The 1,127,618-nt window shown below is 44.3% G+C and overlaps 1 protein-coding gene and 1 long non-coding RNA gene across 9 annotated transcripts; one reads left to right on the top strand and one right to left on the bottom strand.

Moving 5' to 3' along the window:
* Positions 1–629,823: 629,823 nt before the first annotated feature.
* Positions 629,824–1,115,320, bottom strand: LOC140481361 (transcription factor COE3-like). 8 transcript variants are annotated; one of them, XM_072577432.1, is made up of 16 exons: positions 1,114,632–1,115,320; positions 1,113,206–1,113,362; positions 1,112,371–1,112,434; positions 1,110,361–1,110,416; positions 1,092,461–1,092,534; positions 1,058,582–1,058,650; positions 875,623–875,704; positions 776,782–776,899; positions 759,613–759,746; positions 757,525–757,651; positions 723,421–723,509; positions 677,300–677,365; positions 675,034–675,211; positions 662,050–662,229; positions 652,999–653,196; positions 629,824–643,819 (listed from the first exon to the last, which is right to left on the bottom strand). In XM_072577432.1, the coding sequence occupies exons 1-16, from the start codon at positions 1,114,763–1,114,765 to the stop codon at positions 643,788–643,790; spliced, it is 1,758 nt and encodes a 585-aa protein (XP_072433533.1). In that variant the 5' UTR covers positions 1,114,766–1,115,320; the 3' UTR covers positions 629,824–643,787. The 8 variants fall into 8 exon arrangements, with proteins under 8 accessions (XP_072433533.1, XP_072433543.1, XP_072433560.1 ...); XM_072577442.1 differs by having other exon boundaries at positions 629,824–631,738; XM_072577459.1 differs by having other exon boundaries at positions 652,999–653,088.
* LOC140482752 (uncharacterized) lies at positions 1,037,530–1,038,330 on the top strand. The gene is made up of 2 exons (XR_011961785.1): positions 1,037,530–1,037,717; positions 1,037,911–1,038,330. It is a non-coding gene; the product is annotated as an uncharacterized lncRNA (long non-coding RNA).
* Positions 1,115,321–1,127,618: the final 12,298 nt, after the last annotated feature.

Genomic DNA, 1,127,618 nt, shown 5'->3' with positions numbered 1-1,127,618 from the left:
CTGTTCAGGAGAGGGGGACTGTTGTCTAAAATGTTTTAAATTTATTCACGGGATGTGGGTGACTCTGGTTGGCTCGACATATATTGCCCATCGGGCAGTTAAGAATCAACTACATTCCTGTGGGTCTGGAGTCACGTGTAAGTCACACCAGATAAAGATGGCAACTTTCTTCTCTGAAGGATGTTAGTGACCCAGATGGCAGGATTTGGACCCCAATCCCCAGAACGTTTCATTGGTTCAGTGATAATACCATTAGGCTATTGCCTCCCCTTAAAGTGGAGAGGAATGAATGCGTGTTCAGGCCAGTGTCAGAAAATTGAATTGTCTAGCCATTGCAGTCTGACAAAAAGCAATGAGAACTCTATGAAAATTGCAACACTGAAACTCAGAAGTAGAGCACTGGGATACCAAACGCTGGGAGAGTCAGCCTCTGTATTTTTTGTGCCAGACTGTCCATTAACCTATTACCAGCATCAGCCAAATGGAGAACTGGCCATTATCACAAAGGAAGTTAGTTTCAATGAGACTAGAGATATGCAGGACATCAGAATCAGAGGAGTACAGATATCTCGGAGCGCTATGGGACAGGAGGTCATTGCTGAAATGGAGAATGAGCAGGACCGTGGAAGGGAATACACGGGGTTGGAGAATGTTAAAGTTTAAAAGAGGAGAAATTGGGACTGTTCGCCCTGGACAGAAGGCTGAGAGGCGATCTGATTAAAGTATTCAAAATCACAAGTGAGCTGGATGGGGTGAACTTTTTCTCACCCAAAAAAAGAAACAAGAAGAGCGGGCATGGCTTTAACATAATTTGCAAACAAAGTAAGGTATGGGTGTAGGTTTGCTCGCTGAGCTGGAAGGTTCATTTCCAGACGTTTTGTTACCCTACTAGATAACTTCTTCAGTGAGCCTCCAGGCAAAGCACTGCTGATGATAGCTGCTTTCTATTTATGTGTTTGGCTTTCTTTGGGTTGGTGATGCCATTTCCTGTACGATGTCATTTCCTGTTCCTTTTCTCAGGGGGTTGTAGATGGGTCTAACTCAATGTGTTTGTTGATAGAGTTCCGGTTAGAATACCTATATACATCTATACCGTATATTCAAAAAGAACGGATACCCAATGAACACAACCTCAACCTGAGCTACAAATCTTCTCAAAACTCACTAAAGTAAGGTGTTGTGAGACAAGAAAAACTTTTCGGTTAGTAAGTAGTTAGTGTACAGAATGCGCCATGCAGAAATGTAGAGAAGACAGGTTCAACTGAGGCATTCAAGAGGGGCACTGGATGATTATTTGGATAGTAATGATGTGTGGGTATGTAGAGGTTGGTACAGGATAATCGAGCCAGTGCAGGCATGATGCAGCCTCTTTCTGCACTGTAATAATTCTGAGATTCTGTGAAAGATTGCAGTGTTTCTTGACCAAGAATGGACTTAAGATCAATAAGGGAACCTATGACAATGACATCTGCCAAAGAATTGAAACTTGCTGCATGGTCGACTGGGGAAGAAAGTCACGGTCTGCAGTGGAAACCATGTACAGCAAACACCAGAAATGGCTCGACAAATATCACTCCCATTGATGACGGTTAAAAACCTGCAAAGGCACTGGCTTGAGAGATTGTCCAATGTCAGTGACCTCTCCCTGACCAATGTTCCTAAGGCACTTATTACAATCAGACAGCAGTGTTGGGTAGACATCGTTGACCATGTGCCTGACACAAGGCCCACACAACAAGCTGTCTACTCTGAGCTTTGTTATGACAAGCGGTTACCAAGAGGGCAGAGGAAGTGCCTCAAGGACATCCTTAAAATTTCCCTGAAAACCTGCAACATCCCCAGCAACTGGCGGGAATCACTGCTCAGACTGGAAGGGAGCGAACCACTTTGAGCGGCTCAGACAGCCTGGATGGAGGCCAAGTGCAAACAGCGGAAGGAGCATGTGATAGCCCTGGAATCCCACCCACCCACTTCAGCAAGCAGCCCTCCAATCGACCTGTAGCAGGGTTTGTGGGACTCGACACCTTTAGGATCCATAACTCCAGGGTGGGGGAAGGTTATCCTCAATCCTGGGGGTCTGCATGGGAAAATGATGACAACTTGGTGTGAGATTTGGATGGTTTTGAGTTGACAGAGGGTGGAAGATGGAAGTCCAGTCAAGAGTGTGTTGATCCTTGGATTATGGAGACTACCACAGGTTTAGAAAACTGTCAGTGACAGGCCTATTCAAAAGAGAGGGAGGCAAAGAATGGGTTGTTATAGGCTGATTGGCATCACATCTATTATTGAAAATATTTTGGAATCAATTATTAAGGAAGTAATAACAGCATTATCTAGCCAAAGAGTCAGCATAGCTTGATGAAAAGAAACTTGTATCTGACTAATTTATTAGCTTTTTTTCAAAGAAGTCTCGACCAGAGTGGATAGAGGGGAACCAGATATGTGTTAAACTTAGATTTCCAGACTGCGTTCAACAATGTACCTCACAAAAGATTAAGTCATAAGGTAAGAGCCCACCGTGTTGGGGGTGGGTTATTGGCATGGGTAGAGAATTGGTGCATGGACAAGATTCTGGGTAATCCAAGATGGAGGAAACGGGAACAATTTCTGGCTGTAAGAGCTGCTCCCTTTTTTTTGAGGTATTTTAGGTGCTGGAGGTGATTTCTCGTATTCCAGGAACAGCAATTACTGTTTTATATGTTGTTGCATTGTTTTGGAACTTTGGGAAAAAAAGTCAAAACAACAGCAGTTTTAAAAGGGAGAAGAGCAGACAAAGGAAGCACATGGTGAAGGACAGTGCAGGAGAGAGAGAGAGAGAGAAAGAGAGAGAGAGAGAGAGAACCTGCACAGTTACTGCCTTTGATGTTTGAATTCGTGTATCGCTGGACATTGTGCAGCTGGGAAAATGATCAAACAGTGAAATTCACAACTAATCTTGGAGGATGGAATGAGCTGCCAGAGGAAGTGGTGGAGGCTGGTACAATTGCAACATTTAAGAGGCATTTGGATGAATAGGAAGTGTTTGGGTGGGATATGGGCTGGGTGCTGGCAGGTGGGACTAGATTGGGTTGGGATATCTGGTCGGCATGGACGGGTTGGACCGAAGGGTCTGTACATCTCTATGACTCTATGAGCAACAGGGGTGATTTTCTTCAGGTTGCCATCCTGTGACCATTGGGCTTCTACAGGGATCAGCCCTTGGGCCACAACGGTTTACAATATATATTAATGTCTTGAAAGAAGGAAGTGAAAGCATTATAGCCAAATTTCCAAACAACACAAAATAAGTGGAAAGGCAAGTTGCAGATGGGATTAAAAACAGTTCATTGAGAGATATATTGATATGTTAAGTAAGTGTATAGGAACTGGGGGATCATGTTGTGGTTGTACAGACATTGGTTAGGCCATCGTTGGAATATTGCTTATAATTCTGGTCTCCCTGCTACAGGAAGTGTGGCCAGACGGGATGCTCAAAATGATACCTTACGGAAATGGGCAATAACAAGGATCGGTGCTGGGCCCTCTACTTTTTGTCACTTTTATATAAATGATTTGGATGTGAGCATAAGGTACAGTTGCAGATGACACCAAAATTGGAGATGTAGTGGGCAGCAAAGAAGGTTACCTCAGATTACAACGAGATCTTGACCAGATGGGCCAATGGGCTGAGAAGGGGCAGATGGAGTTTAATTTAGATAAATGCGAGGTGCTGCATTTTGGGAAAGCAAATCTTAGGACTTATACACTTAATGGTAAGGTCCTAGGGAGTGTTGCTGAACAAAGAGACCTTGGAGTGCAGGATCATAGCTCCTTGAAAGTGGAGTCGCAGGTAGATAGGATAGTGAAGAAGGTGTTTGGTATGCTTGCTTTATTGGTCAGAGTATTGAGTACAGGAGTTGGGAGGTCATGTTGCAGCTGTACGGGACATTGGTTAGGCCACTGTTGGAATATTGCGTGCAATTCTGGTCTTCCTATCAGAAAGATGTTGTGAAATTTGAAAGGGTTCAGAAAAGATTTCCAAGGATGTTGCCAGGGTTGGAGGATTTGAGCTATAGGGAGAGGCTGAACAGGCTGGGGCTGTTTTCCCTGGAGCGTCGGAGGCTGAGGGGTGACCTTATAGAGGTTTATAAAATCATGAGGGGCATGGATAGGATAAATAGACAAAGTCTTTTCCCTGGGGTTGGTGAGTCCAGAACTAGAGGGCATAGGTTTAGGATGAGAGGGGAAAGATATAAAAGATATCTAAGAGGCAACTTTTTCACACAGAGGGTGGTACATGTATGGAATGAGCTGCTAGAGGAAGTGGTGGAGGCTGGTACAATTGCAATATTTAAGAGGCATTTAGATGGGTATATGAATAGGAAGGGTTTGGAGGGATATGGGCTGGATGCTGGCAGGTGGGACTAGATTGGATTGGGATATCTGGTCGGCATGGATGGGTTGGACTGAAGAGTCTGTTTCCGTGCTGTATATCTCTGACTATGGCTCTATAACTGAGGCATGCTGAGAAATTGAGACAAGCCTTGACCAAAGTGACTGTGCTAATGAACGTGCTGCAGAATCCAGACAGGCTATAGCTACATATGGACAGTATGTAATTGACCCAGAAGCTGCAGACAGTACAATATGCAATCGAATTGGAATTGAATATAATCAGACTAAATGCGATCTCCAGGATAATCAACCTCTGGTTGTTTACCAGACCCGGCGAGGGGGATGGGCTCACACCCTTATTTGGAAAGGGCTACCTGACCTCCGTGCTCCCAACACCACCAGGAATGGATGCCCAAGGACCACATTGCCATCGAAACGTTCCACACCTGGTTGGGCATGTCAATCAGGGTAATCAATCCTGATCTATATATTGGAGGACATTAGAGATCCTCCTAAAAGAGCTGGAACAACTGCTAAGTATAAGAATCGTTGCAACACCATCCTCAGGAGCAGTACGTTGAGAGCAATCACTGCGTGAACAAGATAGCCCAGGACAACTGGAAGACAATGAGATGATCAAGTCCACAATGTAGTGTGGTGGGATATGCTCATCCGGACTTAAGTTAAAGCATGAGATAGTTGATTAGATTTATCGTGTAAATTATTGGTTTATTGTGTATATTGTTGTTATAGTATTAATTGTGTTGAATATTATTGTTTATTAAGAGTTGACTCAGTTTCTTTGCTCGATATGAGTTAAACACGTTGGTATGGTACTGTGCCACAGAGGTAGGATCTCATGGTCTTGATGTTGGAGAATGACTGACTAATGTAGGAATCTCAGCCCTAGTTTGAGTCATTGTCATTGAGTCGTAGAGTCCTACAGCACAGAGGCAGGCCTTTTGATCCTAACTGGTCCATAGCGACCAAAATGTCCATCAACGCTAACCTCAATTCTCTGCACTTGGCCCATATTTTTCTTCTCCACCCTGGAGGCTTCCTGCCTCTATTCCTGATGAAAGGCTTTTGCCCGAAACGTCAATTTTCCTGCTCCTCGGATGCTGCCTGACCTGCTGTGCTTTTTCAGCACCACTCTGATCTAAACTCATATTCTTCTCAACCTTTCTTCTCCGTTGTGTTGATGAATGATCTGTGACAATGATCAGGGAGGGCAAGTCTCCACATTCTTAAGTTCTACTGACTGACGGAGGCCTAGGAATATCCTGAGATTGAGGAAAGAGGGGAAGGTACATCAGCGGATGCTCACACTGCATGTCCCAGTCTAACAAAGGTTAATGGGTATTGTAATATATTGGAAGGAGCTTTGAGCTGAGAGATGATTGTTTGAAAGTCTCTACACTGTCCACTAGATGGAGCAGCTGAACCAGGATTTGGTTCTCCTTGGGCAGAGAGAGATAATAACCACAGAGTTAAACAGAATCTCTGCCACAAACACCCGTCCAGTTTAAATTCATAATCGCAAGCTGCGGTTTTGAGGAACTTGTGATGTTCTAATCAAACATACAAGCTGAATAATCTCCAACGTTTCTAAGGTTTTTTGGTGAGGTGTCAGCTCAAGATGTCCTCAGCTGAATGTGAATGATTTCAGGGCAAGTTTTGATGAAGAACTGTGAATGTTTGTATCAATGTTTATTGCCAACAAATGTGCCCTCCTCCTCCGGCATTACCGAAGCATTTCTGTACTGCCTCTGTGAAAACAATGTAGTCTTCCCATATCCGATGTGCTTTCTCAACCTTTCTAGCGGTTTTTCCCTCTCCTCCACCACCACTCAAACAGATGGAGCCGTCAATTATGGCTGGGGACTCTGTTCTCCAAAACCTCTACCCTCCCTTCCTTCCAAAAAGCAGGAATGAGTACTCCTTATCCTCACCCTTGGAATGCAGGTTCATAGTTTCTTGAAAGTGGACTTGCAGGTAGGTAGGATAGTGAAGAAGGCATTTGGTATGCTTTCCTTTATTGGTCAGAGTATTGACTATAGGAGTTGGGAAGCCATGTTGCTGTACAAGACCTTGGTTAGGCCACTTTAGAATACTGCATTCAATTCTGATCTCGCTGCTACAGGAAGGATGTTGTAAAGCTTTAAAGGGTTCAGAAAAGATTTTCAAGGATGTCATCAGGGTTGGAGAGTTTGAGTAGGCTGGGGCTATTCTCTCTGGAACGTCGGAGGCTGAGGGGTGACCTTATAGAGATTTTTAAAATCATGAGGGGCATGGATCGGATAAATAGACAAGTTCTTTTCCCCAGGATAAGGAAGTCCTAAACTTGAGGGCATAGTTTGAAGGCAAGAGGGGAAAGATTTAAAAAGGACATAAGGGGCAATTTTCTCATGCAGGAGGTGGTGCGTGTATGGAATGAGCTGATTGAGGGAGTGGTGGAGGCTGGTACAGTTACAACATTTAAAAGGCATCTGGATGGGTAGATGAATGTGAAAGGTTTAGAGGGGTATGGGTCAAGTGCTAGCAAATGGGACTAGATTAATTTAGGATATCTGATCAGCATGGACAAGTTAGACTGAAGGGTCTGTTTCTGTACTATACATCTCTGTGACTCTATGAGGCTGCCAGGCCTGCTGGCCTTCTCCGGCAAATTTCTGTTTTTGATTCTGATTTCCAGCATCTGCAGTTCTTTGTTTTGCTTTGGAGTGCTGTCAGATCAGCCACAATCCCATTAAATGGCAGAGTAGACTTGATGGGCTGAATGGCCTACTTCAGCTCCTATATCTTACAGGCATTGTGAGATGGCGGATGGACATGGGATGAATTTGCCAACCATACATTTCACCGTCTCTGGGTTTATCGTGCATTGCTCCCATTTGATTATACTATTGGTGGCTGTTTCATTAACATGTATACAGGCCCTTCCAATATTATTTTTCATTCATTGATGGGAGGCAGTCATTGCTGGTTCAGCCATCATTTATTGTCCGTCCCTAGTTGCCCCTTTTGAAGGTGGAGGTGAGCTGCCTTGAAGAACCGCTGTCGTCCAATTGCTGTAGATTGATCCACAATGCCCTGAGGGAGGAGTTCCAGGATTTTGACCCAATGACAGTGAAGGAACGGCGATATATTTCCAAGTCAGGATGTGAGTGGCTTGGAGGGGAACTTGGAGGTGGTGGTGTTCCTACAGAATTCCCTCCCTAAACAAACCCCTCCCCACCCCTCACACACTTCTTTTAGGCAGTCCCTAAAACCCCTTAAATCAAGAATTGGTAAACTCTGCAAACAACTCTGTCTTTGGCTCGTCTGACTCTGTAAAGTACCCCATGTTGGAAGTTGTTGTTCTTTCTGGTGTGTTTGAATCATAAAACCATAGAGCTGTACAGCACAGAAATAGAACCTTCAGTCAAATTTGCCAATGCCTTCCAGATATCCTAGTAACCTAGTCCCATTTGCCAGCACCTGGCCCATATCCCTCCGAACCCTTCCTATTCATATACCCATCCAGATGCCTTTTAAATGTTATAATTGTACCAGCCTCCACCACATCCTCTGGCAGCTCATTCCATACACGTACCACCCTCTGTGTGAAAAAGTTGCCCCTTAGGTCCCTTTTATATCTTTCTCCTCTCAATCTAAACCTATGCCCTTTAGTTCTGGACTCCCCGACCCCAGGGAAAAGACCTTGCCTATTTATCCTATCCATGCCCCTCACGATTTTATAAACCTCTATAAGGTCATTCCTCAGCCTCCAAAGCTGCAGGGAAAACAACCCCAGTCTCTTCAGTCTGTCCCTACAGCTCAAACCCTCCATCCCTGGCAACATTCTTGTAAATCTTTTCTGAACCCTTTCAAGTTTCGCAACATCTTTCCGATAGGAAGGAGACCAGAATTGGGTGGGGTCATGCCTTGACTCCCGTGTGAATCCCTCTCCTTCCTTCATGGTTCAGTCCACGTCCCAAATGGATGCCTAGAACTGGTACTTCCGTGCTTATGCCCAAAGGTGTTAGAAAGGCTGCTGTTCCTGGAAAAGCCACACAGTGTCACTGTTGAACTGCAAATGGCCTTTCTTGCCTCCCCCTCCCCGCACCCCCCGTCCCCCCGTCCCCCGTGCCCACCACTACAATTCTTCCATATACTCCACTTTAGAGTGTATTGTTAAAAAAAACTCCCCAGCAAGGTAAACTGCTCACTCAAGGTAAAAACACAAGGACTATTAATGAAAATATGTAACTGAAAAAGACCCATTCCATCAAATCTTTCATCAAAGATTTATTTGTTTGCACATTGGCATTTCTTGCATAGACCTCGATGGACACAAAATCGAGGTACAGTCATAGAGATAAAAGGCCTTGAACCCATCAAGTCTGTGCTGGTCAAAAGTGGCCAACTAATTACATTTTTTGGCATTTGACACAGCCTTGTATGCCTTGGCATCATAAGTGCACACTTAAATACTTAGAATCGTAGAATTGCTACAGTGTGGAAACAGGCCCTTCAAGTGACCTTCTGAAGAGTGACCCATCCAGACCCATTCTGTTACCCTATTATCCTATGTTTTCCCACTGACAAATGTGCCTAACCTACACATACCAGAGCCCTGTGGGCAATTTTAGCATGGCCCAAATCACCCTAACCTTCAGAGCTTCGGATCGTGGGAGGAAACTGGAGCACCCGGAGGAATCCCATGCAGATACAGGGAGAATGTGCAAATTCCACACCATGCCACCCCCTCCTTCAATGTTATGAGGGCTTCTGTCTCTCCCACCCTTAGGGGCAGTGAATTCCAGATTTCCACCATCCTCTGGGTGTGAAACTGTTTCTTACATTCCCTTTAAACCTCCTGCCTCTTTTTTTTCCCTCAGATGGTTTGGCAAAATGTGTCTTTTTCTGCGCAATGTTATTTATTAATGCCCTCCTTGTTCACTCGGTCTCTGGGTAAGTCAACGTTCCACTGTGAACCAGAATTCTGCCTGAGTTTGAGTTTTTCCGTACATCGTGTGAAGGCACGGCGTCAGCTCCACCAACTGCCTCCTGGGTGCCAGTGATGTGATCTTGGTTGGGTGTTTCATTCCTGGAAAGGGAAGCAAAAGACTCTGGAAATACTCCCAACGAGTTTGGAGGACTGAGGGAAAAGCAGACGTTTCAGATCGATGACCTTTCGTTAGACTTGGAAAACAGTGAAACAGCAACAGGCTGTGAGCAAGTACAGAGACTAGGAAAGAGGGCAGAGCATAGGGACACAAGAACGAGGAGCAGGAGTGGGCCATCTGGCCCCTCAAGCCTGCTCCACCATTCAATAAGGTCATGGCTGACCTTTTCATGCACTCAGCTCCACTTACCCGCCCGCTCACCATAACCCTTAATTGTGCTGCTCATCATGTGATCTCCTCTATGTTAGGGAAACAAAGTGTAAACTGCGTGACTGCTTCACAGAACATCTATGTTCTGCCCTCAAGGGAGACCCTGAGCTTCCAGTTGCCTGCCACTTTAACACACCACCCTATATTTTGGCCAACATCTGTGTCCCAGGCTTGCTGCAATGCTCCAGTGAAGTTCAGCACAAGCTGGTAGAACAGCACCCTATTTTCCACCTGGGGACTCTACAGCCCTCTAGACTCAATATTAAGTTTAACTTTCGGGCCTGAACTTCCCCCATGGCCTAGCCCCCTACCACACACTCCAGGCCTGGTTATCAGATACTCTGCTATTACACACCACCCATTGTTAGCCACTAACAGTCTCTATTAACAGCTATTCACCCTCGCCAGATTGTTATTGACTCCTCTGTTTGGTCCAACTTTTCTTCTCTCTCTTTGGGCTCTATTTCCACCTATCATTTGCTCCTTAAGCCCCCTCCCCACCCTATCTTCTGTATATAAATTGACATTTTCCTAGCTACATCAGTTCCGAGGGAGGATCACTGGACCTGAAGCGTTAACTCTGATTTCTCTTCACAGATGCTGTTCATCCTGCTGAGCTTTTCCAGCAACTTCGTTTGTCATTTATAACCCTTAGTTCCTTTACTGTTCAAAATTATACCTATCTTTCCCTTAAAAACATTCAACAAGGTAACCTCAACTGCTTCACTAGAGTCCCTGCAGTGTGGAAACAGGCCCTTTGGCCCAACAAGTCCACACCAAAGAGTAACCCAACCAGACCCATTCCCTGAACCTATTACTCTACATTTACCCCTAACTAATGCACCTAACCTGCATATCCCTGAACACTCTGGGCAATTTAACATGGCCAATTCACTTAACTTGCACATCTTTGAACTGTGGGAGGAAACCGCAGCACCCAGATGAAACCCACGCAGACACGGGGAGAATGTGCAAATTCTACACACACACTCGTCCAAGGTTAGAATATTTCCTGGTCCCTGTTGCTGTGAGCCACTGGGCAGGGATTTCCGCAGATTCACAACCCTTTGGGTGAAGCAGTTTAGATTAGATTAGATTAGATTCCCTACAGTGTGGAAACAGGCCCTTCGGCCCAACAAGTCCACACCGACCCGCCGAAGCGTAACCCACCCAGACCCATTCTCCTACATTTACCCCTTCACCTAACACTACGGGCAATTTAGTGTGGCCAATTCACCTGACCTGCACATTTTTGGATTCCTCCTCAACTCAGTCCTAAATCTGCTCCCCTTTAATTTGAGGCTATGCCCCCTTGTTCTAGTTTCACCCACCAGCAGAACAAAAGGGAAGGTCAGGGTGGAAGGCAGGGAGATCCCAGCTGTGTTTTTAGGTTGGTGTCTCTCAACTCCTCCCTCTGTCAGAGGAAATGGTCTCTCTTTGTTTCCATCTTAAGATAAACAAAGTCATTCACTTTGGGTTCCCTGCCTTTAGATAGTGTCGTATACAACCTTAGGATGTTCCAATATGCTTTACAGATGATGGAGAGGTTGTGGAGTGCAGCTACTGTTGTCATGTAGGGAGCTCAGCAAAGGCCCAGGATGTGAAGGTTTTCGGATAATCTACTTTCTGGTAAGGACAATGTGAAGGAAGGTGTCTGGTTGAGTGGTCGATCCTGCCCAGGATACCCAGGAGATCTCTCGCCTGCTCTTCTTCAAAAAAGACCAAGGGGTCTTTTTCGCCTGCCATGGTCAGCAAGGAAAAGGCTCTGTGTAAACAACGCACCCGAACAGTGCAGCACTCCCTCAAGGCAGCACTATTCTACATTTTGTGATACCCAGCATTATCTCCCTCAGCATTTAGCATGGTACCCACTGAGCCATAATCACCAGCTGATTCAGTTAAAATAAAAGCAATATGGAACAATGGAAGGTTCAGATACTGAGACTCAGGTCAAGAGTAAGAAGGAAGCATAAGTTCGGTGTAGACAACCAGAATAGAGTGAATCTCTTGAAGGGTATAAGGTGTTCATGGCATTCTTAAAAGGGACACCAGGAGGGTCAAAAGGGGATGAGATCGTCTTAACAGGTAAGGTTAAGGATAATCGAAAGAGATTCTGCAAGGACATTAGGAACAACTAGGCAGAGAATAGGGCCTCTTAAAGATCAACAAGATCATCTGTGCATTGAACCACAGGAGATGGGAGAAATACTTGACAAATATTTTGCTTTAGTGTTTACTGTGAAGAAAGAAATGGTGGCTAAAGAACTCTGGGAAATAAGTTTTGATGTCTCAAAATTATAGAAGAGCTGCAGGAGGTCTTAAAAAACATAAAGGCAGATAAGTCTCTGGGATCTGATCAAGTGTATCCCAGGACGTTGTGGGAAGCTAGGGAAGAAATTGCAGGACCCCTTGTAGAGATATTTGTATCATCTACAGCCATGGGTGAGGTCCTGGAGGACTGAAGGGGGCTAATGTGTGTTTATTTAAGAAAGGAAAAACCTGGAAACTATAAACCTGGGATCCTAAGCCTCTCATTAGTGGTGGATAAATTGTAGACAGGATTTACATGCATTTGGAGAAGTAAGGAATGATTAAGGATAGTCAGCATAGCTTTGTGCATGGGAAATTGTGGCCCACTGAAGACAAAGCAGATAGAAATAATTCAGTCTGGAGCTCAGTGCCCAGTGGTGTTCCACAGGGATTGATTCTGGGACCTCTGCTCTTTGTGATTTTTATAAATGACTTGGATCAGGAAGTGGAAGGGTGGGATGCTAAGTTTGCCAATGACATGAAGTTTGGTGGGGTGGTTGATAGTGTGAAGGGCTGTTGTAGGTTGCAACAGGACATTGACAGGATGCAGAGCTGGGCTGAGAAGGAGTTCAACCGAGAAAAGTGGGAAGAGGTTTATTTTGGAAGATTGAATTTGAATGCTGAATACAGGGTTAAAGACAGGATTATTGGTGGTGTGGAAGTACAGAGGGGTCTTAGGGTCCACGTCCATAGATCCCTCAAAGTTGCCACCCAAGTTGATAGGGTTGTTAAGAAGGCGTATGGTGTGTTGGCTTTCATTATCAGGGGGATTGAGTTTAAGAGCCCACGAGGTTATGCTGCAGCTCTATAAAGCCCTGGTTAAGCCACACTTGGAATATTGTGTTCAGTTCAGGTCGCCTCATTAAAGGAAAGATGCGGAAGCTTTAGAGAGGGTGCAGAGGAGATTTCCCAGAATGCTGCCTGGACTGGAGGGGCATGTCTTATGAAGAAAGGTTGGGGGAGCTAGGGCTTTTCTCATTGGAGCAAAGAAGGATGGGAAGTGACTTGCTAGATGTGTACAAGATGATGAGAGGCAGAGATAGAGAGGATAGTCAGAGAGTTTTTCCCAGGGTGGAAGTGGCTATCACGAGGGGACATAATTTTAAGGTGACTGGAGGAAGATTTATGGGACATGTCAGAGGTGGGTTCTTTCCACAGAGAGCGGTGGGTGTGTGGAATGCACTGCCACCAATGGTAGTAGAGTCAGAGACATTAGGGACATACAAGCGACTCTTAGATTGGCACATGGATGATAGTAAAATATAGGGTATGGGGTTAGTCTGATCTTAGAGTCGGATAAAAGGTTGACACAACATCAAGGGCCAAAGGACTTGTACTGTTCTATGTTCTATGATTATTTTCAGTTTTTTTTTGAGGATATAACCAAAAAGATTGATGAGGTCAGAGCAATAAACATTGTCTATATGGACTTTAGTAAAGCTTTTAACAAGGTTTCGCATGGTAGACTGGTTAGTAAAATTAGCTCACATGAGATTCACGGAGAGCTTGCCAATTGGATAGAAAATTGGCTTGACTGGAGGAGACAGAGGGTGGTGGTGGAGGGTTGTTTCTTGGACTGGAGTCTGTGACCAGGAGGTGTTCCACAGGGATTGGTGCTGAGTCCACTTTTGTTTTTCATTTAAACAAACAATCCTATACAATGATAAGACAGCAACGATGATCCCTGTGAGAAGCGAGAGTGATAGTACAGTTGTTGTGGGGTTCTTTAACTTTCCAAATATTGACTGGGACTACTATAGTTCAAGGACTTTAGGTGGGTCAGTTTTTGCCCAATATGTGCAGGAAGATTTCCTGATACAGTATGTAGACAGGCCAACAAGAGGCAAGGCTGCTTTAGATTTGGTACTAGGTAATAAACCCAGCCAGGTGTTAGATTTGGAGGTAGGTGAGTACTTTGGTGATAGTCACCACAATTCAGTTATATTTTCTTTAGTGATGGAAAGGGATAGGTACATACCGCAGGGCAAAAGCTATAGCTGAGGGAATGGCAATTACAATGTAATTAGGCAGGATTTAGGATGCATAGGATGGGGCAGAAAACTGCAGGGGATGGGCATAGTTGAAATGTGGAGCTTATTCAAGGAACAGCTACTGTGTGTCCTTGATAAGTATGTACCTGTCAGGCAGGGAGGAAGTTGTCGAGCGTGGGAGCCATGGTCTACTCAAGAAGTTGAATGTCTTGTCAAGAGGAAGAAGAAGGCTTATGTTAGGATGAGATGTGAAGGCTCAGTTAGGGTACTTGAGTTACAAGTTAGACAGGAAAGACCAAAAGAGAGAGCTAAGAGGAACCAGGAGGGACATGAGAAGTCATTGATAGATAGGATCAAGGAAAATCCTAAGGCTTTCTGTAGGTATATCAGGAATAAAAAGAATGACTAGAATAGGATTAGGGCCAATCAAGCATAGTATTGGGAGATTGTGCGTGGAGTCAGAGGAGATGCGGAAGTGCTAAATGAATATTTTTCATCAGGCTACTAGACTAGATGGGATTAAGGTGCATAAGGAGGAGGTATTAGCAATTCTGGAAAGTGTAAAAATAGGTAAGTCCCCTGAGTCGGATAGGATTTATCCTAGGATTCTCTGGGAGGCCAGGGAGGAGATTGTAGATCCTTTGGCTTTGATTTTTATGTTGTCATTGTCTACAGGAATAGTGCCAGAAGACTGGAGGATAGCAAATGTCCCCTTGTTCAAGAAGGGGAGTAGAGACAATCCTGATATTTATAGACCAGTGGGCCTTACTTCAGTTGTGGGTAAAGTGTTGGAAATTGTTATGAAAGGATTTATAATCATCTACAAAGGAATAAGTTGATTAGGGATAGTTTGTGAAGGGTAGGACGTGTCTCACAAACCTTATTGAGTTCTTTGAGAAGTTGACCAAACAGGTGGATGAGGATAAAGCAGTTGATGTGGTGTATATGGATTTCAGTAAGGCATTTGATAAGGTTCTAGGACCTGTGGACACAGCCTTAAAATTAGAGGGGGTCAATTCAGAACAGAAATGCGGAGAAATTTCTTCAGCCAGAGAGTGGTGGGCCTGTGGAATTCATTGCCGCAGAGTACAGTGGAGGCCGGGATGCTAAATATCTTCAAGGCAGAAATTGATAGATTCTTGTTGTCTCGAGGAATTAAGGGCTACAGGGAGAATGCGGGTAAGTGGAGTTGAAATGCCCATCAGCCATGATCGAATGGCGGAGTGGACTCGATGGGCTGAATGGCCTTACTTCCACTCCTATGTCTTATGGTCTTATGGTTCTCCATGGTAGGCCATTGCACAAAATACGGAGGCATGGGATTGAGGGTCATTTAGTGGTTTGGATCAGAAAGAAGACAGAGGGTGATGGTTGATGTGAAATATTCATCCTGGAGTTCAGTTACTAGTGGTGTACCACAAGGATCTGTTTTGGGTCCATTGTCTGAAAGGTAGAAGACAGAGGGTGGTGATGGAGGGTTGTTTTTTTCAGACTGGAGGCCTGTGACCAGTGGAGTGCCACAAGAATCGGTGCTGGGTCCTCTACTTTTTGTCATTTACATAAATGATTTGGATGTGAGCATAAGAGGTACAGTTAGTAAGTTTGCAGATGATGCCAAAATTGGAGGTGTAGTGGACAGTGAAGAAGGTTACCTCAGATTACAAAAGGATCTTGACCTGATGAGCCAATGCGCTGAGGAGTGGCAGATGGAGTGTAATTTAGATAAATGCAATGCATTTTGGGAAAGCTAATCTTAGCAGGATATACACAGTTAATGGAAGGGTCCTAGGGGAGTGTTGCTGAACAAAGAGACCTTGGAGTGCAGGTTCATAGCTCCTTGAAAGTGGAGTCACAGGTAGATAGGATAGTGAAGAAGGCGTTTGGTATGCTTTCCTTCATTGGTCAGAGTATTGAGTGCAGGCATTGGGAGTTATGTTGCGGCTGTACAGGACATTGGGTAGGCCACTTTTGGAATGTTGCACGCGATTTCGGTCTCCTTTCTATCGGAAGGGTGTTGTAAAACTTGAAAGAGTTCAGAAAAGATTTACAAAGATGTTGCCAAGGTTGGAGGATTTGAGCTATAGGGAGAGGTTGAATAGGCTAGGGCTGTTTTCCCTGGAGTGTCAGCGGCTGAGGGGTGACTTTATAGAGGTTTATAAAATTATGAGGGGCATGGATAGGGATAAATAGGCAAGCTCTTTTCTGTGAGGTGGGGGAGTCCAGAACTAGAGGGTGAAGGTTTAAGATCAGAGGGGAAAGATATAAAAGAGACCTAAGGGGCAACTTTTTCACACAGAGGGTGGTACGTGTATGGAATGAGCTGCCAGAGGAAGTGGTACAATTGCAACATTTAAAAGGCATCTGGATGGGTATATGAATAGGAAGGGTTTGGAGGGTTATGGCCAGGTCCTGGCAGGTGGGACTAGATTGGGTTGGGATATCTGGTCGGCATGGACGAGTTGGACCAAAGGGTTGGTTACTGTGCTGTACATCTCTATGACTCTATGACTCAATGTTGTTTTATAAATGACCTGGATGAGGGTATAGAAGGATGGATTAGTAAATTTGCGGATGACACTAAGGTCAGTAGAGTTATGGATAGCAACGAAGGATGTTGTAGGTTACAGAGGGATGTAGATAAGCTGCAGAGCTGGGCTGAGAGGTGGCAAATAGAGTTTAATGTGGAAAAGTGTGAGATGATTCACTTTGGAAGGAGTAACAGGAACGCAGAGTACTGGGCTAAATGGTAAGATTCTTGGCAGTGTAGATGAGCAGAGAGATCTCAATGTCCAGGTACACAGATCCTTGAAAGTTGCCACCCAGGTTGATAAGATTTTTAAGAAAGCATATGGTGTGTTCGCTTTTATTGGTAGAGAGATTGAGTGTCGGAATCAAGAGATCATGCTGCAGCTGTACAAAACTCTGCGGCCACATTTGGGGTATTGCGTACTGTTCTGGTCACCGCATTATAGGTCAGGGGCAAGGACACTACTACTGCACTACAAGAGACCTTGTGTTCTGCTTTAATTTTCTTTGCACCTGTGAGGCAGAAGGGCTATCACACAACTGAGCGACTTTACCACTATCAAAATCACCTTTCGAAACACTAACCACCACCAATAAAACCCACGTGTAGCCAATTAAATTTTAATATACAAAGTCCACCAAGGGCTGGGTCTGCTTTTTATTAAAGTCGCATTTTATCAGCATTTATGTTATGGTCTAAAAACAGTTTTCTAAATTATACAGTGTTTAAACATGGTTTGACTTGGCTTTAATTTTGATTGTCTTGATGTTGCTGATTATCAGCGCTTAGTTTTAAATTTAGAATTAGGTTTTATTGCTGTGCGTACTCAAGTACAGGAGTACAGTGAAAAGTGTATAATGTCATCACCCACGGCACCATCTTAGGTACAAAGGTCCTTCCGTACAAAAATCTCGGGTACAAAGTAGTAAAATAAATAAAGTCAAAAAAGAGGCATTATCTTCATAGATAGAAAAATAAGGAAATAATGTAATAATTTACATTAGGGTGAGGGTGAGGGACCTAAGGGACAATGTTTTCACACAGAGGGTGGTGCGTGTTTGGAATGAGCTGCCAGAGGAAGTGGTGGAGGCTGGTACAATTACAGCATTTAAAAGGCATTTGGATGGGTATGTGAATAGGAAGGTTTTAGAGGGATATGGGCCAAGTGCTGGCAAATGGGACGAGATTACGTAAGGATAGATGGTCACTATGGATGAGTTGATCTGAAGTGTCCATTTCCATGCAGTACATCTCTATGACTCTACAACTCTAAATCATTATTTTAACTAACTTGTTTTTGTGCTGTTGTCCTTCTGTCATTTTCCCCTCCTGCCAGCTTTTGCTTCTTCCCCTCTTCTTACATCCTCCTTAATGCCCTGCTTCCTCATTCCCCTCCATCTGGGCAGACTAGCCCCTTCTCACCTCCTTTCCTCACCTTCTCTCATTTGCCCCTCACCTCCACCTTTCTATGCTGTACACCTCTATGACTGCATTAAGGTCCTTCTTAATAAAAGAAGGAATCAAGCTAAAATGTTCAGCAGTCCTTGATGAATCCTCTGCTTAACTTGCTCCCTGGGAGACTTCAGCTGCCTGTGCTGGACACTGCCACCACAGATACAGGGAGACCTCCCTCACTGTTTGCTCTTTCAGCACTGGAGCGTGATGCTATCGCCATCGCTGAAACTCTGTATGTAACTTGACAAGACACTTTGGCATCCTCCAACGTGAGCTTGCTGCTTTCTTCACAAACGAGTCACTTGTCCTGGGTATAAAGGTGTTGCAAAACACAGATTGATCCTTTGAGCAAAGCCTTTGCTCTTTAATCTTCTATTGGATCCCTTTCAGCATCCATGAGGGCTTGTGAGAAGGACACAATGGTATTTATGGGTGATTTGAAAACGCACATTGACTGGATTAACCAACTTTGCCACGTCAGCCACAGAAAAAGACTCCTGGAGCGTATGAGGGATTATTTCTTAGAGCAACATGTCATGGAGCCGACCAAGCTACTTCAGATTCGATGTTACATAACAAGAAAAGATTGATAAATGGTTTTGTAGTTACGGATCCTCTTCGAAGGAGTGATCACAACATGCTAGAGTTTCAAATTCAGATCTAACGAGTGAACACAGAGTCACATACAAGAGTTTTAGTGTTAGGCAAAATTAATTATACAGGTGTTAGTTGGTCCAAGTGCACTGGGCTAGAATATTAAAGGGCAGGAGAGTTGAAGAACACTGGCAAATACTTAGGCAAATCTTTCAATTCGAGGATATTCTTGAGAGGAAGAGGAATTGTGAAAAGTCATCCACGGCTTAACAAGGAAGTTCAAGATAACATAAAGGCAAAAACTAGGGCTTGTCATACTGCATAGGTTAGCGGGACTCTGGGGGATTGGGAGATCTGTGCACATCAGCAAAGGGTTACTCAAAACCAAATCAAAAGAACTAAGATGAACTATGAAAGGAAACTAGCATAAAGCATAAGCATTGATCCCACAAGCCTCTACAAGTAAATAAAAAGGAAGAGAATAGCGAAAGTCAATGTTGGTCCTTTAGAGGTAATAATGAGAAACTTGGAAAGATAGAGACACTAAACCAGAAGTTTGTCTCTGCTTTCAGAGTGGAAGTTAGTAATTTCTTTCCAAAACCAGCAGTTACGACAGAAGAATTATAACGAAGGAGAAGGTATGAAGTAAACTGATGAGATTAAAGGCGGATAAGTCCCCAGAGCCTGCATCCTTGGGTTTGAAAGGAGTTGGCTGCAGAGATGGTCGATACAATAGTTATGGTTTTCCAAAATTCCCTGGATACTGGAAAGGTATCAGTGACATTCTTATTTAAAAAAAGAAAAAAGACCACACGTTGAAACTATAGAGCAGTTAGTTTGAAATCTGCAGGTGGGGAAGTTGCTGGAGTCAGTCAGAAAGGAAGGGTTAAGTAAAGACTCGGTGGGGTGGGGAAGTGGGGAAAAGGCAAAGCTGAGATCAGTATAGTTTCATGAAGGGCAAGTTGTGTTTGACAAACTTGCTGGAGTTCTTTGAGGATGTAACCAGCAAGGTGGATAATGGGGATCTGGAGAATATGGTATATCTGGACTTCCAGAAGGCATTTGACAAAGTCTCATATAAGAGACTAATGGAGAAAGGTAGATGGGGGTGGGGAAGGGGGGTGGGGGTGGTGTTAAGTATTGGCTGAGTGAATGATAACAGAGGGTTGGGATAAATAGGGACTAGTCTGGATGGCAAACTGTAACTAATGGTGCTGCAGGGTTCAGTTCTTGGACCTCAACTATTTGCATTCTATATAAATGATCTGCAAGCAGGGATAGAGTGTAGCATAGCCAAGTTTGTGGGTGATACTGAAATAGATGGGAAAGCAGGCAGTGATGACGAGATAGAGTTTACAGATGGATATTGATAAATTGGGAGATTGAGCCAGAATCTGGCAGATTGTGTTTAATGTGAATAAGTGCGAGGTTATCTACCTTGGCTGGAAAAATAAAAGGGCCAATTATTACTTAAATGGGAAACCGATCCAAAGTGAGTCAGTGCAGAGGGATCTGGGAGTCCTTGTGCATGAATCGCAGAAAGTGGGTATGTAGGTGCAGCATTGAATAAGAAAGGCAAATTAAATCCTAGCATTTATTGCAAAAGGACTAAATTGTAAAAGTAAAGAAGTGTTATTACAATTATATAAGGCGTTGGTGAGATCATACCTGGAATATTGTGTCCATTTCTGGTCTCCTTACCTGAGGGAGGATGTGGTGGCACTGGAGATAGTTCAGAGAAGATTCCCCAGGTTGAGTCCAGGGATGAAAGGGCTGGCATATCAGGAGCGGTTGAATAGCTGGGGCTTGTACTTACTGGAGTTCAGAAGAATGAAGTGGGGGGGGAGGGGTCTGACTGAGGGATATAAAATGCTAAAGGGGATTGATAAGGTAGATGCTGAACAGACGTTTCCCCTTGTGGGAGAGTCTCAAACAAGACGTCACAGATCTCGAGTGCGAGGAGGGAGGTTTGAAACTGAGATGGGGAGAAGCTAGTTCCCTGGGAGCGTTGTGACTCTGTGGGACTCACTGCCCCAGAGTGCAGTGGAGGCAGAATCAATCAACAGATTGAAGACAGAAATAGATATGAAAAGTAGGATAAAGGGCTACGGGGAGCAGGCAGGTAGGTGGAGTTGAGACCAGGGTAAGATCAGCCATGATCATGTTAAATGGCTGGATTGCCTACTCCTGCTCCTGATTCTTCTGTTATCCCTCTTTTGTTCTTTACTCATTGAAGCCTCTGCAAGCTGGCTCGGAAAATCAACCAGCAACAGGCCCTCACTCTCGCCCTTGGCGACAGACCCCAACCGACTCTCACCCGGGAATGTGCGGACATCCAACACCCTGGGGCCAGACCCTTGGTCTGCTTTAGAAAGGGCTCAGGTGATGAGTTCTTGCTTCATCGGCCATTACCAAGGGGAGCTCATCCTCAATGAGATCCACATGGAGATGAATTAGCAATTGCCTATGGGCCCTGCCAGGGCCGTCTGTTCTCACTCTTTCCCCAAAGTCACTCTCTTTGGAAAGGTGAAGAAGGTGAGGTGGGAGGTTCCAGAGCATTGAACTGAGCTGATTGAAGACACAGGTGCAATTGTGCACCACAAGAGGCCAGAGTTGGGGGACGCAGGGATCCCAGATTGGATTTCAGTCTTGGGTGGAGGTTGTCAGAGGTTAGGGGTGAGTGGGGGAGGAGGAGGAGGCAATGGCAGCATTTGAACATGAGGATACAAGCCCTCAACAAGTCTATTCCGTTGTCCAAATGAAATCTTCTGTCTGTGTTTACAAAGTGGCAAAGTACAAAAGACAGATGAAGCCAGTGATCCTCCTCCCTCCCTCCACTCCTGGGAAAAGTTAGAAGCCAAGCCTAGAGTCAGCAAGAATCTGAACCAGAATGGATCCACTCAGAATGCATCACTGCATTTGACCCTTTGTTTTGGTCCCAGTGCACATCCCTTCACGAAGAAAATAAAGAGAGTCTCCTTGCCGTGGGTGTGTTGCCTTGGCAGGCACCAGGAGCGAGTGCTTTGCTCGGTTTCCACATGTCTGATCTTTGAGGTGGTCCTCTGATTCCGGCCAACGTTGCTGCATCTGTCTCAGCGGTGGTCCAAGACCTGGTGAATGCAATCCATCTGCTGTTGGCTTCTAATCTCTGCCTCTGTGTGTTTTCCACCACATCGTAGCTGGAGTATTTATCCGCCTTGTCCAATCTCCACCGAGTCCTTCCTCAGGGACCTGTTCAACCCTTGGAGCCATGTTGCTCTTACTTTGAGCAGCCCAACTTCAAGTAAAATTTGTTTTTAGATGCTCCTTTCCTTTCCCCGAAAACCTTTTAGAAAATCACCGCTTTAGAAATCATTGTGTGTTGTCCCAAAGGGCAGAGCGGTCCAATGAGGTTAAGCTGTCAACTGTGGCTCAGTGTGGGAACACTCTGGCCTCTCAGTAAGTGGCTTTAGTTTCTAAGGCCTGACTATCTGACTAAGGCTGATGTTCCTTACGGCAGTACTGCGGGAGAGCTGCACTGTCGGAGAAACGTGCTTAGTCCCAAGGCTCTGTCTGTTCTTTCAGATTCGAATGTGAATTAGTGAATGGGATATATGCTCAGTGCACTACCCCAGCACTTACTTCTCAACTCCAAATCACTAAAGCAGATTACCCAATTAGAGAACAATTGTCCTCAGCTCTTTTGCTCACTTTATTGCCTGGGCATTTTCTCTTTGAATTACAGATTAGATTAGATTACAGTGTGGAAACAGGCCCTTTGGCCCAACAAGTCCACACTAACCCGCCGAAGTGCAAACCACTCATACCCCTACATTTACCCCTTCCCTAACAGTATGGACAATTTAGCATGGCCAATTCACCTGCACATCTTTGGACTGTGGGAGGAAACCGGAGCACCCGGAGGAAACCCACGCAGACACGGGGAGAATGTGCAAACTCCACACAGTCAGTCGCCTGAGGCGGGAATTGAACCCAGGTCTCTGGCGCTGTGAGGCAGCAGTGCTAACCACTGTGCCACCGTGCCGCCCATAATGGTCAGCGTTGCTGCCTCACAGTGCCAGGGATCCAGGTTCAAATCCAGCCTCAGGCATCTGTCTGTGTCAAGTTTGCATATTCTCCCCATGTCTGTATGGACTTCCTCTGGATGCTCTGGTTACCCCCCACAATCCAAAGATGTGCAGGTGAATTGGCCAATGCTAAATTCTCCCATAGTGTCCAGGGCTAGGTGGATTATCAATTGGGCTGGGGGTAGGGGGTGGGCGGGGGGGAAGGCGGGTCGTGAGTCTGGGTGGGATGTTCTTTGGAGAGCCAGTGAGGATTTGTTGAGCCAAATGGCCTCCTTTCACACTGTAGAGATTCTATGATCCATGATAATTTAAGGGAAGGGAAAGGCCTCATTGTATGATGGACAAATTGTTAATTCAAGTGACCCATGTAATAATCTGGGGACTCGGGTTCAAATCTTACCACAGCAGATGATGGAATTTGAATTCGGTAAAAGTCTGGAATTAAGAGTCTGATGGTAACGATAAATCCATTGCTGATTGTTGGAAAAATCTATTTGGTTCATTAATGTCCTTCAGGGAAGGAACCTGCCATCCTGACCTGATCTGGCCTACATGTGACTCCTGAACCATAGCAATGTGGTTGATGCTTAACTGCCCTCTGGGCAATTCGGGATGGGCAATAAATGCTGCCCTGCCAGTGACACCCTCATCTGTGATTGAAAAAAATTCCAAAAATGTGGGCAAGAGTAGTTTCCTGTTGCAGTTTTCATGGCAATGCTTTGGCCAATCAGAGATTACTTTCCAACTAATCAAAATCAAAGTTCTCAAGCAGTATAACTTGTTTTCCCTTAGAAATTTGGCATTCTTGCATCTGTCCTGACAAGTGCTGGAATGAACATTTTTCATTGAGACTCAATATTTATCTGGTTAGTCGTTTACGATTGTGTCCAAAACTTGTGTCAGGGCTTTTGAGAGTGTGCAGAAGAGATTAACTGGATTGGGTATGAGGGATGAGAGATTCCAGAAAAGTGGAGAGACTGCAGAAGGTGGGATTATTCTCCTTAATCACTGAAATCCCAATTATGCTTTCCATTAAAGGTCTTCCAGAAGAAAGAGAGCAGAATAGGAGCAAAAGCCGGTGAATGTATCAGTGCCAAACCTCTCAAAGGTGCTAAGTTTGAACCAAAACAAGACCTTCATAAATAAGAGTGGGAGAACAATAGGAAGTCTGGAACAAATTGTGAAAACAGACAACTTTTCCAGGGGGCGCTGATGAGTTCAGCAGGGAGCCAGGGAACTACTGTAAGGAATTTTGTAATCTGTGAGTCCAAACGTGCGGAATGAATAATTGCAGATCTGATTTCTTTATATCCTTTTCGTTCTGTTGACTTTTTGTAACCTTGCAAGAATCAAAATAGGTAGACCCTTCCTCTCCATCTGGTTTAAAGATAATTTTCATGCACCAATATCATGTATTTCAATGGTCACTGGGGGGACTTCCAGGCAGCATCAGTCATTTTGAGAGCAACAATATTACCATTGTCTGCCTTTCAGTGCAGTTCTGGTAGTGAGGAGTGTTATTGATGAGTGAATGGAGGAAGTGGGATGTTGACACGAACTGGCAGACGGTAGACTTTTCCAGATGTCTTTAGAACAAAGCCACACTTAAACCAGTGGGAGGGAGAGAGCATTTTTTTTATCCTTTCGTAATGAAGTGTTTTAAGCTCTCCATCAAAGCTCTTCCAAGACTCTGTGTGTGTGTGTGTGTGTGTGTGAGAGAGACAGAGAGAGGTCGGGGTCGGGTTGGAGGTGGGGGTGGGGGTGGGGGGGATGCTGGCAGTGGAAGGAAATGAAGCCTTGGGTATTGCAGTTTGGCCAAGGAATGTGACAATAGCTATTCAAGATAACTAAAGCCATAAGTTTAAACTGAAATCAGGGTTTAATAAATGCGAGTGTTGTTAATGAAATCGGGTGTGATCATGTGATCATAAAATGGTGTTGGCAGTGGGTTTAATTCACTCTTGGGATGTGGGCATTACTGAAAGGGCCAGCATTTATTGCCCATCCCTAACTACGTTTGAGAAGGTAGTGGTGAGATTCCTCCCTGAATCACTTCATGAAGTAGATCTACCCATTGTGTGGAACACAGAACGAGACTATTCAGCCTATTTATGCCTTCCCAGGCTTTAAAAAGGATTCCCTGTTCATTTCTATCACCCCTGCAATTTATTCCTATCGAAGGGTATACCAAGGCATGAATAAATAAGAGTGGAAATTCTGGAGCAACATTTGAAAACAACTAATTTTTTTTCAGAGGATACTGCTGAGTTACAACAGGAGAACTACCTTAAGAAACTTTGTAGTGCGTGAGTCTGAAAATGTAAAGTGAATAATTGAAGTCTGATTCTTCTGTGTACTGTCAGCTCTGTTGACCCGTTGTAACCTCATAAGAATCCAAACAGGTAGCAAGTTGCCATTGACACTGCGTCTACTTGCTTTTCTGACACTGCATTCCAGATTTGAACTGTGTAAAATATTTTCATCTCCACCCTTGTTCTTTGTCCAATTATCTCTGGTTACCAATTTTCCTGCCAATGAAAACAATTTTCCTTCTTTACTGCATCAAAACCCCACTTGAATTTGGATGCCTTTAACTTTCTCTGGTCTCAGGGCGACAAGTATGGCTTTTTTAGCTCTCCTCCACCCTATGCTGAAGACCCACCTTCGAGTCCTGCTACGATTCTACTCAATCTTCCTGTACTCCTCCTCCTCCTCCTTAAAGTGTCCAGAATTGGGTGGAATAATAGAGCTGAGATGCAAAGTCAGTGAGTTAAAAAGGCTTTTGTGTAACTTCCTGCTGCTGACCATCCTTATCCTTATAGCTATATAACATACCGTGTAGCCTATCTCAGATGGGTGGAAAGTAGAAAGTGAACCACAAAAAAGGATGAGAGAAGCAGGTGATGCCACTTAACTCAGTCTTCCGACACATTAGTGTAGTTCTGTCCATGCGTGGATTTCCCCAGGGTTGACACATCTTGCGTACATCTCTGACAATAGCTTCTCAGGCTTGTTGTTGCTGTTCCTCACCTGAAGTAGCAGCTGATTTCCTCCCAAACGGCACCTTCCACCCTCCAGAGAGACCAAACTTCCACCTTTTTTGATTGCAGTCAGTGGAAAAACAAAGCGGGTGTAATTGCATATATTTTCTAATCAACGTGCCTGGAGACATTAATATAAATCTCTGGAGCAGATAAGGTTTCGACTCTGTCAAGAGAGTGGTGCTGGATGAGCAGAGCAGGTCAGGGAGCATCCGAGGAGCAGGAGAATTGACGTTTCATGCTTACGCCCTTCATCAGGAATAAGGCTTGTGGGGCCGGGGGACTCAGAGATAAATGGGAGGGGGTGGGGTTGGGGGGAAGGTAACTGAGAAAGCATAGGTAGATGAAGGTGAGGGAGAAGGTGATAGGTCGGGGGTGGGGTGGGGGGGGGTGGAGCGGATGAATGAGAAAGGTGATGGACACCTCAGAAGGGGGTGTGCCGAGTTGTAGGCTTGGGACTGGCATAATGTGGGGTGGGGCGGGGGGGAAGAAATGAGGAAACTGTTAAAATCCACATGCATCCTCGTGGTTGCAGGGTCCCAAGGTGGAATATGAGGCGTTCTTCCTCCAGGCGTCGGGTGGTTAGGGTTTGGTGGTGGAGGAGGCCCAGGACCTGCATATCCTTGATGGAGTGGGAGGGGGAGTTGAAGTGTTCAGCCACAGAGTAGTGGGGTTTGTGGGTGCACTCCTGACTCCTGACCTGTCCATCCATCCGCTCCAACCTATCATTTTCTCCCTCACCTTGATCCATCTATCGTTTTCTCAGCTACCCCACCCCCCCTCCCATTTATTTCTCAGCCACCGGCCCACAAGCCTCATTCCTGATGAAGGGCTTTTGCCCAAAATGTTGATTCTCCTGCTCCTTGGATGCTGCCTGAACTGCTGTGCTTTTCCAGCACTACACTCTTGACTCTGGTCTCCAGTATCTGCAGTCCTCATGTTCTCTAAAGTATAGGCTGTGGTCTCCTGGGCCAGATGTAGAGACACTACTACTACACCAGAGAAGCCCCCAGATTAATCATGATGCCCATTTTCTAATCAGCCTGTTCAGTCTCTGAAACATGAACATAACACAGGAATGGGCCCTTCAGCCCAGGATGTTGAGGTGAACATGACGTCAAATCCCTCTGCCTACCCATGGTGCATTTCCCTCCATTTCTTGCATATCCATGTGCTTATCTAAAAGTCCATTTAATGCCCCTATTACATCTGCTTCCACTACCACCCCTGGCAGTGTGTTCTGAACCCCGACCACTCTCTGTGTAAGAAATTTGCCCCTCATATCTCCATCAGAGCTCTGACATAGAGTCATCTAGACTAGAAACGTTAGTGTGTTCTCTCTCCACGGACACTGCCTGACCCGCCGTGATTTCCAGTATCTTTTGTTTTCAGTGCAGGTTCCAGCATCTGCAGTATGTTCATATGCTCCTCCTACGTTTATAAGGGGTGACTGATGGGCTGATCAAAGCGTTGGGTTCTTCGGATCATCTTTGAGGAAGAGAGGGATGGTGGAAACGCAGTGAGTACTAGGGAGCTTCTGCCTTACAGCTGAAAGTGCTCCCATGGAGGGATATTAAAGTTTCTGCTGGTTTGGCGTACTACCGTATAAGGAGACTCTCAGCTACCCAATTCCCTCCGCTTAGCCTCTCCAAAGTGGTGATCTCTCCTTTAATTCACTGTGAAAAATCACATGGTAACAGCACATATGTTGCAACTTCACCCTATCTTCAGGTGTTACATGATCAGATCAGAACTTCTGTCAGTGTGCATCACCTGACAGAATGCAATAACAGTTAATGTGCTGCAGAGTAGTGTGGAAGCAGGCTGGGTCTGAAGTGTAGACAGCGGTTAATTCTAAATTCCACACTCCTGGCCTGTTTTGGGTTTGCTGGTCTCAGACTGATTGATTGCCGGGCTCAAAGCAAGTTTTAGCTGAGGGCGCTAACTAAAGGAGGACTTTAAATCCTTCACGACCTCCGAGATGTCCCAATGCCCCCTGTGACCAAGTTAATTGTGAGAACGAATGGAAGGTATGTAGAGAATATAAGAAATAGGAGCAGGATGAGGCCATCCAGTTCATTGCAACTGTTCTGCCATTCATTAGGATCATCACTGATAGAGCAGCATGGAAAAACAGGAACAGGAGTAGGCAATCCAGCCTCTTGAGCCTGCTCTACCATTCAATACAGGTAAACAGGAGGCTGGAGGAACACAGCAAGCCAGGCAGCATCAGGAGGTGGAGAAGTCAACATTTTGGGTATTAGCCGTTCCTTAGGATGCTGCCTGGCTTGCTGTGTTCTTCCAGCCTCCTGTTGGTCTACTTTGGATCCCAGCATCTGGAGTTTTTCTTTTGTCTCCCCCAATCTGATTATCGCCTTAACTCACTTAAATCTGATTGTAGAATTACTGAATCGTTACAGTGTAGAAAGGGCCATTTGGTCTTTGGAATCAACTCTGAGTAATGCTCCCCTTTCACCGAGGCAACAGATGTTGATATGGAAAAGGAAGAATCAGTTGAGACTCACCACTACTTAAACACTACTGTCCTGGCCTATACCTATCCCTCAATCAAAGTCACTGAAAGAGTTCATCTAGTCGGTGTCACATTGTTGTTTGTGGGAGCTTGCTGTGTGCTTCTGACAATGGCCTCATCTCAAAAGCAGCCAAAATGGAATAGAATAGAAGAGCTGTTATTATCCCATGCAGTGGAATGAGCACAGTCAGAAGTTTGTAATGTTGCCTCTTGGCACCTTCAGAGGTACAGGATTGTTGCAGCATTGAAATAGTTAAAGGAAAAGACTAGCGTGGGAATACAGAGTTTAAAAAACTCAGAATGAGAATAAAAAGTACATTCAAAGCACTCAAGTTATAGTCCTTTTCCACTGAGTCTGTACTCACCGGGCTTCAGAGCATGAGGCCTTGCTATCTCCACACTCAGGCCTCTGTCCAGAATTTGCCTCCAGGTCTCATCCCCCTGGTCAGCCTGGGCTGGCTCTGCTCCTGCTTTAGTTGCAGCTTATTTCCCGGATTTAGACTCACTTTGAGTTGCTCTCAGATCACATAAAGCTTTTTAGTAATGAAGATTCTTCCTCTTTTCAACCCAGGAATTTGAGTATGTGTGGAAAGCTGGTTGGGGGGACGGGGAGGGGGTGTTGGGGGTTGGGGGTTGGGTTGGGAATATGTGATTCCTGGGGAAAGCCATTGGTGTAGCTATAACATCACTGGAATTAGTATTCAAGAAATCCAGAGGCAATGTTCGGGGAACATGATTCATATCCCATCATAGCAGCTGGTGAAATTCAATTATCTGAGGAAAACAAAATGCACTGGAATTGAAAACTAATCTCAATAATGGTCACCGCAAAACGATAGCTGATTTTCAGAAACAGCTCTCTGCTTCACCAATGCCCTTTTAGGGAAGGAAGTCCCTTTCCTGGTCTGGCCCACATGTGATTTTAGACTCCATAGTGGTCTCTGTTGTGTTTGTCGCATTGTCAGTAAATTGCTAAAAGACATACTCAAGGCAACTCACTGCTTTGGATGGCACAGTGACTCAATGGTTTACACTGTTACTTCACAGTGCCAGGGACCCTGGTTCAATCCCGCTCTCAGGAAACTATCTGTGTGGAGTTTGCACGTTCTCCTCATGTCTGTGTGGGTTTCCTCTGGGTGCTCCGGTTTCCTCCCACTGTCCAAAGATGTGCAGGTTGGGTGGATTGGCCGTGCTAAGATTGCCTGTAGTGTCCAGGGCTGTGCAAGCTACATGGATCAGCCCTAGAAAATGCAGGGATTGGGTGGGATATTTTTTGAAGTGTTGGTGTGGACTCGATGGGCTGAATGGTCTGCTTCTGTATCGTAGGGATTCTGTGTATGATAGCATATGGAGCCAGACTCTTTGGTCCAACCAGTCTATTCCAAACACAATCCTAAACTAAACTAACCTGCAGCTGGCCCATATTCCTCCAAACCTTGATGTATTTCTCCAAATATCTTTTAAACATTGCAACTGTGCCCACATCTACCACTTTCTCAGGAAGTTCACTCAACACGCAAACTACCCCAAGTGTAAAACATTTGACCCCATGTCTTCACTCCTCTCACCTTAAGTAAGTGTTCCTTAGTCTCCATCTTAACTCAGGCCACTTGAAGCAGGACATGCTGATGGCCAGAGTGGAAAGAGGTCGAGAGTGAAATAGGGCTGTGCAGAATCGCAATCTGATCAAAATGCAAAGGGTGAGCTTCACTCCTCAATCAGAGGCAACGTTGGTGCCTTGGGCTTGTGTTCCTTTACTTTGATCCAGGGCTGAAACTTGGGATGCCAATTCAGGATGGAGCTTCTGCCAAAGCCCTACCATCCGGCCTGACATGTCTGCCCTCACAGTGCACTGCCTCCCAACACCTCATCACCCATTTGGCTGACTGAGGAACAATGGTTGATTGGATTTTCTTTGCCTGTGCCTGATAGTCTTATAACTGGCAAAGTGATTGAAACAAATTTAAAAATATATAATTTTCCTTCATTGCTATATTCTATTCACCTGGAGGTTTCTCGCGACAGAATCCGGGTAACTAACATTTCTGTCTCTGGTGACTCAAGGGCAAACCTGGAGGGTTGGCACCTCTCCCATTACCCCTATAGGGGGAGCAGTCTTTTGCATCTTCCAGTATTGGAGCCATTGTCCTCTATGCAACCACAGGGAACCCTTCTGTAAATGTCGCATATTGGTATATAAAAGTAGGGTAAGATTATTAAAGATGCCTTTAGAGACTCATTTAAACAGAGCCATGTAACCACAATGAATCCCAGGGTAGAAATATCTACAACTACTGCAGAGCCAAAGCAAAATGGCTGACAGCAAAGCAAAGGCTTCCCTTAGTTAATGTGTGCTGACTTAGCATCAAAACACAGGCAGGATCAAGCACTCACAGAGCAATCTGACAACAAATACACCGTGTCATATTTAAGAAGCTGTGCTTTTCTTTAAATTCCACTGCAGTCCCTTCTTCCCGAATAAAGAGGAAAACAAAGCACACGCACGCACACACACACACACACACACAAATTAGCTAATAGGGCAGGCAACTCACAACCCTAGGGAGAGGACGCAAGAGGAAGGAGAGAAACACAGCCTCCTTGCCTCCTGTGTGCCACAGCTGAAACAGAGGAACAGATGGGCCTGCCTTCGGGGAATATTTACCAATCGAGGCAGCAATCTTTAACACACAGTATCGGCTGGCTAAGTGTGTAAGGATCAGTGATTGTGCATTCTGTTTCAAAACTGCAGCTGTCTACTGGCTTAATGAAGGGAGGGTGAATTAAAAGAATCCTTCAGTTCATTCCTGTTCAACAAGTTCTCTCTTTCTGTTTCTCCCCGTCTATTTCTCTCTCTTTCTCTCTTTGCCTTTTTCACACATCTGTCGGCCTTTGGTTTCTTACTAGTGGGCAAATTATTCCAATGTATAGCTATCAATTTGAGCTTGCCTGGTTAGATTAGCATGTGTGAGTGATAATTTGTGGGTGTATTGTGTGTGGATGTGGCTCCATGTTTACTTTACATTTGTGCGTTAATATCAATGTACATTAATGGCCAGTGTGTGTGTGGTTATGTGTATATGTCTGTGTATTTAAATTTCTCAATAGAAGGCAGTGCTCCCATATTTGTTGGTACTCATCTTCTGGAGTAAGGTCCTGGTGTTCAGTTCTGGCCTCTCTGTTATAGGGAACTTATAATTAAGCTAGAGAGGGTTCAGAAGAGATTTACCAGGATGTTGCTGGGAATGGAAGGTTTGAGTTATAAAAAAAGACTAGATAAGCTGGGATTTTTTTCACTGGAGCTCAGGAGGTTGGGAGGTGATGTTGGAGAGGTTTATAAAATCATGAGCAGTATAGAAAGGGTTAATGGTAGGCATCTTTCCCAAAGGGATTTCAAGACGAGGGGGCACATATTTAAGGTGAGAGGGGAGAGATTTAAAAAAAAGATGTGAGGGGCAAATTTTTTACACAGAGAGTGGTTCACATGTGGAATGAACATCCTGAGGATGTGGTTGATGTGAGCACTGTTACAATGTTTAAAAGACACCTAGATAATACAGGAGATGAGGAAGGTACTAAATGAGTATTTTGTATCAGTATTTACCATGGAAAAGGACATGGAAGATATAGAATGTAAGGAAATAGATCGAGACAACTTGAAAAATGTCTATATTACAGAGGAGGAAGTGCTGGATGTAACGCATAAAAGTGGATAGATCCCCAGGACCTGATCAGGTGAGAATTAAGGGCTACGGGGAGAATGCGGGTAAGTGGAGTTGAAGTGCCCATCAGCCATGATTGAATGGCAGAGTGGACTCGATGGGCCGAATGGCCTTACTTCCACTCCTATGTCTTATGGTCTTATGGTCTTAAGGTGTACCCTAGAACTCTGTGAGAAGCTAGGGAAGTAATTGCTGGGCATCTTACTGAGATATTTGTATTGTTAGTAGTCACAGGTGAGGTGCCGGAAGACTGGAGGTTGGCAAACGTGGTGCCACTCTTTAAGAAGGGTAATAAGGACAGGCCAGGGAATGATAGACCAGTGAGCCTGACCTCAGTGGTGGGCAAATTGTTGGAGGGAATCCTGAGGGACAGGATGTATATGTATTTGGAAAGGCAAGGACTGATTAGGGATAGTCAACATGGCTTTGTGTGTGGGAAATCATGTCTCACAAACTTGATTGAGTTTTTTGAAGAAGTAACAAAGAGGATTGATGAGGGCAGAGTGGTAAATTAGATTACTTACAGTGTGGAAACAGGCCCTTCGGCCCAGCAAGTCCACACCGACCCGCAATCCGCCCAGACCCATTCCCCTACATTTACCCCTTCACCAAACACTAAGGGCAATTTAGCATGGCCAATTCACCGAACCTGCACATTTTTGGATTGTGGGAGGAAACCGGAGCAAACCCACGCAGACATGGGGAGAATGTGCAAACTCCACGCAGTTAGTTGCCTGAGGCGGGAATTGAACCCAGGTCTCTGACGCTGTGAGGCAACAATGCTAACCACTGTGCCACCCTGCCGCCCAGTAGATGTGATCTATATGGACTTCAGTAAGGCGTTTGACAAGGTTTCCCATGGGAGACTGATTAGCAAGGTTAGATCTCACAGAATACAGGGAGAACTAGCCATTTGGATACAGAACTGGCTCAAAGGTAGAAGACAGAGGGTGGTGGTGGATGGTTGTTTTTCAGACTGGAGGCCTGTGACCAATGGAGTGCCGCAAAGATTGGTGCTGGGTCCAATAACATTTCTTCATTTTACATAAATGATTTGGATGTGAGCATAAGACATATAGTTAATAAGTTTGCAGATGACACCAAATTTGCAGGTATGGTGGACAGCAAACAGTGTTACCTCAGATTACAACAGGATCTTGACCAGATGGACCAAGCTGAGGAGTGGCAGATGGAGTTTAATTCAGATAAATACGAGGTGCTGCATTTTGGGAAAGCAAATAGCAGCAGGGCTTATACACTTAATGGTAAGGTCCTAGGGAGTATTGCTGAACAAAGACACCTTGGAGTGCAGGTTCATAGCTCCTTGAAAGTGGAGTCACAGGTAGATAGATAGTGAAGAAGGCGTTTGGTATGCTTTCCTTTCTTGGTCAGAGTATTGAGTACAGGAGTTGGGAGGTCATGTTGCGGCTGTACAGGGCATTAGTTAGGCCACTGTTTGAATATTGCGCGCAATTTTAGTCTCCTTCCTATCGGAAAGATGTTGTGAAACTTGAAAGGGTTCAGGAAAGATTTACAAGGATGTTGCTAGGGTTGGAGGATTTGAGCTATAGGGAGAGTTGAATAGGCAAATGCTGTTTTCCCTGGAGCGTCAGAGGTTGAGGGGTGACATTATAGAGGTTTATAAAATTATTAGGGGCATGGATAGGATAAATCGACAAAGTCTTTTCCCTGGGGTGGGGTGTCCAGAACTAGAGGGGTTAGGTTTAGGGTGAGATGGGAAAGATATAAAAGAGACCTACGGGGCAACGTTTTCACATAGAGGGTGGTAGGTGATGAGCTGCCAGAGGAAGTGGTGGAGGCTGGTACAATTGCAACATTTAAAAGGCATTTGGATGGGTATATGAATAGGAAGGGTTTGGAGGGATATGGGCCGGGTGCTGGCAGGTGGGACTAGATTGGGTTGGGATATCTGGTCGGCATGGACAGGTTGGAGTGAAGGGTCTGTTTCCATGCTGTACATCTCTATGACTCTATGACCTGAATTTCATGGGTGAGGTGAGTGACTGTCAAGGTTGCATTTGACTGAGTGTGGCATTACAGAACCCTACAAAAACTGAAATCAATGAAAATCAGAGGAGAACCTTTCTAGTGTTTAAATTCATTTTTGGAAGGTGGTTATGATTGTTTGAGGTCAGTCATCTCCGCTGTAGGACATCCCTGCAGTATTTCCTCAGGCCCAAACCAGCTTCAGCTGCTTCATCAATGATCTTCCCTGTGTCATAAGGTCAGAAGTGGGGATGTTCGCTGATGATTGCACAATATGCAGCACCATTTCTGACTCCTCAGGTACTGAAGCAGTCCATGTTCAAATGCAGAATTGCCTGACAATATCCAGATTTGGGCTGACATGTGGGAAATGGCATTCATGCCACACAAATGCTAGGCAATGATAATCTCCATCAAGAGATAATCTAACCATAACTGGCATTCAATGGCATTAACATCACTGAATCCCCTAATATCAACATCCTCATGGTTATCATTGATCAGAAATTGAACTTGACAAGTCATGTTAAATACACTGGCCACAAGGCCAGGGGTTAGAAGCTTGAAACACTGCAGTGTGTAAATCACATCCTGACTTCCCAAAGCCTGTCCATCATCTGCAAGGCACAAGCCAGGAATGTGATGGAATGCTCCCCGCTTGCCTGGATGCATGCACTTCCAACAACACTCAAGAAGCTTGACATGATGTGACAAAGCAGCTGACTTGATTGGCACCACATCCACAAACATCCATTCACTCCGGCACTGACACTCAGTAACAGCAATATACCTGTCTACACGGTGCGCAGTAGAAATTCATCAAGGCTCTTTCGACTGACCCCTCCACTATAATTAAGTGGACAAGAGGAAGGTCTTTTTGAGTCAGATCCCAGTGAGTCTCCATTGTTCAGTGTGATGTAAGACATGCACTTGCTATATATTAGAATATTATTTATTTTGAGTTTGGGTTTTTGAATTTGACCTAATGGTATGTGGGGTTTTCTATGTGTCTGAAAGGATTTAATAATTAAATTGTTAGTATTTCTGTACCCCTGATGATTTTTTTTCTAAAAACACAATATGAAAGAGAGATTTCTTGTTGAGTAATAGATTTATTCAAGATGGCGGCAGCAGGGTAGGAAATGCTTGGGCTCCTGGCCTGTCTGTTTCTATCACCAGGCCTGCCGCATCCTTTTTTTAAAACATTTTTTGTAACATCATGTTCAACTGTGGATGTAGTAAGAACTTGGCATACTGCTGCATGATGGGATACTTGACCAAGGTAAAAGGCCTCTTGGCACTCAGCTTCTCACTTTAGAAGGAAAATACTACTGAAGATAAATACTGAGGTTGTGTAATTATGATTTGACCAAGCATAGGCATTATATCGAATGCTTGTAGTGGGGGTGCTTCTTGAGTTTATTAGCTTCTCTGTCCTTGAGCAACAAGGCGATAGCCGCACTGTGGCAAAAGTGAGGATTGCAGATGCTGGAAACAAGAGGTTAGATCAGAGTGGTGCTGGAAAAGCACAGCAGGTCAGGCAGCATCCGAGGAGCAGGAAAATCGACGTTTCAGGCAAAAGCCCTTCATCAGATATCCGCACTGTGCTTATCTTTATCTTGAATTATTGTAAAGTGCGGAATGTAATTAAAGTTGTTTGTGTCATTGTATAAGTATAGGCTAACCGTTCATCTCGGGAGAGTGCTGTGGGACAATGGAGACAGTGCGGCATCCTCTCTGTGAACTTATTAAAAATTAAAACTTCTTGAAATGACTCAAAGTCTCAGATTAAATAATTACCTTGACATTATCTTGGCTTTGTGTAAGGAAGGAGCTCCGAGAAGCAGCTGCAGTGGAGAATGCAGGGTGGATGAGGCTGTCCCTCCGAGCTGTGGCCTGGTGGGACCTTCGACTAGGCCGCTTTGGCGGTGGTGTTGAAAACTGGCCCAGACCCAGGATTCCTGGGACCGGTCTGGGACCCCATTCGGCAGATTTGGTGGTGGTTTTTGTTGGCATTGGTCTATGACACTATGTGGTGTTTTCTTCGCCATTGTGGAGCGCCAATCCACGATTCCAAAAGTGGGGGAAGGGATGGGAGGTTCCAGTCCCCCAGCCCAGAGACATGAAACGGACTAAGATGGACTTTGTCTTAAATTCTCTTTTTTAAAAAAATTTATTTTTTTCTAATATACTTTTTATCTCTTTATTTTTTCTAATTTATTACTTTGATTTTCTACTTTTGAAGATCTGTAATGCTGAACATTTTATTTCTTTACTTTTCTACTTTATTTCTTCCTAAGAATTTGTACTCAAGAATCTGAACCCAGGTACCTTAGTACTTAGGATGGTGACTTGTCAACTTTTCACTGTATTCACATGAGTACGTGTGACAATAAAGTGAATTCTAATTTTTTGTTTACATTGGGAGAGTTTATGAGTGAAGAAAGTAAGCCGTATATTGTGGGAGAATCGATGTTTTGGGCATAAGCCCTTCTTCAGGAATGAGGAAAGTGTGTCCAGCAGGCTAAGATAAAAAGTAGGGAGGAGGGACTTGAGGGAGGGGCGTTGGGAATGTGAGAGGTGGAAGGAGGTTAAGGTGAGGGTGATAGGCTGGAGTGGGGGTGGGGGCGGAGAGGTCAGGAAGAAGATTGCAGGTTAGGAAGGTGGTGCTAGTGCGAGGGTTGGGACTGAGACAAGGTGGGGGGAGGGGAAACTCCCCCTCCCACTCCACCAAGGACATGCAGGTCCTTGGACTCCTCCATTGCCAGACCATAGCAACACGACAGCTGGAGGAAGAGCGCCTCATCTTCCACCTAGGAACCCTCCAACCACAAGGGATGAACTCAGTTTCCCCTCCCTCCACCTTGTCTCAGTCCCAACCCTCGAACTCAGCATTACCTTCCTAACCTGCAATCTTCTTCCTGACCTCTCCGCCCCCACCCCACTCCGGCCTATCACCCTCACCTCAACCTCCTTCCACCTATCGCATTTCCAACACCCCTCCCCCAAGTCCCTCCTCCCTACCTTTTATCTTAGACTGCTTGGCACACTTTCCTCATTCCTGAAGAAGGGCTCATGCCCGAAACGCCAATTCTCCTGTTCCTTGGATGCTGCCTGACCTGCGCTTTTCCAGCAACACATTTTCAGCTCTGATCTCCAGCATTTGCAGTCCTCACTTTCTCCAAGCAATATATTGTGTACACTCTCAGATATAACTTACTGGAATTGCTTTTGGGTTTGGAGGAAACACAGAGGGCTTGGAAAACAGCGTTATAGTTTGAGATTGGGGCAGTTCAGCTGAAGCTAAAACAATTGCTCCCGAGAAAAGGAGAGGGCTGTTTACAATTAGAGTCATAGATGCACTGCAGAAATTAACCAAAGATCCTGAGACAGCAACTTCCAAACCCGCAACCACATCCATCTAGAAGGACAAACGCAACAGGTACATGAGAACACCACCACCTCCAAGCCACTCACCATCCTGCCTTGGATGTGTATCGCCGTTCCTTCACTGTCACTGGGTCAAAATCCTGGAATTCTCTCCCTAATGGCATTGTGGCTCAACCCACAGCAGGTGGACTGCAACAATTCAAGAAGGCAGCTCACCACCACCTTCTCAAGGGCATCTAGGGATGGGCAATAAAAATGCTGGCCCAGCCAGTGACCCTCCACATCCCACAAAAAAAAGAGAGCCGTACAGCACAGAAACAGACCCTTCGGTCCAACTTGTCCAGGCAACCAAATATCCTAAATTAATCCAGTCCCATTTACCCACATTGGGCTCATATCCCTCATAACATTTTTTATTCGTATAATCATCCAGATGTCTTTTAAATGTTGCAATTGTACCTGCCTGCACCACTTCCTCTGGCATTATTGTTTAAAAATTACCTTAGTAAGAACTTTAGTAACATTTCCAGTCCAGAAGCATTTGTTTGAAGTCCGAAAGAGGTTATTTGAAGCTTGGAAAGTTTAAGCTCAGATGTGTGATGAATCAAAGAAGGAGGGATCAGATTCTCACAACTGGGAATTGAAATCTGTGAAACAAGCTCTGTATGAGATAGAGAAGGGAATTCTCTCTGATGTTTGTGTACTCTAAAGGGATGCTGTTGTGAGTAATGGGATTGTCATATTATGAGGTACTTCAGAAACTTTAAATGTGTTATATGCTAATAGTTTGGTTCATTCTATTTCATCCTCAATTCCTTTACATAAAGATTAGATTCCCTACAGTGTGAAAACAGGCCCTTCAGCCCAACCAGTCCACACCGACCCTCCGAGGAGTAACCCACCCAGACCCATTTCCTTCTGACTAATGCACCTAGCACTATGGGCAATTTAGCATGGCCAATTCACCTGACCTGCACATCTTTGGACTGTAGGAGGAAACCAGAGCACCCAGAGGAAACCCACGCAGACAAGGGGAGAGTGTGCAAATTCTACACAGACAGTTGCCCAAGGCTGGAAACAAACCTGGGACTCCGGTGCTATGAGGCAGAGTGCTAAACACTGGGCCGCTGTGCCGCTGCTGTTTTATTGTTGAAACTGAATCAGCAAAATTGTATGCTTACTTTTCAGTGAGAGACCACCTTGTTAGAAAGAAATGAAGAAGCAAGACATGATCTGTGAAGCCAGACTTCAATCTGGGGTCTGCTTTGACCAGCAATGACATCAGCTGGAATCATAACACAGTGCAATTAGAGTTCAGATGGAAACCAGGTGGGGGGATGATACGTAGTGGAGAATCCAGGTTCCCAGATGTTCTTCCCTATGTTTTTTTCTCTCACTAGGATTCATATCGTCATTCTCTGAGATCAAGAGTCATCCCATGACCTCTCTGAGTGTCTTTCTAGGACTTCCCCCTCGGTGCTGTAATCAACCATCCCTCCTCAATCAATTGTATCAATACTGGTTATTCATTACAGTCTCGTGTACAGCACTCTGTCCGAACAGCTATTGTGTATTCCCTTAATAATTGCCGCACCCTACAATAATTTGTTGTGATGCGGAGATGCCGGTATTGGACTAGAGCGGGCAAAGTCACAAGTCACACACCATCACCTGACAAAGGAACCACACTCCGAAAGCTTGTGATTTCAAATAAACCTGTTGGACAATAATCTGGTGTTGTATGACTTCTAGTTTATTGTGTGTAGAGGGTTTTATAATGTTTCTGATGCATGTGTCAAATTGTGATGTTCTTTCAGAAAGGGAATGGGGGCAAAACAAATATTTTTCTTAACAATTTAAGGTTACAGTCCTTCCAAATAGAGGACACTTCGATTTTCTTTTGAAGCACTTTGTGTATAATAAATTCACACAGTATGTGCTGCATCGTCAGGAGAAAATCTTCAGATATTACAGTGTGTAGACACATGTACCATAGAGAAATGACTAAATATTAAAAAGACCAGAGCCTGTAAAAGCAATGGTGCCCCATGTAAGCCCTCAGAGGTTAGTCTTGTGAAGAGTTATTTTCCCGACTGTAGATTGGAGAGATGAATAAGTGAATATGGTGACTGAAAAATTCCATCAGTCCAACCTTAATTGCAAGTGAAAGCATATGCACTATTCTCAGCTAATTAACAGATTGTGTTGTTAAATGATTAAAAAGTCAGAGCTAATACAGGTATGTTTTTTTTTGTTCATCATTTATTTAAGGGAAGGCAGCACTTTGTACTACTCTGTGCCAGGAGTAAATTAATTTAAACCGATTAGCAAAAGCTGCCATCATGAATCATTGTCTGAATTAAGTGTCACATAATTGAGATTGTATGTTGGAATGTTTCCTTGAGTTAAATGCCCTTCCTTCTGTCTAACCATTCTTTTGTTGGATACAAATTTGGATCCATCCAATTGTGCTCCATTCTCAGAATATCTCACATTTGCCCAAGTCTGTTCATGATCCTGATTTCAAACTCATTCCACACCGTGAAGAGATGTTCAAAAAGATGAAAGAATTTGTGTTTATATAGACCCTTTCACATCCTCAGCAAATCCTAAGTGCATTCAATGAAGTACTTTTGAAGTGCAGTGTAGGAACCATCATAGAAACTCAGTGCATGGCGGGCTCCCATTAACAATGCCAGGTCATTTATAATTAGTGAGGCTGCTTGAGGGATAGCTATTGGCCAAGAACTTGGGGAAAACTCCCCCAGTTCTTAGAATTCTAGAATCAGAGCATCCCTATAGTGTGAAAGCAGGCCATTCAGCCTATCAAGCTGATACTGATACTCTGAAGAGCATCCCACCCTGACCCACCCCACTACCCAATGCCCATTTTGTTTCAGAGTCATTAGTCTCTTCAAAATGTTGGTATAGGGTCCACTTGTAAAGATCTTGGTTGAGTATTTTATTGGAACATCCTACTGGCTCTAGCAGTGTAGTGCTCCCAGATATTGTCCTAAAATATCAGATTTTTTTGTGCTTCAGTCCCCAGATTGGGAATTGAGAGTGAAGTGTTAATCTTCTGACTCATGGGCAAGACTTCTACTAATTGAGTCATTGGATCGAATGTCCCTTTTCCTTTGTGATTCCGTTCTAGCCCTGTCTGTTAGTTGTCCGTTTTCCATCATCCTCTTTTCTTCATCTTTCTCCTCTTTGGGTGGGGATTTCGGGGAGTTCTCTTTGTTGCATTATGGAATAGATTTCAGACAAATCAGACAATTACATTATGTTCCAGTATAAAGGTACCCAATTTGCCTTTAGTCATGTGCTGTCTGTGCAAAGCAGTCAGTGTAGTGTCTTCACTCATTTAGATTCATGTATGTAATGTGCAATAAAATCAGTAAGCACAGAACACAGATTATGTGTGTAAATCTGTGAAATTGCAGCAGCGGATATAGTTAGTGTCATAAATAAACTTCAAGACATCTGTCTCAAAAGAACCTGACTCTCTGCAGTATATGTTTTGCAGACTAAAATACTGAAACCCACAAAGCCCATTGTTCTTTATAGGTCTCAAGTGCATTCACAATCATAATTGATGGCTTTATTTTCACTTGTCTAGTCTCCAAGCTCTGGAATTCCTCCCTACATGCCTCCCTTTTGCTACCTCACTTTATTCCTTTCAGAAACCTATTAAAACTTACATCGTGGACTAACATTCTCATCATCTGACCTAATATCTCCTTCCGAGCAGGAAAATTGGTGTTTCGGGCAAAAGCCCTTCATCAGGAATGCTTTTGCCTGAAACGTTGATTTTCCTGCTCCTTGCGTGCTGCCTGATCTGCTGTGCTTTTCCAGCATCTGCAATACTCATTTTTCCCTAATATCTCCTTAAATAATTCAGTGTCATACTTTGTTTTATAATGTTCGGACATTTATAGAGTCATAGAGCTATATGGCACGGAAACAAACCCTTCGGCCCAACTTGTCCATGCCAATCAGATATCTTAAATTAATCTAGTCACATTTGCCAACATTTGGCTCATATACCTCTTTTCCCTTCCTATTCATTTCCCCATCCAGATGCCTTTTAAATGTTGTAATTGTACCAGCTTCCACCACTTCCTCTGGCAGCTCATTCCATGTACTACCCTTTTCCCTCTCACCTTAAACCTATGGCCTCTAGTTTTGGATTTCCTAACCCGAGGAAAAGACCTTGGCTATTCACCCTATCCACACCCTTCATGATTTTATAAATCCTGATAACGTTACCCCTCAGCCTCCGGCACTCCAGGGAAAACAGCGCCAGCCTATTTATTTTCAGCAGCGGTGGGTGGGGTGAGAACGAGCAGCTGAGTAGGAGCGGTTAAATTAACTCTGGGAAGGTGAGTGAACTGATATATTTGGGCAGTGGCTATATCTGTATGGTCTATATCTGGGACGGACTGGAACCAATGTCCTAGGGAGTGCTTTTGCTAACGCTGTTGGGAAGGGTTGAAACTAATGCGGCAGGGGGATGGGAACCAAATAATGAGGCCAGTGATCAGTAAGGAGGTAGTAATTAAAGCCTGTAAGGAACTAGATCATGACCTCAGCATGACTAAGGGGAAGAGTAGGCAGGGAGCAGATGATGAATGAAAGGGATTGGTGGCCTGAGGTGCATTTTTTTTAATGCAAGAAGCGTATTAGGAAAGGCCTTGGATTAGTTCCCAGGAGTATGATGTTATTGCTATTACTGAGACTTGGTTGAGGGAAAAACATGATTATCTCAAGAGGGTTGGAATATAAAAGCACCGTTGTGCTACTGAGACTTTATAAAGCTCTGGTTAGGCCCCATTTGGAGTACTGTGTCCAGTTTTGGTCCCCACACCTCAGGAAGGACATACTGGCACTGGAACGTGTCCAGCGGAGATTCACACAGATGATCCCTGGAATGGTTGGTCTAACATATGAGGAATGGCTGAGGATCCTGGGATTGTATTCATTGGAGTTTAGAAAATTAAGGGGAGACTTGATAGAGACGTACAAGATAATACATGGCTTGGAAAGGGTGGACGATAGGAAATTGTTTCCATTAGGTGAGGAGACTAGGACCCGTGGACACAGCCTTAAAATTAGAGGGGGTCAGTTCAGAACAGAAATGCAGAGACATTTCTTCAGCCAGAGAGTGGTGGGCCTGTGGAATTCATTGCCACAGAGTGCAGTGGAGGCCGGGATGCTAAGTGTCTTCAAGGCAGAGATTGATAGATTCTTGTTGTCTCGAGGAACTAAGGGCTACGGGGAGAATGCGGGTAAGTGGAGTTGAAATGCCCATCAGCCATGATTGAATGGCGGAGTGGACTCGATGGGCCGAATGGCCTTACTTCCACTCCTATGTCTTATGATCTTATGGTCTTATGGGAACTAAATATCCCAGTATATAGATGCTTCAGGCAGGAAAGAGAATGAGGTAAAAGGGGTGGAGGAGTTGCGTTACTGGTCAGAGAGGATGTCATAGCTGTGCTGAAGGATGGCACTATGGAAGACTCAAGCAGTATGGGCAGAGCTCAGAAATAGGAAGGGTGTGGTAACAATGTTGGCAACAGTGAACTTTAGATAGAGGTACAAACATGTAAACAGATCATGGAAAGATGAAGGAGCAACAGGGTGGTGGTAGTAGAAGATTTTAATTTTCCCAACATTGACTGACATTCACTTAGTGTTAGAGGTCTAGATGGAGCAGAATTTGTAAAGAGCTTCCAGGACGGTTTTCTAGAGCAGTATGTAAATAGTCCAACTCAGGAAAAGGCCATACTGGACCTGGTGTTGGGGAATGAGCCTGGCCAGGCAGTTGAAGTTTCAGTCGGGGATTAATTTGGGAATAGTGATCATAATTCTGTTCGTTTCAGAATACTCATGGACAAAGACGAGAGTTGTCCTAAAGGAAGAGGGCTAAACTGGGGGAAGGCTAACTCTAGCGAAATTCGGCAGGAGCTGAGGAATGTAGATTGGGAGCAGCTGTTTGAAGGTAAATCCACATTGGATATGTGGGAGGCTTTTAAAGAGAGGTTGATTAGAGTACAGAACAGACATGTTCCTTTGAAAATGAGGGGTAGAAATGGCAAGATTAGGGAAACATGGATGGCAAGTGAAATTGTGAGACTAGCTAAGAGGAAAAAGGATGAGTACATAAGGTCTAGGCGACTGAAGACAGACAAAGCTTTGGAAGAATATCGGGAATATAGGACCAATGTGAAATGAGGAATTAAGAGGGCTAAAAGGAGTCATGAAATATCTTTAGCAAATAGGGTAAAGGAAAATCCCGAAGCCTTTTATTCATATATAATAAGCAAGAGAGTAACTAGAGAAACAGTTGGCCCACTCAAGAATAAAGGGGAAAAGTTATCCGTGGAGTCAATGAGTGAGATTCTTAATGAGTATGTTGCATCAGTATTCACCGGGGAGAGGCACATGATGGACATTGTGGTTAGGGAGAGATATTTGATTACTCTAGGTCAAGTCAGCATAAGGAAGGAGGAAATGTTGTATATTCTGAAAGGCATTAAGGTGGACACATCCCCAAGTCCGGATAGGATCTATCCAGGTTACTAAGGGAAACAAGAGAGGAAATAGCTGGAGCATTAACAGATATAATTGCAGCATCCTTGAACACGGGTGAGGTCCCAGAAGACTGGAGAATTGCTCATGTTATCCCCTTGTTCATGAAGAATAGCAGAGATACTCCAGGTTATTATAGACTGGTGAGCCTGACATCAGTGGTAGGGATGCTGCTGGAGAAGATACTGAGGGATAGGATCTATTCCCATTTGGAAGAAAATGGGCTTATTAGTAATCATCAGCATAGTTTTGTGCGGGGAAGGTCATGTCTTACTAACTTAAGCAAGTTAATGACAAAGTTGATTGAGCAAGTGACAAAGTTGATTGATGAGGGAAGGGCTGTAGATGTCATATATATGGACTTCAGTAAGGAGTTTGATAAGGTTCCCCAAAGTAGGCTGATAGAGAATGTGAAGTTGCATAGGGTCCAGGGTGTACTAGCTAGATGGACAGAGAACTGGCTGGGCAACAGGAGACAGAGAGTAGTAGTGGAAGGGAGTTTCTCAAAATGGAGATCTGTGACCACTGGTATGCCAAGGGATCCATACTGGGACCACTGTTGTTTGTGATATTCTTAAATGATCTGGAGGAAGGTATAGATGGCCTGATTTGCAAGTTTGTTGTTGACACTAAGATTGGTGGAGTAGCAGATGGTGAAGGGGACTATCAGAGAATACAACAGAATATGGATAGATTGGAGAGTTGGGTAGAGAAATGGCAGATGGAGTTCAATCCGGGCAAATGTGAAGTAATGCATTTTGGAAGATCCAATTCAAGAGTGAATTACAATGGAACCTTGATTATCTAAATATTGATTATCCGAATATCGGATTATCTGAAAGAGATCTTGAGGTCCCGACAGAAACATTACATCAAAGACGTGTTTCCAACACTGATCGTGCCTTTTGTTTACTGTGATTAAAAGTGAATTCAATGCTGCCTAGAACAGTCCTGGATTGATGGGAGCACAGGTACTGTCTCTAAATGATTGACCTCCCACCCCCTTCTCTCTCTTCCCACACTTTCCCTGGAGTTCTATATAGGGGTTAACCCTAAACCCTCCTTCTCCAGATAATCTCTCCAACAGTGTCCAGTACAGGGCAAAGGTGGAACCTGTCAAAAAGTTGCTGTAAAAAGGTGTGTGTATGTGTGTGTATACACGCGTGTGTGCGCTATTTGTAGACTCACCCCCCAAAAGGCAGTAGCAGCAGCAGCAACCTTGTTGTTGGTGTCCAGTCTGGCTGCCCTGGAGTAGGATCAGAAACGGACGGGGGGGGCGCACAGTGGAGTGGGGGCAGACGGGGGAGGGGCAGTGTTGGACAAGATTGGGGATTGGGTGGGGGCCGTGTTATTGGGCGGGTGGGGGGTGGTGTTGGATGGACAGGGTTGGGAGGGGGCGGGACGGTAGAGGTGTTGGGAGCGGGTAGAGGGGTTGGTGTTGGATGGGGGCAGGGGAGAGGCGGGGGGATGGTGCTGGATGGGGTTTGGGGTGGGCAGGGGGCGGGGACTCCTGCATAGTGTGTTGCTACCTAGTCTGAACAAGGAGCAGACTTTACAGAAAATTCTGAGCCCCAGAGGAAAGGCATTGAATCGATGAACCGAATATCTGAACAAAATAGTGCCCGCCCATCTCATTCGGATAATTGAGGTTCCTCTGTATACAGTAAATGGAAAAGCCCTGGGGAAAATTGATATACAGAGAGACCTGGGTGTTCAGTCCATTGTACCCTGAAGGTGGCAATGCAGATCAATAGACTGGACAAGAAGGCATACAACATGTTTTCCTTCATCGGAAGGGGTATTGAGTACAAGAGTTGGCAGGTCATGTTACAGTTGTATAAGATCTTGGTTCAGACACATTTGGAATACTGCATACAGTTCTGGTCACCACATTACCAAAAGGATGTGGATGCTTTGGAAAGGGTGCAGAGGAGGTTCACCAGGATGTTGCCTGGTATGGAGGGTACTAGCTATGAAGAGACGTTGAATAGATTAGGATTATTTTCATTAGAAAGACGAAAGTTGAGGGGGAACTAATTGAGATCCATAAAATCATGAGAGGTATCAACCGGGTGGAATAGCAAGAAGCTTTTTCCCAGAGAGGGGGACTCAATTACAATGTAATTACTCAATTACATGAGTTCAAAGTGAGAGAGGAAAAGTTTAAGGGAGATATATGTAGAAAGTTCTTTACGTAGAGGGTGGTAGGTGTCTGGCACATGTTCCAGCGCAGTACAGGCCCTTCGTTCCTCAATGTTGCATCCATGTGTGAAACCAATCTGGAGCCCATCTAGCCTACACTATTCCACTTTCATGCATATATTTATTCACTGACCATTTAAATACCCTTAAAGTTGACGAATCTACTACTGTTGCAGGCAGTGTGTTCCACGTTGTTACTACTCTCTGAGTAAAGAAACTACCTCTGACATCTGTCTTATATCTATCACCTTTCAGCTTAAAGCTATGTCCCCTCATGCTAGCCATCACAATCCGAGGAAAAAGGCTCTCACTGTCCAAACTATCTAACCCTCTGATTATCTTTTCTGTCTCAATTAAGCCACCTTTGAACCTTCTTCTCTCTAATGAAAACAGCCTCAGTTCCCTCAGCCTTTCCTTGTAAGACCTTCCCTCCATAACAGGCAAAATCCTAGTAAATCTCCTCTGAACCCTTTCCAAAGCTTCCACATCCTTACTTTAGTGCGGTGACCAGAACCGTACGCAATGTTCCAAGTGTGGCTGCACCAGAGTTTTGTACAGCTGCAGCATGCCCTCATGGCTCTAAGACCTAATCCTTCCACTGATAAATTATATGCCCTATTAGGAGCCCTATCAACCTGGATGGCAATTTACAGGAATCTATGTACATGGACACTGCTCATCTACACTACCAAGAATCTTACCATTAGCCTAGTACTCTTTATTCCTGTTGCTCCTTCCAAAGTGAATCACCTCACATTTTTCCACATTAAACTCCATTTGCCACCTCTCAGCCCAGCCTTGCAGCTTATCTCTGTCCATCTGCAACCTGCAACATCCTTCAGCACTATCCACAACTCCACCGACCTTTGCGTCATCTGCAAATTTACTAACCCATCCTACTATGTCCTCATCTAGGTCATTTATAAGAATGACAAACAGCAGTGGCCCCAAAACAGATCCTTGCGGTACACTACTAGTAACTGAACTCCAGGATGAACATTTCCCATCAGCCACCACTCTCTGTCTTCTTTCTGATCCACACCGCTAAATCACCCTCAATCCCATGCCTCCATATTTTGTGCAATAGCCTATTGTGGGGAACTTTATCAAACACCTTACTGAAATCCGTGTGCACGACACTAACACTTACCTTCATCCATCTGCTTGGTCACCATCTCAAAGAACTTAATAAGGTTTGTGAGGTATGATCTATTCTTCTCAAAACTGTGTTGACTATCCCTAATCAACTTTTTTCTCTCTAGATGATTATAAATCCTATCTCTTATAATCTTTTCCAACACAACCGAAGTAAGGCTCGCTGGTCCCTAATTACCAGGATTGTCTCTACTCCTCTTCTTGAACCAGAAGACAGCATTTGCTATCTTCCAGTCTACTGGCACTTTTCCTGTAGACAATGACGACATAAAGATCAAATTCAAAGGCTCTGCAATCTCCTCTCTGGCTTCCCAGAGAATCCGACGATAAATCCCATTCAGAACATTATCTATTTTCACACTTTCCAGAATTGCTGACACTTCCTCCTTGTGAACCTCAATCCCATCTAGTCTAGTAGCCTTTATCGCAGTATTCTCCTCAACAACATTGCCTTTTTCCAGTGTGAATGCTGACAAAAAATATTCATTTAGCACTTCCCTTATTTCCTCGGACTCCACACACAACTTCCCATTACTATCCTTGGTTGGCCCTAATCTTTCTTTAGGTCATTCTTTTATTCCTGATATACCTAGAGCAGGCCTTAGGGTATTCTTTGATCCTATCTGCCAATGACTTCTCATGTCCCCTCCTGGCTCTTCTTAGCTCTTTCATTAGGTCTTTCCTGGCTAACTTGTAACTCTCAAGAGCCCTAACTGAGCCTTCATGTCTCATCCTAACAAAAGCCTTCTTCTTCCTCTTGACAAGAGCTTCAACTTCTTTTGTAAACCACAGCTCCCTCGCTTGACCATTCCCGCCTGTCAGGTACAAATATTCCTGCATGATGATTGTCATTATGGAAGAGACCCCAGCTCATTGTACATATATTGGTTCTTAGAAAGAGTTATCCAAATTAGGCCCACATACTTTCACTAAAAAACTGTTAATTTTTTTACTGCATCTAGAGTACAAACAATTCTCTTTTGAAAGTTACTTCCATCCATCACCTTAATAGGCATCACATTCCAGATCATGACGGATGCATTAATAAAAACTTCCACCCTCCCTCTCAAATTCATTTGCAATAGCCCGACATCATTTGCTCCATCTAGGTCAGACAATCTATGTCAAAATTTAAGAATGATTAAAGATTTAAAACAAAGCTGTTAAGTCCAACAAGCTAGTCCCTCATGTAGAGATCAGTTCCCTCTCTTTGTCATCACCATAATCCCTTAGCCCCTTCTCCAGCTCCAGAAATGCATCTAATTATCTCTTGATACATCAACACTGTGCATCCAGCTGTTTCTACATGTCGAGTGCTTTTTCTGTCTGTGTCTACTCTGGCTCAGATGGTGATGCCCTCAGCCAGAAGTTGTGTTTTCAAGCCTTTCCCTCTCTGTGAACTTGTACAAATAAACAAACAACAACGCTAGCACTCCAAGTGAATGCCTTATTTGAAGGTGCCATCTCCAAGGTGTGATGTGAGCCAAGGCCCTTTCACTGGTGGTCAGCAAACATGCCTATTTTGAAACAGAAGCAGAAATTGCCAGAGAAACTCAGCATCTGTGTGAAGAAAACAGAGTAAACGCTTTGAGTCCGGTACCTCTTCATCCCAATGGAGTTTTCTTCCCATGTCCTGGCCAAAGTTTACCTGTCAACCAACACCATTGAATAACAGAACACTTGGTCATTATCAAGCCCCAGTTTAAGGAAAAGTGCTGCATACAAGATTGGCTGCTGCATTTTCCTTCTTACAAAGTGAGCACTCTTCCAATGTGTTTGAATGTACTCTGGTGGTGAAAGGTACTTTGTAGATTCAAGCCTTTGTTTCAGTGAAATAATTTGATCTCCATCAAAAATGTTTTAAATTAACCCGTTCACACATGTTATCGTGCACATTTGGAGTAAATGGGACTGAAACCCACTTTATCTAGACCAGAGAGAGGAACACTGCCACTAGATATTTGAGCAGAGCATTGTATTTACAGTAAGTACCTAACATTTACCAGTCCTGGAAATGTTAATCTGTCTTGCTAGGTCAGCATTCATTACCCAACCCTAATTATGTTTGAGAAAGTGGTGGAGAACTGCCTTCTTCAACTGCTACAGTCCTTTAAACCCACAATGCTGTTTGGGAGGAAGGTCCAGGGTTTGACTCAGTGACACTGAAGGAACAACAATATATTTTCAGGTTTAAAGTCACAGACAGTCATGAAACCATACAGCAGAGAAACAGGCCATTCAGCCCACCATGTCTATGCTGACCAACAAACACCAAACTATTGGCTTTACGCAGGGGAGGTCTTGTCTCATAAACTTGATTGAGTTGAGAAAGAAAACGAAGATAAGTGGTGAGGGTGGGGCAGTGGATGTTGGCTACATGGACTTTACTAAAGCATTTGACAATGTCCCCCATGGTAGGCTGGTTCAGAAGATTAAGTCACATTGGATACATCGTGAGTTGGCAAGTTAGATACAAAATTGACTTGGTTATAGAAGATAGGGGATAGTTGTGAAGGGGTGTTTTACTGACTGGAGGTCTGCGACTAGTGGTGTTTGCAAAGATCAGTGTGGAGACTTCTGTTATTTGTAATATATGTAATATATGTATAAATGATTTGGATGGAAATGGTGGTGGTCTGATTAGTATGTTTGCAGACAACATGAAAATTGGTGGAGTTGTGGATAGTACAGAAGGTTATCAAAGAATACACCAGGATGTAGATCAGTTGGAAACTGGACAGAAAAATGGCAGATGGACTTTAATCTGGTCAAGTGTGAGATGATGCATTTTGGGAGGCGAAATCAAGAGGAAAGTATCCAGTAAATGGCAGGACTTTTAGGAGCATTGATATCCAGTGGGGCATAAGTCCATAGCTCTCTGAAAGTGGCAACACAGATGGAAAAGTTGATAAAGAAGGCATATGACATTCTTCCCTTCCTCAGTCAGGGCATTGAGTATAAAAGTTCACAAGTCATGTTGTAGCTGTATAAGACTTTGATCAGGCCACATTTGAAGTATTGTGTGTAGTTCTGGTCACCATATTTTAGGAAGGATATGGAAACTTTGAGAGGATGCAAAATAAGTTTATCATGATGTTGTCTAGACTGGAGAGTTTTAGCAAAAGGAAAACTTGGACAAACCTGTATTATTTTTGCTAGAACATCACAGGCTGAGGGATGATTTGATTTGATTTGATATATTGTCATGTGTGCCTAAGTACAGGTAAAAGCTTTGTTTGTGAACAGTACAGGCAGATCATAGTAAGCAAGGACATACAGGTCATAGGCCGAAGAAAAACACCTGGACAGAATAAGGCATACAGGTTACACCACATAAGACGTGCGCTAGGCAAGATTAGCATTAACAAGATCAGCATTAGTTCAAGTTAGAGAGTCCATTCATCAGTCTAATAAAGCTGGGGAGAAGCTGTTCTTGAACCTGTTTCTGTATCTTCTGCCTCACAAAGAGGTTTTAGGAGATCATTACTGGGATGTGATGGGTCTTTGATGATGTTGGCAGCCTTTCTGTGGTTGTGAACTATTTAAATGGAGTCCATGGATGGAAGGTTGGCTTCTGTGATGATCAGGGCCGTGCACATCACCTTCGATAGTTTCTTATGGTCCTGGGCAAAGCGGTTGTCATACAAGGCTATTATGAATCCAGACAATATGCTCTCAATGGTGCATCTTTCACACACACACACACACACACACATGTAGGATGATTTTGCATTTGCAGATTTGTACTTCCAGATACATTCAACTTTGTTCAATAAGCATACAATCTGTACGCAGTCAGTCCATGTGACTATTTATAAATTCCTACTTTGGAAATAGAATCAGTCTGACTCAAGGTTGGGATACAGCCAGACTCTAACCTCACATCTTTATTGGATGAGCTGAGATGTCACCTTTTTTTTATAAAACCTTAAGTTATCTCAGGAATGTGACTTGACAGAAGTTCTAGGATTTACATATTAATCAATCAAAACCTGCATCCCCATTTTAAGTGATAAAATACCTAACAGAAATTTAGGTTTGTTCAATACATCACATCAATTGTATGACACTTTGATCTTTTACTATAAATTCTGTGTCCTAAGATCCTGCCCCACTAGCTACCTGACAAAAGAGCAGCACTCTGAAAGCTTATACCTCCAATAAACCTGTTGATCTATAACCTGGCATTATGCAATTTTTAACTCTACCTTTATTAGACCTCCCAAATGCACCACATTGTACTTACCATGATTAAATTCCCTCTGCCATTATTCTGTCCAATTTCCCAGCTTATCAATATCAGACAGTAACCTGGGACCATCCTCCTCACTACCAACAATATCCCAATTGTTGTGTCTCTGCAAACTTATTAATTATATCGTCCACATCTGAGTTGTTAATGTACATAACAAACAGCAACGATCCCAGTTCCAATCCTTGTGATACATAGCTGGTCACAAGCTTCCAATCACAAAAATAATCAGAATTACCCTTTATCTCATATTTGCAAACCAATTTTGGATGCAGTTTGCCAATTTGCCTCAGATCCCATGGATTCATATGTTTTGGACCAGCCTTCTGTATGGGAAATTGTCAAAGGCATTGTTAAAGTAAACCGCATGAACTGCACTATCCTCATCAATATACGTACTTGCCTTTTCAATAGTTCAATTAACTTTGTCAGGCAGGATCTCTCTCTAACAAATCTGGGCTGACTATCCCTGATCAGCCCTTGCTTTTCCAAATATTGTTTAATCTTGTCGTTCAGAATTTCTTCCTACCTTTGCCATCAGTCCAACTGGTCTGTAATTAACTGTCCTATTCCTGTTACCCTTCTTGAACAAAGGAAACTACATTAAGTATCCTCCAATACCTGACACTTCATCTGTGGCCAGCTAAGCATTAACAATCTCTTGTTGTATGGTTAATCCAATTCAGTTTCTGGTCAATTGTAATTCCCAGGATGTTGATAGTGGGTGATTCAGTTCTGGTATTACCATTTGAATGTTAGATTCTCTCTTGTTGGAGATGGTCATTGCCTGGCAGTTGTATGGTGCAGATGGCATTTTTCAACATAAGCCAGGACTTTGCACAAAAATTGGTGCATTTTGGCATGGACTGCTTCAGCAGCTGAGGAGTCACAAATGGTGCTGAACATGGTACAATTATTGACAAACATCCCAAATTCTGGCCTTATAATGGAGGGAAAGTCATTGATGAAGCAGCTGAAGATGGTTGGGCTGAGGACACTATCCTGAAGAACTCTTGCAGATATGTCCTGGAGCTGAGATGACCAACCTTCAACAAACACAACCACCTTCCTATGTGCCAAGTATGACTCTAATCAGCAAGAGTTTTCCATCATTCCAGTTTTGCTTGATGCCACTCTCAGTCAAATGCATTCTTGATGTCAAGGACTGTCACTTTTACCTCACCTTCACCTCTGGAATTCAGCTCTTCTGTTTCTGTTTGGACCAAGGCTATCGTGAGGTCAGGAGCTGAGTGGCCCTGATGGAACACAAACCGAGCATCAGTGAGCAGGTTATTGCTGAGCAAGTGCTACTTGATAGCACTGTGAATGACATCTCCCATTAATTACATGGACAATTTTCCACATTGGTGGGTAGATGCCAGCTTTGCAACTGTACTGGAACACTAATTATCTAAACTGCATTTTTATAAACTCTTTCACTGTCCTTTGGTGTCCATGACATTAATTGAAACTCAGATGCAATGGCAGATCTACTGCAAGATAATAGCTCTCAGATGATAATCTTTCAAAAAGTCTAAAGTCATTTGGCTGGTTTTTCCCTTTGTTTTTATGAAATGAGAGAGCTCGGTATTTGTGAGCAGAGATTCTGATTCTGAGATCCTTCAGAGGTGTAAGAGGAATGGGGTTAGCACGGAGGCAGATTAAGTCAGGAGCAATGAATTTGAGGAAAAGGGAAGTGGGTCCAATGCAGGCATAGATGTTGTCCAGCATGGGCTGGCATTATTGAGTTTCAGGCAGAGAGAGGGAGGCTGGTTTCAGATCACGGGCTTTTTTCTTTGTTCTCTTGTGGGACGTGGTTGCCACTGGCTGGGCTGGCACTTATTGCTTATCCTTACTTGCCCTTAAGAAGCAGGTGGTGAGCTGCCTTCTTGAACTGCGGGAGTCCACCTTCTGTAGCTCGATCAACAATGCCACTAAGGAGAGGATTTCGGGATTTTCACTCAGCAACAGTGAAGGAAGGGAACAGTGAAGATTTCTGACGAACAGCTCCTGCCCAAAATGTCGATTTTCCTGCACCTTGGATGCTGCCTGACCTGCTGTGCTTTTCCAGCATCACTCTAATCTTGACAGTGAAGGAACGTTGATACATTTCCAAGTCATAGAATCATACAGCACAGAAACAGATCCTTCAGTCCAACTCATGCATGCTGACCAGGTTTCCCAAACTAAACTAGTCCCATTTTATTGCATTTGTCCTCTATCCCACTAAACGTTTCCTATTTATAGACCTGTCGAAATGTTTTTTAAATGTTGTAACTGTATCTGCATCTACCATCTCCTGTGGCAGCTCATTCCACATACACAATGCACTCTGTGTGAAAATGTTGCCCTTCAGGTCCCTTTCAAATATTTCCCCTCTCACCTTAAAATCTTAAGCTGGAACTACGTCTATCCCGGTATTTGGAAAGTATTCCTGACTTGACTATTGTTGATAGTGATCAGACATTGGGGTGACAAGAGATGAGTTAAACACCAGAGAATTCCTTGCCTCTTACCAGCTTGTGGAGCCACAGTATGGAGCATTTGTATGACTGGTCCAGTTGAGTTTCTGGCCAATGGTAACCCCAGGATGTTGATAGTGAGAAATTCAGCAACTGTATTACCTTTGAATGTTATGGGGCGCAGGCTAGATTCTCTCTTCTTGGAGACAGCAATTGCCTGGCACTTGTGTGGCACTAATGTCACTTTTCAGTTACCAACCCAAATCTGGATGTTGCTTGGATCATGCTGCTTATAGACGTAGGCCACTTCAGTATCTGAAGAATTACAAATGGTGCCGTACATTGTGCAATCAGCAGAGAACACCCCATTCTGCCCTTTTGATGTAGGGGAGATCGAAGCAGCTGAAGATGGTTGGGATTGGGATATTACTCTGAGGAACTACTGCAGTGATGTCTTGGGGTGTCCAACAGCCACAACCCATCTTTCTTTGTGCCATATATAACACAAATCAGTACCCCTTATTTTCCAGAGACTTCAGTTTTGTTTAGGCTACTGAATTCCAAACTTGATCAAAAGCAGATTTGATGTATAGGGCAGCCACTCTCACCTCCCCTCTAGGGTTCAACACTTTTGTCTCTGAGTGGACCAAGTCTCTAATGAGGAGATTACTACCCTTGCAGGAAATTAAACTGAACATTTTATACCTTTGCAATCGCTGTTTGATATTACTCCCATCACTTTACTGATGAACGAGATGGACCGGTAATTGACTGGGTTGGATTTGTGTTTTTTTTGTGCACAGGGACATTGTCAGGTGTACATCTTGGCTAGGAATATGACAAGTTCTGGAGCACATGTGTTCAGTACTAATGCCAAAATGCTTTTGACAACGTCCCACGTTTGAGACTGCTAAAGAAAGTAAAAGCACATGCGATCCAGGGCAACTTGGCAAGTTGAATCCAAAATTGGCTTTGTGGTAGGAGGTGGAAGGCTGTTGATGTGAACAGAGGCCATTGTCCAATGGTATTGTACAGAGATTAATGTTGGGTCCCTTATTGTCTGTGATGGACAAAAACAATGTAGATGAGAATGTGGGGAAGATAACTAAGTTTGTAGATGACTGAAAGATTGGCCAAATGGTTGATAGTGTGGAAGAAGGCCTTAGGTTACAGGAGGATATAAATGGATTGGTCAGATGGGTGTTAGTGATAGATCAGTGGCAGATGAAATTTAATCCTGAAAAGTGCGAGATGATGCATTTTGGCAGAGGGAATAAGACAAAGGAGTACTTAATGAATGGTAGGATATTAAGCAGCTCAGAGGATCAGAAGGATCTTGAGGTGTTTGTCCAAAAATCCCCAAATGTGGTAAGGCTAGATAATAGGGTAGTTAAGAAGGCAGATGGCCACTGGTGGAACAGATTGTAAGAGTAAGGAAGTTATATTGGAGTTGTATAGAAATTTGTTTAGGCCATAGTGGAGTACTGTGTGTTGCTCTGGTCTCCACACTACAGGAAGGATGTGATTGCACTGGGGGAGGCGCAGAGAAGATTCACCAGGACATTGCTTGGGATGGAGCAATTTAGCTATGAAGAGAGGTTGGATAAGCTTAGTTAGTTTTCTTTGGAGCAGGGAAGGCTGAGAGGGGATCTGAGGGGGAATCTGACTGAGGGCCACAGAAAGGACAAATAGACTGTGGCTGTTCTCCCTATTCAAAGGATCAATAATAAGGGGTCATCATTTTAAGGTGAAAGGCAGAAGGTTTAGAGGGGATTTGAGGAAAGCATTTTTCACCCAGAAAGTGATGGAGGTCTAAAATGCACTGTCTGGGTGGGTAGCTGGGGCAAATAACCTCACAGCTTTTAAAAAGTATTTGGATGAACTCTTGAAATGTCATAACATTTGTGGTTATGCTGGGCCATGGGGTTACTGTTACTAAATACAACTGTGCCTCAGATGGCTCACAGCTTCCCAAGATTGCCCAGGTTGGAGTTACCAAATCTGTTCGAACTTTGTCCCTTTTAGCACAGTGGTAGTACCGCACAACACAACGGAGGGTATTCTCAAAAAGGACTGTGTAATTAGATTACTTACAGTGTGGAAACAGGCCCTCCGGCCCAACAAGTCCACACCGCCCCGCCGAAGCGTAACCCACCCATACCCCTACATCTACATCTACATCTACCCCTTACCTAACACTACGGGCAATTTAGCATGGCCAATTCACCTGACCTGCACATCTTTGGACTGTGGGAGGAAACCGGAGCACCCGGAGGAAACCCACGCAGACACGGGGAGAACGTGCAAACTCCACACAGTCAGTCGCCTGAGGCGGGAATTGAACCCGGGTCTCCGGCGCTGCGAGGCAGCAGTGCTAACCACTGTGCCACCGTGCCGCCCACTGCACGGTGGTCACTGCAATCGATACTGTCATTGTCAGATGCATCGTCAGCAGGCAGATTGGTGAGGATGAAGTCAACTAGATTTTTCCCTCTTGTTGGTTCCCTCAACATCTGCCACAATCCCAGTCTAGCCGCAATGTCAACTAGCTCAATCAATAGAGGCACTGTCGGTGGTAGATTTTGAATGTCCCTATTTAGAGTACATTCAGTGCCTTTGTCACCTCAGTGCTTCCTCCAAATGCTGTTCAACATGGAGCACATGTAGTAACCAGCAGGAAGTTTCCTTGTCTATGTTTGTCCTGATGCCATGTGAATTCATGGTGCTCAGAGTCAATGTTGAGGGTTCCCAGTGCAATTTCTTCTGGTCTGAGTATTACTGCACTGTCAATCACCTGATGAAGGAGCATTGCTCCTTCCAATTAAACCTGTTGGACTATAACCTGATGTTGTGTGATTTTTAACTTTGCGCTGCCAACTTTAGACTACCTACAGTGTGTAAAGAGGCCCTTCAGCCCAACAAGTCCACACCAACCCTCCGAAGAGAAACCAACCCCCCTATATTTACCCCTGACTAATCCACCTAACACCATGGGCAATTTAGCTGCACATCTTTGGACTGTGGGAGGAAATCGTGCACCTGAAGGAAACCCACTCAGACACGGGGAGAACATGCAAACTCCACACAGACAGTTGCCTGAGGCGGGAATTGAACCCGGATCCCTGGCGCTGTGAGGCCGCAGTGCTAACCACTGTGCCACTGGTGGGACAAGACATATCCTAGCATGGTGATGGTGTGTTGTCTGAGACATTACCTGTAAGGTATGATCCCATGAGGATGGCTATATCAGGCTGTTGCTTGACTAGTCTGTAGGACAGCTCTCCCATTTTTGACACTAGTCCTCAGACATCAGTAAGGAAGTCTTTGCAGGGTTGATTGTGTCTGCTTGTACCATCACTGTTTCTGGTGCCTGTGTTGATGCTGAGTAGTTCATCTGGTTTCCCTCAATTTTTTTTTAGGCTTTGTAGTGTTTTGATACAACTTTGTGGCTTGCCAGACCATTTCAGAGAGCAGACCTTACTGTGGGTCTAGAGTCACATGTTAGCAAGATCAGGTGAACACAACAAATTTTTAGCCCAATAGACATTAATGAACCAGTTGGCTTTTTACAACAATGAACAAGTGCTTCATGGTTGAAATCAGGCTAGCTTTTAATTTCAGATTCTTACTGAATTCAAATTTTGCCATCAGGTGGGATTCTGGTAACCCCAGAATATTTCCTGAGAGTTCTGGTTTGCTCATTCAGTAACATTACCATTACACAATCACTTCCCCACTTGTGGTCAATGGTGTTGATAACAGGTGATTCATCAATGACAATGTCATTGTATGCCAATTGGCAATGGTTAGATTGTTTCTTGTTGGAGTTGGCCATTACCTGGAACTTGTGTAGCATGGCTTTTACTTGTCACTTGACAACCTAAACCTGGACATTGTCCAAGTCTTGTTGCATTTGAAATTGGACTGCTTCAGTATCTGATGAATTGAAAATGGTGCCAAACATTGTACAATCTTAAACAAACATCCCCACTTCTGACCTTAGGATGGAAGGAAGATGATTGATGAAGCCATTGAAGATAGTTGGGCCTAGCACACCTCTGACTTGAAGATATTTGATAACCCTGCCTCCACCCCCATCTGGGGAAGGGAACAAGTTTCTCCCTCTCACTCTGAATCAGTCAATGTTACATTGCAACCTTCTGTTCCCATCTCCATGATTGACTGTCTCACTTAATGTTACCAAGCTTGCTACCATTACTGCAATCTTGGCCCCATCATGAGTTAGCATCTTCACAAGCAAGGGGAGAAAGGGAAGAGAATGGGCCAAACTTAAAAACAAGAAGTTCTCTTTAAGAAAAGATAAAATAGCAAGCACAAACAGGGGAAATTATGCTTCCTTTATCTGGCAACTTTCTCTTTTGGTAGCGAGCTCAATACCCGGCTCACTTTTTGTCTTCTAACCGTGTCTAATGCGAGGTTATTTGGCTCGACTCTTTCATTTGCTTCGCCTCATCTCTAATAGACTGGTTAATGTTGCGAGGAAGTGCTTCTTTCCCCTTGATCGGTGGCACTTGTGAAGCAACATAAAAGACTTCACATGGGAGATATTAGTCAAAACAAAGTCTTGCTCCCGTTATCTGAAGAGGAAAAACATGTCCCAAGTATTTGGTGACTAAGGACTCAGGCTGATTGTCTCTGCACCTGGACTCTATTTCTTGGCACTTACGTGCATGGAGTGAGTGAGAGCACGAGATTAATTCCTCCCTGCATCATTAAGCACTGACAAAGCGAGGAATCAGAGCAACGAGCCAAATGAACTGGAATCAGTGATAGTTGAATAGCAAAGAGAGCGTAAAACACTAAAGAGTGTGGACAGAAAGCTAAAGCCATCAAACAAGATACAAAGTCATCCTGGTCATCAGCACAAATCAGTCGATGGTGCGCCCTTAATGCCTGCCTGGTTTTCTTTCCCAATATATAGAAAAGGTCGGTAGACGGCCTGACTGCTCTCTGTCTCAGCTTCGACCCTCATCATGCCTTCATCACCTCGATAGTGTAGGAGAGTAATTTATTCGATTAGATTCCCTACAGTGTGGAAACAGGCCCTTCGGCCCAACAAGTCCACACTGACCCTCTGAAGAGCAACCCACCCAGACCCATTCCCCTACATTCACCCCTGACCAATGCACCTAACACTATGGGTAATTTAGGACATAGAACATAGAACATTACAGCACAGTACAGGCCCTTCGGCCCACGATGTTGCACCGACCTGTCATAAAAATCTGAAGCCCATCTAACCGACACTATTCCATGTACGTCCATATGCTTGTCCAATGACGACTTAAATGTACTTAAAGTTGGCAAATCTACTACTATTGCAGACAAAGCATTCCATACCCTTACTACTCTCTGAGTAAAGAAACTACCTCTGACCTATATCTACCATCCCTCAATTTAAAGCTATGCCCCCTCGTGCTCACCGTCACCATACTTGGTAAAAGGCTCTCCCTGTCCATCCTATCTAACCCTCTGATTATCTTGCATATCTCTATTAAGTCACCTCTCAACCTTCTTCTCTCTAAGGAAACAGTCTCAAGTCCCTCAGCCTTTCCTCGTAAGACCTTCCCTCCATACCAGGCAACATCCTAGTAAACCTTCTCTGCACCCTTTCCAAAGCTTCCACATCCTTCTTATAATGCGGTGACCAGAACTTTACACAATATTCCAAGTGTGGCCCCACCAGTTTTGTACAGCTGCAGCATAACCTCATGGTTCAGGAACTCGATCCCTCTATTAATAAAAGCTAAAACACTACATGCCTTCTTAACGACCCTGTCAACATGTGTGGCAACTTTCAAGGATCTGTGTACATGGACACCAAGATCCCTCTGCTCTTCCACACTACCATGAATCTTACCATTAGCCCAATACTTTGCATTCCGGTTACTCTGACCAAAGTGAATCTCCTCACACTTGTCCGCATTAAACTCCATTTGCCACCTCTCAGCCCAGCTCTGCAGCTTATCTATGTCTCTCTGTAACCTACAACATCTTTCGTCACTATCCACAACTCCACCGACCTTAGTGTCATCTGCAAATTTACTGACCCACCTTCTATGCCCTCATCCAGGTCATTTATAGAAATGACGAACAGCAGTGGACCCAACACTGACCCTTGATGAACATTTCCCATCGACCACCTCTGTCTTCTTTCAGCAAGCCAATTACTGATCCAAACTGCTATATCTCCCTCATTAGCATGGCCAATTTACCTGATCTGCATATCTTTGGACTGTGGGAGGAAACCGGAGCACTCAGAGGAAACTCACGCAGACATGGGGAGAATGTGCAAATTCCACACAGACAGTTGTTTGAGGCTGGAATTGAACCTGGGTCCCTGGCGCTGTGAGGCAGCAGTGCTAACCACTGAGCCACCGTGCATTTCTGAAAACACTGTAAAGTGTGAATAAGTCACCATAATTAATCCAGTGCTCGGTTAATTACATAAATTATTTTTTTTTAAATGCAAAGTTAAGACAACTTTCACTTTTTGTTCCAATCACGGCTTCTTGATTTCACAAGTGGCTACAGGACACTCCTTACCTTCACAGCTGCCAAAGCTGTCCCTGAGGTCACAACAGCAAGAAGGAAGCAGGTTGAAGCAGCCCCCTGCACTGCTGACCAGACTCAGAATGTCACCTCTGCCAAAGCCACCTCATTACTGCTGACACTCCAGCCATCGCTATAGTCTAGACACTGTCCCAGCTCTCAAGGAGTGGGCCCATCTCAACTTCTGAGAATCACTTGACCTAACTCCCAACGATGGAGGGATTGTTCACTCCGCTGCTTTTGCAAATACCACCGAAACATCGAAGGAGAGGAATGGACCGTGATCCATTTACACTGGAACAGATGCTAATACATGGATTGCCATGGCCACGAGTTATAGACCACTGCCCAACAGCTCCGCACAAACTCTCTCCACCATCACAGGAAGAACAAAACATGAATGTTATTCAAAAGTTGAATAAAGAAAAATAAAACTTAAAAAAAGGGTGTAGAATGGTCATGCAAGAGGGAACGGATGAGCCAGGAGCCCGAACACCTCCTACTCTGCTGCCTCCGCCATCTTGAAATGAAAAAGACTTGACAATTCGAATGCTCTTCTGATTGGACTCCCTATCTCAATAAATGTGAGATCAACAAAAATCTCTATTGCCTATGACTTAATTTGCACCATCACCTGGTCATCTGTTGCCCGAGTGCTCGATGAACTACAATGCCTCTTCATCAGTCAACATCTTGATTTCATATCTTGCACCCTATTAGATCTCTTGTTGGCCTCACCCTTCACTATCTCCTCTCCTTTATACCCACAACTCTCTGAGATATTTGTGCTTCTCTAACTGGGGCCCATGGAATTTCCTGCAATGCATTCGCTCTAACAATAGTGTCCACACCTTCACTTGCCTTGGCCCCAAGCTCTGAGGTTTCTCTTCTAAACATCTACACCTCATTTTCCTCCTTTGAGACACTCTCAATATCTGACCTTATTGATCAGTTATCTGATCAAATAGTTGCTTACATTCCTCTAACACGTCTTGGAATGGTATGGTATATCACAGAATGGTATATCACATTCATTTTTAAAATTTACTCATTGGATGTGCTGATGGGGCCAATGGTTATTGCCCGTCTCTAGTCACACTAATAATTTGTTGTTGTTGTTGTTGTTGTTGATGTAGGGTTAAGTAGAAATAAAGTGTCAAACTGGTAAAGCTTGAAAACCGAACGGTGCCAAACGGTCTGAGTAGAAAGCGATTGATAACTAAGCAATTCCAAAACCAATGGACCAGACCTAAGATCTGCAGTCCTGCTACACCCAGTCATGAATGGTGGGAGAAAGCTAAATAACTGACTGGAGGAGGAGATTTCTCAAGCACCCCCATCCTCAAAAATGGGAGAGCCCAGAGCATCAATGAATAAGATATGGCTGAAGCAGTCACATCCAGAATTGTTGACTGGATGATCCATCTCAGCTTCCTCTGGAGGTCTCCAGCATCAGGGATGCCTGACTCCAACCAAGTAGTTTCAGTCCACATGATATAAAGAAATGGTTGAAGACAATGGGTATAGCAAGGGCAATGGACCCTGATAATATTCTGACAATAGTACTGACGAATTTTACTCTAGAGTTTGCTGCTGCCAGTACAGTTACAGCACTGGCATCTACCCAACTATGTTAAAAATTGACCATGCACTTCCTGTATGCAAAAAGCAGATCAAATCCAATCTGGCCAATTACCTCCCCAGCAATAACTTGCTCAGTGACACCCAATTTGGGTTTGACCAGGGCCCACTCAGCTCCTGAGCTCAGTACAACCTTGTTTGTGCAAAAGAACTGATTTACAGAGGTGAGGTGAGAGTGACTGCTCGAGGTATCAAGGTCACATTTGACTGTGTGTGGCATCAAGGAGCTCTCTAACAAAAGAAAAGTTGATGTGAATGAGGCAGAAAGACTCTCTGCCCAAGTTGGAATTGTACCTGGCACATTTGAAAGTGGTTGCTGGAGTCAGTCATCTTTGTTCCAGGCTGTCTCTGCAGGGATTCCTCAAAGTTGTGTCCTAGGCCAACCATCTTCAAGGTAAAAACAATGACTGCAGATGCTGGAAACCAGATTCTGGATTAGTGGTGCTGGAAGAGCACAGCAGTTCAGGCAGCATCCAAGTAGCTTCGAAATCGACGTTTGGAAGGGCTTTTGCCCGAAACGTCGATTTCAAAGCTACTTGGATGCTGCCTGAACTGCTGTGCTCTTCCAGCACCACTAATCCAACCATCTTCAGCTACTTCATCAATGATCATCTATCTATCACCAGGTCAGAAGTGCAGATGGTCGCTGATGATTGCACAGCAATTGTTCAACACCATTTGTGACTTAGATACTGAAGCAGGCCCTATACATGCAGCAAGATCTGGACAACATCCAGGCAGAGGTTCAAAGTGAGAATAGAAAAGGCAGTTAGGAGCAAGTCAGAGAATGAGATAACTCTGAAGAAATAAACTGCATTTATTTCAATGTAAGAGGTCTTATAAGTAAGGTTGATGCACTCCAGGCATGTATGGAAACATGTGACTGGAATGTCTCCAGAAATTTGGCTGAGGAAATGACAGGGTGGGTAGCTCAATGTTCTGGGTTCGATACTATAGGAAGGGTAGAAAGGGAGGAAAGAAGGGAAGGGAAGTGGTGTTTTTGAATTAAGGAAAACATTACTACTGTAATTAGAGAGGATGTTTCTGAGGAATAATCCAGTGAAACTCTACAGGTAGAAGTTAGAAGAAAGGGATGATCACCTCAAATGGCTTCTATTATAGGGCTCCCAATAGTCATAGAGTCAAAGAGATGTACAGCATGGAAACAGACCCTTCAGTCCAACCCGTCCATGCCGACCAGCCATCCCAACCCAATCTAATCTCACCTGCCAGTATCCGGCCCATATCCCTCCAAACCCTTCCTATTCATATACCCATCCAAATGCCTCTTAAAAGTTGCAATTGTACCAGCCTCCACCACTTCCTCTGGCAGCTCATTCCATACACGTACCACCCTCTGCATGGAAAAGTTGCCCCTTAGTTCTCTTTTATATCTCTCCTCTCTCACCCTAAACCTATGCCCTCTCGTTCTGGACTCCCCAACCCCAGGGAAAAGACTTTGCCTATTCATCCTATCCATGCCCCTCATAATTTTATAAACCTTTATAAGATCACCCCTCAGCCTCCGACACTCCAGGGAAAACAGCCCCAGCCTGTTCAGCCTCTCCCTGTAGCTCAAATCCTCCAACCCTGGTAACATCCTTATAAATCTTTTCTGAACCCTTTCAAGTTTCACAACATCTTTCAGTGGGATTTTAAGGAACAAGTATGAAGAGATATCTCAGATATATGTCAGAATAATAGAGTTGTATTAGTAGTGGATTTTAATTTATCAAACGATGTTTGGGATTGCCACAGTGTTAAAGGTTGTTGTGGTTCTGTTCGTCGAGCTGGGAATTTGTGTTGCAAACGTTTCTTCCCCTGTCTATGTGACATCCTCAGTGCTTGGGAGCCTCCTGTGAAGCGCTTCTGTGATCTTTCCTCCGGCATTTATAGTGGTTTGTCTCTGCCGCTTCCGGTTGTCAGTTCCAGCTGTTCATTGCAGTGGCCAGTATATTGGGTCCAGGTCGATGTGCTTATTGATTGAATCTGATTGAATACTGGCCGCTGCAATGAACAGCTGGAACTGACAACCGGATGCGGCAGATTCAAATCACTATAAATGTCGGAGGAAACATCACAGAAGCGCTTCACAGGAGGCTCCCAAGCACTGAGGATGGCACCTAGACAGGGGACGAAACATCTGCAACACAAATTCCCAGCTCGGCGAACAGAACCACAACAACGAGCACCCGAGCTACAAATCTTCTCCCAAACTCTGAACAGTGTTAAAGGCTTAGATGGTGGGGAGTTTTTAAAAATGTGTCCAACAAGATTTTCCTTATCAGTATGCAAACATGCCTACCAGAAAAAGAGCAAAACTTGACCTTCTTTTGGGAAATAGGGCAGGGTAAGTGACTGAAGTGTTAGCAGGGGAACACTTTGGGACTAGTGATCATAATTCTGTTAGTTTTAGCATAGTTACAGGAAAGGATAGGCCTTCCATAAAACTCAATGCCTTTAATTTGAGTAAGGCAAATTTTAATGGTATGAGACAAGATCTTTCAAAAGCTGATCGGAGAAGACTGTTCACAGGCAAGGGGACATCTGACAAGTGGGAGACCTTTCAAAAGTATGATTTGGAGATGCCAGTGTTGGACTGGGGTGGACAAAGTTAAAAATCACACAACACCTGGTTATAGTCCAACAGGTTTATTTGGAAGTACTAGCTTTTGGAGCGCTGCTTCTTCCTCAGGTAACTAGTGGGGCAGGATCATAAGACACAGAATTTATAGCAAAAGATCACAGTGTCATGCAATTAAAATGATATATTGAACAAACCTAGATTGCTGTGAAATCTTTCATCTTTTAGAATGGGTTGCAGGTTTCGGTTCATTAATATGTAAATCCCAGAACATTTTTTCAGTCACATTCTTGAGATAACTTAAGGTTTTATTAAAAAAGGTGACATCTCAGCTCAGACAATGCATTAAAGGTGTGAGGTTAGAGTCTGTCTGTATCCTAATTTTGAGTCAGACTGGTTCTATTTCCAAAGTAGAAATTTATAAAATGTTATATGGATTGACTACCTGCAGGTTGTGAGCAAAAATAGAATGTGTCTGCAAATACAATTCTGCAAATGCAAATTCACCCCATAGATGTGTGTGTGTGCATATATGAGGGAGAGAGAGAGAGAGAGACAGAGAGACAGAAAGAGTGCATGTGAGTATGTGCATGTGAGCGAGTGTGTGTCTCTGTGTGTGTGCATGCTTGACAGAATGTGTGCATGAGTGTGATGGAGTGTGGGTGTGAGTGTGGGTGTGAGTGTGGGGGTATATGTGTGTGTGTGTGTGTGTCTGAGAGAGAGTGTGTGTATGAGAGAGGGTCGGTGTGAGTGTGTGAGTATGTAAGAGTGTGTGTGTATGTGTGCTTGTGTGTGTTTGTGAGTGTGAGAGAGGTATAGTGCAGCAGGGTCACCTGTAGTGTGACATGAACCCAAGGTCCCGGTTGAGGCCATCCCCTTGGATACCGAACTTGACTATCAGCCTCTGCTCAGCCACTTTGCGTTGTTACATATCCTGAAGTCTGCCTTGTTTAAAGGTGAGAAGTGGAGGCGTAGGGAAGGTCTTGGCGAGGTACTCATCCTTATCGATTATGTGTTGCAGGCGGCGAAGAGCTTGGCGTAGTTTCTCTGCTCCCAGGAAATACTGGACAAACGAAGGGTGCCCTATCGGTCACATTATGTGTCTGTCTCCTGAGGAGGTCATTACGTTTCTCACTGTGGCACATCGGAATTTGTATCGTATCCTGTTCTAATGAGGTCAATAGTAGTCATGATTTGGAGATGCCGGTGTTGGACTGGGGTGTACAAAGTTAAAAATCACACAACACCAGGTTATAGTCCAACAGGTTTAATTGGAAGCACACTAGCTTTCGGAGCGACGCTCCTTCATCAGGTGATATTGGAGGACTTGGTCGTAACATCAGAATTTATAGCAAAAATCTACAGTGTGATGTAACTGAAATTATACATTGAAAAATTGATTGTCTGTTAAGCCTTTCATCTGTTAGAATACAGTGATAGTTTCACTTCTTTCATGTGTAAATCACAAAACCTTTTTTTTAAAGTTGCATTCTCGGGTTAGCTATTAACAATGGTGATAGCTAGACAATATGTTGAAAGTAAAAAGTGAGGACTGCAGATGCTGGAGATCAGAGCTGAAAATGTGTTGCTGGAAAAGCGCAGCAGGTCAGGCAGAATCCAAGGAGAAGGTGATTCCTGAAGAAGGGCTGATGCCCAAAACATCGATTCTCCTGTTCCTTGGATGCTGCCTGACCTGCTGCGCTTTTCCAGCAACACATTTTCAGCAATATGTTGAAGGTGTTAGCCCCCTGTGTTCTCTGTCTGTGACCTGATGTTTAGATTGATTCTAATCTAAAATGTGAGATAACAGAGTTTTACATAAATTCATGCAGTTTTTGATCTCAGAGTTCTACATGAATGTATGCAGTTTTTGAGCAAAATACAATGTAACTCTGCAAGTACAAATTCACCCCACAAAATATATGTGTGCATGTGGGTCTTTGTCTGTCTGTGTGTGTGTGTCTGTCTGTCTGGGGTGGGGGTTGTGAGTGTGGGAACGTGTGTGGGTTTGTTCCCACACTCACAACCCCCATCCCAGACAGACAGACAGACACAGACAGACAAAGACCCACATGCACACATATATTTTGTGGGGTGAATTTGTACTTGCAGAGTTACATTGTACTTTGCTCAAAAACTGCATACATTCATGTAGAACTCTAAACTCAAAAACTGCGTGAATTTATGTAAAACTCTGTTATCTCACTTTTTAGATTAGAATCAATCTAAACATCAGGTCATGGACAGAGAACTCAGGGGGCTTACACCTTCAACATATTGTCTAGCTATCACCATTGTTAACAGCTAACCCGAGAATGCAACTGGAGGTCCTGTGCAGCAAAGAGGTCTTGTTCAAACTTGAGCATGAAAATGTTGGCATATTGGGAGCAGATTTGGTCCCCATAGCTGTTCCATGTGACTGGATGAAGAACTGGTTGTCAAAGCTGAAAACGTGGTTGAGGATGAAGCAGATGAGTTGTAGGATGGTGCTTGGAGATTGGCAGTTGTTGATGTTGAGTACTGAGGCTGTTGCAGCGATGCCATCATCATGGGGGACGCTAGTGTAGAGTGCCGAAACGTCCATTGTGACAAGGAATGTTTCCAGTTTGACTAGTCTCGGGGTGCTGAGATTCTGTAAGAAATCTGCAGTGTCATGACAGAAGTTGGGGGTCGCTTGTACAATGGGTTTCAAGATGTCCTTGACATAACCATGGAGGTTCTCACACAGAGTCCCATTGCCTGACACAATGGGATGACCAGGGGTGTTGGCTTTATGTATCTTTGGAAGGCAGTAGAAGTCCCCTGTGTGAGAAGTACATGGGATGAGACTTCATAGAATACCCTGAAGGATTGGATCAAAAGTCTTGATCAATCTGTTCAGTTCACGGTGTGCCCTTTGGTTGTATCGGCTGGTAGTTGCCTATAGTGTTCCTGGTTGTTCAGTTGTTGTTAGATTTCCTTACAGTAGTCCATTCTATTCTAAATGACAATGACTCATCCTTTATCCTATATATCCTGTTGTTTCTACTGTGACTAGCTCATGGCACTGGTAGTAAGCCTGAGATAGCTACCTTTGAGGGCCTACATGACATCACCACAGGAAATGACATCACCAACCCAAAGAAACACATAAATAGAAAGCAGGAATTATCAGCAGTGCTTCGCCTGAGGCCATCTGAAGATGTTACCTAGTAGGGTAATGAAACATCTGGAAATGAACCTTCCAGCTCATCGAGCAAACCTACATCCAGGACCTACATTTCTACTTCCTTGCTAATTCTCTATATTCTGCTTTTAGGATCTCATCCCTTTTTTTCAACCAATGTTATTATACCAATGTGTGTCACGACCACTGGCTGTTCCCCCTCCCCCTCCAGAATGTCTACCAATGCATCCAGGACACTAGCACCAGAGAGGCAATTCACCATCCTGGGCTCTCACTAGTGGACACAGAAACACCTATCTATTCCCCTTATGATTGAACCCCCTATAACTATAGCATTTCAATGCCTACTTCTCCCTCCCTCTGCAGCAGACCCAACTGACAATGATTTTGTGCTCACTATTAGACACTTAATAGTAGATCTTTAAAAATTGAAATCAAATTCCAACATCTTCCTTGGCAAAGTTTGAACCTGGGTTCCTAGAATATTACCCATGCTTTGGATTAATAGTTCAGCAGTAATACTACTAAGCTACCACCTCTCATAGCAACAATGGGCAAGTGTTGACCATGCATCCTCTTGAACTATATTCATGGCTGATCTGTAATTCAACACGTCTGATCACCTTTGTTCTCTAAGTATTTATTTTCTTGCCAAATAAAAATTTATTAATCTTAATTTGCGACTTTGCAATTGCCATCCAGCCTGAACTGCTTTTTGGTGGATACTGTTCCAAATATCTGCTATCCTATATGTGAAGAAGTACTTCCTCACATCTATCCGAATAACCCAACCCTAAATTTCTCCCTCGTTCTCAGCTCCGTCAACTCCTTTAATCATCTTAAACTCAATTGGACTAATCATTTAAACACAAGAGGAAATCAGAGGTTGGGAATTTGCAACAACTCACCGAGGCTCCCTCCATACTCCGGTCCACTACCATACCAATCTCTCCCTCAATGTCAGCAGAATGAAGGAGCTGGGCATTGACTTCAGGAAGCAGAGTGGAGGACATGCCCCTGTCTGTATCAATGATTCTAAGGTGGAGGTGGTTGAGAGCTTCAAGTTCCTAGCAGTAAATATCATCAACGATTTATTCTGATCCATCCTGGGCAATGCTACAGTCAAGAAAGCACACCAATGTCTCTACTTCCTCAGAAAGTGAAGAAAATTTAGTGTGTCTATAATGACTTAATAATCTTTATATATGCACCATACAAAGCATCCTATCCAGACACATCTCAGCTTGGTACAGGAACTGCTCTGCCCAAGACCACATGAAATTACAGAGAGTTGTGAACACAGCCCAGTCCATCGCACAAAACAGCCTTCCATCCATTGGCTTCCTGCTGCCTCGGGAAAGCAGCCAACATTGTCAAAGACCCCTCCCACCCCATCTATGTTCTCTTCCACACTCTTCCATTGAACAGAAGATACAAAAGTTTAACAACATATATCAACAGATTCAAGAACAGCTTCTGCCCTGTTGTTAGCAGACTCATGAATAGAACTGGAATATATTAAAGTTAATCTTTCTCTGTACCTTCTCTGTGGCTATAACACTATATTCTGCATTCTGTTCTATTACCATTATGTACTTATGTAAGGTTATGATTTGTCTGGTTAGTATGCAAAACAATACTTGTAACTGTATCTTGGTGCATGTGACAATCATAAAATTTAATCAAATTAAACCTAGAATTTTATCATTCTATGGGAATATCACTGCCTGCATGTTCACTTCCAAGTGAAACATCAAACTGACTTGGAAATTTATTGTTATCCATTCACCACCCTCGGGTCAAAATTGCTGGTTCTACCTTCCAGACAAATGCAGCTATTCCTTCCTCACCCTGCCTGTTGACTGCAGGGAATCACAATAGCAGGTCTCTACCAGCTATTCTCTAATGCAATGATGCATTGACAACAAATGGCCCACATTGCTCACACACCATAAAGGAATTTAAGAAAAAACACCTCAATTAGGTTACTTCTTAAACTCTCATGCCCAAGGGAATACAAGGTCAGTGTATTCCACCTGCCTTCACGCTTTAATCCTACTGATCATTACTTAAGCAATCACTTTGCACATTTATCTGTTAATCACACTCAGGATAAAGGAAGTCGAGAGCACAGCAGGTCTGGCAGCATTCTCCTGCTCCTCGGATGCAGCAGGACATGCTATGCTTTTCCAGCACCACACTCACAACGCTGATCTCCAGCATCTGCAGTCCTCACTTTCACTCAATATAAAGGAACACTTCCTGACGCTTACCTTAGATTTTCCATTCATATTTTGACAGAGAATTCTTTTTCATCAGAATGACCCAGAAAATTGTGATAGTGTTGTTTGCAATGAGTAAAGGAACAGACAGTGTGCAATCAACTTCAACTGTCGGGAGGGTTTGAACAATACAAGATCAACAGTAAGAGGTTTAGAACCAAAAATAAGAAAAGCCTTTTCACACAGGGAATTGCGAGGCAAGGAAATTCAATTCCAGGGGTATTGTTTAATATAGAATCCGTATTGACATTAATGGCTACATTGAGGATTTGTAAAACAGAAACTGGAAAAGAATGGGGCGGATAAGTGTGACAAGGATTCAGATTTGAGGGAAAAAGCTGTCTATTTATTTTTCCTAAGCTACAAGGTATCGACTGTAGCAGACTATAAAACTGATCGGTTCCTCTTGTAGCTGTGCATTCTTCAATCTGGTTCGCAACGGGACCAGAAGTATCACAAAACTCAAATCTATTCACATCACTGCATAAAGCAGCCTTCCCCCTGAAGACTAGGATATCTAATGAATCTGTAATTTGAAGGCACTCATCATTATAAATTAATCCAGCAAAAAAAAAGCATCTTATTCCATAGGGTTCTGCAGGCATTATTATTGAACATTTTCTTAATTGACCGAACCCAGTTTGGAACATAACTTTCCTGACGATCAGACAAAGCTTTCAGCTGCTGTCAATTCTCGTGCATCGTAGCCAACTTGCAGTGCTTCACTGTCGTGTTTGGGACCCACGTTCTGAAACTCCCTATTAAACCTGAGCAAAGCAAGCTCTAAGGCACATTAAAAGGATCATTATAAAAGACAACCTCACAAAGAGAGCAACTAGAAGACATGACAAAATGCTTGATCAAAGGGATAATGTTTTATGACTGTTTTTAATGTAAGAGGAGAGACTAAATGGAGGAGAGAGAAAGGCAAAGAGGTGGAAAGGCTTAGAGGAGGATTTCAGAGTTTCAAGGCATGTTTGTCAATCCTGGTACATGGAAGAGGCTAGAACGGGAGGAACGCTGAGTTCACAGATTGTTTAGAGTTGAGAGTGTGGTGCTGGAAAAGCACAGCAGGTCCGGCAGCATCTGAGGAGCAGGAGAGTCGATGTTTCAGGCAAACACCCTTCAACACTGCACCCCCCCCCCAGGTCATCTCTTCTGCCTCCTTCCCTCTCAGATAGTTTCGTCTGGGGGAAGTTACAGAGCTAAAAAGAGATTGGGGGTTGGGGGGGTTGGGGGAGGGGGGGGAGGTGGTGGCAATGGCATTATCGCTGGACTGTTAGTTCAGAGACCCAGGCAATGTTCTGGAGAATTTCAATTCAATAAATATCTGAAATTAAGAGCTTAATCGTGACCATGAATTTGTTGTCGATTGTCAGGAAAATTCACAAATGGCCTTTAGTGGAAACTGCCATCCTTACCTGGTCTGGCCCACATGTGACTCCAGACCCTTGGCAATGTGGTTGGCTCTTAACTGCCCTCTGGGCAATTTGGGATGGGCAATAAATACTAGCCTTTGCCAACAACGCCCTCATCCTGTGAATGAATAAAAAAATTCACGGGAATTCACTAGGCCCAAGTGGGATTTGAATACAAGGGTGAGAATTTTAAGGCTGAGGCATTGCTGAATTAAGAGGCAATGTCACAGTGAGCACAGGGCTGAGGGTGAACTGGATGAGGTGAGAGTTAGGATAAAGGCAGCAAAGATTTAGATGAACTGTAGTTCATGAAGGCTGAAATTTGTGAAGGTGATCAAGAGAGCATCATCATCTCTGACTGGATGTAATCCTGACCTTTTCATCCTATAACTTCCTCACCAAATACTGCTCAACCTCCATGCTTCATCTTCAATTCCTAAACCTTCCAGTACAACCCTGGAAGGATTAAAAATCTGAATCGTAAAGTTGGTAAAAGATATGATGAACTGAATGGTAAGCGTTTTGGGATGTTTTACTGTAATGCTGATGCTGCACAAATGCAAGTCGTTGTTGTTAATGGTCTCATCCTGTACTGGTTGTGTTACCCACCAGGAAGCCTAGATGATACCTAGTAGAATTAACCTGTGACTATACTTGGACAATCAGGTGGAAGATATGGTTTTGCTATGATACTGCTATCTCACTCATAATCAGATGTTAGGCTCACACATTATGGGATCTCCACATGCAAAAGTGAATCCTTATGTATCTTCAGATTACCAAAGATGATATCTTCTTCAATAAACTAACTGGGTGGGAGGCACAATTATATATTTAGCAGTCAGGCACTTAAGTGGCACAAGGCTGAGAGAATTGTTGTGCACTTTGAAAGCATGTTGTTTATAATTGATAGTTAAATCCTTGGTGAGAGAGGCGGGGGAGGGGTGGGGGTGGTGGGGGGGAAAGCTGAGGGGTGGCTAGTGGGATAGAGTTGCCCAAGTAGGTGCAAACAATGCTCAGAGTGCTACTGTGTTTCAGAAAACTTAATTCAGACTTCAAAACCCTGCTTTTCATTTCACAAGTACCTAATGAGACAAACTTTCCTTTGAACCTCAATCTTGTCCCCACAAGAAATGTAATACATCCTACTGTTCCATTTGCTGGAAAAGGTATGCAGAGATTCCCTCGCCTTTTTGGATATTTAGCTGCACATTTTATATCTGTAACATGGATAAATGTGATCCATTGGCTAGGTTCAACAGTCTCTCTCCATCTCTCTTTGTCACTCTCCACTGTAATTTCTCTCTCTCTCTCTCTCTCACACTCACTCACTCTTGCAGCAGACAGGAGAAAGCAGTTCAAAAGGAAGTGGCATAACTTTATTTGGTTTGTGGAAAACTAAGTCCTCAAAATGAACCATATTAAACTTTTAACTGAGTAAAAGAAAATCCATCCGGTGTTCAGAAGAATGAGAAACCAATCTCAGAGGGGAGTTTGGACCAATGGTGCGCACAGAAACCGAACACTATACTCTCGAAGGAAACCCAGGCAGTGTGAAAGTGCCCAAACCACAGCACTAATAAACAACGAGGAAGCTTCGTTGCCTCCTGGAATCCTTGCAGTGGCTGGGATGCAACAATGGAATGAACTGCCGGGGAAGTGGTAGAGGCAGGTACAATGTTTAACATAGAAACATTGAAACATAGAAGACAGGAATAGGAAGGGGCTCTTCGGCCCTTCGAGCCAGCTCTGCCATTCATCACGATTATGGTTGACTGTCCAACTCAATAGCCTAATCCTGGTTTCTCCCCAAAACCTTTGATCCCATTCACCCCAAGTGCTATATCTAGCTGCCTCTTAAACACATTCAATGTTTTGGCATCAACTCCTTCCTGTGGTAATGAATCCCACAGGCTCACCTACTCTTTGGGTGAAGAACTGTCTCCTCATCTCCATCCTAAATGGTCCACCCCAAATCCTCAGAGTGTGACCCCTGGTTCTGGACACACCCACCATCAGGAACATCCTCCCTTCATCTACCCTGTCTAGTCCTGTTAGTCCTGTATAAAAGACATTTGCACAGATACATGAATAAGAAAGGTTTGGTGGAATATGGACCAAATCCAGGCAACTGGGACTATTTCAGTTTAGGATACCTGCTCAGCATGGATGAGTTGAACTGAAGGGTCTGTTTCCATGCTGTATGATTCTATTACTCTACAAGAAAATATCTATTCAACTATAAAACCGTTGCAGCTGCTGGGTCTGACATCAACTGTGTACTGGTAACCATCAGGAAGACCTTGTCCCTAATCAAGTTGTTTCAGTACAGCTACAACATTGGCATCTACCTGGCAATGTGAACAATTGCTCAGGTATGTCCTGTCTACAAAAAACAGGACAGAAGAACCTAACTAATTTCTACTCCATCAGTCGATTCTCGATCATCAGGAGAAAGTGAGGACTGCAGATGCTGAAGATCAGAGTCGAGAGTGCGGTGCTGGAAAAGCACAGCAGGTCAAGCTGTATCCTTAGGATTCGTGATGAAGGGCTTATTCTCCTGCTTCTTGGATGCTGCCTGACCTGCTGTGCTTTTCCAGCACCACACTCTCGACTACTCTCGATCATCAGTAAAGTGATGGAAGGTGTCATCAACAGTGCTATCAAGCAGCACCTGCTCAGCAATAACCTGCTCAGTGATGCTCAGTGTAGGTTCCATTAGGGTCACTCAGCTCCTGACCTCATTACAGCCTCGGTTCAAACATGGACAAAAGAGATGAATTCCAGAGGGGAGGCGAGAGTGACCGTCCTTACATCGAGGTCACTTTTGACAGAGTGCAACATTAAAATGCTCGAGCAAAACTGGATTCAATGGGAATCAGGGGAAAAAATCTCTACTGGCACAAAGAAAGATGGCTATGGTTGTTGGAAGTCAGTCATTCCAGTTCCTGAATAGGCCCACAGAAGTTTGTCAGGGCATGTCTTTTGTCCAGATTACTAACGAAATGGAATCAATTTAGGTAAAGGGGCAGTACAAAGAGATCTGGGTGTTCTTGTACACCAGTCAATGAAGGTAAGCATGTAGGTACAGCAGGTAGTGAAGAAGGCTAATAGCATGCTGGCCTTCATAACAAGAGGGATTGAGTATAGAAGCAAAGAGGTGCTTCTGCAGCTGTACAGGGCCCTGGTGAGACCACACCTGGAGTACTGTGTGCAGTTCTGGTCTCCAAATTTGAGGAAAGACATTCTGGCTATTGAGGGAGTGCAGCGTGGGTTCACGAGGTCAATTTCTGGAATGGCTGGACTATCTTATACTGAAAGACTGGAGTGACTGGGCTTGTATACCCTTGAGTTTGGAAGACTGAGAGGGGATCTGATTGAGACATATAAGATTATAAAAGGATTGGACACTCTGGAGGCAGGAAACATGTTTCTGCTGATGGGTGAGTGCCGAACCAGAGGACACATCTTAAAAATACGGGGTAGACCATTTAGGACAGAGATGAGGAGAAACTTCTTCACCCAGAGAGTGGTGGCTGTGTGGAATGCTCTGCCCCAGAGGGCAGTGGAGGCCCAGTCTCTGGATTCATTTAAGAACGAATTAGACAGAGCTCTCAAGGTTAGTGGAATCAAGGGTTATGGAGCTAAGGCAGGAACAGGATACTGATTAAGGATGATCAGCCATGATCATATTGAATGGTGGTGCAGGCTCGAAGGGCAGAATGGCCTACTCCTGCACCTATTGTTTATTGTCTATTGTCTAATGTCCAACCATCTTCATCTGTTTTTATCAATTACTTTAGCTCCATCATAAGGTCAGGAGGAGAGCACTTGTTGATGATTTCACAATGTTCAGTACCATTGGTGACATGTCAGATACTGAAGGTGTCCATGTCATGATGTAGCAACATCTAGGCTTGTGTCAGCAAGTGGCATGTAACATTCATATCACACAACTGCCAGGCAAAGTCCATCTCCAACAGGAGAGAAAAAGATACATCACAGAAATTCACAAAGGTTTCTTAGTCAGCTCTTCCCAAACCCATGACCTGCTACTATCTAGAAAGGTAAGGACAGCAGCTACATGGGAATACCGCAACCTGGAGGTTCCCCTCCAAGATTCTCATCATTGATTTGGAAATATACCACTGTTCCTTCAGTGGTGCTGGGTCAATGAGCTGTTTTCTTGAGCTGTAATCCATCTGCACATTGAATCACAATTCCCTTAGGGAGGGAAATCCAGGATTTTGACACAGTGTTAGCGAAGGAACAATGATTTATTTCCAAGTCAGGATGGTGAGTGGCTCAAAGGGGAACTTACTGGTGTTCCTATGTATCTGCTGCCCTTATCCTTCTAGATGGAAGTGGTTGTGGGTTTGGATGGTGCAGTCCAGGGAGACTTGGTGAATTCTGCAGTGCATCTTTTGAATAGTACACATTACTATTACTGGGCATTGATGGTGGAGGAAGTGCCTGTGGATGCGATTACAATCAAACAGACTGATTTATTCTGGGAGTACCAAGCTCTCTGAGTGCTGTTGGAGCTGTACCTATCCAGTCAATGAAGAGTATTCCAACACAGTCCTGACTTGTGCCTAATAGATGGTTGACAGAATTTGGGGAGTCAGGAGGTGAGTTACTTGCCGCAATATTCCTAACCTCTTCAGATAGTTGTCCTTTTATAGGTACTCCTTGAGTGTAATGTCAAAAGCTTCAGCAAAGTATGTCTTTTCTCAGCTGTGCTTGTACTCATTTTCGTATATTCACAGCCATTAGAAGCACCTTTTAAAATGTGCTTACACATTGTAAAATATTTACCCTCTAAAAATTCCAAATGAATGTAGACAAATGAACTAGTAGATGGAACAGTTATGAATTTATATCTAGGTCACTGTCAATGATTTAAAATTTGGTGGTGATATGCTTTTGAGATGTCAATTTTGAGCTGTGTTAAAACTTGCAACTCTTAAATAGATCAATGATAATTTTTCATAGAATTCCTATAGAATGGAAGCAGGCTATTCAGCCCATCAAGTCCACACTGACCATCCAATCAGCATCACCCCCTATCAATACATTTCCCACATCTACTCTACCTCACCTACACATCCCTAGGCAATTTAGCATGGCCAATCCACCTAACCAAACTGTGGGAGGAAACCTACCCAGACACAGGGCAGATGTGCCACCTCCACACAGACAGGTGCCCAAGGATGGAATTGAACCCAGGTCCCTAGCTTTGTGAGACGGCAGTGCTAACCACTGAGCCACAGTGCTACCCTGTCTCGCAACGTAAAGAGAGCACAATGAATAGTTCAATTCACTTATGCTGCCAGGTTTTAGATATGTAATGATGGAAGTGAGTTTGGGAGGAAACGTGGACAGTTACTTCACTTTCCTGATTGAGGGCAATTTCAAATGTTAGTGCATCCAGCCTGTTGATCACAAACAAAGTGGAAACTCTACCCCACAAAAGTTTAAACATCTGGATCTTCATCCGTCGGTCGTTTCTCTCTGAGAGAGTTTGCTTACCATGCCCGTTAGAAAATGCAAAAGAACAAAGAATTCTAAGTAAAATACTGGCATTCTGCAAGATGCATATAGGCTAATGTGAGATGAAAATCTCATTACAGGCACGGTGTCATATGTGGGATTGAGTGGTCGCTCAATATTAGATGATGCAGTTGGGGAGTGGGCAATGGTCTGGGGACTATCCAGAGTAATGGGCTGCCTTTGACAAGTAATTAGTTTCACTGAGGAGTACGACAATGTTACACAGTAATGCAGCAATGATTACTTTAAAATGTAGTCAAATAGTTATGACTCCCTCTTTAATAATTCATTAATAAAAAGAGTTTCTGCCAAAAGTTGTCTCTTGCTCCCACAGCTGCATGCAACTGCCTCAAGACCCTTACAGTCTAACTGTTCATTAGATTTATCAACTTTGAATTGGAAGTGTCAATTCCTGTTTTATTGTGACTATATTTTCACACTTTTTTAAATACAGCTTTAATGTTGAAAATGATGATGCTTTTAATTGTTCATTTTGGGATGGAATGTTAGCCCAGCTCCATCTGCCCTGTCCCAGTCACTATGTTGATGGAGACTGATATAGGTTTTTAGATTAGATTAGATTCCTTACAGTGTGGAAACAGGCCCTTCGGCCCAACAAGTCCACACTGCCCCGCCGAAGCGTAACCCACCCATACCCCTACATCTACCCCTTACCTAACACTACGGGCAATTTAGCGTGGCCAATTCACCTGACCTGCACATCTTTGGAGTGTGGGAGGAAACCGGAGCACACGGAGGAAACCCACGCAGACACGGGGAGAACGTGCAAACTCCACACAGTCAGTCGCCTGAGGCGGGAATTGAACCCGGGTCTCTGGCGCTGTGAGGCAGCAGTGCTAACCACTGTGCCACCGTGCCACCCATATTGGTCAGTACCCTGACCAATAATTATACATTAGCAATCATAACAGGAACAGATTGCACAGTCGAGACTGCACTTTCTTTTTCTGAGGGGCACTGCTGTGGAGAAATTGGTTGCTGCATTTTCTACCTCAGGCAGTTAGGCTATGAAATGCTTTGAGATGCTCTAAGGCTGAGAACGGCACTACATAAATGCAAGCATTCCTTTTGTCTTAATTTTCCTACATTTATCAATTGACATGGCTAAGAAATCACAAGCTAAGTGGGTCAGCTGTAAGCTCTGAAGTCCTGCTGCATCTAGTCATGAATTAAGCAACTCACTGGAGGACAAGGCTCCAACAATATCCCCATTCTTAATGTATAGGGAAGGGCAATAAGTGCAGACCTAGAAAGTGACCCCTTTGGATTTCTTAGTGAAATCTTATGGTTACAGATCCTAGTTTCTATATTTGTTCATTGGCTCGTGACTAATCAGTGACAACTAATGATAGGTTCATGGTCACTGTTACCTGATATGACCTTGGCTCTAGCATGGTATTTTATTTAATGTAGCATCGCTAATGTTATCTCTGATGATGTCAGAAACTAGGCACCAATATTGTGGCATTGAAGAGTCTCACAGACATTTATGATAACTAACTATCATTAAAAATATTACATTCCCAGGTGTATCATTCTCTGGACCAAAATTAAGTTTTGCAAGGCGGCTTGCACCTAGCAGTGTGTCATGCTTCAGTTGATCTTGAGGTAAGATGAAAGATGTGACATTTATTCCCTCAAGCCACAGAGAGTCATAGAGTCATAGAGATGTACAGCATGGAAACAGACCCTTCAGTCCAACCCATCCATGCTGACCAGATATCCCAACCCAATCTAGTCCCACCTGCCAGCACCCAGCCCATATCCCTCCAAACCCTTCCTATTCATATACCTATCCACATGCCTTTTAAATGTTGCAATTGTACCAGCCTCCACCACTTCCTCTGGCAGCTCATTCCATACATGTTCCACCCTCTGTGTGAAAAGGTTGCCCTGTAGGTCTCTTTTATATCTTTCCCCTCTCACCCTAAACACATGCCTTCTAGTTCTGGACTCCCCACCCCAGGGAAAAGAATTTGCCTATTTACCCTATCCATGCCCCTCATAATTTTGTAAACCTCTATAAGGTCATCCCTCAGCCTCCAACGCTCTAGGGAAAACAGCCCCAGCCTGTTCAGCCTCTCCCTATAGCTCAAATCCTCCAACCCTGGCAACATCCTTGTAAATCTTTTCTGAACCCTTTCAAATTTTACAACATCTTTCCAATAGGAAGAAGACCAAAACTGCATTCAATATTCCAACAGTGGCCTACCCAATGTCTTGTACAGCCGCAACATGATCTTCCAACTCCTGTACTCAATACTCTGACCAATAAAGGAAAGCATACCAAACGCCTTCTTCACTATCCTATCTACCTGCGACTCCACTTTCAAGGAGCTGTGAACCTGCACTCCAAGGTCTCCTTGTTCAGCAACACTCCCTTGGACCTTACCATTAAGTGCATAAGTCCTGCTAAGATTTGCTTTCCCAAAATGCAGCACCCTGCATTTATCTGAATTAAGCTCCATCTGTCACTTCTCAGCCCATTGACCCATCTGGTCAAGATCCTGTTGTAATCTGACGTAACCCTCTTTGCTGTCCACTACACCTTCAATTTTTATGTCATTTGCAAACTTACTAACTGTACCTCTTATGCTCGCATCCAAATCATTTATATAAATGACAAAAATTAGAGGAACCAGCACTAATCCTTGTGGCACTCCACTGGTCACAGGCCTCCAGTCCGAAAAACTACCCTCCACCACCATCTTCTACTTTTGAGCCAGTTCTATATCCAAATGGCTAGATCTCCTTGTATTCCATGAGATCTAACCTTGGTAACCAGTCTCCCATGGGGAACCTTGTCAAACGCCTTACTGAAGTCCACATAGATCACAACCACCGCTCTGCCCTCATCAATCCTCTTTGTTACTTCCTCAAAAAACTCAATCAAGTTTGTGAGGCATGACTTCCCACGCACAAATATATGTTGACTATCCCTAAACAGTCCTTGCCTTTCCAAATACATGTACATTCTGTCCCTCAGGATTCCCTTCAACAACTTGCCCACCACCGAGGTCAGGCTCACTGGTCTATTGTTCCCTGGCTTGTCCTTACCACCTTTCTTAAACAGTAGCACCACGTTTGCCAACCTCCAGTCTTCCAGTACCTCACCTGTGACTATCGATGATACAAGACTTCTCAACAAGAGGCCCAGTATTCACTTCTCTAGGTTCCCACAGAGTTCTAGGGTACACCTGATCAGGTCCTGGGGATTAATCCATCTTTACCCATTTCAAGACATCCAGCACTTCCTCCTCTATAATATGGACATTCTGCAAGATGTCACCATCTATTTCCCTACAGTCTATAGCTTCCATATCCTCTTCCACAGTAAATACTGATGCAAAATACTCATTTAGTGTCTCCCCCATTTTCTGCAGCTCCACACAAAGGCTGCCTTGCTGATCTTTGAGGGGCCCTATTCTCTCCCTAGTTACCCTTTTGTCCTTAATGTATTTGTAAAAACTCTTTGGATTCTCCTTAATTCTATTTGCCAAAGTGATCTCATGTCCCCTTTTTGCCTTCCTAACTTCCTTCTTAAGTATACTCCTACTTTCTTTATACTCTTCTAAGGATTCACTCAATCTATCCTGTCTATACCTTACAAATGCTTCCTTCTTTTACTTAACCAAACTCTCAATTTCTTTAGTCATCCAGCATTCCCTATACATTTAGAGGGATATGGGCCAGATGCTGGTGAATGGGAATAGGTCAGATTGGGATGCTTGGTCGCACGAATGTGTTGGATGAAAGAGTTTGTTTCTGGGTTGTATTAGTCTGGACTAAGCGCTGACTGTGAGTTACAATACAACACTCCCCACTTTCCAAAGACCAAATTTTCCCCCCCCAACACCTATGTATAGCTGTATATAGACTAATGCTGTAAATTCCATTATTATAAAAAAAAGTTTCCAAAATTAACATTCACTACCCTGATCAGTGTGTAGATTCATGCGCTATTGAACTGGGGATTCAATAACCATGGGAATCTTGTGTAACATAATATCTTGGTGCAGTCATGGAGTCTTGGAGTCATACAGCATGGAAAGAGACCCTTCAGTCCAACTGGTCTACACCGTCCATTTTCCCAAACTAAACTAGTCCAACTTGCATACATTCAGCCCATATCCCTCCAAACCTTTCCTGTTCATGTACTTATCCAAATGTCATTTAAATGCTGTAACTGTACCTGCATCAGCCAGGTGTACATTCCTCTGGCAGTTCATTCCACACATGAGCCACTCTCTGTGAAAAAAGTTGTCCCACGTGTCCTTTTTTAAATTTATCTCCTTTCACCTTAAAAATACGCTCCCTAGTTTTTTCTCGTGTCGATGTGGGTTTCCTCCAGGTGCTCCAGTTTACTCCAACAGTCCAAAGATGTGCATGTTGGGTGGATTGGCCCTCAGTATCCAGGGATGTGCAGGTTAGGTGGATTAGCCATGGCAAATGCAGGGTTACAGGCATAAGGTGTCGGGTTGTAGGTCTGGGTGGGAAGCTGTTCGGAGGGTCGGTGTGGACTTGATGGAACGAATGGCCTGGTTCCACACTGTAGGGATTCTATGATTCTAGGTGACTGTGCTGAATCATTGTATCTATACAGAGTACAATGATACAATAATCCATGCTGTTGCTCCAGGTGTACAAGGTTGGGTGGGTGAAAAATCGCTGGGTTGGGAACAATTTAAAAAGAAATCTCCTAACTCCTGAGGAATTGAGAAAAAACAGATTGGCACAGTAACTTGCAAAAGAAACTTTCTTCACAAATAGTTAGGATTTGGAGTACACTGATTTGCAGCTACCTGATGAAGGAGCAGTGCTCTGAAAGCTTGTACTTCCAAATAAATCTGTTGGACCATAACCTGGTGTTGTGTGATTTTTTACTTTGCCCACCCCAGAGCAACACCAGTACCTCCACAATAGTCTGAGGGAGAGCCATTACTTCATTGCCAGAACAGCTGTGACTATGGGAAATGACACAGACTTGTCAGTGCTTTTATAAAATTTATTCACGGGATGAGGATATTGTTGGTTAGGCCAACATTCATTTCCTGAGGCAGTTAAGAGTCAAACACATTGCTGTAGGTCTGGAGTCACATGTCGGCCAGACCAGGTAAGGATGGTTAAAAGCAAATTACTGCAGATGATGGAATCTGAAACCAAAAGAGAAAATGCTGGAAAGTCTCAGCAGGTCTGGCAGCATCTGTAAGGAGAGAAAAGAGCTGATGTTTCGAGTCTAACTGACCCTTTGTTGACAAAGGGTCAGTTAGACTCGAAATGTCAGCTCTTTTCTCCCCTTACAGATGCTGCCAGACCTGCTGAGATTTTCCAGCATTTTCTCTTTTGGTTTCAGGTAAGGATGGTAGTTTCCTTCCCTGAGGGACATTAGTGAACCAGATGGGCTTTCCCAACAATCAGCAATGGATTCATGGTCATCGTTAGACTCTTATTTCCAGATTTTCTTTTGTTGAATTCACATTCCACTATTTGGGGATTCAAACCTGGGTCCCCAGAACATTACCAGGGTCTCTGGATTAACAGTCCAGCGATAATACCACTAGGCCATCACTCCCCTTTGCTGACTGCATCATGTAGATCGTACAGGAGTCGGTGATGTTGATACTGACCTAGAAAGTACAGTAAGGTCGATCTGAAAATCACAGGAAAGGGTGAGGGTGTAAATGTTTGCTGGGCAAAACAGGAGAATGGGGTTCAACATCGGGACATATGAGCTGTACATTCTGTTTAAGACAATGTAGCCATTATATTACAAATCTGGTTGAATGGGCTGATGTGGGAGCAGATGAATTTGGCTTGTGAGATATTAAAACAGCAGATAACTAGAAAGAATGCTCATGATGATGATTTGTACAGGTGAAAAGGTCCAAAGAAACTTAGAACTTGTATTTCTTTCCCAACTTTTATGTTCCGAGGATGTCTTCAAAGTGATTTACAACCAATAAAAATGCTTTGTAAGTGTAGTCACATTTACCAAATAGGAAACGGGTGTGTTGATGATATCATGGCAATGTCCTTCAGTTAGTAATCCAGAGGTATACATCTCTCAGGGAACAGTCCCTCCACAATCATTAATGACATTTAAAATTTCATTCATCTAACAACGTGGAATATGTTGTGACTATTGTGATGATGCTGCTCCTTTAACAAGGTTATGTTGTGCTTGGCTTTCTTTTCAGAGTGGTGGTAAACGCAGAGGTTCCAGGGTATCTGGTTTGGATGTGTTTTAGGACTAATCTGATTATAGCTAACAGATACTGCCTCAGCTGAAAGGCTTTCAAGTTAAAAAGAAAATACTTGTACAGTGAAAGGAGAGTGGCCAGTTCTCCCAGCTCAGCTTTCTCTGGTTTGGTTTGGTTTGAGCAGTCTGGCTGTTTGGAGCTACTGGTCAGTTGTTAGCTGGGAATCCAAAATAAACAGCTACATGGAAGAATGTTGTGCATGTTGAATCGCTCTGCCATCTCTCTCTCTCTCCTGTAAGATTAGATTCGCTTACTTACAGTGTGGAAACAGGCCCTTCGGCCCAACAAGTCCACACCAACCCTTCGAAGATCAACCCACCCAGACCCATTCCCCTACATTCCCCCCTGTGTTTGATTTTACTTTTTGTGCCAAGGAGTGTTTATGGGGATTGTTGCAGGAATTTGGAACAGCATCATTAAGTTGGGATAATATGTTGGGTTTTCGGATAGGTTAAGTTATTCTGTATTCTGTTCTCTTTTGCTTGTGTTTCATTCTGTACTCTGTAAATAAATTCAGTTTTATTTAAAACCGAGAAATTTTGACTATCTGCAACACTCCTGGATTATTTGTGTTGCTACTGCTCAAAACGATTAGAAAAGTTAGGCCTGGGCTACCTCCTTGAAATCTTTCAAGGGGGTCTGGCCTGGCCCATGACACTATGACAATTGTTAGGTGTTGTTATAAAATAAAAGCATCTGTTTCATTCTAGGGAAGGAAATTCACCCCCACATGACTCCACACCCACAGCAATACAATGGAAGATTTAACTCTTCTGGCCTAGCAAGTCACTGCACGCAAATGGCAATTAAGGATGGGTAACTAATTGTGGCTTTTCCATTGGTGTCCACAACCCAAAAAAATATGAAGAGAATAAAAGACTGTGCACCACAAGATCCTAACAAGCAGCAATGACTGGCTAATCTGTTTTTCAAGTGCTGCTGGAGGGATAGATTTTAGTCAGGGAGGATCTGTCAAGATGGAACTGTGGATTCTCTTGTCTCACTTTGAGGATGGGAAAGGCCCTTGGGTTCAATATCTGATACAAAAGACAGCAGCTCAGTGCCGTAATGGAGCACCAGTTGGGATTAGTAGCTCCACACCCCAGTGCCACCGTTGTAAGTCGGATCTCAAACAACAACGAGGCAGAGTACAGGAAAAAGACTGAGTGCTCAGCGGCAGGGTGTAAAGACAACAATCTCTCCATCGACGTCAGCAAAACGAAGGAGCTGGTCATTGATTTCAGGAAGCAGAATGGACGGCATGCCCCTGTCTGCATCAATGGTGCTGAGGTGGAGATGGTCGAGAACAACAAGCTCCTGGGAATGATGATCACTGACAATCTGCCCTGGTCCACCCATGTTGGCACAACAATGCCTCTACTTTCTCGGGATGCTAAGGAAATTCAGCATGTCGGCAGTGATTCTTACTAATTTTCATAGCTGCACCATAGAAAGCATCCTATCCGGATGCATCACACCTTGGTACGGCAACTGCTCTGCCCAAGACCTCAAGAAACTACACAGAGTCATGAACACAGCTCAGTCCATCACTCAAATCAGCCTTCCATTCATTGACTCCATCTATACCTTTTGCTGCCTGGGGAAAGCAGCCAACATAATCAAAGACCCCTCCCATCCCATTTATACTTTCTTCCACCCTCTTCCATTGGGCAGAAGATACAAAAGTTTGAACACACGCACAATCAGTTTCAGACTTTTGAAGAGACCTCTCAAATGTTAATTCTGTTCTCTCTCCCTGCCCCTTCTTTGTGGCTGTAACACTGTATTCTGCACTCAGTTCTGCCACCCTGATGCACTTTGTATGGCACAACCTGCCTGTATAGCACATAAAACAACACTTTTCACTGTATCTTGGTATTTTTCACACAATCAATCAATCGATCCTGGATTGGTACATGAAATGTATGATTCTTATACTTCAAAAATATGAGTACTACAAATGAACCATGGGTTACGATGACAAGTCATTCCTTCCAGTGATTTGGAACATGCTCTTCCCTCGCTGAGTTCCTTTCCTCATGACGTTGCCATTTCCCAACTCAAGTAGAGAGTGTCTCAGGAGAAGACAATGCCACATTTAAGAATGACAGCACTGGCAATATTCACTAGAGTTGAGAAAAATGAGGGGCGATCTCATTGAAACCTGTAAAAGTTGAACAAGGATTAGACAGGGTAAACACAGGAAGGTTGTTCATGATAGCAGAGGCAGCCCAGAAACAGGGTCATAGTCCAAGGATATGGGGTTGGCCATTTCAGACAGGGATGAAGAGAAATCTTTTCACCCCGAGAATGGTGAGCCTGTGGAATATTCAGTCACTTAGAACCCACTGCCCCAAAGTAAAAGCAAGTCATCTTTGACATTGAGAAGGTAACAAAGAGATGGCGAGCCTAAGGAATTCTCCGCTACACAAAGTAGTTGAGACCAAAAAGGTTGCATGTATTCAAAAGTGAGATGTATATGGTTCTTAGGGTGAGAGGGATCAGAGGATGTGAGGTACTGAGTCAGACAATCAGCCACGGCCATACTGAATGGCGGAGCAGGCTCAAAAAGCTGAATGGCCTCCTCCTGCTTCTATTTCCTGTGGTTTCTGTCACATCAATGGCTGGGAGGAGCTCAGTGACAATTATTCAAAATGGCAACAACTGGTCCATGGGTAGGCATCACGTTGTGAGTCTAAAGGTCTGAACAATGAGGCAGAGAGATTGGCAGAGAGGGGACGAAAAGGAAGCAAGTCTGGGCCTCGCCATCCTGTCCTCTATTCCCCAAACTTCAACTGGTCAAGGATCAGCCTGAAGTCATGCAAAGAGCCAGGGCAGAGACCCATGATCCATATGAGACATCAGGCTCTACGTAAGGGTCAGTCCGTGACCCCATGACAGGATGTGAAAAGCAAAGTTTGGTGTGAAAGTTTTCTGTGTTGCCCCCTTTAGGGGCTTAGAAGTCCCGACAAAGATCCAGTGTGGAAATAGGCCCTTCAGCCCAACATGTCGGCAAAGAGTAATCCATTCCCCTACTGTTCAATATTTAACCCTGACTAATGCACCCGATAAAGGGCTTTTGCCCAAAATGTCGATTTTCCTGCTCCTCGGATGCTGCCTGACCTGCTGTGCTTTTCCAGCACCACTCTACTCCAGAATCTGCAGTCCTTGTTTTTACCTAGTTGAAAGCACCTAACCCACAACCCCAAACACAATGGAGCAATTTGGCATGGTCAATTCACCTTCACCTGCTTCATCTTTGGATTGTGGGAAGAAACCCGAGCACCCAGAGGAAACTCATGCAGACACAGGGAGACTATGCAAACCATAGTCGAGAATTGAACCCAGGTCCCTGGTGCTATGAGGCAGCAGTGCTAACCACTGAACCACCATGGCGCCCTAAAAAGGGTATTTAAATGTTTGAACAGAAATGTGGATAAGTTCTGTTTTCTCTGAAACTCTGTCTCTCTTTCTCTCTCTCTGGCAGAACTGCTCCAGCAAATGTCGCTTGAGTTTGCCTCGGCGTGAACAACGCCTTCAAAAGAGACAGCAGGGGCGAGTCGGGCCGAATGGCCTCCTGCTGCGCAGCAGCCCTCTGCAATTTGAGGACTCAATCTCGACATTAATGGGGAGAAAACTGAACCCGGGAAGAGAACATTCCTATCAATCTTCGGCTGAGAGAAGGCTGCCACTTTAAGAGAGAGAGAGACAGACAGCAAACCATGTTCCAAAGAGAGAGAAAATAAAGTTTCAAATAAAAGAAAATGAGTTAACAAAATCATTTAAGACGATCGTAACAAATGTTGATAAATGCGCTCCATATGTCACTAATAAAAAATGCAAAACGGCGTGTAGATCTAACATCGACTTAAGTCATAAACAAATAAATTAAAATGAGCATTGAGGAGTCTTGCAGCTCCCCTTTTAATGAGGAATAGATGGCGAGATAAAAAAAAGTTACAAGGCTCATTTGCTTAAAATGTCACTGTCTTTTACACAGTGTTTAAAAAGCGAGCAGATGTTGACATTGCATTGGGGTTTTTTTCTTTCTCTCTCGTCGCTCGGTCTCTCTCCTTGCTTTAACTGCGAAAAGGGGGGGGCAGAATCTTATCTCTTACTGCACAAGGGAGCCAGATGGAGAGTGGTTTTTTTTCTCTGCTCTCTCCGGGTTTTCAGAGTATTTGTCACATCTGTCAGGCCAGCTGTTTAATGAATATGGAAAGCAGGTAGTTCATTAATAAACTGGAGCAGACTTTAATTTTTTTTAAAAAGAGAGAGGGGGGGATGGGAGGAGGGGTTGCATGAAGGATCTTGCTTGTTGTCCATGAGTCGAGTGTTTAGCTCTCTTCTTTCAAGCTCCTCCGTTCCCCCCTCCCACCACCCTGGTAACATCTGGCCTATTAACGCGAATGAAACATGTCACTCTGTTGGTTTTCATTGACTTCTGTTGTCACTTCTGCAGCCCGTAATAGTATTAATTGACTGACAATGTAATGTTTGATGGGGCCTCTCTGTCTCTCTCTATATTTATATATATATATGTTTCAACTTGGAGCTTCTTAGAGATGGCACGTTTTCAGAACCACACAGGGGTGACATGGCCTGTTTCTCGGTTAAACTGTACCTTGCATCCGGCCTGGCAAGCCTTCTCTTTTTTTAGTCCTGTATCTGTCTCTCGCTTACCCTTCCTCACTTTACTCTCATGCTATCATATTCTTACGCATCTTGCTTTCTACCTCTTGTGATCTGTTTCTGCTCTTACGGAATTTAAAAGAATTATTCTTACATTTGTGTCCCACCAATTTTTATTTCTGATCTCCAGCCTCCACAATACTTTACTTTTAGTTCTTTTGACATCCTTTTCTCCCCCCTTTCATTTTCCTCTTCATTCTATCTCCTCATAATCATGCCACTTTTTAACTTCATTCTTACATCACCCCCTTCTTTCTCCCTTTTTTCCATTTTCCCCTTTATTCTTTATTTTCTTTATTTTATTCTTTTCTTTCCTTGCTTGGTCCTATCCTTTGCTTTCTTCCGCCTTCTCCTTCCCATTCACACTTTCCTCGCTTCACCTTTTCTTTCTCACAAAAGCTTTCTCACTTTGTTAATCCTTCATCTGTTTCTCTTTTCACTAACAAAAACAGAAACTGCTGGAGAAGCTCAGCAAGTCTGGCAGCATCTGTGGAGAGAAATCAGAGTTAACTATTCAGTTTGAGTGAGCCTTCTTCACCAGGTCCTACTTCTTAAACTAGTCACCTTTCGTTTTTCTGTCTTCATTGTTTTGCATAATATACAATCCGTTGTGTCTATTCCTAAAGAGTGATTTTACAATCCATAAGGGTGATCCCAGGATTCAGTGCTGGTCTGAGGTGGTCCAGCTGATTGCTTTATAGAGTCATAGAGACGTACAGTACGGAAACAGACCCTTCGGTCCAACCTGTCTATGCTGACCAGACATCCTAAATTAATCTAGTCCCATTTGCCAGCATTTGGCCCATATCCCTCTATTCATATATCCATCCAGATGCCTTTTAAATGTTGTAATTGTACCAGCCTGTACCACTTCCTCTGGCAGCTCAGTCCATACACGCACCTCAGATCCCTTTTAATTCTTTCCCCTCTCACCCTGAACCTATGCTTTCTAGTTTTGGACTCCATCACCCCAGGGAAAACACTTGGTCTATTTATCCTATCCATGCCCCTCATGATTTTATAAACCTCTATAAGGTCACCCTCAGCCTCCAATACTCAAGGGTAAACTCTATGACTCTCCATACTTTTCAATAAAGATGATTGTTATCCCCTGTCTCTTGTAGTGTGGGCTGGGACTCAGTCAGTAACATTGACGCCTTTCAGTCACAGGGCTCCAGGTATCAAGTTAAGTGAAAGAAAAATCCAGGCTGGCACTCCAGAACAGTGCCAGGGGAGTGCTACAGTGCCTCAGATGAGAAGCTACACTACAGTGCTGTCTGACTCTTTGGGTGGGTAGAAGAGATCCCACGGGCACCAATTTGAAGAGGGGCAGGGAGTTATTTCCAGTGTACTGTATTATACTTGCCTATTTATACTTGCAAAAACAGATTATCTGACAACTATTGCTCTGGTGTTTGCTGTGCACACATTGGCTGCTGTGTTTCCTACATCTCTGCTGTGGCTCCATTTCAACAGTACTGAAGTGCTTTGAGATGTCTAGTGGTCATGAAATGTACTATAAGTGTTTCTTTATCTTCCTTCTCTACACCATTTCCATGGTCACTGTACCACTTAAATCAAAAGCTCATGGAACGCAGCAAGGTTGCATTTGGCTGAGTAATGTGTCAAGCAGGAGGCTGGAGGAACCCAGCAAGCCAGGCAGCATCAGGAGGTGGAGAAGTTAGTGTTTTGGGTATTAACCTGTCTTCAGAACCCTCTTTGAGTCTCGCAGAAAGGTTAATACCCAAAACGTTGACTTCTTCACCTTCTGATGCTGCCTGGCTTGCTGTGGATCTTCCAGCCTCCTCCTGTCTATCTTGGAATCCAGCGTCTGCAGTTCTTTTGTCTCTACCTAAGTGAAATGAGATCCAATGGAAATCAGGGTTGAACTCTCGTCTGGTTGGAGTCACATCCAGGACAGAAGAAAGCAGTTGTGGTTATGGTTGTTGGAGGTCAGTCATTTCAGCTCCAGGACATCTCTGTGGGAGTTCCTCAGGCCAGGGTCTGAAGCCCAATCATCTTCAGCTGCTTCGTCAATGACCTTCCCTCCGTCATAAGGTGCGATGTGCTGATGATTGCGCAATCTTCAGAAAGTATTTGTGATCCCTCAGATACTGAAGCAGCCCATGTCCAAATGCAGCAGGTCCTGAACAATATCCAGGTTTGAGCTGAGAAGTGGAAACTAATCTTCCCACAATATAAGTGCCAGGCAATGGCCAGCACCGACAAGAGAGAATCTAACCATTGCCCTTTGACATTTAATGGTATTATTATCACTGAATCACCTGTATCAACTCCTGGAGACTGCAATTGACTGGAAACTGACGAGAGTGGTGCTGGGAAAGCACAGCAGGTCAGGCAGCATCCAAGGAGCAGGAAAATCGATGTTTCGGGCAAAGGTCTTCCTGCTCCTTGGATGCTGCCTGACCCGCTGTGCTTTTCCAGCACTACTCTAATCTTGACTCTGATCTCCAGCATCTGCAATACCCACTTCTGCCTGGAAACTGACTAGACAAGTCATATAAATAGTTTGGATATAAGAGCAGGTCAGAGGCTAGGAATTCTGCAGTGAATGACTCACCTTCTGTCTTCCCAAAGTCTATTCTACCATTTGCAAGGCTCAAATCCAGAATGTGTCAGAATGGTCTTCACTTGCCTAGGTGAGTGCAGCTCCAACAATAAGACAAAGTGGCCTATTTGATTGGCACCACATCCACATACATATATAGGGTCATAGAGTCATAGAGATGTACAGCATGGAAACAGACCCTTCGGACCAACCCATCCATGCCAACCAGATATCCCAACCCAATCTAGTCCCACCTGCCAGCACCCGGCCCATATCCCTCCAAACCCTTCCTATTTATATACACATCCAAATGCCTTTTACATGTTGCAATTGTACCAGCGTCCATCACTTCCTCTGGCAGCTCATTCCATACACGTACCACCCTCTGTGTGAAAAAGTTGCCTCGTAGGACTCTTTTATATCTTTCCCCTCTCGCTCTAAACATATGCCCTCTAGTTCTGGACTCCCTGACCCCTGGAAAAAGACTTTGCCTATTTACCCTATCCATGACCCTCATGATTTTGGAAACTTTTCGAAAATCAATGTTCTGTAGCAGCAGTGTACTATCTGCAATGATCCTCAGACAGCACTTTCAATACTCATGACCATTTCCATCTAGAAGAACAAGGGCAGCAGAACCACCTGCAACTCCCCTTCAAGCCACTCCCTGTCCTCACATAGAAATAAATCACTGTTCCTTCACCGTCACCGGGTCAAAATCCTGGCTCTCCCTCCTGAACAGCATTATGGGTGGTATCTACAGCATATCGACTGCACTGTTTCAAGAAGGCATTTGACCTCAACCTTTTCCAGGGCAATTAGGGATGGGCAATAATTGCTGGCTCATTAGCAATACACAAGTCCCATGAATTAATTTGTAAAAAACTCATTGCAACTCCCATCATCTGGTTCTTTTCCCAGTTAAAACCTATGCCCACTGGTTCCTGACCTTCCCACTGATGGCTAAGTGAAAGGAACTGTATGTTGTAACACAGATGCTCTTTAATGAGGGAACTGTGTTGCTTCAGTGTAGTTTAGGCTTTCCCTGTGGCAGGTTTAAAAGAAAACAAAACATGGAGCATTCTTCAAAATCTCAGGAAGCCTCAGAGAACTTAGGTAAAATGAAACGAAGAACTGCGAATGCTGGAGATGCGAAACGAACAAAACGATTCTGAAGAGGGGTCACTGGACTTGAAATGTTAACTCTGTTTCTCTCTCCATCGGTGCTGCCAGACCTGCTAAGTTTCTACGCCAATTCCTGTTTGAAAGTATCTAATTGAATGAAGTTGCTTTGAAATGCAGTCATTGTCAGAGGAACTGCGGCAGCCAATCTGTGCACAGTCTGCCCCCACAGACAGCAATGTAACAATAACTGGTTAATATGGTTTGTTGAATGTTGGTTGAACCATAAATATTGACCCAGGGGGTGTGAACACAGCACTATTCTTCTTCAATAAAGTGCTAGAAGAATCACTAAAGAACAATAAATTCATTGAGGGGAGAGATGGGACATCAGTTCAAGGCCTCATGTGTAATGGCCTATACTCAAAATGCATGGGATAATAGGTGGAATTACACACTAAAAGTGTCCTAATCCAATCAGAGAAAAGCTTCCCCCATAACTGGAGAAGCTTCTCAAACCACTATCAGTGAGATGGAGGTGGAGTAGGGTTCTGACTCCAGGGCCTGTCTCCTCCACCTGCTTTTCCAATTGTTTTTTTCTCTCTCTCATTTTCTTTTTCTCCATTCTTTTATTTACCCCTTGGTGAAGAACTCGGTCTCAGCGATGCCATCAGCGGTGACGAGTGGGTCCAGCAACACAGATTCGAGTAGGCCCAGTGGCACAGACTTGAGTAGGCTCGGCAGCATGGACTTGAGCAGGCCTAGCAGTATGTCCTCGAGTAGGGCCCACAGTGTGGATTCAACTACGCCCAGCAGCACGGACTTGAATAGGCCCAGCAGTGCGGATTTGAGTGAACACAACAGTGCAGACCCGAGTAGGCCCAGCAGCATGGATTCGAGTAGACCAACAGCGTGGATTCAAGTAGGCCCACAAGCATATATTTGAGTAGGCCAACAGCACAGATTTGAGTAGGGCCGGCAGTTTGGATTTGAGTAAGCCAACAGCACAAATTAGTGTAGGTCCAAAAGCATGAATTCGAGTAGACCCAGGAGCTTGGATTCATGTAGGCCCAACTACATGGATTCAAGTAGGCCCAATATCATGGATTCGAGTAGACCCAACAGTGCAGGCTTGAGTAGGCCCAACAGCATGGATTCAAGTAGGGCCAAAAGTGTGAATTTGAGCATGCTGAGTAGGGTGGACTCAAGTAGGTCCAACAGCACAGATTTGAGTAGGTCTAGCAGCGTGGATTTGAGTAGACTCAGCAGCGTGGATACAAGTAGGCTCAGCAGTGAGGTTTTGAGTAGGCGCAGCAGTGTGGATTCGAGTAGGCCAATGGTGTGGATTTGAGTAGGTCCAACAGCATGGATTCGAGTAGGCACAGCAGTGTGGATTCGAGTAGGCTCAGCATCACGGATACGAGCAGGCCCAGCAGTGAGGATAAGAGTAGGCCCATCAGTGAGGTTTCGAGTAGGCGCAGCAGTGTGGATTCGAGTAGGCCAACAGTGTGGATTTGAGTAGGCTCAGCAGCATGGATTTGAGTAGGCCCAACAGCGTGGATTCAAGAACGCTCAGCATTGCGGATACGAGTAGGCCCAGCAGTGAGGTTTCGAGTAGGCCGAGCAGTGTGGATTTGAGTAGGCCCAACAGAGTGGATTTGAGTAGGCTCAGCATTGCAGATACAAGCAGGCCCAGCAGTGTGGATCCAAGTAGGCTCAACATCATGGATATGAGCAGGCCCAGCAGAGTGGGCTCGAGTAGGCTCAACAGTGCAGATTTGAGTATGTCTAACAGTGCAGATCCATGGTGGTGCTCTTAGATGTGAATTTGTGTTCCAGGTGGCTTCTGCATCATTGAGGCAGTCATAGTGCTGACTAATGTCTGCTGTGGTGGAGACAGGGTTGTGTTCCCAGTGGTGTTAAGGTCTGGCGCCCAGGCAGCATCAGCAGTGGCTGCTTTACTCAGGTGGAGCCGAAGCGGACTCCTGGCGGTGGTGGAGTCCAGTTTGGGCCATTGCAGTCCCTGGCAGCATCAGTGGCATCTGCATTGGTGAGGTCCAGTGACGAGGGCATTGGTGGAGGCGAGAGGCCCTGAAGGTGTGGTGGCTTTCATTGCAGCTTTGGCAGTGGCATGGCAAAGGGGACTGATGCCTGCCAACAGGCTCGTGGCAGAGCACTTAACAAGAAGAACTGTAACCTTAGACACTTTCTTAATTTCTTTGTTTTTCTGCCTTTATATTCTATGGTTCGTTTATTTTAAGATGGCGTCAGAATGTGGCGCTATACAACAACTTCATTATGTTTTGTAAGACGTGACAATAAATAAATAAATAAATCAATAAGTCACTCACTGGTTCTCTGTCATGTCCAGTTGTCGAGAGGCTCATGGTGACCCAACCAACAGTAAACGGTGAAAGAGAAGCAGCCTGTGATTGGACTAACAGTGAGAGGGTGAGTGACAGCAATGAGCAAACGGACTCTGAGAGAGTGGCTGGGCCAAGCTTGAGCACCGAGGCTGGGAAGATTGACAGGAGCTGGCCTATGGGGAATGACAGTGGGAATAAAGTGAGCCTGCAAATGGGGGAATGATGGCGGAGAGGAGGACTGCGAAGTGAGGGGGAGAAGCTGAAAGGTAATGGGTGAGGTCGACTGCAAACAAAGGGGAAGGAGCAGACGGAGAGGTGATGAGTTGCAAAGATGAGACAGCTATGCAAAAAGGGGAAAGGGACTTGCAACGGGAAATGTTCAGTTTCCAACCTTTCCACAAAGAAATAGTGTATTGTATGAACAATACCACCGCAATGAACACACCGAGTTGGATAATTTAACAAAAAATAATTTTATATTATCAATATTTACTTCAAAAGAATGGATCAGGGTACTTTCCAGATGGTATGAAGTTAAATACATTGGAGGTTCAAAGAGACTTCAGGTGCATAGATCTTTAAAATATCATGAACAGATACGGAAAATCAGCAAGAAAGCTAATGGAATGCCAGCCTTTATTTCAAGAGGACTGGGGTACAAACATGTTGACATTATAAGTTAGCTCACTGAGCTGGAAGGTTTGTTTTCAGATGTTTTGTCACCATAGCAGATAACATCATCAGTGAGAGTCTCCAGTGAAGCGCTGATGACATGTCTCTTGGTTTCTTAAAGTGGGTGATGTCATTTCTGGTTCTTTTTTCCAAGGGAAGGTAGATAAGATCTAAGTCAATGTGTTTATTGATGGAGTTCTGGTTAGACTGCCATGCCTCTAAGAATTCTCGTGCGAGTTTTTGTTTCTCCTGTCCGAGGATGTGCGTGTTGTCCCAGTCAAAGTGGTTCTAGATTAGAGTGGTGCTGTAAAAGCACAGCAGTTCAGGCAGCATCCGAGGAGCAGGAAAATCGACTTTTCGGGCAAAAGCACTTCATCAGGAATAGAGGCAGAGTGCCTGCAGGGTGGAGAGATAAATGAGAGGAGGGTGGGGGTGGGGAGAAAGTAGCATAGAGTACAATAGGTGAATAGTGTGCAATAGGGGATGAGGGTGATAGGTCAGGGAGGAGGGTGGGGGAAGGTAGCAAAGAGTACAATGGGTGGATGGGGGTGGGGATGAAGGTGATAGGTTAGGGAGGAGGGTGGAGTGGATAGGTGAAATGAAGATAGGCAGACTGCTGTGCTTTTCCAGCACCACTCTAATCTAGAATCTGGTTTCCAGCGTCTACAGTCCTTGTTCTTACCCAGTCGAAGTGGTGTCCTTCTTTGTCTGTCTGTATAGAAACTAGTGATAGTGGTTAGTGGCCAGTTGATGTTCATGTATACTGGAGGACAATTTCCTGCTAGTTTGTCCAATGTGGTGTTTTTTACAGTTCTTGCATGGTATCTTGTACATGACATTAGATTTGCTGGTATTTAAGTGTGTTGGTCGATTTGTGGGCTACCATGATGCCAAGGGGGTCTGAGCAATCTGGAAGTCATTTCTGATATGTCTTTGATGTAAGGTCATGTGGCTATCGTTTTTAGTTGCGTTGTGTCTGTTTGTTTGAGTTTGTTTCTGAGGAATCGACATATTGTGTTTATTACCCATTTTTCTTGAAAATGTTGATTAGATATTCTTCTTCTATTTTTTGTAGTTCTTGGGTGCTGTAGTATGATGTAGCTCATTGAAATAATGTCTTAATGTAGCTCTGTCTGTTAGTGTTGGGTTGATTGCTTCTGCAGTTAAGTATTTGGTCTGTGTTCGTGTTGTTTTTCTGTAGATGCTGGTTTGAAGCTCTCCGTAAACTGGGCATTCAACTGCCACGTCTAGGAATGGGATGCTATTGTCATTCTCCTCCTCTTTTGCAAATTTTATGTCTGTCAGGATATTATTGATGGTGTTGTATGTTTCCTCTAATTTATTTTGTTTTGTGATGATAAAGGTGTCATCTACATAGTGGACCCAAAGTTTGGGTTGGATAGATGGGAGGGCAGCTTGTTCAAGTCTCTGCATTACTGCTTCCGCTATGAGCCCTGGTATTGGTGATCCCATGGGCGTTCCGTTGACTTGTTTGTAGGTTTTGTTATTGAATGTGAACTGGGTGGTGAGGCATAGGTCCACTAGCTTGAGGATGTTGTCTTTGCTGATAAAGGTGGTGCTGTCTGGTGTTTGTGGAAAACCAGGACCACAAATTGACTTAGATCCTATCTACCTTCCCTTGAAAAAAGAACCGGAAATGACATCACCCACCTTAAGGACCCAAGACCTATAAATAGAGAGGCGGGACATACCACCAGCGCTTCACCGGAGACTCTCACTGATGATGTTACCCAGTATGGTGACGAAACATCTGAAAACAAACCTTCCAGCTCAGTGAGCTAACTTACAGACTTATCATCAACCTGAGCTACAAAGCTTCTCAAAAATCGTTAATGTTGACATTATGCTGCAGTTATTCAAAACCCTGGTTAGCTCTCACTTGGAGTACTGTGAACAAGTCGAGGAACCACACGTTAGGAAGGACTCCTTGGAGGGAGTACAACACAGATTTCCAAGAATGATATCAGGACTTCAGGGATTAATTAGTGATGAACATTTATACAAATTAGGCCCGTTTTCTCTAGAAGTTAGAAGGTGAAAGGGTGATCTGATTCAAATCTTCAAGGTAGTAACAGGAAATAAATAGTGTAGTCAAACATGAACTGTTTTTACTAGTTGGGGATTCTAGAATTAGGGGGCATAGTCTGAGAATTAGGGCCAGACCGTTCAGGAGAGATGTCAGGAAGCACTTCTATGCGCAGAGTTATAGAGATGTATAGCATGGAAACAGACCCTTCGGTCCAACCTGTCCATGCTGACCAGATATCCCAACCCAATCTAGTCCCACCTGCCAGCACTCAGCCCATATCCCCCCAATCCCTTCCTATTCATATACCCATCCAAATGCCTTTTAAATGTTGCAATTGTACCAGCCTCCACTACTTCCTCTGGCAGCTCATAAAAAATACAACCAAGGCACCCGTGAGGCGCTGCGTGCCAGGCTCTCGAATTGATGGTAGATGTTTGGAAGTTACTTCCACAAATGGCAGTGGTTCATTTTAATTCTGAGGTAGATATATTTTTCATTAACGAAAGGTTTTAAGAGATATGGAACATAGGGCAGGTATATGGAGTTAGGCCATAGAACAGCCAATATCTCATTGAATGGTGGAATAGGCTCAAGGGGCTGAATGGCCTACTCCTGTTCCTATCTCCCTATTTATGTGCTACAGTATTTCTGAAACATATTGCATATCATAAATTATTTGAGTGCAGTGACTATAGTCGAGACAAACATAGATCCATTTCACTGTGAACACAAGTCAGTGGCCAGTGCGTTTATGGTGGTAGCTTTCTGCATAGGTGTGTGTTGATTACTTTTTAAAAAATAAGTCTTTGTTGCCAACTCATGCCTGTAATCTGAGACCAATTGAAATAGTGGGGTGTCTTGATTGTGGTTGAGCTGTGACTTAAGGTTAATGTAGTGGTGATGATTTTTAAGGAACTTGATGAATTCTTCCAATTCTGTTTCTGTGCAAATATGTCAACATAAATACAGAAGTTAATGTTAATACATGGCTGCATCACTGAATAAAGGAGTTGGTCATCCAGATCCAGCAGTGTGATTGACTCTGAACTGCTTCCTCAGATGGCCTAGGATGCCACTCAGTACAAGGGATAGGCAAGAAATGCCAGCCTTGAGTCAACAGAAAGGTGACACCTCAAACAGGCTGGAGAATGGGGTTGAGAAACATATCATTGAATGGCAGAGCAGACTCAGATGACCCAAATCTACTTCCATATCTTATGGTCCAACAATATAGTGCTCCCTGAAGACAGCACTGGGAACATCAACTTGGATTTTTCTACATGGCAATGGAACTTGCAACATTCTGTCTCAAAGATTGGAGGGTTGCAAATGTAGCCCCGCTATTTAAAGAGGAAGGAAAGGGAGAAAGCAAGATAATTATAGACCCATTAGCCTAACATCAGTAGTGGGGATAATGCTAAGAGTCTATTAAAAAAGATACTAAGAGAACATTTGAAACGTATTAACAGGAGTAGACGAAGCAAGGATGGGTTTATTAAAAGGAACATAGAACATAGAACAATACAACACAGAACAGGCCCTTTGGCCTTCGATGTTGCACCGACCTGTGAACTAATCTAAGCCCACCCTCCTCCACTATTCCATCATCGTCCATGTGCTTATCCAAGGATTATTTAAATCTTCCTAATGTGGATGAGTTAACTACATTAGCAGGCAGGGCATTCCATGCCCTTATCACTCTCTGAGTAAAGAACCTGCCTTTAACATCTGTCTTAAATCTATCACCCCTCAATATGTAGTTATGCCCCCTCTACAAGCTGACATCATCATCCTAGGAAAAAGACTCTCACTGCCTACCCGATTTAATCCTCTGATTATCTTGTATGTCTCCACCAAATCTATCAAAATATCTCTTAGCCTTCTTTCCAATGAGACCCAAGTCTTTCAGCCTTTCCTCTTAAGACCTTCCCTCCAGACCAGGCAACATCCTGCTAAACCTCCACATCCTTTCTGTAATGGGGCAACCAGAATTGTACACAATATTTCAAGTAAATCTTGTATATCGCCATCAAATCTATCAAAATATCTCTTAGCCTTTTTCTTTTCAATGAGAACAGACCCAAGTTTTTCAGCCTTTCCTCATAACCACCACAGAACACACCAGATGGCCTCCTTCTTTAGACACCGCAATTTCCCTTCCCACGTGGTTAAAGATGCCCTCCAATGCATCTCGTCCACATCCCGCACCTCCGCCCTCAGACCCCACTCCTCCAACTGTAACAAGGACAGACGACCCTGGTGCTCACCTTCCACCCTACCAACCTTCGCACAAACCAAATCATCCGCCGACATTTCCGCCACCTCCAAATGGACTCCACCACCAGGGATATATTTCCCTCCCCACCCCTTTCCGCTTTCCGCAAAGACCGTTCCCTCCGTGACTACCTGGTCAGGTCCATGCCCCCCAACAACCCACCCTCCCATCCTGGCACCCTCCCCTGCCACCGCAGGAATTGCAAAACCTGCGCCCACACCTCCTCCCTCACGTCCATCCAAGGCCCTAAAGGAGTCTTCCACATCCATCAAAGTTTCACCTGCACATCCACTAATATCATTTATTGTATCCGTTGCTCCCGATGCGGTCTCCTCTATATTGGGGAGACTGGACGCCTCCTAGCAGAGCGCTTTAGGGAACATCTCTGGGATGCATGCACCAATCAACCACACTGCCCTGTGACCCAACATTTCAACTCCCCCTCCTACTCTGCCGAGGACATGGAGGTCCTGGGCCTCCTTCACCGCCGCTCCCTCACCACCAGACGCCTGGAGGAAGAATGCCTCATCTTCCGCCTCGGAACACTTCAACCCCAGGGCATCAATGTGGACTTCAACAGTTTCCTCATTTCCCCTTCCTCCACCTCACCCCAGTTCCAAACTTCCAGCTCAGCACAGTATCCATGACTTGTTCTACCTGCCTATCTTCTTTTCGACCTATCTACTCCACCCTCCCCCCCCGACCTATCACCTTCACCCCACTCATGTATTGTATTCTATGCTACTTTCTCCCCACCCTCACCCTCCTCTCACTTATCTCTCCACCCTTCAGGCTCTCTGCCTGTATTCCTGATGAAGGGCTTTTGCCCAAAACGTCGATTTTACTGCTCCTCGGATGCCATCTAAACTGCTGTGCTCTTCCAGCACCACTCTAACCTAGAATCTGGTTTCCAGCATCTGCAGTAATTGTTTTTACCTCATAAGACCTTCCCTCCAGACCAGGCAATAGCCTGGTAAATCTCCCTTGCATCTTTTTCAGTGCTTCCACATCCTTCCTATAATGGGGTGACCAGAACTATATTCCAAGTAAATCATGCATAACTAACCAACTGAAGTTCTTTTGAGGATGTAATTGGCAGAGTAGATAAGGGAGAACTAGTAGATGCAGTGTATTTGATTTCAAGGTCCCACATAAGAGGCTAGTGGGCAAAATTACCATATATACTCGAGCAATAGTCGATCTCATGTAGAAGTCGGCCCCCTATCTTTGGCCAAAAAAATCAGGAATTTTCCACACGTCTTGTGTACAAGTCGATCCTAGTTCTTCACAGATAACAGATCAACATTTATGAGTCAGTGTACTGCCGTCCCACTCTACTCTGGATCTTCCAGTCTACCAGGGTCTGTTGCACTTCGTTCCAGGTTTTCAGAATTGCCATAATTCATTATTTTTTTTTCCCTTCTACATTTAGAGATCAATTCTGCTAAAGATATGGTATGAATTTTGACGGGCATGAGGTTTAGCTCCTCAAAAGTATAATAGTCGACCCCATAAATTTATGCCTAAAAATTAGTCAAACAAATTTGACTATTACTGAAGTATATATGGTATAGCACGTGGGCTTGGGGTTAATATATTGGCAAGGACTGAGAATTAGTTGACAGACTGGAAACAGAATGGGAATACATGAGTCTCTTTTCAAGTGGCAGGCAATAACTTGTGGTGTATCACAGTAATCTGTGGTTGGTCCCCAGACAGCCATAATGTATAGAAATGACTTGAATGATGAACCAACATTTCCAAGTTTGCTGATGACAGAAAGATGCCAGGAGGCTTCAAGTTGATTTAGATACGTTGAGTAAGGTGGGTTAAATGTGAAGGTATACACTTGGGTGTGAAAAACCGAATGGCAAAGTATTATATAAAGTCGAGAGTGTGGTGTTGGAAAAGCACAGCAGGTCAGGCAGCATCTGAGGATCAGGAGAATCACCATTTCGGGCATAAGCCCTTCATCAGGAAATGCCTGAAACATCAATTCTCCTGCTCCTCAGATGCTGCCCGACCTGCTGTGCTTTCCCAGTACCACATGCTTGACTCTAGTCTCCAGCATCTGCAGTACTTACTTTTGCTTGGATGGACTAGATGCAAGGAGGATGATTTCTCTGGTTGAGGAGTCTGGAACTAGGGGACACAAGACTCAGAATATGGGGTAGGCCATTTAGGACTGAGATGAGGAAACATTTCTTCATTCAGAGGGTGGCACCCCTGTAAAATTATCCACCACAGAAGGTTATGGAGGCCGGGTCACTGAGTATATTCAAGAAAGAGATGGATAGTTTTTTTTTTAAATGTTAAAGGAATCAAGGGGCATGGGATGAAAGTGAGAATTCAGTATTGCAATAAAGGATCAGCAGTGATCCTTTTGAATAGTGAAGCAGGTCATAGGGCTCAATGGCCTACTCCTAGTTTCTATATTTTATGTTTCTGTGTTTTTCAGAATCAGCAGAGGGGGAAACAGAGTGTATGGCATGAGCCTTCTTCAGAACCTTACCTGCTGTGTGAGGGATTCATTCCTCGCTTTTGCATTCTGTGTAAAGCTGAAATATACAATCCCTTGCTGAATGTACTAGTTATAGCCACAAGAGGGAGCTGAACTTTGCTTAAAAAGTTAGTGCAGGGTAAGCATCAGGAATTGTGAGTGAGCTCAGGGTTGTGGTGAATGGTTAAATACTCTGTTACCTTCTCTCTCCAGCCCTGTCTATAGCCTCTGTGTTTTCTCACTAGTCCTTTCATTCTGGCAGTGGCAGGGGGACTTCTGCCTGGACAGCAGACCAATGGCAGAGCACTCAACAAATGGACTGTAAATTTGAACAGTCTTTTTTTCATTTCTTCATTTTTATGCCTTTATATAACATGTTTTGGTTTTCTTTCCCTGTGTTTTAAGATGGCGCCAGAGAGTGGCAACAAAACTTTTCACTGTATTTTGTAACAAAGTACACATGGCAATAAATACATCAAATGAAATCATTTGTCAGATGTCTTTCATGTTTGTGAGGTGTTGGCACTTAATTTTGTTTCTGGAAAAGTGAATAAAGTGAACTAAAATCCCGTTAGATATATCCAAGTGTGACTGACTTAACCAGTTAAAACTCCACTTGTGGAAGAATTTAACACCGTAAATACTGTAACAAGTGTATTCATACCACAGGTAAATCTAATAAGGACCTTAGGAGTACTGTCCTTGTTTGGAGAGGATTAGAATGTGGAACATCCCACCACACAAATTGATTGGGACAAAATCTTAGATGTTTTCATGGCGGCACAGTGTCTCAGTGGTTAGCACTGATGCCTCACAGCGCCAGAGAGCCAGGTTCAATTCCAGCCTTGGGCAACTGTCTGTGTGGAGTTTGCACATTCTCCCGGTGTCTGCGTGGGTTTCCTCCGGGTGCTTTGGTTTCCTCCCACAGTCCAAAGATGTGTAGGTCAGGTGAATTGGCCATGCTAAATTGCCTGTAGTGTTAGGTGAAGGGGTAAATGTAGGGGAAGGGGTCTGGGGGGGGTTGCTCTTCGGAGGGTTGGTGTGGACTAGTTGGGCTGAAGGGGCCTGTTTCCACACTGTAAGTAATCTAATCAAGAAGACTTAGTGAAATATGGTGGGGAACAGAAAAATATGGTACCATATGCTGTACAAACACTAAAACAAACAAAATAAGAAGTTATGCCAAATGAACCTGCTTCTGTTTTGTATATTAATACAATTTTTGAATCAAGGGAAGTGTAATGCCCTGGAGGTTTTCTTGGGAAAAGGGGAGAGAACATTGCACATTAAAATTGGATGAGAACAGAAATCATAAAGATTTGAACCAGTTTAACAGCACAATGGCTGGAATCCCCTTTCATCTTCCCTCACTACTTTAAAATTCGGTCGGTTCTGCTACAACGTGTGTTACTTCAACACGAATTGACTTTAACACGATTGAGGAATTTAGAGTGTTATTTGTAGAATGCGAGCTTTCCTTACCTGTGTTGGCTATAACACGATTCTGGCCCCATTGGTTTAAATGGAGTGGCTACTGCATGATTTTCTTAGAACAGGAGATCGCACAGGAACGGAACTATCACAATATATCAGAACAGAATGTAAACTGTTTATTTGCTGACAAAGGACAAAATAAATTGTTTCATCAACATTTACAACTGCAATAGCAATCAGCTAAGGAGTTGCTTGGGTGTCAACACATGGTCTTCCTGAGCCAGAGGTGCACTGTACTATGGGTTTAAGCCTCAATGTACTTGGTTCCCAGGCCCACAGAGTGGAAGGTTTTAACATGTAAAAGGTGCTATGTAAATGAAAGTTGTTATTGAGGTGAATGAAAATCCCAGTGGAGTTGACAAGACTGTGGAAATCTCAGTGTCAGGTTATTGCTATCTGACTGTAATCAAACAGGTCATAGAATTAGAGTCACAGAGTCATACTGTACAGAAACAGACCTCTCGGTCCAACCAATCCATGCCAACCATAATCCCAAACTAATCTCACCTGCCTGCACTTGGTCTATCTCTCTCCAAACATTTCTTATTCATGAAATATCCAAATGTCTTTTAAATGTTGTAATTGTATCTGCTTCCATCACTTCCTCTGGAACTTCATTCCATACACAAACCACTCTCTGTGTAAAAATATTGCCCCTCATGTCTTTTTTAAATCTTTCAACTCTCACCCAAACATTTGCCCCCTTGTCTTGAAATTCCCTCACTTTAGGGAAAAGACACCTCCCATTCAGCTTATCGATACCCCTCATGATTTTATAAACTTCTGTAAGGTCACCGCTCAGCCTTCTATGACCTAGTGAAAAAAGCTCCAGTCTATTCAGCCTCTTCCCAGCAACATCCTGGTAAACCTCTTCTGAACCTTCTCCAGCTTAATAATACCCTTCCTATAACAGGGCGACCAGAACTGGACATAGTAGTGGCCTCACCAACAGCATCCTCTCATTTATTCTATTTTTCTCAAAAAGCACATGATCTGCAGGCAGTCAATTCATGTGTTCTTCATTCTGATTGGTCACAGGCCAGGAGCAGCCATCATTTGGCAAGGACATTTGACCATTTCAGGAGTTGCTTTGAGAACCTCCCTGAATTCTGCTTTAGGAAGGATATTATTAAACTGAAGAGAGTTCAGAAAAGGTTTTCAAGGATGTTACCAAGACTTGAGGGGTTGAGTTATATGGAGAGGCTTGATAGGCTGGGAATGTTTTTCCCTAGGACAGAGGAGGCTGAGGGGTGACTTTAAAGAACTTTATAAAATCATGAAGATCAGAGGTAAGGTCTTTTTTTTCCCCAGGATAGGGGAGTCCAAACCTAGGGGGCATATGTTTAAGGTGAGAGGGAAAAGATTTAAAGGGGACCCAAGGGGCAATTTTGTCACGCAGAGGGTGGCACGTATAAAAGAATAATTGCCGGAGGAGGTGATTGATGCAGGTACAGTTTCAATATTTGGGCAGGTACATGAGTGGGAAAGGTTTAGACGGATATTGGCTAAATGCAGGAAAATCGGTTTAGCTTAGGAAAGCCAGTCGGCATGGACGAGTTGGGCTGAAGGGTCTGTTTCCATTTGGTATAACTCTATGATTCTAAACATTTTGGTTGTCCACCTGGAAACCTCCTGCCACAACTGAAGTCCAAGAAGAACAGGAACGTCAGGAGTCTGGCATCAGGCATTGGACAACGGTGTCGAGAGTGTGGTGCTGGAAAAGCACCATGTCAAGCGTTTATTCCAACTCACTCCACGGATGCAGCCTGGTCTCCTGACCATTTTTAGCATTTTCCTTTTTAATTTCAGATTTCCAGTATCTGCACTATCCCACTAGGTACGCTCGGTTGTAACGGGACAGATTGCTTACTTTGAAGTGACTGCAACAAAGCAAATCTCACTTGTTTAGGCATGTTCTTGAGTGGTCCATGATTCAAATTAAACTCGCAAACATTGTTTTTGGTATTTCCTGAGGATGATAATGAGATAAATGTAACATTAGAAGACAAGATTCAAAAGAATATAAAAATATTTCAGCAAGATTTACGTCAGTCTATCATTGGTGACCTTTTTTGCCTTGACATTTAGAATGCCTTCCCGAACTTAATCGGCCCAGATTTTGATATTCTGCCCTACTATGAGCTTTATTGTGTCAACAATCCCTTCTTTGCAGAGGTTGACAATATTACAATTAGAATTAGAATTAGGTTTATTGTCACGTGTACTCAAGTACATAGATACAGTGAAAACTTTGCAATGTCACCACTCAACGGCGCCATTTTAGGTACGAGGTACACAGGTACAAAATCTTAGGTAAAGAGTCGAAAAATAAAGTAACAAGTTAAAAGTTCAACATTAAAGTTCTTGTCAGTATAAAGTGGGAAATTAGAAATAAAGTTGAAAGTTCCAAATCACAGTCCGTCTTTCGCCATAGGACGGCACAGTGTCTCAGTGGTTAGCACTGCTGCCTCACAGCACCAGGGTCCCAGGTTTGATTCCAGCCTCGGGCATCTGTCTACGTGGAGTTTGCACATTCGCCCCGTGTCTGCGTGGGTTTCCTCCGGGCGCTCCGGTTTCCTCCCACAGTCCAAAGATGTGCACGTCAGGTGAACTGGCTATCCTAAATAGCCCATAATGTTAGGTGCATTAGTCAGAGGGAAATGGATCGAGGTGGGTTACTCTTCGGAGGGATGGTTGGGCCAAAGGGCCTGTTTCTGCACTGTATATAGGTAAGTAATCTATAGGCATGCAATCATTCCACTTTGGGCTTTCTCAGTGAGGGCTCGATCTCCCAGTCCCTGCGCCTCCACCCTGCTGACCACCAGGCTGTCAGAATTCTGCTCTGGTGCCACCTTGTGCCACCAGCTTCTTCCACAATGTTGCCAACCACCAGGATTCTGCCCGGGCAGAGTTCAACACGAATCGTGAAATTTTGTGTTTTCTAAAATGCAACAATGGCCACACTGCAAATGTATTTCATGGGCCATAAAGCACTTGAGGCATCCTGCAGTCATAAAAGGTGCTATAGAAAATAAAAATATACTTCTGTTTCTCTTTTCCCATCGCAGGGCGGCTAGGTGTCCACTGAGATGCCCCAACAGTGTGGATCCCTGCATTGTCTCTGCCATCAGCTTCAGTTTTGACTTCTGTGTTTTGGACTTGTGTGTGTTTTTCTTTCCGAACTGTAATCTGTTACTACTTTAAGAGTTTAATTAGAATTTACAAACGCCTCACACGACATGTTAGGTTTGAAGCTGTAACTGTTACTGGTGAGACTGCGTGTTTGATCATCTGAGCTTGGCTCGGCAGGCAATCAGATGCTCCATTTAGAGTCGAGAAAATGGAAGTGTGTTACCTCGTTAGCAGCTCCGACCAGCTGCTGAATTACATTAGCACTTGGTGATTGATTAGAAAGGGAGAAGGAGAAAGAGTGAAGTGGCAAAGATCAGGATACTGCTGGTAGAGGGATGGGAAAGTGGGGTCGGGGGGCAGGGAAGGATGAATGGAAAAAGAGTCATGACCACAGGAGAGCAAGCTAACACCTAGGGATGACGCGGTAGCTCAGTGGTTGTCTGGATTTAATTCCACCCTCAGGTGACAGTCTGTGTGGAGTTTGCACATTCTCCCCGTGTCTGCGTGGGTTTCCTCCAGGTGCTCCGGTTTCCTCCCACAGTGCAATGATGTGCAGGTTAGGGTGGGTTAGCCATAGTAATGCAGGGTTACAGGGATAGGGTAGGGGGATGCGCCTGGGTGGGATGCCCTTCGGAGGGTCAGTGTGGACTCAATGAGCCGAACGGCCTATTTCCACTCTGTTGGCATTCTATGTACAGACGTTGCACTACCCTCAGTTTTCACTGGCTTTGTGTTTCCACTTGATTACCTCTCCATCTACACAGGTAAGCACCCTCTCCCCATCGTCATCGCACAGTGGTAGCCAATGCATACTATCAACAAGATCCACTGCAGTAACACAAATTTTGCTTGTTTCTCTGGAATTTAAAAGGTTAAGGGGTGATCTGATTGACGTCTTTGAGATATTAACAGGAAAAGACAGAACTGATGAATTACATGCACTGCTTGGGGATTCTAGGACTATGGGGCATCATCTGAGAATTAGGGTCAGATTATTCAGGCGAGATTAGATTAGATTTCTTACAGTGTGGAAACAGGCCCTTCGGCCCAACAAGCCCACACCGACCCTCCAAAGAGCAACCCCCCCAGACCCATTCCCCTACATTTACCCCATTCACCTAACAATATGGGCAATTTAGCATGGCCAATTTACCTAACCTGCACATCTTTGGACTGTGGGAGGAAACTGGAGCAAACCCATGCAGACATGGGGAGAAGGTGCAAACTCCACACAGACAGTCGCCCGAGGCGGGAATTGAACCTTGGTTTCTGGCGCTGTGAGGCAGCTGTGCTAACCGTGTTCAGAAGTAGTTCTACATACAAAGTGTGGTAAATGTTTGGAACTTCCAAATAGCAGTAGATTCTGACTCAGTTATTAATTTTAAACCTCAGATTTATTTTTTGTAAGGAAAGGTATTGAGGGATATGGGTCAGAGGCAGGTATGGGGTTTACCACAGGTCAACCATGTTTTCAATCAAAGGTGGAACTGGCTCGAGGGACTGAATGGCCTAGTTGTGTTCATATGTAATTCAGCAAGGCTTGTCCGACAGCGTCTTCCAAACATGTGACCTCTATCATCTAGAAGGACAAAGTCAGAGGATATATGAGGACACAGCCTTCCATGTGTTCCCTTCCAAAACTCTAACCATCCTGACTTGAAAATATGTTGCTGATTCTTCCCTTTTGCTGGGTCAAAATCCTGGAATTCCTTCCCTAACAACACTTTGGGAGGGTCTGCACCCTAAGGATTGCAGAAGTTCAAAGCAAAGGCCCTCTAATTTTCTCAAGGGACGAACGATATATATCAGGTTTACCCACCACCCTCAGAATGAACTTAAAAAGAAAAACTCTTCCATTTTGGAAAAGGCAAAAGGAATTTGTGCCCAGCTAGATGGAAGTTCAAATATATCATTCATGGAATTGCATGAACACCCAGCAGTTAATGAGAAAAGGTAGGCAGTTATATTTTGTAACTTGGAGAGAGTGGGGATTAAAGATAAGTATCAGCCTTGGCCTAGCATTTAGCCAAAAGGTCTGAGTAAGAAATTAGCACATTTGTTTACCTCTGAGAGCTGCACTGTTAAAGTGCTATCTTTCTAATGAGGCAATAAGCAGAGAATACATTAACCTCCTGGGTGGATATGGTGGCTCCGTGGTTAGCATTGCTGCCTCACAGCACCAGGTACCTCAGTTTAGATTCCAGTCTCAGGGGACTGTGTAGAGTTTGCACATTCGCCCCATGTATATGTGGGTTTTCTCCTGGTGCTCTGGTTTCCTTCCACAATCCAAAGGTGTGCAGGTTAGCTGGATTGACCATGCTAAATTGCCCAGAGTGTTCAGGGATGTGTAGGTTGGGTGGATTAGCTGGGGGTGTGTGTCTGAATGGCATGCTATCTGGAGGGTTGGTGTGGACTCGATGGGGAGTTCTGCATTGTGGGGATTCAATGATTCCTCAGCTTCCGGTAATTGTTTATGTATACTCTGAAGAAAGGTCATTGATTTGATTTCTTGTCACATGTACCTAAGTACAGTGAAAAGATTTGATTGCGAGCAGCGCAGGCAGATCTTAGTAGGCAAGGAGATGCAGATCATAGGGTGAAAGAAAACTTGGATGGAGTAAGGCATACAGGTTACATTGCACAGGACATGCATGAGGCAAGATCAACATTATTTGAAGTTAGAGAGTCCATTTATCAGTCTAATAACAGCCAGGGAAGAAGCTGTTCCTGAACCTGCTGGTGTGCGTGTGTTCAAGCTTCTGTATCTTCTCCCTGACGGAATCTCACTGGACCTGAAACATTAGCTCTGGTTTCTCTCCACAGAGAGTGGCATGGTGGCTCAGTGATTAGCACTGCTGCCTCACAGCAATAGGGTCCCAGGTTTGATTCCAGCCTTGGGCTACTGTCTGTGTGGAGTTTGCACACTCCCCCCGTGTCTGCATGGATTTGCTCCGGTTTCGTCCCACAGTCCAAAGATGTGCAGGTTAGGTGAATGGGCCATGCTAAATATACTAACATAGTATTAGGTGCATTAGTCAAGAGGGAAATCGGTCTGTGTGGGTTACTCTTGGAGGGTTGGTGTGGGCTGAAGGGTCTGTTTCCGCACTGTAGGGAATCTAATCTAATCCTGCTGTGTTTTTCCAGCAATTTCTGTTTCTGCTTGAGCTTTCTCCTGCATTATTTCAAAGCAGCACAGGGGATTGTCTTAACCGACAAATATCCCCAAACCAGCTTCATGAAAGAAGGTTATATCCAGCTATTACTTCATGGCAGCTTATGGGAGCTTACTGAGCACAAATTGCTTAGTGCCCCTAAAGTACATATTGGCTGTTAAGCATGGTGGAAAGTGCTGAGGATGTGAAAGCTGCTGTGCAAATGCAAGTACTTTCTTCCCGGTCCTTTCCATGCTTTGTTTCTGATGCTTAGTCACTGAAGCTACATACTTTAATGAAATGAGGCCTTCTAAATAGTGCATGAAGGTGTTAGATTGAAGTTATATTGAGTTGGCAGCGGCAACATTCTGAAAACCCTCTTCTGGTGCAAAGCTTCACCATTGGGAATGCATATTAGGAAATTGCAGGTCCCTGTGCTGGAAGGCCAATTCGGAGAGTTGACCCCAATAGTACACTATGCTATTTACTTTAATAATTGCTTCGTGGTGAATGGGCTTGGGCAATATTGAGTTTACTGATTCTCTGCATGCCTTCAATTTTGCTTTATAGTAATAAATTACAACAAATCTTTGAAAAATTACTTTGCCAGATGTTGTGTGAATAGCAGTCTTGAAAGTGGAAACAATCTTCCAGTACTGGTGTTAACCCTTTCATTGACACACACTCGAGAGGGAGTCAATGTCAGGACTTGCATGAAGATCTTGTGGCTAATATTTTTCTGTCACCAAAGTGGCGACTCTACAAATATATACTTTATTGGATGGAAAATAAATGGGCCATCCCTAGATCCTGAATATATCTGCTTTCTTCATTTTAGCTCTGGGGATCTGCAAGTGCCAAATTGTTTGGCCCATATTGGCACCTAGGTAATGTTCATAATAACAAACACATTTCTGTCCCTGTGTTCATGCAACATTTGACCCTTCAGAACATGCATACTTCCCAGAAAACAAAATTATAAGGGGTCAGTTGGCACAGAGGATGTCCAAATTTCTCAAGTTACATCAGAAAGTCAAATGGTCCTTCTCTTAAATACTTGCTTTTGGTATGAGAGCATCTGAGGCACAGCCAGCGTTTATAGTCACTCCCTAACTGCCTTACAACTGGGAGTCACACATATGGTCATAACAATAAACATGCTCCCGTAATACTGCATCCTGGTATATCTGGTTTTGACTATACCTTATCTTCAATCAAAAGTTGTTCACTAACTGGATCAGCATTTATTGACCGTTCCTAGTTGCCTTTAAGAAGCTGCCTTCTGAAATGGCAGGAGTCCATGTTGGTAGAACCACAATGGGAGGATGTTTTATAGTTTCATAGCAATGGAAGCAGGAGTAGGCCATTTGACCCTTGATCAATGGCTGATCTAACCATCGTCTCAGCTCCTGCTACCTGCATTATCCCCATAACCCTTGATTCCCCTACCATGCAAAACCCATCCAACTCTGTCTTGAATATATTTAATTACACTGCCTCTACTGCTTCCTTGGGCAGAGAATTCCATAGATTCATCACTCTCTGGGACAAGCAGTTCCTCCTCATGTTTGTCCTAAATCCACTTCCCCTAATCTTGAGGACATGTCCTCTCATCCTAGTTTCACTCAATAGAAGAAGCAACTTGTCTGCCTCTACCTATCTAATCCTTTCATAGTTTTATATGTTTCTGTAAGATCCCCTCTCATTCTTCTAAATACCAGTGAGTACAATCCCAGACAGCTCAACCTCTCCTCATAGGGCAACCCTGTCATCTCTGGAATCAAACTGGTGAACCTCCTCTGCACCACCTCCAAAGCCAGTATATCCTTCCTCAAGTAAGGAGACCAGAACTGTGCACAGTACTCAAGGTGCGGCCTCACCAACATCTTGTACAATTGCAGCAGAACGTCCCTGTTTTCAAATTCAATCCCTCTGGCAATGAAAACCAATATTCTGTTTGCCTTCCTGATTACCTGTTGCACCTCCAAATCAACTCTTAGCCATCCATGTACAAGCACTCCTAAGTCCCTCTACACAACAGCATGCTGCAATCTTTCATCATTTAAATAATACTCTGACCTACTATTTTTACTTTCGAAGTGGATAACCTTACATTTGCCAACAGTGTACTCCATCTGCCAGACCCTTGCCCATTCATTTAACCCTTATCTAAATCTCTCTGCAGACCCTCCACATCATCTGCACAGTTTGCCTTTCCACTCAATTTAGTGTCATCAGTAAACTTGGATACGTTACACTCAGTCTCCTCTTCCAAATCATTTATATGTATCATGTACAGGCCCAACACTGAACCCTGCAGCACCCCACTCACCCCTGATGTCCAACCAGAGAAACTTCCATTTATCTCAGCTCTCTACTTTCTGTTGGTTAACTGTCCTCTATCTATGCTAGTACATTCCCCATAACTCCATGCATTCTTCACTTATGGATGAGTCTGTTATGCGGCACCTTATCTAACACCTTCTGTAAATCCAAGCGTACGACAGCAATTTGAACCAGTGACACTGAGGGAATGCCAATGTCTGTCAGACTCCTATTTATTGACCTTAGCTCTGCCTTCGACACCATAATTCCAACTAAACCCATCTCCAAATTCTGAGACGTAGGACTCTGTAGCCACTCGTCCCCGCCACCCCCACCCCTGCAACTGAATCCTCGACTTCCTAGCATGCAGTCAGTAAGAATAGGCAACACCTCCTTCACAATATTCCTCAACATCAGCGCCCTGCAAGGCTGTGTACTCAGCCCCTTATACTGTCCTCTTTATGCACTCATAACTGTGTGGCTAAATTCAGCTCTAACTCCATTTATAAATTTGCTGATGATGCCATCATAGTGGATCTGATCTCAAACAACGAGACAGAGTACAGGAAGGGGATAGACAGTTTAGAGGCATGGTGTAAAGACAGTAATCTCTCCCTCAATGTCAGCAAAATGAAGGAACTGGTCAGCGACTTCAGGAAGTGGACAAATTTCCCATCTATATCAGTGTTCCTGAAGTTAGAAATCACACAACACCAAGTTATAGTCCAACTGGTTTACTGATGAAGGACCAGCACTCCGAAAGCTAGTGCTTCCAAATAAACCTGTTGGACTATAACCTGGTGTTGTGTGACTTTTAACTTTGTCCACCCCAGTCTAACACCAGCACCTCCACATCAGTGTGGAGGTGGTCAAGAGCTTCATGTGCTGAGGATTAACGGTGGCATGGTGGCACAGTGCTTAGCACTGCTGCCTCACATCGCCAGAGACCTGGGTTCAATTCCTGCCTCAGGCAATTGTCTGTGTGGAGTTTGCACATTCGCTCCATGTTGGTGTGGGTCTGCTCCGGTTTCCCCCCACAGTCCAAAGATGTGCAGGTCAAGTGAATTAGCTACGTTAAATTGTCTGTAGTGTTAGGTGAAGGGGTAAATTTAGGGGAATGGGTTTGGGTGGGTTGCTTTTTGGAGGGGCGATGTGGACTTGTTGGGCCGAAGGGCCTGTTTCCACACTGTAAGTAATCTAATCTAAATATCACCAACATTGCAGAAGGCTAAGGAAATTCAGCCTGTCCACAATGACTGGTACCAAGTTTTAAAGATGCACCTATCCGAATACATCACAGTTTGGTATGGCAATTACTCTTCCTAAGACTGCAAGAAACTACAGACAGTTGTGAACACAGCCCAGTCCATCATGAAAGTTAGGCTTCCTTCCATTGATTCCATCTATACTTGCTGCTGCCTCAGGAAAGCAGTCAATATAATCAAAGATCCCTCCCATCCCAGTTATACTCTCTTCCACCCTCTTCCATTGGGCAAAAGGTACACATGTTTGAAAACACATACCAACAGATTCAAGAACAGCTTCTTCCCTGCTGTTATCAGACTTAAGAACAGCCCTCTCATACATTAGAGTTGATCTTTCTCTGCAACTTCTCTGTAGCTGTAACACTACATTCTGCATTCTGTTCTATTACCCTGACATACTTATGTAAGGTATGTTTTGAATGGTTAGCAAGTAACACAATACTTTTTGCTGTATCTCTGTATATGTAACAATAATAAACCAAATCAAATCCAATCGAATATATTTTTGAGATGGTGACCAACCAGGTAGATGAGGGTAAAGTGGTTGATTGGGTGCATATGGATTTCAGTAAAGTGTTTGATAAGGTTCCCCATGATAGGCTGTTAATACACAGCAGAGGCATGGGATTGAGGGTGATTTAAAGGTTTGGATCAGAAATTGGCTAGCTGAAAAACGACATTGGTTAATGGGAAATGTTCATCCTGGAGTTCAGTTACTAGTGGTGTACCGCAAGGATCTGTTTTGGGGCCACTGCTGTTTGTTATTTTTATAAATGACCTGGATGAGGGTGTAGAAGGATGGGTTGGTAAATTTGCGGATAATACTAAGGTCGGTGGAGTTGTGAATAGTGCTGAAGGATATCGCAGGTTACAAAGGGGCATAGGTAATCTGCAGAGCTTGGCTGAGAGGTGGCAAATGGAGTCTATTGCAGAAAAGTGAGAAGTGATTCACTTTGGAAGGAGCAACAGGAATAAAGAGTACTGGGCTAATGGTAAGATTCTTGGTAGTGTAGATGAGCAGAAAGATCTCGGTGTCCATGTGCATAGATCCCTGAAAGTTACCACCCAGGTTGATAGGGTTGTTAAGAAATCACACAGTGTGTTAGCTTTTATTGGTAGAGGATTAAGTTTCGGAAGCATAGGTCATGGTGTAGTTGTACAAAACTTTGGTGTGGCTGCACTTGGAGTATTGTGTACAGTTCTGATCACTGCATTATAGGAAGGATGTGGAAGTTTTGGAAAGGGTGCAGAGGAGATTTACTAGGATGTTGCCTGGTATGGAGGGAAGGTCTTATGAGGAAAGGCTGAGGGATTTGAGCTGTTTTCATCAGAGAGATTGAGAGGTGACTTATTTGAGACATATAAGATATTCATAGGGTTAGATCAGGTGGACAGTGAGAGCCTTTTTCCTCGGATGGTGATGGCTAGCAAGAGGGGACATAGCTTTAAATTGAGGGGTGATAGAGAAAGGACTGATGTCAGAGGTAGTTTCTTTACTCAGGGAGTGGTAAGGGAGTGGCACGCACTGCCTGTAACAGTAGAAGGCTTGCCAACTTTAAGAGCATTTAAATGGTGATTGGATAGGCACATGGGTGAAAATTGAATAGTGTAGGATAGATAGGCTTCAGATTAGTTCCACAGGTTGGTGCCACATCAAGGGCCGAAGGACCTGCACTGTGCTGTAATGTTCTATGTTCTATACTTCCCAGTCAGAATGGTGAGTAGCTTGGAGTGGAACTTGCAAGTTCTGATGAAACTGCTGCCCTTGTCCTTTGTGATGGAAGCAGTTTTGGGTTTGGAAGGTGCTTTCTAAGAAGCTTTGGCGAATTTCTGCATCACATCTTGTAGATGGTACGAGTGACTCACTGTTGGAGGGAGTGGATGCTTGTGGATGTAATGTCAAACAACTGGGCTGCTTTGTCCTGGATGGTGTCAAGCTTTATGATTGTTGTTGGGACTGCGCCCATCCAGGCAAGTGGGGAATATTCCATCCTGACTTGTATCTTGCAAATGGTGGGCAGACTTTGGTGAGTCAGGAGGTGAGTTAATCACTGTAAGATTCCTAGTCTCTGACGTGCTCCTACAGCCACAGTATGACTAGACCAGTTTAGTTTCTGGTTAATGGCGATGCTAAGGATATTGATAGGGGTGGTTCAGTGATGATTATGTCATTGAAAGTCAAGGGGCTGTAATCCTCGTAACTACGAAAGCACACTCAATGTGCATTAATGACTACTACCCAGTGGCTCTGACCTCCATAATCATGAAATGCTTCAAGAGACTGGTCAAGGCCCACATCATCTCCAGTCTCCCAGCTACCTTGATCCCCTCCAATTTGCCTCCCGATGTAACAGGTCCACAGCCGATATCATATCCCTTGCCTTGCATTCATTCTTGGAACATCTGGACAAGGACACCTGTATCAGACTCCTGCTCATTGACTAGTGGTGCTGGAAGAGCACAGCAGTTCAGGCAGCATCCAAGGAGCTTCGAAATCGACGTTCCGGGCAAAAGCCCTTCATCAGGAATAAAGGCAGTGAGCCTGAAGCGTGGAGAGATAAGCTAGAGGAGGGTGGGGGTGGGGAGAAAGTAGCATAGAGTACAATGGGTGAGTGGGGAGGGGATGAAGGTGATAGGTCAGGGAGGAGAGGGTGGAGTGGATAGGTGGAAAAGGAGATAGGTATGTGCCCAACCCCACCCTCCTCTAGCTTATCTCTCCACACTTCAGGCTCACTGCCTTTATTCCTGATGAAGGGATTTTGCCCGAAACATCGATTTCGAAGCTCCTTGGATGCTGCCTGAACTGCTGTGCTCTTCCAGCACCACTAATCCAGAATCTGCAGTCATTGTTTTTACCTCCTGCTCATTGACGACAGCTCTGTCTTCAACACCATTATCCCCTCCAGATTGATCTCAAATCCCCTTGACCTTGGTCTCAGTTCCGCCCTCCACACAGGATCCTTAGCTTCCTGACCCACAGATGGGTCAGGAAGGATAGGTAACTGCACCTCCTCCACAATAACACTCAACATTGGAGCCTCCCAAGGATGTGTCCTCAACCCCCTACTGTACTCCCTGAACACCCACGCTGTGTAACCAAATTCCAAATGAAGGCCATTTACAAGTTTGTTGATATCACCACCGTGACAGGTCGATTGTTTAACAACGATGAATCAGAATACAGAAAGGAGATAGAGGGCTTGGTGATGTGGTACAGTGAGAACAAACTCTCTCTCAATGTCGGCAAAACTAAAGAATTGAGCATTGACTTCAGAAAGAAAGGAGGAGAACACTACATCAACAGAGCTGAGGGTGAGAGAGTGGAGAACATCAGTTCCTCAGAGTGTTGATAACTAACAATCTGTCCTGGACTTCCCATGTAGATGTGACAGTCAAGAAGGTACAACAATGCCCCTTCTTCCTCAGGTGGAAATTCAGCATATCCATAAGGCCCCTCACCAACGTTTATTGATGCACCATCGAAACCATTCTATGCACTATCTGAGTGCATAATCGCCTGGTAGGGCAACTGCTCTGCTCAGGACCAAGAAACTACAGAAGGTTGTGTGTAAAACATAGATCATCATGGAAGCCAACCTCACAGCCTTGCACAACATGTACCCTAATCGTTCGTGTAGAAATACTGCCAACATCATGAAAAACCCCTCTGACCCTGACAATGCTCTCCTACAACCTCTTCCGTCAGGCAGAAGATACAGAAACCTGAACACAAGCACCAGCAGGTTCAGAAACTGCTTCTTCCTGGCTGTTATCAGACTGATCTCTCTTAGAGCTCTCTAACTTAACGTTGATCTTGATTCACGCACATCCTGTGAGGTGTAACCCGTATGCCTCATTCGGTCTAAGCACCCTATGATCCTTGCTTGCTATGATCAGCCTGCACTGCTTGTAAAGCAAAGCTTTTCACTGTACGTAGACACATGTGACGACAATAAATCAAAATCATATCTTATTGGTGAAGGCCATTGCCTGACATTTTTTGTGGCAGAACTGATATTTGCCATTCCTGTAATTTAACCTATGTTGTGCAATGCTTGGATGAGATGTGGGCTCAGTGATTAGCACTGCTGCCTCACAGCGCCAGGGACCCAGGTTTGATTCCAGTCTCAGGCGACTGTCTGTGTGAAGTTTGCACATTCTCCCTGTGTCTGCGTGGGATTCCTCTGGGTGCTCCAGTTTCCTCCCACAGTCCAAAGATGTGCAGGTTAGGTGAATTGGTCATGCTAAATTGCCCATAGAATTAGGTGCATTGTTCAGGGGGAATGGGTCTGGGTGGGTTACTCTTTGGAGGGTCAGTGTGGACGAGTTGGGCTGAAGGGCCTGTTTCCACACTGTAGGGGATCTAATCCAATCTAATCTAACAAGTGGCTTCAGTACATCACAGCACAATGCCACAGTTCCATTGCTGACTATTCAGTGACTCTCCTCCAAGAAGACATAGATTGAGACTGCAAGTGAGGAGAATTCTGCATTGGATAATCCCTTCTCCCTGTCTGGTCAGACCTGAAAAATAGCCACCATTTTTTTGTACTCATTCATTGGACTTGGGTGCCATTAGCTAGACTAGCATTTATTGCACAGTGTAAGAGTCAACCATGATGCTGTGGACCTGGAGTCACATGCAGGCCAAATCAGATGAGGATGGCAGATTTCCTTTCCAAAAGGACATTAGTGAACCAGGCGATTTCTTTACAATTGTCCATAGTTACCTGTTGTTAGACCAGCTTTTTGCTCGTACTTTTTACTGAATTCAAACTATTTTAGGATTGTGACCCATGTCCCACAGACCATTAGCCTAATGCTCTGGATTACCAGTCCCGGCACAAATACACTATGCAACTACCTTTTTCTATATTCCAATGCTGTACTCATTGGAATTCCTACAGCATTCCTTGATGTCGAAAACAATATGATCTTATGGTAACCTACTCAACTTCTCCTTCCAAGATGATCTTTCTATATCTAGGATCAACCTAAGGAGCCTTCTCTGGACTGCATCCAACATTGGCGCATTTTTCCTTTAAAAAAAGGACCAAAATTGTCCACCATATTGTATTTGTAATGCGACTAGTTTTTTTATATTATTTAAGTGACACCTACTTTCTTTTGTTTTCTATTCCCTTTGAAATAAAGACCAACATTCAATTTGCTTTCACTATTTCTGACTGAACTTAGATGCTAGCTTTTTATGTTTGACGGACAGGAACTCCCAAATCTCTCTGTGCTGCATCTTTCTGGAGTCTGTCTCCATTTAAGTCAGATTCAGCTCCTCTTTTCTCCACGCCAAAGTTAATAATCCTACATTTTCTCTATTACATTCCCTCTGACAAGTTTTGCCCACTCGCTTAACCTATCTATATCCCTCTACACAGTCTTTGTGTCATCCTCACAATTTGTCTTCCCTGTTATTTTTGTGTCATCTGCTAACTTGGTTACAGGACATTTACTTTCCTTATCTAAGTCATTTATATGTATTGTAAATATCTGTGGCCCCAGCACTAGTTACAAGTTGCCATCCTGAAGATGCTTCCCTGTCCCAACTCAGTCAACTTTAAAAATCACACAACACCAGGTTATAGTCCAACAGGTTTAATTGGAAGCACACTAGCTTTCGGTGCGACGCTCCTTCATCAGGTGATTGTGGAGGGCTCCATCGTAACACAGAATTGACAGCAAAAATTTGCAGTGTGATGTAACTGAAATTATACATTGAACAATTGATTGTCTGTTAAGCCTTTCATCTGTTAGAATACAGTGATAGTTTCACTTCTTTCATGTGTAAATCACAAAACCCTTTTTTTAAAAGTTGCATTCTTGGGTTAGCTGTTAACAATGGTGATAGGTAGACAATATGTTGAAAGTGTTAGCCCCCTGTGTTCTCTGTCTATGACCTGATGTTTAGATTGATTCCAATCTAAAAAGCGAGATAACAGAGGCATCTCCGAATCAGTCAACTTTAGTTAATGCAAATACACTGCTCCCAACACCAGGGGCTTTTATCTCATAGAGTGGTAGAGTACATAACATAGAAACAGGCCCTTCACCCCACCAATAAACACTAATCTATACAAACTCATTTACCTGCACTTGTTTCATAGCCCAATATTTTAATTTCTCATCCAGATGTTTCTTAAATGTTATGAGTGAAAAACTTTTTTTCTCAGAGTAGTTTGGAAGTTTTCCAATCATCTGAGACGGTTATAGAATCCTAAAGAATATTACAATAGTGTTCATTATCCCTTTATCTGCTTTCTAGAAAAGCTGACTTAAGGTATGTTGGAGTATTTTTCAAATATTATGAAACTAAAGATTGGGGTGGATCAAAAGCATATGGAACTTGACCCATGCACAAAGCATTTAAGTTAAAAAGGCTAATCGTATTGGCACTGTATCCATCCAGGTCTGAGGAAGGGTCATTGGACCTGAAACATTAACTCTGATTTCTCTCCCAAGATGCTGCCAGACCTGCTGAGCTTTTCCAGCAATTTCTGTTTTTGCTTCTGATTTACAGCATCTACAATTCTTTTGGTTTTAATCCATTCAGCACCTATTCTTGCCCTTTGGTCAGAATAAATTTAATAGTGCTGGAGCCGTGCGAAATTAGTAGAACGTGGTTCAATTGCTCAGAATCCCAACTGCAAAGGAACAAGAAAATAGAGCCACTATTCACTAGCCTTTGTACATCCCTGGGTCTATGTTACCTTTTCTTACCACCTTATACCTGAAAGTGTTAACACACAATCAAACGACTTTCCCACCACCAAATCACTGTGACTATTTTTTTACTAACGATTAACCACCACTTTCCTTATCTAAGTCATTTATATGTATTCCAACAGAAATAATCATTACAGCGGGTTAACTAGGTCTGCTTTATTTTGTTTTAAACTATTGACTGCCACCAGCCGGGTATGCTTTTTATTCTCTGATTAAGCTGTTTAGGGATGTTCTGCTATATCTCTAATGCAGGTGGGTCTTGAACCTAGGTCTCCAGTCTCAGATACAATGCCACTGCAACACAAGAGTCCTTTAGATCTAAAGTATATATATTTTTTATTTAGCTCTGGCTTTATATTGACTTTTGGTTATTTTCTAATCAACCCCGTTCAGAAATGCTATGACAGGTGGAACTTGAACATAAGTCTCCTGCCTCAGAGGGAGGGACACTATCACTGTGCCAGAAGAACCTTTTAGCTGTGACTTTGGTTTTGCTTAGATCTGCGTTTTGCAATGTTATTTTTATGCCCAGAAGTGCTATCACACACAACTGAGCGACTTTCCCACCACTGAAATCACAGTGACTCCTTTTTTTAAACTACAAACCACCACCAGTAATCACCTATTAAATGTTTACAACCAAAATCCATTACAGGCTATGTGAACCATCAAAGGTGAAATGGGGTGGGTGGCGGTTAGGGGGCTGGTGGGGTGGGGGAGTAGGTAAGGAGTGGGGGAAGGGTAGGTCTGCTTTACAAAGGGCTCAGGTGATGAGTTCTAGCTGGGCTTGTTATCAAAGGAAGCTGAAAAATGTATTGCTGGAAAAGCGCAGCAGGTCAGACAGCATCAAAGGAGCAGGAGAATCGATGTTTTGGGCATAAGCCCTTCTTCAGGAATGAGGATGGTGTGCCAAGCAGGCTAAGATAAAAGGTAGGGAGGAGGGACTTGGGGGAGGGGCGTTGGGAATGCGATAGGTGGAAGGAGGTTAAGGTGAGGGTGATAGGCCGGAGAGGGGGTGCGGGCGGAGAGGTCGGGAAGAAGATTGCAGGTCAAGAAGGCGGTGCTGAATCCAAGGGTTGGGACTGAGATAAGGTGGGGGGAGGGGAAATGAAGAAGTTGGAGAAATCTGCATTCATCCCTTGTGGTTGGAGGGTTCCTAGGTGGAAGATGAGGCGCTCTTCCTCCAGGCGTCGTGTTGCCATGGTCTGGCGATGGAGAAAGCCAAGGACCTGCATGTCCTTGGCAGAGTGGGAGGGGGAGTTAAAGTGTTCAGCCACGGGGCGGTTGGGTTGGTTGGTGCGGGTGTCCCAGAGGTGTTCTCTGAAACGTTCTGCAAGTAGGCGACCTGTCTCCCCAATATAGAGGAGGCCACATTGGGTGCAGTGGATGCAGTAAATGACACCTGGAGGAAGAGTGCCTTATCTTCCACTTAGGAACCCTCCAACCACATGGGATGAATGCAGATTTCTCCACCTTCCTCATTTCCCCTCCCCCCACCTTTTCTCAGTCCCAACCCTCGGATTCAGCTCCGCCTTCTTGGCCTGTAATCTTCTTCCTGACCTCTCCGCCCCCACCCCCTCTCCGCACCCAATTCCTCTCCAGCCTATCACCCTCACCTTAAGCTCCTTCCACCTATCACATTCCCAATGCCCCTCCTCCCTACCTTTTATCTTAGCCTGCTTGGCACACCCTCCTCATTCCTGAAGAAGGGCTTATGCCCGAAACGTCGATTCTCCTGCTCCTTGGATGCTGCCTGACCTGCTGCGCTTTTCCAGCAACACATTTTTCAGCTCTGATCTCCAGCATCTGCAGTCCTCACTTTCTCCTTGTTACCAAAGGAACCCATACTCAATGAACTCCATCAGGAGATTAATTCATGATTCCTTAAGGGCCTCGTAGGGGTGATTACACATGCTATTGCACAGAAATGTGGAAGTCTATCTGCTATAATGTTGTGGGCAGTGGGGCCAATTGGAATTTTAAGAGTGAGCTTGATAGATTCTGACGAAGGGTCACATCTGAAACGTCGACGTCTCCACCTCCTGATGCTGCCTGGCCTGTTGTGTCCTTCCAGCTTCCTGCCTGTCTATTTTGGATCCCAGCATCTGCAGTCTTTGTGTCTCTTGACAGACCTTTGACAGACAATTCAATAACAATGCCCCATTCTTATGACTACTGCTTCTATGTTCCCATGACAGTCAGCCATCATGGCTAAGTAAGCTGGTGCGTCAGAGAGAACTTTACAATGCAGGCAAGACAATTAAAAACAGGCAGGATGTTCAAGCAGAAAAAAGAGCAACCTGACCTGTAGCCACAGGGCTGAAGGAAGAGGCAACACAATTTGCTTGGAAATATAAACAGACTCTGGCAAAGGAAAGGTTCCTTTAACAGGGGCAGAAAGCAGCCAACACAACAAAATTCCTTATGTCTTTGTTTTTTTTTTCTCCCCCCCCCACCCCCCCCACCCCCCGCCTGATCACAGGTGGCTGGCTCATGTTCAAAAACGCATTAACCCTGACAGAAATTGTCTTTGTTCAAAGATCGAGGGCCTCTCTGTCTCCGCAGCAGGTGGGGGACTCTCAATCCTCACAGCCCCCACAAGAATACTCCGAGGACTCCCTGGCACAGTTCCTTGATAATTTGTTCAATTATTTCCTGACACCAGCCCACTAATTAACATCTGAAGCTTCTGATGGCCCTCTGTAGGGAGCAGCACGTTCTCTTTGTTTGCAGGCAGCCCAGGTAGCCCCTGAGGAGGAGCAGGGGGCTTGACAAGTACAAAGAACGGCAGGTGCACACGCCACTCCCACAGGCCTCATCTGTAAGGCCTGTAATCAGTTACCAAGCCTGCTTACTAAATAAGGGCGTGTTGTTTGCCCTTGCATTTATTCCCATCTCCACCCTCAATATTTCACACCACAGAATTCGAAGCAGGTTGCAAAAAAAAAGTACCTTTTTATTTTGTAATGAAAGTAGTGGCAAGACTTTAAGTTTTGAACATTAGGGTCATAGAAATGAACAACATGGAAACAGACCCTATTGCCCAACTCATCCAGGCCAACCAGATACCATAAATAAATCTAGTCCCATTTGCCAGCTCTTGGCCCATATCCCTCTAAGTCTTTCTTATTCATATACCCATCCAGATGCCTTTTAAATACTGCAATTGTACCAGCCTCCACCACGTCCTCTGGCAGCTCATTCCATACGCACACCACCCTCTGTGTGAAAACGTTATCTTTTAGGTCCCTTTTAAATTGAGTCCAATCTAAATAGATTAGGTGACTGAGGTCAAAAAGAAATGAAAGGGGTGGCACTGCTGCCTCACAGCACTAGGGACCCAGGTTTGATTCCAGCCTTGGGTGACTGTCTGTGTGGAGTTTGCACATTCTCCCTGTGACTGTGTGGGTTTCCTCCGGGCGCTCTGGTTTCCTCCCACAGTCCAACGATGTGCAGGTCAGGTGAATTGCCCATAGTGTTCGGTGCATTAGTCAGGGATAAATACAGGGTCGGGGAATGGGTCTGGGTGGGTTATTCTTCAGAGGTTCGGTGTGGACTTGTTGGGCTGAAGGGCCTGTTTCCATATTGTAGGGAATCGAATCTAATCTAAATCTTTCCCCTCTCAGCATAAATTTGTGCCCTCTAGTTTTGTACTCCCCTAACCTAGGGAGAAGACCTTGGTTACTCAATTTATGCTTGTCCCTCATGATTTTATAAACTTCTGTAAGATCACCCCTCAGCCTCTGATGCTCCTGGGAAAATAGCCCCAGCCTACTCAGCTCAAACCCTCCAACTCTGGAAACATCCCTGTAAGCCTTTTAAGATAATTATTGTGGAAAATAATGCATTTTTTCTCATCTGCGCAATATTTTCTGTTCTGATTGTGTTGATTAATGCTTTTTCACAAATGCTGAAAGGGTAACAGTGATCCTTAGAGTCAAGATTAGAGTGGTGCTGGAAAAACACAGCAGGTCAGGCAGCATCCGAGGAGCAGGAGAATCAACGTTTCGGGGAAAAGCCCTTTTCTAACACGGCTCCAATCTTGACTCTAATCTCTCGCATCTTCAGTACCCACTTCTGGCAACAGTGATTCTTATGTGACTGTCAGGCTCAGAGACATGGACAACCTAAAGCAGGCCTTAAAGCACTGCAGATACTGCACCAGTGATGGCTTTGCAAGATCCTGTAAGGCACAAAAGGTAGTCCAATAGCAGCGTGCTCTCCTGGGCCAACATGATCAGCACTGAGGGACGGACAGCTCAAAACCAGGTCAGCTAGGGAGGTAGTGTTGTTCTGCCCTCTTGAACTATCCTACCATCTTCCTTCCCACCTATCTGCTCTGCCCTCTGCTCCGACCTATCACCATCACCCCGCAACTGCATCCACCTATTGCGTTCCCAGCTACCTCTCCCCCAGCTCACCATGCCCCCCCCCCCCCCCATTTATCTCTCAGCAACCCCCCACCCACATTCCTGATGAAGGGCTTATGCTCAAAGTGTTGACTCTCCTGCTCCTCGGATGCTGCCTGACCTGCTGTGCTTTTCCAGCGCCACACTTTTCAACTCTGATCTCCAGCATTTGCAGCCCTCATTTTCTCCTAGGAATGTTGTTTGTGCACCTGACTTTGGATACCCATAGCAAATACTCTACCCAGAGCCCAGATGGGACGAGAGATTCCCAGGCGATTAGAAATATGATGACATTGTCCTCATGGAGAGATTGAACATTCTTGCTGACTCACAAAAGACTCCACCTTGTGAAGGAACCAACATTCATTTGGGAAGACCCTGAACGATGCACAGAGAGATGTCCATGGGAAACATGAAGGTGAAGCTGAGGCATCAGGAAGAGCGCATTGAGCACCAGCCTCTCCTCTCAGCACTGCCTGGTCTGTGCGTGTGGCCATGTCAGCAGATCACACACATACTACGCATGTCTATAAAGACTCTGGCATGCCTGTAAAAACTCTTACCAATTTTTATAGATGCACCATAGAAAGCAGTCTGTCTGGATGCAAGGCAGCTTGGTACGGCCACTGCTCTGCCCAGGACCATAAGAAACTACAGAGAGTTGTGAACACAGTCCAATCCATCACACAGACCAACCTTCCATCCATTGACTCCATCTACACTTTTCACTGCCTTGGGAAGGCAACCAACATCATCAAAGACCCCTCCCACCCCGGTTATAATCTCTTCCAACTTCTTCCAACAGGTAGAAGATACAAACACACAGATTCTTGAACCGCTTCTTCTCCACTGTTATCAGATTTCTGAATGGACTCCTCAAATTTTAAACCACAATGTTGATCTCATTGTGCACCTTCCCTGCAGCCGTAACGCTGTATTCCTCGCCCTGTTCTATTACCCGAATGCACTTTGTATGGTATTATCCACCCGTCCTGCACGCAAAACAAAACTTTTCACTGCACCCAGGTACATGTGACAATAATAAATCAAATCAAGTCACTGGACAGATAAGAGCCAATCAAACTGGAGTGGATGTTAACCATTCTTGAGTGACCATCTCAGAAGAAGAAAGAGTCAGCATAACAGTGTCTCTGCCGATCTGCATTCGCTCAAAATATGCCATGTTGGTTCCTGATAGCTGCATGATGGGCTACTTCAGAGGGCATCGCATGGAATCACGCAGTCATTTGGAGGCCATTCAGCCCATTGCATCTGTGCAACCCAGCAACTATGGTCCACCTCATTAACATAGATAAAATGAAGCATGTAGATCTGTTGTCAGAATTTGGGGAAGTAGCAGGAAATAAGCATAGAACATAGAACATAGAACATAGAAGAATACAGCGCAGTACAGGCCCTTCGGCCCTCGATGTTGCGCCGATCAAAGCCCACCTAACCTACACTAACCCACTATCCTCCATATACCTATCCAATGCCCGCTTAAATACCCATAAAGAGGGAGAGTCCACCACTGCTACTGGCAGGGCATTCCATGAACTTATGACTCGCTGAGTGAAGAACCTACCCCTAACATCAGTCCTATATCTACCCCCCCTTAATTTAAAGCTATGCCCCCTTGTAATAGCTGACTCCATACGTGGTAAAAGGTTCTCACTGTCAACCCTATCTAACCCCCTAATCATCTTGTACACCTCTGTCAAGTCACCCCTAAACCTTCTTTTCTCCAATGAAAACAACCCCAAGTGCCTCAGCCTTTCCTCATAGGATCTTCCTACCATACCAGGCAACATCCTGGTAAACTTCCTCTGCACCCGTTCCAGTGCCTCCACATCCTTCCTATAGTATGGCGACCAAAACTGCACACAATATTCCAGATGCGGCCGCACCAGAGTCTTATACAACTGCAGCATGACCTCAGGACTCCGGAACTCAATTCCTCTACCAATAAAAGCCAGTACGCCATATGCCTTCTTCACTGCACTATTTACCTGGGTGGCAACTTTCAGAGATCTGTGTACATGGACACCAAGATCCCTCTGCTCTTCCACACTACCAAGTATCCGACCATTAGCCCAGTACCCCATCTTTTTATTACTCTTACCAAAGTGAATCACCCCACACTTCGCTACATTGAACTCCAAGTGTGACCTTCAGATTTCACTCCATAAAAGCTTGTAAGTAAGTCCTGAAATAGAAGGATAAGGCTGACAAATACATGTCTGGAGGCATAGCACAGGAGAGAGGACTGTAGATTCTTTGGAGGTTGGGATCATTTCTGGAATGAATGGGAATTGTAAAAGTCATGTGGGTTGAACCTAAACAGAGTTGGAACTAAGTTCCTTGTGAGATGGTTTGTGAGAGTCTTTGTGGAACAGCTTAGATGAACTGAGCAGGAATGTGGGGTGCAAGTGTTAATGCTAGAGGGAGATACCACAGTGCAAAAAGCTTTGGGAGACAGATAGCGCTATGGAAGGATATAGTAAAGGAGGTGGTGGTTTGGCAATAAGAAGGAAGTAATGAGTTATAAATTAAAGTTACAAAGCATTGTATATGAATGCACTGTGTATGGTAAATAAGATCAGTGACTGGCAGATGCAGCTAACCATGTGGAAATATGATGCTAATGAGAATAAAGACAGAAGAAATCTGTTGCTGAGTAGTAGGTGTTCCAGGAAGCAAGATATACTATGTAGGTCACCAGCTTGTGGGTAAGAGGCAAAGAGAGAATATGAGAAGACATTTGCAAGAAAATGACAAAGAAGTACAAAAATTAGGGTATGCTTTCATAATATTTCTAGATACCAGCATGTGGTATTCTCTGGTTACAAACTATTGATCACTTTGGCTAGAGTAGTTTATGGTCATAAATCCTCTTTTCTATGTTTGAGGATCCATTTAATGATGAGGACAGACCACTATAGAATATTGTCTCCATAAAACTTGCAAGTAAGTCCTGGAATAGGAGGATAAAGCTAACATGGCTGGAGATATAGGATAAGAAGAGGAATTTGTTTTATAGGACGAGGTGCATTTTATTGCTGGATAACAATACCAGCTCACAAGGCATAATTGCAAGTATGAGGAGCCAGGAATATCCTGTTTGATTCCATCAAGATCTCATGCATGACTAACTGTTTCACCACCCAAGGGCGGTGTGATATCACCACATTAAGTAGATTTAATGCAAATAGAAAAAGGAGCAGGAGTAGACCATTAGGCCCCTTTAATATGATCATGGCTGAACATCCAACTCAGTCCACTGCTCCCACTTTCTCCCTCTGCCCTTTGATCCCTATGATCCTAAGAACTATCTCTAACTCCTTCTTGAAACCATTCAATACTTTGGCCTCAACTACTTTCTGTCTCAGAGAATTCCATATCCTCTGGGTGATGGCATTTCTCATCTCAGTCCTAAATAGTCTACCCATGTTGTTAAACTGTAACTTCTGGTCCTGGAGTTGGTAGTCTTCAGGAGAATAACTTCCTGCATTTCCCTGTGCTGTCCAGTTAGAAGTTTGTCAGTTTCTAAGTGGTCCTCCCCTAATGCTTCTAGACCCAGTGAATATTATCTTAAACTAAGATGAACTCTTTCAGACCCATTACTTCAAAAATCGTTATAACGGAGATTTTAATTATTCCAATTTAGATCAGGGAAGTCAGAGCTTGTCAGACAAACAGGAGAAGTGTTTTCAGATTGTGTCCAGGACTCTTTTCTACAGCTATATATCTCCAGCCAATGAGAATGGATCCACTACCAATTCTGATTCTTGGGAATGAGGTGTTGAGCCAATTGGATCAACTCTTAGTCGGGGAATATGAAGCGACAGTGATCTTTGTATCATAAGGTTTACGTTGGCTATGGAAGAGGCAAGGAACAATTCATACTAAGAATAATAAACTATGGGAAAGCCAACTTCAATACAGTAAGAATGAGTGTGACCCAGTTAAATTGGAAACAAAGATTGGATTGCAAAACTGTAGCTGAAGAATTGGTTGCCTTGAAAGAAGAGAGTACTTGGACACGGTTAAAACACATTCCTGCAAGAAGTAAAATTGAACAAACAAATCCACAACAGTGACATAAGATAAGATGAATCTGAAAAATTGTGCTTCTGACCAATGTCTGGTGAATAATAAAATTAAGAAGCAGGGTAAATATGGAAGGTTCAGAAAGGAATTTAAAAAGCAAGTAGAAGAAGCAAAGAGAGAATATGAGAAGACATTGATATCTACCATAAGAAAAGGTGTTCTAGGAAAAGGCAGGAAAAAGGGAACTTGGGCTGATTACAAATTGAAAAGCAAGTGGAGTCAGAAGGCATTGCTGAGGTTCCAAGTGAGTACGTTGCATCTGTCTTGTTAGAAGAACAATATGTTGCCCAGGTCATGGTGGAAGGGAAGGTAGTTCACACACTAGATGTGTTTAAAATTGATATGGATGAGGTATCAGAATGGCTGACTGCCCATAAAGTTGACAAGGCAATGAGAACACATTTGATTGGATTTATTATTGTCATGTGTATCAAGATTAAGTAAAATGTGTAGTTTTGTGTGCTAACCAGACTATACCTTACATAAGGAGGAGAAAGTGAGGACTGCAGATGCTGGAGATCAGAGCTGAAAATGTGTTGCTGGAAAAGCGCAGCAGGTCAGGCAGCATCCAAGGAGCAGGAGAATTGACGTTTCGGGCATAAGCCTGAAGAAGGGCTCGTTGCTCGTTGGATGCTGCTTGAACTGCTGTGCTCTTCCAGCACCACTAATCCAGTATTTGCTTTCCAGCATCTGCAGTCATTGTTTTTACCTTATGCCCGAAACATCGATTCTCCTGTTCCTTGGATGCTGCCTGACCTGCTGCGCTTTTCCAGCAACACATTTTCAGCTCATACCTTACATAAGTACATCAGAGTAATAGAATAGCACACAGGATACAGTGTTATGAAATGTTTCCAAAGATACTGAGGGAGTGAGGGTGAAAGCAATAGAGGCACTGGCCACAATCTTTTAATCGTTAGTTTCAAGGATGGTGTCAGAGGACTGGAGAATTGCAAATGTTACACCTTCTTCAAAAAGCGTGTATAGCTAAATCCAGCAACCACAAACTAGTCTGTTTAACCTCAGTAGGAGAAAGTGAGGACTGCAGATGCTAGAGGTCAGAGTTGAGGGTGTGTTGCTGGGAAAGCACAGCAGGTCAGGCAGCATCTGAGGAGCAGGAGAATCGACATTTCAGGCATAAATCCTTCATTAGGAATGAGGCTTGTGGGCTGGGGGCTGAGATATAAATGGGAGGGGGGTGGGGTTGGGGGTCAGTAGCTGAGAAAGCGATAGGTGGATGTAGGTGAAGGAGAAGGTGATAGGTGAGAGGGTGGATTGATGGACAGGTCAGGACGGTGGCGCCGAGTTGAAAGCTTGGGACTGGAATAGTGTGGGGGAAGGGGAAATGTGGAAACTGTTGAAGTTCACATTGATCCCTTGTGGTTGCAAGGTCCCAAGGAGGAAGATGAGGCATTCTTCCTCCGGTGTTGGGTAGTAACAGTTTGGTGGTGGACGAGGCCCAGGACCTTGACGGAGTGGGAGGGGGAGTTGAAGTGTTCAGCCACGCGGCAGTGAGATGCTTTTAGAAGCGATAATTCACAGCAGGGTTAATTTAGCAAGTGAGAGTTAATTAAGGAAAGCCAGCATGAATTTGTTCAGGGCTGATGAGGGTAAACAAGGACAATGTTGTTGGGTGCATATGGACTTTAAAAAAGTCATTTGACAAAGTGCCATGCAATCAGTTTGTGGAACAAAAAGAGACAATTGCAACATGCAAATCTGGCTGAGTGAGAGAAATCCAAAAGTTATAGTGGACAGCTTGTTTGTTTTGGGCATAAGGACGATTTAGAGTGGCATTGCTCTGGGACTGATCTTTGGAATCTAACTCTTCCTGTTATATATCAATGGACTAGCTGTGGATGTGCAGAGCACAATTTCAGAATTGCATTTGAAACGAAATTTGGAAATATTGTGAACTGTGTGGAGGGCAGTGTTGAATTTCAAAAGGTCATTGACAGGTTGGTGGAAATATTTTATTTTTAATCATCATTCATGGGATGTGGGCACCACAGGACAGTCCAGCATTTAGTGCTCATCCCCACTTGGCCACAAGGCAGTTAAGGGTCAACCATGTTGCTATGGGTATGGAGTCACATGTCGGCCAGATTGCATAAGGATAACCGATTTCTTTCCCTGAAGTGATTAGTGACTCAAATAGGTTTCTGAAATAATTGGCAGTGGTACATGTTTACTATTAGGTTACTTATATTTTTATTCCAGCTTTTTATTATTCATATTTCACTACATGTCATGATAAGTTTTCAACCCAGAGTATCTAGCCTGGATTTCTGGTTCACCGATGTTATCACCACATCACTACCTCACCAACACTATGTATAATGTGCAGGGTTACAGAGAAACGACAAAAGGTTGGTACTAAGGTAAACATTCACAGAGCCAGTGCAGACACAAAAATAAATTAACGGGCGGCACGGAGGCACTGCTTCCTCACAACGCCAGAGACCTGGGTTCAATTCCTGCCTCAGGCGACTCTCTGGAGTTTGCACATTCTCCCCGTGTCTGCGTGGGTTTCCTCCCACAGTCCAAAAATGTGCAGGTTAAGTGAAATGGCCATGCTAAATTACTCGTAGTGTTAGGTGAAGGGGTACATGTAGGGGAATGGGTCTGGGTGGGTTACGCTTCGGTGGGTCGGTGTGGACTTGTTGGGCCGAAGAGCCTGTTTCCACAGTTAGTAATCTAATCTAAAAAAAACAACTGTCCGCCTTCCGCACTGGAACAATTCTGTATTTCATGAATGGACAGACAAGCAGCAGATAAAATTTAAGAAAAAGAAGCATGAAGTAATTTACTTCAGTCAGAAGAATGCAGAGAGGCAAAATGAAGTAAAGGGTCCAATTCTAAAAAGTGTGAAGGAACAGGGGGAACTTGGTAAATATCTGTAATAAATCGTTGGAAGAATATGTGGAGGAGTGGCATTTGGTGAATTGTATTTTCAGAGAACAACTACAGATATAGGAGTAAAGAGGTTGGGATGTCTTATTGTAGCTGTACAAAACATTGGAGTACTGTGTGCAGTGCTGGTCACCTTACAGTAGGGAAGATACTATTAAATTAAAAAGACTGCAGAAAAGATTTATTGGGATCCTACCTGGACTAGAATGTTTGAATTATAAGGAGAGGTTGGATAGGTTGGGATGTTGTTTTGCCAAGAGTGTGGTGCTGGAAAAGCACAGCCAGTCAGGCAAAATCCGAGCAGCAGGAGAATCGACATTTTGAGCATAAGTTATCCACCGAGAATGGTTTTGTCCCTGGAGTGTAGAAGACTGAGGGGGTGTCCGTATAGAGGTCTATAAAATCACAATTTGGAGAAGTTGTGTTGGACGGGGCGAACAAAGTTAAAAATCACACAACACCAGGTTATAGTTCAACAAGTTTATCTGAAAGCCAGTGCGTCCAAATAAACCTGTTGGACTATAACCTGGTGTTGTGTGATTTTTAACTTTATAAAATCAGGAGAGATACAGATAACGTAGCTAGCCAACAGTCTTTCTCATGGTAGGTGAATCTAAAACTAGAGGGCATCGGTTTAAGGTGAGAGGGGAGAGATTTAGAAAGGACCTGAGGGGTAATTTTTTCGTACAGATATACGGAAAGAGCTGTCAGAGGAGGTGGTGGAGGCAGGAAGAGTTGCAATATTTAAAAGCAATACAGAAGAGTCTGGCCGGACAATTGTTTCGCATAGAGAGTGGTGAGAGTTGGAAACAGGCTGCCAGAGGAAGTGGTAGAACTTCGTCAATTAAGAAACGTTTAGGCAGGTACATGGATGGGATATGTGTGGAGGGATAGCCAAGTGGGACTAGATTAACTGTGAAAACCTGAAGGGCCTGTTTCCATGCTGTAGACCTCTATGACTCTATGAGTGATGGAGTGAATGGCCTCCTTCTGTGCTCGAGCCATTCTATGATTTACAGAACACAAACAGGACAGGAACCTCAAAAGAATCATGCTGATGTTTTATCTTCCATCCTCTAGTGGCAGCATGATCGAACTCAGTAAAGACACTGGGTTCAAACAAGCACCGAAGGATCTGTATAGTGATGTGTTTGATACATACATATTGTCAACACAATACTAGACCCTGGTGGACAGGAGCACACTATAGCAATTACACTCCAGGGTAACTCATTGGTTGTATTACTTATTCTTTTGTGGGAGTGTGGGATATGGTGGATTAATGTTACTTCTGCAATTATGCAATTCCATTTTACAAAGGAGGTGAACTCACACCAGTGGGTAATTGTTTTAGCCAAGTGCTGAGTCAACAAGAATGGAAACAATGTGGAGGAAATATATAATTGTTTTTGTATTAGCTAAAACTCTATGTCAGAAGGTAGACATTATGGGCAAGTAGATAAGATGTTGTGAGGGGATGAAGTTAAGCTAGATACGCCTGTACAAACAGTAGATATAAACATGTGCTTCCCACTTTTACAAAAACACAGGAACAAACCCCAATTAAAAGGGTCATAGGGATCAGAACGGCCTCGGGAAAGACACAGATGAAGGGGGTAGATAATGATGAAGAAGGGATATGCCTAACAATGACCTATAACAGGGTAAGGTCAAACAGCCTTGTGAGATCAGAAATAAGCATTTTATCACAGACAAGGCCGGATAAGGCAAGAGGCAAACAGGGGTAATGGGGGCCGGTCTTAGGGAAGTGGACGATGTAAGCAGGGGAGGGAGCAGTGTAAAACAATAGACATCAAATCATGTAAATGTTATGTATGAATTGAATTTAGTGTGTGTATGTCCCTTGCCTTGAGAAAGGGACATCACACCCACTTGCAAGTGTAAAATAAATGGCACTACTGATTCAGATCTTGTCTCGGACTGAAATTATTGAAGTGAGTGGGCTTTGTTTCTCACAATTGGGGGCTCGTCCGGGATTTTCTTCCATCACCGGGGGGAGTGGCTGGCCTTGGACACTGGGAAGACGCGTCCCGTTCCCCATTGAGGAGCGGTCTCGTGTCCTGGTTTGGTCTGCTCCCTTGGGTGACTGTACGAATCCCACAAGAGAGACATCTGAATCAGACAGTGATAGGAGCTTGATAGACAATACGGCACAAAGGGGCCAGGCAACTCTGTGCACAGACCAAGGTAAGAAACCTGACTTTTAAGTATTGCCTTGGTGGCCGGGATTGAGTTTTAGTAGTTAATAAGGGACTAACGAAGGAACTCAATATGGGTTGTGCCGTGGGTAAGGAAAAAGCCTCCGGGAAAAACAAAAGAAGGAAAAAGCAATGGAATTGGAGGCGGGGTCCCTTACAACATACCTCCAGAAAGTTCTTTGGGGAGGATGTTGTGGAATTGGCAAAATAATACTTGTACAGGGGAAAAAGATGATTAAATATTGTTGCTTCGTATGGACTAAGGAATCCATTCTTTGTCCCGCCTCTTTTGGCCAAAATTCAGGTCGGACAAAGACTGGGTTTGTAAATATCTGAATTTATTTGTCAATGAGTGAGAGAGAGAGAGAGAGAGAGAGAGAGAGAGAGAGAGAGAATGAAGAGAGCTGTACAGCTGGTAGAAAGTTTAACCCTTTGTGATTTGGTTTGAATGCACATTTGTTTGTTGGTGATTGAATGTTTGCGTTTTATTCCCTGGAGCTTGAGTTCCGGGACTGTTTTGAATCTGATTTTTATTATGGAAACTTAACATGATTTCTTTAAAGGTTAAGGATTCTATAGAGATTATGAAAAAAAAAGAATGATAACTCCTGTTCTTCTTACAGGTCATGACTGCCTTACTATCAGTTTCTAACTAATCTCTTTTATCTTTACATGAAAGCGATTTATGGAGGACAGTTGAAGTTTCAGTTCAACATTAGATTGTAGTAAAAACAAGATCCTATGGTTAATATCTGTGACCTTGGATTCGGCCATTGTTCATGCATTAGAAGTTTTTTTCTTTAAACTTGAATAGACAAATTCTTTTAAGGCAGCTCTGATTATTTCAAGACCTATAGTATTGTAATTGAGCAATGATTGGTCAGGACTACTTAAGAAAACTAATTTTGGATTTAAATTAAGGGACTAAAACTGGGTGATTACAGTGGATTTCAAAATTGAGAACTGTATGCATTTTACATTTTGAATATTAAATACTGAATAAATGAACGTAAATATATAAATATATTTACAAATTTGGAACAGGCTTTAAAGTTAGTCAAGCATGAATTGATGAATTGGTGTTTGAAGTTATGGGGAGCTAGAAATATTGCAATATTTCTTTAAAAAAAAAAGAAAAAGGGGAAGAACGTAATGACTTATCCCCTTCGGGAGGTACCAATAGGGGACAAAGATTGGGTTTGTAAGTGTCCCCCTCAGCAGTGGGGAGGTCAGAATATTTAAAAAAGAAATGAAGGTCCTGGTTGAGGATCTGGTAGGGTTGTCTGAACAAACTGATCAATTTTTGGGGCGCAGTCTGTATACCTGGGCTGAGTTAATGTCTATTTTGAATATACTATTTACTGGGGAAGAAAGGGGACTTATATGGGGAGCAGCCATTAAAATATGGGACAGGGAACATCCGATTGGAGATGGGGATGCTGGACAGGGAGAGGTGAAGTTTCCCCTCAGAGACCCCCAGTGGGAAAATCAAAATCCGGAGCATAGAGAAGAAATGAGGGAATTGAAAGACCTGATTCTAAAAGGAATAAAAGAGGCAGTTCCGAAGTCACAGAATTTGACTAAAGCCTTTGAAGTTAGACAGGAGAAAGATGAGACTCCCTCAGCTTTCTTGCAAAGATTAAGAGACTCAATGCAGAAATATTCTGGAATGAACCCTGATGACCCAGTGGCACAGGGTCTTTTGAAAGTACATTTTTGTGACAAAGGAATGGCCAGACATACAGAGAAAGATACAGAAGATAGAAGGGTGGAGTGAAAAGCCATTAGATGAATTGTTAAGAGAGGCACAGAAAGTGTTTGTAAAGAGAGAGGATGAGAGACAGAAACAGAAGGTGAAAATGATGGCAGCTACGGTTGATGAGGTAGTTAAAGAAAAGAATGGAACCAATATTGAGCAACTGGAGCGGTGGGTGGCAGCATGTAGGACAGAGAGGACAAGGGGGAAAGGGAGAGAGAGAGGGAGAGGACAAGGGGGAGTATTTGATAGAGGGTTCGAGCGACAGGGGCAGAGCTGGAGGTCTCCACAGGCGGGATGCTATTATTGCGGAAAGATAGGGCATTTTAAGCAGGAATGTCCGGCTCTGAAAAGGGAAGAGAGGGCAATTCCGCTTATGAATTTTGATGAAGAATAGGGGTGTCAGGGGTTCCTGCCCTCGGGGGCCCACCAGGATCCCTTGATAAACCTGAAGGTGGGACCCTATAAGGAAGAGGTAGTCTTCCTCGTAGATACGGGGGCAGCACGGTCATCGCTGAATTTTAAACCAAAGAAAGTAGAAATGTCGACACGGTCAATTACTGTTTCAGGGGTTAAAGGGGAGGGATTTACTGTTCCAGTATTTGAACCTATGATGATAGAAGGTCCTAAGGATAGGGTCAAAGGGGAATTGTTGTATATCCCTGATATAGGAAGTAACTTACTAGGGAGAGATTTAATTATCCTCTTAGGACTGGAGATTGGAATTCAGGAAAAAGAATTAGTTGTCCAAATGGCAATGTTGACAGAGGATATGGAGAGAGAGATAGACCCTATTGTATGGGCTAGAGAAGGGAATCGTGGAAAATTACAGATCCCCCCCTTGAAATAAATTTAAAAAGGAAAGGGGACATTGTCTGTGAGCGACAATATCCCATTTCCATAGAAGGTAAACGAGGACTGCAGCCAGTAATTGAAGGATTGATAAGAGATGGATTGTTGGAGCCATGTATGTCTCCTTATAATACCCCAATTCTACCAGTGCGGAAATCCGATGGAAATTATCGATTGGTGCAGGATTTGAGAACATTAAATCGAATAGTACTGATCAGGCACCCAGTGGTGCCAAACCTCTATACCTTATTAAGTGAGATCCCTCATGACCACAAATGGTTTAGTGTGATAGATTTAAAGGATGCCTTTTGGGCTTGTCCCTTGGCAGAGGAAGGTAGGAATTTGTTTGCCTTTGAGTGGGAAGACCCTAAGACAGGACAGCAACAGCAATACCAGTGTACTGTGCTTCCCCAGGGGTTTACGGAATCCCCGAATTTATTTGGACAGATGTTAGAACAAGTATCGGAGAAATTTAGCAGCCCCAAGGGGACTACCCTGTTGCAGTATGTAGACGACCTCTTAGTAACAGGAAAAAGAAGAGAAAGAGTAGTAGAAGCCACTAACAAATTATTGAATTTCCTGGGCCAGCAGGGACTGCGGGTATCTAAAAACCAACTACAATATGTGGAGCAAGAAGTGAAATACTTGGGACATTTAGTTAGTGAGGGAAAGCGAAAGATAAGCCCGGAACGGATAGAGGGAATAGTGGGAATGCCACTGCCCAGCACTAAAAGGGAGTTACGCAAATTTTTAGGTCTAACGGGTTATTGCAGATTGTGGATTGATTCCTATGCACTGGAGACTAAGAAATTATATCTCAAACTATTAGAGGGGGGAACCCAAATGTCTAAGTTGGGATGAGGAGGAAAAAGAACTAGTTGAGAAACTCAAAAGAGATTTGATCCATGCCCCTGTGTTAGCCCTACCTTCCCTAGATAAACCTTTCCACCTCTTTGCTACCGTGGATAAGGGAGTGGTTTTGGGAGTATTAACCCAGAGGTGGGGGAAGGGATTAGTACATGAAGAATTGATTAAACGAGTCTTGGAGTCCCTATTACTCCCCCGAGAAATAGCAGTAGTGCATGTAAATGGTCATCAGAAAGGAAATGAACTAGAAGTTAGGGGAAATAGATTAGCCGATGAGGTGGCTAAGGAAGCAGCCCTGAATCCACAAGAAGTGGCGATTCATTCCCTAATACCTACTGTCCCAGGTCCTCGGGAAGCTCCTATATTTACTGAAAGTGGAGAAAAAGAATTGAGAGATTTAGGGGCTGTAAAAACAGCAGACGGGCCTTGGAGGTTACCTGATGGAAGGGAAATGTTAAACAAAATGATGATGCAAGAGATTATGGCTGTCCTACACCAAGCCATTGGGGAGTACAAGCAATGTGTGATTTAGTTCTTAGGGAATATGGATGTAAAGGAATATATACAATTGCTAAACAAATATGTGAGGGATGTATCATATGCAAAAAGGTAAATAAGAAAGTCTTGAGAAAACAGACCCCGGGAGGAAGAGACCCAGGACTGAGACCTTTCCAGAGTATACAAGTAGATTATACTGAACTCCCCAGGGTAGGCAGACTAAAATATATGTTGGTCATAGTAGATCATTTATCTGGTTGGGTTGAGGCATACCCCCTAGCTACCGCCACTGCAAGTGGAGTGTCTAAAACAATATTGGAGCACATAATTCCCCGATATGGGCTCGTGAACCATATTGATTCCGATCAAGGAACACACTTTACTTCTAAAGTGTTACAGGGGGTAATGAAAGGGTTGGGAATTTCCTGGGAGTTCCATACTCCATGGCACCCACCATCATCGGGAAGGGTTGAGAGAATGAACCAAACACTCAAACGACAGCTCTCTAAATTGATAATAGGAACCAGACTCCCTTGGACCAAATGTTTACCTATAGCTCTCTTGCGAGTACGAACAGCCCCAAGGAAAGATTTGGGACTATCCCCCTATGAAATCTTATTTGGATTACCTTACTTGGGAACGAATGGAGAATTGCCAATTCCCGAAACTAAAGATTTGTTTTTAAAGAAGTATATACTGGGTTTGTCCTCCTCTTTGTCTTTCCTAAGGAAACAGGGTTTATTGGCACAGACTCCAGCCCTTGAATTCACCGTTCATTCCATCCGGCCGGGAGATTGAATCTTAGTAAAATCATGGACAGAGACTAAATTACAGCCGGACTGGGAAGGGCCGTACCAGGCTCTTTTGACTACCGAAACAGCGATAAGGACAGCAGAGAAAGGCTGGACTCACTACACTCGGATCAAAGGGCCAGTGGACCCTCCCGTGGAGAAAGAAGTCTGGACAGCCGAATCAACGCAAGATCCGCTGAAACTCAGACTAAAGAGACTTTGAGTAACTAATTATACAGTGGCGACGCGAGCGCGGGATTATTTCTGTAAGATTGTATATTAAGTCTTTTTGTGCTTCAGCATGATGTTTAGAATACTGGGAATGCTTAGAGTTATGATGCTAGCTCTCTTAGTATTGGCATTTCATCAAATATCATTTTCATATGTATTATTAACGGTTCCTGAATCTGATAATCCACAAGTAATAGACGCTGATGTATGCAGCTTAGTAAATTGTGGGGATGTAGATAATCAGAGACAGTACCGCAGCTCTGAGATACATCTTAAGTCCTATGGGGATGGCCTTGGGGATGGTACTTAGTATAATGGTCTCGTCACAGTACACCAGACCCCCTTCCGACCAGCTCGTGATTGTCCTGATAAAAAGTGTAACCCAATATACCTAATGATAAGGAAAACCACATGGCACGAAACAATCCTGGGTGGGGCCACCTATGAGATACAATTAAATGAAACATTTGGGATAGAAATGAAAGCAAATGGGAAGGATTTCTTGGGCTGTTGTTTCCGAATTAGTGTAGGACAGGGAAAACGGGTAGAACTACTGGGTAATAAGATACAATCTTTCACCCCTCCCGATGATCCTAAAGTAGTAAAATTTATAGAGGTAAAGGACTTGAAACAGACCATTGAAATAGAAACTGGGTACGGGGATGCAAATGCCTGGGTTGAATGGGTAAAGTATACTGTAAAAAGTCTGAACAAAAGCAATTGCTATGCATGTGCCTCCGGTCGACCAGTGGCCCAGGTGGTTCCCTTTCCGCTCGGGTAGAAGCGAGACAGGAAGGGCATGAAATGTATGATAGCCCTGTATCAGGATGAGAATGCGTGGAATGATAGGAATTGTACCTCCCTATCACTGATGTTCCCTCCCTTGGAGAAGAAAGATGCAAAAGCTCCCCCCCTGTTTTCTGCAGCAGTTGGAAATCACACCTTGTGTGTGCGTAGACGAGGTACAAGTCGGTCGAAAGATTTGGGGGAGCTGAAACTATGTACAGAGATTAAGAATGTCACCGAAACGGAGAAGGGAGGGCACTACTCAGCATTAAAGGTTCCCCGAGCGGATCTGTGGTGGGACTGTGGAGGCAAAATATTGAGACCCACGCTATCTCCGGATTGGAGAGGGATATGTGCAATTGTACAATCGGCAATTCCATTTACCCTGGCATTTGAGAAGGAAAACAAAGGAGGGAAAAAGGGAAGGGGTAAGAGATTACTGTTAGACACTTCTTTCGATGACAGGATTTATCTTGATTCGGTAGGAGTCCCTAGGGGAGTACCGGATGAATTTAAGGCTCGTAACCAGATTGCAGCAGGCTTTGTGCCAGCTCTCTTTTGGTGGGTAACAATTAATAAAAATGATCATACCCTGTATACGAGGGCTCACCCAAAGGTTGATTGAAACAGCCTTAATGAAACAGATGCCCCTAAAAGGGAATCAGGCTGAAGGACTTTATCGACTAAATAATGAGGAGATGAGTGAGACCAAGATGGATGAAATCTCTGGGATGATGCTTGCGAATTTCGGGAGCGATGCTTAAAAATAAAATATTTGCAGAAGATAACAAATGGTAATTAAAAGAAAGAGGGGGAATTGTGGGATATGGTGGATTAATGTTACTTCTGCAATTATGCAATTCCATTTTACAAAGGAGGTGAACTCACACCAGTGGGTAATTGTTTTAGCCAAGTGCTGAGTCAACAAGAATGGAAACAATGTGGAGGAAATATATAATTGTTTTTGTATTAGCTAAAACTCTATGTCAGAAGGTAGACATTATGGGCAAGTAGATAAGATGTTGTGAGGGGATGAAGTTAAGCTAGATACGCCTGTACAAACAGTAGATATAAACATGTGCTTCCCACTTTTACAAAAACACAGGAACAAACCCCAATTAAAAGGGTCATAGGGATCAGAACGGCCTCGGGAAAGACACAGATGAAGGGGGTAGATAATGATGAAGAAGGGATATGCCTAACAATGACCTATAACAGGGTAAGGTCAAACAGCCTTGTGAGATCAGAAATAAGCATTTTATCACAGACAAGGCCGGATAAGGCAAGAGGCAAACAGGGGTAATGGGGGCCGGTCTTAGGGAAGTGGACGATGTAAGCAGGGGAGGGAGCAGTGTAAAACAATAGACATCAAATCATATAAATGTTATGTATGAATTGAATTTAGTGTGTGTATGTCCCTTGCCTTGAGAAAGGGACATCACACCCACTTGCAAGTGTAAAATAAATGGCACTACTGATTCAGATCTTGTCTCGGACTGAAATTATTGAAGTGAGTGGGCTTTGTTTCTCACAGGAGTCTGTTAGAGTAAGGAAATAAATTAACAAATTATTATAACACAGAGTTGTGTTTACTCAGACAGCTCAGTGACATACAGGTCAGTGATTTAATCCCGCAAACTGTAAAGTAATATGTTTAGTTTCTGTCTTTAAAACATTGACCTGAAACTGAACTGGATTAGTGGTGCTGGAAGAGCACAGCAGTTCAGGCAGCATCTAAGTAGCTTCGAAATCGACATTTCGGGCAAAAGCCCTTCATCAGGAATAAAGGCATTGAGCCTGAAGCGTGGAGAGATAAGCTGGAGGAGGGTGGGGGTGGGGAGAGAGTAGCATGGAGTACAATGGGTGAATGGGGGAGGGGATGAAGGTGATAGGTCAAGGAGGAGAGGGTGGAGTGGATAGGTGGAAAAGAAGATAGGCAGGTAGGACAAGTCCGGACAAGTCAAGGAGACAGTGCTGAGCTGGAAGTTTGAAACTAGGATGAGGTGGGGGAAGGGGAAATGAGGAAGCTGTTGACGTCCACATTGATGCCCTGGAGTTGAAGTGTTCCGAGGCGGAAGATGAGGCGTTCTTCCTCCAGGCGTCTGGTGGTGAGGGAGCGGCGGTGAAGGAGGCCCAGGACCTCCATGTCCTCGGCAGAGTGGGAGGGGGAGTTGAAATGTTGGGCCACGGGGCGGTTTGGTTGATTGGTGCGGGTGTCTCGGAGATGTTCCCTAAAGCGCTCTGCTAGGAGGCGCCCAGTCTCCCCAATGTAGAGGAGACCACATCGGGAGCAACGGATACAATAAATGATATTAGTGGATGTGCAGGTGCTTCCGTTGTATCCGTTGCTCCCGATGTGGTCTCCTCTACATTAGGGAGACTGGGTGCCTCCTAGCAGAGCGCTTTAGGGAACATCTCCGAGACACCCTCACTAATCAACCACACCGTCCCGTGGCCCAACATTTCAACTCCCCCTCCCACTCTGCCGAGGACATGGAGGTCCTGGGCCTCCTTCACCGCCGCTCCCTCACCACCAGACGCCTGGAGGAAGAACGCCTCATCTTCCGCCTCGGAACACTTCAACTCCAGGGCATCAATGTAAACTTCAACAGTTTCCTCATTTCCCCTTCCCCCACCTCACCCTAGTTCCAAACTTCCAGCTCAGCACTGTCCCCATTTACCTTTCCGGACTTGTCCTAACTGCCTATCTCCTTTTCCACCCATCCACTCCACCCTCTCCTCCCTGACCTATCACCTTCATCCCCTCCCCCACTCACCCATTATACTCTATACTACTTTCTCCCCACCCCCACCCTCCTCTAGCTTATCTCTCCACGCTTCAGGCTCACTGCCTTTATTCCTGATGAAGGGCTTTTGCCCGAAACGTCGATTTCGCTGCTCGTTGGATGCTGCCTGAACTGCTGTGCTCTTCCAGCACCACTAATCCAGATAGGACATGTCCAGACAAGTCATGGGGACAGTGCTGAGCTGGAAGTTGAGAACTAGGGTGAGGTGGGGGAAGGGGAAATGAGGAAACTGTTGAAGTCCACATTGATGCCCTGGGGTTGAAGTGTTCCGAGGCGGAAGATGAGGCGTTCTTCCTCCAGGCGTCTGGTGGTGAGGGAGTGGCGCTGAAGGAGGCCCAGGACCTCCATGTCCTCGGCAGAGTGGGAGGGGGAGTTGAAATGTTGGGACACAGGGTGGTGTGGTTGATTGGTGCGGGTGTCCCGGAGATGTTCCCTAAAGCGCTCTGCTAGGAGGCGCCCAGTTTCCCAAATGTAGAGGAGACCGCATCGGGACCAATGGATACAAGAAATTATATTAGTAGATGTGCAAGTCAAACTTTGATGGATGTGGAAGGCTCCTTTAGGGCCTTGGATAGAGGTGAGGGAGGAGGTGTGGGCACAGGTTTCACAGTTCCTGCGGTGGCGGGGGAAAGTGCCAGGATGGGAGGGTGGGTTGTAGGGGGGCATGGACCTGGGAGCAGATCCGGCAGAGGCGGAGGAATTGGGAATACGGGATGGCATTTTTGCAAGAGGTAGGGTGGGAAGAGGTGTAATCCAGGTAGCTGTTGGAGCTAATCCAGAATCTGGTTTCCAGCATCTGCAGTCATTGTTTTTACTCCTCTGAAACTGAACTGGACCAGCCACTGGTTAGGAAGTTAGGAATCCTGCAGACAGTAATTCACCTCCTGACTCACCATCTTCAAGGCACAAGTCAGGAGTATGATGGAATAATTTCTGCTTGCCTGGATGGGTGCAGCTTTTAAAAGACTCAAGAAGCTTGACACCATCCAGGACAATGCAGCCCACTCGGGTGGCACCTTATTCATTCCCTCCACCAATGGTGGCTATGTGTACCATCTATAAGATGCACTGCAGCAACAATGTACCAAGGATCTTTGAACAGCATGGTCCAAACACATGATCTTTACCACCTCGAACAACAAGGGCAGCAGAAACCCAGGAGTACCAAATGATTTACGTTTTCCTCCAAAGGAATTGAGTTCTGGAGCCACAATATCATGCTGTAACAATACAAAACTTTGGTGCGGCCACACTTGGAATATTGTGTACAGTTCTGGTCCTCATATTTCAGGAAGGATGTGGAAGCATTGGAAAGGGTGCAGAGGAGATTTACCAGGATGCTGCCTGGTCTGGAGGGAAGGTCTTATGAAGAAAGGCTGAGAGACTTTCTCATTGGCAAGAAGAAGGCAAAGAGGGGATTTGATAGAGACATACAAGATGATCAGAGGATAAGATAGGGTAGACAGTGAAAGTCTTTTTCCTAGGATAATGATGTCAGCTTGTATGAGGGGGCATAACTACAAATTGAGGGGTGATAGATTTAAGACAGATGTCAGAGGTATGTTCTTTATGCAGAGTGGTAAGGGCGTGGAATGCCCTACCTGCTAATGTGGTCAACTCAGCCACATTAGGGAGATTTAAACAATCCTTAGATAAACACATGGATGATTTTGGGATAGTATAGGGGGATGAGTTGAGAATAGCTCACAGGTCGGCGCAACATTGAGGGCTGAAGGGCCTGTTCTGTGCTGTATTGTTCTGTGTTCTATGTTCTAAACCACAGAAAATCCTGACGATTTTTATCCATTCATGTGGTGTAGGCATTGTTGGTCAGGCCAACACTTATCACCAACCATTCGTTGCCATTGAGGAGGTGGTAGTGAGGTAATTAGGTACAGTGCAGATAGATGAGATATTTCAGGATTGTGAGCCAGAGATTCTGAATAATTGGTGACATCATAACATTCAAGGTCAAGTGCAGGAAATTGGGATTAGTGCACCTTTAGTGGTACATATGTCTTTAATGGGCCAAAGGCTTTTTTCTGTCCTGTTAGAAACAATGAATCTATACAGTAATCATGACTGATTTGCAACCTAACTCCACATTGCATAACTCTCATAGAATTGCAAAAAAGTTACGAGATGTGTTTTTATGAATGCTTTTCTGAGATGTGAGGCCAGCACCCAATACCTTTCCCTCAGCACACAGCTGGTGATTATGTCGCATGCACAAAACAAAAGATGACAAGCATTTAAAATGGGATTTGCAACTCTAAAATACAGCTCGAGATCCATGATCGCCATTACTGCCCTCATGGTTCAAGACCCTAAAATCTCACACTATGACCCTTTGGGGTGGGTGGGGGAGAGGGGGCACACTGGGCTTAAAGAGCACATTGCTTAGATCACAGTCTGTTTGAGCTTGACCCCATAACCTTGACCCCATAATTCCTGAAGAAAGGCTCATGCCCGAATCGTCGATTCTCCTGCTCCTTGGATGCTGTCTGACCTGCTGCACTTTTCCAGCAACACATTTTCAGCTCTGATCTCCAGCATCTGCAGTCCTCACTTTCTCCCATAACCCTTCCCAGTCAAAGCAATCAACCTCACATTGGCGGCTATTTGCATTTTCTAGAACTTCCAGATTTTCTGTTTCCAGTTTTAATGATGTTTGTTTTCTTGGAAAATTTGCCCATATGAGGTTTTAATCCCATCTCCCAATTGGTTAATAAACATGGCGAATAGTTGACTTTTTTCATTGCTAATAAAAGAGGTTGTGTGATTTGGGAATAGGGATGTGTGCAAGGCGAGAACTCCTCCAGATTGGAGGAGGCTTTCAGAACCATAAATGCTACCTGCCACAGTTCAGACTGTGACCCTATACCTTACAGCGTCATAGCACGATTACAGCAAGGAAGGAGGCTCTTCAGCCCATCGTATCTGTGCCAGTCATTGAAGATCCATCTATTCTAATCCCATGGAGGGGACTCTTTATTGATGAGGCAATGGATTTGGAGACTCCTGGTCATTGATGGGTCAGTGGAGTTGGGTAAAAGCAATGACTACAGATGCTGGGTCAGTGGATACAGTGGTGTTGGGGTCTCCTGGTTATTGATGGGTCAGTGGTGACAGTGGAGTTGGGGAATACTGGTTATTGACAGGTCAGTGCTGACAGTGGAATTGGGGTCTCGTGGTTATTGATGGGTCAGTGGTAACAGTGGAGTTGGAGACTTCTGGTTATTGATGGGTCAATGGTGACAGTGGTGTTGGGTTCTCCTGTTATTGCTAGGTCTATGCTGACAGTGGATTTGGAGACTCGTAGTTATTGTTGGGTCAGTGGTGACAATAGCTTTGGAGACTCCTGGTTATTAATGGGTTAGTGGTGACAGTGGTGTTGAGGTCTCCAGGTTGTTGATGGGTCAGTGGTTACAGTGGTGTTGGGGTCTCCAGGTTGTTGACGGGTCAGTGGTGACAGTGGCGTTGGGGACTGCTGGTTATTGATGTGTCAGTGGTGACAGTGGAGATGGGTCTCCTGGTCATTGACGGGTCAGAGGGAACAGTGGACTTGAGGACTGCTGGTTATTGATGGGTCAATGGTGACAGTGGAGTTGGGGTCTCCTGGTTATTGACGGGTCAGTGTTGACAGTGGAGATGGGGTCTCCTGGTTATTGACAGGTCAGTGGTGACAGTGGAGTTGGGATCTCCTGGTTATTGACAGGTCAGTGGTGACAGTGGAGTTGGGATCTCCTGGTTATTGATGGGTCAGTGGTGACAGTGGAGTTGGGGTCTCCTGGTTATGGACAGGTCAGTGGTGACAGTGGAGTTGGAGTCTCCTGGTTATTGACGGGTTAGTGGTGACAGTGGAAATGGGGTCTCCTGGTTATGGACAGGTCAGTGGTGACAGTGGAGTTGGAGTCTCCTGGTTATTGACGGGTTAGTGGTGACAGTGGAAATGGGGTCTCCTGGTTATGGACAGGTCAGTGGTGACAGTGGAGTTGGGGTCTCCTGGTTATTGGTGGGTCAGTGGGGTCAGTGGCGTTGGGGACACCTGGCTATTGACTGGTCAGTGGTGACAGTGGAGTTGCTGTCTCCTAGTTATTGATGGGTCAGTGGTGACAGTGGAGATAGGTTCTCCTGGTTATTGACTGGTCAGTGGTGACAGTGCAGTTGGGGTCTCCTGTTTATTGATAGGTCAGGGGTGACAGTCGTGTTGGGTTCTCTTGGTTATTTATGGGTCAGTGGTGAGGGTGGAGTTGGAGACTCCTGGTTATTGACGGGTCAGTAGTCACAGTGTAGTTGGGGACACCTGATTATTGGTGGCTCACTGGTGACAGTGGAGATGAGGACTGCTGGTTATTGATGCATCAGTGGTTACCGTGGAGTTGGGGGACTCCTTGCTATTGACTAGTCAGTGGTGACAGTGGAGCTGGGGTCTCCTGATTATTGGTAGGTCAGTGGTGACAGTGGAGTTGTGGACTGCTGCTTATTGACAGCTCAGCGGTGACAGAGGATTTGGGGTCTCCTGATTATTGATAGGTCGGTGGTGACAGTGGAGTTAGAGACTGCTGGTTCTGGATGGGTCAGTGGTGACAGTGGAGTTGGGGTCTCCTGTTTATTGATGGGTCGGTGGTGACAATGGAGTTGTAGACTGGTGGCTATTGATGGGTCAGTGGTGATACTGGAGATGTGGTCTGCTGGTTATTGATGCGTCAGTAGTGACAGTGGAGCTGGAGTCTCCTGGTCATTGATGGGTCAGTGGGAACAGTGGACTTGAGGACAGTGGTGACAGTGGAGAAAGGGTCTCCTGGTTATTGATGGGTCAGTGGTGACAGTGGAGATGGGCTCTCCTGGTTATTGATGTGTCAGTGGTGACAGTGGGGTTTGGTTAATGCTGGTTATTGACTGGTCAGTGGTGACAGTGGAGTTGGAGACTGCTGGTTCTAGATGGGTCAGTGGTGACATTGGAGCTGGGAACTGCTGGTTATTCATGGGTCAGTGGTGACAGTGGAGATGAGGTCTCCTGTTCATAGACGGTTCAGAGGGAACAGTGGACTTGAGGACTGCTGGTTATTGATGGGACAATGGTGACAGTGGAGTTGGGGACTCCTAGTTATTGACGATCAGTGGTGACAGTGGAAATAGGGTCTCCTGGTTATGGACAGGTCAGTGGTGACAGTGGAGTTGGGTTCTCCTGGTTATTGGCGGGTTGGTGGCGTCAGTGGCGTTGGGGACAGATGGCTATTGACTGGTCAGTGGTGACAGTGGAGTTGGTGTCTTCTGGTTATTGATGGGTCAGTGGTGTCAGTGTAGTTAGGGTCTTCTGTTTATTGATAGGTCAGTGGTGACGTGGCGTTGGGTTCTCTTGGTTATTTATGGGTCAGTGGTGACAGTGGAGGTGGAGACTGCTGGTTATTAATGGGTCAGTGGTAATAGTAGAGTCGGAGTCTCATGGTAATTGACGAGTTCGTGGTGAGAGTGGAGTTGGAGACTTTTGGTTATTGATGGGTCAGTGGTGACAGTGCAGTTGGGGTCTCCTGGTTGTTGACGGGTCAGTGGTGACAGTGGAGATGAGGACTGCTGGTTATTGATGCGTCAGTGGTTACAGTGGAGTTGGGGTCTCCTTGTTGTTGGTAGGTCAGTGGTGACAGTGGAGTTGGAGTCTCCTGATTATTGGATTAGTGGCGCTGGAAGAGCACAACAGTTCAGGCAGCATTCAAGTAGCTTCGAAATCGACATTTCGGGCAAAGGTCCTTCATCAGGAATAAAGGCAGTGAGCCTGAAGCGTGGAGAGATAAGCTAGAGGAGCGTGGGGGTGGGGAGAGAGTAACATAGAGTACAATGGATGAGTGGGGGAGGGGATGAAGGTGATAGGTCAGGGAGGAGAGGGTGGAGTGGATAGGTGGAAAAGAAGATAGGCAGGTAGGACAAGTCCGGACAAGTCATGGGGACAGTTATTGAGCTAGAAGTTTAGAACTATGGTGAGGTGGGGGAAAGGGAAATGAGGAAACTGTTGAAGTCCACATTGATGCCCTGGGGTTGAAGTGTTCCGAGGCGGAAGATGAGGCGTTCTTCCTCCAGGCGTCTGGTGTTGAGGGAGCGGCGGTGAAGGAGGCCCAGGATCTCCATGTCCTCGGCAGAGTGGGAGGGGGAGTTGAAATGTTGGGCCACAGGGCGGTATGGTTGATTGGTGCGGGTGTCCCGGAGATGTTCCTTAAAGCGCTCTGCTAGGAGGCGCCAAGTCTCCCTAATGTAGAGGAGACCGCATCGGGAGCAACAGATACAATAAATGATATTGGTGGATGTGCAGGTGAAACTTTGATGGATGTGGAAGGCTCCTTTTGGGCGTTGGATAGAGGTGAGGGAGGAGGTGTGGGCACAGGTTTTACAGTTTCTGCGGTGGCAGGGTAAAGTGCCAGGATTGGAAGGTGAATTGTTTGGGGGCGTGGACCTGACCAGGTAGTCGCGGAGGGAACGGTCTTTGCGGAAGGCGGAAAGGGGTGGGGAGGGAAATATATCCCTGGTAGTGGGGTCTGTTTGGAGGTGGCGGAAATGTCGGCGGATGATTTGGTTTATGCGAAGGTTGGTAGGGTGGAAGGTGAGCACCAGGGGCGTTCTGTCCTTGTTACGATTGGAGGGGTGTGGTCTTAGGGCGGAGGTGCGGGATGTAGACGAGATGCGTTGGAGGGCATCTTTAACCACGTGGGAAGGGAAATTGCTATTTCTAAAGAAGGAGGCCATATGGTGTGTTCTGTGGTGGAACTGGTCCTCCTGGGAGCAGATACGGCGGAGGCGGAGGAATTGGGAATACGGGATGGCATTTTTGCAAGAGGTAGGGTGGGAAGAGGTGTAATCCAGGTAGCTGTGGGAATCGGTAGGTATGTAAAAAATGTCAGTGTCAAGTCGGTCGTCATTAAAGGAGATGAAGAGGTCCAGGAAGCAGAGGGAGGTGTCAGAGATGGTCCAGGTAAATTTAAGGTCAGGGTGGAATGTGTTGGTGAAGTTGATGAATTGCTCAACCTCCTCGCAGGAGCACAAGGTGGCACCAATACAGTCATCATTGTAGCGGAGGAAGAGGTGGGGAGTGGTGCCGGTGTAATTACGGAAGATCGACTGTTCTACGTAGTCAACAAAGAGACAGGCATAGCTGGGGCCCATACGTGTGCCCATGGCTACCCCTTTGGTCTGGAGGAAGTGGGAGGATTCAAAGGAGAAATTGTTAAGGGTGAGGACCAGTTCGGCCAAACGAATGAGAGTGTCGGTGGAAGGGTATTGTTGGGGACATCTGGAGAGGAAAAAACGGAGTGCTTGGAGGCCCTGGTCATGGCGGATGGAGGTGTAGAGGGATTGGATATCCATGGTGAAGATGAGGTGTTGGGTGCCAGGGAAACGGAAGCATGGTGACCACTAATCCAGAATCTGGTTTCCAGCATCTGCAGTCATTGTTTTTACCTCGTCTCCTGATTATTGATAGGTCAGTGGTGACAGTGGAGCTGGGGTCTGCTGTTTTTGGATGGGTCAGTGGTGACAGTAGAGATGGGGTCGCCTGGTTATTGATGGGTCAGTGATGTCAGTGGTGATGGGATCTCCTGGTTATTGAAGTGTCAGTGGTGCCATGGGAACTGGGATCTCCTGGTCATTGATGGGTCAGTGGGACAGTAGATTTGAGGACAGCTAGTTATTGATGGGTCAGTGGTGACTGTGGAGATGGGGACTGCTGGCTATTTACAGGTCAGTGGTGACAGTGGAGTTGGGGACTGCTGCTGGTTATTGATGGGTCAGTGGTGACAGTGGAGATGGATCTCCTGGTTTTTGATGGGTCAATGGTGACAGTGAAGTTGTAGACTGGTGGTTATTGATGGGTCAGTGGTAACAGTGGAGTTGGACACTGCTGGTTATCGATGCGTCAGTGGTGACAGGGGAGTTGGATGCTGCTGGTTATTGATGCGTCAGTGGTGACAGTGGTTTTGGGGACTCCCGGTTATTGATGGATCAGTGGTGACTGTGGAGATGGGGTCTCCTGTTTATTGATGGATCAGTGGTGACAGTGGAGTTGAGGACTGCTGGTTATTGATGGGTCAGTGGTGAGAGTGGAGTTGGGGACTCCTGGTTATTGGCAGGTCAGTGGTGACGGAGGAGTTGGAGACTTCTGGTTATTGACGGCTCAGTGGTGACAGTGGAGTTGGAGACTCCTGGTTATTGACAGATCAGTGGTGACAGTGGAGTAGGGGACTGCTGCTGGTTATTGATAGGTCAGTGGTGACAGTGGAGTTGTAGACTGTTTTTTATTGATGGGTCAGTGGTGACAGGAGATTTTGACACTGCTGGTTATTGATGCGTCAGTGGTGACAGTGGAGTTGGGGACTCCTAGTTATTGACGGGTCAGTGGTGACAGTGGAGTTGTAGGCTGGTGGTTATTGATGGATCAGCGGTGACAGTGGAGTTGAGGATTGCTGGTTATTGATGGGTCAGTGGTGACAGTGGAGTTGGAGACTGCTGGTTATTCATGGGTCAGTGGTGACAGTGCAAATAGGTTCTCCTGGTTATTGCCTGGTCAGTGGTGACAGTCGTGTTGGGTTCTCCTGGTTATTGATGGGTCAGTGGTGACAGTGGAGTTGTAGACTGGTGGTTATTGATGGGTCAGTGGTGACAGTGGAGTTGGGGACTGCTGCTGGTTATTGATGGGTCAGTGTTGACAGTGGAGATGGTTTCTCCTGGTTATTGATGGGCCAGTGGTGACAGTGGAGTTGTAGACTGGTGGTTATTGATGGGTCAGTGGTGACAGTGGAGTTGGGGACTGCTGTTTATTGACGGGTCAGTGGTGACAGTGGAGATAGGGTCTCCTGGTTATTGATGGGTAAGTGGTGACAGTGGAGTTGGACACTGCTGGTTATCGATGGGTCAGTGGTAACAGTGGAGATAGGTTCTCCTGGTTATTGACTGGTCAGTGGTGACAGTTGTGTTTGGTTCTCCTGATTATTTATGGGTCAGTGGTGACAGTGGAGTTGGAGACTGCTGGTTCTAGATGGGTCAGTGGTGACAGTGGAGTTGGGGAGTGCTGCTGGTTATTGATAGGTCAGTGGTGACAGTGGAGTTGTAGACTGTTTTTTATTGATGGGTCAGTGGTGACAGGAGATTTTGACACTGCTGGTTATTGATGCGTCAGTGGTGACAGTGGAGTTGGGGATTCCTGGTTATTGACGGGTCAGTGGTGACAGCGGAGTTGGGGTCTCCTGGTTATTGATGGATCAGTGGTGACAGTGGAGTTGAGGATTGCTGGTTATTGATGGGTCAGTGGTGACAGTGGAGTTGGGGACTCCTGGTTATTGCCTGGTCAGTGGTGACAGTCGTGTTGGGTTCTCCTGGTTATTGATGGGTCAGTGGTGACAGTGGAGTTGGAGACTGCTGGTTATTCATGGGTCAGTGGTGACAGTGGAAATAGGTTCTCCTGGTTATTGATGGGCCAGTGGTGACAGTGGAGTTGTAGACTGGTGGTTATTGATGGGTCAGTGGTGACAATGGAGTTGGGGACTGCTGCTGGTTATTGATGGGTCAGTGTTGACAGTGGAGTTATAGACTGGTGGTTATTGATGGGTCAGTGGTGACAGTGGAGTTGGGGACTGCTGCTGGTTATTGATGGGTCAGTGTTGACAGTGGAGGTGGTTTCTCCTGGTTATTGATGGGCCAGTGGTGACAGTGGAGTTGTAGACTGGTGGTTATTGATGGGTCAGTGGTGACAATGGAGTTGGGGACTGCTGCTGGTTATTGATGGGTCAGTGTTGACAGTGGAGTTATAGACTGGTGGTTATTGATGGGTCAGTGGTGACAGTGGAGTTGGGGACTGCTGCTGGTTATTGATGGGTCAGTGTTGACAGTGGAGGTGGTTTCTCCTGGTTATTGATGGGCCAGTGGTGACAGTGGAGTTGTAGACTGGTGGTTATTGATGGGTCAGTGGTGACAGTGGAGTTGGGGACTGCTGCTGGTTATTGATGGGTCAGTGTTGACAGTGGAGATGGTTTCTCCTGGTTATTGATGGGCCAGTGGTGACAGTGGAGTTGTAGACTGGTGATTATTGATGGGTCAGTGGTGACAGTGGAGTTGGGGACTGCTGTTTATTGACGGGTCAGTGGTGACAGTGGAGATAGGGTCTCCTGGTTATTGATGGGTCAGTGGTGACAGTAGAGATGGGTTCTCCTGGCTATTTACGGGTCAGTGGTGACAGTGGAGATGGGGTCTCCTGGTTATTGATGGGTCAGTGGTGACAGTAGAGTTGGGGTCTCCTGATTATTGACAGGTCTGTGGTGACAGTGGAGTTGGGGTCTGCTGGTTATTGACGGGTCAGTGGTGACAGTAGATTTGGAGACTGCTGGTTCTAGATGGGTCAGTGGCGACAGTGGAGTTGGAGACTGCTGGTTATTGATGTGTCAATGGTGACAGAGGAAATGGCGTCTCCTGGTTATTGATGGGTCAGTGGTGACAGTGGATCTGTGGACTACTGTTTATCAACGGTTCAGTGGTGACAGTGGAGGTGGGGTTTCCTGGTCATTGATGGGTCAGTGGGAACACTGGACTTGAGGACTGCTGATTATTGATGGGTCAGTGGTGACAGTGGATCTGCGGATTGCTGTTTATTGACGGTTCAGTAGTGACAGTGGAGGTGGGGTTTCCTGGTCATTGATGGGTCAGTGGGAACACTGGACTTGAGGACTGCTGGTTATTGATGGGTCAGTGGTGACAGTGGAGTTTGGGACTCCTTGTTATTGACGGGTCAGTGGTGACTGTGGAGATAGGGTCTCCTGGTTATTGACAGGACACTGGTGACAGTGGAGTTGGTGTCTCCTGATTATTTATGTGTCAGTGGTGACAGTGGATTTAGTGTCTCCTGATTATTTATGTGTCAGTGGTGACAGTGGATTTGGTGTCTCCTGATTATTTATGTGTCAGTGGTGACAGTGGAGATGGGGTCTCCTGATTATTGATGGGTCAGTATTGACAGTGGAGTTGGGGTCTCCTTGTTATTGATGGGCCAGGGATAACAGTGGTGATGGGGTCTCCTGGTTATTGATGGGTCAGTGGTGACAGTGGAGTTGGGGTCTCCTTGTTATTGATGGGTCAGTGGTGTCAGTGGAGTTGGAGAGTCCTGGTTATTAATTGGTCAGTGGTAACAGTGGAGTCGGGGTCACCTGGTAATTGACCAGGCAGTGGTGAGAGTGGAGTTGGAGACTCTTGGTTATTGACGGGTCAGTGGTGACAGTGGAGTTGGGATCTCCTGGTTATGGATGGAGCAGTGGCGTCAATGGAGTTGAGGCCTGCTGGTTATTGATGGGTCAGTGGTGACAGTGGTTTTTGGGACTCCCGGTTATTGATGGGTCAGTGGTGACAGTGGAGTCGGGGACTGCTGGTTATTGACAGCTCAGTGGTGACAGTGGAGTTGGAGACACCTGGTTATTGACAGATCAGTGGTGACAGTGGAGTTGGTGAGTCCTGGTTATTAATGGGTCAGTGTTAACAGTGGAGTCGGGACTCCTGGTAATTGACGAGGAAGTGGTAAGAGTGGAGTTGGAGACTCCTGGTTATTGACAGGTCAGTGGTGACAGTGGAGTCGGGGACTGCTGGTTATTGACGGCTCAGTGGTGACAGTGGAGTTGGAGACTCCTGGTTATTGACAGATCAGTGGCGACAGTGGAGTTGGGGACTGCTGCTGGTTATTGATGGGTCAGTGGTGACAGTGGAGATAGATTCTCCTGGTTATTGACTGGTCAGTGGTGACAGTCGTGTTGGGTTCTCCTGATTATTTATGGGTCAGTGGTGACAGTGGAGTTGGAGACTCCTGGTTATTGACAGATCAGTGGTGACAGTGGAGTTGGTGAGTCCTGGTTATTAATGGGTCAGTGTTAACAGTGGAGTCGGGACTCCTGTTAATTGACGAGGAAGTGGTAAGAGTGGAGTTCGAGACTCCTGGTTATTGACAGGTCAGTGGTGACAGTGGAGTTGGGATTTCCTGGTTATTGATGGATCAGTGGTGACAGTGGAGTTGAGGTCTGCTGGTTATTGACGGGTCAGTGGTGACAGTAGATTTGGAGACTACTGGTTCTAGATGGGTCAGTGGTGACAGTGGAGTTGGGGACTGCTGCTGCTTATTGATGGGTCAGTGGTGACAGTGGATCTGGGGACTGCTGGTTATTGACGAGTCAGTGGTGACAGTTGAGCTGGGGTTTCCTTGTCATTGCCAGGTCAGTGGGAACAGTGGACTTCAGGACTGCTGGTTATCAATGGGTCAGTGGTGACAGTGGAGTTGGTACCACCTGGTTATTTGCAGGTCAGTGGTGACAGTGGAGTTGGAGACTGCTGCTGGTTGTTGATGTGTCAATGGTGACAGTGGAGTTGGGGTCTCCTGTTTATTGATGTGTCAGTGGTGACAGTGGAGTTGTAGACTGGTGATTATTGATGGGTCAGTGGTGATAGTGGAGTTGGGGACTCCTGGTTATTGACGGGTCAGTGGTGACAGTGGAGTTAGGGACTGCTGCTGCTTATTGATGGGTCAGTGGTGACTGTGGATCTGGGGACTGCTGGTTATTGACGAGTCAGTGGTGACAGTTGAGCTGGGGTTTCCTTGTCATTGCCAGGTCAGTGGGAACAGTGGACTTCAGGACTGCTGGTTATCAATGGGTCAGTGGTGACAGTGGAGTTGGTACGACCTGGTTATTTACAGGTCAGTGTGACAGTGGAGTTGGAGACTGCTGCTGGTTATTGATGTGTCAATGGTGACAGTGGAGTTGGGGTCTCCTGGTTATTGATGTGTCAGTGGTGACAGTGGAGTTGGTGTCTCCTGATTATTATGTGTCAGTGGTGACAGTGGAGATGGGGTCTCCTGATTATTGATGGGTCAGTGGTGACAGTGGAGATGGGGTCTCCTGGTTATTGATGGGTCAGTGGTGACAGTGGAGATGGGGACTCCAGATTATCAACGGGCCAGTGGTGACATTGGAGTTGGGGTCTCCTGGCTATTGATGGGTCAGTATTGACAGTGGAGTTGGGGTCTCCTTGTTATTGATGGGCCAGGGATAACAGTGGAGATTGGGTCTCCTGATTATTGATGGGTCAGTGGTGACAGTGGAGTTGGGGTCTCCTTGTTATTGATGGGTCAGTGGTGACAGTGGAGTTGGAGAGTCTTGGTTATTAATTGGTCAGTGGTAACAGTGGAGTCGGGGTCTCCTGGTAATTGACGATGCAGTGGTGAGAGTGGAGTTGGAGACTCTTGGTTATTGACGGGTCAGTGGTGACAGTGGAGTTGGGGTCTCCTGGTTATGGATGGATCAGTGGCGTCAGTGGAGTTGAGGCCTGCTGGTTATTGATGGGTCAGTGGTGACAGTGGTTTTTGGGACTCCCGGTTATTGACGGGTCAGTGGTGACAGTGGAGTTGGGGTCTCCTGGTTATTGATGGGTCAGTGGTGACAGTGGAGTCGGGGACTGCTGGTTATTGACGGCTCAGTGGTGACAGTGGAGTTGGAGACTCCTGGTTATTGACAGATCAGTGGTGACAGTGGAGTTGGTGAGTCCTGGTTATTAATGGGTCAGTGTTAACAGTGGAGTCGGGACTCCTGGTAATTGACGAGGAAGTGATAAGAGTGGAGTTGGAGACTCCTGGTTATTGACAGGTCAGTGGTGACAGTGGAGTTGGGATTTCCTGGTAATTGATGGATCAGTGGTGACAGTGGATTTGAGGTCTGCTGGTTATTGACGGGTCAGTGGTGACAGTAGATTTGGAGACTGCTGGTTCTAGATGGGTCAGTGGTGACAGTGGAGTTGGGGACTGCTGCTGCTTATTGACGGGTCAGTGGTGACAGTGGATCTGGGGACTGCTGGTTATTGACGAGTCAGTGGTGACAGTGGAGTTGGGGTCTCCTGGTTATTGACGGGTCAGTGGTGACAGTGGAGTTGGGGACTGCTGCTGCTTATTGATGGGTCAGTGGTGACTGTGGATCTGGGGACTGCTGGTTATTGACGAGTCAGTGGTGACAGTTGAGCTGGGGTTTCCTTGTCATTGCCAGGTCAGTGGGAACAGTGGACTTCAGGACTGCTGGTTATCAATGGGTCAGTGGTGACAGTGGAGTTGGGATCCCTGGTTATTTATGGGTCAGTGGTGACAGTGGAGTTGGAGACTGCTGCTGGTTATTGATGTGTCAATGGTGACAGTGGAGTTGGGGTCTCCTGGTTATTGATGTGTCAGTGGTGACAGTGGAGTCGTAGACTGGTGATTATTGATGGGTCAGTGGTGATAGTGGAGTTGGGGATTCCTGGTTGTTGACGGGTCGGTCGTGACAGTGGAGTTGGGGACTGCTGGTTCTAGATGGGTCAGTGGTGACAGTGGAGTTGGGGTCTCCTGGTTATTGACTGGTCAGTGGTGACAGTGGAGTTGGGGACTCCTGGTTATTGACGGGTCAGTGGTGACAGTGGAGATGGGGTCGCCTGGTTATTAAGTGGTCAGTGGTGACAGTGGAGATGGGGTCTCCTGGTTATTGACGGGTCAGTGGTGACAGTGGAGATGGGGTCTCCTGGTTATTGAGTGGTCAGTGGTAATAATGGAGCTGGGGACTGCTGGTTGCTGGGCGAATATGGATTCAGCACGGTACTTGGTGACAGTGAAGTGGCCCCAGCGACAAAAAGATGTTGCCCAAATGTGGCGACTTCTACAATGGTGGGTCTAGAGGAGATGGCAGCAAGTTGGTGAAGCCAGGATGGCAATGGTTTGGTGAGCTGACTCAGGACCCAAGGCTGAGGTGGGGCAGAATGAACTTAGATTTTCTTTCAATTACCTCTTTTTATCCTTAAAGTATTGAAAATGCCATCGGACTGGGAAGACTGTTGAAACTTTCTGCTGTATTTTACTGTACTATTCACTGTCAAATGTAAATGAAAATACATTATTCAAATCCAAATTTTTCAGCACTTTGTGGGGCGGCATGGTGGCTCAGTGGTTAGCACTGCTGCCTGACAGTACCAGGGACTGAGTTTGATTCCAACCTCGGGTGGTTGTCTGTGTAGAGTTTGCACATTCTCCCCGTGTCTCCATGGATTGTTTTCTGGGTGCTCCTGTTGACTCCTGTTGTCCAAAGATGTGAGGTAGGTGAATTGGCCAAGCTAAATAGCCCATAGTGTTCAGGGATGTGTAGGTAAATTAGTCAGGTGTAAATATAGGGTAGGGGAATTCGTCTGGGTGGGTTACTCTTTGGGGAGTCAGTGTGGACTTGTTGGGCTGAAGGGCCTGTTACCTCACTCTAGGGATTCTAAATTCTAAGCACACAAGCAGTGAAACTGAAACTGGTCCACAGTTTTGTATGGTAGCCTTTCAAGTGTTCGTCCAAATACTTCTGAACTGATTCCGGGGTTTCTGATTCTACCATTCTCTTCAGCAGGGATTTCCCGATATCCAGGATCCACTGGGTATATTTCTTTTCCCAATTCCCCTCTAAATCCTTTGCTCCTTACCTGAAAATTATGCCTCCTGTTTATTGACTGCTCTACTAAGTAGGAAGGTTTCTCCCCAGCTACCCTGTCTCTACCCCTCAGATACACTCCAATCAGATCCCCCTCCAACATATAACCTCCACCTACACTTCCAACTGCCTTAGGAAAGCAACCAACACAATCAAAGACCCCGTCCACCTCTTCTATCGGGCAGAAGATACAAAAGTTTCAAAACAAGTACCAACAGATTTAAGAACAGCTTCTTCCTGCTGGTAGCAGACTTGTGAATGGACCTCTCATACATTAGAATTGATCTTTCTCTGCACCTTCTCTGAACACTATAGCTGTAACACTATATCCTGCGTTCTGTTCTGTTACCCTGACGTACGTATGTAAGCTATGACTTGTCTTGTTAGGTTGGAAAACAAATCAAAACAAACCCTCAGCCTCAAAGAAGAATATATTTGCCTTAGTGGTAGGGAAATGAAGACCCACTATATTGATCTCTGGGATGTGTGGGGTGTCAGAGTTGAGAGTGCGTTGCTGGAAAAGCACAGCAGATCAGGCAGCATCCGAGGAGCAGGAAAATCAACATTTCGGACATAAGCCCTTCATCAGAAATGAAGCCCATTTTACAGTCAAATACAATGAAACACTTAAACTATCAAAATGTTACCAGATTACAGTGATAAATGAAAGTTTTTCACTGTGTTTCATCGTATTTGACTGTAAAGTGGGCTTCATTCCTGATGAAGGGCTTATGCCCGAAATGTTGATTCTCCTGCTCCTCGGATGCTGCCTGACCTGCTGTGCTTTTCCAGCGCCGCACTCTCAACTCTGATCTCCAGCATCTGCCGACCTCACTGTCTCCCTGTATGGAGATTGAGGACAATACGCCCTGGAGTTGAGAAGAATGGAAGGTAATCTCATCGAAACACTTTCCGAAGGAGCTTGACAGTGTGGTCACTGAGAGGTCGATTCCACGAGACAGGGAGTGTAGAACACAATGGGGTTTTTGGGGGGGGCCGTAAAGGGTTGACCAGTTAATACTGAGATGAGGAGAAATGTCTTCACTCAGAGGCTGTTGGACCTTTGCCCTGGAGAGTTTTGCTCAGTTAATGATGGTATTCAAGGGTGACGTGAGAGAAAAAGCCCTTACTCAGCGAATAGTTAGCGTCTGGAAGGCTCCTCCCTGGAAATGAACTGGAGGCAGGTTCAGTTGAGGCATTCAAGAGGGGCACTGGATAGAAATTCTGTGCAAGGATATGGAAAGTGGACAAGAGATTGGCACTAGGCGACAGGGGTGTTGCAGTCACAATGGACTGAATGGCCTCCCTCTGTGCTGCAACAATTCTGTGATTTGAAAGTAGTGGCCAGCAGTGTTCTGCCAACAGCTTGCGGAGAGATACTGCTTTGTTCTGAACCTCCCTAATCAATTCTCCACCTCCCCCAACAACGAGTGGTCCCTGCGATCTCAGGACGTCTTTTAAATTAATTCTAGAATGTTTCGCGCTCGACTGCTAAGTGATAATTTGCACATGCCTTGTGTTGTTTGTGGTTTTTTTTGTCGTTTGTCGCTCTCACTTTCTCCGTATGAATTATCGCTTCAGCTGATGCTCAGCTTGTGGAGAGTGAGCAGTCATTAACCCGTTCACTATGCCTCACAATAAGACTGCACTTGGTCACAGTGGCAGCTGGAGATGAAAGAAAATAGGAACCTGCATTTCTTTAGCGCCATTCACAAGCCTCGAGCATCCCAAAGGGCCTTGGACGCATTGAAGTCCTGTGCAGAGTCATGGAGTCAACAGAGCCTGAGACCCAGTTTGTCCATGCTGATCAGGTTTCCTAAACTAAATTACTCCCATTTTCCTGTGTTTGGCCCACTTCCCTCTGAACTGTTCTTATTCATGTTGCTTTCCATATACCTTTTAAATATTGAAACTGTACCGCCATCTATTACTTCCTCTAGCAGTTCATTCCCTACACGCATCACCCTCTGTGTGAAAATACTGGTTCCCAGGTCTCTTTTAAATCTCTTTAAACCTATGCCCTCTAGTTTTGGACTCCCCTAGGGAAAAGACCATGACTGGTCATCTTATCTATGCCCCTCATGATTTTATTAACCTCTTTAAGGTAACCCCCTCAGCCTCCTACATGCTCAAGGAGAAAAAGTCCCAGCCCATCCAGCCTCTCCTTATAAATCAAACCCTCCAGTCCCAGTAAATTCCTTGTAAATCTTTTCTGCACCCTCTCCGATTTAATAATATCCTTCCAATAGTATGGTGATCAGAACTGTATGCAGTACTCCAAAAGTGGCCTCACCATTGTCCTGTACAGCCATAACATGATGTACAAACTCTGAGATTCAATGATCTGACCAATAAAGGCAAGCATGCTAAATATCTTCTTAACCACCCTGTCCATCTGTGACTCCACTTTCAAGGAACTGTTATACCTGAATCCCAAGTCCTTCAGTTCTACAACGCAGGGCCCTACCATTAAATGTGTTAATCCTGCCCTGTTTTGTGTTATCAAAATGCAACATCCCTTTGCACTTATCAAACTCAAATTCCATCTGCCACTTGTCAGCATGTCGGCCCAGCTGGCCAAGATCCTGTTGTACTCTGACATAATCTTCTTTAATGTTCACTACTTACTAACCATGCTCCCTGTATTCTCACCCAAATTGGTTATGTAAGTGGCAAACAAGAGTGGACCCAACACCGATCCCTGTGGAACACTGCTGGTCATAGGCCTCCAGTCTGAAAAGGTACCCTTTCCCTTGTTGGAAGTGTTTTGTGATGTGAGAAATATGGAAGCCAATTTGAGTACAGAAAGATTCCTTAGACACAAAACCGTGATGGTGACCAAATGGTCTGTTTTCAGTAATATTAGGTGAGTGATAAAATACTGGGAAACTTTTCCAAACCATGGAAGTAATTTCTTTACGTCATCCTTGTGAGAGGAGGATGGATCGTTTTAATCTTCTTGAACACTTAGCTTATTAGGTACACTACAGAAATTACATTTGCATAGTGCCTTTTCTGTCATCGTGACGTCCCAAATCACTCCACTGTCAAGGAAGTATTTTTGTAGTCTGCTTTCTGAAAGTAATCTCACAAGCCACTCTGCTCTTTCTCAAGAGCAATTAGGAATGGAAAATAAATGTAGGCCTTGGCACTGATGCCCAGTTTCCATGATTGAACTTTTAACTGTTATAACAAAGAAAATATAGAAGGGTGAGCCTGAATATGCTGGGGTTACTTTGAGCATTGCAAGCTGAGGGGCGACCTTATAGAAAGTTATAAAGTCATGAAGGGCATAGATAGGGTGAGTAGCCAAGGTCTTTTTCCCGAGGTAGGGGAATCCAAGATTAGAGGGCATAGGTTTAAGGTGAGGGGGAAAGACTTAAAAGGGATCTAAGAGATAACATTTTCACACAGAGGGTGGCACATGCATGGAGCGAGCTTCCAGGGAAAGTGGTGAGGCTGGCACAATCACAACATCTAAAAGTAGTCATGATATAGAGGTGCTGGTGTTGGATTGGGGTGGACAAAGTCAGAAGTTACACAACACTAGGTTATAGTCCACTGCACTATACACTCTCACACTCACTCTCACACAAGCACACATGGGGCGGCACAGTAGCTCAGTGATTAGCACTGCTGCCTCACAGCACCAGGGACCCAGGTTCAATTCCAGCCTCGGGCGACTGTCTGTGTAGAATTTGCACATTCGCCCCGTGTCTGTGTGGGTTTCCTCCAGCTGCTCCGGTTTCCTCTCACAGTCCAAAGATGTGCGAGCCAGGTGAATTGGCATTCTAAATTGCTGATCGTGACAGGTGCATTAGTAGGGCGTAGGTGAATGGTCTGGGTGGGTTACTCTTCAGAGGGTCGGTGTGGACTTGTTGGGCTGAAGGGCCTGTTTCCGCACTGTAGGGAATCTAATCTAATACATACACACTCACAGAGACTGTCTCCCACACATCCCCCTCCCATGCTCAAACTCACAGGCATAAACTCTGCCACACACTCTCTCCTTTTCTCCCGCACGCACACACACGCACACACTCTCTCTCTCTCCCTCACGCACAAAGACACATACATAAGTCTATGGGGTGAGTTTGCAGTTGCAGATTTGTATGTGCAGATACATCCTATTTGTTCTAAAAGCACACAAACTTTAGGCAGTCAGTCTATGTAGCATTTTATCAATCCCTACTTTGGAAAGAGAACCAGTCTGACTTAAGGTTGCTATACAGACAGACTCTAACCTCACATCTTTAATGCATTGTCTGAGCATTTTTTTAAATAAAACCTTAAGTTATCTTGGGAATGTGACTTGAAAGAAGTTCTGGGATTTGCATATTAATGAATAGAAACCTGCATTCCCATTCGAAGTGATTAAAGACTTAACAACAATCTAGATTTGTTCAATACTTTGCATGAGTTGCATGACACTTTGACCCCAGTCCAACACCAGCACCTCCACATCTTGCACTTACATTTGTGTGTGTGACTTGACACCTCAACTTCTTGACTCTGAATTCAGTGTGACTGAGCCAGGGCCTACATGTTTAACCTGACAACACTGGGTCTCCCTGTGTGAAAACACAAGTAATTATTTATATAAAACAAAGCATGCTGGAGATCTGAAACACACAAAAATAGAAATTACTGGAGAAACTCAGCAGGTCTGACAGCACCTATGGTGAGAAAACAGAGTTGTTGTTTTGAGTCTAGTGGCGCTTCTTCAGATTTGAAACATTGACGTCCTGTTTTCTTTCCATCAAAGCTGCCCAGTAATAACTTGGCTTCTACAGCAGATGGTGCCCTCACAGAGTCTCTGCTTCCTGTTGACGATAACCATTGAGAGACTGGGCCACAGAGGATGGCCAATAAATAATGGCATAGACAGCAAAGTCCACATCCCGCGAATGAATATGCAAAAGTGGCTTTGCTGACAAAAATACGTCCCCTCCCCCCCACACTCCCCTCATCCTTCCTCTTTTCCAAGGAAGCAAATGGTCAGTTTTCATTGTTACCGAAGTCCTGGGTCCTGGTTCTAACAGGAATGCCTCAATTTTTTGTTAAGCAGAGGTATTAAGGGATATGGGCTAAAGTCAGGTATATAGAGTTAGGCCATTGTGCAGCCCTATACTAAAGACATCAAAGGGTACGGAGAGAAGGCAGAAATATGGAATTGAGACAGATAATCAGTCATGATCTGATTGAATGGTGGAACAGGCTTGAGGGGTTGAATGGCCTACTCCTGTTCCTACATTCCCAGATGAGAGCCAGGTTGGGTTGGATGGAAGGATCCACCGTGGCGACACTGTCAGACATGATCAGTACTGTTTCATCTTCCAGGTCTTCTTGCAGTGGGAGTGACAAGGAAACCAAGCCGTCAGGAATGATGAATGGATATGGACTTCCACACTGTGGGGTCTGGCTGCAGGAGGACCTTGAATGAAGGATTTCTGGGGCACATGAAGCGAGAATAGAGCTTGGGGGAAGGGTGGTGGGGAGACGGAGTTGATGAGTGTGTGGGACCAGAGCTGATTGTTTTAGTGTGATGCATGTTATATAAGGGTTGGAAAGGGAAGGTGTTTGAGCCTCCCACCTGTCAGGTTAGTTAAAATAATGACAAGCGAGAATATGGGAAGAGCCCAACAGCCATTTTTACCATTCCCCATGTTATGGTAAATTTGGTAGTAGCATAGAAACCTAGAAACTGGGAGCAGGAGTAGGCCATTCAGCCCCTCAAGCCTGTTCCACCATTCAATCAAATTGTGACTGATTGTCTCAATTTCTGCTTTCTCTCCATACCCCTTGATGTCTTTAATATAGGGTAGCACAATGGCTCAGTGGTTAACACTGCTGCCTCACAGCATCAGAGACCCGGGTTCATTTTCATCCTCCGTAGACTGTCTGTGAGGAGTCTGCAAATTCCTCCGGGTGCTCCAGTTTCCTTCCACAGTCCAAAGCTGTGCAGGTTAGGTAGATTGGCCATTGGAAATGTGGGGTTGTAGGGATGTGGCGGGTCTGGGTGGAATGCAGTTTCGAGGGTCGGTGTGGACTTGATTGGCCAAATGGTCTGCTTTCAGACTGTAGGGATTCAATCATCTCTTTCTTGAGTACACTCAGTGACTCGGCCTCCACAGCCTTTTATGTTAGAGAATCCACAGGGTAACCACCTTCTGAGTGAAGAACTATTTCCTCATCTCAGTGAGGCCTACCCTGTTTCCTGAGACTGTGTCTCCTAATTCTGGACTCCCCACCCAGAGGAAACATCCTCCCTGCATTCTTGTCGATCAGCCCTGTTAGAAGTTGATACCTTATAATTTTGTCCCCTCTTATCCTTCGAAACCCTTGTGAATGTAGGCCCCATTGGAGCAATGTCTCCCAATGGGACAGTCCTGCCATCCCCAGTATCTGTCTCGTATATATTCACTGTATCCCTCTATGGCAAGTGTATCCTTTCTTAGATGGAGAGACCACAACTGCACATGAAACTCCAGGAGCAGTCTCACCAAGGCCCTGTATAGCTGCAGTAATGCCTACTTCTGAACTCACGTTCTCCTGCATGATTTTATTTGGATGGAGCAAGGGAATAAGAGGGGATTTGTGCGTCACTCAAGCAATATCTTGACTGCACAGTGAAAGGGTTAAGCTCCCAGTGGTGAGGTGCTGAACTCTTGTGTTGCTATTAACACCGTGACAGTTTTGCAGGCAGAGGGAGTAATTAACCTTTCTTGATTAAAGCAATTATTTCTAGCATATTATTCGTCGATCTAAACAACACAGAGTGAGAGAGAGAGAGAGAGAGAAAAGAGAGAGGGAGAGACAGCCCGAATGGTGGTGATTGAGTTGGCAGAGCGATGAGATTGTATAGTCAGCTTCTGACACCAATAACCCCATTAGTGGTTTTCACAGTTTCAGAGTTTTGCTGACATAACAATCCCACAATTCTCTGGGTGCCTGAGGAGGCCAAATCTCGGCAGATCTTCAGTCTACCTCAGAAAGGCTGTCTTTTCTCTCCACGCCTTGTGAATTAAGGGGAACTGCGATCAAGCTTTCTCTTAGTTACGCAACAAGGATTATTTTTAGACCTTTATTTGGGAGCTGGTATGATCGTAGCTTTCAAGTTTTGAATTGTGTAGCTTTTCCTGGCAGGGAAGCAGCCCAAATACATTGATGTGCCTCCTCCCACTCTGTGGTTATGGCTGTTGATCGGAGCTTGTTGTGTGTCACATTTCCTACGTATCGCAGTGACGACATTTCAATAGCCATTGGGGTGTCAGTGTTGTAAGGAGACGTTCAATTTGTCCTGTGCAGCTCTCGCTCCATCACTATAGCCGTGCAAATGTCTCCATAGAACATAGAACAGGCCCTTCAGCCCTCGATGTTGCACTCACCTGTAGAACCAATCCAAAGCTTATCTAACCTACATTATTCCATTTTCCTCCATATGCCTATCCAGTGACCATTTAAATGCCCTTAAAGTTGGTGAGTCTGCTACTGTTGCAAGCAGTGCATTCCACATCCGTACAACTCTCTGAGTAAAGAAACTACCTCTGACATCTGTCCTATATCTATCTCCCCTCAGTTTAAAGCTATGCTCCCTTGTGCTAGCCATCACCATCCGAGGAAAAAGGCTCTCACTGTCCACCCTATCTAACCCACTAATTATCTTATAGGTCTCAATTAAGTCACCTCTCAACTTCCTTCTAATGAGAACAGCCTCAAGTCTTTCAACCTTTCCTCCTTAGACCTTCCCTCCATAACAGGCAACAATCTAGTTAATCTTCTACATCCTTCCTACAACGCGGTGACCAGACATGTACACAAATGTGGCCGCACCAGAGTTTTGTACAGCTGCAGCATGATCTCATGGCTCCGAAACTCAATCCCTCCACCAATAAAAGCCAACACACCGTTTGCCTTCTTAACAACACTATCAACCTGGGTGGCAACTTTCAAGATCTATGTACCTGTACACCACAATCTCTCTGCTCATCTACAATGCCAAGAATCTTACCATTAGACCAGTACTCTGCATTCCTGTTGCTCCTTCCAAAGTGAATTAACTCACTCTTCTGCATTAAACTCCATTTGCCACCTCTCAGCCCATGTCTGCAGCTTATCTATATCCATCTGTAACCTATAACATCCTTCATCATTATCCACAACTCTACTGACCTTAGCGTCATCTGCAAATTTAATAATAGGATAGTATCTATGCCCTCTGCCAGGTCATTTATAAAAATGACAAACAACAATGAACTCAAAGCAGATCCTTGCAGTATACTACTGGTAACTGAACTCCAGGATGAATATTTCCCATCAGTCACCATCTTTTGACTTCTTTTAGCTAGTCAATTTCTGATCCAAACCACTAAATCACCCTCAATCTCACGCCTCCATAATTTTTGCAATAGCCTACCATGGGGAACCTTATCAAATACCTTACTGAAATCCATAAACACCACATCAACGACTTTACCCTCATCCACCTGTTTGGTCACCTTCTCAAAGAACTCAATAAGGTTTCTGAGTCATGACCTACTCTTCACAAAACCATGTTGACTATCCCTAATCAACTTATTCTTCTCTAGATGATTATAATCCTATCCCTTACAACCCTTTCCAACACTTTACCCACAACCGAAGTAAGGCTCACAGGTCTATAATTTCCAGGATTGTCTCTACTCCCTTTCTTGAACAAAGAACACTTTGTTCACATCCAATTTGAATGCTTATTGAACTCCCTCTTGGATTTTCTTCCACTGGCTCAGATGGTGGCCACGCGGCCCAGTATGACTGCGTCAGCTCTTAGGAAAAGACATTCAGTCCGTCCTACTCACCTCTTCTTTCCTAGATCAATTTGTGCATCTTTTCAGTTTCTGTGTGAAAGTTAGATTGGCTTCCATCTCCCATTTTCAGAGGAAGTATCCATTCTTCATTTAGCTTGCTGCCATTAAACCATATAAAATGCCGGAAGAAGAGCCATCGGACTTGAAACATTAACTCTGTTTCTCTCCCTATACATGCACAAACCCATTTGACATTTAAGAAGCATTTAGATGTGTACTTGTGCCTGCATACTAACACTTTGCAATGCATCATATGGGTAGCATGGTGGCTCAGTGGTCCCCCAGTCCTGCCTCAGAGCATAAGAGACCTAATGACTGTGTGGACTTTGTATGTTCTCTTGCTGTCTCTGTAGGTTTCTTCCCATTGTCCAAAGAGGTGCAGCTTAAGTGGACTGGCCATGCTAAGTTGCCTCATAGTGTTCAGGGATGTCAGATGAGGTGGTTTAGCCATGAGTAGTGCAGGATTATCGGGACAAGGGTGTCTGGGTAAGACGCCTTTCAGAGGGTTGGCACGGATTCAATGGGCCAAATGGCCTTCTTCCAAACTGTAGGGATTCTATGACAGCCAGATCCCTCTAGCATCTCAGAACTGAATATGCTCCTACCATTTAATTATCAAATCAACGTGTTCCCACAAATGGGAATGAAATAAACAGCTTCATCTGTTGTGAAAATGACTGATGGATACAGCATGGACAGGACATCTGAGTGAGCTACCTTGCTCTTTTTTAACAATGACCACTGGATCCTTTATGGTTACCTTGGAGGCAAGACAGGAACTTTGGTTCAATTTGTTTTTGGGATGTGGCTCCCAATCACCCAGAAATATAGATGCTGCTAGGTTTGATGGCAATTGTCACTTTGACGATGTTGGGTTTGCCTTTGATCTCATGGAAGCCAAGGGGATGGAGGTCCCCAGGAGTAGATGCTGTACCAGAGTCATATTCAAAGGAACACCCACTTAAGTGGGTGTTCAAAACCCACTTCAAGGAGCCTAACCCAGGAGCCCTATAAAAGGCCCTGATACACCAATATCGATTGATCATTGAAATGGACCAGCCATATAAAGACAGTTATAATGCAACACACCAAGGTTCCTTCAACAGCATCTTCCTGAGAAGGAGAGGTCAACAAATGCTTGGGAGCATCATCATGTACAGTTTCCCCTCCAAACTGTACACCATCCTGACTTGGAAATACATCATTGATGTTGGGTCAAACTCACTCCCTCAGCACTATGGGTGTCCCTCCCCCACATGGACTGCTTTTTCTCAGCCAATACAGAAATACAATGGGTTGAGTGACTCCTTCTACTTTTAATCATCTTACGTTTCTATAATTTACTCACATCTTTGTTTATCCCACAGTTCCCTAACTCAGTAGAAGGGAAAATTGAAAATTCTATTCAACTCATTCTGATAAAGTGTCACTGGACTCGAAACATAAATTCTGTTTTGTCTCCTTCGATGCTACCAGACCTGCTGAGTTTCTCCAGCGATTTCTGTTCTTGGGTGGTTCCGATTTCCAGCATCTGGTGTTCTTTATGTTATGATGTCTTAAAGTATAAGACCAGGGAGTACCTCTGGTTGTCAATAAAATCCGAAGATGGTTGTTCAGTTTGTCACTGGATTAAAACACTGGAGCTCCCTCCTTAACATCATTGCGAATATACACAGTTCTTCCATTTTTCATTGAAGGATTAACCTCCTCCCTCCACCTTCTATTAGCTAGTGAGCATTAGCATTCAGGTCAGGAACTAGATTCAATCAATTCTAGTGTTAACTGGACAGTGGGAGCAATTGATGCAAATAGCTATATTTAAAGCCCCCTCCTTTCTAACATTAAATCTGCAAGGTTGGAATCTTGTTCTACATCCTTTCCACCAGCTCTAAGTTATTATTTAACGTGCAGCACTCATGGTGTGACATTTGAAATATTTATTTCTCAGCTGGCTCTTGTTGAGTAAACAATCAGTGGGCATAGAGTCCTCAAACTTGGCAAGAGTCTTTGCACACCAGGTTTGCCAGCAGGGGTGCTGTAATTCAATCAGGACTCGGCAAATAACTGGAAGCTGATTAATTGCAAGAAACACTCAGTCTTCCCGTTCCCCCCACATTCCCCCACCCGCCATCAGCCTCCCATACCACCCCTCCGAAGGCAGTGAAATTGACAACGTCTCTGACAAAGAATCCGAGCACTCACCAGATTGACACTGGGGCCTAAAGGATTAAATTGTGAGGGCATTTCATTGATCAGACTCTTTAGTGTAGGTTCAAAGTGGATCTCACTGAGGTATTTTGCAGGATCCTCACAGTGTGGAAGGAGGCCATTCAGCCCATTGACTCCACAGTGACCCTCCAAAGAGCATTCCACCCAGACACAATCCCCTACTCTATAACCATGAATTTCCCATAGCTAATCCAACTAACCGGCACATCTTTGGACTGTGGGAGGAAACCAGCAGAAACCCATGCAGACGCGGGGAGAATGGAAGAATCCACACGGACAGTCGCCTGAGGCTGAAAACAAAATCAGGTCCCTGGCACAGTGAGGCAGCAGTGCTAGCCATTGAGCCACCGTGCCGCCAATCAGAGATTAGGTAACAAATGTTACTGATGCCCACACTATGCAATAATGAAATAAAACAACTAAAAGTGGAACAACAAGAAGCTATTTCACTTTTTCTTCCTGACCCTCTGTGTGTTTTCTGACATCTGTTCTTAAAACCAACTCTGAGTCCAAACACTTTACCTTGTTTAGGCTATTCAGCCTCAGGATATTTCACAGAATCTCAGAATTATCATGATGTGGAAGGAAGCCATTCAAACCATCGTGGCTGCACTAGTTCTATCCCCTAGTGGTAACCTCCAGCCTTTTCCCCATATCCCTGCATACTATCCAAATAACCATCTCACGTTCTTTTGAATGCCTCCATTGAACCCACCTCTACCACAGTCTCTGGATTCATTTAAGAAAGAATTGGATAGAGCTCTTAAAGATAGTGGAGTCAAGGGTTATGGAGATAAGGCTGGAACAGGATACTGATTGGGAATGATCAGCCATGATCATATTGAATGGCGGTGCAGGCTCAAAGGGCTGAATGGCCTACTCCTGCATCTATTGTCTATTGTCTGTTGTCTATTTCCAAGCAGCGCATTCCAGATGCCAAATTCTCGCTAAGTGAAAAAAGGTTATTATTCGTTCACTTGAAATTTGTGCCCTGTCATCCTTGTCCTCTTTACAGATGGTAATAAGTTTTCCCTGTCTACTATACCTAGCCCGCTCATGATTTTGAAAACCTCAATCAAATTTCCTCTCAGCCAACTTGTCTCAAAAGAGATAATGCCATCTCCTTCAATCTATCCTTCTAACTGAAGGTTCTCATTCTCAAAACTGTACTTGTAAATTGCTTCTGCACTCTCTCCAATGCATTCTCATCTTTCCTATAATCTGGCGCCCAGAACTGCAGTCATGTACCAGTTGAATTGTGTTGTTGGGAAGGCAGCAGTGATTATCTGCTCACCCCTAGCTGTGTGAAGAGTTTGGTGATGTGTCTTTGAGCATTGCTATAGTCACTCAATACAACTGAGTGCCCTGTTTGCTGAATTTATTTGGCAGGGATGAGTCAGATACGCAGCCATAGACTGGGAACAGAAAAAGCCTGGAAACGATCAGGAGATGAGGCAGCATTGGAAAGAGACAAATAGTTTTAATGACTCAGCTCAATAAATTTCTAACTAGATAAATTTTGATATGGAAAGGATTCTAAGCAAATAGACACTTAGGGGAGTAGAGGACGAAACTCAGCAACAAGTAGAGTGAAGGCAGGAGGGATTTAACTGCATTAGAATTAGAATTGGAGTTAATTTTATTGTCACATAGTACACAGAACAGTACAGCACAGGAACAGGCCCTTAGGCCCACAGTACAGTGCTGAACACGACGCCAAATTAAACTAGCCCCTTCTGCCTGCCCTTGGTCCATATCCCTCCATTTCTAACATATTCATGTGTCTATTTAAAAGTCCCTTAAGTGCTCTTACTGCCACCACCAGCACTCCAGCAGTAAGTTCCAGACCCCTATCTCTCTCTGTGTAAAAACTTGACCCTCACATCTCCTTTGAACTTTCCCCCTCTCACCTTCCCCCTAGTTTTAGATATTTCAACTCTGGGAAAAAGATTCTGACTCTCAATCAATCTATGCATCGCGTAATTTTGGAGACTTTTATCAAGTCTCCCCTCAGACTCCGCCGCTGCAGAGAAAACAAGCTGAGATTTTCTAGCCTCTTCTTATAGTCCATACACTCTCATCAAGGCAGCAGCGTGTTAAGCCTCTTCTGCACCCTCTACAAAGACTCTATATCATTGCTATAAGTACTCTAAGTACAGCCTAACCAAAGCCTTGTAAAGCTGAAACATAACATCCTGACTCAATTCCCCTAACAATAAAGTAAAGCATGCCTCATGGCATCTCTACCACCTTATCTACCTGCGAGGCCACTTTCAGGGCGCTATGACCTTGAACCCTGACATCCCATTGGGAGTCTGTACTGAGGCTGGGAGTCTGTACTGAGGCTGGGAGTTCACCCTGATGCTGGGAGACTGCACTGAGGCTGGGAGTCTGCACTGAGGGTGGGAGTCTGTACTGAGGCTGGGAGTTCACCCCGATGCTGGGAGACTGCACTGAGGGTGGGAGCCTGTACTGTGGTTGGGAGCCTGTACTGAAGCTGGGAGTCTGTATTGAGGCTGGGAGTCTGTGCTGAGGCTAGGAATCTGTACTGAGGCTGGGAGTTGGCAATGAGGCTGGCAGTTCATCCAGAGACCGGGAATCTGTACTGAGGCTGGGAGATTGTACTGAGGCCTGGAGTCTGCACTGAGGCTGGGAATCTTTACTGAGGATGGGAGACTGTACTGAGGCTGGAAGTCTGTACTGAAGATGGGAATCTGTGCTGACGCTGGGACTCTATATTGAGGATGCACGACTGTCCTGAGGCTGGGTGTCCGCGCTGAGACTGGGAGACTGTACTGTGTCCGGGAGTCTGTATTGAGGCTGGGAGTCTGTGCTGAGGCTGGAATCTGAACTGAGGCTGGGAATCTGTACTGAGGCTGTGAGTCTGGACTGAGGCTGGGAGATTGAACTGAGGCTGGGAGACTGCACTGAGGCTGGGAGACTGTGCTGAGGCTAGAAGTCTGTACTGATGTGGGGAGGCTGTACTGAGGCGGGGAGTCTGTACTGAGGCTGGGAGACTGCACAGAGGCTGGGAGTCTGCACTGAGGCTGGGACTCTGTGCTGAGGCTGGGAGACTGGACTGAGACTGGGAGACGATGCTGAGGCTGGGAGACTGTGCTGATGCTGAGAGAATGTACAGAGGCTGGGAGTCTACACTGTGGCTGGAAGCCTGTACTGAAGCTGGGAGACTGTGCTGAGGCTGGGAGTCAATACTGAGGCTGGGAGACTGTAAATAGACAGGGAGTCTGTACTGAGGCTGCGAGACTGTGCGGAGGCTGGGAGACTATACAGAGGCTGGGAGTCTGCGCTGAGGCTGGGAGTCTGTACTGAGGCAGGGACTCTGTACTGAGGCTGGGAGACAGCACTGAGGCTGGGAGACTGCACTGAGGCTGGGAGTCTGTGCTGAGGCTGGGAGACTGCACTGTGGCTGGGAGCCTGTACTGAGGCTGGGAGTCTGTGCTGAGGCTGGGAGTCTGTGCTGAGGCTGTGAGTCTGTATTGAGGCTGGGAGACTGAACTGAGGCTGGGAGACTGTACTGAGGCTGGGAGACAGCACTGAGGCTGGGAGTCTGTACTGAGGCGGGCAGTCTGTACTGAGGCGGGCAGTCTGTACTGAGGCTGGGAGACTGCACTGAGGCTGGGAGTCTGTGCTGAGGCTGGGAGTTTGTACTGAGGCTGGGAGACTGTACTGAGGCTGGGAGACTGTACTGAGGCTGGGAGACTGTACTGAGGCTGGGAGTCTGTGCTGAGGCTGGGAGTCTGTACTGAGACTGGGAGACTAGGCTGAGGCTGGGAGCATGTGCTGAGGTGGGGAGTCTGTACTGAGGCTGGGAGTTGGCAATGAGGCTGGCAGTTCATCCTGAGACCATAATCTTTAAAGAGGCTGGGAGACTGTGCAGAGGCTGGGAGACTGTACTGAGGCTGGGAGACTGTACTGAGGCTGGGAGCATGTCCTGAGGCTGGAAGTCTGTGCTGAGGTGGGGAGACTATGCTGAGGCTGGGAGTCTGAACTGAGGTTGGAAGTCTGTACTGAGGCTGAGAGTGTATACTGAGGCTGGATGACTGTACTGAGGCTGAGGGTCTGTGCTGAGGCTGGGAGTCTGTACTGAGGCTGGGAGTCTGTGCTGAGGCTGTGAGTCGGTACTGAGGTTGGGAGACTGAACTGAGGCTGGGAGACTGTACTGAGGCTGGGAGTCTGTACTGAAGCTGGTAGTCTGTACTGAGGCTGGGAGACTGAACTGAGGCTAGGAGACTGTACTGAGGCTGGGAGTCTGTACTGAGGCGGGGCGTGTGTACTGAGACGTGGAGACTATGATAAGGCTGGGAGTCTGCACTGAGGCTGGGAGTCTGTGCTGCGACTGGGAGACTGTGCTGCGGCTGGAAGACTGTGCTGAGGCTGGAAGACTGTGCTGAGGCTGGAAGACTGTGCTGAGGCTGTGAGACTGTACTGAGGCTGGGAGTCTGTGCTGAGGCTGGGAGACTGTATTGAGGCTGGGAGTCTGAATTGAGGCTGGAAGTCCGTACTGAGGCTGGGAGACTGTATTGAGGCTGGGAGTCTGAATTGAGGCAGGAAGTCCGTACTGAGGCTGGGAGTTGGCAATGAGGCTGGCAGTTCATCCTGTGACCGTAATCTTTAAATGGTTGGGAGACTGTTCTGAGGCTGGGAGACTGTGCTGAGGCTGGGAGACTGTTCTGAGGCTGGGAGACTGTACTGAGGTTGGGCGACTGTGCTGAGGCTGGGAGACTGTACTGAGGCTGGGAGACTGTACTGAGGCTGGGAGACTGTGCTGAGGCTGGAATCTGAACTGAGGCTGGGAATCTGTACTGAGGCTGTGAGTCTGGACTGAGGCTGGGAGATTGAACTGAGGCTGGGAGACTGCACTGAGGCTGGGAGACTGTGCTGAGGCTAGAAGTCTGTACTGATGTGGGGAGGCTGTACTGAGGCGGGGAGTCTGTACTGAGGCTGGGAGACTGCACAGAGGCTGGGAGTCTGCACTGAGGCTGGGACTCTGTGCTGAGGCTGGGAGACTGGACTGAGACTGGGAGACGATGCTGAGGCTGGGAGACTGTGCTGATGCTGAGAGAATGTACAGAGGCTGGGAGTCTACACTGTGGCTGGAAGCCTGTGCTGAAGCTGGGAGACTGTGCTGAGGCTGGGAGTCAATACTGAGGCTGGGAGACTGTAAATAGACAGGGAGTCTGTACTGAGGCTGCGAGACTGTGCGGAGGCTGGGAGACTATACAGAGGCTGGGAGTCTGCGCTGAGGCTGGGAGTCTGTACTGAGGCAGGGACTCTGTACTGAGGCTGGGAGACAGCACTGAGGCTGGGAGACTGCACTGAGGCTGGGAGTCTGTGCTGAGGCTGGGAGACTGCACTGTGGCTGGGAGCCTGTACTGAGGCTGGGAGTCTGTGCTGAGGCTGGGAGTCTGTGCTGAGGCTGTGAGTCTGTATTGAGGCTGGGAGACTGAACTGAGGCTGGGAGACTGTACTGAGGCTGGGAGACAGCACTGAGGCTGGGAGTCTGTACTGAGGCGGGCAGTCTGTACTGAGGCGGGCAGTCTGTACTGAGGCTGGGAGACTGCACTGAGGCTGGGAGTCTGTGCTGAGGCTGGGAGTTTGTACTGAGGCTGGGAGACTGTACTGAGGCTGGGAGACTGTACTGAGGCTGGGAGACTGTACTGAGGCTGGGAGTCTGTGCTGAGGCTGGGAGTCTGTACTGAGACTGGGAGACTAGGCTGAGGCTGGGAGCATGTGCTGAGGTGGGGAGTCTGTACTGAGGCTGGGAGTTGGCAATGAGGCTGGCAGTTCATCCTGAGACCATAATCTTTAAAGAGGCTGGGAGACTGTGCAGAGGCTGGGAGACTGTACTGAGGCTGGGAGACTGTACTGAGGCTGGGAGTCTGTGCTGAGGCTGGGAGTCTGTGCTGAGGTGGGGAGACTATGCTGAGGCTGGGAGTCTGAACTGAGGTTGGAAGTCTGTACTGAGGCTGAGAGTGTATACTGAGGCTGGATGACTGTACTGAGGCTGAGGGTCTGTGCTGAGGCTGGGAGTCTGTACTGAGGCTGGGAGTCTGTGCTGAGGCTGTGAGTCGGTACTGAGGTTGGGAGACTGAACTGAGGCTGGGAGACTGAACTGAAGGTGGGAGCATGTGCTGAGGCTGGGAATCTGTACTGAGGCGGAGAGTCTGTACTGAGACTTGGAGACTATGCTAAGGCTGGGAGACGGCACTGAGGCTACGAGTCTGTACTGCGACTGTGAGACTGTACTGAGGCTTGGAGTCTGTGGTGAGGCTGTGAGTCGGTACTGAGGTTGGGAGACTGAACTGAGGCTGGGAGACTGTACTGAGGCTGGGAGTCTGTACTGAAGCTGGTAGTCTGTACTGAGGCTGGGAGACTGAACTGAGGCTAGGAGACTGTACTGAGGCTGGGAGTCTGTACTGAGGCGGGGCGTGTGTACTGAGACGTGGAGACTATGATAAGGCTGGGAGTCTGCACTGAGGCTGGGAGTCTGTGCTGCGACTGGGAGACTGTGCTGCGGCTGGAAGACTGTGCTGAGGCTGGGAGACTGTATTGAGGCTGGGAGTCTGAATTGAGGCTGGAAGGCCGTACTGAGGCTGGGAGACTGTATTGAGGCTGGGAGTCTGAATTGAGGCAGGAAGTCCGTACTGAGGCTGGGAGTTGGCAATGAGGCTGGCAGTTCATCCTGTGACCGTAATCTTTAAATGGTTGGGAGACTGTTCTGAGGCTGGGAGACTGTGCTGAGGCTGGGAGACTGTTCTGAGGCTGGGAGACTGTACTGAGGTTGGGCGACTGTGCTGAGGCTGGGAGACTGTACTGAGGCTGGGAGACTGTACTGAGGCTGGGAGACTGTGCTGAGGCGGGGAGTGTACACTGAGTCTGGACAACTGTACTGAGGCTGGGAGTCTGCACTGAGGCTGGGAGACTGTACGGAGGCTGGGAGTCTGAACTGAGGCTGGAAGTCTGTACTGAGGCTGGGAGTGTATACTGAGGCTGGACAACTGTACTGAGGCTGGGAGTCTGCGCTGTGGCTGGGAGACTGTACTGAGGCTGGGAGTCTGAACTGAGGCTGGGAGTTCATCCTGAGACCGTAATCTTTAAATAGGCTTGGAGACTGTGCTGAGGCTGGGAGATTGTGCTGAGGGTGGGAGACTGTACTGAGGCTGGGAGTCTGTACTGAGGCGGGGAGTCTGTACTGCGACTGGGAGACTATGCTGAGGCTGTGAACATGTGCTGAGGGTGGGAGTCTGTACTGAGGCGGGGAGTCTGTACTGCGACTGGGAGACTATGCTGAGGCTGTGAACATGTGCTGAAGGTGGGAGTCTGTTCTGAGGCGGGGAGTCTGTACTGAGGCTGGGAGACTGTACTGAGACTGAGAGACAGTACTGAGGCTGGGAATCTATGCTGAGGGTGGGAAACTGAACGGAGGCTGGAAGACTGCACTGTGGCTGGGAGCATGTACTGAGGCTGGAAGTCTGTGCTGACGCTGAGAGACTGTACAGAGGCTGGGAGTCTACACTGTGGCTGGGAGTCTGTGCTGAGGTTACGAGTCTGTGCTGAGGCTGGGAGTCTGTACTGCGACTGGGAGACTGTGCTGAGGCTGGGAGTCTGAACTGAGGTTGGAAGTCTGTACTGAGGCTGAGAGTGTATATTGAGGCTGGATGACAGTACTGAGGCTAGGGGTCTGCGCTGAGGCTGGGAGTCTGTACTGAGGCTGGGAGTCTGTGGTGAGGCTGTGAGTCGGTACTGAGATTGGGAGACTGAACTGAGGCTGGGAGACTGTACTGAGGCTGGGAGTCTGCGCTGAGGCTGGGAGTCTGTACTGAGTCTGGGAGTCTGTGCTGAGGCTGTGAGTCAGTACTGAGGTTGGGAGACTGAACTGAGGCTGGGAGACTGTACTGAATGTGGGAGCATGTGCTGAGGCTGGGAATCTGTACTGAGGCAGAGAGTCTGTACTGAGACTTGGAGACTATGCTAATGCTGGGAGACGGCACTGAGGCTGCGAGTCTGTGCTGAGGCTGGGAGTCTGTACTGCGACTGGGAGACTATGCTGAGGCTGTGAACATGTGCTGAAGGTGGGAGTCTGTTCTGAGGCGGGGAGTCTGTACTGAGGCTGGGAGACTGTACTGAGACTGAGAGACAGTACTGAGGCTGGGAATCTATGCTGAGTGTGGGAAACTGAACGGAGGCTGGAAGACTGCACTGTGGCTGGGAGCATGTCCTGAGGCTGGAAGTCTGTGCTGACGCTGAGAGACTGTACAGAGGTTGGGAGTCTATACTGTGGCTGGGAGTCTGTGCTGGGCTAGGAGACTATGCTGAGGCTGGGAGTCTGAACTGAGGTTGGAAGTCTGTACTGAGGCTGAGAGTGTATACTGAGGCTGGATGACTGTACTGAGGCTGAGGGTCTGCGCTGAGGCTGGGAGTCTGTACTGAGGCTGGGAGTCTGTGCTGAGGCTGTGAGTCGGTACTGAGGTTGGGAGACTGAACTGAGGCTGGGAGACACTACTGAGGCTGGGAGTCTGCGCTGATGCTGTGAGTCTGTACTGAGGCTGGGAGTCTGTGCTGAGGCTGTGAGTCAGTATTGAGATTGGGAGACTGAACTGAGGCTGGGAGACTGTACTGAAGGTGGGAGCATGTGCTGAGGCTGGGAATCTGTACTGAGGCGGAGAGTCTGTACTGAGACTTGGAGACTATGCTAAGGCTGGGAGACGGCACTGAGGCTACGAGTCTGTACTGCGACTGGGAGACTGTACTGAGGCTTGGAGTCTGTGGTGAGGCTGTGAGTCGGTACTGAGGTTGGGAGACTGAACTGAGGCTGGGAGACTGTACTGAGGCTGGGAGTCTGTACTGAAGCTGGTAGTCTGTACTGAGGCTGGGAGACTGAACTTAGGCTAGGAGACTGTACTGAGGCTGGGAGTCTGTACTGAGGCGGGGCGTGTGTACTGAGACGTGGAGACTATGATAAGGCTGGGAGTCTGCACTGAGGCTGGGAGTCTGTGCTGCGACTGGGAGACTGTGCTGAGGCTGGAAGACTGTGCTGAGGCTGGAAGACTGTGCTGAGGCTGGAAGACTGTGCTGAGGCTGTGAGACTGTACTGAGGCTGGGAGTCTGTGCTGAGGCTGGGAGACTGTATTGAGGCTGGGAGTCTGAATTGAGGCTGGAAGGCCGTACTGAGGCTGGGAGACTGTATTGAGGCTGGGAGTCTGAATTGAGGCAGGAAGTCCGTACTGAGGCTGGGAGTTGGCAATGAGGCTGGCAGTTCATCCTGTGACCGTAATCTTTAAATGGTTGGGAGACTGTTCTGAGGCTGGGAGACTGTGCTGAGGCTGGGAGACTGTTCTGAGGCTGGGAGACTGTACTGAGGTTGGGCGACTGTGCTGAGGCTGGGAGACTGTGCTGAGGCTGGGAGACTGTTCTGAGGCTGGGAGACTGTACTGAGGTTGGGCGACTGTGCTGAGGCTGGGAGACTGTACTGAGGCTGGGAGACTGTACTGAGGCTGGGAGACTGTGCTGAGGCGGGGAGTGTACACTGAGTCTGGACAACTGTACTGAGGCTGGGAGTCTGCACTGAGGCTGGGAGACTGTACGGAGGCTGGGAGTCTGAACTGAGGCTGGAAGTCTGTACTGAGGCTGGGAGTGTATACTGAGGCTGGACAACTGTACTGAGGCTGGGAGTCTGCGCTGTGGCTGGGAGACTGTACTGAGGCTGGGAGTCTGAACTGAGGCTGGGAGTTCATCCTGAGACCGTAATCTTTAAATAGGCTTGGAGACTGTGCTGAGGCTGGGAGATTGTGCTGAGGGTGGGAGACTGTACTGAGGCTGGGAGTCTGTACTGAGGCGGGGAGTCTGTACTGCGACTGGGAGACTATGCTGAGGCTGTGAACATGTGCTGAGGGTGGGAGTCTGTACTGAGGCGGGGAGTCTGTACTGCGACTGGGAGACTATGCTGAGGCTGTGAACATGTGCTGAAGGTGGGAGTCTGTTCTGAGGCGGGGAGTCTGTACTGAGGCTGGGAGACTGTACTGAGACTGAGAGACAGTACTGAGGCTGGGAATCTATGCTGAGGGTGGGAAACTGAACGGAGGCTGGAAGACTGCACTGTGGCTGGGAGCATGTACTGAGGCTGGAAGTCTGTGCTGACGCTGAGAGACTGTACAGAGGCTGGGAGTCTACACTGTGGCTGGGAGTCTGTGCTGAGGTTACGAGTCTGTGCTGAGGCTGGGAGTCTGTACTGCGACTGGGAGACTGTGCTGAGGCTGGGAGTCTGAACTGAGGTTGGAAGTCTGTACTGAGGCTGAGAGTGTATATTGAGGCTGGATGACAGTACTGAGGCTGGGGGTCTGCGCTGAGGCTGGGAGTCTGTACTGAGGCTGGGAGTCTGTGGTGAGGCTGTGAGTCGGTACTGAGATTGGGAGACTGAACTGAGGCTGGGAGACTGTACTGAGGCTGGGAGTCTGCGCTGAGGCTGGGAGTCTGTACTGAGTCTGGGAGTCTGTGCTGAGGCTGTGAGTCAGTACTGAGATTGGGAGACTGAACTGAGGCTGGGAGACTGTACTGAATGTGGGAGCATGTGCTGAGGCTGGGAATCTGTACTGAGGCAGAGAGTCTGTACTGAGACTTGGAGACTATGCTAATGCTGGGAGACGGCACTGAGGCTGCGAGTCTGTGCTGAGGCTGGGAGTCTGTACTGCGACTGGGAGACTATGCTGAGGCTGTGAACATGTGCTGAAGGTGGGAGTCTGTTCTGAGGCGGGGAGTCTGTACTGAGGCTGGGAGACTGTACTGAGACTGAGAGACAGTACTGAGGCTGGGAATCTATGCTGAGTGTGGGAAACTGAACGGAGGCTGGAAGACTGCACTGTGGCTGGGAGCATGTCCTGAGGCTGGAAGTCTGTGCTGACGCTGAGAGACTGTACAGAGGCTGGGAGTCTATACTGTGGCTGGGAGTCTGTGCTGAGGCTAGGAGACTATGCTGAGGCTGGGAGTCTGAACTGAGGTTGGACGTCTGTACTGAGGCTGAGAGTGTATACTGAGGCTGGATGACTGTACTGAGGCTGAGGGTCTGCGCTGAGGCTGGGAGTCTGTACTGAGGCTGGGAGTCTGTGCTGAGGCTGTGAGTCGGTACTGAGGTTGGGAGACTGAACTGAGGCTGGGAGACTGTACTGAGGCTGGGAGTCTGTGCTGAGGCTGTGAGTCAGTATTGAGATTGGGAGACTGAACTGAGGCTGGGAGACTGTACTGAAGGTGGGAGCATGTGCTGAGGCTGGGAATCTGTACTGAGGCGGAGAGTCTGTACTGAGACTTGGAGACTATGCTAAGGCTGGGAGACGGCACTGAGGCTACGAGTCTGTACTGCGACTGGGAGACTGTACTGAGGCTGGGAGTCTGTACTGAGGCTTGGAGGCTGTGGTGAGGCTGTGAGTCGGTACTGAGGATGGGAGACTGAACTGAGGCTGGGAGACTGTACTGAGGCTGGGAGTCTGCGCTGAGGCTGGGAGTCTGTACTGAGTCTGGGAGTCTGTGCTGAGGCTGTGAGTCAGTACTGAGATTGGGAGACTGAACTGAGGCTGGGAGACTGTACTGAGGCGGCGAGTCTGTACTGAGACTGGGAGACTATGCTGAGGCTGGGAGCATGTGCTGAGGCGGGGAGTCTGTACTGAGGCTGGGAGACAGCACTGAGGCTGGGAGACAGCACTGAGCCTGGGAGACTGCACTGAGCCTGGGAGCCTGTGCTGAGGCTGGGAGACTGCACTGAGGCTGGGAGAATATGCTGAGGCTGGATGCATGTGCTGAGGCTGGGAGTCTGTACTGAGGCTGGGAGACAGCACTGAGGCTGGGAGTCTGTACTGAGGCGGGGAGACAGCACTGAGGCTGGGAGTCTGTACTGAGGCTGGGAGACAGCACTGAGGCTGGGAGTCTGTACTGAGGCGGGGAGTCTGTACTGAGGCTGGGAGACAGCACTGAGGCTGGTAGTCTGCACTGACGTTGGGAGTGTGTACTGAGGCGGGGAGTCTGTACTGAGACTGGGAGAGTATGCTCAGGCTGGGAGCATGTGCTGAGGCTGGGATTCTGTACTGATGCAGAGAGTCTGTACTGAGGCTGGGAGACCGCACTGAGGCTGGGAGTCTGTGCTGAGGCTGGGAGACTGCACTGAGGCTGGAAGATTGTGCTGAGGCTGGAAGACTATACTGTGGCTGGGAGACTGTACTGAGGCTGGGAGTCTGTGCTGAGGCTGGGAGACTGCACTGAGGCTGGAAGATTGTGCTGAGGCTGGAAGACTATACTGTGGCTGGGAGACTGTACTGAGGCTGGGAGCATGTGCTGAGGCTGGGCGTCTGTACTGAGGCGGGGAGTCTGCGCTGAGGCTTGGAGACTGCACTGAGGCTGGAAGACTGTACTGAGGCTGGAAGTATGTACTCACGATGGGATTTGGCAATGAGGCTGGCGGTTCATCCTGAGACCGTAATCTTTAAAGAGGCTGGGAGACTGTGCCGAGGCTGGGAGTGTATACTGAGGCTGGACAACTGTACTGAGGCTGGGAGTCTGGACTGAGGCTGGAAGTCTGTACTGAGGCTGGGAGACTGTGCTGAGGCTGAGAGACTGTACTGAGGCTGGGAGACTGTGCTGAGGCTGAGAGACTGTACTGAGGCTGGGAGACTGTGCTGAGGCTGTGAACATGTGCTGAGGCTGGGAGTCTGTACTGAGGCTGGAAGACTGCACTGAGGCTGGGAGACTGCTGAGGCTGGATGACTGTGCTGAGGCTGAGAGACTGTACTGAGGTTGGGAGACTGTACTGAGGCTGTGAACATGTGCTGAGGCTGGGAGTCTGTACTGAGGCTGGGAGTCTGTGCTGAGGCTGGGAGACTGTACTGAGGCTGGGAGTCTGGACTGAGGCTGGAAGTCTGTGCTGAGGCTGGGAGTTGGCAATGAGGCTGGCAGTTCATCCTGAGACCGCAATCTTTAAAGAGGCTGGGAGACTGTGCAGAGGCTGGGAGTCTGTACTGAGGCAGGGAGACTATTCTGAGGCTGGGAGCATGTGCTGAGGCTGGGAGTCTGTACTGAAGCTGGTAGTCTGTACTGAGGGTGGGAGACTGAACTGAGGCTGGGAGACTGTACTGAGGCTGGGAGACTGTGCTGAGGCTGGGAGTCTGTACTGAGGGTGGGAGACTGAACTGAGGCTGGAAGACAGTACTGAGGCTGGGAGACTGTGCTGAGGCTGGGAGACAGCACTGAGGCTGGGAGTCTGTACTGAGGCGGGGAGTCTGTACTGAGAGTGGAAGACTATGCTGAGGCTGGAAGCATGTGCTGAGGCTGGGAGTCTGTACTGAGGCTGGGAGTCTGTGCTGAGGCTGGGAGTCTGTGCTGAGGCTGGGAGTCTGTGCTGTGGCCGGGAATCTATACTGAGGCTGGGAGTCTGTACTGAGGCTGTGAGACAGCACTGAATCTGGGAGGCTGTACTGAGACTGGGAGTCTGTGCTGAGGCTGGCAGTCTGTACTGAGGCGGGGAGTCTGTACTGAGGCTAGGAGTCTGTGCTGAGGCTGGAAGACTGTACAGTAGCTGGGAGCCTGTACTGAGGCTGGAAGACTGTGCTGAGGCTGAGAGACTGTACTGATGCTGGGAGACTGTGCTGAGGCTGGGGGTCTGTACTGAGACCTGGAGACTATGCTAAGGCTGGGAGACTGTACTGAGGCTGGGAGTCTGTACTGAGGCTGAGAGACTGCACTCAGGCTGGGAGACTGTGCTCAGGCTGGAAGACTGTGCTGAGGCTGAGAGACTGTACTGAGGCTGGGAGACTGTGCTGAGGCTGGGAGTCTGTACTGAGGCTAGGAGTCTGTGCTGAGGCTGGAACCCTGTACTGAGGCTGGGAGTGTACACTGAGGCTGGACAACTCTACTGAGGCAGGGAGTCTGCGCTGAGGCTGGGAGTCTGCACTGAAGCTGGAAGATTGTGCTGAGGCTGGAAGATTGTACTGTTGCTGGGAGCCTGTACTGAGGCTGGGAGTCTATGCTGAGGCTGTGAGTTGGTACTGAGGCTGGGAGACTGAACTGAGGCTGGGAGACAGGACTGAGGCTGGGAGTTTGTACTTAGGCTGGACAACTGTACTGAGGCTGGGAGTCTGCACTGAAGCTGGAAGATTGTGCTGAGGCTGGAAGATTGTACTGTTGCTGGGAGCCTGTACTGAGGCTGGGAGTCTATGCTGAGGCTGTGAGTTGGTACTGAGGCTGGGAGACTGAACTGAGGCTGGGAGACAGGACTGAGGCTGGGAGTTTGTACTTAGGCTGGACAACTGTACTGAGGTTGGGAGTCTGCGCTGAAGCTGGGAGTCTGTACTGAGGCTGGGAGTTGGCAATGAGGCTGGCAGTTCATCCTGAGACCATAATCTTTAAAGAGGTTGGGAGACTGTGCTGATGCTGGGAGACTGTTCTGAGGCTTGGAGACTGTACTGAGGCTGGGAGTCTGTACTGAGGCGGGTAGTCTGTACTGAGACTGGGAGACTACGCTAAGGCTGGGAGACTGCACTGAGGCTGGGAGACTGTGCTGAGGCTGGCAGTCTGTACTGAGGCGGGGAGTCTGTACTGAGGCTGGGAGTCTCTGCTGAGACTGGGAGACTGCACTGAGGCTGGAAGATTGTGCTGAGGCTGGAAGACTGTACTGTGGCGGGGAGTCTGTACTGAGGCTGGGAGACAGCACTGAGGCTGGGAGACGATGCTGAGGCTGGGAGACTGCACTGAGGCTGGGGGTTTGTGCTGAGGGAGGGAGACTGCACTGAGGCTGGAAGACCACTGTGGCTGGGAGCCTGTACTGAGGCTAGAAGACTGTGCTGAGGCTGAGAGACTGTGCTGAGGCTGGGAGGATGTGCTGAGGCTGTGAGTCGGTACTGAGGCTGGGAGACTGAACTGAGCCTGGGAGTCTGTGCTGAAGCTGGGAGACTGCCCTGAGGCTGGAAGACTGTAAATAGACAGGGAGACTGTACTGAGGCCAGGAGTCTGTACTGAGGCCGGGAGTCTGTACTGAGGCTGGGAGTTCTGTGCTGAGGGTGGGAATCTATACTGAGGCTGGTAGTCTGTACTGAGGCTGTGTGTCTGTGCTGAGGCTGGGAGACTGCACTGAGGCTGGAAGATTGTGCTCAGGTTAGAAGACTGTACTGTGGCTGGGAGCCTGTACTGAGACTGGAAGACTGTGCTGAGGCTGGGAGTCTGTACTGCGGCTCGGAATTGGCAATGAGGCTGGCAGTTCATCCTGAGATCGGGAATCTTTAAAGAGGCTGGGAGACTGTGCTGAGGCTGGAAGACTCTACTGAGGCTGGGAGTCTGTGCTGAGGCTGGGATTCTATACTGAGGCTGGGAGTCTGTACTGAGTCTGTGAGTCTGTACTGAGGCTGGGAGACTGCACTCAGGCTGGGAGGCTGTACTGAGGCTGTGAGTCTGTACTGTGGCCTGGTGACTCAACTGAGGCTGGGAGACTGTACTGAGGCCGGGAGACTGTGCTGAGGCTGGGAGCATGTGCTGAGGCTGGGAGTCTGTACTGAGGCGGGGAGTCTGTACTGAGACTGGGAGGCTATGCTGAGGCTGGGATTCTATACTGAGGCTGGAAGACTGTGCTGAGGCTGGGAGACTGTACTGAGGCTGGGAGACTGTAAATAGACAGGGAGACTGTACTGAGGCCAGGAGTCTGTACTGAGGCCGGGAGTCTGTACTGAGGCTGGGAGTTCTGTGCTGAGGGTGGGAATCTATACTGAGGCTGGTAGTCTGTACTGAGGCTGTGTGTCTGTGCTAAGGCTGGGAGACTGCACTGAGGCTGGGAGACTGTGCTGAGGCTGGGAGGCTGTACTGTGGCTGGAAGCATGTACTGAGGCTGGGAGACTGTGCTGAGGCTGGGAGTCTATACTGAGGGTGGACAACTGTGCTGAGGCTGGAAGTCTGCACTGAGGCTGAGAGTCTGCGCTGAGGCTGGGAGACTGTAAATAGACAGGGAGACTGTACTGAGGCTGTGAGTCTGTGCTGAGGGTGTGAATCTATACTGAGGCTGGTAGTCTGTGCTGAGGCTGGGAGACTGAACTGAGGCTGGGAGTCTGTACTGAGGCGGGTAGTCTGTACTGAGACTGGGAGACTACGCTAAGGCTGGGAGACTGCACTGAGGCTGGGAGACTGTGCTGAGGCTGGCAGTCTGTACTGAGGCGGGGAGTCTGTACTGAGGCTGGGAGTCTCTGCTGAGACTGGGAGACTGCACTGAGGCTGGAAGATTGTGCTGAGGCTGGAAGACTGTACTGTGGCGGGGAGTCTGTACTGAGGCTGGGAGACAGCACTGAGGCTGGGAGACGATGCTGAGGCTGGGAGACTGCACTGAGGCTGGGGGTTTGTGCTGAGGGAGGGAGACTGCACTGAGGCTGGAAGACCACTGTGGCTGGGAGCCTGTACTGAGGCTAGAAGACTGTGCTGAGGCTGAGAGACTGTGCTGAGGCTGGGAGGATGTGCTGAGGCTGTGAGTCGGTACTGAGGCTGGGAGACTGAACTGAGCCTGGGAGTCTGTGCTGAAGCTGGGAGACTGCCCTGAGGCTGGAAGACTGTAAATAGACAGGGAGACTGTACTGAGGCCAGGAGTCTGTACTGAGGCCGGGAGTCTGTACTGAGGCTGGGAGTTCTGTGCTGAGGGTGGGAATCTATACTGAGGCTGGTAGTCTGTACTGAGGCTGTGTGTCTGTGCTGAGGCTGGGAGACTGCACTGAGGCTGGGAGACTGTGCTGAGGCTGGGAGGCTGTACTGTGGCTGGAAGCATGTACTGAGGCTGGGAGACTGTGCTGAGGCTGGGAGTCTATACTGAGGGTGGACAACTGTGCTGAGGCTGGAAGTCTGCACTGAGGCTGAGAGTCTGCGCTGAGGCTGGGAGACTGTAAATAGACAGGGAGACTGTACTGAGGCTGTGAGTCTGTGCTGAGGGTGTGAATCTATACTGAGGCTGGTAGTCTGTGCTGAGGCTGGGAGACTGAACTGAGGCTGGGGGGCTGTACTGAGGCTGGGGGGCTGTACTGAGGCTGGGAGACTGTGCTGAGGCTGGGAGTCTGTACTGAGGCTGGAAGTTGGCAATGAGGCTGGCAGTTCATCTTTAAAGAGTCTGAGAGACTGCACTGAGGTTGGGAGGCTGTACTGAGACTGGGAGTCCGTGCTGAGGCTGTGAGTCTGTACTTAGGCTGGAAGTCTGTACTGAGCTGGGAGTCTGTGCTGTGGCTGGGACACTGTGTTGAGGCTGGGAGTCCGTACTGAGGCTGGGAGATTGTACTGCGGCTGGGTGTCTGTCCTGAGGCTGGGAGTCTGTAATTAGGCTGGGAGTCTGTGCTGAGGCTGGGAGTCTGTACTGAGGCTGGGCGTCTTTACTGAGGCTGGGAGTCTATGCTGAGGCTGGGAGACTATACTGATGCTGGGAGACTGTGCTGAGGCTTGGAGACTGTACTGAGCTGGAAGACTGTGCTGAGGCTGTGAGTCTCTGCTGAGGCTGGGAGACTCTACTGAGGCTGGGAGACTGTACTGAGGCTGGGAGACTGTACTGAGCTGGAAGACTGTGCTGAGGCTGGGTGTCTGTATTGAGGCTGGGAGACTGTACTGAGGCTGGAGACTGTACTGATGCTGGGAGGCTGTGCTGAGGCTGGGTGTCTGTATTGAGGCTGGGAGACTGTACTGAGGCTGGATACTGTACTGAGGCTGGGAGACTGTACTGAGGCTGGAGACTGTACTGATGCTGGGAGGCTGTGCTGAGGCTGGGAGGCTGTGCTGTGGTTGGGAGACTGTTCTGGGGCTGGGAAACTCTCCTGAGGCTGGGAGACTGTACTGACTTCACTTTGGAAACAAGGACGGGAGAAAGAAGAAAAGATCAAAAAACAAGAAAAGAGAAAAAGAAGGTAAAGAAACAGACGGTGTCACTCAGCTCCAACAAAGGAGTCCTATACTACTGCCATCTTGGACACGAGGTCAGAGATGAGTTTGCAAGCTAGCCTGTGTACATCAAACATAAAAGAACAAAAGCAGTGTAGTATGATTTTGAAGAAGATGATTTGGAAACAAATTCCAATACTCACTGTTCAACTGGAAGAATTACACCACAAGGTTTCATGTTTTAAACAAAGGTGTTTGCTGTATAAGAATGAAACAAGTCTGACTTAGTAATGTTATATTTCACAAGCGCTTATGTTTTAAGAACATCCCAATGGGTCATTCCCTACTCTATTACATTTATATTTAAGAATTCATTCCAGGATCTTGAGGGCTCCTTCACATGAGCCAAGGTGTGCCACAGCACTTAGGAATTCACTACATTCTCCAAAGTCTAAGATTAATTGGGGGCCTTCTACTCGCATCCGGGTGAATATCCCCTTCAACACCTGACAATCTGGGCATCACTGTCTCCTTGCTTAGTGATCCATCGCTCTTGGCAGCTGTCTATTTCTGTTCTAGCTGAGCCAGCTCCAGCATTAGAAACTGCCTGAACTGCTGTGCTCTTCCAGCACCACTAATCCAGAATTGTGGCCTTCATCAGTCAGGACATTGAGCATTGAAGTTTGGAAGTTATGTTGCAGTTGATGAGTCTGCACTTGGTGTATTATGCTCGGCTTTGGTTACCTTGCTACAAGAAGGATGTTATTAAAGAGTGCAGAAGACATTCACAAGGATGTTGACAGGACAGCATGGCTTTGTGCATGGGAAATCATGTCTCACAAACTTGATTGAGTTTTTTGAAGAAGAGCAAAGAGGATTGATGTGGGTAGAACAGTGGACGTGATCTAAACGGACTTCAGTAAGGTGTTCGACAAGGTTCCCCATGGGAGACTGATTAGCAAGGTTAGATCTCATGGAATACAGGGAGAACTAGCCATTTGAATACAGAACTGGCTCAAAGGTAGAAGACAGAGGGTGGTGGTGGAGGGTTGTTTTTCAGACTGGAGGCCTGTGACCAGTGGAGTGCCACAAGGATTGGTGCTGGGTCCACTACTTTTCATCATTTATACAAATGATTTGGGTGTTAGGAGGTATAGTTAGTAAGTTTGGAGATGGCATTAAAATTGGAGGTGTAGTAGACAGTGAAGAGGGTTACCTCAGCTTACAACAGGATCTTGATCAGATGAGCCAATGAGCTGATGGGGGCCAGATGGAGTTCAATTGAGATAAATGTAAGATGCTGCATTTTGGAAAAGCAAATCAGAGTAGACTTACACACTTAACGGTAAGGGCCTGGGGAGTCTTACTGAACAAAGAGACTTTGGAGTGCAGGTTCATAGTTCCTTGAAAGTGGAGTTGCGGGTAGACAGGATAGTGAAAAAGGTGTTTGGTATGCTTTCCTTTATTGGTCAGCATATTGAGTACAGGAGTTGGGAGGTCATGTTGCGGCTGTACAGGTCATTGGTTAGGCCACTTTTGCAGTATTGTGTCCTATTCTGGTCTCCTTCCAATTGGAAGAATGTTATGAAACTTGGAAGGGTTCAGAAAAGATTTACAAGGATGTTGCCAGGGTTGGAGGATCTGAGCTATAGCGAGAGGCTGAATAGGCTGGGGCTGTTTTCCCTGGAGCATTGGAGGCTGATGAATGACAGTATAGAGGTTTATAAAATCGTGAGGGGTATGGATTCAGTAAATAGACAAGGTATTTTCCCAGGAGTGGGAGAGTCCAGAACTAGAGGGCAGAGTTTGAGGGTGAGAGCGGAAAAATTTAAAAGAGACCTAAGGGCAGCTTTCTCAAACAGACGGTGGTGTGGGTATGGAATGTGCTGCCAGTGGAAGTGGTGGAGGCTGGTACAATTACAGCATTTAAAAGGCATCTGGATGGGTATATGAATAGGAAGTGTTTAGAGAGATATGGGTAAAGTGCTGGCAAATGGGACTAGATTAGGTTTGGATATCTGGTCGACATGGACAAGTTGGACCGAAGGGTCTGTTTCCATGCTGTATATCTCCATGACTCCATGACTAAATAGTCTGGGTTATAGGGAGAGGTTGGACAAGCTAGGACATTTTATTTTAGAGTGTAGGAGACTCAGGGAGGATCTTATAGAAGTGTATAAGATCATGAGAGGCATGGATATGGTGAATGAACTCAGTCTTTTTCCCATGGTTGGGGAATCTAGAACTGGAGGGCATCAGTTTAAAGTTAGAAGGGAAAGAAAAAAAGGGAACCTGAGGGGCAACGTTTTTACACAGAGGATGGTACATACATGGAATGAGATGCCAGCGGAAGTGGTTGAAGCGGGTATATTAACAACATTTAATAGGCATTTGGACAAATACATGGTTAGGAAAGGTTTAGAAGGGTTTGGGCCAAGTGCAGGGAAATGGGATTAACGTGGATGGACATTTTGGTCGGCATGGGGTGAAGGGCTTGTCTCCGTGCTGTAGGACTCTATGACTCTCTGACTGTAAGGTGACAATGGCAATAGCTGGGCAATTGCTGTCCAAAAGAATGAAGCAGAGGTTTTGATTTTAAGTTATTGAAATTAAGTAGGTGAGTTGGCTCTTGTGGTGGTTTCCCTCCCTCTGTTTCTGCGTGTCATCTCAGATCAGAAATGCTTCCAGTGTCATTCTCTGTTGAGTGTTGTCATGAGGTTTGTAAGCTCATTGTTAACAATCAGCAGAATTTGTTTCACTTGAAGTTTTTTGGGTTGCCAGAATGTTTTTATGTCTTGCTTTATCTCGAAGTCATGACATCCTAACTTCTCACAATTGGCACCATTTCAAAATAATGTCGCTAACCACTGCTCAGTAAGTTATCACAGGGACTCACCAATTTCACCACACTCCTCCCCTTACTGTGACAAGGTTCGCCCCTTTTTATTTGTCATGAGATGTTGACCTCAGTATCTAGTGACTGGCCTTCCTTAATTGTCCAGCAAACAGGTTAAGAATCAACCACGTTGCTGTAGGTCCGGAATCACATGTAGGCCAGACCAGGATCAGGATGATAGCTTCCTTCCCCCCAGACCTACAATTCTATGGATCTGGAGTCATGTCCCTTTCCCCATAGGACATTTGTGAGCAAGGTGAGTTTTTATGACAATCAACAATCGTTAAATTTATTGTATCTTCTCCAGTAATAGTTGATTTCATGTAAAAGTGGGCCCCCTTATTTTAGGCCAAACAATGTGGAATTTTCCGTATATCTCATGTAAAACTCAGTGCTAGTTCCTCACAGTTAGCAGATCAACATTTATGAGTCACTCTGCTGGTCATCATGTCCCGCTCCAGTATTCCAGTCCGCTGGCTGTTGTGCTCCACTCTAGGTTTTCAGAATTACCGTAATTCTTCTTTTTCTCTTTACTCATTTAGAGATCAGTTGGGCTTCTGCTAATGACATGCCATGAATTTTGATGGGCATGAATTTAAGCCCCCTCAAAAGCGATATCCATCAAATAGTCGACCCCATAAATTTAACCTTAAAAAGTAGTGAAAAAAATTGACTATTACTTCAGTATATACGGTAGATTGAATTGTCATGTGTACTCAAGTACAGAAATCCAGGTGTACCGTGAAAAGTGTACAGTGTTGCCACACAATGCACCATCTCAGGTACAAAGATATCTAGATGTAAAAACTTAGGTACACCGGAGGGTCAGTGTGGACGTGTTGGGATGAATGGCCTGTTTCCACACTGTAGGGATTCTATGATGATTCAAGTCTCACCCACCAACAGAAACAACTTGCCTGCCTCGATCTTAACCATCCTTTTCATAATATTATATGTTTTTCTAAGATCCCCTCTCATTCTTCTAAATTCTAGTGAGTACAGTCCCAGGCGACTCAACCTCTCCTCATTGGGTTACCCTCCCATCTCTGAAATCAACCTGGTGAACCTCCTCTGTACCACCTCCAAAGCCACTATGTCCTTCCTCAAGTAAGGAGACCAGAATTGCACACAATACTCCAGGTATGGCCTCACCAATGTACTCTCCTGATATGTACGGGTCATTCTGTTATGAAGCACATTTCGTTAACACGAATTCGCCATAATGTGATTGACGAATTGGGGGCATTGTTTCTAAAGCGTACACTTTTAAAATGTGTGTTGGCTGTAATGCAATTACATCACCAATACTTTAAGCGCTGTTTCTAAAGCGTGATTTTTCTATCATGCAGGGTTGTGCAAGAACACAACCATCATGTTATCGAAGAATTACCTGTATCTCAAAGACGGTGGGCAGGCATTGGAAAATCAGGGAATAATCCATAGGGCACAGAATTCCCAATTGCTAACCTACTACCTCACAGTTCCAGTTCCATCCTCAGCTGACTGTCTGTGTGGAGTTTGCACATCTTCCCTGTGTCTGCGTGGGTTTGCTCCGGGTGCTCTGGTTTCCTTCCAGAGTCCAAAGGTGTGCAGGTTAGGTGGATTGGCCATGTGGAATTGGCCACACTGTCCAGGGGTGTGTAGATTAGGTGGGTTACCCAAATTTCTCTATTTAGAAATGCAGGGGATCAGGGATTGGACAGGATGCCCTTTGGAAGGGTGGTGTGAGATCGATGGGTCAAATGTCCTGCTTCCACACTGTAGGGCTTCTATTCTATGAGCTACTGAGGTGGCCAATCCAGCTGATTTTCTGCTCATTGACCACCATACCCAGGGTGTTGATATAAATCAGTGACAAAAATAGGAATTGCTGGAAAAGCTCAGCAGATCTGGCAGCATCTATGGAGAGAAATCAGAGTTAACATTTCGTGGTTGAGGGATCCTTCCTCAGAACTGGGTGTTCCCAGTTACTACCACATGGGAAGGACGCGCTTTGAGCAGAGTCCTTGGAGTAAAGCATGGGATATTTCCTTGGACACTTTTAGATGGAGTTTGGTCCATGGAAACAAAGCCAACGATTGATGTGGCCACAGGCTTAAGAAAGAATGCTGGCAAATGGATATTTTTTTCCCTATCTCATTGTGTAGCAAGTGAGAGGACGAGTTCAGCTCAACACCTCGGGCAGAAAAATATTTTCAAACAATTGGTGTACTCATTTCCCTTCGAAAGAAATCCAATTAAGCCTGCCTTCGTGTCCCGCTTCCCCAGACAGAAGCCGAGTAAATAATCAAAGGGGGAGGGGGTCGATTAAAGAGTAAAACTTTTTTTTTATTAGACTCTTCTGCTTAGAAAATTAGATCCATTTAGAGCAAAAATAATGTGATGGAAACATCTTGGGACTTTAGATTCTTGCTTCCTTCTCACAGCTGTCAATTGTCTCAGAAACAAAGCTCCATGGAAATAATTTACATCTAATCTGAGAGACTCATTAAAAGCAGAATATAATGTTAAGTTTGATTTAAGTTTGACTGTCATACATTGCTTGGAAGCTGGAACAGGCACCATATGTCCAAATATGGAATCTCAGGGATTCAAGGCAAAGGAAGCCATTTGACCCTTAGAGTCTGTCCTAGCTTCGAACTCACCATTTCACCTCACTCCCTGCCCTTTCCTCACAGGCCTGTAAAATTTGCTTCTTTTCCATCATTTAATCATTCATGTTTGAAAATCTCCACATGGCTAAAGACCCACCCCCCACCCCCCCCCACCCCCATCCCCCCACCCCATCAGCATTAGCAAGAGGCAATGGTCTCATGGGATTACAGCTAGACTGCGAATCTGGGGATCAAGATAATTTTTTGGGGATTCAGGTTCAAATCCTGCCATACCAGATGGTGAAATTTGAATTCAATAAAGAAAAAGTCTGGAATTAAGAGTCTAATAGAGAGTCTGTTGTCAATTGTTGGGAAAAAAAAACATCAAATTCATTGATATCCTTTGTGGAATGAAACTGCCATCTTTACCTGGTCTGGCCTACATGTGACTCCAGACCTGCAGCAATGTGGTTGACTTTTAATTGCCCTCTGGACAATTAGGGATGAGTAATAAATGCTAGCTTAGCTAGCGACACCCTCATCCCGTGAATGTATAAAGAGAAATCCTAGCAAAAGTGGAAGAACAATGCTGCAGAGGCTCGAAGTCTGGAACAAAGTCATCAACCTGAAATGTTAATTCAGTTTCTCTCTCCACAAGTATGACATGACTGCTGTGCATTCCTTGTATATTTTTTGTTTACATTTCGATGGTCTTGGTATCTTTCCTGAAATATGGTATTGAGAACTCATCACAATACTCCTGCTGAGTCTTAATCAGTTGTTTCAATAATTCCTAATCTGTAGTAATTTGTTTTGGTTTCCTGATTGCAGCAAAACATCCCAGGCCCTGTTGGTCTGAATGATGTAGGAGTGATTTCACGGTTTATTAATCCAGTACAGGCAAATGCTCTGGGAGCATAGGTTCAAATGTCACTGTGGTAGCTGGTGAAATGTGAAATTTGATAAACTCTGAATTTAGACCAGAAGTCTGCTCTACCATTCAGTGAGACCATGGCTGATCTGACAAAACTCAACTCCCCTTTCTTGTCTTTTCCCCATATTCCTTAATTCCCGATTGATTAGAAAGTTTACTGTGACTTGAAAGCTAGCCCTAAAGATGACTATGTAACCATTGACATAAAAACCCTTTTGCTTCACTTATGTCTCAGCAAAAAACAATCTAACTTTGTGCAAAAACAATCTAATTATTGAAACAACTGATTAAGACTCAGCAGGAGTATTGTGATGAGTTCTCAATACCATATTTTAGGAAAGACGTCAAGACCATGGAGAGATTTATACCGAAAAATGAAACAAAAAATATACAAGATATGCGCAGCAGGTCATGTCGTACCTGTGGAGAGAGAAACTGAGTTAATGTTCAAGACTTCCAGAATCAGCAGCATTTTTCTTTATACAAGAAACTATTGCTTCAAGCTAAAGACATTTGGAGTGGGGAAGAGGCGTTGTATTAAAGACTTATACATTCATGGTTAAATATGAACCGTTAAAGGGCATAAAGGGAGTGGACAGAAATGTAGAGTAACTTACGGGCAGTGAGTTCGATTCCCACCACCATCTAGATGATCCTTTTTCCCTCATATCCCTTTTCCTGCCCCTTATTTTGAATACATTCCCCTTGGTCGTTGATACCTTCAGCAAGGGGAAATTTACTTTTTGTCTACTGTAGCTATTCTCTTCATAATTTCATGCATCTCAATCATGTCCCCCCTCAATCTTATGAAATCAACCCTGTCTGTCCAATCTTTCTTCATAACTAAAACTCTCCAGCCCAGACAACGTTGTGGTAAATCTCCTCTGTACCCCCTCCAGTGCCAGAGGTCACTCAACACGAGATTACAATTCAACATGTTTATTTGAAATCACAAGCTTTCAGGTGAAGTCTTAATGAAGGAGCAGAGCTCCAAAAGCTTGTGATTTCAAATAAACCTGTTGGACTATAAGCTGGTGTCATGTGACCTCTGACTTTGTCCACCCCAGTCCAATACTGGCACCTCCAGGTCATGGCCACACTCTTCAGTGTATTCGCATCCCTCCTATAATATGGATATCAGAATTGCAAACACAACAATGATGTTTAATAAAACGCACTATCAAGTGGGTAACTCACATTATGACAGGGTTCTCAGTTTGTACCTATTCTTATGCCCTGGAAGGATTGTGAAATGATTGCATCATTGATTCCGAGAGAGTATCCCATTAGTGTTATTATAATACTCTCCTATACATCTTCAAAGTAGGATGTTTAGATTAGATTACTTACAGTGTGGAAACAGGCCCTTCGGCCCAACAAGTCCACACCGACCCGCCTAAGCGCAACCCACCCAGACCCATTCCCCTCCACCTACACTACGGGCAATTTAACTTGGCCAATTCACCTAACCTGCACATTTTTGGACTGTGGGAGGAAACCCACGCAGACACGGGGAGAACGTGCAAACTCTACACAGAGAGTCGCCTGAGGTGGGAATTGAACCCGGGTCTCTGGCGCTGTGAGGCAGCAGTGCTAACCACTGTGCCACTGTGCCGCATGATGTGTATTCATATATAAATCTTTGGTCATCTTCCAGACTTGTTTTCAATTGTTTCTCCCCTTGTGATTTCCTCCAGGCACTGGGCCCCACAGAAAATGACCGACAGCTTTCAGAAGAGAGCCAGACAGCCCTCTGTTAAGTAAGGGGCCACATACTTGTTAATATAGATGTGAGGAGTTGAACTGAAGAGGTTTATTTTCAGTGGATCCACCATCAACCCACTTTGGAAGCTTGGAAACAAATTTCCTGTAAGAATTTAGAGTCTCATCAAGCCATTCATTTCTGGGAGGGGTTTATGTAGAAGTTCTGCTTAATTGGCATTCTGCACCTTCCTGCTTACTCAGCCCTTGTGCTGGAAATTGAGGGATAGTAGGTAAGTGAGAATCATAAGAACCACAAAATATAGGAACACAATTAGGCCATTCAGCCCACTGAGTCTGCCCTGCATTCGATCATGGCTGATATATTTCTCAAACTCATTCTCCCTCCTTCTCCCTGTAACCCTTGGCGATCACTGAATGGGATTACGACTGGACTGTGAATCTAGAGATCCAGCTAATGTTCTGGGGATCCATGCTCCAAATCCTGCCACGGTAGATGGTGGAATTTAAATTTCATCTTTAAAAACTCTGGAATTAAGAGTCTGATGGAGAGTCCATTGTCAACGGAAAAACCCATCTTGTTCACTAATGTCCTTTAGGGAAGGAAACTGCCATCCTTACCCAGTCTGGCCTACATGTGACTTCAGACCCACTATAATATGATTGACTCTTAATTGCCCTCTGGGCAATTAGGGATGGGTAATGAATGCTAGCTTAGCTTATGCCCTCATCCCCTGAATGCATTAAAACAAAGTGAAAGGAAAATGCTGCAGATGTTGACAGTCTGGAACAAAGTCATCGACCTGAAAAGCTAACTCCACAGATACAACATGACCTGTTGTGCATTTCCTGTTTTGCTTTTGTTTTTTTTTAGGTGTAAATCTCTCGACAGTCTTGACATCTTTTCTAAAACATGGTACTGAGAATTCATCACAATACTCCTGCTGAGTCCTAATCAGTTGTTTCAATTATTTTTAATTTTGTAGTAACTCCTTACAAATCAAGAGGCTACCTATCTCTATCTGACTGAAGAGATTCCTCCTCACCTCAGTTCTAAAGGGTCATCTCTTCACTCCATCCATGCCTTCCCAAATTCTGTAAATTTCAAGAAGGAAGGGTCACTGGACTTGAAGCGTTAACTCTGCTTTCTCTCTCCACAAATGCTGCCAGACCTGCTGGGTTTCTCCAGCTTCTTGCTTCTGTGTTCCTATGTATTGTTCCTTTTACTCACAGCCTCTTAGTGCAAGGCCTTGTGGCATTGTCAAGAATGAAGCCTAGACACAAGAGAAACTCTCTACTTGGTGTAGCAACTTTAAGCAACAAAAACGTTTTAGTTTCTTCCGAGTTGAATGCAGCTGATTCCTTCACACCCCATATGGACCATTGATGCAACGTAAGCTGTTAAAATGTTATTTACCAGATGTTTCACACCACTTAGATTAAGGATGCAAATGCAGTTCATATGGCGTCACTCTGCAGTTGAGGGACAGGGTTGTAATGCCTACTAACGGGAGAGTTGGAGGAGGGAAAACGAGAAGGACTAGTAGAGAAAAGGGAATGCTGGCTGTCAGCTTAAGGGAGATTCACTGATGATTGGTCAAGGAATGGGAAAACGTGAGACAGAAAGAAAGGACACTATACAAGGGAGAGAAAGGGGGAAAGACAGAAGAAGAAGAAAGGAACAAAATTAAGGAGAAAGAAAGAAGCATATTAGATTGTAGTACTGTAGGAGATGGCTCAGTGACAGTGTGCATAGTACATTCCAAAAAGATGGAGTGATAATAACCAGGTACAGGTCGTTTGGCTATAACACGATAGTTGTGTTCCTCTGCATCCTGGCGCTGTAGAAAATCACTCTGTAAAAGATGGCTAATAGAAAATGACCATACCTCTTCAGTAGAAAGTTTGCAGTATTCAGTGTCCACAATTCATCAATTGCCAATAGTTATAGCCAATAGCTGATGAAATGCGCATTAAAGCAGAAAGACTTGTAACCTGTTTTACTGAGTTATAAATATTGGCCAGGATACCAGGACAGATTGCTTATCTTCAAACTAGTACTATCAGATTAATGAAGTTCATCTAAGTGGACAGACAGGGCTTCATTTTAATATGACACCCAGATAGCTCTGGGTCCAACAGTGCAGCATTCCCTCACCATCAGGAGGACCCTGGAATGCATGAGACTCTGAAAGGTTGTTCTTGGGGTTGGAAGGTCTTGTCAATAGTCTTTGACCTCCTGGAGTTGAGGGTGGAGCTCAATCAGGATTATCCTCTCCTCTCTCCACTAAAGGTGGATTAGGATTAGTCATAATCCAGTTTTGTGCAGCTATCCCTTATTGAGGCACTAACTGAGAACAATCCCATGTATAGCACAGATCATTATCCTGACTCATATGTGCCCTTCATCCAAAAGCACTGAAACACTAAGGTCCCACAGTTAGGGGCAATTAGGGATGGGCAATAAATGTGGCCCTACCAGTGATGCCCTTGTTCTGTGAATGAATAAAGAAAGAAATATTACTTGGTTTAATCACTTTGAGGGTTTGCTGTCCATAAATTTGGCTATATTTTTGTATTTCCTACATTACAACAATGACTAAACTTCAAGAGTGGTGTGGAGAATTTTGAAGTTTCCAGTGGATGCAAAAGGCAAGACATCAAGGCCCATTTGTTCTTGTTATTGTAAGGTAAATGTGTGTCAGAGGTACAGAAATTAGACCTGCAGCAGACAGAGACACAGCAGGAATTGTAATCTACACATGAGTTAGCAGACAGATAGACTCAGCAGATATATGGGAATGCTCCCCTCCTAGCCACATACCATCCTGGCTTGGAAATATATGGTGTCGTGGGTCAAAATCCTGGAGCAGCAGCGGTTCAAGAAGGCAGCTCACTACCACCTTCTCAAGGGTAACTAGTGATGGGCAATAAATGGTGACCTAGCCAGCGATGCCCACATCCCATGAGTGAATTTTTAAAAATCAAGAGAAAGCCACGTTTAACCTCATCACTTAGAGCTCTGAAACAGGAAGAGGTTTTGTTCTCTAATATCCTTCTATTTGGCTCAAAACGATAAAAAATTACCTCTCACAAAGCTTCGAGCGATGAAGCCTCTTTATATGATACATAATTTACAATGGCAGAATATAAGACGGTGCAATCTGACAAGCATGTTTCCCATTAGTATCAGACTGATAGACTTTTATAATGGCATTTCCTTGTCAGAATGAATAAAGAACACTTTGAAACACTCAAGCAGTGCCCTCTCAGATTAAGCTAAAAGTGTTTAACACTTGCATGACTGATGTAAGAGATCAGTAGAAAGAAAAGGTCCTTCAGACAACGGAATACTAATCTATTCACACTTTATATGGCATCTAACCCCCACCCCCACCCCCCGATCCCCACATTCATTTGTTTGACAGACAATCATTAACCTCCCTGACCTCACTTTACACCTAAACTAAAAATAATCAGTGCTGATCAGAAACCTAGAACCCAAAATCTCATTCTGGCTGATTTCTTACATTGTTGCTGTCGTCAGAGGATTGGCGGTTCCCATCCTAAGGGTTAGATCAGAGTGGTGCTGGAAAAGCACTGCAGGTCAGGCAGCATCCGAGGAGCAGGAAAATCAACGTTTTAGGCAAAAGCTCTTCATCAGGTTCAAACCTTCATCAGAGGTTTGAACATAAAGCTTGCACTAATACTCTCATTGCAGTATTGAGAGAGCGCTGTCCTGAAGGCAGTACAGCCTTTCAGATACACTGGATCCAATCTCCATTCTCAGACAGATGTATGTTATTACTAAGCACATTTTTAAATAAAAAATGTTTATTTATCCCTCAGCCAACATCACTTATTGACAACAAAAAAAAACAAAGAGCTGTGATGCTGGAGATCTGAAATAAAACCAGAAATTGCTGGTGGGACTCATTGGGTCTGGCAGCAACTATGGAAAGAAAGCAGAATTAATGTTTTGAGTCCAATGACCCTTCCTCAGAACAGTTCTGCAGAAGGGTTGTTGAACTTAAAACGTTAACTGGGCTTTCTCATCACAGATGCCTCCAGACTTGTCAAGTTTCTCCAGCAATTTCTGACTTTGTTTCATCACTTCGAGACAAATTATGTGCCATTATTAAATTGCTGCTCGGAGGAACCTATTGTGAACGGCATTTCTTAGAGCCATAGTGTCATGCAGCATGGACACAGACCCTTTGGCCCAATGGGTCCACTCCGACCATGTTCCCAAAGTAAATTAGTCCCGCCTGCCTGCGCCTGACCCATATCTCTCCAAAGATTTGCTATTTATGTACTTATCTAAATGTCTTTTAAACATTGTAACGATACCTGTATTCACTTTCTCAGGAAGCTAATTCCACATGTGAATTAGCTTCCTGAGAAGCTATTACACTCTCTGCTTTTTTAAAATCTTTCCCCTCTCACCTTAAAAGTAAGTCCCCTTCATTAGATCCCCTACAGTATGGAAGCAGGCTATTTGGTGCAACAAGTCCACACCAACCCTCCAAAGAGTAACCCACCCAGACCTATCCCCTACCCTATGCACAATTTAGATTAGATTACTTACAGTGTGGAAACAGGCCCTTCGGCCTAACAAGTCCACACCGACCCTCCAAAGAGCAACGCACCCAGACCCATTCCCCTACATTTATCCCTTCACCAAATACTATGGGCAATTTAGCATGACCAATTCACCTAGCCTGCACATCTTTGGACTGAGCACCTGGAGGAAACCCACGCAGACACGGGGAGAATGTGCAAACTCCACACCGGCAGTTGCCGGAGGCGGGAATTGAATCCGGGTCTTTGGCACTGTGAGGCAGCAGTGCTAACTACTGTGCCACTATGCCGCCCTTTTAGCATGGCCAATTAACCTAAAATGCACATCTTTGGATTGTGGGAGGAAACCAGAGCACCCGGAGGAAACCCACGCAGACACGGGGAGATTGTGCAAATTCCAGAGAGCTGCCTGAGGCTGGTATCAAACCCATGCCCCTGTGAGGCAGCAGTGCTAACCACTGACATCTCTTATTTTGAGCTCACCCACTGTAGAGAAAAGACCTTTGGCATTCACCTTATCTATAGCCCTCATGAGTTAATAAACGTCTCTAAGGTCACCAATCAACATCTTTTTCCAATGAGAAAACTCCCAGCCTTTTCAGCTGCTCTTTATATCTCAAATGCTCCATTTCTGGCTAAATCTTGGTAAATCTTTTTCTGAACCCTCTCCAGTTTAATAATATCCTTCCGATGTTCCAACATTTCAAAGGTTTGAAGAGAAGGGCTTTGGGTTAACCTGAGGCTGGTAGAGAGACTATACAAGGTCAGAACCTTTATTTTATGTCCTGTAATTTGTTCTGGATTGCTACGTTACCTGGAAAAAAAGTTGCTTGATTTGGTATTGAAGTGTGCATTGTAACTGCTGTAGCTTAGATTTTACTTATATTCAGTCCATTTATCAGAATTAGGCATGCAGCTATTGGCCCTAAGATACCTGGGTTACAACAAAGAAAGTCATCTGAAGATGTTACAGAGGAATAATCAAAGAAAATGGACATCAGATCAAAGATAAAAACACTGGGAATAATAAAAAGATTCTGCTCTATATCTTTATTCCTTCCTGGGGAATGCTGGTTAACCTAGCAGATATTGTCTATCCCTATGTGTCCTTCAAAAGGTTACTTTCTTGATTTACTTCGGTCTTTATGGTATCATTACAGCCATAGTGCTGTCAGGGAGGGAATCCCAGGATTTTGATGCAGTAACAGTGAAGGGAGAATGATATATTTCCAGGTCAGGGTTTACAGGGGTTGGTGTTCCTGGCATCTGCTGCCTTTTTACATTGAGGAAATAGACGTCATGGACTTGGAAGGTTCTGCTTGAAGGGGTTTTGGTGAGTTCACTCACTTTTGCTATTGAGTAGGCAATGGAGGGAGTGAATAGAATCTCTACAGTGCAGAAAGAGGCCTTTCAGCTCGTCAGGTCTGCACCAACCCTCCAAAGAGCATTCTACCCAAACCCATTCCCTCACCTATCCCAGCAACCCTGCAAATGCCAAGGTCAATCCACTTCGCCTACATATCCCTGGACACTATAGGCAATTTAGCCATGGCCAATCCACCTGACCTGCATTTCTTTGCACTGTGGGAGGAAATCCATGCAGACATGGGGAGAATGTACAAACTCCATACAATCACCTGAGACTGGAATTGAACCAAAGTTCCTGTTACTTTGAGGCAGCAGTGCTAACCATTGAACCACCATGTCACCCTTAAGAACATTAAGTGATGGACGGTGTGCCAATTAAGTGGCTACTTGAGTGTCATTGTAGATGCACCTATCCAGGCAAGTGGAAATAATGCGTCACATTCCTGACTTGTAGATAGTGAACACACACTGGGGAGTCAGAAATCAGAACACTTTGCTTCTGATTGGATGTAGCACCTTTTAGATGTCATAAAACATTTTAACATAGTGCTTTCAAACTGTAGTCACCGTTGTTACTGTAACAAACATGGCAGCCAATTTGGACTGCCCAAAGAACAACCTGACAATGGCCAGATAATCCATTTTAGCGGTGTTGATTAAGGCAAAAGTATGATCCAGAACATGATGGATAATTCAACTGCACCTCAAAATGGTCATTGAGATCATGTACTGTCAATTTGAGAGAGTGGATGGAACCTTAGTATAAAAATTTGGCATGACAGTGAATACCTTTGCCAATTTTCATAGGTGCGCCATCGAGAGCCTGTCTGGATGTATCACTGGAGCAGGAGAATTGACGTTTCGGGCATGAGCCCTTCTTCGGCCTCATGCCCGAAACGTCGATTGTCCTGCTCCTTGGTTGCTGCCTGACCTGCTGCGCTTTTCCAGCAACACATTTTCAGCTCTGATCTCCAGCATCTGCAGTCTTCACTTTCTCCAGCATGTATCAGTACCTGGTATGGCAACTATACCATTCAAGATCGGAGATGGTTACAGAGAGTCGTGAAGTCGGCCCGGCCAATCACAAAGGCCAACTCCCATCTATAGAATCCACCTACCAGGCCCACTGTCAAGGAAAGGCCGCCAACATTCTCAAAGATCCATCCCACCCTGGCAATGTTTTTCTACAACCTCAATCATCGAGGAGAAGGTACAGAAGCCTGAACACATGAACCAACCGGTTTTGTAACATTTTCTACCCTACTGTTGTTAGAATACTGAATGGACTCACAAACTCTTAACATTTGCATGTACCTGTGTTTTTGTTTATGCCGTTGTTTATCTATTACTTACTATCTATGCCAGTTAACTATGTGATCTGCCTGTATTGGGGGAGATCTGCCATCAGGGAGATTTAAACAACCTGGATGATTTTGGGATAGTGTAAGGGGATGAGCTGAGAATAGTTCACAGGTCAGTGCAATATCAAGGGCTGAAGGGCCTGTTCTGCGCTGTATTGTTCTATGTTCTATGTTCTATTGCTCGCAAGACAAAGCTTTTCACTGTGCCTCGGTACATGTGACAATAAATTCAATTCAAAACTCATCCAAAAGTCAGCACCAGCTGCAGGGTAGCTTTGTGTCATGGTGTATGAGGAAGTCAGCTTGGATTTGACCTTGGTTTGGAAGGAAACTTGAACCTACGAACCAAAAGGCAAATACACTACTAACAGAAACATAGCTGACTCTTGTATGCCACACAGGCTGGAACCTTTTCGACAAATGAGTATTAACAGGTCAAGCAGGGCCTGGGTTGTAGTTGCCAATTGTCTGGCCTTTTTCTGTGGCTATGTTTGTGAGAGGGAGCGTGCAGTGTCCACCAACATCCTTGATGCTTTTAAGAGAAAAGCGAGCATCACAGGGGCTGGAGTGCCTTATCTCCCTTTTCGGCTCCAAAACTAGAGGGCATGGATTTAAGATGAGAGCGGAAAGATTTAAAAGAGACCTGGGAGGCAACCTTTTCACACAGAGGGTGGTGCATGTATGGAACGAGCTGCCAGAGGAAGTGGTAGAAGCGAGTACAATAAAAGAGAGGTAGGATAGGGGAGATTTAGAGGGATATGAACTGTGGGAAGCTAGGGAAGTGATTGCTGGGCCACTTGCTGAGATATTTGTATCATTGATAGTCACAGGTGAGGTGCCAAAGGACTGGAGGTTGGCAAACGTGGTGCCACACTTTAAGAAGGGTAGTAAGGACAAGCCTGGGAACTATAGACCAGTGAGCCTGACGTCGGTGGTGGGCAAGTTGTTGGAAGGAATCAAGAGGGACAGGTTGTACATGTATTTGGAAAGGCAAGGACTGATTCAGGATAGTCAACATGGCTTTGTGCATGGGAAATCATGTCTCACAAACTTGATTGAGTTGTTGAAGAAGTAACAAAGAGGATTGATGAGGGCAGAGTGGTAGGTGTGATCTATATGGACTTCAGTAAGGCGTTGGACAAGGTTCCCCATTGGAGAATGGTTAGCAAGGTTATATCTCACGGAATACAGGGAGAACTAACCATTTGGATACAGAACTGGCTCAAAGGTAGAAGACAGAGGGTGGTGGTGGAGGGTAGTTTTTCAGACTGGAGGCCTGTGACCAGTGGAGTGCCACAAGGATCGGTGGTGGGTCGTCTACTTTTTGTCATTTACATAAACGATTTGGATGCGAGCATAAGAGGTACAGTTAGTAAGTTTGCAGGTGACACCAAAATTGGAGGTAAAGTGGACAGTGAAGAAGGTTACCTCAGATTACAACAGGATCTGGACCAGATGGGCCAATGGGCTGAGAAGTGGCAGATGGAGTTTAATTTAGATAAATGAGAGGTGCTGCATTTTGGGAAAGCAAATCTTAGCAGGACTTATACATTTAATGGTAAGGTCCTAGAGAGTGTTGCTGAACAAAGAGACCTTGGAGTGCAGGTTCATAGCTCCTTGAAAGTGGAGTCGCAGGTCGATAGGGTAGTGAAGAAGGCATTTGGTATGCTTTCTTTTATTGGTCAGAGCATTGAGTATATGAGTTGGGAGGTCATGTTGCGGCTGTACAGGACATTGGTTATGCCACTGTTGGAATATTGTGTGCAATTCTCGTCTCCTTCCTATCGGAAAAATGTTGTGAAACATGAAAGGGTTCAGAAAAGATTTATAAGGATGTTGCCAGGTTTGGAGGATTTGTGCTACAGGGAGAGGCTGAACAGGCTGGGGCTGTTTTCCCTGGAGTGTCAGAGGCTGAGGTGTGACCTTATAGAGGTTTACAAAATTATGAGGGGTATGGATAGGATAAATAGACAAAGTCTTTTCCCTGGGGTCGGGGAGTCCAGAACTAGAGGGCATAGGTTTCGGGTGAGAGGGGAAAGATATAAAAGAGACTAAGGGGCAATGTTTTCATACAGAGTGGTACGTGTATGGAATGAGCTGCCAGAGGAAGTGGTGGAGGCTGGTACGAATGCAACATTTAAAAGGCATTTGGATGGGTATATCAATAGGAAGGGTTTGGATCTGGGATATGGGATGGGTGCTGGCAGGTGGGACTACATTGGGTTGGGATATCTGGTCAGCATGGACGGGTTGGACCAAAGGGTCTGTTTCCATGTTGTACATCTCTATGACTCTAAATACAGTTTAGTTTAGGAAACCTTGTCAGCATGGCTGAGTTGGGCCGAAGGGCCAGGTTCCATGCTTTGTGACTCTATAGTGCTGATGGGATCTGCTTTGATTAGATTTCCTACAGTGTGGAAGCAGGCCCTTCGGCCCAACAAGTCCACACTGACCCTCCAAAGAACAACCCACCCAGACCCATTTCCCTCTGACTAATGCACCTAACACTATGGGCAATTTAGCATGGCCAGTTCACCTGACCTGCACATCTTTGGACTGTGGGAGGAAACCAAAGCACCAAGAGGAAACCCACGCAGACACAGGAAGAATGTGCAAACTCCACACAGACTGTTGCCCAAGGCTGGAATTGAACCTTGGACCCTGGTGCTGTGAGGCAGCAGTGATAACCACTGAACCGCTGTGCCACCCCTTCCCTCAGTCTTCGAAACATCAGCAAATAAGGGCACATTCTGCTCACTGCTATATGTCTTTTCCTACTTTGGAAATAGAACCAGCTTGGATACAAACTCTAACCTCACACCTTTAATGTATTGTCTGAATTGAGATGTCACTTTTTTTTATATAAAACCTTAAGTTATCTCGAGAATGTAACTTAGGAGAAGTTCTGGGATTTATGTAATAATGAACCGAAACCTGCAACTCATTCTAAAAGATGAAAGAAGTAACAGCAATCTAGGTTTGTTCAATATATCATTTCAGTTGCATGTCACTGTGATCTTTTGCTATAAATTCTGTGTCTTATGTTCCTGCTACCTGATGAAGGAGCAGAGCTCCAAAAGCTAGTACTTTCAAATAAACCTATTGACTATAACCTGGTGTTATGTGATTTTTAATTTTGTCTACCCCAGTCCAACACTGGCATCTTCTCATCATATATTTGGGGGAAGCACTCAATAGATATATCAGTAAAGTGAATGTTCATCTGATTAAAGGAACAAAATCATCTTGAGCACAGAGAGGCTAAGGGACAGAAAGCAGAGAGCGGTGACAAGTGATTTTCAGACTAGTTGGAAGTTTACAATGGTCTCACTGAAGATCAGTAATAAGTCCACTTCTCTTTTGCTTGGGCACATAGGCAGCGGTTACAAAATTTGCAGATGAAGTGGCACTCAACAACAGAGTAAATAATGTGGAAGGTCAGGCAGCATACGAGGAGCAGGAAAATCAATGTTTCGGGCAAAAGTCCTTCATCAGGAGGGATTCCTGATGAAGGGCTTTTGCCCGAAACATTGGTTTTCCTGCTCCTTGGATGCTGCCTGACCTGCTGTGCTTTTCCAGCACCACTCTAATCTAGACTCTGGTTTCCAGCATCTGCAGTCCTCGTTTTTACCGAAATAATGTGGAAGGTAAGTGACAGGCTTGAAGAGGTTACAATTGGGAAAGATGACAGGAAAATTCAATGAAGAGAAATGAAATGAGGTTCATTTTAGTAGGAAGAATGAGGAAAGGTAACATGAACTGAACGGTACAATTTCAAAGGATATGGAGGAATGGAGAGATTTGGAAGTACATGCACCACAAATCATTGAAGATGGTAGGACGAATTGAGCAGGCTGTTAAAAAGCATATGAATGGGTTATAAATAACAACGCAGAGTACAGAAGTGAGGACATAAGGTTAACCTTTATAAAACACGATAACAATCTCAGCTGGAGTGTTTTGCAAAATTCTGAGGGCACCATGCTTTGGAAGTGATGTCAAGGGCTTGCAAAAGAGGTCAGGGCAAACTTGCTGGAATAGTAGCAGTGACGATGGACCTCAGCTATTTCGAGAAACTGGGAAAACAAAACTGGTGATGTAAAAGTCAGAGAGGTTTGAGAGACAATTTCACAGAATTTATAAAGGATTTTAACACTGTTAGTGGGAAACTATTTAGACCGACAGAGAACCAGAGGGTGCAAATTTAAGATGAGATGAACATGTTTTTTTTCTATGGAATAAGCCCAACTAATCCAAGTTTGCAAAATGTATTCAAAATCGCAATGGATCCAAACAGGGAAAATTATGATCCTATTGTTGCGAAGACACAGATTTAAAATTACTAGCAAAAGAAGTATTGATGAAGTGAAGAGAAAGTTTTATTTACAATGAGTAGTTGGGAGGTGACATGTACTGCCTAGGAGTGTGGAGGAGGCAGGTTCAATCAAGTTATTCAAGAGGGAATTGGATTATTATCCAAAGGAAGTGTGGAGTTTAGGGAGAAAAGGCTGAGGAATGGCAGTAAGTTATTTCTTTGGAGAGTCAGTGTAAGCCAAGTGGCTGCCTTCTGTGATGTGAAATGTTTACAATTCTATGAGTAATTCAATGGAGGTTAAATCTCCAAAGCCTCCTGCTTCATTAGAAGGAAGAGGAAAGGAAGGGGTTAATTCGCTCCTTAGACTCTTGCGTGGGTCAGGCTACCCACTGAACAATGGCTGCCAGGTCACACATATGCAAGAAGACTAAGCCCCTAAGGAGAAGCCATTAGGCTTGAGATTTGGGTAGTCTCTCAAGAATAATTTGTCAATTGTTGGCAGAGGGAAACTACAGAGAAAAACAATACCATATGTTGGTGATTAGCTGAAGAAGGACTCGTGAGTGGGCTTTTATTACTGCAAAATATTTAAAATGTTAGCCATAACCCTCAAATAAATGCCTACAAGTCAACTGTTATGGCCTTGTTTGCCCTCCTTCAAATTCCCATGTACTTCAGTCCATCTGGCAGGCTGAGGGAGATGGAACTTCAAGTGGCCATAAGGGGAGGTGTGTGATGGAGGGGAAGGGGAGGGGCCCCATGTTGGAAATCTGGATTGAATTTTGACTTTTTTTCCCTATTAAATGAAAAGTATTGCAAATATGATAAAAACCGGGAAAAGAAACCCTACAGAAAGGAATTCAAAATTATGACACTTATGAGAAAAGAAAAGCAAAATGGTCATCAAGAAATGTTTCACCAGTGCTGATGATGCTAGTCTCACCACTTTAAGGCCAGATCTCTCTAAGTTCTTAACTACCAAGTGACAGGTTGAATAAGGCAGGAGACATGCCGAACTTTACATATGATGCTGAACACAATTTTAAGTCAAGTTATTTCGCAGGACTGGACCCTCGTGTGCTACTTAAATATGATTTAATCAAAATCAAAAATACAGCAAATTCTGCTTTAACCTTATGAAGCTGTACTCTCAATAAACCACCAAAATTATATACCTCAAATACTCTGTCCAATTATTATAACTTAAATTTATTTACCTCCATGTAACTATACTTGTTTTTCAATCAATGAAAGTAGATTCAATTTCAAGTCAATTTCTCCTCAAATACTGTGATGTCCGTGTAATCAGCTGAGGGTGCAAGTGGAAGGCTCTCCACCAGTCAGTTTTATCCAAGGCAAAGTTGCATTATTATTTAATTGATTTATGCAGTGAATAAAGTATAACAGAAGTGTGTATAGGATAGAACAGAATATCAGGGGACTGGAGAGTAGCGAATGTTGTGCCCCTGTTCAAAAAAGGGAATAGGGATAACCCCGGGAATTACAGGCCAGTTAGTCTTACTTCTGTGGTAGGCAAAGTAATGGAAAGGGTACTGAGGGATAGGATTTACGAGTATCTGGAAAGACACTGCTTGATTAGGGACAGCCAGCACGGATTTGTGAAGGGTAGGTCTTGCCTTACAAGTCTTATTGAATTCTTCGAGGAGGTGACCAAGCATGTGGATGAGGGTAGAGCAGTGGATGTAGTGTACATGGATTTTAGTAAGGCATTTGATAAGGTTCCCCATGGTAGGCTTATGCGGAAAGTCAGGAGGCATGGGATAGAGGGAAATTTGGCCAATTGGATAGAAAACTGGCTAACCGGTCGAAGTCAGAGAGTGGTGGTAGATGGTAAATATTCAGCATGGAGTCCAGTTACAAGTGGAGTTCCGCAGGGATCAGTTCTGGGTCCTCTGCTGTTTGTAATTTTTATTAATGACTTAGATGAGGGAGTCGAAGGGTGGGTCAGTAAATTTGCAGATGATACAAAGATAGGTGGAGTTGTGGACAGTGAGGAGGGCTGTTGTCGGCTGCAGAGGGACTTAGATATGATGCAGAGCTGGGCTGAGGAGTGGCAGATGGAGTTCAACCCTGCCAAGTGTGAGGTTGTCCATTTTGGAAGAACAAATAAGAATGCGGAATACAGGGTTAATGGTAGGATTCTTGGTCAGGTGGAGGAACAGAGGGATCTTGGGGTCTATGTACATAGATCTTTGAAGGTTGCCACTCAGGTGGATAGAGTTTGTAAGAAGGCCTATGGAGTATTATCGTTCATTAGCAGAGGGATTGAATTCAAGAGTCGTGAAGTGATGTTGCAGCTGTACAGGACTTTGGTTAGGCCACAGTTGGAGTACTGTGTGCAGTTCTGGTCGCCTCACTTTAGGAAAGATGTGGAAGCTTTGGAGAGGGTGGAGAGAAGATTTACCAGGTTGTTGCCTGGAATGGAGAGTAGGTCGTACGAGGATAGGTTGAGAGTTCTCGGCCTTTTCTCGTTGGAACGGCGAAGGATGAGGGGTGACTTGATAGAGGTTTATAAGATGATCAGAGGAATAGATAGAGTAGACAGTCAGAAACTTTTTCCCCGGGTACAACAGAGTGTTACAAGGGGACATAAATTTAAGGTGAAGGGTGGAAGGTATAGGGGAGATGTCAGGGGTGGGTTCTTTACCCAGAGAGTGGTGGGGGCATGGAATGAGCTGCCCGTGGGAGTGGTAGAGTCAGAATCATTGGCGACCTTTAAGCGGCATTTGGATAGGTACATGGATGGGTGCTTAATCCAGGGTAGAAGTTCGGCACAACATCGTGGGCCGAAGGGCCTGTTCTGTGCTGTATTGTTCTATGTTCTATGTTCTATAGAATATTTGTTATTGTCACAGAAGTACAGGAGTACAGTGAAATGCTAACTGACACAGTAGTGAATCTGCACAGTTACTGCCTTTGCTGTTTGAGTTCATATATCTCTGAACTTCAGAGTGCATTTAGGAAAAATTAACAAACAGTGAAAATCACAGCTGACCTTGGAGGAACCTGTGTAGGAGAGCTCACAGCACAGGAACAGATAAGTGCATAGTTTTTATGTGTAAGATTGCTGTAAGTCTACAGTCGTGAGTAGAGTGGGTGCTTTCTTGATTATATGTTTTATTGAGATCTGAATCTTGATTAAATTTTAAAAATATAAACCACAAGTGCTAAGTTAGCCTGGAGCACTGTTTTTTAGAGCAAAAGGATGGTGCTATTATCTGGGTCTGCAGATTGTGAGGGAGCAAAGATGGCCTTTAGTAGAGTGATATGCTCTTCCTGTCAGATGTGGGAGTTTAGGGAAAGATTCTATGTTTCTGATTATTATATATATAGAGGTGTCTTTTGGTTGCGAATCCTATCAGATTGTGTGAATCAGTTGGAGAAGCAGTTAGATGCAATCAAGAATTTACAAGATAAAAACGGTAAAAACAATGACTGCAGATGCTGAAAATCAAATACTGGACTCGTGGTGCTGGAAGAGCACAGCAGTTCAGGCAGCATCCAACGAGCAGCGAAATCAACGTTTCGGGCTTTTGCCCGAAACGTTGATTTCGCTGCTCGTTGGATGCTGCCTGAACTGCTGTGCTCTTCCAGCACCACTAATCCAGTATAAGAATTTACAAGAGCCAGGGGTGTGATGGATGGCAGTTATAGGAAGGGGGAAAAGCCACAGATACAATCAGGTATATGGTTTAACTCCAGGAAAGGTAGGAGAAGTAGGCAGGTAGTGCAGGAGTCTCCTGTGGCTATCTTCATTTGAAACAAGTATGCTGTTTTGGAAAATGTAGGAGGTGATGGACTCTCAGGGGAATGTAGCACGAATGGTCAAGTTTCTGGTATTGAGACTGGCTCAAGTGTAATGAGTGGAACGTGGGGTTCCAAGCAATTGACTGTGATAGGGGACTCTCTAGTCAGAGGCAGAGACAGCAGTGAAAAATCAGAATGGTGTGTTGCCTCCCTGGCGCCAGGATCAAGGATGTCTTAGAGAGGGTGCAGAATGTTCTCAAATGGGAGAGGGACCAGCAGGAGGTCATTGTATACATTGGAACTAACAATATAGGAAGGGAAAAGAATGAGATTCTGAAGGGATATTATAGAAAGTTAGACAGGAATTTAAAAAGGAGGCCCTCACGGGTAGTAATATCTGGATTACTCCCGGTGCTCTGAGCTAGTGAGGGCAGGAATGGGAGGACAGAATGCATGGTTGCGGAACTGGTGTACGGGAGAAGAGTTCACATTTTTAGATCATTGGAATCTCTTCTGGGGCAGAACTGACCTGTACAAGAGAAACGGATTGCACCTGAATTAGAAGGAGACTAATAAACCGGAAAGAAGATTTGCTAGAGCTGCTCAGGTGGATTAGTAAGGTTGGGGGTGGGGGGGGGTTGGGGAAGGGGTGGGGTGATGGTGGTGGGACTCAGGGAGATACTGAGGAAAGAGATCAATCTGAGACTGATTTGGAAATGCCGGTGTTGGACTGAGGTGTACAAAGTTAAAAATCACACAACACCAGGTTATAGTCCAACAGGTTTAATTGGAAGCACACTAGTTTTTGGAGCTTCGCTCCTTCATTAGGTAGTTGTGGTCCATTTTTAAATCTGAGACTGGTACAGTTGGGAAAAGGAGCGAGTCAAACTGTCAGGGCAGGCAGGAACAAAGCAGAGAATGAGGTATGACTGATAAATTAACTTTACTTCAATGCAAGAGGCCTAACAAGGAAGGCAGATGAATTCAGGACATGGTTAGGAACATGGGACTGGGACATCATAAAATTACAGAGATGTGACTCAGGTGGGAACAGGGCTGTGAACTTAATGTTCCAGGATACAAATGTTACAGGAAGGTCAGAAAGGGAGGCAAGAGAGAAGGGGTACTGGCATTTTTGATAAGGGAGACCATTACTTCTGTACTTAGAGAGGATATTCCTGGGAATACATCCAGGAAAGTTATTTGGGTGGAACTGAGAAACAAGAAAGTGATGATCACCTTATTGGGGTTGTGTTCTAGACTCCCCAATAGTCAGCGGGAAACTGAGAAACAAATTTTTAAGGACATTTCAGTTATCCGTAAGAATATTAGGGTGGTTACAGAAGGGGATTTTAACTTTCCAAACATAGACTGGGACTGCCATAGTGTTAAGGGTTTAGATGGAGAGGAATTTGTTAAGTGTGCACAAGAAAATTTTCTGATTCGGTATGTGGCTGCACTATGAGAGAAGGTGCAAAACTTGAATTCCCGCCTCAGGCGACTGACTGTGTGGAGTTTGCACATTCTCAAAGGTAGAAGACAGAGGGTGGTGGTGGAGTGTTGTTTTTCAGACTGGAGGCATGTGACCAGTGGTATGCCACAAGGATTGGTGCTGGATCCACTGCTTTTCATCATTTATATAAATGATTTGGATGTGAACATAGGAGGTATAGTTAGTAAGTTTGGAAATGACACCAAAATTGGAGGTGTAGTGGATGGCGAAGAAGGTTACCTCAGAGTACAATGGGGTCTTGATCAGATGGGTCAATGGGCTGAGAAGTGACAGATGGAGCTTAATTTAGATAAATGTGAGGTGCTGCAGCTTGGGAAAGCAAATAAGAACAGGACTTATACACTTAATGGTAAGGTCCTAGGGAGTGTTGCTGAACAAAGACACTTTGGAGTGTAGGTTCATAGCTCCTTGAAAGTGGAGTCGCAGTTAGACAGGATAGTGAAGAAGGCATTTGGTATGCTTTCCTTTACTGGTCAGAGCATTGAGTTTTGGTGTTGGGAGGTCATGTTGAGGCTGTACAGGACATTGGTTAGGCCATTTTCTGAATATTGCGTGCAATTCTGGTCTCCTTCCTGTGGGAAGGATGTTGTGAAACTTGAACGGGTTCAGTAACGATTTACAAGGATTTGCCAGGGTTGAAAGATTTGAGCTACAGAGAGAGGTTGAATTGGCTGGGGCTGTTTTCCCTAGAGCATCGAACGTTGAGGGGTGACCTTATATAGGTTTAAGAAATCATTAAGGTCTTGGATAAGATAAATAGACAAGGACTTTTCCCTGGCGTGGGGGAGTCCAGAACTAGAGAGTATAGGTTTAAAGTGAGAGTGGAAAGATATAAAGGGGACCTAAGGGGCAACTTTTTCACACATAGGGTGGTACGTGTATGGAGTGTGCTGCCAGAGGAAGTGGTGGAGGCTGGTACAATTACAGCATTTTAATGGCATCTGGATGGGTATATGAATAGGAAGTGTTTGAAGGAAATTGGGCCAAGTGCTGGCAAATGGGAACTAGATTAGGTTAGGATATCTGGTCGGCCTGGATGAGTTGGACCGAAGGGTCTGTTTTCATTCTGTACAGCTCTATGACTCTATGACTATGACTCTTAAGTGCCCTCTGAGCAAATTTGGAATGAGTAATAAATGCTGGCCCAGCAGGACACACCCTGTGAATGAGTATAACAACAAATTAGTAGTTATCCTCAGTTTTTCAGAAGCATGTCTTACTTATGTACCAAACAAATTTTTGTTGTAATTCATTCCCCGGATGCACTAGCTTCTAGCTATGCTCGCATTTATTGCCCATCCCTAATTGAAAGTGAAGATTCAACCACATCACTGTGGGTCCAGACTATTCCTTCCTTTAATGGACATTAAAATCAGACAATGCTTACACTGTAGAAAGAAGCCATTTGGCCCACCATGTCAGTGCTGACCCTCTGAAGGGCATCCCACCCAATGCCCAAAACCTTATTTTTACCATGGCCAATCTACCTAACCTGTACACTGTGGGATAAAGCCAGAGCACCTGGAGGAAACCCACACGGACACAGGGAGAATGTGCAAACTCCACAAAGATAGCTGCCTTAGGCTGGAATTGAACCCAGGTCCCTGGTGCTGTGAGGAAGTCATGCTAACCACTGAGCCATCATGAGAGGACCAGTTGGGCTTTTCCCTGACAATTGACAATAGATTTATGTCATTATTTGACTCCAGATTTTTAAATTAAATTCAAATCTCAAGTTGTCAGGATTCGAACCCAGGCTCATTGACCATCACCTTGGTCACTGGGTGAACAGAATAGCAAAAACATCACTAGGTCACCACTTCCCATTGAATACAAGGATCAAGGAGGAAAATAAGTTATTGCAAAGGTGAGCAGGAATTTAAGACAAACCCATAAAAGGCACATCCTATATAGCAAGCAGCACACTGGGTGTTCACTTTTATAATTGGTAAAACAACGCTTTTCACTGTACTTAGATGTACTTACAATACATCAAATCAAATCAAATTGGTCAGCCGAAAAGTTGACTTTGATCTATACAGGGGTTTTCTGGTATTTTAAAGATAGACTTACAGCTAGCATGGAATGTTTCGCGTTGCTATTCTCATGTGAACTTCCTGGGCAGTTTATTATTTATTTAAACTCTTCATTAGTACTTCATTGGCTTGAAGGCACTTTTGGGACATTTTAAGTTTGTGATAGATGACATTATAAATACAAATCTTTCTCCCTTTACTTAAAAGAGATTTAAGTGAAAGAAATTTACTTAAATTTAAAGAAATTAATAATAAAGACTAATAATTGAAATTGCCAGAAATATTCAGCAGATCAGTTAGCAACTGTCGTGAGATTTGATGACTGAATGTTAATTGACTTTTTTGGATATGACTTTATACAAATTCTGGTAAGCGAGGAAATCTCTGGAATCCTGAAGACTTGGATCCCATTCCATGTGGTTTGACATCACTGAGGCTTACTTCCTCATATGTGTACATTGTGACTGTGCTTCGAGAATAGCTGTAGCAGACATTTTTTTTCCACTTTCTCTGTGAAGAGTGACTGAACGTTTCAGGTCTGTGACAATTTCGTTCTCTGTGCCATAAATCCTAACCCTATGATTTCCAGTGTTCACAATTTCTTTTCCTCGCTTTTAAGTTAGGTATAAAAAGCTGAAAAAAATCAACGGGCAGGAGAGACCTGAGGGGCTGAGTGGTCTCTTGTTCCTGTGAGAATGCTTGATACCATCAAAGCTGTGAAGCTTAGGTGGATTGGCCATATTAAATTGCCCATAATGTCCAAGGATGTGCAAGCTAGGCGGGTTAGCCATCAAAAATGTAGGGTTAGAGGGATAGGTTGGGGAGGTGGGTCTGGGTGGGATGCTCTTTGGAGGGTTGATAAGGATCTGATGGACTGAATGGCCTGCTTCCCGACTGTCAGGATTCTAAGATTCTATGATCAAGGGAATTTGCTTCATAGAAAAAATGAGATTTACATAAGCATTGAAGAGTTTATTTATTCTCCTTTCCTTGGGTGGCACTTATACAGGATTAGAGTCATGCTGGAAAAGCACAGCAGTTCAGGCAGCATCCGAGGAGCAGAAAAATCGATGTTTCGGGCAAAAGCCTTTATTCCTGATGAAGGGCTTTTGCCCGAAACGTCGATTTTCCTGCTCCTCGGATGCTGCCTGAACTGCTGTGCTTTTCCAGCACCACTCTAATCTAGAATCTGGTTTCCAGCATCTGCAGTCCTTGTTTTTAACCTGGCACTTGTACTGGGCAATTATGGAAAATAAACCTCTCTTTGGCTTGGTCGAAGTGACTTTTTGTTATCTGAATTCATTGCTTCCTTTGTTCTTTCTCAGTTTTTCAAAATTAGGTTGAATGCAGAAAATCCTACTCAAGTGCAGAACCACTGAAGTGTCCCACCTGAAATGGTAACTGATTTCTCTCTTCAGGACACTGATTAGCCTATTCATGGGAGGTAACTGAACCGTAATGTATTGCCCATCCATAACTGCCCTGGTGAGAGTAGTCATTGAGGTATAGGGACACCCACAATGCCATAAACAAGTGAGTTCCAGACTTTTGACCCAATGAAAGAACGGTGGTATAGAACATAGAACATAGAACATAGAACATTACAGCGCAGTACAGGCCCTTCGGCCTTCGGCCCTCGATGTTGTGCCACCCTGTCATACTAATCTGAAGCCTAATCTGAAGCCCATCCCACCTATTCCATGTATGTCCATATGCCTGTCCAATGACGACTTAAATGCACTTAAACTTGGCGAATCCACTACCATTGCAGGCAAAGCATTCCATACCCTTACTACTCTCTGAGTAAAGAAACTACCTCTGACATCTGTCTTATACCTATCTCCCCTCACTTTAAAGTTGTGTCCGCTCGTGTTTGCTGTCCCCATACTTGGAAAAAGGCTCTCCCTGTCCACCCTATCTAACCCCCTGATTATCTTGTATGTCTCTATTAAGTCACCTCTCAACCTTCTTCTCTCTAACGAGAACAGCCTCAAGACCCTCAGCCTTTCCTCGTAAGATATTCTTTCCATACCAGGCAACATCCTACTAAATCTCCTCTGCACCCTTTCCAAAGCTTCCACATCCTTCTTATAATGCGGTGACCAGAACTGTACACAATACTCCAAGTGTGGCCGTACCAGAGCTTTGTACAGCTGCAGCATAACCTCCTGGTTCCGGAACTCAATCCCTCTATTAATAAAAGCACTGTGTGCCTTCTTAACAACCCTGTCAATCTGGGTGGCAACTTTCAAGGATCTGTGTACATGGACACCAAGATCTCTCTGCTCATCTGCACTCCCAAGAATCTTACCATTAGCCTAGTACTTTGCATTCTTATTACTCCGTCCAAAGTGTGTCACCTCACACTTGTCCACATTAAACTCCATTTGCCACCTCTCAGCCCAGCTCGGCATCTATGCAGAGAGATCTATGTCTCTCTGCAACCTACTACATCCTTCATCACTATCCACAACTCCACTGACCTTAGTGTCATCTGTAAATTTACTAACCCACCCTTCTAAGCCCTCATCCAGGTCATTTATAAAAATGATGAACAGCAGTGGACCCAACATCGACCCTTGCGGTACGCCGCTAGTAACTGGACACCAAGATGAACATGTTCTATCAACTACAACCCTCTGTTTTCTTGCAGAAAGCCAATTACTGATCCAAACTGCTATGTCTCCCACAATCCCATTCCTCCGCATTTTATATGATAACCTACTGTGGGGAACCTTATCGAATGCCTTTCTGAAATCCATATACACCACATCAACCGGTTTACTCTCATCTACCTTTTTGGTCACTTTGTCAAAAAACTCAATGAGATTCGTTAGGCACGACCTACCCTTCACAAAACCGTGCTGACTGTCCCTGATCAGATTATTCTTTTCTGGATGGTTATAAATCCTATCTCTTATAACCTTTTCCAACACTTTACCAACAACTGAAGTGAGACTCACTGGTCAGTAATTACCAGGGTTGTCTCTACTACCCTTTTTGAACAAAGGAACCACATTTGCTATCCTCCAGTCCTCAGGCACTATTCCTGTAGACAATGATGATTTGAAGATCAATGCCAAAGGCTCGACAATCTCTTCCCTTGCTTCCCAGAGGATCCTAGGATAGATCCCATATGGCCCAGGGGACTTGTCTATTTTCACACTCTGCAGTATTTCTAATACCTCTTCCTTGTGAACCTCAATCTCTTCTAGTCTAGATGCAAGTATCTCTGTATCTTCCTCGCCAACTTTTTCATTTTCTATAGTGAACACTGTCGAAAAATATTTATTTAGTGCTTCCCCTATCTCCCCTGACTCCATACACAACTTCCCACTATTATCCTTGATTGTCCCTAATTTAACTCTCGTCATTCTTTTATTCCTGACATACCTATGGAAAGCCTTAGGGTTAACCCTGATCCTATCCGCCAACAACTTCTCATGTCTCCTCCTGGCTCTTCTGAGCTCTCTTTTTAGGTCTTTCCTGACTACCTTGTAACCCTCAAGTGCCCTAACTGAGTTTTCACATTTTGTCCTAACATAAGCTGCCTTCTTCTTCTTGACCAGGGATTCCACTTCCTTAGTAAACCACGGCTCACGCGTTCTATATCTTCCTCCCTGCCTGACAGGTACAGACTTATCTAGGACACACAGGAGCTTTTCCTTGAATAAACTCCACATTTTTAATGTGCTCATCCCCTGCAGTTTCCTTCCCCATTCTATGCTTCCTAAATCTTTCCTAATTGCATCGTAATTTCCCTTCCCCCCGCTGTAACTCTTGCTCGGTGGAGTACACCTATCCCTTTCCATCACTAAAGTAAACCTGACAGAATTGTGATCGCTGTCTCCAAAGTGCTCACCTGCTTCCAAATCTAACTCCTGGCCAGGCTCATTACCCAGTACTAAATCTAAAGTGGCTTCGCCCCTTGTAGGCCTGTCTACATGGATTTCCAAATCAGGATGATGTGTGACTTGGTGAGCAGATGTCAGGTGGTTGCATTCCTGAACATTTGCTGCTCTTGTCTGCCAGAAAGTAGAGGGTTTGGAAGGTCCTGTCATAGTATGTTATGTGAGTTACAGCAGAGCACCTTGGTGTCAGTAATGAATGCAGTGAAATTTTAAGTGGATAGGGTGCAATTCAAATAGGATGCTTTGCTCTTAATGATGTCAAGTGTTTTGGAGATGCACTCCCCCAGAAAAATGGAGAGTTTTCCATCACACTCTTCACTTATGCCTTACATATGGTTGACAAGAACTGCAGAGGCAAGAAGTGAATTACTCACCATTGATTTCCTGGTCTCTAACCTGTTCTATTCATCACCTCATTAGTCTAGTTTAGTTTCTGGTCAATGGTAACTCCCAGGATGTTGATGGTGAGGGATTTGACAATTGCAATTCCATTGAAGGTCATGGGATGCTTACATTCCCTTGCAAAGGCCTTTAACCCTGCTTGATGATCCAATAAGCTCATGATTATCTGTCTGTCCTTTGACTTCTACATTCTCATTTACCCTAATAACCTTTGACTCCTCGCCTAACAAGAATTTATTTACTTTAACCTTAAAGTTACTCAATCACCCCATCTCCACTGCTCTTTCTGAGGTAGAGTTTCCAAGTAACACAAACTTCTGAGAGAAAACATCTCTCCTCATCTCTTTCTTAAAAGAGTGATGGCTATTTTAAAAACAGTTCCCACTAGTTCCGATCTCATGTTATCTTCCGAACAAAACCCATTCCAAGGTTCTTGCACACCTGGAGAAGATGGGCTCTGAACCCATGTCTGAGTTCTAAGCCCAGTACTGAATTCTAAAGAAGGATGCTAGACTTGAAACTGTACTTTTTCTCCACAGATGCTGCCAGATCTGCAGATGTTCTCCAGCAATTTCTATTTTTTTTTTCAGATTTCCGGCATCTGGAGTTATTTTTTTTCCAGTGTTTAACATACCATGACAGCTCTTCTAGGTTTTACCTTCTGAACTGAACTCTGGGCACTTCTGAATGACAACATCAAAACTAATCTAATAGTGTTAATGAGTTCACTGTCTTAAACTCAGCAGTCCAGACATTTCATCCATTAACACTATGCTGTTGGTTAAAGTGATATGCCTTCTTAGAAATTTTGTACTTAGGTCAATGTCAAATAAATTTGAGAAAATTTAAAAAAAAAACAATTCTAGGACTAACCAAACATCATCTGTTTCTATTTCATTCCTATGTCTGAAACTGAAACAATATATTGTACATACTTGTCACACAGTTAAGAGATTTCCCCCAAAGTCCATTGACTCCAGCTTTGCTTCAGCTCCATGTTGCCACATTGGATCCAATGTTACCTTGATGTCAAGGCATGATGGCTCAGTGGTTAGCACTGCTGCCTCACAGAGGCAGGGGACCCGGGTTTGATTCTAGTCTTGGGTGACTGTGTGGAGTTTGCACATTCTCCCTGTGTCTGTGTGGGTTTCCTCTGGGTGCTCTGATTTCCTCTCACAGTCCAAAAATGTGCAGGTTAGGTGAATTGGCCATGCTAAATTGCCCATAGTGTTCCAGGATGTGTATGCTAGATACATCTGTGTATGAGGAATGAGGCTTGGGGAGTTGCTCTTTGGAGGGTTGGTGTCGACTTGTTGGGCTGAGTGGCCTGTTCCCACACTATAGGGATTTTAGGACTTATTTTCATCTCACTTCTAGGGTTCAGAACTTTTATCTATGTTTGGGCCGCAGCTGAAATAAGGTCAGGAGCCAAATGGCCTGGGCAGAATCTAAACATAACATCAGTGAGCAAGTTACTTTTACACGTATTGCTCAAAAGCACTTTCAAAGACATCCCTTCTATCACATTACTGATGATTGACATTAGACGGCTTGAGTTGTAATTGGCTGAGTGGATTTGTTCTACATTGTTTCTGTAGGACATACCTGGGAGAAAGCGAGGACTGCAGGTGCTGGAGATCGGAGCCAAAAAGTGTGGCACTGGGACAGCAGAGGAGTTCAGGCATAAGCTCTTCATCACTCTATTAACTTCATATGGATGAGTGTGAGTTTATCCATTTTGGTCAGAGGTTTAGAAAGGCAACTTAATAAATATCAAAATGGACAGAAACTTCAAAATGCAGAGGAAGTTTGGGTGTTTTTGTGCATGAATCACAGAAATCAAGTATGCAGGCACAGCAAGTAACAAGGAAGGAAAATGAAATTTTGGCATTGATTGCGAAAGAAATAGAATATAAAAGTAGGGAAGTGTTGCTGTGACTGTACAAGGTATAAATGAGACCACACCTGGAGTACTGAATCCAATTTTGGACTTCTTACTTAACAAGGGATGTAGATGAATTGGAAACAGTTCAGAGGAGGTTCACACAACTGATTTCAGAGATGAAAAGAGGTTGAGCAGTTTAGGCTTATACTGTCTGGAGTTTAAAAGAATGAAAGGAGATCTAATTGAGGCATAGAAGATGCTAAAGTAGATGCCGAAGTGATCTTTCCTCATGTGAGACAATCTAGAACAAGAGGTCATTGGTTTAGAATAACAGGTGACAGATTTAAACAGAGATGAGGAGAAATTATTTCTCACAAATCTGTGGAATTCACCACCCCAGTGTGCTATGGATGCTAGCACATTGGAGGAGATAGACAGATTTTTAATTAGTATTGGGCTGATGGGCAGGGGAGTTGGCTTGAGGCCAAGATGGCTGAGCAGACCACAGGGGCTGAATGGCCTCCTCTTGCTCCTAGCTCTTCTCTTCTTGTGTCGTGAGAACTAGATTGGGGCTCCATGTTAAAACCCAGTGCACTATCGTGCTCAACCACAGTGCAAGTTCCAAGTTTTGGTTTCAATTGTTCATTCTCTCCAATGAACAAGGCCACAGTGTGCATTTATGCAGTGTCTTTTGAGTCCTCAAGATTTTTCAGGCAATTTTGTGAAGTCACCGTTATTTTTTTTCTCATCTAATGAGAAGTCTGTGTGAGGGGTGACTTTATAGAGATTTATAAAATCATGAGGAGCATAGATAAAGTGAATAGCCAATTTTCCTGAGGGCGGAGGAGTTCAAACCTAGAGGACATATTTTTATTGTGAGACGAGAAAGGTTTAAAAGAGACCTGAGGGGGATCTTTTTCACATTTCACGTTCAAATGTGGAATGAACTGCAGTTACAATATTTGAAAAGACATTTGGACCGGTACATGAATAGGAAAGGTGTAGAGGGAAATGGACCAAATGCAGACAAATGGGACTAGTTTAGTTCCTGGTGAAGGACTTAAGTCCGAAACATCAACTTTCCTGCTCCTCAGATGTTGCCTGGCCTGCTGTGCTTTTCCAGCACCGCATTTTCTGACAATTTGGAAAGCTCAGTTAGCATGGATAAATTGGACCGAAGGGTCTGTTTCAGTGCTGCGTGACCCTGTGAAACAATTACTGGGAAAGAAAGAAACTTAAAGTCAGGATGCCTACAGGGAACAAACATCAGTTTCTAAGAGTTATTTGGCAAGCCATTTGGATATAATCAATGCCATACATGCAGGGCTCTGTAAAGTACATTTGACACTTTCTGCTCGTAGGTTAGATATTGGTGGATATCCCTGCAGACCACACTGTGTTGCGCTCATTGCTCAGTTCAGCTTATGTTGGCATGTATTGCCTGGTTCCCTTCTCTCCAAGCACATTTTTCATAGGTAATAGGAATGAGGAAATTAACTGGTTTCCTCTTGGCTGGTTTCTCCGTTTCTGTTTCTCATTGCAATTGCATCCAAGGCAGTCGCTCATTTCTTCGTAGGACTATGGAAGCTTGCTTCACACAACAAGGCAATTCAATCCCTTATACCTCTGCCAGCTCTTTGCTGCAGTAAATCGAATATTAATCCCAGCGCCCACACTCACTTTCCCTCGTCTTGTGTTAACCCCTGCAAGGAGGAACTGACTAATCATTGGTTCAGGATGGAATTGGATGTTAGACTTGACAAATCAATGAAGGAAAACTAACTAGTGTTGGGTGCATTAGTCAGAGGGAAATGGGTCTGGGTGGGTTACTGTTTGGAGGGTCGGTGTGGACTGGTTGGGCTGAAGGGCCTGTTTCCACACTGTAGGGAATCTAATCTAATCTAATCCTGTGCTAATAGGAGGATGTAAGACATAGGATCAGAGATAGATCATATGACCTTTGAGTCTGTTCCGTCAGTCAATATAAGCATTTGATAAGATCATGGGGGCACAGTATCAGAGTGAAGGGACAGTCCTTTTAGAACTGAGATGAGGAGGAATTTCTTCAGCCAGAGGGTGGGGAATCAGTGGAATGTATTGCCACAGACAGCTGTGGAGGCCACGTTGCTGAGTATGTTTAAGACAGAGATACTTGTGTTCCTGATAAATAAGGATTCCCAGCACACGAGAAGCTTGACGCCATCGAGGGCTAAGCAGCCACTTGACTGGCACCACATCCAGAGCCTTGAACATTTGATCTTCCCACCACTGATGCACAGTGGTGTACTGTCTGCAAGATACATTACAGCTACAGAATAAGGCTCCATTAATAGCATCTTCCAAACTCACAATCTCGATCAACTAGAAAGACAAGGGCAGCAGTTACATCGCAACACTGTAAGTTCCCCTCCAAGCCGCTCACCACCCTGACTTGGAACCATATTACTGCATTGCTTCGGTCGCTGGGTCAAAATCCTGTTCTGAGGAAGGGTCACCAGATCCAAAATATTAACTCTGATTTGTCTTCACAGATGCTGCCAGACCTGCTGCATTTTTCCAGCAACTTCTGTGTTTGTTCCTAATTTATAACATCTGCAGTACTTTCGGTTTTTATCGAGAAAATATAGATGTGGTCTCACCACAGGCTTTCACATTTGTAGTAAGATTCCCTTTCCCTTGTAGTTTGATCTCCTTGCAACTTAAGCCCATGTTCCATTTGACCTGCAAATGAGATTTTGGCAGTCAGCTGTAGCTCAGTTGATAGTACTCTTGTTCTAGAATCACAAAAGGTGCAAGTCACACTCAATGGTTCGAGTGCAGGTTTGTCACTTCAGTACAGCTGTGCTGCTGAAGGTACATTCCTGTGGATGAAGTGCTTGTGTGGATGTGCAGGATTATACCAGCGGAATCTTACAGGAGTTGAAGCAACGTGGGCTATCGTGACAGGACTGGGCAAGAACTCCAGCAAGACCATTCCCAACATTTCGGAGAAGATTTGTAGCTCGGGTGCTCGTTGTTGTGGTTCTGTTCGCCGAGCTGGGAATTTGTGTTGCAAATGTTTCATCCCCTGTCTAGGTGACATCCTCAGTGCTTGGGAGCCTCCTGTGAAGCGCTTCTGTGCTGTTTCCTCCAGCATTTATAGTGGTTTGTCTCTGCCGCTTCCGGTCAGTTCCAGCTCTGTCAGTTCCAGCTGTCCGCTGTAGTGGCCGGTATATTGGGTCCAGGTCGATGTGTTTGTTGATAGAATCTGTGGATGAGTGCCATGCCTCTAGGAATTCCCTGGCTGTTCTCTGTTTGGCTTGTCCTATAATAGTAGCGTTGTCCCAGTCGAATTCATGTTGCTTGTCATCTGCGTGTGTGGCTACTAAGGATAGGCTGGTCGTGTCGTTTCATGGCTAGTTGGTGTTCAAGAATGCGGATCGTTAGCTGTCTTCCTGTTTGTCCTATGTAGTGTTTTGTGCAGTCCTTGCATGGGATTTTGTACACTACATTGGTTTTGCTCATGCTGGGTATCGGGTCCTTTGTTCTGGTGAGTTGTTGTCTGAGAGTGGCTGTTGGTTTGTGTGCTGTCATGAGTCCTAGTGGTCGCAGTAGTCTGGCTCTCCATTCGGAAATGCTCCTGATGTATGGTAGTGTGGCTAGTCCTTTGGGTTGCGGCATGTCCTCGTTCCGTTGTCTTTCCCTTAGGCATCTGTTGATGAAATTGCGCGGGTATCCGTTTGGCATCAAGACACTATTCAAAAGGGCCACAACACACTGCAGCACACCAGAACTGCAAAAAGAGGAAGAGGAACACCTATACAAGGTATTTGCCAAAAACGGATACCCGCACAATTTCATCAACAGATGCCTAAGGGAAAGACAACGGAATGAGGACATGCCGCAACCCAAAGCACTAGCCACACTACCATACATCAGGAGCATTTCTGAACTGACAGCCAGACTACTGCGACCACTAGGACTCATAACAGCACACAAACCAACAGCCACTCTCACAGGAGGCTCCCAAGCACTGAGGATGTCACCTAGACAGGGGACGAAACATTTGCAACACAAACTCCCAGCTCGACGAACAGAACCACAACAAGACCATTCCCAATTTGTTCTTGATTAATCGTTTCTGCTTTCTCTGAGCAGCCTGGTGTTTTTGCTGTGAGTTGCCACTGAAGGGGGATTATTGTTTGTCAAATGCCTGTTCATGCCACAACTTGCCTCACCGATATTCACTCTGCCCCTGGGAAAGATACAAATCGAAATCAGAACAGGCACCTGGAAGGTTCAACTTGTTGGAGTGACCTCCACATTCACTCTAACCAAACCACAGCCCAGGGCACAATGCATGGGCACCAGCTGCACACGCCCATCCTCCACAGACATTGGCATGTAACCCCTTACAACCATTCTGGCACCTGTCTGAGGCACTGAGAATACATTGTGCAAGCATAGCCTTGCTTTGGTAAACACAGAAACATTGAAGATAGGAACAACAGTAGGCCATTCATCCCCTTGAGCCTGCTCTAATGTCCAATATGAGCTCATCCCGAATCCCACCATCCCCTGATATCCATTAATCCCTTTTGACATAAGAGTTATATCTACCTCCTTCTTAAAAACCATAATGCTTTGACCTCAACCAATGTCTATGGGAATGAATTCCATTAGCTCATCGCTCTCTGTGTGAAGACATTTCTCTTCACCTCAGTCCTGAAAGGTTTGCCCCTTACCCTTAAAGTATGATCCCTGGATCTTGACTCCTCCACCATCGGGACCATTTTTCCTGTGTCTAACCCCTGTTGTCCTGTTCGAATTTTACAGGTTTCCACGAGATTCCCCAAAGCATACAATCCTAACCGACTCATATTTTAACTTTTCTCATACATCAGTCCTGCCATCCCAAGCATCAATTTGGTTGATTCACTGCACTCTCTCTATAACAAGAACATCCTGTCCTAGACAAGGAGACCAAAACTGCACACAATACTCCAGATGTGGCCTCACCAAAGCCCTATATAAATGCAGCAAGGTTAAAAAATCACACAACACTAGGTTATAGTCCAACAAGTTTATTTAGAAGCACTAGCTTTCAGACCGCTGCTCCTTCATCAGGTGGTTGCGAAGGAGCAGTGCTCCCCTGTGTTGTGTGATTTTTAACTTTGTCCACCCCAGTCCCTCCACATCATAAATGCAGCAAGTAATCCTTGTTCCTATACTTGAATCCTCTCGCTATGAAGATCAACATGATTCAATTCCCTATAGTGTGGAAACAGGCCCTTCGGCCCAATAAGTCCATACTGGCCCTCCGAAGAGTAACCCACCCAGTTCCATTTCCTTCTGACTAATTGACCTAACACTATGGGGCAGTTTAGCATGGCCAATTCACCTGACCTGCTCATCTTTGGGCTGTAGGAGGAGACCGGAGCACCCGGAAGAAACCGACGCAGACACAGGGAGAATGCAAACTCCACACAGACAGTCACCCGAGGCTGGATTTGAACCTGAGGCCCTGTTGCTGTGAGGCAGCAGTGCTAACCACTGAGCCACTGTAGTTACCTTCCTTACTGCCTGCTGTACCTGCATGCTTGCATTCAGTGACAGGTATAACTGGCATTGAAAGGTTGTAGAGGTGACATTTTCATCTGATCAGAAGGCTTTTGAAGAGAAAGAACACAGGTCACACACCTGTACAGCACACAGGCTGCCTACTCCCTTGCCACCCTACAGCACTGACCCCCTCTGTATGTCACACCTCCGTGGCACAGCCACTGCTTGGCAACTCATTGATAGCTAAACCTTCGTGCACAGAAATACTTGAACAGAGGGGATATTGAACGAGAATTGACAAAGGATGATCCAACCATGTGTGCATGCGCTATAGCTTCCTCACTCCCAGATGCTGCAGTAGGATCTTAGCACAGACTCAAGATTAGAGTGGTGCTGGAAAAGCACAGCACGTCAGGCAACATTCGAGGAGCAGGGAAAATCAACATTTTGGGCAAAAGCTGGGAGCCTCGGGGGGTGGAGAGATAACACAGACTTCCACTTGTCCGTGTAGAGATGCCAGAGGGTGTGACAATTGGGCCTGCACAGAAAGACTGACATGTTAGAGGACAAATATTTACCCATGAGCCGAGAGTCACACGCCAGTGGTTGTCACCTGTACCATCGGAGTGTCCTCAATGTGTTTTTGCCATCTTCTGCCTCCCACTGCACTTCCGTGTGCTCCCTTATTCTGCAGCTGGGATGGAGGGAACCTGCTTGCTGGTGGGGGCAGTTGGCCCTAGAGGTTTGGTGGGGCCGCCCCAGAGCTGCTGCATCTGGCCAAGATTTTGGGGTTGAGTTGGATAGATCTTTAAAATCTGAAAAATGTGTTGCTGGAAAAGGAATCCTGAAGAAGGGCTTATGCCCGAAACGTTGATTCTCCTGCTCCTTGGATGCCGCCTGACCTGCTGCGCTTTTCCAGCAACACATTTTTAAGCTCTGATCTCCAGCATCTGCAGTCCTCACTTTCTCCTAGATTTTTAAAATGTCATGAACAGGTACAGAAAAGAAAGCTAATGGAATTCTGGCCTATACTTCAAGAGGAATGGAAGACAAGGATGCAGCAGTGATGCTGCAGTTATAGAAAACCCTAGTTAGCCCACACTTGGAATACAGTGAGCAGATCTGGGCACTACACCTCAGGAAGGATATATTGGCTTTGGAGAGAGTACAATGTCAGTTTACAAGAAAGATACATGGCAAGCCAAACAGAGAACAGCCAGGGAATTCCTAGAGGCATGGCACTCATCCACAGACTCTATCAACAAACACATTGACCTGGACCCAATATACCGGCCACTATAGCGGACAGCTCGAACTGACAACCGGAAGCGGCAGAGACAGGCCACTATAAATGCCGGAGGAAACAGCACAGAAGCGCTTCACAGGAGGCTCCCAAGCGCTGAGGATGTCCCCTAGACAGGGGACGAAACGTTTGCAAGACAAATTCCCAGCTCGGCAAGCAGAACCACAACAAAGATACATGGACTTCAGGTATTATGTCGTGAGGATAGATCATACAAATTAGGCCTGTTTTCTCTAGAATGTAGGAATTTAAGGGGAAATCTGATCAAAATCTTCAAAATATTAACAGAAAAATTGCTGCCTCACAGTGCCTGAGACCTGGGTTCAATTCCCACCTCAGGCGACTAACTGTGTGGAGTTTGCACATTCTCCCCGTGTCTGCGTGGGTTTCCTCCGGGTGCTCCGGTTTCCTCCCACAATCCAAAGATGTGCAGGTCAGGTGAATTGGGCATGCTAAATTGCCCGTAGTGTTAGGTAAGGGGTAAATGTAGGCGCATGGGTGGGTTACGCTTCGGCGGCTCGGTGTGGACTTGTTGGGCCAAAGGGCCTGTTTCCACATTGTAATGTAATCAGCAAAAAAAAAAGACAGTGTAGCTAAACTGTTTCCACTGGTTGGGCATTCTATAACTAGGGAGCATATTAAGGCCAGATCATTCAGGAAAGATGTTAGACTAGATTCCCTACAGTGTGGAAACAGGCCCTTCATCCCAACAAGTCCACACTGACCCTCTGGAGAGTAACCCACCCAGACCCATTCCCCTCTGACTAATGCACCTAACACTATGGGCAATTTCGCATGGTCAATTCACCCGATCTGCACATCTTTGGATTGTGGGAGGAAACCAGAGCACCCGGAGGAAACCCACACAGACACAGGGAGATTGTAGGTAAAAACAAGGACTGCAGATGCTGGAAACCAGATTCTAGATTAGAGTGGTACTGGAAAAGCACAGCAGTTTAGGCAGCATCCGAGGAGCAGGAAAATCGACGTTATACAGGGAGAATGTGCAAACTCCACACAGACGGTCATCCAAGGCTGGAATCAAACCCAGGTCCCTGGTGCTGTGAGGCAGCAGTGCTAACCACTGAGCCATATGCTGCCCTAAGGAAGCGCTTTTGCACACAAAGTGTGGTAGGGGTTTGGAAAGTCCTTCCACAAACAGGAGTGGATGCAAGATCAGTCATTAATTTTAAACCTGTGACAGACAACTTTTTTGTTAAACAAAGTATTATGGGAAATGGGCTAAAGACATGTATCTGGAGTTAGATTCTGGTTTAGTCATGAGCCCATTGAACAGGCTCAAGGAGCTGAATAGCCTACATCTCTATGTTCTGATGAGGATGTGGTCACCTCTGCCAGCATTGCAGGGAGAAGACTCCTCTCCTTTGGATCACCCTGCCTTTCAGGACCTTTAAGTCCCTCTCAGAGAACGGGGATGCCACCTTTTCCTTCCAAGTCATATTCTGACTCTGTCCTTCAACGAGCAGGACAGCTTTGGAATGCCAATGCTCGCTCAGGTGCACACGCTGCCACATTCATTGCGTCACCACAGTTCACATCAACGGGGTGTATCTGGCATCGGTACATCCTGCTTTTGTCACAGGTGCTACCCACAGCGATCCAGCAGAGATCATTGTTCATCATCGAGCAGGTACGTGTCAAGGTTTAGCAGCTCCTCTGTCAGTCGACACTCCCTCAGTGCCAGGCTAGATCGCCTGCTCAGCTGCAGGAGTGCACTTTGAAGCCACAACCTTCTGACCCGGAGATGAACAGAGTGGCCGACCAAGCCCATCTGACAGGTCTGAGTGATGTACGGCATTGCTCAGTGTTCCCTTCAGTAATAGTCAGAGCAGATGTCAGGCTGCAGCTTGGCCAAAATCCCAGGCATTAAAGAAAAAAAACGTTCATTATTCATGGAACATTTATGGACCAGTGCTTTGTGTGCAATGGTTTGTTTAGCTCACTCTGTTCCAAAAGAGCTAACTTGGTTTAAAGGTGTAATCCTTTTTTACCCCGACACGACCATTGCTGTTTCCAAAACAAGAACCCACTGTCTGCAAAATTATTTATTTTGCTGCTTTAATATTCCCATTTTCTAAACCATCATCAGTATTTTACAAAATCATCAACACCTCCACACTCCCATTCCTTTCCAGACTCCCTCCCAAGCCAGGTCAGGGTTACAGAGATCTGAGCACTCGCTGTTCACTACTGAGGGAATGGTACGTTGCTGAAGGTGTCCTCTCTCAGAGAGGCATTTTCTGAGCAATTATACATTTCCCATACTCAGGACAGTATTGTTAGCAGGTCATCAACTTGGGGGAGTAGTTCAATTCCTTTGTGTTCATTGTTGCAAGAACATTGTCCCTTTGACACTCAGGAACTTACCTCCATTAAAACTTCCACATTTATCAATGACAGAATATTCCTCAGGTAGACAAGTAGGAGGCTGGAAGAACACAACAAGCGAGGCAGCATCAGGAGCTGGAGAGTCAACGTTTTGGGTGTAAATGAAACATTGACATCTCCATTACTCGATGCTGCCTGGCTTGTTGTGTTCTTCCAGCCTCCAGCTTGTCTACCTTGGATTCCAACATCTGCAGTTTTGTTTTGTCTCTAACCAAGACTGTTTCTCAAGGTTCCTTCTTCCTCCTCACTATCCCCCTGACATCTCTCCTCATCCCATTCCTCCGAGGTATTGTAGGGTGTGATTGGGACTCTACTTAGGCAACTGAGCAGGAATAATGTTCCCTCACTTTGTCATTTTCCACTGATCTCTTCTGAACTTTTACATTTTGAGTTTTTGTTTGTTCATTTATAGGATGAGAGCATCGCTGGCTAGACCAGCAATAATTGCCTAGAGGGCAGTTAAGAGTCAACCCCATTGCTGTGGGTCTGGAGTCACATGTAGGCCAGACCAGGTAAGGATGGCAGTTTTCTTCCTGAAAGGGCATTAGTGAACCAGACAGGTTTTTCAGACAATCAGCATTCGATTCATGATCATCATTAGACTCTTAATTCCTAATTTTCATTGAATTCAAATTAACCATCTGCCATGGCAGGATTCAAACCCAGGTCCCCAGAATATTATCTGGGTCTCTGGGTTAACAGTTCAGTGGTAATACCACATTGCCTTCCCAAAAGAGCAGTTCACTTAAACCTCTTAGATATAGACATAGAATCCCTACAGCGTGGTAACAGGCCCTTCTGCCCCAGAGTAACCCACCCAGACCCATTCCCTACATTTACCCCTGACGAATGCACCTAACCTACACATCCCCTGAACACTATGGGCAATTTAGCATGGCTAATTCACCTAACCTGCACATCTTTGGACTGTGGGAGGAAACTGGAGCAACCGGAGGAAACCCACGCAGACACGGGGAGGATGTGCAAACTCCACACAGACAGTCACCTGAAGCTGGAATCGAACACAGGTCCCTGGCGCTGTGAGGCTCCAGTGCTAACTACTGAGCCACCGTACCGCCCCTGTTTATGGGCATTGATGTCACTTATTGCTCATTGGTCCTGAGGTAGATTTTCTTTCTCAATGCGACTTTATTGAAGCTGCCCCGTTCTAACGAGGGAAGCTCCACAGACCAGCTCAGAACCAGTGAACAGTGACTGGAGTCACATACCTGGCTAAGAACATCAGGTATCCATCCACTGAAGTGAAAACGTTGATTTCTCTTCAAAGTGTACATTCAAACAACTCATGCTGTCTGAATTAATTCGACTGGCACTATATTTCCCGAAGTTGAGAAGAAAGAGGGGTGATCTAATTAAAACACTGAGGACTTCTTATGGGATTTGCCAGGAAAGAAGTTGAGGAAATCACGGAATTGTTATGGCGTAGAAAGAGGTCGTTGTGGTTCTACCACATAATGCCAACCTCCTGACTTATCCCCTTTTTTCCAACAACCCATTCAGTCCCTCTTGAGTGCCTCAATGCTTCCTTGATTGGATAATTTTCAACAAAATGCCACCATCTCAGCTAAGGACTTTAGGACTAAGATGACTCAACAGGCTGTGAATTTTTGACATTCTCTAGCCTGGACAATGGTGCAAACCCATGAGCTGAGCATCTGCAGGTCAATCGATTTCTATTAGGAAGGATGACCTAGTGGTAAAGTCACTGAGCTAGGGACTCAGGTTCTGGGGACAAGGGTTCAAATCCCACCATCTGTCTAGATTTGGGTGGTGCTGGAAAAGCACAGCAGGTCAGGCAGCATCCGAGGAGCAGGAAAATCGACATTTCGGGCAAAAGCCCTTCATCAGGAATAGAGCCAGAGGGCCTGCAGAGTGGAGAGATAAATGAGAGGAAGGTGGGGGTGGGGAGAAAGTAGCATTGAGTACAATAGGTGAGTGGGGGATGGGATGGAGGTGATAGGCCAGAGAGGATGGTGAGGGAAGGTAGCAAAGAGATGCCTGCCTTGAAGAAGTTTTCCTCCTCTCTCTACAAGCTCTTTGCTACCTTCCCCCACCCTCCTCTCTGACCTATCTTATCTATTTCTTATAAAATTATGAAAGAAATAGATAAGATTTCGACTAGCAGGTGAAACTAGAACGAAGGGGCATAGCCTCATAATAAGGGGGAGCACATTGAGGCCTGAGTTGAGGAGGAACTTCTTCACCCAGTGTGTTGTGAATCGGTGGAATTCCCTGCCCAGTGAAGTGGCTGAGGCTTCCTCATTAAATGTTTTTAAGGGAAAGATAGATTTTTGAACAGTAAAGGAATTAAGAATTATGGTGAGCAAGCGGGTGAAAGAACAAAGAAAATTTACAGCCCAGGAACAAGCCCTCCCACCCTCCAAACCCGAGCCAATCCAAATCCGTAGTCTAAACCTGTCACCCAATTCCTAAGCATCTGTATCCCTCTGCTCCCCACCTACTCAAGCATTTGTCCAGATGCATCTTAAATGAATCTACCGCGCCTGCCTCTACCACCTCTGCTGGCAATGTGTTCCAGACTCTCCGTGTAAGATACTTGCCGTGTGTATCCCCCTTAAACTTTTCACCTCTCACCTCTCGTTATTGAATCTTTCACTTTGGGAAAAAGCTTATTTCTAACCACTCTGTCGATACCCTTCATGATTTTGTAAACCTCAATCAAGTCCCCCCCAATCTCCTTTTTTCTAATGAAAACAAACCTAACCTACTCAACCGCTCTTCATAGCTGGCACCTTCCATACCAGGCAACATCCTCGTAAACCTTCTCTGCACCCTCTCCAAAGCATCCACATCCTTTTGGTAATGTGGCGACTAGAACTGTACACAGTATACTAAATGCAGCCGATCCAATGTCTTATACAATTTTAACATGATTTGTCAGCTCTTATATCCTGTCCAATGAAGGCAAGCATACTATATGCCTTCTTGATCACTCTATTCACCCATGCAGCAACCTTCAGGGTACAATGGACCTGCACTCCCAGATCTCTCTGCCCATCAGCTTTTCCCAAGGCTCTTCCATCCACTGTATAATTCGCTCTTGAATTAGACTTCCTAAATGCATCACCTCACATTTGTCTAGATTGAACTCCACCTGCCCCTTTTCTGCCCAACTTTCCAGTCTATCTTTATCATCCTGTATTCTTTGACAGTCCCCTATGCTTTCTGTTATTCCACCAATCTTTGTGTCATCTGCAAACTTGCCAACAGTGTCCTCTTCCAGATCATTTATGTGTATCACAAACAACAGTGGCCCCAACACTGACCCCTGTGGAACACCACTGGTCACCTTTCTCCATTTTGAGAAACTCCCTTCAATAACTAATCTCTGTCTCCTGTTGCTCAACTAGTTCTTTATCCACCTAGCTAGAACACCCAGCACACCATGTGACTTCACTTTCTCCATTAGTCTACCATGGGGAACCTTATCAAACTGCTTACTAAAGTCCATGTATATGACATCAACAGCCCTTCCTTCATCTATCAACTTGGTCACTTCCTCAAAGAACTCTATTGAGTTGGTAAAGCATGATCTCCCCCGCACAAAATCATGTTGCCTATCACTGATCAGCTCATTCTTTTCTAAATATAAATAGATCTTATCCCTCAGTACCTTCTCCAGCAACTTTCCCACCACTGACATCAGGCTCACTTGTCTGTAGTTACCCGGAATATCCCTACTACCCTTCTTGTACAGGGGGACAACATGAGCAACCCTCCAGTCCTCCAGCACCTCACCTGTATTTAAGGATGCCACAAAGATATCTGTCAGGGCCCCGGCTATTTCCTCTTACCTCCCTCAGCAACCTGGGATAAATCCCATCTGATCCTGGGGATTTGTCTACCTTAATAACCTCTAGCCTACCCAACACATCTTCCCTACTTATGTCAACGTGATCCAGAGTAAACAAACGTCTATCTCTAACCTCAACATTCCTCATGTTCCTCTCCTTAGTGAACACTGATGCAAGATAATCATTCAGAATCTCGCCTATTCTCTGTTTTGGCACACAGCCTTCCTTCATTATCTTTTAGTGGACCAATCCTTTCTCTAGTTACCCACTTGCTTCTTATATAAGAATAAAATGCTTTGGAATTCTCCTTCATACTATTCACTAAAACTATTTAATGACCCCTTTTAGCCCGCTTGATTCCTTGTTTAAGACTGGTCCTACTCTTCTGATATTCCTCCAGGGCCCGTTCTGTTCTTAGTTGCCTGGACCTTATGTGCGCTTCCCTTTTCCTCTTGGCTAGTCGTACAATTTCTCCTGTCATCCACGGTTCACGAATCTTGCCCTTCCTATCCTTTGCCTTCAACGGGACATGCCTATCCTGCACTATCTTTAACCTATCTTTGAAAGCCTCCCACATATCAAATGTGGACTTCCCTTCAATCCACATTTCCCAACTCCTGCCTAATTTTGATAAAATTGGCCTTGGCCCAGTTTAGTACTCTTCCCTTAGGACCACTCTCATCGTGGTCTACGATTATTCTAAAACTTACAGAATTGTGGTCACTGTTACCAAAGATATCCCCCACTGCAACTTCTACCACCTGGCCTGGCTCATTCCCCAATACCAGGTCCAATATGGCCCCTTTCTTCATTGGGTGAGCACTGCTAAGTCCAAGAAAAGGTCAGCCATGATCTAACTGAATGGCGGAGCAGGCTCAACGGGTCAGATGGCCTACTCCTGCTGTTATTTTTTTATATTCTTATTAACTCTTCACTGAAATGGCCAAGCATGCCGCTAAGTTCAAGGGCATCTGGGGATAATCACAAATGTTAGCCCTGCCAGGGATTAGATCAGAGTGGTGCTGGAAAAGCACAGCAGGTCATGCAGCATCCGAGGAGCAGGAAAATCAACATTTCGGGTAAAGGCCTTTCATCAGGAATAGAGGCAGGAAGCCTCCAGAGTGGAGGGATAAAATCCAGCACCACTCTGAGCTAAACTCTGGTTTCCAGCAGATGCAGTCCTCACTCCTGACAGGGATGTCCACATTCCGTGTAAAAAATGAAGTAAATAAAAGACAGTTATAGCGCAGGTTGGTGGAAAAGAGATAGAAGTTGGAAGCCAAGCAACATCAGGTTATAAGCTTCCAGAGCTTTTCAGAGCCTTTGACTCCACCTGACGAAGGGGCAGCGCTTCAAAAGCTTGTGATTTCAGCTAAACCTATTGGACTATCACCTGGTGGCGCGTGATTTCTGAATTTGTCCACTCTGGTTCAACACCAGCACCTCCACATCGAGGAGATAGAAGATCAGCTATGACCTTAATTCACTCAGAATGTATACAGAACCACATCTGTTGAATGGCATTCTCCTTCCTCTTATCAAAAGAGAAGTTCTTGGATTTTAACTCTATTTTCAAATATATCTATTGGTTTACTGTTGGTGTCAATTGGTGGATAGAGCATCTTCAAACTAACTGAAGGCATCAATTAATATGTTTTGTATACTTGCCAATTCTGCTACATGGTGGCTTTATTATAAAATGTCACCAACAGACTGCGTAATGCGTAATGTAGCTGAATCAGAAAATATACTACGCATGCTTGAAATTAATCTTTCTATCTGTTTCTTATTATAATTTTAATTGCTCAATGTGTGGTAGAAACAGAAGGTATGATGAAGACTCGTGGGATATAATTGATATTCTGATTGTGGCAGAGTCTATGACTCATGCAAAACTTAGTCACTTCTGAGTTATCATGTCAGCCCACTGGTGGGATGTAATTTGTATCCCATTATAAGCTGTGGTAGTGCAATGCTTTTGTTACTGGGTTTGTAATCCAGAGGCCTAAACTAATGATTCAGGATAAATGCACGTTCAAATCCAAACATAGCCATTTTGTGAATTTTATTTCAGATTTACAAACCTGCAAATCAAAGCTTTTAGCAGTGCAAGTTGTCATGCTCTGTTGGATTGTCATTAGAAAACAGCACCAAATTGCATTTGTATAACGCCTTGAATGTAGTAAAACAGCCCCAAGTCCAGGAGCATAATCAGATAAAGTACAAGTCATATAAGACGATTTCAGGGCAGATAACAAAAACTTGAATAAACAGTCAGTGCATTAAGTATAGGAGTTGGAAGGTCATGTTGTGACTGCACAGGACATTGGTTAGGCCACTTGTGGAATACTGCATTCAACTCTGGTCTCCCTGCTTTGGGAAAGATGTTGTGAAACTTGAAAGGGTTCAGAAAAGATTTACGAAGATGTTGTCAGGCTTGGAGTGTTTGAGTCATAGGGAGAGGCTGAGTAGGCTGGGGTTATTTTCCCTGGGGCATCAGAGGATGAGAGGTGACTTTACAGAAGTTTATAAAATCATGAGGGGCATGAATAAGGTGAATAGTCAAGCTCTTTTGTCCAGGGTAGGGGAGTCCAAAACTAGAGGACATAGGTTTAAAGATGAGAGGGGAATGATTTCAAATGAACCCAAGGGGCAAAGTTTTGACATAGAGGGTGGTGTGTGTATGGAATGAGCTTCCAGAGGGAGTGGTAGAGGCTGGTACAATTACAACATTTAAAAGGCATCTGGGTGGAAAGGGTTTAGAGGGATATGAGCCAATTGCTGGCAAATAGGGATTATATTAATTTATGATACCTGGTCAGGATGGACGAGTTGGACTTATGGATCTGTTTCCCTGCTGTCCATCTCTATTACTGTAGGTAGCTTTGAAAGAGTATCTTAAGGGAATAAAGGTAGGGAGTCCAAGCAGTGTAGGAGGTGATCCTTGAGTTTGGGCCTAGGCATCAGAAGGCAGAAGGGTTCTGGATTAGTGGTGCCGGAAGAGCACAGCAGTTCAAGCAGCATCCAAGTAGCTTCGAAATCGACGTTTCGGGCAAAAGCCCTTCATCAGGAATAAAAAGCTTTACGACATGGTTGAAGAGCTTCAGGGCAGAGGAAATGACCTGGGAGTTGCAGTAGGAGAGGGACTCCCTGAGATTCTTGTAGAGAGAGGAGGAAAACTTCTTCAAGGCAGGCATCCTTGCAGAACCTCATGCAAGGGGTGGATTCTAGTCAGGTTTGACGTGGTGGGTGTCAGATGCAGATGAGATGAGGCACACTTAAAGATCGGCAGTGATTGAAATTTGTAGCCATGATGATGGTGCAATAGGCACAGTTGGATCTAACCTCAGGCCATGATTGCGAAGAGGCATGTGTACCCTCAGATGGTTGACAGGGAGAGGGATAGAGTCAATGGCTAGAGGGAAGAGTGTTTGGTGAGGAGGGGATTGAAGGCCTCAGTCTTTGCGATATTTAACTAGATGATATATCTTTTTCATCTGGGACTGGATGTTGGGCAGACTGACAACTTCGAGGCAGCGGTGGGATCAAAAAAGGATGCTACTGAAGTAGGGCTGGGAGATGGTGCTGTAAATATAGAACTTGACAAGTTTTCAATTGTCTCTAAGGACAACACTTCGAAAGTACTCAGATGAATGCAAAGTGCTTTGAACATGAAAACCTTGGAATAGGAGCTGGAGAAGGGAAGCTTACCCCTTGAGCAAGCTCACCATTCAGCACAATCACGACCGCTCTTCGCTAAGCTCTGCACCATTGCAATATCACCTTAATCGTCAAAGGATGGTATACCAATGCAGGTCTTTCTTCATTCATTTAATCTCTGCAATATGTTAAATATTGCTGCCAGTTTGTCCCTTCATTGCATTGCAATGAGTACATCGAGTATTTACCCACAAGGGCAGTGCTTGCTACTCCTGCACTAGAGTTAGGATGAGGGCCTCACTGTGTCAAGTCATTTGCATTTTGAAAGGCATCCTGGTAAATCATTCAGGACGAAAGCTGCCCGAGGCAGGAGAAGGGAAAAACATTTCTCAAATTCTGTAGTTGAACCAGGTGGGATTACATTACTTTGTGCCTTCTGATTTGAATAAAAATGACACTGCGGGAGGTGCAACTGAAGAGCAGTGAGTTTAAGCCCCTAATAATCAATTCAGTTTGCACACTGGGCAGCTCATAATGAGGATCAATGGAGGGAGTGAGGAGACATGATATACAGGGGCAATCATTGTGTTGTAGTCCACATCTCTGCACTGTGCAGAGTAGGGAGAAACTATTTCTCCAGTGGGAGGAAGCTCATTAACCAGAGGGCACACTTTTAATATAATTGGCAGAAGACCAGAGGAGTGATGAGATCATCAATCTCAGTGCATGCCTAAAAGAAAATTCTGTTCATTTTATTTCCTAATTTTGAACACCTTTATTAAAAATTCCCCTTAGCCTTTTCTGTCCCTGGGAAACCTGATTGACGATGTGAACTGCCAAAGGAGCTTCATCACCTTCTGAAACATCTCTCTTGGTTGAGTCAGGAGGGTCTTTATTTGTAGAAAATAACTTTGGTAGCTACTGTCCGAGAGGTGTACTTGAAAGTGCAAGTATTGGTCACCCAGACACAGCATTGTCCATGATATATGGGCATGGATGTGCAGCATGGATGGTTGGGGAGAGGCAGTGGGTTATTTGTAATGTCATTGAATGAGTCTTCCAGAACATCAGGCTTATGTTCATCATGGTTCATCATGGGAGGTGGTGAAATGTGAATCCGAATTGAGTTAAAGGAGTTAAAAATTGGAGTTACCGTGTAACCGCTATTGTCAAAACTAGTAAGGTTCACTATCCATTTAGAGGAAGGAAACCTGCCATATTATTTGGCCTGATCTTGATGTATTTCCAGACTCCCAGCTAAGTCGCTCCGAATTATCCTCTGAGATGGCCTGGGGAGACAGTCAATTCTGGACACAAGTACTGGCCTTGTCAGTGAAGCACACATACCACACACATTATGGATAGACTATTTGGTGTGACCAGTTCATGCTGGTACTTATTCACTGGGGAGTGAATCATAACCCTCACCTCATCTAAGTCTATTCAGAGTAACCCTCTACTCCATTCTTCCTCAGATGTCATTCTCGACTCCTGCCAAGTGCATTGATGTTAAAAATAAATATTGGCCAGGACACGTGTGGGTGGAGGGGGTGAAGAGTAACTTGACTGTGCTTATTCAAACGTACCCTTCCACATCCTTCTGACATCCGGCTGGGGGAGTGGCTCCTCTGACAGGGCAGCACCCTCCTCAGCGGTGCATTAAGGCTGGGACGTGGATGAGGTGTTGAGGGCTTTCTCGGGTGGGATTTGAATATTCCCAGGCTGAATTTTCACATTGGGACCAAGAAACAGAGGTTTGGATGCTTTCTGTGTCCCGAGGAGGGAAACGGTCATACAGCAAGCCTTTGGGACTTTGACCATGGGACCCTTTAATTCGTACTGATCCTTGTCCATATCAGGATGACAAGTTTGGGCAGCATGGTAGCTCAGTGGTTAGCAGTGCTGCCTCATAGCGTCAGGGACCCTGGTTCGGTTCCAGCCTTGCATATTCTCACCGTGTCTGCGTGCGTTCCCTCTGGGTGCTCCGGTGTCCTTCCACAGTCCAAAGATGTGCAGGTCAGGTGAATTGGCCATGCTAAATTTCCTGTCGTATTCAGGGATGTGTGGGTTAGGTGCATTAGTCAGGGGTAAATGTAAAATAATAGGGTAGGGGCATGGGTCTGGGTAGGTTACTCTTTGGAGGGTCAGTGTGATCTTGTTGGGCCAAAATGCCTGTTTCCACACTGTAGGGATTCTGTGAGAGAAAAACGAGCTCTTGAATTGAAGCTGTTCAATAGGAGCAGCTAGCTACAGGAAAAGGCTAGTATCCAGGAAGACCTTTCTACAGTAAGGTGCCCTTCCATCACCTTGTCTGGAAAGAGTAATTAACAATGTCTACCAAAGGCACAATGCCCACCATGGTGACAAGCAGACTGGGTGGATTATCTACAGTAAGTCCTTTGGCTGAAACCCCCATTCAGGTATTCAAGGAAGGTCAGGACCACTAGGCCACTGTCCTCTTCCTTTACCTACTGTGAAATAACTGCACAGAGACTGGTATCGCATCTCCAAGTCGCTCTTTATTGACATGTCCATGCTACATGGGCTTTGATCAGTCAGCTCAAAGCTAGTCCTCAGACTGAGGAGACCTTCTGAATCTCCTGTGTATATCTGTCAGCCAGGGCTCCCTGATTGGCCCTAGGTTAACAGCTAAGAGAAAGTGAGGGCTGCAGATGCTGGAGAGTCAGAGTCAAAAAGTGTGGTGCTGGAAAAGCACAACAGGTCAGGCAGCACCTGAGGAGCAGGGGGATCGACCTTCATCAGAAATGTGTGAAGGGTTTATGCCTGAAACATCGACTCACCTGCTCTTCAGATGCTGCCTGACCTGCTGTGCTTTTCTAGCACCACATTTATTAACCCAAATTAACAATCAAGGATCTCATAGTCTATGAGCTCCTCTTGGCCGTGGTTCCAATCACTGCAACCTATTAACAAGGCTGTTTGTGAAGATAACATTGAGAACTGCTCATCTCTTGCAGGCTGGTAGCCTATCTGGGCTCCAAATCTACCTCCCTCAAAACTGGGCAGATGCCAATGGCAAACTAGCCCGTGATATGGTTCAGTACTGCCCGAAACAATTCCCAACCTTAACTCTGCCTCAAAATCCTGCCCTCGGGCACAAAGACTATACTTACTGAACTAGGTCTGACATTTATGTAACCTAAATCTTCTGTAACCTAAAAACATTTAAAAACCTAAGCCCTTAATTGTCATTTTGGAGTTAATCTCATCTCCTACATTGTTACCTTGATGATGAGCGTCAATATTAATTTTGGCCCACACTCAATGATGTAGGAAATAAAAGAAAGGAAGAGGGCACATAGAATCAGTTGGAGTCTGGTGATAGAATTGCAAAAACCTAGGTGAGATCTCTATTAATTTACAGAACAGATGTGCAGTCTGATTTTTCTGCAGAACGATTAACAAAAACCTGAGGGATTTCCAAACGACGAGAGATTTTGTTCCCGTTGTTAGAGAGTAACGTTTCCCTCTGGCGGCTGGGTAACTAACCAAAGGTCACAACTACCTGCATTGTTATAGCACTTTTCAGGTGGTGAGAGTAACGTTGTCAGAGAGTAACGATTCCCGCTGGCGGCTGAGTAAATAATTGAAGGTCACAACTACTTGCATTATTATAGCGCCTTTCAGGTGGTAAAAACATTCTGAGGCGTTTCACAGGAGCCTTATCAGAACAAAGAAAGATGTGTGAGATGTAAGCGCAGGTAACCAAAAGCTTGGTTGAAGAAATAGCCAGAAAGAAGGACGCTAAAGGAAGATGAAAGATTTAGGAAAGCAATTCCTGAAGCTAGGGTAGGCAGCTGAAAGCATGGCCAACAACAGTAAAACATAGCATGCTCAGAAAACCCAAAATTGGAGGTATCTGACAGAGTTGTGAGGTTGGAAGAGATTACAGAGGTAGACAAGAGCAAGACCCTGGGGAGATTTGAAAAGTAGGATACAAATTTTCAAATGTAGATATGACAGACAAGGAAGAAAAGTCGGTCGGTGAGGACAAGGACCAGTGAATGGGATCACTTCAGGTTCACAAAGGATAGAATGTGTGAGGCCAGTTTTGGAATGGTCGATCTGGGGGTAACAAAGGCATTTCCTGAGAGTTTCTGGAGCAAATGAACTGGGGCAGGACGGGATTGGACTTACACAGGATCAGGCATAGGCCATTCAGCCCCTTGAGCAAAAGTGAGGACTCCAGATGCTGGAAACCAGAGTTTAGATCAGAGTGGTGCTGGAAAATCACAGCAGATCAGGCAGCATCCGAGGAGCAGGAAAATCGATGTTTCAGGCAAAAGCCTTCATCAGGAATAGAGGCAGGAAGCCTCTCTCCACCCTGGAGGCTTCCAGCCTCTATTCCTGGTGAAGGGCTTTTGCTCGAAATGTCGATTTTCCTGCTCCTCTGATGCTGCCTGACCTGCTGTGCTTTTCCAGCACCACTCTGATCTAAACATTCAGCCCCTTGAGCCACTTAATGAGATTGTGGCTGATCTGTAGCCTAACTCCATACACCTGACTTTAGTTTATATCTCTTTTTTGCTTAAAAATGTTTTAATCTATTGCATATTTAAAATTAACGACTGATTCAGCACCCACCATTGTTTGTGGAAGAGAGTTCCAAACTCTAACACCCTTTCTGTTTAGGAATGCTTCCTGACATCTCTCCTGAACGGTTTGGCACTAATTCTCAGACAATGCCCTCTAGTTCTAGAATCCCCAACCAGTGGAAATAGTTTATCTACCCTGTCTTTCCCATTAGTATCTTGAAGACTTTGATCAGATCACTTCTTAACTTTTTAAATTCCAGAGAAAACAGACGAAATTTGTGCAGTCTCTCCTCACCCTTCTTGTGAACTTACCTTGTAGTCCCTCCAAGGCCAACATATCCTTTCTAAAGTGTATATTCCAAATCTGCTCACAGTACTCCAAGTGGGATCTAACCAGTTCAGATTAGATTAGATTACTTACAGTGTGGAAACAGGCCCTTTGGCCCAACAAGTCCACACCGACCCGCCGAAGCACAACCCACCCATACCCCTACACCTAACACTATGGGTAATTTAACATGGCCAATTCACCTAACCTGCACATTTTTGGACTGTTGGAGGAAACCAGAGCACCCGGAGGAAACCCACGCAGACACGGGGAGAATGTGCAAACTCCACACAGTCAGTTGCCTGAGGCGGGAATTAAACCCGGGTCTCACTGCTGTGAGGCAACAGTGCTAACCACTGTGCCACTGTGCCGCCCACTGTTCAATGTTATTTTGGGGTGCAGAAAGCCAGTTTAAATGTTAACAAAGATACGAGGTGGGAAGGTGGGTCAAATATGACTGCAAGGTTATGTATATTCTGGTTTAGCCCAAAATAGTCCAGAATAGTTGGAGCTGATCACCAGGGAATAAGCATTATCATATTGTGAGATAGTAAAAGGGTTGAGTGAGATGGTGGTAAGATAAAAGTTACTGAGAGAATCATGTTGATAAGAAATAGAGGGGGGTTAAGCATCGATCCTTGGAGGATCCAATACTTATGTTGTCTTTGGGTGGAGTAGGGTCCATGGTCACAGTTGTCTAATGCAGGCAGTCAACAGTTTTCTGACAGCTTATTGAGTTTGTTAAGAAGCAGCAGATTAAGTATGATATGTTGTTTAACTGGACAAAGCAAGTGTACGGCTGTGACAACTGCGGAGGGTTCACTGATTCCGGGGGTCACACAGGGTGTCGGCATGGTGCTGGTCTCATTAAACTGCCAGAGATAGCACCAGCCGAGGAACCCTTCGTTGGGGTCTTCCTCCTCTTCTGCTGGCCGGTGTCTTCAGACTGAGAAAACAGATCTCTGAGAACGGCTGATGGGAACTACTGATGAGAAGTCCTCAGTGAGAACTCCCCCAAATTAACAACTTATTGTTATGTCATATATCGAGGGGTAGGTAGCTTACACTTGTCAATCAACCGTCTGAACTCTTTTGGCTAATAGCCATGTGACTGCTACTCATGACATTGAATGACCATTGGCCTCTTGCCCACCTGCATTCAAAAGTTAATTTTCATTCTTTCTGAGAGCTGAACCTTCATATTATTCGATGCAACACACTGACAATAGGGCACATTTAGCAATAGATAAATTATTGATGCTTCAATACGCACCATGATCGCAATGTTTCTTGTATTGCTTTACCATGCTGGAAAGTTAATTCCTGTTGTAACAGCAATTTAATGAAATCTCAATGAAATATAGGATATAATTCATCTGGATAGCATGCAAAACAATACCTTTCACTGTATCTTGGTACATGTGACAATAATAAATCAAATCATGCTACACAGTAAATTCAAGGAAAATTCAGCTCCAGAACTTCAATTTTTAACACGCTGAGTTTCACAGAGGTGTACAGCTCAGAAACAGGTTCAATTCATCCATGCTGACCAAATGTCCTAGATTAATCTAGTCCCATTTGTCAGCAATTGCCCCATATTCCTCTAAACCCTTCCTATTCATTTACTCATCCAGATGCCTTTTAAATTTTGCAATTGTACCAGTCTCCACCACTTCCACTGGCAGCTCATTCCATGAACACACCACCCTCTGTGTGAAAAATTTGCTCCTGTCGGTGCCTTTTAAATCTTCCCCATCTCACCTTAAAACAATGGCCTCTAGTTCTGGGCTCTCCCACACCAAGGAAAAGACCTTGTCTATTTACCCTATCCACACCCCTCATGATTTTATAAACCTCTATAAGGTCACCCCTCAGCCTCCGACGCTCCAGGGAAATCAACCCCAGCCTATTCAGCCTCTCCATATAGCTCAAACTCTCCAACCCTGGCAACGTCCTTGCAAATCTTTTCTGAATCCTTTCAAGTTTGACAACATCTTTCCTATAGCAGGGAGACAAGATTGAATGCAATATTCCAATTATTTGACTTAGCTTAGGGAAATGCAGATATAACATTAGCCATATGACTACAACTGTATAAATACAGGATTTGTTTTTACCTTGTATAAATACAGTGCATCCCTAGTAGGATTTACACAGATAGATTCAGCTCTGCTCTCTGTGAAAGTTCATGCTTACCTTTGCTCTACAAAACGGGGTGGCATTGTGACTCAGTGGTTAGCACTGCTACCTCACAGCACCATGGACCTGGGTTTGATTCCAGCCTCGGGGGAGGAGTTTGTACATGTGTGTGGAGTTTGTACATTCTCCCTGTGTCAGCATGGGTTTCCTCTGGGTGCTCTGGTTTCCTCTCACAGTCCAAAAGAAAAATGTGCAGGCTAGGTGAATTGGCCATGCTAAATTGCCCATTGTTTTCAGGGATGTCTAGATTATGGGCATTTGTCAGGGGAAATGTAGAGTAGTGGGGGGGAATGGATCTGGGTGGGTTTCTCTGTGGAGGATTGGTGTGGACTTGTTGGGCCAAATGGCCTGTTTCCACATTGTAAGGATTTTTTTTAACTCCTGTTTTTATATTTTTTTCTTGTTTTGATTAGTAGGATACTGCAGGAATTATATGGTAAAACTCTAGATGACTTAATCAATTAAGCACAGTGAACAGAGATCAGTCATTAGGCTGATTATCAAACACAGATCAATTAAACCGATAGAACACAACAAACACTAGAGGTAACAGCTTCAGGAGCAGGAAGGCATTGCAAGTGATTCCCTCATTGTGACTGACTAGACAAGTATATGTATGGGGCACAGACTCACTCCGATGGATGACAGTGGCTTTTTTGATGCAGTGGTAGTGTCCCTATCTCTGAGCCATGAGAGCTAGGTTCAAGCCAAACCTACTCTAGAGGTATGTGGTAGCATCTTCGAACAGGTTGATCAAAAAATATGTGATAGTGCAGAATGCTAGTCAAGGATGGTGTAGTCAATATTATTAAAAGCTGTAGACAGGATGAGAATAGATAGATTTCCATAGCCAAAAAGGATGGCACTTCTGACTTTGATGAGACCTGTTTTGATGCTGTGAACCTGTGGCAATTCTTGCTGGAGGAATGAGGGGGGAAATGAGGTGATATTCAGCCCTGAGCTCAACTCCATTGCACGACTGGAATCTGAGCTGATCAGAGCAAGTACTGTTTCCACCAGATCACACAAAGAGAGAGGCAAAGCCAATTAAAATGCTGGAGAAACTGCCAGTGTCTTTGATGCCAGAAGAAAGCTCCAGTGTGGGTACACACGAGGTTTATCAGCATATTATTCAGAATGGGGAATTTGAAATCGGAGAAGAGGTCAGAAGAGGTAGGTATGTTTCCTTCAAGTTGAAAATGATTAGAGGTTACCCAGTAGAGTTCTCAGAAGGTTTTTCAAGAGGAGATAAGGAAAGCCCATCCAAGTAGCTACTGTTTTAATATCAATAGAAAAATATTTATGAGGTAGACAAGGAGAAACTTAATCAATCAAAGTTTCTTGTAATAGGTTCTATCAGTAGGATTTGGGCATCACTGAAAAATTCAGAATTTGTTGCTCATCCCTAACTGCCCTTAAACTCAATGGCTCATTAGGGAAATTTCAGGGGAGAACAGTTAAGAATCAACCATGTTGCTGTGGGTCTGGAGTCACATGGAATTCCTACAGTGTAGAGGCAGGCCATTCAGCCCCATGAGTCCACAGCGGCCCTCTGAAGACCATCACACCAGGCCCTCCCTATCACTGTAACCCTGCATTTCCCATGGTTAATCCACCCAGCTTGCACATCCTTGGTCACTATGGGCAATTTGGCATGGCCAATCCACCTAACCAGCACATCTTTCATCCGTGGGAGGAAACAGACATAGACATGGGGAGAATATGCAAACTCCACACAGATAGTTGCCCAAGGGTGGAATTGAACCTAGGTCTCTGGTGCTGTGAGGCAGCATTGCTAACCACTGAGCCACTGGCCACTTTAAGTAGATGAAACCAGGCAAGGGAAACAAATAATCTTCCCTGAAGGATATCAGCAAACTAGATAAGATTTAAGAACATTGTGGTCTCCATTACTGAGACAATGTTTACCTTATATTTTATGAATTGAATTGAACTTCCACCAGCTGTTGTGATGGCATTTGCACTCATGTGCCCCTAGAGCAAAAGCCTAGATCTCTGGATTACTAGCTCAATGACATGACCATTACATCACCATCTCTCCACAACAGTCAGGAGCTGGAAAGCTGTTCCTAAAAATAAGACAGAAGCTGAACTTAGAGATTTCTGGACAAAAGTACTGAACTAAGAGTCTCTTTAAAAGTATGAGCACATGCACAATGGACTGAAAAGCCTCTGTGTTTGCTTTAAGCTTCTATAATTCTATGAATGAAGGTGCAGTTCTTGCCTGAAAATGTTACACGTATTTGATGGAAGTGGCTGCATTTTAGTGTTGATAGGCTGAGAATATTATGGACAATCACACCGCAACTGGAGTATGTTTGGCCCTTCATGACTCTGCCAATATGTTGAAAAAGCTGCACCGTAAGTTATCCCTCAACCTTGCTACATAGCTCCGCATTTCTCATCTTTTGTACGTCTCCAATCAAAATGGGGATTTGGAGGTGCAATGACTCCAGTCCCACAACAATAGAGTTGATATTTAACTGCTCTCTGAACTGGCCAAGCAAAACATTCAATTCAATTAGGGATGGGCAACAAATTCTGGCCTGAAAGCCTACATTCCATGAGCGGAGAAGTGTCTTTTGAAAGTTTTCATTTAATCTGTCTGCACCACCTTTTCAGAATTTGACTCCTTTACAACTCACTGTGTAAAGCCAAGCAAGGCTTTCTCACCTTCCCATTCATTCCTTTGTGCATGATCTTTAATCTGTACCTCCTGCTGGTAGAAACAATATTTATCATGCAGTAAGTTTGTCCATGGTAGGCCTCCCCTTAACTTCAAAGTTACTATGACACCCACTTGCCAAAATGAGTCTGCCCCTAATGACACGTCCCCTGTCCTGGAGTGGACACAAGTCTCTAATGTTTCACATCGGTGCCTCATCAAAGGGATTGGGTCCTTGCGGAGGTGATGGCCGAGCGGTATTATTGCTGGACTGTTAATCCAGAGCTGAAAAGTGTGTTGCTGGAAAAGCGCAGCAGGTCAGGCAGCATCCAAGGAGCAGGAGAATCGACGTTTCGGGCATAAGCCCTTAATCCAGAGACCCAACTAATGTTCTGGGGACCCAGATTCTAATCCTGTCATGGCAGATTGTGGAAATTGATTTTAATAACAAATCTGGAATTAAAGAATCGAATGATGACCATAAATCCATTGTTCGATTGTAGGAAAAGCCCATAAGAACAAAGAACAAACGTGACTACAGCACAGAAACAGGCCCTTCGGCCCCTCCAAGCCTGTGCCGATCATCATGCACTAACTAAACTGAAAATCAAACCTCCTGCCCTTATTCAGTCTGCATCCCTCGATTCCCTCCATATTCATGTAACCATCCAGATGCCTCTTAAATATCACCAATGTGCCCACTTCCACTACCTCTTCTGGCAGTGCGTTCCAGGGTCCGACCACTCTCTGCATGAAAAACCTACCTCGCGCATCTCCCTTAAACCTTCCCCCTCTTATCTTGAACCTGTTTCCCTGAGTAATTGAAATTTCAACCCTGGGAATAGGCCTTTAACTATCCACCCTATCTATGCCTCTCATAATTGTGTAGATCACTATCAGGTCTCCTCTCAGTTGCTGTCTTTCCAGTGAAAACAATCCTAGTGTTTTTAACCTTTCTTCATTGCCAATGCCCTTCAGACCAGGTAAACATCCTGGTGAACCTTCTCTGTACTCTCCACGAAGCTTCCACATCCTTCTGGTAGTGGGTTGACCAAAACTGCACATAGGTTCAGTGAAGTCCTTCAGGGAAGGAAACTGCCATCCTTACCTGGCCTGGCCTACATGTGACTCCAGACCCAGAGCAATGTGTTTGACTCTTAACTGCTCACTAGGCAATTAAGGATGGGCAATAAATGCTGGCCTAGTCAGCGATGTACTCATCCTGGGAATGAATAATAAAACGTCATTCGGTGCACACGCCTCACTATCACTGCATTGAGTGCTAGTCTTAGTGAGTGAGATTACAACTCCCCAACCTCCCCTCATCGCCCCGCCCTGCCCTCCGGAGAACTGGAGCCCACAGTGTTGTTGATTGAACATTAGTTGCTGAGCACGGTTGTTAAGGAACCCTCAAAGGGTTAAGAGCAAACCAAAGACCTTTAAGAGGAAACTGAATCTGTTGATATTTCCCTGTATAATGTCACTAGTGCTTAGTATCCATGCAATTATACCATAAACTGGCTCACTAGGGGATTTATTTATGTTGGCAATATAATTGCTCTAATAAACTCCATATCCTGCTCAGATTCAGTGGCATATTTATGATGCATTGTGTGGTTTGTTCGCTCCAAAGTCAGGCTCCTGGTACAGGTGGCCATCTCCTCAAAGACCTAGAATAAACAGCATTTGATTGCTTGAGTTTTGCCCTCCACCCCACCTTCAACTAAATTTGCATTTATTCCTTTCTTTTATTTTTAGGCAGTCCCGCCACCTCTTTCCCCGCCGCCATCTTGAAAGTCTGGGCCAGTTCTTCCAAAGCTGTCCCGTCACATCCCTGTGACCCAAAGAGCCTCCAGTTCCCACTTCCTAAGATTCCCAAACCCTCCAGGATTGGCCTGGAGTGTCCCAGAAGGACAGGAGGAATGGCAGGAATTTAAAAAAAAGTATGCATGTTATTTTCACTTTCTGTCAGCCTGTCTATTCAATGACTTGGAAGGTATTAGGGATATACAGGGGGGATAGAAAACTGTCTGCTTGGATCAAATAAACAAGAACAATTAGGAAAACAATAAATGTCAGGTGGACCCAAATCATGTAAATGAATAATAAAATTAATAAATGACAAGCCAGTGGGCAACAATTGCAGGAGTATTACAGGGGAGAAAGAATGGAAGCAGAGGATTACTACAGGCAGCATGTCATTAAACTGCAAAGGGTGCAGAAAAGATTTATAAGGATGTTACGGAGATTAGAGGGTTTGAGTTATAAGGACCTTTTTCACTGGAGCACAGGAGGGTGATGGGTGATAAATCATGAAGGACATTGTTAAAATGAATAGCCTGGGTGCGGGAGTCCAAAACTAGAGGGCATAGATTTAAGGTGAGAGGGAAAAGATTGAGGAAACCTGGTTGGCGTGGACCAAAGGGTCTGTTTCCATGCTGTATGACTCTATGGATCTGAGATCTGCATTGCTATAGCACCTCTTAGTATGCCCCAAAGTGCTTTACTTCATAACTTTACAAACTAGCGACGCACTTCTGAAATGCAGTCATGGTTAGAGTTTTCACAATAAGCATTCATGGGTTTTGGGTACCACAGACTATACCCTCCATCCCTAGTTACCCTCGAGAAGGCAGTGGTGAGCTACCTTTTTGCACCACTGTAGACCATTAAATGTAAGTAGACCCACAATGCCCTTAGGGAAGGAGTTCCAGGACTTTGACCCAATGACACTGAAGGAGTGCCAATATTTTTCTGACTTAGGATGGTGACTAGAATGGAAGAGAGCCTTTTATTCTGAGGCAGTGTCTCCTGTGATGTGCCCTCACTGCAGAGGAAACATCTTTTCTGCATCTGCATGGTTTATCCCTTCCAAACGTTTGTAAGTTCCAAAGAGATTACTTCTGACAGTGACTCAGTGGTTAGCACTGCTGCCTCACAGCATCTGGGACAGGGTTTGATTCTACCCTCGGTTGACTGTCTGTGTTGAGTTTGCATGTTCTGCATATGTTAGTGTGGGTTTCCTTTGGGTGCTCCAGTTCCCTCCCACAGTCCAAAGACGCACAGGTTAGGTGGATTGGCCATGCCAAGTTATCCATAGCATTCAGGGATGTGTAGGTTGGGGTTGGGGGGGTGGGGTTAGCCATAGGAAATGCAGAGTAACAAGGATAGTGTGGGTCGGAGGGTTGGTATGAAGCTGATGAGCTGAATGGCCTGCTTTCACACTGTAGAATTATATGATTCTCATTCACCTGAGAGTTCAGACTCTGCTCCCTCACAAGACAGTCCCACCACTCCAAGAGCCAGAAGCTGAAACCCCACTGATCTTTCTCCACAGTATGTACATTATGCCTGGACGTGGCCAGAACTGCGTGGGAAATGTTAGAGGCAGATAACCTTTTAGCCTTGAAAAAGTACTTGGGTGAGCACTTGAAATGTCATAACCTTTAAGGCTATGGGCCTAATGTGGGAAAGGGGGAACAAGTGCAGGTTTAGTGTGACTTTAACAGTACATGCATAAGCCAAAGGGCCTCTTCTGCACTGAATGATTCTATCTGCATGAAATTCTCCAGGTGCTGTATGATCAGTTTTCTGTTCAGCTGAAGCAAGGCTTGTGTATTCCTGTCAAATGCCCTTGTGATAAAATCTAATACATTCTGGAAAAAATCCCACAAGCAAAAATGATCACACGGTCTGATTAATGATTTTGGTTGCGAAGTAAACATTGGACAGGATGTGGGGGAGAATTCCCCTTCTCTCCAATATGGAGCATTGGGGGCTGTTTCACGTCCACCTGAAGAGGACCATTAAAACATTGTTCATAAGGCATTGCTACTTTGTAAATTGATGACACTTCATTGGCGATAGTGCATCTTTGGACAGCCTGAAACCATAAAAAGGTACTAAGGAAGGGCTTTTGCCCGAAACGTCGATTTCGCTGCTCGTTGGATGCTGCCTGAACTGCTGTGCTCTTCCAGCACCACTAATCCAGTATTTGGTTTTCAGCATCTGCAGTCATTGTTTTTACTATGTAAATGCAGTTTTTGTTTCTGCCTAACCCAAAAGTACAAAAGGAGTGGTCCAGCACTAAATACTGGATATTCTCTCTAGCTCTGCCATGTGAAATGAATCAGCTGGGCAGAACAGAATGAAGGAGAATATATAAAATATATATTTTCTGATGGTGGGGTAACACTGCAAGGTGCAAGTATTGCGTATATTCTGGCACTGGCAACAGCAGCTCTCATGGAGAAATGGCTTGTTCACGAAACAAAAGGATGAATTGTTGTGAAGTATTTCCTTAAAATAATAACTTGAGTTATTAACGACAGGATGGTCATCAATTAATCAGCTGTTGAACTCTGTTACAAGGTTTTTATAGAGTTATAGAAACTGAAGTCAATAGTTAAATTCGATGCTGGTCCCAAGTCAGATGGTCAGAGAAGTATGTCCACTTGCAATGTAGCATTCTCACCACCAGGTGGTATCTTAGCAACATGATTGGAGCAAGTAAATAAGTCAGAATTAAATTATAAAAAAAGAAAAAAAAACAGAGCAGAGACCTACTTTTTCAAAGTAACTTCTCACAGCATTTGTCAGAGTTGTCGGTTAAGTAAGATGTTCAGTTCTGCTTTTCGTTAGACTAATCCCGAGTCTCTCAGTGGATCCTGTAACATGAGCTTTTGACTCCTAACAAAATCGAGTTTATTCATTAATTTCTAAAGAACAGGGGCACTGGGAGGAATAATAATGTACATGTAGAAACATCTGCATGCATAAATGCACGCTCACAGATGGAAGGGAGACATACTAACATCTACACACACAAACGCACACTTCTGCAGACACATACGCACACACATAATAGCAGTCATGCATGCACAAATACAGACATACACTTTTTCCAAGACAAGCCCAACAGACCTGCAAACACTTCAACATGCATACAAGCACACAGCAATCATACATAAACTTAAATTACAAGGTTGAAGGTACAAGGAGCCATTACACAAACTACGGTTGCATTCTCTGGATTTAGAAATTTCGAGGGGGATTTGATTTAAAGTTAAGGTAACTGATAGGGTAGATGCAAATATAAGATTTATTTGATTACAGAATTCAAGGGCTGGATTTTCATTTTTAAGGTGTGTAGCTTCAATCAGAAAATATCCCAATTTGGTGAACCTCCTTCATAATATATCACAATAGACCCTACTTTTGCTCTGCAATGGAAGGTGTAGGATTGAGTCATGCCTCAAAATGATTACTCATGAGACTCGGTCTGAGTCGTCCCCAGCTTTCCCTTGAGAAGGCAAGGGGGAGCTCCTTTCTTAAACTGCTGCAGTCAAAAAGTGTGGTGCTGGAAAAGCACAGCCGGTCAGGCAGCATCTGAGGAGCAGGGGAATCAACTTTTCAAGCATAAGCTCTTCATCAAGAATGTGTTGCCCGTTTCTGAAGAAGGGCTTATGCTCAAAACATCAACTCTCCTGCTCCTCGGATGCTGTCTGTGCTTTTCCAGCACCACACTTTTTGACTCTGACCTCCAGCATCTGCAGTCCTCATTTTCTCCCAGTTAAACTGCTGCAGTTCAAGTGTTGGAAGTAGTCCCACAGTGCTGGTCGAGAGAGAGCTAGGGATGTTTGGCTGAGAACCCAGACCTATGAAGTGATTCCCGAAGAAGGGCTGATGCCCGAAACGTCGATTCTCCTGTTCCTTGGATGCTGCCTGACCTGCTGCGTTTTTCCAGCAACACATTTTCAGCTATGAAACGATTATGTCGGGAGGATGATGTTGGTACAGCCATTGACTTTGCTTGAATGACATTTTTATATGGTTTTCATAAGTTGCTCTTTCTGTGATCTCTTTTCTCAATGTCTCAATGTTTATTTGCACAAGATTAAATGACATGAAGTGTTACAGCTACTGTTATTGATAGTTAAGTGGTTTCTTCAATTAAAAATTGTGTAGGATTGTAGCCACTTTTTTTTACATAAATGCCATTGTTAGATAGAGTTGTTTTTTCATGTAGAGTGTATAGGTGGGAGGCATCAATTGGCATCAGATTCACATAGAATGTATAAGGAGGAATTAAGTTAAAATAATGCAGTCATGGGAGCATCTGTGAGACAATTTGGCCTCACCGTTCAAAAGATTCCATGAGAATCTCCCGAGACGTTTCAGAAATTGGGAAACACTTCCACACACAAATGATGGTAGAGTACACGCAAATGGTACTTATATTAGATCAATTGTTAACTTTGACAGATTATGAATGAATAAATGAATGAATGAATAACTGATTCCTCCATCCACCTATCGCACTCACAGCTACCTTCCCCCAGCCCAAACCCCTCCCATTTATCTCTCCACCCCCCCTGATGCTCCCAGCCCCATTCCTGATGAAGGGCTTTTGCCTGAAATGTCGATTTTCCTGCTCCTCGGCTGCTGCCTGACCTGCTGTGCTTTTCCAGCACCACATTACCGACTCTAATCTCCAGCATCTGCAGTCCTCACTTTCGCCTGCCTGATTCATTGTCGTATCTATCTCGGGAGATACAGTGAAAAGTCTTCTGTTGCCACAAACGGGCACCATTTTAAGGTGCAAAAGATTAAAATGAAACATAGAATCATAGAAGATAGGAGCAGGAGGAGGCCATTCAGCCCTTCGAGCCTGGTCCGCCATTCATCATGATCATGGCTGATGGTCCAACTCAATAGCCTAATCCTGCTTTCTCCCCATAACCTTTGATCCCATTCTCCCCAAGTGCTATGTCTAGCCACCTCTTGAGTACATTCAATGTCTTGGCATCAACTATTTCCTGTGGTAATGAATCCCACAGGCTCACCCACTCTTTGGGTGAAGAAATGTCTCCTCATTTCCATCTTAAATGGTCCACCCTGAACCCTCAGTGTGTGACCCCCTGGTTCTGGACACACCCACAATCAGGAACATCCTCCCTGCATCTACTCTGTCTATCCCGGTTAGAATTTTATAAGTCTTTATGACAACCCCTTCCCTCATCTGAATCCCAGCAAAAGCAATCCTAACCTAGTCAAGCTCTCCTCATATGTCAGTCCCGCCATCCCCAGAACCAGCCTGGTAAACCTTCGCTGCGCTCCCTCAAGAGTAAGAGCATCCTTCCTCAGAAAAGGAGACCAAAACTGCCCACAATATTCTCGGTGTGGCCTCACTGAGGCCCTGGATAACTGCAACGACACATCCCCCTGCTCCTGGACTTAAAACATCTACTTAAGCTAGGTCTCTGAAAGGTGTCTGTGCTCTGGGCCTTACGGCAGCCAGGAGTCCCCACTCTGCTATCACTGCAGCTGACACCTCACCACCCGTTCCAGCAGTCCATGCAACTGGCTCACAAGACCAGGAAACCCCGTCTCCAGTCACTGCTGACACTGTTCTGACCTCCCTGTGACATCAGAAAGATGAAGAAAAGAATTAGAAAAAGAGGAAATGTGAAAAGGAGAGAGAGAAGAAAAGAATATAGCTGGCCTGGAGCAGATGGGCCTAATGTGCTGGTGCAGCCAACTTGGAGAGTTTCATGGAAAACTTAGGAATATTGAGGAATGTGGGACAAAGGCATGTGGGATTAGTTCACAGGTCAGCTATGACCTATTGTGTTTTCATATTCATACATATCCACAGATCAAAAACTCAGAATACAACTCATTGTGTTCTGAAGCAGTGGCATGGTGGCTCAGTGGTTAACACTGCTGCCTCACAGCACCAGGGACCTGGGTTCAATTATAGTCTTAGGTGACTGTCTGTGTGGAGTTAGACATTCTCCCTGTGTCTGCGCGGGTTTCCTCCCACGATCCAAAGATGTGCAGGTTCGGTGAATTGGCCATGCTAAATTGCCCATTGTGTTCAGGGATGTGTAGGTGAGGTGCATTAGTCAGAGGTAAATGTAGAATGATAGGGTAGAGAAAGGGGTTTGGGTGGTATAGTTTTTGGAGGGTCGGTGTGGACTTGTTGGGCTGAAGGGCCTGTTTCCACACTGTAGGGATTCTATGTCTATGCCTTCTTAGTTCAAGTAGTGCATCATGTCATACTTATGGTTTAACAGACTGGCCTCAGTAAAGTAGCACTCACAGCTCTAAGATTGTGAGCTCTCGATGACATAGGCTCCGTTGTTTACTCCAACAGATAATCGAGGCCAATACCAGAATGCAGTCCTGATGGAGGGTTGCACTGTCAGACGTGCTGCCTTTCAGATGAGATGGGAAGCCAAGGCAATGCTTACCTCTTGGGTTAATGTATAAGCTCCCACTGGTGCATTCAAAGATGACCCATGAACTTCTCTTGATCAACACACGGCCCAGAGTCAAGCTCATGAAAATAGACTTGCCTCATTTGCTGTCTGTCGTTACTACAACAGTGACTGTACTTCAGCTGTAACTTCAGATTTGAGCAGTTCAGAAAACATCTTCATGGCCTCTCACCTCCTTATCTCTGGATTTTCCTCCAGCCCTACAGCTTCTAAGATCGCAGTATATTTTCTATTCTGATCTCTTGTTGAACCATGATTTCCAATGGCACCAGGTTGCACTCCCTCCACATATCGTTCCCTCCCCATCTCTGCATTTAAGATGCTGCTTAAAGCCTGTTAAACCTTTAGTCACCTGTCCAAATATCCCATTATGAGACTTTATGCTGAGGATTATTCGATAACATTCCTATGAGGCACCTTATGATGTTGTGCTGCCTTGAAGGTGCTTTATAAAAGCTATCGATTGTCATTAGGCATAGAGTCCTACAGCACAGAAACAGATTCTTTGGTCCATGCTAACTATAGTCCCAAACTAAACTAGTCCCACCTGCCTGCATTTAGACCATATCCCTCTCACACGTCCAATTCATCATAGAATCCCTACAGTGTGGAAACAGGCCATTTGGCCCAACAAGTCCACACCGACCCTCCAAACAGTAACTCACCCAGACCCATTCCCCCACCCTATATTTACCCTTGACTAACACACACATCCCTGAACACTATGGGGCAATTTCCCATGGCCAATCCACCTGACCCGCACATCTTTGGACTGTGGGAGGAAACCCACACAGACACAGGGAGAATGTGCAAACTCCACACAGATAGTCACCCAAGGCTGGAATCAAACCTGGGTCCCTGGCACTGTGACGCCCAGGTGGTGCCTATTCATGTCCTTATCCAAATGTCTTTTAAATGTTGTAGCTGTACCTGCGCCCACCAATTCCTCTGGAAGTTTATTCCATCCGTGCTCGGTGTAAAAATGTTGTTCCCACCACCCCCCCCACCTCTCCACAGGTACCATGATGGCATGAGCAGCTATGGGCTTCAAGTGCATTAGGCCAATTTTGGTAAGTTAGAGACATGTTATGCCAGTGCCTTTTGAAGAATAGCAGACCAGGGATCTCTCCTGTTCCCATTGCCTGCCGTCAGGCATTTTAGCCCAGCTTTTGAGATTAACAAGGCTTGAGTTGGGACTTGAACCCAGATCTTCCACCGTCGAGACAAAAATACCTCCACTCCAGTACAAAACCCATACTATGTGTTATGAATTTTAAAAAAAAACCTTGGAATGTCCCATAGACATGAAGCAGATTGTAAACAGCGCTCTTATTACGATCCGTCCCTAGATGAGATTTCCCAATATATTTTAATTTCTGATGGGATACCCGAAAAACTCGGGTGAGGAGAAATGTGCAGGCTCCCCTTCTTTTTCACCCACTGCTTGGTTGCTCAGAATAAGGTTAATTCCAAAAGGATCCCTTTCCTTGTAGTCATGTTTGTCCCAGACCAAATGAAGCTGTGATTTAAAAGAAATAAGTAGGCCTCTTTGAGTTAATAGGGACAACTCGGGATGGTCAATAAATGCTGGCCAGCCAGCAATACCCATGTCCAACTCATGAATATTAAAAAAAAGAGTGAGTCTCTTAGTTACAACACATGAAAAGATGTAATAAATCATCACACATACACAAATATTAGGAATAAGAAATGAATCCAAAAGAAAAAGACAGATGTTAGAAAGAATATACCGATCAGCCTCTGAGTCATTCCACTGAATAGAATTTCTACAGTGTGGAATCAGGCCATTTGGCTAATCAAGTCCACACTGAACCCTGAAGGTCATTCCACCCAGACCCACCCCATCACCCTGCATTTCCCATGGCTAACATACCTAGCCTGCACATCCCTGAACACAATGGGCAATTTACCACAGTTAATCCACCCAACCTTCACATCTTGAGACCGTGGGAGGAAACCGGAGTACCCAGAGGAAACCCATGCAGACATAGGCTTAATGTGCAAGGCAGCAGGTCTAACCATTGAGCCACTGTGCCATTCATGAAGAGGAGATAATAGAACTCCATGGCTATTACATTAGGATGAACCAGCAATGTTGATATTGGTGGCTGAACAGTCATTATCAAAATATCAAAGGGATAGCATGGTAGCTCAATGGTTAACACTGCTGCCTCACAACGCCAAGGACCTGGATTTGATTCCACCCTCAGCTCTGTGTGGGTTTCCTCCAGGTGTTCTGGTTTCTTCCCACAGTCCAATGATGTGCAGATTACATGGACTGGCCATGCTAAATTGTGTATAGCATCCAGGAATGTGCAGGTTAGGTGGGTTAGCCACGGGAAATGCAGGGTGATGGGTGGGTCTGGGTGGGATGCTCTTCGGAGAGTCAGTGAAGACTCGATGGGCCAAATGGCCTGCTTCCACACTGCTGGGTTCTATGATTTTTTGGTTTTGTGTGAAATTGTTTTGTTGTGGTTCCCTTTGATGGTGATTGGCTGGAAACTGTGTAAAAAAGAGTTTTTTTTCCCTTTCTGTACTTGTAGCGCAGGGGTGCTTAGTAGCTGTTACTACAGCAGTGATGCTATGGAACATTAGCCTGTACATTAACCGACCGATGGTAGCATCAATTTTTAGCCCCTTTAATGCATATCTCCATAAGGATAAAACACAAACATGATAACTTGCTGCTGAGAGAACAGTGGATAGTCAACGTATTGTTAACTCTTCCTTTTTGCTTCTTCTGCTGGTCCCCTTACTTCATCCTGGAGTGACCATTCAGGAGTCAACACAGACCTCTGCCAGACAATCACTGACTTTGCCTTCATCTTGTGGGTGTGCTGATGCCCTTTGCTAAAGAATCGTTGGAATTAAAAGTTAAATCTACTGTCATGATATTTCTAAGTTCTTTCCTTTTCCAGGCTTCTGAACACTGTTAGGGATATTGCAATTCTCCTGGGTGCCCAGTGCTGGGTTGGGAAACTAACATGAGCCGTGATTTTGAAATGAAAATGTCGGAATTAAGCTCACGCTAACCCCCAGCACAGGTGGGTAGCTCGATGAGACGCAGGGTTTACGGCATATCAATGTTCCAGGCTCTTTAACAGTAGTTTATAAACATCAAGTTAGAAACTAGCCCCCAGTGCCCTCCACACCACCAGGGTAAATGGGTATTTTGTGAAAAGATTCCAAAATTTAAACTGGATCTTTATTAGGGAGTAAGGATTTCACTGAGAAGATTTTCAAAGGATTTCTTCCAGTTTGGTTTTACTAAGAATCTGATTCTTTTAACTTATATCTTGTACTTTGTAAAAAAAGGTAATTTTCAGCCATTTAAAATCAGTTTAATCCCAGTATAAAAAACAATTGAAATACTAATGTGATAAACTCACGTTTGGATGGGGCTTTTATATTCATTGACAGCATGTGGGTGTTTAGCAAAAACTAGCCCCTCAGACTCTCAAATTGATTTCAGAGGGCATTTAAAAGTCAAACCCATAGCTGTGGGTCTGAGGTTGCATGTAGGCCAGATTGGGTAAGGACAGCAGAATTTAGACTAAGGCAGTTGTGAAATCTCATGCGTGCGTCAATGGTGACTCTGTCATATCTCATTCCTTAAAAGTTAATTCAAGGTGGGCAAGGCCAGCAATTGTCACCCAACCCTTATTGTCATAAAGTCATAGAGTCATAGAGATGCACAGCACGGAAACAGACCCTTCGGTCCAACTCGTCTATGCTGACCAGATATCCCAACCCAATCTATTCCCATCTGCCAGCACCCGGCCCATATCCCTCCAAACCCTTCCTAATCATATACCCATCCAAATGCCTTTTAAATGTTTCATTTGTACCAGCCTCCACCACTTCCTCTGGCAGCTCATTCCATACACGTACCACCCTCTGTGTGAAAAAGTTGCCCCTTAGGTCTCTTTTATATCTTTCCCCTCTCACCCTAAACCTATCCCCTTTAGTTCTGGACTCTCCTACCCCAGGTAAAAGACTTTATCTATTTATCCTATCCATGCCTCTCATAATGTTGTAAACCTCTATAAGGTCACCCCTCAGTCCCTGAACTGAATTTCTAGGTCACTCCAAAGAGTGGTCACGAACCAACCTCACCATATCTCCAGCCCCTGAGCTAGCTAGCTGTTGCTCTAAGGCATACTTTCTTGCACTCTTTTCCATGCAAACCTTAACATAGCCCAGTTTTTAGTGATTGATGAGTTTAATCACTGGCAAAAGTCACAATTGCGTCGTGTCTTCCACTGTCAGTGAACCTTATGCCCACCAAGCCAACTGCTTTTCTTTCCTTGTGAGGAGGCTTATCTCAGGGTTTTAATAAACTTCGACCTCAGGCCAGGCTGCTCATAAAACCTCTTCTCTTCCTGCTTTTGTGTCGTCCGATCAACTGTACAATATTTACACAGCATAACCATAGTTTGTTTTGCTGACAAATGGTATGTTGTATGTCAAGTGCACTGCATCTGTTTTAAATCCGGACTTCACCCAGACCGACAGCATCATCCTTCTGAGTTGCAACGTTTAACTTAAGCACACATATAAACAACAGGAAACAGTTAGGACATCATCCAGCCAACTAACCTTTCAATAACTGTAAGCTCCACGTGTTTTTCCTCATTTTGGGTAATGCAGCAAATTTAGAATGACTACCCACATTGGGTGTTTTTATACCATCCACTCTGTTACAGGATTCTGATATTGGGCTACACTCTATCAAATGGAGCCGCCAAATAATTGTAAAATAAATGCAGAATAGTTTATCAATATCTACACCCTATTAAGTTAAAAAGCACACAACACCCGGTTGCAGTCCAACAGGTTTATTTGGGAGCATTTGCTTTCGGAGCGCTGCTCCTTCATCAGATGGTTGTGGAGTATAAGATCATATGACACAGAATTTATAGCAAAAGTTTAGAGTGTGATGCAACTGATATTATATATTGAAGAAAACCTGGATTGTTTGTGAAGTCTCTCATCTTTTCGAATGGCCATTTTGGTTTCAGTTCTTTCCTATGTAAATCCCAGACCTTTTTAATAATTCTAACTTCTGCTTCAAACAACTGAGATTAATTTTAGGGTGTTGTCCTTTATCCATGAACTTCTCTGCTTTAAGTTTTCAGCGATTAATAGACCCACTGATCAGATTGTGCATTTCACGATCTAAATGTTGTTTCCGTTAGTAGAAATAATTTGTATATTCAGGACACATATTTGCAGAAACGTTCATCTGAATACTTCTCAAAAGATAGCGTCATTCTCCAGATGAGGATACATTGGAAAGAAATGGTAATTGATATGAAAGTGGCATTTGGGAATTCTACTCTAAAATTCCTGTCTGCATTAGTAACCCGTGAAACTGGAATCCTCCCATTCCGAATCTCTTCCCACTGTCAGTCAGCTCATTAGCTATGCATCTACTGAGAGGGGAGTGAGGGATTCACAGAGAGAGAAAAAAAAGAGCATGTCATGAATATTTACATCGAGGTGGTATAATGATGTCGAGATACATAACAGACAAGGCCTACCTGCAGAGTATTTCAAATCAATTATCGCTGATCCCTTACATTTTAGTATGTCACTTCCTGTCAGTCAACCTGCGATTACAGTGAAGATATTTGAAAGTAGGCCTTGCAGCCTACTGGGATTAGTACGTTCCTTTCATGTCTCACAGAGTTCAGTGCTATCTCTTTACGGAGGGTTGAAACGGCACTGCTTGAGACTGTCCACTCTGATTTTAGTGATCGAGCCTGTGACATCTGTATATGAGAAAGAAGTGCTTGCATTTATATAGAGCCTTGCACGAAGTCTGGGGATCTAAAGCACTCAGAAGAAAATGAGGTACTTCTGATGTTCTTAATGCAGTGAAGGTGGCAGGCAATTTGTGTAGAGCAAGCTCCTGCAAACAACAATGAACAGGCCATTGGTTCTGCAACAGCCGAGGAGCAGGAGAATCGATGTTTCAGGCCTTCAGCAGGAAGCAGGTTTCAAATGCCTTGATATTGAAACGCTTATCCTTGATTTCAAATCTCTCCATGGCCTCACCCCCCAATCTCTGTAATCTCCTTGAGCCGCACAACCTTTCATAATATCCATGCTCCAATAATTCTAGCCTCTTGAACATTTCCAATTGGAGTCACCCAAATGTTGATGTCCATGCCCTCAGCTGGTTTTAAACGCGGAAATCCTCTCCTTAATTGTCTCCTCCTTTTCCATCTCTCTTTCCTCCCTATATATATTCTCAAATATATAACTCTTTGATCATGCCTTGGCCATCTGCGCCATAAGAAACACAGATTCCATATTTTTTCGATCATTCCTGATGAAGGCCCGAGACGTGGATTGTCCTGCTCCTCAGATGCTGCCTGACCTGCTGTGCTTTTCCAGCACCACACTCTCGACTTTGATCTCCAGCATCTACAGACATCACTGTCTCCTCAGCCATTGGTTTTGACAAGGCTGGTTATTGTTCTCTAATTAGTGATGCAAGATTGTTTACAACCCCCGAGAGATGAGACAGACTATTGAGTTTAACATCGCGCTAGAAAGGCAAGAACTCTGACGGTTCAACACTCCCCCAGTATTCTCTGAGGGTCAATTTTGATTTATGTGATCAACTTCTGGAGTGGGAGTTGAACTGAAAATCTTGTAATTTGGAGATGATAGTGCTACTGCCGGAATTCATGATTTAAAATCTTAATTTTTTTTCGTCTTATTTGAGTTTTGTATTCCTTAGAGTCATAGAGTCATGGAGATGTACAGCACGGAAACAGACCGTTTGGTCCAACCTGTCCATGCCAACCAGATATCCCAACCCCATGTAGTCCCACCTGCCAGTGCCTGGCCCATATCCCTCCAAACCCTTCCTATTCATATACCCATCCAGAAGCCTTTTAAATGTTGCAATTGTACCAGCCTCCACCACTTCCTCTGGCAACTCATTCCATACACGTACCACCCTCTGCGTGAAAAAGTTGCCCTGTAGGTCCCTTTTATATCTTTCCCCTCTCACTCTAGACCTATGCGCTCTAGTTCTGGACTCCCCCATCTCAGGTAAAAGACTTTATTTATTTTTCCTTACTATGCCCCTCATGACTTTATAAACCTCTATAAGATCACTCCTCAATCTCCAATGTCCCAGGGAAAACAGCCCCAGCCTATTCAACCTCTCTCTATAGTTCAAATCCTCCAACCCTGGCTGCATCATTATAAATATTTTCTGAATCCTTTCAGGTTTCACATCTTTCAGATAGGAAGGAGAGCAGAATTGCATGAATATTCCAACAGTGGCCCAACCAATGTTCTGTACAGCCACAACATGACCTCCCAACTCCTGTACTCAATACTCTGACCAATAAAGGAAAGCATAACAAATGTCTTCTTCACGATCCTATTTACCTGCGACTCTACTTTCAAGGAGCTATGAACCTGCACTCTAAGGTCTCTTTGTTCAGCAACACTCCCCAGGACCTTACCATTAAGTGTATAAGTCTTGCTCTGATTTGCCTTTCCAAAATACAGCACCTCACATTTATCTAAATTGAACTCCAGCTGCCACTCTTCAGCCTATTGGCCCATCTGATTAAGATCCTGTTATAATCCAAGGTAACCTTCTTCGCTGTCCACTACATATTCTTATGTCTTTTCCTTCAAGTCGTATCTCCCCTGGTGTATGATTTTCACTAGGACCTATCTCATTTCTACCTCATTTAAGAAGTCATTTGTCGGTAACAAAATCAATAGAAGGGGCTCAGTGGTTAGCACTGCTGCCTCACAGCACCAGGGATCCAGGTTTGATTCCAGTCTTGGGCGACTGTCTGTGTGGAGTTTGCACATTCTGCCTGTGTCTGCATGGGTTTCCTCTGGGTGCTGTGGTTTCCTCCTACAGTCCAAAAGATCTGCAGGTCAGGTGAATTGGCCGTGCTAAATTGCCCATAGTGTTAGGTGCATTAGTCAGAGGGAAATAGGTCTGGGTAGGATCGGTGTGGACAGGTTGGACTGATTGGTCAGTTTCCACACTGTAGGGAATCTAATCTCATCATGTGGAGCTGGAAGAGAACAGCAGGTCAGACAGCATCTGAAGAACAGGAAAGTCAACATTTCAGGTCGAAACCCAAAATGTTGGGTTTCACAAGTACACTGACAATGCTGAGTTCTATCTCATCACTCCGTCTCTCCATCTGTTCCTGACTGGTCACATTGGTTGGTTGATATCCTGTACAGGATGAACAGAAATTTGCTCAAACTCAATGTTGGGTAGAGCAATCAACTCCTAGTTCCCATCACCAAATTTATCCCTCTCTCTGATCACTGCCTGGGCCAGAACTAGACTGTTTGCAACATTGGTGTCCTGTTTGATCCTGAGATAAGCTTCTGACCACCCATTTACAAAGAACATTTATTTCTTTCTCTGTGATAGAGCCAGACGCTGCTCATGCCCCAGTTCATCTGCTGAAGCCTTCATTCGTGCTGTTTTTGTTCACCCTCCAGACATGTTTGTTTCAATGCAATCCTGTCCCTTTCTCAACTCCCATCCATGAAAATTTGGGGCAATCCAGGACATTGGTGCCCACATCTGAACTTGTAGCCAATCACCCATTACCCTTGTTCTTGCTGACATGCATGCGCTCTTGGTTGCTAATGCCTTGATATTGAAACGCTTACCCTTGATTTCAAATCTCTCCATGGCCTCACTCCCTGATCTCTGTAATCTCCTCCAGCCCCACAACTCTCCATAATATCCACGCTCCAATAATTCTAGTCTCTTGAACATCTAAAATTGGAGTCACCCAAATGTTGATGTCCACGCCCTCAGCTGGTTTTAAACTCAGAAATCCTCCTTTTCCACCTCTCTTTCCTCCCTTTAATATTCTCAAAAACATAACTCTTTGATCAAGCCTTGGCCATCTGCACCATAGGCAACAAAGATTCCATACTTTTTCAATAATCTTCTTGTGAAGCCTCTTAGGATGTTATTCTCTGCTGAAGATTCTATATGAACGCATATTGTCTTTGCTGTGGTTGAGACTATTGCAAGGGAGAACCAGAGAGAATGACAGAAAGAGAGACAGTGCTATAGAACATGACTATGCAGATGGCAGGAAACAAATGAGCTCGCAAGAGGCCTGACCTCATGCTGTTCTGCCCACTTAAAAAGACCCCAACAATTCCTGAGCTGATAATGAGAGCTTTCTGTGAGTGAATTGGCTGTTAACATTTCCAGATTACAAAGCAACTCCACTTGCATTAGCACTTTGTTGGCTCTGAGGTTCTTTTGGGATGAATTGAGGTCACGAAACGCTGTACAAAAAGACAAGTTCTCTATTCTTTCAACTGCCGAGACACTCATCGATGTTATTTGAAATCAAAAGTCAAATTGAAACACTCACCCGATTAAGTTCTCAACAGAGGTTTGATAGGTGCTGCTGAGTAGCTAAGCTTTGCAAGGGCACACTCAACCCAGTATTGTCACACAAATAGTCATCAAGTCATAGTTATAGAGTCATAGAGCATGAAACCTTCAGTCCAACCAGTCCATGCTGAACATAATCCCAAACTAAACTAATCCCACTTGCCTCTCCTGGCCCACATCCTTCCAAACCTTTCCTATTCATGTACTTATCCAAATGGCTTTCAACTGTTGTAATGGTATCCAAATCCACCATTTCCTCAGGGAGTTCATTCCACACATGAACCACCCTCCTTGTAAAAAACTTGCCCACATGTCTTTTTTAAAACTGTCTCCTCCCATCTTAAAAATGCACCCCTGAACCCCCACCCCCGACCGCCATCCTAGGGCAAAGACAACTACCATTAACTTTATCTATACCCCTGATTATTTTATAAACTTCCATAAGGTCGTCTCTCAACCTCCTATGCTCCAGTGATAAAAGTCCCAGCCTAACCCAGCCTTTCTTCATAACTCAAACCTTCCACATCTGGCAACATCCCGGTAAATCTTGTCTGAACCCTCTCCAGCTTACTAATATCCTTCCTATAACTGGGTGACCAGAACTGGACACAGTATTCCAGAAGAGGTCTCAGTCCTGTACAATCTCGACATGACTTCCCAACTTCTATACTCAAAGGACTAAGCAATGAAGTGCTGACTGCCTATATGTGACACAAACTTCAAATAATTTGCACCTGAACCCTTAGGCCGCTCTGTTCTACAACACAATAAAGGTTATTTGTCTTCAAGCATTATAAATAATGCAGGCATGGGTTGAATATATCACCATTCCATATCTCAAAACTTCCAGTTACCTATTGGGTCCAAAGAAAGGGATAATCCTCACTTTCAAAGTATTTTAATAGGCTCATAAATAGCAGGTTTTATGGCCAAGATTCTTTAATTCCACTATTCAGATAATTAGTATCATCTGTTTTCAGTTGGAAGCCATAGTTGAGATACATGCCCCAACACCCTCAGGTTACCTAATGCTCCACCAATTGGGCTCTGTCCCATCTCTGAGCTGGAAGACTGACTTTGAGTTCCAGAGATTTGAAAGCAAAAAGACCAGCTATGAGGGCAGTGCTGAGGGAATGCTACATTGCCCCAGGTGCTGACTTTCTGCTGAAACACTGGACACTGCTGCATCGACTTCACTCAGGGAAAACTAAAAGAACATATGGCACAATGCAAAGATCTGTAGGAGACCTCTCCTTGATGTCCTTCCCAATATTTATCCCTTAACCAACACATCAAACAACTTATTTAGCTCTTACTACATTGCGACATGTATGGAACTTTGACATGCACAAATTGCTTGCCTTATTTTCGACATTACAACAGAAGCTGTGGTGAATAACTTTGGAACATCTTGTGGTAGTGAAAGGTGTTAGCCCTTAATTTCTATGCAATTCAAAAATCTATCTATCCTTGCCTTAAACAAAGTAGCCTCAACTGCTTCACAAGGCAGGGATTTCCACAGATTTGCCTAAGGGTAGATCCTGTCCTTATAGTGCCACACTTTTTAGCCTCACACTTCCTCATTTTTATTCATTCGTTCCCAGTGTGAGTGTCAACATTTATTGCCCATCCCTAATTGCCCTTGTGAAAGTATTGGTGAGCTACTTTCTTCACTTGCTGCAGTCCATCTGGTTCAATTTTTCTGTAGTAGTTTGGTAGAACTGAATGAATTGTTCGTCCGTACCAAAGGGCAGGTAAGAGTCAACAGCACAGCAGTGGGGTCACATATAAGCCAGAGCCAAGAAGTTGGTTAGCTCAGTTGGCTGGATGGCAGGTTTGCGGTGCAGAGCGAAGCCAACATGTTTCTGTGTTGAAAAGTGTGGTGCTGGAAAAACGCAGCAGGTCAGTCAGCATCCGAGGAGCAGGAAAATCGAGGTTTTGGGCATAAGCCCTTCTTCAGGTACATGTTTCTGTACCAACCAAGTTTACCATGAACAATTCACCTTCTCAACCTTAGCTTGGTGCTCCATTAGATTACTTACAGTGTGGAAACAGGCCCTTCGGCCCAACAAGTCCACACCGCACCCGCCGAAGCGCAACCCACCCATACACCTACCCCTACATCACCCCTTACCTAACACTACGGGCAATTTAACATGGCCAATTCACCTGACCTGCACATCTTCGGAGTGTGGGAGGAAACCAGAGCACCCGGAGGAAACCCACGCAGACACGGGGAGAACGTGCAAACTCCACACAGAGAGTCGCCTGAGGTGGGAATTGAACCAGGGTCTCTGGCGCTGTGAGGCAGCAGTGCTAACCACTGTGCCACCGTGCCGCCCATGTTACTAGCCCAGTGAAATTACCACCATGTCATACCTGTTTCTTATCAATCACTCATAGAAGGTTTCCATATGTAATTTTAAGTTGTCATCTACTTGCTTTTCTCTCTCTCTCTCTCTCTCTCTCTCTCTCAGTCCATATCAATCTTACCTCCTTTGGTCGTCTCTGTCAGTGACTGCTTGTGCCTAAGGCTAATCCAAACCTATTGCCTTTTCCTGATGTTATTCATGAATGAGCTTTCATCTTGAGGGCTTTCTCGTTCTTGTTGTGTTCTCACCAACTGGTCACTCCATAGTTTCACAGAATTTCAATTCACTACTTTATTTGTCTTTGACTGTCCACTTTTCTCAAGGTCCACAGTTCAGCTCCATGCAACTTAAGATTCCAAATCACAGTCCTGGTCATTTTGTCTTCTTAATAAATTCTACTGATTATAACACAGAGCAATTCATTATGTTTGGGGAATGCAATAAGGTATCTATTGACCAAGTAGAGTTGACAGACAAGTAGTGAATGGAATTTAACACAGAAACATATAAGCTGGTGCATAATGGCAGGAAGAATAGGGAGAGGCAATTCAGCTGAACAACAAAATTGTAAAGAAGGTCAGAAGAACCACAGGTTAATGTGTGTTGTCCTGTGATGGCGATAATATATTGAGAGTATAGTTAGCACAGTATTTGGAAACGCCGGCATTGTAAATAGAGGGGTTGATTACAGAAGCAGTGAATTTGAGTCTTTACAGTGTTTCAGTGAGGCCAGGACAAGTACATTGCATCCAATAGTAATCATAAATCTCTGATTTCATATTGTCTGTCCATGTTCTTCCAAACAAAATGTATTATTTCGATTTTCTATGCGTGGAACTTCACCTTCCATCTGCTGACCCACTCCTAAAACCTATCTGTGTCCTTTTGGAATTCTCCACTGTCCTCACAATTTACAATGTGTTGGAAGCTTCCAGTTGTCTGAACCTGGCTCCAGCACATCAAGATCTAGATCATTATTATAAATCAGAAAAAAAAAACAGGTCTCAATACTGACCCCTGGGGAATAGCACTGCAAACATCTACCTGTTCCTAACCACTCTGCCAATTTTATATCCATGTTACTACTTTAATTTCATGACCGATAGCTTGTCTCGTAAGTGTGCTGCATGGCAAAGTATCAAATGCCTTTTGAAGTCCATGTATGCACCATGTCAATGGCATTACCCTCATCAAGGATCTCTGCTCCTTCTTCAATCAACTCCAGCAAGTTGATCAAACATGATTTCCCCTTTAGAATGACTTTGGGGTGTCACAGTGGCTCAGTGGCTAGCACTGTTGCCTGACAGCGCCAGGGATCCCACTTTGATTCCAGTCTTGGGTGACTGTCTGTATGGAGTTTGCTTGTTCTCCTTGTATCTGTGTGGATTTCTCCAGAGTGCTCCGGTTTCCTCCCACAAACTGAAGATGAGCAAGTTAGGTGGATTGGCCATGCTAAGGTGTCCGGAGTGTGCAGGGTAGGTGGATTAGCCATAGGGAAATGTGGGATTACAGAGTCTCGGTGGGGTGCTCTTCAGATGGTCAGTGCAGACATCTGATGGGATGAATGGCCTCTTCCTGCACTGCAGGGACATTATGAAATATGTTTTGGGCCTTTATAATTAATTCCTTGTTTCCCACGTGAGCACTACTCTGCCCTGAATAAGTGCTTCTAGAAGCCTCCTCACCACTGAAGGTATTCCTGATGAAGGGCTTTTGCCCGAAACGTCGTTTTCACTGCTCGTTGGATGCTGCCTGAACTGCTGTGCTCTTCCAGCACCACTAATCCAGTACTGAAGGTAAACTGTCTAGTCTGTAATTGCTGGGCTTATTCTTACAACCATTTTTGGAACAAAGTTTAGCTACAAGGAGGGATTGAACAAACTTGGTTTGTTTTCACTTGAATGTCAGAGGCTGAGGGGTGACCTGACAGAAGTTTACAAAATTATGACAGGCATGGATAGGAAGGATAGTTGGAGTCTCTTTCCTGGGGCAGAAATGTCAGTTAGTAGGGGACTTAGGTTTAAAGTTGTTTTATGCAGAGAGTGGTAAGTGCTTCAAATGCATTGCCAGAAGAGGTAGTAGAAGCAGGTATAATAGCAATATTTAAGAGGCATCTGAACTGAAATATGAATGAGGAGGGAATAGAGGGATATGTGTGGAGACAAAAGGTGTCATGTGCTTGGTGGGCCGAAGGAGTTGTTCCTGTGCTGTTCCTTGTTCTTTGTTATAAAGTTCTCATGTAACACATCAACCACACTCCTTGTCTCCAGGTATCTATTCCTTTGTGCTCCCTCTCTTGTTGGGCTGGACTCACACTGCTGTAGAAACTATTTACCCCTCTCTGTCAGTCACTGACTGCCACTGGACCAGTCTATATTTGCGTATTTGAAGTCCTCCATTGTTACTACTCAATAATGTTGGTATCTGTCTGTAATTTCCCTGAAGTCTTATTCCTGAACATACTTCTGACCAGTTGGTGGTCTATAGGATGCATTGAGCAATGTAATTTACTGCATAATTTTTACTGCATTCGCATATATACATAGTTATCCTGAATTAAACTTCATGACTTTCCCCCTTACTCCGAATTCACCTGTTGTCTTCCTATTCTCTTCATTAAAGTATTCTGTTCATTCCTCCTGGCATAACTCTCATTTCTCTTTTGGTTTCTACATGCCTTCTGAGTTAGTTTGATGTCCTCCCATTTAGACAATTAGTCACAAAGAACTCAGTTCTAGCTCTGTGCGGGTGTAGACTGTCCAGTTTGTATCATAGAACCAGAGAACCACATAGTGTTACGGTGCACAAGGAGGCCATTCAGCCCATCATGGCTGCATCAATTCTTCAGCTGAACAACATTATTTGAGTGCCAATCTGCTCTTTCCCTATATCCTTGCACTTTATTCCTACACAGGTTGATCGATGCATACTACAAACTACATTTGGTTCTCATACATTCTCAAGACCCTGTATGAGCTTCTGCTCCTTTTCAGTTTAATGTCATTATGTCCTTATACATTATGCTGTTGTTAATGCTATCATTCTACAGTCAGCTGCCATCTCCTCTCCCTTGGATTGCCAAGCCAGCACCTTCGTTCACAGCCACAGCTGGAGCTCATTGCAACACCTCAAGCTTCTCTCCCCTCATATATATATGTACAATACACACGCAATGAGGAAGAAGTGGAAGTTTTCACATGATGGTTATTACACTAGTGAATCCTCCTTCCATTGCCAACAGGACCTGTTGAACTCAAACCTGGACCTTCAGACCCAGAAATAGACTGCATCACAAGACCTCCGAGTACTGTCAGAAAAAAAAGTGTTCTCATATTATCACAGTTAAAAAAAAATTGTCAGCTCACCAACGTCAACATGTCAGAGTCGAGGTTGATGAGAAGGATGAGAGCTGAAAGGTCACTCACTGCAATCATAAATATCTGGTCACATCCACTTGATTAATGTTATGTGGACCTGAAACTTGACTCAAGCTCTTTAACTGCTTCCTTCATTCTATCAGGTCACTGCTATATCTCCTCCACTGGGGACAGAAATTGGCTAAATGACAACTTTAGCCGAGGTTTATGAACAGTTTTTCACCACAAGGTCCAAGTGAGATGTCTGATGCTATTTTCAGAAACTGTCCTTATCACCTATACACTACATCTCTTCATGTCCTAGCTTCCCTCTCGCTACATGAGGAGGTACTTGTCACTGGTGGGATCTCCCAGGATTCCCAGTTCCCGAATTATATTTAACACCCGGAGTTAGACCAGCTCAAGAATTGTCAGAATCCAGCTGCCCCGTGCGTTCTTTCATCTCAAGGATTGCCGCAGACATGATGGTCAGAGGGAAATTAGCAACTGGAGGGAGTGCAGAGGAGGTTCAGGAGGTTCATTCCAGAGTTGAAAGGGTTGGCTTATGAGGAGAGATTGCACATACTCAATTTATTAGAATGAGGGGGTAATCTTACAGAAGCACATAAAATTCTGAAGGGAATAGATAAAATAGAAGCTGGGAGGTTGCTTCCACTGGCAGGTAAAACTAAAATGAGAGGGCATAGTCTCAAACTAAGGGAGAGCAGATTCAGGACTGAGTTGAGGAGGAACTTCTTCACCCAAAGGGTTGTGAATCTGTGGAATTCCCTGCCCAGTGAAGCAGTTGAGGCTACCTCGTTGAATGTTTTTAAGGCAAAGATACTGGAATTAAGGGTTAAACTGAGCAGACAGGTAAGTGGAGGTAAAAACAATGACTGCAGATGCTGAAAACCAAATACTGGATTAGTGGTGCTGGAAGAGCACAGCATTTAAGGCAGCATCCAACGAGCAGCGAAATCGACGTTTCGGGCAAAAGCCCTTCATCAGGAATAATTCCTGATGAAGGGCTTTTGCCCGAAACGTCGATTTCGCTGCTCGTTGGATGCTGCCTGAACTGCTGTGCTCTTCCAGCACCACTAATCCAGGCAGGTAAGTGGAGCTGAGTCCACGAAAAGATCAGCCATGATGTTATTGAATGGTGGAGCAGGCTCGGTGGGCCAGATGGCCTACTCCCGCTCCTAGTTCTTATGTTCTTATGTAATGTGGTTTGCCAACAGTGAGGCAGCTGATGTGGTGAATGGGGTAGTGCTGTTTCCAGCAGAGGAGACCAGCAGAATAAATGTTCCCTCTAAGCTGTGTGACTGTAGAACCTCAGAGGTTCCCCGTGTGTTGATCAGCACTCTGTGCACTGCCCTCTGATCCTGGAAGCTGTTACTGCACCCCCACCTTAGAAGCCCGTGCAATGGAAATGTAGCACCCAACCTCTTCCAGCCTCATCCGAGGTTGCCACTGGAGTCTGTACTGTTACTATGGTCTGGAAGAATGCACAGTAATGCCACAAGAAGATCAGTGACCTTCTCTGTTCCATAGAAATATCTTCTCTCTGCAACCAAACTCTCTACCTCCACTATTGCACCCACCAGCAGAAAGAACAAACAGCAAAGAACAATGTAGCACAAGATCAGGCCCTACGACCCTCCAAGCCTGCGCTGACACATTTTGCCCTTCCATATCAAAACTGTCTTCACTTACAAGATCCACATCCCTCTATTCCCTTCCTGTTCATGTATTTATCCAGTTGCTTCTTGAGTGCTCCTATTGTGTCTCCTTCCACCAACTTTTCTGGCAATGTGTTCCAGACACACATTATTTGTACTTATCCATTGATACTCTGAATTATCTGGCATTATCTTGCTATTATCTCTCGGCCCATATATTCTGTGCCTGTGTCGTTCCCTCCACTTCATCTGATGAAGGAAGCCCGCTGCAAAAGCTTGTGATTTCAAATAAACTTGTTGGACTATAACCTGGTTTCATGTGACTTCGGTCTTTGCCCACCCCAGTCCAGCACCGGCATCTCCACAAATGAGTAACATGGTACATGAATTTCAGTGCTGGTGTGATGCCAGGTATGTAGGCTTTACAGCTGAAAATGTGTTGCTAGAAAAGCGCAGCAGGTCAGGCAGCATCCAAGGAGCAGGAGAATCGATGTTTCGGGCATGAGCCCTTCTTTAGGAAGGAAGGCTCATGCCCGAAACATCGATTCTCCTGCTCCTTGGATGCTGCCTGACCTGATGCCCTTTTCCAGCAACACATTTTCAGCTCTGATCTCCAGCGTCTGCAGTCCTCACTTTCTCCATGTCGGCTTTACACTCTAACAACTGGCCTATCAAATAGTATATCTCTTCAGCTGTTTGCTACGAACAACAGTGTATCCATCCAACCCATGCATGCAAAACTCACAGTGCAGTGTTTCACAATAGCTGGGATTTGGCAATCGGTCAACGTTTGCTGGATAGTCCTGAATGTGGAAATAACTGCATTGAAGTCCAATTTCCGATTAACGTTCTGGCTCCCAGAGTGCACAAACACACACTTGTTGGAATTACAGACGTCTAAATACCGATTCCAGTTATTTGCAGGTAAAGAGAATATGTACATGCACTGTGCGGGTTTCAAATCCTGGAATCACTGCAGTGTGAAACAGGCCTTTCGGCCCAACAAGTCCACATGAACCACCTGAAGAGTAACCCACCCAGACCCCTTCCCCTAACTAATACGTCCCTGAACACTATGGGCAATTTAGCATGGTCAATTTACCTAACCTGCACAGCATTGGGTTGTGGTAGGACACCCACACAGACACAGGGAGAATGTGCAAATTCCACAAAGGCAGTCACCCAAGACTGGAATTGAACCCAGGTCCGTGGCACTGCGAGCCTCTTTGCTGTCCTTAGGTGATAGGTGATAGCCACTCACTGGTTCATATCACAGGGCAAAACCAGAACGGACCAGAGTCAACCTGCCTGCGTTAAATTTAAACATAGCTTGACAATTAAAATGTCTGCTCTCTCATGCTTACAGCAGTTTGCCTCAGATGAAACTATTTCTTTTGCTAAGAGGCTCACCTCCAGGCTTGACTAATCACACACAATGATCAGTCAACAGACAATTGAGCATTGAACAATGGAACATTACATGGGGACGCTCTTGAGGTATTGTGCTAGTGTCACTAACTCTGAGCTGGGAGGCCCAGTCGAACCTGCTCCAGAGGTATGCAGCAGCATTTCTGAACAGCTTGATTAGGAGACTATCTGGAGCACTACCCACTGGTCCTTCAAAGAGTGACTTGCTACTCATTACTCCCAACAATACTATGCATAGATGCATCTGCAACAAGTAGATTTGAGTAAATTAGTTAATTATTCCCCGCTTGTAGGCTTCCTCACTATCTTTCACAGGGCTGGTCCAATGGATATGTCCTTGATAACTTGACAATTGGGGTATTATTAAGGCAGTTTTGGTGATGGACATTGAAGACTCCACCCAAAGTACTTTCGATGCTCTTTTTATCCTAAGTTTTTCCTCCAAATGATATTCAAGATGGCGGAATACTGAGTCATTAGTTGATGGAGAGCAGTTGATAACAATCAGTGAGAGTTTTGTCTGCTCATGTTTGAGTAATGCCGTGAAACTTGACGGTTCTGGAGTCAATGTTGAGGACTTCCCTCCTAACTCTTCTACCATCTCTGATCGGTCTGTACTGCCCGTGACAGAAGATGACCAGCTCAGTGAGTATGACGAAGTCAGAGTGTTTCTTCACTTGCTTGTGGGACAGCACTCACAACTTTGGTGCAATCCCTACACGTTACTGAGGGAGGCTTTTCAAGATCCACTGAAAGTGTGCCTTTACTTTGTCTGAACCTGTGACCATACCAATGAAGTGTTCGGATTTCCCTGAATTATTTTATTGCGAAGCGGCTTTTGATGCATCCTAATACTGGCCACATCAGGGGACGCCTAAGGGCCTGCTGCTGTGGATCTGAAGTCATGCATGGGCCTGAAGGGCATTACCGAGCCCAGTGCAGTGATTACACTGAGGTCAGCCAGCTGGACCACATAGCATATGAGTTCCCTGACTGGGGCTGTTAACCTGGTCCAATCAGGGAGCCCTGGCTGACAAGTAATAAAGGGTGAGTGTCAGAGATACTGGCACTCTGGTACCTGAACCTGAAGGTGGCGGTACTATAGTCAAGGACTGTCTACGTGTAAATAAAGCGTGACTTGGTGATAGGATACCGGCTTCTGTGGAGTTATTTCACTCAGCAAGTTTTCACAACATTCAATGGTGCTTTTACGGAGGTTAGCTTTCAACTCTAGATTTTTATTCACTGAATTTAAACTCCACCAGCTGTCATGTTGGGATTTGAACCTCTGTCCCCATAGTATTAGCCTGGACTTTTAGATTACGAGTCCTGTGATGTTACTGAAACACCACTACCTCGCCCCATTACTGATGCAAGCTTTCTGCTTCACATTTATTTAAACCCTTCCCTGAATTTAAATTTGCCATTTGAGATTTGAACTCTTAATCAGGTCTGTGGCTTAGTTATCCACTAACATAACCATTACATTATCACACACACCTACCTGCAGAACAGCAGTCGGCAATTAATCTTGTGAAGTACTTTGAGCCAATTACCTGCAACATATAATCATAGCACGACAATATCTGTCAAACTGAATGAGTGCACCCCTCAAAAAATCCACCTTCTTTCACTATAAACGGACAGACAAGCCTCTCAACTAGAGATGCAAAGGTTCCTCATAGAGAAGCTGTTTTATTGAAAGTGTTCGCACCTTCACACACAAAATAAATTAACATAACGCCGAGAATCTGGTCTCCATTTTCAAACTAATTACCTCATATCCCATCTTTGCAGCCACTCTGAGGGGAGCAATATGACTGTCACGCTGATGTTATTTGGAAAAGAAAAATCTAAACAATCATTATATGTGCGCGCTGTTGAAATCCTGCCCTTTTCTGAATCTCCGACCTTCAGTAATTGATACTCTGGGGCCCGTTATTGGCAAAAGGTTATCCTTTGGGTTGAAACATAACTTGCCCAGTAATTACGCTGGAGAATTAATCTACCGGGCCTAGTGATTGACAACACAGCCTGCGCCTCCACTAATTGCCCATTGCAGGCGGCACCTGGTTGAAGAACTATCTGGGGATCTCGGGGAAAGTATCCTGATGTTGCCACTCCCATTGCCAACTCACTGCCTCCATGCACATCTCCATCCCCACACACCTCCCTCCCCCCCCACCCCCACAACACTACCACCACAACAACGAGTATCCTTAAATTAAACACCACAGGAACGGGCTGAGGATTTTTCCTTATCATACAGAGAGATTTACTGCGCAGTGCCTTTTGAATTCCGAGGGTGGCCATGATGGAGAAAACGGCGATAGTTGCGAGACGATCCAAAACTCTGGATTGTGAAGAGGAGACAAAAGTGAATAAATTGAGCTGGGTCGAACCTTTTTACCCAAACATTGGTGAGAATGTGGTGTTCGCTGTCACAGGGACAGACTGTGGTGAATAACACTGAAGCATTCATTGATCTGTATATAATCATAGCACGACAATATCTGTCAAACTGAATGAGTGCACTCCTCAAAAAATCCACCTTCTTTCACTTTGAACGGGCAGACAAGCCTCTCATGTATTAGTGATACAAAGGTCCCTCATAGAGAAGCTGTTTATTGAAAGTGTTCGCACCTTCACACACAAAATAAACAAACATATCTGTGAGATAAAAATAAACTTTTGATCAGGTGAGATGAAGTAGGGTATAGAATCCTTACAGCGTGGGAGCAGGCCATTTAGCCCACTGGGTCCAAAGAGCATCTCACCCAGACCCATCCCCTACCCTGTAACTCTATATTTCCCATGGCTAGCACACCAAGCCTGCACATCCCCGGATGGTATAATAAGACCATAAGATACAGGATTAGAAATTCAGCCATTCAGCCCATCGAGTCTGCTCTGCCATTCAATCATGGTTGATATGTTTCTCAACCTCATTCTCTCACTTTTTCCCCCGTAACCCTTGATCCCCTTGACAACCAAAAACCTATTTATCTCTGCCTTAAATATAGTTAATGACCTGGTCTCCACAGTCTTCTGTGGCAGTGAATTCTATAGATTCACCACTCTCTGGCTGAAGATGTTTCTCCTCATGCCCATTCCAAATGGTCTTCTCTTTACTCTAAGGTTGTGCCCTCAGGTCCTAGTCTCATGCCAATGGAAACATCTTCCCAATCTGTCCAGGCCAGTCAGTATTCTATAAGTTTCAATTAGATCGCCCCTCATCCTTCTCAAATTTGCCTATAGATCCAGAGTCCTCAAACCTTCCTTATATATTAAGCTTTTCATTTTTGGGACTACTCTTGTGAACTTCCTCCGAACCTGCTCCAGGGCCAGTACATCCTTCCCTGTGATATGGGGCCCAAAACTGCACACAATTTTCCAAATGTGGTTTGACCAGAGCTTTTATATTCAAGTCCTCTCAAAATGAATGCCATCATTGCATTTGCTTTCCAAAGTACAGACACAACCTGCAACTTTATCTTGAGAGAATCCTGGACTAGAACTCCCGCACTTCAGATTTCTGAATTTTCTCCCCATTGAGAAAATAGTCTACGCCTCTATTCTTCCTACCAAAGTACATGACCTCACGTGTTGTACTCCATCTGCCATTTCTTTGCCCATTCTCCTAACCTAGGTAAAAACAATGACTGCAGATGCTGGAAACCAGATTCTGGATTAGTGGTGCTGGAAGAGCACAGCAGTTCAGGCTGCATCCACTCTCCTAACCTCTCCAAATCCTTCTGCAGCCTCCCAATCTCCTCAACACTACATGTCCCTCTACCTATCTCTCTACCTATCTGTGTATTGTTTGCAAATTTAACCAGAGTACCCTCAGTTCCTTCATCTAGATCGTTAATGTATGAGGTGAAGAGTTGTGACTCTTGCAGAGCACCAGTTATCACCTGCTACCATCTTGAGAAAGACCCTTTTACTCCCACTGTCTGCCAGATAGCAAATCTTTTATCCATGCTAGCACGTTGCCGCAAACACCACAGGCCCTTATTGTACTGTCACTTCAGCATGGCCAATCCACCTAACTGCACAACCTTGGACTGTGGGAGGCAACCAGAGCAAACCCATACAGACACAGAGTGAACATGCAAACTCCACACAGGTAAAAACAATGACTGCAGATGCTGGAAACCAGATTCTGGATTAGTGGTGCTGGAGAAGCAGTAAAATCGACATTTCGGGCAAAAGCCCTTCATCAGGAATACAGGCAGAGTGCCTGAAGGGTGGAGAGATAAATGAGAGGAGGGTGGGGGTGGGGAGAAAGTAGCATAGAATACAATAGGTGAGTGGGGGAGGGGATGAAGGTGATAGGTCAGGGAGGAGGGTGGGGGAAGGTAGCAAAGAGTACAATGGGTGGATGGAGGTGGGATGAAGGTGATAGGTCAGAGAGGAGGGTGGAGTGGATAGGTGGAAAGGAAGATAGGCAGGTAGGACAAGTCATGGGGACAGTGCTGAGCTGGAAGGTTGGAACTGGGGTGAGGTGGGGGAAGGGGAAATGAGAAAACTGTTCAATTTCACATCTTCTGCCTCAGAACACTTCAACTCCAGGGCATCAATGTGGACTTCAACAGTTTCCTCATTTCCCCTTCCCCCACCTCACCCTAGTTCCAACCTTCCAGCTCAGCACTGTCCCCATGACCTGTCCTACCTGCCTATCTTCCTTTCCACCTATCCACTCCACCCTCCTCTCTGACCTATCACCTTCATCCCCTCCCCCACTCACCTATTGTACTCTATGCTACTTTCTCCCCACCCCCACCCTCCTCTCATTTATCTCTCCACCCTGCAGGCACTCTGCCTTCATTCCTGATGAAGGGCTTTTGCCCAAAACGTCGATTTTCTTGCTCCTCGGATGCTGCCTGACCTGCTGTGCTTTTCCAGCACCACTCTGATCTAGACTCGGAACCATCATGCCACCCAAGTGTAGGAAGACAAAAGAAACACCAACATAGTACGCTGGGCTGGACAGTCTGTTTCTGTGCTTTTTATTCTCGAAATTGTCTGCTGACTCAGTCATCTGATGATAAATTCTGTCTGATTGCTCGTGTTTTAAAAAGGGTGTGGACACAATATAAAGCCAATTTTAAATTTTATTTTTGAAAATCCACTTTATTCAAGTGTTTATTAACCACCAATATTTCTTTTTATTTTTCAGGCTTTGTTTCTTTTTTTTTAATCATTCCTTATTTCAATTTATTCAGAGATTTCACAGATACACCTGGGTGTCAGCAAACAGAGCCTTAATTGTATGTGGAAACAAAAGGGATGTGCTGTGCATTGTCACTGCATTCAGTGAGTCAACCTTGGGTGTAACCCTGTTCTTTCTCATGTGCTTTCTTTTCCCTCATATTGATTTAACCCTGGGCATAACGGTCAGGTCAGAATGGTGTGTGATTTGCAGGGAACTTGCAGGAGATGGTGTTCCCATACACCTGCTGTCCTTGCCCCTCTGGAGGGTAGAGGTTGTTAGTTTGGAAAGTGGCGTCCTTACTGAGTTTCTTCAGTGCATCTTGTAGGGCTCTTTCCAGCGCCACAGCTGCCAGTATTCAACCAACTCGATTCGTCCCATGTGATATGAGGATATGGCTGAAATTGCTGACCACGACCTTCTCCGAGTAATTATAGATGGGCAATCTTTGCCAGGTCCATCCAGAGGCATCCACCTTCAATGAATGAGAAATAAACCTCTCCCTCGGAATCATACTGTTGTTCCAACCCTGTCACTGGGTCAAAATCTCTGAATTCCCTTCTCAACAGCATTGTGAGTGTTGCTACATCTTAAGGAATGCAGCAATTCCAGATAACTGCTCAACCCCACCTTCCCCAGAGCCATCAGATGTTTCCATGAAGAGTCACTGGATTCAAGACGTCAACTCTGTTTCTCTCCCTCCATTGCCAGACCTGCTGAGCTTCTCTGGAGCTTTACGTTTTCGTTAAAGACGAATTCTGTCCGACCAATTTGATTTGTGATAACGCAGAATGTTAATTGGGTAGTCGAGTAGTTGTTGTATATGTGAGGTAAGGCTCACACAGGGGGACTTTTAAGAAAATGCAAGGTGTAGAACTGAAGGAGAACATGGCACTAAGTACGGTGGTGTGGGGACACAAAACACTGGGCGGTGGTGAACATGTGCACTTCATTCTCGGAATCATTTGCAGCGGTAATGGCCAAGGCTCAGTTTCAAACCCATTGCTCTTTTCACTCTTTGTAAATGACCTCGATTAAACTGTGAACATTTCAGACAATAGAAAACTTGGCAAAGCAGCAGGTCACAATAAGGCAGGTTTATAAGCTTCAGAATGGCAGACAGTATGTATTAGCAGAAGTATGATAGACTGAGTTCAAATGGGCAAGTGCAAAGTGATGCTCTTGTTGGATGAATAAGGGAAGACGGTATATTGTAAATGGCACCATTATAAAACATCTGCATGAGCAGAGTAGACTTGCTGTTAGGATACACAAAGCCATAAATGTGGCAGAACAGGAATTGATTTTGTTAAAGGCAAATCCTGTCTGACTAACTTGATTTGATTGTTTGATTACACTAAAGTTTAGTTAGGGTAGTTCACGAGTTACAGGTGGACACTCAAACTAAGTCTCACACATGGAAATACACATTGTGGAGCTCACAGATGACAGTGTAGAACTCCAAGATGACATTGCCAAGTTGATGGAACAGGCATATTTATGGCAAATGAGGTTCAATGCAGAACAGTTCGAGGTGATTCATTTTGGCCAAAAGAACCCTGAAAGACAACATAAAATGGGGGGTGTAATACTGAAGCTGACGGAGGAGCTGGCTGCATATGTGCCCAGATCACTTAAGATTGAATGTCAGGTGGAGAGAGCAGTAAATAAAGCACACAGTGTTCTCGGCTTTTTAAATAGATTACACAAGATAACGCATGGCTTAGAAAGGGTGGATGCTGCGGAGTTGTTTCCATTAGGCGAGGAGACTAGGACCCGTGGGAACAGACTTTAAATTAGAGGGGGGTCAATTTAGAACGGAAATGAGGAGACATTTCTTCAGCCAGAGAGTGGTGGGCCTGTGGAATTCATTACCACAGAGGGCAGTGGAGGCCAGGATGTTGGATGTCTTCAAGGCAGAGACTGATAAATTCTTGATCTCGAAAGAAATTAAGGGCTACAGGGAGAGTGCGGGTAAGTGGAATTGAAACACCCATCAGCCATGATTAAATGGTGGAGTGGACTCGCTGGGCCGAATGGCCTTACTTCCACTCCTATGTCTTATGGTCTAAACAAGGAAATGATGCTGAACTTATATAAGACATGTGAAAGAGCTCAGCTGGTGTACTATGTACAGTTGTGGGCATCATATCATTGGAAAGAAATGAATGCGTGGGTTGTGTAGTGGTTAACGCTGCTGTCTCACAGCACCAGCAACCTGCATTCGATTCCAGTTTGAATGACTGCCTGTGTGTTTGTGTATTCTCCCTGGGTCTGTGTGTGTATACATGTAAGTATGGTTCTAGCAATGAGAAACTTCAGTAAGATTGACATGGGGGCTATTCTCTGTGGCAAGAAGAAGGCTAAGAAGAGATTTGATAGAGGTTTTCATAATCAAGGGCTGGGAAAGGGAGAGGGGAGATGGCGTACCTACTTGTAAAAGAGAAAAGAATGAGAAGGCTTAGATTTAAAGTGTAAAAGAAGCAGAAGTGATGTAAATAAACACCTTTATCACTCAGTGAGTAGTTAGGATATGGAATACACTGTCTGGAAATGTGGTGGTGGCAAATTCAATGGAGGGCAATCAAGAGGGGCATTGGATGGTTACTTGGATTATAATTATGTGCATGGATATGGGAAAATGCTTGAGATTGGCCCCAGCAACGGAGCTGGTGCAGTCCTTGAGCAAGATTAATGTGGCGCTGGAAAATCACAGCAGGTCAGGCAGCATCCGGGGAGCAGGAAAATCGACATTTCGGGCCCGAAGCGTCGATTTTCCTGCTCCTCGGATGCTGCCTGACTTGTTGTGATTTTCCAGCACCACACTAATCTTGATTCTGATCTCCAGCATCTGCAGTCCTCACTTTTTTATGATCTGAAAGCACTGAATGGCCTCTGACTGCACCATAACACTTCTGTGATTTGTGAAGTTGATGAGATGATTAAAAATTGTATCAGGATTGCTTAGGTGATTAAGTGGAGGACCAGAATATAAAAACAGAGTAATGATAACAGTACTTTACGGGTTAGATCTCAGCTACTGCGCCAGACTTCAGGAACGGTGTAAAGATGTTAGAAAAGACAACAGGAGTTTTATCAGGAGTGAACATAGAACATAGAACATTACAGCGCAGTACAGGCCCTTCAGCCCTCGATGTTGCGCCACCCTATCATACTAATCTGAAGCCCATCCCACCTACACTATTCCATGTATGTCCATATGCCTGTCCAATGACAACTTAAATGCACTTAAACTTGGCAAATCTACTACCGTTGCAGGCAAAGCATTCCATACCTTTACTACTCTCTGAGTAAATAAACTACCTCTGACATCTGTCTTATACCTATCTCCCCTCACTTTAAAGTTGTGTTCCCTTGTGTTTGCCGTCCCCAGACTTGGAAAAAGGCTCTCCCTGTCCACCCTATCTAACCCACTGATTATCTTGTGTGTCTCTATTAAGTCACCTCTCAACCTTCTCTCTAACGAGAACAGCCTCAAGGCCCTCAGCCTTTCCTCGTAAGACATTCCTTCCATAGCAGGCAACATCCTAGTAAATCTCCTCTGCACCCTTTCCAAAGCTTCCACATCCTTCTTATAATGCGGTGACCAAAACTGTACACAATACTCCAAGTGTGGCCGTACCGGAGCTTTGTATAGCTGCAGCATAACCTCCTGGTTCCGGAACTCAATCCCTCTATTAATAAAGGCCAAAACACTGCATGCCTTCTTAACAACCCTGTCAGTCTGGGTGGCAACTTTCAGGGATCTGTGTACATGGACACCGGGATCTCTCTGCTCATCTGCACTCCCAAGAATATCTCTTCAATTGCAGGAAGACCTTTTTGAACAGGCCATGTCTTTTGTCACTTGTCCTAATAGATGTGTCTAAGTGTAAAGTTTTGTCTAGTGAGGTTCCTCTGAAGAATCTTGCACCATTTCACAACGTTGGATACACGTACAAAAACTGAAATTGCTGGAAAATCTCTGCAGGTTTGGCAGCATCTGTGGAGAGAAATCAGAGTTAATGTTTCAGATCGAGTGACCCTTCCGCAGAACCTGTTGAGGAACTTTGATCAATTCTGAGGGAGGATGACTCAACCCAAAACATAAATTCTGATTTCTTTCCACAGCTGTTGCCAGACATGCTGAGCTTTTCCAGCAATTTCTGTTCTTGTTTCTGATTTACAGCATTCACAGTTCTTTCAGTTTCAATACATGAACGTTGTTATAGTTAAGCAGGTTATTCAGCATAATCTTGGATTATAGTGGAGGTGAAAGAGGCAGTAGGAGGATTAAATGGCGAAAGGCCACTTCCGGAGCTTACTCTACTCTTGCCTCTGACTCAGCTGCTCCTCAATAGGAGCTAGTTCGATACCACCCATGTTCGCTGATCTAGGAGTAATCCCAGATGAGGTGTCTGGAACAGTACTGGCAGTTGGTACCATTACAGATGCCTCTGCCAGTGTTGGGGAACTGCAAGCACTGACAGCTCTCACCAGGAGTGATGTTCACTCTGACAGGCCTAAGTCCCCGGGAATGCCGAGCTTGATGCCTGAGGAACACTTAACTTGGTCAGCTTCCAGCTGCTTGTGGTTGCAGGTTTCCCAACAGTTCTCCAAATGATGAGGGAGATCCACATCAAGAACATTACCTTTCACAGATCACAGAATTCTTACAGCATAGAAGAAGGCCATTGCACCCAGCCTGTCTGCACCGACTCGCCAAATGAGAGGCTATTCTATTGACTTCCTCATGGAACACTCTTCCTTTTCAGAGATCCTTGTTTCAATCAGAATTCCCCTTCATCCTTCTAAACTCTGTTTATGCCTCAATAAAATCCACTCTGTCAGGAACAACGTTCCAGACCTTAACCTCTCACTATAGCCACACATTTTTCCTTACGTCACTTTGCTTTTATTTTCTGGTCACTTTAAATCTGTAACCTTTTTGTTTTTCACCAGGAGTTTCAGCATTTCTGCAAAATGGCAGGAATTGTTTGGGACAGCCACAATTAAAATGGATGGAATTGTAGCATGAATGTATTGAATGGATGCTAAAAGATAGAGTAAAACGAGGAACACTCAAAATATTCCATAGGGCAGGCAGCACCATAGAGTCATACAGCACGGAAACAGATTCTTTGGTCCAACCCACCCATACTGACCAGATATCCTAAGTTAATCTAGTCCTATTTGCCAGCATTTGGCCAATTTCCCTCTAAACTCTTGCTATTCATATACTCATCAAGATATCTTTTAAGTGTTGTAATAAACAGAGAAAGTGAAAGGAAACTTTGAGGCCAAATTTGTGAGGTTAGTGGACCTGACGTCAGGACTAGCCTTCCTCTTGCAGACAAAAGACTAACTCGATGATTTTACCTGGACTGACCTCCATCCTAGCACGATGGTGGCAAGCATTATTTCACAATTTTATTTTTCCATGTCGCTATTGGTAAACTCAAGACTGTTCAGTAAGCGCGAACCAATCATGGAATTACATCTAACCGGAGAAATTCTATGTGGGGCTTTCCAAGAAGGGACTGGTTGATTGCAATCTGTACTCAGTCTACTGTGAACAATAAAAGAAATGTTTGATTCCATCCCAATCACTGGGATGTTTGGTTCACATCTCAGAACGAAATCCACACGTAATTTTGTGAAAGCCTCCCCCTAAAAAAAAATTATTTTTTGATATCATTTTGTGATTGGATAGCACTTGCTGACCAATCCCAAGAGTGCTAATAGTTACACTAACAATCAGTTCAAGACCACGCATGATCTTGTAAAGCGACTCAATGATACTTCCTAGAAATCACACTCAGGGACCTACTCTCTCTGTAAAAAAAAGGAATATATTCATAGAATCATAGACATGTAAAGCTCCTGAAGAAGGCCATTTAGCCCATCATGCCTCCTTGTATGTTCAAGCCGAGCTGATTTCGTTTGAATTATTGGGGAGGTTAGCAGCTTATTGTCCCCTATTCTGTTCTGGATTGCAACCCTTGAGCAATAAAGAGTTGTCTTGCCAATCCATCTACATCCTTTTGGTCTTATTGTATAAAATGTTGCAATTGTTAGTAGTTTGGCATTTTACACTTGTACTGATGATTCAAGATGGAAAACATTGGCAACACATCTCTCTTTTCAGTAACATTTAAGCTCTGTACTTGTTCTGCTGGAATAGAATTTATACATTCTGAATTCATTTCACTCTGCAGGATCCTGCAGAACGCCGTCAAGGAGATCAGAGCATTTTTCTATTGCCTGGGCTGAGTACCAAGATAGATCTCATCATAAATGAGAAGACAGCAATATAAAAGACCTCAGGAGAGAACAAAGCCAATGTTTTCATCTGTCAATCTCTTTTTTTTTTAAAGCTTTAGTTAAGAAGTATTCTTCACACCAATCTTTTAGACTGACAGTGCTACTGGAGTTGAACATTGACTGGGGATGTGTAAAATAATAGCTGTCTTGATCTTCTTAGTTCTTAACTGTAGATATTCTGGCAAGGACTGGATGCAGAGGGACACTGAAATTCAAAACTAGCAAGAGGTTTGCATGGGTAAATAATGAAAGACTGAACATGGTTTATCACAACCTAATCTGAGGGAAAGCAGGCAAGGTGGGGTGAAGGGAGCATTTAAAACTGAATGAGGATTATCCCCTTCTTTCCCAAATGAAGGTGGATTAAGCTCCGCTATAGCAATATTCTTTTTCAAACATCAATAGAGCAGCAGTGTTCCTCTGGTCACCATAAGAAAATATTGCCTCACCATTCTACTCTTCCCAACAAGCTCTGAGCTTCCAATACCACTCAGTATAGAGATATCATTTCACTGTCTCCCCATCCATGGCTTACTGCCACTTGAGTTCTCCTTCATACCCAACTATTGGACACCTTGTCAGCTCTTGTTGCCAGTGGTCATGCCCAGGTTCAGGCCAAGGCCTTAAGACTGTAATATACAGGAGCACAAAATTAGGCCATTCAGCCCATCGAGTCTTTTCCACCATTTGTTCATGGCTGGCATGTTTCTCAACCCCATTCTCCTGCCTTCTCCCCATTACCCTTGATCCCCTTACTCATCAAGAACTTATTTCTCTCTGTTGTAAATGCACTAAATGATTTCACCTCCACAGTAGTGTGCAGCGATAAGTTCCACAGATTCCCCATCCTCAGGCTGAAAAAAAATCTTCCTCATCTCAGTTCTAGAAGGCTGTGCCCTCGGGTCTTAGTCTCTCCTACTAATGGAAACACCTTCTCCATGTCCACTCTATCCAGGAGCCTCTCAGTGTCCTGTGAGTTTCAATCAGATACTCCCTTCATCCTTCTAAACTCCACTGAGAGCAGACCCAAAGTCCTCAACTACTCCTCATATGACAAGCCCTTTATCCCTGCGATTATTCTTGCGAACCACCTCTGGATTCCCTCTAACACCAATGTATTCTTCCTGAGATACAGGGTCCAAAACTGCTCACAATATTCCAAATGCAGTCTGGCCAGAGCCTCCTACAGTTTTAGAATCTCTGCTCTTGTATTCTAGCCCTTTTGAAATGAATGCTGACATTGCATTTGCCTTCCTAACTACCAACTGCACCCGCATGCTAATGCGAAGAGAATCCTGAACTCGGACCCTCAGGTCCTTTTATGCTTCAGATTTCCAAAGCCTTTCCCCATTTAGAAAATAATCTACACTTCTTTTTATTTCTGCTCCTGTATATTTGCATAACGCAACATTTCCCATGTTATATTCCATCTGCCCACTCCATTGTCCACTCTCCAAGCTAGTCCGAGCTTCCTCTGCAGTCTCCCTGCATCCTGAACAGTACCTGTCCCTCCACCAATTGTTGTGTCATCTGCAGTTAAGTACTTACTTAGTCCTTGGGCTTTCAAAGAATTTTCAGCTTGTTCTTCACAGAATCTAAGAGTCAAAGAGATGTACAGCATGGAAACAAATCCTTTGGTCCAACTCATCCATGCTGACCAGATATCCCAGCCTAATCTAGTCCCATTTGCCAGCACTTGGCCCATATCCCTCCAAACCCTTCCTATTCATAGACCCATCCAGATGCCTTTTAAATATCATAATTGTACCAGCCTCCATCAATTTTTCTGGCAGCTCTTTCCATGCACACACCACCTTCTGTGTGAATTTTCTTTCTCTTCAGGTCCCTTTTAAATTTTTCCCCTCTCACTCTGAACCTATGCCCTCTAGTTCTGGGCTCCCCCACTCTAGGGAAAAGACTTTGTCTATTTACCCTATCCATGCCCCTCATGATTTTATAAACCTCTATTGGGTCATCCCTCAGCCTCCAATGCTCCAGGGAAAACAGCCCTAACCTACTTAACCTCTCCCTGTAGCTCAAATCCCTGCACCCGGACAATGTCCTTGTAAATCTTTTCTGAACCCTCTCAAGTTTCACAACATTGTTCTGATAGGACGGAGACCAGAGTTGCACACAATATTCTAAAGTGGCCTAACCAATGTCCTGTACAGTCGCAACATGACCTCCCAACTCCTACACACAGTGCTCTGACCAATAAAAGAAAACATACCAAACTCCGTCTTCACTATCCTATCCACCCACGGCTCCACTTCCAAGGAGCTATGAATCTGCACTCTAAGGTCTCTTTGTTTAGCAACACAACACTCCCTCGGACCTTACCATTAAGTGTATAAGTCCTGCTCTGATTTGCCTTTCCAAAATGCAGCACCTTGCATTTATCTGAATTCAACTCCATCTGCCACTTCTCAGCCCTTTGGCCCATCTGAGCAAAATTCTGTTGTATTCTGAGGTAACCTTCCTCACTGTCCACTACACATCCAGTTTTGGTGTCATCTGCAAACTCACTAACTATATCTCCTACATTCACATCCAAATCATTTTTATAAATGATGAAAAGCAGTGAACCCAGCACCGATTCTTGTGGCACTCCACTGCTCACAGGCCTCCAGTCTGAAAGGCAACCCTCCATCACCACCCTCTGTCTTCTACCTTTGAGCCAGTTCTGTATCCAAATGGCTAGTTCTCCCTGTATTCCATGAGATCTAACCTTGCTAATCAGTCTCCCATGGGGAACCTTGTCAAACGCCTTAGTGAAGTCCATATAGATCACATCTACCACTCTGCCCTCATCAATCCTCTTTGTCACTTCCTCAAAAAACTCAATCAAGTTTGTGAGACATGATTTCCCACGCACAAAGCCATGTTGACTATCCCTAATCAATCCTTGCCTTTCCAAATACATGTACATCCTGTTCCCCAGGATTCCCTCCAACAACTTGCGTCAAGCTCACCGGTCTATAGTTCCCTGGCTTGTCCTTACCACCCTTCTTAAACAGTGGCACACGTTTGCCAACCTCGAGTCTTCCAGCACCTCACCTGTGACTATCGATGATACAAATATCTCCATAAGAGGCCCAGCAATCACTTCCCTCGCTTCCCACAGAGTTCTCGGGTATACCTGATCAGGTCCTGGGGATTTATCCACCTTTCCCCGTTTCAAGACATCTAGCACTTCCTCCTCTGTAATCTGGACATTTTGCAAGATGTCACCATCTATTTCCCTACAGTCTATATCTTCCATATCCTTTTCCACAGTAAATACTGATGCAAAACACTCATTTAGTATCTCCCCCATCTCCTGGGGCTCGACATATAGGCTGCCTTGTTGATCTTTGAGGGACCCGATTCTCTCCCCACTTCCCCTTTTGTCCTAAGTGTGTTTATAAAATCCCTTTGATTCTCCTTAACCCAATTTTTAAAATCTATCTCATGTCCTCTTTTTGCCCTCCTGATCTCCCTCTTAAGTATATTCCTACTGCCTTTCTACTCTTTTAAGGATCCACTCGATCTCTGCTATCTGCACCTGACATCTGCTTCCTTCTTTTTCTTAATCGACAGTGGACTCCTTAGTCTCTTTTTTGGTTGCACAAACCTATATCAATGTAAAAGACCACAAGCCAGGAAATAATTTAGAGAGCTTGCTCTAGCTCTTCCCAATTTTTTTGTTTATGTTGCCAAAAATAAAGCCACAAACATTTCACAACTCACTGGATTATCCAATATTCCCACGCTATTTTTTACAAATGTAAAACACTGCCTGAACTCCTGCAATGGGTCAATGTGTTACCCAATCCAGAACTGAGTGACACACATTAGATTAGCTATAGGTTAACTGCCACTTCGTTGAATGTGATTAAGTTAAGACGTTACAATAGGAATTTTTGATTTAGAGACTTTCCCATGTCTCAGGACATAAAACAATGTACTTAGGTCAACTTCCATAGCTGGGATTTTCCAGATCACTAATCCATCAACAGACAATTTTTCTGCCTTTATATTCTATGTTTTGTTTTTTTCCCGCTGCGTGAAAAATGACGTTGGAAAGTGGTGACACTCTACAATGCTTTTCACTGTATTTCGTAACAGGATACGCGTGACAATAAATAATTCAAACAAATAGATCCACTTTAAATGTCTGTACCAACAAGTTCAAGAACAGCTTCTTCCCTGCTGTTATTAGACAACTGAATGGACCTCTCAAAGTTCAAAATTAATGTCGAACTTGCCTTTTGTGTACCTTCTCTGCAGCCGTTACATTGTATTCCTCATTCTGTTCAATCACCCTATAATCTTTGTATGGGATGATCTGCCCATACTGCATGCAAAACAACACTTTTCACTGTGCTTCGGTACATGTGATGATAATAGATCAAATCAAATCAAAGCTTCAAGCATGGCTGATGAAGATCACTCCCATTTTTACTGTTTTCATTTGGCACATTGGAACAATTGACAGTTATGAATGTATTGGGGATACATCTTGTTTTGGAGTCTTGGAGTGGGGGTCCAGTCCACAGCAACAAAACAAGGACATTACCACCACACCACAAGACCTCCACAGGATTGTCAGGCGTGGAAGTTAAACAAAATCACATTGTTTGCCATATTCTGCATTACGAGATTGTCAAAGAAATAAAGCTGGAAGCTACAGACAGCTGAAGTATAGTAGAGAACAGTAGCTTTTTATTTGTCATTTCTACCATATACAACTGATACAGTAAAAATGATACAGCGTTCCTCCAGGACCAAGGTGCTACATGGACAGCGCAAACCACACTCAAGCAAGCTAGAAAGAAGGGATTAATGTTTATCTGATATTCAGGATGTCCCGGAGCACTCTGCACCCAACAAAGCACCTTATGAAGCAGAGCTGCCGTGTTAAAGTGGGAAAACCTGTCGCCAATCTGTGCACAGTAAGCTCCAACAAACAGCAACCTGGTTAGAACCAAATCATGTTAATTGAGAATAAGGATTAGTTGGGCCACGAACAATAGATGTCTTGCTAATTTCAAATAATTCCAAAGGATTTTTTTGCATCCATTTGGAAGGGATGATGTGTCTTTAGTTTAACACCTCAGACAAAATTTGACAGCATTGAGTATCATTTTGGAAGGTCAGCTTCGATCTTTGTGTTTTTCTTTCTCGAGCAGGAGTTGAACCTACAACAGTCTGACTTCGTGTTGTTGTCACCCACTACATGGGTTGAACTAAGTTGATCACAAATTGAATTATATCTCTGACTGTCAAGAAAAATAGGAAGCGAGGTAAAGGTGAAGGTGTGGCCCTGCTGGTCAAACACAGAATTGGTAGAAGAGTTGGAGATGACATTGATTCATTAGAACAGGATGCACAATCAGTTTGGAATGAAACGAGGACTAGTAGTGACTGCATGTCCTCTAACAAATGTAAGACAAAGTATATAAGAAGAAATACTGTACTAGGTCCTTGTGATAAACAGATTATCATGGGTGATTTGAATCTACATACAAACTGCACAAACTTCATTGACAGTAATAGCTTGGACAAAGAGTACATAAAATGCATTTCAGATAGATTTTTTTAAAGAGCTTGATAGGTGTTATTGAAGGATCCTTGTGAACTTCAACAGTACATTTTGTAGATGGTGCATACTATTACTAATGTATATCAGTGGAGACAATTAATTTGAAGGTGGTAGATGGCGTCAATCATGTGGGATGCTTTGACCTGCATGGTGTCAAGCCTCTTGTGTGTTTTTGGAGCTGCACTCATCCAGGCAAGTGGGGAAGATTCCATCCCATCCCTAACTAGGACCTTGTAGGGGGTGGACAGTCTTTGCAGAGACTGAAAGTGAGTTACTTGCCACAGGATTCCCACCTTCAGACCAGTTCTTGCAGCCACTGTTTTTATTTGGTTAGTATGATTCAATTTCTGGTCAATGCTAATCCCTAGACTGTTGATCATGCAGAATTCAGCAATGCTAATACCATTGAATATCCAACGATGATGGTTACATATTAAACAAGAAAAAGCACAAAGAACTCTGGATGTTGGAAATCAGAAACAAAAACAGAAACTGCTGGAAAAGTTTATAGAACATAGAACATAGAACATAGAAGAATACAGCACAGTACAGGCCCTTCGGCCCTCGATGTTGCGCCGATCAAAGCCCACCTAACCTACACTAACCCACTATCCTCCATATACCTATCCAATGCCCGCTTAAATACCCATAAAGAGGGAGAGTCCACTACTGCTACTGGCAGGGCATTCCATGAACTTACGACTCGCTGAGTGAAGAACCTACCCCTAACATCAGTCCTATATCTACCCCCCCTTAATTTAAAGCTATGCCCCCTTGTAATAGCTGACTCCATACGTGGAATAAGGTTCTCACTGTCAACCCTATCTAACCCCCTAATCATCTTGTACACCTCTATCAAATCACCCCTAAACCTTCTTTTCTCCAATGAAAACAACCCCAAGTGCCTCAGCCTTTCCTCATAGGATCTTCCTACCATACCAGGCAACATCCTGGTAAACTTCCTCTGCACCCGTTCCAGTGCCTCCACATCCTTCCTATAGTATGGCGACCAAAACTGCACACAATATTCCAGATGCGGCCGCACCAGAGTCTTATACAACTGCAGCATGACCTCAGGACTCCGGAACTCAATTCCTCTACCAATAAAAGCCAGTACGCCATATGCCTTCTTCACTGCACTATTTACCTGGGTGGCAACTTTCAGAGATCTGTGTACATGGACACCAAGATCCCTCTGCTCTTTCACACTACCAAGTAGTCTACCATTAGCCCAGTAATCCATCTTTTTATTACTCTTACCAAAGTGAATCACTTCACACTTAGCTACATTGAACTCCATTTGCCACCTTTCTGCCCAGCTCTGCAGCTTCTCTATATCCCGCTGTAACCTGCCATATCCTTCCTCACTGTCTACAACTCCTCCGACTTTCGTATCATCCGCAAACTTGCTCACCCAACCTTCTAACCCTTCCTCCAGGTCATTTAGTAGTTATGGCAACATCTGTGCAGAGAATGCATAATTAATGTTTCAGGTCCAGTTACCCTTCTTCTGAACAGCACATTGCGAGCTCCTCATGGTCCCCATTAACAACTATTCATTCTCCCAGGTCCCAGGTTGATCTCATCGATTCCTGTTCTGAGAAAGAGTCACTTGACCGGAAAGTTGTTGGAGGGAATCCTGAGGGACAGGATGTACATGTAGTTGGAAAGGCAAGGACTGCTTAGGGATAGTCAACATGGCTTTGTGCGTGGGAAATCATGTCTCACAAACTTGATTGAGTTTTTTGAGGAAGTGACAAAGAGGATTGATGAGGGCAGAGCGGTAGATGTCATCTATATGGACTTCAGTAAGGCGTTCAACAAGGTTCCTCATGGGAGACTGATTAACAAGGTTAGATCTCATGGAATACAGGGAGAACGGGCCATTTGGATACAGAACTGGCTCAAAGGTAGAAGACAGAGGGTGATGGTGGAGGGTTGGTTTTCAGACTGGAGGCCTGTGACCAGTGGAGTGCCACAAGGATCGGTGCTGGGTCCTCTACATTTTTTCATTTGCATAAATGATTTGGATGCGAGCATAAGAAGTACTGTTCGTAAGTTTGCAGATGACACCAAAATTGGAGGTGTAGTGGACAGCGAAGAGGGTTACCTCAGATTGCAACAGGATGTGGACCAGATGGTAAAAACAATGACTGCAGATGCTGGAAATCAGATTCTGGATTAGTGGTGCTGGAAGAGCACAGCAGTTCAGGCAGCATCCAAGTAGCTTCGAAATCGATGTTTCGGGCAAAAGCCCTTCATCAGGAATAAAGGCATTGAGCCTGAAGCGTGGAGAGCTAAGCTAGAGGAGGGTGGGGGTGGGGAGAAAGTAGCATAGAGTACAATGGGTGAGTGGGGGAGGGGATGAGGGTGATAGGTCAAGGAGGAGAGGGTGGAGTGGATAGGTGGAATAGAAGATAGGCAGGAAGGACAAGTACGGACAAGTTATGGGGACAGTTACTGAGCTGGAAGTTTGGAACTAGGGTGAGGTGGGGGAAGGGGAAATGAAGAAACTGTTGAAGTCCACATTGATGCCCTGGGGTTGAAGTGTTCCAAGGCGGAAGATGAGGCGTTCTTCCTCCAGGCGTCTGGTGGTAAGGGAGCGGCGGTGAAGGAGGCCCAGGACCTCCATGTTTTCGGCAGAATGGGAGGGGGAGTTGAAATGTTGGGCCATGGGATGGTGTGGTTGATTGGTGCGGGTGACCCGGAGATGTTCCCTTTAGCGCTCTGCTAGGAGGCGCCCAGTCTCCCCAATGTAGAGGAGACTGCATCAGGAGCAACGGATACAATAAATGATATTAGTAGATGTGCAAGTAAAACTTTGATGGATATGGAAGGCTCCTTTCGGGCCTTGTATAGAGGTGAGGGAGGAGGTGTGGGCACAGATTTTACAGGAGAAAGTGCCAGGATTGGAGGGTGGGTTGTTTGGGGGGCGTGGACCTGGCCAGGTAGTCACGGAGAGAACGGTCTTTGCGGAAGGCTGAAAGAGATGGGGAGGGAAATATATCCCTGGTAGTGGGGTCTGTTTGGAGGTGGCGGAAATGTCGCCAGACATCCCCAACAGTACCCTTCCACTGACACTCTCATTCGTTTGGCCGAACTGGTCCTCACCCTTAACAATTCCTCCTTTGAATCCTCCCACTTCCCCCAGACCAAAATGGTACCCATGGGCACACGTATGGGCCCCAGCTATGCCTGTCTCTTTGTTGGCTGTGTAGAGCAGTTGATCTTCCGTAATTACACCGGCACCACTCCCCACCTCTTCCTCTGCTACATTGATGACTGCATTGGCGCCACCTCGTGCTCCTGCGAGGAGGTTGAGCAATTCATCAACTTCACCAACACATTCCACCGTGACCTTAAATTTACCTGGACTATCTCTGACACCTCCGTCCCCTTCCTGGACCTCTCCATCTCCATTAATGATGACCGACTTGACACTGACATTTTTTACAAACCCACCGACTCCCACAGCTACCTGGATTACACCTCTTCCCACCCTACCTCTTGCAAAAATGCCATCTCGTATTCCCAATTCCTTCGCCTCCGCTGTATCTGCTCCCAGGAGGACCAGTTCCACCACAAAACACACCAGATAGCCTCCTTCTTTAGAGACCACAATTTCCCTTCCCACGTGGTTAAAGATGCCCTCCAACGCATCTCGTCTACATCCCGCACCTCCGCCCTCATACCCCACCCCTCCAACCGTAACAAGGACAGAACGCCCCTGGTGCTCACCTTCCACCCTACCAACCTTCGCATAAACCAAATCATCTGCCAACATTTCCAACACCTCCAAACAGACCCCACTACCAGGGATATATTTCCCTCCCCATCCCTTTCCGCCTTCTGCAAAGACCGTTCCCTCCGCGACTACCTGGTCAGTTAGCCCCCAAACAACCCACCCTCCAATCCTGGCACTTTCCCCTGTAAAACCTGTGCCCACACCTCCTCCCTCACCTCTATCCAACGCCCTAAAGGAGCCTTCCACATCCATCAAAGTTTTACTTGCACATCCACTAATATCATTTATTGTATCTGTTGCTCCCGATGCAGTCTCCTCTACATTGGGGAGACTGGGCACCTCCTAGCAGAGCGCTTTAGGGAACATCTCCGGGTCACCCGCACCAATCAACCACACCACCCCATGGCCCAACATTTCAACTCCCCCTCCCACTCTGCCGAGGACATGGAGGTCCTGGGCCTCCTTCACCGCCGCTCCCTCACCACCAGATGCCTAGAGGAAGAACCCTTCATCTCCCGCCTCGGAACACTTCAACCCAAGGCATCAATGTGGACTTCAACAGTTTCCTCATTTCCCCTTCCCTCACCTCACCCTAATTCTAAACTTCCAGCTCAGTAACTGTCCCCATAACTTGTCCGGACTTGTCCTACCTGCCTATCTTCTTTTCCACCTATCCACTCCACCCTCTCCTCCTTGACCTATCACCTTCATCCCCTCCCCCACTCACCCATTGTACTCTATGCTACTTTCTCCCCACCCCCACCCTCCTCTAGCTTATCTCTCCATGCTTCAGGCTCACTGCCTTTATTCCTGATGAAGGGCTTTTGCCCGAAACGTCAATTTCGAAGCTACTTGGATGCTGCCTGAACTGCTGTGCTCTTCCAGCACCACTAATCCAGAATCTGGACCAGATGGGCCAATGGGCTGAGAAGTGGCAGATGGAGTTTAATTCAGATAAATGCGAGGTGCTGCATTTTGGGAAAGCAAATCTTAGCAGGACTTAAACACTTAATGGTACGGTCCTAGGGAGTGTTGCTGAACAAAGAGACCTTGGAGTGCAGGTTCATAGCTCCTTGAAAGTGGAGTCGCAGGTAGATAGGATAGTGAAGAAGGCGTTTGGTATGCTTTCCTTTATTGGTCAAAGCATTGAGTACAGGAGTTGTGAGGTCATGTTGCGGCTGTACAGGAAATTGGTTAGGCCACTGTTGGACATTGCATGCAATTCTGGTCTCCTTCCTATTGGAAAGGTGTTGTAAAACTTGAAAGGGTTCAGAAAAGATTTACAAGTATGTTGCCAGGGTTGGAGGACTTGATGTATATGGAGAGGCTTAACAGGCTGGGGCTGTTTTCCCTGGAGCATTGGAGGCTGAGGGGTGACCTTGTAGATGTTTACAAAATTATGAGGGGCATGGATAGGGTAAACAGGCAAAGTCTTTTCCCTGGGGTGGGGGAATACAGAACTAGAGGGCATAGGTTTAGGGTGAGAGGGGATAGATATAAAAGAGACCTAGGGGGCAACGTTTTCACGCAGAGGGTGGTATGTGTATGGAATGAGCTGCCAGAGGAAGTGGTGGAGGCCGGTACAATTGCAACATTTAAGAGGCATTTGGATGGGTATATGAATATGAAGGGTTTGGAGGGATATGGGCCAGGTGCTGGCAGATGGGACTAGACTGGGTTGGGATATCTGGTCGGCATGGACAGGTTGGATTGAAGGGTCTGTTTCCATGCTGTACGTCTCTATGAGTCTATGACTCTATAGATCTAAGTGCCTCATCTGGACGGACACTTCTTTTCAGTACAGAGGGAGTGCTGCATTATCAGAGACACTGTTATTCAGCTCAGCAGTCAAATACATACCGTTTCTGCCTAGTCTCGTGTGGACACAACAGACCCCCCCATAGCTGTGTTCAGAGCTGTATCCTGATCAATATTTATCCCTAAACAAATTTCATTTTTAACAAGGTGATCTTGGCATTGTTACATTGCTGTTTGTGGAAACTTGCTGTGTACAAATTATCTCCTGAACATCTTAAATTATAATGATCACTTTATGAAAAAGGTGACACTTCATTGGCTGTGAAAAGTTTATTGAAGTTTGTTTGAGTTATGGAAGGAACTATATAAACTTCACTTCCCATTCACATTTCAAAGCAATTAAACCCCCTACAGTTTCTTCTTTCACATTCCATCCTCTTCCTCTGTCCTCCCATTGAAGGTCAGCAATATCTCAGTGGAGAAGTCTCTTGCCTTTGTCAGAAAAGTTTTCATGAGCATGGTCCCAGGAATGAAAAGTTTCATGTATAACGAACATTTGAGGACTCTGAGTTTATACTTGATGGAATTTACAAGGATGAAGGGAAATCTAATTGAAACCTACAGAATATTGAATGGCCTGGACAGAGTAGATGATGGTTCCATTGGTAGGAGAGATTAGGACCCGAGGGCACACCCTTAAAGTAAAGGGAAAACCTCTTAGAACAGAGACAAGGAGAAACTTTTTCAGCCAGAGAGTGGCAGGTCTATGGAATTCATATTGCCACAGAAGGCTGTAGATGCCAAGCACTTGAGTATGTTTAAGACTGAGATGGATAGGTTCTTGAGTATCAAGGGGATCAAGGGTTATGGGGAGAAATCAAGACAATAGGGTTGAGAAACTTATCAGCCATGATTCAATGGTGAAGCAGACTCGACGGGCTGAATGGCCTAATTTCTGCTCCTATCTCTTATGGTCTTCTGGTCTAAGGCTGTGGGTTTATCACAATCCAGAGTTTTAAGTGCCAAATCAAAGATTGTTCGCTGAGTGAAGCACTTTAAGTGTTAGATGGATATTCTTCTATTATCAGATTTATGAACGGACCTCTCACATGTTAGAGTTGATCTTTCTCTGCAGCTTTAACACCAGATTCTGCATTTTGTTCTCTAACAGTGATGTATTTATTTAAATACAATTTGTCTGGATACCATGCAAACAATACTCTTCGTTGTATCTAATACACGTGACAATGATAAATCAAATCAAATATGATTGAGGATGTAAAGGCATTATTTTTATGTTAAAAATCACACAACATCAAGTTACACTCCAGGAGGGCTATAGCATGATTAGATTCGCTACAGAGTGGAAACAGGCCCTTCAGCCCAACAAGTCCATCTTTTGACTGTGGGAGGAAATTGGAGCAGCCAGAGGAAACCCACGCAGAAACGGGGAGAATGTGCAAACTCCACACAGACTGTCGCCTGAGGCTGGAATTAAACCTGGGACCCTGGTGCTGTGAAGCAGCAGTGCTAACCACTGAGCCATCATGCCACCCATTTTTTTACAACATGGTGTGTGTGATTTTTAACTTTGTCCACCCCAGATCAACATTGGCTCCATATTATTTTTATGAACAGCAGAGTTCTGTCCATTGTCCCGATCATGCATATTTGTCAATCAAAACTGCTGAAACCATTCATTTCCTCATTACCACATTGAAGGGGTTGGACCTTGCTGAGTACAAACTAGGTCCCCCACTTCTAACATTATCACCCCTCTTGTTGAAAAACACCTTTCTTTAATATCTTGAGGCTGTGAACTATGAGAATGTAACCTAAAAGGAGTTCTCGATATTAAAGAGCCTAACCAGCATATCCCATCCTAAAAGATGCAAGACTTAATCTAAGTTTGTTTAATATATCATTCTAGCTCTGTGACACTGTAACCCTTTTGCTATAAATTCTGAGTCTTCTGGTCCTGCTCCACGACCACCACCAGAGGCAGTGTCTTGAAAGCTAGTGCTTCAAAATAAACCTGTTGGACTATAACCTGGTGCTGTGTGATTTTTAACTATATCAAAGTGAGACTACAGAGATACAGTTCCTTACTAATTTAATCACTACACCACATTGCCATGTGACTGAAAAAAAAACACTTTTCCTCTTGCGCTCATCAGAAAAAAATATTTGGAAGGGAAAACAATTTATACGACAAAGGAAGAAGGAAGTTGCTAATTGGGTGATGTATGCTAAAGTGAATGCATAAGGGAAGAGTTAACCAAGCTTTAAATTCAAAAATTGTCATCATCTCTGATTGGCCAAGTTTTTGCAATGGGAAAAGCACCCAGGAACATTATCCTTCAAACTTGTGTTTAGTTGAAAACCTGTTAAGCTTGGACATGGCCTTTTAGTTTGCAGAGGACAGGACTCTGCATATGAATGTAAACAGATTCCATCAAGGATATGTGAGCCTCAATGGGAACCCAACCAATAATCATTGTTCGTTGAATTTATTCGTAGAACCATCGACAAGGCACAAGCCAGGAGTGTGTTGGAATACTCCCCACTTGCCGGGATGGGTAAAGCTCCAAAAACACTTAAGAAACTTGACACCAACCAGGACAAAGCAACCCGATTGATTAGCACCACATCCACAAGCATCCACTCACTCCACTGTTGATACTCAGTAACAGCATTGTACACTATCGACAAAATGTACCACAGAAATTCACCAAAATTTCTTGTACAGATACTTCCAAACTCACAACCATTGCCTTCAAGGACATAGGCAGCAGATACATGGAAACATCATCACCAGCAGCTTCCTGCTAAGGCAGTCACCATCCTGACTTGAAAATATATTCTTGTTCCTTCACTGTCTCTGGATCAAAACCCTGGAATGGTCTGCGTAAGGGCACTGTGGGTCTACCCATGGCACATGGACTACAGCAGTTCAAGAAGGCATATCACCACCACCTTCTCAAGGGCAACTAGGGACAGGCAATAAAGGCTGGTTCAGCCAGAGACACCCATATCCCATGAGTGAATAAAGAAAAAGCACACTTGGGTTTGTTCAAAAGGTGATATTAATTCACAAATGTCTTGGAGGTGCCAGTGTTGGACTGGGGTGGATAAAGTTAAAATTCGCACAACACCAGGTTATAGTCCAACAGGGTTGGAAGTGCTAGCTTTCGGAGCACTGCTCCTTCATCAGGTGGTTGTGGAGAATAAGAGCATGCTCACTGAATTTGTAGCCAAAAGAATTCCACTGTCACGGAGATGTGGTACATTAAACAATTTTAGATTAAATCTTACATCTTTTAACATTGGATCCGTTGGTTTCTGTTCTTAGATATGTAAATCCTAAAAATTCTTTTAAATTATATCCTTCAGATAGTTCAGCATTTCTAACAATAGGTGTGAAATCTGTCTGTGTCCCAATGTTGAGTCAGACTGACAAACCCTCTGGATAGTTTTATAGAATTTTCCATGGAGTCATACAGTTTTTGAGTAAAATAAAATGCAATTCTGCAAAAACCAATTCAACCCATAAACTTATATGTGTGCACGTGTAGGAGCGACAGAGTGTGCATGTGAGTCTGTGCATGTGGGTGCGAGTGCACGTGATAGAGTGTGTGTGTATATGTGTGTATGTAAGCTTTGTTAAGTGTGCATATGAGTGTGATGGACTAAGTGTCTGTGAGAGTCTGAGTGTGTGGATGTGTCTGTGTGTGCATATGAGAGAGAGAGCTTATGCGTGTGAGAGTGTCTTGCATGAGTGTGTGAGTATGTAGGAGTGTGTGTGTGTGTGTGTGTGTGTGTGTGCGTGCGGTGAGGTCACCTGTAGTGTGACATGAACCCAGGGTCCTGGTTGAGGTCGTTCCCATGGGTACCGAACTTGGCTAACAGCTTCTGCTCAGCCACTCTGCTTTGTTGCTTGTCTTGAAGTCTGCCTTGGAAGATGGTCACCTGAAGGTCTGAGGCCAAATGTCCTGGACTGCTGAAGTGTTCCCCAACTGGGAGGGAACAGTCCTGCCTGGTGACTGTTGCTCATCATTCACAAAGTTATGTCTATGTTTGGACGTAATGTTCTAATTTTTGCAAGCGCTGCTCGTTGAGTACAGCTGAAGGAACATTCTGTTTGATAACCTACATTACGCCTGAGAAATAAAGAATGGATGGCTGAAATAGAAATGCAAGCGTTGGCAGTTGAAGGAAGTTTTGCTCAGCAGCAGCAGTGTCACTTTTATCATTATTTGTTGATGGGAGTTTGGGCATTTCTGGCTAGACTATTTATTAACCAGGGGACAATTAAGAGTTAACCACATTGCTGTGGATCTGGAGTCATGTGTCAGCCAGACCAGCTAAGGATGGCAGATTTCCTTCAAACAAAGGCATTTGTGAACCAAATGGGTTTTAAAAATAATTGACTGGGGTAACATGGCTATCTCTTATTTCCAGATTTTGATCTCATCTTCCATGGTGGGACACAAATTCATATCACCAGAACATTAGCCCTGGTTTCAGGATTAAAGCCTTTTCGAAGTTACAAATATCTTTGAAAGGGTTGGCACAGGCTTGCAGCGTGAAGTGACATTTTTCCCTGGAGTGTATCATTCAAGGAGTTTAAGTGGATCTTGGTCATAGGGGTATACAACACAGAAACAGACCCTTCAGCCCAACTCATCTATGCCAACCTAAGTTTCCTAATTAGAACTGGTCACACTTGCTTGCCTTTGGCCCATATCCCTCTTAACGTTCATTATCCCCGTACCTGCCTAGATGTCTTTTAAACGTTATAATTGTATCCACCTCCACCACTCATCTGGCAGCTTATTCCAAACACGCTGTGTGAAATCATTGCCCTACAGTCCCTTTTAAATCATTGCCTTCTCATCTTAAATCTATGTCTTCAAGTTTTGGACTCCCCTACTCTAGGGTTAAGACCTTGGCTATTCACCTATCCATATCCCTCATGATTTTATAAACATCTATAAAGTCACCTCTCAGTCTCCTATGCTCCAGGGAAAATAGTCCCAGGCTACACAATCTTCCCTTGTAACTCAAGCCTTCCAGTCTAGGTAACATCCTTGTAAATCTTTTTTGCATCCTCTCCAGTTTAGTAAAACCCTTCCTCTGTAGCAGGGCAACCAGAATTGTATGCAGTACCTCAAATATGAGGTTCAGTTGCAGAAGCTTGGATAGAATCATTGACTGAACTCAATGGCATATGTGGTACTCTATACGTCCATGGATACCGGTGACAACTCACCAAGGATATCTGTATTAACAGAGCTCACAGGTGACAGTGCGACAATAATAAAAACTGTACACTAAAACCAGACAGCGTTGGCAATAAGGCGTTTGAATATTTACAGCTGTTGAGTATAAAACCACCAAATGTGTGCCAGGAAACTGTTCCAAATGGAATACAGCCTCAGTGTAATGATCCGTGTAGCTTAACTGAAATTCAAAACCAAGTAGATGACACAATGTTGGGTTTTTTTTCAGTTTGGGTTTTGTTAAGTGTTAAACCAGGAACATGGATTGAAGCTACTTTGAAATTCTGATTTCAAAATTGGAGGAATCAAGGAAAACTGCAACCAAAGTACCTCTATAACTGAGTCATTAATGGACGTGAATTATACTGATTCAGTTTCGGCTATGAGCACAATTAGACCTTCCTGACATGTTTGCAGTCAATAATATCTCTGGGCTGCACTTACTGTTGTCACGTGGAAACCCTATTTACACATAGCAAGAGCTCCCAAATTGAAAAATGATGGGAAGAGGCTTGTATGTTCCACTGATCAGGACAAATGCAAGAATGTCAAATTTTACACCTCAGGAGAGTGAATAAGACAAAAGAAGGGGGTGGTGATTTGTTGGCAACACAATTCTGATTGACCAAGGGGTTGCCATGGAGAAATGTAAAGGGAACTATAGGCTCCCCAAGCTCAGAGGGCAACTTCTAATTTCAACAAAGGCAGAAGACATGAATATATTCCTGTTGGTTCTGGTTGGAGCAGCACGGTGGCTCAGTGGTTAGCACTGCTGCCTCACAGCACCATCGTCCCAGCCTCAGGCAACTGTATGTGTGGAGTTTGCACATTCTCCCTGCATCTGCGTGGGTTTGCTCCAGTTTCCTTCCACAGACCAAGGATGTGCAGGTCAGGTGGATTGGCCGTGCTAAATTGCCCATAGTGTTAGGTACATTAGTCAGGGGGAAATGGGTCTTGGTGGGTTACTCGTCGGAGGGTCAGTGTGGACTGGTTGGGCCGAAGGGCTTGTTTCCACACTGTATGGAATTTAATCCATTTAATTTAAAAAACGGTCCCTGCAAATGAATGTATTTCGCATCTAGCAAGTGGGAATGAGCCACATTACAAGGTGGACTAATTATCTTCAATTATTTGTAAAACAGATGACAGTAGTCAAAGATTCACAGCATACATTAGGCAGGAGTTTTCTTACAAATAATGGACCGATTACTCACTGTAGAGTAACCAAGCCTCTGACCCACTCTTGTAGCTGCACCATTTACATGGTTAATCCCATTCAATATGGCGTCTGTGCCCTCAGCCAATTGAATCTTAAATTGTAGAGTTGTCAACCTAAACATCCAAGCATTCCTATCTGTCTGCAATTAAGATGCTTCTTAAAACATTAAAACTTTGCTCAATCCCCCTTCAGGTGGCTGAGTGTGAAAAGTTTTGTAACGCTCCTGTGAAATGCCTTGTGATTCTTTACTGTGTTATTGATGTGACCTCAATGCCAGTTGCAAATATTAATGTTGTTGGGTGGAGTCTCAAGGGGCTGTGGACATATTGGAACATGCTTTTCTCATTCTGCATGTTCCCATGATCTTATCCAAATGTCTCTGTAACACTCTTTGTTTTATTCCTGGCTATGTTCCTCCACTTCATCTTCCAGCTCGGAAAACAGGTCAGTAAAAATTGGAGAAGCAAAGAGAACCATGAAACAATCTTTCCATTTGGAAGCCAGCTAATGGGAACACCCATCGGTGAGTAAATCATTTCCTTAATGAATATTTCCTGACAACACAAACCCCATTAAAAACATGTATATGCTAACACCACTTGGCAGTGTGGTATCTTTACGTTGCCCCATATCTTGAGCTATTAATTTATCTGGAACAGCAGTTTTTCATTTGAAGATAAAGTGGATGTAAAACATGCACATTGAGCTCTTTAGGCTTAAAGAACTCACAGAATCTCAAATAAACACATCAGCGAGGATGACAGCCTTTAGGCTTTTCAGTATCCTACTAAGTAGCCTCTGGAAAGAATGATAGGATTACATCTTTTTCACAGTCTACAGTGGATTGGTCAGTTAGGCTACTGTAGATCACAGTAGATTATTGAATCTCTGCAGCGTGAAAAGAGGCTATTCAGCCCATAGTGTCTGCACTGTCCCTTGAAAGAATATCCAACCCAAACTCAGTCACCCACCCTCTCCCCATAATCCTGCATTTCCCCATGGCCACTCCACCTAAGCTGCACACCTTTGAGCTATGGCAGGAGATTGGAGCACCTGGAGGAAACCCATGCAATCTCGGGGGAGAACATGCAAACTCCACACAAGTAGATTGGATGGTAGACAAGGCACATGGCATGCTTGCCTTTATTGTTCGGGGAATTGAGTACAAGAGTCAGGGTGTCATGTTTCAGCTTTATAAGACTTTGGTTAGACCACTCTTAGTTCTCTGTGTTCGATTCTGGTCACCACATAACAGGAAGGATGTGGAGCCTTTGGAGAAGATGCAGAAGAAGTTCACTGGCATGCTGCCTGGATTAGAGGGTATAAATTATAAGGAGGGCTAGAAAAAGTCAGATTGTCTTCTCTGGAGCAGCTTGACAGAAGTCTATAAAATCATGAGAGGTATAGATAGGGTTGAGGGTTAGAATCCTTTTCCCAGAGTTGAAATGTCTGATTCTGGGTAGTGTATGTATTAATGTGAGAGGGGGAAAGTTGAAAGAAGATGTGAGGGGCAAGTTTTTTTTACACAGAGTGTGGAACACGCTGCCAAGGATAGTGGCAGAGGCAGCTACTTAGGGGCATTTAAGAGACGTTTAGGTAAGCGCATAAATATGCAAAGAATGGAGGGATATGGACCATGGGTAGGTTAACCTGGTGTCATGTTCGATACAACATTGTCAGCTGAAGGGCCTGCTCCTGTGCCGTGCTGTTCTATGCTTAGTGAAGGTTGGAATCAAACCCAGGTCCCCCGAGCTGTGAGGCAGTAGTGCTAATCACTGCAACAGACTCACCACATGCGGTTGTCATAATATTTCACACAAAATATGGATATTTTACCTACTGATGGTGTAAGGGATAAAGCCGGACATTTGGGCAATGTTGCAAAGATGAGTGGGGGTTTACATCCTGTGCTTACAGGCCAGAGCCTGTGTGACTCCAGACAGAGATTGTGACTACTCCTGGTGCTCAACCCCAAATGTTGGAGGGGTTTTCAGCAGCCTCAATTTTTATGCTGATAACGCACGATATTTGGGTTTAATTGGTGAATAAAAACTGAGATGTACTCGCGCTTTCAATAAAATATGTCATTGACTTAGACCTTTACTTTCAAAACTTGCAGGTGGCACCAAACTTGGAAATATTGTGAACGATAGTGAGGATCATGGTAGAATTCAAGAGAATGTAGAAGGGCTTGTGGAATTGGCAAATGCCATTGAATGTAGAGGAATGTGAAGTGATATATTTTGATAAGATTTAGGAAAGGCAATAGAAACAAAAAGCACAACTGTAACGGGTGCAGGAGCAGAGATGTCTGGTGGTCTATGGTACAAGTTATTGAAGGTGACAGAACAGATTGTGCAAGTGCTTAATAAGACACGTGAGATGCTGGACTTTATTAATTAAGGCATAAAATATAAAAGGAAGTAAATTATGATGAAGTTATGCTAAAAACAACTGATTCAGCCTCAAGAAGAAAAGTAGTTCAGGTTAAGTGGTGACATTACCAGCTCTGTCACTGACTCCCCTTTACAGACAAGGTTTGAGAGGTCAAACTGTTTCCCCACTCAGATAAATGCAAAAAAGTCACAGAGGACTTATTGAAGAAGGGCAGATGAGCTGTCCGCGGTGCTATGACCAGCGTGTGAAGTCACCATAGTCCTGGAGAGGAATAAGGCTGTGTTCACATTCAAGTGAGATAACTGGCAGTGAGTTTAACCTGAAGGGTTACCTCAGGGGGAAGGAGCAAAGTTGAGAAGGCAAAATCTTCAGGGTGACCTCAGCCAGTGGGGAACTTGAACTCTTGCTGTTAGTATCTCTCTACATTTAGCCAACTGAGCTTACTGATGCCAATCCAAATCACTAAAAACAGACCTGCTGGTTACATTGCTTATTTTTTTATTTATCCACAGGATGTGGGCATCTCTGGCTAAGCCAACATTTATTGCCTACAGTCAGTTTGGCTATAACATGTGTTTCTTCATCATAAATTGGCTTTAATGCAATTGAAGAATTTAGTCTTTGCCTAGTGTTTGTAGAATGTGAACTTTCCTTACCTGTGCTGGCTATAAGATGATTCCAATTCTACATGTTTTAAATGGTGTGGCTGTTGCATGATTTTCTGATAATGTGAGATTGCACAAGAACAGAAATATCACATTGTATCAGAGCTGATTGTATCCCTAATTGTCCAGAGGGCAGTGAAGAGTCAACTACATTGCTGTGGGTCTGGAGTCACATGTAGGTCAGACCAGGTAAGAATGGCAGTTTCCTTCCTTGAAGGCTATTAGTGAACCAGATGGGTTTTTCTCCTGACAATGGTTTCACAGTTATCATTAGACACGTATTTCCAGATTATTATAGAATTCAAATTTCATCATCTGTCATGGCAGGATTTGAACCCAGGTCCCCAGAACTTTATTTGAGTTGCTGGATTAATAGTCTAGCGATAGCACCACTAAGTCATTGCTTATTCTATACAAAGTGTAACAGCAGTCTAGGTTTGTGCAATGTATCATTTTAATTACATGACACTGTGATGGTTCTGTGTCCTACGATCATGCCCCACTAGTGACCCAATGAAGGAACAGTGCTCTGAAAGCTCGTACTCCCAAATAAACCTGTTGGATGATAATATGGTGTTGAGTAATTTTTAATTGATAGTTATGCCTTCCCATTGTAACCACTCCTGAACTGTATTTCCTTGACTGTAAGACATTTCGAGACATCCTGACATAGTGAATGCCTTGCTCCCCATTCCACCCACACCTTATTCTTTACAACACCACCTTTACCAGTCCCCTTCAGTTCCAACTGAGTATTACATTTGAAACATTACACTTACACTAACCATATTGCACTTGAAATGTTAACTCCATTTCTCTTTCCTGATATTTACCCCACAGATGGCAAACGGGATGGGGGTGGGGGGAGCGGATATCGTGGCCTCACTTCTCGCGTTGATGAGATTGGGAATTCACCCTCTGCCCAGGGCGAGCAGTGGAGGCTACGAGACCTGACCATGTCAACCTGTTCCAATGTTGCCATCCGGGTTAAAACACTGGAGGAAAAAGATTGATGTCTTCAACATAGAACATAGAACGTTACAGCGCAGTACAGGCCCTTCAGCCCTTGACGTTGCGCCGACCTGTGAAAATAATCTGATGCCCATCTAACCTACACCGTTCCATTATTATCCATATGTATGTCCAAAGCCCATTTAAAGGCATTTAATGTCGGCAAGTCTACTACTGTTGCAGGCAGGCCGTTCCATGCCTCTACTACTCTCCGAGCGAAGAAACTACCCTTGATATCTGTCCTAAATCTATCAACCCTCAATTTAAAGCTATGTCCCCTTGTGTTAGTCTTCTCCACCCAAGGAAAAAGGCCCTCACTGTCCACCCGATCTAACCCTTTGATTATCTTATATGTCTCGATTAAGTCACCTCTCAACCTTCTTCTCTCCAACCAAAACATCCTCAGTTCCCTCAGCCTTTCCTCATAACACCTTCTCCCATACCAGGTAGCATCCTAGTAAATCTCCTCTGAACTCTTTCCAAAGGTTCCACATTCTTCTTATAATGCGGTGACCAGTACTGCACACAATACTCCAGGGGCGGCCTGACCAGTGTCTTGTACAGCTGAAGCATGACCTCACGGTTCCGAAACTCAATCCCCCTACTAATAAACACCAACACACCATATGTCTTCTTAACAACCCAATCAACCTGGGTGGCAACTTTCAAGGATTTATACACCAGGACACCGAGATCTCTCTGTTCATCTACACTGCCAAGAATTTACCATTAGCCCAGTACTCTGCATTCTTGAACTACCTCACACTTTTCTGCATTAAACACCATTTGCTACTTCTCTGCCCAGCTCTGCATCTTATCTATGTCCCTCTGTAACCCACAACATCCTTCAGCACTATCCACAACTCTGCCTACCTTAGAGTCATCTGCAAATTTACTAACCTATCCTTCTACATCCACCTCCAGATCTTTTTAAAAATGACAAGCAGCAGTGGCCCCAAACCAGATCCTTGTGGCACACCATTGGTACCTGAGCTCCAGGATGAACATTTCCCATCAACCATCCTCTGTCTTCTTTCAGCTAGCCAATTTCTGATCCAAACCGCGAAATCACCTTCAATCCCAGAGATCCGTATTTTGTGCAATAGCCAACCATGTGGAACCTTATCAAATGCCTTACTAAAGTCTATATACACCACATCAACCACTTCACCTTCATCCACCTGTTTTATCACCTTCTCAAAGAACTCAATAATGTTAGTGAGACCCGACCTACCTTTCACAAAACCATGTTGACTATCCCTAATCAAATTATTCCTTTGCAGATAATTATAAATCCTATCTCTTATAACCTTTTTCAACACCTTACCCACAACCGAAGTAAGGATCACTGGCCTATAATTACCAGGGTTGTCCCGACTCCCCTTCTTAACATTTGCTATCCTCCAGTCTTCTGGCACTACTCCTGTCAACACTGATGACACAAAGATCAAAGCCAAAGGCTCTGCAATCTCCTCCCTGGCTTCCCAGAGAATCTGACCCAGGGGTATTATCTATTTTCAGATCTTTCAAGATTGCTAGAACCACCTCTTTGTCAACCTCAATCCCATCGAATCTTATAGCCTGTATCTCCATGTTCTCACCAACATTGTCCATTTCCAATTTGAATAATGATGAAAAGTATTCATTAAGCGCTTCCCTTATGCCCTCAGATTCCACACACAACTTTCCACAACTATCTTTGATTGGCCCTAATCCTCCTTCACACAAGTGACATCATCTTCTCTCTGATGTCCCACGCTCACTCCATCTCTGCTACTGTGTCCACCTCCTACCCAGGCTCATACCCTACCCTCTCACTATTCCCTCACACACACTGATCCACTCTAACATCACGCACCCCGCGCCCCCCCCCAAAAAGCACTAATCCTACATGCCCCTAACACTGCCTAATCAGGACACCTACCCATTTGTAACAATAGTCACAGTTGTGTCACCTACTGCTGCCTTCTATAATACCTGCATTGCTCATTCTTGAGGAGTACAGCCCACAGGAAAACAGAAAGAGTCAGAGTGGAAGGAGTGACTGAACTTTGTCTACCTACCCCCTATGTGGAGAGAATCCTGACTCTCCTGACTTACTGCACTGGGTAGCCCTGAGCAAAGGCTAACTCCGTTTAGGTAAAAACAAGGACTACAGATGCTGGAAACCAGAGTCTAGATTAGAGTGGTGCTGGCCTCCTGGCTTTGTGACCTGCCAAATGGCAGGGTGAGCCATGTATTTGAGGTTAAGGGGATAATGCATGAGAAGGTCAGGTAATAGGGGTGGCATGGTAGCATAATGAGCTAGCATTGCTGCCTCACAGTACCAAGGATCCAGGTTCAAAACCAGCCTTGGAACACTGTCTGCATGCAGCTTGCATGTTCTCCCTGGTCTGTATGGGTTTCCTCCCATGGTGCAAGGTTGTGCTGGTTAGGTGGATTAGCCAAGGGAAATGTAGGGTTTATGGGGTGGGGAGTGGGATGCTCTACAGAGGGCTGGTGTGGACTTGATGGGCCGAATGGCAAGTAGAGATTCTATGCTTTCAAAGTAGAATGATGTGATCATCCAGCTAGGGTCAGAATGAAGTGAGCGAAGAGCGAAGAGCCTGGAGATATAGAATGGTCCAGTCCATTTGCTGGGGCGTTCCTGAGCACACAGTGTCCTCACTGCTGTATTACAAAGAGCATAGCACCCAGTGCAGCATTGTAGGGCAGCAGTGCCCTGTCAGTGAACTGGTGATGTCCCATGAGTGTTCTTAGAGGCTGGCACATGTCAGATGCCTAATGGTCCTGGACATGGTTGGTGCCCATAGAGCCTGGCCTCGGATGTTAGTGAGGTAAAAACAACGACTGCAGATGCTGGAAACCAAATACTGGATTAGTGGTGCTGGAAGAGCACAGCAGTTCAGGCAGCATCCAATGAGCAGCGAAATCGACGTTTCAGGCAAAAGCCCATCATCAGGAATAAAGGCAGTGAGCCTGAAGCGTGGAGAGATAAGTTAGAGGAGGGTGGGGGTGGGGAGAGAGTAGCATAGAGTACAATGGGTGAGTGGGGGAGGAGATGAAGGTGATAGGTCAAGGAGGAGAGGGTGGAGTGGATAGGTGGAAAAGGAGATAGGCAGGTCGGACAAGTCCGGACAAGTCAAGGAGACAGTGCTGAGCTGGAAGTTTGAAACTAGGATGAGGTGGGGAAGGGGAAATGAGGAAGCTGTTGAAGTCCACATTGATGCCCTGGGGTTGAAGTGTTCCGAGGCAGAAGATGAGGCATTCTTTCTCCAGGTGTCTGGTGGTGAGGGAGCGGCGGTGAAGGAGGCCCAGGACCTCCATGTCCTCGGCAGAGTGGGAGGGGGGAGTTGAAATGTTGGGCCACGGGGCGGTTTGGTTGATTGGTGCGGGTGTCTCGGAGATGTTCCCTAAAGCGTTCTGCTAGGAGGCGCCCAGTCTCCCCAATGTAGAGGAGACCACATCGGGAGCAACGGATACAATAAATGATATTAGTGGATGTACAGGTAAAACTTTGATGGATGTGGAAGGCTCCTTTAGGGCCTTGGATAGTGGTGAGGGAGGAGGTGTGGGCACAGGTTTTACAGTTCCTGCGGTGGCAGGGGAAAGTGCCAGAATGGGAGGGTGGGTGGTAGGGGGGTTTGGACGTGACCAGGTAGTCGTGGAGGGAACGGTCTTTGCGGAAGGCGGAAAGGGGTGGGGAGGGAAATATATCCCTGGTAGTGGGGTCTTTTTGGAGGTGGCGGAAATGTCGGCGGATGATTTGGTTTATGCGAAGGTTTGTAGGGTGGAAGGTGAGCACCAGGGGCGTTCTGTCCTTGTTACGGTTGGAGGGGTGGGGTTTGAGGGCAGAGGTGCGGGATGTGGACGAGATGCGTTGGAGGGCATCTTTAACCATGTGGGAAGAGAAATTGCGGTCTCTAAAGAAGGAGGCCATCTGGTGTGTTCTATGGTGGAACCGGTCCTCCTGGGAGCAGATACGGCGGAGGCGGAGAAATTGGGAATATGAAAGTCTTTCAGAAGAAGTGGTCAGATGGGTCATAGAGTCATAGAGATCTACAGCACAGAAACAGACCAGTCAGTCCAATTCGTCCATGCTGACCAGATATCCCAACCTAATCTAGTCCCATTTGCCAGCACTTGGCCTATATCCCTCCAAACCCTTCCTATTCATATACCCATCCAGATGCCTTTTAAATGTTGTAATTGTACCAGCCTCCACCACTTCCTCTGGCAGCTCATTCCATACATGTACCACCCTCTGCATGAAAAGGTTGCCCCTTAGTTCCTTTTATATCTTTCCCCTTCCATCCTGTTATGAAGATGTGGGGGAACTATACCTTTTAAGAGAGTTAAAAGCTAGCAGTTACAGCGACAAGTGTCCTCAATAAAACATAATGTCATATGTGCTCCAGCTACTGGGGTAGCTGGTTGCCTGGAAATGACAAAAACCAGATTTGATTTAGGCCAGTCAGTTTAAATTATACCCCGAAAAATAAACAAATTCCAATCAAGTTTGAATTGAGTATATTGACAATCTTAAAAGGCAATGATGCCCTGGGGTATAAGACTGGGGAAAATTAAACAGTTAGGAGGAGAACTGCCAAGCCCCAGCAGATAAAAGACTGCCTGAAAAATAACTCTCTTAAAAGTACCTTTATTGATCAGTAACCTCTGAAGCAGAATCCCTAAGAAGAAGAAAAGAAGACACAGATGGATCCAAATGGAAGAACTGAAAGCTGCCTAGTTTTGAGATAAGAAGTCTTGCTTTGTAAATCTTAATTGGGAGTTTTATTGACTAGTATCATAGAAGGGAAGGTAACAGATAGGTTAGAGTAAGGAATTGTAGATAGTTATTAGTTAATTATATTCCATTATTCTTTAAGAAATAAAGTTGTTCATTTTTACTTTAAATAGTGTTTGGTTCCACGAATTTTTACAGATTACTGCACAGGATAAATCTTTGCTGTGTTGCTGTTTTTATGTTAAGCAGGAGGGTTTACCCCATGTTGTAACAATCCTAAACATGTGCCCTCTAGTCCTGGACTCCCCCACCTCAGAGAAAAGACCTTGTCTAAATACACTATCCATGCCCCTCATGATTTTATAAACCTCGATAATGTCACCCATAGTTCATCGGAGTTTGTTCTGATTCCCACGTCGAGGTTTCCCGATGTTAAGGTTGTTTTGTAAGGTGGGACGCCGAACATTAATGAGGTGAGTCGGGCTATTTACAAGGGATTTCACAAACAAGTCGTCAAGTTGCTCCTGACAGCAGGATGGGCATTGCCACACTTGCTGCCCAATTCTGCCACACATCTCGCCACTGCCCACATTGCTCAGATCCCAGTAGGGTTCTGTCCAGTGCATCCATGCCACCTCTTTGATAGGGACTTCTCATGGCTCCATTGCAACAGCAGTAATGCATTTTTAACAGAGTAAAGCACACAAGGGAAGCAACATCAAACAGAAATCAATACCAAGGCACAAAAAGAAGACAAATGCTGGAGAAACTCAGCAGGCCTGCCAGCCTCTGTGAAGAGAGAAGCAAAGTTAACTTTTTGAGTCAGATGACTTCTTCAGAACTTCAGAGTCAAACGTTAATTCTCCTCCTCTCTGCACAGATGCTGTCAGACCCACTGAACTTCTCCAGCATTTGGCATTTTTTTATTTCAGATTTCCAGCATCTGCAGCACTTTACTGTTATTTGAATGTTTTTACAATAAAGAGGAAGACAGGACAGTGAAGAAGGCATTTGGTTTGCTCACCTTTATTGGTTAGTGCACTGAGTATAGGAGTTGGGAGGTCATGCTGTGGCTATACAGGACATAGGTTCGGCCACTTTTGGAATAGTATGTTCAATTCTGGTCTCCCCGGTATAGGTGAGATGTTGTTAAACTTGAAAGGGTTCAGAAAATATTTACAGGGATGTTGCTAGGATTGGAGGGTTTGAGCTATAGGGAGGGGTTGAGTAGGCTGGGACTGTATTCCCTGGAGCATTGGAGGCTGAGGGGTGACCTGATGGAGATTTATAAATTTACGAGGGGTATAGATTGGATGAATGGACAAGGTCTTTTCCCCGGGTTAGAGGAATCTAAAGCTGGAAGGCGGAGATTTAAGCTGAGAGGGGAACGATTTCAAATGGGCAACGTTTTCACACAGAGTGTGGAGCGTGTATGGAATGAGCTGCCAGAGGAAGTGGTAGAGGCTGGTATAATTACAACATTTAAAAGGCATCTGGATGAATGGGAAGGGTTTAGAGGGATATGGGCCAAGTGCTGGTGAATGGGACGAGATTAGGTTGAGGGATGACTGGTCGGCATGGACGAGTTGAACCAAAGGGTCTGTTTTTGTGCTGTGTATCTCTATGACTCTATGTCAGGGGTAAAGACCAAAAGCTTTGATGCAGTAGATTTCAAGGAATGCCTCAAAGGGGGAAAGTGAGGTGGAGAGAAATCTTTCGGGATGATATTCCAGAGCGGCAGCTGATAGCATGGTCACTGATGGTGGAGAATCAAACCTAATCAGAACCTACCAAACTTATGACCTCTTCTGCCTTGAAGGAGTAGGAGCAGCAAAAGATACAATGGACCAGTACCAACAGCAAGTTCCCTCCACTCACTATCCTGACCTGCAATCATAGCCCTGTTCTTTCCCGTTTCTCAATCAGAATGCTGGAAGTCGCTCCTAACAGCACAGTGGGTGTCCCTATATCCCTACAGCAGTTCAAGAAGGTGGTTCACACCAAAATGAGAAAAACCTGGAGCAGCACAAATGTCTTCGAGGGTCACAGGTCTGGAAACAGCCACAGAGTTTGGGAGGGGCAGAGCCTTGGGAGGATTTGAAAACAAGAATGAGGAGCTTCAAATCTTTACTGAGAGTCATCACAGAGCTCCTCCAGTACACACATGCACACACACGCACACACATCACGCACACACGCACACACGCAATAGAGACAGACACACACAGCACAAAGACACACACATCCACAGATACACACATAGACACACACACACCAACACATTCAACAGACACACACAATCACACCCACGCAGAGACACACGCACACAAACACACATGCACAGACACATACACAGACATGAAGATGCAAACACACAGACATACGCACACACCAACACACACATAAACACACCTGGTTACACAGAAATAGACACAAAAATACACTCACACACAGACACACGCACAGACTGACACAGACATGCATACATACACATACGCAAACACACACACCAACAGAAGTACACACATATACATGGACAAAAATGCATACACACACACACACACAAACAGAGACAGACACACACAAACATATATACTTAACGCACACAGACATACACACACAAACACACATAAAAATTGACAGACTCAAAGAGATCCCTCAAATCTTTTTCAATACCACAGTTCACCCCAAATTCAATTAAACAACTGTTTAAAATATCCTTTTCAATTTGGCAGTGCTTTTCAGAAGACAGCCTAGTTTGTTTTGTTTGCTCTGGTTGGGGGTGACACCTTTCCTAACTCTTTTAACATATTGCTGTTTCCCACTGACTTTTACAGGGAACAGGGAGTCATTCTGAAAGAAATTCCCCCCGCTGAGCTGAAGCAAACTATGTATTTTTTCTCCTGTGAGTTTTGATTTATTGCTATTAATTGCAGAGTTTTTACCCTGCTGAATTGGCGCGGCCAGCGAAGGCTAGTTACACCACATCTGCAATTGTTAGCAAAAGGGAAGATCTCATCCTGAGAGAGAGACGGGAAAGTCAAGCAGGATTTGAACCAACAGCTTCTTATTGATCGTGACTTAGGGTCCCTTGAGCTACACACCAGATTCCCAGCCTTCCCACCCCATGCGTCCCTACCACTACCCCACCACCACTTTCCCTCCACACACACATACACACACAAACACAAACCGCTGCTGACCCCATCTAGAAACGCTGGCCCCGATTCTCGAATAACTTATAGCCTTAGTCACGCTGTGGTGAAACAAAAATATTTGGTCAATTTTAAATTAGCATCAGAAATGCCATAAATCATCAGCAGTTTTTTTTAGGCTCTGAGTGAAATAACCCAGAGTTTTTGCAATATTTTCCACGTTTTTTTTCAATAAAAAAAAGCTTTGATGGGAAAATAATATGGCTTTGTTTGCCGTGGACACTTGGCAACAGCCTCAACTTAGGACACCTGCAGGCTTCTAGATGGTGGAAGCCAAGGCCTCACATAAGGCTTCACTTTAAGATTGGGTGCATGTCAAGTAATTCAGAACTCTCCGAATGCAGACATGTCTGTCAGTGAACCGTACTAATACCTTAAACTGCAAGACTGAGATTAATAGGGTTTGTGTAATGAGATATTACTTCAAAGTGCGCGGGGGAAAAAATGTCAAACAACGTCCACCAAACAAAGGAACGTATTGTGAAGACGGTCAAATTTTTAAGAGCATTTCATGCGGTGAACCCTAACTCCCAAAGCCCAGAGGCTGGCATTCAGGTACAATGTCAGAAGTTCAGGCACATAAATGTTTTAATTAGTGCATAGTGTTTAAACAGGGAATTCTTCAGCATCATCTGGCTGTGTGAAGTGAAATATTTATTCAGTGTTTCTCAATTCACTGCATCTTGCATAATTGTATAATTTGGGTCATGTGTAAAACTCATGAAAGCAAAGAGGCTTAACCTCCCCATTCACATTTTTTCTCTGCATTTTAATTTGTGGCCAACTTGTCTCTCAACTGGGAAGCAGCAAGCTTCCAACCCAACCAAAGGCAAGAGTTGTACCAACTAACAGTGAGCTTGCCCTGAAAAGGGCAAAGTAAACATGTATGACCTAACCCTCTAACAGCTCAAGTTTCATTGCTAACCTAAGTGCGGTCCAATGTCAAAAGCTGACGAGGAACCTTTAGCAGCCAGGTTCCTGTTGATGCTATCAACACTGTCTGCTGAAATCCAATGTTGGATGAGTGAAAACTTCCTCCTAAATTAAGTAGTTGGTCCTTGGAATTTGGAGAAGGCCTTGATCCTCAGCAGTTGTGACAATGTACTCATCCCCCACCGATTGCCCCCGGTCCTCAGCAGTTGGCCCAGACTCAGTCTTTAGCAATGTCTAATTTAGTTCAGTGCTGGAAAATCCTGATTCCTGATGAAGGGCTTTTGCCCGAGGCGTCGATTTTCCTGCTCCTTGGATGCTGCCTGACCTGCTGTGCTTTTCCAGCACCACTCTAATCTAGACTCTGGGTTCCAGCATCTGCAGTCCTCACTTTTGCCCAGTCTTTAGCAATGGCTGGATTATGGAACTAAGAGGCCATGGAGTGAACAGAAAATGATTTTTATCTTAACTTTCTCTCTTTTTTTAATATACATAATTTAAGTAATTTCTTGGCAATCTATTAATGGCAACTTATACACATTTTACTAAATTTTCACAAATGCAATTAATAATAGATTTCTTTCTACTGTGAAGACCAAACCTTTTTGTTCTCATTATTCTTTATGGGATTAGGGTGTTGCTGACTGGGCAGGTTTTATTGCCCATCCCTAATTGCCCAGAGGACAGTGAAGAGTAGGCCTGACCAGTTAAGGATCAAGATTAGAGTGGTGCTGGAAAAGCACAGCAAGTCAGGCAGCATCCGAGGAGCAGGTAAATTGATGTTTCAGGTAAAAGCCCTTCATGGACTTTTGCCCGAAACGTCAATGTTCCAGCACCACTCTAATCTCCAGCATCTGCAGTACCCAGTTCTGACCAGTTAAGGATTGTTTCCCAAAAGGGCATTAGTGAAGCAGATGGATTTTTCCTGACAACTGATTCACGATCATCATTAGACTCCTAATTTCAGGCTTTCTCTTTTTAATTGAATTCAATTTCCACCATCTGCCATAACAGGATTCAAACCTGGGTCCCCAGAGTATTCCATGGGTGCCTGGGTTGACAGACCCATGACAATACCACTCAGCTATCGTCTCCCCATTGATTTTACATGCGTTCCTAACTCCACTTCCCACCCAGCCACTCTATCCCTCACCCCGGTAACCTGTCTATTGACTACCTCGGAGTCTTTTTGGCACTAAGTGAGCTCGATCATGGTCTATCTAAACCTTTGTAACATTGTTTGACTCTGGCCTTGTGTCTCAGCTTATCTGCTGCTGAAACTCTCAGCCACGTCATTGAGTATTTTTATACGGCCACATGAACAACAGCAGACCATTCAGCCCTTTGAGCTTGCTTCGCCATTCAGTAAGGTCATGTCTAATCTGATTTTAACCTCAACCATACATTCCTGCATATCCCGATAACCTTTGACCTCCTTCATAATCAAGAATCTATCTGTCTCTGCCTTAAAATTATTGGAAGGATCTGCAACCCTCAGGACAGGGAATTCCAAAGACTCACAATCCTCTGAGACAACACAAGAGCTAAGAGTCAGAGTAGACTCAAACCTGCTCCATCATTTCATACAATCAAGACTTACCTCATCTTGGCCTCAACTCCACTCTTCTGCCCTCTCTCCACAGCCCTTCAACCTGTTACTAATTAAAACTCTGTCCATCTCGTCCTCAATGTCCCAGTATCCACCATACTCTGGGGCCATTAACTCCCCAAAGGGTTGTCACCCTTTGAGGGAAGTAATTCCTCCTCATCTCTGTTTTAAATCTGCTGGTCCTTACCCTGACACTATGGCCTCTCATATGGCTCACATGAGGCAATATCCCCTCTACATCTAGTTAGCAAATTAGCATCTTATGTACCTTAATTATACCTCCTCATTCATTTAAACTCTGGAGAGAAATGGCCTAAATTGCTCAAACAAATTTCTCATCTCTGTCTTCAATGGGAAACCCGTTATTTTTAAACCATGACCCTTTGTTCTGGGTTCTCCCACAAGGGATATCCTTTCCACATCCACCCAGTCAATTTCCCTCAGGAATGTATATGTTTCAATTTAGTTGCCTCTGACTCTTACTTAACTCCAGAGGATACAGTTCTGAAGATGGGTCACTGGACCTGAAACATTAACTCTGATTTCTCTTTGCACAGACTGCGTACAGCTGTAATGTAAATTTATTTTTCTATATTTCTCTATTCTGTAACTAAAGATTGTGCCTGGGTACCGTTATACCTAAGTTGGAAACTGAAAAACTTTTCACTGTAGCCATTTCAGCACATGTGACAAAAAAGCCAATTCAATTCAATTCAGATGCTGCCAGACTTGCTGTGACTTTCCTGCAATTTCTGATTTAGTTCCAGAGGATATAAATCTAGTCTGTTTAACCATTCCTTTTTAAGGCAGAATAAGATATATTCTGATTCAGCAAGGTGGTAGAAAGTCATCAGTGGCAATGAATTTGAGTTTACAATCTGATGAAGGGTCTCTGATTTTGCTCAGGACTTGAAGATAGGTGGGACTGTAAGTTGCGAAGATGACATAAGGAATTTACAAAGAGATAAAGATAGTGAAAGTGAGTGGGCCCAAAGAAAAATGAGACAAGGGGTACAATACAAGACAACGCGAGCTTGTACAGGTCAGCAGGCAGAATAAAATATCAACAAATTATGAAAATGTAGGGACACTGGTACATGAATCACAAAAATGTTTGCATGTCGGTAGAGAACTGGCATAGGAATATTGAGCAGAATGTTCTCCTCTTGTGCCAGAATAACTCCATGACTTGACCACAAACGAGTGGCAAGGTAAATGAAATGTTGCCATTTATTGCAGGGTGTAGATCACAAAGGTATCGCTACAACTGTACACTGGAATTGGTGAGACCCCATTTGGAAAATTGTGAGCTGTTTTGGTCTCCTCATTTAAGAAAGGATATAATTGTGTTTGAAGCAGTTGAGAGAAGATGCATTCATTTGATTCCTGGGATGAAGGGCTTGTCTTAGGATGAAAGTTAGGACAGGTTGGGCCTATATTCATTGGGCTTTAGAGGCCTCATATTAAAATCTATAAGATGAATCTAATGAGGATCTAAGTGAGAAGGTATTGCAGCACTGTGGAGCTATTCTTCCACATCCTGCACAAGGCACCTGTATTTTTCTTTATTGATTCACTGGACCAGGACATTGCTGGCTAGACCAGCACTTATTGCCCATCACTAATTGCTCAGAAGGCAGTTAAGAGTAAACCACATTACTGTGGGTCTGGATTCATATGGAAGTCAGACCAGGTAAAGATGCCCGTTTGCTTCCTTAAACGACATTAGTGAACCAGATGCTTTCTTCTGACAATCGGTAATGGATTTTTGGTCACCATTAGACTCTTGATTCCAGATTTATTTTTGATTGAATTCAAATTCCGCCATCTGCCAAGGCAAAATTCGAACCTGGGTCCCCAGAACACTTGTGGAAGTTTCATGGAACATCTCTGGGAGACACATATCAAACTCATGGAAGGTTTCATGGGACATCTCTGGGATACCTCCATCAAAACTCATGGAATGTTTCCGGGATATACGCATCCAACAACCTCATCACCCAGTGGCCGACAACTTTAACTCCCCTTCCCATACTGCCAGGACATGCAAGTCCTGGGCCTCCTCCACCACCAAATTCTTGCCACCTAATAATTGGAGGAAGAACGCCTCATCTTCTGACTTGGGACATTGCAACCACATTGATTTCACCAGTTTCCTCATTTCCCCTCCCCTCACCTCATCCCAGATCCAACCCTCCAACTTGGCAGTGCCCTCTTGACCTGTCCCACCTGTCCACTTCCTTAGACAATAGACAATAGACAATAGATGCAGGAGTAGGCCATTCTGCCCTTCAAGCCTGCACCGCCATTCAATATGATCATGGCTGATCATTCCTAATCAGTATCCTGTTCCAGCCTTATCTCCATACCCCTTGACTCCACTATCTTTAAGAGCACTATCTGCTCCACTTTCCCCCGAGCTATCACCGTTACCCCCCACCTGCATTCACATATTGCCTTTCCCATAGCCCCACCCTGACCCCTCTATTTATCTCTCAGCCCCGTTGCATAACCACCCATCCCGCTGTTCCCACATTCCTATTGAAGGGCTTATGCCTTAAATGTCAATTCTCCTAGACTTCCGATGTTACTTGACCTGCTGTGCTACTCCAGCATCACACTGTTCGACTCTGATTCTCCAGCATCTGCAGTCCTCACTTTCCCCAGAAGATTCCCTGGATCTCCAGATTAACAGTCCAGAGATAATATCACTTGGCCACCACCTCCCCTACCAACCTGAGTAGTGATCTTAGATCAGGCTGGCATGGTCTGGTGGCACGGTCTCCACTGCTGGTCTTTCAGGAAGAGGATTCTTCTTCCTTGGACCACCATGTCCACTCAGGACAGAGAATCATGGAGCCATCTTCCCATTCTCTGCCAAGTTCTGACTCTGTCCTTCGATGAGCTTGACAATTCAGAATGCCAGTTCTTGCCCTGGTAAAGCGACCTATTAAAGATGGTGCTGGGGCAAGGGGCAGCCATTTTTGGGTGGATATCCACTGAGTGGCAAGATGTTTTGGAATCGTCACATGGTAAGATGAGCTGCAATGGCATGGGAGAGATGTCATAGGCTGGGGAAAAGTAGGAATGAGACAGAGTTGGTAAGATAGAGCAAGAAAACTCACTAGGCTCCTGTCAACAAAACCCTTCAAATAGCTCAACACAACTCTGACTGAGCCAAATTGCTCCACTCTCCTTTCCAACCTATCACCTTCACCCCCACCTTCACCAATCTATCGCATTCCCAGCTGCCTTTCCCCAGTTCCACCACTCTCCCGCTCAGCGGCCCCCGGCCCACAAGTCTCATTCCTGATGAAGGGCTTTTGCCCAAAACATTGATTCTTCTGCTCCTCGGATGTTGCCTGACCGTCTGTACTTTTCCAGCACCACAGTTTTTGACTCTGACCTGCAGCATCTGCAGTCGTTTCTTTCTCCTGAGCCAAACCAATGTCAGGTGCAGTCCACAAGATCCTGAAGGGAATGCTGAAAGGATATTGTGGGGAAAATGGGTGGGTGCAGGAATGTGGAAGTTAGGTGGGTTAGCCACGGTAAATGCAGGGTTACAGGGAAAGGATAAGGGGGGAGGTCTGGGCGGGATGCTCTTTGGAGGGCTGGCGTGGATTTGATGGGCCGAATGGCCCCTTTCTGCTCTGCGGGGATTCTATGATTCAAAGGCAGAGCTTAAGAATTCAGACTGAGAAGAATTATTTTCTCTTATTAGTCTGTGGAATTCTCTTCCCCAGAGAGTACAGCAGGCAGGCTCCTTGTACATACTCACGCTTAGTTAGACAGATTTTTGATCAACGAAGAGGTCAAAGGTTATGGGAGACAGGGACAGTTCACTCAGCCATGACCTTCTCATTAATGGGAGAAGACTGGAGAGGCTGAATGACCTCCATAACCCATGTTATCTGGTAATTGCCAGAGCCCCATTTGAAAGACACATCCTGCACATCCTGCATTACGTGTTCAGGTTTCTGGGGTGGATCCCGAACTCTTTATGTTTGGCTCAGAGCTGAACGTGGCCCGGTACTTTTCTGCAGCTCACAATCTCTCACGCCGACGGCGGTCACACAATTGGGAGGCTACCAAAGGTTCTGCATAGTGTTCCCCTGGAAGGAGGGTTTCACATCAAACTCTCACCCCCCGCCCTCAAAGAGTTAATGCAGCAGGCCCAGGTGAAACAAATTACTCACGCAGGAAATGTGAAATAATTCTCTCCCTTGCAGTGTCCCAGCCCAACTTAAACACCTGACAGTGCTGGAACAGGCCCAAGAAAACTTCATGTGCAATGCAGAAAAGGTTTGTCAGCCAAATAGACCTTGGTGTAACTTATGACATGGTTAATTCAGCTCGGAAATTAACCCTGTCTCAGCCCCCACTGTGGGCAGTGTTAAACATTCTGTACAGTAGCCTGGTAGTGTTAGCACCTCCAAGGCTGACTTTTCCAATCAGTCACTCAAAGAGATGAGGATTCCTTTGCCATGGTCTAATCCGTCTATCAGGAGCATTGTGGGAATGCTCTGATTGGTAGGATTTAGTGAGAAGCGTTTGATATGAATTGAGATTGCAATGCTACTGTTAAAGGACTGCTTGAAATATTTCTGGAGCCATTAACAATGTGAGATTTTTCTCCGTAGCCATAGTAGGACATCATAAGGCTGAGGAAGAGGCTTCCCATAAATGCAGGACTTTCTCTCTCAAAGGAAAGTTAAAAAAATCTTCCCCATGTGATTGCGCTGCTGTTGAGAGTTCAAGGAAGAACCCATTCCCTCAGATGATGTGATACAGAGTCCAGCACAAAAGGTATGGCTATGCAGATGGAATCCCTGCAGTGGAGAAAGAGGCCATTCAGCCCATCGAGTCTGCACTGATCCTCTGAAGAGCATCCCACCCAGACCAAGTGCCATCTCCCAAGCCCACATTTAACCCAATAACCTTGGACACTAGATAGCAATTTAGCATGTCCAATCCACCTAACATGTACATCTTTGGACTGTGGGAAGAAACCCACACAGACATTGGGCAAACATGCAAACTCCATACAGACCTGAGGCTGGAATCGAACCTGGGTCCCTCATTCTGTGAGGCAGCAGTGTTAACCACTGGACCAACATGCTATCTTAAGTGGACCAGACCTGAGGCTTTGAAATCTATCTCCCATTCTGTTTTTTTACATGCTTAAGGCCATGGATTCAATTGTCTGTTCCAAATGTTTCCCATAGATGCATTCACTTTGGCCAGAAAACATCATTCAGTGGGAGCAGTGGAACCCCAACATCACAAAACAAAGAACTGCTGAAGCTGAAAATCTGAAACTAAAACAGAAATTGCTGGAGAAAGTCAGCAGGTGGAGAGAGAGCAGGGTTAAAGTTTTATGTCAAGTGACCCTCTTCAGAATATTATGACCCCAATATCCAACTTTACAACACCCCCAAAGCTATCTCCTGAAATCCTGGGGATCCTCATGTTACCATCAATTTTCATCTGGGACTAAAAGGGTTAAATAAGAAGGGGGTGGAGGAAAGACTCATAGACCTGATTTTGTGATCTCTTGAGTGTAGAAAATTAAGTGGTGATGTAACTGTTGTATATTAGGTGATTAAAGAAGTTTGTAAGTTTTACAGAGACAGAGAGAGAGAGACTTTCTTCTCTGGGGTGGGGGGATTCCAGAACTAGAAGGCATAACTTTTGAAATTAGAAAACCCATCTGTTCAGAGTGAAGTGAGGAAATACTGATTACAGAAATATAAGTGGAATATAACTCTCTCCCAAAAAGCTTATGAATGTAACAGATAAAATGAAAATTGAAAGCAAAACGTAGGTTTGGGGTAGATTATCTTGGGGGCCTGAATCTTCGCAAAAACAGGGTGCGTGGATTTAACTTGGAAGTTAGGGTGTTCTGCTGAGGAAGGGATACATTGTTGCGTTAATCGCTGTTGAATGGGGGGGAATCTAATTTGGAATCTGAAAATATTCGCAGTTGTGTTCTTCCCTACGAGGGGACGGAGGATGATGAATTTCCAATAGGCGTGATTTTCTTGGATGGATGTAGTTATGATATAAGGAGCAAGGGGGTAACTAGGGAAAGGGTTGGCCCATTCAAAGACAAAGAAGGAAAGATTTGCGTGGAGTCAGAGAAAATGGGTGACATTCGTAATGAGTACTTTACATCGGTGTTCACCGAGGAGAGGGGCATGATGGATGTTGAGGTTAGGGATAGACCTTTAGTTACTCTAGGTCAAGTCAGCATAAGCAGGGAGGAAGTGTTGTGTATTCTAAAAGGCACTAAGGTGGACAAGTCTCAAGGATCGGATGAGATCTACCCCAGGTTACTGAGGGAAGCGAGAGAGGCTTTAACAGATATCTTTGCAGCATCCATGAAAACAGGTGACGTCCCAGAGGACTGGAGAATTGCTAATGTTGTCCCTTTGTTTAAGAAGGGTAGCAGGGATACTCCAGGTAATTATAGACCGGTGAGCCTGACATAAGTGGTAGAGAACCTATTGGAGAAGATAGTAAGGGATAGAATATATACCCATTTGGAAGAAAATGAGCTTATCAATGATAGGCAGCATGGTTTTGTGCAGGGAAGGTCATGTCTTCCATACTTAATAGAATTGTTTGAAAAGATGACAAAGCTGATTGATGAGGGAAGAGATGTAGATGTCATATACATGGATGTTAATAAGGCATTTGATAAGGTTCCACATGGTAGGCTGATGAAGAAGGTAAAGTCGCATGGGGTCCAGGGTGTTCTAGCTAGATGGATTGACAACTGGTTGGGCAACAGGAGACAGAAAGTAGTAGTGGAAGGGAGCTTCTCAAAATGGAAACCTGTGACTAGTGGTGTACCACAGGGATCCATGCTGGGAACACTGTTGTTTATGATATGCATAAAGGATTTGAAGGAAGGTGTAGGTTACCTCATTAGCAAGTTTGCAGATGACACTAAGATGGTGGAGTAGCAGATAGTGAAGGGGACTGTCGGAGAATACAGCAGAATATAGATAGGTTGGAGAGTTGGGCAGAGAAATGGCAGGTGGAATTCAATCTGGACAAATGTGAGGTGATGTGTTTTGGAAGATGCAAAGTGAACTATACAGTAAATGGAAAAGTGCTGGGAGAGGTGGATGTACAAAGAGATCTGGGTGTTCAGGTTCATTGTTCCCTGAAGGTGGCAACAAAGATCAGAAGAGTGTCAAGAAGGCATAGGGACATGTTTTCCTTCATTGGGCGGGGTATTGAGTACAAGAGTTGGCAGGTCATGTCATAAGACTTTGGTTTGGCCTCATTTGGAATACTGTGTAGAGTTCAGGTTGCCACATTACCAAAAAGATGTGGATGCTTTGGAGAGGGTGCAGAGGAGGGTGCAGGATATTGCCTGGTATGGAGGGCACTAGCTATGAAGAAAGGTTGAACAGATTAGGATTATTTTCATTAGAAAGGAGGAGGTAGAGGGGGGATCCTGATTAAGGCCCACTAAATCATGAGTAGTGTCAACAGGTTGAATAGCAAGAAGCTTTTTCCCAGAATGGAGGACTCAATTACTCGGGGTCAACTCAATTACACAAGTTCAAAGTGAGAAAGAAAAAGTTTAGGTGGCAATATATGTGGAAAGTTCTTCATGTACAGGGTGGTGGGTGCCTGGAATGTGTTGCCAGAAGAGGTGGAAGGGACAGGAATGATATCATCATTTAAGATGTATCTAGACAGATACATGAATGGGCAGGGCACAAAGGGATACAGATCATTAGAAAATAGGCGACAGGTTTAGATAGAGGAGGGCCAAAGGTTCCTATTCCTGTGCTGTAATGGTCTTTGTTTTTTGTTTGTTCTTTGTTCTATGTTCCCAACTGATATTACTACTAGACAGATCAGATTTCAGTTGATAGATCATTTTGTTTTGTTATTAAAGGGTGGTCTTTCACTGAGGACAAACACGCAATGTTACAGTTTGAGGTTTAATAATGCAATAGAAGTTTATTATGCAAAAATAAAATAACGCAAACTATTTACATGTAACACAAATGTAAAGATTTCAAAACATATAAGAATAGAGTCCCATTATTCCCAAAAACATTTTTTTATAAGAGCAATATGTAACACATTTTCCTCCCATTTCACATTGATGGAGCCAAATTTAGCTTTGGATTCAATTCTGTGTTTTGAGAATCAGACTCTCTTCCTGGAGTTTTCATACATTTGGGCTTAGACTTTCTCAGCTTCCTATGTCTCGTTCAGGATGTTAATCAAATACTTCTGGGCTGGAACTTTTAAGCTAAACATCTTTTTTAAGGTATGCTTAATGATCCTAAAATTTCTACCCCACCTTTCTCAGGTCCAAGTGTTTAACACAGTTCGGATTCTGACAAAACTGAAATTAAAATGTTTTAATTTCTAGACTATCAGTGTATCATCTAAGCTCCCTCTCAAAAAAATTCCAGACTCTTCCATCTGCATGGCTGATTACTTAGATGGCTCATACATTCTCCTGAGAAAAGCAAAACTCCTTTATATACCAGAAGCTACAGAAATACATACAAGTTAGTCATTAAACTCCTCCAGACACACAGAAAAACAATATGCCACTAGTTCGGAATCCAACAATACAAATATAGATGAGATGCATATATAAATCATACAATTTACATTACAGTATGACTTTTCACAGTGATGGTTGTGGTCGTGAGTGAGGGTCATTACCACAGAGTTGGGGGAGGGGTTGTTTTCCTGGGAGGAATGGTGAAGAGTGCCATTACTTCAGCAGCAAAAATGTAGAAGTGAGCTGTGTCTGAGCTATTGAAGTCAGCCAGACCCCGATAACAAGAAATAAGGGGTGCCTTTCCCATTATTTTTCAATTAAATATACAGCGGAACAGGAGGAGTCAATTCAGTTCATTTTAGTCAGCTCCGTTACTTAATTGGAAACAAAAACAGAAATTACTGGAAAAGCTCAGCAGGTCTGGCAGCATCTGTGCAGAAAAATCAGAGTTAACATTTCGAGTTGAGTGATCCTTCCTCAGAAGTGATGGTTGCTAGGAAAATGTCGGCTTATATGCAGAAGGTAGGGAGGGAAGGGAGCGAAGGAGGTAAGGTGGAGATAGAGCCCAAAGAGAGAGAGAGAGAAACAGTTGGACAGAGAAAGGAGTGAATAATGATCTGGATAGAAGGGTGAATAGCTATTAATGGGGACTGTTAGTGGCTAACAATAAGTATAATAGTCGACTATGTGTTAACAAGGCCTGGTGTGTGGGGATTGGGATAAGGATGTGGAAGAGCTCAAGCCCCAAAGCTATCGAACTCGATATTGAGTCCAGAGGGTTGCTGGGTCCCCAAGTGGCAAATGAGGTCACTGTTCTTCCAGCTGGTGTGGAGCTTTGCTGGAGCACGACAACAAGCCTGAGACAGAGATGTTGGCCAGGGAACAGAGTGGTGCATTAAAGTGGCAGGCAACTCGAGCTTGGAAGAGGGTAGATGAGAGTATAACTGGTGTGGAAGGGATCCTCGATTAATAAGCTGACTTGAACATGCCCTCCTATTTTGGTTCAATAATACTCATAACCTTTCTGAAGCAAATTTATTTACCTTAGTTTCAACAGGGGGAGAGAGAGTTTCAGATTTCCATTTGAATCCTTGTGTGAGTGGGCGATTCCACCATCACTGATGACCTGCCATATTCTAAATGCACGGATATGGCCATTTGCATGGGTTCCTCACCAGAGAAAGTAATTTCTCTCTGTCAATCTTACCAACCCTGCATAATTTTCCATTCATTTCCTCCATTGGTTTTCCTTATTCAACTCCTTGGTCTTTCCACTGGGAACCTCAGGTAGTTTGTCCTTATGTGAAAGACCCAACAATGATGGTTGTTGGTCCTCTGCACTCTCACAAAAGAACCCCATCTCTCCTCACCGTACTGTCCTCAACTGTGTATGTACCACTGAAGGAAGCAACCTGGCTAGTAGAGAGTTATAGCCACACAATTACACAGCATGGAAACAGACCCTTCAGTCCAACTTGTTCATGCCGACCATGTTTCCCAACTAAACTAGGGCCACCAACCTGCGTTTGACACCTATATTCCGTCAAACCTCTCCTATTCATGTTCTTATCCAAATGTCTTTTCAATGTGGTAAGCACCATCATTCTGGAGCTGGGCTCTTCGTAATATCTCCATGTGAATATCAGAAGAGAAACACAGAGGGGGCAACAGAGAAGATAGAAAAGACAAACTAATGTGTCCCCCATCCCACCTCTGTAAAAATTAACAACAGTTAGTGTTGCTTCTGCTCAGTTACTCACAAAGTGTCCATTCCCAAAGCTCCCTGAATATTAAGTCTTCCTTGTGGGGTAGAATTCCTCGATTATCATGGTTTTCAGTGATGAATCTTGGATTCACTTTTGCTGAGCAGAAGGGAGGTGAGAGACCAACTGTTTTCACCAGACTCGGATGGGTACAATTTGGACTCATATTGAAGAAAGTGCTGTTATAATGCTGAGTATGTGCAGCAAATTCCCTTTCTACAAATCCTATGTTGGTTTAAGATCATAAGATCATAGGAAATAGGAGCAGGATGAAACCATTCACCCCCTCCAGCCTACTCTGCCATTCAACAACATCATGGCTAATCGGATTCTGGCCTTCGCTCCTGCCTGTTTTCCATAACCCTTGACTCCCTTATCAATCAAAAATATGCTTAACTTAGCCTTGAATAGATTCAATAAATCAGCCCTCTCCTGCTTTCTGGGGAAGAGAATTCCAAGCACTAATGGCCCTCTGAGCGATGAAATTCCGCCTCAAAACCATCAACCATGAATAATGTAAATTCCACGCATGATTAAATAACACATGAAGCTGGCCTGGATTCCCCAGCTTTGTGAAATATTCATCGGAATGCCTTGTTGAAGTGACCATCCCAGAGTAGAATTGAAGTGAAGAAAATCTTTCAATGCTGCACCGTCCTCCTTATCATTAACTAAGATAGGAAATGCTAGAAAAAACTCAGCAGGTCTGGCATCAACCATGGAGAGAAAGCAGGTTTTGGATCCAGCGATTCTTCTTCAGAACACTTGAGCAGGGGAGAGCTGTCACAAAGACATCCTTACAGAATGATACTCAAAGAATTGTACTTTATAGACAATGTCACAGAAAATATCATCATTCCTGTTGCACTGACAGAACAAAATCACCAGAGTTGGTGGTGGCACAGTAGTGTACAGTCATGTGGAAATTTCTCTGGAAGTCCTCCACGTTTACTCCAGATCTCTTGAAGTCTCATAGGCAAGACAAAACTCCTACTCAATGCCACCTCCTGCTTCCCAACCCCTCCCGCACTTTGACTGGTGGATCAGTGCTCCTTCTTGTTGAACGACACTTGCAGGAAGCACTCTGGGCGGCAAGGGCACCAAATGTACTCTGGGTGGGGGACTTCAATGTCCACCACTAAGAGCAGCAGTGTCGCACCATTGGTCATGCCCGAAAGGGATGGAGAGTATCAGGACTTCATCTCCATGTTGACTGCGAGGTAGTTGCTTCTACTGAGTGGAAGTGGGTACTGCAGAGATGCTGGAGATTAGTATGGTGCTGGAAAAGCACAGCAGGTCAAGCAGCATCCGAGAAGTGGGAAAGTTGATGTTTTGGGCAAAGCTCCTTGCTCCTACTGATGCTATCATGGACAGATGCACCTGCAACAGGTCGATTGGTGAGACTATGAAGTAAGGCTATCCTTCTTACTGGTTTTCTCACCATCTCTGCACTCCTATCATAGACTAGAAACTGAACTGAGACCAAATAAGTACTTTGGATATAAGAGAAGGTCAGAGACTGGGCGTTCTGAGAGGACTAAGTCATATCTTGTTTTTGTAATGCATCTGCCATCTACAAGTTACAGTCAAGATGGATTAAGCTTCACTTGCCTGAATGAGTGCAGCTCTAACAGCACACAAGAAACGTTTTGCCATCCAGGACAAAGCAGCCTGTTTAATTAGCACTAAATTCACAGCCAATACGCAGTGGCAGCGATATGTACCACCTTTAAGGTGTACTGCAGGAATTTACAGAGCCCCTTTGACAGCTTAAATGAAGACCCCTTATTTTTAAACCATGCCCCTTAGTTTTAGTCTTTTCCACAGGGGAAATATCCTCTTAGCATCCACCATATCCCAGGATCAGAGATGTTTCAATAAGCTCACCTCTAATTCCTCTGAACTCCACTGAATTCTGGCCTAACCTGCCCAGCTATTCTACGACATCTCTGTATTGCATCTCATGCCATTTATTGAATTCATAGGAGTCAGACATCAATAGTTGTTCCAGCACATAAGTAGTTAAGAACTAGCCACATTGCTGTGGGCCTGGAGTCACATGTAGGCCAGATAAGGACAGCAGATTGTCTTCCCTGAAGGACATTAGTGAACCAGCTGGATTTTTATGGAAATCACCAGTGTCTGCATTTCTTATTCATTGAATTCAAATTTCTCCATCTGTCATGGAGCAATCTAAACCCACGTCCTTGGAACATTAGCCTGGGGTTCTGGATAACTAGCCCAGTGACTTGACCATGAGATCATTGTCCAGTAAGGAAACCACAACTGTACACAATATTTATGTGGTCTTGCCAACACCTTGCCCAATTGTTATGATATAATGACGTTCATGTGATGATGTAACAGAGGACATAACTCTGATATCCATCAGGGCTATTGTGGAACAGCGGTAATGTCCCTACCTCTGAGACAAGATGCACAGGTTGAAGTCCCACCTGCTCCAGACTCGATATAACAACATCCAAACAGGTCTTAGGTTCTACTATAAAGAGTTGCATTTGCTAACCTCCAAAGTACAATTGAGAACATAAGGGGATGACAAGCTTATTTAGTGATAATGAGCAATTAGTCTCAGAAACAGTGTAGACGCTAATTCTCCAAGATTGGTATTTCAATGGATTTTTCTCGGCCTTGGCTAAAAGCAAAGGTAAACCAACCATAATCTGCAGACATTACGTTTTATAAATTCACTTTGAGACATGGGCATCTCTGGCTGGGTCAGCATTTATTGCCCATCCCTAGTTGCCCTTCAGAAGGTGGTGGTGAGCTGCCTTCTTGAACCACTGCCATCCATGAAATATTGTTGATGAATTGGTTCTTGACGTTGTTATGGACCAGGCCAGACACCTTCAAACATTTCAAGAAAGTAGCCCAGACCCTAATTTTGCGAGTTGTTTTAAGCAGGTGTAGTGGATATTCCAGGAGAGATGCAGCTGCTCAAAAGACTTCATTTTAAACAAAACAGAATTTATTTACAAGATTACCGAATGAAACACAAACAAAAGAGAACAGTCTACTGAATAACTTAACCTATCCAAAAACCCAACATATTATCCCAACTTAATGATGCTGTTCCCAATATTTGCAACAATTGCTATAAACATCCCTTGGCACAAAAGGAAAAATCAAACACAGGGTCTTACAAGAGAGAAGTCAGAGAGAGAGTACTAGCCTGGACATGTATCTTTGAGTCTGGCAGCTTCAGAACACTACTGTTAAAACCCAAACCAAACCAAACCAGAGTTAAGTAGGGCTGGGGGAACTGGCCACTCCCCTTATATTGTACAAATGCTTTTTTAAAACTTAAAAGCCTTTTTCCTGAGGCAGTATCTGTTTTCTGTTATCAAATTGGCCCTAAAATCCATCCAAACCCAGACTTTTCGGAGTCTACATCTTTTATGAGCTTCCTGAAAGAAAAGCCAAGGACACCATAAGCTTGTTAAAGGAGCAGCATCGTGGCAATGTCAAATTGATCAATAACTATTTGTGCTGTGTTGAAAATGGATATGTGTGTCATTAACATGCAATCTTTAACCATGATATAACCCAGTTCAATTAGCTTGTGACAAGGATATACTTGACAGGGCAAATAACCTCTTACTGGTCCCTAAATACAATGCCTGCAAATCATGAGTCTGGGTATTGAAGGTTAGCAGGTCAGTGATATTACTATCATGGCCTTACCTCCCAAAACAAGTCTTCATTAGAGGATCTGGGCAACAGAGTTTTGGATGAACTCAACATCATGCAGGGTAGAAGGTAGGATTAAGTTAGCAGGAGCTATTTATTCATTCACAGGATCAGTAGCTAGACCAGCAGTTATTACCCATCCTAATTGCCCAGTGGGCAGTTAAGAGTTAACCACATTGCTGTGGGTCTGGAGTTACATGTAGGCCAGACCAGGTAGGGATGGCAGTTTCCTTCGCTAATGCTCATTGGTGAACCAGATGGGTTTCCATAACAATTGGCATCATTAGACTATTAATACCAGATTTTTTTTCTTCCCATGTATTGAATTTAAATTTCACCATCTACCGTGGTAGAATTCAAACTCAGCTCCCCAGTGCATCATCTGGCTCTCTGGATTAACGGTCCAGGGAATAATACCACTCGGCCATTGCCTCCCCATTGCCTGTGGAAATGAGGAGTGGGCCGCACTACGGATGAGGGTTTTGTTAAGAGGTAGGCCGTGATAATCTGTGTTGGCGAAGATGTTTCTCACTCCAGAAAAATACACTGTGAACTGGGTGAGATGGGAGCACCAAGTTATAGAGCTTGTTCTTCCATTGTTTGTCAGGGAAAGCTCATAAAAGGACACAGGAGGATATTAGAGGCTGTCAGCTTGATTTCATCGGCAAATGATTTTCTGTCCGCACAGCGTCAAATTAACAGCCTTTGACAGCTGAAACCTCTTGCTGGGGTCAAATTGTAAACTTCAGGTCACCTGAAATCCAATACTTGTCCCATCACTCAAAAAAAACTGATTGAATCTATTTTTTTTGAGAGAGAGGAAGGAAAACTTTGCCAATTGTTGTTGGAAATAAGACATAACCGGAAAGCGAATGAGAGAGAGAGAAAGAAAGAAAAATAAATGAGGGCATTCAAGCTGTTTATCGAAAGTCGAGCGAATTACAATCATACACTCGCACAAAAATAAAGGGAAACGTTTCCAGGAACCCTGACCGTGTCAGCTTTTTTGACCGAACAACAACAACTTGAATTTCTAAAGTGCCTTTAACACAACAAAATCTTGCCCCCATCCCTCCCCATTGAGGGGCTTCCCATTAAACAACATATTAGCACAGGACGCTATATCTGAGAAGTGGGTTTCAAGGAGTGTCTTAAGTCTCTTCAGTAAAAAGAAGAGAGAGAGGTGGAGATGTTTAGAGAGGGAATTCTCCAGAGCTTAAGGCAGCTGCAGGTATGGCTGTCAACACTACAGCGTAGAAAATCAGGGCTATACGAGGGGCCGGAGTTGAGGAGGACAGGTTTCTTGCAGAGTTACAGGGCTGTAGGAGATTACAGGGACTGAAAGAGGCGAAGGGAGAGAGTGTAAGGGAGAATGGGGCAGCATGGTGGCTCAGTAGTTAGCACTGCTGCCTCACAGCACCAGGCACCTGGATTCTAATTCCATCCTCAGGCAACTGTCTGTGTGGAGTTCGCGCATTCCCCCCATGTCCATGTGGATTATTTTTCAGGGTGCTTCGGTTTCCTCCCAGAGTCACAAAGATGTGCAGGTTAGGGTGGATTGGCCATGCTAAGTTTCCCATCATGTCCAGGACTGTCCAGGTGGGTTAGCCATGGGAAATGCAGGATTACAGGGATAGGGTGTGGGTCTGGGTGGGACGCTGTTTGGAGGATCAATGTGGACTCGATGGGTCAAATGACCTGTTTCTGCACTGAAGGTTTTCTATGTAAATGGATGTGAGAATATTAAACTCCTAGTGGTCTGGGCATGGAAACCGATATCCAATGGGAAGCCCAAAGATGTTGCATGAAGTGAGCCTTGGTGACAGTTAGGATTGAGAGAGCAAAGACTAAAATAGGCTCAAGCTTCTAAAAGATAGTGCACTGAGGGGAAAGTGTTAGAACACTTGAAACAATAGGCAAGGATAGTTGTGGACAATGTTACAGAGGCAAACAGAGGTGATTTCAGCAAGTCTTTCCCCATAGCTCTGCAAATACTCCTTTCTCAAAGTTTTATTCAAATTGAATGTTGCTATTCAATCTGCTAATGTGGGCTTGGTTGGGGTTTGAGCATTCCCTACACTGATTCATAAGGTCTGTTTCAATCCGATTATAGGGACTTGAGTAGATAGACTCATCTGTTACCCTAGAGCAGTACTGAAGGAGTTGTTTGTTATGTTGCCATAGTCTTACCAGACCATAAGGGCTGCTCTCTTATTGGAAAGAAGCAACTAGTGGTGGTTTCACCAGAGGGCTACCAGCCCTCAGGTGTGGGAAGAGGTTGAGAAGACGAGCCCTTCATGGTTACCTCAAACTAGTGATAGGAATTGAACCCACGCTGTTGGTATCACACTGCTCTGCAAACCAACGAACCAGCCCAACTGAGCTAAACCAATTGCCACTGAGGGGGTGCTGCCCTGTCAGCAGTATTGACATTCTTACAAGGCATTAAACCACCTGTCTTCTTGGGTGGATATAAAAGATCCCTCAGCACAGTTCTGAAAAACAGCAGGGGCTGAAATAAGTAGAAATTTCTTCAACCAGAAAGAGGCGAGCCTGTGGAATTCTTTGCCACAGGGAGCAGATCAGGCCAAAACATTGAATGTTTTCAAAAAGGAGTTCGATCTAGTTCCTCAGGAAAAAGGAATCACAAGGTGTAATTAAGTTAAATGATGAGCTATCATCCTGAATGTGGAACGGGGCCGAATGGCCTATTCCTGCTCCTATTTGCTATGTTTTGATTTGTTCTCTTTGGTGTCCTAAACAGTGGTTATTTATTACTAAACATTGCAAATCCAAATCTCTAATCAATTATCATGGCAATTTACTCGACCTAACAGTGATAAAGCTTCAAAATTACATAACTATTGGAACCTCATGAGGCTGTGGACAATGCTATGTAATTGCCAAAAACACTCTCATCTTCCTTTGACACAGGAGCACGACCTCAGAAAAAAAGACTTAAGCGACAATTAATATAAGTTCATGAGGGATCATACCATGAAGACACTGGAGAGGTTGTGGTGATATCGTGGTAATGTCACTGGTGTCCCTAAAACTGGAGCCTCTGGTTAATGTTCAGACACTGCAGGTAGAGTCAAAAAGTGTGGTGCTGGTAAAGCACAGCCAGTCAGGCAGGATCTGAGATGGCCTGGGGGAGTGCAGTGACAGAGAGATTCACTGAGATCCTTGTAGAGGGAGGAGGACAACTTCTTCCAGGAAGGGCTTTTGCCCGAAATGTCGATTTTACTGCTCCTTGGATGCTGCCTGAACTGCTGTGCTCTTCCAGCACCACTAATCCAGAGTCTGGTTTCCAGCATCTGCAGTCATTGTTTTTAGCCATCCTTGGAAGAGGCTACACAGTAAGGTTATAATCAACTATGAGAAAGTGAGGACTGCAGATGCTCTGATCTCCAGTATCTGCAGTCCTTACTTTCTCCAATACACTGTAGATAGGAAGGTTTGAATTCAGTGACTGCACTCCAATACTGAAATCAGTTGGAGGAAACCTCACTTACAGCAGGCAAAGCAACATGCTCTAATACTTTCAGTGTATCTTCATTGCTCACAATAATCACAGTGCTACAGCTGACCCAGTAAGGAAGATGAACATTTGCTCCAGGTCATTGGTCATAAATAAGTGGCTAAGGGAGTTTAAGGAATTCAAATTTGGTGCATCTATGAGAAACGTATGATCCGTAAGACCATAGACACACTTTGATCAGAGTTGCTGTGTGAGACAGAACATTCACAAGGGTATCATTTTTCATGTTTAGTTATGAAGGAGCGCGTGGTGATTGTTCTGAGATTTACCAGAATTGTGCCAATGTGACAAACTTAAACTAAGGGAAGGACCTGGAGAAGCTGGGATTGTTATCTTCGGAACAGCACAGGTTAAGAGGAGATGTGATAGAGGTCATTAAATTCATGATTGGCTTTGATAGTGTAGAGCAAAGGGTCAGTAATAAAAGGGACACAGGTTTAACACCCAGCAGAGGGAGTGTGAATTGAGACTGATTTTTGCAAAGTGACTTGTTATGATCTGGAATGTGCTGGCTGAAAGGGAATAGATTCTATCATCAATTTCAAAGGAAATAAGATTTTCTTTTATTCTTCATGGACATCACTGGAAATGCCATATTTATATTCCATCCCTGGGTAGGGAAGTTGGAGATAGACAGTAGTAGTGGAAGGGAGTTTCTCAAAACATAGAACATAGAACAATATAGCACAGAACAGGCCCTTCGGCCCACAATGTTGTGCCAAACATTTGGCCTTGCTTAAGCATCTATCCATGTATCTATCCAATTGCCGCTTAAAGGTCACCAATGATTCTGACAAATGGAGAACTGTGACCAGTGGTGTTCCACAGGAATCCATGCTGGGACCACTGTCATTTGAGATTCACATAAATTATCTGGAGTAAAGTATAGGTGGTCTGATTAGCAAGTTTGCAGATGACACTAAGATTGGTGGAGTAGCAGCTAGTGAAGGGGACTGTCAGAGAATGCAACAGAATATAGATAGATTGGAGAGTTGGGTGGAGAAATAGCAGATGGAGTTCAATCTGGGCAAATGTGAGGTGATGCGTTTTGGAAGATCCAATTTAAGAACAAACTATATGGTACATAGGGAAAATTGATGTACAGAGAGATCTGGGTGCTCAGGTCCATTGTATCCTGAAGGTGGCAAAACAAGTTGATAGAGAGGTCAAGAAGACATACAGCATGCTTTCCTTCGTCAGAAGGGGTATTAAGTACAAGAGTTGGCCAATCATGTTACAGTTGTATAAAACTTTGGTTCAGCCACATTTAGAGTACTATGTAAAGTTCTGGTCACCACATTACCAAAAAGATGTAGATGTTTTAGAAAGGGTGCAGAGAAGGTTCACCAGGATGTTGCCTGATATGGAGGGGGGTTAGCTATGAAAAGGGGTTGAGTAGATTAGGATTATTTACATTAGAAGGTGGAGGTTGAGGGGGGACCTGATTGAGGTTTACAAAATCAAGAGAGGTATAGACGGGGTGAATAGCTTTTTCCCAGAGTGGGGGACTCAATTACCAGGGGTCATGAGTTCAAAGTGAGAGGGGATAAGTTTAAGGGAGATATGCTTGGAAAGTTCTTTATGCAGAAGATTATGGATGCCTGGAACGTGTTGCCAGTGGAAGTGGTAGAGGCAGGCATGATAGCATAATTTAAGATGTATCTAGACAGATACATGACTGGGCAGGGAGCAGAGGGATACAGATCCTTAGAAAATAGACGACAGGTTTAGATAGAGGATCTGGATCGGTGCAGGCTTGAAGGGCCGAACAGCCTGTTCCTGTGCTGTAAGTTTCTTAGTTCTTTGTTAATTGCCCCCGAGAAAGTTGTGCTGAGCCTCAGTTTTGAACTTGTGTAGGTCATGAAGTGCAGGTACACCCACAGTGCTGTTAGAGAGAGATATTCAAGATCTTAACCTAACAATACTGAAGGAGTGGTGATACAGTTCAAAGTCAGATTGTGATGTAGCTTGGGGGTGGGGGGGGGGCGTGCATGTTGTGGTATTGCCACGCATCTGCAGCCCCTGTACTTCTACAGGGGTAGAGGTAGAGATTGCTGGTTTGGAAGATGCTATTGAAGGCCCCTTGGTGAGTTACTCCTGTGCATGTTGTCAAAGATACACACTGCTACTACTGTGCGTCAGTGGCCAAATGAATGATGGTTAAAGTAGTGGATAAGGTACTAATCAAATAGGCCGCTTTGTTCTGGATAGTGTTAAGATTCTTGAGTGTGTTGAAGTTGCACTTTCCCAGGCAACTGGAAGGTCTTCTATTATGTTCCTGTCATGTGCCTTGTGGACAGGGACAGGTCTTAGCAAGTCAAGTGGTCAGTTACTTGACTCAGTATCCCTCATCTCTGAGCTGCTCTTGTAGCCACTTTTGTCACATGAATAATACTTTCTACTTATCACCTCAATGCTGAATGTTGTCAAGGATGAAACGTTATGTGACCATCAGTGAACTTCTCCATTTTACTGACCAACTCTCGGAGTTAAGATCATTGATGAAGCAGGTAAAAACAATGACTGCAGATGCTGGAAACCAGATTCTGGATTAGTGGTGCTGGAAGAGCACAGCAGTTCTGGCAGCATCCAAGTAGCTTCGAAATCGACGTTTCGGGCAAAAGCCGATGCTGCCTGAACTGCTGTGCTCTTCCAGCACCACTAATCCAGAATCATTGATGAAGCAGCTGAAGATGGTTGTGCTCAGAACTGATACCCTGAGCAATGACTGAAGGGTTACTTTAAACTGAAATGACTGGTCTCCAGTTGTCACTATCTTCCTTTATTCTCAGCATGATTGCAACTAATGGAGAGATTTCTCTGATTCTCATTGACTCCTATAAAGGCAGCACAATGCAAATAGTGACAGAAAGTCGTAGAGATGTACAGCATGGAGACAGACCCTTCGGTCCAACTCGTCCATGTTGACCAGTTATCCTAAATTAATCTATTCCCATTTGCCAGCAATTGGCTCATATCCCTCTAAACCCTTCCCATCCAGATGCCTTTTAAATGTTCTAATCGCACCAACCTCCACCACGTCCTCTGGCAGCTCATTCTATATACGCACCACCCTCGATGTGAAAAGGTTGCCTCTTAGATCCCTTTTAAATCTTTCCCCTCTCACCTTAAACCAATGCCCTCTAGTTTTGGATTCCCCCAACCCAGGGAAAAGACCTTGCCTATTTACTGTATCCATGCCCATCATGACATTCTAAAACGTCATCCCTCAGCCTCTAATGCTCCAGGGAAAACAGCTCGAGTCTATTCAGCCTCTCCTTATAGCTCAAATCTTCCAACTCTGTCAACATCTTTGTAAATCTTTCCTGAGTGCTTTCAAGTTTCACAACATCCTTCCTATAGCAGATAGACCAGAATTGAACACAGTCGTGGAGTTCCTACATCATAGAATCCCTACAGTGTTCCAAAGTGGCTTAACCAATTTGTACAGCCCAAGATGACCTCCCAACTCCTATCCAGAATGCACTGACCAATAAAATTTCATTCATTCATGGGATATGGGCATTGCTGTCTGGACCGGCATCAATTGCCCAGCCTGAATTGTCCTGGAGAAGGTGGGGATGAGCTCCTGAACCTCAGCAAACCCAGTGAGAGAGCTGGGCATTGCTGAGACAGATTGTCATCACAAGGGCACGTTGTCATGAGGTCACTGTTGGAGCTACGTACTAAATATTGAAAATGCTGAGGACTGAATCGATTAGAGTCCCTAATAGCAAAGAGAAAGCCCTCCAGCTGCATCGCTTAGACTGTGCCCGCATTCCTTCCTCCACAATCACAGAATTATTATTGCTCAGAATGGGGCCATTCAGCCCATACTGCCTGCACTGGCTCTTCAAAGGGTTGGGAATGTTGAAGAACTGAGGGACAAAGGGGTTCAAGTAAATAATTATTCAAAGTTATCATCAGTGAACTTCTCCGTTTTACTGACCAACTCTCAGAGTTAAGATTATTGATGTAGCAGCTGAAGATAGTTGTGTTCAGAACTGCACCCTGACAGACATGATGGCTAAAAGGATGCTTAGCACATTTGCCTTAATTGCTCAGGCCTTTGATGGGATGTCGTTCTGAGGTTGTACTGGATGTTGGTGAAATCTCTTCTGGAACCAGTTGTACGAAGGATACTATTAAGCTGGAAAGGGTTTAGAAGAGATTTACCAGGAAGTTGCCGGGAAGGGAAAGCTTGAGTTATAAACAAATACTGGATAGGCTGAGACCGTTTACACTGGAATATAGGAGGTTTACAAAATCATGACAGACATAGATAAGATGAATAGTGGGTGTCTTTTCCCTAGGATGGGATATTTCAATTCTAGCGGGCGGGTTGTTCAGAAGAGGGGAGAGAGAATTAAAAAAATCATTGGGACATTTCTTTTACACAGTGAGTGGTTCGCGAGTGAAATGAACTTCCGAAGGAAAGAGTGGATGTGACACTACAGTTACAATGTTTAAAAGGCTCTTAGATAAATAAATAATTAGGAACATTTTGGAGGGATATGGGCCAGGAGCAGACAAATGGGTATAGTTTAGTTTGGGATTATGTTCAGCATTGACTGGTTGGACCGAAGGGTTTGCTTCCCCACTGTATGACTCTATGAGTGTCATTACGTTATGCCAGTCTTTTTCTTTTGCCCATCCCTGCACATTATTTCTCCCCAAATAGTCACCAAATGCCAGCACATTTTCAGCCAGTGCACAGCATACACTAACTACTCGATGAGTGGAAAGACTTTTTCTCCCCTCATCTTTGCTTTGCTTGCACGTCTTTTTAGACTACTGCCCTCTTGTTCCTGTTCCTTTGTGAGCAAGAACAGCTTCTCCCTGGTCTACTCTATCCAGCCCGCTCATTTTGAAAACCTCTCTCAAATATCCTTTCAGCCTTCTTCTCGCCAAGGAGAACAATCCCAACACATCCCAGCAGCCACATTCCTGCCGCATGGAGTCTCTGGCATCTTGGTGTGTGGCAGAGTCCATTGAGATGGTCGCCTCTGTAAGTGGTTGACAGCCTCTCTTGCCAGTGACCCCTCTATCGCGCCCCTAAATGACCTCTCAACATTGAGAGGCACGGGTGGCCCAGTGGTTAGCGCTGCTGTCTCACAGCACCAGCGATCTGGGTTCAATTCTAGTCTTGAGTGGCTATCTGTGTGGAGTTTGCATGTTCTCCCTGTGGCTGTGTGCGCTCTGGTTTCCTCTCACAGTCCAAAGATATGCAGGTTAAGTGGATTGGCCATGTGAAATTGCCCCATAGTGTGCAGGTTAGGTGCATTTGTTAGGAGCAAATATAGAGTAGTCGGGGAATGGGTCTGGGTGGGTTGCTGTTTGGAGGTAAAAACAAGGACTGCAGATGCTGGAAGCCAGATTCTGGATTAGAGTGGTGTTGGAAAGCACAGCAGTTCAGGCAGCATCCGAGGAGCAGGGCAAGAGCTCTTTCCTGATGAAGGGTTTTAGCCCGAAATGTCAATTTTCCTGTTCCTCGGATGAACTGCTGTGCTTTCCCAGCACCACTCTGATCCAGATACTGTTTGGAGGGTTGATGTGGTCTTGTTGGGCCAAAGGGCCTGTTTCCACACTGTAGGGGTTCTATCTCCAATAACTAAGCCCTACCTGCCTTGAAGAAAACTCTCTGCAGTGCTGATGCTTTAATGATACTTCTGTCCTCGATTCTCCTGGCTCTCACTTAAATATAAAAGGGCAACTCAGTGATTAGTACTGTTGCCTCACAGCGCCAGGGACCTGTGTTCGATCCCAGCCTTGGGCGACTGCCTGTGTGGAGTTTGCATGTTCTACCTGCATCTGTGTTGGCTTGCTCTGGTTTCCGCCCACAGTGAAAAGATGTGTGTGTAAAGTGGATTGTCTAAGTGCTCAAGGGTGTGTAAGCCAGGTAGAATAGCAGTGGGAAATGCAGGGTTACAGGGATAGGGTGGTGTTATGTTTGGAGGGTCAGTGTGAACGCGACGGGCTGATTAGCCTGCTTCCTCCACCTTGCGGGGATTCTCTGATTCTAAACCCAATGTTCAATTGAGACATTCAAGAGAGCATTGAATGACTACTCAAACAGCAATAGGATGCAGGGGGCATGGGGAATGATGCTTCTCTGAACAGGATTAGCCAAGTGGCCTCTTTGATTCTGTGACCCCCGTCGTCAAGCCTGGGAGAAAAGCTTTTAAATCAGTCTGTTCAGATATGTAATGACACACTTCTGGAGCAGGTATGATTTGAACTCTGTATACTGGGCCAGAGGTAGGCACGCTGCCACTGCACTACAACAATTCTATGGAACTGGGAAAATTAAGTCTCTTAATCTATAGCACAAAGTCCCAATTAAGGTATTAATTATAAAGGAGATTTGAGTAAAATCCGGCAAGTTGTCACCTATTTCTTCATATGATGAACATGTGTATTGCAAAGGTACAGACTGTAATCACTTGAGTACATACTTCCCACACTGTTGAAATAATGACTGGTCATAAATCTGTCAGATCTATTTTGCTGTGTCTGAGCTGCTGTGATTTAAGTAACTTTGGGGATTCATTAGCAGTGCCTGTGATGCAATCAGTGTGAAATTGCAGAGCCTGAATGCAATGTTTAAAGTTCACATTTATGGAAGGAATCGGATTAAAGAGACAGCACCCAACACAAATAGAAATGATCCTCTATCCAACTGAATAATGAGGCAAAACATCTTCTCATCCAGGAAATTATGGACGTGAGGATAGAGAAGTTTAAGAGACATGTCTGCTCACTTACCTTATTGCAATTTGGCCCATCGAGTCCACCTTACCCCTCTTGATTAGCATCGCACCCCAGATCCACTGCCTCCATACTCAATCCCTGTAGCTCTGCGTCTCCCATGGCTAACCCACCTAGCCTTGATGCTATGGGGCAGTTTAGCACAACCAATCCACATCTCCTGCACATCTTTGGATTGTGGGAGGAAACCAGAGCACCCAGAGGAAACCCACACAGACACGGGGAGAATGTACAAACCCCACACAGACAGTCACCCGAGGCTGGAATCAAACCCAGGTCCCGTGAAACGGCAGCACTAACCACTGAGCCACCAGGCTTCTCTTTGGAAAGTTAAAATCTGAACTTGTCTTAAGCATTGTCCAAGGGCAATTTTTCTTTTTTAGTTTATAATCATTTAGAACCAAAGATCAGATGCAGTATTTTAATCCAGGATATCTTTTAGCCTCGTCCAATGCTGTCCATGACTACAGTGTATAAACAAACACAGGGTCATTCCAAAGAGATGTTTGAATAAGCCAGTTTCCTGGCTGTTCAGGAAGAGCTAAAAGATCCCACCCCACTGCTTGAAGAGCTCAGCTCATTGAGGGGTGATGTGCACTAATAGAAATTCTGCTACTTAGTAATCCAGGGGCTCCTGATTAATTATCTGGCTATAGGGGTTCAAATCCCACCGTGACCAATTGTGAAGTTTAATTCAATCAATCAATTTAGAGGATACAATCTGTGGAGTTGATGGTGTTGTCACTCGATTATTATTCCACAGACCCAGTTAATGCTCTGGGGATCTGAGTTCCAAACTAAACATGCAGGTGGTGCAATTTGAAGTCAATTTTAAAAGAAGATCTGAAATTAAGGTAATGACCACAATGGAAAGCCGATGAGACTCACAAATGTTCTTTATGGAACAGAAGAAAGAATCTGGAGTTGAAAGGTAGTTAAATCTCCAAACTGTCCCCTCCCACAATGCTCCCATGACCCACCTCGCATCTCTCTCAGCCCATAATAGTGACCATGAAACTATCATTAACTGGCATATGAGAGACAACGGGTCCACGAGTGGCCATCATTGGGTTCAGAGCAATATGATTTACAACAGCTGCCTTCACAGACCAATTGGAGTTGGGTAACAAATGTTGGCCACATCCCATAAGAAAGTGTTGACCCTCTGTTGACCTGCAGAGGGTTTCTCCATTTTAACACTAACATCTCCCGAATCAGATATTTACAGCATACAAGAAGGCCATTCTGCCCATTGAGTTTGATTTGATTATTAAAGAACCATTCAGCTCCAGCCCACTTTGAGGTTGGCCTGATAGCTCAGTAGTTAGCACTGCTGTGCCACAGACCCAGGGACCCTGGTTTAATTCCAGCCTTATGTGACTGTCTGTGTGGAGTTTGCTCATTCTCCCTGTGTCTGTGTTGGCTGGTTCAGGATTTATCCAATGATGTGCTGGTTAAGTAAATTGGCCATGCTAAATGTTTCATAGTGTGCAGGCTTGAGAGTTAGCCATGGGAAATGCAGGGTTACTGGGAATGGGTCTGGGTGGCTTGTTTCTGCACCGTAGAGATTCTGAGGTTTTTGAAAATGGCATTGAAGTTTATGAATGCATATGCTTCCATCTCCCATTTAGACAGTGTAACCAGAGCAGAACAATTCACGTGCAATACAATTTTTATCTACCCTCTCATTCTTTTGCAATTCTTTCAAACCTATACTGACCTCCTGCTTATGGAAACAGTGCTGCTTATTTCTCAATCAAAACTGCTCAGAATCATGAACACCTTTATTAAATCGGCTCTATGTCTCTACTTACCATGCCAAGGATCCCACAAGATTTTTAGATGGTCATCTCAAATTACCCTGTCACCTTATGTATTTGAAACCCCATTGTTCCTGCAGATAATTTTAAAAGTTATCTTTAATTTCTCTGATTTTTCCTCATTTTTTTACATCAAATTGCAATCCTCTGCATTTAACATCATCTGCTATATGTCTTCATCCATCAATGAGCCTATTGGTGGAACATTTTCACGCAGAGAGTGGTGCGTGTAGAGAATGAGCTGTCAGAGGAAGTGGTGAAGGCTGGTACAATTACAACATATGAAATGCATCTGGATGGGTATATGAATAGGAAGGGTTTAGAGGAAAATGGGCTAAGTGCTGGCAAATGGGACTGGATTAATTTGGGACTGAATTGATTTAGGATATTTGGTTGCCATTGGTGAATTGGACTGAAGGGTCTGTTTCCGTGCTGTTCAGCTCTCTGACTCTATATCTTGTACAGAGGTATATGGAATATCAGGGAGACTATTGATCCCAACCAATGACTGCTGCTGAAGTGCATTCACTCAGATCTTTGGGTAAAAATCAGCATCAAACTCAGCTGGAGCAATGTGCCCACTGGCCTGTCTCTGTAGCTCTCTAATGTCATCACATACAAATATATATCCAGCTCTTGCTTAGGTCATGTTTTAATTTTAATTTTTGCTTCATTTCCATCTCCCTCCATGGCCTTGTCCCTCCCTATCTCTGCCAATACCTGAGAAGTCTGGGTTCTGGTCTCTTAAGCAATCCCCAATTTGGATGGTCATGACTGCATCTTCCTCGGCCATAAGCTCTAGACAGCCCTCCCGAAACCTTTGCTTCTTTAAAGCTCTCTTTCCTCTTTGGGTCATTTTTTAAAGAATCATAATCATAATTTTTTACAGTGAGAAAGAGGCCATTCAACCCATCGTGTCTGTACTGTCTCCTGAAAGAGCTGCCCAGTTAGTCCGACTCTCCAGCCCTATCTCTGCAGTCCTCTAACTTTCAGACATAAATCCAGCTCTTTTTTCAAACCTCCCATGGAATCCATCTTCATTACTCTTCAGGTAGTGCGTTTCAAATCCGAACAACTCTGTGAGTAAGGAAGTTTCTCCTCATCTTACTCTTCGCTCTCTTGCTGACAATCTTGAAATCGTGACACCTAGTTACTGACAGACCAAGTATCCTGACAGTGTAAAAGCATGTCATTTGGCACAAGTCCATACCAACTCTCTACCCAGACTCACCCCCCCCTACCCTATCCTTGTTAAACCCCACCCCCCCCACCTCCCCAGCTAATCTGGACATCCCAATAAGGCCAATGCATCTAACCTTCACATCTGTGGACTATGGGAGGAACCCACGCAGACAATGTGCAAACTTCACACAGACAGTCACCCAAGGCTGGAATTGAACTTTGGTTCCTGGCATTGTGAGCCATCAGTGCTAACCACTGAGCCACCATACTGCCCCCTAACTAGTGGGAAAAGAATACCCTTTTTGACCCTGTCAAATTTGTTCTTAATTTTGAACACTTCCTAATCTTCTCTGCTGCAAGGGGAATTTCTCTAATCTTTCCTTGCATCTAAAATCCTTCATTCCTGATATAATTCTAGTAAATCTCCTTTGAAGTCTCTCCAAGGTTTTATTATCCTTCCTTAAATAAATGCCCAGGAATGAACATAGTGGTCTGACTAATGTAGTGGGTAAGCTTTCATACCCTATGCTTCGATTAATAAACCCAAGGATCCTATAAACTTCTTAACAACTATTCTGACTTACCTGGCCACACCTTCAAAGACTCTTTTTGAACTAAACAAATAATCAAACTGGTATTAGACAAGCTGTACTTAAACACATTAAATCACCAGGACCAGATGAGATGCATTCAAGAATGCTAAGACAAGTAAAGGTGGAAATTGTGAAGTTAGTGAGGGGCTTATGGTGTGGAGGTTAAATCTGTGAAAAAAATACTAAGTAAATCATGAATTGGGTTGACTTAGTAAGCTCTGATAATTTTATTTCAGGTTCAAACATAGATTCAGAGTTAGGCTCTGATGTAGAACTAACAAACTTCAAATGAATTAGGTCCGATTGCCAAATAGGAAAATGCCTGATAGTAAGGGTTGTCTGTCATTCTGCTGAAATCAGTTGGTTCATTTGATCTTAATTACTGTGGAAGATAGCTGAATAGTTAATGATTCACTAATGGCTTTATCTAAGAGACAGTCCTTTCACATTGCACTGTCAGTAAGGGGTGTATGGTTAGGAGACCAAGTGAGGGTAAATTGTGGACCACAGTGAGTAGTGGGCTAGATTTACGTAGGAATAAGGCGGAGAGTTGGGATAAAAGGTTCTTTTTTGGAATGGCAGCTGGTGACAAGTGGGGACCCCAGGGTTCAGTGTTGGGCCACAGCTGTTCACTTTATATAGTAATGATCTGGATGAAGGGACTGGGGGCATTCTGGTGAAGTTCGCTGATGATACAAAGTTAGACGGACAGGCAGGTAGTGCTGAGGAAGTGGGGAGGCTGCAGAAAGATCTAGACAGTTTAGGAGAGTGGTTCAGGAAATGGCTAATGAAATTCAACGTGAGCAAGTACGAGGTCTTGCACTTTGTAAAAAAGAATACAGGTGTGGACTATTTTTTAAACAGTGAGAAAATTCATAAAACCAAAGTACAAAGGGATCTGGGAGAGCTAGTCCAGGATTCTCTAAAGGTTGATTCATAGGTTGAGTCTGTGATTAAGAAAGCAAATTTAATGTTGTCATTTACCTCAAGAGGGTTGGAATATAAAAGCAGCGACTTGCTTCTGAGATTTTATAAAACTCTAGTTAGGCCCTATTTAGAATACTGTGTGCAATTTCAGGCCCCACACCTCAGGAAGGACATACTGGCACTGGAGCTTGTACAGCAGAGATTCACACGGATTCAGGCTGATCCCTGGAATGGTAGGCCTAACATACGATGAATGGCTGAGGATCCTTCATTAGAGTTCAGAAAGTTGAGGGGAGATCTAATAGAAGCTTACAAGATAATGCATGGCTTAGAAAGAGTGGACGCTGGGAAGTTGTTTCCGTTAGGCGGGGAGACTAAGACCCATGGGCACTGCCTTAGAATTAGAGGGGGTCAATTTAGAATGGAAATGAGGAGACATTTCTTCAGCCAGACAGCGGTGGGATTATGGAATTCATTGCCATGGGGCCCATGGATGCTGGGATGTTGGGTGTTTCAAGGCAAAGATTCTTGATCTCACAAGGAATTAAGGGCTACGGGGAAAGTGCGGGTAAGTGGAGTTGAAACACCCATCAGCCATGATTAAATGGTGGAGTGGACTCAATAGGCCGAATGGCCTTACTTCCACACTTATGTGTTATGGTCTTATGGTTCTATAGAATTCACTGCATGGGGAGACCAGTTGTAGGTAAGGTTTATTTCAACTATCAAGTGTGTTGCAGTGTGGGATGGATTGTTACTAGTAAAGATTGTTATGTTAAAGTCAAGCAAAGTAATGTTAATAAAAGTAAACCAATGTAATGTAAACATCAATTGTAATATTTCTTATCTTACAAATAGCTCCAAACTGGGTGGGAATGTACTTATGAGCAGTTTTCAACAGGTTAAGAGGACTCACAGATGGAACAGAATGTGATTAAACTCAGTGTAATTCAGTTTGGAACAAAAATCTGACAGATAGACTATTTAGTTAATGATAAAAGATTGAGAGCTTTGGCTGTCTAAAGTGAGCTGGGTGTCCTTGATGATGAGGAAGCAACTGGGAAGGCAAATGGTGTCTTGGCCTCCAATGCAAAGTGTATTTAAGCAGAGGAATAAAGATGTCTTGCTGCCGTTAACTAAAGCCTCTGGTGAGATCTTATCTGAGTATTGTGTTCAGTCTTGATTCACTCAATCATTGCGCAGATTCCCAACAGACCTTGGGAGACATCAGGTGACTAATCAAGAGGATTTGGAGGTATGGCAGGAAAATTACTTTGAGGGAGATGAGATTACCTACAGTGTGGAAACAGGCCCTTCAGCCCAACCAGTCCACACCGACCATCTGAAGAATAACCCATCCAGACCCATTTCTCTCTGATTAATGCACCTAACATTATGGGCAATTTAGCATGGCCAATTCACCTGACCTGCACATCTTTGGACTGTGGGAGGAAACCGGAGCAAACCCATGCAAACATGAGGAGAATGTGCAAACTCCACACAGACAGTCACCCAAGGCTAGGATCGAACCTGGGACCCTGGTGCTGTGAGGCAGCTGTGCCAAACACTGAGCCACCGTGCCGCCCCAATGGCTTGATAGCCTGAATAGCGTGCTCTTCTCCCTATGACGCTGGTCATAATTATCCAGCCCTCCTTAAATACACGATTGGTGCCAGGAGAATTGTAAATGTTACACCTTCAGTAAAGCAGAGGCAGAAGGATAATAACAAGTGGGCGGCACAGTGGTTAGCACTGCTGCCTCACAGCGTCAGAGACCCGGGTTCAATTCCCGCCTCAGGTGACTCTGTGGAGTTTGCACGTTCACCCCGTGTCTGTGTGGGTTTCCTCCGGGTGCTCCGGTTTCCTCCCACAATCCAAAAATGTGCAGGTTAGGTGAAATGGCCAGGCTAAATTACCCGTAGTGTTAGGTGAAGGGGTAAATGTAGGGGAATGGGTCTGGGTGGGTTGCGCTGCGGCGGGTCGGTGTAGACTTGTTGGGCCGAAGGGCCTGTTTCCACACTGTAAGTAATCTAATCTAAAAACAACTATCGACCAGTAGGTTTAGCATATCTGATAGGTAAACTAGCAATGCTCACTTGGTCAAATAAAGACTAATTAAGGAATGCCACACACTATGTTAAACTAGAGTAAAACACAACTATTTTGTAAATTTGTATTGGAATATGGTTTACAACTATAACATTTGATGATGAAATAACAGCGAGTTTATGTGGGCAATGCTGTTGTTCTTGTATACATGGATATGCCACACAACATGGCCAACACAAGTAATGTTACAGCTCAAGGAATGAAAGAGACATTAGCTACATAGATGTGAAAACTGGCTGAGTGACAGAATGGTGCAAAACTTGGAAATGTTGTGAACTGTGTGAAAGATATTGTTAATCTACAAAAGGACCACAGGCAAGGTGATATAATTGGCAAGCAAGTGGAAGCGAAATTTAATGCTGAGCACACACCGAGGTAATATAAAATAAAAAGTACAATTCTAACAGGAGTGTAGGAGCAAAGAGTGTTGAAGATGGCAGGGTAGGTTGAGACAGCAGTTAAATGGTACATGTGGGATTCTGAGCTTTACACATAGTGGCATAAACTACAAAATTAAGGGTGACATGGTGGCTCACAACCTCAGGGACCTGAGTTCAATTTCAGCCTCGGACAACTTTCTGTGTGGAATTTGCACATTGCCCCTGTGTCTACGTGGGTTTCTTCCAGGTGCTCCGGTTTCCTCTCACAATCCAAAGGTGTGCAGGTCAGATGAATTGGCCATGCTAAATTTACCATCGTGTTCATAGATGTGTAGGTTAGTTGCATTGGTCAGGGATAAATATAGGATCATGGGATAGGGGAATGGGTCTGGATGGGTTGCTCTTTGGAGGGTCGGTGTGGTCTTTTTGGGCCAAAGGGCCTGTTTCCATATTGCAGGGATTCTATGAAGGAGATTATGTTAAACTAGAGTAAAACACAACTATTTTGTAAATTTGTAGATGCTGCTTTTGAGGAAGATCATGAAGCATTGGAGAGCAGGTGCAGAAAGATTTATGAGAATGGTCCCAGACATGAGAGACTTCAATTATGCCAATAGATGAGAGAGGTTGAAACTGTTCTCCTTAGTGAAACTTAAGAGGAGATCTGACAGAGATTTCTAATGGAGAGATCAGAACAGAGTAGACAGGGAGAAGCTGTTCCCATTATAGGAATGATTGCAATGCTGAGGACTCCAAATAAAGTACTTGACAAAAGAATCAGGCATGACATGAGGAAAATCTTTTTTTAATTTGGCTGGTGGTTAGGAACTGGAATGCACTGCCTGGGAGTAAGGTGGATGTAAGTTTAATTCTAGTTTTCAGAAGGGAATTGGATCACTATCCAATGGGTGGCATGGTGGCTCAGTGGTTAGCACTGCTGCCTCATAGCGCCAGAGACTCGCGTTCAATTTCTGCCTCAGGCAACTGTCTGTGTGGAGTTTGCACATTCACCCCGTGTCTGCGTGGGTTTCCTCTGGGTGCTCCAGTTTCCTCTCACAGTTCCAAAATGTGCAGGTTAGGTGAATTGGCCATGCTAAATTGCCCGTAGTGTTCGGTGAAAGGGTAAATGTAGAGGAATGGGTCTGGGTGGGTTGCTCGTCAGAGGGTCGGTGTGGACTTGGTGGGCCGAAGGGCCTGTTTCCACACTGTAAGTAATCTACAGGAAGAGGGCTCTGGGGGAAAGGCAAGGGAGTGGCACTAGATACATTATTCTTTCAATGCCTACACAATGGGATGAATGGCCTTCTTTTCTGATCTGTGAGTAATCTATAATTGTCTGTAAACTGACATTCTTGTCCAATGTTCTGGCAATCTGCCCCAACATCATCTTAGGTTGCTGGCCGTTAACTTCTGCTTTATACTGCTCCTGTGAAGCACGTTTGATCATTTTACAGCATTGTAGCTGCAACATAAACACAGTTTGTTGTCATCGCTGCTCCTGTGTTACCGACAGCTACGGTCAAAGTTGGCAAATGTTGAGAGTCTCTTTCAGGGCGGGAGAGCAGGGGAGAGAGTCTGTGGGTTACTACACTGACGAGAAGTCAATTTCTTTGAGTGGCTGAAGGCTGCAGTGTGCTACTGACCGGTTCACCACTGCAACATCAAAACAACAAACAGGCATTTCTTCTCCATCTCTCACCAGTTTTGCATGGAAACTTGGCTGACCTTCTGTCACTCTGAGATCACACTTTGCTCCCCAGTCTTTATTTAGCATACGGTCTTGTGTCATCAAGGAGAGAAAAGATTGCATTTATTAACAGGAAGCAACAGGGAAGATAAAGATAAACTATTTCCATTGAGATTCTCGTACTATGGGCCAGAGTCTGATAATTTACTTTATTCACCCATGGGATGTGGGTGTCACTGGCTGAGCCAGCATTTGTTGTCTGTCCTTAGCCCTCCTTGATAGAGTGGTTGTGAGCTGCCTTCTTGAATTGCTGCAGACCCATAAGCTGTGGGTTGATCCACAGCGCTTTTTGGGAGAGAATTCCAGGGTTTTGACATGAACAACATTGAAGGAACAATGACATATTTCCAAGTCAGGACGGTGAGTGGCTCAGAATGCAACGTTTCGGTGGTGGTGTTCCCATGTAGCTGCTGCCCTTGCCTGTCTAGATGGAAGTGATTGTGGGTTTGGAAGACCTGTCTAATGATCTTTGGTGAATTTCTGCAGTGCAACTTTTAGATGGTACAGACTGCTACTCTGTGTAGGTCATGGAGGGAATGGATGTGGGCTGCTTTGTCTTTGATGGTATCAATCTTCTTGAGTGTTACTGGAGCTGCATCCATTCCAACAAATGGGGAGTATTCTATCACACTCCTCACTTGTGCCTTGTACGTGGTGGACAGGCTTTGGGGAGTCAACATTCTTAGCCTCTGGACTAGTGGTGCTGGAAGAGCACAGCAGTTCAGGCAGCATCTAACGAGCAGCGAAATCGACGTTTCGGGCAAAAGCCCTTCATCAGGAAGGGCTTTTGCCCGAAACGTCGATTTCACTGCTCGTTGGATGCTGCCTGAACTGCTGTGCTCTTCCAGCACCACTAATCCAGTATTTGGTTTTCAGCATCTGCAGTCATTGTTTTTACATTCTTAGCCTCTGACCTGCTCTTGTCACCAATATATTTATGTGGTGATTCCAGATGATTTTCTAGTCAATGATAACCCCAAAGATGTTGATAGTGGGCAATTCAGTGATGGTAACATCATTGAATATCAATGGGTGGTGGTTAGATTATCTCTTAGTTGTGTGGTATGAATGTAACTTGCCATTTCTCAGCCCAAGCCTGGATAATGTCCAGATCTTGTTACATTTGAACATGGAATTCTTTGGTGTCTGAGGAGTTGCAAATGTTGCAGAACATTGTGCAATCATTGGCAAACGTACCCACTTTTGAACTTATGATGAAAGGAAGTGATGGTTGGATCTCAGACACTATCCTAAGGAACTCCTTCAGAGATGTCTGACCTCAAACAATGACAACCATCTTCCTCTGGACCAGAAATGACTCCAACCAGCAGACGGTTTGATCCTGATTTCCAATTTTCTAGGGCTTCTTGATGTCACACTCGGCTGAATGCAATCTTGAAGTCAAGGGCTCAGACCTCACCTCTGGAATTCAGCTCTTTAGTCCATGTTTGAATCAAATAAGGTCAGGAGCTGAGTGACCACAGCAGAACCCAAACTGGGTGTTCGCGAGTAACACCCAAAACACTGAGAATTATCGCTGGACCATTTAGGAGAGATGTTAAAACACATTTCCACATGCAAAGGGTGGTGCGGGTTAGGAATTCTCTTGAATCAATTGTTAATTTTAAATCTGAAAGGGGTAAATCTTTGTTAAGCAAACATATTATGGGATATGGGCCAAAGATTACCTGCCATTGCATTGAATGGTGTAATAGGCATATGGAGCATTGTTGTGTCTCCATAGTCTTAGGAGGCAGTGAGGACTGCAGATGCTGGAGATCAGAATTCAGAGTGTGTTGCTGGAAAAGCACAGCAGGTCGGGCAGCATCTGAGGAACAGAAGAATTGACGTTTCGGGCCAGAGGCCTTCATCAGGAATCATTCCTGATAAAGGGCTCCGGCCCGAAACGTCGATTTTCCTGCTCCTCAGATGCTGCCTGACCTGCTGTGCTTTTCCAACAACACACTCTCCGTCGTCTTAGCAGTCCATAGGGGCTGCTCTCTTATTAGAGAAAAGCAACTGACGGTGATTTAACCTGAGGGCCACCAGACCTATGGTGAGGCAAGAGGTTGAGGAGGCGAGTCCTTCCTGGTGATGGGAATTGAACCCATACTGTTGGCATCATACTGCTCTGTAAACCAATGATGCAGCATTCCTGTTCTAATATAGCACTTCTCCAACAACTGCAGAGCACCTCAAAGCTGTTTACACCCAAGGAAGTTCTTTGGACATAAAAGTATTGTCATGCTGTAAGAAGCAAAGCAACCAAGACTCTGGCATGAGATTTGAATCCACAACCTTCTGGATCAGAGGCAGAGTGCTATCTATTGACCCACAGCTAAAACGTCAGCAAACTGCAGCTACTCTGGTTCCAAGTTCTGAGTTCCTTCCAACTGTGAGAATATCTTGCTTCCATTCAACTGTGCTGTATTGCTTAGCTCCCTCTCATATCTTTACATCCCCTGCGCGCTATTAATGGTCTTCAGTGAGTCAAATTTGGCACAATTGTAAAGCTGCTTAGCAAAGGCACTAGTAGACCGTGTGAGAAATGGAACTGCCACAAAGATCTAGTCTGTATTACAGTCGAGTCTCTTTTGCTTTTGCACAGAGTCATAAAAGTGTTTAGAGACAAGGTTTCGATATGTCTGTTTTTTTTCTGCTCTTTTCCCTTTGAGAATTGATAATTGTTGAGAAAATTAAATCCCAACATCACTCCAAGAACAGTGAAAATGTATAAGAAGCCAAAAATGTAGAAGTGCAGTGAGAGGACCATAGAATGCCAATTGAATACATGGAGGGCCATTCAGCCTGATATTTATGCTGGCTCTCTCTGTAAGTTCTGCTTAGCTGGATCTGTGCCTTTGGCTTTCCCTTTAGCCTTACTTTTTTTTTCTCTGTTCCGATAGTGAGCTCCTTCCCTTTAGAAAAGCACGGTTGAATCTGCATCCACGGCAGTGTCAGGATACACCTCTCAAATCTGAACCGTTCACTGTATAAAAACACTTTTCCTTGTGTAACCTGTTTGACTCTTCTACCAATCACCTTAAATCTCTGCCTTTTGGTTCTCAACATTTCCAAAAATGGAGAAAACTTCTCTCTTAAAAATTCCTTAAGAACCTCAAATGTTTCAATTCGAGCATTTTGAATTCCAGTGACTACATCCCAACCTGATTAGCTTTTACTCATAAGGTAATCCCTCCATACCCTGGTACGGAACCTTACTTGATATTGCCTGTATATTCTCTGTAAACAGAAAAGTCCCAATGTTGCCAGTTTATCTTTGTACCTGATGTTCATCGTCACTGGAACCATTCTTGTCAATTGTTTTCCTTCTCAAGTGTGGTTATCCATGCCAGCTCTTCAAAACTTGAGACCCTAAGACATAGGAGCAGCAATTAGGCCATTCAGCCCATCGAGTCTGCTCCGCCATTCAATTACAATTGATACGTCTCTCAAGGAGACAATGAGGTCTGCACATGCTGGAGATAAGAGTTGAGAGTGTGTTGCTGAAAAAGCACAGCAGGTCAGGCAGCATCCGAGGAGCAGGAAAATTGACATTTCGGGCTGGAGCCTCAACGCCATTCTCCTGCTTTCTCCCTTGATCCCCTTGACAATCAAGAACCTATCTATCTCTATCTATCTATATGCTAATTGACCTGGCCTCCACAGCCTTCTGTGGCAGTGAATTCCATAGATTCACCACTCTCTGGCTGAAGAAGTTTCTCCTTATCTCTTTACCTCTGTTCTAAACAGTCTTCCCTTTACCTAAGGCATCATGCTAGTTGGTGTTATTTTGCTGGTCTTGCCCCATAGCCATGTCAATGTTTTTCCTTTGTTTAGAAATGAGTAAATTTTCTTCTGAAAGATTCTTTTGAATGCTTTTACACCACGCTTTCAGATAGTGCATCCTAGGTCACATTTATCTGCTGTTCAAAAGAAATTTGCCTTGTCTCCTTCATGGCTGTCATTGACTATATGAATATTTTCCATCTGGTTAGATATGAACATATGAAACAGGAGCAGAAGGAGACCATTCGGCCCCTCAAACCTGCTCCACTATTCAACAAGATCATGACTGATCTAGTTATAATGGCAGACATCACAGAAACAGGACCTTCGGCCCATCGTGTCTATGCTAACCAACAAACACTAAATGACACTAACCCAGTTACTCACACTTAGTCTGTAGCCTACTATGACCTGGCCTTTTAAGGGCTAATCTAAATACTTCTTAAAAGTTGCATCAGTGACCTCAAAGACCCTCTCAGGCAAAGTATTGTATACTTCCACCAGTCTCTGCATGAAAAAAATGTCAGGATGCCTCAATGTGTGTTGTGTGGATGTTGTGCTACAAAACATATATAAAGTAATCAACAGAAATTGCTGGAAAGCTCAGCGGGTCTGGCAGCATCTGTAGAGAGAAATTAGAGTTAGCATTTAGGGTTGAGTGACTGGGTCATCGGAGCCGAAACGTTAATTCTGATTTCTCTCCACAGATGCTGCCAGACCTGCTGAACCTTCCCAACAATTTCTGTTTTCGTTTCAGATTTACAGTATCTGCAGTTCTTTCGGTTTTTACGAAGCAATCATTTTCTGTACAGTTGATTGTTTCCCGATGATCTCTGCTTTTTGTCAGTTCCATTTAGGTGTTGCCAGATCACCAGGCAAACCTTTTGTTGCTTTTCCTCAAATAGCAGTCATGAGATCTTTTACAGCCACTTGAGAGTTCAGTCAGAGCCTCAGTTTACCATTGTGTACCCAACCTCTAACAATACAGCACTCGCTAAGTGATACAGTGGGCAGTCAGCCTGGATTTTGCTCCTCAGTCTTTCGGCTAGATTCACACTCACCACCATCTGACTTCTAGGAGAAAGTGAGGGCTGCAGATGCTGGAGATCAGAGCTGAAAAATGTGTTGCTGGAAAAGCGCAGCAGATCAGGCAGCATCCAAGGAACAGGAGAATCAACGTTTAGGCTTATGCCCGAAACGTCGATTCTCCTGCTCCTTGGATGCTGCCTTACCTGCTGCGCTTTTCCAGCAACACGTTTTTCACCATCTGACTTCAAGACCAGAATATTACCAACAAATACACCGCTGTCCCCTTGCTGAGATTGAGAGTTAAATCCTGCTGAAGCAATGAGATGTTTTTCAGTAACTTCCTCTGGAACATGAACACATCGAGGAGGGCACAATCATGATGTGTATTGCAGGCAAATAACAATGTAACCTTGAAGTCCAATGTGAAAAATACGGAGGTGAGGTTGGATAGGCACCTGACTTGTTGTAATAGGTCATCACTTTCAGAAGAGGAGGTGGCTGTAAACAAAAACTGGAATGAGAAAAATATATTTTTAAAAGAAGATAACTAAGAAACACCCCCACACTCATTCTCATACTTACGCTCACTTACACGCAACTCATGAAGATGTAAGTGTTGATACGTGCATTCACTCACACACACAAGCACATGCACACATGTCAAGTCATTCACAAACACACAGTCACACATGCTGACAATCAAACTCTTGGGAGTCACAGAGATGTACTGCATGGAAACAGACCCTTCAACCAACTTGTCCATGCTAACCAGCTGTTCTAAATTAATTTAGTCCCATTTGCCAGCACTTGGCCCATATCCCTCTAAATTCTTCCCATTCATCTACCCATCCAGATGCCTTTTAAATGTTGTAATTGTACCAGCCTCCACCACCTCCTCTGGTAGCTAATTCCATACACGCACCACCCTCTGTGTGAAAAAATTGCCCCTTAAGTCTTTTCCCTCTCACTTTAAACCTATGCTTCTAGTTTTGGATTCCTTCACCCTGGGGGAAAATACCTTGTCTATTTATCCTATTCCATGCTCTCATTATTTTATAAACTTGTATAAGTTGACCCCTCAGTCTCCGATGCTCCAGGGAAAACAGCCCTAGCCTATTCAGCCTCTCCTTATAGCTCCAAGCCTGGCAACATCCTTGGAAATCTTTTCTGAACCCTTTCAAGTTTCACAACATCCTTCTGTTAGGAAGGAGACCAGAATTGCACACAATATTCCAAAAATGGCCTAATCAACATCCTGTACAGCCACAACATGACCTCCCATCTCCCATACTCAATGCACTGATACCCCTTTAACACCCACATACTCAAACACACTGACATACACTGCCATACACTCTTACACTCATACCTACAGACATTGTCTCATACTGCCTTCACACACACACACACATATTCCCACACAAGCTCTCACATGTGCACAAACACACATACATACACAAACCTGTGTCTGCACTCTTCCACACGTGCTATCTTGCATACTGGTACATAAACATAATTTCATACAAAAGCACATAAACATTCTAATAAAACTGCACTTGTTCACACACTTGCACATTAACAGATGCACACACACGATCACAGAAATACTATAATGCACGAAAATATGTGAAAGTAATTAATTTAGAGGGCTACAGAGATAACTAGAGAGTGGAACTAGCTGAGTAACTCTTTCAGGAGCTCGTACAGACGCGATGGGTCGAATGGCTTCTGTACTGTTAAATTCAATGATTCTGCATGTGTACACATAGACACGATGTACTTATAAGGTTATACATATGCATAGACTTGGAAACTGAAACAAACTTACATACATGCACTCACATACAGACACATACACCCAAACCGACAAATGCATATACAAAGACACAGGCACATAGTAACAATGCCATAGCCAATCACAATCACAGACAGGCACACACACGAACACATATATACTGACTCACAAACTGACACACAGATGAACACACACACTCTCATACACAAACACTCCACATACACTCTCATACACGCACCCACACTTTCTCTCACACTCTCTCTCTAGACACATTTTCTTTCACACACACACTCTCTTACACATACACACACTCTCTCATGCATACATGTACTCACACACACATTATCGCACATACACACACAATCTCTCACACGCAGTCTCTCTCTCTCTCTCTCTCACACACACACACACTCTCACACACACACACATAATCTCTCTCACACACACACTCTCATGCGCGCACACACACATACACATACATACACACACAGTCTCATGCATATGCAGACTTTCACGCACACACTCATGCACATTCACAAACCTGTGCACATACTCTGACTCACACAAATTCACAGTGGCACATCCCCATGTGCTCTGGCACAGAGATACCCACACAGACATACATACACTCTGCACACATAAAATCTTGAAACCACCTTTAACTGAAACAAAATAAAATACAATAGTAGTTTGACAGAGAAATATCCCAGATGCATGGGCCTCAGCTCGCTTTAATATTTCATTACTGGCCGAGTAAGGAATGAGTTCCAGATGTTTTAGTGCTTTACCTTCCTGTTTCCTCTCTCATTTCCCACAGCGCCATGGAATGTGACATTTTTTGGGGGGGTGTGAATTAATCTCTTCCAAGAAGCAAAGGGAAGAGAAATATGTAAAGACGTTTCCGTTCATACATTCTCACAAAGCTTTGAACTCAATAAGCAGGCAAAATCTCAGCTTTCACATTCATCTCCACGTTTCAATCAGGGGTTGAGGGGCAGAAATGTAGGGGCAAAGAATTAAATATAAGATGCTGGATAAAATGGCTCACTATGAAAAGAGCATCATTCCAATCAATGATATTTTTAATAGTGTACTTTCTAGAATCATCAAGTCCCGAAGGTGTGGAAACAGGCCATTTGACCCATTGAGTCCACACTAAGCCTCTGAAGGGCATTCCACCCAGACCAACGTGTACCTGCATTTCCCATGCTCATCCACCAATTTGATTTGATTATAGCTAACAGAGCAAAGGATCCCAATATAGACATTGCCTAAGGATGGAATCGAACCCAGTCCCTGGCGCTGTGAGGCAGCAGTGCTAACCACTGAGCCACCATGCCACCCTAGTGCACTGGTACACTACCAGTGATAAAGAGAAGGATGTTAATTGTTACACAGTTCTACAGTACAGAAAAGCGCTCTTCGATCCATCAAGTCTGTGCCAGACGAAGGCTTAAATGCTTTGCAGAACATGTGGGTTATTTTAGCCTGGATGGTGTTTAAACTGTTTTGCGTTGTTTGAAGTGCGGAGAACATTCGCTAGGTTAATCCTGACTATTGTGATGATGCTGCTCCCTTAACAAGGCTATGCTGCCCTTGGTTTTTTTTTCAGAGTGGTCATAAAAGCAGTGATTTCAAAAAGTCTGGCTTGGAAGGGTTTTAGGGCCAATTTGATTATCGCTAACAGGTACTGTCTCAGGAAAAAGGCTTTCAAGCTTCAAAGAAAAACACTTGTACAATGAAAGGGGGGTGGCCAGCTCTCCCAGCTCAGCTTTTCTCTGGTTTGGTTTGATTTTAGCAGTCTGGCTGTTCACTAAAAACAATCGAGAGTGTAGTGCTGGAAAAGCACAGCTGGTCAGGCAGCATCCGAGGAGCAGGAAAATCGACGTTTCGGGCAAAAGCCTTTCATCAGGGATGAGGCTTGGAGCCTCAGGGTGGAGAGATAAATGGGAGGGGGAGAGTGGATGGAGCTGGGTACAAGGTAGCTGAGAGTGCAATAGGTGGATGGAGTTGGGGTAATGGTGATAGGTTGGAAGCGAGGGTGGAGTGGGAAGGGGGGATGGAAGATGGACAGGTAAGATAGGTCATGAGGGTGGTGCTCAGCTGCAAGTCTGGAACTAGGATAAGGTGGGGGGAAGGGAAATGAGGAAACTGGTGAAAACCACATTGATGCCGAGGGGTTCGAGGGTCTCAATGTGGAAGATGAGGCATTCATCCTCCAGGTATCGGGTGGCAAGAACAGCTCAGCACTGTCCTCATGACCTATCCCACCTGTCCATCTTCCTTCCTACCTATCCGCTCCACCCTCCCCTCCGACCTATCACCTTTAACCCCACCTCCATCCACCTATTGCACTCTCAGCTACCTTCCCCCAGCCCCACCCCACCCCTCCCATTTATCTCTCCATGCTCGAGGATCCAAGCCTCATTCCTGATGAAGGGCTTTTGCCCAAAACATCGATTTTCCTGCTCTTTGGCTGCTGCCTGACCTGCTGTTCTTTTCCAGTAGCACAATCTCAACTCGAATCTCCAGCATCGGCAGTACTCACTTTCCCCTTGTTCACTGAAAGCAGTCAGTTCAGTTTGAGGCTGCTGGTCCAGGAAACAGCTACATGGAAGAAGGTGTTCCATGCTGAATCTCTCTGTCTCTCTCCTGTAAGACCCTGTGTTTGATTTTACCTTTTTTTGCAAAAAGGTGGTTATGGGTATTGTCGCAGGTATTTGGAACAGCATCATTAAGTTGGGATAATCTGTTGAGTCTTTGGATTGGTTAAGTTATTCAGTATTCTGTTCTTTTTTGTTTGTGTTTCATTCAGTAATCTTGGAAGTAAACTCTGTTTTGTTTAAGACTAAGTGCTTTGCTCCAACCTACATGTGACTCCAGACTCAAAGCAATGTGGTTGACCCTCAAATGCCTAATGGGTATTTGGGGATGGGCAATAAATGCTGACTTTGAATGAATAAAAAAAGTTCTCTGATCCACTGTGTGCTTTCCAGCATTTTCTATTTTGTCTCCACTTTCCAGCAGTCACTGCATGCTGCTTTGCACTAAGTCATTTTTTAAAATTAGAGTTATAGAGTCATAGAAATATACAGAGAAACAGACCCTTCGGTCCAACTTGTCCATGCTGACCAGATATCCTAAATTAATCTAGACCCATTTGCCAGCATTTGGCCCATATCCCTCTAAACCCTTCCTATTCATATACCCGGCCAGATTCCTGTCAAATGTTGTAATTGTACCAGCCTCCACCACTTTCTCGGGCAGCTCATTCCATACATGGACCACCGTGAAAAAGTTGCTCCTTTGGTCCTTTTTAAATCTTTCCCCTCTCACCTTAAACCTCTGCCCCTTGGTTTTTGGACCTTACCTTGTGGAAAAGACCTTGACTATTCACCATATCCATTTTCACCTGTCTTGCAGATTTCTGATTCCCTCAGATTCAGTATCTCACTAGATCTTTTAATCTTTGGAACCTGAAAGGAAAAAGAATGAATTTTTAATCTTTAAACCCTCCAATTGAGAGTTGTTAGTTGGGGAATTATGCCTGAGGGTGTGGCTGGAGTGCTGGGATAGGGGAGAGTGTGAGTAAGTTGCTCAATGTTATTGTTCGTCCATCAAATAGAACATAGAACATAGAAAAATACAGCGCAGTACAGGCCCTTTGGCCCTCGATGTTGCACCGATCCAAGCCCACCTAACCTACACTAGCCCACTATTCTCCATATGCCTATCCAATGCCCGTTTAAATGCCCATAAAGAGGAAGAGTCCACCACTGCTACTGGCAGGGCATTCCATGAACTCATGACTTGCTGAGTAAAGAATCTACCCCTAACATCTATCCTATACCTATCACCCCTTAATTTAAAGCTATGCCCCCTCGTAATAGCTGACTCCATACGTGGAAAAAGGTTCTCATGGTCAACCCTATCTAAACCCCTAATCATCTTGTAAACCTCTATCAAGTCACCCCTAAACCTTCTTTTCTCCAATGAAAACAGCCCCAAGTGCTTCAGCCTTTCCTCATACGATCTTCCTACCATACCAGGCAACATCCTGGTAAACTTCCTCTGCACCCGTTCCAGTGCCTCCACATCCTTCCTATAGTATGGCGACCAAAACTGCACACAATACTCCAGATGGTCAATTTACAAAGATGCAAATTAAAACCAGGACTCTCAGCCTCTTGAGCCTGCTTCTCTATTCATAGAATAGTGATAGAACTTTTACAACAGGGAAAGAGGCCCTTCAGCCCATCATGTCTATGCTAGTCATCAAATTTCCATTTGTTCTAATCCCATTTGCAGCACTTGAGGTACTGCAGCCTGTGTGCCCATAGCCTTGTATGCTACAATGCTTCAAATGTTATAGAGTCGTACAGATGTACTCCATGGAAACAGACCCTTCGGTCCAACTTGTCCATGCCGACCAGCTATCCCAACCTAATCTAGTTCCACCTATATACGAGGACCTGAGGGTCCCCACCTCAACCACCACCCTTTCAGGCAGTCAGTTCCAGATACTGCTACCCTCTGGGTGAAAACACTTTTCCACAAATTTGCCCTCAACCCCCTGCTCCTTATCTTAAAGCTGTGCCCTGCTCCCCACTCCTCACTCCATTATTGAGCTTTTTGCTAAGAGAACCTCTCCACCCTGTCTGTGCACCCTCGAACTTTGCACATGGAAAACAACTTCAGCCTCTCTTCACTGCTGAATCTCTCCAGCCCGGGCAACATCCTGGTGAATCTCCTCTGCATCTCCTCCTGTGCAATCCTGTCCTTCCTATAAATGTTGTGATCAGAGCTGCACACAGTACTTCAGCTGTGACCGAACTAACATTAGACACACCTCCATCATAACCTCTTGTGCTTATATTCAGTGCCTTGACTAATAAAGGCAAGTATCCCAAATGCCATCCAAACCATCTTATCTCTTTATTTCTGTCTTGAAGCAGGTGGACCCTTAGTTTGAGGTAGTGATCCCACATGAGGAGGGAGATTATGAAATTTGAACGGGTTCAGAAAAGATTTACAAGGATGTTGCCAGGGTTGGAGGGTCTGAGCTACAGAGAGAGGCTGATAGGCTGGGTCCATTTTCCCTGGAGCATTGGAGGCTGAGGGGTGACCTTATCGAGATTTATAAAATCATGAGGGGCATGGATAGGAGAAATAAACAAGGTCTATTTTTTTCAGTGGCAGTTGAAGTGGGAGGAGCAACAGCGAGGCCCAGAGGCCTGATGGGAAGGTAATTTTAAAGTGTATAAACTTACCTCATGTGTAGACAGAGCGCATGCTGAGCAGGAGTGGACATGGGACTGCTGGGTAAGTGAGGCTTGATATTTGGACAGTTGCTTTACCCAAAACACTTAAGCGGGTAGTGTCTCCCACCCGTCCTCCTCCTCGAACCAAAAGAAAGGTTCTGTGCACCGGATTGGTAAGTGGACTAGTTTTTATTTTATTTTTTAGTTTCTCAGTAGCTTCATTGGGAATTTAGAATAGTGGGAATGGAGGTTAGGGCAGCTGAATGTTCCTCCTGCAGAATGTGGGAGGTCAGGGTCACCTCTAGTGTCCCTGCTGACTGTGTCTGCGAGAAGTGCACCCAACTCCAGCTCCTCGAAAACCGCGTTAGGGAACTGGAGCTGGATCGTTCGGGAGGTGGATGGGGTTATTGAGAGAGAGTTACAGGGAGATAGTCACACCTCAGGTAAAAGGAGAAGGTCGATGGGCTACCGTCAGGGACGGAAAGGGAACCAGCAGGCAGTACAGGGATCCCCTGTGGCCGTTCCCCTCAACACTGACTGTGTGGAGTTTGCACGTTCTCCCCGTGTCTGCGTGGGTTTCCTCCAGGTGCTCCGGTTTCCTCCCACAGTCCAAAAGATGTGCAGGTCAGGTGAATTGGCCATGCTAAATTGCCCGTAGTGTTAGGTAAGGGGTCGATGTAGATGTAGATGTAGGGGTATGGGTGGGTACGCTTCGGCGGGGCGGTGTGGACTTGTTGGGCCGAAGGGCCTGTTTCCACACTGTAAGTAATCTAATCTAATCTAATCTAATCTAAACAAGTATACCATTCTGGATACTGTTGGGGAGGGACCACTTACCAGGAGTAAGCAATGGGGCACAGCTCTCTGGCATAGAGCCTGCTCCTGTTGCTCAGAAGGGAAGGGGGAAGTGCAATCGAGCTTTAGTCATTGGGGACTCCATAGTTAGGGGGACGGATAGGACCTTCTGTGGGAATGAGAGAGAATCACCGTTGGTGTGTTGGCTCCCAGGTGCCAAGGTTCGTGATGTCTCTGAGCATGTTTTCGGGATCCTTGAGACAGCAGGGGAGCAGCCCCAAGTCGTAGTCCACTTCGGCATCAACGACATAGTTAGGAAAAGAGATGCAAATTTAAGGCAGAAATTCAGGGAGCTCGGGTGGAAGCTTAGAGCTAGGACAAACAGAGTTGTTATTTTTGGTTTGTTGCCCGTGCCACGTGCTAGCAAGGCAGGAATAGGGATTGTGACAGGACGGAGGATTTTGGATTCTTGGATAATTGGGGCTCTTTCTGCAGTCATTGGGACCTCTATAAACAGGATGGTTTTCACCTGAACCAGAGGTGTACCAATATCCCAGGGAGGAGATTTGCCAATGTTATTCGGGAGGGTTTAAGCTAATTCAACAGTGGGGCTGGGAACTCAAATTGTAGTTCAAGAATACTGGAGGTTGAGAGCAGTGAGGTCAGAAAGAAGGTCTCAAGGTCGCGAGAGGGCACTGGCAAGCAAGAAGTTGGTTTGAAGTTTGTCGACTTCAATGCCAGGAGCACCCAGAATAAGGTAGGTGAACTGGCAGCATGGGTTGGTACCTGGGATTTCGATGCTGTGGCCATTTCAGAGATATGGGTAGAGCAGGGACAGGAATGGTTATTGCAGGTTATGGAATTTAGATGTTTCAGTAAGATCAGGGAAAATGATAAAAAGGAGGTTTGGGTGGGTGGCATTGTTAGTGCAGGACAGTATTATGGTTGCAGACAGGACTTTTTCAGTATTGTCTACTCAGGTAGTATGGGCTGAGGTTAAAAACAGGAAAGGAGAGGTTACCCTGTTGGGAGTTTTCAGTAGGCATCCAAATAGTTCCAGAGATGTAGAGGAAAGGATCGCAAAGATGATTTTTGATAGGAGCGAGAGTGACAGGTTAGGTGTTATGGGGTTCTTTGTATTGACTGGGAATACTATAGTTCAAGTACTTTAGATGGGTCAGTTTTTGTCCAATGTGTGCAGGACGATCTCCTGATATAGTATGTAGATAGGCCAACAAGAGGCAAGGTCACATTGGATTTGGTACTGGGTAATGAACCCGGCCAGGTATTAGATTTGGAGGTAGGTGAGCACTTTGCTGATACTGACCACAATTTGGTGATGAAAAGGGATAGGTATATACCGCAGGGCAAGAGTTACTGCTGGGGGAAAGGCTGATGTGATTAGGCAAGATGTAGGATACAAAGGATGGGGAAGGAAACTGCAGGGGATGGGCACAGTTGTAATGTGGAGCTTATTCAAGGAACAACTACTGCTTGTCCTTAATAAGTATGCACCAATCAGGCAGGGAATAAGTTGTTGAGCGTGGGAACCTTTGTTTATTAAGGAAGTTGATTCACTTGTTAAGAGGAAGAAGATGGCTTATGTTAGGATGAGATGCGAAGACTCAGTTCGGGCACTTGAGAGTTACAAGCTAGCCAGGAAAGACCTAAAGAGACAGCTAAGATGAGCCAGGAGAGGTCGTGAGAAGTTGTTGGCGGATAGGATCAAGGAAAACCCTAAGGCTTTCCATAGGTATGTCAGGAACAAAAGAATGACTGGACTAAGATTAGGGCCAATCAAGGATAGTAGTGGGAAGTTGTGCGTGGTGTCAGAGGAGATGGGAAAGCACTAAATAATTATTTTTCATCAGTATTCACACTGTCAAAAGACAATGTTGTTGAGGACAAGACTGAGATACAGGCTACTAGACGAGATGGGACTGAAGTTCTCAAGGAGGAGGTGTCAGCAATACTGGAAAGTTTAAAAATTCATAAGAAGGTGACCAAACAGGTGGATGTGGGTAAAGCAGTTGATGTGGTGTATATGGATTTCAGTAAGGTGTTTGATAAGGTTCCCCACGGTAGGCTATTGCACAAATTATGGAGGCATGGGATTGAGGGTGATTTAGCAATTTGGATCAGAAATTGGTTAGCTGAAAGAAGACAGAGGGTGGTCATCCTGGAATTCAGTTACTAGTGGTGAACTACAAGGATCTGTTTTGGGTCCACTGCTGTTTGTCATTTTATAAATGACCTGGATAAGGGCATGGATGAATGGATGAGTAAATGTGTGGATGACACTAAGGTCAGTAGAGTTGTGGATATTGACAAAGGATGTTGTGGGTTATAGAGGGATATGGGTAAGCTGTAGAGCTGGACTGACAGGTGGCGGAAAAGTCTGAGGTGATTCACTTTGGAAGGAGCAACAGGAATGCAGAGTACTGGGCTAATAGTAAGATTCTTGGTAGTGTAGATGAGCAGAGAGATCTCGGTGTCCAGGTACGTAGATCCCTGAAAGTTTCCACTCGGGTTGATAGGTTGTTAAGAAAGCATATGACGTGTTCACTTCTATTAAGTTAAAAATCACACAACACCAGGTTATAGTCCAACAGGTTTAATTGGAAGCACTAGCTTTCGGAGCAACACTCAGCAGTTGTCCGAAAACCAGCGTACTTCCAATTAAACCTGTTGGACTATAACCTGGTGTTGTGTTATTTTTAAACTTAGTACACCCCAGACCAACACCGGCATCTCCAAATCTTCGCTTCTATTAGAAGAGGGATCGAATTTCAGAAACAATAAGGTTATGCTACAGCTGTACAAAACACTGGTACGGCCACATTTGGGGTATTGCGTACAGTTCTAGTCACTGCATTATAGGAAGGATGTGGAAGCTTTGGAAAGAGTTCAGAGGAGATTCACTGGGTTACTGCCTGGTATGGAGGGAAGGTCTTATGAGGAAGGATTTGAGGCTATTTTTGTTACAGAGAAGAAGGTTGAGAGGTGACTGAATTGAGACATATACGATAATCAGAGGGTTAGATAGGATGGACAGTGAGAGTCTTTTTCCTCGGATGGTGATGGCTAACATGAGGGGACATCGCTTTAAATTGATGGCTGCTCAGATATAGGACAGATGTCAGTGGCAGTTTCTTAACTCAGAGAGTAGTAGGGATGTGGAACGTACTGCCTGCAATGATAGCAGACTCGCCAACTTTAAGGGCATTTAAATGGCCATTGGATAGATGTATGGATGAAAATGGAATAGTGTAGGATAGATGGGCTTCAGATTGGTTTACGTCAGAGTGGTGCTGGAAAAGCCCAGCAGGTCAGGCAGCATCCCCATCTGCAGTCCTCACTTTTGCCTTTCAGATTGGTTTCACAAGTCAGCGCAACATCGAGAGTCGAATGGCCTGTACTGCACTGTAATGTTCTGTGTTCTGTGTTCGATGTCTTTTCCCTGGGGTGGGGGAGTCCAGAACTAGAGGACATAGGTTGAAGGTGAGAGGAGAAAGATTTAAAAGGAGCCTAACGGGTAACTTTTTCACACAGAGGGTGATGTGTGTATGGAATGAGCTGCCAGAGGAAATGGTGGAGGCTGGTACAATTACAACATTTAAAAGGCATCTGGATGGGTATATGAATAGGAAGGGTTTAGAGGCATATAGGCCAAGTGCTGGCAAATGGAACTAGATTAGGTTAAGTTATCTGATCAGCATGGACAAGTTGGATTGAAGGGTCTGTGTCTGTGCTGTAAATCTCTATGACTCTATTACTCTCTAAATGATAGAAGTTTCCCCTGATTCCATAACATTAGATAGATGATCTCTTTCACTACTTTTCCAGCTTGAGTTGGACAAAATACAGCTATAATTTATAAGCTGCTATTAACATAGAATAAAGTTTAAACTCACTTGGCAAGAGGTTTAATCTCTTTTCAATGGAGCCATGTGGTATTTGACAGGGCAGTCGGGGCTAAAGACAGAAAATTCTAGAATTACTCAGCCAGTCAGGCAACAGATGTGGAGGGAGAAACAATAGACGATAAGCACTGAAAAGCAAGAAGACAGAAAAGGGTGGAAATTTAATCTATTTGGACTCAGGCAGCTGTAGGGATAGGTCAAAATATTGGAAAATAGATGGACGCCCATTACAATTATTTAACCAACATCTCTATGCTGAGGTAAAATTATCTGCCACGTGAAATCCTTTGTGGTATAACATGATTACAATTACTTTCCCTTACATTTGTGGAAATATTTGACAGATTGAGCTTTTTAATTACCAAAAAAAAGGAATAAATCACTGTCTGCGTCATGTGGTACATAAACCGACACAGTTCTCAAAGGCACCAAATCCACTGAAGACAAGAGCAGTGACACTAAAATTATCCTGATTCACTTGTGTTCAGGAGAATGATTCTGACCCAGATTTTACCACAAAAAATCATCTTAATGTTCTACATTACTGAGATATAGGTCATTTCATGACTAACACATTTTCTCTTCAGTTTTATTGGTGACCTACATCAGAAGCCTTGACCTTTCTATCTTGGCTTCCTCATGTGTAATGGTCGTCAAACCTCATCTCTCAAATATAAGTGAAAACGTGGAATTCCTCTATCCTTTGTACACTTTTGTATTCTTTTATTTTTGTTTCTCAATTTATTGCAATCCTTCTTTAACCTGGCCTCTCACACATGATTGTAATCTCTTCAACATTGATGGCCAAGGAGGTGACAGCAGGGTGGTGTTAAACAGAGAACAGTACAGCTACAAGAACAGGCCCTTTGGCCCAGCTTGTCTGCACTGATCTTTGTCCCATTCTAAACCAATCTCATGTGCCCTGCCCATGGTCCTTATCCCTCCCTGCATGTTCATGTATTTCTCTAAATACCACGGAAACACAGCTAATATATCTGCTTCTACCACCTCCTCTGGCAGAGTGTTCCAGGCACCTACTATCCTCTGTGTAAAACACTTGCCTCACACATCTCCTTTAAGCTTTTGCACTCTCACTTAACTCTATGCCGCCTGGTATTTGACATTTCCAATCTGGGAAAAAGACTCTGACTATCCAGGCAAAAGTGGGTACTGCAGATGCTGGAGATGAGAGTCAAGATTAGAGTGGTGCTGGAAAAGCACAGCAAGCCAGGCATTATCTGAGCAGCAGGAACATTGTCATGCTCCCCGGGTGCCGCCTGACCTGCTGTGCTTTTCCAGCACCACTCTAATCTTAACTTTGACTATCCACGCCTCTCATGATTTTCGATACTCCTATCAGGTCACTCTTCAGCCACTGATGCTTGAGCGAAAACAACCCAAGTTTATCCAACCTCTCTTTATAGCCAACACACTCCAAATCCAGGCAACATCTTGGTAAACCTCTTTTGCACCCCCTCCAGGGCCTGCAGTGACCAGAACGGCACATAATACTGTAAATGTGGCCAAGCTAAAATTTCATACAACTGCAACATTCCTCATCAACTTTTATACTCAATACCCCAACAATGAAGGCAAGCATATGTACACCTTTTCTTTAACCATCTAAAACACTTGTGTTGCCACTTTCAGGGAGCTATGGACCTGTCCCTCAAGATCCCTCTGTATGTCAATGTTCCTCAGGGTCTGGCTATTTACTGTGTACTTTCGTCTTCCACTTGACTTCCCAAAGTTCATCACCTCACACTTGTCCAGATTAAACGCCATTTGCCATTTTCCGCTTTACTTTCCAACTTATCTATATCCTGCTTTGTCCTTTAGTATCTTTACTCACTATCCACAACTCCACCAATTTCATATTGCCTGCAAACTTACAAATTGACCATCTCCATTTTCATCCAAATCACTTACACAAATTAAAACCAACAAAGGTCCCAGCATTAACCTTTATGGAACATCATGGGCCTCCAATAACAAAAATACTCTTCCACAAATACTCTCTGTCTTCTGTGACCAAGTCAATTTTGTATCCAATTTAAGGTTGGTTCCCATGTGATTTAGCCTTCTGTACCCAGTCCATCTTTGTCACTTCTGCAAAAAACTCAATCAAATCTGCAGGACATAAATACTCCTGCCCAAAGCCACGGTGTCTTTTGTTTATAAGTCCCTACTACTGATATAAAGCTCACCAGCTTGTGATTTCCCAGACTATCCTTCTTAATCAAAGGAACAACATTGGTTTTTCTCCAGTCCACGGGGATCTCGCTTGTGACTGATTTTGTACAAGGCTTCAGCAATTTCTTCCCTTGCTTCTCTCAGCATTCTGGGATAGATCTCATTAGGTCCTGGGAACCTGTTCACCATAATGCCTTTCCCAACACCCAATACCTCCTCCTTCTTCTTATTGACAGGGCCTAGAAAATCAGGTGATGATTCCCCACAGCAGATTCGCCGCTGATGATTAGCCATTGCCGGTTCGCCACCAGCGTTTCTCCACTGGGGTCGTTTGACCTCTGGAGACTATTCACCACCGGAAATATATATATGTAGTGATTATTTTCCGTCTCGCCTGTTCCTTCATACTTCTCAGTCCCCTTTATTTATACAACTACATCCTACATATTGATAAAAAAAGAGGTAAAATAAATATCATTTTATAGGTTAATTCTAACTTCAGGAAAACATTCTCTCACAGCACTGATAGCTGCCTGCTCAAAGTCACAGTGGCTATACTGTGGTCTGGGATTAGGTACCAAGGACTTCACCATTTCAAACATGCATACATACGTTGACACTGCTTATTTGGTCGAAGTTTATACAATATTGGATGAACCCCATCAAGTGCTTTTTGCTAAAATACAATATACAATATGTGGATCCATCTATTACATCGGCCCCTTTGTTCACATTGCCAAAACTTAATACTTGAATCACTCTTGGATAGTTTATCAAAAATATATACAAAACCATCGTGGTAAAACTTCTTATTTTCACGTTTACTAATAATTTCTGTTTCCATGCTAACACTTCCTGTTCCAAAAATACAAACTTAAATAAAACTCTCCAGTAATGAAAATAAGTTGTTACTGAAACAACGCAAACACTACCTTAAGCAATATAATGACAATTTTGTATACCACCAATATTCAAAATATATGACTTACTTGCGGTGGCGAAGCCTCTTCAGTGGCCAAAGGGCAGTGGTCAATCGTCTTCAGTGGCCAATGGGCAGTGGTGAATCATCTTCAGTGGCCAATGGGCTGTAGCGAAGCCTCTTCAGTGGTCAATGGGCAGTGGCGAATTGGCAGCGGCGAATCTGCTGTGGCGAATGGTCCCATCATGATCAGGATGCCCTTCAGATAATGCATGGACCAGTTGGCAGGAGTACTTGGAAACATCTTTAACTTCTCCTTTCTACGATGAAAGCTTCCCACCTCCTTCAAGAAGACCATTATCATCCTGCTGTCAAAACAACTCAGGCAATGTGCCATAATGAATACCACCAATGGCTCTAACATCTAGTATTACAAAGTGCTTCAAAAGGTTAGTAATGCCACACATCAACTCCAGCCTCCCAGATTGCCTTGATCCACAACAATTCATCCACCATTGCAACAGATCCATAGCAGGTGCCATCTCCCTGGCCTTACATTCATCCCTGGAACATCTGGATTATAGAGGCACCCAAGGTGACTCCTATTTATTGACATTAGCTCTGTCTTTAGCACCTTAATTCCAACTAAACCCACCTCCAAACTCCAAGAGCTAGGACTCTGCACTTCACTCCGCAACTGGATCCTTGACTTTCTGAATTGTAGGCTGCAGTCAGTAAGAATATGTGACAATACCTCCTCCATGATAATCCTCAACACTGGCTGTGTACTCAGCCCCCTACAGTACTCCTTCCTACACTCAACAACTGTGTGGCCAAAGTCTGCTCCAACTCCATTTACAAATTTGCTGATGACACAACTTCAAACGACGCTGAGACAGAATACAGGGAGGAGAGAGATAGCCTAATAGCATGGTGTAAAGACAACAATCTCTCCCTCAATGTCAGCAAGATGAAGGAGCTGGTTATTGACTTCAGGAAGCAGAACGTTGGACATGCCCCTGTCTGTATCAATGGTTCTGAGGTGGAGATGGTCAACAGCATCAAGCTCCAAGGAATAAATATCACCAACAATCTGTCCTGGTCTATCCACCTCGATGCTACAGTCGAGAAAGCACACCAAGCCCCTACTTCCTCAGAAGGCTAAGGAAATTCGACATGTCCACAATGCTCCTACCAATTTTTATAAGTGCATCATAGAAAGCATCCTATCTGGAATCATCACAGCTTAGTTTGGCAACTGCCCTGCCCAAGACTGCAAGAAATTACAGAGAGTTGCCTCAGTCCATCATGAAAACCATCCTTCCATCCATTAACTCTGCCTACACTTCCCACTGTCTTGGGAAAGCAGCCAACATCATTAAAGACCCCTCCTGCCTTGTTTATACTTTCTTCCACCCTCTTCCATTGGGAGACGATATAAAAGTTTGATACCTACAGATTCAAGAACAGCTTCTTTCCCACTGTTATCAGACTTGTGAATGGACCACTCATACATTAGAGTTGATCTTTCCCTGCACCTTCTCTGTAGCTGTAACACTATATTCTGCATTCTGTTCTATTACCCTGATGACCTTATGTAAGGTATGATTTGTCTGGATAGCACACAGTACAATACATTCCACCGTATCTCAGTACATGTGACAGTAATAAACTAAATCAAATCAAATCAAATATTACCATTCTCTGTGTCTTTCTACTTGGTGAGTACCTCTACAAAATACTCATTCAGGACCTCACCCACCTCCTCTGGTTCTACTCCCTCCTTTGTGCATGAGTGGACCTACCCTTTCTCAGGTTACACACTTACTCGGAAGGTTTGTATAAAATGCCATTGGACTCTCATTAATCTGAGATACCAATGAAATGTCATGGCCCCTTTTAGCCCTCGGAATTCCTTTCCTGCTTCCTTTGTATTCCTCAAGAGTCTTTTCTGATTTCCGTTTCCGAAATGTTATAGAATCATAGGGATGAACAGCATGGAAACAGACCCCTCGGTCCAACCTGTCCACGCCGACCAGATATCCCAACCCAATCTAGTCCCACCTGCCAACACCCAGCCCATATCCCTCCAAACACTTCCTATTAGTATAGCCATCCAAATGACTCATAACAAAGCCGATGAACTAATGGCACAGATAATAGTGAATGATTATGATGTAGTAGGCATCACAGAGACTTGGTTACAGGGGGGTCAGGACTGGCAGTTAAACCTCCATGGTTTTTCAACTTATCGAAAAGACAGAGAGGTGGGCAGAGGGGGTGGGGTTGCCTTGTTAGTTAAGAACAAAATTAAATCTATGGTATTGAATGACATAGCGTCGGATGATGTGGAGTCTGTGTGGGTGGAATTGAGGAACCACAAAGGCAAAAAAACCATAATTGGAGTTGTGTACAGACCTCCTAATAGTGGTCAGGACCAGGGACGCAACATGTACTGGGAAATAGAGAAGGCATGTCAGAAAGGCAAGGTTACATTGATCATGGGAGACTTCAATATGCAGGTGGACTGGGTAAATAATGTTGCTAGTGGATCTAAAGAAAGGTAATTCATGGAATGCTTACAGGACGGCTTTTTGGAACAGCTAGTCATGGAGCCCACAAGGGAGCAGGCTATTCTGGACCTAGTGCTTTGCAATGAACCAGACTCTATAAAAGATCTTAAAGTAAGGAAACCCTTAGGAAGTAGTGACCATAATATGGTAGAGTTCAGTCTGGAGTTTGAAAGGGAGAAGGCAAAATCTGATGTAATGGTGTTACAGTTGAATAAAGGTAATTATGAAGGCATGAGAGAGGAACTGACTAAAATAGACTGGAAGCAGAGGCTAACCGGGAAGACAGTAGAGCAAAAATGGCAGGAGTTTGTAGGTATAATTGAGGACACTGTACAGAGGTTCATTCCCAAGAAAAGAAAGATTAACCGGGGAGGGATTAGACAACCTTGGCTGACAAAGGAAGTCAGGAAATGTATTAAAGAAAAAGAGAGATCCTATAAAGTGGCTAAGAATAGTGGGAAATCAGAAGATTGGGAAGGATACAAAAGCAAACAGAGGATAACAAAGAGTGTAATAAGAAATGAGAGGATCAAATATGAAGGTAGGCTAGCCAGTAGTATTAGAAATAATAGTAAAAGTTTCTTTCAGTACATAAGAAACAAACAACAGGCAAAAGTAGACATTGGGCCACTTCAAACTGATGCAGGAAGCCTAGTGATGGGAGATAAGGAAATAGCAGGAGAACTTAATAAGTACTTTGCGTCAGTTTTCACAGTGGAAGACATGAGTAATATCCCAAAAATTGAAGGGTGTCACGGGGCTGAGTTGAGTATGGTTGCCATTACGAAAGAGATAGTGCTAGAAAAGTTAAAAAGTCTTAAAATTGATAAATCTCCTGGTCCCGATGGGATACACCCTAGAGTTCTGAGAGAGGTGGCTGAGGAAATAGCAGAGGCATTGGTTAAGATCTTTCAAGAGTCACTGGAGTCAGGAAAGGTCCCGGATGATTGGAAGATGGCTGTAGTAACCCCCTTGTTCAAGAAAGGATCAAGGCAAAAGATGAAAAATTATAGGCCAATCAGCTTAACCTCGGTTGTTGGTAAAATTCTAGAATCCATCATTAAGGATGAGGTTTCTAAATTCTTGGAAGAGCAGAATCTGATTAGAACAAGTCAACATGGATTTAGTAAAGGGAGGTCATGCCTGACAAACCTGTTGGAATTTTTTGAAGAGGTAACAAGTAGGTTAGACCAGGGAAACCTAGTGGATGTGGTCTATCGAGACTTTCAAAAGGCCTTTGATAAGGTGCCACACGGGAGGCTGCTGAGCAAGGTGAGGGCCCATGGTGTTCGAGGTGAGCTGCTGGGATGGATTGAGGATTGGCTGTCTGACAGAAGGCAGAGAGTTGGGATAAAAGGTTCTTTTTCAGAATGGCAGCCGGCGACGAGCGGTGTCCCGCAGGGTTCGGTGCTGGGGCCACAGCTGTTCGCATTATATATTAATGATTTGGATGAGGGAACCGGGGGCATTCTAGCGAAGTTTGCCGATGATATGAAGTTAGGTGGACAGGCAGGTAGTACTGAGGAAGTGGGGAGGCTACAGAAGGATCTAGACAGGTTGGGAGAGTGGTCCAGGAAATGGCTGATGGAATTCAACGTGAGCAAGTGCGAGGTCTTGCACTTTGGCAAAAAGAATAAAAGCATGGACTACTTTCTAAATGGTGAGAAAATTAATAAAGCCAAAGCACAAAGGGATCTGGGAGTGCTAGTTGAGGATTTGTGGGCGGCACGGTGGCACAGTGGTTAGCACTGCTGCCTCACAGCGCCAGAGACCCGGGTTCAATTCCCGCCTCAGGCGACTGACTGTGTGGAGTTTGCACGTTCTCCCCGTGTCTGCGTGGGTTTCCTCCGGGTGCTCCGGTTTCCTCCCACACTCCAAAGATGTGCAGGTCAGGTGAATTGGCCATGCTAAATTGCCCGTAGTGTTAGGTAAGGGGTAGATGTAGATGTAGGGGTATGGGTGGGTTATGCTTCGGCGTGGCGGTGTGGACTTGTTGGGCCGAAGGGCCTGTTTCCACACTGTAAGTAATCTAAGTAATCTAAATCTAATCTAAGTAAAGGTAAACATGCAGGTTGAGTCTGTGATTAAGAAAGCGAATGCAATGTTGTCTTTTATCTCAAGAGGGTTGGAATATAAAAGCACTGTTGTGCTACTAAGACTTTATAAAGCTCTGGTTAGGCCCCATTTGGAGTACTGTGTCCAGTTTTGGTCCCCACACCTCAGGAAGGACATACTGGCACTAGAACGTGTCCAGCGGAGATTCACACGGATGATCCCTGGAATGACAGGTCTAGCATATGAGGAACGGCTGAGGATACTGGGATTGTATTCGTTGGAGTTTAGAAGATTAAGGGGAGATCTAATAGAGACGTACAAAATAATACATGGCTTGGAAAAGGTGGACGCTAGGAAATTGTTTCTGTTAGGCGAGGAGACTAGGACCCGTGGACACAGCCTTAGAATTAGAGGGGGTAAATTCAGAACAGAAATGCGGAGACATTTCTTCAGCCAGAGAGTGGTGGGCCTGTGGAATTCATTGCCACGGAGTGCAGTGGAAGCCGGGACGCTAAATGTCTTCAAGGCCGAGATTGATAGATTCTTGTTGTCTAGAGGAATTAAGGGCCACGGGGAGAACGCTGGCAAGTGGAGCTGAAATGCGCATCAGCCATGATTGAATGGCGGAGTGGACTCGATGGGCCGAATGGCCTTACTTCCACTCCTATGTCTTATGGTCTTATGGTCTAAATGTTGTAATTGTACCAGCCTCCAACACTTCCTCTGGTAGCTCATTCCATACATGTACCACCCTCTGTGTGAAAAAGTTTCCCCTGAGGTCTCTTCTATATCTTTCCCCTCTCACCCTAAACCTATACCCTCTAGTTCTGGACTCCCTGACCCCAGGGAAAAGACTTTGTCTATTTATCCTATCCATGCCCCTCATAATTTTGTAAACCTCTATAACGTCACCCCTCAGCCTCCGAAGCTCCAGGGAAAACAGCCCCAGCCTGTTCAGCCTCTCCCTATAGCTCAAATCCTCCAACCCTTGCAACATCCTTGTAAATCTTTTCTGAACCCTTTCAAATTTCACAACATCCTTCCAACAGGAAGGAGACCAGAATTGCATGCAATATTCCAACAGTGGCCTAACCAACGTCCAGTACAGCCTCAACATGACCTCCAAAATCCTGTACTCAATACTCTGACCAATAAAGGAAAGCATACCAAATGCCTTCTTCACTATCCTATCTACCTGAGACTCCATGTTCAAGGAGCTATGAACCTGCACTCCAAGGTCTCTTTGTTCAGCAATACTTCCTAGGACCTTACCATTAAGTGTATAAGTCCGCTAAGATTTGCTTTCCCAAAATGCAGCACCTCACATTTATCTGAATTAAACTCTATCTGCCACTTCTCAGCCCATTGGCCCATCTGATCAAGAGCCTGTTGTAATCTGAGGTAACCCTCTTCACTGTCCACTACACCTCCAATTTTGGTGTCATCTGCAAACTTACGAACTGTACCTCTTATGTTCACATCCAAATCATTTATATAAATGATGAAAAGTAGAGGACCCAGCACTGATCCTTGTGGCACTCCACTGGTCACAGGCCTCCAGTCTGAAAAACAACCCTCCACCACCACCCTCTGTCTTCTACTTTCAAGCCATTCCATATCCAAATTATAGTTGCCCCTCTACTCCCTGTGATCTGCTTCCTTGTACTTTTCAATTAAAATTTCAATAACTCTTGTCATCCAGATGCACAGAGATGGACAGTAAATGCTTGCCCAGCCAGTGATGCCCTCATCCTGTGAATGAATAAAAAATAAAATTGTAGTCCCACGTTCTAATCTAGACTCTCAGCTCATCTGTTATACTCCTTACATTAAAATAAATACACTTCAGCCCTCCAGTCCGGCTGTACTCATTAACCTGGCCCTGTCTGTTTGTCCTACTAGACTTACTTGACTTAACATTGACCTTGTCCTCAGTCACTCCACATACTGACCTACTGCTATGGTTCCCATCCCTTGCTGCACAAGTTTAAACCTTCCTGAGGGGCACTAACAATCCTCCCTGCCAGAATATTAATGCCCCTTCAGTTTAGGTGCAACCTGTCCTTCTTGCACAGATCCCACCTGACCCAGAAGAGATCCCAATGATCCACACAGGTGAAGTCCTCTCTCCTACACCAGCTCTTTAGCTATGCGTGGTTAGTATTATCTTCCTATTTCTGGCTTCAATTGCAAGTGGCACAGGGAGTAATCCCAAAGTTACAACCGTCAAGGTCCTGCTTTTCAACTTTCTACCCAACTCACTAACTTCAATGTGCAGGACCTCATTGCCCCTCTTGCTGATGTGGTTATTACCAAGATGGACCATGACCTCTTGCTGTTCACCCTCCCCATTCAGAATATCCTGTGCCCACTCAGAGACATTCTTGACAATGGCGCCAGGGAGGCAATATGCCATCCTGGAGTTTCACTCACTCCCATAAAAAAACCCTATCTGTGCCCCTGACTATAGTGTGCCCTACTACTTTGACACCAGACTCTCCACAGTTCCATTCACAGTCATGGTGAATAAACCAACTTCTCCCAGAATCCTGCTCAGTCACTTTTCATTGCTGCCCTCTGTTGGTGTCGTTCAGTTCTGCAGGGATGTAAGTAAAGTTCTGGGTACCGGTTCGAATCCCATCACAGCAGATGATGAAATTTGGGTACAACTACACAGATCGAAATATTGTTAAAAAAATATATCTGTTTCACCTTTAAGGAAATAAATTGTCTGTTTGCACCTGGTCTGGCCTATGTCAATGTGAGTGAGTCTCACCCTCTCTTTAAAATAGCTAAGCAAGCTACTCGGTTGTATCAATTACTAGCAAGTCTCAAGAAAGGGACATAATGAGACAAACCGCCTGAACTGCAGTGACTCAAGATGAAAGTTTACCATCATCTTCTTGAGGGTAGCTAGGTACGGGTCACGCATGCTGGCCGAACTGTTGATGCACACTCCCCATGAGTAAATAAAAGTCTGCTGACTTGCCGTAAGTTCTGAAGTCCTCTCTCTCTCTCTCTCTCTCTCTCTGTCTCTCTCCCTCCCTCTCTGTCTCTGTCTCTCTCACTCTCTGTCTCTCTCGCTCTCTCTGTCTCTCTCTCTCTCTGTCTCTCTGTCTGTCTCACTCGCTCTCTCTGTCTCTGTCTCTCTCACTCTCTCTTTCTCTCTCTCTCTCACATGTGAGCATTACTGGCTAGATCAGCATTTATTGCTCACCCCTCGTAGCCCTTGGGAATGTGGCGGTGAGCTGGCTTCTTAAAGTACTGTAGGTATAGAGGAAGTTGCAGGGTTTTGACACAGCAACAGTGAAGTAATAGTGATATATTTCCAAGTCAGGATGGTCGGCGTCTTGGAGGGGAACTTGCGGGTGTTCCCATGGATCTGCTGTCCTTGTCCTTCTCAGTGGCAATAATTATGGATTTATTAGGTGGTGTCTGAGGGTCTTTGGTGAATTTCTGCAGTACATCTTGTAGATATATGCACTGCTGCTACTGAGCATCAGTGGTGAGGGAATGGCTGCTTGTGGATGTGATGCCAATCAAGCCGGCTGGGTTGCTGAATGGTGTCAAGCTTGTCCTTGGAAATGGCGAGTGGGGAGTATGCCATCACATCACGGACTTGTGCCTTGTGGATGGTGGAGAGGCCTTTAGAGTCAGGAGATGAGTTACTCTCTGTAATATTCCCAGCCTCTGACTTGTTCTTGCAGTCATTGCATTTATATGGCAAATAGAGTTGAATTTGTGGTCAATGGTAGATGCCAAAGTATTGATAGTGGGATAACTCAATGATGGTAATGCTATCGAATACATTAAGTTGCTGGTTAGATTATTGGAGACGGCCATTACCTGGCAGTATGTGGTGCAAATGTTACTTGTCATGTGCCAGCCAAGCTTGGATATTGTCCAGATCTTGTTGCATTTGAACACGGACTGCTTCAGTATTTGAGGAGTTGCAAATGTTGCTGAACATTGTGCTGGCATTAGCGCACACCCCTGCTTCTGACCCTCTGATGGAGGGAAGAGAGTTCATGCAGCAGCTAATAAGGATAGTTGTGCCAAGAACACTTCTCTGCGAAATCCCTGCAGAGATGTTGTGGAGCTGACCTCCACCAACCACAACCAGCAATCCATGTGCCAGCCGTGACTCTAATAATTGGAGGCTTGTCCCTGATGCTTATTGATTCCAGTTATACGAGAGATCCTCGATGCCACATTCCAGTCGAGATATCAACAACTGTCACTCTCATGTCCCCTCTGCAATTTAGTCTATGTTTGTACCAAGCCTGGAATGAGGTCAGGAGCTGAGTGGGTCTGGCTGAACCCAAACGAATCAGTAACAAAAACAGAAATTGTCACGGAAACTCAGCAGGTCAGGCAGCAACAGAATTTACCTTTGAAAGTGTTCAGAAGGGGAGACAGCGGTAGTGAGCTGGAGTGACAACAGTAGTGAGCTGCAGAGACAGAGATAGTGATCAGGAGAGACAGTGGTTGTGAGATGGAGAGACAATGGTAGTGAGCTGCAGAGATAGCGGTAGTGAGCTGCAGAGACAGTCGTAGTGATCAGGAGGGACAGCGTTAGTGATCAGGAGAGACAGTGGTAGTGAGATGGAGAGACAACGGTAGTGAGCTGGAGAGATAGCAGTAGTGATCGGCAGAGATAGCGGTAGTGAGCTGCAGAGACAGTGGTAGTGAGCTGGTAAGACAGCGGTAGTGAGCTGGGGAGACAGCGGTAGTGAGCTGGGGAGACTGTGCTACTGAACTGCAGATAATGTGGTAGTGAACTGCAGAGACAGCTATAGTGAGATGGAGAGACAGCGGTAGTGAGCTGGTGAGCCAGAGGTAGTGAGCTGGAGAAACAGAGGTAGTGAGCAACAGAGACAGCAGTATTGAGCTGGGGAGAGAGATGTAGTGAGCTGCTGAAACAGTGGTAGTCAGCTGCAGAGATAGTGGTAGTGAGCTGCAGAGACAAGAGTAGTGAGCTGGAAAGACAGCTGTAATGAGCTGGAGAGACAGCGATAGTGTGCAGCAGAGACAGCGATTGTGAGATGCAGAGGAAGCAGTAGTGAACTTGAGAGATAGTGTTAGTGAGCGGTAGTGAGCTGGGGAGACACAGGTAGTGAGCTGGAGCGACAGAGGTAGTGAGCTGGGGAGACAGTGGTAGTGAGCTGGAGAGACAGAGGTAGTGAGCTGGGGAGACAGTGGTAGTGAGCTGGAGAGACAGAGGTAGTGAGCTGGAGAGACAGTGGTAGTGAGCTGGTGAGACAGAGATAGTGAGCTGGTGAGACAGAGATAGTGAGCTGCAGTGATAGTGGTCGTGAGCTGCAGAGACAGTGGTAGTGAGCTGGAGAGACAGTGGTAGTGAGCTGGTGAGACAGAGATAGTGAGCTGCAGTGACAGCGGTAGTGAGCTACAGAGACAGTGGTAGTGAGCTGGTGGGAAAGCAATAGTGAGCTACAGCAACAGCGGTAGTGAGCTACAGAGACAACAGTTGTGAGCTGGATAGACAGCAGTTGTGAGCTTCAGAGACAGGAGTAGTGAGTTGGAGTGACAATGGTAGTGAGCTGGAGAAACAGCGGTAGTGAGATGGAGAGACAGCGGTAGTGAGCTGCAGAGACAGAAGTAGTGAGCAGCAGAGAAAGTGGTTCTGAGCTGCAGAGGTAGCATTAGTGAGCTTGAGAGAAAGTGGTAGTGAGCTGCAGAGACAGTGATAGTGAGTTGGAGAGACAGCGATAGTGAGCTGGAGAGACAGCGGTAGTGAGCTGGAGAGACAGTAGTAGTGAGCTGTAGCGATAGCGGTAGTGAGCTGGAGAGACAATGGCAGTGAGTTGCAGAGACAGCAGTAGTGAGCTTCAGAGACAGAGGTCGTGAGCTGGAGACACAGTAGTAGTGAGCTGGAGAGATATGGAGGTGAGCTGGTGGGACAGCGGTAGTGAGCTGCAGCGATAGAGGGAGTGAGCTGCAGAGACAGCGGTAGTGAGCTTCAGAGACAGAGGTAGTAAGCTGGAGAGACAGTGGTGTTGAACTGGTGAGACAGCGATAGTGAGCTGCAGAGACAATGGTAGTGAACTGGAGAGACAGCAGTAGTGAGCTGATAGACAGCGGTAGTGAGCTGGAGTGACAGACGAAATGAGCTGGAGAGACAGTGGTCGTGGTCTGGAGTGACAGTGATAGTGAGCTACAGGTACAGCAGTAGTGAGCTGGAGAGACAATGGTAGTGAGTTGGAGCAACAGCAGTAGTGAGCTGCAGAGATATCAGTAGTGAGCTGCAGAGACAGTGATAGTGAGCTGCAGAGACAGCAGTAGTGAGCTGGAGAGACAGCTGTAGTGAGCAGCGGAGAAAGCGGTTGTGAGCTGCTGAGGTAGCATTAGTGAGCTTGAGAGACAGTGGGAGTGGGCTGGAAAAACAGCAGTCGAGAGCTGGAGAGACAGCTGTAGTGAGCTGCAGTAAGAGACAATGATAGTGAGCTGGAGCGAGAGAGGTAGGGAGCTGGAGAGACAGTGGTAGTGGTCTGGAGTGACAGCGATATTGAACTACAGAGACAGCGGTAGTGAGCCGGAGAGACAACAGTTGTGAGTTCGATAGACAGCGGTAGTGAGCTGGAGAGACAGTGGTAGTGAGCACCAGAGACAGAGGTAGTGACCTGGAGAGGCACAGGTATGGAGCTGGAGAGACAGTGGGAGTGAGCTGGATAGACAGCAATAGTGAGCTGGATAGACAGCGTTAGTGAGCTGGAGAGATAGCGGTTGTGAGCTGGATAGAAAGCGTTAGTGAGCTGGACAGACAGCGGTAGTGGTCTGGAGTGACAGCAGTAGTGAGCCGAAGAGTTAACGGTTGTGAGCTGGATAGACAGCGGTAGTGAGCTGGAGAGGCAGCAGTAGTGAGAGGGAGAGACGGGGTAGTGAGCAGCAGAGACAGTGGTAGTGAGCTGGAGGGACAACGGTTGTGAGCTGGATAGACAGCAGTTGTGAGCTTTAGAGACAGCAGTAGTGAGCTGTAGAGGCAGTGGTAGTGAGCTGGAGAGATAGCGGTAGTGAGCTGCAGAGACAGCGGTAGTGAGAGGGAGAGACAGAGGTAGTGAGCAGCAGGGACAGCAGTAGTGAGCTGGAGAGACACAGGTAGTGAGCTGGAGAGACAGCGGTAGTGAACCGGAGAGACAACGGTTGTGAGCTGGATAGACAGCGGTAGTGAGCTGGACAGACAATGGTAGTGAGTTGGATAGACAGTGGCAGTGAGCTGCAGAGATAGTAGTAGTGAGCTGGAGAGACAGCGATAGTGAGCTGCAGAAACAGCAGTTGTGAGCTGGAGAGACAGCGGTAGTGAGCTGGAGAGACAGAAGTAGTGAGCTGGAGAGACAGGAGTAGTGAGCTGGAGCGAGAGAGGTAGTGAGCAGCAGAGACAGTGGTTGTGAGCTGGATAGACATCGGTAGTGAGCTGGAGAGGCAGCGATAGTGAGCTGGAGAGAGAGCATTAGTGAGTTGCAGAGACAGAGATAGTGAGCAGCCGAGACAGCGGTCGTTTGCTGGAGAGACAATGGTAGTGAGCTGGAGAGGAAGCAGTAGTGAACTTGAGAGATTGCGGTAGTGAGCGGCAGAGACAGCGGTAGTGAGCTGGACAGACAGCAATAGTGAGCTGGAGTGACAGACGAAAGGAGCTGCAGAGACAGCAGTAGTGAGCTGTAGAGACTGCAGTTGTGAGCTGGAGAGACACCATTAGTGAGCTGGAAATACAGCAGTAGTGAGCTGGTCAAACAGTGGTAGTGAGTTGGAGTGACAGCAGTAGTGTGCAGCAGAGACAGCATTAGTGAGCTGCAGAGGAGGTAGTAGTGAACTTGAGAGATTGCAGTAGTGAGCTGCAGAGACAGTGGTAGTGAGCTGTAGAGACAGCAGTTGTGAGCTGGAGAGACAGCATTAGTGAGCTGGAGAGACAGCGGTAGGGAGCTGGAGAGACAGTGGTAGTGAGCTGGAGAGATTGCGGTAGTGAGCGGCAGAGACAGCAGTAGTGAGCTGGAAAGACAACATTAGTGAGCTGGAGAGACACAGGTAGGGAGCTGGAGAGACAGTGGTAGTGAGCTGGAGAGACAGCAGTAGTGAGCTGGAGTGACAGTGGTAGTGAGCTGGAGAGACAGCAGTAGTGAGCTGGAGTGACAGTGGTAGTGAGCTGGAGAGACAGCAGTAGTGAGCTGGAGAGACAGCAGTAGTGAGCTGGAGAGACAGTGGTAGTGAGCTGGAGTGACAGACGAAAGGTGTTGGAGAGACATTGGTAGTGAACTGCAGGGACAGTGGTAGTGAGCTGGAGAGACAGAGGTAGGGAGCGGGAGAGACACTGGTAGTGAGCTGGAGTGACAGCGATAGTGAGCTACAGAGACACGGTAGTGAGCTGAGCTGGAGATACAGCAATAGTGAGCTACAGAGACAGCGATAATGAGCCGGAGAGACAATGGTTGTGAGCTGGAGAGACAGCGGTAGTGAGCTGGAGAGGCACCGGTAAGCAGCTAGAGAGACAGCGGTAGTGAGTTGGAGTGACAGCCGTAATGAGCTGGAGAGACAGCGGTAGTGAGCTGGAGAGACAGCGGTTGTGAGCTGGATAGACAAATCTAGTGAGCAGCAGAGACAGAGGTAGTGAGCTGCAGAGAGAGCAGGAGTGAGCTGGATAGACAGCGGTAGTGAGCTGTAGAGGCAGCGGTAGTGAGCTGGAGAGAGAACAGTAGTGAACTACAGAGACAACGGTAGTGAGAGGGAGAGACAGAAGTAGTGAGCAGCAGAGACAGCGGTAGTGAGCCGGAGGAACAAAGATTGTGCGTTGGATAGACAGTGGTTGTGAGCTTTAGAGACAATGGTAGTGATCTGGAGAGACAGCGGTAGTGAGAGGGAGAGACAGAGGTCGTGATTGGGAGTGACAGCCATTGTGAGCTGGAGAGACAACGGTTGTGAGCTAGATAGACAGTGGTAGTGTGCTGTAGAGGCAGCGGTAGTGAGCTGGAGAGACAGCGATAGTGAGCTACAGAGACAACGGTAGTGAGCCGGAGGGACAACAATTGTGAGCTGGATAGACAGCGGTAGTGAGCATTAGACACAGCGGGTGTGAGCTGGAGAGACAGTGGTTGTGAACTGCAGAGACAGCCGTAGTGAGCTGGAGAGACAGCCGTAGTGAGCTGGAGAGACAACGGTTGTGAGCTGTATAGACAGCGGTAGTGAGCTCTAGAGGCAGCGGTAGTGAGCTGGTGAGAGAGCGGTAGTGAGCTGCAGAGACAGTGGTAGTGAGCTGTAGAGGCAGCGGTAGTGAGCTGGTGAGAGAGCGGTAGTGAGCTGCAGAGACAGTGGTAGTGAGCTGTAGAGGCAGCGGTAGTGAGCTGGGGAGACAGTGGTAGTGAGCTGTAGAGACAATGGTAGTGAGCTGCAGAGACAGTGGTAGTGAGCTGCAGAGACAGTGGTAGTGAGCTGCAGAGACAGCTCTAGTGAGCTGGAGAGACAGCGGTACTGAGCTGCAGAGACACCAGGACTGAGTGCAGAGACACCGGTAGTGAGCCGGAGTGACAGAGGTAGTGAGCTGGAGAGACACTGGTATTGTGCAGCAAAGACAGCGTTTGTGAGCTGCAGAGGAAGCAGTAGTGAACTTGAGAGATAGCGTTAGTGAGCGGCAGATACAGCAGTAGTGAGCTGGAAAGTCAGCGGTAGTGAGCTGGAGAGACAGCGGTAGTGAGCTGGAGAAACAGAGTTAGTGAGCTGCAGAGACAGAAGTAGTGAGCTAGAGAGACACAGGTAGTGAGCTGGAGAGACACAGGTAGGGAGCTGGAGAGACAGTGGTAGTGAGCTGGAGTGACTGATGTAGTGAGCTGGTTAGAGAGCAGTAGTGAGCTGCAGAGACAGAGGTGGTGAGCAGGAGAGACACAGGTAGGGAGCTGGAGAGACAGTGGAAGTGAGCTGGAGAGACTGCAGTAGTGAGAGGGAGAGACAGAGGTAGTGGTCTGGAGTGACAGCTGTAGTGAGCCGGAGAGACAATGGTTATGAGCTGGAGAGACAGCGATAGTGAGAGGGAGAGACAGCGGTAGTGAGAGGGAGAGACAGCGATAGTGAGAGGGAGAGACAGCGGTAGTGAGAGGGAGAGACAGCGATAGTGAGAGGGAGAGACAGCGGTAGTGAGAGGGAGAGACAGCGGTAGTGAGAGGGAGAGACAGCGATAGTGAGAGGGAGAGACAGTGATAGTGAGAGGGAGAGACAGCGATAGTGAGCTGGAGAGACAGCGGTAGGGAGCCGGAGGGACAATGATTGTGAGCTGGATAGACAGTGGTAGTGAGCTTTAGAGATAGCAGTTGTGAGCTGGAGAGGCAGCGGTAGTGAGCTGGAGAGGCAGTGGTAGTGAGCTGGAGAGATAGCGGTAGTGAGCTGGAGAGACAACGGTAGTGAGCTGGAGAGACAGCGGTAGTGAGCTGCAGAGACAGCGGTAGTGAGCCAGAGAGACAACGGTTGTGAGCTAGACAGTGGTAGTGAGCTGTAGAGGCAGCGGTTGTGAGCTGGAGTGACACAGGTAGGAAGGTGGAGAGACAGTGGTAGTGAGCTGGAGCGACTGATGTAGTGAGCTGGAGGGACAGCAGTGATAGTGATCATGAGCTGCAGAGATAGCGGTCGTGAGCTACAGAGACAGTGGTAGTGAGCAGCGATGAAAGTGGTTGTGAGCTGCAGAGGTAGCATTAGTGAGCTTGAGAGACAGTGGCAGTGAGCTGGAGAGACAGCAGTAGTGAGCTGGAGGGACAGCGGTTGTGAGCTGGAGAGACAACGCTAGTGAGCTGGAGAGACAACGCTAGTGAGCTGGAGAGATAGATCTAGTGAGCAGCAGAGACAGAGGTAGTGAGCTGCAGAGAGAGCAGTAGTGAGCTGGATAGACAGCGGTAGTGGTCTGGAGTGACAGCCGTAGTGAGCCGGAGAGACAACCATAGTGAGCTGGAGAGACAGTGATAGTGAGCTCCAGAGACCGCGGTAGTGAGCCAGAGGGACAACGGTTGTGAGCTGGATAGACAGCAGTAGTGAGCTTTAGAGACAGTGGTCCTGAGTTGGAGAGACAGCGGTAGTGAGCTGCAGAGATAGTGGTCGAGAGCTGAAGTGACAGCGGTAGTGAGCTGCAAAGGTAGCTGTAGTGTGCTGCAGAGATAGCAGTAGTGAGCTGGAGAGACAGCGGTAGTGAGCTGGAGAGACAGCGGTAGTGAGCTGGTGAGGCAGAGGTGGTGAGCAGCAGATATAGCGGTAGTGAGCTGGAGAGATAGTGGTGCTGAGCTGCAGAGAGATCGGTAGTGAGCTGGAGAGGTAACGGTCCTGAGCTGGTGGGATTCAGGAGAGAGTTTAAGACCAAGCAACCGAAGTCAAAGCCATTGAGAAAATGTTTGAATTGTGTGGGACCCCAAATCAAAGGAGCATCAGTGTAATGTCGTAAGTGAGGAAAATCTGTTGTTTTAATTTGTGGCTTGCTTCCGAAAGCGAGTAGTGGAATCAAACAGCTTTAAGATAATTACGGATGAAGCCGTGGAAGAATGTGAGAAAGGGTTTGTCAGCATGGTTCAAAGGATAAGGACCTGCTGTTTTGAAAATATGTTGTAGAAATGTTCCTTGGAAAATGGAGTTCCAAATCACAAAGTGTCGGGACAGAGGAGATAGAGGGAAACTGTTCCCACTCATTCAGGGAACGAGAACAAGGCGGCACAGATTTAAAGCCATTGGTAAAAGATCCCAAAGCAATATGAGGTAAAGCTTCTCCCCGTACGGAGGTGGTTGAGGTCTGGAATGCACTGCTTTAGTGTGTGATGGAGGCACGTTCAAATAAAGCATCCAAAGCAGGACTTCTTTGTATTTATTCACAAGACAGAGGGTGTCACTGGCTGTGCTACATTTATGGCCTATGCCTAATTGCCCAGAGGGCAGTTAAGAGTCCAACACATTGCTATGGAGTCTGGTGTCACATGTGGTCCAGACTAGTTAAGCATGGCAGTTTCCTTCTCTAAAGGGCATGAGGGAACCAGATGGGTTTTTCCAAAAATCCACAATGGATTCACAGTCATCATTCGACTCTAACTTCCAGATTTTACTGAGTTCAAACTACACCAGTTGCCAGGTGGGATTCTAACCCAGTTCCCAGAGCATTGACAGTCCAGTGATAATGCCACTATGCCATTGCCTTCGCATTATGCTGGTTGCACTGGTCCCTGAAAAGGAAGAAAGCTTGATAAATGGCACTAAGGGAATTGTTCATCCAGAGAGCTGGCACAGACATGCTGTGCTGAATGGTCTCCATCAGAGCTGTAACAATTTCTGTGGTGAGAAATAGAAGGCTAAGCATACAGGCTTGGAGGAGATGGGTTGCGAGTGTAGTGCTGGAAAAGCACAGCAGGTCAGGCAGCATCTGAGGAGCAGGAAAATCCACATTTCAGGCATAAGCCCTTCATCATGGTTGGCATGGTGGCTCAGTGGTTAGCACTGCTGCCTCACAGCACCAGTGTCCCAGGTTCGATTCCAGCCTTGGGCGACTGTCTGTGTGGAGTTTGCACATTCTCCCAGTGTCTGCGTAGATTTCCTCCAGGTGCTCCGGTTTCCTCCCACAGTCCAAAGATGTGCAGGTCAGGTGAATCGGCCATGTTATGTTGCCCACAGTGTTAGGTGCATCAGTTAGAAGGAAATGGATCTGAGTGGGCTACTCTTTGAAGGGTTGGTGTGGACTGGTTGGGCTGAAGGGCCTGTTTCAGCACTGTAGGGAATCCAATCATCAGCCCTTACTGCATTATGCCCGAAACGTTGATTCTCCTGCTCCTCAGATGCTGCCTCACCTGCTGTGCTTTTCCAGCACCACACTCTCAACTCTGACCTCCACATCTGCAGTCCCTCACTTTCTTTAGAGGAGATGGGGTAGGAGGAGGCTTACATAGAGCATAAGTGGATTGAGTGGGTTGCCTATGAAGCTGCGCTCTGCAAGTATAGCTGCCAAGGTCTCTGATTACCAGTGGAACCGTATCAATGTGATGGTCAGAATGTGACTACTCAGTGTCAGTGTAGTTAGCAGGCAAGCTTGAGGAAGGTGAACAAGGGTGGAAACATGCCGATATCTCGCATAAACCAACTGGCCTTTATCTGTGCTGTAGGTCCTTTGTAATTCCTGTAATGAATCACTACGTTTATTGCTCCAGCAACATTTTGTTTTTCAATTTTAATTTTGGTGGTAGCCTCAGAAAGGCGCTGTCACAGCCTCCCGCCCACTCTCAGCGGGCACATGATCAGAAACGAGTTTTTAAGCCTCAAAATTAAAATAAAATCAATAAAACTTTAATCCCAGCAAACTCCTGGCAGTCGTGCAGTTCAGGGTCTCACAAAACATCTGGCCAAACCAGCCCGTTGTGCTTTTTCTCTTTCCAACAGCAAAAAGTTACAAAGTCATTAACTTTGCATGAAAATGCATGAGTTGAGCATCTCATCCTTAATACCTTTGTGACCAGTGCTGCATAATTCAGGCTGGCGTGTCTGCCAAGAAAGTGTCCTCGTGTCTTATAATGAACTGTGGTTAATTAGAGTTGGATATTTTGGGAGCAGTTGGCATCACATTAACACTCTTTTTTTTACTGCACGTGTGGATCGAGGGGGGCAGCTTATACACACTCGCTGTTTTATGCCAAAGATACTGTTTTCTTATTTGCAAGGCCCAGCTGAAGGCCTCAGGCATGAAATTAGATTTTTGTTGCGCTTTTTTCTCCCTCTTCTTCTCTGCTGCCACTTCTCCTGTCTCTTGTCCTTCCCCTTCTCCCCCTTCTCACTCTCCTACAGATTCACAAGGACATTAGAACCTGAGCAGGGGTAGGCCATCTGGCCCCTCGAGCCTGGGAGAGTCATGGTCAAGAGAAGAAGGTGGTTTGACTGATTTTCAGACTGTATTTTCTTCAAGATAAAAACACTATGTCGTCTTGTTTAAATTCTTTACTTAAAATTCTTTATTTCATGGCTGATCGCTTCATGGCCTCAGCTCCACTTACCCGCCCGCTCATCATAACTCTTAATTCTTTTACTGTTCAAAAATCTGTGGGCGGCACGGTGGCGCAGTGGTTAGCACTGCTGCCTCACAGCGCCAGAGACCCGGGTTCAATTCCCGCCTCAGGCGACTGACTGTGTGGAGTTTGCACATTCTCCCTGTGTCTGCGTGGGTTTCCTCTGGGTGCTCCAGTTTCCTCCCACAGTCCAAAGATGTGCAGATCAGGTGGATTGGCCATGGTAAATTGCCTGTAGTGTTAGGTAAGGGGTAGATGTAGGGGTATGGGTGGGTTGCACTTCGGCGGGGCGATGTGGACTTGTTGGGCCGAAGGGCCTGTTTCCACACTGTAAGTAATCTAATCTAATCTATCCAATTTTGCCTTAAAAAACATTCAATGGGATAGCTTCAACTACTTTATGAGGTCAGGGAACTCCACAGATTCACAACCCCTTGGGTCACTCATAAAGCAATCGGCTACATTCCTAGGAACATAGCAACATGAGAAGATAATTCCACCTGTCTTCTGCCAATCATTCACATTATAGCTGATTTGCCTCTTAGATCCAGCAACTTATCTTCATCCTATAACCATTAACACCCAAAAGTCTATTTGCCCCAGGCTTTTATTCCTGATGAAGGGCTTTTGCCTGAAACATCGATTTTCCTGCTCCTTGGATTCTGCCTGACCTGCTGTGCTTTTCCAGCACCATTCTGATCTAAATTATACAAAGGAATAGTCAAGACGATGCTCATGACAGTCAGAACTGAGCAAAGCGGGCACCAATAAACCCATTATTGTTTAATTCAGTGCCTACGCGTTTACATTTATCTTCCATAAAGCAATACAGAGGAACCTCGATTATCCGTACATCAATTATCCAAATTTCGGATTATCTGGAGAAGATCTCAAGGTCCTGCAGAAATATTACATCAAAGAGGCAAGTGTATTCGGATAACCTGTACTGAGGAACTTGTGAAAACACTGGCAAAAACAAAGAAACACAAGCAGCTCAAGCATCAGCAACTGGATATTTTTTCGATAAGGGTTAGTTCCCCAGCCCTTTACAAAAGTTATTGTTTTACAAGGTACTGTATTCCTGTCCCTTTAATGGGCTGTTCATGAAAAAAAAAGGCCGAGAAACTAAACGCATGGACGAGGCGTTGCTTCTGTCTTTCTATTGAGAGACTGAGTTCACAGAAACTGATAACTGCTCTTGTGATCGTAGAAGCAGTTCGGGACCTTGGTTCATGCTGAGATTTGATATACAGTATTTATGTGATGGTAAGGGTTTGGAACTTCTCAGTTTAATCTGAAATTTGCAGAATGCAAAGATTAGTTTGTTTAAATAGCAGACTCAATAAAATTATGGATGGAAACAAATTATCTGGTAGAACACAGCATTAGATCAGTATGGCTTCCCTCGTTTAAGGTAAAATCGATTATCCAAATAATCAATTATCCGAATGAAATAGTGCCCACCCATCTCGTTTGGATAATCAAAGTTCCTCTGCATAGGCTTGGCCAGGACTTCAAAACCTGCCTTATTAGCTGATGACTCAGCTCGAAAGTTAGTTATATGGCAAAACTCCTGGTTTGTTTGAATCAACTTTTAATTATAACAGTTTTTAACTCCTTTCGTGTAAGCAGCTTCACGCTCAACCAACACCTGTTTCTGAGCTCGATTCGTCCGCAAAAGAATGAGGAATTCTGGAAATAATGCTCCATCCCCCCCCTGCAAGGTGAAGCGAATCCTGGATTACAACTGCTGCAACTAGAGTTACGATTTGACTGTATTGCAGCTGCTACATAAAAGGAGTCTAGAACATAGAAGAATACAGCGCCGTACAGGCCCTTCGGCCCTCGATGTTACGCCGATCCAAGCCCACCTAACCTACACTAACCCACTATCCTCCATATACCTATCCAATGCCCGCTTAAATACCCATAAAGAGGGAGAGTCCACCACTGCTACTGGCAGGGCATTCCATGAACTTACGACTCGCTGAGTGAAGAACCTACCCCTAACATCAGTCCTATATCTACCCCCCCTTAATTTAAAGCTATGCCCCCTTGTAATAGCTGACTCCATACGTGGAAAAAGGTTCTCACTGTCAACCCTATCTAACCCCCTAATCATCTTGTACACCTCTATCAAGTCACCCCTAAACCTTCTTTTCTCCAATGAAAACAACCCCAAGTGCCTCAGCCTTTCCTCATAGGATCTTCCTACCATACCAGGCAACATCCTGGTAAACTTCCTCTGCACCCGTTCCAGTGCCTCCACATCCTTCCTATAGTATGGCGACCAAAACTGCACACAATATTCCAGATGCGGCCGCACCAGAGTCTTATACAACTGCAGCATGACCTCAGGACTCCGGAACTCAATTCCTCTACCAATAAAAGCCAGTACGCCATATGCCTTCTTCACTGCACTATTTACCTGGGTGGCAACTTTCAGAGATCTGTGTACATGGACACCAAGATCCCTCTGCTCTTTCACACTACCAAGTATCCGACCATTAGCCCAGTACCCCATCTTTTTGTTACTCTTACCAAAGTGAATCACCTCACACTTAGCTACATTGAACTCCATTTGCCACCTTTCTGCCCAGCTCTGCAGCTTCTCTATATCCCGCTGTAACCTGCCACATCCTTCCTCACTGTCTACAACTCCTCCGACTTTCGTATCATCCGCAAACTTGCTCACCCAAACTTCTAACCCTTCCTCCAGGTCATTTATAAAAATGACAAACAGCAATGGTCCCAAAACAGATCCTTGCGGAACACCGCTAGTGACGGCACTCCAAGATGAACCTTTGCCATCAACTACTACCCTCTGTCTTCTTCCAGCCAGCCAATTCCTAATCCAAACCTCCAACTCACCCTCAATGCCATATCTCTGTATTTTCTGCAGTAGCCTGTACACAGTCTGTACACAGTCAACTGAATTGAATTGAATTGAATTGAATTTATTGTCATGTGTACCGAGGCACAGTGAAAAGCTTTGTCTTGTGAGCAATACAGGCAGATCATGAAGTTAAGTAGCATAGATAAGTAAATAATAGGTAACAGCAGCAAAAACAAAAACACAGGTACAGTACCAAGAAACCTCCAATGGACATACAAATGCTAGACTCTCTGATTCAGGTGAACTGATTCTAATATTTTGATTTTAAGTAATTTGCAATTTGAAACTTCTCTCCTTTCCCATCTCGTATCTTTCGCGTGTGTGTGTGTGTGTGTGTGTGTGTGTGTGTGTGTGTGTGTGTGTGTGTGTGTGTGTGTATCATTTTATACTGGACTTCAGAAACAGGGTTTGGAGAAACGCACCGCTGCCTCGTTTTAAAATTGAAAAGTAAATGAAGTCAATAAAATTGAAAGACGAAGCACTGTAATGGGTCGTGCAGAAGCATAGAATCCCTACAGTGTGGAAGCAGGCCATTCAGCTCATTGAGTCCACATCAACCCTCCAAAGAGCATCCCACCCAGACCCACTACACCCCCGTAACCATGTATTTCCCGTGACCTATTCATCGAAATGTGGTGGCATTTGGAGGCAAATTTTTCATCACCTCATCACCACTGGGAAGCTATGCATAGGCAGGAGGAAATGACCAAATGTATTATCGCTAGACTATTCATCCCAAAACTCACCTGATGTTCTGTGGACCTGGGTCCGAATCCCTCCACAGCAGATGGTAGACCTTGAATTCAATGAAGAATTTGGAATTAAGCGTCCAATGATGACCATGAAATGATTGTCAGGAAAAACCCATCTGGTTCACTAATGTCCTTTAGGGAGGGAAACTGCCATCCTTACCTGATCTGGCCTACATGTGACTACAGACACATAGCAACATGGTTGATTCTTGAATGCCCTCTGGATGCACAGTAAATGCTCGCCTAGCCAGTGATGCCTACATCCTTGTAAGTGAATGCAAGAAACCATAGAGACATGAAATTGCAAACAAGTCAACTCCAATGCACCTTGAGGAAATAAATATTTTACCTTCAAATCTACAGCTGAAAAGCTTTGGGACTTAATGGATTGCAACAACAATTTAGACAGAATGCCTGCCTTTATTTTCTATTAGTTAATTTAAAATTGTGCGCACAAATCCATCATCTACACGGCTGATAGAAAATTTCACTCAAAGCTGGGATCTGAGATTAACCAGACTGAGACATGGGACAGGAGGTTGGATTATGGCCGAGCTTATGAAGAGTTTTGAAAATGAGGGCAACTATATAAAATGAAGTGCTTTGGAATATGCAAAGACAAGAGGAGGTGGCAGGAGAGAGAGTGTGCATGAGGGAGGGCTTGGACTGGAGCAGAAGGTGGCCAGAAGCTTTCAGACACAGGAATGTAATGGTTATGTCATACTGCAAGGTCTGGGCTATTAATTCAGACATCCCTCAGTGGCAGTTTCACAATTATATTCAGTTACAACATCAGGCCAGAAGCTTGGAAAGGTTGCAGCGAGTAATTCATAGAGTCATAGAGATGTACAGCATGGAAACAGACCCTTCGGTCCAACCTCCCCAAAGCCTGACCATTATCTATGTGATATGGAGGAGCTGGTGTTGGACTGGGGTGGACAAGGTCAGAAGTCACATGACTCCAGATTAAAATCCAACAGTTTTATTTGAAAGCACAAGTTTTCAGAGCAGTACTCCTTTGTGAGCTGAACACTTTACTAGATGACGGAGCTGCACTCAGAAAGCTTGTGATTTCAAATAAACCTGGTCCATAAACTGGTATCAAGACACATGTCATGATTGTGTTGGAATAGTTTCCACTTGCCTGGATGGTTGCAGCTCCAATAACTTCCAAGAAGCCTGACTCTATCCAGGAATAATCACCTAGCTTGGTTGGCACCCCATTCTACACACAGTCATAGAATCATAGAGATGCACAGCATGGAAACAGACCCTTCAGTCCAACCCGTCCATGCTGACCAGATATCCCAACCCAATCTAGTCCCACCTGCCAGCACCCAGCCCATATCCCTCCAAACCCTTCCTATTCATATACCCATCCAAATGCCTTTTAAATGTTGCAATTGTACCAGCCTCCACCACTTCCTCTGGCAGCTCATTCCATACATGTACCACCCTCTGCATGAAAATGCTGTCCCTTAGATCTCTTTTATATTCTTCCCCTCTCACCCTAAACCTATGTGCTCTAGTTCTGGACTCCCCCACCCCTGGGAAATGACCCTATCTATTTATCCTATCCATGACCCTCATAATTTTGTAAACCTCTATAAGGTCACCCCTCAGCCTCCGGTGCTCCAGGGAAAACAGCCCCAGCTTGTTCAGCCTCTCCCTGTAGCTCAAATCCTCCAACCCTGGCAACATCTTTGTAAATCTTTCCTGAACCCTTTCAAGTTTCACAACATCTTTCTGATAGGAAGGAGTCCAGAATTGCATGCAATATTCCAACAGTGGCCTAACCAATGTCCTGTACAGCCGCAACATGACCTCCCAACTCCTGTACTCAATACTCTGACCAATAAAGGAAAGCATACCAAATGCCTTCTTCACAATCCTATCTACCTGTGAGTCTACTTTTGACATGATCTGCCACCAATGCAATGTGTACCATACACTGATGTTAGTCACCAAGATTCCCGAGACAGCACCTTCCAAAACCACAGCCATTTTAATCTAGAAGGGCAACGGAAGCAGATACACTGATTTGATTTAATTTATTATTGCCACATGTATCTAAGTACAGTGAAAAGTTTTGTTTTGCATGCAGTGCAGGCAGATCATACCATGCAAAGCGATGAATACAATGTTATGGCTGCAGAGAAGGTGCATAAAAAGCAAGATCAACATTAGATTTTAAATTTGAGAGATCCATTCCAAAGTTTAATAACAGTGTTGAAGAAGTTGCTCTTGAACCTGTTGGTATGGTGTTGAAGCTTCTGCCTGACAGAAGATGTTGGAAGAGATTATAACGGAGGTGGAAGAGCTCTTTGGCAACGTTGGCTGCATTTCCGAGGCAGTGAGAAATGTCGGTGGAGTCAAGGAATGGAAGGTTTGCTTGTGTGATGGACTGGGCTGTATTCATGACTTTTTATGGTGTGCTTTCTATGGTGTAAAAGTGACTGACGACATGCCCAAATTCCGTAACCACTCGAGGAAGAAGAGGCGTTGTTGTGCCTTCTTAACCATCGCATTAATGTGGGTGGTCCAGGATGATTATTGGTGATAGGAACACTACCAACTATGAGTTCTCCTCCAAGCTACTCTCCTGATTTGGAAATATATCGACATTCCTACTGGGTTAAAACCCCGGAATACCCTCCCTGACAGCACTGTGGACATATCTACTCCACTTGATCCTCAGTGCTTCAAAGGTCAGGTCTCTACCACCTTCTAAAGAACAAAGAGGGATAAGCACCAAATGTTGGCCCAGCCAGAAATGCCCATATCCCATGAAAGAACTGTATGTCACATTAGAGTGTTTCATAAGCAAGACATTCTTTTGCATCAAATCGTGACAAAGAATTTCAAAGATACAAGAGGGAATTCCAACACCTACCTTCTCAAAGAAACCACGGGTAGATGATAAATGCTAGACTTGGAAGTCATGTCCACAATCTGAGGATGCATTTAAGCAAAAGAAATGAGATTTACACTTGGAAGGAAAGCTCAGGGAGCCAACAGAAACCAGACCAAAAGTGAGTCAAGGTTACAATGGCAATATGGACACTGGTGTGGAATTAGTCATCAAAGCCCTTTGTTGCTGGAATATATAGAGTTTAAAGAGGAACACTCTGTCAAACAGGATGTCAAAGTTCAAAGTTACATACCATCTGTTCCAGCTTAAGTCAGCAGCTCTCAAGAGATTTGTAGAATAACAGAAAGTGCACTTTAGCAAGTAACTAATTTGATGAAGAATTTGGGATTAGGAGTGAGGGGTGTGGGGGGGGGGGGCAGTGAGGGAGAGGTGGGGGTGGTGAATGTTGGTAGGGGTGGTTAGTGCTGATGGGGAAGCGTATTGTGGTTTACTATAAACACAAAAGAAGAATATTGATTTATTTTCTCCTTGCTCTTTGATGGCCAACAAAGGGCCACTTCGGATTGCACTTCGGAGTCATTCATTGAGGGAGGAATTGTAAAATGGTTTGTTAGTGATAATTCCCAACACAGAAGGAGTTGATAATTTTTGCACCTCTCCACTAAATAGCCCAGAGGTCGGGACCTGAGAAGGTTTGCCCACTTGTCCAACTTTTATTTGAGATTTATTCAAACGTTGTGACTCGCCTCAATCACTATTGCCCAGTCGCTCTGACCTCCATGAAGTGCTTCAAGAGGTTAGTCATGGCTCATGATGAAGGGCTTTTGCCCGAAACATCGATTTTCCTGCTCCTCAGATGATGCCTGACCTGTTGTGCTTTTCCAGCACCACTCTACTCTAGACACTGATCTCCAGCATCTGCAGTCCTCACTTTCGTCTGTGCCTTATATCAACTCCAGCCTCCCAGATTGCCTTGATTCTTTGTCATTTGCCTATCGGCACATCAGGTCTTCTGCATACGCCATCTTCCTAGCCCTACACCCATCCCTGGAACATCTGGATAACAAGGATACCTATGTCAGGCTCCTTCTTATTAACCACAGCTCCGTCCTCAACACCATAATTCTAATCAAATTCATCTCTAAATTCGAAGACCTATGGTCTCAATCTTTTGTAACTGCATCCATGATTTCCGGAACCACAGACAGGAAGAATAGGCAACAGCACCTTCTCCAGCCAAATCCTCACCACTGATGCCCCGAGAGTCTGTGTACTCAGTCCCTTACTACACTCCTTACACAGTCAAAACTGTGTGGCTAAGTTCTGCCCCCAACTCCATTAACAAGTTTGCTGATCTCAAACAACAATGAGTCAGAATGCAGGAAAGAGATTGAGTGCTTCAAGGCATGGTGTAACAATAACAATCTCTCTATCAACATCAGCAAAACAAGGGAGCTGGTCATTGATTTCAGGACGGCACGCCCCTGTCTGTATCAATGGTACTGAGGTGGAGAAGTTCGAAAGTATCAGGTTCCTGCAAGTGATGATCACTACCAATCTGTCCTGGTCCACCCACTACCACCCAATGCTTAAAAAGCACAACAACTCTACTCCTTCAGGAAGCTAAGGAAATTTAGCATATCCCCAAGGAGTCTTGCCAATTTTTATAGTTGCACCATAGAAAGCATCCTATCCAGATGTACCACGGCATCATATAGTGACCTCTCTTTCTAAGACTGTAAGAAATTACAGAGAGTTGTGAATGCAGCCCAGCCCATCTCGCAAACCAGCCTTCCATCCATTGCCTCGGGAAAGTAACCAACATAGTCAAAGACCCTTTCCATCGCTCATACTCTCTTCTATCCTTTTCTATTGGGCAAAAGATATAAAAGCTTGAATACATGTACAACTGGATTCAAAAACAGTTTCTTCCCCGCTATTATCAGGCTATCGAACGGACCTCTCAAATGTTAATTCTGATCTCTCTCTCTGCACCTCCTCTGTCATAGAGTCATAGAGTCATAGAGATGTACAGCATGGAAACAGACCCTTTGGTCCAACCCGTCCATGCCGACCAGATATCCCAACCCAATCTAGTCCCACCTGCCAGCACCCAGCCCATATGCCTCCAAACCCTTCCTATTCATATACCCATCCAAATGCCTCTTAAATGTTGCAATTGTACCATCCTCTGGCAGCTCATTCCATGCACGTACCACCCTCTGCATGAAAAGGTTGCCCCTTAGGTCTCTTTTATATCTTTCCTCTCACTGTATGCTACACTCTGTTTTGCTACCCTGATGTACTATGTATGGTACAATCTGCCTGTACAGCACACGAAACAACATTTTCACTGTATCTCGGTACATGTGACAACAATAAATCAAACTCAAGTCACAGAACCTGGGATAAATTACACCAAGCAAACAGGAGAAAACAATAATCTATGTGATTTCATTGTAGATACACTGCATTGAATTTCAACATTGCAGAAGCTCCTATTAGGTATTGTTAGCAATAGTTTCATTAATAATACTCCGGCCATAATACCGTACTCCATCTGAACAAAGAATTCAATTTGAGAATCACCACACCACAAGCATGGGGGGGCGGGGATGGTTGAGAAGGCAGGAACTCCAACCTATTCTCAGCCAGTATGGGACTTATGTGTCAGTATTACCTACATCACAAACTAGCTATCCAGCCAACTGAGTTATGTCCCGGTTAATAGGTCACTGACTCCCGTTCTGCTCCAGAGAACTAAGTACATAATGGGTGGCATGGTGGCTCAGTGGTTAGCACTGTTGCCTGTAGGGATTCTGTAGGGCACATAATAGGGATCCTATAGGCAGCACAGTGGCTCAGTGGTTAGCACTGAGCCACTGTTAGGGGAATGGGTTTAGGAGGATTACTCTTTGGAGGGTTGGTGTGAAATTGTTGGGCCAAATGGCCTGTTTCCATATGTGGGGATGCTATGGGTGCACAGTGGCTCAGTGGTTAGCACTGCTACCTCACTGCACCAGGGATCTGAGTTCGATCCTAGCCTCAGGTGACTGTAAGTGTGGAGTTTGCACAATCTCCCTGTGTCTGTGTGAGTTTCCTCCGGGTGCTCCAGTTTCCTCCTTCCATCCAAAGATGTGCAGGTTAGGTTGTGAATTAGCCGTGCTAAATTGCCCATAGTGTTCAGGGATGTATGGGTTAGGTGCATTAGTCAGGGGTAAATGTCGGTTAGGGGAACGGGACTGGGAAATGTTTCCGTACTGTAGGGATTCTATGATAATCTGTAGGTTAATATTTTCGAACATTGGCAGATTTCTATACAACCTAAGGCACCACCTTTCAGTGTTTATCAGAAAGATCAGGAGAATTTGTGCAGGCTTTCTAGCCAATACTTATCCCTCAGTGTAAACTACGCTGGCAGACATACAGAATGCTTCCGGCCAGAACATGGTAGTGCCAAGATTATGTTGATGGAATTGTAATCCCAGGAATCTGAGTTCAAATTTTACCTCAACAATTTGCAACTATTAGTGAAATTACAGAAGCAGTCTCGGCAAAAGTAGCCATGAGGCTGTTGGGCATCACTCTGGTTCAGGACTGATCTTCAGGAAAAGATCCTAATCCAGTCTGCACCTATATGTAACAATGGTCTCACACTGATGTCACTGATTCTTAATGGCCTACTCCTGTTGCGACGTAAGCAGAAAATACTCAGGTGTGTGTTATAGCAGGGGGTGACTGCTGCTGCAGATTCACCAGACAGTCTGTCCACCATTCAGGCACAGCCATCGCTCACAGTAGATAGAACAAAAAACATAGAACATAGAACAATACAGCGCAGAACAGGCCCTTCGGCCCTCGATGTTGCGCCGACCTGTGAGCTATTCTCAGCTCATGCCCCTACACTATCCCATCATCATCCATGTGCTTATCTAAGGATTGTTTAAATGTCTGCTACAGATCTTTGTAAGGGCCAGGAACAGGACTGCTAACACCTTTAAGCTTCAATTCCCTGCCTTAGGATGGAATTTAAAGGGGAAGGTGGAATCAAAGCTGTAGTGTATGAGGAAATAGGGTAAGAGGCATTGGACCTCAGAGAGAAAATTAATTATCTGTCCATTTTATTTAGACTGTAGGTTTTGCCTCCTTTTTTAAGCAATGGTGAGGATGCTTTGGAGTTGATGTGTACTAGATCTGTAACATGGTATGAGCAAGTTCATGTGTGGAATGAACTTCCTGAGGGAGTGGTGGATATGGCACTGTTACAGTGTTTAAAAGATACTTAGATATGAATAGGAAAAGTTTGGAGAGATATGGGCCAGGACCAGGCAGGTGGGACTAGTTTAGTTTGGGATTATGTTCAGTATGGATTGGTTGGACTGAATGATTAGATTAGATTAGATTACTTACAGTGTGGAAACAGGCCCTTCGGCCCAACAAGTCCACACCGCCCCGCCGAAGCGCAACCCACCCATACCCCTACATCTACCCCTTACCTAACACTACGGGCAATTTAGCATGGCCAATTCACCTGACCTGCACATCTTTGGAGTGTGGGAGGAAACCGGAGCACCCGGAGGAAACCCACGCAGACACGGGGAGAATGTGCAAACTCCACACAGTCAGTCGCCTGAGGCAGGAATTGAACCCAGGTCTCTGGCGCTATGAGGCAGCAGTGCTAACCACTGTGCCACCGTGCCGCCCAATGGCCTGGTTCCGTGCTGTCTGATCTTATGACAAACTAGGCTTGTTTCTGCTGGAGCGCAGAGCTGACTGGATTGAGGTGTATAAGTTTCTGGACAGTATTGATGAGATGAACATAGAAAGGATGTTTCCTCATGTAGGTGAGTTCAGAACTGGGAAGAACAATTTTAAAATAAGGGGTTGCCCTTATAGAATAGTGTTGAGAAAAAGAGAAGTCTCTCTTTATGATTTTTAAAAATTAATTAATTGTTGGGATATTGGGGTGTCACTGGCTCGGCCAGCATTTATTGTCCATTTCTTATTGGCCAGAGGGCACTTAGGAGTCAACCACTTTGCTGTGGGTCAGGAGTCACATGTAGGCCAGACCAGGTAAGGATGACAGATTTCCTTCCCTAAAGAACATTAGTGAACCAGACAGCTTTTTCTTGACAATAATAAGTTTGCGGGAGACACAAAATTTGTTTGTAACATGAACAGTGAAGAATGTTATCTGAGATTACAAAGAGATCTTGATCAATTGGGTCAATGGGCTGAGGGGTGGGAGATGGAGTTTAATTTGGATAAGTATTGCATTTTGGTGAAACAGCAAGAGCAGGACTTGTCAAATTAAAAGTAGGTCTTTGGGTAGTGATGTAGAACAGAGAGACCTCAAGCTCAGGTACATAATTCTTAGAAATTTGTGTCACATATAGACAGGGTAGTTAAGAAGGCATTTAGCATGTTTACCTTCATTGCTCAATCCTTTGAGTACAGGAGTTGGGACATCATATTGAGGTTGTACAGGATCTTGGTAAGGCCTCTTCTGGAGTACAGTGTCCAGTTCTGGTTGCCCTGTCACAGGAGAGATATTATTAAGCTGGACAGGGCTCAGAAGAGATTTACCAGGATGTTGCCGGGAACGGAGGGTTTGAGTTTAAGAAGCTAGGACTTTTTTTTCACTGGCGTGTAGGAGGTTGAGAGGTGATCGTATACAGTTTATAAAGTCATGAGGGGTACAGATAAGTGAATGGCAGGTGTCTTTTTCCTAGGGTGGGGAATTTCAAGGGGCATATTTTAAAGGTGAAAGGAGAAAGATTAAAAAAAATGTGGGGTTTATTTTTACACAGAGAGTGGTTCATGTATGAAATGAATTTCCAGAGGAAGTGGTAGATGCAGTTACTGTTACAATTTTTAATAGACATTTGGATAAGTACATGAATAAGAATTTTTTGGAGGGATATGGACTAAAGTTGGATTTGTTTTTCTTGGGATTATGGTCAGCATGGAATGGCTGGACCAAAAGGTCTGTTTCTGTGCTGTATGACTCTCTGCCTCTATTAACTCCAAATTCCAGATATTTGATTGAACTCAGATTTTACCACCTACCATGGTAGGATTGAAATCCAGGTCTCCTGAACATTACCAGGGGCTCTGGATTAATAGGCTAGTGATAATACCACTGGGCTAATACTTCATTTGGAGCTCCCTGTCTCAGCCCGTGGTCGAGGCAGGGTCATTTAATCATTTTAAGACAGAGGGGATAAGTTTGGGTAGGGAATCTGATTACAACGAGTAGACGGCATTGTGGAATTTGAAACACAAACACCTCAGCTGCATCTTACTGAGTTGCAGATCAGGCGCAAGGAGATGAATCATCTCGTTCTGCTCCTATGCTGTATATTAATATAAAGTCTCAAGGTAGGTCACTAGCATCATTCGCTGGAGGAATAGTTGTGAGTGCCTGCAGCACAGTTCAGAAACTGAATACCGTCCACACACAAAGAATAATAATAGTACAGGTTTTAATTGCTCACTGAACACTTTATCAAAGCAGACAATTGACAAATGACCCCTCCACCTCTTGGCTGAACAGCTCTTGGTCCTGCTCTGACATCAATCCCCCTCCCCCAACCGCCCCCCCCCCCCCCTCCCCCCACTCCCTCAGACCTGAAACCTGAGGTGTTTAGTGAATAGATCCCATGAGCTGCCAAGCATGATCTTACTCGCTAGCTTCAATCTTCCACCAGTTGGAGTTTTACTGCAAGGCTGGGAATTTTCAGCACAGCTGTGAAAACATTCCTTTCGAGACATTTGAGGGCTGATTTCGAGCTCGGGATCCAAGCGCCATTCATGAAAGGAAACATTGTTCTTTTTTTTAAAAATATTGTACCTCTCCAAAGGAAAAGGCGAATAAAAGACCTGCACATTGCCCAGAAATTATATCACCTACATTTTGCAGCTGAAGATTGGCAGTACATCAAGATGGGCATCTTGCAGATTGAAATATTAGACTCCAGGCTGTGTCTGATTTTCATTTCACTCTTAATTGGAAGTGAGTCGTATTGGTGTCTGGTACTAACACTTAAGACACACTTAATCGCACACTTACATTCGGAAACATTCGTCAGTTGTCACTGCAGCTAATCAGTATCAGATTTTAGTTTTGAAAGTGCCCTGTAAAAGTGTATGGAGCAGTTTTATACAAAGAGGCCCTGAGCACTTTCATGATTATAAAGAATAATTACCCACACTGTAAACTCCAGCAAGATGGATGGGTCGTAATCCCTGCCTGTCTCCTCTCTTCTCTGCTCCTGGGGTCTTGGGATATTTTCCAGGCTGACCCACTTTGTGTGCAGTATTGAAGGAGTGCAGCACTGTCAGATTTTGTTTTGATAGAATCCGTAGAATCCCTACAGTGCAGAAACAGGGCATTCAGCTCAACAAATCTACACTGTCTCTCTGAAGAGCATCCCACCCAGACTCACCCCCTTACCCTATCCCTGTAACCCTGCATTTCCCATGGCTCATCTACCTAACCTACACGTTTCTGAACACTATGGGCAATTTAGCATGACCAATCCTTCTAATCCACACAGGTTTGGATTGTGGGTGAAAACCAGAGCACCTGGAGAAAACCCATGTAGACACGGGGAGAATGTGCAAACTCCACAAGGGCTATTGCCTGAGGCTGGAATTGAACCCGGGTGCCTGGTACTGCATGGTGTCAAGCTTCTTGAGTGTTGTTGGAGCTGCACCCATCCAGGCAAGTGGGGAGTATCCTACCACACTCCTGACTTGTGCCTTGTTGTTAGTAGACAGACTTTGGGGAGTCAGGGGGTGAGTTACTTGTCACAGTATTCTTAGCTTCTGAACTACTGCTATAGCCACTGTGTTTACGAAGTGAATCCAGTTGAGTTTCTGGTCAATGATAACTCCCAGACTATTGATAGTGAGGGATTCAGTGATGGTAACACTGCTGAATATCAAGGGGCACTAGTTAGATTGTCTCTTATTGGTGATGGTGAGATCCTGGCATTTGTGTGTTGCAAATGTTACTTGCCACTTGTCAGCCCAAGACTGGATATTGTCCAGATCTTGCTGCATTTGAACATGGACTGCTTCAGTGTCTGAGGAGTCACGAATGGTGGTAAGCATTGTGCAATCATCTTCAGACCTTATGAAGGAGGGAAGGCCATTGATGAAGCTACTGAAGATGGTTGGGCCTGGAACAGTACCATGAGGAATTCCTGCAGAGATATCCTGGAGCTGGGATGACTGGATCCAACAACCACCACCATCTTCCTTTGTGTCAGGTATGACTCTAATCACTGGAGAGCTTTCTCCCGCTACTGATTGATTCTAGTTTTGCGAGGGCTCTGTGATCCCACACTTGAATATGAAAGGCTAAGAGGAAACATAATATAACAGGCTGCACTAAACAAATGGAACAAATGTTCTTCAAACATATTAATGGTAAATGTTAGTGAAGGACAGAGTAGGGGTCTTATGGAACAAACAAGGTAGATGGCTCACAAAGCAAAGGGTATGTTCTGTCTTTAGTAAGTCAGTAGGTGGCAACAATAGTTCGGTTAAAAATATGGGTTTTGAGCAATTGAGCAGTATAGGTGATAGGTAAAGAAGAGGTGCTAAAAAGGCAGGCAGCATTCCAGGCAGGGAAGTTATCAGCCTCAAAGGGGATGCATCCCAAATTGCCAAGAGATGTAAGGGAACAAATCATGGAGCTGTTTGACTGAAATTTTCTAGGTCTCTCTGAACATTGGATTAGTTCTGGTGGCCTGGAGGATTGCAAATGTGACACTGCTGTTTAAGAAAGGGACAAAGGATAACCCAGGAAACTACAGCTTGACATCAATAGTGGCAAAACGGATGGAGGACAAAATACAGGATAAGGTGTAAAGTCTACACTTAGAGAAAAGTACAAGATAGTAAACAGAGCTTTGTTAAGGGCAGTTCATAGCTGATAAATTTAAGTGAATTCTTTGATGAGGTGACATGAACAGCGAATGAGGGTAGTGCTGTGGATGTTATATATTTGGACTTTCAGAAAGCATTCAATACAGTGCCACATGGCAGGTTGATGAGCAAATTAGAAATGTTTGGGATTGGTGCGCCCTTGGCAGCATGGATTAGAAGTTGGCTAAAAGACAGGAAACAGAGGATGAGTGTAGATGGGTATTTCTTAGATTGAACATGTGTTGAATGTAGTGTCCACGAGAGATCGATGTTGGAACCCTTGCTTTTTCTGATTTATATAAATGATGGGTCTTGAGGGCACCATCTGCTAAATTGCAGAGGATACCAAGCTCGGGAGATTAGTGAACTGTGAGGATGATGCTGAGCAACTCAGAGGGACAGGTTGGCTAAATGGGCAGATATCTGGCAGATGAATCCCAATGCAGAGAAATGTGAGGTAATGCATTTTGCTTGAAGAAACATGGAGAGACAATACAGGCCTCAATAGGACGACTCTGAGAGGAGAACAGGAGCAGAGGGACCTAAGGGTTCACGTGCATGGTTCTCTGAAGGTGGCCAGGCAAGTTAAGACACTTATTAAGAAGACTTATAGGATTCTTGTGTTTATAAAAAGAGGCATAAAGTATCAAAGCAAGGAAGTGATTGTACACCTCTACAAATCATCGATCAGACCACATTTGGAGTATTGTGTTCAGTCCTGGGCACCTTATTTCAAGAAGGATGTCAGAGCCCTGGAGAGAATTCAAAGGAGAAATACTAGAATGATATGAGTAATGAGGGATTTTAGATACAAGGAAGGATTAGAGAGATTGGGCTTATTCTCCTTGGAGCAGAGAAGATTAAGCGGTGACCTTATTGAAGTGTTCAAAGTTATCAACAATTTGGAGAGGTTAAAGAAGAATATTCTGTTTCTATTAGTTGGCATGTTAGTAACTAAGAGTCACAACTTCAGCAAGAGAGCTAGAAGTGAGATGAGGACAAACTTCTTTAGTCAGAGATTTGTTAGGATTTGGAATGTGCTGCATGGGAGAGTGGTGAAGGTGGATTCTATAGGAGGTTTCAAAAGAGAGCTGGATATATATTTGATGGTGATGAATTTAGAGGGCGACAGAGATAGGCTACAGAATAGGATTGTGGATTAGTGGGGCTGGGAGAGCACAGCAGTTCAGGCAGCATCCAAGTAGCTTCGAAATCAACGTTTCGGGCAAAAGCCCTTCATCAGGAATAAAGGGAGTGAGCCTGAAGCGTGGAGAGATAAGCTAGAGGAAGGTGGGGGTGGGGAGAAAGTAGCATAGAGTACAGTGGGTGAGTGGGGGAGGAGATGAAGATCAAGGAGGAGAGGGTGGAGTGGATAGGTGGAAAAGAAGATAGGCAGGTAGGACAAGTCCGGACAAGTTATGGGGACAGTTACTGAGCTGGAAGTTTAGAACTAGGGTGAGGAGGGGGAAGGGGAAATGAGGAAACTGTTGAAGTCTACATTGATGCCCTGGGGTTGAAGTGTTCCGAGGCGGAAGATGAGGCGTTCTTCCTCCAGGCGTCTGGTGGTGAGGGAGCGGCGGTGAAGGAGGCCCAGGACCTCCATGTCCTTGGCAGAGTGGGAGGGGGAAGTTGAAATGTTGGGCCACGGGGCGGTTTGGTTGATTGGTGCGGGTGTCCCAGAGATGTTCCCTAAAGCGCTCTGCGAGGAGGCGCCCAGTCTCCCCAATGTAGAAGAGACCGCATCGGGAGCAACGGATACAATAAATGATATTAGTGGATGGGCAAGTAAAACTTTGATGGATGTGGAAGGCTCCTTTAGGGCCTTGGATAGAGGTGAGGGAGGAGGTGTGGGCACAGGTTTTACAGTTCCTGCGGTGGCAGGGGAAAGTGCCAGGATTGGAGGGTAGATTGTTTGGGGGCGTGGACCTCGCCAGGTATTCGCAGAGGGAACGGTCTTTGCGGAAGGCGGAAAGGGGTGGGGAGGGAAATATATCCCTGGTAGTGGGGTCTGTTTGGAGGTGGCAGAAATGTCAGTGGATGATTTGATTTATGCGAAGGTTGGTAGGGTGGAAGGTGAGCTCCAGGGGCGTTCTGAACTTGTAACGGTTGGAGGGGTGGGGTCTGAGGGCGGAGGTGCGGGATGTAGACGAGATGTATTGGAGGGCATCTTTAACCATGTGGGAAGGGAAATTGCGGTCTCTAAAGAAGGAGGCCATCTGGTGTGTTCTGTGGTGGAACTGGTCCTCCTGGGAGCAGATCCAGCGGAGGTGGAGGAATTGGGAAGACGGGATGGCATTTTTGCAAGAGGTGGGGTGGGAAGAGGTGTAATCCAGGTAGCTGTGGGAGTCGGTGGGTTTGTAAAAAATGTCAGTGTCAAGTCGGTTGTCACTAATGGAGATGGAGAGGTCCAGGAAGGGGAGGGAGGTGTCATAGATGGTCCAGGTACATTTAAGATCAGGGTGGAATGTGTTGGTGAAGTTGATGAATTGCTCAACCTCCTCGCGGGAGCACGAGGTGGCGCCAATGCTGTCATCAATGTAGCGGAGGAAGAGGTGGGGAGTGGTGCCGGTGTAATTACGGAAGATCAACTGCTCTACATAGCCAACAAAGAGACAGGCATAGCTGGGGCCCATATGTGTGCCCATGGCTACCCCTTTGGTCTGGAGGAAGTGGGAGGATTCAAAGGAGAAATTGTTAAGGGTGAGGACCAGTTCGGCCAAACGAATGAGAGTGTCGGTGGAAGGGTATTTTTGGGGACGTCTAGAGAGGAAAAAACGGAAGGCTTGGAGGCCCTGGTCATGGCGGATGAAGATGTAGAGGGATTGGATATCCATGGTGAAGATGAGGTGTTGGGGGCCAGGGAAACGGAAGTATTGGAGGAGATTGAGGGTGTGAGTGGTGTCTCAAACGTATGTGGGGAGTTCCTGGACTAGTTGGGATAGGACAGTGTCGAGGTAGGTAGAGATGAGTTCAGTGGGGCAGGAGCACGCTGAGACAATGGGTTGGCCAGGGTGGTCAGGCTTGTGGATCTTGGGAAGGAGGTAGAACCGGGCAGTACGGGGTTCCCAGACTATGAGGTTGGAAGCTGTGGGTGGGAGATCTCCTGATGTGATGAGGTTCTGTATGGTCTGGGAGATGATGGTTTGGTGATGGGGGGTGGGGTCATGGTCGAGTGGGCAGTAGGAAGAGGTGTCCTCGAGTTGATGTTTGACTTCAGCGGTGTAGAGGTCAGTGCGCCAGACTACCACTGCGCCCCCTTTATCCGCTGGCTTGATGGTGAGGTTGGGATTGGAGCAGAGGGATTGGAGGGCTGTGCATTGTGAGGGTGAGACGTTGGAGTGGGGGAGGGAGGTAGACGGGTTGAGGCGGTTAAAGTCCCGGCGGCAGTTGGAAATGAAGAGGTCGAGGGCAGGTAATAGGCCAGTGCAGGGTGTCCAGGTGGATGCAGTGTGTTGGAGGTGGGCGAAGGTGTCCTCGGAAGGTGGGCGGGAGTCCTGATTGTGAAAGTAAGCTCGGAGGCGGAGGCGATGGAAGAATTGTTCGACATTACGGCGTGTATTAAATTAATTGATGCGTGGACGGAGGGGGATGAAGGTGAGTCCTTTGCTGAGGACTGATCATTCGTCCTCAGTGAGGGGGAGGTCTGGGGGGATGGTGAAAACTCGGCAGGTCTGGGAGCTGGGATCTGGTGTGGGTATAGAGCTGGGAGTGGGGGCGGAACCTGTAATTGGAGTGGATGTGATGGTGGGGGGAATGGGGGTGGAGTCATGAGCAGGGACAGTGTTCCCCTCGGGGTTCTGGGGGGTGGGGATAGTGACAGTGGGGTCTGTGGGGGCATGTCAGCAGAATGCAGGTGAATGGCGCTGGTGGGGGCGGAAGTGGTGGTGAACACGGCAGTAGGGGTGGCGGAAGTCACTGAGCATGTGGCATCAGCGATGATGTGTAGGGCAGAAGTGATGTCAGGTGTGATGCATGAGGTAATGTGAGGGGTCGAAGTGGTTGTGGGAGTGGCCATGATGGGGGCGGAAGTGACATCATCAATCAGCGTGGGGGTGGCAGCTGCATCAGCCGCATGGCTAATGGTGGAATAGGTTCCGAGGCTAGGGGAATCTTCTGGAATGTTTGAGGAGCGCTGGTTATGGAGGTGGGTGGATAAAAGTTTGTTGTACTTACAGTTTTTGATGTTTGAGATGGAATTGAATTACTGTTTGTTGAGAATATGAATTATCCTGAGGATGTAGTACAGAGTGGGTCCTTTGCAATTCTGAGAGAGTGTGGCCCTCAGCTGAGGCAGGGATGACTGGAGAGAGGTTAGGTACCGGCGCATTGCTGCAAGCGTGGAGCGAAGGATCTTGAGGGTGAACTGTTGCTGGTGTTTTTGAATCTGTAGTCTGTACTGTTTGTCCTGTTCGGGTCCGAACTCTGCTGGTTTAAAGGTGGTCCGGAGTCCATGTGGGATGAGTTGGTTATGGAGGCAGGCACTGAGGAAGTGAATGTGGCTGTGGTAGCGAGGTTGTTTCAGGACATGGTTGAAGAGCTTCAGGGCAGAGGAAATGACCTGGGAGTTGCAGTGGGAGAGGGACTCCCTGAGATTCTTGTAGAGAGAGGAGGAAAACTTCTTCAAGTTCCACGCCACCAAATAACCCACCCTCCAATCCTGGCACATTCCCCTGCCATCGCAGAAAATATAAAACCTGCGCCCACACCTCCTCCCTCACCTCTATCCAAGGCCCTAAAGGAGCCTCCCACATCCATCAAAGTTTTACTTGCCCATCCACTAATATCATTTATTGTATCCGTTGCTCCCGATGCGGTCTCTTCTACATTGGGGAGACTGGGCGCCTCCTAGCAGAGCGCTTTAGGGAACATCTCCGGGACACCCGCACCAATCAACCACACCGCCCCGTGGCCCAATATTTCAACTCCCCCTCCCATTCTGCTGAGGACATGGAGGTCCTGGGCCTCCTTCACCGCCGCTCCCTCACCACCAGACGCCTGGAGGAAGAACGCCTCATCTTCCGCCTCGGAACACTTCAACCCCAGGGCATCAATGTGGATTTCAACAGCTTCCTCATTTCCCCTTCCCCCACCTCATCCTAGTTTCAAACTTCCAGCTCAGTTACTGTCTCCTTGACTTGTCCGACCTGCCTATCTTCTTTTCCACCTATCCACTCCACCCTCTCCTCCTTGACCTATCACCTTCATCCCCTCCCCCACTCACCCAGTGTACTCTATGCTACTCTCTCCCCACCCCCACCCTCCACTAGTTTATCTCTCCACGCTTCAGGCTCACTGCCTTCATTCCTGATGAAGGGCTTTTGCCCGAAAGGTCGATTTCGAAGCTACTTGGATGCTGCATGAACTGCTGTGCTAATCCAGAATCTGGTTTCCAGCATCTGTAGTCATTCTTTTTACCCTACAGAATAGGATTGGTTGGGTCGCTGTTTCAGGAGCTGGTACAGGCACAATGGGTCTTTCTGTACTGTAAAATTCTATGACCCTATGATTCTAGTGAGCTTGTGAGCAGAACAGATTGAAACGGAAAGGAATAAGACTGAAGATCTTACTCACATTCTCTGCAATAATACTCAATGCATCAAAATGACTAGTAACTAGTTGCTAACAGGCAACAAAATCCTATTTCTCTAATACATAAGCATCTTCTCATTAGACCAGTAATGACAAGCAGGTCCTGTAGATCCCTAGCTGAAAATGTGTTGCTGGAAAAGCGCAGCAGGTCAGGCAGCATCCAAGGAGCAGGAGAATCGACGTTTCAGGCATGAGCCCTTCTTCAGGAATGAGGAAAGTGTGTCCAGCAGGCTAAGATAAAAGGTAGGGAGGAGGGACTTGGGGGAGGGGTGTTGGAAATGCGATAGGTGGAAGGAGGTCAAGGTGAGGGTGACAGGCCAGAGTGGGGGTGGGGGCGGAGGCAGAGAGGTCAGGAAGAAGATTGCAGGTTAGGAAGGTGGTGCTGAGTTCGAGGGATTTGACTGAGACAAAGTGGGGGGGGAGTGGAAATGAGGAAACTGGAGAAACCTGAGTTCATCACCAAGGGATCACTCAGATTTATCTTAGCCTGCTGGACACACCTTCAGGAATGAGGAAAAAGGCCTCGTGCCCGAAACGTGGATTCTCCTGCTCCTTGGATGCTGCCTGACCTGCTGCGCTTTTCCAGCAACACATTTTCAGCTCTGATCTCCAGCATCTGCAGTCCTCACTTTCTCCTGTAGATCCCTATCCACGAAGATAATATTCACAGCAAACAGACCGCAGTTTGTGGTACAGACTTGGTTTAGTTACACATACAACATGATAAGCAGTGGTATAGATTTCAATTTGCTATTTCATATCACAGCCTACTCTAGAGTACTGCATGCAATTCTGGTTGCCCTGCTCTTGGAAGGATATTATTAAGCTCTGGAGGATTCAGAAGAGACTTACCAGGATGCTGCTGGGAATGGGAGGTTTGAGTTATAAAGAATGGCTGGGTAGACTGGGACTTTTTTCACTGGAGCATAGGAGTTTGAGAGGTGATCCTATCGAGGTTTTTCAAATCACGAGGGGTATAAATAAGCTGAATGCGAGGGTTGGGAATTTCAAGAATACGGGGGACATTTTGAAGGTGAGAGGAGAGAGATTTTAAAAAGATATGAGGGGAAAATCTTCTACACAGAGGGTGGTTCACATGTGGAATGAACTTCCTGAGAAGTGGTGGATGTGGGCGCAGTTACAAGGTTTAAAACACACTTAAATAATACATGAATAGGAAAGGTTTGGAGGGTCCTGACACACACACTAAACAGTCCCACTCTCCTGTGGGCAAACACTTTAATTCCCCCTCCCACTCTGCCAAGGACATGCAAGTCCTGGGCCTTCTCCACGACCAAAAACTTGCCACCCGACGCTTGGAGGAAAAACGCCTCAGAGTCATAGAGAAATACAGCACGGAAACAGACCCTTCGGTCCAACCTGTCCATGCCGACCAGATATCCCAAAACAAACTAGTCCCACCTGCTGGCACCTGGCCCATATCCCTCTAAACCCTTCCTACTCATATACCCATCCAAATGCCTCTTAAATGTTGCAATTGTGCCAGCCTCCACCACATCCTCTGGCATCTCATTCCATATTCGTACTACCCTCTGCGTGAAAAGGTTGCCCCTTAGGTCTCTTTTATATCTTTCCCCTCTCACCCTTAACCTATGCCCTCTAGTTTTGGACTCCCCGATTCCAGGGAAAATACTTTGTCTATTTATCCTATCCATACCCCTCATAATTTTGTAAATCTCTATTAGGTCACCCCTCAGCCTCCAATGCTCCAGGGAAAACAGCCTCATCTTCTGCTTTGGGACCCTACGACTACACAAAATCAATGCTGATTTCACCAGTTCCCTCATCTCCCCTCCCCTACCACCTTATCCAAGATTCAACTCTTCAACTCGGCACCACTCTCTTGAACTGTCCTACCTGTCCATCTTCTTTCCCACCTATCCACTCCACTCTCTGTTCCAACCTATCACCATCACCCCCATCTTCATTTACCTATCACATTCCCAGCTACCTTCCCCAAGCCCAACCTCCCCTCCCATTTATCTCTCTGCCCCCTTGGGCCCCCCCCACATTCCTGATGAAGACCTTATGCTTTGAAACGTCAATTCTCCTGCTCCTCAGATGCTGCCTGACCTGCTGTGTTTTTCCAGCATCACATGTTTTGACTCTGATCTCCAGCATCTGCTGTCCTCACTTGCTCCTAGTGGGGTCACCTGGTGACATCAATCCAAGATTCTGGTTAAGGCCAACCCCATGAATACCAAACTTGGCTATCAGCCTCTGCTCGGTTGTTGCATATCCCGAAGTCCGCCTTGGAGGACGGCCACCCGAAGTTCTGAGGCCGAATGTCCCTGATCGCTGAAGTGTTCCCCAACTGGGAGGGAATATCCCTGTCTGGCAATTGTTGGGTGTCATCCACTTCTTACACATAGATACAAAAACACAGACACAGATGTACACACACATAAACATACGCATAGACACACATGCACATATATACACACGCATGTACACATGCGCAAACATGCACACACATTTATATACACATATAGATGTACACACACACACCACATTCATGGGCCATGTCATTTGACATGTATTATCCATTAAGAATGCTCATGGCACATCTCCAACTCATTTACAGTATGTTTCTGTACTTTACTGCTGCACCTTGTGATGCAACACCAACTATCATTGCAATGCTGCAGCAAAGACATTGTGTACTCAGGGACATCCAACCAACTCATGGACTGTAAACTAAATCTAAAATAAACAAAAAGCTAATCTCACTGGCATGGACTGTGAAACTGTAGGATTGACATAAAAACCCATCTGGTTCACTCCTGTCCTTCAGGGAAGGACATCTGCCATCCCTACCTGGTTTGGCCTACATGCAACTCCAGAGCCACAGCTGTGTTGTTGACTCACAACTGTCCTCTGGGCAAGCAGAACCTCGTCGATGGCCTTGTTAAAGCCCATGCAGACAGTGCCTACTGCTCTACTTTCACCTATAATCTTGGCCACCTCTTCAAAAAACTCAGTCAAGTTTGTGAGTCATGATTTCCCAGGCACAAAGCCACGCTGATTATCTCTACTCAGTATTTGCCTTTCCAAACACATGTAAATGCAGTCTCTCAGAATCTCCCAGGAACTTACCCACCACTCACATCAGGCTCACCGGCCTACTTCCCTGGCCTTTCCTTGCAGCCCTTCTTAAATAGTGGCACAAACTTCCAGTCTTCTGGCCCCTGACCTGTGGCTGTCGATGATACAATGTCTCTGCTAGGGGGCCTTGCAATTTCTCCCATAGCTTCCCACAATGTGCTGGATACATTTGATCAGGTCCCAGGGATTTATCTACCTTCATAGGTTTTATCCCTTTATGCCTCATCCCTCCCAATCTCTGTTAACCTCCTCCAGCCCTCGTAAGCCTCTCAGATATCTGCACTGCTCCAATTCTGACCTCTTGTTTCAGCTGCAAGGCCCTAAGCTCTGGAAATCCCTCTGTAAACCTTGCTGTCTCTCTTTCCTCTTTAAAAACCCTCCTTAAAAGCTAACTTTCCTGGCCATCTTGTTACTACAATATCTCAGTGTAGACCGGTGTGAAAATTTGGCTGGTAATTTTCTAGAGAAACATATTAAGACGTGTTAAAACTTAAAAGATGCTTGATAAATGTATATTGTTGGAGGGGTTTCAAGCTAGCAGTAGGAGCTGTTGAGAGAGGAAATACTTTCCAAAGGGTTATCAGTATTTGCAGTATAGAATCAGAAAGGAGAAGACCACTCAGCCAAATGATTTAGGGCTAGTCCTTTCAAAGAATTTGCCAAGTAATCCCACTCATGGAATCATAGAATCCCAATAGTGTGGAAGCAGGCCATTCAGCCCATCAGGTCCACACCAATCAAATAGCATCTTACCCGTTCCCACACCCTTACCCTATCCTGAAACCTTGCATTTCCCACGGCTAATCCATCAAGTCGACAGATCTTTGGACACTGTGGGCAGTTTAGCATGGCCAATCCACCTAAACAGCATGGTGGCACAGTGGTTAGCACTGCTACCTCACAGCACCAGAGACCCAGGTTCAATTCCCGCTTCAGGCATCTGTCTGTGTGGAGTTTGCACATTCGCCCCATGTCTGTGTAGGATTCCTCCGGGTGCTCCGATTTCCTCCCACAGTCCAAAGATGTGCAGGTCAGGTGAATTGGCCATGCTAAATTGCCTGTAATATTAGGTGTAGGGGAATGGGTTTGGGTGAGTTGCTCTTCGGAGGGTCGGGGTGGACTTGCTGGGCCAAAGGACCTGTTTCCACACTGTAAGTAATCTAATCTTTGGACTGTGGGAGAAAACCTATGCAGACATGGGGTGAATCATGCAAACTGCATATAGATGGTCACCTGAAGGCAGAATCAAACCTCCCTGGTGCTGTGAGGCAATAATGCCAACACTGAGCGACCATGCCACCCCACCTCTTTGCTTTATCACCAAAACATTTAAAATTTTATTTTGGATGCTTTGAAAGAAGCTGCTGATTTTGGTGGTTTGTGATCACAGTGACCTAATAATAGGCAGTTGATGTTTTATAGTAATTTTCCGATAGTTCACTGAGGTTGTTAAAAAGCAGCAGCCTACATATGATGCAATAGTCAATTAGATAAATAACTTATGCAACTGTGACAACTGCAGATGGTTCACTGGTTCACAAGAGGACAAAGAGACAGCTGGCATGGAATGTTTCAGTCTTGCTGAAGTGGTGGGGCCAGCATCCTGTCCTCTAGGCAAGGTGTCAGGGAACTCTTCCCTGGGTCTTCCTCCTCTTCTTCTCGTCTGTCTTCAACCTGCCTGGCAAAGACAGTTTGATGAACACTACTCTCTGGAGACCGCTCAATGAGAACTGCTTTTTTAGGAACTTCCCCGAGCACTTATTGTGACATCATATTTTCAGGGGCAGGCTGGAAATGTTGTGTTGTGTCAATCAGTTTGTGATGATACTATGGCATTAAGGGGTGTATTTTGTCCTTTTTCTTTGTGAAGGTAGGCTGAGACAGAGGTAGTGAGTAGTCTGTTCCCAGCCAATAAAATAGACAGATTGTGAGGCCTGCGGGGTGTTTTTTTTCCCCCCCGAGTTGGAACAATAGAAGCAGCCTGAATGGGTGGGGTCAAGCTCCCACAGAACCAGGATTTTAGTTTCACTTTCAGTAGTGGTTAGGTTTGGAAGCTGCTTTGCATCTCTCTCTAAATCAGCACAATGCTTGAGTTCTCTCTCTAACTCCCTCTCTCTCTCTCATTTTGATTTTTCTCTTAATGCCCTTTCCCCCCGGACTGGAGAATGATGTGAGACAATCTATTTTACTGAATTTGCCTTTGGGATGTTACTGTATTGGATTGGTTCCCGTTTGTAGTTAAATAATCTATTATTCTATTAAGATTTTCAACGGAGCTAAGTTATTTCAATTCTTCTTTATTTTGTTTGTATTTTAATGAAAATATAAGAATAAAGTGTGCTTGCCTTAAACTTGGTAGTTTCACCAATCAAATTGCATCCATAATACCTTAGATTGCCGGACAAAGAGTCCTTGGAGTGCAGGTTCATAGCTCCTTGAAAGTGGAGTCACAGGTAGATAGGATAGTGAAGAAGGTGTTTGGTATGCTTTCCTTTATTGGTCAGAGTATTGAGTACAGGAGTTGGGAGGTCATGTTGTGGCTATACAGGACATTGGTTAAGCGACTTTTGGAATACTGCATTTAATTCTGGTATGCCTGCTATAGGAAAGATGTTGTTAAATTTGAAAAGGTGCAGAAAAGATTTACAAGAATGTTGCCAGGGTTGGAGATTTTGAGATATCGGGGCAGACTGAAGAGGCTGAGGTTATTTTCCCCGGAATGTCAGAGGCTAAGCGGTGACTTTATAGAGGTTTATAAAATGAACATGGTCATGAATAGGATAAATAGTCAAGGTCTTTTCCCTGGGCTAGAGAAGTCCAAAACTAGAGGGAAAGATTTAAAAAAGAACCTAAGGGGCAACTTTTTCACGCAGAGGGTGGTACGTGGATGGAATGAGCTGCTGGAGGAAGTGGTGGAGGCTGACACAGTTCTAACATTTAAAAGGCATTTGTATGGGTACATGAATAGGAAGGGTTTAGCGGGATATAGGCCAAATGCTGGCAGATGGGACTGGATTAATGTATGTTATATGGTTGGCATGGACAAGTTAGACCATAGGGTCTGTTTCCGTACGGTGCCTTTTTATTACTCTATGATTTGCCTTGGAAAATAAGAAATAGCCTTCTTAATATATTTTGAGGGGCTTTGGTCTAGTCCACAACAAATTGTCTGAAACCTTTTGGCTAATGGGCATTCATTATTATTGTCACCTTGCTAGCATTCATTTTCGGGGTCAGTTTACTGATCTTTCTCAGAACAAACGCTTCTTGTTTTCAAAAACAAGGGCGTCGTAATAAGGTGTGTTAAGCACCGGGCAAATTGTTGACTCTGGTTCAATGGGCACCATGACCTCTATGTTTTTCATCGTCCTTCTTTTTGTGTTCATATGATCGAGTTTTGGAAAGTCAAATAGGGCTGTAACAGCTGTTTAAATGAAATCTCGTACTGCCCAGTAAAGTCTAGGAAAATTCAATTTTTCAGGGACATCAGCATTCAACAGTACCATTAAATCCGTTTCAATCAACCTTTCAGCTAATGAATTGCAGATCATAACTCTTTGGTTTGAAAAAATCTCATCATGTCCCTTTTCTTTTGCCAATTAGCTTAAATCTATGTCCCCGATCCTCCTGCCATTGGAAACAGTTCCTTTTGATCTACATAATAAAAAGTCATTTGAAAAGGCAGCTAATAAAATCCCATTACACCTTCCCCTGCTTCAGGCAATGCAATTGAAAACTGATAAACTTGCAGACAACTTGTCAGTCTCTACCAGCAGTCAGTTGTGTCGCCTGAATCAGTGGGACCATATTTCATTTGCGATCAACTTGGGCATAAATCAGTCTGGCTAGAGTAAGCTTACAGTGCCCTGGCACTAGTCAGTAAGTTCGTCAAAGAGCTCCTCTACTATAGACAATGGGAAAGCAGTCACAAATAAATGAGGAGAAAATATTCACACTTACAGGATGGAAACAATGGCCCATCAAAGCAAAAGCTCCTTAGCTGACAAAAAATGATACAGAGAAAGATGGAGCAGAATAAAATCTAAATATGACAACAATGCCTGCTCAGAAACTCTGGGCTGATTGGCCTCCTACTGTATGATACTATACTCCAAATACTGATGAATATTTCGGAAAATATTTTCTCTTCATGCTTATCTATCCTCATCACTGAGAAGGAGACAGGTCTTCAGATAAGACCTGATGATATAGGAGCAGAATTAGGCTTTTCAACCCAGAGACTCAGTTCCTCTATTCAATCATGGCTGATACTACACAGGAAGGAGGATTATGTCATTGGAGAGGGGACATTTGACTGTTAACTGTCCTCTGGTCAACTAGGGATAGGCCTAATAGGCAGGATGGTGGTGGAGTGGTTAACACTGTTGTCCCACAGTGCCAGGGACCCAGGTTTGATTCCAGCCTTGGGTGATTGCCTGTGTGGAGCTTACGTATTCTCCCTGTGTCTGCGTGGGTTTCCTCTGCGTGCTCCAGTTTCCTCCCACAGTCCAAAGATGTGCAGGTCAGGTGAATTGGCTGCGCTAAATTGCCCGTAGTGTTCAGAGATGTGTAGGTGAGGAGCATTAGTCAGGGGGAATGGGTCTGGGTGGGTTACGCTTCAGAGGCTCAGTGTGGATTTGTTGGGCTGAAGGGCCACACTGTAGGGATTCTAGGACATAAATGCTGGCTCAGCCAGTAACATTGAATGAATGAAAAATAAATTTTGAATCCCTCTCAATCTGTGTAACCTGAGCCTCTCAGATATCTGCACTTCTCCAATGCCAGGCTCTTGATCATTCCTGACTTTAACTGCTCTACCATTGATGATGGTCCTTTCAAAAACCAAGGCCTTAACTCTGGAATTCCCTCCCTAACACTCTCTGCCTTTCTTTCCTCTTTTAAAACCCCCTTCCAAAACTAACTCTTTACCTGTGCCCCCTGGGCATTAGTGATTGGTTGGTACCATTGCACAGAGCTGCTCGTTGGATGCTGCCTGAACTGCTGTGCTCTTCCAGCACCACTAATCCACCATTGCACAGAGGCCAATCCACAACTCGATCACAACTTGTTCTGTTTTCTTTCTGATTTGAGCTCTGCCAGCAGTGACTCCTTATGAGCTGTCTGTGCTAAACTTGTTTGTATTGCAAACCGGATTATTGGAAGCCAGTAGAAAGGAGTACTGGGGGAGGTATCTGTTGACAGGCTTCAGGTTTTTGACATACAAAGGTGAGGGTGCATCATCACCTTCCAACTCACCTTCTTGCACCCCACACCCCCACCTACTACAACAACCAGAACTCGCACTTTGAAATTATGTAGCAGTATCCTCTCTGGGCTGCCAATCCTAATTCCTATTTAACTCACTTAGAATCACAGAGTCATTGAGTTGTACAGCACAGAAACAGACACTTCAGTCCAAGTCATTCATGCCGACCAGATAATCTAAATTAATTTAGTTCCATTTGCCAGCACTTGGCACTTATCCCTCTAAACCCTTCCTATTCGTTTACCCATCCAGGTGCCTTTTACATGTTGTAATTCTACCAGCTTCCACCACTTCCTCTGGCAGCTCATTACATACAAACACGCACCACCCTCGGCAACAGAGTTGTCCCTTAGGTCCCTTTTATATCTTTTCCCTCTCACTCTAACCCTTTCCTTTCTACTTCTGGACTCCCCCACCCAGGGAAAAGACCTTGTCTATTTATCCTATCCATGCCCCCCCCATGATTTTATAAACCTCTATAAGGTCACCCCTCAGCCTCCGATGCTCCAGGGAAAACAGCCCCAGCCAATTCAGCCTAGCAGGATGTAGAATGTAGTGCCTGATGTTGTGATGAAGTAACATTCAATCATAGCTTTCTGAAGAGATTTGGATCATTATCTGAGGTGGAAGTGTTGTGGGTCTACGGCAATAAGTGGAGGATGGACACAACCTGCATTGCTCTTGCAAAGATCTAGCAAAGCCAACTGAGGGGCTAAATGGCCTCTTTCTGCGTTGTAACCATTCTATGACTCTATAGATTTTGTGATTTGGAAGGAGATTCAATAGTAACTTTCAAAAGGTAATTCAAGCAAAATGAGATGGGAATGATTTACAGAGCTAAGGAGAAAGTGAATTGGGACCAGTGTGTTGCTGAGTTAGCTCCACAGTTGGTACTAATAGCATGAGTCAAATTCTTGCAACAGCTGAGGTTACCACAACCCTCTCCCCGCACCTAAGAGATAGTGACCCTCGGGTTAAAAGACCTGTGGTCTGACATGATTTTACCTTCAGCTCTTACAAAGTGCTAATACGCACAGATAAAGAGCTGAGTAACATCCAACAGTCCCTCTTTCTACAGATTTGTTATTTTCTGTGAGGTACAAGGCAGGCAAATACAAATATTGGCAACAAGAAGACGTGCGTGGGAAAAATTGTTTCTTCCTGAAGCTGTATTTTACAGACAGCAATTTATGAGGGGGAGTGAACATAATGGACGTTGCTCTCCTCTCTGTTCTGCTGCAAGAAAGTTAATTGGATCCTGAATGGAACACTTACTGGGTGTCTGAAAGTTTCCAAGTCAGAAACAATGCCAACACTGGAAAAGCAGTGATACAAACTGATTCAGTTTAACGTTTTACAGATGTTTGTTAACACTTTCATCTTTCTCCTGGGACAGGGAGTTTTTCTGGTCTTTGACTATCAGTTGATTAGAAGGGTGAGAATACCGCATTCTCTTCTGTATCTTCAAGGCTCTTACCTTCCTCAGTACTCTGTGCCAGAAAAATCATACACACATACACCGAAAACAACTCTGGTCATTATCACATTGCCTCCTCTGTCTGGCATCTGACTGTTGGCTTTTCTACATTGCAATCATGATCAGCCTTGACCTTGCCATTCAGGAATGAATCTGGAAGTAAATTATTGTCACAAAAGACAGTAAAATCTGAAATTTCCTCAGCTCTGATCTGCTGAGGACTTCCAGCGGTTTCCATGTTCCTGTTGCACGTCCATTATGCCTTTAAGGTGGTAAAATTTCTTGAAATGTTCCATCGAGCAGCATTCGACAAAAACTGATGCCAAACCACAAGGAGGTGTCAGGGCAGGTGATAAAAGGATGATCAAAGAGGTAGGTCTCTGAAAGAAGGAAAGGAGATAGTGAGGTCGAGGGGTTTCATGAGGGAATGTCACAGGTTAAGGCCATAAGCAGGTGATGACACAATCTTGAATTGAGCAAAACTGAGGATGTGTATTGCAGAGTATGGTACAGTGCATAACCAGGCTATTCAACCTAGAGAACCAGCACCGGTTCCATTACACAGGACCAATCTCCTGTATACTAAGAAGTCAATCCAAGGGTTCCCCAACAGTCAACCCTGGATGAATCAGGACGTACAGAACCTGCTAAAAACCAGGCGCGAGGCCTTCAGATCAGGAGACCCACTCAAATATAAGGAATCCAAATATGACCTTCGCAGAGCCATTAAGACAGCCAAGGACCAATACCGATCCAAACAAGAGACCCAAACAGATACCCGGCGACTATGACACAGACTGAATGACGTCACAGGTTCTAAAAAGAGACAGTGCAAGATAGCAGTCAATGACACATCCCTCCCAGATCGTCTCAACGCTTTCTATACTCGCTTTGAGCAGAATTCCTGCAGAGAGGTAACACCTATTCTGACAAACCCTGACAAACCTATCCCAACAGTCACTGCATCAGAGGTCAGATCAGTTTTCCTTCGTGTGAATCCAAGGAAAGCGATGGGACCAGATGGAGTACCAGGCCGTGCACTCAAAACAAGCGCAGATCAACTGGCAGAGGTCTTTGCGGACATCTTCAACCTCCCCCTGCAGCAGGTCACTGTTCCTGCCTGTTTCAAGATGGCCAACATCATCCCTGTGCTCAAGGCGGCTCATGCCGCATGTCTCAATGACTACCACCCAGTGGCCCTTACTTCGGTGTCATAAAGTGCTTTGAAAGGCTGGTCATGGCATTAGTTAACTCCAGCCTCCCCACTACTTTTGACGCATTCCAAAATATCCATGTCAGATGCCATATCACTTGCCCTTCACTCATCCCTAGAACATCTTGACACCAAGAACAGCTATGTAAGAATCCTACTTATTGACTAAAGTTCAGCTTTTAACACTATTATCCCCTCAAGACTAATTACTAAACTTAGTGATCTCGGACCAAGCCCCACTCTCTGCAACTGGATCCTCAGTTTCCTGACCCACAGGCCACAATCAGTGAAGATTGGGGACAATATTTCATCCTTACTAACACTCAACACTGGAGCCCCCCCAGGGATGCACACTCAGCCCCCTACTGTACTCACTGTAAACCCATGACTGAGTCACCAAATACCAGACTAATGCCATTTATAGGTTCACTGATGACACCACCATAGTCGGTCGAATCTCAGATGGCGATGAAACAGACAACAGACGGGAGGTGGAAGACTTGGAAAAATGATGCACTAAGAACAATGTAGCTCTCAATGCCGGCAAAGCCAAGGAACTCACTATTGACTATCGGCAGGATGTTACTCATGCCCCACTGCACATTAACAGCACAGAGGTGGAACAAGTGGAGAGTGTCCATCTCCTAGGAGTGGTCATCCACAACAAGCTTTCTTGGACTCTTCGTGTGGACGCACTGGTTACAAAAGCCCAACAACGTCTCTTTTTCCTCAGGCAACTGAGGAAATTTGGCATGACGGTAAATACCCTTGCCAACTTTTATAGGTGCACCATCGAGAGCATTCTGTCTGGATGTATCACTACCTGGTATGGCAACTGTACCATTCAAGATCGGAGACGGTTACAGAGAGGGGTGAACTCAGCCCAGACAATCACAAAGGCCAACCTCCTATCTATAGAATCCACCTACCATGCCCACTGTCAAGGAAAGGCTGCCAACATTCTTAAAGATCCATCCCACCCTGGCAATGTTTTTCTACAACCTCTACCATCGGGGAGAAGGTACAGAAGCCTGAACACACACACCAGCCGGTTTCGAAACAGTTCTACCCTACTGTTGTAGAATACTGAATGGACTCACAAACTCTTAACATTCGCCTGTACCTGTGTTTTTGTTTTTGCTGCTGTTTGCCTATTATTTACTTATCTATGCTACTTAACTCTGTGATCTGCCTGTATTTCTCATAAGACAAAGCTTTTCACTGTGCCTCGGTACACGTGTCAAAAAATTCAATTCAATTCAATTTTCCCCATATCCCTGTATACCTTATCTATTCAAATACCCACCCAATACCCTCTTGAGTGCCTCACTTGAATCTGCCTCCTTTCCAGATAGTATAGTCCATATCTTAACTACCTGCTGTGTGAGGGAGATTTTCACTCAAATGTATTGAGTTTAGGAGGTCATGTTGCGGCTATACAGGACATTGGTTTAGCCACTTTTAGAATACTAAGTGTATTTCTCATTTCCCTCCTATAGGAAGGATGTTGTGAAACTTGAAAGGGTTCAGAAAAGATTTACAAAGATGTTGCCAGGGTTGGAAGTTTTGAGCTATAGGGAGAGGCTGAACAGGCTGGGGCTGTTTTCCCTGGAGCGTCGGAGGTTTAAGGGTGACCTTATAGAGGTTTATAAAAACAAGAGGGACATGGAGAGGATGAAAAGCTGAGATCTTTTACCTAAGTTAGGAGATTCCAAAACTAAAAGGCATATGTTTAAGGTGAGAGGGGAAATATTTAAAAGGGACTTAAGGGGCAACATTTTCACAGAGAAGGTGGTGTGTGTATGGAATGAGCTGCCAGACAAAGTGATGGAGGGTGGTACAATTACAACATTTAAAAGGCATCTGGATGTGTATATGAATAGGAAGTATTTAGAGGGATATGGGCCATATGCTGGCAAATGGGACTAGATTAATTTAGGATATCTGGTCAGCATGGACGAGTTAGACTGAAGGGTCTGTTTCCGTGCTGGACATGTCTTTGCCTCTATGACTGTATGATTCTATCTCATTCTTGCTTCCTTTGCACATTGTTTGAAATCTCTGCCTTCCACTTCTTTTATGAACAGGAACAGCTTCTTCCTCTCCACTCTAGCCAGCCCACTCATGATTTTGAAAGCCTCAATGAGATCTCCTCTCAGCCTTCTTCCCTCTGAGCAGAACAATCCCAATATCTTCATTCTATCCAATTTGAGGAATAAAGGACCAGTTGACAGCAAAAGGTTATTTAGCATGAATCAATGCTGGCATAAGTTAAAAGATATCTCCAGCCAATGTCATAAGAGACAGACATGCCATTGCAAGTTTACATTCTTGTTTCACAAGTCGCAGTCCTAATCCAACATGAGGATGGGAAAATATTGTGGTAGTAAGAGCTGTTCCTTTTTTGGGGTATTTTCAGTGTTGGAGCTGATTTCCTAGAATTCCTGGAACAGTAATTGCTGTTTTATAAGCTGTTGGATTGTTTTGGAACTCTGGGGGAAAAAAAATCAAACAATAAACACTTTAAAAAGGAGGAAGAGAGACAAAGGCACCCACATAGGAAGTGAATCAAATGGAGAAATGAACCTGCACTGCTGTCTGACCCAGCAGTGAATCTGCACAGATTACTGTCTTTGCTGTTTGATTTCAACTACATCCGGACATCACAGTTTGTCTCAGAAAAAACACGATCTGCTCTTATAAAGAGATAAAGGTGGCACGGTGGCACAGTGGTTAGCACTACTGCCTCACAGTGCCAGAGACCTGGGTTCAATTCCCGCCTCAGGCAACTGTCTGTGTGGAGTTTGCACATTCTCCCTGTGTCTGCGTGGGTTTCCTCCGGGTGCTCCGGTTTCCTCCAACAGTCCAAAGATGTGCAGGTCAGGTGAATTGGACATGCTAAGTTACCCATAGTGTTAGGTGTAGGGGAATAGGTCTGGGTGGGTTGCGCTTCGGCGGGGCGGTGTGGACTTGTTGGGTCGAAGGGCCTGTTTCCACACTGTGAGTAATCTAATCTAATAAACCACCTTACATGACATCCCATTTCCTTCTCTGGCAATTGTTCATGTTTGGAATCCAGCAATTTTCTGAGATCTCGGCAATCCTTAAATTCTGTCATTAAATTCTTAAATTATTTTGTGAATCTGCCATTAATCCCCTTCCTAACCCATTCCATCCCTGCTTCTTGCCCCCCTTTCAAAATAAACTTAGATGAACAAATTCCCAAGCAGATCTTCTATGAGGAGTCTCAGGGGAAACAAGATCAAGGTGGTGAGCATAACAGATTCAACTAAAACCTTTTCATAATGAGCTTAACAATGGTCAGCATGACAGCCTATCTCTCTTCGGAAAACACTGCAGCTGTAAGGGAAAGGAGTGGTATTATGTCTAGATCACTAATCCAGAAATCCAGCAAATGTTCTGGAGATCTGGGTTCAAATCCTGTCATGGCAGATGGTGGAATTTACATTCAATCAAAAATATCTGGAATTAAGCATTTAATGATGACCATGAAACCATGTCACTTGTCAGAAACCCCATCTGGATCACCAATGTCCTTTTGGGAAGGAAATCTGGTATCTGTTCCTGGTCTGGCCCACATGTGACTCTAGACCAATAGCAATGTGGTTTGACTCTTAGCTGCTCTCTGAAAGGGCCTGGCAAGCCATTTCTTTGCTACAAAGTCTCAACAAAGAAAAGAAACCAGAAGGACCACCTGGCATCGACCCAGGTACCAGAAAAAACGCCAGCAGAAACAGCAGTGTTGACCCTGCAAAGTCCTACTTGTTAACATCTGGGAGATCTGTCTCACAGAGTAGACAAGTAGACATAATCAGACTCACGGAATCATACCTTACAGACAGTGCCCCAGGCAACACTCTCACCATCCCTGGATATGGCCTGTCCCACTGGCAGGACAGACCCAGCAGAAGTGGTGCCATTGTGGTACACAGGTGAAAGGGGTTTGCCCTGGGAGTCCTCAACATTGACTCCATTCTGCTTGAAGTCCCTGTTTTCTGGTTAAACATGGTCAAGGAAACTTCCTGCTAATTACCACGTACAGTCCTCCCTCATCTAATGAATCAATACCTCCCCATGTTAAACAACACTTGGAGGAAGCACTGAAGGTGCAAAATGTACTGTAGGTGGGAGCTTTCAATGTCCACCAGCCAAAGTGGCTCGGCAGCAGCATTACTGATTGGGTTGGTTCAGGTCCAAGGACAAAGCAGCCCTCTTGATTGACACCACATCCACAAGTATCCATTCCCTCCATCACCAATGCTCAGTATCAGCTGTGTATTATCTACAAAATGCACTGCAGAAATTCACCAATGATCCTCAGACAGTGCCTTCCAAACCCATGACCACTTCCAACTAGGAGGACAAGGGCAGCAGATACAGATCAGAAATTTCAGTTTGCAAAGTTGTCAGAATTCTCAGCTGAAGTTGCATGTGTCAAATGGTTGCACCTGACAAAGGGATGTTGTTCAGGACTGTTAAGAGAAAACTTAACACTGTGTAGGGACTTTAGTTTAAAACTGCCAGATAAGAAGTGTTTGATTAAAACCCTAAAAGGTTTACGTTAAGCTGAGGAGGTCTAGGCTCAGACTTGAGAGTGTGCTGCTGGAAAAGCACAGCAGGTCAGGCAGCATCCGAGGAGCAGGGGAATCGACGTTTCGGGCTTATGCTTGAAATGTGAATTCTCCTGCTCCTCGGATGCTGCCTGACTTGTGCTTTTCCAGCATCATACCCTTGACGCTGATCTCCAGCATCGGCAGTCCTCACTTTCTTCAAGCCTAAGCTCAGTGTTCTGGTGAATCAAGGAAGAGGCGATCAGATTCTTACTGTCAGGAATTGAAACGACAGTTAGGTCGAACCCTATGTGGGACAGAGAAAGGAATTCTTTCTGGTGTTTGAGTACTGTTCTGGGAAGTCATTTGGATTGATGGGATCGTGTTGTTACCATGTAATTTGAAACCTTTAAATATGTGTTAGAGACCATTCGGTCCCTCTAGTGACCCTTCCTCCGAACAGATGTTCTGCAACTGAATGGATACACAGAAGAATGGCTGATTGGAACATTATACAGGATAAGGAATGGTTTGACTAGAAAGTAAGGACAGATTAGAGTATGAGTAAAGGCTAGCTGAAAACATAAAACAGGAACCATTTATATCAATATTTAAAACAGAGTGTGTGGAATAGAAAGTAAGGAAATTAAAAGTGAAATGAGCAGCCATTTTGCATCAGTCTTCACTTTAAAAGATCAAAGTAGCAATAAGAATTAGAATTTGCACGTGAATAAAAGGCTGGAGAGATGGGTGAAGGAAAAAGGTGAAAGATTCCTGTGACAATGGGACCAGTTCTGGGGGAGACACAGTCGGTACAAACTGGATGGGTTACACCAGGGCAGGACCAGGGATTAATGTCCTTGGGGGGAATATTTATTCGTGTAATCGGGGAGCATTTAAACCCAAATGTTAGGGGATGGTAATGTATGCAGAAAGACAGAGGAGAGGGAAACAAGGGCAAAAACAAAAGACAGAATGGGAAATAAGAAAAACGTTAGGTAGAGAATTTAAGAAGAAAAATCAAACAGGGCCACAGCATAAAACAATATGAATGGGACGAAGAATTTTAAAAGGTCTTGTGTCTTAATGCTTAGATGAATAAAGTGGACAAATTAGATGCATATATTGATGGAAATGTGTATGATATAGTTGGGATTACAGAGACATGGTTGCAGGATGACCAAGGAGCAGAATATCTAGGGTATTCTGTTTTTTTAGGAAGAACAGACAAAGAGAAAAAAATAGCTGGAGTAGTATTGTTGGTTATGGAGTATTAGCTCTGGTGACATGGAAGCTGTGTGGCTACAGAGATTAGAACGACCACAGAGACGTACTATACTGTCCTATACTGTTGTGGTAACATTGGGGAAACAGGAAATTCGAGACACAAGCAATAAAGGCACAACTGTAATTATGGGTTACTTAATCTGTATGCAGATTGAACAAATCAAACCAGTAACAGTCCACTTCTTGGAGTGTGTGTGAGACCATTTTCTGAATCACTGCATTGAGAAATCAACGAGAGAATAACCCATTCTAGACTGAGTACTGTAATCAGAAAGTAGCAATCTAACTATGTGAGACTCTATAGGGAAGAGTGACCATAGTATGATTTAAAAAAAGAACAAAGAATCTTATAGCACAGGAACAGCCCTTCGGACCTCCAAGCCTGCGCTGATCCAGATCCTCAAACTAAACCTGCTGCCTGTTTTCTAAGAATCTGTCTCCCTTTGCTCCCCGCCCATTCATGTATCTGTCTGGATACATCTTAAAGGATGCTATTGTTCCTGCCCCTACCACCTCCACTGGCAATGCATTCCAGGTACCCACCACCCTCTGCATGAAGAACTTTCCATGTACATCTCCCCTAAACTTTTCCCTTTCACTTTGAACTCGGGACCCCTCGTAATTGAGCCCCCCACTCTGGGAAAAAGCTTCTTGCTATCCATCCTGTCTATATCCCTCATGGTTTTGTAGGCCTCAATCAGGTCACCCCTCAACCTCCTTCTTTCCAATGAAAATAATCCTAATCTACTCAATCTCTCCTCATAGCAGGCACCCTCCATACCAGGCAACATCTTGGTGAATCTCCTCTGCACCCTCTCCAAAGCATCCACATCCTTTTGTAATGTGGCGACCAGAACTGTACGCAGTATTCTAAATGTGGTGAAATCAAAGTCTTATACAACAGTAACATGATTGCTAACTCTTGTACTCAATACCCCGTCCAATGAAGGAAAGCAAGCCATATGCCTTCTTGACCACTCTACTAACCTGCATTGCCACCTTCAGGAAACAATGGACCTAAACACACAGATCTCTCTGTACATCAGTTTTCCCCAGGACTTTTCCACTTACTGTATAGTTTGCTCTTGTACTGGATCTTCCAAAATGCATCACCTCACATTTGCCTGGATTGAACTCCATCTGCCATTTCTCTGCCCAACTCTCCAATCTATCTATATTGTGGTGTATTCTCTGACAGTGGCCTTCACTATCTGCTACTCTGCCATTCTTAGTGTCATCTGCAAACTTGATAATCAGGCAACCTACACCTTCCACAAAATCCTTTATGCATATCACAAACAACAGTGGACCCAGCACAGATCCCTGTGGAACACCATTGGTCACAGGTCTGCATTTTGAGAAACTCCTTTCCAGTACTACTCTCTGTCTGCTGTTGCCCAACCAGTTCTCTATCCATCTAGTTAGAACACCCTGGACCCCATGCAACTTCACTTTCTTCATCAGCCCACCATGGGGAACCTTATTAAATGCCTTATTAAAGTCCAGTTATATGACATCTACGTCCCTTCCCCATTCAACCAATGTTGTCACCTCTTCAAAGAATTCTATTAGGTCTGTAATACATGCGTTCCTGCCCAAAACCATGTTGCCTATCACTGATAAGTCCATTTTCTTCCAAATGGGTATATATATCCTATCCCTCAGTATTTTCTCCAGTAACTTCCCTACCACTGACATCAGGCTCACAGGTCTATAATTACCTGGATTATCCCTGCTACCCTTCTTAAACAAGGGGACAACATTAGTAATTCTCCAGACCTCTGGGACCTCCCTCATGCTCAAGGATGCTGCAAAGATATCTGATAAAACCCCAGTTATTTCCTCTCTCGTTTCCCTCAGTAACCTGCGATAAATCCCATCTGGACCTGGGGACTTGTCCATCTTAATGCCTTTCAGAATACGCACTTCCTCCCTCCTTATGCCAACTTGACTGATAGAGTTCTCCATGAAATTGGAGGGTAAAAGTTTGGATTCTGAATATAAATAAGGGAAACTATGATGGTCTGAGACAGAAACTGATAAGGGTGGGAATGTTACCTGAAAGGACACTGGTAGGTAGACAATGGGAAATATTTAACCAGCAAAGGGAGGAGCTGCTGCAATTGTTCATTTCTATATATAATAAAACAAAGAACTGCAGATGTTGGAAACCTGAAATCATAATAGAAGTTGCTGGCGAAATTCAGCAAGTCTAGCAGTAACTGCAGAAAGAAAGCAGAGTTAGCATGTTAAATCTATTGAACCTTCATCAGAAGGGTGATGACCTGAAATGGTAACTCTGCTTTCTCTCCCTTCATGCTACGTTTCTCTGAAAATTTCTGCAATCATTCATTCCTGCCTGGCAGAAGACTAAACCAGGAAAGGTGGGTCGACCAAGGATTAGATTAGATTACTTACAGTGTGGAAACAGGCCCTTCTACCCAACAAGTCCACACAGACCTGCCGAAGCGTAACGGACCCAGACCCATTCTCCTACATTTACCCCTTCACCTAACACTACGGGCAATTTAGCACGGCCAATTCACCTAACCTGCACATTTTTGGATTGTGGGAGGAAACTGGAGCACCCGGAGGAAACCCACGCAGAGAATGTGCAAACTCCACACAGAGAGTCGCCTGTGGCGGGAATTGAACCCGGGTCTCTGGCGCTGTGAGGCAGCAGTGCTAACCACTGTGCCACCGTGCTGCCCACTAATAAGTTAAATTCAGGTTCGTATAAAATCCAAGGAATAGGAATACAACTTGGCCAAAAAAGCAACAAACCTGTTCTTCTCTATCTTTGGGCTCTATCACCACCTATCATTTACTCCTTATCCCCTCCTCCAACCCAATCTTTTGCACATAAGCCAACAATTTCCTAGATAACATCAGTTCTGAGGAAGGGTCACCGGACCTGAAACGTAAAGTCTGATTTCTCTTCACAGATGCTGCCAGACCTGCTGAGCTTATCCAGCAACTTCTGTTTTTGAGGGTGTGCAAACCTGAGCATTGGGAACTGTTCAGATTTCAAAGAAACAAGGGCAAAGGGATGGAGTAAGGGGGAGTAGAGTAAGCTTGTGGGGAATATACCATCTGGGGGACCTAAAATCAGGGGATGTAGAGTCAGTGTGGATAGAGCTGAGAAATTCTAAGGGTAAAAAGACCCTCTTGGGAGTTATCTACAGGCCCCCAAACTGTAGTCTGGATGTCGGATGTAAGTTGAATCAGGAGCTGAAATTGGCCTGTCGCAAAGATGTTACTACAGTTGTTATGGGGGATTTCAACATGCAGGTAGACTAGGAGAATCAGGATGGTATTGGACCTCAAGAAAGAGACTTTGTGGAGTGCCTCCGAGATGGATTCTTAGAACAGCTGGTGTTGGCCTACCAGGGAGAAGGCAATTCTGGATCTGGTATTATGCAATGAACCAGAATTGGTCAGGGACCTCGAAGTGAAGGAGCCATTGGGAAGTAGTGACCATAATACAATAAGCTTCAATCTGCAATTTGAGAGGGAGAGGGTACAATCGGAAGTTACAATATTTCTGTTGAATAAAGGGAACTATGGAGCTATGAGGGAGGAGCTGGCCAAAGTTCAATGGTGCAATACCTTAGCAGGGATGACAGTGGAGGAACAATGGCAGATATTTCTGGGTATAATGCAGAAGATACAGGATCAGTTCATACAAAAAGGAAGAAAGATCCTAGGAGGAGGCATGGGTGGCTGTGGCTGTCGAGGGAAGTTAAGAAAAATATAAAGTTAAAAGAGAAATAGTATAACATAGCAAAGATAAGTGGGAAATTGGAGGACTGGGAAGCTTTTAAAGAACAACAGAGGATTACTAAGAAGGAAATATGCAGAGAAAAAAATGAGATACAAAGGTAAACTGGCCAAAAACATAAAGGAGGATAGTAAAAGCTTTTTTATGTATGTGAAAGGCAAAAAAAATGATTAAAACTAAAATTGGGCCCTTGAAGACAGAAACAGGGGAATATATTATGGGGAACAAAGAAATGGCAGAAGAATTGAATTGTTACTTCAGATCTGTGTTCACTGGGGAAGACACAAGCAATCTCCCTGAGGTAACAGTGGTTGAAGGACCTGAACTTACGGGAATTTATATTTGCCAGGAATTGGTGTTGGAGAGACTGTTAGATCTGAAGGGTGATAAGTCCCCGGGGCCTGATGGTCTACATCCCAGGGTACTGAAGGAGGTGGCTCGAGAAATCGTGGATGTGTTAGTGATTATTTTCCAGAGTTTGATAGATTCAGCATCAGTTCCTGCGGATTGGTGGGTGGCTAATGTTGTACCACTTTTTAAGAAAGGTGGGAGAGAGAAAGCAGGAAATTATAGACCAGTTAGTCTGACCTCAGTGGTGGGAAAGATGCTAGTGTCTATTCTAAAGGATGAAATTACGACACATCTGGATAGTAGTAACAGGATAGGTCAGAGTCTGCATGGATGTATGAAGGGGAAATCATGCTTGACTAATCTTCTGGAATCTTTTGAGGACGTAACCCTGAAGATGGATGACGGAGATCCAGTAGATGTAGTGTACCTGGACTTTCAGAAAGCTTTTGATAAAGTCCCACATAGGAGGTTAGTGAGCAAAATTAGGGCGCATGGTATTGGGGGCAAAGTACTAACTTGGATTGAAAGTTGGTTGGCTGACAGGAAACAAAGAGTAGTGATAAACGGCTCCATTTCGGAATGGCAGGCAGTGACCAGTGGAGTACCGCAGGGATCAGTACTGGGACCACAGCTTTTTACAATATATGTTAATGATATAGAAGATGGTATGAGTAATAACATTAGCAAATTTGCTGATGACACTAAGCTGGGTGGCAGGGTGAAATGTGAGGAGGATGTTAGGAGATTACAGGGTGACCTGGACAGGTGAGGTGAGTGGTCAGATGCAGTTTAATATGGATAAATGTCTGGTTATCCACTTTGGTGGCAAGAACAGGAAGGCAGATTACTACCTAAATGGAATCAATTTACGTAAAGGGGCAGTACAAAGAGATCTGGGTGTTCTTGTATACCAGTCAATGAAGGTCAGCATGCAGGTACAGCAGGTAATGAAGAAGGCTAATAGCATGCTGGCCTTCATAACAAGAGGGATTGAGTATAGAAGCGAAGAGGTTCTTCTGCAGCTGTACAGGGCCCTGGTGAGACCACACCTCGAGTACTGTGTGCTGTTCTGGTCTCCAAATTTGAGGAAAGACATTCTGGCTATTGAGGGAGTGCAGCGTAGGTTCACAAGGTCAATTCCTGGAATAACGGGACTACCTTACACAGAGAGACTGGAGCGACTGGGCTTGTATACCCTTGAGTTTAGAAGACTGAGAGGGGATCTGGTTGAGACATATAAGATTATTAAAGGATTGGACACTCTGGAGGCAGGAAACATGTTTCCACTGATGGGTGAGTGCTGAACCAGAGGACACAGCTTAAAAATATGGGGTAGACCATTTAGGACAGAGATGAGGAGAAACTTGTTCACCCAGAGAGTGGTGGCTGTGTGGAATGCTCTGCCCCAGAGGGCAGTGGAGGCCCAGTCTCTGGATTCATTTAAGAAAGAGTTGGATAGAGCTCTCAAGGATAGTGGAATCAACGGTTATGGAGATAAGGCAGGAACAGGATACTGATTAAGGATGATCAGCCATGATCATATTGAATGGTGGTGCAGGCTCGAAGGGCAGAACGGCCTACTCCAGCATCTATTGTCTATTGTCTATTGTCTATTGTGGAGATATGTGAAAAGAAAAAGACTGATGAAGGCAAATGTACATCGCTTACAATCAGAAACAGGGGAAGCTACACTGGGGAGCAAAGAAATGGCAGACCAAATAAGTATATATTTGGTAATGTTTTCACAGAGAAGGACATAGTAATGTCCCAAAAATGTTGGGGAATGTCAGTTTTAGTGAGAAGGAAGAACTGAGGAAACCAGTATTAGGAGGGAAATGGTATTGGGACATTGATGGAAATAAAAACTGATAAATCATTAACGCTCATTATCTACACCCTTGACTACTTTAGGAAGTTGCCCTGGAAACAATGGAAACATTGCTGCTCCTCTTCAAGTTTCTCGAGACTCTAGACTCTGGAACAGCTCCTATGGGTTAGAGGGTAAATAATGTAACCACACAATTTTTAAATAGAATGGAAAGAGAAAATTATAGACCGGTTAAGCTGACATCAGTAGTAGGAAAAATGTTACAGTTCATTATAAAAACTTCAGTAGCAGAATACTTGAAACAGTTATAGAATTGGACAGTCAGCATCACATTTGACAAATCTACTAGAACTTTTCAAAGATATAGCTAGCAGAGCTTTCGATTAGGTTTTTGATAAAGTCCCACGGATGAAACTAGCATGCAAGATTATCCGCATGGAATTGACACTCTCTCGAGTTGGCAGACAAGAAATAAAGAGCAAGAGTGAACAGGTTATTTTCTGAGTGGCAGCCAGTGACTAGTGGGTTAGTGCAGGGATGAGTGCATTGAGCCCAGTTATTCATCATATACATTAATGATTTAGTTGAGGAAACTAAATGTGACATCTCCTAGTTTGCAGGCAACACAGAGCTGGGTGGGAGGGTGAACTGTGAGAAAGATGCAGAGATGCTTCAACGTGATTTGGACAAGTTGAGTGAGAGGGCAGATAAATAGCTAACACATGGAAAAATATGACGTTATCCACTTTGGTAAGAAAAATAGGAAGGCAAATTATCATTTGAAGGGTGATAGATTAGGAAAGGGGAGGTAAAATGAGACCTCTGTATTCTTGCACACTAATTACTGAAGTTAAGCATGCAGGTGCAACAGGCATGAAGAAAGCAGAATGTATGTTGGCCTTTGTAATGAGAGGATTCAAATACAGGAGCAAACACACAAGTCTTATTGAAAATGTACAAGGCTTTTGTGAAACCACACCAAGTATTTTGTGCAATTTTCTTCTTATCTTGAAGAAGGATGTTCTGGCTATGCAGGGAGAGCAACAACGGTTCACCAAACTGATTCCTGGGATGGCAGGACTTAAGTATGAAGGGAGACTGGATCGGATAGGACTGTATTCACTGGAGTTTCAAGTACATGGGGGCACCTCATAGAACTTGAAAGATTCTTCACAGGGCTAGGCAGGATAAATGCAGGAAGGATGTTCCTGCTGACCAAGTTAGAATAGGTTACAGTTGTAAGACTGAGATGGGAGGAAATTTCTTCACCCAGAGTGTGTTACTATGGGAACAGAGACATAGAAGATAGAGGGGGCCATGTAACCCTTCAAACCTGCTCCACCATTCATAATGATCATGGCTGATGGTCCAACTCAATAGCCTAATCCTGCTTTCTCCCCATAACCTTTGTGATCCCATTCACTCCAAATGCTATACCTCTTGAATACATTTCAATGTTATGGCACCAATGACTTCTTGTGATAATGAATTCCACAGGCTCACTACTCTTTGGGTGAAGAAATGTCTCGTCATCTTTATCCTAAATTGTCCACCCCGAATCCTCAGACTGTGACCCCCTGGTTCTGGACACACCCACCATCCAGAACATCCTCCCTGCATCTACCCTGTCTCGACCTGTTAGAATTTTATATGTTTCAATGAGATCCCCCTCACTCACCTGATCTCAAGCGAAAACATTCCTCACCTCGTCAATCTCTCCTGTGGATTCTCTGTCGCAAAAGCAGTTGAGGCCAAACAGTGAATACTTTTAAGAAGAAGTGAGAGGCACTTCTTAGGGCTGAAGAGATCAAAGGGAACGTTGCAGCAGGTTTGAAGGGCTGAATGGCCTACTCCTGCTACTATTTTACATGTTTCTGTTTTTTCACTATCCCAAAAATTTGCTGTAAATGAGGAAATCGAAGGGATTGAGAAACCTAAGAAAATGATCATAATAATGGAAGTGGTACTGAGTAAATCATTGGACCTTGAAGTGATGATTCCCTGGTCCTGACAGATTTCACTCTCGGGTCTTAAATGAAGTGGCTAGTGAGCTACTGATGCAATGGTTTTAATTTTCCAAAAGTCCCAAGATTCAGGAAAGATTGGAAGTAACAAATGTTTATTCAAACAGTGAGATACAGAAAGCAGGAAACTACAGGCCAGTTAACTTAACATCTATCATAAGGCGATATTCAAAGTGATTATTGAAGACAATATTGCAGGGCGCTTAGCAAAGTTCAAAGTAATCAGGCATAGTCAACATAGTTTTGTGAAAGAAAAATCAGGTCTAACCAATTTATTGGTGTTCTTTCAAGGGCCACCTTGCACTGTAGACAAAGGACAATTTATGAATGTATTGTACTTAGATTTTCAGACAGCATTTGCAAAGCTATCAAGTCTGGTGTTTCAGGAAGTGAAGGTTCATGGTGTTGGGAGTGGTACACTGGCACAGAGAAAAAAGATGTCTGGCTAACAGGAAGCAGAGAATAGCAAAAGTAGGTTATTTTCAGGTCAGTAATGTGTGGTATACCACAGGGATTACAGGGATCCAATCCCGACAGCGCAGAAAGAGACCATTCATCCCATGAAGACTGCACTGACCCTCTGAAGATCAAACCACCCATAATCCGCACAGAGGTTTTGCCAAAGCTAGCCCACACATTCCTGGTCATTATGGAGCAATTTTAGCATGACTAATCCACCTAACCCATACAGCTTTGTGGGATGAAACCAGAGCACTCAATGGAAACCCACACAGAGACGGGGAGAACATGCAAACTCCATACAGGCTGAACTGCTGTGCTCTTCCAGCACCACTAATCCAGTATTTGGTTTTCAGCATCTGCAGTCATTGTTTTTACCTAGGCTGGAATCAAACCCTGGTCCCTAGAACTGCGAGCAGCAGTGCTAACCATTGAGCCACTGTGCCATCCCAAGATAATACTGGCATCTACTGAAGTTCAGAATTAGATTTAGAATTGGCCTTTATTGTCATGCATGCTCAATGAGTAAAGGGAAAAGTTTACACATCTCTATTTACCAGGCCGACTTAGGTACAAAGGTTCCTAAGTACAGCTTCCTTAGTTACAGGATCTTAGATAGTAGAGAAATAATAGATTAGAACAACAGACTGGCATCTAGCCTCCAGTCCACACCAGATCCTGGCTCCAGACAGCACCAGGCTTCACCTTGAGGACCACGAGGGTGGGAGATCATTTCAGACCACCACGTTAGGCTGAGGAAGTCACACCAGGTGGTTACAGTGCCATGTCAGGAGTTCACCACCATGCTAGGATGCCATTATAGGAGCAGGCTGCTGCACCAGTCCAGAAGGTCAACACTCCACTGCAGGAGACCATTGCGGAGGCCGCTGCATCATACCAGGAGATATCACCAGAGGCCGGGAATAGAACTTAGAACAGAACAGCAAAGGAACAGGATCTTCGAACCACAATGTTGTGCTGAACATTACACCAAATTATCTGTGCAGATTATTTGGATTGGTCATGCTAAAAATTGCTCCATATTGACCAGGGATGTTTGGGTTAGTCATGGTAAAGACTCCACGTGGGATTATGAGACTGGGATGGGATAATTCAGGGTGGGATGCTCTACAGAGGGCCAGTGTAGTCTTGTTGGGCTGAATGGCTTCTTTCTGCACTCAATGATTCTAATCCTTACATTCAGCTTCTGCCTGCCAATGGTCATATCTCTCCTTGCATACTCATGTGCTTGTATAAAAGATCCTGTAATTCTCCCTGCTGGAGAACTTACAAAGTAACATTTGATTCAGAACAAACAGCACTCGCTGAGTTGCTATGAGATACAAACACAAATGTGAATTTGGCTAATCAGTTTAAATTATACACTGAAAAATATCAAACTCCAATCCAGTTTTAGTTGAGTATATTGACAATCTTAAAAGCCAATGACACAATCTGACGCTTTGGGGGTATAAGACCAGGAAAAAATTAACAATTAGGGGGAGAACTGCCAAGCCCAGCATGTAAACAGACTGCATGAAAAATGGCTCTCTTAAAGGTACCTTTTCAATCAGTAACTTGTGATGCAGAAAGAAGAAAAGAAGACACAGGAAGATCCAAATAGAAGCACGAAAGCTGCTTGGTTTTGAGATAAGAAGTGTGGTTTTGTAAATCTTAATTGGGAGCTTTATCTGACTAGTATTATAAAAGTGAAGGTAACAGATAGGTTAGTATAAGGAATGGTAAATAGTTGTTAGTTAATTATTCTCTGTTATACTTTAAGAAATAAAGCTGTTAATTTTTACCTTAAATAGTTATTGGCCACTCGAATATTTGCAGGTTACTGCAATGGGATAAATCTTTGCTGTGTTGCTGGTTTTAAAATTTAGCAGGAGGGTTTACCCTGTGTCATAACAGTTTGTGGGATCATCCAGGATTTGAACTGGTTTAGACAGATTTGAATAGATTTGGAGGTATGAAAAATTCCAGCAGATTGAAACATTTTCAGGTTAGTGTCCTAGATCTTTAAATAAAATGAGGTGAGGCAATTAGTTTAATTTCAGTGACTTGTGGTTGATTAAATTAAAAGTGAGAGAAATGGCTCTTAAAATTGCTAAAGTGGCTCTGGGATTTGAAGCTGATTTTCAGATTTGCCAAGAAAGTTTGTAAGGAAAGAAAAAGGACCATACTTTCAGAATTAGCAAATAAGTTAGATTAACCAACGACAAAAGTAAAGTTGAAATTGTAAGGGAATGACTCAAACACATAGGTATGTCAGAGAAACAGACAGGAGCAGTATAGGTAGAAAAACTTAAATTACAACTGAGGAAAATGCAGTTAGAAGATAGTCAAAGAGAGAGGGAGAGAAAAAGAGAAAGAGAGAGAAGAAAGAGAAAGAGAGGAAAAAGAGAGAGAGAGAGAGAGAGAGAGAAGGTTCCTGGCTGAGCAAAAAGAGAGAAAGACAGAGAGAGAATTTGAACTTGAGAAGTTGCAACTTAGTCAGCAAAGTCGAGTTAACAGGATGGAGATTCAAAGTGAAGGTAGTGATATATATAAATGTGTCAAAACTCTGCTACATTTTATGAGAAAGACATTGAAGCCTTCTTTATTTTATTTCAAAAAATTGGCTAGGCAGATGGAGCGGCCCAAGGATTTATGGGTAATGCTAGTTCAGACTAAACGGGTAGGCAGAGCTAGTGAGGTATTAGCTGCGCTGTCAGATGAGGGGTCAAGAGATTATAAAGAGGTTAAACAGGCTTTTTAAGTGCTTATGAATTGGTACCAGAAGCCTATAGACAGTGGTTCAGAAACACAAAGAAGAAAACAGTCCAGACTTAAGTTGAGTTCGAAAAAATTAAACATAGTCATTTGATCAATGGGTGCGGGCTTTGAAAATAGATAGGACATTTGAAGCTGTAAGAGAGATTATTCTGCTGGAGGAATTTAAAGACTCACTTCCAGAGGTGGTAAGAATTCACGCGGAGGAACAGACAGTTCAGGAAGTGAGAAGGACAGCAGAATTAGCAGATGATACATATTGGTGCATAAGACAAGCTTCTGGCCAGAATGTCGGCCTGTGAGGGATGGAAATTGGGAGAAAGGGAGATCCTATACTACTAAACCAAAAGTAGAGAGCACTGATAAGAATTTAACACAGGATAAAAAAGAAGCACAAGAGGGTGGAAAGGAGGTGAAAGGCCTCAGATGATTTCACTGTGGCAAAGTGGGACATGTATAGACACAGTGCTGGTCGTTAAAGAAAGGCGCTGTGGGAAAAGATGTGGTTAAAAAAAGCTAAGACAGTGGCATTAGTGAAGGTAGTAAAGGAGACCACAAGAAGAGCCGAGGAGCTACAGGAGAGTGCACAGCATAGGTAAGGGCTGGGTATGGAATTAGTACCTGATCTCTACAAAGAATTCACCAGTGTGGGTAACATTTACTTAGAAAGAACGGGGGAGAAGAGCAAGAAGTTATAATTTTGAGAGATACAGGATCTAATCAGTCGCTGACAGTAAGGGATGAGCGAATATGCACTCTTTCTGATCTGTTACCCGAGAGTATGATAATTTGTGGGATAGATGGACAGAAATGTAATGTTCCCCTATGTAAGATCAAGTTAGAGTGCCAACTCAAGACTGGGGAAATAACATTGGGACTGATTGACTGAGAGTCAGTTCCAGGAATTCAGTTTGTTTTTGGGAATGATTTGGCAGGATCCAAGGTGGAAGTGACACCCTTTGTTGTGTGGAGAAGCCCAAGGAAAACCAAGAAATTGAGGGGGTAAAACAGAAATATCCTGGTATTTTCCCAGACTGTGTAGTAATTGGATCCCACCATCATAAGTCACAGCACGAAGTGAAAAGTAAAGAGAAAGATGAAGGAGTTGAGGTTCGGTTAGCGTATATTCTATTTGATGCGATGGTGCAGGAAAAGCCTGAACTGGCAGAGGGTCAGACAGACATGTTTAGTTCTGAAAGACTAAGAGACTTGCAACAGCAAGACCAAGGTGATAAAAGATATATATGTGGATGCTTACTCTGAAAAGGAGGCAGAGAATGTTCTGGAAGGTTTTTTAGATTAGATTAGATTACTTACAGTGTGGAAACAGGCCCTTCGGCCCAACAAGTCCACACCGCCCCACCGAAGCGTAACCCACCCATACCCCTACATCTACCCCTTACCTAACACTATGGGCAATTTAGAATGGCTAATTCACCTGGCCTGCACATCTTTGGACTGTGGGAGGAAACCGGAGCACCCGGAGGAAACCCACGCAGACACGGGAGAACGTGCAAACTCCACACAGTCAGTCGCCTGAGGCGGGAATTGAACCCGGGTCTCAGGCGCTGTGAGGCAGCAGTGCTAACCACTGTGCCACCGTGCCACCCAGGTTATTATCTGAAATTATCTCAGATGGAAATGGAGACACTGGCAGGTTAGTGCAGAGGAAAAATGGGTCAAAGTGAACCAGAATGTGTTGTCGGTAGCACATGAACTACCTGTAGGAGTTCACCAAGGGTATGAAAGACTCAGGCTAAAGTACAAAAACATTTGTATTGGCCTGAAATACACAAGAGTATGGCTAACATTTGCTGAACGTGTCATACATGCCAAATGGTAGGCAAGCCACAGGCGGTAATAAAGCCAGCATCTTTGTTGCCAATTTGTTGCATTTGAAGAACCATTCACACGGGTTATAATTGATTCCGAGAACTAAAGGTGGGAACCAGCACTTATTAACCATAATGGATATGTCCACCAGATTTCCAGTGACAATTCCATTATGGAGTATCAAGGCAGAAAATGTGGTCGAGGAGTTAGTAGCTTTCTTCACATGGTATGGGCTACCTAGAGAGATTCAGTTTGGACTAAGGGTCAGATTTTACTGCTAGGCTGTTTAAGGAGGTTATGGATAGCTTAGGTATACAGCACCTTAAATCCAGTGCATATCGTCCTGAATCCTAGGGAACTTTAGAAAGTTGGCATCAGACCTTAAAGACCATGTTGAGAGCATACTGTCAGGATTACCTGAATGTTTAGGATAAAGGTATCCCATTTGTATTGTTTGCCTTTACAGATGCCCCAAACGAATCTACTCAGTTTACTCCCTTTGAATTAATATTTGGTCATGAAGTTAGAGGCCCTTTGAAATAAATTAAAGAAAAATTGACAGGACCAAAGTCAGAGATCTCACACCGAGATTATGTATCGGAGGTCAGGGAGAAACTAAAAAATGGAAGAGGTGATTTAGATAAAAAAGCACCTAAAGAGGGCACGGTATAGAATGAAGCAGGTAGTAGATAAAACCTCTGAGACGCGGATATTTTCCTGAGGGGATAACGTGTGAGTACTGTTACCAGTGATAGGAGGTCCCTTCAAAGCCAGGTTTAGTGGTCCCTATCAAATTGAGAAAAAATTGAGTAAGGTGAACAATTTAGTAAAAATGCCAGATAGGAAAAAAACATCTCGGGTATGTCATGTGAACATGTTGAAACTGTATTACACTAGAGAGAAAGAATTGGAGAAACAGGTGTTAGTTAGTGCCCCACAGAGTGAGGAATCAAATCCAGATGATATGGATTTTGATGTTCCTCAAACTTGATTAAAAATGGAGAAGCCCTTGAGGAGTGGGATAAATTAGTAAGCGATCTGTCTCAGGAGCACAGAACAGAGTTGAAAGATTAGTTACTACAGTACAAGGACAGATGTATGAATCAGATGGGGAGGACAAATGCTATTGTACACGAAGTAGATGTAGGGAATACTGCTCTGATAAAACAATACCCCTATCGGCTTAATCCTTTCAAAGCCAGACAGGTCCAGATGGAAGTGGAGGCCATGCTCAATGAGAACATCAATGAACCAAGTCAGAGCAAGTACAGTTCGCTGATCATCTTAGTTCCCATACCGGACGGGACTTAACGATTCTGTGTGGATTATCGGAAGGCCAATGCTGTTACAAAATTGGACTCGTATCCAATTCCTAGATTGGAGGACTGTATCTAGAATGTCACACAAGCCAGTTACATCACCAAGGTGGGCTTAATGCGTGATTACTGGCAGGTACCTTTATCAGAGATGACAAAAGAAATGTCTGCAGTTGTCACCCCAAATGGGCGATATCAGTTTAAAATGATGCCCTTTGGAATGAAGAACACACCCACCACATTCCAAAGACTCATGAACAGAGTTGTGATCGGCTTAACAAACTGTGCGGTCTACTTGGATGATGCAGTGATCTTTTGTAAGGCCTGGAAAGATGACATGGTACAATTGGCAGAGCTCATTGAATGACTATGAGAAGCAAAACTGGTGATAAATTAAAATAAAACGGAATTGGCGAAAGCAGAGGTGACATTCTTGGGACATAACATCGCTCATGGAAGGTTGACCCCATGGAACACAAAGATGAAGTCCATCAAGGAATTTCCATGACCAACCTCGAAGAAAGAGGTGCTTCGATTCTTAGGACTCATTGGATTCTATTGGCTATTTGTTCCAAACTTCAGCAGTATAGTGGCACTGTTAACTGATTTGCTGAAGAAGAACACAAACTTTCGGTGGACAGAACAATGCCATGAGGCATTCGACCATTTGAAATCAATATTAACCACCAAACCAGATTTAGCTGCACCAAACTTTTCGAAACCTTTTAAAGTCGCCATCGATGCTAGTGACATAGGAATTGGAGCTGTACTGCTACAGGAAGATGAGGATGGGATTGAACTGTCAATTGGTTACTTTTCAAAGAAGATCAACATCCATATATATGTATATATACACACATGCACATACACAATAATATATATACAGTTATATGGGAAGAAGTTAAGGTGAACTTATATTAAAGTTATCTGTATTTTAGGGTATTATGTTTTAAAAGTTGAAACAAAAGTCATCTTTTAATTATGATGGTTCATATTTTCTTAAGTGGGGAGGAGTTATGAAGATGTGGATGAACCTTTACGAGAGTGATGGACTTGGCAAGTACACTGAGTGCTGGAGAATTTACAAAGTAACATTTGATTCAGAACAAACAGCGCTCTCTGAGTTGCTATGAGACAAAAACACAAATTTGAATTCGGCCAATCAGTTTAAATTATACACACAAAAAAAAATCAAACTCCAATCCAATTTGAATTGAGTATATTGATGATATTAAAAGCTAATGACACAATTTGATGCTGACGGTCCAGGAAAAACATCCCCAGCCTGTGGGCGGCACGATGGCACAGTGGTTAGCACTGCTGCCTCACAGCGCCAGAGATCCGGGTTCAATTCCCGCCTCAGGCGACTAACTGTGTGGAGTTTGCACATTCTCCCCGTGCCTGTGTGGGTTTCCTCCGGGTGCTCCGGTTTCCTCCCACACTCCAAAGATGTGCAGGTCAGGTGAATTGGCCATGCTAAATTGCCCGTAGTGTTAGGTTAGGGGTATGGGTGGGTTGTGCTTCGGCGGGGCGGTGTGGACTTGTTGGGCCGAAGGGCCTGTTTCCACACTGTAAGTAATCTAATCTATTCAGCCTCTATCCTGTAGCTCATACTCTCCAACCCTGGAAACATCCTTCTAATTTTTTTCTGAATCCTTTCAAGTTTCACAACATCCTTCTGATAGAATTGCACACAATATTCCAAAAGTGGCTTAACCAATGCCCTGTACGACCACAACATGACCTCCCAATGCCTATACTCAATACTCTGACCAATAAAGGAAAGCATACCAAATGTCTTCTTCACGGTCCTATCTACCTGTGACTCTACTTTCAGGGAACTATGAACCTGCACATTTGTGTTTTGTGTTTTTCTAACTCTCTCCCGTACAATTGATAATGAACCTGGATCAATTCAAACCATCAAGTGGTTTTAACGTCTTCTGTTGAGATGTGGGAAGGCTTCAAAGTAAGGGTCCTGATCATTCATTTGGGGAACTTGCCATTGGCTGTTAGCTGTGACTCAGTGGGCTGTGAATTATGGATTCAAATCCCATTCCAGAAATGCATACGATAGGAGCATGCCACTAGAGCCCACCCTGTCATTCAATAAGAACATCGTCGATCTGACTGATTCACATTCCTACCTCCCCTCATAACGTTTCACCCTCCTTAAGCATTCAGCCATCTAGTGACCTCTGTCTTCAAAATACTCAACAAATTTGCTTCAACTGACCTTTGAGCAACAATGTTCCAAAAACTCATGATGTCCATAATAAAAAAAATAACTCCTCACCTCTGTCTCGAATGGGCAACACCATAGTTTCAAATAAGCCCCTTGATTCTCTTGGAAGACAAGACATTTTTCTATGTGTTCCCCTGCTGAGTCACCTCAAGATGATATTTGTTGAATCAACTTACCTCTCATCAGGGAGAGTGTGTATTGAATAGCAAAAGAAAATTGGGGATTAAGAGTCTAATGGTGACCATGAAACCATTGCCATTGCTTATGGGTCTTTCTGGAAAGAAATCTGCCATCTTTACTTGGTCTGGCCTGTATATGACTCCAGACCCACAGCAAGTGTGGTTGACTCTTCACTATAACCTGGGCAATTAGGGATTGGAAATAAATGTTGGCCCAGTCAACGATGCCCACACCATGTGAATGAGCAAAATTAAAGCTCTGAGGTTTTAAATCACGCAGTGAGTAACTCACCTCCTGACTCCCCAAAATCCTTTGGGCAATTAGAGATGGGCAATAATATTGGCTTGGCCAGTACTACCCACATCCTGTGAATGAATTATACAAAAACACAGACTGACAGTAAAAACAGGTCAGAGATTTGCTGTTTAACTTAAATCAGGTAAACAAATACGAAACCTACAGAGCCATCGGTTCAAAAACAGGGTGGCTGTCAATGGAAAGTGATTATTTTGTATGACCCTTTATTCCTTCAGGGGGAGATCACATCCTTTGTCTTCATGCGGAGGAGAAATGGGATGTGACTCCACACAAGCTTAACAGCAACAGGAAAATGCAGACCCAGTGTGAGCCTTCACTGATCATGTAAGTGGAAAGAGTGAAACATGCTTTCATTCTTGGCTCTCCTCTAACTGAGTGAAGATTTTGGTTTTATCATTATCTTCAGCTTATCTTCAACACCACTGCGTCTCTAAGCACTGACCTCATTTCCCGTCTGCCCATGACTTTAACTTTTTCAGGAAGAGGTTTGTTTGTGATATCACCAGCTGGCAGAGAAATCAAAGGCACGGGTATTTGTGGCTGAACTCTGGACAGAATCTCGGAAGTTTGTCTATCACTGTGTTGATTGTGGTTCGGTGTGTCACACTTTTAACAGAAGGCTCTGGCTACATTTCTTTGTTCCTTCATGGGCTATAATCCAGTTATTTCTCATCTCCGGGTTACTTTACAAATTTTGTCGAGTCTTACCTTATTTTTTTTATATATCAACATCACAGAACAATTATTAATTCTTACCAACTGGCTTATTGACCTTCGCATCAGTCTTCAGAATCGAAGACACCAGCAGCATACCAGAACTTCGACTGAGTCAGGGGTCAAAGTTGAGTATCATGACCTTCACAAAAAATAAGCTGCCAGGGAAGCTGAAAGGTCTGAAGTTGGATAAATCACCTTCTGAAGATGATATCTGAGGAGACTATGGAGGCAATGATGGTGATCTTTCAGGAGCCGCTGGAGACAGAGTCCCAGAGAACTGGAAAATGGCTAATGTAACATCCCGGTTTAAAAAAGGGAGGAAGCCAGAAGACAGAAAATTATAGACAGTTAGCCGATCTTGGTTATTGGTAAGATTCTCAAGTCCATTAAGGATGAGATTGCGGAGAGTTGGAAGTGTATGGTGAAATAGGGCTGCATCAACACATCTTCATCAAATCTGTTGGAATTCTTTGAGGAACTGACAAGCAAGTTCATCAAAAGAGAAACAATAACGGACATAATCTATTTGGATTTCCAGAAGGACTTTGATAGGATGATGCAAAGGAGGCTGTTAAATTAGATAAGGTTCCGTGGTGTTAAGGGCAAGATACAGGCATAGATAGAGGATTGGCTGACTGGCAAAAGGTAGAAAGAAGAGATAAAAGGGGTCCCAGATATCACAGTAGAGCGAACACTCAATGGAGAACTTCAAACGTGGGTCTACGGGAAAACAACACACATGGACCAAATGCTTACCTATGGAAGTAATCATCCCAACACCCACAAACAAAGCTGCAGGAGGACATTATTTCAATGAGCCAACACACACTGCAGCACCGAGGAACTACAAAGAGCACAAGAGAAATATCTATACTGCGTATTCAAGAAGAATGGCTATCCAATAAACACAAGGAGGAAGTGAGGACTGCAGATGTTGGAGATCAGAGTCGAAAGCGTGGTGCTGGAAAAGCACAACAGGTCAGGCAGCATCAAGGAGCAGGAGAATTGATATTTCAGGCATAAGCCCTGATGAGGGGCTTACGCTCAAAATGTCAATTCTCCTGGTCCTTGGATGCTGTATGTCCTGCTGTGCTTTTCCAGCACCACACTCTCGACCCAATAAACACACCCAAACAAGCAGACATAATGCGCCCAGAATCCCTAGTCACTTGCCTCAACATCAAAGACATCTCTGAAATGACATTCAGACTACTCAGGCCTCTTGGCATCATGGTAGCCCACAAACCCACCAACACAATTAAACAGCGGCTAATGAATTTAAAAGACCCTATGTAAACAACAAGCAAAACAAACATCATTTACAAAATACCATGCAAAGACAGTAACAAACACCACATTGGACAAACAGGCAGAAAGCTAGCCACCCAGATACATGAACATCAACTAGCCACTACAGTCAGCCCTGCCTCAGCTGAGGGCCACACTCTCTCAGAATTGCAAAGGACCCACTCTGAACTACATCCTCAGGAGAATTCATACTCTCAACAAACAGTATTTCAATTCCATCTCAAACATCAAAAACTGTAAGTACAACAAACTTTTATCTACCCACCTCCATAACCAGCGCTCCTCAAACATTCCAGAAGATTCCTCTGGCCTCGGAATCTATTCCGCCATTAGCCATGCGGCTGATGCAGCCATGCTCTGATTGATGATGTCACTTCCGTCCCCATCATGGCCACTCCCACAACCACTTGCACCCCTCACAATTCCTCATGCATCACACGTGACATCACATCCGCCCCTCACATCATCGCTGGTGCCACATGCTCAGTGACTCCCACTACCCCAACTGCTGTTGTCACCACCACTTCTGCCCCCACCAGCGCCACTCACCTGCATTCTGCTGACATACCCCCCACAGACCCCACTGTCACTATCCCCACCCCCCAGAACCCCGAGGGGAACACGACCCCTGCTCATGACTCCACCCCCATTCCCCCCACCATCACACCCACTCCAGTTACAGATTCCGCCCCCTCTCCCAGCTCTACACCCACACCAGATCCCAGCTCCCAGCCCTGCTGAGTTTTCACCATCCCCCTAGACCTCCCCCTCACTGAGGACGAACGATCAAGACTCACTTTCATCCCCCTCCGTCCACACATCAATGAATTTAATACAGGCCGTGATATCGAACAATTCTTCCGTCACCTCCGCCTCCGAGCTTATTTTCACAATCAGGACTCCCGCCCACCTTCCGAGGACCCCTTCGCCCACCTCCAACACACTGCATCCACCTGCACACCCCGCGCTGGCCTATTGCTTGCCCTCGACCTCTTCATTTCCAACTGCTGCCGGGACATTAACCGCATCAACCTGTCTACCTCCCTCCCCCACTCCAACATCTCACCCTCACAACGCGCAGCCCTCCAATCCCTCTGCTCCAATCCCAACCTCACCATCAAGCCAGCGGATAAAGGGGGTGCAGTGGTAGTCTGGCGCACTGACCTCTACACCGCTGAAGCCAAACGCCAACTCGAGGACACCTCTTCCTACTGCCCCCTCGACCATGACCCCACCTCCTATCACCAAACCATTATCTCCCAGACCATACAGAACCTCATCACCTCAGGAGATCTCCCACCCACAGCTTCCAACCTCATAGTCCAGGAACCCCGCACTGCCCGGTTCTACCTCCTTCCCAAGATCCACAAGCCTGACCACCCTGGCCGACCCATTGTCTCAGCATGCTCCTGCCCCACTGAACTCATCTCTACCTACCTCGACACTGTCCTATCCTCCCTAGTCCAGAACCTCCCCACATATATTCGAGACAGCACACATGCCCTCCACCTCCTCCAAGACTTCCGTTTCCCCAGCCCCCAACACCTCATCTTCACCATGGATATCCAATCCCTCTACACCTCCATTCACCATGACCAGGGCCTCCAAGCCCATCATTTTTTCCTCTCCAGACGTCCCCAACAATACCCTTCCACCGACACTCTCATTCGTTTGGCCGAACTGGTCCTCACCCTTAACAATTTCTCCTTTGAATCCTCCCACTTCCTCCAGACCAAAGGTGTAGCCATGGGCACACGTATGAGCCCCAGCTATGCCTGTCTCTTTGTTGGCTACATAGACCAATTGATCTTCCGTAATTACACTGGCACCACTCCCCACCTCTTCCTCCGCTACATTGATGACTGCATTGGCGCCACCTCGTGCTCCCGCGAGGAGGTTGAGTAATTCATCAACTTCACCAACACATTCCACCCTGACCTTAAATTTACCTGGACCATCTCTGACACCTCCCTCCCCTTCCTGGACCTCTCCATCTCCATTAGTGATGACCGACTTGACACTGACATTTTTTTACAAACCCACAGCCTCCCACAGCTACCTGGATTACACCTCTTCCCACCCTATCTCTTGCAAAAATGCCATCCTGTATTCCCAATTTCTCCGCCTCCGCCGTATCTGCTCCCAGGAGGACCAGTTCCACCACAGAACACACCAGATGGCCTCCTTCTTTAGAGACCGCAATTTCCCTTCCAACGTGGTTAAAGATGCCCTCCAACGCATCTCGTCCACATCCCGCACCTCCGCCCTCAGACCCCATCCCTCCAACAGTAACAAGGACAGAACGCCCCTGGTGCTCACCTTCCACCTTACAAACCTTCGCATAAACCAAATCATCTGCCGACATTTCCGCCACCTCCAAAAAGACCCCACCACCAGGGATATATTTCCCTCCCCACCCCTTTCCGCCTTCCGCAAAGACCGTTCCCTCCGTGACTACCTGGTCGGTCCACACCCCCCTACGACCCACCCTCCCATCCTGGCACTTTCCCCTGCCACCGCAGGAACTGTAAAACCTGTGCCCACACCTCCTCCCTCACCTCTATCCAAGGCCCTATAGGAGCCTTCCACATCCATCAAAGTTTTACTTGCACATCCACTAATATCATTTATTGTATCCGTTGCTCCCGATGTGATCTCCTCTCCATTGGGGAGACTGAGTGCCTCCTAGCAGACAGCTTTAGGGAACATCTCCGGGACACCCACACCAATCAACCAAACCGCCCCGTGGCCCAACATTTCAACTCCCTCCCACTCTGCTGAGGACATGGAGGTCCTGGGCCTCCTTCACCGCCGCTCCCTCACCACCAGACACCTGGAGGAAGAACGCCTCATCTTCTGCCTCGGAACACTTCAACCCCAGGGCATCAATGTGGACTTCATCAGTTTCCTCATTTCCCCTTCCCCCACCTCACCCTAGTTCTAAACTTCCAGCTCAGCCCTGTCCCCATGACTTGTCTGGTCTTGTCCTACCTGCCTAGCTCCTTTTCCACCTATCCACTCCACCCTCTCCTCCTTGACCTATCACCTTCATCCCCTCCCCCACTCACCCATTGTACTCTATGCTACTTTCTCCCTACCCCCACCCTCCTCTAGCTTATCTCTCCACGCTTCAGGCTCACTGCCTTTATTCCTGATGAAGGGCTTTTGGCCGAAACGTCGATTTCGCTGCTCGTTGGATGCTGCCTGAACTGCTGTGCTCTTTCAACACCACTAATCCGGAACCTACTAGTTGGTCTCTATCCACTCTGGTTGAAACATAGAATCATAGAATCATAGAGACGTACAGCATGGAAACAGACCTTCAGTCCAACCTGTCCATGCTGACCAGATATCCCAACCCAATCTAGTCCCACCTGCCAGCACCCAGCCCATATCCCTCCAAACCCTTCCAATTCATATACCCATCCAAATGCCTTTTAAATGTTGCAGTTGTACCAGCCTCCACCACTTCCTCTGACAGCTCATTCCATACACATGAACATCCTCAAAATACTCTCCGAAATGGGTTAAGTACTATGTTTCTTTCATGGAACCATGCTGACTCTGCTTGATTAGATTATAGTTATCCAAATGTTCTGCTCTTACTTCCTTAATAATTCATTCCAATACTTTTCCAACAATATATATTAGGCTAATCAGCCTGTAGTTATCCACTTTTGCCTCCTTCCCTTTCTGATTAGGAGTGTCCAATAGGTGAGTTTTCCAATCCTGTGGCAATTCGCCAGAAACCAAGGATTTTTGGCAAATTACAATGAATGTATCCGCTTTCTCTGCAGCTCCCTCTTTTAGGATTCTAGGATGCAATCCATCAGAGTCAGGGGACTCATCTTTAACCCTGTTAGTTTGTCTAATACCACTTCTCCAGTGATGGTGATGCTGTTTAATTCTTTCCCCAGGTTCTTCAGTATTATTGGATGGTTGTAGTAAAGGCTGATGTAAAGCATTTGTTGAACTCCTCTGCTGTTTTCTTGTTCTTCATAACTACCTCCTCAGATAGGGGCAGAACTTACTGAGATCTCATTATAGTGTCTGAAATAATTCTGCCTGTCAACATTGTGGATAGCACTGTCTCACATCTCACAACCTAATTCATCAACTAACTACCTAAATAATGTAACATCACATCTTCACTCTAGAAGGGTTCCAAAGAAGAAGTATAAAACCCCTACAGTGTAGAAACAGGCCATTTGGCCCAACACTGACCCTCTGAAGGGCATCCCTCCCATTGCATTCCCCTACTATTGCATTTCCCATGGCTAACCCACCTAGTCTGCACATCTCTGAACACTATGGCAATTTAATATGGCTAACCCACTCAGCCTGCACATTTCTGAATACTATGTGCAATTTAACATGGCCCAGCCACCTAGTCTGCAGATCTTTGGACTGTGAGAGGAAATCATAGCACCCAGAGGAAATCCACACAGACACGGGGAGAACATGCAAACTCCACATATGCCCAAAGCTGGAATCAAATCCAGGTCCCTGGTGCTGTGAGGCAGCAGCTGAGCCACCATGCTGCCCTTGAATTATATTGGATTCAAAACATTAATTCTATTTTGCTCTCTTCACAGACAGTGCCAGACCTCCTGCAACCATTTTTCTTTTGGATTCCCAACTTTTGCAGAATTTGGTGTGGATGGGAAAGCAATAGATGGACATATTGGGGATGGGAAAAAAATGGAGGAGGACTAGGTTTAAAAAGAAACCAAATATTAGCATTGACCATTTGGACAATATAGATGATTTCTATGCTGCAGACTCTGCGTAATCCCATGTAAGAACAAGCTATCTCATGTTGCCTGTTCGATACATTGGTTGCAATGGTGAAATGAGCTTGGGAATTGGTTAGGTCAGTTGTTAGAGATTTTGTTTATGATGTAGAGTGATGCCAACAGTGTGGGGTTAATTCCTGCACCAGCTGAGGTTATTACAAAGGCTTCACTTTCTCCACCTCTCCCCTCACCTGAGGTGTGGTGACTCTCAGGTGAAACCACCAACACTTGCCATGGTCCAGGAGGACGATACTGACTTCACAATTTGCTAACCACACGCTCCCCTCTACCTGCCATTACTTCACCATTGACACCAAGTATTAATGTTAAAAGCTAGTTCTTTTACTTTCAACACCCCCATGACATATCCCATGTCTCACAGCCTCATTTAATAGGCAAAGCCTTTTTGGAAGAGGATGATGCAAATGAACTGTCCAACCTATTACTGATCTTTCATTTCCATATACTCATGTGAAAAAAATGAAGCCAGCAAAAATCAATAAAGATGGTTAATAATATATGGTGCATGGGAATAATTAAATTTCCCAAAGTGATTAAACACAATGTTCAATCAGGCACAGTAATCCTGGAGCTCGCCTTTACAACATTTCATTGCGGCTGCACACTTATATTACAATTTTAATAATAGAGTTATACATGGCGAGAAGCACAAATTACAGTTTTTCTCTGTTTCCCCTTCCCTAATTGAATTTGCTAATTTTCATGTAATACAGTTACATATGTCATTACTGCAAATTTACACATGCATTATCTTAAGCTAATATTACTTTTCTTTCAGAGGAAGTGGGGGAGAATGAATTAACATTCTGGAGGGAGTGTTCGAGTCTCTTCTCACGTTTGCTGCTGACCATCCTCCACCCACACCCCCAATAACAAGGCTTAATTTATTTCACCTATTCCAGAGGAGTAACATCTCAGAACAGGTTGGTGAGAAAATACCAATGCTTTAGGTCTCTCTGCTCCTGAACACTCTTTAGAATATTATGACAGTCACAAAAGACTTATAAACTTTCACAGCAAGGCTTAACTTATTTCACCCTCACTCTTTTTGGTTAGTTTCACTGACTGTCATAGAATAGAATGCCTACCGTGTGAAAACAAGCTCAACTATCCACACCAATCCTCCAAAGAGCAAACTACCCAGGCCCATTCCCCTAAACTATTACTCTATATTTACCCCTGACTAATGCACCAAACCTACACATCCTGAACACTCTAGGCAATTTAACATGGCCAATTCGCCTAACCTGCAAACCTTGGGATTGCAGGAGGAAACTGGAGCACTCAGAGGGAACTCAGGCAGTCACAGGGAGAACGTGTAAGCTCAACACAGTCGCCTGAGGCTAGAATCAAACCCAGGTTTTGAAAGCAGTAATGCTAACCCCTGTGCCACCCCTAAACATGGGCTCCACCAGGGCCACTCAGTTCCAAACATTATGGTAGACTTGTTTTGATCATGGATAAAAGAGCTGAACTCCAGAGGTGACGTGAAGATTAATGTACATGACATCACCAAACAATAGAAAATGTGCAAAAGTATCTATGTAGCACATCATGTTTTCATTTATTCATTCACGAGTTGAGGGCATCACTGGCAAGGCCCGCATTTATTGCCCATCCCTAATTGCCCAGAGTGCAGTTAAGAGTCAAACACATGGCTGTGGGTCTGGAGTCACATGTAGGCCAGACCAGGTAAGGATGACAGTTTCCTTCCTTAAAGGACATTAGTGAACCAGATGGATTTTTTCTTACAATTGGCAATGGATTTATAACTTTCATAAGATTCTTAATTCCAGATATTTATTGAGTTCATATTCTACCATCTGTCATGGCGGGATTCGAACCTGGGTCCCCAGAATGTTATCTGGGTCTCTGGATTAAAAGTTTCACAATAATAGCACTAGCCTATCAACTCCCCTCCCAGTCTATGCCAGCTAAAGAAAACTGGCTACCAATTCTAGTCCCAAGTTTCAGTACCAAGTCCATAGTCTTGAAGGTTACAGTCTTCAGGAGAAGATCCCCATTGCCTCCATCACCAAACTAGAGCGAACTACAGACACCCACCATCTTCTGCACTGACACACTTTTCATCATATCACTTCTAGAGCCATAGAGTCCTACAGCATGGAGACAGGCTCTTTGGCCCAAACTGGTCCATGCCAAACAAAATGTCCATCAGCACTAACCTCATTTCCCTGCACTTGGCCCATATCTTTCTAAACCCTTCCTAGTCTTAAACCATAGATCTGTGACTCCTAATAATTGACCTCGTCACTTGGGATAATGGGTCTTTTCTGCCTTCTCTACCTAGGCCCCACATAATTTTGTACACCTCAATTCCCCTCAGCCTCCTCTAAGGAAAACAATCTATCAGACATAGTCACACAAGTAGGTCATTCAGCCCATCGCATCTGCACTGCCCTTCAATTAGGTCATGATTCATCTGATATTTGATTTGATTTGATTTAATATTGTCACATGTACCTAGGTACAGTGAAAAGTTTTGTTTTGAGCGCAATACAGGCAGATCATGTGCGTATTCAGTTAATTGAATGGAGCAAGGAAAACAATATTATGGCTGCAGAGAAGGGCATAAAGAGTGAGTTCGACATTAAATTTGAAATTTGAGAGGTCCATTCAGAAGTCTGATAACCTTGGGAAAGAAGCTGTTCCTGAATCTGTCAGTACGGGTGTTTAAGCTTCTGTTCTGAACAAGTGTCAATGTATCAGAGGGATGTATTTTTATCTGCTATTCTGTTCTGTTTTGCTTTGTAGCCCGTTATGTTGTGTAGGCCTTGTTACAAGTGGTGGGTGTCCTTGTGGTGTGACTGTATATGTGGTAATCCTCAACTCTTTCCTACCTTTTCCCCATCACCCTGGTTTCCCATACTGATTAAATATCTGTTTATCTCTGCCTTTCAATCCAGTCTCTACATCCCTCTGCTGTAAAGACTTGCACAGATAAGGGTGATGACTGTCTAGTGGTATTATGGCTGGACTGTGAATCCAGAGAATCCCTTTTTTGGCAAAAGCAAAAGCGAAGGCCTTATTAAGAGTTAGCATAACTTAACTTGAGTATTCCTGATTCTATTTCCTTGGTTGTCCTTTTTGCTCATAATGCACTGACAGAGTTTTTTTTTGTTTTCCTTGTCTCTGTTTTTGCTTTCCTGATTTCCTCTTTTGCTTCACGTCTGTTCCTCCAGCTTTCCTGCATTAAACAAAAATAACAAACAGCTGCTGATGCTGGAAATCAGAAATTGCTGGAAAAGCTGAAAGGCTGTTCTGATGAAGTGTTGCTGAACTCAACACGTTAACTTTGCTTTCTCTCCACAGATGTTACCAGACCTGCTCAGTTTTTCCAGTGATGTCTGATGTCGTTCCAAAATTAATAAGTTTTGCTTGCGACTGTCATATTATTCTTAAGGGTGTTAAGGAACAGACAGACCTGTCATTTTCTAAGCATCCTGTTCTGAGATGTTACTCCTCTGGAATAGGTGAGACCTGAACGTGGGCCTCGTAGTCTGAAGGTAGGGATATTAGAACTACAAGAAGCCTGTATGTACATGTTCATAAGTCCTTAAAGGTGGCAGGTTAGGTAGAGAGAGAGTATTTAATAAGGATTTTAGGATTCTAGGTTTTATTGAAAAAGACATGGAGTACAAGAGCTGGGAGGAAGTGCCAAATGTATATATGACACATTAGACCTCAGCTGGATTATTGTATGCAGCTTCAGATGTAGAACTTTAGGAAGGATGGGAACACATTGTAGAGAGTCCAGAAGAGGTTTATAAGAAAGGTTCTGGGTACGCAAATATTGAGTGATGATTGACTGGAGATTGGTACAGTTTTCCTTGGGGAAGAGAGAGCTGGATAGCAGTTTGGACGGAACAGAATAACTTTCACACAAATTTGTAAGAGAAAGTGTATTGCAAGAGAAGTAAAAATGAAATGCGAAAACACTCTTTCATGCAATGAGTAGAAGGGTGCACTGCCTGGAAGTGGAGTGGAGGCAGATTCAGTTGAGGCATTCAAGAAAACATTGTTTCTGTTTTAGAAACCATCCAATGTGCAGAGTTACAGAACAAAGGCAGGAAATTGGAACAAAGACAAGATGCTCAGAGAGCTGGTGCAGTAGTTGAAGGAGACAACTTACCAACACCTTCTCAAGGGCAACAAGGAATGGGCAATAAATGCTGGCCACATCCTGTGAATGAATAAAATTAACAGTAGGCCAAATGGCCTCCTTCTACACCGTAACCTCTCAATTATTCAATGAACCTTTCCTTTCCTGCCATATGCTTCTGGCAAACCAGGGAGACTCTAGCTTTGACAATGCCAGCCTTTATTTTGTGGGGACATGTCGATGGTGTACCTGCTTTTAAATGCCCCCCACTGATTTTCCTTCCAGTTGTATCCAGTCCATCTTCATCACATCAACTCTCAGTTTTGCAGAATTTGTTTTCCCTCAGTTTGGAACTTTTACACCTCTTTTATCTTTGTCCCTTTCCATATTGATGCAAAACCTGACATTCACTGTTCCCAAAGTGGTCAGCCATTGCTATGTCAGCCACTTGCCCCAGCTCCATTTGCAAACACTGAATTTGGAAGTGTGCCTCCTCTCACTTTGGATTGTTATGTGCTCTCTAAAAGCTTCTCTTGTGTGCAATCCAAACTTTTGTGCTTGCTATGCCGTTTAGTTTGCATCCAAGTGGATTTTAGCATAGTTGAAGTTCCCAACTATATTGTCGCATAGCTTTTGCACTCAGATATTTGTATAGATATTTTCTGTCAAAGCTCCCACCCACTATTCAGGATCTGTAGCAGAGTGGCTCTCTTTTATTTTGTTTCTGAGCCCACCACATCTGGCCTTATTTGATGACTCATTTAGTATATCGCCCCTCCTCACAGCTGTAATCGATTTCTGAAACACTATGGCTACACTCCCACCTTATTTTATCCCTGCTCAATCCTGCCCAAGAACTCCATAACCAGGAATTCCTCTCCAAAGCCAAGTATCTATCAGAGCAATGATATCATGCTGCATTTGTCTATCTGTACCCCAAGTCATTGTCTTTATTCATTTTTACTTCTTGCAATTACATATAATCCTTTTTACCACTGCCAAATTCCTGCTCTGGACACTCAATAACCTTTGGCTCTTCTGTCTTTAAGAGTCACTCACTATATTTTTGCCTTCTGTCTCCTGCTCTGAGCTTGTCCTATCTGAATCTGCCGTCAGATTCCTATACCTAACAATTTAATTTAAAATCTTCCCCATCAAAACCAGGAAGTCTTGCCGTGAGAGTACTTATCCCAGTGTTAAAAGTGTAGATCGTTTGCTTCATACATGTCTCACCTTTCCCAGAATGCCTCAGGAATCTCATGCCCTCCCTCTTACACCAGCTTTCTAGCCATGTATCCAATCACTCAATCCTCCTGCTCCCATGTTCACTAGCAGCATTTGACAAGAGTATACATCGAGCAGTACACTCAAGGTTTCCAGGAACAAAGGGCAGGCTGCCCACAATTGACAGTCATATGTAACAAAAGCAAGGACGACGGTGTTGCTGGAGCTCAGCCTTATGATATCACTGCACAGATCCTTCAGGGTAGTGTCCTCGGCCAAACCATCTTCAGTCGCCTCATCAATGACCTTCCCTCCATCATAAAGTCAGAAGTGGGGGGTGTTCACTGATATTTGCACAATGCTCAACACCACTTACAACTCCTCAGAAAGTGAAGCAGTCAATGTCCTTGTGCAGAAAGACAGGGACACTATCCAGGTTTAGGGTTGACAAATTGTAAGGTGCAGTCACAACACACAAATGCTAGGCAATGATGAGAAAATCTAACCATCTCCCTATGATGATCAAAGACATTACCATCACCGAATCCTCCACCATCTACATCCTGGGAGTGACTGTTGACTGAAAGACAATGAGAAATCGCAGATGGAGTTTAATGCAGTTAAGTATGAGGGGCTGCACTTTGGGAAATCAAATGTTAAGGAAACATACACAGGTAACGACGAGACCCTGAACAATATTGGTGTACAGAGCAATCTTGGGGTTCAAGTCCATAACTCCCTGAATGTGGCGATGCAAGTAGATAGGGTGGTAAAGCAGGCACATGGCATGCTTGCCTTTATTGGTCAGGGAATTGAGTGTAAGAGTCAGGATGTCATGTTGCAGCTTTCTAAGACTTTCTTAGACTTACAGCATTGTTTTCAATTCTGCATGAGGGATGTGGAAGCTTTGTAAAGGGTGTAGAAGAGGTTTACCAGGATGTTGCCTGGATTAGAGGGCATGAGCTGTAAGGGGAAGCTAGAAAAACTCAAGCTGTTTTCTCTGGGTTGGCAGAGGCTGTAGGGAGACTTAAAAGAAGTCTGTAACATTATGAGATGCATAGATAGGATTGATGGTCAGAATCTTTTTCCCAGAGTTGAAATGTCTAATTCTATGGGGGGAGTTATACATTTAAGGTGAGAGGGGAAAGTTCAAAGGAGATGTGAGGGGCAAGGTTTTTACACAGAGTGGAAGGAACCTGGAGCACGACACAATAGGGGCATTTAACAGACTTTTAGGTAGGCACATGAATATACAAAAAGTGTATGTTTGCTGCTATCCTAAGCAGGAAACCAGTCCATCAGTTAAATGTATTGTCAGAAAGATAGCACTCCTCCAACACTGCACAATTATGCTTGAGTCTCTGTAGCTGCAAAGGGCTAGAATTTCTGATTCAGCGGAACAAGTGCTATCTGCAGAGCCCTATCTAACAGCAGTGTTAATGTTCAATGTATTAGAACAGTGATATAGGAGAGTGCTGTCCACTCTCACCCCAACTGATCGATATGTCGTGAAATGTCAGCTGTGTAGCCATCCTGTAATTCTATAAGTGAGAGGTTAAACAAAAAGCAGAATGCTGTAGCTATTGCAAACTGGAAATTACAACTCTGGAAATGTTCTATTGGTCAGGAGCAATTGCTATGACAGGAAGGCAGGGTTAAGGCTTCAGCTCAGTGATCGGTTTAAATCCTATAATTGCAGCTGGTGGAATTTAAGTTCAACGAATTAATCAATCTGGCATTAAAAGCCAGACTCAGCAACAGTGACAACTGAACTATCATCTGTCATAAAAATGCATTGGGTTCACGAATGTCCTTTAGGAAAGGCAATGCTGCCATCCTTACCTGGTCTGGCTTGCATGTGACTCCAGACTCACAGACTCTGTGCCCAGCTCTAGTCTCCCTGTTATCTGGAGGATATTATTAAGCTGGAGATTATTCTGAAGAAATTTACCAGGGTGTTTTTTTAATTCATTCATGGGATGAGGACATCTCTGGCTAGGCCACCATTTATTGTCCATCCCTATTTGCCCAGAGGGCAGTGTAGAGTCAACCACATCGCTGTTGGTCTGGAGTCACATGCAGGCCAGACCTGGTAAGGATGGCAGATTCCTTCCCTGAAGGACATTAGTGAACCAGGTGGGTTTTTCCAACAAGCAACAATGGATTCATGGTCATCATTAGACTCTTCATTCCCAATTTCTATTGAATTCAAATTCCACTATCTGCTATGGCAGAATTCAAGCCCCAGTCTTCAGCATATTACCTAGGTCTCTGGATTAACAGTCCAGTGATAATACCACTTGGCTACCACTTACCCACTGTTTGGTGGGATTGGATAGTTTGGATTATAAGGAGAGGCTGGGACTTTTTTCACTGGAGCATAGGAGGTCGAGAGGTGACCTTATAGAGATTTATAAAATCTTGAGGGGCATAGGTAAGATGAATCCTTAGAGCAGAGAATTTCAAGACTAGGGGCCATATTTCTAACATGAGAGGAGAAAGATTTTAAAAAGATATGAAGGGCAATATTTTTTACGTCAAGAGTGGTTTGTGTGTGGAATGAACTTCCGGGGAAGTGGTGGATGTGGGTGCAGTTACAATGTTTTAAAGGCATTTGGATAAGTACATGAATAAGAAATGTTTGGAGGGAGGTGGGACGAATTTAGTTTGGGATTATGTTCATCATGGACTGGTTAGACTGAAGGGCCTGTTTCCGTGCTGTATGACTCTATCAGTCTCAACTAACTCTGAGATTGCCGGGCAAGCTACTCAGCTATATGGAAATGAATGCACACCTAGCCCCTATGTAATTAGGAGAGTTCCCCATGTACTCCAGTCATGTAGCAGCTTGACATGATCAGACCCAATGATTCGTACCTTATATATCCTAGACCCCACTGTTGTCATTCCTGGGTACATACTGTCCCACGAGAAGAACAGATCTACTGGAAATAGGAGGAAGCCATATAGGCGCTTACGCCAGAAATGTCCACCCTCCTGCCTGACCGACTGTACTTTTCCAGCACCACACTTTGACCCTCCAGCATCTGCAGACCTCACTTTCTTCTAAGTGGTAATACCATTGGATTAATAGTTCAGAACCCCAGGTTAATATTCTGAGGGTGTGGGTTTGAATCCCACCATAAACACATGGTGGAATAAAAATTCAGAATAAATGGCAAGTCTAATTTTGACCATGAAGTCAATGTCAATTGTGATGAAGAAACATCCATCTGGTTCATGAATGTCCCTTAAAGAAGGAAACCTCCCATTCTCACCCACAGCAACACTTCCTTAGGTCAAGACATACCTGAGTGAGTGAAGCCCACACTGCATGGGCCGTTTGATTCAAACAGTAATGGCAGTACAATGGTTTACAGTTTTCTACAAGGATGTAACTCCGAAGATGGACGAGGGAGATCCAGTAGATGTAGTGTACCTGGACTTTCAGAAAGCTTTTGATAAAGTCCCACGTAGGAGGTTAGTGAGCAAAATTAGGGCACATGGTATTGGGGGCAAACTTGGATTGAAAGTTGGTTGGCTGACAGGAAACAAAGATTAGTGATAAACGGCTCTATTTCGGAATAGCAGGCAGTGACCAGTGGGGTACCGCAGGGATCAGTACTGGAACTGTAGCTTTTTATAATATGTGTTAATGATATAGAAGATGGTATTAGCAATAACATTAGCAAATTTGCTGATGATACTAAGCTGGGTGGCAGGGTGAAATGTGATGAGGATGTTAGGAGATTACAGGGTGACCTGGACAGGTTAGGTGAGGGGTCAGATGCATGGCAGATGCAGTTTAATGTAGATAAATGTATGGTTGTCCACTTTGGTGACAAGAACAGGAAGGCAGATTACTATCTAAATGGAATCAATTTAGGTAAAGGAGCAATACAGAGAGATCTGGGTTTTCTTGTACACCAGTCAATGAAGGTAAGCGTGCAGGTACAGCAGGTAGTGAAGAAGGCTAATGGCACGCTGGGATTCATAACAAGAGGGATTGAGTATAGAAGTGAAGAGGTTCTTCTGCAGCTGTACAGGGCCCTGGTGAGACCACACCTCGAGTACTGTGTGCAGTTCTGGTCTCCAAATTTGAGGAAAGACATTCTGGCTATTGAGGGAGTGCAGTGTAGGTTCACGAGGTCAATTCCTGGAATAGTGGGACTACCTTACGCTGAAAGACTGGAGCGACTGGGCTTGTATACCCTTGAGTTTAGAAGACTGAGGGGGGATCTGATTGAGACATATAAGATTATTAAAGGATTGGACACTCTGGAGGCACGAAACATGTTTCCGCTGATGGGTGAGTGCTGAACCAGAGGACACAGCTTAAAAAAAGGGGTAGACCATTTAGGACAGAGATGAGGAGAAACTTCTTCACCCAGAGAGTGGTGGCTGTGTGGAATGCTCTGCCCCAGAGGGCAGTGGAGACCCAGTCTCTGGATTCATTTAAGAAAGAGTGGATGGAGATCTCAAGGATAGTGGAATCAAGGGTTATGGAGATAAGGCAGGAACAGGATACTGATTAAGGATGATCAGCCATGATCATATTGAATGGTGGTGCAGGCTCGAAGGGCAGAATGGCCTACTCCTGCACCTATTGTCTATTGTCTATTGTGTTTTGCAGGGAATCGTCAATATTGACTTCAGGTCTGATGGTGTCTCATGGCATTGGATCAAACTTGGACATAGAAATATTCTGGCGATTACTCCCCGTATCATTCCCTGTGAACTGATGAATCAATACCATGCATTTTATTAATTCATTTGTGTGTCGTGGACATCAGTGACTGGTCAGCTTTTATTGCCCATTCCTAGTTGCCCTCGAGAAGTTGGTGATGAGCTACCTCATCACTGAACATCAGTTGGAGGAAATACTGAAGGCGGCAAGAGCACAAAATTACTCCAGGTGGAAGATTTCAATGCTCATCACAAAAGATGGCTTAGTTGCCTCTCTTCTGGCCAAACTGGTCAAATCCGCATGGACATAGATGCTGTACTAGGTTTTTAAAAATAAATCATTCATGGGGTGTAGGTGTCGCTGGCTGGGCCAGTATTTATTCTCAGTCCCTAGAGATTATTCACCCCCAGAGAAAGTGAGGACTGCAGGTGCTGGAGGTTTTATGCCCAAAACATCAACTCTGCTGCTCCTTGGATACTGCCTGACCTGTTGTGTTTATCCAGCACCACAATTTTTGACTCATTATCCATCCCTGGTTGAGAGTGGGATGCTAAGCCACACTTTTACCTCTTCCCTCCTCACTAACCAAGCGCTCAGACTTCCAATGAAACAATGATTTACTTAAACTGCTGTCAACCAAATCTATTACAATCGCTGTTCCCAATGTGGTCTTCTCTGCATTGGCAAGGCTAAATGCAGATTGAGTGCTCACTTTGTGGAAGCCCTCCTCTCTGTTCATAAGGGTGACCCTAACCTCCCTCTTGCTTGTCATTTCAATAAAGAATCTTGCTCCCATGCTAACACTTCCATCCTAAGTTTGCTGCTGTTTGTATTAGAAAACCTAATGTGAGCTGGAGGAACAACATCTCATGTTCCACTGAGATGATTTGCAAACTTTAGGATTCAATATGTTCAGACCAGGAAGACTGTCCTCCATCTTGATGACATTCCTTCACCACCACACCACCCCTCCATCCCCATGTGTTGTTTGTATACATTTGATGTCAGCAAAACCGACTTATTTTCAAACACCTACAACTATCCTTAACACCAACTTATTTTCAAATACCTACAACTATCATTAACACCTATTTTGCATCAAAATGAATCCTTGAATGGTAGTGCAGGCTCGAAGGGCAGAATGGCCTACTCCTGCACCTATTGTCTATTGTCTATTAACACTCCCCCTTTATCACTTGCACTGTGCACTCTCACTCTATTCCGCCCTTTCTTTGAATGCACCCCCACTTTGTCAACAACATATGTTATTGTTTTCCAGCCCACTTCATTGCTGAAGAGACTTGGGATTTGAAACCTGAGCTCTCCACAGATGCTGCCAGACCTGCCGAGTTTCTCCAGTGACTTTGTTCTAAATCCAGAACACCAGCCACAGGTCATCCCTCCAAACTCTAAACTTCGTGAAATCCTCTACTGGGCTATGAGACATGCAAGAAGTGTCATCGTCAACCTCGGCTATTGGATCAGTTGAATCATTTGGGTGTATCATAAGTCAATTTGCAAAGAAATTCAAAAAATAGGATCCCTTGTTCTAATCAACTGAAGGATCCCATATCAGAGACACTGAATGTGCAGAATGCTAATTTAGTGAATAATTTTAATGTCTAAAGGAGGTGATTAGTGGAAAACATGCAAATTAGGCTTAGATTCACATTTGTAAGGGGTTTTTGATAGAGTCGATAGGGAGAAGTTATTTCTAGTGACAAGTATGTTTATAATCACTGTTGTTGTAGCCACAGACTCGAGGTAATTGACAAATGAAACAAAGGAAGGATGAGGAAGAATCTTTCTTTACACTGTGAGTTACTGTGACTCTGAATGCATTGCCTAAACAGTGAAATGTAGGAACCACAGTAGGCCATTCAGCCTCTTGAACTTTTTCCACCATTCAACGAAATCATGATTGATCTGTAGTCTAGCTCCATATCCCTACCTTTTACCCATATCCCTTAACATTTTTGCTTAATAAAAAAAATTGATGTCTCTCAGAGAGAGGAAGCAGATTGCTTTGTAACTTTCAAAAGGAAACTGCAAATACCTTTGAGAAGGGAAAACAGTGGCAGTGGTCCAGAGAGTGGAGAGGATGACAGGGATTTATTCGGCAGTTCTTTCAAAGGGCTAGCCTGAGCAGAATGTGCAAAGTGGCCTTCCCTTCATGTCACAGAGTCATAAGGCGCTGAAGAGGCCATTCAGCCCATCAGGCTTTCCCTGACCTATTACAGGTTGTTCTGTTATAATGCAAATTTGCCATTGAGCATTTGACAAATGGGGATGCTGTTTCTAAAAAAACGAACTTTTAAAACGTGTAATGGCCGCAATGTGATTTCATCACCAACACTTTAAGTGCTGTTTCTATAACACGGAGTTGCAGAAGAACACAACCATCGCATTATAGAAGAACTGACTGCATCTTCTGCTCCAGGATTCTCTAAAGTATCATTCACTGGAGCTTCCAACTCTTTTGAGTCCCCAAAGACTTCTGCTTAAAACTAAACCTAAAAACTAAAACACAAACTAGAGCTGCCACACCCAGGTTTCTTCTGTTGTTCCAACTTTTTAAAAAAAATCCCCAAGACCTCACAAACTCTTTTCAATTGCTTTCTTAGAGAAAGCATGGTACATCTGGCTTACAACCTCTCCTCAAAAGCAAAACAGGAGATAATAACATTTTAAAGTGACACCCTCACTGACCACAACTTTATTTACTTGATTGCATCTCGCTGCAGTTTACTTAGTCAGGCATTTGAAAGGGGAGGCATGAAGTTACAAGATGACAACCTATAGTGATTCTGCAGAGTCCTGGGAGAATCAAACAGAGAAAATGGGCCTAGCTGAGGAAAAGAGGAAGTGTTATTTGAAACCTGATGTTTAAGCCGTCGTTTCCTACCCACAGGAAATACTGGGGGGAAAAGAAATGACTTAGAACTGACCTGTCAACCTGTAAATGCTGGCGAAGGTCAACAGAATTAAAGATAGGAGCTTTGTAGCTATGGAACAGTTAACACAAACAAGTAGTTAAACAGGTCTAATCCTTGTTGATGGCTGCTCAGGATCGCATCGAAGAATCTTGGCAAGTCCATCCAGTCCCTTCGGAATAAAAGGAAACTGTGCTCAAATTACAGCAAGTGGCATGAGTACATTAATCAGACAGTCTGAGACCAGGGAGACAAGGCTGCAGAGAGCGAAAATGTCACATTGGCAAGGGCTGAGGTCAAAAGTGAGCATAACTCACAACGAAGTATTTTGACGTTGTTGAACATTTAACCCGCGAAGGAGGCAGCGAAAAGTGAAAGTGAAATGAAGTGGGGCAGGGGGTGGGATGGGGAAGAAGAGGGCCAGAATTCTCAAAGATCCATCCCACCCTGGCAATGCTTTTCGACAACCCCTACCATCGGGGAGAAGGTACAGAAGCCTGAACACACACACCAGCCAGTTTTCAAACAGTTTCTACCCTACTGTTGTTAGAATACTGAATGGACTCACAAACTCTTAACATTTGCCTGTACCTGTGTTTTGGTTTTTGCTGCTGTCTAATTATTGTTTACTTACCTATGCTATTTAACTCTGTGATCTGCCTGTATTGCTCACAAGACAAAGCTTTTCACTGTGCCTCAGTACACGTGACAATAAATTCAATTCAATTCTATTAAATTTCAAAAAAAGCATTCGAGAGGAGTAAAATCATAGTCCCCTCAGATGGTCGGCTCATAAACAGCTGCCCAATGTTAGAATGAACCAGACTGTCAAAGAACATTCCACATTATTCCACTGTTTATTCTGTGTTAGCTGTTTGTGACAAATATAATAATGTCCAGCAATTTTTATTCATAAACCACTGTTCATCTTGTCAATAGAAGCCCCCAAGGCTCTTTGCAGAGTGAAGTCAGACCACTTTTAAGCGTTATTAACCGGGGAATTATGCACAAGAAGTTTATATTTTGGAGAAAATAACGAAGGGAACAAATTAATCTCAACTGAGAGAGGCAAAGTTTGATCAAGGATAGTCAGCATGGCTTTATCAGAGAGAGCTCATGTCTAACAAGTCTGGTGAAATTTTTTTGAGGAGTTGACTTAGGGTTTGGGTGAGGTTAGGGAGTTGATGTAGTTATATGGATTTCAATAAGACAGCTGAGAAGTTCCCTTAGAAACTTGGTAAAAGAGGTAAAAGGTGATGGGATCCAGGGTGAGACTTGGCAAGTTGGCAAGCTGAGTGGTAGGAGACAGAAAATACTGTTAGAAGGTGTTTGGTCTGGTTTCCTTTATTGGTCAGAGTATTGAGTACAGGAGTTGGGAGGACATGCTGCGGCTGTACTGAACATTGGTTAGGCCACTTTTGGAATATTGCGTGCAATTCTGGTCTCCTTCTTAGCAGAAAGATGTTGTGAAACTTGAAAGGGTTCAGAAAAGATTTACAAGGATGCTGCCTGGGTTGGAGGATTTGAGCGATAAGGAGAGGTTAAATAGGCTAGTGCTGTTTTCCCTGGAATGTCGGAGGCTGAGGGGTGACCTCATAGAGGTTTATAAAATCGTGAGGGGCATGGATAGGATAAATAGACAAAGTCCAGAACTAGAGGGCATAGGTTTGTGGTGAGAGGGGAAAGATATAAAAGAGTCCTATGGGGCAACTTTTTCACGCAGAGGGTGGTATGTGTATGGAATAAGCTGCCAGAGGAAATGGTGGAGGCTAGTGAAATTGCAACATTTAAAAGACATTTGGATGGGTATATGAATAGGAAGGGTTTGGAGGGATATGGGCTGGGTGCTGGCAGTGGGATTAGATTGGGTTAGGATATCTGGTCGGCATGGACGAGTTGGACCGACGGGTCTGTTTCTGTACATCTCGATGACTCTAAGGCTGTTTAGAACATAGAACATAGAACACAGAACAATACAGTGCAGATGTTTTGCCAACCTGTGAACCATTCTCAGCTCATCCCCCTGCACTACCCCATCATCATCCATGTGCTTATCTAAGGATTCTTGCCAATGAGAACAGGTTCAAGTCTCTCAGCCTTCCCTCATAAGACCTTCTCTCAAGGCCAGGCAACATCCTGGTAAATCTCCTCTGCACCTTTTCCAATGCTTCCACATCCTTCCCGAAATATGTTGATCAGAACTGTACACAATATTCCAAGTGTGGCCACACCAGCATTTTGTATAGTTACAGCATGATATTGCGGTTCCAGAACTCAATTCCTCTATGAATGAAACCTAACACACCGTGTGCCTTCTTAACAACACTATTAACCTGGGTAGCAACTTTCGTGGATCTATGTACATGGACTCCAAGATCCCTCTGCACATCCACACTACCAAGAAGCTTTCCATTGACCCAGTATTCTGCCTTCCTGTTGTTCTTCCCAAAGTGCATCACCTCACATTTATCTGCACTAAACTCCATTTGCCACGTCTCAGCCCAATTCTGCAGTTTATCCAAGTCCCCCTGCAACCTGTAACATTCTTCCACACTGTTTACTACTCCACCGACTTTAGTGTCATCTGCAAATTTACTAATCCATCTACCTATGCCTGAGTCTAACTCATTTATACAAATGACAAACAGCAGTGGTCCCAAAACAGATCCTTGTGGCACACCAGACTCCAGGCTGAATATTTTCCATCAATCACCACTCGCTGCCTTCTTTCAGAAAGCCAGTTTCTAATCCAATCTGCTAAATCACCCTCAATCCCATGCCTCTGCATTTTCTCCAACAGCCTACCATGTGAAACCTTATCAAATTCATGTACACCTCGTCAACTGTCCTACCCTCATCCACATGCTTGGTCACCTTCTCAAAAAACTCAATGAGGTCTACAGTTCCCTGGCTTGTCCTTACCACTTTTCTTAAACAGTGGTAGCATGTTAGCCAACCTCCAGTCTTCCGGCATCTCACCTGTGACTATCAATGATACAAATATCTCAGCAAGAGGCCCAGCAATCACTTCTCTAGCTTCCCACAGATTTCAAGAGTACACCTGATCAGGTCCTAGGGACTTATCCACTTTTATACTTTTCAAAACATCCAGCACTTCCTCCTCTGTAATATGGACATTTTTCAAGATGTCACCATCTATTTCCCCACATTCTATATCTTCCATGTCCTTCTCCACAGTAAACACTGATGCAAAATAATTGTTAATATCTCCCCCATCTTCTGCAGCTGCACACATAGGCTATCTTGCTGATCTTTGAGGGGCCCTATTCTCTCCCTAGTTACCCCTTTGTCCTGAATGTATTTATAAAAACTCTTTGGATTCTCCTTAACTCTATTTGCCAAAGCTATTGCATGTCACCTTTTTGCCTTTCTGATTTCCCTCTTAAGTATACTCCTATTGCTTTTATACTCTAAGTATTCACTCGATCTCTCCTGTCTACACTTGATATATGCTTCCTTCTTTTTCTTAACCAAAACCTCAATTTCACTAGTCATCCAGTATTCCCTATACCTACCAGCCTTCCCTTTCACTCTAACAGAAATATACTGTTTCTGGACTCTCGTTATCTCAGGCTTCCCATTTTCCAGCCATCTCTTTCCTTGCGAACATCTGCCCCAATCAGCTTTTGAAAGTTTTTGCCTAATGCTGTCAAAATTAGCCTTTCTCCAATTTAGAACTTCAACTTTTAGATCTGGTCTATCCTTTTCCATCACTATTTTAAATCTAATAGAGTTACGGTCGCTGGCCCCAAAGTGCTCCCCCACTGACACCTCAGTCACCTGCCCTGCCTTATTTCCTAACAGTAGGTCAAGTTTTGCACCTTCTCTAGTAGGTACATCCACATACTGAATCAGAAAGTTTTCTTGGACACACTTAACAAATTCCTCTCCATCTAAAACCTTAACACTATGGCAGTTGCAGTCTATGTTTGGAAAGTTAAAATCCCCTACCATAACTACCCTATTATTCTTACAGATAATTGAGATCTCCTTACAAATTTGTTTCTCAATTTCCCATTGTCTATTAGGAGATCAACAATACAATCCCAATAAGGTGATCATCCCTTTCTTATTTCTCTGTTCCACCCAAATAACTTCCCTGGATGTATTCCCAGGAATATGCTCCTGAAGTACAGCAGTAATGCTATGCCTTATTGAAATTGTCATTCTCCCTCCTCTCTTGACCCCCTTTCTATCCTTCCTGTAGCATTTATATCCTGGAACATTAAGCTGCCAGTCTTGTCCATCCCTGAGCCATATTTCTGTAATTGCTGTGATCATCTCAGCCCCATGTTCCCAACCATGCCCTGAGTTCATCTGCCTTCCCTTTAAGGCAGCTTGTATTGAAGTAAATGCAGTTTAATTTATCAGTCCTACCTTGTTCACTGCTTTGTTCCTCCCTGCCCTGACTGTTTGACTTGCTCCCTTTCCCAACTGTACCAGTCTCAGATTGATCTCTTCCCTCACTATCTCCCTGGGTCCCCCCCCACCTTGCTAGTTTAAATCCTCCCAAGCAGCTCTAGCAAACCTCTCTGCCAGCATATTAGTCCCCTTCCAAATCAGGTGTAATCCATCCTTTTTGTCTAGGTCACTTCTACCTCAGAAGGGATTCCAATGATCTAAAAATGTGAACCCTTCTCCCATGCACGAGCTCCTCAGCCACATATTCATCTGCTCTATCCTCTTATTCCTACCTTCACTAACTCGTAGCACTGGGAGTAATCCAGATATTACTCTCCTTGAGGATTTCTTTTTTAAATTCCTGCCTATATTCTCTCTTCAGAATCTCATCTTTTTCCCTTCCTAGATTGTTGGTTCCAATGTGTACAATGACCTCCTGCTGGTTCCTCTCCCTTTTGAGAATATTCTGCACCCTCTCTGAGATGTCCTTGGCCCTGACACCAGGGATGCAACACACCATTCTGATTATTCGCTGCTGGCTGCAGAAATGCCTGTCTGTCCCTTGGACTAGAGAGTCCCCTAACACAATCGATTGCTTGGAACCTGACATACCCCTCATTGCAGTAGAGCCAGTATCAATACCAGAAACTTGGCTGTTCGTGCTACACTCCCCTGTATGCAATCACCCCTTACATTTTCCAAAACACATACTTGTTTGAAATGTGGATAGCCACAGCAGACTCATGCACTACCTTCCTACCCCTCCTACCTTTCCTGGAGTTAACCCATCTACTTAACTGTATCTGTGGCTTTTCTCCTTTCCAATAACTGCCATCAATCATACCCCCTAGCTCTTGTACATTCCTCATTGCCTCAAACTATTGCGCCAACTGATCCAAGCAATTTGATAGGATTCACAACCAATGACACTTCCTGCAGACATAATCATCAGTAACATGGAAACTCTCCCTAATCTCCCACATCCGACAAGAAGAACATATTACTCAACTAAAGGCCATCTTTGTCCCTTCACTATCTACAGGCCCAGAAAATAGCACCGTCATTTTCCTTTTAAACAAAAGTGCTCCAGGCTAACTTAGGACTTGGTTTATATTCTTTAAATTGGCATTTGTATCATGGAAATGTTACTTGTTAATTTTCAACGCAAACCTGGAGATTGCCCAGTTCTTCTTGCACTTGGACAAAGGCTGTTTGAGTTCGCAAGTAGTGGCTATGTCATTGGCCTAGTACATTGGAGGCCCAGGTTAATGCTCTGAGTACAGAAGTTTAAATCCCACTATACCACCTGGTGGAATTTAAAATCACTTAATAAATTTAGAATTAAAATACAATCAGTAATGGTAGCCATGAAATTATTCATAATTTTCCATAACTGCCCATCTGGTTCACTAATGTCATTTAGGAAAGGAAATCTGCCATCCTTAGCTAGTCCAGCCTACGTGTCACTTCAAATCCACAGCGAAGTGATTGACTTTTAACTGTCTTTTGAAATGGTCTAATAAGTCCCTCAATTCAAAGTTAGTTAGAAAATGAGCAATAAATATTGGCTTTGCTCGTAATTTCCCCATCCTTTAAAGAAAAAAAAAAGTTACATGGATAGATTGAACAAACTGTGACTTCCTGAGAGAAGAGAGGATAGATCTTTTGGTTAGCTCCTTTCTGGGAGATGGGCATCGCTGACTGGGCCAGCATTGATTGCCTGTCCCAAGTTACCCCTGAGAAGGTGGTGGTTAGTGGCTTTCTTGAATTGCTGCAGTCCACCTGAACCTGAACAAAAAAGTTATGGAGAGAATATGTATCTGTTGGTGAAAGGATTGAGAACTAGAGGACACATTAAAGGCATTTGGCAAAGTAAAAGTGACAGCAACGTGGATTTTTAACCAAGATGGAGTTTGATAGAGTGAACAAAAAAAGAATTATTCTCCTCATGAGGGAATTGCTAAGAAAATGAAAATCAAGTTTAGTAAAAATGTTTTCACAGAGAGGATTGTTGGAGCCAAGAATATTGTATCTTTCACAGGAAAAGCATGTAAATCTTCAGCACAGAACAATATGTGGAGCTATTGGGAGTGAGTGGGAGAATAAGATTAATTTGGCTCTCCCAGTGCAGGTAAAGGGATGGTTGGGAAGTGGGAATCCTTTAAGAGTGTGATAACGCGAGTTCAGAGGCAATTACTTCCTGGTAGTGGGAAGGGCAAGGGTGGTAGGTGTAGGGAATGTTGGATGACCAGAGAAATTGAGGCTCTGGTCAAGATAAAGATGGAGGCATATGTCAGGTATAAAGAGCTGGGATTGAGAGAATCCCTAGAGGAGTATAAGACCATAAGACCATAAGACATAGGAGTGGAAGTAAGGCCATTTGGCCCATCGAGTCCACTCCGCCATTCAATCATGGCTGATCGGCATTTCAACTCCACTTACCCGCATTCTCCCCGTAGCCCTTAATTCCTTGTGACATCAAGAATTTATCAATCTCTGCCTTGAAGACATTTAGCGTCCCAGCCTCCACTGCACTCCGCGGCAATGAATTCCACAGGCCCACCACTCTCTGGCTGAAGAAATGTCTCCGCATTTCTGTTCTGAATTTACCCCCTCTAATTCTAAGGCTGTGTCCACGGGTCCTAGTCTCCTCGCCTAACGGAAACAATTTCCTAGCGTCCATCCTTTCCAAGCCATGTATTATCTTGTAAGTTTCTATTAGATCTCCCCTTAATCTTCTAAACTCCAATGAATACAATCCCAGGATCCTCAGCCGTTCCTCATATGTTAGACCTACCATTCCAGGGATCATCCGTGTGAATCTCCGCTGGACACGCTCCAGTGCCAGTATGTCATTCCTGAGGTGTGGGGACCAAAACTGGACACAGTACTCTAAATGGGGCCTAACCAGAGCTTTATAAAGTCTCAGTAGCACAACGGAGCTTTTATATTCCAACCCTCTTGTGATAAATGACAACATTGCATTTGCTTTCATAATCACGGACTCAACCTGCATGTTTACCTCCTAATAGTCCTAGAATCTTTGAAGAAAGGATTGCGAAGATGATTCAGGAGAAGAGTGACAGTAATAGGGTGATTGTTATGGGAGACTTTAACTTTCCTGATATTGATTGGGAAAGCTATAGCTCAAGTTCGTTAGATGGGTCAGTGTTTGTGCAATGTGTGCAGGAGAGTTTCCTGACACAATATGTAGATAAGCCAACAAGAGGTGAGGCCATACTGGATTTGGTTCTGGGTAACGAACCAGGCCAGGTATTAGGACTAGAGGTAGGTGAGCACTTTGGGGACAGTGACCACAATTCGGTGATTTTTACTCTAGTGATGGAGAGGGATAAGTGTGTACTACAGGGCAAGAGTTATAGCTGGGGGCAGGGAAATTATGACGCATTGAGGCATGACTTAGGATGTGTGGATTGGAAAAGTAGATTCCAAGGCAAGAGCGTAATTGATATGTGGAACTTGTTCAAGGAGCAACTATTGAGTGTCCTTGATAAGTACGTACCTATCAGGCAGGGAGGAAAGGGTCGTGTGAGGGAGCCGTGGTTTAATAAGGAGTTGGAATCCCTTGTTAAATGGAAGAGGGCGGCCTTTGTAAAGATGAGGCGTGAAGGTTCAATAGGGGCAATTGAGAGTTATAAGGTAGCCCGGAAGGACCTGAAGAGAGAGCTAAGAGCAGCAAGGAGGGGACATGAATGGTCCTTAGTTGGTAGGATTAGGGAAAACCCTAAGGCTTTCTATAGGTATGTTAGGAATAAAAGAATGACTAGGGAAGGAATAGGTCCAATCACGTATGGAGTCAGCTATTACAAGGGGGCATAGCTTTAAATTAAGGGGGGGTAGATATAGGACTGATGTTAGGGGTAGGTTCTTCACTCAGCGAGTCGTAAGTTCATGGAATGCCCTGTCAGTAGCAGTGGTGGACTCTCCCTCTTTATGGGTATTTAAGCGGGCATTGGATAGGTATATGGAGGATAGTGGGTTAGTGTAGGTTAGGTGGGCTTTGATCGGCGCAACATCGAGGGCTGAAGGGCCTGTACTGCGCTGTATTCTTCTATGTTCTATGTAGAGAATCCTCAACTAGCACTCCCAGATCCCTCTCTACTTTGGTTTTACGAATTTTCTCACTGTTTAGAAAGTAGTCCATGCTTGTATTATTTTTTCCAACGTGCAAGACCTTGCATTTGCTCACATTGAATTCCATCAGCCATTTCCTGGACCACTCATCCAAACTGTCTAGATCCTTCTGCAGCCTCCCCACTTCCTCAGTACTACCTGCCTGTCCACCTAACTTTGTATCATCGGCAAACTTCGCTAGAATGACCCCAGTCCCTTCATCCATATCATTAATATATAATGTGAACAGCTGTGGCCCCAACACTGAACCCTGCAGGACACCGCTTGTCACCGGCTGCCATTCTGAAAAAGAACCTTTAATCCCAACTCTCTGCCTTCTGACAGACAGCCAATCCTCAATCCATACCAGTAGCTCACCTCGAACACCATGGGCCCTCACCTTGCTCAGCAGCCTCCCGTGTGGCACCTTATCAAAGGTCTTTTGGAAATCTAGGTAGACCACATCCACTGGGTTTCCCCGGTCTAACCTACTTGTCACCTCTTCAAAGAACTCCAACAGTATAAGGACAGTAGGTGTCGACTTAAGAGGGAAAAGAGGGCAAAAAGGGGATATGAGATAGCTTTGGCAAAGAGAGTTAAGGAGAATCCAAAGTGATTCTATAAGAACTTGAAGGACCAAAGGGTAAACAAAGAGAGAATATGGCCCCTTAAAGATCAACAATGACCGTATATGTGAGGAATCACAGGAGATGGGTGAAATACTAAACGAGTATTTCGTGTCAGTATTTACTGAGGAGAAGGGCAACAAAGCGAGGGAACTTAGGAAAATAAATGGTGATATTTTTAAAAGTGTTCATATTACAGAAAATGAGATGCTGGAGGTTTCATGAAAGTAGATAAATCCCTGGGACCTGATCAGGTGTACCTTGGAACTCCGTGGGAAGCTAGGGAAAAGATTGCTGGGCCCCTTCCTGAGATATTTGTATCATCAATAGCCACTGGTGAGGTGCCGGAAGAATGGAGGCATTATTCCTTGAAAATGGAGTCTCACAGGTAGACAAGATGGAGAAGGAGGTGTTTGCTATGCTTGCCTTCATTGGTCAATGCCTTGAGTATAGAAGTTGGGGTGTCATGTTTTGGCTGTACAGGACATTGGTGAGTCCACATTTAGAATACTATGTAGAATTCTGGGTGGCCCTTTTACAGGAAGGATTTTGATAAACTTGAGAGAGTTCAGAAAAGATGAACGAGGATGTTGCTGTGGTTGGAGGGTTTGAGTTATAGATACAGGCTGAATAGGCTGGGGCTGTTTTCCTTGGCCCATTGGAGCATTGGAGGGTGACCTTATAGAGATTTATAAAATCATGAAGGGCATGGATACGGTAAGTCAACAAGGTCTTTTTCCATAGGGTGGGGGAGTCCAAAACTAGAAGGCAAAGATTTAAGGTGAGAGGGGAAACATTTAAAAGGGACCCAAGGGGTAAGTTTTCATGCAGAGGGTGATGCATGTATGGAATGAGCTGCCAGAGGAAGTGATGAAGGCTGGTACAATTACAACATTTAAAAAACATCTGGATGGGTATATGGATAGGAAGGGTTTGGAGGGTTATGGGCCATGTGCTGGCAAATGGGATTAGGTCAGATTGGGATGTCTGGTCAGCACTGATGAGTTGGACTGAAGGGTCTGTTTCCGTGTTGTATGACTCAATGACTGTACAGGTGAGATTCTCTTTCTAAACCCCATCTATCTTAAAGTATTTAATTAAAGAAAAAACAGAATTGTTCCAGCGCAGAAAGAGGCCTTTCAGCCCATTGTCTGTCTGCAAGAGTATATTTGCTGGTTCTGCCACCTCACCCTTCCCTGTAGGCCTGTAATTTTCTTCTTTCATAGAATTTGATCTAATTCCCTGTTTCAAATCATTATTGACCCTGCCTCCACCGTACTCTCACTGTGAGAAATAAGTGTTTCTCATGTTACTTTCGATTCTTTTAGCCGTTATCCTAAATCAGCATCCTCTGATTTTCAAACCTATTGCCGATGGGAACAGATTTCCTATCTGTTCTTCTCAGCCCCTTCAAGACTTTAAACATAGCTGTCAAATGTCCTCTTGACCTTCCCTTTTCAGGGTAAAACAATTCCAGATTCACTAATCTTTCCAAGTAATTGAAATTCCACCTTCATGGAACCATTCTTATGAATCCTGTCGGGATTCTCACCTTTACATCTTTCTTGAAGTATGGCATCAAGAATTAGATATGATGGCCCCGTTGAATCTAGGCTGGTCTTTTCTCCTAACAGTTTGTCATAACTTTCTTGCTTATGTACACCATGCCTCTGAAACATGGGAACCATATCTCTTTGATGTGGCTTTGACTCACTATAGAGGAAGTCCAGCAAAGGTTTACCAGACTGAGTCAGGGATGTTATGGACTAGGCCAGACCCCTCAGAACATTTTTAAGCACATAAGCCAGACTGTAACTTGCTATTTGTTTAGCCATGTGTATCGTGGATATTCCTGGGGTAAATTAGCTGCATCGACTACCAAGTTTTAAACAAACAAAATTTATTTGCACAATTATGGAATGAAACACAAAGAATAGAAAACAGAATACTAAGTGACTTATCCTGTCCAGACTAGACTTAATGACGTTGTTCTGAAAATACTTACAAATGTCCCAATACCCACATCCCTTAGCACAAACAATAAACAATGGCACAGGAAACTTACAGTTTGACATCATAAGGGCTGAAGGACAGAGAGAAGGCTTCCAGTTTCCCCTGTGACACTTAATCAACTCCCTCCTGAACTGAATTGAACTGCCCAGCTAGAGAGCTGACCACGCCCCTTGACTAGATCAGTTTTTCAAAAGACCTTTCAAGCTTTTGGTCTGAAGCACTATCTGTTAGGGTAAACAACATGCCAATGAACCAATTAAACTTCAGACAAGGTGGAGCCTGGCCAATTAGCCCCCAGCACACCCCCCCCCCCACCCCAACCCGAAAAGAAAACTCAAGGACAAAGTTACCTTGTACCAGACCTGCATAGTGACAAGGATGATGGGACTGATGTGTGAAGAGAGTGGATCGATTAGGATTACATTAACTGCAGTTTAAGGAGAATGAAGCAATCTCGCTGAAACCCACCAAAATTCTAACAGGACTTGGTGGGATTGATGCAGGAAGGGTGTCCCTGATTATGGGTGGGTGCAGAACAGGGATCATTATTGAAGGATAAAGGATAAACCATTCAGGACTGAGATGAGCAGAAATTTCTTCACCCAGAGAGTGGGTGAGCCTGTGACATTCAATACCATAGAAAGCACTTAACAGTATGTATGCTTTTAAGAAGATTTAGATTTATGTTTTAGCTTTTATTGTTGCGTGTACTCAAGTACGGTGTACAAGAGTACAGTGAAAGATGTACAATGCTGCCATCTATGGCGCCATCTTAGGTATAAAGTACCTAGGTACAAAATATTAGTTGCAGAGAAGGAGAAATAAAGATAGAAGTTAAAAAGCTCAGCAAGATCTTTTTAACATAAAAGTAGAAAAATAAAGAAATGAAGTTAAGATGTCGAATATTCTGATGCTTTCTGAAGCCATGGGCCTGCAGATGCTCTCAGCAGGGCTTCCCCTAAGAGGGCCCGCTCTTCCCTAAGCTGAGCTAAGACCCACTCAGACAGGCCAGGCTTCATTGGCGCTTGCAAGGCTTTAGCACTGACCACAGCATTAGACATAACTCTTGGGGCTTAAGGATATGGAAGAAAAGTGGGAACAGGCTATTGAACAGGATGATCAGTGAATGGCTTGCTCCTGCTCTGATTTTTGCTGTTTCTAGGCTTTTATTGAAGGATTGGCAGTAACCACCTCACCATTGTCCATACGACTATAAGAACATAGACCTGCAGCAGAAATTAGGCCATCAAGTCTGTTCCACCATTCAATCATGGCTGGTAAGTTTCTCAACCCCATTCTCCTCTTTCTCCCCGTAACCCTTGATCCTCTTGATCCTCAGGAACCTATCGATCTCAGTCTTAAGTATACTCAGTAACCTGTCCTTCACAGCCTTCTGTGGCAGTGAATTCCATCGATTCACCACTCTCTGGCTGAAAGAGTTTCTCCTTATCCCCGTTCTAAAAGGTCTTCCCTTTACTCTAAGATTCTGGATTAGTGGTGCTGGAAAAGCACAGCAGTTCAGGCAGCATCCAAGGAGCAGTAAAATCAACGTTTCGGGCAAAAGCCCTTCATCCAGAATACAGGCAGAGATCCTGAAGCGTGGAGAGATAAGCTAGAGGAGGGTGGGGGTGGGGAGAAAGTAGCATAGAGTACAATGGGTGAGTGGGGGAGGAGATGAAGGTGATAGGTCAGGGAGGAGACGGTGGAGTGGATAGGTGGAAAAGAAGATAGGCAGGTAGGACAAGTCCGGACAAGTCATGGGGACAGTGCTGAGCTGGAAGTTTGGAACTGGGGTGAGGTGGGGGAAGGGGAAATGAGGAAACTGTTGAAGTTCACATTGATGCCCTGGGATTGAAGTGTTCCGAGGCGGAAGATGTGGAATTTGTTCAGTAACGTTTTTATTGAATCTGAGTTCATGTAAAAACAATGTTACAGGAATTTTTCTGACATTCTTGTTGAAATGTGGGAAAGGTGACAGATATGACAGACAATTCCCAAGGAACAAGCTCTCGCTGAAGGCAATATTAGAATAACTAGATTAATGAGATCAATTGATGATTATGGGGTAAGTAGAGTCATAGAGTCATAGAGACGTACAGCACGGAAACAGACTCTTCGGTCCAACCCGTCCATGCCGACCAGATATCCCAACCCAATCTAGTCCCACCTGCCAGCGCCCGGCCCATATCTCTCTAACCCTTCCTATTCACATACCCATCCAAATGCCTTTTAAATGTTGCAGTTGTACCAGCCTCCACTACTTCCCCTGGCAGCTCATTCCATACACATATCACCCTCTGAGTGAAAAAGTTGCCTCTTAGGTCTCTTTTATATCTTTCCCCTCTCACCCTAAACCTATGCCCTCTAGTTCTGGACTTCCCCCACACCAGGGAAAAGACTTTGTCTATTTATCCTATCCATGCCACATAGAAGGACTTTAGTAAGGCGCTCGATAAGGTTTCCCATGGTAAACTAATAGAGAAAGTGAAGTCACATGGTGTGCTGGGTGTTCTAGCTAGGTGGATAATGAACTGGTTGAGCAACAGGAGGCAGAGTGTAGTAGTTGAAGGGAGTTTCTCGAAATGGAGAAAGGTGACCAGTGGTGTTCCACAGGGGTCAGTGTTGGGGCCTCTATTGTTTGTAATATACATAAATGATCTGGAAGAGGGCACTGTTGGCATGATCAGCAAATTTGCAGATGACACAAAGATTGGTGGAGTAGCAGAAAGCATAAGGGACTGTCAGAGAATACAGGAGGATATAGATTGACTGGAGAGTTGGGCGGAGAAGTGGCAGATGGAGTTCAATCCAGAAAAATGTGAGGTGATGCATTTTGGGAAGTCTAATTCTAGAGCGAATTATACAATGAACGGAAGAGCCTTGGGAAAAGTTGATGAGCATTGAGATCTGGGAGTGCAGGCCCATTGTACCCTGAAGGTTGCTGCACAGCTGGATAGAGTGGTCAAGAAGGCATATAGTATGCTTGCCTTTATTGGACAGGGTATTGAGCATAAGAGCAGGCAAGTCATGTTAAAATCGTTCAAGACATTGGTTCGGCTGCATTTAGAATATTGTGTACAGTTCTGGGCGCCACATTATCAAAAGGATGTGGACGCTTTGGAGAGGGTGCAGAGAAGGTTTACAAGGATGTTGCCTGGTATGGAAGGTGCCAGCTATGAAGAAAGATTGAGTAGGTTAGGTTTGTTTTCATTAGAAAAAAAAGAGGGAGGACCTGATTGAGGTTTACAAAATCATGAAGGGTATAGACAGGGTGGATAGAGACAAGCTTTTTCCCAGGATGAAGGATCCACTAACGAGAGGTCATGCTTTCACGGTGAGAGGTAGAAAGTTTAAGAGGGATACACGCAGCAAGTACTCTACACAGAGGTTGGTGGGTGTCTGAAACATGTTGCCAGCAGAGGTAATAGAGGCAGGCACGGTAGATTCATTTAAGATCCATCTGGACAGATGCATGAGTAGGTGGGGGGCAGAGGGATACAGATGCTTAGGAATTGGGCGACAGGTTTAGACAGTAGATTTGGATTGGCTCAGGCTTGGAGGGTGGAAGGGCCTGCTCCTGGGCTGCAAATTTTCTTTATTCTTTGTTCTTAGGCCCTTCATGATTTTATAAACCTCTATAAGGTCACCTCTCAGCCTCCAATGTTGGCCAGGTCAGATTTCCCTGTTTTTTTTCAGGAGGTAGGGAGATGATGACCCAGTGGAATTATCACAATGATATTAATCCAGATAAAAAAACAAAAGAATGAGGATACTCTCAGTCAGAGACACAAATAGAAATTGCTGGAAAACCTCAGCAGGTCTGGCAGCATCAGTGGAAAGAAGTCAGAGTTAACGTTTCGGGTCGAGTAACCCTTCCTCAGTATTCAGCAGTTCTGAGGAAAGGTCACTCGACCCGAAACGTTAACTCTATTTTCTCTCTGCAGATGTTGCCAGACCTGCTGAGCTTTTCCAGCAATTTCTATTAATCCAGATAATGTCTGGGGACCCAGGCTGATCTAATGCAATGTAGGCAAGTCAATTTGAGGACATGTGTTAAGAGGCATGCTGCAGTTCTACAGAAACTTGGTGCGATCTCACCCCAACCATTGTACACACTGGCCTCCTGATTGAAGAAGGAATGTACTTACTGCAGACTGCAATGGAAATTCACCAGATTAACTGATGGGGCAGTTGGATTGTTTTATGAGGAAAGATTATGTAATTAGATTAGATGTGTATCCAGAGATTAGTGAAAAATGAAAGTTATAGAGTCATAGTCATGCAGCACAGACACAGACCCTTCCGTCCAACCAGTCCATGCTGACCATAATCCCGAACTAATCTTGCCCCACTTACCTGCACTGGGCCCATATTCCTCCAAACCTTTCCTATTCATGTATCTATCCAAATGTCTTTTAAACATGATTATTTTACCCATGTCCACCAATTCCTCAGGAAGTTCATTCCGCACGCGAACTATTCTGTGTAAAAAAATTGCCCCTTGTGCCTTTTTAAAATCTTTCTCCTCCAGTGCTCCCTAGTCTTGAAATCCCTCAATTTAGGGAAAAGAATCAACTGCCATTAACTCAATCTGTACTCCTCGTTATTTTATACATTTTTATCAGGTCACCTCTCAACCTACACTCCAGTGAAAAAATTCCCAGCCTATCCAGCCTTTCTTTATAACTCAAACCCTCCATACTTGGCAACATCCTGGTAAATCTCTTTTGAACCCTTTCCACCTTAATAATATCCTTCCTATAACAGGGCTACCAGAACTGGACACAATATTCCAGAAGAAGCCTTACCAAGATCCTGTACAACTTCAATATGATGTCCTAACTCCTATACTCAAAGATCTGAGCAATAACAGCACGCATAATAAATGCTTTCTTAACCACCCTGTCCACCTGCGATGCAAACTTCAAAGAATTTCAAAGCCATGCACTGGGAGAGTATCAAACTGGATTTTTAACCCAGGACACAGTATTACTGAAGAGACCATCAATTGTCCTGTCCAACCTCAATGTGACTTCCCAACTCATAAACTCATAAGCAGTGAAGGGAAGTTTGCTAAACTGACAATGTATTTTAAAGGCATAGCAGACTGGATGTAGACAAGTGTTTCTCTTGGTTGTTGAGTTTAAAATTGAGGAACATAATCTCAGGTTAAAAGGCAGGTCAGTTGACTGAGATGAAGATAAATTTCTTCGATCAAGAGGTGGTGAACCTCTGGAATTCTCTACCCCAAGGGATTGTGGAAATTAAATCATTGAGCATAGAGTCAGAGAGTCATAGGCTCACGAAGACAGACCCTTCGGTTCAACCAGTCCATTCTCACCAGACATCCCAAACTAAACTGGTCCCACCTGCCTGCACTTGGCCCACATCCCTCTAAACATTTCTTATTCATGTACTTACTAAATGTATTTGAAATGACATAACTTTACCTGCATCCCATCACTTCCGCTGACAGCTGATTCCACACACGAACGACTCTCTGTGTAAAAAAGTTGCCCCTCATATCTTTCTTAAATCTTTCTCCTCTCACCTTAAGAAGATGCCACCTCAGCTTGAAATCTCCCACCCTAGAGAGAAGACACCTGATATTCCCCTTATCTATACCCCTCATAATTTCATAAACCTTGATAAGGTCAACCCTCCTATTCTCCAGCGAAAACAGTCCAAATCTAACAAGCCTCTCCTTAAAACTCAAACCCTTTATTTCTGGAAACATCCTGGTGAATCTCTTCTGAATTCTCTCCATCTTCATAATATCCTTGACCAGATTCAAGCAGAAATTAATAGTTTTGTAGAGATTAATAGCATCAAGGAGATAGTACAAGGAAATGACATTAAGGTAGATGATTAACTATGATCCAGTTGAATCGTGGAGCAGGCTCAATGGGCTGAATGGTCTTCTCCTGCTCTTATGTGTTTGGAAAGGCAAGAATTGCTTAGGGATAGTCAGCATGGCTTTGTGCATGGGAAATCATGTCTCATGAGCTTGTTTGAGTTTGTTGAAGAAGTCATGAAGAGGATTGACGAGGGCAAAGCTATGGACATGATCTATATGGACTTCAGTAAGGTGTTCAATAAGGTTCCTCATGGGAGACTGGTTGGCAAGGTTAGAACTCATAGAATACAGGGAGAACTAACCATTTGTATACAGAACTGGCTCGAAGGTAGAAGACAGAGGGTGGTGATGGAGGGTTGTTTTTCAGACTGGAGAACTGTGACCAGTGGTGCACAGTAAGGATCGGTACTGGGTCCACTGCTTTTTGCCATTTATATAAATGATTTGGATATCAACATAGGAGGTATAGTTTGTAAATTGGAGGTGTAGTGGACAGAAAAGAAGGCTTTCTCAGAATACAATGGGACATTGATCAGATAGGCTAATGGGCTGAGGAGTGGCAGATGGAGTTTAATTTAGACAAATGCAAGGTGCTGCATTTTGGAAAAGCAAACCAGAGCAGGTCTTATACACTTAATGGTAAGGTCCTGGGGAGTGTTGCTGAACAAAGAGACCTTGGAGTGTGGGTCCTTTGGTTTACTTTCCTTGATCAGATCATTGAGTATGAGTTGGGAAGTCATTTTGTGGCTGTACAGGACATTGCTTAGGCCACTTTTGGAATATTGCGTGCAATTCTGGTCTCCTTCCTATCGGAAGGATGTTGTGAAACTTGAGAGGGTTCAGAAAAGGTTTACAAGGATGTTGCCAGAGTTGGAGGACTTGAGCTCGAGGTCAAGGCTGAATAGGTTGGGGTTGTTTACCCTGGAGTGTCGGAGGTTGAGGGGTGACTTTACAGAAATTGATAAAAAAACCATGAGGGACATGGAGAGGATAAATAGACAAGGCCTTTTCCCTGGGGTGGGGGAGTCCAGAACTAGAGGGCATAGGTTTAGGGTGAGAAGGGAAAGATGTAAAAGAGACTTAAGGGGCAACTTTCTCACGCAGAGGCTGGAATGTGTGTATGCAATGAGCTGCCAGAGGAAGTGGTGGAGGGTGGTACAATTACAGCATTTAAAAGGCATCTTTAAAAGGGTACATGAATAAGAAGGGTTCAGAGGGATATGGGCCAACTACTGGCAAATGGGACTAGATTAGATTAGGATATCTGTGTGGCATGAACGAGTTGGATCGAAGGGTCTATTTCCGTGTTGTACATCTCTATGACTCTATGCTCCTATATCAATCTTTAAGACATCAGTCATCCAACTGGAGTCCTCATTGAAGCAGAATAAACTCGGCTTGCGCAGCCTCACATGAGAGTGACTGGGACAGGCAGCAGCATTTTTAGATAGATTTGTCAACAGATAGGTAACAACAGAGCTGAGCAGGCAGCAGGGAATGTTATCTTTCTTCACTGAGAGATTAGTCTCAGGGGTTCGCAGTCTTATCGCGTCTGATTCAACAAACGAAATCTTTCTTCATAATGAGCAGAGGAGAGAATTATTGGCAGTGCTGGCTGGCTGGCATTAAAGTCAGCACTTTACGTGTCTATTAAAGTCTCAGGCTTTGCGTAAGCAGGAAGCAAAAACAATTCCACAAGCAATATTTCTAGCACACAATCTTTTTGTAAAGTGTAAGGTTAGTCAGCACTTTGAGCATGTTGAAGTCTCACAGTTTAAAATGTGGTATTAACTTAATTTGATGACTTGGAGATGATTTTCCAGTGAAATATGATTTGTAATGTTCTCTGTAAACTTCCTTTCCTTAAAATCTAAAGCCCTGATAAGGGATACTCACATAAACACTGTCATATGCCAGTAGGGCTGAATGGACTGTTTCTGTGCTACAAATGTTATGTAATCAGTGTGCTTTTCAGGGCCAATCAATCAAAACTTGGAGACTTTTGGTCATTTACATAAATGATTTGGATGCGAGCATAAGAGGTACAGTTAGTAAGTTTGCAGATGACACCAAAATTGGAGGTGTAGTCAATAGCAAAGAGGGTTACCTCAGATTACAACAGGATCTGGACCAGATGGGCCAATGGGCTGAGAAGTGGCAGATGGAGTTTAATTCTGATAAATGCAAGGTGCTGCATTTTGGGAAAGCAAATCTTAGCAGGACCTTACAATTAATGGTAAGGTCCTAGAGAGTGTTGCTGAACAAAGAGACCTTGGAGTGCAGGTTCATAGCTCCTTGAAAGTAGAGTCGCAGGTAGATAGGATAGTGAAGAAGGCGTTTGGTATGCTTTCCTTTATTGATCAGAGTATTGAGTACAGGAATTGGGAGGTCATGTTGCAGCTGTACAGGACATTGGTTAGGCCACTGTTGGAATATTGCATGCAATTCTGGTCTCCTTCCTATCGGAAAGACGTTGTGAAACTTGAAAGGGTTCAGAAAAGATTTACAGGGATGTTGCCAAGGTTGGAGGATTTGAGCTATAGGGAGAAGCTGAACAGGCTGGGGCTGTTTTCCCTGGAGCGTCGGAGGCTGAGGGGTGACCTTACAGAGGTTTACAAAATTGAGGGGCATTGATAGGATAAATAGACAAAGTCTTTTCCCTGGGGTGGGGGAGTCCAGAACTAGAGGGCATAGGTTTAGTATGAGAGGGGCAAGATATAAAAGAGACTGAAGGGGCAACTTTTTCACGCAGAGGGTGGTACGTGTATGGAATGAGCTGCCAGGTGGAGGCTGGTACAATTGCAACATTTAAAAGGCACCCAGATGGGTATATGAATAGGAAGGGTTTGGAGGGATATGGGCCGTGTGCTGGCAGGTGGGACTAGATTGGGTTGGGATATCTGGTCGGCATGGACAGGTTGGACCAAAGGGTCTGTTTCCATGCTGTACATCTCTATGATTCTATGACTCTATCACCTTACGCTCTCTCTCCCAAAGAGACTGACTCACCCATGTTATTCTCCAGGAACCCTCTCAACACTGCCTCTAAATGGTAGCCCTTGAGGTCCAAGTGTTGGGATGCTGCCAGGCATTGGGCCACCATGAGTGACGAGAGCATTGTGCCCGGTTTAGGCCTCACTCCTTCACCCAGCAATCCAGGCTGTAGGAGACAGGGGTCTTGCAGTCTAAGTGGGACAGGTCCCATTCAATCTCCACACTCCTCACTGAGTAACGAGGGAGCTACAGAGATGGTGAAAGAGAGACCCATCCCAAGTCAAAACCACGGTTGGGCAGCAGGAAGATTTTCTTCCACAGCAACGTGATCCAAAATGATGCTGCCTGGAAAGGACAGTGGAGGCATCTTCAATAGAAAACTGGAATCCATGTCTTGGAATGCTTGAAGGCACCAGCCTACAATGTGCCTCATCCTGAATTATTTCCTTTCCTTGGAAAGTCTGGTCAGTAGTGTTTGTCATTGCTTTCTTGGGAGCTGGGGGAAGGAGGCAGGGTAAAGAGGCAAAATTTGCCTTTGCCAGGACAGGAATTAAACCCATCCTGTTATTGTCTAAGGCAGTGATTCTGAAGGAGATCGTGAAGAACAAGAGTAGGCAACTCAGCTCTTCAATCCTGCTCCACTGTTTAATAAGACCATGGCTGATCTGATATTAACCTCAACTCTATATTCCTACATATCCCTGATATTCTTTCATCTTCTTGGTAATCAAGAATTTACCTCTGCCTTAAAAATATTTAAAGATTCTTCTTTTTGTGCCTTTTGAGGAACCCACTCAAAGAAAAACTGTTTCCTCATCTCTATCTTAAATGGCTGATGCCTTTTTTTTATCATGATGACCCCTACTTCTTCCTTCTCCCACAAGAGGGAGCATCCTTTTGCAACCCACAGGATTTTATGTTTCAAAAAGGTCACCTCTGACTCTACACAAAACCCTTGTTAGACTGCATTTAGAGTGTTGTCTGCAGTTTTGGTCGCCACACGACCAAAGTTTTGGAGAGAGCGCAGAGAAGGTTCACCAGGACGTTGCCTGGTCTGGAGGGCGTGGGTTTTAGGAAAGGTTAAACAGACTAGGATTGTTTTCACTGGAAAGACAGCAACTGAAAGGAGACCTGATAGGGGTCTACAACATTATGAGAGGCATAGATAGGGTGGAGAGTCAGAGGCTTTTTCCCAGAGTTGAAGCTTCAATTGCTTGTGGACACAGGTTCAAGGTGAGAGGGGGGAAGTTTAAGGGGAATGTGTGAGGAAAGGTTTTCACACAGAGAGTGGTAGAAGACTGGAATGCGCTGCCAGAAGAGGTGGTGGAAGCCGGCACATTGGTGACATTTAAGAGGCACCTGGATGGTTACATAAATCAGGAGGGAATAGAGGGATATGGACTGAATAAGGGCAGAAGGTTTGTTTTTCAGTTTAGTTAGCGCATGATGATCAGCTTGGAGGGCCGAAGGGCCTGTTCCTGTGCTGTACTTCACATTTGTGCTTTTTGTTCTTTGTTTTTCTAAACTCCAGGGAATACAGGTTGAGCCTGTCTAGCCCCTCTACAGGAGGGAGTTCATTCATTCCAGTTATTAGTCTCGCAATCCTAGCAAATATCCATTTGACATTTTACTCCACTCTCTTCAGTGGTCATGATGTGGAGATGCCAGTGTCGGACTGGGGTAGGCAAAGTCAGAAGTCACATGACACCAGGTTATAGTCCAACAGGTTCATTTGAAATCACAAGCTTTCAGAGCACTGCTCCTTCCTCACCTGACAAAGGACTATAACCTGATGTCGTTTAGCTTCTGACCTATTTGACCGTGTTACGCCTTTTTGGTTGGAGATAGTTGAGTTCTGCATGAGTGATCAAAGGGAGTGGCTTTACTCTACACAACACCCAAGAGCTCTGAGGAACTGTAAGACCAAAAGATAGAGGAGCTGAAGTAGGCCATGCAGCCCATTGAGTCTGCTCCACCATTCAATGAGATCACAGTTGACTTGATAACCCTCAACTCCCCAAAACCTTTGATTCCCAAACTGATTAAAAATCTGTCTATTTCAGCCTTGAAGGGTCAGCCATAACAGCCCTATATGGTAAAGAATTCCACAGATTTGCAGTATTCCGAGAGAAGAAATGCCTCCTCATCTCTGTCTTAAATATTCGACTCCTTACTCTGAGATGATGCTCTCTGGTCCAAGATTCTCACACAAGGGGAAGCAACCTTTCCACATCTATCCTGTCAAGTCAGCTAAGAATCTTATATCTTTTCAATTAGTTTGCCTCCCATTCCTCTCTATTCCAGCCAGTACGTGAGGTGACACAGGTATGATGGGCAGAATGGCCTAGTTCTTAGCTATCCATTTTGGAATGCAGGATTTTGTTATGCGAATATGTTTCCTGCCTATGCCCCCATCCCCCAGCCCCCAGCCCCCTACTTCCACTTTCTCCCCTCGATACAAAACATACCCATGCCAATTTATTTTTAATGAGAGAAAATATTTTCAGTTTGAAATGTCCTCCTGGGTCTTGCTGTTTCCTTAGCCAACATTGAAGATCTACTCAAAGTTAATCTTGAGCTAGTTGTTGAAGAGAGGGAACTGACGGTAATAATACTGGCTATATTTCCCCCAGCGCAGGCCTGTTTACACCTGTTTCCCTCCTCATTCATCATTATTGGCTGAGGGACACAGAATGTTTTATTTGGCTGTGACCTGTGGCCTGTTGTATGACTTCATCCTAATGTCCTATTGTTACTTTCCTCTTTAAAGTAATGAAAACCAAACGTGGGAGGGGGACCTAGTTCCATACTTTCACTCGCTGTACAGTAATGTACAGTTTCCAACGCTCACAGCCAAAGCTAACAACTGCATTTTGTTTTTTAACTTGTAGAAAGATGGACATGCAAGTCACTTCATTCAAATGCAGCAAAAATTAACCCTTCAGAGGATTCCCTTTTTGAAACACCGAGCCACAGTTTCTGCCAATGAAGTGGAACAGCAGTCAACATTCTTTGAGTTCTGGTGAGACCATAAGAACATAAGAACTAGGAGCAGGTGTAGGCCATCTGGCCCCTCGGGACTGCTCCACCACTCAATAAGATCATCGCTGGGCATGACTTCCCCACCCGCTCACCATAACCCTTAATTCATTTACTGTTCAAAAATCTATCGATCTTTGTCTTAAAAGTATTGAACGAGGTAGCCTCAACTGCTTCACTGAGCAGGGAATTCCACAGATTCATAACCCTTTGGGTGAAGAAGTTCCTTCTCAACTCAGTCCTCAATCTGCTCACTCTTATTTTGAGGCTATGTCTCCTCATTCTAGTTTCATCCACCAGTGGAAACAAACTCCCTGCTTCTATCTTACCTTATTCCTTCATATTTTACATGTTTCTGTCAGACCCACCGCACTCAATCTTGGGGGTGGCACAGTGGCTCAGCGGTTGGCACTGCTGCCTCACAGTGCCAGAGACTCAGACTCGATTCCAGACTCGGGTGACTGTCTGGGTGGACTTTAAATATTCTCCCCATGTCTGCGTGGGTTTCCTCCCACAATCTAAAGATGTGCCATTTAGGGGAATTGGCCACGGTAAATTGCCCATAATGTTCAGGGATGTGTAGGCTAGTTGTATTAGTATGGGGAAAATGTAGAGAAATAGGGTTGGGGATTGGGTCTGGGTGGGTTACTGTTTGGAGGATCGGTGTGGACTTATTGGACCAAATGTCCTGTTTCCACACTGAAGGGATTCTAATTCTTCCAAATTCCAATGAGTATAGTCCCAGTCTACTCAATCTCTCCTTATAAGGCAACCCTCTCAACTCCAGAATCAACCTACAGAAGTTCCTCTGTCCCTCCTCCAGTGCCAGTCCATCCTTTCTCAAGTAGAAAGACCAAAGTTGTACGCAGTGCTCCAGGTGTGGAGTCACCAGCACCCTGTAAAGCTGCAGCGTAACCTCTTTATTTTTCATCTCTATCCCTCTAGGAATGAAGGACAATATTCCATTTGCCCTCTTAATTATCTGTTGCACCTGCAAACCAAGAAACCAAGAGGCCAATCTGCTCATCTAATCCATGCTGAATTCTCTGCGGAAGTGTTCCATTCTGCCTATCTATCCCTTTAGTCCTGCAATATTATTTCTTCCAAATGCCCAACCAGTTTCCATTTGAACCTAATCAGTCTCTGCTTCTATCAACTACACAGGCAGCGACTTCCAAGGCATTAATAGTTGCTGCTAAACAAATTTCTCCCACTCAAACCCTCCTGTATCTTTTGCCTAAAAGCTTAAAACTGTGTACCCTTGTCCTTCAGCAAGAATCATCATCACATAGGAATAGCTTTCCATTGTCTAAATCATTTATGCCTCTGTCAGATGCCCTTTCAAAGAGAGCAAGACCAATATATCCATGGCCTGAAAATACCAGACAAATTCAGAACTGGTGGACGCTACTCTCTGCATATTATTAACTAGGTGCTAAATCGTAATTAATGACAAAAATAGAAATTGCTAGAAAAGCTTATCAGGTCTGACAGCACCTGTGGAGAGAAAACAGAGTCAACATTTTGGATCATGTGATTCTTCCTCACTTGATCGGAAACATTAACCCTGCTTTCTCTCCACAGATGCCACTAGGCCTGCTGAGTTTTTCCAGCAATTTCTAATTTTGAATCTGATTTACAGCATCTGCAGTTCTTTCAGTTTTTATTTTGTTAACTCTTAATGACTAACCAACTCCCTGGCCCAGAAAATTAACTTTCACAGGCACAAAGCTTCATTCAAAGGACAAAGAACAAGAAAATTACAGCTCAGGAACAGGCCCTTCAGCCCTCTAAGCCTGCGCCGATCCAGATCCTCGATCTAAAACTGCCAGCTATTTTCTAAAGATCTCTATCCCTCTGCTCCCTGCCCATTCATGTATCTGTCTAGAGACATCTTAAATGACGCTATCGTGCCTGCCTCTACCACCTCCACTAGCAATGCATTCCAGGTACCCAACCACCCTCTGCGTAAAGAACTTTTCAAGCATATCTCCCTTAAATTTTCTCTTCTCATCTTGAACTCATGACCCCTATTAATTGAATCCCTCACTCTGGGGAAAAAAGCTTTTTTGCTATCCGCCCTGTCGATATCTGTCATGATTTTATAGACCTCAATCAGGTTCCCCCTTCAAACTCCACCTTCTAATGAAAATAATCCTAATCTACTCAACTTCTCTTCATTGATAGTGCCCTCCATACCAGGCAACATCCTGGTGAACCTCCTCTGCACTCTCTCCAAAGCATCCACATCCTTTTGGTAATGTGGCAACTAGAACTGTATGCGGTATTCCAACTGTTGCTGAACCAAAGTCTTATACAACTGCAACGTCACCTGCCAATGCTTGTACTCAATACCCCGTCCGATGAAGGAAAGCATACTGTGTGTCTTCATAACTACTCTATCAACCGGCATCGCCATCTTCAGTGTACAATGGACCTGAACACCCAGGTCTCTCTGTACATCAACTTTCCCTAGGACTCTTCCATTTACTGCATAGTTCGCTCTTGCATTGGATCATTCAAAACGCATCACCTCACATTTGCCCGGATTGAACTCTATCTGCCATTTCTCTGCCCTACTCTCCAATCTATCTATATTCTGCTGCATTCTCTGGCAGTTCCCTTCACTATCTGCTACTCCACCAATCTTAGTGTCATTTGTAAACTTGCTAATCAGACCACTCATACCTTCCTCCAGATCATTTAAGTATCTCACAAACAACAGTCGTCCCAGCATGGATCCCTGTGGAACACCATTGGACACAGTTCTCCATTTTGAGAAACTCCCTTTCAATACTACTCTCTGTCTCCTGTTGCCCAACCAGTTCTCTATCCATCTAGCTAGTACACCCCTGACCCCATGTGACTTCACCTTCTCCATCAGCCTACTGTGGGGAACCTTATCAAATGTCTTATTGAAGTCCATGTATATGACATTTACAGCCTCATCAATCAACTTTGTTACTTCCTCAAAGAATTCTATTAAGTATGTAAGACATGACCTTCCCCGCACAAAACCATGCTGCCTATCACTGACAAGCCCATTTTCTTCCAAATGTAAATAGATCCTACCCCTCAGTATCTTCTCCAGCAGCTTCCCTTCTGCTGACATCAGTCTCACTGGTTTATAGTTACTTGGATTATCCCTGCTATCCTTCTTAAACAAGGAGATAACATTAGCAATTCTCTAGTTTTCCGGGACCTCCCCTATGTTCAAGGATGCTGGAAAGATATTTGTTAAAGCCCCAGCTATTTCCTCTCTCAGTTCCCTCAGTAACCTGGGATAGATCCCATCTGGACCTGGGGACCTGTCCACCTTAATGCCTTTTAGAATATACCCAACACTTCCTCCTTCCTTATGCCGATTTGACCTCGAGTAATCAAACATCTATCCCTAACTGCAACGCCCGTCATGTCCCTCTCCTCGGTGAATACTGACGCAAAGTACTCACTCAGAATCTCACCCATTTTCTTTAACTTCACACATATCTTTCCTCCTTTGCCCTTGAGTGGGCCAACCCTTTCTCTAGTTTCCTTCTTGCTCCTTCTGTATGAATAAAAGGCCTCAGCATTTTCCTTAACCCTGTTTGCTGAAGATATTTCATGGCCCCTTTTAGCTGGTTTAATTCCTCGTTTCAGATTGGTCATACTTTCCTGATATTCTTCCAAAGCTTTGGCTGTTTTCAGTTGCCTATACCATATGCACGCATCCTTTTCCTCTTAGCTAGTCTCACAATTTCACCTGTCATCCATGTTTCCCTAATCTTGCTATTTCTATCCTTTATTTACACAGGGACATGTCTGTCCTGCACTCCAATCGACCTCTCTTTAAAAGTCTCCCGCATATCAAATGTGGATTTACCCTCAAACAGCTGCTCCCAATCTACATTCCCCAGCTCCTGCTGAATTTTGCTATAGTTGGCCTTCCCCCAATTTAGTCCTCTTCTTTTAGCATCACTCTCGTCTTTGTCCACAAACTTATGGAATTGTGATTACTATTCTCAAAGTAATCCCCTACTGGAGCATCAGCCACCTGGCTGGGCTCATTTCCCAACACCAAGTCCAGTATGGCCCCTTCCCAAGTTACTCTATTTACATACAGCTCCATAAAACCCTGCCGGATGCTCCTTATAAATTCTGCTCCATCTAGACCTCTCATACTAAGCGAATTCCAGTCAATATCGGGGAAAATTAAAATTTCCTGTCACTACCACTCTGTTGCTACTACATCTTTCCATGATCTGTTTATATATTTGTACCTCTATCTCATGCTCACTGTTGGGAGGCCTGTCGCACAGCCCCAACATTGTTATCTCACCCTTCCTATTTCTGAGCTCTGCCCATATTGCCTCACTGCTCGAGTCTTTCATGGTGCCCTCCTTCAGTACAGCGGGATATTTTCTTTGACCAGTAATGCAACTCCTCCACCCCTTTTACCTCCTGCTGTATCCCACCTGAAGGATTAATATCCTGAGATTTTAATTGTCAATCATGCCCTTCCCTCAACCAAGTCTCAGGAATAGCAATAACATCATTCTCCCAGGTACTAATCCAAGCCTAAATTCGTCTGCCTTACTTCTTGCATTAAAACAAATGCACCTCAGGCCATCAGTCTCTTTGCATTCATCATCTGCTCCCTGCCTCCTCTTCCCTTTGGTCACGCTGACTTAATTATCTAGTTCCTTACAGGCTTTAGTTACTGCCTCCTTACTGTCCTCTCACCTCATTTGGTACCCAACCCCCTGCCACATTAGTTTAAACCCTCCCCAACATTATTAGCAAAAGCACCCCCAAGGACATTGGTTCCAGTCTGACCCAGGTGGAGACCGTCCAATTTGTTATAGTCCCATCTCCCCCAGAACTAGTCCCAGTGTCCCAAAAATCTGAACCCCTCCCTCCTGCCACGCATTTATCCTGCTTATTCTATCATTCCTACTCTGACTAGCACATGGCACTGGTACCAATCCTGAGATTACTACCTCGGAGGTCCTACTTTTTAACTTGGCTCCCAACTCCCTAAATTCTGCTTGTAGGACCTCATCCCGTTTTTGTTACCTATATCGTTTGTGCCTATATGAACCACGACAACTGGCTGTTCACCCTCCCCCTTCAGAATGTTCTGCAGCCGATCAGAGACATCCCTGACCCATGCACCTGGGAGGCAACATACTATTCGGGAGACTCCTTTTCAACCACAGAACTGCCTATCTACTCCCCCTTACAATTGAATCCCCTTTGACTATAGCCCTTCCACTCTTTTTCCCACCCTTCTGAACAGCAGAGCCAACCACAGTGCCATGAACCTGGCTACTGCTGCCTTCTCCTGGTGAGCCAGCTCCCCCAACAGTATCCACAATGGTATTCCTGTTTTGGAGGGAGATGGCCGCAGGGGACACCTACACTGCCTTCCTGCTCTTTCTGCCTTTTGGTCACCAATTCCCTTTTTCCCTTAGCAATCCTAATCTGCGGTGTGACCAACTCGCTAACTGTGCTATCCACAACCCCCTCAGCATCACAGATGCTCCAAAGGGAGTCCATCCGCAGCTCTGTTACGTGGTCAAACAAGAACTGCAGCTGGAAACACTTCCTGCATGTAAAGGAGTCAGGGACATCAGCCACATCCCTGAGCTCCGACATTGAGCAAGAGGAGCATAACATTAGTCTGAGGTCTCCTGCCACTTTCACTCTTAAGCTTAACTTAGTCCAACTATAACGTCAAATAATAGATAAATGAAAAAAGAAAATAAGAAAACATTTTCCCAATCACACGCTAAAAAAGAAATAGAGACACCTTACCTTATCAACACACCACAGGCTTTTGTTTTGGTCAGAGCACTTAACTAGTGTGAACAAAATTAAAAATAACTATAACTTTTTAACCTAACTCTTCTTATTCTACCATATTCTGAGCATGAACAATGCTGGTAAAGCCAATATTTCTTGTCTTACTGTAGTCGCCCTTGAGGAGTTGGGGGAGAGATGGATGAGTTAACAGGCTTGATGTGGGCCTGAAATTGTACAAAAGGTAAGGAAGGCAGGTCTTCTTTCTCCTTTAATCACACATTTCCTTTTATATTTTGAATTCTAATTATGCTAAAATTCTAAATTATGCTTCTAATTATGCATCCTCGTGGTTCGACAGGGTACAGTCACCTCGGGCCTGTCAAGAAGTTGGGGAAAATGATGGCACCCAAGGGTCCACTAAGTCAAATGAAGTATTATGCAGACTTCTACCTAGGTCCATTTACCATGCCCTGTGGCAATGCTGAATTGGTGACTGAGACAAAGCTGTGAATCTGGGAGTCCCTATTCTAGGATGTGCATATAGACACCAGAGATATGGGGCTATTGGTCACCTAGTTTGGGACAGAGGTACCTCTGAGTGACAGCATCTGGGAGTAGGTAGTCCTCCTCTATTTACCCTAAAGGTGTGAAAAAAACACAGCCCTCACTTCTGGCTGAGAAATATGGGATTACCACCTTTGTGGTCAAAAAAAGGAAACCCTTATGTTTGTGAGTGGAATGTTGTTTATGGCACAATTTTTCCCGTCCAAATACTTGAAGCAGGGGTACAGTGAGATGGAAAGAAAATCCCAAATTCTGGACCCCACAACCCCACGACCTTGTGAAGCATCCTGCATAACATGCCCAATGACCTTGTTCACACCAACAGTAGAAGCCAATATTTCTTGTCTTACTGTAGTCGCCCTTGAGGAGTTGGGGGAGAGATGGATGAGTTAACAGCCTTGATGTGGGCCTGAAATTGTACAAAAAGTAAGAAAGGCAGGTCTTCTTTCTCCTTTAATCACACATTTCCTTTTATATTTTGAATTCTAATTATGCTAAAATTCTAAATTATGCTTCTAATTATGCATCCTCGTGGTTCAACAGGGTACAGTCACCTCGGGCCTGTCAAGAAGTTGAATTAGCAATCTTACTAGAAATGTGATCCAAAGGCCCAGGCTAATGTTTGGAAACATGCATTCAATTCCCACCAAATCCTGGGAGAGCAGTAAAGGACAGGAAACCTTGTCAAAAATTATATGGGTGACCACTTGAAATGTCACAACATTGAAGGCTACGGGGCAAGTGATGGAAAGTGAGATTTGTAAAGATAGGTCAGCATAGTCTCAATAGACCGAAGGGCCTCTTCAGTGCAGTATGACTTCATGGAAATGAAAGTCAGTAAACGAAAGCTGGGATTCGAAGTGAGTGTCAGCAATGGTGACTGTGATAACTATCATCGTTTGACATAAAAACTGCAATAGGGGTGGGGCAAGGGCAAGAGTTCTGGTTAGGGTTAGAGTTAGGGTTAAGTTGAGGATTAGGGTAAGGCTTAAGGTGAGAATTAGCGTCAGAGTGAGGGTGAGGATGAAGGTTAGAATGAGAGTTAAGGTGAGGGTCAGAGTGAGGATGAGGTTTAAGGTTACAGTGAGGGTTAGATGTAGGGTTAGAATGATGGTTAGGGTTAGGTGACGGTGACGTCTAGGGTGAGGGTTAGGTTAGGATGAAGGTGAGGATTATGGTTTGGGTCGGGGTCAGGTGAGGATTAAGACACATACTAAGACAGAATGCATTGGTTGAATGAGAAGGATGAGTAGTAGAAAATTTCGATTGTTTTCAACTTGTAAAGTTCTGGAACACTGAAGGTACAAAGTGATCTAAGTGATTGAAGTGCTGAGTGCAAAAGTCAACTTTAAAACTATGGAATTTAACCCTGATAAGTGTAAAGTGATGTACTTCGGAAAAAGGAACGAGACAGAGGAAGTACTCACTGAATGGCAGGATGCTGGAAGGCTCAGAGAGACAGAGGATATTGGGTATTTGTCAACAAATCCCTGAAGACAGTAGGATGGGTAAGAAGACAAATGAAGCACTTTGCTTTAACAGTGATGGACTAGATTACAAAAACAAGGAGGTCATATCAGCACTGCGTAGGACTTGGGTTTGGCCACAGCTGGATTGCTGTATACAATATCTGGTTTCTGCACTCTGAAAAGGATGTGATTGCATTGGAGGGAGTGCAGAGGAGTGGGATGGAGTATTTTAATGATGGAGAGTGGCTGGATAAGCTCAGGAATTTTTCTTTAGAGCACATGGTCAAGCAGCAGCCGAGGAGTAGGAGAATCGATGTTTCGGGTGTAAACCCTTCTCCTGCTCCTCGGATGCCACCTGACCTCCTGTGCTTTTCCAGTACCACACCCTTTCAAGGTTAACAGCATCCTTACTATCGGAGGGTGACCAGAATTATTCTACAAGTGGCCTCACCAACATCCTTACAACTGCAACATGACATCCAAACTCCAATACTCAATGCTCAACCTGGTGAAGGCAAGTGTGCCAAACACCTTCTTCATCACCCTGTCTATTGGTGACTCTACTCTCAAGGAACTATACATCTGCACCCGTAGGTCTCTTTGGTCAACAACACTCCCAAGGCCCTACAGTTAAGTGTATAAGTCCTGACCTAGTTTGCCTTACCAAAATGCACCACCTCATATTTATGCCACATCTCAGCCTATTGGCCCATCTGATCAAGGTTCCAATGTACTCTGAAATAACTGTTTTTCACTGCCCACTACATCTTCTATTTTGGTGTCATCTGCAAACTTACTAAACATGCCTCCTATGTTCACATCCAAATCATTTGTATAAATGATGAAAAGCGGCAGACCCAACACCATTGGTCACAGGCCTCCGGGTAGAAGAGCAAGCCTCCACTACAAACCTCTGTCTCCTACCTTCAAGCCAATGGCATATCCAATTTGCTGGTTGTCCCTGGATCCCATGTGATCTCACCTTACTAACCAGTCTAACATGCTGAACCTTGTCGAACATTTTGCTGAAGTCCATATAGACAACGTCTACTACTCTGACTTCATCAATATTCTTTGTCACCTCTTCAGGAAATGTAATCATGTGACTCCAGACCCACAGAACTGTGGTTGACTCTCAACTGAAGTGGCAGCACCATCATCATCTCAGGGGCACCGAGAGGCAGGCAATAAGTGTTGGCCAGTCAATGATGCCCACATCCCACAAATGAATAAAAACTGAAGATCCAAGTGTTGGAACCTTGCCTTCAGCAGATCTATCCAATGCCTATGGTTCTGGTGGAGAAATGGGCTCAACATAGCTAGGTCAGGGGCTTTGAGTATTGAAAACATTATGCATTCCTCATAGTTGGATACTGCAGGCATGAGAGTTGATAGTTTGATCAGTAGACTCCAGTAGAGGTGTTAATGATGATTGACAGTTAACTGCAAGTTGTTCTCAGTTCGTCCTTGCCTCCTCCAGCATCTTCCCAGGCTGTGTTGTTGTCATGCCATTTTTAAAGATTGGCCAGATATCTCTTCACTTGCTGCAAGACAGAAGCTCAACAACAGCCTCTGGTTGTTTCTCTCATACCCACACCTCTCTAACTCTGGAAATGTTTGCAACACCACATTTCAGTTCAGCCCCATTAAGCACTCGACTTTGGTCCGGTTCAATCTGGAAAGCAGGTTTCCCAGAGCAACAGGTGAAAGAAGCCCTCCCATCAGACCCGAGCAGTCTGGAGTGAGATCATACAGGAGCTCAGTGCTTCAGGTGAGTTAAATTCAGAACATTACCCATGCAGGAAGTGGATGATTAATATTCTACATTTTACAAGGGTAAATGCCGGTGTTTTCTCACTGCCACTGTATGTGTTAGCTTTCTAAATTTCATGCACAAGTATCCCCAATCCTTTTCTCTTAAAACTAATGTACTGGAATTCTCTGAGGATGTTATGAGCACAGTGGACAATGGGGTATTGGGATGTACAGAAGGCAGTCGACAAGGTGCCACACCAAAGGCAGCTGCATAAGATAAAGTGCATGGCATTACAGGCAATACATTGATATCGATAGAGGATTAGCTAACTAACAGAAAGCAAAGAGTGGGGCTGAATGGATGGATTTGTGGTTGGCGATCAGTGGCTAGTGGTGTGCCTCAGGGATCAGTGTTGGGACTGCAATTATTTACAACTTGCATAGATGGTTTGGAGTTGGGGACCACATGTAGTGTGTCAAAGTTCACAGATGACACTAAGATGAATGGTAGAGCAGAGGATACTGAAAGCCTGTAGAGAAATATAGATCGGCTAAGTGAATGGGCAAGCATCTGGAAGATGCAGTACAATGTTGGTAAATGTGAGATCTTCCATTTTGATAGGAACAACAGCAAAATGGAGTATTTTTTTAAATGGTGAAACATTGCAACATGCTACTATGCAAAGGGACGTGAGTATCCTTGTACATGAATCATTAAAAAGTTGGTTTGCAGGTGCAGCAGGTAATTAAGAAGTCGAGTATTGTCTTTCATTGTTAGAGGAATGGAGTTTAAAAACAGGGAGGTTATGCTGCAGCTGTATAGGGTCATGGTGAGGCCACATCTGGAGTACTGTACAGATTTGGTCTCCTTACTTGAGAAAGGATGTACTGGCAGTGAGGAGGTGCACAGGAGGTTCATGAGGTTAATTCTGGAGTTGAGAGGGTTGGCTCGTGAGGAGAGATTGAGCAGACTGGGTCTATACTCATGGAAATTTAGAAGAATGAGGGGGATCTTGTAGAAACCTATAAAATTATGAAGGAAGTAAATAAGACAGAAGTAGAGAAGTTGTTTCCACTGGCAGGTGAAGCTAGAATTAGGGAGCATAGCCTCAAAATAAGAAGGAACAGATTTAGGACTGAGTTGAGGAGGAATTTCTTCACCCAAAGGATTCTGGCTCTGGGGAATTCTCTGCTGAGTGAAGCAGTTGAGGCTACCTCGTTGAACAGTAAACGAATCAAAGGTGATGGTGAGATGTTTGGTAAGTAAAGTTCAGGCCATGAAAAGATCTTATTTAATGGTGAAGCAGGCTCAATGGGCCAGATGGCCTACTCCTGCTCCGAGTTCATTCATTCTAACATTCTTGCAGCTTTCTCTGTTTAAATAATATTCTGTTCTTTTGTTCTCCCTTCTAAAATGAACAAATTCATGTTTTCCCACATTATATTGCATTTACAAATTTTTTGCCTGCTTACCTAACCTATTAATGTCTCTCTGTAAACCGTGTCATGCTTACAATCTGCCTTTCCATCTGTTTTCGTGTCATTTGCAAATTTAGCTACAGGTCAGATGTCAAAGACCTGGGGAGTTTGCTCCAGAATGAGTGCTCCCTAAAGTGCATGCTCTTTAATGACAAGCTGTGGATGTGGTGTATATGGACGTCAGCAAGGTATTTGATAAGGTTCCCCATGGTAGGCTCATTCAGAAGGTCAGGAGGAATGGGATTCAGGGGAACATAGCTGTCTGGATACAGAATTAGCTGGCCAACAGAAGACAGCGATTGGTAGTAGAAGGAAAATATTCTGCCTGGAAGTCCATGGTGAGTGGTATTCCACAGGGCTCTGTCCTTGGGCCTCTACTGTTTGTAATTTTTATTAATGACTTGGATGAGGGGATTGAAGGATGGATCAGCAAGTTTGCAGATGACACAAAGGTTGGAGGTGTCGTTGACAGTATAGAGGGCTGTTGTAGGCTGCAGCAGGACATTGACAGGATGCAGAGGTGGGCTGAGAGGTGGCAGATGGAGTTCAACATGGATAAATACTAGGTGATGCATTTAGGAAGGTCGAATTTGAAAGCTGAGTACAGGATTAAGGATAGGATTCTTGGCAGTGTGGGGGAACAGAGGGATCTTGGTGTGCAAGTACATAGATCCCTTAAAATGGCCATCCAAGTGGACAGGGTTGTTAAGAAAGCATATGGTGTTTTGGCTTACATTAACAGGGGGATTGAGTTTAAGAGTCATGAGATCTTATTGCAGCTCTATAAAACTTTGGTTAGACTGCACTTGGAATACTGCGTCCAGTTCTGGTTGCCCTATTATAGGAAAGATGTGGATGCTTTGGAGAGGGTTCAGAGGAGGTTTACCGGGATGCTGCCTGGACTGGAGGGCTTATCTTATAAAGAGAGGTTGACTGAGCTCGGACTTTTTTCATTGGAGAAAAGGAGGAGGAGAGGGGACCTAATTGAGGTATACAAGATAATGAGAGGCATAGATAGAGTCGATAGCCAGAGACTATTTCCCAGGACAGAAATGACTAACACGAGGGGTCATTTGGTTGGAAGAGAGTATAGAGGGGATGTCAGAGGCGGGTTCTTTACACAGAGAGTTGTGAGAGCATGGAATGCGTTGCCAGCAGCAGTTGTGGAAGCAAGATCATTGGGGACATTTAAGAGACTACTGGACATGCATATGGTCACAGAAATTTGAGGGTGCATACATCGGCACAACATCATGGGCTGAAGGGCCTGTTCTGTGCTGTACTGTTCTATGTTCTATGTCTAATACCATGACCATCTGAGAGCCCTGGTGAGCACAGTTAACATAAAACCCAGAAGTCTCTCAACTCAACTTGTTCAAGATATTATTTCATTGGACGCCAGTCAGAGAAGGTTCACTAGGAGGATCTCTATGATGCAGCGTTGTCCTTTTGAGCAAAGGCTAAACAGGTTGGGGCTCTATCTCTGGCATTCAGAATAATGAGAGATGATCTCATTGAAATGTACAGGATTTTTAAGGGATTTGGCAAGGAAGGTAAATGCTGAAAGGATGCTTCCCCTCAAGGGAGAGTCTGAGACCAGAGGGCAAGGTCTGAGAATAAAGAGGCACTAATTGGGATGAAGAGGATTTGCTTCTCTCAGAGGGTTGTCAGTCATAGAGTCACAGAGATGTACAGCATGGAAACAGACCCTTCGGTCCAACTCATCCATGCAGACCAGATATCCCAAACGCATCTAGTCCCACCTGCCAGCACCTGGCTCATGTCCCTCCAAATCCTTCCTATTCATATACCCATCCAGATGCCTTTTAAATGGTGCAATTGTACCAGCCTCCACCACTTCATCTGGCAGCTTATTCCATTAACGTACCACCTTCTGCGTGAAAAAGTTGCCTCTCTTTTATATCTTTCCCCTCTCACCCTCAATCTATGCCATCTAGTTCTGGACTCTCCACCCCAGGGAAGAGACTTTGCCTATTTATCCTATCCATGCCCCTCATAATTTTGTAAACCTCTATAAGGTCACCCCTCAGCTTCCGGCACTCAAGAGGAAACAGCACTAGTTTTTAGATTAGTGTGTTGCTGGAAAAGCACAGCAGGTCAGGCAGCGTCCGAGGAGCAGGAAAATCGACGTTTCGGGCAAAAGCCCTTCATCAGGAATAGAGGCTAGAAAACAGCCCTAGCCTATTCAGCCTCTCCCTATAGCTCAAATCCTCCAACCCTGGCAACATCCTTGTAAATCCTTTCTAAACCCTTTCAAGTTTCACTCCATCCTTCCGATAGGAAGATCAGTCTTTGAAACCCCTTGCCACATGGCATCATTGTATGTGTTTAATGCTGAGATCGATAGAATCTTGATCAGTCGGGGAATCATGGGTTGCAGGGAACAGCAAGAAAGGTGGACTTGAGGATTGTAGGATCTGCCACTGTCCTATTGAATGGTGGAGCAGGTTTGAGAGGCCGAATGGCCTACTCCTGTTCCTATTTCTTATCGCCTTAACAACCTGCCTCAGATTTATCACATCACGAGCGGATAGAATAACAGACACAGAGGTATATAGAAAATAGGAGGAGGAGTAGGCCATTCAGCCCGTCCAGCATTCAATGTGATCATGCAACTCAGTCCCCTGTTCCCACTTTCTCCATATACCCTTTGGTCCCTTTACCCCTACGAACTATATCTTTCTTGCAAAGATTCAATGTTTTGGCCTCAACTGCTTTCTGTGAGTGAGAATTACAATAGGAAACAAAACCTTAAGGTTCAGAGGGTAATGTATTGGTGTGGTTAGAGGATTGGCTTGCTAAAAGGAACAGGGGTTGGTAGAAATGGATAATTTTCTGCCTGGCACACTGTATTACCTGGTGCACCACAGACATGGTGTTGGAGCCTGAACCTTTCACAATTTATAGAAGTAAATTGGAAGAAGCAGATGGTATAGTTCCAAAATTTGTTGAAGAGACAAAGAGGAAAGTAAGTTGTCAAGAGGCCTTAAGAGGTTGCAAATGGATATAGAAAAGTTAAGTGAGTGGGTAAAGGTCCAGTAAATGGAGTATTATGTGGTAAAAATGTAAACTTGTTCATTTTAGAAGAAATATATTTAAAAGAAGCTTGTTGCCAAAATGGTGAGAGATTGCAGAGCTCTGAGATGAAGGGAGACCTGGGTGTACTGATGTATGAATGCAGATACTGCAAGTAGTTTCAGTGGTTAACACTGCTGCCTCACAGTGAAGGGACCTGGGTTTGATTCCAGCCTCGGAGTTTGCAAAATTCTCCCTGTATCTATGTGGGTTTCCTGGGGGCTCTGGTTTTCTCCCATAGTCCAAAGATGTGCAGGTTAGGTGAAGTGACCATGCTAAATTGCCCATAATATCCAGGGATGTGTAAGTTAGGTGCATTAGTCAGGGGTAATGTCAATTAATAGGGTAGAGGAATGGATCTGGGTGGGATAGTTTTTGAAGGGTCGGTGTGGACTTGTCGGTCAAAATGGCCTATTTCACACTATATAGATTCCATGATTCTGTGAATTAGGAAAGCTATTACAAAGAGAATGGAATACAAAAGTTGTGACATTATGCTTCAAATGTTATACAGAGCATAGAAGAGACAACATCTGGAATATTATGTAACAGTTATTGGTCTCCACACTGGAAGCACATTGGAAGCAGTTCAGGAAAGGCTAACCCAAACAATAACTGGGATAGACAGGTTGTCTTATGAGAAAAGGTTGGACAAATTAAGCTCGTGTCCAATGGAGTTTTGAAGAATAAGAGGGGACTGAGGGGTCTTGATGAAGTGGATGTGGAAAGGGGGAATCAGAACTCAGCGTTACTGTTTCAGGTTAGGGAGTTTATGAACTTCCTGCGGATGTGGTGGATGTGGGTACAGTTACAGTTACAATGTTTAAAAGACATTTGGGTAAGTACATGAATAGGAAAGGTTTGGAAGGATATGGGCCAAGTGCAGGCAGGTGGGACTAGTTTAGTTTGGGAATGTGGTCAGCATGGACTGGTTGGATCGAAGGGTCTGTTTCCGTGCTGTATGACTCTGTGACACTGATATTCTATCTCACAGAGGGTTGTGATTTGGAACATTCCCCCCCCCCCCCCCTCCCAAAAGGTTCTGAACATAGACTTTTTGAATTTTTTTAAAGCAGAGTTCTTGATATGCAAGGGGGTGGGAAAGGTTACTGAGCACAGGCAGCAACGTGGAGGAGTCAGTTCAAGCATTATCCTCCAGAATGGTGGAGCAGGATTTACAGGAGCTGAGCGAGCTCCCCTGAATTTGTCCGGTTCAGTTGAGCTCTGGAAATCTGCACAATCAGGATATTGTGAGTGAAGCCCGCAGTTATTACCCCCATCCTGAATTCCTCTTGAGAAGGTAGTTGTGAGCTGTTTGATGAACCACTGCTCCCCATTGGGTGTGCAGACATTGCTACAGTAAGTTGCTGATGGGTGATGTCAGAAAGCAATTTTGCACACGAAGGGTTGTAGAAATCTAAAAGTCTCTCCTTGACAACCTGTTGAGCCTGGAGGGTCAATAAAGGATTTAAGAACGGAGGGTGGTCAATTTTTATTTAGCAGCATGTAGTTTAAGGTTCATGAAATCAGGATGGATAGTTGGCTTTAAGATGCAAATTAGATATGACCTAATTGCACAGCATTGCGATTGGGGAGGCTGAATGATCTCCACCACTCCCACCCACCTATTCTAATGTTTCTGTAGTCACTGCACACTGACAATGTCAGCTTCTAGCTTGATGCAACCCAATGGATTAGACCTTCTGAGAATTAATAATTCAAACTGCTGTGAGTTGTTCAACATTTCTTCGCAAACACATTTTTTTTTTTCTTTTTGAATGGGAGTGTATCTTATTTCTTTGAGAGGACTGTCATCAATCATAATTACAAATTGGAAGGGAAAATTCTATGAGGTTGTCAAATGCATTCCAAATGAGTCCATCTGTGTCTCTGAGTCGTCCCCGGTTTACCCTGATTTGCATTTTTGAAAGTTGCAAATTAGGAGGCAGTCTTGGAGTTGACATCGAGTGGAGAATTCTCCTGGGAATGACATCATGAGGTTGTCTTCCAGTGGCAACCATCCAGGTAGCCAGCCCACCCTGTCCAACCGTGATCTCATGTTAGCTTCAGGTTGTACTGCATGCCAATGCCAATGGAAGGATAGAGAGAGAGAGAGAGAGAGAGAGAGAGAGAGAGAGAGGGAGACAGAGAGAGCAAAAGAAGCAGACCACAGCTGAATTCTGAAATATATTTTGCTGCTGAGGACCATTCATAAAGACCTCAATCATCTTTGTTATGGTGTACAGATGACGGTGTTGGGCTGGAGTGGACAAATCACACAACACCAGGTTACAGTCCAACAGGTTTATTCGGAAATACTAGCTTTTGGAGCGCTGCTCCTTCATTAGGTAGCTGGGGAGCAGGATAAAAGAACACAGAATTTATAGCAAAAGATCAAAATGTCATACCTATGATCCTGGGTGAAAGTGAGTACTGCAGATGCTGGTGATCAGAGTCAGGATTACAGTGGTGCTGGAAAAGCACAGCAGGTCAGGCAGCATCCGTGGAGCAGGAATATCGACGTTTCAGGCAAAAGCTCTTCATCAGGAATGAAGCCTCGATTTTCGAGTTCCTTGGATGCTGCCTCACCTGCTGTGCTTTTCCAGCACCATTCCAATCTTGACATTGACACCTATGATCCTGCTCCACTAGCTACCTGATGAAGGAGCAGCGCTTCAAATGCTTGTGCTTCCAAATAAACTTGTTGGACCATAACCTGGCGTTGTAGGATTTTTAACTTCATCTTCTTTGTTAGTTGCTGTCATAAGAGATCTGCAGCACAGAAAAAGACCCATTGACCCATCATATTTATGCTGGTCAAAAGCAACCACTAACTCGTCTAATCCCATTTTCCAACACTCATCCTGTATGCCTTGGGATCTTGCTGCTGATTCAGCAGGAGATGGGCTTGAGACCTCTTCCACAGAATAGAGCACAAACTCCAAGGCTGATGATCCCAGTGCAATACCAAGGGAGTGCAACAGATCTTTGTTGGATTTTAGATTTTAGATTTTAGATTTTTTAGGTTTTAGATTTTATTGTCATGTGGACTCAAGTACAAGTGTACATTGAAAAGTGTGTAATGTCGCCACACATGGGTCCATCTTAGGTACCTAGGTACTTAGGTACAAAGTACTAAGAGATTCCTGCCTTGGGCGACTGTGTGGAGTTTGCACATTCTTTCCGAGTCTGCGTGAGTTTCCTCCGGGTGCTCCAGTTTCTTCCCACAATCCAAAAGATGTGCAGGTCAGGTTAATTGTTCATGTTAAATTGCCCACAGTGGTAGGTGCATTAGTTGGGGGTAAATGCAGGGGAATGGGTCTGGGTGGGTTACTCTTTGGACATTCAGTACAGACTTGTTGGGCTGAAGGGCCTGTTTCCACGCTGTAGGGATTGTAATCTAAAAAAAGAGAGTTAAAAAGCTAAGCTCATAGAATTAGAAAAATAATGAAATAGGTGATAGTTTACATTAAAGTCTTTTGTAGTCTAAACCAGGAAAATAAAGGAATAAGTTAAAAGTTCAGCAGTCTTGAATGAGTGGTCTGCCTATCCTGCTCTGCTGTCTGTTCTTGATACCGCTACTGCAGATACGGTCGCTGGTGCTGAAACTGCTGCCTTTCTGATCTGCCCTGAGGCCTCAGAAACATGCCCAGGCAGGATCCACTCACATTCTGAACCGAAACACCACCATGAGCCACCAGGAGATCAGCAGACAATCACTGAGAGACCAGGCTGAGAGTCGCCGACAAACTAGGCCGGGACCCACCATGAGCTGCCGAGAGACCAGGCCTGGACACCACGTGGCATTCCTAATGAAGGGCTTAGGTTTGAAATGTCGACTCTCCTGCTCCTCAGATGCTGCCTGACCTGCTGTGCTTTTCCAGCACCACACTTATTGACCCTGTCACTGTTCCTGATGAAGGGCTTTTGCCTGAAATGTCGATTTCGGAGCTCCTTGGATGCTGCCTGAACTGCTGTGCTCTTCCAGCACCACTAATCCAGAATCTGGTTTCCAGCGTCCGCAGTCATTGTTTTTACCACTGTTCTAAATGGGACAGATTTCAAACAGATCGAGCAACTCAAGACTGGGCATCCATGAGGTGATGTGGACCGTCAACAGCAGCAGAATTGTACGACAGCACAATCTTCAATCTCATACCCAGCATATCCCCCACTCAGCCATTGCCATCAAGCCAAGGGGTCAAACCCTGTTGCAATGGAGAGTGCAAGAGCACCAGGCAAACCTGAGGTGCCAATCTGGTAAAGTACCAAACAGGACTATTGCATGCCAAAAAGTGTAGGCAGCGCTAAGCGATCCCTCAGCCAAGCAGACACTCCTTGAAAGGCTGCCAGCAAGGGATCATGGAGGGACTTGGCCTATTTTCTTACTTGTTCATTGCAAGCAATCAAAGTTGGATCCTATAAATGGATCTATCTTAAACATGATCACGCCATTGTCACTAAACAAAACTGATTATTTCCCACATGTTCCACACCCAATCCTTCCAGGTTGTGTACTGTCCCAGACTGACTATCAAAGAAGAAGAGTCGAGAGTGTGGTGCTGGAAAAGCACAGCAGGTCAGGCAACATCCAAGGAGGAGCAGAATCGACATTTTGGGCAGAAGTCCTTCATAATGCTCATTTCTGCCGAAGGGCTTACGCCCGAAATGTTAATTCTCATGCTCCTCGGATGCTGTCTGATCTTCTGTGCTTTTCCAGCACCACACTCTCCACTCTGATCTCCAACATTCACTTTCTCCTATCATAGCAGAACATGTGATGTGGATGAACATAAACACTGCTGGAGTATCAGCCAAGGTTAGGCATATCTTACACACCTGAAGTATCTTGATATGAGACTTAAAACTTCTCCGCTCCAGAAACTTAATTTTTTTAGTGCATTGGATGAGGATGCAGCTTGCTAGGCCTGCATATATTTCCCATTTCCTAATTGATCAGAATGTGGTTAAGAGTCAATCACGTTGCCGTGAGGCAAGAGTGGGGGCAGACTTTCCTCTCTAAAGGGGCTTTAGTGAACTAAATTCTTATTGGGTTTGAATTCTGCCATAGTGGGATTCCAACCTGAGCACCCAGAATGTAATCTGGGCCTTTGGGTTAACAGTCTAGTGATAATATCACCAGGCCATCACCTCCTCCTATTGAAGGATGCGTGCAGATAAGGGAATAAAAAGTCCATAAAATTCCTCTCCAACTCCTCTTAAGTTATCAAGTCTAAGCCATCACATGTATAAAGTATTATCTTGGAAGACCCTTTGCTTAGCAGTGCCAACCACGGTGGCACGGTGGCTCAGTGGTTAGCACTGCTGCCTCACAATGCCAGGGATTTGGATTCAAATCTAGCCTCCAAACTGCAGTCTGTGTGGAGTTTGCGCATTCTCCCCATGTCTGCGTGGGTTTCCTCCGGGTGCTCCGGTTTCCTGCCACAATGTGCAGGCCAGGTGAATTGGCTTTGCTAAATTGCCCAGAGTGTTCAGGGATGTGTAGGTTAGATACGTTAGCTAGGGGACTTGTAGAGTAATAGGGTAGGGGAATGGGTCTGGATGGGTTGCTCTTCGGAGGGTCAGGAAGGGCCTGTTTCCACACTGTAGGGATTCTATCTATATTCTTTATGGTGTGGCCTTTGTTTCAGCAAATACTGATAGCTATCTATTGCCCAGACCCTTCAGTTCTAAAACAGGGCCACTGAACCCGAAATGTTAAATGTGCTTTCCTTCCATGGATGCTACCAGAGCTGCTGAGATTTTACGGTAATTTCTGTACTTATTTATTTCAGATCTTCAGCACCCGTGTGCTTTGTTTTGCTTGAACTGAAAAGAATGATGGTTAAGGAATATAGAAGCATAAGTATTAGGATTACTGCAGATGTAGATGACAAACAGCTAAACAGGCTTGTTGGTCACAAGGTCTATTTATATGGTGCAATTGTCTGGATAGGTCATTGGATTTGAAGTGCAGTGATGTATATCTCAGAATCAATTTGTCCATATTAAGATGGTACAAATAAAATGGAATTGATGAGTCCTGTTCTGAGGTGGTGGAATTTACTGATTCTACGTACAGTGTCATGGACTCCTCTAGATTCACTTGGACCACATGAGCAGGTCAATTTTATTGCCATTTTTTATTCATTCATGGGATGTGTATTCCTAGTTGGACCAGCATTTATTGCTCCTCCCTAATTGAACCAAGTAATTTGTCAGGGCCATTTCAGAAGGTAGTTGAGAGTCAGCCACTTTGCTGTAGGCTTGGAGTCACATTTGGCCAAGCTAGGGAAGGAGGGTAGATGTTTCTTCTTAAAAGACATCAATTGAGGCCTTACTTCAGCACCTCAGCTGCAAGATAGATCCTCTGGCTGTGCAGGTAATGCTGGAGTATCAACCTGGGTTCTGTCTACAAATCCTGAACATTCAGATCTGAAGGTGAGTGTGAACATTGACCTTGTAGGGAGGATAATTAGTCTGAGCAAATGTCCTTTGCAGCCTTTTCACAGCTGGAGACAACTCTCATAACACCAAGGACAACTTAGCAACTCAGTGGTTAGCACTGCTAACTCACAATACCAGGGACCCGGGTTCGCTTCCAGCCTCAGACAACTGTCTGTGTGGAGTTTGCACATTCTCTCTGTGTCTGTTGATTTCCTCTGGGAGCTCTGGTTTCCTCCCACAATCTGAAGATGGGCAGGGTAGACGGATTGGTCATGTTAAATTGCCCTACAGTGTCCAGGGGTTTACAATCTAGTTGGATTAGGCATGCGAGAAATAGAGGGATTGGGTGGGATGCTCTTTGAAGGGTTGATGTTAACTTGATGGACTGAAAGGATTTAGATTAGAGTGGTGCTGGAAAAGCTCAGCAGGTCAGGCAGCATCCGAAGAGCAGTAAAATCGACATTTCGAGCAGAAGCCCTTCATCAGGCTTCAAGTTGATGGACTGAAAGGCCTGTTCCTGCACTTAGGGATTCCATGAACTCAAGCTATAATTAAGCGTGCTCTTCTGACAAAGGATCGATACTCAGTGATGGAATGGTGTATTCTAACTGTGGGCCTGTATAATCCTTGACCTGAGAATTCTTCACGGAGGAGGGTAGAGCAAGTTTTATATTGTTAAGCTATACCTGCCCTAGGACTGCTTGTTTCTCAGGGCCATTTCTCAGGCGAAAGTGAGGACTGCAGATGCTGGAGATCAGAGTCAAGATTACAGTTCTGCTGGGAAAGCACAGCAGGTCAGGCAGCATCCAAGGAGCAGGAAAATCGACGTTTCGGGCAAAAGCCCTTCATCAGGAATGCCTGAAACGTCAATTTTCCTGCTCCTCGGATGCTGCCTGATCTGCTGTGCTTTTCCAGCACCTCTCTAATCCTGCTTGTTACTCAGGCTGACTCCTTGCAATGAGAGAGGGTCATTTGATTGGCATCAATCGCTCTCACCTACATCAACAGATGGCCGAAACAAAAGTATTGAGATAAAACAATGAACTGCAGAAGCTGGGAAGCAAAGAGGAACCAAGATAGCTGGAGAAACTCAGCAGGTCTGGCAGTGTCAGTGGAGAGAAGGCAGAGTTCAGTGATATTTCTTCAGAATTGATTGAGATGTTCTGGGTACAATCAGCACACAAACCCCCGAGTTGTATACATCTGTCATAATCGCAGCAGAATGACACAAGAGGACACATCAAGTGTGGCAGTACAGTACAATTTTCTATCCCCTCCAAACAAGAAATTGGAAAACAAAGGGGGAGCCTTTTCTTCAATGTACGACACCTCCCAACTTCCAAGTAAACATCTGGAAAGCCCATCGTCCAACTCAGCAAAACATTCCACATTCGCTTTCGGAATGAAAGAGCAGTTTGTAATTTACCGTGTCCTTCAAGTAAATGTGAACATGACCATTTATTTTTCTTTCTGCTGAGCTGCAATCCTCGCAGGAGTAATCAGTAATTTATGAAAACCTTCATCCAACCATCATTTTTGTTACTTGACTCAATACGCCACAATCACGATTCGGGCAGGACAAAGCGTTGCCAATCCTTCAGGATTGCCTTGGAATCTCCAGAAATTAAAGATTAGTCTCCCAGGACCAGCCGAAAGCAAGAGGCTGGGGGGAAAAAAAAATCATAAGGGCATTTAAAACAAAAAAAAATTGATATGTGTTTCATTTTTTCCATTTACTTAAAGCACTTCTGCCTATTAATTATACAAAAATCAGATGTTGGGGGAGGGAGGAAATGCTGTTTAAGTGCTGGCCAGGAATCATTCTTCATTGTGATTGACATCTGTCTGCCACAACAGTGTGAGGACCCTTGGCAACTGTGGGAAACACAATTGCCTTGAGTCATAAATTCATGGGTTCAACACACAGTCGAAGAAAGTTGAGCCTTTAATGAAAAACAATTGTATCGTAGTGATTTAGTGCACTCGCCCTACAGAGGCTCTGAGTTGAAATCTTGGTTCAAATCCCACCATGGTGGAAATTCAATTCAACTGTATAAAGGCACAATATTGGTGAACTTATAAAAATGCAAAATATCAGGAAACTAAATCTAACAAATGCTCTTTCTACCCTTCCTTTCCTACGGTTTACGGCAAAAAGATAGGAAAATGGAATTGAGGAACACCAGATCAGCCATTGAATTGCAAAGTTGACTCAACTGGATGAGTGGCTTACTTCTATTCCTTTGTCTTGTGGTCTTAATTGATAGACTTGACTTTTTCAAATGCTCCTGTCTTCTCTCTCACTTTTTAATCTTCCTGACTTGAAGTTATTCAACTGTCCACTGCTTATGTCTTAACCTACATCAAGACGTGGTCAGACATCACCCTCATGTCCATCAGAGACAGTCTTTTCCTCACAAACCCATACATGCTTGAACTCTCCATTAATCAGGCCTCTGAAACCTGGACATACCCCCTCCTCGAACTTTGTCATACACCATGCTGGGTTCTGTCAGCCAGATCTCACTGATAATGCAAACGTACCTGAAGAGCTGCCTCCATAACCTCCTCTCCTTTGGGAGGAACCTGCAGTCCCAGAATTGGCCAACATGTAAACTTGGGACTAGAGAGCTGCTGGTCAATTCAAGTCGAATGTGAGAGTTTCTCCGCAAATGTTGGTGGTGGGGCTAGGGTGGAGAGGTGGCAGAAAGTCTTGTCATAGAATCTCAACAGTGCAGAAAGAAGCCATTCAGTCCATCGAGTCTGCATCATCCTTTCAAAGAGCATCTTACCCAGATCCAGGTTAAACATAGAACATCGAACAATGCAGTGCAGTACAGGCCCTCCGACCCTGAGTGTTGCGCCGATCTGTGAAACCAATCTGAAGTCCATCTAACCTACACTATTCCATTATCATTCAATTATTTATCCAATGCCCATTTAAATGCCCTTAAAGTTGGTGAGTCTGCTGTTGCAGGCAAGTCATTCCATGCCCTTGTTACTCTCTAAGAAACTACCCCTGATATCTGTCCTATATCAATCACCCCTCAATTTAAAGCTATGTCCCCTTGTGCTAGCCATCACCATCTGAAGAAAAAGGCTCTCATTGTCCACCCTATCTAGTTCTCTGATCATCTTCTATGTCTCTATTAAGTCACCTCTCAACCTTCTTGTCTCTAATGAAAACAGCCTCAAATCCATCAGCCTTTCCTCAAAAGAACGTCCCTCCGTACCAGGCAACATCCTAGTAAATCTCCTTTGCACCTTTTCTAAAGCTTCCACGTCTTCCTATAATGTGGCAACCAGAACTGTACGCAATACTCCAAGTGCGGCTGCACCAGAGTTTTGTACAGATGCAGCATGAACTCATAGTTCTGAAACTCAATCCCTCTACCAATACATCACTTTAATAACCCTATCAGCTTGGCTGGCAACTTTCAGGGATCTATGCACATGGACACCGAGGTCATCCACACTATCAAGAAAATTACAATTAGACCTATATTCTGTATTCCTGTTACTCCTTCCAAAGTGAATCACCTCACACGTTTCCGTATTAAACTCCATTTACCAACTCTCAGTCCAGCTCTGCAGCTTATCTATGTCTCTCTGTAACCTGCAACATCCTTCGGCACTGTCCACAACTCCACCAACCTTCATTTCATCTTCAAATTTACTAATTCCATCCTTCTACGCCCTCATCCAGGTCATTTATAAAAATTACAAATGGCAGTGAACCCAAAACAGACCCTTGTGGTACACCACTAGTAACTGAATGCCAGGATGAACATTTCCCATCAACCACCATCCTTTGTCTTCTTTCAGCTAGCCAATTTCTGATCCAAACCATTAAATTCACCTCAATCCCATGCCTCCATATTTTGTGCAATAGCCTACCGTGGGGAATCTTATCAAACACCTTACTGAAATTCATATAAACCACATCAACCGCTTTACCCTCATCCACCTGTTTGGCTACCTTCTCAAAAGAAAGTAATAAAGTTTGTGAGGCATGACCTACCCTTCACAAAAACAGGTTGTTTATCCCTAATCAAGTTATTCCTTTTTGGATGACTATAAATTCGATCTCTTATAATCCTTTCCAACACTTTACCTTCAACCAAAGTAAGGCTCACTATAATTACCACGGTTGTCCATACTCCCCTTCTCTTGAACAAGGGCACAATAATTGCTATCCTTCAGTCATCTGGTACTATTCCTGTTGACAATGATGACAAAGAGATTAAAGCCAAAGTTCAGCAATTTCCTCCCTGGCTTCCCAGAGAATTCTAGGATAAATCCCATCTGACCCAGGAGGTTTATCTATTTTCACACTTTCCAGAATTGCTAACACCTCCTCTTTTTGAACCTCAATCCTGTCTAGTCTAATATCCTGTATCTCAGTATTCTCCTTGACAACATTGTTTTTTTACAGTGTGAACACTGAAGAAACATATTCATTTAGCGTTTTGCATATCTCCTCGGACTTCACGCATAACTTATCACTACTGTCCTTGACTAGCCCTAATCTTCCTCTAGTTATTCTTTTATTCCTGATATAGCTATGGAAAGCCTTAGGGTTTTTATTGATCCTACCTGCCAAAGACTTCTCATGTCTCTTCTTAGCTCTCTCTTTCGGTCCTTCTTGGCTAACTTGTAACTCCCAAGCTCGTTAAGTGAGCCTTCACATCTCTTCTTTACAAAAGCCTCCTTCTTCCTCTTGACAGGAGATTCAACTTCTTTAGTAAACCATGGTTCCCTCACTCGACTACTTCCTTCCTGCCTGACAGGTACATACTAATCAAGGTCCTGCAGTAGTTGTTCCTTGAACAAGCTCCACATTACAATTGTGCCCATCTCCTGCAGTTTCCTTCCCCATCCTATGCATCCTAAATTTTGCCTTTCCCCCAGCTATAACTCTTGCCCTGCGGTATATACCTATCCCTTTCCATCACTAAAGCAAACGTAGCCAAATTGTGGTCACTATCTCCAAAGTGCTCACCTACTACCAAACCTAACACCTGACCCAATTCATTACCCAGTACCAAATCCAATGTGGCATCACCCTTTGTTGGCCTGTCTATATACTATGTCAGAAAACCCTCCTGCACACATTGGACATAAACTGACCCATCTAAAGTACATGAACTATAGTGTTTCCAGTCAATATTACAAAGTTAAAGTCCCCCATAACAACTATCCCGTTACTTTCACTCTTATCCAGAATCATCTTTGCTATCCTTTCCTCTACATCTCTGGAACTTTGCAGAGGCCTATAGAAAACTCCCAACAGGGTGACCCCTCCTTTCCTGTTTCTAACTTTTGCCCATACTACCTCAATAGATGAGTCCTCATCAAAAGTCCTTTCTGCTGCCATAATACTGTCCTTGACTAACAATGCCACACCTCCCCTTCTTTGTCCACCTTCCCTGATCTTCCTGAAACATCTAAATCCTGGAACCTGCAACAACCAGTCCTTTCCCTGCTCTAACCATGTCTCTGAAATGGCCACAACATTGAAGTCCCAGGTACAAACTCATGCTGCAAGTTCACCCATCTTATTCCGAATGACCCTGGCATTGAAGTAAACATAATTCAAATCACCTTCCTTTCTGCCAGTAATCTCCTGTGACCTTGAAACCTTATTCATGACCTCACTACTCTCAACCTCCTGTACACTAGAGCTACAATTCAGGTTAGAATATAGAATATAGAACAATACAACACAGAACAGGCCCTTTGGCCCTTGATGTTGTGCTGACCTGTGAACTAACCTAAGCCCATCCTCTTACACTATCTCATCATCATCCACGTGCTTATCCAAAGGTTGTACCCATCCCCCTGCTGAATTAGTTTCAACCCTCCTGAAGAGCATCAGCAAATTTCCCCGCCCCCAGTATATTGGTTCAGAAGTAGACCATCCCATTTGTAGAAGTCACACCACCCTCAGAATGAACCTCAATTATTCAGTTATCTGAATCCCTCCCTCCTGCACCATCCCTGTAGCCTCATATTCAACTGATCTCTCTCCCTATTCCTCACCTCCCTAGCATGTGACATGGGTAACAAGCCAGAGATTACAACTGTTTGGTTCTAGCTGTAAGTTTCCACCCTTGCTCCCTGAATTTCTGCCTTACATTAACCACCCCCATGACTTGGGGCTGCTCCTCTCCTAAAAACACGATCCTAGACATCGAGGACCCTGGCACCTGGAACGCAACCCCAACCTATCCCTGTAACTCCACATTTCCCATGGCCAATCCACCTAACCTGCACACCTTTGGACTGTGGAAGGAAACCCACATAGACACAAGGACAATGTGCAAACTTGGCACAGACAGTCGCCCCAAGGCTGGAATCAAGCCTAACCACTGAGCCACTGTGCTGCCACCAGTTTGGAATCCCGTTTCAGATCTTTCCCCTCTCATCTTAAATCTATGTCCTCTAATTTTGGACTCCCCTATCCTAGGGAAAAGTCCTTGTCTATTCACTGTATATTTGCCACTCAGAATTAAACCTCTGTACAGTCAGCTGTCAGTGTCTGACAATCCAGGGAGAAATCTCCCAGCCTATCCAGCCTCTCCTTATAACTCAAACCCTCCAGTCTTGGTAACATCCTTGTAAATATTTTTGCACCCTTTTCTGTTTCTGTGCGGGGAATGCAACTCCACCTTCTCGAAATAAAGCAGATGTTGGAGAGGTGGAGGTGTAGTGATATCATCGCTCATCTCGAGTTCTGGAGTCACCGATAATGCTTGGGGGTATTGGTTGCGAGATAAATATCGTCCAGCGGTACTTGCTGCAGCAGTGCTGTAGGACCACCTACATCCATTTGACTGTCTAGAGGGGGCCCCTCACTCAATGTATCACCATAAAGACCAGCAACACACCACTCCCAAGTGGAACCCGAAAGTTCCACTTGGGATTCCATCTTCAAATAACGGGAGGGAGGGTGAAATCAAGATCCCCTGGCTCAGAGAAGACTCAAGGCAAGCCAATGAGCTACAGCTAACATGTCTTACCTCCAGCTAACACAGCACTCCCTCAGTACTGTAAATGGGGACCCAGCCTTTCCAGCCTCTCCTTATTACTCAAACCCTCAATTCTGACCTGGCCTGAGGTTTGAACAAAACCTGAAAGGGTTCAGAAAGTATTTACAAGGATGTTGCCACAGTTGGAGGGTTTGAGCTATAGGGAGAGGCTGAATAGGCTGGGGCTGTTTTCCCTGGAGTGTCGGAGGCTGAGGGGGTGACTGGAGGTGGAGAGGTTTATAAAATCATGAGGGGTATGGATAGGGTGAATAGCCGATCTTTTTCCCAGGATAGGGGAGCCCAAAACTAGAGGGCATAGATTTAGGGCAAGGTGGAAAAGATTTTAAAGGCACCTAAGGGGCAACTTTTTCACCCAGAGGGTGGGTGCGTGTATGGAATGAGCTGCCAGAGGAAGTGGCGGAAGCTGGTACAATTACAACATTTAAAGGTATCTGAATGGGTGTATGAAAGGGAAGGGTTTAGAGATATATGGGCCAAATGCTGTCAAGGGGGGGGGCGAGATTTATTTCGGAGTCTGGTCGGCATGGACAAGTTGAACCAAAGGGTCTGTTTCTGTGCTGTACATTTCTCCAACGCTCTGAGTGGCACCAAATCTCCCTCCCCTCTACTATCTCAAGCCTCCTGCAATGATTCCCTCATGATAGTTCAAATCTCCTGACAACCTCTGTCCTTTGGCAAGGCCTCCCCCCTCATAACAGAGTATTATACTCAGTACTAAATTGAATCACCCTCCTAAAACCAGCACGTATTATCTCAGCCTTGAATTTGGGGAGAACAGTGGACCAAAAATAGCTCAGGCACAGAGGTTTCTGCAGGTTACCAGGAGAAGGGAAGGAATTTTTCATCCTGACAAGCTGATTGATTTGCCCTCAAATGTATGAATACACACTCCTGTATATCTAAGTGGAATCAGGCATACTTGAACACAGGACTGCTAATTATAACTGTAAACCTACCACAGGCTTTATTCAATGGATAGCTGGAGGCAATGGCTCAATGTGCAATCTGTATTACTGAGAGAATATCAGGCGCTGTTTGAACACCCCCCCACCCCCCTCAGGGGAGTGGGGGTCGCGGGGAGGGGGAGCTACATGGAGTCAGATAATCAGTCAGTGATTTAAACGTGGGAATGTGATGCTTCTCTGCTTTCTCCTCACCTTCGTGATGCAATCGACTCAGATCATTATGAATTCTTCTGAGGTTAAGCCTTTGCCTTTGTTCACAGTTGAGGGCAGCAGAACCGTCAAGATGTATCAGAGAGAGCAGCACCCTGGGAATGAGAAGCCGGCATTGCAGAACCAGAAAAGTAAATGCAACTTGTTCACTTGAATAATATATAAATATACAGAGAGATAGAGAAAGAGTGAGAAAGAGAGAGAGAGAGAAAGCAAGAAAGAACTCCCTTACTGCAGCACCTGTCACATTGTCAGCGCATTCAAAAGCATCTTCTTTCCAATAAAGTATTTTTGAAATACAATCACTGTTATGGAAGAACTGGAGCAGCCAACATGGGCACAACAAGCTCCCATGGACAGCCAAGAAATATGGACCAGGTAATCTGTATTATTGATGTTGGATGAGCAATAAGCTAAAAAAATGTGTTGCTGGAAAAGTGCAGCAGGTCAGGCAGCATCCAAGAAGCAGAAGAATCGACGTTTCGGGCATCAGCCCTTCTTCAGGAATGAGGAAGGTGTGCCAAGCAGGCTAAGATAAAAGGTAGGGAGGAGGGACTTGGGGGAGGGGCATTGGGAATGCGATAGGTGGAAGGAGGTTAAGGTGAGGGTGATAGGCCAGAAAGGGGGTGGGGGCGGAGAGGTCAGGAAGAAGATTGCAGGTCAAGAAGGCGGTGCTGAATCCGAGGGTTGGGACTGAGATAAGGTGGGGGGAGGGGAAATGAGGAAGCTGGAGAAATCTGCATTCATCCCTTGTGGTTGGAGGGTTCCTAGGTGGAAGATGAGGCACTCTTCCTCCAGCTGTCGTGTTGCTATGGTCTGGCGATGAAGGAGGCCAAGGACCTGCATGTCCTTGGCGGAGTGGGAAGGGGAGTTAAAGTGTTTAGCCACGGGGTGTTTGGGTTGGTTGGTGCGGGTGTCCCAGAGGTGTTCTCTGAAACATTCCGCAAGTAGGCGGCCTATCTCCCCAATGTAAAGGAGGCCACATTGGGTGCAGCGGATGCAGTAAATGATGTGTGTGGAGGTGCAGGTGAATTTGTGACCGATATGGAAGGATCCCTTGGGGCCTTGGAGGGATGTGAGGGGGGAGGTGTGGGCGCAAGTTTTGCATTTCTTGCGGTTGCAGAGGAAGGTGCCGGGAGTGGAGGTTGGGTTGGTGGGGGGTGTGGACCTGACGAGGGAGTCGCTGAGGGAGTGGTCTTTCTGGAACGCTGATAGGGGAGGGGAGGGAAATATATCCTTGGTGAGTCCCTCCTCCCTACCTTTTATCTTAGCCTGCTTGGCACACCTTCCTCATTCCTGAAGAAGGGCTTATGCCCGAAACGTCGATTCTCCTGCTACTTGGATGCTGCCTGACCTGCCGTGCTTTTCCAGCAACACATTTTTCAGCTCTGATCTCCAACATCTGCAATTCTCACTTTCTCCGAGCAATAAACTAGAGAATTATAATTTGCCAATGATGCCATATTGGTGTAGGGTGGTGTATTTTGTCTGATTTATGCCAATTAGCCTGTCACACAGAAACTGGTCTCACGAAACAACAAATCGTGAGGGACATGGATAAGGTAAATGGACAAGGCCGTTTCCCCGGGTTGGGGAAGTCCAGAACTAGAAGTCATAAGTTTAGGATGACAGGGGAAAGATTTACTGGATTAGTGGTGCTGGAAGAGCACAGCAGTTCAGGCAGCATCCAACAAGCAGCGAAATCGGGGAAAGATTTAACAAGGCAACTTTTTCATGCAAAGGGTGGTACGTGTATGGAATGAGCTGCCAGAGGAAGTGGTAGAGGCTGGTACAATTACAACATTTAAAAGGTATCTGGATAGGTACATGAATAGGAAGGGTTTGGAGGATGGGACAATGGGACTAGATTAATTTAGATTATCTGGTCGGCATGGATGAGTTGGACCAAAGGGTGTGTTTTCGTACTCTACATCTCTATTAATCTATATACACTGGCTCTCCTTTGTCTAGCTTGCTTATTACTTTCCCAAAGAACTCTAACAAATTTGTCAGGCATTTCTTGATGAAGCTGTGCTGATTCCACCCTATATTACTGTGTTCTTCGAAGAACTCCGCAATCTCATCTTGAAGAATGGACTTGGAAAACTTCCCAACAACCGGCTACCCGGCCTATAGTTTCATGTCTTCTGCCTTCACATCCACTTCAGTGTTGTTCTGAAGATTGTGTTCTGAAGACGGGTCTCTCTGGACTCCAAACATTAATTCTACTTTCGCTCCACAGATATTACCAGCTCAACTGAGTCTTTCCTTGAATTTCTGTTTTGTTTCTGATTTTTCTTTTTGTTTCATATTATTCTCATTTCTGCCTCCTGACTCTTTTCACGTTCTGGTCTGCTGCTGACATCTTCCACCATGAAGACTAATGGAAAGTCCCCGTTCAGTTCCTCTGCCGTTTCTTTGTTCTGCGTTATGACTTTTCCAACCTCATTTTCCTACTGTCCAATGTCCACTTTTGCCTGTCTCTTAACCTTTTGTATATCTAAAGAAAGCTCTTGCAACCTTCTTGCCAATTATTGGATAGCTTACCCTCATATTTTATCTTTTCCCCTTTTATTGCACATTTAGCTCTTCTCTGCTGACTTTTCAGGGCTTCCCGATCCTCTGGCTTTGCCATTAATCTTCACTGCATTGTATGATTTTTCTTTTGCTTTTATCCCTTGTCAGCCATGGCTATTGCCTTGTCCTTTCTTCAATATGTTTCTTCTACCTGGAGATGATTTTCTCCTGTTACTTCCTAATTATCCTCATTATCAAAAGGATGAGGATGTTTTGAAGAGGGTATAGAGGAGGTTCTAGATTAGAGTGGCGTTGGAAAAGCACAGCAGGTCAGGTAACATCCGAAGAGCAGGAAAATTGACGTTTCGGGCAAAAGCCCTTCATCAGGACTGAAGGCTGGGAGCCTCCAGGGTAGAGAGATAAATGGGAGGGGAGGTGGGGCTGGGGAGAAGGTAGCTCAGAGCACAATGGGTGGATGGAGGTGGGGATGGAGGTGATAGGTCAGAGAGAAGGGTGGAGCAGATAGGGAAAGGAAGATTGACATGTAGGACAGGTCAAGAGGAGGAGGTTCACCAGGATGTTGCCTGGTATGGAGGTCACTAGCTACGAAGAGAGGTTGAGTAGATTAGGATTATTTTCATTAGAAAGACAGGGGTTGAGGGGGGACCTGATTGAGGTCTACAAGATCATGAGAGGTAAAGACGGGGTGGATAGCAAGAAGCTTTTTCTCAGAGTGGGGGTCTCAATTACTAGGGGTCATGAGTTCAAAGTGAGAGGGGAAAGGTTTAAGGAAGCCCATTTCCACAGAAGGTGATGTGTGCCTGGAACACGTGGCTAGCAGAGGTGGTCGAGGTTGGCACAATAGCGTCATTTAAGATGTATCTAGACAGATACATGAATGGGCAGGGAGCAGAGGGATACAGATATTTAGAAAATAAGTGACAGGTTTAGATCAAGCTTCTGGATTAGTGCAGGTTTGGAAGGCCACAGGGCCTGCTCCTGTGCTGTAATATTCTTCATTCTTTGTTATCCCTAGAAACTCCCGCTATTACTGCTCTAACAGCTTCCCTGATAGGCTCCCCTTCCAATCATTTCAGGCCTCTTCCTCCCTTATACCTTTGTAATCACTTTTACTCAATTGCAATATCATTATATCTAATTCCACCTTCACCCTTTCAAACTGCAGGGCGGAGCCTATTATAATGTGGTCTCTGGTCCCCTCGGGGTTCCTTCACCTTCAGCTCCTTAATCCCGTCTGCCTCATTAAACACCCCAAACGGTTGTGAGGAAGGGTCACTCAACCTGAAACGTTAACTCTGATTCCTATCCACAGATGCTACCTGACCTGCTGAGTTTTTCCAGCAATTTCTGTATTTGTTTCTGATTTACAGCATCTGCAGTTCTTCCAGTTTTTATTTAACAAATTGTGGAATTTGAATCCCATAAAAATCTGGGATTAAGAATCTAATAGACATAGAATTCCTACAGGTGACAGTGAGGACTGCAGATGTTGGAGATTAGAGCCAAGAGTGTAGTGCTGGAAAAGCACAACTGATCAGGCAGCATCCAAAGAGCAGGAGAATCAACGTTTTGGGTAAAAGCCCTTAATCAGGAATGAGGCTGGGAGCCTCGGGGGTGGAGGGATAATTCCTACAGTGTGGAAACAGGCCATTCAGCCCAGCGAGTCCACACCAACCCTCCAAAGAGTATCCCACCTCCCCAACCCTGCATTTCTCATGGTTAATTCATCTAGCCTACACATCCCTGGACAATTTAGCACAGCCAATTCACCTAACCTGCACATCTTTGGACTGTGGGAGGAAATTGGAGTACCCAGGGGCAACCCACACAGACATGGGGAGAACATGCAAACTCCACACAGACAGTTGCCCAAGGCTGGAATCGCACCTGGGTCCCTGGCGCTGTGTGGCAGCAGTGTTAACCACTGAACCACAATGTCAGCCTGGTGACCATAAATCCATTGTCAGTTGTTAGGAAAAGTCAATCTGGTTCACTAATGTCCTAGAGGGGAGGAAAGTTCCAGCCTTACCTGATCTGGTCTACATGCGAGTCAGACCCACAACAATGTGGTTGTCTCGTTAACTGCCCTCTGGGTAATTAAGGATGGGCAATAAATGCTGGTCCAGCCAGTGATGCTCTCATCCTGTGAATGAATAGTAAAATAAAAATCCAGAATTACCTGTTCCCTCGTGTGCCCTAATACAAGCTGGTCAAAAAAAATCTCAATATAACAAAGAACAAAAGAGAAGTACAGTACAGGAACAGGTCCTTCAACCCTCTAAGCCTGTGCCAATCATCATGACATGGATAAACTAAAAAACAAACCTTCTGCCCTTATTGGGTCTGTATTGCTCTATTCTTTCCCTATTCATGTAACTATCCAGATGCCTCCTAAATGTTGCCAAAGTGTCTACGTCCACCATTTCTTCTGGCAGTGCATTCCAGGCTCCTCCCACTCTCTGTGTGAAAAACATCCCTCACACATCTCCCTTCAACTTTCCCCCTCTCACCTTGAACCTGTGCCCCAGGACATATTCATTCCATGAATTCCTCTTCTTGGCACTCGCTGCCAGCCTGATTTTCCCAGTCCACCTGCAGATGCCTCAAGGCCTAAGGGCAGAAATCCTTAATCAAGTCCAGGGGCCCACTCCGTGGTTGGGCCTTCTGGTACAATAAGGGCAGCCTCCGTTGTCAGTTCAGGGACTTGGCCACTGTCATTCAGTCAGTCAGGGGTCTGTACAATCTGTGGAGTAGGTCACAGTCAGTTCTGAGTGCCTATACACCGTGGATGAGGCCAGTTTATCAGGGGGTCAACGCTGCATTAGGGAAACTGCAATGGTGCAGATTGCAAGCAACATGCTGGGCTACAGAAGGGAATAATGTTAGGAGATAACTTAAATGAAAGAGCTGGGTGGGATTTGAGTATGAAATGGTTTGACAGGGAATGTATCCCTTAATGTTGTGTTCTGTGTACTATTAGCCAAACATGGGTGTGGTGACTGAAAAAGATAGAGAATGAAACATAGAAACTGGAAGCTTGGACTGCTGTCAATATTAACCACTGCAATTCCTTTTCATTATTCTTGGGATGAGGGCATCATTGGCTGGGCCAACATTTATAGGTATATGAATAGGAAGGATTTGGAAGGATATGGGCCAAGTGTTGGCAATTGGGACTAAATTGGGTTGCAATATCTGATCAGCATGGACGAGTTGGACCGAAGGGTCTTTTTCTGTGCTGCACATCTCTTTGACTCTATAACTCTAACTGGGAGTTGAACCTGTGACCCTGAGAACTCAGGAAGAAGCAATTTGGACTAAAGGGTCTGTTTCCATGCTGTATAACTCTATGACTCCATTACCTTGAGAGAGTGATGGTGAGAAGATGGTGGTCAGATGTCTCCCTATACTGTTGCTGAGTAAGGTTATGGTGTAGTCATAATGTTACTGGACTAGCAATCCAGAAACTTCAGCTTAATTCTCTGTGGCATGGGTTTAAATCCCACCATTGTGAATGGACAAATTTGATTTAAATGAAGGGGTGCAGTGAACTCCCGATGTCCTCACTTTACCTTGTGACCCATGGTACCCAATGGCTGGAGGCATAAATACTGCAAAGGTTATAAGTCCTGATATCTTTCGGCTGTTATATTGAACTTGTGTGTACTTGTCTCCTCCCTAGCCTAGTTGCTCCAGTACAGCTACAACACTGACATCTACCTGACCATGTGAAACGTTGCCCAAGCATGTCCTGCAAACAAAAGCAGATTTAATCCAACCTGGCCAATTGCTGTCCCATCGGTCTACTCTTGATGGGAGTAAAGTGATGGGAAGTGTCATCAACAGTGCTACCAAGCACCTGCTCAGTGATGCCCAGATTGTGTTCCGCAAGAGCCACTCAGCTCCTGACTCCATTACAGCCTTGGCTCAAACATAGACAGAAGAGCTGAATTTTAGTGAAGAGGTGAGAGTGACAGCCCTGGGCATCAAAGCCATATTCGACCGAGTGAGGCATCAAAGAGCCCCTAGCAAAACTGGAGTCGATGGGAACCAGGGGAACGATTTTCGCTGGTTGAGGTCAGACCTGGAACGTAGGAAAATGGTTGCAGTTGTTGGAGGTCAGTCATCTCAGTTCGAGGACATCTCTGCAGAAGCCCAACCCTCTTCAGCTGCTTCATCAGTAGGCAGGATGGTGGCGTAATAGTTAGCACTGCTTCCTCATAGCACCAGGGACTTGGGTTCCAACTGTATTCAAGAAGCTTGGCAGCATCCAGGGCAAACTAGCCCTGTGGATTAGTACCACATCCATAAGCATCCATTCCCTCCACCACCAATGTTCAGTCACAGCAGTGTGCATTATCCACAAGAAGCGCTGCAGAAATTTACCAACGCTCCTGAGGCAGCATCTCCCAGACCTGTAAACACATCTAATTAGAAGGAAAAGGGTAGCAGGTACGTACTACCATCTGCAAGTTCCTTTCCAAGCCTCTCATCGTCCTGTCTTGAAAATTTATCATTGTGGTTTCTTCACTGTCACTGGGGCAAAGTCCCGGAAACTTCCCTCCCTAACAGCATTGCCAGTCTTCCTACACCAGATGGATTTTATAAAACAAATATCATTCATGAATTCTGGGCATTGCTAGCTGAGCCAGCACTAATTAACCAACTCTAATTGCTACTTGAGCTGAATTGGTTGCTCAGCCACTTCAGAGGGCAGTTAAGAATAAGTTGTGTTGCTGTGGGGATCTGGAATTACATGCAGGTCAGACCAGATCAGGACAGCAGATTTCCATCCTTGAAAATCATTGGTGAAACAAATGAGATTTTGCAACAATCATTATGTGAGGTTAGATTAGCTTTTTTTAAAAAATATTCTAGATTTTTATTAAATCAATAAAAATCCAATCAGCGAAGATCGTTCCCCTGGTTCCCATCGACTCCAGTTTTGCTAGAGGCTCCTTGATGCCTCACTCGGTCAAATTTGGCTTTGATGCCAAGGGCTGTCACTCTCACCTCTTCACTGAAATTCAGCTCTTCTGTCCATGTTTGAGCCAAGGAGTCAGGAGCTGAGTGGCTCTTGCGGAACACAATCTGGGCATCACTGAGCAGGTGCTTGGTAGCACTATTGATGACACTTCCCATCACTTTACTCCCGTCAAGAGTAGACCGATGGGACAGCAATTGGCCAGGTTGGATTAAATCTGCTTTTGTTTGCAGGATATGCTTGGGCAATGTTTCACATGGTCAGGTAGATGTCAGTGTTGTAGCTGTACTGGAGCAACTAGGCTAGGGAGGAGACAAGTACACACAATTTCAGTATAACAGCCGAAAGATATCAGAACTTATAACCTTTGCAGTATTTAGTGCCTCCAGCCATTGGGTACCATGGGTCACAAGGTAAAGTGAGGACATCGGGAGTTCACTGCTCCTCTTCATGTAAAGGTATAACTAGCTGTCAGAATGTGATCCACAGGCTGAAGGACAGCGTAGTACGGGTGTTTCTGAAGCGTGTCAGAAATTGCAGTCTGTATTGACAGAATGTATTTGTGTTTTTACAGTGACTTCAGGGCTTCAAGATGTCTGAAGGAGCTGCGACACATTTGGATTTAAGTACATTGTAATGCGTGGAACGCAGCAGCCAAAATGTACACAGCAAGTTCCCACAAATGGGAATGAGATCATTGGGTTTTAAGCAGTGTTGGCCCAGGGAAGGATTTTGATTCAGAAAACAGGAGTGAATGGCACCTTGTTCCTTCAAAGTCATGCTTCCAGCTCTTTAACATTGATTAAAGTGAGCAGATGATTTATGATGGAGTCTGCTCCGGTTCCTTCACAGACCAAAGATGTGCAGGTTAGGCCGTGCTAAATTGCCCCAAAGTATCCAGGGATGTGCATTCTTGGTGGAAGAGCTGTGATAAATGCAGGGTCACAGAGTGAGAGGGAGCAGTTGGGTCTGGGTGGAGAGGCCCTTCGGAGGGTCAGTGTGGACTTAATGGGCCGAATGGCCTGCTGCCACACTGTAGGGATTCTATGCTCACTATGTCCCAGAAACTAGCCTAGTGAAGCTTCTCTAAGCTGATTCCCATGAATGTATGCTCCTCCTGAAGTGAGCTGACCAAGCTAGTAAACAGTGTAAGAATACGACAATGCCCGGTACTGTTGTAACGAGAGAACTACCCACTGAGTGTGAGCCGAGAACTCAGATTGAGGTGCGGAAAGGCAGAAATGTGAGATCTCTTTCTTCACCCCCTGAAAAATGCCTTGTATAACACTACACCAAGCTTTTGCTTAACTCCCAACTCCCTGATGTGTGATCAAGCTGCATGCGTAATGTTAGTACCTCCGTGTAACGTTATAAAATTATAATAAATTCTGGCCTGAAACTCTCTCATAACGAATATAATTGGTTTTCACACTATTCCCTCAAGTGCCTGCAGGCGGCTTAGAGCAGTTTAATAAATTTTACATTCAAACTTTTATTTTTTTTTTGTCTCGGCTAATGATGGAGTCATTTCATTTTGTCACCATTAAGCACAGATTTCAGAACTGAGTCACCACCAAATTCCATTTTTCTAACAGAAAATGTCAAGCGATTGCCAATTGAGTGCTTGGCAGCAAACTAATGGTGGACGCCACACTTTGAGAATCTCAAGTCAGAGCCGTCTCAGTCCCATTTAAACAACTGTATGCAGTTCTGGACATCATCCTCGGTCAGGATATCTTAGCCTGAGGGTGAAAGCAGATTCATCAGGTGATGACGGAGTCAATGGAGCTGTCTACCAGGCAAGATGTTAAACTGAGCACTCATCTGTCGGAGTGGGACCATTCGGTGCAGCCATTTTGGCGCGAGCGATTCGGCGCGGCCGGTTTGGCGCAGCCTGTTTTGGCGCAGATCCATTTAGGCGCAGAACTGTTTCTGCCCAGCTCGTATTTATCCCTTTTCAGGCTTAGCTAAAAGCATTAATGAAAGCAATAAAAAGAAAAATAATGTTTATCCTCTTTAGTAAAAATGTTAAAAAGAAAATAAAAATAAAAGAAATAAGGTAAATACGAAAAATCTAAAATATGACGTTTATTCAAAATTATGGGCAATCTCTCGTAAATACTCAACGTCATTTCTGTCACTAAATCTTCTTACAAGTGTTTATATTTTAGCATCTGCTTCCCTGAATTTCTTTAATTTCAACGGAATATCGTGCCCTGCTATGAGATGCTCATAGTAAATATCCCTTCCTCTCTGAACTTTTTGTAAGCTGTCAATAAATTTCCAAATAACATATATATATATAGCCGTGGTATGAGCACTTCTCCTTTCCGTGTTTTGACAACAAAATTGTTGATGGCATTTAATGGGTTATATTTTATTTTAATAATAACTACAAACTACTGAAGAACTACAAAACAGTTCTGCACCAAAATGGGTCTGCGCCAAATCGCTCGCGCCAAAATGGCTGCACTGAATGTTCCTACACATCCCCCCTCCAACCCCCCCACCCCCCCTCCAACCCCCCCCCCCCCCCCCATCCCCCTCCCCGTCTGCTACCTGGAAGACTGAAGATATCCCCTAGGGTAGGGAAGATCAGAGTCTTCAGAGGGATATAGACAAGTCGGAGCATCAGAGGCTGAGAGGTGACCTTATAGAGTTTATTAAATCATGAGGGGCATGGCTAGGATAAATAGACAAAGTCTTTTCCCTGGAGTGGGGAGGTCCAGAACTAGAGGTTTATGGTGAGGGGGGAAAGATATAAAAGAGACCTAAGGGGCAACATTTTCACACAGAGGGTGGTACATGTATGGAATGAGCTGCCAGAGGAAGTGGTGGAAGCTGATGCAATTGCAACATTTAAGAGGCATTTGGATGGGTATATGAATAGGAAGGGTTTGGAGGGATATGGGCCGGGTACTGGCAGGTGGGACTAGATCGGATTGGGATATCTGGTCAGCCTGGACAGGTTGGACCGTAGGGTCTGTTTCCATGCTGTACATCTCTATGACTCTATCACTTTAAGTTAAATGAGTGGGCATTTAAAAAATCTTGGCAGATAGAATATAAAGTGGGGAGTCGGAGCTGAATGTTATTTAAATGGAGAAAGTCTGCAGAAAGCTACGGAACAGAGGGATGTAGGAGTCTGTGTCTGTGAATCAGGAAAAGCTAGCATCCAAACGTTCCAGCTTCATTGCCTGTGTACCTCTCTCCACTTCACCTGATGAAGGAGCAGTGCTCTGAAAGCTTGTGATCTTAAATAAGCCTGTCGGATTATAGCCTAGTGTCATGTGACTTCTGACCTTGCCCCCACTGGCAACTCCAAGTCATGTTCAGCAGGTAATACGGAAGGCAAATGAAATGTTGACCTTCTTTTACAGTGGAATGGAATATAAAAATGGCGAGGGTTTGGAATAAACATACAAAGCACTAGTCAGATGGCAATTGGAATACTGTGACCACTTTTGGTCTGATGATCTAAGGAAAGAAATACTGGCATTGGAGGCAGTCCAGAGAAGGTTCACGAGGTTGATACTGGATAGGGAGGAACTGTTTTATGAGGAGAGGTTGTGTAGTTTGGGTGTATACTTGCTGGAATGAAGTATAATCTCATTGAAACATATGAGATTATGGAGGACATAACAAGGTGGATACAAAGGGGTTGTTTCTTCTCCCCAGTGGGGAGTCAATATTTCTTTCCTTAGATAATCAGACCAAAAGTGGTCACAGTATTCCAATTGCTATCTGACTAGTGCTTTTTATGTTTATTCCAAACCCTCAGAGGGCATACTTTCAGAGTAAGGGGTCACACATTTAAGACTGAGATGTCAAAGATTCTTCTCTCAGAAGATAGAGGAATTCTTTACCACATAGGGCTGTAGAGACTGGGTCATTAAGTGGGTTTCCTCCGGGTGCTCCAGTCTCCTCCCACAGTCCAAAGGTGTGCAGGTCAGGTGAATTGGCCATGCCAAATTGCTCGTAGTGTTAGGTACATTAGTCAGAGGGAAATGGGTCTGGGTGGGTTACTTTTTGGAGGGTCGGTGTGGACTGGTTGGGCCAAAGGGCCTGTTTCCACACTTTAGGGAATCTAATCTAATCTAATCTACTCTAATCTAATATTCAAGGCTGAGACAGTTTTTTAATCAGTGAGGGAATCAAGGATTATTGGGAAAATGCAGGACAGTGGAATTAACATAGAAACATAGAGGATAGGAGCAGAAGGAGGCCATTTGGCCCTTCGAGCCTGCTCCATCATTCATCATGATCATGGCTGATTGTCCAACTCAACAGCCTAATCCTGCTTTCTTCCCATAACCTTTGATCCCATTCACCCCAAGTGCTATATCTCGCCGCCTCTTGAAAACGGTCAATGTTAGACCATAACACGATGAGACTTAGGAGCATAAATTAGGCCATTCAGCCCATTGATTCTGCTCCACCATTCAATCATGGTTGATAAGTTTTTCAATTCCATTTCCCCACTCTCTCCCCATGCCTTCTGCAAACTTACCCAGGATGTTCTCAGACCCTTCATCCAGATTACTGATGTATAAAGTGAAAAGCTGTGGTCCCAGCACTGACCCTTGTGGAGCACCACTAGTCACTGGCTTCCATCCTGAGAAGGGTCCTTTTATCCCCACTCTCTGCTTTCTGCCAGACAGCTAAGCATCTATTCATGATGGTACCTGGCCTCTAACACCATGGGCCCTTATCTTACTGAGCAGCTTCCCATGTGGCACCTTATCAAAGGCCTTCTGGAAGTCCAGGTAGATAACATCCATTGACTCTCCTTCATCTAGCCTGCTTATCAACTCCTCAAAGAATTCCAACAGATTTTGTCAGGCATGACCTCCCCTTGATGAAACCATGCTGACTTTGCCCTATTTTACCATGCACTTCCAAGTATTCAGAAATCTTATCCTTCACAATGGATTCAGGAAGGATGTATTGGCGCTGGAGCGGGTCCAGAGAATGTTCATGAGAATGATCCTAGGAGTGAAAGTCTTACCATGTGGGGAACATTTAAGGACTATGGGACTATACTTGATGGGGTTTAGAAGGATGAAGGGGGATCTGACTGAAACCTACAGAATACTGAACAGCCTGGGCAAGTAGACATTGGGAAGATGGTAAGTATATTATGTTTTGGAGATGCTGGTGTTGGACTGGGGCGCACAGAGTTAAAAATCACACAACATCAGGTTATAGTCCAACAGGTTTAATTGGGAGCACTAGCTTTCGGAGCACCGTTCCGTTATCAACCACCTGATGAAGGAGCAGCGCTTTGAAAGCTAGTGCTCCCAATTAAACCTGTTGGACTACAACCTGGTGTTGTGCGATTTTTAACATAGTATATTATGTGGTTGAGAAGGCATATGGGATAGTATCCTTTATTCGGTGAGCCATAGAATACAAGAGTAAGGAGGTTATAACGGAACTGTATAAACTTCGGCATTTCTGGTCACCACAATATAGGAAGGATATGATTGCATTACAGAGGATGTAGAGGTGATTTACCAGAACGCTGCCTGGGCTAAAAGTCTGAGCTCTCAGGAAAGATTGGAGAGGCTGACGTTATTTCTCTTGGAGCAGAGAAGATGGGACCTGATTGGGGAGTATTCCGGGCCTCAGATAGGGTGGATAGGAAGGCACGTTTTAACTAGCAGAAGGGTCAATATCAGGTGGCTTAAATTTAGGGTAAGAGGTAGAGGCTAAAAGGAGGATTGAAGAGAAATTTGTTTCATCAAGTGGCCAGTGAGAGTTAGGAATTCAATGCCTGAAAGAATCAGACATTGAAACAGTATTTTGAAATTCACTTGCACTGTCGTTCCCCAGAGGGCTATGGGCCAAGTGCTGGATTAGTGTAGACTGGCTTGCACGTGATGTACCGAATGGCCTCCTTTTGATCTGCAAGCATAACAAAACTTTAATGGGAATCTGTTTCCTCTGTAGTCACTCAGCATCTCTGGAGGCGTTTGGCAAAGGACAATAAATGCGGTATTGCTAGCAATAATCACATCCTGAATTATACAAACAAATTATAAAGAACATACTGATGCTCTTATTAAACATAAAATAGAATGCATTGTCTATAACCACAAGGTGTGAGAGAGTTAAATTGCCCGCCCTAATAAACTGCTTTGTCCTTTTAATAAGACTCTTTACACTGCTTACCATAAATAATCATTCTTGTCAAAATTAATGGAAGAAAAAGCCTTGATACCAGCTGAAAGCAATATGATTTCAGCATGGCCCATAATTAAGGTAATTATTCCTTTAATATACACAGGAAAACTGGTGCTGAAGTCGTACTGTTAATTTAATGAACACTGTAAAATTGAGATGTTCCATATATGTTCTCTCTAGGGGTACCAAAGAGCTTGCTTGTGGGTATCGAAACAAGGGCACAGTTTGATCTCATCTCTTATCTACTGAGCTAACTGCATTAGTGTTGCTGGTTAGTTTTGCAGTTTATTAGTGTGCAGAAGCTCATGATCTCTGCCTTTCCCACCTCACTTAAGGCTTAACTCTTTGATAAACGTTTATTCCCCTGTCCTAGCCCCTCTCTGTTTCCTTGATTACTCTTTATTAAACACACTCTGGTACAACATTTTAGAAATGTTTTACTTCACTGAGCCAGTGATTTGATGCAAGTTTTGGTCTCTCTCAATCAGAATGTTTTTTTCCCTTTCGTGCATTGATGGTGAGGCCCATATTACCCCATCCCTACGGCGTCTTCTAATTCATTCACAGGGCACAGGCATTCCTGGCTAGGTCAGTCTTTATTGCCTCTTGCCAACTGCTCTTGAGAAGGCTGCCTTCTTGAATCACCATAGGCCATGTACTGCAGGGACACACACAATGCTGTCAGGAAGGGAGTTCTAAGGTCTTGATGTGAAAGGAACAACAATTTTCCAAGTCAAGATGGTGTGGGTCTTAGGGAGGAATTAGCAAATGGTGGTGGTACTCCCATGTAGCCTTGTCCCCATAAGCTGGTTGTGGGTTTGGAAGGAGCTGTTGAAGGAGTCTCAGTGAGTTGCTATAGTACATTACAAACTGCTGCTGCAGTTTTTATTGATGGTGGAGGAAGTGAATCATAGCAACACATTATATTGCTTTTGCTTTGCTGCTAGGGGGAGCTCCCTGGGTGTAAATTGATTCTCTGTACATTGAGCTTCAATAGGGTTGAGGCTCCAAGATACAACAATAGATGCATTAAATATGGATACATTTGAAGCACCAATCTATGGGATTGGGGATATAGGATAGCTTTAGACATGTTAGAGTGATATATAGGAATATCAACATTAGTAGTTCCCCTTTGATTAGTGACAGTGAGAGAGTAAATTAAAACAGTAGAATTAAATCTCTAAAATTCTGGCTGATTCCCTCCTCAGGAAGAAAGCCTTTCACTTTTTACAAACTCAGGATGCTCCAAGGTGTTTTGCGAGCAATGAAGTACGTTAAGGTAACATCAACCATAGGGCTGCTCTCTCACTAAAGAGCTGTGGACTGGTAGTTGGTTTAACCTGAGAGTCACCATTACACCTCAGGCAAGAACAGAGTTTGAGTGGGACAATCCTTCAAGGTAACCTCAGCTGGGCTGGGATTGAACTCCTTTAGTATCACTTGGTATCACTTGTTCCTGCCAAGAATGCTACTCTGGGATGCACACAGTTCTATCATGTTAGATGGTGCTGTTAGGTTTTATTCAGAAGGGATGTGAATTTGGGAGTTCAGGTCACAATTTGAGAAAATCCAGTTCAAGTCAGAGAAGGTTAGTCTGAAAACTAAGGGCTTGAATTTGCCCTCAATCAGCAATGGGAAGTATGCTCACAGCCAATCAGCAGCCTGTTGCACAGCATGCCTGTCTTATTACCCACAGCTGGAATCCAGTGAACAGTTCTGGCCCCCTTATCCAAGGACACATACACCTGGCTGACCCCAGGTTGACATGGCTGATTCTAGGGTTGTCTTATGAGGAGAGGTTGAGGAGGTTGAACCTGTACTCATTGGAGTTTAGGAAAATGAGAGGTGACAGTGTAGATGTGGAAAGGTTGCTTCCCCTTGGTGGCCAAGTCTAGGATCTGAGGGCATAATTTCAGAATAAGGGGTCACTCATTTAAGACAAAGATGAGAAGGGATTTACTGTATTCTTTCAGAGGAGGGTTGTGAATCTGGGGAAATCTTAGAATCATAGAGTCATCGGATTAAAGATTTCCTTACAGTGTGGAAAGAGGTAAATTGGCCCATCAAGTCCGGCAGTGGCCCTCTGAAAGCTGTCCCACAGAGACTCCCACCCTATCCCTGTAACCCCACATTTTACCATGGCCAACCCACCTAGCTTGCACATCTCTGGACACTATGTGTAATTTAGCATGGCCAACCCACCTAACCTACACATCTCTGGACACAATGTGCAATTTAGCATGGCCAACCCACCTAACCTACACATCTCTGGACACAATGTGCAATTTAGCATGGCCAACCCATCTAACCTATACATCTCTGGACACAATGTGCAATTTAGCATGGCCAACCCACCTAACCTACACATCTCTGGACACTATGTGTAATTTAGCATGGCCAATTCACCTAACCTACACATCGCTGGACACAATGTGCAATTTAGCATGGCCAACCCACCTAACCTACACATCTCTGGACACAATGTGCAACTTAGCATGGCCAACCCACCTAACCTACACATCTCTGGACACAATGTGCAACTTAGCATGGCCAACCCACCTAACCTACACATCTCTGGACACTATGTGCAACTTAGCATGGCCAACCCACCTAACCTACACATCTCTGGACACTATGTGCAACTTAGCATGGCCAACCCACCTAACCTACACATCTCTGGACACTATGTGTAATTTAGCATAGCCAATTCACCTAACCTACACATCGCTGGATACTATGTGCAATTTAGCATGGCCAAACCCACCTAACCAGCAGATCTTTGGGAATCTTTACCATAGGGAAATGCCAAGGATGGGTCATTAACTGCATTCAATGCTGAAATAGACAGATTTTTAACCAGAAAGGAATCGAGGCTTACACTGAGAAAGCAGGAAAGTGGAGTTGAGGATTATCAAATCAATGGTGATCATAGAACATAGAACATAGAACATAGAACAATACAGCACAGAACAGGCCCTTCGGCCCACGATGTTGTGCCGAACTTCTATCCTAGATTAAGCACCCATCCATGTACCTATCCAAATGCCACTTAAAGGTCGCCAATGAATCTGACTCTACCACTCCCTCGGGCAGCGCATTCCATGCCCCCACCACTCTCTGGGTAAAGAACCCACCCCTGACATCTCCCCTATACCTTCCACCCTTCACCTTAAATTTATGTCCCCTTGTAACACTCTGTTGTACCCGGGGAAAAAGTTTCTGACTGTCTACTCTATCTATTCCCCTGATCATCTTATAAACCTCTATCAAGTCACCCCTCATCCTTCGCCGTTCCAACGAGAAAAGGCCGAGAACTCTCAACCTATCCTCGTACGACCTACTCTCCATTCCAGGCAACATCCTGGTAAATCTTCTCTGCACCCTCTCCAAAGCTTCCACATCTTTCCTAAAGTGAGGCGACCAGAACTGCACACAGTACTCCAAATGTGGCCTAACCAAAGTCCTGTACAGCTGCAACATCACCTCACGACTCTTGAATTCAATCCCTCTGCTAATGAACGATAATACTCCATAGGCCTTCTTACAAACTCTATCCACCTGAGTGGCAACCTTCAAAGATCTATGTACATAGACCCCAAGATCCCTCTGTTCCTCCACCTGACCAAGAACCCTACCATTAACCCTGTATTCCGCATTCTTATTTGTTCTTCCAAAATGGACAACCTCACACTTGGCAGGGTTGAACTCCATCTGCCACTCCTCAGCCCAGCTCTGCATCATATCTAAGTCCCTCTGCAGCCGACAACAGCCCTCCTCACTGTCCACAACTCTACCTATCTTTGTATCATCTGCAAATTTACTGACCCACCCTTCGACTCCCTCCTCTAAGTCATTAATAAAAATTACAAACAGCAGAGGACCCAGAACTGATCCCTGCGGAACTCCACTTGTAACTGGACTCCATGCTGAATATTTACCATCTACCACCACTCTCTGACTTCGACCGGTTAGCCAGTTTTCTATCCAATTGGCCAAATTTCCCTCTATCCCATGCCTCCTGACTTTCCGCATAAGCCTACCATGGGGAACCTTATCAAATGCCTTACTAAAATCCATGTACACTACATCCACTGCTCTACCCTCATCCACATGCTTGGTCACCTCCTCGAAGAATTCAATAAGACTTGTAAGGCAAGACCTACCCTTCACAAATCCGTGCTGGCTGTCCCTAATCAAGCAGTGTCTTTCCAGATACTCGTAAATCCTATCCCTCAGTACCCTTTCCATTACTTTGCCTACCACAGAAGTAAGACTAACTGGCCTGTAATTCCCGGGGTTATCCCTATTCCCTTTTTTGAACAGGGGCACAACATTCGCTACTCTCCAGTCCCCTGGTACCACCCCAGTTGCCAGTGAAGACGAGAAGATCATTGCCAACGGTACTGCAATTTCCTCTCTTGCTTCCCACATAATCCTAGGATATATCCCGTCAGGCCCGGGGGACTTGTCTATCCTCAAGTTGTTCAAAATGTCCAACACATCTTCCTTCCTAACAGGTATCTCTTCTAGCTTATCAGTCCGTTTCACACTCTCCTCTTCAACAATACGGTCCCTCTCGGTCGTAAATACTGAAGAGAAGTACTTGTTCAAGACCTCTCCTATCTCTTCCGACTCAATACACAGTCTCCCACCACTGTCCTTGATCGGACCTACCCTCGTTCTCGTCATTCTCAGGTTTCTCACATACGCATAGAATGCCTTGGGGTTATCCTTGATCCTATCCGCCAAGGATTTTTCATGCCCTCTCTTAGCTCTCCTAATCCCTTTCTTCAGGTCCCTTCTGGCTATCCTGTATCCCTCCACTGCTCTGTCTGAACCTTGTTTCCTCAACCTTATGTAAGCCTCCTTCTTCCTCTTTACTAGACATTCAACCTCCCTCGTCAACCAAGGCTCCCTCACACGACCATTTCTTTCCTGCCTGATCGGTACATACATATCAAGGACACGTCGTATCTGCTCCTTGAAAAAGTCCCACATTTCCACCACATCCTTCCCTGACAGCCTATGCTCCCAACGTATGCTCCTCAAATCCTGTCTTACAGCATCGTAATTTCCCTTCCCCCAATTGTAAAAACTTCCTTGTTGTGCGCACCTATCTCTCTCCATAACCAAGGTGAAAGTCACAGAATTGTGGTCGCCATCACCAAAATGTTCACCCACTAACAAGCCCACCACTTGTCCCGGTTCGTTACCGAGTACCAAATCCAATATGGCCTCCCCTCTGGTTGGACAATCTACATACTGCGTTAGAAAAGCTTCCTGGACACACTGCACAAACACCGCCCCATCCAATCTACTTGATCTAAAGAGCTTCCAATCAATATTTGGGAAGTTGAAGTCGCCCATGACTACGACCCTGTGGCTTCTGCACCTTTCCAAAATCTGTTTCCCAATCTGTTTCTCCACATCTCTGCTGCTATTGGGGGGCCATATAAATCTCCATATTAAATGATGGAGCAGACTTGATGTGCTGAATGGTCTATTTCTACAACTCTGTCTTATGGGTCTTGCAAATGAGTGCTGAGATTTTTCATTCCAAACCCAGTAAAAGTGACAGAGAGATGAAGGAGTGAATCTCCAAGAACAGTGAGCACTCAACCTCACAGCTGGGTACAAGCCCGTACCACACACTGTTTACAGAGATTACTGTCACCCACTCGAAAACCAGCGCGGGACAGATTACAGCAATGTGAGCAGCAAGCACACAGAGATGAAACAGAAAAAGGAAATGTTACAAAAATCTGTAGAGCAATAATGGGAATGTTTTCAAATAAAGATCACAACCATATCCCATGTCAAAAAAAGATTGCAACTCAAGGTTTTAGCATATCATGGATAAATTAAATGCTTGGAAACCAATTAAAGAGGTCTGTTGAGGATAGGAATAGCAATGGATGAATTGAAAGGGGAATATGAGAATATATGATTAAAAAAAAGATTCCAAACAAAGTAAGTTAATGTGGAACATGAGTGAAAAATTTGCAAAACCATCAAAAGGAACACTAGTTCTCTTTGGCACCCATACCAGTATAAAGAGAATATTGAAAGCAAGGTGAGGCTATAGACCTTGACTCTATGACCCAGCATCCTTGATGTCTCTGAAAGGGAGCTTCAGATTTCTTCATGTGCAAGAAACTGTTTGCTAAATGACCGAACTCTAACCTGAAGGGTGGCTCTACTTGTTCCAAACCTCCCGGCCATGGGGAGTTACTTATTCTCGTTTTACCCTATTAATTCTATTAATCATTTTAAATAGCCATGCTTGTATTACCCCTTGAATCCTTCATTCAAGAGGAGATAGATCAAATTTTTGAAATCTGTCATCATACCTTAAACAAGATAATTATAGCTAAAGTGAGAGATGGTGTACCAGAGTTGAGAAAAAGTATGTGTGGGGAGAATTGTGATAGAGGGAAGAGAGGCAAAAGTAATTTGGATAGAGGTGCCAAAGTTCAAAGTTATTTCATTGGACCAGGTCCAAAGTGCAAACTGTAAAGGCATCTGATAGGATGGTCCCAGTCCTGTTGAGAAAACAGTGGAGAGAATTGAGAGAGACAGTGGTTTCCTCTTGTACTGGCTAGAGGTAAAGAGGAACGAATAGTGGATCATTGAGTTTAAAAAGTCACCTAACAGAGTAAGGAAGAAACTTCATCTGCCAGTCAGCTCTGGCTTAATAGGTCACTACTGGGTCAGAAGGGCAATGATTCAAGCCTCAATCTAGAGGTTTAAGCATGACATTCAGGTTGACACTTCCAATGCTGAGAAGGAGGAAACAATGTGTAGGTAGCCCAATTAGGGAAGGGGCTGTACTGGACATTGTATTGGCCAGGTGATCAAAGTCTCATTGGGGATCATTTTGGAAACAACTATCATAATTCTGTATATTTTAAGATAGTTACAGATAAGGATAAAACTGGTCCTCAGTTGGAAGTGCAAAATTGGGAAGCAGAACTGCAACGGTATGAGGTAGGAACTGAAGAAACTAGATGAGGGCAACTGTTTGAGGGTAAAGCCATATCTGACATTTAGGAGTCATTTAAGGGCCAATTAAGTAGAGTTCAAGATCAGCATGTTCCTGTGAGGATGAAAGGTAAGAATGGAAAGACTGAGGAACTCTGGATGACAAGCGTTAGTGGAAGTTTAATCAAAAAGAAAAAAATAAGTTATATGTAACACTTTGGAAACTAAGATTAGATAAGGTCCTTGAGGAAGATAAAACAAACAGGAAAGTACTTAAACAAGGAGTTAGAAGGGCCAAAAAGAGCAATGAAATGGCCTTGGCAAGTAGGATTAAGGAGAATCCCAAAGCATTTTATAAGTATTTTAGAATGAAGAGGGCAGATCAGGTAAGGTTAGGTCCATTCAATGATAAAGGAGGGAATTTATTCATGGAGTCCGAGGAAGTGAGTGATGTCCTTAATGAGCACTTTACATCAGTATTCACCAAAGAGAAGGACGTGGATGATGGCAAGATTAGGGAGGGATATGTTGATATTCTGGGACATCTTGATATTGAGAAGGAGGAAGTGTTGGGTGTCTTGAAAAACATTAAGGTAGATGAGTTGCCAGGGCCTGATGAGGGCTATTCCAAGATACTGAGGGAGGCCAAGTAGGAGATTGCTGGGGCCTTGACAGAGATGCTTGTCTCCTCTTTGACCACAGTGATGAATAACCAATGTTGTTCCTTTGTTTAACAAGGGCAACAGGGATAATCTAGGAAACTATAGACCAGTGAGGCCTACATCAGTGGTGGGGAAATTATTGGAGAAGATTCTGAGGGTGAGGACTCACTCGCATTTGGAAAAAAATGGACTTACCATTGAAAGTCAACATGGCTATGAACAGGAGAGATCCTGTCTCACAAACGTGAGGAAATAACGAAGGTGATTGATGAGAGTGGATGTTGTCTACATGGACTATACAAAAGCATTTGGCAAGTTTCGTGATGGTAGGCTGGTCCAGAAGATTAAGTCACATAGGAGCCAAGGTCAGTTGGTAAGTTGGATATAAAATTGGCTTGGTCAGAGAGGACAGAGGGCAGTTGTGGAGCAGTGTTTTTCTGACTGAAGGGTCTCTGACTAGTGGCATTCCACAAGAGTCAGTGCTGGGACCTCTGTTGTGTATACATAAATCATTTGAATGAAAACGAAAATGTAGGTAGTTTAATTAGTAAGTTTGCAGATGACACAAACATTGGTCATAGTGAGTAAGGTTGTCAAAAAAGCAAATATCAGTTGGAAACTTGGTGGAGATATGGCAAATGGAGCTTAATCTGGACAAGTATGAGGTGATGCTTTTTGGGAGGCCAAATGCAAGAGGAAAGTATACATGAAATGGTTGGACCCTTAGGAGCATTGATATACAGAGGGATCTCGGGGTACAAGTCCATAGCTCCCTGAAAGTGGCAGCACAAGTGGATAAGGTGGTAAAAAGGAATACAGCACGCTTGACTTCAGCAGTCAGGACATTAAGTACACGTCATGTTGCAGCTGTATAAAACTTTAGTTCGGCCACATTTGCAGTACTATGTACAGCTGTGGTCACCACACTATAGGAAGGACATAGATGTTTTGGAGAGGGTGCAAAAGAGGTTTACCAAGATGTTGTATGGGTTGGAGTGGTGTTAGCTATAAAGAGAATTTGGAGAAATTTGGATTGTTTTCACGACAGCACTACAGGCTGAGGGATGACCTGATAGAAGTACAGTAGCGCCTTGACATACGAACGACCCCATTCACGAACAAATCAGTTTACGAACAGGATTGTACGTAAAAGTTTGCTTCAACGTACGTACGAAATTCAAGGTACGAACGAAGGTACAAACGCAACAAGCCTGTGTGCGACCACGTGGTTTCATTGTTCTGCTTTGCTATGCGCGCTTTGAACGCAAAAGCTCTCGGGCCCTGCGTGATCTCATTCCGTTCGTCTTTGGCGCGTGCGTGCTGTGAACATCGTTCGTTGCTATGTCCAAGCATTCTTATGCTTTTTTTTTGTTTTTTGCATTAAGTTAGCCCTCATTATGGCTCCCAAGAAAGTGAAAAGTGGTAGGGATAGTGGTGTTAAGAAGCCTAAATGTATTACTGAAGAGCACCCCATCCAGCCCTAACCCAAGGCAGAGATCCGATAGTGATGGCTCAAATAATCAGCTGGAGGAGGAATGTGGCAATTGGAGGGTCAGTATTAAAGCTTAGTTCCTTCCCTGAATCCAAGGTCCTCAAGGTTACTGAAACAACCTTTAATTATCAGCACAGTCTTGGCCATTTACCAAATAGTCACCTTCACTGAGCTAGGCTTTAAGTTCTCCAAGTTTGTGCACTTTCTCATCTACATTAAAACAGATACTGATTATGGGCTTCTTTACCCCACTCTTTACAATCAACAGTGAAGTGTCAATTCCTGATGAAGAACTTATGCTTGAAACATCGATCCTCCTGCTCCTCAGATGCTGCCTGACTGCTGTGTTTTTCCAGCGCCACACTCTCGACTCTGATCTCCAGCATCTGCAGGCCTCACTCTCTCCTAGTGGATTGTCAATGGCTACTAGAGCTTCTCTTGCCTAACCACTTGGACTCTGGTAACAGTAACTCTTGTGCTGCCTATCTGTTTCAACACTCTCCCAACTCCAGTCTACCACTAATACCTCTGTCAGCAAGCCCACACATAATTTGAAATCAGAGAAACTTCAAATCATTCTTAAACCCCAGTCATTTCCATGACAGTATAATCTACACTGAGATATTCTTAGGCCAAGCACTCAGAATAGATTTGCAGAATAGTCTAATTATTTACAACTTGTCCTTTGATCCGGCTAAGTAAATTGTCCTCACAGCCTTTCACTGTATACTGTTAACTTTTGTCATTTATATAAATGATTTAGTTGTGGATATAGAAAGCATGGTTTGTTTGTTTGCAGATGACACTAAGATTGATGGTATAGTGGATAGTAAAGAAGGTTATCTAAGATTACAAAGAGATCTTGATCAATTTGGTCAAGGAACTGAGGAGTGGCAGATAGAGTTTAATTTGGGTAAATATGAGGTATCATTTTGGCCAAACAAATAAAGGCAAGACATATACAATTAAAAGTAGGCCCTTGAGTAGTGTTACAGAACAGAGAGGCCTAGGGATTCACGGACATAATTCTCTGAATTTTGCATCTCATATAGATGGAGTGGTTAAGAAGGCATTTATCACGGTGGCCTTCATTGCTCAGATCTTTGACTATTCAAATTAGGACTTTGTGTTGGGGCTGTACATTGACTTTGGTGAGGTCTTTTCTGGAATACTGTGTCCAGTTCTGATCGTCCTGTTATAGGAAGGATATTGTTAAACTGGAGAGGGTTCAGAAGAGATTTACCAGGATGTTGCCGGTTACGGAGGGTTTAAGTTACAAGGTGAGGTCGGACAGGCTGGGACTTTTTTCACTGGAGTGTGGGAGATTGAGAAATGACCTTGTAGAGGTTTATAAAATCATGAGGAACGGAGGTAAGGTAAATGGCTGGTGTCTTTTCCTGAGGGTGGGAGATTTCAAGATTAGTGGGCATATCTTTAAGGTGAGAGGAGAAAGATTTTAAAAAGACATTAGGGGCAATTTTTTTCACTGAGAGTAATTTGTGTGTGGAATGAATTTCCAGAGAAAGTCATAGAGTCATTGAGTCATAGAGATGCCCAGCATGGAAACAGACCCAACTCAGCCATGTCGACCAGATTTCCGAAACTAATCTAGTCCCATTTGCCAGCATTTGGCCCATATCCCTCCAAACCCTTCCTATTCATATACCCATCCAGATGCCTTATAAATGTTGTAATTGTACCAGCCTCCACCACTTCCTCTGGCAGCTCATTCCATACACGTAGCACCATCCACGTGAAAACGTTGCCTCTTAGGTCCCTTTTAAATTTTTACCCCTCACCTTAAACCTATGCCCTCTAATTCTGGACTCCCCTACACCAGAGAAAATACCTTGTCTATTTATCCTATCCATGCCCCTCATGATTTTGTAAACCTCTATAAGGTCACCCCTCGGCCTCCAATGCTCAAGGGAAAATAGCCCCAGCCTATTCAGCCCCTCCCTATAGCTCAAATCCTCCAACCCTGGCAACATCCTTGTAAATCTTTTCTGAACCCTTTCAGGTTTCACAACATCCTTCCGATAGCTGGGATACCAGAATTTTATACAATATTCCAAAAGCGATGGAACCAATATCCTGTACAGCCACAACATGACCTCCCAACTCAATACTCTGACCAATAAAGGTAAGCATATCAAACGCCTTCTTCATTATCCTATCTACCTGCGACTTCATTTTGTACTGTACGCAGTATGGTTACAACGGTTACAAGACATTTGGAAAAGTACATGAGGAAGAACTGTTAGAGGGACAAGGGTTAAACGTAGGCTGATGGGACTAAATTAGCTTGGAATTATGGGGGGGGGCATGGACTGGCTGGACTGAAGGTCTGTTTCCATGGTGTATGACTATGATTCCATGACTAATTAGTCTAAACTCCCAAAAGAACAATTTCTCTGCACTTTCATAACTGCAAGCCGTAGTTGCTATGGAATCTTCCCAGTTTCTGAGTGAGGTGGGCAGTTGCAAGTCAGAAATGGGGGAACCAAAATATTAGAATCTCAAAGTTCTGCAAGGTCTGATTTTCCACTCAAGATTTTCAACGGCGAGATAAGAATTTCACTCGTGAGTGATGAGAGGCCTATTTGCATGCATTAACGTCTCATTATCACATCATCTTGCTTCATTTATATGCAGTTTGGTATTTTTCCCAGGTGGCAGAGAGAAACTAGACAGATCCCAACATGAAAGTCTGAACAGGAATCTGGGCCCTGCGGCTCGCCATTATCTGAACAGCTCTCCATGTTGGTCAATGCATTCCATGGAGAGTGACCATCTGAACCCAATGCCAATTGACGTTGGCATCAGGCAAGCACCAGCTTCAGCACATCATCCTGCCACATGTCAAGTCACAGATGCCTTTGTTTTGTTTGTTGAATAGAGTCAAACTCTAATGTTTGTTTTTTATCTTCATATGTTCCTGTAAAAAACCGAACTGCTTTAGTCACTCTGTTTTTAGAGCATATTTTAAAATTTAAAATAATCATCCGGGCACATGTTGGACTCACTTATAATACAAGTTCAACTCTTCAATACAGTCAATTCTTCGATAACACGATGGTTGCGTTCTTGTACAGCCCCACATTGTAGAAAAATTATTCTTTAGAAATAGCGCTTAAAGTGTTGGCGATGTAATCGTGTTACAGCCAAAACACATTTTAAAAGTTGCACTTGAAAAACAATGTCCCCAAATTGGTAATTGCGTTACAGCAAATTTGCATTAATGAAATGCACATTATAGCAGAACAACCTGTACTGTACTTCCTGTCATCTTATATTGTCATGCTGTTGACAAGCTGCAGTGCATACAGGGACAGAAACTAACTCTTGCATCAGAACAAGGTGCAATTCAGGGCTCTTAGTGCTCACTCACTTTGCAACTCATTGGTAACTCAGAGCATCTCTGCATTCCCTTGCATTGCCTTGCATTTTTTACACATCAGAATTTGGATGCTCACAGCACTACTTCACACAGGCACAAAGCCAGTCAGCTTATCACATTTGTCAGCAGTGATCAGTCAAGTGTGTGGGCATGTTGCTGGAGGGCAGGGTTATAAGTCGATTGTGCACGGCACATGCCAGTAGTTTAAGCAGCAAACACACTGCATGTGCTTCAAGCCAGTGGCCAGATCCTGAAGTTGAAGGGGTGTAGTCCTTACTTAAATCAAGAGAACCGTCATCTGACAGCCTGCCACACTCAGACAACGGAATTGTTTGATACCTGTGCAGGGACCTGGACACTGTCAATCTGCCACTTAGAGGGTTCAGGATCAGGGTTTTGATCTCATTACGGTGTAGGGAGTGGGCGGTACTCAATCTCGCAGTGCAATCAGTGTAGGGGCTTTCTTCTTTTTATCCATGGGATGTGGGCAGCAGAGGCTAGGTAGTGTTTACACCCCATCCCTGTTTGCCCCAAGGCAATTAAGAATCAGCCTCATCGCTGTGGGTCTGGAGTCACATGTAGTTGGCAGATTTCTCTTCCCTAAAGAATACTAATGAATCAGAGAGCTTTACTTTACCCCTGACAATAGCTTCATGGTCAACCTTATTCTCCAAATTTTAATTGACTTCAACTTCCATCATTTGCCATGGAGGGATTCCAACCCACACCTCTTGAACATTAAACAAAAAAAAACATTCCAAAGAACTGCGGATACTGGAAATCGGAAGCGAAACCAGAAATTGTTTGGATTTTGAAGAAGGGTCACTGGTCCCGAAGTGTTAGTTCAGCAGCTGAGAATTTCCCAGCAATTTCTGTTTTTGTCCCTAAACTTTTACCTGAGATCTCCTAATGAATGGTCCAATGATACCATCACCAGGTCATCGCTGAGTAAGTCAGGGATTAGATTAGATTCGATTAGTTACAGTGTGGAAACAGGCCCTTCGACCCAACAAGTCCACACTGACCCGCCGAAGAGCAACCCACCCAGACCCATTCCCTTACATTTACCCCTTCACCTAACACTACGGGCAATTTAGCACGGTCAACTCACCTAACCTGCACATTTTCTTGTCACTCTTCAGTTTGGAGTGCCCTTCCAAAATGGCCAGGGGTTCAGTTGCTGTCAGTCCTGGAGGTCTATCCACTGAAAGTCAATGGGAGAATAGTCATGGGCTACTGCTGTAGTGAGTGAGGTGGGGAAGTCAATTATAGGGTGGGATGCAGAGGGGACAATAATTGTGAAGGAGGACAACTCAACAAAACAGGAGAGGGGGAGATAATAGAGCTTTGGAGGGAACGGCTTACTGTGGGAGTGTGGGTCACTGACAGTCACTACCCATCAGACTTCAACAGGGGAAAGAATGCATCACGATATTTGACATAGCCAAGCCAAACGCAGACGGTCAGGAGATAAAGTGGGGAGATGAATACTTAGAGTGTTGGATGGCAACCTGGGAAATCTCAAACTTCATGGGGTGGTCAACTGTGAGAAAACCAGAAAGGAGCATGATGCCCCCTTGTTTTCTATGATTCTGGGGATGCTTTCTGTGTCTTCCAGAAACCCTTTGTTTCAGAAGCTCGCTCCACCTTTATGACAAGCTGTGCGGCGAGAGGGACTGACATACTGGATGCTGAGAAAGCTCTCCACAGAAATCAGAGCAGGCACCTGGCGAATTCAGCTCACCACTTTTCTGAAAGACTTCTGTGCTCCATAGGTCCTGTACCCAGGCATCCCTCGTCCATAGACATTGACATCTGACATTTGCCCATTTCACAAGGCCAGCGCCAGGGACAGTCTGTTGGTGTGGACACAGCCACCTTGGATTCCAGCATTTGCATTTTTTCAGTCTCTAGCCCAGTTTGTAGGCAAGACCAGGTTGCACCTCAGGGACGCTCGATTGCTCTCTCTGTGTCAGCTCCTTGCCCTTTGCACCTCAGCCAGAACCAAAGTCTATCAATACTGACGTAGTGGCATCCGGACTTGTATAGGCACACAAACAGACTGCTCACACAGCAGGGGGAATCAGTGGTAATGTCACTGGAGTAGCACCTCAGGTTAATGAGCTGGGATCATGGGTTCAAACCTGACTGTGACAAGTAATTAAATTTGAACTGAATAAAATTCTGATTTATTTTTTAAAAAGCTAGTCTAATGGTAATCATGCAGCTACTGTTGATTGTCACTAAAAAAAAAACCCAAGTGGTCTACAATTTCTATAAGGACAGAAATCTGCTTTCTTTGCCTGGTCTGGCCTACATGTGACTTCAGAGCCTCAACAGTGTGGCTGACTTTTAAATGTCTCTGGGGTAATTAGGTATGGTCGATAAATGCTGCCCCACATCCCAGGGACACAGAAATATAAAAGCCTCTTCCAATTCTTGTATTCTCACTTCTGCCAAGAGGGGTACATCCCTCCCATGAGTTGGCATGTTGCTGCTTCTCTAAGAGTAACCAGGAGCAGCAACAGACTGGCACAGAAGATAAGGAGTACCCAGCTCAGGTAGAGGATGCATTCGCAAGGCCCTCTCATGTTTCATGGGGTCAACAGGGCACCCATAGATTTTCCCTTGTGACTTTAGGGTGGCACAGTGCTTTAGTAGTTAGCAGCTACTGCCTCACAGCGCCTGGGACCTGCTTTGATTCCAGCCTCGAGTGACTGTCTATGCGGAGTTTGCACATTCTTCCCAGGTCTGCATAGGTTTCCTCCCCCAGTCACAAAGATGTGCAGGCTAGGTGGATTGGCCATCCAAATTGTCCTGCAAGTGACAATTTGTGACGTGCTGTACTCTGCATAACTGGAATGGGTGACAAGGCTGGATGCTGAGGAACTGCAGGAATGAGAGCAGCCTTCCGAGGAGGCGAACAAGGAATCTAAGGAAAAGGGAAACTCTCCTTGCCCGTGACAGAGCTCAACTGCATTGGGTGCTCCAAGACAGACTGCACCTGATCGATAGCCGCTTCCAGGGATAGGGAGTAGGATGCAGGAGACCATAATGGAATATGAAACAGACGTTGGTCATCATTCCAGAATTGGCTTTGCATTGTGGGGGTGACCCCTCTATTAGTTTTGTTTGGTTTGCTTTTTGCTGTCTCTAAATAAAATCTCACGTTTTTACTTATCTGATTGGTTGCCTGTATGTGATGTTCTCCTATTGGTCAATGACAAGCCATGGGTGTACAGTGGACATTAGGGGTAGAGCCGCAGTGAATTCTAGGGTGTTTACACAGCTGAAAACAGGTAAGAACAGTGTGGTCTGGTGTTTAAACAGCGATAGAGGTGAGACAACCCTGTGTGTATGTGTGAGGGACGAGCAGAATAGCTGCTGTACCATGATGTAGTGGGCAACACTGGATTGTCAACATGACGTGGGTTCAGGCAGGTATCTGGTGAGTGGGCAATTATTCCAGCAATGCTGAGTGGTAAGAAGGAATCAGAATCGAACATTAAGAATGCCTTAGGCATAAAGTGGGTAGGTAATGAGGCATGGTGAAAAATCTCACAGGGCTTCAAGGCAAAAAAATTCTCCCGAGAAACTCCACACAACTTAGACTTGGAACTCAGCCATAGAGTCATAGAGTCATACAGCATGGAAACTGACCCTTTGGTCCAACTCATCCATTCTGATCGTGTTCCCAAACTAAACTAGTCCCACCTGCTTGGGTTTGGTCCATATCCCTCCAAACTTTCCCTATTCATGTACTTATCCAAGTGTTTTTTTTTAAATGTTGTAACTGTACAAATTCCTCAGGATGTTCATTCCACACACAAACTACTCTGTATCTAAAAACATTGCCCTTTGTGTCCTTTCTAAAACGTTCTCTTCTCACCTTAAAAAAACATGACACCTCTTTTTGAACTCCCCCAGGGTAGGAAAAAGACCCAAATCTATTACCCCTTTATCCATTACCCCTCTTGATTTTATAAACCTCTCTAAGGTCACCCCTCAACCTCCTAAGCTCCAGTGAAGAGAGCCCCAGCCTATCCAATCTCTCCGTATAACTCAAACCCTCCATTCCCAACAGCATCTTGGTAAATCTTTTCTGAACCCTCTCCAGTTTAATAATATCCTTCCTATAACAGGGCGACCAGAACTGGACACAGTACTCCAGAGGAAACTCACCAAAATCCTATACAACCTCAAAAAGATGACCCAACTCCTAAATTCAAAGATAAATCAAGCAATAACAGCACACATATTAAATGCTTTCTTAACCATCCTGTCTACCTGTGATGCAAACTTCAAAGAATTTCAAAGCCATGCACTGGGAGAGTATCAGTCTGGATTTTTAACCCAAGTAAGTCTTTTATGTTGAACCTACAACCTCCTGAATCAGTGTAAGAGGCTGACATGCGCTAGATGAAAGCAAACTTTTACTTCTTGTCAAGTGACTTGGCACTGTGAGACATATTGAGATTGAGAGCATTCTTTGAGAGAGAGAGAGAGAAAATTTTAAGTGGCTGTAGTTCGTCTGTCTAGACATGATTCCTAGCCAAGATCAGAGATGAAAGCAAAAAGATAGAATTATCACCAGAATGATTGAAAACATTGGTCACATCTGAGTCAGTATTGGACTCCAACCCATGATCCAACTCAACAGGCCCCCCACCCAGTTCCATCAGGGAGTGAAGATGATCACTGCATCTGCTTGGCCTTGCTTTCAACCCATGTCCCAGAAGTGAATGGGCAGGAGCTCAGCTGTGCTGTCCCACCCAGTTCGACCTCCCGGAGTTACGAACACACGATTTAACTGTACTGAGGCCAAAATTGAGTCCATGCTCCAGCTAATTAGAAACATTTTAAATCCCACCAGGAGAGATTAAAAACATTGGTCGGTCATCCTTTTCTGCTTAAACAGAGGCATAGAATGTATGTACAAGGACGTTATGCCAAAACGTCATCAATCATAAGTTATTAATCTCAACCAGGGAAGTGCTTTCAATTGTGGGCAGTGATGGAGGAATGGGCCAGGGTGTCTCAGAGGGATGGGCCCTGTCGAATGCAGATGGTGGAGGGGAGAAGTGGGGGGGTTGGGGGGGGGGTGGTGATGTGATTGGTTGTGACAATTTGTGGAAGAGTCCCAAATATCTGTCACCACTTGTATATAGAAGTGTTCCTTAACTTCAATTCTGAAAAGCTTACCTCTAATGTTCAGATGCTATTCTCATAGAATATCCAACCAATTTAACTCAATCGATGATATCAGGAATACAAGTGCAGTTTGTTTAATATCTCCTTCTAAATTCACCCTTTGAGTCCAGGTGTTTTCTGGCAAATCTACATTGTACTCATCACATCAAGCTAATTCCTATACTTAAGATTGTAGCCCTAACTGAACGGGGCTCTTTGAACAGAAAGAAATCCCTCCTGGATTGTCCTTAGCTATTAATGTTTCAACAAGCAAACTGGAATGGTTCCTTGGTGATGTGGTTCAAGATCACGGTTATGGATGCAGGAGAACAGACAGTGGGGAAAAAGCAGAACAGAAACTGTGGGCAAAAGACGGATTGGCCTTATTTAGAAAGTTAACCTTATTGGAGCTGTTCGAAACCAGTGACAACAGTAAGATGGATGGTGGGCACTTTTGTGCACTGCCTGACAAAGCCCTTAGCCCTGAGACATTTATTTTCCAAATTGTACCACAAAGGCATCCTGAACAATATCTGACAAGAAAGCCTGCAAAAGACAATTACATTTTGTTGGGCATTGCAAATTGCCCTCGCTGAAAACTTTACTTCTTTTCAGAAAGTGAAAGCTCTGAGTCGTTTCAAGCACGAGGTCTCAGAGCCAAAGGTACGTGAAGCAATCAGTAAAAGGAACAGAAACAATGGCTTGTGTTTGTATAGCGTCTTCATGGTGTGGTACAATCAGATCAAAAGCAAACCAAGCTGTGTTTGTGGAATTGCAAAATTGAGAATTGCTTTGTGCATTTCATCCACGTGGTGCGATCACATCATGGGATTAGTTTATAATGTCATGTTGTGAAACTTTAAAGGGTTCAGAAAAAATTTACCAGGGTGTTGCGAGGGTTGGAGGGTTTGAGCTACAGGGAGAGGCTGAATAAGCTGGGGCTGCTTTCCCTGAAGCGTCAGACGCTGAGAGGTGACCTTATAGAGGTTTACGAAATCATGAGGAGAATGGATAAGGTGAACAGACAAGGGCTTTTCCCTGGGGTGGGGGAGCCCAGAACTAGAGGGCATAGTTTTAGGGTGAGAGTGGAAAGATTTGAAAGGGATCTAAGGGGCAACGTTTTCACACATAGGATGGTGCATGTATAGAATGAGCTGCCAGAGGAAGTGGTTCAGGCTAGTACAATCACAACATTTAAAAGGTATCTGAATGGGTATATGAACAGGAAGGGTTTAGAGGGATATGGGCCAAATGCTGGCAAATGGAACTGGATTAATTTAAGATATCTGGTTGGCACCTGAAGGAGTTGGACCAGAAAGTCTGTTTCCGTGCTGTCCATTTTTATGAGATTATGACTCTATCATGGTCAGCACAGACATTTGTAGAGAAATTGAGGACTGCAGATGCCGGAGATCAGAGTCGAAAAGTGTGGCATTGGAAAAGCACAGCCGGTCAGGCAGCATCTGAGGAGTAGGAGAGTCGACATTTCGGGCATAAGCCCTTCATCAGGAATTAATGGCCAAAGGGCCTGCTCCTGTGCCCTATGGTTCTATGTTCTAGAAGACAGAGGCTATCTTCTCGGAAGAGAATAAAGGATTCATGTTTAACAGCTGGTGCAGTTCTAATTCTGTTTTTAGCTGAATTTACAACCGCTTGTCTCTGGAACCTCACAATTTGGAGGTAGGACAGGTGACCAAAACCTTAAACAGAGAGGTTTCAAGGTTTCTCTTAAAGAGGTGACAGGTGGAGAGAGATAGGGTTTACCAAGAGTCTAGATGCCTCAGGTTATGGCTGCTATTTATAAAGTGAGTCAAGTTGGAGATACCCAAGAAAGTAGAAATGGAGAATCACATAGTCCTCAGAGAGTTGCTGGGCTGGAAGAAATCTGAGGGACATAAAATCGTAGAATCCCTGCAGTGTGGAGGGAGGCCATACAGTCCAAACTGACTTGCCCACCCAGACCCAGATCCCACCCACCCACCTCCCCCTGCTCCCCTGCATTTCCCATGGCTAATCCATCTAACGTACACATCCCTGGAGACTATGGGCATTTCAACATGGGCAATCCACCTAACCTGCACATCATTGGACTGTGGGAGGAAACCGGAGCAAACCCATGCTGACACGAGTAGAATGTGCAAACTCCTCACAGGCAGTCACCTGGTTCTTGGTGCTGTGCGGGACAAAAAAAACTGCAGTTCCTGGAATCCAAAGTAGACAGGCAGGAAGCTGGAAGAACTCAGCAAGCCAGGCATTATCTGGAGGTGCAGAAGTCGATGTTTTGGGTTTAACCTTTTTTCAAGACACTGTGAGGCAGCAGTGCTAACCCTTTGGACAGGCCAGGAGAGATTTGAGCATGACTGTGAGAATTTCAAATCTGGGGAGGTTACTAGAACAATGATTGAAGTAAGTCATTGTGCACAAAACATTCCTTATTGTTCCGTGAGAGTAGTGTCTGTAAGGCACTTGCTAGTCTTCACTCTTCAGGCTCTGAGCTGCTTAATAATGAATGCATTACAATAGTATGCTCCAGCAGGTTACAGCAAATAATGTCAAGTGCGCACAAATTTCCTTTAACGAGCTGGGTCTCAATGGGCCTGTCATTGTGGTTTTTTTTTGTGCAGTGATTCCACAGTTAATTTGATTACTGAAAAAGGAGAGGACTTGTACAGCGTTACTGATAGCTACTTATTAAGTAGTTAGGCAGCTAAATACATCCAAGTGTGCAAGGCAATACTACTTCAACCTGGAATGCACAGAAAACAACAATGAAATGAGGCTCTGGCCTAGTATTATCAAGGACTCTGGTTCTAATCCCACCATTGCAGATGGTAAAGTTTGAATTCAATCAAGTCTGGAAGTAAGACCATAATGATGACCGTGAAGCTATTGTCAATTGTTGGAAAATCTATCTGATTCACAAATGTCCTTTAGAGAAACAAACTGCCATTCTTACCAGGTCTTCAGGACAAGGGGTGGGTGTAGGAGGAGCTGCAGATAAACGGGGTGGCGGGGGTAGGGTGATGAACTGGGGACAGATGAAGACAGGGAGAGAGTACGACCTGGTTAGTCAATGGGAGGAATGAATCCGGTTGGTGGCTGGGATGGGTGGAAGGGAGGGAAGAAGGGCTGGGAAGGTAGTCGGGGAATGGGAAGGGAGATTACTTAAAGTTGGAGACCTCAATGTCGAGTCCTCCAGGCTATAGGCTGCCCAGGCATAATTTGAGGTGTTGTTCCTCCAATTCGCAGTGTGGTTCGTTGTGGCAATGGAGGAGGCCAAAGATGGTCATATCAGGAAGGGAGTGGGAAGGGGAATTAAAATGGGCAGTAACTGGGAGGTCTGGTCAACTCCTGTGGCCCTTTCTGAATGTCCATCTTTGGCCTCCTCCATTGCCACAATGAACCACAGCAGAAATTGGAGGAACAACACCTCATCTTCCGCCTGGGCAGTCTACAGCCCAGAGGACTCAACATTGGGTTCTTCAATTTCAAATAACCTCCCTTCCCATTGCCCAAATCCCTTCCTAGCCCCTCCCCATCCTTTCTATCGCTCTCAGCCACCAACCAGGCCTTATCCTCTACCTGTCTTCTCCTATCCCCACTTCACCATCCTGCCTCCCCCACCCCCTTTATCTGCAGCTCCCCCGACACCCACTCCTAATCCTGAAGAAGGGTTACACCCGAAATGTCGACTTCTCCACCTGCTGATGCTGCCTGGCTTGCTGTGCTCTTCCAGTCTCCTGTTTGTCTACTTTGGATTCCAGCATCTGCAGTTTTTTTGTCTCTGATCCTTTCCTGGTCTGGCCAATATGTGACTCGAGAGTCACATATTGGATTCTTAACTGTCCTCTGGGCAATTAGCACTTGCTGGCCAAGCCAGTGACACCCACATCTTGTGAATGAATAAAAAAGCAGACTGTGATTCCTGCTTTGAAAGGGCCAGATGCAAAACGAAAGTAGTCAAATCTTCCTTTGTTGCTGTGGAAAGAGAGATAAAAAAGATGACATTGCAATGTAGCAGAGATTGGGTGATTTTCTTTTCAGTGGATCTCACATTAGCCCAACTTTGAAAATTTAGGAATCTTCAAACTCTTAAATCTATTCCTGTTATTCTATTAGATTATGGCTGGTTGGTATCTCAGTATTCTTATGTTTATGATGGGGAGGTACCGGTGTTGGACTGGGGTGGACAAGGTTAAAAACCACACAACACCAGGTTATAGTCCAACAGGTTTAATTGGAAGCACGAGCTTTCGAAGCCCTGCTCCTTCTCAGGTGGTGATGAAGGAGCAACACACCAAAAGCTGGTGCTTCCAAATAAACCTCTGGAACTATAACCTGGTGTTGTATGACTTCTAACTTTTTATGTTTAGTTATGGAGAATTCCAGGTGATTCCCGGCATGGAATCTTGTGGGGGAAAGAATTTGTTGGATTCCTATACTAAGCATTTGTATGGAAAAGTTCTTTTTGATGTATTCCAGTTTGAGCTGGTTCATTCTGAATTGGTAGGGAACATAACCGCTGAGCCAACTTTTCACTAACTAAATGATTCTAGCTGAAATGTGATTTACCAATCATTAGCACACAAAATAGCTGCGATCTGCATTTCTCAAAAATATAGATGTGAATGAAGTTATGTCGCCCTGACCTTGAGAATCCAATCGACCCGATCACGAGAACAATTTACCCCCTATCGATCAATCTTTGTGGTCACTCCCATAACCCAGTGACAATGATGATTCAAACTTTTAAATTTCTGCGGCATTTTATTTTCTTTCATGGGCATCACCACTTTGTTGTACATCCCTAACTGCCCCTGAACTGAGTACTTGTTGGGACATTTCAAAGGGAAGCCATGTTGATAGGCATGAAGAGAATGGACTATTTTTTCCAGGGTAGAAATGACAAATACTCAGGGACATAGGATTAAGATACAAGAGGGAAAGTTTAAAGGAGTTACGAAATGCAAGGATTTTTCTTCACACAGGGTGTTGTATGTGCCTGGAACGCACTGCCAGAGGAGTTGATAGAAACAGATACAACAGCAGTGGTTAAAATGCAACTTGACAGGTACATTAATATGCAAGAAATAGAGACATGCAAACCATGGAAAAGGTTGTCAGTTTAGAAAGGCTTCATGTGTCAGCACAAGTTTGATGGGCCGAAAAGCCTGTTCCTGTGCTGTACTTTTCTTTGTTTATTACAGTGGGTCTGAAATCATGCCAGGTCAGACCGTGTAAGGGGGGCAGATTTCCTTCTATAAAGGCCATTCATCAATCACGGTGAGTTTTGGCATGTATCAGTAACAGTTTTACTGTCATCATTACTGGCACAAGCTTTCAATTTGTAAATTGAATTTAAATTCCTCCAACTGCTTTGATTGGTTTTAAACCCAGGTGAGTAAAGTGCCATTTGATTAACTATGATACAGGGTGAACCATGTTAAGAGTGAATCTTAACAAGATGAGTCATTTGTCTTCAAATAAAATGAGACACAGTTTATTCCCGTTTCCGTTACATTGATTTGGAGATGCAAGTGTTGGACTGGAGTGGATAAAAGTAAAAAATCACACAACACCAGGTTATAGTCCAACAGGTTTATTTGGAATCACTAGCTTTTGAAGTGCTGCCCCTTCATCAGGTGGTTGTGGAGCAGAAGGTTTTGAGCTATAGGGAGAGGCTGAATAGGCTAGGGTTGTTTTCCCTGGAGCGTCAGAGGCTGAGGTGACCTTATAGAGGTTTATAAAATCATGAATGGCATGGATAGGATAAATAGACAAAGTCTTTTCCCTGGGGTCGGGGAGTCCAGAACTAGAGGGTATAGGTTTAGGGTGAGAGGGAAAGATATAAAAGAGATCTAAGGAGCAACTGTTTCATGCAGAGGGTGGTACGTGTATGGAATGAGCTCCCAGACAAAGTGGTGGAGGCTGGTCCAATTGCAACATTTAAGAGGCATTTGGATGGGTATACGAATAGGAAGGGTTTGGAGGGATATGGGCTGGGTGCTGGCAGGTGGGACTAGATTGGGTTGGGAGATCTGGTCAGCATGGACGGGTTCGGCCGAAGGGTCTGTTTCCATGCTATACATCTCTATGACTCTAATCATAAAACACAACATTTATAGCAACAGGATTGCAGTGTCATGCAATGTAATTTAGGGCGGCACAGTGGTTAGCACTGCTGCTTCACAGTGCCAGAGACCTGGGTTCAATTCCCACCTCAGGTGACTGACTGTGTGGAGTTTGCACATTCTCCCCGTGTCTGTGTGGGTTTCCTCCAGGTGCACCAGTTTCCTCCCACAGTCCAAAAATGTGCAGGTCAGGTGAATTGGCCATGCTAGTGTTAGGTGAAGGGGTAAATGTAGGGGAATGGGTTTGGTTGCGTCGCGCTTCAGCGAGTCGGTGTGGACTTGTTGGGCCGAAGGGCCTGTTTCCACACTGTAAGTAATCTAATCTAATCTAAACAATTTTAGTTTCAGTCTTTCATCTTTTGGGATGGCCACGTTAGTTTCAGAAGTTAGTTTCCCATGTTAGAAGGAACCAAAACTAACAATGTCATTCTAAAAGATGAAGGGTTTAAGCTAAATTTGTTTAACGTTCCATTGCATGATACTGCAATCCTGTTGCTATAAAGCCTGTGTCTTATGATTCTGCTCCACAACCACCCGATGAAGGAACAGGCTTTGAAAGCTAGTAATTCCAAATAAACCTGTCGAGCTATAATCTGGTGCTGTGTGATTTTTGCTAAGTTACATTGGTTAGTTGAGGACAATTTCTGACACTACCAGGAGTGAGGAATGAGATGGCTGACTCCATTGGGATCTGCACCAGGCTCATCAATTTCCATCCTGGAACATGGATGAAGCTTAAGGCAGCTTCCAACCTCAACCCCTTCAGAATGGTTAGTTTTTACAACAGGAAACTGTGTTACATGAAGCGTTGAGTAAGCCATTGATTGAATTGGATTGTCAACCCTTTCATCATCCAAGTAGCTCAAGGATTAGGAGTTTTGAGCTGATTGTGCACTTTGCAGAAAAGGCTTGCACTAATTTATGGCCTTTCACTACCTCAAGTTTTCCCAAAGCACTTCAGAAGCAATGAAATTTCTTAAATTCATTTTTGAAATGTAGTCTAAATTAACTCCACAGAGGCTGGTAACCCATCACCAAGCTGCCCATTACTTACCCAGGAAGAATCCTTGATACTGACTCAACTCCCTCAGAGTGAACAGAACCTCTGACATTCCTGCTTATATCTGTCAGCCAGGACTTCCTGATTGGACCAGACTAACAGCCCCAATCAGGGAACTCATATTCTATAAAGTCTAGCTCACTACAATTACTAGGAGATGGTGAGGACTGCAGATGCTGGAGAGTCAGAGGTGATAAAGTGTGGTGCTGGTAAAGCACAGCCAGTCAGGCAGCATCTGAGGAGCAGGAGAGTCAACATTTTGGACAGGACCCAAAACATTGAACCCATGAAGGGACATGCATCATGTGTAATTGAGTCCAGGGTTTATCTGGCCATCCCCACAAGTGTCAGGGAGCTGTTGGCAGGACCAAAAATGTTGGCTCTCCTGCTCCTCATTACAATTGCTACATCCCTCCCCTAACTGAGTCTGAGGTTAAAAGCCAGTTCTGTTTTGTGTTGCTCCTCCTGGGGTGTTTTAGCACCAGGTCAGATCCGTCCCACACTGCCTCTGATATGGGCAGTGTTAATGGGCAGTAGCTTGCCTCTTGCACCCGGAGCATCAAAGAAAATATTTACTCTCCTCTTTCCAGGCAGCAAACAGGTTGATGCAGCAACATCCACCATGTCTATCTCAGATTCTGAGGTATCTTAATGGTGAGGGAGGACCCTCGGGTTCTGGAACAGTCTGAAAAGCTGTTAAGGAATTGGGCACATTTTGCTCCCTCACTGTTTGCGAGTTTGCAGCTTTCATATGGTCCACATGCTTGTTCAGGACCATCACACTCACCTAACGTTTAGACACCACTGGATCTAACTTTATGTCGATCATGCCTCTTACCCATGTAGGGCCAATCTCGTGGTTCCAACACCAAACATCATCCCTAAAGCAAACTGTCTCCCTCGCTTAGTGGAATCTTGTGTCTGGCATTTCTGATGTCATTTCACCCTCACCTCCAGGTCCGGGAAGATCAGGTTTAACCTGTGCTGAGTCTCCTCCCCACTAGCAACCCTGCTGGACAATCCCTGTAGTTCCATGAGGGGTAGTCTTGTAACTGAATAGGAACCTGGACAGTTTGGTATCAAGAGAAGATGTAAGCTGTTTCTTTAAGTCTGTCTTCAAAATTTGGACTGGTCTTTCTGCCAGACCATTGGATGATGGATGGTATGGAGCTGTCTTTACATATTGAATACCATTCAATTCTAGAAAATACTTAAAGTGCCTGCTGGGAAACAATGGCCCATTATCTGTGACCAACACTTCCGGGAGCCTGTGTATTGCCGAAGATGTGCACAGTTATTGTCATCCTTGTGTTTGATGAGGGAGCTCTATGCATGTCCAGCCACTTTGAGTGGGCATCTACAATGACTAAGAGCATTGAGCCCATAGAGGGACCTGCATTGTCAATGTGTAACTGCGTCTTCTTACGTACAAAGTCTGAGATTGTTGGCCATGTCTGCAAGTGTCCAGAAAATTTATGGAGTCTTCCAGTGGCAGTACTACCAGTGGTGTATCTGTCAGCAGGAGGTGGCTCAAAGCATCTGCATTCACTACTTGGCCTCTTGGACAGTGTTCTAACTTTTAATTATACACACTTAGTATTAGAGCCCACAGCTGAATTTGGCCTGAAGCTATGGGTGGCGCGTCCTTAGCTTCTTTAAGTAGCCCTAATGGGGGGGTTTGCGGTGTATTATTATTGCCAACTTATATCCGTAAAGGTATTGATGGAACTTCCTGACTCCAAATACACCTGCCAAATCTTTCTTCTCCATCTGGGCATATTTACGCTCTGCATTAGCTAACGTCCTGGATCCATATCCTATTGGGCACTCCTCTCCATTGGGCCATCTATGAGCTAATACTACCCTGATACTGTATGGGGAGGCATTACATGTTGATACCAGATTTCACTTTGAATCATAGTGTGTCAACACCCTAGAGGATGACAGCTGTTTCTTCGCTTCCCTGAAAGCTATGGCTTGGCTATGTAAGCATTTCCAAGGCCGAGCCTTCTTTAAGAGTTGATGCAAAGGTGCAGGAATGGAGGCCAGGTTATGTAAGAACTTTCCATAATAATTCACCAGCCCAAAGGAAAGACCTGAGCACCAGTGCAGCCATGGGAGCCAGGGCACCTTTGATTCCTCTCACTTTATCTTCCAACTGGGTGTAGCCCAGTCTTGCCAACTCTGTGGCGCAAGTAAGTCACTTGGGGAGCCTGGAACATACAGTTTTCTCTTCTAAGGTGTACGCCCACCAAAGAGAAATGCCTAAGAACTATGTCCAAGTTCTCTAAGTTCTCCTGAATGGTCTTCCCTGCTATTAGCACATCATCTACATAGGTAGCGACTTGGGGTAGACCTTGTAAAATATTCTCCATCATGCACTAACAAACTGGAGAGGCTGACGACATCCTAAATGGTAATCTTGTATATTAGTGCAAACTCTTACGGGTATTAATTTTTGCATATATCTGGGAATCCTCGACTAACCACAGGTTACACATAGCTCACATCCATCTTTACCCAGTCTGGCCCACATGTGACTCCAGACCCACAGCCATTTGTTTGACTCTTAACTGTCCTCTGAGCAATTAGGGATGGGTAATAAATGCTAGCTTAGCCAGTGATGTCCTCATCCCACGAATGAATAAAGAATATGGCACTGAGTGGCCCTGGTGGAAACTTGGGATTGTTTCCTGGTCAACATGCAAGGTGGCCTTGGATCCTTTGATAGTCCCAAGGCCTTCCTGAAAAACCTCTGGATATTGAATTAGGACTTCACTTTGCCACAATCCGTGGTAACTGAGCCAGCTGTTCCTCATAAGACACCAGACCTGAAGTTGTACCCTTAATCGGTGAGGGCTCCCCAGTATAACTTCTCAGTCCAGCTGAAGTCTTGCACAAAATTAAGGGTTGGAGTCCAGAGCGAATTAGACAATTTAACCAGACATTTATTTAGATTGGTTCTGATTTGGAACTTGCTTAAGCATTTTAACTGTTCCAAACAAAATTTGGTGCACTTTCCAGGGTGTGCATTCTCCTGGATACTGGCCTGTAAGTTCTCGTGTTCAATTTAGGTCTAGTGGGATTCTTTTGTTGTCTCAAGTTCACATACCAGCAGCAGCTACAATGACTTGCTGGCCTGCATCCTGAAAAAGATTTTAACTATTTGGCCAAGGCTTGGCTTTGGTTTTGGGATTTTGCTGTGGGCTGACCTAGAGTCCCCTCTGCTCAGGATGTGCCCTGACTGAGGCTATGCAATTATCTAGAATCGTATTCACTGGGATTTAGAGGAATAAGGAGGATTTTGTAGAAATCTGTAAAATTCCAACAGGACCAGACAGGTTAAATGCAGGAAGGATGTTCCTGATGGTGGGGAAGTCCAGAACCAGAGGTCATAGTTCAAGGAAAAGTAAATTGCTACCCTTCCCCAGTCCACTGCCTTGTATTTCCTATGGGATGATTCAACGAGTTATTACACCCATCACCATCTCCTCCGATGCCCCCCACAGCTCACCCAGATCACAATGTGAACATAAATCACTCATTCCAAGCTACCGAAACTCTGTGCTAAAACAAGTCAGGAAATATCAAAAGACTAAGAGCTAAAACTTATGGAGCGCTGCTCCTTCATCAGGTGGTTGTGGAGAATGATGAGGGAGCAGCGCTCCAATAGCTAGTGCTTCCAAATAAACCTGTTGGACTATAACCCGGTGTTGTGTGATTTTCCGTAATTACACCGGCACCACTCCCCACCTCTTCCTCCGCTACATTGATGACTGCATTGGCGCCACCTCGTGCTCCCGCGAGGAGGTTGAGCAATTCATCAACTTCACCAACACATTCCACTATGACCTAAAATTTACCTGGACTATCTCTGACACCTTGCTCCCCTTCCTGGACCTCTCCACCTCCATTAATGACAACCAACTTGACACCAACATTTTTTACAAACCCACCGACTCCCATAGCTACCTGGATTACACCTCTTCCCACCCTATCTCTTGCAAAAATGCCATCCCGTATTCCCAATTTCTCCGCCTCTGCCGTATCTGCTCCCAGGAGGACCAGTTCCACCATAGGACACACCAGATGGCCTCCTTCTTTAGAGACCACAATTTCCCTTCCCACGTGGTTAAAGATGCCCTCCAACGCATCTCGTCCACATCCCGCACCTCCGCCCTCAGACCCCACCCCTCCAACCGTAACAAGGACAGAACGCCCCTGGTGCTCACCTTCCACCCTACAAACCTTCGCATCAACCAAATCATCCAACAACATTTCCACCCCCTCCAAAAAGACCCCACCACCAGGGATATATTTCCCTCCCCACCCCTTTCCGCCTTCCGCAAAGACCGTTCCCTCTGTGACTACCTGGTCAGGTCCACACCCCCCAAGACCCACCCTCCCATTCTGGCACTTTCCCCTGCCACCGCAGGAACTGTAAAACCTGTGCCCACACCTCCTCCCTCACCTCTATCCAAGGCCCTAAAGGAGCCTTCCACATCCATCAAAATTTCACCTGCACATCCACCAATATCATTTATTGTATCCGTTGCTCCCGATGTGGTCTCCTCTACATTGGGGAGACTGGGCGCCTCCTAGCAGAGCACTTTAGGGAACATCTCCGAGACACCCGCACCAATCAACCAAACCACCCCATGGCCCAACATTTCAACTCCCCCTCCCACTCTGCCGAGGACATGGAGGTCCTGGGCCTCCTTCACCACCGCTCCCTCACCACCAGACGCCTGGAGGAAGAACGCCTCATCTTCCGCCTCGGAACACTTCAACCCCAGGGCATCAATGTGGACTTCAACAGCTTCCTCATTTCCCCTTCCCCCACCTCATCCTAGTTTCAAACTTCCAGCTCAGTAACTGTCTCCTTGACTTGTCCAGACTTGTCTGACCTGCCTATCTTCTTTTCCACCTATCCACTCCACCCTCTCCTCCCTGACCTATCACCTTCATCTCCTCCCCCACTCACCCATTGTACTCCATGTTACACTCTCCCCACCCCCACCCTCCTCTAGCTTATCTCTCCACGCTTCAGGCTCACTGCCTTTATTCCTGATGAAGGGCTTTTGCCCGAAACGTCAATTTCGCTGCTCGTTGGATGCTGCCTGAACTGCTGTGCTCTTCCAGCACCACTAATCCAGTATTTGGTTTTCAGCATCTGCAGTCATTGTTTTTACCTTGTTGATTTTTAACTTTGTCCACCCCAGTCCAAACACTGGCATCTCCAAATTATGAATCTTATGGGGTTTCTTTTTGGCTAAGTCCATGTTGTGTCGACTCTTCTGGAGGGCTTCTCACCACAAGCCCTTGCGACATTTCTCTGACCCAGCTTGCCTGATTAACTACCCATTCTGCAGCAATGGAGCCCTTCTGTCCGATCCCTGCTCCATTCTCCCAAACACCATTCCTGGAAGAACTTTCCGCTCAGCGGATAACGTCCCAAAAGACTGGCATCGCTTGTGCCCACACCATCACGAAATGCCCATTGTGCACCTAGTTATGTGCTGCTAGTCCCGAGCTGATAAAACCATTACATGTAGGAGCAGAAGTAAACCATTTAGCCCATTGAGTCTGCTCCATCATTCAATGAGATCATGGCAGATCTGATAATCTTCAACTCCACTTTTCTTCCTTTTGCCTACTAACCTTGATTCCCTTCCTGACTAAACATCCACCAATCTCAGCCCTGAATATGCTTAATGACCCAGCCTCTACTGCCCTCTGTGGTAAAGAATCACTACCCACTGAGAAAGGAATTTCCTCCTCATCTCTGTCTTAAATAAGCAGCCCTCCCTCTGAGATTATGCCCTCTGGTCTCAGACTGTCTCCTAAGAGGTAAAACAACCCTTTGCATCTTATGCTAATAGATCAGCACATTGGCAAATGTGGAAAGCAGCATTCCTAAGATTTCAAACAGTTTCAGGAATGGGCAACAATTCAAAGGCAGAACAGGTCAGCACGTTTTCTTGTTGGGTCGGAAGAACATCAGAATCACATGCTACATTGAAAATGGATTGCTAAGAAATAAATTACATTTGAAAACCTTCTTGAATTTCACTTCAGTATTTCACTTTGAGAACAAATGGGACACTGACAAGATTATGCTTCAACAGCAGAAGAGCATGTGGGTAAGCTTCATGAATGACTGAATGCACTACCTGAAGCACGCTACTATGGAAAATTACAAGAGGTCATTCACAACAACATTACTATTGGTCTCCTAAGTAATTCATACCAGTGACAGAGCTATTCAGCTATATCTAAAGGCCTTGCTCTTTCCACTTGTGACATAATTCCACAGAAGCCAATATCCCATCACCAAGTAACCCTTCATTTACATGTGGAGAGGCTTTGACAGTAATCCAGTTTCCTCAGAACCAGCTCTCAGAGTGAACAGAGTGTTTGACACTCCTGTTTATATCTGTCAGCCAGGGCTCCCTGATTGCATCAGATTAACAGCCACAATCAGGGAGTTCATATTCTATGAGGTCCTGCACATTTCTGTCCTCTCAGTTCATCTTGAAAGTTACTGTTCAGTCAGTCTCTACCACCTCTTTACTTGATGTATCTCCTGGGAAATTGCAGCTGGGAGTTTAAGCAAAATTTAACATGCCTTTGGTAATTGGCACATGCTTCAAGGTCTGCTTGGGATGCCTAAAGAATGAGAACTCCACCAATTTAGCAGCTGATCCAATGCTGATGCAGACTGGAATCAGGCTGTGCCTCACAAAGAGTTTAAGAATGCAATGAGTTGTTTCAAGTTGGAAATCAGTAACTGAGAGGGGAATGAAAGTGGACCCAGTCGTAACTGTCAAAAGCAAATTGAATAAATGTTCAAAAGAAAATAATTGCATTGCAGGGCTTCAGGGACAGGAAAAGAATCATGGCACTTTGATAGTTCTTTCAAAGAGCCAGCATGGCCTGCGATGGACAGAATGGCTTCCTACTGTTCTACGTGAATTCCTTAAAATGCTCAGAGCCGGCAAAATTCTGACTGTCAGTCTCTGGCTGCGTCATCCTGTAGGAATCAGGAAGTGGACATTAGCACGCTGTGGGGGGTCAACAGAAGGTCAGGGCACTTTCCGAAATGAAAGGGTCAGACACCTTCCCGGTTCCTGGGTGGTTGTGTCCGAGCAGTGGGAGGCCTGTCTGTCCATGGCCTGATAGCCTCAATGATGTTTAAACAGAGGGGCTTGTTATTTCACAGTGTATTGATTGATGCCTGAATGTTACATCAGTTTTCCTCCCTTTGTGATTTCATTGCTGACAGTTGATGTTGTGGTTGACAGTTTAACCCTTTCACGGCCTCCTAGCCAGAAGATAATTACACAGTCAAAGGAGACAATGGGAGACTGTGCCTGGGGAGAATGAGAAAGGAGTGGAATAATACAGAATGAACTTGCATCGATAGGGCACTTTTCATGACCACGATGTACCAGAGCACCTTGCAGGCATGGGAAGTGTTGTCATTGATGTAATGTCATATAAAAAAACAAGTTGCTCACAGCAAGTTCCTGCAAATATCCAGAGTATATGAGCACACTGTTATTGTTACTGATAGAGATTGGTTTAATTGGGGACATTAGGAATGTAGGCTGAGATGGGAGCAGAATAAACGGGGCAGACAGGATAAGAGTTACAGATTCATATTTCAGCCCAACAAGTCTATCTCAAGATATCCACACTCATCCCAGCACTAGGCCCACAGCCTTGATATTATGACATTCCAAATGGTCATCCATGCCCCCATCCCCAGGCAGTGCATTCCAGATTGCCACCACTCTCTGGGTGAAAGAACCTCCCTAAACTACCTGCGTTTTACCTTAATGAAGCCCCTTTATTACCGATCCTCCAACAAAGGGGAACCATGCTCCCTATTCCCCTTGTCCATGCCTCTCAAAACCTTAATTCCTGAAATATTGACAGGGGAGTTTCCGGCTTAGTATATTATAAAGTAGGAAGGAAACATTACTGGTGAGAATCACAGAATAGCATTATAGAATCCTTACAGCGTGGAAGCAGACCATTCGGCCCATTGAGTTCACACTGACCCTCCAAAGAGCATCCCACCCATACTCAGCCCCATACCCTAACCCTGTATTTCCCAAGGTTAATCCACCTAGCCTGCACAGCCCTGGACAATTTAGCATGACCAATCCACCCTGCGGATGCACACTGTGGGTGCAAACTGGAGTTACCCAGAGGAAACTCACATAGACGTGGGGAAAATATACAAACTCCACACAGTTTCCTGAGGGTGGAATCGAGCCCAGGTCCCTGGCGCAGTGAGATAGCAACCGTGCCACCCCATTTGGAATATTGCATATGGTTTTGATAACCACCCTACCAGAAGAATGTGGAGGCTTTGGAGAAGGCGTAGAAAGGTTTACAAAAACTATTGTGTAGTTTGGAGGGTATTAGCCAGGAGGAGAGGCTGGATAAATTTGGTTGGTTTTCACTTGAATGTCGGAGGCTGAGGGGCAAAAGGATAGATGTTTACTAAATTATGAGAAGCATGAATAGAATAGATGGTCGCAATCTTTTCCCCAGGGTTGAAATATCAATTACTTGGGGAAAAAGGTTGAAGCTGAAAGGGGGAAAGCTTTAAAGGGGGTGTGGGAGGAAAGTTTTTTCACCCAGATGGTGATAAGTACCTGGAATATACCGCCAGAGGAGGTGGGGTGAAGCCAGATACAACAGCAATGGTTAAGAGACATCTTGACAGGTATATGAATAGGCAGGGGAAAGAGGGACACAGACCACGTAGAGGTATAAAGTTTTTAATTGAGAAAGGGCATCATGTGTCAGTGCAGTCTTGGTAGACTGAAAGGCCTGTTCCTGTGCTGTACTGTACTGTTTGTTGTCCTTTAGAATCCAGCCTGATAATCCAAGACAAAATTAACAGTCACTTTGACAGGAGGAGGCAATGGCGTCGTGGAATTATCACTGGTATAGCAGTACTCATGGCAAATGGGAGAATCTTGATGTAAATAAACCTTAAATTAAAAATCTAGTAAGGACCATGAAAGCATTGTCAACCATCACAAAAACCCATCCTTTATGATTGAAAACTGTTGCCCTTATCTAGTCTGTCCGAGGTGATTCCAGACTCACTGTGATGCGTTACCTCTTAACTACACTGGGAAATGGCTTAACAAGCCACTCAATTGTAGCAAACTGCTAACAGTCCTGAAAAAAGAATTAAACCAGATGGAACACTGAGCATCAATCAAACTACTGGAAACAGCAACAACAAAAACAATCCTGACAATAGTCTAGTAAAGCATGAACCTGACATAGTCATACCCGCAGAATCAGACCTGAGAGAAAATGTTCCATACGCCACCATCACCAGCCTTGGATATGCTCTGTCCCACTGGCAGGGCAGACCCAGGAGAGGTGGCAGCACAGTGGTGATACAGTTGTGAGGAAGTTAAACTAGGAGCTCTCATCATTTACTCTGTGCCCCCTAAAGTCTCCAGAATGTACTCCGACTGGGGGATTTCAATGTCCACCATCAAGAGTAGTTGGCAGCAGTTGTACAGATTGAGCTGGTTGGATCCTATTGGACATAGCTGCTAGACTGGTCTGTGGCAGGTGACAAGGGAATCAACAAGAGAGAAAAACACATGACCTCATCCTTACCGGCTGCAGATGCATCTGTCCAGGACAGTATCGGTAAGAGTGACCACCCACAGTCCTTGTGAAGATGAAATCGCACTTTCACAGAATAACCTTCATCGTCTTGTGTGGCATTGTCACCATGCTAAATGGGACAGACTTTGAACAGATCTAGCAACTCAAGACTGAGCATCCATGAGGCGCTGTGGGCCATCAACAGCAGCAGAATTGTACTCCAGCACAATCTGTAACCTCATGGCCCGGCATATCCCCCACTCAACCATTACCATCAAGCCAGGGGGGTAATGGATCAACTCTGGTTTAATGGAGAGTGCAGGGGGGCATGCCAGGAGCAGCACCGGGCATACCTAAAAATGTAGTGCCAACCTGGTGAAATTACTGAACAGGATTACCTGGATGCCAACCATCATAAGCAGCAAGTGATAGACAGAGCGAAGTGATTCTACTTCTGACAGACCTGATCTAAGCTCTGCAGTCCTGCCACGATCCTGAATGGTGGTGGACAATTAAACAACTCACTGCAGGAGGAGGCTCCACAAATAGCCCCATCCTCAATGACTGGGGAGGCTAGCACATCCGCGCAAGATGTAAGGCTGGAACTTTTGCTACAATCTTCAGCTCGGTGTGCCAAGTGAATAATCTATCACGGATTCCTACTGAGGTCTCCAGCATCTCAGACGCCAGACTTCAGCCAACTCATCAGAACATAGGAACAGGAGTAGGCCCTTCAGCCCCTCCAGCCTGCTCCGCCATTCAATAAGATGATGGCTGACCTGTGGCCTAACTCCATATGGTTCCCTTGGGCCCAAATCCTTCATTAAAAAAAACAATTGTCTACCTCTGATTTAAATTAAACAATTGAATTAGCATTGACTGTCATTGGAGGAAGAGTTCCAAACCTGACCCTAATTCTTAGTCTATGCTCTTAGTTCTAGAATCTTCATCCAGTGGAAATAGTTTATCTTTAGCCAATCTGTCTATTCCTGCTAATATCCTAAAGACATCAATTAGATCACCAATTTAGCCTTCTAGATAGTATAGACCTAATTTGTGTCATCTCTCCTCATAACTCAATCCCTGAAGTCCATGTATCACCTTGTAAACCTGTGTTGAACTCCCTCAAGGGCAAAGACATAATTCCTAAGGTGTGGTGCCCAGATCTGCTCACAGTACTCTAAGTGGGGTCTAATTACATTTTGTGTAACTGCAGCATAGCAATTGTATCCCTACACTCCAGCTCCTTCGATACGAAGGGCAGCATTCTATTAGCCTTCTTGACTAGTTCCTGTACCTATTGGCACCATTTTAAGGAGCTATGCACCTGAACCCCTAAATCTTGTTGGACATTCATTATATTTAACCTTTCTTAAAAATACCCAATCTATCCTTTTTCGGTCTGACATGGATAACTTCACACGTGCTTATGTTAAAGTCCATCTGCCACAGCTTTGCCCATTCGCCTTATCTATCAATACTTGTCAATATTAGTTCTGTTCATTCCATGTAATCTCCAATAAACATCTGCAATCACTGGATACTACAAAGGTTCTGACAAATTCCCAGCAAATGGTGCTGAAGATTTGTTCTCCAGAATTACCCGTGGCCCCGAACCAAGCTGTTCCAGTCCAGCTAAACACTAGCATCTACTCAACAATGTGGAAAATTTCCGAGGTACATCCCTGTACAAAGCTGGATAAATGCAAACTGTTCAATCACAGCCCCATTAGTTGAATCTTCATCATCAGTAAAGTGATGAAAGGGGTTATCTTCACTGCTATCAGACAGGTCTTGCTCAACAATAATTTGTTCATAACTTGGATTTCCCAGGCTTGGGCACTAGAACATTGGTAATGTTTGTTTTAGATGCATAGAGCATGATTCAAATAAGTTGGCTGACTCAAAATGGGGAAGAATTGTGATCTGTGAGGAGGATAATAATAAACCTCAAGACCTGAAATTTAATGCGGAAAAGTGATATGTTTTACTCAGAAGATGACAAGTTTTGATACAAAATAAAGTGGATAATTCTAGTGAGGATGCAGGAGCGGAGAAACTTGTGGGATATATAGGCACTGATCCTTTAAGGTGGCAGGGCAGGTTGAGATGAACAACAGAACATAATGTAGAGCTGCCAGTGTTGGTCTGGGGTAGACAAAGTCAGAAATCACATAACAGCCAACAGGTTTATTTGAAATCACAAGCTTTCAGAGCGTAGCCCCTGCATCAGATGAAGTGAGAGGGAAGCACACAGAACACAGCGATCACACGATAATTAAAAATGGTGTGAGTGGGATGGCAAGTATTAATAAGTCTCTACAGGTGCCTAAGAGTGTTAGACGATGTGAGTAAAGTGTCAACAGCTCAATGACAAGAGAAGAGATGATTAGTGTACAAGATGATTAGGGGGTTAGATAGGGTTGACAGTGAGAACCTTTTTCCACGTATGGAGTCAGCTATTACAAGGGGGCATAGCTTTAAATTAAGGGGGGGTAGATATAGGACTGATGTTAGGGGTAGGTTCTTCACTCAGCGAGTCGTAAGTTCATGGAATGCCCTGCCAGTAGCAGTGGTGGACTCTCCCTCTTTATGGGTATTTAAGCGGGCATTGGATAGGCATATGGAGGATAGTGGGCTAGTGTAGGTTAGGTGGGCTTGGATTGGCGCAACATCGAGGGCCAAAGGGCCTGTACTGCGCTGTATTCTTCTATGTTCTATGTTCTATGTTAAGAGATGACCAATAATCCGATTAAATGAAGCAGAGAGATAATTACAAAAAATTGAAAATAGCAACGAGGCACTGAAATGATTGCATAGCAATATTAACAAGTTTCACCCCACCATTAGAATTACAATGGACTATTCTTCAGAATCAGTCTCCTTCTTAGACGCACTCATCTTCATCAAAGACGGATGCCTCAGTACCGGACTCTACCGCAAGCCTACAGATAACCTCACAACGCTGCACTTTGTGAACTTCTACCCTCAACATATTAAAACAGCTAACCCCTACTGACAAGCCCTACGCATACACAGGATCTGTTCAGATGAGGAGGAAAATGACAGACACCTAAAGATTTTGAAGGACGCCCTCGTAAGAATTGGATACAATGCTCAACCCATTGATCGCGAGTTATGATGTGCCACAGCAAAAAATACTGCAATGATCTCCTCAGAAGACTGACACAAGATACCAACAATAGAGTACCCTACATCGTCCAGTACTTTCCTGGAGTGGAGGGAACATGTCACGTTCTTTGCAGCCTTCAACATGTCATCTCGCCAAGGTCATCCCCATGCCTCCACTTCTCGCCTTCAAACAACCACCAAACCTTAAACAGACCATCGTTCACAGAAAACCACCCAGCATTCAAGACAACATCGACCACGAAACCACACAAGCCTGTCATGGAAACCACTGCAGAACATCTCAATAAGGCATAATGTAAAAAAATTCTCATTGACATTCAATTGTGCTACCATTGCTGACCTGACCCCCACTATAAGCATTCTCAGGTTACCATTAACCAGCAACTTGACTGCACTATAAGTACAATAACTACATGAGCTGCTCATGCCTGTCCAACATCTACAAGCCACAGTTAGGATCATGATCGAATACTCTCCACCTCCTGAGTGTAGCTCCTCCAACACTTCAGAAGCTTGACAATATCTTGAAAAAAGCCACCTGTTTGATTGGCACCATAGCCACAAGCATCCTCTCCACTCCATATCAGCTGCATGTACTATCTACAAGATACATTGCAGAAATTTGCCAAAGATCCTTCAACAACATCTTCCAAATCCACAACCAATTCCATCTAGAAAGACAAAGGCAGCAGATACATGGGAACACCACCACCTGTAGTTGAAGGCTGAAGGATGACGATATGGAGGTTTATAAAGTAATGAGGGCCACGGATAGGATGGATGGATGGGGTCTTTCCCTGGGCTGTGGGGGTGCAGAGCTGGAGGGCATGGGTTTGGGGTGAGAGGGGAAAGATTTGGGGAGACCTAGGGGGGGACTTTTTCACACAGAGGGTGGTGCATGTGTGGAGTGAGCTGCCAGAGAAATTGGTGGAGGCTGATACAATTGCAACATTTAACAAGTATCTGGATGGGTATATGAATAGGAAGGGTTTGGAGGAATGTGGGCTGGGTGCTGGCATGTGGGACTAGATTAGATGGGATATCTGGTCAGCACGGACAAGTTGGACCGAAGGGGCTGTCTCCATGCTGTACATCTCTATGACTCTATGTCAGATCATCGACATGGATGCTACTGTCACAACGTGGGAACACCACCCACCATGTACGTGGCAGGTAGTCATGTGACTTGGCTAATGTTGTCTACCTCATAAGCTGCAGGCAAGGATGCCCTGAGGCATATTACATTGGTGAGACCAAGCAGATGCTACAACAGCAGATGAATGGACACCCCATAACAATTACCAGAGAGGAATGTTCCCTCTCAGTTGGGGAACACTTCAGCTGTCAAGGACTTTCAGCTTCTGGTCTTCGAGTAAGCATCCTCCAAGGCAGCCTTTGGGATACACAACAATGCAGAATCACTGAGCAGAAACTGATAGCCAAGCTCATGAGGGCAAAAGTGAGGACTGCAGATGCTGGAAATTAGAGTCGAGAGTGTGGTGCTGGAAAAGCACAGCCAGTCAAGCAGCATCTGAGCAGCAGGAAAATCGATGTTTTGGGCAAAAGCTCTTCATCAGGAATGAGATTGATTTTCCTGCTGCTCGGATGCTGCCTGACCAGCTGTGCTTTTCCTGCACCACTCTAATTTTGACTCCGTACTTATGAAGACAACCTCAACCATGATTTTGGGTTCATGTTGCACTACAGTAACCACACCACACTGTTCTGTATCTGTAAAACCTTCCTTACTATCTTGTTTGACACCATTACCTTGATAAATTGTTGTGATCTCTCTACCTTAATTAGTTTGTACAGTTTTGGATTATTTATTACTTTGGATCGAAGCACGTCATGTGACCCTTATACCTAGCATGCTATCCCAGCCAAATAAAAACCAAAAGACCTGTGAATGCTGTAAATCAGGGGCAGAGGCAGGGGTTGCTGGGGGTGGGGAATTCAGGGCGTCTGTGAAGATCAGTCTGAGTTAACGTTTCGGGTCCGGTGACCCTTCCTCTGGTGTTTCTTCACAGATGCTGCCCGACCTGCTGGACTTCTCCAGCGGCTTCTGTCTGTGATCCATGTTATTCCAGTCATTTGGTTTGTCTCCAGCACCACCTCATTTTGAATTTTTTGTAATTATCTCTCCGCCTCATTTAATCGGATTATAGGTCATCCCTTTGCTTGTTATTCAGCTGTTGACACTTTACTCACACCATCTAACACTCTTAGTCACCTGCAGAGACTTACTATTTCACACTCCACACATACCATTTGTCTGATGTTTTGATCTCTCTGCCCATTGATCTCTCTGCCCATTGATCTCTCTGCCCATTGCTCTCTCTGCCCATTGATCTCTTTGCCCATTGATCTCTCTACCCATTGATCTCTCTACCCATTGCTCTCTCTGCCCATTGATCTCTTTGCCCAATGCTCTCTCTGCCCATTGCTCTCTCTACCCATTGATCTCTCTGCCCATTGATCTCTCTGCCCATTGATCTCTCTACCCATTGCTCTCTCTACCCATTGATCTCCCTGCCCATTGATCTCTCTGCCCATTGCTCTCTCTGCCCATTTCTCTCTCTGCCCATTGCTCTCTCTGCCCATTGATTTCTCTGCCCATTGATCTCTCTGCCCATTGATTTCTCTGCCCATTGATCTCTCTACCCATTGATCTCTCTGCCCATTGATCTCTCTGCCCAGTGCTCTCTCTGCCCATTGATCTCTTTGCCCATTGATCTCTCTACCCATTGCTCTCTCTGCCCATTGATCTCTTTGCCCAATGCTCTCTCTGCCCATTGCTCTCTTTGCCCAATGCTCTCTCTGCCCATTGATCTCTCAGCCCATTGCTCACTCTGCCCATTGATCTCTTTGCCCATTGATCTCTCTACCCATTGATCTCTCTACCCATTGATCTCTCTGCCCATTGATCTCTCTGCCCAATGCTCTCTCTGCCTATTGACCTCTCTGCCCATTTCTCTCTCTACCCATTGATTTCTCTGTCCATTGATCTCTCTGTCCATTGATCTCTCTGCCTACAAATTCCATGTGCTTCTCTCTCACTTCACCTGATGAAGGGTCTACCCTCCGAATAAACCTATTGGACTATAACCTGGTTATGTGTGAATTTGAACAAAATATAAGTTTATGGAACAAAAAAAGAGAAAGCAAACCATGTGATAAACCTATATATAAGTCAGAAATATCTTAAAACAAAGAGCAAAATAAAGTTTCAACCTGTTCCCCGACGTTATAATTTTACAGATATGCAATTCCCAAGAAATATCGCTTCCATCTCAAATCAAAGTTTTTACCTGAACTGACTTCTCCTGGTTTGTTTCTCTTGCACTGCAGAGGAACTTTTTCAATTTATTTCTATGGTTTCTGTGATGAATATTTCACAATGCTGCTGACCTAAACTTTTCTAACAACTTGAAGACTTCTATATCATAAGCCTGGCAGACCATGAACCATCAGGGCATGAATAGGCTATTCGGTCCTGTTGACTGTGGTTGACCTGATAATCCTTATGTCCATTTTTCTGACCTCCGCATACCCCTTGATTCCCTTACTGATCAATGTCTACCTTTAGATTTTTATAGATAAGTACATGAAGAAGAAGCAGGCAGGTGGGACTAGTTTAGCCCGGGTTTATGGTCAGCATGGACTGGTTGGACCGAAGGGTCTGTTTCTGTGCTGTGCATCTCTATGACTCTATTCTGGAACCACAGAATTCAGAAGGACCGAAGCTGCAGAAGAATTTGACAAATTCTCAAAGATAGCAAAAGAAGTGTATGATAAAAATGTGATGCAGTCAGCTTGGGAGCGACTTGCAAATTCTCGAGGTTGCTGATGTGTTTATTCACAATGATTGGTCATAAAGGTAGTGTTGGCTGCATGTTTTTGAGCTGCTAACTGGATGGGTCCCCATCACAGTGTTAGCCAAGCGACACACATCTACATGCTGCCCCTAGTTCGGTCAACAGAGGGCACTGGTGACCACTGTAGAGGGAAGCAGGACAGTGATTACACACTGAAACTGGATAACCATTCAATGGTGGCTGGATCTCCGAGATATTACTGACAGCGAGCTGCTGAGCATGTTGACATATCTTGTTGGTTTGAGCCAGTCAGTATCTCATTGAGAAGTAATGTCCCAGTTTCTCTGTCTTTGCTGTTATTATTTCAGTCCCTCACAACACTTTGTGTACTTTGTACTCTTTGGTTTCCCTCTGCTTAACCTACACACTCCCAGAAGTGTTTCAGTGCAAAAGGAGGCCATTCAGCCCATTGTGTCTGCCCTAACCCACCACTGAGCATCACAACTGAGTGCCATTCTCCTGCCTTTATCCACACCCTTGTATACTCTTTCTATTTAGGTAATCATTTAATTTCCTCTCGAATGCCTCCAGTGAATCTGCCTCCATCACGCTTCCAGGCAAGAGGTGAACTCCTCATTGTGTGAAAAGGATTTTTCTCACCATTACATTTGCTTCTTTCTCTGATCACTTTAAATCTACACCCTCTCGTTCTTGATCCTTTCTTGCAGGAATAGTTTCTCCTGAACTATTCTGACTCATACACTGGTTTTGAAACAATGTCTCAGATCTCCACTCAAAGTTCTTCACTCTAAAGAGAACAGTCCTGACTGCTTCAGTCTATCCTCACAACTGATGCTTCTCATCCCTGGAGCCATTCTTGTAAATCTTTCCTGCTCTCTCTCCAATGAGTCTGTATCCTTCCTGTAGCGTGGTCCATAGAACTGTACACTAAGATTTAGCAAGTGTCTTACACAGGTTTAGCATAACCCCCTTGCCCTTGTAGTCTGTGCTCGTATTAATAAAGCTGAGAACATCATATACTTTATGACCTGCTTTCTCCACTTGTCATAGCACCTTCAATGCTCTGGGCACATATGTACCCAGGTCACTCTGCTCCTGAACCCCCTTTAGAATTGTATCACTGACTTTATATCATCCATCCCTTACATTAGTGGTCAGTGGCCATGTTTGTGGATATGTTTAGCTCAGTTGGCTGGATAGTTGGTTTGTGAAATAGTGTGACGCTAGCAGTGTGGGTTCAATCCCCACATGGCTGAGGTTGCCATGACAAACTTTCCTTCTTAACCTCTCTCTCCTTGCTTGAGATATGGAGGCCCTCGGGTTAAAACTCCTACCAGTCTCTTTCTCTCTCTAACAAGGGAGCAACCTATGGTCTAGTAAGATTATGGTTTCAACTCCCCCTCCCACTCTGCCGAGGACATGGAGGTCCTGGGCCTCCTTCACCACAGCTCCCTCACCACCAGAAGCCTGGAGGAAGAACGCCTCACCTTCCGCCTCGGAACACTTCAACCCCAGGGCATCAATGTGGACTTCAACAGCTTCCTCATTTCCCCTTCCCCCACCTCATCCTAGTTTCAAACTTCCAGCTCAGCACTGTCTCCTTGACTTGTCCGGACTTGTCTGACCTGCCTATCTTCTTTTCCACCTATCCACTCCACCCTCTCCTCCTTGACCTATCACCTTCACCTCCTCCCCCACTCACCCATTGTACTCTATGCTATTCTCTCCCCACCCCCACCCTCCTCGAGCTTATCTCTCCACGCTTCAGGCTCACTGCCTTTATTCCTGATGAAGGGCTTTTGCCCGAAACGTCGATTTCGCTGCTCGTTGGATGCTGCCTGAACTGCTGTGCTCTTCCAGCACCACTAATCCAGTATTTGGTTTCCAGCATCTGCAGTCATTGTTTTTACCTCCAAGATTATGGTACATGCTGATTCTTTCAAACTGCACCACCTCACACATCTCTTTGCATTGACCTTCATCTGCCGTTTATCCACCAAGTTGTCAATGTCCTTTGTGATGGTCCACAAGGTCCTCTTCAAAGTTTACAGCTTTTCCAAGTTTTTGTTTTAATCATCTGCAAACTTTGAAGTCTCTGCATCAGTGGAGACATTGCTGTTTCGGGTGCTCACTGAATTCAGTGCTTTCACCATGTCTATTCCATTTGAGCTGTTCCTTTTCGTACGTTCAGAGTTGGAGTTAGCTCGGTGGTTGATATTTGGGAAGAGATCAGCTGCAGCAGACAGAGCACTCGGGGGGATTAGAACCACTGCTTTTGCGGATCATAGGGACTGACTTAGACCAGATGGATCAAAAGGAATGTTTCAATGCTGTCGTCTCAAGAGTCTCGAAGACTGGGGTGAAGGTAGGGAGGGGGAGGGAGGACATTAACCAGTACCACTTCCAAGCTAAAGCAAAAATTAATTCTGCATTCAATACAAATGGCTGAGCTAAGGGTGGGAATGAGAGGCATTCAAGACGGAATTGAATAATTATTAGGGTAGAAGTTGTGAGCAAAGGCATGGGGCAAAGGCAGGAGATTGGCACTAATGGATAGAACCAGGGCAGGCACAAAGGGCCAAATGGCCTCATTTTGCATTCTGTGATTATATTACGGGCAGGAGTATTGCTGCTGTATCGCTGTCTTCATCTGACAGACGTGCTGCGGAACTCTGCTTCAGCAAATACACTGCTCCTTTAACATTGAAAAAGAATAGAATGGCCTTTGACTGCTGTTCAATGGTCCATTTAGAAACTCAGTACCCCTTGCTGGATGGATGTTCACCTACCATCCCATTAGTGTCACTTCCAAATTAGTCTCTGTATTTCTCCCACCCGAGATTGCCACAGCTCCATTTATCATACAGGGCCTTCCGAATACAAACACTGATGGATCGCTTCCTGAATCATCATCAATCAACTGACCAGGATAGGAGTAATGTGAAGAGCAGAGAAACATGTGGAGAGCAAGAGATGGTGTTGGATCAACATGTGTCGGGAGGAGTGTCCTCTGAAATACTTCTGAATGGACTATGTCCATGTGAAATCAAAGAATAATTCAACCTGTGTTTATAAAGCATCTTTAATATGCTGACAACACTCCAAGAGACTTCACAACAATACTTTCAACAAATTTGACATTGAGCGACACTGGAATTGATGACCAAGAACTTTGTCAATGAACTAGGTTTTAAAGATGGCCTTATAGGAGGACAGATGTAAGAGAATAGAAAAGTTCAAGGAGGGAATAGCAGAGTCAAAAGCCAAGGCAGCTGAAGGCATGGCCAACAATGGTGGATTGATTAAACTGGAGATTTATAAGAGGGTAAAAGTGGAAAGGTGCGGGGATCTTGAAGGGCTGTACAATATGTTTTAATTCATTCACAGGATGTGGGCATTGCTGATGAGGCTACCATTTACTGCCCAGAGAGGGCATTTACAAGTTAACCACATTACTGTGGATTTGGAGTCACATGTAGGCCAGAGCAGGTAAAGATGACAGCTTCCTTCGCTGGAGGACAATAGTAAACCAAATGGGGTTTTCCTGACAATCGTTTCAAGATGGTTATTGCACTCTTTATTGAATTCAAACTCTACTAACTGCCATGGTGAGATTCGGGCCAAGGTCCCCAGATTTTACCTGGCTCACTGTATTAATAGCAATAATTTCACAAGGCCATTGCCTCCCCAGGAATGGAGGGGGTTGCAGAGAAATGGAAAGATGCGGCCATACCTGATTTGGAAACAAAACCGAGATACTGCCAACGAATGTTGTGGTTGCGCAGAGCATTGGTTAGGCCACTTTTGGAGGAATGCATTCAGTTCTGGTCACCTTGCTATGGGTCATATGTTGCAAAACATGAAAGGGTTCAGAAAAGGTATTGCCAGAGTTGGAGGGTCTGAGCTTTAGGGAGAGGTTGGGGCCGTTTTCTCTGGAGCGTCAGAGGCTGAGGGGTGACCTTATAGAGGTTTATAAAATCACAAGGGACATGGATAGGGTAAATAGACAAGGTCTTTTCCCCAGGGTGGGAGAGTCCAAAACTAGAGGGCATAAGTTTAAAGTGACAGGGGAATGATTTAAAAGGGACCTAAGGGGCAACATTTTCACACAGAGGGTGGTGCGTGTATGGAATGAACTGCCAGAGGAAGTGGCAGAGGCTGCTACAATTGCAACATTGAAAAGACATCTGGATGGGTTTAGAGGATTATAAGATGGAGCAATTCGATTTACTATGCTTTACCAAATTATTCTCTCTGGAATAGATAAGGCTGAAGGGTTTATATTGAGTTGACATAGAGTTTCAGCTTCCACTTGTAGTTGTGGCCATAACAAGTATTCATAATGGATTCAGGAGAAATGTGCGGACAGTAGTGAGAATATAGAACTTGTGAGAATATAGATCTAGAGTCAGGGGATGTAGAGTCAGTGTGGATAGAGCTGCGAAATACTAAGGGTAAAAAGACCCTCTTGGGAGTCATCTACAGGCCCCCAAACAGTAGTCTGAATGTCGGATGTAAGTTGGATCAGGAGCTGAAATTGGCCTGTCACAAAGATGTTACTATAGTTGTTATGGAGGATTTCAACATGCAGGTAGACTGGGAGAATCAGAATGGTATTGGACCTCAAGAAAGAGACTTTGTGGAGTGCCTCAGAGATGGATTCTTAGAGCAGCTGCTGCTGGAGCCGACCAGGAAGAAGGCAATTCTGGATCTGGTATTGTGTAATGAACCAGAATTGGTCAGGGACCTCGAAGTGAAGGAGCCATTGGGAAGTAGTGACCATAATACATTAAGCTTCAATCTGAAATTTGAGAGGGAGAGGGTACAGTCGGAAGTGACAGTACTTCTGTTGAATAAAGGGAACTATGGAGCTATGAGGGAGGAGCTGGCCAAAGTTCAATGGTTCAATACCTTAGCAGGGATGACCGTGGAGGAACAATGGCGGATATTTCTGTGTATAATGCAGAAGTTGCAGGATCAGTTCATTCCTAAAAGGAAGAAAGATCCCAGGAGGAGGCATGGGCGGTCGTGGCTGACGAGGGAAGTTAAGAAACGTATAAAGTTAAAAGAGAAAAAGTATAACATAGCAAAGATAAGTAGGAAAACGGAGGACTGGGAAGCTTTTAAAGAGCAACAGAGGATTACTAAGAAGGAAATACGCAGAGGGAAAATGAGGTACGAAGGTAAACTGGCCAATAATATAAAGGAGGATAGTAAAAGCTTTTTTAGGTATGTGCAAGGCATAAAAGCGGTTAGGGCTAAAATTGGGCCCTTGAAGACAGAAACAGGGGAACAAAGAAATGGCAGAAGAATTAAATGGGTACTTCAGATCTGTGTTCACTGGGGAAGACACAAGCAATCTCCCTGAGGTAACAGTGGCTAAAGGACCTGAGCTTAAGGGAATTATATTTGCCAGGATTTGGTGTTGGAGAGACTGTTAGGTCTGAAGGTTGATAAGTCCCCGGGGCCTGATGGTCTACATCCCAGGGTACTGAAGGAGGAGGCTTGAGAAATCGTGGATGCGTTGGTGATTATTTTCCAGAGTTCAATAGATTCAGGGTCGGTTCCTGAGGATTGGAGGGTGGCTAATGTTATACCACTTTTTAAGAAAGGTGGGAGAGAGAAATCAGGAAATTATAGACCAGTTAGTCTGACCTCAGTGGTGGGAAAGATGCTGGAGTCTATTATAAAGGATAAAATTACGGCACATCTGGATGGTAGTAACAGGATAGGACAGAGTCAGCATGGATTTATGAAGGGGAAATCATGCTTGACTAATCTTCTGGAATTTTTTGAGGATGTAACTCTGAAGATGGACGAGGGAGATCCAGTAGATGTAGTCTACCTGGACTTTCAGAAAGCTTTTGATAAAGTCCCACACAAGAGATTAGTGAGTAAAATTAGGGCGCATGGTATTGGGGGCAAAGTACTAGATTGGATTGAAAATTGGTTGGCTGAAACAAAGGGTAGTGATAAACGGCTCCATTTCGGAATGGCAGGCAGTGACCAGTGGGGTACCACAGGGATCTGTGCTGGGACCACAGCTTTTTACAATATATGTTAATGATATAGAAGATGGTATCAGCAATAACATTAGCAAATTTGCTGATGATACAAAGCTGGGTGGCAGGGTGAAATGTGATGAGGATGTTAGGAGATTACACGGTGACCTGGACAAGTTAGGTGAGTGGGCAGATGCATGGCAGATGTAGTTTAATGTGGATAAATGTATGGTTATCCACTTTGGTGGCAAGAACAGGAAGGCAGATTACTACCTCAATGGAATCAATTTAGGTAAAGGGGCAGTACAGAGAGATCTGGGTGTTCTTGTACATCAGTCAATGAAGGCAAGCATGCAGGTACAGCAGGTAGTGAAGAAGGCTAATAGCATGCTGGCCTTCATAATAAGAGGAATTGAGTATAGAAGGAAAGAGGTTCTTCTGCAGCTGTACAGGGCCCTGGTGAGACCACACCTGGAGTACTGTGTGCAGTTCTGGTCTCCAAATTTGAGGAAAGACATTCTGGCTATTGAGGGAGTGCAGCGTAGGTTCACGAGGTCAATTCCTGGAATGGCAGGACTACCTTATGCTGAAAGACTGGAGCGACTGGGCTTGTATACCCTTGAGCTTAGAAGACTGAGAGGGGATCTGATAGAGACATATAGGATTATGAAAGGATTGGACATTCTGGCAGCAGGAAACATGTTTCCGCTGATGGGTGAGTGCCGAACCAGAGGACGCAGCTTAAAAATATGGGGTAGACCATTTAGGACAGAGATGAGGAGAAACTTCTTCACCCAGAGAGTGGTGGCTGTGTGGAATGCTCTGCCCCAGAGGGCAGTGGAGGCCCAGTCTCTGGATTCATTTAAGAAAGAGTTGGATAGAGCTCTCAAAGATAGTGGAATCAAGGGTTATGGAGATAAGGCAGGAACAGGATACTGATTAAGGATGATCAGCCATGATCATATTGAATGGCAGTGCAGGCTCGAAGGGCTGAATGGCCTACTCCTGCACCTATTGTCTATTGTCTATTGTCTATTGTCTATTGTTACCACAGAAATACATTGACGCAATCACTGTTTCAAAGAGAAGCTTTATGAACACAGCGAATATTTTAATAATCAAAGATGAAGCAAAATGGGAGGTGGATCATGGACTAGTTGGCCTGAATGGCCTGCTTCTGTGCTCTATATTCAATGTAATTTGATATTTCACCTCCTATAATGGGACAGTGTCAGCAGAGACCTCCTGACAATTATTCACTACTCTTTGATCATTTCTGCTTCTGGTTTTCCTCCCTTTCTGACATTAAAAAACTAATTAAATCTGAACCGAAGCAATTAAGCTGAAAGTTCTAATGGAATTACAAATTGATTTCTGCCAATTCCTTTGTCCTTTATTGATTTGTATTTTCTTGTTTCATTCTTCAAGTGACACGAGAATGCAGCAAAATACTGAGCACTATGCAAGGGACAGTTCCGACCCCAACTCCAGAGCTCTTTTCTTAAAGGGGCTAATCCGCAGTGTTGAAGAGAGAACAGGAAGATCACACGCTCTGGAAACCACCATTCCAATGTTGGGCATTGTGAAGTATATGGGTCAAAAAAGAAAATAAGTAACTTGCATTTATTTAATAGCCCAAAGAAGAGAAGTGTGTAGAATTTATAATTTACATTAGGCCATTCAGCCCAACTGGTCTGTGCAAGCATTTATATCACTGAAGCTGTACCATCTGTCCATTTACCTCCTCCCTCCTCAGTATCCAAGGGGCAAAACACACCTTCCAGGTGAAGCAGCACTTTACCTGCACCTTTCACAATCTCCTCTACTGCATTCGCTGCTCACAATGTGGTCTCCCCTACATTGGGGAAGCCAAGCGTAGACTGGGTGACTACTTCACAGAATATCTACTCTCTTCCTGTAAAAAAAGACCCTGAGCTTCCAGTTGTCTGCCACTTTAACCCACCACCCTGTTCCCTGGCCAACATCTCTGTCTCAGGCTTGCTGCAGTGCTCCAGCGAAGCTCAGTGCAAACTGGTAGAACAGCACCTTATTTTCTGCTTGGGGATACTGCAGCCCTCTGGACTCAATATTGAGTTCAATAATTTTAGGGCCTGAACTTCCCCAGGTCCTAGTCCTCTACCACACTCTAGGCCTTGTTATCACATAGTCTGCCATTACACACTACCCACTGTTAGCCACTAACAGACCTCAATAACAGCTATTCACCCTCCCAGCCAGGTCATTATCCATTCCTTTGTCTATCCAACTGAACTGGCCATGCAAAATTGCCCATCGTTTTAGGTACATTAGTCAGGGGGAAATTAGACTGGGTGGGTTACTCTTCGGAGGGTCGGTGTGGACTTGTTGGGCTGAAGGGCATGTTTCCATGCTGTAGGGAATCTAATTAGTCTAACTGTTCTGCTCTCTCTTTGGGCTCGAAGACCACCTGTTGTTTACTCCATATCCCCTTCCTCACCCTACCTTCTGCATATAAACCGACATTTTCCTAATAACTATCAGTTCTGAGGAAGGGTCACCGAACTCAAAATGTTAACTTTGATTTCTCTTCCCAAATGCTTCTGAGCTTTTCCAGCAACTTCTGTTTTTGCATCTGGGTCACTAATGGCCTTTAGGGAAGAAAACTGCCATACTTACCTGGTCTGGCCTACATGTGATCCAGACCAGCAGCAATGTGGTTGTCTCTTAACTACTGTCTGAGAAATTTGGGATCAGCAATAAATGCTGACCTTGCCATTGATGCCCACATCCCATAAATGAATTTTTAAAAAATCCTTTTTTTTTGACATTCTGTTCTTATCTAAGTATTTGTACATCTCACTTCAACTACTATTTGTGATACTGGATTAGTGGTTCTGGAAGAGCACAGCAGTTCAAGCAACATCCAAATAGCTTCGAAATCGACGTTTTGGGCAAAAGCACTTCACCAGGAATAAAAGGAAGAAGGGCTTTTGCCCGAAACGTCGATTTCGAAGCTACTTGGATGCTGCCTGAACTGCTGTGCTCTTCCAGCACCACTAATCCAGAATCTGGTTTCCAGCATCTGCAGTCATTGTTTTTACCTCTACTATTTGTGATAACAAGTTCTACATTCGCTGGAGAAATACATTTACCCTGAATTCTTTATTTGATTTATTGGTAGCCATTTTATTTATTTATGTTTCCCCTGGTACCAGTTTTGACTGCAAGTGGAAAATCTTCTCTAATTCTACTCCATTGAGTTTCCTCATAATTTTACAGACCTCTATCAGGTCAGCAGTCAGCACCATTCTAGGATAAAAAAGAATCCCCCCTGTCATGTTTGATTAAGCTTGTCCAGTTGTAGATTCGTGTACAGTGCTTGATTGCTTTAGCCTGTGTGGGTTGCTTTTGAGACAAGTGACTGACTCCACACATGGAGAAGCTTCTGGAAAAGATCAGGGACTTTGCCCTTGGAAAAACCACATGTGGGTTTATATTTCTGTAAGTTCAAAGACATCTAAAGTTTTTCCAATGAACTGAGTGGATTTAGAACTAGGGACATATGTGTATTGCTCTAAGATAAATTGTATACAAAAGATATGGAGCAACTCCATTCCAAATAAAGCACAAAGGATGTTGGAATGGATATCTGTATGTCCCAGCAACATTCTTTCTTCATTTCCTGGAACTGTTGGATTTCAGGCCTCTACAAGGCCTCATTGATAATCCTGGGAAAGGACAGTCTGGAGGCAACTGTAGTCTATAGGAAAAGAAAACCTGCACGGTGTCTCAGAATAGAGGCCAGTGAATGTTTGAGCACCTCAAGGAAGTCAAATCCATTGCTTACACAACATTAGGTGCTGTTGAGAAATGCCTTGGGACAAAGAAAATCAGGTGTTGATTGAATGTTGTATATTCCTCAGAGGAAACAGTCCACTGAGCCAAATGTGAAAACTATTGAATTCTCCATGGAAATTTTATACAATAATCAGTGAACTAACTCATGCCCAATGAGTTGACAGACCTTAATCAGAGGTGTCTCCTTATGGAGGACAAACGTGAAGGTGAGGCCACCTTACCAGACCATAGCGCTGTTTTCTCAAGAGAGAGCGAAATATCTGGTGGTGGTTTAAACCTGAGTGACACCAGGCTTAAGACCAGGGAAGAGAGTCTTCCATGGTTACCTCAGCCAGAATTGAACCAACGCTGTTGGTATTACACTGCATCGCAACACAGCCAACTCCCCAATGATTTGACATTGGAAAAAAAACCCTGACTGGCCCAAACGGAATCTGCTACACTAAATTCCAAGAGGTTACACAGGAATGTGCCTTAAAACTCAGGGTCATGGATATAGAATGTCCGACCAGCTTGGATTTACAGAGATCTCAGCAATCTGATCAACACAGACCCCAACCTGATACCTTCAAACATGTGGAAATGTTCACCGAGCCACAACAGTTCCAGGGGCACAAAAAGTACAACTCATGCTCAAAGTTTCACAAAGGTATGCAGGAAGGAGAAGACATTATCCACCTGACACAGGTCTTTTCCCAGGAGTGGCAATATGCAACCTCTGAAGGTAAAACATCAGATCATATTCAGGAAAAGGTCAGGTTCTCAGACATGTGCACAAGAACTGACAAAAAGACATGACTGAAAGAGAGAATGTTCCATCGGCTAAGGTTTTGTTTCAGAATCCCTTCTCCCTGCAGCGATACAGAACAATAAACACATATCCAAATGTGCAATATAGATTTTAGATTAAATTCCATACACTGTGGAAACAGGCCCTTCAGCCCAACAAGTCTACACTGACCCATGTCCCTCTGATTAACACACCTAATATTATGGGCAATTTAGCATGGCCAATTCACCTGACCTGCACATCTTTGGACTGTGGGAGGAAACCCACCAGACATGGGGAGAACGTGCAAACTCCACACAGAGTGTCACCCGAGGCTGAAATTGAACCTGGGACCCTGGTGCTGTGAGGCAGCAGTGCTAACCACTGAGCAACCATGCCACCCCACAGACTTCAATTGCACTTAGAGTTATAAAAAGACTGATTCTGCAGAGAAAGACAAGATTTGTCCATATCGTAGCTAATAAACAGCCAGACATGAGACATTGTGTGTGCGTATGTGATTCTCAGCCCATCAGTGTCCCTTTATCAAAGCTTTGAGAAAGAATGACAGATCAAAGATGCTCACTGGAGCGCAGACATGAGAAAACTAATAGCTCAGAATGTTACAAGGCTTTAGTCAGAAGAGGGGCTAAGATGAGCAAACAAGGAAATTAGTCAAACTGATGATAGCTCACAACTATCGCTGTCATGGACCATTCAGAGCCATTATTCTTAACAGTAAACCTCAGCTGAAACACAAGGAGATGCAGTCACAAAATGACAAGGGATACTAAAAGCATTTGCGGACAAATATGAAAGCATGATTTGAGTTTGAAGATTGAGTTTAAATCAAATGGTCAAATTGCAACCACAGACTTCCGTCATCTTTATTAGATTCAAAAAAAATCGCCCAACAAGTTTATTTGGAAGCATTAGCTTTCAGAGCACTGCTCCTTCATCAGGTAGCTGTTGATCAGGATCATAAGGCACAGTATTTATAGCAAATGATCACAGTGTCATACATGCAACTGATATGATATATTGAACAAGACTGTTAAGTCTTTCATCTTTTAGAATGGGTTGCAGGTTTCAGTTCATTAATATGTAAATCCCAGAACTTCTTTCAAATCATATTCTCAAGATAACTTAAAGTTTCTTTAAAAAAGTGACATTTCAGCTCAGACAATGCATTAAAGGTGTGAGGTTAGAGTCTGTCTGTATCCCAATCTTGAGTCAGACTGAATCTATTTCCAAAGTAGGAATTTGTAAAATGTTGCACGTGTTGACTGCCTGAAGATTGTATGCTTTTTGAACAAAATAGAATGTATCTACAAATACAAATTCACCCCATAGACTTATATGTGTGTGTGTGTGTGTGTGTGTGTGTGTGTGTGTGAGAGAGAGAGAGAGAGTGCGTGAGAGAGAGTCCGTGTGAGAGTGTATAGTGTAGTGGGGTCACCTGTAGCGTGACATGAACCCAAGGTCCAGAGTGAGGCCATCCCCATGGGTACCAAACTTGGCTATCAGCCTCTACTTGGCCACTCTGCATTGTTACGTATCCCTAAGTCTGTCTTGGAGGATGGTCATCTGAAGATCCGAGGCCAGGTGTCCCTGCCCACTGAAGTGTTCTCCAACTGGGAGGGATCATCCCTGTCTGGTGATTTTCATCTGTTGCCGTAGCCTCTGCTTGGTCTTGCCAATATACCATGCTTCAGAACATCCTTGCCAGCAGCTTATGAGATAGACAACATTGGCCGAGTCACATGAATACCTGCTGTGTACTTGGTGGGTGGTGTCCCCACATGTAATGGTGGTTTCCATATCGACACTCTGACACGTCTTGTAGTCGTTGCCAAGACAGGGTTATACAGTATTGTGGTCGATGTTGTCCTGAAGGCTGGGCAGTTTGCTGCAAACAATAGTCTGTTTAAGGTTAAAGGTGAGAATTGGAGATGTAGGGAAGGTCTTGGTGAGGTGCTTATCCCCATCGATAATGTGTTGCTAGCTGTTAAGGACATGGCGTAGTTTCTCTTCACCCGGGAAATACTGGACAACGAAAGGTATCCTATCCATTATGGTTTCTCGCTGTGGCACATCAGAATTGGTGATTGATGAGTTGGGCCTCTTCCCTATTCTAAACCTGCAACCCATTCTAAAAGATGAAAGACTTAACAGCAACCTAGATATGTACAATATATCATATCAGTTGCATGTATGACACTGTGATCTTTTGCTATAAATTCTGTATCTTATGACCCTGCTCCACAGCTACCTGATGAAGGAGCGGCGCTCCGAAAGGTAGTGCTTCCAAATAAACCTGTTGAAGTAAACCTGGTGTTGTGTGATTTTTAACTGTGTCTACTCCAGTCTAACACCGGCACCTCCACATCAAGGTTCAAAGTAGATCAGGTACCTCTAGATCCTTGATAATAGTATGGAGGTTGAAACATTACTCTGGGTGCGACTTAACTCTGGTTTCCAGGCAGATTTGACATTATTCCTCTGCTTTTCCATTTTAATCCAGAAAGGAACCAGTGATTTGCATAGACTTGATTATGTCAACACTCTAGGTTTCTGCCTCTGTACCAGTAGACGTCTTTGCTCTTTTACCACACTCCCTCATGATGTGTGTGCACTGTTAATTCTTCCCAACAAACTTCAACAACTTACATTTAGCTCTATTCAAATGTTTTGCCATTTTCCTTGCCTCATTCTGTGCACTTCTCCATGTCCTCCGTATTTGGTGTCTACCTCAGGATGGGCTGTGACCTGCAGTTTGATGGTGTCCACCAAGTGCTGTTTTCAACCAGGCCCACGCTGTCAAAGCTAAGGAATGGAGGGTCAAGTTTGCTTGTGGTTTGAGTTGGGGGATGGGGGCGCTGGATGCCAGTGTAAAAGACATAATGAATTTGTCTGATTTTCTGACACTTTCCTATCATCAGTCTTTATTTTTCACTGAAGCAGAGACACTCAGACTACAGACCCCCTGCTGACGAGATAATTACCCACTCCCATGCAATCCCCTGTTTGCAAAGTGTGATTCTGAACTCTTATTTCTACATCAGCCCAGGAGGCTGGGGAAATAAGTCAGGAAGCATTAATTTGTTCCATCTTTAACCCTAGACATTGCCACGGTTCTGAATTGGTGCGTGATGTCCCATCTTTTTACATACATATAAGTTCAATAAGAAAGTGAGCTTATAATACACAGGGACCAGAGTGAAACTCGCAAATCCTCACAGCACACAGCAGGGTAGCTAAGGAAATTAGAGACCAAGTACTGAATTCATCCAACCAACTTGTCCTCCACACGCTTCATCCCTCACTCACATTTGTCATCAACTCTTAAAGGGGAAGGAAGAACTACAAGTTGTATTTAGAGAAGAAAGCATTGCATTCATAGAACAGCTTTTGAACTGCATTCCTTTAGCACCCAACATGATCTTTAACCAACAAAAGCTTGGGAAGCTGTGTCACTGTTGCAATAGTGGAAATAGAGCAAACAATTTGAACACATCAGATCCCCCAAACAGCGGCGTTGTAATGGCAAGACCACTGTTTATTTTCTGAGTGATGAACATTGTCTAGTACAACAGGACGAGCATTTTATAAATAATATGTTTGAATGGGCTGTGGGCTAGACCCAGTATTTGTTACCCAATTATAATTGTCCTTTATAAGGTAATGGTGAGCTGCCTTCTTGAACTGTTGAGGTCCTTGGTGCATAGAAGCAATATTGTTAAGGATGGATTTCCAAGATTTGGAACCATTTCCCATTTTCACTCAACAATGTGACAGGAACAGTGTTATAGATCCAAGTCAGTACTGGGTGTGATAAACCTGGAGAATACTGGGGCAACCTCAGCAGGCCTGGCAGTGTCTGTGGAGAGAGAAAAACAGAGCTCACGTATTGAGTTCAATATGACTCTTCTTCAGAACAGAAAGGTGTTGGACAATCTCTTTTCATATAACTTTAACAGGCAAGAGGGCAGATGGTAGAGAGGTCAAGTGCAAAAGACAAAGGGGATGTTAATGATAGTGAAAGAGATGAAAAATTGGTGTGAATTAGAAGAAGCTTTATTGTCACATTTACTCCAACGAGGGCAGTGAAGGGTTTACAAAGTCATCACTTCCGGCACCATCATAAATACAGATGTATCGAGGTACAGGATCTTAGGGATAAATTAGAAAATTAAGGAAGTGAAAAATTCAGCATTTCAATTGTTTGTGCCACCTGAGGCACAAGGTGCCCAGGTACAAAATCTTAGTAATAAATTAGAAAAATAAAGAAATTAAAAGTTCACAATTACAGTCCTTTAAGCAGACCGTGCTGGGTCTCACCTCCGGACTGCCACAAACCTCACGTACAGACTGTATGAGGCCTCACCTCTGGACCAGATGGGGACTCACCTCCGGACCAGATGGGGACTCACCTCCAGGCCACATGGGGCCTCACCTCCAAACCACCACAAACCTCACATCCTGTATGGGGCCTCACCTCCAGACCACATGGGGCCTCACTTCCAGACTGCCCCAGGGCTCACCTCCAGACCAGATTGGGCCTCACCTCCAGACCATACAGGCCTCACCTCCAGACTGCATAGGGCCTCACCTCCAGACAGCATGGGGACTCACCCCCAGACTACATGAGGCCTCACCTCTAAACCACCACAGGCCTCACCTCCAAACTGCATGGGGCCTCACCTCCAGACCACCACAGGCCTCACCTCCAGACTGCATAGGACCTCACCTCCAGATAGCATGGGGGCTCACCTCCAGACTGCATGGGACCTCACTTCCAAACCACCACAGGCCTCGCCTCCAGACCGCATGGGGCCTCACCTCCGGACCACACAGGCCTCACCTCCAGACAGCATAGGGTCTCACCTCCAGACCGCATGGGGGCACACCTCCAGACTGCAGGGGGCCTCACCTCCAAACCACCACAGGCCTCGCCTCCAGACTGCATAGGGCCTCACCTCCAGACTGCTTGGGGCCTCACCTCCAGGCCAGCACAAGGCTCACCTCCAGACCGCATGTGGCCTCACCTCCAGACTGCCCCAGGACTCACCTCCAGACTGCATGGGGCCTCACTTCCAGACTGTATGGGGCCTCACCTCTAGACTGCCTCAGGCCTCACCTCCAGACCACATGGGGTCTCACCTCCAGACTGCCTCAGGCCTCACCTCCAGACCACATGGGGTCTCACCTCCAGACCACCCCAGGCTGCAGCTCCAGAACGCCCCTGGCCTCATCTCCACACTGTGCTGAGCCTCACCTCCAGACCATGTTGGATCTCACCTCCAGAGTGGGGCAACGTTTCCACACAGAGGCCAGTTGCGTCTGGAATGAGCTGCCCGAGGAATTTGTTATGAAGATGTGGGTGTACTATATCTTTAAGAAAGTTAAAAGCTAGCAGAACTACCTGACAGCTCCAAGTGTTCTGAACAAGCTATAATGTAACCTTTTGGTCCAGCAGCTCATGTAGCTGGTTGCCTGGAATCAAAAGCAAATTTGAATTGGGCCAATCAGTTTAAATTATACTCCAAAAAAAAACCAAACTCCAATCAGGTTTGACTTTTAATATTGTCAATGTATTAAATTCAATGACACAATCCGATGCTTTGGGGGTATAAGACCCAGAAAAATTTAACAGTTGGGAGACAACTGTAAAAAGACCAACAGATGTAGGCTGCTAGTCAGTCTGGAGAAGAAGTTTGCACAGAAAGAAACATCAACGTCGACCTGGAGAGAAAATCTACAGAGGAAGATACAAAGAGAAGATTTGACACCTGGCTGGTTTCGAAATTTGAATTTTTCAGTAAATCTTAATCATGGGTTTTATCGAACCAGTATTACAGAAGGGAAAGTAAAAGGTAGGTTTGAGGAAGGAGTTGTTCAGATTACATTCCATACAGTGTGGAAACAGGTCCTTTGGCCCAACCAGTCCTCCTAAGAGTAACCCACCCAGACCAATTTCCCTCTGAATGATGTCCCTAACATTATGGGCAATTTAGAATGGCCAATTCACCTGACCTGCACATCTTTGGACTGTAGGAGGAAACCCACGCAGAGAATGTGCAAACTCCACACAGACAGTCACCCAAGGCTGGAATCAAACCTGGGACCCTGGTACTGTGAGGCAGCAGTGATAACCACTGAGCCATTGTGCCACCTCAATTGGAAATAGTTGTTAGTTAATTATTCTCTGTTATACTTTAAGAAATAAACTTGCTAGTTTTTTCTTTAATTAGTTCTTGACCTCTCGAATTTTCAAAGATGACTGTACAGGATAAATCTTTTCTATGTTGCTGGTTGAAATTAAGCAAGAGGGTTTACCCCATGACATAACAGTTTGGGGGCATGTTGTTGGGATTTGAATGGTTTGGGGGCTTTTGTCCGTGATTTGAACAATTTGGATCTTGGATTTGTGATTTGAACTGGTTCACTCAGATTTAAATAGATTTGGGGGTACAAAAACATCCCAGCAGATTTAAACACTTGCAGGTTAGTGTTCTAGATCTTCAAGTAAAATGTAGGTGAGACAATTAGTTTAATTTCAGTGACTTGCGGTTTATTAAAAGTCAGAGAACTTGCTCTTGAAATTGCTAAAGAGGTCCTGGGATTTGAAGATGATTCGCAAATTTACCAAGAAGGTTTAGAAGGAAATAAAAATGCCATACCTTTAGAATTAGCAAATAAGTTAGATTTGGGTTTAACCAAGAACAAAATGAAAAGCTGAAATTGTAAGGGAATTACTCAAACACTTAGGTGTGTCCGAGAAACAGACAAGTGCAGTAGAGGTAGAAGCATTTAAACTGTACGATGGGTCAATAGTTAGCACTGCTGCCTCACAGCACCAAGGTCCCAGGTTCAATTCCAGCCTCAGGCAGACTGTCTGTGTGGAGTTTGCACATTCTCCCCCGTGTCTGCGTGGGTTTCCTCCAGGTGCTCCAGTTTTCTCCCACAATCCAAAGTTGTGCAGTTTAGTTGAATTGGCCATGCTAAATTGCCCATAGTGCTAGGTGCTTTAATCAGAGGGAAATGGGTCTGGCTGGGTTACGCTTTGGAGGGTCGGTGTGGACTGGTTGGGCCAAAGGGCCTGTTTCCACACTGTAGGGAGTCAAATGTAATCTATAATTGTGGGAAATGGAGTTAGAAGATAAGCAGAGAGAGAGAGAGGAAAGGTTCTTAGCTGAACAAAGAGAGAGAAGAAAAGGAAAAAGAAAGAGAGAGTGGTTCTTAGCTGAGCAAAAAGAGAATTTGAACTTGAGAAGTTGCGACTTAGTCAGCAAAGTCAAGTTAACAGGATGGAGATTAAAAGAAAAGGTGTTAGAGCTTTCTTTATTTCGTTTGAAAAATTGGCCAGGCAGATGGAGTGGTCTGAGGATTTATGGGTAATGCTAGTTCAGACTAAACTGGGTGGCATTTGGGAGGTATTTGCTGTGCTGTCAGGTGAGGTTATGAAGAGATCAAACAGGCTATTTTAAGTACTTATGAATTGGTACCAGAAGCCGATAGACAGTGGTTCAGAAACATAAAGAAGGAACCAGGTCAGATTTTTGTTGAGTTTGAAAGAATTAAACATTGTTATTTTGATTGATTGGTGCATGCTTTAAAGATAAATAGGACATTTGAGGCTCTAAGAGAGATTATTCTGCTGGAGGAATTTAAAGACTCACTTCCAGAGATGGTAAGAATTCACGCGGAGGAACAGACAGTTCAGGAAGTGAGAAGGACAGCAGAATTAGCAGATGATACATGTTGGTGCATAAGACAAGCTTCTGGCCAGAATGTCGGCCTGTGAGGGATGGAAATTGGGAGAAAAGGAGATCCTATACTACTAAACCAAGAGTAGAGAGCACAGTGGTAAGAATTGAGACTATGCCTTCTTAACAGCACTTTCAACCTGGATTGAGAGTATGTTGTTGGAAAAGCACAGCAGGTCAGGTAGCATCCGAGGAGCAGAAGAATCTACATTTCGGGCCAGAAATTCCTGATGAAGGGCTCCAGCCCAAAACTTCAATTCTCCTTCGGTTGAGGGACTTGGGTCTGTTCTCATTGGAGAGGACAAGTCTAAGAGAGGATTTAATAGAGACATACAAGATGATAGGGTGGACAGTGAGTCTTTTTCCCAAGATGACGACGTCAGCTTGTATGAGGGGGCATAGCTGCAAATTGAGAGGTGATAGATTTCAGACAGATGTCAGAGGCAGGTACTTTACTCAGAGAGTGATAAGACCGTGGAATGTCCTGTCTGCCAATGTTGATAACTCAGGCACATTAGAGGCATTTAAACAGTGCTTGGATAAGCATATAGATGATAATGGGATAATGTAGGGGGGTGGGCTCAGATTAGTTCACAGGTCGGCTCAACATCGACTGCCGAAGGGCCTGGTCTGCGCCGTATTATTCCATATCCTTCAGTAGGTGTATTGTCCAAAACTCATCACATTTCCCCAGAACAGATCAGACCAAAACACTGCATGTGAAGCATTACTTGGGTAAAGGCCAAGATCTCATTAGCATATACAAAAACAGAAATTGCTGGAAAAGCTCAGCAGGTCTGGCAGCATCTGTGGAGAGAAATCAGAGTTAATCTTTCAGGTCTAGTGACCCTTTTTCAGAATGTCCTCACTGGACCCAAAGCATTAACTCTGATTTCTCTCCACAGATGCTGCCAGACCTGCTGAGCTTTGCCAACAATTTTTGTTTAGGTTTCTCAGTCGCAGCGTCCTTTCTCTCACTTGTTTTTTCATTAAGCGTATATTTTGTCCCTCTGCATGAGGTTTTGGATCATTCCTTTGCATCAAGGATTGGGAAACCTTCGAATCACAGCAGGTTTCTTGGGATTAATCTTACCTGTCAGATGGCAGGCTGTGAATTACCACAGTGAGAGTGGGTGCTTGCTAACTCAATTCAGAATAAGTCAGGTCTCCTGCACAGCTAACGTCCATTGCTGGGACCTCAATAAAAATCACTTCAGCACTTGTGCAGAGATGCAAAAAATGTTGCAAATCACTAAGGAATGTCTCCTGTCCAGACTAAGTGGTGGATTAATCATCACAAACTCAGCAAATGAGGAGGCTACTGCGTACGCCTCCAGGAATTTGCATTCACTGAGCTGCTATCTTGAAATTCTGCACTCCGTTTTTAAAAATTTATTCACATGATGAGCTCGGCCAGCATTTATTGCCCAGAGGGCAGTTCAGAGTCAACCACATTGGGGTCTGGAGTCAGACATGTAGTCTAGACCCAGTAAGGATGTTTCCCTAGGGCACATTAGTGAATCAGATGGGTTCATGGGTGCCATTCAACTCTTGATTCCAGATTTTTGTTACGTTCAAATTCCAACATCTGCCATGGCAGGATTTGAACCCAGGTTCCCAGCACATTACCTGGGTCTCTGGGTTAATAGTCCAGCAGCACTACTGCTAGGCCATCACTTCCATTTGCTGTGGGTCAATTAAGGAGGGACTTCTAGGATTTTGACCTAGTGACAGTGAAGCAACAGAGATACCTTTCCAAGTCAGGATGGTGAGTATCTTGAGGGGAACTTGTAGGTGGTGGTGTTCCGACATATCTGCTCTGCTTGTCCTTCTAGATGGAAGTCGTCATGGGTTTGGAATATACTGTCAAAGGACCTTTGGTGAATTTCTACAGTTCAATGTTTAGATGGTACAAGGTGCTGTTACTGAGCATTGGTGGTGCAGTGACTTTGGGGCTGCTTTGCTCTGGATGGTGACAATCTTTCTGAGCATTGTTGGAAGTGGCACCCATCCAGGCAAGTGGGGGTATTCCATCACACTTGTGCCTTGTGGAAAGGCTTTGGAGAGTCAGGAGGTGAGTTACTTGCTGCAGTTTTCCTCGTATTCTAGTATTAATATAGCAACTGCAGTTCAGTTTCCAGCCAATGGTTCGCCCCAGGACCTTGATAGTAAGGGATTCAGTGATAGTAATGTCATTGAATGTCAAACAGCTATGGCCAACTTGTCTCTGATTGGAGATGGTTAATGCCTGGCATTTGTGTGACACAAATGGTGCTTTTTTCCTTCTTTCTTTCATTGGACCTAGGGGTCACTGACAAGGCCAGTAATTATTTCCCATCCTTGTCTGGTCTTGTACTGAACAGCTTGCTTGACCATTTCAGAGGGCATTTTAGAATTAACACATTACAGTGGGTATGGAGTCACGTGTAACCCAACCAAGGTAAGGATGGCACATTTCCTTCCTTAAAGGACATGAATGAACCAGACAGATTGTTACAAATGTTGATGGTTGCAATTAGACTGTTTTTTTATTCCAGATTTTGTTGAGTTAATATTTCACCAGCCTATCAAACCTCATGGTCTCGGTCACATTCTTATAAATCTTCATTTACACATTTTCCAGTTTAATTACATCCTTCTTTTCACTTAGTGAGTTGCATTTTATTTTTAATTTTGTTTTTAATTGACTGTTCAGAGATATCATAACCCATCTCTAGAGCAGGTGGGACTTGAACCCTCATTCAGAGGAAGGAACACAGGTAGGTGGATAAACTGATTAACAAGGCACGTATGGGATATTTGTCTTTTATTAGCCGAGACATTAAGTGCAAGGAGATTGTGCTGGAACTGTATAAAATGTTGGTTAAGCGACAGCTAGAGTGTTATGTGCAGTTCTGGAATCAACATTATAAGAGATGGCACTGGAGAGGGTGCAGGGGAGATTTACCAGGATGTTGCCTGGGCTGGAGAATTTCAGTTTTGAAAAGAGATTGGACAGACTGGGGTTGTTTTCCTTAGAGTAGAGGAGATTGATACAGGACATGATTGAGCTGTATAAAATTATGAGGGCCAGGGATAGGATAGACAGGAAGAATCTTTTCCCCGTGATAGCAAGATCAGTAGCCAGGAGCATGGATTGAAGGTAAGGGGCGGAAGGTTTAGAAGAGATGAGAGGGAAAGCTTTTATATTCAGGGGGTGTTGGGAATCTGGAACTCCCTATCTGTAAGGTTGGAAGAGGCAGAAACCCTCATTACATTGGAGAAATATTTAGGTGTGCACTTGCAAAGTCAAAGGATGCAAGACTATGGGCAAAGTGCTGAAAAATGGGATTAGAATAATTATGTGTGGTAGTTTATGACCAGCCTGGGTACAATGGAATGAAGGGCCTGTTTATCGGTGCGGTAAACCTCTACGACTGTACTACTGCCCCACCAGAGCTTAAATATTCATCACTTCATGAACGTAGATGTCATTCTTGTACAGGAGCCCTGCTAATCTTTTTAATTCTACTGTATGCATTGCCAAAACCTCCCAGAGGTACTGAATACTGGGTCAATGCAAGGTATCAGATTAGATTCCCAACACTGTGGGAACAGGCCCTTCAGCCCAACAAGTCCACACCAACACTCCGAAGAATAACTCGCCCAGACCCATTCCCCTACCCTATATTTGCCCTAGACTTGGCAATTTAGCATGGCCTTTCACCTGACCTGCTCATCTTTGGATTGTGGGAGGAAACCGGAGGAAACCCACACAGACACAGGGAGAATGTGCAAACTCCACACAGACAGTCACCCGAGGTGGGAATCGAACCCAGGTCCCTGGCACTATGAGACAGTAGTGCTAACCACTGAGGCACCATGCCACCCCAATGAAGCCAAGCCCTGATTCCATCTCCAAACTCCTAATTTCAATTTAATGTCTGGTCCCCAATTAAAGGATGCTACGGTTTCAAGTCTTCATCTGAATAGATGTTAAACATCTAGAAGGTTCTTTCCTCTACCGTCCTTTTATGCAGTGAGTTCCAGATATCTACCACCCTCGGGGTGAAAAATCTTTCCTCAAAATCCCTAACCCTAATCCCTCTAAATCTCATAATCCTTATCATTCAAGCTGGTCCCCCCAGTTATTGATCCCAAGACTAAAGAGAAAGGTTTCTCCCTATCTACCCTGTTGATGCCCCTCAGAACTTTGTACACCTCAATCAGATTCTCCCTCAGTCTTCTCTGCTCTAAGGCATGGGAATTACTGATAATACCAATATGTGTTGCTCATCCCAAATTGTCTTTGAGAAAGTGGCAGTGAGTTAAATTCTTGAGTCGTTGTAGTCCATGCGTTGTTGGGAAGGGAGCTCTAGAGTTTTGAACCAGTGACTGTAATGGAATGGGGATATAATTCCAAGTCAGGATTGTGTGTGGCTTGGAGGAATCATACTGATTGATGTTCCCAGGTGCCAACAGACTTTTTATGGAAACAAAAATGCTGGAGGTCAGACAGCAACCATGGAGAGAGATAGAGAAAGAGAGAGCGAGAGAGAGAAATATAATGTTTTGAGTCCAGATGACTCTTCATCAGAACTGTGTGGAGGGGAGCAGCATCTGGGCAGGGGGTGGAGCTTGAGAAAGGATGCTGAAAGTTCAAATTAAATGATCAGAGTGTGTGAGGATGGCAGAACAATGGTGTCTAAGTGCCAGACCAGAAAGGGCAGACAGTCCCACAGGGGAGGGTGGGAGGGGGGAACAGGTCATTTTAACACCATGCCCTGCTCACCTTCCTACATGTCTGTCCTCAGCATGCTGCAGTGTTCCAGTGAATCATAGTGCAAACTGGAGCAACAGCACCCCATCTTCACCCTGGGCACTTTACAACCTTCTGGGCTCAATATTGAGTTCAATGCCTTCAAGTTGTGAACCCACTCCCATCCATTCCATTTCTTTTAGCTTGACTTGTTACTCTCTGTGTCACCTTCTCTCTCTCCCACTCCCCCCCCCCCCCCCCCCCCACCCCAATGGGACTCTCTGTGCTTTCCAGTCTGGGAGACACACCATTGTTCTGCATTCACATATTCCAATCACTTGATCTGAACTATCAACATCCTTCCTCCCCAGCATGCCCCCACTGCATAAATGCTTCTCCTTCCACATTTCACGTCATCTCTGATGAAGAGTCATGATGAAGAGTCAGAGTATTGAGTACAGGAGTTGGGTGGTCATGTTGCGGCTGTACAGGACATTGGTTAGGCCACTGTTGGAATATTGCATGCAATTAGAACATACAACATAGAACAGTACAGCACAGAACAGGCCCTTCAGCCCACGATGTTGTGCCCACCACTGATCCTCATGCATGCACCCTCAAATTTCTGTAACCATATGCATGTCCAGCAGTCTCTTAAATGTCCCCAATGACCTTGCTTCCACAACTGCTGCTGGCAACGCATTCCATGCTCTCACAACTCTCTGTGTAAAGAACCCGCCTCTGACATCCCCTCTATACTTTCCTCCAACCAGCTTAAAACTATGACCCCCTCGTGTTAGTCATTTCTGCCCTGGGAAATAGTCTCTGGCTATCGACTCTATCTATGCCTCTCATTATCATGTAAACCTCAATTAGGTCCCCTCTCCTCCTCCTTTTCTCCAATGAAAAAAGTCCAAGCTCAGTCAACCTCTCCTCATAAGATAAACCCTCCAGTCCAGGCAGCATCCTGGTAAACCTCCTCTGAACCCGCTCCAAAGCATCCACATCTTTCCTATAATAGGGCGACCAGAACTGGACGCAGTATTCCAAGTGCGGTCTAACCAAAGTTTTATAGAGCTGCAATAAGATCTCAAAATTCTGGTCTCCTTCCTATCAGAAGGATGTTGTGAAACTTGAAAGGGTTCAGAAAAGGTTTACAAGGATGTTGCCAGGGTTGGAGGATTTGAGCTATAGGGAGAGGTTGAACAGGCTGGGGCTATTTTCCCTGGAGTGTCGAGGCTGAGGGATGACCTTATTAGAGGTTTATAAAGTCATGAGGGGCATGGACAGGATAAATAGACAAAGTCTTTTCCCTCGGGTGGAGGAGTCCAGAACTAGAGGGCATGGGTTTAGGGTGCAAGGGGAAAGATATAAAAGAGACCGAAGGGGAAACTTTTTCACGCAGAGGGTGGTACGTGTATGGAATGAGCTGCCAGAGGAAGTGGTGGAGTCTGGTACAATTGCAACATTCAAAAGGCATCTGGATGGGTATATGAATAGGAACAGTTTTGAGAGATATGGGCCGGGTGCTGACAGATGGGACAAGATTGGGTTGGGATATCTGGTCGGCATGGATGAGTTGGACTGAAGGGTCTGTTTCCATGCTGTAATTCTCTATGACTCAATGACTCTATCTAGACCTGAAATGCTAGCATGCTCTCCCTCCATGGATGCTGCCTGACCCACTGTGATCTCCAGCACTGTCTGTTTTCAATACAGGTTCCAGCATCTGCAGTAATCTTCTCTGAAATGGATAGCAAATTTGGCAAACATTAAAATAAAACAAAGTCGCTGACTCAAACTGGGAACAAAAAAAAAGTGACAAAAATCTAAACCTGCAACTATTTCAGAAATTCATCGTCTCCACCTTGGCACATTGCCCATTTAATGCACAGATCAGGATGATGCTGCGTTGAAACAGTGGGAGATGTGGGAAGAAATAGATCGTGAGCATTACCTTTCCCCAGAGATTTGAGTGATGCCACTTCATGCAGCATAGCAGCTTTAGGTTCAGAATTGAAGTTGAGATGTAAGAGTGATTTTCATCTAAAACTTCAGGAAGACCATTGTTTGAGCAGTGTACATAATTTCCGCTCCACGCTGCAGAAAGCCTGCTGAGGGAATCAAGGAGGGCACAGTGCAAATTCACAGCGACTCTGTCTAATGTGAGCGTTGTAGTAACCTCTAATAATCAAGCACTGGAGACTGAGTACAGGCATATGTTTTCTTTATTCAAATGACACAGGGAGAACACCTCTCCAGTTACACTGAAGTAATATTCTGAAAAACATAATAAAAGACAATACCTTGAAACCATGAATTATCCAAATTCCAATCTTTCTTCGAAGGAATGGAATGTCTATTCTAGCTATAAGTTGATCTCATTAACATTTCCTTCGCCTAATTAATCTTACGCTAAATGTTATTGTTTTTCCCAGGCCCTATCAGTATCTGTCACCTCCCTGTCTCAAAATGTCCCCTTGCTCCAAGATTAAAAATCACACAGCATCAGGTTATAGTCCAACAGGTTTATTTTGAAGCACTAGGTTTGGGAGCGCTGCTCCTTCATCAGGTGGTTGTGAGGAGCAGTGGTCCGAAAGCTAGTGCTTCCAAATAAATCTGTTGGACTATAACCTGGTGTTGTGTGATTTTTAACTTTGTCCACCCCAGTCCAACACTGGCATCTCCAAACCCTTGCTCCAAGGTCTTTTTAGAATGTTTTGAGCTTTTCCAGACATTTCTGTTTTTGTTTCTGATTTACAGCATCTGCAGTTGTCTTGGTTTTTATTTTGTTAACTTTACCTTGTATTCATACACAGTTGATTACCAATTCCTAGCAACACTCACCTCTTGGATGCATAAGATTCACCTAGAATAAGTTTCATTACTTAAAGTCTGCTGTTTACTTTTACAATAGGAATCTCCATTTCACCCTTGCAATCAAAATTCACACTTAACATGAGCAGAGTTGCAGGGAGAAAGGATGAAAAAGTTACAAGATTTCACCAGAACAAATGAATTTATGGATCAGTTCTTGAGGTATTTAAAGTTATACAGGGAGGAGATGGGGTAAATGGAATTACTTAGTTAATGAGGGCAAGAAACAAAGTTCTAGTGTTTAGCTGATAAGCAGCTTTGTAAACACATTGGAGTCACAGAAACATACAGCACAGAAAAAGACCTTCTGTCCAACAAGTCCAGGCTGACCATAGTCCCAAATTAAACTAGTCACACCTGCCTTTACTTGGCCCAAATACCTCCAAACCTTTCCTATTCTTTAACTCATCCAAATTTCTTTTAAAGATTGTATCTATACATGCATCTATCACTTCCTCTGGCAGTTCATTCCACACAAGAACCACTCTTTGTGTAAAAAGTTTCCTTTCAGGTCCTTTTTAAATCTTCCTCCCCCTCACCTTAAAAATATGTCCCCTAGCTTTTAACCCCCCTGGCCTAAGGAAAAGACCCTCGTCATTCACTGTATTCAGATGAAAATGTGTAGCTGGAAAAGCGCAGCAGGTCACTGTATCCATGCCCCTCATGATTTTATAAACCCCAATAAGGTCACCCCTCAACCTCCTATGCTACACTGAAAGAAGTCCCAGCCTATCCAATCTCTTTTTTTATATCTGAAAGCCTCGACTCCTTGTACTTTTTTATAAAAGATTGAATTGAATTGAATTTATTATCCCGTGTACCGAGGCACATTGAAAAGCGTTGTCTTGTGAACAATACAGGCAGATCACAGAGTTAAGTAGCATAGATAAGTAAATAATAGGTAAACAGCAGCAAAAACAAAAACAAAAACACAGGTATAAGCAAATGCTAAGAGTTTGTGAGTTCATTCCATATTCTAACAACAATAGGGTAGAAACTCTTACGAAACCGGCTGGTGCATGTGTTCAGGCTTCTGTACCTTCTCCCCGATGGTAGAGGTTGTAGAAAAACATTGCCAGGGTGGGATGGATCTTTGAGAATGCTGGTGGCCTTTCCTCAACAGCGGGCCTGGTAGATGGATTCTATAGATGGGAGGTTGGCCTTTGTGATTGTCCGGGCTGAGTTCACCACTCTCTGTAACCGTCTCTGATCTTGAATGGTACAGTTGCCATACCAGGTAGTGATACATCCAGACAGCATGCTCTCGATGGTGCACCTATAAAAGTTGGCAAGGGTATTTACCCTCATGCCAAATTTCCTCAGCTGCCTGAGGAAGAAGAGATGTTGTTGGGCCTTTGCATTCACATGAAGAGTCTAAGAAAACTTGTTGTTGATTGACACTCTCCACTCGTTCCACCTCTGTGCTGTTAATGTGTAGCGGGGCATGAGTAACATCCCATCGAAAGTCAATAAGTGTTCTTTGGTTTTGCCGGCTTTGAGAGCTAGGTTGTTCTCAGTGCACCATTTTTCCAGGTCTGTAGTCTGTTTTGTTGCCGTTTGTGATTCGACTGACCGTGGAGGTGTCATCAGTGAACTTGTCAATGGCATTAGTCTGGTATTTGATGACTCAGTCATGGGTATACAGCGAGTACATTAGGGGGCTGAGTACACACCCCTTGGGGGGAGGGGAGGGGGCTCCAATATTGAGTGTTAGTGATGATGAAATATTGTCCCCAATCTTCACTGACTGTGGCCTGTGGGTCAGGAAACTGAAGATGCAGTTGCAGAGAGTGGGGCTTAGTCTGAGATGACTAAGTTTAGTAATCAGTCTCGAGGGGATAATAGTGTTGAAGGCTGAACTGTAGTCAATAAGTAGGGTTAATGGACAAGGCTGTGCCTTCCTCTAAGTGGTGTTCAGCAAGGAGGCATATAGATTTATTGGCTGAGGTGGCAATAGGTCCTTATCTGCAGAATAGTGAAAGCAAAATATTGTAGATGCTTGGTAGAAGAGTTATGCTGGAAATAAAACATTAACCCTGTTTCTTTCTGCACAAATACTGCCAGACCGGCTGAGTTTCTCCAGCACTTTTTGTGTCTGTTGTTGATAATTAGCAGGAGGTTTCACTGCCTGTGTTTGACCTCATATGGTGAGAATTGGACATGGAGTCAGGTATAAATGTTGAGCACTCCCAGGCCAACTCTTTCCCATTGTACTCCAACTCTGGAGGTTAGTAGGACAGGGCAAATCCAGAGATGGTGATGATGGTGTCTGCGACATTGTGCATATACTATGATTCCATGAGAATGGCTATGCCAGGCTGTTTGTTAACTAACCTATGGGGCAGCTTTCCTAATTTTGGCACAAGGAGGTCAGGAGGACTTTGCATTGTCCACTAGGCAGAACCTTATCCTTTCCTAAGTCAATTTGTTGGTCCATCTGATACTGTGCTTAAAAATGTGTTGCTGGAAAAGCGCAGCAGGTCAGGCAGCATCAAAGGAGAAGGAGAATCGACGTTTCGGGCATAAGCCCTTCTTCCTGAAGAAGGGCTTATGCCCAAAATGTCGATTCTCCTTCTCCTTTGATGCTGCCTGACCTGCTGCGCTTTTCTAGCAACACATTTTTAAGCTCTGATCTCCAGCATCTGCAGTCCTCACTTTCTCCCATCTGATACTGTTCCTTTCATCAGATGTTTTACAGTGATTTGGTACAACTAAGTGACTTTTTCAGTGGATAGTTATGCATTAACCACATTGCTCTAAGTCTGGGATTCCATATTGGCCAGACTAGATATAAGCCTGGGTCTCTGGATCACTAGGAGAAAGTGAGGACTACAGATGCTGGAGATCAGAGTCGAGCTGGAAAAGCGCAGCAGATCAGGCAGCGTCCGAGGAGTAGGAGACTCAACGTTTTGCGCATTCCTGATAAAACACTTTTGCCCGAAACGTCAATTTTCCTTCTCCTTGGATGCTGCCTGACCTGCTGTGCTTTTTTAGCACTACACTCTCAAAAGAGTAAAGTAGAGTAGAGTAGAGTGGAGCAGAGTAGAGTAACTTTATTTATCATTTTTACCGTATACAGTTGGTACAGTAAAAGCAAGACAGTGTTCCTCCACGACTGAGGTTTTATATTGTCTCACGTAGATGACATCTAGACATCTAGCCTTGTGTAAAATATATCATCACCTTCAATGCATGCTCAGTATTGTCCTGAATATCAGATTAGATTGTAATTGTGAAGTGAAGTCACAATATTGGAGGTATTTATCCTTCTGTCTTCATTCTGTGGATATGGGCAATGATGCCAAGACCAACATGGTTGTCCATGGTTAGTTATTGTAGTAGTAAAGGGTCTTCTTTTGCAAATATTGATAGCAGTTTGAGTGGTTTCTTGATGATGCAGTCTTATTTCTTGAAGGACAATAGTGAATCATTTGGCTTTCTAAATATTCTAATCAGTTTCCTTTAATTTTTTTCTTGTACTGAATTCAAATTCTCAAGTGGCTATCGTATGATTAAACACATTTTGTCATCACCATGTGAAGGTGCAGTCAAGTATACTTAGCTATTCTTGCAAAATACTTATCCTTGAGATATGGAAAACATTATGAATACTGCATTGAAAGTAATTGAGACACAGAAGGAGGCCGCTCAGCCCATTACTTCCATGTAGGTTCTCAGTAAAACAATCAACTCCAATCCACCACTATATCAATTTATTGACCAGTTGCTCTGAGATGCCTTCTCCTTAAACCTACAGTCTCTGTGCTGAGGTACTATTACAACATCTTGGGGTTTCCATGGTATAGGGGAGGTGATGACCTTGTGGTACTATCACTGGACTGTAATGCCAGAGACCCAGGTAATGGTCTCGGGACCTGAGTTTGAATCCTGACATGGAAAATGGTGGATTTTGAATTCAATAAAAATCTGAATTAGGAATACATCAGGGTAATAGGAACAGAATGCAGAATACAGTATTACAGCAACACAGAAGTTGCAGAGAAATATCAAATCTAACATATGAAAGGTCCATTCAGAAGTCTGATAACAGCATGGAAGGAGCTATTCTTAAATCTCAAACTTTTGTATCTTCTGCTGGATGGAAGAGGGTGGGAGAGAGTGTAACCAGGGTAGGAGGGGGATTTGATTCTGGTCTGGTATTTGATTTGGTTGCTTTCCCAAGGCAGTGGGGAGTGTAGACAGAGTCAATGGATTGGAGGCTGGTTTACGTGATGGACTGTGCTGTGTTCACAACTCTTCACAATTTTTTCTCATCTTAGGCAAGGAATACCAAGCTGTGATACTTCTGGGTAGGATGCCTTCTAAGGTACATCTATAAATATCGATAAGAGTCATTGTGGACATGCTGAATTTCCTTAACCTTCTGAGGAAGTAGAGGCACTGGTATGCTTTGTTGACTATAGTGCCGAGATGGATGGACCAGGACAGTCATATTTACTCCGAGGAACTTTAAACGTTTGAGCAGCTCCACCTCAGCACCATTGATATAAACAGGGGCATGTCCTCCAATCTGCTTCCTGAAGTCAATGACAGTTCTTCATTCTACTGACATAGAGGGAGAGATCGTTGCCTTTACACCACACCACTAAGCGATCTTTTTCCTGTACTCTGTCAGGATTATCAGGATGGGACTTGGCATAGAAAGTGGAGATGTTAGTGGTTGCATGAAATTACTGCTTGATCCTCTGAGTAAGTGATTAGGATGGGACCAACGATCACAATTTTATTATTGTGGAAGGCCAGACTTCCGTGGAATCTCAGGAGGTGCTTCTCTTCCCAGAAAATTGTGAACATCTGGATCATGGAGCTGATTAATGTAAAGGATACTAATTCCCTGAATTTCGATAAACAAAAACTTGATCGGACCCTTGGCTGGTAGGAACATCAACTTGTTTGAAGTTCAATGTTCCCATAGAATTATCAAGGCCAGAATGATGCCTCTCACTCGATGGTCTTGAGGGAGCTTACCATGACTGTACATTTGTCAGTAGCTGCTGAAGGAATGCTGCCGGAGGAATACTATGGTTCCTCAGTCATTACTTCAGAACCTCTTCCAACCCCAGTTGCTGGCAAGAATTGAATTCCAAACTGACTGTCCATAGCATTAATGTTAGGCAGTTACAAGGGTTCGGTAAAAACAATGACTGCAGATGCTGGAAAGCAAATACTGGATTAGTGGTGCTGGAAGAGCACAGAGCCCTTCAGGGCTTTTGCCTGAAACGTCGATTTCGCTGCTCGTTGGATGCTGCCTGAACTGCTGTGCTCTTCCAGCACCACTAATCCAGTAGTTACAAGGGTTCATTGACTTTATTGTGACGAGTGCACTTGACAATTTCATATAGTATTACAGGTAAGGAGAAAGTGAGGACTGCAGATGCTGGAGGTCAGAGTCAAGGATGTGGTGCTGGAAAAGCACAGCAGGCCAGGCAGCATCCTCAGGTTTCCAGACGAAGGGCTTATGCCTGAAATATCGATTCTCCTGCTCCTCAGATTCTGCCTGACCTGCTGTGCTTTTCCAGCACCACGCACTTGACAGTGTTACAGGTAAGGCAAAAGTGGGGACTGCAAATGCTGGAGATCAGAGTCAAGATTAGAGTGATGCTGGAAAAGCACAGCAGGTCAGGCAGTATCCGAGGAGCAGGAGAATCGGCGTTTCGGGCAAAAGCCCGTCATCAGGAATTACACATAAGACAGTGTTACAGGTAAGACAGCCAACTACCTTGCCACGGTCTTCAGTTGACCTTTTTCAGACCGCTGCCTCATTCTGTTCTTCAGTACTTGGTGGAAGCAGCTGGTGTGTACAGGCAGTAAAACAGCTATTCCTGTAAAACTTTATTGTTGAGCATGGTTTGATTTTAAGGTTTTCATGAAAGGCATAGCTTTGTGTTGATTGACGTTTAATTTGTAATCTCGATGTCGGCAACTGCTGTAATTGCCAAAGGGAGCTCCCAATGCATCGTTAAAACTAGAGACTCAACATAATGTTGGAACACAGTGAAAGAAATACTTGAGGCAAACTTCAACTATCAGGGCAGTGTAGGGACATCAGACTTGAATCACAGATACTGAGAGCATTGAATGTCACTGTGAATGGGAACCAAGAGAAGCAATGTGCACAAAATGGAAGTAGGGAGACTCTCTTGAGAGTATAATAGAATTTGCAGTAAAGAAGGCCACTATTCAGCACTTTCAAGGCTGTGCTGGTCCTTTAACAGAGCTTTATTTCCACTCCCCATCTCTTCCTCTTCTCCTGTAAATTTTTTCCCTCCACATGTATGTTTGCAAATACTTTTTGGAATTTTCCTCATGAATCTCCTTCCACTGTCCCAAAAGGCAGAATGTTGCAGACCACAACAACACTCACTGAAAAAAAAATCCTCATTGCCAGCTCTGTGTTTTTTTTTCTCAAATACATATACAGATAAAAATATATTCACCTCAAATACTGCAAAGTTTACTGTATTGTTCTGTCCAATTATTATAATGTTATAATAATTATATTATTGTTTTTATAACTTATCTATAATTATATTATAGTCCTTATAATTTATCTACTGTAAATAGATTCATTGTCCAACTGAGTGGCCACATGAAGGATGTTGCCAGGGTTAGAGGGTTTGAGCTATGGGGAGAAGCTGAACAGGCTGGGGCTGTTTTCCCTGGAGTGTCGGAGGCTGAGGAGTGACCTCATAGGGGTTTATAAAATCATGAGTAGCATGGATAGGGTAAATAGACAAAGTCTTTTCTCTGGGGAGGGGGAAATCAGACCTTGAGGGCACAGGTTTAGGGTAAGAGGGGGAAAGAGTTAAAAGGAACCTAAGAAGTAACTTTTTCATGCAGAGGGTGCTGCGTGTATGGAATGAGCTGCCAGAGGAAGTGATGGAGGCTGGTACAATTACAGCATTTAAAAGGCATCTGGATGGGTATATGAATAGGAAGGGTTTAGAGGGATTTCAGCCAAATACTGGAAAACGGGACTAGATTAATTTAGGATATCTGGTCAGCATGGACGAGTTAGACCAAAGGTTATGTTCACTTGCTGAATACCTCTATGAGTCTATGACTCTAAATATCAACTGTTGACGTGAAAAATTTCGAGTCAACTTTTCCTTAAATACCACAATCTTCACGATGTCTGAGTAGTTATTTGAAGGTGTAAGTGAGAAGGCACTCAGCTGGTAAGTTTTATTTAAGGCAAAATTGCATTATGATTTCAGTGATCTATGCAGTCAATAATGTACAACAGTAATGTGTGTACCCCCACACACATTTCTATTACTTACTATGTGTTTTTACACTGATTATGTAGACCTCTTGACTATCTGGAATATTTAAGCAACCAACACCTTCCTTGTCCTATAGATGCTGGATAATAAAAAGTTTATTGTACATTAAATCTGTATTTATTTGGTTCCTGACCCTTCAGCCGGCATGCCTATTACTGCCAGCAGCACCAAGCTTCCTCACCAATCCAGTTCTGGTCGCCCTGTTATAGGAAAGACATTGTTAAGCTGGAGAGAGTTCAGAAGAGAATTACCAGGATAAATGGAAGATTTGAGTTATATTGAAAGGCTGGATAGGCTGGGACATTGTTCAGAGGAACAGTGGAGGTTGAGAGGCAACATGATAGAAGTATATCAAATAATGGGAGGTGCTGAGTAAGGGAAGAGCCCATGGCGTTGGAGGTAGTACCTTAACAATGGACAGAGGATTGGGCAGAAGTGGGTACTGAAGATACTGGAAGTTAGAGTCAAGATTAGAGTAGTGCTGGAAAAGCAGGAGCAGGAAAATCGACGTTTCAGGCAAAAGCCAACATCAGGAATGAATAGAGGATTGGCTAGCTAATAGTGTTGGGATATGGGGGGATTTTCAGGATGGCAATCTGTAACTAATGAAGAGTCACAGGAATGAATGCTGGAGCCACAACTATTTGCTACAAATTCCCAGCTCGGCGAACAGAACCACAACAATATCTGAGTCTACTACTGACAGTGCATTCCACACACCCACCATTCTCTGTGTAAAGAACCTACCTCTGACATCTCCCCTATACCGTCCTCCAATCACCTTAAAATCATGCCCTCTTGTGATATTTATGGAGAAAGTGTATAGAAACTTACAGAACCGAGGGATTTGAGAGTCCTTGTCCATGAATCAAAAAACCTGGCACATTCAGGATAATGTAGAAGGCAAATAGAACGTTAGCCTTTGTTTCCAAAGTGTAAAAGTAGGAAAGTTTACAAAATCTATAAAAGCAATCTGAAACCAAAGGAACAAAAGGCTGGAAAATCTCAGCAGGTCTGTCAGCATCTGTAAGGAGAGAAAAGAGCTGACATTTCGAGTCTAACTGACCCTTTGTCAAAACTAAAGTCTTTTTTTTCATTTGTCTCTCTCCCCCTGTCCACCTTCACTGCTTTCCTTTTCTCTCTCAGTGTTAGCTTTGACAAAGGGTCAGTTAGACTCGAAACGTCAGCTCTTTTCTCTCCTTACAGATGCTGCCAGACCTGCTGAGATTTTCCAGCATTTTCTCTTTTGGTTTACAAAATCTATGTAAGGCACCAGTTAGATCATATCTGGACTATTGTGAACAGTTTTAGTCCCCTTATCTAAGGAAAGATCACTTAGCACAGACGTCTTACAGTGCAGAAGGAGACCATTCAGCCCATCATGCCACACTGGCTCTTTCAATTGTTATCTAATGCCAATTTCCAACTTTTTTTCCTATAGTCTTGCACATTACTTTTATCCAAATAATATTCTATTGCCCTCTTGAATTCCACAGATATACTACCTATAGAGGGAGAAAGTGAGGACTGCAGATGCTGGAGATCAGAGCTGAAAAATGTGTTGCTGGAAAAGCGCAGCAGGTCAGGCCGCATCCGAGGAGCAGTATAATCGACGTTTCGGGCATACGTCATTTCTCCTGCTTCTTGGATGCTGCCTGATGTACCTATAGAGGGAGTCGAGGGAAGATTTATCCTGGGTACGGAGAGACTCAGGATAAGTGGTCAGCCTTCAAAGGGACATGGAGGATTTGTTTTCTGTCGATGGGTGGTGAATCTATGATTTTTTTTAACTGCAGAAATGCCAGTGAGTTAACGTGTCCCTGTGATTCAAACAAGACTGTAATGGTGAGAATCGCATCGGGTGAATGTGCAGAAAGTTGTCAAACTGAAACACTTGTGACCTTGTCAGTTCAGTTAAAAAAAACAGCTTCAAAGTGAAGATGGGTGTGACACTTCAGTGAGGTTGAGTGTCTGTGAAGGATATTACTGAGAAAAAAAAACACGTTTGGAATGTTTTATTTGCTATTTATGTTAAGATGTTAAAATTATATTTTGTGCAATAAATTTATGTTCTTTTGATAAAACTACATTGACAGCCTTAAGTGAATATAATCAGTGATTTATGTTAACAAAACACAAAAGTAAAACTAAATGTTCCATCAAGCCAGGCTTCCAAACTGGACATGTGTGATCACAGGGATTGGTGATGGGTCCACTGTGCTGGGTCACAAATTAAATCATTTATATCAAAGAGAATTTAGGAGGCATAGTTGTTAAGTTTGTGGATGATGCCAAGATTGGTGGTGGGGTGGAAATGAAGAAGGTTACCTTGGAATGCAGCGAGATCATGATCAAATGGACCATTGGGCTGAGGACTGACAGATGGAGTTAAATTTAGATAAATACGAGGTGTTGCTAATTGGTAGGTCAAACCAGAGTAGGACTTAGCCAGTCAATGGTAGGGCCTTGGGGAATGTTATAGAACAAAGAGATCGAGGAGTACAGGTTCATAGCTCCTTAAAAATGGAGTCATGGGTAGACAAGGTGGTCAGAGCATTGAAGATAGGAGTTGGGGTATCTTGGTGCAGATGTACAAGACATTGGTAAAGCCATATTTGGATTACTGCATGCTGTTCTGGTCACCCTACTACAGAAAGTACATAATTACACAAGGAAAGTGCAGAAAATATTTCAAATCATAGAATCCCCACAGTGTGGAACAGGCCATTTGGCCCAACAGGTGCACACCAACCCTCCGAAGAATACCCCACCCAGACCCATTCCCGTACCTTATCACTCTACATTTACCCCTAACTAATGCACCTAACCTACACATCCCTGAACAATATGGGCAATTTAGATAGCCAATCCAATCTAGCCTGCACATCTTAGGATTGTGGAAGGAAACCGGAGCACCTGGAGAAAACCCACACAGACACATGGAGAAGGTGCAAACTCCACACAGACAGTCCCCGAGGGTGGATTTGAACCAAGTCCTTGGTGCTGTGAGACAGCAGTGTTAACCACTGAGCCACATGCCACCCAAGCTACCATGCTGCCAGGATGTTACCTGGACTGGAAGGTTTATGTTATAAGAATTAGATTAGATTGCTCACAGTGTGGAAACAGGCCCTTCGGCCCAACAAGTCCACACCGCCCTGCCGAAGCGCAACCCACCCATACCCCTATATTTACCCCTTACCTAACACTATGTGCAATTTAACATGGCCAATTCACCTAACCTGCACATCTTTGGACTGTGGGAGGAAACCAGAGCACCCGGAGGAAACCCACGCAGACACGGGGAGAACGTGCAAAACTCCACACAGGCAGTCACCTGAGGTGGGAATTGAACCCAGGTCTCTGGCGCTGTGAGGCAGCAGTGCTAACCACTGTGCCACCGTGGTTGGATAGGTTGGAGAGGTTGGATAGGCTGGGGCTTTTACCCCCTGAAGTGTAGGGGTGATCTTACACAGGTAAATAAAATCATGAGAGGCATAGCTAAGATAGATAGCCAACAGATTTTCCCATGGTATGGGAGTTGTGGTTTAAGGTGAGGGGAAGAGATACAAAATGGGCAATTGCTTCACACGGGGTGTGGTGAGTGTCTGGAACAGGCTACCAGAGGTCGTGGTAGAGGCGAGTACAATTTCATCATTTAAGAAGCATTTAAACAGGGACATGGATGGGACATGTATGGAAGGATAGGGACCAAATTCAGTCAGATGGGACTAGTTTAAATTGTGAAAACTAGGCAGCATGGACAGGTTGGGCCGAAGGGACTGCTTCCATGCTGTACACCTCTATAATTCTATAACTAAGCCAGGTTCTACTGCAGAATCTGAGGTATCCAGTATTACCATCTACTGGGATCACAACAACCCAACAATGGTCAATCATCGAGACCATTTCTCATGAATAAAGTGTTTGACAGTTGTAGTGGCAGTGTGTTTCAGTTCAGCAAGGTGTCTGCATTCCAATGGTAACATGCACTTTTAAAATACATGTTGTAGACCAGATCGAAGGATGGTGATGTGCAGATGTGCAGATCACGGGTCTGATGAGGAATCTCTCAAAGAAAAATTGGAAGAACTTAATGCCATTAGAAAACTTAATAGAACAGTAAATTATTTCACCACTAAACAGCACTTGTGCCAATATAGTAACATCTCATCAGCACACCTTTGGCAAAGGCAAATTCAGTCAAACAGATTGTCTCACATGGAATCAGAGTCATAGAGTCATAAAGATGTACAGCATGGAAATAGACACTTCAGTCCAAGCCATCCATGCTGACCAGATATCCCAACATAATCTAGTCCCATCTGCCAGCACCCGATCCATATCCCTCTAAACCCTTCCTATTCATATACTCATCCAAATGCCTTTTAAATGTTGCAATTGTATCAGCCTCCACCACATCCTCTGGCAGCTCATTCCAAACACGTACCACCCTCTGTGTGAAAATGTTGCCCCTTAGGTCTCTTTTATAACTTTCCCCTCTCACCCTAAACCTATGCCCTCTAGTTCTGGACTCCCCCAACCCAGGGAAAAAACTTTGTCTATTTACCCTATCCATGCCCCACATAATTTTGTAAACCTCCGATGCTCCAGGGAAAACAGCCCCAGCCTGTTCAGCCTCTCCCTGTAGCTCAAATCCTCCAACCCTGGCAACATCCTTGTAAATCTTTACTGAACCCTTTCAGCTTTCACAACATCTATCCGATAGGAAGGAGACCAGAATTACATGCAATATTCCAACAGTGGCCTAACCAATGTCCTGTACAGCTGCAACATGACCTCCCAACTCCTGTACTCAATACTCTGACCAATAAAAGAAAGCATACCAAATACCTTCTTCACTATCCTATCTACCTGTGAATCCACTTTCAAGGAGCTATGAAGCTACACTCCAAGGTCTCTTTGTTCAGCAACATTCTCTAGGACCTTATCACTGACTCCCACAGCTACCTGGATTACACCTCTTCCCACCCTACCTCTTGCAAAAATGCCATCCCATATTCCCAATTCCTCCGCCTCCGCCGGATCTGCTCCCAGGAGGACTAGTTCCACCACAGAACACACCAGATGGCCTCCTTCTTTAGAGACCGCAATTTCCCTTCCCACGTGGTTAAAGATGCCCTCCAATGCATCTCATCTACATCCCGCACCTCCGCCCTCAGACCCCACTCCTCCAGCCGTAACAAGGACAGAACGCTCCTGGTGCTCACCTTCCACCCTACAAACCTTCGCATCAACCAAATCATCCACCGACATTTCCGCCACCTCCAAACAGACCCCACTACCAGGGATATATTTCCCTCCCCACCCCTTTCTGCCTTCTGCAAAGACCGTTCCCTCCACGACTACCTGGTCAGGTCCACACCCCCCTACAACCCACCCTCCCATCCTGGCACTTTCCCCTGCCACTGCAGGAACTGTAAAACTTGCGCCCACACCTCCTCCCTCACCTCTATCCAAGGCCCTAAAGGAGCCTTCCACATCCATCAAAGTTTTACTTGCCCATCCACTAATATCATCTATTGTATCCGTTGCTCCCGATGCGGTCTCCTCTACATTGGGGAGACTGGGCGCCTCCTAGCAGAGCACTTTAGGGAACATCTCGGGGACACCTGCACCAATCAACCAAACCGCCCCGTGGCCCAACATTTCAACTTCCCCTCCCACTCTGCTGAGGACATGGAGGTCCTGGGCCTCCTTCACCACCGCTCCCTCACCACCAGACGCCTGGAGGAGGAACGCCTCATCTTCCGCCTCGGAACACTTCAACCCCAGGGTATCAATGTGGACTTCAACAGTTTCCTCATTTCCCCTTCCCCCACCTCACCCTAGTTCTAAACTTCCAGCTCAGTAACTGTCCCCATAACTTTTCCGGACTTGTCCTACCTGCCTATCTTCTTTTCCACCTATCCACTCCACCCTCTCCTCCTTGACCTATCACCTTCATCCCCTCCCCCACTCACCCATTGGACTCTATGCTACTTTCTCCCCACCCCCACCCTCCTCTAGCTTATCTTTCCACGCTTCAGGCTCACTGCCTTTATTCCTGACGAAGGGCTTTTGCCCGAAACGTCGATTTCGAAGCTACTTGGATGCTGCCTGAACTGCTGTGCTCTTCCAGCACCACTAATCCAGAATCTGGTTTCCAGCATCTGCAGTCATTGTTTTTACCTCACTAAGTGTATAAGTCCTGCTAAGATTTGCTTTCCCAAAATACAGCTCCTCGCATTTATCTGAATTAAACTCCACCTGCCACTTCTCAGCCCATTGGCCCATCTGGTCAAGATCCTGTTGTTATCTGAGGTAACCCTCTTTGCTGTCCACTATACCTCCAATTTTGGTGTCATCTGCAAACCTACTAACTGTACCTTTTATGCTCGCATCCAAATAATTTATGTAAATGACAAAAAGTAGAGGGCCCAGCACCGATCCTTGTGGCACTCCACTGGTCACAGGTCTCCAGTCTGAAAAACAACCCTCCACACCACCTTCTGTCTTCTACCTTTGAGCCAGTTCTGTATCCAAATGGCTAGTTCTGCCTGTATTTCATGAGATCTAACCTTGCTAATCAGTCTCCCATGGGGAACCTTGTCGAACTCCTTACTGAAGTCCATATAGATGACATCTACTGCTCTGCCCTCATCAATCCTCTTTGTTACTTCTTCAAAAAACTCAATCAAGTTTGTGAGGCATGATTTCCCATGCATAAAGTCATGTTGACTATCCCTAATCAGTCCTTGCTTATCCAAGGACTATCGTAAGGATAGACTGACGGGCAGAGGGGGTGGGGTGGCCTTGTTGGTAAGGGAGGATATTCAGTCCCTTGCGCGGGCGGACCTAGAGTCAGGGGATGTAGAGTCAGTGTGGATAGAGCTTCGAAACACTAAGAGTAAAAAGACCCTCATGGGAGTCATCTACAGGCCTCCAAACAGTAGTCTGGATGTTGGAGGTAAGTTGAATCAGGAGCTGAAATTGGCTTGTCGCAAAGATGTTACTACAGTTGTTATGGGGGATTTTAACATGCAGGTAGACTGGGAGAATCAGGATGGTATCGGGCCTCAAGAAAGAGACTTTGTGGAGTGCCTCAGAGATGGATTTTTAGAGCAGCTGGTGCTGGAGCCGACCAGGGATAAGGCGATTCTGGATCTGGTATTGTGTAACGAACCAGAATTGGTCAGTGACCTCGAAGTGAAGGAGCCATTGGGAAGTAGTGACCATAATACAATAAGCTTCAATCTGCAATTTGAGAGGGAGTGGGTACAATCTGAAGTGACAATATTTCAGTTGAATAAAGGGAAATATGGAGCTATGAGGGAGCAACTGGCCAAAGTTCAATGGTTCAATACCTTAACAGGGAAGACCGTGGAGGAACAATGGCGGATATTTCTGTGTATAATGCAGAAGATGCAGGATCAGTTCATTCCTAAAAGGAAGAAAGATCCCAGGAGGAGACATGGGCGTCCGTGGCTGACGAGGGAAGTAAAGAAACATATAAGGTTAAAAGAGAAAAAGTATAACTTAGCAAAGATAAGCGGGAAAATGGAGGACTGGGAAGCTTTTAAAGAACAACAGAGGATTAGTAAGAAGGAAATACGCAGAGAAAAAATGAGGTACGAAGGTAAACTGGCCAAGAATATAAAGGAGGATAGTAAAAGCTTTTTTAGGTATGTCCAAGGCAAAAAAATGGTTAGGACAAAAATTGGGCCCTTGAAGACAGAAACAGGGGAATATATTACTGGGAACGAAGAAATGGCAGAGGAATTAAATGGGTACTTCAGATCTGTGTTCACTGGGGAAGACACAAACAATCTCCCTGAGGTAACAGTGGCTGAAGGACCTGAACTTAAGGGAATTTCTATTTGCCAGGATTTGGTGTTGGAGAGACTGTTAGGTCTGAAGGTTGATAAGTCTCCGGGACCTGATGGCCTGCATCCCAGGGTACTGAAGGAGGTGGCTCGGGAAATCGTGGATGGGCTGGTGATTATTTTCCAGAGTTCAATAGAATCGGGGTCGGTTCCTGAGGATTGGAGGGCGGCTAATGTTGTGCCACTTTTTAAGAAGGGTGGGCGGGAGAAAGCAGGAAATTATAGACCAGTTAGTCTGACCTCAGTGGTGGGAAAGATGCTGGAGTCTATTATAAAGGATGAAATTACGGCACATCTGGATAATAGTAACAGGATAGGACAGAGTCAGCATGGATTTATGAAGGGGAAATCATGCTTGACTAATCTTTTGGAATTTTTTGAGGATGTAACTCGGAAGATGGACGAGGGAGATCCAGTGGATGTAGTGTACCTGGACTTTCAGAAAGCTTTTGATAAAGTCCCACACAAGAGGTTAGTGAGTAAAATTAGGGCGCACGGGATTGGGGGCAAAGTACTAGATTGGATAGAGAATTGGTTGGCTAATAGGAAACAAAGGGTAGTGATTAACGGCTCCATTTCGAAATGGCAGGCAGTGACCAGTGGGGTACCGCAGGGATCCGTGCTGGGACCGCAGCTTTTTACAATATATGTAAATGATATAGAAGATGGTATCAGCAATAACATTAGCAAATTTGCTGATGACACAAAGCTAGGTGGTAGGGTGAAATGTGATGAGGATGTTAGGGGATTACAGGGTGACCTGGACAAGTTAGGTGAGTGGGCAGATGCATGGCAGATGCAGTTTAATGTGGATAAATGTCTGGTTATCCACTTTGGTGGCAAGAACAGGAAGGCAGATTACTACCTCAATGGTATCAAATTAGGTAAAGGGGCTGTTCAGAGAGATCTGGGTGTTCTTGTCCACCAGTCAATGAAGGCAAGCATGCAGGTACAGCAGGTCGTGAAGAAGGCTAATAGCATGCTGGCCTTCATAACAAGAGGGATTGAGTATAGAAGCAAAGAGGTGCTTCTGCAGCTGTACAGGGCCCTGGTGAGACCACACCTGGAGTACTGTGTACAGTTCTGGTCTCCAAATTTGAGGAAAGACATTCTGGCTATTGAGGGAGTGCAGCGTAGGTTCACGAGGTCAATTCCTGGAATGGCAGGATTGCCTTACACGGAAAGACTGAAGCGACTGGGCTTGTATACCCTTGAGTTTAGAAGACTGAGAGGGGATCTGATTGAAACGTATAGGATTATGAAAGGACTGGACACTCTGGCAGGAGGGAATATATTTCCGTTGATGGGGGAGTGCCGAACCAGAGGACACAACTTAAAAATACGGGGTAGACCATTTAGGACAGAGATGAGGAGAAACTACTTCACCCAGAGAGTGGTGGCTATGTGGAATGCTCTGCCCCAGAGGGCAGTGGAGGCCCAGTCTCTGGATTCATTTAAGAAAGAATTGGATAGAGCTCTTAAAGATAGTGGAGTCAAGGGGTATGGAGATAAGGCTGGAACAGGATACTGATTAGGAATGATCAGCCATGATCATATTGAATGGCGGTGCAGGCTCGAAGGGCAGAATGGCCTACTCCTGCATCTATTGTCTATTGTCTATTGTCTATTGTCAAATGCATGTACACCCTGTCCCTCAGGATTCTCTCCAACAACTTGCCCACCATCGAGGTCAGGCTCCCTGGTCTATAGTTCCCTGGCTTGTCCTCAGCACCCTTCTTAAACAGTGGCACCACGTTTGCCAACCTCCAGTCTTCTCGTACTTCACCTGTGACTATCGATGATACAAATATGTCAGCAAGAGGCCTAGCAATCACTTCTCTAGCTTCCCACAGAGTTTTAGGGTACATCTAATCAGATCCTGGGGATTTATCCACCTTTGTGCATTTCAAGACGTCCAGCACTTCCTCCTCTATGATATGGACATCTTGCAAGGTGTCACCATCTATTTCCCTACAGTCTATATCTTCCATATCTTTTTCCTCAGTAAATACTGATGCAAAATACTCATTTAGTATATCACCCATTTTCTGTGGCTCCACACAAAGGCCGCCTTGCTGATCTTTGAGGGGCCCTATTCTCTCCCTAGTTACCCTTTTGTCCTGAATGTATTTGTAAAAACCCTTTGGATTCTTCTTAATTCTATTTGCCAAAGCTATCTCATTTCCCTCTTAAGTATACTCCTACTGCCTTTATACTCTTCTAAGGATTCACTCGATCTATTCTGTCTGTACCTTCCTTCTTTTTCTTAACTAAACCCTCAATTTCTTTAGTCATCCTGCATTCCCTATACCTACCAGCCTTTCCTTTCACCCTGACAGGAATATACTTTCTCTGGATTCTCTTTACCTCATTTCTGAAGGCTTCCCATTTTCCAGCCATCCCTTTTACCTGTGAACATCTGACCCCAAGCAGTTTTTGAAAGTTCTTGCCTAATACCGTCAAAATTGGCCTTTCTCCAATTTAGAACTTCAACTTTTAAATCTGGTCTATCCTTTTCCATCATTATTTTAAATCTAATAGAATTATGGTCGCTGACCCCAAAGTGCTCCCCCACTGACACCTTAGTCACCTGCCCTGCCTTATTTCCCAAGAGTTGATCAAGTATCGCACCTTCTCTAGAGCAGGAAGATTCTGCACAGATGGAGGGATGTTACCCATTGCATCACAGGATTGCACAATTTAAAAGATAACTATCTGAGGAATGAAATAAATAAAAGGGCATTCAGTCATGGCAAGCCTGCTGTGGATAAATTAAGTATTAGATAACAGAAGTTGGAAATCCGTGGTAGAGAGTTCTGAGGGAAATCAGAGCAACAATAATATTGGAAATATTACCAAAGAAAGAAAATGAATGGATAGTTTAGATTTGCCACCTGACAGGGAGGATGCTGAATACACATATAGAAACCATTTGTACAATTTTTCAACCTTAGGATGTGCCAATGTCCCTTAATTGATGTGATGCAACAGCCAAGTTGCACATGACAGAATGTCACAAACAGCAAAGCAACAATATCCAATCAATCTGTTTTAGTGATGGAGGGTGGAAAATGAAAAAAAAGAAAATCTTCCATTACACAACATTCTTCATGATCAGCAACCATTCCAAAGCACTTTACAGCAAATGACATACCAAAAAAAGTGCAATTTAAAAAAAATATTTATGGAGCATGGGCAACGCTGACTGTGTCACTAGTTGCCTTATGGAAGATTAAAAATCACTCAGCACCAGGTTATAGTCCAACAAGTTTGCTTGGAAGCACTAGCTTACAGAGCGCCGCTCCTTCATCAGGTGGTTTTACAGTATGAGACCGTGATCACAGAATTTATAGCCAACGGAGTACAGTGTCACAGAGATGTGATACATTAAACAATTTTAGATCAAATCTTTCATCTGTTAGAATGGGATATGCTGGTTTCTGTTCTTTGATATGTAAATCCCAGAACTGCTTTTAAATTACATTCTCAAGATAGCTCAGCTTTTCTAACAATAGGTGTGAAGTCTGTCTGTGTCCCAATGTTGAGTCAGACTGACAACACCTCTGCATAGTAAAAACAATGACTGCAGATGCTGAAAACCAAATACTAGATTAGTGGTGCTAATCTAGTGGAGTCATGCAGCTTTTGCACAAAATAAAATGGAATTCTGCAAAAACAAATTCACCCCATAAATGTACACGTGTGCGTGTGCAGGAGCAACAGAGTGAGTGTGCACGTGGGTGTGTGTGTGTGTAAGCTTGATTAAGTGTGGGTATGGGTGTGATGGGGTATGTGTCTGTGAGAGGGTGCGTGTTTGAGTGTGAGAGTGGAAGGTGTATGTGTGTGCATGTGAGAGAGAGCTTGTGTATGAGAAGGACTGCATGGGTGTGTGAGTATGTAGGAGTGTGGATGTGTGTGTGAGAGTGTATCGTGCAACTGTTGGAAGGTGGTGGTGAGCTGCCTTCCTGAACTGCTGCGGTCTGTGTGGTGTCGATAAACACTCAATGCCGCTAGGGAGGAAGTTCTTCAATTTTGGCCAAGCGACACTGAAGGAAGGGTGATATATTTCCAAATCAGGATGGTGAGTGGCTTGGAGGCGAATTTGCAGTTGTTAATATTTCCATGTCTCTGCTGTTTTAGTCCTTCTAAATGAAAGTGGTTGTGGGATTGGAAGGCACTGTATGAAGAATCTTGGTGAATCTTTTCCAGTGCATCGTTTGGATAATACACATTGTGGCTATTGAGCATCAGTGGTGAGAGTGTTATGGACCAAACTAAACTCCTTCAAAATATATTAAGAAAGTAGCTGGGACCCCATGTTTTCCCTCATTTTTAAAGGCAAGTGTAAGGTGTTGTGTTCCAGATGCAATTCAATTGGTCAAACTACAGGCTTGACACGAAACAGACCTTACTCTTACCGTATAGTTAAAATACAAACAAACGAAAGGACATTTGGAACAATGTAACACCATTGGGAAACCTAACAGAATAATAAATGATTTACCACTAAACAGTACCTGTTCCAATGTAGTAACATCTCATCAGCACACCCTTGTCAAAGGCAAATTCAGTCAAACAGATTGTTTCACATGGAATTCTTACAGCAGGAAGAGAATCCAAGCTTTAGCTTCCAGACTCTAGCAACGACTGAAAGTTAAACTAACATCCTGGTTCTGTGGGAGATCGATCCCACCCATTCAGGCTGCTTCTATTGTTTCAACTTAAAAAAAATCTCAAGGCCTCACAAGCTGTTTACTTCATTGGCTTAGAATGGGCTGCTCCCTACTCTGCCTCAACCTCGCATCATAAAAAGTCCCAAGACAAAATATACCTCTGAAAGCCATAATATCATCACAACGAAGTGAATGTTTGTAAATTCCGTGTCCATCAAGTGGGCTGCGTTGTCCTGGATGGTGTCGAGCATCTTGAATATTATCGGAGTTGCATTCATCCAGGCAAGTGGGGTCGATTCCTTCACACTCCTGACTCCTGTTTTGTAAACGATGGATAGGTTTGGGTCGGTAGGAGGTGAGTTACTTGCTGCAAGATTCCAAGCCTCTGACTTGCCTTTCTAATCACAGCATTGTATGGCTGGTCCAGTTTAGATTCTGGCCAATGGTAACCAGAAAGTTGATGATGGGGGATTCAGTGATAGTAGCACCACTGAATGTCAAGGTGCTATAATTATATTCGCTTTTGTTGGATACAGTCATTGTCTGGCACATGTGTAGTGATAATGTTACTAGCAACTTGTCAGCCCAAACTTCAATACTGTCCAGGTCTTGCTGCATTTGGGCATGGACTGTATCAGTATCTGAGGAGTCACGAATGGTGCTGAATATTATGCAATCATCAGAAAGAGGGTCATTGATGAAGCAGCTGAAGATGGTTGGGCCGAGGACACTACCCTAAGGGAATTCCTGCAGAACGTCCTGAAGCTGGGATGACTGACCTCCAACAACCACAAGCTTCTTCCTTTGTGTCAGGCACGACTCCAAAACAGCTGACAGTTTTCTCTTTGACACTCACTGCTTCCAGTTTTGCTCAGCCTCCTTGATGCCTCACTCGATAAAATGCGGCCTTGATATCAAGGGCTGTCCCTCTCCCCTCCCCTCTGGAGTTCAGCTCTTTTGTCCATGCTTGAACCAAGGCTGTAATGAGGTCAGGAGCTGAGTGTCCCTGGTGGAACCCAAACTGGGTGTCGCTGGTTATTGCTGAGCAGGTGATGTTTGATAGCATTATTGATGGCACCTTCCATCATTGCTGTAATGTAGGGAATGTGGTACCCATTTTGTTTTTGTCATGTCGTTTGGAGGGTAAATATGAGCCAGATCATCAAGGAGAATCCTCTCTGCTCTCCTTCATTGTAGTGCCAGAGTTTGTTCCCTGTCAAAGGCAAACAGGGCCTTGTTTTAATGAATGGTCAAAGAGGCAACCCTTCTGACAGGGCAACATTCCTTCATATTGTACATGAATATCAATTTGTGTGAGGTCCTGGAGTCTATGATTAATGTCAGTTAGGACACCATCCCTGCCTTCTTCCAAACAGACGCACAGAATTCTTTTACCTCAGGTTGAAGAGAGTATTTAGATTAATATCTTATCAGAAAGACAACCCCTCAGGCAGTGCAATACTCCCTACCACTGCAATGAGGGGTTAACTCACAATCTGTAGCTCAGGTTGTGGAGGTGGTTGTTGGTTTGCTCCCTGAGTTGGTGGGTTGTCATGTAGACGTTTCTTCGCCATGTTGGATAAAATCATCTATATGTCATTTGTGAAACATTGTTTGTGCTACTCCGTTTGTTATAGAGGAACTTCAATTATCCAGCATTCGATTATCCGAATATTGGATTATCCAGCAAGATCGCAAAGTCTTAATGCTTGGTTAAACTATGTTATCCAGCATTCGGTTATCCGGCATTTATTTATCTGGAATCCGATTAAGTGGACAAAATACTCCCCGCCTGTGTCCTTCAGATAATCAAGGTTCCTCTGTATTTATATGATCCGGTGGGTAGTGTGATTTCCAGCTTGGCTCTGCAGTGATTTGTACATGGGATCTATCTCTACATGTTTGTTGATGGCATTCTGGGCCTCTAGGAATTCCCATGCGTGTTTCTGGTTAGCTTTTCTGAGGACGGTTAGGTTATCCCAGCCAAATTGATGGCCCTGCTTGTCTGTGTGCACTGAGATGAGGGAGAGTTGGTTGTGCCGTGTTGCTGCTAGTTTGTGTTCATGTATCCGGATTGCAAGTTTGCTCGTTTTGTGTGTAACGACTGCAGTAAACATTACGTTGGACAGACCGACAGAAAACTAGCAATCCAGATACACAAATGCAAACTATCAGCAACATGGCACGACCAACTCTTCCTCATCTTAATGCACACAAACAAGCAGGGCCATCAATTTGACTGGGACAACGTAACCACCCTCGGACAAGCTAACCAGAGACATGCACGGGAATCCCTAGAGGCCTGGTTTTCAATGCCAACAGCAAGCATATTGATATCGACCCCATAAAAAAACCAATGCAGAGCAAAACCAGAAATCACATCACCCGCCTTAACAGACCAGATCATATGAATACCAAGTGGAAGAAAACAACAATGCTTCATGGGAGTTGCACTGACGATGTTTCCAAGCATGGCAACGAAAGGTTTGCATGACAACCCACCAGCTCAGCAAGCAAATCAACGACTGCGTTAACCCACAACATATGTTTAAATTATGAGGGCAGGACTTAAGCCTGCATCTGGTTCAAATGCAAGTACATATCTTTTAGCCTCATGACAGCCGAGACAGCGAACACAACAGCACAGGCATCTTCCTAACAATCTGTTAGCTGTGACTCATCCCGAAGAGTGCCAAGGCACAGACTTTGTAATACTGGTATTGGAAGTGTGCATACTTGTTCAGTTTGCTTGCATTGCATGTACAGGAATCTCAATCAGAATGAAATGACTAAAAGGAGCTGCACTCAGTGGAAGAATGGCAGGTGGGGAGTGGGATTGAAAGTTAACAGTGATAAGTATAGATACTGATGAATTAATACTCTACGGAGCTCGAAGGCTTCGTTCTATGTGCCATGGGAATACTCACTCGGTCTAATGCATCCAGTCATGGTTGAATAATCTAGATGATAATGTGAGATTGATATTCTGCACTTTCACACGATTACCTTTGGGATTCAGAGAGTTGTTGGGCTGTATTCCCTATTGTTTTTCACACCATCAAGAGATTAAATAAGTTGAGAAGTGTATATGACTGTTCAAATAGTTCCCTGAAGTTGTCACTCATTCGAAGTTTTCCGACTTTCAAGTGCGCCATCCAACATACTAATTTATCCGGTTTTGCACCCACCGCAGGTGTGAAAAGAAAGAAAGAGCTTCCATTTCTGTTGCAACTTGCTCACCGTCAGGAATCCCCAGGAGCTTTGAGAAGCCTGGTCACCATTACAGGGTATGGAAATGTCTATATTGCACAAAGCAACTTTTCATCAAACAGTGAAATCATGACCAGATGATTTGAGTGATGCAGAAGGATAAATATTGATCAGAACACTGGGAGAACGCTTGTCTCAGTTGAATGTTTCATTTGAAAGATGGTATTTCCAGCATTTCTTCACTTTCTCCCTCAGCATTGCAGTGTTGAATCAATCTTGCACATGTTGTTCTATTGTCTTGGAGCAAATCCCTGCACAGCACCCCACCACAAACCAACTACATTCTCCTTTATCCTTTGAATATTTGCCCTTTGAATATTGAAATAGATAAAGTTCTTAGAGTTAAGGGGATTAAAGGGTATGGAGGGAAATGGGAACAGGAGACTGAGTTGAATGGTCAGCCATGACCATATTGAATGGCGGAGCAGTCTCAAAGGGCTGAATGGCCTCCTCCTGCTACTGTTTAAAGTCATAGAGTCATAGGGATGTACAGCATGGAAACAGACTCTTTGGTCCAACTCGTCCATGCCGACCAGATATCCCGACCCAATCTAGTCCCACCTGCCAGCACCCTGCCCATATACCTCCAAACCCTTCCTATTCATATACCCATTCAAATGCCTCTTAAATGTTGCAATTGTATCAGCCTCCATCACTTCCTCTGGCAGCTCATTCCACACACGTACCACCCTCTGTGTGAAAAAGTTGCCCCTCAGGTCCATTTTATATCTTTCCCCTCTCACCCTAAACATATGCCCTCTAGTTCTGGACTCCCCGACCCCAGGGAAAAGACCTTGTCTATTTATCCTATCCATGCCCCTCATGATTTTATTAACCTCTATAACGTCACCTCTCAGCCTCCGACACTCCAGGGAAAACAGCCCCAGCCTGTTCAGCCTCTCCCGATAGCTCAAATCCTCCAACCCGGGCAACATCCTTGTAAATCTTTTCTGAATCCTTTCAAGATTCACAACATCTTTCCGATAGGAAGGAGACCAGAATTGCATGCAATATTCCAACAGTGGCCTAACCAATGTTCTGTACAGCCGCAACATGACCTCCCAACTCCTGTACTCAATACTCTGACCAATAAAGGAAAGCATACCAAACGCCTTCTTCACTATCCTATTTACCTGCAACTCCACTTTCAAGGAGCTATGAACCTGCACTCCAAGGTCTCTTTGTTCAGCAACACTCCCTAGGACCTTACCACTCAGTGTATAAGTCCTGCTAAGATTTGCTTTTCCAAAATGCAGAACTTCGCATTTATCTGAATTAAGCTCCATTTGCCACTTCTCAGCCCATTGGCCCATCTGATCAAGAGCCTGTTGTAATCTGAGGTAACCCTCTTTGCTGTCCACTACATCTCCAATTTTGGTGTCATCTGCAAACTTACTAACTGTACCTCTTATGCTCACATCCGAATCATTTATGTAAATGACAAAAATAGAGGGCCCAGCACCGATCCTTGTGGCACTCCACTGGTCACAGGCCTCCAGTCTGAAAAACAACCCTCCACCGCCACCCTCTGTCTTCTACCTTTGAGCCAGTTCCGATTCCAAGTGGCTAGTTCTCCCTGTATTCCATGAGATCTAACTTTGCTAATTGCTATCTTTACTTGTGAAATACCTTTGTAGAGGCCAGTATCTTGTCACCAAGTCACTTTTTGTTTACACGTGGAGAGCCCTTGACACTATTCCAGCTTCCCCAGAGCCAGCTCTCAGAGTGAGCTGAACCCCGACACTCTTGTTTGTATCTAACAGCCAGGGCTCTCTGATTAGACCATAGAACATAGAACATAGAACAATACAGCACAGAACAGGCCCTTCGGCCCACGATGTTGTGCCGAACTTCTATCCTAGATTAAGCACCCATCCATGTACCTATCCAAATGCCGCTTAAAGGTCGCCAATGAATCTGACTCTACCACTCCCTCGGGCAGCGCATTCCATGCCCCCACCACTCTCTGGGTAAAGAACCCACCCCTGACATCTCCCCTATACCTTCCACCCTTCACCTTAAATTTATGTCCCCTTGTAACACTCTGTTGTACCCGGGGAAAAAGTTTCTGACTGTCTACTCTATCTATTCCTCTGATCATCTTATAAACCTCTATCAAGTCACCCCTCATCCTTCGCCGTTCCAACGAGAAAAGGCCGAGAACTCTCAACCTATCCTCGTACGACCTACTCTCCATTCCAGGCAACATCCTGGTAAATCTTCTCTGCACCCTCTCCAAAGCTTCCACATCTTTCCTAAAGTGAGGCGACCAGAACTGCACACAGTACTCCAAATGTGGCCTAACCAAAGTCCTGTACAGCTGCAACATCACCTCACGACTCTTGAATTCAATCCCTCTGCTAATGAATGATAATACTCCATAGGCCTTCTTACAAACTCTGTCCACCTGAGTGGCAACCTTCAAAGATCTATGTACATAGACCCCAAGATCCCTCTGTTCCTCCACCTGACCAAGAACCCTACCATTAACCCTGTATTCCGCATTCTTATTTGTTCTTCCAAAATGGACAACCTCACACTTGGCAGGGTTGAACTCCATCTGCCACTCCTCAGCCCAGCTCTGCATCATATCTAAGTCCCTCTGCAGCCGACAACAGCCCTCCTCACTGTCCACAACTCCACCTATCTTTGTATCATCTGCAAATTTACTGACCCACCCTTCGACTCCCTCATCTAAGTCATTAATAAAAATTACAAACAGCAGAGGACCCAGAACTGATCCCTGCGGAACTCCACTTGTAACTGGACTCCATGCTGAATATTTACCGTCTACCACCACTCTCTGACTTCGACCGGTTAGCCAGTTTTCTATCCAATTGGCCAAATTAACAGCCCTAATCAGGGAACTCATATTCCATGAAATCCACTTGGTTGACCTTATTTCAATCATTACAACTTGTCCTTGTCTTCCCTTTGGCTTTTATGCTTGCCTGAAAACTGTCAGTATTCATAAAAATCACTAAACTTAACACTGTGTATCTTTCTACACACTCACTGTGTTTTTCCAGCACTCTTCTGGTTTTAAAGCCACTGAAACCCCCCTTTCTTAACAGGGACAAGATTAGACTTGGTGACAATGGCCCTCTTATTTAAATAACCTGCTGATAGTGACTCTTTAAACTATTAAGATCTGGATGCCTCAGTCCTGATGTCCAGTCATCTAATCTGGAAGATGTTGTGTGTACCTGTTATGAGGAATGAAGATAACATGCATTTAGCTAAGGTGATGGCCTAAGGGCATTATCTCTGGCCTATTAATCTAGTGGTGCAGGTAATGTTCTGGGGTCCCGTGTTTGAATCCTGTTTGAATAGCATGTGGTGAAATGTGATAGGCAATAAATAAAAATCTGCAATTAAATATCTAAATCTTCATTCACAGGACATATGTATAATTTGCTAGGCCATTATTTATTGCACAACCCTAATTTCCCAGAGGAAAGTTAAGAGTCAATGACATTGGTTTGGTCTGGAGTCATATGTAGGCCAGACCACATTTGGGATATTGTCAGCAGTTTTATCTGTGAGCTGTATCTTCGGAAGCATGTGCTGGCCTTGAGGGGGTCCATAAGAGGTTTATAGAATGGAGATGATTGACTTGTCTTATGAGAAGCAGCTGAGGACTATGGGTCTGTATTTGATGGAGTTCATAAAGATGAAGGGGGAGGGGGGGGGGGGGAATGCATCTTATTGAAACTTACAGAATACTGAGCGGCCTGGACAGAGTGGACATGGAAAGATGTTTTAACTAATAAGGAGAAATTAGGACCTGAGGGCACAGTCTCAGGGTGAAGGGTGATCCTTTAGAATTGAGATGAGGAGGAGTCACTTCTTTCAGAAGGTGGTGAATCTGTGGAACTCATTGCAGCAGGGGGCTGTGGACACCAAGTCTTTGAAAGATAGACAGGTTCTTGATTGATAAAGGGATCAAAGGATAACAGGGAGAAGGCAGGAGAATAGGATTGAGAAATGTATCAGTGATGATCAAATGGTAGTGCAGACTCAATGGGCTGAATGTCCTAATTCTGCTTCTATCTTGTATGACCGTATGTCCCAGTAATATTACCTGCACCTTCTGTCAAATGACTTTGCATGCTGATCTAAGGTACAAAGTCCAAGGCTTGAACATAACACTCCAGTTGAAGCCGAACCAATATTTCATTAAACTAAAACAAAGAATTGTGGATATGGGAAATCTGAAACAAAACAGAAATTGCTGGAGAAACTCAGCAGGTTTGGCAGCATCTATGGAGTTCCAACGAAAGGACACTGGACTCGAAATGTTATCTCTGTCTTTCTCTCTGCAGATGCTGCCAGACCTGCTGAATCTCTCCAAAAATAATTTTTGTTTCAGTATTTTATGAAGTTTTATTGTAACTTCCTCGGTTTTCTACTGCCTCTATTTATAAAGGAGGATTGTGATTAAAAACATAATAAACACAAAGAACTGATTACTTTCTTTAAATGTGTTTCACGTGTTCGTGCAGGTGGGAAAATTATGAATATTGTGTTATTTTCTTTCTTAAATTCTTTTAGAGCAGCCTTTGCCTTATATATTTTTTTCTCTCTTTCTCTCACTATCTTCTGTTCTTTCTTGACTGTCCTGCAAAATTATCCCTTCTCAAATGATTAATTTATCCCACAAAAGAATAAAACACATTTGAAAAATGGAATTGGATATAATCTTGAAGTGAGTTTGGAGAAGATTTGTAGCTCAGGTTGAGGTTCTAGATGTAACTTTGCTTGCTGAGCTGAAAGGTGTGTTTTCAGACGTTTCGTCACCATACTAGGTAACTCATCAGTGACCCTCCGGTGAAGCGCTGGCGGTATGTCCCGCTTTCTAGTTGTGCGTTTAGGTTTCCTTGGGATCATTACCTGTGGTGATGTCATTTCCTGCTTTTTTTATTAGAGGGTGGTAAATGGGGTCCAAGTCGATATGTTTGTTGATAGGGTTCCAGTTGGAATATCATACTTCTAGGAATTCTCATGCATGTCTCTGTTTGGCTTGTCCGACAATGGATGCGTTGTCCCAGTCAAAGTGTTGTCCTTCCTCATCTGTATGTGAGGATACTAGTGAGAGTGGGTCATGTCTTTTTGTGGCAAGTTGATGTTCATGTATCCTGGTGGCTAGTTTTCTGCCTGTTTGTCTAACGTAGTGTTTGTTACAGTCCTTGCATGGTATTTTGTAAATGATGTTCATTTTGCTTGTTGACTATTGTCACAAACCAGGAGCTGCCCTCAGACCCATAATCTCACTGCCTGGAACACCAACATACAGATTAGTCAAGGAACTATACTAAAGCACTTAGTAGAAGACTCATGCCACTCCATCCACTCCACCCCAAGAATTCCTGAATGCAATCAAAGATGTCAAGATAGCAGAGGATTAAATAATGGTCTCCTTTGACTTAGCAGCCCTGTTCACATCCATCAACATCAACCTGGCCAAGGAAACACTGGCTACACTATTAGAAGAACTAAAGACACATACACCAGACACTACCAACTTCATCAGCAAAAACATCGTCAAGCTGGTGGACCTATGCCTTACCACCCACTTCACTTTCAATAACAAAACCTACAGACAAACCAATGGAACACCCAGGGGATCTCCACTATCAGGGTTCTTAGCAGAGGCAGTAATGCAGAGACTCGAACAAACAGCTCTGCCAACCATCCAATCCAAACTTTGGGTCTGCTTACAGGGACGACACTTTTGTCATTACTAAATGAAACAAACGAGAGGAAACCTTCAAGACCATCAATAACACCCTTCCTGACATAAAATTCACCAAAGAGGAGGAAAACAACAACAAACTGCCATTCCTAGATGTTGCAGTGGAGCAAACAGCCAATGGGGAACTTTAAACCAGCATCTACAGCGACTACTGAAGCAACCATCCCAACACCCACAAACGAAACTGCGTTAGAATATTATTTCAACAAGCCACCACATACTGCAGCATAGAGGAACTACGAAGACCAGGTGAAAGTCTCCTATATAGTATATTCAAAAAGAACAGGTACCCAATGAATGCAGTCCATCGCTTTCTCAGCAACAAACCCAAACAAGCAGACAAAACACGTCCAGAAACCCTAGCTACTCTCCCCTACACCAAAGACATTTAGGAAATGGCTACCAGTCTACTCTTGGCACCACGGTAGCCCACAAACCAACCAACACACTGAAACAGCAGCTAACGAATTTAAAAGACCCTATACAGCCAACAAGCACGTCGAACATCATTTACAAAATACCTTGTAAGAACTGTAACAAACACTACATTGGACAAACAGGCAGAAAACTAGCCACCGTGATACATGAACATCAACTAGCCACAAAAAGACATGACCCACTGTCACTAGTATCCTTACATACAGATAAGGAAGGACATCACTTAGACTGGGTCAACATGTCCAACCTAGGATAAGCCAAACAGAGACATGCACGTGAATTCCTAGAAGCATGGCATTCCAACCAGAAAGCTATCAACTAACACATCGACTTGGACCCCATGTACCACCTTGTAGGAAAAAGAACAGGAAATGACATCACCACAAGAAATGATGTCGCCAACCCAAGGAAACCTGAACACATAAATAGAAAGGGGGTCATGATACCAGTGCTTCATCGGAGACTTACTGATGATGTTACCTAACATGGTGACAAAATAGCTGAAAATGAACTTTCTAGCTCAGCAAGCAAACTTACATGCACAATCTTGAAGTGAAAGTAAGTGGCAGTTGGAGTTTAATTAAGATAACTGTGAGGTGCAGCATTTTTGGAAAGGCAAATCAGAGCAGGACTTACACACTTAATGGTAAGGTCCTGGGGCATGCTGCTGAACAAAGAGACCTTGGAGTGTGGGTTCATTGTTCCTTGAAAGTCGAGTCGCAGATACATAGGATAGTGAAGAAGGCATTTGATATGCTTTCTTTTATTGGTCAGAGTATTGAGTCCAACTTGACCATGCCAACCAGATATTCCCTACAGTATGGAAACAGGCCCTATGACCCAACAAGTCCACACCGATCATCTGAAGAGTGACCCACCCAGACCCATTCCCCATATTTACCCCTGACTAATGCATCGCACACTATGGGAAATTTAGCATGGCCAATTCGCCTAACCTGTTCATTTTTGGATTGTGGGACCAAACCAGAGCACCCGGAGACACAGTGAAAACTCTGAGGCTGGAATCGAACCTGGGTCCCTGGTGCTATGAGGCAACAGTGCTAACCACTGAGCCACCCCTATTCTAAATATTCTAAATTAATCTAGTCCCATTTGCCAGCACTTGGCCCATATCCCTCTAAACCCTTCCCACTCATATACCCATCTAGATGCCTTTTAAATGTTGTAATTGTATCAGCCTCCACCACTTTCTCTAGCAGCTCATTCCATACACGCACCAGCCTTTGCATGAAAAGGTTGCCACTTAGATTCCTTTTAAATTTTTCCCCTCTCACCCTAAGCCCATTCCCTCTCGTTCTGGACTCCCCCACCTCAGGGAAAAGACCTTGTCTATTTATCTATGCCCCTCATGATTTTATAAACCTCTATTAAGTCACCCCTCAACCTCTGATGCTCCTCATATGTCCCCAGCAGTTCCTCATCTGATGCGTCCTTCATAGCTGGGATCATTCTGATAAACCTCCTGAAGACTCCCACAACCTTAGATGCAGAGTCCAAAACTGTGGATAATATTCCAAATGCAGTCTGACCAGCCTCGCAATTCCATTTCTGCTTTTTTTTTCTATTTCTCTTGAACCAAATGCAAACGTTGCATTTATCTTCTCAACTGACAACTGAATGCGTATGTTGAACTTCAAAGAATCCTGAACTAGGGCTCTCAAGGTCCTTTGCACTTTGGTTTCTGAAGCCTTTCTCCAAATTAGAAAATAATCTACCCCTCTATTCTTCCGGCCAGAGTGCATAACCTCACACTTTCCCAAATTGGATTCCATCTGCCATTCCATTCCATCTTCTTTGCCCATTCTCCTAGCTGTCCAAGTCTTCTGCAGCATCCACCTTCCTCAACACTACACGTCCCTCCACCTATTTCTAGGAGAAAATGAGGACTGTAGATGCTGGAGATCAGAGTTGAAAAGTGTGATGCTGACAAAGCTCAGCAGATCAAGCAGCATCCGAGGAGCAGAAGAATCGATGTTTCGGGCATAAGGAGTTCCTGATGACGGGTTTATGCCCGAAACATCGATTCTCCTGCTGTTTGGATTCTGCCTGATCTGCTGTGCTTTTCCAGCACCACACATTTCGATTCCACTTATTTCTGTCTAATCTGCAAATTTAACAACAATTAATGTATAATGTGAAAAGTTGTGGTTCCAACACTGACCCTTGGGGAACTTCACATTCTTAATTACATGATTGCCAGTGAAAGAGCAGGGGAATGTCATATCAAAGTACCAACATGATGAGTTGAATGGCCCCAAGGGGCTGTCACTTTCTTGATCCCAAAGAAGAAATCTTGAGGAGTGGGACTGAGAAGAAATGATCAATTGAGGGTGACCTGAGAGGTTTCCACCTTCAGGTAACATTGCCCTGAAGGCCCTAATCTGCTGCTGGTTGCCAAGGTGAATAATAAAGCACCCATTCGGCTGCCTCTGGGATTGTCCTGATGGTGGATGGGCCACATTCGGTGCTCGAGGTCCATCAGATACTTGAAGGCATTTTGTCCAGGAGCCACCAAGACGTCCTATGGAGCCTCTTGAGATCTGCAAGCGCTAGAGCCCTCCGATCTCTCTCTCCTACAGCAGCAGGACTAGCCTCCTCTCTGGGCGCGACTGGTGTCAGACCATCTGACTGGGTCCACAGCATCGGACATGAATCTTTAACATCTTGCCAGAGGCAGCCCATTACCAGATGTCCTTTAGAGAGTAATTTCATTTAGGATGTTAAAGACTGGCTTGTTCCAACGAGTTTGGGATTGGGTCTAGAAATAGCCCTGATCCACATTAGTTTAAAGGTTCTTAAAACACTGTCCCTTCTGTGCTGTCCCATCCAACAGTCTCACAATTTTGAATGCCTCTTAATATACATTAATTTATTATGTTTTCTTAATGTTGTGGTAGCTAACCCTTCAGAGAATTTTATGCCACATTGTGAATTGAACTGAAATGAACTTTGTTCTTTCCTTAGTATGTAAGATCATGAGACATAGGAGCAACAATTAGGCCATTCAGCCCATCGAGGCCGCTCCACCAATCTATCATGGCTAATAGGTTTGTCAACCCCATTTTCAGGCTTTCTCCCTGTAACATTTGATCCCCTTGATACTCAAGAACCTATCTATCTCTGTCTTAAATATACTCAATGATCTGGCTTCCAAAGCCTTCTGTGGCAGTGAGTTCCATAGATTCCCCACTCTCTGGCTGAAGAAATTTCTCCTTATCTCCATTCTAAAGGAACTTCCCTTTACTCTAAGGCTGTGCCCTCAGGTCTTTGTCTGTCCTACAAATGGAAACACCTTCCCAACATCCACTCTGTCCAGGTCATTCAGTATTCTAGGTAAAAACAATGACTGCAGGTGCTGGAAACCAGAGTCTAGATTAGAGTGGTGCTGGAAAAGCACAGCAGGTCAGGCAGCATCCGAGAAGCAGTAAAATCAACGTTTTGGGCAAAAGCCCTTCATCAGGAATACAGGCAGAGAGCCAACTCTTCACACTTTAGGCTCTCTGCCTGTATTCCTGATGAAGGGCTTTTGCCCGAAACGTTGATTTTACTGCTCCTCCAATACTGCCTGAACTGCTGTGCTTTTCCAGCACCACTCTAATCTAGACATTCAGTATTTTGTCAGTTTCAATTAGATACCCCCATCATCCTTCTGAACTCCATTGACTATAGTTCCAGAGTCCTCAAAAGTTCCTCGTATGTTAAACCTTTCATTCCTGGGATCAGTCTTGTGAACCTCCTCTGGACCCACTCCAGGGCCAGTACAACCTTCCTAAGATATGGGAACCAAGATTACTCACAATATGCAAATTTTGGTCTGACTAAATTATAAAGCCTCAAGCATACATTGCTGCTTTTATATTCTCCCGTGCAAACATGTAATTTATTGTTAAAGTTGCGCTGGGGTATGGTGACATAAACACTTTTTTTTGTTAAAAATACAAGTGACAATAATTTTCCAACCTATTCTATTCAAAATCTCCCTTTACGTTTCTTTCATTGCAGGGAGAATAATGCCAGACTCTCTACCCTCAAAGACATCCCACCAGGGTATAGCCCAATGGGTGTATTTAAAATCACAAACTTTTCGAGTGGCCCTGATGAAGAAACAGCGCTCTGAAAACTTGTGATTTTAAATAAACCTGTTGGACTATAACCTAGTGTTGTGTGAGCACTGTCTTTCTCCACCCCAGTTCAACATCGGCATTTCCACATCATATCGCCAAAGAAGTACTTAATCCTGGGAGTGAGGATGGTGGATGGACCCAGAATACAAAAAGGAGAGACCAGAAGTAAAGGTGTTTCAATTAATTTATTTAGGAATTGTAAAAGTCATCATGAAGACACTGATATTATACACGGCTTTAAGTACAACTTGAGCAAGAGTTCAAAGAAAATAAAAACTTTTTAAAAATCACAAAGTGTTAACAGCATTTCTTTTTTTTTCAAACTACGTACAAAAAAACACAACGGAGAAAGGATTATTAAGCAACAGACTGGTACCAGTTTCATTTCACAAGAACAGCAAGCATTTAAACATATCGTACTGTACAGTACTTGGCAAAACCCCATGTAACCCAGAGAATGTTCAACCCTTTGATATCAATATATACACAGCCTGTACATTACACACACACACACACACACACACACACACCCACTCACACACACACACACACACACACACACACACTCACACACACTCTCTCTCTCACAATTTCGGTGGAAATATCACCTCGTGCTAACATTACTATTGCCCAAAACCCCTGTTCAATCTGTAGACTCTGAGCCTGAGAGACCAGACGTTCTCAACTTTGATTCCCTCATTTGCACCAGGTTGACTGACGTTAACCAGTTGGGGTAGGTGTAATTGGCCCCAATGTCTCCTCACCTTCGGGTGGTGGGGGTCACAGAGTCAGGGGTGGGGTAGGGCAGGGATACGATGTGGGGGACCATTGAGGAAGAGGGAAGCGAAATGGGGACAGAATTATTTATAAAATTGGGATGGGAGGGGAGGAAGGTTTTAATCTTGATTGCTTGGAAATCACTAAGAAAAAAGGCTCCTGAAATGATAGCTATGGGAGAAAGGATATCGTTGGAGAAGGGAAAAAAAAGACATGGGCTCACTTGAGAAGCTTGCTGGCCTTCAGCATTGGAACAAGTGAGAGAGTTAATTACGATCAATGTCATTCTATGGTTTGAAATGCCCAGGCACCATTGAATAACTAACTGGTGGTAATTTCTCCAAGCATGTGTTGAAAGACATAAGCTCACACTCATAGACTCACCTACTGAGAGTCAGGTCATGGTTAGATGACAGTCAGAATGGGAACCTTGGCTGGTGTTTGTCCCCATCCTGAACCCACAGGATCCTGAGACCAATTACACTGTTCACTGGGTGACAGTGACTAAGAACAGCATAAGGTATATATTGTGCTAACACTTCTGTGCTTCCCATCAATGTTCTAATGCATGGTGTGATATTGCCCTCCCAGTGTGTGTTTAGTGCTGTAATGTCTTCCCAGACTACAAAACATTCTCTGGAATTTATTTTGATAATGTTATTCTTTGTGCTTATTGACAAATACAGCTGGCATTGGAATTCATTTTATCATTTGTACCAGGTGCCAGCATCAAACTCAATTGGGCAGGGCACCACAGAATCAATTTATAGTAAAGATTCCTTAATTGGTGTGGACTTGTTGAGCCAAATGGCCAGTTTGCACACTGTAGGGTTTCTATGATTCAGCAATCCCACAGCACATACAGCCACGGCTACTTTCACAATAAAGCTCCATATGCACTGTCCCATCAAATGTTCCCAGGTATGGCATGGATTTGATACAGAATAGATCTCCTTCTATACTGTCACATTAAATGCATGCAGGGTCAGTACAGCATGAGTTAGATACAAAACAAAGCTTCCTCGACACTCTCCCCCTCAGACACTCCCAGGGCAGGTACTGCATAGAGGTACATACAGAGTAAAAGCTCGCTGTACGCTGTCCTCAAAAATCTTTCCCACAACAGGTACAGCACAGAGATAAATGTTTTCTCATTCATTCATGGGATGTGGGCTGGGCCAGCAATTATTACCCATCCCAAGAGTCAACCACATTGCTGTGGGTCTGGAGTCACATGTAGGCTGGACCAGGTGAGGATGGCAGTTTCCTTCCCTAAAGGACATTTGTGAACCAGATAGGTTTTTCTGAAAAATAACAATGGATTCATAGTCATCATTAGACTCTTAATTCCAGATTTTTATTGAATTCAACTTCCACCATCTGCCATGGAGGGATTTGAACCTGGATCCCCAGAACATTACATGGATCTCTGCATTAATATATTTTACTACTGTTTTAAATTGAAAAGAAAGCTGCAGCTACACTGTCCCCCCTCAAACACTCCCAGGACAGGGACAGCACAGAGTTTGATACAGAGTAAAGCTTATTCGAAACTGTCACTCTTCAAACACTCTCAGGGGTTAGATACAGAGTAAAGCTCTCTCTACACTGTCCCCATCAAACACTCCCAGGACAGGAATAGCATGGGGTTAGATACAGAGTAAAGCTTCCTCTACACTGGGCCCATCAAACATTGCCAGGAGAAGTACAGCATGGTATTGGACATAGAGTAAAGCTCCCATTACATGATCCCATCCAGGCAAGTATAGACAGGTGCTAGATGCAGAGTATTGCAGTCTCTATTATGCACCCATCAAACATCCCACAAGCTCAGCAATGAAAAAGCCATTTGTTCTGGTATCAGTGTGCCCATTTGACACACTTATCGCACACATTAACATAAGAGCACCACACTTTTACATTTCACTCTCCCTCCCGGCGATTCCCAAATCAATTGACTTCCATTGTTCATGAGGTGGATTACGTTTTCATTCAGATGGTCATCTTTAACAAATATCGGGACCACCCTTGAATCCCCACCCCTACCACCCCTGACCTCTGGTGGCCTTCTCATTGTGTGCTTCTCGATCAGTGAGCGATGGTATTCTCTCTTTTCTTCCCTGGGCTGCTGACAATCTGCTAGAGTTAAAGAAACTCTCCAAAACTGCACTCAAGAAGTGCAGATGACCTAATTTGGAGGCAGTTTCAGCCTTAGAGATGAACTAGATTTGCAGTCATGCAGACATGTTTTAACTTGGAACTAAATGGTGAGAGTATCCGTCAGATATCAGTCCACTCAGAACTGAGCTCCTAATTTCTGTTACTTAGGCTGCTGGACACTTTTTCAACGTCCAGGCCTTGTATCACAATAGAGTCATACAGCACACAAACAGACCTTTTAGCCCAACTCATCCATGCTGTCCAGGTTTCCTAAACTGAGCTGGGCCCATTTGCTTGTGTTTGGCCTATATTCCTCTAAGTCGAAGAGTGTAGTGCTGGAAAAGCACAGCCAGTCAGGCAGCATCAGTGTAGCAGAAGAATCAATGTGTCAAGCATAAACTCTTCATCAGGAAAGCTTATGCTCCAATCGTCGATTCTCCTGCTCCATGGATGCTGCCTAACCGGCGGTGCTTTTCCAGCAACACACTCTTCCACTCTGATCTCCAGCATCTGCAGTCCTCCAAACCTTTCCTATACGTATACCTGGCCGAATGCCTTTTAAATGTTGTAATTGTGCCTGCATCTATCACTTTCTCTGCCAGTTCATTCCACCTATGAACCACCCTCTGTGTGAAAAAGTTGCCCCTCGTGTCCTTTTAAAACCATTTTCCTCTCACCTTAAAAGTATGCCTGCTAGTTTTGAACTCCCTTATCCTAGAGAAGTGACCTTACCTATTCACCTTATCTATGTCCCTCATGATTTTATAAACCTCCATAACAGTGAGCCAGTGAAAAAAGTTCAAGTCTATCCAGCCTCTCCTTATAAGTCATACCTTCCAGCCCTGGTGACATCCTGGTAAATCTTTTCTGAACCCTCTCCAGCTTAATAATATCCTACCTGTAGCAGGGTGACCTGAAATTCTCACAGTATTCCAAAAGTGGCTTCACCAATGTCCTGTACAATCTCAACGTGACATCCAAACCTCTCGACTCAGTGCTCTGAGCAAGTGTGCTGAACACCATCTTCCACACCCTGGCTACCTGTGAGTTTTCCAAATGAATTTCACTTGGAAATAAATGCTCACGCATGAGTTTGCCTGTGTGTGAAGATGTGCATGGTTTATTTTGTCAAAAATACAAAATAACTAATAATCCAACAGCCAACCATAGCCAATTATTGGAAGCTTTGTGTAAAAATGAGGAGGCAAATATCTGTGTAATTGTGGTAACCAACTGAGCACTAACTCCAAACCAACAAACTCTGCAAAGTTTCTCTGTATTTAAATTAATACTTGGTCAGCTGATCTAATATCTCCTAATGTTTTGGTTATTAATTTATGCGAAATGGGTATTGCTGGCCAGGCTGATATTTATTGCCTATCCTTATTTGCCCAGAAGGCAGTTAAGTGTCAACCACATTGCTGTGTTTCTGGAGTCACATGTAGACCAGGCGAGAATTCCTACAGTGTGGAAACAGGCCATTCAGCCCAACAAATCCATGCTAACTCTCCAAAGAGCATCCCACCCAGACCCATTCCCCCCACTCTCTCTGAATCTCCCATGTTTAACCCATCTAGCCTTCACATCCCTGGACATTATGAGTAATTTAGCACAGCCAATTCCTCTAGTTTTCACATCTTTGGATGGTGGGAAGAAACCAGAGCACCCAGCGGAAATCCACGCAGACACAGGGAGAATATACAAACTCCACACAGACAGTCCCCGAAGGCTGGAATCAAACCTGAGGCTGTGAGGCGGTAGTGCTAACCACTGAGGCACCATACTGCCCAAGGTAGGTAAGGCTAGCAAATTTCCTTTCTTAAATAGGATTAGTAAACCAGACAGCTTTCCCCTGGCAATTAACAATGGTTTCATGGACTCTTAATTCGACCAGACATCATAGCAGGATTTGGATCTGCGTTCCCAGAACATTACTTAGGTCCCTAGATTAGCAGCCAAACAATAATACTACTAGGCCATCATCAACCATTACCATCTGACAACCCTACTCCCCTAAGGGTTGACATTTTGATTTGCTTTATTTATTGTCATGTGTATTTTGTTACAAAATACAATGAAAACTGTCATGTTGTGTGCTGTGTGCCAACTCTGCTACAACAGGCCTTAGAACCACTTACTCTATAACAGGTACACCCTTCTTCAAGAGAAGTTGTGAAGGTAAACCTAACAACTCAGAGGGTAAAACCAGTAAAAAAAAATCTGTAATACTTGAAAATGAACGTACTGGTTAACTGGAGAATTGTTGGGATGTATGCGGACAGAAAACATCACTCGCAAGTTTTGTTCCAAATTACGGAGGCTTTCAGAAATGACAACTAGCGGGAAAATGTTGATAGTTCCTTAAGCAACATGGAGGAACATGGGCGGCACAGTGATTAGCACTGCTGCCTCACAGCGCCAGGGAATCGGGTTCAATTCCCGCCTCAGGAAACTGTCTGTGTGGAGTTTGCACATTCTCCCCGTGTCTGCGTGGGTTTGCTCCAGGTGCTCCTGTTTCTCTCCCACAGTCCAAAGATGTGCAGGTCAGGTGAATTGGCCATGCTAAATTACCCGTAGTGTTAGGTGCTTTAGTTGGGGGTAAACACAGGGTAGGGGAATGGGTTTCTCTTCGGGGGGCGGTGTGGACTTGTTGGGCTGAAGGGCCTGTTTCCTCACTGTAGAGAATCTAAAGTAATGGATACAATTCTAAAGAGAGCTTACAGCAAAGGGACTTGAGTGTACATGTAGGTGAATCATTGGACTTACCAAGATAGGTTGAGAACACAGTTAAAGTACACAGCATCCTGGACTACATCAATATGGATGGGGTACACAAAAGCTAGGAAGTGAATGATAGTAAGTCTGTATAAAACACTGATTCAATCTCAACTTGAGTATAACTTTATATTCAGTTCTAGGTACCACACTTTAGTAGGGATGTCATGGCAGAAAATATTCATAGAACTATTTCTGGGGATGATGAATTTCAGTTGTGTAAAGAGATCGGGAAGTTGGGACTGCTGTCCTGGAAGAAGCTTGATAGGAGATTAAACAATTAAAATCATTGGACAGAGCAGATATGGATAAAGTGTTCACATTGCTGGAAGAATCAGGAATCAGAGGGACACTAATTTAAGTAATTAGCTGAAGATGATACGAGGTAAAAACGACTGCAGATGCTGGAAACCAGAATCTAGGTTAGAGTGGTGCTAGAAAAGCACAGCAGGTCAGGCAGCATCCGAGGAGCAGGGGATTTGACGTTTCGGGCAAAACGTCAATTTTCCTGCTCCTCGGATGCTTCCTGAGCTGCTGTGCTTTTCCACGACCACTCTAATTTAGAGTGAAGATGATATGAGGAAAGGCTTTATAATTCATTTGTGGGATGTAGACTTTGACGGCAAGGTCCACATTTACTACCATTCCAAAATACACTTGAATAGGTGGTGATGAGCTGCCTTCTTCAACTGTTATTGTCCTTGGGATATAGCAACACCCACAATGCTGTGAAGGGAATTCCAGGATTTTGACCCAGCAACAAGTGAAGGAACAGTGATATACTCCCAAGTCAGGACGGTGAGTGGCTTTGATGGGAACTTGCAGGTGGTGGTGTCCCCATTTGTCTGTTGCTGTTCCCATGTGTCTGTTGCTGTGTCCTCTCTTCTCTGCTGTTATTAGACTGATAAATGGACTCTCTAAATTCAAATAATGCTGATCTTGCTAATGTTGCTCTTACCTAATACATGCCCTGTGTGATGTAACTTTTACACCGTCTAGTTTTTGCTCACTCTATGATCTGCATGTTCTTGTTTACTATGATGTGCTTGTACAGCTCGTAAACAAAGCTTTTCACTGTACTTCAGTACATGTGACAATATATCAGACAAGTCAAATGGTACACGTGCTTGGAAGATTGTGTCAAAATCACTGACAGATTTACTGCAGTGCATCCTGCAGATGACACACATTGTGTAATGAGTTGACAGGGCTTGGAGTACAGTGCCTGAGAGTATGGCAAAGGCAGGGACAATGAAGGTTTTCAACTTTTGAAAAGGAAACATTTTTGCAAGTCAACAGTGCAAAAGCAAGAGAGTACCATGAGTTGCATAACTCCTTCAGAGGGAAAGCACAGATGTATGGCTGAATGGCCTCCTTCTGAGTTGTCGTCATTCACTGATCATACAAATGGCCTATATCCAAGTTTTAATTCAGAAGTCACACAACACCAGTTATAGTTCAATATATTTATCTAAAATCGTAAATTTTCAGAGCACTACCCCTTCGTCACCTCTGAAAGCTTATGATTTCAAATAAGGCTGATGGGGCATAATCTCTTGTCACATGACTTCTGACCTTGTCCAACATCGGTACCTACACATCAAGTTTTAAATGTAATTGTTTACATGGGATGCCCACCTTTACATCAACTTTCAAAATATATTCTATTTCATATCTGCTGGTTTATCCTTTGTGCCCTTTGATTGCTGTTTTCTGAATAAACAAGTGAACTTCTTGCTTACAAAAGAAAGCAAATATTGCACATGTAAAAGCATCTAGATCTACCAATATTACAGAATAAATAACATAATCTCTGAACCCATTATACAAGATCCATATTATGTATTCAAAATAATTTACACCAAGAGCCAAATTACCTATGAAACTACATTTTCTTTAAACAGTGGAATCCCTGCCCCAACCACAGTGTCACAGAGAATCTGAAGCATGCTATAAAGCCCTACTTAAGACTGGCCAATTCTGATCTTGTTGAAATGTGATCAGCTTCAATAAAACAACTCTATAAAAAAAATTCCCAGGATATGAGTGATGGTAGTAAAGTGCTTGTATCCAACTCTAATTGCCCTTGAGAAGGTGATGGTGAGACAACATGTTGAACTGCTGAAGTCCATGGGGTGTAGGTACACTCACAGTGTGAGTCAGTTGTAATACCACTGATCTAAGGGCCCAATCTAATGATTTTGAGGGATGGGCTGAAATTATAACAGGATAAATGCTAAGAGAATATGTCACCTCACGGACAAGTCTGGGACCAGGAATCATAGATTTAGAATAAAGGTTAATATCAACTTAATACTAAAGAGGAATTTCTTCTCTCAGAAGCGTGTGAGTCTTGTGGAGAGCGTTGGGGGCACAGTCCTTGTGTATATTTAGGCTAAGATCGATAGATTCTTGATCAGTTGGGGAGTCAAGGGTTACGGGGAAAGGGCAGGAAAATAGATGTGAGGAATGTCAGATCATGGCTGATTGTATTGAATGGCAAAGCAGGCTCGAGGGGCTGAATGGCCTATTCCTGTTGCTACTCTTATGATTTTAAGGTAGCTGGGATTAAATAAATTCAAGTAATTAAATATAGAATTGCATGTTGGTAATAGGAGCCGTGAAGCTATCAACAGCTATAATGACAACATTAACCATCTGATTCACTAACGACCTTTAGGGAAGGAAATCTGCCATCCTCACTTGGTCTGTCCTAAAATGTGACTTCATGGTTCAAAGTCAACCACAGTAATGTCTTCTGAAATGGCCATTCATTTCAAAGGCAATTAGGGATTTGAATTGTGATGCCGGTACCCATGAAAGAATTCTCTTTTTACAAAAGGGATTTTGACCTGCCAACACTGAAGGAAGGCTTAATACAGTTACACGTCAGGATGGTTCTTTAGGCTTCCACTGACTTCTCACCTTGTTATTCTAGGCAGCAGGACAGGAGAAGTCACAGGCTTGGGAATGAGTTTGAGTGAGCAACATTTGGAAAACACACTCTCACCAGGAAGTCTAAAAAAGGCCACCATCAGCTAATGTAAGAAAGGTTTTAATCTGCTTCAAGTCATCCCCATGACACAGAGGACCCAGGAAATGGTTTAAATAATGGGTTACTATTGCAAACAAAAAAAGATTACCATGCATTGATGCAGCAACTTATTCATCTTTCAAAAATGTATCATTGTACAAATTCAACGAATTAGTAAAAATCTGCAACAGAAAGTTAGGTTATTTACAATGATTATGGATTACTGTAAAAGTAATCTGGAATTATTAATGAGCGTCAGGACAATTTCTGTCCCTGCTTCATCTGGCCTACATATATCTCCAGCTCAGAGTGATTATGGTGTTTCTTAATTGTCTAGCAAGCCGTTCTGTGGTATCAAATCAATAAAAAAAAACATTTTGGAAGTAGCTACATCACAAGTTTTGCTTGAGAGTAACTAGAGGTGGGCAGCATAATCTGGCCTAGTCAGTGGTGCTCACATCCCATGAACGTATTTGAAATATTCCACTTTCCTACCCTCGGCCCAAACACTTGTTTTGTCAGGTCATATTATTTTAATATGTGTGGCGTGTTAGTTGATGCACAGCTACTGTGGTTAGGCAGGCAGAGAAGTCATTTGTGCACAGCAAGATTCCAAAATTAGCAGTTTGGAACTTTGAAACATAGGACTCAGGAGCAGGCCATGAGGCTCTTTGACTTTACTTTGCCATTTGATAAATCAGGGTTGGTTAGATTGTGTTCTCAACACCATTGTCCTGTTTGCTCCCTCAGAATCCATGATTCACTTGTCCATCAGAAATCTATCTAACTCAGCCTTGGATATAGTCAATGACCCAATCTTCACTGGGAATGAGAATTTAACACTCTAATGACTTTCCAAAAGAGAAAAAGAAAATCATCTCATCTCCACCTTCAGAGGAAGATCTTCTACACTCAACCTGCAGCCCTTGGTTCTAGTCTGGCCCTCAGGGGAAAATATCTTTCTTATCTACCTATCAAGTCCTTCATATGAGATAGAAGGATATAGGATCCCACCCCTTCAAGCACATTGAGCTTTTTTTCTTGCAGAGTAACCTTAGATGTGGTCCTCAGGGTCCTAAATGTTTAAAAATAATGACTTCTTATGTTTCAAAACTCCAATGGCTAAATTCCCAACCTGTTCCACCTTTCTCTATAGAATCACAGAGTCATTGAGTCATAAATTATCCATTCATTGCAGGAATGAGTCATGTGTTCCTTCTGTAAACTGCTTCTAGCGTAGTTACATCCTTTCTCAAACAAGGAGACGGAAACTTTATGCTTTGCTCCAGAAGTGATCACACCAAAGCCCTGTACTACTATAATTATCATCCCTACTTTTATCATCCATTCTCATTGCAACATAGATATTTCCTTAGCTTTACCTGTGTTTATATGCATTTACTGTATCTATTGTGATTCACATACCAGGACACCAAGATTGCTCGTATCAACAAGGTTAGGAATCTCTCTCCATTTAAATAGTGTGTTGATTTTCTATTCTTCCTACTAAAGTGAACATGTTCACATTTCCCACTCATGAGCCCATGAACCTATCTGTAGCCATCGTGATTTCATTTAAAGCTACTTTGGAGCACCAATGGACTCATGCCTGGCCACCAGGTCCATGGCCCACGGTGGAGCACTTAACAAGAAGAACTGAAAAGTTGAACGCTTTTTCTTTGTTTTCTTAATTTTTCAGCCTTTATATGCTATGTTTTTTTTTTCTCTCTGTTTTAATAAGGCATCAGAGAGTGATGTTTTTCACTGTATTTTGTAACGGGATGTTGAGTTAGTGAAATATGGATATTCTGTGTATCTGAAATTAATTACTAATTTCTCAATATTTCTGTAGCCATGGTGATTTCATTTAGAACAGTTTATGAGAGCTACTTTTGCAGCACCAATGGGTTCTTGTTTACTTTCAGATCTTTTATAATTTAGCAAAGTAAACCACCAGGCTTTATTATAGGTTTGAATTTTTTTTTAAGCTTGGGAGAAACAACCAAAGCTTAGAGAGCAAATTTCTTTTCCATTTTACTTTGTTTTGTGCAATTCTATGAAGTTCTTGGATAGAAATGATTAAATAGAGCAGTGCTATAAGAATGAGTGAATCTGATAAAGCTACACGAGAGTAGTTACATGAGAGTAAGTGGTTAGGGTGATAGTTCCAAACACGAAGTGATTGGATAAACCCTTGGAGAGCTTACTTGAAACTGACTAGATTTTAACTCAATTATAAAGATAATTCCAGGAATGAGCTATCAGTGTTTTCAGTCTAGGAGTTAAAGTCACATTTACCTTAACCCTATCGAGGCACTAGGAACAGATTGCTTTCTCTGGTGTGAGTCCTGAATAGGAGTGTTTTTGGGTACTACACAAGAGACATATTTTGGGAACTTTTAAAGCATTGTTTTGAGATTAGTCAATAATACTTTTACTGTGTGTCCAGGATCTGACTTCTGTAGTAATAACAGCAGCTGGGATCATAACTCACTTTGTATTTCACTTTATAAATTGTTTTTGTCTTCATAACAACTCCCTTTCTTGCCTATCTTGGTGCCATTGGCAAAATTAGCTTCTGTACATTTGATCTCTGCAATCAAGTCATTGATATAGATTGTAAATAGTTGAAGCTTCAATACTGATCCCTGTGGCACGCCACTTGTTACAGCTTGCCAGCCAGAATATGATCTATTGTACCCTTCTTTCTGTTAAATAATCTTTTGCAAATATTTAACCCCACCCCTTCAAACACAATGAGCTCTTTTCTTGCAGAGTAACCTTCGATGTGGTCCCTTATTAAGTATCATTTAGAGATCCAAGTGCACCATATCCACTTTTTACATCATTGTTGTTACTTCCTCGAAGAATTCCAATAACTTGTGATTTATCTTTAGCAAAAACATGTTGATCCTGTCATGATTTTCTAAGTATCCTGCATTAGCCACTTTATTAATGGAAGTTAGCATTTTCCCTGTGACAGATTTAAGTGGTTTATAGCTTCCTGCTTTCTGTCTCCCTCCTTGTTTGAATAAAGGTTTTACATTCACTATTTCCCAACTGCTGGTACCCTTCCAGAATCTAAGGTAGTTTGGAAGATTATAATGACTGCCTTTACAATCTCTGCTGCAACTCCTTTTCAGACCCTGACATCCAGGCAATCTAGTTCTGAGGCCTTTAGCTCTAATACATTTCTCATCCCAAGACATTTGAACCACAAACAATATGTAAAAGACCACTGAAGCAAATCAAACATTACCTCTTGAGGAGTCTAAGAAATGGACTGATATGTTCCAGTCTGTAGTGTGACAAGATCAGATTTTGCATCACTAAGTTGACAATATAGCAAACATCATTGTTTGACTAATTGTGTTTGGTCCCTGTTATCCCTAATGAGAATGGAATTTGCAGTGAGCATGGGATATTAAGCAAAGTGTGCTATGGTCAAGTACTTGTGCTCAAAGGAAAAAAAATCAGCTCAATGGCCTCCTGTCTCCTATTTATTAATTGACTTGGAGACAGTAAGGACTGAAGATGCTAGAAGTTAAAATCTTCCAGCCCAAAACATTGTCCTTCCTGCTCCTTGGATGCTGTCTGACTTTCTATGCTTTTCCGGCTTCATATCTGTTGACTCTTATATATTAATCTTTGACAATTCCACCCCTATTTCCTCCAGCTGAACCTGTCATGTCTGACACTAATGTACCCAGTTGGGTTGCCAGCTGGTGTAGGACTTGCGTTCATGTAGCACCTGTCACAACCTCAGGATATCCCGCAGGATTTCCCAGACAGTGCAGTACTTCAGAAGTAGGAGCAAAGTAGGACACATTGGCAGCCAATTCGAACATGCCGAACAGTGTGAAAATGACTAAACTATTTGCTTTGGCAATATTGGAGGGTGGATACGTGTTAACGGTGAACCATGGACACTTTGCTGTTTGTTTTCAGAATGGTATTGCCCACATGAGGGAGCCTCTGTTTAAATAAAAAAAGCCTACTTCTGACAGTGCTGCATTCCCTCGGTTAAGTATTGGAGGACATTTGTGCAAATCTCTGGAGCAGAGCTGAAAGGCACAACGCCCTGACCCTTGGGTGGCACCCACTGAGATACGAATTCACAAACGAAAAGCAAATTGGAGACACCTTCGTGAAAACCTATCTCCATTGTATCTGTCCAGACCTTGTTCCCAGCTGGATTGGGCCTGGTCAGATTTGTTTCTTTACCCAACTCCCCCTGTTCTTTATACAAAGAGTTGTGAAGCTGAATGTTCTTGCCCATTAGGTCAAGCACTCAGGAAACTTGGGATCTCGCGCTGTGACAGAAACACCACGGATGGAATGCTCTGGAGCCCTGGGAATATTCTGTGCAGTGACGAGCACGCCATCTGGAACGTTTCAAAGAGCCGCGGGATAGGCCTGGCCGGATGGATCCTCGCAAGCTTATGCTTCACGAAAGGGATGTGATGGACATTGGTATGATGGCTTCTGCCCAAGGTGACAAGAGAAATAGAAAAGGGAGAGGGAGAGAGAATTTCATGAGATTTAATTGGGATGCTTCTCATAATATTTAAGTAATATGTCACCACACCTTCAGGAGCAACAGGCTGTCTGGGGAACAGCACACTGGTGTACAAAGGCTACCACAACCATGTGGGATCTAAAAGGCATGGTGTGATCAAACCTTCACTGATGATACAACCAACGTGGTCCTCCTTTGTTGAGTATTCTCTCAATTCCTCTTCACTTTTCTTCACACAATCTTGTTGGCATCAACTGGAAGTGATTTTGATGTGAAGATGTCTCTCAGTTCTCCTCTCACTGTTGTGACTGTCATCAATGTTAAGATTTTCTCCTCTCTTCGCTCGTGTCCCAATACTCTTTGTTCCATACAGAATAAAGAAAAAGAATGAGGAACTGATCTCCTTGATGTTGGCTTTTCGAATGGTTGTGCTCATAGTCATTGGCCCATTTGAGTGAAAGGAGACAGGGGGGTGGGGTATGCTGGATGAAGAGACCGGGAGGGATGCAGAAGGGGGTAATTTGGAGGTTTGAAGAATCCAGGAAAGGTTGGGAAGTGATGGTTGATGGTGGGGGGGGAAGGCAGGTTAAGTTCATTATCTGTCTCCTGCACATCACCTCCCATTGTTTAACACACGGACAACTGCTCAGAGTATCGCTTCAATAAAAAATTTCTAAGAATTCACGGATAAAACATTGTCATTGCATGAAACGTCTCAAAATAGAGGTGCGGGGGTGTGGGGGAGGCGGTTGGGGACAGACGAAATAAAGAAAAAGAGGGGGCGACGTTGGGGCCTTGTTTCCTGTTTGGCTCCATCTGTTGACGTGTGGAGCTGTTTGCCTTCATCGTGCATAAGCTGCCTCTGCTACATCGGAGGAACTATCAGGCCAGACATGGCTTGAAGACAAAAGGAAAAAAGAAAGAGGAATGACAAGTTAGACTGGAATGGCCACCCTTGCATGCATTTATTGAAATGTAACACCACCTAACAGGGCTCTTTATGTTGTCCACCTGCTCCCTAGGCCGAACATAAGAAACAGTAATGGGAATAGGCCATTCGACACCTCAAGCCTGCCCTCACCTTTCTATAACATCAGGGCTGATTTGTCCCAGGCCTCAACTCCTTATTCATTCCAGCTCCTCATAGCCCTCCCAAAAATTTGTCTGCCATCTATTTAAACACTTACAGTGATCTAGCCTCCCCAGCTCTCTGGGATCGAGAATTCTAGACATTCACTAAGAGACAGAAAAAACTCCTTCGCATCTCAGTTTTAAGTGCGTGCCCCCTTAAATTGTAACCACATCACCCAGTTTGAGAACTACTCCACTACTAGAAGCATCTCCCCAGCATTTACCTCATTAACCCGTGTCAGAATCTTGTACCTTTCAATACGTTCAGCCCTCATTCTTCCAAAATCTAAAGGCTTTAACCTGCTTAGCTGGTCTTGACAAATCAACACCTTAATCCCAAGAATCAGCGTCCTGAATCTCTTCTGAACTGCGTCCAATGCCAATATATTCTCTACTAAATACGAGATCAAAACAATACATAAAACTCCAAGTATAGCCTCACCAACACCCTGTCCAACTGTATTAAGATTTCTAAATGTTTAAATTCCAACCACCTACCAATACAAACTAAAATTCCACTTGATTACTTAGTTCTTTGCAGGATCTGATTACTAACTTTCTGTATTTCATTCACAAGAGCTCCCAAAGCTGCATTGTACTGTGTTTTATTTTAAATTCTCTCCTTATTTAAATAATAGTCTGCCTTTTGATGCTTCTTGCCAAGATGTTCCAGCTCACACTTTCGTAGATTAAACCCGACCAGCCAAAGTTTTGCCCACTCCCTCATCTATTTTCCCTCGTAACTTCCATTTGTCAACCCAACATTCCATCTCACCCAGTGTTGTGTCATCAGCACATTACATTAGATATTACATTCTGCCCCCTCCTTGAATATAAACAGCAAATAATTGATGCTCTTGCATTGATCATTTTGACACTCCATTAATTATATCTTTACAACCTGAAATAAAACTTACTAATTCCGATATTCTGTGTGTTAGCCAATCCTCAACCCATGTGAAGACATTAGCTTCAAAACTGAGATCTTAAACCTTGTGCAAAAACTATTTATGGGGCATCTTATCAAATACTTTCTGGAAAATCCAAATACATGACATTTACTGGCTCCCCTTTATCAACTCTGCGTGTTATATCCTCAAAAGAACGAGCAAATTTATCAAATTTCACAAAACCATGTTGATCTCATTTGATGGTCATGACGTTGAGGTGCCGGTGTTGGTCTGTGCTAGACAAGGTCAGAAGCCACATGACACCAGGTTATAGTCCAAAAGGTTTATTTGAAATCACAAGCTTTCAGAAGTGACTTCACCTGATGAAGAGGCAGCACTCCAAATGCTTGTGGCTTCAAATAAACCTATTGGACTATAACCTGGTGTCATGTGACTTCTGACATTGTTTAATAGTGTTAAGCTTTTCTAAATGCTCTTTTACTTTAGTAATAATAGACTCAAGCATTTTCTCAATGACAAATGTTACATTAATTGGCTTAACGTTTCCTGCTTACAGGCAAAATACTATGGATGCTGGAAATCTGAAACAAGCACAGAGGATGCTGGAGAACTCAGTAGGTTAAACAGCGAAACAGAATTAGCATTTTGAGTACAGTACGATTCAATGTCAGAGTAGTAATGGAATTGAAACATTTTCTCTGGTACTCTCTCCACTGATGCTGATAGATCAGCGGAGTTTCTCCAGTATTCTTTGTGCTTGTTATAGTTTCCTGTTTTCTGTCTCATTCTCTTCTTTGAAGAGGCGTATCACATTGGTGGACTCTTGTCCGTTAGAATCCGTCAGAATGCAGTGAGTTCTCTGCAGCTATTTCTTTCAAAACCCTTGAGTGCATGACATCAGGTCCTGGCGACATGTCTGCCTTTAGTTCCGTTTGTTTACTGAGCACTGCTTGTGCACAACATCACAAAATGGTAACAGCCAAATTTAGTGGGCAGTTGGGAAAGCAATTGCAATTGAAATTGGAAGCCTTTGTTTTAGTATTAAAGTAGGGAAGTTTTTGTAAAACTGCACAAAGGACTAGGTAAACCACACATACTATTATCAGTATTAAGCTCCTTATTGAAGGAAAGCTATACTGACATTGAGGGCAGTCAAGAGAAGGTTCATAAAATCCCTACAGTGTGAAAAAAGGCAATTGGGTCCAATAAGTCCACACCGATCCTCCAAAGAGTAACCCACTCAGATCCATTCCATTACCACTCTATATTTACCCCTGATGTTTACCTAACCTACACACGCCTGAACATGACAGGCAACTTAGCATGGCTAATTCACCTAACCTGCACATCTTTGGACTGTGGGAGGAAGCCAGAGGGAACCCACCCAGCCATGGGGAGAATGTGCAAACTCCACACAGACGGTCACCCGAGGTTGCAATCAAACCCAGGTCCCGAGCGCTGTGAAGTAACAGTACTGAGCACTGAACCACCATGTCGTTCATTAGGCTGACCCTGGTTAGGGATGGACTATCTTATAAGGAGAGGTTGAATGGATTGGGCCTGCATTCACTGGAATGAGAGAGGTCCTCATTCAAACATATGAGCTTCTTACATTAACAGCTCGATGCAACAGGTTCATTCGTCTTGTGGGAGAGTCTAGGGTCAGAGGGCATAAGCTCTGAATAAGGAGCAGAATATTTAAAATAGGGATAAGGAGGATCTTTTTCTCTCAGAGAGTTATGAATCTGTGGAATTCTTTATCACAGAGGGCTGTCAAGGATGGGTCATTAAGCATCTTCAAGGCTGAGATGGACTCTTAAGAGAATCATGGGTTATGGGGAAAAGGCCAGGAAGTGGGGCTGTGGAGAATCAGTTCAACCGCAATCTAATTGAATGATGGAGCAGACTTGATGGGCTGATTGGCCTACTTTGGCTCCTTAAGTGAGTGGTCTTACTTTGTTCCTCATGATCGAGAATGTTACCATTTCTTCCCTCCGATTAGAAGCTGTTATCTTTGGGATGTTTATCGTGTTTTCTCCCATGAAGACCGAAGCAAAACATTGATTTAAATTATCTGCCATTTTCCAGGCCTCTCTGAATATTGAATGAATCTGAGATTTATTCTCCTTTTCCCCCAACAGACCCAGAGCCAACCTCCTACGAAGCAATGTTATCCCAGTTCCCAGTCACGAGAGTTCTTATTCTCCAGGTACTCCCATTAGCCTGGGCCTGGATTTGAGCTGAAAGCCAGGGACTAAAGTTACCAACCCTTCCAGGAGTGTTCTGGAGTTTCTGGAAATGTTTTCAACCAAAATAAAATTAGAAGTTTTGAAGAAAAGTAGGTACCTTGCTACACCTTCACAAGAAGGCAGCCATTTTGAACATCACTCAAATCACACCTCTCGTTGTCTATCTCTCTTCCACTTATTGATATTTTCACACTTTCCTTACATCCTTTCTAACCCACATGAATATTAATAGTCAAGGACTCTTCTATACCTGCTCATGGTTTGTTGCCTAACCTAGACTTCTTGCTTTGCATATATACCTTGGTTTCTGTGGTTCTGTTCGCTGAGCTGGGAATTTGTCTTGCAAACGTTTCATCCCCTGTCTAGGTGACATCCTCAGTGCTTGGGAGCCTCCTGTGAAGCGCTTCTGTGATGTTTCCTCCGGCATTTATAGTGGTTTGTCTCTGCTGCTTCCGGTTGTCAGTTCCAGCTGTCCGCTGCAGTGGCCGGTATATTGGGTCCAGGTTGATGTGTTTGTTGATTGAATCTGTGGATGAGTGCCATGCCTCTAGGAATTCCCTGGCTGTTCTCTGTTTGGCTTGCCCTATAATGGTAGTGTTGTCCCAGTCGAATTCATGTTGCTTGTCGTCTGTGTGTGTGGCTACTAAGGATAGCTGGTCGTGTCGTTTCGTGGCTAGTTGGTGTTCGTGTATACGGATCGTTAACTGTCTTCCTGTTTGTCTGATGTCGTGTTTTGTGCAGTCCTTGCATGGGATTTTGTACACTACATTGGTTTTGCTCATGTTGGGTATCGGGTCCTGTACAAAATCCCATACAAGGACTGCACAAAACACTACATCGGACAAACAGGAAGACAGTTAACGATCCGTATACACGAACACCAACTAGCTACGAAACGACATGACCAGCTATCCTTAGTAGCCACACACACAGACAACAAGCAACATGAATTCGATTGGGACAACACTACCATTATAGGGCAAGCTAAACAGAGAACAGCCAGGGAATTCCTAGAGGCATGGCACTCATCCACAGACTCTATCAACAAACACATCGACCTGGACCCAATATACCGGCCACTACAGCGGACAGCTCGAACTGACAACCGGAAGCGGCAGAGACAGGCCACTATAAATGCTGGAGGAAACAGCACAGAAGCGCTTCACAGGAGGCTCCCAAGCACTGAGGATGTCACCTAGACAGGGGACGAAATGTTTGCAAGACAAATTCCCAGCTCGGCGAACAGAACCACAACAACGAGCACCCGAGCTACAAATCTTCTCCCAAACTTTGAATACCTTGGTTTCTGTTTTATTAAGATATTTCCCCTCCATGTGATGAAGGCACATCACAGCTCTTCAAGAGAGTCTGAGTTGCTCCCTTCGATAGGCATGTTGTAGCCTGGAGCAATAGACAGTGATGATGCAGTCTCTAGTGTTCTTCTTGTGTCATGTGGGTTGGTGGGAGTGCATACTGGCGGGCAATTCTCATGACCAGTAACCCATTTCCACCCTCAGGGTTGAGGGTAGCAAGTGGTGGTATCCTCAGTGAATCCTGGTTGGGAGCAGTGATCCCTGCTGGATTTATTACACATTAATAACCCATAGTTCACAGGAGGAAACCAATGTCCAGGTGTGATTAGAGAATTCAGCGGACAGGCATCTAAGCTGGAGCACTCTGCTCTGCTCCCCTTTATAAATTTAAAAATCACACAACACCAGGTTATAGTCCAACAGGTCTATTTGGAGGCATTAGCTTTCAAAGTGCTGCTTATTCATCAGGTGAAGAAGCAGCACTTTGAAAGCTAGTGCCTCCAAACAAACCTGTTGGACCATAACCTGGTGTTGTGTGATTTTTAAGTTTGTCTACTCTAGTCCAACACAAGCACCTCCAAATTATAAATTATAGAATCATGAGATTGCACGTTGGGACCCATATGCTCCCTGCTCCCCCCCCCCCCCCCCCGCCCCACACCCAACCCCCCCCCCCCTCCTCCCCAACACACACACACAAAGAATATCCCAGCCAGTCCCATCCTATTCCCAAAGCCCTAAATTTACCAAGGCACCATTACAATGTTTGAAGGACATTTGGGTAAGTAAATAAATGGGAAATGTTTGGAGGGATATTGGCCAGGAGCAAACAGGTAGGGCTAGCTTAATTTGAAATTATGTTCAGTGTGGACTGGTGGGAATGAAGGGTCTGTTTCTGTGCTGTATCACTCTATGACTAACCCACCTAACCTGCACATCCTTGGACACCACAAGTCAATTTAGCATGGCCAATCCACCCATCCTGCACATCTTTGGACTGTGGGAGGAAACCAGAGGAAACCCAAACCAACACAAGGAGATCATGCAAACTCCTCGCAGACAACAACCCAAGGATAGAAGTGAACCAGCGTAACAGTGAGGTAACAGTGTTAACCACTGAGCTCTATACAACCCCATTATGTTAGCCAGTTTGCAGCCAATCCATCTCGGAACCCTCAGGGAGAGAATGTGCTCTCCCATTGTAGGAATTTTGGGTCAATACCAAGGTTCTTCACAACTCCCTTGTGGCTTTCTTAATTGCACTTTGAGCAGAAGGTATTTGGTACACTTTCCTTTATTGGTCAGAGCATTGAGTGTAGGAATTGGAAGGTCATGTTGTGGTTGTACAGGACATTGGTTAGACCACTTTTGGAATGCTGTGTGCCATTCTGGTCTTGCTGCTATCGGAAGGATGCTGTGAAACTTGAAATGGTTTGGAAAAAGATTTACAAGGATGTTGCCAGGGTTGGAGGATGTGAGCTATAGGAAAAGGCTAAATAGGCTCGGGCTATTTTCCCTGCAGAGGGTGAGAAATGGCCTTATAGGAGTTTATAATATCATGAGGGACATGGATAGGATAAATAAACAAGATCTTTACCCTGGGATGGGGAGTCCAGAAGTAGAAGACATAGGCTTAGGGTGGGTGGGGAAAAATTTAAAAGGGACCTAAGGGGCAACGTTTTCACACAGAGGGTGGTGCATATGGAATGAGCTGCCAGAGGAAGTGGTGGAGGCTGGTACAATTACAGCATTTAAAAGGCATCTGGGTGGGTATATGAATATGAAGGGTTTGGAGGGAAATGGGCCAAATGGTGGCAAACAGGACTACATTAATTTAGAATATCTGGTTGGCATGGACGAGTTTGTCTGAAGGATATGTTTACATGCTGTATGACTCTATGACTGTAAGTTGCTAGCCCTCCAGCACCTACTTATCTTAGTGTGAAACAATGACTGCCTTAAGATACAGTCACACATCAGAGCCAGGAGTGTGACATGCTAAAGTTTGGTGGGAGCATTGAGAAAGGGCAGAATGAACTCACAGATAAGATCTTAAACAAGATACAGGAACCGCGAGACCTGGGGTTGTACATGAACAAATCACTGAATGGAGTGGAAGTAGAAAAGACTTTTAAAAATAAAAGCATTTTAACATTTGGTTATATTCATCGAGGAATAGGGTATGAAAGACAAGCCATTAAAGAGCCTTTTTAAATCACAGGGTCGGCTACAATTGGAGTATTCTGTTCAGTTCCAGCCACCGTACTTTGAGAAGGTTACTGAAATGTTGGGAGTGGAGATTTACCAGAAAGGTACTGGGGATGTGGAAAGTCAGGATTGTTCTCATTAGAGTTGAGAAGGTTAAGGGAAGATTCAGTAAAGACGTTCAAAAAATTAATAGGGAAAACTTGTTTCCACTGGCAAGAGGGTCTGTAACCAGAGAAGAGAGGTTTAAGATAATTGGCAATACAATCAAAGGAGTGTTGTGGAAATGTGTGTCTTTTTTATAAGTTACAGAGCATTTTAAAAAAATATCTTGAATCCAGTTCCGAAAAAGTAAGGACATCTGTCGTAATAAAAGTGAAGCGTTGCGGATGCTGCAGAGCCAAAATAAAAACTTAGCAGAATGTTTCGAGTCCAGTGACTCTTCAGAACTCTGAAGAACATTCTGAATAGTGGACTTGAAACATTAACTCTGCTTCTCTCTCCAGAGATGCTGCCAGACCTGCTGAGATTCTCTGGCAATATCTATTTTTAAGTAACAAAATCTGTCAATCCTATCACCACATAACTCCAATCCTTTATTATCTGTTTGAACCTTAGTGACCCCCAGGAAAGTTGACAGTGCATGGATAAAAATCCCTAACATCTCCTCAGGGCAACGGGCTGACCTTGCCAGTATTGTTAACATCAGGTGGAGCATCAATGGGGAAAGTGCTGTCCTGGCTCAATGGTTTGAAGGGTCTGTTTCTGTCAGTGAATTTACTGATAAGTAGGGTGGATTGTCAAAACTTTTAAGCTGCACTCCTCAGGACAAATGTAAGGATGGCAAAAATGGTGTGATAATTTAAGATTTGACATTTTTGCATTTGCCTTGATGGGTGTAAGACGAGGAGCCTCATCAAGTCATCTTTCTTTTCAGGAGCACTCATGTCTCCTATAATTCTATCCTGGTCATTGCCGTCACTGGCACTCTGATGCTGCCTCTCCCCATACACCCAGATGGGTGGTAGTGCAGAATCGCTGGCCCTGGAGGAATACAGGTGAGAATCGGCACTTTCAGGAGCAGGCAGAGCTAAACCAAAAGTGGATGTTACCAGGGACGGGGGGAGCAAGTGAAAGGCAGTACACTTTAGACAGGTCCTGAGTTTTTACAGGGATTCGATAGGGACTCCATCTTTGTGAGACTGATTGACCCCAATCCTCATGGAAATCCTACATGGTGACAGCTCCTTCCATACTGCATGTAGCCGGTCTCCAGGTGGCCCCACCTACATTGTGAACATTGAGCAGTTATAGAATCATACAGCACAGAAACAGACCCTTCGCTCCAACTTGTCCAAGTTTTCCAAACTAAACTCGTCTCACCTGCCTGCGTTTGGCACGTATCCCTCAAATCCTCACTATCCATGTATTTGTCCAAATAGATTTTAAACGGTTTAACTGTACCTGCATCAACCACTTCCTCTGGCAGTTCATTCCACACACGAACCACCCGCTGCTTGAAAAACTTGACCCTCAGTTTCCTTTTAAATCTTTGTCCTTTCACCTTAAACCTATGCCACCTAATTTTGAAATCTCCCATCCTAGGGTAAAGATCGCCCTATCAATGCTCTCATGAATTTATAAACCTCTATAAGGTCACCTCTTAACCTCCTACACTCCAATGAAAAAAGTCCCAGCCTATTTTTATAACTCAAGCCCTCCATCCCCTGCAACATCCTGGTAAATCTTTTCTCAATCTTCCCCAATTTAATAATAACCTTCCTGGAGCATGGCAACCTGAACTGTACATGGTACTCCAAAGTTAGCTTCACCAATACAACCTCAACATGACATCCTAACTCCTACATACAACGGTCTAAGCAATGAAGGCAAGTGCACTAAACATCTTCTTAACCACCCTGTCTATCTGTAATGCAACTTTCAAAGCTCTACCTGAACCCTTGTGTCTCTCTATTGGACAATATTACCCAGGGCCCTATTATTAACTGTGTGAATCCTGCCCTTGTCTGTTTTACCAAAATGCAATACTAATCTTAAGGAGAACATCCCCACTGAGGGTGAGGGGAGAGATGGGTTCAAAGTCTACCCTGCTCGCCCACCAACTGGTCAATGCCAATTTCATCGGCCCCTTTCCTTGTGAAGTTACTTGCCTGACGTAACTGCCAACAAAAAGAGGGTGACGCGCTTTCAGAGTAAGCTGAATTAAAAGAAGACGCGGTGGCGGAATGCGGCAGCTGGTAGCTCACCTTGCAGGTTGTTCCCATTGGAGCCGGTGCAGGTAGGGGGCGGAGAGGCCTGAGGCCTAACGACAGGGGCAAAGGCGCTCTTCTGTTTCACTGCAGAGATCATATTGACAGGAGAGAATGAGAAAATGCCTGGGGTAGTGTTACCATTGGAAGACAGGGTGATGGAGGAAGCCGTCATGGGAGGACTGGACGGCACGACTGCAATAGAAGACAGATAGGAAGGGAATACACGTTAGCATTTATAGCGGTTTAGGGAAGCTGAGCTATAGATTGCCTCAGACTGCATAAGCGACATCTTTCCTCTCTGACCCATGTAATCCATTCTCCTCTCACTCAGACCACTCTTCCAGCTAGCTTTGAGAAGGCCGTTCAGTTCTGGGCGCCACATCTCAAGACACAGGCCCAAGGGAGCAATTGGACGGGATCGCTGGAACAGCACAGGGGCACTAAAAGAATTATCTATTGTACTCTCATAAGTTTGGAAGGTTGAGGGGTAGCTAAGAATGGGAGTCGGCCATTCAGCCCCTCATGGCGAAAGTGAGGACTGCAGATGCTGGAGGTTAGAGTCTACATTAGAGTGGAGCTGGAAAAGCACAGCAGGTCAGGCAACATCCGAGGAGCAGGAAAATCGACGTTTCGGGCAAAAGTTTCACATCATCTTTCCTGATGTAAGGCTTTTGCCTGAAACGTCGATTTTTCTGCTCCACATTCAGCCTCTCATGTCCATTCCGCCATTTAATGAGACCTGTGGCCTACCTCCAAACAGTTCAAAGGATTCATTTGGGAAGATGGATGGAAGTTGTTTCTGCTGAGAGGGTCGAGAATAGGATCACAGCATTTTAAAACCAGGGTTAAGACATCCGGGGAGAATTCAAAAGGTCTTATTTAGAGGTGCATGGATAAATAGACAAGGTCTTTTCCCTGGGGTGGAGTCCAGAACTAGACGGCATAATTTTAGGGTGAGAGGGGAAAGATTTAAAAGGGGCCTAAGGGGCAACTTTTTCACGCAGAGGGTGGTGCATGTATGGAATGAGCTGCCAGAGGATGTGGTGGAGGCTGGTACAATGACAACATTTAAAAGGCATCTGGATGGGGACATGAATAGGAAGGGTTTAGAGGGATTTGGGCCAAGTGCTGACAAATGGGACTAGATTGGGTTGGGATTTCTGGTTGGCATGGACAAGTTGGACCGAAGGGTCTGTTTCCATGCTGTACGTCTCTGTGACTCTGTGTAAAAGGTATTGGAAATTGCTACTCTCTCCTCACAAAATACATGGGGTCAAAGGAGTAATGTGGATCTCACAAAAATTGCAATTGTTAGGCTTCTCTTCTGGATACAGAACAGAAATTAGGATAGAGTTACAATTAGGGAGGGGACCTGAGGGACTAACTGGGTCCCTCCTGGCTTAATACTTTCCAGTTGATTGCACCATCTTCAATGGCATCAACACTGAAGCCAGGTCCCATACTTACTAAAGTAGGAGGATGGAAGGATGAGAGAGGGGATGTGGTGAGGTCAGAGCAACTCAGTAAATTGTCAGATGCCCAGCTGTAAACAGAGTCTGGGTCATTTCCAGTCCCTACGATTCAGTGACCCATTGCATGATGCATTCTCCATACTGGGCCATTCAATGATCTGGAAAAGATTTGTACATCTTCCCAGGGGTGTGGTAGATGCCGGTGCTGAAGGTGCAGTATGCTGTGTGAAGGGATGCAGGATGTTGAAAAGGGTTACAATCCAAGAAACCCCTGAGGAACAAAAGTTGGAGGTGATGCATGGGTCAGACAGGACCTAACAGCAAGATGGAACAAGCTTGTGGAACTGAATTACTCCACTGTTCCCACGTCCTTAACCAACTCCTACTGTTCCTTTAATCCCACTGTCTTCAGTTTTACTGACAATGTCACATATGATGCAAATTTCCGACAATAGGAACTTCCTTCTCAAAGGACATCATTGATTGTAGCTGCTTGAACCTGGGTTTAGTTTGAAACATGATGAAATTCGGAAAGACAAAATGTCATTCAGCCCATCTACATCCCCATCCCCATCTGGAACCCATACCCACACCTACCACAGTTTGCTTGGTTCAGAGATATGAGAAAGTGAAGATTGCAGATGCTGGAGATCAGAGTCAAGAGTGTGGTGCTGGAAAAGCACAGCTGGTCAAGCAGCATCCGAGGAGCAGGAAAATCGATGTTTCGAGCATAAGCTCTTCATCAGGAATGGGGGATTGGTCCAAGGGGGCTGAGAGATAAATGGGAGGGGGAGCTGAGGCTGGGAGGGTAGCTGGGAATGTAACAGGTCGATGACGGTGGGGGGTGAAGGTGATTGGTCAGAGGGGAGGGTGGAGTGGTTTGGTGGGAAGGATGATGGACAGATAGGACAGTTCAAGAGGGCAGTGCCGAGTTGGAAGTTTGGATCTGGGATAAGGTGGAGTGAGGTGAAATGGGGAAGCTGGTGAAAAAACATGTTGATCCTGTGCAGTTTGGGACACATGCACTAAACAACCCCCAACTGTGGCTGAACATTTTAACTCCCCCCTTCCACTCCACCAAGGACATGCAGGTCCTGGGCCACCTCCACCACCAAACTTTAGCTACCCAGTGCCTGGAGGAAGAATGTCTCATCTTTCGCCTTGGGACCCTCCAGCCACATGGGATCAATGTGGATTAAACCTGGGTTTAGTTTGAAACATGATGAAATTCGGAAAGTCAAAATGCCATTCAGCCCATCTACATCTGGAACCCATACCCACACCTACCACGGTTTGTTTGGTTCAGAGATAGGAGAAAGTGAAGATTGCACGTGACTCCAGAATCATAAATACATGTTGACTCTTAAGTTCGAGGACAGTTACGGATGGGCAACAAATACTGGCTGTTTGACCCCTATTATTTCTCCTCCTTGGTCAGTTCCACTCTCCCTGCTTTCGCCCTTGGCTATATCGTTCTTTCATCAAATATTTGCTAATGGTAAAATTCTTGGCAGTGCAGATGAACAGAGAGATCTCAGTGTCCAGGTGTATAAATCCCTGAAAGTTGTCACGCACGTTGATAGAGTTGTTAAGAAGGCATATGGTGTGTTGGTATTTATTGGTTGGGGGATTGAGTTTCGGAGCCACGAGGTCATGCTTCAGCTGTAGAAGACACTGGAAGGCCGCACCTGGAATATTGTGTACAGTTCTGGTCACCGCATTATAGGAAGGATGTGGAAGCTTTGGAAAGGGTTCAGAGGAGATTTACTAGGATGTTGCGTGGTATGGGAGGAAGGTCTTATGAGGAAAGGCTGAGGGATCTAAGGTTGTTGTCGTTGAAGAGAAGTTTGAGAGTGTCTTAATCGAGGCATATAAGATAATCAGAGGGTTAAATAGGGTGGACAGTGAGAGCCTTTTTCCTCGAATGGTGAAAGCTAACATGAGGTTACATAGTTTTAAATTGAGGGGTGATAAATTTAGGACAGATATCAGGGGTAGTTTCTTAACTCAGAAGGTAGTACGGGCGTGGAATGGTGTGCCTGCAATAGTAGTAGACTCTCCGAAATTAAGGGCATTTAAATGCGCATTGGATATAGATATGGATAATAATGGAATGGTGTAGGTTGGATGGGCATCAGCATATGTTCACATCGAGGGCTGAAGGGCCTGTACTGCGCTGTAATATTCTATGTTCTTTGCTACATTTCTCCAATCTTCTTTGAAGGAGAGTACTGAATCTGAATCCATTGCTCTTTCAGGAAGTCCATTTAACTTCACAACTCGTTGCCGAAAAGGTTTACATCTTCTCTCCAATTGTTTTGTCATTTTTCTTGAGTCGAAACCTCACCATTTCTCCTGACCCTGCAAACTACTTCTTCACATTTATTCTATTAAAACATACCAAAATTTCAATCACCTATCCTAAATTTCTGCTCAAACTTCTTTTCTGTAAGGACAACTACCCCAGCTTCTTCTGTTTCTTCACATAGTTGAAGTCTCTTTTCCCAAGTATCTATCCAGTAATTCTCATTTGTCCCCTGTCCGAGAGCTTGATGGTATGACAGGGGTATAGTAGCGCAGTAATAATGTGATCACAGTAGCCATCCAGACCCTCCCCCCAAGGGTAATGTTTTGGGAGAAAGGGTTTGAATCTTACTGTAGCAAATGCTAAAATTTGAGTTCAATAAAATCTGGAATGAAAAAAAGCTTAGGCAAATGGATGGAGCTTAAAAACAAGGAGGTAATACTTCAGCTGTACAGGGTGCTGGTGAGGCCACACCTGGAGTACTGTGTGCAGTTTTGGTCTCCTTACTTGAGAAAGGATGTACTGGCACTGGAGGGGTTGCAGAGGAGGTTCACTGGGTTGATTCCAGAGTTGAGAGGGTTGGCTTATGAGAAGAGATTGAGTAGCTTGGGTCTGTACTCATTGGAATTTAGAAGAATCATAGAATCCCTCCAGTGTGGAAACAGACCATTTGCCCAACAAGTCCAGGCTGACCCTCTGAAGAGTAACCCACCCAGATCCATTCCCCAACTCCATTGTTCTGCATTCCCCCTGATTAATGCACCTAACCTACACATCCCTGAACATGAAGGGCAAGTCAGCGTGGCCAATTCACCTGACCTGCACATTGTTGGATTGTGAGAGGAAACCAGAGCACCCGGAGGAAACCCACACAGACACCGAGAGAATGTGCAAACTCCATGCAAACAGTCGCCTGAGGCTGGAATCAAACCCAGGTCCCTGGTGCTGTGAAGCAGCAGTGCTAACCACTGAGCCATCGTGCCTCTCCAAGAATGAGGGGGGATCTTATAGGTACATATAAAACGATGAAGGGAGTAGTTAAGATAGAAGCAGAGAGGATGTTTCCATTGCCGGGTGAAACTAGAACTAGGAGACGTCACCTCAAAATAAGGGGGAGTAGATTTAGAACGGAGTTGAGGAGAAATTTCTCCACCCAAAGGGTTGTGAATCTGTGGAATTCCCTGCCCAGTGAAGCAGTTGAGACTACCTCGTTGAATATTTTTGAGACAAAGATCGATAGATTTTTGAACAGTGAAGGGATTAAGGGTTATGGTGAGAGGGGTTAGTGGAACTGAAGCCATGAAAAGATCAGCCATGATCTTGTTGAATGGTAGAGCAGGCTTGAGGGGCCAGACGGACTAGCCCTGCTCCCAGTTCTTATGTTGCCTAATGGTGACCCCGTACTGCTTGTTGTGAAGCTTCACCTGGGTCACTCATACCCTTTAGGGAAAGAAATCTACCATCCTTACCCGGTCTGGCAGATGTGTGACTCATAGCAATGATCCTTTGAAATGGCCAAGCAAACTGCTCAGTTCATTGGCAATAAATGTTGGCATTCGCATACTCAAATACCATGAATGTATGGTGCCCCTAATTCCTTCCTCATTTTCTCGAAGACTACTAGAGAGAGGCTGGCGAGGAATCTTTCCTGTTCTGCATCAGCTGCCATGGCCATGTTAGAAGGACTTACAATTGCCCCCGTGTCCACACGTGAACACACCTTCAGTAGCCCAGCAGGCTCCTGGATTGGGACTCGGGCTCAGGGACTCTGCACAAGACCTCCTAAACTTTTATTCTCTGTGAATAAAACTAAGGATTCTCTTTGCCTGTGCAAAGAGCTTTATTGATTTGTTGGGAATTGGTTTCGCTCAGTTGGCTGAGTTGTCGGTTTGCAGAGCAGTGTGATGCCAACAGCGTGGGTTCAATTCCCATTCCTGGTTTGAGGTTACCATGAAGGACTCTCCTTCTCAACCTCTTTCCGCACCTGAGGCCTGGTGTCCCTCAGATTAAATCACTACCAGTCGCTTCTCTCTAGTGAGAGAGCAGCCTGTATGGTCTCATAAGACGATGGAGACACAACAACTTGATTGACTTGTCCTGTCATTACCTGTGCCACCTCTAGGTGGTGTACCTCTAACCTGCAGACATTTTGTGCAAATGCATGTGGTGACATTTCTCACATTTCCATGGCTTTCCCTTATGAGGGCAAAGAGATCAATCAAACAGCACAGTGAGGCAAAAATTAACCTCTGCAATGGTTTGGTATCGACTTAATCTTGTTCATACCATGTCAAACCAATCAGGACTTGGGAAGCGGAGTCAGTTAGCTCACGTAGCTGGACAGCTAATTTGCAAAACAGGGTGACACCAACAGTGCAGGTCCCCACCAGGTGAGGTCAATATAAAGGTCCTGCCTTTCCACCTCAGTGATGACCCTAAGGTTAAACTCACCATCAGTTGTCCCTCCTTCCCTCTCATGAGAGATTGATGCGATGGTGACTTTAACATTTTACCTTCACAGATCAGGACAGCCCCAGGCTGGATCCCCTCCCCTCAATGGCATCATGGGTCAACCCACAGCAGGTGGACTGCAGCGGTTCAAAAAGGTAGCTCACTATCACCTTAACAAGAGGCAACTAGGGGCGGGCAATAAATGATGGCCCAACCAGTGACACCCACCTCCCACAAAATGAACAATAAAAGAAAGATTTGCAGCCCTCTCTCAAATACCTGACCTTAGCACAAAGCTAGGATGTTATGGGGCTATCATATCAAAGCTTCTCTCTCCCTCACGTGGCCTGCTTGTAGGAGAGCAATGGATGACATAGGTTGGTATGTGAGCAGGATAAGGGTGTGTCTAGTTAAAGGTGTTCAGCACAGCTGGCGTGAGGCAGGTTTTCTTCATAATCCCATCTCCACCCCCCTCAACCCCCTCCACCCAACCCCCCTGAAGTGCTACAGAAGGAGGCCATCCGATGCATTGTGTCTGGATCGCCTCTCAAAAGGCCTACCCTGCTAGTCTTATTCTCTAGCCCCATAGGCCGCTAAAATCATTAAATATATATCCAGCTCTCTTTTGAAACCTCCGATGCAATCCACCTCCACCACTCTCCCAGGCAGCACATTCCAAATCCTAACAACTCTCTGAGTGAGGATGTTTCTCACTCCTGGCTCTCATGCGGCCAATTTTGAAATTACTGACATACTAACTAGTGTGGACAGAATATCCTTCTTTACCCTGTCAGAATAATTCATAACTTGGAGCACCTCTATAAGGTCACCTCTTAAACTTCTCTGCTCTGAGGAGAATCAGGCCAAAATCTCTAATCTTTCCTTGTATCTAAAATCCCTCATTTCTGACATCATTCCAGTAAATCTCCTTTGCACTCTTTCAAGGGTTTTAACATCCTTTTTAAATAATGTGCCCAGAATTGAACACAAAACGCCAAATGTTGTCTAACCAATGATTTGTTGAGTTGTAGCATCACTTCCTTGCTTTTATACCTTATGCCTCTATTTATAAATCTAAGGATCCTATAAACCCTCTCCACAACTGGTTCAACTCGCCTGGTCACCTTCAGAGAATCATGTTGCTGGAAAAGCACAGCAGGTCAGGCAGCATCCAAGGAGCAGGAGAATCGACGTTTCAGGCATGAGCCCTTCTTCAGGAATCTTCAGGAATGGTTCCTGAAGAAGGGCTCATGCCCGAAACATCGATTCTCCTGCTCCTTGGATGCTGCCTGACCTGCTGCGCTTTTCCAGCAACACATTTTCAGCTCTGATCTCCAGCATCTGCAGTCCTCACTTTCTCCTTCAGAGAATCATGCACATGAACCCCAAGGTCCCTCTGCTCCTGCATTCCCCTCAGTGTTGTCCCATTGAGGCCTGCATTGTCTCTCCATATTTCTTCTACCAGAATGCCTTACCTCACATTTCTCTGCATTGAGATTCATCTGCCGGGTGTCTGCCCGTCTGGGTAACCTATGTCACTCAGCATCATCCTCATGATTCACTATTCTCCCTGGCTTAGTACCATCTGCAAGTCCTGGTTTGAGGTCTTCTGGATCATAAGTGAATGATCAAGGAGTCACTCCCAGGCCTGTTTCCCACCCAGGAATGAGTCACAGAGTCGTAGAGTTATACAGCAGTAGACACACCCTTTGGTCCAGACTCATTTGCACTGACCAGATATTCTATACTGATCTAGTCCCATTTGCCAGCATTTGGCCCATATCCCTCCAAACCCTTCCTATTCACGTACCCATCCAGATGCCTTTTAAATGTTGCAATTGTATCAGCCTCCACCACTTCCTCTAGCAGCTCATTCTATATGTGCACTACCCTCTGCCTGAAAACGTTGCCCCTTAGATCCCTTTTAAATCTTTCCCCTTTCACCTTAAACCTATGCCCTCTAGATTTGGACTCCCCTACCCTGGGGAAGAAGACTTTGTCTATTTACCCTATCCATGCTCTTCATGATTTTAGAAACCTCTATAAGGTCACCCCTCAGCCTCCAACCCTCCAGGGAAAACAGCCCCAGCCTGTTCAGCCTCCCCCCCCATAGCTCAACCCCTCCAACCCTGGCAACATCCTTAGAAATCTTTTCTGAACCCTTTCCAGTTTAACATAATTCCTACGCAGGGACACCAGAATTGAATGTAGTTTTCTAAACGTGGCCTCACCAATGTCTTCAGGAAAGAAATAGGAGTGAATTAGGGGCAAGAAGACAGAAAATGTCACAAGGCCTTACTCACTCCCAGACTAGCTGACATCCAGTTCAACATTTGCACTCCAGGATCCTTCTTCAAAAGGAATGTGATAAAGGAGGGAAGGGTTCAAGAATAAGAGAGGGAAAGAGTGGACTGATGGTATCACAAATTGTAAATGACACAACAGCAGTGGTGTATCGCAGGTTTCAGTGGGTTGCTGTGCATTAATGTGGAATGTGACTACAATATGCTCATGCTTCACAATCAATAAGAAGGTGAGATTGAGGGGAATTTGGAAACCGGGCCAATGGTGTGAATTGCATCAAGTGTGTGCTAAATGTCTCACTCCTGATAGCCTACAAATTGGGGGGATGTTGGGGGAGAGAGAGAGTCATTTAACAACCGGTGCCGATATCACTCCCCTCAAATCCATCACCCCAAATCAAAACTCACTCTCCCAGTGCCCTCTATCCTTCCACAAACAGTTGTAAGCCAGACAAGGAACACTAATGTGGTCTGCAGCCCTCAGGGTTCAATGGTAGAGCTCTGGAAAACTTACTGGCATAAGGAGAGTTGGCAGCGGATCCATTCAGGAAGCTCGGAGAGCCCGGTATTCCCAAGTTGGACATCCCAGTATTCCCATACCCATTCATGCTGCTGGTGTTGTAGCTGGGCTGCTGGGGGGTGGAGCTGGTCACATACCCTCGGGGGGAGACGCTGTTGGTGTTGCGGGTGTAACCTGTATGGTGGGAGGAGAAAGACAAAGAAACAGTGAATTAGAGTCAAAATGTTGGAAAGAGTCACAAGGCCTGACTCACTCCCAGGCTAGCTGACATCCGGTTCAGCATCTGCACTCTGCTTGATTAAGGAGTGTGATAAAGAAGGCCAAGAGTAAGAGAGGGCACAGAAGAAAGCCATTCGACCCATCGCCAGCCAAAGCAGATCCAGCCAGCCTCACCCCCTTCTGGCCCTGATGTTTACTACACCTCAAATACAATGTGGCACACCATGCTTTCAGTCAGTCACTGCCAGCTCCCAAATTATTCAACTGTCCCCAATCCTTCCAGCAAGAACTTGTCATTCCTTCGCTGTTCACAGAAAGAGAGATTTCCCAGTCAGTTTGTCTGGGCCCCACATAGTTTTCTTGACCTCAATTAAATTCTCCCTCAGCCTCTTCTGTTCCAAAGAAAGCAATACAAGCCTATTCTGACTTTCCTGAGAGTGAAAATTCTCCTATTCCTAGTGAACCCCCTACTGTAGTGCTCCAGCATTATTGTTTGCCCCTTTAATGCAGTGACCAAGACTCCATGTACTCCATGATGTTTACTACACCTCAAATACAATGTGGCACACCATGTACTCCCCGAACTATGATCCCACGAGTCTGTTATATAGTTCCAGCACAACCTCCTCATTCTTATCCTTTACATCTCATCTAACAAAGGAAATTCCAATGCACGCAGGGCCAGCCCAACGTAGACATATACACACTGCTTTTTAAAATAATTAATTCATGGGACGTGGATGTTGCTGGCTAAATCAGCATTTATTGCTCATCCTTAATTTCCCAGAAGGCCATTCAGTGACCATCACATTGCTGTGGGTTTGGAGTCACAAGTAGGCCAGACCAGGCAAGGACGGCAGATTCCTTCCCTAATGGGCATTAGTAAACCAGATGGGCTTTTCCCCAGACAATTGACACATGGTCACCATTGGACTCTTAATCCAAGATTAATTCTCTTAATTCAAATTCCACCATGGCAGGATTTAAACCCAGGTCCCCCGAACATTACTTGGGTCTCTGGGTTAACAGTCTAGAGATAACAATACCATTAGGCCATCAGACTGTCTCCTGATAGAGCTTGTTATTATGTCTAACTAGCTAATGCAAGTTTTATCCCTTGCAAACATTCAATAAACATGACGAGATTGACATTGGGAATGAAGAGATATTGGAGGTCTAGGCATACAAATCTCCAGGTCCAGATGAATTGTATCCTAGGTGGCTTGGGAGGTGAGAAAGGAAATTTCCAGTGTTCTGACTCAAATTTTCAATTCCTCTCTTGCCACAGAGGAGGTGCCTGAGGACTGGAGGATACCTAATGTGGTTGCATATTGCATGAAGGGTGTTAGAGATAGACCAGGGAATGACTGACCAGTGAGTGTCACATCAGTGGAGGGGAACAGAGAAAATTCTGTAGGAGAGAATTAATCTCCACTTGGGACTATTAGGGATGGTCAGCATGGCTTTTCAGGGTCAGGTCCTGTCTAATAAATTTGATGGATTATTTTTCAAGGTGGTGACCAGGGATGTCAAAGAGAGTTAATGTAGTTTATATGGAGTTCAGCAAAGCCTTTGATGAGGTCCCACATGGGAGACTGATAAGGAAAATATAAGCATGTGGGACATGGGGAGATTTGACAAGATGGATCCAAAATAGGCTTAGTGGTAAGAGGTAAAGGGTGGTGGCATAAGGCTATTTGTGTGACTGTAGGCTGGCGTCCAATGGAATATCAAAGAGTCAATCCAACTGACAGCAGCAGAAGGAAGCGACTAAGGAGGATCCTGGGAAAAGTCAGTTCGCTCACCACGACTGAGAGTAAATGGTGCAGACCTGATGCTCAACAGGAAGAAACACATCCAACAGAGGGTGGTAGTGAGAAGTGACTGAGGAGAATTCTGGGAGAAGTTTATCTTTTATTCCCTTCACTGTCAGGACAGATTACTATCAGGTGCTGGGAATATGGTTCAGAGGAACCAGGGCATGTGCAAAATCTTGGAAGGACTGTATCATCAGGGTGAGGTAGAAACTGGAACACTACTCTCTCTCCATTGTGGGTAAAAACCTGGTCATCAGGTACGAATCACTCTCTCTGTTGTACGTGGTGCAGGTCTGGCCCATTCCCCAGTGTGCTATTCCATTTCATTTACAGCTGGAGGTCTAAGATGAACTATGTCCGCAGGGACACCATGTATAAGCTCTGGATAAAGGGAGAGGAATATACCTAATGTGCGCAGCAGCATCAAGCTGTGCATAGATCCTCGGTACGTAAACGCCAGTGTTGTGAAGGATGGAGCTGGACTTGCTGCTGCAGAATGCTCCAAATAGTTGGACCATTCCATATCAACAGTCCTTTGTGGTGAAATTTGCAAAGAAAAGCACATTTGACCAGCAGTTCATCACGAAGTGGTCAGCATGTAGTGTCCTCGAGACCCTGCAGGAAAAGGGGAGGATGGATGCTGTCGAGCGGCTCCCGGAGCAGACTGTCCAAGTCATTTGGCAGAATGCCTCATCACCAGAACTTTTCAAGACATCGCTTGGCTGGTGGTGAGAAAGGGATCCTGTGAGATCCTTTATGTATGCCTGGTCTCTCTGCATCACCGCATGCTGCCCTCGAAGTAGAGACTGTCACACACCTCCTTCTGGAATGTGACTTTGCAAAGGAAGCCTGGAGAAAGATGCAGTGGTTTTTGTGGAGGCTAGTTCCAAGCAGCTCTGTGACATGACACTCTGTGCTCTATGGTCTGTTCCCCGGACGCACATTGAGACAAACACTAACTGCGCCTGGAGGACTCGGTGAAAGATGCTCTTTGGTCTGCACGAAACTTGTTGGTCTTCCAGAACAAGGAATTGACCCTGACTGAACGTTGCAGACTGGCACACTCCAAGGTCCAGGACTATGTGCTGAGGGACACACTAATGCTTGGGGCAGCAGCCGTCAAGGCGCAGTGGGGAAAGAGCACTGCCTGAGCTCTTTCTGCCACAGTTAGACAGTGTCCCGTCAGTTACCATTCAATTGCATGTAAATATAATCTTGAGCAAGTAAGAAATGCCTTTGATTTGTTTGCTGGATAGAGTCAAAGTCCAATGATTGCTTGTTCCTTCTAATGCTACTGCACAGAACCGAGCTGCTTTTGTAACTATGTATGTATATAAAGGTAATTTTATGAATAAAGTTTTGTTTGAAATAAAAAAAGAGATCTTTCCTCGTCTGTAAATCCAATGGTTACTCGTGGGCTAGAAATGGTAGTTAGTGGAGTGGTATGTCTTCCTGTGAGATGTGGGAAATCAGAGAGATGTTAAAGGCCCTGATAATTCTGTCTGCAGGATGTGTGTCCACCTGCAGCTCCCCCCAGATCACATGGGTTAGTCGGAGTTGGAGTTAGACCCACTCTCGAGCATACAAGAGGCAGGAAGTTTTTTTAAAACATAGATCAGGGTTTCAGGGATGTGGTTTCAGTTGGAGAGATGGGTGACTGTCAGGAGGGGGAAGTAGGCAGTGCAGGAGTCCCCTGTGGCCATTCCCCTCACACACAGGGGCATCGTTTTGGATACTGTTGGCAGGGGAATGGCCTCTGAGGGGAAAGCAGTACCCAGATCTAAAACAGGGAGGGTCAAAGTGTAGGACAGCAGTAATGAGAAGGGAGTAGTAATATATCCAGGGACACAGATAGGCATTACTGTGGCCACTGTGTACAATAGCATAGGAAGGAACAAACATTGGATTTTGACTTGATCCAGCAAACAAACCAAAGGCATTTCTCACTTGCACAAGATTACATTTACATGCAATCAAATGGGAACTGACTGGACCCCATTTAACTGTGGCAGAGAGAGCTCAGGATGGTGTGTTGCCTCCCTGGTGCCAGGATCAAGAATCTCTCTCAGTGGGCATGGGATATTCTGAATGGGGAGGGTCGTGGTCCATTCTAGTACTGACAACATCGGCAAGAAGTCAAAACGTGTGGTGCTGGAAAAGCACAGCCGGTCAGGCAGCATCCGAGCAGCAGGAGTGTCGACTTTTCAAGCATGAGCTCTTCATCGGGAGTGTCTTCATTCTCCATGTCTTCATGTCTCCGTGGCTGTGCTTTTCCAGCACCACATTTATTGAATCTGATCTCCAGCATCTGCAGTCCTTACTTTCTCCAACATCGGCCAGAAGAGCGATGAGGTTCTACATGTGGAATTTAGTGAGTTAGGTGGAAAGTTAAAAAAAGTAGAACCTTTCGGGTTGTAATCTGAGAATTACCCCCTGTGCCATGTGCTAGTAAGGCTAGAAATAGGAAAGTCATCCAGTCAGATGTATGGCTAAAGGGCTGGTGTAGGAGAGAGGGCTTCATGTATGTGGATCATTGAGATCTCTTCCAGGGCAGTTGGGACCTGTACAGGAAGGACAGGTTGCACCTAAACTCCAGGGGCATTTATATCCTGGCAGGGAAAATTATTTGTGCCCCTCAGGAGGGTTTAAATTCATGTGGCAGGGGATGGGAACCAGAGCAGGACATCATTGTGTGGAGTGACTGAGGAGAAGGTCAATATTAAGTCAAGTAACTCGAACAAGACAGGGCCAGGTTAATGAATACAGCTGGAGTGGAGGGCTGAAGTTTATTTACTTTAATGCAAGGAGTACAACAGGTAAAGCAGGTGAGCTTAGAGTCTGGATTACCAAATGGAACATTGGAGCCATTGCAGAAACTTGGTTGGGAGAAAGGCTGGACTGGCAGCTCAATGTTCCAGGGTTTAGGTGTTTCTGGCTTGATACAGAGAGATGTAAAAGTGCTTGAGGAGAATGTCACAGCTGTACCAAGAGAGGACATTTTGGAGGGTCCGTTCTGCAATGCAATATGGGTAAAACTCAGGAGTGGAGCAATCACCATGGTGGATTACACCATCAACCTCCCAATAGCCAGCAGGAGATAAAAGAACAAATATGTAAGTAGATCATGGAAAAATGTAAAAGCAATTTTTTTTGTAGATTGTTGTGGACAATTTTAACTTCTCCAATATTAACTGGGACTCCCTCAATGCCAGGGGCAGAATTTGTTGGATGTTTCAAGAAAGCAGATAGTCCAAGAAAGAAAAGGGCCATATTAGACCTTGTATGAGGGAACGAAGTTTCCGTGGGGACCATTTTGGGAACAGTGATCATAACTTTGTAAGTTTTAAAAAAATGGCTTGGTCAGATAGACATGTGGCAGATGGAACTTAACCCTGAAAAGTGTGAGGTGATGCACCAGACAAAGGAGAAGTCAATGAATGGCAGGACACTAGGAAGCTCAGAGGAGTAGAGGGACTTTGGGACACTTGTCCACAGATTTCTGAAGATGGTAGCACAGGTTAATACGGCCTCTGGCACAGTTGTATTTATCAGTCACAACATACATTTTAAGAGCAGGAATGTTACGTTGGAGCTTGACAGAATTTTGATTAGGCAGTTCTGGTCACCCCATTGAAATGATATGATTCTATTGGCAGGGTGCATTAATGGTCAAGACATTAACGTAGGAGGCATGTGATCAGTAAGTTCAAAGATGGGACAAAATTGGTGTTGTGGTAACCGGAAGGAGAAAGGCCTTAGACTACAGGATCGGCTGGTTAGAGAGGCTGAACAATGATAGATGAAATTTAATCCTGAAACGGGTGATACATTTTGGGAGGAGTAACAATTCAAGGGAAAGGATGTTGCCTGGGTTGGAGGGTGTGAGCTATAAGGAGAGGCTGAATAGCCTGGGGCTGTATTCCCTGGAGCGTCGGAGGCTGAGGGGGGACCTTATAGAGGTTTATAAAATCATGAGGAGCATGAATAGGGTAAATAGACCAGATCTTTTCCTTGGGGTGGGGGAATCCAGAGGGCATAAGTTTAGGGTGAGAGAGGAAAGATTTAAAAGGGACCTAAGGAGCAATGTTTTCACACAGAGCGTGGTGCATTTATGGAATGAGCTGCCAGAGGAAGTGATAGAGGCTGATACAATTACAACATTTAAAAGGCATCAGGATGGTATATGAATAGGAAGGGTTTGGAGGAATATGGGCCAAGTGCTGGCAAATGGGAATTGATTAGGTTAGGATATCTGGTCAACATGGACGAGTTGGAGCGATGGGTCTGTTTCCTCTATGACTCTGTGACTCCTTGACATTGAGTGGTTGTACCCTCAAAAATACAGAGGATCAGAGGTGGATATGTTGACACACGTTTGAAGGCAGCAGGACAGGTAGATAAGGTGGTTGCCTCTAAGGATACTTGGCTTTTGGTCAAGGTACTGTATATAAACGCAAAGAGGTTATGTTGGCGCTGTTTATAGTGATCGTTAATCCACAGCTCGAGTACTGTGTGCAGTTCTCGTCACCTCACTACAGGAAAGACTGAAGGGTTTGAAAAAGCTTTCACCATGATGATGCATGCAATGGAGCATTTCAGCTATGAAGTGAGGCTGGGTAGGCTTGAGCCGTGTTCCTTCGAACAGAGAAGTCTCAGGGGATGATATTATTGAGATGCACAAAGTTCTGAGGAACATAGAGCAGATAGGGATAAACCTTTCCCCTTATCAGCGGGCTGAATATTCAGGGGGCACAGTTTAAAGCTAAAGAGTGGGGATTCAGAGGGGATTGTTTTCCCTGAGAGGGTGGTGGGTGTGTGGAACTCAATAGCTGAAAAGGTGATAGAGGTGGGAACACTCAAGACGTTTAAGAAGTATTTGGGTGAGCACTTATGTCAAACCATCCAAAGCTACAGGCCAAGTGCTAGCAAACAAGATTTGAATAGATATTGACCGGTGAAGTATGATGGGTCAAAGGGTTTTTTTGCTTCATGTAAAACACTATGACTCCATTAATTTTCACACAGCAATATTGGCCAGATGATCCCCAGTTTTTTTGGGGGGGGCCGTGGGGAGGGGGGGGGGGGGGGGAGGTGGGTGGAGGAGGTGGTTGTGACTGGTTGTTGAGGGACAAGTAGTGGACAGAGCACTGAGAGAAACCCCCACTCTTCCTGAAGACAGTGCCCTGGGATTTTCTCCATCCACCCAAGAGGGCAGGTAGAGTCAAACCTTAATGTCTCTGTTGAAAGATGGCACCTCTCATAGTGCAGTACTCCCTTGTATGCAACTTGGATTTCACACAGACGGCTCTCTTTTGATGTGGAAGTCATAACAACAATGATTTTTAAAAATCGCCAAAAATCTGAGGGTAAGCCACACAGTAACGGATCTCTGGGAGCAAATGATTTACGCTGAGATTAATGGCTACCTGCGAGTGAACTACATCGAGTAATGGATACCTGGCAGCGAGTTCAAGAGATTAATGGGCACTTGTTGATGCATCATGTGCTGTCAATATGAATTAGGCTTTCACATAATGACAGATTTACATCAGCAATTTGTGTAATCGTCTGATTTTCTTTGTAATCAGGTTCAAAACTCAGTGTTGGGTCAGTCTGATTCTGACATTCCCTCAACGAGGGAGTGTGTAAGTGTCTCCAGGTAGAGTTCATGACTTGCAGCCACTCAACGTGTGTTACGGAAATCAAACACAAATTCCTGAGAGTTTGGGAAGCAAAATGTGCAAACATAGGATTGTGGGGTTGATGGGGCTCTTATATAAAGGAAGTCAAAAGCTGGATCTGATAGAGGCCTCAAGAATTTTGAAGGCGATTGACAGGGTAGATGCAAAGAAAATGTTACCAGTTATGGATGTTGGTGTGGGAAGCGAGTCCAACATTGTCATAAATATAATGTAGGCACTAACTAATCTAATGGCATTCAGGAGGGATGTGGATGACTTGCCTAGATGGGTGCAGCTCCAACAACACTCAAGAAGCTTGACATCATCCAGGACAAAGCGGCCTGCTTGATTGGTACCACATCCACAAGCATCCCCTCCCCCACCACCAATGCTCAGTAGCAGCAATGTGTATTAAGTACAAGATGCACTATAAAAATTCACCAAAGATCCTCAAGCAGCACCTTCCAAACTCATGACCACTTCCATCTAGAAAGACAAGGGCAGCAGATAGACAAATGTATTAAGGGATATGGGCCAAAGGGAGGTAAATGGAGTTAGGCCACAGCTCAGCCAGGATCTGACTGAATGGCATAACAGGCTCAAGGGGCTGAATGACCTACTCCTGTTCCAATGTTCTTATGGACATGTTGGGCCAAATGGCCCGATTCTTTGCTGTGTGTATTTTGTAGCTCATCTCAGCGGAGAATTCTCTATGTAACACTAATCACCCTGTGATGTGAAGGTGCCCAAGCTGAGCATGGAAATTAATCACTGGGAGTTGGCAGGGTGGGGGGGGGGGGGGCGGTGGTGGTTGTGTGGTGCATGTCTCTCGAGTTGTGACAAATCACCAGACCACCGCCCTCACTTCAGATTAGGGAAGAAGATAGGCAATGCTTGGAAAATTCAGAGGTTGGAAAACAGCATTTTCTTTTCCCAGTGGAGAGGCAGGGAAGTTCAGCAAAGCGGGGAGGGGAGGATCAAGGAGGGCAGGATGGGTGGGAGGGGGCAATTACCAACCATCAGAGACACAGCTCTGCTTTGGGATTGTCACTCACAGATCTTCCTGGGCTCACTTATAAAAGGAGAGACTGTATCACTCGGCCTATCCCTTCCATCTCTCTCTCTTTCTCTCTCTCTCTCTCTGACCATCCCTCCCTGTCTCTCTCTCTCTCTCTAACCATCCCTCACTGTCCCACTCACCCCACTCCCTCTCTCTCCCTCTCTTTGACCATCCCTCACTGTCTCTCTCTCTCAGACCATCCTTCCCTCCCTCTCTCTCTGACCCATCCCTTCCTGTCTCTCTCTCTCTCTGACCATCCCTCCCTGTCCCACTCTCTCTTTCTCTCTCTGACCATCTCTCCCTCTCTGTCTCTCTCTAACCATCCCTTCCTGGCTCTCTCTCTCTCTCTCTGACCATCCCTCCTTGTCTCTCGCTGACCATCTCTCTCCCTCTCTCTCTCTGTCTCTGATTGCACATGGTAGCCATGAGGACACGTCCTACTCTCGATTGGGCCTTGTTTCATCCAGCTCCGACCTCCCGCTGTCCTTTAATTGGTCACAGTCACAGGAGCATAAGCCCTGCAATTATCAGGCTGGCTGCTGGGAAGTGAAGGGGAACTTTCAAGAGGCACTCTGCAGCTTGTAAGCATGTGGGCTCTGTGCCTGTAGCACCTCACCGCCAGCAGCACCAGAAACACATCGCATTAAGGCTGGAGAGCCTGAAGTGACCAGGCAATATGAGAAGATCATAGCAATGGCACGTTTCTCCATTCTACATCAAAATGCTATTTTACGCAGGTCGGGATGACTCAAATTGTTCCAATTTATTTTCTGTTATTTCGTCTCAGAGACAGATTTCCCCTTTGAGATGCCAGATACAAAGCCCAAGCAACAAAAGCTGGAGGTCTCATGTCAGAATAATCATTGTTTACCAATCTCCTTCAGGCTCGGCCATGATGCAGATGTATATTGAACGGCAGTCTAAGTTAGCAATACACTGAGCATACAAAGTGCAATCTGATTATTGAAATGATCTGTGACAAAGCTCAGGATAAGACTGCATGGCACACACTGTCTCCATTAAAGCTATGATGATCCTTCTTCCTTTGAGGGAGAGGGTTGTGGGTTCAAGTTCTATAGAAGGTTATCAGTTAATCCTGGATCTATTTCTAAAAATCACAATAACTTACCACCTGCCAAATATTCCACTCCCCACCATCACCCCAGCATAGAATCCCTGCAGTGTGGAAACAGGACCTTTGGCCCAACTAGACCCTTTGAAGATTAACCCACCCGATTCCCATTCCCCTACCCTGTTACTCTACATTCATCCCAACTAATGCACCTAACCTACACATCCCTGAACACTATGGGCAATTAGCTTGGCCAATTCACCCTAACCTGCACATCTTTGGACTGTGGATGGAAACCAGAGCACCCGGAGGAAACCCACGCAGACACAGGGAGAATGTGCAAACTCTACACAGGCAGTCGCCTGAGGCTGGAATCGAACCTGGGTCCCGCGCTGCCCCAAAGTACAAGCCTCTGTCATAAGCTTGTAATTAATGCATCCATACGTTGAAAGGCAATGAACACAGCCCACAACTCTGTAAAATGCCTCCACAATAGTCAGAAATTAACCTTTACTTGCCAGACTGCGTTACTGAGATATGAGTGCAAAGTGTCAAAGTCTCCAGTGCAACACTGAGGGAGCACTGCACTGTCTGAGGCACCACCTTTTAGACAAAGTGTCAAACCGAGACTCTTGTCTACCCTCACAGCAAGATAGGAGCACCAGCAAAAGTAAACTGGGGGGAGGCGATGGCTTAGTGGTGTTATTGCTGGGCTATTGAACCAGAGATTCAGGGAATGTTTCTGAGGGCCTGGGTTTGAATCCTGCCATGGCAGATGGTGGGATTTGAATTCAATGAAAATGATGGTCTAATGGTGGTCATGAATCCGTTGCTGATTGTTGGAAAAACCCATTTGGTTCACTCACATTCTTTAGGGAAGGAATCTGCCATACTTACCTGGTCTGGCCTATATGTGACTCCAGACCCACAGCAAATGTGGTTGACTCTTAAGAGTTCCTTGGGATGGGCAATAAATGCTGGCCGGGCCAACAGTGCCCTCATCCTATGAACAAATAAGCAAAACATGTCGTAGTCCCACTCTGCCATTAGGAAGACAGAGATGACTGGTAGCAGTATAACCTGAGGGTCACCAAGCCTCAGGGAGAATATTTTGAAGCAGAGACCTCCATGGTAATCTCAGTCAGTGCAAGAATTGAACCTATGCTGTTGGCGTTATTCTGCATCATAAAGCAGTTGCCCAGCTAACCAGAACATTAAGAGGAGTTGACCATGTGACCCCTTGAACCAGTTCTGCCATTCTCTATCACAGCTCAAACTCAATCTCGCCTCCACCTTCTCACCCCGATTCTCATATTCCTTCCTTTACCTCCAAACGTCTTCACCATCTCAGGTGTCAATAGGAAATGGCCGACCCCTTATCTTTATAACATGACCCTCTCGCTCAAAATTCTCCAGCCAGGGGAAACGGTCTCAGCCCTTGCCCTGCTAAACATTTTCAGACTGTGATCTCTCTCTCTGTCTCGGAGATCACCTCGCATTTCTCTGAACTCCTGAGAGCACATGACAACTCAGCCCCATCTCTCCTGATTGGTCAGACCTCCCCATTAAAAATTTGTACTGGGCCTTAAACACTCATTGTATGAGATTCCTCTCCAGGAACAGATCAACATCAAAACGTTTGCCCCCTCCCAGCCCACTCTACTTCATGTATCCTCTGGTTTCACGCAAACAAAACCAATGATTTTGACTGTGACCACATTGCTGTTTCTGGGATTTTGCTGTACAAAACAGAGAATGGGCCACCGTATTTCCTACATGGTGATGGTGACAATACTTCAGAAGGGTTGAGAAACTATCATGAGGTCATGAAAGATGCTGCAGAAATACATATTTTCCTTCTTTCAAAAAGAATTCATCCTCCTGCCTCAAAGTAGACTGTTTCGAGAATTTAGCGAGCGGTTGGAAAAGAGGCAAAGGCAAGGCTTGTTTCAGTTCTGGATCACCCATCAGCCCATACCCCATGATGCCTCACTGCTACTCCCATGGCTTGAGTAGATTACTTACAGTGTGGAAACAGGCCCTTCGGCCCAACAAGTCCACACCAACCCTCCAAAGAGCAACCCACCCAGACCCATTCCCCTACATTTACCCCTTCACCTAATACTACGGAGAATTCAGCATGGCCAATTCACCTAATCTGCACATTTTTGGACTGTGGGAGGAAACCCACACAGACATGAGGAGAATATGCAAACTCCACATAGACAGCTGCCTGAGGCGGGAATTGAACCCAGGTCTCTGGCGCTGTGAGGCAACAGTGCTAATCACTCTACCACCATGCCGCCTGGCTCCTGGTAAGCAGCCTGGCGAGCTGGGGATGATATCTGCAGAAACTTCAACCTTTCTTAAGGATCTGACCCCTCTCGGCTATGGATGTTGGGCTGGGGAGGTTGGAAGTTGGAATTAGAAAAATGTACTAATTTTCAATCAAATGCTTCTCTGATTTTAAAATGAGAAAGTAATGGGTATGCGAGGAGAGGCCCCCAGTCTTACAGTCCTCCAAGGGACCTCTCTGCTTTGGGGTTAGAGTCCTAAGTTCAGCAAGCAGGAGAGGTGATGGCCTACTGTTATTATCGCTGGCCTGTTTATGGAGAGACTTAGGGGTTCGAATCCTGCTATGGCCAATGGTGGAATTTAAATTTTAAAAAATCTGGAATTAAGAGTCTAATAATGACCATGAATTGATTGTTAGGAAAAACCCCACCTTATTCACTAATGTCCTTTAGGAAAGGAAACTGCTATCCTTACCTGGTCTGGCCAACATGTGTCCTGAAGAAGGCTTACAACTGAAACATCGATCACTCCACCTCCTGATGCTGCCTGGCTTGCTGTGTTCTTCCAGCCTCCTACTTGTCTACACTACATGTGATTCCAACAGCAATGTGTTTGGCTCTCAACTGCCCGATGGGCAATAAATGCTGTCCTAGCCAGTGACGCCCTCATCCTGTGAGTGAATTTTAAAAAAGATTAGCTGTCCTCACTTTCCATTTGTGTCTTGCCTCATTTCCTCTGCCTTGTTTTGAACTCATGTGGGTGTTGTGAACTTTGAGCCTTGACCCTTCAGCTTTCTGACTCGCCCAAAGAAGAACGAGAGGTGCCATGACAAACCTTGGTCGCTGGCCTGTGATGTCTCGGACACGTTGACTGCCAGCTGGCTGCTAAAGGAGTTTACCCCCATCATCGCCGAATGGCCCGATGTATTGGCAAGTGATGGAAGCTGGTTGTGGCTCCTGGGGACACTGTAAAGAGCTTCCGCAATATCTGCCGCTCGCTTCAGGATAATCTCCTGGGGGAGGGTGTGGGGGAGAGACAGTTAGACAGTACGTAGTTTGACAAAGAGATGGAATGTTTCTGAACAACATTTGAAGAGAACAATCAATTATAACTCGATATTGGAACTTGCAATGTGAGGCTTTTTTATAGGACTGACAGAAACAGAGAGCTTGTGGAGTAAGATCAAATGACCACATTTGATTGAATGTCGAAAAATGTGGTGCTGGAAAAGCACAGCAGGTCAGGCAGCATCCAAGGAGCCGGAGAGTCAACATTTCGGGCATAAGCCCTTCATCAGGAACAGGAAGGTCGACTCTCCTGCTCCTCAGATGCTGCGCTTTCCCAGCATCACACCTTTTGACTCACACATCTGACTCTCCAGCATCTACAGCCCTCACTTTCTCCCATATTTGATTTACAGATTAGATTACAGTGTGAAAATAGGCCCTTCGGCCCAACAAGTCCACACTGACCCACAGAAGCACAATCCACCCATACCCCTACATTTACCCCTTACCTAACACTACAGGCAATTTAGCATGACCAATTCACCTTACCTGCACATCTTTGGACTGTGGGAGGAAACCGGAGCACCCAGAGGGGGCTCACGCAGACACGGGGAGAATGTGCAAACTCCACACAGTCAGTCGCCTGAGGCGGGAATTGAACCCAGGTCTCTGGCGCTGTGAGGCAGCAGTGCTAACCACTGTGCCACCGTGCCGCCCACTTAATGCCACAATTAAACATGAGGAAAAAGAGTCTGGGTCAGTTAAAACTATATTTACCAGAGCTTGGAAGAATGAGAGAAGGGATCTCATGGAAACCTATAAAATTCCAACAGGGTAAAGACAGGATGTTCCTGGTGACCGGTGAGTCCAGAACCAGGAATCAGAGTCTAGCGATACAAGAAGGAGTTAGTTATCGTTCTTCGGGCTAAAGGGATCAATGAGTTATGGAGGGTGATCAGGCACAGGGTACTGAGTTAGATGATGATCATATTGAATGCTGGAGCAGGCTCGAAGGGCTGAATGGCCTACTCCTGCTTCTATTTTTGATCTTTCTAAGACAGTGAGGATGAAGGTCACAATGGTTTCACTTCTGTCTGAACGCCTGTCATTGCAACTCCATGGTTTGGTTGAATTTATTGTCAAGCATGGATCTACCATGCTGAAAATGTGTTGCTGGAAAAGCGCAGCAAGTCAGGCAGCATCCAAGGAACAGGAGAATCAACGTTTCGGGCATCAGCCCTTCTTCAGGATCTACCATGTCAGTACAGAAAGGACAGAGGGTTTTGTGGAGGCTGTTAGTGAGCAAACATCTCTGTCTGCTATTTTAGAGAAAAAGTAAAACTGTTTAACATAAATGGGTGGATATAATGGGCACAAAGAACATGTTGCAAACACTTTAAAGTCTGTATCGCCAAATATCAGAAATAGTCATGTAAAGACTGTCAAAATAAAAGATGATATTTTTCCACATTCTGGAATTGGGATAAATTGGGATTTGGAAAGCTCTGCCTGCCCTGGATTTTGAATATAGATTCAGAAGCAACTTTCAAAAAGGCAACTGAGGAAATGCCACACGGAGAAAAAAAATGTCAGGGACATAGCGCAAAAGCAGGGGAGTATTGCGTAACATGATGGCTCACTGGTTAGCACTGCTGTCTCACAGTGTCAGGGACCTGGATTCGATTCCACCATCGGGTGATTGTGTGAAGATTGCACATTGTCCCCGTGCCTGCGTGGGTTTCCTCAGCGTGCTCCAGTTTCCTCTCACAGTCCAAAGATGTGTAGGTTAGGTGGATCGGCCATACTAAATTGCCCCATAGTGTCCAGAAATGTGTACGCTAGATGGATTAGCCATGGGAAATTACAGGGATAACACAGAGGTCTGGGTGGGATGCTCTTCAGAGAGTCGGTGTTGACTTGATGGGCCAACTGGCCTGCTACTACACAATAGTGATTCTATGAGTAGGATGAACTGGATTGTCTATCAAAAGAACCACTGCTGGGCTCTTTCTGTGCTGGACTGTTTTGTGATTTTGTTCCAAGAAGCCTGGGTGTCATTGCTAATAACACTGCATTGTCATTCTGTCACCTACCTGGTTGTTGTGTGGCATTCCATACAAGGCTTCAACCAGGTCAGCAGCCCGTTTCAGCAGTACCTCCTGCAAAGAGAAACAACTCAGCTTAAGACAGAGGGCTGCCTTTGCGTAGTGCTCATTCACCCTGCGTAGAGTGGGGAAAAAGCTGGAGAGACGCAGAAATAAATGTAAAAACGGCAGAATGAAACATACAGTGAGATAAATGTATTGAAATGGAGAGAGAGGCAGATAGACTGACAAATAATGAGACAGATGGAATATACTTATATTGATATGTAGGTCAGGTTGTCATAACTGTATTGGATCAGAAGGGGGGTCTCTCATTAGAGAGAGACATGACTGTGGCAGTTTGACCTCAGGGTCAGCAAACGTCAGGCAAGGGGAAAGGTTGAGGATAACCTGAGGTAGCCCAGGAATTGAACCCACATCGTTGGCATCCTTCCCTACCTCAAATCGCTTGTGTGGCTCAGTATCATACTTCAGTTTATAATGCTCCTGTGATGCGCTTTGGGAGATTTTATTGTAATGAAAATGATTCGTACGTCTTCTCTGCAGCAGTAACATTGTATTCCTCACTCTGTTCCAATATCCTAATGCACTTCGTATGGTATGATCTGCCCGTGCTGCACGCAAAACAAAACTTTTCACTGTACCTAGGTACATGTGACAATAACAAATCAAATCAATATATCGGGGGGTCAGTTAGCTGGACAGCTGGTCTGTGACATGAAGTGGCAACAATGGTGGACTGATTAAATGCTTAGAATTAGAGGAGATAAACATCTCAAAAGATTTGTGGGGTCAGAAGAGATTACAGGAAGACAAAGCGCCATAAAGGGATGTGAAATTACGGATGAGGATTTTAAATTCAAGGTATTGTTTAATTGTGAGCTGGTACAGGCCAAAGAACACAGGGGCGGTTCAGGCAAATAAAGACTCAGGCCGTAGAATTTTGAATGACTTTAAGTGACCTCATATGCAAAGTTCCTGTACGCCTGCCTCTGTACAAGTGCAGACAGGGACAGATAGAAATACAGATACGTTTCTGTATTTCTACTGATCTGATGCCTGAACCACAGTCATCTTATTGAAGTCATTTACTTTTATTCTCTTGTTCATTCCATTCAGAATGGTTTTGAAATTTAATTGGGAGCTGAGGAATTGCAGAGTTGGAGTTTTAATTTGGATAAATATGAGGTAGCATTTTGGTAAAACAATCAAGGACAGGATTCATACAATTAAAAGTAGAGCCTTGGGTAGTGCTGTAGAATGGAGAGACTTAGGGGTTCAGATACATAATTCTTTGAAGTTTGCATCAAATGTGGACAGGGTGGTTAAGAAGACATTTAGCATGCTGGCCTTCATTGCTCAGACATTTGAGTGTAGGAGTTGAGAAGGCATGTTGAGATTGTACAAGATGTTGGTGAGGCCTCTTCTGAGTAGTGTGCAGTTCTGATCATCCTGTTATAGGAAGGATAGAATGAAGCTGGAGAGGGTTCAGAAAAGATTTACCAGGACATGGCTGGGAATGGAAGGTTTGAGTTATAAAGAAAGGTTGGATAGGCTGGGGCTTTCTTCACTGGAGCATTGGAGGTTGAGGGGTGACCTTATCGAGGTTTAAAAAATCATGAGGGATATAGATAAAGTGAAGGACAGGTCTCTTTTCCCTAGGGTGGGGAATTTAAAGACTAGGGGGCATATTTTTAAGGTGAGAGGAGAAGGACTTTAAAAAGACATGGTGGGCAATCTTTTTACACAGAGGGTGGTTTGTGTGTGGAATGAACTTCCAAAGCAAATGGTGGATACAACGTTTAATAGACATTTAGATAAGTTCATGAATAAGAAATATTTGGAGGTATATGGGCCAAGCATAGGCAGGTGGGATTAGTTCAGTTTGGTATTATGGTCAGCATGGACTGGTTGGACCCGAAAGATTTGTTTCATTGCTGTATGACTCTATGACACTAAATCCACTGATGCAGCAGTGAGCTGGTTCAAAACATGTTAATGTTTGCACAAAGTGGGAGACAACTTCTCCGTTTTTTTGAAGGCACTGTCTCCAGACTGGACACCTTCTTCTTGGTTGTTTTCGAGCTGGAGATAAGTTGACAATCAGCCCCAGCACACCTCCTGAGCATCTGCCCTATCATTCCTTTATGCGGCTCAGTGTTACATTCAGCTTGATCGTGTTCTATTGACGTGTCTCAGGGTATGTTGTTACATTAATGGTGCTAAATAAATGTAGAACTACTGTTGTTCAAAACAGAGTGGGCTGAATGACAGCCAACCAAGCTTCAATGTATGTTGCACTTGTGGGTGAAGGCTGTAAGCTTGACAGAAAGAGCGTGTCTACTTTTCATAGATGAAAGCAGGAAAGAGAGAGTGAATGAAAATGACAATGGTTTTAATTTTAATTTGATCCACCAATCCCACTCCGGTCAGTTTGGCTGTGACCTCATTCTCTGTTCCAACAAAGCTCAACATAATCTGACAAACAGCACCAAGGTTAGTCAACCAATCACAGCTCTTTCTGTGGCTGTACAAATTGTTATTCCCCTTCTCAAGTTGGTTTTCTTGCAACTCAGTCCTAATGACTGCAAGATGGAAAGCTTTGATTTTGCCTATCGTTCTCATAATGTTTAGGTTCTGAACTTCTAAGTACCTTAAATGGGCAGATTTTTAAAAATGCATGCAGTTTTTAACAGAGCAAAGTCAGCAATTGACATTTGAGAAGTGATTTTATGTTATCGCTTTGATTTGGTTTGAATTGCTTTATTATTGTCACATGTACCTAAGTACAGTGAAAGGTTTTGAGTATAGGACAGGCAGGTCATACTGTCACGATGTTCATCTTTTTACAAGGTTACTATGCCCTTGAGTTTATTTTCTGGAAGGTGGTATTGGGCCAGGCTCCAACTAGGCTGGGTTTGAAAGGTTTATTGGGGTCCTTTTTGTTTACTCTGACAGATAATGCCCCCTGCCTAAGGCTTTCATTTCTTAAAAAAACGATATAATCAAAGGGGAGTGGCCAGCTAGCTGTGTAGCTCGCCTTCATTTAGGTTAAGAGTTTTTGATTCAGTTCAGCAGCAGTGCGTATTTGTGAAGATAGGTTGCTGGGGCAAGTCCAGTTGGGTTCTCTCTCTCTCTCTCTCTCTAACTTCAAATCTGTAAGCCCTGGTTTGTTTCATTTTTATTCTTTGTGCCAAGGGATGTGTTTGTTGGGATTGCTGCAAGTATTCTTTGGAACAGCACCATTAAGTCAGGATAGTCTGTCGGGTTTTTGGATAGGATAAGTTATCCAGTATTCTATTTTCTGTTCTGTGTGTTTAATTCTGTAATTTTGTAAATAAATTCTGTTTGTTTAAAACGTGGCAGTCGAATCAGCTAATTCAGTCTGGGAATATCCAGTAGACAGTTCCCTTAAACAAGCAGCAAACTTACCGTCTGGGTTACCTGCTTAAAAATGTTTTGGTGGGTTGGGCCTGGTCCCTAACAATACCATAGGATGATAAAACAGAGCAAGGATTATAAAGTTACGTGTGCAAAGACTGTGCACTAAAACCAAAGAAACTGTTCTTGAATTTATTGGTACCTATTTAAGCTTGGGTCCTGAGGTATGCTGATAGTTGGCATTGCCATTAAGGGTGTAACACCAAAGGATGCTGGTTGGGGGAACAGAAGTTGGTATCAGCTGGCACTGAATTGGAATGGGGTTATAAAAGTGGGGAGAGGGAGATAGCTTGGCATGAAGTGTGTGAGGGCCATGGGAGAGATGTGTCGAGGAGGGTAACATGGCATATAGGGTATGAGGAGCCATCGGGGTGGATGGGAGTGTGGGCAAGTAGTTGTGATGAGGTTTGAACTAGAGGCTTGCATTTTGTTTTGACCTTTACTTTGTAGTTGGGCCAATGTAACCGCGCACCAAGTCCAAATTTTTAAGCAGCTAGTCCTCTCACAGCCTGTGGATGGCCCTGGGGTGGAGACTCTGACTCCCATTAACACACAACCCTCTGAAACAAAATTAGAGAATTCAGGGGCACTTTCTCCCAAGTTCAATTTATAATGCTGGCACGTTTCGTGACTCTGTGACAGTGAAACATTCAGGCCCCTGTTTCTCTTTCCAGAGATGCTGCTAGGTCTTTGAGTCTTTCCAGCATTTTCCGTTCCAGCAATCACAATATTTTGCTTTTGTAGTGGTCCAGAAATCCAAAGCTCATAGCTCACATCTTAACACCAGTTCTGAAAACTGATTCAACAAACCTTATCATTCGTTACATCCAAAAATGATCGCAAGGGATTACAGAGGGTTGTGAACACAGCCCAGACCATCAGGCAAACAAGTATTTCTTCCCTTGACTCCGTCTGCATTTCCTGCTGCTTTGGGGGAAGACCCCTCCCAACCCAGTTATACTCTCTTCCATCAGGCAGAAGACTCAAAAGAACATAAGAATGTAGGAACTAGGAGCAGGAGTAGGCCATTTGGCCCATCGAGCCCACTCTGCCATTCAATAAGATCATGGCTGATCTTTTTGTGGACTCAGCTCCACTTATCCATGCTCTTATTGCATTCCTTAATTCCTTTATTGTTCAAACACAACTATCTTAGCTTTAAAAATGTTCACTGAAGTAGTATCAACTATTTCACTGAGCAAGGAATTCCATAGACTTACAACCCTATGGGTGAAGAAGATCCTTCTCAATTTAGTCCTAAATCTGTTCCCTCTAATTTTGAGGCTATGCCCTCTTAACCGAGTTTTACCCATCACTGAAACATCCTCTCTACTTCTATCTTACCTATTCCCTTCATAATTTTATATAATCTCCCCATATTCTTCTAAATTTCAATGAATATAATTCCAGTCCACTCAGTCTCTCTACATAAGCCAACCCCTCAACTCTGGAATCAACCCAGTGAGCTTACTTTGAACCCTCTCCAGTGTCAGTACATCCTTTCTCAAGTAAGGAGACCAAACCTGCACATAGTACTCCACATGTGGCCTCACCAGCACCCTGTACAGCTGTAACATTACCTCTCTGCTTTTGGACTCAATTCCTTTAGCAATGAAGGACAAAATTCCATTTGCCTTCCTAATTATTTGTTGTCCCTGCAGATCAATCTTCTATGGTTCATGCACAAGGACACCCAGGTCCCACTGCATAGCAGCATGCTGCAAGTAATAGTCCTCTTTAGTGTTACTCCTACCAAAATGGATGGCTTCACATTTACTAACACTGCATTCCATCTGCCAGACCTTTACCCACTCACTTCAAGTATCTGTGTTCCTCTGAAAATTTCCTCTGCAGACTTTGCTGTGCCACTCATCTTATTGTCATCTGCAAATTTTGACACAACTCCAAATCATCTATTTAAATTGTGAATAATTGCGGTCCCAACACTGACCCCTGAGGCACACTTACTGGTTACTGATTCCCAACCAGAATAGCCCTCCCCACTCTTCACTTCCTGTTAGTCAACCAATTCTCTATGCACGCTAAAACTCTACCCCTAACACCATGCATCTTTATCTTATGCAGCAGCCTCTTGTACAGCACCTTGTCGAAGCCCTTTTGGAAATCTAGGTACATCATAATGGCTTGGAATGTCTTCATAGAATTCCAGAAGATTTGTGAAGCATGACCTGCCTTTCATGAACCCATGCTGTGTCTGCCCAATTGGACAACTTCTATCGAGATGCCTTGCTATTTCTTCCTTGATAATAGACTCAAGCATCTTCCCCACTACAGAGGTTAAGCTAATTAGTCTATAATTCCCCATCTTTTGTCTACGTCCCTTTGTCTACGTCACGTTTGCTATTTTCCAATTTGCTGGAACTGCCCCAGAGTCCAGCGAATTTTGGAAAATTACCACAAGTGCACTTGCTATTTCTACCGCCATCTCTTTTAGTACCCTGGGATGCATTCCATCAGGGCCAGGAGACTTGTCTATCCTCAGCTCCATTAGCTTACCTCTTCCATAATAATGAATGTTTCCAGGTCCTCATGTACCATCATCTTTTTGTCAATTACAGGCAATTAGTGTCCTCCACTGTGAAGATCAATACAAAATTCAATGCCTCGGCCATTTCATCATATCTCCCAACTAAATACCCCTTCTCATCCTCTAAAGGACCAATATTTACTTTAGCAACTCTTTTTCATTTTATATATTTATAGAAACTTTTGCTATCTTTCTTTATATTCTGTGTTCATTTGTTTTTCTCATGTTCTATCTTACATTTCTTTACAGCTGTTTTTGTGGCTTTCTGTTGTTAAAGTTTTCCTAACATTCTTGTTTCTTGCAGATCTTTGCCACTTTGTATGCCTTCTCTTTCAATTTGATAGCTGCCCTTATTTCCTTAGATACCCACGGCAGATTACACCTCTTCTTACAGTCCTTCCTTTTCACTGGAATATACTTTTGCTGAGCACTTTGAAAAATTGCCTTGAAAGTCCTTTTTTCAAAGTTTGAGGAAACATAACAACAGTTTTAAGAACAGCTTCTTCCCCGCTGTTATCAGACTTATGAACCGACTTCACTTACACTAGAATTGATCTTTCCCTGCAGCTTCTCTGGAGCTATAACACTATATTCTGCATTCTGTTCTATTACCCTGATGTACTTATGTAAGGTATGATTTGCCTGGATAGCACACAAAACAATACATTCCACTGTGTATCAGTACATGTGACAATAATAAATCAAATCAAATGAAAACTTACTGAAAACTCAAATAAGCAAGGTAGCAGGGAATCGATGAAGCATTTTCTCTTCCTAAAACTCACTGCAGCCGCCAAAGCACAAAGTAGGAACATTAGAACACAGGAGCAGAGGTAGGCCATTCAGTCCCTCTAGATAATGACAGATCAATGCCATGCTACTGCATTATCCCCAAAACCCTTGATAACATTAGCAACTAGATATCTATCAATCTCGGTCTTGAACTTAATGATTGAACTTTCACAGCCCTCTGAGGCAGAGTTCCAAAGATTCACTGTTCAGTGAGTGAAAAAGTTCTGCCTTATCCCAGTCCTAAATGGCTTGTTTTAACATTGTTTCTCATGGTTCTACACCCCACAGCCAGGGAAAACACCCTTTCTGCATCTACTCAATTGATCTCTTTAGTTTCTGTGAGATTGCCTCTCATTCTCTAAATTCTGGAGTATACAGCCTCCCTCATATCAATCTCACCTGACAGGATAGCCTAGCCACTCCCGGAATCAGTCTGATGAACCTCTTCTCCACTCCCTCTATGGTAAGTATATTCTTTCTGATATAAAATGAGTGATTTATAAAAAATTTAAAATCATATCTGTTCGAGTTTGTGGAACGAGTAGCGTATGGGGTTGGTTTGGATTTCAAAGGATTTAGAAGTAGGAGTAGGCCATTCAGTCCCTTGAGCATGTTCTGCCAATCAATCAGCTTCTGGCTGATCTGTGGCCTAATTCCATAGACCTACCTTTGGTCCATATTCCTTAATACTTTAGCTTAATTAAAACTTAACTCAGATTTAAAATTAACACCTGATCCAGTATCCACTGGCATTTGTGGAAGAGAGTTCTAAACCTCTGGCACCCTTTGTGTGGAGAAGACCTCATTTTTCCTTTATTCATTCACAGGGTGAGGGTGCTGCTGGCTCGGCCAGCATTTATTACCCATCCCTAATTACCCAGAGGGCAGTTAAGAGTCAACCACATTGCTGTGGGTCTGGAGTCACATGTAGGCCAGCCTAGGTAAAGATGGCTATTTCCTCACTTAAAGGACATTAGTGAACCATATGTTTTGTTCTGACAATCAACAATGGAATTATGGTCATCATTGGACTTTTAATTACAGTTTGTTTTGATTGAATTCCAACTCCACCATCTGCCATGACAGGGTTTGAACTTGGGTTACCAGAACACTTCCTGGGCCTCCAGATTAACAGTCCAGAGATTCAACCAGGCCATCACCTCCCCCAACTGCTTCCTCCTGAATGATCTGGTCCTAATTTTTAAACTGTGCTCTCTAGTCTCTAACCAATGGAAGTAGGTCATCTTTATCTAATCTGTTTTCTACTGTTCATACCTTGAAGCCATCAGGTTTAACAATGATAAATATTCATAGCTATGGTAATTTCTTTTAACATTCAGTATTAGAGAGAGATGTCCTGGAGAATAATGGGGTTTCGTTTACATTAACAGAGTTTCAAGAGAACAAAGTAAACAGGGTCCATTTGGCCCATCGTAAAATGTGCATCACTCCTAGTTCCTGCTTTCCTCCATATATATGTTCTACGTTCTCACAACCAGAAAACGAAGGCATAGCAGAGTCAACCCCTTATGTGCAACAGAGAGGGAAATTCTCTCTGATGTTTGTACTGGGATGCTTTTAGGTTTTATTTTTATTGTGTGTTTTTAAATCTTTAAACATGTGTTTTATGTAAAGGTTTAGTTTATTCCATTTTTTTAACTGTATTTTGAGCAATGAAATTCCATTTTCTGGTTAAACCTGAATCAGCAATAAAAGACCATCTTGTTAAAACCAAAAAGATGATCTTTCAAGCCAGATTTTAGTCTGTGATCGAAATTATCCAGTGATAACTTCAGCTGAAACCATAACTCATAAATCTTACCCAGGCAAAAAACTGTACATAGTGAAATCCAGAGACACAATATCCACCATATCCCCCATTTGATTGAGTTTGTCAAGTATTGTTTCTCCTTCATAAACCACGTTAACTGTACCCAACGGACAATAATCTTCTAAATATCCAATCATCACACCTTTTACAAAACAGGCTAGAACTTACTCGATTATAGATGGCAGATGACCAGATTTGGTCATCTTATCTCTCCCTCCTTTCTTAAACAGAATTCCAAACTCTAGACAATAATGAGAAAATACCGGAAAAGTGATTGCAAGTTGGACACAAAAAGCTCCCACATTTTGTAATGGATTGATTTTTTTTTAAGTGATGTGAAATTAATTGATGAGAAGTATTGTTTGTGTCACTTTAGAGAACTGACTGTAGCAGACTGTGTTTCTGTTTAACAGCTCGTCCAGTAGATAGCACATCAGAAAAGGCATGGTAGCTTCAGGAATGCACTCTGGGTATATCAGCCTGGATTATCCAGTGCTTAAGACACTGGAATGCAGCTTTGACCTGTAACCTGCCTAGACAGAAGCAGCTTTGACCTGTAACCTTCGGTCTGGACAGAAGCAGCTTGATCTGCAGCCTTCTGCCTAGACAGAAGCAGCTTTGACCTGTAACTTGTCTAGACAGAAGCAGCTTTGACCTCTAACCTTCTGCCTAGACAGAAGCAGCTTTGACCTATAACCTGCCTAGACAGAAGCAGCTTTGACCTGTAACCTGTCTAGACAGAAGCAGCTTTGACCTCTAACCTTCTGCCTGGACAGGAGCAGCTTTGAACTCTAACCTTCTGCCTAGACAGAAGCAGCTTTGAACTCTAACCTTCTGCCAAAACAGAGGCAGCTTTGACCTGCAACATTCTGCCTAGACAGAGGCTACACAATAAGCCTGAAACAAGGCTAAGGGTTTGGTCTCCTTGGCCAAGTGGAGAAAAATAATATGCAAGTGTAAGGGGGAAAGCAGGAGATTGACACTCATGCTCATTTTACGATGGGTCGAATGGTCTCTTTCTTCATTGCAACACGTTAGCAACTTTGAACTGAGTGCTCTGATCTGACCACATGGGATGGAATGCTGATATTTTCTAAAAGGGTGATGTAATCTGTTACATTTTGGCTTTTGTAGGGACCAACTACAAGCTTGCTGAAGTGACTAAGAATACAGTAAATGTGATCATTGCACATCTGTCAAAATTTGAGTATAAATAAAAATTTTGTGGAATCTTTCTTGTCAGATTGTTGTATTTGTGTCGATGGAGGTGACAGAGCATACCTGTTCAAACCATCATGCCTGAGAAAATGATATCTCATTAGCCCTACACCCCGCTCATTGCCTGAAGATCACATTTTTTACCATCCAATCGGGTGGCAGCTTCCATAGAATTCCTACAGTGTGGAGCAGGCCGTTTGGCCCATCAAGTCCACATCAACCCTCTGAAGAGTATCCCACCCAAATCCAACCCTTACCTGATGCCACACATTTCCCATGGTTAACTCACTTATCGTCCACATCCCTGGAAACGATGGGCAATTTAACACGGCCAATCCATCTAACATGCACATCTTTGGACTGTGGGAGGAAACCCTTGCAGACACAGGGAGAATGGGCAAACTCCATACAGACAGAGGTCCGAGGATGGAATTGAACCCTGGCACTGTGAGGCAGCAGTGCTAACCATTGAGCCCCTGTGTGTCTCACCAGGCTCGAGATCACAACAGTTTACTACATTTAATAAAACATTTCCTCATCTCTCCCTCTGTTTCCTCTTCTCATGACATTAAACCAACATCCTCTGGTGTTCCATCACCCTGCTAGTGAAAGTACTTTCTCCTCAATCTCTTGATGAAAACTCCTCACCTTTTTGGATGCTTACTGATTAACTAAGGTCTTACATCGGTGAACAAAGACAAACACGCAGTGCAGACAAAGGCTGCTTTTGAAATGAAACAAAGACTTGTTAACTGAGGAAAATGTCCATTATTTGTCTTCTAGATGGACATGTCTAGACTGCTCTGCTTCTTACTGAAGACAACAAATGCTGGAGGTCACAGCATCCATGGAGAGAGAGCAAGCTAATGTTTCGAGTCTAGATGACTCTTCGTCAGAGCTGACGTGAAATGTGGAGAGTGCAGACCTCGAGTTCTTAAGTGCTTATTGTATGACAAGTTCTTCCTCTGTAGGATCATTCTTGTAAACTATGAATGTGTTCAGAAAAAGTCAAGGAAACGACAGAGCTGTTGATCTGGTTTTTATGTGCAAAGGCAACAGCTAAAACCCCAGGGATTGGAAGGGATGGTGTTGACCTTGGCTGAGGACCTCTTTCAGTCATCCATTACACAATTGAAAGTGGAAGACGATTGAGAGACTAAACAGCCTAACCCTGTTTTCATGTGCTGAAGGATGATGTGCAACAATTCTCTCTCTGTTGTCCATGCAGACCAAGGGATTATATTGTGGCGTGAGGGGGATCTTCAACCCAGGACTTCCCAATGGATAGCTGAGAGTGATCTCAAACTGGCTTAGTATTACCTTGGGCAGAGTAGGATCCACTACTAGAATTCAACATGTTAGAGTGCTGTTCATCTCCATTAAAGGATCGATTAAACTAGGAGGTAGTTAGTGATTTATAAAGGCAGTCAGTCAGTGTAACAGCATTAAGTTGAACTGTATAGTGCAGGGCTGCATTAATTCATTTTTAATGTCTTTTCTTTACCTTTGCAATATTTTGAAAATAAATATTAATAATAAGCCAACCCGAACTTGACTCTTCCAATTCATCAGGCCCTTGCGAAGGTTATAATGATTACAATCTGAACATCCATGGGGGCAGATATTATTGATATCTGTACTCATCCAAACCAAAACAAAAAATAGAGAGGTCCCCAGCAACATAGGTGCCATTCATTCATATTCTCCCAAGATTGCAGCCATGGCAACAATCCATTGACGTCAACAAGATCTTTAACGCTGTAACTGCAGGCTCCATTGCTGCCATTCAAAGACAGGAGCTTTGCCCATATAAGTGTTGTTATTGAAGTCCACAGCATCACTATTATACACCTCTCCATAACGCAGTCTATAACTCACTCCCAGATATCCATTTTACCATGTACAAGAGCAACCAGTACCCCTTGATTCAATGAGAGCTGATTGCCATTATTCTATTCTTAACAAGCAACAGCAACAACAAAGTCATCAAGTTTTCCAATGCCACAAACTGCAACACTGTTCTGTAGGGAAGAGTAGATGATCACTGATGTCATCACTGCTCGTATGAATATGCTCCAAGCAGTTTGACTTGTCCTAATTATGATAATACTTCACAAGTACTATGCTGTGGGATGTCCTTGGCTCATAAAAGGCACTTTGTAAATGAAAGATCAGTTTTTGTTGAAAGAGAGGAGAGAGGATTATTGGTAGATGCATGTCTTATGAATATTAACAACCACAAATCCTGATTGTTGACTTACGACTGCACCTTGCAAGAGTGTTCCACCAGGCTGTAACATAGCGGAGCACAATTAGGCCGTTAGGCCCATTGAGTCTACACCATGGCTGATATGTTTCTCAATGCTGTTCTCCTGCTATCACCCCATAACCCTTGATTCCCTCACTAATCAGGAACCCATCAAGCCCTGTCTAAATACGTTCAATGACTCAGCCTCCACAGTCTTCTGAGGCAATCTGCAGGTTCACCACTCACTAGCTGATGAAATTTCCCCTCATCTTATTTCCTGTTCAATTCCAGATGAGACTAGACAATCTATCTGAATAGATAACAAGAATCCAGAGAAAGTATATTGCTGTTAGGGTGAAAGGGAAGGCTGGTAGGTATAGGGAAAACTGGATGACTAAAGAAATCGAGGGTTTGGTTAAGAAAAAGAAGGAAGCATATGTCAGGTATAGACAGGATAGATCGAGTGAATCCATAAAACAGTATAAAGGAAGTAGTAGTATACTTAAGAGGGAATTCAGGAGGGCAAAAAGGGGACATGAGATAGCTTTGGCAAATAGAATTAAGGAGAATCCAAAGGGTTTTTGCAAATATATTAAGGACAAAAGGGTACCTAGGGAGAGAATAGGGCCCATCAAAGATCAGCAAGGCAGCCTTTGTGTGGAGCCACAGAAAATGGGGAAGATACTAATTGAATATTTTGCATCAGTATTTACTGTGGAAAAGGATATGGAAGATATAGACTGTAGGGAAATAGATGGTGACATCTTGCAAAATGTCCAGATTACAGAGGAGGAAGTGCTGGATGTTTTGAAACGATTAAAGGTGGATAAATCCCCAGGACCTGATAAGGTCTACCTGAGAACTCTGTGGGACTCTTGGAAGGAAACTGCCATCCTTACGTGGTCTGGCCTACATGTGACTCCAGACTCACAGCAATGTGGTTGGCTCTTCACTGCTGTCTGAGTAATTAGGAATGGGCAACAAGTAGAATTTAGAACTTATTGTCATATGTATTTTTACAAGAAAAATACAATGAAAAGTGTTCTAACTTGCTCTACCATGGTGCCTATGTTAATGTTTGAAGTCATGATAAAATCATAAGTTACAAAAAGTAAATAAGACCACAAGACACAGGAGCAGAAATTAGGCCATTCAGCCCATCATGTCTGCGCTGCCATTCAATCATGGGTGGTAAGTTTCTCAACCTCATTCTCCCACTTTCTCCCCCTTGGCGATCAAGAACCTATCTATCTCAGTCTTAAAATACTCAATGACCAAATACTCAAATACTCCACAGCCTTCTGTGGTAATGAATTCCAGAGATCCACCATTCTCTGGCTGATGAAGTTTCTCCTTATCTCTGTTCTAAAAGGTCTTCCCTTTACTCTAAGGCTGTGCTCTCAGGTCTTAGTCTCTCCTCCCAATGGAAACACCTTCCCAACATCCACTTTGTCCAGGCTGTTCAGTATTCCGTAAGTTTCAAGTAGATATCCCCCTCATCCTTCTAAACATAAAACGAAGCTCACTGTGGTTCAGTTAAAGGCTCCTGGTCTCAAAGAAAGTTGCTCAAGAGATGATACACACAGCCGGACTGGGAACCACACCCACTCCGAGAACGACACAATGGGACACAAACTGAAATGCTTCTGAAACTTCTGAAGAAAAACCACCAAGAACACTGCTTAAAAGAAAACAACTGGGCCATCGGTCTGCCTGGGCCAGGACAAAACCATCCCCCAGCCATGGATTAAACGATGCACTGAGATGTCAGAACACTGAGCCGCAGCAAGACCATCCCCCAGCCATGGACTAACCGACACACCAAGATGTCCGAACACTGAGCCGGGGCAAGACCATCCCCCAGCCATGGATTAATCTATGCAACGATACGTTGGAACATCAAGCCATGGCAAGACCGCCCTCTGCCATGGATTAAATGATGCACCAAGATGTTGGAACACCAAGCTGTGGCAAGACCGCCCTCTGCCATGGATTAAATGATGCATCAAGACATCTGAACACTGAGGTGCTCGCCGAAGATTAAGATTGAGCTTGACCGCCATTGGGATCATGAACCAGTCCATCAGAGACCGTTCCGCAGGCCGAGACCAGCACACCAGGACAGACTACACACACGCTCATGGCTGAAGCTTTTTAAATGGAGGTATGATGAATTTCATGCGATCTATACTAATTGAAAAACATGAAAAACAGAAAAAAGAAAATGATAAATAGTAAAAGCGAATGGATACGCAACAGGCTCCTGGGCTGAGGCTACTCTGCTGCTGCCACCTTGACTGACCTAATCAGCGATCCCCACATCCCGTGAATGAATTTTTTAAAATGCCCAACCACCGCTACTCGGCCACCATCTTGGAACATCGAGTGAATAAGAAGAAAATATTTCAATTAGCACGGTTACTACTTCAGCAAGGGTGGAGTCAGGTGGCAGGGGCGGGGATTAGTTATTAATGACCAGACAGTGAACTGGACCAACCATATAACTATTGCGCTTGCAAGAGCAGGTCAGAAGCTAGGAACCTGACTCCCTCAAAAGCCTGTTCACTATCTACGAGGCAGAAGTCAGGAGTGTGATTGAATACTCCACTTGCCTGGATGGGTGCAGCTCCAACAACACTCAAGAAGCTTGACACCATCCAGGACAAAGCAACCGATAAAACCATAAGATATAGGAGCAGAACTGGGTCATTCGGCCCATCGAGTCTGCTCTGCCATTTGCCCATGACTGATATGTTTCTCAGTCCCATTCTCCTGCATTCTCCCTGTAACCTTTGATCCCCTTACTAACCAAGAACCTATCTGTCTCTATCTTAAAAGCACTCAATGACTTGCTTGACTGGAAACCCTACTGTGACTTTCAACATTCACTCTCTCTACCACTGGCAGACAGTGGCAGCTGTGTGCACCATGTACAAGAAGAGCTGCAGGAACTCACCAAGGCTCCTTCACCAAGACCTTCCAAACCCATAGCCACTTCCATCTAGAGGTACCACGGCAGGAAACAGCACCACCTCCAAGTTTGCCTCTAAACCACTCATCATCTTGACTTGGAAATGTAGTGGCATCTATTTAATGTTGTTGAATCAAAATCTTGGACATCCCTTCCTTGTAGAACTGGAGGTGCCCCATACAAATCAGACTGTAGTTTTCTGAAATGCTGACATAGCCCGCAATGCTCTCATCCCAAAATACAAATTACATCACACTATTCTATGGAGTACTGCTTAACTTTTTATCTCCAATTTCTCTATTTGTACCTATACCTTTTGTGCTGAGGGATCTTGGTACCTAAGATGTGTGTGGCGGCATTGTACACTTTTCACTGTACTCCTGTACTTTCTGTACTTGAGTACATATGACAATAATATTTAAAATATTAAATTTTAAATCTAAAAGCCAGTAAGTGGGACAGTCGAGCAAACAATGAGCACAGCTTTAAGACGATAGATCAAAGTAGAAGAGGCTACTTATGGAAATAAAATGTATGTCACAAGTTATAATGATCCAAAATGCACAGCCTGAAGGATGCAATGGTAATGTTCAAAGGAAATTAGGACAAATATGGGAAAAGAGAAATGGAATAAAGCTCAAAGAGCCATCACAGTTATGATGAGCAGAATAGCCTCCTGTGCAACTTGGTTCATTGAGTCCCTGATTTTGCTCAGTGCAGCAGCAGCCGGAACAGTATCTGAGCAGTTAGAGGAGCCCTAAAGGCATTATTATATCAATTCTGAAATTACAGGCTTGTGAGATGCTCTGTATATCACTGCAGCTGAAAGTAGGTTATTATTTATAATTTTTGTATTTGTTTAAATTGACTAGGCACATCAATTACATCCTGAACTACCACCACCGCTAGGCCTCAGCTGTGAACCGCCAATTTCCATCCTTGATATTAACTATTTAACCCCAGGTCAGGCCAGCTGTAAGTCTGCTAACCAAAATATCAAGGGCTTTATTGTTTGAGGTGAACAATATCACACCAAAACTCATCATAGCAACATTCATTCCAATATGCCATTCATAGGCCAGGTCTCAGTCGTACCATCAGAGAGCACAGAAACAGACCCTTCAGTCCAACCAGTCCACGCCAAATATAATCCCATAAACTAGGCCCACCTGCCTGCTTCTGGCCCATATCCCTCCAAACCTTTCCTATTCATGAACTTACCTAAGTATCTTTTAAATGTTGCAACTGTACCTGCATCCAGCACTTTCTCAGGAAGTTCGTTCCACATGCGAACCACCCTCTCTATAAACAATTTGCCCTTCACGTCTTTTTTAAATCTCTCGCACCTTAAATATGTCCCCCTTGTCTTGAAATTCCCCCATCCTTGGGAAAAGACGTTAACCCTGTCTATACTCCCCATGATTTTATAAATCTCTATAAGGTCACCTCTCAACTTCTTACCCTTATGGCTTCCATTGAAGAGGTCACAGAATGGTGACAGGTTCAGCACATATGGAGGCTGTTTGGTCCATTGCATCAGTGGTGCATCATCTGTAAGGACAACATATCCAGTGCCACTCCCTGTGGTCCTATCAGAATCCAATTCCATCTGAAATGCTTCCCTCCACCATGTTCTTCTTCAGCAACACATTCCTGGTCCTAATCTAATCGCTATAGGAGTTTGGCATGGTAGTGTCCTAGCCCAACCAACCTTGACTGCTTCATCACTGACTTTCCCTCCATCATAAAGTCAGAAGTAGGGGAACTCACTGATGACTGCACAACATTTAGCACCATTCACAACTACTCAGATACTGAAGCTTTTCACGTTCAATTCAACTAGACCAGTGGCAAAGAATACCAGTGCCATATAATGACAGTCTCAATAAGAGCGAATCTAACTATCACCCCTTGACATTTAATTGTATTACCATCTCTGAAACCCTTACTATCAATGTCATTGATTGGAAACTGAACTGGGTCAACCACGTGTCTGCAAGAGCAGGTCAATGGTGAGGATTTTTGAAGCAAGTAACTACTTCTTGACTCTCTGAAGCCTCTGTATCATCTCAAGATATAAATCCTGAGTGTGACAGAGGATTCACCATGTGTCTGAATGAATGCAACTGCAACAATGCTCAAGAAGATTCCTGTGCAACAAACACAGGTTTGCCAGCTACATACACCTCCCATTAAGATATATAATGCATTGGTTGCACAAACAGTCAGAAAATGAACAAAAAGGTATTTCTATATTTATGCAAGATTCTAATGTTTAGTATCTGCACAGTTCATTAAATTTACAAGAAAAAAATTAACTAAGGATGGCACGGTGGTTGAGTGGTTAGAACATCTGCCTCACAGCTCCAGGGACCCGGGTTCAATTCCAGCCTCAGACGACTGTCTGTGTGGAGTTTGCACATTCTTCCCGTGTCTGCGTGGGTTTCCCCCAGGCGTTCCGGTTTCCTCCCACAGTCCAAAGATGTGCAGGTCAGGTGGATTGGCCAGGCTAAATTACCCACAGTGTCCAGGAATGTGCAGGCTGGGTGGGATAGTCATGAGAAATGTAGGGTTACAGGGATAGGGTAGGTCTGGGTGGGATGTTCTTCGGAGGGTCGGTGCAGACTCGATGGGCCAAATAGCCTCTTTCTGCACTGTCGGGATTCTCAGGACATCAGGAAAGGGAGAAGAATTCGGAGCACAGGGAAAAAGGAGGTGGTGCAAAGAGGGAAGTACAAAATGGATAAATGAAGGTGACCAAACAGGTAGATGAGAGTAAACCAATTGATGTGGTGTATATGGATCTCAGCAAGGCGTTCGATAAGGTTCCCTACAGTAGGCTATTGTACAAAATGTGGAGGAATGGAATTGTGGGAGACATAGCAGTTTGGATCAGTAATTGGCTTGCTGAAGGAAGACAGAGGGTGGTGGTTGATGGGAAATGTTTATCATGGAGTCCAGTTACTAGTGGTGTACCACAAGGGTCGGTATTGGGTCCACTGCTGTTCGTCATTTTTATAAATGACCTGGATGAGGGCGTAGAAGGGTGGTTTAGTAAATTTGCAGACAACACTAAGGTCGGTGGAGTTGTGGATAGTGACGAAGGATGTTGTAGGTTACAGAGAGACATAGATAAGCTGCAGAGCTGGGCTGAGAGGAGGCAAATGGAGTTTAATGCGGACAAGTGTGAGGTGATTCACTTTGGTCGGAGTAACCAGAATACAAAGTACTGGGCTAATGGTAAGATTCTTGGTAGTGTGGATGAGCAGAGAGATCTCGGTGTCCATGTACACAGATCCTTGAAAGTTGCCACCCAGGTTGACAGGGTTGTTAAGAAGGCATACAGTGTTTTAGCTTTTATTAATAGAGGGATTGAGTTCTGGAACCATGAGATGATGCTGCAGCTGCACAAAACTCTGGTGGGGCCGCACTTGGAGTATTGTGTAAAGTTCTGGTCACTGCATTATAAAAAGGATGTGGAAGCTTTGGAAAGGGTGCAGAGGAGATTTACTAGGATGTTGCCTGGTATGGAGGGAAGGTCTTACGAGGAAAGGCTGAGGGACTTGAGGCTGTTTTCGTTGCAGAAAAGAAGGTTGAGAGATGACTTAATAGAGACATATAAGATAATCAGAGGGTTAGATAGGTTGGACAGGGAGAGCCTTTTTCCAAGAATGGGGATAGCGAGCACGAGGGGGCATAGCTTTAAATTGAGGGGCGATAGATATAGGACAGATGTCAGAGGAAGTTTCTTTTCTCAGAGAGAAGTAAGGGTATGGAATGCTTTGCCTTCAAGTGTAGTAGATTTGCCAAGTTTAAGTGCATTTAAGTCGTCATTGGACAGGCATATGGACATATATGGAATAGTGTAGGTTAGATGGGCTTCAGATTGGTATGACAAGGCGGCGCAACATTGAGGGCCGAAGGGCCTGTACTGAGCTGTAATGTTCTATGAAAGAAAATATAGTAGAAGAGGAACAAAATAAAGAGGACATACCAATATATGTATTATTCAATAAGATAATGGCTGATGTGACTGTGGACAGAATTCTACGTTCTCACTGACCTCAATACTTTTCCTAACAATATTCACCTCCACTTTAAAAATATAGTTAAAGATCTCACAACACCAGGTTATAATCCAACAGGTTTATTGGGAAGTACAAGCTTTCGGAACGCTGCTCCTTCATCAGGCAACTAGTGCAGAAGGATCATAGGAAACAGAATTTTAGCATAGTGTCATACAACTGATGCGATATCTTGAACAAACCTAGATTGCCGTTTAGTCCTTCATCTTTTAAACTGGGTTGCAGGTTTTGATTCATTAATGTACACTGACCCATTCCTCCACCTCTTTTTAAGGCAGAATTCCAAGTTCCTCTCAGAGATAAAATACTCCTTATTTCTGCACTAAAAGGGAGATTCCTCATTTTTAGACACACAAGAAGGAAACACTTTTTCCATGTCCACCTTCTCAGGATTGTATCGGATCCTACAGAAGCTCTACAGTGTGGAAACAGGACATTTGGTCCATCAAGTCCATACCGACCCTCTGAAGAGCATCTCACCCAGGCACACACGCCAAACATATCCTAGGCCAAGCCACCCAGCCTGTACATCTTTGGACTGTGGGAGGAAACCCATGCAGACACTGTGAGAACATTCATACTCCACACAGACATTCACCCGATACTGTGTCACCCCAACCAGGGTCCCTGAATGTGTGAAACAGCAGAGCGAACCACTGACCCATCTCACCCCTCACTCTGCTAAACTCCAGTGACAACAAGCCTAGCCTGTTTAACCTTTCCTCATAAGACAACGTGCTCATTCCAGGTATCAATCTGGTAATGCCCCTCTGAACTGCCAAACTTTCCTTAAATAAATAAGCCAAAATTACACACAGTATTCAAGATGCGCAGGTTCATAGTTCTTTGACAGTGGTCACAGATAGACTGGGTAGAGAAGGCATTTGGGTTTTATTGGTCCGGGCATTGAGTATAGGAGTTGGGGGGTCATGTTGCTTCTGTCCAGGACATTCGTTCGACCAATGGAATATTGTACTCAATTCCCTTCTCCCTACTAATACAAAGGATGTTGTGAAACTTGAAAGGATGTTGCCAGGTTTGGAGGGTTTGAACTATGGGAGAGGCTGAATAGGCTGGGGCCTCTTTTCCTAGACCTTTGGAAGCTGAGGGGTGATACTATAGAAGTTTATAAAATCATGAGGGGCAAGGATGGGGTGAATAGTCAAGGTCTTTTCCCTGGGGTGGAGGAGTCCAAAACTAGAGGACATAGGTTTCGGGTGAGAGGGGAAAGAGTTAAAAGGGACCTAAAGGGTAACTTTTTCATGCAGAGGGTGGTACGTGTATGGAATGAGCTGCCAGAGGAAGTGGTGGAGGCTGGTACAATTACAACATTTAAAAGGCATCTGGATGGGTATATGAATAGGAAGGGTTTGGAGGGATATGGGCCAAATGGGGCTAGATTAATTTAGGATAACTGGTTGGCATGGACGAGTAGGTCTGAAGGCTCTGTTTCTGTGCTGGACATGACTGTATATGATTCTGGAGTGGTGGTGCTGGAAGAGCACAGCAGTTCAGGCAGCATCCAAGGAGCTTCGAAATCGACGTTTCGGGCAAAAGCCCTTCATCAGGATTCCTGATGAAGGGCTTTTGCCCGAAACGCCAATTTCGATGCTCCTTGGATGCTGCCTGAACTGCTGTGCTCTTCCAGCACCACTAATCCAGAATCTGGTTTCCAGCATCTGCAGTCATTGTTTTTACTTCCATGACTGTATTTGGTCTCAACAATACCCTGAATAAATGAAGCACAATCTACTCAGTTTTATGTTGAATTCCCCATAATAATGGTTAGCATTTTATTAGCTTTTCTTGTACATTGCTTTCATGACTGTACCTGCTTAGTGACTTATAGAACATAGAACATAGAAAAATACAGAGCAGTACAGGCCCTTCGGCCCTCGATGTTGCGCCGACCGAAGCCTACCTAACCTACACTAGCCCAATAACCTCCATATGCTTGTCCAATGCCCGCTTAAATGACCATAAAGAGGGAGAGTCCACCACTGCTACTGGCAGGGCATTGCATGAACTCACAACCCGCTGAGTAAAAAATCTACCCCTAACATCTGTCCTATACCTATCACCCCTTAACTTAAAGCTGTGTCCCCTAGTAACAGCTGACTTCATTAGCGGAAAAAGGTTCTCACTGTCAACCCTATCTAAACCCCTAATCATCTTGTACACCTCTATCAAATCTCCCCTAAACCTTCTTTTCTCCAATGAGAAAAGCCCCAAGTGCCTCAGCCTTTCCTCATACGATCTTCCTACCATGCCAGACAACATCCTGGTAAACCTCCTCTGCACTCGTTCCAATGCCTCCACATCCTTCCTATTGTATGGCGACCAAAACTGCACACAATACTCCAGATGAGGCCGCACCAGAGTCTTAAACAACTGCAACATGACCTCAGGACTCCGGAACTCAATTCCTCTACCAATAAAAGCCAGTACACCATATGCCTTCTTCACAGCATTATTTACCTGGGTGGCAACTTTCAAAGATCTGTGTACATGGACACCAAGATCCCTCTGCTCATCCATACTACCAAGTAGTCTACCATTAGCCCAGTAATCCATCTTCTTGTTACTCCTACCAAAGTGAATGACTTCACACTTAGCTACATTGAATTCCATTTGTCACCTTACTGCCCAGCTCTGCAACTTATCTATATCCCGCTGTAACCTGCCACATCCTTCTTCGCTGTCCACAACTCCACCGACTTTCGTGTCATCCGCAAACTTGCTCACCCAACCTTCAAGCCCCTCCTCCAGGTCATTTATAAAAATGACAAACAGACTTGTACATAAGAAGACAATGGAGAACAGGCAATAAGACTACTATCAGAACTAAGGCTTATTACCATCACAAAAGATTCAAGAGACTGCGGCACATTTCCCTTAGAAAACGAGGACTGAGAAAATGACCTGGTCTCAGCGTTTCAACTGATGAACAGGATTGAATACATAAAGCCACCAGAAGACGTCTGCACTTGTGGAGAAATCCGAGAGGGTATCGATATAAGAATCATGTAATGAGTCGAATCAGGATTATCCTCTTTACCCAGAGTGGTAAGAATGGAGAACTCACTCCCTAACAGAATGGAGAAGCATGCATGCCTCTCATGAGAAGTGAGTTAAATACATCAGGAAGAAAGCAAAAATCAGCAAGGAGGCCTTTGTGTGGAGCCGCAGAAAATGGGGGAGATACTAAATGAATATTTTGCATCAGTATTTACTGTAGAAAAGGATATGGAAGATATCGACTGTAGGGAAATAGATGGTGACATCTTGCAAAATGTCCAGATTACAGAGGAGGAAGTGCTGGATGTCTTGAAACGATTAAAGGTGGATAAATCCCCAGGACCTGATCAGGTGTACCCAAGAACTCTGTGGGAAGCCAGAGAAGTGATTGCTGGGCCTCTTGCTGAGATATTTGCATCATCGATAGTCACAGATGAGGTGCTGGAAGACTGGAGGTTAGCTAACGTGGTGCCACTGTTTAAGAAGGGTGGTAAGGACAAGCCAGGGAACTATAGACCAGTGAGCCTGACCTCGGTGGTGGGCAAGTTGTTGGAGGGAATCCTCAGGGACAGGATGTACATGTATTTGGAAAGGCAAGGACTGATTCGGGATAGTCAACATGGCTTTGTGTGTGGGAAATCATGCCTCACAAACTTGATTGAGTCTTTTAAGGAAGTAACAAAGAGGCTTGATGAGGGCAGAGCGGTAGATGTGGTCTTTTTGGACTTCAGTAAGGCGTTTGACAAGGTTCCCCATGGGAGACTGATTAGCAAGGTTAGATCTCATGGAATACAGGGAGAACTAACCATTTGGATACAGAACTGGCTCAAAGGTATAAGACCGAGGGTGGTGGTAGAGGGTTGTTTTTCAGACTGGAGGCCTGTCACCAGTGGAGTGCCACAAGGATCAGTGCTGGGTCCTTTACTTTTTGTCATTTACATAAATGATTTGGCTGCGAGCATAAGAGGTACAGTTAGTAAGTTTGCAGATGACACCAAAATTGGAGGTGTAGTGGACAGCGAAGAGGGTTACCTCAGATTACAATAGGATCTTGACCAGGTGGGCCAATGGGCTGAGAAGTGGCAGATGGAGTTTAATTCAGATAAATGCGAGGTGCTGCATTTTGGGAAAGCAAATCTTCGCAGGACTTATACACTTAATGGTAAGGCCCTAGGGAGTGTTGCTGAACAAAGAGAACTTGGAGTGCAGGTTCATAGCTCCTTGAAAGTGGAGTTGCAGGTAGATAGGATGGTGAAGAAGGCATTTGGTATACTTTCTTTTATTGGTCAGAGGATTGAGTACAGGAGTTATGAGGTCATGTTGTGGCTGTACAGGATATTCAATGGGCCACTGTTGGAATATTGCGTGCAATTCTGGTCTCCTTCCTATCGGAAAGATGTTGTGAAACTTGAAAGGGTTCAGAAAAGATTTACAAGGATGTTGCCAGGTTTGAAGGATTTGAGCTACAGGGAGGGGCTGAACAGGCTGGGGCTGTTTTCCCTGGAGTGTCGGAGGCTGAGGGGTGACCTTATAGAGGTTTTCAAAATTATGAGGGGCATGGAGAGGGTAAATAGACAAAGTCTTTTCCCTGGGGTCAGGGAGTCCAGAACTAGAGCGCATAGGTTTAGAGTGAGAGGGGAAAGATATAAAAGAGACCAAGGGGCAACTTTTTCACACAGAGGGTGGTACGTGTATGGAATGAGCTGCCAGAGGATGTGGTGGAGGCTAGTACAATTGCAACATTTAAGAGGCATCTGGATGGGTATATGAAAAGGAAGGGTTTGGAGGGATATGGGCCGGGTGCTGGCAGGTGGAACTAGATTGGGTTGGGATATCTGGTCGGCATGGACGGGTTGGACCAAAGGGTCTGTTTCCATGCTGTACATCTCTATGACTCTATGTAGCAAAAGAGCAAAGACATCACAGGGAAACACACGTTTTCAAACCTAGTGACAGCCTTTTTTGAATTATTCTCACATGGACATATCAGGCAGGCCAGAATTTGTTGCCCACCTCTCACTGCCCATGAACTCTCTCTCAGGGAACATGGTGAGAAAGTGGGAATATGGCATTGAGAGAGAGTTAGCAATGATCATTGTGAACAAAGAAGCTGAATGTTCTACTCTTGCTGTTAATTTCCAGGCCATTCAATTTGATTTGATTTGACTTGACGTGATTTATGGTCATGTGTACCTAAGTACATTAAAAATGTTTGTTTATGAGCAGTACAGACAGATCGTAGTAAGCAAGGACATACAGATTACAGAGTGAAAAAGATTTGGACAGAGTAAGGCATAAAGCTTACACTGCACAGGGCATGTGCAAAACAAGATCAACATTAAGATCAGCATTGTTTGAAGTTAGAGAGTCCATTTGTCGTCTAAGAATGAATGGCAGGGAAGCAGCTGTACTCGAATCTGCTAATGTGTGTGTTCAAGATTCTGTATCTCCTGCCTGATGGAAGAGGTTGTAGATGGTCACTACCAGGGTCAGATGGGCCACTTCAGTTGGCACATAAGAGCCAAACACATTTCTGCAGTCACATGTAGGCCAGACCAAGTAAACATGACAGATTTTCTTCTCTAAAGGACATTAGACCATAAGACCATAAGACATAGGAGCAAAATTAGGCCATTCAGCCCATTGAGTCTGCTTCGCATTTCAATCAGGGCTGATGAGTTTCTCAATCTCATCCTCCTGTCTTCTTCCCAGAACGCTTGATCCATTTACTAATCAAGAACTTATCTACTTCTGTCTTAAATACACTCAATGACTTGGCCTCCAAACCCTTGTGGCAATTGAGTTCCACAGAGTCACCACCCTCTGGCTGAAGAACATAGAACATAGAACAATACAGCACAGAACAGGCCCTTTGGCCCACGATGTTGTGCCAAACATTTGTCCTAGCTTAAGCACCCATCCATGTACCTATCCAATTGCTGCTTAAAGGTCACCAATGATTCTGACTCTGCCACTCCCACAGGCAGTACATTCCATGCCCCCACCACTGTCTGAGTAAAGAACCCACCCCTGACGTCCCCCCATACCTTCCACCCTTCACCTTAAATTTATGTCCCCTTGTAACACTCTGTTGTACCCGGGGAAAAAGTTTCTGACTGTCTACTCTATCTATTCCCCTGATCATCTTATAAACCTCTATCAAGTCACCCCTCATCCTTCGCCGTTCCAATGAGAAAAGGCCTAGCACTCTCAACCTATCCTCGTACGACCTATTTTCCATTCCAGGCAACATCCTGGTAAATCTTCTCTGCACCCTCTCCAAAGCTTCCACATCTTTCCTAAAGTGAGGCGACCAGAACTGCACACAGTACTCCAAATGTGGCCTTACCAAGGTCATGTACAGCTGCAATATCACTTCACGACTTTTGAATTCAATCCCTCTGCTAATGAACGCTAATACACCATAGGCCTTCTTACAAGCTCTATCCACTTGAGTGGCAACTTTCAAAGATCTATGAACATAGACCCCAAGATCCCTCTGCTCCTCCACCTTACTAAGAACCCTACCGTTAACCTTGTATTCCGCATTCTTATTTGTCCTTCCAAAATGGACAACCTCACACTTGACAGGGTTGAACTCCAACTGCCACTCCTCAGCCCAGCTCTGCATCATATCTAAGTCCATTTGCAGCCGACAACAGCCCTCCTCACTATCCACAACAAATTCCTCTTCACCTCAGTTCTAAAGGATCCTCCCTTCAATCTGAGGCAGTGCCCTCGGATCCTGGTCTCTCTTCTTAGTGAAGACAACTTCTCATTGTCCACTCAGGCCACTCAGTATTCTGTAAACTTCAATCAGATCCACACATTCCTTCTAAATTCCATCAAGTAAAGACTGAGCATCCTCAACCACTCATCATGTGACAAGACCTTCACCCTGAGATCATTCTTGTGAACCTCCTCTGGATCACCTTCAACACCTGCACATTTTTCCTTAGGTACAAGGCCCCAAACTGCTCACAATATTCCAAATGCAATCTGACCAAACCTTTCTACAGTCTCAGCAGTACATCCCTGCTCTTGTATTCTGGCCCTCTTAAAACAAATGTTAACATTGCATTTGCCTTCCTAACTGCCAAATGAACCTGTATGTCAACCTTAAGAGAATCTTGAACTTGGACTCCTAAATCCCTTTGTGCTTCAGATTTCTGAAGTCTTTCCCTATTTGGAAAATAGTCTTCATCTCTATCCTTCCTACTAAAAAGCATAACTTCACACTGTCCCACATTGTATTCCGTCTGCCACTTCTTTGTCCACTCTCCTAGCCTGTCCAAGAACTTCCCCATCTCCCTGTTTCTTCAGCACTACCTGACCTTCCAACTATCTTTATGTCACCTGCAAACTTAGCTACAATGTTCTCAGTTCCTTCAATTATATATACACAGTTGGTTCTGCTATAACACATTTTCCTTCAACATGAATTGGCTAAAACGCAACTGAAGAATTAAGACCATGACTTGTGGAATGCGAATTTTCCTTACCTGTGTTGGATATAAGGCAATCCTGGTCCCATTGGTTTAAATGGTTACTACTATTATACAATTTTCTTATTACACAGGATCACATGGGAATAAAACTACTGTGTTTTATCAGAACAGACTATATATTTATATATATGACAGCCCTATTTTACTATGCATTTCCAAGTACTCCATAATCTTATCCTTAAAAATGGATTCTAAAATCTTACCAATGATCAAAACCAGGCTAATTGGCCTACAGCTTCCTGTCTTCTACCTCCTTCTGTTTTTTTAAACAAGGGTGTTACATTAGCCATTTTCCAATCCTCAGGGACCCTACGTGACTCCAGTGATTCCTGAAAGATCACCACCAATGCCTCTACAATCACCTCAGCTATATCCTTCAGAACTCTGGGGTGTGGCCCACCTGGGTGATTTATCCAACAATTGATGAATCAAATGGGTGTTTATGGTTGTGGTTATACGACTGCCATTAGATATGTATTTTTAAAAAATTTAATTCAAGTATCACCATCTGTTATGGCAGGTTTCAAACCCATAGTCCTTGAGCAATCCTAATACTGTGTCCTTGCCACTATGCCACTACCTGCCAGCCTAAGTGTGCGGTAGAGACAGATGCAATTGCTCTTTTCAAAGGGGAACAAGGCAAAAATCCAAACAGAAAAGGAAGTGTGGTGGGAAAAGGATCAGCATTGGACTAGTTAAGTAGACCTTGCAGAGTGTAGGCACAGGTAGGATGAGCTGTACTGTACTGTAGGCATCCGATTATTCTGTACAAGTCCATTGTTTTTTGGGTGAAAGCTTGAATTTAAACCTTTAATCTTTCTTTCGGACCAGACAAGACTCAAGTTTTTTGTTCAAACTTGTATCCATGCATGCCTAGGAGGTGCAGCCATTAAAGATGATGCAGAAATCAAATGTTACCAAAATAACAAAAAAGGTTTTAGATTATTTCGACAGGTGACAAGTTTCCAAATGAAAGGTTACACAGTTGACTCACTAATTTCTCTTACCAACAGAGTTAGACCATAAGACCATAAGACATAGGAGTGGAAGTAAGACCAGTAAGCCCATCGAGTCCACTCCGCCATTCAATCACGGCTGATGGGCATTTCAACTCCACTTACTCACATTCTCCCCGTAGCCCTTAATTCCTTGTGACATCAAGAATTTATCAATTCCTGTCTTGAAGACATTTAGCGTCCCAGCCTCCGCTGCACTCCGCGGCAATGAATTCCACAGGCCCACCACTCTCTGGCTGAAGAAATGTCTCCGCATTTCTGTTCTGAATTGACCCCCTCTAATTCTAAGGCTGTGTCCACGGGTCCTAGTCTCCTCACCTAATGGAAACAATTTCCTAGCGTCCACCCTCTCCAAGCCATGTATTATCTTGTAAGTTTCTATTAGATCTCCCCTTAATCTTCTAAACTCCAATTAATACAATCCCAGGATCCTCAGCCGTTCCTCATATGTTAGACCTACCATTCCAGGGATCATCCGTGTGAATCTCCGCTGGACACACTCCAGTGCCAGTATGCCCTTCCTGAGGTGTGAGGACCAAAACTGGACACAGTACTCCAAATGGGGCCTAACCAGAGCTTTATAAAGTCTCAGTAGCACAACAGTGCTTTTATATTCCAACCATCTTGTGATAATTGACAACATTGCATTTGCTTTCTTAATCACGGACTCAACCTGCATGTTTACCTTTAGAGACTCCTCAACTAGCACTCCCAGATCCCTCTGTACTTTGGCTTTACGAATTTTCTCACCGTTTAGAAAGTAGTCCATGTTTGTATTCTTTCTTCCAAAGTGCAAGACCTCGCATTTGCTCATATTGAATTCCATCAGCCATTTCCTGGACCACTCTTCCAAACTGTCTAGATTCTTCTGTAGCCTCCCCACTTCCTCAGTACTATCTGCCTGTCCACCTAACTTTGTATCATCGGCAAACTTCACTAGAATGCCCCCAGTCCCTTCATCCAGATCATTAATATATAATGTGAACAGCTGCGGCCCCAACACTGAACCCTGCGGGACACCGCTTGTCACCGGCTGCCATTCCAAAAAAGAACCTTTTAACCCAACTCTCTGCCTTCTGTCAGACAGCCAATCCTCAATCCATACCAGTAGTTCACCTCAAACACCATGGGTCCTCACCTTACTCAGCAGCCTCCCGTGTGGCACCTTATCAAAGGCCTTTTGGAAGTCTAGGTAGACCACATCCACTGGGTTTCCCCAGTCTAACCTACTTGTCACCTCTTCAAAGAACTCCAACAGGTTTGTTAGGCATGACCTCCCCTTACTAAATCCATGTTGACTTTTTCTAATCCTGCCCTGCTCTTCCAAGAATTTAGAAACCTCATCCTTAATGATGGATTCTAGAATTTTACCAACACCGAGGTTAGGCTAATTGGCCTATAATTTTCCATCTTTTGCCTTGATCCTTTCTTGAACAAGGGGGTTACAAGAGCGATCTTCCAATCATCCAGGACTTTCCCTGACTCTAGTGACTTTTGAAAGATCTCAACCAATACCTCCGCTATTTCCTCAGCCACCTTCCTCAGAACTCTAGGATATAGCCCATCATGGCCAGGAGATTTATCAATTTTAAGACCTTTTAGCTTTTCTAGCACTTTCTCTTTTGTAATGGCAACCATACTCAACTCAGCCCCCTGACTCCCTTTAATTGTTGGGATATTACTCATGTCTTCCACTGTGAAGACTGATGCAAAGTACTTATTAAGTTCTTCTGCTATTTCCTTATCTCCCATCACTAGGCTTCCGGCATCAGTTTGAAGTGGCCCAATGTCTACTCTTGCCTGTCGTTTGTTTCTTATGTATTGAAAGAAACTTTTACTATCATTTCTAATATTACTGGCTAGCCTACTTTCATATTTGATCCTCTCCTTCCTTATTTCTCTCTTTGTTATCCTCTGTTTGTTTTCGTAGCCTTCCCAATCTTCTGATTTCCCAGTGCTCTTGGCCACTTTATAAGATCTCTCTTTTTCTTTGATAGATTTCCTGACTTCCTTTGTCAGCCATGGCTGTCTAATCCCTCCCCGGATAATCTTTCTCTTCTTGGGGATGAACCTCTGTACAGTGTCCTCAATTTTACCCACAAACTCCTGCCATTTTTGCTCTACTGTCTTCCCCGCTAGGCTCTGCTTCCAGTCTATTTTTGTCAGTTCCTCTCTCATGCCCTCATAATTACCTTTATTTAACTGTAACACCATTACATCCGATTTTGCCTTCTCTCTTTCAAACTGCAGACTGAACTCTACCATATTATGATCGCTGCTTCCTAAGTGTTCCCTTACTTTAAGATTTTTTATAAAGTTCAAATAGGTTTACAGTTTAGTTTGTACCTATGGCTGTATTCTTCAATCGTATTCAAACTAGGACCTGTGATTATACTATCCATGTTTTAAAAGAAAAATGTTATTTCATTGGAGGCAGTTCAGAGAAAGTTCACTAAGATGATCCCTGGTAATGGCAGGATAGCCTTATGAGCAAAGATAAAACAAGTTGGAACACTACTTACTGATGTTTAGAAGATGGGAGGTAATCTCATTGAAAAATATAGAATTCTTAAGGGACTTGGCAGGGTAAAAGCTGAGAGTATGTTTCCCCTCATGGGAGGGTCTAAGACCAGAGACCATAGTTTCAGAGTAAAGGGATGTTAATTTAAACTGTGATGAGGAGAAATTTCTTCTCTCAAAGGGTTGTGAGTCTCTGGAACTCCTTGTCACAGAGAGCTGTGGGGCAGAGTCCTTGTGTAAGACGAACGTGAGATGCTGCATTTTGGAAGTCAAGTACAGTTGGAAATTATACCGTAAATGGCAGTACTCCTTCGGAGTACTGATATCCAGAGGGATCTGGGTGTGCAGGTCCACAGATCACTCAAGGTGGCAGTGCAGGTGGATAAGGGAATAAAAAAGGCCTATGGCATGCTTGCCTTCATTGGAAGGGGCATTGAGTATAAGGATAGGCAAGTTATGTTGCAGTTTTACAGAACTTTAGTTCGGCCACATTTGGAATATTGTACACAGTTCTGCTCACCACACTACCTGAAGGATGTGGATACTTTGGAGAGGGTACAGAAAAGGTTCACCAGGATGTTTCCTGGTGTGGGGGATTTTAGCTATGAAGAAAGGTTGGGTAGGCTGGGTTATTTTCACTGGAATGTAGGAGGTTGAGGGGCGACCTGATAGAAGTTTCTAAGATTGTGAATGGCATAGATAGAGTGGAAAAATACAAGGCTTTTTCCCAGGGTAGAAGGGTCAATTACTAGGGGACACAGGGTCAAGGTGCATGGGGCGGGGGAGGTTTAGAAGAGATGTGCGATGTAGGTTTTTTCACACAAAGGATGGTGAGTGCCTGGAACATGTTGCCAGAGGAGGTGGTGGGTGCAGACACAATAGCAGCATCAAGAAACACCTGAATGGATACATGAGTAGGAAGCAAATAGAGGGATATGGATCCTGTAAGTGAAGACAGTTTTAGGATAGATGGGCAAAATGTGTCAGTGCAGGCTTGGAGGGCTGAAGGGCCTATTCCTGTGCTGAATTGTTCTTTGTTCTATATTTAAGGCTGAAATAGATTAATTTTTGATCAGTAGGGGAATCATGGGGGATCAATACAGGAAAGTGAATGTAAGGAGCATCAGATCACCCATGATCCTCTCAAATGGTAACCCAGACTTGAGAAGCCAAGTGGCATTAACCTCGTTCCTATTTCTTATGGTCTTATGTTCACAATTTTGGACCATAAACTGGTACAGCGATTATCTGAAACTCTTTACTGTCATTTCTCCCATTTCACGGGTGAAATTAAGTCGAGGTGAGAACTGGCATGTGTTCACAGAATCTCTACAGTGTGGAAGCAGGCCATTCAACCCATCAAGCCCTCACTGATGCTCCGAAGATCATCTCACACAGACCCAGCCCCAATCCCAGCCCCCTATCCTATCGCTGTAAAGCTGGATTTGCCCACTGCTAACACCCCTCGCCTGCACATTCCTGGACACGATAGTCATTTCTGATATATCACTATAGTTCCATTCACATGTGATCTCCCATTAAATGAAAATCACGCAATAGCTGCACCATTTAAACTAGTGGGGCCGGAACTGTGTTATTATAGCCAATAGAGTTAAGGAAAGTTTGTGTTCTACAAATAACGGCCTAAACTCTTCAATCGTGTTCAAGCCAATTTATGTTGAAGAAACTCGTAGTATAACAGAGCTGATAGTATAGGCAATTTAGTGTGACCAATCCACCTAACCTGCACATCTTTAGACTGTGGGAGGAAAGGCACACAGAAACAGGGTGAATGTGCAAACTCCACACAGACAGTCACCCGAGGGTGGAATCAAACCCAAATCCCTGGTGCTGTGAAACAGCAGTGCTAACCACTGAGCCACCGTGCCACCCTGAAACAGTCACTGCATTGTTATGCCATTTATGTAAGTATAAGCGACCCTTCCTCAAGCTGAGTGGGAAAAGGAACATTAATTCAAGAATAACAGGGAACCTTGTCTAGGCTATTCAAATTTCATTTCAGGGTACTGAAGTAACTTCACTGCTTATACTTCACTGTCCTTTGAGGCTAGATAAATGATTGAGGACATGGCGCAAACTGTTGGAATTGTCCAACAAAACAGATTTTAATTTAAAAATTATTTAATTCCATGCACAATGACACTGGCTTGCCGGCACAAATAACAGAGGGCCACAGGTGATGGCTCACTGACTCAATATCAACTGGACACGCTGAGGAAACCATTTGGAAATACAAAATGATTACATGAACAACATCAGTTATTGAATTAATGCAGTGACAGCATGCAGATGGATCTGAAAGCTCCAGGGCAAAGCTTGGATCTTTTAACATCAAATTGTTCCACATCCCCCTCAGTATGAATAGGTGACAATGAAAATTGCTGCCTCTCAGTATTCTGCCTCTAAGGGATTAACAGAACATGACACAACTTACTGAGAATTATCAAGTGACTTGGTTGACTCCCTCTTAACTCCCACTTTATTGTTCACTGGAATTTTGCTCATATACCTACTTGAACTTGTCTCCATGATTTCACTGGTGTGGAAGGGTGAGGTCTCACTGACTTGCAGCTGTGAGTTGTGTGTCTGCGCAACACTTAAACTATCTCTGACCATTCAGTCCCATCCAAACTGACTTAATTCCAGGCTTTGTTGTTGCAGGGCTTTCTTGATCAACCTTCCTCTATCTCCATGAACCTGAAACTCACTCAAAACCTGTTGACCCCATTAAGTCATCAGCCCATCAACTGGAATTGGCTCCTGGTCTGACAATTCCTTGATATGAGGATTTTCAATCTGCTGCTCAAAATTCTCTGAGCTCGCCCTGTTCTGTACCTTTCCTGCAGCCCCGGGATCCCTCAATTCTCTTTGTGTTTCTCCAATTGTAACCTAGGTCTAACACACATAGAACAGTACAGCACAGTATGGGCCCTACAGCCCTTGATGTTGTGCTGACATTTTATCCTACTCTAAGATCAAACTAACTGACATACCCTTCATTGCACAATCTTCCATTAGCCTACTCAAGAGTCATTTCAATGTCCCTAATGTATCTGACTCTACTACCACCACTGGCAGTGCATTCCACGCACCCACCACTCTCTGTGTAAAGAACCTCCCTCTGATATCTTCCCTATACCGTCCTCCAATCACCTTAAAATTATGCCCCCACCATGATAGCCATTTCTGCCTTGGGAAAAAGTCTCTGACTATCCACTCTACCTATGCCTCTTTTCATCTTGTACACATTTATCAAGTCACCTCTCATCCTTCTTCGCTCCAGTGAGAAAAGACTGAGCTCCTTCAACCTTTCTTCATAAGACATGCCCTCCAGTCCAGGCAGCATCCTGGTAAATCTCCTCTACACCCTCTCTAAAGCTTCCACCTCCTTCCTATGATGAGGGAACCAGAACTGAACACAATATTCCAAGCGCGGTCTAACCAGGGCTTTATAGAGCTGCAGCATAACCTCGCAGCTCTTAAACTCAATCCTCCTGCTTATGAAAGCCAACACACCATACACCTTCTTAACAAACCTATCAACTTGGAAGATTTACTGTCGATATTTACTTCTGATATTGACTGTCAGGTTACTAACTGCCATGCCTTCAGCTGCTTAAGAACTGAAAATCTCTCTTTGAGGCTCTTTAAATCCTAGTGTAGCTCTCTTAAGGCACAGCTTGAGATTCAACTCTTTTGACCAAGCTCACTTTGCCACCTGTCCCATTCATGTGCATAGATGTCAAATTCTGCTTGACAACTGCTTGAGGTGCAATGGGCCAAAGATACAGGACACACACTTCAACAGGTTCAAGAACAGCTTCTTCCCTGCCATCATTAGATTGCTAAATGGACCTCTCTAATTTCAAACAATGTTGATCTTACTTTGTGCATCTCCTGTGCAGCAGTAACCTCGAATGCTTCCCTCTGCCTAAATCAGAAGTCACATGACACAGGTTATAGTGACTTCACCTGATGAAAGGGCAGGGCTCCGAAAGCTTGTGATTTCAAATGGACCTGTTGGCCTATAACCTGGTGAAGTGTGACTTCTGACTTTGTCCACCTGAGTCCAACACCAGCACCTCTATATCAAGTCTACCATCGACACCTCATTCTGTCTGAGCACCCTATGATCTCTATCGTGATTTGGAGTCGCCGGTGTTGTACTTGGGTGTATAAAGTTAAAAATCACACAATACCAGGTTATAGTCCAACAAGTAACTGAAATTATATATTGAAAAAGTCAACTGTTATGATGTTGAAGGTGTGGACTGTACCTTTAAGAGAGAGTGAATGCTGTTCTGCACTGAGAGCTTACAAGACGAGTCTCAGAGTGTACTGGAAAATTGAAAATATCTAACATTTGGCTGTGAAATAGATGCCTGAGGGGTTGCTGTTTTGACAACAATTTGAATTTAACCAATCAGTTTAAAATATGCCCCAGAATACTAAAACGCAATCGAGTTTGAATTTATTGTTTTGCCAACATTGAACCAATGAGACGATCTGATGTTGGGGATATACAAAAGGCAGGTATTTTGAAAATCAGACAGAGCAACTGCCATAGAGAGAGTGAGAGAGAGACCCAAGACATTGAAACACTCTCTATCAAAGGTACCTTTTCATATGAAACGTCTTCACAGTAAAAAGAAATGATCCAGAGAGATCTTCAGCCAGAAGAAGAGAGACCAGAAGACAACAGCTGCATGTGGTTTTGAAATTAAGTTGATATAATTTTAATAAATGTTTTATTGGAACAGCATATCGTTATACAGTTGGATCCAGATGATAAGCAGTTAAGAGAAAGGTGGGCTTAAGAGTTGTGAATAGTTGGTGTTTAATGTTCACTTTTAGAGTTAAAGAATAATTTGATATTATTTTCTTTAAATCGTGGAATTTGGGAGTTCTCTGTCACTCATATTTTAACAGATTATGAGGCAGGGTGAGATTTTTCTGGGTGCTTAGTTTAATTAACAGAGAGGTTCACCACCGTGTGGTAACACAACTGTCTCCAAGCTAACCAGCCTCAGGTAGTTCCTCTAATAATGATAAATAACTCATCGTTTGCCTCCACCCCCCTCCACTCTCACCCCAAAACACAAATCAAAGTGCCAGAGCGGAGAATCTTCTGGTGGGAAAGCAATGAAAAAGAATTTCAAGCTGTAGTTCCGCAAATAGATTCAGCAGCCTTACTTCAACAGGTCATACTGGTCACATCTTTTCTAATGAGTGTTTATTGAACAAGGAAGGCTAGGTTCCAGAGTGAGCCTGTCAATGCTGGTAGCTGTGGGAGTGGACGATATGACACTGTGTATGAACCCCCCCCACCCACCCCCCAGCCTCTGGTAATGCAATTAGCCATTAACAGTCATTCAAGGACCACAGCCCCTTCTCAACGTGAGTCAGTTTGAAAATGGACAGCAGAAATAAATTTGATAGTTCTCCCTGTCCCAAATTGAATTTTCATTGTATTGATGTGCTGACACACTAATATTCTTTCAGAACATAATCAAAGACCCCTCCCACCCCATTACAGTCTCTTCCACCCTCTTCCATTGGGCAGAAGATACAGAAGTTTGAAAACAGGTACCAACACATTGCAGAACAGCTTCTTCCCCACTGTTTTAGGGTCATAGAGTCATAGAGATGTACAGCACAGAAACAGACCATTCGGTCCAACCTGTCCATGCCAACCAGATATCCCAATGCAAACTAGTCACACCTGCCAGCATCTGGCCCATATCTCTCCAAATCCTTTCTAACAGATCTCTCATATATTTGAATTAATCTTTTCTGCACCTACTCTGCAGCTGTAACACTATATTCTGTATTCTGTTCCATTACCCTATGTACTGATGTAAGTTATGATTTGCCTGGTTAGCACACAAAACAATACTTTTCACTGTATCTCGGTACATGTGATATTAATAAACCAAATCAAATCAGACCAGATGTTACATTGATGTTGTACAGGATATTGATGAGGCTTCTTCTGGAGTACTGTGTCCTGTTCTGGTTGCCCTGCTATAGGAAGGATATTATTAAGCTGGAGCGGGTTCAGAAAAAACTTAGCACTGAGTTGCTGGGAATGGAGGATTTGAGTTCTAAGTTGAGGCTGGATAGGCTGGGACCTTTTTCACTGGAGTGAAGGAGGCTAAGGGGTGACCTTACAGAAGTTTATAAAATCATGAGGAACGTAGGTAAGGTAAATGGCAGGTGACTTTTATCTAGGGTGGGGTAATTTCAAGAGTAGGGGGCATATTTTTAAGGTGAGAGGAGAAAACTTTACCAAATACGAGAGGCAATTTTTTTACACAAAGAGTGGTTTGTGTGTGGAATGAACTTCCAGAGGAAGTGATGGATGTGGGCACAGTTACAACATTTAAAAGGACATTTAGATAAGTACATGAGTAAGAAATGTTTGGAGGGAGATGGGCCAAGTGCAGGCTTTAGTTTGGGATTGTGGTCAGCACGGGCATTTTGGACCGAAGAGTCTGTTTCCATGCTGTATGACTCTACACCTCTATGGCTTGAGTTCCTGAAGGAACTAGGAAGCAGGGTTTGTACTGCGTCCAGACCCTCCCAACATTCTTTCATTCTTTGCGATAAGCGAATTGGAATTTCAGCAGAGATATCACACAAGTTCTTTCATTTAAGTATATATTGGAACATAGAACATTACAACGCAGTACAGGCCCTTCGGCCCTCGATGTTGTGCTGCCCTGTCATACTAATCTGAAGCCCATCCCACCTACACTATTCCATGTACGTCCATATGCCTGTCCAATCACAACTTGAATGGACTTAAACTTGGCGAATCTACTACCCTTGCAGGCAAAGCATTCCATAACCTTACTACTCTCTGAGTAAAGAAACTACCTCTGACATCTGTCTTATACCTATCTCCCCTCACTTTAAAATTGTGTCCCCTCGTGTTTGCTGTCCCCATACTTGGAAAAAGGCTCTCCCTGTCCATCCCTATCTAACCCTCTGATTATCTTATATGTCTCTATTAAGTCACCTCTCAACCTTTTTCTCTCTAACAAGAACAGCCTCAAGGCCCTCAGCCTTTCCTCATAAGACCTTCCCTCCATACCAGGCAACATCCCTGTAAATCTCCTCGGCACCCTTTCCAAAGCTTCCACATCCTTCTTATAATACGGTGACCAGAACTGTACACAATACTCCAAGTGTGGCTGTAGCAGAGCTACTGTATTAGTATGGGATTGCTACTTTGTTCAGTGCAGAAAACAATTAGAGGAAAAGAGAATGAGGTTTACCAATGTGGAAATGAGGTGAAAGTAAAGACTCGAGGATGAGGACACAGTGATAGAGCTCTACTCTGAATGAAACAGGGAAAGAGAGTGAAGCTGACAGGAGAACATGAGAGAGTGGTGGAAAACGAGCAGCAAGGAAAGAGAAGGTGATTCAGCACTTAAGGTAGATAGAAAATTAGAGAGACAGAGATGGATAAAGGAAAACAAACAGAAAAACAGGCAGATAGATGCAGAGTCAGAGAAACAAAAATACAAAGGGCCAGAAATGCAATGAAAAGAACAGAAGTGGAGGCACACTGAAAAAGAGAGAGAGAGGCAGAGATAAACTAAAAGACAGACAAAATAGAGGTAGACACATAGATAGAGAGAAAATACAGCAAAATCGAGACACAGAAGAACAATGAGACATCCAGAGAAAGACTGGGAGAAACACAGAGAAAGTGTAGCAGTGAATCTGGACTGAGAGCTCAAGGAGATCATGAGAGTGGAAGAGCAAAGGGAAGAGAGGGATGGTAAAGGAACATGAAGCTGCGTATAATTCCACATCCACTTACATACCCCAACATCAGGAAGTTTTAGAGAGCAGCCTTCTGTCACCTATCCACCCTGACCTTGGTTTTCCAGTCATTCCCGAATGAGATGCCTGGCAGTTGTCTCTCTCTGGTAGCCACCACCCTGGTCAGACAGGGCTTGGCATATGCAAGAAGTGAGTTACAGTAGGCCATGTTTGTGCCTGTTTTGGAAAATTAGGGTCCAGCTGTTAGGCCTAGTAATAGAGACATTTTCTTTCACCCAGCATTGAATGGACTCTAAATCACCTTTCCACCAACCTCTCCACTGCATATCTTAGGCCTCAGCTTCATCCTTAGTCTGAAATTATACTTTTCCCCTAATCTTCAGGCTGTCATCATCAATGATCCAGATATCATTCCTTAACAGCAACAAGATCTCTCTTGAAGGCAAGAATCCACTCAATCTCCTTGATGTCTCGATCCCTGGCCTATTTCTATAGGTTAAAAATGACACAATCTTCCTGCTCCTCGGATGCTGCCTGACCTGCTGTGCTTTTCCAGTAACACACTCGACTCTGATCTCCAGCATCTGCAGGACTCACTTTCTCCATACAAGCCAATGGACCAAGTGCTGATAAATGGGATTAGGATAGCTAGATGGTTGTTTTTGACTGGCACAGGTTTGATGGGATGAAGGACATTTTTCTGTGCTCTCGACCTCTATGACTATGAGTATTTGGTTAGCTTGCTTCAAACAGCTAGCATAGGCTTTAAGGGGTGAATGGCCTCCATCTCTGCTGTATAATCCTGAAGACTGTCAGAATAAGTTACGGTCAGCAATACAAATGAGTTCAAAGAGACATTTTGGCAAGAAAAATGACACGATGGGTGCAAAAAATTGATCAAAGTAATGCAAACTGCAATGAAGGTTTGAAGTATTTAATGATAAATAAAAAAAGTCTCATTTTATTGCTCAACTCACCTTGATACCAATTCATTGCCAGGTTACTTGCAAGTCCTTCCTTGAGCCTTGGAAGATTTCAAATTAGCCACAAATCTCTAGCAAGGAGCCTTTTCAAATGCTTTATGAATTTTTCAACCCTCACCCACCGAGTTTGCAAACTTCTTTGGAAAAATTCCGACGAACTTGCCAAGAAACATCCAGCCATTGATAAATCTGCACTGGTTTAGTTTTATGTGAGTTGAATGCTGTTCAAATGGTTTCCTGCGACACAGACTTTTACCATTTTTCTCACAGTAGATCCTTAGCCTGAAGTACTCTGGGGATCATTGCTTGGAGATGGGAATGACAAACAGCTTTCCTTACAATCTCCCAGGACTAAATGCACTCTCCAGTCAGCTGCAAAATGTTTCTATTGGTGATCCTTCCAACATTCCTCTGCCTGATGTCAAGTGTTCTCAGACGTAATTTTTGAATACTGTCCAGATTTCAAATAACCCTTCACAGGATCTGGTATTGCTGGCAACTATCACTGTCTCAATTACCCTTGACAAAGTGGTAGCATGTCATCATGACCCTTGCATTAAATGTCAAGTGTATTTTGTGGATTTAGAGTCACCTGTAGACTAGCCTGGATAAGGATGACAGATTTCCACATGGCAAGGAAATGAGTGCATCAGATGGGTGTTAAGATGCAGACACTTCTTAAAAAAAAATGTTCATTTGTGAAATGTGGGCGTCGCTGGCTGGGCCCAGCATTTATTGTTCATCCCTAGTTGCCCCTTGAGAAGGTGGGGGTGAGCTGCCTTCTTGAACCGCTGCAGTCCACCTGCTGTGCGTTGACCCACAATGCCCTTAGGGAGGGAATTCCAGGGATTTTGACTGAGCGACACTGAAGGGACGGAGATATATTTCCATGTCAGGGTGGTGAGTGACTTGGAGGGGAACTTGCAGGGGGTGGTGTTCCCATGTATCTGCTATCCTTGATCTTCTAGATGGAAGTGGTCATGTGTCTGGAAGATACTGTCTTTGGTGAATTTCCTCAATTTGAAAATACTGATACAAGCATTTTTATTCATGATTTAATTAATTCGATGATTTTAAATTCCCCAGCTGCTGTTTGAACTCATGTCTTGGGATCATTTCACAAGGACTTTGTATTACTGGCCCAGTAACATAGCCCCTTGTAATAATTGCAACACCCCAACATTGACACCAACCAAGCCAGACCAGGGCGTGAAGTTTCTCAGTCCCTTCAGCTTGAACAAACTCAAAGTCTGCAGACTTCCAGTACAGTCTACAGATCAGCAGTCCTGACACGGTATCACACAAGGGTAAATACTAAGTTACTACCTCTATTCCTTCTAATATTATATTAAGAGCCCTTACCATATTAATATAATAATTACCTCCGGAGGGAGATGGGAATCCAGAGATAAAACAATTAAGAGGGAGATTGTAAAAATTCATGTGAACCCCTTTAGGACTTCAATATTAAGCAAAATGCCAAGAGATTATTAAAAAAACCACCGTACAAGAGATAATTAAACAATCCTCAATCTTTTATAGCAATAATATGATGTATTATTTAATAACTTATATAATATGCTGAGAGGCTGGGTAGTTCAATAGATTAGTGCTCCATCTTTTAATCTTAGGGTGGGGGTGGTGGTTGTGTGCTCGGTTCTGATGACAGGAACAGGGAGGAGAAGGGAGGAAAGCAGAATAGAAAGCATTTCTTTTCACAGTGCTGTCTTTGACTCTGTCCATCCTGCAGTGCTTTACCATAATGGCCAGAAAAAGGTGTGTTGCGGGATGGTTATTAGTCATGTCACCTGGGAGAATTCTGCTGCTTATCTTCAATATAGTGCTTTAATATAGTGCTCCCTCTGGGAGGTTCTGTTTCAAGTCATACCTGAAAGGTAAGGCTAGTGTGACAGAAGTCCCCTGTTCTGGTAAGTTCTATAACCTGAACAGTCTTTGAATGGTCAAGGAAGTGACTGGGCAGTGACGGGAATGGAACTGGGACTCTCACTTTCAGACTCAATTCAGTTGGGAAACCCAGCTATAATCTTGTGAGCTGCTAAGTTATGAATGCTTGGAAATCCCTTGGTTACCCTAATCCACTGGGGAGGCAATGGTCTGGTGGTATTATGGCTAGGTTGTTAACCCAACAACTCAGCTCATGTTCTGGGGACCTGGGTTCTTATCCTGCTGTGGTAGAATTTGAATTTGAGAAAGAATTGGCTCTACTGAGAAAGATCTGGTTCACTAATACCATTCAGGGAAGGAAACCTGTCATTCTTCTCCTGGTCTAGCTGACATGTGACTTCAGACCCACAGTCAATGTGATTGACTCTTAACTGCCCTCTAGGCAATTACAGATGGGCAATAAATGCTGGCCTGGTTAATAATGCCAACATCCCAAGAATGAATAAAAATAAACACTTACACAGAGAGGAAAAACCTAGATTGTTTATTTTGGAACAGCAAGGATTGAGGGCATTTAGTTGTGTTTTGATTTAAAGGCATGAACAGAAACAACTTTTACTAGCAGCGAAGTACTAGATGAGACAATGGCCTAATGGTATTATCGCTGGGCTAATCCACAGGCAAAAGTGAGGACTGCAGATGCTGGAAATCAGTGTTTAGATCAGAGTGGTGCTGGAAAAGCACAGCAGGTCAGGCAGCATCCGAGGTGCAGGAAAATCAACGTTTCGGGCAAAAGCCCTTCATCAGGAATAGAAGCAGGGAGCCTCGAGGGTGGAGAGATAAATTGGGGTGGGGAGGGGGGGGGCTGTCGGTGGGGCTGGGGAGAAGGTAGCAAAGAGCACAATAGGTGAATGGGGTTGGGGATGGAGGTGATAGATCAAAGAGTCAGAGAGGGGGGTGGGGGAAGTTAGCAAAGAGTACGATGGGTGAATGGGGGTGGGGATGAAGGTGATAGGTCAGAGAGGAGGGTGGAGTGGATAGGTGGGAAGGGAGATAGGCAGGTAGGACAGGTCATGAGGACAGTGCTGAGCTGGAAGGTTGGAACTGGGGTAAGGTGGGGGGAGGGGAAATGAGGAAACTGGTGAAGTCCACATTGATGCCCTGGGGTTGAAGTGTTCCAAGGCGGAAGATGAGGTGTTCTTCCTCCAGGTGTCGGGTGGTGAGGGAGCGGCGGTGAAGGAGGCCCAGGACCTACATGTCCTTGGCAGAGTGGGAGGGGGAGTTGAACTGTTGGGCCACGGGAGGTTGGGGTTGATTGGTGCGGGTGTCTCGGAGATGTTCCCTGAAGTGCTCTGCTAGGAGACATCCAGTCTCCCCAATGTAGAGGAGACCGCATCGGGAGCAATGGATACAATAAATGACATTGGTGGATGTGCAGGAGAAATGGATGTGGAAGGGTCCTTTGGGGCCTTGGACGGAGGTGAGGGAGGAGGTGTGGGCGCAGGTTTCGCAATTCCTGCGGTGGCAGCGGAGGGTGCTAGGATGGGAGGGTGGGTTGTTAGGGGGGGGCGTGTACCTGACCAGGTAGTCATGGAGGGAACAGTCTTTGTGGAAAGCTGAAAGGGGTGGGGAGGGAAATTTGTGATGGGGGGTGGGGTCATGGTCGAGGGAGCAGTCGGAGGAGGTGTCTTTGAACCCTGCCATGGCAGATGGCATTATCCTGAATTTTACAAAAATATCTGGATTTAAGAGTCTATTGACAACCATGAAGCCACTGTTAACTGTGAAAAGTCCACCTGGTTCGTTAATATCCTTAATGGAAGGAAGGATTAGAAGATTAGAATCCCCACCGTATGGAAACTGTGATTTGGCCCAACAAGTCTACACCAATTCTCCAAAGAGTAACTCTACCCTATACCTACCTCTGACTAATGCACCTAACACTCCGGGCAATTTGATTTGGCTAAGTCACCTGACCGCACATTTTTGGACTGTGGGAGGAAACCGGAGGAAACCCACGCAGACACAGGGAGAACGTGCAAACTCCACACAGTCAGTCGTCTAGAGGCTGGAATTGAACCTGGATCCCTGGCGCTATGAGGCAGCAGTGCTAATCACTGTGCCACAGTGCCGCCCTAAGCTGCAATCCTTACCATGTCTGGCCTACATGTGACTCTAGACCCACAGCAATGTGGTTGACTCTCAACTGCCCTTTGGGATCAGCAATAAATGCTGGTCTAGCCAGTGATGCCTTCATCCTATGAATGAATTTTTTTTAAAAAGTGGATAACTAAAATCTGCAAGTAATTGATAAAATCACCAGGGAAGGAAGGAGAATTTTTTTTTAACATAGTCAGTTATAAAGATTTGGTGAGTGCAATGTCCAAAAGACTAGTGGAAGTAAATGCGACAGGTTAGAAAAAGAAACATTTGCAGGGCAGACTCTGGGCTGGAAAATGCAGTGTTAGTGGTGGACAGGACAAACTGAATAGCACTTTCGAAGAGCTGGAGGAGATATAATGAGTTAACCATGAGCTGTATAATTCCAGGGAAGTCCAGGGTAGCCAAGGGATTTCCAAACATTCTTAACATAGCATCGCATAAGAGTCATTACTTTGCTTCGCAACAGAGCTGCAAGATGTTTCCATCCTGCTGGGAATCAAGCATATTTATTTTGGTTGCTTGTCTTTGGAGATTCTCATGAATCAGTCTTCTGGATGATCTAGTCGGACATTGAGGATGGTAATCCACAGTTATACCAGCACAATCCTACTGTAGGTCTGGAAGGTGCATAACAATATGACAATGAATTCAGCCTATGCTTCAAATCTGGGGTCTTTCTTATCTGATGTGGCTGTCACTTTTCTGCTTTCCCCTCCTTAGAATGTAATAATCTTTGTAGGAACTCCCCAAAAACAAATGACCAGAAGAATGTAAGATATAGGAGCAGACTTAGGCCATTTGGCGCATCGAGACTGCTCTACCATTCAACCATGATTTATATGTTTTTCATGCCCAATCTCCTGCCTTTTCCCCATTTTACTAATCAAGAACTGATCTATCTCTGTCGTCAATACACTCAATGATGCAGCCTCCCCAGCCCTATGTGGCAATGAGTTCCGCAGATTCCCCACCCTCTAGCTGAAGGAATTCCTCCTCATCTCAATTCTAAAAGGTCGTCCCTTCCCTCTGAAGCTGTGCCCCTCGGGTCTTAGTCTCCCCTGCTAGTAGAACTGTCTTGTCCACACCCACTCTATTGCAGGCCTCTCAGGGTTCTGTAAGTTTCAATCAGATCCCCCTCATCCTTCTAAACTGCATCGAGTATAGACCAAAAGTCCCCAAACGTTCATTAGATGACAAACCCTTCATCCCCAAAATCATTCTTGTCCATCTCCTCTCAACCCCCTGCAAGGACAACACATCATTCCTTAGGTATGGGGCCTGAGACTGCGCACAATATTCCAAATGCGGTCTGACCAGAGCCTTATACAACCTCTGCGGTACATATCTGCTGGATTAGTGGTGCTGGAAGAGCACAGCAGTTCAGGCAGCATCCAACGAGCAGTGAAATCGACGTTTCGGGCAAAAGCCCTTCATCAGGAATATTCCTGACGAAGGGCTTTTGCCCGAAACGTCGATTTCGCTGCTCGTTGGATGCTGCCTGAACTGCTGTGCTCTTCCACCACCACTAATCCAGTATTTGGTTTTCAGCATCTGCAGTTATTGTTTTTACCTGGTACATATCTGCTACTGCACTCTAGATTAATTACTTTTTAGATTAGATTACTTACAGTGTGGAAACAGGCCCTTCAGCCCAACAAGTCCACACCGACCCGCCAAAGCGCAACCCACCCATACCCCTACATTTACCCCTTACCTAACATTATGGGCAATTTAGCATGGCCAATTCACCTGACCTGCACATCTTTGTGACTGTGAGAGGAAACCGGAGCACCCGGAGGAAACCCACGCAGACACGGGGAGAATGTGCAAACTCCACACAGACAGTTGCCTCTAGAAATTAATGATCACAATATATTTGCTTTGCTAACAAAATTCAAACCTATTATTAAATTGGAGAGTATGTTACTGGGATCAGAGGGTTTGAGTTATAAGAAGCATTTGGAGAGTCTGGAATCTTTTTCAAAATGAAAGTGAGGACTGTAGATGCTGGAGATTAGAGTCGAGAGTGTGGTGCTGGAAAAGCACAGCAGGTAACACAGCATCCGAGCAGCAAGAGAATCGACGTTTTGGGCAAAAGCCTTCATCAGGAAAGCCCATTCCTGATGATGGCTTTTGTCCAAGCAGTAAAGTGACAGCCAGATCAAATAAGAGAGACCCCAGATTTGAAGGACCTCGGCATTGGCTGACTTCATTGGGCATGACTTTCCTGCTGCCTGATTGCTGTGCTTTTCCAGCACCACACTGTCAATTGGAATCTTTTTCACTGGAGCATAGAATTTTGATGGGGGGATCTAATAGTGGTTTATAAAATCATAGGTGGGCTGGATAAGATGAATAGCAAAGCTCTTTTCCCTTGGATAGGGGAGCTCGAAACTAGAGTGCATAATTTGAAGGTGAGAGGAGTAGGATTAAAAAGGGACCTGTGGGGTAACCTTTTCACATAGAGGGTGGTTCATATGAAGCATGAACTGCCAGATGAAGTGGTCGATGCAGGTATAGTTGCAACATTTAAAAGACATTTTTGGACAGGTACATGAATAGGTACATTTAAGAGGGATTTGGACCAAATGTAGGCAAGTGTGATTAATTTGGTTTGGGGAACTTGGTTGGCATGGAAAAGTTGGACCGATGGGTCTGTTTCTGTGCTGTATGGCTCTATGACTATGAGATACCCATCTCTCTATGAATCGTAAACTTTCACTCATCCTTGGAGAACAGTCTTCATACACGTGGAGCCTTCCCGTTGGGTAAGCGTCACTGTAACCCTCCAACACAACATACTCTGTCACCACAACATTTTATCGTTCCCTGCAATGTTGCATTGTTCTCTTCTGTGTTCTTTTTCATCTCAAAGCAATATCACTTATCCCAATGTGAGAATGAACGGCAAACAATTCCTCTCACTGTAATGTCTCATGCACTGACAGCCTTTCTAAGTTGCTAGGATGGTTATCACTGTCTGCGATCCTCAATGCTTGTAATATTTCTGTTTAATGAATGAAAGATCACATCGATAAAAATCTAACCTTCGGTAATCGTTCAGGGTCCCCAGGGTGCCGTGGAATGACTTTTTGTAGCCGCTGGAATCCGTAGTCAATGGTAGGCTCGTTCAACGCTATAGAGTTAGAGGGAACAAGAGAAATCAGTCAAAGGCAATGAGGGAGACAGTGGAGAAATAAAGGGTACAGTCACAAAGGTCCAAACACTGAGCCCTGTCGGAACACTGCAAAGCTGAAATGACCACTGCTCAGCTGATGCTGCCTTCAGTTAAAAGTTAAGAGACTAAACAGCAAACCTGAGCCCAGGATGTTGAGGGCAATTGTCGCGATCCAGAATCTCTACAGTGTGGAAACAGGCCCTTCAAGTCCACACCGAAGCTCCAAAGTGTATCCTACGCCAACCCATTCCCCATTACTCTACATTTACCCCTATACTCCACATCCCTGAGCACTATGGGCAATTTCCCACAGCCAATTCACCGAACCTGCACAGTCTTTGGACTGTGGGAGGAAAGTGGAGCATCCAGACACGGAGAGAATGTGCACACTCCACACAGTCACCCAAGGTGGGAATCAAACCCAGGCCTCTAGCACTATGAGGATGCAGTGTTAACCACTGAGCCACCATGATCTTTTCACTGCCCACCATTGATGTCAGCCTAGCCTTGTAAAATATGGCTCTCCTGGTCAACATTGATCAGTTCCACAAATGAAGATTACAAAATGTAGCCAGGACAAAGCGGCCCATTAATTAGTATTCCAACCAGCATCTTAAACATTCACTTTCTCTGCTGCTCACGTACTGTGGTAAAAGAGCTTACCAGCATCTTCTAAACCCATGAGCTGTACCAGTTGGAAGCACATGGGCAGCAGTTGCATGGCGACACCACGACCTGTAAGTTCCCCTCCAAGTCACACAGATCTGACCTGATTTGGAGGTGCTGGTGTTGGATTGGGGTGGACCTGACCTGACCTATTCCTCACTGTCCCTTCAGTGTTTATTTTATTCACTTGTGGGATGTGGGTGTCTCTGGTTAGACCCAGCATTTATTGCCCATCCCTAATTACCCAGATTGCAGTTGAGAGTCAACCACATTGCCATGGGTCTGGAGTTACGTGAGCATGGCAGTTTCCTTCCCTGATAGACATTAGCTTGTTTTTTGCAATAATTGCCAACAGTCTCAGGGTCATCAGTAGATTCCTAAATCCAGATTATTATCAAGAGTCAAATCCCATCTGTCATGGTGGGATTTGAACCAAGGTCCCAGAATATTAGCTGAGTTTCTGGACTAAATGAAAATACCGCAGGCCATCTTGGATCAAGGTTCTGGAACACCCTCCCGAACTCCCTCCAAGGGAGGCCACACACACTGTGGCCAGCAATGGTGCTAGCAGGCAGCTCTGCAACACCAATAAAGGGAGGGACATTCAGGGACCATCACAAGCTCAAAGTCTGATCCGAATACCATATATACTCGAGTAATAGATGATCTTATGTAAAAGTCAATTGCCTATTTTTGGCCAAGAAAATCTGGAATTTTCTCACGGGTGAGTGAATCTCAGTACCAGGAGCGGATGCTGGTCACAAAAGACTTGAAGGGAAAGCAATCAAAGAGGGTTGCATTTCTCATGATACCTAGTGGGTTAAGGTATAGACATGAGCTACATCGGAGGACAGACCAGCACCTGAACTAGAAAAGCTATTTATAGGCTGTGTCCATAAGAGCAGGTCAGAGGCTGGGAATCCTGGAAAGAATTACTTACCTTATAATGACCAAAAGCCTGTCCACCATCTAAATGGCATAAGTCAGAAGCGTAATGGAATATTCCCCACTAGCCTGAATGGGTGCACCTCAAACAACACTCAAGAATGTTGGCACCATTTGAGATAAAGCAGCCTGCCTAATTGGTGCCACATCATACAATCACTTCCATCAACCACCAAACACTCACAGCAGCAGTGTGTACTACCTACAAATGCACTGCAGAAATTCACCAAGGATCCTCAGACAGCACCTTGCAAACCCAGGACTGCCTCCATGTAGGGGCACAATGGCCATAGATCCATGGAACATCACCACCTTCAAGCTCCCCTCCAAGCCACTCACCATCCTGACTTGGGAACATGTCGCCATCCCTTCATTGTCACTGGGTCAAAATCCTGGAATTCCCTCCTGAAGAGCATCTTTACCAAATGGAGTATAGTTGTTTAAGGAGGCAGCTAAGCAGCAGTTTCTGAAGGTCATGGATGGACAATAAATGCAGGCCCAGTCAGTGATTCCTATATCCCATGAATAGGTGAACAAAAACCTACTCACCATCTTCAACAGCCACCCCCTTTATTACCAAAGACTAATATTTGCACTGCACTTCATTGAAAAAGCAGCTTTCAAACCCACAGCCTCTTCCATCTACAAGGAAATGGGCAGCAGTTACAAGGGAATATCACCACCTCGAAGTTCCTCCCTTAGCCACTCACCATCCTGACTCAGAAATATGTCGCAATTCCTTCACTGTGACTGGTCCAAAATCCTGGAACTCCTTCCCTAACATATAAGTCCGATCGTATCGAAAGGTCTCGCGAGCTCGGTCTCGGATATACTCAATTACTGAGGGCCCATAGCACTTCGGGGGAGAGAATTTCATTGATTAACAAACCATGGGGTGAAGAGGTTTCTCAGCTCATGTAAAATGGGCAAATGCTCATCCTGAGCTATTTCACTGAGCTCCCATCAGGTAAAAGACCCCGTGGTACTGCTTGTGAAGAAGAGGAGGTGGACTCGCCTTCAACAGCTCCAAACTGCTATGTGATGATCGTTGTTCTTGTTTGTCAAAATAGCTCCATTGTTCCTGCATTACAGCAGGGAACACAGCTCAAAAAAGCTTCAAAGATTGGATGTAAAGTGCTTTGGAACATCCCAAGATCAAGGAGGGCGCTATATGAATACCATGCATTGTGCTTTGCCTCAACCGGTTTGAGGAATGAAGGGAGTCAGAGAAAAAAATGAAGTAGCATCGAGACACCATGGGATGGAAATTACAGTCTTATTATGTACAAATTGACAAACAGACTCGGGCAAAATTCCTGATTGCTATTTTAATTAAGTCATTAACCCGTTAGATTGACACTGAATTAATGTCTTAGTTAATGGTGATTAGAAAGATTTTCTAAACTCATTAAGAGGAGTGCATCGAGTAATTTCAAACCCTTAAAGTATTGGTCGGGAACTCAATGAATAGGCACAGTTCAGCAAGAGGGAATAAAGAATGGACAAACTGAAGCTTTGTGTCAGGACAAATACAAGAATGCCAAGTTTCAAACATTCATAAGAATTCTACGATAAGACAAAAGGGAGGTGCTTAGCTGCTGGAAACTCGAACAATCAATTTACAATCATACTCAAGATTGTAACATGGCTTATTTCCACTTGTCAGAATGAGACTTTGTGTGGACTATATATTCATATCTCGTGATTTGTTCTTTCCAAACCGAGGGAAGAAGGACCTACCTTTAGCTTTTATTAATTACTAAGGAACTCAATGAGCCTCTAGCTCCACCCCCCACCCCCATCATTGTGTTCTCCTTCACAATGCCTTGGCCTATCAGAGTTGACTTGCCAACCGATCGGCACTCTTTCCTCTGTGGGGACCTTGTGAGGTTCGGTATTCTCATGTTTTCCCTGATGAGTGAGGGACATGAAGCTCTGATTTCAGTCCAGCAAACCATACAGTGGTACCAAACAGATACAAGGAAGAGTCGAAGCAGGTGGGTTGCAGCATTCCTACAAGGTGGCACACCACCCCCATCGTCATCGGAAGGCCAACTACAGACAGGCAGCAACCTTGCCCACAGCACTGTGAAAGCAAAACTAAAAAGCTAATATTTGATAGGCCATTAACCCGTTAGATTGACACTGAATTAATGTCTTAGTTCATGGTGATTAACCCTTAGGATTTGGATTCGAACCTTCAACCTTTTCAGCTTACAATCAGAACCACGCCTGCTACCTATCCCAGTAATCACTGGGGTAGGCTCAAGGAATTACATAGTCTGCTCCAGTTACGACATTAACTAGAAGGTCTTAAACATCCATTAAAATTATGATGTCAAGGTATCAGTGTTGGACTGGGGTGGACAAGGTCAAAACTCACATGAAACCACGTTACTGTCCAGCAGGTTTATTTGAAATCACAAGTTTTCAGAGCACTGCTCCTTCATCAGGCGAAGTCTTTCAGAGAAAGGATTTGATCGGTGTGACATGGAGGCAGTTAACATGAGGCGACAGAGGACAGAGTGACAGCTACCCAGTCCCCCACAAGGACTCTGTTCTTCCCAAACAAGGAATGCAACACCTTCTGACTAAATGCTATCCATTTCCCTCTCTGTGCCTGCACTGTGAGAACAATTTCCATCTTTATGTAATGCAAATTCAAAACGTGTAAAAAAAAAATGCTCCCATAATCAGGCCATTAATCACAAAAAGGCTGTCAGATTTGACTTTGGGGACAATTTGTCAAGCAAGTTGCTCACTCCAGTTTGTCAAGTACAAATCTTGTATTCACTAAAATGATTGACACTCCAAATATAAGCAAGTCGGGTAGCTTGTTTGCACTAATATGCATAACTCACCGTTTCATGAATAACAATCAGGTGTTCTCCCCCTGTCGTACACACACACACACCTTTACAAAGCTTGGCGCTCCAGTCAGCAAACTGCATATAGACTTTATTACTCAAATTACAATATTTGCTTTTCATTGCAACAGCCTTTGCAGTGGATTTCCTTCTGAGAGCTCTGTTATAAATCAAATTGATTTAAGACAGATTGTTTGCACCGAACACAGGGGTGTTTAAGCTCAGAATTGTTACTCGGGCAGTTCTATTGCAACACGCTTGATTACATCCAAAAGGCTGATTTATTTATCGCTCACCTATTTAAATATTTACGCTAATTCTTTTCTCTCCCTCCCCACCCCTTTCCTTCACACTGTCTGTCTGTCTTGGGCCATTTTTCAGCGTTGTCCTTTTCTCTGTTTACCTCGGATTTGGCCTGCCTTTCTCTTATGCTTTATCTGTCCATCTTTAGTCATCGGACTGTTTCAACAACAACTTGCATTCATACAGCACTGTTGTATCGAGGTGCTTCACGGAATCAGTATCAGGTCACATCAGGCCATTGAGCGACTTCACAGGAGAGGGGAAGGGTCACTCAACTCGAAACGTTAACTCTGATTTCTCTCCAAAGATGCTGCCAGACTGCTGCACTTTTCCCACAATTCCTGCTTTTGTCTCTGGAGATAGAAGCGCAGCGCCAACGATAGCTTGACCAAAGAAATGAGGTTCGAGAAAGATCTTGACGGAGGAAAGTCAGGGAGAGAGGCGGAAAAATTTAAGGACGGAATTCCAAAGCGGACGACAAAAATGGCTGAGCGAAGGGAATCAGGAATGAACAAATTGGACATAATCTTAGAGCTGGAGGAAATGACAGAGTTGGGGTTACAGGACAACTTCAATATGATGGCAATGATAGACTGATACAGTGAAAAGTCAATGAGCTTCAGGGTGATTGATGAATGGAACTTGTACAAGGATGAAATTCCTCCCTGAGAAGGTTGTGAATCTGTAGAAGTTTTTTACCACAGAGGTTGCATCATCAAGGCTGAGGCAGATTTTTAATCAGCAAGGGAATCATAGGTTATGGAAAAAGGCAGCAAAATAGAGTTGAGGATTATCAGATCAGCCACAACCTCATTGACTAGCAGAGCTATCTCAATGGCCTACTTTAGAATCATAGAACCCCTACATTGTGGAAACAGGCCCTTTGGCCCAACACTGACCCTCCAAAGAGTAACCCACGCAGACTCATTCACCTTGACTAATGCACCTAACCCTATACATTCCTGGACACTATGGGCAATTTAGCACGACCAATTCACCTGGTCTGCACATCTTTTTGGATTGTGCGAGGAAACCGGAGTGCCCGGAGGAAACCTGCACAGACGCGGGGAGAATGTGCAAACTTCTCGCAGACAGTCACCCAAGGCTGGAATCGAACCCGGATCCCTGGTGCTGTGAGGCAGCAGTGCCAACCACTAAGCCACTGCGCCACTTCTACTTGTACATCTTGGGTGCGGGTCAGGAAGCAGGCAGCTGAAATTTATAAGAGAGAACAGCGATCTCAATGAGAAAAGCACTGGAATAGTCAGGGGGTATGTGAGGACTGGGGAGTTCTAGCAGAAGCCGAGATTGACTGGAGGCAGAAGATTTGATGTTTCGGGCAAAAGCCTTTCATCAGCCCTGCTGTGCTTTTTCAGCACCTCACATTCTACTCTAACTTTCAGCATCTTCAGTCCTGATGGACCCAACATCCTGTTATCCCTGTCTCTGAATCTGATTGGATTTTAAATGACCAGCTCAGCTCTAGATGGCTTCTACATTGGAGGGCTCTGGACAGGATGGAGCTATGAACCTGCAGTCCAAGGTCTCTTTGTTCAGCCACACTCCCTAGGACCTTACCACTCAGTGTATAAGTCCTGCTAAGATTTGCTTTCCCAAAATGCAGCACCTCGCATTTATCTGAATTAATCTCCATCTACCACTTCTCAGCCCATTGACCCATCTGGTCAAGATCCTGTTGTAATCTGAGGTAACCCTCTTCGCTGTCCACTACACCTCCAATTTTGGTGTCATACGCAAACTTACTAACTGTACCTCTTATGCTCACATCCAAATCATTTATATAAATGACGAAAAAGAAGTGGACCCAGCACCGATCCTTGTGGCACTCCACTGGTCACAGGCCTCCAGTCGGAAAAACAACCCTCCACCACCACCCTCTGTCTTCTACCTTTGAGCCAGTTCTGTATCCAAATGGCTAGTTCTCCCTGTATTCTGTGAGATCTAACCATGCCAACTTATCTCCCATGGGGAACCTTGTCAAACGCCTTACTAAAGTCCATATAGTTCACAGCTCCCGCTTTTCCCTCATCAAACCTTTTTTTCACTTCTTCAAGAAACTCAACCACATTTGTGAGACATGATTTCCCACGCACAGCACCACGTTGACTATCCCTAATCAGTCCTTACCTTTCCAAATACATGTACATCCTGTCCCTCGGGATTCCCTTCAACAACTTGCTCACCACCGACATCAGGCTCACTGGTCTGTAGTTCCCTGGCTTGTCCTTACCACCTTTCTTAAACAGTAGCACCACGTTAACCATCCTCCTTTACAGAAACAAAATCCTATCGTTCTGAAGAAACACTGAACTCTGATTTCTCTCTGCAGGTGCTGCCAGATCTGCTGAACTTTTCCATCAATCGCTGCTTTTGTTCCTGCTATTACAGTGGGCAGGATGTCAGGTAGGTGGATGAGCCCTTTGGGTCACTTGGATTTGGGGGGAAGGGTGTTGTTGGTTGCGATGAGGGGAGGGGCTGTCAGAATGGATCAGTGGAGAGCATCACGGGCCAGGTCAGGAAAGTGGAGGTTTGGGGGTGGGGGGCAGGGGCGGTAAGAGTTCAAGTCTCCTTCCTTCCCTCTCCATTCTGCCTAAGCTCTATTGTCTTGTCCCCCAACCCATCATACTCTTGGACATTTGTCTCAACTGAGATGAACAGCCAGGGCAGTGGTTAAAGAAGATGGTCCCTTCCTGCGATTGGCAGAACATGTGGGCTTTTGGCTGCAAGTAAGGCTCACATACCTAGTAGCCTGATAGATTATCGACTTATCCCTGGGTGAGGTACCAACTGGAGTCTCTTGGGCATAAAGGCTAGGAGGACCAGGAAGGTCTCTGACCTGCCCCAAAGGTAAAGTTGGCTCACATGTGAACCATATGGTTGGAAACATGGAAACAGAGGAGGGCATTCAATCCTCAGCCCTCTTCTACTAATCCGATAGGATCCTCTCTGGCTTAACTCTACCCATGGCCTTCATCAAGCAGGCCTTTATATTCCAACAATCTGTCAAGCTCAGTTCTGAAATTTTCAATTGAAGTCCAGCTATTTGAAGGGGAGCTTCCAGAACTCCACAACCACCTTTATGTGAACCAGTGTTTCCTGATGTCACTCCCAAATGAGCTGGCTCTAATTGTACCGGTGATGACCCCCTCTTTATTGACGCGCTTTACCTTATCAACTCCTTTAATCAATTGCAAATCAGAAAATTGTGCAAATCAATGTTTCAAAGGAGACGATTTGGCCCATTGCGCTCATGCTGGTCATAGTATGCAACCAGACTGATCCTGCTTTCCAGCTCTCTGGCCATAGCTCCATGGGACATGATACATATCCAAGAATGTTTTAAATGCAGGGAGTTTCTGCCCACAACACCTTTGCAGACAATGATTACCGATATCCCAGCACCGTCTGGGTGAAACAATTTACCCTCAACGGCTCTCTCTCATTGTCATTCTAGACAAGGTGCCAAACTGAGGGAAGCCATCTCATCTACTAGCGAAAGATGCCCTGCTGTAATTTTCCAAACACAAAATGGGTCAGGGTTGCCTCAGACAATTATAATGATGCAGGTTCGGGGAGTGTTAGTGCACTGGCAGAAGGGGCTCTTTCTAATGTCTCAGCCACAAGCACCAGTTAATCGTTTGTTGGGCCTCACTGGCTGAAGCAGGAGTGCACTGTTAGGGTAGTAAGCCAGCCTCATGTTTAGAGGGTTGGGGGACATAGGTTTGGATCTCACCACAGTATTGGTGGAATTTAAATTCAATTTCATCAACCGGTTGGCATGGACGAGTTGGACCGAAGGGTCTTTTTTCTGTTCTCATTAGAAAGAAGAAGGCTAAGAGGGGATTTGATAGAGACATAGAAGATGACCAGAGGATTAGATAGGTTAAACAGTGAGAGTCTTTTTCCTAGGATGATGACGTCAGCTTGTACGAGGGGGCATAACTACAAATTGAGGGGTGATAGATTTAAGACAGATGTCAGAGGCAGGTTCGTTATGCAGAGAGTGGTAAGGGCGTGGAATGCCCTACCTGCTAATGTAGTCAACTCAGCAACATTAGGGAGATTTAAACAATGCTTAGATAGGCACATGGATGATTTTGGGATAGTGTAGGGGGACGAGCTGAGAATAGTTCATTGGTCGGCGCAACATCGAGGGCAGAAGGGCCTGTTCTGCGTTGTATTGTTCTATGTTTCTGTGCTGTATATCTCTATGACTCGATGACTCTAACTGTTGTTAAAATCCATCTGGTTCACTAATGTCCTTCAGGGAAGGAGGTCTACTGCCCTTACCTGCTCTGGCCTATATGTGACTCCAAACCCATTGCAATGTAGTTGACTCTGATCTGCTCTCTGAGGTGAGCAAATGGCTTGGTAGTAAGATCTTGTGGTATTATCGCTGGATTGTTAATCCAGAGACCCAGGTGATGTTCTGGGGACCTGGGTTCGAATACCGCTACAACAGACTTTGAATTCAATCAACGTTTGGAATTAAGAATGTGACGAAGACCATGTTGCTATTGCTGATTGTCAGACAAACCTATCTGGTTCACTCATTTGCTTTAGGGAAAGAATTTGCCATCCTTACCTGGCCTGGCCTACATGTGACTCCAGATCCATAGCAATGTGGTTGACTCCCAACTGCCCTCTGGGCAATATGCGATGGGCAATAAATGTTGGCCTAGCCAGCGACACCCACATCTCATGAAACAATAAAGAAGAAAAATCTGTTTCTTTTTTATTCATTCATAGGATGTGAGGGTCACTGGTCAGGCCTGCATTTACTGCCCATAATTAATTGCCCAGAGGGCAGTTATACGTCAATTATTTTTACTGTGTTTCTAGAGGGCAGAAGGGCCTGTTCTGCGTTGTATTGTTCTATGTTTCTGTGCTGTATATCTCTATGACTCGATGACTCTAACTGTTGTTAAAATCCATCTGGTTCACTAATGTCCTTCAGGGAAGGAGGTCTACTGCCCTTACCTGCTCTGGCCTATATGTGACTCCAAACCCATTGCAATGTAGTTGACTCTGATCTGCTCTCTGAGGTGAGCAAATGGCTTGGTAGTAAGATCTTGTGGTATTATCGCTGGATTGTTAATCCAGAGACCCAGGTGATGTTCTGGGGACCTGGGTTCGAATACCGCTACGACAGACTTTGAATTCAATCAACGTTTGGAATTAAGAGTGTGACGAAGACCATGTTGCTATTGCTGATTGTCAGACAAACCTTTCTGGTTCACTCATGTGCTTTAGGGAAAGAATTTGCCATCCTTACCTGGCCTGGCCTACATGTGACTCCAGATCCATAGCAATGTGGTTGACTCCCAACTGCCCTCTGGGCAATATGCGATGGGCAATAAATGTTGGCCTAGCCAGCGACACCCACATCTCATGAAACAATAAAGAAGAAAAATCTGTTTCTTTTTTATTCATTCATAGGATGTGAGGGTCACTGGTCAGGCCTGCATTTACTGCCCATTATTAATTGCCCAGAGGGCAGTTATACATCAATTATTTTTACTGTGTTTCTAGAGTCAAATGTTATAGGCAAGAATGGAAGATTTCCATCCTTAAATGACATTAGTGAACTATTGGAGTGTTTAACAACAGTCAGCATGATCATCATTAGCCCAGAGTTTCTTTTATTCCAGATTTTTTTATTGAGTTCAAATTTTACGGGATGGTATTCGAACCCAGGTTTCCAGAGCATGAGCCCGAGGTTCCGGATTACTAGTTTAAGTGGGAAAAACAAAGAATATGGCTCAACTGCTTGCCCTCCCTGACAAAAGCATGATGGGAAAAGGCTCACCAAACACAGTCTGTTTCTTGTGATGGCGTTAACCTCTTTTCAAAGAACTGGTTCGAAAAGGACAGAACAGAGACGAGCATCACTGCAACAAACAAACCTACAGGGGGCCTTCAGGAACTGTCCTGGGACACAGAGCTTTCATTCGGCCTGGCTGTTAAATTATTTCATTGTACGCTCTTTGAAATTGAATATTCCAAACTCAACTACATTATCTCCTTGGTGTAATCGTCTGCTCAGCGGCTCGTGAAGGCACCCACATAAAATCAATACCAATTACCTCAGAGTGCTATGACGCTGATTCCTCCAATTGCAGCATATGTTTGTGGAGAATCAAGCAATCCATCTTCATATCAGCTAAGTAATGCGCTTGGGGTTAAAGGCCAGCCTAGCTCCCCTCCTCCTCCCTGTATGATTACCTCGCGATGAAACAGGAACATGTTTATTGATTGGCCTGAATGTAATGGAATCTACCAATCAGGGACAGGACAGGGTGGGAGTTCAGGAGTGGGGTGGAGGGGTGGGGGTTGGTGAGGTCAGAAGAGATGGAATTGTATCATCATAAGCTGCTAATGTCGGACAATCAGCAGGGCACTTTATCATTCTGTTAGCTAGCTGATAGACGCACAGCTCTGCTCAGATCATCCACATCTGGCTGTGTAATCTTGGCCCTACTGCACTTCACTTCACTGTCAGTCCGGCAGCATAGAGTCATACAGCATGGAAACAGACCCTTCTGTCCAATCAGTCCATAAATGCTCGTCCCTTACTTTCAAATTCTTCCAGGATCTCACACTTCCCTATCTTCCCCAGCCTTACAGCACAACTGTGTAACTCCAAATCTGGGTCCATAAGACATTAGGCCATTCAGCCCATTGAATCTGCTCCACCATTCAATCATGGCTGATAAGTTTCTCAACCCCATTCTCCCTGTAACCCTTGATCCCCCTAATACTCAAGAACCTATCTATCTCTGTCTTAAATATACCCAAAGACTTAACCTCCACAGCCTTCTGTGGCAGTGAATTCCATAGATTTACTACTCCCTGACTGAAGGAGTTTCTCCCTATCTCCATTCTAAAAGGTCTTCAGTTTACTCGAAGGCTGTGCCCTTGGGTCCTGATCAGCCTTGATCAAATCGTGGAACAGAGTCAATGGGCCAAATGGTCGAATTCTGCTCTTCTATCTTATGGTCCTATAAATTCCTGATTTTAATTGTTCCACCATAGTGGGCATGCCTCTGACTGTCCAGAACCCCAGCTCTGGAGTTGTCTCCCTAAACTTCACTGCCCCTTCTCTCCTCCCTTAATGTTCTTCTAAATAGCCTCTTTGACCAAGCTTTTGGCCACATGACCTAATCTTGCAATAAGAAGAATTTTTAATGGAATAGGAACGTTCCCACTAATCAACGCCCTCACACCCCTCCCCTCCTGCCCCCACAAAGTGTCACCAGTGCAACCCTTTGGTATAATGATCCAAAACATTGTCTCTTATTGGAAGGGGTCACCTATTTGGGGTCTTCCACGTAGAGCAAGACTGGTCCTTGGCCCTCAGTATCAGAGAGTCACTGAGGAATCCAGGAAGGAATTGAGAGGAATGTCTTCATGCAAAACTGGTTTAGGATGCGGAACTTGTCACCAGATGAATTGGTTGAGTCATAGAAACATAGAAAGTAGGAGCAGGAGGAGACAATTCGGCCCTTCGAGCCTGCTCTGCCATTCATCACAATCATGGCTGATTGACCAACTTCATAATCTAATTCTGCTTTCTCCCCATAACCTTAAATCCCATTCGCCCCAAGTGCTATATCTAGCCACCTCTTGAATACATTCAATGTTTTGGTATTAACGACTTCCTGTGGTAATGAATCCCACAGGCTCACCCACTCTTTGGGTAAAGAAATGTCTCCTCATGTCCGTCGTAAATGGTCCACCCCGAATCCTCAGAGTTTGACCCCCTAGTTCTGGACACACCCACCATTGGAAACACCCTCCCTGCATCTACCCTGTCTATTCCTGTTAGAATTTTATAAGGCTATATGTGATTCCACCCTCCTCCCCCACCCCTCACATCTGAACTCCAGTGAAAATAATCCCAACCTAGTCAATCTCTTGTCATACATCAGTCCCACCATCCCCGGGATCAGCCTGGGAAACCTTCACTGCACCCCTTCGAGAGCAAAAGCATCCTTCCTCAGGAAAGGAGACCAAAACTGCCCACAATATTCTCAGTGTGGCCTCACCACAGCCCTATATAACTGCAACAGCACATGCCTGTTCCTGTACTCGATGTACTTACAGATGAACTGGTTAAGCAAAGAAGAGAGAAGGGAAACGAAAAGAACTGTTCCTGAGATTCACCGAGCTATGGGTGGGACAAGACGTGTATGGGGTATGAACACTGGCAGGGGATTTCTGGGTCCTTCGGCTTGCCTTGTGATAGGAGCTAGAAGTAGAGAGGGAGGAAATTCCAAAGACAATCAAGGCAGATGAAGGCTCAGCCACCAGTGATGGTGCTTAGGCAGTCAGGAATGCCCAAGAAATGTTAGTGTTGTGGAGATAATTCTCCACTACCTCTCTCATTTGTCATCGATGAGCAAAAATCACAAGTGTCAGTGGCCTATCCCACTACAAGGGGCAGCACAACTAAGTTGGATCTCCTCTTCTTTCAATTCTTACACGTATTGGACAACAGGACTCAATTGCAGAGATCTGATAAGCTTTTACTTGTCCCATATGATTTCTTGAACATTCAGCTTTGGCTCTGGTGAGTTTTTGTCTAAACCCTTAGCTCTGCCAAGATATTACATGAGGGTGAGGAGATGATGGGGATTTGGATGGTGAGGGAGCGGGTTAGGAGGAGGGAGAGCAGGTCTCCCTTCATAATGCTCCAGTTGGCACAGTGTGTTGGATAAATGTTTGTTCTCTTAATGCGAGGCATGCTCAAATGGGTGTATGTGGAATGGGAGTCTGAAGACTGGGAGTACTGGCTGACTCCCCCATTTCGGCATCACTCTATCTGCGAACATGAGACCTCTGCCGATTGTTCATTGTGGTATAGAGGGAAAACTCCCTGCTATTCTTTATGTTTGACATTAGCCGTGTGGCTCAAGTGGGACAAGCTTCAGATCTACTCTGCTCAGGATACTCCAATTGACCCCTTGTGACCGCCAAACTCAAAGGGGCACCTTGCTATGGAACCAGAATGGCTGTCTCTCCCAGAGCTCACTCAATTCTTAATCACTTCGATCACACAATTTTCAAGTGTTGGCCATTGATGGGAAAAGTGACCCTCAATTGCCCATCCTCTTTGAGAACTGAAAATGCCAAAAGGGCCCTGAGGATTTGATGAGGCTTTAAAAACCTCTGGACGCTTGATTCTTTACGACATCTCAAGTTCAAGTCCCATTTCCATTAGAACATAGAACATAGAAGAATACAGCGCAGTACAGGCCCTTCAGCCCTCGATGTTGCGCCGATCAAAGCCCACCTAACCTACACTAACCCACTATCCTCCATATACCTATCCAATGCCCGCTTAAATACCCATAAAGAGGGAGAGTCCACTACTGCTACTGGCAGGGCATTCCATGAACTTACGACTCGCTGAGTGAAGAACCTACCCCTAACATCAGTCCTATATCTACCCCCCCTTAATTTAAAGCTATGCCCCCTTGTAATAGCTGACTCCATACGTGGAAAAAGGTTCTCACTGTCAACCCTATCTAACCCCCTAATCATCTTGTACACCTCTATCAAATCACCCCTAAACCTTCTTTTCTCCAATGAAAACAACCCCAAGTGCCTCAGCCTTTCCTCATAGGATCTTCCTACCATACCAGGCAACATCCTGGTAAACTTCCTCTGCACCCGTTCCAGTGCCTCCACATCCTTCCTATAGTATGGCGACCAAAACTGCACACAATATTCCAGATGCGGCCGCACCAGAGTCTTATACAACTGCAGCATGACCTCAGGACTCCGGAACTCAATTCCTCTACCAATAAAAGCCAGTACGCCATATGCCTTCTTCACTGCACTATTTACCTGGGTGGCAACTTTCAGAGATCTGTGTACATGGACACCAAGATCCCTCTGCTCTTCCACACTACCAAGTAGTCTACCATTAGCACAGTAATCCATCTTTTTATTACTCTTACCAAAGTGAATCACTTCACACTTAGCTACATTGAACTCCATTTGCCACCTTTCTGCCCAGCTCTGCAGCTTCTCTATATCCCGCTGTAACCTGCCATATCCTTCCTCACTGTCTACAACTCCTCCGACTTTCGTATCATCCGCAAACTTGCTCACCCAACCTTCTAACCCTTCCTCCAGGTCATTTATAAAAATGACAAACAGCAATGGTCCCAAAACAGATCCTTGCGGAACACCGCTAGTGACGGCACTCCAAGATGAACCTTTGCCATCAACTACTACCCTCTGTCTTCTTCCAGAGAGCCAATTCCTAATCCAAACCTCCAACTCACCCTCAATGCCATATCTCTGTATTTTCTGCAGTAGCCTACCATGGGGGACCTTATCAAACGCCTTACTAAAATCCATATATACCACATCTACCGCTTTCCCCTCATCTACCTCCTTAGTCACCTTCTCAAAGAATTCAATAAGGTTTGTGAGGCACGACCTGCCCTTCACAAAACCATGCTGACTATTCTATCGATCTGAGCAGAAAGTCGAGGGATGGCAATTCTAATACTGAGGGAGAGTTGCATTGTTGTATATTCCTTCTATTGATCAATAATTTAAGACAGAATCCAAGCTTGCCTCCAACGGGGTATTTTAACATTATCCCACGTAACATGTGAAACTGGGTGTGGAAACTGAAGAATCTAAGAGCAATTTATTGCGGATGACTATTGTACACCAACATCACTGAAACAGTTAGTGTCTGGGCTTGTAAAGTAATGTATTGAGGTAATCATTTCCAAGGAGCATGTTTCAGGTAGCCTCAGGATAAGATGGAGTGTAAGATCTTTATCACATGCTATCCTGTGGGGAGGCAGTGTCCAAGTGGTATTGTTGCTGCCCTGTTGCTTTTTATTCCTGATGAAGGGCTTTTGCCCGAAACGTCGATTTCGAAGCTACTTGGATGCTGCCTGAACTGCTGTGCTCTTCCTGCACCACTAATCCAGAATCTGGTTTCCAGCATCTGCAGTCATTGTTTTTACCTCTGTTAATCCAGTGACCCAGGCAATGTTCTAGGTACCCAGGTTCAAATCCTGCCATGTGGATGGTGAAATTTGAATTTGAATGATGACCATGAATTAATTGTTGGGGGAAAATCCCATCTGGTTCACTAGGGGAGGAAACTGCCATCCTTACAAGGTCTAGCCTACATGTGACTCCAGACCCCAGTAATGTAGTAGATTCTTAACTGCCCTCCAAGAAAGGCAATAAATGCAGGCCCAGCGACACCCTCATCCCATGAATGAATTTTTAAAAATGATCTCATAGAGTCATAGAGATGTACAGCACGGAAACAGATCCTTCGGTCCAACTCGTCCATGCCGACCAGATATCCCAACCCAATTTAGTCCCACCTGCCAGCACCTGGCCCATATCCCTCCAAGCCCTTCCTATTCATATACCATTCAGATGCCTTTTGAATGTTACATTTGTACCAGCCTCCACCACTTCCTCTGGCAGATCATTCCATACATGTACCACCTCTGCGTAAAAAAGTTGCCCCTTAGGTCTCTTTTATATCTTTCCCCTCTCACCCTAAACCTATGCCCACTAGTTCTGGATTCCCTCACCCCAGGGAAGAGACTTTGTCTATTTATCCAATCCATGCCTTTCATGATTTTATAAATCTCTATAACGTCATCCCTCAGCCTCTGATGCTCCAGGGAAAACAGCCCCAGCCTATTCAACCTCTCCCTGCAGTTCAAATCCTCCAACCCTGGCAACATCTCTTCAAGATAGCTGCCACACAGACTATGAGGCATGGCACAGCAATACTGAGAGCCTGCTATTCTTAACAGGTATACTGTAAAGATCCCACAGCACAATTCTGAAGAACCTTAGGGCAGTTCTACCCAAAGCGCCCCCTTCAACCAACAACACTGAAAAATACAGATACAGAGGATGCTGGAGAAACTCAGCAGGTCTGGCAGCATCTGTGGAGAGAGAAACAGAGATAATGTTTTGAGTCCAATATGACTCTTCTTCAGAACTCAACTTAGTATACTGGACTCGAAACATTGACTCTGTTGTTCTCTCCACAGATGCTGCCAGAGTTTCTCCAGCATTCTCTTTTTATTTCAGGATTCCAGCATCTGCAATATTTTGCTTCTATTTGAATGCTGCACATATGTCTGATCATTAACTCGTTGCTGTTTACTGGAGTTTAATGTACTTAATTTGGCTGCCACACTTCTTATATTAATAGCAACAATGCCTTCTTCAGCGTTTTGTTTTGTTTCAGATCTCCAGCATCTCCAGTTCTCTATTTTATATTATTGTCAAGGGAGCAAAGTGTTCCAAAGCATGGGTGGGCAGGGACAGTGTGCAGTCTAAATGCTAATGGGATGTTCTCCTTTATTTTGGTGGGAATTGAATTTAAAAGTATGAGTGTTACATATTAATCAATTGAAACCTGCATCCCCATTCTAAATTATTAAAGACTTTACAGGTTTGTCTAATATATCACATCAGTTGTATGACACTTTGAACTTTTACTTATAAAATCTGTGTCTTATGTTCCTGCCCTACTAGCTACCTGATAAAGGAGTAGTGCTCTGAAGGCTCGTACTTTTAAATAAACCTGTTGGACTATAACCTGGTGTTGTGTGATTTTTAACTCAGTTGTATAGGACACAGATGAGGCCACATCTCAAATACTGTGCCTGGATTTGATCTCATGTTTTTATTCATTCACAGGATGAGGGCACCACTGGCTAGGCCAGCATTTATTGTCCATCCCTAATTCCCCAGAGAGCAGTTAAGAGTCAATCACATGGGTGTGGGTCTGGAGTCACATGTAGGCCAGACTTTAGGGATGCCATTTTCCTTCCCTAAAGGACATTAGTGAACCAGATGGGTTTTCCCCCCCCAACAATCAAGAATGGTGTCATGGTCATTATTAGACTCTGGAAATCCAGATTTTTATTGATTTGATATTCTACCATCTGCCATTGTAAGAATTGAACCTGAACATTACCTGGTTCTCTGGATTAATAGTAAATATGTTCAAACTGACTCTGAAGATTCTGAATTGATACCTGGCACAAACTGGTTGTCTTATGAGGAATGACTGGACAGACAGACCTTGTCACTGGAGTTTTGAAGTGGGAGGAATGATTTGATTGGAGTGTATAAGATCCTGAATGGTCATGACAAGGTGTACATGGAAAGAATATTTCCTCATGTGGGTGTATCATTGAATCCCTACAGTGTGGAAGCAGACTATCTGGTCCATTGAGTCCATACCAATCCTCTGAACAGCATTCCACAGCGACCCAGCCTATCCCTGTAACCCTGCATTTCCCATGGCTAACCTACCTAGCCTGCACATCCCTGGACACTATAGGTAATTTAGCATGGCCAATGCACCTAACCTGCACATCATTGGATGGTGGTTGGAAACCGGAGCACCCTGAGCAAACCTACACAGATACAGGGACAATATGCAAACTCCACACAGATAGTCACTCAAGGCTGGACTCGAACCCAGATCCTGGATATTCTGAGGCATCAGTGTTAACCACTGAGCCACCACGTCACCTCGTCATGAATCCCAATAGGGAGCACTGTTTTAAAATAAAGGACTGGCTGTTATGAGGAGAGTTTTTTTTAATTAATTAGAGGGTGATGGTGTTTTCTTAACGGAATAGGAAGATGCACCTCAGCCCATCGGGTTATATGACTTTGGGACTCTCTACCTCAGAAGGTCAAGGAGGTGGGTCATTGGATATTTTTAAGCTAGAGATAAATAGATTGGCTGGGGAATCTAATCTACTTGAGGGTAGATGGGAACATGGAACTGGAACCATATAATGGAACAGCCATGATTCTGTTGAATGGTGGAGAAGAGTCAATGTGGAATGAGCGACTTGTGATCAATGTTTGTATGTTTATATTGCAGGACTGATCAAATTTTAAAATTGCTTCATTGACTGTGATGGACCTCTGGGATGCCTTCAGGTCAAAAAAAGTGCTATATAAATCCTTTCCTTTTTCTTGCTTCAATCCAATAGTTGAGTTGGTCATTACAGAGTTTACGGCACTGAGTGAAGACAATTAATTTATCCTTTTGGACAAATCCCACCCGCTCCCAACCCCAAAGTGAACCACAGTGCTGCAAAATGAGCCACTCACCTCATTAATGGTTGTGGGATCTTGCTGTGCACACATAAAGAATGGTTGCCACATTTGTACTCCACCACAAACTAACTCTTTGTGTATAATATTCTTTGAGGTTTCTCCATGAGGTTGGACGAGGATGAGCCTGTTCATATAAATATCTTTTTTTCACCCTAATGGAAAGGAACAATCTTTTCTTTATTCTTTCATGGGATGTGAGAGTAGCTACCTATCCTTAATTGCCCTTGAACTGCGTGCCTTGCTTGGCCATTTTGAGTTGGTAGTGGGGGGGTGAGGTTTGAGAGTCAACCATGTCGCTCTGGGTCTGGAGTCACATGTAGGCCAGAATGGGTAAGCTTGGGAGATTTCCTTGTCTAAAGGACATCGGTGAACCAGACAGGATTTGATAACAAAGTGATCATGGTTGTTGAGACTAGCTTCAGATGTCCTTTCTATCAATTAATTAAATTTAAACCATCCCCTGATAGGATTTCAACCTGCATTTCCAAAGCATTAATCTGGAATACTCGCCCAGTGACATTATCATGACACCACCAGGATCCAACCCACCCCACTGATGCATGTCCTTTGTGTTAATTGACTGCCACCTCTCCTCAACAAAAATATAAGGAGTACATTCTGTTAAAATAAAAAGGAATTATAATTTCAAAAGATTTGCAAAGGGGAAGGAGACCAAAAACAAAATCGATCGGATCCAATCAATTCTCATAGAAATTTCATGAACTTTAAAATCAGATGGTTTCTCATGGGGGGCCAAAGTCTGTAATCCATGGGGAGGAGCGAACATCACTTAAATGAAAGGCTTAGCTTCTCTAAACTACCCACCCCACCCCCACCCTGATTAGGTCCATAAAATCAGACCTTCGAGAAAGTAAACGCACCACTAAAAGGGGCCTCATTAAAACCTGCGGATGATGTACGATCAATAGGTCTGGAGGATGATTGGTTTCTGAAGTCAGTCTGCTCATCCCTGTTTCTCTCCTGGCTGAAAGCAAAACAACCTTTTCAGGATGGCAGCGTGTAACTAGTGGAGTGCCACAGAGATCAGTGCTGGGGCCACAATAGATCCTAATGACTCGGCTGAGCCAGATTTGTGAATGATCCAAAAATATGTTGGAAGGAATGTAGTGAGGAGTCTGCAGAGACAGACAGACAGATGAAGGGATTGGGGTTACTCTGAGGGGGAAGCCTTTTTAAGGGGCTCACACATTCAGCATGTTCCATGACCATCTCCTTTGACTTTGTCCCATCATCCCTTTTCAATATTTAATCTCTTTAGCCATCTCATCATGGGCCTTCCTCCTTCCCTCTGACTTAATCCTTCTTCTGGACTTGTTTTAAACCATTCACTGAAATGTTGGCTCCTGTTTCTTCGCCGCTGCTGATTGTTTCCAGAGTTATTTTTGCTTGCATTTCCCAACAACTCCCTGGTGGGGGTCTAAAGCAGGCTTTAAATGTCTTGAATATGTTCATTAATAGCCCATTGCTGGTGGAGATGAATGCGTTAGCTGCCCAGGATTGTTCAGTTACCAGAAACAGTCCAGAGCCAGGAGGTGAGTGCTAAAACATGCCGACACTCCAGTGCAGTACTGAGGGAAATGCTATACACTGTCAGAGCATGGGAATGAGATGCCAGAAATTTGAGATTCTGTGTGCACTCTGAGGATGAGGTAAACTCCCACTGCATTATTCGAGGAAGAACAGGACAGTTCTCACTAGAGTGGCCAAGACTGATATGCATACATTGGCCAACATCATAAAATCAGGATCACAATGCTGCTTGTGAGACCTTGCCGTGCCAAAACTGGCTGCTTAATTTCCAGTGTGACAACTTTTTTGGCTGTGGACCATTTGGGAGGTGTTGAGTTCATTTCATTTATTTATTCATTAACAGGAAAGGGCTAGCCAGAGGACAGTGAAGAGTTAACCACATGGCTGTGGGTCTGGAGTTACACGTAGTCCAGACCAGTAAAGGATGGCAGTTTCCTTCCCTAGAGGACATCCGTGAACTAGATGGGTTTCTCCAATAATTGACAATGGTTCTAGTTTTTCAAAATATAATTTAAATTTCACCATCTGCCCTGGTGGGATTCAAACCCAGGTGCCCAGAATGTTCACTGGATGTCTGGATTAACAGTCAGCAATAATACCATGAAGCCATTTCCACATCTGAAATATGCTCATAAAACATGCTCTCTAGATTGATATTCTCCCCTTTGTATCTGGGAGTTTGAGCCCAATGGGAAGAATCCAGGCCGACCCATTGGTGTGGTCCTGATAGGACAGACACGATAAGAAAGGGCCATTTAAACAAAATTGCACATTTGTGCAACTATGATGTTCTGCGACATTAGACACTCCACCCTTCCGATGAGACAATAACCTCATTGTTCCAATCAGCCGTTTTGCTGCTTTGAGGCCATTTAAGATACCTTGCTGGGAAAGTACAAACAAAATGTATTCATTGTGTTTTCATCAGTTTCCCTCCCTCACGTAATGTTGGCAGAAATACTATTTCATGCCCCCTCCCCCGCTCAGGTTTAAAGAAGTTGACATAAAGGGTTGAGAGGTGTGGGCAATGAAAGTATTAGACAAGATCTTTTCCCTGGGGTGGGGGAGTCCAGAACTCAAAGGCACAGGTTTAAGGTGAGAGGGAAAGATATAAAAGGGACCTAAGGGGCACCTTTTTCACGCAGAGGGTAGTGCGTGTATGGAATGAACTGCCAGAGGAAATGGTGGAGGCTGGTACAATTACAGCATTTAAAAGGTACCTGGATAAATACATGAATAGGAAGGGTTTAGGGCGATAGGGGCCAAGTGCTGGGACTTGAATGGTTTGGATATCTGATCAGCATGGACGAGTTGGATCAAAGGGTCTGTTTCCATACTGGACATCTCTATGACTCTTCCATCTCACCTTTGACCCTCAACCTAGCCCCAGAACTATTTGAGCTTAAAGAGGTGGCACTCTGAGACACCTCTCCCAGCCTGACCCTACCCTTGAAGTATATCAATGGCGGCTCACTAGATGAATCAACCTGGGTCAGGTAGGAAGGGGCTGAGATGACAAAAAGAGGGCTGGATATAACTGGGTTGTTGGTGTGATCTGATAGCAGAAATCAGAATCAATACTCCCCACTCGGAAGGCTGATCAATAGCAGCTAAATTATTGCAGCAGGTTGCCTCTTATGGGGGGGGGGGGGGGGGGGGGGGGGGGGGGGGAGAGGTGGGGGATACGCGTTTGCTCTGCCTGTCGATAGCTCAAGAGCCTTTCTCTCATCAACTCCTCCATAAATGTCTTGCTTGAGGGGGTGGGTGGGGTCTCTGACAAAGACCAATCAGGAGAGGAGGAAGCGTTACTTGCTGGGAGAGGCCACAGGTCATTTGGATGAGTGAAGACCCTCTTGGTGCTGTCACTGGGAGGGTATCTTACACACTCCTTCGCTCTCAAACTCCCTGCTGCTGAAAGTACAGCTCAGCTCAAAACGCTGAACTCATAACATCAATTTTATTGCCGTTCTTCGTCAATCTAATGATCATCTTTATTGAGTCTCTTCACTAACAGCTTGAATAAGGATTTCATACCACATTAGCTTCGGGATTTATGCTCACAGTCACGGCTTCCGAACAGAACTGCAAAGGCCTGTCACTTCATCATGTCGCCTCCATCCCCACTCCCTGTCACACACTGAACCAACCCCCACCACCACCACCAACCACCACCTCTACCCTTGCTCAACCTTACAGGCAGCGGTTGTAATTAAATTGTAGCATCAGGTGACCATTGCTGTCAGGGAGTGGCAGAAGTCAGGACTTCACTGCCCGGGCTTTGCCCAACACTGCAAGGGGCTGCCATTTCCACCTCTCTTGACCCATGGAGACTGATGGCAGAATTTCACCTCACCAACATTATCACTGACCTCAAACAAATGGGCTCCTGTCATTATAAATCCCTCTGTGTCGCTGAACTCAAGGTTGCCTCTTTCCCCCTTTCCTAGGACTTGGTGCTTGTCTCAGGTGACCTCCCACTGCCTGCTCACTACCTCTGAGCTGCTGTGTTGTACTAAAGCCACATTTGCAGTTGATGCAACAAATAGGTGGGAAGGCAAATTTGGCACAAAAAGGGTTTTGGGAGAGAAATACACAGGTTAAGTCAATGGGTAAAAACTTGGGAGGGGGGAGCATAACATGAGAGAATGTGAGGTGATGACTTTGGCAGAAAGAAAGGAGGAGCTGCATATGAGTAAACTGGAGAAAGACTGCAGCACTGAGGGAATTGGAGGTCCTTTTTCATGAATCATTACAAGCTACTATCTCAATGGGGCAGGCAATGGGGAAAGCAAGCAGCATTCAGCCCTTTATCTCAAGATCAATACCCCGGCACAGTAAGCAGTCCAGAGAAGGTTCACTCGGTTGGTCAGGATATAGAGGGATTTTATAATGAGGAAATTGAGTAGGTTGGACTTATACTCAATGGAATACAAAAGAATAAGTGATGACCATATTAAAACATCCAAGATTCTTTGAGGACTTGTGCCCCCCAGCTCTAGACCCCACAGCCAGGGGAAGTACAATTTCTGCATCCTTTTTTTCTATCCTTTTAAGAGCTTCGCAAGTTTCTATGTAATCACTTGTCATTCTTCTAGCCTCTAGAGAATACAGTCCCAGTTTCCTCACAATCACTTCAGCCCCACCATCCTGGATTCAGTCTGGTGAACATTTGTTGCACTCTCCTACCATAGGCAAGGGGACCAGAACAGCCCTCAGTACAGCAGGTGCAGCCTCACCAGACTTCTATACAAATAAAACTAGGTTTCTTTGCTCCTTAACTCAAATCCTCTTGTGATAAAACATTCTGTTTATCTTCCAAATTGCTTTTTGTACCTGCCTGCAAGCTTTCAATGAGTTATGAGCAAGGACACCTCGGTCTTGATGGATATCGACAGTCTCAATCTCTCAGCATTTAAGTAATACAGTATTCTGTACCTCTGTTCTTCCTCACAAAGTTATTTAGTTAACATATTATTTACATTGTTTTTATTCATTCATGGGATGTGGGATTGGCTGGCTCGGCCAGCATTTATTGCCCGTCCCTAGTTGCCCTTGAGAAGGTGGTGGTGAGCTGCCTTCTTGAACTGCTGCTGTCCAAGTGCTGTGGGTTGACCCACAATGCCCTTAGGGAGGGAATTCCAGGAATTTGACCCAGTGACAGTGAAGGAGTGGTGATATATTTCCAAGTCAGGATAGTGAATGGCTTGGAGGGGAACTTGCAGGTGGTGGTGTTCTATGTATCTGCTGCCCTTGTACTTCTAGATGGAAGTGGCCGTGGGTTTGAAAGGTGCTATCATATGATCTTTGGTGAATTTCTGCAGTGCATCTTGTAGATAGTACACACTGCTCTCACCGAGCGTCGGTGGTGGGCAGAGTGGATGCTTATGGATGTGCCAATCAAGCGGGCTGCTTTGTCCTGGATGGTGTCAAATCTCTTGAATGTTGTTAGAGTGTATCATCTGAAAAATCTTGACATGTTGCAATTGACTCCACATCCAAATCATTGATATAGTTTATGAACAGCAGTGATCCTTGCTTGTTAACCAACCCTCAATCCATGCTAATCCATTACCATTGAGCCAATGTGTATTAACTTTGGTTGCTAACTTCCTATGTGGAATTTTACAGAAAGTTTTATGAACTCCTAAGTACACTATATTGGCTGGTTCTCCCTTATCGACACACTCTGTAGGGAATCTAAGCTAATCTAATAACATCCTCAAAAAAAACTCTCCAAGTTTGTCAAGCATGATTTCCCTTCATAAATCCACATTGATTCTGTCCATTCTGACCGTCAATATCCAGTAATCACTTCCTTTATTGTAGAATCTAATATTTTCCTTCCAACTGATGCCAGGCTAACAAGTCTGAAATTCCCAAGTTTCTCTCCTTTCTGAAATAGTGGAGTTACATTTGAAGCCTTTCAATTTGCAGGCACCACTACAGGACAAGTAGCATTTGAAAAATGACAACTGGTGCATCAAAAATCTCTTTTAATACTCCAGGGTGAAGGTCATCGGGTACCAGGAATTCATCAACTTTCAGTCCCATTAATTTCACCAATTCTACCTTTTTTTAACTGATACTCATGTCTTTCAGTTGAACACTCTCACTTGGATCATAATTGTTTCATGGGGCACATCTCTTGTTTTCCTCTGTGTTGACAGATATAATATACTTACTTAGCTTCCCTGCCAGAGCCCAATCTCCTATTACAAAGTTTCCCATCTTTGCCTGTATTAGCCGCACATTTGTCTATGCTAATCTTTTCCATTTTACAAACCTGTAGAAGCTTTTACAATCTGCTTTTACTTTTCTCCTTCCATAGTACATACTCTCTTCCAATAGCAACTTTGATGTACTCCTTTGGTGCATAAAAAAAAACTTTCCAATTCACAGGCTTTCAATATTTATTTATGCAACTTTATGAGCATTTGATCTAATACTATCTTTCACTTTCTTGTTAGTCATGTCTCCTTCAGTCTTCCTATTGTGTATTTTTGCCTTAAGGGAATGCATGTTATTTTAAAAAGCAAGCATTACTTCTTTGAATACTAGCCAGGACCTATCCACCATCAATCCTGTTAATGTATTTTTCCAATCCACCACAGCCAACTTCTTCCTCATACATTCATAATTCCCTTGTTCAGAAATAAGACCCGAGTTTCAGAGTGAACTATATCTTTTTCAAACTTTCTGAAAAACTCCTATCCTTGCGTGGTTACTATTCTCTCAGGGTTCTTTCATAATAAGATTATTAATTGTCCTTTTCTCATTACATATTGCCAGATCTGCAAAAGCCCTTGTGCGGTAGTTGAGCTCCTCAACAATTTGTTCCAGAAAACTATCCCAAACACATTCCAGGAATTAATTGTTCATGGAATTGGTGCCTGTTAGATTTACCCAATCTTTATGTGGATTGAAGTCACCCATGAATACTGCATTTCCCTTGCTGTATGTCTCTTTGCTTTCCTGATGTATACTGTGCTCTAGATTACCGTGACTGCTTGGTGGTCAATAAAGCAGTGCTACCAATGTCGCTCCTTGTTGTTTTTAACTGTCACTGACACTAGACCTATCCCTTATGATAAACTTCTATATATCTCATATACTCTTAAATATTATTTACCCAATCTTAGTCATCTTGCAGCCATGTTTTCATTCGAGGAATTAAATCATATGCTTTTACTTCTCCTTGCACTGTCTTGTGAATTCATTCAGATAGAGGGCTTCTGACTTTCGAACAGTACACTGTAATTTGACTCGGCAAAAGTGAGGTCTGCAGATGCTGGAGATTAGAGTCAAGATTAGTGTGGTGCTGCAAAAGCACAGCAGGTCAGGCAACATCTGAGGAGCAGGAAAATCGATGTTGCCCGAAATGTCGATTTTCCTGCTCCTCGGATGCTGCCTGACCTGCTGTGCTTTTCCAGCACCACTCCAATCTTCACTGAGTCACTCTAGGATTTGTTCCTGCTGCTCTCCATTTACATTTCCAGCTTTTCTACTTCCTATAATCAGTTCTGCTGTTAGTCCTTCTTAGGGTCCCCATCCCTTGATGAGCAAGATTAAACCCTCTCCAAAAGCATTAGCAAATCTACCTGCAATGATAGGAGTCCCAGTCCTGCTAAAATGTAACACTCCTCCTTTTACAGGTCTCACCCACCCCAGAACTCATTCAAAGACCAAGAAATCCTAGACACCATTTTTTTCCACCCATGTATTCTCTTCCTTGATCTTCCTATTTCTACACTCGCCATGATACCTGGCAGCAACTTTGAGGTCATTGGTGAAAGAACCTTGTTTCAGTCTCTTGTCAAGGTCCCTAAATTCTACTTTCAGGACCTCACCCTACTTTTTATCGATATCCTTGTGCCAATGTTAAAAATCACACAACACCAGGTTATAGTCCAACAGGTTTAATTGAAAGCACGAGCTTTCAGAGCGCCGCTCCTTCATCACACAACCACCTGAACCATCACCCTCACCTCAATCACGAATGGAAAACTGGTGAGTGAGTGAGATAGATGCAAGTGATTTCCGTATTCTTTGCTTGATCATTCTAGTCTACAGTCATTCATTCCTTCTCTGCCCATTTGACATTTAATCTACTTTGTTAATCGTGGGCTCCATGTAGTTCTGAGTTTGCCAAATACATCATGGTGACTTCTGTTAAAAAGCCCTGAGCTTCCAGTTGTCTGTCGCTTTAACCCACCACTCTGTTCCTTGGCCAATTTCTCTGTCTCAGGCTTGTTGCAGTGCTCCAGCGAAGCTCAGGACAAGCTGCAAGAACAGCATCTCATTTTCCACTTTGGAACTCTACAGCCTTCTGGACTCAATATCGAGTTCGACAATTTTAGGAGTTGAGACACCTTCTCCAATGTCTTTATCTCAACTCCCAAGCACCAGGCCTTGTTGTCACATGGTTTGCTATGACACACTACCTATTGTCAGCCACTAATCATTCCCATTAGCAGCTATTCAATCTCCTAGGCTGACTATTTATCCAATCAAAGGATCATAGAACCCCCTACAGTGTGGAAACAGGCCCTTTGGCCCAACCAGTCCATGCCGACCCTCCAAAGAGTGTCCCAGCCAAACCCATTCCCCTACATTTACCCCTAACCTACAAACCATGAACACTCTGGGCAATTTAGCATGGCCAATCCAGCTAACCTGCGTGTCTTTGGATTGTGGGAAGAATGCTAATATTGCATTTACATTCTTAACTACCAACTGAAGTTGCATAAGAGAATCCTGAACTAAGACACCCAAGTCCCTTTGTGCTTTAGATTACTGAAGCCTTTCCCCATTTTGAAATTAGTATATGACCATAAGACATAGGGACAGAAATTAGTCCATTCAGCCCATTGAGTCTGCTCTGTCATTCAATCATGGCCAATAAGTTTCTCAAGCCCATTCTCCTGCTTTCTCCCTGTCACTCTTGATCCCCTTGATACTCAAGAACCTATGGATCTCAGTCTTCAATGTACACATTGACCTGGCCTCCACAGCCTTCCGTGGCAGTGAATTCCATAGATTCACCACTGTCTGCCTGAAGAAGTTTCCCCTTATCTCCTTTCTGAAAGGTCTTCCCTTTACTCTAAGGCTGTGCGCTCGGATCCAAGTCTCTCCTACCAATGGTAACACCTTCCCAACATCCACTCTGTCCTGGCCATTCAGTATTCTTTATGTTTCAATTAGATCCCTCCTCATTCTCCTAAACTCCACTGAGTTTAAACCCAGAGTCCTCAAACATTCCCCATATGTTACGCTTTTCATTCCGGGACCATTCCTGTTAGGGCCTCAAAACTAGGTTCTGTTATTTGCACATCAATTAATCTAAATGGAAGATATTGTAATGGAGATTGATATTAAAAACATCACTCAACATGAATCAAAAGCACATTTTTTGTCACTGGACCAATCATGCTTTATTGCGACAGGAACAATTAAGACATGACAGACCCTAAACACATAGAGACCTGAAATAGTCACAGTTATTAGGATATTACAAATACCTTGTAAATCTGTTAAGGCCTCAGTTGGTATATTGGGTTGAAATGAACCACAATTTAAGGAGGATGTCAAGGCCTTGGAGATGGTGCAGAGGAGAGTTACTTGAATACTAGTTGGGACTTCAGTTACATTGAGAGAGTGAAGGAGGTTAGAGAAGGATTTGAACAGATTCAATAGAGGCATTTAACATTCCAAAGGGTTCCAGCACAGTAATTACACGGGAGCAATTTTACACTATTCCAATTAAATGTCAGGCAAATGGAAAATCGCTCATACATCCACATGTGCATGGAGTAGTGGTGATGGTCGCTGCTGCAGCTGGTGGTGCTGGCAGTGATGTTGGTTCACTCAGTTGGTTGGATAACTGGTGTGTGATTGAGTGATGCCAGCTCCTGCAGGTTTGAGTGCTGTTCTGGCTGAATTCACCATGAAGAGCCCCTCAAAATTGCCCCTCTCATAGAGTCACACAGCATGGAAACAGACCCTTCAGTCCAACTTATCGATGCTCACCAGGTTTCCTAAACTGAACTCATCCCCGTTTGCCTACATTTATGCCTCTAACTTTTCTGATTCATGTACCTGTCTAAATATCTTTTAAATGTTGCGACTGTATCTGCATCTACCACTTCCTCTGGCAACTCATTCCACGTACAAACCACCCTCTGTTTGAAAAGGTTACTTCTCAAGTCCCTTTTAAATCTTTCGCCTCTCACCTTAAAAATATACTCTCCATCACCCATTGTCTTTCCTTCATGAGAGTGTAGCCTATGGATGTCCCTCTGGTATTACAGCAACTTTCATTTCATTTCATCAGCGTGAAATTTATGACTAGCATGCCAATCCCACTGCCGACATATCTCGACCTGGTTCACAATACCAGACTATAGGTCAGCCATTTAGGACTGAGATGAGGAGACATCTCTTCACCCAGAGAGTGGCGAGTTTATTGAGCTCTCTGCTGCAAGAAGTGGTTAATGGTAGAACGCTGAATGTTTTGAAGAAGGAGTTAGATAAGGATGATCAGTCTAAAGAGTATGGGGAGAAACAGGAACAGGGTGCTGAGATGAGAAACAGGCCCACCCAGACCCATTTCCCTACCCTGTATTTACCCCTGACTAATGCACCTAGCCTACACATTCCCGAACACCATGAGCAATTTAGCACGGCCAATTCACCCGACCTGCACATCTTTGGATTGTGGGAGGAAACCAGAGCACACAGTGGAAACCCACACAGACACGCAGGGAATGTGCAAACTCCACATAGACTCTTGCCCAAAGTTGGAATCAAACCCAGGTCCCTGGCGCTGTGAGGCAGCAGTGCTAACCACTGAGCCACCGTGCTGCCCCTGAGTCGGGCAGTCTGCCATGCTCATTTTGCAGCTGGCCCTAAGGGCTGAATGGCCTGCTTCAGCTGCTGTTTCCTATGTTTTTATGTAGCTGGACAATGAAAATGCTCATTAAGCATTACATGAGTAAGGGCCAAAACTAGAACACATTGTGGCCATGCAGATGCTCCTGGTTTCCTGTTGCTCGTTCCATTGTTAACAAGACCATAAGATATAGGAGCCGAATTAGGCCATTTGGCCCATTAAATCTGCTCCACTATTCAATCATGGCAGATATGTTTCTTAACCCCATTTCCCAGCCTTCTCCTCATAACCCATGATCCCATTTATTGTACTTCATAGTGCCTCACCACTGGCAGCTTTGCCTATAGCTGCCTTAGCTCGAAACCCTAGGAAATCCCTCCATAACCTCGCCACCTCGCTCTTACTTTAAGTAAGCTCTTGACCAGGTTTCTGGCCACCTGTTCCATTCACTCCTTTCGTAACCAATTCCAAAATCTTTTATGACTGGGTCTAGAATCCAGTTCTGGTCAGCCAGTTATAGGACTGATTATATGAACCTGGAGAGGGTTCAGAAGAGATTTACCAGAATGTTGCTGGGTGTGGAAGGTCTGAGTTATAAAGAGAGGTTGACAGGCTGGGAGCTTTCTGGAATGTGTAAGGTTGAGCGGTGAACTGATAGGAGTTTATAAAATAATGAGAGGTATAGATAGAGTTAAAGGTAGTTGTCTTTTTTCCTAGGATGGGGGATTTCAAGACTAAGAGGCATATTTTTAAGTTGAGAGGAAATAGATTTAAAAAAGACATGGGGGCAAATTCTTTTACACAGAGGGCAGTTTGCGTGTGGAATGTGCACCCTGAGGAAGGGGTGGATGCAAGCACAATTACATTTAAAAGACATCTAGATAAGTACATGAATAAGAAAAGATTAGAGGGATATGGGCCAGTTTGGGGCTTATGTCTGTTTCTGTCCATATGAGTCTAAGAGTTGTCACTGTTGCTTTGCATCACTTACAGTCATTGGACACCAGAAATGAGAACAATTTCTCATTCATAATACAGTAAAACCATTCAAATACTCCATCAAGCAAGTCTTTATCCTTCAGCAGGTGAATAAACTGATTGATCCCCAAAATAATGTTGACCAAAGAGTCCGCGGCCTCTGAATGAGTTAACACAGCTCCCTTCACAGTAACATAGTCTGGCCTAGTGTTTATGGATTCATCAATATTCCATGATGCGTTGATCCCTTTTATTCCCAATTTGCTGTTGGTAGATTTCTTTTTTTTGTAATTCCAAGTCTGTTGAATAATACATTTAATAAGCAAATCTATTTTTCGAACTATCAGCTCCCAGACACCTGAGCAACAGATTATCCAGTGATACTCCGTGAGAGTGTTGTCAGCCTGACAAAAGCATATCATTTTGATGAATCTAATGGTTAGAAAGGAGTTTTCAATGTGCCCTAAGCAACGGGGCTTATTATTACAACCTAAAGGTCACCATCAAACAGTCTGTCATAACAGAAAACAAAATAATAACAATCTGGTGGCAAAGGCAATCTATAATGACAGCAGCAGTGTTCCCAAACCATTATGTAAACGCTGATAAGTGCAATTGGAAGCCATTACGGTCAACAAAAAGTCATGACACAGCCTCTAGATCACAGAATCCCTACAGTATGGAAGCAGGCCATTCTGCCCATTGTGTCCACACCAACTCTTCAAAAAGCATCCCACCCAGACTCACCCTATTCTTGTAACCCTACGTTTCCCATGGCTAACCCACCTGCACATTCCTGGACACTATGTGCAATTTAGCCATGGTCAATCCAACTAAACTGCACACCTTTGGACTGTGGGAGGAAACCGGAGCACCCGGAAAATGTGAAAACTCCACAAAGACAGTCCCCCGAGGGTGAAATCAAATCCAGATCCCTGGCGCTATGAGGCAGCAACATTAACCAATAAGCCACTGTGTCTAGATTTTTGTAAAGCATAATATTGTTAATTAAATAGAAGCACTGAATAAATACATTCCTTGACAAATTATTTTCCTTAACTACTTTTAAGGATCAGTCACTACGCAAGCTCCTCAGTTTCACTCTCTGTGTTAAGCTGTGCTATTCCCAGTCTGCACACTCTATCCTATATCACCAGCTCTCCAGGGAGACACCTCACTTCATTGATTTGTTGGTTTACAATGTCTCTGCTGGTGAAGCAGTTAACCAAACAACTCTATAGAGTGTGTTGACCTAATCTTAAATCCAAACATAAATAGAATCTTGTCAAAACCAACTAAATATTTTCCATCTCGCTTCCTCAAATCATTCAACACCTATATTCCCCTTATTTCCTTCCCCAACTCTGAACCCAAAACCCAATTTCTCCCTGGAAGCACTGAAGATGGCAATGGAGTGATTGTAAGGAGGTTGGTCACCTGAACCTCATAGAATATGAGTTCCCTGATTGGGGCTGATAACCTGGTCCAATCAGGGGCTGACATAAAAGGATGAATGTCAGGGATATTGATGCTCTGAATGCCTGAATCAGTGAAAGGCAATTACAAAAGATGCATTTGTAAAGAAAGAGTGAATGGTGATGGGATGCTGGCCTCTAAGTATTTGGTTTTCTTGCATAATTATTACTTCATTATGACTATTCTCTGACTGACAGCATTTTTGGCAAGACAGACAATTCCTAATCATGCTGAGATGTTAGAGGTCGTCCTGCTGACTGACATGACAGAGTGACACAAAAGTCCACGTCAAAGGGATATTTAAGAACATTATGTGGATAGGAGACTGAACGGAGGTGCTCAAAATTACGAGGGGGTTTTGATTTAAGAACTAAGAGGGAACTGTTTCTATTGACTGGTGACTTGCTAACCAATAGGTATGGTTTTATGACAATTGTCAAAAGCACTGGATGGAGAGATGAGCAATTTAATCTTTCCATGAAATGAATTGTTAACACTCCAAAATGAACTGTTTGAAAGGGTATTGGGAACTGAAACTTCAAAAAAGAGTTGGGTAAACATTTGAAAAAAATAATTTTGGACTCCTGGGGGAAATAACAAGATAAAAGGGACGCAACAGATAGCTCTTTGAAAGAGGGCCAAGAGGCTGAGTGTCCTCCTCCTGTGCAGTTATAAGGATGTGCCTTGTCATAGTGCTCTTTCTCCTGTGTCCCCCAGGAACCTGTAAGTGTCAGGCAGAGGAGAGAGATGCTGAGCACCTCCAGCATTTTTATTTCAGATTTGAGGCATGGAGAGAAAATAGGAATGGAGTAAGGAAATTGCACGATCAGCCATGATCATATGGAATGGTGGTGCAGGCTTACAGAGTCATAGGGACGTACAGCATGGAAATAGACCCTTCGTTCCAACCCGTCCATGCCGACCAGATATCCCAACCCAATCTAGTCCCACCTGCCAGTACCCGGCCCATATCCCTCCAAACTCTTCCTATTCATATATCCATCCAAATGTCTCTTAAATGTTGCAATTGTACCAGCCTCCACCACTTCCTCTGGCAGCTCATTCCACACATGTACCACCCTCTGTGTGAAAATGTTGCCCCTTAGGTCTCTTTTGTATCTTTCCCCTCTCACCCTAAACCTATGCCCTTTAGTTCAGAATTCCCCCACCTCAGGAAAAAAAACCTTGTCTATTTACCCTATCCAAGTCCTTCTTAATTTTATTAACTTCTATTAGGTCACCCCTCAGCCTCCGAAGCACCAGGGGAAACACCAGCTTATTCAGCCTCTCCCAATTGCTCAAATCCTCCAACCCTGACAACATCCTTGTATATCTTTTCTGAACCCTTTCAAGTTTCACAACATCTTTCCGATAGGAAAGAGACCAGAATTGCACACAATATTCCAACAGTGGCCTAACCAATGTCCTGTACAGCTGCAACATGGCCTCCTGCCTCCTGCACCCAATACTCTGACCAATAAAGGATTGAAGGGCCGAATGGCTTATTCCTGCGCCTATATTCTATTTTTCCATCTCTAGCAGCTGCAATATTTTGCTTTTATTGGGGTATATTCCCAGCATGGGGTGTATAGTTGTAATCCCCTCCCCCCGCATCATCACTGACCTGTGTAGACAAACCTCCCTGGTGCTCCTTTACAGAACTGCTTCGATTTGTAGGACAGCGTAACTTCCACCACTCCTGGGATGTGCCGTGGGGGGGTCTGCACTCGGATGGCATGAGGCGTGATCAGCTGGCCCGGAAACAGAGAGAAAAATAAATCCAAGATTCACGACAAACCTTCCAACTGACTCAAGAAAGCACGAGGTGAGTTTATTGTGTTCTCAATGGACAGACTGCTGAGCAGAAAATTAAGGGGAGATTTTTGAAACCGTAAGGGCTCTTGGTAAGAGTGTACCAGGAGAAAACATTCTCAGGAGTGCTCTAGAAACCATTAAGAGTGTTCTCCTGACATTTGCACCAACATTCACCCTGTTACCAATAAAATCATCCAACTATCTATTCAGTTCCTGTTTGTGAAGCCTTGATGTGTGCAATTTAATGGCTTGATCTGACTGCAGAGGATTTCACTTCAGTTTTCCAAACTTTTATACTCTCGCTGTTTCTGTTTACTTCCAAATTATTAAGAATTCAAAGGAGAAACAGAATCTCCCTCTCTCTCTGCCAAGATCACTCAAACATTTGCTGCGAATCTAACATTTGCTATGGGCTGCTGTTTTCTCTCCTATGCGCAGATTTCTTTTATCTTTTAAATTTACTCTCTCAGGGGCAGCTACTGGACTCTGGACGCCCTCTGCTATCCTGCACTGAAGGCGATGATATAATCACAGTCAAGTCCAATCCTATTCCCACCAAGATATTGGACACATGCATGTTCTGGTAGAAAGGAGGAGTGGATCAATACAGGGACAGAGACAGAGAGCCCCTATACCCTCACCAACCCCGATGTTGTAACTAGAGATTACATTGAGGATGTTTTCCCTTGGGCAGCGAAGGCTGAAATGGGCAGGGACATGATACAGGTGTACAAAATTATGAAGAGCATTGAGATCATAGATAGGGAGAACATTTTCCCCTGAGTAGAGGGTAGCATGGTGGCTCAGCGGTTAGCACTGCTGCCTCACAGCACCAGGGACCTGGGTTTGATTCCAGCCTCGGGTGACTGTCTGTGTGGAGTTTTCACATTCTCCCTGTGTTTGCGTGAGTTTCCTCTCACAATCCAACGATGTGCAGGTTAGGTGGATTGACCGTGCTAAATTGCCCACAGTGTTCAGGGGTGTATAGGTTAGGTGGGTAAGCCATGGGAAATTTAGGGTTACAGGAATTGGGTGGGTCAGGAGTGTGTAGGATAGATACATTAGTCAAGGAAAATAGGTCTTAGTGGACTACACATCGAAGGATCAGTGTGGACTTGCTGGGACAAATGGCCTGTTTCCACACTGTAAGGATTCTACAATATTATTACTATCCCAGGGGCATTGTTATAAAGTAAGAAGCAGGAGGTTTAGAGGAGATTGGAGGAAACAATGTTTTCACTCAGAGGCTGGTGGGTATGTGCCTGAAAAGCTGGGAGAGGTGGGAACTCCTTAAGACATTTAAGTGGTATTTGGGTCAGCACTTAAAACACCAAGGCTATGGGTCAAATGCTGGGAACAAAATTGCATTAGAACAGACAAGTGCTTGATGACCAGAATAAACATGGTGGGCCGAACAGCCTTTCTCCATGCTGCAAAATCAATGTGCCTCCAGATTAACTCAGCCAACGCCAGCGGGGGCTCGGAGAGCAAGCGACTGGGGACCAAAGCACCAGAACCTCGGGGTCTCTTCGTCTCAACATGAGGGCAAGTCGTCGACAAAAGAAGATGTCGTTTTTTTTTCCCCTGAGGGTATGGGTGTAACAAAAATAGGCAGCTGAGCAAAACCACCCAGACAGCTACTGAAGGGAAGCAATGTCAAAGAAAGGAGGAGAGTCACCACCAACTAATCCCGTTCCTCCCAATCTGACCATCACTGAGGGAGTAGACTCCAAGGGACGAGACTGAGAAACAAATAAATGAACAAACTGAGATGCTTACAAGCTCAGTGTGCACGTTTAAACATTCACGGAGCTCCAATTGCTCTCGGTGTAACAGTGTGGGCTGCAGCCTAATTGTCAGTTTAATGGTTTATACTATTCTAAGATTTAAGACGTACCTCACTCCAGACCAGCATCGTTCCAAAAACAACCTGTAATCCATCAAAGAAGTTGTCTCCGATAATGATGACAGTGGCTCCTCCTGTCGTCCACCCTTCACTCGGGCTAATTGCTTTGATGCATGGAGTGGCTGCTTTGCAAGAGGAAGAACACAGCTCTTTAGCACCTCTGAAGATTTCCGACTGCACAAGACCCTCCTCCAGTTTAACCCCCGTGACACTTACTTGTTTTCGACCTTTTTTTCTGATTCGCTCGTGAGACCTGAGCATTGCTGGCTGGGGCCAGCACTTTTTTTTATTAACTGTCCCTAGCTGCCCCTTGAGAAAGTGGGGCTGAGCTGCCTTCTTGAACCGCTGCAGTCCCCCCTGCTGCTGGTTGACCCACAATGCCCATCAGGGGCGAGTTCCCGGATTTCGACCCAGAGACAGTGAAGGAACAGCGAAATATTTCCAAGTCAGGATGGTGAGTGGCTTGGAGGGGAGCTTGCAGGGGGTGGTGTTCCCATGCAAATGCAACTCTTGTGCTGAATCCTCAAAACATCTCTGCTGGACAAAACTACAACAGGAAAATGACCAGCCAACTCCAATGATACTCAAGAATCTCCAGGACAAAGCGGCCTGCTTGATTGGTATCACATCCATTACCTTCACCACTCTTTCCTTTCGCCACCATGGCACAGTACCAGCTGAATGTACCCATGTACAAGATCCATTGCTACAATTTGTGCCTGCATCTTCTACCATGTAGAAAGGGCTTAGGGCAGCAGATACTTGGGAACTCCATGACCTGCAAGTTCCCTCACAGGCCACCACCATCCTGATTTGAAAATACAGAACAACCTCAATTATCTGAAAGTCAATTTGCTGAATTTCGGATTATCCGAACAAGATCTCAAGGTCGTGTAAAAACGTTATCTGTTAGTCAAACAATTGGTTATCTGAACAATCGGTTATCCGAACAAAATACTCCCCGCCTGCCTCAAGGTTGTTCTGTATATTGCTGCTCATCCACTGCAACTGGGCCAAACTCTGGGAGCTCAATCCCTAACAGCATTATGGGTCGACTCACAGCATATGACAGCTTGTCACCACCTTCTCAATTATGGATAGACAATATATTCTGGCCTTATTCATCTATGGATGTTACTAGCGGTGTTCCGCAAGGATCTGATTCGGGACCATTGCTGTTTGTCGTTTTTATAAATGACCTGGAGGAGGGGCAAGAAGGTTGGGTAAGCAAGTTTGCGAATGATACAAAAGTCAGTGGAGTTGTTGACAGTGAGGAAGGATGTGTCAGGTTACAGCGGGATATAGATAAGCTGCAGAGCTGGGCAGAAAGGTGGCAAATGGAGTTCAATGTGGGTAAGTGTGAGGTGATTCACTTTGGTATGAGTAACAAAAAGATGAAGTACTGGGCTAATGGTCGGATACTTGGTAGTGTGGATGAGCAGAGGGATCTTGGTGTCCATGTACACAGATCTCTGAAAGTTGCCACCCAGGTAAATAGTGCGGTGAAGAAGGCATATGGCATACTGGCTTTTATTGGGAGATGAATTGAGTTCCGGAGTCCTGAGGTCATGTTGCAGTTGTATAAGACTCTGGTGTGGCCGCATCTGGATTATTGTGTGCAGCTTTGGTCGCCATACTATAGGAAGGATGTGGAGGCACTGGAACGGGTGCAGAAGAGGTTTACCAGGATGTTGCCTGGCATGGTAGGAAGATCGTATGAGGAAAGGCTGAGGCACTTGGGGCTGTTTTCATTGGAGAAAAGAAGGTTTAGGGGTGACTTGATAGAGGTGTACAAGATGATTAGGGGTTTAGATAGGGTTGACCATGAGAACCTTTTTCCACGTATGGAGTCAGCTATTATGAGGGGCCATAGCTTTAAATTAAGGGGTGGTAGGTATAGGACAGATGTTAGGGGTAGATTCTTTACTCAGCAAGTCGTGAGTTCATGGAATGCCCTGCCAGTAGCAGTGGTGGACTCTCCCTCTTTATGGGCATTTAAACGGGCATTGGATAGGCATATGGAGGATAGTGGGCTAGTGTAGGTTAGGTGGGCTTGGATTGGCGCAACATCGAGGGCCAAAGGGCCTGTACTGCGCTGTATTTTTCTATGTTCTATGTTCTATAAAACTGTCTCAGCTTTAGTCCTGTATTCATCATGATATTTCAGCAACTACTGACCTATCAAATTTTGACCCCATCCCTCTCTTCGATGTCCTAAATATCATTAAAAGTGTTTCTTTCTATCTCTTGGGTTATTGTCACAGTAAAGCACTTACCTTCACTTCTTTAAGACCAAGGGCCACTCACATGACTATCCATGGAAGACTACTGGCACAGAATCCTACAAATGTTATGGTACAGAAAGAGGCCATTCGGTCTCTCGTGCCTGTACTGACTTATCAGATGAGCATTATTACCAAATGACAGTCTCCTGCATCTCCCCCATACCCTTGCACACTATGGCTATTCAAACAACATCTCATGTCCTCTTGAGTGTTCCACCATCTTCTGAAGGGCAACTAGGGGTGGGCAACAAATGATGGTCCAGCCAAAGACGCCCATGACACACGAGTGAATTTTAAAAAAAATGAACCTGCCTCAACCACATTTTGAAACAGTGCACAGCAGAAGGCTTAAGCCTCTGGTTCAGACAAAGTGAGGCGATGGCCAAGTGACATTATCACTGGACTGTTAACCCAGAAACTAGGAGAAAGTGAGGACTGCAGATGCTGGAGATCAGAGTCGAGAGTGTGGTGCTGGAAAAGCACAGCAGGTCAGGCAGCATCCGAGGGGCAGGAGAATCGACATTTTGGGCATAAGCCCTTCATCAGGAATGAGGCTTGTGGGTCGGGGCTGAGAGATAAATGGGAGGAGGTGGGCTTTGGGGAAAGGCAGATGAAGGTGAGGGAGAAGGTGATAGGTCAGAGGGGGGCAGTGATGGACAGGTCCAGAGGGTGGTGCTGAGTTGGATACTTGGGACTGGGATAATATAGGGGAGGGGAAATGAGGAGGGGCATGGATTGACAAGAGAGTTGCGGAGGGAATGATCTTTACGGAAAGTGGATAGGGATGGGCAGGAAAATATACCTTTGATGATGGGGTCCCATTTGTAGGTGATGAAAATGGCGGAGGATGATGCATTGTATGCGGAGGTTTGTGGGGTGAAAGGTGAGGACTGGGGGGGGTCTATCCTTGTCGCGTTGGGAGGGGTGGGGGTTCAAGGGCGGTGGTGAGTGAAGTGGAGGAGACGCGCTAGAGGGCATCGTCAACCATGTGGGGAAGGAAGTTGGGATGGTGGAAGAAGGAGGCCATCTGGGACTTTCTGAGATGGAATTGCTCATCCTGGGAACAGATGCGGCGGAGGCAGAGGAATTGGGAATAAGGGATGGCATTTTTACCGGAGGTTGGGTGGGAGGAGGTGTCGTCGAGGTAGCTGTGGGAGTCGGCGGGCTGGTAGTATATCATCCCCTAAAGAACCTGAGTGAACCAGTTGGATTTTGACAAGAAAGGCAGCTTCAAGGTCACTTTCACTGATACCAACTTCCTTCTTTCCATCTTTTAATAATTAAGTTTGGATTTTCAAACTCCCACAGCAAAACATAATATCACAATCTCTGAATTAATAGTCTATTACAATTCAGGAACCATAAGCACTGCATTACATTCCCCCGTGTCTATACACTTGGATTAATTCTTCTCTTGAATTCGAGCTGGGAAGATATCTGGTTAATCGACAGAGTGCACACTTTCATTTCACTGTGACATTTGCTTTTGTTAATTGGAGAGGAAGCACTTTTTCACATGCTGATGTACAGGTTCCAATCACTTCCCTTCCTCAGGGGAAGGGATTGGTAAGGCAATTCTGGCTTCTTAAAGTTCAGCAGATGAACTTTCAGAATTTGTTCTGATTCCTGGTAATATTACATCGAATGTACATCCCAGAGTCAGGCCACTCAACAGATCCTTTTCCCTCCACAGGAGCATCATTCCACCATTATTCATCTAGCCCTATCCTTTCTCATGGCATTCTCCTTCATATACTTATCTAATCCCGTTCTAAATGTATACCATTCATTTCCATGAAAGTGGTGTCACAGGGAGACAAGATAATGAAGAAGGCGCTTGGTGTGCTTGCCTTATTGGTCAGTGCATTGAGTACAGGAGTTGGGAGGTCATGTTGCGGCTGTACAAGAATCTGGTTAGGCCACTTTTGGAATACTGCATACAATTCTGGTCTCCCTACTATAGGAAGGATATTCTAAAACTTGAAAGGATTCAGAAATGATTTACAAGGATGTTGCTATAAGAAGAGGTTGACTAGGCTGGGGCTATTTTCCCTGGAATGTCAGATTCTGAGGTGGTGACCTTATAGAGGTTTTTTAAATCATGAGAGACATGGATAGGGTGAATAGACAAGATCTTTTTCCCAGGACAAGGGAGCCCAAAACTAGAGGACATAGGTTTAAGGTGAGAGGGGAAAGATTTAAAAGGGACCTAAAGAGCAACATTTTCACACAGAGAGTGGTGCGTGTATGGAATGAGCTGCCAGAGGAGGTGGTGGAGGTGGTACAGTTACAACATTTAAAAGGCATCTGGATGGGTACATGAACAGAAAAGGTTTAGAGGGATATGGGCCAAATGCTAGCAAATGGGACTTGGCTAGTTTGGTATATTTGATCGGCATTGGACCAAAGGGTCTGCTTCCATGTTGTACATCTCTATGACTCCACTCCAAATGTCAAGTTCCACATATGAAGCACTCACTGGGTATAGACATTTCTCCTGAATTCCTTATTGAATGTACAAGTGACCTTGCATTTAGTGAAGCAAAACTCAGAAGGTAGTTTCCTTCGCCTGAGGTCCACTGAAGATGTTAGGGGGACGAAACGTCTGGAAATGAACCTCCCAGCTCAGCAAGCAAACCTACATCCAGAACAGAAGGTAGTGTCCCTGTCTCTCAGTGAGAAATTTCAGATTCAAGTCCCACTTGATAGCCAAAGAAGCTGTGTTCACAGAGTGCTAAACAACTCACAATGTCAAGCTGTAAATCCTTCCAACACACAATAGTGGCTGGCTATAAAAGTGATTCCTGGTCAGAAATGTGATGGAAAGAACATTGGAACATCTATTATCACCATCTTCAGCTACAAACAACAACTTAACATGTAGAAGTGCATGTTGGAGACTCCTTGGTGATCTGTCACACATTAGCAGTGCCCTGTTTTTGTGTCCCGTTGTTCTGTCTCTTTCACAATGACCTTGTGCACTTAATATTTTTGCAATGCAACCTTTTTCTTAGGTCAGTCACAAACCTGTCCAAGTGGGCAGTGGGATAGGCTGAGCAATATGACCTCACTCCAGAAAAATTCACCTGCATGTCTCTTTCTGTTGGTAATACTCGAGTTCTGTATTAGTATGTGTCTATTTAATTGTGTCTGACAAACAGTGAAAGAATGGGAAAAGGAGAGAGGGGTCAGTTAGGGACCATAAAAGGCACATAGCTGAGACATTAAATGAGTGTGCTGCATCTGACTTCAGCAAGGAAGATGACGATGCACAAGTCCCAGTCATAGAGCCGTAGAGACCTGCAGCATGGAGACAGGCCCTTTGGCCCATACTGGTTCATGCCGACCAAAATGTCTGCCCACGCTAACCCCATTTTCCTGCACTGAAACCTATATCCTTCTAATCCTTTCCTATCCATGTATTTGTCCAAATACCTTTCAAAAGTTGTTAATATACCCCCCCCCCCCAAACACTACCGCTGTTAGCTCATTCACTATGTGTACCACCCTCTATGTAAAAACGTTGCCCTTCAGGTTCCCATTTATTCTTTCTCCTCTAACGTTAAACTGATGCCCTCTAGTTCTCGATTCCCTAACCCTGGGAAAAAGACTCAGTACATTTACCCTATCCATGCCTCTCATGATCTTCTACATCTCTATAAGATCCCCCCTCAGTCCCCTATGCTCTCAAGAAAAAAGTCCTCGCTTGTCCAACCTCTCCCTATAGCTCAGACCATTGAATCCTTGTAAATCTCTTCTGCACTCTTTCCATTTTAATAATATCCTTCCTTTAGCAAGGTGCCCAAAACTGAACATAATACTCCAGGTGCGGCCTTTCCAACATCCTGTACAACTGCAACATAACATCCCAACTTCTATACTCAATGCCCTGACTGATGAAGACCAGTGTGCCAAAATCCTTCTTCACTGTCCTGTCTACCTGTGACTCCACTTTTAGTGAACTGTGAACCTGAACTCCAGGGTCCTTCTGTTCCATGACACTCCTTAAGGCCCTACCAGCCACCATGAATCTCCTGGTGGAAGAAATATTTGAAATATCGATAACTGATAAGAAGGAGACTTTCTGTAAAATTAACAAGGCCCAGGGATCAGCAGAGCTACATCCAAGAAGACTAAAGGAACGAAGTATGGACATTGCAGACATTGTTGAGGTCATAATCTTAGGGACTGTTCAGGTTCAATTTCAGCACAGAAGAGGGAATTGGATTATTATGTGGATAGGAAGAATGTGCAGAGCTGCAGGAGTATTGTGTTCAGCTTTGGTTTATGATTATTTGGAAAAGCATAGTTTGATCAGAGATAGTCAGCATGGCTTTGTGAGGGACGGGTCATGGCTCACAAGCCTGATTGAATTCGTTGAGGAGGCTCCTTAAAAGTGGAGTCGTAGGTAGGTAGGATAGTGAAGAAGGTAAAAACAATGACTGCAGATGCTGGAAACCAGATTCTGGATTAGTGGTGCTGGAAGAGCACAGCAATTCAGGCAGCATCAAGCTACTTGGATGCCGCCTGAATTGCTGTGCTCTTCCAGCACCACTAATCCAGGATAGTGAAGAAGGCATTTGGTATGCTTTCCTTTATTGGTCAGAGTATTGAGTACAGGAGTTGGGAGGTCATGTTTCAGCTGTACAGGACATTGGTTGGCTACTTTTGGAATATTGCATGCAATTCTGGTCTCCTTTCAATGGAAAGATGTTGTGAAATCTGAAAGGGTTCAGAAAAGATTTATAGGGATGTTGCCAGGATTGTAGGATTTGAACTATAGGGACAGGCTGAATAGGCTGGGGCTATTTTCCCTGGAACATAATGCGGACCTTCATGAGGGTAAATAGATAAAGTCTCTTCCCTGGGGTGGAGAAGTCTAGAACTAGAGGGCATAGATTTAGGGTGAGAGGGGTAAGATATAAAAGAGACCTAAGGGGCAACTTTTTCACACTGAGGGTGGTACGTGTATGGAATGAGCTGCCAGAGGAAGTGGTGAAGGCTAATACAATTGCAACAATTAAAAGGCATCTGGATGCGTATTTGAATAGGAAGGGTTTGGGGGGATATTGGCCGGGTGCTGGCAGGTGAGACTAGATTGGATTAGGATATCTGGTTGGCATTATTGAGTTGGACTGAAGGGTCTGTTTCTGTGCTGTACATCTCTATGACTCAATACTGCATGTGACAAAACACATTGATGAAGATAGAGCAGTGGATGTGGTGTATGTGGATTTTAGCAAGGTGTTTGATAAAGTTCCCCATGGTAGGCTCATTCAAAAAGTAAGAAGGCATGGGATACAGGGAAATTAGGCTGTCTGGTACAGAATTGGCTGGCCCATAGAAGATAGAGGGTGGTAGTAAATGGTAATTATTCAGCCTGGAGCTCAGTGACCAGTGGTGTTCTGCAGAGATCTGTTCTGGGACCTTTGTGATTTTTATAAATGACTTGGATGAAGAAATGGAAAGGTGAGTTGGGAAATTTGCCAATGATATGAAGGTTGGTGGAGTGGTGGATAGTGTGGACGACTGTTGTAGGTTACAAATGGACATTGACAGGATGCAGAGCTGGGCTGAGAAGTGGCAGATGGAGTTCAACCTGGAAAAATATGAAGTGATTCGTTTTGGAAGGTTGAATTTGAATGCAGATTATAGGGCTCAAGGCAAGATTCTTGGCAGTGTAGAGGAACAGAGGGATCTTGGGGACCATGTCCATAGATCCTCAATGTTGCCACCCAAGTTGATGGATTTGTTAAGAAGGCGTATGGTGTGTTGGCTTTCATTAGTAGGGGATTGAGTTTAAGAGCCATGAGGTTATGCTGCAGCTCTATAAAGAAGTGGCTTTAGAGAGGGTGCAGTGGAGATTTACCAGGATGCTGACTGGACCGGAGGGCACAAAGGTTGAGGGAGCTAGGCCTTTTTTCATGTGAGCGAAGAAGGATGAGAGGTGACTTGATAGAGGTGTACAAGCTGATGAGAGGCATAGATAGAGTAGATAGCCAGAGACATTTTCTTAGGGTGGAAATGGCTATCACAAGAGGCATTTATAGAATCACAGAATTCATACAATGTGGAAACAGGCATTTGGACCAAAATGTCCACACCAACCCTCTGAAGAGTATCCCACCCAAACCCATTCCCCTACATTTACTCCTGACTAATGCACTTAACCTACACATCCCTAAACACTACAGGCAATTCAGCATGGCCAATCCACCTAACCCACTCAGCTTTGGATTGTGGGAGGAAACCGAGCACCCGGAGGAAACCCACACAGACACGGGGAGGACATGCAAACTCCACACAGACAGTTGCCTGAGACTGGAATCAAATCCAGGTCCCTGGCGCTGTGAGGCAGCAGTGCTAACCTTTTTTAAAGGCGATTGGAGGAAGGTTTCGGGTGGATGTCAGAGGTTGGTTCTTTACATAGAGAGTGGTGAGTGCATGGATGGCACTGCCAGCAGTTGTAGTAGAGTCAGATACATTATGGACATTCAAGCGACCCTTAGATAGGTACATGGATGATAGTAAAATGAAGGGCATGTAGGTTGGTTTGATCTTAGAGTATGATAAAAGGTCGACACAACATCGAGGGCTGAAGGGCCTGTACTGTGCTGCACTGTTCTATGTTCTGTGTTCTAAAGCAAGAAAATGGCTCTTTCAGTGAGTCAGTGCAGATATGATGGGCCAAGTAGCCTCGTTCTGTGCTTTAACCACCCTGGGATCCTGTGGTTCCACGTCCTCGGAGACTGTTGGCTTCATGCACTTGCAGCAGGCTAATTTGGATGGGCATCAGTTTTCCTGAGTGTTACTGTAGCCCCATCCACACAAGCAAGTAGAAAATATTCCATCACACTTTTGTCTTGCCTTTTATAGATGATGAGAGAGTCTTTAGGATTAAGGAGGGTACATTTCTGACTTGTTCATGTAGCTGCAGTGACTGGTCCAGTTGAACTTTGTGGACACTCCATTAGCCTTATAGGTCATTCTTTTAACATAGTCAACAAGATCAATCCTGCAGTGCTTATTCATAAGTTGTGCTCATTCAGTATAACAGTGATACTCCTGGTGCTATTGTCAACCAGTGTAAGTTCTTAGAACTTTTATCTAATGTAACGTGGGGATGTCAGTGTTAGACTGGGATGGACAGAGTCAAACATCATACAACACCTGGGCAACAGTGATTTCCAATAAACCTGTTGGACCATAAACTGGTGCCATGTGACTTTTGACTTTATCCAACATATGCTGACCTGAAAAGAATTGAATTCCAAAGATTCTCGGCAGAGCTACAGTCGGCAACATGAGGCACTGGGATAAGGGAGGAGTTTGTGAGAATGTCAGGGTCCTGGATTATCATCAGCAGAAATATAAGACAATAATGCATGATGCTAGGGGAGGAATTACTGAGTGACAGTCTGAGGGATTTGGATTAATATCATTATCTGTATTATCTAAAGATAGATCCTACATTATACATCTACGAATGGTGTCCTTTTACAGCTGATATTTGCAGTGATCCCAGGAGCTCTGCAGCAAATGGTCGATTCCTTCATCTCTTAATCCTTTTCCTAACGAGGTATGCATTTAGTTCTTTGTGAAAGGTGTTAATTAGCGCAGCAAGAGCTGCATTAGCCAAGAGCCTTATTTGAGGCTTGCTTACCGTACTGTCACATTTTCCTGTCATGTTCTCTCAAGCTGACAGGGACACCCTATCAGATTCTACATTGCTCATTGATCCAAACCAGGTTTCCGAACTGAAAGAAAGTGTTATATGGAAGTCTATTTGTAGTGGGAGTGTAGACATGCCACGTTGTAAGTCAAGAGTGCAGCGCTGGAAAAGCACAGGAGGTCAGGCAGCATCTGAGGACCAGGAAAATCGACGTTTCGGGCAAAAGCCCTTTTGCCCAAAACATTGATTTTCCTGCTCCTCGGACGCTGCTTGACCTGCTGTGCTTTTCCAGCACCACACTCTCAACTCTAATCTCCAGCATCTGCAGTCCTCACTTTTGTCGATGCCACATTGTAATCTGTGCCTCAGTCAGCCTTAGCTTTGTCTGAAAGTTGAGAGTTCTATCTCGAACCTCAGTGCGTAATCTATGGTATTCTAAAAAACCTTGCCACACCAGCCATATTCTGGCAGGGTGGTGCCCGATCAGGCTTGTTAGCATGAGCCATAATTATTCACTTAAATCAGGCAGGTGGGTGTGCTGACTTTGGCATCCCCCAACCCTGTTTTATTTTATTGAAGATAATCCAGTGTCCTGACACTCTCAGGAACTCCTCCCCTGCCCGAGTGCCTCATGTTGCTGACTGTTGTATGAATATTCTTATGCTTTCTGTCAGTATTGGATTTGTCTATAAACTCATCCAAGGGAGCTTTGCACTACGTGACGTTAAGGTGAGCTCCCCATAAGCGAGGATGAAATAAATGTTTGTAACCTAATTTCTGAGTCCTCTCATCAATTTGTTGAGTAGTTCAACATTAACTACCTCACGATGTCCAGAATTGGTTCATGGCCAATTAAGTACTTTAGCAATGAAGTCCTTTTGCTTTTCTGGAAAACAAGAGCTCGCAGAATACAAGTGGAAAACTGCACTGATTTGTAATGTTCCAAGTTTAAAGACATTCAGTTTGTGTGCAGCATAAACAGTTATGATAAAAAGCACCAGATAATTTGCTTTTGATAATGTTAGTTGAAGGACAACCCATGGACAGGATATCAGGCTGAATACACCTACTGATCTTCAACATTTTGCCAAAAAACCTATGATACTCCTCGAAACAATAGACCTCAGTTTAACATCTCATCTGAAAGGTGCCACCTCTGATGGTGCAACACTGTCTCACTTAGTGCATTAAAGGATAAACAGTGGCCACAATGTATTTCTAAAGCATTCTTAGTGTGGTGAAAGATCCCAATGAACCTCTCATGGGCATCATGTCAAATAAGGTCACATCGAGATTTGGGTCAAAATGACAGCTCACCATCACCAACCTCTCAAGAGCAATTAGGGATGGCCAATATAAATCAGTCTTTCCAGCAATGTTCATGACCCGTAAACAAATAAAACTCTACCATGTCATTTCTCAGTCTTAAATAAAATGTTAAAAATCACACAACACCAGGTTATAGTCCAACAGGTTTATTTGGAAGCACTAGCTTTTGGAGCGCCGCGCCTTCATCAGGTGGTTAAGGAGCAGCGCTCGGAAAGCTAGTGCTTCCAAATAAACCTGTTGGACTATAACCTGGTGTTGTGTGATTTTTAACTTTGTCCACCCCAGTCCAACACTGGCTCCTCCAAATCATTAAATAAAAAAGAACTGAGGATGATTTTTTTAAAAACCCAGAAATTGCTGAGAAGCTCAGGTCTGGCAGCATCTGTGGAGAGAAGTCGAAGTTAACATTTCAGTTCCACAGTTCTGAGGAAGGGTCACATGACCAAAAACGTTAACTCTGATTTTCCTCTACAGATGCTGTCAGATCTGCTGAGCTTTTCCAGCAATTTCTGTTTTTGCCACTTCTCAGTCTTGACACTCTTTCCTGCTAGTTTCTGCTCCTTAGCACTGGTATCTCCTTACAAATCCATCCTCACTTTCTCCTAATTTCCTCATTAACAGAATAGAGACAACAGAACACGGAACATAAGGAAGACAATAATTTTACTGCTTTGTCCAGCAGTCAAAATGCACTTGCTTTTATAAAGGAATCCCTTATTCTAATGTGACCATATTTAAAAAAATTGAGCTGGTGTACTGTTTTAATACAGACTGGCCTTTTTGCCTAAAGTTATCTTTGCAAACGCAATAACAACTTTTCACCCCCGTTCACACTGTTTCCAATTAGGCTGCCCAGATGGCAGCTACTCAATGCACTAATAGGATATAAAGGTTTCCTCTTCGAAAGCCATCTGTTCTGAACAATAGATTAGATTACCTACAGCGTAGAAACAGGCCCTTCAGCCCAACCCGACCCTCCAAAGAGAAACCAACCCCCCTATATTTGCCCCGACTAGTCCACCTAACACAACAGGCAATTTAGCATGGCCAATTCATCTAACCTGCACATCTTTGGAGCACACCCATGCAGACACAGAGAGAACGTGCAAACTCCACACAGACAGTTGCCCGAGGTGGGATTCGAACCTGGGTTCCCTGGTGCTGTGAGGTAGCAGTGCTAACCACTGAGCCACCGTGCTGCCCAATGACGCAAAGAAAATCCAGCTTACCCTCCCCAATGTTGTAAATGCTGTTATCTTTTGTGCGATTTGAGTAAGGTGTCTGTTGAATTTGTAAAAGGCCATCCAATTTGTCATGCATTTTGGAATGTCCCCTGCTGGGATGGCTAGGTCTTCTCAATAATCCAACCTCCCCAATATAACCCTTGACTTGCTCCCATACCCCTCTCAGACATCTGGTCACACATGAGCCAGACCAGTTAAGGATGGCAGATTTCCTTCCCTATAAAGCGTGAGTGAACCAGATACTTTTTAATAACATTCAACAGTGTTTATCATGGACACCACCAGGCTGCTTTCTTTAAATCCCAGATAATTTTTGAGCAAACTGAAATTTCACCATCTGCCATGGTAAGACTTGAATGTTAGACTGACATTCTGATTTCGCATCGAGAATGGGGTGCTGGAAACTACAGCAGGTCAAGCAGCATCCGAGGAGCAGGAGTATCAATGTTTCAGGCAAGAGCCCTTCAACAGACATTCGGGATTACTAGGTCCAGGTGACATTATCCCAATGCTTCAATCACCCCAAGTGTGCCAATCCTACTCTGTGGTAACTAACCTCTGGGCAATTAGGGATGGGCAATTGTTGCTGGCCAAGCCAGTGATATCTGCATTCCACGAGCAAATGAAAAAATATAGTTGGTTGCTACACCTAGCTTTGCCATTCAATAAGGTCATGGCTGATCTGGCAGTGATTTTAATTCCACATTCCTATCAGCTTCCCACTGCGTGGCACGGTGGCTCAGTGGTTACCACTGCTGCTTCATAGCACTAGGGACCTGGGTTCGAATCCAGCCTCGGGTGCCTGCCTGTGTGGAGTTCGCACATTCTGTGTGTGTGGGTTTGCTCCGGTTTCCTCCCACTGTCCAAAGATGTGTAGGTTAAGTGAATTGGCTGTGCTAAAATGCCCTTAGTGTCCGGGGATATGTAGGTTGGGCAGAGTGGCCGTGGCAAATATTGGCTTATGGTGATGGTGATGGGATGCTCTTCAGAGGGTCAGGGTGGACTTGATGAGCCAAATGGCCTGCTTCCACATTGTAGGAATTCCTATGAACACGTCTGTTGAACTCAGCTTTCATTATAGATGGCTACAGTGTGAAAGCAGGTCACCATTGACCTACTGAAGAACATCCCAACTAGACCTACCCCTTCATTCTATAACTCTGCATTTTCCATGGCTATGGCTGATTTAGCATGGCCAATCCACCTAACCTGCACAGCCTTGGACTATGGGAGGAAACCAGAGCACCCGGAGGAAATCCAGGGAGAATATGCAAACTCCACACAGACAGTCGCCTGAGGCTGGAATCGAACCCAATGCTGTGAGGCAGCAGTGCTAACCACTGAGCCACTGTGCCCTTGATTGAATTCAATGAACCAGCCTCTTGGGAAAAGAATTCCACAGACCATGGTCCCTTTCAGAGAAAAATCCATTCTCCTTATCTCCATCTGAACTCTACGAGCACTTATTAGTAAAATAATTTTAGTCCCCTCCACAAGAGGAAACATCCATTTAGTACCTCAAACAAGTCCTTTCCAAATCTTATACATTTCAATTAGATCATCACCTTTTCTCACCTCCCCAGTCTGTCCAACTCTCCTCATAAGGTAAGCCTGCACCCTAGGAGGGTTTGGGATATGAGGAAAGATTGGATAAGCATGAGTTGTTTTCCACAGAGCAGTGCCTTTACGAGAGGGACCTTGCATTGCCCTAGGTAGGATGGGCCAAATCAGCTCCTGCACTGTAAGTACCTATGATTCTACAAATGAATCTTCTCTGATGTACTTGGAATACATGGGATGCGCAGAATGCAAACATTACACTATGGATGATCGCATTCAACTGTTTAAGATGAATAAAAAGATTCAATGGGTGAAGGGGAGAGAAAGTATTTCCTCTAACTGGACAGCTGACATAATGAATAAATGCAACTCTAGAATTAGAGTTAGTCCCATTCAGGAATGACGGTAGGCTGCTCACCTTTTTGCAAACTGAAACCTGGAAATCTGCCCCCAAAGCCCCCATACTCACTTACGCCTAGCTTTTGTGCATGAAGGGTCAAATAAAATTTTAAAAACAAGAACAATAGCACTTTGCTATGCCTGGATTTCCAAAAACTCACCACATGTCAATCCACCATCAACAAAGCATAACTCAGGACTGTGATGGGATACTCCCAACAAAGAACTCAATTCCATCGGAGACAAAGCATCTCACTTTAATGGCACCTCATGCTCCCTGCATCGCCATTAACATTCACCCATTCTACCACTAAGGTATAGTACGCCAATTTCCAAAGCACACTGCATCAATTCACCCAGTGACCAAGAACAGCATCCTCTAATCCTGCAATCACCACCAGCTAGAAGAATAAGATTAGCAGATACAGGTGAACATAACTGCCCTACAAGTTCTCCTCCAAGCCATTCACCATCCAGACTGGGCTAAGGGTGAAAATCTTCCCTATTTGCACTGTTTATATTAACCAGTAAACTATTAGGAAGGCGAGTGGGATGTTAGCCATTATTGCAAGAGAATATGAGCACAGGAGCAGCAAAGTTTTGTTTCAGTTATGTAGGAACTTGATTGGACCGCAGCTGGAGTACTGTTTATGGTTTTAGTTTCTTTATCTTCAGAAATACAGAGGAGGAAGAGCTTGGATGTCTTAAAACGTTTAAAGGTGGATAATTCCTGGGACCTGATCAGGTGTACCCTAGAACTCTTATAAACCTCTATCAGGTCACCCTTCAATCTCCGACAGTCCCTTTAGCTCTAACCTTCCAACCCTGCAGCATCTTCGGTAATCTTTTCTGCGCCCTTATTTAACAACCTTGTTCCTATAGCAGGGAGTCCAGAACTGAACGCAAAATTGTAAAAGCAGCGAAGGTTCACCAAATGTGTTGCTCAGATGGCAGAACTGTGCTGCGAAGACAGATTGGGCAGAACTGGACCAATCTTCCCTTCAGTTTTGAGAAATAAGAGGTGACCGCATTGAAACTTAGTTTGAGGTAAGATGCTTACCCTGGTTGGGGAGTCTCGAATGAGGGGACACAATGTACAAATGGGGGAGGCGGGGACAGCTTTTACAGCTAAAATGTAAAGAATTTTTCTTCTCCTCAAGCGACGGTGAATCTTTGATGTTCTAATGCAGCGGGCTGTGAAGGCTTATCCTTTTATTTCATTTAAAGCACAGATTGATAAATTTGTGATTAGCAATGGTGAAAAGAATGATGGGATCATTATAGGTAAAAGCATTGAAGTGCTCCAGCAATCATAATTGTGTTCATATTATTTATTAACGACTTGGACAATCCAAATTTGCTGATGACATAAAGTTAGGTGGAATTGTAGACATTGTAGATGGCTGTGTAAAATGACAAAGGGAATTGGGCAAAACTGTGGTAGTTGGAGTTCAAAGCAAGCAAATATGAGGAACAAATAAAGCTGAAAAGGGCTAGCTCAGGTTTCTTTCTAGTATGACGTTAACTATAGGGTGGAAAAGCACAGCAGGTCAGGCAGCATCCAAGGAGCAAGAGGATCGATATTTCAGGCATAAGCCCTTCATCAGAATGGATGTCCAACAGACACGGGGGTTCGGGTGCATCAATCTTTCAAATGTCATGAACAGGTGAAGAAATAATCAAGAAAGTTAATGAAATCCTGGCCTTTATATTGAGAGGACTGGAGGACAAGGATACCGAAATTACAATCCGGTTATATAAAACCTGAGTGGATCCCTCTTGGAGTACAGTGAGCAAATCTGGGTACCAAAATTGAGGAAGGATTTATTGGCCTTGGAAGGAATAAAACGCAAATGTACAAGAATGATATCTGGACTTTAGGCGTTAAGTTATGAGGAGAGATCTGCTAATTAGGTCTGCTTTCTCGAGAATTTGGAAGTTTATGGAACGATCTGATTGAAGTCTTCAAGGTATTTCCAGGAAAAGACTGGGTGGATAAAGATAAAACTATTTCCACCGGCTGGGAATTCTCGAACTAGTGGGCATAGTCTGAGAATTAAGGTTGGACTGTCCAGGAGAGATGTTTGGAAGCACTTCTGCACAAACAGGGTGATAGAGGTTTGGAACTCTCTTCCATAAATGGCAGTGGATGCTAGATCAGTTGTTCACTTTAATTCAGAGGTAGGTAATTTTTTGTTTTGTAAAGATATTAAGGGAAATGGGCCAAAAACAAAATGTATAGAGTTGATTCAGCCCCATGATCTGATGGGGCTGAATGGACTACTCCTGTCGCGATGTTCTTGTGGAGTGCAAATGGTTCTACACCACCTACAGTCTCATGGAGAATTACGGATGGGCAATAAATGTTGACCTTGTCGATGATGCCCACATCCCATGAATAAATATTAAAAACTCAACCTCATCGGGCTCACATAAAATGCTGCTAATGCTCAGCAGATCTGGCAGCATCACTGGAGAGAGAAACCGCGTTAAGATTTCAGGTTGCTGAGCGCCCGATCGAATCCAGATCAAGACCAATTCTGAAGAGTAAAGAACCAGTGGCAATACAACCCCATCCACCAATGAAGTGCTCCACAAAATCCATAACTGCATTGTGACCCGAATCTGAGAAGGCTAGCAGTGACCAATGGTGCGCTCCGGATTGACGTACCTTCACAGGGATCGAGCCTCCGAGCTCGTCGCCCATGCTTCGAGTTGTTGTGGATGAACATGTTGTCAGACACAGCCAGGACATGGCCGTCCACATTAATTGTTGTGCAGATGACCACCTACAAAGAGAAGGCAAGTTGGTTGGTATTGGTGGGCAAGAGGAGGCAATGTACAGAACAAAGCAGAATTCACAGCAGCACATTGACATGCCCTTTATCACAATTGGTTTATGCTCCACATGAGTATCTTCCAAACTTACTTAGAATAACAGAATCTCTACAGTGTTGAAACAGGCCCTTCTGCCCAACAGGTCCACACCGAACCCACGAAGAGTATCCTACCAAAACCCATTCTCCATTACTCTAAATTTTACCACTGACTAATGTCCCTAAACTACACATCGCTGAACACTATGGGAAATTTAGGATGGCCAATTCACCTAATCTGCACAGCTTTGCATTGTGGGAGGAAACTGGTGCATCCAGAGGAAACCCATGCCGACACGGGGGCAATGTGCAAACTCTACACAGACAGTCACCAGAGACAGGAATCGAACCCAGGTCCATGGAGCTGTGAGGCAACAGTGATAACCATTGAGCCACCGTGCTGCCCCTTCATACTGTCCAACAGCGCTTTTCTCTCTTTCTTCCTCAAGCACTATCTGACTGGGGCTATTCTACAGTTGCTGATTATACTCCATCACTGCAGATATTTAGAAGCACATCAACCAATGTGCCAATACAAACCAGCTTAGTGGTGAATTGCGAGTTAATTTATTTTCCTGTGATACCAGCTTGAGAGATGATGTTGACCAAGTCAATGGGAGCGATGCCCTATGCTTCAAACAGTGACTATTGGGTGTTTTAGGTCAACTGAATATAAAATATCTTGCCTGAAAAGTATTAAAGTCATTAAGATTGCACTCCTACAGGAAAGGTAGGTTGGATTAAGTGCTAAAATGCATCTTGGGGCTTGCCCTTGAACCGAACGAAGCTCTCCCTTACTAAAGGTTAATCCAGAACGTAAGACATTTTGGAGTAAAATAATGTGAGTTAGATCTAGTTCACATCCAACTTTATTTTATTGGTTTGTGGAAGTGGGCATCACTGACTGGGCCAGCATTTTTTGCCCATCCCCAGTTGCTCTTCAGAAGGTGGTGGTGAGCTGCCTTCCAAACTGCTGCAGTTTGTGTGCTGTATGTCGACCTACAATATGGTTAGGGACGGAATGCCAGGATTTTGACCCAGTGACAGTGAAGAAACAGTGATATATTTTCAAATCAAGGTAGTGATTGACTTGGAGGGGAACTTCTTTGTGATGGGGTTCCCATGTATTGGCTTCCCTTATACGTCTAGATGGAAGTGGTCATATGTTTGGAAGGTGCTATCTAAGGATCTCTGGTGAATTTTTGCAATGCATCTAGTAGATAGAATACACTGCTGTTACTGAGCATTGGAGGTGGAAGGAATGGATGTTTGTGGATGTGATGCCAATCAAGCAGCTGCTTTGTCCTGGATGGTGTTGAGGGGTGTTGTTGGAGCTGCACCCATCCAGGCCAGTGGGGAATATTCCATCACACTCCTGACTTGTACCTTGTAGATGGATTTGGGGAGTCAGGAGATGAGCTAATGTTGCTGTAACTGCCCAATTGAAAGGAAATTGAATTGTTGGCAATTGTAGCCATCAATCTGTCAATTAGTTGACTAGAGAATTAAGTGTGGGGTGAGAAAAGTGCCCCAGGGTTAAGGAGATTTGGGAACATGGGTTAAATGTTCCTTCTGTACTTCTGTACATGTCAAACTTTCCAGATTGTCAGAGATTTGTCCAGATTCGTTGCTTGATGGAATAGGATTTGGATGTTTCCAAAATAGAAATGTCCTGGCAAAATATTTTTTTTCTTGGATTCATCAGGATCCAATTGCGAGAATGGGAAAAATAATTTGTTTTGCATGGGGAAAGGATGTGGAGTCGTTGACAATCAGACTCTGATTGGGCGAGACGTTGCTATGGAAAATGCGCCAAGAAAACATGTCCCAGGTGCAGAAAAATAGCTGAAGTGAAAGAGTTTGTGTACCAAACGATAGCAAGCCTACAATTCACCTTGTGGCCTCAAGCAGAGGCTGTCATTTAAGGAGTTAATGAAGCTGTGCAAAAACAATCTTTTCTTTCCTATTTTGGCAAACTATTGCATGATGTGAATGCCTACCAGGCAGTTAATCCTTGTAAATAAAGGAGCTTTCTTAGCTGTAGTTTCATTATCAGTCACTAACAGTACCTTACCAAGTGGCTCTGGGTAGTCCCCTCTTTGTTTTGATTGATCTTTTGACAGATTAACCAGTGGCTTTATTTAATTAAGTTCGCCTCACTTGAGAAATGCAATACGTATAGAAAAAAAATCAAGCCCCTAATGGAATTGCTCTCAAAGTAAAAGAGTTTGCAAAATGCTCGTAGATGTTCTCCAGTTTTATTTGTCCTCCGATGCCCGGGGGCCAGTTTGAGATGCCAGTTTTTTTTTTAATTACTCCTCACGCAATCCATCTCACTTAATCAGGCTGTGCTTAAATTTGCTTCACTCATTGTGGAGTTAAGGGTGGTTTTATTATTTCTCTTCACAGTTCTCTTTAACACTAATAGTATATCACTGATGTTGACAACTGTGAAATTCTGCGCTTTTTACAGAAAAGAAACTTTAACCACCCCATTGGATATCCCCTTTCATGTACTCCCCTCTATCTAAATTGTGAAACTCCTTCCCCATCCTCATTCTTTTCACTTCCTCATCCTTTATTTGTAGCTTTCACAGGGTGTGGACATCACTAGTTCATTCAGTATTTATTACCCGTCACCAATTGGCCCTTGAGAAGGTGATGGTGAGCTGACTTCTTCAACGGCTTTATGCCATTGGCTGTTTGGGAGGGAGTTCCAGGACTTGATCCAGCAAAGTAGGGATGGTTGGAAAGTGGGCAGCCTTCAAAGATGAAATAATGAGAGTTCACAGACAGTATGTTCCTGTTAGTGTGAAGGGGAAGGCTGGTGGCTGTAGGGAATGTTGGACGACTGGAGAAATTGAGGTTCAGGTCAAGAAAAAGAAGGAAGCATATTTCAGATATAGAGAGCAGGGATCAAGAGAATTCCTCGAGGGGTATAAGGGCAGTAGGAGTCTGCTTAAGAGGGAAATTAGAAGGGCTAAAAAGGCACGTGAGACATCTTTGAAAAACAGGGTTAAGGAGAATCCAAAGAGATTCTACAAATACATTAAGGGCAAAAGAGTAATTAGGGGGAGAATCAAGCCCATTAAAGGCCCCTTAAAGATCAACAAGGCCATCTGGTGAGATACTAAGTGAGCATTTTATGTATTCATTGTGGAGAACGATAATAGTGATAACTTGAAAAGTATCTGTATTAGAGAAGAGGTGGTGCTGAAAGTCTTAAAATGTATAAAGGTAAATAAATCCCCAGGATCTGCTCAGGTGTATCCTCGAACTCTGTAGGAAGCTAGGGAAGTAATTGCTGGGCTTCTTGCTGAGATTTTGTATTATTGATAGTCACAGGTGAGATGCTGGAAGACTGAGGTTGCCTAATGTAGTGCCACTATTTGAGAAAGGTGGTAAGGAAAAGTCAAGGAACTATAGACCAGTGGGTCTGACATTGGTGGTGGGCAAATTGTTGGAGGGAATTCTGAGGGACAGGATTTACAAGCATTTTGAAAGGCAAGGACTGATTAGGGATAGACAACATGGTTTTAGAAATAGTGTTTCACTAACTTGATTGAGTTTTTTGAAGATTGGTGAGGGCAAAGCGGTAGACATTGTCCTTATGGACTTCAGCAAGGCATTCAATAAGGTTGGACATGGTAGATTGGCTGGCAAGGTTAGATCACATGGAATCCAGGGGCAGCTAGTGGTCTAATCAATGTCCTGCTCAGCCACAGCATGACCTCTCAACTCCTCCACTCAATGCACTGACCAATGGGGAGCTAGCCAATTGAATACAAAAATGGTTTGAAGGTGGGAGACAGAGGGTGGTCGAGGGTTGTTTTTCAGACTAGAAGCCTCTGACCAGTGGTGTGCTGCAAGGATCAGTACTATGTCCACTGCCTTTCATCACAATGATTTGGATGTGAATATAGGAGGCATGGTTGGTCTGCAGATGACACCAAAATTGACGGGGTTGTGGACAGTGAAGAAGGTTGTTTTAGAGTACAACAAGACCTTGATCAGATGGACCAATGCATTGAGAAGTGGCAGTTGGCATTTAATTTAGATAAATGTGAGGTGTTGCATTTTGGTAAGGCCCCAGCTATGCCTGCCTCTTCGTAGGATATGTGGAACAGTCCCATCTTCCGCAGCTACACTGGCCCCACCCCCCACCTTTTCCTCTGCTACATCGATGACTGTATCGGCGCTGCCTCGTGCTCCCATGAGGAGGTTGAACAGTTCATTCACTTTACCAACACCTTCCACCCCGACCTCAAATTCACCTGGACTGTCTCAGATCCCTCCCTCCCCTTCCTAGACCTTTCCATTTCTATCTCGGGCGACCGAATCGACACGGACATTTATTATAAACCAACCGACTCTCACAGCTACCTAGACCAGACCTCCTCCCACCCTGCCCCCTGTAAAAACGCCATCCCATATTCTCAATTCCTTCGTCTCCGCCGCATCTGCTCCCAGGAGGACCAGTTCCAAAACCGTACCACCCAGATGGCCTCCTTCTTCAAGGACCGCAATTTCCCCCCAGACGTAGTCGACGATGCCCTCCACCGCATCTCTTCCACTTCCCGCTCCTCCACTCTTGAGCCCCGCCCCTCCAACCGCCACTAGGACAGAACGCAACTGGTCCTCACCTACCACCCCACCAACCTTGTGGGCGGCACGGTGGCACAGTGGTTAGCACTGCTGCCTCACAGCGCCAGAGACCCGGGTTCAATTCCTGCCTCAGGCGACTCTCTGTGTGGAGTTTGCACATTCTCCCCGTGTCTGCGTGGGTTTCCTCCGGGTGCTCCGGTTTCCTCCCACATTCCAAAGATGTGCAGGTCAGGTGAATTGGCCATGCTAAATTGCCCGTAGTGTTAGGTTAGGGGTATGGGTGGGTTGCGCTTCGGCGGGGCGGTGTGGACTTGTTGGGCCGAAGGGCCTGTTTCCACACTGTAAGTAATCTAATCTAAAGTAATCTAATCTAAACCTCCATGTCCAACGTATCATCCGCCGTCATTTCCGCCACCTCCAAACGGACCCCACCACCAGGGACATATTTCCCTCCCCTCCTCTATCAGTGTTCCAAAAAGACTCCCTCTGTGACTCCCTCGTCAGGTCCATACTCCCCACCAACCCAAACTCCACTCCCGGCACCTTCTCCTGCAACCACAAGAAATGCAAAACTTGTGCTCACACCTCCCCCCTTACCTCCCTCCAAGGCCCCAAGGGACACTTCCATATCCACCACAAATTCACCTGCACCTCCACACACATCATCTATTGCATCCACTGCACCCGATGTGGCCTCCTCTATATTGGGGAGACAGGCTGCCTACTTGCGGAACATTTCAGAGAACACCTCTGGGACACCTGGACCAACCAAACCAACCACCCCGTAGCCCAACACTTCAACTTTCCCCCCCACTCCACCAAGGACATGCAGGTCCTTGGAATCCTCCATCGCCAGACCATGGCATTACGATGATTGGAGGAAGAGCGCCTCATCTCCCTCCAACCACAAGGGATGAACTCAGATTTCTCCAGTTTCCTCATTTCCCCTCCCCCCACCTTGTCTCAGTCAAATCTCTCTAACTCAGCACCACCTTCCTAACCTGCAATCTTCTTCCTGACCTCTCTGCCCCCACCCCACTCCGGCCTATCACCCTCACCTTGACCTCCCTCCACCTATCGCATTCCTAACGCCCCTCCCCCAAGTCCCTCCTCCCTACCTTTTATCTTAGCCTGCTGGACACACTTTCCTCATTCCTGAAGAAGGGCTGATGCCCGAAACGTCGATTCTCCTGCTCCTTGGATGCTGCCTGACCTGCTGCGCTTTTCCAGCAACACATTTTCAGCTCTGATCTCCAGCATCTGCAGTCCTCACTTTCTCCTCAAATCAGGGCAGGACTTATACAGTTAATGGTAGGTTTGAGCATGTGGTGCTGGAAAAGGACAGCAGGTCAGGCAGCATCTGAGGAGCAGGAGAATTGACGTTTCGGGCAAAAGACCTTTATCAGGAATTTATGGTAGGGCCCTGGAGAGTGTTGTGAAAACAAAGAAACGTAGGTGTACAGGTGCGTAATTCCTTGAAAGTGGAATACAGGTGGACAGGGTAGGGGAGAAGGCATTTGGCACTCTTGCCTCCATTGGTCAGTGCATTGAGTGTAGGAGTTGGGAGGTCATGCTGTAGCTGAGCAGGATATTGATTAGACCACCATTGGAATACTGCATACAATTCTGGTCTCACTGCTATAGGAAAGATGTTGTGAAAGTTGAAAGGGTTCAGAAAAAATTTACAAGGATATTACTGGGATTGAACTATAAGGAGAGGCTGAATAGGCAGGGGCTAGTTTCCCTGGAGCATCAGAGACTGAGGGGTGACCTTATAGAGGGGTGACCTTATAGAGGTTTATAAAATCATGAGGAGCATGAATCGGGTGAATAGACAAGGTCTTTTTCCCAGGCTAGGGGAGTCCAGAACTGGAGGGCATAAGTTTAAGGTGAGAGGAGGATGATTTGAAAGGGACCTAAGGAGCAACTTTTTCACGTCGAGGTTGGTATGCGTATGGAATGAGCTGTCTGAGGAAGTGGTGGAGGCTGGTACAGTTATGATAATTAGCAGACATCAGGATGGGTAAATGAATAGGAAGGGTTTAGAGGGATATGGACTGAATACTGGCCAATGGTATTTGATCAGTATGGGGTATCTGATCAGCATGGATGAGTTTAACCGAAGATTGGGTTAGATTCTCTGCAATGGGGAAACAGGCCCTTCGGCCCAACCAGTCCACACAGACCCTCCGAAGAGTAACCCACCCAGGTTACTCTTCCCTCTGACTGACGTCAGAATCTGTGGAATGGAAAGTGGCGCTGAACATTGTGAGGTCCTCAACAAGCATCTCCACTCTGACCCTATGATGGTAGGATGATCCTTGATGAAGCAGCTAAAGATGTTTGAGCGATTTATGCTATCCTGAGGAACTCCTGCAGAGACATGGACAGAGCAGGGACAGGAATGGCTGTTGCAGGTTCCGGGATCCAGATGTTTCAGTAAGAACAGAGAAGATGGTCAAAGAGGGGGAGGTGTGGCATTGTTGATCAGGGATAATATTACAGTCGGAGAAAGGATGTTTGGGGACTCGTTAACTGAGGTAGTATGGGCTGAGGTTAGAAACAGGAAAGGAGAAGTCACCATATTGGGAGTTTTCTATAGGCCTCCGAATAGTCCCAGAGATGTAGAGGAAAGGATAGCAAAGATGATTCTCGACAGGAGTGAGAAAGGCAGAGTAGTAGTCATGGGGGACTTCAGCTATCCAAAGATTGACTGGGATCACTACAGTATGAGTACTATAGATGGGTCAATTTTTGTCCAGTGTGTGCAGGAGAGCTTCCTGACACAGTATGCAGACAGGCCTACAAGGGGAGAAGCCACTTTAGATTTGGTACTGGGTAATGAGCCTGGCCAGGTGTTAGATTTGGAAGCAGGTGAGCACTTTGGAGACAGCGATCACAATTCTGTCAGGTTTACTTAAGTGATGGAAAGGGATAGGAGTACTCCACTGAGTAAGAGTTACAGCTGGGGAAAGGGAAATTAAGATGCAATTAGGAAAGATTTAGGAAGCGTAGAATGGGGAAGTAAACTGCAGAGGATGAGCACATTAAAAATGTGGAGCTTATTCAAGGAAAAACTCCTGTGTGTCGTAGGTAAGCATGTACCTGTCAGGTAGGGAGGAAGATATAGAATGCGTGAGCCATGGTTTACTAAGGAAGTGGAATCCCTGGTCAAGAAGAAGAAGAAGGCTTAAGTTAGGACAAAATGTGAAAACTCAGTTAGGGCACTTGAGGGTTACAAGGAAGTCAGGAAAGACCTAAAAAGAGAGCTCAGAAGAGCCAGGAGGAGACATGAGAAGTTGTTGGCGGATAGGATCAGGGTTAACCCTAAGGCTTTCCATAGGTATGTCAGGAATAAAAGAATGACGAGAGTTAAATTAGGGACACTCAAGGATAATAGTGGGAAGTTGTGTATGGTGTCAGAGGAGATAGGGGAAGCACTAAATAAATATTTTTCGACAGTGTTCTCTATAGGAAATGAAAATGTTGGCGAGGAAGATACAGAGATACTTTCATCTAGACTAGAAGAGATTGAGGTTCACAAGGAAGAGATATTAGAAATACTGCAGAGTGTGAAAATAGACAAGTTCCCTGGGCCGGATGGGATCTATCCTAGGATCCTCTGGGAAGCAAGGTAAGAGATTGCCAAACCTTTGGCATTGATCTTCAAATCATCATTGTCTACAGGAATAGTTCCTGAGGATTGGAGGATAGCAAATGTGATTCCCTTGTTCAAAAAGGGGAGTAGAGACAACCCTGGTAATTGCAGACCAGTGAGTCTCACTTCAGTTGTTGGTAAAGTGTTAGAAAAGGTTATAAGAGATAGGATTTATAACCATCCAGAAAAGAATATTCTGATCAGGGACAGTCAGCACGGTTTTGTAAAGGGTAGGTCGTGCCTAACGAATCTCATAGAGTTTTTTGACAAAGTGACCAAACAGGTAGATGAGAATAAACCAGTTGATGTGGTGTATATGGATTTCAGCAAGGCATTCGATAAGGTTCCCCACAGTAGGTTATCATATAAAATGCGGAGGAATGGGATTGTGGGAGACATAGCAGTTTGGATCATTAATTGGCTTTCTGAAAAAGAACAGAGGGTTGTAGTTGATGGAACATGTTCATCTTGGTGTCCAGTTACAAGTGGCGTACTGCAAGGGTCGGTGTTGGGTCCACTGCTGTTCATCATTTTTATAAATGACCTGGATGAGGGCTTAGAAGGGTGGGTTAGTAAATTTGTGGACGACAAATGGTTTAATAAGGAGTTGGAATCCCTTGTTAAATGGAAGAGGGCGGCCTTTGTAAAGATGAGGCGTGAAGGTTCAATAGGGGCGATTGAGAGTTATAAGGTAGCCCGGAAGGACCTGAAGAGAGAGCTAAGAGCAGCAAGGAGGGGACATGAAAGGTCCTTAGTTGGTAGGATTAGGGAAAACCCTAAGGCTTTCTATAGGTATGTTAGGAATAAAAGAATGACTAGGGAAGGAATAGGTCCAATCAAGGATAGTAATGGGAAGTTGCGTGTGGAGGCTGAAGAGATTGGGGAGGCGCTGAATGAATACTTTTCGTCAGTATTCACTCAGGAACAGGACATTGTTGTCGATATGAATACTGAGGCACGAATAAGTAGAATGGATGGCTTTGAGATATGTAGAGAAGAGGTGTTGGAAATTCTGGCAAGGGTGAAAATAGATAAGTCCCCTGGGCCTGATTGCATTTATCCTAGGATTCTCTGGGAAGCAAGGGAGGAGATTGCAGAGCCATTGGCCTTGATTTTTGTGACCTCTTTGTCTACAGGAGTAGTGCCAGAGGACTGGAGGCTAGCAAACGTGGTTCCCTTGTTCAAGAAGGGGAGTAGGGATAATCCTAGTAACTATAGGCCAGTGAGTCTCACTTCTGTTGTGGGCAAAGTCTTAGAGAGAATTATAAGGGATAGGATTTATGCACATCTGGATAAGAATGATGTGATCAAGGATAGTCAGCATGGTTTTGTGAAGGGCAGGTCGTGCCTCACAAACCTTATTGAATTCTTTGAGAAGGTGACGAAGGAGGTAGATGAGGGGAAAGCGGTAGATGTAGTATATATGGATTTTAGTAAGGCGTTTGATAAGGTCCCCCATGGTAGGCTACTGCAGAAAATACAGAGATATGGCATTGAGGGTGAGTTGGAGGTTTGGATTAGGAATTGGCTCTCTGGAAGAAGACAGAGGGTAGTAGTTGATGGCAAAGATTCATCTTGGAGTGCCGTCACTAGTGGTGTTCCGCAAGGATCTGTTTTGGGACCATTGCTGTTTGTCATTTTTATAAATGACCTGGAGGAAGGGTTAGAAGGTTGGGTGAGCAAGTTTGCGGATGATACGAAAGTCGGAGGAGTTGTAGACAGTGAGGAAGGATATGGCAGGTTACAGCGGGATATAGAGAAGCTGCAGAGCTGGGCAGAAAGGTGGCAAATGGAGTTCAATGTAGCTAAGTGTGAAGTGATTCACTTTGGTAAGAGTAATAAAAAGATGGATTACTGGGCTAATGGTAGACTACTTGGTAGTGTGGAAGAGCAGAGGGATCTTGGTGTCCATGTACACAGATCTCTGAAAGTTGCCACCCAGGTAAATAGTGCAGTGAAGAAGGCATATGGCGTACTGGCTTTTATTGGTAGAGGAATTGAGTTCCGGAGTCCTGAGGTCATGCTGCAGTTGTATAAGACTCTGGTGCGGCCGCTTCTGGAATATTGTGTGCAGTTTTGGTCGCCATACTATAGGAAGGATGTGGAGGCACTGGAACGGGTGCAGAGGAGGTTTACCAGGATGTTGCCTGGTATGGTAGGAAGATCCTATGAGGAAAGGCTGAGGCACTTGGGGTTGTTTTCTTTGGAGAAAAGAAGGTTTAGGGGTGATTTGATAGAGGTGTACAAGATGATTAGGGGGTTAGATAGGGTTGACAGTGAGAACCTTTTTCCGCGTATGGAGTCAGCTATTACAAGGGGGCATAGCTTTAAATTAAGGGGGGGTAGATATAGGACTGATGTTAGGGGTAGGTTCTTCACTCAGCGAGTCGTAAGATCATGGAATGCCCTGCCAGTAGCAGTAGTGGACTCTCCCTCTTTATGGGTATTTAAGCGGGCATTGGATAGGTATATGGAGGATAGTGGGTTAGTGTAGGTTAGGTGGGCTTTGATCGGCGCAACATCGAGGGCCAAAGGGCCTGTACTGCGCTGTATTGTTCTATGTTCTATGTTCTATGACACTAAGGAGTTGTGGATCGTAACGAAGGATGTAGTAGGTTGCAGAGAGACATAGATAGGATGCAGAGCTGGGCTGAGAGGAGGCAAATGGAGTTTAATGTGGACAAGCGTGAGGTGATACACTTTGGACGGAGTAATCGGAATGCAAAGTACTAGGCTAATGGTAAGATTCTGAGAGTGCAGATGAGCAGAGAGATCTCGGTGTCCGTGTACACAGATCCCTGAAAGTTGCCACCCAGATTGACAGGGTTGTTAAGAAGGCATACAGTGTTTTGGCCTTTATTAATAGAGGGATTGAGTTCCGGAACCAGGAGGTTATGCTGCAGCTGTACAAAGCTCCGGTACGGCCACACTTGGAGTATTGTGTACAGTTCTGGTCACCGCATTATAAGAAGGATGTGGAAGCTTTGGAAAGGGTGCAAGGGAGATTTACTAGGATGTTGCCTGGTATGGAAGGAATCTCTTACAAGGAAAGGCTGAGGGCCTTGAGGTTGTTCTCGTTAGAGAGAAGAAAGTTGAGAGGTGACTTAATAGAGATATACAAGATAATCAGAGGGTTAGATAGGGTGGATAGTGAAAGCCTTTTTCCAAGTATGGGGACGGCAAACACGAGGGGACACAACTTTAAAGTGAGGGGAGATAGGTATAAGACATATGTCAGAGGTAGTTTCTTTACTCAGAGAGTAGTAAGGGTATGGAATGCTTTGCCTGCAATGGTAGTAGATTCACCAAGTTTAAGTGCATTTAAGTCGTCATTGGACAGGCATATCGATGTACATGGAATAGTGTAGGTGGGATGGGCTTCAGATTAGTATGACAGGGCGGCGCAACATTGAGGGCTGAAGGGCCTGTACTGCGCTGTCATGTTCCATGTTCTATGTTCTATGTCCTGGAGCTGCAGATGACTGACCTCCAACAACCACAACCATCTTCCTTTGTGCCAGGTATGAATCCAACTCATTGACTCTAATTTTGGCAGAGCCTCTTGATGCCATATTGGTCAAATAATATCATGAGAGAGCCATAGAGAAGCTGCAGAGCTAGGCTGAGAGGTGGTAAATGGAGCTTAATGGGAAAAGTGTGAGGTAATTCACTTTGGAAGGTGTAACAGGAATGCAGAGTACTGGGGCTAATGGCAAGATTCTTGGTAGTGTAGATGAGCAGAGAGATCTCGGTGTCCAGGTACATAGATCCTTGAAAGTTGCCACCCAGGTTGATAGGATTGTTAAGAAGGCGTATGATGTGTTAACTTTTATTGGTAGAGATGTTGAGTTTTGGAACCATGAGATCATGCTGCATCTGTACAAAACTCTGGTGCGGCCACATTTAGTGTATTGCATACAGTTCTGGTCACCGCATTACAGGAAGGATGTGGACGCTTTGGAAAAGATTCAGAGGAGATTTACTAGGATGTTGCCTAGTATGGAGGGAAGGTCTTACGAGGAAAGGCTGAGGGACTAAGAAGCTGCTTTATTTGAGAGAAGAAGGTTGAGAGGTGACTTAACTAAGATATATAAGATAATCAGAGGGTTAGATAGGGTGGACAGGGAGAGCCTTTTTCCTTGGATGGCAATGGCTAGCACAAGGGACATGGCTTTAAATTGAGGTGTGATAGATATAAGACAGATGTCAGAGGTAGTTTCTTTAATCAGAGAGTAGTAGGGGCGTGGAATGCACTGCCTGCAACAGTAGTAGACTCACCAACGTTAAAGTTAACGTGGCATATGGTATACTTGTGTTTATTAGCCAAACATTGGGTTTAATAACACAGCTAGCATTGTGCTCTTAACTGGAAATGGGCATTTAATGGTCATTGGATAAGCATATGGATGATAATGGAATCGTGTAGGTTAGAAGGGCTTTACACTGGTTTCACAGGTTGGCACAGCATCAAGGGCCGAAGGGCCTGTACTGCGCTGTAATGCTCCACATTCCACGCTAAGGGCATTTAAATAGTCATTGGATGGACATATGGACGAGAATGGACTCGTGTAGGTTAGATGGGCTTCAGATTGGTTTCACAGCATTGAGGGCTGAAGGGCCCGTACTGCACTGTAATGTTCTTTGTTCTGTGTTCGATGTTCTATGAGATATTTTCTATCAGCCTGTCAGGACAGGTGAGTGCTCAGTTTATTGTCAAACCCACACCCAAAGGAATAGAATATTTTGGGAGCATGAGGTGAAGTAAATAGAATTCTTATGAATTGTGTGTGTCTTAAATCTACACAACAAAGACCTGGTGGTTTATATGGACAGTTTCTGTAATGCAAATTCTATGTACAATAAATATAGCAGAACATTTTTTATATTTATATCACCCCTTTACAGTGATAAAAATGCCCCAAGGCACTTCACAGACATGGTATGTGTTGGGAAATTCAACTTAAGTTTAAGCAGGTCATTGGGATTGTCTGGCTCCACTCCAGGTGGCCTCTTCAGAATAGACAAAGTCGATGGTGAGCTAATGGATATTTGCAGTAACCATTGATTGGACCCTCATCCAGATCTTGCACTGAATAGAGAGCAAGGGAATGGTATCAGTTAACAGAATAATCAGCAGAATAACTTACGTAACAGGGAACATTTCACCAAAAGTGTACGCTACAATACCAGGTTAGAGTCCAACAGGTTTATTTGGAAGCACTAGCTTTCAGAGCGCTGCTCCTTCATCAGGCGGCTTTCACAGGTCAGAGAGAGATCTGTGAAACTTCAGAATTCTTAATCCAGACAACTGAGAATGTTCAATTGCTGAGCATATTTTGTTTTTGGATACAAAGGGATTTGAGAGCTGTTAGAGTGGGTTGGACAACTGGAATTGAGCTAAAAGACTTGGTACGATCGTATTCAAAGGCAGGTGAGCTTCAGAAGATCCCCAATGCTCTCACATAAATCACAGTGAATTGTCTCCTATGTCTCTTCAAGATCCTTGTCCCTTCTGGAATCTTTATGTGAGCTTCTTCACATCAGTCTTAAGTATTCCCTCCCTCATTACAAACTTGCGACCGGTCCTCTCCATATACTATTGTCAAGGTTTATCATGGAGATTAATATCGCATTGAACTCAATGAACCTGAACCTTGACCCCAATCCTACCCTATCTCGCTCCTTTCCAGGCAGATGAGCCTAAACTCATCCAAAAAGAAACCTAGGCAGTGAATTATATGAGGTGATCTTTCATAGCTTTGATATACAGTACTAGGTTGGCAATGAGATGGAAATTCTTCACTTCTATGCAGTTTGTCATCCAATGCAGCAAGAACAATGGGAACAATGTTGCAATGTCTCTTTCTCTCAACATTAAATCAATTGGGTAGAGCCAAAAATAGGCCTTAAGGGCCTAAACAGCTCATCAATGTCTAGGTACAACTTTTTGCATCACAACCTTTTGCATTTAACTTTGTATTCAAAAACAGCTTCTTCCCCGCTGTTATCAGACTTTTGAACAGACCTCCCAACTGTTAATTTTGATCTCTCTCTGCACCTCCTCTGTGATGCTATATTCAGTACTCTGTTCTGCTACCCTGATGCACTTTGTATGGTATAATCTGCCTGTGCCGCGGGCAAAACAATACTTTTCACTGTACGCCAGTAACAATAAAAACCAGACGAACTAATGACTAATTTCTATAGATTTCTAAGCAAACCCAGTGACCTCCGCATGTGATTTCAGCAGCTTTCTAAGATAAGTTGTTTGCTAGAAAGAGAAACTCATAGATCGTACAAAGACAAGACTAAAAGGCAATTGTCTATAGTGGAATGAGCTAACAAGGGCAGACAGAAACATTGGAAATACAGATCAGAACAAGTTATACAAGTTTTGCATAAAGCAGTAGGAAGTCAATTTCTGGAACATTATTTCAACAATATAAATCAAGACAAACTTGCTTTCAAAAGCAATAAAGTGCATTCACTTTTCAAATATGGTCACAGTTGTTATGTGTAGGCAACTTGTACACAGTAAACTCCCACATGCAGCAATGAAACGTTAATCAAATGATCGATATTTTCAGGTGTTGTTTGCGGGATAAATACTGATTGTGGGCTGCTGAGAAAACTCTCCTGCCCTACTTTAAAGTTATTCCAATAGATCTTTGACATCTACATGAGAGTATTGTCAGAACGTTGATTTAAAGTTTCTTATGTCATACCTTATGTAGTCCAGTTGGATGATGAACCAGGTCTACCTGGATATTTCTCTGGTCTGGCTACCAATTCTTAATTTCTTATTCCAGGAATTCTGCATGGTGGTTCAATGGTTAGCACCGATGCCTCACAGTGCCAGGGACCTGGGTTCAAGTCCCACCTCTGTGTGGAGTTTACACACTCTCCCCATTTCTGTGCGGGTTTCCTCCCACAATCCAAAGATGTGCTGATCAGGTAAATTGGCCATACTAAATTGCCCATAGTGTTCGGTACTTTAGTCAGGGGTAAATATAGGGTTGGGGAATGAGAGTGGGTGGATTACTCTTTGGACGGTCTTGGTGGACCTGTTGGGCTGAAGGGCTTGTTTCCACACAGTAGGAGATCTAATCTAATTAGGAAAAAAACATCAACATGCCTGAGACGGCATATAAAAACTGGCCGTTTCACACTAGACCAGATGGTAGTTGACCAGCTATTCTGACTGAAATATCAACAGGTGAAAGGGTAATATTTTATTTCCTTATTTTAGTTATCCATCGGACATATACAGTACTGGCAGGAGCAGCAAAAATTTCCTGTCCATTACTGCCCCTGAGAATGTGTTCATGAGCTAACGTCTTGAATACAACCCTGGAGCTTGGGCCACTGTGTCAGCAACCAGATACGAAGCAACCACATTGCTGTACATCTGTAGTCACATGTAGGGTAGGCTGGATAAAGGGGTTATACTGGATTAGTGGTGCTGGAAGAGCACAGCAGTTCAGGCAGCATCCAACGAGCAGCGAAATCGACGTTTCGGGCAAAAGCCCTTCGGTTAGTTACACTGGCTGGATGTCTGGTTTGTAATGTACAGTGACGCCAACAGCATGGGTTCAATTCCCACACTAGCTGTGGTTACCATGAAGAACTCTTCCTTTTAATATCTTCCTTCTCACCTGAGGTGCAGTGACCCTAAGATTAAACCACCACCAGTCATCTCTCTCTAATGCGACAGCACCTTATGGCAACATTACCCTTTCTTTAGATAAAGACAGCAGATTTCCTTTCTGAAAGGACATTGGAAAATGTGATAAGTTTTTTTATGTTTTAACCTAATCGATTTATGGTCACATATAAGCTCACATTTTATTTCAGGCATTTCTAATTGGCAGTTTTAAGTTTCTTCACAGACACGGTGGGATTTGAACTCATGTCACTGGGTCATCTTCTGGTTCACAGGGCCAGTTACAAAACCACTACACACCAGTACCCCAAACACTGAGCAAGGCTGGCACAGCTTCTTTCTTGCAAAATGCCATCAGAGTTTTTAATGTAAACTGGAACAGGTAAAGTGAGCCGCAGCATCATACAACACAGACAAAAAGCTTTTTTTTAGCCCATCATATTGATAGTAATTGAGCAATCTAATTAATGACACAAACTTTCTCTTTCCCCATAGCCTGGTTCGATATGGTATTCCAACTGGAGGATAACAGGCTGGAGCAATGGAGTGATAACACAAAGCAATTGTTGAATATTGCTAGAAAGAGAGACATGTTGCCTGTGTTTCATCTGGCTGTCATCAGAACAAACATGAGAAAAACAACTACAACAATTCATACCGTAGATAAAATGCCTGCTGATTGGCTGGCAGGTCAACTCTGATTGTTTTCTCATTGGACATGCCTTGTACAATGGAGTATTACCATCACTGCAAACTCTTGTGTATTCAAAACAATACAAGGCTTGAACATCATTTTTAAGTTGGCTGGGAAGCAGCGCTGAGTATGAAATTATGCTACTTCGAGGAAGCAGTAGCTGGATGGCATGGTGGCTCAGTGGTGAGCACTCCTGCCCTACAGTGTAAGGGACTCGTGTTCAATTCTACGCTCAGGTGACTGTCTGTGTGAAGTTTGCATGTTCTTCCCGTGTCTTTCCTCCAAGTGTTTCTATTTCCTCCCACAAAGCAAAGATGTGCAGGGTGGGTGGCCATGCTAAATTAGCCATAGTGTTCAGGCATGTGCGTGTTAGCCAGGAAAATGCAGGATTGCAGGGACTGGGTCTGCGTGGGATGCCCTTAGTAGGGTCAGTGTCAACTTGCTGGGCCAAATGGCCTGTTTCCACACTGTTGGAATTCTGTGGATAAATAAGTCGTCACAAACTCAACTGGTTGCAGGTCGTTCTGCTATAATGTGACAGTTGTGTTTCTCTGCATCTTTGCGCAATGGAAAACCTGGGGAAAATTGCTACACCTGTTCAGCAGATAGTTAGTGTTATCCAAATTACGTCCACAATTGGGATTGACTACAAGATCCTGTTCATGGAAAACATCACCCATGTTTCCACCACACAGTAACAACGCTAAATCATAGTTCAAGCAATTTTCTTTCCAGGGTAACTCCAGGGGAATTTAAACAGTATTTTGTTGGAAATTCCTGAGGTAATGAAACAGCCTACCCAAGTATGAGTCTCTGTTCTGTATTCCTGATCTTGGTAGTCAAAAGGCAGCACAATAGCAGAATTTTGTCTAAACATCGCAATCAAAGAGTCAGACCGTTCAGTCCAACTCATCCATGCTGACCAGATATCCCAACCCAATCTAATCCCACCTGCCAGCACCCGGCCCATATCCCTCCAAACCCTTCCTATTCATATATCCATCCAGATGCCTCTTAAGTGTTGCAATTATACCAGCCTCCACAACTTCCTCTGGCAGCTCATTCCACACACATACCACTTTCTGTGTGAAAAAGTTGCCCCTTAGGTTTCTTTTGTATCTTTCTTCTCTCACTTTAAATCTATGTCCTCTAGTTCTGGACTCCCCGATCCCAGGGAAAAGACTTTGTCTATTTATCCTATCCATGCACCTCATAATTTTGTAAACTTCTATAAGGTCACCCCTCAGCCTCCAACGCTCCACGGAAAACAGCCCCAGCCTGTTCAGCCTGTTCCTGTAGCTTAGATCCTCCAACCCTGGCAACATCCTTGTAAATCTTTTCTGAACCCTTGCAAGTTTCACAACATCCTTCCGATAGGAAGGAGACCAGAATTGCATGCAATATTCCAACAGTGGCCTAACTAACGTCCTATATAGCCGCAACATGACCTCCCGACTCCTGTACTCAATATTATGACCAATAAAAGAAGCATACCAAATGCCTTCTTCACTATCCTGTCTACCTGCGAGTCCATTTTCAAGGAGCTATGAACCTGCACTCCAAGGTCTCTTTGTTCAGCAACACTCCCAATCAATTTGTTTCTCTCAAACCCAAACACAAGGTGAGGTAAATCCTGAGAAGTAGAGAACTTTGCAAATTATTGGTCCAACATTAATAGTTCCTCTTAAGCACTTTAACACCTACTGCACAACTTTAGATTAGATTAAATTCCCTACAATATGGAAACAGGCACTTTGGCCCAACAAGTCCACACCAACCCTCCAAAGAGTATCCCACCCAGAACCATTCCCCTACCCTATATTTACTCCTGACTAATGCACATAACACTATGGGCAATTTAGCATGGCCAATTCACCTGACCTGCACATCTTTGGATTGTGGGAGGAAACCGGAGCACCCAAAGAAAACCCACACAGACACAGGGAGAATGTGCAAACTCAATACAGACAGTCACCCAAGGCTGGAATCAAAGCCAGGTCCCTGGCGCTGTGAGGTAGCAGTGCTAACCACTGAGCCACTGTGCCACCCCTTAGCACTTCTGTTGAAAGAAAGGGTTAAAACATGTACACCCTTCGACTTGATAAGGTATTATATGAAAGAACAATTATTTTACTAAGTAACATCTTCGTGTACCTACTATGGAATCACGACTGACAGAAGAATTATTTTGAAATGCAGCAATAATTTTTTTAAGAAAGCAATCAAAAGACATGCACTTATTCATACAATTACATGCCCACTTTCAATGTCCCAAGACACTTTACAGCAAAGCTATTATTCCTGAGGTATCCTTATAATGAAGCAAACTTTGCACTAGCAAGGCCCCATAAAGGGCAATGTGACATCCAGATAATCTCCTTGTTTTGTTGATGCTCATTAAAGAAAAAAATGTTAGGCATAAATCCTCTGCTTTTCTTCCATTAGTGTCATAGGATCCTTGTCATCCACCTGAGACAGCAGATGGCGTCTCTGTTTAATACTCCCCATTTGCCTGGACGGGTGCAGCCCCAACAACACTCAAAATGCTTGACAGCATCCAGGACAAAGCAGCGCGCTTGATTGGTACCATGTCCACAAGCATCCACTCCCTCCACCACCAATGCTCAGTCGCAACAGTGTACACCATTTACAAGATGCAGTGAAGAAATTCACCAAAGATCCTTGGACAACACCTTCCAAACCAAGGACCACTTTCATCACGAAGGACAAGGGCAGCAGATATACGACCACCTGTAATTTCCCCTCCGAAGTCCTCACCATCCTGACGTGATGCTCCTTCAGTGTCACTTGTCAAAAGCCCGGAACTCCGTCCTTAAAGGCATTGTGTGTCTACCTACACCGGATAGACTGCAGTAAGATAAGGCAGCTCACCACCACCTCCTCGGAAGCTATTATGGATGGACGGTAAATGTTGGCTCAACAAATAATGATATTCCATCTGAAAGACAGCATTCCCCTGATAGATCAGCACGATGTTGCTACATCTCTAAAGCAGGAATCGAGCCCATAACCTTCTGGCTCAGAAGCAAGAATGCTAACTTTTGACCCACAGAGCTGGTACCCATCACAGCAGGGCTTGCTGAACTCTGGCTCTTGACCCCCAGTGGGATTGCAAGTTGAGATTTTGAGGTCGCAGAGTCTGAGGCAGCAATGGCTCTTGTGGAGCTCAGACTGATGTTTGAGGCCCTACTGAAGTCTTGCATTTTTTCTCCAGTGGATATGCCCTGATGACCTTCACAATGAGAAACTGTAGCTGCTGCGAAAAGTAAGCCCAGCAGGACAACGTTGGATTCTTATTATGGAGAGAAAAAGTGTATTCTTCAACCTCTATGATACTTTCCTATTGTTTAAGCCGATAGATTCTGAGACACTAGACATACCAACAGAGATTGGTTAATGCAGGAAAATGGCTCTGAGATGATAAAGCAGCTATCTGATGGAACAGCAAAATGGATTTGATGGGCTGAATGGCCTACTTTTACATTGTTCTCCCACATCTTTGATACCTTCCTACTTGGCAGTAAAAGAACCACCCCAATCCCATCTTCAGCAATGGAGCTTCCTCCCAGCTTTCACACTGCCCGAGCCCTCAGTCGGGAATCACACAATGTCTGAGGCATCTCTCTATGCCTCTGTCAAGTTGGGTGTGAACAACTTCTGCTCTCCATCTTTTCAAGTTTCTCTTCAGTCAATTTACTTATAACCCTGCTGTGTGCAGCATAGGCCTCACGTACTTGCACAGGCCTGACCCTTCAGGTCGCTGAGGTTTGTAGAACAGTTTGGCTAAAGCTTAAATTGTTCAAGAAAGACCACTTACTTTCTTCTCTGTCACGTAACTTGCCTGCTTGCACCATCACCTGTGTCGCTGGGTCAAATATCCCCTTCCCCAGTAAAAGAGTAGTCATCCCCACACCACATGAACTGCAGCAGTCTGAGAAGGCAGCTCAGCATTAAGGTCTGTGAGGGGGACTATAAAACATAGAAGTGGAAGTAGGTCTCTCAGCCTATTGAATCTGCTCAATGATGTCATGGCTGATCTGGTAACCATCAACTTCATTTTCTGAAATATTTCCACACTCATTGAATCCCTCACTGATGAAAAGTTTGTCCATCTCAATTTAGAATATTCAACAGGACCCAGCCTCAACAGTCCTCTGTGGCAAAGAATTCCACAGATTCCACTGCTCTCTGAGAGAAGAGATGCCTCCTCATCTCTGTCTTAAATAATTCCATCTGGTCTTAGACTCTCCCAAAGGGGAAGGGAAGCACCCTTTCAGCATCCATCTAGGGAAGCCCCCAGAGAAGCCAATACATTTCAATAAGATCGTTTTTCATTCTTCTAAACTCCACTGTGTGAAATACTAAGCTACTCAACCTCTCCTCATAGGCCAGATCCTCCATGGGGTCAACCGAGAGGACCTTTTCTGGGCTGTTTCCAATGCTAGTATAACTTTCTTTAAATAAAGTAGCCAAAACTGCTCACATGATTCCAGCTGTGGCCAGACAATTGCCTTGTCTAGTTTCAAAAAAACTTCCTTTTTATCAACATCCATTTCCTTTTAAATAAACTCCATTTATTTTCCCAATTATAAACAATCCAGTCACATTCTGAGAGATTCTCCTTCTTTTTTAGATTCCCTACAGTGTGGAAACAGGCCCTTCGGCCCAACAAGTCCGCACCGACCCTCCGAAGAGTAACCCACCCAGTACCACTTCCCTCTGACTAATGCACCCAACACTATGGGCAATTTAGCATGGCCAATTCACCTGACCTGCACATCTTTGGACTGTGGGAGGAAATCGGAGCACCTGGAGGAAACCCACGCAGACACGGTCAGTTGCCCAAGGTTGGAATCGAACCTGGGACCCCAGTGCTGTGAGGCAGCAGTGCTAACCACTGAGCTACCGTGCTGCTGAACTTGGATACTAGCTTTTTGTGGTCCATGAATGAAGACTTAGGCTCAGAGTCACAGAGATGTACAGCACAGAAACAGACCCTTCAGTCCAACTCGTCCATGCCAAACAACTATCCTAACCTAATCTACTCCCATTTGCCAGCACTTGGCCCATATCCCTCCAAACCCTTCCTATTCATATACCCAACCAGATGCCTTTTAAATGTTGTCATTATACAAGCCTCTGGTAGTATCACTTCCTCTAGTAGGTCATTCCATATACACACCACCCTCTGCGTGAAAAGATTGTCCCTTAGGTCCCTTTTATATCTTTCCCCTCTTACCTTAAAGCTATGCCCTCTAATTCTGGACTCCCCACCCCAGGGAAAAGACCTTGTCTATTTACCCTATCCATGCCCCTCATGATTTTATAAACCTCAATAAGGTCATCCTTCAGCACTCGACACTCCAGTGAAAACAGCCCCAGCCTGTTCAGCCTCTCCCTGTAACTCAAACCATCCAACCATGGCAACATCTTTGTAAACTCTTTCACAATATCTTTCTGATCGGTTGGAGACCATAATTGCACACAATATTCCAAAAGTGGCCTAACTGATGTCCTGTACAGCCACAACATGATCACCCAACTCCTACACTCAGTGCTCTGTCGAATAAAGGAAAGCATACTAAACGCCTTCTTCACTATCCTATCTACCTATGACTCTACTTTCAAGGAACTATGAATCTGCACTCCAAGGTGTTTTTGTTCAGCAGCACTCTCTAGCACTCTTTAAATGTATAATTCCTGCTCAGATTTGCCTTTCCAAAATGCCTTCTCAATCCCTCTACGTTGTAGCTTTCTGCATAATTTCACATTTTTCCATGTCATCTTTCATCTGGCAAGTTTTTGACCACTCACTTAACCTGTCTATATCCCTCTGCATAAATATATATTGTAAGTAACTATGGCCCCTGTAGTTCTTCATTATTGAATTGAATTGAATTCATTGTCACGTGCACCGATGCACAGTGAAAAGCTTTGTTTTGCGAGCAATACAGGCAGATCATCATAGTTAAATAGCATACATCAGCAAATAGTAGGTAAACAGCAGCAAAACCAAAAACACAGGTCTAGGCAAATGTTAAGAGTTTGTGAGTCCATTCGGTATTCTAACAACAGTAGGGTAGAAACTGTTTTGAAACCGGCTGGTGCGCGTGTTCATGCTTCTGTACCATGTCCGGGATGGTAGAGGTTGTAGAAAAACAATGATTAGTTACAGGCTGCCATCCTGAAACTGCGATTTTCCCCAACTTTCCATTTTCTAATGGATATCCATCCATGTCCATAATTAACTGATTAAGTAGCCTTATGTGTGGTATCTTCTTGAATGCCTTTTGGAATTTCAAATATATTACTTCCACTAGTTCCCAAGATGGTGGCGGAGTAGGACACTCCAGCCGCAGCTTGTTCACTCCATCCGTTCTTCCTTTAGACTTGTCTTTCTCTCTCTCTCTCTCATTTTTTTTTCCTCTTCTGTATTTTTCCTCTTCCGTCAGTGGCCCAGACTGGAGTGGACATGGAGGGAAGATGGCTACTAGATGGGCACAGGTGGAGCCCTGTCAGACCATGTGGATGACCTTATAGAAATTCGGTAATGTCTACCTTCTTAGCTTCACTTCTTATTTTCCTAAATATACATACTTATACAATGTATAATCTGTGCTGTAGGGTATATGTTTTTCTTTATTTTCTCTAATTTTTGCACCTAAGATTTGCACATAGGTACTTTGTACCTAAGATGGAGCCGTGTGATGGCGACATTGTACATTTTTCACTGGACTTCTGTTCATTTGTAACTTGCGTAAACTTAATTCTAATTCTATTCCCCTTTCCCAGCCAATATAAAAGATCTGGCAAAAATGTCACATTCTGGGCAGGGGAAGGTGTCAGTATTTATGACCAATAATTGTGAAGCCAAACTTCACCTCTCCATTTGGGTGACTGCAATTTAACACAAACAGGCCTTCTGGAGTAAGTTTTGCAACATATCACAATCCTCTTTTAATGAACTGATGGCATATTGCATTTCCTGAACAGCTTGTGTCTGTATTGAAACCTTGAATGTTCAAGTGTTTTCTTTTTATATGTATGTATCATTTGATGTGAGTAAAGCAGCATTTAGCGTCAAAGCCTGGATATTGTCCAGATCTTGTTGTGTTTAGATATGGGCTGATTCAGCATCTGAGGAGTCATGAATGGGGCTGAACATTGTGCAATCATCAGCGAACATCCCCATTTCTGACCTTATGATGGAGGGAAGCTCATTGATGAAGCAGCTATAGATGGTTGGGCCTAGGTTACTAGGCTGACGAACTCCTGCAGAGTTGTTCTGGAGCTGAGATGACTGAGCTCCAGTTACGAGAAAGTGAGGACTGCAGATGCTCATTCCTGAAGAAGGGCTTATGCCCGAAATGTCGATTCTCCTGCTCCTCGGATGCTGCCTGGCCTGCTGTGTTTTTCCAGCAACACACTTCTCAACTCTGGTCTCCAGCATCTGTAGTCCTCACTTTCTCCTAGTTGATCTTAACCTACTGCGAATCCTCTTGCAAGGATGCCTACCTTGAAGAAGCTCTCCTCCTCCCTCTACAAGGATCTCAGTGAGTCCCTCTCTCACTGCACCCCCCCAGGTCATCTCCTCTATCCTGAAGCTCTTCAGCCAGGTCCTGAAACAGACTCGCTACCACAGCCACATCTCCTTCCTCACCATCTGCCCACGGAACCGACTGACCCCCGCATGGACTCCGGACTACATTCAGACCAACACAATTTGGACCCAACCAGGCCAACCAGTACCTGCAACAAATCTGAAAGCTCATTCCTGAAGAAGGGCTTATGCTCGAAACGTTGATTCTCCTGCTCCTCGGATGCTGCCTGGCCTGCTGTGTTTTTCAAGCACCACACTTCTCAACTGAGCTCCAATTACAACAAACACCTTCCTATGTGCCAGGTATTACTCTAACCAACGGAGAGATTTGCGCCTGATTCCCACTGACTTCAGATTTTTCAGAGCTCCTTGATGCCACACTCAGTAATGCAAAGAGTAGATTAGTTGTTCAAGGCTTGAATTGGAACTAAAATCCACATATATTTAATTCACTCGCAGCGTGATAATACACCAAGTTGCCACAGAGGGGAGATTGCCTTCCAAGAAGATTAATAATGGTCATTAAAATGATTCCACAGAGTGGATGCAGTGAGATTTGTCATTTTGTGAAGGAGATCAAGACAAGAATCCATCTTTCCAAGACATCCACTGATAAATCCATTAACAAATCCTCACAGAAGTTCTTTAAATCAGAGAATGGCAAGCATGTGGAACTTGTAACCAAAGAGACGTGAATTGTAGTGATGCACTTCAGGACAAAAACTGGATACACACGAGGGAGAAATGAATGTGCCACGTGGAACAAAAACATCAGCAAAGTTCAGGAAGGTGGGTTCACCCGCTTAAGATCGGAGTTGAGGAGAAATCTTTCTCACAGAGGATCATGGGTCTTTGGAACTCTTTTCTTCAGAAGGTGGTCGAAGCACAGTATTTCAACATTTTAAGGCAACATTGATAAGCAAGGGGGAGTGAAAGGGTTATCAGGATAAGCAGGGATTCTGAAACAGTCAAATCAGCCACAAGCGTATTGAACAGAGGAGCAGACTAGCTCTGCTCCTGATGTGAATTCTTGAATGGCCTGTTTTCGCACTGTGATATTCGATATTTTTAAAATTCATTCACAGGATTTGGGCACCATTGGCTAGACCAACATTTCTTGGCTACCCCAGTTACCCAGAGTGAGGTAAGAGTTAACCACATTGCTGTGGATCCGGAGTCACACACAGACAAGACCAGGTAAGGATGGCAGTTTCCTTCCCTGAAGAAAAGTAGTGAATCAGATGGGTTTTCTTCCTGACAATCAGCAACAGTTGCAAGATCACAGTTACACACTTAATTCAAAATATTTATTGAATTTAAATTCCATGACCAGCCATGGCAGGATTCAACCAGGTACCCAGATTAATAGTCTAGAGATAATACCACTAGGCCAGGCTGTGATGCAGAACACAGAATAAAGTAGGGCGATAAAGTTAAACATCGCACAACACCCGGTTATAGTCCAACAGGTTTATTTGGAAGCACTAGCTTTTGCAGCGTCGCCCCGTAACAACCTGATGAAGGAGCAGTGCTCCGAAAGCTAGTGCGTCCAAATAAACCTGTTGGACTATAACCTGGTGTTGTGCTATTTTTAACTTTGTCCACTCCAGTCCAACACTGGCATCTCCAAGTCAATGCATAGATAGGGTGAATAGCCAAGATCTATTCCCCAGAGTAGGGGAGTCCAAAACTAGAGGGCATAGGTTTAAGGTTAAAGATTTAAAAGGGACCTAAATGACAACATTTTCATGTAGAGGCTGGTGCATTTGGAATGAGCTACCAGAGGAAATGGTGGAGGGGGGTAGAATTACAACATTTAAAAGGCATCTGGATAGATATATGACTAGGAAGGGTTTACAGCGATATGGGCCAAATGCTGACAAATGAGACGAGATTAATTTAGAATGTTTGATGGGCATGGACAAGTTGGATCAAAGGGTTTGTTTCCATGCTGTACAGCTCTATGACTCTAAAATACCCTCTCCAACCCACCACATACTCATGAAGACAATAGTGTCAGGGAAGGGAGAAGTGTGGAAAAGGGGACAAAGGCCATATTTTTCAACCGTCCATTTTTTTTCAAAAGCAGAAGCACCACAGCACATCTGGTGATCTTCTCTCTCATGGAAGATTCTTTTCCAGCAATTGCCAAAGTCTGGAATATTGAACACTCCTGTATGATTTTCAACATGAAGTACCCTTACAGATGTACAACAATAAATCTTTGACTAATCTTTGTCTCTCACCAACACCCCCAGCCTGTGATGTTTTCACTGCTCATTCCCCGGTGGTACATAACAGACAGTTATCTCACACATCATCGATATAGCAGGCAAACCAGTTATAGGATTTCTCTATGCTAATAGCAGATTAGGACGTTTAATCCTTCACTCTCCTGCTCTCCTGAGAGCAGAGTCTCCATCAGACACTGAATCAGAACTGGAATACATATTGTATTGCTACCACGTTTTTTTTTCCCTGTTTGATGAGATTCACTGACTGCATCATTTGCAAGCAGGAATTAACCCTCTCAGGGACAACACAGGATCTGCAAGTCTGAAGGTTATCAACCTATGCAGCCATGGCACAGTGGGTAATGAAGTAACTCCACAGAGGCCAGTATCCTATCACCAAGTCACCCTCTACTTACATGAGCATTGCACTTGACACTAATCCAGCTCCCTCAGAGCCAGCTCTCAGAGTGAACAGAACCTCTGACACTCCTGTTTATATCTGTCAGCCCTGATTGGACCAGATTAACAACCCTCTTCTTTTTCTAAAAAAGTTTTTTAAAGTTCTTACCTTGTGGAGAGAGCAGTGGCGACATCATAGACTCATAGAGATGTACTGCACATGGTCCAGCTCATCCTTGCTGACCAGATATCCTAACCTAATGTAGTCCCATTTGCCAGCACTTGTCCCATATCCCCTAAACCCTTCCTATTCATGTACCCATCCAGATGCCTTTTAAATGTGGTCATTGTACCAGCCTCCATCACTTCCTCAGGCAGCTTATTCCATACACGCACCACCCTCTGTATGAAAAAGTTGCCCCGTAGGTTCCTTTAAATCGTTCCCCTCTAATCTTCAAGTTATGCCCTCCAGTTCTGGACTCCCTAACCCAGGGAAAAGACCTTGTCTATTTACCCTATTCGTGCCCCTCATGAATTTATAAACCTCTATAAGGTCACCCCTCAGCCTCCGACACTCCATTGAAAACAGTCCAAGCCTATTCAGCCTCTCCCTGTAGCTCAAACCCTCCAAACTTGGCAACATCCTTGTAAATCTTTTCTGAACCCTTTCAAGGTACACAACATCCTTCTGACAGGAAGGAGATCAGAATTGCACACAAAAATATTCCAAAAGCAGCCTAACCAACATCCTGCAGAGCCACAACATGACCTTCCAACTCCTATACACAATGCTCTGTCCAATAAAAGAAAGCATGAGCTTATTTTTCTTATTTTCGAACTGAAGCTGATAATATGAATAATTGTAATGCAATGTAAGTTTTTTTTTCTTTGTCTCTCTCTGTTTGTACTCAAGTTTTCTGCCTGGGTACTTTGTACCTAAGATGGTGCTGTCTCTGATAACATTGTATATATTTCACTGTACCCCTAGTCTTGTGCACTACAGTACATGTCACAGTAAAACCCAAACATAAACCGCAATCAGGAAACTCGCATTCTATGAGGTCCACCTGGCTGACCTCATTATAATCACTCCATCCCTCCTGTACTAATTGCAGGGATGTAGGCCTGATCTTTTTCTTGTAGTCTCTCCTGGGATGTTTTCCCATTGGATCCAGTTCCTTAGACTCAGCCTCAGATACTGGCAGCATGTACGAGACCGTAGCACGCCTCTTGATCCTGGAACATCTCGGAGGAAATTCGCCCTCTGCCTCAGGTGGAAAAAGTGCAGAGGCTGCACTATCCGCTGTGTCTATCTCAAACTCCGAGATTTCTTTAAGATGAGGAAGACAGCCTTTCCAGGTGTTTTGAGGGGTCGGGTATGATTTGTTCCGGCCCCATGCTTGTTCAGGACCGTTGCACCTACCCGAACGTTGTATGTCATGGGACCTGAACTCATGTAGGAGAAAGTGAGGACTGCAGGTGCTGGAGATCAGAGTCGGAGAGTGTGGTGCTGGAAAAGCACAGCCGGTCAGGCAGCATCTGAACAGCAGGAGAATCCACGTTTTAGGCATAAGCCCTATGAAGGGCTTATGCCCAAAACGTCAACTCTCCTGCACCTCAGATGCTGCCTGACTGGCTGTGCTTTTCCAGCACCACACTGTCCAACCTGATCTCATGTGCCTCCTGCCTATGCAGGGCTATTGGTGGTTTTGGCACCAAACATTGTTCCCAAAGTAAACTGTCTCTCTTGTTTAGAGAAGTTGTGTGTCTAATATTGGCATTCCTGATGCTGTTTTGTCCTCACCCCAACCCCTAGCCCTGTCGTTCCATGAGGAGTGATCCAATAATCAAATCGGATCTGGGAACACTTTGGTATTAAGTAAAGCTGTAAGGTGTTTCTTTCAGCTTGGAGAAAGTGAGGACCGCAGATGCTGGAGATCAGAGCTGAAAAATGTGTTGCTGGAAAAGCGCAGCAGGTCAGGCAGCATCCAAGGAGCAGGAGAATCGACGTTTCGGGCATAAGCCCTTCTTCAGGAATCTTCATCAGGATCAGCTGTTTCTTTCAGCTTGCCTTCAATGTTTGGACTGCTCTTTGCACTAGACCATTCATTGATGGATGGTCTGGAGCTGTCCGGATATGTCAAATGCCAGTTGACTTTACGAAATGCTCAAACTTCTTCTGGGAAACAATGGCCCATTTGCTGTGACCAACGGTCCTGGGGGTTCAGGTATTGCAAAAGATGCTCGTGTCTTTTCTGTCATAATTTGACAAAGGAACTCAGTGCACATCCAACCACTATGAGTGGGTGTCTGCAATGTCTAAGAACATTGAGCCCATGAACAGACCTGCATAGTTGATGTGTAACCGAGTCCAGGGTTTACCCAGTCATTCCCACAAATATGGGGGGGGGCTGCTGGCGGGAAGTTTTTGTCCTTGTTGGCACTCTGGGTACTGTGCCACCAACATGGCTATGTCTACACCCAATCCTGACCACCAGACATAACTTCTCGCCAATATCTTCATTTTGGAAACCCCTGGATGACTTTGGTGGAGTTCAGCCAGTAGCTGGCAGCCAACCTTTGCTCAAGTCAATCACTCTTGCTCCTGACAATAAAATGCCATCCTCCTCTGTGACCTGGTCTCACTGGATCCAGAAAAGCCTTTTGGTTTCCTCCATCACTATCAGCTGTTTTATTTTTGGCAGGACCAGATCTTTATGCATCCACAGTCTGGTATTGTCAGCGGTGACCAGAAGGGTGTCCAGAAAGCTTTAAACCAGAACGGACCCTACCAGTGACAGCACCACTGGCTCAAGATGTCCGCATTTGCTACGTGGCCTCCCAGTTGATGTGGAGAAAGTGAGGACGGCAGTTGCTGGAGAGTCAGAGAACTCTCCTCCCACCCATCCCCCCAACCCCCACCACATTCCTGATGAAGGGCCTATGCCTGAAACATCAACTCACCTGCTCCTCGGATGCTGCCTGACCAGCTGTGCTTTTCCAGCACCACACATTTCGACTCCCAGATGATGTTCCAATTTGTGAGTCCACTGCTGAATTCGATCTGAAGCTCTGGGCCACATGGTTTTGTTTCCTTTCAGTAGCCCTAGCAGGGTTTTGTGGTCTGTTACTTTGACAAATTTACACCCACATTATTGGTGGAACTTTCTCACACCAAAAATGACTGCCAAACCTTCCTTCTCTGTCTGGATATATTTGCGCTCTGCATCAGCCAAAGTTCAGGAAGCATTGGGCATTCCTCTCCGTTCGGCCATCTGTGAGCTAACAGTACCCTGATATTATATGGGGAGGTATACGTCAGAAGCAGATCTCACTTGAGATCAGAGTGAGCCAACACTTTAGACAATGACAGCTGCTTCTTCACTTCTTTAAAGACTATGTTGTGGCTACTAGACCTATTCCAAGGCTGCTCCTTTTTCAATAGCAGATAGAACGATGCCGAATGGAAGCTAGGTTAGGTATGAACTTTCTGTAATAATTCACCAATCCAAGGGAAGACTTAAGCTCTAGCATAGCTGTGACAGCTGGATCATCTTCGATTGCCCTCTCTTTTTCTTCCAATGGGTGGAACCCGGTCTTGTTGATTCTGTAACACAAGTGGATCACTTGGGGTGCCTCAAACATACATTTTTTCTCTTATAAGGCACACACCCACCTTGGAGAAATGTTTAAGGACTATGTCCAAGTTCTCTAAGTGCTCTTTATTGGTCTTCCCTTTTATTAGCATGTCATCCAGATAAATGGTGATCTGGGTTAGACCTTGTAAACTGTTCTCCATCACCCGCTGAAAATGGCACAGACTGACAATACTCCAAAAGGCAGTCTCCTATACTGTTATGAACCCTTATGGGTGTTAATTGTATCATATCCCTGGGAATCTTTGTCTAATTGCAATTGTAGGTACGACTGGCTCATGTTTAGCTTTGTGAATGACAGACCCCCAGCATTGCGTATAAATCCTCTATGTGATGGACTGAGTATTTATCCAACTATGAAAAGTGGTCTGTTTAAAATCCCGACAAAATCCAAACCAACCGATCGGGCTTTACAATTGGCATGACCGGCACTGCCCGTACTGGACCGGTTTGATGATTCCTTCACTTTCCAGCTTCCTGATTCCTGCCTCCCCTTTTTCCTGTGAAGCAAATGGCACTAGGGTATCATGCAGTGTCATGGAATTGCTCCCTGGTCAATATGCAAGGTGGCCTTGGCTCCTTTGATAGTCCCTAGATCTTCCTGAAAAGCTCTCAGGTATTTAATTAGGACTTTACTCATGCAGCCATTTTCTAATTGAAAAATCTATGTGAACCTTTCTCAACCAATTTTGCCCCATCAAGCTTGGGCCTGAGCCTTTTACCACAATCAGTGGGAACTGAACTAGCTGCTTCTGACATGAGTTCAGAACCAAAGTTGTATCGGTCCTGAAGAAGGACTTATGCCCGAAACATCGATTCTCCTGCTCCTCGGTTCCTGCCTGGCCTGCTGCGTTTTTCCAGCACCACATTTTTCAATTCTGGTACTCCAGCATCTGCAGTCCTCACTTTCTCCTAGGTTCTCAGCCTCGCCAAGATCTTGTGCAAAATTAAGGGTTGCAGGCCAGAACAAATTTTGTGAACGATTGGTTCTGCAATTACTGATATGCCGTACCAGTATCGATCTCCGTTAGGATTGGATGGCCATTTAACCAAACATTTATTTTGATTGTTTCTGATTTGGATGTTGCTAAGCAATTTAACTGTTTCAAGCCAGATGTAGGTTGTCTTTCCAGGATGCACTCTCCTGGATACCGGCCTATGAATTCTCTTACACAATTCAGGCCTAGTGGGACTCTTTTGCTGTCTCGAGTCCGCGTACCAAGAGCAAGTCCCATGGCTTGCCAGCATAGATCCCGAAGAAAATGTTAACAAGGCTTATTTTAGGGTTTTGCTGTGGGCTACCTTAGAGTCCCTCTATTCAGGATATGTCCTGAGTGAGACTATGCAATTGATTTCAATCAAGTTGTATCCCTAAGCTTACTCAGTCTGGCAAGGATGTCTGCTTCCATTGGCATTCTTTGTAACTCATATGCTCTACTTGCCACAACTTCTAAGGACAAAGCTGATTTTAGTGCCTATTTGAATTCCAGTTGCGCTTCAACTAATAGATGAGTTTGCATGGTTACATCATTAATCTCACATGCCAAATGGTCTCTCAGCATCTCATTAACGTGTAAACCAAAGTCACATGCCCATGTCAGTTGTCTTAACCTCGTCAAAATTCCCAATACGGTTTCCCCTGATTCTTGAACTGCTGAGTAAAATGGATAGCGTCTCAGAATTAGAGGAGGCTTGGGGTCACAATATTCCTTAACTCAATCTGTCAAGCCTTGAAAGTTTTTAGTGTCTGGTGCCTTGGGAATTATTAGGCTCCTAATAATAGAAAAAGTTGCAGGTCCACAAACAGTCATGAGAATTGCTCATTGCTTTTCATCTGCCCCAATGTCATTTGCCCAGAAAAAATAATGCATTTTTTCCACATACTCGGCCCAGTCTTTGAAGATAAGGACTAGCGAGTCAAGCTTCTCAAAAGACAGCATAATGCAAGCAATACTTACCTCAACTCAAAGAAGTCTGTTGTGAGAACATTTCTTCAGGAGTATCTTTTTCTCTCGTTGCCATTGAAATAACTCCCCAGATGCCAGTATCCTGTCACCAATTCACCCTTTCTTTTCAGGTGAAGAGTCCTTGACACTGATCCAGCTCCCACAGAGCCAGCTCTCAGAGTGAACAGAACCCCTGACACTCCTGTTTAGATCTATCAGCCAGGGCTCCCTGATTGGACCAGGTTAACAGCCCCACTCAGCAAACTCATATCCCATGATATTTACCTTGTTACAGTCACTATAGAACTCTTCAGCTACTAACTCAATGGTTCCAATCCGATCCGAGAGACTTGAGTAAATCAATCCAGACTTATGGGCGGCGTGGACTAATTTGGGTGGCACGGTGGCTCAGTGGTTAGCACTGCTACCTCGCAGCGCCAGGAACCCAGGTTCAATCCCAGCCTTGGGCGACTATCTGTATGGAGTTTGCACATTCTCCCCATGTCTGCATGGGTTTCCTCCCACAATCCAAAGATGTGCAGGCCAGGTGAATTGGCCATGCTAAATTGCCCACAGTGTCAGGTGGATTAGTCAGAGGACAATGGGTCTGGGTGGGTTACTCTTTAGAAGATCAGTGTAGATTTGTTGGGCTGAAGGGCCTGTTTCCACACTGTAGGGAATCTAATCAAATGCTACAGTATGGCAAGATGATCAGTTTATGCCTTAACCCACCTTTTGTTGTACTCCTGACATGCCAACATTGATTGAATGTCAGAAAGGGCTTTGATTGATGTCAAATGTTTTGGAAGATCACAAAAGCACACACACATTCTAACTCCTTGTAAGCAAACTTAATCCTTTATACATTTCTTTATAAAGGGGGTGTGTTTCTGTTAGCATCTGCCACTTGCAACAGCACTGTGATCTGACTGGAATTGGTTCAAAGGATCTGTATTAGGCTCAAATGCACTGGACACCACTGATGTTCACCATCTCAGTCATGGTTCCAATTCACATGGGTCACGGGCCTCTGGCCAGGAAACTGGTCACTTGAACATATGGATCTGGTTTGGCAGTGGCATTGTGTAATGCCATTGGACTAGTAATCCAGCACCGCGGATTAACCTTTTGGGGGCAAGGGTATGAACTCCAACATGTCCGCAATCGAAACTTAAATTCAATAAAAATCTGGCATTAAAAGCTAGCCTAATGGTGACCAGGGAACCACTGCTGACTGCCATAAAGGTCTATATGGCCCACGACTATCCTTTACAAATGAAAATTGACTACCTTAACCTGGTCAGGTCTAAGTGTGTCTCCAACCCAACTAGCAAAGTGGTTGATACTTCACTGCCATTCGAAATAACCTGGCAAGCCATTCCATTCACATTCAATTAGGAATAGTCAATAAATTCTGCAAATGTCATTCATAAAGACAACACCAACATCCCAGACATTTATTTTTTTAAAAAATCCAGGACTGAACAGATCTAGGAGGTGGACCTTTTAAAAAATCCATTTATGGGATGTGGGTGTCACTTTCTAAGCCAGTTTTATTGTCCATCCCTAATTGGGACTGTCGAAATGATTCAACCAATTGCATTGGTATTGGAGTCACTCAAGGTATAGTTTAAAAGATTTTTTCCAAATCAAAATGGGTTGCAGCTGGTAACTGTATGTAAATAAATCAATTTCAGAGCATTTTATAATATTTTGCTGAGTTCAAATCAATTAATGGAGTAAAGGAGACCTTGACTGAATACATTTATTTTGATAAACACCTTTGCAAGGGGAGACAATGGCCTAGCAGCATTATCACTAGACTACTAAGCTAAAGACTCAGATAATGCCCTGGGGGCTCTGGTTCGAATCTGGTGGCAGCAGATGGTGGAGTTCAAATTCAATGTTTAAAAAAAAAATTGTGGGATGAAGAATGTAATGATGACTATCAATTGATTGTAGGGGATAAACCCATTGAGTTCACTAATGCCCTTTAAGGAAGGAAACTGCAGGACTACATGTGACTCCAGACCTGATGTGGACTTTTAACAGTGCAGGTAGTAAAAAAGGCAATGTGGCTGTATGGTTAGCACTGCTGTCTCACAGCACCAGGGACCTGGATACGATTCCCACCTCAGGCGACTGTCTATGTGGAGTTTGCACAATCTCCCCGTGTCCAAGTGGGCTTCCTCCCATAATCCAAAAATGTGCAGGTTAGATAAATTGCCCGTAGGAGTAAATATAGGGTGGGGGAATGGGTCTGGTGGGTTACTTTTCGGAGGGTCAGTGTGGAGTTGTTGGGCCAAAGGGCCTGTTTCTACCCTGTAGGTAATCTGATCTAAAAGGCCTATGGTGTACTTGCCTTCATTGGAAGGGGCATTAAGTATAAGGGTAGACAAGTGATGCTGCAGCTTTATAGAAACTTATTTCAGTTACACTTGGAATATTGTGTACAGTTCTGGTCACCACACGACCAGAAGGATATGGATGCTTTGGAAAGGGTACAGAAAAGGTCTACCAGGCTGTTGCCCGGTGTGGGGGATTTTAGGTAAGAATAAAATTTGAAAAGAAGGGTTTGTTTTCACTGAAACACAGGTGTTTGAGGGGTGACCTGACAGAGCTTTATAATATTGTGAATGGCATGGATAGGGTGGAAAGTATGAGGATGTTTCTCAGAGTGGAGGGGTCAATTACTAGGGTACATAGGTTCAAGGTGCAAGGAGGAAAGTTTAAAAGAGATGTGTGAGACAGGTATTTCACACTAAGTGATCACTTTGCCAGAGGAAGTTGTGGAAGCACCATAGCAGTATTCAAGAAGCAGCTGGATGAATACATGAGTAGGAAGCGAATAGAGGGATAAGGATCCTGTAAGTGAAGACAGTTTTAGTGTGGAAGGGCAAAATGTGGTGGCGCAGGTTCGGAGGGCCAAAGGGCATGTTCCTGTGCTGTATTATTCTTTGTTCTTTGGGCAAAAATGATGGGCAATAGATTCCAACTTAGTCAATGACACCCTCATCCCATGAATGAATAAAAAAGACTCTATTTGCAAATCTGCACTAGGTTACTGACCATAAATGCATTGAGGAATATCTTTTAAATAGAGTGAAGCAAACAATTTAATATATTGTGCAGGTTGATGCAAAATTTCTGAACACACAAATTAATATTTAAAGAAAGTTTCACTGTCACTTTACCTGCACAAATCCAAGCGTATTTTGAGAGGAATGTTTTGAATCCTAGTATGGAAGAATTTAAAAACGGGGTCAGGATATTAAAGTAGGTCACCTAAGCTATTTGAGAGTGAGGACAGTAAAATATGCAGCTAAACACTTGGGCAAGGTAGGGTTAATCAGACCTGGTTCCACTTCGGCAAAGAAACATGTGGCCAAGCATTTACGCAAGCTAAGTTAGCTCACTGCAACTTGTCCCCAATTCAGCGAGACAACAGGAAACCAGGCCACATTCAACCTGTGCTGCAGCAGTTTGAAGTAAATGATCTGATGCTAAGTGCCATGTACCCAAAGCATGATGTGATTGGTCTATTATGTTACCAAGGCTGGAAAATCAATATGTAATTGGTCAATAACAAGAAACCGATATATGATAGGCGCAGATTTGTGTATAAAAATATGATCATAACTGCCAAAAGGCAGACTCTCTGGGTAAGGGTGACTGTTGTCTCTTTAAGGTTGAGTCTCTTGTGTTGCAAGTAATAAAGATTATGTGTGTGTGTGTGTGTGTGTGTGTGTGTGTGTGTGTGTGTGTGTGTGTGTGTAGTGTAATGCGAATCATATCGTCTGCCTGAAAGTCTTTCAACACGACCAAAGTAGAATTGCGAGCAGCGTTGAAGCAATCCCCTCTGATGTACTTCATAATAAAAACAATTTTATTGCACATTGAACTTCCTCAATGCTACAGCAACCCAGACATCATGAGTTCAGCCCTACCATAGCAAGATGCAGAGCTGAACTTCAAGATAAACACCAGAAAATATCTATGAAACCAAGGAGACGATGGCACAACGCAAATGTCACTATATCAGTAATCTAGAGACCGAGTGTAACAGAAAAGATGGGTTCCAGTAAGTTAAAAGAAATAAGTTCCATGTGGCAGGAACAATGGGTCTCCCCAGGCAATCATAGAATCAGAGAGTTTCTGCATGGAAACAGACCCTTTGGTCCAACTCAGACATACAACCGGATATTCTAAACCAATCTCGTCCCATTTGCCAGCATTTGGCCCACTAAACCCTTTCTATTCATATACCCATCCAGATGCCTTTTAAATGCTGTAATTGTACCTGCCTCCACCACTTCTTCTGGCAGCTCATCCACGCACCACCCTCTGTATGAAAAAGTTGCCCACTGGGTGCCTTTTAAATCTTTCCCTCTCACGTTAAACCTATGCCCTCTGGTTTTGGACTCCACTACCCTGGGGAAACAATCTCGACTATTCCCTACCTTATGATTTTGGGAAGAAGGTAGGAGTGGGCTGTATGGAGGCAGGGGACTATGAGCTCAGAGGCTGTGGAGATAGGGGGGAGATTCCTCGATAAGATGAGAATAGTGTCATTGATCGTAAGGTCACAGTTGAAGGGGAGATTGAAGGAGTTGTCTGAGAGCTGTCACTCAACATCCACAAAAAAGGGTCATTGGACTCAAAATCTTAAATCTACATTATCACAACAGATGCTGCCAGACCTGCTAACTTTCTCCACCAGTTTCTATTTTTGACTCAGTCTAACATCAAATCTCCACAGTAACTGGTGAGTTTAAATTCATTTAACAAAGATGGCTTTTCTTTATTCTTCATTCATTCATTGTATGAGGGTGTCACTGGCTAGGCAGCATTTATTACCCAACCCTAATTGCCCAGAGGGTGATTAAGAATATTGCTGGGGGTCTGGAGTTGCATGTAGGCCAGACCAGGCAATGCTGGCAGTTCCTTCAAATGTTTATCCCAGTAATGGTAACTGTGAAGCTATCAATGATCATTGTAATAACCCAACAATCAATGATGACCTTTACAGAAGAGAACGTGACCTCCTTACTTGGTCTGGTCTACTTGCAACTCCAGAACTATAACAATGTGGATGGTTTTTAACCATCTCCTGAAATGGCCTAGCAAGCCTTTCAGTTCAAAGTCAATTATGGACAGGCAACAAATGCTGACCTTGCCAGCTCTGACCCTGCCCCATGAAAAAAAAGAATAAAAGGAAACACCAGATGGCTCATTCAATTGTTGAAGCTTGTACCCTTGAGGTAATCACCCCTAGACAATAGACTATTTCCTGCAAGCGGTGTTCACAATTTCAATTGGAGGTGGAGTTAGTTGATTTGAGTGAAGGTGAGGTTCATCAGTTGGGTTTGAAAGTTATTTCCAAAGGTTGTCAGATGTCCAGAGACCACAGTTGTTTTTTTTAAAGGATCCACGGTAAAATGTCAAGGAACTTTCCCTGTACAATATCGGTTAAATTTATTAATCCAGCAAAACACAGGTTAAATTTGCTACCCAGTAAAATACTGGACCAATGCACTAATCTTGTATAAACAAAATTCATCACTGCAATGCTATACTGGGGAAAAGCACAGCAGGCCAGGCAGCATCCGAGGAGCAGGAGAATCGACGTTTCGGGCATAAGCCTGTCTTCACGAATGAGACTGGTGTGCCAAGCAGGCTGAGATAAAAGATGGTGGGGGGGGGGGCACTGGGAATACTAGGCCTATCACCCTCGCCTCTTTCCACCTATCGTATTCCCAGCACCCCTCCCCAAATTCCAGCCCCCACCACCACCCCCCGCCCCCCCCCCCACCTTTTATCTCAGCCCACTTGGCACACCAGCCTCATTCCTGAAGAAGGGCTTATGCCCGAAACATCGATTCTCCTGCTCCTCGGATGCTGCCTGGCCTGCTGCGCTTTTCCAGCACCACACTTTTCAACTCTGGTCTCCAGCATCTGCAGTCCTCACTTTCTCCTATACTGGGGCAAAAACTGCCACTCTAATAAAGTGAGATACATTTGAGCAACACAGGATTGATTAACTGCTTCAGTATATCAACAATAAATATTACACTAATAAAATGGTGGCATACAGATGGAAGTCACTTGACCTAATGTGTTTGCACTGGCTCTTTGGTAAGAGCTAATGTTCCTCAGGGACAGAAATCTTGACCTAGCCTTGCATGCATGTGATTCCAAACCCACAACGTGGTTGACTTTTACAACCCTCTGGGCAATTAGCATGAGCAATAAATGCTGGTCTAACCAGCAATGCCCATGTCCCATGCATGTACTTAAAAAATCCATGAGAATCATTCTTACTATGCAACTCTAGCAAATCTGTGCTCAACCTTCTCTCCTCTGGAAAAAGCTATTCCAGCTTCTCCACGCAACTGACATTCTATGGTACTCTTCAGTAAAAGTTGTAAGATGAACAGTTATCTAGATGCTCAACAAGTCCTTAACATCCACCCTAACAGGCTCAGAATTGAGCACAGGACTCCAGCTCCCACCAATTCAGTTCTTTCTATTAGGAATATTGTGTGCAATTCTAGTCTCCTTCCTATCGGAAGGATGTTGTGAAACTTGAAAGGGTTCAGAAAAAATTTACAAGGATGTTGCCAGGGTTGGAGGATTTGAGCTATAGGGAGAGGTTGAATAGGTTGGGGCTGTTTTACCTGGAGCATCGGAGGCTGAGGAGTGACCTTAAAGAGGTATATAAAATCAAGAGAGGCTATCACCTCCCCTATTAAGATGCTGAAGTGTGGGAAACATCGCTGTATACTGGGGTGGGGGAGTCCAGAACTAGAAGGCATAGGTTTAGGGTGTGACGTAAAAGATTTAAAAGGGACCTATGAGGCAAATTTTCCATTCAGAGGGTGGTGCACATATAGAATGAGCTGTCCATGAAAGTGATGGAGGCTAGTACAATTACAATACTTAAAAGGTATCTGGGTGGGTATATGAATTGGAAGGTTTTGGAGAGATATGGGCCAAGTGCTGGCAAGTGGGACAAGATTAGAGTAGGATATTTGGTCGGCATGGACGAGTTGGGCCCAAGGGCTCTGTTTCCGTGCTGCACATCTCTATGACTGTATGACTCTGAGAGAAATGACTTGCTTTTACACTTTCTTTGTGGCCTCTTTTCATCAAGGTAAGTATCTCAAATGCTTTTTGAATTGCACTTGCACCTTGCTGGTACTTTCAAAGATTTGTTTGGGTGAACTTGAATCTATTGTTTTGCCTGCACACCATTTAAAACTGTCACATTTCATTTACATTGCTCTTTGTTTTTCTTACAAAACACTTCCCTGCATTAAATTGGAACTGCCATATGTGTTTGCCCATTTCAACAGTCATCCCGAATTCTTTCTGGATTAGTGGTGCTGGAAGAGCACAGCAGTTCAGGCAGCATCCAAGTAGCTACTTGGATGCTGCCTGAACTGCTGTGCTCTTCCAGCACCACTAATCCAGAATCTGGTTTCCAGCATCTGCAGTCATTGTTTTTATCCCAAATTCGTTTCCTATCCTCTTCATTATCTGCTTTCCTGAGTTGACAGTCATCTGCAAACTTTGAGGTTATGCAGCTCAAATCCAGGTCACTAAAACATTGAATTTAACATTCATTCACTGAATTTGGGTGTCACTAGCTATGCCAGCATTTATTGCCCATCCCTGATTGCCCAGAGGGTAGTCAAGAGTCAACCACATTGCTCTGGGTCTGGAGTCACATGTAGGCCAGACCAGGTAAGGATGACAGATTCCTTCCATAAAGGACAATAGTGCACCAGATGGATTTCTCCCTCAACAATCAGGAATGGTGTCTTGGTCATCATCAGACTCTGAATTCCAGATTTTTATTGAATTTAAATTCTACCATCTGTCATGGCAGGATTCAAACTCAGTTCCCCAGGACATTACCTGGGTCTCTGGATTAACAGGGTGTGGTGCTGGAAAAGCACAGCAGGTCAGGCAGTACATGAGAAGCAGGAGAGTTGACATTTCGGGCAAAAGCCCTTCAGCAGGAATGGGCTTTTGCACGAAACATCGACTCTCCTGCTCCTTGGATGCTGCCTGACCTGCTGTGCTTTTCCAGCACCATACTCTTGACTCTAATCTCCAGCAGCTACAGTCCTCACTTTGGCCTCTCTGGATTAATAGTCTAGCAATAATACCACTAAGCTATCACCTCCCCTATTCAGATGCTGAAGCGTGGGAAACATCACTGTATACTGCGCTACAGTCTGAAAAGCAACTCTTTATGTCTCACTGCTCTCTGCTTTCTGTCCCTTCGCCAATTTTGTATCCATGCCACCACTGTCACTGTCATCCCATGGGCTTTAATTTTACTGACAAGCTTATTATGCAAAACCCTCTTGAAATTGCACGTATGCATCAACCCGCATTGTAAATTCAAAGAATTAAACAAAGTTTACTACTTATATGCTCATAACAGTCTTTCAGGTTCCCCTTCATGACAGTCACCAACTCAGTTGTTTTTAATTTTTACTTTCCTCTCTTATTTTTTTCCTTTTTCAATCTCTCTCTGTGTTTCGTAAAGGCGCTTAGCACATCTGCCTTCATTGATCGGACCTTTGGTTGGGATGTGATGCTCAGTTTGTAAGGACATTGGTGAGTCCTTTTCTAGAATACTGTGTTCAGTCTGGTCTCCCAGTTATAGGAAGGATATTGTTTAGCTAGAGAGAGTTCAGGAGAGATTTACCAGGATGTTGCCGGGTATGGATGGTTTGAGTTATAAGCAAATGGTGCATAGGCTGAGACATTTTACACTGGAGCATAGGAGGTCGAGAAGTGGCCTTACAAAGGTTTATAAAATAATAAGGGGCATGGATTAATTTAATGGCAGCTGTCTTTTCTTCAAATGGGGGAATTTCAAGACTAGGGGGCATATTTTTAAGGTGAGAGGAGACAGATATTAAAAAACCATGAGGGCCAGATATTTTAAACAGAGGGTAGTTCACATGTTTAGGTTGGGATTATGGTCACCATGGACTGGTTGGACTGAAGGGTCTGTTTCCATGCTGTATGACTCTATGACTCTATGAACTGAATGCTTTTCAAACGTTTCCCACTCCCATATCAATCTCCAAGTTTTTAGCTCTGTGATGAACTGGAAATGTTAAAAAAAAGCACCAAACCAGATAAATTGCGCATCATTGTGCAAAGACTGATGTCAGCTCAGAAGATTGGAAAGAATATTACAAACAGCAAAGGAGGACCAAAACATTAATACAGAGGGAAAAATTAAAGTATAAGTGAAAGCTAGCCAGAAATATAAAAACAGATAGTAAGGGTTTTTGTGAATAATTTTAAAAGAAAATAATTAACAAAGTTAGGATTCGGGTTGCAAAGTCAGACTGGAAAATCAAGGAAATCAGTATTGATTATTAAGGGTACAATTAACATTCCAGAAGCAGAAATGTATCAGACAAAGGAAGTGAGGGAAGAAACCAGGAAAATTGCAATTATCAGAGATGTGGTATGAGTTAATTGCTGGAGCTGTGATTAACAAGTGCTCAGGTCCTGGTGGATGTCATATTGAAAAGCACTGGTCAGTGAGATAGGTGATGCATTGGTTTTAATTCTATAAAACTCCCTTAATTCTGAGACAGTCCCATTAAATTGCAAGATGATGAATCTAACTCCTTTCTTCACCGCCGATTCCTCACCACCAGATGCCTGGAGGAAGAACGCCTCATCTTCCACCTCGGAACACTTCAACCCCAGGGCATCAATGTGGACTTCAACAGTTTCCTCATTTTCCCTTCCCCCACCTTACCCTAATTCCAAACTTCCAGCTCAGCACTGTCCCCATGACTTGTCCGGACTTGTCCTACCTGCCTAGCTCCTTTTCCACCTGTCCACTCCACCCTCTCCTCCTTGACCTATCACCTTCATCCCCTCCCCCACTCACCCATTGTATTCTATGCTACTCTCTCCCCACCCCCACCCTCCTCTAGCTTATCTCTCCACGCTTAAGGCTCACTTCCTTTATTCCTGATGAAGGGCTTTTGCCCAAAACATCGATTTTGAAGCTCCTTGGATGCTGCCTGAACTGCTGTGCTCTTCCAGCACCACTAATCCAGAATATATGTTTGCCAAGACCACTGGTGACACAAGGGGGCTACAAAATGATGTAGATGGATTAAGTGAGCGGGCAAAAATATGACAAATGGGAATGTAACATGGAAAAACATGGAATTATCCTTTTTGGCAGGAGAAATAAAAAAAATGCATATTAGCAAAATGTGTAGAGACTTCAGAACTCTGAAATGCAGAATGACCCGGGTGTTCTTAAACACAAATTGCCAAAAAAAGCTAGTATGCAGATACAGCAAGTAATTTGGAAAGTTAATCCAGTGTTACTTATGACGAGGAAGTAGAATGCTAAAAAGCAAGATAATGCTTTAGTTATACTGTTGAGACTGCATCTGGAATGCCGTGTATAACATTGGTGTCGTTACTTAAGGAGGGAGGTAATTATATTAGAGGTAGCTCATGGAAGGTTTACCAGACTTATATCTGGAATGAGACGTTTGGCTTATGAGGAAAGGTTTAACAAGCTGTACCTGCTGGAGTCTGGAAAAGTAGAGTCATAGAGTCACACAGTACAGAAAGAGACCTTCGGTCTAACTCGTCCATGCTGATCAGGTTTCCCAAACTAAACTGGGAACATTTGCTTGCATTTTTCGTATCCCTTTAAAACTTTCCTACCCATGTACCTATCCAAATGTCTTGAATAGCAAGAGGAGACCTGATTGAAATACATAAATCCTGAAGGGCATTGACAGATGGTAGATGTGGAGAGGCCATTTCCTGTCATGGGAAAACTGGGAACGAGAGTTTAATAATCAAGGATCATTCACTTAAAACAGAAATGAAGCATTTTTTTTCTGTCTCTCTCAGCCTTGGCGGCCTCTTCCAGAAGAGGAGGTGTAAGCAGAATCCTTGAATATTTTTTAAGCAGAGGTAGATAGATTCTTGTTAAGCAAAGGGGGTGAACACATTTTGGGGATCTGCAGCAATGAAGACTTGAGGTTCCAATTAGACAAGCCATGATCTCACTAAATAGAGGAACAGCATTGAGGGGGACTGAATAATTAACTCCCGCTTCTAATTTAGATTGTTCTTTTGCTTCTTTCCCCACCTTGGGAAATTGTCTACTCTGTCCTTGAACAATCTTCTCTTTAAAGGCTTCTCACTCTCCAATGAGATATTGTCTATGAATTTTTGATTCAAATCTACCAGAGTCAGATTCCTCTTCAACACAATGAAAATTAGCCTCCTTCATGGAGTCATACAGCATGGAAACAGACCCTTCAGCTCAATCAGTCTATGCCAAATATAATCCCAAACTAAATTAATCCCAGCTGCTGACTCCTGGCCCCTATCCCTCCAAATGTTTCCTACTCATAGGTGTTTTTCACGTTGTAATTGTATATTCACCACTTCCTCAGGAAGTTCATTGCACACACAAACCACCCTCTGTGTTAAAAAAAATGCCCTTCCTGTCCTTTTGAGTCTTTCGACTCTCAACTTAAAAACATGCTCCTTAGTCTTGAAATCCCCCACCCTAGGGAAAAGACACTTTACATTAACACTATCTATGGCCCTCATGAATTTATAAATTTCTATAAGATCATTTCCCGTCCTTCTACATTCCAGTCAAGGAATTTCCATGTTTGTTCTTTCCCCTTTTCTTAGAACTGTTCTAATAATATTAAGATCACTGTTTCCTCAATGATTTCCCACTCTACTTGCCCTACGTCAATCCCTAGAATGAGCACCCCTAGATTGAGCACCAATTCCTTCCTCATTTGCCTTAAGACCCAAATACCAAAAATGCTCTCTTGGACAAATTTTTATCCATTACATGCTCACTACTGCAACGTTCATGTGCAGAAAGAAAATAAGCATTTTTTTGGTCACCATATGCAACATATTTAGGATTTTAGAAAATGTTTGGGCATAGTTCCATGTGGGAGACTGATCAGAAAATTAGAAGTTCATGGGATCCAAGAGGAAGTTACAAGTTGAACCCAGAATTGACCCAGTGGTAGGAAACAGAATGGTTGATGAGTACTTTGGGGGAGAGGAAGGCTGCTTCTAGGGTAGCAGAATGGTGGCTCAGTGGTTAGCACTGCTGCCTCACAGCGCTAAGGACCCAGGTTCGATTCCACTCTTGGGCAACTGTCTTTGTGGAGTTTGCACGTTTTCCTTGTGTCTTTCTGAGTTTCCTGCAGGTGCTCTGGTTTCCTCACATGTTCTAAAGATATGCAGTTTGGGGTGGATTGGCCATAGGAAATGCAGAGTTACAGAGATGGAGCAGGTCTGAGGGTAAGAGGGTCTTCAGAGGGTCAGTGTGGACTTGATGTGCTGAATGGTCTGCTTCCACATTGGAGGAATTCTATGATTACGGGGCTCACAAGTGCCTTGCTGTCTGTGGTATATATCAGTGATTTAGACTTAAATGTAGAGATCATGATTAAGCAGTCTGTAGGTGATACAAAAGTTGGTCATGTTTTAAAAGTGAGGAAAAAAGTTATTGGCTGCAGAAAGGTATTCATGGGCTGAAAATTGGCAAATGAAATTCAATCTGCAGAAGTATGAGCGAATAAGTGTCTTTAACATGAATTGCAAAATGGGTTAGAATGCAGATACGGCAAATAATTAGGAAAGCTAATAGAATGTTATTTATGGTGAGGGAATTGAACACAAAAGAAGCAAGGTGATGCTTCAGTTATATAAGGTACCGTTGAGACTCTATCGGGAATACTGTGTACAATGTTGACCAGAGTTGGAGTGCAACAAGGAACTAATGCCAACTTGGGAATTTGGCAGAAGTGGAAATTTAAATTCCACCATGTTGATGTAGCTGTTAAATTCAATGAATAACAGGGAATTGACAGTAAGTCTCAATAATGGCGACTACAGAGCTGTCATCAATTTCTGTAAAACTTCCTCTAATTCTCTGGTGTCCTTTGAGAAAGGAAATCTGTGTTCCTTATCAGGTCTCATTTACATGTAACTCCTGATCCACAGCAGTGGGATTGATTTTTAACTACTGTCTGAAATGTTTTGAAAGTGTGGAAAAAAACCTATCGTCTGCAGAAAGGTATCAATGAACTTGACTGAGGGCTGAAAATTGGCAAATGACATTCAATTTGAAGAAGTATGAGATAATGAGTATGCAGTTCTGAAGAAAGATTGCACCTGAGACATCGGCTTCTGCACCTCCTGATGCTGCCTGGCCTGCTGTGTTCCTCCAGCCTCCTGCCTATCTACTCTTAAATGTCCTAGCAAGCCACTCCGTTTACTGCCTAATTAGGGATAGCCTTCCATATCCCGTGAAAGAATAAAGGAAGAACAAATCACGAGGGATACATAAGTATTTTGTTAAATTTACAGATTAACTAGTTGAACTATTTGGTAGTAATTACAGCAACAGTTTTCTTTTGTATTCATTCATTAGATGTGGCATCTTTGACCGGGCTACCATTTATGTCCCACTCCTATTTAAGGGTCATTCATATTGTGGTTAAATTCAATTAATAAACAAGGAATTGACAGTGAGTCAAGTAAGGATGCCAAATTTCCTTTCTTCAAGGAAATTAGCAAATCAGATTACTTTTAACAACAACCTGCAGTGATTATAGATTAAAAAAAATCAAAAATCTGTAGAAGCTGGCAATCTGAAACAATAAGTGAAATTGCTGGTTAAACTCTGCTTTCTCTTCACTGCTGCCAGATCAGCAGTGGTTACATGATTGGTAGAAGACAGTTTTTTTAAAAAAAGCCCAACAACCTGCCCTGAAAACCCTGCTCTCAGTGTTGAAAAATTCCACTACAGTAGCTGAGACCATCCACAACATTCTAAAACAATCAGCCACATCTGAAATAAAACAAAAGCGGCATTTTTCTGAATGTGAACTTGCCTTGTATCTCAATGAAACCTTTAAAAATGTGTGCATTCCACATGTGGATTTTTGCCAAAAACTAGCCCATTCTGCCATTGGCTAACCTATCATTGAAATTAGTCCATCCATTTTTGAGGTAGTGTTTACAAACAGACCATTAAACAGGAATGGAACCATTATGAACTCTTCAACTGAACAACCACAACTCTCAGGAGCAGATAATTCAAAAGATTCACCAGTTCTCTGAGTGAAGAAATTTCTCCACTAACCACAACCTAAGTCCACTAATGTGGACTCAGCCACCATGCAAACAGACCGTTGCATTGACCCTGTCAAGATCTCTAAATATTTGATCTATTCAATGGAACCCCGGAGTATATAAAACCATTCTACTCAATCTTATAACTTCTGACATCTTTCTTATCCCAGGATTTAATCTATCGAGACATTGTTGCAAGTTCTCTAAAGCAAATACATCCTTCTTTAGGTAAGGAGACAATAACTGCTTGTATGCTGTGTTCAGTTTCATCAAAGCCCTACATAATTGCAAAAAAACTTCTTCATTGTTAGCCTCCAACTCCATTACTATGAAGATGAATGTATTATTTACCTTCCAAACTAGTTACTGCATGTGTACGTTAATCTTGTATGATAAACCAGCACAACCAACATTTTCTAGTCTGGTTTTTTTGAAAAAAAATTATTTTTTATTGTTCCTATGAAATCCAAAGTAGACAATTTAGATTGGCTTGTTGGAGATGTGGAGGTAATATCGCTGGACTTGTAATTCAGAACTTCAGGCTATGGTTCTGAGTACATAGGTGTGAGTCTGGCCATAACAGATGGTGAAGTACAGTAACTGTCTGAAATAAAAATGTAGCCTAATCGCAACTTTCCAACCACTGACAGTTATTGCATAAACCCATCGGTTGTGCTGATGTCCTTTAGAGACTGAAATCTGGCAATTCTTACCTGGTCTAAAATTGCATGTGACTCCAGACGCACAGCAAAGTGGTTGATTCTTAACTGCTCTCTGGGTAATGGGGGTGAACAATAAATCTGGCCTAGTTTGCGGTACCCTTATTCCATGCATGATTTTTTTTTAAAAAAGGATAAATATGATGATGTGACTTCTTGCTGAAACACACTGTCTATGTCCATTGTTGTTCTTTGCATCTTCATCACAGTTAAATTCTGACCTGTTAAAGTGCATAACCTCACATCTTATGACGTTATATTCAACCTGTCAAGTTTTTGTCCACCTGATTAACCTATGCATATCCCTCGGCAGACTTTGTGTCATCCTCATCACTTACCTTCCAAACCATTTGTGTGTCATCTGCAAACTTACAGTCATAGAGTCCTATAGCACAGAAACAGACCCTGTGGTCCAAACAGTCCACATCGATGATCATCCCAAACTAAATTAGTCCCAACTGCCTGTGCTTGGTCCATATCCCACCAAATATTTCTCATTCATGTACTTACGTAAATATCTTTTAAACATTGTAATTGTACCTGCATTCACCACTTCCTCAAGAAGGGTGGCACGGTGGCACAGTGGTACAGTGGTTAGCACTGCTGCCTCACAGTGCCAGAGACCTGGGTTCAGTTCCCGCCTCAGGCGACTGACTGTGTGGAGTTTGCACATTCTCCCTGTGTCTGCGTGGGTTTCCTCCGGGTCCTCCGGTTTCCTCCCATAGTCCAAAGATGTGCAGGTCAGGTGAATTGGCCAGGCTAAATTGCCCGTAGTGTTAGGTAAGGGGTAAATGTAGGGGTACGGGTGGGTTGCGCTTCGGCAGGGCGGTGTGGACTTGTTGGGCCGAAAGGCCTGTTTCCACACTGTAAGTAATCTAATCTAAAAGTTCATTCCACACATCTGTGCAAAAAAATTATCCCTAGTCTTTTTTAAGTCTTTCTCCTCTCACCTTAAAAATATGCCCCCTAGTCTTGAAATCCCTCCCCCAAGAGAAAAGACACTTGCATTCATTTTATCTACACCCCTCATTATTTTATAAATCTCAATAAGGTCACCCCTCAACCTTCTATACTCCAGAGAAAAAAGTCCCAGACTATCCAGCCTCTCCTTATAATTCAATCCTCCATTCCCAGCAGCATCCTGATAAATCTCTTCTGAACTCTGTCCCACTTAACAATATCCTTCTGCACCATAGCAATTCTGAGATTCTGTGTATTTGTCAGGCACATTTTCCCTATTGCTGATTATCACATTTATTTCCTCTCTTTTTGTTCCCCTGATTATTCAGTATTTCTTGTCCCCCTGCATGTTTTTCCCCCTTTCTAATGTTTAAATCCCATGCCAAGTTTGCTTAAACTCTGACCTAAGCACAAGTTAGCCGGCCACAAAGTAACTGCCCTGTGCTCTACTGATGATACCTTCGGAAATTGAACAGACCCTTCTTGCTCATGGTAATAGTCCATTGACCTGAGGGTCCTCAAGCCTCTCTCCTGCACCATTTCCTGAGCCATGGGTCTTTCACCTTTTATTATATCCTGTCCTCACCAGCCCTCAGCATTGGGACTGATCTAATGATGACCACCTTTGAGATCCCAATTCTCTATTACCTGCTGAAACTATACGCAGGAACTGCACACAATGTTTTCTGTTCCTTTGTCACTGCTTCCTATGTAAAGCATTACTTTTCGACGTACACCTTTTTTTAGAAACATAGAAAAAAATTACAGGATTAGGCCATTCAGCCTTTCGAACCTGCATCATCATCAATGTGATCATGGCTGATCATGCAATTTCAGTGTTCCATTTCCGCTTCCCCTCCGTACCCCATGATCCCTTTAGCCACAAGGGTCAGGTCCAGCTCCATCTTGAACATATCGAATGAACTGGCCCCAAAAGCTTCCTGTGGAAGAGAACTCCACAGGATCGCAACTCTCCGAGTGAAGAAATTCTTCCTCATCTCAGTCCTGAATGGTTTACCTCTCATTCTTCGACTGTGACCTCTAGTTCTGGACTTCTCCAACATTGGGCAAATTCTTAATGCATCTAACCTGCCCAGTCCCAATAGGATTTGATATGACCTTGTCCCAATCCTCTTTAAAAGTGCCTGTTCCGTGTCAATGACAGTGACATTACATTAGCCACATTTAGAAACCCTCTTGCTTGCTGAACCCTGTATAACAAATGGTTTCCTGGGCAGTACTTGCTCTGTGCAATCGTGCACCCGAAAGGCACCTTTGAGGTGTTATCACCCTTACAGGTACCCAATACTGGAATCAAGTTAATGCAAGAGATATGGCTGAGAGAGGGCTTCCATCTTGAAATCCTTGGCCTCCTGCTTAAGATCATATGATCATAAGACATAGGAGCAAAGGGACGCCATTCAGTCATGGTTGATAAGTTTCTCAATCCCATTCTCCTGCCTTCTCCCTGTAACCCTTGATCCCTCTGACAATCTCTGTCTTAAATACACTCACTGACCTGGCCTCCACAGCCCACTGTGGCATTGAGTTCCACAGATTCACCATGATTTGGCTGAAGACGTTTCTCCTTATCTCCATTCTAAAAGGTCTTCTCTTTACTCTACGGCCCTTGGGTCCTCGTCTCTCTTAACAATGGAAACATCTTCCCAACGTCTATGAAGTGGCACCAGCCACTCCTCAGACAGTTCCAGTTTGAGATACCCTGAGTTCTCATGTGTCAGACGAACAGCAGCTAATCCATGTGAATGCCCCTTGGTTCAATTTACAGCTGATGTATCAGCCTCCATACTAATAGTATATTTTGTTTTCACACGTGGCTAACACCTGTGTTGAATTTCTTTGCTTTGTAGAATCCCTACAGTGTGGGAACAGGCTATTTGGCCCAACAAGCGTACACTGACCCTCCGAAGAGTAACCCACCCAGACCCATTCCCCTACCCTATATTTACCCCGACCCTGGACTTCACTGAACACCATGGGGCAATTTAACATGGTCAATTCACCTGACATGCACCTCTTTGGACAGTGGGACAAAACCGGAGCACCCAGAGGAAACCCACGCAGACATGGGGAGAACGTGCAAACTCCACACAGACAGTCACCTGAGGCTGGAAGCGAACCCGAGTCCCTGGCATTGTGAGGCAGCAGTGATAACCACTGAGCCACCGTGTCACCCATCTTACAACTTTGGATGCCTTTAGCACTGTCTGTTCAAGGAAATCATCACCTTCGACACATCAACTAAACATTAGCCCTAAGTCCTTACCTGTAGTTCCTTAAGGTCTATCCTTTGTGTTGGCCGTGACATCACACCCTCAGTCTTTGATTGTTTTACAATGGTCTGCTTCGCACTCTCCAGCCGAAGAATTAAATTCACTATTCCAGTACAATGCAAGTCACATCAGTAATCTAATGCAATAAAACTAATTTCATCACCACTAGTGCAACAGACTAAGAAAAAATGAACAATTCTGGAAAAAACACAAATTCTCCACTCTGGCACGATCCAATGTAAACCCACTACTCTGGTTCGAAGAATGAAATCCAAAGCCAAGAACAATGAAATTAAGACTTCCGAAACAGCATGAGTCAAATCGACGCCCACAGAATACCATAACTAAATGAAGGTAAATTCATCACTCCAGTGTAATTTTAACATGCAGGTACAGCTAGCAATTAGGAAGGTGAGTGGTGTGATTGCATTTATTTCAAGGGCTGGAACATAACAGTGTGGAAGTGAAGTTACTGCAGTTATAAATGGCTTTAGTTAAGATCACAACTGGACTGAGAGGCAGTTCAACAAATAATCACTACGAAGAGACCATTGTCCTATGAGGATAGATTTGGGAACATTTTAACCTGGAATTTCAAAGAATGAGACGCTCTCCCATTGAAAATTGTTCAAGTACAATAAAGGTTTAACTCACCTCTCCACTGTAACAAGCATTAAGTGTAACATTCAGAATACCACACTGACCACTCAAGTACAATGTGTTAACCTCAACTATTCAGCCAAAATGCTGTTAGCCTTACAGTCTCCAGTGAAGTAAAAAGGGCTTTTGCCCGAAACGTCGATTTTGCTGCTCGTTGGATGCTGCCTGAACTGCTGTGCTCTTCCAGCACCACTAATCCAGTCTCCAGTGAAGCTCATGTTAACTTCAGCTGACCAATACAATGCATGTTAACCGCAACAATCCAGCACAAATCATGTTAACATAAACTCACCAGCACAACTTGTGTTAAACTAAAATACATTTTATCTTCATCACTCTTTTCTAAAACAAATTTGAACATGTGTGGTTAGTCTCAACACATCAGCATAGTGCATTATGCTCAACACAACAATACAAGTTAACATTAACGCTCCTGCACAATACATGATAACCTCAATATTCCAGAACAATATGTGAACATCAATGCAATATATTTTAACCACACAATCTAGAAAATAACCTTAAAAATCCAGTCACATGCATGTTAGCCTGAAAACATCAGTATGTATTAGCTTCGATATTTCATTGTAATACAAGATAACCTCACCATGCGAGGACAAAAAAAATTGTCCTACTCAAAACCCTAATGAAATAAATATTAACCTCAAAACTCCAACACAATATGCCAGCGCAATAACGTTAAAGCAAAATCACTAGTGTTAAGTAAATATGTTAAAACCAACTTAACAATACAATGAAGCTCTGAAGAAGGGTCAAAAAAATAGACATGGCTGGAAGTTCAGTAGGTCTGGCAGCACCTGTGGAGAGAACTCAGAGTTAACATTTTGGGTCGGATATTTCGGTTTTGAGGAAGGGTCAGAAATATTGCCTCTGATTTCTCTCCACTGATGCTGCCAGACCTGCTGATTTTTTCCAGCAATTTCTGTTTACGTTTCTGATTTCCAGCATCTGTAGTCCTTTTAGCTTGTTTTTCTGAAGTAAAATGCATGTAAACGTCATTAATATAGCACAATACACGTTACCTGAGTCGGACACTCAGCCAGAGTTTGTACACTCTTTCTGTTCTTTTTCCTCTTTCTCCCTTTTGCTTCTGCCTTGTGGTTTCTTATCACTTCTGTATTTCATCTTTTCCACCAGAGGCCTGAAGTGGGCACAGCGGTCAATAGCCGCAGAACAGGGCAGGGACAGTGGCCAGGGGTCTGGAACAGAGTGGGGACAGTGTGAGGGGGCCTGGAGTGGAGTGGGGTCAGTGGGAGGGGGGCTAGGAGTGGAGTGGGGTCAGTGGGAGGGGCCTGAAGTGGAGTGAGGACAGTGGGAGGGGGCCTGGATTGGAATCGGGTCAGTGGGAGGGGGCCTGGAGTGGAGTGGGGTCAGTGGGAGGGGCCTGAAGTGGAGTGAGGACAGTGGGAGGGGGCCTGGATTGGAATCAGGTCAGTGGGAGGGGGCCTGGAGTGGAGTGGGGTCAGTGGGAGGGGGGCCAGGAGTGGAGTGGGGTCAGTGGGAGGGGGGCTAGGAGTGGAGTGGGGACAATGGGAGGGGGCCTGGAGTGGAGTGGGGACAGTGGGAGGGGGCACGGAGTGGAGTGGGATAGGGGCCTGGAGTGGAGTGGAGTCAGCGGCCAGGAGCCTGGAGTTATTGTTTTGGAACTGGTGGGACTTTGTCACATGGAAGGCTTTTTATATAAAGAGTGAAATGTCTATCTTTTTAGATATATTTCTTACTGTAACATAACGCAATATCTTTTTCTTTATTTTCTCATCTTTTGTACCTAAGATATATACCTGGGTACTCCGTACCTAAGCTGTCTCTGTGTTGATGACGTTGTACACGTTTCACTGTCGTCCTGCTCTTTTGTAAGTTGAGTACATGTGACAATGAACATAATTCTAATTCTAATTCAACACACATTAAACACAACACTCTTCCCAATCTGTTAACCTCTGCACTTTTGTACAATATCTGTTAACATCAACATTCAAGTGATTTTTGTTATGATCAACACATCAACACAATATATATTAAACTCAACTCAACTCACTAATACAGTACGTTATCCTTAACAGTCCAGCATAATATGTGCTACATCAACACTCCAATACAATATATGCTAAAACCAACATTCCAGCATAAGTCATGTTAGTTTAATTGGAAGTACTAGCTTTCAGAGCGCTGCTCCTTCATTCTCCTGACAATGGAGCAATGCTCCGAAAGCTAGTACTTCCAAATAAACTTGTTGGACTATAACTTGGTGTGTGTTTTTTAACTGTATTGATTATCAACACACCAGAAAATGTATTAGCCTCAACACTGCATGAGGACAGATGCTTAGCATCATCAAGGCACTACAATGAAGATTAAACCACAGCTCTCCAGTGTAATACAAGTTAACCACAACACTTCAGTCAAATACATGATAACCCGAACACACCAGCACAATAACCTTCTTCTCAGTCCTACTGTAAAATAATGTCACCTTCTACACCCCAGTACAACACATTAACTTCAGTGTTAACTTCAATAATACTGCACAACAGATGTTAACCTCAGCGCTGCAGCACAATACACATCATACACAAGAATCTTTCCAATCTGTATTAACCTCCACCATCTAACACAATAATCTCCTCTTCAATATTCTTGTACACTGATGTTAAAAGTTAAAGCTCTAGCAAAGCAATGTAAACCGAAATATCCCAATACATGACACCCCAAACCACTCTTTGGCGATGTGAAGAATGCCCTAGATGTGATCACACCGCCACAAATACTCGAGAGATGAATTCCCTGAGGCCCGATTCATAGTGGCCAGTGACTTCAAACAAGCCAAATTCAAGAGGACAGAAGTGGGTACTGCAGATGCTGGAAATCAGAGTCAAGATTAGAGTGGTGCTGGAAAAGCACAGCAGGTCAGACAGCATCCGAGGATCAGGAGAATCGATGTTTCGGGTAAAAGCCCTTCATCAGGAAGGTTTTTGCCTGAAATGTCAATTTTCCTGCTCTTCAGATGCTACCTGACCTGCTGTGCTTTTCCAGCACCACTCTAATCTCAACTTCAAGAGAGTGTTGCCAAAGTCTCACCAACACATCACCTGCCCCACTAGAGGACCGAGCATCCTGGACCACCGCTACATAACCATCAAAGACACCTAAAGCTCCATTCCACACCCACACTTCAGAAAATCAGATCACAGCACTGGGTTCCTCCTCCCAGCTTACAAGCAAAAGCTCAAACAGAAGGATCCTTCACAAAAGGAAGTACAATGCTGGTCCGAGGCTGTGGAAGAGTGTTTCTGGGACTGCCTGGAATCACTGGACTGGACCGTGTTCAAATACTCAGCAGAAAACCTAGACAAGTACACCACCACCATCACAGACTTCATTAGTAAATGTATGGAGGACTGTGTACCAAAGAAGCCAATCCAAGTGTTGGATGTACCAGGAAATATCCCTACTGAAGACCAGATGGGCAAAAATCAAGCCAGACAACCCTGACCAATACAGGAGATCCAGATACGATCTTCACAAAATAATCAAGGATGCCGAGATGCACGACCAGACCAAGTTAGAGGCCCAAACACACAAAACAGACTCACACAGCCTGTGGCAAGGCCTAAATAACGTTACTGAATACAAAATGAAGCTGAGCAAGATAGCGGACAAAGACACATCCCTCCCTGATACGCTCAATGCTTTCTATGCTCAGTTTGAGCAGAATGCCAACGGCGCAGTGTCACTTGTCCCGACAGCCCCAGACACACCTGTTCCCTCGGTCACAGCTGCAGACGTCAGATCGGTCTTACTGGGAGTCAACCCAAGGAAAGCGACGGGCGCAGATAGTGTCCCTGGCTGAGCACTCAGATCCTGCGCTGACCAACTGGCGGAGGTATTCACTGACATCTTCAACCTCTCCCTCCTACAGGCCGAAGTCCCAATCTGTTTCAGGAAGACCACCATCATCCCCGTACCTGAGAAAGCACCTGCAATTTGCCTTTGTCACTACCACCCAGTGGCTCTGACCTCCATAATCATGAAGTGCTTCGAGAGGCTATTCATGGCCCACATCAACCCGTCTCCCAGCCTGACTCGATCCCGTACAATTTGCCTCCCGATGTAACAGGTCCCCAGAGGACACGATATCCCTAGCCCTGCATTCATCACTGGAACATCTGGACAAGGACACCAACATCAGACTCCTGCTTATTGACGACAGCTCTGCCTTCAATACCATTATCCTCTCCAGACCAATCTCAAAACTCTGTGACCTTCGTCTCAGCTCCACCCTTTGCAACTGGATCCTCAGCTCCCAGACCAACAGACTGCCATCAGTGAGGATAGGTAACTGCATCCTCTACACGATAACACTCAACACTGGAGCCCCCCCCCCCCAAGGATGTGTCCTCAGCTCCCTACTGTACACCCTGTGCACCCATCACTACATAGCCAAATTCCAGATGAGTGCCATCTACAAGTTTGCTGACAACACCACCGTGATAAGATGATTATCTAACAATGATGTGTCAGAATACAGAAAGGAGATAGAGGGCTTGGTGACATGGCACAATGAGAACAACCTCTCTCTCAACGTTGACATAACTAAAGAACTGATCATTGAGTTCAGAAAGAAAGGAGTAAAACACGCCCCAATGGAACTGAAGTTGAGAGGATGGAAAGAGTCAAGTCCTTCAGAATGACCGACAACCTATCCTGGATTTCCCACTTAGATTCCTCAGGCAACTCAAGAAATTCAGCAAGTCCATAAACATCTTCAACAACTTTTACAGATACATCATTGAGAGCACACTGTCTGGGTGCATAATGGCCTGGTATGGCATCTGCTTTGCCCAGGACTGGAAGAAACTACAGAGGGTGGTGTGCACAGCCCAGACCATCACGGAGGCCAACCTTGCATTCCATGGACACCATCTACACGACTCGCTGCCACGGAAAGGATGCCAACATCATCAAAGACCCCTCACACCCCGGTAATGATCTCCTACAACCTCTTCCAACAGGGAAAAGATACAGAGGCCTGAACAACACTCCAGCAGCTTCTGGAACAGCTTCTTCCTGGCTGTTATAGGGTAATCCAAAATGGAGGCCGGGAAAACTTTCTGGCTGTAACAGCTGCTCCCAGTTTGAGGTATTTTAGGTGCTGGGGGTGATTTCCTCAAATTCCAAGAGCAGCAATTACTGATTTATATGCTGTTGCATTGTTTTGGGGAGAAAAAAAGTCAAAACAACTGCAGTTTTAAAAGGGAGAAGAACAGACAAAGGAAGCACATGGTGAGGTCAGTGCAGGAGAGAGGGAGACAAAGAAACTGACACCAGAGTGAATCTGCACAGTACTACCTTTGCTGTTGGAATTCATGTATTGCTAGACATCGGAGTGCTGTCTGGGAAAAGTAACAAACAGGAAATTCACAACTGATCTTGGAGGAACCATTTGGGTGAAGTTCACAGCATAGAATCAGATAAGTTAATTGTTTTAAGTGGCCAACAGAAAGTCTGCAGTAGTGAATAGAGTGGGTTCTTTCTTGATTATATGTTTTTTGAGATATGTCTCTTAATTAAACTTAAAATATAAGCTGTAACTATTAATCTAACCTGGGGCAGTGTTTTGTAGAGGAATAAGACGGTGTTATTTTCTGGGTCTGTAGATTGTGATGGAGCAAAAATGGTCTTTAGTAGAGTGATATGTGCTTCTTGTCAGATGTGGGAGTTTAAAGACAGTTTAATGGTTACTGTGGATTATATCTGAAATAATTGTTGTTGGTTGCGAATCTTATCAGATCGAATGGATCAGTTGGAGAGACAGAAACAGTGAGGAATTTGCAACATCAACAATATGTGATGGATGGCAGTTATAGGAAGGGGGGAAAGGCTCAGATACAGTCACAGAGATGGGTTAACTCTAGGAAAGGTAAGAGAGGCAGGCAGCTAGTGCAGGTGTGTTCTGTGGCTATACCCATTTCAAACAAGTACGCTGTTTTGGAATATGTAGGGGGTGATGGATTCTCAGGGGAACGTAGCACGAACAGCCGAGTTTCTGGTATTGAGACTGGCTCTAATGCAACGAGGGGTCCGTCAGGTTCCAAGAGATCAATTGTGTTAGGGGATTCTTCAGCCCGAGGTACAGACAGACGTTCCTGTGGCCAGCAGCTAAAAAGCAGAATGGTGTGTTGCTTCCCTGGTGCCAGGATCAAGGATGTCTCAGAGAGGGTGCAGAATGTTCTCAAGGGGAAGAGGGGCCAGCAGGAGGTCATTGTCCACATTGGAACCAATGACATAGGAAGGGAAAAGGTTGAGATTCTGAAGGGTGAATACAGATAGTTAGGCACGAATTCAAAAAGGAGGTCCTCGAGAGTAGTAATATCTGGATTATTTCCGGTGCTATGAGCTAGTGAGGGCATGAATAGGAGGATAGAGCAGATGAATGCATGGCTGAGGAGCTGGTGTATGGGAGAAGGATTCACATTTTTGGATCATTGGAATCTCTTTTGGGGTAGAAGTGACCTGTACAAGAAGGACGGATTGCACCTAAATTGGAAGGGGACTAATATACTGGCAGGGAAATTTGCTAGAGCTACTCAGGAGGATTTAAACTAGTAAGGTGGGGGGGTGGGACCCAGGGAGATAGTGAGGAAAGAGATCAATCTGAGACTGGTACAGTTGAGAACAGAAGTGAGTCAAACAGACAGGGACAAGGTAGGACCAGTAAATTAAACTGCATTTATTTCAATGCAAGCAGCCTAACGGGGAAGGCAGATGAACTCAGGATATGGTTAGGAATATGGGACTGGGATATCACAGTAATTACAGAAACATGGCTCAGGGATGGGCAGGACTGGCAGCTTAGTGTTCCAGTATACAAATGCTACAGGAAGGCTAGAAAGGGAGGCAAGAGAGGAGGGGGGAGTGGCGTTTTTGATAAGGGATAGCATTACAGCTGTGCTGAGGGAGGATATTACTGGACATACATCCACAGAAGTTATTTGTTTGGAACTAAGAAATAAGAAAGGGATGATCACCTTACTGGGATTTTTCTATAAACCCCCTAATAGTCAGAGGGCAATTGAGAAACATAGTTGTAAGGAGATCTCAGCTATCAGTAAGAATAATAGGTTGGTTATGGTAGGGGATTTTAACATTCCAAACATAGACTGGGACAGCCATAGTGTTAAGGGTTTAGATGGAGAGGAATTTGTTAAGTGTGCAAAAGAAAACTTTCTGATTCAGTATGTCGATCTAGAGAAGGTGCAAAACTTGACCTACTCTTGGGAAATAAGGCAGGGCAGGTGACTGAGGTGTCAGTGGGGGAAGCATTTTGGGGCCAGTGACCATAATTCTATTGATTTAAAATAGTGATAGGAAAGGATAGACCAGATCATAAAGTTAAAATTCTAAATTGGAGAAAGGCCAATTTTGATGGTATGGGGCATGAACTTTTGAAAGCTGATTGGAGGCAGCTGTTTGCAGGTAAAGGGACGGCTGGAAAATGGGAAGCCTTCAGGAATGTGATAACGAGAATGTAGAGAAAGTATATTCCTGTCAGGGTGAAAGGGAAGGCTGGTAGGTATAGGGAATGCTGGATGACTAAAGATATTGAGGGGTTGGTTAAGAAAAAGAAGGAAGCATATGTAAGGCATAGACAGGATAGATCGAGTGAATCTTTAGATGAGTATAAAGGCAGTAGGGGTATACTTAAGAGGGAAATCAGGAGGGCAAATATGGGACATGAAATAGCTTTGGCAAATAGAATTAAGGAGAATCCAAAGAGTTTTTACAAATACATTCAGGACAAAAGGGTAACTAGGCAGGAATAGGGCCCCTCAAAGGTCAGCAAGGCGGCCTTTGTGTGGAGCCACAGAAAATGGGGGAGATACTAAACGAGTATTTTGCATCGGTATTTACTGTGGAAAAGGATATGGAAGATACAGAATATAAGGAAACAGATGATGACACCTTGTCCATATTACAGAGGGAGAAGTGCCAGATGTCTTGAAATACATACAGGTTGATAAATCCCCAGGACCTGATCAGGTGTACATTAGAACTCTGTGGGAAGCTAGAGAAGTGATTGCTGGGCCTCTTGCTGAGACATTTGTATCATTGATAGTCACAGGTGAGGTGCCGGAAGACTGGAGGTTGGCAAACGTGATGCCACTGTTTAAGAAGGGCAGTAAAGACAAGCCAGGGAACTATAGACCAGTGAGCCTGACCTCGGTGGTGGTCAAGTTGTTAGAGGGAATCCTGAGGGACAGCATATACATGTATTTGGAAAGGCAAGGACTGATTTGGGATAGTCAACATGGCTTTGTGCGTGGGATATCATGTCTCACAAACTTGATTGAGATTTTTGCAAAAGTACCAAAGAGTATTGATGAGGGCAGAGCGGTAGATGTGATCTATATGGACTTCAGAAAAGCGTTTGACAAAGTTCCCCATGGAATACTGGTTAGCAAGGTTAGATCTCATGGAATATAGGGAGAACTAGTCATTTGGATACAGAACTGGCTCAAAGTAGAAGACAGAGGGTGGTGGTCGAGGGTTGTTTTTCAGACTGGAGGCCTGTGACCAGCGGACTGCCACAAGGATCGGTGCTGGGCCCTCTACATTTTGTCATTTACATAAATGATTTGGATGTGAGCATAAGAGGTGCAGTTAGTAAGTTTGCAGATGACACCAAAATTGGAGGTGTAGTGGACAGTGAAGAGGGTTACCTCAAGATTACAACAGGATCTAGACCAGTTGGGCCAATGGGCTGAGAAGTGACAGGTGGAGTTTAATTCAAGTAAATGCGAGGTGCTGCAGTTTGGGAAAGCAAATCTTAACAGGACTTATACACTTAATGGTAAGGTCCTAGGGAGTGTTGCTGAACAAAGAGACCTTGGAGTGCAGGTTCATAGCTCCTTGAAAGTGGAGTCACAGGTAGAAAGGATAGTGAAGAAGGCGTTTGGTATACTTTCTTTTATTGGTCAGAGTATTGAGTACAGGAGTTGCGTGGTCATGTTGTGGCTGTACAGGACATTGGTTAGGCTACTATTGGAATATTGTGTGCAATTCTGGTCTCCTTCCTATCGGAAAGTTGTTGTGAAACTTGAAAGGGTTCAGAAAAGATTTACAAGGCTGTTGCCAGGGTTGGAATTTTTGAACTATAGGGAGAGGCTGAACGGGCTGGGGCTGTTTTCGCTGGAGCGTCGGATGACCTTATAGAGGTTTACAAAATTATGAGGGGCATGGATAGGATAAATAGACAAGGTCTTTTCCCTTGGGTCAGGGATCCCAGAACTAGAGGGCATAGGTTTAGGGTGAGAGGGGAATGATATAAAAGAGACCTAAGGGGCAACTTTTTCACACAGAGTGTGGTACATGTATGGAATGAGCTGCCAGAGAAAGTGGTGGAGGCTGGTACAATTCCAACATTTAAAAGGTATTTGGATGGGTATATGAATAGGAAGGGTTTGGAGGGATATGGGCCGGGTGCTGGCAGGTGGGACTAGATTGGGTTGGGATATCTGGTCAGCATGGAAGGATTGGACCGAAGGGTCTGTTTCCATGCTGTACATCTCTAAGACTCTATGACTCTAATGAATAGACTCTCTAGCCTCAAATAACATTGACCTTGCCAACATTGATCTCGCCTAGCACTCACCCTGTACAAGGTAACCTGTATGCCTCTGTCTAAAATGTTTTACACCTTGTGATCTGTATATCCTTGTTTACTGTAATCCGCTTGTACTATTAATAAACAAAGCTTTTCACTGTACTTTGGTAAATGTAACAAGAAATAAATCAAATCAAATCAAACCAACAATACATGTTAACATTAACACTCCAATTGAATGCACGTCCTCAACACCTCAGTACCATATATGTCAAAATCAACATGTCAGCACAATGCATGTTAAACTCATTGCAGAACAACCGTTAACTTCTGTACTCCAGCACAATACACGTTAACCTCAGCTCACCACTAAAATAGATGTTAACTACAACACAGCAGAGCAATAATGTCAATGTTAATGCACCAGAACAATGCACTTAAAGTCGACACCTCTGTAGCTTACATGTCAAAATCAAGCCTTCTATACAATGCAATTCAACCTCAAATCTCAATACATGTTCACCTTAATACACTAGTACAACACGTTTCCCTCAACACATCAGCAGAATACATGATACCCTCAACATTCCAACTCAATACATATTAACTTGACATACCAATACAACATGTATGTTAATCTCAGCAATGCAGCGTAACGTAGTTAATAATAACACTCCATTGCAACAATGTCATTCCCGGCACTCCATTACATAAGAACTAGGAGCAGGAGTTGGCCATCTGGCCCTCGTGCCTGCTCCGTCATTCAATAAGATCATGGCTGATCTTTTCATGGACTCAGCTCCACTTACCTGCACACTCACCATAGCCTTTGTTGTTCAAAAAAAAACTATCTTGGCTTTAAATATGTTTACTGAAATAGTGTCAACTACTTCACAGGGCAAGGAATTCCATCGAGTTACAACCCTCTGGGTGAAGAACTTCCTTCTCAATTCAGTCCGAGTTACAATATTGTTAAAGTTCACTTGAGAATGTCCCTTCAAAACAAGTTCTGGGATTTACATATGAAAGAATTGAAACCAACATGTCCATTCTGAAAGATAAGAGACTTAACAAACAATCCAGATCTTTTTCAATATATAATTTCAGTTACAACCCAATGTAAACCTTTGCTATAAATACTGCGTCTTACAATCTTATGCTCCACAACCATTTGATGAAGGAGCAGCGCTCCGAAAGCTAGTGCTTCCAAATAAACCTGTTGGACTATAATCTGGTGTTGTGTGATATTTAACTTCATCAAGACTTGAAATGTTAGCTTGCTGTCTCTCAATGGCGGGGTGCTGCCTGACCCGTTGTGATTACCAGCAGTCTCTGTTTTCAGTTCAGATTCCTGCATCTGCAATGATTTGCTCCTACATATTAACCTCAATGTGCCATTAACATACATGGTAACTTCAACACTCAAGAACAATAATATTTTGGGGAGGGGATGTTGTATGGTACTATTGCTAGACTATTTATCCAGACTCCCAAGTAATGTTCTGGGGTGCTGGGTTTGAGTCCCATCATAGCAGATGGTAGAATTTGAATTCAATAAAAACATGGAATTAAGAATCTGTTTATGTCCATTGTTGATTTTTGGAAAAACCCATCTGGTTCACTAATGCCCTTTAGGGAAGGAAACTGTAACTCTTCCCTTGTCTAGCTCACGTGACTCCAGACTTACAACAATATAGTTAACTCCAAAATGCCCTTGGAGTAATTAGGGATGGGCAATAATCACTGGTTAGCCAGCATTAACCATATCCTATGAATGAAAAAAAGAATTTACTCAGTGCTCCTGAACACGCTAAAGTTAAAACCTCAGTAATTTTAACATCAACATACCAGTACACTAATGTTAAAATCAACACTCAAACAAAATACGCATCAACCTCCACAATCTACTATCCATGTTAACCTCAACATGTCAGTCTCATATTTTAATGTCAACACACCAGCACAACTCAGTGCTCTAAAGCACTCCATGTTAACCTAACATTGCATCATAATACTGTTAACCCCAACACTCTAGCACAATAATGCTAATGGGAGTGCTAGTCGAGGATTTTCTAAAGGTAAACATGCAGGTTGAGTCCGTGATTAAGAATGCAAATGCAATGTTGTCAATTATCTCAAGAGGGTTGGAATATAAAAGCACTGTGCTACTGAGACTTTATAAAGCTCTGGTTAGGCCCCATTTGGAGTACTGTGTCCAGTTTTGGTCCCCACACCTCAGGAAGGACATACTGGCATTGGAGCGTGTCCAGCGGAGATTCACACAGATGATCCCTGGAATGGTAGGACTAACATATGAGGAACGGCTGAGGATCCTGGGATTGAATTCATTGGAGTTTAGAAGATTAAGGGGAGATCTAATAGAAACTTACAAGATAATAGATGGCTTGGAGAGGGTGGACGCTAGGAAATTGCTTCCATTAGGCGAGGAGACTAGGACCCGTGGACACAGCATTAGAATTAGAGGGGGTAAATTCAGAACAGAAATGCGGAGACATTTCTTCAGCCAGAGAATGGTGGGCCTGTGGAATTCATTGCCGCGGAGTGCAGCGGAGGCTGGGACACTAAATGTATTCAAGGCAGAGATTGATAAATTCTTGATGTCACAAGGAATTAAGAGCTACGGGGAGAATGCGGGTAAGTGGAGTTGAAATGCCCATCAGCCATGATTGAATGGCGGAGTAGACTCGATGGGCTGAATGGCCTTACTTCCGCTCCTATGTCTTATGGTCTCATCACTCCAGTATACTGATATGAACATATTATGGGTGGCACTTCTGCCTCAGTGCCAGGGACCTGGGTTTGATTCCAGCCTCAGGTAGCTGTCTGTGTGGAGTTTGCACATTCCTCCTGTGTCTGTGTGTGTTCTCTCCTGGTCCTCTAGTTTCTTCCCACAATCCAAAGATATGCACCTTAAGTGGATTGGCCATGGGAAATTGTCCATCGTTCCCATGGATGTGCAAGCTGGATGGATTAGCCATGGGAAATGCAGGGTTACAGGTTCTAGTGGGATGCTGTTTGGAGAGTCAATGGGCCAAATGGCCTGCTTCCTTCATTGTTGGGATTCTATAATTCTAACATCAACACTCTAACACAATACTTGTCAACTTCAACACAGCAGTACACAACATGCCAGCACTCTAGTATAATCATGAGGGGCATGGTTAGGGTGAATACCCAATGTCTTTTTCCCAGGATAGGGGAGTCCAAAACTCGAGGGCATAGGTTTAAGGTGTGACAGGCAACCTTTTCATGCAGAGGGTGTTGTGCATGTATGGAATGAGCTGCCAGAGGAAGTGGTGGAGGCTGATACAATTGCAACATTTAAAAGGCATCTGGATGGGTATATGAATAGGAAGGGTTTAGAGGGATATGGGCCAAATGCTGGCAAATGGGACTAGATTAATTAAGGATTTCTGGTTGGCATGTATGAGTTGGCCTGAAGAGTCTGTCTTCCTGCTGTCTTGCTCTCTGACTTTATAACTCTATTAAGTTCTCCTCAGAATTTCAATACACTGATAAAAAAAATCTAAACTCCAGCAAAATAATGTTAACATCATCAGTCCAGCGCAATACAAGTTAATATTATTTTACCAGCACAATACATGATAAATTTAACACTCCAGTACGTTACCCTCAGCACACCACTACAATTCATATTAACTTCAGCCCACCACTACATTAATTTCAACACTGCAATACATTACATGCAGAAACCTAACAATCAAGTACAACAATTGTTAACCTCACCACTCCACTACAAGATGTTGTAATCAACACTCTATTACGGTAGATGTTAATGACACATCTCCAGTACAATGATATTAATGTCAACAGATCAGTACAATACATATTAAAATCAATGCAGCAGTGCAAAGCATGTCAATGACAGGGAAGAAGTAAATGAATGCTCTGTGGCCAAATTTGCAGACGACACTAAAAATGGACACTGCGCAACAATTGCCAGACAGGGATGTTCCCTCCCAGTTGGGGAACACTTCAGTAGTCAAGGACATTCGGCCTCAGATCTTCAGGGGACTGTCCTTCAAGTTGGACTTTGAGATATACAACAAAGCAGAGTCGCACAGCGGAGGCTGATAGCTAAGCTCGATACCCATGAAGATGCCTTCAACCGGGACTTTGGGTTCATGTCGCACTGCAGGTGATCCCATTACATTATACACTCTCACACACAACTCACACACATACACATGATCACACTCATGCAGACCCTCCCTCATACACAAATTCTCTCAGACACACACACCCACACTCATATTCGTGAGCACATCCTCTCATAGGCATATACTCCATGACAAACACTCACATTCTCTCTCCCTCTCTCCCTCCCTCCCTCACACACACACAAACACACACACACACACACAAACACACATACATACACACAAACACACACACACACAAACACACACACACAAACACACACGTACACATACACACACGCACACACACAAACACACACACATACACACATACTCACACAAACATACACACACAAACACACACACAAACACGCACACACATACATACACACAAACACACACATACACACACATGTACACACATATACACACCCACATACACACACACACACAGACACACACATAAGTCTCAGGGGTGAGTTTGCATTCGCAGATTTGTATTTGCATATCCATTCTATTTTGTTCAAAAAGCACACAATCTGTAGGCAGTCAGTCCATGTAACATTTTAGAAATTCCTACATTGGAAATAGAACTGGTCTGACACAAGGTTGGAATACAGACAGATTCTAACCTCATACCTTTAATGCATTGACAGAGCAGAGATGTCACCTGTTTTTATAAAACCTTAAGTTATCTCAGGAGTGTGACTTAAAATAAATTCTGGGATTTACAGATTAATGAATCAAAATCTGCAACCCATTTCAAGTGACTAATGACTTAACAATAATCTACGTTTGTTCAATACATCGCAGCAGCTGTATGACACTTTGATCTTTTACCATAAATTCTGTGTCCTATGATCCTGCGCCACTCGCTACTTAGAGACATAGAGTCATAGAGATGTAAAGCACGGAAACAGACCCTTCGGTCCAACCTGTCCATGCTGACCAGATATACCAACCCAATTTAGTCCCACCTGCCAGCACCCGGCCCATATCCCTCCAAACCTTTCCTATTCATTTCCCCATCCAAATGCCTCTTAAATGTTGCAATTGTACCAGCCTCCACCACTTCCTCTGGCAGCTCATTCCATACACCTACCACCCTCTACGTGAAAAGGTTTCCCCTTAGGTTTCTTTTATATCTTTCCCCCTCACCCTAAACCTATGCCCTCTAGTTCTTGTCTCCCCGACCCCAGGGAAAGACTTTGCCTGTTTATCCTATCCATGCCCCTCAATTTTGTAAACCTCTAAAAGGTCACCCCTCAGCCTCCAAAGCTCCAGGGAAAACTGCCCCAGCCTGTTCAGCCTCTCCCTGTAGCTCAAATCCTCCAACACTGGCAACCCTGTAAATCTTTTCTGAACCCTTTCAACTTTCACAGCATCTTTCTGATAGGAAGGAGACCAAAATTGCACGCAATATCCCAACAGTGGCCTAACCAATGTCCTATACAGCCGCAACATGACCTCCCAACTCCTGTACTAAATACTCTGACCAATAAAAGAAAGCATACCAAACGCCTTCTTCACTATCCTATCTACCTGCGACTCCACTTTCAAGGAGCTATGAACCTGCACTCCAAGATCTCTTTGTTCAGCAACATTCCCTCGAGGACCTTACCATTAAGTGTATAAGTTCTGTTAAGATTTGCTTTCCCAAAATGCAACACCTCGCATTTATCTGAATTAAATTCCATCTGCTACTTCTCAGCCCATTGGCCCATCTGGTCCAGATCCTGTTGCAATCTGAGGTACCCCTCTTCACTGTCTACGACACCTCCAATTTTGGTGTCATCTGCAAACTTACTAACTGTACCTCTTATGCTCGCATCCAAATCATTTATGCAAATGACAAGAAGTAGAGGGCCTAGCACTGATCCTTGTGGCACTCCACTGGTCACAGGCCTTCAGTCTGAAAAACAACCCTCTACCACCACCCTCTGTCTTCTACCTTTGAGCCAGTTTTGTATCCAAATAGCTAGTTCCCCCTGTATTCCGTGAGATCTAACCTTGCTAATCAGTCTCCCATGGGGAACCTTGACGAACATTTTACTGAAGTCCATATAGATCACATCTACTGCTCTGCCCTCATTAATCTTCTTTGTTACTTCTTCAAAAAACTCAATCAAGTTTGTGAGACATGATTTCCCACGCACAAAGCCATGTTGACTATCCCTAATCAGTCCTTGCCTTTCCAAATACACGTACATCCTGTCCCTTAGGATTCCCTCCAACAACTTGACCACCACCGAGGTCAGGCTCACCGGTCTATAGTTCCCTGGCTTGTCTTTACCGCCCTTCTTAAGCAGTGGCACCACGTTTGCCAACCTCCAGTCTTCCGGCACCTCACCTGTGACTATCAATGATACAAATATCTCAGCAAGAGGCCCAGCAATCACTTCTCTAATGTTCTAATGTGCACCTGATCAGGTCCTGGGGATTTATCCACTTTTAACCGTTTCAAGACATCCAGCACTTCCTCCTCTGTAATCTGGACATTTTGCAAGATGTCACCATCTATTTCCCTACAGTCTATATCTTCCATATCCTTTTCCACAGTAAATACTGATGCAAAATATTCATTTAGTATTTCCCCATTTTCTGCGGCTGCACACAAAGGCTGCCTTGCTGATCTTTGAGGGGCCCTATTCTCTCCCTAGTTACCCTTTTGTCCTTAATATATTTGTAAAAACCTTTGGATTCTTCTTAATTCTATTTGCCAAAGCTGTCTCATGTCCCCGTTTTTCCCTCCTGATTTCCCTCTTAAGTATACTCCTACTTTCTTTATACTCTTAAATGTTGCAATTGCACCTCCACCACATCCTCTGGCAGCTCATTCCATACACGTACCACTCTCTGTGTGAAAAAGCTGCCCCTTAGATCTCTTTTATATCTTTCCCCTCTTGCCCTAAACCTATGCCCTCTCGTTCTGGACTCCCCCACCCCAGGGAAAAGACTTTTTCTATTTATCCTATCCATGCCCCTCATAATTTTGTAAACTGAAGGAGCAGTGTTCCGAAAGCTAGTGCTTCCAAATAAACCTGTTGGACTATAACCTGGTGTTGTGCGGTTTTTAACTTTGTCCACCCAAGTCCAACACCAGCACCTGCACATCACCAAAGTACGTAGAAAGGTAAATTGTAAGAGGAATACTAAAAGTTACAATAGGTTAAGTAATTGGGCAAATAGTTGCCAAATGGAGTATAATGTGGAAATATGTGAAGCTGTTCATTTTTGAAGAGAGAACAAAAGAACAGAACATTATCTAAATGGAGAAAAAACTGCAGAAAGTTGCAACACAAAGGGATTTGAATGCACTTGTGCATGAAACACAGAAAGTCAGCACACAGGTAATCAGGAAAACTAATGGAATGTTGACCCTTATTTCTCTAAGGGGGTTGGTATATAAGAGTTAGGAAGTCTTACTGTAACTGCACAAGGTACTGGTCAGACCACAACTGGAGTACTGTGTGTAGTTTTGGTCCCTTTATTTAAGCAATAACACTGTTTCATTGGAGGCAGTCCAGAGAAGATTCATTTGAATGATCGCCAGTATAGAGGGATTCTCTTAACAGCAAAGCCTAAACAGGACTCTACTCACTGAAGTTTAGAATAGTGAGAGATGATCTAATTGAAACATAAAGGATTCTTAAGGGTCTTGACACAGTAACTACTGAGGGAACGCCCTCCTCATGGGTGCGTCTAGGACCAGAAGGCAAAGGCTCAGAATAAAGAGGTGACAATTTAAGACCGAGATGAGGAAAAAATTCTCCTCTTGGGGCATTGTGATTGATTGATTAATTGATTTATTGTAGTCATGTGTGTCTAAGTACAGTGAAAAGCTTTGGTTGTGAGCAGTACAGAGAGATCATTGTCAGCAAGGGCATACAGATCATTGGTGAATAAAATGTGGACAGAGTAAGGCATACATGTTATACAACAAGTTACGTGCACGAGGCAAGGTTAACATTAATGAGATCAACCTTATTTGAAGTAAGAGAGTCCATTCATGTCGAATAACGGCAGTGAAGAAGCTGTCTTTCGAATTCAAGTCATGGGAAGTCTTCCAAGTCTTTGGAACTCCATACTACAGAGAACTGTGGGGGCAGAGTACTTGTGTATATTTAAGATTGTAATAGATAGATTCTAAATCAAGGATTAGAGGGAAAGGACAGGAAAGTAAACATGAGGAATGTTGGATCAGCAATGATCCTATTGAAAGACAGAGCAAGCTCAAGGAGTTGAATGGTCTACTCCTGAACCTGTTTCTAATGGTCTTTTTTATGTTCTTAAACTCAATGCTAGAGTACAATCAATATTAACCTCAACACTGCAGTACAATGCATGATTTCCTCAACACTCAGGCCCAATACATGTGAACCTCAACATTCCAGTAATCCTTCTCAATGTCACAAATCAAGTCAAACTCAACACTTCATACAATAATGATCTTCCCAGTTACCCAGTACGTGCATGGTAAAGTCAACTCTCCAGTGCTAACATCAACAGAGTTATGTTAACATCAACACACCAGCACAGTATTAGAATAAATGTTATCCTTAGCAGTGCAGTACAATACATGTTAATGTACCCCAAACCTGTGCACTTCAATTTTACATACTAATCTCTTAGGTGGGATCTTATTGAATAGTCTGAAAGTCTAAGTTAACCATATTAACTGGGTCTACCATATCAACTCTGGTAGCTGCATCCTTGAAAAATCCTGAAAGATTTGTCAAATGAATTTGAATTTTACATTGAATTAACAGAAGATAGACAGACTTTTAAATAGGAATGGGTTGAAGGGCTATAGAAAACAGATAGGAAAGTAGAATTAAGGCTGAGATGAAATCAGTCACAATCTTATTAAATGTTGCAGCAGGCTTGAGGGACTGAATTGCCTTTCCCAGCTCTTAGTTCTTAAATACATCTTAAAATCAAGCAATATACAGGTTAACCTCAACAAGTTAAACTCAACACTCTTGTACAGTAATGTCACATTCAATGCTTCAGCACTAAACTTGAGAATCTTAACAAACAACATCATACATGTGTTCAATTTACATGTTAACTTTAACTTTCTGCTAAAATACATGTAAACCTCAATACTTGAGTATAATACATATTAATCTCTTAAAGATAAAGTCACCATAGCCTTTCCAGACCACAGGGCTGCATTTTGCTATGAGAGAGAGAGAGAGAGAGAGAGAGAGGAAACTGATGATGATTTAATGTGAGGGTCACCACACCTCAGGTGAGGGAAGAGTTTGAGAAGGAGAATCCTTTCTGGCAATTTCAGTTAGTGTAGGAATTGAACCCACACTGTGGATATAACCCTACACTGCAAACCCGCCTTTCACCCAACTGAGTTAAATCAACCCCACACTTGGTATGCTACTTGTTATCCTCAACACACCAAGGCAGTACATGGTAGCCTCAAGATTCCTTATAATACAAGCAAAACTCAACATTTCAGTACAGTAATGTTATACTCAAAACTCCAGCAAAATACATGTTAACCACAACATACAAGTACAAGACATGTTAATCTCATTTTTCCATTAAAACTCATGTTAAACTTGACACTTAAGTACAATACACGTTTATCATAATACTGCAGTACAAAATGTGTTAAATTCAACCTTAAAAATCCAGCTCTTCTTCGTTAGCCTCAACACTCCAGCACAATGTGTGTTAACTTGAATGCTAAAGAAAATTAAGTTATCGTGAACACCACAAGATAATAAAATTAGCACTTTAGTACATTACATGTTAACTTCGTCCATAATGTGTTCAAAAGTGCTGCTCCTTCATCAAGACTTCATCTGACGAAGGAGCAATGCTCCAAAAGCTTGTGATTTCAAATAAACTTGTTGGACTATAACCTAGTGTCTTGTGACTTTTGACCTTGTCCACCTCAGTCCAACACTGGCACTGAAAAGTTGTTCCTTGGCTCAAGGATACCCTATCCTTGATTTTTTTTCAGAGGGGTAATAAACCAGGCCGGGCTCCGATCAGACTGGTTTGGAACAGCGATTAAAAGGATTTTGAGAGGCCTTTTTGTTTATATCTAAACAGATGAGACTTCAGACCAAAGTGGTCATGTTTTAGAAGTGACCTGTAGAATGAAAGGGGAGATGTCAGCTCTCTAGCTGAGCAGTTTAGTTCAGTCCAGAACTAGTTGGGAATTCAACAGTGAGCTGTGTGGAAACTCTCTTTTCTGTCCTTCTAACTTCAACCTGTAAGCATCTGACCCTTTATTTTACTGTGTTTTAAATGGTGTTTGCTTATTGCGGCTGTTGTGTATATTTGGAACAGCATAATTAAGTCTAGTTTGGATAGACTGAGTTCTATAAGCGTTCTTTATTCTGTTCTTCGTGTTTCATTGTGTAATTTTGTAAATACATGTTTTGTCTGTTTTAAACCTGGTAGTCAACTTTGCTAACTTAATCCGGGTAATTTTCCCTGTACACTTACTGAAACAAATTGCAAAGTTATGGTCTGGGCTGCCTGCTTAAGAATGTTTGGAGTGGTCTGGCCTAGTCCATACCAATATGTGAACTTCAACACATTAATACAATACAAGCTAATCTCACTCTGCCAATTAGATGTTAATTTCTCCATGTAAGTAAAAAATGTTAAACTCATTTTACTACACAACACATGTTAACCTCTGCATTTCAGTATAGCATTGTCGAATTCAACACTTGTTACTTGTAGAACTTCAACATACTCATGCAATATATATGTTAACACCAACAAATCAGCACAATACGTTAACCTCAATGTACCATGTTAACCTCAATAATCCATTAAAGTATTGTTAATCGTAACACTTTAGTTTAATAACGTTAACATCAACATTCACTCTGCAATGCATGTTGAGTTCCACACTGTTAATGTCAATCCTTCAGACTTTACAAGTTAATCTCAAATGGCCTGCACACTACTTGTGAGCAGTACAATAAATGTTGACATCAACACTCCATTTCACACAAGTTAATCAGAACAGTCCAGTACAATAATGTGCTTAATACTCGAATACGTTGCAGTTCAAGTCAAAACTCCATTACAATATTGCTATTATGAACACAGCATTACAATACTTCTTAAAATCAGTACTCTAGTGCATTGTATTGTGGCACGGTGGCACAGTGGTTAGCACTGTTGCCTCACAGCGCCAGAGATCTGGGTTCAATTCCCGCCTCAGGTGACTGTCTGTGTGGAGTTTGCACGTTCTCCCCGTGTCTGGGTGGGTTTCCTCCGGTGCTTCGGTTTCCTCCCACAGTCCAAAGATGGCCAGGTGAATTGGCCATGCTAAATTGCCCATAGGGGTTTCGGTGGGGCGGTGTGGACTTGTTGGGCCGAAGGGCCTGTTTCCACACTGTAAGTAATTTAATCCCTTCTTCGGCCAGTTAGTCTTACTTCTGTGGTAGGCAAAGTAATGGAAAGGGTACTGAGGGATAGGATTTACGAGTATCTGGAAAGACACTGCTTGATTAGGGACTGCCAGCACGGATTTGTGAAGGGTAGGTCTTGCCTTACAAGTCTTATTGAATTCTTCGAGGAGGTGACCAAGCATGTGGATGAGGGTAGAGCAGTGGATGTAGTGTACATGGATTTTAGTAAGGCATTTGATAAGGTTCCCCATGGTAGGCTTATGCGGAAAGTCAGGAGGCATGGGATAGAGGGAAATTTGGCCAATTGGATAGAAAACTGGCTAACCGGTCGAAGGCAGAGAGTGGTGGTAGATGGTAAATATTCAGCCTGGAGCCCAGTTACAAGTAGAGTTCCGCAGGGTTCAGTTCTGGGTCCTCTGCTGTTTGTAATTTTTATTAATGACTTAGATGAGGGAGTCGAAGGGTGGGTCAGTAAATTTGCAGATGATACAAAGATAGGTGGAGTTGTGGACAGTGAGGAGGGCTGTTGTCGGCTGCAGAGGGACTTAGATATGATGCAGAGCTGGGCTGAGGAGTGGCAGATGGAGTTCAACCCTGCCAAGTGTGAGGTTGTCCATTTTGGAAGAACAAATAAGAATGCGGAATACAGGGTTGATGGTAGGGTTCTTAGTCGGGTGGAGGAACAGAGAGATCTTGGGGTCTATGTACATAGATCTTTGAAGGTTGCCACTCAGGTGGATAGAGTTTGTAAGAAGGCCTATGCAGTATTATCGTTCATTAGCAGAGGGATTGAATTCAAGAGTCGTGAAGTGATGTTGCAGCTGTACAGGACTTTGGTTAGGCCACAGTTGGAGTACTGTGTGCAGTTCTGGTCGCCTCACTTTAGGAAGGATGTGGAGGCTTTGGAGAGGGTGCAGAGAAGATTTACCAGGATGTTGCCTGGAATGGAGAGTAGGTCGTACGAGGGTAGGTTGAGAGCTCTCGGCCTTTTCTCGTTGGAACGGCGAAGGATGAGGGGTGACTTGATAGAGGTTTATAAGATGATCAGAGGAATAGATAGAGTAGACAGTCAGAAACTTTTTCCCCGGGTACAACAGAGTGTTACAAGGGGACATAGATTTAAGGTGAAGGGTGGAAGGTATAGGGGAGATGTCAGGGGTGGGTTCTTTACCCAGAGAGTGGTGGGGGCATGGAATGCGCTGCCCGTGGGAGTGGTAGAGTCAGAATCATTGGCGACCTTTAAGCGGCATTTGGATAGCTACATGGATGGGTGCTTAATCTAGGTTTGAAATTCGGCACAACATCGTGGGCCGAAGGGCCTGCTCTGTGCTGTATTGTTCTATGTTCTATGTTCTATGTTCTAACCCCAAAACTCCAGTGTAATGTGTGTTAACCACAAGTGTTTCGAGTACCGCACAAGTTAAGCTCAACACTCTACTACAATAAGATCATAATCAAAACTGCAGCACAATACATGATGACCTCAACAAGCTATACAATAAATACTGAGCTCAACTCTCCACTAAAGTATATGTCAACCTCCACAAGCCAGTAAATTACATATTAAGTTCAAGACATCAGCTCAATACATGTCAACCTCAACAATGTAGCAAAATATAAGTTAACCTTTACATTGCAGTCCAATAGCTATTGAACACCATGCTACAGTAAATGCACTATAACTCCAATACTCAAGCACAATACGTTAACCTAAGTTTCATGGTGCAATACATGTTAACCTGAAACTCCAGTGCAAGACATTAACGTTGATGCTCCAGTACAGTTAATTTAACATCAACACGCAAACAACATAAGATTCACCTCAAGCTTCTAGCCACTACAATACATATTAAACTCAATTCTCCACTAAAACACGTTTACTCTGACAGCCAGTACAATGCATGTCAAACAAAATGCACTCGTTTACAAATTAAGTTAACTTCAAACTTAACAATTGAGTAAAGTACATATAAACCTCAACATTCTTGTAGATTATATGATTATTCTAACACTAGCGCAATGCATGTTATACCAAGCCCTCCAAGTACAAAAGAAGTTAATCTCAATAGACCAAAAAATACATACTAACTGCAATACTCCAGTAAAATACATAAGATTTCAACTCTCAAGTATAATATGTTAACACAAACACCCATGTTAACATCTACTCTCCAGTACAATACATGTTTACCTCAAATCTCTAGGACAACACACGTTAAACTCAACATAACACAATAAATGTCAACATCTAACATAACAATACAATATCTGCTAACTTCAATAATGCAACAGAATATTGATAATCCAGCACCCTCATACAATAGTGGTCACATCCACACTCCAGTACAATATATGTTAGACACAATCCTCCAGTATGATGCCTGCTAAATTCAAAAAACCTGCAAAATATTTGTTAACATTAACATACCAGTGCAATGAATGCCAACATCAACATGCCAGCACATTACATGTTAAACTTATGCAGTACACATATTAAACTCAAAACTTCAGTACAATTCATGCTAAAGTCCACACTCCAGAACAATGCAGGTTAACATTAACATTCTAGCAAAATACAATCAATCCCGACACTCCAGTAGAACACAGTTTAACCTCAACCCTGATTTGCACAGTATATGTTAATATCAACATTCTAGTATCATACATATTAACCTCAGCATACAAGTATAATACATGTTAACCTCAACACTCCAGTGCAATGCGACTTAACCTCAACATACTGTACACCAGACGTTAACACCAACAAACCATCAGATAATCACAACACACCAGTATAGCAATGTTATAGAGTCAGAGAGTTGTACAGCACGGAAACAGATCCATATCTACCAGATATCCTAAATTAATCTAGTCCCATTTGCCAACATTTGGCCTATATCCCTCTAAACCCTTCCTAAACTTGTCCCCATCCAGATGTTCTTTAAATGTTGTAATTGTACCAGCCTCTACCACTTTCTCTGGCAGCTCATTTCATACAAGTACCACCCTCCACATGAAAAAGTTGCTCCTTAGATCCCTTCTAAATCTAATCCCTCTCTCCTTAAGGTTGTGCCCTCTTGTTTTGGACTCTCCTCACCTGTTAATTTTATCTGTTCAGTATAAAAGCATCAACACCCCAGAATGTGACATGTTAACCACAAAGACCCACATAATGCTTGTTAACTTGACACACCAGTACAATAAAATTTAACAGCAAAGCTTCATTCCACACAAGTAAATTGCAACAGTCCAGTACAATAATGATTTCTTTCGGACCCAAGTGCTCAAATTAAAGTCAAAATTCCATTACAATATATAGACGGAGTCATGGAGTTATACAGCATGGAAACAGGCCCTTTGGCTCAACTCGTTCATGATGACCAGGTTTCCTAAAGTGAACTAGACCCATTTGCCTGCATTTGGCCCATATCCCTCTAAACCTTTCCTCTCTATGTACCTGTCCAAATGTTTCTTAAATGTACCCATCTCTACCACTTCCTCTGGCAGCTTGTTCCATACACGCACCACCCTCTTAAAATCAACACTCCAGTCCAATAAAAACTAACTTTAACATTCTACTACAATACAAGTTAAACTTGATACTCGACTATAATCAGATCACAATTAAAACTGCAGCAAAACACATGAGATTATCAACAAGCCAGAGCAATCAAGTGTTAAATTCAATTGTCCGTTAAAATACATGAATGTTAACTTCAAGACATGAACCTAATACATGTTAACCTCAACAAGGCAGTGCAATGCATGTGAATCTCAACATTACAGTAAATGCATGTTAACTCCTACCCTCAAGCACAGTGTGGGCTCACCAAAAGACTGTGGTACAATATATCTTACTCTCAACACTCCAGCGCAAGATGTAAATATCTTCACTTCAGTACAGAAAATGTTAACCTCAACACATCAGTAAAATAGAGACTAACCTCAAATGTATAGAACAATACAAGGAAGATATCACAGTTGCACAAAGACAGGATATCTTCGAGGGCTCATCGAGTGAGGCAATATGGGTAGAAATCAGGAATAAGAAAGGTGTAATCACTACAATCGGGTTATATTCTAGGCCCTGCAATAACCAGCAAGAGATAGAGAAACAGATGCGTAAGCTGATCAGAACAACAGGGTAGTGCATGACTTTAACTTTCCCAACATTGCCTGGGATTCCCTTAGTTTGAGGGGCTTAGATAGGGCAAAGGTTGGAAAGTGTATTCAGTAGGGTTTCCTGAAACAATATGTGGATACTCCATGAAGGGAAGGGGCCATACTAGACATTATATTGGGGAATGGTCAGATGATTGATGTTTCAATGGAGAGAGCATTTTGGGAATAGTGATCATAATTCCATAAGCACTAAGACAATTGTGGATAAGGATAAGCTTAGTCCTCAGGTGAAACTGCTCAGTAAGAGGAAGGCTAATTACAACAGCATTAGGCAGGAACTGGAGAAATTAGACTGGGGGGCAGCTTTTTGAGGCTAAATCAAATCTGACATGTGGGAGCCTTTTAATGGCCAGGTGGTCAGAGATCAGGACCAGCATGTTCTTTGAGAATGAAAGGCAAAAATGTCGAGATTTGGAAACCCGAAATGCCAAGAGGTATTGAAAGATTATTCAAGAAACAAAAGGAAGCATATGTAAGGTTTAGAAAACTGAAATCAGACAAGGCCCTTGCCAGGGCTTTGACAGAGATCTTTGTCTCCTCTTTAGCTGCAGCTAAGGTCGCAGAAGGCTGAAGATTGGCTAAATATGTTACTTTGTTTAAGAAGGGCAACAGGGATAATCCAGGAAATTAAAGGCTGGTCCAGAAGATTGAAGTTGTATGGGATCTACGGTGAGTTAGCAAGTTGGATAAATTGGGTAGTTATGGAGGGATGTTTTCTGACTGAATGTCTGTGACCAGTGGTGTTCTGTAAGGATAAGCACTATATATTAAATATGTAATATATTTAAATAGTTTAGATGAAAATGTAGGTGATCTGGTTAATAAGTTTAAAGACAACACAAAAATTGGTGGAGTTGTGGATAGTGAGGAAGTTTATCAAAGAATACATCAGGATATAGACAAGTTGGAAAGTCAAGTAGAGAAATTGCTTTAGATTACATTCCCTACAGTGTGGAAACAGGCCATTTGGCCCAACAAATCCACACCGACCCTCCAAAGAGTAACCCACCCAGACCCATTTCTCTCTGACTAATGCACCTAATACTATGGGCAATTTAGCATGGCCAATTCACCTGACCTGTGGACTGTGGGAGGAAACCAGAGCACCTGGAGGAAACCCACGCAGACACGGGGAGAATGTGCAAACTCCACACACACAGTTGCCTAAGGCCGGAATCGAACCTGGGTCCCCGGTGCTGTGAGGCAGCAGTGCTAACCACTGAGCCACCGTGCCACCCATGCCACCGTTGATGGAGTTTAATCCAGATGAGTGTAACGTGAGCTCAAACCAAGAGAAAAGTATATAGTAAACAGCACAGCATTAGCCTTAGTCGCATGGATACACAGAAGCATTTTGGGGTGCAAGGCCATAGCTCCCTAAAAGTAGCAACACAAGTGGATAGGGTGGTAAAGAAGGTGTACAGCATGTTTGCCACCACCACCACCCCCCCCCCCCAACCCCCCTCCTCCCCCACTCTGCCAAGGGCATGCAGATCCTGGACCTCCTCCACCACCAAAGCCTGACCACCTGACACCTGGAGGAAGAACACCTCATCTTCCGCCTTTGGACCCTCCAACCACACGGCATCAATGTTGATTCACCAGTTTCCTCATCTCCCCTCCCCACTTTATCCAGATCCAACCCTTCCACTTGGTACATCCCTCTTGAACTGTCCTACCTGTCCTTCTTCCTTCCCACTTATCCACCCCACCCTCCAGTCTGATCACAATCACCTCTCACCTGCATCTACCTATCGGCTTCCAAACTACCTTCCCCCCAGCCCCACTCCCCTCCTATTTACCTCTCAGCCCCATTCTTCCATCCTTCCCCACCCCCACATTCCTGATGAAGGGCATATGCCTGAAACATCGACTTTCCTGCTCCTCAGAGGCTGCCTAACCTGCTGTGCTTTTCCAGCACCACACGTTTTGACCATCTCCATCATTCGAGATGCTGAATATGAAATTTGCCAAGTCATGTTGCAGCAGTGTAAGATGTTGGTCAGGCCACATTTAGGGTACTGTGTGCAGTTCTGGTTACTACACTACTGGAAGGATGCAGAGGCTTTGGAGAAAGGTTTACCAAGATGTTGAGTTAACGTTTCAAAGCAGTTGACACCTTTATAATCATCGGACTTGAAACGTTAACTCTGCTTTCTTCCCACAGACGCTGCCAGGTCTGCTGAGTTTCTCTAGCAATTTCTGTTTTTGTTTCAGATTTCCAGCATCTGCAGTTTTATTTCGAAGGATGTTGTCCGTATTGGACTGTATTAGCGATAGGGAGAGGTTGGAAAAAACTGGATTGTTTTTGCTCGAGTGTCAGAGGCTGATAGAAGTATATAAAATTAAGAAAGGTATGGATACGGAGTCTGTTTCCCAGAGGTGGAAATGTCAAATACCAGGGAGCATAGGTGAGAGGGGGATAGTTTAAATGAGATGGGCGAAGCAAGTTTTTTGCACAGAGGGTTGTAGGTGCCTGTGACGCGGTCTCAGGGGAAGTGGTAGAAGAAGACACAATAGCAACTCTTAACAGGCATTTAGATAGACACAGGAACTGGCAAAGAATAGAGGGATATGAACCATACAGGAAGGGATTAGTTTAGAATCGCATTATTGTCAGCACAGACATGGTGGGCTGAAGGGCTGTTCCTGTGCTGCACTGTAGTGTTCTATGTTCTATGATTAATGTTTACTTAAATTCAATGCACTAGTACAATAATGTTACACTTAACATTTCAGCAAAATCCTTGAGAATCTGAACACACTAATATAATTTATGTTAAACTCAACTGTCCACTAGCACTCACATAAACCACAACACTCCAGCACAACACATGTTCACCTCATACACCTCTGATGTCAAACTCTACACTTCCGTACAACACACTGAACCTCAGCACATCAGTATAGTACATGTTAACCGCAACATCCCAGTCATTACATGTTAATCTCAATACACCAATATGATCCATGCTAACCTCAACACTTCAGTGCAATACATATCAAAGTCAACACTTGTACCATAAAGTTAAACCTCAACATATCATTACATAACATGTTAAACTCAACACACCAAAAAGGAACAGGTTAACCTCAAAACTATAGCATGATCCATGTTAACCTCAAATACCCAGTTGCAATACACCTTAAACTGAACATCACCATACAATACATGTCATCCTCCAAACTCTAGCACAATACGTTAACATCAACACATCAGCACAATAACTATTATTCTCAATATTCCATTCTATACTAACTTCAACACTTCAATACAATGCATGTTAAACACATCCAACATTGACACCTCCACATCATGGACATCAGTGGAATACACATTATATTGAACATTTCACTATCATAATGTTCTGCTCAGTACTCCTGTACATTGATGTGGAGTTTGCACATTCTCCCCATGTCTGCGTAGGTTTCCTTCCACAGTGCAAAAAAGGTTAGCATGGATCATATTGGTGTATTGAGACTGAATTGGCTGTGCTAAAATGTCCCGTAGTGTCCAGGGGTGTGTAGTTTAGGTGGATTTGGCATTATAAGAATAAAATGGGCAGGGTTTATGGGCATAGGGTGGGTGGGTCTAGGTGGAATGCTCTTCAGAGTGTTGGTGCAGACTCAATGGGCCAAATGGCTTTCTTCTGCACTGTTGGGAAGCCATGATGTTAAAGGGAATACTCCAGTACAGTGCCTATTAACTTCAGCACACCAGTACAATACACATTGAACACAACAATCTGAACACAACTTGGCAACACATCAGCGCAGCGCATGTTCACACTCAGTGCTCCAGCACAATATGTCGTGATCTGAACACCCTAGTACACTACGTGACAAAATCAAAAATCAAGTACAATGCATTATAGAATCCGCATATCAGCATAATAAATGTGAAGTACAAGAGTCATCTACAATACATATTAACGTCAAGACTCCAATATAATGCATGATAAGTTCAAGAATCCAGCACAATGCATGAAAAACTCAAATCACCACCCAGCACAACACATTAACATCAATGCAATACAAGTAAATCGTAATGCTCCTGGCCAATGATATTCTCCTCAGTAGTCTGGTTCATTGATGTTAATTGGAAACTTTATTACACAGATAGAGGTGAACAACCAAGGTCCTTTCCCCAGGGTAGGGGAGTCCAAAACTAGAGTACATAGGTTGAAGGTGAGAGGGGAAAGATTTAAAAGGGACCTGAGGGGCAACCTTTTCACACACAGTATTGAACGTGAAGTGGGAAGTGGTGGAGGTGCAAGTACAATTACAACATTTAAAATACAGTTGGACAGGTACACGGTTAGGAAAGGTTTAGAGGGGTACCGGCCAAATGCAGGCAAATGGGGCAAGTTCAGTTCAGGAAACCTGGACAGCATGGACAAGTTGGGCTGAAGGGTCTATTCCTGTGCTGTATGACTTTATGACTCTATAAAATAAACACCAGAACAATACACGTAACAAATAAAACTCCAGCACAAAATACTGGTTGTTAAATTTAACACTCCATTTTAATTTCAATAATTTAATAGAATATATGTGAACCTCAACACTATAAGACAATATATGTTAAACACAATAATCTAGGACAATACCTATTAATATCAATATTTCACTACTTAATATGTTAACAAGCAAAATCACACAATACTTGTAAACTTTACCACAACACCACAAAACATTAGTATAACACTGTTAACCTCAACACTCCAGTACAATAAATGCTAACCTCAATACATGTTAAATGCATTTTAAAAATCAACATCACATTACAATACCAGTGACATTAACACTCCAGCACAACATATGTTTTTACTTACCCCCTCACTGCACAGCCAATGCATGTTAAAAACATCCATCTTTAAAATTCAAGCTAAGCTTTACAATCTATTACAAAGTATGTTAACATCAACAGGACAGCACATTACAGATATAACATCAGCATGCCAGCACACTGCACATTCACTAAGTCATAGAATATAGAACATAGAACATTACAGCACAGTACAGACCCTTCAGCCCTCGATGTTGTGCTGACCTGTGAAGCCAATCTAAAGCCCATCTAACCCGCACAATTCCATTCTCATCCATATGCCTATCCAATGACCATTCAAATGCCCTTAAAATTGGCGAGTCTATTCCACCCTTGGAAAAAGGCTCTCAATGTCCACCCAGCTAACCCTCTGATTATCTTATATGTTTCAGATAAGTTACCTCTCAACCTTCTTCTCTCTAACGAAAACAGCCTCAAGTCCTTCAGCCTTTCCTCATAAGACCTTCCCTCCATAACAGGCAACACCCTAGTAAATCTCCTCTGAACCCTTTCCAAAGCTTCCACATCTTTCCTATAATGCGGTAACCAGAACTGTATGCAATACCCCAAATGTGCCGCACCAGAGTTTTGTACAGCTGTAGCATGACCTCATGGTTCCAAAACTCAATCCCTCGACCAATAAAAGTGAACACACCATATCCCTTCTTAACAACCCTTTTAACCTGGGTGGCAACCTTCAAGGATCTATGTACCTGGACACCAAGATCTCTCTGCTCATCTACACTACCAAGAATCTTACCATTAGCCTAGTACTCTGCATTCCTGTTACACCTTCCAAAGTGCACCACCTCACATTTTTCCACATTAAACTCCATTTGCCACCTCTCAGCCCAGCTCAGCAGCTTATCTATGTCCCTCTATAACCTACAACATCCTTCATCTCTCTCTATAATTCTACTGGTTTTAGTGTCATCCACAATCTTACTAACACATCTTCTATTCCCTCATAGCAATGGACCCAAAACGGATCCTTGTGGTACACCATTAGTAACTGAACTCCAGGATGAACACTTCCCATCAACCACCACCCTCTGATTTCTTTCAGCTAGCCAATTTCTGATACAAACCACTAAATCACCCTCAATCCCATGCCTCTCTCATAGAGATGAACAGCATGGAAATAGACCCTTTGGTCTAACTCATCCATGCTGACCAGATATCCTAAATTAATCTAGTCCCATTTGCCAGCATTTGGCCTATATCCCTCTAAACCCTTCCTACTTATGTACTTATCCAGATGCCTTTTAAATGTTGTACCAGCCTCCAGCACTTCTTCTAGCAGCTCAATCCACCCCCTGCATGAAAATGTTGCCCCTTAGGTCACTTTTATATCTCCCTCCATTACCAATCTGCTGGAGCTATCACTGTAGTTGCATGAGGGGTGATCCTATACTCAACAGGAACTGGGAGAGTTTGGTATCTAGAGAGAGTGTAGGCTGTTTCTCTAAGCCTATCTTCAAAGTTTGGACTGCTCTTTCTGCCAGGCCATTGGATGATGGATGGTATGGAACTGTTGTTGTATGACAAATACCATTCCACTTTAGGAAATGCCTGTTGATGAACAATGGCCTGTTATCTGTGACCAACACTTCTGGGAGTCCGTATATGGCAAAAGCAGTTTTTCTAATGTCAGTTTTTGACGAATGAATTCAATGCCACTTTGAGTGGGTATCCACAATGACTAAGATGTGGAGGTGACAGTGTTGGACTGGAGTGGACAAAGTTAAAAATCACACAATACCAGGTTATAGTCCAAAAGGTTTATTTGGAAATACAAGCTTTCAGAGCACTGCTCCTTCATCAGGTAACTATTGGGGCAGGATCATGGGATACAGAATTTGTAGCAAAAGATCAAAGTGTCATACATCTGATGCATGTCTGTGTTGATATGTGTGACACCTTGATCTTTTACGATAAATTCAGTGTCCTATGATCCTCACCACCTGATGAAGGAGCAGCGCTCCAAAAGCTAGTGTTTCCAAATAAACCTGTTGGACTATAACCTGGTGTTGTGTGAATTTTAACAATGACTAAGTACATTGAGCCCATAAAAGGACTGGCATTGTTGATGTGTAACTGAGTCCAGGGTTTACCCAGCTATTCCCACAAATGTGAGGGAGCTGCTGGTGGTAATGTTTGTCCTTTTTGGCACTCTGGGTACTGCCCCACCATTCAGCTATGTCTGACTCCAAACCTGGACACCAGACATGACTTCTTGCCAATATTTTCATTTTGGGAATCCCTGGATGATCCAGCTGGAGCTCAGTTAACATCTGGCGGCGTCCTTTGCTTGGGACATTGACTCTTCCTCTCCATAATAATATGCCATCCTCTACTATGAGAGATTAGGTATTTATCCAGCTGCGAAAAGCAGTTTACCATTTGTTTAAAATTGCCGCAAAGGCGAACTGACCAATGCTGCTCATTCCGCAAACTGGACTGGTTTGATGCTTCCTTTGCTTCCCAGCCTTTTGACTTCTGCTTCTACGTAAAGCAAATGACATTGGGCGTGCCTTGCAGAATTGTGGCATTGCTTCCTGGGCAATACGCAAGGAGGGCTTGCCTCCTTTATTAGTCCTTAGACTCTTCTGAGAAACCTCCAGTTACTTAATTAGGACTTCACTCAGTCAGAAGTCACTCACTTATGTAGTCCACTTCAGCTGACGAAGGAGCAGAGCTCTGAAAGCTTGTGATTTAAAAGAAAAACCTGTTGGACTATAACCTGGTGTCATGAGACTTCTGACTTTGTTCACTCCAATCCAGCACCATCATCTCCATATCATGACTTTACTCAGGCAGCTATTTTCTAATCAAAAAATGTTGAGTCAATCAAGGTGAATCTTTCTCAGCCAGTTTCGCTCCATCAAGCCCGGGCCCAAGTCTTTTACTACAATTGGTTCTAACTGAATGGGCTGCTTCTCATAAGAAACCAGAACCCTAAATCTATAGGGGCTCCTCAGCAGATGTTCTCAGTCCAGCCCCCGGAGCTCTTGCATAAATGTAAGGGTTGGAGTCCAGAGCAATTTTTGTTAAAGTCTGGTTCTGTGATCACTGAAACAGCCACGCTAGTATCAACCTCCATTAGAACCAAATGATCATTGAACATTATGTTTACTTTTGATTGATTAGATTCCCCTACAGTGTGGAAACAGGCCCTTCGGCCCAACAATTCCACACCGACCCTCCAAAGAGTAACCCACCCAGACCCATTTCCCTCTGACTAATGCACCTAACACTATGGGCTATTTAGCATGGCCAATCCACCTGACCTGCACATCTTTGGACTGTGGGAGGAAACGGGAGCACCCGGAGGAAACCCTCACAGACAATATACAAACTCCACATAGACAGTTAGCCGAGGTGGGGATTGAACCCAGGTCCCTACCACTGTGAGGCAGCAGTGCTAACCACTGAGCCACAGTGTTGCCCCAGATTGGTTCTAATCTGGATGCTGCTAAGCAATTTAACTTTCCAAACCAGATGTAGGCATGCTTTCCAGACTATGCACTGTCCTGGTTCCTGGCCTATGAGTTCTCTTACTCAATTCAGACCTAGTGAGACTCTTTTGCTGCCTTGTGTCAACATACCGGCTGCAACTACAACAGCTTGCTGGCTTGGATCCTGAAGAAAATTGTCACTTTTTGGCTTTCTGGCAGTTTTTCTGTGAACTGACATAGAATCCCATTCTCATCTCCACTGAAATAACTCCACAGAGGCCAGTATCTCATCACCAAGTAACCCTTTATTTGCACGCAGAGTCCTTTTCCTGATGAAGGGCTTTTGCCCAAAACGTCGACTCTCCTGCTCCTCGGATGCTGCCTGACCTGCTGTGCTTTTCCAGCACCACACTCTCGACTCTAATCTCCAGCATCTGCAGTCCTCACTTTTGCCTATTGATCCAGCTCCCTCAGAGCCAGCTCTCAGAGGGAACAGAATCTTTGACACTCCTGCTTATATCTGTCAGCCAGAGCTCCTTGATTGGATCAGATTGTCACTTGGCTGGAAGAAATGCGAGCTAGGTGCAGAGTATCATCAGAGATCTTCAAAATCATGTCTCCAGCATTTAGTCTGTGAACTGCATGTGAACTGCAGCCTGCATAATTTCTCTGGGTGTTCCTTTTTGCTAGCTACTGATAAAAGCTCAGGTCTGGGTTTGTCCAAACACTTGCCTCTCTGTTCCCCCTCTAGGAGAAAGTGAGGACTGCAGATGCTGGAGATCAGAGTCAAAAAGTGTGGTGCTGCAAAAGCACAGTAGGTCAGACAGCATCCAAGAAGCAGGGGAGTCGACATTTTGGACGTAAGCCCTTTATCAGGAATGAGAGATAAATTGAAGAATGTGGGGCTTGGGGGAAGAAAGCTGGGAATGCGATAAGTAGATGAAGGTGGGGAGGGTGATGGTGTTAAGTCAGAGCAGAGGGTGGAGCGGATAGGTGGGAAGGAAGATGACCAGGTTGGACAGTTCAAGAGGGCTGGTGCCAAGTTGGATCTGGGATAAGGTGGGGGAAGGGGAAATGAGGAAACTGGGTAAATCAACATTGATTCCATGTGGTAAAAACAATGACTGCAGATGCTGGAAACCAGATTCTGGATTAGTGGTGCTGGAAGAGCGCAGCAGTTCAGGCAGCATCCAAGGAGCTTCATTTGATTCCATGTGGTTGGAGGGTCCCAAGGCGGAAGTTGGGGCATTCTTCCTCCAGGCATCGCGTGGCTAGGAATTGGTGGCAGAGGAGGTCCAGGACCTGCATGTCCTTGGCAGAGTGGGTGGGGAGTTGAAGTGATCGGCCACATGGCAGTGGGATTTTTAGGAATGTGTGTCCTGGAGATGCTCTCTGAAACATTCCGCAAGTTGACATCACATCTCCCCAATGTAGAGGAGACTACATCAAGAGCAACGGACACAGTAGTTGAGGTGTTTGGATGTGCAGATAAATCTCTGGCAGTTGTGCAAGGATACTTTGGGGCCTTGAATGGAGGTGAATGGATGTGGGTGCAGGTTTTACACCCCTTGAGGTGGCAAGGGAAGATGCTAGGAGTGGAGGGTGGGTTGGTGGGGGTGGGCATGGACCTAATGAGGGAATCACAGGGGGATTGGTCTCTGCAGAATGATGGAAGGGGTGGAGAGGGACTGTAGGTGTTGGAAATGGTGGAGGGTGATGATGCGTTGAATCCAGAGATTGGTGGGGTGGAAGGTAAGGACCAGAGGGAGTCTATCCTTTCTGCAAATGGAGAGGTGGGGTTCAAGGGCAGGATGTGGAGGAGATGAGCTGGAGGACATTGTTGACCATGTGGAAGGGGAAATTGAAATCCTTGAAGAAGGAGGCCATCTGAGATGTTCTGATGTGGAATTGCTCCTCCTAGGACCAGATGAGGGGGGGTTGTATTCGGCTACTAGACAATTCAGGAGAACACTGGGCACTGAGGAAAGAGCACTGGAGACTCGAAGAGGGCACTTTGATGTGATGTTCTCAAGGACGAGTAAACTGCGTGGTGTGAGTGATGGTTCCACAGTGACTAAGATAAGAGAATGTGGTTGTATGTATGAGACTCAGCCATTCTTGCACTGTAATCTGAGCAGTGCAGGCCTTGTGCCTGCTGTGAGGGACAACAAGGGATTCTCTCCACTCTGCAGTCACCCTGCCTCTATTCCTAATGAAGGACTTCTGCCCAAAATGTCGATTTTCCTGCTCCTCGGATGCTGCCTGACCTGCTGTGCTTTTCCAGCACCACTCTAATCTAGACTCTGGTTTCCAGCATCTGCAGTCCTTGTTTTTACCTAAGGGATTACCAAGGTTTGTCTAGGTGCACAGTGGTCTCTCAAAGAGGTGCAGGCACAGTGGATGCCAGTCTTTCAGCAGTTACCCACTGAATGGTGAGCTCTGAGTACAGTACATGGTTAGATGCAGCTAGTATTGGACTTAAGTGATGCCATAGAGGCAGGATAGGAGTTTAATGAGGCATGTTTGGCGAAATATGGTGAAACATTTTACTAGGCCTTACAGTGAGAATCCCTTTGATGACCCCTACACTTCCCTCAGGAAAGCAGCCAATATAATCAAAGGCCCCTCCCACTCCAGTTTCACTCTCTTCCACGCTCTTCTGTCGGGCAGAAGATATGAAAGTTTGAAAACACGGACCGACAGATTTGAGAGCAGCTTTTTCTCCGCTGTTATCAGACTTATGAATGGACCTCTCATATATTTGTTCAGGAGGGTTGTGGACTCAAACACTCCAATTGTTTCGAAGATGGCGTTAGTGAGTTGGGCCGAGCGGCAAGTGATGGGTTGATGGATCCAGTGACCCCAGCTCAAGGCTCACAGTAATGGTGGTAAGGGTGATCTGGACATTTTTTTTCTTTTCCTTTTGTTTCTGCTTCTTTAATTTCAGCTCTTTTTTTAAAATTCTAGCTATTATAATCTAATAGAATGGTGATTCTGTACACGTTTCACTGTACTCTTGTACTCAGATAGTCCATGACAATCTGATCTAATCTATTATTACTGTTGATCTTTCTCCGCAACTTCTCTGTAGCTGTAACATATTCTGCATTCTGTTCTATTACCCTGATTTGCTTATGTAAGGTATGACTAGTCTAGATAGCAGGCAAAACAATAATTTCTACCATATCTTGGTACATGTGGCAACAATAAATCAAAGGATGAGAGAGGAAAGTGATCCTTCTTTATAATGAGTGATTCACAGCTGTAAAGAGGCAGTGGTCCACTTTTAGGAAATAGTGAGGACTGCAGATGCTTGAGAAATCAGTCGATAGAGTGTGGCGCTGGAAAAGCACAGCAGGTCAGGCAGCATCCGAGCAGCAGGAAATTCAATGTTTTGGGCTTGACCCTTCATCAGGAATGATTCACTTTTGCAAATTTGCCTTTTGTATAGAGATCCTCCTCTACAAAAAAAACTTATACACTTCATGGTAAGGTTCTGGATTAGTGGTGCTGGAAGAGCACAGCAGTTCAGGCAGCATCCAAGGAGCTTTGAAATCAACGTTTCGGGCAAAAGCCTTTTATCTCTGTTTTTACCTTTTACTTCATGGTAAGGTCCCAGGGAGTGTTGCTGAACAAAGAGATCTTGGAGTGCAGGTTCATAGCTCCTTGAAAGTGGAGTAGCAGGTAGATAGGATAGTGAAGAAGGCGTTTGGTATGCTTTCCTTTATTGGTCAGAGTATTGAGTACAGGAGTTGGGACGTCATGTTGCAGCTGTACAGGACATTGGTTAGGCCACTGTTGGAAGACTGTGTGCAATTCAGGTCTCCTTCCTATCGGAAAGATGTTGTGAAACTTGAAAGGGTTCAGAAAAGACTTACAAGGATGTTGCCAGGGTTGGAGGATTTGAGTCATAGGGAGAGGCTGAACAGGCTGGGGCTGTTTTCCCTGGACTTTAAAGAGGTTTAAAAAACTATGAGGGGCATGGATAGGATAAATAGGTAAAGTCTTTTCCCTGGAGTTGGGGAGTCCAGAACTAGAGGGCATAGATTTAGGGTGAGAGGGGAAAGATATAAAAGAGACCTAAGGGGCAACCTTTTCACACAGAGGGTGGTATGTGTATGGAATGAGCTGCCAGCGGAAGTGGTGGAGGCTGGTACAATTGCAACATTTAAAAGGCATTTGGATGGGTATATGAATAGGAAGGGTTTAGAATGATATGGGCTGGGTGCTGGCAGGTGTGACTAGATTGGGTTGGGATATCTGCTCGGCAGGGATGGGTTAGACTGAATGGTTTGTTTCCATGCTGTACATCTCTATGACTCAGTGATTCTACTTTTGTAAAGAGACAGTGATTGGCTATTCCCAATGCCAAATCCAGCCCATTGCCCCTAGTTATTTCTTGTAACACCAATTCTAATCTCTTCTTCGCCAAAACTGGAATTATTACGGCAAGAGTGGCATTGTCAACTAATCTGATGAGTTGATTAATCAGCACACCTACCAAATGTCATACTCACTGCCTGCTTTAAACAAGTAACAACCACACTTCTGAGTTTAGCTCCGAAACATCTCCAAGTTCATTTTTCAAGGTGAGACGAATTTCTCTGCATAATTTCTCAAAAGTTAATCATCCTTACAAGCACAGAAATGTGAGAACTCGAAGTTTCAAGGGGAGGTCAGTGGTACTGCTATGGTTAACACGTGGTTTGGAAGCAGAATGCTTTTTCTCTAATGCTGCAGTAGAAATAAATTCAGCACTACTTTTAAAATGTATTTGGAGAATACTCGTAGGGGAAACAAATACAGCAGTATGGTCAAAAGCTATAAAAAGTGTTCCAACGTTTTTTAAAAAATCAAAGGCTTCACCAGTTGCTTATCTTCCTGCAGATTGCTCAGCACCTGTCCCCCAGTCTCTCTCTAAAAGAAACCAGGACTAAATACACCTCTTAAAGCACCAATTCAACTCTTGCCATGTAAACATTTTGTACGTTCCTATAAACAAAATCACCAGCCATCCTTTATAATACACTCATGGCTTACACAAGAGATGTTGTCTTAGAGAAAAACCATGATTCCAACAAAGAATTGTGTTGAACTCCAAAAGTTAATTCTGTTTCTCTATCCACAGTTACTGCCTGACGAGCAGAGTTCCTCCACCATTTTCTCTTTTTTTTTCCCTCAGATTTGCAGTGACTGCACCATCTTATTTGAACTTTTTGCAATGGTCACTGTGAAGAAAGGGAAAGTTTGGGCTTGAGAGATGGTTAGTTTAAAGTCCTGACTGGAACTTTCTAGGTGTGTCCTGTTGTTATGGAAATTGGTGATCCAGTGATATCTTTTGGTTTAGTCTTATTGTGGTGATTTCTTAAGATAGGTTCAGTCAGTGCTTGCATGCCAGTGGATCCGTTAGCAGGAGCTAAGTGCAATTTGTGATTTGGAGTGACAAATCCAGAATTTATTGTGGCTAATAACTTGAGCTGGGAGTTCACAGTTCTGAGGTGTTCAAGGATTCGTCTGGTTGGATATCATGGATGCACCACAAGAAATCACACATTTCAGAGAAGAACAGAAACAAAAAGGAGAATCAAAATGAATTCCTGAGAGCTGTGGCATACCTTGGTTTTGCCTCAAAAGAAGTGAAGAAATCCTCAACATTTTATAGAGTATAGCAAATTCTTGAGAAGAAATAAAAGTAGAATAAGGAGTGTGCTGCTCATATTCTTGGTTTTGAAGAGTAATTATTTATGAACTATAGTGTAGTATCAGCTTTAAGTCTTGTACAGCTTGTTTGCTTAAAACTGGAATTCAAAGTGGAATTATTTCAGTTCATAACTGGGAGCTCAAAATTATTTCTAAAGTTCTTGACTGAGATTGTAACACTATAAAGGCATTTAATAAAACTATAATGTTAGGATTATGGTCCAACAAAAACAGATATTGCGAATGAAGCCCAGCAGGTCTGACAACATTTGTAGAGATAAATCAGAATTAATGTTCAAGTCCCGTTTGGAACACAAAACATTAACTCTGCTTTCTCTCCACAGATGCTGCCAGACCTGCTGAGTTTCTCCAGCAATTTCTGCTTTGTTTCTTTCAAACTTTGTTTTATTTCAAGATTATATCCCATCTGCCAACATCTGTGAAGATAAAACAGAGTTAAAGTTTCCAGTCCAGTGAACCTTCTCCAGAACAAGAGTCTCAAGATGCACAATCGACCATTTCGATCCGGGGTTCATGGGGAATTTCTTCACTCAAAAGTTAGCGAACCTGTGGAATTCTCTACTACACTAGATTGTGGAGGCCAAGTCATTAAACATAATTAAGAAAGAAATCTACAGATACCCATAGGCTAAAGGCGTTTTCAGGTATTGATTAGATTAGATTCCCTGCAGTGTAGAAACAGCCCCTTCAGCCCAACAAGTCCACACCGACCCTCTGAGTAACCCACCCAGACCCATTTCCCCATATTTACCCCTGACTAATGCACCTAACACTATGAGCAATTTAGCATGGTCAATTCATCTAACCTGCACACCTTTGGATTATGGGAGGAAACCCACGCAGATACGGGGAGAATGTACAAACTCCACAGAGACAGTTGCCCGAGATGGGAATCGAACCTGGGTCCCTGGCGCTGTGAGGTAGCAGTGCTTACCACTGAAGCACCAAGAAAGGAGGGCTCGATTGGGAATATGCCAGGATATGGCTTTGAGATAGAGGATCAGGCATGATCATGTTGAATGGCAGAAGGGGCTTGATATATTGAATGACCAACTCTCTCTCTTAGTTTTTATGTTTCTCAAGTCAGTGTACCTGGTCAGCTAACAACCAAGGAAGTATGTGATATCTTATCAAGTGGGTTTCATACCAGAGTAAGGATGTTCCACTGCAACAAAATACGATTTTTGCAAGATCACATTTGAAGCATAACAGTTATGCTCCTTTCCTTAAGCACCACTAAGTAACATCCATGCCACAGAAATTCCAGGCAATGACCATCAACAACAAGAGACAATCTGACCACCACCCTCTTGATATTTAACGCCATTTCAATCACTGAATCCCCTGCTATCAACATCCTGGGGTCACCATTGACCAGAAACTCAACTGGACTCCCATACAAATACAAATAGCTACAAGAGAAGTTCAGAGGATAGGAGTCCTGCAGTGAGTAACTCACCTCCCATCACCCCAAAGCTTGACCATCATCGTCAAGGCACAAGTCAGGAGTGTGATGGAATACTCCCCACTTGCCTGGATGCAAGCAGCTTCAACAACATTCAAGAAGTTGACACCATCCAGGACAAAGCAGCCCGCTTGATTGGCACCACATCCACAGGCATCCCCTTCCTCCACCATCAAAATACTCAGTAGCATCAGTGTGTACTGTCTACAAGGCGTACTGCAGCAATTCACCAAAGATCCTCAGATAGCACCTTCCAAACCCAGGACCACTCTTCTTTACTCATTCACAGGATGAGGGCATCACTGGGTAGGGCAGCATTTATTGCCCAGAGGGCAGTTAAGAGACAGCCACATTGCTGGGGGTCTTGAGTCACATGTAGGCCAGACCAGGTAAGGATGGAAGTTTCCTTCCCTAAAGGGCATTACTGGACCAGATAGATTTTTCTGCCAATTGACAATAGATTCATAGTCATCATTCGACACTTAATTCCAGATTCTGGTCTTATTAAATTAAGATTCGCAGGATTCGACCCTGCATCCCCAGAACATTATCGGGGTCTTTAGATTAATAACCAAGCAATAATACCACTAGGCCTTCCTCTCCTCTTATACTTCCACCTAGAAAGATAAGGACAGCAGATAGATGGGAACACCATATCTTGCGAGTTCTTTTCCAAACCACTCACCATCCTGACTTGGAAATATATCACCATTCCTTCAGTGTGACTGGATCAAAATCTTGGTATTCCCTTCCTAAGGACATTGTGGGTCAAGCTACAGCACACAGATTGTAGCAGTTCAAGAAGTCAACTCATGAAGGGAAACTAAGGATGGGCAATAAATGCTGACAAGCCAGCGATGCCCACATCCCACAAGTGAATGAACAAAATGCATTTGCATTACTGGAGCTACAGCAAGGATTCACTAAATTGCTTGATGGGTTGACAGGCTCCTCCAATCAGGATGGATTGAGTAGAATGTGCTTATTCACTTGCATTTAGAGGGAACTCACTGAAAGGTATAGGATTATTTGAGAGTGTGTCGGGGTCCATGTTGAGAGCCTATTTCCCCACTGGAGTGGAAAAAAGAACTCTAGCCAAAAGGCCAATAAAATTAAAATGATCAAAATCATTAAATTTATGAAAGTGATTTTCAGGGTAAACATCAAGAAAAGGGAGAACAAGACTTAGAGGCCATAAATCGAAGACAGCTACTAAAAAACGCAATAGGGAATAGAGGCCAAAACGCTGTGCCTAACGAGAGGCTGTCATTTGGAACTCACTACCACATGGAACTGAACAGCAGAGAAATATTTTTGGGTGATCTAGTTAACAACATAAGAAAAAAATAAATGGAATGGTATGGACAGGTGAAAAACATTAATATTATTGGTTTATTCATTCAAAGGATGCCGGCATCACAAGCATCACTGACAGCATTTGCTGTCCTTTCCCAGAACATTTGAGAGTCAACCCCACTGCTGTAGTCATATGGATGCCAGACCAGGTAAGGACAGCAGTTTCCTTCCCTCTACGGCATTAGTGAATCAGATGTTTTTTTTTCCCCCAACAATTGGCAATGGATTGATGATTATCATTAGACTCTTAATTCCAGGTTTGTACTGAATTCAATTTCCATGAAATGCCATGGTGAGATTTAACCCGGAGAAAGTGAGGATGGCAGATGCTGGAGATCAGAGTCCAGAGTGCTGGAAAAACCATACCAGGTCAGGCAGCATCCATGGCCCAGAAGAATCAACGTTTTGAGCATGAGAATGGTGGGATTTAAACCCAGGCCCCCGGGACATTACCTGGGTCTCTGGATTAAGAGTCCAGTGATAATACCAGTAGGGTGTTGCCTTCCCCCACATATAGACCAGTCTAGTTAAGGAGAGTAGATTTCCTTTCCCAACTTGTGAACTAAAAAGATCAACAACAGGCCAGCTTTTCATTCCAATTTTTCTTTTGAATATTGAATTCCAATTTCACTACCTGCTACAGTGGGAAAGCACAATCTTCAGCTCTCCAGACTGTTAGCTTGGAGATCCAGTGCACTAACCCAGTGCAATTAGCACAATGTCACCACCTTTCTCCCATGCCTGAGCATGGATTAGACAGGCCTTAGATACATTCCCAAGATGCACTTTGAGCTCTAATCTCTGGAATTCCTCCCAATCCCTTTTTCAGGGAAGGAATTGTCTCGTTACACCTTTTTCCTCCATACCAATGCTCCTTAAAACCCAGCTGTTACATCAAATATGGTATCTGCACGTTCTCCTCCAAGCCACATGCCGACATTTGAACTACATCGCCGTTCCTTCAGTGTTTCTGGGTCAAAATCCTTTCTCAAGAACAAATAGAGATGGGCAATAAATGGCCAATGATGCTCACAGATCATGAAGGGAAAAAGAAACGAGCTCTTAATCTTCAGCATTAATATCTCCATGTCACTGTGAACTGCTTTACTATGATGCTCCTGTGAGGTACCTTAGACCATTTTATCCTGTTAAATCCACTACATAAACATGACAGATGCAAGCTGTTGTGATTGTGATTACAGTTCTTCAATCTCAATAAAAAGTTTAGTAACCTCTTTATAAGGTTCACCATTTAATGTTTGATTACTTAAGCACTTTCAAGTTGTTTGATATCATCTCACAGCTCTGGATATTTGTTGAGATATTTGCCTTTGGTCACCGAAAAGCTGACTTATGTCAGAAAGCTAAAGCTACCATTGTCCTACCAGACCATAGAGCTGCTCTCTCATTACAGAGAGACGACTGGTGGTGGTTTAACCTGAGGTTATTCATACCTCAGGTGAGGGAAAACATTGAGAAGGAGCGTCCTTCATGGTAACCTCAGCTGGCTCATAAACCAGCCATCTAGCCAACCGAGCTAACCAACAAATGTCTATTCACAACAATAAAGAACAGCATACATATTCAGAGAATCATATGGAACCAAATTACTTTCCTCATCTTTTCAAAAGAAAGCTTCCTGGTGTATTCTGGCTGTAGTGCTTGGGGTGTAGGGATATCTACATTGTTGTTGGGGAGGGAGTTCCAGGTTTTTAACCTAGTGAGATGGACTTGTGCCTGGAGGTGTTCCCTTGTATCTGCTGAGCTTGTCCTTTGAGATGAAAACGGTCACATATTTGGAAGGTCTAGTCCAAGGAGCCTTGGTGAGTTACTTCAGTGCATCTTGTAATTGGTAGCTACTGCTGCTACTGAGCAATAGTGGTGGAGGGATTAAATATTGAAGGTGGTGGATGGGGTGTCAATCAACATATGTCCTGAATGATATCAGGAGTCTTGAGTGTTCTTGGACTCATTAAAGCAAGTGGGAAGTGTTCCATCAACCTGTTGTCTTACGCTTTGTAGGTGGTGGACAGGAACTGGGAAGTCAGGAGGTGAGTTACTCATTATACGACTCCTAATCTCTGAATTGCTCTTGTAGACACAGTATTTACATGGTTGATCCTGTTCAGTTTCTGGTCTTTAGTAACCTCCAGGAAGTTGATATTGGGAATGCAGTGATGGTAATTAAACATCAACACCAATGGATTGATTCTGTCTTGTTGGCATGGTAATTGCCTGGCAATTGGGTAGTGTAAATGTTGCTTGGAACTTGTCAGCCCAAGTTGGGCTATTGTCCAGATCTTGCAACATAGACTGATTGAGGATCTGGGAAATTGTGAACAGTGACAAATATTGTGCAACTATTAGTGGACATCTCCACTTCTGTCTGAGCTTGTGATGGACGAAAGGTCATTGATGAAGCTGAAGATGGTTGGGCTTCGGATCCTACCCTGAGGAACTTCTGCAGAGATGTCCTGACCTCTAACAACCACAACCTCTTCCTGTGTGCCAGAGATAACTCCAACAGTAAGGAGTCATTCCCCCAATTCCCAATGATTCCAATTTTTCTAGGGGTCCCTGGTATTCCACATGGTTGATTGCAGCCTTGATGTCACTCTCGCCTCCCCTCTGGAGTTCAGCTCTTTTGTCCATGTTTGAACCAAGGCTGTAATGAGGTCAGGAGATGAGTGGCCCTGGCAGAACTCAATCTGGGTGTCACTGAGCAGGTTATTGCTGAGCAGGTGCTGCTTCAACAGCACTGTTGAAGACAACTTCCATCACTTTACTGATGATCGAGAGTAGACTGATGGGGTGGTAATTGGCTGGGTTGGATTTATGATGCTTTTTTTATGTACAGGACTTAAGTGGGCAATTTTACACATGGATGCTATAGTTGTAGCTGGACAGGAACAGTTTGGCTAGGGGCATGGCCAGTCATACAGTACTAATGACAGAGTATTATTAGTTCCCATAGCCTGTGCAACATCCAGCGCTTTTAAGCTGTGCTTGATATTACATGAAGTGAATCAAATTGGCTGAAGACTGGCATCTGTGATGCTGGGGACCTCTCGAAGTGACTGAGATGGATCATCCACTTACTACTTCTCACAGAAGATTGCTGCTCCTCTATCATTGAGGACTCTCCTCCTCCGGTATGTTAACTGTCTACCACTACTCACAACTGAACATGTTAGGACTGCAGAGCTTAGACCTGTTAGCCATGGATAGCTTAGCTATGTCTTATCACTTGCTGCTGATTTTGTTTGTCACCCAAGTAGGTAATTTAGTGTTGCTCCTAACATACCTTCCTGTACTCTCCATTGAATGTTTCATATTTGGAGATGCCAGTGTTGGACTGGGGTGGACAAAGTTAAAAATCACACAACACCAGGTTATAGTCCAACAGGTTTAATTGGAAGCACTAGCTTTCAGACCGCTGCTCCTTTATCTGGTAGATAACCATTGAACAAGTCTGGATGCATTCAGTGACATGGCTACCTGGATTAACCCACTACATTTGCCCTGACACCATCCTTGCTAAATGCTGTTGCTATCAAATGACTCTCTTACAATTGGGTGAAACAAATCATTGACAGATTCTGCAGAACATGTATGTTCATCTTTTCCCTTCATCAAAGTCAGGAGTCACACAACACCAGGTTATAGTCCAACAGATTTATTTTAAATCACCAGCTTTCGGAGCACTGCCCCTTCACCAGATGAAGCGACTTTCAACACTGCCAACAGCAGCACTGCCACATCATGTTTCCCTTCATCAGCCGCACAGGAACTGCTCACAGCCGCACAGTCTGGTGGGCTTGGTATTTACTCCATCCAGCATCTGCTAATTCAGGATAGCTGCCCCTTATAGGGTTTTTGAATCCTACTTGAACTAACATATTGAAATACATAGACCACCGTGATATTTGGTCAAGGGGTTGCCCTATTTTTGGGTTTTCTCCTGTGTTTACCAACAGTTGGTTCTGCCATAACCTCTCCAACGTGAATTGACTTTAACGCGATTGAAGAGTTTAGACCATCATTTGTAGAACGCAAACTTTCTTTATCTGTAGTGACCATAATGTGATTCCAGCCCCATTCGTTTAAACGACGTGGCTATTACACAACTTTCTTATAGAGCGAGATTGCGCAAGAATGGAACTATCACGTTATATCAGAACCAACTGTCTGTATGCTAATGCAGCGAGTGAATCCATTACAAACCTCATCGTGATATTTGGAAGAAGATCCCATCAAACAAGTTCAAAGGTTCAATTCAGTGTAGAATGAGCAGCTCCTTCCCCAGTTCAGCTATCAATGCTCAGGTCTTATGATAATTCATGAATTCACTATTTTAGTACAACATAAACAGGTTCCTCATTTCCTCATAACAACAAATTCACCAATGCAGGTCAATTCTTGAATGCAAGCATTAAAGTCTTCTGTCCAATGCATATTCTACATATTGGTTTTGGACAGAATCACAAGATTGAGGGCAGCACCTTCATCCATGGTTCGAGTCCGACAGCATGGAGCAGGCCCTTTGGCCCAAATTGGTCCATGCTATAATGGTCAAGGAAGGGCAAACAAAGAAGGTGTTGCCCTCTTCTTGAACTGCCTTTTCCCAACCTGGTTTACAGACAGTGAGCTTTAGTATCACCTCCTTCATTCTGTGCACGAAATATCTCCAACTTGAAGCACGTGCCAAACCAGCTTCGGTAGCCTCTCACCCATGGATTCAAGTCCAGCTCCACAAACTCATGCACACAATCCCAGGTTGAAATCACAGCGCGGTGCTCACTGCTGCTGTTGCTACCTTTTACATGCTAAACCCCCTCCGGATGCTGTGAAAGACATCAGCAAAGGACCTCTCCTCTGAGTTTTGAGGGGCCATTTATCCCTCAATCAACAGCACGAGAAAAAAAGCTCTGTTTGTGCTAGAGTTCACCGGGTATCAACTGGTGGCCAATTTACAACAGCGACTGCCCATGGATGCTGTGGGGTGGTCGTGAAGTCAATTGGCTTTTCCTTCTTCCCAGTACCTCCCTGTTCCACTTTTAATCCTCAGCAAACACAGATTAACTCAATAAAAACAAATTAACAATCAACTTCTACCTGAAACCGTCGCATGTCTCGTGGATTCCCAGCATTTTTCAAACAGTTTTGATTGCACTTGAGGAAGAATTTTAAGAAGAATCTGCAGAAATGAAAGAAAATTACTGTCAGCAGAATAAAACAAAGAAACGCACATGCTGGAAATCTGAAAAAGAAACAGAAATTGCTGACTCTTCGTCAGAACTCTGATGGCAAAAACAAAATGACGGTCAAAATTAGATGCTAGAGACTTGGCTCACATTTTACATATTGCCAAGCCAAATACAATTGATACTTCAGGACATAAATATATTGGAGGAGATTCAAAGAAGGCTTACAGACTAATATCTGGAATGTACACAGAGCATGCTGGATAAGTTCTGAAGAAGTCATATCGGACTCAAAACATTAACTTTCCACAGAGTTTCTCCAGCGTCTTTTGTGTCTGTTTCAAATTTCCAGCATCCATAGTATTTTCTCTTTATTGAAATAACTGCAATGAAGATTGTCTATTGAGCAAAGGTTGGACAATCCAGTAATCTTGTATCCCCTGGCACTTAGCAGATACACAGTGGCTCAGTGGTTAGCACTGCTGCCTCACAGCACCAGGGACCCAGGTTTAATTCCAGCTTCGAATGACTCTCTGTGTATAGTTTGCATATTCTCCCCATGTCTGTGTGGGTTTCCTTTGGGTTCTCTGGTTTCCTCCCACAGACTAAAGGTGTGCAGGTTAGGTTTGCTGGCTATGCTAAATTGTGGGGAGAAAGTGAGGACTGCAGATGCTGGAGATCAAAGTTAAGAGCGTGGTGCTGGAAAAGCACAGCCAGTCAGGAGGCATCCGAGGAGCAGGAGAATCGACATTTCCAGCATAAGCCCTTCATCAGGAATGAAGAACTTATGCGTGAAACATCGATTCTCCTGCTCCTCAGATGCTGCCTGATTAGCTGTGCTTTTCCGAACCACACTCTGCGGCTATGCTAAATTGCTCATAGTACCCAGCGAAGTGCAGTCTAGGTTAAGTAGCCATGGGAAATACAGGGATATGGGGAATGGGTCTGGGGGGGGATGGTCTTTGAATGGGCTGACTGCCTTGCTTCCATACTGTAGGCATTCTATACTTCTAGGATGTGACTCAATTAAAGACACATAAGATCCTGATGGGGTTTGGCTCATTCTTATTGGAGAATCGAGAATGAGGGGCCATGGTTTAAAAATCAATTGTTGCCTCATTAAAAGAGAAATAAAATTATGTTTTCTCACTTGTGTTTGGAACTCTCTTCCTGAAAAGGGCCTTGAATATTTTTAAAGCAGTGGCAGACACATTCTTTTTGAGTAATAGGTTGAAGGCATTATCGGGGTAGACAGGAAAGCGAATTTGAGATTACAATCTGATTTTATTGACTGTAGGAGCAGGCTCAAGGGGCTTGGTGGTGCACACTAAGTGTAGCAGCATGCAAATTAAACTTTTACTGAGCGGTCTTCCTCCGTGGTAATTGACCATTTCCCACCACTTTGCCATTTTTATACTTTGAGGAGAAATAAGGTCCTAATTACCCACACAACCGGTCTCCTGACAGGAAAGGCTGCCCTCGATCTTTCCCTAGCCAGATCTGAATCGGAAAATTCCCTCCTGATTATCCCTTCCGGTCCCTGGCTCATCACCTCCCCACTCCTCAATCCCTGCAGCCTCCAGGCTCTCCCTCAGGGAACCACAACATTCCACCTTAAAGAGAGCAATGTAGCATCCTGTCACATGAGAGAGGCACGAGAGAGGGGAGAGAAGTTGCAAAGAATGAACAGATTGAATTACACAGCAAGCTTGGAAGAGAAGGTTTAGAGGAGATTCCATCGATACGTTCAAAATCCACTTTCTCCCCAGGCAGCCAACAGCTTTTCCCTATCACCTTTGACACACTTTTAGAGTCGAGACTGTGGTGCTGGAAAAGCACAGCCGGTCACGCAGTATTCCAGGAGCATGAGAATCAACATTCTGAGCATAAGCTCTTCGTCAGGAGTTTGACTCTTTAACTCTGCTCCACTACTCATTATGATCATAGCTACTCATTAAAACCTTAATAGTGTGTTCCCAGTTATCCCCCCATACCCTTCAGCCCTAAGTTCTGTCTGCAATTGTTATGAAGTTGAAGGTACCTTTAAGAGAAAGTGAATGCTGTTTTGCACTAAGAGCTTACAAGCACCTGTCATATGACTAGCTAGCAGTCTCAGAGTGTACTGGAAAATTGAAAATATGTCACATTTGGCTGTGAAATAGACTTCTGAGTTGTTTTGACAACAATTCAAATCTAACCAATCAGTCTAAATTATGTGTTGCTGGAAAAGCGCAGCAGGTCAGGCAGCATCCAAGGAGCAGGAGAATCGACGTTTCAGGCATGAGCCCTTCTTCAGGAACCCCTTCTTTGGGCTCATGCCCAAAACGTCGATTCTCCTGCTCCTTGGATGCTGCCTGACCTGCTGCCCTTTTCCAGCAACACATTTTCAGCTCTGATCTACAGCACCTGCAGTCCTCACTTTCTCCTCCAGTCTAAATTATGTGCCAGGATACTAAAACCGAATTGAATTTGAATTTATTGTTTTTGCCAATCTCGAACCAATGAGATGATCCAATGTTAGGAGTATAAAGAAGCAGATATTTTGAAAGTTTGACAGAGAGACCAACTGCCATCAACAGAGTAACTGCCAGCAAAACACTCTCTATCAAAGGTACCCTTTTCATATGAAACATCTTTGCAGTAAAAGACAGAAGATGACCCAGGGAGATCTCAACAGAAAGAAGGCCACTGGAGACGACAGCTGCTATGTGACTTTGAAATTAAGTTGATGTAATTTTAATACGGGTTGTTATGGGAACAGTATATTGTTATAGAGTTGGAGGCAGATAACAAGCAGTTAAGAGAAGGGAGGCTTAGAGTTGTAAATAGTTGTTTAATGTTCACTTTTAGAGTTAAAGAATAAATTGATAGTTTTTTCTTTAATGAGAAGAATTTGGGTGTTCTCTGTCCCTCATACTTTTAACAGATTATGAGGCAAGGTAAGTTCTTCTGGGTGTTTCGGTTAATTAGCAGTAGGTTCACTGCCATGTCGTACCCGATAACAATCGTGCTCCACATTTCTCTCTCACCTGAACCTAAGTGCATTACGCTTTCCAACCTCACCCTAACCCCTGCCTTTATCCGTATCCCAGTTTTGTTACAATCTGTAACCATCCCAATGAGACCATCTGACATCTGACACAGAATGTAGACCTTTAACCCCACCCTCTCAGTTTAGGTGTTCATTCAGCAACACAGTAAACTCAGCTCAATCTCCAGGACCCTAGCTTTCAGAGGTCCAACCCCAACTTTTACATCTTTGACTAATACAGCAACACCCTCACCAAACCCTCCAACAACATGACCACCGCAAGCTTAGAACAATTCCCTCCTCTGTACCCCATTGCGTCTTCTCCTTCCCTCCAAGCCTCACATCCTGCCTGAAACAGCTTCCCTCTCTCTTTCAGTTCAGGCCTGCCCTATAACCTTTCGACTGAGCATGGCCAAACTCAATCATGGCCTGTCAGCATATTCCCCTGTGAGGAAACTGCAGTGGCCTCAGCAACACACTGACACACAGTTATACATCTTCAGGCAGATATTCTCTGCTTATATATAACTGGAAAGCTGCTAAATCTGGTGGGACGGCCAGAAAATAAGATATCACGAGATGCTAACGTAAGCAACGGTGGCATATTAGTAATATCAATGGGTTAGTAATCCAGAAACCTGGCTAACATTCTGGGAATATGGGCTTGAATTTCACCAGGGCAGGCAGCGAAATTAAAATTTGATTTGCTGTATAAGACCTAGTCGCATACTGACCATGTAAGCACTGTCTATTGTCCCAAAAACCCATCTGGTTCACAGTGAAAGAAATCTACCATCCTTATCTGGTCTGGCCTATTTGTGACTCCAGACCCACAGCAATGTGGTTGAGTTTTACCTGCTCTCTGGGCAATTTGGACTGGGCAATAAATGCTAGTCTAGCCAACAACAACCATGCTCCATGAATGAACTTTTAAACATGCCATTGGAAGCTTGATTTGCTTGCAAAGTCCTGACAGTGTAATATCTAGCTTCATCCTGCCACAGGGAACTTGCTGTTGGTTTTCAGCAGAACTGCGCTCTTCTGCCAACCAAGTTTCCAATGTTTGAGATCAAGGATTCTTCATCAGAGACAAAAATAGAAATTGCTGGAAAAGCTCAGCAGCATCTGTGGAGAGAACGCAGAGTTAACGTTTCAGGCCGAGTGTCCCTTCCTTCAGAATTCCTTAATCAGACATTGCCCTGCAAGGGTCATGTGTGTTTATCTCTGCAAACGGCCTTCTGACCTGCAGAGCATTTTCCAATTCTGGTTCATGCATGTGGAACTAGCATGGGTGAAATCAGCAGGGGGGATGTTTAACAGAGAAACATTCAAATGTCATTCGAGGAGAACAAGTAAAGAAAGTGATGTACATGAGGAAATGGTGTTTATATGATATCAGCCTGTTTTTTTTGTTTTGTTTGAAAATGTGCAAATTGTCAGGCCATTGTATTTTTCTGCATCTTACCTCATCTCTGAGCTCAATGTTCTCTCATCATTTGGAGTTTACTCTCAGTGGTGAGAGGCTGCAGAGCTCTGAGGTGCAAATAGGTCTGATGTGATTTGATCTGATTGATTATTGTCACACGTACTAGGTTGAGTGAAAGGTTTTGTTTTTCATGCAGTACACACAGATCATACCATACAAAGCTCATAGGGGAACAGAACAGAGTGTGGAATACAAAATCAGAAGCGGCTGGAAAAGCTGACCTGCTGAGCTTTTCCAGCCACCTCTGGTTTTGTTTCTGATTTACAGCACGTGCAGTTCTTTCGGTTTTTATTGAGGAATACAAAGTTATGGCTGCAGAAAGTGCACGAGAAGTAAATTGACATGAGATTTAAAATATGAGAGGTCCATTCAAAAGTCTAATACCAGCAGGGGAAGTAGCTGTTCTTGAACCTGTTGGTGCGTGTGTTTAAGCTTTTGTATGTCCTGGATTAGTGGTGCTGGAAGAGCACAGCAGTTCAGGCAGCATCCAACGAGCAGCGAAATCAATGTTTCGGGCAAAAGCCCTTCATCAGGAATAAAGGCAGTGAGCCTGAAGCATGGAGAGATAAGCTAGAGGAGGGTGGGGGTGGGGAGAGAGTCGCATAGAGTACAATGGGTGAGTGGGGGAGGAGATGAAGGTGATAGGTCAAGGAGGAGAGGGTGGCGTGGATAGGTGGAAAAGAAGATAGGCAGGTAGGACAAGTCAAGGAGACAGTAACTGAGCTGGAAGTTTGAAACTAGGATGAGGTGGGGGAAGGGGAAATGAGGAAGCTGTTGAAGTCCACATTGATGCCCTGGGGTTGAAGTGTTCCGAGGCGGAAGATGAGGCGTTCTTCCTCCAGGCGTCTGGTGGTGAGGGAGCGGCGGTGAAGGAGGCCCAGGACCTCCATGTTCTTGGCAGAGTGGGAGGGGGAGTTGAAATGTTGGGCCACGGGGCGGTTTGGTTGATTGGTACGGGTGTCTCGGAGATGTTCCCTAAAGCGCTCTGCTAGGAGGCGCCCAGTCTCCCCAATGTAGAGGAGACCGCATCGGGAGCAACGGATACAATAAATGATATTGGTGGATGTGCAGGTGAAACTTTGATGGATGTGGAAGGCTCCTTTAGGGCCTTGGATAGAGGTGAGGGAGGAGGTGTGGGCACAGGTTTTACAGTTCCTGCGGTGGCAGGGGAAAGTGCCAGAATGGGAGGGGGGGTCGTAGGGGGGTGTGGACCTGACCAGGTAGTCACGGAGGGAACGGTCTTTGCGGAAGGCGGAAAGGGGTGGGGAGGGAAATATATCCCTGGTGGTGGGGTCTTTTTGGAGGTGGCGGAAATGTCGGTGGATGATTTGGTTGATGCAAAGGTTTGTAGGGTGGAAGGTGAGCACCAGGGGCGTTCTGTCCTTGTTACGGTTGGAGGGGTGGGGTCTGAGGGCGGAGGTACGGGATGTGGACGAGATGTGTTGGAGGGCATCTTTAACCACGTGGGAAGGGAAATTGCGGTCTCTAAAGAAGGAGGCCATCTGGTGTGTCCTATGGTGGAATTGGTCCTCCTGGGAGCAGATACGGCGGAGGCGGAGAAATTGGGAATACGGGATGGCATTTTTGCAAGAGATAGGGTGGGAAGAGGTGTAATCCAGGTAGCTATGGGAGTCAGTGGGTTTGTAAAAAATGTCAGTGTCAAGTCGGTCGACACTAATGGAGATGGAGAGGTCCAGGAAGGGGAGCGAGGTGTCAGAGATGGTCCAGGTAAATTTAAGGTCAGGGTGGAATGTGTTGGTGAAGTTGATAAATTACTCAACCTCCTCGCGGGAGCACGAGGTGGCACCAATGCAGTCATCAATGTAGCGGAGGAAGAGGTGGGGAGTGGTGCCGGTGTAATTACGGAAGATCAACTGTTCTACATAGCCAACAAAGAGACAGGCATAGCTGGGGCCCATATGTGTGCCCATGGCTACGCCTTTGGTCTGGAGGAAGTGGGAGGATTCAAAGGAGAAATTGTTAAAGGTGAGGACCAGTTCAGCCAAACGAATGAGTGTGTCAGTGGAAGGGTACTGTTGGGGACGTCTGGAGAGGAAAAAACGGAGGGCTTGGAGGCCCTGTTCATGGTGAATGGAGGTGTAGAGGGTTTGGATATCCATGGTGAAGATAAGGCGTTGGGGGCCAGGGAAACGGAAGTCTTGGAGGAGGTGGAGGGCGTGGGTGGTGTCTCGAACGTATGTGGGGAGTTCCTGAACGAGGGGGGATAGGACAGTGTCAAGGTAGGTAGAGATGAGTTCAATGGGGCAGGAGCATGCTGAGACAATGGGTCGGCCAGGGTGGTCAGGCTTGTGGATCTTGGGAAGGAGGTAGAACCGGGCAGTGCGGGGTTCCCGGACTATGAGGTTGGAAGCTGTGGGTGGGAGGTCTCCTGAGGTGATAAGGTTCTGTATGGTCTGGGAGATGATGGTTTGGTGATGGGGGGTGGGGTCATGGTCGAGGGAGCAGTAGGAAGAGGTGTCCTCGTGTTGGCGTTTGGCTTCAGCGGTGTAGAGGTCAGTGCGCCAGACTACCACTGCGCCCCCTTTATCCGCTGGCTTGATGGTGAGGTTGGGATTGGAGCAGAGGGATTGGAGGGCTGCGCGTACCTTTTGTATGTCCTGCCTGACGGAAGAGGTTGGAAGAGATTATAACAGGGGTGGGAGGGGTTTTTGATGTTGGCTGCTTTCCTGGTGCAGCGAGAAGTGTAGATAGATGGAAGTTGAGATTAAGAATTCCTGATGAAGGGCTTATGCCTGAAACATTGATTCTCCTGCTCTTCAGATGCTGCCTGGCCTGCTGTGCATTTCCAGCACCACACTCTGGACTCAGCATCTGCCGTTCTCACTTTCGCCTCAATGGATTGCGTGATGGACCAGGCTGTGTTCACATGGATCTTGTGTGCAAATTGCAAAAGGTTTCTAGGCTGGTACAAAAAGTAATTGGGAAAGCTAATATTGTCATTTATCGTGAGGGTAATTGATTACAAAGGTAGGGCTCATGCCCAAAACGTCGGTTCTCCTGCTCCTTGGATGTTGCCTGACCTGCTGCGCTTTTCCAGCAACACATTTTCAGCTCTGATCTCCAGCGTCTGCGGTCCTCACTTTCTCTACAAAGGTAGGGAGGCTTACTTCAATCGTACAGGGCATTGTTGACACTGCAATTGGAGTACTAATGCAGTATTATTTTAGAAAGTGTGTGAATACACTGGAGACCATTCAGAGAAGATGTACCAGATCAGTACCTGTATGGGTGGGTTATTTTACGAGGAAAGATTGGGCAGGCTAGCCTATTATTGACTGGAGTTCAGAAGAGTTAGAGGGAACTTAATTGAAACATAAAAAGCCCTGTAGGTGTGGAGAGGATGTTTCCTTTTTAGGGCGAATTGAGATTGTTTAAAAATCAGACGTCATCTGTTCAAAATAGCTGAAAGTAAAACCCAAAGAACTGTAGATGCTGGAAAAGAGAAACAAAACAGAAGTTGCTGGAAAAACTCTCTAAGTCTGGCAGTATCAGTGGAGATAAAGCAGAATGAAGTTAGAACAGTTCTGAGGAAGGGTCACTGGACCTGAAACATTAATTCTGCTTTCTCTCCACAGATGCTGCTGGACCTATTGAGCTTTTTCAGGGGGTACGAAGGGGCAACACAAGCAATTCTAAACAATGTGCAGCGTCAGTGTGACCTGCAGTTACATGGTGTTAATCTTTTATCGCATATTGAGAGAGTAATTAGCAAAGTACAAACTTGCATAGTTAAAGCAATGGAACAGGAGAAATACACTGACTGGATTCCTCTACAGAAAGTTAAGTGGACTCAATGGGCTGAATGGCCTCCTTCTCAACCATGATAACTCTAGTAATCCATGCTGTGCCACTGCTGTACATAATATGGAATATGTCGTGATACAAGCATAATTCTCCCATGCTATATAACACAGTGTTACTGAGTAGAATAGTCTTGTACATATTATATAACTCACTGGGTATTGACGGGACAGTTTGCAAGGCTTCTAGCATGGAGTCCTATTTGAGTACCTTTGGGTCAATGGCAGAATTTATACATCATTCAGCATAACCTCTCAACTCACAATTCTATCTCAATTCTATCCCAGCATTCTATCTCAATCCCCTCTTGGACATTATGGGTCCAGCTGCATTATTCACTGGGAAGCTGTCACAGATCATGTCACATCTAAAACATCCATTAACGCATTAACCAGACCGAGAGGTGTTCAGATTCTGATTGGTAAAATTGGTCAGATCATAAATGAAAATCCATTCCCAGCCCCAGCTTCAATTAGCCACTGGGCAAAGAGTCAAAGCTGGAGGCATTTTAAAAAAAAATGCGATGGGTAAAATCTTCCCTCAAACTGAGACTGGTTACAGATAATTTTAGGAGAAAGTGAGGAACGTTTCAGAGAACACCTCTGGGACACCCGGATCAACCAACCCAACCACCCCGTTCCTCAACACTTCAACTCCCCCTCCTACTCCACCAAGGACATGCAGGTCATTGGACTCCTCCATCGCCAGACCATGGCAACACGATGCCTGGAGGAAGAGGGCCTCATCTTCCGCCTAAGAACCCTCCGACCACAAGGGATGAACTCAGATTTCTCCAGTTTCCTCATTTCCCCTCCCCCCACCTTGTCTCAGTCCCAACCCTCGAACTCAGCACCACCTTCCTAACCTGCAATCTTCTTCCTGATCTCTCCACCCCCACCCCCACTCAGGCCTATCGCCCTCACCTTAACCTCCTTCCACCTATCACATTCCCAACGCCCCTCCCCCAAGTCCCTCCTCCCTACCTTTTATCTTAGCCTGCTTGGCACACTCTCCTCATTCCTGAAGAAGGGCTCATCCCCTAAACATTGATTCTCCTGTTCCTTCGATGCTGCCTGACCTGCTACACTTTTCCAGCAACACATTTTCAGTACAGATAATTTTAGTCAACCTACTCAGAGATACTTTAACACACGCACAGTGATTGAATCTTTCTGTTGGTATGACTTGGATCCCTCAATGTTCCAGTGGCTGTAACTCCTTCTCCTCCATGACTTCCCCTTCCCCACTCCCCACACTTGTCTCCTGACTGTGGGGCTTCTTAATCAGGGTCTCATGGAGAGGTTCGTCACCATATCCCATCATTTGTGTCCCTCCCTCTGTATCTTATCGATTGTCAGCTGGTCTGACCCCGCCAGAAGCTCAGCTAATGCCTTTTATTGCTCTCAGGTTTCAGTAATGAGGAACATTCTGTGCAGGAACATAATCCGCCAGCGTCAGAGAAAGTGAAGGAGTATGGGTGAGGGCCAATTGGATTTAACCCTTTGAGTGCCATGCATCTTGATTTACAATGTTCAGCATTGTGTTCACATGCCTCTCAGGGCTGACAATCCCCGAGGGTATTTGGAATTTAAAGATTAATCTCCATGACACTGTTACAAGACTTTGCTTCAATTCTTCCAGCCAGTAGAGTGGCTGTGAGTCACATATTCAACTGGCTCATTCATCGAAGAGTGTGGTGCTGGAATAGCACAGCCGGTCAGGCAGCATCCAAGGAGCAAAAGAATTGACATTTCAAGCCTCAGGAATGAGGCTTGTGGCCCAAGGGAGCTGAGAGATAAATGGGAGGGGGTGGGGAGTGGGGCTGGAGGAAGGTAGCAGGGAATCTGATAGGTAGATGGAGGTGGGGCTGAAGGTGGGAAGGAAGATGGGCAGAGAGGAGGGTGGCGCTGATAGGTGGGAAGGAAGATGGGCAGGTAGGACAGTTCAAGAGGGCAATGCGGAGTTGGAAGGTTGGATCTGGGATAAGGTGGGGGGAGGGGAAGTGATGAAAATGGTGAAATCCACATTGTCCCCTTGACCATGACCTCACCTTGCATCACCAAACTGTCATCTCCCAGAACATCCACAACCTCATCACCTCTGGAGATCTCCCATCCACAGCCTCCTCATAGTCTGGGAACCCTACACTGCCCGGTTCCACCTCTTACCCAAAATTCACAAGCCTAACTGCCATGGTTGACCCATCGTCTGGGCCTGCTCCTGCCCCACTGAACTTATCTCTGCATACCTCGACACCGTCCTGCCCTCCTTGGTCCAGGATGTCCACACATCCGTTCATCACACCACCTATGCCCTTCACCTCCTCCATGACTTTCGTTACCCCGGCCCCCAATGCCTCATCTTCACCATGGACTTCCAGTCCCTGTACACATTCATCAGCCATGATGAAGGCTTCCAAGCCCTCCATTTCTTCCTTTCACACCGACCCAATCAGTGCCCTTTCCACTGACATACTCACCCGTTTGATTAGCTGAACTGATCCTTTTCTTCAACAGTTTCTCCTTCAAATCCTCCCACTTCCTCCAGACAAAAGGGATATCCATGGGCCCCTCCATGGATCCCAGCTAAGCTTGCCTCTTCATCGGGTACGTGGAACAGTCCATCTTCCGCAGCTACACTGGCACCATTCCACACCTTTTCCTCTGCTACATCAATGACTGTATCAGTGCCACCTTTTGCTCCCATGAGGATGTTGAACAGTTCACCAACTTCACTAACACCACACTCTCGTTCCCAATCACTATGCCTGCACATCATCTTATTCACAATCTGGACATTGCTAGTGGGCCAGTGTAATTGCCGATTATTGGCAACTCGGAAATAATAATAGGGAATCAATTATTTGCCAGCAAAATTATCCTTCAAGTTCACCGCATGAACCCATTTGGAACTGAGTGTGCTCTGTTATTTTAGGAAACTTGCATTTGTATGTGGTCATAGTCATAGAGTCATATAACACAGAAACAGACCCTTTGTTCCAACCAGTCCATGCTAAACATAAACCCCAACTAAACTAGTCCCACCATCCTGTGCCTGGCCCATATCCCTCCAAACCTTTCCTATTCATCTATCTATCCAAATGTCTTTAAAACATTGGCATCATACCCACATCCACCACTTCCTCAGAAAGTCCATCCACACCCGCTGAGTAAAAAAAATTGCCCTTCATGTCTTTTAAAATCTCTCTCCCCTCACCTTAAAATTGTGCCTACAAGAGTTGAAGTCCCCTATTCTCAGGAAACGATAACTATTATTAACTCTATCTGTACCTCCCATTAAAACCCTCTATAAGGTTGCCTCTCAACCTCTTTGCTCCAATGAAAAAGGTCCCAGACTATCCAGCCTTTTTTTATAACTCAAACGTTCCATACTGGTAAATCTCTTCTGGGCCCTCTCCAGCTTAATAACATCCTTCTGATTTTGAGTTTAATCTTTTCTTTCTGATGTCTATGTGCTCCGAGAGACCTATGAGTGAGTAAGTTTCAAATATTCCAAACACTCAACACTGAGGTAAAGAAGCAGGTCCTGAGGGAAAAATATCAAGGGAGGGAATTACAGAACCTGGACCCTATGGGCAGCTAAAGGCACGGTCACCAGTGGTCAGAAGAAGAATGTGACTGATGCTCAAATGGTCAGAAATGGAGAAGGACAAAGGTTTCAAAGTTTCAGAGGGCTGGAGAAGATTATAGAGATATGGACGAGGCAAGACCCTGACAGGAGTCAATCACAAGAATAACTACCTTTAATTTTGAAGCTTTGAAGAATCTTGAGGCAACATTTTCGATGAATGGCTATACAATGTAACAATTCAAACACTCGGGAGATATATCGTTTTAAGAGAAACAGATGCATACACTGTTGCCTCAAACCGAAAGGAATTAAGGCCAGCCACAGAGTCATAGAGATGTGCGGCATGGAAACAGACCCTTCGGTCCAACCCATCCATGCTGACCAGATGTCCTAACCTAATCTAGTCCCATTTGCCAGCGCTTGGCCCATAGCCCTCCAAACCCTTCCTATTCATATACCCATCCAAGTGCCGTTTAAATGCTGTAATTGTACCAACCTCCACCACTTCCTCTGGTAGCTTATTTCATTCACCCACCACCCTCTGTGAAAAAGTTGCCCCTTAGGTCCCTGTTAAATCTTTCCCCTCTCAGCCTAAACTTATGTCCTCTAGTTTCGGACTTCCCCCACCCCAGGCACAGTGAAAGAGAATGACTTTACTTATTTCGCAGACCATCACTTTTGCAAATATATCTATAAAAAGCGTAGAAATCTCTCCTTCCTCGACAGCCCACCCTTCCCCCAGCTCAATGCATTTTAAGAAAAAAACCTTATTAAAATAGAATAAATAATTAATGCCTGCACAGAGCTTATCAGCAATTATTGGTTTTAGAGCTAATGGGGACTGGCTAATGAGCGGGGAGGGGAAGAACTCTCTCACTGTGTTACAAACGTTCCTGTCTCATTGCCGATTGTCAAAAGATCAAGCAAGAGAGTGTAATGAGACAGCTTTGTGATCCATTACCCTGGCCGAGCCTACATGTCGTAGCTTACTCTGTCCCGACCGACATAGCAGCAGTCATAAATCAACCAGTGTTGGGGCACTGCTGTTCCACATACACTGCGGCCCAAATGCTAACAAACACCCTCATTTGCTGTTCCTGCCTGACCACTGCTTTTGATAGCAACAACCACGTGCCTTGCAGTAGCACCATCCAAGCAATAAGTCACCCTCCCCCACTTCCCCCAGGGGGCTTTGCTGGCACAGTTAACAAACACAATGCGCACTGGGACAAGTGACCAAGCGCTCAGCCAAAGGGGTAGGGCATTTTTTTAAAAAGTGTGAAAATATTTTTTCATTCACAGTTGAGGGCATCGCTGGCTGGGCCAGCACTTACTGCCCAGAAAGCAGTTAAGAATCACCCACTTTGTTGTGAGTCTGGGGTACTGTGTAAGCCAGACCAGATAAGGATGCCAGTTCCCTTCCCTGAAGGATATTAGTGGAGTTTGGAGTTTGGGGAGGACCAGTTGGAATTTTCCGACAATTGACTATGGTTTCATAGTTATCATCAGACACTCAATTCCAGATTTTTACTGAATTCACATTCTAGCGGGAATGGAACCCCGGTCCCCAGAACAATACCTGGGTCTAAAGCTGAACAGTCCAGTGATTATACCACTAGACCATCGCCTCACCGTTAACAACTTATATTGAAGGGGGTCAGGAAGCAGGCAGGTTTGAGGTGGGGGGAGGGGGGGTAGGTCGTATCAGTTGGATGTCGGCTGATGAAGGTCTTCCAGAAGCCAGAGGTGGGTGGTAGCTCCGAGCTGGAGGAGCACAGAGGTTTCAGAGGATTGCAGCGCTGTGTGAGGTCACAGTGCAGACTGAGGCAAGGTCATGGAGGGGTTTGGATGTACAATGATGAGAAATTCAAAAATAAGATTGGTCTGGACTGGCTTTTGAGACAGGCCACATTCTTCTAACCTTCTCTGTTCCTGTTCCACAGTGTGGAAACAGGCCCTTCGGCCCAACCAGTCCACACCGACCCTCCGAAGAGTAACCCACCCAGACACATTTCCCTCTGACTAATGCACCTAACACTACGGGCAATTTAGCATGGTCAATTCACCTGATGTGCACATCTTTAGACTGTGGGAGAAAACCGGAGCACCTGGAGGAAACCCACGCAGACACGGGGAGAATGCGCAAATGCCACACACACAGTCGCCCAAGGCTGGAATCGAACCTGGGACAGCAGTGCTAACCACTGAGCCACCATGTTGTTCATTCAGCTGATAGTCGGTTGGCAACAAGTGCACTAAGCACTTAGGGTTAGGGTTAAGGTTAGAGTTAGGGTTAGGGTTAGGGTTGATAGGGAAGAGAGACAGAGAGAGAAAGAGAGAGAGAGAGAGAGAGAGAGAGAGAGAAAGAGAAACAGCTACAGAGGATGACCACGGCCAGCATTTGGAACAGGCCGAAAAGACTCACTTGTCTCTCCCTGCTCTTCATTCTTATGCTCCCTCATTACAATGGAGGCAGTGTCCTATTAAAACAAATACGTATCTTAACTTTTCTCCTCTCATTTCCGGAGATTATTATTTTAAATCTCACTCAAGGGATGAGGCTGCCCATCTCTCTTTGCCCTGGAGCAGGTGGTGATGAGCTGACTTCGTTACCACAGAGGGCTCTCAAGGCTGGGTCATTCAGCACATTCTGCGCTGAGCCTGAGAAATTTTTAATCAGCGACTAAATCACACTTTACAGAAAAAAATGGAATTGAGGGTAATCAGATCAGCCATGATTTCGCTGATTGATAGAGCCTACCTTTTACAAAAATTCATTCACTGGATGTGGATGTCAGCACTTATTGCCAAGTTATGGTTCGCAGCTGTGTCTTATGGTTTGATACAGAGTTGAACTATTGGAGTCCTGAAGATGCACAGCGGGTCAGACAGCATCCGAGGAGCTGGCAAGTCAATATTCCAGGCTTCCCTGTTCCTGCGATGCTGTTTGACCTAATGCACTTCTTCAGCTTCACATCTATTGACTGGTTTCCAACATCTGCAGTCCTTCCTGCCTCCAAGTCGTTGGAGTCCTGAGAGCAGATGTACACTCACTATTGCCATTAGTGAGGGAAACCACAAGAGTTTGACCCAAGTGAGAATGATGAGTGGACAGTAAGTGTCAACTACTCCCCACATAAATCATTCCTGTCCCCCTTTGACCTCTGATGGACTCTGCTGACTATCAAGATCAATGGTTCTGGAAAAGCACAGCCGGTCAGGCAACATCTGAGGAGCACGAAAATTGACGTTTCGGGCAAAAGCCTTCCCGAAACGTCAATTTTCCTGCTCCTCGGATGCGGCCTGACCTGCTGTGCTTTTCCAGCAACGCCAATCTTGACTCTGATTTCCAGCATCTGTAGTCCTCATTTTTTCCTCTGCTGACTGTCAGTCAATTCCTGTGGGAAGATCAGGACAAAGGAGGGGTTTTGTGATTTTGAAGAGCAAACAGTTAACACTGTCAGGAGGCATAACACAGTAGAAAGACACAAGAGTTCAGAATTCATGCATTTATGCATCGGAGTGGAGGTGCCAGTGTTGAACAGGGTTGGGGGGGGTGGTGGTGATGTGGGTTGGTGGACAAAGTCAGAACTCACACGACACCAGGTTCCAGTCCAACAGATTTATTTGAGATCACAACCTTTTGCAGCATCCCTCCTTCGTCAGGTGAAGTGGAGGGAAGTGCACAGGCACAGATTTCTGACAGGACCAGCAAGGGAGGCCATGACACCTGACTATGGCAGCCTGTTCTGAGGCCAGCTCGGTCTCAGCTGACTGGAGGATTGCCCAGCACTGTCAGAAGAAGGTCACTGACCTTCTCCACTCTATCAGCGTAACACCCAATGTCTTCTCTCCGATTTCTCTCACTCACTCTATCTCTGCTGTTGGACCTACCTCCCACCAAGCCTCATCCCCTACCATTCTCATTCCTACCTGCCTGCAGTTAGGGTTTGGGGTGCTTGGTGGGATAACAAGCTGAATAATAACAAGATGATCTAAAGCATTAATAAGGTGTTTAACCACAGAAGGCTATGGAGGTTAGGACACTGAATACGTTCAAGAAAATAATAGATTTGTAGAGACAAAAGATACAAAGGGAAAGAATGGGTGTGTGATGTTAAGGCTGAGTTACCCGTGATCATACAAATGGTACAGCAGCCTTGAAGGACCAAATGGCCCATTCCTGCTCCTTTTTTTATGTTTCTACATTTAATGTTTTGTAACTGCTTTCATAAAACAGAAGGAATGAGTCGGCATTGTGATTGAGGAGGGTAGACATTGTGAGGCAGGAACCATTAAACTTTGTAGATATTTATAGAATCATACAGCATGTAAACAGAGCCGGTGATCCAACCAGTCCATGCTGAATAAAATCCCAAATAAACTGCCCTTGCTTCTGGCCCTTATTCTTCCAAACCTTTCCCATACATGTACTTATCTCAGTATCTTGTAAACATTGAAACTGCGCCTGCATCCACCACTTCCTCAGGAAGTTCATTCCACACACAAACCACTCTCTTTGTCCCTCATGTCTTTTTTAAATCTCTCTCCTGAAAAATAATTGTGAAATCCCCCATCCTAGGGAAAAGACACCCGACCCATACCCCCTCATTATTTTATAAATCTCTATTGTTTAACTTTATTGAAGTTGGATAAATGACTAGGCCCAGAAGAAATTTATCCAGGCCACAAAGGGAAGAAAAAGAAAAAATAAATTAGTCATTGACCATCATTTTCCCCTCTGGCTTCAGTGTGGTGACAGAGTGCTAAGGCAATAACCTGAGTTAAAGACAAGGGACAGTGCCAATAATTGCAGGCCAGTCAATCTAGACAGAGCAGGAGGGAAATCAGTGAAAAAAATTCATAAGAGACAAGTCTAAGTCTTCACTTATAGTAGACCGAAGAATCAAAGCCAGTCAGCAGTCATTTGTTAGAAAAAGATGTGTCTGACAAACTTGGTTTGAATTTTTTGAGGAGTGAAACAGGGGAATCAATGAGAGGTACACATTTGATGTGGTCCACGTGGATTTTCACCAGGCTTTTGACGAGGTCCAACATGCAGACCAGTCAGAAAAGTGAAAGCTTGCGGGATCCATGAGATAGTGGCAAGCTGGATTGAATGTTTGCTCTGTGTGAGGAGGCAAAGAGTTATGATCACCAGCTAGTTTTACAATGAATAGGTTGGGATCTAATGGAGTTCAATAGGGTCCATTCCTTGGGGTTCATGCGTTATATCAATGATCAAGACTGTGGGCAGCTCAGTGGATCAGCGGTTAGCATCAATGCCTCACAATGCCAGGGACCCGGGTGTGATCCCAGCCTCGGGTGACTATGTGGAGATTACACATTGGAGGATTTGACAGGATGGGTCAATATCTAATGGAGTTTAGAAGATACTGAGGTGATCATGTTGAAAGATATAAGTTCCTGAGGGTAACTGCCGAGGCGAATGCTGACGATATTATGTTCATTTCTAGCCTCAGCAACTGTCTGTGTGGGGTTTGAACATCCTCCTCATGTCTGCATGGGCTTCCTCCGGGTGCTCTAGTTTACTCCCACAGTCCAAATATGTGCAGGTTAGGTGGATTGGCCATGCTAAATTGCCCATAGTGTCCATTGTTGTGCAGACTAGGTGTAGCCATGGGAAATGCAGGGTTGCCGGGTCTGGGTGGGATGGTCTTCAGAGGGTCAGTATGGACACGATGGGCTGAATGGTCTGCTTCTATACACTGTAGGGATTCTATGAAATAAATGTAATGGGCATGGTTTAGAGCTTTGCAGATGATACGGAGAAATGGCCCTGTGCTCGAGTGTGAGGAAGCAAGCTGGAGAGAAACACCTTATCATTCCATTCGTGGCATTACGGCCTTCAGGCCTCAGCACCTACTTCCTGTCTATTACCGACCTCCACACCCCGGGGGCTGACATGACATGGCCGTCCCATTTTCACCCACTCATATCCCCCATGATCACCCATCTAGCAGCCTTTCTTCTCTGGCTTATTTCTGAATACCTTTGTCCGCTAATCTTTTCTCTCTATCTGGGCTCCGTTTTCAACTATCAGTTCACCCCAATCCAACCACCTTCCCCAATTTTCAGCATATACCACCTTTGCCCAGCGACCATCAATTCCGAAGAAGGGTCACTGGACTCAGAATGTTTCTTTCTGTTTCTTTCTTCACAGATGCTTCCAGACCTGCTGAGTTTCTCCAGCAATTTCTGTTTTTGTGCAGATTGTAGGTATCTAGCACACAATTGTTACATTGCGATGAAGGCCATTCAGCCCAGTGTTTGCATGGTACTTGAGCATTTTAACTCCGTGCCAATCCATTGCCTTCACCCCATTACTCCTGAACATTGTTTCTATTTAAGCAATTAACCAAAATGCTTCAATTGAACCTCACTTTCTGGCAGAAAATTGCATACCTTAACTACTCACTGTGAGAGAAAGAATCTTATCCTCACCTCATATTTACTACTTTTGAAACAAATGCTTGCGTATTGTGGGCCACTGGACCTCTTTCCCTGTAAGACTTGGAACAGTTTTATCCTTCCCATCTGAAGATAAGTCATTCCTGGACTTAGGAACATCAACTCTGTTTTCTCCTCTCTCCACAGATGTTGCCGGACCTGCTAAATTTGTCCAACATCGTGTTTGTTCCAGACAGAATCATAGAATACCGACAATGGGGAAGGAGGCCATTCCTGATTAAAGGTTTTTGCCCGAAACGTTGATTTCGCTGCTCCTTGAACTGTTGTGCTCTTCCAGCACCACTAATCCAGAATCTAGTTTCCAGCATCTGCAGTCATTGTTTTTACCAAGAAGGCCATTCAGCCTATCGAGTCCACACTGACCCTCTAAAGAGCATCCCCCCAGACCTTGTAACCCTGCATTTTCCGTGGCCAATCCACCTAACCTGAACATCTTTAGACAGCGAGAGGAAACTGGAGCACCTGGCAGAAACCCATGTAGACACAAGGAGAATGTGCAAACTCTACACAGACAGTTGCCTGAGGCTGGAATTGAACCCAGGACCCTGGTGTTGTGAGGCAGCAGTGCTAACCACTGAGCCACGATGCCATCCTTCAGCATCTGCAGATTTTGCTATTATTTTTTTCTGGGAACTGAGAACGCTGATGGGAGATTTAATTGAGGTGTTTACAATTATGAAAAAGCCTAGATAGAGTGGATAAGAAGGATCGGTTTCTGTTGGTTAGGTGGCCAATAACTAACGATTAAGTGCTGTAGCCTATACGGTCAGAGGTCAAGAGCTGAAAATTCATATTCGACTTGACAGCTCTCTTGGCTGTTCTGAGCTAAATGGCCTCCGTTCTGTATTGTAATGTTTTTCTCTGCATCTGGGTGACTTGTACTTATGGACTATTTATCAGGTAACAAAATATTCCATTCCATTCCAGAGGGAGTGTTATAAAACAAGATTTTGCACTGAATCACACGAGCTTTGTGACAGGTTTTTAAATAAATTCATCGAATTAGATAGGTTTGAAGCGTTGTCTATCAGAAGGTGAGGAAGAGGACAGCCATAAAAGAGCCCACGTGGGAAAGGTAGTAGGTAATGGCGTTGAGTATCAATCCAGAACCCAGGTTAACGTTCTGGGGACCTGGATTCATGGTGAAGTTTGAATTTAATAAAAATTTAGAATAAAAACTCACCTGGTTCACCAACGTCCTTCAGGGAAGGAAATCGGCCAACCTTACCTGGTCTGGCCTACATGTGACTCAAGACCCACTGCAATGGGGTTGACTCTGAAGTATCTTTGGGCAATTAGGGATAGGCAATATATGCCGGTCTGGCTCATGATGCCATCATTCCATGAATGCCCTTTAACAAAAACATTGGGATGGAATTTCCAGAGTTTGGCAGTTGAATGTATGGCTACCTTTGGTGGAGCAATTAAAATTGGGGGCGAGATTAGAATGAGAGCAATGCAGAAAGAGGGAGTTATCAATAATCAACAGGTTTACTGGAGCACCTCGCAAAATGTTAATGATTCCTCGTTGCCCAAGACTGCCCCAGTACAGCTAGGCCGAAACCAGGAATTTTCTGTCAGCAGTAATCAAAGCAAACTCAAGCCCTTCACTCAATTCATTGGAAATAATGGGCTGTTTGGTTTCCTATTTAAGCCTCTTTACCCCTTTTTGAATGTGCATATAACGTGTGGAAGGAGCAAAGAGAAGGGACACAGACCTTTCATCACCTATCAGTAGGAAGTTTCTTAAAGAATTGTCAACCACAGCAGAGCCATTACAAATAATCAGAGGGGGATCATCTCTAAACCATCAGGAAGGGATTGACAGCAAAGATTAAGCTGGGAGTGCGTGTATTGCATCGTTTTCTGAAATAATCTAAATAATTCTTTAGTAAAGAAGGCCTTAATTGGCCCTGCAGCCTCCCAATTACTCATCCATCTTGAGCAAGTCTCCAGCTTAGCCAAACCAGCCTGAATCTGCCTGATCTAAGGCTTACTACTACAGCATAAATAATGCAAGGAGGGAGATGGCAATTACAGAACCGTGCACAATCAAAATAAATATTTTATGAGGCACTAAAGCAGCTTCTGGAATGAATCTCTCTCTCCCTCTCTCTCTCTCTCGGCTTTCTCTCTGACTCAAGGAAGCTGGGGATATATCATGCTACTGTCAGCCCCCATCATGCCCTGTACACAGACTCTGTTACTGGCCATCAAGACCTCCCTTGCCATTGTTCAGTGAAAGTTGCAGAAGGATGAAACCTACATCTCCCTTGTGCTTGACCCCATTTCCCATGTGGCTTTGTGTAGCCACTGGAAGGGTAAACAATGACAATGATGAGCCGATAGTGACTGCCCTTTCAGGACAAATACATCCCTCCTGTATCCTTAACTCTCCGGAATTCCCCTCAAGCTGCAAATTTCTATTTCACTTCAAGGAGCAGGGCAAGACTAACACAGTGTTGCGGGCTCCATTCTCCGAAGGATGTTAGAATGCCAGCCTCCAAGAAGGTATCTGCTCGAAGAGGAAGAAGCCAGTCTCCGCTCTACACCACATCACAGTCCATTGAAAACTGCAGAAACTTTCCCGCGAGAGTGTGGGCGAGAGTGTGAAGATGGATGTGTTGGAGTGAGTGATCTCAAGAGGAGTGTGTGTATGTGAGTGTTACTGTGAGCACAGGTCAATGAATTTGTCCAAGTATATGTGACTGTGATTGTGTGAGAATGCGCATGCCCGTTTTATGAGTCCTTTCATGTGCTATGGGTGTCACTGATCAAGCCAGCATTTGGTGCCTATCCCCAATTGCCATTCAATAGATGGCACACAATGCCATTTCAGAGGGCTGCTAAGACTCAACGTGTGTCCGTCTGTCTGTCCTGCAAATTACCCACAGATGTCCTGGGGCTAAGATGACTGATTTCCAAGAACCACAACCATTTTCCTCTGTAGCTGGTATGACTTCAACCAGCAGAGAATTTGTCCCCTGATTCCAATCGACTAGAATAGCATAGAAATTTATTGTCATGTGTACTTTTACATGAAAAGTACAGTGAAAAGTTTTACAAGTTGTGCCATGGTCTAGCATGATCATAGGGTCATAGAGTCACACTAGAATCATAGAATCCCTACAGTCCCAACCTATTTTAATAATTCAACCCTCCATTCCCAGCAACATCCCGGTAATTTTTTTCTGAACCCTCTCCTGTTTAATAATATCGTTTCTACAACAGGGCAACCAGAATTGCACACAGTACTCCAGAAGATGCCTCACCAATGTCCTGCACAACCTCAACATAACATCCCAACTCCTATACTCAAAGATCTGAGCAATGGAGACATGCAGGCTAAACACCTTCTTCACCACCCTGTCTACCTGTGATAAAAATGTGAAAGGATTTTGTCCCTGAACTATCTAACTATGGGCCTCAGTAGGCAGGTTGGGGGAACAAGCCAGGTCCTCTATTCAACCATCTTCCTTCACTTGAGCCTGAATATAGATACCTCATGCCCTTTGGAGTGATACAAACAATGTTGCACACTACTGAGGAATGTCCCCTCTACATAGCTTAAACTCAACAAATGAATAGACTAACACTTGGCTTTTGGAGACTGGCGCTCACTAACAAAACAAACAAATTGACATCAATGGATGTGAGGAGTTTGCTGCCAATTTTTCAAAATGGGAGTTGCAACTTGTTCCTCAAGCTGCATTATGCTTCAAGTCTAAACACCTTAACAATGAGGCAGAGCGGTGAAAGACAAGGATCGAAAGTGAATCCTGCTCTCTGGATCCATCTAGCCCGTGTGACCTCCTGCCCCCTGTTCCTACGGCTCTATGGGTCAAGAGTTGGCCTGCTTAGTCTCGTGAAGACCCATGGTGGAAAGGTGGCCCTGAATAAACGTCATGTTCAAATCATGGGACAGCCACGATGCAGGATGTGGGAGCTGCACTCCTGAGAGGAGAGAAGATACGTTGAGGTGAGGGGGATTGAATAAAATTGCTCAAAATTATGGGGACCATTGATAGGACACAGAGAAGGAATTCCCACTGGCAGGAAACTCAACAACTAAAAAACATAGGTAAAGAGAATGTATTTTACACAGCTGCAATCCTGAAGCAGTTTCAATTACAAATTTCAGAATAGTCTTGGGTAAAGATTTGCACAGAATGAATAAAGAGTGGGAGTAATTAAGTAACTCTTTAAAAGAGCTGGTATGGGTCTTCTTCCCTGCTGTAAGATTCTATAATTCCAGTCATTTATTCTCAACCTGGTACTGAACAGTTCATGTATGTCAGTGCATGTAAGTGTATGGCATTCATTAAGTTAAACTCAAATCTAATACTCACATTGTCTCAGGGGTCAACTCCTTGAATGGTGTAAAGCATGCAACAATATTTCAGATCAATAATTCAATTAGTCAACTAATCAATCAACTGACTGCCATCCCCACAATCCAATTTATTTTCATTCTTGGTGTCTCGCTGACTCATTCTTTTCAGTTTTCTATTGAACTATAACCATGACACAGAAGCAGGCCATTCAGCCCAACAAGTCCCTGCTGTTTGCCGCAACACATCTCCTCTCTACCCGACAACGCTCCACTATATTTTAATGTAACGCTAATGCCGCTGAATAAATCATCGAAGGATTAGATGAGGAGGAATTTCTTCAGCCAGAGGGTGGCAACTCATTGTTACAGAAGGCTGTGGAGGCCAAGTCACTGAGTGTATTTAAGGTGAGATCGATAGGTTCTTAGTTAATAAAGAGATCAAGCATTACAGGGAGAACGCAGGAGAATGGAGTTGAGAAACATTTCACTGGATTAGTGGTGCTGAAAGAGCACAGCAGTTCAGGCAGCATCCAACGAGCAGCGAAATCAACGTTTCGGGCAAAAGCCTTACCTTGAGAAACATTTCAGCCATGATCGAATGGCGGAACAAACTCAATGGGCTGAATGGCCTAATTCTGCCCCTATATCTTACGGTCTAATGGTCTATTAAATTGTTCAAAGGGCACGGGTTCAAATCTCACCATGACGCGATGGAATTTAAAATTGACAAATAATATCTGGAAATGAAATCTACAGTTGATTATCATCAATTGCCATAGAAATCCATCCAGCTGCTCACCCATGTCCTTAAGGAAGGAAATCTGCCATCCTTTTCTGATCTAGCCAACACGTGAAGGTGCCTGGCAAGGCGCTTGGTTCAAGGGCAGTTAAGGATGCTGACATTATCAGGGACATCCATGCCCCATAAAAGAATAAACATTAAAATGTCCACATGTTCTGAAGTAGTGTTAGGCAGCACCTGAAACATTAACTGTTTCTCTCTCCACAGGTGTTGCCAGTCCTGTTGAGTTTCTTCAACATGTTTTTTATTCATTCATTCACAGGATGAGGGCATCATTGGCTAAGGCAGCATTTATTGCCCAGCCCTCATTGTCCCAGGAAATTTTGTGAATCACATTACTGTGGATCTGGAGCCACGTGTAAGCCAGACCTGGTAAGGATGGCAGTTTCCTTCCCTAAAGTGAACCAGATGGGTTTTTCTGGCAATCAATTCATGGCCAGGATCACACTTTTTATTAAATTTATGTTCCAACAGCTGCTGATGTGGGATTCGAACCTGGGTCCCGGGAACATTACTTGAGTGGCTGGATAAACAATCCAGTGCTGATATCACTAGGCCATCACCTTCTTGGCTGAAAAAAAATCCATGGACCATTTTACATGTCATAGCAAGTGGGGACACTCCAAAGTGGGAGTTGCTGAGATGAAATGGGTGAGGGCAGTTTAGATTCTCCCCAAACCACATTAGAACCATCCTCCCTCCCTCCTGGAGTTCAGCAGGAACCTCACTGCTTGAAATATATATTGCTTTTGTGTGAGAAAGGCCATGGGTGGGCCACAAAGTAGGCCACTTTAACCTGGGCGGTCAGAGTAAGCCTGTAAAGGGTTAAGAACCAGTCCCTCTTTTAACAACATGACAGACTTATTTGAATCTCTATGTGGAATAGAGATGTCAGGTTACAAAAGGCATGACGTGCTCTCAACCGAGACCCTGAATAGAGCTGCTCCAACACTCAATCTATCAAAGGAATGTGAAGTTTATTATTAGACACCGACACACATTAGCCCTTGGCCCAGATATGAATGTCAGAAGATTATACATTCAATTTGTTAACCGACAAGGCCAGGGGTTTTGTTCTGTCACACTCTATACAAATGAGAAGCACTGAATCCATTTCTCACCATGAGATGTTTACTGTTTGCACTCTGTGATGCATGCTAATTTAGATTAATACTATGTTTATTTGTGTGGAGGTGAAATTCTGAATGAAAGTGAAGTTTGTAATTTCAGGGAAAGGCAGACTCTGTGGGAGATGAGCCAGAGCGGGTGGCACAGATGGAATGAAAGTAAGACCTGCATTTCCACAGCATCTTTCACTCATGTCGATTCCCATTCACCCATCATCCACTTGGACTCCTGATCTGGCAACTTAAAATTTTAAAACGTGCTCAAATCATTCCCAAGTCCTCATTGCCACCTGACCCCTGCCAGCAGACTTACAACCCTTCCAAATCTCCACCCTCTTCTGATTCGAGACTCCCTCACGAGTGAGCACATGTGTTTTGTATTCATTCATGGATTGTGTGCGTCCCAGGTTAGTGTCGAACCCCTAATTGCCAGCAGGCAGTTAAAGATCATAGAACCACATAGAACATAAACAGACGTTCGGTCCAACCAGTCCGTGCCAACCATAATCCCACCAACCTGCTCCTGGATCATATCCCTCCAAACCTTTCCTATTTAAGCACTTATCCAAATGTTTCTTAAATGCTGTAATTGTACCCTCATCCACCACTTCCTCCAAGTGCAAACCACCCTCTGTGCAAAAAATGTTCCCCCATGTCTGTTTTAAATATCTTTCCTCTCACCTTAAATTGCTGTGTGTCTGGAGTCACATGCAGGCCAGACCAGTTAATGATGGCTGTTTCCTTGCCTAAAGGACATTAGTGAACCAAATGGATTTTTCCAAAAATTGGCAATGGTTTCATGGCCAAAATTAGACCCTCAATTCCAGGATTTTTAAAAATTGAATTAAAATTCATCAGGTAGGATTCAAAGTCAGATCCTCAGAACAGTACCTAGGACTCTGGATTGATAGTCTTGTGATAATACCACTAGGCCATTGCCTTCTTGTCTCCCCACTACATCTCCCAACTCCAAAGTCCTTCCTAACCTTTCCGTCTCTTAGTGCTGTGTCACAATGCTCATTCAAACAAACCTCATTGACCAAACTTCTATTGACCATGGTGATAGTCATTTTCCTAATTATCCCCTCACGTGACACATTCACTGATGTTCACGTGTGGCATCGTGTGCCTTTGATTATGTTAAAGGCTTGTATTATTGTAGATTGTTGTAGTCGGCATAACTTAGGAACCATGATTTTCTACTCAAAGTTTTGGAATGGGACATCAGCCCACAACTCTTGGTCTCAGACAAGTATGCCATTCACTGAGCCACTGTCATCTCAGGACTCACTTTGCTGTGACACAATTAAGCATTACACTGTCTGCAGAATTTTTATCAGCAAAACGCAGTTAATGGACATGTTCAATTTTTTCAGTTAGATTCATGGCCTCTTGAAGAGGTAGGACAATTGTACTGAGGTACAAAAATCACATCCCAATACATGAATGACCAGATTTACGACAATTTCTCACATCGGAGCATATACAACTGTCTGATTTGTCCCTTCCTAGTCGACAGTAACTATTTGTTGACTGCCTATTTCACTAATGTGGACTTTCATAATTTCCCAGTATGGTTTGAGTTGGGCTGAGGATGCATATGTTGTTAGGGATGGAGCTAGGGTTGGAGTTATCAAGTTAACACGAGGGGTAGCATTAGAGTTAGGCTTTGAGTTAAGGTTTAAGATAAGAGTTCAGGTTAGTGATTAAGATGAGCTCAGATTTGGATTACAGTTAGAGTTAGCAATTGGATAAGAGTTTGAAGGGATTCTGTGGGACAGGATTTACATAGATTTGGAAATGCAAGGACTGATTAGGAATAATCGGCATGGCCTAGTGTGTGAGAAATCATGTCTCACTAACATGATTGAGTTCTTTGAGGAGGTGATAAAGATTGATGAAGGCAGAGCAGTAGACATTGTCTATATAGACTTCATTAAAGCATTCAACAAGGTTCCACATGATAGTCTGATTAGTAAGATTAAATCACATGGAATCCATGTAGATACAAAATTGGATACAAAATTAGATTGAAGGTAAGAGACAGACAGTCATGGTGGAGGGATTTTTTTTGGATTAGAGACCTGTGACTAGTGGTGTGCCACAAGGATAGGAGCTTGGTCCATTGGTTTTCATCATATATATAAATAATTTGAATGTGAGTATAGGAGGCATGGTTAGTAAGTTCACAGATGACACTGAAATAGTTGGAGTAGCAGACAGTGAAGAAGATTATTCAGAGTACAACAGGACCTTGATCAAATGGACCGATCATCTGAAGAGTGGCAGATGGAGCTTAGAACAAAGAACAAGTCAGCACAAGAACAGGCCCTTCGGCCCTCCAAGCCTGCACCGATGCATTTTTCCCTTCCATATTAAAACTCTCTTCACTTACAGGATCCGTATCCCTCTATTTCTTTCCTATCCCTGTATTGGTCCAGGTGCTTCTTGAATGCCGCTATTGCATTTGCTTGCACCACCTCCTCTGGCAACGTGTTCCAGGCACTCACACCCTGTGTGTGAAAAACCTGCCTCGCACATCTCTTTTAAACTTTTCCCACCCTTGCACCTTGAACGTGTGTCCCCTAGTAACTTACCCCTCCAAACTGGGGAAAAGCTCATAATTTCCACTCTATCCATGCCATTCACAATCTTATAAAATTATATCAGGTCGCCCCTCAACCTCCTGCATTCCAGTGAAAACAAACCCAGTCTATCTAACCTTTCTTCACAGCTCCTCCACACAAGGCAACATCCTAGTGAACCCTTTTCGTACCCTCTCCAAAGCATTCACATCCTTCTAGTAGTGTGGTGACCAGAACTGTATGCAATATTCAATGTGTGACCCAACTGAAGTTCTATAAAGTTGCAGCATAACCTGCCTAACCTTATTCTTAATGGCTCTTCCAATAAATGCAATGCCATCAGCCTTTTTTTTTAATACCTTATCTACTAAGCTGCCACCTTCAATGACCAGTGGACCTGGACATCCAGATCACTTCTGTACATCAAGTTTAATTTAGATATCGTGAGGTAGTGCATTTTGGTAAGACAAACCAGGGCAGGACTTATTCATGGTACGGCCCTAGGGAGTGTGCTGAACAAAGAGACCTCGGGGTGCAGGTGTATAGTTCCTTGAGAATGGAGTCGCAGGTAGACAGAGTGATGAAGAAGGCACGCTAGCCTTTATTGGTCACAATACTGGGTGTAGAAATTAGAACATCATGTTATCAGGACATTGGTGAGGCCACTTTTGGAATTCAGTGTACAATATGCCCTTCTAGAGGGAGGGTGTCATTAAACTTGAGAGGGTGCGGAAAGGAATTACAAGGATGATGCTCAGACCAGAGTGTTTGAGCTATAGGGAGAGGCTGAATAGGTTGGGGCTGTGTTCCCTGCAGCATTGGAGACTGAGGGGTGACCTTATGGAGGCTTATAAAATCATGAGGGGCATGAATGGGGTAAAAGTCTTTTCCCCAGGGTGGGGGAATTGAAAACTAGAGGGCGTAGGTTGAAGGTCAGAGTGGAAAGATTTAGAAAGGACCTAAGGGATAACTTTTTCACACAGAGGGTGGTACATGTATGGAATGAGCTGCCAGAGGAGGTGGTGGAGACTGGTACAATTACAACATTTAATAGGCATCTGGATGGGTACATGAACAGAAAGGGTTTGGCGGGATAAGGGCCAAATGCTGGTAAATGGAACTAGGTCAGTTTGGGATGTCGGGTCAGCGTGGATGAGTTGGATTGAAGGGTCTGTTTCCCTGCTGTATGACTCCCTGACCCTATGACTCAATAAAGGGTGTCAAAGTCTATGATACTAAGCTAGGGAGAATAGTGAATTGTGAGGATGACACCGAGTGACTTTCGATGGACATTGACAAGGTGATCAAAATGGCAGACATCTTGCAGGTGAGTCCCAATGCAGAGAAATGTAAGGTAATGCATTTTGGTTGAAGAAACATGGAGAGACAATACAGGCCTCAATGGGACAACTCAGAGGAGTACAGGAGCAGAGGGAACTCAGGGTTCGTGTGCATGATTCTCTGAAGGTAACCAGGCAAGTTGAAATAGCTGTTAAAAGGGCTCATAGAATCCTTGATTTTATAAATAAAGATATAGGGTATAAAAGCAAGGATGCTACACCCTTAAAAACCATGGGTCAGACCACATTTGGAGTATTGTGTTCAATTCTGGGCATCTTATTTAAGGAAGGATGTTAAAGTCCTGGAGAGAGTGCAACAAAAATTTACTGGAATGATAACAGGAATGAGGGATTTTAGATACAAGGAAAAACTATAGATATTAGAACTTATTCTCCTCAGAGCAGAGAAGATTAAGAGGTGACCTTATTGAGGTGTTCAAAATTATGAACAATTTTAATAGCATAAAGAAGAATATTCTGTTTCCACTAGTTGGTATGTCAGTAACTAGGGGGTCATAATGCCAAGATTATCCACAAGAGAGCTAGGAGTGAGATGAGGAGAAATTTCTTTACTCAGAGAGTTGTTAGGATTTGGAATGAGAGAGTGGTGGTGATGGATTCCAGGGGTTTCAAAAGAGAGTTGGATATATTTGAAAGTGATGAAGTGAGATGGTATAGAGAGAAGGAGAATAGGAGGTGTCTTTGGGAGCTGATACAGACATGAAGGACCAAATGGTCTCCTTCTCCACTGTAAAATTCACTGATTTTATGTTATGGGGAGAAAGCTGGAACAGGGTACTGAGTTGAACAATCAGTCATGATCTTATTGAATGGACAAGAGGCTTGAAGGTAAAAACAATGACTGCAGATGCTGGAAACCAGATTCTGGATTAGTGGTGCTGGAAGAGCACAGCAGTTCAGATTCCTGATGAAGGGCTTTTGCCCGAAATGTCGATTTTACTGCTCCTCGGATGCTGCCTGAACTGCTGTGCTCTTCCAGCACCACTAATCCAAAAAGAAGCTTGAAGGACCTACGCCCACACCTGCAATTCTATAAACTGTCCTCCAAGTATTTCCTCCACCCTTAAACACCATGTTTTATTTTGTGTGTATCTCTGTCTGTTTATATGTGTGAGTAGGGACAGTTTTCTAAGTGGGCTAGAGTTTTAATGACTAGAGTTGACACTTGTCAGTTGTTTACCTGGTAGCTAAAATCTACTAACTTATGACAAATATCAATTCTTGTTCAGTACAAATACTCAGTCAGTGCTTTCTACCAACCTGGAAATGTAAGACAGATAAATTGGGGGAATGTTGGATAGTTTGTTAAAATGTTTAACTTTTGGATTGACTTTGGGCTTGGTTTCCACAATGCAAACCAAGTGAGGTGTGATATTATGCTTGCTTCCTCATGAAATACTCCACAGAGGTTGGTATCCCATTACTCAGTCACTCATTATTTACACATAAACAATCATTGGCTATAATTCTGCCTTACACAGAGTCAATCACCAAAGTGGCAGTAGCCCCAAACACAGCAGCACCGTGGCTCAGTGGTTAGCACTGCTGCCTCACAGCACCAGGGTCCCAGGTTCGATTCCAGCCTCGGGCAACTGTCTGTGTGGAGTTTGCACATTGTGGGTTTCCCTGTGTCTGTGTGGGCTTCCTCCCACAGTGCAAAGATGTGCCGGTTAGGTGAGCTGTCCATGCTAAATTGCCCGTAGTGCTAGATGCATTAGTCAGGGGTAAATGTAGGAAAATGTGTCTGGGTGGGTTGCTCTTCAGAGGGTCGGTGTGGACTTGTTGGGCTGAAGTGCCTGTTTCCTCACTGTAGGGAGTCTAATCTCACTCAGTCTTTCTATGTCAGCCCCAATCAAGGAACTTATATTGTATGAGGTCCAATAGTTGCCCTCATTACAATCACTGCATCTAATGATTAAATACAACTTGTCGTGAAGTGACAAAAGTTAGAACAATTTGAGAAGCAGAGCCTCACTGAAGGTTGTCTAAGGGCTGGCTAAGGTTTGACAGTACCACTTCTGGTGGGAGGGTGTAAGTACAATATGATACATTTACTTGGGAAGTTCCATATTTGAGTTTAGGAAATAGGTGACGGGAATATTAAAAGGACAAACAATGTACGATATTAAAAGAGGAACAGTTACTCCTCGCCTTTTCACTTGCCACCACATGAAGGCATCATTGAGTCTTTGAGAAGCAAGTATCTGAAAGTGGTCCTGGGATATTCTACCTCTTCTAAACTGTTCAGTGTCCCAGTTCCAAGATCACTAGAAACTCTTAATATGCTATTAATAGGATAGGATTAATAGGATGCCAAGGAATGTCTCTATATCTATCTGTCTCGCTCTGTCACATCTTCTATATATCCTTATTGTTTTGCTGCATATCAGGTTTGCTCATTTGACTCACTGTCTACAGTATGGTATGGATTGGTACAGTCAGTATAGGTTCTATCCCTGTGTTGGCTTGGAGGCCATTCTTGGAAAATTTCCTCCAAACCTTACCTCAACACTTGCAGAGTGGTGTGCCTCTGCTTCGAATGGAGGTGCTCTGTCTCCTTTGGAGACAATGTCTAACTGTTTTCCCTGTCTTGTATGATCAGGAAAAAAACTTATGTTGTGGAAAGGCCAGTTCACTCATCAGTCCAGACAGCTTCCAGTCCAACAATGCCTTGATTTTGAAGTGCCTATTCTCGACGGTGTTTGCACGTCTTTGCTTCTGCTGTGATTCTGAAACTTCATCCAATTCAATCACCCAATGAGAAATTTGCAATCTTTCAACCCTTTGCCTAACCCCTCGCTTCCTGCAACCCCACCACTGGCAGCCATATCATGTATACATGCTCTGAAATATTCTCTGGGCCTCATTGCACCTGTCACCTCCTGTCTTGAAGAAGACTTCTTTAACTTATCTCCTTAACCAAATATCGGTTTCCCATCATAGGATTTCCTTAAGATCCAACAAAACTATGAATCATAGAATCCCTAGAGTGCGGAAGCAGGCCATTCAGCCCGTACTGGCCCTCTGAAGAGCATCCCACTCAGTTCCCTCTCCATAACATTGCACTGCATACAGCTAACCCACACAACACTGGACACTATGGGGCAATTTAGCATGGCACATCCACCTAACCTACACATCTTTGGACTGTTTAGGGAAATCGGAGCAAACTGTTTAGATATGGGGAGAATGTGCAATCTCCACACAGTCACCTGGGAGTGGAATCAAACCCAGGTCCTTGGGGCTGTGAGCCACCAATATCCCATACAGTGATAGCACTCCAAAACAGGCAGTGCCTCTCACTCCAGGAATTCAGTGACTCACCTCTTGTTTCCCCAGCTACAACGCACAAGTCAGGAATGTGACAGAATACTCACCACTTGCCTGGATGAGTGCAGCCCCAACAATCCCTAAGAAGCTCGACACCATCCAGGACAAAGCAAACAGATTTACCTTTCATCACCAGTGCACAGTGGCAGTAGTGTGTACCATCTGTAAGATGCAACTCATCAGTACACCTCCAACAGCACCTTCCAGAACTATGTTGTCCACCATCTTAAAGAAATGGACAACAGATGTATGTGAACATCATCACGTTTTCATCCAAGCCACTAAGCCTCCAGACTTGGAAATATTTTGAAAGAGACTGGATTCTTAAGGGGTTTGACAGTGTAACTGCTGAGGGGATGTTTCCCATCATGGGAGAGACTTGGACCAGAGGGCATAGCCTCAGATTAAAGGGGCATCAATTTATGATTGAGTTGAGGAGGAATTTCTTCTCTAAAGAGGTGAGTCATTGGAATTCATTACCACAGACAGCTGTGGGGGCAGAGCCCTTGCATTTACTTAAGGCTGAGGTAGACAGATACTTGATCAGTCGGGGAATCAAGGGTTACAAAGAAAGGGCAGAGAAATAGATACGAGGAGCGTCATGATTATGTTGAATGCCAGAGCAGGCTCGAGGGGTTGACTGGCCTTCTCCTGTTTTTCCTATGGTCTTATGGTCTTACATTGCCATTCCTTCACTGTCCCTGGCTTAAAATCCTGAAACTCCCTTTTACATAACTATACCCCAAGGATTGTCGCTGCTCAAGACAGCTGTTCATCACTACCTTCTCAAGAGCAATTACAGATGGGAAATAAATGCTGGCTGATCCAGCCGCACTCACTTTTCAGAAATGAATATTTTTTAAAAAGCCAAGCTGTTCCAGTAGAGCTACAACTCTGGCATCTACTCAACAATGTGGAAAATTGCCCAGTTGTTTCCCATCCATTAAAAGCAGGACAAACATATACCAGCCAATTACCATCTCAACAACCAGCTGTTGGACGATGCTAAACATTGACAACAAAACTGCAATGCAGAGGTGCATGCATGTGACTGAGTGCGGCTCAGAACCCGACTCAAAGCAGTCAATGGGAATCAGGGGGAAAAGTTCCCACTGGTTCAAGTCTTACCTAACACTGAGGTAGATGATTATAGTTGGTGGAGCCCAATTGTCTCACTTTCAGGACATCACTGATGGAATTGCTCAGGGTATTATACCATGCCTAACCACCTTTAGCTGCATCTTCAAACTTCTTCCCTTCAACACAAGGTCAGAAATGATGATGTGCAATATTCAACACCACACACAACTCCTGAAACAGTCAGTGCCCAGAGACAGCAAGACTTGAACAATGTTCGTTGCTTGGGCTATTCGTTTTTTTTTCCCCCTTATCAACCTATTCAGAGATGGTATTACACACCTCTGGGGTAGGTGGGGCTTGAACCTGGGCCTCTCAATCCAAGGGTAGGAACACTACCACTGCACAACAAGAGGGCCCAAGGCTACAAGAGTGGACAAAAAAAACAGCTGTTCCACTTAGTTGAAAGGTGAATAACAAGGAGGCATCATATTATGGATCGACCAATCTGTTGTAAAATTAGTGTGTATGTTCAAAATGGAGATTGATGCATTTCTATATTTTAAAGAGATTATGGAGGGTAAATGGCATTGAGGTAGAGATCAGTAGTCATGATCTGAATGAATGGAGGAACTATTTGATGGCTGAATAATGTTCTCTTCCTCTTACTTTCCATTTCCTACATTCACTGATGCTTTTCGGTCAAGGTAATCTGCCATCATTAACCAATTATCTTCACTCCACCACTGACACCTGTTCCTGGACTCAAACTTCTGGATTTCTTTCTCCAATCCTTTTAACTGTTCTTTGGCAGCTTGGTAAATGTAAATGAAGAACAAATTTTATTTTGATAGCACCCTTTATCACTTCTTCACGAGACAGAATGGCTTGCATTTATTTAGTGTCTTTCATAACCACAAACAGCGCCAAATTGCTTTCCATCAATGAAGTATCTTTGTAATTGTGGTCATTGTTATTAAATAGAGGATGAAATAACACTCGATTTAATGATGCTGGTTAAAGGATAAAAATTAGCCAGGGTCGCCAGGGAGAACTTCCCCTATTCTTCTTCAAAAAAAGCACAATGGAATCTTTCACATTGGCAGAGACTTGCTTTAACATCTTAACCAAATAATGATACCTTCTGACAGTGAAACGCTCCCTCAGTGCACTAAAGTACAAGACTTTTCAGTGGAAAAAGTATCTTTTATGTCTCCATTTTATTTTGTAATTAATGTTGTCATGAAGGGAAAGCTCAATATTGCATTGTCTCAGACATTAGTGAGCCAGATGGGTTTTTCTGACAATCAGCAATGGATGCATGGTCATGGCTAAACACTCAATTGCAGATTTTCATTGAATTACTGGACCTGGCAAGATTTGAACCCAGGCCCCCAGACCTGGGTCTCTGGATTAACACTGAAAATGCGTTACTTACAGTGTGGAAACAGACCCTTCGGCCCAACAATCCACACCGACCCTCTGAAGAGCAACCCACCCAGACCCTTTTCCCCTACATTTACCCCTTCACCTAACACTGTGGGCAATTTAGCATGGCCAATCTTGAAGTAGCAGATTGAGGAAATCAGAAATCAAAGATCCTACTACGGTATTCGACGAGGAAATGAGTTGTCTTGATGATCCCGTCAACACTTTTTCATCAATCAACACGAAAAAAAACAGGTCAATCACTCATGGATTTCATTGCAAATTGTGGCGTAGCCGGAAGTGGATGGAGGAGTATATAGTCTACCTTTTAACAAACAGCAGGACCTTAACACTCTCCAGTCTGAAAGAAAACCCTCTCCTTCAGTCAACCAGCAACACTTCAGTCATCAAGCTAAATCAAAGAAATCAAATTTGCAAAACATTTTTCCCGAGGAAAGCAAAGCACTCCAGTATAGTATTAATTTTTATAATCATTTTGTGATCTGCTATAAAAATTACAACAGAAATGTGACATTAGTGCAGGTTCTTTCTCATGAAAGCATAGCAATAACTTTAACGACCTGAATTACATCTGTCTTTACGAGATGCTATAAAACTTTCATGGGTCTATGTGCATACTTTTCCATTAATTGGGGACAAGGAAGAATTTGATGGTATGGATCTATAATTTTCATTTCTCTTGCCAATGTGGGTTGATTTCCTAAAGGGGTTTGTGGTGTAATTTTCTTTCTTTCCCAACGTGAATGGTTCAGACTAAGGAACATCTCACTCATTAAAGGTCACACTTTAGAGAGAGATTTCAGGTGCTACGGCGCAACTGGGGAATTGTGGGGAGTGTGATTCCCATTGAGCTGGAGGCAATTTAGCAGAGTGTATGGGATCAAGAAGGGCTTGGTAGGGCAAATGGGGAGAAATCATCCCTGTTGTAAGTGGGGGCCCCAGAGGTAATATTATCGGTGAAAGAGCTGGGGCAGAAAAAACATTTTGAAAGGGAGTTACAGTGGACCAGTCGGGGGTGGTGGACAATACCACTTTTTAACAGTAAATTGGATTGCTACTTACTTAGGGGGAAAGAACAATGGAACATGACGACTCGGTTAGCTTGTTCAAAAAGCCATGGATGCACAACAGGCAGTCCATCTGGACAATCCCTTGACTTTGAGATGAAGAGAACTCACATTGGTGGGACATGCTTGAAAAGGTGAGGACTCTCGAGTGGTTCCTCCTTACACATTTCCCATTCTGCTGGTTCTGGCTTACGAAATGGCAGGAGCTGGATCCACTGCCTCACTGGACCGCTGAACCCTTATGCACAGGTCAAAAGGACTTTTGCCTGGGGTTGTACATATGAATGGTATATCGCAGCAAACTCCATTGAAGGCCAACGACTGACTCCAAATTCATACCCCATTCTGGCAATGGACACCCATCACCCTCGTTCATGGTCACTGGGTCTAATTTGCAAGTCTGTACCTGGGGTTGGGTCAGGTGAGGTGCCTGAAGACTGGAGGTTGGCTAATGTGGTACCATTATTGAAGAAGGGTGGTAAGGACAAGACAGGGACTATAGACTGGTGAGCCTGACGTCAGTGGTGGGCAAGTTGTTGGAGGGAATCCTGAGGGACAAGATATACAAGTATTGATTAGGGATAGTCAACATGGCTTTATGCATGGGAAGTCATGTCTCACAAACTTGATAGAGATTTTTGTAAAATTAATAAAGAGGATTGATGTGGGCAGAATGCTGGGTGTGATCTATATGGACTTCAATAAGGCGTTCGACAAGGTTCCTCATGGGAGACTGGGTTAGCAAGGTTAGATCTCATGGAATACATGGTGAACTAACCATCTGGATAAAGAACTGGCTCAAGGGTAGAAGACAGAAGGTGGTGGTGGAAGATGTTTTTCAGACTGGGGGCCTGTGACCAATGGAGTGCCACAGCATCGGTACTGGGTCCACTATTTTTCGTCATTGATATAAATGATTTGGATATGAACATAGGAGGTATAGTTAGTAAATTTGCAAATAACACCAAAACTAGAGGTGTAGTGGACAGCGAAAAAAGTTAACTCAGGGTACAACGGGATTTTGATCAGATGGGCCAGTGGGCTGAGAAGTGGCAGATGGAGTTTAATTTAGATAAATGCAAGGTGCTGCATTTTGGAAAAGCAAATCTTAGCAGGACTTATATACTTAATGGTAAGGTCCTTGGGAGTGTTGCTAAACAAAGAGACCTTGGAGTGAGGGTTCATAGCTTCTTGAAAGTGGAGTCGCAGGTAGATAGGATAGTGAAGAAGGCGTTTGGTATGCTTTCCTTTAGTGGCCAGAGTATTGAGTATGGAAGTTGGGAGGTTATGTTGCGGCTGTACGGGACATTGGTTAGGCTACTTTTGGAATATCGGAAGGATGTTGTGAAACTTTAAAGGATTCATAAAAGTTTTACAAGGACGTTGCCAGGGTTGAAGGATTTGAGCTAGAGAGGGAGGCTGAATAGTCTGGGGCTGTTTTCCCTGGAGAGTCGGAGGTTGAGGGTGACCTTATAGAGGTTTTGCAACATTTAAAAGTCATTTGGATGGATATATGAATAGGAGGGGTTTAGAGGGGCCAAGTGCTGGCAAATGGGAACTAAATAAGGTTAGGACATCTGGTCAAAAGTGAGTACTGCAGATGCTGGAGTGGCATCCTTGGAAGAGAATTCGCAGTAAGGTTAAAATCAACGAGACGAAAGGGATATCTGGTCGGCATGGATGAGTTGGACCAAAAAGTCTATTTCTGTGTTGTACATCTCTATGACTCTATCACTCTGTGACAAAGGCAAGGAATAGCCTTAGTTTTCCTTTAAGTTCTAAGATTAAGCCCAAATGCCACAAATACTGCCAAAGAAAGCATTGTTGCAGTGTCTTCTGGATCAATGGAGCTCCTTTGAGTATTGTCAGAGGTGCTTTCGCAATAATCTTCCTTGAAATTGCTTACTCATTCTCACTCACTGTGAGAGGTGGCAGCCAAAGGCCACAATGCAGTATAACAAACCACAGAATCATAATCGTCAGCAGCATCCAGTGTGTTAACTGCCTGCATTATCAAGAGTGGCTGATGATTAACATCGCCTTGTCGCACACCATCCTCTTATGAAATGGAAGGTGGTTGCAACTCTCAAGTGTAATATCTCACTGAAAATCTAATGCAATAAGATACTGTACACGCCAGAGTAATAAACAACTGCACAATCCAGTTTAGTAACAAGCTGTACTGCACAGTGAGACCAAAAGTGTCCCCAAATATGGAACACCCCATGACTGGCGAGACTTTGCCCATTAACATCACGGTGGCTGATTTGCTGGCTTCTGCTGCCAGATACTATACCATTGTAATTCTCTGCTTCCCCCCTCCCTGGAGTATTGTGTTCAGCATGGGCCCATCATTCTTTAGGAAGGATGCAAAGCAGACTTGCTGAAATGGCTCCAGGTATGAGAGGGTTGTGTAACATGGGGGGGCTGGGAAAGCTGAGGTTTGCCATACTTTGCAAAACACCTGAGCATTTTGTGCTGTTTCCTGCTCTGCTCCTGTTGGAGCATGTGTTAGTCTTACTCAGTGCGATGCACAACAGAAAGATGGTGAAAAGGCTAGATTGCAATCACCTGTCAAAAAAGACCTTTTTTGACTTAAGATCTTTGTAACACATTCTTGGAAGTGCTGAGGTTAACTTCAGGAAGTATGAACAATTTGAAAGGCCTGCTTGCTTCGTGTGCATTGTTTTCAGGTACATATGGAATATAGGGAGAGGCTAAATAGGCTGAGGTGTTTTTTTCCCTGAAAGAGGACGGGTGACCTTATCGAGGTTTATAAAATCATCAGGGTCTTTTTTTTTTCGCTGGTAGGGGAGACCAAAACTAGAGGGCATAGGTTAAAGGAGAGATGGGAAAGCTCTTCCAGCTATTTCGGTTTTTGTTCCTGATTTACAGCATTCTGCTTTTTCTTTGTTCAATAACAAGCTTGACAGGAAATTCTATCTTTCTCTTTTTCTTTCAGTTTTTAACTTTCAGTGGGTGGCACAGTGGCACAGTGGTTAGCACTGCTGCCTCACAGTGCCAGAGACGCGGGTTCAATTCCCGCCTCAGGCGACTCTCTGTGTGGAGTTTGCACATTCTCCCCGTGTCTGCGTGGGTTTCCTCCAGTTTCCTCTCACAGTCCAAAAATGTGCAGGTTAAGTGAATTGGCCGTGCTAAATTGCCCGTAGTATTAGGTGAAGGGGTAAATGTAGGAGAATGGGTCTGGGTGGGTTACGCTTTGACGGGTCGGTGTGGACTTGTTGGACCGAAGGGCCTGTTTCCACACTGTAAGTAATCTAATCTTAATCAAGGATCCTTTACCAACCCACTCACAATCTCTGCCAACCTTTATCCGTCAGGCTGAAGATACAAAAGCTTAAGCAGCTGTACCAACAGGTTCAAGAACAGCTTCTTACCCACTGTTATCAGACTTCTGAATGGACCTCTCAAATTTTAAATTTAAAAGTTGATCACACTCTTTGTGCACCTTCTCCATAATAGTAACATTGTATTCTCTGCTCTGTTCTATTACCCAAATGCATTTTGCATGCTATGCTCTGCCTGTACTGCATGCAATACGAACCTTTTCACTGTACCCAAGGTGTATGTGACAATAATAAATCAAATCAAAAAACTGACTGGTCTTTGATTTGCTGGTCCTATTTTTTACAACCTTTCTTGAACAAACACGGACGGCACGGTGGCACAGTGGTGAGCACTGCTGCCTCACAGTGCCAGAGATCTGGGTTCAATTCCCGCCTCAGGCGACTGACTGTGTGGAGTTTGCACATTCTCCCTGTGTCTGCGTGGGTTTCCTCTGGGTGCTCTGGTTTCCTCCCACAGTCCAAAAACGTGCAGGTTAGGTGAATTGGCCATGCTAACTTGCCCGTACTGTTAGGTGAAGGGATAAATGTAGGGGAATGGGTCTGGGTGTGTTGTGCTTTGGCGGGTCGGTGTGGACTTGTTGGGCCATAGGGCCTGTAAGTAATATAATCTAAAAAGAGCATTATCATTGAATCCCTACAGTGCGAAACAGGCCATTTGGTGCAACAAGCCCACACTGACCTTCTGAAGAGCATCCCACCCATCCCCGTTACACTGCATTTCCCCTGGTTAATATACCTAACATCCCTGAACACTTTGGGCAATTTAGCATGGCCAATCTACCTAACCCGCACATCTTTGGAATGTGGGAGGAAACCGGAGCACCCAGAGGAAACACACACAAACAGAGGGAGAATACGCAAACTCCACACAGACAGTCGTCCGAGGTTGGAATCGAACCCAGGTTTCTGGCACTGTGAGGCAGCAATGCTAACCACAGAGCCACCATGCCATCCTACTTATGTTTGTAATTCTCCAATCCTCTGGCACCACCCCAAATATAGAGAATATTAAATGGTCATTGCCAATTTTCTCAAATTACTCTCTCACTTCTTTCAATACCTCCCTACACATCATATCCAGCCCCAGTGCCTTCTCAAATTTAAGTGACGATAAAGTCACCACTGTTCCAGATGACTACTCTCTCATTAAGGAGAGATGACTGGTGTTGGCTTAACTTGACGCTCACCACATCTCTGGTGAGGAATGAGGTAACAAGCAGAAACTTTCACTGCAACGTCAGCCAGTGCAGATATTGAACGTGTACTGTAGGCATTGGTCGATATTAGATCGCTAACTGAACCCCTTTGTAAGTTCCAACAGCTTGACCAATACTCTCCCTGTATCGATGTTAAACAGACCAGGTGACTTCACACGGAAGGAGCAGAAGAAGTTATTTTCTATATCTAAAGGGAGAATATTGAAGACTTAGTTAAAAGTTCAACCTTGATCTGACCAAGGTTCCTTCATTCCACAGTCAAAACAAGAAAATCAGGGGAAATCGTCCATGCTAAACATTTGATGGTGAAGGTACCATGTCTTGGTCAATATATTTGGGTGGATAAACATTGAAGCTGTGCCCAATATCACAAGTCCCAGAATGATTGTAGTCCACATTAGCAGCTATTCATTCTCCTGAGCTAGTCTTTACCAATTCCTCTGTCTGCCCGACTATGTTTCTCCATATCCACCTATCATTGACTTCTCCACCCTCCCACTACCCTTTCTTTTGCATATGTGTCAACCTCCAATCTGCTTTGAACCTAAGATGGCATCGTAAGTGGCGACTTATCAAATTTTTCACTGCACTCATTTGATTACATGTGACAATAAAGCTAATTCATTCATTCTGAAGAAGGGTTCCCAGACCTGAAACATTAACTCTGCTTTCTCTCCACAGACGTGCTAATTTTTTTCCCAGCTATTTCTCTTTTAGTTTGTGGTTATCAGAAGTTGTTTTGCAAAGAAATTTTGTTGTTTCGATATCTCATTGAAATCTTGATAATGGTTCTTGGTTTCGGTCAGAAGAGGTTGAAGAATTTCACTGTAGCCAAGCAGTTCGAAAACCTTGTATGTCCCAGCCCCCCCAGCATTCTGGTGCTGCTGAAAGAAGTCTACATCCTGTGACAAGGTCATCACAGAAGTCTATGTTCAATAACAAGCTTGACAGCAAATTCTATCTTTCTCTTTAACACAGGACAAACAATTTTCAGTTCTCTTGTAGAATAACCCCTAAGCCATAGAGTCATAGAGACGTACAGCACAGAAACAGACCCTTCAGTCCAACTAGTCCATGTCCACCAGATATCCTAAAGTGATCGAGTTCCATTTGCCATCATTTGGCCCATATCCCTCCAACCACTTCCTATTCATGAACCATTCAGATGCCTCTTAAATGTTATAACTGTACCAGCTTCCACAACTTCCTCTGGCAGCTCATTCCATCCACTCACCACCCTCTGTGTGAAAACATTGTCCCTTAGGTCCCTTTTATATATCTCCCCTCTCACCTTAAACCTATGCCCTCTAGTTTTGGATTCCCCCACTCGAGGGAAGTGACCTTGTCTATTTACCCTATCCATGCCCCTCATGATTTTATAATCCTCTTTGACGTCATCCCTCAGCCTCAGACCCTCCAGGGAAGACAATCCCAGCCTATTCAGCCTCTCCCTAGAGGTCAAACCTTGTAACCCTGGCAATATCCTTGCAAATCTTTTCTGAACCCTTTCAAGTTTAACAACATCCTTCCTATAGCGGTCATGATTTTTTTCACCCAGACAATGGTGGGAATTTGGGACTCACTGCCTGGAAGGATGATAGAGACTGAAACCCTCATAATATTTGCATGTGAACTTGGGATGCCAAGGCATACAAGGCTATGGCCAAGTGCTGGAAAATGGGATTAGAATATTGGGTGGTTGTTTTTGATGACTGCAAATGCAGTGGGTCTTTTTTCTGCACTGTAGATCTTCATAACTCTATGACATCACTCATGTTATAAGTTAGTATGTAAACATGCCTCAGATGAGGTTTCGCTTGCTTAAGCTTGATATTGATGGAAAAGGAGGAGAAAATGTGGGACAAAGTTGTGTCTTGAGTCATGACCCACCAGACATGAAACACAGGCTATTCGGAGCTAGCCGAAAGGTCCCAGGGAAAAACCACAGAGATGATAAGTTGAAGGACATGATTGAAGGCATCATAAAGAGAATCGATGAAATCACATGCAAAATTTAATGGGGGGAGGGCAACTTTTAAACACTGAGGGTGGTATCTGCATAGAATGAGCTGCCAGAGGAAGTGGTGGAGGCTGGTACAATTACAACATTTAAAAAGTATCTGGACGCATATATGAATAGGAGGGGTTTAAGAGGGATATGGCGAAAGTGAGGACTGCAGATGCTGGAGATCAGAATCTAGATTAGAGTGGTGCTGGAAAAGCACAGCAGGTCAGGCAGCATCCGAGGAGCAGGAAAATAGATGTTTCAGGGAAAAGCCCTTCATCCTGCCCAAAATGTCGATTTTGCTGCTCCTCGGATGCTGCCAGAGCTGCTGCACTGTTAGAAGGGTATGGGCCAAATGTTGGCAAATGAGACTTGATTCGTTTAGGCTATCTGGTCGGCATGGACAAGTTGGACCATGCTGTATATCACTATGTCTTTGTAAATCTATGAGTGAAGATTGGAGAGAGGCTCTGTCAAGTACCATATTGACCATTTGTGTGGGAGAAGTAATCTCACAAAGGGACAGCAGGACATCCTCCCGAGAATCCAAATTCTTCCCACAGTCCAGAATAAAGTCATAAAGAAAGTACAAATCAAAGAAAGAAACTGGAGGTTTGCCTGCATTATAGAATCCATTGGTAGAGCAAAGTGAGTACAATGACAAATCAACCATTCTCACATTCCCAACTATCGAATGGAGTTGGTAGTCAATGTTGAAATTTTACACAGAGTCAAGCTAATGGATATTGAGATGGACATGCAGGGAAGAAAAAGAAAAAGGTTTTTTTTTATTGCGACTCATCAAATAATTATATTTTTAAATGCAGATATTATGGAAAGAAATATTTTTGCATGAAAATTACTCTGGAAGTTCAGGTCATGTATGATTTGGTAGTTAATTACAATAAAAAAGAATTATGCAACCCAACCTATTAAATTTACAGCTATTTTTGAAGTTGGGGTAGTCATTTTGTATTCTGAGAACTTACCAACAGGTACCATTACATATTACAATAGATAAGCTCGTTGGAAAAGAGGAGGGAGTGTAGTATATTTCAAGAACTGAGTATTTTGTTAGACTGTCCACTCTGCACTCTCTGTTACAGTGGTGGAAATGAAATTAGCATGTACAGAGTACTGAGTATAGGAGCTGGAAGGTCATGTTGCAGTTGTACAGGATGTTGATTCGGCCACTTTTGGAATATTATGTGCAATTCTGGTCTCCTTCATATTGGAAGGATGTTCTGAAACTTGAAAGGGTTCAGAAAACATTTACAAGGATGTTGCCAGGGCTGGAGAATTTGAGCTACAGAGAAAGGCTGAACAGGCTGGGGCTGTTTTCCCTGGAGCGTTGAAAGCTAAAGGGTGACCTTATAGAGGTTTATAAAATCATGGGGGGCATGGGTAAATTGACAGTCTTTTCCCTGGGGTGGGGGAGTCCGTAACTAGAGGGCATAGGTTTAGGGTGAGAGGAGAAAGATATAAAAGGGACCTAAGGGGCAACTTTTTCATGCAGAGGGTGGAATGTGTGCAGGGAATGAGCTGTCAGAGGAAGTGGTGGAGGCTGGTACTATTGTAACATTTAAAAGGTATCGGGATAGATACATGAATAGGAAGGGTTTGGAGAGATATGGGCTAAGTGCTAGCAAATGGGCTTAGATGGTGTTGGGATATGTGGTTGGCATGGACTTGTTGGACCGAAGGGTCTGTTTCTGTGCTGTACATCTCTATGACTCTGTGACTCTATGTGCAGAGCAGTTCTTAAGATGAACCACGCAACACTCAAAATGTTAACTCTGTTACTGTTGCCACACTTGCTGCCAGATCTCTGAGCTTCTCCGGCATTTCAGACTGCCCTTGCTAGAGCAGAGAAAGTTAAGAGAAGCTTGAGCAGTGTTCTTCAATATCATCAAGGATTTTGACAAAACAAATCAAGAGAACATATTCTACTGGCCAATACATGGCTAACTAGATGTTATAATTATCAAAAGGATTAGAGGGAGAAAGCAAAGTGTGGGCAGTAACAAGTCCTACTGGGAATGATGAGAAAATTGATTACCAATCTAAGAATTGCCACTGGTGTCATGGGGAGAACTCCAGTGTGAAACATTGGGAATGTTTCTGTCTTTCTCTGCGAACAGTGTGGTTAAGAATACAAGGCTTAAGGACTGGTGGGTAGAGTAGGTACTGTTTGAAGTAGGGTAGGTGATGAGAAGGACCATGGTTGGACTTGATCTCATCCAAGATTCACGTTGGTACATTCACTCATATGAAGAATTTGCTAAATAACAATAAGGGGTTAAAAAAAAGGCCCATTGGTCAACTGGGAAAATTGAAAAGGAAAACAGTGCAGTGAAGTCTTGTTCTAATATTGTGCCATAATTCTTACATTCTGAGTTGTTGAAAAGGTCAACTAGTCCAGCTTGCGCTGGTGCAACTTGACGCAATGTATCCAGCCTCTCTGTAAGTCTGAAACAACTGTACAACAGGATTTTGGTCAGGGTGTGCCTGGAGTACTCCATATAGTTTTGGTCCCAGTATTTAAGAAAGAATATATGGGCATTGGAGGCTATTCAAAAGAGATTCACTCGGCTGATTCTTGGAATGAAAGGGTTAACTTTCAGGAACAGCTAAACAGGTTAGGCCTTTATTCATCAGAGTTTAGATAAATTAGGGTGATTTTGAGAAGCATACAAGATTTTGAGGGGTCTTGACAATGTAGATGTTGAGTAGATGTTTCCACTAATGGGGGAATCTCAACACCTCTTACCTCCGCCCACCTATTGCCATCCCAACTAGCTTTCCCATAACTCCCCTCTTATTTATTTCTCAGCCACCCCGCCGCATCCACCCCTCCGCCCAGTCCTGATGAAGGGTTAAGCCCAAAACATCAACTCTCTTGCTCCTCAGCTACTGCCTGACCCACTGTGCTCTTTATTCAGCACCACATGTTATCAACATAAAACTGAAATACAAAGGAACCTTGTTCTTTCAGAAGGTAGTGAATGCCTGGAATTCTCTATCCTAGAGAGTTGTGAAGGCTAAATCACTGAAAGCATTTAAAGAGAAGGTGGATAGATTTTTGAAATATTGGGGCATGGAAGGCTTTGAGAATGAAAGAAGAGTTGAGGCCTGGGACAAATCAGTCAAGATTTTGGTGAACAACTGGTAAGACCGAAGGGAGCTACATCTTATGCTGTTACTGTGTAAGAGAATTCCAGGACTTTGACCCAGCAACAGTGAAGGGATGCAGGTATAGTTCCAAGTCAGGATTCTGTGTGGTTCTGTGTGGAACTTGCAGGTGGTAGTGTTCCCCTGTTATTGCTGTCTTTCACCTTCTAGGTGCTCGAGGTTGTGGGTTTGGAAGGTGGTGTCAGAGGAACCTCGATGAGTTATAGAGTCATAGAGATATCCAGCACAGAAACAGACCCTTCGGCCCAACTTGTCCATGCCAACCAGATATCGTAAATTAATCTAGTCTTATCTTCCAGCATTTGGCCCATATCCCTCTAAGCCCTCCCTGTTCATATACCCATCCAGATGTCTTTTAAATGTTGTCATTGTCACCAGCTTCCACCACTTCCTCTAGCATTGTTGCAGTTCATCTTGTAGACTACTGCCATTGTGTGCCAGTGGTGGAGGGAGTGAATGTTTAAGGTATTGGATGGGATTCCAGACAAGCAATGTGCTATGTCCTGGATAGTGTCAAGTTTCATGAGTGTAGTTGGTGTTGCAATCCTCTGGGCAATAGGGGAATATTCCATAGCACCCCTGACTTGTGCCTTGGAAATGGTGGACAGGGGTTTTGGGGAGACAGGTGATGAGTTATCCCAGAAGAATTCTGAAGCACTGATCAACACTGAGGATGCACAGGAGGCCAAAATCAGAGCGATGTGGGGCTGGGGAAGATTAGAGGAATGGGGACAGGGAAAAGGCTAGGTCATGGAGAGACCTGAGATCAGTGGAGTCATGTGAGGATGAGGAACTAATGCAGCAGAGACATACTGACATGGAGAAATGATCTGCTGGACTTTCATTATCTCCACAACCCCTACCCTGTGGAATGAAGGGAGAGAAAGCTTTGCTGATGCATAAACGCACGAACAAATTTCTCTTTGTACTTTCTCAAGTGTGCAGCGAGTGCTAATTCATCTGGTATTGTTCCCGACAGGTTAACAGTATCTCTCCCTCATCAGGAGCTGTGTACTTCAGGAGTGGATTGGCTCCTTCCTAACGGCGCGCGTTCCGTGTGGGATTACGCTCCCTGCCTCTCTCCCCCTCCACTTTTCCCATGCCGCTATTTTTTTTTGTTAATTCTTTCCCATCCAGCCAACCCTGGCAGTTTGGGAGATCGCAATAAGTACCCCATCAACATGTTAATCAAATTACTTATGAAGAGAAATTGACAGCTTTCATTAATTATACAAGATTATTCTAATTGCAAATTCAAATTTATTCATTTAGAACAGAAGGTATTCAGTAATATTTCACCAAATTTGCATATTAAATGGGGATGCTGGTGTATTATGTATGATAATGTATGCACACTTTCTTTATTTTTAACTTGCAGGCCATATGTGCGGTTGCCGCTTAAGTAGGTGAAAAAGTCTGAACGTGTTTAATTTCCCTGACAAACACAAGACTGGGGCCTGTCAAGTGCTGTAAGTTCTGTGCCAATCTTCATTTTATTTTTCTGTTGATAATCACCAACCACAACGAGGTGGCTTGTGTGAGGAATTCCGCTTTGAAACACCCCCACCAAGCGTGTTAACCTTGTTTTTGATCCTCTCTCCAATTCTTCCACCCCTTCCCCTTTCTCCGCCCTCAGCCACAGACACAAGAAGGGGAAACACACCGTCAGTTCCCTGCTCTGTGCTCCATGTTTTTATTCAAAGTGTTGTGTTTCTCCTGATTTACACATCTCTCCCTCCCACAGCCAAGTCCTGTCGCCCAAGACTTGTCCCCTTTCTCCTTTGCCTGCCAGAAGGTGTCCACTCCAATGAATGTATGATTCTACTGGTGCCTACTTTTTTCATTGAAAGACATGTAAAGTTAAGAACATAAGGTGTAGATGCTGGCCATTCAGCCCTTTGAGTTCACTCGCCACTCAGTGAGATGATAGCTGATCTATTAATCCTCAGCTCTGCTTTTCTGACTTTGCTCTTGGTTCCATTACTGATTAAAAATCTGTCTGTCTCAGCCTTGAATATACTTAATGACCCAGCCTCAGCAGCCTTCGAGGGTAAAGAATTTCATTCCCCTCTGAGCGAAGAAATTCCTCCTCATCTCTGTCATCTCTGAAGCTTCAGCACATGGACCAACAGATTCAACAACAGCTTCGGCCCCACTGTTATAGGGTTATAGAGATGTAAAGCACAGAAATAGATCTTTGGATGCAATTCATTCATGCTGACCAGCTATCCTAACCTAATCAAGTCCCATTTGCCAGCACTTGGCCCATACCCCTCCAAATCCCTTCTATTTATATACCCATCCAGATGCTTTTTAAATGTTGTAATTGTACGAGCCTCCACCACATCCTCTGGCAGCCCATTCCATACACACGCCACCCTCTATGTGAAAAAGTTGTCCCTTAGGTCCCTTTTAAATCTTTCCCCTCTCACCTTAAACCTATGCCCTGCAGTTCTGGACTCCCCCACCCCAGGGAAAATACCTTGTCTATTTACCCTATCCATGCCCCTCATGATTTTATAAACTTCAATAAGGTCACCCCTCAGCCTCCGACACTCCAAGGAAAACAGCCCCAGCCTATTCAGCTTCTCCCTATAATTCAAGCTCTCCAACCCTGGCAACATCCTTGTAAATCCTTTCTGAACCTTTTAAGGTTTACAATATTGTTCTGATAGGAAGGAGACAGGAATTGCAGGTAATATTCCAAAATTGGCCTAACCAATGTCCTGCACAGCCGCAAAATGACCTCCTGACTCCTATATTCAATGCTCTGCCCAAACACCTTCTTCACTATCTTATCTACCTGCGACTCCACTTTCAAGGAACTATGAAACTACACTCCGAGCTCTCTTTGTTCAGCAAAACTCCCAACGACCTTTCCTTTAAGTGTATAAGTCCTGCTCTGATTTGCCTGTCCAAAATGCAGCACCTCACATTTATCTAAATTAATCTCCATCTGCCACTCCTCAGCCCATTGGCCCATCTGATCAAGATCCCATTGTACTCTGAGGTAACCTTCTTTGCTGTCCACGACACCTTCAATTTTGGTGACATCTGCAAACTTACTAACCATACCTCTTATGCTCACAACCATTTATATAAATGATGGAAAGTAGAGAGGACCCAGCACCGATTCTTGTGGCACTCCACTGGTCACAGGCCTCCAGTCTGGAATGCAAGACCCCACCACCACCCTCTGTTTTCTCAGTTCTGTATCCGAATGGCTAGTTATCCCTGTATTCCAGGAGATCTAACTTTGCTAACCAGGTTACCATGAGGAACCTTGTCAAACGCCTTACTGAAGCTCATATAAATCACATCTACTGCTCTGCCCTCATCAATCCTTTTTGTTACTTCTTCAAAAAACACAATCAAATTAGTGAGACATGATTTCCCATGCGCAAAGCACTTTGACTGTCCCTAACCAGTCCTTGCCTATCCAGTCCTTTCATTATTAGACTTCTGAACAAACCTCTCAAGTTTGAAATGTAATATTGATCTCGCTCTTTATGCACATTCTCTGCAGCTGTAACATTATATTCTTCACTCTGTTCTAATACCCTTCCATACTTTTGTATGGTATGATCTGCAAAACACATCTTTTCACTGTACCTAGGTACATGTGACAATAATAAATCAAATCAAATCAAAAGTCCTAAATGTGTGAACCTTTATTCTAACACATTCTTTGATTTTAGGAAAGTCTAGCTGCATTTCTTTTTCTATCTCCCTCTCTCCCATAAAAACACAGACCTTCTTGTAAGATCCAGTTCCCTCTCTTCCTTCCCAAGACCAAGATAATTCATTCATTTCACTTCCAAGGTCTGTGGTCCCTCTGCTCTGGCAGTCCCAGATCAGGGACACCAAGTGAACTAACAGGCCACCATTCTGTTCCTGACACAGGGTCCCAACACCCAAGCAACAACAAGCCCCTCCGCAGCAAGAGTACCTGAGCCTATCCTGTGGAGGTACCTGTGAGTACACCTATGGGAGTTGCTGTGAGTATTCCTGTGCCTGTCCTGTGGAGTTACCTGTGAGTGCACCTATGGGAGTCGCTGTGAGTATATCTGTGTCTGTCCTGTGAATGTACCTGCATAACTTTGTACCTCTCTAACTCTCTTTATTTTTAATAAAAACAGAAATTGCTGGAAAAACACAGCAGGCGTGGCAGCATCTGTTAAGAGAAATCAGAGTTAACATTTCAGGTCCAGCGACTACTCTTCAGAACCCTGGACCCTCAAATCACTGGCCCCAGACTAAGTTCCCACAGAGCTTTCAGTGAGAATTATCAGTCTGACACCACTACACAGTGCTGTTTCGCAGTCTGCATTGTTTTGTTCATAACAATAAAAATTTGCATCAGTTTAGTGTCTTTAACAAAGTAAAATTCCCCAAGGTGCTTCAGAAGAACAAGCAGGATTCAACAGAATTTTTCATTGAGTTACATAAGGTGTTGCTAGGACAGGGTGTTGGTTATAAGCATTCTCAATAGCAAAGGGAATTTTTTAATAAGAAGAGAAAGCTAAAAGAATTGGGGTGATAGAAATTAGAAACAGACAGAAATTGTTGAAAGTGGCTTCACAGGTAGATAGGATAGTGAAGGCGGCATTTGGTATGCTTTCCTTTATTGGTCAGAGTATTGAGTACAGGAGTTGGGAGGTCATGTTACGGCTGTACAGGACATTGGTTAGGCCACTGTTGGAATATTGTTTGCAATTCTGGTCTCCTTCCTATCGGAAAGATGTTGCAAAACTTGAAAGGGTTCAGAAAAAATTTACAAGGATGTTGCCAGGGTTGGAGGATTTGACTATAGGGAGAGGCTGAACAGGCTGGGGCTGTTTTCCCTGGAGCGTCGGAGGCTGAGGGGTGACCTTATAGGAGAATTATGAAGTATGAGGGGCATGTATAGGGTGAATAGCTAACGTCTTTTCCCTGGGATCAGGGAGTCCAAAACTAGAGGGCATAGGTTTAGGGTGAGAGGAGAAAAGTATAAAAGAGACCTAAGGGTGTTACGTGTATGGAATGAGCTGCTAGAGGAAGTGGTGGAGGCTGGTACAATTGCAACGTTTAAAAGGCATCTGGATGGGTCTATGAACAGGAAGGGTTTGGAGGGATATGGGCAGGTGCTGCCAGATTGGACTAGATTGGGTTGGGATATCTGGTCAGCATGGACGAGTTGGATCGAAGGGTCTGTTTTCGTGCTATACATCTCTATGACTCTATGTTGGAAAGCGCAGCATTAGTGGAGAGAAATCAGAGTTAACATTTCAGATCCAGGGTTACAGGACAGGCACAGATACACTCACAGGAATACCCACAGATACACTCACAGGAATACCCACAGTATTACCCACAGTTAACCCACAGGAATACTCAGTTACACTCACAGGAATACCCACAGGTACACCCACAGGAACCTGTACCCACAGGTACACCCACAGGAACACCCACAGGTTCACTCACAGGAATACCCACAAATACACCCACAGGAATACCCATAGGTACACCCACAGGAATACCCACAAATACACCCACAGGTACACCAACAGGAACACCCACAGGTACACCCACAAGTACACTCATAGGAATACCCACAGGAAGACAAGGTACACCCACAGGAATACCCACTGGTACACCCACAGGAACACCCACAGGAAAACCCACAGATACATTCACAGGAATATCCATAGGAATACACACAGATACATTCACAGGAATACTTACAGGAACACGCACAAGAATACCTACAGGTATACCCACAGATACATTCACAGGAATGCCCACAGGAATACTCACAGGAACACCCACAGGAGCACCCACAGATACATTCACAGGAATACCCACAGGAATACCCACAGAAATACTCACAGATGCACCCACAGGAATACCCATAGGAATACCGACAGGAATACCTACAGGAATATGCAGAGATTCCTAGGAATACCCATAGGTACACCCACAGGAATACCCACAAGTGAACCCACAGGAACACCCATACTAATGCCCACAGGAATACCCACAGATACATCCACAGGAATACCCATAGGTACACCCACAGGAGTACCCACAAATACACCCACAGGAATACCCATAGGTATACTCACAGGAGTACCCACAAATACACCCACAGGAATACCCATAGGTACACTCACAGGAGTACCCACAGATACACCCACAGGAATACCCATAGGTACACCCACAGGAATACCCACAGATACACCCACAGGAATACCCATAGGTACACCCACAGGAATACCCACAAGTGAACCCACAGGAATACCCATACTAATGCCCACAGGAATACCCACAGATACATCCACAGGAATACCCATAGGTACACCCACAGGAATACCCACAGATACACCCACAGGAATACCCATAGGTACACTCACAGGAGTACCCATAGGTACACCCACAGGAATATCCATGGAACTACCGACAGAAATACCTGCAGATACACCCACAGTATCATACACAGCTACAGCTACACTACTGTCCAGTAGGGAGTTCCTTGAAGTTAGGCACAATATCAAGGAACACAATATATAGTCCCAAACCAGGATGGTGTACTCCATGTGGCAGTTTTCTGATTTCCTGATGAAGGGCTTATATCTAAAACATCGACTCTCCTGCTACTCGGATGTTGCCTGTGAGGTGTGCTTTTTCAGCACCACACTCTTGACTCTGGTTTTCTCAAAGGTCTGCTGCCTTGGTTCTATAGGCTGTTAGTTAGGGATTTCAAAATACTGTAAAAAAACGATTGGTGAGTTACTTGTACACACATGATATACACTGCTACCATTGTACATCAGTGATGGCACAAGTGACTGTTTAGTGGTGCCAATCAAGTGGGTTGCTTTGTCCTAGATGGTGTTGAGCTTCTTGAGTATTGTTGGAGTTGCACTCATCCAGGTAAATGGGGAGTATTCCATCACAGTCCTGACTTGTAGTTTGTAGATGGTAGACAGGCTTTGTGGAGTCAAGGGTTGAGTCACTCACTGTCAGATCTGTAGCCTCGGAGCTGCTCTTGTAATCATTGCATTTGCATGGCTAGTCTAATTCACCTTCTGGTCAATGGTAAGCCTTGGCAAGTTGACTTTGGGAGATTCAATGATCGTGTTGCATTGAATGCCAATGAGTGATAGCTCTTGTTGGAGCTGATCCTTGCCTGGCATTTGTCTGGCATGAATGTTACTTGCTATTTCTCATCCCAAGCCAAGATATTGTTCGGGTCTGGTCACATATGGACAAGTTCCTGCAAGACTATTCCCATATTCAATGAAATAATGGCTGAACTTGGATCTCAACAGCACTATCCCACCTTGTCTACAACTCTGATGTTTCACTTAGATGCCAAAATTCTATCACCACTTGCAAGTTCCCCTCCAAGCCACTCAGTATTCTGACTTGGAAATATTTTACTGTTCCTTCACTGTCACTGTCACTGGGTCAAAATGCTGGAATTCCCTTCCCAAGGGTATTATGGATCTACCTACAGCACATGTACTGCGACAGTTCAAGAAGGCAGCTCATCACCACCTTCTCAAGGGCAATTAGGCCCAGGAAATGAATGTTGAATCAATGTTGAGACATCTCTCAAATTAATATATTTTAAAAAATAATGTTTGGCCAGGTTAACTGGATAAGAAACTGCAAGAAAGAATCTAAGAGATTCAATTATACTTACACTAACCTCTTCCTTGTTGTACACGAACCTGTTTTTAGATTCTTTCATGAAATGTCCATGGCAAGGCCAGAATTTGTTGCCCATTTCTACTTGCTACTGACTGACTGCTTTGCTGGGTCATTTCAGAGGGTAAATGAGACCTCACCACATTGCTGTTAGTCTGGGTTCATATATAATCCAGGCTAAGTAAACAACAACAGATTTCTTTCCCTAAAGGGCATTACTGAACCTGATGGGTACCTTTCAATAATTGTTTATTGCTCATTACTTACCAATGTCTAACTTTCAATTGAATTGAAGCTATGCTGGGTGTGGAACCCATTTTGCCAGGGTATTGGGCTGGAACCCAAGGTTATTAATCCAGTGAAATTCCTACCAGGTCACCATCTACCCCTTTACTTCTCTCTCCCCCTTATAGCGTTCATACAGCATGGAAAAAGTCCCTTTGTCCAAGATGTCCATGCCAACCAGGTTTCCCAAATTGAATTAGTCCCACTTACCTACATTTGCCCTATATCACTCTAAATCTTTCCAGTCTATGTACATCTTCTCAACATTGTAGTATCTATCACCTCCTCTGGCAGTTCATTCACATGCGAACCACTCTCTGTGAGAAAAGGTTGCCCCTCAAGTCCCTTTTAAATCTTGCTCCTCTCACCTTAAAAATATGCTAACAATGGTTTTGAACACCCCCACCCTGGGGAAAAGATCTTTCCATTCACCTTACCTTGCCCCTCATGATTTTATAAACCTCTGTAAGATTACACCTCAAACACCTACGCTCCAGTGGTCCAAGTCCCAGTCTAACCAGCCTTTCCTTACAACTCAAACCCTCTATTCCCAGCAACATCCCTGGTAAATCTTTTCTGAACCCTCTCCAAATTAATAACATTCTTCCGAAAACAGGGTGATCAGAACTCTACAAAAGTGAGGACTGCAGATGCTTGAGATCAGAGGCAAGATTAGTGTGGTGCTGCAAAAGCACAGCAAGTCAGGCAGCATCCGAGGAGCAGGAAAATCGATGTTTCAATAGACAATAGACAATAGATGCAGGAGTAGGCCATTCTGCCCTTCGAGCCTGCACCGCCATTCAATATGATCATGGCTGATCATTCCTAATTAGTATCCTGTTCCAGCCTTATCTCCATACCCCTTGACTCCACTATCTTTAAGAGCTCTATCCAATTCTTTCTTAAAAGAATTCAGAGACTGGGCCTCCACTGCCCTCTGGGGCAGAGCATTCCACACAGCCACCACTCTCTGGGTGAAGTAGTTTCTCCTCATCTCTGTCCTAAATGGTCTACCCCGTATTTTTAAGTTGTGTCCTCTGGTTCGGCACTCCCCCATCAACGGAAATATGTTCCCTCCTGCCAGAGTGTCCAGTCCTTTCATAAGCCTATACGTTTCAATCAGATCCCCTCTCAGTCTTCTAAACTCAAGGGTATACAAGCCCAGTCGCTTCAGTCTTTCCGTGTAAGGCAATCCTGCCATTCCAGGAATTGACCTCGTGAACCTACGCTGCACTCCCTCAATAGCCAGAATGTCTTTCCTCAAATTTGGAGACCAGAACTGTACACAGTACTCCAGGTGTGGTCTCACCAGGGCCCTGTACAGCTGCAGAAGCACCTCTTTGCTTCTATACTCAATCCCTCTTGTTATGAAGGCCAGCATGTTATTAGCCTTCTTCACGACCTGCTGTACCTGCATGCTTGCCTTCATTGACTGGTGGACAAGAACACCCAGATCTCTCTGAACAGCCCCTTTACCTAATTTGATACCATTGAGGTAGTAATCTGCCTTCCTGTTCTTGCCACCAAAGTGGATAACCAGACATTTATCCACATTAAACTGCATCTGCCATGCATCTGCCCACTCACCTAACTTGTCCAGGTCACCCTGTAATCCCCTAACATCCTCATCACATTTCACCCTACCACCTAGCTTTGTGTCATCAGCAAATTTGCTAATGTTATTGCTGATACCATCTTCTATATCATTTACATATATTGTAAAAAGCTGCGGTCCTAGCACGGATCCCTGCGGTACCCCACTGGTCACTGCCTGCCATTTCGAAATGGAGCCGTTAATCACTACCCTTTGTTTCCTATTAGCCAACCAATTCTCTATCCAATCTAGTACTTTGCCCCCAATCCCGTGCGCCCTAATTTTACTCACTAACCTCTTGTGTGGGACTTTATCAAAAGCTTTCTGAAAGTCCAGGTACAGTACATCCACTGGATCTCCCTCGTCCATCTTCCGAGTTACATCCTCAAAAAATTCAAGAAGATTAGTCAAGCATGATTTCCCCTTCATAAATCCATGCTGACTCTGTCCTATCCTGTTACTATTATCCAGATGTGCCGTAATTTCATCCTTTATAATAGACTCCAGCATCTTTCCCACCACTGAGGTCAGACTAACTGGTCTATAATTTCCTGCTTTCTCCCGCCCACCCTTCTTAAAAAGTGGCACAACATTAGCCGCCCTCCAATCCTCAGGAACCGACCCCGATTCTATTGAACTCTGGAAAATAATCACCAGCGCATCCACGATTTCCCGAGCCACCTCCTTCAGTACCCTGGGATGCAGGCCATCAGGTCCCGGAGACTTATCAACCTTCAGACCTAACAGTCTCTCCAACACCAAATCCTGGCAAATAGAAATTCCCTTAAGTTCAGGTCCTTCAGCCACTGTTACCTCAGGGAGATTGCTTGTGTCTTCCCCAGTGAACACAGATCTGAAGTACCCATTTAATTCCTCTGCCATTTCTTCGTTCCCAGTAATATATTCCCCTGCTTCTGTCTTCAAGGGCCCAATTTTTGTCCTAACCATTTTTTTGCCTTGGACATACCTAAAAAAGCTTTTACTATCCTCCTTTATATTCTTGGCCAGTTTACCTTCGTACCTCATTTTTTCTCTGCGTATTTCCTTCTTACTAATCCTCTGTTGTTCTTTAAAAGCTTCCCAGTCCTCCGTTTTCCCGCTTATCTTCGCTAAGTTATACTTTTTCTCTTTTAACCTTATATGTTTCTTTACTTCCCTTGTCAGCCACAGCCGCCCATGTCTCCTCCTGGGATCTTTCTTCCTTTTAGGAATGAACTGATCCTGCATCTTCTGCATTATACACAGAAATATCTGCCATTGTTCCTCCACGGTCTTCCCTGTTAAGGTATTAAACCATTGAACTTTGGCCAGTTGCTCCCTCATAGCTCCATATTTCCCTTTATTCAACTGAAATATTGTCACTTCAAATTGTACCCACTCCCTCTCAAATTGCAGATTGAAGCTTATTGTATTATGGTCACTACTTCCCAATGGCTCCTTCACTTCGAGGTCACTGACCAATTCTGGTTCGTTACACAATACCAGATCCAGAATCGCCTTATCCCTGGTTCGGACAAAAGCCCTTCATCAGGAATGGGTGATCCTGCACTTCGGATGCTGCTGTACTTTTCCAGCACCACTCTGATCAGAACTATACTCAGTACTCCAGAAGAGGTCTCACCAATGTGCAATACAACTTCAACATGACGTCCCAACTCCCATACTCAATAGTCTGAGCAATGAAGGGAAGTGTGTTAAATGTCTTCTTAAATGTCTTTTTCATATGTAAGTCCCAGAACTTTTTTTAAAGTTACAGTCTCAAGCGAACTTTAACAATAGGTGCCATGTCAGCTCAGATAATGCATTGAAGGTGTGAGGTGCCCTGTGTGAGGCTGTCTGTGCCAATGTTCAGACTGGTTCAATTTCTAAAAAAGTGGTTTACAGAATCCTTCATGGATTCATGCAGTGTTTGGGGCTTTATTGATGTTGCTTGACGGGTAACTGTTGGGCAGGACATTGAGGAAAACCCTTTGAATCCTGCCATAGGAAAAGGCAGACAGGGTGATGGCCCAAAGTCCCAACTAAAGGGCGGCACTATTGAAAATGCCTCACTCCCTCAAAGTCGTACAGTAAATCCTAACTTCCATTGAGTTCAAATTCCAACATCAGCCATTGCGGGATTCAAACCCAAGTCCCCAGAACATTACCTAGCTTGCTGGACTAACAGCCTAGCAATTATACCACTAGACCATCGCCTCCTCATATCAGCAGAGTTGCCCGATGGGATAATACACTACGCCATTTTATGTTGGTGTGGACGGGATTGTCGGGGGACGGGGGTGGGAGAGTTTGTTTAATCTGTACTATCAAACAGAAAAGAGAGAAGAGGACAAGGAGAAAAGACAACTATCCTAAAGCTGTAAAAAAAGTACATCCTTTCGACTATGTCCTCGAAAACACAGACAACAGTGAGCAGAATTTTTTCTCCTGCTTGTTTCTCTGGGTATTAACCAGCCCCTGAGGTGCTCATTACTGTCCTGTTCTTGGAGTACCTCAGCTCTGGTAATGACTTTAATTCCCCCCTGACTGCTGCCTGTTTCTATATTTGTTTGCACTGCACTGCACAGATAATGGGTAGACCTGCTGCTAAACAAACAAGGAATCTTCCAAGTGGTTACCACAGCAAAACACATTGCATTCACCAGTCCTTTAAGGGTTAACCAATGGTTTCACACCCTCATTGCTTGAATGAGGAGAACATGAGTTTGCTTTCATCCATCTCTGTCATTCTTGTTTCCTTTTGTTCTGCAGATGATGCGGCTTCGATGTCTCCCAAACCATGGAGTAAGAGTAATTGGTCTCCTGGCTGGTCCTCTGGCCAATACTTGGCACTCAACTCACATTGTTCAAACCTCATCGTTCTTTGTGGGAGCTCGTTTCTGTAAGTTGACTGCTGCGCTTCTCCTACATTGCAGTGGTGAAACTTGTAAAATACGCAAGCAGAAGGCAACACAGATGGACAGAATGGTCTCCTCCTGTGCCTATATGCTTCACTTCAAAACATCAGATTCTCAACTTTTAAATCCAAGGTTATGTGGTGTAATCTCCTACTCCCTGCACACTAACTCCATCTCACTTCACTCAACCACCCTTCGGTTATTGGCTGTCAACATAGAAGAAAGAACCCTGCACACCACAGGAACAGGCCCTTCGACCCACCAAGATTGTGCCGACACATGTAAACTGAAAATCTTTCATCTCTATGTGGTTGGTATCCCTCAGTTCCCTGCCCGTTCACGTGGCTGTCAAGATGTTGCTCTGGGTCACATGTACGCCAGATCAGATAAGATCAGCAGTTTCCCTTGTTAAAGAGTATTATTGAACCAGATCAGTTTTTCCAGCAATGGATTCATAGTCATCAATAAATTCTTAATTCCAGATTTTCTTTTAAATTGAGTACAATGGCATTTTCTCCTTCAGAGCGTGAGAATTTGAATACTGGAGCAAGGATGTTTTGTGCCATCTTGGTCTCCTAGTCTGAGGAAGGATATTCTGGCTATTGAGGGAATGCAGTGAGGTTCAACAGATTGATTCCCAGGATGGCAGGACTGACATATGGATCGATTGGGCTTGTACTTGCTGTAATTTCGAAGAATGAGAGGGGGATCTCAAAGAACCATACAAAATCCTGATGGGACTGGACGGGCTCGATGCAGGAAGACTGTTCCCAATGTTGGGCAAGTCCAGAATCCGGGGTCACAGTCTAAGAGTAAGGGGTAAGAACTGAGATGGGAAAGAACTCTTCACTCATGGAGTTGTGGACCTGTGGAATTTTCTCACACAGAAGGCAGTTGGGGCCAGTTCATTAGAAATATTCAAGAGAGAACTGGACGTGGTCCTTGCAGCTAAAGGGATCAGAGGGGATGGGGAGTGATTGGGGATGGGTTACTGAGATTGCGTGACCAGCCATGATCATACTGAATGATGGTGAAGGCTTGAAGGGCCGAATGGCCTACTCCTGCACCTTGTTTCTATGTTTCAAATTCTGCCATGGCAGGATTCGGGTCCCCAGAACATTACAAGGCGCTCTGGATTAACAGTCCACTGATAATACCACAAAGCCGTGGCCTCACTATTAAAAAGAGATGTGTGAGGCAATTTTTTTTCACGGAGAGCTGGTAAGTGACTGGAATGTGCTGCCAGAGGTGGTCGAGGAGGTGGATACAATGGACTGATTGGTCAAAGGCAAGTGTTTGACGGAACAATGATGACCTTTGGCCAAAAGTAGAAAATACCAGATTCTGTACTTTGTCCTTTCTTTCTTACAGCATGTCAAGACTCATCTATGACTTGCAGCTCCATTTTCCTGCCTTTTTCCTCATAACCCTTGATTCCCTCAGAAATTAAAAATGGATTCTGTTGGGCTTGGCTGGAGGCTGTAGGAGTGTAGGGTGAGGCGACCTGAAGTGTACAGAGCCCCACCTATAACTTGGAAGATCTTTATTAATCATGATTGTTTATAAAATCAAATCCAAGGTCATTTCTGCACAACATTCTCATGTTCCTTGGATGCTGTCTGACCTGCTGTGCTTTTCTAGCATCACACTTTCGGCTCTGATCTCCAACATCAAAAGTCCTCACGTCCTCTCAGTACAACATCATGACCATCCTTCAGTCCTTTCTCACTCTCATTAGCGCCTACTAATGATTCCTTACCACCCTTTGCACTCATCATAACCTCCAGGTTCTGCTCTGAATAAAATACATTAAATGTAGCAACAGAAGTAGGCCGTACAGTCCATCAAGTTGCTCCACCATTTAATAAGATCACGGCTGATCTGTCAATCCTTAATTCCACTTTCTTGCCTTTTCCCAATGACCCTTGACTCCCTTCCTGAATAAAAATCTGTCTATCTCGACCTAACACTTGCCTAGCTGACACCCTCCTTTTCGATGATGTTGCAAGGATGTTCCTCATCCCAACCCCAGCCCCCAACCCTGGCTCCACTTCCTGACCTGATCTGACCTCTCAATGGTGTCCTTTTACCACTCCTTCCCCCAACCACTGCATCAATGTGATCTGTTCTCTTCCTCTCCTTTTCTTGGCATCTCATGCGGTAGGTTGAGGAGATCCCATTCCTTCCCCCAAACTCCCAAGGCCCACATACCAAGCCAGCGAGTGACAAATAGAGAGGGTGAGAAAGTGGATGAGAAGAGAGAGAGAGAGCGCGAGCTCAACAATGAGTGAGAGAGGCTGAACAAGAGAGAGAGCAAGACACACACACACACACACACACACACACACACACACACACCCCGGAGTGTGGACACTCATATACTCTACCCTTTCTCCTTCATATTCTTTTTCAAAATCTATCCATACACCGAACGAGACATGAGGGGGAATACAGTGCATGAAAGCTAACCTGCTTCCAACCTCCATTTCAGATGAATTGCATACATGCCAGTTTAGAATGTTTGCCACCAGTGGTACACACAGGTTAAACCCATAAGACCATAAGATGTCAGAATGGAAAATTGCATCATGTGGCCCATTGAGTCTGCTCCACTATTTGGTCATGGCTGATATGTTCTTGAACCCCATTCTCCTGCCTTCTCCCCGTAACCTTCAATCCCCTCACTAATCAAAAACCAATTGATCTATGTGCTAAATACTACTCAATGACATGGCCTTCACAGCCTTCTTCACTTGGCCTCAGTGTCTCCCTTTCCTAGAGACCAGAGTTTGGGGCCTAGTCTACCTCCTTCTGGTTCCTTGACTTAAATGAAAAAATACAAAACATTTTACCAGCCAACTTGCTACTTGGCACTTTCTCATTGAATCATTCAGGATAGAAATGATCATTTTTTTTTTAGATTAGATTACTTACAGTGTGGAAACAGGCCCTTCGACCCAACAAGTCCACACTGACCCGCCGAAGCACAACCCACCCAGACCCATTCCTCTACATTTACCCTTTCACCTAACGCTACAGGCAATTTACCATGGCCAATTCACCTAACCTGCACATCTTTGGATTGTGGGAGGAAACCGGAGCACCCGGAGGAAACCCACGCAGACACGGGGAGAACGTGCAAAATCCATACAGAGAGTCGCCTGAGACGGGAATTGAACCCAGGTCTCTGGAGCTGTGAGGCAGCAGTGCTCACCACTGTGCCACCATGCCACCCACAATGGTCATTTATAGAAAATAGTCATAGAGCCAGAGAGATATACAGCACAGAAAGAGACCCTTCAGTTCAACTCGTCCCTGCTGATCTAGTCCCACTTGCCAGCACTTGGCCCATTTCCATCTAAACCTTTTCTATTCATATACACACCCAGATGCCTTTTTAATGTTTTAATTGTACCAGCCTGCACCACTTCTCCTGGTAGCTCATTCCATACACATACCAACCTCTGCCTGAAAAAGTTATCGCTTAGGTCACTTTCATACTTTTCCCCTCTCACCCTAAGCCAGTACCCTCTAGTTCTGGACTCCCCCGCCCCAGGGAAAAGATGATAGCTATTCACCCTGTACATGTCCCTTATACTTTATAAACCTCTACAAGGTCACCCCTCAACCTCTCACACTCCAAGGAAAACAGCACCAGCCTGTTCAGCCTCTCTTTATAGCCGAAACCCTCCAACCGTGGCAGCATCCTTGTAAATCTTGAGTCTTTGTTTTAAGTCATCAGTTAATTACTTTGTAATTGCTCCATCTTTTGCTTTGCAGATTATCTGTTTTCTCCACACTTCCTTTTTTCGAGCTTCATGTCTCGTGTTGCGCCAAACCAAATCTCAACTGCTGAAGAATGGAAGGATCACAAGGAGCCTGATTGTTTGTTGGAGGGATGGCAAAACAGGCTATTTTCCCTTCAATCTAAACAGGAAATACTGCAAATGCTCAACAAGTCTGGCAGCATCTGTGCAGAGAGGGGGAGAAAGAGAGAGAGATTGAGAGAGAGAGACTGAGATCAGTGACTCTTCATCAGAACCACTGATGATTATGAACCTGAAGAAGGAGTCACATTGGGCTAGAAACATTAACTCCCTCTTATCCACATATGCTGCCTGGTCTTCTGAGCATCTCCACATCTTCCATTTCCACTTCAACTATCTCCCATTTGCTTTTTAAGTGCTCAATGCTGTGCATTTGTAAATTTGGTTTGTTTCAATTGAACATGAGAAAGCATCTATCGCTCAATGCAAAATCAAATTTTTCCGTTGACAAAGTCAAAGGTTTTTGAAAGTTGCCATCTGGTTATAGCATAGGTCTTTGGACCAGTTTGGTCTAGTTTTTGGCAATCCAAAATCAATGGGCAGAAAGGCATCAACTGTACTGTATAATTATCAGGCAGGTTTACAGAAGCACATTGCATAATATGAACAATGTTTAATGTTCAACAATAAGGAAAGAGTAGAGATTGCAAATGAATGCTGTGTATCTGTCCTCACAGTAGAACACAGTAAAGTTTTAAAATGTGGGAAACGCAAGGTGTTCTGAAGATGAGTACTAAAGTATTTAAATTAGTACTCGGCTTAATGCTATAAAAACCACCTTCTCAAGAACAGTCAGGATGAGTAAGAGAGAAAGTAAAGACTGCAGATGCTGGAGAGTCAGAGTCGAAAATTGTGGTGCTGGAAAAGCATCCAAGGAGCAGGAGAATCGATGTTTCAGGCATAAGCCCTTCATCAGGAATGCGCATAGTCAATGCTGTCCAAACCAATGAAGCCTACATCCCCCTAATGAATTTTAAAAATCCTCTGGACCTGATGGTTTTGTGGGTTTGTAATAAATTGCTGCACAGATAGTGAATGCTTTGGCTTTGATCTTCCAAATTACTTTGATTTTGGAATGGTACCCTTGAACTGGAAGGCAATCACTGAAACCCCAATAATGAAGAAAAGTGGAGGAGACAAAACAGGGAACTAAGCTGGGTAGGCTGAGAAAAAACAAATGGGAAAAGTGACGTGCAAATGAAGCTAAAGTTTTTCAATGGAGTGAATGAAAGATATTATTGTCACATGTATTTTACAGTGAGCAAGACAGTAAAATACAGTGAAAAGCTTTTGGTTTGGGTTTGGAATGAGCTGCTTGGAAATGTGGTGGAGGCAGGTACAAACGAGGCATTCATGAGGGCATTGGATGAAATGGTGCACAGGAATATGGGGGAAAAGGCAGGAGACTGACACAAAGGCACAATAGGCACATTTGGGGCTCCTCCTTTGGGGCGGCATGGTGGCTCAGTGGTTAGCATTGCTGCCTCACAGAGCCAGGGATCCAGGTTCGATTCTATCCTCGGGCAAATGCCTGTGTGGAGTTTGCACAATCTCCCCGTGTCTGCGTGGGTTTCCTCCAGGTGCTCCAGTTTCCTCCCACAATCCAAAGATGTGCAAGTTAGGTGGATTGGCCATGTTAAATTGCCCATAGTGTTCAGGAACGTGTAGGTTAGTTGCATTAGTCAGAGGATAATAGTAGGGGAATAGGTCTGGGTTGGTTACTCTTCGGAGGGTCGGTGTGGACTTGTTAGGTCAAAGGGCCTGTTTCCACACTGTGACGATTCTAAGCATGTAGCAATTCTGTGATACTGTAAAGATCCTTTATCAGCAATGAGACAGCAGGGCGTGTGGAAATGATGATGTCACTGAGCAGATTCCGCATGGATTTCTAAAAGGGAAGTTGCATTGTGAAAATCCGCAAAGGTTTTTTTCAGCTTGTGAGTAGCCTCAACATTACAGATTAGAGGAAGCAGTGAGCAGACGCAGTTTGGTGACGGTTGGCCAGCTAAGACGTTCTTGCACAAAATTATGACTCTTGGAATTCTCTACCCTATGGATCTCTGGTTGTCTCGTGTTTAACAATTCAGACAATGATCAATAGATTTTTTCGATGTGGAGATGCCAGTGTTGGACTGGGATGAACAAAGTCAGAAGTCACATGACACCAGGTTACAGTCCAATAGGTTTATTTGAAATCACAAGCTTTCGGAGCACTGCTCCTTAATCAGGTGAAGGCAAAGACTCTGAAAAGTTCCGAAAGATTGGACTATAACCTGGTGTCGTGTGACTTCTGAATAGATTTTTTTGGCACTAAAGTAATCAGGAAGTATGTGGTTGGGGAGGGAAAACCACAATGAGGTGGAAGATCAACTGTGAAGTTTTTGAATAGCGAAGCATGCTCCATGGACCAAATGGTCTACTCCCACTCTTATGTATCATGTCTTTATAAAAGCCCTTGACAAAGTGAAAAGGAGGAATGATGCTGCTGTATCAGTGTTGCTGTGTGAGAGCCTTAATAGTGAGTTCAGGCCAAGATTAATAAGTTGCACAACCCAAGACAGCTGACCAGCTGGCAAAGTTACCTGAGCGAGTTGCACAAGTGAAGAATCTAAACTTTCCACAAATTAAGCAACAGATGTAAGAATCACTCAGGATGTGAGTTCAGGGCATTCTCTAGTCTCTTTCCAACTGGGACTAAGACTGCAGCACAAATGTATTCTTGGTTGAGGACAAATTGGCACTAAAACCCACTCTCTGAGTTACCTACTCCACTGGGCTGTTCACAGTTGCATTTTTCCAATATAAAATCTCTTGCTTCAGGACATATTCTAATTAGAAAAGTAAGATTCATAAATTTCATAATCACTTTTAATTAGTGTGCGTCTATATTTGTCCTAATTTTGCTAATTAGGAAAGTCAGTGTTCATGGGTCTCCCCCATGTGTACGGCTCTTCTGTATTAATGGCTGCAATTGCGGGCACAAATAGTCTCCTTATCTTTCTAGGTCACTCAGAAGAGCAGAGTCACAGGCTTGCATACATATCGGATTTTGAAGAAAACAGCTCAGAAATGTTTAAATGGATCCGAGATATTGTGAAAGGTGGTGACTCCATGCCAATTAATTTGGCCAACAATTACAGCACAGCATGATCCAACAGCGAAGACAAGAGAGACAGTTAATCTGATATGGAGTGAAAGCTAAGAGAGAAATGTAAGAGATGCGAGAGAATTAAAACTGCACTGATTGTTTTTTTGCTCCGAAGGTCAAAGACTTGGGATTCTGGGGTGAGTAACTTGACTCCTGTCTCTCCAAAGGCAAAAGTGAGGACTGCAGATGCTGGAGATTAAAGTCAAGAATGTTGAGCTGGAAATGCACAGCAGGTCAGGCAGCATCCGAAGAGCAGGAAAATCAACGTTTCGGGCAAAAGCCCTTCATCACCTCCTGTGCTTTTCCAGCACCACACTCCTGACTCCTGCCTCTCCAAAGCCTGTCCATCATCTACAAGGCACAAGTCAGGAGAATGATGGAGTCACCTCTCACTTGCCTGGATGGGTGCAGTTCCAACAACACTCAGGAAGCACGACACCATCCAGGACAACGCAGCGCAATTGATTGGCACCACATCCACCAATTTCAGCCCTCACTCTCTTTATCACCAGTGTACAGTGGCAATCAAGGGGGCACTCAGTGATGGTCATACAGTTATAGAGGGTTCCAGCATGGAAACAGTCCCTTCGGACCAACTCGCCCATGCTGCACAGTTTTCACAATTTAAACTAGTCCGATTTCCTTGCGTTTTGTCCTTATCCCTACATACCTATCCCATCTATGTACCTATCCAAATGTTTCTGAAATGACAAAGTGTACTCGCCTCCAATACTATCTCTGACACCCTGTTTCAGACGCTCACCATCTTCTGTATGAAAGAATTGTCCCTCAGGACCCTCTTGTATCTCTCCACCTCTCCTCTAGTTTTAGGCTGCCCTACCATGGGGAAAAGCTGTCAGGTATCTACCTTATCTATCCCTCTCATGATTTTATAGACCTTCATAACATCACCCCTCAGTCTCCTGTGCTCCAGGGAAAAGTCCCAGCCTATCCAGCCTCTCCTCATAATTTAAACTTTCCAATCCAGGTACCATCTGGGTAAATCTTTTCTGCACTCCTTCCAGTTTAATAATATCCCTTCTGTAGTTGGACGACATGCAGTACGCCAAATGTGAACCTACCAGCATCTCGTACAGCTGCAACTAAACATCGCAACTCAATATTCAGTGCTCTGACCGATGAAAGCAAGCATGCTGAAAGCCTTCGTTATCACCCTGTCTACCTACGACTCCACTTTCAAGGGGCTATGAACTTGTACTCCCAGATCTCTTTGTTCTATAACACTCCCAAGGGTTCTAACATTAACTGCATCAGTCCTGCCTTGATTTGACCCTCCAAATTGCAACACCTCGCATTTATCTAAATTAAATTCCATCTGCCATTCCTCAGGCCGTTGGCCCAGTTGATCAAGATTCCCAGATAACCTTCTTCACTGTCCACCACACCATCAATCTTGGTGTCACCTACAAACGTACCAACCATAAATGCTCATCTAAATCATTTATATAAATGATGAATAGTCGTGGACCCAGCGCCAATCCCTGGCCTCCAATTTGAGAAACGATCCTCAAAACCACTACCCTCTGTCTTCTACCTTCTAGCCAATTTTATATCTAATTGGCTAGCTCTCTGTGGATGCCATGAGATTTAGCCTTACTCAGCCACCTACAATGCAATACATTGGTCATGCCAATGAACATCAAGAGTCAATTATTAGATTTTGTCTTATTAGAGAATGGCCATCTGTCAGCGTATGTATGGCAGAAATGTTACTTGCCACTTGTCAGCCCAAATCTGGATTTTGTCCAGGTCTTGCAACATTTAAATATGAAAAAGTAACAAAGAGGACTGATGAGGTCAGAGTGGTAGACGTGATCTATATGGACTTCTGATGAAGGGCTTTTGCCCGAAACATCGATTTCGCTGCTCGTTGGATGCTGCCTGAACTGCTGTGCTCTTCCAGCACCACTAATCCAGAATCTGGTTTCCAGCATCTGCAGTTATTGTTTTTACCTATATGGACTTCAGTAAGGCGTTCAACTAGGTTCCCCATGAGAGACTGATTAGCAAGGTTAGATCTAATGGAATACAGGGAGAACTAGCGTTTGGATATAGAACTGGCTCAAAGGTACAAGACAGATGGTGGTGGTGGCGGAGGGGTGTTTTTCAGATTGGAGGCCTGTGACCAGTAGAGTGCCACAAGGATTGGTGCTGGGCCCTCTACTTTTTGTCATTTATATGAATGATTTGGATGTGAGCTTAAAAGGTATAGTTAGTAAGTTTGCAGATGACACCAAAATTGGAGATGTACTAGACAGCAAAAAAGGTTACCTCACATTATAATGAGTTTTGATCAGATGGGACAATGGGCTGAGGAGTGGCAGATGGCATTTAATGTAGTTAAATATGAGGTGCTGCATTTTGGGAAAGCAAACCTATGCAGGACTTATACACTTAATGGTAAGTTCCGAGGGAGTGTTGCTGAAGAAAGAGACCTTGGAGTGCAGTTCATAGCTCTTTGAAAGTAGAGTTGCAGGCAGATAGGATAGTGAAGAAGGTGTTTGATATGCTTTCCTTTATTGGTCAGAGTACTGAGTACAGGAGATGAAAGGTCATGTTGCAGCTGTACAGGACATTGGTTAGGCCACTGTTGGAATATTGCATGCAATTCTGGTCTCCTTCCTATTGGAAAGATGTTGTGAAAGTTGAAAGGGTTCAGAAAAGATTTACAGGGTTGGAGGATTTGAGCTATAGGGAGAGATGGGGCTGTTTTCCCTGGAGTGTTGGAGGCTGAGGGGTGACCGTATTGAGGTTTATAAAATTATGAGGGGCATGGATAAGATAAATAGACAAGGTATTTTCCCTGGGATGGGAGAGTCCAGAACTCAAGGGCATTGGTTTAGGGTGAGAGGGGAAAGATATAAAAGAGACCTAAGGGGCAACTTTTTCAAGCGGACGGTGGTACGTGTATGGAATGAGCTGCCAGAGGACGTGGTGGAGGCTGGTACAATTACAACATTTAAAAGGCATCTGGTTGTGAGGAAGTTAAAATGTCACAGAGGGGTAGGTTGCATGCTTTACTTCTCTTTCAGGGCACACTGGGGACTTTAGGGTTAAAAATCCAAAACAAAAACTTACTGCAACAGTAACTGAAAGCCTGTACTCTTTCAATCCACACATGTGGATGCCCCCATTCCATGCAAGTAAGCCTAGACAAGACCTTTGTCTTTTCCAGACAGGGCTAACAGCCGTGGCCCCAGCCCAGTTAGCCGCCTCCCTCTCACCACATTGTCTCACTTCCCCTCCATATGAGCATAGGTATGTGAATCCCCAACCACTTCCCCTCCATGTGAATTCTCCCAGTTACCTCTCCTCCATATGAGCATAGGTATGTGAGTTCCACATTTGTAGCAGGCAAAACCTTTCTACTTTAATTTCTTTCCATCAACACATAATCAAGGAAAATATGATAATCGGTTTCTGTAGTCCATTCACACGTTGTTACAGGACATCGACATTCACCAGGTTTTGTAAATTCATAATTACTTACTTTAAATTATGTGATGACAATCATCCATGTGACTGATAAGTCCTTGTTCAATTTCTATAAAATATGCTGTCTCTGGGTGTGAGGCAGAGATTTGTGAAGAAGAGTCACTACAAATAGGCAGTCAGCTACTTTAGAGACACTTTGAATCTCTCGCCAGCTCTCCGATAATAAAGCTACTGCTGTTGTACAGAAAAATGGTGTCGTCCGGATTTGTGGAACAAAGCAGACATCAATAGATGAGTATATCAATAGGAAGGGTTTGGAGGGATATGGGCCGGGTGCTGGCAGGTGGGACTAGATTGGGTTGGGATATCTGATAGGCATGGATGGGTTGGACAGAGGGTCTGTTTCCGTGCTGTACATCTCTATGACTCTATGGCACTATAACTACTTCAATGTCTGAGGCAGTCAGTATCTGATGTATTTAAATGTGTACAGTACATAAAACGTGGTAAATGAGCTTGTAACACAGACTAAAATTGGCCAATATGATGCTGTGGGCATCACAGAGATGTAGGTAACAAGAGATTCGGGGTCAGGAACTAAATATCCAAGGATAAATGTCCTATCAATACGACAGGCAGAGTGGCAGAGGGGATGAGATTACCTTAGTAAGAAATGAAATTGAATCAATAGTAAGAAGTGATACAAAGCCAGAAGACATAGAATCTGTGGATGGGTACAGTTGATGAACCACAAAGGAAGAAAAGACCCCGATGGGAGTTGTGTACAAGTCTCCCAGCAATAGTCAGGATGTCGGGCAGAAAATAAATCAGTAAATCAGCGGGTAAGGAAAGCAATATTGTAATAATCATGGGGACTTCAATATGCAGGTGTTCTGGGGAAAATCAGGTTGGTCATGGATCTCAAGAAAAGGAAATCATGGAATGTTTATGAGGTGGAGTTTTGGAGCAGCTTGTGGTGGAGCCCACCAGGAGCAGGCAATTCTGGATTTGGTGATGTGTAATGAGACAGACTTGATTAGGGAAATTGAGGTGAAGGAACCCATTGTGGGCAGTGACAGTAATCTGATAGAAAACACCCTACGGTTTGAGAGGAAGAAGCTGGAATCAGAGGCAAAGGTACTACAATTGAGTAAAAGTAATTAGAACGGCATGAGAAGGAGCTGCCCAGAGTTAATTGGAAAGGGATCCTGGCAGGGGAGATGGTGGAGTCGCAATCGCAGAGAGATTCTGGGAGTAATTCAGAGGCACAGCAGAAATTCATCCATTCACTGTTTCAAAGGTAGCACAGTGGCTCAGTGGTTAGCACTACTGCCTCACAGTGCCAGGGACCTGGGATTGATTCCAGCCTTGGGCGACTTGCTGTGTGGAGTTTGCACATTCTCCCTGTGTCTGTGTGGGTTTCCTCTGGGTGCTCCAGTTTTCTCCCACAATCCAAAGATATACAGGTCAGGTGAATTGGCCACGCTAAATTGCCCATGTGCTTAGGGATATGTAGGTTAGGTGCAGTAATCAGGGGTAAATATCGAGTAATTGGGTAGGGGAATGGGTGGATTACTCTTCAGAGGGTCAGTGTGGCCTTATTGGGCCAAATGGCCTGTTTCCATACCATAGGGATTCTACGATTTTCCATGAAAGAAGAAACATACTAAGGGGAGGATTAGGTAGTCATGGTTGACAAGAGAAGTCAGTGACAGCTTAAAAGCAAAAGAAAAAAGCATACAATGTGGTGAAGATTAGTGAGAAGTCAGAGGATTGGGAAGTCTTTAAAAACCAGCAGAGGATAACTAAAAAAATCAATAAGGGAGAGAAAATGAAATATGAGAGTAAGCTTGCTAGTAATATGAAAGAAGATTGCATGAGTTTTGTTCGGTGTACGAAAGGTAAGAAGCAAGAGTGGACATTGGGCTGCTACAAAATGTATCGGGGCAGTAGCAAATTGAAAACAAAGAAATGATGGAGAAACTATCTGCATCAGTCTTTCCAGTGGAAGATACCAACAGTATACCAGAACTACAAGAGAGTCAGGGGGCAGAGGTAGTGGCCATCACTCAGGACAAGGGGCAGGGGAAGCTGAAAGGTCTGAGGGATGATAAATCATCTGGACCAGATGGTCTACACCCCAGAGTTCTGAAGGAGATAGCTGAGGAGATTGTAGAGGCTTAGTGGTGATCCTTCAGGAATCTCTAGAGTCAGGGAGGGTTCCAGAGGACTGGGAGATGGCTAATGTAACAGCCTGACACAGTGAGCTCATGGAACAGCAAGTTATTAATTCGCTAAACTCTCAATAGCCTTCTGAACGTAACATCGCATTCAAAAACTTAAGATCGTAATCATCATCTTATTCCATGTGTGTGTGTGTTTTTTTTGTGCTGCATTTGTACTGCCTTTCTTTATCTCCTATGTTGAAACCAATTAGTTTTATGTGGGAACACATGCTTCCTTTGAACATTACCTCTTTATTTTCATGATATCCATGACCGCTCTCTTTGGCTGAAGTCACATGACACCAGTTATAGTCTAACAGGTTGGTTTGAAATTACAAGCTGTTGAAGTGCTGTTTGTTTGTCAGATGAGTTGGAAGGAAGCGCACAGACACAGAATATATAGAAGGGAAGATAATGGCAGGATAATCCCAAATAATTAAGAGTGTCAAGAGAGAAGTACAATCTGTCTGGTGTGTTATGAAACCTTTTGCTTTCCAATCTCACCTAACCTCACTTTATCACAGAGCTTCTTCCTTGTTCTTCTCCACCCTCAACTTTCACTTTGTTAAAAACCCCTATATTGCTGCAGTCTGACGAGAGGTCAGTGAGCTGATCCATTGAATCTGTTTCGCTGCACAGATGTTGCTTGAACTGCTGAGGTTTTCGAATATTTATTTTATTTCAGATTGCCAACATCTGCAGAACTTACTTTTGCATTCGACCCATCTGCTTTATGTAACTAGTTATATTTTACTTTCTGTCTCTTTATCCATTTATTTTTGCTGCATTCTAAGATCCTCTCAATCATCAACCTTACAACTCTTCTTGGCAACAATCTACACATATTTCCAATAATTTTAATTCAATCCTTAACTTCTCTTGTTAGCCATGGTTGGGACATTTTTCCTACAGGGAGCTTTAATCCTTAGGGGAATGTACATTTGTTCTATATTTTAAATTGCTTTTTTAAAATGTTCTCTATTGCTCATTTACTCTCATACATTTTAACCTAGTTTTCCAATCCATCTAGGCCCCTCATACTTTGATATTTTGCAAAAAGTTAAAAAACAAGGAACACTCCATTTTTCAGGGGTGGCATGATTGCACAGCATCAGGGACCTGGGTTCAATTTCTCCCTCGAGTGACTGTGTATGTGGAGTTTGCACATTCTCCCAGTCCCTTCATGGGTTCCCTCCAGGTGCTCCGGTCTATCCCACAGTCTAAAGATGGGCAGGTTAGGTGGATTGGCCATTGAAGGGGGGTAGGGGCTTGGGATGCTCTTCAGAGAGTTAGTGTGGACTCGATGGGCCAAATGGCTTGCTTCCACACTGGTGGATTCTATGATTCCATGATTTGTCACACACTTCACTCTGTACTCCTATTCCAACAATAATAGAAAGTGAGGTCTGCAGATGCTGGACATCAGAGTCGAGAGTGTGGTGCTGGAAAAGCACAGCAGGTCAGGCAGCATCCGAGGAGCAGGAGAATTGACGTTTTGGGCTTATTCTCCTAATCCTCGGATGCTGCCTGACCTGCTGTGCTTTTCCAGCATCACACTTGCGACCAATTCCAACAGTAACCATGTGCCATCCATGGGCAACCCATATTACCCATGCATTCTGCTCAACACAACTGGACTCTCAGACCCTCCAAATCAGTCTATGTCCCAGTATGTACATCTATGCCAATCTAAGCTCCTTCACTCACTCTCTAACCCTTTATTAGTCCTGTGCCAACTTGGTATCAACTCATTCCTCACACATTAACCCTTGCCCTAAAGTGTGCGGTTAGTAACACAGCCACCCCCACACCACCCCCACCATGTACACTATGGGCAGACCTTGGTGACATAATACAAAGTTCTTAAGTGTCAAGTTAAAAATACAGTATTTAAAAATAAACAAATTCCGTTCATAGAATTAATTTAATGTGTTCAAACACTTTTAAGTACTTATGAGAAAAAAAGCAAGCATTGGGATTCCTAGTCCAACTTCAAAGAATGTGTAGCCATGTAGGTGTCTTAATTCAAATAGAAAATCACCCACTGTGATAATGGACAGTTGTGAAATCAGTCATGCAGCACTAACACAGTAAAGACAAACCAATACTGTGAATGGAGGGAATACAGAGATTTATAATAATGGTTCCTCGTATGAGATATTTCAGTTATGAGGACAGATTTAGGAAGACAGTATTTTATCTTGGATTGGGGAAGAGGAGATGTGATTGAAATATTCAAAATCATGGAAGGTATGGGACATAGTAAACAGGAAGAAAATATTTCCAATTGTAAATGGTTCATGATGTCAGGATTTAAATTAGGTTGTAAAATTAGCAATACAGAGGAACCGAACGACACGGGCAGGAAGTATTTTGTTTGGACAATCGAATGTTCTGATAACCAAATACTAGGTAACATAGTTCGGCCGAGCATCAGGACTTTGCGACCTTGTCCAGATAATCTGAAATTCAGATAATCAATGTTCAGATAATCGAGGTTCTTCTGTCGAAGGAAAAATGTTTCAGGAAATGAGTGGTTAGTGTTTGATCTGCAGTCTCTGAAAATGTGGTCGAGGTAAGCTTAATTGAAGCATTCATAAGGGAATCAGACGTTGATTTGAAAACAAATGTACAGGATAACAGGGAAAAGAAAGGATTTGACACAAGGTGAGCTGGGACAGACATGATGGGCCAAATGGTCTCCTTTTATGATGTAACAATTCTGTTATAATACTCAGACTTATGTCAACATGCAGAGTGAAATAAGAAGCAATGGTTTTGTTCAACAGTCCAGACCGTTCTTTCAAATAGTTCAAAGGCTGGGGTTTTAAATACCTCAACAATGTAACAGCTCATTTTGACAGTTCTGATACATTTTGTATGATGCAACCTACCTATACAGCACAGAAAACACCACTTTTCATTGTATATCAGTACAAGTGACACCAATAAATCAAATCAAATCAAAATCAAATCTAATTTGTTAGTTCCTTTGAGTTTTTGCAACTTTTGCACATATCTACATTTCGCAATCCTATTTCCTATTTAAAAAGTGTCCTGCTTCTCCCAAAAGACAGCTGACCGTTCCACAAAACTTTCCTCTGACTAAGTCCCATGGGCTACCCTTTCTCTCCAAAGGGGTACCCTGCCAACCCTACCACTCATGACTAATAAATATCAACAAATGTTTGGATGCAGCTGTTTTCTAATATTTCGCAGGTACCTCCATAAGACATGAATGTATAATTTAAATCCCACCCCATTTGTACACCTTATCCCTCCTGCAACTTGGCAAGTATGACCCCCCCTTCCCTGATCCATTTCTCAGGTTAATGCCCCATTCAATCAGAGGCTACCTGTTTGGTTTAAAATTTAAGCAAAGCTGGGAGGTTATCTGTCAATCATCAGTAATGCTCCATTCTACTTGGGACGTGTCTACAATCACATTCTACTTATTAACCAATCTGCACACTGCTCTTATGCAGAATAAATGTTAATTTTCCCCATAAATTAATATCTTGTGAATTGCACTTATGAGTGCAATCCTTTGACAAAATGTGTCTTTTCTCAGCTATACTCAAGTTCTGCACTAGCACCAACTATTTCTGTCTACTTGATATTTTCAGGAATGATCCTTTCACTGTATTATCTTTATCTCACTATTCATTGTGGTGAGTTCCTTTCTGTGGAAAGCAAGTAGCACTCAGAGAACACTGTAACATAAAGGACATCTAGTTCCAAGGTGTGGGCGCAATGTTTGTTCCAAAATATTAGTTCCATTCAAGTCTGAAACGCATCAGGGACTTGCAGAGTTTTAAAGAGATTTTTGGAAAGGTTGAGACAGAGTTAGTTCAAAGAGAAGACAGAAACAGAGACTCTGCAGAAAAGAACTGTTAATCTGTTCAGCAGATATGTTAAGGCCGCTGGTTCTATATTGTCAGAACTCAGGAAGAAGCTCTAGAAGTCAGTAGGTACATAATTAACAGTGTAGAAGCAAAAGAACATACAACATGAGAGTAGGAGTAGGTCATTTGACACTTAGAGCCTGGTCATTCATGACGATCATGGCTGATCATCCAACTCAATACCTGGTTTCCAATTTCTCCTCGTACCCTCGATCTCCACTTATGTATAATTCCTCCTTCAATATTTTGGCCTCAGGCTGCTTTCTATAATAGAGAAAATTCCACGGGCTCCCCACTCTCTGGGTGAAGACATTTCTTCATATCTCAGTCCTACCCCACCTCCCTAGACAGTTGAACCTGGTTCTAGACTCCTTCGTCATGAGGATCACTCTTCCTGTGTTTAAGAGTAGGGCCGATCAGGGATAGCATAGGGAATTTGTGTGTGGAGTCTGAGGCGGTAGGGGAAGCCCTAAATGAGTTTTTTGCTTCTGTCTTTATGAAAGAAACAAACTTTGTAGTGAATGAAACCTTTGAAGAGCAGGTGTGCATGCTGAAATGGATAGAGATAGAGGAAGCTGATGAGCTGAAAATTTTGTCAAACATTAAGATTGACAAGTCGTCAGGCCCGGACCAAATTTGTCCTCGGCTGCTTTGGGAAATGAGAAATGCAATTGCTTCACCACTTGCGAAGATCTTTTCATCCTCGCTCTCCACTGGAGTTGTACCTGAAGACTGGAGAGAGGCAAATGTAATTCCTCTCTTCAAGAAAGGAAATAGGGAAAACCCCGGCAATTACAGACCAGTAAGTGTCACATCTGTCATCTGCAAGGTGTTAGAAAGGATTCTGAGGGATAGGATTTATGATCATCTGGAAGGGCATGGCTTGATTAAATGCAGTCAACATGGCTTTGTGATGGGCAGGTCATACCTCACAAACCTTATCGAGTTCTTTGAGGATGTGACTAGAAACGTTGATGAGGTCGAGCTGTGGATGTGGTGTATATGGATTTCAGCAAGGCATTTGATAAGGTTCCCCATGGTAGGCTCATTCAGAAGGTCAGGAGGAATGGGATTCAGGGGAGCATAGCTGTCTGGATACAGAATTGGCTGGCCAACAGAAAACAGTGTGTGGCAGTAGAAGGAAAATATTCTGTCTGGAAGTCTGTGGTGAGTGGTGTTCCACAGGGCTCTGTCCTTAGGCTTCTATTGTTTGTAATTTTTATTAATGACTTGGATGAGGGGATTGAAGGATGGGTCAGCACGTTTGCAGACGACACAAAGGCTGGAGGTGTCATTGACAGTATAGAGGGCTGTTGTAGGCTGCAGCGGGACATTGACAGGATGCAGAGATGGGCTGAGAGGTGGCAGATGGAGTTCAACCTGGATAAATGCGAGGTGATGCATTTTGGAAGGTCGAATTTGAAAGCTGAGTACAGGATTAAGGATAGGATTCTTGGCAGTGTGGAGGAACAGAGGGATCTTGGGATGCAGGTACATAGATCCCTTAAAATGGCCACCCAAGTGGACAGGATTGTTAAGAAAGCATATGGTGTTTTGGCTTTCATTAACAGGGCTATTGAGTTTAAGAGTCGTGAGATCTTGTTGCAGCTCTATAAAACTTTGGATAGACCGCACTTGGAATACTGCGTCCAGTTCTGGTCGCCCTATTATAGGAACGATGTGGATGCTTTGGAGAGGATTCAGAGGAGGTTTACCAGGATGCTGCCTGGACTGGAGGGCTTATCTTATGAGGAGAGGTTGACTGAGCTCGGACATTTTTCATTGGAGAAAAGGAGGAGAAGAGGGGACCTAATTGAGGTATACAAGATAATGAGAGGCATAGATAAAGTCAATAGCCAGAGACTATTTCCCAGGGCAGAAATGACTAACACGAGGGGTCATAGTTTTAAGCTGGTTGGAGGAAAGTATAGAGGGGATGTCAGAGGCGGGTTCTTTACACAGAGAGTTGTGAGAGCATGGAGTGCGTTGCCAGCAGCAGTTGTGGAAGCAAGGTCATTGGGGACATTTAAGAGACTCCTGGACATGCATATGGTTACAGAAACTTGAGGGTGCATATATGAGGATCAGTGGTCAGCACAACATCGTGGGCTGAAGGGCCTGTTCTGTGCTGTACTGTTCTATATTCTATATTCTATGTTCTATCCTGTCCAGTCCTGTTAGAATTTTATAGGTTTCCATGGGAATGCCATCATTCTTCGAAGCTCCAGTGAGTACAGTCATAGATGAATACAGCATGGAAACAGGCCCTTTGGCCCAAACAGGTCCATGCTGTGCCCACTCAGCTAGTTCCAATTGCCTGCATTTGGTCCATCCTTCCCATCCATGTACCTATCCAAATGTTTTTTTAAAATGTTGTTATTAAACCTGCCTCAACCACTTCCTCTGGCAGCCCTTTCCATATATGCACCATGCTCTGTGTGAAGAAGATGTCCCTCAGGTCCCATCTCAACTTAAACCTATGCCCGCTAGTTTCAATTTCCCATTTCTGGAAAGAACACTATCTGCATGCATCCTATCAATGCCCCTCCTGTTTTGATAAAGTTAAAAATCACACTTCACCAGGTTATAGTCCAACAGGTTTAATTGGAAGCACTAGCTTTCGGAGCACTGCTCCTTCGTCAGGTGGTTGTGGAGTACACAATTTTTTTATTTTGATAGATCTCAATAAAGTTACCCCTCATTCTCCTACGTTCCAAGGAATAAAGTCCTATCCTGACGTAACTCTCCCTATAACTCAGGCCTGGCAACATCCTTGTAAACTCTTTCCAGTTTAACTATGTCTTTCCAATAACAGGGTGACTAAAACTGTACACAATACTCCATGGCCTCACCAATGACTGTTACAACTGTATTATCACATCCCAACTCCTATATAGTCCAAACAGATTCAATTTCTCCTCATACATTAAGCTGATGAAGTTTAATCTCGACAAGTGTGAGGTGATGCATTTTGGGAGGTCAAATTCAAGAGGAAAGTATACAGTTAATGGCCAGACAATTAGGCGCATTGATAGATAGAGGAACCTTGGGGACCAGTTCCATAGCTCCCTGAAAGTAGCAATAGAACAGAAGACATTTGGTTGGGGATTTAAGTCTAAACGTGGCAAGTCATCTGCAATTGCATAAGACTGTATCAGGCCATATTGTGTGCAGTTCTGGTTGTCACACTATAGAGGATTTGGATGCTTTGGAGCAGGTGCAGAGAGGTTTACCAGGATTTATCTGGATTGGGGTGTATGAGCTATAAGGAGAGTATGTTGTTTTTGCTAGAGCATCAGAGGCTAAGGGATGACCTGATAAAAGTTTTATTTTATTCACTTCTGGAAGGTGGATGTTGCTGGCTGGGCCAGCATTTATTGCCCATCCCTAATTGCCGTTGAGAAGGTGGGGTTGAGCTGCCCTGTGGAACTGCTGCAGTCCACCTGCTGTGTGTTGACCCAAAATGCCCTAAAGGAGGGAATTGCAGTATTTTGACCCAGCGACTGTGAAGGAATGGTGATATGATAGCATAACGCCCTTGGACAAAGCAAGGGGCAGTGGGGTCAGGATCCTGATCAACCTCTCTTGGTGCTCAGATATGACAGCCCTGGTGGGTTACTGCTCTCGGCACCTAGAATATCTAATAGTGAAGTTTCATCCCTACTACTTGCGGCAGGAGTTCATCTCTGCAATCCTGACTGCAGTCTATCCCACCTGATATGGAAGTGAAGAGTGCACTTGATGAAATATACGCTGCCACAGATAGCCTGGAGATGGAATACCCTGACGCCTTGTTCATCATTGCCCACCTCAAGGGTATGCGACGAAGACACTAGCGCCACACCTGTCCCAGGAGAAGCGCAAACACCTAGGGCCATTGTTACACAACCATCAAAGATGCCTACTGCTCCATCCCCACTCACCTTTTGGCAAATCAGGCCGAAAGGCTGTGCCCCTTCTCCCGGCTCACAAACAGAACCTGAAGCATGAGGATCTTGTACAGAAAGTTGGATGGTGCCAGTCTGAGGTGGCATACATGCGCCAATGTGACTGTTTGGCATCAATGGCCTGGTCTATATTGAAGAACTTAGCAACCAGCCAAAATGAGTATGCTACTACCATGACAGACTTCATCAATAAGTGTGTAGGGGTCTGAGAGCCAAAAAAAAAAGAGTTCCCAAATGGAAACCTTAGATGAAGTAGAATATCCACTCCCTACTCATTCTCATAGAGCCATAGAGACGTACAGCACAGAAACAGTCGTTTCGATCCAACTCGTTCATGCCGACCAGATATCCCAACCCAATCTAGTCCGACCTGTCTGCACCCGGTCCACATCCCTCCAAACCCTTCCTATTCATATAGCCATCCAGATGTCTTTTAAATGTTGCAATTGTATTAGCCTCCACCACTTCCTCTAGCAACTCATTCCATATACATACTACCCTCTTGATGAAAAAATTGCCCCTTACCTTTCCCCTCTCACCCTAAACCTATGCCCTCTAGTTCTGGACTCACCCACACCAGGGAAAAGACTTTGTCTATTGATCCTATCCATGCCCCTCATGATTTTATAAACCTCTCAGCCTCCGATGCTCCAGGGAAAACAGCCCTAGTTTATTCAGCCTCTTCCTATAGCTCAAATCCTCCAACTCTGGCAACATCCTTGTAAATCTTTTCTGAACTGTTTCAAGTTTCACAACTTTTCTGAAAGGAAGGAGACCAGAATTGCACACAATATTCCAACAATGGCCTAACCAATGTTCTGTACAGCTGCAACATGACCTCCCAACTCCCGTACTCAATACTCTGACCAATAAAGGAAAGCATACCAAATGCCTACTTCACTATCCTATCTACCTGCAACTCCACTTGCAAGGAGCTATGAATCTGCACTCCAAGATCTCTTTGTTCAGCAACACTCCCTACGACCTTACTATTAAGTGTATAAGTCCTGCTAAGATTTGCTTTCCCAAAATGCAGCACCTCGCATTTATCTAAATCAAACTCCATCTGCCACTTCTCAGCCTATTGCCCCATCTGATCAAAATCCTGTTGTAACCTGAGGTCACCTTCTTCATTGTCCACTATACCTCCAATTTTGTTGTCATCAGCAAACTTACTAACTATACCTCTTATGCTCACATCCAAATCATTTATATAAATGATGAAAAGTAATGGGCCCAGCACCGATCCTTGTGGCACTGCACTAGTCACAGGCCTCCAGTCTCCTACTCAGTCCAGGTCTGAAGCGTTCAAGTCACATGACCCTGACCTATATGGGGAATGCTAGGTACGACCTTCACAAACCCGTCAGGGATGCCAAATAGCAATATCCGACCGATCTAGAGTCCCAGACTAACCACACATTGATTGTGGCAAGGCTTACACGATATAATGGGTGACAAAACGAAGCTGATTGCATCCCTCCCCAATGAGATCAATGATTCTATGCTCGTTTTGAGCAGAAGGTCAGTGAAATGATGTCACCTGCCCTGACAGCCTCGGGTACACCTGTACCCACAGTCACCACCACAGACATTAGATCAGTCTTCGTTAAGAGTGAACCCATGGAAAGTGACTGGCTGGAGACCCCAGTCACGCACTCAGATCCTGTGTGTACCAGCCAGTGGGTGTATTGATAGACATGGTTAACCTCACTTTACTATGATTACAGGTTCGCACCTGCTTCAAGAAAAGCATGATCATCTCAATTGCAAAGAAAAATCAGGCAGCGTGCCTTCATGACTACTACCCAACGGCTCTGGCCTCCATCATTATGAATTGCTTTCAGGGGCTTGTAATGGTTCACATCAACTGTAGCCTCCCAGATTGTCTTGATCTGCGACAATTCACCTACTATCACAGCGGGTCCATTGTAGATGCAGTTTCCCTATCTCTATGCTCATCCCTGGAACATTGAGGAAACAGGGATATCAAGGATACCAATGTCAGACTCCTATTTACTGACTTTAGCTTTCAACACCACAATTCCAAACAAACTCATCTCCAAACTCTGAGACTGGATCCTCAATTTCCGGACCCATAGTGCATAGTCAGTGAGGATAAGTGACAGCACCTCTTTCTTACTGTTGTTAGAATACTGAATGGACTCGCAAACTCTTAACATTTGCTTGTACCTGTGTTTTTGTTTTTTCCGCTGTTTACCTATTTACTTATCTATGCTACTTAACTCTCTGATCTGCCTGTATTTCTCCTCAGATAAAGCTTTTTACTGTGCCTCGATACACATGACAATAAATTCAATTCAATTAAGTTCAATTGTGAGTGAAAGTGAAGGAACCCTACACGATATATATGATCTGTGGACCTGAGCAAGATTAGCACTCAGGTTTAAATAAAAGTCAGGGGCAATACGAGCTTGGTGAAACTAAGTTGGACTTAGTTTGTAATGTTTGATCAGCTTGGCTAAGCCATTCCTGAAGAAGGGCTTATACCCGAAATGTCGATTCTCCTGCTCCTTGGATGCTGCCTGGCCTGCTGCGTTTTTCCAGCACCACATTTTTCAACTCTGGTACTCCATAATTTGCAGTCCTCACTTTCTCCTAAGCCATTTGTGCCCAATGCTGCTTATTTTTATCAAAGCACTGCTCTTCTCTACAATTTTCCTGACTGCAAATTTGTCCCTTCCCAAAGTAAAGTGAAGATAAGCCAGTTTAATCCTTACCACTTCCTACAAGGATCACTTCATCAAAATAATCAATGTTTGCTGTGAAGAATTTTATCCTTTTCTTGCTGCCCCTCTCGACATTATTCTGCAGAGGAACCTATTCCCTACCCAAATCATGTTGACAATTACTGTCTAGTTTCTGAGCAGGATGTAGAGATAGAACAAGTAGCCACTTGATAGTACAGAAGTTCCACAAAGCTGAAAATCCTGCTCATTTTGTTATCTTGCCCTCAACTATTTTCAATCTGCATTAATAACATAGATTCCGGAACAGAAAATACAATAGCCAAAACTGCAGATCTCACTAAAACAAGTGGGAAAGCAAGTTGCAATATAATAAATAAGAAATTTACAAATAGACATGGATATGGAGGGTGAATGGTCAAATCCTGGCAGATGGAGTTTAACATGGATAAGTGAGAGAATATTCACTTTGGTGGGAGGAATAGAAAGGTAACATAGAGTCATAGGGTCATAGAGATGTACAGCATGGAAACAGACCCTTCGGTCCATGCCGACCAGATATCCCAACCCAATCTAGTCCCACCTGCCAGCACTCGGCCCATATCCCTCCAAACCCTTCCTATTCATATACCTGTACTGATGCCTTTGAAATGTTGTAATTGTACCAGCCTCCACCACTTCCTCTGGCAGCTCATTCCATATACGTACCACCCTCTGCATGAAAAGATTTCCTCTCAGGTCTCTGTTATATCTTTCCCCTCTCACCCTAAACCTATGCCCTCTAGTTCTGGACTCCCCGAACCTAGGGACAAGACTTTATCCATTTATCCTCGCCATGCCCCTCATAATTTTGTAAACCTCTATAAGGTCACCCCTCAGCCTCCAACACTCCAGGGAAAACAGCCCCAGCCTGTTCAGCCGCTCCCTATAGCTCAGATCCTCCAACCCTGGCAACATCCTTGTAAATCTTTTCTGAACCCTTGCAAGTTTCTGTTTAGATTAGATTACTTAGTGTGGAAACAGGCCCTTCGGCCCAACAAGTCCACACCGACCCGCCGAAGCGCAACCCACCCATACCCCTACATTTACCCCTTAGCTAACACTATGGGCAATTTAGCATGGCCAATTCACCTGACCTGCACATATTTGGACTGTGGGAGGAAACCGGAGCACCCAGAGGAAACCCACGCAGACACGGGGAGAATGTGCAAACTCCACACAGTCAGTCGCCTGAGGCGGGAATTGAACCCAGGTCTCTGGCGCTGCGAGGCAGCAGTGCTAACCACTGTGCCACCGTGCCACCCAGCATCTATCCCATAGGAAGGAGACCAGAATTGCATGCAATATTCCAACAGTGGCCTAACCAATGTCCTGTACAGCCGCAACATGACCTCCCAACCCCTGTACTCAATACTCTGACCATAAAGGAAAGCATATCAAACACATTCTTTACTATCCTATCTACCTGTGACTCTACTTTCAAGGAGCTATGAACCTGCACTCCAAGGTCTCTTTGTTCAGCAACACTCCCTAGGACCTTACCATTGAGTGTTTAAGTCCTGCTAAGATTTGCTTTCCCAAAATGCAGCACCTCACATTTATCTAAATTAAATTCCATCTGCCACTTTTCAGCCCATTGGCCCATCTCTTCAAGATCCTGTTGCAATCTGAGGTAACCTTCTTCGCTGTCCACTACACCTCCAATTTTGGTGTCAGCAGCAAACTTACTAACTGTACCTCTTATGCTCACATCCAAATCATTGACATATGTAAATAATATAAATGGAGAGAAATTTCAGAGCGCTTTGGTGCAGAGGGATCTGAGTGCCATTGTACATGAGTTGTAGAATTCTAGTATGCAGGGAAAGCAGGTAATAATGAAAGTAAATGGAATTTTGGCATTTAATACGAAAGGGATAGAGTAAAAATACAGGAAAGGGTTGTTGCAAATAGAGAAGAAATTCTTCCTTATCTCTCTCTTAAATGTCCAACTCCTTGCACTACGATACAATTGGATACATAATTGGCTTGACAGTATCAGACAGAGGGTGGTAGTGTAGGGTTGTTTTTCGGACTGGAGGCCTGTGACCAGCGGTGTTCCACATGGATCAGTTTTGTCATTTATATAAATTATTTGGATGATATTTTAGGAAACATAGTAAGCCTGTGGATGACACCAAAATCGATGGTAAAGTGGGCAGTGAAGAAGGTTATCTTAGATGACTAAGAAATCTTGACCAATTGCGCCAAAGGGCTGGGAATGGAAGATGGAGTTTAATTTGGATAAATGCGAGGTATTGCATGTTGATAAAACAAATAAGGGCAGGATTTATACAATTAATGATAGACTAGTGACTTAGAACAGAGAGACCTTAGTGTTCAGGTACATAATTCTTTGAAATTTGCATCACATGTAGGCAAGATGGTTAAGAAGGCATTTAGCATGCTTGCCTTCATGCTCAGACCTCTGAGTATAGGAATTGGGATATCTTGTTGAGGTTGTTCAGGATGTTAGTGAGGTCTCTTCTGGATTACTATATACAGTTTTGGTCACCCTGTTATAGGAAGGATATTATTAAACTGGAGAGGGTTCAGAAAAGATTTACCAGGATGTTGTCGAGAGCAGAAATTTTGAGTTGCACAGGTATTTCTTCAGCCAGAGAGTGGTGGGCCTGTGGAATTCATTGCCGCAGAGTGCAGTGGAGGCCGGGATGCTAAATGTCTTCAAGGTAGAGATTGATAGATTCTTGTTGTCTCAAGGAATTAAGGGCTATGGGGAGAATGCGGGTAAGTGGAGTTGAAATGCCCATCAGCCATGATTGAATGGCGGAGTGGACTCGATGGGCCGAATGTCCTTACTTCCACTCCTATTCTGGAATTTGTTTTCACTGGAGCGTAGGAGGTTGAGGGGTAACCTTATAGAGGTTTGTAAAACCATGGAGGGCATAGATAGGATGAATAGCCAAGGTCTTTTCCCTAGGGTGGGGGAGCTCAAAGCTAAGGTGAGAGGAGAAAGATTTAAAATGGACAAGTAGTTCGTTTGTGGAATGAACTGGCAGGGGAAATAATGGATGCAGGTACAGTCACAACATTTAAAAGACGTTGAGGCAAGTAGATGAATAGGAAAGGTTTAGAGGGATTTGGGTCAAATTCATGCAAATGGGACTGTTTGGCTTGGGACAAGGTCAAGTGGACTCATTAGATTGAAGGGTTTGTTTTCATATTATCTGACGCTATGATTATATGACTCTAAGATTATCTCCTCTGGTCTTAGACTCTCCCACAGAGGGAAAAAAACCTGTCAATTCAGCTGAGAATCTTGCCTGCTTCAACAAGGTCACCTCCTATTCTCCTAAATTCTAGTGAATACAGGCTAAAACAACTGAATTTCACTTGATAAGTCAGTCCCTCAATACCAAGTACCTGACCAAGAGAAATTATGATATGGTATCATCCTGGGAGTTTAGAAGATTAAGGGGAGACTTAATAGAGACGTACAAGATAATACATGGCTTGGAAAGGGTGGACGCTAGGAAATTGTTTCCGTTAGGTGAGGAGACTAGGACCCGTGGACACAGCCTTAAAATTAGAGGGGATAAATTCAGAACAGAAATGCGGAGATATTTCTTCAGCCAGAGTTTGGTGGGCCTGTGGAATTCATTGCCACAGTGCAGTGGAGGCCGGGATGCTAAATGTCTTCAAGGCAGAGATTGACAGATTCTTGTTGTCTCAAGGAATTAAGGGCTACGGGGAGAATGCGGGTAAGTGGAGTTGAAATGCCCATCAGCCATGATTGAATGGCGGAGTGGACTCGATGGGCCAAATGTCCTTACTTCCACTCCTATGCCTTATGGTCTTATGGTCAAAGTACACAGCTCACCTTCAACTCTATGAGTTTGTTTTTGAGTATGCAACATACAGTAACATCAGTAAGCACAGAAGTTGGACCATGTGTGAGTGTTAGAGCCATGTAAATTATGAGCGTTGTAAACAAATACACCTGACTTAAGAGCCCAGTTGTACAGGCTACAATGGGCCTTTATGTATAAAATCACAAAATACACCAGTATTCAAATCATGAGGATAGAGTAGTTTGTAAACTGTTCCTACTTATGAAAGAATTGAGATCAAGAGATTTAAAACACTTGGCAAAAGATGCACTGTGACATAAGAGAAGTAAATTTCACTCAGCAAGTAGTTAAAGTGAACAGAGAGAAGGCAGGAGAATCGGTGAAGATGCTCATTCAGAGACCGAATACAAACAGGATGGGGCTGAATGAACTTCTGCTGTAATTTGACAAAAATCAGCAGAAGAGGTTATCTGATAATTTATTTCTTGACTGTTTGTGTGAAATAAATGCTGCATTTCAGTTACCTCGGATTACAACAGGATCTTGATCAGACGGGCCAATGGATGGAGGAGTAGCAGATGGAGTTTAATTAGGATAAATGTGAGGTGCTGCATTTTGGTAAAGCAAACCAGGTCAGGACTTACACACTTAATAGTAAAGTCCTGGGGAGTGTTGCTGAACAAAGAGACCTTGGAATGCATGTTCATAGTTCCTTGAAAGTGGAGTCGCAGGTAAATAGGATAGTGAAGAATGAATTTGGTATGTTTTCCTTTATTGGACCAAGCATTGAGTATAGGAGTTGGAGGTCATGTTGCGACTGTGCAGGACATTGGCTAGGTCACTTTTGGAATACTGCATATAATTCTGGTCTCCACGCTATAGGAAAGATGCTGTGAAACTTGTAAAGGTTCAGAAAAGATTTACAAGGATGTTGTAAGTGTTGGAGGGTTTGAGCTATGGGAAGAGGCTGAATAGGCTGGGGATGTTGCCCCTGGAGTGCAGAGACTGAGGGGTAACCTGAGGTTTATAAAATAATGAGGGGCATGGATAGGGTAAATAGACAAAGTCTCTTCCCTGGGAGGGGAAAGTCCAAAACTAGAGGGCATAGGTTTAAGGTGAGAGGGAAAAGATTTAAATGGGACATAAACGGCAGCTTTATCACATAGAGGATGGTGCGTGTATGGAAGAAGCTCCCAGAGGAAGTGGTGGAGGCTAATATAGTGACAACATTTAAAGGGCATCTGGATGGGTACATGAATAGGAAGGGTTTAGAGGGATGCAGGCCAAGTGCTGGCAAAGATTAGTTTCGGATGTCTGGTCAGCATGCAGGAGTCAGACTGAAGGGTCTGTTTCTGTGCTGTAATAGCTCTATGACTCCATTTGTTACAATGATTCCACTTCAAAAAAGATGTTAAACAAAAACAGAAGTTGCTGGAAAAGCTCAGGAGGTCTGGCAGCATTGCACATAGAACATAGAACATTACAGCGTAGTACAGGCCCTTTGGCCCTTGATGTTGCGCCAGGCTGTGAAACTAATCTGAAGCCCATCTAACCTACACTATTCCATTTTCATCCACATGACTATCCAATGACCATTTAAATTCCCTTAAAGTTGGCGAGTCTACTACTGTTTCAGACAGTGCATTCCTTGTCCCTACTACTCTCTGAGTAAAGAAACTACCTCTGACATCTGTCCTATATCTATCACCCCTCAATTTAAAGCTATGCTCCCTTGTGCTAGCCATCATCATCCGAGGAAAAAGGCTCTCACTATCCACCCTTTCTAACCCTCTGATTATCTTAATATGTCTCAATTAAGTCACCTCTCAACCATTTTCTCTCTACTGAAAACAGCCTCAGGTCCCAGCCTTTCCTCGTAAGACCTTCCTTCCATCCCAGGCAACATCCTAGTAAATCTCCTCTGCACCCTTCCCAAAGCTTCCACGTTCTTCCTGTAATGCGGTGTCCAGAAATGTTCGCAATACTTCAAATGCAGCCGGACCAGAGTTTTGTACAGCTGCAACATAACCTCGTGGCTCTGAAACTCAATCCCTCTACCAATAAAATCTAACACACAATATGCCTTCTTAATAGCCCTACCAACCTGGGCGGCAACTTTCAGAGATCTATGCACATGGACACTGAGATCTGTCTGCTCATCTACACTACCAAGAATCTAGTACTCTGCATTCCTGTTACTCCTTCCAACGTAAATCAGCTTGGAAGGAGTATTTTTGAAGAGAGATCAGAGTTAATGCTTTGTGACTGGTGTTGTAGGAGCTGCACCCATCCAGGCATGTGAAGAGTATTCCATTGGACTCTTGATGTGTTCTGAGGAAAAGTCACCGGATGCGAAACATGAACTCTGATTTCTCTTCACAGATGCTGCCAGTCCTGCTGAGCAGCACCAGCAAATTCTGGCTTTGTTTCTGGTTTACAGAATCTGCAGTTATTTTGGTTTCAAAAAGATGTTAATTGACTGTAAAAAAAACTTTGTCAAGATTAGAGGTGGTTCTGGAAAAGCACAGCAGGTCAGGCAGCATCCGAGGAGCAGGAAAATCGACGTTTCGGACAGGAGCCCTTCATCAGGAATGAAGGCTCATTCCTGATGAAGGGGTCCTGCCTGAAACATCAATTTTCCTGCTCCTCGGATGCTGCCTGACCTGCTGTGCTTTTCCAGCACCACTCTGATCTTGACTCTGATCTCCAGCATCTGCAGTCCTCACTTTCTCTCGTAAACAGCTTTCGCCCATCATGAACTTGGGCAGTCAATATGTCCTCTCTTTTCTTATTGAAATCCCAGAGAAGTTGAAACTGCTCCCTGCACCTGATTGTTAAACTTTATTGACCACTGGGTCGACAGAGCTGGACTCAACAAATTCTGCCCTCAATGATTTATCGCAGTGACATCCCAACCGTCTTGATTTTAATCCAGTAACAGAGCAGCGATAAAGCTAAGGAAACAGTTACGTGTCCAGCCATGCACTAACTCTCCAAAACTGTCTTTAACGTGCTGAAGATGAGTGTCCATCTTCCATTGTTCCTTTCCCTTTGTGACTGAGTGACAGCCGACATTCATGTCCTCCTGGGTGGCAGTCAGCAGCATCAGATGACTATCAAGGTAGACAAATGCTTTGAAATGTCAGCGTTTGAATATTTTCCCACTATCAGTCTCTTATGATCATCTCTATTCTTCTGGCCTGGGCTGCCTTTTCTTCTCTGTTTCTCCTATTTCCTTTATTCTGTTTTACATTTTGGAGTCCATGGAAAATAAATACTTTTATTTTTGCGCACAACAGAAACATTAACACTTTTCTCTCCTCAAAGAAACAAGCACACTGCTGATCATTCTGGATACTCTGAATTGAAGAACGGTTGTGTTCAGACTGCCAACGATCAGTTCCAGTTTTCTATCTGATGAGACACACACCCCCTCCAAGGCTCCTATGCTTAATGGGGTACATGGTTCTAGGGCAATCGTGCTTTTGGGCAGCTCATCCCCTGTTACTTAGCATCATAGAGCTGCACAGCACGGTAACAGACTCTTCAGTCCAACTCGTTCATGCCACCCAATTATCCTGAATTAACCTATTCCCATTTTCCAGAACTTGGACATATCCCTCTAAACTTTTCCTATTCATGTACCCATCCAGATGCCTTTTAAATGTTGTAATTGTACCAGCCTCCGCCACATCCTCTGGCAGCTCATTCCATACACGCACCACGCTCTGCGTGAAAACGTTGCACCTTTGATATCTTTCCCCTCTCACTCTAAATCTATGATGTCTAGTTCTGGGCTTGGGGCAAGAACTTGGCTATTCATCCTATCCATGCCTCTCATGATTTTATTAACTTCTATACGGTCAGCCCTCAGCCTCTGACACTCCAGAGAAAATAGCCCCAGCCAATCTCGGCTCAAACCTTCCAACCTGTATGTATGACCCCAGATTCAGAAATAAGAGGCTATTCAGTCCCTGGGACTGCTCAGGCATGTGATCTGATCATGCTGATTCACCGCTTCCAGCAATTGCACAATACCGCACAAAAAGGAGGCCATTTGGCCCATCACATCAACACCAGCTCAGTGGTCGAACTCTGAATTCGCCTCACTCGTATTCTCTTTCCCCTGTAAAATATTTATATCCTTCAAGTGTTTATCAAATTCTGATTCTGTTCCTTTCAAAGTTCCTGATCTCAGTAACTCAAAGTAAAAACAGTTGCAAGACATGCTGTTCAGGGGGGATTTCTGGGATTTTGAGCCAGCAACAGAGAACAGCACGGTGGGTCAGCAGTTAGAACAGCTGCCTCATAGCACTAGAGACCTGGGTTCAATTCCAGACTCGGATGATTGTCTGTGTGGAGTTTGCATATTCTCCCTGTGTCTGGGTGGGTTTCTTCCCAAAGTCCAAAGATGTGCAGGTTAGGAGAATTGGTTACACTAAATCACCCATATTGTCCAAAGATGTGCAGGCTAGGTGGACTGGCCATAGGAAAATGCAGAGCTACGGGGATAGGGTGGGTCTGGATCCGAGTAGGATTCTCTTTGGAGTGTTGATGTAGATTCAATGGGCCAAATGGCCTCTTTCTGCAGTGTTGGGATTCTGCAATTCTTTGACACTGAAGAAACGGTGATATATTTCCAAGCCAGGATGGTGAGTGGCTTGGAAGAGAATGTGGTGGTGTTCCCATGCAACTGCTGCCCTTATCCTTTGAAGTGGAAGTAGTTGTGGTTTGGAAGGTGCTACAAGGATCTTTGGTGAACTTCTGCAGTGCATCTTGCAGACAGTACACACCGCTGCTACTGACTGTTGGTGGTGGAGGGAGTGCCTGCTTGTGGATGTGGTACCAAACAAGCTGGCTGCTTTGTTTTGGATGATGTCAAGCTTCTTGAGTGTTGTTGGAGCTGCACCCATCCAGGGCAATTGGGGAGTGTCCCACTGGACTCTTGATATGTCCTGAGGAAGGCTAACCGGACCTGAAACAGTAACTCTGATTTCACTTTTCAGATGTTGCCAGACCTGCTGAGCTTTTCCAGCAACTTTGCTTTTTCTTTCTGCTTTACAGCATCAGTCGTTTATTTGGTTTTCATTTCTTGATATGTTCTGTTTGATCTCAGACAGTACAACTTCATTCCCTCCTTTTTGTAAATTGTCCCACATGACTTGCAAAGCTTTGTTTTAGTAAATGCATTTTAATAGCAGGGCTTGAACTTCCTATTTACCCAGGCACAGGCACTGATAGGTCAGTGACCTCAGATTAACAACACATTTTACTCACAGTGGCATATATATGGTATTAATTCTCCATCATTGTCCTGGCACCAAGAGACTTGGCTTATTCCTTTCACTCCTCTTGTTCCTCAACTTTTATTTATCCAACAGTAGTTTAAGGGCCAGATTGGCTCAGGTTGGCTTGGTGACAGGGTATCAGGAGGAAGCGATTGGGAGTTGTACAAAGCTGACCAGCTCCAGCCTGTGGGTAGTAGCACTGAAAACGTCGCAATCTGAAAGCGGAAATCTATTTCTCAGCAATGAAATTTTAATAACGTGACCATTTCCCTGTCTTAGTCTGGATTCCAACCCTCCCTCTACCGTACACTGCAGGTTGTTCTGCCATAACATGACAGTTGTGTTCCCTTGCAATCCCACAGTATAGTAAATCATGCTGTACAAGATCGCTAATAGAAAATTGCTATACCCATTCAGTAGAAGGTTGGCATTATCCAGACTTCATTCACAATTCATCAATCGCATTATGGCCATTTCATGTTCGTGAAACACGCATTTTCCCAGAACATCATGCACTGGAAGATTCGAACACAGACAAAAACCGAAAGCTCAGCAGGTTTGGTTGCATCTGTGCAGAATTCTGAAGAAGGGTCACCGGACCCAAAATGTCAACTCTGCTTTCTCTCCACAGATGCTGCCAGAGTTTCTAGAGCAATTTCTGTTTCCATTTCTGACTTCTGACATCGGAAGCTGTGCGGTCGCGACCTGGACGCAATTTTACCTCCACAAAATGGCTTCCTAATCAAAATCCAGTGTCCCTTGTATGACCCAGCGAAAAAAAAAGAAAATCAGAAATTGTGGCGCTGGAAAAGCACAGCTGGTTAGGCAGCATCCGAGGAGTAGGAGAGTCGACATATAAGTATAAGCCCTTCATCAGGAATGCAGAGGAGGCCCAAGGCAGCTGAGAGATAAATAGGAGGGAGGTGGGGCTGAGGGGAAGGTAGCTAGGAATGCGAGAGGTAAATGAAGGTGAGGGTGATGGTGATAGGTCAGAGTGGAGGGTGGAGTGGATAGGTGGGAATTGGAAACTCCAACTTGGCACCGCCCTCTTGAAAAAATGCAGTCCTCACTTTCTCCCAGCGAAAACAAAAGGTCAGACATTTTTCATCAGAGGTTACAAAAAAAAGACCTGTGTTAAATGGCCCTTTGCCTCATCCTAAATTGCTTTACAGCGGAGGCACTGCTTTCAGAGAATAGCCACTGTGCCATGTGGAAAATGCAACAAGCTCCCACAAGCAGCAAAGCGATAATGACCAGATCATCCATCCCTGTTGTAAGATATTGGTCAGGGATGGATAAACATTAGTCAGAGCACAGAACGGAGTTTTTGACAAGTTACTGCTGAACCAGAAACCAGCTTAATATGATTGCACACAAATTTTGGCCTCCTTACTTGAGAAAGGATACACTGGCACTGGAGGGAGAGCAGAGGAGGTTCATTGGGTTGATCCTGGAATTGAGAGATTTGGCTTATGAGGAGAGACTGAGTAGACTGGGACTGTACTCAGCATGGGGGGGGGATCATACAGAAGAATATAAAATTATGAAGGGAATAGATAAGATAGAAGCAGGGAAGTTGTTTCCACTGGGGATAATGAAATTAGAACTGGGGACTCAGTCTCAAAATAAAGGAGAGCAGATTGAGGACTGAGTTGAGGAGGAACTTCTTCATCCCATGGGTTGTGAATCTGTGGAATTCCCTGCCCAGCGAAGCAGTTGAGGCTACCTCTTTGAATGTTTTTTTAGGCAAAGAGAGAGTTTTGAACAGTAAAGGGATTAAGGGTTATGGTGAGAGAGTGGGTAAATGGAGCTCAGTCCATGTAAAGATCAGCCATGATCTTATTGAATGGTAGAGCAGGCTCGAGGGGCCAGATGGCCCACTCCTGCTCCTGTTCCTTACATTCTTATGTAAATATCCAAGTGCTGGCTGTCTTGACTGCTTTTCCCCATTCCCCAGCTCTGAGGAAAGTCAGCCTTTCATTACAAAGTACACACCAGAAGTTAGTTGTAAAATGAAGGACAGTTATATAAATTAAAGAAAAAAAAAAGCTGCTCGTCCTAATCACTTCCAAACTCAGAAAGGATGTCTTGTGTTCCACCAGACCCTCGATAATATGGTCCAAATTATTCAAAGTGATCTGGGGCAGAGGTATTTGCATTGTTAATGAACTGATAGGCTGTGCTGGGCTCCCTTACATCTGGCATGCTGAACCAGACCCACAATCCCTCTCATTTCTCAAAGCTGACAGCTTTGTCCCTATCGCTTCCTGCAATGCAATCAGACAGAGGGAAAATTAATTGTCATCCTTTCTAATGCGTTATTCACCTTGAAAGGTCCCGATTCCCAGATCCTGGAATTCAGTAATGATGCCTTTAACTCATTCTGTGTCCACACAGCTTGTGCGTGGAGAGAAAACTCTTGGGAGAAGCTAGAATCCTGTATCCGGGAGGGGATGGAGGTGGAAGGTTTTGTGTGCTGTGGTGAGGGTAATGGTGGTGGGGGGGGGGGGGGGGGGGGGGGGAGATGTTGGGAATTGGTGCTTGTGAACTTAGGGCTCACCCACTTCAAAAAAATCATCACGAAGATTTGATTTGACGCTCAGTTCTGTTGTATTTTTAGCCACAATTGGAAGCATGTCTTCCTCACACTGATTTTGCTCAGCCTGCCACTGTGCTTTCTCTCTCTCGCACACAGCAATGCGCAATCAGGGAAAACGTGTTTGTCTTCATAGAGTTCTGTCAGAGTTGCCACCTCTCACAACGTCTTCCCTCCTCCTGTTCCGGACCATCGCCAAATCCCAAATCAGTTGCCCATCTCTAACTACCAAGTGCCCTGCTAGGCCATTTCAGGTGGTGGGTAAGAGTCCTGCAGGTCTGGAGTTACATATAGAGGCAGTGCCAGGTGGGAATGACAGCTTTCCAACCCATTTCGATCTACCCGACAACGTGGACAATTGTCCATATCTCTCCTGTACCCAAAAAGCAGGGCAAATCCAGCTCGGTCATTTACCACCCCATAAGTCTCCTGTGGGAAGGAAGAGAAGAAATTGCAGAGCCGTTGGCAATGATCTTTTCGTCTTCACTGTCAACGGGGGTGGTACCAGGGGACTGGAGAGTGGCGAATGTTGTGCCCCTGTTCAAAAAAGGGAATAGGGATAACCCCAGGAATTACAGGCCAGTTAGTCTTACTTCAGTGGTAGGCAAAGTAATGGAAAGGGTACTGAGGGATAGGATTTATGAGTATCTGGAAAGACACTGCTTGATTAGGGACAGCCAGCACGGATTTGTGAGGGGGAGGTCTTGCCTTACAAGTCTTATTGAATTCTTTGAGGAGGTGACCAAACATGTGGATGAGGGTAGAGCAGTGGATGTAGTGTACATGGATTTTAGTAAGGCATTTGAAAAGGGTCCCCATGGTAGGCTTATGCAGAAAGTCAGGAGGCATGGGATAGAGGGAAATTTGGCCAGTTGGATAGAGAACTGGCTAACCAATCGAAGTCAGAGAGTGGTGGTAGATGGTAAATATTCAACCTGGAGCCCAGTTACAAGTGGAGTTCCGTAGAGATCAGTTCTGGGTCCTCTGCTGTTTGTAATTTTTATTAATGACTTGGAAGAGGGAGTCGAAGGGTGGGTCAGTAAATTTGCAGACGATACGAAGATAGGTGGAGTTGCAGATAGTGAGAGGGCTATTGTCGGCTGCAAAGGGACTTAGATATGATGCAGAGCTGGGCTGAGGAGTGGCAGATGGAGTTCAACCCTGTCAAGTGTGAGGTTGTCCATTTTGGAAAGACAAATAAAAATGCAGAATACAGGGTTAATGGTAGGGTTCTTAGTAAGGTTGAGGAGCAGAGGGATCTTGGGGTCTATGTTCATAGCTCTTTGAAAGTTGCCACTCAGGTGGATAGAACTTGTAAGAAGGACTATGGTGTGTTAGCGTTCATTAGCAGAGAGATTGAATTCAAGAGTCGTGAGGTGATGTTGCAGCTGTACAGGACCTTGGTAAGGCCACATTTGGAGTACTGTGTGCAGTTCTGGTCGCCTCACTTTAGGAAAGATGTGGAAGCTTTAGAGAGGGTGCAGAGGAGATTTACCAGGATGTTGCCTGGAATGGAGAATAGGTCATATGAAAATAGGTTGAGAGTGCTCGGCCTTTTCTCATTGGAACTGTGAAGGATGAGGGGTGACTTGATAGAGGTTTAAAAGATGATCAGGGGAATAGATAAAGTAGACAGTCAGAGACTTTTTCCCCGGGTACAACAGAGTGTTACAAGGGGACATAAATTTAAGGTGAAGAGTGGAAGGTATAGGGGGGATGTCAGGCAAAGTAATGGAAAGGGTACTGAGGGATAGGATTTACGAGTATCTGGAAAGACACTACTTGATTAGGGACAGCCAGCATGGATTTGTGAGGGGTAGGTCTTGCCTTACAAGTCTTATTGAATTCTTTGAGGAGGTGACCAAACATGGGGATGAGGGTAGAGCAGTGGATGTAGTGTACATGGATTTTAGTAAGGCATTTGATAAGGTTCCCCATGGTAGGCTTATGCGGAAAGTCAGGAGAGTGATGGGGGCATGGAATGCGCTGCCTGTGGGAGTGGCAGAGTCAGAATCATTGGTGACCTTTACGTGGCAATTGGATAGGTACATGGATATGTGCTTAAGCTAGGACAAATGTTCGGCACAACATCGTGGGCTGAAGGGCCTGTTCTGTGCTGTATTGTTCCATGTTCTATGTTCTATAATCACCAGCAAAGCGATGGAAAGGATCATCAACAGTGCTGTCCAGCTGCACTTACCCAACAATAACCTACTCAATTACTGCCCAGTTTGGGTTCTGCTAGGGCCACTCAGTAACTGACCTCATTGCAGCCTTTGAAAAACATTCACAAAGAGAACTTGAACACCGGACATTAGATGAGATTGCTACCCTTGACATTAAACCAATAGTTGACTGGCTGTAGCATCAAGAAGACCAGGCAAACCTGAAGTCCATGGGAAACATAGGAGAGTCCTTCTCTCATTGGAGTCATACCTGGCTCACAGGGAGATAATGGTGATTGTTGGAGGTCAGTTATCCCAGCTCCAGAACATCTTTGGAGTTCCTCAGCACAGTGTCCTAGGCCAAACCTTCAACACCTGCTTTATCAATAACCTTCCATCCAACACAAGGCGAGAGGCTGGAGATGGACAGTGATGGGAGCATGATGTTCACCGTTTACAATAGCTCAGGCCTCTGCATTGTTCAGTTAAATATAGATCACTTCCTTTAATGCGCATTCTCTTTATTACCAGCATTAGCCTCACTTTTCCTTGACTCCTACTTTTTAGTGCTGGAAAATGGGATTAGAATAGATAGATGTTTATGGACCAATTTGGACATGATGGCTGAAACAGACTGCAGACAAGAGGTGAAAGACGTGAAAAATAGTTCACTGAGAACAACCTAGCTCTCAATGCCGGCAAAACCAAGGTTTTCATTATTGACTTTCGGCAGGATGTTACTCATGCCCCACTGCACATTAACAGCACAGAGGTGGAACAAGTGGAGAGTATCAAACTCCTGGGTGTGGTCATCCACAACAAGCTTTCTTGGACTCTTTGTGTGGCTGCACTGGTTACAAAGGCTCAATAACATCTCTTCTTCCTCAGGCAACAGAGGAAATTTGGCTTGACAGAAAATACCCTTGCCAACTTTTATAGGTGCACCATCGAGAGCATTCTGTCTGGATGTATCACTACCTGGTATGGCAACTGCACCATTCAACATTGGAGACGGTTACAGAGAGTGGTGAACTCAGCCCGGACAATCACAAAGGCCAACCTCCGATCTATAGAATCCATCTACCAGGCCCGCTGTCGTGGAAAGGCCGCCAGCATTCTCAAAGATCCATCCCACCCTGGCAATGTTTTTCTACAACCTCTACCATTAGGGAGAATGTACAGAAGCCTGAACACACACACCAGCCGGTTTCGAAACAGTTTCTACCCGACTGTTGTTAGAATGCTGAATGGACTCACAAACTCTTAACATTTGCCTGTACCTGTGTTTTTGTTTTTGCCACTGTTTATCTATTATTTACTTATCTATGCTACTTAACTCTGTGATCTGCCTGTATTTCTCACAAGACAAAGCTTCTCACTGTGTCTCGGTTCACATGACAATAAATTCAATTCAATTCAATTCAACAGCCTCTTTCCATGTTGATAAAAACTCTTTGTATATCTCATTTGCTGTAACAACTGGTGAGGTCATAGTGGTGACTTCCTTCAAGACTTTGACTCTCCTGAGCTGGGAGCTCTGTCATAGAGTCATAGAGTTATAGAGATGTACAGCACGGAAAAATACCCTTGGTCCATGCCAACCAGATATCCCAACCCAATCTAGTCCCACCTGCCAGCACCCGGCCCATATCCGTCCAAATCCTTCCTATTCATATACCCATCCAGATGCCTTTTAAATGTTGCAATTGTACCAGACTCCACCACATCCTCTGGCAGTTCATTCCATACACGTACCACCCTCTGTGTGAAAACGTTGCCCCTTAGATCTCTTTTATGTCTTTTCCCTCTCACCTTAAACCCTCTAGTTCTGGACTCCCCCAACCCTGCCAGGGAAAATACTTTGTCTACTTATCCTATCCATGCATCTCACGATTTTATAAACCTCGATATGGTCACCCCTCAGCCTCCAATGCTCCAGGGAAAACAGCCCCAGCCTGTTCAAACTCTCCTTATAGTTCAATGAGGAGATTGTATAGAATGGACCCACACTCTCTGCAGTTTAGAAGAATTATATGGGATCTCACTGAGGCATATAAAATTGTTGGGGGTCTTAGCAGAATTGATGTTGAAAGGCTGTTTTCCTTGGATAAGAGATCAGCCATTTCGGACTGACATGTGGAGCAATGTCTTTACTGAGAGTTTTTCGAATTCTCTCCCCCAGAAGGTATAGATACTCAGTCACTGATGATATTTAAGAAATGTTTTTGATAAGAATCACATTAGATTGTGGTCAGGCAAGAGACAGCAGTTTACTTACATCAGCCACGATCATACAGAATATAAGAACAGACCTGAGGGAAAGAATGGCCTCCACCTACTCCTATTGCTTATGTTCAGTACCATGTTGGTATTTATGGAGGTCCCAGTAAACTTTGCCAGAGGAGGACTTTTCCCACTTGAGACCTATAGTGACCAAATGCTCAACATTTTTCGAAGTCTGATGGCATACTCCAATCTCTGAAGATAATGTTTCTGAGCTGGTGGTGACAGAATTATCTGATGTGAATTGTTCTCCTTATCTCAGGATGTTCTGGCTATGGAGGGAGTGCAACAAAGATTAATTGCTGGGCTGATGGATTGGATCACTTAGGATGATGTTCACTGGCGTTTCGAAGAATGAGGAGGATGGGTGGATCTAGAAACCTATGAAAATCTACCAGGAGTACACAGGGAAAGCACACGAAGGATGTTTCCAAAGACTGGAGAGTCGAAAACCAGGGCGACCCAATTGGAGGCTATGGATTGGGAAACTTAGGACTGAGATGAGCAGAAATATCTTCACTCAGAGAGTGGAGAGCGCATCGAATTCTCTGCTAGAGGAAGCAGTTGAAATGAAAACCTTGAATGTTTTCAAAATGGAGTTAGATATTTTTCTTTGGGATAAAGGGATCAAAGGGTATAGAGAGAAAACAGGAAATAGGGTATTGAGTTGGATGATCAGCCATGATCAGTGTTGGAGCAGGTTAAAAGGACTAAATGGACCTAAGGGGCAACTTTTTCACACAGAGGGTGGCATGTGTCTGGAATGAGCTGCCAGAGGAGGTTGTGGAAACTGGTACAATTACAACATTTAAAAGGTATCTGGATGGGTAGAGGAAGAGAAAGGGTTTAGAGGGATATGGGCCAAGTGCCGGCAAACGGGACTAGATTAGGTTAGAATATCTGGTCAGCATAGATGAGTTGGACTGAAGGGTCTGTTTCCATGTTCTACATCGCCAGTGATGCTAAGAATCTAGTTTCTGTGTTTTGAGGATGTGAAGACTTCATAGAATCAAATGCCATAAAAGGAGACCATTGTGTTCACTGTGCCTGCACCAGCTCCTCGTGGGATTATTCAATGTGGCTCACTGCCAGTCATTGATTTTGTTTTTAGTCAATCCCCTTGTGAAAGTTAATGCTGAAATAACATCAATCATTCCTTCTGGCAGTGCATCACACCAACTCTCTGGGTACCACAATTTCTGCTTCCTTTGCCAGCTATATTTAATCTGTAATGAAAAGTTACTTAGTCTACTAAAAACGTTCGTGATTTTTGAATACCTGTTCCATTAAACCTCACCTATTGAGGAGAACAATCCCAGCATCTCCAGTCTCTGCACTCAACAGAAGTTTCTCATTCCTGGTGCCATTGTCATAAGTCTCCTCCGCACCCTCTCCAAAGACCTCAACATCTTCCCTAAAGTGCTGTGGTTCGAGTGGAGTGAGAGATTTACTCATGCTTTCTGAAAGAGTTCGATTAAATTCATGCGAAGGGACGATCCTTTGGTTGGGAAGTGTATGATGAGAGCTCACTTTCCAAATTTCATGACAATTACTTGAGCATGATTGTGAAAAGAGATGCATCTTCAAAACCTTTCATCTTACACTCGTCAGGACAGAATCACAAGAATACCAAATCTCAGGGGGAATAATAATTTATACTACATCAGATGCTTTGGCTGCAAGTACCTTTTTGTCAGTAATTAGTCCAATGGGAATGAGGAGAGAGGTAAACAGAAATCTATTTACTCAGCTTGACTTTGGGGAGTGGTTGAGAATAGGAGGGAAAAATTAGAATTGTAGAATTTCGAAAAACAACTCGAAAGTCAATACAATTTTTTTTAGAATGCAGCTCCTGTTGCAATGTGGAAAACTCAGCAGCCAACCTGCACACAGCAAAACCCTGCAAAAACACCAGATGTAGTTTGGCTACCTTGAAGATGCTAATGCATCATCAGTCCAGACAGCGCTGCGGATGTTAAAACTTCCTGGCAATATTCCGAAGGAAGGCAGGGGGGCTTATTCCGTTGTCAGTGACCAAAGCCATTTCAGAAAGGGATGGTCTGGTTATCATAGAATTCCAACAGTGCAGAAAGAAGCCATTCAGCCCACTGAGTCTGCACCAACCCTCCAAAGAGCATCACATTCAGACCCAAACCTCCATCATATCCCCATAACCCCACATTTATCATAGCTAAGCCTGCACATCCCTGGTACACCATGGGGCAATTTAGCATGGCCAATCCACCTCAGCCATACATCTTTGGATCATGGGATGAAACCAGAGCAACTGAAGAAAACCCACGCAGACACTGGGAGAACAGGCAAACTCCACACAGACATTTGCCCGAGGCTAGAATTGAACCTGGATCCCTGGCGCTGTGAGGCAGCAGTGCTACCCACTGAGCCACAATGGCACCCTCATCAAATTCAAATGAGGCAAGTTCAAGGGAACCCTAACTAATGGAGTGGCCAATAGTAACATGGTCAGTGGGGTCCGTGGGGGTTTTGGGTGTGGAGGTTAATCATGTCAGAAGCAGAATGGACACACCTCATTATCTGAGGGTTGAGATTCATTGAGCATTGTACCATAGATGGAGTGACTTACCTGTGTCTGTGCAGTGTATTACTCTGTAGTCTGAATAATGGTAGATTCTTACTGAGCTGACAACAATTAGAGAGCCCCAGTTGAATCACTGATGATTCAGGATGCTTCATTCACTGAGTTTTTTGACTCTTCGGGGATAGATCTATTCCTGGTCAAAGTGACCCAATTAGAGCAAACAGGCAGATCCTACAGGTAATGATCCCATACTTTTTCATTTATTTTGTAACCTGATATCAGCAAAAAACAAAACCTACTCAATAATTCACTTGCACATCATAGATTGGGGCGGTGGAGCTGGGAGGGGGATAGAGGTCCACAAGCTGATCACATTGACCTGTTGCAGTTTGGATTAGATATATCATTGAATTGTAGAATCCCTACAATGTGGAAGCAGACTCTTCAGCCCAACAAGTCCACACTGACCCTCCGAAGAGTAACTCACCCAGACCCATTCCCCTACCCTATATTTACCCCTGACTAATGCAGTTTACCTACACATTCCTGGACACTCTGGGCAATTTAGCATGGCCGATCTACCTGATCTTCACATCGTTGGAGTGTGGGAGGAAACCGGAGCACCCGGAGGAAACCCACGCAGACACGGGGAGAAATGTGCAAACTCCACACAGACAGTCATGTGAGGCTGGAATCGAACCTGGGCCCCTTGCCTGCAATCCCAGACGTTGTCATATTCAGCCCACTCTGGTTTGCAAATGCAGCGATTTCTCGTTGACAATGAGGCAGCACTGAGGTGCATGATGATCAAAATGACCCGTGGGATGGCTGTGAATGATGCAATGAGGGGGAGGCGAGTGAGAAAGACGGGGTGGGGAGTGAGGGAATGAGGGGAGAGGGGAGTGAGGGGATGGGGGAGAGAGGAGTGAGGGAATGGGGGTGGGGAGTGAGGGAATGAGGGGAGAGGGGAGTGAGGGAATGGGGGTGGGGAGTGAGGGAATGGGGTGGGGAGTGAGTGAATGGGAGTGGGGAGTGAGTGAATGAGGTGAGAGGGGAGTGAGGGAATGGGGTGGGGAGTGAGGGAATGAGGGGAGAGGGGAGTGAGGGAATGGGGGAGAGAGGGGTGAGGGAATGAGGTGGGGAGTGAGGGAATGGGAGTGGGGAGTGAGGGACTGAGGGAATGAGGGGAGAGGGGAGTGAGGGAATGGGGGTGGGGAGTGAGGAATGAGGGGAGAGGGGAGTGAGGGAATGGGGGAGAGAGGGGTGAGGGAATGGGGGTGGGGAGTGAGGGAATGAGGGGAGAGGGGAGTGAGGGAATGGGGAGAGAGGGGTGAGGGAATGAGGTGGGGAGTGAGGGAATGGGAGTGGGGAGTGAGGGAATGAGGGGAGAGGGGAGTGAGGGAATGGGGTGGGGAGTGAGGGAATGAGGGGAGAGGGGAGTGAGGGAATGGGGTGGGGAGTGAGGAATGAGGGGAGAGGGGAGTGAGGGAATGGGGGTGGGGAGTGAGGGAATGAGGGGAGAGGGGAGTGAGGGAATGGGGTGGGGAGTGAGGGAATGGGGTGGGGAGTGAGGGACTGGGGGTGGGGAATGAGGGAATGAGGGGAGAGGGGAGTGAGGGAATGGGGTGGGGAGTGAGGGAATGAGGGGAGAGGGGAGTGAGGGAATGGGGTGGGGAGTGAGGAATGAGGGGAGAGGGGAGTGAGGGAATGGGGGTGGGGAGTGAGGGAATGAGGGGAGAGGGGAGTGAGGGAATGGGGTGGGGAGTGAGGGAATGGGGTGGGGAGTGAGGGACTGGGGGTGGGGAATGAGGGAATGAGGGGAGAGGGGAGTGAGGGAATGGGGGTGGGGAGTGAGGGAATGGGGAGAGGGGAGTGAGGGAATGAGGGGAGAGGGGAGTGAGGGAATGGGGTGAGGAGTTAGGGAATGGGGTGGGGAGTGAGGGAATGGGGTGGGGAGTGAGGGAATGGAGGAAGGGAGTGAGGCAGTGAGGGAGAGGGGATTGATGTAGTGGGCAGGAGGGGAGTGAGGTAGTTGGGCGGAGAGGTAGTGGGGGGAAGGAGGGAGGTAGTTGGGTGGGAGATAAGTGAGATAGTGGAGGGGAGTGGGAAAGTGGGGGAAAGGAGTGAGGTAATGGGGGAAGGAAGGGAGGGAGGTAGTTGGGATGAGGGGAATGAGGTAGTGGGGAGAAGAGGAATGAGGTAGTGGGGAGAGTGGAGTGAGGGAGTGGGGAGAGACTGAGGTAGTGTGTGGGGAGGGAAGTGAGGTAGTGGGAAGAAAAGGAGTGAGGCAGTGGGGGGAGGGGAGTGAGGTAGTTGGGGAGGGGCACGAGGCAGTGGGGAAGGAGTGGAGTGAGGGACTCGGGGGGGAAAACTAAGGTAGTGGATGAGGAGGCGAGTGAGATAGTGGGGGGAGGGGAGTGAGATAGTGGGAGGGAGGTAGTGGGGAGAGGGGAGTGAGGCAGTGGGGGAGGGGGAGTGAGGCAGTGAGTGGGGAGGGGACTGAGATAGTGGGGGGAGTGAAGTGAGGTAGTTGGGGGAGGAGAGTGAGGCAGTGGGGACTTGCTGAGCTTTGAACAGAAGAGGATCACTGCGATGTCTCAATGTGCCCCCTTTGGGTGTCGCCTTCCTGGGTTAGCAATGCCAGTGTATGTGAGGTGGTGACAGATACTGAAACAGTGAAACACTGAATCCACATGAGAGGACACAATGCCCAGGCTCCCATTCCCACCTGAAAGACGGCACCACTGACAATGCAGCACCACCTCTGTATGGTCCAGAACACCTTGGCCTACATCTAGCAGCTGGACTATAGCTGACAAATGCTCAAAGTAGACAAACAGGAGGCTGGGAGAACCCAGCAAGCCAGGCAGCATCAGGAGGTGGAGAAGTCAATGTTTCGGGTGTTATCCTTCTTCAGGACTATGGGTGTGTGTGTGGAAGAAGCTGCAGATAAAGGGGAGAGGAGTTGGGGAGGGTTTTGCGTGGGGAGAGGGGTGGAGTGGTGATATAAGGATAGGTGAACACAGGTAGGGGTACAGCCTGGATGGTCGATAGGAGAAATGAAGCCAATTGGTAGCTGGAAGGAAGCATCGGTCAGAAGAATGGAAGGGAGGGGGAGGGGCTGGGGAGAGAGTAGGGGGATGGGAGGGGAGGTTATTTGAAATTGGAGTACTTGATGTTGAGTCCTCTGGGCTGTAGGCGCCCAGGCGGAAGATGAAGTGTTGTTCCTCCAGTTTGTGATTTGGTTCATTGTAGCAATGGAGGAGGCCAGGGACAGTCATGTCGGAAAGGGAGTAGTTAGGGGAATCGAAATGGGAGGTGTCTGGGGTGGTCTGATTAACACTTGTGGGCTGGGCTGTGATGCTCAGCGAACCGTTCCCTAGGTTTATGTTTGGTCTTCCTGATATAGAGAAGACCACATTGGGAGCACCTGCTACAGTAAAATTGGAAGAGAGGTAAGTGAACCTCTGTCTCACCTGGAAGGACTGTTTACTGCCCAGGATGGAGGTGAGTGGCATGGTGTGCCAGCAGGTTTTGCATCTTTTCCGGTTGCAGGGGAGGGTACCTGGGGGTTCACAAGCCGAGGGGTGGCGTGAACCAAGGACTGTTGAAAGGAACGGTGCTTGCGGAAGTCAGAGAGGGATGGGGAGGGGAAGATGTTCTTGGTGGTGGGGTCCAGTTGGAGTTGGCGGAAGTGTTTAAGTATGATGCGTTGGATGCAGAAACTGGAGGGGTGGTAGGTGAGGACAAGGGGACTCTGTCTTTATTGAATTGGGGGGAGGGAGTGTTTAGGGCAGTGGAACTGGGAATGAAGGAGGTGTGGTGGAGGGCTGTATCGATGATGGGGGGGTGGGAGCATGCTGTTCAAGATAGGTGGACATCTGGGATGCTTGGGAATGGAATGTCTCCTCAACCTAGCAGCTGCAACGGAGATGGAGTAATTGGGAGAATGGGATGGAGTTCTTGTAGGATTGTGGGTGGGAGGAGGTGTAGTCCAGGTAGTTATGGAAGCCTGTGGGTTTGTAGTAAATGTCCATCTGGAGACTGTCGCCGGAGATGGAAACAAAGAGATCAAGAAAGGGGAGGGAGGTGTCCGAGATAGACCACTTGAATTTGACGTCAGGGTGGAAGCTGTGGGCGATGTCGATGAACTGCTCCAGTTCAGCCTGGGTGCAGGATGCAGTACCGATGCAGTCATCGATGTAACGGTGGGAGAGTCAGAGGACAGTGCCTGTAGATGCCAAGGCCATTTAGCATAAGAGAGAGGACATTGTCTCAACAACCACCCCACGGCAGTTACTCAGTAACCCCCACTCCCCGGACACAAGCTAACTGTAGAATTGCGCTGTTTAAATATTTTATCACTTGTTTCGGTGATGTGCAGATATTTTGACAGCCTGGGTGATTTACACAAACGGACACTGAGAATGTCAGCCTGTAGATATATCACAGCAGCATTTTGCCTGGCTATCACTCACTTGTATTAACTCTGCTACAGCTAACCTTCTTTTACTCCCTTCCAGGGTTTATTTCAAAGGTAAAGTCCTAGAATGACACAGCACAGGGAGAGGCCTTTTGGATAATTATGCTGCCTTTTCAATGGAGCTATCTAATTAATAGCACACCCCTTCTCTTTCCCCACAGCTCTGTAAATGATTTATTTCTTCCCTTCATGGAATTATTCAATTCCCATTTGAAAGGTGCTATCGGATCTGCTTCCAATGCTCTTTATGGGAATGTAGGCCCAACAGTGGGTCACAACAGCTCATGACATGAGAGAACATCTCTGTGTGTCACCTCTAGGTCTCTCACCTTAACCTCCTTAAGGCTGGCTTTAAATTCAGTATTCATATTAAATCGGCAAGATGTAGAGACAGAAGTAGGCCATTCAGCCCATCAAGCCTGCTCCACAGTTCAATGAGACCATGGTTGATCTGATAACCCTTAAGTCTACCTTCCTGCTTCTTCATCTATCCCTGTCTCTACAGCCTCCTCCAAATTTACAAACCCCTGACATCTTTGTAATTCTTCGGTTCTGGTTTCTTGGGTTTGTGCGTTAGGGAGAGGCTGACTAGGCTGAGGCTATTTTCCCTGGAGTGTGATTAACCTTGTATCATAATTTATAAAGTTATAAAATCATGATAGGGTGAATAGCCAATGTCTTTTCCCCAGGGGAGAGGGGTTTAAAATTGGAGGGCATAGATTAAAGGTGAGAGGGGAAAGATTTAAAAGGGACCAAAGGAGCAGTTTTTTTCATGGACAGGGTGGTATGTGTATGGAATGAGCTGCCAGAGGAAGTGGTGGAGGCTGGTACAATTACAACATTTAAAGGCATCTGGATGGGTAAATGAATAGGAAGGGTTTGGAGGGATACAGACTAAATGGGACTAGATTAGGTTAGCATGGACAGGCTGGACCAAAGGATCTGGTGCCATGTTGTTCCTCCTGAAATCTCATCTCTCTTCACCTCTCTCAACATAATCCATACCAGCTTCCGCTTTGAACTCACCTTTCATTACCTGCTCAGAGATTCATAAAACCATAAGACGCCATTCAGACCATTGAGTCTGCTCTACTATTCAATTAAATCATGGAAAGATTTTTTTTTAAACTGGGATTATTTAAGCAGACTCATAAGTTTAGCTGAACACTCACCATCGTAAAGATAAGGTCTGTGCTCAATTGCCCATAGTGTCCAGGCTAGGTGGATTAGCCATGGGAAATGTAGGGTTACAGAAATAGGGTGGAGAGTGGTTCTGGGTGGGATCCTCTTCAGAGGGTTGATGTGGAACTGATGGGCTGAATGGCCTCTTTTTGCACTGCAGGGATGCTATGATTCTAGATGATTAGTCAGGACAAGAGTATTTTGGATTTGTTCCTTCATGGCACCAATTGGTGTAACAAACCGACTAGGAACCCATTCCAATTTCCTTGATGAGCAGACCTGTTGGAATCGGTTTGGATCCCTGGACAAGGAGACCGAGTGCAGTGGTGAAGTAATGACAATGTTACTGGATTAGCAATCTAGAGTTCCAGGTTCATTCTCTGGGGGCACAGGTTCAATCTCCATCCCATTGTGTAGTGATTGTAATGAGGTCAGCCAGGTAGACCTCACAGAATGTGAGTTCCTTGGCTGGGGCTGTTAACCTGGTCCGATCAGGGAGCCCTGGCTGACAGCCATAGTGAAGAAAACTCGATGGATCGAATGACCTAATTTTGCTCCTATATCTTATGGCTTATGGTCAGAAGAATGGTCCTTAGATGCTGCCAGCATCATTGGAAGACATATCACATCAGACCAGGAGGGAGAAGTCATCTCCAACAAAGAGGGAACAATAATTCATATCCACAAATCATCTTTAACACGATGATACATTCCAAGGTGATTTACAGGAGCATTACAAAGCAAAGTGTGACACTAAACCACATCAGAAGATTCATGGTCAGGTGCTGAAAAGCCTGCTCAAAGAGATGATGTTTTGAGAAGCTTCTTGAAGAGAGAAAACAAGTTGAGAGTGACAAAAAAGTGTTGGGAGGAATTTACAGAACTTGGGGGACTGAAGCAATTGAACAACACTGAGAGAAATAACACGTGTTACAGAGTGAAAGTGACGCTGTTTAATTTCATTTCTTTGAGACTTTGTACCAATTGGTAGAACTGAATAGGTTGCTAGGTCATTTCAGAGGGTAGTTGAGAGTCAACCACATTGTTGTGGGTCTGGAGTCACATGTAGGTCAGACTAGGTAAGGATGGCAGTTTCCTTCCCTAGAGGACATGAGTGAGACAGGTAAGACAATCACAGTGATTTCATGGTCATCGGTAGATTCTTAATTCCAGAATCTTTTCCCAATTGAATTCACATTCCACCATCTGCTGAGGCAGGATTCGATCCCGGACTGTTCACTGAGTTCCTAGATTAATAGTCTAGCAATAATACCACTCAGCCATTCTCTCCTCCTCTCAAGGGCAATAAATGCTGGCCAGCCACATCCCACAAATGAATTTTAAAAATGCAATGAGGTGTCAAATCGAGAGGCCTGTCTGCCTTTTTAGTTGGTTGTAAAAGATTCCATGGTGACTATTAAGAAGGGGGAACCCTCCAGCATTCTGGAAAGTACCTACTCCTCAAAGAATCATCCTGGAAGTTACGAACAAAGTGCAGTTTGTGGGATCTTGCTATGTCCCAATTGGACGCCACATGAAGAAATAGGGTCAGAGTGTTACAAGGGGACATAAATTTAAGGTGAAGGGTGGAAGGTATAGGGGAGATGTCAGGGGTGGGTTCTTTACCCAGAGAGTGGTGGGGGCATGGAATGCGCTGCCCGAGGGAGTGGTAGAGTCAGATTCATTGGCGACCTTTAAGCGGCATTTGGATAGGTACATGGATGGGTGCTTAATCTAGGATAGAAGTTCGGCACAACATCGTGGGCCGAAGGGCCTGTTCTGTGCTGTATTGTTCTATGTTCTATGTTCTATGTTCTAAGTAGACCATTCGGCCCCTTGACCCTGCTCTACCGTTCAAGAGGATCATGGCTGATCTGATCATCATCACATCCACTTTCCTGCCTTTTCCTGATAATCCTTAATCCCCATTTTATTGATGAAACTAATGCTGACAGCCAGCACTTTTTTAAAAGCATTCGTTTTTGCTGTGAATTTGTAATTTGGGGCAAGCCCAATTGCTAAGACGTGCACTTGAAATGTTGAATTCGCACCTCCTTCAATAAATCATTCAGTCAGAAAATTAGTAAGAAATTACGCGAATCGTTTTGATGAGCAAAATAACAGAAACATCCAGAATTTTTTTCCCCTTATTTCTTGTAGTTATCTTTTTCTCTCTCCCTCTCTGGTCAATCATAATGCAAAATTAATGAGGCCGTCTCAATTCTTCTCCGAAAAAACTGATAGGTTGCTGTCTTGAATTATAAATCGCTATTGATTTTTTTCGGAGAGCCACAAGAGAGACAGGTGATTGTCAACTGACACGAAAAATACACTCTGCTTGTTGCAGTTCCACTCACATATCAAATATATATGAGTTGGAGGCACCAGTCACACATCAGCTTCCCAAAACAACATCAAAAATTAAAAAAAAAATAAAATCCCCAGCAAACATAAACAATCTGTTGTAAATATTCTGCAGGCTTTTCTTTTTGAAAAGTGAGGAAGAGTTTTGTCTGACCTCATGCTGTCTCCACTGGGAGGGCCAGTCAGTCAGTTTTGTTTTCTAAAGAAAGGTCACTGGATCCAAAATGCTACCTCTGATTTCCCTCCGCGGATTTTGCCAGACCGGCAGAGATTTTCCAGCAATTTGTGCTTTCGTTTCAGTCAGTTTTGTTTTCGGATTATATTAGTTCAAAGGTGAGGTGCTTCACTGAATAGAGTAGAGGCAGGTCAATCCAATATTTGGTTCGATTTGATGTGATTTATCGCAGTCGCATGTACCGAAGTTTTGCGAGCAGTACAAGCAGATCATAGCAAACAAGGGCATACAGATCATAGGGTGCTTAGACCGAGTGAGGCATGCAAGGTTACAGCTACACAGTTCGGCTCAACAATTCTTCTGAATTCTGGACAGTATAGGCCTAAACTGCTCAATCCCTCTCCACACCTTTTTCCATGTATGGAGTCAGCTATTATGAGGGGGCATAGCTTTAAATTAAGGGGTGGTAGGTATAGGACAGATGTTAGGGGTAGATTCTTTACTCAGCGAGTCGTGAGTTCATGGAATGCCCTGCCAGTAGCAGTGGTGGACTCTCCCTCTTTATGGGCATTTAAGCGGGCATTGGATAGGCATATGGAGGATAGTGGGCTAGTGTAGGTTAGGTGGGCTTGGATCAGCGCAACATCGAGGGCCAAAGGGCCTGTACTGCGCTGTATTCTTCTATGTTCTATGTTCTATGTTCTATAAAACAAAGCTCTCATCTCTGAAACCAATCTAGTGAACCTATCTGAACTGCCTCCAATACAATTAAATCTTTCCTCAACTAAGGGGACCAAATCTGCACCCTATACTCCCTGTGCGATCTCACTAATGCCTTGTATCATTGCAGCAAAAACTTCCTTACTTTTATAGTCTATTCCTTTAGCAATAAATGCCAAAATTCCATTTCCTTCCATCTAACCTGCTGTACCTAAATGCTACTTTCCTGTGATTAATTCACAAGGACATCCTCTGCACACTGAAGGTTCTCGCCATTTAGATCATAAATTGCCTTTCTATCGCTCCGACCAGAGCGAGGTCTCACTTTAAACTTCATCCGCCAAATTATGGCCCATTCACTGAACCTAATCCACAACCATTTGTAAGCTTCTTATTTTTTATTGCAACTTGCTTTACCATCTATTTTAGTGTCATCTGCAAATTTGGCTACAGTACTGTCTATCCTTGCATTAACGTCATTAACGTCTGTGGGCGGCACGGTGGCACAGTGGTTAGCACTGCTGCCTCTCAGCGCCAGAGACCCAGGTTCAATTCCCGCCTCAGGTGACTGACTGTGTGGAGTTTGCACGTTCTCCCCGTGTCTGCATGGGTTTCCTCCAGGTGCTCCGGTTTCCTCCCATACTCCAAAGATGTGCAGGTCAGGTGAATTGGCCATGCTAAATTGCCCGTAGTGTTAGGCAAGGGGTAAATGTAGGGGTAATGGATGGGTTGCGCTTCGGCGGGACGGTGTGGACTTGTTGGGCCGAAGGGCCTGTTTCCACACTGTAAGTAATCTAATCTAATATGGATGGTAAATAGTGAGTGCTCAAGCATCCAACTCTGTGGCACCTCACTGGTTCCATTTCGCCAAGCATAAAAAGACTCTTTTATCCCAACTCACTGCTTTCTGTTGATGCGTCAATCCTCTAACCCAGCAAGGAATAACCCTTAGCCCCATGAGATCTTACTTAGTTCTGCACATAGGTTACTGCACAATCTCAGATGATTTCTGTAAATCCAGATACTCGGCATCTAAAGAATCCACATTATCCATTTTGCTTGTTATATCTTCAAAGAACACTAGCAAATTAGTCAAACACAGTTTACCTTTCATAAAAAAATGATGGATTGTCTTTTGACTTTCCAAACGTACTATTCCTATTACCATAATAATGTTATTTCCCTAAACCAGATGCTAAACTGACTGGTGTATAGATTCTTACCCTCTACCTCGCTCCCTTTTTAAAGTTATAGTTACATTTTTCCAATCCACTCAAACCTTTCCCACATTCGGAGAATTTTCTAAAGGCGCTGTCTCTGCAGTCTCTCATATGAGGAAGAATCAGAGCGGACTTGAAACGTTAACTCTGCTAGATCTCCTGAGTTTCTCTAATCACAGTATGATGAAAGCAAAACCCTGTTGATACTGGCAATCTGAAACATACACAGAGAATGCTGGAGAAACTTAACAGGTCTAGCAGCATCTGTGGAGAAATTAGATCAGATTCCCTACAGTATGGAAACAGGCCCTTTGGCCCAACAAGTCCACACCAACCCTCTGAAGAGTAACGCACCCAGACCCATTTCCCTCTGGCTAATGTACCTAACACTATGGACAACTTAGAATGGCCAATTCACTTAAACTGCAAATCTTTGGACCATGGGAGGAAACTGGAGCATCCAGAGGAAACCCACGCAGACATAGGGAGTATGTGCAAACTCCACACAGGCAGTCACCTGAGGCTGGAATTGAATCTGGGACCCTGGTGCTGTGAGGCAGCAGTGCTAACCACTGAGCCACCGTGAGAGAAACAGTCAACATTTTGAGATTTCCTGATGAAGGGCTTATGCCTGAAATGTTGATTCTCCTGCACCTCGGATGCTGCCTGAACTGCTGTGCTTTTCCAGCACCACACTCTCGATTTCAAATTCAGAGACCCTTTCTCGGAACTGAGCACCAAACAGACTATTGGAGTTAATTCTCTGCAGTGAGGTTTTGTTACAATTCTTACAACTAGTATTTTCTTGTTTCCTTTTTTTTTTATTTCTTTCATATTTACTATTTGACTGAAAACTCGATATGGTCAGAAGAATTGAGGGCAAGCCACAAGCAATAGACATTAAAGATATCATCTCAACAAAGCGTGTACTGAGTGAGAGTCACACCATTCTTTATCTCTTTCTCCTATCCTCTACCTCTTCCTGATATGACTCCAAATCACTCCATTTTCTGCACAATCTTTCTTTCACATTACTTGGTTGGTTCCAATTTACATCAAAATGTCCCCAGACTTTGTTATCAACTTGCACATCCAACACTATATCCTTTAGAAGCATTTTGAGGTTGGGGGAGAAGTAAAAATCTAATTAATAGTGCACATTGCTCAAGTTCAAGGTTCAACTAAAGGTACCATATTGATGTTGTTGCGTGTGAGCGCAACTGAGTACATGCAAGTGTGTGTGTATAAGGGGGCACATGCTAGTGTGTGAGTCCAAGTGTGTGTGTCAGTACAAAAGTGCAGGTGCTTGTGCATGCATAACTTGTGAGTATAACCGTGCATGCGTGTGTGCGTGTGCGTGTGTGTGTGTGTGTGCGCACACGTGTATATGTGTCTGTATGCAACTCTGCATGCACGTGCGTGTGCACATGTGTGTATGCATGTTCAACATGTGTGAGTACGTGTATTTAGCATGTAAGAGTGTACGTGGGTGTCTGCAAGTGCAAGTATGATTTTACCAGCTTCTCCAGAGATGGTCTGAATGCTAGAGAATGGGACCCATAAAATGGTACCACAGGTAGTGGGTGAGCAGTCCATCAAATCAGGGAACTGCCTGGGCACTTCTGACCCACTGAGAGAAGGGGAGGGCTGCCTCCTTATCGGATATTCTGCTACCCAAAGAGTGGCAACAGTGAGCCCTGCTGGCAACACCCTCACTTGCCCCTGTTAAACCCCACTACACAACTGAGAACTCCATCTGCCAGCTCCCGAGGGCATCCAGTAGGTGCAATCCCAGGAGTGACCACCAGTCCTGAGGGCATTGCTGAGCTATCAATTGGCCAGCAACTGTTGGCAGCAAACTTTCATCCATCTTTGCCCCAGCAGGACAGTGGGAAAACATGCTCAGGAGTGCCAAGAATGGAAGGGTTAGGGTTTTCGTGATTTTTGACCCAAATCACTGGGGTCCCTGTCGGCCTGAATAAATCTCACCCTATGTGTGATTATGAATGTATTAGCACACGTGTGCATGTGTTTGTTTGTGTGTGTCAGTGTGTGTTTGTACGTCTGTGCGTATGTGCATGTCTGTGTGTGTGTCTGTGCGTATGTGCATGCCTGTGTCTGTGTGTTTGTGTATCTGTGTGCATGTCTGTGTGCATGCGTGTCTGTGTGGGTGTCTGTATGTCTGTGTGTTGTGTGTGTGTGTGCGCACACGCATGAGTACGTTAGTGTGTGCATATGTTTCATCTCCCCTTCCTCTTGCTTGTTCTTTCTTCTGCATTTTCAATAGGGAATCTTCAGCAGAACCTTTAGTTTCTCTTCCCTACGTGGATCGAGAGGCTAGTTGCCTGAATTCCATTTCTGAAGTTGGACCATATGTTTCAAGATCTCTTGCATTGAGGAAGCGTTGAGTCTTCAGAGGAAAAGTGATCTGTCTGATTCTTGAAGTACCTGATTGGGACCTTTAAAATGACAAATATCTTTGAGAGAACAGACACAGAATTTGAGGCCATCAATGTGAGTCAGCCAGTAAGAAGTGAAATAGGGAGTTCAGAGTGGGGTGAATGACAGACCACCATAATACACCAACCCCACATCAACAACAGCCTGCATTTGTGTAGCGCACACAGCTCAGTAGTCCCATGACACTTTTTCGGAGCAGAATCTGACAAAACCTGACACCCAACCACACAAAGAGATAATAAGATCAGGCAACCACTAGCTTTTGTTTCATTCACTCATGGGACTTGGGCATCATGGGTCAGACCCACATTTTTACGTATCTCTGGTTGCCCTTGAGAAGGTGGTGGTGAGCTCCTTTCCTGAACCACTGCAGCACATGTGTGGTAGCTAGACCCACAATACCATGAGGAAGGAAATTCCACAGTTGTGACCCAATGACAGTGAAGAAACAGCGATAGATTTCCAAGTCAGGATGGTGAGTGGCTTGGAGGGAAATTTGCAGATGGTAGTGTTCCGATGCATCTGCTGCATTTGTCTTTCTAGATGGAAGTGGTCATGGATTTGGAAGCTACTGTCTTAGGAGTTTTGGTGAGTTCCTCAGGTCAATCATATCGATAGTAGCTACTGAGCATCAGAAGTGGAGAGAGTGGATGCTTATGGATGTGGTGCCAGTTAAGTGGGCTGCTTTGTCCTAGATGGTGTCAAGCCTCTTGAGTGTTGTTGGAGCAGCACCCATCCAGGCAAGTGGGGAGTATTCCATCACATTCCTGATTTGTACCTTGTATATGGTGGACAGGCTGTGAGAAGTCAGGAAGTAAGTTAATTGTGGCAAGATTCTGTGCCTCTGAACCTAGTCACACAGGTAGGTTTAAGAGGGTGATGGTGGAGAGTTTTAGGGAGAGAATTCTAGAGATTTGAGTCTAGGCAGTTCAAGGTGTACCTTGAACTGCCTAGAGAGACTAAAATAAGAGATGGTTAAGAGGCCTGCAGTGGAGGAACACAGTGACAGTGGACTGTTATGGACCTGAAAGTGGTAGAAAATGTAGGAAGAGATGAGGCCTTGGTGCAATCTGAAAATAAGTTGCATCAGAACATTATTTCAATGAGCCAACGCACACTACAGAACAGAGGAACTACGCAGAGCAGAGGAGAATCACCTATACCATGTATTCAAAAAGAATGGGTACCCAATGAACACAGTCCGCCAATTTCTCAGCAATAAACCCAAACAAGCAGACAAAACACGTCCCGAAACCCTAGTCACTCTCCCCTACATCAAAGACATCTCAGAAATGACTGCCAGACTACTCAGACCCCTTGGAATCATGGTAGCCCACAAACCCACCAACACATTAAGACAGCAGCTAATGAACTTGAAAGACCGTATACAGACAATGAGCAAAACTAATGTCATTTACAAAATACCGTGCAAGGACTGTAACAAACACTACATTGGACAACAGGCAGAAAACTAACCACCAGGATACATGAACACCAACTAGCCACAAAATGACATCACCCTCTCTCACTAGTATCCTCACATATGGATTAGGAAGGACACCACTTCGACTGGGACAACATATCCATCCTAGGACAAGCCAAACAAAGACAGGCACGATAATTCCTAGAAGCATGGCATTCCAACCGGAACTTTATCAACAAACACATCGAGTTAGCCGCCATCTACCACCCCCTGAGAAAAGGAACCGGAAGTAACTTCACCACAGGAAATAACATCACCACAGGAAATAACATCACAACCAAAAGAAACCCAAACATATAAATAGAAAGCAGGAATTTTCAGCATTGCTTCGCATGAGGTCCACTGAAGGTGTTACCTAGTAAGGTAACGAAACGTCTGGAAATGAACCTTTTAGCTCAGCAAGTAACCTACATCCAAAACCTCAATCTGAGCTACAAATCTTCTCAAAACTCACTGAGAATAATAGTGAAAAGTTTAGACAGTACCAAAGTAAGTACAAGGGAGATAATGGCCTGGTGGTATCATGACTAAACTATTAATCCAAAGAGGAGAAAGTGAGGACTGCAGATGCTGGAGATCAGAGTCAAAACGTATAGTGCTGAAAAAGCACAGCAGGTCAGGCAGCATCTGAGGAGCAGGAGAGTCAACGTTTCGAGTATAAGCTTTTCATTATTCCTGATGAAGAGCTATGCTTTAAACGTTGACTCTCCTGCCCCTCCGATGCTGCCTGACTGGCCATGTGGTCCAGCAGTACACTTTTTGATTATTCCAAAGATCCTGGCAATGTTTCTAGGGACCAAGGTTATCTTTGTCAATTGTCCCAAATGAAGCTCCAAATGATTCACTAATGTCCTTTAGGGAAGGAAACTGCCATCTTTACTTGGTCTGGCCTACATGTGACTGCAGACCAACAGCAATCTCATAGAACCATAGAGATGTACAGCACAGAACAGACCCTTTGGTCCAACCCGTCCATGCCAACCAGATATCCCAACTCAATCTAGTCCCACCTGCCAGCACCTGCCCCATATCCATCTAAACCCTTCCTATTCATATACCCATCCAAATGCCTTGTAAATGTTGCAATTGTACCAGCCTCCACCACTTCCTCTGGCAGCTCATTCCATACATGTACCACCCTCTGCGTGAAAAATTTGCTCCTTAGATCTCTTTTATATTTTTTCCCTCTTACCCTAAACCTATGCCCTCTAGTTCTGGACTCCCTGACCCCAGGGAAAAGACTGTCTATTTATCCTATCCAAGCCCATCATTATTTTGTAAACCTCTATAAGGTCACCCCTCAGCCTCCGACACTCCAGGGAAAACAGCCCCAGCTTGTTCAGCCTCTCCCTGTAGCTCAGATCCTCCAACCCTGGCAACATCCTTGTAAATCTTTTCTGAACCCTTTGAAGTTTCACAACATCTTTCCGATAGGAAGGAGACCAGAATTGTATGCAATATTCCAACAGTGGTCTGCTTGCCACTTAGCTGCCTTCTGGGTAATTCAAGGTGGGTAATCAATGCAGGCCTGACTGATGATGCTCACATCCCCGTGAATGAACATAAAAACACCCCAGAGAGTACAGAAGTGATAGGTGCATGCTGGGACAGGGGCTCTGGTACATTGACTACATTGATCATACTCTGTAACGGAGATGATGAGTATAATATTAGAGTGAGGGTAAGCTCTACCCACTCCCTTACTCCGGTCTATGTCCACGGAGAATGTGAAACAAACCCACTTTGATCAGAATTGCATTTGCCTCAATCTTTTTTTGCCTCTGTGAAATAGGAGCCATGGAACCAAAGACTCCTGGAAGAAAATGTTTTCATCCATTGCTGACAGATCAGCGTTTGCATCTGAAGAAAAGCAATTGGATGCTTTGAAATGGCCTCTCCTGTGTTTCACAAGGAAGAGGACCACAGCAACAGTGAAGTGAGTTCTGAGTCACAGCGTGTCTCACCCACCCCCTTCTGGTACCCTTCGCAGTTTGTCACACTTTATTCTCTGAGACTAAAGTTGTGTTACTTCTCTGTTCATGCTGGAGAGTGGAGCCAAATCAACTTTGCAGTTCAGATGTAGGGCCTTTGATCCACATTGTGTGTTTCCCTCAGATTTTACACCAACCGGATGACTGCTGTTTGCACCATCATCAGCCTTGTTCAACATTGCTGTCTGTAGATGGAATCTATCTGAGGAGTTCTTTTATTGCTCTGTTCTCTGTACAGTCAGTACATGTTGCTCCAAACCAGTCTCACATGTCCCATTGATTACCTGACCTAGTGCTGTGGCTGAGTGTCAAGAACTCTGACCCACTAAATTAAAGAGCAGCAAGTTCACGTCCCACTCCAAGAACTCAAACACCTCATTCAAACACTCGTGAGGGAATTCTGTGCAATGGGGGTGCTATCATTCGGATGCCACATTAAACAGTGCCTGTCTCAGAATAATTGATGCCATTTTGAAGAGGAACCCACTGTTTGTCCAGGGTTAGGAATAATGGAGCAATAGTTGGCCATTCAGCCCCTCAAGCCTGTTCTGCCATTTAGTGAGATCACTACAGACCTGTGGCCTAACTTCATATATCTGCTTTTGTTCCATGTCTCTTAATATTTTGCTTCACAAAAATTAATCTATCTCAGCTTTAAAATGAATAACTGATCTACAGCCGCAGTCATTTATGGAAAACAGTTGCAAACATCTACCACCCTTCATGTGTGGAAGTGCTTCATAATATCTCTCCTAAACAATCTGGCCTTAATTCTTGGGTTATGTCCCCTATTCCAAGTAGTGCCAACCAGTGGAAATAGTTTACCTTTATCTACTCAGTCTTTTCCTGTGAATATCTTGAAGGCTTTGATCAGATCACCCTTTTGTATAACAGCAGCATAACCTTGACATCCTTGTACTCCAGTCGTCTTGATATAAAGGCCAATATTCCATTAACTTTTTTGATTATTTTCTGCACCTGATCATGATATTTTAAATAATCGTGCACCTAAATCCCCAAGTGTCTTTAGACATCCACTGCATTTAATTTTAAACCATCTGGAGATATCCTGTTTTTCAGTCTAAAATGGTAACTTCACACCTGCTTATACTGAACTCTACCTGCCACAGTTTTGCCCATTCACTTGGTCCATGAGGATGCCTACGTAATTTCATGCTATCATCAACACTGTCCAGAATGTCACCGAACATTGTTTCATCAGCAACTGTGGGTATACGAACTTTGATGCTATTATCCAAGTCGTTAATAAAAATGTGCAAAGTTGAGGCCCTAACATGGACCCTTGTGGGACACCAAAGGTGAGGAATTCCCTGCCAATTTTAGTATGTATGCATTGTGCCTCCTAATTTGCTAGCTGTCAGTGATTCGCCCTCAATTCTGTGGGTTTCTATCTTAGTTAACAGCTTCTCATGTGAGACTTTATCAAACTTTCCAATTTCTATCCATTAATCACTAACAGGTGGACAAGAGTAGGTCATGTAACATAGAGTCACAGAGTCATTACTGACAGCAGGGAAACAGACCCTTCAGTCCAATCAGTCCATGCTGAACACAATCCCAAACTAAACTAGTCCCACCTGCCTGCTCCTGACCCATATCCCTCCAAACCTTTCCTGTTCATGTACCTATCAAAATGCCTTTAAATGTTGTAATTGTACCCACATCTTCCATATCCTCAGGAAATTCATTCTACATGCCAACCACCCTCTGTGTAAAAAGAAAATTGCCCCTAACCTCCTTTTCAAATCTTTCTCCTCCCACCTTAAAAATCTACCCCTAGTCTTGAAATCTCCAATGCTCGGAAAGACAACAATCATTATCTCTATTGATAACCCTCATTATTTTATAAACTTCTATAAGTTTGTCTCTCAACCTCTTATGCTCCAGTGAAAAAAGTCCCAGCTTATCCAGCCTTTCTTTATAATGCAAACCTTCCACACCCAGCAACATTCCAGTGCATCTCTCCTGAATCCTCTCCCGCTTAACAATATCCTTCCTATAACTGGGCAACCAGAACTGGACATAGTACCTCCCGACCTATTCATCCATTATCCTTAGACACCAGAAACTATTTAACCAGTTCTGAATTTAAAATTTCCTCTCCCAGAATGCATCTGTTGCCTCACTCCTCCCTTCTGTCATTCCACAATCTCTCAAAAGTCATTCATCAGAATTGTTTTCTAGAAGCAACATATATTCACATGCAAATTCTGTGTGCCATATGTTGGTTAGACCAGGTAAGGATTGCAAATTTTCTTCCTGAAAGGACATTAGTGAACCAGATGGGATCATTAGTCTAGCATTTTCTTTCTTCCCTCCATATTATTATTCAATTCTATTTTCACCAGCTTTTATGGTAGGATTTGAACTCATGTACCCAGAACATTAGGCTGACGTACTGGATTACTAGATTCTGGATTGAGTCATTGTTTTTACCTCGTACTGGATTACTAGTCTATTGACATTGACACCATTAATCTCCCCAGAGTTTCAAGTATGAGACAAAAAATATAGAAACATACAAAATAGGAGCCAAAGTAGGCCATGCAGCCCATCAAACAGTCACCACCATTGAGTGGCACTGTGGCACAGTGGTTAGCACTGCTGCTTCATGGGACCTGGGTTTCATTCCAGCCCCGAGTGACTGTCTGTGTGGAGTTTGCACATTCTCCCTGTGTCTGCGTAGGTTTCCTCCCACAATCCAAAGATGTGCAGGTTAGGTTGATGGACCGTGCTAAATTGCCCCACAGTGTTCAGGGATGTATAAGTTTGGTGCATTAGTCAGGGGCAAACAGACAGTAATAGGGTAGGGGAGTGGGTCTGGGTGGGTTACTCTTTAGAGGGTTGTTGTGGACTTGTTGGGCCTATTGGCCTGTTTCCACACTGTGGGGATTCTTGGGGAGTAGGGATAAAATGTTCTGAAAAATTTCTGTATTTCAATGCTGGCACTAGCAACATGCTGCAGCATGGACACTGTGCACTCAGGGACTTCACACCGTTATAATGTACTTGGTTGAGCACTTGAAGTGTAATAGAATATGGGATTAGTGTAGGTAGTAGTATATCTTTGGTGGTAAAGACGTGATGGGTCAAAAGGCCTCTTATGTTCTATATGATTCTCAAAACACAGCACAGACCAGAGGGGCGTTTTAATATTTGGCAATATAATAAATTGGGCAAAAGATGATCAGCAAGTCCTCAAAAGTCCCACTCAAATATCAGCAGAGATGTAAAGTGTGTTTTTGATGAGATATTGCACATCGATCCACAGGGGCAGAAGATGCAGAGGAAGTTCAGCACTTTCAGGGTCCCCTCCTTGACCTGGTGACTGTACCACCATTCCTTCAGTGTGTCACTGTGTCAAAATCCTGGATCTTCCTTCCTGACAGCATTGTGGGTGTACCTGCCCCTTCATTCACCACAGCAGGTCAAGATATAGGATTCACCACCACCTTCTCAAGGGAAATAAATGTTGCGCTTTGCAGTGGTACCAACACCCAGCGTGCACGGGCTTTCAGAAAACTTTAACATCCAAAACAGAGAAACGCTTTGTACTCCATGAGGAGCTCGATACAATATGTCAGGTGGATCAATATACCAACGTCAATAGTGAAGCTACAAAGCTTGCAATGGATTAATACCCACTAGGGGATTCATTTTAATCAAACATACTTGGTGATAGTCTGAAGGGACATGACTAGTAGTTTACTTGCAACTGGTGTGTTGAATAGAAAATATGTTCTCAGGAAGGTATTGACACAGACTTAGAAACTAGGAGCAGGCGGTGGCCATTTGGCCCTTCAAGCATGCTGCATCATTCAGTTCCATCATGGCTGAGCCTCAATCTCAATGTCATATTTCCACTTCCTTTCTATATCCCTTGATGCTTTTAACATCTAAAAATTCATCAATTTCTTTCTTGCATCAACACAATGACAAGTCTCCACAGCCTTCTGTAGTAGAGAATTCCACAGATTCACCACCCTCTGTGCAAAGAAAGATTTCCTCATCTCAATTTGAAATGGCTCACCCAAATCCTAAGACTCTGACCCCAAGTTCTAGACACCCCAAAAACATACCCCCTGCATCAAATCTATCCAGCCCTGAGAGAATTTTATACGCTTCAATCAGATTCCCTCTCATTCTTCTAGAGCCGTGTGAATACACACCCATCAAACCAATTGAGCCAACCTTACCTCATATTACAGCTGTGCTGTCAGTGTATCAGTCTAAGCATGGCGCGGTGGCTCAATGGTTAGCACTGCTGCCTCACAGCACCAGGGACCTGGGTTTGATTCCCGCCTCAGGTGACTGTGTGGAGTTTGCACATTCTCCCCATGTCTGCGCTGGTTTCCTCCAGGTGCTCCAGTTTCCTCCCACAATCCAAAGACGTGCAGGTTAGGTGAATTGGCCATGCCAAATTGCCTGTAGTGTTCAGGGATGTGTACGTTAGGTGCATTAGTCAGGGGAAATGTGGAGTAATAGGGTAGAGCGATGGGTCTGGGTAGGTTACTCTTCGGAGGGTCAGTGTGGACTTGTTAGGCCGAAGGGCCTGTTTCCACACTGTAGGGATTCTGATTCTAGTGAACCTTTGCTGCACTCCCACTATGGCAAGTATATCTTCTCTTGGGTAAGGAGACCAAAACTGCATACAGCACCCCAGGTTGGACCCTATATAACTACAGTAAGACATTTCTACTTCTGAATTCAAATCCTCTTATTTACTATAATTAACTGGTGTACAAGGACACCCAGATCCCTTTGTGCATCCATGTTTTCCAATGTATCACCATTTAAGTAATACTCAGCCTCTCTGTATTTTTGGTCCATAACTTTACATTTTTCCATATTGTACTGCATCGGCCATGTGTTTGCCCACTCACAGAGCTTATCTAGATCACCCAGCTGTGCTTTTCCAGCACCACACTCTTGACTTTAATCTCCAGCATCTGCAGTCCTCACTTTTGCCTAGATCACCCTGAACCTCCTTGAATCCTCCTTACAACTTACGCCCCCATCTAGTTCTGTGTCATCAGCAAACTTGGAAAAATTGCAGTTGGTTCACTCATCCACATGATTTCTATACGTAATGAACAGCTGGGACCTGAGGATCCGGCTCTGAGGTACCCCATTTGTTTCCACTCGGTTGCCAATGTGTCAACCAATTCCTAATCCATGCCAATATATTACCTGCAATCCTTTGTACTTTAATTTTGTCCCCTAGCCTCTTATGTGGGACTCTATCAAAACTCTTCTCCAAATACAAATAGGCAACATCCACTTATCTATCTTGTCTATCTTACTAGTTGCACCTTCAAAAACCACAAGTAGATTAGTTAAATCTATGCTGGCTTTGTCTAATTCTGTTAATATTTTCTATGTGCTTAGTTATTATGATATCGAGGGCCGAAGGGCCTGTACTGCGCTATAATGTTCTATGTTGTTTATTATAGATGAGCATTTTACCTGTTCTGAATGTTGGTCCTAATTGGTTTAGATCGAACCAGGCAGCCAATCCAGTTGCTTCTTGGTATGTTAGGCTGAATGCTTTGTCAAGTACGAGAGTATAAGAGGCATACTTCTTCTTCCTCAGGAGGCTAAGGAAATTCAACATGTCCATAAGGACCCTCACCAACTTTTATAGATGCACCATAGAAAGCATTCCAACTTCATACATTATGGCTTGGGATGACAACTGCTTTGCCTAAAACTGTAGGAAACTAAAGGAAGTTGTGAACACAGCCCAGTCCATTATATAAGCCAACCTTCCATCCACTGACTCCACTGATACTGCTTGCTACCTCAGAAAGGCAGCCAACATCATCATCCTGGTTATAATCTCTTCCAACCAAGGACAGCTTCCTCCCCGCTGTTATTAGACTACTGAATGGATCTCTCAAATTTCAAATCCAATACCAATCTTGCTTTTTTGTGCACACAATCTTTGCAGCTGTGTTCAATCATCTCACAACCTTTATTAAATATTAAATTTAAATGTTGCTCTCGCTCTTTGTGCATCTTCTCTGCAGCCGTAATATTGTATTCCTCTCTCTGTTCCAACACCCTAATGCACTTTGCAGGGTATGATCTGCCTGTGCTGCACGCAAAATGAAACTTGGCACTGTACCTAGATCCATGTGACAATAGACCTACGAGCCAACTTTTTCACACAGAGGGTGGTACGGGTAGGGAATGAGCTGCCAGAGGAAGTGGTGGAGGCTGGTGCAATTGCAACATTTAAGAGGCATTTGGATGGGTATATGAATAGGAAGCATTTGGAGGGATATGGGCCAGGTGCTGGCAGGTGGGACTAGATTGGGTTGGGATATCTGGTCGGCATGGACGGGTTGGACCAAAGAGTCTGTTTCCATGCTGTACATCTCTATGACTCTATGACTCTAAATCAAATCAACTCAAAAGGCTATGTGCAGTACTGCATGAAACATACCAACGCAACAGCTGCCAAATCTAGTTCAGGCAACCCTGGGAGAAGATCCATTCACAATAAATCCATGTGAATGCAGCACTGAACTTACAGAGGAACTTTCAAACGAGCATAGCAAAAGTAAATCACAAGAATACAGATTCAGATTAACACCTCCTCTGAAAGGGAAACAATGAAAATCCAAAGTCAGCAGTGAGTATTGAGTTACGAAAAGATAGAGAGGTCGGCGGACTCCAAACCATGCCAAAACGAAGAGGTCCAAGCAGTATAGTTCACCTTTCTGCGGGAATACATGAATCATTGCTGGACTTGGCTGAGCTACTGCACCGAAATCTGACCAGTTACATTGCGACAAATATAGGATAGAGTGAAGCTGCCAATGGTGGAGCAGAGGTCTATCCGAAGTATCGGAGGAAGGATGCAAATGCATTGGAGAGACTCCAGTTATGCATGTGGATTGAAGAAGTTGGGACTTTCTCCTTGAAGAGAGAAAGGCTAAGAGGAGCTTTGAAAGAGATTTTCAAAATCATAGGTGGGCTGGACAGAGTAAATAGGGAGAAATTATTCCCGCTCATTAAAGAGAAATGATGATCCACGGTCCATCCACGGTTGATACATTACCAAAAGGATGTGGACGCTTTGGAGATGCCAGAGAAGGTTTATGAAGGTGTTACCTGGTATGGAAGGTGCTAGCTATGAAGAGAGGTTGAGTAGGTTAGGTTTGTTTTCATAAGAAAGAAAGGTGATTGAGGGGAGACCTGATTGAGGTCTACAAAATCATGAAGGGTGCAGACAGGGTAGATAGGGATAAGCTTTTTCCCAGGGTGAAGGATTCAGCAATGAGAGGTCATGCTTTCAAGGTGAGAGGTGAAAGGCTTAAGGGGGATACACGTGGCAAGTACTTTACACAGAGGGTGCTAAGTGCCTGGAATGCGTTGCCAGCAGAGGTGGTAGAAGCAGGCACGGTAGATTCATTTAAGATGCGTCAGGACAGATGCATGAGTAGGTGGGAAGCAGAGGGATACAGATACTTAGAAATTAGGTGACAGGTTTAGTCAGTGGATTTGGTCGGCTCAGGTTTGGAGGGCCAAAGGGCCTGTTCCTGAGCTGTAAATTTTTTCGTTCTTTGTTTTTTTTTTGATTAGAAAATGCGAGGGTATAGGTTTCAAGTGATGTACTAAAGAAGCAAGGGTAAGGTGAGATAAACATATTTTCACACAGTGAGTAGTAGCAACATACTACCTGGAAATATGCTGGAAGCAAATGAGGAATTCAAGAAGGGGATTGGTTAGAAGTAGGCAGCAGGGAGATGGGAAATGGGCAGGAATTTGGCACTAGGGAATAGAAATGGTGTAGGCACGATGGGCTGAATGGCCTCTTTCTGCACCATAACAATTTTGTGACATCTAGATGCAGGTAATGGCCACCAGAGTCTGACAAAGAGTTTCACCACAGTCTCCCTAACATCCCAGCCTCCTTTGATAGGTCAGTCCTATCTTCCTGCCTTCTTGCTCGTTTGCTCAGTCCCCTTTCTTGAGAACCTCCCACAACTGCACCTTCCCCCAATTTTGCAGGTGATCATTTTACAAGTGCAGGAGCAAACAGAAGGTTTCCCTTCGACTGGGGAGGTGATGACCTAGTGGAATTATTGCTAGCCTATTTGCCAGAGACTCAAATCGCAGTTGGTGGAAATTAAGTTCAACTTTTAAAACAACCTGGAATTAAAAATCTCCTGATCACAAGGAAATTATTGTTAATTGTCAGAAACACCCATCACTAATGTCCTTCACAATATCAAATTATAGCACCTTGAAAATTTTCTCTTTCCCAGAGGAAATGATCCCAACTTCTTTAAACCTTTCCCTGTAACCGGTTTCTGGAACCAAAATTGACGTTCTGAGGAAGGGACACCAGACCCAAAACATTAACTCTGATTTCTCTCTACTGATGCTGCCAGACCCACTGAGCTTTTCCAGCAACTTCTGTTGTTCTTGATTTACAGCACTCACAATTCATTTTGTTTTTATTATAGATATCTCCTTGGTCACCTCCCTTTGCTCCCCCGACATCATTATCAGCTGCCAGGACCCAGGTACTCAAATGGGATATTTCCGACATTTACCCCTTCACCTAACGCTACAGGCAATTGAGCATGGCCAATTCACCTGACCTGCACATTTTTGGACTGTGGGAAGAAACCGGAGCACCCGGAGGAAACCCACACAGACACAGGGAGAATGTGCAAACTCCACATAGACAGTTGCCTGAGGCAGGAATTGAACCCGGGTCTCTGGCGCTGTGAGGCAGCAGTGCTAACCACTGTGCCACCGTATGCCAATATCTGGAGGGTATGATATATTATTGTTCTGTCCAACAGCACATTGACTCTTTAGTGAGAATTGAGGAAAACACAACTATTTAGCATTAGGGGCTATTTTCCCTGGAGCATTGGAGGCTGAGGGGTAACCTTATAGAAGTTTATAAAATTATGAGGAGCATGGATAGACCGAATAGCTAAGGCCTTTTTCCCTGGGTAGGGGAGTTCAAAACTAGAGGGTATAGGTTTAAGATGAGAGGGGAAAGATTTAAAATGGACCTAAGGGGCAATGTTTTCACACAGAGTAATGCGCACCCAAAGAGTTGGTGGGTGCTGGTACAATTACAAGTTTTAAAAGTCATCTGGATTGGTATATGAATAGGAAGGGTTTAGAGGGATATGGGTCAAATGTTGGCAAATGGGACTAGATTAATCAGGTCAGCATGGATGAGTTGGATCAAAGCTGTGCTGTACATCTTTCTACCTCTATCTGTATTATTGACCAAAAAGATCATGACAAAGCAAAATGGGAAAAACTTGTTTATTCACAAGTACAGGATGTCTCGAAATGTTTCACTGCCAGTGAGGTATGTCTCTAAGTCTAGAGGTTATTGTAATGCTGGAAACACAGCACCCAACTCACACGCACAGCAAACTCCCACAAACAGGAGTAGCAAATGAATTTTCAGCAATTAGTTGAGGAATGTATTTGTCAGGATACCAGTAGAAGCTCTCTCTTTGAGATGGTGCCATCCTTGTCAGGAATCGTGAGGAAGACTGCATTCCTGACAGGGCAGCACTACCTCAGCACTGCACTGGGCACCTCTGCCTAGAGTTATTTGCTCAAGTATCTGGGATGAGATTTAATTCCACAACCTTCTGGCTCGCTTCAAGACAAGAATGAGACAAACATAAGACAGGAGTTCATCATGCTGGGGGCAGGAAAGAGGATGGGAATGTGTGAGGTCAGGAACTGAGGCCGGGAGTGACACTGGGAGTGGAGGGGGGATGGAGGCAGGCATTGCACTGGGAGTGAGGCAGGGACTGAAGTGGGTGTGAAAGAACAGCGTGGATAGGGAGTTTGGCAGGGAGCTGGGATAGGAGTGAAACATAGAAAATAGGAGCAGGAGTAGGTCATTTAGCCCTTTGAACTTGCTCTGCCAATCAATATGGTCATGGCCGACCATCTCACCCAGTAGAAGAAAGTGAGGACTCCAGATGCTGGAGATCAGAGCTGAAAATGTGTTGCTGGAAAAGCGCAGCAGATCAGGCAGCATCCAAGGAACAGGAGAAGGGCTGATGCCCGAAATGTCGATTCTCCTGTTCCTCGGATGCTGCCTGACCTGTTGCGCTTTTCCAGCAACACATTTTCAGCTCATCTCACTCAGTAGCCAATTCCCACATTCTCCCTATATCCTTTGACCCCTTTAGCCATAGGAACTGTATCTAACTCCTTCTTGAAAACATCCAATGTTTTGGCCTCAACAGCTTTCTGTGGCACAGAATTTCACAGGTTGATCACACTCGATTGAAAATATTTCTCCTCATCTCAGTCCCAGTATCTTTGGGCTGTGACCCCCTGGTTCTCAACTCCTTGACCATTAGAAACCTCCTTCCTGCATTCACCTGGTCCAATCCCTCTATAAATTTTTACATTTCTATGAGATAACAACAGTAAGAAATAAGATCAGGAATGGGACATTCAGCCCCTTGAACCTAGACCATCAGCCAATAGGATCATGGCACATCCAACATTCCTCATGTCCTCTTCCTGCCTTTTCTTGATAACGCTTGAGTCGCCTACTGATCAAGAATCTATCTACTCAGTCTTAACTATACATAAAAACTCTGCCCCCACTGCTCTCTGTAAATACTCCTTGTTCTTCGAAATCGTCATTCTTCCTAAACTCGGTGAATGTAGTCCACTCTCTCTTCATATATCGGTCCTGTCAATCCAGGAATTAGACTGGTAAACCTTTGCTGCACTCTCTCTCTAACCTTCCTCAGATAAGGAGACCAAAACAGCATATAATACTCCAAGTACACCATCATCTTGGTGTTTATGTTTGCTGTTGATGGAAATGAATGTCAACCTGAATATCACTCCGTCAGCCAAATGGATGAGTAGGTGAGGTCTTGAAATTGTGGCCTCCAATTTCAAATAGCATGTTTTCTTCTTCATACATTCCATAATTCTACAGGGTTCTCTGAACAACCCTGGGACTGTCCAACTCAGATCAGGAACAAGTGAGAATGGTGCTGACATGAGTAACTTAATTCTGTGTCCAAAGATTTCCAAAAATGATCATCCTAACACTCAGCATACACGTGTACACACACACACACACACACACACACAAAAGTGAAGTAATCTCTCTCATTGCGCTCTGGAGTTAAACAGGTCTGTAACACCCACGGCAAAGTGAATTGCCTGATTTCAAGCTCTGTATCTCTTACCCAGCAGATTCCCAGTGAAAGGAAAACTGCCTCCTTGAGCCCATTATTTTATATGGCACTTAAACTTAATGCAAAGCAGCTGTGCCCTTTTGCTCACATTGTATTTCATAGAATTATTTTTTTTTCGGAACTAACTAACCCTGACAGGCCAGAGGGCTGACTGACTTGTGTGTGGTTTGAGCACTCATTTAATTGCAAGCTGTGTGAGACAATCATTTCCTGTTAGTGAGCCATATGTTAATATGTATAGAACATTTGAGTTCAGCTCCTTCTTGTTTTCTCTCTCCCTTTCTCTCTTTCTTCCCTGTTTCACTCTGTAGTTCATCTATTATTTCTCTCCTTCATTTCTTTCCACATCGCTCCAATGTGCTCTCGCCCTATTTCCCTCACTCTCTCCCGTCCTGTCCCTCTCATCCAAGTGAAGAGTCTTCTCTCCTTTCTTTCACATTTTTTCCTGCATTCCTCTGATTTCTTCTTTCCCTGTTTCCCTCAACATGTCAAACTTTCTCTCTCTTTCTCTCTCCATTCTGTTCCCTTTCCATTGTTCCTTTCTCTCCCTTGTCCAACCCCTTCTACCTTTGCCCCTTTTAATCCTAGATGTCATGGCAAATTTAATGAATTGCCTCAAACCTGCCCTTATAATGCTTTTCGGTTTGGAAAGTAATCATTTTCATACCGTGCGTTCCATGCCTCTTAATGTAATGAGCAGGTGCGAGCAGTTATTGTTTACTTTTATGGTGGGACACAGGAATTCCTTAAAGGGAGACTCCTGTCACTCTGAAGGGGCCTCAGAGGAAAACATGGCCATTTACTTACTGGTAGAGAACTGAACGTGACACCGCTCCATGGGAACCCAATGGCTGTCCAGTGAGCTGGGCGATATCTTAGATCTCTGAGTGGAAAGGTGGCACAGGCAGGTTTGATTGAAGCATTCAAGAAGATATTGGGCAGTTTTGCTTTTGGATAGCAATGGTGCACATGGGAAAAGACAGGAGCTTGGTAATAAATAAAGCCAGACAAGATACTAGAGCGAGTGCAGGCTCAACGGGCCGATAGCCTCCTTCTACATTGTGGTTCTGTGATTCAAGGTAGGTTTCTCTCCACCCTGGAGGTTTCCTGTCTCTATTCCTGATGAAGGGCTTTTGCCCGAAACGTCGATTTCCCTGCTCCTCGGATGCTGCCTGACCTGCTGTGCATTTCCAGCACCACTCTGATCTAAACTCTGGTTTCCCAGCATCTGCAGTCCTCACTTTTGCCTTTCTGTACACTGGCCTACTCACCATTGACCTTCTGACCCATGACCTTTCTCCTGTTGTAAGCTGGGCTGATAGAGGCTCCTTAGGGGTGTTGAGGTCTCTCAGAGTCCCATTAACGGCCAATTAATGAGCAGCTAAATTCCAGGACTTTGAACCTGGAACGGGTGAAGGAATGGCCGTGTGTTTCCAAGTCAGGGTGGTGAATGGCATGGAGGAGAACTTGTAGATGGTAGTGTTCCCAAGTACCTGCTGCCCTTGTCCTTCTAAGTGGAAGTGGTTGTGGGTTTGGAAGGTGCTATCTAAGAATCTTTGGTGAATATCTGCAATGCATCTTGTAGATAGCACACACTGAACGTCAGTGGTGGAGGGATTGAATGTTTGTAGATGTAGCTGCTTTGTTCTGGATGGTGTTGAGCTTCTTGAGTGTTGTTGGAGCTGCACCCATCCAGGCAAGTGGGGAGTATTCCATCACACTCCTGACTTGAGCCTTGTAGATGGACAGGATCTGGAGAGTTTACTGAATGTAGAATGGTTCTGATCCTGTAATTGCAGTTAAGGGGCTGTCTGAAGGATTAACTCTCCCACACAACCTTGCTGGTGCGGACTTTAATACAGTCTGGTCTTTGCAGCTTCAATGTGGAAATGGGCAGCTAGTTTCATCCTGTTTCATCTCTCTTTCCACCTCTCCACACGCACGCTAACGTGTGATCAAAGACACACACACACACACACACACACACACACACACACACACACACACACACATACACACTAACACCACACACAACACACACACAAACATGCTCTCACACAGACACACAACACATACACATACTTGCACAAAGACACACACATACATGCACGATTAGACAGACACACAAACGCAAACCATGCATGCACATATGCGCAAATGTACTTTGCAGGTATGTTTGCAGTTACACGTATATGACAGCACAGATACACAGGCACAGAGACAAACATACAAATGGACAAAACACACACACATAGACACAAACACAGTTCCATACAGATAGAGATATATGCAGGCTAATACACACTGTCTGCGTGGACTTTGCACATTCTTTCCATGTCTGCGTGGGTGTCCTCTGGGTGCTCCAGTTTCCTTCCACAGTCCATTGATGTGCAGGTTAGGTTGATTAACGGTGGTAGATTGCCCATAGTGTCCAGAGATGTGCAGGCTTGTGAATTAGCCATGGGAAATGCAGAGTCACAGGGATAGAGTGGGGAGGGTGGGGGTTAGGTTAACACACACACACACACACACTTCCCCCAAATGGGAAAACTATCTGAAGAAAGAGTCTAATTAAAAATGATATATTGTTATTTTTGGTAATACGAGGGGGCTTTAATGAGTTTATTTAGTCTATAAAGTGGGTTGTGAACAGCTACAGATTATTCATGAATGGAAAAGTTTTCCATTATCCCACAGCTTGGCTGCAGATTGTCAGCAGCAGAATTACCTCCTTCAATGCTGTGCACTCTGACATATCACATTCAGATTCTTTGAGGTATTCCATTCCTAAAAGCATTAGCAAGGGAATACGTAACTCCAAGTGGCAGTCAAAACATCCTATCGGACATCCCTGCTGAGTTGGGTATACAGTTACACTCTTCAGCACATTCTCTGTGTCAGAATTTAACTGGATGACTTCCGACCTCACAGCAATGTGTGTGAGTGTCTGTGTATATTTGTGTGTCTGTACATCTGTGTATTGATGTATGTGTCCATGTGTGTTTCTGCAAATGTATGTGCATATGTTAGACAGGGTGTGTGATTATATATGTGGGTGTACGTCAGTGCAAGTGTGTGTAAATGTGCATGTGTTTGTGGATGTCTGTGTACATGTCAAAGAGTTAAAGGGTCATACACTACCAAAGAGGCCATTTGGCCCATTGAATCTGACCTATCGGTATTAATCCCACATTCCAGCACTTAGCCCACAGCCCTGAATGTTATGATATTTCAAGAGCTCATCCACTTTTTAAAGGTTTTCCTGCTTTAACAATCCTCTCAGACAGTGCATTCCAGAGTTCCCCCACCCTCTGGGTGAAAACAAGTTCCTTACATCCCCTCTAAACCTTCTACCCATCACTTTAAAACTGTGCCCCCTGTTATTGACCCTTTGGGCTAGAGGAATAGCTGCTTCCTATCCACCCTGTCCATGTCTGTCACAATGCTAAACACCTCTATCATATCCCGTTTCAGCCTTCTGTGTTCCAAAACAAAAACAACCTGAGCTTATCCATCTTCTCTTCATAGCTAAACCCTACCACCTCAGGAAACATCCGGGTGAGTCTCCTCTGCACTCTCTCCAGTGTAATCACATCCTTCCTATAGTTCAGTCACCAGAAATGCACACCACACTCTAGCTGTGGTCTAACCAAAGTTTCAGCTCCAAAATAATCACCCTGCTCTGATAACCTTTGCCATGCCTGATAAAGGCAAGTGTCCCATTTGTCTTTGTAATTCCACTATTAACCTGTTCTGCCGTCTTCAAGCATCTGTGCACCAACAGCCCAAGATCCTTCTGTTCCCTCGGAGCTTCCTAATGCCTAATTCACTAATTCCTAATTCACTGAGCACTCCCTTGTCTTGCAAAAAGCACCTCATCACATACATCATGGTTAAATTCTATCTGACGCTCATCAACCCATCCATATCCGCCTGTAGCCAAACACCTTCTTCTTCACTTGGACAATCTTCCAAATCATTTATGAATGTCACAACTAATAAGGGAACCAGCACTGATTCTTGGGACATGCCACTGCACACCAGGCTCCAGTCCCGTAAATCCCTTTCACCAGCACCATCTGTCTCCTACCGCTAAGCCAACTTTGGATCCTACTTGCCAAGTTACCCTGAGATCCCGTGTGCTTTTACCCTCTTTATCAGCCTCCCGTGTGAGACCTTGTCAAAGGCTTTGCTGAACTTCATATATAAACTGTGCCAACCCTCTCCCAAAACTGTGGTCACCTCTTTGAAAAGTCCAAACCAATTTGCTACACCTCACTCGAACAAAGCCATGCTGACTACCCCTGATCAGGCCTTACCTATCAAAGTGGAGATTAATCCTCTCCTTCAGAATTTTCTCCATTAGTTTCCCTATCACTGATGTGACACGCGCTGGTTTGTAACTCCCTGGTTTAGTTCTACCAACCTTCTTGTCAAGTGGAACCATATTAACTGTCCTCTATTCCTCTGGCACCACCTAACCCCCGTGGCCAGAGAGGAATTGAAAACTGTGATATTTGTTGGGTGATTTCCTCCCTCACCTCCTACAACAGCCTGAGATACAATTCAGCTAGACTTGGGGATCTGTTCACTTTTAAACCTAAAGCTACCAACACCTTCCAATGTCAATCTGCTTAACCTCCCAGTCCCTGTCCACAAATTCTGCACCTACATCTGCTTCTCTTGAGTGAAGACGGATGTGAAGTATTCATTTACCATCCTACCAATGTCCTCTGGCTCCGTGCACAGATTGCCCCTTGGTCTTAAAAGGACCCTGCTCTTTCCCTAATTATCCTCACCCATTAATAAACATATAGAATATTTTGGAATTGTGCATACAGTATACGTGTGACAGAGCATGTTTGTGTGTATTAGTATGTGTCTGTGTACTTGAGAGATTTTGTATGCATGTCTGAGAGACTCTTTGTGTGAGAGAGAGAACCTGTTTGTCTGTGTGTGTGAGAGAGAATGCATGTGTGTGTACATGTTTGTGTTGGTGTGTGTATGAGAGAGAGTGTGTTAGCTGCATGTGTGCATGAGAGAGGGTAAGCATGTGTGTTTTCTGTCCATCTGTATGTGTTTGTGTGTGTCTGTGCACGTGAGAGTGAGCATGGTTTTTTCATTCACTCACGGGATATAAGCAATGCTGGCATGACCTGCATTTGTTATCCAACCCGAACTGATCTTGAGACAATGGGTCACTGGAGTTTTCCTGAATTGCTATAGCCCATCTGTTGTTTGTACACCTCAGTGTGTCTGTGCAAATCTAGATGTGCGTTTCTGTCCATGTTTATATGCTTATATATCTTTAAATGTTAGCATGTGTGCATGCGTGTGTAGCTGTGACTCTGTGAGCACATGAATGTGTATGTTTGTCTCCGTGTGTTCAGGTGTGTCTCTGTGTATATGTGTTTGTGCATTTTCTAATTAGTCAGAAGAGGGGGAGAGAAAATCAGATAATGAAGATGAAATTGGCCTTTTGAATTAAAATCAGTCATTTGGCAGGATATAGAGTTCGAAGATTCATTCTAGCCCATTTTGTGCACTCATCCAATGTCACCAGCTTGTTACTTATATAAACCTGTTCAAATATGTAATGACATCCATCTTGAGCAGGGTGAGCTTGAACCCTGGTTTCCTAGCCACTATGGGCAAATATCCAGATTGAAGGTTAGGTTTAGAGTGGATGTGAGGAAGCCTTTGTCACTCAGAAGGTGGCAGGAATCTGGAATTCACTGCCTGTAAGGGTACTGGAGGCAGAAACCCCCAATGACATTGAAGATGTATTTAGATGTGCATTTGCAATGACAAGGCTAAGGACTAAGTGCTGGAAGATGGGATTAAAAGAGTTGGCGCTTGTTTTTGACTGGCACAGACTCGATGGGCTGAAGGGCCTTTATTTGTGCTGTATATTACTATGACTACCACAAGAACCCTGAACCACCTTAGTTATTAGCTTTCCACTGCTCTCTAATGACCCCTGCTGGTAATAGCATGTATATTGGGGGTAGCACAGGAGTTTGGCTGCATTGCAATAATGTGACCCCAAACAGTCATTTCAAGAGCTACAAATCTGTTCAAAACTTGCTAAGTCATTTCAATTCTCCACATTGTTCCAACTCTGACCTTTCTGTCTTTGGTCTGCCATAGCGTTCCAATGAAGCTCTGCAAGTTTAAGGAATAGCACCCTGTCTTTCGATTAGGAACTTTCCAGCCTTCTGAACTCAACGCTGAGTTCAATAAATTTGCTTTATTAGCTTTACATCCATATTCATTTTATTTCTCCTTTGTTTATATTCCCTTATTTCTTGCATAATTCTTTTACTTTGCTGGCAGCAGCCATTCACAATGCCCTGAGACTCCTTCCTTTGTTTCTTGTGAAATCAATGACACTACATTTCAGTCCAAGATGGTGAGGTCTGAAATTAGAGTTCTGGTAAAGGTCAAAAAGCTGAAACAATAACTCTGCTTCCGTTTCCGCAGAGGTGACTAGAGCTTTTTGTTACTGTCATCCTGCAACCACAGTGCTTTCCTTTCATTTATTTGACTGTTCGAAAGAAGATTTAGGCCAGACTGTTAACTCTGTTTCTCTCCACAGATATTTTCAGGTCTGCTGTGTTTGCTGGAGTTTGACTGTGATGGATGAAAGTTCAACTGTGATGGGCTAGTGTTCAACTGTGATGGGCTAGTGTTCGACTGTGATGGGCTAGTGTTCGACTGTGATGGGCTAGTGTTTGACTGTGATGGGCAAGTGTTTGACTGTGATAGACTGGAATTGATGATGATAGACTGGAATTTGACTGTGATGGACTGGCATTTGATTGTGATGGATTGAATCTTGACTGTGATGGACTGGAATTGATGACGACTGACTAAGGTTTGACTGTGATGGACTGGAGTTTGACTGTGATGGACGGGAGTTTGACTGTGATGGACTGGAGTCTGATGACGATGAACTGGAGTTTGATTATGATGGACTGGAGCTTGACTGTAATGGACTGGAATTTGATTATGATAGACTGGAGCTTGACTGTAATGGACTGGAATTTGACTGTGATGGGCTGGAGCTTGACTGTAATGGACTGGAATTTGACTGTGATGGGCTGGAGTTCAATTGTGATGGACTGGATCTTCACTGTGATGGACTGGAGTTTGATGATAACGGATTGGAGTTTGACTGTGATGGATAGGAGTTTGTGATGGATGGGGGAATTGATTGTGATGGACTGGAGTTTGACTGCAATGGACTGGAATTTGACTGTGATAGACTGAAGTTTGACTTTGATGGACAGGAGTTTGATCGTGATAGATGTGGGATTGACTGTATGGATTGGAATTTGACTGTGATGGACTGGAGTGTGACTGTGAGGGACGGGAATTTCATTGTGATAGATGGGGAATTGTCTGTACGGATTGAAGTTTGATGATGATGGACTGGAGTTTTTTTTTAATTTTCTCTGGCTCAAGAGCCAATTCCTCATAAATAAATACAGACAAAACTCCATTATTATACTAGCTGTGGCCAGCTAGCTCAAGAATCAGTGCCCCACAAATGGACAAAACCAAAAACAAAAACCCACAGTAACACATTAGCTGTGGCCAGCCAGATTGGAGCTTGTTTGTGATGGACTGGAGTTGACTCTATAAAAAAGGTGTTCTGATGCTGAAAACCTGAAAAAAAAGCAAAAAATGCCTGCAGAAACTCAACAATTGTGGAGAGAGAGTGAGGACTGCAGTTGCTGGAGATCAGAGTCGAGGGTGTGGTGCTGGAAAAGCACGGCCGGTCAGGCAGCATCCGAGGAGCAAGAGAATCAAAGTTTCGAGCATAGGCTCTTCATCAGGAATGAGGCTTGTGGGCCAATGGTGCTGCGAGATAATGGGAGGGAAGTGGGGCTGGGGGGAAAGTAGCTGGGAATGCAATAGGTAGATGACAGTGGGGGAGAAGGTGAGAGGTCAGAGAGGAGGGTGGAGCAGATAGATGGGAAGGAAGATGGACAGGTAGGACATGTCAAGAAGGTAGTGCTCAGTTGGAAGGTTGGATCTGGGATAAGGTGAGGAAGGGGAAATTAGGAAATTGGTGAAATTTGGAGGCTCCCAAGGTGTAAAATGAGGCGTTCTTCCTCCAGGCATCGGGTGGTAAGAGTTTGGCGATGGAGGCGGCCCAGGATCTGCATTTCCTTCGGGGTGTGGGTGGGGGGGCATTAAAATATTCAGCCATGGGGCGGTGGGGTTGTTTTGTGCATGCGTCCCAGCGATGTTCTCTGAAGCATCCTGCAAGTAAGCGTCCTGTCTCCCAATATAAAGGAGACCACATTTGGAGCAATGGATGCAATAAACGTAGTGTGTGGAAGCGCATGTAAAACTCTGATGGATGTGGAAGACTCCTTTGGGGCCTTGGACGGAAGTGAAGGGGGAGGTGTGGGCGCAGATTTTGCAATACCTGCAGTGGCAGGGGAAGGTGCCAGCAGGGGAGGGTGGACCTGACAAGAGAGTTGCAGAGGGAATGGTCTTTATGGAACATTGATAGGGGTGGGAAAGGAAATATATCCCTGGTGGTGGGAGCCATTTTTAGGGGGCAGAAATGACGAAGGGTGAAGCGTTGTATCTGGAGATTGGTGGGGTGAAAGGTAAGGACTGGAGGGGTTCTCTCCTTTCCTGGCTGTGCCCAGTTAAGTTTTGTCTTCATTTTCAGATGAGTGTAAAGCATCCTTTGGCACATCTTGAAGTGACATTGTGGTGTCCTGGTCTCTGTTCATCCATTAACCAACATGACGGAGGCAGTTGATCTTCTTATTTACATCTAACATCAAGGCAAAATCTGTCCCAAGTCCGACAATGTGAAGTGATCTCTGCTGATGCCTGTTGGCAGGGACGGGATCCAATGTGGAGTTTGGGAAACTGTGTGTTGGTGGAAAATTATCTTACCCCACATACATTGGCAGCAATCATCAGTTGGATGTTCTTATTTATCATGACTGGCATTAAGAGAATATATGTCTCTTTCGACAGCACCCTCAAATGGGAGTTTACGTTTATTGGCGCGGGCCAGTCTTGCACAAACTGGGGATGTGGTCACCTTTTATCCTGCATCCAGATGGATACCATAGATGGAAGTTATTTTTATTTGTTGCCACGAGTTTTCTTTGCCATTAGTGCAATGTTTGTTGACTTTCCATTGCCTTGTCTTTGGTTTGGTGGAGTAAAGTTACCTTTCCAATGCACGTCTGAGCTGGGGCAAATTGTTGCTTAGATGGTAGCTCACTCGCCCTGAATCAGAAGGTTCAACGTTTAAGTCTCACTCCAAGCCTTGCGTGTAAGATTCAATGCTGACACTCCAGTGCAGTACTGAGGGAGCACGGAAATGTCAGAGGTGCTGTCTTGTGGATGGCAAAATTATGGTGAGTACAGTATTTGATTGCCTACAAAGCTCTTTGTGGCATTCCCAGGTTGGAAAGGTTGCTGCATAGATGAAAGCTGGTCCTTCCATCCGTGGTTGATCATTGCAATAGTCGTATATGAAGAATGGCCTCATAAACCAGTGCTGCTACTGGACTCAGTTGAGTTGTCTCCCAGCAACACAGTACCCTCAGGAACAGCAATGACAAGAGTAAAAAACAAATACGGATATGAAGTATTGCCCTCAATTGATTTATGGCTCATCAAAATCCTGGAAAACTTAACTGTGCTTTTGAAACAAATCTCAAAAAAATGGTTCAAATTTTCCAAAAGTCAGAAAGTTCTTTTGGGAATTTTTCACACATCACCATATTTTGCATTGTGTGATCTAGGACCCATATAAACACTGCCCAACAAGGTTTGGGGTCCAGCTACGTCTGACTCCCGATACACTTGTGTGGGTTACCATGGAAACGTCTTTCATGACCTGTCTGTACTTTAACCATATTAACCCCAATCATCCACAGATAGGTGAGAAGGCTCCAGGCAGACCATAATTTTCAATTTTACACTCCAAGTGGGATAATGTCCTCCTTTTATTGCTAATCTATACATTTAATCTTGCAGCCCCTGATCCACTCACCCAGATCAATAGGCTCTCAGCGCAGCTTAGACAAAAAGGCAAACACTAGACAGTGACCAGCCTTCCACACACTAACACCAAGGCGATGTAACCTATTGAGTGCCATCTGTTAAATAGAAAGCCAACTGAAGAGTTTCCCTGTTTGTTAAAGACAGTCACCTGCAGATCATAACAGCTGCAATATATGTACCTGAAAATCAAAATGACTTCCACTCTGTTAAAACAATTCCTTCCTGTTTTTCTCTCACCTCACCCTTTTCCTTGTTAATTGTCCACTTTGCACATCCTTCTCTCCTCTTCATCTTTAATATTTATCCTTTATCATTAAACTTCTCTCTACTTAACTTCCTTCCTCTGCTTATCAGCTGTGACTTTATCTGTTTTAAATCTTTGATTCGCCCTCATGCAGACCTTTCTCTCTGCCCTGGTCTTTAATCTCTTTACATGTCAGCCATTTCCTTTGTCTCTTAGTTTTTCTGTTCCACTTCTCGCTACAGTCAAGAAAACACACCAATGCCTCCACTTCCTTGAGAGGTTAAGGAAATTTGGCATGTCCACAATGTCTCTTACCAATTTTTATAGCTGCACTGTAGAAAGCGTCCTATCTGGATGCATCACAGCTTGGTATGGCAACCGCTCTGCCCAAGATTGCAAGAAACTACAGAGATTTGTGAACAGTCCATCACATAAACCAGCCTTCCTTCCATTGACACCGTCTACCCTTCCCTCTGCCTCAGGAAAGCAGCCAACAGCATCAAAGACTCCTCCTGTCCCGGTTATATCCTCTTTCACCCTCTTCCATCGGGCAAACGTTACAAGAATTTGGAAACACATGCCAACAGATTCAAGAACAGCTTCTTCCCTACTATGACCAGACTTTTGAATGGACCTCTCATATATTAGAGTTGATATTTCTCTGCAGCTGTAACATATTCTGCAACCTGTTCCATTACCCGGATGCACCTATGAGGAGAAAGTGAGGACTGCAGATGCTGGAGATCAGAGCTGAAAATGTGTTGCTGGAAAAGCGCAGCAGGTCAGGCAGCATCAAAGGAACAGGAGAATCGATGTTTCGGGCATAAGCCCTTCTTCAGGATGCACTTATATCAGGTATGATTTGTCTGGTTAGCATGTTAAACAATACTTCTCACTGTATCTTCGTGCATGTGACAAAAATAAATCAAATCAAATCTTTTCATGTTCCTCAACTGTAATGCCTTGTTACTCAACTTTTTATTTTCTCTAGGCAAAAGTGTGTAATTCAGATGCTGGAGATTAGAGTCAAGATTAGAGTAGTTCTGGAAAAGCACAGCAGGTCAGGAAGCATCCGAGCAGCAGGAAAATCAATGTTTCAGGCAAAAGCCCTTCATCAGGAACGAGACTGGGTGCCTTGGGGGTGGAGAGATAAATCTGGGGGGTGTGGGGCTGGGGGGAAGGTAGCTGACAGTGCAATAGATGGATGGAGGTGGGGTGAAGGTGATAGGTCAGAGGGGAGGGTGGAGTGGATAGGTGGGAAGGAAGATTGACAGATGTGACGGGTCATGAGGGCGGTGCTGAGCTGGAAGGTTGGAACTGGGATAAGGTGGGGGGAGGGGAAATGAGGAAACTGGTGAAGACCACATTATTGCCATGGGGTTGAAGGGTTCCAAGGTAGAAGGTGAGGCGATCTTCCTTCAGGCGTCAGGTGCTAAGGAAGTGGACATGGAGGCGGTCTAGGACCTGCATGTCCTCGGCAGAGTGGGAGGGGGAGTTGAAATGTTTGGCCACTGGGCGGTGGGGTTGATTGGTGCAAAGGTCCCAGAGATGTTCTCTGAAGCAGGCTGCAAGTAGGCATCCAGTCTCCCAAATGTAGTTATCTGATTTTCCTGCTCCTCGGATGCTGCCTGACCTGCTGTGTTTTTCTAGCACCACACTCTAAGCTTTTCATTTTCTCTACCTTACCAGTGCCTTCTCTTTCTCCTTTTCTCTCTCTCTCTCTCTCTTTCTCTCTCTTACACTTTTTAACTGTCTGCATCATTCTGTAGTCTCTCTCTCTCTCTCTTCCCTCCACCATTCTTTTTCACTCCTGATCCCATTCCTGAGAGAAAAAGCGACAACGTGACCAGAGGCTTGCGAAACATAGTCTTTCACCCCAGTCCCCCCTCACCATCTCTGCAGTCCAAATGATGAATTAACACAAGATGAAACCTAATGAGTTTACTAAACATCTGGGACTTTGGCTAATAAGCTCACCAGGTCAGAACTAGCAGGACTTATTTTTTGTTTAAAAAAAAGAGTATTCCCTGAACATCTTCTTATCTCTACATCGTGACAGTGAGAACACGCTTCCAATTTGGGATCAATTCATCACCTCAAGCAACTCTTACTCTTGGAAACACTGGATGGAAACACTTACATATTTCGTTAAATTGCCAGGCCTTACAGTGAAGGCTGTCAGATTCTCTTTATCCCTGTCACCTGTTTCTATATTTGTGAGTGCAATTTAAGGCAAGTGAGTCCGTTGGAGGACATCACAAACACAGCACCAATCTCTTGGCAACTGGAAATAAAAAAACATGCAGGAGACAAGCAAACACAAATGCCTTAACTCTTTGGAAGGTGAGAGGAGCTGTTTGCACTAATGTGTCCTCACCTGGATTGTGACCAGGGCTAACCGGGTTAAGTTATGAAGCCAGGTTGCTTAATCGAGACCCGAGTTGCTTTTTTTTTTATTCGTATGTCAGGTGTGGGTGTCTGAGCCAAAACTTATTGCTGGCCCCTACTATCTGGAGTCACATGTCGGCCAGACCAGGTAAGAATAGCAGATTTCCTTCCCTAAAGGAGATGGGTGAACCTGATGGGTTTTGACTACAATCAAAATAGAATCCCTACAGTACAGAAGCAGGGCCTTTGGCCCATCCAGCCCGCACCAACCTTGCATTTCCCAATGGCTAACCCACCTAACCTGCACTCTCCAGGCAATTTATCATGTTCTTGATTAGTGGCGCTGGAAGAGCACAGCAGTTCAGGCAGCATCCAAGGAGCAGTAAAATCGACATTTTGAGCAAAAGCCCTTCATCAGGAATAAAGGCAGAGAGCCTGAAGCGTGGGTTGTAGAGAGAGGAGGAAAACTTCTTCAAAGCAGGCATCCTTGCAAGAGGATTCGCAGTGGGGTTAAAATCAACGAGGTAAAAACAATGACTGCAGATGCTGGAAACCACATTCTGGATTAGTGGTGCTGGAAGAGCATCTGCAGTCATTGTTTTTACCTAGGCAATTTATCATGACCAATCCACCTAACCTGCATATCTTTGGACTGTGATTGGAAAACAGAGCACCCAGAAGAAACCTACACAGACACTTGGAGAATGTGCAAACTGCACACAGACAATCATCCAAGGGTGGAATTGAATCCCAGTCCTTAGCACTGGGAGGCAGCAGTTCCAACCGCTGAGCCACCAGGCATTGGTGTAAGTTAGGCTAGCCTTTTAGTCCAGAGTTATACTGAATTTGAATTGCATCATTGGCTGCACTGTCTGTTTCACATCCCAGAACACCAACCTTTTGCTAGTCCAGTGACATTAATTTGCATACCCTCGTTTTTTATAGTCATATAGATGTGCAGCATGGAAACAGACCCTTCGGTCCAACCCGTCCATGCCGACCAGATATCCCAACCCAATCTAGTCCCACCTGCCAGCACCCGGCCCATCACCCCTCAACTTCTGATGCTCCAGGGAAAACAGCCCCAGTCTGTTCAGCCTCTCCCTATAGCTCAAATCCTCCAACCCTGGCAACATCCTTGTACATCTTTCCTGTACAGGAAACTGGAGCTGTTTAAGATTTTTAAGGGAGGTTGATCAAACAAGAGAGCTTGGAGTGCAGGTTCATAGCTCCTTAAAAGTGGAGTCACAGGTAGGTAGGATAGTGAAGAAGGCATTTGGTATGCTTTCCTTTATTGGTCAGAGTATTGAGTACAGGAGTTGGGACGTCATGTTGCAGCTGTACAGGACTTTGGTTAGGCCACTGTTGGAGTACTGTGTGCAATTCTGGTCTCCTTCCTATTGGAAAGATGTTGAGAAACTTGAAAGGGTTCAGAAAAGATTTACAAGGATGTTGCCAGGGTTGAAGGATCTGAGCTACAGGGAGAGGCTGAACAGGCTGGAGCGTTGGAGGCTGAGGGGTGACCTTATAGAGGTTTACAAAATTATGAGGGGCATGGATAGGATAAATAGGCAAAGTCTTTTCCCTGGGATTGGGGAGTCTGGAACTAGAGGGCATAGGTTTAGGGTGAGAGGGGAAAGATATAAAAGAGACCTAAGGGGCAACTTTTTCACACAGAGGGTGGTACGTGTATGGAATGAGCTGCCAGAGGAAGTGGTGGAGGCTGGTACAACTGCAACATTTAAAAGGCATTTGGATGGGTATATGAATAGGAAGGGTTTGGAGGGATATGGGCTGAGTGCTGGCAGGCGAGACTAGATTGGGTTGGGATATCTGGTCGGCTTGGACAGGTTGGACATACATCTCTGTGACTCTATGACTCTAAATAATTTCTCTCTATCTCCTTTTTTGGGGTCATTCCAAAGCAAGTGGGATTTAACATGCAAAATTGAAGGCAGGAGGAATCTAAGAATAATATAAAACAGAGAACTAAGACTGCTGGGAAAACAAAACAGAAATTGCTGGAGAAACTCAGCAAGCCTGGCAGCATCTGTGAAGAGAAAACAGGGCTAACATTTTGAGTCTGGATACCGTTCTTCAGAACAATTCTGAAGAAAAATTAAAAACTGGACTCCACTGTTGAAGCAGAACATCACATGCAAATTTTAGAACTGAGATTGATGAGACTGTTTTCTCAGGGTAAGATGGGCTATGGCACCCAGACATGCAGATGTGTGTATGATAAAGATAAGCTATGAAATACCTGCAGGAAGAAACAGGTCTGGGGGACAGAATGAAGTTTACCAGACTGATTCCTGGCATGTCAGGACTGACATATGAAGAGAGATTGGATCAGTTAGGACTATATTTACTGGAGTTTAGAAAAATGAATGGGATCTCACATACAATACAACCTCAGTTATCCAAACATCGATTATCCGAATTTCAGATTATTGGAACAAGATCTCGAGGATCCAATGCTTGGGTAAACTGTTATCCAAATGTTCGATCAGCCAAACATTCAATTATCTGAACAAAATACCGTGTCGTTTGGATAATCAAGATTGCCCTGTAAACCTATAAATTTTAACAGAACAGACGGGGTAAACTAAAGAATGATGAGCCAGGGGTCACAGTCCAACAATGCAAGACAAGTCACTGAGGACAGCAACTTCTTCACCAAGAGACAGGTGAGCCTGAGGAATTCTCTGCCACAGGAAGCAGTTAAGATGACAACATTGTATATATTCAAAAATGAGTTTGATATCGCTCTTAGTGTCAAAGAGATCAATGGAAACAAAAAAGGAATAGGGCACTGAATTGGAAGATTATCTGTAATCATATTGAATGGTGAAGCAGGTGAGAAGGATCAAATGGCCTATTCCTAATCCTGTTTTACATCTATGTTTCTACTGGCTGATTCGTTTTCCTATATTAACAGTAATGCCAAAACATTGGGCACTGAATATTCAGAAAGATTTGGCCATCAATCGTGATTTGCATTCATTGTTTGGTAACATTGAAACATTGCAATGGGGGTACTTCCATTATTGGCAACTTTCTGAAGACTCATGTCTGAAAGATGATGAAAATTGATTTGCTTAAGATGTTGAACTGATACCGAGACCCGTTCTGTCTTTAAAAATCATTGAAGGAACATTATGGGGCACTTTAGTTTAAAACACACTTGAAGTCACATGACTTACTCTAACTGCTTGAACTTGTTTACTGGAAGTCACATGTCTAAGTTAATGGCAGTGAGGAATGTAAGCATTTGAGATTATTTAGAGATTAGTTGAGGTACATCCTGAGAAAAGATAAGACCACAGCTCAGCCTTAACCACCTCCCTGAGAAATTCTCTTCAGTATCCCATGAAAGTTGAAAAACTGAAATAGATACTTCTCCTGAGAAGTTTTGATAAAGCCTTCTTCTTGATACTTTTGGAATGGACTGCAGAGGTAACTATTTGTGTTTAGTAATCCAATTATATGAGTAGGAAGACCTAATTGAAAACAATCAGAAACATTCCATATCTCATCCTTGTACTCACAAGAATTAGTAACTATTTTAGCTGAAACATTTTTCATCAAAGTTAATCTCTGAAGAGAACGTTTAATTTTAATGTGTGTATATGTGTGAGCGTATGAGTGTGTGTATGTGTGAGAGTGTGTGTGTGTGTGTGTACGTGTGAGCGTGTATGTGTGTATACGTATGCGTATGCGTGCACCCATGTATGCACATGCATCTGTGCGTCTGTGTCTGTATGTGTGTGTGCGCATGTGTGTACATGCACATGTGAGTGTGTATATGTGTGTGACAATGTACGCATGTGTGCATAGGTATTAAGGGTAAATATATACACTTTGTATTCAATCTCCGTGTTAATTAGCTTCACATCTTTGTTCAATAAGTCTTGTTGTGATAAAAAATCAATAACTATTTCATTTATTGAAGAAACCATATTCAAACCCTATAAAGAGAGGTACACAATTAGAGATATTGCCCACTCAGTAAAATATATATTTAATGTTGTGACCACTGAGACTGGAGAGCAAGTGAGAGAATTTATTCATCTGAACCTGACTGTAACAATCTCATCACTTGTTAACAACAACTATTTGCCATTATGTCACACTTTTAGTCTGTTCTCAGCCACTTCAGGATATAAGCAGAGAAGCAAAAATTGAAATTCCTGGAAAAGCTCAGCAGGTCGGGCAGCATCTGGACAGAAGTCGGGGTTAATATTTCATGTTGAGAGACCCTTCCTCAGAACACAAGGTGCTCCCAGACCTGCTGAGCTTTTCCTACAATTCCTGTTTTTGTTTCTGAATTACAGCAGTGCCTTCGGTTTTTAAAAGCAGAGAAGAATTGGCACTGAGTCAACGAGGGTAACTGAAGGAAAGTTGTCAAAAGTTAAGCCAAAGAGTTTTTTCCTGAAAAGAACATTTTAAAGAAGGAAATATATAGATTTTTGCCGGGTGAATTCTGCAACTGACAGTACAGCCGCCAATGGTGCAGTGATGGAGGTGAAGGATGCTCCTCTGGAGGTCAGAGTTGAAGAAAGGGAACGGAAACAGAAACTGCTGGAAAAGTTCAGCTGGTCTTGCCAAGCCTGTGAAGAGAAATCAGGGTTAATGCTTAGTGTCCAGTGACCCTTCCTTAGAAAAAACAGGGTTCTGAGGAAGAGTCACCAGACCGGAAACATTAACTCTGGCTTCTCTACACAGATGCTGCCAGACCTGCTGAGCTCTTCCAGCAACTTCTGTTTTTGTTTCTGATTTACAGCGCCTGCAGCTCTTTTGGTTTTTTGAAGAAAGGGAACACTGTTGAAGGTCAGTATTGATAGCTTTCAGCTAGGAGGAGGAATGAGGCCATGGAGAGATTCAGATCGGAACAGGACAGACCCGTGTCGATTGTCTGGGAGCCAATGTACCAAAGGATGGAATGTTTGTGTGTCTCCAGTCCTACCAATATGGTTAACACTTTACTGTCCTGTGAGGTGGGCTGAGAAAGCCAGTCAATTCGGGGTGGAAAATAAAAGCAAGCCTTGACAGCAATGCCCACGTCCCGGGACTGAATTAAAACAGAGAGCATGCAGAAATCTTCCCCATGGAGCAGAGAGATAAACAGAGTCATAGAGGTTTACAGCATGGAAACAGGCCCTTCGGCCCAACCTATCCATACTGCCCAATTAATCGGTACATTTGGTCCATAACCCTCCATACCTATCCCATCCATGTACCTGTCCAAATGTTTCTTAAATGATAAAATTATACTCACTTCCACCACTAACTCTGACAGCCCGTTCCAGACACTACCCTCCATGTAAAAAATATTGCCCCTCTGGACCCTTGTCTCCTCTCCCCTCTCTGCCTATCTAGATTTAAACTCCTCTGCCATGGAGAAAAGCCGTTGGCTATCTTTCTTATCTACGCCTCTCATGATTTAGATGAGCTCAGAAGTCACATGATACCAAGTCACCTGACGAAGGGGCAGTGGTCCGAAAGCTTGTGGCTTCAAATAAACCTGTTGGACTCTAACTTGGCGCCATGTGACTTGTGACTTTTGACTTTGCCCACCTCAGTCCAACATCGGCACTTCCACATCATGATGTGGATGGGTAAATGCTAAGCTGATAGATATATGCATGGAGAGGCTTTTGTGAACCTCGAGTCAATACAGAGATGGAGGAAAACACAGGTCGATATGAAGATGGAGGAGAAAAGAGTAGGGACAGTACACAGGTCAATTAAAAAGAAAAGATTCAAGGTAATTTAGGTATTTTTGCGACTTGTGGCAGTATCTGCCTCTTGGTCTTTTAACATTACTGATGTCTGAGCAACATTATTGTCAGGGGCTTTATGATTAATAAAGGGCCTTTGTACAGTGCTCCTCTGCCCACATGTGCAATTTAACTGAGGAACATCAGCTTGTTAGTCCCTGATCTATGAGGGCCCTCAGCCTGACAAATGGATCTCCGAGAAAAGCAGGGGTAAATGACTGATTTTAAGAAGACATCATAAAATGTTCTCTGAAATTTTTGCTTGACTGCTAATTCCGAGTGCCCTCATTTTCCAAACCTCACTACCCCGTCCTCCCCCCACTCCCCATCCCATCTCACTTGCAGAGTACGGCTGCCCAGATAAGCAATCAATTCCACGTCTCTGATGACTGCGTGACCTTTGACCCAAAAGGCAGCTGACACAAGCTGGTGTCTTAAATTTAAAATAGCGCACTCACTCCTCACCTGCTCTCCATCTCTCACCCTCACGCGCTGTCTCTTTCTCCATGTTACTTCTCCCACCCACGGAGTGATCGCTTTTACTCTCTCTTACCTTCACTCGTCTTTGCCTCTCATTTTCTGTCCAACCTTCTGTCTGTCTTTCTCGCTAGCACCATATGTCAATCTGCCTTACACATTACTGCTCACTGTCGCTCACTACCCATCACTGCCTCCCATCCTGTCTCACTGCCTCTCAATCTTTCACTGTTTCTTAATGTGCTATTGGTCTCTCCTTATTCTAGACCTCATCATCCCTCACTTTTTCAACTGAACCTTAAGTTTTTAATCGGTTAAGTGTCAGTTGTGTCCAGTTTTTTGGAGGATTTCTTACCTTTTATTAAAGCTTGCGAAACTCACCTCATTAACAATCTACTTCACCCCCTCATGGCATTCCTCTCACACCTTCTAGTTGCCAGAACAAAAGCCCACTGCTGGATTACCACAGAATTGACACAGAATATCACAGCGGAGAAAGTGAGGACTGCAGATGCTGGAGATCAGAGCTGAAAATGTGTTGCTGGAAAAGCGCAGCAGGTCAGGCAGCATCCAAGGAACAGGAGAATCGACGTTTCGGGCATAAGCCCTTCTTTCCTGAAGAAGGGCTTATGCCCGAAACGTCGATTCTCCTGCTCCTTGGATGCTGCCTGACCTGCTGCGCTTTTCCAGCAACACATTTTCAGCACAGAATATCACAGCCACCAGCACCATCTTTAACATGGTAGTGTCAGTCCAGAGTGCCCTGCACAGTTCCTAATATTTACTCCTAAGATGGCAGACCAGGAAATTTGGTACCTTACAGTGTCATGGAGGCAGAATCTCCTCTTTCCCCAGGACCAGTAGTGAAGGCCAAGACATTAAACCATGTCAGCCTGATCCAAGGTTGTCAATGTCTCTCTCCACTCTGCCAGGGTAAGGTCCACCATCTTGTCTCCCATCTCTGTCATTGCACCCACCTCCCACCAAAGCTCTACCACTCTCACTGTTGCCTCAATGTCTTCTCCCACTCTCTGTCACCCACCACTAACACTGCATGCTCTCTGAGCTATCTAGACTGTGTTTGGTTGGTACCCATAGAGCATGCTCTGAGATTTTGGTGTCCAACATGGAGATTCTTTGGAGCAAGGGACAAGCAAAGCCTAGCTTCTCACTCTGCCTTCCAGGTCAAGAATTCTTAGTGTCCAGTCTGCTCGTTGCATTTGCTAAGATAGAAAGCTGAATATTGTTGGGCCAAAGTTTGTAGTTATAGAATCATAGAGTCAAAGAGCATGGAAACAAATCCTTCAGACCAACTGGTCCACGCTGACCATAATCCCAAACTAAACTCTGTTCTTCACCCATTTCACTCTAAACCTTTCCTATTCATGTATCCATCCAAATGTGTTTTAAATGTTGTAATTGTACCCACATCCACCACTTCCTCCACAAGTTCATTCTACACACGAACCGCCCTCTGTGAAGAAAGTAGCCTCTATCTTTTTTTTAATCTCCTTCCTCTCACCTTAAAAATTATGCCCTAGTCTTGCAATTCCCCATCTAAGGAAAAAAGACAACTACCATTAACTCCATCTATACCTGTCCATATTATGTGGTTGCTAAGTAACAGGCCCCCTCAATCGGCCTGGTGTAAATTTCACCCCAGCAATTTCATAAAAGGTGCAGTGTCTTGCTCTCAACATCACGATTTGTATCATAGCCCTATTGTTCAGGGCCTTCAAAGATTCCACTCAACATTCTGGTTCTCATGAGCTACTCATTCCAAACAATTTCACCTTCCCCTCTGTTCTGACCCTCAGTCCACTCACTGTGTTGGTCCAGTCATGTCACATCCCAAGTCTGTCTCTCACTATCTCACTCTGTTACTAGCTCAATGTCACAGTCTCTCACTCAGTTTATCCCATTTATTCTCATCCAGTCCTGTTGTCACTGCCTTCTCTTTGTCCTATCCTTCACCCCTTACACAAACTCTATTTCATTCCACTTGAACTCCAGCTCTTTAATTGTCATCCTTTCATCTCTCCTTCTTTCTCACATACATCCATGGGAACACTGATGGCCAGCCCCACATTTTTTTGCCCATCCCTAATTTCCCTTCAGGAGGTGGCAATTGGCTGTCTTCTTGAAGCCCTGTAGTACTTGAGATGTAGGTACACCCAGAGGGATGCTTTGAAGGGAGCTCTCCAATTTTGACTCAGCAACAATGGCTTCTGAGTCAGGATGATGTGCGTGAGCGTCTTGGATAGGGAACTCGCTGTTGTTAGTAATCCTATGCATTTGCTGTTCTTGTCTTTGAAGGTGGTAGAGGTCACAGGTTTGGCATTCCATTAGTGTCCTTTGAGATCCATTGACTTCCCAAATTACTTCACATTTAATGAGCTGCACAGAGGTTCTGGTCACTGTTGTCATTTGATAAATGTAACAGCAGCCAAAACATGCCAACATACATCAAGATCTCCCATGCATCTATGAGATTACTAACCAGGTTATTTTTTTTTTAAGAAACCTTGGTTGAGTGACAAATATTGGACAAGACCATATGGCTGTAATACATAGGAGAAACATGGGCATATTGAGTCTGCTCCAGCAATCAATGAGATCATGACTGATCTGATAACCCACATTCCTGCCTTTTTGACTTTCATTTACTGATTAAGGCCTCATACATACTTAGTTACAAAAGGGCAAAATCCCGTTCTTCCCTGAGATCATCCCATGCTCTTTTGCATAGACCTGAGAGACAAGGTCAACATCAGTTTAACATCTGATCTGAAAGATAGCATTTGAACAGTGCAGCAATCCTGCAGTACTGCACTAGGCATGTCTCCCAACACTGCACAAGTCACTGAATGGCAGCTCAGAACCTACAACTTTCTAACTCAGAGGTCAGAGGCTACCCACTGACCCCATACATAAATCCTCACTTCCTCAATATTGGCACCCTTTTCGTACAAGCTAATGACCAAGCACAAGAAGTAATCATGCACAATTAAAAGAAAATGTCTGGAAAGTACTTTGTTTCCACCCTCAGGACATTTAATAATTTGTAGTGTGCCTGAGATGCTAGTTAGACACCAAGTCTGCTGCCTCATTTCAGATTAGACGACCATACAAGCTCCCCTTTGCCTGTTTTGTTGCTGTTTTCATGTTGATATATTGTATTTAATGAACGTGTAGTTGCAAGGCGAGCTGAACAATAGGCCTCCACAAAAAATGGCAAGACAATCAGAAAGACGCAAGAACAAAGGGGGAAATATGTGGCGTGATGTAGAAAGACACCAGGGAACTCTGAAATGCCAACCTGTTGATTTACTGACCTTGTCTAATTTGAAACAAACTTGGAGAGAGGAAGGATGAATTCCAATCATTAGTCGCTTCGCAATAGGCTTGCGATGCTGGTGTATTGTCAGGAGGCTGCGGGACGTCACTCGTTTGGAAGATTTATGCGTTGGTTTAAGGATGCAAGCAAGTACAGTTCCAAATCCCTCTTGCTTTGAAGCAGCATTAACCATGATTTGTGCAGAAAAGGTGGCTCCCTTCCTCCCTCCATTATTTGAGGGGGGGGTCATCATTTACGAGGGAATGTCATTTTGATCGAGAGACACTGGATTGTAGCCAAACATCGAACATGCTCTCGGGGAAATAGAATAAAGTTGTGAACTTTTGAGGTTGAGAGGGGGGGTCACGAATTTCTGGAGAAGCCATTGAAACATCTAACCACCTCACCACAATAATCTCATCAGTGACCCCCCCCCCCCCCCCCTCAACATGCCTGTAATTGCACACTGATTGGAAAGTGAGAAAGGTCTTCATCGTTCAGCTTTGGGTCATCAGTCAAACAAAATTGCTCAGTCCTTCGGGTATCAGAGTTGGGAAGTCATGCTGAGGCCTCTCCTGGAGTATTGTGTCCAGGTCTGGTCGCCCAGTTATGGGAAGGATATTATTAAGACGGAAAGGGTTCAAAAGAGGTTTACCAGAATGTTGGCGGGTAATGGAAGGCTTGAGCTATAAAGAAAGGCTGGATAGGCAGAGACTTCTTTCACTGGCATGTAGGAAGTTGAGAGGTGACCTTATAGTAGTTTATAAAATCATGAGGGGTACTGATAGAGGGAATGGTAGGTTTCTTTTCCCCAGGATGGGGGATTTCAAAACAAGGGAGCACATTTTTCAGGTAAGAGGAGGGAGACTTTAAAAAGATATGAGGGGAAGATTTCTTACACAGTGGATGGTTTACGTATGAAATAAAGTTCCTGAGGAAGTGATAGATGTGGGTACAATTACAACATTTAAAATACATTTGGATAAGTAAATGAATAGGAAAGGCTTGGAGGTTTATGGGACAGGAGCAGGCAGGTGGGACTAGTTTAGTTTGGGATTATGTTCGGCATGGGCTGGTTGGACCGAAGAGTCTGTTTCTGTGCTGTACAACTTTATGACCATAAATCTGTTTGCTCTGTCCAATATTTTTTTAATAAGGAAATAAAAGATTATTTATTGAGTTTTTCCAACTCCCTGTCCCAAAACCTAGGATTGTGTCATTTACTTCTGTAAGGCTCCTGCAGTTGTGTTCCTAACAGTGTCTTGGTGTTGGTTTGTTAATGTTTAGAAATTCTAGTGTAGCCCTGGAGATTCAACAAACATTATTATCATCATCATCGTCAACAACAAAGGTTTGTTCCTTTATTTGACATCAGCTTCTCCTATTGACACGGGCTGAACTGAGGGTATTACAATCAATCACTTGTTTCGCTGAAATACAAAGAAATGATACTGTCGAGTGAGATACTGTGGTGGTCAATGGCATCGCTGGGCAATGCAAAGGCCTGGAACTTTATCTTCTTTTCATAAACTTATGGAACTTGAGCATCCTTGGCTGGGCCAGCATTTATTGCTCATTCCTAGTCACCCTTGAGAAGGTGGGGGTGAGCTGCCTTCTTGAATCGCTAATAGTCCGCCTGCTGTAGGTAGACCCACATTGCCCTTAGGAAGGGAATTCCAGGATTTTGACCCAGGGACAGTGACGGAACAGTGATACATTTCAAAATCAGGATGTTGAATGGCTTGGAGGGGAACTTGCAGGTGGTGGTGTTCCCACGTATCTGCTGCCCTTGACCTTTTAAATGGAATGGTCATGGGTTTGGAAGCTGCTGCCTGAGGATCTTTGATGGATTTCTGCAGTGCATTTTGTTGATAGTCCACACTGCTGCTACTGAGTGCTGGTGGTGGAGGGAGTGGATGCTTGCAGATGTGGTGCACATCAAACAGACTGCTTTATCCTGGATAACGTCAACCTTTCGAGTGTTGTCTTATGGTCTTATGGAACCACACCCATCCAGGCAAGTGGGGACTATTCCATCACACTCCCGACTTCTGCCTTGTAGATGATGGACAGACTTTAGGGAGTCAGGAGGTGAGTTACCCTCCATAATATTCCTAATTTCCAAGCTGATCTTGTAGGCACTGTATTTATATGGCAGGTCCAGTTGGGTTTCTGATCAATGGTAACACCTAGGATGTTAAGACTGGGGGATCCAATAATGGAATGTTAAGGGCCAATTGTTAGATTGTCGCATATTGGTGATGTTTTTGCCTGTTATTTGTGGAGTGAGGATGTTACTTGCCAATTGTTATTCCAAGCCTGGATAATGTCCAGGACATGAAAGAGTGCTCCTTAGTCAGCAAGTCAACTTTAATTGCTTGACATGTTGTCATGGTGAATGCACCTGGGAACTACTGCTTTTATTTAGTCTGAAAAAAAAAGGTGTGATGCCTGGACATGTTCCTTTCCACTGCCCAGGATAAGTCCCTACAGAGGAATATTCTACCTTCCAGACGTGACCCAGATTGCAAGACTGGCTGATCACTTTGAATTGGTTGTTATCATAATTTATAACATACTCGAGATTGTTCAGCAAGTGCTGCCAAACCATGGAATAATAATTAATGCTGGACAATATGTTCTGTGATGCTGGAAGTGCATAGCAGGTCAGACAGCTTCCGAGGAGCATCCAGACAAAGGGTTTTGGCCCAAAACATTGACTCTCCTGCTCCTCGGATGCTGTCTGACTTGCTGTAGTCTTCCAGCTTCACAACTATTGACTCTGACTTCCAGCATTGCAATCCTTACTGTCTCCTAGTCACAATATGTTCTGTATTTTGCAAGCACTGGCTTGTTGAGTACAGTCAGCAGACTTGAGAACAGCTGCAGGGAGGTGACATGATCCAACAGCCATTCGGACAGACAGACATGTGACTAGCACTGAAGCTAATGCTGTGGGATCAATCTCATCCATCTGTGAGAGCAAGTGAGGCAGTGGTGTAACATCATATTTGAGAGCTAACACCTTCAGCTATGCTGTACTGTTTCAGTGCTGTACTGTTAAATCTCCAACCAAAAACAAAGCAATAATCCAGGTTGTTAAACAATCAACAGCTTCACAACAGTAACTGCTGAAAATCTCAACAAGGTTCAGGTCGTTCTGCTATAACGCGCATTTCGTTAATGTAAATTTGCCATAATGCAATTGAAGAATTGGGGACACTGTTTCTAAAGCATGAACCTTTACCCCGATTCCAGCCCCCTTAGTTTAAGTGGTGCTTCTATTATGCGATTTTCTTATAACACGGGATTGCATGAGAACAGAACTACCGTGTTATAGCAGAACCGACAGTATGTATGAGTGGCACCAAGGAAGGTATGAGCACCCATTACATCAAGGACCAGGCTGATTGAAGGATTAACCAATCAATTATTGCATGGAACTCTCCCCCACCCTCGTCCCACCCCCACAGATGTGTAGAGAGAAAGATGTCGAAATGACCAGGGCAAGAGAGGACCAGATGTTGCCTGAGTCTTCGAGACAGGGAATAGCTTTGAAGCAAGGTGAGCTCATAACGTCATCAACTCCATGTGTTGGGACGTGACTCTGCCCTATCTGTTAGTGGAGATCAAATCTGATGAATCATACAGTCTGAATACAGCACAATGGTTACATATTCCCATCTCTGATAGTTCCTCGGTGACCCTTGCCAGAACTATTAACCTCGTGGATCTGCTCCTGGGCCTGGCCAAAGTGAGCATTAACAGGTCCAGGCATTGGGCCATGGAAGGAATCATAACATTCTGTCTTCTGTGGCAATGTCCACACCCAAATATCTTTGGAGACGGAGCAGTGCCCACCAGTTGACTTCAAGCCTATGGTGATAGGTGGACACCACAAGAGTTGGGGTGCATCACCACCTCACAAAATGATGTTTTGTCTTAAATTGGATACTTTGAGCTTGATCTGGAGTTCTCTGCACTAATTTTGTTTAAATTGTTCATCTTAAGATAGTTGAAGGAGAGGAGGTAATCAGAGACAGTATTTTTAGTAGATTAGCAGGTCAGGCAGCATTCATTCCTGATGAAGGGCTTTTGCCCGAAACGTCGATTTTCCTGCTCCTCAGATGCCACCTGGCCTGCTGTGCTTTTCCAGCACCACTCTAATCTAGAATCTGATCTTCAGCATCTGCAGTCCTCACTTTTGCCTTGGTATTTTAATACTATTTCCTATTTTAGAACTTCTCCATTAGTTCCTTCTCCAAAGCCTGGAGTTCTTTTCTGCCTTCCTTTGACATGCTTATATTCCTGGCTGCCAGTGAACAGTGAAGTAGCAACATTGAACTCGGCCCTACATTCGAACCAGAAGGAATACTGTGAACATTCTGGACTCCCTTATCCAAGGAAGGATATGCTGGCATTAGATGGTGTGGTTGGTTCAGTTGGCTGGATGGCTGGCTTGCGTTGCAGAGTGACCTCAACAGCACAGTGAAGGTTCCGACTTCTCAACCTTGCCACGCACCAGGGACCCGGTGACCATCAAATTAAACTCACAGTCAATCATCTCTCCCTCATGAGAGAACAACTTTATGATCCTCTGGGACTATGGCAACTCTACCTTTACATAAGAACATAAGGAATAGAAGCAGGAGTAGGCCAAGTTATCCATTGAGCCCGCTCCGCCATTCAATAAGGTCAGGGCTGATCTTTTCATGGTCTCAGCTCCACTTACCCAACCTCTCTCATAACCCTTAATTCCTTAACTGTTCAAATGTCTATTTTTGCCTTAAAAACATTCAATGAGGTAGCCTCAGCTGCTTCACTGGGCTGGGAATTCCACAGATTCACAGCCCTTTGGGTGAAGAAATTCCTCCTCAACTCAATCCGCAATCTGCTCCCCCCCTTATTTTGAGGCTAGCCACCCCCCCCCCCCCCAATTCTAGTTTCACCCCACAGTGTGAACAACTTCCTTGCTTCAACCTTATCTACTCTCTTCATAATTTTAAATGTTTCTGTCAGATCGCCCAACATTCTTCTAAATTCCAATTTACCTTTATACTGTCATTGGAGCCGCACCCCCACCCCACCCCGCAACCACACAAATGTGTAGAGAGAGACTTAGAAATGGGCAGGGCAAAACAGGACCAGGTGCTGCCTGGGCCTTGGAGACAGGGAATATCTTTGAAGCAAGGTGAGCACATAATGTCATCAACTCCATGTGTAGGGACATGACTCTGCCCTATCTGTTAGTGGAGATCAAATCTGATGAATGTCTCTTGCAATCATACAGTCTGAATATAGCATGATGCTTAAGTGTTCCCATCTCTGATAGTTTCTCGGTAACCCTTGCCAGAACTAGTTGCAAGGTTGCCAATGCAACTGCATAATGGATTAAATCTTTTATTGTTTAAGCCACATCCATGCCTGCTTCTATTATCTGATTGCAGAGTCATGGAGTCATAGAGGTGTATAGCACAGAAACAGTACTGATGAAGGGTTTCAGTCTAAAATATTGACATTCCAATTCCTCAAATGCTGTCTAACCTGCTCTGCTTTTCCAACTTCACAGTCTTTTGACTCTGATTTCCAGCATCTACAGTCCTTACTGTCTCTACAGAAACAGACCCTTCTGTCAACTCGTCCATGCCGACCAGAAATCCTAAATGAATCGAGTCCCATTTGCCAGTATGTGGCCCATATCCCTCTAAACTGTTCCTATTCATTTATCCATTCAGATGTCTTTTAAATGTTGTTATTGTACCAGCCTCCACCACTTCCTCTGGCAGCTCATTCCATGTACACATCACCCTCTGCATGACAAAGTTGCCCCTTAGGACCCTTTTAAATCTTTCCCCTCTAACCTCAAACATATGTCCTCTCACTTTGCACTCCCCTACCCTGGGGAAAAGCTCTTGACTATTTATCCTATCCATGCCCCTCTTGATTTTATAAATGTTTATAAGGTCACCCCTCAGTCTCGACCCTTCAGAGAAAACAGCCCTAGTCTACACAGCCTCTCCCTATAGCTCAAACCCTCCAAGCCTGGTGACATCCTTTTCCGAACCCTTTCAAGTTTAACAACATCTTTCTTAGAACAGGGAGACCAGAATTGAATGCAGTATTCCAAAAGTGGCCCAACCAATGTCCTTAATTTAACTGAGTCCTTATTTTCTCTGGATCCAGTATACCTGTCCCCATCTATGAAAATAATTGAACTAATTGCGGTCATTTTCATTGTTATTATTTAGTGTACTCTCCTGCGTAACACAAATAAAAAACTTAAAATGTTGGACAGCAAATGATAAAACCCTGATAGAAAGTCATTGATCTAAGATATGAACTCTTTCTCTCTCCACAGGTGCTGCCAGAGCTGTTGACAGTTTCTCGCATTTTCTGTTTACATTTCAAATTTCCAATGGCTGCATTTGTTTCTACAAAAAACGCCGAGACTTTAGCATTTACATGACTTGCTACAGCAGTGCACAGGACACACTCTACCTCTATGGAGAATATACTCTTTTTCCTACACAGTATAACATCAGATTTGTACAAATCACACTCTAGCCCATACTCTAGACTGCAGCTGAAATTTACCAATTCACCAAAGTGACAACGTATTATAATATTGACAGCTGCATATTTAACACTTTAATCGTTCAATAATACAGAATCTGTGTATTGCTGAGAAAGACAAATAATTGTTGAAGTTGTTCACCTTGTACTCATCAAATCAATTTGCAAGAATACAAATATGATAGTGTAAGAGTGCTGGAGAGCAGAGAATTTTATAATTTATTATAGTGTTACATTTGTGGCTTGATGAATAATTGTTCAGTATACAATACTAAAAGTGTTATTATTCATGTTTACATCAATCAGCCAATAACTTCTTCATGGGCCAGAGAGTTGTCACTTCCTTACCCCATTGAACTGAGATGCTAATTCACAGGGTTAATTGTTTTAATAGAGCAGTTTCATGATTGCTATGGATTCTGGGACACTCTTTCTGCCATTGATGTCTCCTGGTTCCTTCTGTGACAGGAGCAAGCACCAGCAACTCAGAAGCAGTAAGCATGAAGAGAAATATAGGAAGATAACAGAAACCACAATACTATCTCAGTCTCAACTAGACTGTTCTTAACATTGGCACATCTCAAACAAGAGCAGGGGAACTCTCCATGCTGTTTTGCAGAATATTCAACCCTCAACCAACATCAGTAAACCGCATAATCTGATCATTAGCACATTGCTCTTTGTGGGAAGTTACAGGGAAAGTTGATTGGCACATTTCTGGCATTATAGTGATGACTGCACTCCAAAACTATTGTATTAGCTGGAATGTCATCTGTTCATGAATGCCACTACATAAATGTAGATCTTTCTTTGCCTGAAAACTAAAGCCTTGCCACCCACATCATCGTACAACTGAATCCCATTCACCTTTCCCTTGTGCTTGTTGCCTCCTGGTTCACCTATGCATTGATTTTTGTAGTTTGACAAATTAATTTAAAAACTTCAAATTTATTCATGGTCATAGAAGCATAAACTCATGGGCCATCGAATCTGCACCGACAAAACTACTCGAAGTCTTTCTAGATCCCACTTTCTAGCATTAGATTCATAGCCTTGAATGTTACGACATTTCAAGTGCTCATCCAATGACTTTTTAAAAGTTGTGAGGTTTCTAACCTCAGTCACCATCCCAGGCAGTGTGCTTTAGATTCCCACCTCCTTTGGTCTCTCACCCCTTCCAATCTTTGTATTCTCCATAGGCTCCGAGATATCTATGTTCCTCCATTTCTGACCTCATAGAATCTAATATATTAACATAGAAGTTTGGAGCGGTTGGAGGCTATTTTGCCCCACAGGCCTGCCCCACCACCTAATAAGGTCCTGGCTGATGTGATGGTGTTTTGATTTAATTTGATTTATTATTGTCACATATACCTAGATACAGTGAAAGGTTTTGTTTTTGCATGCAATGCAGGCAGATCATACTGGACAAAGATCACAGAGTGATTGAACAGAGCGAGAAATACAAAGCAGATGCATAAAAAGCAAGATCGACATTAACTCTGAAGGGAAATTTGTTCATAATTTTAACAGGTTTAGACTCAAGGTTTAGAAGTGCAGAACGATTGTAAGAAATGTGCGAATAAAATCTGCCGTAGAGAGTTCACAAAAAGTTGCCCTGTCCCGGAGCCATCTTGAATTCCACTCATATCTACCCACAATTAATCTTTAATATAACAAAAATATATTTACGTTCACCTTAAATATCCACAGATCCTGCCTCCACCTTCTGGAGCAGAGGGTTTCAAAATGTAGAACCCTCTGACAGAAAAGGTTCTGCACTTCTGAGAACAAAACTGTACATAGTATTCAAGATGCAGTCTCATCAATACCCTGTACAGCTGCAGCATATTGTCCTTACTTCTGTGCTCAGTCCTGTGACTACTGGTGATCCCCACGGATCAGTGCTGGGACTTCTGCTGTTCGTGATCTACATCAGTGATTTGGAAGAAAATGTGGCTGGTCTAATTCGTAGGTTTGCAAATGATACGAAGATTGCGGAGTTGTGGATAGTGAGGAGGATTGTCAGAGGATACAGCAGGACATAGATCAATTAGAGGCACAGGCAGAAAAATGATAGATGGAGTTTAATCCAGAGAAATGATAGGTGAAGCATTTTGGAAGGTCAAGTACATTTGGAAATTATACAGTGAATGGCAGAACCCTTGAAAGTATTGATATGCAGAGGGATCTGGGTGTGCAGATCCACAGATCACTGAAGGAGACAGCATAGGTAGATAAGGTAGTGAAAAAGGCCAAAGGCTTGCTTGACCTCATAGGAAGGGGAATTGAGTATAAGAATAGACATGTTATGTTGCAGCTTCACAGAAGTTTAGTAAGGTCACACTTGGAATATTGCGTACACTTCTGGTCACCACACTACCTGAAGGATGTGGATGGTTTGGATAGGGTAGAGAAAACGTTTACAAGGATGTTGCCTGGTGTGGGGGATTTTAGCTAGGAAGAAAGGTAAGATAGGCTGAGTTTGCTTTCACTAGAATGCAGGAGGTTAAGGGGTGATCTGATAGAAGTTTATAAGATTGTGAATGGCATGGATAGAGTGGAAAGTATGAGGCTTTTCCCCCAGGGTGGAGGGGTCAATCACTAGGGGGCACAGGTTCAAGGTGCTAATCCATCTCACCTGTACATCATTGGACTGTGGGAGGAAACCAGAGGAAACCTATACCGACATGGGGAGAACATGCAAACCCAACACAGACAGTCACCCAAGACTCAAATCAAACCCAGGTCCCTAGCGCTATGACGCAGCAGTGCTAACCACTGAGTCACCCTGCTATGTCTCCAGCCCAGGAATCAGTTTAGTGAACCTTGTCAGAGTCGCTGTGGTTCTGAAGGAGGCATTCTGACCATCATGTCGGAGAATTTTATTTTCTCGACTATCCTAGTCAGTTCTGATGGCCCATGCTATGCTCACAGCCCTACAAGATTATTTCCTTCAAGAACCCTGCCTGTTTCCTTTCGGAAGCATTTGTCAACTCTACTCCTTTTTTTAATTTTTATATTTTTTTTCATTCACATTGAGAGCATAACTGGCTGTGCCAGTATTTCTTGACCAGCTCTAATTGCCTAGAGGGCAGTTAAGAGTCAACCAAGTGTAGGATCGAGAGTGGGGTGCTGGGAAAGCACAAGCAGGTCAGGCAGCATCTGAGGAGTGGGAGAATTAGGCGTGCACTCTTCATCAGGACTTATGCCCAAAACGTTAGTTCTCCTGCTCCTCGGATGCTGCGCTTTTCCAGTGCCACACTCTCAACTCTGATTTCCAGTCCTTACTTTCTCCTTCCTGGAGTCACATGTCGGCCAGACCAGGTAAGGATGGGCAGTTTTCCTCCCTAAAGGAGGTGAGTGAGCCAGATGGGTTTTTCCAACAATTGACACTGGATTCAGGGTCATCAATAGATTCTTAATTCCAGATTTTTTTGTTGAATTCATCTGCCATGGCAGGATTCAAATACGGATCCCTCAAACATTACCTGGGTCTCTGGACTTATCAGTCCAGCGATAATACCACTAGGTCATCACCTCGGTCCTGGCCCATCCAATTGCTCCTAATTAGCACTGATATCTCCATGCCACACAGTTTGAAATTCCCTCCTGTAACTGTCTTCTATGCCTCTCCTTAAATCTACCACCTTGACCAAGCATGGCCTAAAATAGCATTCACTTCTTCAAGTCTGTCCTGATGCTGCTTTGAAACACCTTGTGCTGCTCTACCATAGTAAAGCTGCCCTCGAGATCCAAGTTGTTGTTCAAGCATTAGAGAGTCAAAGAGTCACACAGCACAGAAACAGACCCTTCAGCCCTACTCACCCATGCTGACCAGGAATCCTAAAGTGAACTAGCCCCATTTGCTGCATTTGACTCATGTCCCTCTAATATGCCTTCCTCTATTGGTCAAATCATTGAGTATTGGAGTTGGGAGGTCATGTTGCAGCTGTACAGGACATTATTTACTGAAGAAGGGCTCATGCCAGAAACGTCGATTCTCCTGCTCCTTGGATGCTGCCTGACCTGCTGTGCTTTTCCAGCAACACATTTTTCAGCTCTGATCTCCAGCATCTGCAGTCCTCACTTTCTCCCAGGACATTATTTAGGCCACTTTAGAATACCGTGTGCAAGTCTGGTCTCCCTCCTATCAGAAGAATGTTGTTAAACTTGAAAAGGTTCAGAAAAGATTTACAAGGATGTTGCCTGGGTTGGAGGGTTTGAACTGTAGGGAGAGGCTGAACAGGCTGGGGCTGTTTTTCCTGGAGCGTCGGAGGCTGAGGGGTGACATTATGGAGGTTCATAAAATAATTAGGGGCATGGATAGGATAAATAGACAAGATCTTTTTCCTGGGTGGTGGAGTTCAGAACTAGCAGACCTAGATTTAGGGTGAGAGGGGAAAGATCTAAATGGGACCTAAGGGGCAACTTTTTCACACAGGGGTGGTGCATGTATAGAATGAGCTGCCAGAGGAAGTGGTAGAAACTGGTACAATTGCAACATTTCAAAGGCATCTGGCTAGGTATATGAATAGGCCAAATGCTGGCAAATGGGTCTAGATTAATTTAGGATATCTGGTCAGCATGGACGAGTTGGACTGAAGGGTATGTTTCCATGCTGTACATCTCTATGACTCTATTAAATGTTGTAATTTTATCCGCCACCACTACTTCCTCTGGCAGCTCATTCCATACATGCACCACCCTCTGTGTGAAAAAGTTGTCCTTCTGGTCCTGTTTAAGTCTTTCCATTCTCACCTTAAGCCTAAGCCCTCTCGTTCCGGATTCCCCTCCCCTTGGTTATTCACCTTATCTACGTCCCTCATGATTTGATAAACCTCAGCCTCCTATGGTCCAGGGTAAAGAAGTCCCAGTCCTTCTATTCTCTCCTTATAACTCACACTACTTGCCTGTTTAATGAGACCTACTCGAGAGACACTAAACCATCTGTTAACTACAGTAAGCAATTAAATTAAAAGTCAAAGGGCTTTTCCTTCAGTGTGGTTTTAGATTATTTCATTGTTCTTTTAAAAGTAATACATTTTTGGTGAGGGAGTATACAACTGTTTGTCACTGAATTTACACAGAGAGAATATTCTTCTCACAGTAGAGAAGATTAAGGAGAAATAGCGATCTCCAAAATTACAAAGGATTTTAATATGGGTTGGTTCGGAAGGATTAGCTCTATTGGCAGGAAGGTCAATAACTAAAGACGCAACTAAAATAGGTTCTGCATACTGGCAGCAAGGAAAATGCACATTATCAACTATATCTCATACAAATATAGTTATAAACATTGATGAATACTAGTTAAGTATGTCTGTAACATAATGGTGCCAGCAAACTGATCCTTAATACAATTAAAAAAGGAACAAGGGCAGGATGAGTTTTTTTTTGAGTTGCTGTGAATTCTGCCGGCAAAAGCTGGCTAACCAGATTCAGTGGCGACTTGTGAAATGGAATTAGATATTTACTTGGAATGCAACAATTTGTAGGGATGTGAGAAAAGGGTGAGGGAAGTAAGATGAATGTGAAGGCGTTTCAAAGGGCTGGCACAGGTGTGATGGGCTGACTGGCCCTCTTTCTGTGCTGCACATTTCTGAGATTCAATGAGCACCAAGTAAAAGTCTGTTCTCCCAGGGGGTCGTTAATGGGGAGAGGGTGGCGAACCCATCCAAAGATGTTATAAATCAGATTGACGTTAACAATTAAACCAAACCTGGTTTTCCCGTTCCCTTCAAATTACTACCGCAATGTGGCTTTAATTGGAATCTGACTGCAGGTAAGATTTACAATGTGATTAGTTGGTTTGTTTTGGCATGTGCCTCCTTCCCAGAGTTTATAAGTATTGGCAATACTGCTTGAGCTGTTTAGGTTGCAAGCTCTGGAATCCCCCTCCATAAACTCCTCTCTCCTCTAAAAGACGCTCATTAAACCATGTTTATGATGGTGAAGGCACAACATTTTGCGAAGTATCGTTGCTTGGTCTTTGAACTGCCTGTACTGAGGGCGAAGTTTTTTTTATTTCTTCAATTAATGCTGCAGTTATGGCTACAACTGAGGTGAGTAAAGCTTCTGTCCCCCTGCCTCAGTGAAAATTTTATAGTATCTTCAAAGTAATGGGTTTGCAAATAAACTAATTCTGCCCCTGCTGTTTCCGAGCACAAGTCCAGCTGCTTCTCGTTTCAAGGCTTAAGCGTTTTCTCGAACCACATGTTTCAAGGAAATCTCTAAAATGTTTATTTTTCTTTCCAGGGTCCCGTCTCCTCCTCCCCTGCGGGCTCAGGACCTTGCCATTCGGGCAGGTCTGGGCAGCACGCTGGTGCCATGTTTCCCTTCTGAGGCAGGAGTTATCCACAGGGAGCTCGGTCGTAGCATGGCGGAGTGTGCGACCAGCTCAGTCAGGTTTTCTTCCAGTTCCCTCTTTTCTCCTGAAGGGGATCCCTGGCTGACTTCACTGTTCCAGCCCTCACCCTGAAGGTTACCACGGCCCCTTTTTCCTGCTACAGAGATCCCAGTTGGGACCAGCTGACAGTACACCAGGAGGCACAGCCGGTAATGCCAATGGACGAGTCATCCAGGGTCCCCAACTGATGTTTTTGGAGCATCTCTTTGAATTCCGCCATTGCAGGTGAAAAAAGTTGAATTTAATAAAAATCCAGGAAATTGAAGCTAGCCGAATGGCACTGAGGTTTTTTTTCTTATTTTTATTCTCTCATGGGACGTGGGCATCATTGGCTGGGCCAGTATTTATTGCCCGTCCTCAGTTGCCCTTGAGAAGGTGGTGGTGAGCTGCCTTCTTGAACCGCTGCAGTCCACCTGCTGTGGGTAGACCCATTCTGCTCTTAGAGAGGGAATTCCAGGACTTTGACCCAGTGACACTGTCTTGAGACAGGAAATTCCAGGATGTTAACTAAGCAACACTGTCCTGAGAGAGAGGATTCCAGGATTTTCACCAGCAATACTGGTCATAGAGGGGAAATTCCAGGATTTGGACCCAGTGACACTGTAAAAATGGTGAGTGACTTGGAGGGAACTTGCAGCTAGTGGTGTTTAACGTTGTTGTAAAAGACCATCGCATTCTTTTACATCCTTTAGGAAATGAATTCTGCCACACTCACCCAGCCTGGCCCAAAGGGAACACCAGAGCCATAGCAAATGCTAAGTTGAGTCTAAGTTGCCCACTGAGCAATTAGGGATAGTTAATCTCCCAGCATGGGATCGGTGACACGATGTATCCTTGAGGTGGCTTTGGGATTCTGTGGAGTCTTGCAGCCCAGTATTCCAGCTGCCTGGAGTGGGAATGGCCCGCTTCAGCAGCAGTTTATGGCCCGGTATTCCAGTGGCCCGGTGTGGAGATGGCCTGCTTCAGTGCTGGTTTACAGCCCGGTATTCCAGCAGCCCAGAGTAGGAATGGAGTGCTCCAGCAGCAGTTTATTGCCCGGTATTCCAGCAGCCCAGTGTGGAGATGGCCTGCTTCAGTGCCGGTTTATGGCCCGGTATTCCAGCAGCCTGGAGTGGGAATGGGCTGTTTCGGCAGCAGTTTATTGCCCGGCATTGCAGCAGCCCGGAGTGGGAATGGACTGCTCCAGCAGCAGTTAATGACCCAGTATTCCAGCGGCCCGGTGTGGAGATGGCCTGTTTTGGCAGCGGTTTATGGCCCAGTATTCCAGTGGCCTGGAATGAAGGTAGCCTGCTTCGGCAGCGTTCTACGTCCCGGTCTTCCAGCAGCCTGGCATGGGGATTCCCTGCTTCGGCAGCGTTCTACGTCCCGGTCTTCCAGCAGCCTGGCATGGGGATTCCCTGCTTTGGCAACGGTCTATGTCCTGGTATTCCAGCGGCCTGGTGTGGAGATGGCCTGCTTCGGCGTTGGCTTCGTTGGCTTTCTGTCATAGCACTGGCTTTTCCCGCACTCAGGAGCCATGTATTGAACTAATATGGGCTTTGTCCTAATTGTTTTTCATGTTTTCTTATCTATGCCTTCTTTTATTAATATAGGTGCCATGGTATGGTGACTTAAACACCTTTCATTGTATTTTTTCGTAAAATATACAAATGACGCTAATTTTTTTTCAGTCATTCAGTGGATGTGGGTGTCGCTCACTAGGTCAGCATTTGTTACCCATCCCTAATTACTCAGAGATCAGTTAAGAGTCAACCACATTGCTGTGGGTCTAGAGTGACACATTGGCCAGAACAGGTAAGGATGGCAGTTTCCTTCCTTAAAGGACATTAGTGAACCAGATGGGATTTTCTGAACAATTGACAATCGTTTTTATGATCATCATTAGACTCCAAATTTGAGGAAAGACATTCTGGCTATTGAGGGAGTGCAGCGTAGGTTCACGAGGTCAATTCCTGGAATGGCAGGATTGCCTTACACGGAAAGACTGAAGCGACTGGGCTTGTATACCCTTGAGTTTAGAAGACTGAGAGGGGATCTGATTGAAACGTATAGGCTTATGAAAGGACTGGACACTCTGGCAGGAGGGAACATATTTCCGTTGATGGGGGAGTGCCGAACCAGAGGACACAACTTAAAAATACGGGGTAGACCATTTAGGACAGAGATGAGGAGAAACTACTTCACACAGAGAGTGGTGGCTGTGTGGAATGCTCTGCCCCAGAGGGCAGTGGAGGCCCAGTCTCTGGATTCTTTTAAGAAAGAATTGGATAGAGCTCTTAAAGATAGTGGAGTCAAGGGGTATGGAGATAAGGCTGGAACAGGATACTAATTAGGAATGATCAGCCATGATCATATTGAATGGCGGTGCAGGCTCGAAGGGCAGAATGGCCTACTCCTGCATTTATTGTCTATTGTCTATTGTCTATTGTCTATTAATTCCACATTTTTACGACATTTAAATTCCACCATCTGTCGTGGCAGGATTCAAACCTAGGTCCCCAGAACATTACCCGGGTCTGTGGGTTAACAGTCCAGTGATAAGGTCACTAGGCCATCAACTCTCCATGTTACTAATTACTAATCTATTCTGTTCTGTAAAATGTTGACCAGCGATGCCCACGTTCTTTGGACGAATCAAACATTAAACACTTTCCTTCACAATTTATAAATGAATTGTCTCCCATTTAAGACAAAGGTGAAGAGAAATTTCTTCTTTCAGAGGATTGTGAGGCGGAGGAACTTGTTTGCTCAGCAAGTTGGGTCACTGATAATCTTTGAGGCACAAGCAGGTCAATTCTTGACTGTCAAAGAGCACTGGAGGGGTCAGGCATGGAAAAGAAGTTGAGGCCACAGTCATAGTAGTATCTGCTCAAGGGGCCAAATGCCTCTCCCTTCTCCTGACTCATTTGTTTCTGTATTCATACGTCAAATATGGTGGTCAAGAAGACATACAGCATGCTTACCTTCATTGGCCAGGACACTGAAAATAAAGGTTGGCCAGTTATGTTACAGCTGTATAAAACTTTAGTTAGGCCACATTTTAAATATTGCATGCAGTTCTGGTCACCCTACTACCAGAAGGATGTGGTTGGTTTGGAGGGGGTGCAGAGAAAGTTTACCAGGATGTTGCCTGTTCTGGAGGGTTTCAGATATGAGGACAGGTTGGATAAACTCTTGATTGTTTTTATTGGGGATACGGAGGCTGAGGGGCTACCTGATAGAGGTCTATAAAATTATGAGGGGCATTGATAGAAGTGGACAGTCAGACTTTTTTCCCAGGGTGGAAACGTCATCTAGAACAGGGTACAGGTTCAAGGTGAGAGGGAGAAGGTTTTGGGGAGAAGTGCAGGGAAAATGTTTCACTCAGACGGAGGTGGGTGCCTGGAGTGCACTGCGAGTGGAGGTGGTGGAAGAGGGCGCGGTCGCAATGCTTAAGGTGTATCCTGACAGACACATGAATAGGGAGGCAAACAAAGGGATAGAAACTGCATTTGGGCAATACATGGAGGGTCTGAATAAGGACTGGGAATTGGTGCAGGCTTGGTGGGCCGAAGGCCCTGTTCCTGTGCTGGATTGAATTGAATTGAAGAAGATAGGTGTTATTTTTCGATTCAATGTGCTGTGGTAGTTCACAGGAGTGAAGCAAGACAGGATATGATGCTGAATCATGTGAAATAATATCAAAGAACATGACCAAACTCTTGTCCGAAACATACAGTTTTTAAGAGGAAATACAGAAAGAGATTTTCAGATTAGAACTAAGCTATTAATGCAGTATGGCTCAGGCCATTACTTTGCAAACATTAATTCAAATTCCATTTGAGCAAGTGGTGAAAGGCAAAGCCAAAATGTCAAGGTTTGAACAGTAGTCTCAGTAAAGATGACCATGAAACCATCACTAGTAATTGTTAAAAACCCATCTGGTTCACTAATGTCCTTCTGGGACAGAAATGTGACATCCTTACCTGGTCTCCATGTGACTCCAGACCCACAGCAATATGGTTACTCCAAACTGCTCTCTCTGGACAATTAGGGATGGGCAATAAATGCTGGCCTAGCCAGTCACATCTACATCCTATGAATGACTTTTTAAAAAAAAGCTGTTTCTCCTGATGTCTTGACCTACATTTAACTTTCAACCAACTGTACAGAGGAGAGACAATGGCCTTGTGGTATTATTACTAACCAATTGACCCAGAAACTCAGCTAACGTTCTGAAGACCCAGGTTCAAGTCCCATCATAGCATATGCTAGATTTTGAATTCAATTAAAAAATATCTGAAATTTAGAATCTACTGATGGCCATGAAACCTTTGCCGATTGTCAGAAAAACCCATGTGGCTCACTAATGTCCTTCAGGGAAGGAAATCTGCCATCCTTACCTGGTCTGGCCTACATTTATTTGACTCTTAACTGCCCTATGAAATGGTTCAGCAAGTTATTCAGTTCAAGGGCAGCCAGGGACGGATAATTGATGCTGGCCAGCCATCGCTTTTGACATCCCTCAAGTAAATTTAAAAAACGCAAATAGTTCATCGAATATCTCATCACTATTTGTGAGATCTGGTTCTGTTTGACTGCATGACAAGGGCAATTGTCCATTCAAAGTGTGTGGTGCACTATGAATGGAAACGAGTAACCAAGTGCAGTGGTGAGGGAGTGCTGCATTATGTGAGGTGATTATTTCATCCATATCAGGCATTAGACCACTTACTGACTCAGATACAGGAGACTGTTCCAAAGAAACAGACAGAAACAGAAAAGCCTTGCATTTTCTTTGCATTTTTCAAAATCATTGAGAGATCTACAGCTATTGGAAGACTTTTGAAGCATTGTAATGTAGATGTCAAGGGTTTCACCCCTCACTGTAAACTTAAATCTTTGATAGAATCCCTACAGTATGGCAACAGGCCCTTTAGCCCAACAAGTCCACACCGACCCTCTGAAGAGTAACCCACCCAGACCCATTCCCCCTACATTTACCCCTGACTAATGCACCTAACCTACACATCTCTGAACACTATGGACAATTTAGCATGACCAATTCTTCTAATCTGCACAGCTTTGGATTGTGGGAGGAAACTGGAGCACCCAGAGGAAACCCATGGAGATGTGGGGAGAATGTGCAAACTCCACAAAGACAGTCACCCGAGGCTGGAATCAAATCCAGGTCCAGGCAGCAATGCTAACCACTGAGCTTGAAGTAAATCTCTAATGATTACAGGCAATGTGATCTCTGAATTCTTAACACTCCTGTACCAAATCTCCCTGCTGTGTTTAAATCCTCTGACTGAGAAACTTCCTGTCAGCATCACTTGACATTGTGCACAGTGGTTCAAGCCCAAGTGAAGCTTGGATGTAGGTTTCATTGGTAGAGGGATTGAGTTCCGGACCACAATATCATGCTACAACTATACAAAATGTTAGTGCGGCCACACTTGGAATATTGTGTACAGTTCTGGTCGCCATATTTCAGGAAGGATGTGGAAGCATTGGAAAAGGTGCAGAGGAGATTTACCAGGATGTTGCCTGGTCTGGAGGGAAGGTCTTATGAGGAAAGGCTGAGAGACTTGGGTCTGTTCTCATTGGAAAGAAAAAGGTTAAGAGGGGATTTGATAGAGACATGCAAGATGATCAGAGGATTAGATAGGGTAGACAGTGAAAGACTTTTTCCTAGAATGATGACATCAGCTTGTATGAGGGGGCATAACTACAAATTCAGGGGTGATAGATTTAAGACAGATGTCAGAGGCATGTTCCTTACTCAGAGAGTGATAAGGGCGTGGAATGCCCTACCTGCCAATGTAGTCATCTCAGCCACATTGGGAGATTTAAACAATCCTTAGATAAGCACATGGATGATTTTGGGATAGTGTAGGGGGACAAGCTGAGAATAGTTCACAGGTCGGCACAACATTGAGGGCCGAAGGGCCTGTTCTGCACTGTATTGTTCTATGTTCTATGGTTTACGCCTTTCGTGGCAACAGAGTTAGATAACAAGAAACAATTGAGCTTGGGCTGTCAGATCTAACTCAGTTCCAATTCCAAAGCTATACGTTCTTATCTTTATTTTTCGTTAATATTTTCCTTCTTTGATTTTATTTGCTGTTTAATACTTGAGACACAAGCAAACAGAGTTGATCGGAGATTCTTGGTGATGCAGGCTCAGAAGCCCAGGAGCTGCTGAACCATGGTACAATAGTGCCTCCACAGGTCGGAGGGTACAACTACATTGTGACATGTTTACATGGGAGAGAAAATGAAGAAATGCAACAGCAGGAAGTACCCGCTTAAAGATAGTAGGTGTGTGCTGATGCAATACGTGCCCATTTGACATAACATCAGTCTTGAACCTGATATTCACCTTATTCACCCAAATTGAAGGACGCACTCTCTCCCAATGGAGAATGCCAGTAACAGTGACGCTAAGGGAGTGATGGAGTTACACGCATCCTGTTCTTACAAGAATATTCCAGCATTTACACTCATTGGGCATGGCAGAGATTCCTTGTCCAACAGAGTGTGGCTTCCAACTGAATATTCTTAATCTGCTGCCCTCACAGCCTGGCTTTCTCTGCTGGTGGTATCAAATGCGGATTGATATCAAGATTGGTGGTATAGTAGACAGTGCAGAAGGTTTACTGGGGAGGCAGTGGGATATTGATCAACTGGGCCAGTGGGCTAAGAATTGGCAGATAGAGTTTAATATAGGTAAGTGCAAGGTGTTGCATATTGGAGGGTCAAACCAGGGCAGGACTTACACAGTCAATGGTAGGGCCCTTGGGAACATTTGAGAACAAAGAGATCGAGGGATACAGCTTAGCCGTAAGACTCCTTGAACGTGGAGTCCCAGGTTGACAGGGTGGTGAAGAAGGCTTTCAGCATGCTTGCCTTGCATTTGACAGTACCCTGAGTATAGGAGTTGGGACATCTTGTTGCAGCTGTACAAGATGTTGGTGAGGCCACATTTGGATTACTGTGTGCAGTTCTAGTCACCCTGCCACAGAAAGGATTTTATTAAATGAGAAAGAGTGCAGAAAACATTTACTGGGATGCTACCTGGACTGGAAGGTTTGAGTTATGAGGAGAAGTTGGATAGGCTGGTTTTTTTTCCCCTGTAGTGTAGGAGACTGAGGGGTGAACCAATAGAGGTCTATAAAATCATGAGAGACACAGATAAGGGAGATGGCCAACAACATTTCCCCATGGTAGGGGAGTCTAAAACTAGAGGGCAGATGTTTAAGGTGAGAGTGGAAAGATACAAAAGGGTCCGGGTACAATTGTTTTGCACAGAGGATGGTGAGTGTCTGGAACAGGTTGCCAGAGCTAGTTGTGGAAGTGAGTACAATTTTGTCATTTAAGAAACATTTAGACAGATACATGGATGGGACAGGTATGGAGGGATGTTTCCTAAATGCAGGTAAATGGGACTAGTTAAATAGTGAAAACTGGGCAGCATGGACATGTTGGGCTGAAGGGCCTGCTTCGACGCTGTAGACCTCTATAACCCTATGACTGCAAATAAGCAATGACAAGGAGTGTGTACATTGGACAGCTATGGAATAGATGGGGCTGTGGAATTAGATGGGGAGCTCAAAAAACACTTCTGTCCGCTCATCGCAACATCCATGTTCAGCCAAAGGGTGGAGTCCCCAAGGCGATTGAGAACTGGGCGATTAAAAACAAAATTGGCCATCCCAGGCTGATGTACGCCCAAGGGCCACTCGGATTGGGATTGGCCAATCAATCTACAATTACTCATCTCTGTTTTGGTTTACAACTATCATAAGACTATCGAAAGAAAAGATGTTTGATGAAGAACTTGCCTGGTAAGAGGTCAATTCAACCACTTGAGCCGAAAAACCATCAAAATTACTGTCTCGCTTCCCCTGTCCTAGTTTCACTGGATCGACAGGAGCAACTGGCAGCTGATATTTGATTACAAACAGATTCCACTTGTCACCCATTCCCGGATGCCTTGCATTCTTGTCTAATTTGTTTCGTACATTCTTGGCTAAACAAACAGCTGTCTTCACTTAAGACAAACACTCATACGTCTGTGCTACCCAGATAAGTAAACGAACAGCTTTCTTGGTTTTAACTAAGAAAATCTATGAACGGATGGAGACAGAAAGAGAGAAAGAGAGAGAGAGAGAAAGAAAGAGAAAGAGAGAGAGAGAGAGAGAGAGAGAGGGCCAAGCGAGTGAGGGAGCCACAGCAAGAGGGAGTGAGAATATGACATAGAGACCAAGTGCAAGAGAGAACCATAAGGAAGTGAGAGAAGCCAAAGTGCGGGACGGAGGGCGAAGGTGAGCAGCGGAGTGAAAGACAATGGAAGAGTGAAAGAGAAAGAGCAAGACTGAACGAGAGACAGTGAAAATGGGAGGCAAGAGATAGGGAGAAAAGACGGAAGAGTGCAAACAAGAGAGAGGGAGATTGCGAGCAAGGAGAAACAGATAAAGAGGGTAATTGACTAATGACAGAGAGAGAGGCCATAACAGCAGAAGTAAGCCATTCATATCTACTCTGCCATTCGATGAGATCATGGATGACCTGATAATTATCGACCCCACTCTCCTGCCTTTTGCCCATAACTCTTGATTCACTTGTGATTAAAGATCTGTCCACCTAAGCCTTGAATACGCTTAATGGTCAAGCCTCAACAGCCCTTAGTGGGAAGGAATTCCATAGGTTCAACACAGGTTCTCCAAGAGAAGAAATTCCTTCTTGTCTGTCTACAATATGCGACCCCTTATTTTGAGACTTTGGTGAGGTCGCACCTTCTTGCAGTTCAAAGATCTAAGCAGAAATGACAAAGAAATGCTATTTTATCACACAGGAACGGTGGAGTGTTATATAACCAAGGGATGTGGATGAATATAAGATACAGATTAGCTGTTGATTTATATGAACAGTATAATGGACCCAAAGGGTTGAATGGCTTCTTCCTGTTCCAGTGACTCAACATCAGTCCCAATCTGAGAATGTGTTATTACGGGCTTGACATTCAGCATTTCTGGTGCAGTGATTTCGACAGGAACCCCGTAATGGAAATCTGAGTAGGGCAGCCGTTTCACTGTCTGCTCAACTTTCTGTCTGTTCCAATGAATCGTGAGCCTGTGTACTGGCAGCATTAGCTTGTAAGTGGAGCTCGTATTACACTGCTGCAATGCAGACATCAGAATGGTCAAATGTATCACGAGTCAGGACTGCTTCAGTCATTGCAATGTTTAAAACACACCGCATTTCATTCCTCCACTGCCAATGGTTAAACTGCTCAAGATACTCGGAGACCATCAGACTTATATTGCTAAACATCACACAACACCTGGTTATAATCCCAATAGGTTTAATTGGAAGCACTAGCTTTTAGAGTTCTGCTCCTTCATCAGGTGGTTGTGGAGTATAAGATTGTAATCTTATGTTCCAAAATCACCTGATGAAAGAGCAACACTCCGAAAGCTAGTGCTTCCAATTAAACCTGTTGGGACTATAACCTGGTGTTGTATGATTTTTAACTTTGTACATCCCAATCCAACACCGGCATTTCCAAGACTTATCTTGAACCTACAACACAGAAAAAGGCTATTCATCCCAACTGTACTGTGCTGATGTTTATCTTCTCTGATTCTCTTCATCCCACTCTGACCATCTTTTTCATTCTCGTGCATATTGAGCCATCACCTTGAATGTACTAATGCTGCTCATCATAGCAATGTCACGAGGGAGGAAGTTTCACCTTCCCTTCACTCACTGAATAAAGAGGGTTTCTCTACTTGACTGAGTAGTGAGTTCCTGAACAATCTCCGCACCATCCAGGTCAAAACAGCTGACTGGATTGGCACCCCACCCAACGTCACTCCTTTCACCACCAACATTCAGTGGCTGTATGTATGTAGAGGTTGCACTGCAGAAATTCACCAAGGCTCTTTGAAGAGTAACTTTCAGGTCTGTGAGCATGACTATGTAGAAGGACAAACGAACACTACCACCTCCAAGCTCTCCACTCCACAAGCCACCCTCCATCCCGATTTGGAAACTTCGCTGTCCCTGGGTCAAAATCCTGGACCTCCCTCCCTAACAGCTCAAATATAGCAATGGTACAAGAAGCAACTCACGCTCACCATCTTTCGGAGGGCAATCAGGTGAGCAATAAATGCTGGTCCAACCATTGATTCCCCCATCCCCTGAAAAAATATATAGTCACAGAGCTGTACAGCACAGAAACAGACCCACCAGTCCAATTCATCCATACAGACAAGATAATCTAAATTAATCTAGTCCCATTTGCCAGCACTTCCTCTAAACCCTTCCTGTATGTACCTATCCAGATGCCTTTTTAACGTTGTAACTGTACCAGCCTCCATCACTCCCTCTGGCTGCTCATTCCGTACACGCACCATCCTCTGTGTGAAAACATTGCCACTTAGGTCCCTTTTTTAATCTTTCCCCTCTCACCCTAAACCTATGCTCTCTAGTTCTGGACTCCCCCACCCCAGGGAAAAGATTTTGTTTGTTGACCTTATCCATGCCCCTTCTGATTTTATAAACCTCTGAGGTCACCCCTCAGCCTCCGACACTCTTTGGAAAACAGCCCCAGCCTCTCCCTATAGGTCAAACTCTCCAATCCTGGCAACATCCATAGAACATAATAGCGCAGTACATGACATTACACCGACCCGTGGAACCAATATGAAGCCTATCTATCCTACACTATACCATTTTCATCCATATGTTTATCCAATGACCATTTAAATGCCCTTAAAGCTGGCGAGTCTACTACTATTGCAGGCAGTGCGTTTCACGTCCCTACTACTCTGAGTAAAGAAACTACCTCTGACATATGTCCTATAACAATCACCCCTCAATTTAAAGCTATGTCCCCTCGTGCTAGCCATTACTATCTGAGGAAAAAGGCTCTCCCTGTCCACCCTATCTAACCCTCTGATTATCTTATACGTCTCAATTAAGTCACCTCTCAACCTTCTTCTCTCTAACGAAAACAGCTTCAAGTCCCTCAGCCTTTCCTCAAAAGACCTTCCCTCCATACCAGGCAACATCCTAGTAAATCTCCTCTGAACCCTTTCCAAAGCTTCTACATACTTCCAACAATGCGTGACCAGAACTACATGCAATACTCCAGGTGCGGCCACACCAGAGTTTTGTACAGCTGCACCATGACCTTGTGACTCCGAAACTCAATTCCTCTACCAATAAAAGCTAACACGTTGTATGTGTTCTTTAAACTGTACCAACCAGGGTGGTAATTTTCAGGGATCTATGTACCTGGACACCAAGATCTCTCTGCTCATCTACATTAGCAAGAATCTTACCATTAGCCCATACTCTCTATTCCTGTTGCTCCTTACAAAGTGAATCACATCACACTTTTCTCTATTAAACTCCATTTGCCACCTCTCAGTCCACTCTGCATCTTATCTACATCCTTCTGTAACCTGCAACATTCTTCAGCATTAGCCATAACTCCACCGATCTTAGGGTCAATCTGCAAAATTTACTAACCCATCCTTCTCAGCCCTCATCTTGGTCATTTATAAAAATGTCAAACAGCAGTGGCCCCAAAACAGATCCTTGTGTTACACCACTAGTAACTGAACTCCAGGATGAACATTATCCCATCAACCACTACCCTCTGGCTTCTTTCTGCTAGCCAGATTCTAATTCGAACCACTAAATCACCCTCAAACCCATGCCTCGGTATTTTGTGCAATAGCCTTTCATAGGGAACCTTATCAAGCGCCTTACTGAAATCCATATACACTACATCAACTGCTTTACCCTCATCCATCTGTTTGGTCACTATATCAAAGAACTCAATAAGGTTTGTGAGGCATGACTGACCCCTCATGAAACCATCTTGACTATCCCTAATCAACTTATTTCTCTCGAGATGATTATAAACCCTACCTCTTACAACCTTTTCCAACACTTTGCCCACAACCAAAGTAAGGCTTACTGGTCTATAATTACCAGGGTTGTCACTACTCCCCTTCTTGAACAATAGAACAACATTTGCTATCCTCCAGTCTTCTGGCACTACTCCTGTAGACTTTGTAAATTTTTTCCTGAACCCTTTCAAGTTACACAACATCCTTCCTTTCGGAGGGGGACCAGAATTGCACACAATATTCCAAAAATATTTTTTAAAACCATCTTATATTTATGGGCCCTGGTTTTTTGACATAACCACAAGTGGAAACATTTGCTCTATGCCTACATGTTACTTTGAATTTCCCACCAGGATGAGCTCTTAGCTGATTAAATGTCACTGCGGCTTGATTTTTGTGAACAGTTGCATCTAAAAGAAGGAATTTCGAGCTCAAAGTTCTGCCTTAAAATTGTTTCCATCCTCCTGTACATGGTTAGAAGTGCATGCATAATGCAATGTCCAAAACATACATCATTGAATCTTCCAAAGAAGATTAATAGAATCAAAACGTGGTATAGTACAGGACAGGCCATTTGGCCCAGGGTGTACATGTTGGCTTTTTTTAAAGAGCTCCCATCTCCCTCATATTTCTCCTTAGCCCTGCAATTTTTTTTCCACTTCAAGCAGTTGACCAACTCCCTTTTGGGAACAATTACTCCATCTGCTTCCAACACCCATTCAGGCATTAAGTTACAAGTAAGTGTATTGGTCAGTGTATTGAGTATAGGAGGTGGGAGGTCATCTTGCAGTTGTACGGGACATTGGTTAGGCCACTTTTGGAATACCGTATGCAATTCTGGTCTCCCTGTTCTAGGAAGGAAGGATGTTGTGAAACTTGAAAAGGTTCAGAAAATATTGCCAAGGATGTTGCCAGGATTGAAGGATTTAAGCTATAGGGAGACGCTGAATAGGCTGGGGCTGTTTTCCCTGGAGCGTCGAAGGTTTAGGAGTGACCTTATGGAGGTTTATAAAATCATGAGGGGCATGGATAGGATAAACAGACAAGGTCTTTTCCCTGGGGTGGGGGACTAGAGGGCATAGGTTTAGGGTGAGAGGGGAAAATATAAAAGGGACGTAAGGGGCAACCTTTCATGTAGGGGGTGGTACGTGTATGGAATGAGCTGCCAGAGGAAGTGGTGGAGGCTGATACAATTACAACATTTAAAAGGCATCAAATGAGTATGTGATTAGGAAAGATTTAGAGGGATATTGACCAAGTGCTGGCAAATGGGACCAGGTTTATGTGGAACATCTGGTCGGAATGGACGAGTTGGACTGGACGGTCTCTTTCCACGCTGTATATCTCTATGACAACAACTCACAGTCGTAAATCAAGTTTTCTCGATCTTCTCTCTGGTTCTTTCAGATCTGTGTTACTTGGTTCCTGGCCTCCTTTATGCTGTCAAAACCTTTCATGACTTTGCAGACCTTTATTAAATCTCCCCCCTAATCTTCACTGTTGTGAGGTGCACAATCCCATCTCTGCCAGTTTTTCCACATCACTGGCATCCGGCTCTAGTTAGAAATACTGTGATATCCTGGGCCCTAATGTGAGGAGTGATATACTGGCATTGGAGGCAGTTCAAGAAGCCTTCACTTGCATAATAAAAGGTAAGGCAAGAGTATCTAATGGGATGTCTAGTAAATTTGGTCTGTACACCTTGAAATATCAAAGAATGAGAGGTGACGTTATTGAAAGATACAAGATTCTTAGGGCACTTGACAGGGTAGTTTTTTTTAAATCTCTTGTGGGAAAATCTGTAATCTCAGAATAAGAGATTTTAAGACAGAGATAAGGAGGAACTTTCTCTTTCTGAAAGTTGTGAAAATGTGAAATTCTTTAAGGCTGAGGGTTGTGGAGATTGGGTCGATAAGTTGTCAATGCTGATGTGGTTCTGTTCGCCGAGCTGGGAATTTGTCTTGCAAACGTTTCGTCCCCTGTCTAGGTGACATCCTCAGTGCTTGGGAGCCTCCTGTGAAGCGCTTCTGTGCTGTTTCCTCCGGCATTTATAGTGGCCTGTCTCTGCCGCTTCCAGTTGTCAGTTCGAGCTGTCCGCTGTAGTGGCCGGTATATTGGGTCCAGGTTGATGTGTTTGTTGATAGAGTCTGTGGATGAGTGCCATGCCTCTAGGAATTCCCTGGCTGTTCTCTGTTTGGCTTGCCCTATAATGGTAGTGTTGTCCCAGTCGAATTCATGTTGCTTGTCGTCTGTGTGTGTGGCTACTAAGGATAGCTGGTCGTGTCGTTTCGTGGCTAGTTGGTGTTCGTGTATACGGATCGTTAACTGTCTTCCTGTTTGTCCGATGTAGTGTTTTGTGCAGTCCTTGCATGGGATTTTGTACACTACATTGGTTTTGCTCATGTTGGGTATCGGGTCCTTTGTTCTGGTGAGTTGTTGTCTGAGCGTGGCTGTTGGTTTGTGTGCTGTTATGAGTCCTAGTGGTTGCAGTAGTCTGGCTGTCAGTTCAGAAATGCTCCTGATGTATGGTAGTGTGGCTAGTCCTTTGGGTTGCGGCATGTCCTCGTTCCGTTGTCTCTCCCTTAGGCATCTGTTGATGAAATTGCGAGGGTATCCGTTTTTGGCGAATACTTTGTATAGGTGTTCCTCTTCCTCTTTTTGTAGTTCTGGTGTGCTGCAGTGTGTTGTGGCCCTTTTGAATAGTGTCCTGATGCAACTTCGTTTGTGTGTGTTGGGGTGGTTGCTTTCATAGTTTAGGACTTGGTCTGTGTGTGTGGCTTTCCTGTAAACCTTTGTGGTGACTTCTCCGTTCGGTGTTCTCTGTACCATCACTTCTAGGAATGGGAGTTGGTTGTCCTTTTCTTCCTCTCTAGTGAACCGGATTCCTGTGAGTGTGGCATTGATGATCTGGTGTGTGTTCTCTATTTCTGTGTTTTTAATTATTACAAAGGTGTCATCCACGTATCTGACCCAGAGTTTGGGTTGAAGTTGTGATAAGACTGTTTGTTCTAACCTTTGCATTACTGCTTCTGCTATGAGTCCAGAGATCGGTGAGCCCATGGGTGTTCCGTTGATTTGTTCGTATATTTAGTTATTGAATGTGAAGTGTGTTGTGAGGCACAAGTCCAGTAGTTTAAGTATGCCGTCTTTGTTGATAGGTTCAACGTCCTGTTGTCTGTTATGTCTGTCCAGCAGGTTGGCTATTGTTTCTTTGGCTTGTGTTTTGTCGATGGAGGTGAATAGTGCCGTTACATCGAATGAGACCATAGTTTCTTCCTTGTCTATGTGTATATTTGTGCATTTCTGAACTGATAGCCAGACTACTGCGACCACTAGGACTCATAACAGCACACAAACCAACAGCCACGCTCAGACAACAACTCACCAGAACGAAGGACCTGATACCCAACATGAGCAAAACCAATGTAGTGTACAAAATCCCATGCAGGGACTGCACAAAACACTACATCGGACAAACAGGAAGACAGTTAACGATCCGTATACACGAACACCAACTAGCCACGAAACGACACGACCAGCTATCCTTAGTCGCCACACACACAGACGACAAGCAACATGAATTCGACTGGGACAACACTACCATTATAGGGCAAGCCAAACAGAGAACAGCCAGGGAATTCCTAGAGGCATGGCACTCATCCACAGACTCTATCAACAAACACATCAACCTGGACCCAATATACCGGCTACTAGAGCGGACAGCTCGAACTGACAACCGGAAGCGGCAGAGACAGGCCACTATAAATGCCGGAGGAAACAGCAAAGAAGCGCTTCACAGGAGGCTCCCAAGCACTGAGGATGTCACCTAGACAGGGGACGAAACGTTTGCAAGACAAATTCCCAGCTCGGCGAACAGAACCTCAACAATGAGCACCCGAGCTACAAATCTTCTACCAAACTTTGTCAATGCTGAGATAGACGGATTTTTAATCAGGAATGGAATCATGGATTAAAGAGAAAATGCAATAAAGTGGAGCTGAGGATTGTCAGATCAGCCATGATCTCACTTGATGATGGGGCAGACTTGATGGGCTGAATGGCCTATGTCTACTCTTACATGTTATCCCTGGAGCCATTTGTGTAAATCTCTTTTGCATCTGCATCTTTCTCACTCTTTGATGGCCACAACTGAGCACAATACTCCAGCTCAAGCAGAATTCTACAATTGTTTATCATTACAACTGGCTCTGAAGAGGACTCATTTTGGATTTGGAACATAAACTCTGTCCCTGTGTCTCCAGATACTGCCAGATCTGCCCCAGCACTTCCTGCTTTTAATTCAGAATTCAAGAACTGTTGGGCCTTAATCACAGAAAAAATACAAAGGGTATATATTTTATGTCAGCAACCCAAAACTCAGGAAAATATTCAACTATTTGGCTGTTTTCCCACTTTAACATTTCTGAATCAAATTAACATTGAGGAGTTCTTTTTTGTTTACCCACAAGTTAAATGTTCTTGTCTCGTTACCAAAATGAAACTACAATCATTGTTGGATCTCTTCCTTTGAGTTCTTTATCATCTGTCCTCTCTCACACTCTGTTAGAAACGCACAAATGAGACATGCTTAATCACCCTTCTTTCAGAAAGTGTCCAAAATACACAAGCAAAGACAAAAAGGTTCATTGACAAAAGTTTCACTTGTTTATAAGAACATGCAAACAACAAAACAAAAGTAGTCCACTCGCTCCTTTGAGTCTGCTACACCATTCAATATAAACATGAAGGGTAGCACAGGGGCTCATTGATTAACACTGCTGCCTCATAGCACCATAGCACCTGGGTTCAATTCCACCCTCAGCTAACTGCCTGTGTGGGGTTTGCACATTCTCCCCACGTCTGCATGGGTTTCCTTCCACAACCCAATGATGTGCAGGTTAGGTGAACTGGCTAAGCTACAGTGCTCAGGGATGTGTAGGAAAGGTGCATCAGTTAGGGGAATGGGTTTGGCTGTTAGGATGTTCGGCCTGATCGCAGCACCCCTGGGCTTATTTCATTTATCCCCACCTATTTTACCACAAAGTTTTAAGAAATTACTTACAGCACAACTGGCTCACAAAGCAGTTATGCTCCACAAGAGCTTGCTCCTATCATTTCTACATGTAGCTCCCTTCTCCATTTGTTTCTCCCTCATATCCTGCAATAGTTGACCCTTAAATGCATGCATTGTTGATTTCAACTGCATTCTATTCTGCATTCACACAACTACTAGTTACAGAATATCCTGTGTTTAGCGGAGTTGGCTGGATAGCTGCTTTATAGCACAAAGTGATGATAACAGCACAAGTGCAGTTCCTATGTTACCTAAGGGTCCCCTTCTCAACCCTTGCTGTGGTGATGATTCTCAGGTTAAGCTTAGCACCAATCTTCCTTCTGTAATGATACAGTAGAACTATGATCTTGCTTGCCTTTTATTAGTTACCATTGTATGTGGATGGCCCTTAAGTCTGGTCTTCCCTGCTCGAAGAAGCATCTTCTCCACACTTTGTTGCCAAATCCTTTCCTCATCTTAAAGACCTTTATCAGGATACCTCTCAATCTTCTCTTCTCGAGAAAAGAACTCTGATGTGTTCGATCTCTTAACATTTGCCTGTACCTGTATTTTTTTTTGCCACTGTTTGCCTATTCTTTACTTATCTATGCTACTTAACAGACTTAATCTGTCTGTATTGCTGACAAGACAAAGCTGTTCCCTGCGCCTCGGTACACGTGACAATAAATTCAATTCAGTTCAATTCATCTTTCCTGGTAAGTGTAGCATTTCAGTTCTTCCACATTTTAATCAATGTATTTGTTCATGAATTCTCCAGGGGCTCTGTATCCTTTACATAATACAAAGGCTTGAATTCTGTACACTACTCCAAGTACAGTCAAAGCAAAATTCTGTACGATTACAACATCTCTGCTTTCCAATCCAATCCTCCATAAGGAACTTTGGGGGGAAAGAGATCAAAACAACAGCACTTTAAAAAAGAAGAAGAGAGACAACAGTAGAGACCACATGGTCAACATTTTCACACAGAGGGTGGTGCGTGTATGGAATGAGCTGCCAGAGGAAATGGTGGAGGTTGGTACAATTATAACATTTAAAAGGCAACTGGATAGTATATGAATAGGAAAGATTTAGAGAGATATGGGCCAAGTGCTGGCAAACGAGACTAGATTAATTTGGGATATCTGATTGGCATGGACAAGTTGGACTGAAGGGTCTCTTTCTATGCTGTACATCTCGATAACTCTGACTCTAAATGAATGGCAGCACTGTTTACTTTTTTGGATGGCATTAATAATTTGCATTGTTGCTTTTAATGATTTATACATCTGGACACACAGACCATGCTGCTCTTTGAGCTTGTTTTGGCATTTACTGTCCAAGAATGTTTTAATTTTTCTAACTTATATCGGTCTCTTGATAATTACTTTCCCCTACTATAAATTCATCATTGCCTACCACTCGCAGTCCTTCATATTAATTACGTCTGTCATTTTGTCCCCTTCACCTATCCCCCAATACAATAGATTCAACTTAATGTATGATTTTGAGGAATAAGGACCATGTTTAAAGTTTAAATCAACCCTCCTACTACCTGGTGAACTACTATTGTAGTTCTTTATATTTTCTCTGTCTGTCCTCACAGGGAAATCATCACGCGATTCAGTCTTAGTCGTGGTTTGCTCTGAGGAAGCTCACAACTCAGACATGTGGACGAGTTCTCCATTTGTTTAATACAGATACTCAACTTCTCAAGTTCTGAATAAATTCACCTACGTATTTTGGTGTTAATTAATCCCTTACACATGGTTGGTGCCTTGGTGTTTATTCACTAAGTCAGCACAAAGAGAAGCAAAACACAAAAGTGCTACCAGCTACTGCTATTAACTGACCTAAACATTCACCCTTAGAATCTTGTAAAGAACATTGGTCCTTTATACCTGTGCAGACCACTGGAAACAGAGATCCAAATAGTTCAATCTTCATCCCTCACCTGGCCTTTCACATTTACGTTGGATATTTTGTCACCCCACTTTCCAATTACCTTTTGGAAATTGTTATCAAATCTGCTACCAACTTCCTTTCCAATAATACGACCGTAAGAATTAGGAACAGGAATAGGCTGTCTTGGTTCCTTGAGCCTGGCTCTGCCATTCAATAGGATCATTGTTGATCCAAAATTCCTCATGCCCACTTTCGTGCTCTTTCTCTGTAACCCCTGTTTTCCCAATGGATCAAAAATCAGTCTTTTTCAGCCTTAAATATACATAAGGACTTCAGCCCCACAGCTCTCTTGTGGCAAGAACATCTAAAGGCTCACAACTCTCAGAGAAGAAAGTCACCCACATCTCAGTCTTCAATTGATGCCACTTTATTCTGAGACTATGCCCCTCTGGTCCTGTGAGGGGAAACATCCTCTCAGCATTTACCCTGTCAAGCCCATTAAGACTCCTACATGTTTCAATGAGATTACATCTCATTCTTCACTGAGTAGGATCCCAAATGTTTTTAGCTTTTGGGTTGGGATATCTGGTCGGCATGGACGTGTTGGACAGAAGGGTCTGTTCCCATGCTATACATCTGTATGACTCTATGACAATCCCTTCATATCCTTCAACAGTGAACTCCAAAACAATACAACTCACTTAGTGAAGAGTGATTTTCACTCCCTCTTCCAAATTATCTGCAATTTGTGTCTTCTTTTTCCTTGTAGCTTCCCTAACTAATAGGGCTGGTTAGCACAGTGGTTAAAAACAATGACTGCAGATGCTAGAAACCAGATTCTGGATTAGTGGTGCTGGAAGAGCACAGCAGTTCAGGTAGCTATTTGGATGCTGCCTGAACTGGTTAGCACAGTGGGTTGGACAGCTGACAAAGCACGAGTAACACCAATAATGGGGGTTCAGTTCCCCATTGGAAAGGCTCACCTCTCCCATCACCTGAGGCATAGTGGTCACTGTCACTCTGTTATGAGAGACCTGACCTCGTAAGACTATGGCAACTTTACCTTTTATTTTTTTTTCCCTCATTTCAATCCTGCATAAATTTGAAAACCTGCATTTACCTTCCCTGGCATTCGAAGAGACTTAGAGCTTATCCAGTTGAGAAAATTCTGGTCCATACCTCAAGGAATTCACACTCTGGACAGTAAGTACAAAGACAACTTCAAAACTGGGCTGTATGTGGGGCCCTGAGATGTAATATTGAGATCCTGCAATCAAGAATCCTCCAATTAATTCGACCAATCAGTTAAACATTTAGGACCATTAGCTTGTCAGCTTATTGGTGCCTTTTCTCCCCACGTGATGACCACACTGAGGTTGTGCATTCGAGAGACAACAGCCTTGTCGAGAAACCATTTCTGCAGCTCAACACACAGTACCATTCAAGTCAACCAAGAGTCAGTCCCCCCACAGAGTAAATCCAATACAAGTGAGACTCACAAACAGCCTGAGAGATAGTTCACCAGTCTACTAGTGCAAACAGGTAGCAGGGAATCTCTGTGACAGGACAGAAAAAAAGAATCCTTATTGTGCATCATTCAAAGTTCAACAGGCTGGGAGTCAAGGACCCAGGTAGGAAAACCACTTCCCTTACCTGTCGATGATCACTGGATCCGAGGGTGTTTCATTCCGGTTTCCACAGCTTTTCTTGTCACAACATCGGCTGTAGTGGAACAGAAATTGGTGGAATGTTAACACCAACAAGGACAAAAACAAGATATCACAGAAATCCAGAAATAAAGACAGAACGTGCTGGAAAAAACTCAAAGGATCGAGCAGCTTCTATGGAGAGAGAAACAGAGTTAACATTTCGAGCCTGTGTTGGTGGTGGAGGCAGTGATTCTAAACTGTTTTGAAAGGAGCTGCAGCTTAAATGCTGTCAGCTGCAGGGCTATAGGTTGTGTGCAGGAAGATGGGATTAGAAAGGGCACCTGAGTGTCTTTGAGTCGGCATGGACAAGATGGGCCAAATGGCCCTGGTCTGTCCTGAAACATTCCTATGGCTCTCCACAGTCCAATGTGACTCTTCTTTGGCAACAGAAAATACAAGGAAATGTTGATGCACAGAGAGTGAGAAACCACATCAAAGATTACATTATACCCACAGTGATTCTCTAGAAGGGAGTTCAATGATTTTGACCCAGCGACACTGCAGGAACAGAGACAGATGATGTGGTGAACTTGCAGGCGGTGGTTTCCCCATGTGTCTGCTGCCCTTATCCTTCTAGGTGGAAGTGATCACAGAGTTGGAAGGTGCTGCCAAAGGAGCCTTGGTGAATTACTGCAGTGTGTCTGCCCTTATCCTTTCAGATGGAAGTAGTTATGGGTTTGGAAGGTACTGTCTAAAAATCTTTGGTGAATTCCTTCAGTGCATCCTCTAGATGGTGCACCCTGTTGCTGGATGTTTGTGAATGTGGTGCCAATCAAGTGTGCTGCTTTGGCCTGGATGGTGTCAAGCTTCTTGAGTGTTGTTGGGGCTGTAAGGGTACGCCATCACCTGTAAGTTCCCCTCCAAGCGTCAGATTGGTCTTCCTGGGAGTCAACCTAAGGAAAGCGATGGGCCCAGATGGTGTCCCCAGCTAAGCACTCAGATCCTGCACAGACCAACTGGCACAGGTATTCATCGACATTTTCAACCTCTTCCTCCTACAAGCTGAAGTCCCCAACTGCTTCAAGAAGACCACCATCATCCCCAGACCTAAGAAAGCACACTCAACATGCCTTGATGACTACTATCCAGTGGCTCTGACCTCCATAATCATGAAGTGCTTCAAGAGGCTGGTCATGGCCCACATCAACTCCAGTCTCCCAGCCTGACTCGATCCCCTACAATTTGCCTCCCGATGTAACAGGTCCCCAGTGGATGCCATATCCCTAGCCCTGCACTCATCCCTGGAACATCTGGACAACAAGGACACCTATATCAGACTCCTGCTTATTGACTACACCTCTGCCTTCAACACCATTATCCCCTCCAGACTGACCTCAAAACTCTGTGACCTTGGTCTCGGTTCCGCTCTCTCCAGCTGGATCTTCAGGATCCTGACCACATGCTGCAATCAGTGAGGATAGGTAACTGCACCCCCTCCACAGTAACACTCAACACTGGAGCCTCCCAAGGATGTGTCCTAGCCCCCTACTGTACTCTGTGTACACTCTCAGCTGCACAGCCAAATTCCAAATGAATGCCATCGACTAAGTTTGCTGATGACACTAACAGAGTAGGACGGATATCTAACAATGACGAGTCAAAATACTGAAGGGAGATAGAGGGCTTGGTCATGTGGTACAGTGAGAACAACCTCTCTCTCAACGTCGATAAAACTAAAGAACTGATCATTGAGTTCAGAAAGAAAGGAGGAGAGCACGCTCCCAATTACATCAACCAAACTGCGGTGGAGAGGTGGATAGCGTCAAGTCCCTTGCAGTGATGTTAACTGACAATCTGTCCCATGCAGATGTGATGGTCAAGAAGACACAACAAGCCTCTTCTTCCTCAGGCAGCTCAGGAAATTCAGCATGTCTATTAAGGACCCTCACCAACGTTTACAGATGCAGCATTGAGAGCATTCTATCTGGATCCATAATGGCCTGGTACGGCAATTACTCTGCCCAGGACTGTAAGAAACTACAAAGGGTGGTGTGCACAGCCCAGACCATCATAGAAGCCAACCTTCCATCCATGGACTCCATTTACACAGCTCGCTGTCACGGGAAGGTTGCCAACATCATCAAAGACCCCCCTCCCACCTCAGTAATGATCTCCTACAAGCAGAAGATACAGTAGCCTGAACACATGCACCAGCAGGTTCAGGAACAGTTTCTTCCTGGCTATTATTAGACTGATGAATAGACTCCCTAGCCTCAAATAATGCTGATCTTGCTAATGTTGATCTTGCCTAGTGCACACCCTGTACAATGTAATCTGTGTGCCTCTGTCCAAGTCTTTTTACAACCACCGGCCTGTACATCCTAAATGGTGGGCTCAGGTTCAACTCCCACCATAATTTATTTTTAAAATCCCATAGATGGTGAGAATGAAACTAGTGTTGTTTGTTGTTAAAAACCCAACTGGTTCATTAATTCCATTTAGGGAAGGAAAGCTGATGTTTTTACCTGGGTCTGGCCTAGTTATGACTCCACAACAACAATATGATTCACTCTTAACTGCCCCTCAAGCAAATCACTCAGTTTATGAGCAATGAGGGATGGGCATCAATTAGCTGGACTTGCCAGAGACACCCTTATCATTTCACAGTAAAAGCCCAACAGAATTACATGATATTCAAAGTCAAAGCAGTCTGCAGCTCTGAAAAAGCCCTTTTGGCCCATCACGTTTGCACCCGTTAAAAGCACCACCTAACTATTCTAATCCCATTTTCCAGCCCTTGGTCTTTAGCCTTATATACTTGGCATTGCAAGTGCACATCTAAATTCTTCTTTAATATTATGAGGGTTTCAGCCTCTACCGCCCATCCAGGCAGTGAGTTCCAGATTCCTAGCAACCCCTGGGAGAAAGCTTTTTTACCCCTCACACCTGCTCTAAACCTCCTGCCCCTTACCTTACATCGATGTCCCCTGGAGATTGAGTCCTCCACCAAGGGGAAAAAGGTTCCTCCTGTCTATCCTATTATGTGCCCCTCATAATTTTATACAGACAATAGATGATAGATGCAAGAGTAGGCCATTCTGCCCTTCGAACCGGCACCGCCATTCATTATGTTCATGGCTGATCATCCTCAGTCAGTATCCTGTTCCTGCCTTATCCACATAACCCTTGATTCCACTATCCTTAAGAGCTCTGTCCAACCCTTTTGCTTACACCTTTGCCACAAACTCAAACTGCTCATAACTTTAGTAAATTCCATTTTCGAACCACTTTCTTGGTGAAGCATTCTGTCCTGATGCTCGAATTGAAAACATTAGCGGCTATATTTACATCCTCTGGATTTTGGCCTCCTCAAACAAATGGGACCATCTCCCTTTACACCCATCCTGACAAACTATGTCATAACCTTAATAAGGTCATACTAAGGAAGAAAATATTTGATGAAAAACCACACCGGCTGATGGGGAGAGGGGTTACTGAGTGATATTGTGAGGGAACTGGATTAACATCAACAGAGATACAGTCAGTAACATAGTGCACCTTGGGGAGAACCTAATCAACCTCTCTTTGAAAGACTCCCACATTTCGAATGCGGATTTCCCTTAAACAGCTGCTCCCAATCTACATTCCCCAGCTCCTGTCAAATTTAGCACTCTTCCTTTAGGATCACTCTCGTCTTTGTCCACGAGTATCCTAAAACTTATGGAATTGTGATCACTATTCCCAAATTAATCCCCCACAGAAACTTCAACTACCTGGCCAGGCTCATTTCCTAACACCTTATGGAGTAACAACTTAAAGGAACTGGATTGACAACAGGAGAAATACTGTCAATAATACTAGGCACTGGGGAGAGGGAATGCTGGATAATTAAGCTGGGGAGCTGGATTAACATCAGTAGAGATACAATCAGTATCGGAGGGTGCTGGGGAGACTGGTCACTGAGTAACAACATGAGGAAGCTGGATTAACATTAGTAGAGATATAAAACAGAAATTGCTGGAAAAGCTCAGCAGGTCTGGCAACATCAATGGAGAGAAATCAGAGTTAATGTTTCGAGTTTTATTCAATTAGTAGTGACATAGTCAGTAACACAGTGTTCTGGGAAGAGGTGTCACTAGTAACAGTTTGAATAAACTGGATTAACATGAGTAGAGATATAGTCAGGAACACAGAGTGTTGAGAGATAGTGGTTACTGAGTATGAGGGAGCTGGATTAACATCAATGGAAGCACAGTCACTAACTTACAGCTATAGAAAGAGGGGTTACTGAGTAGTGGGGGAGATGTTTTAATATCAGAGTGATGTAGTCAGTAACACAGGGCAATGCAGAGAAGTTACTGAATGATGTGTGAGGATGATAGATCAACATCAATAGAGATACAGTCGGTAACACAGGGAGCTGGGGAAAGGGGTCACTGTGACGGGGCTGGATTAACAACAGTCGAGATACAGGGAGAAAGTGAGGACTGCAGATGCTGGAGATCAGAGTAGAGAGTGTGGTGCTGGAAAAGCACAGCCGATCAAGCAGCATCCGAGGAGCAGGAGAATCGGCATAGAACGTACGTTTCGGCCCCCGATGTTGACCAACCTGTGAAGCCAATCTGAAGCCCATCTAAACTACACTATTCCATCCTCATCTATAAGTCTATCCAATGACCATTTAAATGCTCTTAAATTTGGGGAGTCTACTACTGCTGCAGGCAGTGCGTTCCACTACTACTACTACTACTACTACTACTACGCTCCAAGTAAAGAAACTACCTCTGACATCTGTCCTATATCTATCACACCTCAATTTAAAGCTATGTCCTCTCATGCTAGCCATTGCCATCTGAGGAAAAAGGCTCTCACTGTCCATCCTATCTAACACTAGGATTATCTCATAAGTCTCAATTAAGCCACCTCTCAACCTTCTTCTCTCTCATGAAAACAGCCTCAAATCCCTCAGCATTTTCTCGTAAGACCTTCCCTCCATACCAGGCAACATCAACTAAATCTCCTCTAAACCCTTTCCAAAGCTTCCACATCCTTCCTATAACGTGACGACCAGAACTGTACGCAATAATCCAAGTGTGACCAAACCAGAGTTTTGTACAGCTGCAACATGACCTCATGGGTCTGAAACTCAATCCCTCTACAAATAAAAGCTAACACACTATATGCCTTCTTAACAACTCTATCAACCTGAGTGGAAACTTTGAGGGATCAATGTACATGGACACTGAGTCTCTCTGTTCATCTACACTACCAAGAATCTTACCATTAGCCCAGTACTCTGCATTCCTCACACTTTTCTGCATTAAACTCCACTTGCCATCTCTCAGCCCGGCTCTACAGGTTATCTGTATCCCTCTGTAACCTACAACATCCTTCGACACTATCCACAAGTCTACAGACCTTAGTGTCATCTGCAAAGTTACTAACCCATCCTTCTATGCTCTCATCCAGGTCATTGATAAGAATGACAAACAGCAGTGGTCCCAAAACACTACTATTAACTGAACTCCAGAATGAACATTCCCTGTCAACCACAACCACAACCCTCTGTCTTCTTTCTGATAGCCAATTTCTGATCCAAACCGCTAAATCACACTCAATTCCCATGCCTCCGTATTTTGTACAATAGCCTACCATGAGGAATTTATCAAATGCCTTACTGAAATCCATATACACCACATCTAAGGCTTTACCCTCACCCACCTATTTGGTCACTATCTCAAATAAGATTTGTGAGGCCCAACCTTACCTTCACAAAACCATGTTTACTATCCCTAATCAACTTATTCCTTTTCAGATCCTTATAAATCCTATCTCTATAACATTTTCCAACATTTTGCCCACAACCAAAGTAAGTAATTACCAGGGTTGTCTCTACTCCTCTTCTTGAACAATGAAACAACATTTGCTATCCTCCAGTCTTCTGGCACTATTCCTGTAGACAATGACAACAAAAAGATCAAAGCCAAAGGCTCTGCAATCTCCTCCCTGGCTTCCCAGGGAATCCTAGAATAAATCCTATCCAGCCCAGGGGACTTTTCTGTTTTCACACTTTCCAGAATTGCTACCACCTCCTCCTTGTGAATCTCAGTCCCTTCAGGTCTTGTAGCCTGTATCTCAGTATTTTCCTTGACAACATTGTCTTTTTTCTAGTGTGAATACTGACAACAAATATTCATTTAGCACCTCGCCTATCTCCTTAGACTCCACACGCAACTTCCCACTACTAGGAAAAAGTGAGGACTGCAGATGCTGGAGATCAGAGCTGAAAAATGTGTTGCTGGAAAAGCGCAGCAGGTCAGGCAGCATCGAAGGGGCAGGAGAATTGACATTTCGGACATAAGCCCTTCTTCAGGAATGAGGAGGGTGTGCCAAGCAGGCTAAAATAAAAGGTAGGGAGGAGGGACTTGGGGGAGGGGCGTTGGGAATGCAATAGGTGGAAGGAGGTTAAGGTGAGGGTGACAGGCCGGAGAGGGGATGGGGGCGGGGAGGTTGGGAAGAAGATTGCAGGTCAAGAAGGTGGTGCTGAGTCCGAGGGTTGGGACTGAGATAAGGTGGGGGAGGGGAAATGAGGAAGCTGGAGAAATCTGCATTCATCCCTTGTGGTTGGAGGGTTCCTAGGCGGAAGATGAGGTGCTCTTCCTCCAAGCGTTGTGTTGCCATGGTCTGGTGATGGAGGAGACCAAGGACCTGCATGTCCTTGGTGGAGTGGGAGGGGAATTAAAGTGTTCAGCCATGGGGCGGTTGGGTTGGTTGGTCCGGGTGTCCCAGAGGTGTTCTCTGAAACGTTCCATAAGTAGACGGCCTGTCTCCCCAATGTAGAGGAGGCCACCTCTACATTGGGGAGACAGGCCACCTACATGCGGAACATTTCAGAGAACACCTCTGGGACACCTGGACTAACCAACCCAACTGCCAGGGATGAATGCAGATTTCTCCAGTTTCCTCATTTCCCTTCCCCCCACCTTTTCTCAGTCCCAACCCTCGGACTCAGCACCGCCTTCTTGACCTGCAATCTTCTTCCTGACCTCTCCGCCCCCACCCCCTCTCTGGCCTATCACCCTCACCTTAACCTCCTTCCACCTATCGCATTCCCACCGCCCCTCCCCCAAGTCCCTCCTCCCTACCTTTTATCTTAGCCTGCTTGGCACATCTTCCTCATTCCTGAAGAAGGGCTTATGCCCGAAACATCGATTCTCCTGCCTCTTGGATGCTTCCCACTACTATCCTTGATTGGCCCTAATCTTACTCCATTCTTTTACCCGATATACCTATAGAAAGCTTTCGGGCTTTTCGTGATCCTATCCGCCAATGACTTCTCATGTCCCCTCCTGGCTCTCCTTAGCTCTCTCTTTAGGTCTTTCCTGGCCAACTTGTAATTTTCAAGTACCCTAACTGAGCCTTCATGTCTCATCCTAATATAAGCCTTCTTCTTCCTCTTGACAAGCGAATCAACTTCTTGAGTAAACCACATCTCCCTCGCTCAACTTCCTCCCTGTTTGGGAGAAAATTTGGGTGCTCGTTGTTGTGGTTCTGATCACTGAGCTGGGAGTTTGTGTTGCAGACGTTTCATCCCCTGTCTAGGTGACAACCTCAGTGCTTGGGAGCCTCCTGTGAAGCGCTTCTGTGCTGTTTCCTCCAGCCTTTATAGTGATTTGTATCTGTCACTTCCAGTTGTCAGTTCCAGCTGTCCGCTGTAGTGGCCGGTATATTGGGTCCAGGTCGATGTGTTTGTTGATTGAATCAGTGGATGAGTGCCATGCCTCTAGGAATTCCCTGGCTGTTCTCTGTTTGGCTTGTCCTATAATAGTAATGTTGTCCCAGTCGAACTCATGTTGCTTGTCATCTGAGTGTTTGGCTACTAAGGATAGCTGGTCGTGTCATTTCGTGGCTAGTTGGTGTTCATGTATGCGGATCGTTAGCTGTCTTCCTGTTTGTCCTCTGTAGTGTTTTGTGCAGTCCTTGCATGGGATTTTGTACACTACATTGGTTTTGCTCATGCTGGGTATCGGGTCCTTCGTCCTGGTGAGTTGTTGTCTGAGCGTGGCTGTTGGTTTGTGTGCTGTTATGAGTCCTAGTGGTCGCAGTAGTCTGGCTGTCAGTTCAGAAATGTTTTTGATGTATGGTAGTGTGGCTAGTCCTTTGGGCTGTGGCATGTCCTCATTCCGTTATCTTTCCCTTAGGCATCTGTTGATGAAATTGCGGGGGTATCCGTTTTTGCCAACAACAATCTCAGACAACAACTCACCAGGGCGAAGGACCCGATACCCAGCATGAGCAAAACTAATGTAGTGTACAAAATCCCATGCAAGGACTGTACAAAACACTACATCGGACAAACAGGAAGACAGCTAACGATCCATATACACGAACACCAACTAGCCACAAAACGACATGACCAGCTATCCTTAGTAGCCAAACACTCAGATAACAAGCAACATGAGTTCGACTGGGACAACATTACTATTATAGGACAAGCCAAACAGAGAACAGCCAGGGAATTCCTAGAGGCATGGCACTCATCCACTGATTCAATCAACAAACACATCGACCTGGACCCAATATACCGGCCACTACAGCGGACAGCTGGAACTGACAACTGGAAGTGACAGATACAAATCACTATAAAGGCTGGAGGAAACAGCACAGAAGCGCTTCACAGGAGGCTCCCAAGCACTGAGGATGTCACCTAGACAGGGGACGAAACGTCTACAACACAAATTTCCAGCTCGGTGAGCAGAACCACAACAACTTCCTCCTTGCCTGACAGGTACCTACTTATCAAGGACATGCAGTAGCTGTTCCTTGAATAAGATCTATATTTCAACATGACCCATCCCCTGCAGTTTCCTTCCTCATCCTATGCATCCTACATCTTGCCTAATCCCATCATAATTTCCTTTTCCCCAGCAATAACTCTTGCCCTGCCCCCAGCCTCATTCCTGATGACGAGTTTATGCTCGAAACATCGACTCTCCTGCTCCTCGGATGCTGCCTGACCGGCTGTGCTTTTCCTGCACCACACTCTCAAATCAGTAGAGAAACAGTGAATAACACAGGATGCTGGGGGAGTGGGGTTACTGAGTGACAGTGTGAGGGAGCTGGATTAATATCAATGGAGATACAGTCAATAACAGGGTGCTGGGGGAGAGGGGTTACTGAGTGACAGTGTGAGGGAGCTGGATTAATGTCAGTAGAGACACAGTTAGTAACACAGGGCACTGGGGAGAGGGGTTACTGAGTGACAGTGTGAGGGAGCTAGATTAATATCAGTAGAGACACAGTCAGTAACACAGGGCGCTGGGGGAGAGGGGTTACTGAGTGACAAGGCGAGGGAGCTGTGTGATACCATCGAGTCTATATCACAGGTCACTCAGTGTGAATCTGGCCTCAAGTCTCCAGTAAAATATACATACAGCCACCACTGGATTCAGTCAGGCCTACGGTTCAGGGACCAACGATGTAAGCCACCAAACGAGTCCCTGTCTGAATACAGCCCTCCACAATTTCTGCATTTCTTTTAGTTTTTTTTACACTTGGCAGACAGCATGAAATCAAGAGATTCTTTGAGACCAATTAGCAATTGGGGCACAGCAGGCTGTGTGTGTGCACAAACAGCCTGTGCTCGTGTGATAAATAAACAGAATGTTAATCAACTACTGGGTCTTGAGGAAGATCAAGGTGTCAAACCAAAACTGACAACATTTAGTCCTCCCACATTCCCCTGCGTAAGGAAATGAAAACCATGACAACAGTGCAAATTAGTGACTCGACCTGAAAATTCAGAGCTCTCCCTGTAGAATCTGTAAAAAGGTCAGCCGAGTGGATTTCATAGAATATAAGTTCCCTGATTAGGGCTGTTAATCCCGTCCAATCGGGGAACCCGGGCTGACAGAAACAAACAGGAGTGTCAAGCATCCGGTTCACTCTGAGAGCTGGCTCTGAGGGAGCTGGATCAGTGTCAAGGACGCTCCACATATAGATAAAGGGTGACTTGATGATGGGATACCGGCCTCTGTGGAGTTATTTCACTCCCACTCTTTAAGCTTTCAGCCTCACCTTCTCTGCAAAGTCTAAAAACAACTATTCACATTTGCATAGCACCTTAACACCACAGATCGGGAATTCCAAATCTTGGGACCTTAGTGACCAAAGGCAAGGTCATCAATGGAGGAACAATGATAATCAGGACTGCTGAACAAGGGAGGTCCTCCTGTAGGAACGCAAGGTTAGAGACAATAACAGGGTCAAAAAGAGGTCAGGCCATTTGATTTGGATTTGTTCATGAAATGTGGACCAACATTTATTCCCACAGAATGGGTAAGAGTTAACCACGTCACTGTGGGTCTGGAATCACAAATAGGTCAGATAAGGTAAAGATGGCGTTTTTCCCTTCTTACAAGATAGTAAAGAGACAAATAATTCTTTACAACAATCGACAGTGTCTGTTAGATAGGTACTGTCATGCCAGATCTTTACGGAATTCAAATGTCACCATCGCTCATGGTGTGATTTTAACCCACATCAATAGAATATCAGCCTGAGATTCTGGGTGGCTATTATTAATAACATGACCTCCCTTGTTCAGCATCATGAAAGCAAGAATGAGAATTTTAAAACAACACACTATTTGACTAACAAGCTTGTGTACAAATTGAGCATAGGAGTTATGAATTGACAAGACTCAGCACAAGGTAGGATACGGGCAACAGAATTTTTGGATGAGGTGATATTGACCTGTGGTCTGCCAGTGTCAAGGTACTTGCACATTGATACTGCGTTATTAAGCAGAGGCCCTGATCAAATTGACATCATTATTGAGACTGCACCTGGTGTACTGTGTATCATTTGATCCCCTTACCTAAAGAAGGATAGACAAGTACCACAGTGGGAGTGCAGTGGAGTTTAGAGTCATAGAGATGTACAGCACGGAAGCAAACTCTCCTGTCCAACTTGTCCATGCCGACCAGATATCCCAACCTAATCTAGTCCCATTTTCCAGCAATTGGCCCATATCCCTCTAAACCCGTTCATATTCATATTCCCATCCAGATGCCTTTTAAATGTTGCAATTGTATCAGTCTCCACCACTTCCTGTGGCAGCTTGTTCCATACACACACTGGCTTCTGCTTGAAAAGGTTGCCCCTTCAGTTCTTTTTAAATATTTCCCCCGCACCTTAAACCTAAGCCCTCTAGTTTTGGACTCCCCTCCACAGGGAAAAAGTCCTTGTCCATTTATCCTATCTATGCCCCTCATGATTTTATAAACCTCGATGAGGTCACCCCTCAGCCTCCAACGCACCAGGGAAAACAGCCCCAGTCTATTCAACCTCTCCCATTAGCTCAAACCCTCCAACCTTAGCAACATCTGGCATGGTGGCTTAATGGTTAGCCTCATGGCCTCACAGTGCTAGGGACCTAGGTTAAATCCTAGACTTGGACTGTTATCTGTGTAGAGTTTGCATATTCTTCCTGCATCTATGTGGGTTTCCTCTCACAATCAAAGGATGTGCAGGTTAGGTGGATTGGACATGGGGGCTACAGGGAGGGGGTCTGCTCTTTTGAGGGTTGGACTCTATAGGCTGAATGGCCTGCTTTCAAATCGTAGGGATTCTAAATGTTTTGTGCGCCATTTCAATCTACGATTCAAGGATGATCCTATGAAGGTTAAGGAACTTGGCACTTGTTTCTGGAGTTTAGAAAAATGAAAGGTGAGCCTATTCAAACTTAGCCAATTCTTCAAGGGCTCAACATGATGGATAACGACATGAATGGGGTTTAGGATCAGGGAACAAGAATAGGGGACAACCCATTTAATACGGAGATGAGAGGGCACTTCTTCACTCAGATGATTGTGAATAATGGAAAATCTCTAGTCAAAAAGGGAGTTCATTTTGTAAGCAAGCTCAAGACAGAAACCCGCAGATTTCTGGACCTTCAAAGATTTTAAGGGGCATGGGAATAACACAGGAAGATGGCATTGAGATGGATGATCAGCCATGATCCAAAATGGTGGAACCAAAACAGAAATTGGTGGAAAAATTCTGAAGGTCTGGCAGCATCTGCAGAGAGAAAGCAGAGTTAACATTTCAGGTCAAGTGACCTTTCGTCAGAACTAATGTTAGCTAGGAGAAGGATTGGCATTAATGCAGAAGAGTGGTGGAAGGGGGAGGAGTAAACAGTAAGTGGAAATGGAGCCCAAACGGTTGAACAGGCAAAGGACTGGTAAATGTCAGCCTGGAACAATGAATAGCTACTAGTGAGGTCTATACTTGCAGCTGATCAATGGGCTGTAAGTGGTAGCAGACCATGTGATGACAAAGCCTGGTGCATGAGTGTTGAGGTAAGGACAGGAGAGAAGGTGTTCAGGCCTTAAAATTGTTGAACGCAATATTGAGTCCAGAGAGCTGAAAGCACCCCAATGAGGAGAATGAGGTGCTATTCTTCCAGCGTGCGCTGAGCTTTACTGGAGCACTACAGCAAGCCTGGGACAGAGATATTGGCTGGGGAACCGGGTGGTGGGTTGAAATGGTAGATTAGGCCAAGGGGCTGACTGGTTTACCCACGTTTCTATGGTTTCTATGTTTTCTACTTTTCTATGTATCCCAACAAAAATATTAACTCAGTTTCTCCACAGTTACTGCCAGAAATATTGAGTACTTTCAGCATTTTCTGTTTCTACTGAAGTTGTTTTGATATCTCTGACAGATTGGCAGGCTTGGTGGTTGTACCAGTGTCAAGCCCTTTCCAGCTGTGGGTAATGATACCACTATCTTCAAGCTTATCTTTATCTCTGTCAGAGTACCCTCTGATCTCACAGCAGTAGCAGTTAATACTGTACATTCCTCTGCACAGAACTGGATTGAAGCTGTTGATTTGCCATTGAGAAGTAACATTTTCATCCATCGTTTCAGACTGTAACCTAGACCTTGGTAACTCTTATTCTACATATAAACCACCCAAAGCTCTCAGTTAGATTTTAACTGATCATTCACTGTCTGTTATCTACTGCTCCAAACCTTAACTGCCCAAACCTCTTGATTATGTACAAGCCTGTAATTCACTCTCTGATATCCATTGCTGCTGAAAAAAGCCAGGCAGTTAACTGTCATTCATCATCAATGGGTGCATTCATCATAGCAATGGCTCTATCAATCAAAATCCACTCGCCAAGCATTCTGCACTTTCCAATCTTGCAGTATAGATGTTTGGTTTGCCCTCGAATTGGTATTCTTTCAGATTGTCCTGATGAGTGCAAGGTAAGAAGCTTAAACAAAATTTGACTTGTTTCAGCAATGATCAAGTTCTGTATTACTAAGCAATTACATCAAATATTCTATTAACTAGCTGAACCCCTTGATTAGATCTTGCTGCAATTCATTACTGGCATTTTTTTCTCTATAGAGTAAACTCTGATTGGATTCAAGCCGATAACTTATGTCTGTAATTCTGTACATAAACCATCTGAAGCCCTGGATTAGATTCTAGCCTGCATTTCACTCTCAGGTACCCTTTATTCCATATATAAATGACCTGAACTGCTTAATTAGATTCCAGCTCACTGCTGGGTAATAGTCCTGACATAAATCATGGACTTGCCCACAGAGTTAACTTGTTCTTCAGTGTACACAGCTCTTGCCAGGTTATCGTTTAATGGAGTTAATTTTATGATGCTGGTTGTGTTTAAGATGCGCCTTTGCTGTGCCTTGATTCAGAAATTCAATTAGTGCCAGTAGTGAAGAGAATGTGATACAAAGGGTGTAATCCTTGTGGGAATATTCTATTTTTACTGTGTACCTGTCTAAATCTTTTGGGAATGTGATGCAAATGATTCGCACGTCCCAGAATAAGAGGTGTGATACAGAGAAACTGTAGATCCACTCTTCCAGTGTAGATTAATGTACAAAAGTAACAGACTGTCCCTTCAATTCCCTTGTTCTCTTTCTTCCTCTGATAAAACACAAGCACCACTTACTTGTTCTTTGTTGTTTCTCCTTTCTCTCTCTGCTTTCTTTTGCAATTTTTTCAACCAGTTATTGATGTGCCAGCTTTCAAACTCTGAATCTGTTGGCAATATTCCTGCCCTTGGGTCACAAAGTCACCAGGTTGTGGCTTGCATGCCAGGCTCTGTACTTTGAGGGTGAAATCTAGAGAGACACTTGCAGTGCAGCACTGAAGTGCCTTCTTTCAGATGAGGTGTGGCCCTGTCTGCCCGCTCATGGGGATGTTAAATATCCCACACAATGCTGGACAGGAGCAATGAAGCTCTGGTTGTACAGTCATAGAGATGCACAGCAAGGACACAGACCCTGCGGTCCAACTTGTCCATGCTGATCAGATATCCTAAATTAATCTAGTCCCATTTGCCAGCATTTGGCCGATATCCCTCTAAACCCTTCCTATTCATATACCAAACCAGATGCCTTTTAAATGTTGTAACTGTACCAGCCTCCACCACTTCCTCTGACAGCTTATTCCATACAAACACCACCCTCTGAGTGAAAACGTTGCCCCTCAGGTCCCTTTTAAAACTTTCCCCTCTCACCTTAAACCTATGCCCTCTAGTTTCGGACCCCCTTACCCCGGTGCAAAGACATTGACTATTCACCCTCATGATTTTATAAACCTCTATAAGGTCACTCCGCAGCTCCAGGGAAAATAGCCCCAGCCAATTCAGCCTCTGCCTATAGTACAAACCCGCCAACCCTGGCAACATCCTTACAAATCTTTTCTGAACCCTTTCAGGTTTAATTACCTTTCATCCTTCCTGTAGCATAGAGACTAGAATTATATGCAGTATTCTAAAAGTGGCCTAACTAATGTCTTGTAGAGGCACAACATGATGTTCCAACTCCTACACTCAATGCACAAACCAATAAAGGAAAGCATACCAAAAGCCTTCTTCATTGTCCTGTCTACCTGCAACTCCACTTTCAAGGAAATATGAACCTGCACTTCAAGATCTCTCTGTTCGGCAACACTCCCAGGACTTAACTATTAACTGTTTAAGTCATGCCCAATCAAAATGTAGTACTTCACATTTATCTGCCACTCTTCAGCCCATTGGCCCATCTGATCAAGGACCCATTGCACTCTGTGATAACCTTCTTCGCTGTCCACTGGACCTTGGCCAATATACAATCCTTAACCAATATCACTAAAAAGCTAGAGAAACTGGCTATTAGCATTTTGCTGCTAGTAGGAGCTTGCTATGCATAAATTGGTAGCTTGATTTTCGACATTACCACCAGTAATCATACTTCTAGGAGTATACTACCTACAAACAAAGCACAATGGAGAATCTTGAGGTAGTAAAAGCTTCCTCCCTAATTTTCATAGCATCTCCAAAGTTTAGAAGCAGGCTATTTGGCCCATTAAATCCACACTAACCTTCTGAAGAGCATCCCACCCAGACCCACACCAATATTGCAACCATACATGGCTAATCCACCAAACCTGCATACCATGGGCAATTTAAGCATGGCCAACCCACCTAACTTGCACATCTTTGAACCATGAGAGGAGGCTGGAGCACCCAGAAGAAACCCATACAAGCACAGGGAGAATGGGCAAACTCCATACAGACAGTTACGTGAAGGTGGAATTGAACCTGGGACCCTATTACTGTGAGGCGGCAGTGTTAACCACAGAGTCATCTTGTTTCAAGCTGCTCAGTACCTGATTCAATATGGATGATTGTATCAAAAAGACTCCTCAAGGGGAGTTGATGGCCTTGTGGTATTACTGCAAGACCATTAATCCCCAGAGATCTAGATAATATCCTGCCATGGTGGAATTTGTATTCAACAAAAATCTGGTATCATGAGTCTAATGATGACCATAAAACTATTGTTGGAAAAGACCCTCTGGTTCTCTAGTATCCTTTATACGGGATGAAAGCTGCCTGGTCTGATCTGTGACTCCACACCCACAGAAATGTGGTTGCCTCTTAACTGTCCTCTGGGCAATTAGGGATGGGCAATAAATGGTGCCCACAAGCTGTGAATGAACAAAACAAAATTCACTATGCACAACTAGGGATATGTTTTTCATTTTGTTCAGGGGATTTGGATTTTGCTGGAAAATCCTGCACTATCTATTGCTATTCCTCGAACCAACCTAGTGCACACGGTGCAGTTAGGGGGTTCCAGCAGTTTGAGCCAGAAACAGGATGGTTTTTGGTTTAGCAAGATTCCTGCAGATGCTGGCATTCCCAGGTAACAGCTGCCCTTGTTCTTTTAGGTAGGAGAGACAGCGGAAATACAGGAGGCTAAATCTAAAATCTGAGGGAGGCTTGGCAAATTGCTGCAGGTCATCTTGCAAACTGCACTGATGTGTGTCACCGTTCATTGATGCCAGACGAAAAATTGGGAAGATAGCAAATGGGGTTCCAGCCAAGTGGCTGCTTTGTCCTTGATGGTGCTGAGTTTCTTGAATGTTGTTGGAGCTGCACACATCCAGGCAAGTGGTAAGTATTCCATCACACTCCTGACATGTTCCTTGTGGATGATGAATAGTCTTTGAGGAGTCAGGAGGTGAGTTACTCACTGCAGGATCCCTAGCCTCTGGCCGACTCTTGTAGCCACGTTAGTTATATCATAGAATCCCTGCAGCATGGAAACCCATTTATCTGGCAAGTTCAATTCGGTTTCTGATCAGTGTTAACTCCCAGGATGTTGTAGTGAGATAATCAGAGATGCTGATGCCACTGAATGTCAAAGGGCAATGGTTAGAATTCTCTGTTGCTGGAGATAGTCATTGCCTGACATTTCTGTGGCACTTGCTGTCCACTTCATGCCGTATTTGGACACAACCCGCTTCAGTATCTGAGGAACCACAGATGGTGCTGAAGATTGTGCAGTCATCAATGAATATCCCCACTTCTGATGTTGCAATAAAAGGGAAGGTTGCTGATGTAGAATCTGAAGAGGTTTCGCCTTGGACATTACCCTGAGGAACTCCTGTAGGTGATATCCTGGAGTTGAGATGACAGGCTTCCAACATTCATGACCATCTTTCTTGTGCTGGGTATGAGTCCAATCAGTCAATAATTTCCCCTTCCCCCGTTTCCCATTGCCTCCAGTCATGCTAGAGCTCCTTGATGACACACTCAGTAAAATGTTGCCGAATTAATCAAATTCGTTGAAGACTGGCATTTGATGCTGAAGACTTCCAGGGGAGAGCCCAAGTTAATTGCCCATTTGGCACTCCCAGCTGAAGATTGTTGCAAATGCTTCTGCCTTATCTTTTGCACTGATGTGCTGGGTTTTTTCACCATTGGGGAGGGGGATATTTGCAGGGCCTCCTACTCCTGAGAATTGTTTAAGAGTCAACCATCATTCATAACTGGAAGTGGCAGAGATGCAGGCTTTGAGCCGTAGTTATGAGATCACTAGTTCTGTCTATAGCATCGTACTTCCATAATCCAGCATGCATGTAGTTGTCTGTTGTAGCTCTGATGCAAGCTTGGCATCTCAATGCTAGATATGAATGGTACCGCTCCTGTTAGGTGAATTGGCCATGCTAAATTGCCCGTAATGTTAGGTGTAGGGGAATGGGTCTGGGTGGGTTGCTCTTCGGAGGGTCGGTGTGGACTTGTTAGGCTGAAGGGCCTGTTTCCACACTGTAAGTAATCTAATCTAAACTAATACTTTTAAAATTGCTGATGATACAAAGCTGGGCGGCAGGGTGAAATGTGAGGAGGATGTTAGGAGATTACACGGTGACCTGGAGAGGTTAGGTGAGTGGACAGATGCATGGCAGATGCAGTTTAATGTGGATAAATGTATGGTTATCCACTTTGGTGGCAAGAACAGGAAAGCAGATTACTACCTAAATGGAGTCAAGTTAGGTAAAGTGGCAGTACAAAGAGATCTGGGTGTTCTTGTACACCAGTCAATGAAGGTAAGCATGCAGGTACAGCAGGTAGTGAACAAGGTTAATAGTATGCTGGCCTTCATAACAAGAGGGATTGAGTATAGAAGCAAAGAGGTTCTTCTGCAGCTGTACAGGGCCCTGGTGAGACCGCACCTGGAATATTGTGTGCAGTTCTGGTCTCCAAATTTGAGGAATGACATTCTGGCTATTGAGGGAGTGTAGCGTAGGTTCACAAGGTCAATTCCTGGAATGGCGGGACTATCTTATGTTGAAAGATTGGAGCAACTGGGCTTGTAAACCCACTCACCCATTGTACTCTATGCTACTTTCTCCCCACCCCCACCCTCCTCTAGCTTATCTCTCCACACTTCAGGCTCACTGCCTTTATTCCTGATGAAGGGCTTTTGCCCAAAATGTCAATTTCGCTGCTCATTGGATGCTGCCTGAACTGCTGTGCTCTTCCAGCACCACTAATCCAGAATCTGGTTTCGAGCATCTGCAGTCATTGTTTTTACCACCCTGGGCTTGTATACCCTTGAGTTTAGAAGACTGAGAGGGGATCTGATTGAGACATATAAGATTATAAAAGGTTTAGACACTCTGGAGGCAGGAAACATGTATCTGCTGATGGGTGAGTCCCAAACCAGAGGACACAGCTTAAAAATAAGGGGTAGGCCATATAGGACAGAGATGAGGAGAAACTTCTTCACCCAGAGAGTGGTGGCTGTATGGAATGCTCTGCCCCAGAAGGCAGTGGAGGCCCGTCTCTGGATTCATTTAAGAAAGAGTTGGATAGAGCTCTCAAAGATAGTGGAATCAAGGGTTATGGAGATAAGGCAGGAACAGGATACTGACTGAGGATGATCAGCCATGGTCATAATGAATGGTGGTGCAGGCTCGAAGGGCAGAATGGCCTACTCCTGCACCTATTGTCTATTGACATGCCCTCCTGACTCTTTATGGAATGAGGCTTGATTCCCTGGGCCCACGGTATTGGTAGAGTAGGGATATTAGATTAGATTACTTACAGTGTGGAAACAGGCCCTTCGGCCCAACAAGTCCACACCGACCCGCCGAAGCGCAACCCACCCATACCCCTACATTTACCCCTTACCTAACACTATGGGCAATTTAGCATGGCCAATTCACCTGACCTGCACATTTTTGGACTGTGGGAGGAAACCGGAGCACCCGGAGGAAACCCACGCAGACACAGGGAGAATGTGCAAACTCCACACAGTCAGTCGCCTGAGGCGGGAATTGAACCCAGGTCTCTGGCGCTGTGAGGCAGCAGTGCTAACCACTATGCCACCGTGCCACCGGATATGCCGGGGAGAAGGTTGTAGATTGTGCTGAACTATGCCTCTGCTGCTGCTAATGGCCCACAGCACATCATGGGCTGTACTGCTCAACCTGTTTGAAATCTATCCCATTTAGTCTGGTGATTGTGCTAAATAGGATGACAAACAGAGTCCTCAGTGTGAGTAGGCGGTCACCTACATTGTGACCAACATTGTCGGAAATTGATACATCCACAGTAGATTGTGAGTTTAAAATCACCCAGGTTTTTCCCTTTTCTTCATTTTCTCATCAAGAATATAAGACTTAGGAGCAGGAATTCGGCCATCCAGCCCATCGAGTCTGCTTCACTATTCAATCATAGCTGATAAGCTTCTCAACCCCAATCTCCCGCTTTCTCCCTGTAGTCGTTGATCCCCTTGATAGTCAAGAACCTATCTATCTCCATCTTAAATTTATTCACTCACCTGGCCTCCACAGCCTTCTGTAGCAATGAATTCCGTAGATTCCCCACTCTCTGGCTGAAGAAGTTTCTCCTTATCTCCATTCTAAAAAGTCCTCCCTTTACTCTAACACTTGGGTCCTAGTCTCTCCTAATAATGGAAACATCTTCCCAACATCCACTTTATCCAGGTCATTCAGTATTCTGCATGTTTCAATTAGATGCCCCTCATCCTTCTAAACTCCATCGAATAAAAACAGAGTTCTCAAAGATTCCCCATACATTAAGTTTTCATTCCTGGCATAATTCTTGTGAACCTCCTCTGAACATGCTCCAGGACCAGTACATCCTTCCTGAGGTATGGAGCCCCAAACTGCACACAATACTCTAAATGTGGCCTGATCAGAATCTTACAGAGCCTCAGAAGTAAATCCCTGCTTTTATATTGAAGTTCTCTCAAAATAAATGCCATCATTGCATTTTCCTTCGAAATACTGACTCAACCTACAAGTTTACCTTGAGAGAATCCTGGACTAGAACTCAAGTCTCTTTGCACTACAGATTTCTGAAATTCCTCCCCATTTAGAAAATAGTCCATGTCTCTATTCTTCCTACCAAAGTGCATGATCTCACATTTTCCCACGTGGTACTTGATCTGCCACTTCTTTGCCCACTCAACCTGTCCAAGTTCTTCTGCAGTCTCCTCACCTCCTCAATGCTACCTGTCCCTCTGCAAACTTGTATCATCTGCAAACTTAGCCAGAATGCCCTCAGTTCCTTCATTGAGATCATTAATGTATAAAGTGAAAAGTTGTGGTCCCAACACTGACCCTTGTGGAACACCACTTGTCACCAGCTGCCATCCTAAGAAGGACTCTTTTATTCCCACTCTCTGCTTTCTGCCAGACAGCCAAGCCTCTATCCATGCTAGCACCTTGCCTCTGACATCATGGGCCCTTATCTTACTCAGTAGCCTCCTGTGCAGCATCTTGTCAAAGGCCCTCTTGAAGTCCAGGTCAATAACATCCATTGGCTCGCCTTGGTCTAACCTGCTTGTTACTTCCTCAAAGAGTTCTAGCAGATTTGTCAGGTATGACCTCCCCTTGATGAAGCCATGCTGACTTTGCCCTATTTGACCATACACTTCCCAGGATACAGAAATCATTGGCATAATCAGGTAGACATGTTCTTCACGATTCAACCAGTAGTCATGCTACTGAGTTACTTGTGGTGCTGGACTTTGAAGTACCCCAAACTGGATTACATTTATAACCTTTGCTACCCTTAGTACTCCTTCCAAGTGGCATTGGATTAGACCTCTGGGTTACTTATGCAGTAACATTCCCAGAGATCCGACAAAAGGTCACTAACCTGAAGCCTTAACTCTCTCTCTCTCTCCACAGATTCTCATTTGAGATTTGCAGCATCTGCACCATTTGCTTTTGTAATGTTTTCCCTCTGTTCCAGTTCCCTGTGATTATGAGTACATGAGCTGAAGATGGGATCCAATATGCTGGCCCAATATTCCAGCTGTATCAAATGTCAGAACGTTCAAGGCCAAATGCTAGAAAGTGGGATGAGTGTATGTAGGTCAGCACAGACTCGATGGGCCAAACATCTGCTTCTGTGCGGTATGACACCACGAGTCTATGATATTGCAGACTAACGTGAGCTAACTAAAATGCGGTCTTGCTCCATTTAATCAGTGTCACTTGCCTCCAACAATAAGCTTTGGCAACTGGGACAGATGACTTCTCGAGTTCAAGCATTTGCTATTTTTAACTCATCTCCCTATGCACTGATGTTAACTTACCTACTTACAGGAGCTGCCCGTTTGTTTGCTGGGTCCTACCGTCAGTCTCTTACATCTATCTCTTTTGCTATGCATTTGCCACACTTACTGAAACACTCCTCTGACTGACTTGACAGATTGACTGAATGTAAATCTACCTTTTTATGACCCTGCTGTTTCTTGATTCAGACGTACAATTCCGGTCTCCTTCCTATCGGAAAGATGTTGTGAAACTTGAAAGGGTTCAGAAAAGATTTACAAGGATGTTGCCAGGATTGGAGGATTTGAGCTACAGGGAGAGGCTGAACAGGCTGGGGCTGTTTCCCTTGGAGCGTCGGAGGCTGAGGGGTGACCTTATAGAGGTTTACAAAATCATGAGGGACATGGATAGGGTAAATAGACAAAGTCTTTTCCCTGGGGTGGGAGAGTCCAGAACTAGAGGGCATAGGTTTAGAGTGAGAGGGAAAAGATATAAAAGAGACCTAAGGGGCAACTTTTTCACACAGAGGGTGGTACGCATATGGAATAAGCTGCCAGAGGAAGTGGTGGAGGCTGGTACAATTGCAACATTGAAAAGGCATCTGGATAGGTATATGAATAGGAAGGGTTTGGAGGGATATGGGCTGGGTGATGGCAAGTGGGACTAGATTGGGTTGGATATCTGGTCGGCATGGATGGGTTGGACTGAAGGTTCTGTTTCTGTGCTATACATCTCTATGACTCTATGACCTTCTGTGCCTATTTTACCTGAGAGGAGGTTTTGCCTGTGTTATCTTCTCAGTCACAAAACTACACGTTTACACCTCAAAAACATGAGACATTACCATTCCTGCCTTTCTCACCCCATAACTGGACTAACTTAGAGCCCATTGGCCAAGCCCTGATCTCACACCCTCCATAATCTCCAGCTCACCTATAATATACTATGCCTCACTAACTATCACCCCTGTTCTTGCTGATTTACATTGGCTCCTAGTACAATCACACCTCAGATTTGATATGTTTATGTTCATATTCATGCCCATTTTCAGTTAATCTCTAACTTCCTTGTTCCTTACAACCATCATCCAACTCTTCAATCCCTCTGGCCTACATTTGGAGGCTCTGTCCTTAAATCTCCATGTCGTATACTTTGGATTCCCTCTCAGATGCAGACCACCTACCATTCCTCCATGTCGAATGTGCTGAGAAGTTGCTTTTTCACAAAGTAGAGTCATAGAGTCCTTTGGCATGGAGACAGGCCCTTTGGCCCAAACTGGGCTATCAATGCTAACCCCATTTCCCTGCACTTGGCCCATATCTTTCTAAACCTTTCCTGTCCATGTATTTGTCCAAATGCCTTTTAAATGCTGTCAATGTACCCACCTCAACCACCTCCACTGGCAGCTCATTCCATATGTGTACCACCCTCGGTGTAAAAAAAGTTGCCCCTCAGGTTCCCTTTTATTCTTTCTCCTCTAACCTTAAACTGATGCCCTCTCGTCCTCCATTCCCCAACCCTGGGAAAAAGGCTGCATGCATTCACCCTAACCATGCCTCTCATGATCTTATACATTTTGATAAGATTCCCCCTCAGTCTCCTACACTCTAAAGAAAAAAAGTCTTAGTTTGTCCAACCTCTCCCGACAATTAATACTGTTGAGTCCTGGCAACATCCTTGTAAATTTCTTCTGCACTCTTTCAAGTTTAATAACATCCTTCCTATAACAAGGTGACCAAAACTGAACACAATACTCCAGTGCGGCCTCACCAACACCCTGTACAACTGCAACATGACTTCCCAAATTCTATACTCTGTGCCTTGACTGATGAAGGCCAGTGTGCCATAAGCCTTCTTCACTGCTCTGTCTACCTGTGGCTCCACTTTCAAAGAACCGTGCACCTGAACTCCAAGGTTCCTCTGTTCTACTACACTGTTTAAGGCCCTACATTCACCGTGAAACTTGATTTGACTTGCCAAAATGCAAGACCTCACACTTATTAAGTTACATTCAATCTCTGGTCTGTACTGAATGATGAAACAGAGGGAGTGTACATCAGTACCCAAGGATAACTGTCCTCAACTGATTTGGAGATGCCAGTGTTGGACTGGGGTGCACAAAGTTAAAAATCACACAACACCAGGTTATAGTCCAACAGATTTATTGGAAGCACTAGTCTTCGAAGTGCTGGTCCTTCATCAGATGGTTGAAAGCTAGTGCTTCTAAATAAACTTGTTGGACTATAACCTGGCGTTGTGTGATTTTTAACTTTGTCATCAATAGGTGCAATAACTGGGGCTTAGCAGTAGTGGAGTCAAGTACTAATCTGTAGGGTTCATCTGTCCCATCAGAACAGGTACTGACCCATAGAGCTCCCCCTGTCCCATCAGGACAGGTACTGACCCATACAGTACCCCCTGTCACACCAGGACAGCTACTGACCCATAGGGATCCCCTGTCACATCAGGACAGGTACTGACTCATAGAGCTCCCCCCGTCCCATCAGGATAGGTACTGAGCCATAGGGGATCCCCCTGTCCCATCAGGACAGGTACGGAGCCATACAGTGCCCCCTATCATACCAGGACAGGATTGACCCATAGAATTCCCCCTGTCCCATCAGGATAGGTATTGACCCATAGAGTTCCCCCTGTCAGATCAGGACAGGTACTGACCCATAAGGCTCCCCTGTAACACCAGGACAGGCACTGACCCATAGAGTTCTCCCTGTCCCATCAGGACAGGTACTGAGCCATAGAGTTCCCCCTGTCACATCAGGACAGGTATTGACCCATGGGGCTCCCCCTGTCCCATCAGGACAGGTACTGACCCATACAGTGCCCCCTATCATACCAGGACAGGATTGACCCATAGAATTCCCCCTGTCCCATCAGGATAGGTACTGACCCAGAGAGCTCTCCCTGTCCCATCAGGACAGGTACTGACCCATAGGGATTCCCCTGTCACACCAGGGCAGGTACTGATCCATAGGGTCCACCCTGTCCCATCAGGACAGATACTGACGCATAGAGTTCCCCCTGTCTCACCAGAACAGGTAGTGACCCATAGGGTTCCCCCTGTCACACCAGAACAGATACAGACCCATAGCATTCCCCCTGTCCCATCAGGACAGGTACTGACCCATTGAGTTCCCCTTGACCCATCAGGACAAACATTAACCTTTCAAGTGTCCCTGACCCATCAGGGCAGGTACTGACCTAAAGAGTGCCCCCCCGACCCATCACTGACCCATGTAGCACCTGATATTCCATTCAGACTGGTCCAGATGATCCTCATTTGATCATTCAGTGCAAAATATAGAGCTCGAGTTGACTAGAGGCTGTAATTTCTATTTTAATCACATCGACTGTGACATGACTATAATGAAGACAATAGTGGTGACAAGTTGAGCATCCTTTCAAGGTTGCTGATTGATGACTGAGGCAATTGTGATCTTATCTTTGAACAATAATTCTGCCTTGTAATTCATATCAGAGTTTAATAAGGGAGTTATTTAATCTTCCTAAAGGGGAGCTATAAAGTTTAAAGAGGCACACACTGATTACAAAACTTCCAAGAGTTCTTAGGTGGCCTTAGTGAGGGCAATATTAACATCAATCTTTGTTTTTTTCACTCTTCGGTGGACAGTAAATGAACAGATTAAATTTATTCTGAATTTCGTGGACTTAGCAAAAAATTGACAGCTCCCTTGAGCATTACAATTTCCAAAGGATTGTATCACATAATGTGTGAAAGAAGAAAAGATGCCTAGAATTTATATAGCATTTTTCTTGACCTCAGAATATTCTAAAGTGCTGCCCAAACTTGTTTTTTTTGTTGTAGTCACTCTTGTTGTAACAACAACATGCATTTATATAGCTCCTTTAACAGTAAAATGACCCAAGACAATTTATCTGAATAAAACTTCATACGACAACAAGTCACACAGGGAGATGCTCAGACTCATTGCCAACACTCAATTAATGAAGCAGTGTTTAAGGAGCATCTGAAAAGAGAAGATGATTAACAGGTTTTAGGAGAATTTCCAGAAAGTAGGCCCTCAGCAGCTGAACAAAAAATCATCAATGGTGGTAGACCTTAAGATCAAGAGCGTGCCAGAGTCCAAAACTAGAGGAGTACAGATATCTCGGGGGATATTGGAGTTGGAGGGGATTACAGAATTAGGGAGCGGCAACACCATGGAGGGATTTGAAAAGGATGAAAACTTCAGAACTGGCCAACTGGTAGCCAATGGAGGTCAGTGAACGCAGGAGTGATAAGTTCAGGGAACTTGCTGGGAGTTAGGATGTGAGCTTCACAGTCTGGAGCACATTAATGTCTATGCTGTAATGTAAATAAGCTCAGAAACCCACCAGTTATTCAGAATTACCCTGCTGTAAGATATAACTTCTTGAGCTAGACAGGATGTTGCATCGGTTGAATGGCCTACCAAGAATCCTAATCTGGACTCACATATAAAGAATGTGAGAGTTGCTGTATCCTGAACATTTCTGAGTGCCAGTTTGATGTGGCAGCCATTTATCTATCTATTGGAGTGCCAGGGGTTTAACATTTAATCAATATTGCAATCCACAATGTTGCAATCACACATCGTAAACTATAGGCACTAACAGATTCTGATCCAGTTTAGGATTGATCACCAAGGGCTGAGAGCACCAACCATGGTCCTATTCAAAGCTAAGTTCAGTGAGGACAGTTTGAAATTAAACAAAAAGGGGAGAGCCTCCAGGCCATACTAGGGTACATGGTCATGTCTGGTCATTCCCAATCTGTGTCCATGTGTAGATATTAATACACAGATAGCATATCTACATAACACATACAGACTCTCTCTTTCACACACACGCACACGTGTGAACACACACATGCACACTCATATGCACATACTCACATGTACACACACACATACTCACAAGTACTGACATACATTCATATATACACTCACACAGTGCTACAGAAAGCAGTTGAGGCCGAAACATGAAGTAAATTCAAGAAGGAGTTAGATATTGTTCTTTATGTTAAAGGGATTGGAGGTTTGGGGAGAAAGTGAGAACAGGTATCAGTTAGATTAACAGGCATGATCATATTGAATGGTAGAGCAGTCTCGTAGGGCTGAATGGCTTATTCCTGCTATTTTCTACGTTTCTACATTTTGCACACAGATGCTTGCATGTACTCATACATGCACTCACACACACAAACATGTACTCACATCCACACTTTCTGACACATTAATATGTACATGCACACACAGAAAAAAAAAATAAGGCTATACAAACAGACACACACAAACTACGCAATATTCAAAACAACACAAGCATACACACTCATGTAAACACGCACACACAAGCACATGAGGCTGTACAAACACACGGCACATAGACACACTGCACAGCACTCTAAACACACACACACACACACACACCCTCACTCACGTACACGCACATACTCAAACAGCCCATCTGCAAGTGCAGACGATATCAAATCAGTTCAGTTAAAACAATCTATCAATTATGATGCAAATTATACCCACACTCCAGTAATATATTCAGCAAATGATTAAACATCTTGACTATGATCTGACTGGTGCATATTTAATCAGGAAATGGAACAAGACTCAGGGCATGCTGGTGCTTTGTGAAGAGGTGATGGGGTTGCCAGGGTGGGAGAGTGATAAAGATAGGGGGAGGGGAAAGGTTCACTTGACTTTGGTGTCATGCGCGAGGTGACTTGCTGGTAGGAATTTCCACTTGGATGACTTCATCGGGAGACCAATTTTTACTTGTTGCTGGGATCCGTGTCATTATTAATTTCATTCCGTATGAGTCCTTTGCTGAATTGCGGCATCATTTTACAAGTCACGCTGTCCTCATTCGCACACTGTGGCACAGATTGTGTTGAGACCTAAATATAGGTCTGTGCCTGAGCTGAGAAACAGGTCACTGAATTCCCCCAGATTTAAAAGAATATTACACTACCGGTCGGTCATGGTTGTTTCTGTCAGACTGCCACCTGTGGATTTAGGAGTCTACAGTTTACCAAAAGGTAAACAAGATACCGAAGCTTAAATATCACAGTTTGCAAGATTGGTGCATATTTACACACAGTTCCACTGCATGCCCACATAACAGGGATGTCCAGGTTCACAGTCACTGAAGTGTACTCACTGGTACCCGATTAAAAAAGAGGGAAAATTTGTATAGCAAGATCCCAAAAGTAGCAATCCATGAACAATCAGTTTAATTATTTTGGTTTGAAGGATAAATGTTCATCTGCAAACACGGAGGTAACTTCCCCATTCTTTTCCAAAACAGTGTCGTGGGATCTTCCTTTTCCATCTGATGATGGTGGCGCCTCGGTCAAACGACTGATCGGAGAGATGGCATGGTTTCCCTTGTCTGACCTTGTGACGTGCCCCCATTACAATCCACACCAAACCTGACCCAAGACGTTGCTACATAAAGTGCAATCTGTTTTTCCCTGGTGCTGATTTCTTTCAACTTTGGTCAGGAATAAAATGGATAGACGCGTAACATTTGAAGGTAACAGACATATTTGGGATAGCAGTGCCCAAAGGACTCTTGGGATAGTGTCCTTACGTCTGGTCCAGGAGGCCTGGGTTCAGATCCCACCTGTTCCAGAGGCATGTAATAACATCTCCAAACAGATTACATAAAATATCTTGCACTGCCTGAATCCCCATACCTTAACTTTGCACTGTCCTGTTTACTCATCCCCACTCCAACCCCTCCTATGATAACTAGCCCACAATGGTTCCTTATCAAGCATTGGCTTGAATTTAAAATGCTTATTTTCAAATCCACACCATGTTTCTCCAATCCCTGCCATAGTCCCAGCTCTCCATGTCTCTGTAAGCTTGTTAATCTGCACACCTCTCTGAGGTGCCTATGTTTCTCCAAACCAGCTCTATTCCCAATCCTCAATTTCCTCGCTCATACACTAGCAGCTGTGTCCACACCTGCCAAGGCCCTCAGCTCAGGAATTCTCAGCCTAAATCTCTACCTCGCTCCGCCTCCCTCCCTGCCTTTAAGATGCTCTTTTCCTCTTATCTCTTTGACTAAACCACCCATCCTAACATTCTCTTGTGTGGCTATACACTTGAGTTTGTTTGGCAAGTCTTCAGTGAGGTACCTTGGATTGTTTCACTCAGTTGGAATCACATTTCATGTAATTGCACATTGCTGTTGTTACACAGATATAATATGATTATCACAATGACTATTAATATGTCAATGAATATATAACCTGCTCTGTGCATCTGTGCTCCCAAAACTCGCCAATTCGGGGATTGCCAGTTCATGTGACTTTTGGGCTACTTCAGTGTTGTGGATCCATGTCAAAAGGAGCTCATGTCAGTCCATCCCAAATTCAATTTGCTCAAGCCTGGCTTCTAACAGTTGGGAGATGGAAAGACTTTTCTGTAGAAATCCTTCCTCCTTGTTTACAAATCTCTCAAAATTCTGGCTTCTCTCCAATGCTGTAACCTCCAACAAAATCATTGCACGACCTCAATTCCAGACTCTTGCCCATTGCCCTTTCTTACCAATGGCTCCATCAGTGGTGGCCATGCCATCAATACTTAGGCTCCAGTTTTGAAATATCTACCTCCCTCAACCACTCCAGTTCTTCCTACCTTTAAGATACTGCTTTTGAAGACTAGTTCTTTAACCAAACCATTGGTCACCCTTCCTAATGTTTCTGCTGCTTCAGTATCAATGTTTCTATCTGGTAAAGCTCCAAGGAAGCACCTTATCATAGAATCGTTGGATGGTCATAGCACAGAAGGAAGCCATTCAGCCTGTTGTCTTCATGCCAGCTCTTCTCAAGTGCAACTCACAAAGTCTCATGACCAACCACCCCCATTCCCTTTTTACTCCATACCACTGCAATTACTTTCTTTCTAGACACAGGATAGTGAGAAAGGCATTTGGCACGCTTGCCTTTACTGATTTTTGCATTGAGTATTGGAGTTGGGATGGCATATACCTGCAGTACAGGACATTGATGAGGCCACTTTTGGAATTCTGCATTCAATACTGATCTCCCTACAACAGGAAAGATGTTGTTAAACTTGAAAGGGTGCCATACATTGCCAGGATTGAAGGGTTTGAGCTACACAGAGAGGCTGAATAGGCTAGGGCTGTTTTCCTTGGAGTGTCGGACACTGAGGGGTGACCTTATAGAGGTTTATAAAATCATGATAAGCATGGATAGAGTGAATGGTCAAGATCTTTTTCCCGTGGCTAGAGGAGTCCAAAACTAAAGGGCATAGGTTTAAGGTGAGAGAGGAAAGACATAAAAGGGATCTAGGGGCAACTTTTTCATGCAGAGGGTGGTGCGTGTATGGAATGAGCTGCCAGAGGAAGTGATGGAGGCTGGTACAATTACAACATCTGGATGGCTATATGAATAGGAAGGGTTTAGAGGGATATGGGCCAAATGCTGGCAAATGGGACAAGATTAATTTAGGATATCTGGTCGGTATGGACAAGTTGGACCAAAGGGTCCATTTCTGCTTCGTATATCTCTATGACTCTATTGGCCAATTCTTATTTGGAAGCATTGGTGGAATGTGATTCAATCACCATCTCAGACAGCATATTCCAGATCCGAACCACTCACTGCGGAAAAAAGATTCCTATCTCTTTTTGGCTTCATTTTTGCCAATTATCATAAATCAGCATCCTACAATTCTCAATGTATGGAAGTTGGAAACCTGCTGGGTTACAAAAGTTTTCCCTATCTACTGTGCCCAGGTCCCAGCATGCAGATGGGAAAGCAAAGATCTGCAGATGTTGGAAATCTGACACAGCAAGATAAGATGCTCAGCAGAGTCATCACAAGCCTTTTTAACTTTACACCCTGTTTTCTCTCCACAGATTTTCCAGTATTTTCTGATTCTATATAAAAACAACTTGTTTTAGGTGCTTGATGAATTAAAAATCTGAGTGCGAATTCACAGATAAAATTACAGCCAATTATTTAGACACAGTTATAGAGGTCGACAGCATGGAAAAAGGCTCTTTGGCCCAACTTTCATAATTTAAACTTTTTTCCCTTTTGCTGGTGTTTGGTTCATATCCCAGCGATTCATCAACTTCACCAACACATTCCACCCTGGCCTTAAATTTTACCTGGACCATCTCTGACACCTCCCTCCCCTTCCTGGACCTCTCCATCTCCTTAATGAGAACCGACTTGACACTGACATTTTTTACAAACCCACTGACTCCCACAGCTACCTGGATTACACCCCTTCCCACCCTACCTCTTGCAAAAATGCCATCCTGTATTCTCAACTCCTCCGCCTCTGCTGTATCTGCTCCCAGGAGGACCAGTTCCACCACAGAACACACCAGATGGCCCCCTTCTTTAGAGACTGCAATTTCCCTTCCCACGTAGTTAAAGATGCCCTTCAACGCATCTCGTCCACATCCTGCACCTCCGCCCTCAGACCCCACCCCTTCAATCGTAACAATGCCCCTGGTGCTCACCTTCCACCCTACCAACCTTTGCATAAATCAAATCATCCGCCGACATTTCCACCACCTCCAAAACGACCCCACCACCAGGGATATATTTCCCTCCCCACCCCTTTCCGCCTTCCGCAAAGACCGTTCCCTCCGTGACTACCTGGTCAGGTCCACGCCCCCCTACAACCCATCCTCCCATCCTGGCACCTTCCCCTGCCACCGCAGGAACTGCAAAACCTGCGCCCACACTCCTCCCTCACCTCTATCCAAGGCCCTAAAGGAGACTTCCACTTCCATTAAAGTTTTACCTGCACATCCACCAATATCATTTATTGTATCCGTTGCTCCCGATGCGGTCTCCTCCACATTGGGGAGACTGGACGCCTCCTAGCAGAGCACTTTAGGGAACATCTCCGGGACACCCGCACCAATCAACCACACCGCCCTGTGGCCCAACATTTCAACTCCCCCTCCCACTCTGCCGAGGACATGGAGGTCCTGGGCCTCCTTCACCCCCACTCCCTCACCACCAGATGCCTGGAGGAAGAACGCCTCATCTTCCGCCTCGGAACACTTCAACCCCAGGGCATCAATGTGGACTTCAACAGTTTCCTCATTTCCCCTTCCCCCACCCCACCCTTGTTCAAACTTCCAGCTCAGCACTGTCCCCATGACTTGTCCGACCTGCCTATCTTCTTTTCCACCTATCCACACCACCCTCCTCCCGCCCCCGACCTATCACCTTCATCCCCTCCCCCACTCACCTATTGTACTCTATGCTAATTTCTCCCCACCCCCACCCTCCTCTAGCTTATCTCTCCACCCTTCAGGCTCTCTGTCTTTATTCCTGATGAAGGGCTTTTGCCCGAAACGTGCATTTTACTGTTCCTCGGATGCTGCCTGAACTGCTGTGCTCTTCCAGCACCACTAATCCAGAATCATATCCCTCCATACCTATCCCACATGTCCAAACATTTCTTAAATGACAAAATTGTACTCAATTCTTTGGAATGTTGACCTCACTGAGATAGCTGGAATTTGTGGGCCATCTCTAACTGCCCTTTGACTTGTTAGGGCCATTTCCAAAATACGGTCCAGAGACAACTACATTGCTGTGAAGTCACGTGTAGGCCAAACCAGGCAAGAACTGCAGATTTCTTTCCCAACAGACATTAATGAACCAGATTACAATTGGTAAGAACTGTCACGAATACTGTCAGTAATTTCAAATTTTGTTAATTACATTTAATTTCTACCAGCAGCCCTGGTAGGATTTGAACCTTCATCTTATAGCATCTGGATCACTACTGCAGTGACATTGCCACGACACCAACACCTTCCCATAACAGTACAGCTCATTAATCAGCGGGGGAGAAATTTGTTTTGCCACTGCAAAGTACTTGAAAGGATTAATCTTGAGTTACATGGGTTGAGTTTGCAGCAAATACTGTAACTCTGTCTAAAATCGTTGCGAGCTAATGTTGGCTTTAGAACAGGCTTGGGATCTTTTCCAAGTTCAGTTAACTCTTAGCTTCTCCCAGGAAGCTTTGCTGAAAGTCACACTCATAGAATCCCGACAGAGTGGAAGCAGGCCACTTGGTCCATCAGGTCCACACTAACAGTCCAAAGAGCATCTCACCCGGACCCCCACATCATCTCCCTCTAACTCTGCATTTACCATGGCCAGTCCACCTTGTATACACATCCCTGAACACTATGGGCTATATAGCATGGCCAATCCACCTAACCTGCACAACTTTGGATAGTGGGAGGAAACCAGTGCACTCAGAGGAAACACACGCAGAAACTAGGAGAACGTGCAAACTCCACACAGCCAGTCACCCAAGGGTGGAATTGAACCCAGGTCCCTGGCACTAAGAGGCACCACAGTGCTAACCACTGAGCCACCATGCCACCCAGAGAAACCTACAATGGGTCATCTAACAACTTGCAAACCATCAACAACAGCATTACACAGGAGGTGCCCTCCCCACAGAATAACCTTTCACCCTGTCGACCAAAGCCTGTCAGCCTGGAGATCACAGGTCCCACCCACCTTGTTGATCACAGTTGCTCCTATCCAAAGAAACAACAGTATGAGAAAGGCTGACCCCTGAAGCCTGCTCCACCAGCCAATATGATCATTGCTGATTGGATTAGCCTTTCTCGCAGAGAAGAAACTCTTCAATGCCATCTTAAGTGAAAGACCATTTTGATGATTCTACGAACCCTTATGATGTACACTTGTGATGTTAAGACATACAAGATTACGGGCTAAGTGCTGAAAAATGGGATCAGAATAGTGAGGTTGTTGCTTTTGACTGGCACTGGTTCGAGGGGCTGAAGGGCCATTTTCTGTATTGTGGATCACTATGATTCTATGTTGAAACTGTTCCTCTTCAGTACAGATGCTTCGACAACATTTGCCAATCCCTAATTGAGGAGAAAGTAAGGACTGCAGATGCTGGAGATCAGAGCTGAAAATGTGTTGCTGGAAAAGCGCAGCAGGTCAGGCAGCATCCAAGGAACAGGAGAATCGACGTTTCGGGCATGAGCCCGCCTGAAGAAGGGCTTATGCCCGAAACGTCGATTCTCCTGTTCCTTGGATGCTGTCTGACCTGCTGTGCTTTTCCAATCCCTAATTGAGGGCAGTTCAGAATCAGCCCCATTGCTGTAGGTCTGGCATCATATGTAGGTCATACCAAGTAATGATGGCAGTTTCCTTCCCTAAATGACATTAGTGAATCATGTGGCTTTGTCTGACAACCAGAAATTATAATTAGACTCTTAATCCTATTCCTCACCATCTCCGCCTTGCAAAATGCACCAACTTCTGGTCTCAGTGTCACGTTCTGCAAATTTCATAGTTCTGAGATAACACACATGAAAACATTCATCCAGCTTCCTTCTGTGATTCCCTAATGGTTGCTCGGGAATGAGAATACTTCCTTCACGTACCTGCACATGATTTCATGAGTGAGGAGTACCCGACACATCTCTGGGTTCTTATCTTGCCCTTCGTATATGATTGCCTGCAGTATAAGAGAAAAACATAAATCATTAGGACATTTAACCTGTTTGTAGGCCATTAGGTTCCCAAGCAGTACCAAGGGAGTGCTACACAGTCAGAGGTGCCATCTTTCAGATGAGACACTGAACTGGGGCCCCAGCTGTGCTCCCAACTGGATGTAAAGAACCCCAAGGCATTAGAGAAGAGCAACTTTTTCATTTGGCGTATCTACCACATACAACTGATACAGTAAAAATGAGACAGCATTCCTCCAGGACTGAGGCTGCTACATGAACAGCACGAACTACGTATTTATACACGGCATAAAGTGCATACCAAGTGCAAAACACGCAAGTTACAGTGTGATAAAAGAATGATAAATTATAGACATTTTTCTAGCAGCAATTTGACTTTGAAGGTGGGAGGGGAGAGCTCTGTCCCAACCCCTACTCCTGGGGTCCTGCCCAAAATGGAACCTTCAACCAGCATCCGAAAAATAATCAGATCACCTGGTCATTAGCAACATTGTCAAATGTGGGAGCTTGTTGAGTGCAAATTGGCTGCCACAGTTCCTTTATTACAGGAGTGACTACACCTAAAGCATGTTCAAGTGACTGCAAAGTGCTTTCAGGCACCTTGGAAGCAATCTAAGTACAAGCTCTTTCTTGATAGGTTGTGCATCTGTAATGTTGAACTGGGCTATGTCATTGTAAAATATTCCCCAAGTTCAGTAAAGCTAGGGGACGTGATGGCCTACTTATATTACTGCTGCTGTTAATCCAGAGTCCCGGGCAATGTTCAGAGGAGGATAAAGTGAGGACTGCAGATGTCGAAGATCAGAGTCAAGAGTGTAGTGCTGGAAAAGCACAGCACATCAAGCAGCATCCAAAGAGCAGGAGAATCGACATTTCGGGCATAAGTCCTGATGAAGGGCTTATGCCTGAAACATCGATCCTCCTGCTGTTTGGATGCTGCCTGACCTGCTGTGCTTTTCCAGCAACACACTGGCAACTCTAGTGTTTGGAGGACCTGGGCTTGAATCCTGCCAGGGCAGACGGTGGAACATGAATGCAATAATAATCTGGAATCAAGAATCTAATGAAGACTGATTGTCAAATATCTGTGTCACTACGCCCTTTAGGGAAGGAAATCTGCCATTCTTACCTGGTCCGGCCTACATGTGTCTCCAGACCCACAGCAATGTGGTTGAAATGTTTTGTCATTTATCTCAAGAGGGTTGGAATATAAAAGCACTGTTGTGCTACTGAGACTTTATAAAGCTCTAGTTAGGCTCTATTTGGAGTACTGTGTCCAGTTTTGGTCCCCACACCTCAGGAAGGACATACTGGCACTGGAGCGTGTCCAGCGGAGATTCACACGGATGTTCCCTGGAATGGTAGGTCTAACATATGAGGAACGGCTGAGGGTCCTGGGGTTGTATTCATTGGAGTTTAGAAGATTAAGGGGAGATCTAATAGAAACTTACAAGATAATACATGGCTTTTAGAGAGGGTGGACGCTAGGAAATTGTTTCCGTTAGGCAAGGAGACTAGGACCCATGGACACAGCCTTAGAATTAGAGGGGGTAAATTCAGAACAGAAATGCGGAGGCATTTCTTCAGCCAGAGAGTGGTGGGCCTGTGGAATTCATTGCCGCAGAGTGCAGTGGAGGCCGGGACGTTAAATGTCTTCAAGGCAGAGATTGATAGATTCTTGATGTCACAAGGAATTAAGGGCTACGGGGAGAATGTGAGTAAGTGGAGTTGAAATGCCCTTCAGCCATAATTGAATGGCGGAGTGGACTCAATGGGCCGAATGGCCTTACTTCCACTCCTATGTCTTATGGTCTTATGAATGATAACTGCCCTCTGGGCAATTAAAGATGGGTTATAAATGCTCGTGCAGCCAGCGATGCTCATATCCAGTGAATGAATATTTTTTTTAAAAGCTAGCTGACCTTAGCCAGAGTGGATATCAGTGTGACTCTGTTTAAAACCACTCAGCTGGGATTGTTCGAAGATCAGCTGGCTCTCTAAATCTAGTGGCTGGGAGGATGGATCACTGGCTGATTCGTACACTCTTACCCTGATCCTCAGGTTTTAACTGTAACATACTTTCTGCAGTTAAACGGAGTGAGTTCTGTGAAGCCCTCTGGGGCAGGCCCTCTCAGCACCTTCAGTGGGTCTGACTCGATGTGGATGCCTGCATTTTTCATTAACCACCGAGTCAGAGCCGGAAGGTGTGGAGAATATCTAAACTGCACAGCATCGTGGTACAAGTCTGACTCTGTCAGGTGCCCTCAGAAGTATTAAAACAGATGGATTGAAATGAAGGAATGAATTGGTGGAGTTAAGAGCAAATGAAAACTATTAGGATTATACACATGCAATGACACTTGGCTTATGAAGAAATATGGCTTCTTGCCTCCAGGACCTGGATCACTGAAAGCACACAGCGACTAAACGATATATGTCAGAGGATGGAGATTTTACATCTTATTGATCCTTTCTACACCACTTCTCTCTCCATGTGATATTGATCCATCTATCGGTATTCCTATCATTCATTAATCTAAGCGTGTTCCAGCCTTTCATTCATTTATTAATGTGTTCCTATCTGTTTAACTGTCTGTTCAGCTACCCTTCCATTTAGATATCTCTTCAGCTATTTGCATATTTATTTGCCTATCTCTCTAGTTCACGGTTTAACTCTCTGACTGGATATCTATCTATCTATCTATCTATCTATTTGTCCGTCTGCTTGTTCACTGCCTCAATCTATATTTCAGCTTATCTCTTTATCCCTCTGTTTTCTATTGCATCATTCTATATTTATCTATTTGTTTGCTCGAAGTGTATCTATCCATGCATTTATTAATCTATTTATAAATGTTTATTTATATCGCCATTCATCTGCCTATATCTATCAACCTCTCTAAATAGATCAATGTCTTTCTATCTAAATAAATCTAGCCCTAACTACATACCTGTAAAATTATATTGAATGTTCTGTATTTCTTGCTCTTGACCAAACTGTCCCTCTATCTTTCCATTTCTTTTTTTAGAAATTGCAACATTTTGAACTGAGCTGAATGACCTTGTCCTTCGGCATTACTGGAGCGATGCACAGTTCAGAGGCATGCGAGAGAAAGAGAGAGGTGATGGGTGAAAGACTGTGACTAATTGGACAGTTTTTTTCAAAGAGCTGGCATGAGTACTGTAGACTGAATGGCCTGCGTCTGAGCTGCAAGATGTTATGATCTCATGAGGAAGTGAACAAATACAAAACAGAGTAAGATATTGCAACTGCTTGGAAGGCCAGGATATAGAATCCCTACAGCGTGGAAGCAGGCCATTCAGCCCATCAAGTCCACACCAACCCTCCACTCCCCCACCCTATCACCATAGCCCTGCATTTCTCATGGACAATTCACTTAGCCTGTACATTCTTAGACACAATGGGCAATTTAGCATGGCCAATCCACCTAGCCTGCACAACTTTGAGTTGTGGGCGGAAAGCGGAGGACCCAGGGGGAAAACTATGCAGACACAGGGAGAATATGCAAACTCCACACAGTCATCTGAGGGTGGAACCAAACCCAGATCCCTGGTGCTGTGAGACAGCAGTGCTAACCACTGAGCCACCCCAGATATTTTTCTTTATTCACACATAGGCTGTGGGCATCGTTGGTTGAGCCATCATTTATTGCCCATCGTCCGAAAGACAGCTAGACATCAACCACATTACTGTGGGTCTGGAGTCACATGTAGGCCAGCAGTTTCCATAAGACCGTCAGATATAGGAGCATTCATCCTATCTGCTCCACTATTTGATCATGGCTAATATGTTTTCGTTCCCTAAAGGGTATTACGGTGAACCAGATGGGCTTCCCCCCTGACAATCATTTGATTCTTAATTCAAAAATCTTTTTTAAAAAAATTCAAAGGTCACCATCTGTCATGGTGGAATTTGAACCTGGTTCTGGAGATGAATATCTTCGAGGAGAAAGTGAGGACTGCAGATGCTGGAGATCAGAGCTGAAAAATGTGTTGCTGGAAAAGCGCAGCAGGTCAGGCAGCATCCAAAGAACAGGAGAATCGACGTTTCGGGAGAAGGGCTTATGCCCGAAATGTCGATTCTCCTGTTCCTTGGATGCTGCCTGACCTGCTGCGCTTTTCCAGCAACACATTTTCAGCTCTGGAGATGACTAGCCTAGCTATAATATCACAAGACTGCTACCTCCAGTACATGGCTCCAGTTCCTGTCTGACCAGAAATACAATGTACAAGGTCAGGGTCACTGTGCGCGATGCATCGGCGATTTGTGAGAGACTTAAACAAGGTGAACTGGCACTGAAATGACATCAAGTCACTTGCAGTTTAAAAAGGGCAATCTCTACAGACTGGCCGAATGGCCTGGCACCTTGGCAAAGGCCACTGACCTTCTCCACGAGGCCATATGTTCATGGGCAGCACAGAAACAAGCAACCCAGATGTGACGGCAACAACACGTTACAACAACAGCCTGCTTTCGTATGACCTGCCAGCCATGCCAAAGGGGGCACAGGCTGAAAACAACACGACATAGCGTGAAGAGCAAAGATCACAGAAGGGCAGAAGGCTTGTTTTTATAGTTTAGTAACGGCACAGTGATTGGCGCGGGCTTGAAGGGCCTGCTGCACTTCTCTTTTGTTTGTTCTGTTCTTTGCCTCATCCAGACCTCAGTTGTTGCTGGGACTGGGTTACTGAGTGTGAGAGTGGAAATTTATAAAATCCTGCAATCTTTGAAGGAACAGTCGGACTCCGCAACTGTGCTAATGGAAAGTCTTTTTTATTGACAGAGGGGGGAACCATCCTTCGGCATTCCTGCAATTGCGACTTTTCCTGGGAGAAAGTGAAGGAAAATGGGATAAGGGACCAGCAGTAGGAAAAGCACAATCAAGGATTGCAGGTTGGTCGCTGAAAGCTCCCATTCCTAAAACATTTCTGCATTTATTAAAAGGAGGCATTATGATGTGGGGACTGAAATGTTTGTGACTAAAATGTGGACGGGAGCTTGCTCAAAGCTGCCTCAACTTTCAAAGAGCACCCCCTACTGCAGCAGCCTGGTAATTCCTTACCATTTCCCACAATAGAGGCTTCGACCAGAGCTTTGAAGTGGGCGCTGAATACGGGATGGTTTTACACCGTGAGCCCTTGCCTACTCCTAGTCGAATCAACACAACCCAAGTTCACCAAATGAACATAGCTATACAAAGATTCCCGTAAGACCTGTTAGGAAATTAAAACCCCATCGATCTTGAAGGCATTTGTATGCTGCAGTGTCTGCTCTGGGCTTAAGCGTATTCTTATTGTCATGCTCACATTGTGGTTATCATCAGCAAAGCCTGGCATTTATCGCCCATCCTTAGCTGATCTGAGAAAGCAATAGTGGAAGCTTTCTTGTTGAACTTCGCAATGGGCACAGGCGGTTTCACAGAAGGCAAAGAATTGTTCAGTCACTTCAGAAATGACAGGATTGAGAATAAGAGATTGGGATTAATTTTCAAAAAGCCAGCAGGGGCACATTGGACCAAATGGGCTCTGTCATTCCATGATACTCTGAAAGGCACCATGTAAATGCAAATTGGTCTTGTCTGTTTTCTCTCTTTCCTCTCCCTGCTGTTTCTTGTTCGTACAATCTCCAGCATGGACAATGGCCAGGCGCCGACACAGTGGTAATGTCACTGGATCCAAAATCCAGAACCCCAGACTAATGACCTGGCCAGGAAATTGAAGAATGCTGGAGAAACTCAGCAGGTCTGGCAGGATCTGCAGAGAGAGGAACAGTTTCAAGACCAAAATGACTCTGTTTCGGAACTGGGGACACGGGTTCAAATTCCGTTGTGGCATTTCAAATCAACAACAAATTTAGAACTGAAAGCTGGTGAAGGCAATGAAACTGACTTTGAGTGCGATTAAAGGAAAAATCCCATCGGGTTCACTAAAGCCCTTTAGAGAAGGGAATCTGCCATCCTTACCCAGTCTGGCCAACGTGACTCCAGACCCACAGCAATATGGTTGACTCTTAACTGCCCTCTGCAATGGCTGAGCAAGGCACTTAGTTCAAGGACAACTAGGGATGGGCAGCAAACGCTGACCTTGCCAGTAATGCCCACACCCCATGAAAACATAAAGAAACATAAAGCAGAAAGGATTCATCATGTAGCACAGCACAGCACAGCAAGGGAGCAGGCGTGTGTGTTGACACTGGATGTGTGAATAGGAAAGAAAAGAGAAAGACAGAAAAAGAAAGGAGAGGGGGGATGGAAGCAGTGAACTGATAATAAAAATAGGTGAAGGGACACATAATGAGCAATGAATATATAATGCTGCAGATACACAAATCCATGGGTTTATAATGTATTCTTTAGCACTGGATTGAAGCTATTAGGGCTGAACACAGGCAATGACACCCAGTTTATGAAGAAAAATGGTTTCTTCATCGCTAGAATCTAACGTTGTGTGCAGTAGCTGGAGACAGTATCTATCTACATAATAAACTGTCAGGGAAAGGTCGTTGGTATCTGCTCCCTGTGCATCTCTCTATCTCGCACAGATACTGCGTGGAGACAGATGCACAGTCAGGGAGAGGTACATAAGCACCACAATCCTTCATCTTAACCTTTCAACACACCCTCAAGCCTACACTTCTTGCTTCACAACAGCACACCCCCAAAACCCCACTGTTCCTGGAACTGGAATTCCCTTCCTCCTCCTCCTCCCAAGCAGCTACACTTCATTGGTCAATTGAGGGATAGCATGCTAGTCGACTGTGGAAGGTATTGTATCCAGTTTGCCTGAAGTTATACATGCAAAGCAAACCTTTTCCTAAGTTTATGTGACAATAATAAATTAAATCCAATCTAGAAAAAGGTTAGCAGGTACAAACTTTCCATCAAGGGATAACTGCTTCAAGCAGAGCAGTGTTTCACCAGACACTCACTAGCACAGCAGTGAGAGTCCCTAACTAACATTAACCAGTACAGGAGCCCAGTATATGACTGGAGAAGGCTTCTCCAGTTGAAGACATGGCACCAGTGTAATTAAGTATAACAGGCTGGCTGAACTCTTCCTGTGCTGTATTTTCTACATTTATAAAGCAAAGCCCATTGGCTCAACTTTCAAAATATTCATCAATGCTTCATGACCTGTCAAATAAATCCTAGCTTCAGCTAAACCTTTTGATAGCCCAATAGGCCTTCATTCTGTCCTAAGAACAGCCGCAAACATTTGTTCTCTTTTCCAATCGACCGGAGTATCCAGTAAAATCCACAAAAAACAAAAAAGAAGGTCCTTTGGAAGAACTTTGAAAGTAATGTTATTTTATGAACCTCTTGCAGCTGCTTTCTGCAGTTCATCTAGGAACTCCTCCCAGCTCCTCCTTTCCAATCTTGTCGATCAGCTTCCTTGCTGTCCTCTGTACAGGTCCATGTTCCACTGGGGTGGCACAGTGCTTAGCAGTGTTGCCTCACCACACCAGGGACCCAGGTTCAATTCCAGCCTTGGGTGACTCTCTGCATGGAGTTTGCACATTCTCCCTGTGTCCGGGTGCTCCCTGCTCCAGTTTCCTCTCACAGTCTGAAGGTGTGCAGGTTAGGTGGATTGGCAATGGGAAATTGCCCCATAAGGTCCAGGGATGTGTAGGCAAGGTGGATTGGCCATGAGGGATAGGGTGGGATGCTCTTCAGAGAGCAGACTTGATGGGCTGAATGGCCTCTTTCTGAACTGTGGGGATTCAATAATATTGTATATCCCTTGCTCTGTACCGAACAAACATCATAAAGTGAAGTCTGACTTTCTGGAGAAGTAAACTCAACTGCATCAACTTCACAGAGTTACAGTATTGTTCGAGCACAGAAAGAAGCCATTGTGTCTGTGTTGGGTCTCGAAAGGGGAAATTCACCTTGTGCTGTGGCTCCGCACATTCTTCTTTTTTAAAATAACAATCCAGTTCATTGTTAAATGTCTCAACTGAACCTGCCTTTCCCCATACACTCAGGCAGCACTGTATGAGAAACATTTTTCCTCGTGTCACCATTGTTTCGGTGTTGGGGTTGTTAGGGTTAGGGTCAGGGTCAAGGTCAGTTGTTGGAGAAGGTGATGACTTATTGGTATTATCATGAGACTAAAAAGGGGTAAAAACAATGACTGCAGATGCTGGAAACCAGATTGTGCATCAGAGTGGTGCTGGAAAAGCTCAGCAGTTCAGGCAGCATCCGAAGAGCAGGAAAGTCGATGTTTCGGGCAAAAGCCCATCATCAGGAATATCATTACTCTGCCTGTATCCATTATCATGAGACAATTAATTCAGAAACTTAACTAATGTTCCGGTGACCCGGATTCAAATCCTGCCACAGCAGATGGTGGAACCTAAAATTGGCCTAAGAATTTGCTGAAACCATTCCTGATTAGCAGAAATGCCCACCTGGCCCATTAATGTCCTTCAGGGAAGGAAGTCTGCCATCCTTACCTGGTCTGGCCTACATGTGACTCCAGACCTTCAGCAATCTGGTTAACTCTCAACTTCCCTCGGAAATGGCTGAGCAAGCCACTCAGTTCAAGGGTAGCTCGGACAGACCATTAGATGCTGGCCAGCCATGTCTCATGAGTGAATTAAAAAAATATTGCCTTAAATCTGTCAAACCTTTCTCTCAATCCTTCCATCGACCCCATCCAGAAAGCCCTACCCCGCTTGTGCTTTTGAGCAAATCTCATGAAGTCTCCTGTCAAGTGTCACGCCCCCAAGGACCACGGTCTCACTTTCTCCAACCTTTCTGCGAAATGAAGGAAGCTCTCGCATGAATCTTTTCTGCCGTCCTATCCAGAGCTCCACATCCTTCCTAAAGTGTGGCTCCAACTGAGGATGAAACTACGTTCTACACAAGGCCCCCGAGCCATTTTACAGGTTCTTTATCAGGTAAAATTTCACACCGAGTCGCGTGAGGAAGCCATATGACAGATGATGGAAAGTTTAATCAAAGAAGTATGTTTTATTAATTTGAAAATGGTAAGTTTGATTAATCAAATGGACCAGTTTAATCAATCAAAGGGGTAGGTTTTATTAATCAAAGAGATTTTCAGGGCAGTCATAAGGTAGAAGGGGGTAGAGGGGCCTAGGGATAGAATTCCAGTGTTTAGTGCCTGGACAAAGTGATTTCCCTCACTTCCTTAGGGAGAGCAGGACACTGAGTTGATTGACCAGTGATGATCATATTAAATGGTTGACCAGGCTTGAAGAGCTAACTGAGAAGGTGATGGCCTAGGAGTACTATCACTGGGCTATCACTACAGAGACTCTGGGGACCCAGGTTCAATTCCTGCTATGGTAGAAGTTGAGTACAATTTTGGGGTGGCAGGGTGACTCAGTGATTAGCCCTGATGCCTCACAGCGCCAGGGACCTAGGTTCGATTCCCGCCTTGGGCGACTGCCTGTGTGGAGTTTGCACATTCTCCCCGTGTCTGCGTGGGTTTCCTCCGGGTACTCCGGTTTCCTCCCACAGTCCAAAAATGTGCAGGTCAGGTGAATTGGCCATGCTAAATTGCCCATAGTTATAGGTGCATTAGTCAAGGTAAATATAGGCTAGGGGAATGGGTCTGGGTGGGTTACTTTTTGGAGGGTTGGTGTGGACTTGTTGGGCCAAAGGGCCTGTTTCCATACTGTAGAGAATCTAATCTAATCTAATCATGGCCTACTCCTGCTTCTATTTTTTGCTATGATTCACCACACTACCCTACCTTCAGCTGCCCAGGGCATGCAACACTGAACTCTCCTCCCTGGAATGTAAAGACATTTACGTGACACCTGATACCTCCTCAGGATTGTCCAAAGCATTATGTGGCTGAGTAAGTACTTGGGTGTTGTTACAAAAATGGAGACAGGTTACTGAAGTTTTTCACTTCTGCATTCAACAGGAATCATGCAAGAGGTCAAATTTCAAAGAGAACACCAATTTACACAGCTTGAGCTTAGAAAATGGTGATCACCTCTGATTAGTCAAGGCATTTAAATATTGTTGAAATCCAGTCACTCTAAGTATGAGACAATGCCTATATAGAAAGGTGTCATAATAATGGAAGGTGAAACTTTGATCTGATCATAACACAAGATGAAGACTCTTTTTAAAAATGTATTCACGGGATGAGGGCATTGCTGGCTAGGGGAGCATTTATTGCCCATCCCTAATTGCCCAGAGGACAGCTAAGAGTCAACCACATTATTACCAGTCTGGAATCACACATAGACCAGACCAGGTAAGGATGGCAGTTTCCTTCCCTAAGAAGCATTGGTGAACCAGATGGGTTTTTCCTGTTAATCGTTAGATTATCAATCTACTCTAATGAATCTGTAGACTTTTGATCACAGATTTTCATTTAATTCAAATGCCATCAACTGCTACAGTGAAATTTGAACCCACATCCCCTGATCATTGCCTGGGCTCTGAATTTACAAAAACCAGCGGAAATACTACTAGGCCAACACCTCACCTAACCTTCAGGCCATCAGTGCGGTACATTACTAGCAACAGAACCTGTGGCTTGGGGACAGACTTTGCAATTGGGGCCAAAGGCAAGAGCTTCAATTTAACTGGAGGAAATTCTGGCTCATCCAATACTGCACATCAGACAAGTAGTCTGTGAAAAGAAACACAAAGGTGTAAAGTGCAGGATTCTCAAGTTTATTTAAAACCCGCGTCCTTTGCCTAATGGAAAAATTCAGTCCATACATTAGCTGCAAACCACAGACTTTTGTCTGCTGCTAGGAAAAACAGCAGAAAAACAGACATAGCATGGGAAACAAAGGGTCATGACTTTGAGCACTGCAACAGAAAAATGACAGAACAGGCTCCCTGTATTGTAGTTGAGAGGCATACATCTCTAAAGCTGGACATGCAATGTTACAAACAAGGGAGAGACAAGAGGTAAAAAGATACAGATATTTTGGGGACATTGCCCATTCTTCTTTCAGAACAGTCAGTCCCACATTTTGACTCATACCCCACAGTTATGAATGGAACTTCAATGTGTCATTCATTATTTATCAAGCAAATGCTTAGTTAAATGAATACCAATTTCTAGAGTTGGTTTCATTCTTTGATTGTATGCAAGAGTCCCTAAAATGTTTGTTTCCCTTTCCTAATTGCCCTCAGAAAGCAGCAGGGATCTGTCATCTTAGAAGGATAGAAAGTACAAGTCATTTGGCCCATCGAGTCCGCTCTGCGATTGTAACTGACCTAGCTCAACGCGGCTCACTCCTGCTCTCTCCCCAATTCCCCTTGAAGCCTGAAGCTTCGAGAAACTATTTTATCCATTTCTTTCTTAAATGTCTTGAGCTCTGCATCCCTCTAGTGCAGGTACTTTCCGAATGCTGATGGATTACTTCCTCAACTGTCAGGACAAATCAAGATAAATGGTCAGAGCCATCCTACTCAGGGGTGGTGACTGGTCGAGCTGTGTGTTGTCAATGTACATATGGAACCTGGCACTGTGTCTTTGATGGCATTTTGGTGAGAAACAGGATGGGAACAAGAACTGATTTATAGGGGAATGTGGTGTTCTGCCTCACAGCTAGGTTACAGTATATTTTTAAGAGACATGTTCATGATCTCATGTGACTTGAGGGTATAAAGGTCTCAGACTCCATCTTAACTGGAGCCATTTGAAGCACAAAATGCTGGTGGAAGTAGGCCATGATATCAAGTACAGGGGATCGGATGGACCCTGGTGCATGTGCCCACAGATCCTTGAAGGCAGCATGATAAGGCAGATAAGGAGGTTAAGAAAGCATTTGGGATACTTGCCTTAATTAGTCAAAGCACAGAATACAAAAGCAGGGAGGTTATTATAGAACAAACTCAGAATTTGCTGGAAAAACTCAGCAGGTGTGGCAGCATCTGTGGAGAGGAAGTAGAGTTAACATTTTGTGTCCAGTGACCCTTCTCCAGAACACCCTTCTGAAGAAGGGTAACTCTGCTTTCTCTCCACAGGTGCTGCTTGACCTGCTGAGTTTTTCCAACAATTTCTGATTTCCAACATCCGCAGTGCTTTCTTTGTTTTTGTTTAGAGGTTATGATGGAGTTGTATGTGGTGATAGTTAGACCACTGTTGCAGCTAGACTGAAGGGTACTACTGCACCAGAAAGATGCAGAAGCGATTTGACAGGATGTTGCCTGGACTGGAACAATCCAGCAATGAAGAGAGACTGGATAAACTCAGGTTGTTTTCCTTAGAGCAGAGAAGGCTGTGGGGGGTGGTGGGCGGTGAGGTGGGGTGTGGGATCTAGTTGAGGTGTTCAAAATTCAGAGGGCCATTGATTTGATTCCAACCAGCCCAACCGCCCCGTGGCTGAACACTTTAACTCCCCCTCCCACTCCGCCAAGGACATGCAGGTCCTTGGCCTCCTCCATCGCCAGATCATGGCAACATGACACCTGGAGGAAGAGTGCCTTATCTTCCGCCTAGGAACCCTCCAACCACAGGGGATGAATGCAGATTTCTCCAGCTTCTTCATTTCCCCTCCCCCCACCTTATCTCAATCCTAACCCTTAGACTCAGCACCGCCTTCTTGACCTGCAATCTTCTTCCCGACCTCTCCGCCCCCACCCCCTCTCCAGCCTATCACCCTCACCTTAACCTCCTTCCACCTATCGCATTCCCAACGTCCCTCCTCCCTACCTTTTATCTTAGCCTGCTTGGCACACCCTCCTCATTCCTGAAGAAGGGCTCATGCCCGAAACGTCGATTCCCCTGCTCCTTGGATGCTGCCTGACCTGCTGCGCTTTTCCAGCAACACATTTTTTCAGCTCTGATCTCCAGCATCTGCAGTCCTCACTTTCTCTTAAAACCTTTCCCCAAAGTTGAGCAGGTGTTTAAGAGGGGACTTGAAGGGAAAAAAAACATTTAACACGAAAAGCTGTGAGCATCTGCGAACTCACCACCTCAACAGTGATAGAGGCAAGAAACCTCAAGACATTTAATACCTATTAGGTGAGCATTTGAAACACTATAACATACAAGGGTATGAGCCAAGTGCTGGAAATGGCTGTAGAATAGTTGGATGTTTGAAGACTGGTGCTGACACAATGGGCTGAAGGGCCAAATTCCATGCTGTAAAAACTCCACAACTCCATGGCTGTGAATTGAGGAGAACAAAGGATGGTTCATCACAGCAGACGATAACTTTGAGAGTATTATCAGTGCTGTGGAATGGGCAGACATTTAATTGGAGGGGTTCAAACATTGTAGGAGATGTGGGAAAGAGAGGGCGGATAGAGAATCATAGGATCCCTAGAGTGTGGAAGCAGGTCATTCAGGGACAAAGTGAGGACTGCGGATGCTGGAGATCATAGTCGAATGTGTGATGCTGGAAAAGTACAGCAGGTCAGGCAGCATCTGAGGAGCAGGAGAATCGACGTTTCGAGCATAAAGTCTTCAGGCCATTCAGTCCATCATGTCCACACCAACCCTCTGACGAGCATCCTACCCAGACACACCTCCCTACCGTATCCCCACAACCCTACATTTACTGTGGTTAATCCACTTAGCCTGCACATCTCTGGACACTATGGGACAATTTAGCATGATCGATCCACCTAACCTGCACACGTTTGGACTGTGGGAGGAAACCGGAACACCTGGACAAAAGCCCCACGGACAGGGGAAAATGTGCGAACTCCACACAAACAGTCGCCTGAAGGTGGAGTCAAACCTGCGATCCTGGCGCTATGAGGCAGCAGCATTGACCACTCAGGCACCATGCTGGCCCAAGCAAGGCACTAAGATTAAGAGATGTGCCCTTTCTCAATTTCTTTCACAGGACATGGGCAAAATGACCCTGTCCAAACAATACAGGCAGGGTGCCAGCATCTTGGAGAGGGTGTAGAGGCTACTTGTTCGAATACAGCGCCAGTTACGTAGAGAGAAAGTAGAAGCTGAGGCTGTTCTCATCAGACATATTCAAGATCACAAATTATTCTAATAAAATAAATGCAGAGAAATTGCTTTCAGTAGCAGGAGCTTCAGCAATGAAAAGAAACTTGCTGATTAACTTGAACAGTCGTGAGAGGCTGCTTCATCTTATGGGAGAATCTAGAACCAGGCCTCACTATTTTAAAATTAGGTGTTGCCTGTTTCAAACAGATTAGGCAAATTTATTTCACTCTTTCAGTGCTCAGAGTCTGTGTAACTGTCTTCCTAAAACAAAAGATGGCGAAATGCTAGAAAATATTTAAGGTAAAAGTAGATAGATGTGTGTCGAGTGGGGTCGGGGAGTTGTGTAGATTTGACATTACAATCAGATGGACTAGGCTTCAGGGGCCAAGTGGTTTATTCCTGCTCCTTATTGATATATAAAGAGGCGACTGACAAACAAAACAGAGGCCATGTGAGGCAATATTCTTTTACAGAGCAAGTTATAGTGATTTGGAGTTCATTGCCTGAAGAGGTGATGAAAGCACATTGAGTGCTAACTTTCAAATGGGATTTGAATAAATATTTGAAGGGCTGTGGGGATAGTAGGGGAAGGCAATGGCAAGTCACCACCGCTAAAGCTGCCAAGAAAAGCAGCTCAGAATGAACAGTCAGCAAACAATGAGCCAAGGGCTTGGCTTCAGAGAGCATAGTCAGGAACTGAACGGAATAAGGAAAGGCACTAACTGGATAGCTCTACCGTGGAATTGGCGCAGACACAATGAGTCAAACAACCTATTTTGCTCAGGATCATACTACGATCTTGTAATAGTAGCACTGCTAAAATATACGTTCCCCCGAGACAGATGTGAGACGCAAACTCTCGACATTCATCAAGGAGGACAACTGTTCGATCTGCTCAGCTGTTTCTGTGCGTTGAACATGTTACAATCTCCGTCTAATTAACACATTACAAGTTGAAGCAAGTATTTGGGCCCTGGACGACGGTTACAAAGGCAACTGCTAATATCAGGCAAACAAATCTGTGAACCCATCATTGCGCCTACGTATGAATTAATTCCCCAGTTTGCTCGGCTCTACTGGCAGGACAGACTTGAGGAATAAAAGAAGTGATCATTTTGGACAGCAGTATTTTTATATTTTCTCTTGTCAAAGCAAACAGCTGTCTTGATTCTCGGAAAGACGGCATTTTGCGATAAAAAGGGAGAATGGAATTCATCCCAAGATAACGATTCTTAAGCTTTAGGGCAGAAGCAAAATATATGCTTCCAATGTTCATATCTATGCTTTAAAATGACCTGTATTTCTCTTTAGTGCTTGCCTTTCTTCAATTATAACACAGAAACTGGAGAAATCCATCCAGTCCTTCAAACTTGTTCCACCATTCAATTGACTCGTGATTTCTGTAATCCTGAGTACATTTTCCCAACAAAAGTCTATCAGTCACAGTTTGTCCTTTTCAATCGACCACCAACAGCTGTTTTATCGGAGACTGTCCAAATCTCCACTAGCCATTGTATGAAGAGGTGTTCCTGATGTCACTTCTGAGGAGATTGTCTCTAACCTTTGAGGTTCTGCCACTCAGCACTGAACTCTCAGTCCTCCCGCCAACACCGACAAAGGAAATGGTTTCTCTTTGATTACTCTCATGTAACCATCTGAAACAGCTCAGTTTGACAAATCCTAACCAACGTGAAGCTTGTTGTGCCCACTGCTCTTGGATTCTCAAATACTTGTAAAAGATTGCTCCCACAAGATCGAAGTGAAATCCAATCCGTGGTGATGTAGCCTGCTCAGAATTGGACCCCAATAGCCAAATACAAATTCAGCGCCAATGACCTTAAAATAAAGTTGCTTGCATTCACTAACCAGCAACACACAAATCGTTCCAGTTGTCATTAACTTGCAAAACAGACACATGGAGAGTTAGAAACACAGGAATAAAAGGAGGCTCTACTCTGCAGCAATTCCTCTGTATCTGCTCAAGGCTGTCTGATGGGGACAGTGGAGAGTGAGACCTACTCTGTCTGTATCTAACAGGTCTTGCACTGTGTGTGTGTGTGTGTGTGTGTGTCTGTCTGTCTGTCTGATCGGTCTTGGGAGTGTTTGTTGGAGATAGTGCAGAGAGGGCTACATTCTGTATTAGGGAAGTTGGAGGCATGGTGATCACTGGGTTAGTAATTCAAGGTAATGTTCACTGACATGGGTTCAAATCCTACCCTAGCAGCTGATGAAATTAAACAAGATCTAATAAAAATCGACAATTAAGAGCCTGGCTATGCTGATCGTGGATTGTCTTTTAAAAAATCTGGTCCACTAACATCCTTTAGGGAAGGAAATCTTTTGTCCTTACCTGGTCTAGCCTAAAATGTGATTCCAGACCCGTAGCAATGTGGTTGCCTCTTAAAATCCCCCCTGAAACAGTCTCGAGAGCCGATCAATTCAAGAACAACTAGGGCTGGTCACAAATGCCAGCCTTCAAGAGATGTCCACACCACTGTTAAAAGAATTTTTAAAAATCTAACCTTGCGCTGTACCTGCACGAGTGGGGCGATGTTGAGAGGATAGCAAACTGGGAATGTGAAACTGCAAGGGTGAAATAGAACGAGAGAGCTCTACTCATTCTTTAACCCATGTTGTAGCTGCCCTGGGAGTGTTTGAATCAGACAGTGTAGAGTGAGTTTTAGTCTTTCTTAAATACAAGCTGCACATATTCTGGGAATATTTAATGGGGAAATGTTTTGGGCTTTGATTCTGTATCAAATCTGTGCAATGTCTGTCCTGAGGCAGTGAAGAGAGAGCTTTTCCCTGCATCTGACAATGTGATGTACCTGAGATTGGGAGTGTTTGGCGTTGGCATTGATTCTCTAAATTGGAAGCAGTAAGGAGCTTTCCTCATGATTAAAATCCCTCAGAATGAAGACTAAAAATAAGTGACAGAATAAGAAAATGTCAGCTAAATATGGGAGTGCTTTATACCTCAATAACAATTTGAGTAGCATGGTTCTGGAATCTTATAACTAGTAAGGAGAGTAATGTGGAATTATGTTTCACATTTATAGTTAGCTGAATTTAAAATTTAAAAGCTGCCTTCAAAGAAAATCATTGGAATATTATTTAAAGAGCCAATGTTAATGGCTCACTTTTCGTTGCAAATCTCTGATCTACAGAAAAGTGAATAAATCTCTCATCACTTTCTTACTACTGTCCTGTTCATAATTTACTCCAATAAAAATTAAGTAACTGGACTAAATATTCTGTGATTTGTGACTGATACGGTAATTTCCGATGAGGGGATCGATCAGTTCTGACTTGCACGTCACGCGATTACAGAATGTGCAGTAAAACCATGCAGCTCCTCATTGCAGCATTGCGACAAAGCTGTGAATGAGCAGACAATACACCCGGGGAGGGGGGTGGGGGGGGAGGGGAGAAGAGGAGATTGGCATGTTGGCATGGAGGTGGTGGCAGGAGAATCCTTCTGAAGTCGAAATTAATTTCAGTGGCGCCACTGAAGGGCGCATCTTGTAATTATTGATCGACCGAAGAAAAACAGAACACAACAACAGTTCGACGGATCACCCTGTTGCTATTAATAACAAATTGAGGCAGACCCACCACATCAGTGGTTACGTTACCCATTTCAAAACATAATTCAATTTGAAAAGCAGGCAAGGTAGCAAGACAAATCATTGCAAAAACATATCTCTTTTCAGATAAGAATAAATGTCAAAATGGTTGTGTTTATAAATGAACCAGTTTGGTTTCTGCCCAGATTAATTTATTAAATTGAGAGGTATTATTGATATTTAAAATTGTCAGCAGTGAATTATCAGACAGATTTGTTGCTTATACATGTGACACAGCCAATCCACTCTTACCTGTTTGGTCATTGAGTCTATGAGCCGTACAAATAAATCCTGCTCTGTTCGGATTCCTGGGGGAAAAAAAAGCATGAAGTAAATTCAGGGACATGTTCTTTCAAATTTTTTTGTATCCCTCAGATCCATCTCTTACCATAACATGACAGTACTATTATTCTTATTTGAGGGGAAAACGCCATTTCAGTGTTTTACGAAAAAAAAGCTTCTCTTCAGCCAGGACAAAGAGAATCACCCAAGTTTAAAAAAATAAAACTGTGGCCATTCAAAGTTAGTGAAAGAAGTGTTACAATGGTCAAACCTTAAACTGTCTATTATTCACAACTGTTTCCAGATATGCTGCAGTTTGTTATTTCAGATTGGTGAATTTAAATGTTTTACGTTTAATTCCACCCCACTACCCTTCTCTACCACTTGTTCACTTTTCCCCATTCTTTCAAACTTTTCCTTTCCCCCAAAATCTTTCTCTCCTGCACATTGCTGTTTTCTTTCCACGTCCTTATCCCATTATCTCTCTCTAGTTCTATTTTCCCTTGCAGCTGCACCTTTTTCTTTAACTGCCCTCTCCACTTTCCCCTCCTTTTGCTACATTGTGAGCAGTCACTGATTTTCCACTCCCTTGTTTGAATACTTTCAGATCAGGATGAGAGGTGGGGGGTGGGGAGTCAGACAGTTAAATCGAATTTCAATCCCAGACCACAAGTCTCCCAACTCTGGCTGTAACCAAACAGAACAAGTGGCATTGCCAACAGTTCGATATTATTACTGTCTTGCGAATTGAAAGGCAAGGTACGGTTTGTGTAACGGGGCAGAAGTCGGTTAATTCAGCAAAAGCAGTTTGACAATTGTGTGTGTGTGAGAGAGAGAAAGAGGAATATTACAGGACATACATGTATTAACGGTGAGAGTGAATTCGGTACGGACCGGTTAAATCTCTCTCACACACAAACCTCTGCATAAAGAAATCTAGCATCTTACAGATTAACTACACGATTTTAAAACATTCTCAGAATTGACATCAATAAAACAAATGACAGCGCGATCGATAACAGACCGACGTAAATGTCAAGTTAAATAAGGGCAGCTCAGACTCTTAGATAAACACCTCCTGCTTAAGACTCGAACTTAGGTTTAAACGCCCGTGACCAATCGTAACAATAATTACTTCTTAAAGCAAAGAAAATCTCCAAAACGATTATGAAATCATTATTTCTCTAAGCGTCGGAAAGCCTATATATAAAGCTACCTTTTTTTTAACAGCTTGGTATAAAGTTTTGCACAGAAGTTTTCAGATCATTTCATTGTGTTCGGAAGATGAGTCACTGGATCCGACGCCTGAACTCTGCCCAGATGCTGCCAGACCTGCTGAGTTTCCCAGTAATTTCTGGTTTAATTTCTGACTTCCAGCGCCCGCAGTTCTTTTGGGTTTTTATTTTAATTTCATTTTCACTGTCTTGTGCAAATCGCCAACTTTAGACCGAACCTGTTGCGATTGTTTAAGAGCTGAGTATATAAACATGCCAACAATCCCAAATTGTAAATATCAGCATCAGCAGCGGGAACCAGCGTGTGTCCTGGGCGCCAAGTTCCTATCTCTGATTGACAGTGGTTTTTATTTCAGGAGTTTTCAACACAAATTAATTTTGAGTAGTTTTTGGGAAAGCAAAGACTATTTTTGTCATGTGCATTTTTTTCTGAATAATACCTAAGCTCCCCACTACCAAAAGATTGAAATTAGTTTTGTTGATTTGCACAATGCATTGAAAAAAAATGTTTGCAATTGACACGCCTTACCCAATCGACACTGTTTAATTATAAGTGATTTATTTACGTAACTCGATCTTGAAACAAGCTGTCTCTCCGTGCAACTAAACTCTGATCTAAAATATGGCAAATTGTGTGGGGTTTTTTTGGGGGGAGGGTTGTTTGTGGGTTTTTTTGTTCAGATTTCTGGTACTGTTTGTTGCAATCTGGGGAGGGGAGGGGAAGGTGGGGGGGAGAGTGACTTACCGTTGCTGTACAGGAGCTGTAATTTATAGTGAACACCGTTGTTTGTTTTTTCCCCGTTCTGTTCCTGCGGGCGAAAGCATAAAAGGCGTTAAGTTCGGATCGAATGCAAGCTGCATTCGCATGCCGCCTGAACGCGACTTTGAGTTTTACCTCCCCCCAACATCAACAAAAAGGTGTAACGAGAGGCCGATGAATTTCGCGCGATTGTCGAGCTGAGGCCAGAGCAAGCTTTTGCTGAAATGTGCATTACAGGCCGAAGTCGAGCAATTGGTATCAACGGCTCTCTCTCTCTCTTTCGACCTCCTGCACCCAAGATTTGGAGATGCCGGTGTTAGACTGGACTATCACCTGATGAAGGAGCATCGCTCCGAAAGCGAGTGTGCTTTTCCATTTAAACCTGTTGGACTATAACCTGGTGTGTGATTTTTAATCCTGTACCCAACTCCGATAGTGTGTGGGATATCGGGTCTGGATCGGGTCAGTAAAGGAACAGATTTGGGGAAAAAAATGAGGAGTTTATGGGGGACAGTAAAGGGACAATTTACTGTGAGATTTTTTTTTAAATGGAATCAGTTTTGAGGATCTGTGAGAAATAGGAAAAGGAAACACACAGAACTGCAAAGAGTTTCAGGCACGTAACACTCAGGGGCAATAACTAAAACCAGAGGAACTGACATCAAAAAAACTTCAGCCCAAAATATAAGGAGTTGTTCACAGAGGGGCCCGAGGAGTCGTAAATGGAAAGGGAGAGATGGAAGGGAACAGTAAGGACGGGTTTGGGGCGGGTGGGAGAGGGCAGAGAGAGAAAAGTGATGGAAAGAGATAAGCAACTTACTTTATCTTTCTCTACGAAGTCAACAAACGCCGTCCTCTCAATCTCCACCGGTTGACCTTGCCGGTCGTACAGAGCCAAGACGAAGTGGAAGAAATTGGATTTACGCAGGTTCGAAGGCGGCTGTTTCTCGAAATGTGACCGGGCCAAACCGACTCCACTGCGGGCAAAGCAAATCACAAGCAAGGGCTTCGGTTAACGGCGTTTGTCCAAGGCGGTTTTTGAAACAACTGGAAGTTAACGGGAGAGGGAGGGGACTTGAATCGGTTACAACTTGGGGAAAGTGAAATCAACCTCTTTATTTACTTGGAAGTTTGGAAAATGATCCTTAGAAGCACGAGGTTTTTTTTGAAGGGTTAGATTATATCAGCGCGGCGGTGATGTTTCAGATTTTTAACACCGATTAATTAAATTATTTTTTTTTAAAACCCCACACATCTGCTAGTTTTAAGTGAAACTAAGCGGGATGGATTTTTTTTTAAAAAAGCATTCCGTCTTCATTTTCTAAGTCAGGGAGAATAATTTGCAAAACGGGGAATGTTGATATAACTCAAATGCAGAGAGCGAAAGGAGAGATTGGCGAAGAGGGAAATTTAACGGTAAAAGATTGAGGAAACTTTTTGTTTTGCTAGGGATTATGAATTGTGCAAAAGAAGCGGGGGGGGGGGGGGAATTAATCGGAAGCAAGGATAACAGGATAACATTATAAGAACTCTAAACAAGATTCCCAGAAGTAGAGCGGACCGTTTTATACAATGTATTTCGCTCAAAGCTGATTTATTGTCAACAAAGGACGAGGCACGGACTTCTGAGAGGGTAGAAGTAAGTAACAGATTCCAAAATTCCATTGTTAAAAGACTTACTCAGAAAATGAGGGAGGGAGGGGGGAGCGCGAGTTTTGAAAAAAAAAGAGGTAAAAGTCAGAAGGAAAGAGGGACGGAGGGAGGGAGAGAAGCAACAGAACTGTACATAAGAAGGGGAAGGAGAGAAAGGGATGGAGAGAGGGGAGAATAGATGGGAAGAAGGGAAGGAGAAAAAGGGGGAGAGATAGAGAATAAGGAATAAGTGGCGAGAGGAAGGCGCAAAAAGCAATTAAATACACACCGGGTAGGAAAAATAACCTGGACCTAAATATCGAATTTTCCCCCGGACAGAGGATTTTTTATAATGAAACACAACGATGAATAATACAGAAACACACATTGAGAGAGTTAGCAGCTCCAGATCACCCGGGCTGGGAATAAATATTGGAAATTGGTATCTGGGACACAGGGGTAACAAGAGCGGGGGGGGGGGTAAATATGACAACAATGTAGGAGCAAATTACTGCAGATGCTGTAGTGAAAATACAACAAGAAGCACCCCTTCTGCCTGGAAACGGGGTGGGGGGGGGGGGGAATAATAGGAAGTATGAAGCGTTCGAACTAACCTCTGAGCCGCGGTGTTCGCATCCAGTATCCCGCCGGAATGTATCCAGGTCCTAACAGGATTCATCCCAGTAATCAAAGGTTCTTCCTTCATGGCTAGACCCCCTCTTGGTATGGTGTCCTGGATGGCGAACATCAAAGCAGCCTTCTGTTTGTCTTGTCTGTCTGTCTGTCTCTCTCTCTCTCTCTCTGTTTGTTTGCTGTCTTGTGCGTTTCCAAAGAGAAACACAATAGTTAATTCTGCAAGGCTGTCTGTGTGTGTGTGTGTGTGTGTGTGTGTGGCGTATCACTTTCAGTGCAAACCTTTCCCCGTCTTTCGCTGCCTGTCGGCTGAGTAAAACAGATCCCGGACAAGTCAATGGATCTGCTTCTCTCTCTCTCTCTCTCTCTCTGAACGGAGCAGAGTTGATTCTGCACTTATACAAGAATCGCTTTCACTGAGAAATTAACATGTTGGCTTTTTACCCCCCCCCCCCCTGTTTCTCCGCTTGGAAGAGAGATCTTCAAATTCAGCTGCGTAAAGTTGAAAGCGGCTGCATGTAATATGTGGGGATTGATATGTATCTAGACAGAGAGGTGTAAAATGTAACTGCAGCTCCCGTACGAGGGCAGCGCTGTCAATAGTGAGTTATCCATATGAGATCCAAAAGCTGAGGAGGGTTTTTCTGTCTTGCACTCCCCCCCCCCCTCCCTTGGGGGAGACCAGCGTAAGCTTGCAAATCTACAATTGCCTCCTATCCTCTCTCGCACAGTTTCTGTCTCCCCCCCCCCAGCACTCAAACCCCCTCCTCCACCTCCCGTCCAGGTCCCTCCCTCTCTCCCTTCCCCGAGTCTTTGTGCCTCCCCTATCCCAGAGGAATGCACCTTCTCCCGGGCTCCGACACTTGCCAACTCTCCCTCCCTCCCTCCCTCCCTCCCACCCCGGGGAGAGAGAGAGAGAGAGAGAGAGAGAACGGACCGGGCGAGACAGACGCTGCCTCTCTCCTTGATTGACAGTCAGGAGGTGGGGTCACACTCTCCAAATTAGGAGATCTTTCTTCAATTCTCCCCTGGCTGACTTCTCCAGGATTGGCTGCAGGTTGAGGGGGTGGGGGTGGGTTCTCCACAGTGACATCAGGCTGCACCTCGTCATCACCCTCCCTCCCTTCCCCAACTCCCCTGGTTCCAAATAAAAAGTGAAATCCCAGGTAGGATAAAGTCCTTTCTTTCTTTAACTCTTGGAGGACCGATTTAGTCTGCAACTAAATCACATCTGAACAGAACAAGGCAGAAACAAGCTACTCTCCCCCAGAATCCGGCCCTTTTGTGAAGGGCATTTCAAATGAAGGGCAGGAGGATACTCTGAGCTCAGTTTTTTTTCATCCAAAGAGTGTTTGGACTGCTATGCCTCGGAGGATAGTTGGGGAGGGAAACCTCACAATTTTTTTTTTACAAACCTACTTAGATAAGCACTTGAGATGTCATTACATATAATCCCTACAGTGAGCAGAAAGAGGCTATTTGGCCCATCGAGTCTGTACCAACCCTCTGAAAAGCATCAGATCCAAATCCACCTTATCCCAGTAACCCTACATTTCAATCCACCTATCCTGCACATAGAATCATAGAGTCATAGAGATATACAGCATGGAAACAGACCCTTCAGTCCAACCCATTCATGCCAACGAGATATCCCAACCCAATCTAGTCCCACCTGCCAGCACCCGGCCCATATCCCTCCAAGCCCTTCCTATTCATATACCCATCCAGCTGCCTCTTAAATGTTGTAATTGTACCAGCCTCCACCACATCCTCTGGCAGCACATTCCATACACGTACCATCCTCTGCGTGAAAAAGTTGCCCCTTAGGTCTCTTTTATATCTTTCCCCTCTCACCCTAACCTATGCCCTCTAGTTCTGGACTCCCCAATCCCAGGGAAATGACTTTGCCTATTTATCCTATCCATGCCCCTCATAATTTTGTAAACCTCTATAAGGTCACCCCTCAACCTCCGACGCTCCAGGGAAAACAGCCCCAGCCTGTTCAGCCCCTCCCTGTAGCTCAGATCCTCCTACCCTGGCAATATCCTTGTAAATCCTTTCTGAACCCTTTCAAGTTTCACAACATCTTTCCGATAGGAAGGAGACCAGAATTGCATGAAATATTCCAACAGTGGCCTAACCAATGACCTGTACAGGAAGAAACCAAAGCACCCAGAGGATACCCACGCAGACACATGAAGGAGCAGCGCTCCGAAAGCTAATACTTCTCAATAGACTGTTGGAATGTAACCTGATACTGTGTGATTTTTAATTTTGTCCAACACAGTCCAACACTGGCAACTCCAATCATGTCATAACATTCACAACTATGGATTGGCACAGTGGCTCAGTGGTTAGCAGTTAGCACTGCTGCCTCATGATTGCCAGGGAGCCAGGTTCGATTTCAGCCTCTGGTGACTGTCTGTGTGGCATTTGCACATTCTCCCCGTGTCTGTGTGGGGTTCCTCCCCCACTCCCAAGGTATGCAGGGTAGGTGGATTGGCCATGACTACATCGCCCATAGAGTGCAGGATAGGTGGATTGAAATGTGGGGTTACAGGAATAAAGTGGATCTGGGTCTGATGCTTTTCAGTGGGTTGGTGCAGACTCGATGGGCCAAATGGCCTCTCACTGCTCACTGCAGGGATTCTATGATTGACAACCAGGATCATCATAACATGCACCATTTACTGGAGAATAATTGAACTACTCCCTTTGCACGACCACACTTACATGGAGTTCAAATAAATTTGACAATGAGTATACAAAGCAGGCAAGTTAATATTAGTTCTGAGTTATGGGGGTGGCTGGATAGACTGACACTCTTTCCCTGGAGTGTAGAAGGCTGAGGGGTGACGTTATGGGGTTTGTGAAATCATGAGGGTATAGCTAAGGTAAATAACCAAGGTCTTTTCACCAAGGGAGAGGAGTCCTAAACTAGTGGGAATTGGTTTAAGGTGAGAGGGAAAAGATTTAAAAGGGACTCAAGGGGCAACTTTTTCACACAGAGTGGAACGAGCTGTCAGAGAAAGTGGCAGATGCAGATACAATTACAACATTTAAAAGAGATTAGGACAGACACATGGATAGGAAAGATTTTAGAGAGATATGGGCCAAACACAGCAAAATGGACAAGTTCAGTTTTGAAAAGCTTGTTGGTATGAATGAGTTGGGCTGTTTCTGTGCTGTATGAGTCTATGACTCTGTATGTGATAAACTGGAAAAGTATCCCAGTAGAAGCACTGAAAAGTGGAACATACTGCATGGAGGTTAAGCCAAATTTTACTGCACATTCTGCAGTTTTCAAGTTGAAATGTTTTGTCATGCATTTTTGTAATTTTTTTTATGAATAAAGGATATTAGGGGGAGTAAACTGGTTATCTGTTTATGTTAATATCAAAGCATTGACAAAATGATTCAAATCCCTCATTATGCAAACTTGAATGATGAGAGTAACTTCTTTATCGTGAGTTACTATATGCAAACTGTTTTGGATCCGTCTGGAAGAAAGACTGTGGTTATGTCAAGAACAGAGATGCTGGACAAACTTAAAATGTCTGGCAGCCTCTGTGGAGAGAAACAGAGTTAACGTATGACTCTTGTTCAGAATTTTATATCGTGTTTTTCGTCACTTTCTAAGGTGTTTTAGCCTGAGAAATTTGAACAGGAGAAGTCCATTTTACACCTTCAAGATTCTTCATTATTCAGTAAGACCATGGGCAATCTGCATCCAGCCATGATGTGGGTTAAGCCTGAAACATTGACTTGCTTGTTCCTCAGGTGCTGTGCTTTTTCCAGCACCACACTTTATCAATTCTGACTTCTCCAGCATCTGCAGTCCTCACTATCTCCTGTAGCCTTACCTCTACATTCCTGCCTATCCTCCAGAACCCTTGATGTACTTCAGATCAGTAACCTGTCTACCTCAAACCTGATGGGTCCAGTGATCCAGCCTCCACTGCCCTTTGGGGTAGAGAGTTCAAACTATTAATGACCCTTCCTAACAAAGGAAATCCTCCTCACCACTGTTGTAAATCAGAGGCCCCTTGAAACTGTGCCTCTTAGATTAGATTACATTACATTACATTACAGTATGGAAACAGGCCCTTCGGCCCAACAAGTTCACATCAACCCGCCGAAGCGCAACCCACCCATACCCCTACATTTACCCCTTACCTATCACTATGGGCAATTTAGCATGGCCAATTCACCTGACCTGCACATCTTTGGACTGTGGGAGGAAACCGGAGCACCCGGAGGAAACCCACGCAGACACGGGGAGAATGTGCAAACTCCACACAGTCAGTCGCCTGAGGCAGGAATTGAACCTGGGTCACTGGCACTGTGAGGCAGCAGTGCTAACCACTGTGCCACCACTCTTAGTTTTGGATTCTGCTATGCAATAGCCAACAAGGCACTTTCAAGTATAATTAATGCCTGTCTGCACACAGCAAGGTCCCACAAGTAGCAGTGTGCAGACTGGATATTTTGTTACTTAGTGATGCTACTAGAAGGATGAATATGGGGCAGTACTTTAGGGATAGTTCCCCAGTTCTTTTTCAAATAGTGCCATAGGAGCATTCAGAGGTACCTTAGAGGTCGGAGGGATCTTGAACATCTCAGCAAAAGGGCCACACCTCAACAGAACATGAAATAACAATTTCTAGCAGGTGGGCATAAGCACTTTGGAGGTGTCACTACTACTTTGGGTAGAATATGCCAACAGTGCGGTGAATGGACCTACATCAAATGGGCTGTGGCAATTCAAGAAGGCAGCCCATCACCACCTCGTGCAGGGCTATTAGTGATGTACAACAAATACTGGCCTAGCCAGCAACATCCACGTCCCATGAATGACTTTTTGAAAAGTGCTATCAGCCAGGTCAGTGCTGCCATTGCCACTAATGCCAGACAAAGCAAATGTTCTGTCTTTCATAGACTTCCAGAGAATCCACTGACTAGAAATGACACAATTTGAGCCTCCTTCTCTCACCATACTTCATTTGTCCGACATGATACGACACGTGGAAAACAGAAATTGCTGGAGATGCTCAGCAGGTCTGGCAGCGTCTGTGAAGAGGAAGCAGAGTCTAGTGGCCCTTCTTGAACTGTCACACATTCTGGGCAGGCAGAACTTGAATCTAGACTTCCTGGAGGGATGCTACCACTGTGTTGCAACAGCCTTTTCATATTGCTTTATCACTTTTGGAGTGATGTCCCTTTAAGAAGTCAAAATGCAAACCAACCCAAGTACCAGAATGTTGTCACATGCCTGGAGGCCTTGGCTGTCGGCTCTGTAGCACCTGAGACACAGACTGTTTGTGGGCATTATTCTGTAAAGTATATATCAGTTTAGCTGGTAAGAAACATTCAGAGGTTTTTAAGTACCCAGAACTTATGTACAGCATTTGTGTTCACTTTAATAATGTAGCAATATTATTGCATGGGATAATTTTTCTTCAACAAAATGTTTGAAGGCCAAGTGGGCAATTGCAATCAAAATATAAGAGTAGTCTCAAAGTTCCACAGTACAGCAAACAAAGAAACAGATTTCTTTTCAAACTATGAATCCCTCCAAATTGACTAGGTTAATGCCAGCTGAATTAATTTTCATCAATCTAAAAGTTATTTCAGATTTGCACAGCCAACTCCAGTCAGTCCATGTTGAACTAAGTGAAGGCATGCCGAAATTCAAATGAAGTAGAGAAAGTGGCCAGCATTTAAGAGCAGTACAGAGTCAACAGTGCAAATCCTAAACCAAGTTTCTTGGCAATAGACAAGCAGCACTAAGTACAGGGCTGGAGGCTTGGAAGGGTGGCTACCAAATCACCCCAGCATTTACCGGAGAGCTGTTGATCTATTAGGCAAGATTAACATTTCAAATAAAGGATGCAGCTATGCTTTATAGTCCAAACAGTTGCAGAATCGGTTAAACAAGCTGTGACGTTACTAGCAGTAGTCAACAATGAGCAGTTGCACAGAGTCAATACCTCTGAAGAGAACCTGAAAGATCCCATAGAAATATGGCAAGTCCCAGAAAATTAGCCTCATGCAAGAGTCAACTTGAGAACTTATCATTTCAAATTGATTCTTTATAAGCAAAAGCCCCTCTGCATTTCAGGCCATCCAGTTTGCAGGAAGTTCAGAGAAACACAAATGTGATTTAAGAGCCAGAGTGGAACAACTTCCAATTGTGTCTGCACCATCTAAGTGTCAATACTGTAACAAGACAATGAGTGCAATGTTTGTAAAGCTGCTTTATCGAAGTGGATAATGGAGTTAGTGATTGAGTCCACACTGACTGAGGCATTCCAAATAGGCCATTTGGTTGAAAAGTAAGGGCACAGCTGTAAGACCCTGATTAACAGAGCATTAGGTGCATCAAGCTGCTTTAACGCTGTAGCTCGGACTCCAAAAGCAAACAAGCAGTGTGGTATGTGTGCTCTATTGCACCCATCATGAAGTTATCCTGCATTTGGAGGCCCATGCAAAGTATGTGATATATATGGAGAAAGTGAGGACTGCAGATACTGGAGATCAGAGTCGAGAGTGTGACGCTGGGAAACCACAGCAGGTCAGGCAGCATCTGAGGAGCAGGAGGATCGATGTTTCAGGCAAAAGCCCTTCACAGGAATTCTGCTGATTCTCCTGCTCCTCGGATGCTGCCTGACCTGTTGTGCTTTCCCAGCAACACACTCTCAACATGTGATACGTATGGACCACCTATGCAAGAAGTCTTGTTCCATAGGTGCCGACAGAGACTACAACAAGGCATAACTAAACAGGAGACAGATGCAACAGTAGGGCAACAGCAGCAAGGAACGTATCAGAGACCTGCATAAATGTAAGCTGTTGTAACATGAAGGGAATGTCACTGCACTCCGACCAGACCAACGGAATGCTCACTCATCAGAGAGAGAGGCGACTGACAGTCATTTAAGCTGAGGGTCACTACACCTCAGGTGAGGGGAAAAGTTGAGAAGGCGAGTCCTTTGTGGTAACCTCTGCCAGTGCAGGAATTGAACCCGCATTATTGGCATCTCTCTGCATTGCAAGTTATTCAGCTTATAGGAAGTTCAGAGAAACATGAAATGAGTCAAAAGCCAGAGTTGAACAACTTCCAATAGTGTCTGCACCATCTAAGTGTGACCTGCTTTAATCAGGAATAGCAAACGATCTAAAACAGAAGGGACCATGGAATGCTGTAATCGAAGGGTGGCCAGATATTCTCCAATGTTCTTGGCCTAACAAGTTTAGGCTCAGTATCTTGAGAGACACTATCTTCAAAAGAAAGCAAGCCCTAGAGCCCAAAGCTATGTGCACTGGGAGATGTTGCCACACCTACACCAAGGAAGTATGGGCATAGAGCAAATGAGATGACTAGCATATCATATATTCAATTGGCCAGAGATTAACAGTGACATTGAAAAGTTAGCGAGGATGTGCGAGGCATGCCAGAGCCAGAGTAACATCTGGAGCCAATGCACCAATACCAGATTCTGTCAGTCCTTTTTTCCCAAAATCGCCAATGATCTATTTTCTGTGAGTGGGCAGAACTTCCATTCATATCAACTATTTTTTCTCCAAATTTCTAATTTTCAGACAAGAGCACTTCAAACCACATCATTGAGTGGCATATTCAGACTGTTTGGTGCACCTGCCAGAATAATTTCTGACAATGGGATGGAGCATAAGGGTAGACCTTTCATTGATATGTGTCAAATGAGGTGTGATCCATGAGTTCAGAGCTTCAGATCCATGATCTCAGAGCTTCACCTTTGGACACAGGATTACCAGTGCCTGGGGAGATTACGTTCAGAAGGCAAGTGAGAATAACATTGCTAAACCATCACCTTTTCAAATTCTTCAAGATGCAGGATGCACTCCTCGACAAACAATGGAGGATGAAGTTGCCGCGTGTCCAACAGGCAGGATCAGAACTACTCAACAGCACATAGGACAGAAAGTCAGAGTCACGTATTTCACACTGGGCACGTTGTTACCCACAGAGATTTCCAAATTTCACAGTGATCCCCAGCCTTCTGAAGTCACAATAAACAATAGATCAACTCTGAGGAAGAACAGAAGTCAGCTCAGGGAATTGTACAAAATGCCAATTGTGCACGCTGAACAGGAAGGAACCCACCCAGATGATGACAGTATGATGAAACACCAGACTAATAAACAACACAATTAGGACACATCTGTAGACCAAGAGCAGCCAAGAGGGAAATCCAAACTTCCAGAGGTCACACCATAACAAGATCTGGATGCGTTGTCAAACCGCCAAAATGATTTATGAGCTCCTCGACTTCTGTACTTACAAATATTACAATCCCTACCTCTTTGTAACTAACTTTTTTTTATTACCCAACATTTAAGTATCATTACTTGTAGCTACCTTTGGGGAAAAAATAAGTGGGATGTTACGTTATCACCTTTGGAGTGGTATTCCATTAAAAGATTAACATGCAAAGAAGCCAAGTACCCAGATGTTGTCACATGATCCCAGGCTATCTGCTCTTTAGCATCTGAGATTACTATATACTGTGCACAATAGCTTAGCTGTAAATAAATCCACCAGAAATCTTCAAGCAAATGGAATGTACATAGCTAGTTTGTGTTACATTTAGTTAACACAACATTCTCTTTGCACTTTGTACTGCTGCTTTCTGTGTGTCTCTCTCTCTATTGCAGCAATATTCTGTTTTTTCATTCTTCTTGCCAATCTCACATTACCCACTCCCAGCCTTTTGCATCCAGGTTCCAAAGGAATTATTTTGGCCATCATTTGACAACACTTGTACAATCAGTGCAATAAACCTATCTTGTTTCAATACTGGATGTAGCACACAATTTTGCTCCCAGTACCATAACTTTAACCTGTCTGGTGCTGTTTCCAGTACGTATGAAATAATATATATTGGTTGCTTGCAGTCATTGCACGGAAAGCTTGGGGCATTTTGGATAACAGATAGCAGCAGGTTTTGTGAGCTGAACAGGAGGGCCCACAACTTCTCAGATGTGATTCTGGAGCTCCTAGTGGGGAGATGGCCTTTCCTCGTCTTATCCTCCTTACCCTCCTGTCCCTTCTCTTCTGCAGTAACTGACACCATGCTGGCTGGCCTTATTCCTTCCTCCCATTCTTCACCCAAATCAACCAAGATACCCAAAAGCGCAGCACTCCCTTTCTCCTGGTCTCTACCATCAAGGTACCTTAAGGTGACATCTTGATGAATTGAAAGTGTTTTATTTGAAAGTGATGAAGTTTTAGAGAGCTACAGAGATAGGGCTAGTGAGTGGGTCTAGATGAGTAGCTCTTTCATTAGCCAGTACAGACTCAGTGGGTCGAATGGCCTTCTTCTGTGTTGTTAAATTCTATTATTCTGGAATTCTCATCATGAGTTCTGGATATAGTCTTCACAGCTTCAAAAGCAATTAAAGTGATGAGTATCCCTTTAAGTGGTGTTTAAATCAGCATTAACACCATGTTTACTTCCTAATGGCTACTCACTATTAAAAGACAGCATTCATGAGCCTACAAAATACTGTGCAGCCTTTGAATGTACTGGCAGGAATTTTAAGTGGAAATCATTAATTTGGCAAACTCCTGAGTTGTTCAAAATGCAGGCTTCAATTCCTTTACAAAGATGGTGTTGCACACTAAAGCCAGGCTTCACATTTTAGCGTCAGAACCTTGGCCATGTCTTCTTTAGTGAGTGAAAATAGTCCATTTATTCCCAAACTTACAGTCTCTGTGGGCTATGAATCCAGTCCACTGGATTATTAGTCAGCAAACATAAGCACTACGACACCATACCAACACATCATTTGTCGGCTAATACATCAACGTCAAGCAAGCTAATGGGAGCCAAGGTCATCAGTGGAAATGAGTGAAGAGCAAATTTGGAATGAATATGAGGAAGATTGTGGGGGGTTACCCTCAGGGCTTTTCTTGCTCGCTGGGTAAATACAGAAGTCCATCAGAGGTTCCATTAACACAACGTGTCTCAGCAGAGCTGTCAGCTGTGCAGTGGAAGGAGGAAATAAAAGGAACATGCTCCATTTGTGTACACATTAACGTTGTCTCACTGAAAGGTCCCACAACATCCCAATTCTCTGTCTAAGCACCCTATGACCTGAATGTCCTTGTCTGCTATGATCTGCCTGTCCCGCTCGCAAAACAAAACTTTTCACTGCATTTAGGTACATGTGGTTATAATAAACCAAATCAAATCAAAATCAGTTGAGTTAACACTGTGAGAAGGTGCTGAATGGCCTCTTGTCAAAATCAAGAGCCCAACTCTTCACTCTCCATCAGAAGTGTTTGGGCTTGAGACCCACTTTACTCAGATGTGAGCACACAATCCAGACTGACATGTCAATGTAGCACTGGAGACATGCTCTCCTATCAAATACATTCTCCTTCTGGTCTGTATTGAAGCCAAATCCCCGTCTGTCCTTTCAGATGAATGTAAAAGGTCCCTTGGCATGATGAAAAATAACATCACTGAAAATCAAATTGTCCTGACTGTTCTCACATTGCTCTTTGAAGTTTCTTGTTACAGGCAGCAGCACTTCCTAGATTAAAACACAGACTACACTTCAAAACTGGGCCAAGTGATCACTCTGTCCTTTACACCGTCAAGTCAGATTACCTGAACCTCCTGGGGATTGGATTTGAAGGGACCAGGTGTGTCTTGGAAAATGAACATAGTAAGTAGCAATGACAGACATTGAGACTAAATGGTTCTACACAATTTCCAGCCCCTTCTTTGCAATACATCTGAAAGGTCTTAGACATTTGCTTTACTCCACTGGGTCTCTGCGACAAGAATTAGTGCAATCTTGAGCGTGTTGTCCTGGACCGTGGAATGTCGGGTCCATACCACTCAGTCGAGGGCAACACTTTGTTAGTTTTGGAGATTGAGGTACTTCAGGTGGACCATGCACTTCCTTGTACATTTCATTGCACTTTCTGCAGTCAAATTAAGATGCTTTGGACTGAACACCCACAGATTTTGTGAATAGGGAATTTTTTAAAAAGTCAATCGATCTATTTAATCTCAGGTTGTGAGGTCACTACAATGGGTGGAGGGGAGGGTGGGGGGAATTATTTGCAAATACTGTTTGGCCTCTTCTCAATGGCATCAGCCTTGTCTCTCAACAAAGGATTGTGGTTCAAGTTTCCCTCCAGAAAGCTGAACACAATCTAGACTGACATATCCATGCCAAATTGAAGAAATGCTATTTCTTAATCATTCATGGGATATGGGCATCGCTGGCTGGGCCAGCATTTATTGCCCATCCCTAATTGCCCAGAGGGCAGTTAAGAGTCAACCACAATGACATGGCTCTGGAGTCACATAGAGTCATAGAGATGTACAGCATGGAAACAGACCCTTCGGTCCAACCCGTCCATGCCAACCATGCCAACCCAATCTAGTCCCACCTGCCAGCACCCGGCCGATATCCCTCCAAACCCTTTCAATTTGTCTACCCATCCAAATGCCTCTTAAATGTTGCAATTGTACCAGCCTCCACCACATCATCTGGCAGCTCATTCCATGCATGTACCACCCTCTGCGTGAAAAAGTTGCCCCTTAGGTCTCCTTTATATCTTTCCCCTCTCACCCTAAACCTATGCCCTCCAGTTCTGGACTCCCTGACCCCAGGGAAAAGACTTTGTCTATTTATCCTATCCATGCCCCTCATAATTTTGTAAACCTCTATAAGGTCACCCCTCAGCCTCCGACGCTCCAGGGATAACAGCCCCAGCCTGTTCAGCCTCTCCCTGTAGCTCAGATCCTTCAACCCTGGCAACATCTTTGTAAATCTTTTCTGAACCCTTTCAATTTCACAACACTTTTCCAACAGGAAGGAGACCAGAATTGCACATAGTATTCCAACAGTGGCCTAACCAATGTCCTGTACAGCCACAACATCACCTCCCAACTCCTGTACTCAATACTCTGACCAATAAAGGAAAGCATACCAAATGCCTTCTTCGCTATCCTATCTATCTGTGACTCCACTTTCAAGGAGCTATGAGCCGGCACTCCAAGGTCTCTTTGTTCAGCAACGCTCCCTAGGATCTTACCATTAAGTGTATAAGTCTTGCTCAGATTTGCTTTCCCAAAATGCAGCACCTCACATTTATCTGAATTAAACTCCACCTGCCATGCAGGCCAGACCAGGTAAGGATGGCAGTTTCCTCCCTAAAAGACATGAGTGGACCAGATGGGTTTTTTTTCTGACAATCAACAATGGTTTCAAGGTCATCATTAGACACTTAATTCCAGATTTTAGACAATAGACAATAGATGCAAGAGTAGGCCATTCAGCCCCTCGAGCCCGCACCGCCACTCAATATGATCATGGCTGATCCAGCCTTATTTCCATAACCCTTGACTCCACTATCTTTAAGAGCTCTCTCCAATTCTTTCTTAATTTTATTTCATTGAATTCAAATTCCACCATTTGCTGTGATGAGATTTGAATCCAGGTCTCTGGAACATTACCTGTGCGCTGTCAGAAAAAGTTTGCTGTTATAGGTTCATCATCCTTAATGTTACTTCGCCCTCTACAGATACTGTCTGGCCCACGACATATTTCCAACACTTTCTCTCGACATGTCAAGTCCTTTATTTTCCTCTTATGTTTCTGATCTCCTGAGGTATGTATTAAATATTTGTAACAATAACGTTACTAAGTGTGATAGCTACAGCCCTGGTCCGGTCATAAAGCATTGGCTTAGATATTGGTTTGCATCAAATAAGTCATTTTTACGTTTTCCATTTCTACTTGAGGTTTTTATTGATGCTTTGGGGATTGTATTCTGCAATTTCAACCACTGGTAGTTAGGGCTGCTGGTTTAACTGTAGCTGGATAAATTGAACTCTATCTTACATGCCGGGGAATTTTACTGATCTTTGGAGGATTGCATTCCACAGTTCCACTCCTCCTGC

Source organism: Chiloscyllium punctatum, chromosome 1 (genome assembly GCF_047496795.1).
Source record: "Chiloscyllium punctatum isolate Juve2018m chromosome 1, sChiPun1.3, whole genome shotgun sequence".
In the NCBI taxonomy this organism is placed as follows: Eukaryota; Metazoa; Chordata; class Chondrichthyes; order Orectolobiformes; family Hemiscylliidae; genus Chiloscyllium; species Chiloscyllium punctatum.
Note: the sequence above shows the minus strand (reverse complement) of the source record. Positions and strands in the feature narration are given on the sequence as shown.

Excerpts from the sequence above, each read along its gene's own strand:
- LOC140481361 (XM_072577432.1), bottom strand. The coding sequence starts at position 1,114,765 with ATGTTCGCCATCCAGGACACCATACCAAGAGGGGGTCTAGCCATGAAG. Across the intron at positions 759,747-776,781 it reads GAGGCTCGATCCCTGTGAAG|CAGCCACTCCATGCATCAAA; the intron begins GTACGTCAATCC and ends CCTCTTGCAAAG. Across the intron at positions 675,212-677,299 it reads GAATGCCACACAACAACCAG|GAGATTATCCTGAAGCGAGC; the intron begins GTAGGTGACAGA and ends ACCCTCCCCCAG.